This window comes from Xenopus laevis, chromosome 3S, assembly GCF_017654675.1.
Source record: "Xenopus laevis strain J_2021 chromosome 3S, Xenopus_laevis_v10.1, whole genome shotgun sequence".
Classification (NCBI taxonomy): domain Eukaryota; kingdom Metazoa; phylum Chordata; class Amphibia; order Anura; family Pipidae; genus Xenopus; species Xenopus laevis.
In genome coordinates, this window is record NC_054376.1 from 65,570,406 (window position 1) to 66,723,838 (window position 1,153,433).

General features: G+C 37.4%; 5 protein-coding genes, 2 long non-coding RNA genes and 1 pseudogene across 12 annotated transcripts; 6 read left to right on the forward strand and 2 right to left on the reverse strand.

Annotated features, from left to right (window-relative positions):
• Positions 1-19,065: 19,065 nt before the first annotated feature.
• Positions 19,066-577,179, forward strand: LOC108713037 (plexin-A4). Of its 3 annotated transcripts, XM_041588448.1 has the most exons (34): positions 19,066-19,195; positions 64,575-64,666; positions 177,303-178,527; positions 198,663-198,845; positions 376,401-376,532; positions 404,502-404,602; positions 468,810-468,933; positions 471,786-471,939; positions 479,433-479,532; positions 482,270-482,384; positions 485,051-485,146; positions 496,163-496,363; positions 502,551-502,647; positions 503,583-503,773; positions 506,613-506,764; positions 507,166-507,283; positions 510,495-510,631; positions 512,573-512,737; positions 513,974-514,067; positions 525,398-525,637; positions 526,321-526,467; positions 529,403-529,637; positions 530,197-530,339; positions 533,761-534,029; positions 536,111-536,177; positions 538,248-538,394; positions 541,137-541,296; positions 543,136-543,239; positions 546,520-546,619; positions 559,121-559,311; positions 562,803-562,972; positions 566,055-566,267; positions 567,792-567,942; positions 571,922-577,179. In XM_041588448.1, exons 2-34 carry the CDS (start codon positions 64,575-64,577, stop codon positions 572,015-572,017), a joined length of 5,910 nt encoding a protein of 1,969 aa, XP_041444382.1. In that variant the 5' UTR covers positions 19,066-19,195; the 3' UTR covers positions 572,018-577,179. The 3 variants fall into 3 exon arrangements, with proteins under 3 accessions (XP_041444382.1, XP_018111186.1, XP_041444383.1); XM_018255697.2 differs by lacking the exon at positions 485,051-485,146; XM_041588449.1 differs by lacking the exons at positions 19,066-19,195; positions 64,575-64,666 and adding an exon at positions 130,664-131,380.
• Positions 91,211-100,377, forward strand: LOC108713038. The gene is made up of 2 exons (XR_001935097.2): positions 91,211-91,307; positions 99,480-100,377. It is a non-coding gene; the product is annotated as an uncharacterized LOC108713038 (long non-coding RNA).
• A 100,906-nt stretch (positions 577,180-678,085) lies between the features above and the next one.
• LOC121402178 lies at positions 678,086-685,599 on the forward strand. Its single transcript, XR_005966656.1, has 2 exons — positions 678,086-678,341; positions 685,431-685,599. It is a non-coding gene; the product is annotated as an uncharacterized LOC121402178 (long non-coding RNA).
• A 176,369-nt stretch (positions 685,600-861,968) lies between these two features.
• On the forward strand, positions 861,969-905,814 carry LOC108713039 (podocalyxin). Of its 2 annotated transcripts, none has more exons than XM_018255699.2 (8): positions 861,969-862,328; positions 892,761-893,138; positions 894,645-894,979; positions 896,315-896,383; positions 899,444-899,597; positions 900,836-900,888; positions 902,241-902,405; positions 903,496-905,814. In XM_018255699.2, the coding sequence occupies exons 1-8, from the start codon at positions 862,286-862,288 to the stop codon at positions 903,679-903,681; spliced, it is 1,383 nt and encodes a 460-aa protein (XP_018111188.1). In that variant the 5' UTR covers positions 861,969-862,285; the 3' UTR covers positions 903,682-905,814. The 2 variants fall into 2 exon arrangements, with proteins under 2 accessions (XP_018111188.1, XP_041444384.1); XM_041588450.1 differs by lacking the exon at positions 861,969-862,328 and adding an exon at positions 889,889-890,573.
• A 1,782-nt stretch (positions 905,815-907,596) lies between these two features.
• Positions 907,597-935,732, reverse strand: mkln1.S (muskelin 1 S homeolog). Of its 2 annotated transcripts, XM_018255700.2 has the most exons (18): positions 935,511-935,732; positions 930,396-930,465; positions 930,161-930,303; positions 927,902-927,990; positions 927,156-927,265; positions 925,600-925,792; positions 923,212-923,289; positions 921,869-921,931; positions 920,310-920,422; positions 919,843-920,055; positions 918,825-919,046; positions 917,700-917,829; positions 917,157-917,304; positions 915,206-915,320; positions 913,250-913,389; positions 911,582-911,684; positions 910,989-911,043; positions 907,597-909,489 (listed from the first exon to the last, which is right to left on the reverse strand). In XM_018255700.2, exons 1-18 carry the CDS (start codon positions 935,582-935,584, stop codon positions 909,368-909,370), a joined length of 2,181 nt encoding a protein of 726 aa, XP_018111189.1. In that variant the 5' UTR covers positions 935,585-935,732; the 3' UTR covers positions 907,597-909,367. The 2 variants fall into 2 exon arrangements, with proteins under 2 accessions (XP_018111189.1, XP_041444385.1); XM_041588451.1 differs by lacking the exons at positions 927,902-927,990; positions 930,161-930,303; positions 930,396-930,465; positions 935,511-935,732 and having other exon boundaries at positions 925,600-925,795; positions 927,156-927,264.
• A 153,030-nt stretch (positions 935,733-1,088,762) lies between these two features.
• LOC108712344 lies at positions 1,088,763-1,090,078 on the reverse strand (annotated as a pseudogene).
• Positions 1,090,079-1,096,037: 5,959 nt separating this feature from the next.
• Positions 1,096,038-1,105,206, forward strand: tubal3.1.S (tubulin alpha like 3, gene 1 S homeolog). Its single transcript, NM_001091468.1, is given in 4 exon segments — positions 1,096,038-1,096,107; positions 1,098,652-1,098,874; positions 1,102,605-1,102,753; positions 1,103,967-1,105,206. Coding segments are annotated over 4 exon segments (1,353 nt in total). The 5' UTR covers positions 1,096,038-1,096,104; the 3' UTR covers positions 1,104,945-1,105,206.
• Positions 1,105,207-1,107,988: 2,782 nt separating this feature from the next.
• net1.S (neuroepithelial cell transforming 1 S homeolog) lies at positions 1,107,989-1,137,151 on the forward strand. Of its 2 annotated transcripts, XM_018254231.2 has the most exons (11): positions 1,107,989-1,108,219; positions 1,120,835-1,120,901; positions 1,122,110-1,122,169; positions 1,129,068-1,129,175; positions 1,130,323-1,130,490; positions 1,131,451-1,131,610; positions 1,131,965-1,132,041; positions 1,132,545-1,132,802; positions 1,133,976-1,134,146; positions 1,134,839-1,135,025; positions 1,135,399-1,136,624. In XM_018254231.2, exons 1-11 carry the CDS (start codon positions 1,108,068-1,108,070, stop codon positions 1,135,743-1,135,745), a joined length of 1,755 nt encoding a protein of 584 aa, XP_018109720.1. In that variant the 5' UTR covers positions 1,107,989-1,108,067; the 3' UTR covers positions 1,135,746-1,136,624.
• The last annotated feature ends 16,282 nt before the right edge of the window (positions 1,137,152-1,153,433 follow it).

The following is a 1,153,433-nucleotide window of genomic DNA, read 5'->3' on the forward strand; positions in this document are numbered from 1 at the left end:
AATCCAGTCAAATTTGATTCGATTTAGAACAAGTCAAAATGAATCATTCTAAACTGATTTTATTATGATCGATTGACTAGACAGAGCATTCACACATCAGTTTTGAGAAGTATTGATTAACATTGATATTGATCAGATCCACAGAAAATAAACTTTATATACATTGTCCATAACCTTCCATGGGATTAGGGATGTAGCGAACGTCGGAAAAAAAGTTCGCGAACATATTCGCGAACTTGCGCAAAAACGCGAGCGGTTCGCGAACGGTTCGCGAACCCCATAGACTTCAATGGGAAGGCGAACTTTAACATCTAGAAAAGACATTTCTGGCCAGAAAAATGATTTTAAAGTTGTTTAAAGGGTGCAACGACCTGGACAGTGGCATGCCAGAGGGGGATCAAGGGCAAAAATGTATCTGAAAAATCTGCCTGTGTGTGCTTGGAAGAGATAGTGTAGGGGGAGAGCTGTTAGTGATTTCAGGGACAGATGATAGTAAGTTTGCTGGCTAGTAATCTGCTTGATACTGCTCTGTATTGGAGGGACAGAAGTCTGCAGGGATTTGAGGGACATTTTAGCTTAGGTAGCTTTGCTGGCTAGTAATCTACTGTTCTCTTTAAACAACTGCCATACGTTGACCTTGTAGGCATTGTTTGCCCAGTTTTTTTGGACGCAGCCACTGAAGCACAGTTGCCAGAAAAAATATGCCATATAAATGCTGAAAATAGTCATTTTTCGCCATACGTTGACCTTGTAGACATTGTTTGCCCAGTTTTTTTGGACGCAGCCACTGAAGCACAGTTGCCAGAAAAATTATGCCATATAAATGCTGAAAATATAAATTTTTTTGGTTGCAGCCACTGAAGCACAGAGGCCAGAAAAATTATGCCATATAAATGCAGAAAATATGCATTTTTTTGGTCGCAGCCACTGAAGCACAGTTGACAGAAAAATTATGCCATATAAATGCTGAAAATATAAACTTTTTTGGTTGCAGCCACTGAAGCACAGAGGCCAGAAAAATTATGCCATATAAATGCAGAAAACATGCATTTTTTTGGTCGCAGCCACTGAAGCACAGTTGACAGAAAAATTATGCCATATAAATGCTGAAAATATAAATTTTTTTGGTTGCAGCCACTGAAGCACAGAGGCCAGAAAAATTATGCCATATAAATGCAGAAAATATGCATTTTTTTGGTCGCAGCCACTGAAGCACAGTTGCCAGAAAAAATATGCCATATAAATGCTGAAAATAGTCATTTTTTGCCATATACGTTGAGTCAACGTATGGCAAAAAATGACTATTTTCAGCATTTATATGGCATATTTTTTCTGGCCTCTGTGCTTCAGTGGCTGCGGCCAAAAAAACTGGGCAAACAATGCCTACAAGGTCAACGTCGTTGACCTTGTAGGCATTGTTTGCCCAGTTTTTTTGGCCGCAGCCACTGAAGCACAGAGGCCAGAAAAAATATGCCATATAAATGCTGAAAATAGTCATTTTTTTGGTCGCAGCCACTGAAGCACAGTTGCCAGAAAAATTATGCCATATAAATGCTGAAAATATAAATTTTTTTGGTTGCAGCCACTGAAGCACAAAGGCCAGAAAAATTATGCCATATAAATGCAGAAAATATGCATTTTTTTGGTTGCAGCCACTGAAGCACAGAGGCCAGAAAAATTATGCCATATAAATGCAGAAAATATGCATTTTTTTGGATGCAGCCACTGAAGCACAGTTGCCAGAAAAAATATGCCATATAAATGCTGAAAATAGTCATTTTTTGCCATACGTTGACCTTGTAGACATTGTTTGCCCAGTTTTTTTGGTTGCAGCCACTGAAGCACAGAGGCCAGAAAAAATTAAACCAGTAGGGTTTGCACCCTAGTTTGTAACGGTGGCGGAGGGAGGAGGAGGACGCTAAAGGACAGCTGTGTGTGGAGTCATGAGGCTTGAAGAGAAGGACAGCTGCATAGAAGTCAGAACAAGTCTTCCGGCGTGCAGTAACCCTCCGAGATCCACCCCTCATTCATTTTAATAAAGGTCAGGTAATCGACACTTTTGTGACCTAGGCGAGTTCTCTTCTCAGTTACAATCCCTCCTGCTGCACTGAAGGTCCTTTCTGAGAGCACACTTGAGGCTGGGCAAGACAAGAGGTTCATGGCAAATTGTGACAGCTCTGGCCACAGATCAAGCCTGCGCACCCAGTAGTCCAGGGGTTCATCGCTCCTCAGAGTGTCGATATCTGCAGTTAATGCCAGGTAGTCCGCTACCTGCCGGTCGAGGCGTTCTTTGAGGGTGGATCCAGAAGGGTTGTGGCGCTGCCTTGGACAGAAAAACATTTGCATGTCTGACGTTACAGACTGGCCAAAGGGCTTTGTCCTTGCAGGTGTGCTCGTGGCAGGATTACTGGCACCTCTGCCCCTGGAATGTTGATGAGTTCCTGAAGTGACATCACCCTTAAAAGCATTGTACAACATGTTTTGCAGGCTGGTTTGTAAATGCCGCATCTTTTCGGACTTGTGGTATGTTGGTAACATTTCTGACACTTTATGCTTGTACCGAGGGTCTAGTAGCGTTGCGACCCAGTACAGGTCCTTCTCCTTAAGCCTCTTGATACGGGGGTCCTTCAACAGGCATGACAGCATGAAAGACCCCATTCTCACAAGGTTGGATGCAGAGCTATCCATCTCCGCTTCCTCATTATCAAGGACTGCATCATCCACGGTCTCCTCCCCCAGCCACGTACAAGACCAGGGGTCCCCAAAAGGTCACCACTAGCCCCCTGGGAAGCCTGCTCCTGTTGGTCCTCCTCCTCCTCCTCCACAAAGCCACCTTCCTCCTCTGACTCCACTTCTGGCACCTCTCCCTGCGTTGCAGCAGGTGCCTGGGTTCGTTCTGGTGATTCCGACCAGAAATCGTGCGCTTCCAGCTCCTCGTCACGCTGGTCTACAGCCTCATCTGTCACTCGTCGCACGGCACGCTCCAGGAAGAAAGCGAAGGGTATTAGGTCGCTGATGGTGCCTTCGGTGCGACTGACCATATTTGTCACCTCTTCAAAAGGTCGCATGAGCCTGCAGGCATCGCGCATAAGCACCCAGTAACGGGGGAAAAAAATCCCCAGCTGTGCAGATCCAGTCCTACCACCCAGTTCAAAAAGGTACTCGTTGACGGCCCTTTGTTGTTGCAGCAGACGTTCCAACATAAGGAGCGTTGAATTCCAGCGAGTCTGGCTGTCAGAAATCAAACGCCTGACTGGCATGTTGTAGCGCTGCTGAATGTCAGCAAGGCGTGCCATGGCTGTGTAGGAACGTCTGAAATGGGCCGACACCTTTCTGGACTGGGTGAGAACGTCCTGGAATCCTGGGTACTTGGAGACAAAACGTTGGACTATTAAATTTAACACATGTGCCATGCAGGGCACATGTGTTAAATTGCCTAGTCTCAACGCTGCCAACAGATTGCTTCCATTGTCACACACCACTTTTCCGATCTGCAGTTGGTGTGGGGTCAGCCACCGATCGGCCTGTGACTGCAGAGATGACAGGAGTACAGATCCGGTATGGTTTTTGCTTTCCAGGCACGTCATCCCCAAGACAGCGTGACAACGGCGTACCTGGCACGTCGAATAGCCTAGGGGGAGCTGGGGGTGCACAGGTGTGGAGGAGGAGAAGGAGGACCCAGCAGCAGAGTAAGAAGAAGAAGAAGACGAGGTAGAGAGCGATGGAGGAGTAGAGGTGGTGGCAGAACCGCGTGCAATCCGTGGCGGTGACACCAACTCCACTGTTGTTGTTGAGCTACCCATTCCCTGCTTCCCAGCCATTACCAAGTTCACCCAGTGGGCAGTGTAGGTGACATACCTGCCCTGACCATGCTTGGAGGACCATGCGTCAGTAGTCATATGGACCTTTGGCCCAACACTAAGTGACAGAGATGCGGTAACTTGGCTCTGCACATGTTGGTACAGGTGTGGTATTCCCTTTTAGAAAAAAAATTGCGGCTGGGTACCTTCCACTGCGGTGTCCCAATTGCTACAAATTTGCGGAAGGCCTCAGAGTCCACCAGCTGGTATGGTAAAAGCTGGCGGGCTAAGAGTGCAGACAAGCCAGCTGTCAGACGCCGGGCAAGGGGGTGACAGTCAGACATTGGCTTCTTACGCTCAAACATGGCCTTCACAGAAACTTGGCTGGTGGCAGATGACTGGGAATGGGAACAGGTGGTCAAGGTGGAAGGCGGAGTGGAGGGTGGTTCAGACGGGTCAAGGAGAGCAGAGGTAGAGCAGTAAGATGCTGGACCAGAAGGAGTGTGGCTTTTAGTTTGCCTGTTGCCTTTGAGGTGTTGCTCCCAAAGTGCTTTGTGCTTGCCGCTCATGTGCCTTCGCATAGAAGTTGTACCTATGTGGCTGTTGGGCTTACCAAGGCTCAGTTTCTGACTGCACTCATTGCAAATTACAATGCTTTTGTCAGAGGCACACACATTAAAAAATCCCACACTGCTGACTTTTTGGAAGTGTGCGATCTGGCGGTAACAGTAGAAGTTGGCGGAGTTGGCGGTATTGGCGGCAATGGCGGGTGCGTTGGCCGGCTGAACACAGGTGCCGATACATGTTGTTGCCCTACTGATCCCTGCGGGCTGTCCTCCCTGCTTCTTCTAAGTCTTATTCTCCTACTGCCTCTCTGACTCTCCGTCTCTCCATCTGAACTACCCTCCTCTTGCTCTCTTCTACTAGGCACCCACAAAACATCAATCTCCTCATCATCATTCTCCTCAGATGCATCAATTTCTTCTGACACATCACAGAAGGAAGCAGCAGCGGGGACCTCCTCCTCATCACTCATTATGTCCATCTCTATCGTGTTCTCTGCCAGAATTAAATCTGGTGTAAGGTCCTCATCTCCTTCATCTTCTTCTGGCAATAATGGTTGCGCATTACTCAGTTCAAGAAACTCATGGGAAAATAACTCCTCTGACCCCAGTGAAGAAGGGGCACCGGTGGTGGAGGAAGTGTTACGTGGGGTGGCCATAGCAGTGGAGGATGAGGAGGATGTTGTGGTAAAGTTAGAAACGGTAGAGGATGGGGTGTGCTGTGTAAGCCAGTCAACTACCTCTTCAGCATTTTGGGAGTTCAGGGTCATTGGCTTTTTAAAACTGGGCAATTTGCTAGGGCCACAGGATTGCATAGCAGCACGGCCCCTAGCACGGCCTCTGCGTGGCGGCCTGCCTTTGCCTGGCATTATTTTTAAAAAAACAACAACAACAACAAAAACTCAGTTGGTTTTTCTGGAAACGATAATACACACAGCTAGATGGCGGGTTGAAGAAAACACTGTGCAAATAATGCCTACAAAGTCAACGTATACACTACTACAGCGGTGGATACGGATTACGTAAAATATATGAATGCTGCTTGAAAAAAAGTAACTCAAGTGGTTTTTCTAGAGACGATAATATTATCAATATTTAGACAAAATGTGAACAAGGTCACACAGCTCGATGGCGGGTTGAAGAAAACAGTGTGCAAATAATGCCTACAAGGTCAACGTATACACTACTACAGCGGTGGATACGGATTACGTAAAATATATTATGGCTGCTTGAAAAAAGTGACTCCGGTGTTTTTTCTGGAGACGGTAATATTATGGATATTTAGACAGAATGTGAACAAGGTCACACAGCTCGATGGCGGGTTGAAGAAAACAGTGTGCAAATAATGCCTACAAGGCCAACGTATACACTACTACAGCGGTGGATACGGATTACGTAAAATATATGAATGCTGCTTGAAAAAAGTGACTCCGGTGTTTTTTCTGGAGACGGTAATATTATGGATATTTAGACAGAATGTGAACAAGGTCACACAGCTCGATGGCGGGTTGAAGAAAACAGTGTGCAAATAATGCCTACAAGGCCAACGTATACACTACTACAGCGGTGGATACGGATTACGTAAAATATATGAATGCTGCTTGAAAAAAGTGATTCCGGTGTTTTTTCTGGAGACGGTAATATTATGGATATTTAGACAGAATGTGAACAAGGTCACACAGCTCGATGGCGGGTTGAAGAAAACAGTGTGCAAATAATGCCTACAAGGCCAACGTATTCACTACTACAGCGGTGGATACGGATTACGTAAAATATATGAATGCTGCTTGAAAAAAGTGACTCCGGTGTTTTTTCTGGAGACGGTAATATTATGGATATTTAGACAGAATGGGAACAAGGTCACACAGCTCGATGGCGGGTTGAAGAAAACAGTGTGCAAATAATGCCTACAAGGCCAACGTATACACTACTACAGCGGTGGATACGGATTACGTAAAATATATGAATGCTGCTTGAAAAAAGTGACTCCGGTGTTTTTTCTGGAGACGGTAATATTATGGATATTTAGACAGAATGTGAACAAGGTCACACAGCTCGATGGCGGGTTGAAGAAAACAGTGTGCAAATAATGCCTACAAGGCCAACGTATACACTACTACAGCGGTGGATACGGATTACGTAAAATATATGAATGCTGCTTGAAAAAAGTGACTCCGGTGTTTTTTCTGGAGACGGTAATATTATGGATATTTAGACAGAATGGGAACAAGGTCACACAGCTCGATGGCGGGTTGAAGAAAACAGTGTGCAAATAATGCCTACAAGGCCAACGTATACACTACTACAGCGGTGGATACGGATTACGTAAAATATATTATGGCTGCTTGAAAAAAGTGACTCCGGTGTTTTTTCTGGAGACGGTAATATTATGGATATTTAGACAGAATGTGAACAAGGTCACACAGCTCGATGGCGGGTTGAAGAAAACAGTGTGCAAATAATGCCTACAGGGCAAATAATGCCTAAAAGGTCAACTTATACACTACTACAGCGGTAGTAAATAAAAAAAAGTAAAATAAAAAAAAAATGAATATTAAAAAAAAAAAATTAAAGTTGGTGCTGCTGAACTACTAGGAGCAGCAGATTAGCACACCAGTCCCACTCCCCAACACTGCTAGACTAATAGCACTGGGCTCTTATAGTAGTAGTAGTAGTAGTAGTAGTAGTAGTAGTAGTAAAACAACAAAAAAATAAATAAAAGCAGTCCTTACAAGGACTACTGTTATTGCAGCAGTCAGCAGATGAGATCAGAAGCAGGACAGCTGCCCACTGCAGCTACATACAGAGCACTGCAGTAGAAGGTAGATTACTAGCCAGCAAAGCTACCTAAGCTTAAATGTCCCTCAAACCCCTGCAGACTTCTGTCCCTCCAATAACAGAGCAGTATCAAAACGATTACTAGCCAGCAAACTTTCAACTGTCCCTGAAATCACTAACAGGCAGCAGCTCTCTCCCTACACTATCTCTTCAGCACACACAGGCAGAGTGAAAAAACGCTGCAGGGCTTCGGTTTTTATAGGGAAGGGGAGTGGTCCAGGGGAGAGCTTCCTGATTGGCTGCCATGTACCTGCTGGTCTGGGGTGAGAGGGCAAAAAAAAGCGCCAACAATGGCGAACCCAAAATGGCGAACGTCGCGCGACGTTCGCGAACTTCCGGCGAGCGCGAACACCCGATGTTCGCGCGAACAAGTTCGCCGGCGAACAGTTCGCGACATCTCTACATGGGATTCAGTGTCTAATGGATGTCTTATTATGTACTCCTATTACACATTATCTGTACTCCTAAATATCTTTTGAACCATACATGTACTGAAAAGTACTTCTCCACCCATAATTTAAGATGAACATTAGAAAAAAGTAACTGGGCTAATGTCCAATGTCTTCCAATGGGGCAGTAGGCTTCGGCTTCACAAATTAAGAACAAATTAAATAAAAAGATATTCTGATTCTGAAAAGTAAAACTCCCTTTACTATTATATTCGGTACATCACTCACCTTTTAGTGAAAAAAAAACCAGTTACAGTATGTCCTTTAAGTGCAGGATGAGAGAACTTTGCATACAATTTTTTAACCAAAATTGTGATTCAATTTACCTTAAATTTGTGACTCAAATAATCCAAACCCACACATATGTTGAATACATGCTTGGTTTATCTGTGGTTACTGCACATTAACCTGTTAAAGAACACTAATATTGTATGTTCTATTAACAGAATGTATGAGCAGCCAATATGTTTCATATTTCAATAATAATATTTCAAAATTTTTCAATAATATGTTGATATAAAGAATATCTCTGTTGGGGTAAATGTCGGGTTCAACAAAATATAAATTCTCCTTGCTGCATGGAAAAAGCCTTTCCTACACATGACACTAAATCACTGACACAATATGTGGCAATCATTCATAACTCACACTTGTTTTTCTTGCTTAGTTAGATTAGCTTCATTTCAGTGCAGCCTTAGGCAACAACTGGGTTACTTTTGTACAATCTATAACTAAAAAGCTAATTAAAAACGAATGGTTATTAGTAGAAACCACAAAGAAGACATCTATTTTTTGAATCCTGCAAATTAAATATTTATGCTCTAATAGTTTTACCACCATTTCAGCATTTATTTATTTGTTAAATTGTGGCTTTTCAGTCTGTCTACCTGCCCATGCATACAAATACATGTATAATAATAATAAATTACTTAAACACTGAGTAAATCCCTGTTAAGTATTTTACCCCTGTGCTGAAGATTTTGAATGCATTCTAATTATGACAGAGCCCTTTTGCAACACATCTACTGTGAAAACCTAAAGCACAAATTGTAAGAATGACTAAACACTGATCTGATGGGCCTTTTTTTCAAGGAGAAAACGATAAAGAAGAGAGAAATATCAGGGGAGATGTGTGGTGTGGAGTTAAGTACAGGGCTCCTATCTTGTCCTATGTCGATCAAGATTTCCATGTTTTTTTAAATTTTGTCTGTCATCCCCTCGAAAGATAAGGACTTCAGTTTGGTAATTCAGCAGCTATCTGGTTCCTAGGGTCTTTTTTTATCCCAGCAACCAGGCAGTGTTTTGAACAAGAGATAGGAATATTAATAGGAGTGGGTCTGTATAGAAATATAAGCAATACAAAGTAACAATAGCAATAAAATTTTAGTTTTTGCTACTGGGGTCAGTGGCTCCTGGATGAAAGCGGGATAGAGTCAGAAGACAAAAGCAAAACTGTAATTCAAAAAAGATAGAAAATAAATAATGAAAACAAACTGCAAAGTTGCTTGAAATAGACCATTCTACAGCATACTAAAAGTTAACTAATACTAAAAGTTTAAGTAAGTAGCCAGCTATGCCGTGATGCCACTTTAAAAGTTATGAATTTGAGGACAATGCTATATCATGTCAGCTCCTTCAGCTTGGCATCTATGGAAGGTATCCATGCCCCTCTTTAATAGCTCAACATATACAGAAACTTTCATATACAGACTTTTTCTGTATCTGTAACACTGACTTTTATTTCCTAAAGACCGACTGGTTCAGTTGGTTTCAAAGTTTCCCCAAATATGACCATGCACTTTTAGGGTGCACAGCAGAATATATTCTAGGAAATGATCACACAACAGCAAGATATCTTCGAAAAAAAAACTTGAATCTAATTGATTTGAATTTGATTAGAATTCAATTTGAGTTTGCGGGTCAATCCCATTCAAATTTTTTGACAAATTTTGATTCGTCATTTTTTATTCAAAACTCAAGTTCCTGGGAGTTTATGGAACTTTATTGGAGTTTTTACAAACTCCCATGAACGCTAAGGGGCAGATTTATCAAGGGTCGAAGTTCAAAGTTAAAAAAACTTCGAACTTCGAATTCAAAAAGACCAACCGAATAGGTCGAAGGTTTTCGGGGTTGGAAGTGGTCCGTATTCAAATCATATGATCGAAGGAAAAGCGCCTTCAATCTATATCGATTTTTTTTTTAACTTCCCAAACTCCCCCAATTGCCTCCATACTGGTTCTGAGGTCCCCCATAGGCTAAAACAGAACTTCGGCAGCTTTTCGGTGCGAATGGTTGAAGTCGAATTTTTTTCAACTTCGAATTGAAGTTGGACTATTCGATGGTCGAAGTACCAAAAAATTACTTTGAAATTCGAAGTTTTTTACTTCTGAAATTCACTTCGACCTTTGATAAATCTGCCCTTACGAGTTCTCTCTTAGAGTTAGTGATTATTGTACAGCGTTATGCTACTAGGATCAGATTTATTTGTTAATTGGATAGCAATTTCAATAAACGGAAGATATCACTTTTAAAAGTGAAAGTGACACAGAGTGACTTGTTACCATTTCCTATAGGCCAACTATATATATATTGTCATGTTGTAATAATACTATGTAGTTCTGGGGTAGGACATCTACTAATAGGACATGAGGAATCAATGGTGTTCTTGTCTGTACAGAAGTGATAATCAGAACAAATGGCTCAATAGAGATTACTGCTGGCTTTGTCAGTTATTTCACAAATGGATTGACTTCTCATTTTAGGCTAGGACTTAATAGAAAAACCAAGTATTGAGTGACAGTCAATAGAGAAAACAAAGTCAATGACCATCTGGAAAGCTGCCTGATTGTTAAAATGCAGAAGGAATGGTGGATTGGAAAGCAATGGCAGGAAGGTGACCAGACATCAAACTTGATCTTTTCCCTTAAATTAAATGAGATATTGAACAAAATATTCTGGCTGAATTAATTTACTGCTATATTCTTTTTACTTTTGGTCATACTTTTTATTCTGCAGGTAGCACTATTTTATATGTGATGCCTTGTTTTCAAAAGCACAAATGACTATTAATATTTTTTAATATCAATACATGAAACAAAAACAATATTTTGCAGTTTGATTTTCCAAAATATTCACTATTTTATTTGTAGTATATAAATTATTTTATTTTAGAGTAATGTGAATTTTTTTTAAACTCTAACAAATTCGATTTTATTCACAATTCAAATGGTGTGTTATTTCTGCAAAAATGTGAACATTCGAATTAAGTTTTCCTCTGAAAAAAAAAAGACTTTTGCGTGTCAATTTTTTTTCTTTGATTGGAGTCTATGGGGTGTCTATGGGGTGTCATTTTCCCAGCGAAAAATAGTTCAAGGGACCTGTGCCATTGACTTCTATGTTAACTCAGCAGGGTGGAGAATAGTCAAATTTTTAAAGGGTCTGACAATCGAATTTGAATTTGAATTCGAGCTGGGGAATTTATAACTCAAAATGATGAGTTTTTACCAAAAATACCAAAGAATTTGAACCTTAGTAAATCTGACCCCATTTCTCTCCTTACCAATGGACCATCCTTTAAAATTGCCCAAAGTTACAAGTAAAAGGTGACTAAAGGTGACTAGCATAACCCAAGGCCAGAAACAACTACTAAATAATGATGAGATCTCATCTGCATAAATTCCCTTCAACAAGGATGTAGTGCTGTATATGGGCCATTCAGCTAGTTCTTTGGAGAATGGTTAAGAGAACATTAATTGAGTCTATGGTGTTTGTTCTGATGCATCTGCAGTGTCAAAGGTGTGGAATATATTTATATACAGTAGATATTACTGAATTAATTTGCATTTACATAGTACATAATCCATGGGCTGCATCATTACAATATCTGAAAGGATGTGGATAAGGTGTGATCCTGCATGAAAATGTTGCGTTTGGAGTATCATAGAAGGCTAGTGATCATAGTGTTACAGGTTTTGCTTTAATTTCTGCTGCACTGGGTATTTTGTGGTGGGCAATTCTTTAATATTGTCTTTGTATTGCTGGATATTGTTTGTTGTATGAAGCTTGTATTTAATAAATGACCATAGTGAATTAGATAAACCAAATTTGTCCCAAAATTATTTCTCAAAAACCAAAAAAGGAGTCCTGCAAATATCCATCACCTTACGCATTTCGGGAGTCAATCCGTTAATCATGGGCTATGATTAAGAGATTGACTCCCGAAAGGCGTAAGGCAATGGATATCTGCAGGACTCTGCAATACATCTGCTTTTTTTCCAGAGTGCTGTCCTTTTTTGGTTTTTGAAAGTGTGCAGACAGTGGGGACGCTGTGGGCTCACATAGGAGAGCAGCTACGGGAGTGTGAGTTTTTTGAACGGTAACGTTTGTTTTTACCTTAGAGTTTTATGCCCTTTAAAATAGCACTACTGTGTGCCTTTATACTGTATGTCATGGAACTCCTTGGTGACTTCTGTTATCCTCGTATTTTACAATAGGGGATATATTTTTACTATATTAGGTAATTCACTATAACAGGTAATTAGAGGGCCATAGAATCCCAAATGTCATCAGGGAGTCCAGAGGCCCTAAAGGCCCCCATACATAGGCAGATATAAGCTGCAACAGAATAAGTTGGCAGTTTATTGGCAGTGTATGGGGTCCTCCAACAGGCTTCTCTGATCAATATTTGGCAAAAAGTCAGGCAGATGTCACTTGAGAATTGTACATCCTCCAATTGTGCCGGATTCCTGATATTCTTGGTCAGCGCCTGACAGCGGTCTGTGGTTTTGGTTTGTATGTAATAGCCGGCGAGGAGTGACCGGCATATCACGAGAGCTGCGATCAAGCAGGAAGGCACTTTGGTCCCGGTGAGCTCCGCCATTGACGCTCCGTGAGTAAAGCTTTAGATGTCACTTGGTCAGGGTTAAAAAATCCCATCAGATTGGGAACTGCATCGTCATGGATGCAGTTCTTGATCCGACCTCCTGTATTCATTGTGATGTGATTGTTGGGCCTTAGGGATCAGCCCAATATCGCCCATCTCAAGGTGGGTCACACCTTGGCTTGGATCTGAAGGACACAAACGTGTTACTAAATTAAAACTTTTTTGGATCATCACTTATGAGTGACATCGACCTATGAGTAAGTGCCCCAACAGGCACAAAACGCGTTAGGCCATGTCCTAAATATGTCTTAATAAGTTTTTTGTATTTTTTTACTTGTTGCTTGATCAATTTTTGGAAGAACTCACATTCTTGGCTTTCTTCTCATCACTAACTCAGGCTCAACTTAGTTGTCTAAATAGTCAACCTGTTATAGGGACTATCTAGGATGGCGTAGGATTAGCATACATTATAAATGGCATGAAAACATAATTAGTGTTCAGGTTCCACCAACAGTTTGAAAGTTTATTCACACAACCTATCATACATCATGCAAATATTATCAAAGTATATTTGATCAGTTATAAATCCCTAGTATCTAATTCAGTACTCCAAGGAAAACAATGTACAACTGCCACCCACAGTACCAGAACTGTAGGTCACAGTTAAGATGGAATTCAAGCTAATTCACACCTTTTGTGTTGTACCTTTCATGTATCATTTTGTCAATGTGTAAATGCCAATTTTATATTATAACTGCTTTTAATACATACTACACACTATTATGCTATTTTGGTTGTTTCCCTACATTGGTGTGAAGAATCTAGTTCTAAGAGGAAAATACACACTAGCTTGAGTGGCTTTCTTTGTACAGTACTGTATATTCTCACATCCATGGTCCATGGTGATCGGTTTATCATTATATCAATCTGGCAGGTTTGAACATTTTCTTCAGTATGACTTTAACCATCAATCCTATCTGTCTGTGTATTGTCAGTCAAAAAAAATCAGAAAGCAAATGAAGTTAACTCGCTGCATATTCTTGAGATGTTGTTTTATGTGTGGGTAATCAAACAATCAGTCTTACTGCAGCATGATCTGATCTGGAATTGGTACTGTTCATAATTTGATAATTCTGATTTTGTCTTCTACTCCCATCAAATGCTATGGTTCAATCCTTCTTTACCTCATTTTACTTGATTAAGCCAGTATGAGAAGCTACTTTTTAATGTAATTCAGTAAAAAATAAAATACTTTCATAATTTTTTGTGTAAATTATGACATTGGCATCCATGTTCTGCATTTGGCTGTAAAATCTGGAAAGAGCTCAATTTGAGTAAATCTCCCATCTGAGAAACAGCAGGAATAATTTACAATATATGCTATCAGATTAGGGTAATTTTTTAATATATATTTGTGAATATACCCTGGCACCTTTTATTTCTGTTTTTTAATCCAAGAGCCCCTTTAGCAATCCTGTTAGATGTAAAGTACAGTATCTTACGTACTAGAGTCACTCTGACTATCTTCCAGCTACCTGGCTCTCATCCTGATTTTCGAAAAATATCATATAGTGAAGCTAGCAAGTCTGCAAATTTGTGTCTAAATTAAGTTTGGAACTCTTCATTGTATACCATCTGTTTCCAGTGACTAGTGTTTGCTATATCTATTAGCTTGTAGCCTGAACACTTTCCCCCAAAACCTTCAAGTCATAATTCATCCCAGTATTCCGTGTGGATTAAACATTTATATTTATATATACACACACACACAAATTTGATTTTTTAATTGACAAAAAGATTGACCAAACTAGAATCCATGATTTGACCTTATTATTATTAAGCTTGATTTAATTGGTTTGGGTAAAAGCGAAAACCTGAATCGTAAGATTTTTTCTGAGTTTTTTCCCCAATCGCACGGTTTTTTTTTGCGCTTTTTCGGATTTCTGCCAGAAAAGGTTGGATTTTCGGGCTAATTTCAGTGCAGACCACAGTAAATTCAAAATAGGATAGGGACCTCTGCCATTGACTTATACACAACTTCGGCAGGTCTGAGATGGCAGATTTTCGAATTCAGGCTTTTTGCTGCTTCGGGCATTAATAAATCTCGAAAAATTTCAGTTTTAAAAAAAAAAACCTGAAACAATTTAGTTTTGCCCCAAAAAGCCCAGCCAGAGTTTAGTAAATAACTCCCTTAGATACACATTGTATATGGACACACAGTTTGTATGTTATTTATATTTATACTGTTACTTAAATTATATAGAACACAGAGATTAAAATGGGACCACTCAAAACTGCTGATGTAGGTATCTTGGGAAGTTGAGCACCACTATACACAACGTGAAACAGAAGAACTAATAATTATCTTATGTGCTAATTACAAAGAAAACAGGACGTTAGTCATAGCAGGTTAAGTACTATCTATAACAGTTGTATTACAGTTGTAAGCTGATTTTTTTCAGTATATGAGTCACATATAATAAGGCTTTCTGTGTATTTTAGGGAATATGGCATGTGTGTGTATTTTCAAGCACTGCAAACTCAGTTATATAAAAAAGAAACAGAAAATAACAGTTTATACTTTTTGGTTTAAGCACTGTGTGGGTTTTATTCCGTTTAATCCTGATTAGAACTGATTTTGTAATAGGTGGTAGTCCCTTGACATTATCGACTTTTGCATTAACACGCTTTGGTGTCAATCAGAAGAGATGGATTGAAAGTTCCCCGCTCCCAATTGCATTACACTGGCCATCAAATGATTTAGATTATTTTTGTCCGGTTTAGCCAAAAAGAAATGTAGATCAATTATTTTATTATATATCTATTTGTTGAAATCAGAGTACACTTCACCTTGCCTGTCTCCCTGTGTTGGCTCACTGGTAGAACACCTTGTCTGTTCAGTGTCATTAATCTAAATGCTGAAAGCCAAGCAATGTCCCTAGCCGGCATCTATCCTAACTCCTTGTCTATTAAACCACTATTGCATTTCATGGTACATTGCCATCCAGCTAAATCTCTGGGATTTTTACAATCAACCTCTGCCCATGTCTTCCAGGAAACATGTGGAGTATATATTCTTGAACAGAGCAATGGGAAATCTAACATACTGAGTGAATAAAGGAATCACCAGAGATTGTAGTGAGGCCATTCACAATAATTCAGTCACATTATATTAGCAACATTAATTATATTCATTACAGGGTTGTAATATGAAGCCAATAAGTTGTTATAAACACAGAAGCATTGTTGATGCATAGATTTCAGTACAGGAGGTGCTGGAACTAGAGTACTTCACATATTTTGGTATTTTATGAAGGGGATTCAGTTCTTTATTACTGATATAAAAATGTACACATTTATTGTAATTTATGGATTTAAATCATGTTATTTATGCCCAGTCCAGTTTGAAATTCTGTAGCCAAATTAAAGTAGAGCTTGTAAATAATAATAATAATAATATAGCTATGGGGCCTGTTATCCAGAATGCTCATGGACCTGGGATTTGCTGGATAAGGGATCTTTCTGTAATTTGGATCTTTGTAGTTTAAGTTCACTAAAAAATAATTTAAACATCAATTAAGCCCAAATAGGATTGTTTTGCCTCCAATAATGATTCATTATATCTTAGTTGGGATCAAGTACAAGATATTGTTTTATTATTACAGAGAAAAAGGAAATAATTTGAAAAAAATGTTTAGATGTATTTGTTAACAACGGGTGTCTGGATAACATATCCTATACCTGTTATAATAATATATATAGTACTGTATTTTTTTTCTGCTGTACTAGGAGAGACTTCCATTTTGTAACTTTTCAGAATTTGCCAAACTGTATCCCTTGTCAGTAACCGTTTAGTAAGGATTGAATATAAACAGGATAAAAATAGATATATACTTGGTGGTATTGTCATTTGTTATACAGTAATACAAGTCAGAATGGTAGAATGCTCACAGATAGATCACAATGTTAATATTCATGCAAAATTAAGCAGGTCTAGGTGGTCTAGAACCAATATTAGGTGCAAAAATTTTCAATAAATAAATAAATGCCTAAACTGATTCAATGTGCTTCTATGTTATAAGATTTAGCAAGTTGCTTCTCAATTTGTATGCAAACAATTCTTATACAGTATGGATGTGACTATTATGTGAACACCAAATTTGAAGAAAAAGTAGACCCCCATAATATGTCACTCTATGGCTGTCTTACAACACTAGCAGATAGGCAGGCCATACCTCTGAAATCTAATCTTCCTGCATTTATGTTTTTATGTGGTTCTATTCTGAATATCAGGATATCAGTGGCTTCTCCTCCTCCACTTTTTAGTTTTGGTTGGTGATTGGAACATGCACTTGCAAATGTGCATTGTCTTACCCAGCATGTCCCTGCTCTACCATTACTGGAAGTGAAGTCTAATGTTGTGGCCTGGGACACTGTAGCTGGCATGGGCTTGGAAGGGGAATTAAAAAAAAAGGATTATGTTTTCTACAAAATAACTCTAATGGTTGGGGGAAGATCAGTTCAGTTTGCTTTTCTTCTCATTGACATTAACATGCATCTAACTTTAATAACCCATATTTCCAAGTACATTTTATTTTTTACTAATCATTTTTGAGAGTTACCTGTAAATGATTTATTAGTGTGCTTCCTCAGCTTAACCAGTTTTTTTTTTAATTTAAATCACTGACTTGTGCTGTATTCAGCCAATTAAAAAACTCAGTGACTAACAGCATGGGTACGTTGGCAGCAGCTGTAGGAACTCACAGATATCACTAAGTGTAAGTATAAAGACTATTTGTGAAGAAGGATTTCTAGGTTTCAATTTAAGTCCTATATACTTCAGAAGCCAAAGGCTCAGTGGCTCACTAGGTGGCAATGTACAAACTCCCATTTTTTTGTATTTTTACTCATAGTCAGTTACCTAGGTGCATCTGAGTAAGAATGCTTAAGTTTAATAGATATGTTATAATGGTAACACGTACTCTTTGAGCTAATAATAACCAATTTAGATAAAAGGAGGATTGTTTTTAGCATAGCTAAATGGTAATGAATGTAAAATCACTGAGGGGTTTCAATGTGTGCAAAGTACATATTATCATTATTATTAACATGTGTTTTAAAGCCCCAAAATATTTCTACTGTAAAATAAATGTGTATATACAAAGAACATACAGAATTACATACATAGCAAACCAGTAACCGATACAAAAGGTGAGGATGGCCCTGTGCAAAAGAGCATAGGGATTGAGACACAAGGTGTGGGAGTGGACAAGATCAGAAATAAGTAGGCGAGAGATGTAGCATATGGTATTACATTTGGTAGCTATACAGAGTGAGGGTAGGCTTCTCTAAATAAGTGTGTTTTAAGAGATCTTTTGAAAGCAGAAAGGTTGGGAGAAAGTCGGACAGACCGTGGGAGAGAATTCCAGAGGAGGGGTGCAGCCCTTGCAAAGTCTTGAATATGATGAGGTAATGAGAGAAGAGTTGAGTAGCAGGTCAGTAGAGGAGCATAGAAAGTGGTTGGGTGAGTATCTAGAGATGAGTTTAGAGATGTAGGGTGGGGCAAAGTTATGAACTGCTTTGAATGTCAAGGTCATTAGTTTGAATTTTATGCTGAAAGGTAGCGGAATCCAGTGCAGGGATTGACAGAGTGGCATGGCAGAGGAGGGGCGGTTGCTGAGGTGTATGAGGCTAGTGACATTGTTAATTATTAACTGGAGAGGTGACAATCTCCGGCAGGGACAGTAGTCTAGACATGATATGATAAGAGAGTGAGTAAGAAAGTTGGCGGCATCTTGGGTGATAAATTATTCTATTTTGGATATGTTCCTTAGATGAAAGTGGCATGATTTAATAAGGGACTGGATATCTAGGATAACTCCAAGGTGCTGGTGATAGTTGAATTTTTAACTATGATAGATACTTCTGGGATGCAAATAGCCATACACTATTACCCACAATGCAGAGTTTCAAGAAAGTTGCTTGTGGTTGGTTTCAGAGTGGGGATGGTGTCACTTCTGATGCACCAGTTTGTTCAGTAATGGCAGTAGTGCCTGATAAACTTGGCATAAGTCAGTTGCATCAATGGATACAACCCTTTAGGGGAACACTGGAATTATGGCTATGTCTCCCTAATGTGATACACTGGATAATAGATCCATTATGTCACAGAAAAGGATTAAAGCCACAAGACACACTCTCTCACATGCAGGTGTTTAAAGATGCATCTATTGAAATCCATGATGGTGTATCAAAATGCAACACTGTTAAACATATCAGCTTTTTAGAGTTCAATATCTAGCTATTTATTTTGATTCATTGTGAAACAGCTTGTTGTGGTTTATGTTTTTCCCAAATTCCTGTTACATGTGTCGTAAGTTCAGCAAATGTCAGTTTTGCAATGGGTAAAAATAAACAGTGTTTTATATTCCTGTTGTTCAGCTTAAGTAAAAGTCGGTTTACAGAGTCCCTGGAGTTAATGGAAAAGACTAGGTGAGCGCTCCATTCCAGTAGGCCGCTCCAGGTGAATTGGGTTCCCAATGATGATTAGGCTGCAGCTGTGCAGGGGTTGGTTCTCAAAAAAGGAGCAGAGGTTTTTCCATTGTGGGAGAGAAAATCTTGGAGAAAGTATGAGCTGCCATGTCTGTGTGATCCTACAACCATGTAAGTGTTATTTATTTTTGTGCTTGGCTTGTAAGGGTTGGGGCACAAGGCCCTTGTCCCATGTTAGTGAGTGAGAAACATCTGTGTTTTAGCTAGAGCCAGACAGGCTTAGGATTCTATATTTTCTTTTTGGAAAAAAAAAAAAAAAGTTTTAAAAACTGGCTTTGAGCCTGTTATATACAGCACTCGGTCAATTCTGCTTCTGATTTGGGTGTCTGCAACAGTGTTCAAAGGTCCACCCCCAGAAAACAACAATCTTGCTACCTGCAAATGCTACAGAGTGCTTATAGTATAGTACAGTACAGTACAGTATAGTATAGTATAGTATAGTATAGTATGAAAGAGGTTTGTCTTTGATACAGAGCGTATATGAATGCGGCTGTGCTAAAATGCATATTGGAATGCTGGTGGTTATAAACACGAAGAATATAACAGAATGAACTGATGTATTCATTAGCTGTGCTCAAATCTGCTTCTCCAATGTGTGCAAAAAGCACAAAGGAAACCCTATGTGTCAGGGCACACATTTGCTTTGTACTAGACAATAAACTGGCCATATTGAAGCTTACAAAGCTGACTTATGACCCTACATTGAGAAACTATCATTTGTCTTCTATACTGCATACCTGCCATCCAATGCATAAAACATCTTCTATGAATTCACTGCTTTGCACACTCCTGTCATGTGCTTAAATCTTTGCCGCACAAGATTTTTGCATTTATTTTAAGATAGCATTTATAAGATATTTACATATAGTAGTTGAGGGACCCCTGAACAAAAGGACATCTAGAATATACTCTTCCAAAATAAGGAAATAACTTAGTTATAATGTCCTTTGGACCATGTATAACCTGACTATCAAAACCCTTTCAACATCAACAAGCCAATATAAGTTGCAAGGGTACAATAAGCTACTTAATTCCATTATCCAATACTAGAGAGCAAATGCACAGAGCCTTTCTTTGCAACTAAGCACTGAAGACCTCAGTAGTTGTAATCAATATCACCCCCACCCCAACATCACACAGATTGTAAGGTAACGACTACTGAAGACATCAATACTAGCCCCCCAAAAATCTATTTGGTTTGTATTTACAAAGATGGGGCAAAAATATTATGGTTAAAAAAGGAATAAAAAATGGGGTAACATAAAATACATATATTACTCCATCATATTATTTACACGTGAATTAAAATATTGAATCATAATCAAAGGAATAATCCATTACAATGAGCTTTTTTTCATACCTACTCAGACCTGATATAAGCAATTAAATTCATCAAGATGTACACAAAATAACCTTATATAGCTTTATGAATAAATTATTTTTTTACATTGTGTACCACGGCTTGATGCTCCCCCCCCCATCTTTAGAATTATGTCCCTAAGGGAGATTCCAGGAGTGTCAGGATCACTGCACATGCTTGGTGTAGTCTGAGCAACTTAGGGATCACTGTACTACAAATGGAAAATGAGGTTTGTCTCTCATGGAAGCTGATACTACATGTCCGATTATTAAACTTTGATGCCAATTACACTGGTTACTGATGCTTATTACACTAGTTTCTGAGCTATCATATAATGAGGATATGAACTGTTAAGCAGCCTTGCACATAACATTTATGTTCTATTTATAAAATATATTTTGAGTCTGTCCCTAAGCTCAGTAACTGATAGCGGCACAGAGCAGGTGCTTTGAATCAACAGAAAAGAAGATGGAGAGCTACTGGGGGGTACCTTCTGAGACACAGATCTTTCCTGCTAAAGGGCTGTGGATGCTTAGTGTTTCTATGCAATATGAACCTGACTCTCACACGCCCCCAGTCAATACCTGTTGGCGAACTTAAAAAGGAAGGTGCCAAAGAGAAAAAGGAGAAAAATAAATGCTATTGGGAAGACATTCTTTTTGCCCTTGGCCACCGGGTGGCACAATTGCATTTGCAGGTACTTGAAAAGGTGGCAACAAAACAGGGGCAGCTTTTACACCAAAGAGAATGTTATTGGATATGACATCTGCAGTCCAGAAAGCAGAAGGGACTGAATGAGGAATACATCTTTTTTTACAGATGAAAAATGTTTCCTCAATTTATGACAGGGAGGGATATTGAAGGCCCGCTTTCTAGCATTATGTAGGGTAATATTTGTTTACTACATAAAGCTTTTTTAACGATTTTGAATGTTTTTTATATCGTTTTTTTTTATTCTACATACCTCTTTTTTTGCCTTCTCCTAGTCCAGACCCTTGTTCCCCTGCCGAGTCTTGCCTTTGGAACACTCCTCTCCTCTCCCCCCCCCCCCGTGCATTATCACAGCGTTAACCGTGGACGGTGGGGTGAGGTGGCTGGCTGGGCTGCCTAGGACCCTGCTTTCGTTTAGAGTTTTTTCAAAATATTTAAGATAAAACATGTAAGGTAAAGGGAAACAGCTATAAAATATATGGTAGTGTGTAATTTTCTAACTTGTACTGAGGCTAAGAAATGTTGTAATTTACATTTATGAATTGGTTTAGTTGGCATATATATCTATAATATTCACATTAGAAGCACAAGGTATGATAAAAGCATATTAGAGGCTTTTGGAATATAATGATTCTTGTCTTTTTAATATATAATTCCCAGGATTTCCATTATAACTTTTTTATGCCCTTTGTGGCCACACATATGGTCCTCTGAGAATGTCTGTATGCCTTTCCTAATGGATGCTGCATTAGCTAATCTAGTAATTCAATTACCCTCAATACAATCTGGTGGTTAGGGCTGACCTCCATCCCCACTTACCTGGCTCTCTGACATCATGGAGACATTTATTATGGGGCTGTGGACAGAGGACTGGAAAGCAAATCCTGCAGACAATGTCTTTTCTTTAGTTCATAATGGTAACTTTGCATTTGCCAATGAATTATCTATGCTGATATCATGCAACGGTCTGGAAAAATCTCACCAGGGAGGAAAGTTAGTATCAAAGTGGTTGGTAAGGACAGAAATTTACAAGTTAGAAAAATTGCTCATGAGTTTCAAATAAGCTTTATTCTCAATTCAGTTACATTGAGTAGGAGAAACAGCCTACCAGAAAGCAGTTCCATCCTAAAGTGCTGGCTCTTTCTTAAAGCACATGAGCAAAATGACCTAAGGTGGCTGCCTACATACCAATATTACAACTAAGACAAATACACTTGTTGGTTCAGTAATTACATTTTATATTGTAGAGTGATTTATTTGCAGTGTAAAGTGTAATTTAGAAATAAGAACTACACCATAAAAATCATGACAGAATCCTAGGAATACACACTAGGGATTAACACTGCACTAGGGTGCAGTGTTAATAAATCACTTGTATGTACAAGAACAGACAACTGAGGAAAGTTTTCTGCCGGACTAGTAACTTATGCCAACAAATCAGATGGTTGCTCTCAGACAGTAGACCAATAAATGCTACCTACAGCTTTGTTGCTCTGGGTTAGACATTGCATTGATTGGTTACATTGATTGGGTTGAAAAACCTTTGCTTATGTGCTAATGCATTTGGTAATGCAGCATCCCAAAGAGCTTTCAGCGCTGGTGCCCTAGTGTTATGTTTTGGGTAGCCGAGGATGAGTAGAGTATAACAGTGCTTTATTAGCAGGCTCATGCAGGCATTACAAAACAGTAACTTTCAATTTCACTTTTAAGCTGTCAGATGAGTAACTCATTTAGACAGTGACACCTGCAGGCCATTTGTATAACACCACATATTCAACCTATAGTAGGAAAGCATTTGGGCAAATGTAAAAAACAACAATGCATCTTAAAGCAATAATATACATTATTCACATCACATAGTCCTGGGTCCATGCAGGTAGTTTTCTGATTCTCTCAGTACACCTTATAGGTTCTCTTTCTTCAGGCCTATTGCAGTTGACATCAGGAGTAGGAAAATGTTCTTCATCAGAGCTTCTCCAAAGTCATATCTAACAGGAGCAAGATTACTTGCATTCCTTATGTGTCCATCAGACAGCTCATATGTGTATGGTCCTCGCTGGCGTCTCACTTCAAGTGGTGTAGTAAATTTAGATTGTCCTTGTTTCAGTATTCCTGGTTTCTTAATTCTGACTAAAGATCCAGGCTGAAAGTGTACTTCTCTTGCACCACGTTTTCTGTCAGTATAAGCTTTGCATTTGGCTTGGTGACGTTTCACAATGTCAGCAGTAGATGATTTTGTAGACACACTATTTTGTGGAAGTTTGATGTCTGCAACATGTAACTTAGTGCGCATCTGTCTGCCATGTAATAATTCAGCTGGAGATGATTGAGTTGTTGCATGGCACGTTGCTCTGTAGTTATGTAGGGACTCTGTTGTAAATACTTTCCAAGATTCCCCAGTAAGATTTGCTGTCTGTAGTGCTTCTTTCACACTTCTGTTGAATCTCTTGATTTCTCCATTTGCTTGTGAGTAATACACTGAAGATTTCCTATGCACAATATTCCTCTCTCTCAGAAAGGATTCAAACTCATATGAGACAAACAGTGGTCCGTTGTCTGATATTAACTCCTTTGGATTACCTTCTCTGCTGAAGACTGTAGACAGAAATGTTATTACTGTAGCTGATTTTATATGAGAAACAAATGCAATTTCAGGCCATTTACTGTAATAGTCTATCAAGGTTATAGCAAATCTACAGTCTATAGGAGCATCTGTAAAAGGACCGACAATATTAATAGCAAGTTTTTCCCATGCTGAATCAGAAAATGGTATTGATTTTACATCTGATCTCAACTTAACTTTGTGTACAAAGTTATTTGCACAACCCAGTGAAGTGTTGCTTTGTGGTGAAATTTTAGACACAGGCTGTGTGTCAGGCACTGGTGCTGTAGTAATGAGACCATCAACTAATTGTAGGTTTAATGCAGCAAAGAGATCCCTTCCAAGTATAGCAGTACCCTTATTCACAATGTAAAAGTCACATTTTGCAGTATTTGATTCAAATTGTACAGTCACAGGGATTGGATCCTTTAAGTAACTGACCAGTTTAAGGGCAGGTGCAACAAGCGGATCTTTTGCAAAGTATTTCAAGAAAATATTTGGTAGTATAGAAACAGCTGAACCTGTATCAAGCATCAGGTTAATGGAGTGTCGCTTGTCAGCAGAAGCAGTACTGACACTGACAGCAGGGCCGCCATTAGAAATCACGGGGCCCCGTACATCAAAATTTTTGGGGCCCCCTGGGCCCCGCCCACACTGACGACCAAGCTCCACCCCATATCCCGCCCACTCCACATCGCAGTTAAAAGACCACATAGACATCAGCGCTAAAAAAGTAAACCCCCCCCCCACACAAGTTGTAAAAAGCTATTGATGGTCAGGGCCCCCTTATAAAAAATTGGGGCCCCAAAAAAAAAAATTTTTTTCAAATTTTTTTTTCTAAAAAAAACATTGGTGGCAGGGGCCCCCTTATAAGTTAAAAAAAACTTGGGGCCCCCTTATAAGTTAAAAAAAACTTGGGGCCCCAACAAAAAAAATGTAAAAAAAACCTAAAAAAAACAAACATTGGTGGCAGGGGCCCCCTTATAAGTTAAAAACAAATTGGGGCCCCAAAAAAAATTTGAAAAAAAAATAATTTTTTTTGAAAAAAAAAAAACTGGTGGCAGGGGCCCCCTTACAAGTTAAAAAAAATTGGGGCCGCCAAAAAAAATATATATATTTTTTTTTAAAAAAACAAAAAAAACCAATGGTGGCAAGGGGCCCCTTACGAGTTAAAAAAAAAAATTGGGGCCCCAAAAATTTTTTTAAAAAAAAAAGATTCAGGACTTCGGCTATTTTCGTGACTTCGGGTCTTTTCGGCGCTTCGTGACTTCGGGTCTTTTCGACGCTTCGGGACTTTGGCTTTTTCCGTGACTTCGGGTCTTTTCGGCGCATCGGCTTCAGCTTTTCGGCACTTCCGCATTCGGCAACGCAAGAGGCAAGACGTACGGCTCGGGCGCTCGTAAGGGGGGCCCGGATCTTCAAAAAATGCAGCGCTGCCGGGCCCCCCTTCATGCCCGGGACCGGTACGCTTGTCCCCCCTGTCTCCCCCTGATGGCGGCCCTGACTGACAGTGCATATAAACGTGTCTGGAATAAATGTACCAGCTTTATCCACACTTAATACTGTAATATTTGTAGTAGACCTCATGAACATCTTTAGCAGAACTACGGCAGATCTTAGCAAAATGTCCTACTTTTGTACATTTGCGTCACCGTTTAGCTTTTGCAGGACATGTAACATGATTTGCAGTGTGTTGTGTTGAACCACAGCGAAAGCAGTATTTTCTATTTGTATTTGCTGAATGGTTTTGTAGTGTAGGTGAATCCCTTTCCTTAGCACTGTATTTTGCCTGTGACTGTGCATTATTAGGCCACAGTGTTGAATTCACAATCTGTACATTCCCAGCAGTTCCCTGTCTGAGAGTTTTAGCCGCTGCCACTGCTGTTTCAATTTGGCTAGCAACTGTAATAGCCTCTGCAAGGGTTAAATCCTGCTCTAGGAGCAGTCTCTCTCTAATGCGAGGTGAGTTTGTTTTTTCTACTGTTAGTTAATGGAATACAAAATGTAAGATACATTTCTCTCCTAAAGTGCAGGCACAAGTCACATGACATGGGGCAGCTGGGAAATTGACAAAATGACTAGCCCCATGTCAGATTTCAAAATTGAATATAAAAAAATCTGTTTGCTCTTTTGAGAAATGGATTTCAGTGCAGAATTCTGCTGGAGTAGCACTATTAACTGATGCGTTTTGAAAAAAAACTTGTTTTCCGATGACAGGATCCCTTTAAGGACAATAATCATGCTGTAAGCACATTAAATATGAATCTGCAAAGACTTGGAATTAAGCTTTGTATGTTTTGTGTGCAGTGGTCACTAGTGAAGGGCGAATATGGGGCGTTTCACCAAAATATTTGCGAAACGTGGAAAAATTGATGAAACGGCGTCTCGTTTTTGATGCCTGTTTTTGGACACTGGCGCACATTCGCTGGCGAAATAAATTTGTTTTGACGCTGGCAAATTTTCGCGACAGTTTTGCGAAGGTTTATTTGCTGGCGGCGAATTGCTGGAATTCCCCGCATATTTGCGCCTGGCGAATAAATTCGCCCATCACTAGTGGTCATACATAAAACTGTCAGTTGGTATCTTAATACGTTTTGTGGGGTTTTTATGTCCTTAAACATCCCTGTAACCATGCAAATAATTGGTTAATAATTCATTAATTCACACAGTAGTAAGATATATATGTATCACATTTTAAAAGTAGTATTAAGTGTTATCCAAGGGCTTTTTCTCTAAAAAAGAATTTCTGAAATATGGATGGGAGAAAATCACTTTGCACATCATTTAGGAGAAAAATGGAGTGTCATGTTCATGCTCCATAGCTTAATAAGCAGAATCTATTTAATGTAAGTGTCATAAAGGTTAGAATATAATTTGCTGAGATAATTTATGCATGTAATGATAGCAAGTAGAATGCTAGAGCGAATTAGCTATAGTTTTCCAATACCAATTGATCGGGAATGACAGAAAAGCTGTTCATAGATAACATATCAAAAATTTCATGGGGATATGTAATAAGGGGTGTGAAGTCTTCCCAGGTGCAGTCAACCATAAAAACCACACAGCAGGTAGCATTTAATGGTCATTTGTTTAATGGCAGACATCTCGCACTTAAGCAAACTTGGTGCCTGTCATCAAACATGGTGGATAGTGCATCAGAAATAAATGTATTCAACTACTTAAAAAGGCCATTGATTCCAAAGAAGTCATTTTTGCCTCACAAAATGCAGTGAGAATGCTATGTATTATGTGTGTATCTACTTTCTTCCTGGTATGATCACATAGTATCATGTGACCAAGAGTTCTCTCCAAGTGCAGGCAGCCTTGTGCTTGCAGGGGCTATTTAAAAAAAAAAAGCAAACAAAAAGCAACCAGAGTGGTTAGCTCGGCGGTGTTGTGCAATTCCATGGAACAAAAAAATCTAGTCTGCTAATGCAAAGTCATGGGGGGAGCAAATACCTCTTCCCATGAGACCATTCTCCATTTTATGTGGATTCTTGTTTGTTCTTGACTGCCTTGGGTTGCTCTTTTTTTCTGTCTTGTTATCGAGCCTTGGCCTGGCTGACCATGTTGACCTCAGTCCACAGAACATCTTTGTCTTTATTTTTGACCCTTCTTGTCTCATGTTTCTGGATTGATTACAGTATTACAGGTTCCCTAGTTCTGTCTTTGTGTGTTTGTCCTCATCCTTGCACTTTGACCTTAATCTGTTGTTCTGCATATATTACCATGTAGTGCCTGTACCTTATCAGCCCAAGCCCATTTCTGCCATTGACACTTTGTCCAGTGACCAATCAAAAATGCCCATTCCTGGGTTCCTTACACTGGCTATTCACACTTGTATTCCTCACTTCTATTTCAATTAATGTTTTCTTTGTAATTATTTGGAAGTTTCTTTATATATTCACCTGCGCAAGTTATGTTTTTCTTGAGTTTTATGTGGAATGTAATAATCAGAATTCATTTTTAGTTACTTGCTGCTTTCCGGTAAGTGCTGCCGTTAAGTTGAACAAAATTCCCATGCTTTTTATTTCCGGAACTTTTCTGGAAGCTTTTTACTTAAGCCAGATTGGGAGTGGGGTTGAGTTTTTAAAGCTTTGGGGAAGGATTCTTCTGACAGCAGTGGTGGGACAGGGCTATACCCAATAAGCATCAACAATGAATTGTGCAGGACAGTCAAATAATTTTCATTTTTCTGTAAAGATTATATATATATATATATATATATATATATATAATAATATTATGTGTGTATTTTTTCCTTATAGAATTATCTGCTTTCTTCAAAAAGTATTGATATATAATGGTCACTAAGATTTGCTGTTACACTATAAAAAGCATGAAGAAGCACAATAGGTGTTATTATACAGAGAGGTCATTGCACCATGGCATGCACGACTTCTAAAATACTAGGGAGGTATTCTCCTCCTTTATAATGCACATTAGACAAAAAATGTAAATGTATTCTGCACTGCAGTATTGATTCCCTGTCATCCTCTTCAGAAGTTCAATAGTTTCATTCCCAAGAGCTTCCCATTTAGATAAAGAGATGCTTCAATACAATGTAGCAGGCTCCCAGACAGCAGTCTGAAACTTATGAAGTCTGCCATTGTGAGCACTGACAGAATTTACCTCTGCAATATTGGGCTATTTATTTTCAGTATACATTGGCAATGCTTCTGATGGCCAGGTATCTGGAGACGCTATGAAAAGCTATAGTTCTTGAAATTTGTATGTGTGCCTGCAAGGTTGCAATTAATAAGCTGGTGTGGCAAACCAAAAAATAGTTTGTTACTGTGAATTTGGAGTAGTGAGCTGGTATTTGCAGACTTCTTAAGTTTAGTAAGAGAGCATCACCAGTAAAGTAAGTCTAGAAACACCGTGGAAAAAATGGGTGTCACCAGGAATCTACTTTTAAAAGAACAGACTGGTTATAGTTCAGGGCCAAGTTTAAGAAAGCAAGTGATCCTGCTCATTTCTAAGCAAACTATATACTAAAAAATATGAAGAACTATGAACCGTGTTATGAGATTTTCATTAGTGCAATTGCTGTATTTCTTATTTGTAGAATAAGCTGCACTTCATCATGACCCCAATGATATATTAGTCTTGTTTAGTCCAACAGGCATCTCTGTCCTATGGTTTATTGTTGAGAATGCTGATTTACAATATATTGCTCTATAATATTTCATCCACATTGATGCTGTGGTTACACTGTAAGGGGAACTGAGACTCCGATTATCTACTTGCTGTTTTCATGGCAGATTTTGATTTCAGTTAAAATGCAAATGTAATTTGGGAAAAGGATAGTATTGCTTAAATGGTTTCATTTGCATTTACAAGAGAATTTTACACTCTAGTAGTCTCAAAAGTGGGTAAATAAATACTATAGTTGCCAATGATTATCTCTTCAGTTACTCACAAAGATAATCACCTTTAAACTCTCTTGATGATGGCAAAATACTTTTTGAAAGTATTTTATAGAGTATATAACTTGTATACTTCTCCATTTGTATAACACTATGAAATATCTTTATACAACTGCCTGTGGTGCATCAGAACTTGCTTAACTATTGATGCTACCAATAAGCCCAACCTTCCATCTTCCATTAAAAAAACTAAAATGGACTTAACTGCTAAGTCTACATTAAGATGCATAGTTATTATGTTGTGGGGAAAAAAAACAGCGGGATAATAGACCACACATTGCCAGGCTTCGCTGTGTAAAAACTGGCATACATTTTTTACATGTTTTTTTTTTATTAGAGTGACTTCCAATGGAAGCAGTGTAAAAAAACATCAAATCTGGTTTTGGCATATCATAAAATTACACACACCTTGATAAATTCACCATTCATTTTACACAGCTTTTTATACTGTTTTTTGGCAAATTTCATTTTACACACCATAACAAATATGCCCCTGCATTACTATGAGCAAGAGTCTAGGGCATCATTTCTACAACACAAACATTTCTTTAGTAAGCAACCAAACCGTTGCCTTAAGTGACTGACAGGAGGGAGTGTAACTCTCTGTACTGGGCCCTCTGCTAAATCCTTGTCAAATCAGAATAAAAATAGAAGGAGAAAAAGTCAGAAAAGAAATGCAAGTCCTTCGTCAGAGAGTGACTTGCCTAAATCTTTAACAAGCTTATACCGTGAAACTTCAAAGCTTTTAAGTTCTGTAGCTTTTGAATAGGTTTACTATTATGTTCCCCTAAGCTACATACCTAATATACATATATTTATATATACTTTTAATAATAGCAGGATATGTGTTTCCACTTTGCCTTTCGTGACTGCTGGATAATGCAAACAGTTAGAAATAAACGGACAATGAAATGAATTTTGCAATAATACCAGTATAGTGCATATCGTAATGTCACCTCAAATACTGCTCAGCCTCAATTTACTCAGCGAGACAGGCTCAATTTGTAAGGCAAGTAAAATCAGTCTTTTCACTTGGTCTCTCTAAGCTTTTCTTTCCCTTAGTGTAATTCAGTCACTTTTGCTTCTGGGTGTAGAAAGGAATACTATTAGATTCCCTTGAGTTGCACACAATAAAATACCTAAAGTTGTGTTTCTATTCATTAAGATTTTAGAGCTAACATAATTGTATCTAGCTCTCTGCAACTATGCCTCCTATTTGGAAATAAAGTGGAAACATTTTAGTCATTTTCCAGTTCTGGGTATAAAGAGACTAAGGGCTATGAATCACTGCCTGTGGGTTTGACTCCATAATCTGCAATATCCACTCATTTATTCCTTTTCATTCAATTGACTTCAAATTACTTAAAACAGGCTCCCTACCTACAAGTGCTGCCTTTATTTTCATTACAATGCACACAAGAGGAGGGTTTTATCTGTTTGCTCTTATGTGGAATTTTATTTTATTATCCTGACTATTTTTCAGCCATTATAGTAAATTATAAATAAGTACAAATTTGCAGATATGAAGTGCCAAGTAGAAAGAGAGACAGTAGGAAGGGAGTCCCTGCCCCATAGAGCTTACAGTCTAAGTTTACAGATATGATAAAGGTACAAATAGGTAAAAAGTACACAAAGGTTTTGGGCATTGGCCCTAAATTTCCAGGAAAGGAACAGAAAATGCTCTATTAATCCAAAAGTAAATTCTGAGTTTATTTTCAAGAGCATTCCCTATGGAGGAGTAGAATTCCAAGCAATGAGGCAGAAAAGTTCAAGACATGTGGTGTGGATGGTGACTCTTGAGAGGAGCACAGGAGACAGTCAGTAGCATACAGGGAGCCGAATGAGGAAATATTGGAGTGAGTGAGCATAGGAGCGAATGTGGAATGCCCCACCGGGTAATGCTGAAATTATTATTATCAGGAGGATCAAAAAGTAGCCTTATAGTGGTGACCTGCACCTTCACAAGTAATTCCAATTAAACCGCACTTACTTTTACAGCCCAGAATACTTTTAAAGACGGTTTTATTTAAATTGGAGTGCTGTCTATGGATATATATTCATGACCTGCCGCTTGCCAGAGGTGCAAGCAAAGGGTTTTGTTGTTAAGACATGACCATGAGTGACATTAATCAATCAACACTTCAAATGTGCTATAGCAACACTCTGTTCAAGTAAACCAGTGGTTACGCCATAATATAAGCTGATACCATTGTCTGCACCTCCACTTTCCTTCCTGCCTCTTTCCCTCCACTTCTTTCCTTATTTCTACACTGTGTTTAGCTTTTCCTCATCATGAGTGGGAATGATATTCTGTCTTTTATTTGCCTATGCAAAGCAATAGCAGGTTTGTGCTCTAACAACTTGGCAATGTTTCCAAAACAATGCCTGTATTATATAAATATATTTTGTTGGTTTTCTGTGTGAGTCCATTATGTGTTTTTTACAACCCCACTTCTTATGACTCCCAATATACCACTACTTTGTGACATGATTTACAAGTCAGTTGGGGAAAGGTTTAGTCCCTTGAGGATTGGAAATCTATCCAAAGAGAGCTTTCTTCAGCAGAAGAAAGATGGATTCGTTTTTCTGTTGTATTGGTCCTGTTGTCAGTTGGATAGAAGTAAGAAGTTATGAGATTTTCTCGCAGGAAAATTGCAGAACAACCTTCATTGTAGCTGCCAGATCTGATGCATGATACATAGGAGGACAGTTACAATGATGTGTTGGATTTTGCTTAACTCTTTCATGATTCCAAACACAACACAACACAACTGACTCACTGAATGCAAAGCACAAAATACATTCATGTACAAGCCCATGTTATTCCATTTCTGTATGTGGTTTACTGCAATAATAAACCGTAGAAGAAACTTTAACCCCTAGCAAAAAATAGCATTTTTATTTAACAGTGGCTGCAGAAGGTGATACCTTATTTTCTGTGCAGCTTATGTGAGGTTTAAAATGTTGTACGTTTGATAAACCCTGGCTGCTTTTCACATGGGCCACTGCTCTCCAGTTCCTTTGCATATTGTACTGCTGTGGCGCACACATCTTATGTGATCTGCAGGGTGAATCTTTTACGTTATTAAGAGTGACTGTATCTGTGTACACAGGCCATAAAGATTCCTAATGACCCTGCAGCAGCTGTTTAGAAACCATTCAAAAAAAGCATTGAGGATAAAAATTGTATAATTCTCTGTTTTCCCTCTGCACACCACAGTTAAATATTGTAATTCAGAGATGATGTATTTGGGAATTCGGGTGGAACGTGATTTTAAAGAAGCTACAGACTGATCATAATAATTGGTGTCACATATTTTTCCCCCTTCTGAAGTGGTCCTGCAGGAAAGGCAAATAGTCACCTATAGTTTACTTCATTTGGACATGTATGAACATATTCAGAACATGTTATTGACCAGAAAATACAGTAGACTGCCAAGTTAAGGAATATCACAAAAGGGGTAATATACCCAATTGTTTAACATGAGTTCAATGAGTAAAGCTTGTGCTGAACTAACAAACAAAAATAATCTATGGCTTTTATTATTTCTAGAACAAACAGTGGAATGTAAGCTGCTACATGTTTGGTCCTTTGTGAGCAGTGCTGGGCAAAAGGTGGCTGTTCCCATGGAAGGACCCGCCCACTTGCCACCGCCACATTTGTCCCCACAAAGCAAATCCCACCCCCTCACTTTCATGCACGTCCCTCCCCCTCACTCCCCTGCACTTTCCTCCTCCTCCTCCTATTCCTCACTCCCATGCTCATCACCCCTTCCACTTCTCCCCCCCCATTCAAGAGCAGAACTAAAGGGGGGGATGGTGGAGATGTGGAAAGGAGCTGTGATAAGCTGTGGTGGTGACTACTATAAAAAAGGCCTGCTCTTGTGGTAGACAAACAGATAGAAGAGGTATATGGACTCCTGCTTAGAAACAGACGGTAAAATGTGGACATTTTATACAGGTTATCTGGGGTTCCAAACTCATTAGCAGAGTTTGCCTCGCAAGGACCAGATTTGGTGTAGTTCGATTTACCTGTTTGCCCTGTTTAGCATATGAAATAACAAAAAACAAACATATTTCAAGATCAGCACAAGCACTTTTTTCTGAATGTATGCTGAAAAGGGGGGTATACTGTACCTTTACAGGAATATATTACTCATTCTGTGTAGCCTTAGTGTTGCTAAACTAAATCCTAAACTTTAAACTGTTTTTATATTTATTGAGGAAAACTGTATTGTGCCTGTAAATTGCTCTACTGATACATATACGCAGCAACAATAATAACCCTAATTTCAATAAAATGTCTAGTATTCTATTAACTTTCCATGTTATCTGGGTAACAAATGTTGTTAGCAGAATAAACCTTTGCAAAAGTAGAAAGGAAATTGTATATTGAGGTATAATATTGTTAGGCAATTATTACACTGAATTTCAATTTGTGTATTGAACTTTTTTTTAAACATGCCTTTATAGTAAAAAATTGTTACAATGAATATAGGCATACGTTTAAAAGATAAAAAGGTTTTATACTTCTGCACTTTTTCATCAAAGGTCTCCAATAAATGAATAACTTCAATATGTTACCAGTATTTAATGTATGTTTGCAAATGTAAGGAGTCTGACTGGGAAAATGGGAGAGTTGGAGGTGTTGGCGCTGCAGGGGGAATATGATGTGATTGGTGTGGCCGAAACATGGCTGAATGAATTTCATGACTGGGCAGTTAATATTAGCGGCTATACTTTGTTTCGGAGGGATAGTGGAAATAGAAAAGGAGGAGGGGTATGTCTGTTTGTTAGGCAGGATTTAAAAGTTTAAATAAAGGAGGAGGTGGTGTTAGAAAATGAGGGGGCAGAAGTCTGATGGGTGGAGTTTTTCACCAATTGTAAAGAGTCCAGCAAATTAATTGTAGGAGTGTGATATAGACCCCCTAATGTCAGTGAGGAGGAGGAGGCTAAGCTCCTGATGCAAATAGAAAAGGCTGCTAGTTTGGGTAAAGTAATGATAATTGGGGATTTAAATTACCCAGATATTGACTGGAGCAACAGTACTGCCAGATGAGTTAATGGGAACAAGTTTATAAACATGTTTCATGACAATTTTATGGCACAAGTTGTTGAGGAGCCAACCAGAAAAAATGCTATTCTGGATCTAGTGAACTCAAATGACCCAGAACTAATAGCAATTGTTCAAGTCATTGAACCCCTGGGTAATAGTGACCATAATGTTATATCTTTTAATGTCTGGTGAAAAAAACAAATATACACTGGGGCAATAAAAACCATGAATTTCAGAAAATCTAAGTTTAGTGTGTTGAGGGCTGCCCTTCAGAGCATTGATTCGGGCATTATGTTGTCAGCTAAAAACACAGAACCGAAATGGTTGTCATTTAAAATTATATTAAATTGAAGGAAGGAATATAGAAGGAAAGAAGTTAATAGTAAAGAAGAGAAAGGCATTTAAAAATGATAAGTCGGTTGGTACAAAAGCTGCATTTAATGAATATAAACACTATAATAAGGGGCATATTTTGAATTGAAAAAAAATTTGAAATTTGTTTACCTTTTTTTTTGGTCAAATAGGTCCGATTTCGATTGAATAGGTCCGTATTCAGCTGAATTCGAATCGAAGGAATATTGCATTCGATCGAATTCGATTCAAAGTTTTTGCAAAGTCCACCAATTGACTAGAAATAGGCTCTAGAAGGTCCCCCATAGGCTAAAAGAGCAATTCAGCAGGTTTTTGTCAGGTACTTACCGGGGATCTGAGAGACGTGGCTCTTCGGCGCGATGCGTTCCAGTGACGTCACAGCACGGACGCCGACGCAGGGGAATTGCACAGCGTATTGAGGCAGGCGACGGTATTTCTTTCGGCACAGAGTTTCTCCCAGTGCTCGGACATCATTGTTCCTAGCTGTTTGTGAGTAAGTTTCTCTGATTACTATTGAACTTTGGTTTTGACCCTGATTTGCCTGTCTGACTACGCTCCTGCTTAACCCTTGGAACCCTGCCTGTTATATTTGAACTCCTGTTGCCGAACCTGCTTGTCTTGACTACGCTTCTGTGTTAACCCCTTGAACCCTGCTTGATATCTTGAACTCTTGTTGCCAACACCTACTTGCCTTCTGACTTCGCTGCCGCATTAACCCTTGGAAACTTGCCTGTACCTGTTATCTGTTGCCGAACTTTTGCCTGTTACCGTTTATGCTTTTGCCTTGACCCTTGTCTATCATCGGAACAAGTATCACCCCTGCCGACCCAGTTTATCCTGCTCGACTACGCTCAGTCTTCATCTTGGGAACCTTTCCTGTGATATTTCACCCACGTGCGCTATCTGCTCAACCTACGAGTTCAGTGAAGCGTTTATTGTGTCTACTGTGCTGATCGTCTTTCTGCCGACTACTCGATAATTTGAAACCTGCAGTTGACGCGAAGGTGATTGCCGCTCCAGTACCTGTGTCGTCCTCTCTACTCCTAACTGCTCAGCAACTAAACCTGCTCCTTCCATATCTTCACAGACACCAGACCTGCTCCTTCACTGACCAGCGCTCCCTGCCAGGAATCCCAGGCTCCCATACTACACCTTCACTGATCTCCCTCTGTTCCCATTGGAGGGTGTTTCAGTAGAGGAGCTGTAAGGGTAGTCTTCCTCCCATCCGTGGTTCCTCCCGGTTCGGTAAGTCTGACAGTTTTAGATGGCAAATGGTCGAAGTCGAATTTTTAAAGAGACTGTACATGATAAATTTCGATATTCAAATTTTCTATTTTTTTTCAAATTCGAATCAAATTTGGACTATTCCCTAGTAGAAGTACACAAAAAATAGCTCAAAATTAAAAAAAATTTTCATTCCAAAATTCACCTCGACCTTTGATAAATCTGACCCTAAATGTTGTAATACAGCAATCCGGAAGACAAAGAATGAAGAGTGCATAGCGGTGGAGGCTAAGACTAACCTGAAAAAGTTTTTAAGTATATTGAGGGTAGGACTCCACGAGCGATTTTGTCACAATCCAACGCGCTGCGACAAAACGCATGCAACAAAAATAAGGTAAGAGGTAATAATGGTGTCGCAGTGTCGTTCCGACATTACTGTCAGATGCAGATGCTGCGTCTGCATCCGACAGTCGTGTCGCGACAGATCAGCGCTGCAACACCATGTGACAATTCTATCTCTTACCTTATGTGGAATTCTCTCCCTGAACCAGTTGTACAGGCTGATACATTAGATAGCTTTAGATAGCTTGGATGGCTTTTTAGCAAGTGAAGGAATACAGGGTTATGGGAGATAGCTCATAGTACAAGTTGATCCAGGGACTAGTCCGATTGCCATTTTTGAGTCAGGAAGGAATTTTTTCCCCCTCTGAGGCAAATTGGAGAGTTTTTTTATGGGGGTTTTTGCCTTCCTCTGGATCAACTAGCAGTTAGGCAGGTTAAAATCGAGTTAAAAGGTTGAACTTGATGGACATGTGTCTTTTTTCAACCTAACTAACTTACTATGTAACTTAATGGATGAAAATGTAAATAGGTTTTAAACTAATAGCTTAGCACTTGATAAAAACAATAAAAATGATTATTATAGTTCAGAATCAGTTTATAAGATCCCTTTTTATTCAATTTATCACATACCAACAGACAGATCTCCTTCTACTAAATCGTTAGTTCAGAATCAGTCACATTTTATATCCTTGACATGAAAATGTCACTTCCTTTAAATGCAAGTACAACCTGTTTAATGCAAGTTTTCCCGAATGGTGGACAGCTTTGTTGATTTGATGACTAGATATGCATGTATATTTTTATATACAAGGCAAAGCACTGTAAAGCAAACAATAAATAAGTCGTAACAAACAAGGGGTCACTACATGGTATGAGTGAATCTGTCGATTTTACTTTGCCGGAAATTTTGAGAAAATTGGAGAAATAGTGAAAAATTCTGAAACGCATTGAAGGCAATGGTTGCTTTTTTGTGGTGACTTTTTTTTTTCCTCATTGCAAAATACCTAGGAGTCTATGGGAGTATTTTTTTTTTTTGCTGCAACTTTTCCCACACAAAATACATTGGGGGTCTATGGACGTTTACAGCCAAGATCTGTTTACTTGTTTATATAAATGAAAATGTCTGCTTATCCAGAGGTGGATATGGGTAACTAATTAATAGTAGGTGGGGAATAATAGAGCTTGAACATAGTAATTTGTCTCTGGAATCAGTTTTTTACTGTTATAAATTTGTTGTGCAAGAAAAATGGATCCATCTTAGTACTGTGAAGAAGATTAGCAATGCTGCAGTGTGTATTTCAAGTTTCTTATTAATAATTTAACAGCACCTTTAAATTCCTTGTAATGTTTAACTTTTGAGACTACAATTCCCAAGTCACAGATCATAGTCATTAGGAAGCAGTATGTGTCAGGTAACTTATGAAGTGATCTTTATGGCTGCCCCTTGCGTTTAGCTTCTTTGTTATTATTCTTTGTTATTATCGAAGACCCTTTGCAGACAAACCAGGCTGCTGTAAAGTACTTGCTATTATCTTCTCATTTTTTTTTTTTAATTAAAAAGATATTGATTTTCCATCACTTGTAAAAAGCAGGTACGTTTTCATAAACTTTACACAAATATTCTTAAAGCATGTCTAAAGTAATCCATAAGCAAAATGATCAGTGCTTTATAGAAAAAGAAACATAGTTAGAGCTTTCCCATTTCAAAATGCTAAGCTGAATATTTGAATTTAGGCTTGCTTTATGTAATGGTTGTGCCTGGGAGTTTAGCAAAGAAACTTAAGGATTGGTTTGATACCTTTAAGCAGCCTTTAAAATAGATTAGCCATTAGCAATTTCATCTCCCTCCTATACTTAGCACATGACATATAAGTGTTGGAGAGCTGATATCCTTGAGATTTAATAACAATGTCAGTGCGAATTTCTGGGACTATCTGTTACAGCAATCTTTATATTGGAAAACCTATTGAGTGAACTAGTTCTCTCATCCATAAACCAGTATAATTAAATAAAGCTTGGAATATACAATATTTCTACAATTACCCAGCTGGCAGCTGCTAATGACACATCTAAGCAATAAGCAGATATTATTTCAAAGAAGATGTCAACCTTATGATATATGAATGATTTTTCTTTCCCCTGCAGGTATGTCATTTTCATTCTTAGTAGACACTTCTCCAATTGTTTTCGAACCATTCAGTAAAAAAACCCCCGCTGTTGTGATCCACATTACGGCAATTGTTATACTTGATATCAGATTTGTGAACTAATGAAAATCGCTAATAAATTGTAATGTAGAACAATCGGTTAACATTTAGTTTATCTGCTGAAGCATCTTGGGCTCTGGAAAAATGTCATATTGCCTGGGCTATATTGGGAAACGGATAAAATGTATGGTTTAATCATGGAGGCTTTTAGAAAATCTATGTTAATCCAATAATACGGGCTGCCATATATGTGCTACAGTAGCCAGTTAGCATTAGAAACTTTTAACTGACAAGTTGAGACTGGACAGGTTGACAAAACAGTCAGGTTTAGGAACTTCAAGTAACAATTACTTATAAAAGCAGTACAATCAGTGAAACACGATCAACATGACCTATAGGTAACTTTTCATGTAGATTAATATTTTGAAAATGAACTTTTTAGTGTCCGTATCACTTTAAAGTGTGCATTTTGGGTAAAAAAAAAAGAACCCTGAATGCCATAGCATTGGGCGATATTGTGACATAAGCCTTTGACATTATTGTGACATTTAGGGGCCCATTTACTTAGCTCGAGTGAAGGAATAGAATAAAAAATACTTTGAATTTAGAATAATTTTTTTGGCTACTTCGATCATCAAATGGGCTACTTCGACCTTCGACTTTGAATCGAACGATTAAAACTAAAAATCAGTCGACTATTCAACCATTTGATAGTCGAAGTTCTGTCTCTTTAAAAAAAAACCTAGTTCGCCACCTAAAACCTACCGAAGTCAATGTTAGCCTATGGGGAAGGTCCCCATAGGCTTTCTAAGTATTTTTTGGTAGAAAAAATATTGTTCGATCGATGGATTAAAATCCTTCGAATCGAACGATTTGAAGGATTTAATCGTTTGATTGAACGAATTGCGGTAAAGACTTCGATATTCGAAGTCGAAGGATTTCCATTCGGCAGTTAATTAACCCTCGATATTCGACCATAATTAAATTTGTCCCCAAGTCATTGATTAATATATGCTCAAGCCAGCAATACTTTTTGGCTGGCATAAGGAGCAAAATATCATTAAATTGAGTGAGGGAAAAAAAAGTTTGCAAACATGTTGAGAAATGGATGTAACTGCAAATAAGAAAATACATTTGTAAAATTTTAACTTGGTTATTGCTTACAATGGTCAAATTCACTCATGATTATTATTGGTCTCTGAAAGACAATTGAGGGATTAATCATTGAAAATGAGGATCCAAATCGAATTATTTGATTAAATCGTTCTGAATCTATATTATTCAGATTACTCGGGAAAGGCTCCGTTTGATCAATACCACTATTAACCAAATCAAGTTGGAAACAAATATGAAATCATTGCAAATAGCTTTCTATGGGATTCAATTGCCCAGATCTATCACTGTTTTGGCAGTCTGAGATGAAGGTTTGAACAAAACTGAATATTGTTTTTCTTTTGCTCAAATCAATACAATTGGCCTATCAAACTGATAAACCAGTTGGATTGGTTTAGGAAATATTCCCTTACAGATTGAATGGATGGATGTAGGATTGCCAGTTTGATCTCCGTTTGAAGACCAAATTTGGCTGTAAAGATGTTCTCTCTTGGGTCTTTCTCTCACTCTCTATGATTTACTTTAGTTTATAAATAATTGTATGCCTGTTTAATAACTGAATTAAGACAATATATAATCACTGATTGTAGCGCTGTATAATAAATCTGTCCAGTTCCACTTTCTGAAGTCTCACTGTTTATTGTGGTAGCATAGATTGTGTGTGTGCACTTTAATTTAGTTTGAAATATATTTTTTGCTGCTCTTTCCCTTAGGAATTCACTATATTGCAAGGTTCTCTAGAGACTATTTCAAAAACTTACTGTGGCTATAGAGGTTGCTATGTTGTTATTCTCAACTCTTCTATTAAAAGTAGTTGGACTTCTGGGTTTGAAGATCAGTTTCTATATACCTTGACTGAGTCTGGAGGGAGGGGGCTGGCTGCACATTCTGCACCAGGTCTCTGCCCGCGTTAAGTATATTAATGGACAGTGGGCTGGTTTGTTTTATTTGATTTGATTTTGCCTCGCATAACCAGAAAGTATTTCTAGGGAAATATTAAATGTAGGCTGTCTCTATTTAGTTAACTTGGCTATAACAGAGCCCATGCTTCTGCCATCGAAAGTATTGGCACAATAGTCCCAGGCCCTGATTTGTGGAGAGGCCACCTAGGCCCGGGCCTAGGGCGGCAGGATTTTAGAGGGTGGCATGCTGCCCAACCACATCCACATTGGTTCAGAAACACTGGGGATGCGCTGGAGATACAATCATTTTTTAAATTCCCATGCGCCAATCCCCATTGCTTTGGTCCGGATGATGAAAATTTGAATGAATAAAAGTGATGGGAGGGGGTGATGAACGACAGCGGGCCTAGGGGTGCCCGCTATGTTAATCCGGCCCTGAATAGTCCCAAAAAGGACAAATCGGTCATAAGAGTATACGTTATAACAATTTGAAGCTAGAGATCTAGAGAATAAAAACAGAATGAAACAGTATCATGTCAATTTACAGGGAAAGTATGTCTTTTTAAAATTTTACTGTGGCATGTTTGGGATTTCTCATTTCGAGCAGTAGAGAACTATTATTAGAGAACATTATTTCTTTTCACTTTTCTCAACTCCTGTTGTCCTTTTGTTTTTCCAGAATCAATGCAATTATATTGTATAACCCTCTCTTTTGCAGCTGGGGTCAGAATGTTACCAAAGCAACTGGATGCTCTGGGCCTCCATAATTTATCCCTGGAGCACTGGCACAATTCACACACCCTATAGCTCATTCAACAAGCATTTGTCTCAGGTCGTGACAATATTTAAATATATATACAGCCTAAATGTTGTTTTACTTGATGTTGCTTCAACTGCATACTACAATGTATCTTTAATCTTAATCGACATGATGTAACTTTTTGATTGCAATGTAATCTATTTCAACACCTGTTTGACACCATACGATTGAACAAGTGTTACAAAGTATGTTCCCTTTATTATCGTTATCGTTACTCTTCCCCCCATTCCTATGAATGTATAATATTTACATTACGCTTTTGATGGCTAAATTACTTTCTCACATCACAGTGTTCCCCCCTCCCCTCTACTGACTCATTGTGACGTCAGCACTCCCCCTTCCCGCCACAGTGGGTTTAAATGTTTGGTCATTGTAATGTTTTTGTACTTTGAGAAAGGCTAGAGTGCTAGCCGAAACGTTGGCTACTTTTTGCTAAATAAAACACTTCTACAAGCTTGATAAGACCTGAGAGTGCTCGCCTTCTTCTTGGGAAAAATAAATAAATAAATAAATATATATATATATATATATATATATATATATATATATATATATATATATATATATATATATATATATATATATATATATATACATAGTAGCTGCTATACTTTTCTGCAGGTGTAAAATTCAGTATCAGTCCAGTGTATTCCCAGTTGGCAACTAACCTAAAATTAACAAGCTATTACACATGAGGATAAGGCATTTATTTTCCTGTTTCAAATAATTTCACTTTAAGCAATTGCATTAATTTATTTAATCATCCTTACAAAAAGGTTACTGCTTGGCTGTATATGGTTATTGCAGAACATCAGGTATCTCCATTACATTATGTTTTACTCTGAAATGTTTAAGAAACTGTTGCTATAAAAAACATACATATATATCATCCTTGCTATGCATTGATTTTATTCTTTTATTCTTACTGTGCAATAATGCATGGGCTATGTGTCTGGCTTTTTGCATTTATAATGTTCATCTGTGGCTTTCAGACATCTTTCCATTTTCTCAATGATTAGAAATAAAGAGGCGCAAATTATTCGATCATCCTCACCACAAATCAACAAAGTATTTCTCTTTATCACAAAGTAATGATGGCACAGGGAGACCAATCATATCTAATGGCACCAGGCATAGAGCTGGATAACAAATGTTCCATTAGAGGAAACTAATGCACTCAAATAAATGTAGTATGCATGTTCAGGGTCCGTCAGACAATTTAATATTAAAGGTACAGGAAATGGAAGTGGAATAAACATGCTAGATCAGAAACCCAAATGGGAGGAAGATGCCAAAAGAAATTCCTGGAAAATACAGATGCATTAGGGACCATATATTTCCTCAGATGTAATGACCAATATAAATAAAGTCTTGCAGAACAATAATGTGTTCTTTGCTTATGTCAATAAACACACAGATCTGCAAGAAAAACTGGAGCCTGTAATAGAGTTGTACAGGAATCATGAATGAAAAGAATAAACCATATGCTCCATTTCGGCTGACATTTTAACTTCTTATTTGCATAACTATTTCCCTTTTTCCAGTCCCATATTAAAGTACTAAATAAATCTATTGTATGATAAACTGGAACAGGTATTTTTAATTATTACATAAAATGATTTCACTTTCCACAGTCCTCCTAAAGTAATGTTGCCTCCATCGACCAAAACCCTGATGATTGATGCCTTTCTACTGTAAATGGTATCTTAAGCACTTACACAAACAGGAAACCCCATTTCCTTTGAGACAAAGGACCTAAATAATTACAGAGCAGAGTTCTCCATCCTTTCTATGCAAGTTGAGTACTATGACTAAATGAGTTGTGACTGGGAAATTGTTGGCTGCTTGTAATTAAGGACAGAAATACTGTATGTACCAGATATTTCTTAGAATATTTTTTATTTTGCCCATAGGTGGATTTTCATTAAGGCTTTGAGAGGATAAAGCTCCCCAAACCTGTCTGCCTAAAGAATAAGAAAAAAAATAAAAGAAAAAAATAAATGATCCTCTATCTCAGGAATGTATCTATTTGAGCTTGTCTGGGGGGAGGGGCAAAGGGGTGCTGCTGACTAGTTTCTTTAGAAAACAATCACTACATAGTGATTCCAATGATGTCATGAGATTTTGCACTGAAACTCTTGTGAGATTTCAGATGGGAGATATTATGAGCTGATCTGAGTGCCAAGCCCAGTTAGGGAGTAGGTGAGACTGAGCTTTACCCAGAATGGTTGTTTGTGCTGACGATCTCGGCCAAGAGACAAAGCAGCTGCTCATCCTCCCCTGCTTGTCTGGTATGTGCAACTTACATTGCATCTCAACTCATCCTGGATAAGTGGTTTTGGAAGGAATTATTGCAAGGGGTTACTGGCAAAAAACATAATGATCAATGGTAGTTCAATTGAACTATTCAGGTAGGTATTAGCTGAAACTGTGAAGTTGTGATGCAGTCGTTTTGGTATTATTGTGACCAGATGAACAGAACTTTTTCTATAACTTTGAGAATAAGAATAGTCTAGGCTTCATCCATGGCAAGTGAAAATTGACTTCGTACTTAACCATGCAGCCTGTGAGAGCATCAGTTAGCAGCTCTTAAGTCAGACCATGTGCAAGACAGATCTCAGGTTGAAGTACATTTTTTAGACAAAAATCCACCCTGTGTGCTCAGACAAGTGAATTACAGCTTGATATAGGAATGAACCATCTGTTTCTCTACCAGTGGAAAATCGCTGGTGAAGAAACTGTTGAAGTAACATTAGACTTAGCCGACCCAAACAAAAAAATCACCCTCCGTCTATGATTTTGCTTTTTTGGCCCCATGCAGCTCTAGAATAATTTCAACCTACAAAAATTACAAAAATAGTAACACTTTAATTCTAAGGTTTATAAAAATGTGGATAATGGGAAGACATTATTACATATACATCATAAATTACCCTTCCGGTCTGCACTGTATCTCTCTTACCTTGGCTAATGCTGAACTGTGTTCTTTGTGGATAATAACAATATTGGCATACTGTATGTAAAAAAAAGGCACACAGTTTTCCCAGGAGCAGTAACCCCTAGCAACCAATAAACAGGTGACCAGTAAATGCTACCTGCTGATTAGTGGCTATGGGTTACTGCTCCTGAGCAAATTTAGGGGCAGATTTACTAAGGAACGAAGTGGCTAACGCTAGCGACAATTCACTAGCATGAGCACCCGCAGGGACATCGCCAATTTAACAGGCTGGCACCAATTTGCTAGCGAAACAGACTGTCACTATCGGTTATTTGGACTCTATTGGCAGGCTACTTTTCGCTCTGGTTAACGGATGTTACTTCGCCAATTCAAGAAAATGCAGATTTTACTGAAAGTTACCTCTTTCACCAGAGTTGCCTTCACCACCTCAGACCAGCCGAAGTGCTATAAAGCAGCTAGATCAGGGGTCAGCAACCTTTACTATTAAAAGAGCCATTTTGCCCCCTTTTCCACTAAAGAAAAATAGTCTGGAGCCAAAAAACATAACACAGCTTATACACTTTTAAAAGTTTTAACCTTTTTTTTAATTTTAACTGTTACAACAACAGTGCAGTGTGCATGTGTAGGCCTACTTTGAAATAAATTAAACACTGAATAGCCCTAAATGCTAGTGTTCTCATCTGTTTAAAGGCGAGGGCTATAGACATCATTAAAATATGCATCACATTCATGACTATAGCCCTCGCACCTGCTGCAGCTGGAGTCCTCCCCTTTTGTCTTGTGTGTAAGCACCATGAATCATTTTGCTGCGGCTCAGTTTTGCCTGTCACTCCTGGGACGTCTATACAGCCCTCATACCTGCTGGCGGCTTTTGAGTGCACGACCGTGGTAAATTAGCAGTTAGTTTACCACGGTCGCACACTCAAGAAGCCGCCAGCAGGTGCGAGGGCTATATAGATGACGTGACAGGCAAAGCAGCAAGCAGGATGAAGAGCGTCAGGTTGCCTACCCCGCTAGAGCTTCCTCAATCTTCTGCCACATACATCATATCTTGTGAGCCGAAAATGCATCAAAGTTCAAAAAACGCTGGCGACTTTTCCTTTTATTAAGCGGGATTGGCTGCGTCTATACAACTTTAAATTTACCGCCCTATGCAAATTAACCTAAGCGCAAGATCACTATCGAAGTTTTGCTAGGCACAAATGAATGCTAACGCATCTTCGGTATGAAATGCTCACACAGCTGATGTAATGCTAGCAAAAAGTTGCCAGTGTTCGACGCCCGGGACAAAATTTTGGATTTTAGTGAATTAGCATACTCGTAGCATATTTTCCCCTGGCGAAGTGGAGCGATGGGTGCAAAGCTGACAAAAATCCACCCATTAGTGAATCTGCCTCTTAGTGTATTTTCTTCAGGCAAATGTTCATAATATGCCATGTGCAAAGCTAGGGCTTCATTTTGGCACGGAAATCTGTATATACTATGTACAGATGGCGCATTTTTTTTATTTTTGTTTGAACTGTTCAGTGGCACCTGAAAATGAAGAACAAAACACATTAGCGACCCTCTCCACCTGCTTTGATATATGCTGAGTTTTTGTTTTAGAAATTTATGAAGCAATCAGCACCATGGGTGAAGGTGGTGTATTGGGAAACACAGAGACAAGGCAGGATGCAACATTATAACTTCAGTACATCAAACTACACACCTGCAACACTCTCATGTCTCCAAGAACAATTCTGCTGTTGCTCCCTGTAAATTATCCAATATATAATGTTTCTACCTTATAAAACTGAAGCTCCCCAAAGCATTTCATCATATCCACCAAGTCATAATGGCACATCCTTACAATGAAGCAACAAGGAAAAAAGCAATAATGTTTAGGAAGCAATAAGCTGAAAATAAACAGAGAAAACCCTTACTGCAAGAAAGAAAAATGTTCAGTTTCAAGATGATTGTTTAAAATCAAATATACTTGGACTGCAGGCAGATGATCAAAACAGCTAAATTATTATGGGAAAATTTACAGCATTGAGCAACTGAAAAGACAAAGCTAATGAGTACAGTTAATTAAAAATTAACCGGACACGCTTAACTATAAATATTTACATAATGTTCATAATGTTCATTCTAGCCCTTCTTAGCCATACACAGTTTATTCATGTTTTCTTTTTGTGTTTAGACAAATGGTATATTTCATGCCAAGGTGTTTTTGATATGCAGTGTGTGCATTAATTAGTTTTATTTCTGAACACTTTCCAGGCCCTACTAAGGTAGCTTAACTGCAAGATACTGAACACATTTATAGGTGTTATAAGAGTTGCTGTCCATATTCCCCAAAGACCCTCTAGGATTGATAATGTTTATTATCTGGACCATCTTTGTCCAGGCTCCTCATAACTGTAAAAACCTTTTGGGCACTTTTTCGGGCTCATTATTAGCAGGAATAAATCTTATATTTTTGCATAGGTCCAAAATCACATTGTTATATATTTTCTAATCAGTCACTCCCAACAGATATATCTATTTCTTGATATTACACTTTCCTCTCAGGGAGTTGTTTTGAGAGCAACTTAAAAATCTTTAAAATATAAGGGCATATATATTCCTCTTTTGGACAACAGGAGCTACAAACATAATGACAGTTACTTGTGAGCTAATTTATTAACCATTGGATTTAGGTTTTTTTCCCCCACAAATATTCAGGGCCGGATTTTCATAGCGGCACCCCTAGGCCCGCTGCCGTTCATCTCCCCTGCCCCCTCCCTTTTATTCATGCAAATTTTTATCGGGACCGAAGCAATGCGGATTGGAGCACAGGAAATTTATAAAACTATTGTATCTCTTGTGCATCCTCAGTGTTTCTGAACCAATGTGGGTGTGGTTGGGCAGCATGCCACCCCTAAAATCCTGCCGCCCTAGGCCTGGACCTTGGTGGCCTTTCCATACATCCAGGCCTGTGAGTAGTGTAAAGATGAACAAGAACAGTTTAGAGGTTTCAGGGTTAATCTTCAAGAAATACATATGTTGTTATGAACATGAGGTTCTAATTTCATAAGTCTCTTGAATCTGTTGCCAGTTTGGAACCCAATTAACACAGCAGTTCACCCTGATTCATAAACCATTTTAAAAGGGTGTGATACAGTATAGGGAAATACTCTTGCTATAAAAAAAATTTCTTGCATCTCCATTCAAAGATAAGAGAGAGAAATAAGTTACATGCCAGGCGGATATGATGAACCATACAATTATCAGCCTTTGATTATTTTTGGAACAAGCCTTTAGAGTTTGCCTTGTGTTTCAGATGAATGCAAACTGTATGCCAGTAAAATCATTATATACATTTATTACCTTAACATATAGTGGTGATTTCTATTTTTTAGGGATTCTCAACTATTCACCTTTCTAGTCTTCATCTCCTAGCAAACTGCCACCATATATTATTATTTTCATATTTTATTTTAATTATTTTGCCTTCTGCATTTTCTTTCTTCAAATAGCTGCTTACTTTGCTGCTTAATTGAAAATACTTAAATCACAAAGACCAAGTGCAATCCAGATTAAATGACTTCTGTCATCATTTCTATTTGAATTTGTTTGCTGATGCACATGTACTGTATGTGTTGTATGTGAGGGCAGCTGAAAGGCTACAGTCATAGAAATGACATTTGTCAGCCACGTACACTGTCAGACTGCATCTGTTCATGTAGGACCAGGTGCTCCTTGTAGTTACACCACAGTTTTTACCCCTTACAGTGAGGGCAAATGTAAATGCCATCTGTGATTTGAATGAAAAACTTCTGTCTTTTTTTAATATTAAATACACCGGGAATGCTGATAAAACCACAAATTGAGCACTTTCGGATTTCTTCAAATTCCAAGTTGTCCCATGACATCCTTCAAACATTATCAAAACACTAGCAAATATAGGCAGCCATCCCTGATAACTCGGGATGACTCATTTTGTTAGTAAGCCTTTCCTCTGCATACTTACTGTACATTTACTTTTCTAAAATATTTACATAGCAATCTTCATGCAGTCGAGCATCGCTATCACTGCTCAGCAGGCCTTCACAAAGCCAACTCCAAAAGCATTAGAAATGCATGGACAGGAACGTCTTTTCTTTCCTACATAATATACAGTAATGCTGGTCTTCAGTTAGGATAATTCACAGAGCTATGGACAAGTAATGAAGATTCACCACTTTATAGACTCCATCTGTGCTGCACATGCTTGAATAAGCCCAAACCTCTTATACTCGTGTTCATGAGGACAGAATCATAAATACTTCCTCCCATCAATGCAAGGGTAAGCCAGGGTATATTGGCACAAGTAGTTTGTCTATTTCCCTGGCTTTTAAAGTACTTCTAGATAACATTTGCACATATAAAACCAACAAATAAAACCACAAGCCATTATCATCTGTGCATATCTACTGTTTGTGTATGTTTTTAGGAATATGAAACATATATATATATATATATATATATATATATATATATATATATATATATATAAAATCTATAAGTATGAAGCTGAATGAAGATTTAGGGGGACATTTACTAAAGGACAAAGTGGCTAACGCTGGCTGGACGTCATTTCGGCACTTCGTCGTTTTCGGTCGATGGAGTAGTTTCGCCAAGGAGATAGACTCTGTCGCAACTTTGCACTCTAACGCCAGGTGAATTTTCAGTCTGGTGAAAGAGCATTACCATGCAAATGCATTATGTTTTTGATTTTACTGACCATTACCTCTATCACCAGACTTGCCTTCGCCACCTCAGACCAGGCGAAGTGCAATAGAGTAGATTGCCGGCATTTGGTACCCTGTGCGCAACTTCGGATCTTCGTGAATTAGCATTGTCCAGGCGAATTCAAGCCTGGCGAAGTGTTGCAATGTGCGTGAAGCCAGCGCTGGCGAATTTTCACCGGTTAGTGAATTTGCCCCTTAGAGAGAGTTAGCCTCCCAAAAAAAGTGGCAGACTGCTCTATAGCCATACTGTATATAATTTTTTTACAATCTATGTTGTATTATGTATAATCGTATCTCTTTACTGATAATGAACATACCAATTTGCTTAATAACACAATACAATTTTTTTATAGGTTTTTATTTTGCATTTTAAACATAAAAGAAAAACAAACAAACACAATTAACAATAAATGATAAATTAACAATCGTACTTGACTTGCAGGAAAGACTGGGTACAATTGTTTGCATATAGACAGTGGTTGTCATATCACATCAAAGAACACAAGGCCACAAATCAACTTGGTGTACTCAACTGGTATTTAGGGGTAAATTTATCAAAGAGTGAAGTTCCGCCACTAGAGTGAAATTCCGCAGCTCTCAATTCATTTCTATAGGATTTTGAAAGGCGTATTTATCAATGGGTGAAAGTTCACCCTTTGATAAATACACCTATAAAAATCCCATAGAAATGAATGGAGAGTGGCGGAATTTCACTCTAGTGGCGGAACTTCACTATTAACTTCATTTTTTGATAAATATACCCCTTAGAGTTTAGTTATCTGATAACAATACCTGGGGGTTGGCATCCAGCCATGGGTTCTATATTCTCTCAAACTTGTCTGGAGTTCACGAGCATTATCGGTTATCTTGATTATGGGTAAGGTAGCGTTTATTTGGTCAATCCACTACTGGAGTTTTGGAGCATTAGGAACGCAATGCTATTTACATTATTTGTATTGAGACTTTTTATTTTATAAATTATTTTCTCTGTTTAATGGCACTAAAACGTGTTAAATGCAGATTGCTTCAGCATTGTAGCAGTTACAATTTGCTGAATGCCTTAGTTCCGAAATTTCTTGATAAATCTTGGATTCCCTAAACTGCTCATCTATGCTCAGACCACCTAAGCCTGTACAGTGTGCTCTCATTTCTTTTCCCTAATAACCAAGTTATTCGATCTTGCAGGATTGATGAATAGTGGAGCTCTGTAAAGGTGAAGGCGTAAGGGGGCCTTGGGGTTGAGGCTTGTCTGCACTGCGGGTATGCTTTCAGCTTTTCGACAGCTCACTATGTGTCATTAGGAAAAGTTACCCAGTGGACATTTTGCGACAGGCTATCAGTCACATCTTTGACTTTTTGTAGCATGTGGGGGTAACTCTGAAGTGAGATGAGGAATCAATTGCAAAACAATGTTCTTCTCATTTACTCTTGCCACACGGTTTTGGGAAAAGCCTGAAGATTATTATTGTGCTAGCAAGTTTCACATTCTAAATAACCGAAAAATGTATTTTTTTAAAATCATAATTGCACAGAAAAGGGGAAAATGATTACTGTGCATCAATTTGTCTGTAGCTTTATATCTATATTTTTCTATATACAGCATTGTGCTAGGCAGACTACCTTTTTCTGATTCTTCTTCTTGCCTCCTTGTTCACACAGGTGTTTAAGTGTTTGCAAGTAGGATTAGGATTATCAAATATAAAATGTTTGGTTTATGAAATAAAGATTTTAATTGACTAAATATGTATATATTATGTCACTTGTCAGTTTTTTGCATAGAGTTTAACATTACAATTATAAAAGTACGTGGCTTATACCACTTGTATAGTATTACTATACACATTCTATTGATTGATTCCACTCTACCTCATTCAAAATGCTGCTACCTGCCTCATTAACTTTGCTTGCTGAAACACATCTGCTGGTCAACTGCACACGTTCCATATAGATCTCACAATCACACTTAATAACAAAACACTGTCTTTTAAAAGCATATTTTGTTTACAACCATTGTCTTTTGCTATTGATTTCCATCTTGCATTTGAATTGTTTTAAGATTCTCACACAATATATTGGATTTGGCTTGTAGTTTTTACAAGTAAAGTATTTACACAATCATACAGTATATGTCTTTGGAAAAGTCATATTTTTCAAAAGCCCCAATGAATTATATTATTGCTGGGGAGGAACCTTATGGATCTGATTATGTAATCTTGAAGGAAGGGATTCTGAAGTGAGTCATTAACACATTTGTGCAGGCCTACAGTATGTAATACAAAAATGCTATTATGTTTGCTAAACCACAGAGACCCCCCAAAACCTCTTCAGATCTTGTAAAGTTTACAGAGGCAGCTTGTAGCCTCACAGATTGATAAAAAGTACCTTAGCTATGACTTATCAAATTTAATGTACCCCTTTTTGGCACAGAAAATTGGGGGAATCTAGCTTGTATCCACCTAACCTGGATTGACTTGTTTGCAAAAGGAAAATATCCCCCTGAAAGCAAGAAAAGTAGCAATACAAAACTATTATGGTTTGATAGAAAAGTTAGCACTGAGGTTGGTGAAAAAGTATGCATCCAATACATTCAAGTTAGCTGGGTCAATGGAAATGGGCATTGCATTAAAAAGAGAATAAATAAGAAAAAAGGAGTGGGACCCTTGGTATTAAAGGGAGGTATGTTGGTTGTTGAGAGCAAGAAATAAATTCAGAGAATTCTAACCATTAGGGGCAGATTTATCAAAGGTCGAGGTGAAGTTTCTAAGTGAAAAACTTCGAATTTCGACTAGGGAATAGTCATACTTTGATTCGAATTTGAAAAAACTTTGAAATTTGAAGGTCAATTTCTTTTGAAGTACTGTCTCTTTAAAACTTTGAGTTCGACTATTCACCACCTAAAAGCTGCCGAAGTGCTGTTTTAGCCTATGGGGGACCTCCTACAGCCTGTATGGAGGAAATTGGGGGAGTTTGGGAGATCGAAGGTCGAAGTTAAAAAAACTTTGAATCGAAATACAATCGTACGATTCGAAGTAGGCCAAATTCGGCCCACTGCGACCTCCATTTGATTGGTCTTTTTGAATTCAAAGTTCAAATTTTTTTTAACTTCGACCTTTGATAAATATGCCCCTAGATTTCTTCCTGTTACAAGGCTAAGAAACTATTTACATGCTTCAAAAGTCTGTATTTGAACAAGGCCCTATCTCTGTTTATTAATCTGTCCAGACTCTAAAGATGGCTTACAAATAGAAATTGTCAATTTAGGTTTCCTTCAAAATCAGACAAACTGTGCCAGGCAACAACATAGTCCTATTTCAAGTGTAAGATATATTTGTTTTACATTAGATATACCAGCAATAATGTTTTATAACCAACACCTTAAAATGCCATGTTCATGGTTCTTTTTAAACTTGTACTGCCCTAACATCCCCCCCATTATTAACATTTAAAAGCACTTTATGTTTACCAATGTTTCTAAGAACTGTTTACAGTTGGCCAACTTATACATTGGCCCATTTCTTCAACTTAAGCATGATCCTGAAGGAGAACTTACTGCTGCATGCCTATACTTAAGGTAGGGTCCCAAATAATATTAGCTTTTCCATGAAGTGTCTGTAACTTGAAGATTTGTTAGTAAACCTTTTTCATAAATTAACTAATACCATTTTTGGATGTGTGCCTTTTCCTTCAATTTATCTTGCCTTTTTAAGCCTGCCTTTTATATGTTCTCTAAATAAATGTCTTTATCTTACTGCCACCGCCCATCACATGGTCTATTTGCCTGACCTTCATATATGACTTAGGGTACATCAGAAATAAATGAAAACTGCTATAAACCAAATCATCCATCATCTCCAATAACACTCCTTGATGGAGGAAGTAAAAATGTAAGATGTCCTTTGCATGTTAACGGGAAAAAAGAGTAAAAAATCAGCTAAAGATTTATATCATCCACTATAAGCCCCTGTACTTTAAAATGACATTCATTGATCTGGTTGCACTAATCTTTTCTTGTAAGTGCTATGAAGAACTTTTCAAGAAAATAATCCGTATTTTATTATTCACTGCAAACAGCTAAGGGCATACAATGAATAGGGCATGGCCTTCAAAGAACCATTACGTAGAAGCTGTTTTTAAGTAAAATGAGATGGTTGTAAGTTTCATAGACCTGTTATTCCGAATGCTCGGGACCTGGGTTTTCCAGATAAGAGACCTTTCTGTAATTTGGGTCTCCATATCTTAAGTATACTAAAAAATTATTTAAACATTTATAAAACCCAAAATAATCGTTTGTCATCAATAAAGATTAATTACATTTTTTTAATTATTACATTAAAATGGAATCTATGGGAGATGGACTTCCTGTAATTAAGAGCTTTCTGGCTAATGGGTCGGCAGAAAACGGATCCCATACCTATGTGTCACACAGTTATAAAGTGAAATACTTATGCCCCTATAAATAAATACAATTGTGGTTGAATTCTTAGTTCTTTGCAAGGTGAAGGTGACATAAATATATTCCTTGAGATTGTATAAGAGGAATATTACCATCAATACAAGAAGGACATCTTTAAGATCAGGAGTTACCAGTGCAAGCTTGTCCTTTTAATTGTATTGCTGTTTTTTTCCTTTGGTCTTAGGTTAACATCAATGGATTTTTCTGTCTTTTTCTATTACACTTACATATTAAGGAGATAATAAGCGCAATTCTCACAGCACAATTCTCAAATTCAAGATGTTATAACTGAACTATTGTTTTTTGAAAATCTGACTTAACCTACACTGGCAATACATGGTCTGGGTTTTGATTTCTAGGCTTTCTAAGGTGCAGACATGCTTAAAGAAAAAGCTTACTTCCATTGATCCATAACCCATTCAACTGAGCTATGAAACACATATTTTCATCTTTTTGAAATTTATATGAGATGTAGTTCTACAGTATGCAGACAAAATATAAAGAAAAGCTTTATCGGGATGCCAGAAGTATTTATATGTTTACCTGACAGATTCTCAATTTAAAGTAATACACCAACGCTCTTGTCACTTTCTGGATGCACTGTCTGCTTTTAGCTTGATTTATTACTCTTTTTCTAATGATTTAACGGAAGCAATGCCAATCATCGAACATCCCAATATTAACTTGTCATCAGTATACGTAGTGCTTAACTGTCATTCTTTGCTGTGCACTGACATTTAGTCCAAATAAGGAGAAACAGTCTTGAGTCTAAGTGACATTATGCTCTGAATACTACAGACAAACAAGTCTCATCAGTCAATAATGAAGTGGGTAGGGCAGCTGTGTTGGTGTTTTTGAGGCGATGTGCAGTGCCATTTCTCCTCCAAACATGGTGTGCAACGACATCCAAAGAGTTAAATTTTGGTCTTGTCTGACCAGACTATATTCTCTCAGAATTTCATTGGCTTGTGCAAATGTTGTGCAGTAAACTTTAAACAAGCTTCAACATGATTTTTCATTAGCAATAAAGCCTTGCACAGTGAACATGCATATAGTCCATGTCGATTGAGTGCATTACTTATTGTTTTTATTGAAACAATAAACCTGAATTGAAGATCTGGTCTGAAGATCACAAGTGATCCTTGGCTCTAGGACAACTCTTCTGATTATTCTTTTGACTCCTCTGTCAGAAATCTTTTGAGGAGCACCTGGTCGTGGCCGGTTTAGGGTGAAATTATGTTATTTCCACTTCTGGATCATGGCCCCAACAGTGCTCACTGGAACATTCAGAAACTTAGAAATACAGTATGCCTGTAACCAATATCATCCATTTGTTTTGCAATAATAAGGTTGTGAAAGTACTGACAGATTTCAGTAGGTTTCTTGACTTTCCATGCCTTTTTGCACCTCCTTTTCTTTTTGCACCTCTACTTATTCCCTGTTTCATTCCACTTTATTACACGTAACTTAATTTACTATTTTGAGTTCTTTGTATGTCTGGATTACTTTACCAACATTTGGAGGCACATTTATCAAAGGTCGAATTTCGAATTCACATGAGTTTTTAAAAACTCCTCTAAACTCCCATAAATTTGAAACTTGTTCAAAAAATCGTATGAATTAAATCGAAAAAACTTGAATGTCAGGAAGGCTGCAATAACTTCAAATTGATTCCTGGATCTCTCCCATTGACTTAAACAGTAATTCGGCAGGTTTTAGGTGGCGAATAGTCAAATTTGAGTTCTTAAAGGGCCAGAGTATGATAAATCTTGAAAATTTAATTAGAATTTTTTTAAAAAAACTTGAATCAAATTTGAATAACTCCCTAGTCAAATGACAGTCTTGACCATACAAAATTAGAAAATTTGACCCTTGATAAAACTGCCCCTTGGTGTAAATTTCATGTCAATAGCCCCATTAGAAATATTTTTACTAAGAAACACGTTGATGTTTCAGTATTTATTTTCCCTGCTATATGTTGCTAACAACAGCTTTCCCATTATAGGCTTCCCTTAAGATTAAATATTCCACCATGGACTCTAAGTGTTCATAGGCAAGTGTCCCTTTCTAGAATAATGTATTACACAGATTGAAATTTTTCTAATAATAAAATTTAATATTATTTCTGAATATAATGATGGGTTTTGTTTTTTAAAAACCAAAATTTGCAAATGAACAGAGCAGAATGGTAAGATGGCAACGCATATGAGAAATGATTTGTCAAATGTAGTTTAAGTACCGTCAGCTACATAAAGTGGTTGTGAATATTTTATATAAATATTTGTATATACAAGGCTACGAGGGGAATGGCAGAGAGAGATTTTTAAATTCAGTTGGTTTTGATTTTTTAAAAAACATTGTAGAAAAAGATAAATAGATTTAATAAAAAACAACCAGCGGAGCACAAAAAAGAGCACCGTATGTTTATATATTCTTTTAACCTTCTTGATAAAGATATATTCTCTGCAAATGGCAAACAATTCAGTACAAATCAATTTTATCAGCCATTTCTTATATTTATCAGCAATGTGACTGAAGGCTAGAACAGCTGTCTGTGTAATTTTAAAGGGATCCTGTCATCGGAAAAAAATTTTTTTTCAAAACACATCAGTTAATAGTGCTACTAAAGCAGAATTCTGCACTAAAATCCATTTCTCAAAAAAGCAAACAGATTTTTTTATATTCAATTTTGAAATCTGACATGGGGCTAGACATTTTGTCAATTTCCCAGCTGCCCCCAGTCATGTGACTTGGGCCTGCACTTTAGAAGAGAAATGCTTTCTGGCAGGCTGCTGTTTTTCCTTCTCAATGTAACTGAATGTGTCTCAGTGGGACATGGGTTTTTACTATTCAGTGCTGTTCTTAGATCTACCAGGCAGCTGTTATCTTGTGTTAGGGAGCTGTTATCTGGTTATCTTCCCATTGTTCTTTTGTTTGGCTGCTGGGGGGGGAAAAGGGAGGTGGTGATATCACTCCAACTTGCAGTACAGCAGTAAAGAGTGATTGAAGTTTATCAGAGCACAAGTCACATGACTTGGGGCAGCTGGGAAATTGACAATATGTCTAGCCCCATGTCAGATTTCAAAATTGAATATAAAAAAATCTGTTTGCTCTTTTGAGAAATGGATTTCAGTGCAGAATTCTGCTGGAGCAGCACTATTAACTGATTCATTTTGAAAAAATTTTTTTTCCCATGACAGTATCCCTTTAATGGGTTTACTGAAGAACAAAACACGTTTTGATTCCAAAAGTGTTTGGGCCTTTTTTAAAACGAACTTTTAGCACATAATAGTACCTTTCTGTGTTTCTAAGGGTAGGAACTAAATTTACAAACAAGTAACAATTTAATAGAAAATATTCCAAGGAAGCCTTTAGGTTGGCTAAAGGCAGGAGCCATCAAAACCAATTCAGTATGAACCAATGAGGCATCATATATATTGCTACTAATTCATAATGTACTCCTGATTTTTGCTGGATGGGTAGTGTAATAGTCACCAAAATGTGGTTATTAGGTATCACAATTTAAAAAACAAAACAAAAAATCGCCAGTAATTAAGTACTACATTACCAGTTTATAGTGGTAGAATGTTAACTGGGGAACTGGAGAACTAAACAGCTCCATATACTGGTCACCACAGGGAGTTGGGCATGACTACAAGAAGCAGCCCACTACTCTTGTATAAAGTTGTATTAGTATAGAAAGTCAAACTTTTGTGTTATTAGTAAATAATTACTTTAAAATAGTAATGTTTAAAAAATATTTTCAGATTTATATAGTATGGCACAAAAATTAGAAATAGGCAGTAACAATACCCTGCGGGGCCCAGGTGCAGGCCATGCAGCCAGCCCCCCCATCCCCCTCCTGAGATGATTTTTGCTGTGATTTTTACGTGTGCGAAAACCACTGGTGGGCCCTGGTGCAGTTGCATCCCCAGTAGATCCACCACTGGAAATAGGGAACTTGGCTGCTCTTGAGGCTTATTTTCAGGTGTTAAAACATATATTCCCTCATATCAAGCATTAAAGAGCCTAATAATAAGGTTATGTTGCTATGCTCTCGGTCAAACCTTTACACACAAGGGGGCAGATGTATCATAATGTGAGATTTGAGCTCACCACTGAAAAAGCCCACCATTTTCTATGTATTCCTTTGGCATTTTTAAGTGTATTTATCGATGATAAAAACTGGATGGAAATTGGAGTTGACCATTTGATAAATATTCTACTAAAAATCCCATTGGAATAAATGTAAAGTTGGTGAGTCTTTCTGTGGTGAGCTCTAGGCAAGACTCTTGGCTGGGGAATATTTTTTAATCTGTCCCTAGCATACACTATGCATATGCCACTCCTTTATACCATATCAGGTGACATATTTTCAATGTGCTTAGTTTTTCTAAGCCTAAAATTTAATGATGAGTGAATCTGTCCCATTTTGCTTTACCGAAAAAATTTCGAAACGCATTGAAGTCAATGGGCACCAAAATTATTGACGCGTGAAAATTTTTACATGAGCGAATATTTTTATACCGCAACTATTTTGTCCAAATGCATTTAAGCCAATTGCCATCCGAAAATTTTTTTATGAACGTGTCAATTTTGACGCACAACAAATTATTTTTGTCGAGCCGAATCAAATTTTTTTTTTTTGCGGGTGGGGAAACAAGGAAATTTGACACAAATCCATGTCTGCCGAATAAATTCGCCAATCACTACTAAAAGTGTCATACCGGTTCTGCTCTAGGAAGGCTTTATTTACTGCATCCAAAATTAATAGAGCCAATATAATGTATAGATATTTTATATGAAAAAGCATCTTTGTGAATTGACCCCGGAGAAAGAAGAATTCCTGTTTCTCTCTTTAAAGCAGTGTAGCAGTCGGCCACTATTGAAGGATGTCTATGACAGAACCATTTAATAATAATTTCTCTGCTCTCCTGCAATACCGCCAAGCAGAGATAAAGAAAGGAAAGGCTGATTTTGCTTCACTTTATTTGAAAAAAGGAATGACACAAACATGTTATCTGAAATTCTTGATAAGAGGGAATAAAAAATATATAACTTTGTGATGGTTTCACTCCAGGGAAATAACAAGAGTGGTTATATTAATGAAAAAAGGTTTTTGTGCTGTGTGGGTACGTGCTCAGTGCATGACTTTGAAGGTAACATGCTTTGCTATTTCTGAACTGCCGACAGCAAATCCCTGTGTAACGGGCGAATTACAGGGGCAAGCAGTCTATGGTGCTGAAGTGTGTGCGGGGGTCATGTTAATAAAGCTCAGAGGCACACTGCAAATGACACATTTCCATCTCTATATAAAAGCTTCACTGGAGCACAAAAATATAAGTATGTTGTAGTACAAAAATATTGCTGTAAATAAACCATGTCCAGTGTCAGCACCATAATGAAAATCTCCAAATGTCTCAGCGGGTGGAGCAGACTCCAGTCATTCTGAGCAAGAAATGATCCTGATGGGACATTAGTTCCTTGTCTCAACACAGGAATGCGAGAATGTTTTAGAAGGTAATCAGGCAATGCTTTATTTTTATCAGTGGTTCCATAATAATCGACTTCCAATGAAACCAACACATAATACTAAGGTATTTCTTGAGCAAATGGACCTTGCTCAATATATTTGTGCCTGAAAGCTTAAATGTCAGTGAACTCTCTGTAAAAGGTATCAGAAGAGAAGCTCTTTATTTTAGTGAAGCAACTGAAAAGAAGCAAAATAACACAGATGTGGTGTGGGATCTTTTGTACAGTAACCCATTTGTTATACAGAAAGCTCTGAAATGCGGTTTCCAGAAAAGTGCAATTTTAAAAAGCAATTATTCTAAGATTTTTCTAAAACTCTCCCTGCATTACCAAACTTATTTCCATGGACTTTAGTCAGTGCCGAAAAAGCACTGTACATGGACAGCTACAGGTATTTTTTTTTTTTTTTTAAATAATTGTAATGATAACGTAAGCCACCAATTTATAAAAGGATATGCAGTACCTGTTAAAACGTGAGTTCAATCAAGTCAAGAGTGACATAACATACAGCATACACATTCCATATAATGGATACAATATTTGTGGCTAATGCAAATCCTTTAAAAAATGATGCTAAAAACCTGGTAGCATTGGATAATTCTGTGATCATTAGATCTGTAACAGCTATTTCAGGAGTCAAAGAACAGTAAAATAATGTGCTCATCTCATCTCGCCTAGATAGGTTTAGCCAACAAATGCCTGTTTCAGTATCATGCAATAAACATGTGTAAATGCTGAAATCCATGGATATATCACAGAAAAAAACTTTGTTAGCCTCTAGAGCCTTGCGGGGGAATGTAATAAAAATCGGTAACGGAAAAACTATTCGCAATGCGAAAAGTTATGCCTTTGCGCGAACAAATTTTGCTTTGTGCGAATTTAATATAGCTTTTGCGAGCCCGGAAACTGTTTAGCGACTACTTCCGACAGTGGAAGACCGTTTGCGAATTTTATAGTTTGCGCCGATGCGCAGTCAATGTAATAAAACTTCTTACTGAAAAAGTCGTTATGTTTGCTCCAAAAGATTACGACACCTTCAAGCACTTCTTATGAGTGCGCAATTAAAATTCGCAATGCGCAATTAAAATTCGCAATGCGATAACAGTTTAAGGAACAATATTACATTGCGAGATGTGGATTTTTAGTCTTATTGGTGTGAATTGTTTTGCTCTTTGCGACTTTTATTACATTCCCCTGTTGGTTTTTTAATTTTTAAACAGGGGTTTCCTTACCTTAAATAGCCATTAGCTTTCTAAGGATTAAAACACTTATTTTGAGTATAAATTATTTATTGGAGAAAATGTTTGTATTTTCATCCTCTCTGGAGATGTTTTCCACCATGCTTCAAGTGCTATGCTGTATTTTGCTTTGTCCGTTTTATATATTGTTATCTCTCTAAAGGAAACCTACACTGCCTTAGCTAACTATCAGTGATGGTCAAATTTGTCCCATTTCCTGTGAAATGGGGAGAAATTATCAAAACTCAAATTTTGACGCCCACATCAATTCTGCCGCTCGCGTCAATTTTGACGCTGGTGGTAAAGTCAATGGATGTCCAAATAATGTTGGCGCGCAACGGTTTTGGCGCAAGCGACTTTTCCAATGTGTGTCCAAAAATTATGACGCCCGCCGGTGGCGGAATGTGGAAATTTGCCACAAATTTTCGCCTTCCGAATTTATCCGCCCATCACTACTAGCTATGTTTTTTATAATGCTTTCATTCAATTGGTCTTATACTTGTCCACCCTCTATCTGTGTCTGTTCTGGCCCTGCTGCAAATCTAAATAACAAGCCTATTTCCTATAACTTACATGAGGTTATTGTTCTGTTGTTTTACAAGACTTTTTCAAACTACCACTTGGTATGTAATGTGTTATTCTGTTGATCACTGTACAGCTATCATTTTTCGAACAAGAACCAGTGGCGTAATTACCGGGGATGTGGAAGGAGCAATTGCACCCTAGCCCGCACCCACTGGAGGTCTGAAGGAGCAGGATGGCAGGGGGGAATTGTTTGGCACAACACTTGGAACATTGGAACATGCCACACTCTAGGAGGGGGGGGGATATATATATATATATATATATATATATATGTGTATATATGTGTGTGTTATCCTTGAGAAAGAGCACAGTTGGTGTTCAAAACGTTAGATTTTTTTCAGTAAACCTTGATTTTTTTACAATTATTCTCGTTGAGTGTGGTACTATGTCAATATATATATATATATATATATATATATATATATATATATATATATATATATATATATATATATAAAGTCTATAGTGGTGCACTCGCAATACAAGCAACTGCCTGGGTGCTGGTTATAGCATAGCATAGTATAGTAATCCAAAAAAATATACAACTGCACTCCAAGGTCTTGAAATAGTGAAAACAGTGGAAAGTTTATATATATATATATATATATATATATATATATATATATATATATATATATATATATATATATATATATATATATATATATGTAAAAATAAATAATTTTTTTCAAATAGCTGAATACACCCATTCCATTGCTGTTAGAAAGCACTTTTACCAGAAAAGTTGCCCACTAATAAAGTAAACTTTATGGCTAAGAGTAGTGATGGGCGAATATATGCTGCAGGCTGCGAATTTGCGGCGAATTCCCTCGATTCGCCTCCACCGAATAAGTTCGCGAAACCGCATCCAAAAAAAAATGTTCGCAAAAAAACGGCCCAAATTTGCCCATCACTAGCTAAGAGCACTAACTCTTCCCTATTCATCCTCTACTCACCTGGGACCTGACAAAATAAGCTTTTCCATCATAGTACCTGACTGCCTTATTCGTCACACCTAAGGGCATATATGTTTAAAATGAGTTTAAACACAGAGTATTTGTCAAATTGAGATGTTAGCATTGCTCTGCCTGTTCTCCCAGAAAGCTCAAGGGATTTTCTCCACTGTACACAGACATGGCAGTATATATTAATCAGGTGTGCACCATGCATTATATATTGCTTTACTGATATGTCCAGCTCTGGGACAGAACTCATAGATTTGTTCTGCATAATAAGATAGGCAATAGACCTGCTTGTATGTAATGTTCCATATTTTCATTATAATGCTCAATTTTTTTTTGTTTTCAACAGTATTAATTTAAACCGATATTGTTCTGCACAAACAACTCAAACAATTCTTTGAATGGATTGTTTTTTTCCTTACTTTGTTCCCTGGGGCAAAAAAAAGAATTTGGGATTTATTAAAATATAAATCCAATTGAAGCAAAATGGATTTCCTTTCTATGATAAGTATATTACAGATTATGTCTCGTTTTGTGAGCAGGAATGTTTGGTGCATGGTTCTTCAGTTCACTAGGCCTGATTGCATTGCAAGTGAAGCCCACTCTGGGGGAAAATCTTCTCTACAATAAGAATGACAGTATTATTATTGATCCTATTAGTAAAGATAAAAATCACCTGGAAACAGGAGAAAGGGCATTTTCTCTGGGGAGAAAGGAAAGCCCTGGAGCTATAAACGCAGGGGCCAGTGTCTGAAAAAAACCCGGTGGGCCCGACCCTCATGGGCCCCCGCTGGGTCACACCCCCTCTCCCCATATTTTGAATCCCCCCCCAAAAAAAGAATTTCGGCGCCGATCATGCATGCGCGCTGGGCGGTGCAATTTGCGCCTTTCACGCCTTAATGCGTGTGTGCGGGGTGCCTCAGTAAGGGGCAGGTGGGGAGGCCGTGGATATCGGTCCTGGTGGGCCTGGGCCCCCCAGTCCGACCCTGGCAGGGGCTGCACGACAAGTGATCCGAATGACCAGCAGCCAAATTACAATGGTTTATATTTAAAGACTGGCAAAATCAGAGGTAGCTGTGAGTGGGTGAGAAGGAATGAGTTAAGGCAGGGAAATGCCAGGCTGGGGGCGGAGTAGAGTGGGATCTGATGTCAGGGGAAAAATCAGTTCACTTATCTTTTGAGCAGATAGAAACATGAGGCAAAGCTCTCTCTGTAATATAATGTTATTAGCTGCAGTATATTCACATTAACTCCTCGGTACACTACTGGCTTTGGGGGTAGAACGATTTGGGCAGCTGTTTGTTAGTTTCTTGCTGTTTATTTGCTGTTTTACAGCAGTCAATCTCTAGTCACAGAGACAGCAAGGAAGTCAGCCTGGCACCCTCTGTATTATATAGAAATCCAGCCTGTGACACTGAGCTGCTGCTACTGCAACTCATTAGAGTATACAGAGAGCTGTAGTTGGACTATACAGAGAGGGTGGTGGGCAGTATTACTATAGATATTGTTACTTAATTCAGCAGCCTGTCTTCTGAGTCTCACCTCTAATTTTATTGGGCTTTATTGCGTTACAACATTCCAGCTGCCCTGTCATCAAACCCTATAGAGGCTGCACATTGTCATTCAGGCTGTGCATAGGGCAGAATAAGTTCTACTGTGTGAAGACAGTTCCCCCTGTGAGTTTATCATGGAACATGTGGCAGAGCTCTCTCTTTTACATAAAGTTATTAGCTGCAGTGTATACACATTCACTCATCATTATACTGCTAGCTACTATTTATCTGCTGTTTTACAATAGTTAATCACACTGTAGTCACTCAGGCAGCATGGAGGATGGAAAGTACATATAGTAATCCTCTGTTAAAATGTCTAGTAGGTTTCTAGATAGCGAGGGGTAAGTATAAAGCACTGACTGCTTATTGTAGCTTAAACCAGATGTAGATTACTATATTTAAGTGTGTGCATACACAGTATATATATATTTATATAGATATTTATTTATAGCAGACAACACCAAAATACAATAGGTCTCGCAGTGCCTGTGGCTTGCAACTAGAACAATGCAGCAGAGCATAGTAGCGATCACTTGGAATTCTGGCCTTGAATATTGCCTTGGGGTGAGGCTGGCAAGGTCCTATTTATTTGATAAAATGTGAATAAATGCTGTGGCCATTGTCACCATTTCTGACTCCTGGTGTCTCATTACGGTATGTAACAATGGGGTTCAATGGGATAGCTGAAGGCGAAGGGTCAATTGAGGAGTCACCTTGTCAAAGTTTCATAGGATCAGGAAAACAAATGTCTTGTTATATGAATAAATAGCATGGTATTACAAAGAGATATTCAATGATCATAGCATCTATGCCCAACTCCCAGTATTTCATCTCCAGCTAGAGGACCAAATGTTGCAGAGTCCTGACTTCGCCTTAAATTGAATTCCCTCCATCATCTCTGATTGCTGTTGACTTGTCAGATTATAAGCAAGGAAGCACTATATTACACATAGTAACATAGTAAATTTGTTTGAAAAAAAGGCACAGGTCCATCAAGTTCAACCTTTTAAGTCTATATAAAACCTGCCTAACTGCTAGTTGATCCAGAGGAAGGAAAAAAAAAACCCCATCTGAAGCCTCTCCAATTTCCCTCAGAGGGGAAAAAATTCTTTCCTGACTCGGCAATCGGACTAGTCCCTGGATTAACTTGTACTATGAGCTATCTTCCATAAGCCTTTTATGTTACAAACATAAAAGTTCACGTTTGAATCATGCTGCCTAAAGTCTGGTGCATGTTAATGCTTTGCACTTAATTGTGATCCCATTTTGCTGTACACAGTATTTTTTTGGACTGAATTTCTGGTTTGTTCAAATAGATGCAGATTATCCACTTTGCCTTTCCAACTTGCATTACTCCATACTCCATTGACGCCACATGGATACAAATGAGAATGGCAGCAAAAACCAGGTAAGTGCCATATTGGTCAACCAGGGATTCAATTACCATATCCTATCAAATTTATTTTTCTGCCATGTTGGCACAATGTGAAATGTTTTTCTTTACACTCCAGGACTGGTACATTATTCCACTGGTGAGCAGAGTTCATTCACTTCCCATATTCACTTGTTAGTTTTCTGTTTCCATTCTACAACCTTGAATTGACAGGCACAAGTGACATTGCAAATAAACCTTATGCATTAGGTGGAAGGTTTCCCATCTGGAAACTGAAATACTAGTGTTAAAGTGCTCTTAAAATATGTATTTATATGATATATATTTTTTCTATTTCCAAGTACTGCATTTATACTAACAGATGCTGTCAGTCAAACTAAAAGCTACAATTTAGGGTACATTGACTTGCCAATTGATATGTTTGACAGATTTAGTAAACTGTCTCTACCCTTTTCTCCTCTACCAAGTTGCTGATTTACAAAAGGAATATATTTACTACCTAAAGGGTACAATAAGAGGAAAATCACATCCATATTGGATGAGGGTCATTAATATTCTAAAAACAATGCAGGCTTCTAAGATCTTCCATTTTAATGCTATAATAAAACTGATAGTCGGATTGTTGTTTGCAGTCTGCATGCTGTTCAACATGTTCTGTAAGTGACCTCAGTTTGAAATATGAAATTGGGTAGTTCTGGATTTCATGCCAAACAATGCTCTGAATCATCATACTTATATTAAAGCTGTAAAATGAAGATAGGAAAATGGAGGGAGAAAAAAAAAATGGAGGGAGAAAACTCTTCTCCCTGGACCAAACCAGGGAAATCTACTAAAAGTTTTCATATGAGTGTCTATATTTATGTAAACTAAATGCGAGTATAACATTTTAACAAATTTTAAATCTTATTAATAAAACAGCATTACACTATGGAATTTTTGTATTCCTATGCTGAAGCATAACGGAGCTGCTGAGGAGAAGGGAAGAATATTGGTTATTACATGCAATAACTAAAACCACTATCTTGTAAGTAGGCACTTTAGTCAAATCTGGTAGAAGCTTTTGGAATAATTCCACACGTACCTTTGGAGTATTAAACGATTCTATAAAGAGGAAATCACACAGGACATTTTTTACGCTCTGGAGGAGTAAATTGTTATTTAAAGGGGACCCTAGATAAGACATCCTTCTTCTTTTCCCATTTTCCAAAACATGGTGTTAATTGAGAAACCTGAACATACAACACCATATTTTTGTTTTGTTTTCTCTGTTGCTATAGGCGCTGATCCGATTTTTACTTGTGAGATTTTTGTACAGCTAAGAGACTAGAAGAGTACCAGCAAGTGCAACTAAAGGACTAACTTTTATCTTATCTGACTTTATAATTCAGGAAAAAACACTGAAAAAAATAGTATGTTTTGGATTTGCACTTGATTTATTTGTGGTTGTCCCAGATCCGATTAAACTGTGCTTTTTTAATAATAAATAAGCTCCAATTGTGGATTCTAGTTTGGTCAGACTATTTAAATAGTCAGATAAATTTGGATTTTGATAAATAAGGCCCTGCATATCCACCTCAAGGCAAAGGGCCATGGACAGATCCCTGCCGCACTTCACTAACACTTGTCCAATTAGAAAATGTTCTACCACTCTTTGTAATGTATTCTTTGTTCAAGTACAAATATTATGTTGCAGGTCGATATTAATTTAATCTATAATATTCTGAAGTCCAATAACACAAACGTAGTTTCTTGGATATTTACACAGGTATTTAATTACTAATTAAATAGAGGACAAAGAAATTCAATTGCTTTGATCAATCACCCCCTCTTTTGTTTGCTTTACCAAGTACTCTTTGATTTGAACAATGTTGCAGTTTATGGTGGAAACAGCTGGCAAGACAGAAAACCTTCCCTGTAAATCTAAGCCTGATTGCTGATACCAGGACTTGTACTGAAGTTTTATTTTTCCATTTTTTTAAACTAAGTAAATCAGAACTGATGACTCTCATCCGCACAGCTGAGGGATTAGAGCTGTGCACTTCATATAGACAGTGATAGTATAATTACTGGTGCATTTATTTATCCTCTGTACACCGTAATTAGATAATTGCTGAAGATATCAACTGAAAATGCAGAAATGAGCTGCTCCTTGAGAATTTTGCTGAAATAGAAGAAATTGAGGTCAGCCCCTCAATACACATTTTTAATGCTGAATGGTGATTACATTGTGTCTACATGACTTGGCGTGAATTAATCTGCATGCAAAGCAGATAAGATTTCAGTGCAGCATTCATTATACATAGGATTGTATAATACATAATGAACGAAAATGCCTCTTCTAGTCACATGTTTCATTATATCCACCTCCATTCATGGGGCAGGAAGGGTAGCAGTTCTGTTCTGATAGTTTGCCTCTTCAGACCTATATAACTTTTTTTTACAATAGCTACACAGTCATGCAACATTCTAATAAAAATGTTCTTCTCTAATATAAGTAAAGTTATTTTGGATCTTGCCATTTTTTCATAGCACACTGGAATTTATTTATAATGTTTCACATTAAACCCTAGCCCTTATTTCACGTGTGTCATTTTCTGTGACATGCATTTTTAGGGTTCTACAACTAAAAAGGAGGTTTGGTTTTCAGCTCTTCAGTTATACAACTTCTTTTTTCTAATAGCTGAATAGCTCTTAGTACATTGGCACAGTCTTACAGCAGCTGAAGCCATTGAGGTTACCTTTACCGAGTCTGCATTCATGTGCCATCTACCACCAACATCTGCCATACAGGTGTTGACCTTGCTTTGCTTGGGAACTGATAACAAATATTGATGGTCAATTTTACCACTAATCACTGTGGCAGCACCGTGGTGAATAGTAAGAGTGATTAAAAAAAGAAAATATAACAATTTATCCTTGATCAATAGACGGTCACTGTACTTTAGTATTTTCAGTATTCATGTATGCTCCTCTAGAGGAGAGCTACCTAGTCAAAAGGCTGGTATTATCATGGTAAAATTGCTAATATCTTATATGCCACTATAAAAATAACTAAAAGAAACTTAACATTGTAAAAGTGCTCAAAAGAGTATGTTTCTTTTAAAATGGGGAACTCCATAAAGATGATGCTATTAATCTCCCCAGAATTTGAATTTGTTGGTTACTTTTATTAAAGCTATAAATGCACTTTTGCAATAATAAAGCAAATTAGAGTTAAAACTTCCCTGGCTAACCCAGTGAACAACAAACAATGTTAACATATTCTGAACACTGATTTAAGGACTGTATAATCCGGCATGTCTATTTTTTATCTGTTTTCCTTTGGGTGACCACATTAGTGCCCAGGAGTTCAATTGGTTGTTTTTGACCTTTTTTAAAAAACTTAGTTTTAATTTATCTAGTCTTTTTGTTACAGATTAATACTTGTTAATAATTTGGCCAGAGAGTCTGTTACAGGTTTTGAAAAGTGGCACAGTGCCATTAAATGTAATAAGATATACACAGGATTGTATATTATATAATGAACAAAAATGGGGGGCTTTCTTTTGGGTTGTACTAAGAAATACACATTGGCAGGGGATTTTCATACTGTGATTGTATTACCCTTCTTCTCTCTATATCATATTTTCACCCTGCTCTTCCATATATCTTTGATTTTTACCCATTCCTTAGCTCCCAAGCCAGTCACACCTATTCAACATTAATATGCCTATTGCCTTGCCTTCTACTTTATAACCAGAACATGTTCTATTTATGTTCCTAATTAAAATCTATTATCCTCTGTATATCATGGGCTCAAAATATTACTATCCATTCATTATTCTTATCTATCTCTTATTATCCAGCATGTTGTTCCGTCTCCTTTTTTCCTTTAGAAAGGAAGTTTCCATAATTTTTATATACTTTTATTGCTGCTCAGTACAAGTATGGGATATATTATCCAGAGCGCTTTCTGGATAAAAGATTTTTTTTCCTATACAGGTATGCGACCTATTATCCAGAATGCTCGGGACCTGGGGTTTTCCGGGTAACAGATCTTTCTGTAATTTGGATCTTCCTACCTTAAGTCTACTAGAAAACCATGTAAGCATTAATAAACCCAAGAGGCTGGTTTTGCTTCCAGTAAGGATTAATTATATCTTAGTTTGGATCAAGTAAAAGCTACTGTTTTAATTTTAAAGAGAAAAAGGAAATTATTTTAAAAATGTTGGATTCATTTATTATAATGAAGTCTATGGGAGACTGCCTTTCTGTGTTTTGGAATTGTCTGGATAACTGGTATCCAGATAACAGATCCCATATCAGTATTTTGGATTATAATACTTGAAGGCATTTAAACATTAAATAAACCTTATTACTGTATATTGTTTTGCCACTTTATTATTGAAGATAGGAAATCATGTGATTTTTTTTTCCATAAAATAGAATGTATAGAAGATTTAGAGCTTTCGGGATATCTGGTTTCCAGATAAGAAATCTAATACCTGGATTGTGTATTGAAATACTATTTTGGAAAAATTATACAAGTAATTATTATTGAGTTATGCCCATTACCACTCAAAAGTCAATCAATTCAAAATGTCTTATTGTAGTCTAGATGTTGACTTTCTTTATAGATATATTTATCTTACTTGATAAAGTGTACTTCCAAGGATAAATTAGTCTTTGAACTACAGTAAATTAAAAATTTCCTGATCAGGCAAGATGTTTATTGAACAATGCATGTTCACTGACTATACAGATGGTCAAATTGAATTACTGGGCAGCAATCCATATGCAGATATAATAAAGGATCCTGGAATATAGGGGTCAATTTATCAAAGAGTGAAGTTTCGCCACTAGAGTGAAATTCCGCAGCTCACAATTAATTTCTATGGGATTTTGAAAGGCGTATTTATCAATGGGGGAAAGTGAAAGTTCACCCTTTGATAAATAAGCCTATAAAAATCCCATAGAAATGAATGGAGAGTGGCGGAATTTCACTCTATGTAACGGGCCCGAAGGCACAGTAATAGTGTAGACCAAAGAGGAGACCAGACCAGGTTCGAGGTACAAGAGGGTTTTATCCAAAGAATCGTCAGAATACAGGCAAAAAGGTCAGACCAGGCAGAAGACAAGCGGAATCGTAAGACAGGCAGGAATCGGTAAACAAGTAATCAATATAGTAAATAACACCCAGGAACACAGTAACAGGAACCTATAGTTGGGCAAGGAGTGGAAGGGGAAGTGAGTTTAAGTAGTCCCAGGGTTGGCGCCAATTTTTGACGCGCTTGCGTCAGACGCAGACGCCAGCGTCCCCACGCTGACGCCTTGACGCCGGCGCCCGATTCTGACGCCGGCGTCCGTTCCGTCGCCGACAACCAATCCCGGAATGGGAGGGAGGTGAGGTCATAGACCTGTGTCCAGCAAGAGCCATGTGGTGAGGTAGGCGGTCGCCATCTTGGACGCCATCTTGAGAAGCCGAGGTAGATTCCATTACAGTACCCCCCTCCTTAGGGGGGGCCTCAGGACCACCAAGACTAGGGGAGAGAGGGAATAATTTATGGAATCTACGAACCAAGATGGGCGCATGGACATCTGAGCTCCTGACCCAGGAGCACTCCTCGGGACCGAACCCCTTCCATTCGATGAGATATTGAAGAGTGCCCCTGGAAAGACGAGAGTCCAAAATCTTCTTCACCTCGAATTCCTGGTGACCATCAAGCAGGACTGGAGCTGGGGGAGAAGAAGAAGAGGAAGAAGATACAGCAGGTTTGAGAAGAGAAACATGGAAAGCATTTGGGATCCGCATCTCAGGAGGGAGTTGAAGACGAACCGCCACCGGATTGATGACTTCAATGACAGGAAAGGGACCGATGAATCTGGGACCAAGCTTGGGGGTCGGAATCTTCAGGCGGATGTTACGGGTGGAAAGCCAAACTTTGTCCCCAGGAGCATAGGGTGGAGCGGAAATCCTCTTTCTTGTCAGCAGACCTCTTCTGGACCTGGGAGCTCTTCAGCAGATTGGAAGAAACAGCAGCCCAAATAGCCATCATGTGGGCAGCCTGATCGTTGGCGGCAGGGACATTGGTGAGGAGAAGATCCTGAGGGAATGCCAATGGATTCTGACCGTATACACAGAAAAAAGGGGATTGATGTGAGGAAGAATGGAAGGCGTTGTTATGGGCAAACTCAGCCCAGGGAAGGAGATCCGACCAATCGTCCTGGCACAGGGAGACATGGCAGCGAAGAAACTGTTCTAATGCCTGGTTCACTCTTTCAACGGCTCCATTCGACTGTGGGTGATAAGCAGAAGAAAATTGCAAGGAAATGTTGAGAGCTTTGCACAGGGATCTCCAGAATCTAGAGACGAATTGTGAACCTCGGTCAGAGACGATCTCGGCAGGAAAGCCATGGAGACGAAAAATGTGTTGGATGAACAGCTTGGAAAGTTCAGGAGCAGAGGGGAGTTTATGGAGGGGAATGAAATGAGCCATCTTGCTGAACCTGTCAACGACAACCCATATGACAGTGTGACCGGAGGAAACGGGCAGATCCACAATAAAATCCATGGCAAGATGAGTCCAGGGACGAGATGGAATGGGTAAAGGAAGAAGAAGTCCTTTGGGGGGAGAATGTCCAGATTTGGAAGTGGCACAGATGGTACAAGAAGAAATGAAGTTTTTGACGTCCTTTCTCATGGATGGCCACCACACCAGGCGAGAAAGGAGTTCGGTAGTTTTTTCCACTCCGGGATGGCCGGCCTGTTTAGAACTGTGAGCCTGAGAAAGAAGAGACTGACGACAATCAGGAGGAACAAATGCAACCCCAGGAGGAATATTGTCAGGAGCCGAAATTTGAGCGGAAAGGATCTGTGAAGCCAAGGAGGGAAATAGAGCAGCGACGATCTTGGAGGGAGGTACAATGGGTTCAGGATCTTCGGAACAGGGAACTTCAGGAACAAAACTTCTTGACAAGGCATCAGCTTTTCTATTTCTAGAGCCAGGACGAAAAGTGATAATGAAGTTAAAACGGGAAAAGAACAATGACCATCTGGCTTGTCGGGGATTCAGGCGTTTGAGGGATTGGATAAATTCAAGGTTTTTATGGTCTGTAAAGATGGTCACGGGGATGGAGGATCCTTCCAATAAATGTCTCCACTCCTCCAGGGCGAGCTTCACTGCCAATAACTCACGATTCCCCACATCGTAGTTCTGCTCGGGGGAAGAAAATTTCTTAGAGAAGAATGCACAGGGGTGTAACTTCCCATCCGAGGATGATCTCTGTGATAAGACAGCTCCAGCTCCCACATCTGAGGCGTCGACTTCGAGGAAAAAAGGAAGAAGAAGCTCGGGGTGTCTGAGAATAGGTGCAGAAGAAAAGGCAGATTTCAAGGATTCAAAGGCGTCCAAGGCTGGAGGAGGCCAGTGCTGTGGTTTACCCCCCTTGCGGATAAGGGCCAGGATGGGAGAGATCTTGGAAGAAAAACCTTTAATAAATTGTCTGTAGTAATTGGCAAAGCCAATAAACCTCTGGATAGCCTTAACACTTGTGGGGAGGGGCCAATCAAGAATTGCCGAGACCTTGGCTGGATCCATCTTGAAACCCTGCTGGGAGATGATGTACCCGAGAAAAGGGATGGAGGATACTTCAAAGGAGCACTTTTCAAATTTGGCGAAGAGACAATTTTTTCTTAGGCGAAGAAGAACTTCCTTCACTTGGGAGCGATGCTCGTGGAGATCTTTGGAAAAGATAAGAATGTCATCCAGATAGACGACAACGCTTTGTCCCAACAAGTCTCTGAATATATCATTAACGAACTCCTGGAAGACCGCTGGGGCGTTACAGAGTCCAAAGGGCATGACTAGGTATTCGTAATGCCCGTCTCGGGTATTGAAGGCAGTCTTCCATTCATCCCCTTACGAATTCTAATGAGGTTATAGGCACCCCGAAGATCCAGCTTGGTGAAGATCTTGGCCCCTCTTAGCTGATCGAAGAGTTCGGAGATTAGGGGGAGAGGGTAGCGGTTTTTAATGGTGATCTTGTTTAACCCCCTATAATCGATGCATGGTCTCAGACCTCCGTCTTTTTTTTCAACAAAGAAAAATCCGGCACCAGCAGGAGAAGAAGAAGGGCGAATGAAGCCTCTTTGGAGATTCTCCTGAATGTAGGTCTTCATGGCGGCCGTCTCAGAGGGGGAGAGAGGATAGGTGCGACCCCGGGGAGGTATGGAACCAGGAAGAAGTTCGATCGGACAGTCATAGGGTCGGTGAGGAGGAAGAGTCTCTGCAGAGCCCTTATTGAAGACATCGGTAAAATCTTGATAGGCAGATGGAAGGGAAAAATTGGAAGACACAGAAGACACTTTGATAAGAGGTACGGCAGGCAAACAGTTCTGAAGGCAATAGGAACTCCAGCGGGAGATTTGCATGGATGACCAGTCAATGACTGGGTTATGAGTGCACAGCCAGGGAAGCCCCAGAACGAGTGGAGTTGAAGGGCAGTCAATGAGTAGAAAGGCCAATCTCTCCAGATGCATGGTGCCCACTCTTAGAGAAAGTTCAGCGGTGGTTTGAGAGATAATGGCCGAAGACAGAGGGCGGTCATCAATAGCCAATACTCGCAGAGGAGAAGCCAAGGGTTGTAGGGGAACCGCATGACGAACAGCAAATCCTCTGTCCATAAAATTTCCAGCAGCACCAGAGTCCAGGAACGCTTGCACTGGGATCTTCTGGGAACCGAATTGGATCTGTGCCGGAAGAAGAAAGCGTTCAATAGAAGGTTGGGGAGGATAACAAACACCACCCAGATAGGTCTCCCCAAACCTACCTAGGTGCTGGCGTTTCCCGGCTTCACCGGACACTCATGGGCGAAGTGCGATTTACCCCCACAATACAGGCATAGACCAGCAGCCCTTCTCCGTAGCTTCTCCTGTTCAGAGAGACGAGCCCGTCCTATCTGCATGGGTTCCTCAGAAGATGGAGCAGAGGAAGCAGAAGCCGCAGGAGTAGGAGAGGGAGAAGCAGTAGCCGGGTTGAAGAGTAGGGGTCTCTGGAAGCGGGGAGCCAGTGTGGATTGGAACCGGGGATACTTCTTCGAACGCTCTCTGTTGAGCTCGACTTGAAATTCCCTCTGTCGGGTGTCAACCTTTACGGCCAGCGCCACCAGATCCTCCCACCGAGAAGGTATTTCCCGGGAGACCAGGTCGTTTTTGATACGCATGGCTAGGCCGTTGTAGAAGGCGGCATGGTATCCATCATTGTTCCAGGTGGTCTCCGCCACTAATGTGCGGAACTCGATTGCGTACTCAGGAACAGAGCGAGTGCCTTGCTGGATCTGGAACAAGCGAGCCGAGGATGACATAGCTCGACCAGGGGCATCGAAAACGACCCGTAGTTCACGGATGAAGGCCCTGGCGTCGTCAATCAAAGGGTCCCTCTTCTCCCACAAAGGTGATGCCCACTCCAAAGCCTTCCCCTGCAGGCGAGCAATGATGTACCCCACTTTAGCCTGTTCGGATGCAAACTGACCTGGCAGCAGGGCGAACTGGATCTCGCACTGGTTGACGAAACCTCTGCATGCATCAGGGTCGCCGCTGTAGAGGGGAGGCGCAGGAATGCGAGGCTCCGAGGGTTGGAGTGGGCTTGCAGGAACGGCCACAGGGACCGGGGCCACAGGTGATAATGCCGACAGCTTGTCCAGGATAGCTTCTAGAGCCTGACCGAAGTGCGACTGCTGGGCTTCGTATGACTGCATGCGGGAAGCCAAACCGCGGATGGCGCCACCGACATCAGGTGGAGCTGGAGTCTCCTCCGAAGGGTCCATGGCCCAACTATACTGTAACGGGCCCGAAGGCACAGTAATAGTGTAGACCAAAGAGGAGACCAGACCAGGTTCGAGGTACAAGAGGGTTTTATCCAAAGAATCGTCAGAATACAGGCAAAAAGGTCAGACCAGGCAGAAGACAAGCGGAATCGTAAGACAGGCAGGAATCGGTAAACAAGTAATCAATATAGTAAATAACACCCAGGAACACAGTAACAGGAACCTATAGTTGGGCAAGGAGTGGAAGGGGAAGTGAGTTTAAGTAGTCCCAGGGTTGGCGCCAATTTTTGACGCGCTTGCGTCAGACGCAGACGCCAGCGTCCCCACGCTGACGCCTTGACGCCGGCGCCCGATTCTGACGCCGGCGTCCGTTCCGTCGCCGACAACCAATCCCGGAATGGGAGGGAGGTGAGGTCATAGACCTGTGTCCAGCAAGAGCCATGTGGTGAGGTAGGCGGTCGCCATCTTGGACGCCATCTTGAGAAGCCGAGGTAGATTCCATTACACTCTAGTGGCTTCACTATTAACTTCACTCTTTGATAAATATACCCCATAGAGTGCCAAAGTAGGTGACAACTGCATCATTTTTAGTATGTTTTTATACTTTTACCATGTAGGTGCAACATGCAAAGGGAACTATTTAAGTAAAGCTGGCCATATACTGGCTGATATACCATTGAGTTCAGAATAATAGCAGTGTGTTTAAAAAAGTAAATAAAGTTCAAAATCCTTATAACAATAATAGTAGCAGCATGGTGTATAGAAATAACCACACACACAAATACATTGGGATCACTGCACATTTTATTCCAAATCAAAACATGAATTATTCCTTTATAGAAAGTTAAGAAGATTGAATATTAAACTGTTCCAAAAAACAGCAGTGTCTGCATTCTTCTTTACAAACACAAACATTCACTGTATAAACTGAAAAATGTTTCAAGATTTTGCTTTCCTTGGAATCGATGAACTAATGTTTAGTCGCACGGAGTCGACCAATTTCTGGAACTTGTTACATTCCAAAATTCTTTTGCGCTTCTTGGTTTTGTAATAGCATTTTTGATGTAACCCCACATGTTTCTATAGGATTAAGGTCCAGGTATTGGGCTGGCTTCTCCATAATGTCAATCTTATTGCTCATTTACTGGTGTGCTTGGGGTCGTTGTCTTGTTGAAACACCCATTTCAAGGGCATTTCCTCTTCGGCATAAGCCAATATGAATTCTTCAAGTATTTTGATGTATTGAATATGACCCATGGTCCCTGGTATGTGATGAATAGGCCCAACACCAGTATGAGAAACATCCCCATATCATGATGCTTGTGCCACCATGCTTCACTGTCTTCACAGTGTGGCTTGAATTCAGTGTTTGGGGGTTGTCTGACAAACTGCTGCTGCCCCTAGACCCAAAAATAACAATCTTGATTTCATCAGTCCACAAAATGTGCTATTTCTCTTTAGGCCAGACAATGTGTTTTTTGGAAAATTATAACTTCCTTAGCACGACTTTTTTTTTTTTTTTTCAACAATGGAACTTTGTGGAAGCTTATTGGTGATAGTTTAGCTTCACATAGGTATCTTCTAATTGTAACAGTACTCACAGGTAACTTTAGACCTTTTTTGATCTTCTTGAAGCTGATTATTGGCTGAGCCTTTGCCATTTTGTCTATTCTTCTATCCATTAAAATTTTATTTTTCTGTTTTATTCCTTGACTGTCAGGTTTTCGTTGCTATTTTAAAGAATTTGAGTTTATCTTAGCTGAGCAGCCTATTATTTTCTGCACTTCTTTATATGTTTTTCCCTCTCCAATCAACTTTTCAATCAAAGTACGCTGTTCTTCTGAACAATGTCTGGAACAACCGATTTTACTCAGATTTTTGAGGTTATTGAGGGAGCTTTAATACATCTGCTAGGAAAGGAAGCCCCTTAAAAGATACATTTGATCTAACTGTCCATGAATATCTGAGAAATGCACTATAACCAGCATGTACAACATTTGCTGCCTCCCTTCCTGCATTTGCTGCCATCATTGACACCTGTTTCAAAACAGAATGGATGACCTCAGTAACTCTGAACTGCTCTTATTTGGAACAAGCTAGTATTATTTTTAAACACTGCTATTCCTTTCACCAAGCCTCAATTAATGATTCAATTGGACAGAATCAGCAGCATGCATGTAAAGATTGTTGGATCTATTGGTTTTCTATTGCTCTACTACACTTAATAGTACATTTTTTGCCATGTAGAAATATAATTTCTACCAAAAGCATTGATTGATCAGGTTAGTGGTTGGACTGCTTTCATTCTGAGCACTGTAAACTGACAGCTTGGACCCTTCATATCAAGTGCAGCTTATTGGACAGTGTATGGGTTAACTGATATTTTGTTAACTGAAAGTTTAACTGATATCCAGCTGAAATAACTGGTCATCTATATACTTGGCAGGTTTGAAAATCCTACTGTTGACATGTTAATGAGGTCCTTGCCCAACAGGACTCCCTAGGCCTGCTGCATGATTTGATTGTTGGCCCCTAAGTCAGCAATTGGATCAGTTGTATTTGCCCCAGCATGAGGCTGATCTCACTTCATTCTGTCTCCTTGTCCTATAATTAGCACCTTATTCGGCAGAAAGCAGCCCGTGCAACCAGTGTTTTGGAACAAGGCCTTGTACTTGATTTGTAAATAAGCCCTCAAGTTAAATACATAAATTTTTTTATCAGGTTGTTTTGATTTAAGATTAATCTCATGGAAATAAAAAAACATTAAAAATACAATCAATTTAAAAAATCTGTACCCCTCTCAATATATGTCTACATTTTCAGTTTATTTGAAGGACTGTTAACTCTAATACACTGTCAAAGGGAGCACACACCAATGTATTTGACCTAAATTTCCAATGAAATCTGACTCCGACAGAATGCTGCATGTAGAGAGACACATTGGTGAGAAATGAAGAGTAATTTAATTATTACAGTACAGAATTTTTAATTGATTATATTAAGAATGTTTTTTATTTCCATGAGTGGAAGCATGCAGCAAATTACATTTTTATTTACATATTGACCAAATCACCCCAGTTTTAAGCCATGCCTTAAGTGATGTGGTATTAAAATATTAATTAAACAGTATTCATAAAGCGCTTGTTAAGCTGTTTTGCAGGATCACTTTGTGCGTATACATGAGTGTACATGTTCTATGGGTTGTACCTTTTATGATTTGTTGCACCTCTCTGCTTTGTTCTCCTGAAGGAACCAGCTCACCTGGTTTGACTATAAGATATAATTGGGGTGCCTTTTACAAAGGGTATAGGGTTTACAGGTTTTTCTATCCTGATATATTAATCTAGATCTCAGGGACATTATCTAGGATGGTTAATTAAATTTTTTGAGCTTTCTTTACTCTTGCATGTGCGCTTGCGCTCTGTCTCATTAGGCTATGTAAAGCAAGCATTCTTAGTCACAAGTGATGTTTGAAGAGGACATGATCCCTACTAGATTCACAGGCTCTTATCTTGGTTAATGCTTATGAGAGTTTCTGGATCCATTGGCATCTAAGCCAGATAATGCTAAAGGTATAGAGAGGCATTAAACATTTATATACATATGAATGAATGCTCTCTAAGTAGGCAACACATTGTAAGTGCCGCCTAGTTCAAACTCTTTGAGACTAAATGTAGTTTGGACACTTACCAAAAAAAGAAAGTCAGGGTACAAAGTTAAGGCAGAGCAAAAAATTTACATCAGATGACACTGATATTTCTTGCTTCTTTCTTCAAACTTTTCCATGTTCATGGATCTGGTGAGGAAATGCCTTTTTTAAAGGGGATTTCATGTCCCTAATTTTACAATTCCTCCAAAAAGACAATTTAGTTTTACATTATACAACTCATTTCCTACGTAGCTTCTAAGAAGTTCAATTTAATGTAATACTGTCTTGCTTTAAACAGAAAAGAAAAAGCCTTAGGGTGTACACTTAATGCACAGGCAGCATTAGGCATCTAGCCAAAGTCTTAGGTCAGTTTATAAAAGGAATGCTTTCTAACAGCACTGTTCACTTTAATGGTTGGTAATATAAAAACAAGTATGGGCAATAGATCACAAATGATAACAGGAAATTAAAAAATATGGTTTCTTACAACATAAGTAGCTTTGGGCTGTTCAATTAAATTAGTATTTTGCAAATATACGATCTACATAATTATCTGCATCCAGGAAAGTAGTCAGTTAGCAAATTGTAGACATCGAGCTCTAAATTTGAAAGTGCTTAGCAATGAGTAAAACAAGTAAGATCTGTGTAGGTCTGAGGCAGTAAGGCAGACAAAGGCAATCTTTTGTGTTCAAAACCCTGTAAATGCATCTTCCATAATCACCTGCTAGCTCAGAAATCTCAAATCAATTGTTATATGAATCGTTATATTTTTTTATTACATTTTATATAAATAGTTATTTGGTCCCCATATAAAAAAGGTCAGCATATTAAAACTTAAAATTAAACGGCTTTTAGATTAGATTATAGGACTAAAAAAGAAGCCCTTTCCACAATGAAATTAATTAGCAGAATGAGTTTTTGTTGGGTGGTTATATTATAGGAAACACAGTATACTAAATCAGGTTCTGTATTTACAGTGTTTATGCATTTATTTTATTTAGAACACCACAAGGGCAAGCAGACCTTTTAGATAAAACATACACTGGGGTTTAATAAATGCAATTGAATTTGGTTAACTTTATTAATTGAGCCCCAGTGTATGTTTTTATGCTGTACATTTACAGGCTAGGCGAGTATGGTTTGAGATCATATGACGCGCAAAGGACTCTGTAAATGAAAAGATAATAGCAGATTGTAAAGTCAGGGTACATTTGACACATGAACTGCAACGTATTGGCATATTTCATTTTTTTAGTTTTTAAATACCTGCACTGGCAGAAACCTACCTAAATAGGTAGTCTGTTAAAAGACAGATACATTTGTTATATTATTGTATTATAGCAAAATTTAAATAAAGCTGGAAAAAGTGAATTTAAATACAATGAATTATAACATTGCATTTAAATTGTGGTTACATTTTTCTAGTGTCAGTGTAGGCGACCATTGTATCATTTCAAGTGTGCTCCTGTATTTTTAGCATTAGGCTCAACGGGCAAAGGGAAGACTTGAAGTGAAGCTGGCCATACACTGGCCGATATAAAATGACTGCTTTCTGAAATAATCAAGTTTATATTTACATAAGATATTGGATCATTCATCTGACACCCAACTGCTGTATGAAGACAGAATGAAGAGAAACAGATGCTGAGAGAGGAATAGTGAATGTAAACTTCTTTCTGAAACAATGAAGAATTTTACATTGATTGCATTTAGAAAGTTTACTTTCAGTATGAGGAAGCTTATAATTTCGCGATAGTTCCCCTTTAAATATATTCAATTTTGCATGTTTGTTTTTTTGTGTGCATGTAACAGGGAACATTTGGAGAGAATCTAGCTCATCAAAACCATGAAAGAAGCACAGAAAAGGCTGTATATGATTAACATCACACTACAATAGAACCTGCTTTGCTAACAGAGTTCAGCAGTAAACCATAAAATTATGACTGAATTTAATTTAAAGGACCAGTAACATAAAAAAAAAATTTTCTACTTAATGAAAAAAAACACCAAGGCAGTTTTAACTTTAAATTCACAAAGTCATAATTAAGAAATTACTTACCGATTCTCTGCTTGCACAGTCTTCAGAAACAACGACAGGGCGTTGATCCATTGTGCAGCGCTCGATTTCTCCTCCCTGGCTACCTCCTATAGAAGGCAGGGAGGAGAAATCGACGCCACACGATGGATCGTCGCCCTGTCGATCTTTCTGATGAGGAACGCAAGCAGAGAATCGGTTAGTAATTTCTTAATAAAGACTTTGCGAATTTAAAGTTAAAACTGTCTTGGTGTTTTTTTTTCGTTAAGTAGAAACACATTTTTTTAAAACATTTTTTTATGTTACTGGTCTTTTAAACCCGATAGATAGTGACATAAAAATGTATCGTTCCCATAATCATTCATACCCGAAACTGGAGAAGATCTTATGTTTTTTGGCATTTAGAGAATAAAATGCTGGAAATATTAGTTACATCAATGTACATAAAAAAGCAAGATTTTCATTTCCATAAATTATGTAGGCTCCAACTAGAACCAGGAACAAGTTTGGGAATAAATATCAAACCTCTGTGCATTCATTGGCTGGTGTACATGTATGTATGCATTTGGCTTGTCTGTGAGCACCGTACTTTTATACAAGCCAGATGGTCAAACTTTACTATTTAAAACGGCAAAGTTTTAGTACAGGATTATTACATATTATTTAAAAAATTATTATCAAGCAGATGTATTCTGTAATATATTTTTTATAGAGACTTTTTATAGGATCTCATTGCTCTGCGTGTTTGATGTACTCAACGCAACACTAGAATAGGACACTAAAATGCATAGTAAAAGTAATCCATATTTTTCCAACTGGTAAAGAGCACTGGTTTTATCAGACCCTAAGTATCAGCTAGACCTGTATATACATGTTTGGAAGAAGGAAGAGGCCACATCACCTCTGTGACAGACCTGGATCATCTTCAGTGGAACCTCCAAGGAAATGCTCCAACCTGTTCCCTATCCAATATGATCTTTGTGATGGAACTGGAAATTCTTCCAGGGATTTGTATAACCTGTTTATCACATATTGAGGTTCAACATCTAAATGTTTTGCATTATTCTTTTTAACAAATGTCTTTAACAAAACAACAGCATTCAGGAAATTCTATTTTTATTGGTGAAATGTACTAGATTTTTTGGAAGAATGTCTTAACATTAGTGTTTAGATACTTCTTTATAGTTCAAGCAAATACATACCTTCTGGTTTACCCCTACAGTAAATCACAGGCTTTCTTACATCTCCAATGATTTCCCTTGCAGAATGGTAAAATAGGTGTAAGAAAGCCAAAATCTAAGTAGAATGTGAACCACTGGAAATCCTGCTTGCTCAGTGTCTTTGTTGCACCTAGTTTTTAGAACAAAATCAATGCTATACATAGCTATATGTACATACATATATTTATAAAGGTTTTTTTACCCAAAAATTATGTAGTTGTTACATTAGAATTTCTCTCACATTCATTACAGTGCTTGATAAATTCATATGCATTTACACAGTGTACCAGGGGATAAAGTAGTGATGTGTGGTTTATTTTTTTAACAATTGTTTTTAGGTGCACATACAAAAGTATCCATGTCGGAATAAAATTTGAAACAATGAATAAAGTTCGAGTCTGTTCTTTAACATACATTTTGAGTACACTGAAACATGACTGTAGTAAGACATGAGTACATAAAGCAGGATTGAATTGTAGTTTCATGGTCCTTGGTCTTAATATTCCGCTTAACTGTAAATATTTATTGTCCCTTTCTCTTACCAGTACACCAAACAATGGGCCATAAACTAAACAAAACCTAACTTAACTGTAAATATTCATTGTCCCTTTCTCTTACCAGTACACCAACTAATTGGCCATATACGAAACAAAACCTAACTATTAACTATGAGTGTAACCGAAAGTATCAGGTCTATTTTTACGTAGTAAAGATGATCTGTCTGAGTATCTAGTTTGGTGTGAGGTGTTATTTGTCCTTAAACCTGTGCCTGGTCATCCTGTTGCGCAGAGGGAAGGAATTTATCCATGCATTCCAGATTGTGTCAAATTTGGTTGGGCAACCACTTTGTAAATATGTTAGTTTGTATAGTGAGATATTGTTGTTCACCATTGTAATCCAGATGTGTTTACCGCACTTTATTCCACTACTTGATAAATACACCCACTTTCTGCAGAAGTAAAATACATGCATGCTCAGCTAAAAAATCCTCTTCAGTTTTGAGATCAAAAACAGTAGCCCATAAGGAGTGCCCTGTTTTATAAATCCAGATGGATCAGCTTGAAGAATTCTATTTGAGACTACAAAAATTTGCTTCACAACATCACACCGAATAAGTGTTTTTTTGTTTTTTTTAAACAGTATATATAAAATAAATTACATTTTGGGACTATAAGCAGTTGGCCTGTATACAATACCGTCTAATATGTACCCTTAATAGGAATATTTATTGGCTTTAGCATCTACCTGTCATTTACTGAGAGGCAGAAATATAAATTACAGCAGCATTTATAACAAGAATTTAAAAGCTGTATAAAAGGGCATATAGGACTGTGCAATGTTACTTGAGCTCCAGCCAAAACCAGCTTTCAAAAGAGTGCCCATTACATATACCCAGCTCATCATTCCATCAGAATGACTCAATTAAGAATTGATTAAACATTCAAGGAGTATGTCTGCAAGGACTCTTAAAAAAGTAAAAATACTCTTCTAAAGTAGATTAAAAGCCAATTGAGTAGCATTATTTCTATTCTGCACAACATCCTTTTTTCACTCACAGATGACTGAAGATGATAAATATTTTTCTAAAGTTCTTAATAGTCTTAAAGTTCCAAAAGGTTTTGTGCTGATGACTGACAGCAGTAATATGCAAAGTTATTTTGAGCGAATAGACAGAAGTTGGCTGCTTAGACATTCCCCTTACATTCTGAATAAAAGTGCTGAAGGTAAAACTCCTCCTCCTGAGGGATAAAATAAGGAAATTAGGTTTGGTAGAGGGAGGGAGTTCTAGTGCTTTGTTTCCTCATCCAGTTACTTAGGCACATGGATAAAAACATGCTCTGGCATATGTATACACACACACATATATATAACAAAAGGAAAAGTTGTGCTCACCCCTAATTTTGAAACCATTAGGTGGGGGTGTAATGAGGCTGTGACCACAAGGTTCATACAGACAAATACAAGAGTCCTCTTCACTCAACCCGTTACCAATATACTGTATTGTGTGCACTAAATGTCTCAATGTCTTAAATATATTGATAATGGGTTGAGTGCAGAGGACCTCTTGTATTTGGCTATATATATATTTGGGATCCCTTATCCAGAATGTTCTGAATTACGGTGTCACGACCAGCACCCTAAATCCAGAACCAGTGCTAGGCTCCCTGGTCTTGGCTCTTGCTTCTGCCTTTAACAGCCGCCTTTCACTTTGGGAGGAGCCCTCAGCTAATTGGATGGCGCCAGGTCTTAATAAGAGAGGAGCCAAGCAAAGGTTCTGGAAGAGCAATGGGGCACGGACGTTAGCAAGGTTTTGGACGGAAGGTACAGTTCAAAGAGCAGACAAAAGCGTAGTCAGACAGGCCGGGGTCGGTGCGGGCAGAATACAAGTGAAGTCAATCAGACTGGGGTTGTTACAGGCAGCGTTCACAGATAGGCAGGCAGGCAAGGGTCAATATCGGTAGAAACAGAATAGTCAGGCAGGCACAGGTCAGGATAATCAGAGTTCAGAGTAGTCAGGCAGGCAAGGGTCAGGTTTGGCAGAATTCAGAATGGTCAGGCAGGCAAGGGTCAAACAGGAATCAAATAGTAGAAGAATCGCACCCAGATACTAAAAAGTTAGACCTCAACAGGCAACGAGTATTTCCACAGAGCCCCTTTAAATATTTGAATTTTGCGGCATGCGCTGACGTCATGACACTGGCGCCGCTTCTAAACAAGGAAGTGTGCACACTAGCGCACTAGAACATTCGGCAGAGGAGAGGAGGATCATCAGATGAATTCTATAATGTCTGATATAACATTTTACATGTGGAGAAGGAGGGAAAAACTGCTATTTACATGTTAAAGTAATCAATGGAATTACAATCCTGAGAAGGTTTTATTTGATCATGTTAATCTTTTAACGCCACAGAGATGAATGGGGTGCATCTTCCTACAAAAAATAAACAGGACACAGTACACAGATGGCTTGAAAATGTGATGTTACCCAGCATGCTACACAAATGAAGAGAATAAGATAATCTAATTTGGTTCTTATATGTTGGAACCGTGTGACCACATTGGGACCTTGTTGCATCTGACTTTAAACATATGCTTACATACAGTATTCTAAATATACTGTACTGTAAACACTACATGTCTTTTAATGGCTTTAGATTATTGTGCATGCGGTTATGGTAAATCAAAGCTGGTCTTAATTTTGCTTTTTATACTGTATAATATAAAACCTACCCTGAGTGTTTTGTCTTTCAACTAGATTCTTTCATTAAGCGCAGGCATTGATTTATTATTCTTTCCTGGCCCTTGATCTGTTAGAAATGTAAGCTTCATCCATATGTGAAGAATATTTTTTTCTTAGTGTTAAAAATAATGTGCAGAGTAGGCAAATATATCAGAATCTTAAATATTTTTTGGGATTACATGTAGTTTTTTTGATTTTGTAAAAAGAAATATGTACAATAACAAAAAGCCCCCTCCCCATGGTGGGCCACTCACTTCTTTTTTTTTTTGAGTTCTGGTTGATATGATTTAGTTTATCTGGGCAATGTCTCATTGTCATTATCAACTCACTTAATGGCTATGAATATCTGTTGTATTTCCAGGGTATCTGTTATGTAAATGTTCAGGTATTAATTTCAGTTTCATTCATTCAACATATAATGCTTAGGAACTTCGAAAATTCCACATTCTTATAGGGCTCTTTTTAGAGCTCATTGATGAAAGCCATCCACGCACACGCACAGAGGAAGGTTTTTCACTTCTGAACAACTGCTGGCCTTAGGTCCTCAGGCTTTTTTCAGTCACTTTTACTTATGCTTTTTCATGTAAAAGTGTGCTTCACACATATGTTTTGTTGATGCTAGCTCTTTTATCCTCATATGTAATAAAAGGCACAACATTTGTCCTGATGTAGCAACCCATAGCTATCAATAAGATGTTTAATTTTAAACAGGGGACTAGTAAATGCTTCCTGGATGATATCTGCAATTAATCTTAAACTTGGTTCTGAGTGAGGCTTTGAAAGGTGCACATTATTTTGTAAGACACCCCCACTAGTGCAGATGTCTGAGGACAGCCAGGACATGCAGTGTAATTGACCTATAGTGGTCCATGGGGTTAAGATCCCCTATGGTCTGAAAATCCCCACATGATTCCCCACACGTTTTTAAAGTTTAAAAAGCTGAACTGCCATGTGCTCAGTCTCTTTTCATTTTCACTTCAGGCAGGAGTGCATGGGCTTGAGCAAGATTAAACTGCCCAAGTGATGGTGAGGCCCTTGGAGGGCTTTGGGTATGGGTTTGACTTCTAGAGCTCGGAGGCAGAGGAATGTGACAGGAGCTGCCTGAAAACAAATGCTATGTGAAAGAGCACTTTAGTGTGCCCTGCAGATTTATCATCTTGGATAGTTTAGAGCCCACCTGCATATTTGAGATGCTTTGGATGCCTGTACCAGCTGTGTGTGAGCCCCCGGTGAGTTCTGCTGGGAAGGGGGGGTTGGAATGCTCCAGTGTGTGTACCCTGTGTGAGGACAGGTGTTGTCTGTGTGCCTTCCTCTTGGGGGAAAGGGACTGTGACTGTCTTTATTCACCCGGAGTGGAGTGTGGGACTGTGCCTAGTAAAGACTGTGCCAGGACTGTGATTATGCTCTGTATTGTGCTTAGTACACCAGGGGTAGCAACCTTGTTACAAATCATAGACTCTTCTGTAAAAAAAAAAAAATACATTGCTTCCATCAAGATGACAAAAACGTTAAAATGTGTGGTATTAAAGAATACAGGTCTAACATTGATCTATCCAACTGGTTTGTTTTTCCTATGGCATCCCATTAAAAGAGGTTTCTTCACATCAAGGTATTTCTTCCACTAAAAGCTGGGAAGTACAAGTAGGATGCTGCATCTCCTGCTAGATGTAGCATCTAGTTTTTGCAAAGTGCTTGCTAACATTTTAAAAATGAACCAAAATCCATAGTAATTGGCGCTGTACTAAAGTGCAGTGTTGATATTAAAAGCAAAAAGAAAACCAACAGCTTCAATTTATACATTTAAAATATTATAATACTTCTTATGGGAGGTTAAAGAGGCTGATGGAGGAAGAAAGGGCTCATTGTAACTGTCCTAGGTTAATAGGGTGCTGTACACTGCTAGAGTCTCTGGTATTATATAGACAAATACAAGAGGTCCTCTGCACTTAACCCATTATCAATATATTTAAGACATTGAGACATTTTGTGCCTGCTAAAAAATGCCTTACCCTTTAAACAAAGCAGGGATTGCTTGTCCATATATTGCAATATATTTAGGCTGGCCAACTACAGCAAAGCCATCCCTGGTGTGGCCAGTTTCTACACTCAACTTGCATCTGATTCAGTAAGAATTAAATTGCTTCATTACACATTTTATAAAGGCACTTATGTTTTACCTGCAACTTACTTGCTGCTTTCAAAGTAAAACTCCCAAACTTGGTTGCCCTTTTATTGGCTACCAGTGGTGATCCAACTGGTAGCCAATAAAAGGGCAACCAAGTTTGGGAGTTTTACTTTGAAAACAGCATGTAAGTTGTGGGTAAAACCTAGTCCCTTTATAAAATGTATAATGAAGCCATTGAGTTCTTAATGAATTCTCTGGTATTTTGACGAATACCAGGGTATCCAACTTGGGGTCCTCCTCTTACTGTTATTTGACTATATCTCTCAGCATCTGCTGATAACTGTAGGTTTGTAGGAGCAGGCTTGAATGTTCCACTCTATCAGCTGGAGGGTTTATACACTTAGCTAGCTAGGCTAGGCTAGACCTTGTCCGGCTAGGAAACAGGAAGAGCACCGTTACATTTGACCCTCTCTCCACAGGATGGGCCTTTGATACTTGAAAGGGTGAAGGAATGATGTTGTGCAACTATACCTCACTTGTGCTATGTGACAGAATTGGATGCGAGAAGGCTCTTGAACAAAACAAAAAGCAACAGGCTTTATTCTATTAAAGCACAAATCAGGGTTTTGATACTCACAACCCTCTGAGGTATTCACACACATCAGGTAACAACATGGAATTTCAGAAGCAGCACCTTCTGACTTTCCTGTGGAGATAGCGTACCACATGGGATAGATGCACCCTCAGGATCTATGTGCCGTGATCTCTGTGATCCTTCTTACCTTTGGGGAGAGCTACCCTCCTAGTTGGAGCCAGGTTGCTCTTGCTTACTACTAGTGATGGGTGAATTTGTCCCGTTTCGCATCACCGGGAAATTCTAGAATTTTCGCTGCAGTTTCGCAAATGTATTCACCAGCAGCGAATCTCGGGAATTTGCCGTGAATTCGCCTGCCGAATAAATTCGCCCATCACTACTGACTACATCTATCTGCCTCACTTTCCTAGAAAGTGCTTTACAGAGAACTACCCTCATTCACGGGCCCCTGTATCTCTAACGTCCCCAAATCATTCCCTTTACTGGGGCCTAAGCTCCAGGCTCCCAGTGCATCCATTCCCTCCTGGAGAAGCAAGGGAAAGAGGAAGCCTCAGCCGAGCACTATACTGAAGTGTGGCAGGAACTGGCAGCCTCTGTTCACATTATGCTAATAAGCAAGTATATACATGGGCTTTTGCCAAGCAACCAAAGAACAAGCAAGTGTAGTCATTTAAAGCCCTAGGAGAGCGTTAACCCTATGGGTCCCTACACACTATTTCCTGAAAGCATAGTTTTTCTACAAATCCATGTCACTCCTCTTTTCTAATTCCATCTGTTACTGCTGTGTTAAATAGGATCCTTTATATAAAGTTTGTTTTGCTGTAATAATACATTAAATGTATAAACATCTTGTACATGGTATAATTATCCCTGCATTGTATGCTCTCTCTTCTGCATGTGTATGTACATTTTCCTTTACTTTGAGTAACCAAAGGCAGCAGAGCTGCAAAATCAGCATATAATCAATCAGTGCTGAGCCACATTCTTTTCTCATGATACTGACCTGCTGTGAATAATTAGGCATGTGAATATGGAAACATATGCCTTTATTCAGCATATTCAAATTTTTTTTTTTTTTGCTGCATTGGCCTCTACATAGACAACAATTTTGTCAAATGGTTTCTTAATTAAAATGAAATGCAGAGGTGCTGCAAGTATGACAGAGTTTTTTATTAGGGTTCTAAATACTCTTACCATGGGTACAGGTGACATGCCAGGATTTAAAAGATAATGCAGAATGGGGCCCTCAGCTACATTGTGAGACCCCCCAGCCCAAAAATACTTGAGGCCAGTTTTTGGGAGACTGCCATCTGCCCACCTAGATATTAAGTGACCAACTTGAAAGTTAGGTTTATGGCTTTCAAGATATTCTTTTATTTGCACCAGATATATATACTCTGCTAAATTGTAGTTAAATGGGGGGCCCATTATGCGGCCCTCTATAGCACTGCCACCTGAGCAATTTCAGATTTTGCTGTTTCTGATGCCACAGACCTAACTATAGCATCTACCATTATACCTTAAAGGGTTATAGATATAGATGAAATGCAGTGATGGTGCGAAATGCGAATGCCAACGCCGGCAACATTTGACACGCATTAAAATCAATGAACGTTAATTGACACTGGCATCGAAATTATCGCTGTCATCAAAAAAACTTTGACACAAATTTTCAGGGCAATTTCTCAAATTTATTCGCTGGCGGCGAAATACGCAAATTAACGACTGGCGAATAAATTCGCCCATCACTAATGAAGTGTTTTGCTGTGTTTTGAGAATTGCTTGCTCTTCCGAGAACATATTACAAACCGTTCCTATTTCTCGGGCATTACAGGAACGGCTGAAGAACAGCTCCGAATTATGATTTTTATTCTACCACTGTACATTATTCAGACAAAGTCTGTCACCCCACTTTACAACATAGCACAAAAACACTCCCTGGAATTAAAAAGAAACCAGTCTATCAGCATTCAGTTCTGCCAGATTGGTGCTGACAATTATTTTTTGCAGCCAGCACATGATAATGGTGCTCTGATGGGCCTGCTTCAGGACAATTGAGTAATATGACCCACAGAGAAAGCATATCCTGACTCATTACACATCTTTGTGTATGTAACAATAAACAGTAAGTGATCAGTGCATTTACTGATTATGTTTACAAGTACAGCACAATGTAAATATGTAAGGAATGTAAATGCTCTCACACAGTAAAAAGTACAATACACTGTAACTTGGGTGAGTTTGATCCTGTATTAATTTTGAATACATAAGTGGGAAATCACAAATTTGGCCAGCACAGGACTTTAGATTCACAAGTTTCCCTGATATAGCAGAAATAAACATCAGCTAAAAATACTATTATATTAAATTTACTATAACACTAAAGAGCCCAAGGGAGTACCCCTTTGCGCTGATGTAGAGAACACTTCCCACAGGTTGTGCTTTTGCTTATCGCTTTGTGTTGAATACTAAATCTGCTACAAGGTACTGTACCTGCTTACAGCCTGCGTCTTTGCACTCTACCCCCTGCCTTTCACATTGTAAATGGCCACTATGGTGTTGCAGGCTCTGCAGTAGTGATGGGGCGAATAAATTCGGCAGGTATGGATTTGCAGGGAATTTCCGCAAATGTTTTTGTGAAACTGCAATGAAAATACTGTATGCTGGTGAAAAATTTGTTGTGCATCAAAATTGGCATGCGCATATAAATTGTCGCGCGTCAAAATTATTCGGAAGCCCATTCACTTTAATGCATTTGGACAAAATCATCGCGCGTATGAAAATTGTTGTGCATCAAAATTATTTTGACTACCACTGACTTCAATGCATTTCACAAATTTTCACTGTTTCGCAAATTATTCGACGAAACGGGACGGATTCGCCCATCATTACTCTACAGGTCTCTTACTACCTAATGTTACCAAAGCCCTTAATTTCCCATAACAAAGAATGGGACTAATGTGTACTATAGGCAGATGTTTATAGTATATGAGTTTGTTGCATAAAAACATGTGTACTGTCAAGTGGAACCTACTGTAGGCTGCCGGTCCACATAGGGTCTACTAATAGTCAGTCGGCTCATGATTGGCACCACCCAACTACTCTCCAACTTTTTACAAATGAATATGGCTCATGGGTAAAAAAGGTTGGGGATCTCTGTATTAACCTGTACTTTTCACTTTCAATTGACTGAATATTAAGTATCTGTATCTGCCAGCACTCTACATGTAATCTGTATGTTTAATATGTACACCAATCTGTAATATGGTAGTGCTTTATAAACACTTATAAATGCTAAAAATGATGTCCAGGCAGGTTGAGAAGTATCCTGACCCTGGTGTAGGGTACCTTCAGCAATTGATATGTCAAAGGTCTGAGATATGTATTCTATGTATTTTTCATGCACATGATTTATTACATTATATAACCCAACTTTGTATAAATAAAAGTACAACAGTCTGATTTAACACGCATATAGTGAAATGCTGAAGCGAAAATAAGGAACCAAAGCCTACTTTAGCAATTGTGGCAGTATATCAGTAATCTGAAATGTTTCTGTATGCAAACGTGTTACATTATGTCAATAATATTCACGGCTCAGTTGTTTCTTTGAGACGCCAAGGTATTGAGAATGTATCTTTTTACAGTGATAGGAGCAATTTCCTCCAAAGGTTTATGGACTGTGAGACGCATTGGATTTTAACGTTAGATCCATTACAGCCCACAAGACTTAATTATGTTGACAGGATTCATTTTTTAAGTTGAACATTGTAGTAGGCATAAAAAAGTTAACCTTGTTTACACTGGATTGGATAAAACACATTAAGAAAATATTACATTTTGTAGGACAGCATTATCCGGTGTATTTAATCTAGTCCTTTTTATTGTATACAAGTGCAGAGAATAACAGTAGCACTGCTCTGCATTCACTTCCCTTCGGAGAGGATCACGTTGGTGTTTCAGCAGAAGATGGTTGACAAGGCGTAGGTGAGACTGCTGCAAGTTTAATGTCTCCTTCCTCATGTTTTGATTACTGCTACACTTTCTGAGCCACCTAAAACAAGTGTTATAGTTTTCAAAACATTGTATTTTAATCATTCCCCACCAAAGACATTAAGGCACATACTTTTTTCTCATGGGATCCAAATTAAATTGGTGAATCCACCACACAACCCAACAGTTGGAATATGACAAGTTATGCACCTTATATTTAAATACTATTTTCTGTTGAAGGAATAAACTGCACAAACGAGGTGCCATTTTTGGTTCCCGACCCGTACTAATACATTGTATTATTGTCCATACATTGTATTAATACAAAGGCAAGACAATGCATAACTGTAAACTTAGTGATTATTTTTATAGTTTACATTCATGTTTTCATTTATTATCTTTTAGTTGTTGATGAGATCTTTGCATTTTTACATTTGCATTGTTTGCAGCCATCTTTACGCTCAGACTCTGCCTAACAATGTGCTATCTGCATAGGCAAATAACCCTAGGGTTGCAAACTCACTCTAGCTAATGAGCTGAAATCTTGGATTTAGCAATCTAATAATAATAATATTATTTTATAGCACTTCTCTCCCATGGGATTCAAAGTGCTTAACCCATTGACATTAACTGACTGATACGATGCTTCTTATTGTACTCAAAGTGAACAGAAATGTTGGAGTCTGCTTTTGAAAACAACCAAAGAAGATGCCTCATGGATTTTGTATGGCAGAGAGTTTTATATAATGGGTGCTGCTTGATAGAAAGCACAAGATCCAAAGGATTCTTCCAGGTGAACAGGGCCTTCATTATTGATTTAAACGCAAGTAGGCAAATTCTGAAGAGAATTCTCCCTTTAACTGGAAGCCAGTGAAAGGAACAAACATGCTTTACAGTGGCATTTCCAATGTTCTCCTTGAATCCCCTGCACTAAGTAGTTGGGAGATCCTTTACCACTGAGCTAGATTAGGATGTTTCCTTTGCCTAGCCTCAACTTCATTCAAATAGACCCTTTTCAAAAATAAAATGTGATTGATACTGAAAAGACAGAGGGCCCTTGGAGGAAGTTTTTATTATTAATAACATGTATATATAAAGTGCCAAAATATTCTGCAGCACTGTACCATTAATGGGTGTGTACATTGAACATACTGTACATATTTACATGCAGTAATTTATATGAGAGTGAAGAAAGAGGGCTTAAAAGAGCTCATGAGTCATTGGGCACGTAGCATTGGAAGGTATAGGCTGCATTATGTTGGATTAAAAATCCAGAGCGAGATACAGAGTATACTGTAGTTCACACAGGTCCATGGGAGACATGTATGTAATAATTTACATGGACAGACATGACAAGAGCACTCTTCAACTGACCTTTTGCTTTGAACCATCCCACTGAACCCCATTGTTGCATACCTTGATGAAACACCAGGACCCAAAAATGGGTCCTAAAAAATAGGACCTTGCCAGCCTCACCCCAAGGCAAAATTCAAAGCCAGAATTCCATAAGAGATCGCTACTATGCTCTGCCATTCCTGACTAAAGACTTAAGATCAGCACTATGCTTTCCTTTAAGTTTAGAGCTCCCAAGTGGCTTGGATTTCCTAGGTCCCCAGATTGCTGCTTCCCCCTTTTAACTAGCTAGCATGGTGTCATATGGCATGTAACATGCAATTTTAATGTCAATTAGCTATGTTCAACCTACAACCATTTTGACACTGGCTATTCATGGATGCGGAAGGTTGTAATTCAACAACAGCTGGAGGAAAAGTCATTCGACATCATGCGTTACTTTCACTTAAATGCTCATTAATGTGAGAATTTATAATTAATCTCAATCTATAATTATTATCCAGTGCTATTAGATGCTACTATGTACAGTTTTTGTGTTGAGAGCTAAACCTTCTTTTCTAGTTACCGAATGCAAAGTGACGCTGGCCATTCTGCTTTTCTGTTTCTATAACCCAACAGCATTTTCCACACTGCAATGTTCACACTGCTTTCTTTGACAGTATCTGTAATACATATAATAGCACCAGAATCCCAACTACTATTCATTTTGCATGACTCATTTTGCATTTTCTGTAAAATATAAATATTTAAGTTCAGGATGTGCATCTGCTTTTACATCTTTGGTGGCAATGCCAAGAGATGTGCAGCTGATTTAGTTCAGCTAGGCACTTGCTGACTGAAAAGGGCTAGGATTTGGCCAAATCCCAAACCTAATCCTGGATTCAGTGCACCCCTAGTTAGAATAACATAAGCAACATGATTGATACAGGCTCCTTTACCCATTAGGACATCACCTCATTATGGGGCAAATTCACTAAGATCCAAAGTTGCGCCAGTGACAGCTTTGCCGCACTTCGCCAGGCGTAGTTTCGACAGTGCTGCGCAAATTCACTAAATTGCGAAGTTGCACTCAGGGAGGCGAATGGTAGCGAAGTTGTGCTACCGTTACTTCGTCAGGCAAAGTGAAGTTACTCTAGCGTTAGCCGCTTCGCGCTTTAGTGAATTAGCCCCTATGTGCTACCAGGGACGAATTTCCTTTTTTGGCTCTTCAAGGCCGATTGGGTCCTAGCGCCCCCACCCATGAACGCGTGCACCCCCCTGCGAGCACATGCACCGGCAGGTTCTAGGGCCAGCAAATGCACCCTCCCAGATGCGGCTGGGCTGCCCCTAAATTTTTGCTGCCCCTCAATTTTTGCTGGACTGGGTCTTTATGGCCTCACCTGTGTGTTACCATTAATAATCTGACCCAGATTGTCTGTTCATAACCAAACCATAATCTCAAACAAAAAAAGTCAGATGATGCTGGTCTTGATCTATCTGGTGTCCTGAAAGTATAATTTCCCCTTCATGTGAAACGCAATTTTTACACAAAATAGAAGTACAGTATATAATAAAAACAACCATGTATGATTACAGTTAGAATGCACATAATACAAGGAATTCCGGGCATATTTTGTATCTCTCAATGGGCATGAATTTAGACGATGTTTCATGTTACTACTAGTAGTAGTAGTTTAGCATTAAAAACTGACAGATTGAGAAGGGACAGTTAGGTTTAGAAATGTCAATTAACAATTACTTACAAAAGCAAACTTATCTGGGAAAAATAAGACCTAAAGGTAACTTTTAATTCACATTAACATTTTGAAAATCGTTTCAGTATTGTCAGTGCTTAGTGCCATCAAATTGCTAAGTGCTCCCTTGCTCTTGGTCCATGCTGCGGCACTAACATGAGCAAGAGAGCGATATATATGATGCCTTCCACAAGCAGATGACAAGAATAGGGCTCCCCAAAGTATCCTGGGAACTCTATGAATTGGCCTTATTGGCTACTATTTTGTAAGAATCACTATGACTGTAAATGAGTCCCTTGATATTTATTTAACTCATGCAAAACGTAGGCGTATGATGATTCATCAAGGAATGTTCTGTATGGATGTTCTCCACTTGGGAATTTCTTACAATACACACTGCATTATATAGTGCAAGGTGCAAAATTTGCTACAGGTTTAGTCACCTCGAGCAACCAATCAGCAGCTAGCATTAGTTTAAAATCAAACATTGTATTGGTCGCTATGATTTCCTACACCGATGCAAGCTTGATACATTTGGTATATCTTATGTAGCTTTATGGATACTTTTTTGGTTTCTGTTTTTTTGTAGTGTGTGTGGTTTCATTGTTTTGTTTTATAAGCCAGTTCCCTTATAAACCCAAAGTTCTTGCTTCACAAGGTCCCATCAAGGTCCCCAGACTTAAAGTAGCAATGGATTAGTGCATTAGTACAGGCCCACTATGTGAGATGTATTTGGTTAGAGGGTGCCTCGCCTCCTACTTAAGACATACCAAAAACACAAATATCCCAAATGCAACCCTAAGGCAAGCAGAAGGGGATGGCCTATCAGTTAACAGCTGAAAATATAAGTATAATGTATGCATGAGAAAGCAGTAAAACATAAGGTACTTATCCATTAGAAAGAATCAGAACTTGCACACACAAACAATTTATCACATTTTAGTACGTTTTCCCCTTCCAGAAAACTCTTAGTGAGAGCATGATTACTCTTCTTCACAATTACTCTTCTTCACAAAATTACCAAATACCAATCTTTGTTTTATGCCTTAAAGCATAAAACCAAACTTCTACAGTTATAAGATTAAAAAATGCTTCTTAATCTGGCATCGTAGAGTTCATGTCTGTGCATAGGTTGCCCCCAAATCATTTATTTGATTTATAAGCTCCTGCGATCGCTTTGACTGGCCAGTGACCAAATTTAAATGTATTGGATCATGCCTGTATTGGAATCAGCCTGCAGGTTGCGACTGTCAAATCAGTGCATTCTGCCTTTTACATGTTAGAAAAAGTAAACCGGTCTGAGAACACTGGGTTTGTAGGTTGGAAGCCTCATTCAGCCATGGCATTACATAGTGAATAAGGTATGCCCTATTGTAAAATATAAGGATATTATAAATCACTGAGGAGTTCCACAACCATATAAAAGCATGAAGCCGAAATTCGATTCAAATCAGATTCTGATTCCAGTTTGCTGGTAGATCCTATTCACCAAAATATAAAAAATTTAATAAAAAATAAATTTTGATTGGTTGGTTTTTTGTCTTCGAATTTCGAGTTTATGGTAGTTTTTAGAAACTCCCATAAACTCAAAATTCGACCCTTGATAAATATATAAATATATATAACTGTGGTCCCTGCAGTTATTTGCATTTCAAAAACTTGATGTATAAATATGAACTCTTGTATCAGGAGAGAAGGAGGATTCTAATAGATGCCTTATGTCCTATTAAATTTTATATGAATACTGTTTCTGTTTATTTCAGTAAGATATTTAGCTCCCTACCTAGGATGGTTTGCCGGTATTGCTGTGCAAGGTACTGTAGGCACAAAGCTATATCCACTGCAAGCTCAGTGTTCATAGTTCAGGGACAATCCTACACAAATTAGGACACTTTAAATGTGATGCCTATTTACATATCACTAGTGCAAATTTCCAAGGACCTAGATCCAGGGTGCTTGTCCCTCTGGCACTGAAATATCTGGTATCTACCAGCTTATCTTTCATTCATTCATTTGTTCATTCATTCAGTGCCCTGCAGATATATTAAAACCTGGGGAAAAAATATAATATATTATAAAATAAAATAAAATAAAAGTGTGCAGTCACGCACAGCTTTTTGTCTCTCTTCTCTGGTGCCCACCAGATTCCCTTCAGCCCATACTGCCACAGGTGAATATAGATTTTTAGCCCTTTGTGTTTCCAGATCAAGAGCTGTATTTGTAAGTCCATTTTAAGAAATATAATGCAGATCAAGCTGAATTATTTTCATTATAGCCCTCTAGTCTAGGGACCCCATATGCTATAACATTACCAAACTCTAACCTCTTCTCTGCCAGACTGTGTGATAACAGAATCCTTTTGAAACCAGGCTCGGCATATACATACAAATGTGTTTGTAAACGCAGTCACTCAGGACATCTTTGTGGTAGAAATAATACCACAATTAAAATATACTAGATACCATTTCTAAAATAATTACAGTACCGTGCTGTTCTGAAAACTGATAAAATTCAGTCCTCCTGCAGGTGGTGCTAGGGTGTAGGTTTTCAGCATCAAAAAAAATCCTAGCAGGCTGTCAAAACTTGCAAGCTAATGCAGCAGTGAATTGCTCTGTACGACCAACAGCAATTTGATTTAACAAGCAACTGTGCTTTCTATCAGTTTAAATAGCAGCTCTGTTACCAGCCCTGTGAAAATGGAAAAGCCAAACTTGTTGTTGCGTTTTCAATTGACTCCTACACCCAGCAATTAGGGATAATTGAGACACGAGCTATGAAAATGTAATTTTATGAGCTGTAACCCAAGGTAGAATTGTATAATGAATGATGTGTACTGCAATGCCCTCTCTGGATAATGGCACAGAGAAAAAACAAGCCTTTTTGTTGAACAATGGCTACCAAGCAAGAGTATGTCAGAATAGGTAAGCATTTTGCATTTTACAGAGAAATCCTTCTGTTACTATGACATTATAAGAACTCCAAAATATAGATGCATAAAGACAGGTAGTGCGATCTTTTCCAGAAAAGGGGTCCACTAAGAAACTTTCCTTACACAGAGATGTTCAGGCTCACCGCAGTGCACATGGAGACCCTGGAATTTAGCAGTTACACCTGGAATATGAACAGCAAATGCACTGGATGGCAAGATTTAAAAATGTCTTGATGGCAATTTGGCAGTGCCCACTTTGTATCCCTTCCCAATAGACTCTATTATGAGTTTATATCAGTGGCTCCCAAACTGTGAAACTACTTCCCCTTTGGGTGCTAAAGCAATGACTGATGGGCCAGGCTAGAGACCACTTTAGGTATGATGTGAATTTGCTCTTCTTGGAACTATGGCGGAGTGATAGTAATGTTTTCATATATATGAAGCAGTAGTGGGTTAAGGGGCTCTCTTACAAAATGAACCAGAACCACTGATTTACTCGCACCAGAAAAATCAGCATAGTGGGTAAAACCTGCTTATATTTGAAGGGGATCTGTTGCCTTAAAGGGATACTGTCATGGGAAAAAAATGTTTTCCAAAATGAATCAGTTAATAGTGCTGCTCCAGCAGAATTCTGCACTGAAATCCATTTCTCAAAAGAGCAAACAGTTTTTTTTATATTCAATTTTGAAATCTGACATGGGGCTAGACATATTATCAATTTCCCAGCTGCCCCAAGTCATGTGACTTGTGCTCTGATAAACTTCAATCACTCTTTACTGCTGTACTGCAAGTTGGAGTGATATCACCGCCTCCCTTTTTCCCCCCAGCAGCCAAACAAAAGAACAATGGGAAGGTAACCAGATAGCAGCTCCCTAACATAAGCTAACAGCTGCCTGGTAGATCTAAGAACAACACTCAATAGTAAAAACCCATGTCTCACTAAGACACATTCAGTTACATTGAGAAGGAAAAACAGCAGCCTGCCAAAAAGCATTTCTCTCCTAAAGTGCAGGCACAAGTCACATGACCAGGGGCAGCTGGGAAATTGACAAAATGTCTAGCCCCATGTCAGATTTCAAAACTGAATATAAAAAAATCTGTTTGCTCTTTTGAGAAATGGATTTCAGTGCAGAATTCTGCTGGAGCAGCATTAACTGATTCATTTTGAAAAATAAAAAAAAAATTCCCATGACATTATCCCTTTAAGAAATAATTCCAAATCTTATTTTATCCTGTTAATCAAGTGAAATAAACTTTACTTACACTATATAAATTATTTAAATTATGTTCCCTTCAGTCTGGGAATACACAAACACATCAAGCAGGCAACAGCATTTTGTGAACACTGTTATTGAGGCAATCTTTGTATCATCCCACCAGAATGGGGGACATAATGCCCATGCACTGGCTACACAATTAGATGGCAAGGAGGGAGGGGAAAGTGAGGAGTGCAGTGATATCTAGGAAGTGCAGAATGGAAATTAAATGTTATTGCCTGCCCTGCCTTTATGCCTGAGGCATAGACAAGGGGCAGGCACTATATGATTGACAGCTGACATTTATAAATTAATTCATAACAGGTCTGGATGTTTTAGTAAAAAAAAGAATTTGGGTTTCATGTTCAATTTGGAAAGGACTTATATTATTAAGCTTTTTTTGTCTGGGTGACAGGTCCCCTTTAAAGGGGTTAGCTTAAAATTAAACTTTAATTTGATGTAGGGGTGCAAACTCCAACAGATATAAAATGAAAAACCAATTGAAAACTCGCTTAGACATTGTCCATCTATCACATACGAAAAATGTAGTCAGGGTGGTTGATTTGGCTCATGTTGTGTTAGGGCAGGGTTGGAGTCAACACAGGCCAATTTTTGCCTTGCACACCACTAATGTGAGTTGAGAAAACATGGCTGTAATAGCAATTAGGCCCTTTTTTGCCCCTTCCTCTCTGTTTTAAAGTGGCACACATGTCAATAAGTGACAGTACTAATTAATGCAGATCTACAAAATGGGTTCAGGAAGGGCTGTTCTTCTTAATGTATAACTGAAAGTTTATATCCACTCACATATCCCTTCCTACCTTTTATACTGCAGCAACATAGAGGACACCCAGTAATCATTTGTCCTTTTCTTGTCTCTCCTTAATCCATACAGAATTAGAGTGCATAAAACAAGACATAACTTGTTATGCTCTCCCACACACATCTATTATAAAAAGGATCCAGGCCGTTGCTCCACATGTACTCTCAAATCAAGTTCTAAATCCTTCTTGGCTACAGTACAAATCCTTAATCATTCTGTGACCTCCACGGAACTTGAATATTGAATAACTGGTCTACATATTTGGATTATGAAGAAAAATTAAATGCCAGTGGAAACATGGTATAGTTTGCCTTTGAATAAATCTGGAAGGATGCATAATGAAATTTCAATGGAAGCTATATTTAATGTGCTAAATATGTTTTTGTATATGTGTATATGGTCCCTTTAATGCTTGCACTGATTTTTTTATTCCTGCACCTCGGGTCTCCTTTATCATATAGTATTTTGCATTCTCCTGACACAGGCTCTATTTTCCTTTTCAAGAAACACAACCCACTGCTGCATCACAGACAAAATAATTTATGATAATCCATCTGGAATCATGTTATTATGGAATGCCCATCTTGAAATAATCTCCCCCATACATTTTTTATGGAAATCCCCAAACTCATAATAAAATTCATAATAATTAGGTAGGATTAACGATTACTATTTTTTCTTTTAATTACTGTATGTATACCTTATACTATCTTCTTTAGTTGTACTTCCACATAAACGTTAATTGTCAAGCTAATAATACTAAATACTAATTACTACAACTTGTTATTGAGCTATGTTCCCCTTGCTAAGAAGACACTGAAGATCATCATTTTGGACATTTTTTTTTATGTTGGTACATTACCATGATCTTAATATATGGATATATGTTATTATGTATTGCAAATGCATTTTATGACAGCCTTCATAATTTATCTGTTTCAGCCATGCATAAATATGAGATTTCTTTGTATATTGTGCTGATGACATTATAATCTCCTAAGAATCAGCTCTAGAAATAACAGAGCCGATAACCTTCTTTTAATCTGATCATTTCAGTATCCTCTGAAAATCCTGATTATCTTTGAGCTGTTCAGCAGAGTAATTCTTCTTCAGCTGGGATTCTTCACTATTTATTTTTATTAACTTCACAGATTACTAATGAACCCCCAGGCTTGAAACCATATATTTGTTACTAGAAAAGAATTAGGAAGGGCAGCCATTTATATTGGATTATAGTATTTGTCTTCATAAAACAACTAAGCATTAATGTGGATTGGAGTAATGGAAGAAATTAAAAATGAGTAGTGTCAGCAAGGAACCCAGCAGTGTGTTTGCCATAACAATTTTCTTGGCAGTATTCGGTAAATATCTGGTGGGTCCAAGCCACTTTTATTGCACTCAACCCTAAAAGTATATACTGTATGCATATAATAAACTCAATACAGAGGTCAAAAATGGATGTGATACAGTGTAGGGGTATACCTAATTGTTTTGGTCAAAAGTCTTCTTTCAAGAATCCCACTTGTGAATTTTGGTAGAAATAGTAAATAGAGGTACATTCGATGTGCATCTTCTTAAAGGAGAACTAACCCCTCCTCCTAAAGAGAGTCCCCATATAATAGCCCCCATTCACCCCTCCCCGCTTCCTCCCTGCATAGTCCATTATTTATAAAAGTGTTGCAGAAAGTCGCACAGACCTCTCCATGCAGAGTGGTGCAGCAAAGTCATCTTCAGTATCTTCCAATATGTTTGCTAAAGAACCACCATTTTCACGCCTGCTCAGTTGGAGCTGTTTGCTATACGTGCCTATTTCGCATCCGCGGGAACGATCCATAAATAGCCGAAGATGCCACTGCTGTGCTACTCTGCATGGAAAGGTCTGTGCGACTTTCAGCAACACTTTTTTTAAATAGTGGACTATGCAGGGAGGAAGCAGGGAGGGGGGTACATGGGCTATTAAATGGGAACTCTCTTTAGGAGGGGTTGTTTGTTGAAATTGACTGAGACCCTGTTAGCAGCAGCAAACTCAAATTTACTGGGTCAGTTGACAAAATCAATTTAGGTCCTCCCAAATCCTTGGAAAATTACTTTTTTTGCAAAAAATATATTGATCTTTTTAATTTGGAGCCCTCTTGGCTCTAGTTATTGATGGGTCTGCTCTTGGTAAGGCTACCTTTTATGGATATGATGCTACCTATTCCACTCTAGAGACAAGCACTTTAGTTAACTCAGCTCAGAACCAGACCAATCGCATATACAGTCAATATGGCAATGACATATGTTAGGGGCATAGGCAGTGTAAGTTCATCACAGACTAGCCATGTAGAAAAAAAACAAACATAGTCTAGTCTTTTTTTAGATTTTACTACTAAGTTGGGTTGTTCTCCCTTTTTCTGAACCTTTGCTTCTTTTCCAGAGACATGCCCTGTTGTACTTGAATAGGAATGAAAGGGTCAAAATTACAATTCTATTCTTCAGTGCTGCAGACAGTGTAGATCCTGACTCTTCCATTTCTGCACCCTTGCTTAATTTTTCAGCTTCTGGGGGTGCAAGGAGAGGCCACATCTCTGTTGTGCTTTCTGCTCTAGAACAGCCAAAATTTAGAATTTTTAAAATGTCATCTTTTAAAGCACCAATGAGCGACTTAGTAACTCTTAAAGCTACCATGGTTCTCCCCTGGATAACCACTGATGCAAGAATCTCAACTTGCCTCATGGCAGCAGCCCTGGCTGCAGGGTTGACCTTTAAAGACCAGCTGACTGAAACATAGTGATTCACTCATCAATTCAAATGTACTGTGCTGAATCCATCTTTGCAGCAATACAGGTGCATTGAGCAGCTAATATAACAGTTGAAGTTCTACAGTGGCACCCTACCATTGGTTTCAAAGTGCAAGGACAGGTCTAGAATGTACAGGTGTCACCAGTGTATTGTTCCCTATTTATGCCCTTTTGACTCTTTAAAGGAGAACTAAACCTTAATTAAAGAAGTAGCTAGAAATGGTGTACAGACACAGACACTTGTCGTAGACACTTTTCCAAGATGGTGACCCCCTGTGACAGGTTTGAATTCCTCGATCATTGCTGCTATTGAGAAGGTGAAACTTTAGGCTGGTGCAATAAGTTCAGTATATAAAATGTCATTTTTAGCCACATTCATTTTTAGGGTTTAATTCTCCTTTAAGTGGTCTAGCAACCATCAAACTAAACTCCTTTGGTACCCTGGAGTGAATGCCATTAGGATTTTCCTGCTTAGATTGTGAGTGCCCCATGCCCTTTTCATTTATTTACATGGCAAAGAATTAGAGAACCTTGAGTTTAACAGAGAAGTTGCCAAGCCCTAAATTCCATTTACAAAATAGTTTGCTCCTATTTGATTGGCTCAACAAGAGCAAAATGGTCACAGGTTCTAAGTGGCTTAAGGTATGCATGCAAAATGTTATAAAGCATATAATCATGTGAAATGAGTTGACATTGCAGAAGCATGTATGCAAAATGACGGAACAAATAGAATGAGTAACTTATTACTCCTAGTGATGTGTTTTTTTCCCCTTTTCACCATGGAAATATCTATGTATTCAACGGAACAAACACATAATGATTACTCCTACTAATGTGTTTTTCCCTTTTCACCATGGATATATTTAGTTACTCAAATACTCTTAAGCACACCCACCCACAATTAAATAGCATGTGTATGCACTTACGTACAGAGACACCAGCACACAGACATTCAAAGACACTCAAACACATTTTCATGGCAACTACGCACACATTCATGCAGAGACATATGCAATATTCACACTTTCACATCTACACTCAGATGCTTCACTCATGAACATACAGAGGAACACATCAGCACAAGGCATACAGAGTATACATACCGGTACAGTATAAATGACCATTAAAACACATGTAACATTTACGCAGTTATACATGCACTTACAAATTAGACATAGGGACACATATACACTCATATACACACATTTAGATGTACACATGATTACAGATGGATCAGAAGAACAGCAAACTGCACATCAGAAATACACATATGGGGGATCTGTAGTAGAAAATGATGGTTTGAGTTGGAAGTTGGAAAATGCAGGCAAGGATAGAGATGGAAAGGGGCATTTACTTCTCTGCTAGAAATTACTTAGGTCCATCAATACTTGTTTACATTACTCATTATGTAAATGAAAGCAAACTGCTAAAATTTGGCAGTATTTTCTATTGATGGTGCAAGTTTCTTAACTATAGTTTGTTATGTAATACATCGCTGGACATTTGCACATCCAAAACCTAACCCCTGTGAGAAGTCCAAGAGCATTAAGGGGTGCAAGAATGGGTCCCTTGCTGCTCATTCAGGCAGCACACCTGCCTGGGTTCCACAGCATCAATAGGTCCTTACTTTCTTTACAACTTGCATATCTGAACGACATGAAAGTTAGGGGAAGGGGAAGTGGTGGGAGAAGGAAAGCCTGTGTGCTAGCTTGCCTCTCTTGAATAGAGAGCAGCCAAATGCAAGCAGCGAAGGTAGTCCAAATCTGTGTTCTTTGAAATGGAGGCAATACAGCAATGAAGGAAGGTGCAATGTGTAGAACAACAAGATAATGTTTCCTATTCTTCCATTCATTTCCTCAATAACCACAATTGTCTCTTCCTATTTCCTGATTATATTGCTTGCTCATGCTTGGATGGTCCTAGAAGGTGAAAAAAAAAATAAGATAGAACTCCACATAACTCACCTGGCTCCATAAAAGCCCTCCATCTCAGCATAGAGATACTATATAGGATTAAGAAAACACTGCATTCATCTATTTCACTGTGAAACAAATGACACAGTATGAAATCAGATTGAGATAAAGCATAATAAATACATTTAGTGCACCGTCTGAAAAAAGGGCATTCTGTTGATCTCCATCCATCAAGAAAAAAAAAGACCATGCATTTGTTAAAGTACCAGTGGAGGAGCAAGATAAATATTGCATTCTACATGGAATTAGACACTTTTTTATTCTGTGTCACTGTGATGGAGAGAGTTGCAAGGAACTGGGAGAGTTGATACTATCCCACTAGTTTCTTAGAAAACCTGCAATAATTCAGGGGTTAAAATAAGGCAGATACTTAGGGGTTTATTTATTATCAGTCCGAGTCTACTTTTTTTACTATAAGATCCAAATTTTAAGTGAACAAAAAACTTGAATTTTTCGTGATTTATTATACCCCGAGGATGGAAAAAGTCAGAATCCAAAAATCTGAGGTTGTATATAAGTCAATAGGGGAAGTCCTGTAGATATCCTGATCTGCACTGGAATTTTTCAGGAAAAAGTATTGATAAATAAGGGGAAATAACCCGTTCAGACTTGATAGGAGAATTATTTCAGAAAATGAGATAAATTCAGATTTTGATTAATAACCACCTTTCACTAATAATTCTTGGAAAAATCTATTTCCATTTCCTGATATGGTTTCAAAAAACAATTGGCTTGAATACACCTAAACATTCCGATAATGCATAGAATTTGTTTGTTTTTAGCTATGCAATGTGGTTTCGCACCCAGATAAGCTTGGGAGCACATCCCCAGGTAACCAGGGAACAGAGAGGCATAGGGAATATGGGGCTGCACAATTATAGGCTCCAGATCCTCTCACATCTCATTTTCAAATTGATCGTTTAGTACAGTATGTTAATTACTGTGCACTAGTGATGTATGGGTCAAAACCGACATCTCTGCCAATTTGTAAAATGTGGCCCCATGATGATTAGGCTGGGTCTTCAGAATCCCTTTAAATAACTTAATATTTTTTCCTGCTATAAAACAGTGATTGAAAACAAGGTGAATAAGTGATTCTAGACCAATGTTTTGGCTGCAAAGGGGATTCTGTAATATGGATTAGGTGCCCTGAGTAAAAAAAAATTAGAAATCAGTGGCATCAAGTCTATATCAACGTCAGCATTACAGTGGGCAAAGCTGGAAGAATAGGGAGGATACCCCACGTCTCAGCCCAGGGCCCAAGGCTTACTTAATCTACGCTGACCTGGTTTATTACAAAATTTCAACAGAATGCTTGCAGCTTCAAATGCGGGCGTTACATATGCATATATCTGAATGCAATCACTTTATTCAAGATAATAATGGCTTGGAACCACGGTGTGATTTTCTATTTGCACAAGCCACTTAGCACTGTGAATATGCTAAATACAATCAAGCATGTGTAATTGCTGCAGGCTGCAATTCAGACTTGCAATATTATAGTGGAAATGTTGTAGTATGCATAATGTCTTTGCAAGGAACAATGCTTATTCAGCACTCTATGCCACTGCATGGATACAACTGTAAAACATTTTTGTTTTGGTAGTTTTTTTTTTTTTTAATTTATACCTTACTAAAGTAGGACTGGCACACATAGTTATAATAATTCCACCATTAGTATAATAATTTATAATTATATACAATATAACTTTGTGGATATTTTTTTCCTTTTTTATAGAGACCTTAAAGAGATACTGACACCAGATAATAACCTTTTTTATATCTATCATTACATTGTCTTTGCATACTATTTATACTTTTCCCATTAAAGTATTTGCCAGATACTTTTACATTACCTTTCTTACCCCCGTGTTCCTGTTTGCGGGGGCTGCCATATTTGTGCAGCAGGAGTCTGTTAGCATTAGAAACTCTAACTGACAGGTTGAGAAGGGACAGTCAGGTTGACAAAACAGTCAGGTTTAGGAACTTCAAGTTACGTACAAAAGTGTAACGCTAATCTGGGTTATCCAGACCACAGATAGTTAAAGTGTCCAGCTAATGGTATGAGCATGGGTTACACTACGACTTACACAACAGGGTCAGGGCCTTCGCCAAGTGGAAGCTTTCCCTTGGGGCGTAGTAGAACTACAAAACACAGGCTACTGTATATAAAAGATAGGAATTGGATGCCAGGAGGTTCTTTGGTGCAAACAAAAGTTGGATTTATTGTTACAAGAAAATATCAGACTGGCAGAATAAGTTATTCATTGATGATGCATATGCCTTTATAGAAAAAAAAATAGTGTGTATAACTATAACGTTAAAGGTGAGCTATCATGAAAACAATAATGTAATATAAGCTCTCAGGGACATAATAAACTATTCAAATATAATCAATGAAAAATCATGTACTGTTTATGAAATAACCAAATTGCTCTTTACTTTCTTCTCTGCAATATTTGTTTATACGTGTTACATGGTCAATCACTGGTCTTCCCTTTGCCGAACTTATGCGTGGTCTTGATAGCGTGCAAAGAGTTAATCAAGCAATAATTATAATTCCTTGTATTTTAACTTAATTACGCTACTATAAATCCATTCTGATGGCTAAATAATTCTATCATTTTATTAATGTTTTAATAGCGTTAAGGCATGGTGGTCCTGCAATACACCATACCGTATACAGTATTTAGCTCCTTCAAATATTATTTGCCAGTCCTTAGTTTGATTGCAAGGGTTATATGTGGATCCAAAAATAAAATACTGGTTTATTTTTAAAGACAACACCGCCACATTTTTTCAGCATGTCAGACATCCTATCCTGGCTTGCTGTAGTTTTAACATCAAAAGTGCCCCGTGCAAGAGTTTAGTTTAATGTTCCACAGAATGCACAGTGCTAATTAAAGTCCATTGTGGAAGTGTTTCTGTGGGTATTCTATTCCTGTATTTCTGCATAGCACATAGTTGCCCCACAGTGCACAAAAATCTAAAAATATGGTGCTCTTGATTCTGCCAACTCCACACAAAGCTAGCAAATGAACAAGGATCAATCTTGAAAGAAACAATCTCCTTTCTTTACAACAGAAAATGTTCTTGAAAAAGAATTGGATATTCCTTTGCCCAAAAGTGGAGACACCAGGACATTTCAAAGCATCTTTCAAAGGTTCAGTCATCAAAGTTGGATTCTGCGTAACAGAGCATTTTAAGAGCACGGGAATAGGAATAGTAGAAGAATGTTCTGTAGCAGTAAATGTCTGGCTTCTCCTTCTTACAATACCCCATATACTGTATCTGTTTAGAGGTGAAAGTTCAGACCCTATGACAGGGAAAAGAATAATGGTGCTAATGCCATGGTTGAAAACCTCACAAAGCCTCATGTGTGTATCTACCATTGTAGCAATCGTTGTCCTGAAGCAATGGCTGGGTTAACCCTTTTTACCCCTTAGCAAATGCTTTCAGGAAAGCTCGGGGTGTACAACTTAAGGTTAAAGTTCATTGAAAAAATTGACCCTGCTCCAAACTATTCACCACGGTCTGTGGGATTTTGTAGATTTGTACAGGGTTGCCTTCTCTCTGTATCCATCTATCTTAGGATCTATGGTGTGTGTTGTCTTTAATGAGCCTGTATAATCAGTGGCACTTGCTCTACTGAAATGGCAGGGAAATATTTAAAAAAATAAAGATAATGTACCCATAAACTGTGGGGTACTAGGGCAATCTGACTAACAGGATTCAGCTAGTATAATAAAAAAGCATATATGTGTGTTTAGATTACAATAGTATAATTATTTTTAAATGGTCTTTTACACCTTCTCCATAGTCTCCATAGTTACCAGATGCTTTGAAGTGATGTTTGTAATCCATGCCTTATCTCACCAGTGATCCAGAGATCGTTATGAAGAGCACTTTATGGAGACTTATCATGTAATGTAAGTTACATGTAATGAATATGTACATCATACAAACAGAATAGATACTATAGTGATAACTGATTTGTTCTCAGAAAGCGTTATTGATTTTATTTTGTTTGATTAGCGAGTTATTGGTTGCTTAGCATTTTGAACTGAATTGGCCACACACATTGAGGGATAATCTGCAGAGCTCTCCCTTAGGAGTCTGGACCATTTCTTATTCTACTGATCCCATGTACAAGTACAAGTCTCTTTGTATTTATTAAACTAGAGTAAACTGCAAAATATAAGTGAACGTCACGATTTCTTTCAACCCAGAGAACATAATCACAGGCTCTATATACCAGTACACGTTTTTTTTTATCTGACAGTGGAGGCACAAAACGTGCATATGTTAGTGAAAGGCACACAGTGGACAGCATGCAAGTGGTACACAGAGGTGCTTTAAATCTTGTGATATTTTGATGTCACTAAAAAAAATGTAGTAGGGCTCAGTTAGCAAGGACATAATACGCCTTGTGGTCTGTGCCCTTCCTCTCATACAAGCAGCCCCCAAACCTTAAGCAGCTTACTATTTGTAGTTCCCTGGTAGCATTAGAGGCTACATACATCCAAGGGACTTCTCCCCCTTCCCTATGTGAACCATGGACATTTCAAAGGGCCTGACAGCATCAAATGACCATGACGTACATCCCTACTAACTATTTAAACTACACATTTGGTACCCAAGTGCTTTCAGGACAAACAAGAGTTCCTTATCTTATCCTTATTCAGTTTCTGTTAGCTACATTTCAGTTCACATGCCCATGTCCGATTTCTACTTTGATGGAATGTCAGCCTATTGTGTGTCTGTTTTTATATAAATATATATTTATATATCATTGGTTACTGTTTCAAAAATTGTAACATCATGAACATGCCTGATGGAGAGATGTCATTTTTGTTATAGTAGTGCAATTTATAGAGTGTGTGAACAGGACTAGGCTGCTTGTGTTGTGCCACTGGCCCACTCGTACCTCGGCACCCTTGAGCATTGGGCCACTCCCTGCAATTCCCAGCAGTGTGTGTTGGGGGGGGGGGTAGTGCACCCTGTTGGTGATTTTTCCCCAGCACTAGGGGTTTCTTGCTCCTGAGCTCACCCACCAGTGTCCCTGACTGGCGGCTTGATCGCTGCAAGGGTGCTAACCCCAACTGCTCTCCTTGTTGGAGCCAGAAAGCTGCTCCCTAAACACCTGCCTCTAACTTTCAATCCTGGAGCAGCTATTACACAAACTTCTGACGCCAATTAAAACTTTCCCTAACTTGGGGTCTTATACTGTCCAGACCCACTCCTGCACCCACCTTCCCACAAGGTGGGAACCAGGAAAACAGAGTCCTGTGCACATGCATGCTCATCTGTTATACTTTTAAACAAAGCCACCTACTGGGCAAACCTTGAACTAGCTCAATTACAATGGACCCAGGAAAAGGGCAACAGCTGCCAGGGTGAATCAGAGGACCACATTAGGTGTCCAAAATACAGGGAGAACTGTCTGTACATATCAATTAACCAATAAAACTGTATCGTGTTACCACAAAAAAAGCCATTTTTCTTTTTCTGTACAATGGCTGACACAGTACAACACTCAAAAACAAAAAGTTACAAGGAAAAAACATTTGTCTTTTAACTTTCTCCTGCCGATATTCACACAGGTTCTCTCCAAAAAAAAATTCCAAAATTTGTAAATAGATCAGTGCCTATGGCAACAGAGAAAAGAAAAACAGAAAACCAAAATGGTATTCCTTCACTTCCTGCCTTCATGCTTCGCCAATCAGCTGATGCTTCTGAGGAAGCCAGTGAAATGCGTAAGGCAGGAAGTGACAACACAGCAGACTCACAGGGAGCGCCACGGGGGAGATACACACGCCGCCAGGGCCGCTCCATAGAAGCTGCAATAGCCTATGCAACACAGATGTTGATATGTGATTTTACTTCAAAACAAATGTGAGTGCAAACTTGTTTTTTAAAGTATATTTTTAATAAATGTAGTTATACTATTTTGGATTTATTTATTTCTATATTGGGATTCGTGGAACTGAGCGAAAAGAAGAGGAAGTATCTGCTAATACTAATAATATTTAACCACATAACCACAATATTTAGCCACATGGTGGATACAACTACTTGGATATAAAGGGATCTTTCTTTTGCATGATTTCAACAGCAGTGGAAGATTTAAAGGGGAAGCACACCTTATGTGTCCTTATAGCAAGAACTATTGGGGGAGTTCTTTCCTCACTAACCTCAACTGCCCCAAAAGTGCCCTGCAGGAGGGTTGTAGCAAGGGCAGCTGGGACATTGAGAGAGGGATGTTGCTGACAGTCCTCCCTCTTCAATGCCAAGGTGCTAATAACCATGCTGGACATAAAATGAAATGTTCTATAATACTTGGCTGTGCATATATTTAGCAGCACAATATGCCAGGTACAGATAGAGCACAATTCAGTGCAGTTTTCCTTGGTGCAAATCCACAGAAATTTCACAGCCACTAGCAACTATTGAAAAAAAAAGAGTGCTATTTTTCAAAACTCTACATCTAATGCCTAACTAGTAAGAAAGCCACATTACATAAAATATATGTTCTCTTAAACATACATTTCAGTCTGAAAAAATGCCAGCCTATATTTACGATGCTTTTTATTTGTTTTTCTTTTAGTAATCCTTGATATCCTTATAACTCTCGGCTTCGCACAGTCTGCAGATAGCAAATGAAACCAAGAAATCTTAAAAAGCCTCTACTCAAACTTGTGCCTGCTGAGCGTACATTCTTCATTTATTTCTGTACCCGAATGAAACAAATCCCAATTTAAATCACAGGTGCCTGCAATATTCATAAGCAGAAAACAGCTGATAATGTATACAAGGACTAATACTGTATCTATATATCTTGAATACATAACAGGGGAACTAATTTCTTAGAATGGAGGCACATCTTATCGAGGGGATCATATTATGCAAGGGAAAAAAAAGAATGAATGGATCATTCTGCTGGCTAGAAGCAGTGATATGTGTCTTTGTTGTTTCTATGTACTGTATAGTAAGCATTTCTATGAGAGTACTAGATAAGACTTCCTAGTAAGCACAGGTTCTTCACGTTCTGTGATATTCTGCTGAAGTTATTTACCCAATAAAGAAGTGTTCATTCAGTGATAGCTACATTTCCTGAATTGCCTTAGTACATCCATCTTGCAAACACACTATTAAAACAAGCATATTTTTGTTGTTTTTATTCTGGCAGATATTTTCAAATTACTTTATTTTCTGCATAGAAACGATATGCTGCTATTTGTTAGACACTTACTTCTAATACACAAATTAATCTATTGTAGCTTAAATGGGGGTCACAGATACATCACTGAAAATACTCAGAAGGGGTGTTATGAAGTTTAGAAATAGTCTTTACGTTCACAATTCTTAGTCAAACAGAGTGTTATGGAAGGTGAATGTTAGTCAGATACCAGTCCTTCTATAGAAACTTCCTTCTTCTAGAAACATTTGCAACAAAGGAAGCTACAGAAAATTGTTATTAAATTATGTATGGATATTTTTATTTACACAGTGCTACTAATATATATAATTGTAAAAAGAAGAAGCAGCACTCGTATATTGCAAAAAGATATATTAGAAAATCAGTGCATCACTTAGCAGCAACTAATATATATATATATATATATATATATATATATATATATATATATATATATATATATATATATAAACACAATATAAGCGATTATATTAATGATTAAATGCCATGAATGAAAAAGGCACGGATAACAGACATTAAATGGAGGCTAATGTGTGTTGGCATCTACAGTGGTTGTTATTAGCTCATACGTACCAATCTGGAATCTGCAAACAGTATTCAATGTCCATTGCATTCATAAAAGATAAATGTAAAATTGTGCAATTGTGCAATCAGCAAAATCAGTTTTGGTGTATGCTGGAAGCAATCAAAAATAATGGAGCTTCATGCATTTTTTTCTTGGCTGCTCTCCTTGCAGAAAGATTTACTTATGAACAATTTTTCTAGCATTTCTCAGCCAAACTGAAACAGTGATGCAATTGGTCAGCACTCATCAAAATTACTAAATAAATTTGCAGGTGCCAATGTAGAGTTGTCCACTTCATATAGCTTGTGCAATGGTAATTGGAGTCAAAGCACCATCCATGAATATAAATTAAAAAACCTTTATTGGTATCATGGCTCACATCTCAACAAATAACGTTTCAGGCCCAAACACAGCCCTTTTCCAGCATTTCTCAGCCCAGCTGAAATGGAGACAAATGATCAGTCTCCACATAGCAATTAGTCTCTTACCAGTCTGAGTTGGGTGCAAGCACACGTAGAGCCGAAACACAGGACTTTGCATTTCAGCACTTAGATCCGTTACATGTGCCTGAACCTGGAGAGAAGAAATGGTTAAGCCTAAATGTAAACAACAAAGTCCCTGGTTCTTTCACATGCAGTGTTAAGCTTGTAATGATGATACTTATGATGCTTTTACGGGTATGGGACCTATTATCCAGACTTCTTGATACCTGGAGCTTTCCAGATAATGGATCTTTTCATAGTTCATACCTTAAAGGGATCCTGTCATCGGAAAACATGTTTTTTTTTTTAAAACGCATCAGTTAATAGTGCTACTCCAGCAGAATTCTGCACTGAAATCCATTTCTCAAAAGAGCAAACAGATTTTTTTATATTCAGTTTTGAAATCTGACATGGGGCTAGACATTGTCAATTTCCTAGCTGCCCCCAGTCATGTGACTTGTGCCTGCACTTTAGGAGAGGAATGCTTTCTGGCAGGCTGCTGTTTTTCCTTCTCAATGTAACTGAATGTGTCTCAGTGGGACATGGGTTTTTACTATTGAGTGTTGTTCTTAGATCTACCAGGCAGCTGTTATCTTGTGTTAGGGAGCTGCTATCTGGTTACCTTCCCATTGTTCTTTTGTTTGGCTGCTGGGGGGAAAAAGGGAGGGGGTGATATCAAAGAGTGATTGAAGTTTATCAGAGCACAAGTCACATGACTTGGGGCAGCTGGGAAATTGACAATATGTCTAGCCCCATGACAGATTTCAAAATTGATAATAAAAAAATCTGTTTGCGCTTTTGAGAAATGGATTTCAGTGCAGAATTCTGCTGGAGCAGCGCTATTAACTGATTCATTTTGGAAAAAAAATGTTTTTTCCCATGACAGTATCCCTTTAAGTCTACTAATCATGTAAACATTAAATAAACCTAATAAGCTGGTTTTGCTTCCAATAAGGATTTGTTATATCTTAGTTTGGATCAAGTACAAGACACTGTTTTATTATTACAAAGAAAAAGAAAATAATTTTTAACAATGTGGATTATTTGGATAAAATGGAGTCTTTCTGTAATTTGCAACTTTCTGGATAACGGGTTTCCGGATAACGAATCCCATACCTTTACTTCTAAATGTACCTAGAATATTACTGATAAAGTAAGGTTGACTTTATTATATTCCACACGACTGAAGTACAGTCACAGTCAGATCAGAGCATACCTCTGTATTTACACTATGGTGTGTATGGGGGAGATTCTGTCATACTGACTGATTCTGCAGAGCTAGTAACTAGACTGCAATGGAACTACTTTATATTTTACCATTAGATGGGGATGTTTATTTAATGTTAATGTTAATGAAATGAGCTTTAGCTGAGTCAAAAACAATGGCATCTACTGACAAGTATAATTGCAACAACTCTGAATAAAGAATGCTACTGTATGTGCATATATTATGCTATACATTAATGCTTTGGTTTTTATGTGAAAATATATAAGACCTTTCTATATGTTAAGTACAGTACATGTACCTTTTTCAAAGCAAACATCAGGAGATAAGGTACTATACAAATGGCCTATAGCACTGTTTTCAGTTTGCTGTTTGTGAAACATGAGATGTATGGTATTGATAAGCAATCATGCCTGTGTTCTGTGCTGTCATATATAATAAATCTCTATTCATTCTTATGGCTAATTTACATGTTTGTAACACAGGCCCATAGAATGCATGTAATTACAGTATTCAGGCTAGTTTCACTTTCTGACTATGCTGCGTGCCAGCCAATGGATCTGAAATAAACTCAAGCCACACACATGAGAAATTACCTCTATTAATCATGCAGTTTATAGATGTGTTGGTATATTGCTGTCGCTACTTTGATACATGTTAATTACACTGCACATTTGTCTTTAATTTTCCATGTAACTAAAAGTGCAAAGCAGTGAATGAAGTACCGCCTGTACAGCTTTAAAAAATGCCTCTCCATTCTAAATTTGTAGTTTGGTAAATAACTCAGTAATCCAGCCACATTGTGCATGTTTCGGGAAATGATTCCTGCTGCAATCTACATAAATTACTGCTAACAATCATAATGCAATTGGATCCCTTTCACTCTCCGCACTATGCACAGGCGGCTTTTATAATGACCCAGCCTGCTTTTGTAAGATAAATTCCACAAATCTATAGATTCAAGCCAGGTACGTACCCCCCGATTGAGCAGTGTTGGGTTTACTCTTTTCAAAGGCAATGTTTTTTTTTTCCTGTCCATTTTATGCATGAGCTGGCCTGAAATGCAAATGCCCTTGAGGAAAAGAAGTAACGTAAAATTTATTAAGATGAACTCAGCTAATAAAATCAACTGCTAATTGCATGAGCTGCCTGAAATTAGAATGAAAGTGGCATGGTGCTCTCATGATGATTTCCATTAACTGACATTTACATCATGTTGTTGAAAAAGGTACGTTCATGAAACACTATAAGCCTATTGATTTACCTTTGAAAAATCATATAAATACATCTAGGTTTATATCTGTGCATTGTTTTGATGAATGATGACATGTCACAAGATGTCTGTATCAGAGAATGATTGGGGTGGATTTATGGAATAGAAAGGACATTTTGCCTGTACCTAGAGCTATCTTTGATTGGTGCTGCTAGTTGTGACTGCTTTGTGACCCACCAGCTGCTGGTGAATAGTCTGGCCAACAAGGCAAGATGGTTTAAGTAGCCCAAACTTGCAGCCCTTCAGTTGTTGAAGGGCAACTCTTCGTAGACTCTAACCTTGAAAGCCTGTCAGGGTTCCTTAAAATAATTTGTCTTCACCAATGTTAACATTTTATATCTGATTATTTCTGATCACCTCTCCATTTGCCCTTCTCCTTTCTTCTTATTATTATCTTCCAATCGCTCTAGTTTTATTTCCCTTCTTTTTCCCACCTCCATGATCTTTTGGCTACCATCCTAAGTTTCTTTTCTTCTTGCGCATTTCCATTATAGCAGAGCAGTCATATGGGGAGTTGTGTATAGGGCCTTCTTATTCCTGGGATCACATATTTATAATTTCTCATTCTATTGTTCAGGGCTCCGTAGCGCTATTCTATGTTCTCCTTGTGTTTCGGTGACTTGTATGTGTGCTCTTTTTTTATTCCCACAGACTAAAAGCAAAATACAACATAGTAGATTCATTGTCTACCAACAGACTAAAAACAAAATACAACATAGTAGATTCATTGGCTACCAACAGCAGAGAGCTACAAGAGAATTTAGTTAAAAAAAACAAGAAAAGCAAAATTTACTAGGGGTGACAATTTGTTAGGCACAATTACATATGTTTTTTGCTTTTCTTGTCTGCTTTTGCAAGGGATGCCTTATAGCAAAGTAATCAAAAGCAATCATATTCCCACTGGGGTATATAACAAACTGGCACCCCAATGAAATTATGTTTCGTTGTCCTTTAATTGGCTTAGTAGGCTTAAGGTAGGTGCCTTAATCCATAGCAACCAGGCCCAGATTTGTGACAAGGCCATAAAAGCCCCGGCCAAGGGCGTCAAAATTTTAGTGGCAGCATGCTAGCCAGCCGCATCCCTAAGGATCACTGGGGACACACAGCTCCCCTGATAGCACCCAATTAATTGCTTGTTTTTTATCAGGTGACCTGTAAATGCTTCCTGTATATTGGTTGCTGTAGGTGAGTAGACCTGAAGCAGTTTTGGGTCTTTGGGTCTTTAAAGAGTCCAAAAACATGCAACTAACTGGTAAAATGAATAGAACAATTCAACTAAAAAGACTAGGTCAAGGTTAGAATTGTTTTCTCTATAGAAAAGGTATTTGTGAGTTCACGTGATTACTTTTTACAAGTACTTTAAGATTAAAGATCTAAAAACCTGATAACCAGAGGCCTCTCTAAACTATTATCAAAGACTACCAAGGTTGTGGTTGATTTCTTTAGAAAAAAATATGTTTTTCACACACCTTTAGAGGAACTGAATTTTAATTTGAAGCAGTGAGGGCAGTGATGGCAGACTATTAATGCCTTTAAGAGTGGCTTGGACGATTTTTTTAAACGGCATAATATCCACTGCTATTATGATTTTAAGATCTTCAATTAATTTAGTGTATGTATCAATATGGATGGTGAGTTTTGTTCATGTACCTACATCAATGTACTTCAATGAGAAAAAAGTCTTTCAAACACCATCAGATTTTATCTTGTCTGATGCAGATGCTGTGTTCCCTTCCAACACGCATGTCACATTGGATGGCAAATCTTTTCTTTTTACATAGTTTACACATCAGATTTTTTTTTGACCCATGCAACTGCGTCTGACTTATATGATACAATCTGTTGCTTTGACCCAATCCTACAAAATCTCCACTATAGTCGAGCTCTTTCTGGGTCAAAACTTGTTGTTTCTTCCTCTGCAATATAGCCAAGATACGTCTGTTTCTTTCGCAAACAACAGCCGACACTAATCCATGCCCTTATCTTATTCCGTTTAGACTATTGCAATCTCCTCCTAACTAGTCTTCCTGACTCCCATCTCTCTCCCATCCAATCGATCTTAAACTCTGCTACCAGGATCCTCCTGCTCTCACCTAAAAGGGAACCTGCTCAACCCCAACTAAAATCCTTGGCGTGGCTGCCTGTTAATTTTTTAATTTACAAATTGTATAATATTACCCCCTAAATATCTTTGTACTTTTACTGGTATATTATAAGTCAAAGGTTTAAATTAAGAAATAAATGTGCTTTCCCAAAGTTTACTGCCAGTCTGACACATTTGTGACTAGGGTGGCACTGGACTGAAATACATCACTGCCTACACACAGAAGGAGCTCTAAAAATTAAATGTTGGATACTATTGGGAGATAAAATTTTAGTTAAAACACTAAATTTTAGGTGTGCAAACTTTACCAGTATAACTGCATCTCTGCAACATATTAAGAGGGAAAAGCTTTTCACAGGGTTAAACACAGAACAAAAATTGTACTTTTTAATATGCTGCTTGATAAATATACATGTCAGTATATTAACCTTGTAAGAAAACAAAACCTTTGTGGTTTGATAGACGTGTTTGTGTTGAGGTAGGTAAGAAAAGACGTGCTTTTAAGGCTTTCAAGGCTTGGGAAAGCCAAAATTTTTGTCAGGTACAATGAGACAATAAATCATGCAAAAAAATCAGAAAAGCTAAAATTAAGATGAAAATGGTATTGCAGCAAGGAGTAAGGAGAATCCAAAATGATTTTAATTATTATTTAATGTGCCAAGAGACTGGCATATTGCTAATGTGGTGCCACTTTTATAAAAGGGATCCTGTTCTCAGCCTCAGAACTGTAGGCTGGTTAGTGTGACGTCAGTGGTAGGAAAGCTTTTCAAAGGGGTATTAAGGTATAAGATACTGGACTTCATTGGAATTAATAATACTATGTTACTATGTATATGCCAGCATGGTTTTATGCATAATAGATCTTGCCAGACTAATTTAAGTTATTTCTATGTGAAGGTGAGCAGGAACCTGGGATGGCAGTGGATGTGATCCACTTAGTTCCAGATCTACAATGTTTGTCTGAAATGTTGTCGTTTTACCTGAATAGAGAACTGGCTGAATGATAGATTACAAAGAGTGGTGGTAACTGGAACATGGTCTAATTGGACTAGTGTTGTAAGTGGAGTACTGCAGGGGTCTGTACTTGGTCCTTTGTTATTCAACTTGTTTATTAATGACCTGGAGGTGAGCATTGAAAGTACTGTTTCTATTTTTTTGCTGATGATACTAAATTGTGCAAAACTATGCGTTTCATGCTGGATGCTGCCACTTTGCCGAGCGATTTGACTAAATTGGAAAACTGGGCAGCAAAATGGAAAATAAGGTTCAATTTTGATAAATGCAAGGTTATGCAGAAATAATATAAATGTGAGTTATACACTACATGGCCTTAACTGAGAAGGATCTAGGGGTTTTGTAGATAAAAAGTTGTCTAATTCTGGGCAGTGTCATTCTGTGGCTAATAAAGCAAATAAAGTTCTTTCTTGCATAAAAAAGGGCATTAACTCAAGGGATGAAAACATAACGAGGTCCCTGGTAAGGCCTTATCTGGAGTATGCAGTGCAGTTTTAGGCTCCAGTCCTTAAGAGGGATATAAATGAGCTGGAGAGAGTGCAGAGACGTGCAACTAAATTGGTTAGAGGGATGAAAGACTTTAATTATGAGGGAAGAATATCAGAGTTGGGGATGTTTTCTTTGGAAAAAAGACGCTTGCAAGATAATATGATTACACTTTGCAAGTACATAAGAAGACATAGCAAATAAACAGGGGACCATTTTTTCCATGAAGAGGATCACGACACCTGATGCCACCCCTTCAGACTAGGTAGGGGGTTCTTCACAGTGAGGACAGTGAGGTTGTGGAATGCACTGCCAGATGATGTTGTCATGCGATTCTGTTAAAGGAGAACCAAAGGCAAAGGTTATGCACTGTGGAAGAAATAATATAAATGTGAGTTGTACACTAAAAGGCAGGGGGTTTCCTTAAAGGAGAAGGAAAGGTTAAAACTAAGTAAGCCTTATCAGAAAGGTCCATCTAAATATATCAGTAAACCCCCAAGTAGTTCTGCACTGAGTCCCCTGTCAAAAGAAACACAGCATTTCTTTCCTTTTATTGTGTACTCATGGGCTTCTATATCAGACTTCCTGCCTTCAGCTTAAACCTCATTGCCCTGGGCAAGAGCATGCTCAGTTTGCTCCTCTCCCCCACCCCTCCCTTCTCTACTGTAATCTGAGCCCAGAGCAGGGAGAGACTCAGGCAGGAAGTGATGTCACACCACGTTAATACTGCAGCTCCTATCCTAAACAAACAGAGAGCTTCTAGAGCTTTTTACTCAGGTATGGTAAAACATTCTACAGAATAAATATAGCATTCTAACTTGCACTATTGCGGCTAATCTATTGGCAATAAAATGCCTCCGTAGCTTTCCTTCTCCTTTAACTGAAAAGGATCAATGGGTTTTTTAGATAACAAGTTGTCTAATTCCGGGCAGTGTCATTCTGTGGCTACTAAAGCAAATAAAGTACTGGCAACTTACAGTTGGGGGTGCCAAAAGTGGTTATATTTACTTTCTTCCAGTGAGAACCACGGAGCGATCCTCTTCCTGCTTCCTCGCCTCGGTTTTCTTGCGGCTGCACATACGCAGTACAGAGAATAGCCGAATTTGACCGAAACAGCCGGCTATTGGGAAATCTGCCCTGGGAAATTTGAAAATTTGAAGCGATTGCTCCATGGTACTCACTGAAAGAACCCCAGGCAGGTGCAGATTTCTGATGATAGGAGCACCAGCCCGTAGAGTCCTGCAGCGGGTCGGGCACCCGCTGGTACCCGCGGGCTACCTGCAAAAACCTGCAGTACCCTGAGGGTTGCAGGTGGAAGTTCCGGGTACAGGTATAGACGTGGGTCGGTGGTTCTGCGGGTCACGGGTCGGGCCGCGGGTCTTCTCAATAGCGATTTTACTCCTTTTTTCTGATCATGTCTACTTCCGATGATGTCACTTCCAGTTTACAATGACAGCACTTCCTGATTCTTGATGGTCTGCGGGTACGGGTTGCAGATAATGTACTTGCGGGTATGGGTCGGGTACCGGGTTCCAAAAAATGGACCCGCGCAGGACTCTACCAGCCCAGGGTATCAGATAAGTAAATATAATCACTCGGGGGTGCCTAACTTTTGGTACCCCCAATGTAAATTGCCTTTTCTTCTACTTTGATGGCTTTTAGAGAGGCTTGGATAATTTCTTGGACAAGCATAATATAGAATATTGTGATACTAAAATGTACAATTCGTATAGATATTAGTATGTACAGTTTGTGAGTGTATGAAGGGTCAGTGTGAGTTTATATATGTACAATGGGTTTTATTTAGAGGGATTGCAAAATTGATCTTTGTGGACGAAAAAAATAGATGAAGTCAATTCAGACACAACTACCTGTGTGAAAAGCTTTTTTTATTGTTGTATAGGTGAGGCCACTGGTTTTTGGGGATCAGGGGCGTAACTATAGAGGAAGCAGACCCTGCAGCTGCAGGGGGGCCCAGGAGGTATAGGGTCTCCATGAGGCCCTAATTCATATACAGTTTCAATAAATATTGGAGAAACAAGTCAACCTCTAAACATTTTGGGGGCCTGAAAAATAATTTGCTGTGGGGCCCAGTAATATCTAGTTACGCCACTGTTGGGGATGTTTCCTGTAGGAGACAGTAGCGTCATGGTCTAATGCCTTACATTAAGAAATATAATTTGGGAGCACTATAGCAATAAAAAGACCAAACATCAAGCAGAAGCTGCAGAATCAAATGAAATCCTGCAAATAATTAGAGATCAGAACAGGAAAGAAGATTAAAGGCTAAATCTGTGTGACATCATAATTTTGATTTGGGTTGTTATGTACTGAAAATGTACCTAAATCTTAAGAGAGTTAACAGAAGAAACTAAGAATTGATTAAATGATTTAAAAGATTCAATTCAAGTTATGAACAAAGACTTGACAACACAGATTTGTTTTAATTAGAAAACAGGCACCTTAGAGATCATGATTGATCCACTCACATACAGCCAAGGTCAGAGCAGCAAATTCCTAGAAACACAGAGGTGACACAAGACCATGCCTCAAGGTCAAAAGAAAGAAGGTTTAAGTATAAGCAAATGAAGGGATCCTTTAAATTATTTTCCATTTTTTTTTGACTTATGGATATTATTATTATTATTATTATTAAAAGCTTACTTTTACTAGTGCTTTATTTCCCTAGTTTCTATGGACATGTTTATCACCCAGCTTGCAGATCGATGAATGGCCAGAGAATGATACATATTAAATAATGTGAGGTAATATTGATTATGCTGGAACTATGCTGTATTGCGACACACAATATGCAGGTAGCGTGTTGTGTTTACAGAAGCTATATTTGCAGCCAAGAAAAGTCATATACACAATTTTCATTTTGGTGTTCCTACAGACCACATATTGAGGTAATTCCACTGGCCATCAAACCGTCATTAGGAAAAAAATACCTAAATGGAATAGCAACATGGCTTGGAATTAAAGTGGGTAAAACCATAAAATTTTGGTAGGCAAGGCTTATTATAAGAGTGGATGTGGCTTGTTTTAGCACACCATGCCACATACATAGTATCCGTCAACTTTTTCTTACTCAAGCACTGTGTTGTATTGTTGCGCTTTGCTGGTTCATGTCTTGTGTGGCCTTTAACTGACTTACTGAGGTATGAAGATCAGTGTATCTAGGTAGTCCAAGTAGTAATTATTGGTGCCCCTTATTCCAAAGTCCCTCAGGTGCGAGAAAGGTGGACCAAAAGAATCTTTCATTCATAAGGGACTTTATGTTCTAAGGAGAGGTTCCTTGGGTGGTCACCTACATGTCTTCATATCACATATTTGCAATATGCAAGCGTTTAGTTTGCTGAACAGTTCTTCTATAGCAGCTCTATGCTGATGGCGAATAGGGATGTAGCGAACGGCGGAAAAAATGTTCGCGAACATATTCGCGAACTTGCGACAAAACATGCGAATAGTTCGCGAACGTCGCGAACCCCATAGACTTCAATGGGAAGGCGAATTTTAAAAGCTAGAAAAGACATTTCTGGCCAGAAAAATGATTTTAAAGTTGTTTAAAGGGTGCAACGACCTGGACAGTGGCATGCCAGAGGGGGATCAAGGGCAAAAATGTATCTGAAAAATCCATTGTTGACACAGCGCTGCGTTTTGTGCTGTAAAGGGCAGAAATCACACTACGTCACTCAGGTGATGTTTCTGGACACGGAATGTGAAAAAGCTCACACAGCTAGGTGGCACTTGGTTAAAGACTGGGCAAATAATGCCTGCAAGGTCAACGTATACACTACAGCCGTTGGATACGGAATATATTATTACTGCTTGAAAAACGTCACTCGGGTGGTGTTTCTGGAGACGGTATTATTATTGATATTTAGACAGCTAGGTGGCAGTTGTTTGAAGAACAGATGCAGATGAGAGATCAGCAGCAGGACAGCTGCCCACAGCAGCTACATACAGAGCACTGCAGTAGAAGGTAGATTACTAGCCAGCAAAGCTACCTAACCTAAAATGTCCCTCAAATCCCTGCAGAGTTCTGTCCCTACAATACAGAGCAGTATCAAGTAGATTACTAGCCAGCAAAGTTACTAGCAACTGTCCCTCAAATCACTAACAGCTCTCTCCCTACACTAGCTCTTCCAAGCACACACAGGCAGAATGAAAAAACGCTGCAGGGCTTCAGTTTATATATGGAAGGGGAGTGGTCCAGGGGGTGTGGGGGTGGTCCAGGAGGGAGAGCTTCCTGATTGGCTGCCATGTATCTGCTGGTCTGGGGTGAGAGGGCAAAAATAAGCGCCAGCTAAGGCGAACCCAAATTGGCGAACGTCGCGCGACGTTCGCGAACATTCGCCGAACGCGAATAGTCGATGTTCGCGCGAATTAGTTCGCGGGCGAACAGTCCGCGACATCCCTAATGGCGAATAATACTTAAAGCTTTATATCTTTCCAAACCATGCCTCAGGGGCAAACAGGTAGCACAGACCTGTCTTTCTATACCTATAAATTAGCAGGCCCGATGTACATTATAATCTGTCTGGGGAATGCTTATAATCTTTCCACCACCAATAATGCCCAGCAATGCAGTGAGTGATGATTCATATGTGTAGTTGATAACACCATTGCACATGCCCGATTCTGCTGCCACCTAAACCTCCAAGTAATATTATATTGATATAAAAATACACACAGGCTGCTTAGTAACCTGTTGACAGATTAACTACACAATTTTCTGGAGAAAATACTTCACTGATGGTGTTATAGTATGCAAAATTGGGTTCTGCTTTAGTATCTAGTATTCCATTATTTGAAATTTCCACTTTGACTCGTTTCTACTGCTAAACCTCTGTCTGTGTGGTTTGCACCATTATACTTGTCTTGTAAAGTCTATTTTTAGTGTTAAAATGTTTTTTTTTTTGCTTTGCAGCTGGACTACTGTATGCTTTTCAGTTCTGTCTTTGCAGTTGCATATGTAGAGGAGCATACAATGTGATCCTTATTTGCCCCTTACTGATGTTTTTCATTCTAATAATGATATATAATAAACTAATAAATTATCTATACCCACTATTCCAAATGTTCTACTCTTGCAGCCTTATTTATGTTTAGGCTTAAACCTAGCAATTTACGTACTTTATTAAAAATTCAATTTTCATGGTGAGGTTTTTTTTTTTAACATATACAGTTTGTCCATACTGGCAGGCAATTATCCACTCACATGTATGAGAGCAGGTTTATTATGTTATAAAAAATAAGTTTATAGTGATCTATGTGCGGCCGGCTTTACATTCTGAAATTGTATGTGAGGTGAAATTAATAATTTTCATTTTTGCTGTTACTGATCCTTTAAATTTTAGTGCATTTTTATATCTTTATGCAATTTTTCTGGCTGATTATGCAAGGTAAAATGCAATGGCATCCAAAATACTTTAAATTGAACCATCAGGCTCATTTGCACTTGGGCTGTAACCTATAGCAACCAATCGGAAATTAGCTTTGACTGGCCTGCTTTAGTTAGAATAATGAAAGCATATGTCTGATGTGCTGCAATGTGTTTGTAAATGAAGGCCAGTGCCCAATGTGTTTAAATTATAATGATAGAATGCTTGATTGGCTTCACCAGACAATAACTTCTGAATAACACATCACCCTGACTTGCTTGTCTCAGCACATCAAGCTATACAAAATGTGCAGTGAATTCAAAATCCAGAACTGGACAGTACAATATAGCTTGCTTATTTTTTATAATAAATCTTGTCAATGTTTGTTATGCATACATAGGAAAATGGTGTATTCTGTTATGTAAAATGTAGTACCATTCATTTTGGAACATTTTTTCACTAGCAAAATTTATGATATTATAGAAGAGGATTACTAGTACAACCTGTACTGTTATGCTTCTTGGATTTAACACAGTGGTTCCCAAACTGTAACTCAAGGGGAAACAAATAAGTACGAATGCCAGTCAAGATGCAAACCAGGGGAATGATTGTTACTATCGTGCATGCCTCTGAAATGATGATGAGTCTCTGTTGATTGTTGACGTATAACCTTGTTTTGAGTTGAGAAAGCCTAATTAAAAGTTTAACCCCATAAAAGGTCTAAGCCAAATCCCTGATCTAACAGCACTGATCTAAGAGGTCTATGGCAAGCAGGGAGTAGGAGTAAGGCTAGATAATTTTTTAACTCAATCGAAAATCATTGAACTGGGATAAAAAAAAACAAAAAACATTATTCTGCTTTAACTGCTCTTGAAGCTAACAAGTCTGGGAGAAACAGTTTATCTCTCATCTACTGGAATGTTGTAATTACTGAGAAAGGAAGCTGCTGGGTAACATTGTATTGTGCCACTTCTTGCAATTCTCTTGGACAGATAAGGAGAAAAAAATGTGTAGTAGTGAAGGGAATTTATTTTTCTATGAATAGCATTCTATGACACACTGAAGATTGCTCATATTTTACACTACACTATAATAGTTGAGAATTTATTAGTCCCCTCTTAAGGAGACATTCACAAGCATTGAAAGGCTGAAGAATTAAGGGCACACTCCAGGTCATTTAACCAGTGTCCTTGGACTCATAAAACTCCGGAAATAGAACTTTGGTTTAGGATTATTAGTCCTGATGGAAATTTCCACAGCTCTGCGGCTCATCTTCACTTTCTGCTTTTCCAGTTCAGCCCGAAAGAATGAGTACCATAAACGTTGGTTTGTCTATGGTTACCTGTTCCTATAAGCCTATGATTAAGTGTGGGACTGCCCAAAATGCATTAGGCCCTAGTGATGCTGCTGGGGGCTGCATGTTTTTAATGCAAGGTGAATAAAGGATTTTTTTTAATGAAAAAGTTTGGGAACCCCTGTTAATTTTTTGGAGTTTTGTTTATCATTGGCTGAGAAGTAGCAACTTCTTTTTAATATTTAACATGCCTTATAGAAATAGTAGTATTTCAGCAGTTACATAAAGTTTATTAACAGAAAATATGCATCATAACAAAATGTTAGGTGCATAAATTTGGGCATTTGAACTAGCCACACAGCCCCACAGCATGATGGAACCTCCACCAAATTTGACAGCAGGTAGCTTGGAATGCGGTGTTCTTCTTCCGCCATACAAATTGCTTTTTGTTATGACCAAATAACTAAATTTTTGTCTCATCAGTCCAAAGCACTTTGTTCCAAAATGACTGTGGCTTGTCTAAATGAGCTTTTGCATACAACAAGTGACTCTGTGGCATAGGTGCAGAAAGGGCTTCTTTCTCATCACCCTGCCATACAGATGTTCTTTGTGAAAATTGTGCTGAATTGTAGAACGATGTACAGATACACCATCTGCAGCAAGATGTTCTTGCAGGTCTTTGGAGGTGATTTTTGCGTCGTCTTTAACCATTCTCACAATCTTCCACATATTCCCCTCCTGTATTTTTCTTGGCCTGCTACACCTGGGTTTTACAGCAACTGTGCCTGTGGCCTTCAATTTCCTGATTACTTTCCTTACAGTTGAAACAGACTCTGAGATAGCTTTTTGTAGCCTTCCCCTAAACCATGATATTGAACAATCTTTGTTTTCAGATCTTTTGAGAGTTGCTTTGAGGATCCCATGCTGTCACTCTTCAGAGGAGAGTCAAACAGAAGCACAACTTGCAATTGGCCACCTTAAATACCTTTTCTCATGATTGGACACATCTGCCTATGAAGTTCAAGGCTTAACGAGCTAATCCAACCAATTTGGTGTTGCCAGTAATCAATATTGAGCAGTTACATGCATTCAAATTGGCTAAATTATCCAAATTTTTGCACAGCCAGTTTTTCACATTTGATGTAATTTCATACATACTGCTTCACTAAAAATTTTGTTCAGAAAACACCCCAGTACTCAGATGTTCCTGGTAAATGAAAGACATACCACTGTTATCTTTTTTTTGTTGAAAGTTGAGTAAATTATTATGCAGGCTGAGAGGGGTTCCCAAACTTTATCATATGACTGTATATATATATATGCGTCGAATTTGCGTGATTCGCTGCCTGCGAATAAATTCACGGCACATTTTCGACGGCGAATTTGCGCCGGCATCCAAAAAACGGACGCCGGCGTCAAAAACGAGACACCGGCGCCGTTTTGTGAATTTTTCGTCGAAGCTAAATGGCGCAAATTCGCCCATCACTACTGTCAAGCCACAGTGCTAAAAAGATCTGCCTGTTCTATGCACTTATGTGTTTCTAGTAATCTGATGGCCATTTGTAAATGGGGTCATAATTACTCTTTAATATCCTAATACTCTGAAGTGGTGTAATAAGTTACCAGACTATCGCCGGTTCATTCCCCCACGGCATAATCATCTCACATTAAAAATCTAATTGGATAAAAAGTTGAAGATTTTATTTTGTATGACTAAGGGAGTGTTTTGCTCCTGCTGAAATACTGCAAGCTGAGATTCAGCTGAATTCTTTTATTTTCTATGTATTATTACTTGTGTATCCCTCTGTAGCACGTCTGAACTGTGGGGGAATACAATACTCTATTATGTGGTATTGTTCCCATCATTTTGGACACAGTAGCTATTGGGGCTGTTCACATAAAAGGCTAGCAATTTTTCACTACTGGTACTTTCTTGTCTCCCAGACTGCCTTTACCCTGCATACTTCTAAGTTTCCTGCAACCATGGCTATCCTAGTGCAGCTCTACAAGGCCACCCATTTTTATTCAGACTGGTTTATCTAATATAGATCTGCATAGAAAAGAACATTTTGAGCCTCTCTGACATGTAAGAGCCAATGCAATTTAAATCCCAAGCGCTGTAACAATATCCCTGGCTGGGGAGATGGGCTGTCAGCACACTTTACAGCAATGAACATGTCAAACAGGAGTGGCAATTTTCACAATAACTGAAATGTATGATAAGACAAAATAATTACATTACTAAATAAGCCCCTATGTTTTAGATGTGTATCATTTATCAGCCCATTTAAAGACATCTGAGCAGAGTAAATCAGGTCACCGAAGGGGACTAAAACAGGGGTCAAATTGTTTTGGAAGGAGGTCGCTGATTGAGTTAAAAAGCTTATCCTACATTAGCAGCTGCCCAAAATGTAAAATGCAACAACTGTGACAGACAGTTCAAGGATTCACTCTTTTATGGTATACACATCATTATATATTTATGAGAACAATATATATTGACCTATCCATTTACATAAGGGTCTGTGTTTCTGTGTGTAAGAGAATCTGTGGGAAGGGACAAAATGTGTATACTCTGCAGCAAGGTTTCTTTCCTGACCCCTGCACCTAAATCTCTCACTGTGCTTTCATTTATTTATTTCCAAATCCTTTAAACAGAAGGTAGCATTGATATGTGTTGTGTGAATGCAGACTGCTATGGCTTGAGGCCCTGTTCACATAAAATGATTACCCCAGTCTGTGTCTGTCCAGTATGGAAAACAGATTAGAATAAAATACTCTGTTGCATCATTTGTGAAAGAAAGATGGTAGGTTGGACATTTTATACTTAGCGCGGCTGTTCAAAAGAAAGTGCATAAATTGTTTGATTCCCAAACCCAGTTCCATCCTGGTTAAATGGGTTCTCAAACCCAAACTTTTTTTTCTTGCACAGTGAAAGAAAATGTCATTGTATGCAAATTTCTAATATACATTCATTACATATATCTTTTACAGTTATTTGTAATGCAGTTGTTATTAAATGAAGTATTTGCTTATATTCTTTACACTCCAAGCTCTGGCTCCTGAAACAATGTTGCAAGCCACCCATTTAAAGTTTATTGAGAGACTTAGAGAACTGACTCCTGTTACATCAGATCCAGAGAACAGAAAGGGATAAGCACTGCTTTCAATACCAATTACATTTATAAATAATTTTTGGGTAAGTTACTTTTAGTATATGTATTATAGATACTCTTCTTCTTTCCTGCTTTCATAACCTGGCAGACAAAAGAACTATTGCTCTGTGAAGGTTCAATTTTGGTATTTTGTATACTAGACACTGCCTGGTTGCTGGGGTTAATTGGACCTTCTAAAAATTCTGAAACTGTTTTGTTGAGCAAAAAGCTTTAAATGTGTGGACACACACAAATATATATATAGTCCTAGTGGACCCCAGACAATGACAATTCCCATCAGCTGTAAGCTGTTTTGGGCAGGGCCCTCCTTACTTTTTGGTTACTAGTTGCGTTGTATGTAAATCTGAATGATCAGTGTATATACCCATTTATTGTATAGTGCTGAGGATATGTTAGTGCTTAATAAATATGTTTTAATACTTCTACTATCAATAATAATTACGCCAGAGATCTACTTTTAATTTATTAAAGGAAAATAGTAAAAAAAAAACCCTCTCTCCACCACCTCAACGATTCTCAATATTTTACCCGTTGACAAAGTGCTTTGTGCAGTTATCAAAAGTTTAAATAACTTAGCATAACATCTCAAATATAATTAATTAATAACTGTGGTCTCAAGACTACCTTTCTATCTTGAAATAGAGCTAATCTTCCCTGTAAAACCACAAATCCACCAGTGGCATGTAATAAAATGAGTTATTAAGAGAAATTTTAAATGCGGTTGAGGTAGGCTACGTTGTTCAATCGGTATAAATTTGAGTTTGCCTTAAGAAAGCCCAGGCGACACACATGTTGGCAAAACGACCCTATCTATCCAGACTTTGTTTTTAACTAAATTTATAGCGATTGAACAACGTAGCCTACCTCAACTGCATTTAAAATTTCTCTTAATAACTCATTTTATTACATGGCACTGGTGGATTTGTGGTTTTACAGGGAAGATTAGCTCTGTTTCAAGATAGAAAGTTAGTCTTGAGACCACAGTCCCCAGCGTCCTACTGTCTCCCCGAGTGGGGTCCCAGGGCCTAGAAATGAATCAGGCAGCAGTTTCTTGGGACTTCTCCACCTCTGTACTATTTTCTTTTTCCTACTTCAATTTCCTAAATGCTGGTTTTGGTATTTTTCTCCTTTTTAAATATTTAATGAATTCATTTTCTCAACACCTAATAACATTTAACAACTAATTCGGATTAATTTTTTCACTGGCAATCTAAGATTGCAATTTGCACTAGCACTCGCACTTCTAATTATTTTTGAAATGTGTACAACCTAAGGTTTAAGAGCATTTGGTCCTACATAGGCAATTAATTAACACACATTTCTCTACCTCAACACGCTATTAATTAAGCACAAGCACAATATTATCCCTTTCAAACCACCAATGATCTACTGCCACCAGTTCTAGTGGGTCCTTGATGTAAGGTTTGTTGGTGGTGGGTCCTAGAAGGCTTCAGGGGCAGAATAAGAAATTGCCCCCTGCAATAAAATCTTCAGAGGGGCCCAGTGCACAAAGATAACTAATCCACCCCCTGCTTGTGCATGTGTTTGTGTGTCATCCCTCTGCTTAAGCAGGTGCATAAAAATGTGTCAGTAGTTGTCTGTATAGGAAGTGGACCTCATGGTCCAGGCCCCGTCTGCTTCCTTTACATTTACACCACTGGAAAGGTTTTTGCTGTCCCTTGCAAAGTGCTGACTGATTGCTAGGCTAATTCACTAAGCTGGTATGAGGGCACAGATACCCTGCAAAAGTTTTTCTTTGGTGCTAATGCTTGTGAACATGCCACTGCAGCAATACCCACTGTGTACAAACCACTGAAGCAGTGAGAGGGTCAGAATAGAATGCAGATGTGCAAAGCATCACACACTTACCTGCTTAATTATCTGAGGCCTGCACAAAGATGCAGCATTTTGGAATGAAATATTATATGGAATTTCCCCTCCCCAAAAAAATGCTTATTAATAGGGGTTCAGGGCGTTGCATTAGTGTCTGTTTCACTTGTTCCTGAAACACATCTTGGGCCTCATCACCACTGACCCTCATAGGAGCACACTAGAAATATTCAGCTGACTTCCATATGAATTATCTCATATTAAACACATTTCAGTATACTTCAATATTATAATTAAGCAATATAAGTTAATATGTTTTCAGTCTCATCCTCCAGAAAGAAGTGAGAAGCCTATGGCCCTCACTCTTTCTGGAGGTCTTGCTTGGGTGCTGGCAAATAAAAGTGTACAGATAGGCCAATCAGGGTGCAGATGGTAGATGTCACTGGTGAGTAAGAAGGGGGAGGACTCGTAAGCCGAAGCACGGGCAGCTGGAAGTTGTGAGCACTAGTAGGGGGGCACACATGCACAGACAGGCGCACACGCAGCGCTATTCCAGACAAACTTTCCAGTGAATGCAGAGCGGGAGGCGCCCGGCAGGAGCACAGGGAAGGCGCTGACATTTATCACATTTGGAAAGGCAAGTGGCCATTTCTGGAGAGGTGGCACCTACACACATTCAACTGGCACACGATATACCGGAGCTTGTGTCATTGCTATAGGATATGGTATATGTGGCTAAGGCTGTGAGTAGCTGCAGAGCTGTGTGAGTGGAGCGGGAGGAGGCAGAGCAAGTAACCGCCGCACAAGCTGTGAGAGACACACACAAGAGCCGCAGGGATACGGAGTGTCAGCAAACGACTGTCTCTTCACTGCAGGCACCTGCAGTCTAAACCGAAAGGGCTTCAATTATCCCCAAGAGCTGCGTCCGACTCTTCCCCCTCATTCAAGGAGGCAGTTATCTATCAGGAAGGTGCGCGGATTATTGGGAACCTGCTCAGCTGCGCGTTGTTGATTGCCGACCCCACGGACATCTGGATCTCTTAAGCGGCGTTGCAGCGATTTCTGGGAGTATTGGCGGAGTGCGGGGATGTTGGGAAAGGGACCATCTGCAGTATCAATGCGGCTGAACTGAAGGAAGGGGAGGGGGGAGGCGCCCGGCTCCCAGGTAAGAACCTACAGAGGTACCATAGGCACTGGCCACAGCAACGGCATTATGTAATCTTACTAGCACATCTCTTCTTCCTTATAGCTCCTTCCCTGCTCTTCTAGTGTGTGTGTGTGTGTGTGTGTGTGTGTGTGTGTGTGTGAGGCCAAATGCACCTGCGCTTGTTGTCCCAGTCAGCAGTCACCTGTTTATTACCCAAGTGACCCCTTTGCACATGTGTATTAACTCAGTCATTCTTATTCCCTTTATATTAGGCAAACCATCAGTCAGTAATGCCCCAGTGTTCCCTTTGTAATACCTCAGTGACCCCTATGCCCCTTGTAGTGCCTCAAAGATCTGTGCCCCTGTCTGGTGCCCATGTGTAGTACTTCTGTGTTGTACCCAGTGATCACTCTGCCCCTGTGTATTTCATATAGGATTTTGCATTTCCTTTTCCTGGTAGACAGATGCTATTCAGTCCCATGCAGGAAAGCAGACTGTGATGGGGATTCATCTTGCCCAGACCACCCCAGTTAAAGAGCAGCACTGCAGTAGTGTAAGAGGGGCTTTCTGACAGATATTTTACTATTCAGGGTTGAGACCATGCTAGCACACAAGTAATTCTACATATTCTACACACAAGGGAAGGAAATGAGAGTTGTACAACCTGCAGTCCTACAGAAGCTGTTGTACTACAGCTCCCAGCATTCATGTTTTGGGTTGTAGTTCAAAACAGCTTAAGGATCACGGTTTCTAAAGCCCTTTTACTTGGGACTAGCAGGGGAGATGAACACCGAGTACCAAGCAAATGTATTGTAGATTTATATCATGAAGCCAGAAGAACATCTGGAGATTAACAGGCTAGTACCAAAACAGTGAAAATGTTCCTGTGTATGTACCATCCCTCATGGTAGAATAGTGGGCACTAAATTCCAGTGCATGGGATCAGAGTGGGAACATGAGATGTGCAGGACGTGCCTGTGTGTGTGGAGCACCCAATATCAGCATGTAATGCAGTTTAGTAACTGCACACTGGGGAACTTTATACTCTGCACTGCTAAAAAGACACATGTAAGAACTTGCAGCTCATTTATTTTATCTTTATCTGCCTCTTGCTGCACACTAAAAACACATGTAGATGTGTGTCTATCTGTTGGGAGTGTTTCCTTAAAAATATCTATTAGTATATTAATACCACCCTATTTAGCATTCATAAAGATCTGTACACATATAAATACAGAATTTTCATATACCGGTCTCCTTTCAGAGTATATGCTGTTTGTCTGTGTTTATTTTACAACTTATTTTTACTTGCTTCTGGTTTTACTATTCCCACACAATATAGTGACTACATACAGTATACTATAGTCAGTGTACACTTACACAGTTTATTGGTGATTTCCCTATCAAATAAGCCTGTGTAAAGAGGATATCTGACTGATCTGTGTTAGAATAATGAATGCCCCTACTTTCTATTAAAAAATAAATTTTCTATTTATCATATTATCCTTTAAGACTATTGAATATACAGGTACACCAAGGCAAGCACTTGCTTCCATCTTAGCCATATCTGCGAGAGTCTAATGTGTAGTCTAATGTGACATGCAGGGGCAGCACAGCCCAGACTTCACTAGAAAGAGATTCCTTATGCATTGGCCATTTATTCAGATTCTGTAGGCGATCCAAGTGAAAAAGCTGCCTGTAAAGGCTTTGGTACTCACTGGAAAAGCAAAATACTAAACTAAGCATATGTGGGGTTCTTTTTTTGTGTCTCTTTACTGTAGCACATTTCTTATAGGTTGACAGTAGAGAGCATGTCATTCTGATTTTCAGTTGTGATATTTGCAAGCAACCCTTATATACTATTAGAAGACGGCTATGTCCTATACCATAAGTACTGCAAGACTTTACACTATGCTTGTTTCCATACCGCATATTAGACTTTTTGCTTGTTCAATCTGACCATCCCTTCAGTCTATACATGCACTATATGTTCGTGTAGTACACTGTGGGGATTGTAATGCAATGCTGAGTAATGCATTGCTCGCTGCATGGCAGCTAAAGCCATATACACGTGGCAGTGTGAATGTACCTCTATTTTATTGAGACTTGCCTCCTTCCGCGTGTCCCTATGTGAAATAATTGTTGGCTGCTCCTCTCAGCTGATGTTTTATAAATAAGCTGGGTTGCTGTGTTGAGAATGCATCCCCATCCCACATTACTTCACTTAACACTTAATGTGAGCATCTTGAAGACAATGTGTCTGAGTCTTGGCAGCATTGGACCTCCTGATCCAACAATGTGTCGGCACAGAGTATTTTTTTTAGTGTTTAATTTTTAGGAGATATTATTTGTAGATTATAAAATACCAGTGGGGGCAAATGTGCTGGCTTGCCAGTAAGTGCTTGGACTAATGTATTCTCCTCACTGCTCAGTGCAAAACATCCTCCTTGCAAAAACCTATGCGGTTTCCCATCTATGCACTCGAGGTCTGGCCAAAGCACTGGGGACACATGGCACATAATAATAACCCAAAAGAAATGGAAATCCTTTCCAGCTTTCTTTTCAGATTCTTTTCTCTGGACACTTTTATCTTCCGCAAAGTGCATTACAAGGATTGCTGATTAATGGCAAAGTATTTATGAGTTATTTATTTTCTCTGTTTTACTCTGGCCATCCTTTGGGGGTGCAGATATATTTTCTCTTGTTTTTAATCTCATGTCTGCAATCACGTGAGTTATATCATATGTTTGCTTCCCCTCCCCCCAAACCTCATGCATGTTTGTTGCCAGTATGCATATTATAAATGGACAGAGGGCTCTTTAAAAAAAAAAAAAAAAAAACTTGCAATTTATTTGCTTTTAGGGATCTACCATGGCTGAAAATTCTTGGTGAAAATCAATTCTATTCTCTGTGATGTTTTGTATCTAGGTTTTCTCATAACATAACATTGTCTCTCCTGTAAAACAAAATATGTTAGAAGGTCTCCCTAGAAATGCCCTGGAAGGGCACAAACTGTCTGCTCTAGTACAGCCTCAACTTTCCAGGATTTAATCTTGACCTAGAGGTCTAGTCAGTTATGAATTATAGAACATATCCAAGTGGGCAGGGAAAGGAACACTCCGATAGGCTGGAAATGCTAAACATTTCATTCAGACTTGCGTTCTTAGATTTTGAGGGTCTCTAAGGACCGTATATTAAGAGCTGGAAAAAGGTGGGGGTGTAGTGTTAGTTTGATATATGCTATAGTGTGTAATGCTGATATACGATAAGGGAGCTGTATAGGAAGGACAGGCAGGTAGGAAGTCTAAAAAAGTGCAAGTGGGTTTTATTGTAATTCAGCTGAGTTCTGTCTCTGATATACTGTAGACACTATGCTTGATAAGTGTTTCCATGCCTGTTAAATGTTATTGCAAGTACTGTCATTAAGATTTTTTTCTAAATAATTTTAAATGCGACACATGTACCTGTTCTCAATATATTTAAGTTACTTTGTGTATGCATTTTGTCCCTTAGTTTGGATTATAAGGACTATATCCCAAAGTAACTGCTTATTAAAAGTTCATGCTCTCTATAAGCAAAATTAATTGAATTTAATCCTTTGGTCAGTTATTTATTTTCAGTTTTTGTCCGGGGCCTTTTTTTATTTTTTCCGGTTTATTGTGATATTAAGTACTTACCTCCAATCCTGGTTTTATCTGCATCATGATATCATTCAGTGGGTTGGCTTATGAGACCAAGCACAGAAACATAATATGGTAGTGTTTTAGAGCTATCACAGAGCCCAGATTACTCCCCATTGCTACATTCATCAATGTCTTTAGAAGTGGAAATAGCTTGGCAAATTCAATCAGTTCTCTTCCAACTTAAATATATTATAACATGGTGAATTATAGTACTGAACATAGGAGAAATAAACATATTTCATAAAACATTGTACACAATACTCTGAACACACTGTTTCAATTTATGGGGGCCCATGTAGGACAGCATATGGTCTATACTTTGGGGCAGATTTATAAAAGGTTGAGGTGAATTTTCGAATTAAAAAAAAAAAATCAAGTTTCTAGCTATTTTTTGTGTACTTTGACTAGGGAATAGTCCAAATTCGATTAGAAAAGAATTGAAAATTTGAATATTGAAATTTATCATGTACTGTCTCTTTAAAAATTCGACTTCTACCATTTGCCATCTAAAACCTGCCACGTTGCTGTTTTAGCCTATGGGGGGCCTCCTAGAACCTATATGGAGTCAATTGGTGGAAAATCAAAGTTTTTTTGGCAAAAACTTTGATTCGAATTTGATCGAATGCACTATTACTTCGACAGACCTATTAGATTGAAACGGATTCCTTGAACAGCACTCCCTTTATGATGTGGCGTTTATTATTTATACACCCATATTACAGAAATCCGACGTTACGGTCCCCATTAGCACCTTCCTTAAGAATGCCCCCATTAGGACTTTTGTAATCCTTAAGAATGGTCTTAATGGGGACAGAAACATAAAATTTCTGTAATATGTGTGTATATATAATAACTGCCACATCATAAAGGGAGTGCTGGTCCAGGAATTGTTTATTCCAGCACAGACCTGTATGCTGAATATTTGAACTTGCACCCCGCAATTGTTTGATCAGGAGTGCAGGCACTTATGGACATATATATATATATATATATATATATATATATATATATATATATATATATATATATATATATATTGACCACACCCATTTTTGTGACCACACCCCCTGATTACCATGTTCATTTTACAAAAATTGGCGGGTTATGAAAGTCAGAACACATTTCCAAGAGACCTGTTTTCTTACATTGTTACAATTACTTATTTGCTTATCTTAAATTGTTACAAAAGTTTCCAAGTGCACCTGGTGGCTGTTCTGGGCTCTCTGCCAAAAGCCAATTAAGTTAGAAACATTGTTTCTTTTTCTGGCTATATTTTTGTATATAGCCAGATATGGTATATTTTTTAAAACTAGTAATATTCTGTCTGTGGCCCTCTAGCTGTTAGATTTCCAGGATCCCACTGGGACCATCAAACTGAGTGATGTAGTTCAGCAAAAGCTAGAGAGAGAGAGAGAGTGCTCCAACATGTGGCCTAATTTGTCACATTTAATATTTTGTAATATTAATGTGACTATGGTTGCCACCTTACCCCTTTAATAGTTTTAGGCTGCCCTTAATGTAAGAAGTAATCTAAGGGGGTAATATAATGAAAGTTATGCACCTGATCCGCTAACCAAGAGTAAATCAGATATTGAATCCTTTGCGAAAGAATCGGCCGAATACCGAACCGAAACCCAATCTTATTTTGCATATGCAAATTAGGGATGGGAAGGGGAAAACATTATTACTTCCTTGTTTTGTGACAAAAAGTCACATGATTTCCCTCCCTGATATCCATATGCAAATTAGGGTTCGGATTCGGTTCGGCCGGGCAGAAGGATTTGGCCAAATCTCGAAAACCGATTCGGTGCGTGTATATATGTATATGTATATGTATATATGTATGTATATATGTATATATATATATATATATATATATATATATATGTATATATATATATATATATATATATATGTATATATATATATATATATATATATATATATATATATATATATATATATATATATATATATATATATATATAGTAGTTGTAAAGTACAGGGTCATTATCAATTACTTAGTCATCTGGAACAGACGATTCCAGGACCAGCACTTCCTTTCGTGATTTCAGTGTTTTTATTTATACACACATATAGCCACTCCCTGTCTTTATGTGTGTATAAATAAAAACACTGAAATCACGAAGGGTAGTGCTGGTCCAGGAAACTTTTTTTCCAGATGACTATATATATATATATATATATATATATATATATATATATATATATATATATATATATATATATATATATATATATATATATATATATATATATATAAAACTTTTTCAGGCTGTGTTTGAGCTGTAAATGTAGTTTGAGGAAGTAATTAGCTAAACTGTCAATGACACGCTGAAAACATCAATTAAACAGATTATAGGCTTCAGTTCAATTTCATATCAATTTACAGTCAAGATGAATGCATCAAAGCTTATTACATCTACTGCATTCTCTTATCAAAACAATTAATACTTTATGTTGAACAGGTACCACTGATTAAAAAGACTAAAACAACCAATATTATTTTCTTATCATCTATAATGATGATCGTGACAATCAAGACCAAACCATGGTGAGGAGCTACAGACTGATTTTAATTGGAGGTTGATGTTTATAATAATGTTGCAAAGCTTAACAAATCCACAAGGATTATTTATTTGCCAAGAAGATGGTGATAATGTATATTTTATTCAGGTTAGATCAACTGCTGGTTTAGTTAGTGTTAACATTACATTTTGTAACATTACTAATGTAGAATATTGCACATTCATCGCATTATCAGGTGCAATAACATTGGAGGCTCCAATATATCTGTGTTAGTAGTCACAAGGTCAAACTGCAACGTAATGGAAATCCTTGTAAATATTGAATTCCATTGCAGTGTTCCTGTATTTATAGTTGATCTTTATAGCTCGACACCATAATGAGCATACCTTTGGTTTACAAGTGACAGTTTATTCATATAAACAAATTGTTGGAGGCAGTTGTTAATCAATATGCACTGTATATATCAAGATAACATGTAGACAGGAACTCCTTTTTGATCTGAGTAATTGGATGACATAGCAGCACAGATCAGGACTAACATTATACTATTCCTGAGACATGAAAGGGAGCTATAGTTAATATACTGTAATTGCTGCACCAATTTACATGTATTGCATTTTATGCAGTGCAAAGAAATTAGAAAAGAGCAGTTGCTGTTTTCTAGATACTGGGTGGAGGTGATATACAGGTATGGGACCTGTTATCCAGAATGCTCGGGACCTGGGGTTTTCCGGATAATGGATCTTTCCGTAATTTGGGTCTTCATGCCTTAAGTCTACTAGAAATTAATTTGAAACATTAAGTAAACCCAATAGGCTGGTTTTGCTTCCAATAAGGATTAATTATATCTTAGTTTGGATCAAGTACAATCTACTGTTTTATTATTACAGAGAAAAAGGAAATCATTTTTAAACATTTGGATTATTTGGATAAAATGGAGTCTATGGGAGACAGCCATTCCGTAATTCTGAGCTTTCTGGATATCGGGTTTCCGGGTAAGGGATCCTATACCTGTATTAAATAATCACAGCTACATTTGTATGCTCCTACAACATTGGGGTTCTGATAACTGACCTTCAAATTGCTTTTTTTTCTCGAAAAATCCGGTATATTTCTAATAATAGAAAGGCCTTGTAATGTAATGGTTAAGAACAAGTTGCAAAAGCTGAGAAGTAGTAGTTATATAATACTGTAAGAATTTATTCTAATAGATAAAATGAATATGTTTGTGGGTGAATGCTAATGTTCCTAGAGGAATATTTTGCTGCTGTGTAATAGACATATGGACTTCGTCAGAGTGGTTACATTCCTCTGTGCTTAGTAAGTTTCCAAAACAATTAATGCCTCAAGGGGAATTCACATTTTGTTTCAATGATAGGGATGCACCTTGGGAATCAGCCACTCCATTCTCTAGCACATACACACTCACACACACACAAACTTCTTAAGGCATTTTTAATTAACTCATCATGCATAACTTGTTTTATTTGTTCAAGATAAATGACTTTTATTACGGTCTATAATAAGTAATTTTCCTATAATGAGTTATTGTTAATACCCCAGTACACAGTATTCTTGTTACTAGTTGCTTATAATATCTGTTAAATTCACAGCACTGGGTGAAACAGTCTTTTGGTAGATTATATACTTATGTGCTGTCTAAGTTGCTAATGGGAGGAGGTTACTTGTAGACTTAAATCCTGTTGTCTGGATCTCCAACTTGTGGTATGAATGCAATTTTTACATACCGCCCAGCATGTTTTGCTATTCCAACACTGAATAGTCATTCGTTCTTGCTATCATGTAACATGTATGTATTGTAAACTATTAGTAAAAATAATGCAGCCTCTTCATTAGAATATTGCATTTTTTTTTAGAGAATTGAATTCTTTATACTGTTTTGTGACTGCATGACCTTAATTCACATTCACATTGCCAAGTTAGACTACAAATTCCAGCTATGACTATCTTTTTCTCTGAGTGGGATGCTGGGGTTTATAGTTCAGAAGTTTCTGGACTGCTGATTTTCTATGTTTGGTTAAAAAAAAATACAAACCGATGATGAGGATGGCATGGAGTTCCCCTGCTGCTGCTAAACTTGTCTTATTATTCTTTACCTGGTTGCGTGTGAAACTTGGCAGCAGAAGCTAGGGGGTTACTTCCTGTCTATTGCAGTTATTTCATATAGGGGGCAGCCATCACAGAAAAAAATACACAAATTAAGACTGGAGTGCATTTTTTGAATGCATTGCTGTACCTATGGAATACCAAATACCATTTCCAATATCTAAAGTTCTAATAATTGCTCTCTGTGTATATAAATACAGTATGTATAGCTTTTATAGAAAATTAATGTACTTAATACATTTAAACTTCAGATAGTATTTATTCCATACAAATGGGCTATTCCCATGACAAATAAGGAGAGATTTCTTTACCATATAATTCTTCACTTTTGTTTTAATAAATATGGGCAGTGAGCTGATGCATTTGTACACAAGAAACCAAAAAATATACATTACTGTAGCTAGATACTCAATCATATGCATTCACCTTTACCCTGTATTTCTGCTCTTACACTACCAATGTGCACTTGCTGAAAATGATGCCAAAGATTATGTCCTGGCACATATTTCACTATCTAATTTATTATCTTTCCTGCTGTTTAAACAATTTAATAGGCTAAGTGTAGAGTTGTTGCAGAGAAGACTTACAGCACCCCACCAGCAAGCTCAGACTGTTGGCTAAGATCAAAGAAAGTAGAATCTGTGAGCAAATTGGCCATCTGAATATCCCTTTACTTCATTATAGCATTGCTTTAAATCTGAAATCCACAATGTTTGATTTCTATAATTTTAGACTATTACATTGCAGGAGTATAAACACATTTCCTCTGTGTTCTGTACATCAAACTGTGTGAATGATTTTAACGCTTGATGGGCGGATGTTACCTGCCCCTGATTGACTAATGCTGCAACGTTGTAAAACTGTTTTTTGGATATTCATTTATGGTTGTATTACACATGTACATCTGTACCTATATCTATTTTATAAAAGCTTGGTATTAGCATTACTAAGTAATATGAGACGGATGAGTAAACAGGTAGGTTAGATAGTTTCCAAATTGAAGAATAAATTATTTGTTAACTGTTATGTTTTGGTAGCCGAGTATGAGTAGAGTATAACAGTGCTTTATTAGCAGAATCATGCAGGCATTACACAACAGTAACTTTCACTTTTTAAGCAGTCTAGACAGTATTGTGTATTCACAGTTTAACTATTGTGTACAGTGATATCTACAGGCCATTTGAATAAACACCACATATTCCCCCTATAGTGGTGTAGTAAATTTAGATTGTCCTTGTTTCAGTATTCCTGGTTTCTTAATTCTGACTAAAGTTCCAGGCTGAAAGTGTACTTCTCTGGCACCACGTTTTCTGTCAGTATAAGCCTTGCATTTGGCTTGGTGACGTTTCATAATGTCAGCAGTAGATGATTTTGTAGGCACAGTATTTTGTGGAAGTTTGATGTCTGCAACATATAACTTAGTGTGCATCTGTCTGCCATGTAATTCAGCAGGAGATGATTGGGTTGTTGCATGGCACAGTGCTCTGTAGTTATGTAGGAACTCTGTTGTAAATACTTTCCAAGATTTCCTAGTAAGATTTGTTGTCTGTAGTGCTTCTTTCAGACTTCTGTTGAATCACTCGATTTCTCCATTTGCTTGTGGGTAATACACTGAAGATTTCCTATGCACAATATTCATCTCTCTGAGAAAGGATTGAAATACATGAGAGAAACTGTCGACCGTTGTCTGATATTAACTTCTTTGGAATACCTTCTCTGCTGAAGACTGTAGACAGAAATGTTATTACTGTAGCTGATATTATATGAGAAACAAATGCAATTTCAGGCCATTTACTGTAATAGTCTATCAAGGTTAAAGCACATCTACAGTCTATAGGAGCATCTGTAAAAGGACCGACAATATCAATAGCAAATTTTTCCCATGCTGAATCAGGAAATGGTACTGGTTTTACTTCTGGTCTCAACTTAACTTTGTGTACAAAGTTCTTTGCACAGCCCAGAGAAGTGTTGCTTAGTGGTGAAATTTTAGACACTGGCTGTGTGGCAGGCACTGGTGCTGTAGTAATGAGACCATCAACTAATTGTAAGTTTAATGCAACAAAGAGATCCCTTCCAAGTATAGCAGTGCCCTTATTCACAATGTAAAAGTCACATTTTGCAGTGTTTGATTCAAATTGTACAGTCACTGGGAAGCAACCAAGCACGGGGATTGGATCCTTTAAAGGAGAAGAAAAGGTTAAAACTAAGTAAGCCTTATCAGAAAGGTCCATCTAAATATACCAGTATACCCCCAAAGAAGTGCTGCTCTGAGTCCCCTGTCAAAAGAAACACTGCATTTCTTTCCTTCTATTGTGTACACATGGGCTTCTGTATCAGACTTCCTGCCTTCAGCTTAAACCTCATTGCCCTGGGCAAGAGCATGCTCAGTTTGCTCCTCTTTCTCCCCTCCCTTCTCTGCTGTAATCTGAGCCCAGAGCAGGGAGAGACTCAGGCAGGAAGTGATGTCACACCACATTAATACTGCAGCTCCTATCCTCAACAAACAGAGAGTTTCTAGAGCTTTTTACTCAGGTATGGTAAAACATTCTACAGAATAAATATAGCATTCTAGCTTGTGCTATTGCAGCTAATCTATTGACAATAAAACACCTCTGTAGCTTTCCTTCTCCTTTAAGTAACTGACCAGTTTCAGGGCAGGTGCAACAAGCGGCTCTTTTGCAAAGTATTTCAAGAACATATGCTTTGGTAGTATAGAAACAGCTGAACTTTAGTGATGGGCGAATTTATTTGCCAGGCGGGAATTCGCGGCGAATTTGCGCGATTCGCCGCCAGCGAATAAATTTGGGAAACGCCTGCGCAAAATATAAAAAGCATTTACAATACAAGTAATTAAGCACTGCCTGCTCCCCATTGGGTTTCAGATGCATCTCTTTATGTACCAAATTTCAGATGCTCTTTGTGAATTCTGGTATTTGTACTCCCAGTAGCTGAAAATGTGTTTAATATTTTTGGCCTTACATACTGTACTGTACCACAGTGGTGCATTTCTTTCTGCTGCCAGCAGTAGACCACATTACCCCTTTCAGCCCATGTTTCTGCACTATGATAGAATTCGTTAAGCAGTTTCTGAATCATCTGTGCCCCAGAACTGGAAAGAGAGAGTGAGAATTGTGCTTTGAACAGATATCTAAATAATCCACACCTGCAGTCCTGCAATAGCTTCATGATATATATTTTACGATCTTGGAAAATACTTGGATAAAACCAGCATGTGTTTCATATTTATAGTTATATTACAACTGCATAATTTTCAGACCTACAAATCCACCAGTGGTTCAGTGTTGTTTATTGAGAGTTCCCTTACCTTAAAAAAGCTACTGCTATTGAAAATCCTTTGATATGTGCCTTACTGTACTGTACCCCTCTTTTCCTAGAGCAGACCTTTTCCTTTTGCTAGACCGCTGGTCATTGAATTACTGCAAACATCTGATGCTTGAAATAGAAATGATTTCAAAAGAAATAACCCAGAAGGCATAGAGCTTTTATTTTAATCAGCTGAAATGTTTTGCATAGTAAAGGGTACCTCTTTAAGAGTGTCTGCATCCCACCAATGAGAGCCTTCTACTTTCTTGCAACTTAGTACTCATCATTGCTCTGCAGCATCAGAAAGTGAGATGTGTGTAGCTTGTGTACCATAAATGATGGCATTGGTGATTTTATCGGCATGAAATTGTTTGCAGGATTTGGAATAGGAAGATATAGCACACTGAATTAGCAGTGATTCAAGTCCCAGCTGATGCAATGAGAGCACCAGCAGTTTACTGTAAATGAAAAATATCTGGCAGGGCCGAAGGGAACATAACTCAGGTACTGGCGTTATGATAGCTTCAGTTAAGTAGCCTCTTTCAAAGCAAATTGTGACACTGCTAATGATTGATCCACTCTATTATTAGGAAATTGCTTTTTAATGCTTCAGTCCCTTTTAAGCCTTTCTGCATAAAAAAAAATAGAAAATACTTTCTCATTTTGCATCGTGACCACACATTTATTGCCAGAAAGAAAATGCACTACTTCTGGAATAATGTTTATGGATGAATATAGTATATTTTATGGAGTCTCTAGGTGTGCTGAGCGCTACAGTTTGTTTAAGCATTAAAATCTAAATGTCACAGTGGGAGCAAAATATACAGATGAAGCAGCTATTGCAATAAAATGTTCTTAACAAGTTGGGGAAATTAGCTCCTTTGCCAAAAAAATATATATGTAGGAATTGTACAACATATTTAGCTAGAACTATATTTTAACCCATTAATGGGCAGCTGGCAGACTCTAAGGTTGGTTTGCAAGTCCCTGAACCTGTCAGGTGTTGTGGGTGTTGTAGTTAAGCAACAGCTGAATTTCCAGTGGCTAGCAAAGCTTTTTTTAAAGTCATGGTCTGCCAGTGGAAATCCATTGTCCTCTGTAGTATTATTAGATTTTATATAGTGCTAACATATAATGCGTGTTTTACATAGAAGTCCTGTGATTTACATCAGTCTCTGCCTCACTAAAACGTACGGCCTAAAGTCCCCATCACTAACACACACATAATAATTCAGGTCAGTTTTATCAAGTGCCAATTAACCTGCTTGTATATTTATAGAGTGTGGGAGGAAACCAGAGTACTCAGAGGAAACATATACACACAGGGGAAGAACACACAAACTCCCGGCAGAGAGTGCCCTGGGCATAGAATATAGGCCCTAGTGCTGCAAGGCAACAATGTTAACATTAACCATTGGTAATGCTTGTTATCATGATGACCCCCTATGTAAAGAGCAAATAGCATATTTTTTGGGTTCATTATTCACTGTATTCTCTATCCCAGTGGAGCTTGCTGTCAAAGGTCCCTACCATGCACACACATTAGGGTCAATTTTATTAACCTACCAGTAAGTTTTAGGGCTAGTCCACACGGGGAGATCGGCAGGCGTTTGCGGTCGCGGCGACAAAGCGCCGCGCCAGTCGCCGCGACCGGCGCAGGCGACAGTTTTGTATGGGCGCCTATGTAAAAACGCCTGTGCTAACCACACCAGGCGATGCGCTTTTCAAAAGTCGCCTGAAAAAGCCTGGCGAGGCATTTTCAGGCGACTGTTGAAAAGCGCATCGCCTCGTGTGGTTAGCACAGGCGTTTTTACATAGGCGCCCATACAAAACTGTCGCCTGCGCCGGTCGCGGCGACTGGCGCTGCGCTTTGTCGCCGCGACCGCAAACGCCTGCCGATCTCCCCGTGTGGAATAGCCCTTAGGAGTGTATGAGCTAACCAGAGCCCAAGAGGAAACTGCAAGGACAAATTTCATGCAGATGGCATCTGTTTTAAATCCATTATCCTAGAACTTTCCAGGCAGTCCTGCAGACAACTATGGCCGCCTAACTGCTACTGTAAAAATTAAGCTTTTGCCCCCCCCCCCGAGTTACAAAACTATGGAAAATATTGTTTTTCCAGCCCTCAAGAATGACAGGACTCTATACTCTACTGATGGTGAAGATGATATTTGTAAGTGCAAATATATCCCAGTTAAGATGCAATTAATCCTTATTGGAGGCAAAACAGCCTGTTGGTTTTAATTTATCTTTATGTGATTTTTTAAGTAGACTTACAGGGGTTGTTCGTCTTAAAATGAACTGTTAGTATGGTGTAAAGCAGTGATCCCCAACCAGTAGCTCGTCAGCAACATGTTGCAATCCAACCCCTTGGATGTTGCTCTCAGTGGCCTCAAAGAACGTGTTTATTTTTGAATCCCAGGCTTGGAGGCAAGTTTTGGTTGCTTAAAAACCAGATGCCAATTTTTCATGGCCAATGAGAGTCTCCTATAGGCTGCCAGTCCACATAGGGCTACCAATAGCCAACACAACCCTTATTTGGAACCACCCAGGAACATTTTTTGTGCTTGTGTAGCTCCCCAACTCTTTTCAAATCTGAATGTTGCTCATGGGTGAAAAAGGTTGCAGATCCCTGGTGTGTAGAGTGATATTCTGAGATTGGTTTTAATTTTTTATTATTTGTGGTTTTTGAGTTAAGCTTTTTATTCAGCGACTCTCTAGATTGATATTTAAGCAATCTGGTTGCTAGGGCCCAAATTACCTAGCAGACATGCAGTGATTTGAATAAGAGACTGAAATATCTATAGGAGAGGACCTGGATAGAAAGAAGAGTAATAAAAAGTAACAATAACAATAAATGTGTAGCCTTTCAGACCATTTGTTTTCAGATGAGGTCCGTGACCCCCATTTGAAAGCTGGAAAGAGTCAGAAGAAGAAAGAAGAAAAATTTCTTTTCACCCATCACTGTATCCCATCACTGTATCAAAATGTTTAACTTTGATATGTAATGCAAACTGTAGTGCCTGACTGTGGGAAACACTCTTGTAGAAACAATTTGAATCCTGTAGGACAGGAAAGGAGTCCTTAAATATGCCCCAGTTAGTTTTGGCAACATGTTTCTTCCTTAAGCTTTAATAAATTACTTGACTTATAGCTACTAAGTGGTTAATGAAAATTGCTTGCTACAAATAACAGTTGACATACCAGGTCCTCGTTTGTAAATACCCAAATTAAAGAGAGTGTCAGCATATGCATAGTAGTTTAGAGAAGGTCAGCAAATGGAAACGTGTTTGTAAAAATTGTCTATAACCCATTGGCCTTATCTATGAGAATATTCTTACAGCAAAATGAATGCTGCTTGCATGTTTACTAAGGTGTGATGAGACCAATTTGTCTTGCAATAAGCAGTGTTCATTACGCAAGCATAGCAGTTAGTTGTAGTGTTATTTCGGGTGAATTGCGAGTTGGAGCAGATTTTGGTTAACTGCATAATCTGCTTTAAATCTTGCATTTTTTTTGGCACCACTGCTAATAGCCACACTAATGAATTTATATATATGGTTCTCTTCTTACCTCACTAATCATTCCTTCAGTGTCTCCTACAATGGAATAGAATGTTCTCCCCTCTTTCTGTTGTGGTTCCTCAAGGCGCTGTCCCGGGCCCCTTATTATTCTCCCTCTATACATCCTCCCTCGGCAAACCAATCAACTCGCGTGGTTTCCACTACCACCTCTATGCTGATGACACTCACATCTATCACTCCTCTCCAGATCTCATCCCAGAACTCCTAACTCGGGTCTCCTCCTGCCTGTCCGCTATCTCTACTTGGATGTCGCAACGCTACCTTAAATTAAACCTCTTAAACGGAAATGGTTCTCTTTCCTCCAGCTAACACCATTAACATCCCAGAAGTATCCATCATAGCTAACAATTCCACTATCACCCCATCTCCCCAGGCCCGGTGCCTATGGGTTATCCTAGATTCTGCCCTGTCATTCACTTCTCATATCCAGTCACTTATTAAATTATGTCACTTCCACCTAAGGAACATATTCAAAATATGATCATTTATCACCCAAGATGCTGCCACAATTCTTATTCACTCTCTTGTTATATCACCTCTAGACTACTGTAACTCTCTTTTAATTGGCCTTCACCTCCAGAGTCTGCCTCTCCAGTCCATAATGAACACTGCCTCGAGGCTCATAAACCTCAGAAACCGCTCCTCCTCTGCCATGCCGTTTACTGGCTTCCGCTACCTTTCAGAATAAAATTCAAATTAATGACCCTGACATTCAAAGCACTTCATAAGTCTGCCCCACCCTACATCTCTGAATTCATCTTTATATACTCACCCAAACGCTTACTACACTCCTCTACTGACCTGCTACTCAACTCTTCTCTCATTACCTCCTTACATGCTCGCATTCAAGACTTTGCAAGGGCTGCACCCCTCCTCTGGAATTCTTTCCCATGGTCTGTCCAACTTTCTCCCAACCTTTCTGCTTTCAAAAGATCTTTTAAAATGCACTTATTTCGAGAAGCCTACCCTCAATCTGCTAAACTACCAAATGCAATACCACATACAGTACTAAATCTCTCACTCACTTAATTCTGATCTTGCCCATTCCTACACCTTGTGTCTTATTACCTTCCCTTTAGATTGTAAGCTCTTTTGCACAGGGCCTTCCTCACCTTTTGTATTGGTTGTGATGTATGTGACTCCATATGTTCTATGTATGTAATCATTGTGATTTAGTTATATAAACACATTTACTCTACAGCACTGCGAAATATGCTGGCGTTTTATAAATAAATGTTGATAATATTAATAATTATATTAATTTTCTTAGTAAATTCTCTAAAAATAAATTTCTAAATATCATTCTTCCCTAGTGCAATCACTAATTTTCACTGCTTATGTTTAAAAAACCGACTATACTCCTCTGTGTAAAAAAAACAATTCATTCTTATTTAAGTCCACTCTGCACAAACAAAATCATTTTTGCACACCGATTTTATTTAGCATTGACAAATTATGTTGTTTGGGCACAAGGACAAAGATAAATTGGAGGGGACATTGATGTCAGTGCCATGAATCAATAACATCATGATGCAACCGTGTGATTTCACAGCCTGTACATGATGAGGTAGGACACAACAACATTGCAGTGCTGTGCTGATTTAGAATCGTCAAATGTGTGATATAAATAGTGTTTCAGTTCCCTTGTTTATAAATTGAGTTATAACAGAAAAGTGGGAGCTTTACATAATGTACCATATTATTCCCTGGGCAGTGCTGTCATTAGGATATTGCTAAGAAGACATTGACTTTGCACACACCAGTGCAGAGAGGCCCTTTAGTATGAATGAAAATGTGCAAAATGCATGTCATCAAAAGCATCTGGTTAGCTCAGTTAGGTACAGCTGGAGTCCCATGACCCCAGACTACTCAAGAGACCCACTGACCTTTTTATGGAATTATTATATTATTCTATTTTGGCCCAATAACCTTAAACATACAGTATATAGCTATGGGTTATGTAGGGTTGTGAAAGCCACGATGGATTAAAAAAACAGTGAGAGAAAGAAAACCTGCTTTAACAAAGTGTGCTTGCATATTTATGTTGCCACGTATATAAACAGAATATACTGTATTTGTGAACATAGTTTTATCTGTCTCTCCTGTGCCATTGTGGCAGTGTTCCTTGAAATCCCAGCAGACTGTAGCCACATTCATGACTGATCTATTGGTTAACAGTTTTGTTAGCCATCTATACAGTATTTAATCTAATAAGCATAATGCTGCCATTAGTTTTCTCAGGTGCTGAGAGACCCAGACCCTTCAATAAGTATAAAGTGGCTTCCCCATCCGTGTGTTCTCCCTGCTGTGTCTAATTGAATCTGGCATCTGTTCCATCTATAGGTTTACTACTGCAGACCCGCAACATGACACACAATTTAGTTATTATCAATGGTAGTTCCGGGGCCACTGTAACATAATCCACAATTTGACTGTAAAATCACAATTTTACTAGTGGACACATCATATCAGGGGTTAAGGTAAATGTCTTGTTTTCAGCTAAACCCACATTTGTCTGGGATTCCACAGACACAACCATGCTTCATCTCTTGCTCTCTGGGTCCCAGGGGAATTCACAGTAAACGAGGCTTTTAGAGGAACTGTGGCCTCTCTCTCTTAGAAGGAATATAACATGATAAATAATTAAATAATCCCTGCTCTTCTCTATGACTTGAAGCTTTACTTTGCAGAGGGAGGAAAGCTTTGCCCTTCCTTACCATCTGCGCTTGCTTCTAATCTTTCCCTAACCCACAAACACTATTAGTAAACACAAAACAGATACTGCAACACAGGCACCCTTTATGTGTGCATATAGGAAATCATCTTCAACTTTGTTATTCAAAATAATGAGCTGCCGCCTCTTTTAATAATACAGCTGCCACATCCAACTTGTACATTTTTTCTTCAAAACTTTATGAATGGGTGGTATCTTGCACTGTACAGACACATTTTTGTAACTTCAAATACACAAATGATATCTAGACACACAATGGATATTCATATTCATTACCGGGGAGATAAAATGCTGAAGGGCTCTTAATAGGCTCTGGACAATGTAGCCCTCACTTATTGCTATGTTCGGCCACTTCCTAAGATGATAAGGCATAATCGGATAAACTGTTAAACGAAGAGCCCATCCTTCTCCCAGTTGTCTGTTCCCAATTAAAATTCTACATTAATAAAATAACTTGTAAGAAGAAATACAGCTTGCAAGAGTAAAGCTTGTGACTTATGAGCAACGTGTGTTGCCGAGTTCTAAATTATCATAGCTTCAATTGAAATCATTATCCCTGTGAAGAGTTGTTATTAAAGAATCAGCCTTGTTGAGACCAAAGGTCTGACTCATTGGGTTTCGCAGCACTGAATTCAATTCAGATTTCCTGTGATTCTGTGTCAGACGGGGCTAATCCAGTTTGAGAAGGAATTCCTGCTTTTCGGCAGAGGTCAGGCCTCAGATGGGAGCCCTTTATTCTCAGTGAAAAGAAAAAGGATTGGGATATCATTTGTTGGAGATTGAAGTGTATCCAGCGGTCAAACCTATAAATGCTTGTTTATTTATGAAGATATTATTACTGCTGAGCTTTTACCATCATTCTTTGGGAATGTTTTTATATATTTCTTTAAAAGAAACTATTAAAATATACTCACTGACAAAATGTGTGTTTGTCTTCACAATTCCTAGTTTAGATTCACATATTTTGTACCATTCAGCTCTATTTTAGCTCCATATGCATAGAAGCCACATTTTGCCACTTTCTTAGTAACTCAACTTAATTACATAAAACAATATAACACAGAGGCTTTGCATCATTTGGGGACTATGACATTGTCATTTTTCTGTTTTGTAGAGCTCTTTGAAAATGACGGTGCAAAGAATGGAGTGGGTAGCCTTACCAGGTAGGGTTCAAGCCTAGTCCATGTTGGAGGGCAGCGACAGGCCACCTAAATTATTAAGGGAAATGGCAATTTGTAGGCCACAGTAATGAGTAATAATAGAAGGATTTATAAAGCACTTACAAATCTGCATAAGTTCATAGTTCAGGACAAGTCTGTGTAGTGTAGGCCAAACTTTGGTTGCCATTCCTTAGAAATGCACTTAAAACCCCTGTTGTAATATACCTACATTGAATTTTGTTTAGGCTAAATATCCTTGGTTTTCTATGTTTCCCCATTGATTAGTCTTTAACAAACTCTCAGTAGTACAAGGCAATCAGTGATTGTTTTGTGCTTAGTGGCCATGGGAAATATCTAAATTCTTCCCCAATAAACTAATTACTAAATTGGTGCACCCTTATAGGTACACAAAAGCAAAACAATTGTTATAAGTATGTATGCTGTGCTGGCAAATGCGAGTGTGATATGGTTACTTATTTGAAGCATAAGCCTGGAACAGGCCATGAAAATCTGCATTTCATTTTCCTCTTCCTTTTATCTTAACATATTTATTGCCTTGATAACTGTTTCTGAAAGCAAAGCGCATGTCAGCCTTGTGTGCTTAGCTTGGGACAGGAATGGGTTTATTATACTGCAAACCTATTGTGCAATATTCACTGCCAGCACATCAGCAATACATTGTCACTGGGCTCTGTTTATATAAGGGGAATCTACACATTGCAGCTGTTTGTGATGTTAGGTGATGCTAAGTAGTCATTAAAGCAGTCAAGCAATTGTCTATATTGTACACAGTACAGTATAAAGTAACACATTTACTCTGATAGCAGCAGCTACACAGATAGATTAAAGGAGAAGGTAAGGTATAATTGTAGGCGGAGAGGTGAGCCAAATGTTAGGCGCCTCCGAGTGATTAGTGGTTACAGTTTCTTACCTGATACCTTGTGGCTGGTGCTCCTGTTCGCTGAACCAGTCTAAGGTACTTCTGCAGCAGCACCATGTCTCAATCTTCTTCTGCTGTACTGGACAGGGTGCGCATATGGAGTAGAGTGGAAAGCTGACTTCTTGCTTCTAAGTTTGGCTTTTCACTCTACTGCACATTCACATCTGATGAGGTGGCATTTCTAGTGTATTGCAGTTATGGGACCCATTATCCAGAATGCTTGGGGCCTGAGGGTTTTTTGGATAAATGGTCTTTCCATAATTTAGATCTCCGTAATTTAAATATACTAATACATTGTTTAGACTTAAATTAATCCCAATAGAATTGTTTTGCTTATAAATATTAAAAATTATAGGTATTGGACCGGTAATCCATAATGCTTGGGACCTGGGGGTTTTGTGGATAAGTGATCTTTTTTTAATTTGGATCTTCATAGTTTCTCTCCTAAAAAAATCATTTACATATGAATTAAACCCAATAGCATTGTTTTGCCTCTAGTGAAAATTAATACCTTAGCTGGGACAAGAGCAAGATTATGTCTTACTATTACAGAGAAAATGGAATACATTTAAAAAATTCTGAATTATTTGATTAAAATTAAGTTTGTGGGAGATGGCCTTGCTGTCATTCAGAGCTTTATGGTTTCCAAGTTTTTCTTTCCATTTATTTTACCAATTTCATTGTCTCAACTGCTTGTTGATATTGTTCTTAAAGGAGAACTAAACCCCCTTGCTATTAAAAATCGCTTCCCTCTACCCTACATAGCCCCCCTCTCTGCTCCCCCCAGCCTTGAAGTTACCTCCTGTAATTGCCCCTAGTTTTTTACTTAACTCTCCTTGCAGAGTTAGAACAGCGGAGCTCACGGGCACCATCTTCGCCTCTTCGTTCCTCTTTGGTAACTGAGCAGTGTATCGGTGAATGTGCAGTTGGAGCAGTTTTCCGGATCGTGACAACTGCACAAGAGCTGTAAGTTACAGAATTTGTCTAAGGGAAGGAAGAAGACCCGAAGAAGAGCGAAGAGCCAGAAGATGGTGCCCATGAGCTCCACTGTGCTGACTTTGCAAGGAGAGTTACTGTAAGTAAATAATTATCTGCAATTACATCTAGGTTGGGGGGGGGAGCAGAGAGGGGCTATGTAGGGTAGGGGGTAGCGATTTTTAATAGCAAGGGGGTTTAGTTCTCCTTTAAGGACTAGAGCCTAAAACTGCCTGCATACTCAAGGTGAGGCCTTATCAGGGACCTATAAAGAGGCAAAATTATATTTCTGTCCCTTGAGTAAATGCCTTTTTTTATGCACTTTGTTTATTTTGTTATGCACTTCCCTTTTTTTTATCACTTTATCATTTTTGTTATACACAAAGAGCCATAATTCCTTCTCAATCAAGGAAGCCCCAACACACTACCATTTAGTGTACAATTAACATATACATATCAAAGTGCATTTTCCTGTTTGCTATCCAGTTCTCCATTTTAGTCAAATCTGTTACTTATAAAACCATGCTGGCACATGATATTGCTTTTAGAAGGAAATTTGAATTAGAAAGGAGGCATTCGTTAACTGGTTCCTCAGTTGTGTAGACAGACAAAAAAATATTTCAGAACTCTGCCCTTACTGCAATACCTTTTTTGATTTTCTATTTTCGCTTGTCTGATAGCCTTTTGCATACCTATTCAGACTGTAAGGAGACAATGGCTGGGAATAAATAATGATTGCTTACCAGTGAAATGCTGGAGAGAGACTCCCAAACCAGCACAGTCCAATCAGATTGCTTAATGACTGGATTGTTCATAGGTTACTACTTATATTTGTGGATTTTGTGTAGTATAAGTATGTAAACAAACTGAAGATTTAGCATATTTTCTCCATTTACAGGTGTCATTATCTTCCTCTACATTGTTGCCTGCCCTGTAGTTAAACCACTTGCTAGTTGCTAGGAGACTTAATGCATGGAGTTGGGAGTGAATGTATATTTATTATAATGGACACAACATAACATTTATATTGCAAGGTTCTCTGCCTTTGATGTATAAAAGAATTTCTGAGCAACTGAAATATAATAAAAAGCTGTATTTTATAATCTTGCTAGGGGTGAACAATTAACTGAAATTTGTAGTTCAAACAACCCAACAACCCAGAAATCCTCTGTATTAATATCTAGTATTTACCTTATTTTTGTGTGTTCTTTTCTGCTCATTTTACATCCCATACACTGTCTATATTGAACCAAGGACATGGGAGTAGAACCAAAGTAGCCTACATGAAATGGTTGAACGGCTTTATTTAAAACAAAAGCACTCTTTGGTTTAAACAACAATTTCTAATTCTTTTGACAGGAGGCAGCAGTTCCTGATTTTGTTCTCTTTTTCACAGTTTCTTAACACAATTTTTTAGAACGGCCCAACCACACAGGGGTGATTACAGCACCCTGCTGGTCTTTTCCTGGTACTCGGTAATTTCTTATTGCCAAGCCGCGCTTATTTAAATTAGTCTGGACTGATTGTTCTATTGTAAGCCTGAAAGCAGCAGTGTGAAATTTTGCATGTTGTTCTGTTATTGCTTCCTTGTCGAACTGTCAGTCTATTGCTTCCTTGTCGAACTGCATTTTACTGTGTGTCCCACAACTCCCCCTTGACTGAAAGGTTTGCAGTGAAAGGTATTTGTGAAATACAAGAAACAACCCGTTCTTAGAACAAAGGATATTTTGGTAAACATTTCAATTGCTCAGAACTTTTTTACATTAGAGGCAAAAACTTTTGCAATATAAAATGCCTGTTAATACTGCTTATAAGTGTGTAGCCTGAACATCTCAGGCTTCCATATCTGGTCCACCCTGTGTACAACATGTTTAATTAAAATTACCCTGAAAACATCTCAATATCTTACATAGAAGGGTAGTTGTTTTTATGTAGATAACTTTTTTTGCGCTTTCTGTAGCCACCCGAAGTTTCCTGAACAAAGGGACAGAAAGCAACTGGTCATGTTAATATTTAATATAATAATTATAGGTTTGCCTTTATACTAGTCCAAGCTCCATTTTCTTGATAACTTAAATCATTATTATTAGGGCAGTTGTTAGAAGAACAACAATTTCATTCTTATAAACATATTCATGAGATGACCATTGTTGTAATCTGTCATTTTAATTCCAACTGTCTGGGTTGGTTTCTTGGGTATTCTTTTGTTTTCTCCCAATGTTCAAAAATGTAACTGACGCTAATAGGAGTGGGTGAATGTGACCAGGAAGTTAAATTGTAAGCTCCACTAAAACAGACTCATATGAATGATAGGAAGAAAAAATTGCAATCAAAGCCATGGGTACATTCTTGAAGTAGAAATTCCACCAATAGTGTAAATGTTACAAAATATATGCGAATACCTGGTAGCCAGTGAAGTTTTAGGAAAGAAAATAAGATTGTAAAGGTGGCCATACACGGGCCGATAAAAGCTGCCGACAGACCGTGTCGGCAGCTTATTGGCCCGTGTATGGGGGCCCCCGACGGGCTTCCCCGATCGAGATCTGGCCGAAAGTCGGCCAGATCTCGATCGGATGGGATTAAAAATCCCGTCGGATCGCGGCCGCATCTGTTCGTTGATGCGGTCCCGCGATCCGACCGCCCGTTTGGCGAACGCTAGGATCCGATCGTTGGGCCCTAGGGCCCACGATCGGATCAGCCCGATATTGCCCACCTCAAGGTGGGCATATCGGAGGGAGATCTGCTCGTTTGGCGACATCGCCAAACGAGCGGATCTATCCGTGTATGGCCACCTTAAGAAAGCAGATACTATTATTTAGTAGAAATTGTATCCAACCAGCTTTTAGTAGTGAATATGAAGGTGCTTTGCTAATAGGTGGTAAAGGTTTTTAAGGGTGACTGCACAGTAAAAGTTGGCATTATGTGGCACATTAACTGCTGTCAAAAGACTAGGTAATTGGTATGAAAATAGGAATGGATGCAACCAATATTCAAGTAAGGTGTTCACTCATGCGCACACACAAATTTTGAGGGCAGTGCACACAACAAATTGTGAAAACACCAAATTTTGTGTCAATTCTGTCCTGAGCACACAAGATTACGTATCTTTTTTTTTTCCAAAATTTACTTGCAAAGGTGCTAGCACTGACAGGGCAAAGTGGAGCCAAATTAACAGTTACAGAAAGTAAAGTGACTTTTGCTTATAACCTGGCATGTTTTTACTGGTTTAACTGGTATATGTATACTTAAGTAAATATTGCCCTTTTAACATCACTTGCCTTGAACCACCATATGGTGATGGTCTGTGTGCTGCTTCATTACCTGACCAGAATTACTACAACTATAACTTATGGTTGCCACCTTTTCAATTGGGGGAGAATGAGCTGGGGGCAGGGCAGATGATATCGGGTCGGGGCAGATGATTGTTGACGTGGCAGGCATTAATTTCAATGTCCTGTCCGGATTTCCTAATTTGGAAATTCGGACAGGCACTTTTCACCTGGACAGCCTTTCCAAAAACTGGAATGTCCAGATAAAATCCGGACAGGTGGCAACCTTACACTAACAAAAGACAGAACTCTGTCTGTTAATTGGCTCATGTCACCTAACATGTTTGGCTTGTTTGTGTGCACCGGGAATACTTGGATCCCAGGGGCACCCCTTATTTTTAAAATGATAATTTACTATTTTTGATTACCCAATAGTTAGGGAGGCACCAAATCCACTATTTAGAATTCGGCCGAATCCTTGGTGAAAGATTCAGCCAAATACCGAACCAAATCCAAATTAGGGGCAGGAAAGGGAAAAAGTAAAAAAAATTCTTCTTTTGTGGCAAAAACTCACGTGATTTCCCTACCCGCCCCTAATTTACATATGCAAATTAGGATTTGGATTCGGTTCGGCCAGGCACAAGGATTCAGCTGAATCCAAATCCTGCTGAAAAAGGCCGAGCCCCGAACCGAATCCTGGATTTGGTGCATCCCCACCAATGGTACATACTACTAAAAAGTATATTACTATGAAAATGGTTTATTTATATGATGCAGGGTTTTACATATGAGCTGTTTTATGCAATATCTTTTTATAGAGACCTACATTATTTGGGGGAATAGTTTTCCTTTAACAGTTTCACTTTTCCCCTAACAGAGAGAGAACCGAATCCCCCACTTCCACTGTTGGAACCAAACTAAAATCAGTAAACTTTTTCCGAGTTTGCTAAAGCTATATCAAATTCTCACAAAGCAAAGTTTGTTGGTGCTTTATGAATAATTATCTGTTGATTGTGATTTGTGTTGAGTGTGATTGCCAGTGTGGAGGGAGCTGCTGAACAGAAAGCTAAATGATTCCAAAAACACAAATACCTTTTTCAATTTGTATTATAATATTACTGACTACAATTAAAACAATTTAATTTTAATGTGAACTTCAATTTTAATAGGCTGTGCCCAGTGCAGATTACTAATTAGCTGGCAGTAACCAACACCTACATTTTGTATTGTTTACCAGACAAATGACAGGAACGTTGGTAAAATTGAATCTTCCTTTCACAACTTTTCTCGCTGTTATGTTGCAGATGTTTGTGTTTTTCTTTTGATGGATATAAGGACATACATTTCAAATGAAATGTTAAGGTGTGTTTTGGACAACACATGAAAATAAATGGATTACAAGAAACCTTCTAAGGTACAATTTGTGCAGTTGTATATAAAGACACCTACTACAACACAGATCAATCAGTAGTTACCCTTTAACTTTTTTTTTGCAATCGGATATCCAGTGCTTATGTAATGTATAATAAATATTCCTTATTGTTAAGGTTTGATAAAAATAACTTTTACATTGACTTGAATGTATAAACAATCATTGTAATCCATATTTTAAAACCCTTTGTGAAGCCCCCCCCAACTAATGGTTTCTGGTAAAACTGTAACATGACTAATACACTCTGTGTATCCCTGCTGGTTTAGATAGTTCAATGGTCACTGGGAATGGGAGAATCTGAAACCCAATGTGTATTGTGCATTGCCTGTACCCTTGTTTAGGGTAATAAAGGTGCAAGGTAGCTCCTAGCTTCTATAGGAGAGTATTTTAGTGTGTGGTCAGCCGGAATGTGAAATTCTCAGATTTTAAAGGGTTTCTTCTCCCAAAAACCCAATAAAATTACGAATCTCTCCCTCCTCCCTTTCAGAATTCAGTGCTAGCAGTTTAGAAAAAACTAATAAATACAGCTTTCAATTTTTAATTAACTTCAAATAAACTTGCAAGCTTATCGAAATTGATGGATATTTGTTGCACAGAAAGTCTACTAGTGTATTCCAAATAAAGTCTTTGGTGTGGTTTAGAGCCTTTCTGCAGGCTATTTTAGTCAATTGCGTATTGATAACAAATATTGGTTTGACCCCAAATTTATTTATTTATTGTATATAAAAAGAGAGCATGACTTTGAGCACAATTTGTTGAGTTGTTTCAATAAGGTTTATCGCTGTTAAAAGGTTCCGGTTATAATCAACATTTGGTATCATATAGACAGGTATATTATAGTTTTGTTTTTGTATTCTGTCTTTATTTGTTTGCCAGGTCCACTATCTGGCTGTTCAGAGTAAGACCCTCCCTATACATCATGCATTCTGTCTTTCAAACCACTGTCTGGCTTACCCTAACAGCTAGATAAAAACTGAGAGAGCCACAGAGTATCACTACAACCGACAATTGATTTTAAGGAGAATATTCCCTTAAACACTCTGTTTATGCACTGTAGAACTGTCTTCCCTTCAATCTTCATTTCCTTGATGATTATTAGTGAAGATGATAAAAGTAACAGTATTATTGCTGTTGATGCAGCATTATTTTAATATTGCAACAAAATCTGAAGCACTTTACAGAGATTGCTCAAAATTCACATCAGGGTTTGTTGCTTGCAATCTAGAGCCATTCACCTAAAAGCAGTTGTTTTGTAATGCACCTAAAAAAAACCCTCCTGTCCAAATGACATATTTCTGAAGTCATAACGCCCCCAAACGAGGCTTCTCAGGATTTCATGCTGCTTGTTCCCCATGCAGCAGTCCATAAGTTTCCAGCTGTGACCTTATTGTTGTAGATGTAGCAAGAGTCTGTAAGCCACTTTAGATCCCCGCTGTTGCAGTAGTTATGTTTTCTAATTTTCTATTATTCAAGGTTGTATTTTTCCCTATTTCCCTTTAAATGTCAAAAAACTGTTTGAGGTTACATGGAGGTTATTTACAAAATGATGTAGCATATATGCGTATCCTGGAATTGTACCGATGCCAACAGTAAAATTTTTTGCAGGTCTAAAAAAATAGGGGGTATCTATAGAAAGACATGGCTTGAATGAATGTCATGGTACGTTGTTAAAACATAAAGAACTTAAAGAACGGTATTCTGCTGATGTTACACAGCCAGCAGATTTTATGCTAAACTGTACTAAGAAATGATTTAAAGTCTACACAAAAGGTCAAACTGATTTCATCACTGTACAGGTGAAATATCAACTTGAAAAACACATTACCAGTATATGACCATGTGCTTGAAGAGGATCATTTATCTAGTGAGTTTAAATTCAAGTGATAGATGCTTTTCCTAGAATTGCCCAGGATCAAAATCCACATTTAGAAGGGATGAGATCTATTGGATGTGCACTTGGGTATTTAGCAGTTGGGAGACATGCATCTAGACTGTATTGATCAGGGAATATTTTAATCTCCCTATACATTTAACTTATGAGAACCCATTTGTTATGATTTCAGAGCTCTGAAATATTTTCAGAGCGCATAGGGGTATATAATCTATGAATTTGCTTCTTCCTTAGTAGCTATTTGATAATACAAATTCTGTCTGTGTTTGATTTATTCTTTTTGTATATTGGTGAGCTGAGTGCTACTCTAAAAACATTTAGACTTAAAACAGGCTTGAAGGCCGAGACATTGAAGTGAGTCCAGTATTAAATCTAGCAGGTCTGTGAGATAAGGCATTTGCTGGTCCTGTGTTTTGATTTGTGTCTCTTTGTCTCTGCCCAGCTATGGCAGCAGCCTCTACCAACTGCTGGGAAGTAATGAAATGTTATTGCACATCTATTCTGCAACAGCATTTCATGCATGTGTTTCTGTTTCACTGCAGAGAAAAAGAGTTGTTTGACCATTGGGAGCACTCAATATGTATTTTTAAAATGATCTGTAACAGGAGCAGATGGCTAAAGAGAATGAATTGAGGAATATTTCTACCAGTTCACACAGAACAGGAAAGGATGATAGAGAGGTGCTTACAGGGAGACTAAGACGTGTTGTATCGATGGAGCATTTGTCATTTCATCTCCTACTGCACTGAGCAAATACAGTATGAGGTTGCACAAATGCTGTTCCACCAGTTATTACTCAACATTATGTCTTTCTCTCCATCCATCTGTCTCTTTCAGTATAAGGGAAAGATGTGCTCCCCACTAATAATTTTTAAATAATGTTTGATGTGTGCAAGTAGGATGTGACCACAACTTTTATACAAAGAAAAGATATTGCATCAATTCCAAAATGTACAGTGGTGCTTGAAAGTATGTTCTCTATTTTTATATGAAAGTGACCTAAAACATCATCTGATTTTTAAACATGTCCTAAAAGTAGATGACACCTAGTTAAACAAATGAAACACAAAATTATTATATTTGGCATGTATTTAAAAAAAATGATCGAATAACATATCTGCGTATTGACATACTTTTGCTCAGTATTTGGTGTGACCCCCTTGTGCAGCAATAACTGCAATAAACTTTTGTAATTACTGTTAATCAGTCCTGCGCATCGACTCTGAGAAATGTTAGTCCGTTCCTCCAAACATAACAGCTTCAACTCTTGGATGTTGGTGGGTTTCCTACCATGAACCACTCGCTTAAGTTCTTTCCACAATATTTCAATTGGATTAGGGTCAAGACTTTGACTTGGCAGTTCCAGAACATTCACTTTATGCTTCATTAACCATTCTTTTGTAAAAATGACTTGTGTGTTTAGGATCGTTTTTACTGCATGATCCACTGTCTCGAGATTAAGTTCTCAGACATATATCCTGACATTTTCCTTTAGAATTCTCTGCTATAATTTAGAATTCATTGTTCCATCAATGATGGCAAACCGTCCAGGCCCAAATGCAGCAAAACAGGCCCAAACCAAAAAACTTCCATCACCATGTTTCACAGATATGGTTCTTATGCTGAAAGCAGCACTTGATTTAGTGGGTGGCACCCCGAGGCCGCGCGGTCCTGGTTAACCGCCCACAACCCCCCCGCGTGCATGCGCGCCGGAGCACTGGGAAGTTGTGCTCCCTGGTTTGTCCACATGATCTTTAGCAAACTGTAGATGGTCAACAATGTTTTTGGGGGAGAGCCGTGGCTTTCTCCTTGGTATCCTGCCATACACATCATTGCATGGTGGACTCATGAACATCAGCATTCGCCAATGTGAGACAGACCTTCAGTTGCTTAAAGGTAAACTCTCTGACTATTCGACACCTTGCAGTTGGATTTATCTTTGATGGTCGATCACTTCTAGGTAGGGTAACAACAGTCTTGAATTTCCTCCATTTGCACACAATCTGTGTGTCAATTGGTGGAGTCCAGACTCTTTGGAAATAGTCTTGTAACCTTTTCCAGCTTTATTATAGTCATCTTTTCATTATCTGAGGTCTTCAGACACCTCCTTTGTTTAAGCCATTACACATATACACAAATGTTTTGTGTGTGATCAATTCTTTAAATAAAACAGGGTCTTTCAGTCACACCTGATTGACATCCTATTGAAAACACCAGACTCTGAATTTACCTTCAAATTATATGATAATCGTATGGATTCCCTTACTTTTGCCACACGCAGATATATTCTTATTTTTTCAATACATACATGACCAAATATAGTAATTTTTGTTTAATTTGTTTTTTTTATCTACTTTTAGGACTTGTCACATTCATATAAAAATATATAAAATGTTCTATACAAACTTTCAAGGCATTGGTGGTTCTCTTCTCACTCTCACTGAAGAAAAGGATTACACCCCCAGACAAAATCAGCTCCTATCTGACCCAACATCTGAATTAGGGATGCACCGAATCCAGGATTCGGTTCAGGATTCGGCCTGGATTCGGCCTTTTTCAGCAGGATTCGGATTCGGCCGAATCCTTCTGCCTGGCCAAACCAAATCCTAATTTGCATATGCAAATTAGGTGTGGGGAGGGAAATTGTGTGACTTTTTGTCAGAAAACAAGGAAGTAAGAAATATTTTCCCCTTCCCACCCCTAATTTGCATATGCATATGCAAATTAGGGTTCGGATTCGGTTTGGTATTCGGCCAAATCTTTTGCGAAGGGTTCAGCCGAATCCAAAAAAGTGTATTCGGTGCATCCCTAATCTGAATTACTGATAACTGCTGGGTTTGGCTATACATTTTTATTGTAATTTGTCAGCACTGGACCTGATCCCACCATTAGATTAGGCAGGTTGCTCATGAATATGTTCAATTTTATTTAGGGAATCCTCTTTATAAAACATAATATTACATATACAACATAATATTACATATATAACATAATATTAGGCACAAATACAGTATTTGTTTTGCACAAGTACTTAGAGGACTGAATTCAAAACCTCGTGACTTTAAAGGGTTGTTCACCTTTGAGTCAACTTTTAGTATGATGTGGAGAGTCTATAACTTACTAAAAGTTGACTTCAAGGTGAATCACCCCTTAAACACATGAATGTTTTGTGTTAATATGATATAATTTTATTTTATATCTCTCAAATTTTATATTTATTTTTAGAATCTGTACTGTATTTGGACATATCTTTTGCAGAGGATTTGTTTTTTGGTCTCATCTATCCTTATAATTGGAAATCAACTCTGAGTTTTATTACTTGCATATTTTACAATATGCGGTATATTCCTTTTTGTCATAATACACAAGTTAACTAAGACATTTTATAAATATAGTTTTACAAATTATTCATGGATTATTCATGCTTTGGCATAATTTGCCTATATGTACCCAATTAGAATTTTTTGTTTTGTATATCCAACAGTTATACCACTACTAAAGTTTCCTTTAAAGCGGTGTTTCATCTTTTAGTTAACTTTTAGTAAGTTATAGAATGGCCAATTCTAAGCAACTTTTTAATTGGTCTTTTATTTTTATAGTTTTTTTTTTACATTTCTTTTTACAATTTTTTTGCCTTTTTCTTCTGATTCTTTCTACCTTTTAAATGGGGGTCACTGACCCCACCTTACAAACAAATGTTCCTTAGGGCTACAAATGTATTGCTATTGTTACTTTATATTAATCATCTTTCTGTTAAGGCCAACTCCTATTCATATTCAAATCAGTCCATGGTTGCTGGAGGAATTTGGGCCATAGAAACCAGATTGCTGAAATTTCAAACTGGAGAGCTGCTGAATAAAAAAACCACAAATAATACAAAATGAAAACCAACTGCAAGTTGTCTTAGAATATCACTCTCTACATCAAAGAAAATGTAACTCAAAGGAGAACAACCCCTTTAAAACCCTTCCCTTTGTTTCCCTTGGTAGGTTATGGTTAGTGTTCCTCCATGAATGCACTGAAAATAGATTACTATTCTACATTTCATTTTTTTTAGATTTCTGGCAACTATGCTAATCCATTGTATATTTATCTGGTAAGGTGTAATCCTCACAAACGTTAAATCATGGGAAAGGTATTAATTTCCTTTCCAATTAAGTCTTTCATTAGTTTTAAGAATATCTCATTCCCTTGCTGACTCAACTGAAATAGTTCCAAGCACATTAATGTCTTTGGATATTTTCCAGTATAGATAAGTCATATACATATCATCAATAACATTTACAGCATTAGAGCAAATACCCTACAAAGGTCTGCTTCCTTTACAGCAAACTGAGTTTGCCTAGTCATGTGTTTTTCAGGAATATGTTTTATTCCGTGGTTTATTATATATACTCAAAGCATGAAGCATTTCATGGCATTGAAAAAAGCTTAGTGACAGTGAGATTACAGGTTGTTTCAGTAGTAACCACTCTTTTGTATTGGATTCTTGCTCCATTTGCCTTGATGCAGTGATTTACTAGTGCAAAAAACTCACTTTACAAAATAGACTTCTTCAGAGCTAAAAAAACATTCTGCATATCACTGTAGCTGACCCCTTCTGAGATTTATTGTGGCTTATTATATTACAATGATATGGTAGCAGTGTTAGTTCCAAATTACATGCTGGTTGGTTTTTGTTTTGGATTCTATTTAGTGGGTTAAAATTATAGTTCTGTATTTGTCAAGTGCCTATCCTCATAGTGCCATATACTTAGAATTTCTAACTCTCCATGTTATCGTTCCATATGGAAATATAACATGGATTGATTGGATGACTAAAACACCAATGTCTCTGCCCAGGTCAAGTAAGCCTCTCCTTTCTGCAAAAGTCAATTTAAGGTGTGTATTCATCTGAAAACCTTGTAAATCCATGCAAAAATTGCCCTTACAACAAGAGAAAAGTAATGAATGCAATGAGACTATAAAAATGTAAAAAGCCATGAATGTTTTGAAAATAAAATGTAAAAATGCCAAGCATAGAACAGTTTTAATGTGTTGATTTATTTTGTTGTTTGATCATGTTTCTGAAACAGCCTGTGTAATGTTTTTACAGGGCAGCTGGAGCCGTAATTTCAGGTTTTTGTAGCCTATTCTAAAAAATGCAGAGATGCAAGGTTGAAAAGTAAAAAGATGCTATACTGTCCCTAAAATATAAGCTGCAACTTTTTGCAGTGAGTAAAGGATTAACATTATGATCACATTTATTCTGCCAAAATGAACTCTTGTCCAACAGAGCTTTAACTCTACATTTGGTGCTTGAGATGCAAGGAGATTAAGTGATTTGCCCAAATCCAGAAAGGCTCAGCATAGGAGTTTATTAAGAATAAAACCCTGGAAACCCAGAGCTGAGTGACAGACCAGAGGTCTATGCTGGTATATGTATAGAAAAATGACCTCCTCGCAGCCTAGGTTGATGTGCCTTACCTTGTACTGTACAGCTGTTGTAAAACACAGGAATTACAGTGAGATCATAAAGATATTAGGAATTACAGTGAGATCATAAAGATATTATTGTTTACCAAGAAAACAGTTCTTATTGTTAAAAAGGCAAATATATGTTTTATATACCATGTGAAGATACAAAACCTTTAATAGTTCATGAATATTTAGTGGATATTCTAGCAAAAAGTGATGGGGTAGCTTGCCTCGGGTGACACACCTGCTTGGGCATGAAGGAGACATAATCACCAGATACACAAAAGCCCATTTAGTAAGTAGTGCTGTTTGTGCATGCCGAAGGGTACAAGATCTTATCCGCACAATGCAACTGGGATAAATGTTTAAGGTTTTATTATGCTGTAGGTTTTCAGTCATCCACTAAAAACACACCTTATCATAAGCTATGCAATAGAATATCGATAGTATTTTTTACATTTTACCCATTACTGTCTTGGAACACATAACTGACTCTGGGGTTCTTCCATGGGATGGTACTTCTGCCATTTGATTAAGTACTCTTGTACAATTTGCTCACTGTCAACAGCACAGACTGAAGTTAAAGGAAAACTATACCCCCAAAATGAACACTTAAGCAACAGATAGTTCATATCATATTAAGTGGCATATTAAAGAATCTCACCAAACTGGAATATATATTTAAGTAAATATTGCCCTTTTACATCTCTTGCCTTGAACCACCATTTCGTGATGGTCTGTGTGCTGCCTCAGAGATCACCTGACCAGAAATACTTCAACTCTAACTGTAACAGGAAGAAGTGTGGAAACAAAAGACAACTCTGTCAGTTAATTGGCTCATGTGACCTAACATGTATGGTTTGTTGGTATGTTTGTTAGTACAGTGAATCCTACGATCCCAGGGGGCGGCCCTTATTTTTTAAAATGGCAATTTTCTATTTATGATTACCCAATGGCACATACTACTAGAAAAGTATATTATTATGAAAATGGTTTATTTACATGAAGCAGGATTTTACATATGAGCTGTTTTATGCAATATCTTTTTATAGAGACCTACATTGTTTGGGGGGTATAGTTTTCCTTTAAAGCCAGGATGATGGGTAAGATTGTATCTGGAGTGAAGAGAAAACTTTTTAAATTAACGGATCCCGTTGCTTGGTGGTCTTTAGCATCCTAATTTCACCCCAAATGTGCAACATTATAAGGGACACATACTATTGGCACACATTACAAGGAAAGAGAAAAAGATTGTATTTTTTATACTTGTTGCTTTATTTCATTTAGACTTTTGGTATACCAATGGCTTAAAGTGCGTAAAATTTTGGATTAAAAATTATTTGACAGATACTATAGTCTGTAATTTTTTATTTTAAATGCTTTGTACTTTTCATTGTCTTGATAATTGAATTACTAGAGGATTTGCACTAAGGCGTACAGCTAACCATGTAGATAAATGAATTTATCTTTGTGGGTAAAAATTATATTTTTCCAATTCACAGCCATTAAGACTATAGACAGTTTTGTAAAAATGTGGGTGGCTTCCAGCCAGCACATTCACTGGCAGGCAAAGTAGCTTTGCTCCATTCAGCTACAGACTAAATAGAGCAGTGCCGGTACAGAGCAAGCTTTCACACAAGCCCAGTATTTGGCTTTCACATCTAATGGCATTTTTGGCACATCTCACCCATTGTAGATCTAGTTTATTGTAAATGTACCAAGTTTCATTGTACTGACATTGTATTTATGCTTACCCCAAAATTAGAATGAAAGTAGTTTAAGGAAAGGAATGATACTGGTGAAGCTCAGTTCCATTGTGTTTTGATTTGTGTCAACATGGGGGGTTAAGCACTTTCAAGTCTCATCCCCCCCCCCCAGCATTACATTGTGTGGCAAATTGATAATGTGATGAATATGCCATAAGCTGTATTTTTCCTCCCATCCAAACAAGTCCAAAGAAATTTCAGTCAGGGTCTGTGGTTGTGCAATTACATAGAGTTCATTTTAAAAATTCTACTTGTTAAAAAGTATTTCCTTTTTCTCTGTAATAATAAAGCAGTACTGTACCTTAAACTGCATGAATCCATACTGTATCTTGTTCAGATCTTCATACAGTACCTTAAGTATATTAGAAAATCATGTACACATTAAAAAAAACCAATAGGCTGGTTGTCCAGAAAGCTACAAATTATGGAAAGGCTGTCTCCCATAGATGGCATTATAATTAAATAATCCAAATTTAAAAAAAAAAATATTTCCTTTGTCTCTTTAGCACAATTTAAGCAGCACACAATAAATCCTAGTTATAAATCCATCTAAACTGAAAATCTGCACACAGTGGTACATTTTCCAGCTTTCTATATTAGTGTCACGTTACTGGAAATTAGTGATGGGCCGAATTTGTCCTGTTTCGATTCGCCACTAAATTTGCAAATTTCCCGCAAAATTAGCGAAACAGACGGAAAACATGCAAAATTTGACACCGGCGACAATTTGCCATCGTCGAAGTTGACGCCAACACCCATTAAAGTCAATGGGCGTCTGATAATCATCACTGGCATCAAAAAAAAACATTTGACGCTTGCAAAATTTCGCGGAAAATGCGAGAATTTATTCGCCGGTGGTGAAACACAGAAAATTCGCCACAAATTCCCTCCTGGCAAATAAAATTCACCCATCACTACTGGCAATTGTTTGCTGGTTAATAAATTGTGCTTTTGTCTAAAGCATTAGCCACCACACGGATCATTCACCTCTTTTCATTGTAATATATAAAAGGCTTTCTTTACTCTACTTTAGTTGGTGATATAGAACAAATTATACCTTTCTGCTGACAGTTTTTATATTTATATTTATTTTTTTTACTCTCCTGTAAAATATAGCCAAATAAGCGTAGTGACACGTAGTGATTTGCATCAATGCTGAGCCTGCTTGTTTGGCTCCTCAGACACCGATGGGCCTTCTATTAACAAGGTGATGCCTCGGGTCGTGGGAGCTATCTTCCCACACTCAGCTGTCTGACTCTTCAGTTCCATTGTGACCTAGAGACGCACAATAATTGCACTTTTGCGGCCTCTGTCCACCACAGGATTCTCTGGTTTTGAAAGGGTCAGCAAATTCATGTAACAATCTCTGTTCTGACTGCAAACACTCAGAATGGATCCAGCTTATTTCTACTAAACCAGCAACTTTTTTTTCCTCCCATTCGTTTCAAACATGTCATTAATGCGGGATGTACCCGTAACAAGGACACAAGAGCTTTACAAGTTAATATGTACTACAGTATGTCTTTGCTGACTTTACATATTAGAAGGCCTGTTATTTACTAGAAGCACTTGTATGGTGGTGGTGTGGGGGGGGGTCTAATATCTGCAATACATCAAGTAGGATGCCCAACATGAGGTCCTCCAACTACCATTTAACTTTGAGCCACTACAAAAAGCCAAGACTGTCATTCCTTAAAAACTATAAACAACATATATCACTATTTTTCCAATTGTATTTTGCTCTGAAAATAATGTTTATGCCTTACATTATAGAATAGTTCATTGGTAATATTACAGAGGCACATTTATTTGTGGATGACAAACAATAGAACAATTTGAAGAATTATCCTAAAAATATATTTTTTTTTCTTATGTGGGGGCATTTGATATCCTTTGATAGTGGCAATGCTTTTATAAATTGCCTTCTGCTTAACTACAAAACTGCCATATGCTATCTAGGAAAGCCTATTGGAGGCTGCTAATCTATATGTTAATTCAAGACTTTAGCAAGAGTTTGATAATGAGTTTAGAAATACACAGAGGTTGGTTATTTTTTAACTGCTAAAGGACTGCGGCAGCCTTGGGCTGGTACAGAAGCCCAAAACATCATGTATAACATTTCTAGCCTACTTCTTTAGTTGAACTTTAGTTTAAGGCTTGAACAAACTAAGGTGTGCAGGGTAGGTGTCTTATGTAGCTTCACATACAAGTGATGGAAATGATGGATCACTATACACAAAGCCATTTGCAAGACTGAAACTGCATAATATCTAAATATACAGCAACATAATAAAATACACTGCCATACTTCTTTTTAAGAACTATTCTCTGGAGCCATGAATCGTTGCTGTGTTATCCTTTTTTTTCCTCATTCAGTACTGCTGAATGACCTCAATATCCTAGCACTTGCACTGATTCAGCTTATCAGTTTCTTATATCTGAAAAGAGCAAGCCCTGTGCAAGAAAACATACTTTTTCATATGGATTGGTAACTCTGTGTTGTACTTAGTAAAATCCTTAAAATATAGTTGATTTAGGTACATTTTAACTTAGTTTTGGAGACCATGAAGCTGTGGGACAGAATATACAGTACAATATAGCTCTTTTTGCTTAGCAATTGCATTACTGGCTATAGCTTTCTCTAAGAAATGCTTCATATGATCCTGCCATCTTTGAAGCAAGTAAAGATCACCCTGCAGATACACACTCGAGAGAAACACCCTATACCACACTTATGGTGATCTCCTTTAGTGCTGCAGGTATTTTTTTAATTTTGGAAGCTGGGTGCAAGTTTAAACAACACTATAAAGCAATGTGCACTGTTCCGAATATCCTAAACACCTCTTTGTGTAAAAGTGCATTAAGACTCTGAAAACCATTTCTAGCAGTACAATTGTACAGCACTGAAATCTTAAAACCAATAAAAAGTGCTACTTTCCTGAAAGCATTGCTTTAGAGGCAGCTGAGCAGGTAGAATTAATTCAGTATCTCTGAATATACACAGACGTCACATTGACACAGACTTCTGTATTGCTAATACTGAGGAGTATGACTGATACAGAGGTTGTCAGGCTTCTTCCCATGTAGCTGTCTGACCTGCATCAGAAGGTGAAAGATGAAGCCCTTGTGCTGGGACTGGGCATGTTACACTACATTGAGTATACAAATCAGGAAGTGAAAACTCTAGAAAGGGAAATCTCTATGGGAAATGTTGGAGCATCCTTTAATGTGGGCTTCTAGCAACAAGAATAACTTTTAAAAAAGAAACACAATTGTGTGCCAAGTATGTAACAGATTTGTGACTGCCAAATATTTTATTGCTTTGAACTTAGCACATTATTCATTTATTGTCCAGTCAAAGCACTGCTTGTAAAAATGGTCTATATGTGTCAGAAAATTCACACTTTAAAAGGTGACATCTCACTTTGCTGGAGACTGGTTTTGTGAAAATGAATGAAATCAGATAATGCTGTCATATACCCATCATATGTCAGTCACTGGTGAAAGAGTTTATAACAGACAAGGCAAAGTGACATTTCCTTACCCATCCTACCTCCTTTCTTCATTCTTGTGATGTATCTTTTAATAGTGAATCTGTTAAAACTACAATAGAGTGTTATTTCTCTTTTTGTATTGTTATTGCATAGATAGATAATATGAAGAGTAATGGGGGCATTTAGTGGTTAGCAGATAGTTAATTGTTTTATTTATTTTGATTAGTATGTCCTGCTGCTCAAGTAGTCCACCTAGTTTAGAGAATGGTGGAGGTTATTGTAAGTGGAGTGACTTGGTGACAATTGACTGGAGCATATAAGCTATGCTTTATACTATGACTACTTGTATTTTTATAATAAATAATTCTAGTTACTGTGTGTTTAGTGTAGCTCCTAAAGTAATAGTGGTACATGACTATGTTTTTGTTAATGCTATTAATAGAGTTTATGTGTACATTTTTGTTGCTTTTATGACAACTTCTGCTAATGTTTTGATAATTTTCACAGCACACTGAGCATGTACAGGGCCGCTGGGATTCAAAAGATGGGCTAACATATTCAGTAAGTGGGAAGCTGCTGCAGACCATCTTAAAAGCAGGGACTGTTATGAGGCTGCTGAGGCTCTATTTAATACAGAAATTTTATCCATATCTTTCAAGACTTTAGTTTCATCCTGTGTTTGGGTGGAGTGATGGGCAGAGTTTTCTATGGAAATAAAATACAGTGCTGGCCTTCGCAGTAGCAATGCTTAGAAAGGGAACAAATGGGCTTGATATATAGCTATATTTATCAAAAATATTCAGAACACTAAAATCTTGCTGTTAGAACAAACTGCACATACTGTAGGATCAACTTAAAACCGAATAAAGTTAAAGAGAGTTGGCAGCTGGAAAGAAAATGCTAATAATGACCCTTATGCCATTTCTATAAACATTGGCAAACATGAACTATATCAGTGTTGTCTAAATTCAGGCCAGTAGGACCCCTTTGGGATTTTTATAGCCCCCCAGCTTGCCCAAGGCCTCCATGGACTTCTTTTTATGGCATCATGTTTTTATTGTAATTTGACCTAGAAATGGGATATATTTTATAACTGGTCTCAGTGCTTGCACAAATTTGGACAACTTTGAACTACATCCAATATAACTGAACTATATTAACATACAAATACCTAACAGTGCTGCTCTACAAATCTTCTACAAATCCTGGTGCTATTCACCCAGTTTAGCGCACACATTTAAATTTGACAATCTGTGAACTGAAATAAATACAGTTCATTTTATACAATAATATTTAATATTGGTGTTTTGAACATTGCCTATTTCTGCCTGCTTTATTTACTTTATAAACTTCAATAGTAATGTCACACTTAAGCTTAATTATACCTATTATTTACCCTTTTGCATCCTTTATTCCATAATTTTTCTTGAAATGGAAAAAGAACAAGGAGAGAGAGAGAGGCTCCTTTCTGTTCCTGTTGGTAGCTGGGATTTCTCTCTTCGTTGGTTTGATAAATGATAGCAGAAAAGATATGAAGGTTCTTTTGTTATATTGTATGGAGGTGCCCGCCTGTGCATTTCTGTGTGAAATTGGTAGAGTGAGATGTTGCTGAAAGAATAGCTTGATCCAGATAAAAAGTTCCACCTCACATTTACCATTCACAGAACTGTGACAATATACTCAGCCTTCTCACTGTGTACATGCTAGGCGTTATAGTGAGGGTAGCATTGAGTAATAACATGAACCAGGACATAGAATGTGCAGTTTTGGTGCTGGGCTTTATATAGCATGTAGTATAGCAGGGCTATACTACAGGCTTTATACCTTTTGATCCTGCCTAAATGAGTGCACTCATTTGAATAATTATAATAGAAACTGTGCTGAACCTTAGTTATAGACTTTTAGTCAATGTAGCTGTTGATGTTTAGCCTCATATTAAGCTAATTTCAGAATTCTTTACACACATGCTCTGAAGAACTTTAGAGAGAAAAATAGGAAGTCAGTCCCTTTTGTCCCTAAACTTACTGTAGCTTGTATATGCTGTATTACTAAATGCATTGGGGCAAATTTACTAAAGAGCGAAGCGGCTAACGCTAGCGTAAATTCGCCAGCGTGACGTCATTTTGTTTCTTCGGCGATTTACTAACATCTGCTGGCGTAAATTTGATAGCGAAGTGGACCTGCTCTAGCGCTACTTCGCACCCTTACGCCAGGCGAAGTTGCACTATGGCGAAGGAACGTAACTACGCTAATTCATTAACTTGCACATTTTACTGAACAATACCTCTTGCGCCAGACGTGCCTTCGCCAGCTCAGACCAGGTGAAGTGCAATAGAGTAGATGGGGCTTGCTTCAAAAAAAGTTGAAATTTTTTCAAAGTCCCAAAAAGCGCTGGCATCTTTTACTTTTTTTTGGGCGTACCCTCCTTCCCCCCTACATTTCCTAACATATGGCAACTCATTGATACAGGGGGCACATGTGGGCAATAGAACACCTTTATTTTATTTTTTAAAGGTTTCCTGGGCTTGTGTAGTGTAATGTAGTTGCTGCAGCATATACGTCCATTATATTTTAACTTTGCGCCGTATGCAAATTAGGCATCGCTAGCATAATTTCCCTTTGCCTGACGAAGTGACGGTAGCGCAACTTTGCTACCACCTCCCTGAGCGCAACTTCGCATTTTAGTGAATTTGCGTAGCGCTGGCGAAACTATGCCTGGCGAAGTGCGGCGAAGCTGGCGCAACTTCGGATCTTAGTGGATTTGTCCCATTGTTTCCTATCCCTTCTCTTTTTGTAACCAGAATTGCCATAATTATCATTTGTCTGGATCAGTTGCTAAAACAAAGCTATATATATAGATACATATATATATATATATATATATATATATATATATATATATATATATATAAAACATGTTCCTGATATATATTTGGATGCCTAGACAACACATAACCTTTATGAGGCTGTGCCTCTAGCAGCTATGTTAGTGAATGGAGAGAATATCAACTGGGGACTATATTTTTACAGAAAAAGCATTGTGCTGCAAGGGTGACTTTAATTGAAACAATTGAGGTATAAACATGGATGTTTCCAGTAGAAAACTGCGTTAATATAGCATTTTATTGAGCAGTGCAATCCCTTTAAGGTGTTAACCTTTAGGAAATGTTCCTTTGGTTGAAGAGTCATGAAGCAGTCTTGACTGTTTTCTACAGCCTCAGCACATGCCCGTCTTGCTGTGGCTTCCAGCTAGTATACATTTTTAATGAAAAGCTTTATTTACTGTATTCAATATTGTTTGACTTTATAGGATTATTTTATGAAAACTATCTCCAGGTATGATTTTCTGAGAAAAAAAAAAGCCTTACAAAAGTGACGTGTGAGCTGGCTGAAATATCTGGTTTTCTAGTGGCATATCTGCATATACTTTCAAAATAAGTAGTTAATGGATGTACAGTATATTGTATATAAAGTAGTCTATTACCTTCCTTACCACATTGGGTAGAGGCAGTGGTAACATCCACATGCAAGTCATGAGAATTGGGCTGTGGAAGAACCCCACTCATTTATTTAATTGTATATGTTGTTCTTTACTTACTATATGTTCCTCCTTGCATGGCTCTCATTCTTAAAACCCTGCGCACGGCATTCTTGTAGTCTGCCACCATGGGTTTTGGGTACTTAAAACCTATGTGCACAGAACAGAAATGGTTCAGTGTATAAAGGAACAATTGCACCAAAAAATGAAAGTTTGAAAGTAAATAAAATATAGTGCCCTGGTGCCTTGCACTCGTAGAATTAATCTGTTTAGTTTAAAAACTCTGCTCTGTTTATATAAATGGGCTGCTGTGCAACAGTAGGGTTAGCCATTCAAGTAAGGCTAAATGGAACAGGTTAAAGAGCAGATAACCAATAAGCTCTGTAATATACAATGGGTTTAGTTCTTACACAGGAAACCTATTGTATTCTATATTGCTTATTTTCTATGTAACCTGAGCCTTTCTTATCAAATTGAATAGCTAAGCCCTTGCCTACAAAGCCGCATTTTAATATATACATAAGGGGTTATTTATTAATGTCTGTTTTTTTCTGGTCAGAGCTTTAAAGGAGAAAAGAAAAATTTCATTGATTTATTAAACTCTGATGGTGTTAAAAGTCCAAATAATAAAATACTCTAACTTAGATCTGCCAAGTTCATGTAGAATCTTCTTTTCATACATCTGTAAACATATGAGCTAAAGGACCTGAGCAAAAAGGGCCCTAAAGGTTTGAAAAGTTTGCACTGACATATTGCTCTTGATGTGGCATGTTATAACCTTATAAGAATAAAATTTATCCTTTTTTCTGAAGAAATGGGAAAAGCACAGATTAGCACCAACTGGATTTTATCATAAACCTGAATATTTAGGTAAACAGACAAGCTATTTGGGCTTGTTTGATTAAAATTTAGAGTATGAAGCTTATATGCCACTTTAACTAACTATGCTAAATCTCATCCTGGAGCACCCTGGGGCCATACTTTTTATTTGCCACTGCCATGTGAAGTTGAATCCAGCTGTGTCTCCATACCACCAATTATGCAATATGATTCTCAGGCTTTAATGGCTTCTTTGGTATCACTTGTCTGAGCGATTATACTGCTGGGGCAGTGTGGAGCATGTTGAGCTAGTCAGACTGTCACCTGCCCAATCTGATTATTTCATTACCAATGGCAAGAGTCAGCAATATTGTCTATTAAGCAGTACTAAATATAGCATGGTTTATTGCCTTGCACGCTGCTGTTTATTTCCCTTTGTTGTTGACACAGTAGCAGACAAAAATTCAGTTAAACAAAATATAAAATAATGGATAAGCATATTCCCTCCAATTATGGAATAAAATAAATTCTTACTCTTTGAGGAGTACACATGCTTTAATTTTCATTTACCTTCTATTCACACCAAGACAGTCTGGAGGCACAGTTATTTTTTTTCCAATTCGTTATTCCTATTTTCCTCTTTTCATTTTTATTTATAGCTTTTGATTGCCTGACTGTCATAATTAGGATTACACTTACTGTTTAGTATTTTTATGGTATATTTAACATTCTTAGATTTCCACCGATATAATCCAGTTGAGTTCTTGAATGTATTTTTTTTCCTTGTGTGACTGCTGTTGCTCTTGTCTTCGCTACATGCAACTCTATGATTCAGCGAACTCTGAGATCTTAGATAGAAAAAAATAATTAGTGCAATGAGAAAACAGACTGACAATTTAACTGAAATCCAATCTGGTTATTAAATATCAGGGCTCTGTCAATGAAGGAAATATAATGGATACAAATAGACAGGCTGCAGTATCAGAAAGCCTTTACTATTCACTATTATCAAGTAAGTAAAAAATGGGTGCCTGAAAAATAATAACACTATTTGCTGTTTGTAAATCACACAGCCATGACTTTTCCAGGTCTGGCTAACTGACTGCAACAGCAATACCTTTAGCCTACAATGATTTATTAATATGGTTTTGGTATAGGTCTGTTGTTCACAGCACAGCATTCATTTCCTGGCTGTTGATTCCAAAGACTAGAGAAAGAGTAAAAATGCTTTTGAGTGGTAAGAAAGATTTACCAGTTTAGTGGCAAACAGAAGTTTTCTGTCTGGAGTTACAATGCAACTGGGACAAGGTTCAGTGCAGCTATCATTTATTCCCATCATCTTGTATCCCAAGAAGCAGCAGAACTATGCAGGAACAGGGCAAAAGTAAACACAACAATGCACTGCAAGATTATCACTAGGCACACTGCTGAGTTTTATTTACTCCAAAGCTCTTGCCTTAGGTGTCCTTTGGCAGAGTCACTGAGCTCCTTCCTCATTGCTAGCTGGAAGTGATCTGAAACCTATACTTCTGCTTTCCCAGGAACAGCTGGACACTTTTTGGCACGGATCCTGGCAGACAACAACTGGATACAATTGGACGATTAGCACGTTTGGTGTCTTCTACTTCTGATGTTTTATACCCCTAAAATGAATGCAGCTTCATGCTCAATCTGACTGAATAGCATCATTAAAAATCAGGATTAAGTCTGCAAAGGCTTGAAAGAGGTTTAGTAAAATCGGGCTGGGCTGCATTAAATGGTTATAATAGTGTAATGTCTGCGTTGAAGTTTTATATTTTAGAGAAGAGTTGCACAGTGTGATAGATTCTTTATTAGTTTTTCTACTGATAGAATCTTAATGGAACTAACATCTAAGTAAGATGTAAGATGCTGTAATGTTATGGAAACCACATAAATTAAATCTAATCTTTGTTCTGGATTTTACAATGAAATCAACTTGAGAATGTGCAATGCCACTGCAATGTTGTATAATGTTGCATTATAGCTTTATTCACCCCCTTACTATCAACTGCAATATTTCCTGGCACAAATATATATATATATATCACCTCTTAACACTTATTCTGCATTTTTAAAGATTCGTTTTGTGCATGTTGGCTGAGAAAAGGTGTACATAACATTCCAAAAAAAATAAGGTTGACTGTAGTCCACCAATTAAAGTATTTTTGACTTGTCCCAAGGAGCCAATATCCAAACAAATTATTCAAAATTAAAGTGGTTGACGAATCCAAGGCAAAATTCTTTATTGAGGAGGGGATAACATACACTACATGTTTTGGGCTAGGCCTTTTATCAAGGGGCAGATGTATTAAGGGTCGAATATCGAGGGTTAATTAACCCTTGATATTCGACCAGGAACTAAAATCGTTCGACTTCGAATATCGAAGTCGAACGATTTACCGCAAATCCTGCGATCGAACGATCGAAGGATTTTAATACAACGATCGAAGGAATATCCTTCGATCAAAAAATCACAGGCAAGCCTATGGGGACCTTCCCCATAGGCTAACATTGACTTCGGTAGCTTTTAGCTGCCGAAGTAGGGGGTCGAAGTTTTTCTTAAAGAGACAGTACTTCGACTATCGAATGGTCGAATAGTCGAACGATTTTTAGTTCGAATCGTTCGATTCAAAGTCGAAGTCGTAGTCGAAGGTCGAAGTAGCCCATTCGATGGTCGAAGTAGCCCAAAAAACACTTTTTTTAATTCGAATCCTTCACTCGAGCTTTGTAAATCTGCCCCCAAGTGTGTGTGTAAAACATTCACTAGACACTATTGCTGAATATTTTTGGAGGCCATTTTCCAAGAATTTCTATTATGCAGAAATGCCCTTTTCCCTTTTTTTGTTTAATGCCAGTTGCTTTTAAAAGTAGCCTGTTGTTTGTTTGTGACAAATGCAGGAAAGGAACACAAGGGTGACATAGATGGGCCTATCTGATATTGTCTTATATCTGAGCTATATGTCTGAAATCATGCGGGAAAAAAATGTTGAATTTTGTGTAAAACACACAGTGGTTTAATGTACAATGGTATGCTATTAAACATAGCCCACAGCACTTGTGGTCATCAAAGACCCAGACCCAGTACTTACATTTTGTTGTATAATAAGAAAAGCAATACTTCACATATATTATTCTGCAATGTCCCTTTGACTAACTTTTCTTTTCTTTTTTTGCAGAGCAACACGCAGAATCATTATCTCCAAGAATTGCTCCATTATAGTGTCTGGAAATATGGCGACCACAAGATGGATCAGTATAATCACCCAGATTGCATTTGTAACCACAGTGTCAGCCCTCACCAGGCAAACCACCCAGTCAAAATTAAACTTTACCAGTTTTTACGCAGAGCAGTCAGACTGGACATTCAACCATTTAGTAGTTGATGTAAGGAGTGGACATATTTATTTAGGCGCAATTAACAGAATCTACAAGCTCTCTGAAGATTTGAAAGTTTTAGTAACTCACCAGACAGGACCATCTGAGGACAACCCAAAGTGTTACCCTCCAAGCATAGTACAACCATGTAATGATCAGTTGGTGCTAACTAACAATATCAATAAAATGCTGCTGATAGACTACAAAGAAAATCGGTTAATTGCATGTGGGAGCCTTTACCAAGGTATTTGCAAGCTTCTTAGGCTTGATGATCTCTTCAAACTTGGTGAACCTTCTCATAAGAAAGAGCATTATCTTTCTGGAGTAAATGAGAGTGGCTCTGTTTTTGGAGTCATTGTTTCGCACAACAATCTTGATGACAAGCTCTTTATTGCCACATCTGTGGATGGGAAGCCAGAATACTTTCCTACTATCTCTAGCAGGAAGCTAACCAAGGATTCAGAGGCCGATGGAATGTTTGCCTATGTTTTTCATGATGAGTTTGTAGCTTCAATGATAAAGATCCCATCTGACACTTTCACCATCATTCCAGACTTTGACATCTACTATATTTATGGATTCAATAGTGGCAATTATGTCTACTTCTTGACTCTTCAGCCCGAGATGACTTTCCCACCTGGTTCTGCAACAAAGGAGCAAGTATATACATCAAAATTAGTTCGTCTGTGCAAAGAAGACACTGCTTTTAACTCTTATGTTGAGGTTCCCATTGGATGCGAGAAAAATGGAGTGGAATACAGGCTTTTACAAGCTGCTTACTTGTCCAAAGCAGGATCTATACTTGCCAAATCTTTGGGAATTAAACCTGGGGATGATATTTTATTTACTATCTTTTCCAAAGGTCAGAAAAGAAAATTAAATTCACTGGATGAGTCGGCTTTGTGTGTATTTGTTCTTAAAAAAATTAACGACCGGATTAAAGAGAGACTTCAGTCTTGCTACAAGGGAGAAGGCACTTTAGATCTTGCGTGGCTAAAGGTGAAGGATATTCCCTGTGGCAATGCGGTAAGACATGGATTTTACTTAACTGTGATTTTTTTCACTTTAACAAGAGATATATATAAAAAAAAGAGAATGGGTAAGGTTTTGTTGTTTCTTACAAATATATTAGTATTGTTTCTGTTGCACAGCCATAATTTTAATTTAAATTATAAGGATTATAAGTAATATAAAAGTTAATTAACTGTATAAAGGCACAAGGCTGCAATCTCTGTAAATATACCCCCTTGTTCAATGTAAGTTCAATGAATAAGGCTTGTACAGTACATATACGGCCTCTCCTACCATAAGGCAAGGTGAGAACGTTGTCTCCGTCAGCAGTGAGAAGCCATTTACCAGGGGCTGCAATTTTTTTAATTGGTAGACACAATGGTTAGGTTTTTTTGTAAAAAATAAACCATAAAAAGTTTCTTTTATTGTGCATCGAATAAACACTCACCATATATGATATAGATGCTGGGCATAATGCTAACATTTTTATTGTGTTTATGTGGTGTTCATGCAAATGGACTGTAAATGTCACTGTGCTCATACTTATACTGTGCATACTTCCTGGTAGCTTAAAAGTGAAAGTGAAAGCTTACTGTTGTGTAATGCCTGCATGACTCTGCTAATAAAGCACTGTTATACTCTCCACATCCTCGGCTACCCAAAACAGTTTGTTGTAAAGAACTTCTGTTAGAGCAAGAACAGGCTTCTTACGGTCCTAACACAATAAACCATAGATCTGGTCAGTTTCAAATCCTGGGTTATTATCAAAGAAATACTTGTAAATACTCAAACTGTCCCTGGATATCAGGAGAGCTGGTAGCAAAGACACAACATATTCTGTTACAAGATCCATAAGGCAGGGAAAGAAATGATTCATTGGATGAGTGAGTAAAATAACACCAATCCCAAGAGAAAGAAGAGGTAGTGAGTAGATTTATAGATTGCTTGTCTCTGTCAGTGAAGGGATAACTTACATTTCAGTAAAAGCTGTGCTGTATTTGTGTCTTTTCTGTATTTTTTTTTGCTATCAGCACCATTACCTGTGGTTCACGTGTCACTCCTGAGCCATCAAGGTTACATCAAACCAAATATGTGGTAAAGATTTCTGTCCATACACTTCAAGTGCTAATAATGGAGGAATAAACCAAGCACTGCTTTGATAATGGCAACTTCAAAACAGCACAGAATCCACTAAAAATGTTCATATTTCTTTCTGGTTAGACACTGATGTACCTCTAATGACAGGAAGCTGAATGCAGACAATGATTTTAATGGCCCATAATGTAGTGTAAGTGGAAAGCAAAAGAGCCTGACATGAAAAAGTGTTCAAATTAGGTTTGACGTGATTCTGCAAAACATATTACTTCTTGTTTAACTCATTTTTTTTCTAAACCATGTGTTGGATGTAAGACCTGTGAATAGAAGCATTTGATTAGCATGATTTGGATCTGTAGATTTTAGGAATTATGTGAAGATGCTTTAGTAGCATTTACGAAATGGCTGGAATTACTTATAGGGACCGGTGAAATCTCCCGACAGCCTTAAAGGAGAATTCAACCCCCCTTACTAATTGGTTGGTTCTTCTTGGAGTAGGGGTTGATTTCCCCTTAAAGCTGATCATAACTATAGGAAATGTTAATTCCTTTCTTCCAGTATAGTTGGCAACATATGGCATTAAAGGGCAACTCAAAATAAAAATATGCTTAATAAAATAACATTATTTATTATTAACTCCTGGTTGTTACTTTTTAAACAGTGTCGTAAGAGTCTGAGTGTTTGCCCAGGCTTCCTCGCTCCATTTATGGATCTGTGCCGCCCTGCAGATCACGTCACAAAAGGGGCTAGGCAGGCACTCACCTATTAAACTGTAAATCAACAGTGTAAGAACTCAACCCGCCCCCTGCAGACGGTGCAGAGAGGTCGGCCTGGACCGCCCGGCCTGTGGGTATCGGGCCAGCCCACACATCACTATTTACAAGAAGAGACAAGTCTTTTAATGAGCTGCCTTGTCTTACATTGTTTCAACAGACTGATCCATCAGGGCAGCCAATGGAAAAGGACAAACCCTGCTTTTAGTAGCTTTACATATACAAATAACCTGAAAAGCACAGAAAGATTGTAATGAAAAATAATTTATTATTTTTCAAGGTTTACATTCCCTTTAATTCCTTTTGTTACTGGTTCTTTGCACAAAGTATTGGGCTAAAGTTGTTATAATAATGATATATTTTGTTCTGCTTCTCTTACGTATTGAACTAATTTTCATGTTTTGTTTGCATTTCAAGTGAATTTCTAGTTTAGCTATATATTTCCATTTTACTCTATTTAGGATTTTTAAAGTTCCCTATTTTCTATACATTTAATTTGCAAACCAGCTCAGGCTGAATAACTGAAACTTTACACCTTGTAGATTGTGCTAAAATGCTATAAATATTGTAACCTTACAAGGACAGAATGGTCATGTAATCAGAGGTAAAGATGGACGTTAAACTTCAACTAGATTGTGTAATCCTGGGATGTGTCAGTATTTCACTTTGGATTTAACATAGAGGCAAACGTCCACAGGAAATATGCAAATTATGGAGCATATACAGAGCCCTTGTGCTGACAGTTGATGTCTCCATCCACAATGATAAATTCTTGCAGACATTTTACTTAGCTGATATCGTTGCCATGCTCATTTACCAAAATATACTAAATTATTTAGTAAGCCCCACTTAATTAATGTTAATATATGTCAGTAGAATAATACATTATAAGCATACAGTATGTGGAGGAAAATGTCAGTTTCAGTAGCATACCAAATTATGCAAAACATTTAAACAAAATATTGAATTGTGGAGCACCAAACCAATAATAGCCTCTAAATTAATCAAGCCAACAGTGATACTGTAAGTTCACCTACATCCAATAACTTGCCTTTATTATGGGTGGAATTTATTAAAGGTTAAGATTGCGAGAAAATAAAATAATTGTCATATTGAGATTATTTTATGATTTAGCAATTTTCTAGTTTATTATTTAGCTAATGTGCTGACATCAATTCTGCCCAGTGAACAACACCAGCAATTCTTTCATTGAGTTACATTAGAATTCCCAAGTAAATCCAGTCAATAGAAGCCTATGGAAATGTCTTGCAGCTCGAAGATTGTTTTTTTCTGGTGTTTACTTGGCAAAATTGTTGTGAGGAATACTAATATATAATAAAATCTGCTTTAAATCCCCCCAAAAAAACAATGCAAATTCTTTGTTTGCTTGTGTATGAATACCTAGTATTTTATACTAGCAGTTCTTTTTTTTTTTTACAGGTACCTGTTTTTGCTTTTTTTTTTGTCAGGTCTGCTTTAGCTTGCATTGTTTTGCTTTTCTTTTATTCTTCCTTGTTAATCAGTATAAACCCATTCATATTGCTTTCTAGAGTCTTTTAACTGGTTGTGTGAGAAATCAGAAGGAGCCATCAGGAGTATAAATAGCATAGGCAAGCCAATGATTTAACTCTTCTGTCACGGGATAGGTCAGTGATGAGTGGAGTACATGCTCTGCTATTGCAAAATGATTAAATATGTAACATCTGGATAATCTCTTCATCTCCTGCTCTCACTGGGCCTCTAAATTGGTTCCCCAGCAGGCCATCTGTAAGTCTTCCAGCCAAGATTATATATTGCTCCTACTTGAAATCCATGCACAACTAATATCCATGCCTTGACAGATCTCAGAGTCCGATTTATATGTTTTTAGGATTCATTAACGCCTTGCCAATACAATAAACAGTAAGAGTAGCATTAGTAAAAATAAGAAAATTCACTGGAAAGGCCAAGCAAGTTGATAAAACATTTTATATACTGCCACCTTCCAGGAAGAAATTGGTAGGGTTTATATTCATGGCGACTAGGAAAAACGAAAAGAATTTAGCTGCTTGACATCATTTCCTACAATGTAGTTGTAGCACACATCATTTTGGTATAGTGCAGGTATGGGACCTGTTATTCAGAATGCTCAGGACCTGGGTTTTCCAGATAACAGATCTTTCAGTAATGTTGCTCTTCATAACTTACGTCTACTAGAAAATCATGTAAACATTATATAAACCCAATATGCTGGTTTTGCTTCCATGAAAGATTAATTATATCTTAGCTGGGATCAAGTACTAAATACGGTTTTATTATAAAAAACGAAATTATTTTGTAAAATTTGGATTATTTGATTATAATGGAGCCTATGAGAGACAGCCTTACAGTGATTTGGAGCTTTCTGTTTAATGGATCCCATACCTGTACTTTGCTTTGGCCCCACATGCACCATTATGTAAGCTACCTTGACTACTGTTTTTGAATTTTTTAGAAGGTAAAATGTCACATTAACAGGGTTGTTCAGTCATGGATCTCAAAACAATGTTTACAAACAGCAGAAATGTAAAGAGATACAGTTATGGGATTTGTTATCCAGAAACCCATTATCCATAAAGCCGAAAAGGCCATCTCCCATAGACTCCATTTTATCCAAATAATCCAGAATTTAAAAAATGATTTCCCTTTTCTCTGTAATAATAGAACTGTACCTTGTACTAAATCCAAACTAATATATAATTAATCCTTATTGGAAGCAGAACCAGCCTATTGGGTTTATTTAACATAATTTTCTAGTAGAATTTAGGAATGAAGATCCAAATTATGGAAAGTTCTGTTATCCTGAAAACCCCAGATCCTGAGCATTCTGGATAGCAGGTCCCATACCTGTACAGAGATTGCAATGAACAGAAAATTATTTTCTTGAACTTATAAGGACTCTCAAATCTATAATTTGCACTGAACAGTAAAATTTGCTTGAATCCTTCCACTCAGTTACGTTGGCTGGCTCAGAGCCAATATAAGATGTCTTCAGAGAACAGACAGGCCTTGTGCAACAGAACTTGCATATACTGTAGCCAGTCACCTTATACCTAGGCACCAGCACTGATATTCCAGCTGAGCTACTACTTGTCTTCCTTAAAGTTGTTCACCTTCAAATTAGCTTTTAGTATGACGTAGAGTGTGATATTCTAAGACAATTTGCAATTGGTTTTCATTTTTTATTATTTGTGGTTTTTGAGTTTTTTGGCTTATTATTCAGCAGCTCTCCAGCTTGCAGTTTCGGCTATTGGGTAGCTAGGGTCCAAATTACCCTAGTAACCATGGTCTGATTTGAATAACAGACTGGAATATGAATAGGAGAGTGCCTGAATAGAAAGCTGAGTAATAAAAACTAGCAATAACAATAAATGTGTAGCTTTACAGAGCATTTGTTTTTAGATGGGGTCAGGGACCCCCATTTGAAAGCTGAGAAGAAGCCAAAGAAAAAGGCAAATAACTTAAAAACTATGAAAAATTAAATAATGAAGACCCATTGTAAAGTTGCTTAGAATTGGGTATTCTATAACATACTAAAAGTTACCTTAAAGGTGAACCATCCTTTTAAACCAAGAAATTACGGCTTGTTTTATTTGTAACCTGCTGTAATGCAGGAAATATATCTAGGACAGTGATCCCCAACCAGTAGCTCGCGAGCAACATGTTGCTCTCCAACCCCTTGGATGTTGCTCCCAGTGGCCTCACAGCAGGTGCTTATTTTTGAATTCCAGGTTTGGAGGCAAGTTTTAGTTGCATAAAAACCCTGTGTACTACCAAACAGAGCCTCAATGTAGGTTGACAATCCACATAAGGGCTACCAAATGGCCAATCACAGCACTTATTTGGCACCCCAAGAACATTTTTCATGCTAGTGTTGCTCCCCAACTCCTTTTTCTTCTGAATGTTGCTCATGGGTTCAAAAGGTTGGGGATCCCTGATCTAGGAGGTAGGTAAAATTATAGTTTCTAGATCCCTCTGTTAAATTGCCAGTATTGTTTTACCCTGTGTGCCTGTAAAATAAAGAGCCATACTTGCTCATCACAAACTATATAAAGCATAAGTCTTCACTGACTATTAAGTCTCAAAAAATAATAATAATAATATAATTTAACAGGGAGTTGCGTTTTTAGATGAGAAGGTGACACCTTTCAGCTTGCTAACAGTTTTCTCTAATAATGTCTTGTCCAAGTGAATCACGCAATGGTCAAAAATGGTATGACTGTTATAATAAAAGTGCACAGTTCCTATTTTTCTTGGAAGGGATCAGTTTTTGACAATTAAATTACTATACTCAAGCCTTTCCTGTTTTGTAGAACGCTGCAGCAATATAGTAAGGCTGCTGAATAAACGAAAGGTAAAGGCAGGGAAGCAAAGACATAGTCAGAAAATGACTGATGATTGGAAAGATGTAAAGATGATTGGAAAGATGTAAAGATGATTGGAAAGATGAAAGATGTACTGATGGTTTGAAAAGTTTGAAAAGACTACTGATAAAGGGAACTTTTTAGCAACAAATATACAGATGCATGCTCTTTAGAAATGCATTTTTGCCCAGGAAGTGCTAAGTTTACCTCCGCTTGCCCAGCTTGGCGTTTTACCACCATTATTCAAGGCTGTCCATTCACAACCTTCAATATCCCTTATGCCTCCTTTAGTGTTAGAATCCCTTTAAAAGGAGTCAATGCCTCACATTATTATAGATTTTGTTGTGGAGCTGGAGAAACACTGTTGCTTGTGTCTTTGAGTTTGCATTTTTATATCATCCAGTCAAATGTGTTACTATCTGGTGCCTTAGAATATAAAAAACAGTGAACGGCTGCCGATTATAATAGTACTTCAACAGAATTGTACCAGATAAATTTCTTGATTGTATGCACCACAAACTCCATTTACTGGTCTTTTGTGGGAAGGCAGTAAAAGCTGTGAATGAAAAAAAAAGGTAAAAACCTAAATTATACATTGTAGTATCCATACTTGAATTACAATTTGCTCATAGGGCAGTAAGAAGTTTTATTATATACACTGCTCAGTGGCACAAACATTTGCAATTCTTATCACTTGGGGAATGTCTTGTTAGAGATACTGACACCAGAAAATAACCTTTTTTATATATCCATCATAACATTATCTTTGAATGCTTTTGATAATTTTGCCATAAAAGTATTTGCCTGATGCTTTTACATTACATTTCTCACTACCCTGTTCCTGTATGAGGGGGCTGCCATATTTGTGCAACAGGAGTCCATTAGCATTAGAAACTATAACTGACAGGCTGAGATGGGACAGTCAGGTTGGCAAAACAGTCAGGTTTAGGAACTTCAACTAACAATTACTTACAAAAACAAACCTCTCCGCAAAAAAACAACCAACCTGACCTATAGGTAACTTTTAATATACTTTCCTATTTTAAAAAGTAATTTTTTAGTGCCAGAATCACTTTAACTACTTTTACAGGTTTTTAAACATGCAGTATAATAAATTAGTGAAAATTGTCTGAATTTAGCTTATTTTTTCTTTGACAACTTTTATCACTTCCCCCCCCCATTCAATCAAAAAGAATATCAAAATTTCGAATAGAAAAAAACAACAACTAACCATTGGCAAGCTTTTTTAGAAGTGAATGAAAAGCATAGTTTTAATATTCATGCTATTTTATAACTTTGAATCTTAAAATTCTAAAGACCTGGAACAAAAGGGAATTTCGAGGTGATTCCCTTCATATATAAAGTAAGGCAGATGAGTCCTCAAAATCCAATAAAATACAGCTTCTGTGTATCAGTTCTTCACTAGCCCTATCAGATGTTCTACAACCAATAAAAAAATCCAGTTTTCTCTGTTATCAATCCAGCCAGAGCTCTGAGCTGTAAATACCTTTTTATCCATATCAGCCCAGGAAAAATGTTTATATTTCAAGATGAAGCTGCCTTATGAGGGTCAGAAGCAAGTCAGGTATAGACCAATGGGATTCCTGGAATACTCTAAGCACTCAGATTGTTATACAATGGGTAGATATTTTCATATGACTTGAAGCTAAGAAGACAGCAAAGGGACTTCTTGTAATTATAACGGGACTCTTAGGCTATTCATATCTGACTTTAGGTTAAATGGTACATTCCCAGTTGCTGCAGCTAAGAATGACCAGCAGTAATTTATCTTGCACCGTACTGTAGATTGGTTCAAGTGGTAATCGCCAGTCACGTGCGTAGGTTTGATGTTCAGTTGCATCCCCATGTGAGTAGGTTTAATTTTCAGTGGCACCCCCAAAGCACACTGAAATCAGGTTTAAAAATGTAGCTGGTGAGTGAAAGTAGGATGGCTTCAATAATTGCTTCCTCCTACATCAGATGATGCTTGTTTTGCACACAGAGCTAAAAGTTACATTTGTAGTAGCGGGTGCTACTAATGGTAAGTTAGTTCATACAAAATAATAAATATATGTGCTCCTGCGTGTAAGGGGAAGGAAGTGGAAATAATGTTAGTTTCATACTTTAGGACATTTAGGGGCATATTTATCCAAGGTCAAAGGTCGAAGTTAAAAAAAAACATCGAACTTCAAATTCAAAAAGACCAACCGAATGGAGGTTGAAGTTGGCCGAATTCATTGGCGTACTTCGATTCAAAGTTTTTTAACTTCGACCTTCGATCTCCCAAACGCCCCTAATTGCCTCCATACAGGTTCTAGGAGGTCCCCCAATAGGCTAAACAGCACTTCGGACGCTTTTAGGTGGCAAATGGTTGAATTCGAAGTTTTAACGAGTTTTTTCAATCGAAGTTGGACTATTCCCTAGTCGAAGTACCCAGAAATTACTTCGAAATTCAAAGTTTTTTACTTCGAAAATTCACTTCGACATTTGATAAATCTGCCCCTTACTGTACTAATACCAAGTAGTAAACTGCTATCAAAATATAAATTTTGGGCCAAATTATGTGAATATAAATATGTATTTCTTTTTGTAAGACTGGAGTAAAAAGAACTTTCAGTCAGTGTCCAGCTATGCTTTTGTCATGTTGACAACCTATGTTTCATAGACCCTGAATTCTAATGACATTATAGTACATTGAACATTCACTTTTTTTTGTATAACTCTTAGAATCTTCCCAAGTCCCTTCAGCTATACTGCAAATTTGGAGAAAAGGACATTATAGGCCAGATGCCTGCAGGGAGAATTGCAGTGACGCACACAATTTTTTACAAACAAGTTGTACTTTTATAGATTTAGCATTTTGATATAAAACATAAAAAGCAGCAAGAATGAATGGGGGAGATTGGACAGGGAGGGTGGTTTCTATCCAGTAGGCTCATGTTTTATCAGATTTGATAATAATATTGATCCAATATTTAACTGCTGAAAGGGCTTTATTTTCAGGAAGTGTGCTGACATGGGGCAATATTTCTTAGGCTACGTTCAGTCCAGCATGCTAATCTATCAATGTTGCTTTAGTTACTCCCAAAATCAGCCTTCTTTGGTTTGACAATTTCTATCTAGTGCCTGCAATTATCACTGCATAACTAGATTGATCTGTTGGCAGTATGTATTCTTGCATAGTTTCTCTATTATCCCAAAGGGCTGACTGTCGCTACGTTTGGTTCAAACTTGATTTTCTGGAATATGGGAACAAAGTATAAGCTGCAAAACTCTGAAATAAGCTTTCTTTCTATGGTTTTTCTTTGGACGTTTGACATTTTTTTTCTGGTCGGACTTTTAGGGGCATATTTATCAAAGGTCGAGGTGAATTTTTGAATGAAAAAAATTAGAGTTTTGAACTATTTTTTGTGTACTTAGACTAGGGAATAGTCCAAATTTGATTTGAATTTGAAAAAAATTAGAAAATTCGGATATTGAAATTTATCATGTACTCTCTTTAAAAATTCGACTTCGACCATTCGCCATCTAAAACCCGCCAAATTGCCATTTTAGCCTATGGCAATTGGTGGACTTTGAAAAATCAAAGTTTTTTTGGGGAAAAACTTTGAATCGAATTCGACTGTATGCGCTATTCCTTCGATTCGCACGAATCGAATTTGGGCGAATATGGACCTATTTGATTGAAAACTGACCTATTCAACCCAAAAAAAACTTTGAATTAATTTTGTTTGGTCTTTTTGAATTCGAATTTAGAAGTTTTTTCAATTCGAAATTCGACCCTTGATAAATATGCCACTTAATGGGGAAAACACAATTTTTTCAGAGAAAAACAACTAAAATTTTTCGTGATTTATTAAACTCAGATGGTGTTAAAAGCCGAGGTGATGTAGAAGTCAACGGCAGATATCCTGTTTACAAATGTCATGTTCTGAGCTGGGTTTCATACAATACTGCAAAGATTTAGTGGTTTTCGGGCATTAAATCCGAAAAAATAGTACGATTAGCCTTTTCCTGTACCAGATTTTTTTCATGAAAATGTATATATAAATACGGTAAAAAGTCAGCAGAAATTTGGTTGGAGTGGTTTTAATAAAATAGTGAGAAATTTTCTGAGTTTGATTAATAACCTCCCTTGGTCACATACTTTGTATAGAACATATTCAACAAGTGCAATACACAGGGGATGTCCAGGTTCTGAAGTCTGATATGGCAATAGAAGATCTCCAAATTAGTCTTTATACACTTCACTTCCTGCCCACAATAATAACCATAACCAATCTCCCAGGGAAGATGCAAGAATAAATGAAAATGACAGAGAGAGGGGGAGAGGCCTGAATTTGGCAGAGCTTTATTCAAAAGGGCCTTCATTTTAATTATGGCTATATAATAAATAGCCTTCATATCATGACTCTTTCTGCCCTGCAGCTGAAAATACTTTATCTGGGTAAGTGAAGCTGGCTACAAAGAAAGAGATTGACCGTGAACCTTCAATTATAATATTATTATTTTATATTGGTTATCTTTTATTTAGGCATTCCAAATAAACCCTAGCAACAAGAAGCCAGTCAAAATACTAAGCATGGAAGCTGCACAACAAAAATTGTTAATTCATTAACAACAAAAAATAAAGACCAATTTCAATTTTTATAGTCTGCATTGTATTAAAAGTAAATTTTATGGTGAATGACCTTTAAAAATAGATATTGCACAGTCAAGCTGCTGTGTTTATTTCTGTATGTGTGCAGCATCAAAACAAAATAACTCTCAGCATCTCTTTCACCCTTCATAATTGTTTCATGACAGAATTATATCACGGCAACCGTAGTTGTATACACAAGAGTACATGGAGAGAATTTCGGTAGTTTGTCACATCTGAAGTGTCAGTTCTACCTACTACGATATTGTCATACAGTGATGCACAGTGGTGTAGCTTTCTTTCCTTTGTAACTGTTTGGCTCACTGTGTGGATGAAACAGGACCTGTTTGTTTTATAGCTAGAAACAAGAGATGAATCACTGACAGTATTCATGAGTGTCAGTTACACTTTATGAGGCAGTTACTATTATGGCACATGAGTAGACAGCTGTACCTTGACAAAATGTATACAGGACTGTATTGTAGAAAGAATAGGGCACATGCAGGATTTCCTTTGCGTATAGCACCCACATGCAACTGACTTTTACCTTAATAAATCCCACACAGTGCTACAGCTTGCACACCGTTTACCAACACATCTGTTAATTAGTGTCCATACTGGTAAACTGCTTGCAAGTTGCTATTTTACAGACAACTGCTGTTACACTGAAACCTAGGGAAACTGCTGTATTATGGGTAAATAAATAGGGATTTTGTATGTGTTTATGCACCTTGCCCATAGCAACATAATCCAAAGTCTTAAATATAACATTTAAGGGCCTCATTTACTAACTAAAAATGTAGGACTTTCTGCTACAAACGCCATTGACTGAAAGCTAATGCAAGTCTTGATTTAAAAGGTGCTCAATAGCGGGTATTAAGGCCACCTCCCATGCCTAACTTTATAAATGATTAACGGTTATGGCTTAGGTAAACAGAGTTTATGCTAAGGCTAATAAATTATGGACACTTGGTTGTGCTTCTTCCATCAGACACATTCCAAATTTTTCCAGATTTCTTCTATGTGGAAATGTTTAGTTTATGTCTGTGGCTGGTCTTTTTGCTGGACAAAACCTATGCCAGAAGTAGAACTAAGCCTGACTTCCCTGTTACTAGCAGAGGTGCCATGTTTACCACCTGCCAATGTTCTATTGGCTTTCCAGTAGCAGTGATATATATTATACATGTGGAAGACACCTACTGAATACTGAAGTACTGCATCGTTTTTCCTCTCCAAAAATAAAAAAATTTGACTGATACAACCTTTAACAGGGACCATTCATTCTTTAGAGAACATGTTTCTTTAAGGCAAACAAAAAAAAAACACTCTAGGGCAAGATGTGCTAATGTAAGGCAATACAATCTGCATGCACATACAAGATGGAAACATTTGTTCACTCATTAATGATTGATGATATTTACCATACATGATTTAAAAATGCAGGTTGTTTTATCTAGTCCTGTAAGGCAAATCATTGGGCAGTAGCAAGCCTGGTAAGTTCCTGAGCAAAATGATGCAATATCTACATGCAACAGCTGAAATGTGTAAATGTCCATGCTTATATTGCTTGATTTCATTTGCTTCTTGGACCATAAGGAGCTCAGTACTCCTATGCAAGCCAAATGGTGTATCATTGTTTGTATTTTCCTTATCCTGAACCTTGTTTTTATGTTTTATTTATTTTATTTTACTTACAAATGTTGCCCTTTGTTAGAAAAATAAGTTTAGTAACGCTGTAAGAATTACACCTCCTGGACAGGGTTAATTCAAGAGTGTAATTAGAATATTTGTGACTAAGTTATGGCTCACCAGCTTATTGTTCAATATCAATGTAAAATTATTCTTTATATAGTGCAGACATTCTGCAGAATATTAAAGATATTGTATGCATCAGTCCCTGTCCCAGTGAAGTCTACAATCTACGTCTGTATCTGCAGTACTGTATTATTTGACTCTGTACTAATGGGAAACATGAATCGAATTGAGGAGAAACCCAGAACATAGCAGCGTTTGTCCATTTACTGTAAATACCAGAAACATTGTACAGATACTTTAATAATGGGTGGTCTTGTTTAACATCATTTATTTCTGCTAATGAGGGATTGACATGTAATGACTGAGCTGATTGATAGTGGAGGTCAACCAAGTCATATAACTTGATTAGTGCAGCCAACACTAATTCTAATTATTTCCCTAAGGGCTTGTGTTTTATGTCACAGATATAACAATAGAAAAATGCCAAAAGAACGGATTATTCTGAACTGGAGCTGGGAGACATTAATTTAATAATCGGATGATTCAGCCGCTTCTGGTTTCTCTTTTCAAATTTCATTTCTAAAGATGATCATTAAAGGAAGTGATGACATTCTTGAAGAAATGATAAAAGGAAATATCAGCTTTCTGAGTTAGGTTTCTCTTTATGTGTTGAGGTCCAGCTCCATATTTTAATTTAGCCATGTAAATTGCATATGTTTACTCTATAGATATATATGAGCAGTGGAATGAAGAAGTATAAATATGCAGAGATGAGGTGATGTGGTAAGAGACACAGTAGGAAGGAGGTCCCTTCCCTGCTATACAATCTTTTTATGTTTTGAACCTTCTCTTCAAAGAGCATAGAGGGAAGAAATTGCTTATAGCACTATGGTACTGATGTCTTTTAGGGGAAATGATAAAATGTATTTGTATATAAGTTAAAATTAAATGTTAACATTGAAAATGTTGTATGTACGGAGATCCGGCCCTCCTTAAACCTTTATCAAGCCACTTGATATGGGCAAAGGAGGGCCCAAGGTGTTGCCTATGGCACTTAATACATTTTCACATTTGCATTCAAATTTGAAGTGCTGCTGAATTACCTGTGAATACTGTAGGTATATCGTTTGGCTGGAGGATTTTCAGCGTGCCCCCATCAAAGCATTTTTTCTGTTCTATAGCACTCTACTTCCATTTATGTTTAAGTGGTTAATATGAGAAATTACAAAATGACTATTACCATGATCATGTAGTATGTTGGCAGCCCCTTACAGAGGAGTTGTGAAATACAATCCCCATTCTAACACAGTTTAGTTAAATGATCATACTGTTGCTCTTATTATTGATGTGGAGCTACAGAAGAGGTACAGTCTCTACCTGGTTAGTATTTTATAGGCACAACACGTAAAAGAAGGTTAATAGATATAGGAAGGCCAACAATTTTTTTCGTAAAAGCTGGCATCTGTCCTAGTTGTGCATTTTGTGTTATAGGGCCTGAAATCCCCTTCTGATTCTGTTGCATTGGGTGAGCTCTGGGTGATATCGTGGAAGGTATGGGATCTATTATCCAGAATTTCATGAATTATTCTGTAATTTGGATCACAATTTCAGTATGTATTCATGATAGCTTACTTACCATCAATTATAAGGCACTCTTCTATAGTTACAGGAAAAAGGAAATTATTTTTAAAAATTAGAATTCTTTGCCTAAAATGGACTATAAGGGAGATGGCATTCTCATAATTCAGAGCTTTTTGGATAACAAGTTTCCAGAAAAGGGATCCCATACCTGTATAATGTACTAAGTAATTAGAATGTCCTAAATAATGCAATGTTTTAGTTCTAGTCATCTATAGCAAAAAAAGTAGGAATCCTGTACTTGGTTTGCTAGAACACCTTTTATTATATTCAGTGTTTCACTCAAATGCTACATACCCAGACCTCTCAATAAAACATTACTGGCTCTTTTGGATTTCACAGTAAACAAACTGATCCTGCTCAAAAATTGATTGCCCAAGTCCTTTCTCCCTGTTTTAGATTTGAATCGGGGATTCAGATGAGTATTGTTCAGCCTTGCTGCTGGGCTGTGCTACACACTAAGGATACTGCCACACCTGGCAGATATTTGGCCTGCAGATAAATGTAGATAGAGAATCACCCCCTGTGCTCTGATTATCTTTCTGATCTACCTTCACCCAGAGCCACTGGGTCGGCCCAGATACAGACAAACAGAACTCCAAAATGCATGTCTGCAAGTTATGAAACTCTACTTTATGCTTGTGATTTTGACTATATCCTAATCTCTTCTCAGTACAGGTATGGGATTCATTATTCGAAAACCCATTATCCAGAAAACTCTGAATTACAGAAAGGAAGTCTCCCATAGACTCCATTATAATCAATTTAACTTTTTAGAAATGATCCACTTTTTTTCTGTAATAAAAACCTTGTGCCTTGTACTTAATCCCAACTAAAATATAATTAATCTTTATTGGAAGCAGAACAAGCCTTTTGGTTTATTTAATGTTTACATGATTTTCTAGTAGACTTAATGTATGAAAATACAAATTACGGAAAGATCATTGTCTGGAAAACCCCAGGTCCCAAGCATTCTGATAACAGGTCCCGGACATTCTGTATAACAGGTCCCATACCTGTAATAAGCTATCAGGATGATACAAAATGGTTAAATGCAGGAGATTGTTAGAAAGTTTGAGATCAGGTTATCCTAGCAAGCAGAAATAGCGCAGTAGTACTTTTACTGTTCGGGTATCAGCCTAATAACGTTGCATCTTTATGTTGTTACATATAATTGCAGAGTTACGTTAGCACCATTATGTTATTGAACTGCACCTTATGATTAGACTGTTGGCTGAATTTTTGGCTCTTGTGAATTCCTACTCCCACATTTTGCTCTCTCCTATAATGGCTGTAAAATTTTTGAGAGTGTTAACTGCATACCAATTTGTGGTTAACCATGAAATGAAAAAGCTCTGCTTATAAAAAGCTGGTGCAACCTAATGAAAATAAAAAAAAAATGCAGTTGTCTTTGTTTTTGTCATAAAACAGATCAAATGAGAACCTTTCAGACAAGAACAGAGGAAAGGTGCTTTGTTTATGCCATGTCAAATGTTAAAGAAATGAAATTGTTATTATTTGTAAATGTTTCTGGGACATTAAGGAGCTGGATAATAAAGCACTTTAGTAATTTTCTCTTAAACAGAATGTCTGCATTTGATTTACGGGAGCAAAAATCATCAAGGTGCAATGCATGCTGATTATTGTTTTCAATATGTTGGCAATATGTGTATAGTTTTTTATAATACTTACAGAGCAAAGGGAGTTGGAAAATAAGATAGTGATTAACCAAGATAAAATATTTATTATGGCAGACTAGATTAGAGACAAGCCACAAATTGAAATCCAAAATTCTGCTGTAGTTAAGAATTGGTTTGGGATCCATTTTTCAGAAAGCTCTGAATTATGGGATGGCCATCTCCCATAGATTCCAAAATAATTAAATAATCAAATAATAATATTATTATATATTAATAAATAATATTTCCCTTTTCTCTGTATTAATAGTACCTTGTACTTGATACAAACTAAAATATAATTTATCTGTATTGGCTTAAAAAACAATCCTATTTGGTGTATTTAATCAATGATTTTCTAGTAGACTTAAGGTATGTCGATCCAAATTATGAAAAGATCAGTTATCCGGAAAACCTCAGGTCCCAAGCATTCTGGACAGCAGGTTCCATGCCTGTAATTTAATTTATGTGGGGCCTGTCGAGATTTTGACATATTGTAAACAACATGGGGCATGCTTTGTATGGTGGGCTGCCAGGCTTGGCATGTCATTATATGCCAATGTTGTCCATCTGTATGTTGGAGAACACTTCCTGTTCCTTTCTGGTGATACTTTGGTTAGATGTTATTTATATTCATTTTTAATTAATTAAATATTACTTTTTTTACTAAATACATTATTAATAAGATAAAATAGCTTTAATAGTTATGTAATTTCCAGTTCCATTTCTTATCTACTTGGGTAAACGCCACTCTTTTCTTTAGGGAGGAAAAGAACAATGCAACCAATGTAATTTACTGGTTTAAAAACCAATGTTAATAAGTAGACACCCCCTTTTGTTTTAAATGGTGATAATGGCGATTTTACTGGGGATTCAACTATTAGGTGCATGTAACTTGAGCTTGTACGTTATACAACTAAATGTCTTGGGTAACCCTGAATATAAAAACATCTCAGTTTAGTTACTCTAAGTTCAATAAGCTGCAACAGTAGCTGCACAAGAAATAAAAAAGCATTTCAGAGAACTGTTATTTCAACATTGGAACTCCAGAAATAAATGCCAAGGCTGCTTCTTTCAAAACTCATTTATTATTTTATTGTAATCTTAATACCCACACAAAGTTTTGAGCAGTGTGCAATTCATAAAGATGCAATTTACTGCTCTACATGCCTTCAGATAATTTAAAAGAAAAACATTTGTTTTCTAAAATTATTTACATTCATATGTTTGCTTTCTTTAAAGCTATAAATACATGCAAAATGGCTGAAATTTTCATGCACTTTGTGAAAATAGGGAAAACAAGCCCTTAATTCCTAAGAAACATTTCACTTCCATGATCTTTTTATAATCATACAAAATATCATAATATTTATCATATTATAATCATGATATTGATGTTTTTGTGCAATCTAGGATATTTTAAGAAAGACACATATGCAGACACATATAATTGCACTTCCAAGTTGTTTTCAGTTTGTTACACAATCTGAGTTATCTGTCACAACTGGACCCCTACCTTTATAGCATAGTGGGTGAAATCAGTCTATAGAGAATAAAATAATAAGTTATATATAGTGCAACAATTCTAACTCAACTGCTTTGGTCTATATAAAAGTATCATCAGAAGTGCTAATTAGCTTGAAGTACATAATTTATTTCCCCTTTACTCATGCTGCATAGCTGACATAAGGCTTCCCTTGGCAGGAGTTGAACCATTAAAGTGTATGACATTTATCAAAGGTGCCTGAGACTGCAAAGTGAGCTGGGTTGCAATGCAACTTTTACAGAACAACATTAATATTTTGGGCTGTGTCTTCAGAAAAAGCATTGTTAGTATTCTGTCCTCGAAGTCTGCCATCCCACAAGCTTTCTGCCAGCCTTTTGATTTATTTATTTCCTGAAATCAAATGACAGCAGAATCCCGAAAGACAAAATGCATTTCATCCCTAACACCTTTGCATCACAATTCAGACTGTATATTCAGCTTTGTTCTTAGTTTCTTTGGGAGTGGTCTGTCTTAAAAGTGCTGTGATAGATTCCACGTCCCATAAGGCAAAGCTGAAGCACAGTTTATTTTTAAGTGTATGTATGTATGTGTGTGTGGGTGGGGGGAGTGCATTGCAGGGAATGATTACATATAGGGGACCTAAATAAAAAAAGGTAGGGCATACATTTTCCCTTATTTCCCAAACAACCTGATGTTTTCATTATTTGTCTCTGGTATTGCCCCAGTTGTGAAAAATCCATAGCTTCCTGTTCTGAATCCATATAAACCCATTAAAAGGGGAGTTTCTAAAAGAACAAATAATATTTAAAATTGCCTTTCACTTATATTGTTTATGGTGCATTACATTCACATAGGGTGCATGCTAGAAGTTGGGATTCCCCACTTAGCGCAGTGAATATTCAGGGTATCATTGTGGATCGGGTTTGCCACAAGTAGCTTTGAACCCATGAGCCTAAATGCAATCAGAAAACCTTAGTCAGTAGAGCAGTCCTTATAAGGCACTAACTAGTATTAAATGGTTTCTTTCTGGAAATTAAACAGGTAATGAAACAAAGTGAGCAAAACTTTTAATAGTCCTAGTGACCTATAGAAACCAATCAGCAGGTAGAAAAGTGCATGCAAGGTCAACCTCAACTCTTTTCAACAGCTGAACACTCTTTGCACCTTGCCCAGATTTTTTTTGATTTACATTTAAAGAACATTTTAAATGCAAAACATTGAATATATACAGTATTTAGAATGATAAGCTTATTCATATACTTAGGGTTAATATAACTACATATATCTAGGGTGCACAGAAATTAGTTATTGCTACTTACTACTGCCAAGTCTATTCCCAGTGCCAGAGAACTCTGGCTATAGAGGTTATTCAGCAATATTATATTGCATTTTATGCCCATGATTTAATCAGCACCAGCTGCCTAATTGTACCTGATTCTGCTAGATTGTAGAATGTTAGTTTGCTTCTGTTTAATGAGCTTTCAGTGTTTGGGGCCTCTGCTAATTGAACCACTGCACTGTATGTGTTCCCTCTCTGGTTGGTTGGGAACCTCCATTTTCTTCTGAAAAAAAAACGCATGTTTATAGTCTAAATATGTATAAACTTTAATGTGAGTTCATTTTAGTATTTTAGTAGTATTAGCTTTCTTTGCTTGTATGTACTTTTGAGCATGTATAGACTAGCATATGTTTTTCGGGTTGATCTCTGCTGCATGTAGTTGAACGCAATGTGCCTTTCAGTGCAGCTAAACATGGAAGTATATCAGGAACAGAACCATTTCCTTCCACTGGTCTAGAAATGGCAGGCAAGGAAAAGCAGAGGCACACCCTAAATGTGCCCTTGCTCTAAGGGACCACAATAATAAGAAAAACAGCATTAAATATCAATGAAGTATTGTATCTTTGTTTTCAGTGCATGCTTAAAATGCTCCACACTGTGTATATAACTCAAGTTGTACATTTAAAAAATGACCCTGCATGTGTGCTATTAGCCTAAAGATGTCCATGCACCTTTTTTTTTGGTAGATTTCTGACTAATTTATATATTATGAAAGCCCTGCACTTAATAATCATACCAACCCATGTGACATTCAATTCTATTGGTGCAAATTGTACATCCATGTGTAGGCCAACTGTTTTAATATAAGACCACCAATAGGATGGCCAGGTTGTTTGTGGCAGCATTAAACATCAAATTACTTTTTATGTAAACAAACAGCCTGTGTCCTGCGCTGCTCGCCCATTTGTGGAATAACTGGCATGTTTTCAATGTGGTTAAAATGCACATATTAAATAATGTTGCTTTGCAAAACTGTAGCATGAGTCATTATATGAAATAAGTAACACACGCTATTCTCATTCACACATGGACATGTCCTCATTTTACATGTAATACAAATATCAGATAATTAGTTCTTAATGTTTTACACAAGGAATATGTACATTGTTTACTAGTCTACTTACTGTTTTAACTACTCATAGATTAGCGGACCAATAATATAAATGTGACCATGATTTTGGCTTAAATACTCTTTAATTTCTTTGATTAAATGCAGACTGGCATTGCCTTAAAATAGTACAACTTTATTTGTCACAAGACCTGAATTTGAAATAAAGGTAGTTATATCCTTTAAACACTATGCAGACTGTCTCAGAATCTTAATGTTTTGTTTTTCATTCCCGCAGCTCATAACCATTGCTGATGATTTCTGTGGCTTGGACATGAATGCACCACTGGGAGTATCTGAGATGGTTCGAGGGTTCCCTGTCTTTACAGAAGACCGTGATAGAATGACTTCTGTAATTGCTTATGTCTATAAGAATCACTCACTGGCATTTGTGGGGACCAAGAGTGGCAAACTGAAAAAGGTAGGGTACAGTATTTTTCTGGTATTTTTAGTTTTGGAATCTTGTCAAGATTAACTGTTAGAGAAGAATTGTTAGAATGTATAATTTTTTACCTATTGCATTCCATAGATTCTGTGATGTTTTAAATGACTCATCTTTCAATGCTAACTACTTTCTTGGTTTTCGTACCCCCTTACTTTATTATAGTTGCCTAATGTAGTTTAAGTATGGGCCAAGGAAGGGCCTAAAATTGGCTATTCATAGGAGTAGTTGCATAGGAAATGACCATCCATCTTTCATTTTTCCTAAAGAAAACAGTTGTACAGATATAGCCATGTTTATCTCATATTTCAATTGGATATAAATCTTTTTTGAGTTCATGAGGTTCAGGCTTATGTCAAGCCATCAGATTCCATTAAGACTTCACGATCAATAGCCTCACAATAGCATTTCACACATAACACTGTGGCTTAAATGGCTTTTCTCCAGTTAAGAGAACGAGATAATCAAGGACATATGTGTAAGTGTGAGCAGTATTGTGGGTTCTAACAATTCAGCTTCAAAAATGATCATTATTCCACCTCCAGAGAGTTTATATTAATTATAAAATTCTCATATCATATGTTTTCTAAAAAAAAAATAAATCATGCAATTGTCCAGTCATGAAGTACTGTTTAGGTTTCTTTAGACATTGCCTTTTTTCTTTTTTTAAAGTATTGTCATTTTTTCCATAAGTAGGAAAACCATCAAATGTTAAAGTGGGTGGACTAATGAGCTGGCTTTATGAAAACAAGTAATAGTAGGGTTTTGGTATGGCACTGATGAGGTAGTACAGTTTAAACAAATGTAGCACAGTGAATGGTCAGGAAACTGTGTAAGAAGTGATCAATCACTTTGTTCTACATTGAGCTCTAGCTACAATTTGAATGCATAGCCAGTTTATAATTGCCTTCTGAGCACCAGAGCAGGAATCAATCAAAATAAAGCTTTGACAAGAGTAACAATCAATTAGAATAAAGCCGTGCTTTCAAATCAGTTACTGTTACCAAGAAAAGAGGGCAGACTCAACCAGAATAATATCTGGAATCTCTTCTAGAAACACAGCAATAATCCAGAATAGTTCATGTTTTCAGTATCTGAACCCTATCTTTTTTTGCTAGTATAAAAAGCTGCAGGGTTTGATAAGCAACTTTATTAGCTAGTAGTCTAAAGGGGAAATGTAATTAAAAATCGCTAGCGTTATTTAAAATGTAGTTTTTGAGAATGTTTAGCCCTGCTAGCAATGTAAAATCATTTGTTGGTAAATATTACATCACTAATTATGACTAAGCAAAGGTTAACATTAACACCTTAAAGGGGTTGTTTACCTTCCAAACACTTTTTTTCAGTTCAGTTGTTTTCAGATTTTTCACCATTTTTAATTTTTTGCTGTTTTCCCAAAATTTTAGTATAAAGTTTAATGTTTGTATCTCTAGTCTAGTGTATCAGCAGGGTCGGATTGGGGGCCCAGGGCCCAATGGGGCTGCTGCCCCAGGGCCCCCCTCCGACCACCCCATGATACGCGTATGTGCGCATGCGCCGGCGTAATATTTTTCCAGCATTACCAAGCCTTATCGCAGGTGTGGGTGCGGATCTGGGTCGGCGGGGCCCACAAGAGCTGGGGGCCCACCATGTTTTTTCCCGGTGTCCCGCTGGCCCAGTCCGACCCTGTGTATCAGTCTAGCAGTTTGGTGATCCAGGAACTGTTACAATTCGCTACATTTAGTTAATACAATTTATACATTTCTCAGCAGTAGCTGTGGCATATTAGCAACTATTGTATCAATTCTAACAACTGCCTTTAATGAAATTCAGGGATTCTGCTCAGTAGGGACAAAGATAACAAATGTTTCAACTAAATGTATCAATTAAGAATACTTACAGAGTCAGAGTTCCCCCTCCCAGAGCTGGTTAGCCAGACGTAGCAGTTTTGCAGTGTTTTTACGTTGTGTTTTTAAAAAAGAACAGCCAGGCATAAATATGCTACTGAAACCACGCGCGACCGTCAACATGCGTTTTTCATGCGTTTTTCAGCACGTACGATTATTTTCCCAACATGCACTTCTCATTGTTTTCATTGTTCTCATTGAATTTGGATGCCATATTTAAAATACGCTGCGTATTTACGTACAGTGTGGTTTCAATTGTGCAGATCCCATAGAGTCTATTGATCTGGTAGTTTCTTGACGTATTGGCGTTTCTGCTAAAAAAACGCCAATACTGACGTCCTGTGGCGGATTTCAGCTTGCAAGCACCCTGTGTGAATTGCCATAGTGTGTTTTCCATTAGTTTCAGTGGTAGTGCAGTTTATGCGTATTTACGCCTGGCTGTTCTTTTTTAAAAACGCAACAAAAACGCAGCAAAAACGCCACGTCGGGCCTTGCCCTTAGAAGGTGAAAAATTAAACTTTACACTTTACACTTCAATATTAGAAAAACGGTCACAAATAAAAATTAGAAAGTAATTGGAAAAAGCTTTATTTCTGGTGATCTATCTGAAACCAACGGAACTGAAAAAAGTGTTTGAAGGTGAACAACACCTTTAACTAAACATACTACATTCCCCTATTAATGCCATTCTAAATGAGTTTGTTTCTCTTGCTTTAGTTAACAGCAGTATGTTTTTGTAATCCTACAACTATTATCCTACAATGACAATAGAAATGGCTTGGTACATTATTACAGAATTTTTGGATTCAACAATTGTCGAAATTGACTATGAAGATTCTCATTTATCCAGGTCATGGTATACCTAGCATGAGTAGTGAAAAGTATTCAATGATTACCAGTTGCTCTAGAATTACTTATACTAGAGAATTGTCAAAATTGTCAACTAATCAATGAATTACTGATTCAGAAGGGTGTTAGTTCACAGTGCAGCTGCTGAGCTGCCCTTGTAACATACATAGAAAATAAATGCGTTTGGCTCCCTAAATAAGTATGATGAATTGGCAAATGTATTTGTTTACCCTTCTTGCTGTAGGTAAAGTTCACTAACAATCAGAAAAATATTTCTTAATAGGAAAAAAGATTGACTGTTATTTTTAAGATTTGTGAAACAGCGCATGCTTCAAAAGACCTGTGTAAGAAATTTGTAGTCATTCCCAGATCACAGCATATCATTCTGCCCCTATGTAAGGGGTTTGCTGAGGTGGTTTAAACTGATTTATAAGTATTATTGTAAAATGTCAAGTGATTTGTTGTGTATTCTGTTGACCTACTTTTGGGGAAATAAGCAAAAGCACTGTAATGATGAAAACTGCTATGCTATGAGCAGCGTCCTGTCATTATTGCTATTACTGCTAGATGATAGATAAGAAGGAATTAGTAGACTAGTGTACCACAATTTTACAAAGTATACTCCACATTTATACCATCATGAGTGACTACCAATAATTTTTACCTCAAAATAGCTGTTTAGTAACCTGCCTTTTTTGCCCGACCATTGCGCAGAAATGCAAGTACAATAAATTGCAAACTGTTTAAGGATTCTGCAAAGTTCCACAGGTTTACTTTCTTTGGCCAAAGAATTGCAGCTGATCACATGTTATAGACAGTCTCCACTGAAATCTAAGACACTTTCAAACTGAACAGTAACTGGTACCACTATACCTTACAGATTAGCTTCTGTCAATAGATTGGGTAGTAGATAGATAATAGAGCTTTTGTAGTAAGTTACAACTCCCAACATGCTTTCAGTGATCTATATTTAAATCATAATACTTTCATATCAGTGTGTATAATGTTTGGCTTTATCCAAAACAATTGTGAATCTCGATATCTGTTTGCTTGGCTTGTGGTGTGAAAGTAACTGTCTGTACCTGAGCTGACGGTATTGTTCTAGTTTAGGAGTTCAGGCTACCCTGTTGCTCTATGTAACACTACTAGTTGTTTCTCATTCCTTTAGAGAAGGAGGCTTTGCATACATTTATCACCCTGATCTTAGCCTTGGAGGTTGTTTTATTAAACAGTTTTTCTTGGGAGCCTTGCTATTTATTGGATAAATCAACCTGGCTGCTAGATACAGAAAATCTGCAAGCAATTCAACCCTCATGAATATTAGCAAAGTAAACGATCACTTAATAAAATACTTTCATTACAAGCCTTTGTGCAGTGTGATAACATAAACAGGAAATGATAGTTTGGATTCCAAGTTTATGTGCAGGCATCTGGGATTCTCTAGTATTGTACTTTGTAGAAGAAAGCACCATGTATCATCCAAAACTCCACACTATCACATACCTGAGTGCTTTATCCAATCAATTGCTCTGAATGTGTTCAGCCTCTATGCCCTAGGCATATAAGCCCCTTGTAAAAAAATGTGTGTGTGTGTGTGTGTGTGTGTATATATATATATATATATATATATATATATATATATATATCCAACCAAAAGTTGGTGCACACAAAAATCCAGATCAATGCCTTGGTGCTGGTTAAATGACTCAATAATAAGCTTACCAAAAAGAACCACACTGACAGGACTTTTTTTAAGTGCCAAACAAATAAGTATTTTATTTCGAAATTTTGGCTAACAACTTAAGCCTGATGATGTCAGCCAAAACGTCGAAATATAGATAAAATATATATGCAAATACAAGAGGTACTCTGCACTCAACCCATTATCAATATATTAAGAACATTGCAACATTTTGTGCCTTAAGCTACTAAAAATGCCTTCCCCTTCAAACAAAACAGGGATTGTTTGTCCATATATTGCAAAAAATTTAAGCTTGCCGACTACGTTAGTCATCCCCGATATGGCCAGTCCTACACTCAACTTACATTTAAATCATTAAGAATTTAATTGCTTCATTATATATTTTACAAAGGGACTAAGTTTTACCTGATATATATATATATATATCTATATATATAGAGTTATAACTGTGATCCTGCAGATAAAAATATTCACATTTAGATTTTGATAAATGATCTGAGGATACAACCAGAAAATATATTGATATGCATCAAGTGTTTAAGACTTAAGAGAAAAAGGTTTATTTTTTTTTTAATATACTCGTATAAGTGTTTAGCTTTTCTCTGCACTCTCTAGTTAGGAAAACATTGTGGAAGCAGCATTTTATAAAATATAAAATACTAAATGCCATAAAAGGAGCATTAAAAAACCCCCTTTAATGTAACTTATTTTGCTTTATGATTTTAGCAATATATGGCAACAAAACAGGGCAAAATGTTTGTAACATGCATACAGCCTATAGGTTTGTCTTCCATATATAGAAAACTTTATCAAACTCGTTACTTCAAGTTGACATATAGTATGTACTAATGCTGGTAGGGCTCTGGCTGTTCTAACTCAAGACTGGCACAATACTCTAAACGTATCAGCTATGCTTTAGCTCTTGCAGCTAGTTTCCTAATGTGACCACTCACTTCAAAAGAGATAGGAAAACCTTACTAGTGTTATATAATCTATTAACTGTTTATTGCTTTTATGAAGGGTAGTGGAAATTTTTTAGTTTTAGTGCAGAGACGCACGCTGTGATTTTGGGAGATTCGTCATCCGTCAACAAATCTCCTCTTCTTTGGAGTGACTAATCTGCCTGAATCGCAGCGTGTGTCTCTGCCCTTAGTTTTGGGTTTTAGAAAGCTTAAAACCTAGCATTTACCTAGAGGTTATCTCTATGGCATCTTGATGAAATGTACGTGTTAATCTGCAATACACAATGAGAATCAATGTACAGCCTTTTTTTTTACTTATACCAGGTACCTGCAGTTTAGTAAGTATACCAGATTTATGTTGTGAAGTATGTGTTGCTTAAGGCATTTCTAATCCTGGCAGTGGCAATGCAAAGGTTGATGACAATGGAGGTCACAAGGCATTTGAACAAAGTCCACACCTTTCAACAGCATTGAAATGATCATAATTCTGTAAAGATAAAATGCATTGTTCTATTATACTACATTGAGGCTGATATGTTAATGTAGTTGCCAGTAAGCTCCATGTTTATTGGAAAGCACACCTCTTTGTTAAGAATCTTGGCTGAAGTCCATAGTTTGGTTTTGGCTGTACAGACCTTGGGATGGTTGCCTTATGACAAATGGAATTGATTAATCCAACACACAAGTGCGACAGGCATAATGGCCTCACACCCTGTGCCATGGAAGCACATAGAAAGCACATAGCTCATACTGCTAGCTAACATATTATAAAATAAACTGATTTGCAGATATGAATATTCATTTCATTCCATTATTATTTTTAATATATGGTATTGGTGCACTTATACATTGTGATGTGTGTATACTGGAAATATTTGACAACATAAGTGTCCTCTCATTTAGAGGGAAAATTGAAAAGTGCAGGTAATCCTTTAATCAATTCATCTCCAAGGACCTTACCTTTAAAGGTTAAGCTATAATAATTCATTTTGGGAAGGGCTTTTCATTTGTTGGCCCTAGATTTTCACATTATAAGGTAGAATTGATGGTAATGGAACCAGTTTGGTTTCTCCAAATTTGATGAAGGTCACAGTCATATGCTTCTAAAATAATGCTAAAGAGCAGCTTCTAGTAACATATACAGATCTGTCATCTGTCCCAACAACAGTATTGCACACAATAGCTGTACTTTAGTAGTAGATAGTGGTGGTCCACACAATTTAAAAAGGGCCCTGTTGCCCAAAACATGTTGTGTTGATGCAAAATAAAAATTGCAGTTGGTAGATATTCTGCATTCAGTGTGTGATTTCCAAATTTGTATAAAGATCTGTCATCTGTAACATTCCCTGTGTGTCTCAGACATATGAAGGGGTTACAACATGTTCAGAAATCAGCATGTTCTCTTCATAAAACTGAAGTAATGGTGTATCCTAAACAGGAGTAAGGTTGTGCAGGTTTTGGGAAAGAAGTAAAAAGCAACAGCAAATTTGCATTCATGTGAATTATTTCACAGATTTTTTTCACAGATTATTGAAATGAGCTTCCGTAGTCCTGCCAAATGTCAAAGGCATTTGTTTTGCTTATTTAGTTAAGATAATGTGGTTATGTTTCCAAAGTCCTTCAACAGCATTGATGTGAAGTTTCCCCGCTATTTTCTGTACGACTCAGTTTTCATAGAGAAAAAGTTTAGGTGTAAAGCCCTTGTTCAAAGGGAGTTCTGTGTTTCAGCAATTTGCAGTCAAACAGAATAAACTTTTATTTGTCAGAGACAAATGATCCACAGGTTTACTTACATCAGTACCGAGGCATTGGCAGCAGATATAGGCACACCCTGCTCACACAGAGCTACAGAGGTAGATGCAGAATATATGGGCACACCTGCTCACACAGAGCTTCCAAGGTAGATGCCAGGGAATTTCCTTCAGAGACATCACAGTGGAACTCCCTGAGGCGATAGCATCCACTTGGATAGAGGTACCCTCATGATCTCAGAACCTGGACCTGGATCCTTACACAGGGGATCAGGGAACTCACTAGACCTAATCCATATTAGTCTGTGTCCCCATACTACAGGCCAGTCTTGCCTGAGAGGAGAGCTACTTCCTTGCTATCCCTCCTGGTTGGAGCCAAGCTGCTCTTACTATCTGTACTCTCTATCTCACTTTCCTAGAGTACTGGTCCTTCTAGGGCACTTGGCTCCGCTGGGCCTTGCTGTACCCAGGCCCCCCTGGTTATGCCTAGCTAGATCAGCATCCAGCTGCCAAAAAGCCTAGACCGCCCATTCTCTCTCATTTTACCAAGTGTGAAAGGGTGGAATCACAGCGCCTCCTGGCCAATAGCACAACTATGCAAGTCACATCTAGCTACATGGGCCTCTCCCCAGCAACTAGGGCAATGAGGAAGTGTAGGGAATTAAACCCATAGGGGACATGTTAACCCTATGGGTCCCTACAAGTGTATTTATCAAAAAAAAATTTGAAAGAAATGATGATAGCTCTGCTTTTAAGTAAAATATTTTTTCCTTTTAGGTGTGTATTTTATGTTATTTTCAAGTATTGTTTTATAGAAAACAGTAAAGGTCACTGTGTATTTGCAAGGACATGTTGATTCACTTCTGAGCTCTTTGATGGTAGATTACATTAATTGATCTTCAAAGGGATACCTTTAATGGATGTACAAAATAAGTTTTTGTTTCTTTTGCTCTTATTTAATGCATCATGGTGGCTGATTAATAAGATTTTATGGAATGTTTTCAAAGATGTGAGTTGCTCTGAATATAAACTAGTTGTTCAAAAACCCTTCCCCAAGTGCCTTTGACTTTGTGTAATTCTGACCACGAACATGAATTCATATCAATGTCTCTGTCGTATCTGATACTTAGCAAGTCTTTTGTTCCTGCCAAACAAGTGGTATGATGGAGCTAACAAGAATTGTACTGTGATGTGCCTCAGCTCTGAACCCATTTATACCCATATGGTTGCTTGTCTTGATCTATACATCATACATTATATATATTTGCAATGCTTTTCAGACTTGCAGTGAAAATGTAGCTAAAAAGGATCCTTGTATTTTGTCTGCCATGAAGGCAATTTATAAGCAGAAGGAAACCCTTTTGAAAGGAATAAATTGCAATGTGGGTGGATTGCCAGCCAATCCACTGAGATACTGTATCACGGATGACAATATTGTTCTATCAATGTGGGCAGTGATAAAATTGGGAATCCATCCTATCCTATCATTCTCCTGCAAAGATTTCAAAATATGAGCATATTTTTTTGCTCAAATCCAGTTCAGCATATCCTCTGCCTATTTCATCATGGCCAAATACTATTTGCCAAGTTGCTGTAAGATTTGTTCATGTAGGAAGGATTTACTGCGCTCTCAGGACTGTAAACATAACAATACCAAAAAACAGCTAAATGTATTTATATACAAACATTTCCATATTCAAGAGTATACAGAATATTGATTGTTCTGTCCTGCTTTTCTCTTTTCTTCCTATAAAGTATCCAGGCTTGTCTAGCAGCATATACACTGCAGAGGATACATCTATAGCAATTGTTTCTTTTTCAGATAATCAATTTAGCTTTTCTGCAGCTCCTGGTTTCAAATGATGACAAAGTGATCCAATTTAGCTGTGAGTGAAGGGACTAGCTGTGGCAATGCAGTGCTCCCAAAATGCTTATGCCTCTGAGTGTGTACTGTCTGTAGGTTTTTTTTCTAGAATGCCAGAATATTGAACCCATGCTGTACATGTATGTTATAAAAATGTATTATGCATGTCAAAATAAAATCTAATTTTTTGCCCAATTTAGTAAAAATGGGAAATAATCCAATTGATTTGTTTAGGAGTAGTTCTAATAATATGTATTTTTAATGAACTAATCAAGGTTTCCCCGCGCCCCCCCAAATATATATGTATAAAATTGTGTCAGGATGCTCCTCCCAGATGTGATATTCCTTGTACTGTACCCCCTAACTTCTTACCACCTGTACCCTACATTACCTGCATGCTTCCTCACCCCATCAAGACTCCTTGATTGGTTGTGGGAACCACCTATGGATTCACTAATGTTAAATATTGTTTAAAATATAATATTGCTGCTTTATAAACCCAGCAAACAATTGTGTACAAAAATCAAATGTACAATATATCATTTTGCTTGATATATCTGTTAAGAAGATTATTTTTTTTTTTCCCAACAGACTATCATTAACATATTTGATTAAACTTGATACTTATCAGTGAGCTGGGATAATACAAAGGCAGAGATAATACACCAGTGGCCCAATGCTTGCTGTGCTTCTTTATCTACTGATCTGTTTATCCTTGGCTTATTGTTGACTTTGTTTCATTTCACTTCTTTTCTTTTAATCTATTTTTTTGCTAAAATCATTATCAACTTTGCCACTTTCCTAATCAGTTCTATACTGGTGATGTATCCATAATATGGTGTTCGGATAACCTAGCTAAGGAAATTAGGTATTGTTCTGTATGCATTACAATATTAATTGCATCCAATATTATGATTGCATGGATCTTTTTTTAATATTTGGATTAAAAATAATCATACAGTTTCCACACTGCTCTGTGTAGCACCTTTGGAAATGTTCCAAGTCTTGACTCCTTGGAAACTGAATACCTGAACTTCAGAAACATTTAGGGTGAAAAACCAGACTCAATAACATTCCTTTAGAACAGTGTTCCCCAACCAGTAGCTCGCGAGCAACATGTTGCTCACCAACCCCTTGGATGTTGCTCCCAGTGGTCTCAAAGCAGGTGCTTATTTTTAAATTCCTGGCTTAGAGGCAAATTTTGGTTACATAAAAATCAGATGTACTGCCAAACAGAGACTCCTGTACCAGACCATATAAGGGCTACCAAACAGCCAATCACAGCTCTTATTTGACATCCCCATGGACTTTTTCGTGTTTTTGTTGCTCTCCAACTCTTTTTTACATTTAAATGTGGCTCACAAGTAAAAAAGGTTGGGGACCCCTGCTTTAGAACAAAGGTTCCCAAACTTTTCTACCCGTGAGCCACATTCAATAGTTAAAATTGTTGGAGAGCATATTATTGGTTATTAGGTATCCCAAACGTGGACTGGCAGCCTACAGGAGGCTCTGTTTGGCAGTTTGGTTTTTATGTAATTAAAACTTGCCTCTGAGTTTTGGGTCACCAAAACACAGTAGATATTTACAGCAATTAGCAGAGTAAGAGTGACCTAAACAATATGGCAAACTAGTAACATGTTGGTGGAGGATTTTTTAAGGAATAACAGAACTGGTCAGTGGTCTGAATAATTTTGCTGTGTGCTATTTAATATAATATATACAGGTATGAAATAAAGAGCCAAAATGGGTGAGTCATCTTTCTGTGAAATGTTAATGTTAGTGGCATCTTACTGCCAGACTAACTCCCTCTCATAATGTACATTATTGTTCTTTAGAGTCAATGAGCAGAAGTTTATGCACCAAAACTTAAACGGCCTTGCATAGTGATCCATATTTCCCTGATGTGATGGATTATGCATCTGACCATCTAAATTCTTCCCGTGACAGGGTATGTAATGATATATAATAGGTGATTGTTCTGGAATAGAGCCCATTCTGTGGCAGTGAAAAGTAACACCTTTTTCTGGCACATAGAGAATAATTATATAATATTAAAACTAAGCCACTGTAGAAGCTAGTATATATAATATAAAAATTATTTAAAAAATACTTTAATTCCATGAGGAGTGAAGGTAACTGTGTCAGCAGCTCTTTGAACAGAGGCACAGATAGCTAAAATACCCAACATTTCTTGAAAGTTCACTATAAGGGGTTTATTTATTAAAATGCGACTTTTTCTCATTTTATATAAAAAAAAAATTTCTGTTGCATGACTGTCCACAAATAAAGAATAATGATATAATACTATTGATACTATATCCACAGAGAACTTGTTTTTGCACTGTTGGGGAGGTTTTACTTGATGATGGAAAAGACACAACTTTTGAATTCAGGTTACTTAAGCCCATTTATTGGAGGAGAAATTGGTTATCTCTCAGACACCCCAGGCAGTTCAAATGACTTTGGAAGGAATGGCTTCAGACACCAGACCTTCTGTAGGACGTGGGAAAGGCAGGACCTATCACCTTATTAGAAAGGTTTCATGGATCAGATGTCACTATTGCTTTGCGATTTGTTTTGGTTGAGCAGTGCGTAGACTCATGTTTGCGACTGCAATAAAAATGATATAGTGTGGTAATAGGCAAGTTTAAATGTGGCATTTGTGACAAATAAAAACCTTGGAAATTCAAGTAACTTTGATATTTGTCTATCTGTCTTTTTATTAGCATCTTGTAAGCTTTTTGAACTACAGACACCAGCATTCCTGTTGGATGGTGTGCTAATATTCTTAAATACACTGTCAATGATGATGTTAATAGTCTTGCATACAAATGCATGTACATAGTCTGTTGTCTGATTATCTCACTCTTTAATAGATAAATGCCATATATCTATATCTATCATCTGTTTGTCTATCTGCCTGTCTTTCTCTCTATACAACCATCTGTCAGTTTTAGTTTTCAGTCGTTTTATTAAAATAAAGGCACAAAGCAGAGTTTTACATACAATAAAAGATGCTTATTTGGATCTGTTTACACTTAAAAAACATTTATACTAAAGCAAACAGCTTGAACATAATGTCCCCCATCCTAAGTGATCATTGGTTCTGCCCTTATCACCTTTCTGACAAGCTGCTATTTAAGACATCATATCCGCACCATTATATTTTGTTTTTTTTGAGTTTCTGACTCTCTGTGCAGCTGAACTTTAGCTAATGAGAAATTCATGCACTCTCCTGAGAGGTTACAGTAAAGGCCAACAAAAATCTCTCTATATTAATTTTTTGCACCTTTCAGATGAAATCTAATTATAACTGTGACCTAGCAATGTGCAAATCTCTTTGTGTTTGCTTCTGCTGTCATATTGATGGGCAAGGCATGGATGCAGCAGGGCAGGGATTAGTGCTCTGGTAAAGACTCCAAGAAGCTCCAGACATTCAATCAATTGCCCTAGTTCTATGTTGTCTGTGATGTTATCTTTGGATGGTAGATCACCGTATGTCGAAGACTTTTTGTGTACTCAACTTTCTGTTTTCAATACCTTGGTATAAAGCTACGTGAGAACTGAGACTGTCATAAGAATTGTTCCAAAAATCTATATTGCTTATAACTAAAATATGCCCCTCTCGTTGTGTTATGGTGTCTATGTACATGTTAGTATATGCATTATTATTTTCTCATTTTTCTCCTGAGCTTGATAACTTTGTCACCCTCAAATTCCTTAGTGACAAATAGAACTTTTGGGGCAAAGTGTTGATATTTTGGTCTTGTTTTAGGATTACACTTGGGGGGCATATAAACATTCACATGAGGACGTTTTTGAATAATTATCTGAAAAATATCTATAGATTACTACAATAAGTAATTTAAGTGGGCTTATATATTAAAAGGGAGGATAATGAATGGCAGATGTGAGAAATCTGTGCTACCCATGATTGACAAGTATCCTGACAATACTAGGATTGGTGTCTGTATAATTTGACGATGGTAACACATGTTAGAAAGTGCAGTAGAAGCATATATACAATTTGCCAATATGCAAAGTAGTTTACAGAGATTGTTCAGCATTCACCCTAGTTGTGCTTCCTACCTAAAATCACCTTTAACATCACACTAGTGTTCAGTAAGTTTCAGCCTGATCAACATCTGTACGAGTTTTGGAGATATTTAACAGGCTGGGTAGAAACTCTGATTGGTAGAGGACCACATCAGGCCTGTCAACTGTTTTCTATTTTGAAGGACGGTTCCAAACTGCATACCCAAAAGAATAATGTTTATCAAAAAATGGCCAAGATTTTCAGTGAATTATGTGTATGGGAGGCAAGCTCAGGATTCAATCTGTGGCCAACTACTTTTCATGACCCCATAAGATTCACTCGTTAGCTCAAGAAATGGCTCAGAACTATTTGATCTGGTCAAATACTATTCAAGTTAAACAAATGAATAAAAAATGATAAAACCACGAGAATAATTTCATACCAATGGTCATATGATATTTTAAAGAAATGCTATTGGTTAACATTTAACACTCTAGTTCTATGAGTAGAAAAGAATTAGCAAGTTATTTAATAACAGGTGCTACATTGGCTCAGGGTCTTAGGAAACATCTCATTAGTTAATGTGGTTTATACCTATTAGACTGCAAAAACAGTACAAGCTCCTTAGCTGATATTCATTACAATGACTGGTACAAGCTAGTATGCATTTAGTGAAATGGGCAGATCTGAAATAAGTTTTGTTAAAATATATGATGCTGCTAAATGTAGGGGATTTTAAACACCAGACTCACAATGTTTTATTTTTGTATTGTAAATTAATTTTAGTGTGGTACTAAAGGGGGTTTAGCATTTCCAGAAGTTGTCAGTGCCATTACTTTGGGTTGGCTTTCTGTCATTGTTGTGATATGCAAACTTCTTGGCAATCACTTTGAAGGCTCCAAAGCAGCTGAATTTGGACAAATTATGATACTTTCTGCATTTTTTTGCTAATTTATATCCTATCTATAATATCTTCCCAGAGATCTAAATTGGGGAAATTATGAAATAAGGTCTTCTCAGCTGTGACCAATGGATTCAATGACAAATACATTTGATGAAAATGGAGACAAAAAGGAACACCAAGAGCCCCAATAGTGTAATATGTTTTTACAAGGAGTAATGGTAGAGTAAACAAGTTAATACTCGCAAACCAGGGTTACCGATAGGCAACAACTGTATAGGCAGGTGGGGAGATTATCCTGACCCTACTCAGGAATAAGACGTCGCTCTCTGTAGAAGAAGAAAATGGGGATGATACCCCTCCACTCGGGGTGGACTCGATATAGTAGTAAGACAAAACAGAGGCGCCAAAAGGATAAAATTAGCTAAAAACACTTAAAAAAACCCAATGGGTAATTCAGAGGAGGTAGTAGTGGACTTACCTCCTCCAAGCCGACACCAACGAAAGTGGTAATTTTCAGTAATAGTTTATTCACAAAACAGTATTGCAACGCGTTTCGCAGGCATTTCCTGCTTCATCAGGCAATGTGGAACGGGAGCAAAAACAACAGTGTCTTTGTATAAACACGCCAGGCGCCTCTCATAGAGAGACACTGTTTTTGCAGTTTTTGCTCCCGTTCCACATTACCTCCTCTGAATTACCCATTGGGTTTTTAAGTGTTTTTAGCTAATTTTATCCTTTTGGCGCCTCTGTTTTGTCTTACTACTACTACATTTGATGAAAAGTTTTTCTATATCACCAGGGGTAGTCACATCAGTGTCTTAAAAACATAGTTAGACATGTTTATTATAGATAGATTTTAACCTTCTAGTTTCCATTGTATATCTTACATATACATATATATATTTTTTTGCATTATTATGTCATAGAAAAATATTGAGAACCTAGAGCAGAAATATGCCTTGAATGTACAGTGTACAGCTGGTAGACTGAATCAACAGCTTCTAGTCGATATTTTATTGTAGCACTGTAGGCTTTAGAAACCTTTTTGGCTTAATAAAAAGGATATGTTTTCAGTGGTGCACCTTTTTGCACTTTCTGAAAAGGATATAAATTGTGGCATAATTTTTAATTGTGCATATCAAACACACTGTATGGGAAATGTAGTGTGAATAATGGTTCCTTTCAGCTCAGTGAATTTAACCTCTAAATACCTAAATGGACAGAAGCAGAGCAGGAACGGCTATAATTAGTTTATTTGACATCACACATATAGCAGACACGAGTAACCTCATATGTTTACTCTATTGTTGAGCTGCAGTTGTCCAACATCCCCTTGAAGCCCCAGAAAAAGGTAGGAGATAATGTTGATTAATGTCTGAAAAGCAGTAAGGAACAATTTGTATTTGTGCATTTGAATCCGGGTTCCATGTGATTCGTGAAAAGATGTATCCAGGTACTTTACTGGTTTTAGTGTTTTTCACAAAACCTGATGTAAAGTATGATTAAACTTGATTGATGTTGGCAGATCTCTGCTTTCCTTATGATGGAAATACGAGAACAGATAAATTATTATTTGCCAGTGTTGTTGCACACATGAGTAAGATTCACTATACAGGGAGTCTTCGAGTTACATTACACCCGACTTACATACAACTCATACTTAAATACAGAGGCTATTGCAGTAATGTACTGTGGTTTGCTTGGCCTTTATTGGCATTTAGCTTTAATGAACCACCTGCCCCAATCCCCTCTGGTGTGTGTTGTCTACTGCAGATCAGAAAGGTAAAAATAAATACCATCTTAAGACAAACAGCTGTCTTGTTGCATTTAATAAGTAAACATATATATTTCAACTTACATACAAATTCAACTTAAGAACAAACATACAGACCCTATCTTGTACGTAACCCGGGGACTGACTGTATAGTAAAGTAAGTTTGAAATTTTTGTAGCACTTCAGACTTTATTGACCAAGTTGGTGCTGCTGTAGAAATGGACTAAGTAAAGAATAATTGCTTTTCATTTTTTGTTCCATATGTTGTTATGTCTCCGGCAGCAAAGTCATCATGCGGGGCAGCTGCTGTAGAAGTGCAGTTACAATTCACAAAATGTTTAGTTCCTGTTGAGCGCTTCATACAGTATAGAAAGGTTTGCAGGGATTACTTCTTATGTTTGCTATGGAAACCTTGCTTCCCAGTAGCCCAACTGTACAGCAAGCAGGTGTATAGCAGGGGTGACTAATTTCTGATTTGAAACTAAAGATGTTAAAATAATAAGTTGACAAGTTTTTCCATGTTCATTAACCCATATACTGGTCACCAGGGCCGGATTTCATCCTTTCGCGCCCCTATGCCGCCTTGGTCCTAGTACCTGCACGCACCTCCCTAAGAGCCCATGCACCGCCACCTGGGTCCTAGCGCCCACACACAAACGTGCACACCTCCCCATGAGTACATGCGACAGCCCTCAGCCGCCAGGTCCTAGTGCGAACATCCCACCACGAGTGCACACTCCAAATGTGGCTTGGGCGGCATGCTGTCCCCTAGGCCCGGGCCTTTGTGGCTTCACCACAAATCCAGGCCTGTTGGTCACCTGTTTCAAAGAAAACATCTTACTGGTTGCTGTTGGTTACTGCACCTGTGCAACAGTGCCTTTTAATACTTATGGGGGTTTCTAATGAAATGTACTGAGTTTTCCCAGATATAGTAAGCCATAGCAGCCAATTACCGGTCACCAGTTTGAAAAAAAAAATCTTGGCTGCTATGTGTTCCTGCACCTGGGCAAGTAAGTGACTTTTATTTTATTTATGTAAGTTTAACATATAACCATACTTACAATGGAAATTAAATAATTCAGAGCATTTTTTACTTTCTATTTATGGACAAAAATGATAATAGTCTCGAGAAAATAGCAACATCCCAGTGTAGTTCCATGACTTAGTTCTCTTAAATTACCTTAAAGCATTTAGTATTGACTCAACTTGGTCTTCATTTTAAGAGTTTTCTAGGTTTTTTTAAACTTATACAGTATTACAAACACTTTATTTTTCCCCAGAGAGGCTTTTGGAAAGCTGAGAATAAATACATATGTAAATGAATGGTAATAGAAGGAACGCTTAATTTCAGGCCTCTATTACATGTTGCCATTTAAAGGATGTGTGTGTTGTTAATGCCAATAACTACTCCATGCATTTCATACATCTTTACTTAGCTAAGAGGTGAAACATATTTTAGCATTATAAATACTGCACATGTTGTTGCTGCTCAAAAAGTCAGCAAACTTTCCACCTACACTACAAGCCAGAGCAGAGAAAAAAAATCAGTTACAATGTTATTAATATGGCAAAAACCATAAAAATATAAGAAGGCTGGTTTATTTTTCCAGAAAAGTTGGCAAATCTAGTTACAGTAATTGTGTGTTTGTTTTTTGCTTTTTGTCATGCCAATTTTATTTAACTTTGACACATAATAATTGGGATTATTTAGGAAAAGTGCATCTATCTATATATTAATCAATCAATCAATCAAACATTTTAATTGTGACCCCACTCTTATGTGGTAGCAACAGTCACTTCTGTCCCCATGTTAAAGCTTCTCTATGGGGGAAAAGTACAAACCCTAGAACAAAACAGCTGCATGGAAAAAAAGGAAATATTTGTTAACGACAACCAGATTATCTTTTGGAGCAAATGGTGCCGGCGCTCCCCTTCAGTTAAATTTTACAGCATTGGCTCTACATTTGATTTTATATTTTAATTGAGGAGCAGATGGAAACAATGACTGGAATTGTTGTCTTGTTTGCTTCTTCTACTAACAAGTTTGTGTTTCACTGCTGTTATTATGGATGCCCATGAATTCCACTTTTGTATCACACCAAGACATGACCCTGGTTTATAGAGGAGCTAAAATGTTCATTATGCTTTCTCATTGCTGCGCATTCTGGCACAAAAGGAGTCGGCATTCACCCACCATAAAATAATCCTAATGAGGGTTGTAAGGTTGCCCAGTGTAAGTTCTCCTTATGATACGAGGTGCCTGCCAGGCTCACCATGAACAAACATCAAAGTTGCTATTTATGACAGCATGAAATATATACTCGGCAACCTCCACACCAGGAAAGCCCCTGGGGAGCAGCAGAACTAACTGTGAATGCTGCACTGACAGGCGAGATGCTGGCTGCATTCTGCCCTTCACACTATAAGAAAACTGACATGTTCTGTGCCCTCCAATCTAAAATATTTATTAGAGCAAACCCAGTACGCTCTAGGAATTCAGTAGCAGGTCCTTCTTAACAAGGAGTTGCAGGGTAAGCAACTGCTTGTATACCTATACAGTATTTTATCTACTGCTCCTGCTGCTCCATATTTTCTATTGGAATGAAACTTTTATTCCTCCACAATGAGTACGGTACATACTAACAGTAATGTGAATGTCTGCAATTCCCATTATTAAACAGTAGTTTAGAGCAAGTTAACAGCTTTTTTGTTTCAGCAAGTGTAAGTGTGCACAATAATTTATGACCATGGCCAGATTTACCATTTATGCCACCCTAGGCCAATGTGGTGTTTGCTTTTACAGTGTATGGCTGAAAACCCATTATCATCACATATTTATAAAGCACTTTATTTTTATTTACTATTATTTATTTATTCTGCGCCACTGTATATAATTGGGTGTAAACACTGAACATCTGAGGAAGCTGATATTCCAGCGAAACAAGTTACGCAAGGGATATTTCGCACAAAGACACAAGAAATGCCACGAGGTGGACCTAGAAAAAACTGGCAGAATCAACCCCTTTGGACTTTATACAACTAACCTAAAGAACATTATGTGAGTGCAATTGTTTTAAATAAGAAATATTTTTAATAAAATAGTATTATACTATTTGGATTCTCATGTCCATGTTGGAGTCAGAAGATAGGTGTGCAGCTAGTGGGAGACCCATGTCAGGATTCATAACACACACTACACCAAACAATTGGTTTGTAAGTAGGCACTTTCGCCATTTGGTGGAAGTGTTTCCTGGTTCCCAACACAAAAAAATATATATTCACTAACCTGATTGTAAAAATGCATTTTGATTTTTGGTATGTCTTTTTCAAAGGTTTAAAGTAGGCACCCTTGTATTAGCCAATATAATTGGATATACTACACCATATTAGTTCCCAATTTCTGTTGCCATTGGCGGTGATACCCCTTTTTTATTTAAACACTGAACATGCCTATTTCAAACAAAAATAAAACCAATAAACAATATAAGATATAAAGAGGCCACTGCCCAAAAGAGCTTGTAATCTAAAAACATAAATTAACCCTTCCAACATCAAAGTATAAAAAGGGGTGTAAGCCTTCCTTACTGTCCTAGACCTGGGACTGTGTGGCCATTCTGCAAGCAAATGGTTTGTTTTTGACACCTTAGGAGAATGTTTTAAGCAAACACACCAGTTTTACCTGTGCCAGGCAACACTACATTATAATTTCACTCCTTTAAAACACTTACATTTTTTTGGTGTTACTGTTCCTTTAAAGAATCAGGAACCAGAAGCATAGTCAAGGACACAGGCCAGGGTCAATTACAGGCAAAGGTCAGTACAGGCAGTGAATCAGCAGAGGCCAGGGACAGGCAAGGGTCAAGAACAGGAAAACCAGACAATAAACACATCCAGGAACTATCTGACATTAGACCTAAATTGGGCAGTGAGCAAAAGGACGAGGCACCTTTAAATATTTGAATTTCGTGGCAAGTGTGATGATGTCAGACGCGAATTGTTGAATATTTGAATTTCGTGCCAAGTGTGATGATGTCAGACGTGAATTGTTGAATAAAATATGCTTGAGTCAAACCAGGAAGAATGCACCCAAGTGTGAGTACTTAAGAAGAAGCCTGCGGGCATCCCCACCACCCCACTAGACCGCCGGGTACATTTACATGTGGGTGGGGGCTGCCTTACTGGTTCCCATCTCTAAGATAATAATAAGCAATATACGTTCTATGGGGAAAGAAATCCTTCTGTTGAAAATAGAATATGGCAGCTGTCAGTGACATTTATATAAATATTCAGAGATAAATTACTCTGCTCAAATAAACGTTCCGTGTGTTTAATGGATAATAAGGGAATTATAAATTGAATGTTTGTATTGATCCATATCAATCATACTGTAATAGGTTTTTGCTGATTTGTTGCTTTTTTGTGTTTTTGACTTAAAGAAACAGTGTTGCCGTATAATGTCTGCATCGGTTTAACATTCAGAGGCATCTGTGTTTCTAAGAAAGGAAAAAAGTGACCACAACTGGAATTCACTGGCATTTGTGCAATTCCACAACAAAACAGATCCATTTGTGAAGCAGGATGTTTATAGGGGTCTGATTTAACATAAACTAAACAATAAGTCATGCTTCACTTTAGAGCACAGAATATGAACTCTGCAGAAGAGACTCGATGTTACATGTTCCCTAGATAGAGCCTTTGGGAATAACACATTTTGAAGGATGTCTGTGCTAGATATTAGTGCCAAATATCACATCTGCCACATTATTCTAAGCTCCATCAAACTTTGTCTTCTGCACAGATCAGCAAACATTTTTGTGTGAATATAGATGTTTAACCCTTAAACAGTTACCAATTAATTTTTAAAGAAATAACTGCATAGTGCATATATTTACCTCCCCATCCATATTGGTTTTCTTTGTGATATAGAAATATGGAGAGGGCATATTTTATTATGGCAGTGGGAGTGGTATAAAAATAAACATCACAAATACTACTTCACTCCAATGAAATGTATTAAATACATTATATATATATATATATATATATATATATATATATATATATATATATATATATATATATATATAATCAAGAAATGGACAGCACTCATAACTTAATGCAAAATAATTATTTTGTAAAAAATTGATACGTCACCAATTATGTACACATTCTGTAGCGACGTTTCAAGCCAATTTGGCTGTTTCTCAAGCCATGTGGACAATGGTATCAAACTCTCTATAGTCCATATAGATTTATATAGTCCATCAAAGGAAGTGACTCATTGGTTCTTTCAATATGCTCTATACTTGGCTTGAGGAATGACACATATGTCTCGATGACCTGTACCAGGAACGTTGTTCTTCATGGTGGAGATACATTGATGATGTCTTTGTGATATGGCGGGGTGACATAGATTCCTTATCGCGGTTCCACAAACGAGTCAATAGATTTCATCCTTCCATCAAATTTTCGCTAGTACAAGACGTAACTGAAATTTCATTTTTGGATGTAATGGTATATAGATTTTACATTACAGAAGTTACCATCCAACTCATACCAAGGAAGCAATACCGGTTAGACAAATTAACAAGGGTACAGAGGCTAGTGAGTAACCCAGAGGTTAGGGAAACCCAAATACAACAAATGAAAACTAAATTCAAAAGAAGGGGTTACCCGTCTAGGGTGTTGGATAAGGCAGAAAAGAGTGTTTCACAAAATAAAGATAGAAAGAAAAACAAGAATCCAAGAGTCACATTTGTTGCCCAATATAGTGATTCCAGTAGGGCAACAAATGAGATATTGAGGAAACATTGGTATCTTTTACGTAGAGCTTATCCTTTGATAAACGAGTTTGCATCACCCCCCCCCCTAATTTCTTATAGGAGAGGTAGGACCATCGGCTCACAAATAATGAAAACTGATGTACAGAAGGAAACCAAATTGAGGAACGTAAATGAGGGAACTAGAAACTGTGGGATGTATCCCTGCTTAAACTGCAAGCAATGTCAATATGTAATAAAAGGAAAATTCTTTGAACATCCACAAACTGGGGAAAAATATTTCATGCGGGGATACTATACTTGCATTTCGGAGTTTGCAATATATGCTATAGTATGCCCATGTGGTAAGATCTATGTTTGGGAAACGATACAGAAAGTGAAGTCACGTATTTCCCAACATAGATCTACTATCAATGTTGGTAGTACTACCGCTCTCTAAACATTTTAAGGATAAAGGCCATACTGCCGAACAATTGAAATTCACGATATTGGAGGTTATACCCCCGTTAAATAGAGGGGGGGGGGATCGTGAGTTAAAATCGAAACAGAGAGAGGTTTGGTGGATAATAAAAAGACTTAATAAAGATGATAATTTGTATTTATTCTTGTAAACAGGAAGATTGCATTTTATTAATTTTTTATATGTATTTGTTACTGACACATTGATATAGTGCCACGTTGTTATAAATGATTATTTATTTATTCTATACAGTGTAAGCGGCGGCAGCCCTGTATAGAGCATATTGAAAGAACCAATGAGTCACTTCCTTTGATGGACTATATAAATCTATATAATTCACAATAAAATTCTTTAGCATTAAGTTGTGAGTGCTGTCCATTTCTTGATACTACATATTGAGGGAAAACCATAAACCTCGCTTTCGACTTGCACCACACAATGATTGATATATACCGGTATATATATATATATATATTTTTTTTTTTTCTTTTACAAAGCACTATCACATTGAGCATCCTTTAACTGTCTTTTAATTGATCCATGTAAAGTCCTGCTTAGTCAACTAAGTGGTGGCTAATTTGTTATAAGCTGCATTGACCCCCCTTCCTTTATTATGTCTATTAGATGTAAATGCCAATCGCGAGTACTGTAATGCATTTTTTTCACTTACACATATCACCATAATTGGATAATGGTCAAGACTTGATAATGCTTTAACAATTAGCAAGTACTAAAATCAATATATAACACATAACCTAATCCACACTAGGAATCAATCTAAAGTTATCTATACTGATGTTATTATAATGTGTCAGTCATATTCTAGAATTTCTAAAGTGCCATCTTCTACCCATCTTAGAGTTGTTGGCTAACACAAAGTTATTAGGGCAATAATGATCAAGAACTAGAATTTATATAACAAAAATCTGAATCCTCTGTGAATCTAAATGGTTTTATAAAATAAAGAGTCAAATATGTCTAAAGTTGCTAATTTTTATCTTAATGGGATGGAGTTACATCTTTACCATCTGAACCATAAAGGATTTAGTTCTGCAACCACTCCTCCCTTTTCTTATTCTTAAGGCTATGGAATGGGTTAAACTCATGGCAGCTGCCCCATAAATGTAAAGGAATCTTAGTGTTGCTTGGCAGACAAGTTAAAGTGTTGAGGCTGATCCCCAGATGTCCTTCCCATGCTGTGCCTTCTGTGTTAAGCTGTCACACAAGTGCAGGGCAGAGACACTGCCAGATGTCACCTGCAATTCTCATGCTTGTCACTTGATGTGATTTCCATCCTGAGATAGTTTGATGCTGCAAAGTTTTAGCAGTTCAGACTGATCTTTGGGAGCCAGAGAGCAAGACACAGCACTGGAGTTTAAAGAAACAGACAGTAAAATTGTTCAACTGGAGCAACCAGTCAGATGTTAGTTTATTAGAACTTTAATGGATTTTGCAAAAACTAGTTTCTATTATAGAACAAAATGTCCCCAATTTTATTAATTGAATTACTCCATTTAAGTAGGCCTCAAAGTCTAGTGAGCACGTATGATTGCTCACTCAATAGCAATAGTTAGTCTCCCGCGTGAATATGTAGCTGCTGCTAAAGCAGTGATCCCCAACTAGTAGCTCGCGAGTAACGTTGCTCACCAACACCGTGGATGTTGCTCCTAGTGGCCTCAAAGCAGGGGCTTATTTTTTAATTCCTGGCTTGAAGCCAAGATTTGGTTGTATAAACACCATGTGAACGGCCAAACAGAACCTCCCGCAAACTGCCAGTCCACATAGGGGCTACCAAATAGTCAATAGCAGTACAAATTTGGTATCCCCAAGAAACTTGTGTTGCTCTCTTCTAAAGGATGTATAGTAACTCATAATTACTAAATGGTTATTACACGTGTGTCACATGACTGTGTCCTTGTGCCCTTATAGGATCATGGAATTCTTTGGCAACTTTACATATCCTAATGTTTTTATTTGTAAAAGATTTGCATTAACATAGAATCATTATGAAACCATATTAACAAGTCGCTGCCCTTTGTCTTTTCCAGGTTCATTTTGTGGCAATAATCTTAGAAACTGAAAATCTGCAAATAATGTTTTTGTCCCAATACTTTTACTTATTTTATCATATTTATTGTCTATCCTGGGTATTACTTGGTAAATGTATACAAGACTGTTTGCAAGAAAATACTGTTCCTTTTTTTTTATTCATTGAATTCCTTTCTTTTTCAATCCCATTAGTGTCTTATAGGTGAAAGAAATCCGCTTTCGTTTTTACAATATACTGAGTGATTTCTTATTCCTCTGGCAACACACCATTGCTTTTCTAAGAAAACAATAGAAGAAGATGGAATTCAAAGGCCAATTGAACCTTTTAAGGTCTTTAAATAGTTCTAGTCGGACTGGGGATACTCTTGGCAGGAGTGGGGCTCTTCAGTAATCAGGAGCAAGATGTGAGGTTTGCAGTAGTTTTGGTTCTGAAGCCATAATAGGCAGATGTAAGAAAGCTTGGGGGACTTGATCTGTGTAAAGGGGCCAGATAGGTGAGAATGCATTGAAACAATGAAATTCTGCAGTCAGAAGCAATCTTGTTTCCTGCATCTGCCTTGCATTCATCCTGCCACTCTTTGGACTCTGGAAAATGATGCGAAGGAAATATTTTGGATGAAAGTTTTGTATATTCTGAAAAAAAACCTTAGCTGCCATTCGTGAAAATACATTCAAAGAGGACAAAATGCCTAAGAACGGTTATTTACAAAATATTATTTTTCCAATTGCACTGGGAGAAATGATAGTGATACATAGGTATACATTTGAGGGGACGAAGCTCTTTTTATTACTGTGCATACAAGAAACCCAAAAAAGGTTCAGAGAGGGCTCTAGCATTAATTGTGTGCTACAGTGCTTTGTTTTCTGTCCCACGTCTACATTGGACAGCATTCCTCCAGACTCTCCCGTTTTCTGTAGGACAGTCCTGATTTTGACAGCTTAGCCCGTAGACCTGGTTTTTATTAAAAAGTTCAGTTTCTCTTTCATCTTCTGTACTGATGCCAGAAAAAGATAATTTTCTGAAACATTAACAAGAGGCTTTTGGTAGAAAGCCCAGAATACTCAGCACCTGCACATAGATACAATTGTAGTTATTTAAGCAAAGCATGTCTCTTGGGGCAACTGTGACTCACAGCTTAAATGGCAATATCACCTTCATTGGCAAAACTATTCTAAAACATGCCCCCAGAAATGCATTGAACTTTCATAACCTGCTAAATTTTATAAAATGGACATGGTAATTACAGGTGTGTCCATAAAATGGGCATGGTCTATGCACGGCAGTTCTTTTTATTTCATTTTTCCCTTTTTCAAATTGTGAGAGGCATGGGACAGCTCAAGCTAGAAGTTTATTAAAGGGGGTTTGTGTGCCATTAATTAATTTTGCACAATGGCAGATCTGGGCCCAAACAGAAGTGCACCCAAAGCAATCCACCGGCTGTCAAACCAACAAATCCTGATGCCATAACTCATCATGTGACCAAAAGTTCACTTTTTGTCTTCATTATTTGTCTTCATTATTACAATTAATCCAACTTCAGCAGAAGGTAATTTACTTTACATAACTTTTTACCAGTCCCATCAAGCCAGTGAACTGAGTGGATGGAAACTTTGCATGTAGACAATTTGCGCAGGACTGTGCGGCAGGTCAGGCAGCAATGTTTTTCTAAAATGTATCTTTAAACACTGTTTGATTTGTTCTCGGGCCACCTAAGCACAAAATCAAGCAGTAACTTGAATTAAGGACATCAGTTAAATATTCTCCACTCTAAATTAGACACAAACTCCTGGCAGTTGCTGCTCAATGTGAGCATGCCCATGTTGAACTAATTTAAGTAAATTAAGAATAGACATGCTACACATTGCCTGCAGAGTCTTGATTCTCCCAGAATTGTTGGAAACGTGTTCTATACAGAATTGAATACAAATTCACATTAAGAATGAGGAGAATGAGAAGAGAGATAAAATTGTAAGGATAAAACCAAGAAATGTTGGGAAAGCAGAGTGGGTGTAAAAGTGAAAATGGGAAAAATGAACAGAGGCAATTTCAGCCAGACAGAGCAAAAAGGCGAAGACTTACATTTGGACTTTTTATACAGCATTGACATCTTTGGGACAAAATAGTCCTCTAGTATTTGTTTTGTTCCACTAACTGTAAGAGATCATATGCAGGCAACATTTACCAATCCTGCATATTGGCCTGTTTCTATATTATTAACTGCGCATTAATAACCACTGTGCTGTCTCTCATTATCTACAGCTGCACCTACTCCTGTTTACACTTAATGTAAATATGTATTTTTGTGTGATGGAGGTGGAAAGTATGATTGCACCTTTTTTTTTTTACGTGTGTTTCAGAAAAACTAGAGTTAAAGAGTTATGTCTTTGCAAAACTATAGATGTATGAGGTTTGTGGTGGGTAGGGAGACTGTGCTTATAACTTCATTCACTTGCAGAGTAACACCTTGCCCTGTTTTTTTTTTTATTCATGTCTTCTTTCTGCTGCTCACAACCCTTCCCTTTGATTATTTCATCTCCTTATCCCACCCCTTGTTCTTCCTCCCTATTTCTGATTATTTCCTAAATGCATCCCAAGCAAGTCCCTCCAGCACTTCTGCCTTTCACTTATCAGCCCACTGCACATTCATCTAGAAGCTGTAAAAGCATCATAATAACATTTGTCATCTGCTTTAATTCCATCACTGTCAAGCACATCTGATTACATTTCTCTTTCTTTCTGTTTTTCAGCAGCCTTTTCCTTAACTCCTTTCATGCCATGGGGCCATTTAATAAAATCAAGATAGAAGCTTTGTAGATACTTGTTCTACTGGAAGCTTTTCACAGCCCCAATTCACAGGAGTAAATAAAAGGATCAAAAATGCTGTAATGCGTACTGTATCTTAGTGCTTAAAGTGTAAAGTGATGTAAAATCAAAAAAATAAAATCCCATTTTTACTTTCTTTAATGAAAAAGATGCCTACCTCCAAAATACTTTAATTAAAAAATGTCTACCATTTTGATATGAAATCTAACTGTATGCAGTGAAATTCCCCCTTCATTTACTTTCTCTGACAGATAGGAAACTTCAGACGGTCCTTAACTGCTCTGCCGGGAAACTATCATAGTTTCAAAGGGCAGGGGGAGGGACTTCCCAGAACTCAAGCAGTTTTGTTTGTTTCCCTGTAGAGCAGCTGGTGGCCATGTAGAGATTTTTATACGCAGACCCAGTGCAGTCTGCATATTCTGATTATTAATTAGTCTTGTTGTATCGCCTTCTATGGCAGATATTATTTGACTTGTCCGCTTTTGATAATCTATGCCGATCCCTAAGCTTAGCCTTCCAACAGAAGCCCAGACCACACTGAGCATGTGCGTAGTCTTGGTCTTGCAATGATGTTTAGCAAAGTTACAAGATGCTGACCCCCTGCGTCCAACTTTGAAAACATAAATCATTTGTTTTATTAGGCTTCTGCTGCAGTAGGTTTATACTTATGTTTAGTATACAAAATACAGCATTTCTAACATTATTCTATTTCAGACTTCAGTTCCCATTTAATGTGTCTAATGGAAGGTAACCATACTGTTCACTGCTGGTGACTTTGAACAAGGTACAGTTACATTTAGTTTGAAAGAATGCTCACACAAATATATAGGGGAGGGGCAAGCGCAAGTATATACTGTAAATAAGCAACACTGGATAAATAGATATTGGGATTTCACTCAGATGATATAAGTGTAATATTTTTTTCACAGTTACAGTGACACTCAGGGAAAGGTCACACGTGGCGTATTTATGCGGAGTTTTTAAAAACGTACAGCCGAGCGTAAATATGCGTAAGTGAAGCCCTATTGAAAATAATGGAAAATGCACTATAGCAATTTCCACGGGGCGCTTGCGAGCCAACATCTGCCACAAGATGCCAGTATTTGGTTTTTTTAGCAGAAACGCCAATTGTTTTCCACTTGACTTTTTTTAAAAAAGGTTTACTAAAATTCTTCTGAGTGGAATTGAGGGGAACGAGAAAAAACAGAAATGCACGTTGGGAAAAGAAAACTACAGGCTGAAAAATGCATATTTTCATGCATGTGTGGTTTCATTTGCATATTTAAGCTCTGCCACGCGTTTTTAAAAACGCAACGGCATGTGTGACCTTGCCCTCACGGTAACTTAAAGGAGGGATCATCTGTGTTTTATTTACAGCAGGGTTTTCCACATAACAAGACATGTTTAAATTTTACACAGCACATGCAAAAAACAAATTAAATTTCATTCTTCTGAGACCAGAACAAACTGGTCCCTTTCTTTATATACAGGAAACCTGCTGTTGATCAGTGCCTCAGTCACTATTATGGCAACTATTATGGCAACTATTAGGGCAAATTACAGATATTTAACTAGTATTATTTTAGCTACTTTTGCCTTAGCTTTCATCATCTACAGTGCTTCCTGGTTACTACTTTCTGGACATAGACTTCACTCCACTTTATCATAGGTGATACTTATCAGTCTAAACACCTGTGCTGGCCTTCTAGCTGAGTAGTAGTGAAAGTGTTATCTGCTACCACTAACTTGTTTGTAGGGTGCATTCAATTTCATGACCACCTCCAAGTCAAATAACATCCCAGCTGTTTAAAGAGAAGAAGCACACCAACATGTACCGGCTTAAGCCTTTGTCACATATTATTGCAGAAGTTGTAGCACAAGCTTTCAGGGTCCAACCCCTTCCTTGGTGCAATACACAAGTAAGTGGTGTACGGCAAATAACACTTTCACTTCTAGAGTAAACAAAGCCTGTTATTCTCCACATCTCAGAGCATTCTGGGAGAGACATCCCTTCATAAGCTTTTTGCTTATTGTGCCACACTGAGGTACTATTGCTACATTACCTGCTCCTAATTGTTTTTTTATATATAATATACTGTACACAATGCAAAGACTAGAAGAACCTACTAGTGGACATTTGCACCTCGCCTCACTTCTTCTGGATGTGTCTGGACCCTAAACAGATTCAAAGCTAGATAGAAAAGTAGACTAGCAGTTTTACACAAGCCAGAAAATAATCATCACTAAACAGTGTGTGGCATTTAACTCTCTTGCTTCTTTCAAACCAACTACCCTGTGGGCAGGCTCAGAATTAGCAGCAGCATGTACAGTAACAGTTTTACCTCTTTGTCAATTAATTGAATGCTAATTTGACACAAGCTGCAGGCGTCATACTCTTTCTTGTACTGGAAGATGCTATGGCAGCATTGCATGAAACTGATGGTTTATCCGGAGATCGAAATTTAAATGAAAACAATTAATGGAGCTCATCACTCATTTATGAGGAATAGGGCAATCTGCCAAGGGAAGTTTTAGGAAGGATGTGATGAAGACTGAGAGGAAGAGAGAGAAACTTTTTTGATTGATTTCCATGAAAACTTTCTTTACATATTAAAAATCCACTGTTACCCAGTCGCTCTAAAAATATACCCTTCTATTATTTAATGCATACACCAGCAGAAAACATTTTATTTAAAACAAACATAAGGAATGATGTGTTCTGTATGGTCTAGTGAGGGTTAAAAATGTTAATTTGGTTTCCACAGCGACAGCTCTTACTAGGCCTCACCCTAGGGATAGACCATTACTTCCCTCAGGTGCGCCAAGAAAATCAGCTTAACAAATGACTGCAGCTGATGTGCTTGTAATTATTCTGAGGGACACAATTCATTCTAGCTAATAACATACACCAAATGCAAGGATCTATGGAAATACAGAATAGTAATAAAACAAGCAGCTATATGGCACACAGAACATTTTAATGGCATTAATATGTCAAGATGATTTCAGCTTGTTTCTGCCCATCACAACATTTGATAGTGCTCTCTTATTCTCTTACACTCTCTCTCTGGCATATCTACAGAGTTCAGTGTGCTAAATTCAGATGCATTTTTTACCCACAATTTAGTCCCTCTCACATAATGTCAGTATCACTGTGTCCTTCACAACTTGCATGCATTGCACCAATATAGTTGCAAATTAGCTTCCCTTTTGTTACATTTTGTGCAAGCACTGGCTTGTGAGAAACCTGTTGCTCACGGACCCATTGATGTTTCTCCCAGGGACCTCAATGCAGGTGCTCATTTTTGAATTCCTGGCTTGTAGGCAAGTTTTTAGGGCAAAACAACCATGTGCACTACGAAACAGGGCCTCCTGGAGGCCGAAAGTCTACTTGGTGATACCCCATAGCCAAGCAATGTCCTTATTTAGCACTGCCTATGAGTTTTTTTCATGCTTGTGTTGCTCCCCAACTCTTTTTAATCCTTTTTTACCCTAGAAATACATACTGTCTATGTGGCATTGCCAAATCAGGGCAGGTAGAACAGTATATTGATTGGTGCCTTCTGCTGTTTGCAAAATATAGATGCAAATACATACCTTTCTGAAAAGCATAAATGGACACTCCATTTAAAGCTGCTATTTTTGCAATTTGCGTCAGTGTTTCTAAATTAGCTTTTCTATCTCCTTACATTGCTTGACTCTGTGTCCTTTAGTCATGTTTATATTATCACACACAGCTGTTTCCATTTTAAAACCGGAGACAGTCTTTTCCTTGGGTTCCCATTAGTCCCATTTTCAGGGGGATAGGCCTTGTAAAAGGGCAAGATTTACCTAAAAATATATTCCAGTTAACCCTTGCTGCTTTAGGGGTTGCCAAGACCAGGGCACAATGAGTCACATCTGGTGGTCCTGCCCACAAGCACAGAGATTTTGGCGTAGAGTATACCAGTTAATCTACTCAGTTTTAGATATCAATCTACCCAAACACCCAGCACAAGCATTACTCAATCGCACCATAAAGGATATACCAGCACCTGCGCATACGTTGATAACGCATATCTTTACAGCAGCAAAACAGATTATAGCAAAATCCTGGCTATCTACCTCCTTACAATTTGGGGAACTGAAGGCTAGAATTAACGCAACGTTTATAATGGAAAAATTAACTGGTATACTACACAATAAACAAAAGCGATTTCATGTGGTGTGGGACCCTTGGGTTAGATACAACTTTCCTCATGGCTTTAACCATACCACTTTGTCATTGTAACACCGCTTGCTCTCCTCCAACATGCATAGGGCAAGCAGAAAACCGACAACTGTAAACTACTCTCGGACAACTGCATATTAAATCCGAGCACTAGAGTGCTAAATTCCCAATTGCCATATTGTACCTACTCAATTTTCACGGACGATCTATTTGTTCACATACAGGAAGTTACTTCTTTTTACTTCTTTACTTATTATGGTTTGACTCAGTTCACTAATCTATCATCACTGTTTAGCTCTTGTAGCACATATCATATCTTTTGGTGGTCCCCCTCACTTGTTGTGCCTTGGTTTGTGCAATCTGTCTCCCTTAAAAGCCGCAGATGCTAGCGGCATGGGAGGATCTAGCCATGAAAAAACCAACGTCCCATTAGACACTTCTCTATGTACACACACTTATTGTGTCCTTCATTTATTTCTCTTTTACACCCTTTCATTCTATGCTTACTTTTATACATACTCCCAAATACACATACACTTTCCCTTACCACTACCATACACACCTTCACATTTCACTTACACATGTATACACACTATTGTGCTACTGCACATATCACTCTACTTTGTCTTTAATTACAACACCTGACTTCTACTTTTCTAAAATGGGCGTTGGTTAAGGCAGTCTCTCCCACTTAAAAGCCGCTTAGCAGTTGGCGGGGGAAGATTTAGCACAGAGTTTGAAACCAAAGCACAGGAGATGTTTACATAAAGAATTGTTACTACAGAGAGGTAATGTTCCTTTTTTTACTATGACTAAAGATAAATAAGTTAGGGACCACCATGTGGGGTTTTACCTTGACGTGGTATGGTGGCTTATCAATATTATGATCATAACTTTGTAACAAAAAAACCCTGTTTAAAAATTACATGCACTTGCATATTTACTTGAATCATTTAGACAGGGCTTTAAACTTTTTGAAATTGGCCTTAGGTGTGCATCCACAATCTCCCCTAGCACATATCGTATAGCCAACTTACTATGTGTCTGCTATAATTTTGTAGATTACTTGACTGTATTCGTTTTGTACATTGTAATACTGCAAACTTTACTACTGTAATTGCTATCTTCCTACTGCATCTGCATGATATATATGTGATGAAAATCTAATAAAAAACCAATGTTATAAAAATATATTCCAGTTTGATAAGATTCTTTAATATACCAATTAATATGATGTCAACTATCTGTTGCTTAAGGGGCTGATTCACTAAGGGTCGAATATTGAGGGTTAATTAACCCTCGATATTCGACTGGGAACTAAAATCCTTTGACTTCGAATATCGAAGTCGAAGGATTTAGCACAGATAGTACGATCGAACGATCGAAGGATTATTCCTTCGATCGAACGATTAAATCCTTCGAATCGAACGATTCGAAGGATTTAAATCCAACGATCAAAGGAATATCCTTCGATCAAAAAAAGTTAGGCAAGCCTATGGGGACCTCCCCCATAGGCTAACATTGACTTCGGTAGCTTTTAGATGGCGAACTAGGGAGTTGAAGTTTTTTTTAAAGAGACAGTACTTCGACTATCGAATGGTCGAATAGTCGAACAATTTTTACTTCGAATCCTTCGATTCAAAGTCGTAGTCGTAGTCGAAGGTCGAAGTAGCCCATTCGATGGTCGAAGTAGCCCAAAAAATAATTCGAAGTTTTTTTACTTCGAATCCTTCACTCGAAGTTTGTGAATCGGCCCCTAAGTGTTCATTTTTTGGCGTATAGTTTTCCTTTAACGTGCTTCTGTGCACTCTGTTTTTGTCTGACAATTGAAACGAACTATTCAGTCTCTCTCTATAACAGTTGTTATACAAGGTCAGCTGACAAGCCATTTTGTAAGTTTCATTTCTAAATCAACCAGTGTTGGTTTAATTCTCTTCCAAATATCATTAAATTGGGCAGGGTTATTGCAAATAGTTTGAGCTGTAATGTGCTAAGTGAGGGCCATTTTTCTTTTACATTACACGCACTACCTTATCAGCAATCTTATCACTGTGGCACACTGCCTTCAGGGGTGCTGATCCTGTTAGTGGCAATTTACAGGTGGCCATTGGCGGTCTAAGAATTTAATCAGATTTTATTTTTTTTGGACTGCGCTGGTAGCTGAAGAGTGAAATAGTATGGTGTGTGCATGAGTGTACTGATATGATTTTTCAGATTATTACTTTTATTTCCAGAGCTTGTGGAACATAAGTGCTGAGAGCATTGTTATAACAATAACTTTTGGGAGATAGAGTAGAAGGTAAATGAGGCAGACAGAGAGACCGAGTATGCTGAAATACTTTTTAAAATTGCAAATATTCCTACTTTTCTCTAAATTGATGTTATGACTAAATAAGATATGGACCATATAGGCAGAATTTAGTGATGAGCATGCCCCTCCAGCTCTGTTCACAAAGTTAATACAGAGAGATGCATTTGTGTACATTTGCTCTGAAGTTTAGTTTAAGCACTGTATGGGAATGGGATCCGTTATCCGGAAAATCATTATCTATAAAGCTCCAAATCACTGGCTGGCCATCTCCCATAGACTCTATTTTACTCAGATCATTCAAATTTGTAAAATGTATTTACTTTTTTTCTATAATAATAAAACAGTACCTTGTACTTGATCTAATCTAAGATATAGTTAATCCTTATTGGGTTGAATTGTTTAAATTTTGTTTTAGTAGACTTAGGGGTATATTTATTATGCTGTGTAAAAAACAGCAGGATAATACACCACACATTGCCAGGCTTCGCCGTTTATACAGTGTGAAATGTGTATGTGTTTTTTTTAGAATGACTTCCGCTGGCAGCAAAGTAAAATAACACACACCTTAATTAACTCGCCATTTCATTTACAGCTGTTTATACAATTTTTTTTGGTGAATTTCGATTTACACAGCAAAATAAAAATGCTCCTTAAATTATACAGATGCAAATTACGGAAACCCCTTATCTGGAAAACCTCAGGTCTGGATAACAGGCCCTATACCTTTATATCTTTTTCATGACTAAGGACTTGGAATGTGGAATATTTTGATTGCCTCTACCGGTAAAGCCTATTCAAATGCCAACATCTGGTACAGCCTTGCATCAGCATCAACTGTTCAAGCGCTGTTGGAACAATGTAATAATGTTTTATGGATAATCGTGGACTATTTCACTAGTGCTAATTGTCTTGTCACATTTAAATTCTAAGCAACTTTAAAATCTACATTTATTAAAAAAAATTCAGATTTGTAAATGTAGTTGCCCATTGCTACTAATGGCAGTGTATGTCTGACTTTTGCTATTTCCTGCCTTGCTAGCAGGACCGCCATCAGAAATCACAGGGCCCCCTGGGCTGTGCCCACCGCAAGCCCCACCTACAGGTCCGCCCCCCACGCACAGTAAAAAAAACAAAAAAAATATTGGTGGCTAGGGTTCCCACATGTTAATAAAAAATAAAAAGATATTGGTGGTCAGGGCCCCCCCATAAAAAAATATTGGTGGCTAGGACCCCACATGAGAAAAAAAATTTGGTGGCCAGGCCCCCCCACCACATTATAAGAAAATTGGTGGCCAGAGCCTCTTAAACGTCCATGCCTTCCCGAAGTCAGCAGCTCTCAGAAAGGTGAGGGCCCGGCTAATCAAGTAAGTGTGGCGTGGACGGGGCCCCTCTTACCCTCGGGGCCCCCTACAACTCTCCCCCCTGTCCCCCCCTGATGGCTGCCCTGATTGCTAGCACTGACTACATATACACTGTACATTAAAACAAAGTAGCAGCTCTCCTCCAACCAAGACTCCAGGTTCCATAATGTTTTGCATGCTTCTGGAATTCTCCTTCACAGGCCTGTTAATCCACAACATAAAAGACATTTGGGAGAATGTAATATTGGCTGCTAACCTAAAAATCGTTCGCAATTTGTTCATAATGTGAATAAATGTTTGCTAAGTGAAAAATATTGCCTTTGCAAACTCTTTGCCGCTCATGCGACAGTAGGATAGCGATTGCAAATTTAATAGTTTGCGATAGTGCACAGTGTATGTAATAAAACTTTTTAATGAAAAAAGTTTACGCTACCTTCAAGCAGGTGTTAAAGGTACGCAATGCACAATTAAGATTTGCAATGCAATAAGAGCCTAATAAAGAGTATTAAATTGCATGCATAGAGCAGATACTAGTTCTAAAGACTGCCTGTCCATGTGTATGTAGATGAAGGGCTATATTACCAATATTTTTAAAGTATTTGTTAAAGGACAAGGAAATACAGGGTAAACCAATGAGACATTACACTTTTTAGGCAGCCCTTTTATTTTATTTACTGCCTACCCCCTTTCCTTGTCCATTAATGTATCACAAGACTGGTGTCATAAATGGAAGAAAACATTTTTTTATCATACTATAGCTGTTTCTTCTATCCCAAGTGGATTGTGGCTCTGTGACAGCAGGGTGGCAGCATGGTGTTTAAATATTCTTCCAAGGATGTGATTTAGAAACCAAGCACTGCAGCTGCACAGAATGCTAGAGCCGATATCTCCTTTGCCACAAGGCAGTGCAGTTTATTCCCTACTGGGTGGATGAAGGTTCAACAGCAGCTGCTCATGTGAAACAAGTCTTCCATTCACCATAGATATACGACTGTGTCTACTACAGCTGTGCCCTGGCAAATAGACTAGTTACCTCACTATTTAGAGTAGACAGAATATAGCCACTATAGAATGGGGCCCAAGGGCAATTTCTTGGTTTATTTTGTTTCCATCTTGCTTTAATAATGTTTTAGCTGCATAGCTTGAAGTGTTAATGAGCCTGCTAATATACGAGCACAGGTGGAGGGCTATAAAAGCGGGGGCTTTGATACTGACTTATCATTGACTTAGAAGTAAAAAGATTTCTTATTTTGAGTTTTGCAAATTATTGGGGGTTGATAGTGTGTGGAGGCTGGTCTTTGTGTGGAAAATAAAGAAAATGTGCACGGGGGTTGGGGGAAAGCTTTCCATGTGGTACAAAATAACATTCCTGTTTAATTTATTTCACAGTTTAAGTCTACAAAATAGCTCTTGACATATATAAAGTGCTGAACAGAAGAGTGGCTACACTTCTTTGCCAAACTGTCTAAATTCACACTATTAGGATTATGTAGCCACCTGGGCATATGACCTCACAGCCATTTTCCTCTCTGGTGCTTTTCACCTACAGTGATTAGTGAGGTGCGACAGGACGGATGCTAAGGACAAGCATTAACCAACGTACTTGGTCTGCAATCTCATTTGGGAATTCAACAGGACTTTTCTATTTAACTAAAAGAAAATTTCCAGTAACACCATGGGACAATTGTTTACAATTACTCTGCATACAATGGGTAGAAAACAAAGAAAAATGAGCCATTAAAGTAAAAAAAACAAATACAAAAACAAGATCATGTCTCATGTGCTATATATAAGTTAATCTGACAGAAAGAAGCAATTTTGGAGTATTCTAGATTCTTTTTTTCCCCAGTGGCTACTTCAGTTGTAAGCATTATAGTTTGAGAGGTGTGAATAGTTCCTGAGTGCGACTTGCTCATTATACACATGCGCGTGACGTCAGAAGCGCATTTGAACATGCACTCTGACTGATATCTCCGCTCAATGAGAGCAGCACTTACTTATTATGTACAAGTTTGAACACATTTCTGGGAGCTTTAGTGCCATATAACAGTTTTGCTAGTGAAGGTAAATTTTCCCTTTAAGCTGTGAGTCACAGTTCTCCCAAGGGACCTGCTTATCTTAAATAGTTACAATTGTATCTGAGTTTACTGGGCTCTCTGCCCAAAAAAAGGGCACATTTGGGATGGGATTAAGAGAGAAAAAAATCTCTGGCCCCACCTGTCATTTTCGGTCATGCTGTCTTGTCCTCCAAGAAAATTGCAGAAACTGGGAGTGTTAGACCCTTATAGGCCCCTGAACAACTGCCCAATCAATGTACAGGTTTCAACAATTTAGAAGTTTATATTTTTGCAGTCGTTATTTTGTCTGTTGCTGAAATGGATTATCTTGGAAGCCATGAACTGCAGGTGCGGAATATACTCTTGCTGGTTTGGTATCTGCTGAATGCTTATCAGTCTTACTTGGACCATACATAAAATAGACTTTTTTTTATTATTCTTAAATTCCATTGGGTAAAATCAATCCCATTAAATATCTGGTTCTAGATTCCATAATCAGAATAGTATAGGTTTCTTAAAATGATGGTATACATGGTTCCACTAACACATGAATTTAGCTTTCATGCTTTAATATGGTACTTCCCAAACTTTGAAGCCAGCCTCATTTGAAAGGCACACATGGAAACCAGGTGAAGCCAGAGTAGAATCATGTGTTGCTTGTACTATATTCCATTTATTCTGTGGAGCCAATTTGCAAAGCTATATTACAGACGTTTTAGTAAACGTGTAACTTTGTAATTTTGGTAGTCTTGGTTTAAGACATTGTGTTGATTATGATATGTTAGACGATAATGAAAAAAATAAATCGTTTTAGAACCCCTACGGTAAGATTTGAATATGCACATCTGTTTCCTAGCACCGGGGGACATCTGGCAACTGAAAGGTTAACACACAGACTTACATTGCATCTGGCATTTTATAAGCTTTATAACAATATGGCACCTTACATAGCTATGGCCTTGGCATGTCTTTGCTGACTTATTTTTGTTATAGATTGAACATAGCTGTATTTTCATGGAAATGCTTCAATTGAGAGCAGATGTTAACATTATTCCAGATTGTATGCTAACCCAAGCGAGAACTGTTTTTACCTATACTCTTTTTATTCATTCTTTTAATGCAAATAGATAAACTCCATTTTATTGCAACTGATAGTTTCATGTATTTTATTTATGAATACACTTTGTATGAGAGAACACATTCACATTTGGTGCAATAAGTTGTTTCTGACTGAGCTTTATTTTCATAATGATCAGAGAGCACAAGGTGCTCTATATCATGTTAATACAATGTCCTTAGCTGTTTGTACTGTTTGTGGAAATTGTGGCTTTAATGCCAGTCTCCATTATAAAAGTACATATTCTATAACATATTGTATGTGTGACGTCCTTCATGGTTTTTTCTTTATAATTAAGTTGCCCCTCTAATGAATGCATTTTTTTCTTTGATGCTTTACTGTAAAAAGGACCACATTCTACTACTTATTTGTTCTGTGTATCATAATATCGATACCCCTTCCTTAATACTCGCCAAGTCTGGTTACTTCTTTGCTATACCAGCATATATTGCTCATGATTTAATTTACATTATCAATCTTCAGGGCTGAAAATTCCATTTGTATAAAAACTAGAGTAATTCTGTTCTACTGTATATCTCTTTGGCGTGGCCCCTTCCATGTAGAAGAGCGTGCAATCAGTTAGCATTTAGCCTTCTCTGTGTATTCTCTTACCCTGAATGACACTCATCCAAGAGTAATTCTCCACTAACCATTTTTAGCTTACGTCCTTCCAATGACAATCATTTTGCAGATAAATTGCATTAAACTCTATTCTAGTGGCCATTGATTCATGAGCTATGTTGTGTAAACAATACAAACTGCTAATGCAGAAGTTTTACCAGATATTATATCCCTATATAAAAGATGCTGTAAATCATTCGTCCTTTGAATATCATTGTGATCACCTTTAAAGCCCTCTTTATTTTTTGGTAAGTCTGGGTTTATGTGGTTGGTACATTATACATACCAGTTGATCCATTACTAATCAGCTCTTGAAGAATGTGCCAGCTACTTGCATCCTAAATCATATAATTATTTTAGCAAAACAGCCAATACTTTTAGCGATTTTAGCTAATGCATATAACATTAAGTCAATGCTTTCTCCTTTTGTGTAAAGATAATACATATGTGATTGGTTATATTTTAGTTTTTCATGTGTTGGAGTACAACTGATCAAGCAGTAACACTGTGAGCATTACTTAAATACAAACTAGGGATGATGTTGCTCTATATATAAACGTCAGGCATCTTAGAATTTACACGCCATATGTTCTCCACTCCATCACATATCTGTTGAAATTAAGAATAATTCTCTATATTTATTACCATTTATCTAGCTTACCTTCATTTTGCCATTCATTTTATATAACCAGTTATATATTGCTTAATTTACTCTGCTATTAAGGGTCATAAGTCCTCCAACACTTGACTATCCTCATTGCACTGTGGTGTTCTCTTATGTTGCTCTAACAGGTTAATGTATTATGCTTCTGTTACCCAGGCACTGTCTGCTACACCAGCATGTTGTGTTTGGTCTCTGTCCCAGACTTGTGCTGGGAACAAGAACTGAAGTGGGTGTTGTAGAAATGCTAATGTGTAAAAATAGCAGACCAAATGTGTGGCATCTGATACACAAATGGTATTGAGTCTAAGAGGCTCCAGATTGTGTTATCCAGACCTGCATGCTCCTGTTTCTGTGCCCTTCATCTTTAACATATCTGTTCTGAGAGATGGCAACCTACAACTGCAGACCAGGATGTACATTTATATGATTTAAATCAAATTTATGAAAAACTCTCCTCTCTTTAGAAAGAATTTGAGAAGTATAGTCTCAGATTGATTTAAGGGGAAGAGGTAGGACCCTGAAAAACAAGTTAATAGTGGGTTGATGTCATCTAGGCAGTATAGGATAAGGCCATGGATACATTTTTAGTAATAGCTAGAGAAAGAGAGAGAGATTTTCTGTGTTACAAAAGGAAAAAGCCACACGCTTTACCAATGGTATTAAAATTAATGAGCATGGCATTAATAATAGTAAAAAGGGTTAGGTTGATGTTGAAAGATGTAGTATAGGGGTCCCCAACCTTTTTCATCTGTAAGCAAAAGTCAGATATAAAAAGAGTTGGGGAGCAACACAAGCATGAAACAAGTTCCTGGGTGGTGCCAAATAAGGGCTGTGATTGGCTATTGATAGCCCCTATGTGGACTGGCAGTCTAAAGGAGGCTCTGTTTGGCATTACACCTGGTTTTTATACAACCCAAACTTACCTCCAAGCCAGGAATTCAAAAATAAGCCCATGCTTTGAGGCCACTGAGAGCAACATCTATGGGGTTGGGGAGCAACATGTTGCTCTCGAGCTACTGGTGGGGGATCACTGATGTAGTAGTAGATGGAACTGCTTTCTGGCAGGCTGTTGCTTCTCCTACTCAATGTAACTGAATGTGTGGCAGTGGGACCTGGATTATACTATTGAGTGCTGTTCTTAGATCTACCAGGCAGCTGTTATCTTGTGTTAGGGAGCTGTTATCTGGTTACTCTCCCATTGTTCTGTTGTTAGGCTGCTGTGGGTGGAAGGGAGGGGGGTGATATCACTTCAACTTGCAGTACAGCAGTAAAGAGTGACTGAAGTTTATCAGAGCACAATTCACATGACTGGCAGCAGCTGGCAAACTAACAATATGTCTCTTCCCATGTCAGATTTCGAAATTAAATATAAAAAATCTGTTTGCTCTTTTGCAAAACGGATATCTGTGCAGAATTCTGCTGGAGCAGCGCTGCACTATTAACTGATGCATTTTGAAAAAAAACATTTTTTCCCATGACCGTATTCCCTTTAAGTTGGGTTCTACTTGAGATGGCTTTTATTCATCCAGGAGGAGATAGCTAGGCAGTTAGAGATGCAGGCCTGAATATCAGTTGTTCAGAAAAGCACTGCTTCCCTAACTGAATGTGTAAGATTTAGAGAAAGCAGAGTTTGAACACAGGATTGAAGAATTAGATTTGGTTGCAGCTAGTTGCCTAACAAAATATTTATTCAATTGTGTCCCAAGGTAAGAGAATCAAATCAGTGAAGACAGTCCCTAATATAGATAATATAAAAATACTGAACAGTAAGAAGGTAAAGAGGGCCCTGCTCAGTTAAAATCGGATAATTGCCAGAGCATAGAAAAGACAGTTATAGGAAGCAGATATAAAGCTGTACAGTTACCAATAAACATGCAGAACTGCAGTGCCACAAAAGATCTTTGTTTATTTTGTGTGGTTGCAGGAGCATTTACCCCAAATTATCATTAGTCTGCAATGACAGGCCTGAATACTCTAAATTCTCATTTTGTAACTGTGACTGAAATTTTCTACAGTACTCCCACACAACACCTGGAGCTTATACCAAAGGGCATAAGCCTTTGTGGGTGGTAGAACGCTCTTTAAAGTGGCACCGTTAGTTTGCTGAAATACACATGCAGTCATGCACATAACACAAAAGATAATGTGAGTAAATCTAATTTACAATAAAGCTGTTCAGAATCCACCTTTTTCAGTCATTTTTAACTCCATTATATATGTATTTTTTTGAATGAACGGTGGGTCTCCTTGTATCCATTCTAAAAAAAACAATGTACTGTAATTGGAAAGGAACTAAACAGAATGACATTAAGCACGTCTTTTATGTTGTACAGATATATGTTATCGGTAGAGTGTCATTCCCACAACCCAATATTCTAGGGATGGCACTTGTTTTAAATCACTATTTTTCAGCAGCCCTAAAATACCAACTTCACTGACTAAGGAGCTCTTCAGGCAGTTGCCAGCTGTGCACTCACAAAGAAGAACCTGACTTCAGGTGCCCCTTAGGCACTGTGACATGACTGTTCTTGGGGCTGAAGCCATAAAACTATTGCAATTTGAAAGGGGGGTTGAAGTTACTATTCCCCACCAACTCAGGTCCTATGTATGGATAGCACTGGTGAAATATTAAAATTCTTTCAGTATCCTTTTAATCCATAGTTACCAAGAAATATTTTTACATATATGGCTCTTTACAGTTGTGTCATCACCTTTTATCACTTCTTGGTGACTTATTTCATTGTGTCATTTAAAATGTCATATGATAGTGAGCCATGGGAGTTGCAGTCTTTCAGCTGATAGCTGATGTAAAAAAATTCAAATCCCCAAATTAGACTGACTTACCTTAAGAATTATGTATAATAAACAGCCATTACATAGGTAAGTAAAGTTTGGGTCACAATGTATAATAAATTAATTTGGTCCAATCAAGCAGCGTGACTGTATACTAAATATAAGAGAGGTTAATGGCAGTACTATATTAGCTAAGTTTATCTGAGCAGGCCAAACCATTAAGTGATGTGAAAATGAATAGTAGTCATAGCAACACCATTTTATGGCCTTGTGTTTTTATGTTTTCTTTTCAAATCAGAACATTAAAGTACATTTCGATTTAACATTGCATACTGTTACATCTCAATTCTTGCCGTCACACTGGCAGTATTAACACACATCTATCTATGAAAGTTCCCGAATAACGGTTAGGCTGTCTCCATAGACTCCATTGTAATAAGTTAATCCAACTTTTTAAAAATGATTTCCTTTTTCTCTGTAATAATAAAACAGTACATTGTACTTGATCCAAACTAAGATCTAATTAATCCCCTTTTGAAGCAAAACCAGCCTATTTGGTTTATTTAATGTTTACATGATTTTCTAGTAGACTTAAGCTCTCCGTTTCTGGAAAACCCCAGGTCCCAAACATTGTGGATAACCGGTCCCATACCTGTATATATACACACATGTAAAGTCTTAATCTGTTGAGCAATATCCCGATTATTAAGGAAGAATAAAGATACATTTCTGATCATTTGTACTTGCTCCAAATGTAAAATGCCCAAAGCTATCCTTGCATAGATTTCTGTGCAGACTTCCCATGTAGATCACTATAATTATGTAATTATTTCTCATTACTCTCATAATTGTTCTCTGTTCTGTTTCTTAAACTGATTAGAAAGCAAGTGCAGCCCAGGAAGGATGAATAACATGAAAGTACTTGGCTTGGTGCCAGTTTGATGCCTGTTACTTAGTGATGGTGCTGTGTATAGTATTGATGATGTGTCTTCTGTTTGAGGGAACACCTGTGTAGCTCTATGAGAATTAGAGAATATTACCTGTAAGAGTAATGAATGGCAATCCTTTGAGAACTTGATGCTTGCCTTTTCTCCAAAGACACAATGACCTGCGTTGGGTCCTTTCAATGCCCTTAGAGATTCAAGCATAATCCTCTTGCCTATGCCTTGTTTGTTTCTCAAGTCAAGAAAACCCAGGCTCTATATGCCCCTTGGGAAATAAACTATGCACAACTCTCAGGTGTGCCATTTCTATTTTTCTTTGTTGCTAGTTTGATAATTGATAGGATGGACAGATGAATTCTTCTAGGAACAGCAGGCTCAAAAGAAGACTGGCAGTCATTGTCCTTTTTTTGTAAAATAATCTCTCTAGTGATGGGCACAATGTTTTTGTGTGCTATATAATTTTGCACATGCTAGATAAGAAATGATTAATGCAGCCAATATATTTATTTTATTGAAATCCTTGGTAGTTTAACGCCTCAAAATGACACTAGTTTTATATCAGGTCTCTGAATGATTTCTCATTTATCTAAAAAAGAAACTTACTTTCGAGCTTTGGTATTCCACCTCTCCAATTTCATTGAAACTGAAGTCTCTCTTTATTGCACATAACTAAGTTAGCACATGTATTTAAACTAAAACCCCATATTGCCTAAATATTTAGTTAGGCTCCTATTACATTTCTTTCAACATATTGCTAGTGTACAGTTGGCAACAAGAATTATCATCCTGAATAGGTCGTACTGTTTTTTGGTTTACTAATGGTTTATTCATAAAGCTGTTTCACTGGATTTCTTTAGATCCCAAATTCTTATTGGTGACTTTATAAATATTTAAGCACGTGTTGCAATAGCCAGTGTACAAGGGAATTTCTCAGCAAGTGTGTTACAGAAAATATTCATTCACTAGATCACAGCCATCAGGAATAAAAGAACTGATGTGTATGAAATAAAAACAACCATTACATTTGACCATCCAATGAAAGAAAATATACAAAAATATATGTGTGTGTGTGTGTGTGTGTATATATATATATATATATATATATATATATATATATATATATATATATATATATATATATATATATATATATAATAAAAGGTCCCAATGGGGACTGAAACGTCACATCGTTATACCAATAACAATAACAACCCCCCCCCCCCCAGAGCTGCTTTAGAATAACAACTTTATTCATTCACTAACAAAACCATGGTGTTGCTGGTCTTTTTTATGTATGCATATATGCATATATTTATATATTTTATATATATATATATATATATATATATATATATATATATATATATATATATATATATTCCACCATAGTGTCGGCACTCACGAAAAACGATCTTCGTATGCCTGGGTGCAGAGACAATAATTTCATCTACAACAATCCAAAGGAATCCGCACTCACAGGTCTTAAATAAAATTAAGAATATTTATTAGAACAGATGACTAACGTTTCGGCCTCTCCGAGGCCTTTCTCAAAGTATTCATTCTACAGAAAACATGCCTTATATACACACAACCTGGCGGGAAACAATGGTAGCTCTGACGTTTATTACTCGTCAGAACCAGAGCGACTCCAATTATACTAGATAATCACAAATCCATTGCACTATGTTGTAAGATATGCATTCCAGTTAAATCTAACATTAAATTTAAATAAGATACAATGTTAAAACAAGTCTAAAACAATTATAAAACCAATACATCAGGGCACTGTTCCTTAATAACTATTTTGTAACAATATACTGATTATTTGTACTCAAATTTATAACTTTGTTATCAGTGTCACAGATGTAACATTCTTTGAGGATGTCTAAAAGGTCCTGACTGTAACGCTTCCTGCTACTTCACTTGTTGCCCCCTAATGCTACAAACTTAGCTATGTGTACCCCTACAGTAAATAGTCCTCCTGCTCTCTCTAAGTAGTATGTAAACTCCATCTTCCAAGTTATATAGTAATTAGCTGGGTGCTATTTAATAGATGCTGTCCGCTCAGGTGCCCTACTGGAATATCTATTACTAATATATCAAATACACCCCCTCTCGTGGCACTACTCATCGTGCATCCCTATATATAGAGACCCTCATACTCCATTAATATATAGATATAGATATATATATATATATATATAGATATAGATATATATATATAATTTATATAATATGATACATTTATTATTAATATTATTATTGACATGCATTATTAACATTTAGTTGATACGTTTGTTAACTTTGGCCCAGAATCTTGAGTTTCATTAAAGGCAGGCAGCTGTTATACAGTAATTGATACAATAGTTGATAATATTCCACAGATACTGCTGAGAAATAGATCAATAAATTGTATCAACCAATGTAGCAACTTGTAACCATTCAGAATGCTCCTGGATCACTGATCCAGACTGAAACATTAGAGGCAGGAACATTTAACTTTAATCTTAAATTTTGGGAAAAAATAAAAGATTGTAAACAATTAAAAAAAGTCTTTGTTTATGGTGAACAATCTGAAAACGACTGAACTGAAAAAAGAGCTTTGAAGGTGAACAACCCGTTTAAAGCACGCAAACATTAAGGGGCAAATTTACTTATGGTCGAATATCGAGGGTTAATTAACTCTCGATATTCGACTGCCGAATGGAAATCCTTCGACTTTGAATATCGAAGTCGAAGGATTTCAACTATTGTATCAATTACTGTATAACAGCTGCCTTTAATGAAACTCAAGATTCTGCTCAGCAGGGCCAAAGTTAACAAACGTATCAACTAAATGTTAATAATGCATGTCAATAATAATATTAATAATACGAATATCGAAGTCGAAGGATTTACCGCACTTCATTCGATCGATCGAACGATTAAATCCTTCGAATCGTTCGAAGGATTTTAATCGATCGAACAATTTTTCTTCGACCCAAAAAAGCTTCGAAAGCCTATGGGACCTTTTCCATGGTCAAACGATTTTTAGTTCGAATCGTTCGTGTCGAAGTCATAGTCGAAGGTCTAAGTAGCCCATTCGATGGTCGAAGTAGCCAAAAAAAAACATTCAAAATTCGAATTTTCTTTTATTCTATTCCTTCACTCGAGCTAAGTAAATGGGCCCCTAAATATATATCTTTTAGCTATAGTAATCTGCATACCTTCAGAACATGAGTTGTGTCTGTACGTAGAGCCATACCATTCTCATATGTCTGAAATAAAAGCTTCCCACAAGCCAATATACAGTAAACAAGAATTGTAAAAATGGCAATGCTGTGTGCAGTCTATTTTGTCATTATTCTTTTCTGTCATGCAAACACTGTGGAATAGCATCAAAGTGCTCATTGTACATAGCATTCTTTATCCATTGCAAAATTGTCCTTTTTCGACTTACCTTGTTTTTTAAGAGTTTAAAATGTCAGGGAATTCTTTACAACTTGGTTGAACTTGAAAAAGCTGCTGGGAAAAGTGACAAACTGTCAGTCAATTCCAGTTACTTTGGACTTACTACTATTCGATACTATATATATATCATGAGTTACATGATTAAAGCCTTCATAGAGCACCATTAAAGTAGAAGGAAACATATACTCACTATGGGGTTCCAAAATGTTAGGCATCCCCCCCACACAGTATTTATCTGACACCCTTGCTTGGTACTTCTTTTCACTTAAAACGGCTACATCTGTAGGATCTTATTGTTGGAATCTACTTGGTCATCTTCTGTCTTCTCTTCAGTTTGGTTTGCATGAGCATTTGAGAAATAATCGTAACTTAGAAGCATAAAACCGACCTTTCTATGTATGGTTCAAATCTGCTGGCCTGGGGCCATAGAGAAGTCTTAGGGAGCCAGCACACGGCAGATTCGGGGAGATTTAGTTACCTGGCGACTAATCACCTCTTCTGCAGGGCGAGAATCTCCCTGAACTGCCTCCCCCCTGCTATAATGAGAAAACGCCAGCGCCACTGCAGTTGCGTCGATTTTCGAATCGCCCGAAGTTTCCTTGTGAGGTAACTTTGGGCGAAAATTTAAATCGAAGCACCGCGAGTGCATTGGCGGTGAGGTTTTCAATGAACAGAAGCAATTATATTTTTGAGGGGTGCCTTATATTTGGTACAACTCCAGTGATTTTAACTTTACTTCTGTTTTAAATTAGGCAAGAAAAAAAGGTGCTTATAACTTTAAAAAAAAGTTTCACCACAATGACTGTACTTTGCTAAACAAATAATGGGCACAAATTCAAACTTATGTTTTTCAATGATAGCACCCCTTTACACTAAGCTCAGCCACTTCAAAGGACACAGCATTTTACTGAAACGTTTCAGACCTGCTTTTACTGAAAAATCATAAAAATAAATGGAAAGAGCAAAACTTGTTGTTTTTTCCCACTGGAACAATAGCAGTGTCTATTATTCTTTTGGTACAAATGCAAAGCTCAAAGTCTACAGAAAAATAGCAGGTTTTTAAGAGTTTGGCTAATGTCTGTCTCTTAAAATGGGGACTTATGAAAAGAGAGTGTTCTGATTGGCTTATTCTTCCAAGTTGCATCAAGCTCTTACAAATATAAGACTGAGGCTTCCTTTCATGCTCAGAAATGTTTTTCATGTCCTCTGTCCTTTATTTCTCTTCCTATGACAGATCTTGTTACGGCAGTGTCTACATAGCAGGGCCAGATGACAGGTTGTGGCAGCGGCTGTGTTTGTGCATTTTTTTTCTATTGCACTGATTGCGGAGTGGAGAAAATGTGAGGATTTTAGATCTTGGAGACAAGCTCAGAATGCAGGCTGGCTGGACCTAACTTCAAGTTCAGAGGCCAAGAAACAAATACATGCTTGAGAATCCAATTAGTGTGAGATATCTGGCAAGAGACAAGAAAATAACTTTTTTTTTATTACTAGTCACATCATTTTATGCCAAATTACATCAATGAATAATGTATTTTTTTTTCAAAATGTTGAAAACTCTGCATCTTTGAATCCTTTTATACTGTTAGAGGAGAAGGTGTGCAATGGGCTCTGCAATAACCTGAAGCTCTATAGAAATGGTGAAAAGCATACAAGTTTTTACTGTATATGGAAAAATGGCTTTGTTAAGATCTTTACCCTCTTCTGCTTAACAATAGTGCCAGATAAACCGTTACAAGATAATAATATTCGGAAGTAAACGGATGTTCTAGTGCAAGATTCATTTGAACAATTGCATCTATAGTTAATCTTTTCTCGGCAAGCACCTGTTTGCCTTCTCAGTGATCAAAGTAGAAATATCTGTTTGGTGCTTCAGTGCTTTTGCCGAAACTGTGCAGATTTACTAGGAAGTGAAGGGTTTGCAGTTTCTCATCACATACAGAGCTGGAAAGAGATCTGTTTCGCCTCATACAGTATGTAGTAAAATGCAGTAAAGGTTTGTCCAGCTGCTGTAACCCACAGCAACCAATAAGATGTTTAATTTGAAACAAGTGCCTGTGTATCGGTTGCCATAGGTGATTAGGCCAGTAGCAAGCTTTTTAATTACATAATGTTTTAGGTAAGGTATGATACAAGAGGAACTTGAGATCTACTGATCACCAGCTAAAGGTTGACTGCTAGATACCAATCTAACTTTTGGACACCCCTGTTTCAAACAGTAGACCAGTAAATGCTACTTTCTCTGTGATTTCTATGAGTAACTAAAACTTAAGCAAACAAAGTTGTTTCAGGTATGGGACCTGTTATTTAGAATCTTCAGGACCATAATTTGGATCTTCATACATTAATGGGGTTATTTATTATAGGTCGAATTTTAGAGTAATTTGATCTTATTAAATTTGATTTTATTTACAATTCTAATTGTATGTTATTTAATGGAAAAATTCAAAGTCTAAAATTGGATTAAATAGTCCCGACAAATAGTCCTATTTGATCAAATAGTCAAATTCGAATTAAATTCAAGTCGAGAGTTTTTTTGTTGTGCAATATTTTTTTCTCCCAATTTAGTCTATGGAGTGTAATTTTCTAAGTGAAACTTGGGAAAAATTTGGCTCTCAAAAAAATTTTTAAATCTTCAAATTGTTCAAAAGACCTCTACCATTGACTTCTACATGAACTTGGAGAATAATCGAATTAGAACTGTTTCCAGTGTCAATGTGTGATAAATTCCACATTCAAATTCGAGTTGGTGGTTAAAATTCAAATTTGTATGTTTTGACCAAAAACATTATTCAAATTAGAATTTACTATTTACTATTAGAATCTACTATTCAAACCTTAGTAAATCTGCCCCTAAGCCTACTAGAGAATCATGTAAACATTAAATAAACCAAATAGGCTGGTTTGGCTTCCAATAAGGATTAATTATGTATTTTTGGATCATGTAGAAGGTACTGTTTTATTACAAAGAAAAAAGGAAAAAATTAAAAATATATATTTTTAAAATTATTTTGATAACATAATAATGGGTTTCTGGATAATGAACTCCATACCTGTATTATGATACCCTCTATATTCTTTACACTATAATAAAATGCTGACATAGCAACAGCAGAGGGGTACCAGCAACAGATAACTATTAAAATGTTTATCATAATTGTAGTATAGAGGTTTTACTAAAACTGCAGTGTTTGTGCAATCGCACCTATGTTATGTAAAAATATCATATTTTAAAACCCCTAATATATCTCATTCTGGATACTTCAAAAGTTTACATAACGGAAAAATTATGACCCGAATACAAGTTCTGATGCATTTCTATATATATAATTACACCTTCCTATTTAGAGCGTTGTACAGTGCAAAAATCAGGATGGCTGTGCTGTTGGAGTAAAATGGCAAAAGGAAGCCAGCAGTGTACATTTCTCACTTCTAATAGGCATGTTAAATAGGGCAGCACCCTCGGGGCTGAATGGCTTCAGACGATGCAAATCTGACAGCTTCAACCTATTTGACTGCAAGTGTGTTGGAAGTACAGTTTGTGGATTGTAGGATATTACAGGATATGAAAACAATTGATGTTCTGCTGCATGCTCTTTTGGCACTGTATTATTTACATAATGTATTGCTGCCGTTTTCTTCTTACAAACACTTTTAAAGAGGAAGTACTGTATGAGTGAAAAATCTGTTTCTAAAAAGATTATTTTTAGAAATAAAAAAAAACTAAGTATGCAGTAAAGAGGTGATGCATGGTGGCTTCTTCCAACATTCATAAGTACATTTACTATGAAATATGAAAGGAGGTAGGTACACATGCTGCAGCCAAATACGCAACCTTATCCACTAATTTTTGTTTTAAAGCCAGAGTAATTTTAGGAGAATAGAAATTGCAGCACACTTTGCTATTGCTGACATTTTGGGTGGACCACTTCAGGAAACAACCGTTTCAGCACAGTCCACGTCCACATGTAACTCATAATTTACACTACACAGACAGAAAAAGTAATACAGTGCCTCTCAGAAATAAAGGTGACAGTCACGATTCCCCTTTAGTATATGGCATAGTTACTTCCAGCACCCACAGCATAGGACAACATTGTGATCCCCCCCTAGTGTCGGACAGTGTTGCCCCCCTGCCCAGTCACAACCCTCCTTCACCCCCCCCACGAGCATATCTTCCTCTTCTCAGGGCCAGGGTGGCAGGTAGCAATACATGACACATTGACCAAATCATTTGACACAATAACTCCAGCAAAATCTGACACAGTGATCACAGTATTTATTATTACAGAGACCATAGCAATATTGTAAATAAGTAACTGACCCACAGTAGCCCTAGCAATTTATGACAAAGAAACTCCAATACTTCATGACACAGAGGCCCCAGCAATTCATGATAGAGGGGCCCCAGCATTTAGAGCACAGCGCAACTAATCAGCGATGTAGTTAAAACAATGAAAGCAAGAATTTCATTCTAAAAACTGTAACTTAATTTACTTCATTTATTGTGATGCAAAAAGTGTCCATGCTATTCACTGTTTAACATTGCCATGCTCTTCACTACTTGCGCTAAAAGAATAGCAACTTACTTCTCAAAGCCAGTGGCACATTTATGAGGTGCCTACACTTTGCTGTCATATCGGGCCATGGTTCTTTATTTTGATGGTCCCTATTTTTAGAACCCGAAGTCTATCTCCATTTTAGTGTTCAGGTTGTATTAGCGAGCAGCTAGGGAAATTTCTGACACCTCAGAAGTGTTGGAAAGCCCTTGCAATTAATTTCCTGGTTGTTATTGGACAGACGTAGTTGCTGTGATACAGTAATTACTTTGGGGGGAGAAGTTAAATGGCGTTTAAAGGGACATACAGAAAATTAGCATTGGAATGGAATATTTTCTTCCCAAGAGCTTACACTCAAAAGGGGATAGAAAAATAATAGTAACAAGTATTAAGTAAAAAAAACCTGCTACTGTATTTTAATATGAATGGACTTTCAAAGGGAACTTTAAGAGCATGTGTTAGTGATGAAAAGGTTAGAGACGGCAGATTAAATAAATGTAAAAGCATGCTCTAAAGGAAGTGTAAAGCCCAGGCCTGTTAATAGATAAGATGTCAAAGGTAATATGGATAATCACACATCAGTGCTGTCTTGAGCAATGCATTTTAAGATGGGAGAAGTAATGTTGAAATAGGCAGAATTTTAAGATGGGAGAAGTAATGTTGAAATAAGCAGAATTGTAGGTGAATGGCAGAACTTTACAACTGCAAAAAAACATGAGCAACTAGTAAGGCAAGTTTTAAATTTACCTATACTAGATAACTAGTAAGGCAATTACTATATAATAGCTGTAATGACTCAAGAGAACAAAAGGGTAAGGTAACTGTAGAATCTAAGAGCTGATACTGAAATCTAAAGGTACAGTTTGAGTATGCCAAAGGAAAGGAATTTAAAGGAACAGTTCAGTATAAAAATAAAAACTGGGAAAATGGGCTGTGCAAAATCAAAAATCAAAGTTTTTAATATAGTTAGTCATCCAAAAATGTCATTGATAAAAGCTGCAGTGACTGGATGTGTAACAGAACAGAACACTACTTCCTGCTTTTGAGCTCTCTTGGTTTCCACTGATTGGTTACCAGGCAGTAACCAATCAGTGACTTGAGTTCGGGCACATGGGCCATAACCATTTGCTTTTGAATCTGAGCTGCATGCTGAGGATCAATTGCAAACTCACTGAACAGTTTTGTCCCATGTGACCCCCCTTAAAGTTGCTGACTAACTCAGAGTTAGAGAGCTGCAAAGCAGGAAGTTGTATTCGGTTCTGTTATGTTAGACATCTAGTCACTCCAGCCTTTATACATTACATTTTTGGCTAACTAACTATATTAGAATTTTTTTTTAATTTGCACAGCCTATCTATTTACCCAGTTTTTATTTTTATACTGAACTGTTCCTTTAAAAAATAGTATTTTGGTGGAAGTTTGAAATATCCTAACAGCAAAATGTTGCATGTTTGGCTGCCAGATGACCAGTTAGACAACAATGTCAATTCACATGATTCTTTCGACATACATACCATTCCTTTAAGTAATGTATTAATCACTGGGATGTGCCAGTTTGTTATGACTCCTCCAGAAAGCAACTATGTGATGCTGTATTAGTTTCAACATTTAAAAAAAATAAATAAATAAAACTTTAATACTTACAGCGAGACCAAAAGGTGAGACAGATATAGAGTCATAGAGTTTACAGTATATATCAAATTCATGATCTAGGGAATTCCAGCTCCTGCAGTAGCTAAAGAGTTGCAGTGGTTTTGTTGGTCTTGTACACAATTTATATGACACTTTTGTTGACATCCTTTTAAATTATGATGATAGGAATACATTAGTCAAATAATAACATCATGGTTGAATATCTCTGATAGATCTGATACCCATTTCTTGTGTCAAAGAGCCCAGTGGCATTTTTTTTACTTTCAGATGAGCCTGAAGTTCTATGAATAATAGCCATTGTTTTAGTGAAATAATGTGATGGGTTTAGCACGGCCATAAAGCTGAAAAAAGTGAAAACATCAATCAGAACGCAGAACCTGAGTTGAACATGCTAGAGAAAGCAGGATTTCAATAAATGACCTTCTAAACAAACAGCGCCCACCCACTAAGTGCCAGGAAGCCGTCATTATATTTATCCCATATACCTTTCCCATACTTTCTTCCTTTTTCCTGCTGTATTATTTTATTTTAACAGCTTTCTCACCGCTGAACTTGCTCAAAATTGGCAGCGTTTTCAGATCTTAAAGATTTTCCCCTCTTTGTTTTCATTTTGTGTATACATTTATTTTTTAGTCTGTGTGAGGCTTTTTAGAATCACAACTCAGCCTAGTAAGAAGCCTCTGTTGGCAGGGTGGCTGGGGTTACTGTAACATTTATTGTCGTTTACGCCAGTGGAAGCTTGTTCTGTGGTAAACAGGCAAGGCTGGTTAGTAATTAATAGAAAATATAAAACAAAGGCCTGATACTTCAGACTAAACCTTCCTTTTATGTTAATATTTTCCACAATCAACTTTTTTGCCTTTTGGGCTAATGAATGGGAGCTGGAAGGAGAGATCTTGAATGGCCAAGTCAGTCACCCGATCTGAACCCAATTGAGCATGCATTTCACTTGTTGAAAGCTAAACTTCGGACAGAAAGGCCCACAAACAAATAGCAACTGAAAGCCACTGCAGTAAATGCCTGGCAGAGCATTAAAAGGAGGAAACCCAGAATCTGGTGGTGTCCATGAGTTCAAGACTTCAGGCTGTCAGCATTGCCAGCAAAGGGTTTTCAACCAAGTATTAGAAATGAACAGTTTATTTTCAGTTTTTTAAATTGTCCAATTACTTTTGAGCCCCTGAAATGAAGTGATTGTTTTTTTTTAAAAAAAAGGCTTTAGTTCCTCACATTTTTATGCAATCTTTTTGTTCAACCCACTGAATTAAAGCTGAAAGTCTGCAGTTCAACTACATCTGCATTGTTTTATTCAAAATTAATTGAGGTAATGTACAGAACCAAAATTAAAAAAAAAGTCTAAATATTTATGGACCTAACTGTAATTAGCTAAGTTAAGCTAGTAAAGAAATATATGTGGTTTTGTTATTTCTTAACAAATAATGGAAACCACTGTAACTTCCTGGTTTGACGTTTGAGGAAGGGTAGATAGTACAGGTATGGAATCAGTTATCCAGAAACCTGTAATCCAGAATCATCAATTTACGGGAATTACGGGAAGGACATCTCCCATAACTTCCATTTTAATTCAGTAATTCAAAATATTTAAAACTGATTTTTCTCTTTAATAATAAAACCGCAACTTATACTTGATTCCACCTAAAATTGATTTATTCCTTGTTAGAGACAAAACAGTCGTATTAGGTTTAATTAATGTTTCAATGATTTCTTAGTCAATGGAAAGACACAGAAAGACATCCTTAAAGAACCAGGTCTTGAGTATTCTTCATAATCGACATGTAATCGAAATTAATAGTTCACAGAAAAGCCCTCTCTATAATGAGTTGCTCTTTATGCCGGAGTGTAATAAAGTTTAATAAAAGCTGCAAATTGGGTAAAAGAGGGCTGCAATGTTCCCTTAATTCCTTCTTGCCTATGTGTGTCAAAAAATCTTTTGTACATTTTAAACTTTGAACTTGTATGCACAGTTTTTAAAAATTGTTTGCTTAGGTCAGATAAAAGTACGCTCCTTTGTGAAAGAGAAAGTGTATGAAGGTTACCAGTAATTCTGTTTACTTTATTGGCAAACAGCAAATGCAGATAACAGCTAGCGTAAACTTCACTTAAGCAGTATTTGTACTTGGCTCATTCAGCATCTGCAGTTTTGCTACGCATCATCAATTGCATGGTGTATCTCATCAGAATGTTCAGTGTGTATAGAAAGTATAGTATCTGTAGTACCCTATGTACTCTAATAGAAGGCTACAGGGTCGATTTCACTCTGCCTTTATTATTATTATTATTATTATTATGTTGCTTATGACTTACACTGTTTAGAACTTGTTTGGCAGTCTGTCTTTTATTGAATGTCACTAGCGATGGGCGAATTTATTCGACAGGCGCAAATTCGCGGCAAATTGGCGCGATTCGCCGCCGGAGAATAAATTTGCGAAACGGCCGCGTCCAAAAAAATGGACGCTGGTACCGTTTCGCAAATTTTTTGGCGCAAAATCGCCCATCGCTAAATGTCACTCTTTTTTTAATCTACCCCTTGCATTGGTGATAAACTGCCCCAGTTACCTTTGTAATTCCATATGGATTATATGAATCCTTATTTGGATGCCTATTTAGATAAATGCACCAAAATGTTTTTTTTTTTATTCAGTAGGACTTTTAGGCTGAAGCTTTCATCATGAACATCTGGTGGTTTCTCATTTCATTGGCTTGCTTTATGTGCTTTGCATTTTTCTCCCCTTTCTGTGTTTGTCTCCTGTATATAACTGCAGTCCACCAGTAGCCCTATGGCTTAGTAATGTAAATGTACTCCTCTATTTACTACACTTCTGGAGTTTCACATTGTCCTCTTGTCTGGGCAACCAAGAACATATGATGAACAAATAGAAAAATAGAAACTTTTTTTTTTTAACATTTGTGATGTTGCAGTTGCAGGGTAATTTTAAAACTCTCTAATGTTCCGTACTTTTGGGGTGTTTTTGATCTTTACAAGGCAGGAATCTTCATAACACTAAACATATTTGCATTGGCATGCACAGGGATTATTGGACTTTCAAAACTGTGTTTTCATGCATATTAAAGGTTACCATTATATTTTATGTTTCTATATTATGAAAATGTATTTTTATATATTTAGTGCTGTATATCTTTTTACAGAAGAGGGATAACCTACAAATTAAGACATATAGGGGCACATTTATCAAGGTTCGAATATCGAGGGTTAATTAACCCTCAAATTCAACCCTCGAATTTAAATCTTTCGAATTCGAATATCGAATTTAAAGGATTTAGCACAAATCCTGCCATCGATCAAACTAAAAATCATTTGATTGAACAATAAAATTGTTCAATAAACAAAAATTTTAGGCGATCGATCGAAGGATTTTTCTTCAATCAAAAAAAGGTTAGAAAAGTGATAGGGAAGGTCCCCATAGGCTAAGATTGTACCTCGGTAGGTTTAAACTGCCGAAGTATGTAGTCGAAGTATTTTTTAAAGAGACAGTACTTGGAACTTCAGGACATAAAATACAAAAATTGCGTCTAGTTTACCGCAACTTTTTCAGGTTTTCAGAGTCAAAAGGGATTAAAGTCTGGCAATCCAAATTACGGAAGGGCCCCTTATCTGGAAAACCCCAGGTCCCAGGCCATTTAAATTCTAAAATTATTCCTTTAGCACTTTCCCTTATTTATATTGCTGACAAGTTGGCTACTTTGTTCATATTCAATTCTTCTGTCTGTTAGACTTTTTTAAATGTGATTATGTGAAGCAAGGGAAGTAGGAAATATGTGAGCATGAAATTGGAGTGAAGTGAAATTATACTAGTGTTGTATATCCCTAGTGACCCAACGCTCAGGCAGCATTTCCTGCAAAGATCCAAGTTATTTCATCTGCTATTCTGAAACAATGACAATGTTTTCGTTATAAATTGATGGTGGCAAACTGAGACATGCTGCATTCAGTAAAAAAAAAACGGATTAAAAATCAGATACATTAAGCATACTGGTAGAGCTTTAGCTGATCCTTCTTTTTTTCAGCATGTCTTTTTGCTAATAAGGACAAACTTATTTGTGAAGCATAATTAACATTTTTTTCCCTTTAAATGACAGTTTTGAGAATTCTAGTTAATTAACTGTTTGCAAAACTGCAATAATGAATTTATGTCTGAATGCAGAAGCCAAGATACACGATTTACTCAGAGAAGAGATCACTAGATACATGCCTGGATTAGGGGAGGCATTACCGTTTAACTACAGACTAATGTAAGCAAGCAATACTTGGCACACATGTCCTGGCTTTTATAAAAACATGATATACTGTACATATATAAATGTAAATACTGGGAAGGCTCTGGGTTGTCACATCACCTCCTCACTCACGACTGTTATAAGAAAAATTGACTCCGCATAGCTCCATAATGGAAGCACATTGGACTTTATGTCTTTTGGCCACACTCATGACAATTAAAATGAATAGTGTGCCAAGTAGAGTATATGAGAAAAATGTGAAAAAGTAAAAAACAAAACAAAAACATCTGTATCTGTGTGGGTCTTCACTTTGTCTACAAGTGTCATGTTCAGCTCAGTTGACCTCCACCAGTATACTTGCCATATATGTACAGTATAGTCATTTATAGGAGCAGATTCAGTAATGTATGTTTAGTCTGCAAAAGTTATCTGCTTTACAACAAATCTCTGGTTGTTATATTTATTGCCACATGTATTTGTAAATACCCCTTTTATACGCGTATGCCATGCATTTTCCTTAAAGGGCTGGTTCACCTTTGAATTAACTGTTAGTATAGGATATTCTGAGACAATTTGCAATTGGTTTTCATTTTTTATTATTTGTGGTTTTTGAGTTATTTAGCTTTTTATTCAGCAGCTCTCCAGTTTGCAAGTTCAGTCATCTGGTTGCTAGGGTCTAAATTACCCTAGAAACCATGCAATGATTTGAATAAGAGACTGGACAGTACATTTGTAGCCTTACAGAGCATTTGTTTTTTAGATGGGGTCACTAACCCCCCTTTGGAAATCTGTAAAGAAAAAAGCAAATAATCAAAAAACTATAAAAAAATAAATAATAAAAAACAATTGAAAAGTTGCCATTCTATAACATACTAAAATTTAACTTAAAGATGAACCACCCCTTTAATGGGGCATATTTATTATGCTGTGTAAAATTTAATTTGCTTAAAAAATGGTGTAAAAAGCTGTGTAAAATAAATGGCGAATTTCTGTGTGTTTTATTTTATGCCATGCAAACGCCAGATTTGCCGCAGTTATTTTACATTGCTTCTGGGGGAAGTCACATAAGAAAAAAAATGAGTAAAAATGTTTGCAGTTTATTACCTTGCGAAGTCTGGCGATGTGTGGTGTATTATGCCGCAGTTTTTTTAAACAGCATATTAAATATGCCCCTATGTGCATTGTATCTTTAAAGGGTAATGATGGCATCTACAGCTTGCAAAAAACATTAACTGTACCTTGAATTGAGAGCAAGCTGTAGCATGTTTTATATTGTGCGGATCCAGAACACCAGACTTAACCAGTCAAATTGGATGGTCACTTTGATGTGCATTAAACACAAGTGGCCACATGTCCTTGCCCACATGAAGTTGCAAATGGCATTTCCTTGAAATCACTGGTTCCAAAGAACGTCTGTGTTTGCATTTGTCTATTTTTAGTTGGGTGATGTTGCTGACCTGCTTAGAAAATCACTTTTCAACAGTGTGCTTATTAATGATCTTTAATACTGCTGTTGGAGATGGACTTACTTTAATAAACTGACAAGGGCTTTATTCTCCCCCGTTGTTTAATTTTATTTTCCAGTTCATTAGAGTGATTTTACATTCTGTGGCACTTTTTTGTTTCAGCTGTAACAACCATGGAGTAGTCCCAACTGTGCTGTGTTCTGCTTCTCATTTCTAAAGATGACTAAGATCCCTAATTAAAAGCAAAAAGAATTATATGCTTCCCCTCCCAGCCCAAGCTAATGATTCCAACTCGTTTACCTCAGTTCACAGGGTTTCTGAGTCCAATGCTAATTGCTGGAAGAAAGCCAGATATTTTCTTCTAACAAGAGGTTTGTAGCTCGGAGGTGCATTGAATTTTACCTTTAGTTTGCAAAAAAAGAAAAGGAAGAATATGACCAATTGCATGTATCTATCTATCTATCTATCTATCTATCTATCTATCATCTGTCTGTCTGTCTCTCCATCTATCTATCTATCTATCTATCTATCCATCTATCATCTGTCTGTCTGTCTGTCTATCTCGCCATCCATATCTATCTATCTATCTATCTATCTATCTATCTATCTATCTATCTATCTATCTATCATCTGTCTATCTATCTATCTATCTATCTATCTATCTATCTATCTATCTATCTATCATCTATCATCTGTCTATCTATCTATCTATCTATCTATCTATCTATCTATCTATCTATCTATCTATCTATCTATCTATCTATCATCTATCATCTGTCTGTCTGTCTATCTCTCCCTCCATCCATCTACCTGTCTATCTATCTATCTATCTATCTATCTATCTATCTATCTATCTATCTATCTATCATCTACCTGTCTATCTGTCTATTTATAGACAAAAGTTGCATGTGTGTATATATATATATATATATATATATATTGAATAAAGTACCCCCTCTTGTAAATAATAAGGATATTATAAGTTACTGAGGAGTTTCATGACTATATAAAAACACGAGGCCGAAGGTCATGGAACTCCGAGGCAACTTCTAATATCCTCATATTTTACATTTTTACAACTCACCGTTTATAACTGATGACATCATTCACCGTTTATAATTATATAATTCATAAGATATTCATGGCTTTTGTGTATTATATGGATATACTGTATATCTTTTGTCCCTATTCTATTGTCTCCTCAACCCTTAATCACCCCCTGTTTTGGCTTCAGTGTAGATATAAAGTTACAAACATACAATTAAAAATACAGTTGAGTTTATGTTCTTTATGTTTTTGCTCAATTTAAAGCACATCCCCAAAAAGGGCTTCTAGCACGGAAAATGTATTCATTCAGTTAAATTAGTCAAAAATTGTCATCCTAACCTTAATTTTAAGAAAAGTTCAAAAGAAACTGGTCATCCGTTTGTTGCACATCTAGTTTGTTCTCACTTCTGCACTGTCTCCCTACTTAGGGGGTTATGTAATAAAAGGCCTTAGTTTGCCCAAGAGCAGTAACCAATAGCAACCAATCAGCAGGTAGCATTTGCTGGTCACCTGTTTAAAAGCAAACATCTTATTGGTTGCTATGAGTTACTGCTCCTGGGCAAACTTAGCTCCTTTTATTACATATGGGGGTTAGTGTGTAAACTTTTTATATGCCTTCTCACTGGCAGTAGTTCTCAATGGTAGTAGGATGCTGTTTAGAGTTTTGAAGAACTTATCTGAACAATGGCTCAACTTAAAGCTTGCACTAATGAATATCATACCTGTGCTAGATGGACAAGAATACAGTGTGATGCCTTGTGTTGGAATTTCATATATGCTTTCTTTTAAGAGAATTAGGTGACAAGACTATCAGCTTTTCTACTATAACTCAGTAGTGTTAGATATACTGACATACATGCCTGTTGATTTAACACTCTTTCTGACCACTGGGCTGGCGACTGATACCGAAAGGGTTAAAGGGGTGGTTCACCTTTATGGTAAATTTTAGTATGATGTAGAGAGGGATATTCTGAGACAATTTGTAATTGTTTTTCATTTTTTATTATTTAAGGTTTTTTGAGTTATTTAGCTTTTTATTCAGCAGTTCTTAAATGTACATTTTAAGCAATCTGGTAGCTAGGGACCAAATTACCCTAGCAACCATGCATTGATTTAAATAAGAGACTGGAATATGAATAGGAAATGGTCTGAATAGAAAGATGAGTAATAAAAAGTAGCAATAACAATACATTTGTAGCCTTACAGAGCGTTTGCTTTATAGAAGGGGTCAGTGACGCCCATTTGAAAGCTGCAAAGAGTCAGAAGAAAAACGCAAATTATAAACTATAAAACTATAAAAAATAAATAATGAAAACCAATTGAAAAGTTGTTTAGAATTGGCCATTCTATAACATACTAAAAGTTGGTGTAAAGTATCTAGAGGATACCAACATTCTTTCCTACCTACCACCAGCTGTCTTTGCAAAATGCAGAACAGTTTAATGATCTTCCAGGCTACTGGAAAAAATGCCTTGTCATTAAGCCAGTGACTGCTGTGCTCATAGAGACCCTCAGCTGACTTCTGTTTGAGTTTATATTTGGACCAATTGTTGTTGCTTTGGGATCAAGAGGAGAGGAAGTTTAGTTGTGCTAAAGTTAAGGTCAGCATTATGTGTACTGTCTTGCAGAAACTTGATATTCATATTCATCTGTGTGGAAAGATCACCCAGGATATACAGAATTAGTTACCTTAGCCCTCCATCTGTATACACTGCCCAAAATACAATATTGCTAAACCTGGCATGTTTTTTTTACAAAGCTTTCATGAACTTGCTTAGAGAATAAAAGTGGCCATAGATGCACCGATAATATCATACTAAACAAATTTTCCTATATCGGCAGAATACTTGCATATCGGTTGGCTCCTCCATCAGGCTGGCTGGAAAATTTTGATTGGGCGCCTTTGAAGGCACCTGAACATCTTTAGCGATGAATTGTCAGATACAGGTAAAATACTATTGTTTCTACCTGTATATCTGACGATTCAGCTCTACACGTGTGTATTGAAACAAACACTCTTTCCAGGAAAGATCGTAATTGTAACATCTATGGCCACCTTTACACTAATAAGTAACCAGGACAGACTGTATGGATTAACAAACTCAAATTGCAATTCAAAATAATATGAGTAAAAAGCATCCCTGGGGACAGTGCTGGACAGTGTTTGAACAACCCTCCCCCAGGAAACAGACGTGGGGATAGGGTGGGAGTCAAAACTCTGCCACTTCATCCCTCAGTTGACTGCCTTAAGAGAGACATACCATGGAACTGAGGGTAGTCAGACCTAGTGTCCACCTACCCACCCTACCATTGTGCCCTAGGAATGTACCTCTTCTGCCTACCCATAGTTCCAACCCTGCCTTCTATGTTATACACAAGGAAAATCTTGTTTCCTAAAAAAGGGTTATCTTGGACTGAGATGGAAAGTGCTGAAGGAGAAATGTTTGTAGCAGCCAGCTATAAATTATCATTGCAGTTCAGGCCTTTAATATTAGTATTGATGTTGGGGGTGCCACTCATGACAAGAAATAATGGAGGAACTGTAGGAAAAATAAGTAATTTGATGCACATACTTAATATATGCTTACCCAGAATTTAACCTTAGATATATATATATAATTATCCATTAAGTAAGTATATCAACACTGTGCTACTATTTCAGTGGCACTAGGGTGTTGCAACAGGCAGTAAACTCTTTTAAAAGAAGTGAAAGTGAAGGGTACCTTGTAACTCATGGACAATGGACATTATTCTCATTGAAAGGATGCAATATCATAGAGATTCTAGTGCAAAGAAAAGAGGCACAAAGCCTTTATTCTCCTTTTCCAGGACCTGCTCTAGTGTTTGTATCATACAGAAAATGATGCACAGATAGATGCAGCTTTCATCCCTTATAGTCATCATGCATGGCTCTTTTTGGTGCATCATTTCTTAAGTGCAAAGAGTATTGAGAACTCAGGGCTTGCTGTGCCTATCCTATAGTAAATGAGCCTTTTCTTTCAGATACTGTACATAGATGTCACTTTCAACTTTTTGCATTTAATTATTTTTATGTGAATTTCAACCCCCTTCTATTCTGAAAGCAATTTGGCAGTAAATAGCTGTATATGTTGTGCTATTTATTTTATTTACATAGACAGGTGAAGCCCCTGCAGCTTAATGGGCAGTGAGTCAGGTGTAACTATGGGGAAGTCTTTGCAGCAACCCCAGGCCCTATTGGCTGATTCTCTGGGGATTGGAGATAAATAGATGCAAAGAGACACGTTTCCTCCAGGAAAACAAAGAAATCTGCTTCTTGTTTGCTGCAGAGTAAACACATACATCCCTGCCAACTTCACCTACGGTCTGGGAGATGGTTTAACATATCACAGCTGCCTGCATCACATGCTTGTGTGCCATTTTAAGTCACTAATGTAAACAGGCACAAGTAATGAAGAAAGAATGAGAACCCACAAAGCTTCTGCATATTTTACTGCCCTACAGCTATCAGTATACAGTTTGCTAGCACTGATTCATGCACCAATAAGAGATGTAGATATTTATAAAATGACAGGCAATACAATATTACATTTAGGTTCCTGATCTGCAAACCATTTTAGTCTTAATTGCAGCATTTTATAAATCACTTTTTATATAACTGAGCTGCCTTTATTTTAATCTACTTCTCATGGGACTTGCTCCAAACATGGACTGTATCAACAGCTAACACTACAGCCATCAGGGGTTAATGTAGCATGCCAGGATCCCAAGCACAATAAAACATTCTTATGCCATTTCTCCATGATCCCTGATTCCCCTGCATACCCTGTCTTGCTGCTCAATGCACTGCTGGTTTTGGATATTGAAAGACCAGCTTAAGACCAGTGAAGAACAATGCAAGGCATCATTAGATTTGGAGTCTTGGCTGGAGGAGAGAAGGCGTATGCTACAATATTTCATTAGTCAAAACCAGCGGTTAGTTGAAGGATTAGCAAGGAACAGACACTGTTTTCCATAGCAAATTCATTTAAATATTTCTTTAAAAACATATAACATTTTAATTATTGCATAATAAATTTGCTTGAGTTTACATCTTTTTTTTCATCATGTAAGTTTTTTTTTCATCATTTGGGAAAGTTTCCCTTTAAACCTGGATCTTAGTATCATTGTACCACAAAAGTAAAGTGAGCTGATAATTACTGAGCAATATTCATATCTACGATTTAAGAATGAAAAAAAAATCTGAAATCAGCTTGCCAGCTGGTACCATTGGCGACTCTGCCAGATATTCACACTTAACATATGTTAACCCCTTTGCCCATTGTTGATATCAATGATAGGATTAATTATGGGATTAGGAATTATTACAGGTTGGATAATTGGAGGCTGTTTTTGTGCTTTCTACTTGAAATTTCTTTGGTTGACTAAAGAAGCACTGCACTGAATGCTTTGTGAAAATGATTGTGCTCTGTTACAACACACAAGATCTTCCATACTTGTTCATGTTATATACAAATCTGTTAATGCATGGTCCTGTTTCAGTCTTTGACTTTTTTAAAGACATATACTATTATTATAGAATATATCAGTGTCCTACTTGTAACAAACAAAGATGCAAAAATCTGTAATTTTTTGATTTGACATCCAGTGAAGATTTGGCTGATTTGGCCTGAGCCTTAATTTGCACTGTTAAAGCATTTCAAAAAATTGCATTATGGGGCGAAAATGCTTTCTGCTGTCCAGCACTTTAAAGTCACGTGACTTAAGGTTTCGGTTCATTTTGGTTGATCACTATGGATTTGGCTAAAAGTGAATGCTGAGTGCTAGGTTTCTGCTAAAATCAAAATAAAATTACGCTATTTTTCAGTCTATAACCCTGAAAAAGGAAAAGACCCTAGCATTTTTTGGGACTTAGAAAAATGTTCAACTATTTTTTGAGGAACTCCTATCTACTCTATTGCACTTCGCCTGGTCTGAGGTGTCGAAGGCAAGTCTGGCACAAGAGGTAACATCCAGTAAAATCCGCATCTTTGTGAATTTGCATAGTTATGTCCATTCGCCAGAGAGCAAATTCGCCAGGCGTTAGGGAGTGAAGTACCGATAGAGTCTATCTCCTTCGATAGCGAACCATTAGTAAATCGACGGAGTACCGAAATGACATCACGCTGGCGAATTTTCCTCCTGTTAGTCACTGCGCCCTTTAGTAAATTTACTCCCATGTGTGCATTTAAGTGAATGTAATTTATTATGGATGTACTCCGCCCAAATTATTGTTATTATTATTTATTATGGAATCGGCTTAATCCAGAAGGAACATGAGACTGGAATGACATGTCCATACAAAGTGGATCACACCACAAAGCAAGAAAAGATTGTAAAAATATGGGCAATATCTGCCTATACTATTGAACTCTTAAGATTTGACTTTCTGCATAGAAAACTGGACTACATGCGTAGGTGCACTCTTCCAATATGAATTATTAAAACCAATTCTACACAATGTATTTCTGCATGTTTCACTTCCTTCATTACCCACACATCAGGCATTTGCTTCATTATTCCAGTCCTAATTATGCTAACAAAAAAACTCACAATTCCTTCTCTGATGCAGAACTTATAGTAGTCAGAGGAAGTATTTTTTCAAGGATATCTCTGAACTGGCAGGCTTATATCTAACACATGGCATGATAAAACGGATAATTGCATATTTGCATAGCAAACCAAGTCTAGCATGCTAGTCAACGGTATCATAATTGACTTTCACTTCATGTGCAGACACTAAAAACTAGGGTGGCCCAGCTGGCCTCAGATGGTTCAAGAATTGTACTTTACACCAGCTGGAGGCCTATATGTGAATCTTCAATAAACTGATGCACAGTGAAGCTACCATAGACACAGGGTTGTTGGTGTCTATGGTAATCTGCCCATTTATAAACAGATTCAGAACAGATTCATTGTTAACCGATATTTAAATAGAGATGTACTTTCCTACTCATCAGCAGCAGTCATTCACCAGCAAAACCAAAACTTGCCAAGGGTAGGGGCAAATAGAATTATAAACCACAGATGCATAGCAAATGAGTAACCACATACAGAATAATTAACCATAGACGTTATCAACCCAACATGGTTAAGTTATGGTTGTTATTGCTGTTGCCCAGCTGGCAGAAGACATAAGGCTGGCATCTTCCTACATGTTTGTGGTTGGTCACAACACATCAAGGTTGTTTAAGCAGTTGATCTTTTGCCCAGTGTATTTAAATCTTGTACAGTCCTACTGGTCTAGTGCATTAGTGCTGATTTGATTTCATTTTTTTCCAGTGCCTCTCAACCAAAGTACACAATGGGCCCACACTGGCTGAAATATCTGTGACATTAGGTAGCAGGTGAACATTTGGTACCAGGAGGGCCATTTCAGCTTCTGCACTCATGAAGGATGTGATTGCAAACTCAGTGCACATGTGCTAGAGGTTAATAGAATGTTAAGGAAGAACACTTAGGCACCCGGGAAGAACTGATTTATAGATGATTCATGTAGAACAGGCTATAAGATAGATGCATTCTGCAAATTAATTACTGGAAATCTCCTTTTATGTACGAGTTATGATCGGGCATTAAAGGAGAAGGTGCGCAGATGTGAGGGTCACTACTATGTGGTGTCTGGGCCCTAAATTTATGTCAGTGTGCAGATGGCAGACACATTAATACATCCCCATTATTTCTAGTGCCTTGCTCAAGAACTGAATCACTGTAAATTAAAGTCGTAAAATCTAATGCAAACAGAATGAGACTTATTATCGGCAGTCTTTACAGTTTTACTTGTTTCTTTAACCAATAAGTAAAGGTGGGAAGGGAATTGTGATTGGAATACAGCTTCATACGTTTAAGTTCAACAGCAGTATAATGATTTTATTGCTAGTCATTCCAAATGGCTTAGATGACTCCTTAAATATATTTGTTATGTTGTGGTGTTCAGTCCTGTCCATGCTTCCTCAGATCTTCTCATTGGTGATGGTGGTTATTGCCATGTGCACAATAAACTAGCCATGTTTTTAAAAGTCTGCTTGCTTGCTGAAAAATCTTTTCTTGGGGGCATGTCAGTACAGGTAACACATTGATTTTAGTGTAAATGTTTGGAAATAGCATTACTGAATACAAAATAACACTGAAATATAGCATGGAGGGATGGGAGGTTGTGTACATGCACATACACAATCATCGTGCAATAAATGGCGGTGTCCAAGTCTATAAAACACAGATATGGGCCTAATTTAATATTATACATTCTATTCGGTTTATCAAATCTTTGGGAAATGCAGTTTCTAGTGATCCTTATGCTGATATTTTATAAAGGGCTAGAAATAGTGATTTTTCAGCCTTTTCCACACCATCAACAGCTCCAGCTATACAGAAGAAAAATACATATTCATAAGAAGGGGACCACTAAAACGAATTTCTAGTGGCCTTCCTTTATGTGGGATCCTAAATGCCAAAATGGTTACCGATAGCAAATCTAAGAATTACATGGATTTATGAATGGTTGTTTTTTGCTCAAGTGTAAAGGTGCATGCCCTGGTTGTGCAGCAGTACTGGATCCCTAGAACTTCAGGGGTCTCTATGAGCACAGTTAAGAAGATTCTTAGTTCAAGTTTAAGAAGACTACAGGACAAAACACAATTATACATGCAAGGCTTAAACGGTTATGAGTGGCCAGAGGTTAAAAATATTGTGGTGAATCAGAAGTGGATGTAACAAGAAAGAGGCTTCCTCTTTTCACAGTCACAACTGGTTGTTATAGTACTCCTTACACAGCAAACAGTGAACACGTCAACTACCCAGTGGTAGATTTAATAAAGGAGGTGCTAATAGAGCTAAAATAATGGAATTTTAGGGTTCTTATAAAAAGCCATTTCTAAATTATTTCACATAAGGTGTTTTTTTGTGTGTTCTTCTTTTGGTAAAACAAAAATCAACTGACCCCAGTCTTCACCTGAGAGACTGTAATGACTGGAGATTTTGTCCACTCTGGGTGCTCCTGTTGGTACAGTCCCCATAGAGAAGACTGGGACAATAAATGCCTGCTTTTCTATGCTGTAGATCGCACACTTGATGCGTTGTTTTCTCTGGCTTAGCTAAGCATACCAATACCAGAATAGCAAATGATAAGCACAGATGTTAGGTCTGTCCCTGTTCATCATTGCACGGATTTCAGAAAATAATAACTTCTTTTCTAATCCTGAGCTGACAGTGCACACAGCTGCATAAAGTTTACCAGATTTGATGCATTGGACCCAGATGACTAGCCTGATGAAAGCTAATATAGGAACTAAAAGTGTTTACCCACAATCTGTCTGACCTAATCCTTCAGCTAGTGTGGCAATAATGATGTGATTTGATGGACCATACCATTCATTATTCCACTACTGCTTACTGCACTATACATTTTGATCCCATTCCCACTTATATCTGGGAATCTATTTGCAACGCTTCTCACTTGATTCTCTAATCACGTTCATGTAGTGGAACACAGGCATTTGCTCTACAAGGTCCTCTATGCATATATGGAGCTGAATAAATAAGGCTACAGACATATTGTATGTGCGCTTTCTCACTGTGTTGTATATAGCCCAGTAATAGTATTTTTTTTTATATTCAGTCTTGGTTGCTGTGGAAACTGAGTGACCAGCTTTGTCCCATATCTCACAATCACAGGGATATTCCTAAGAGATCCAATAACCTGATCACCGTTTTGCCATCTAGAACCTGACAAAGAATAAAAAAAAATAAAAATCCTTTATGGACTTTTTCCTCTTCTGCATTCTGCAACACCTCAGCCTTCCTCATTTTATATGTGGTATATCTTGACAAGGCAAATTATGTATTCACACAGTAGGTTCATCCTAATTAATAGTCATGTATATGTAAAATGTACTTGATATATTCCAAGCCTTAATACACACATCCTTTAATCTGGCGGCTGCTTGCAGGTTCCAGCACAGGACCTGATACTTTTGCTGCAGTGCCCATCCCCAGGCCTCCTCTGTGTGATTGTCTGTCTCTATTCCACTCTCCTTATCAGCAGCAGAATTCCTGGATTCCATATGTGTGCACTGCATTTGAAAGGAACTTTGTATTTTGGGCTTTTGTGCTGTTGTATTTCCAAGATGTACAACTCCCTGCTGTATAAGTGGTTGAAACTGAGATATGTTTCTAATCATCACTTGCCATTTAGAAACCCCAAACTCTATAACCATAGTGTGCATTAACATAATGTAGCTTGCATTTACTATGATCAATACTTTCTTTTATGACTTGATTTTTTTTTCTTTAAAACGGCATTACTTATTAATGCAAAAATATGACACAAAAAGATAGAAAGAAGACATAAATAATAATAATACATATATTATTATATTATAATAGCTCATAAGTGGACCTCATAGTGCACTGCCAAATTGTCCAGAGAGATAGAAAATGTGTAATTGCTAACTCCAAGGCTGTACAGTTACGGCCACTTATTATCTAACCCCTGATCTTAAAAAGGATCGAGCCTAGTAAAGAGACCTTATTTTTTTATTCTTTCTGTTCTTATATTGCTTACATAGCACATTGAAACCTTTTACAGTAACTACAGTATTCAGGGAATTTACAGGGGTGATAATGTAATGCAGGGGTCCCGAACCCTTTTTACCCGTGAGCCACATTCAAATGTAAAAAGAGTTGGGGAGCAACAAAAGCATTAAGAAATACCTTGGGTGCCAAATAAGGGCTGTGATTGGCTATTTGGTAGCCCCTATGTAGACTGGCAGCCTACAGGAGGCTCTACTTGGCACTCTACTTAGTTTTTATGCAATTAAAACTTGCCTCCAAACCTGGAATTCAAAAATGACTCCCTGCTTTGAGGACACTGAGAGCAACATCTAAGGGGTTGGAGAGCAACACAAGCTACTGGTTGGAGATCACTGCAGTAGACAGTGGGAGAATGAAAGACTACCCCCCAGATTTGTTTTGCTTTTGATAAAAGTGTACCCACAACTTTGATGAATTTTATTTAAGATTGAATGTATCTTTTGGAAGTAGTTACATGGAGAACACTGTTGATTTGTTAAATCAAATGGAATTGTATGCTAATCCTGCACAGCTAACTCTGATGAATAGAATCTTCATGCCTGTGCTTCTTGCTTATTATAATTTGTCCCATTGTATTTCTAACCATTAACTCAACAATCAAGTGCCCCTTTTGAATTTCAGTGTGCCCATTGCATAGTCCGAGCTTGAAAGTGGCGGCTTGCAAAGAAAATATTGTGTAGCCACGAGTGTGAAAAATATATATTTTTTGCTTTCTGAAGATGTGGCATCCAGATGTACGATCAATTTTTCTCTCCCAGAGAAAGCAATGGAAGCACATGGAAACATTCTACTCCCTCTGCTGGGAAATGGTTTACAATAAGCAGCATTTTACTAACTGTGATATTAACCCTCCCTTCCCTGGGAAAGACATCTTTGATTCTGTAATGCTCTCACCCAGAAAATAAACTAATGGACTGCATTTTTGTGTGTATAAAGACTCAAATCATAGTATCCCAGCTGTTTATGAAGAAAAACATATTTTTATTATTTTTTGCTGTAATAATAAATAGTGATGGGCGAATGTGCGGCGGAAAATTTGCGAAACGGCGCCGGCGCCCATTTTTGATGCCAGCACCCATTTTTTTGACGCCAGCACCTGTTTTTTCGGGCGAATTTTCATGGGTGTTTCGCAAATTTATTCGCTGGTGGCGAATCGCGCAAATTCGCCGCGAATTCGCGCCTGGGGAATAAATTCGCCCATCACTAATAATAAAACCTTGTAATTGATCCCAACTAAAATATAATTAATTCTAATTGGGGGCAGAACAGTCCTACTGGGTTTAATTTATGTTTAGATGATTAAGGTATGGAGATCCTAATTACAGATTATTTTGTAATGTTACTTGCATCTTCACCCATTACCCTATAAACTGCTTCATTTCAGCCACTATATTTCACAGTTGCCATCACAGTAATGACTCGCATTTCCAATGCTAACCCCCCCCCCCACCCCCATTTCCAGCTTTTTCTTGCATTTATAAAACAGCTTCCAGAGTTTGCTGGCTGTCTGATCCAGGGGAAGTGATTGCCAACTGGAGCTGGCGGCAAACCAGCTCTCATATTTCGGACTGCTGACAAGAAGGGCAGCTGAGGAATGAGCAGCCAGGCAGCAGATTGCTATTCTGTTGGGTCAATCATCACATTTGGCAGAGATTCCCAAGAAGACCCTTGATACAAGCAATGTATCCCTCTGTGCGCATTTCCCACAAAAGCCTTACGTGGCCCACTCCACACAAATGAACTTGATGCTATTAAGTTGAATGGACATTGCATGACATTTTTATAGTTTCTCTCAGATACTGTAGCTACTGACCCACAGTGAGAGCAGCTTTGTGTTTGCCAGGCTCTCTGATAATATAGTGGATACTTGAGTTTAGTTTAAGTATGACACACCACCTTTTCCTGTTTGGAGATGGACATAAAAATGATTGTATGGTTACTGTGTATTTAGCATAGCTTTTTTGTAGTACATCTAAATGACAGATTTCCAGCATAATGTGGTGCTATATACATGAGGGTCAATTTACGGTCAGACAACCAATCGGTAGCCATGTCAGGCCATAACAAGTGATTGGGATGCAGCTGGCTTTCTAGTCTGAAATGATTAGGGTACATGTAACTGCATCACCTTTCAGCCACGAACAATCTGCTCTGTAGCTGAATATATACTGTATACCCTGGAAGAACAGAGATTTATGCCATTTATCCATTTTTTTTCTCTGCAAAGTTCAACCAAATGTAATAAGGCAAAATGTTTTAATCTCCACAAAGAGACATCTGTCCTGGTTGTTACTGTGCCCCTCTCCAAGCTTCCCTTTGGCATTGCTTATTCTCATGATTGTCACTTTTCTACTTCACTGCTCTGTTATATAGGTATATTCTACCTACTCTTTTTGATATCGATTGCAGTGTGGCCTGGGTTTTTGGGCTAAACTCTCATTATGTTGTCCATACCTACTGTTATTGCATCATGCTCTCCAACCAGATTCTCAAAAACGTACATAGTACTGTATGTACAGTGTCATCTCTGCAAAGTGACAGCCAAGATCAATGTCAATGTCAGTGTCCTTTCATGTATACACATATATATTTTTTTATATTTACAAATTATTAAACTGCAGGGGCCGTTTAAAACCATCATGGCACAGGCTAGAGCAACAGGCGCCTGGTTAGGAGTTTGAGTAAAGGCCTGGAGGTAAGGGGGCGATGGGAATTGGGTCTGTCCCACCTTAATGGTGAGTGGCTAGGTGGCAGGCCCGGACTGGCAATCTGTGGGTTCTGGCAAATGCCAGAGGGGCTTCTGTATGGCTCCATAGAAAGTTACCATATAGTGTGCTGGTAGGGGGCTGTTTGGGCCTCTGTGTACTTGGAATGGTAGGGCCTATTTTGACTCTCAGTCCAGGCCTGCTACGTGGTATCTCGAGGGCAGCCATTTCAGTTTTTTGCAAAATCTGAGCAAGGTGAAGTCGTCCTAGCAGGCAGCAGTATAGGTGGGGGTTAAGAGCAACAGTAGGTGTGTTTCGTGAGTGTCAGACCTGGGTCTGGGGCAAAAGGGCAGAGTGGTGAAGAAGGACATAGAGGTTTAGTTGCATTCTGTGTTATTCGTCCAGGAAGCAGGAGGAAACCTGTAAATCATTTTACTATTCTGCTCATTTGTATGGTCCCGAGCCCCAAACCTTGGAATTCCATGGTTAGCATCCATAATTATTGGGCACTGCCTAACAAATTGCTTAGTTTTGTATCAGCCTGAGAAACAACAGCGCTATAAACAGGTATAAAGAATTCAATATACGGTATGTGTTCAAGGGCCTGCAGGTTTTCTTTAGCAACGTTAGTGACAGAAGTTTGGACACATTTTCTTTCAATAGATCAATTAGTAATTAAGAGTAAATGTAATTACCATAACAAGATCATTAGTATTTGTTTCTATTTTAAAGTATGTATTTGTGGGCTTTGGACTTGAGATTTGAAAAACAAAATTTATACCTTTTATTTATAATAAATATTTATAATTACACATTTATAATAAATATTTATAATGACACATTTATAATAAATATTTATAATTACACATTTTTTCATACAAATCCTATTTGCACATTAACACTAGGTAGAACAGCAGTGTGAATCCCCTTTATTCCAAGGTTGCCATTGTTCCTCACATGCCTGCATACTAACGTCACCAAGGGGGATGACTTCAGCAAGAATTTCATTTAAAATTAAATAAGGATTCCTTAGAAAAATGCTGAAGACAAAAAAAAACTGAGCAAATAAATCAACTGGTTTTGTTGCTGAGAATGCATATTTGCTATTTTTTTTACTTTAAACCAAATTATATAAAGAAATAGAACATTTCAAGCTGTATTTCTGGTATGCCCTAAATAAAGGGATGTCCTAAAATACACTGTTGTCTAACTAGATATTGTAATTATTTTCCCCAGAGGCTGGATTCGTGCTACAATAAACGTATAAACGTAATAAATCACAGGCCGTGATTCCATGTGTTTGTGTGGCAGCGGGGCATGTTATTACACATATAACGTATATATTTGATCTAAAAAATTTCCTATGGCTTTGGCAATTTACTAAGACGTGGGGATTTTTGCCAGAGGTAATTCCACATTGTCACGATTGCCGCCCGGAGCAGGTCCAGGAGCTCCGGGCGGCGCGTCCTTCCCTGCCGGCGTCGCTCCCAAAATGGCAGCGCCCATGGCCGCCACGTGGGTAGCGACGCCGGTGCGATGACGTCAGCGCGTCGGCGCAAGGACGCCGATGACTTCAGAATGGCGCCAAATTCAAATATAAAAGCCTTACCAAGACGCCAGAATGGCGCCCAAGTATAGGATTCATTCCTGTGAAGTTTCCTGGGTTTCCTGTCTGCTTTGTTGAAGACTTATCTTGTTCCTGTTTGTTGCTGACCTCTTGCCTGGACTTTTGGACTTTGCTAATATTCTGCCTGACTTTGAACTCTTGCCTGGATCCCGACTACTCTTTTGATTAACCCTTTGGACACCGCGACCTTGCTCCCTCAAGAGGGCTTCCTCCTCGATCCTGACTACCTCCCTGGAGGGACCTCCCGGCTCCCTGACACGCATATTACAAGCACAATGGTGAAATGATGATATATATTAAATAAACAATATCTCTGTGGAAATACATCCGCTGAATGTATGTAACTTTGTTGTAGTTAGGTGACAAATTTTGCATATTGGTACTGTAAATATGCCCCAACATGTCACACTTGGAAGGTTGAAAACTGTAATATGGTAAATATAATATAATATGATTTCTATGTTAGTAAGGAAGAGACCAAGATGTTAGTTCCTTTTATACCCATGAAGACAGGAAGCATCCTCATGATAGGCTGAACAAATTAATTATACCTCTGTATTATAATTGGGGGAAAAAAGACTGTCACTTTCCTTACACATACTGAATATATTGAACATGCTTTAAAATGTTGTATGATATGCAATATAATGATGTTAATATCAGGCATTAATTGTGCTCTGCCCACCATTGGGAAATTTGCAGGAGATACAGTATTAGCACCTATCCTGGATGGCCTGAAAAAAGATATCATAACTATAAACTTGACCTGTACGAGCTTGAAGACCACAACAATTGTGCCTCAGACTAGTTCATCCATTTTAAAGCCCTCCAAGGGAGAGCAATGCAGTGTCATTCATGCAGCACTACTGCTAAACTTTAAAGTCACATGAACTGTTCATGTGTCTTCAGAATACAATACATATGGCCTATTAACATGGGATATCAAATGGAGGTCAAGCTACTGTCAATTTATCTTCATAGGTGCTCTGACCTTGATTAACCTCTTTAGTGATGAGGAGGTCAGTGGGATCAAGTGCAGATTATATGGTGTGCATTCAAGCAGAGTGCTATCGTACTCCCAACAGGAGGCCTTTCCTTTAGTAATATAAATGCTTGCGTTTCCACTAGCCATCGAGAATGCACATTTTTATCACTGAAATTATTAAAAAATAATGACTTAGAAATTGCTAGATACCCAGTGAAGCCGTATAGACGTACAGAATAGAATTGAAGCTAAATATAACGGCATGAATATTTAGATCTGTTGCCACCACAAACATTACAAATCCATCAACATGAAAATGCGCACAAGACACTCCATTTGCTTGTTTTATTTAGGGTATTTAGGAATTTCTAAACATTCAACAATTGAAGATTGTGTTCTGTGATGGTAAACAGCATACCATTCTAGCTCAGATATAGGGAAATAGATGAGGATTTAACATGGTCAATCCTAAACATAGATTTTATACTTTCTATAATGGTAATTGTTTAAACAAGACACAATGGTTATAGGTCTCTTAAGGATCTGTATTGTAGTAGATTCTACATTACACAGTAATATCTCATGGGTAATATCTCAGATCCTCAAACGCACAAAAAATTGGCAATTATTTTTTTTCAAGCAACATCTGTATTTCATTACACTGATAAAGCGATAATCTGTTAAAATTACCATATTCAGATTTTTGTACTACATATCTCGCTACCAAATGGAACAACCAGGCCAGCATATGAATTGGGTCATTGACTGACATTGAGAAATAGCAAGAAGATAGTGAAAGGATGCCATAGACTGCAGAGCTCTGCTGCGTTAGTGCTTTATTGTACACACGACATGTTTCGAGTCACATGGACCCTTTCTCAACTTGAGAAAGGGTCCATGTGACTCGAAACATGTCGTGTGTACAATAAAGCACTAACGCAGCAGAGCTCTGCAGTCTATGGCATCCTTTCACTATCTTCTTGCTGATGCTAATTGAGGTCTATACGGTGTGACCTTTGAAAGGAGTGCCTGCTATTGCAAAGATTGGGGATAAGCTGGTAATTCGTTTGTTGGTGACATTGAGAAATAGGCAGGCTCCCACTTTCCACACTGTTGCTGATTTAACATTTGGACTACTCTTTCAAATGAGAATTCAACACGTGTGCCCAAACTGCTGTAATATTTGAGCAATGGCAAATGGTTTGTCAGATGATATAGAATAGAATGTATAAAGATATAGAATTGGAAACTATTATTGTCCTCCTGTAAAATAAAGTGTTTCTTTATGACCAAAGACTCTTGTTCCATTGCATTTATCAGTTCATTGTCTATCCATCTGGTTTTACCTACTAATTACACTTTATTGTCTAGTCTGTGTGTAAGTAGATATGGTTATCATTCAACATCCATAAATCCATGGCAATGCCATACCAATCCTAATAGTTTTTTTTTTTTTGTTTAGATATTTTTAAGCAGCCCCAAGGCATGGTGCTTAACTCTACTAAGAACCCCTTTAGCTGAAAAAACCCTGGTCCCAACATTCCATGTAAAAGGTCCTATACCTGTAGCACCAAGACAGATACTGGCAAAGAGAAAGAAACCCATTTATACCTGCTTAGAAATACATAATTACTGGTTTTTCTGCTCCTTATATCTCCTGGTGCTCCCTGGTGTTGGCCACAGGGCATTATATGGCACCCCCATACAGCCTACCACTCAAGATGCATGAGTGGTTCACTCAATTGTAGGGGGAACAGCTAACAAGGGTCCTGTTAAAAACAGGACATTCTGCAGCCAATTTTTGCTTTCCTCTTTGCATCCTGCTCTATACATGGTAAATGAGGCCTGGTACCTATGTAATGTTGTTGTTGTTGTGTGAAGTGAAGAATGGAGTAAGAAAGGGACATGTTTTATATGTGTAAATATACATATAATTAGTAGCTATTTGCCCATATAGAGCTCCCTGAGAGAAAATTGTATTACTGATTTATATGTACAGTATCTGTAGCAGGTATTTGATGGTTTCATTTAGCCACTTGCTTTATACTGAATGTCTGATAATATTTGTGCTATTAATGTTGGGTGACAAAGCACACTTTTTTCTGACTCTGCTGCTTGCATAACAATGAGATGGTTACTGCAGCTGTTCATTCAGTAGGCAACTTGCTCATAGCGCTATAGAGAATGGACACATTTGTGAGTCTCTCACACAGAATTTTTTATTTTAAATCATGTAACTGTGTTTTTCAGCACCTAAGGGCAAGTTAAAAATGTTGTCGTTGCAATTCACATTTAACATTCAAATGGATATACAATATGCATATACCTATTTGGTTGAAGCCTACCTTTAAGGTATAACGTTTGGTTAGGGCCACCTTAGCATCTAGGTCATAGATACAGGAAACTACTACTAACTCAGCCATTTAGGCATAGCTACAAGAGTCTCTAGGAAAGTGTTTACTCCAAATTGCACCCTAATGAGCCAGCAGAGATAACCAACATTGTCTGGAAATTTCACCCTAATTGTTTTTCTGGTTGTATCACCCCAGCCACTTCCTTGAGTGACCATTGCACTAGTCACTGCTTGAATTGTTAATCCATTCATCCTACACAGTTGAAAAAGGGACACACATCCTGCATCTCTGTTGTAGATCATTTTTCTAAGTGTTTAGTCAGTTTTGAGAATGGACCGCTCGCCGATTCCACTTGCTGGAGTGAAGTCATTGCAGCCAGATTATAAATAATACTATGTAAAACCTACAATATCATTTTCCATATAGCAGGGAATTTCATTACCTTATAGTTTTGCTTGACAGTTAAAGCTGAATTCCCAGCACCTAAATTATTGTTTTTGTTGGTTTTTCAGCCAAAAACTGTTGTGTTAGAAATAAAGCTTAGAGGGGAAGTTAAGCAAAACCATGGTGATCCCCTGAGAAAGCACTTTCTATACTCTTTACACCTGTAATTGGCAGTTTCAGTATATTGCCAGTTTGTGAGTCCCCAGTGCAGTGAGCTTGCCTGAGAGTTACCAGCACAAGCAGCTCTAATGTATTGCTGATGTCTCCTCTTATTTGTGTTTTTTTTCTTTTATTTCTCATCATGGCTATTGTTTTTGTGAGTGTAATGTGATTCTGCAAATATGCTTGAATCAAGTAGCGGGCTTTTTAAGCCATTGTTATATTACATAGCAATATTGATTGAGCAGGCTTATTAGTCATCTGGGATATTTATTCTTAAAATGATGGGAAAGGGATGATTCTATTTAATGCATACCCCTAGTGATGGGCGAATTTGCGCCGTTTTCACGAAAAAATTTGCGAAACGGCACCAGCGTCTCTTCACCAGCGAATTTTCACCATCGAATTTTCACGGCCATTTTGCAAATTTATTTGCTGCAAATTCATGCCTGTCGAATAAATTCGCCCATCACTACATACCCCTTATCACAGATATGATGCAGATTGCCATTAAAGCTGCCATAACTATTTTGGGGTTGCTGTATGCTTTCCTGTCTATAGAGGTTTGGTGCCTCTAAAGTGCACCTGCCATCTATGTTATTTGCTCCTTTTTTGAATGGACTTTACTTGATTTTTTATCCCTTCTGTTGATGACTGTGCACAAGCCCAGTTCTTAAAATTTGACTTACAGATGGAGCACTTTAGCTAGATGTCTCACTACATTCCATCAGCATTCCTGGAGGGTTGGGCTTACCTGTTTTTCTTAACAGACCCTACCTTTCTGCATTGCTCAGCGCTATCCTATTTTTAAAATTTGGTCTTGTAGAACTGACTTACCATCCAGATGGTAATAGAAAATACCTCATCTAGGGAAGTAGAATAAAGACAATACATTGAAGAAGATTTATTGTTAGAATCAATGATATCCTTCCATTTGTTCTAGTCATCCTTATAAGAGATAAGACTCACTTTGCACTTACATATTATATTATGGGCTGGTTCAGACTATATTCTTAGATGCTTTTATGTGGCATAATTGCTTGAAAAGATAAAGAATTTGCAGCTTGAGCATTCAAGAAATATATTGGTCATTACCTTAAAATAGTAATTTAAAAAAGCCGCAAATAATTAACTTTTTCCATTGTAAACTTTTTCAAGCATTAGTGATTGTAAATAAGCAAATGTATATTTAAGACCTCTATATACTAAATGGCAGTCAGTCAGTCTGATCCTATGCAAAATAATGGGTTCCTTTGTGATTCTTTCTCCCCTCTGTGTGTGTTGTAAAAGCATCAAATCAACCCATAAGTGTATCTATTTTTTTTATTAATCACTGTCAATGTAATTTTCTGCTTGAAATAACAAATGTTTGCTTTAATATTGCAGCCTCTCTTTATATTACAGTCGATTTCAAACAGAAGTATTGGCTCAAATCATAGGAAATGGACGGGGAAAGCAAAACAAAGGGAAAGGAACGAAGAGTCCCTTCTGGCTATGTTTAATGCTTTACCTGCACTGAGCAGAATCCTAGTTATTTTATTACAAACAGCATCAGCTGCAGCTCACAGAGCTGGAAAACCAGTTAAGGCAAAAACATGCAGCATCGTTCTTTTCCTGTGATTGGAAGGCAGTGTGTCAGCGGGGGCCACCCAGAGAACCAATATAGGCCAGAAATGTATTTGTCTGTACAAAATAAATGGGGAAAAATTAGCAAAAATGTTTTTAATTTTATGCAAGAGCACCCTATAGATAGCCAAGAAAGAAACCCCCAAGATCCATAACTCTCCTTCTGTATCATTAGATACAAAATAAGGCAGTTGCAGTAATACAGTATGTGTCTAATCCTTTAGTCATTGCTTTGGGGTTTAGACAAACTCAACCACATGCAAAAATAATTTTAAATAACATTTATGAATGGTTTTATAATTCCTCTCACACATTGGGCAAAATTGTTTTAGCTCAGTGTTTAAAACAGGCTCAGGGCCTTTGCACATATTTTGCATAGGGTGAGAAAAGCCTTTCTATTAATGCAGTATTCGTGAGTGCCACCAGAGTTCATATGTAAGAACATTCTTACTGTGCCCTTATAAAGCAGAAGTTCTCTGGAACAGAACCTTTGATGGTTATGGCTAGATAACCTGTACATCGTTTGCCAGAACTCATCAAAAAACAGTCAATTATCCACCTAATGGAATAAGTGTAACTATAAATGAGTATAAACATCAGATGTTTGCCTTGTTTTTCTGCTTATATGATGTACACAATCAATTGTTGCCTGGTGACAACTGCTATGGGTATGCCCTCAACTTTATATAAATACTGCCTTACTATGTAGAGTTACAGAAAACAAATTTAGTGTGTTACAGTATATACTGTATATATGATCACATATGTCTCATATTTGAATCCAGAGATATATGAATGCTTTTGGTTATTTAGCTGCCTTTCCAGCCTTAGACATGACCTACACTTTGGTAACTAATGAGCAGGGTTCAGTAAATCATATGCCAACCAGCACATTTAAGACAAAACACTTCTCTGCACAGGGCATCTGTCACCCCATCTGGTGCTGCCCATATGTTCCTAGGTTACTCACTCATCTGGTGCCACCAGAACATGGCAGTTGTCTTTTTAAAGTGTGAAGGGGGCAGATACAGTTTGGCAAACCAAAATCTACATGCAGGGCATACATTTTGTTTAGCAAATTATTCCCATGGTATATAAGTGAAATTATTTAGTCAGCAGTCTACTTTGAGGGAGGAAATAATCGTGGTCCTACAGTACATACATAATTTCTTCATGCCAGCACTGCAGGAATCCACCAGTACATTTGTAATTCCTCTAACATTTTGGCTAATGATCCTAAAGAAGAGCAGCAATAGAATCTAGATATAGAAAACTGACAGATGAAATGGTTACCACATAAAACTCAGGGTACTTAAGGTGACAAAACAAGAATTGATGATCCTTATTCGTCATTGGTTTGTAAGTAGGAACTAGGCATTGACATGATATAGAGAGTTCGTAGTTAGCACGGGTGACTTGCAGTGCTGGGGCACGATCCAGACAGAGTTTGTCCTCTCTTCCCTGTGCCTCAGCGAGTTTCCTCACCCCACTATTCAAAATCACATTGGCAGGTTAATTGGCTGTGTGTGCACCCAGAGGTCTGATGTGAACAAACAACAATCCTTGTGAAGTGCTGCAAAACAGATGACAACACAGCTAAATAAAATATATCCTCAACACTATGTGATCTTAGATCCTGGAAGTAAAATCATTTTACATGTAATGGTCTGGCTACCATATAGTTAAATAATTGTTACAGTTTGAAGTGTAAATAATTGTTACAGTTTGATGTGTAGACTTGGAAATACTTGGCGCCCTATAAGACTGCTTACTGCAGGGTAAAATATCTCATCATTTCCTTTATTTCCAGCCTTTAAAAAGTGGAGCAGGCAACAAACAAGCTTGTCATTCCAATAACGGTGTGGCTGAGAAATAGACAAGGGAACAGTTGCAGGAAGAGTAGCTATCAAAAATGCCATGTAATGGTTTGGTGAATCTTGGAAACAAGACAGATAGTGACAGCAGCCTGAGAACAGTCCTGAACCCAGCACAATATGGAAGGCCTCGTGCAAAGTGATGCTAATGTGGTAATTGCAAGCACTTTGATTTTCTCTAAGCTGCTCTTTAATGATTTATGTTGCACAGCAGAGCTGAGAGCACAATCAGATACACTGCTACTCGCTGGGCTTGTAAGGGAATAACAGGTCAAGAGAAGTCAAAGGAAAGAGTTATAAGGGCAATTTAAAACATAACGGTGCCTGCATAACCCTGAATCAAAGAAAAATACAGTGCAATGTAATGGGTTAAATTTAGTTATGTCTTCCATGCATTGAGTAATCTCTCTCATTGCATTTATTTGCAACATTCGCAGTCTTCTTACAGATATGCTAACAAAAAATAAGACAAGCACATATTGCTTAATCTGTACTGACTCCTTCATGTAAGCGTTTAATGATACCATTGCTTGAGGATCATCTAAAATGCCTATAGTGCATTGGAAATCAATTCAGTCCTTGTTTCTAAGGCAATATAAATGCGCAATGAAAACCTAGGGCTTCTTGGTACCCCTATCTGCTAGACTTTGCCATAGGAGTTAACATTTGGAAAGCTGAAAAGCAAGATCGTACATCACATGCTCAGGGCTCAAGTTTTATAAACCAGTTGGTCAGTGATTTTTCTCTGTATATTTAAGCTTTATGGCAGGGCACAATAAAAACCTCTCTGAATTATCGACATGGGTGGAGGGTGATTTTTGTGTTTTGGAAGGCTACTTAACCCCCTACCCGAGACAATTCTCTTGGCAGTTTCACTTGCATGCGAACCGCCGACGGACCCTGGTGCAGTCGCACTCCTGTACCCCTGGTAGTTCCACCACTGACTTAACCCCTTACTTACTAGTACACTTTAATCGTACATCTCTGCTCATGTCCCATAAACACAGGGTATGTCATAGAAGAAACAGCAATAAATGTGCTGGAAATTATGTCCATGGTTGCTAAAGATCTAGAATTTAATATATGTGGCAGGTAGGTGAATATAGGAAGCTGGTCTAGTTTTTATGATGACCCTCTGTTAGTACCCAGTAATAAATAAAATGCTAAGAAATTTATTTGCTCATGGCTAATGGCAAGTTAGGTACGTGTAGTGCTTATTCCTCCTGCATAAGAGACTGCTGCTTTGAAAACACTAACAACAAAGGGGAACCTGGGAAAGTAATTGTCTGCCTTGTAAGGACCAGACATCAAGTAGCTTCAGTTTTCCTTCTTAAATTTTTTTTTCAAACAAAACCCACTATATGGCTTTGCCTGTCCAAGGATATTGACAGCATGATGAATCCTGGAAGTACCTAAAGTGGAAGGGGGTAGGATTCAGTGCACACTGATGGTAATGGGTAAAGGCATCCTTATCGTGTAATAATGTGATATACTGTAAGTGAGCATATAGTACATATAGTTTTCAATTTCTTTTTTTGGAAACTTTGTGTCTTTTGGCGCATGCACAGTAGATCCTTACCGAAAAATCCCTCTACTGTGCATGCACCACCAAATGCCGGCGAATACAGGAAGAAGAGCACACGGACGAACATGGCTGCCGTGAACTCAACAGGAGAGGAACTGCACGAAGGGGTCAGTAACAAGTTATGGGGGAATTGGCCCGGTGGGGGGGGGGTGTTTTGTTTTGCATTAAATCTAATGCAAAACAAAACACAACCCATGGATATGATGTCTTAGTAAATACATTGACCATTGTCTGTCAAATGTTTATCCAAACTTGTGTATGGTATGCCTTATTTTTGCCTAATTCCTGTAGTTATAAAACAAAGTGATTATATAAAAGAAGTTTGTTCTAAGATAGAATAGAATCCTTCTCAAGCATTGATGAAATAACAACATTCATAGCATTCTTACACTATATACAATAAGTGCGTTTATGATATTGGATCCGGTGTTCTTCTATGCACATCGCTTTTAGTACCCTACAGGGTCTAAGCAGTCAGACATTCATAATATATTCAAGATATTTTAATGTAATTTGTCTTAAATCCAGACAAGAACACATGCATATGTTTAATCCATCTTTAATAAAAGGTAAAAGTTTTCTGTAATTTTCTGATATAAACATGTAATATTAACAGCATATGAATTTCACTCTTTCCTGGCTGAAGACAATGATTCAAAGCTAGTTTCTAGGCAACGCACACTCCTGACCCCCAACTTGTGCAAGAAATATAATATATAATGCACTAGAAAAAGCTAATACTTAGCTGTCCCCATCTAATGTTATTGCTAATGCCATGCTGTCTGCTGACTTATATTTCAAGGAAAAGAGTGCAAAAATTACAGGTTAATGTTAATGACAGGGCCTTGTTATGTTTGACTGTATACACATTTTGCACAAAATGAAAAATAAAAATGTATGCACTTCATAAAATTTTTCATTTTCACTAGGGAGTTTCTCACCCTAATTTGTGAAAAATGTAGGAAAAACATTGTAAAAATATCATAATTCACCTTTGGATTTTCGCTGTCTTAATTAAAAGTGTTACGTATATTATACCAGTGAGTGAGTCTTGAGAAAAGGTACCCGGTTTCCCATGTCATCTTGCACTTGCATAACAGACTTTGCTCCTTTCTGTATGGTGCTAATTGCTACTTTCAAAATCCATTATGAGTGTGTAATATTTCATACATTTCAAAAATTGCTTCAAATGCATAACAGCAAATTGTATACATTATAATTTGTCATTTTGCCCATTTTTATGGACTGGACAACTTTATCATGATTGAGTTTTGCATTTGCAGTGGATAACTCCTGCAGGCTGAGATCCCTTTGCCTCACCTTGAGCTGAATGCTGGCTTAGCTTGAAGCTAGCCATGATTTTGTGAAGCAAACCAGAAACACATGTTTTAAGTTGAAAGCTGCAAAGTTTAAGGAGAGGGTCTAACATTTCAATTTATAGTGGAATAAAAAGTTATTCTGTGCCTTTTTTTGCTACTTTATGGTTAACAATGGAATTAAATATAGGCCGACAGCACCCCATTACACATTTTTGCTGCAGTCTCATAATTAAAACCTTAGCAACATCTACTCCATAAAGACTGGCCAAAAAGAATCATTGAAGGCAAAATACATGTTTTTATTTTGTGATATTATGTGCACAAGGTAAACAGAGAACAGTGATTATGTCAGAGAATATAAAAGTGAAATAAATGCATCTAGAATAGATTCATCCTCTGAAACCTGTAGAAAGATTACTGTAAATACAATGCTAGTGTGTGGGTGTGTATTGCTTATCAGCATTCTCCTTTAAGCTACATGTTGAAGGAGTATTGTTATTAAAAAAAACTTTCTCCCATGTGTCTGGTATTGATTAGGGATTGTAATTAAAAGCTGGTAAGGCAATATTACTACTAGTCAATATTATAGTTTTGGATATAAAGTAAGGCATCTGGATCCCATCAAGTTTTTGTTCTATTTTTTTTTATTAGTCTTGCAAATTGTCAGCACCTTCTGGAGCTTTGGTAGGGAAAAGCTTCTCATCTAGGTAAAATAACTTTAAATAGAAATCATCTTCTAGCTTAAGGGAGCCTTGTTACTCTCTACAGACTATGCAAGATTTTGAGCTGAGAATGGGGCTCCTTGCTGTTCTATTTGCATATTAAAAGCCCTACATGATATTACATTAATATTAAAACATGAATACTCTTAAAAGTCTGGATTCTATAAAGACAGACAGGAAATAAGTAGCAGGAGTGCTTTGGTGTATTTGAAACGCCTACAAAAATGCAGGACCAGGAACTTCTTTACAAAATAAAGTTGCAGCCAGATGAAACAAACCTGACATCCTTGAAAGGGCTCCAAACGCTTCAGATTCCCAACAAACAGCATAACTGCCCACCACCAAAGTACCATAATACATTGACAGCTTGATAGAATACTATTATGCTCTCTGAGGTGTAAGCTTTCACCAGCAGTGCTAAGCTCTACCACCCCTCGGAATCTTTCAAATGTTGGACTGAGAAACTCAAATATATAATTAAATATTTTAAATGTTAGAAATTATTTGTGTGAGTAATTAAACAGTTTGGATTTAATTGGGGAAAACATTGCGTGGCATGGACGGCAAAACAGGAAAAGAAATATATGGTATTATTCAATAATACGAAATATTTTAGATATTTAAATTGGCATCCCAGCAATTATATTTTGACAAATATCCTCTGTATTAGCTTAGTAGATCTACTGAATACTTGCTATACACTCTTATAATAGATACTTAGAACACTGTAGATTGAATCATTGTACCTTTAAATGTATATATTGTAATTGCCTACTTTATTTGATCTATACCAGGTGCTGCGGAAGTAAGAAGTAAGCTTTATTTGGCTTAGAAAGGCGCCACTGAGGGTTACAGAGCTATCAGATATTGCATGCAAAGGACTGGACGGTGATGAAATTCACTATCCATCATGTTTCTCCAGTGATTTTACCTATTATAAATAAGTTGACTCTTACATCATTTTCTTTGTTTTCCTTTTCCTGAGTCTGAAATCTATTCAGTAGTGTAATTTGATTGGTTACATTGATAGGGTTGGATGCATGTATAAAATCCTTATTTCTGAAATAGAATAATGTCCTGCCAATTGTATCATAGTTTAGGTCTATGGCACATGGCATTTTAATCTACCTGTCATCACTCATAATGGCAAAAATAAGCGTATTTCCATCTGTCTCCACTGAAAGTTTTTCAGCTGTTAAACGAGTAGTGATTGGCTGGCAGGAGCGTTTTGTCTTCTGCTGCAGCAGCCAAGAAGCCCCATGTGTCATTTACCTTATCCATATATGTTTTTCTTCAGGCAGCTAAGTGGCTCACTTATATACATAAGAAATCAAGGTTCTGTAATTGAGGGCCTAGTAGACTTATTGTGATTGATTGCTTATTAAAGTAGATGAGTAGTTAAACGTTGTAGATTGACTAAAATGTATGGATCTCTGTGTCTGTATCACACAAACAACAGAAGCTGAGATGTTGCTAGCCAATGCTGATCATGGTTGAATGCTGCAGACACTCCCTTATCTGCCTCTCTTTCTGATTTTTTTAATTTAAAAAAAAGTGTTTATTTACTGCTGGATCATGGCCCATTTTTAATATTGGACTTTTTGTAAATAGATGTAATACCAGGTCTGAAGGTGACAGTATATACTGTAGACCTTCCATATAGATTAAATTTACATCCCTACAGCCTAATTTGCTGTCAAAAGAAAAACATCAATATTCTCCTCACTCCAAGAAAACAATGCTGTTTCTGCAATTCAGGCTTCATTTGTTTAATCCTCATTGACCATTGCCATCGACTTTTGCTACACTAGCCTGCCACTGGAGCTGATAAAATTACATTAACTTTAGATCAAATGTAAGTCTTCTTGAAAAACTATATATCACCAGGGGATGGTATACAGTGCACTACAAAATATTTCAGACCACCAACCAATTCTTTCATTCTACGTGGTAGCAAATCTTACACTAACATTTGGTTCTCTTATACTTTTATGTTTGTATTTATTTTTTAATGTGACATTACTTTGTTACAAAAGAAATCTTAAAATATTTTTACATAATTCCCGCTGAAAAATATCTTAAGAAATTTAAAAACAAACTAAAATGGTATTTACAACATACAATACAATATTGTGTAGAGCCTTTTTTTCCAGCAATAACCGTTTCAAATCTTTCAGTGGGAATAATGTAAAGGTATGAGATCTCCTTATCCAGAAACCTCAAGTTTCCCATAGAATCCATTTTATTTTTATGAATTCCCTTTTCTTTTGTAATGGTAACATTTTAACTTGAACTTGGTCCTAACTAAACTGCATAAATCCATATTGTTGGCAACATATTTTAGAGTTTATTTAATATTTAAATTATTATATAGTAGATTTAAGGCATGGTAATTATAGGAGATTCCATACCTGTACCAACGTTGGACATGCTCGGGAATGATTTCACCCTTGTTCTGGTTGGTTGGATGCCACTTTACTTTATCAGTTGGATAGTTTTTGTAACAAAGTAATGATATTCAGTTGGATTAAAAAAAAATAGGTGCATAAGCATTCTGTGAATAGCCTAAAATAAAGAATAAATCTGCTTAAAAGAAAGAAAATGAGTGCACTGTATTTATCAGTGTAAAAGCTGAAAAGTTGGCTACAGTAACTTAACTGTGTAAGGACTAAATACCTGAGCAAAAATATATATTTCAATACTTAATTTTTAGTTTTTTTTTTCTAAAATAAAACAATGCCACGTTAAACAAACTAAACTGAATTTTATATATAACCTACTGCGTATTGCATTAAACAAAAATATAAGGCAAGGGTTTGTTATTCTGTAAAATGATTTGAATAGATGAATTGGTGAAGTATCTGAATACCTTTGTAAATCATTGTATATGGTCTGCATTTTCTGTAGGTTGTTGTATTAGCACTAGCCATAGATACTGTCAATCACTGATGCATCCTCAAGAATAGAAACATTGTTTTATAATGATTTTTGGCTTATTATGTTGCTGGAAACCAAGTTGAAAGAATGTTTTAAATCAATGGCATTAGAACTTTACACTTTAGTTCTTCTAGTTCACTAATTGCACACTAACTGTGTGGCACAATGCTATTTTTTAATAGGAAATCCTACCCTACCTTTTTCCAAGCTAATTTTAACAATAAAATTGTTTTCTAAATTTGTCATGGCGTTTCAACATAATCATATTTTATTATTAAAATACTAATTATACTTTTAGCTATAGCTGCATATAAGTGTAAAACAATTGATTGGACAATATACTTTAATACTGGGAAGATTCAATGCAGCCATTGTTGAACTGTACCTAAATAAAACAGCAAATGAATTGCATGTTTTCTGCATAGGTTGTTGAAACAGGAAAATACATGGTTTTCTTCTTATATTTTTGTAGATGTTGTTAAATGGCAAGTAAAGTCTATAATAGAATAAGGATAGAAATGCTGTATTTTGTATACTAAACATAAACATGAACTTACTGCACCACAAGCCTAATCAAACAAATGATTTATGCTTTCAAAGTTGACCACAGGGGGTCACCATCTTGTAACTTTATTAAACATCTTTGCAAAACCAAGACTGTGCACATGCTCAGTGTGTCTTGCTGTTTAGGGATCGTCATACATTATGAAAGCAGCACAAGTTATTTAATATCTGCAAGAACCCGATACAGCAAGACTGATTAATAATCAGAATAGGCAGACTTCACTGGGTCCTGTGTTGTCCTGTAATCTAATGTGGATTTTATAGTTTTTGTATTGTTTAATACAAACTTGCTCCAACTCTGCAGAACCAGTGACTGCAGCAAAATAATCCTTCAAACAGAATCCCAGTTTATCTGTTTAAATCTGGCTACATGATCTTTGTCCCTGCAGCTGGAGTTGGAAACAGTAAAGGGGATGTAAAGCCAAAATAAAATCCAATACAAATCTCCACACAGTCACTCACTGCTCTACAGGGAAACAAACAAAGCTGCTTGAGTTCTGCATGGCTGAGAAGTATGGCGGGTGCTCCACCTGCTGTTCATAAATATGATTGTTTCCATGCTCAGCAGTTAGGGACCGTCTGACAATTCCTATCCACAGCAGTAAATTAAGGGAGAATTTCACTGCATACAGTCAGGTTTCTTATAAATACGGAACACATTTTTTAATTAAAGTATATTGGAGATAGGTTTCTTTTTCATTAAGAAAGTCAAAATTGGATATTATTTTTTTGCTTTTACGTGTTCTTTAAGGGTGGCTGTAACAAACTAAACTTAAAGAGGATCGCGAAAATGAAAATGTAATATTAGCTTCATCATACTGAAATAAGAAACTTTTCTAAATACAATAAATTAAAAATTCTGTACCATTTCTGAAATAACCAAGTTTATCTTCACTATTCCTCTCTCAGCATCTTTTTCTCCTCATTCTGTCTTCATTCAGGAGTTGGGTGCCAGATGAATGATCCAATACATCCAATATATAGGGGGAGTCCTTTTACCTAGAAGATGTATTAAAAAATGAAATTTTTTATATTTGGGTGAATACGATTGTACTGCAAACTCAAATCGAATACAAATCGAATTTGTTTTAAAAAAAAAAAAAAAAACTATGATTTTCAAAAGTCCACCAAATGACTCCAAATTGGTTGTAGGAGGTCCCCCATAGGCTAAAACACCAATTCCACAAGTTTTAGATGGTGAATAGTCGAATATGATTTCTTAAAGACACAGTACATGATAATGTTTGATTTACACAATAAACTCGAAATTCAAATTGAAAAAATTCAAATTTTCACTTCGACCTTTGATAAATTTGCCCTTTGATGTCCTTGGATATATGGAACGTGTAAGGCTATGCCATAAGAACCAAATAATAACGAAAAATCTTTCTATCACATGTCTATATGGAGGATTGATCCTTTATTGCCTGCTCAATTTCAATATGGTCTGCATATGCTCCCTTAGCTGAAGGTTCAGGGCAGTGCACATGAACCTCCTTCTATACATGGTGAGTCAACCTTTGTGACCTCTTCTTATCTTTGGTAAGCTTAAACAGGACTTATTGATGATGAAATTGTGGCAAATGATCACACTTGCAGAACAATGGCAGTAGTGAAAAACTACAGGTCAGTGACTGGCACATTATATTTGAGAGTGAGATATAAGTTAAGAAATCTGACAGTATAGTATTTAATTATGAATGATGTGACAATGGTTTTTAATACTGATACACTATTCCATTCAATGTTCAGGTCTTTAAAAATAGGTACAATATCACCGCTGAAGCAACTACCAGAAAATAATGGTTGCAATACTGCTGTTGGCAAAATGAGACAGCATATTACTAATGTAATAAATAAGCTGGCTGTGCTGCTCTGTGATTCTTACTGAATTGCTGAAAATGCGGAAAATCGGTTGTATTGGTTTGTGTAGCCTAATTCATAATGCAGAAAAATAAGATGTTATAAGGGAATGTAATAAAAATCGCAAAGAGCAACACAATTTGCACAAATTAGAATAACATTTGTATTTCACAATTTAATATTCTTCCTTAAACTGATATTGCATTCCAAACTTGAATTCCCCACTTTTAAGAAGTGCTTGTAGGTGTCATAATCTTCTGGAGAAAACATAACTTTTTCAGTAAGAAGTTTTATTACATTCACTGTGCACTGGGGCAAACTAGATAATCCACAAACCTACTTCCAGTCGGTGTAGGTTGCTAAGCAGTTTCCAAGTACGCAAAATTCGCACAAAGGAAAATTTGTTCGCACAAAGGCATAACTTTTTCTTTAGGTTGCCATTACATCCCCCCATAGATTTCTAAAATCCAGGAATCCTCACAAAATAGTTATTTTGTGAAGTTTAGCTCTATAGGTGTTGCTCTACCCTGACATTGTTAGCAGTAAAGCTGGATTTTTGAGCAGTGCTCAGTTAAACACTTCTCGGCATCTCCAACATTAGTGGAATGCAAGAGGAACCACCAATGAGACACTCCCTCCTCTCTTGTTTGTTGATGTTATCGTCACTAAAGGAAGTAATCCTTTTTCTAGTTACAAACACACACAAGTACTATTTATGCTCTTTCATCTTTTATTAAAGTACACTTTTATTATAGGGTGAAATTGGATGCAAAAACTGCACAGTAATCTGGAATTGTTTATGGCCCATTTGAGCAATAGAAAATATAATACAGGTATATCCCTTGTCTGTACAACCCATTTCTTTGTGTTTTGCAAAACAGAAAAGGGGGTTAATATTGTCTGTCCTCAGAGAAATTTATAACAAATCCTTTTGAATACAGAATTGATACAATAATAAAAAAAAAACTGGCGGTTTCAGGTAGGCAGCCAAGAAATGAATATGTATAAATATTGATTAACACTGTGCTCTTCTTGAGAGTTTGCCAGCAGTTGTGACTCAATGCACATCTACGCACTCACAGATAACTGCAATTATTTCTTTGCAGAGTACACCACACGGGGTTTGACAAAGAGTAGCCTAAACATTTTTTGTAACTGTAAATAAGTACACATGTTGTGCTAGGGGAATCAAACTGTTGCTCCTAATATACAACCTCTTATTTTTAATTGCAGTAAGTTTAAGGCAACTGAGCATCTACCAGTCATGAGATAATTAATCAAATTAATGTCAGTCCATGTAATGCCAAATGCCAAAGAAATGTGTAAGTTGAAGGGAAAGTTATCCGGCTTATACTTGACAAGATGAAGGAAAGTGCAATTATTACTCTAAACTAAGTGAAATTGTCAAAACATTTGGGCTTTTTCTTGTGATCCTTTTCAATAAATGCGGATTTGATGCACTCATCCCATCTGCTGGTGCCAAGGCAGGCATAACAGTGTACTGTTGTATATTTGCATCAGAACTGCAGGAATTTGGTGAGATAAAAGCTACTTTGTTATAGATCAACTGTGTTGTTTTTTTATTGCTTCACAATAATATGGCATCATTGGCAATCAACATGAATGTTTATAGGATAATAGTGATGGGTGAATCTGGCCTGTTTACCTTGCCAAAAATTTGAATTGTGTACTTCGACCTTCGACTTCGAATCGAACGATCCGAACTAAAAATCGTTCGCCTATTCGATAGTCGAATTACTGTCTTTTTAATAAAAACTTACCTACCTACTTCGCCAACTAAAAAACTTAGACTACCTACTTCGCCAACTAAAACCTACCGAGCATCAATGTTAGCCTATGGGGACCTTCCCCATAAGCTTTCTAACCTATTTCTGAAAGGAAAATTGTTCGATCGATGGATTAAAATGCTTCGAATCGTTCAATTCGAAGGATTTAATCGTTCGATCAAAGTAAATGTGGTAAATCATTCGACTTCGAAGTCGAAGGATTTTACTTCTATAGTCGAAGATCGAGGGTTAATTAACCCTCGATATTCGTCCAATAGTAAATGTGCCCCTAAGAGTGTCTTTTTTTGCTGCAAAACTTGCTGAAAAAATCTGCTCATCGCTACATATAACCATTTGGGACAAGACCGCTTGTTAGAAAACATATTTGACTTCAATGTACATCATTTTGTTCCATTATCCATGTACTAATAGACTGATACAACTTCTGATATCACTGTTGCTTAATTTTTGAATACAGGACCTGTTATCCAGAATGCCTGCGACATGGCGTTTTGCGGATAATGGATGTTTTGATCCCCATACTTTGTCTGCTTAAACATTTATTTACACATGAAATAACCCCTAAAGGATTTCTGGCATTCATTAAGGATTCATAATATCTTAGGAAAAAAGATATTTTTTATTACTGCAGAGAAAAATGTAACAATTTTTAAAAATAATTATTTGCTTAAATAGACTATATGAGAGCCTTACTGTAATTTTGAGGTTTCTGGATAAGGGGTTTTCTGGTCATCAGCTCCCATATGTGTAGTAGTTTGGTCGGTGACCCTTCCCCAGAGAGATTGTGCTCATACTAGGTTGAGCACTTGTGCATGGACATCTGAGTGACCTTCTGGGCAATCTTTCCTTCTAACAAGGGTTTGGCCAGATATGTGCACAAGTTGGAGTTCCCTTAAATGCAGCTCTCAAAGTTAATATCCGCTTCTCTTCTCATGGCAAGAAATAGTTGACTGAAACTGGAAAGATACTTACTTAGCGCTATGAAAAATTGTTTGTTACGAAACGTATTTTTACCCTGAGTGAATGGGCAATAAATTACCACCATTTTTTTTGTTTGTTTGAAATTTCATTGAGCAATGAATACTTTTAGAATTTATGAATGGGCTGATTTCTACAATGCTGTGTATGCAAATCCATTCCCTGCAATGGAATAAGAGTTCTTTAGCACACAATGGGCATAAATAATGTACATCCTTCTTTGCACAATAGATACATAATTGCAGCAAAGGAACTGATAAGTGGGAAAGGGAGCTACAAATTTCATCAGAATCAGGAAACACTAACACAGATACGAGAGAATTTGGGCAACAAACATTTGTATTGCATCTACTGTTTCTCTCATTTTCATTTTACATTTCAGAAAAGGGATTTCAAATGTCTTCTTAGCCTACATCTGTTGTAAGCTACATACCTCTTAGCTGTCTCCTACGTAGGCAATATCGTATTTGAGTTGCAGCAAATGCAGGATTTGACCAAAAGTTTGTATATCCTAAATTCTGCCAGACTGAAATCACAGCATTTTCTTGCTTAAAGGTACCATTTTGGTAAAGGTTGATCATCTAGGACACTGCTGTCTAATTGATTATATGTAGTGGGCCAACTATTACTTCTGCATATTAAATAATTATGTCATATACCACTCTGTGAAGCCCTTGAGTAGACTGGGGGTCTTAAAAATCCTTTGGAGGGCCACATCTGGTCCATTGGCCTCCATTGGACAGCCCTGATCTAGGAAAACCATGCATGCATATTTAGTATACAATTTAAGATTCAGGTTTGTCATTTACAAATCAAGATCTTTTCTCCTTTACTTAATTCATTTAATTTGATTGCTCACCTTCTTTAACTATTTTCTAAAGTTAACTTCCAATGTAATACATTCATTTAGCTTTGAAACAAAAGGTTCATTCTATTAAGAATAAACTCAAAAGCTACAATCACATAGGTAAAGATGAATAGATGGAATAGTGGAATAATGAGCAGTTACTTTACTGGAAAATATGGGATATTATTTCTCAAGAGTTCACTGAGAAGATGGGTTGACAAAGCATATAGTTTGTTTAGACGTTAGCCTGGATGTGGTTTGTGTGGGCCTGGGTTCAGCTAAACCATTTATTTTATTCTGCTTGGTTTCAAAGGGCATATGTTTTAGAAATTAGATTTTTTCATGTGTATTTACTGTATATTTTTGTATTATGCCATTGTGTGGAAGGCTTCCTTGTTATGTGAACTTTATCAACATCATTGTGGTTTTGAAGATGTGCCAATGAGCTTGATATTCCTAAAAGAAAACCTGATCACATTATAAAAAAGAAATGTGAGTATGATTCATATTTAATACAATTCCATTTGGGACTTGGAATAGTGAGGTTATATTGAGGCTGTCAGAAATCTATGTGTATTATTATGAAATTATATAACTAGAAATCTTATTTAGAATGAATTACAGGCAGATTTGCTGCATTGCATGAGTTGATTAGATTAGAAACGTGCACTGATACTTTGTATACCTGTCTTTCTGAAATTATTTTACAAATAAGACAGAGATAGGCAACTCTGTGTAATCCATCTGTTGCAGTATTACAATTCCCAGCATCCAGCCTGCTAATTCTGTTGGCAGGCTGAGTGCGGGTCCCTGTCTAATTGCTACATGCTTGCATTTTGACCCAGCACCCACAGTAACCTAAGACTGGATTAGAGTGTGAGCGTATATTAATTCATTAAAATTTGTGTTTCGGTCCACGTCTGGGACCTATATATATATATATATATATATATATATATATATATATATATATATATATATATATATATATATATATATATATATGTGTTACTTTGATATACTGTATGTTTTTGAATCATTCATATCAACTCTTGTCTATTGAGCTCATCGGATAAAATCTACAGAGACCATTGTCCACCTTAATCTATGACTTTATTTATGCACACATCATGGTATCGTAGCAAACATTTTGCAGACAGCTAACGTGTTTTGTGCCCCTTTTACTGCCACTTCCTCAGTTCTGAGGCCAAAAAAAAAAATTGTGTTTGCCAATCTATGTGACAATGAGGACATACATTTGATTCTACTCATGTCTTGGGTAAAGTGCAGAATCTAATTTACAGCTAGATTAAGTTTGCAGTGTATATATATATATATATATATATATATATAAATTCTCCGGTAGTGAAATCTTGAATTCCTCATTAATAGCTGTGGCGACTCATCACAGTTTACCAAGGTGACTAAGTACAGTTACACGCATATGCACAACTTATTTATTAATTTATGTGTGACTAGTACTGAAATCCTGGGGGCTGGTCATTTTCTATAAACACTGGACCTCCTATAGCCACATTTTCAAAGTTATACAAACAACAGCACCCACTCACTTGGATCATGAGCTGGTAAGTGTTGTGGTCAGCTTATATAGAAACTGTAAGATAAAGCTGGACAAATGTTCTGTTATTCTTAAGGTATTGATTTAACCTTTGGACAAAACAGTCTGATCTTGTCTTATTTGAACACACCTGTGGATGAATAGTATCCTACCTGCACCCATGAGGCATCCAAAACCTTTATTTGATGTTGTAATGCTAGTTTTATAACAATGATTGGGTAGATATCTATTAGTCAGGTTTCAAATCCCATCGGCATGTTAATGATTCCCTTGCTTGACTGTCACCACTGCGAAAATTTGTCTAAGATTCCATAATCTACGGCCATCAGTTCAGCTCTCTTTAAAGACCCAGAATATTAGTGTATATTGGTCTATACAATGCTTATGTATTTGCCTGGTATAAGCAATCTAAAATATCAGTGACTGTTTAAATAGGAAATTAATGTAATTTGCAAAAGTGTTCAGAGAAACCATATATACTGTATATATGTATGTAATTTATATATATCTATATAAATTAAAGTTTTTGGTTAATACCTGATTCAAAGGTTTTCAAAAGCTTCTATGTGAATTATTATAAAACAATGCCAAAGCTAAGCTTTAATAAACCATAGATAATCATTTTGTTTTGGTTCACAGGTACACGTTTTCACTTTCTGAACTCCAAAATGGTTAATTGTCACCCAGTGAGTAAAAATGGCAGTCCATTGTAAAGGACCAATACCAGGGATCTTATAAATGCTAATTTTCAGCAGTAACTTCAAGCAACCAACAAGCAGTTAGCAATTAGCTACTATTGATTACTTCACTGTGCTTATTTGTTCCATGTTATTAAATTAAATCTAGAAGGTATTTATCTGCTGCAGCTCAAATATGCAATTTCAGGTATTAAAACTCTTTCATTTTGCTATTTCTCACCTTGATGGAATATTTTTCATGCAATTTTATGTAAATTACAACTCAATGTTTTTTAAGTGTCACATAGGTAATATATTCAAGCAAAGGCAGTGATTATATGATATGATATGTGCTTTAGAGAAATAGAATTCAGGTGACCCTCAGAACTGGAGACGTGAAGCATTTTATGGCAGAGTTTAAACTCTGGGTTCGTGAAATCAGTCCACCCATCTCCCATGACATGCCGGTTAACCTCGTTCAGGGATGACAAACCCACAGCAACCCAGCTGTCTCTGAAATAAAACTCCCTTTGGCTGCTTATAAAAGGGTTTTTCATTTCACCAACAGGCGGAAAGCTGGGGATTTTTCATCCCTGTCGCAGTAGGAGCTCGATTGACCGTTGCTGCTCATCAGAGTACAGCAAATAATCATGGTTAGTGGACCCATGAAAATCATATCAGTGTGTAAGTTAGATCTATATGTTTATGCTCAGATGTAGCAGTAGTATTGCATAAGTGTTGTAGACTTGCAAATAAATTGCCTATTTGCCATGTAAATCAATAATAGTTGGCCACTTGTGGAAGATTTGTGTGAAACAAGATATCCAACATATTAAATAAACATCGAAATGATTTATGAATTAAATGTGATGAATTCCTTATGATTATGGTTTCTTGTGATCAGTCTATCGTTGCCACTTTACTGATTTATATGTAATTATGAATATTAATTATCCAAATTATATTTTCATAGTACATAAAATATAATTACTTTAGCAGAAATTATGATATAACACTGGTTGTACACATTTCTTTCAAATTTGGATAACCGTGTCTTTATATAAAAAAGTTAAATATGACACAACCTTCTTCAAATACTGTATATTGCAACGTACATTATTGCATTTCTAATTTGGGCCATGTTATTGTCAAATTCACCTTTTGGTATGTTTTTTAAACTTTGTTTTGGAAGCTATTAATTATCGTCAAAAACGAGACGCCGGCGCAGTTTCGTGAATTTTTACCGTTTCGCGAATTTCGCTAATTTTCCGGCGAAGCGAAACGGCACAAATTCGCCCATCACTAGAAGCTATAGAATGCAGTGTTTCTGATCTGTTTCTATTTATGCCTAATAGATGCGATTTTGATGCCCTTTCCTAGAGGTATTGGTCCCATCTGGAAACGTTTTTGTTACCCATGTCACAGAGTGACAAATGATGACACAGGTGAAGAGATGTTGACAGCTGCTTATCTTCATATGCCCAATAATTCCATTACTATGCATTCATTAGTTTGCATATGTTTGAGTAACAGAGCAGCATTTGGTGTTGGTTAATGTTGCACACTCTTTCTGATACTGAACTGGTGAAGATGAAGAGGACATTCATTTGAAGGAAGATTGGGTTACACATATTAATTGTATTATGGAATTGATCCACAATTAGATAAGACTGACAGGAGTTGTGGTATTTAGAATGGAAGAGTAAACCATAGTGCACATGAAACCTAATCTGCCACAAAAGTCAATAACATTTATTGCTGTGCTTTTCATTGTGAGCTAGAAACCGCACTAAGTGAAATAAGATTAATATAATAGCAATCAGAAAGTTTTCACCAGGTCTACAAGTAACCCATAGAAGCCAATCAATGGGTAATGTTTATTGGTCACCTGTATAATTGAGACATCTGATTGGTTGCTGTGGTTAATGTGATGTGGGTGCAAACTTTTTGAAATGGAGTAATGAAATCAATTGCACAATTGTTGTTATACTTACAGGATAGCTAGATCAGTTGAAATGCCTTTTTTAAGCCAGTGTACAATGTTAAGACCCAAGCCTTGTGCCAACTTTGTATTTTTTTTATGAAAATGCATTTCTATAGAGATTAAAATGCAAATAATGTTTTAAGCCTCTTCTGCACCATTGTTGATTTTCCTTCTGTAGGCTGCAAAGTATCATAAAGTTACAAATATGAATAATTAATGGCATTTTCTGGTATCATCACTGTAAGCTTAAAGTTAGGCAAAGCAATCAATATGTCTAGGATGTTGCTAAGAGAGATATTGTTACGATGCCTGCTTTGGTTATACAGATCTAAACAGTGATGTTTCATGATTGCTATTGACAGTCTCATATGAAATCAGATTGCTGAAGGCAAAGCAAAACCAACATGTAATGAACTGAATTAGACTCCTCCAGTGAAGCCCATGTTACTGTGCAGACGGGGAAGTGATGCCATCATAAGTGATTGTAGCATACGGTATGGGGCCTCTTGTTTAACACCTCATATGTGGATTACATATGTATGTATACGTACAGAAAACTTTAGTCTCTTAAAACTCTTTCTAAATGATAATGAAGCAAGTCCTGTCATTGTTTGTAATATTGATTAATACCCTAAAGAATGTTTGCTGTACCACAAAAAACAAATACAGTAGAGCAAACATTTAAAACATTGAACACTTTAAGCAGCACTTTATAGAGGTTATACACCATTCCATATCTTAGTGGAGCTTCCATTCTAAAGTTCATTTTACACACAGTAGGGCTAATTTTATCAGAAACTGGGGAACCTACTTGCAGATAGTGCCCTGACACGAATTGAACTCAGCACTCCAGAACTGCAAGTGTTACCCAATTAGCCACCATAATACATTTCTATTTCTTCTTCTGTTCACTACTCTTTTCCTTTGTAGGTAGAAGTTTCACATGAGCACCCAACTGAAAAGTGCCAAGGCCCAGTTTTTGGTGCCAGCTAATAGTTTACAAATCAGTAAATTACATGGAATGATATGGTGGGCACAACAAGGCAACTTATTTAACTGTAACCTGTTGCCAAAAAACATTTTCCCCAACCAAAGGTGCAGGCAAATAGAACCCACACTCTGATTGGGGGTAACAGTAGTTTTTTTTATTTCACCCCCCCCAGCACTAGGCCACTTGCACCTGGAAGGAGCTCCCGGTATGAGTGGCCATGTTGGGGCAAAAGTGAATGCCGCAACTTGCTCATTATGCACATGATGACATCTCAAGACAATTAGAGAACTGTGCAATTGCTTAAAATCATTTACTTATTTGCCTTTCATCATCGAACCTTTACACGCACAAACAAATGCATATTAAAAAAGAGAAATAGCCAGAAAATTCCATGAAATCAAAGATTTAGGTTTCAGCAATTTATTGTTCTGCAATATAAAGTTTTCCCTCATATCTGTCAAGCACTTTCTAACATTATAAATCACTGACAGAAAATGAATCTTCTTCATAGAGAATATATTGAAGCTGTTCCACCTTACACAACTGACTACAGGTGCACTTGACCTCTCACTGTGTTTGTAAATGCTGAGCTGTAACACTGCACAAAGCCATTATGGTGAGGTTGGAGGCTCATACTATACGTCTAGCATTGCCTCACGGGTGGTACTGTAACAGCTAGCCAATATTTTTATCTATCTTGTGGAGTCAGATCTTTCTTAGTTTTCAAGTATGTACAGTATTTAAACCCTATGTGTTATATCATTAAACATTGTTTTATACTGCACTACTTTTATTATCATTATTAATAATAATAATAATAATAATAATATTAATAATTAATAAAGATTACTACTTATTAATTACTAAAAATATCTGCCAGCTGTTCGTGTCACAGGTGCATCTGTCCGGCTGGCATATTTCTATGGCTTGTTCAATATCAGAGACAAATACTGGCAGGCAAAATACTAAGCTTTGTAGCAAATCAGGAAAAAGAAGAAGATAAAATTGACAACTGAGAGAACACAGGTTGGGCTTCCTTGATACCAATAACAGCTCTCAAACGTTACACAAATATGTTCTCCGTATACTCTGTAATATTATCTACAACTCCTCCCAAGGGTACCCAGTGATGCTGAGGGCTCAATACAGTCTCCCTTTCCACTGTTAATGTTTCTGCCACCCTGAGAGTGATGTGTTTGTTTGCTAACCGCTTTGCATTTTATCTTATTCTTGGATTGTCACAAGGTAACAAGCAGGGCTTAAAGGCAGAGAGTGCATGTGTGATATATACTTATTAGGGCTTCCTTTCAGTTTCTCGGGCATGGAGCCTGTCATCTCACAGCATCAACTGTTTGGACATCCGCATAATCCATTGATATTCCTTGTGATGTGCTAATGATAAGTGAAGAATCCCTTGGGAGCTTGATACATGAACACCTGTTCTGTTAATCAAAGGTTATTCAAGCATTAAAGTTTGCCCTGTGTCTCCTCTGATAGCATTTCTCCCTGCATCTGTGTTTATGCTTTTCATGTCCAATAATGCTCTGGAATTAAGGATCCAGGTTGACACAGCAAATGCCTTAGCGTGAAATGTTCGACAAAATGTCAGGAAAACATTTTTTTGAGGGCTAAAAAACAAAAATTTAAAAAAAAACATGATCTGAACAAACAGTCGTTAGACAACTGCAATTGAATTATTTGTGTATGAGTCGAGTGATCATGTTTGCAGTTTCCAGGGCAACCTGCTTTTTTTTTTTTATAATGGCAAGCAAGCTTAACAAAGACTTGTGAGTCATAGACTTTCTGCACAGCATGGCTGTGAATTTCTTTAATTGACTTCTGACAAATATATCAAATGCTCAATAAATAAGAAATAGAGAAAATGTTGAGAAATCTTTATGCTGGTACAAAAAAATATCAGGAGACGTGTTCTCATTCAGTGGTAAAAATAGTTGGGAAGATAAGGGTGCAAGCTCATTCTACCTGAGCAAATTGAAATAGGAAAATTTTAAATTTGCCAGATTTTTTTACACCCCTAGATTACTCATGGCTCAGACATGCTTGCTAGACAGTGATAGCACAGGCACAGTAGCACTTACACTGCAGCAACTATGAATGAGCCCTCAAGAGTCTACAACACACACAAAGCTTTTCAGGCCAAGTTTAAGTAACACTTTAATTTCCTTATTTCAAGATCTGTGTCTAGTATAAAGTTTCACTCTACTTATTGTTTTCATGGTTGCTTCAAGTTGAGGGAAGATTTTTACTGATATGACTAAATAAGCAGAGAAGGAATGTTCTGCACATGTCATAAAAGTACAGGTATGGGACCTGTTATTAAGAACACTTGGGGACATGGGGTTTTCCAGATAATGGATCTTTTTGTTATTTGGATCTTCATACCTTGTCAACTAGAAAATCATATAAACATTACATAAACCCAATAGGCTAATTCTGCTTCCAATAAGGAATAATTATATCTTAGTTTGGATCATGTAAAAGGTACTGTTTTATTATTACAGAAAAAAAGGAAATAATTTTTTAAAACTTTGTATTATTTGGGTAAAATGGGGTCTATGGGAGACAGTTTTTCCCTTAATTTGGAGCTTTCTGGATAACTGGTTTCCGGATAACTGATCCCATACTTGTGATTGAATGCTGCTAATAAAAAAAGTTTCACTTTAATGGACCCCAAATTGGGCTACTTCTAACACGTGCCATAAGCAAAATGGTGATATTCCTTATTGTGCCTGACTTGCTAGTGCTGTACAAATGGTTTGTTGATGCTTTGGTTGATATGGTTTACAAGAAAATATTTAATAATAAATATAAATTGTTTCCCGCTTCCCTCTGCTCTCATCAACCTCTATATCTTCCCCTAATCCAGGCACAGTGAGACAGGAGTGTCCCGCTGTGGACTTTAGGGATCTCACATCTCTTGATCTCTGCATGCTATCCTTTTAAGTATTTTAAGCACATAGTGCTATAGCCCTGCTCCTTCTCGCCTTTCCAAGGCTCCTTGATCTTTATTTTTTGGCAAGGGAATTTTGTAAAACGGATATAAATTTTATATGGGAAAAATAGAAGGTACTGTCTCATTGGTTAAAAAAACTTCTTTTGGTACAGGTATGGGATCCATTATACAGAAACCAGTTATCTAGAATGTTTTGATTACAGAAAGACTGTCTCCTTATCCAAATAATCCAATTTGTTAAAAATGATTTCCTTTTAATCTGTTATAATAAAATAGTGCCTTGTATTTGATCCAAAATAAAATATAATTGATCTTTATTGGAAGTAAAACCAAAAAAAAAAAGCTATTGGGTTTATATAATGTTTGCATGATTTTTTAGTAGACTTAAAGTATGAAGGTCCAAATACAGTATCAGAAAAATCCATGATCCGGACAAATCCCAGGTTCCGGGGATAACAGGTTCCCATGTCTGTATCTGTAAAGACGGGCGTTTTTATTTATTATTATTTTAGGCTACTAGGGGCAGTGTTTCATTAAATTATCATTTGAACAAACAGTATAGAAGCTTTTACTGAGAGACTATTCATATAAATACAGAATAAAATGCTAGTGAAGGTAACCCCCGCCCTTATATTTTGTGTTTAAATTCCTTAAGAAGGTGGCCTTAAGGTAATTTAGGGGAGTTATTTAATAAAAGGCACTAAGTTTTGCCCAGGAGCAATAACCCATAGCAACTAATCAGCAGTAGAACTGTCAACAAACATCTTGGTTGCTATTGGTTACTGCTCCTGGGCAAACTCGGTTCCTTTTATTACATACTGTATGGAATTAGTGTTTTGTGGTGAACATAACATCTGTAAACTTTGCTGCCATTAGAATGTTACTGATCCATGTATATGTCACCTACCTTAATGGCTAATCAATACAATATGTAAATGAGTGTAGTTCTGTAAAGTAAAACTGTATTCATGAATGATGCACAGAGCTGGGCCAAGCCATCCAGGCACCCTAGGCAACCCAGCCGGTCACATCTCCGGTTGAGCGTGCACATGCTAGAATCTGCAAGCATGCCCGCAAGTGAAATAGACGGAGAAATACAACAGAGTCAGGGAGAGAAGGGACCGGACAGGGGGTAGGTACGTGCCTTGTGCCCCCCCAGCTATGCTCCCAAGGCATGTGCCTATGCTGCCTATCCCTAGTTCCGTCCCTGATGATGCATCGAATACAAACCCTATGTTTTTGTGAGTTTGTATTGTAGTCATTTGACTGTGTTGCTCTCCTTTCCATATTTTGTTCACTGAGATTATGTTAATTGAATAGACTTCTGCTGCAGTGTGGGTTTTGTGGTCCATAAGTGTTTGTCTGCAAAGAGATAAATATGTATTCAGCCAGCATAGATGGAAGGATATCAGGCATATACAGTATAATAGATATAGATCATACAATCTGATACAGTATGTGTTTTTCACACATGCCATCAGCTTTTTTGTGAGCAATAAGGAGTACATTACTTGCCTGCAGATATAGCTGAAATGCCACATGCAGCTTTTTAAATGTGTTTACATACATAAAGTTGATTTATATGATCTACTGAGCAGCTATGGATCAGAACATTGCTTTGTCATATTTTTGTAGTGTGATAAACGCAATTGCCTTTCAATAAATGTAAGTATAAATATATATGTAAGTGTTCACAATAGTAAAACTGGGCCAGACCACGATCCTCCTAGGGGTGTTTTTCTGCATCAGACATACAGATAGGGTACTATTTAACAGTACATTTTTTTTGTGGCATTGCCACCACAAATAAGGTTGCCACCTAGCCGGTATTTTACCAGCCGAGCCGGTGAAAAAGATGGTTGATCCCAATGTTATTAATAGGAAAAAAAGATAAGTATATTGGAAGGCCGGTATTTTTCCCAGAAAACGTGGCAACCCTAACCACAAATAATTCTTAGATATATACCATGTATGCAATCCCATGCATGTTGCCGTTTAAACAAAAATCTGTATGTAGTAACGGACATTCTAGGTACCTGATTATAATACATCCCTTATCAAATATTGTATAGATTTAATACATATTAAAGGGGTTGACATTTACTTTGAGTATTGTGCAGACAGCAGAATCTATGAAATGGTAACACTTTTTCTGCAGCTCTCAATCATTATCTGCTTGCTAGGGGTTAATTACTCCAGCAACCAGATTTTAAATCATAATGGGAGATCTATAAATGACCTAGTAAAAAGTAATATAAAGATGATTTTCCCCTTTAAAATTGTTTGCATTTCTCAGTGTTTGAATGGAAGCATTTATCCTATATCAGTTGGGTTTTCAGATGTTTTTAAAGAAATGAGAAACATCCCTATTAGTAAGTAAACTTTAATTATAGTATCTCCTGTTCATGTTCTGAAGCTGTATGCAGAGAGCTTGTATCATAGGATTCCGACATGGAACAACTGCGTTGGGACAGATGTTTGAGTGCTAACCAGCTGTTCATAGCGTGAAGGAGTGCTATCCAACTTTACAACCTTGTCAAAACTAGATGGTATTTCAAACACTGATTAAATGAAAACAAATCTAACAGCCTGTACCATGTGCTGAAGATCAAAACACTTGGAGGTTTGGGGATTTAAGGGAGTTTGGCCACTGTACAATACAATTACATATAATCAGAGTACAGTTTTTTACGTAACTACTTTGTTTGAAATCAGATCTAGTATACTCTGTCTGCAAATCTAAATTGCATATAACATTAGATAATTATATATGTGCTGAAGGATCACATGCAACGCAAGGCTTATTTATGAACACTGTTACTGAGGGTAAAGTAATAATATGGATTTAAATCTCCATTTTTTACCCACTTGCAGGGTTTTTTTCCAACAATTTCAATAATATAAAGTTTTGTTAATAGTACTGGGTACTTATTAAGCTCAAATAGTGTAAAACTTGATGAATGTGTGCACTACATGCTATGGGAGCCCTTGTTATGATTTCATAACAGTGCATACAGTAAGCTAAGTTTGAAGAAAGAATTATACCATGACATAACAACTGAAAGATGGGCATTTGCCATTATACCTGCCAATTTTGGATTGCCAGTTCAAGAGAAGGAAGAAGTTGGCAGAATCTCTGATAAATGAAGCTCATCACCTTCTGTATAGTTTCCAAATGGAATCCTGTAGACTAGTTGTCACACTTCAATAATTTTTTTAATGAGCCCAGCATGCCCAAGATCTTCATAGACTGCTGAATGACATATAGACAGCACTACTTTAGAATGAAGGTTGTGTGCCCCTTAAGTGGAATTGAACTTGTGTCCATCAATTGAAACATAGCAGGTCAAGCCGACATTAAAATGTATATAGAAAACTGTAATATAATGAGGATGAAATAATAAATGACTTGTCAGTCTTGTGTCATCCTAGCCCGGTATTGGCACGCTAGGTACAGGGTATTATTTATCATGGTGGTTTGGTTCCTGAGGAGTGAGTAGAGATTGGTCCCCATTTTACATAACTACTGTGTTCCTTTTAGTGTAGTCATGACTGTACATCTGTAGATGACCTCAGGCTGATGATGCAAACTGGAATCTTAAATTTAAGAATAATTGCTGACCTTTTCAGGCACCATTTAGATTTCAAGGAATGTATATTCTTTGACTGACTAAGTATGTCTCATTGGAGCAGTTCTGTCTTGCATCTCCGATACTATGTACTGTTGCTTAGTTTGTTCAAAGCCCTTCATTCCTCTGCACCTAACTACATCTCATCTCTTGTCACTCTATGGGGCACATTTACTCGAGTGAAGGAATAGAAAAAAAAATACTTCGAATAAGTATTTTTTTGGCTACTTCGACCATAGAATTGGCTACTTCGACCTTCGACTACGACTTTGAATCGACTATTCGACCATTCGATAGTCGAAGTACTGTCTCTTTAAAAAAAACTTCGACCACCTACTTCGCCACCTAAAACCTACCGAGCATCAATGTTAGCCTATGGGGAAGGTCCCCATAGGCTTTCCTAGCTTTTTTTGATCGAAGGAAAATCGTTCGTTTCGAAGGATTTAATCGTTCGATCAAACAATTTTTCCTTCGATCGTACAAATGAAGGAAATGCGGTAAATCCTTAGATTTCGATATTCGAAGTCGAAGGATTTTACTTTGACGGTCAAATATCGAGGGTTAATTAACCCCCGATATTCGACTCTACGTAAATGTGCCCCTATATGTTCCTGGCCAAAACCTCCGCTCCTCTCAGAGCAACCACTTTGTTGCAACCCCCACTACTACTGCTGTTTCCCATGTCAAACCCTTCTGTCTTGCTGCTCCTTATATTTGGAATGCCATTCCTGAATCTCTCCAGAGAGAATCCTCCTTCAATGTCATTGAAACTAAACTTAAAGGCTATCTCTGGGAGTACCTGGATAACACTTGAACTGGGAAGTTACTCTTCCATTTAAACTGTAAGCTCTACTGGGGGAGGGTCCTCCATCCTTTTGTCTCCTTAAAACTGAGCACTTAATCTGTAGTGTAATTATATTTTATATTTATGCGAATTGTATTTCTAATATTGCACTAATTGTTACAGTGACCCATTGTTTGTTACTACTAATTTATTGTTTTTGCTGTACAGTACTTTGCTGTCAAGGAGTGCTATACAAATAAAAATATACATACAAAACCCCCATAGCCTTTAGGAAAACATAAACTTTAGAATAACAATTTGAACATGGTCCACAGCTATCTATGAGCAGCAGTTAATTGTAGCAGAATTTATACCAGGGTACCTGTTCTTGGATGCATTTTTCTTTCTGAGATATCATTTTTTACAAAGTGCTGTCTCTATAATGTTTACATGGTAGGTACAAGTAAAAATACATGAAACTATATCTAATTTAGCCATACATATAACTCACTGGCAGTCTTTCAAGAAACTAAATTTGATTAAGTATCAGAGCAAGTTACCTGTTGTTTACTCAATGCATTCTACATTTAGTCTGATTTGTAACAGGCTTGATTTTCCGTTTGAGATGAGGCAAATTAAATTTATGCTTTCCCCTTTAGGTTATTATTTTAAAATGACAGGTACAATTCTACCCTTTCCCTTATTACAAATTAGCATTTTGGAGCCTTTGTTCATTCCCTAAAAATAAATGGCGGATTTGTGCAAGGTTTTGATTAGTATAATTGATTGCAGCATTTGCCAAGCTCTTTTACTTGATTTAGTAAACAGGCCAATTAACGTATGGCAGCCTAATTTCCATTGTTTTACTGTACTGTAAGTAATGGGTGCTTATTATGCTCAGAATATGTGTAGGTTATATCATGAAGGTCTAAATAACTTGTAATACAGAAACAAGAACTGAGATTATAAGGAAATCTTTCTGTTAAGTTAATTAGCTTTATTTCAGTTGTCGCTGTCATAAAGAAAAAGTAACCTTGTAGATTTACACTCCTGCGAAAAAACAAAACAAGAGTTCTTCTTACAGTTGCCACCTTTTTTTTTGCCTTACACTCCGGACAGGGGGCGGCACCAATGACATCAGAGGTGGGGCTGATGACGTGAAAGGGTGCATAAGTGATGTGGAGGACTGTGATTGTTCAAATTGCTCAGAAAGCAGGGGAGAGGCCTCTATCTATATATATCCAGAACCAAAGCGAGCACTCTTAGGTCTTATTAGTCCAATAAAAGTGTTTTTATTTAACAAACAGAAGCTGACGTTTCGGCTAGTATGCTACCCTTTCTCAAAGTGATATTGGTTTGGTTCTGGATATTCATGGTGCTTTTTTGCAGTTAGCACCCAGTTGTGCACGAGTTGTGACGGCTCTTCACAGATTGTGTGTGACTACTTGTTTTTTTGGGTACCTTAGCCCTAATAAAAAAAGGGTCTGTTGTTACTCTGAGCCATATAATTACATGGCAGATGTATACAGGGCTACTGCAGGTAAAGGGGGTGGCACCCAGGCACGAACTGGCAATCTGTGGGTTTTGGCAAATGCCAGAGGGGCTGCTGTAAGTTGTAAGTCACTATTTTTTGGGCTAGTGGGGGCTGCTTGGGCCTCTATGTACTTGGAATGTCAGGACCTATTATGAATTCCAGTCCTGACCTGTTGGCACCCTAACCACAGTGTTCTTGCCTAGGTCTGAAATGAAGCTCAAGTGCATATACAGACACTATGCTGCACTGTGTACCATTAACTGGAATCACATTTATCTCTTCTCTTGTCTAGAAGATAAATTCTTTGTGATTTTCTGCAAATAATTTTAAATAGCTGACTTCAAGGATTAGGCAATGACATTTTTAAAACAGATGTACATTTTTTAAAAAGGGATAAAAAGCCTATAAGCCAGATGTGTCCTCAAAGGTTTTCAATGGACTCCATAACAACACAAGGGGTCCACAGATGTAAATCCATGGCATAGTTATTTTACTATCATTAGGTCTCTGAATATAGAACAGTGAGCAGAAATAGTAGGCTGGCTTAGAGAATGAGATATAGAGTGGAGAACAACAGAAGTAGGCACTAGAATGTTGAATATTAAGTTGTCTGAGTGTAAGCATATACTTATATTATATAAAGATTATCTGATCCAGGGTGCATAAATCATAGAAAGAAATCTGATACATTTTTTTTTATATTAGGCTATTGATAGAAATGACCAAACTGATTGTGTTAAGTAGTTAACTGTGTATAATGCATTATGGGAATGTTTGTATGTTCATGTTTGCTTCAGTTTCTCAGTCTTTTAAGGCTGTTCAAGAAAGAAAGATGAAAGAAAAAGGCATCATATCTCAGTGAATCTTACCATTATGATTTTTTGTGTACCCTATAAAGAGAGATGACGGAGTTCAACATTTTTTTTTGATATACAACTCCCATTATCCTCGGCCAGCTAAGTGAAAAACTGAAGATTCAGTGAATATCTGGCAGAGCATAACAGGAGTTCTAGGAAAAAACAGCTGGAGAGCTGAAGGCATGGCAGCCAGACATTGATTCTGCTTTTGTATTAGCTGGCGTATTGTCCACCAACCTGCATTGTGAGCCTTAGCTGTCCCTGTCAAGAATCATTGGCATCTTTCATAGATGCCATTGTATTAGTCTTTATCCACCCTGCTGAGAAACTAAGCTAATTTTTTTCTGTGCTACTCAGAAGGGAAAAGTGCTATACAGCCTGCAGCAATATTTGTTTAAAGAATAAATCTTGCCCGTATGTTCTCTCTTCATCAAACATGAATGTCAACAAAACCACAATTTCCAAACTCGCACATTTTACAAAACCCTTTTTCCTGTTCTTTAGAGCTGTTCTGTAAAAATCTGTAATATCATGATTTTCAAATTGTCTTGGCACATTCTGAGTTGGACATGCTAAATTCTTAGCTCTTGTTGGAGGCCCATTTCATTGTTATCTTACCTTCCATATATAACTTTGCATTTTGTCAAAATGTTACTATAAGGCTGAACTTTAGTACTACAGTGTAGTATTCCATTAAAGCAGGGATGTCCAATAGGTAGATGGGGATCTACCAGTAGACACTGTCGACAAACATCTTGTCTAAATCCTGTTTCATACTTTTAATTGACATATTTATTCTGTTAAAGGAATTGTTCAGTGTAAAAATAAAAACTGGGTAAATAGATAGGCTGTGCAAAATAAAAAATGTTTCTAATATAGTTAGTTAGCCAAAATGTAATGTATAAAGGCTGGAGTGATTTGATGTATAACATGTCAGTCAGATCACTACTTCCTGCTTTTCAGCTCTCTTGGTTTACACTGACTGGTTACCCTGGCTACCAGACAGTAACCAATCAGAGACTTGAGGGGGGGCCACATAGGTCATATATGTTGCTTTTGCATCTGAGCTGAATGCTGAGGATCAATTACAAACTCACTGAACAGAATTGTACCATGTGGCCCCCCTTCAAGTCGCTGACTAACTCAGAGTTATAGAGCTGAAAAGCAGGAAGTTGGATTCTGGCTGTTTTATTAGACATCTGTTCACTCCAGCCTTTATATATTACATTTTTGGCTAACTAACTATAATAGAAACATTTTTTATTTTGCACAGCCTATCTATTTACCCAGTTTTTATTTTCACACTGAACTGTTCCTTTAAGGTTACATAAGAAATAGTTGTTTCTTAAAAAGAGCAATATAAATTCTATTATAAATCAACATAATATTTAAGTAATATTTTCCATGGAACAGAATGCTAACAATGCTATTATGGATGTAGATCATAATGGGACAACATTGCTAAAAGTAGACCTGGCATTAGTATGGGCACTCCTGAATTAAGGCTTTATATGCCCATGACTGGAATTGTTTGTTAAATACACAGCCATAAAAGATGCAGTCATTGTGAACCCTTTGGCACTAGCTTCAACCTCTGTTATATTAATAGATTTTCATACAGCTGACTTCAATAAACATCAAGTGAAAACATATTGTGGTTCTTTATTTATTGAAAAAAGGCCCATTTGAGCCTACTAAGGTGTGTTATGTCAAAGTGGAGGAATAACAGAAGAATTATAGTTTCTACCATTAAAGACTGGAGTTTAGTTTATGATGAGAACACTCTGAATGCTTTTAATATATTATGTGTGCTGGGCTGATCTAGCAATAGGATGGACTATTGACATATTTTCAGTAAAACATTTGAATAATTATAAGGAGAAAGCCTTTGATGTTCTACCTAAAAATCACAGTCTTTTACTACTATACCTTGCAACTTTGATTTATGTTCTAGTATAGCTTCTAATTTAATACACAGTTGCAGAGTAAAGGCACCAGTAAGGATTTTGAAACAGGAACTACCTGAAGAAAGTAGGTGCAAAGTTCCTGATCTGTGAAATCTGTCCACTAGGGGCATTCTTTTTATACTGATATAAAATATAAAATGCAAAAATTATTGTAAATCTTTATATTGGTCAAACAACAAGAATAAAATATTTCCACTTGCAAAAAAATACCAATTGTTACTCCATATTGGGCAGTTGTATTGAATTTTAAGAAATCAGCCTCATCATTTTGATGTAGGGTATTTTAAATTAAAACATTACTCTTGGCAGCCTCTGGGTGTCATCAGCAGTTAATGTGATATAAGTATCCATACATTTATTAGAATTTGACATAGAATAGTTTATTCAAGTTTTTCTGTGTTTCAGCCCTGCTCATTGTTTTAGTTCTGTAGCACATTATTTGGCCTCTTCCCTCATTGTACATAAAATGTTAACCTTGAGCGACATTTCTTTGCCCTCACTTGTTTATCGTTTGGAGCATGAGTCATAGCAACAAGTTAACATAATGGGAAGAGTATTTCAATGAACCTGCAGGCTGGCAGAGCAGTGCTTTACAGGGAATTATAATCAAAGAGTTGGCTTATTGTGGAGATTAGTTCAGTCTGTGCTGCTGATTTTGCCTAAGGGGGATGGAACTGTGGTGAGAGATGGTGTTTCCAACATCCAGTTATCATTCAGCTCCTGACAACTGATAATACAATGTAGATGTGTGCATGTGAGTTTGCATTTATGTGTGTACATATCTGCAAGATTAAAGGTTTTAGAACAGTGCTATTGATTATACATGTGACAGATCGAATTTATAAAACAAGAAAACAAGCCTTGCTACACTTCTGCTTAATGTAATTCAATACTGTCTGTGCCTAGATTGCCCAGATTAACCAAGAAAATAAAAGCATTTAAAATCATCCCATTTCAGTCCTACTCTATGTTGTGGGCCTTTTCTTTTGTTTCAGGTAGAAAGATCTTTTTGTCTGACCTGTTCCTAGACAGAAACCCTACCTACTCTACCATAAGAGGCTTTACTTTAAGAGCCCACATTCTACACTGTAATCTATGTGCCATTAAAAATGGGTTGGATAGCAGTGGTCTATATAGCACAAGCTATGATTCCTAGTGCCAAATGTATGTTTAGACAGTGTACACCCCACAGTTTTACCCAATTTTTTTTAGAACCAAAGGTTTCATTAAGAAGCAGGTAATGCCAGTGAAATATCTGCTCTGGAAAAATATGCTTGTGTCCTTACCCCAGACATCCAGTCTATGTTCGAAAGACAGTAACACAGCTGTTTTGGAGCAATTAGCAGCAAGCCTATCAGGACATGTTCATTATGTGAGCACAATGCAACCATAAATGTTCAGGGTATCTTAAAGTACAGTACACGGTCTTTTTTTGGGCTCTGCAGCTATTTGCCATCCATCAACTGGTACAAATATATTGCAGAGACACTGTGGTTCCGGGTTGTTTGTACAAGGCCCTTTCTGGGGACTTCATAATACAAACAGAGCAGGTCATAATTTTTATTTTTACTGATACAGTACCCAAAATTCTCAACTGAAACGAAAAATGTAAATTCCTATAGCTTTATCTCCTGCAGCAGCATGATCTATGGTTTTCAAAGTAGGACTATCTACTCATTGCTTTTATTAGAACTAAAGTGTATTAGGAAAAAAAAAATATTCAAAGTACTACCTTATTTTGTAATTTAAATAAATAGAAATATTAGCAAATACAGTGTGTCAGAAACAAATCTTTCACATTCACCAGTCAACTGGTCACATATGTAGTCACATTTCCTCAGGGAATTTTACTACATAGTAAAGAAGATAATTGAAAGAATTACTCTTGTAAAAAGAGAAACCGAGAAGATAAAAAACTATAGACTATAAAAATACTAAAATAAGATAACTAGGTATAAAGGGTAAAGTATAAAATAGTGCAACCTGCTTCATAAATTGGTAGTTTGGCTAACATAGGCAGAACCCCCTTTTTTTTGATGATATAAATAATGTTTAAACTGTTGCCATTGGGCATTATCATTACTTACAGGAGACAGTGTCAGTCAGTTTTGGAGGATTCACTAATAATACATTTGGCAGTAACCCCTCACTGCAGAAACATATATACTTTAATGTGTAGAAATGTAATTAGCTTATTTGCATTAGTATCTGTGTTAAACATATTTGTATGTTGCCATTGCATTTTATGTATTGTCCCTCTTTAATTATGATGGTGTGGTCCCCCATGGTTGGTGCTCACAAGCTTGTCTTATTTATGTTGTCCATCCATCAACTAATATGGTAAAGCAAGAGATCTCCCTTGTCCCCCATCTTTGGGTGCATATATGTTTTTGTGACTTAGAAACCTTTCCATATGTTCTTAGAAGCAGGCTCTGCCCGCTGAACCAACATTAAAATGGAACCATTGGTACTTTATGCTGAACCCAAGCTAGAGGGAGGACGCATACAAACCTCTAAGTTCCTTTGATTACAAAATATTCAGTATTTTTTCAAGATTTTGACCCAAATGTTGGGACTAATTAGAAGTGTTTTCTACAGAATTCACATGTGCCAGATGAAGTAATAATCTTCAAAAGGACTAGCACAAAACAATAAAAATATCTGAGAGCTGAGTGTTATAGGCATGACTTACAAAGGACCCACTGTCTCAATTTATTTTCAAAGTGGAAAAAATGAACTTTCTTAAACAAGAACACACAATATATCTGCACTAACTGCGAAATGTTCTTCTAGTGCAGAAATAACAGTTTTGCTGACAGATTTGTATCTAAATTTTAGAAAAATATAACAGATGGTTCTTCATGGAATTAAACGCATATTTTCATCTGATTTCAATTTACAAATCTTTCATAATAAAATCACACACAATGTTATGCTGCTATAATGCAGAGTTTATGGTGAGCAAAATGTTGCTGACACCTACAGGGCTGATGGGTTACCAAAGGACAATATTCAGAGTGGATGATACATGTTATTATCATTAACACTAAACTGAATATGTGCTATTACTATGCACCATAAATAATTGTATTTTAACAAGATAAACCTGCATAGCAAAGGTAGGGAAATATAGTTATTTAGGTTATATATGACACGGAAAAAAAGTGTTGTCTATTAGGACAACCTCTCACCTTTAAGGTATATTTTATCTTTACAAATTTTACTACCAATGTTAATTGTTTAAAAATTTCTATCCAGCTTTATTTTTGTTGCTTGGTGCACATATGTCAAATCATTGTACATCCAAGCTGATGCCAATGAATCATACAATGTATGTAATTCATAGTTTGTTTTTTTTGTTGTTTTAATTGAATAAAACTTTTATTTGTCAGAGTCAAATGATCCACAAGGTTGTACTTACAAAGCCACAGAGGCCCAGCAGACATCAGAGACAGCACATTGGAACTCCCTGAGGCGATAGCATCACACCAGGATAGATATACCCTCAGGATCTCAGCACCGTGACCCGAATCCCACACGTTGGATCAGGGAACTCACTAACCCTAATCCCTATTAGTCTGTGTCCCTATCTACAGACCAATCTTGCCTGAGGGGAGAGCTACCTCCTTGCTATCCCTCCTAGTTGGAGCCAAGCTGCTCTTGCTACTTAGCCTGCCTATCTTACTTTTCTAGAGAGTACAATTAAAGGTAGTAACCTATCTCTGGCTGGCCTCATTCACGGGGTCCCCTGCTCCCCGACTTATCTCTCTAGAGGTACTGGTCCCTCTAGGGCACTAGGCTTTACTGGGCCTTGTTGCACCCAGGCTCCCTGGAACATCCAGCTGGGCCAGAAACCAGAAGTCAAATAGGAAGATCCACCCCTTCTCTCTCACTATACCAAAGTGTGACAGAGTGTGGTCACAGCGCCTCCTGGCCAATAATTTGTATATGCAGATTACATCTAGCTATATGGGCATCTGCCCAGCAACTAGGGAGATCAGGAAGTGTAGGGAATTAAAGCCATAGGGGCATATTAACCCTATGGGTCCCTACAGTGCTAAGATACTTTTGAGGGAATCAAAATGGGAACTATTATGATCAAGTTACTTCAGTATTCCCTTCTCGGCAATCCTTCTCTTGCAATGCAGGAATCGGAGTTGGAGGTAGGTCTAATACCTAAAAATAATTATTACAAAAAGAGCAGTTTTATTACCACACTTTGGCCAAAATATGTAAGCTCACGTGCCATGTCAAGGCCCCTCATTGTACGTGAGTCCTACACAGGTGACCTTGACGTGGCACATGAGCTTACATATTTTGGCAAAAGTGTGGTACTAACACCTAATTTTTAGTAATAATTCTTTTTTTTTTTTTTAAACTTATTGTTTATCATTTTGCACAAAATGCCAATGAGCAGCTGTAAAATGTAATACTGTATCACAACATACAATAAAATAATATAAAATAAAATTTTAACATTTTGCATAAAATTTCCGTTTTCACCGTGTCATTATTACTGGCTTTTTTACATGAGCTTGAGATTATAGCTATATCATAATCAGTGAGATATAGACATCCTATGTGGGGTCATCTTTAGTAATCCAGGGACTCCATATTAACTCATATTTGTCCAGTTTATCTTTCAACAAGTAAGTGATTTATCATTGGCCGCAATCCACCATATTTTCTCTTCCAGTGCTGATTGGTGTGGCCCAGAGCCCTTCCACATTGAAGCTAAGACACATCTTGTAGCTGAGCAGATTTGAGTTGCTAATTTATTGTGGTTCCTGGAAAGTTGTAAGCGTCTACCAAATAATGCCGCCCATGGATCCGGAGTAACAGTAGTTTGAAAAATTGTGGAGATCATGTTGAACGTATCAGTCCATATTTGTCGCACTATTGGGCAAGTTCGCCAGTTATTCCAGTTGTCAGCATCTTGACCGCATCCTCTAAAACATGTCTTGGTGTAATAATTCTTTTTAAAGACAATCCGTGCACTACCAATTGTTCTCTTTCTCTTTGTGTACAATTATTGGCTTTTTATCATTTATAGCAGCTGCTCAACTGTGAGTTAGACCAAGCGCTGGCACAAGGATGTTTCTAGCAGCTGGTCAACGCCACAGCGTGGGTTAGACCAAGCACTGGTGTTTTTTTCTGTGTAATGTGTTAGTGCTGTTTAATAACTAACTCCAGCACAAAGCTGCATGAAGAGAGACAGATTGTTTAACTTTTAATTATTATATTTAGAAAGTTATTTCCATGAGATGAAGCTTACTTAGCCTTTTGCTCCTATCAGCAGAAAACTGCACCGGTGGGGAGGGTTTCAGCAAGCACCACGGTGTGATTGGCTTCTGGCTTCTTTTTGCTTTGTGCGCATGTGCCGTAGCACAAAAAGTCGGACATTAATTCAGAAGTCGGCTATTTCATTCTACTGCACATGCTTCTGCCCGGGAAATTTGAAGAAAGAAGAAGAAGGAAGCCGATTACTCCTTGGTGCTCGCCGTTTCGGTGCAGTTTCTGATAGGAGCATCGGCCCGTGGGGGGGGGGGGGCGGTAACTAATAGGCCTTTCCTTCTTCTTTAATATCAGGTACAAAGCTCCAAACCAGTTCAAGTAACCCATAAATACCATGGTATTTTCTTTTAAACAGCAGACCAATGACAACTACATTCTGATTGGTTAGTATAGGCTACTAGACCTGAAACAAACTATGCACCACATCTCAGCTGAATAAGCACACCAGGGAACTCTGTTGTGTTTAATGACTTGAGCAATTCTAGAACTGTATAGGACTGGAAAAAAACATGTTTTTTAAGTACCTTTTAAGAGACCGTGAATATGAGCCAGAGACATAAAAGCTGCCAATTTTTAGTCACTAGTTTATGACAAAAACAGGCCCCATGTGAAATAGCATATGGCATTAGAGCTACGTTCCAGCTGATATTTGCACACATAAAGGTCAAGGAATTTGTGGGATTTTTTTTCCTTCCAAAAGACACTTTTTCGAAAGTCTGCAGACCAACTGTAGGGTTTTTCTTTTCTGACTTCAAAGCATCTTTGTGTGTACCCAACATGTTCACTCCACATGTTGGGTTTTTATTGTGTGAACATGTTACAAATAATATGCTAATGATTTTCCCTCCACCAAGTCCTATCTGCAGGGTTGCATCTGAATGCAGTTCTCATTAGCTCTTCTGTATGTCAAAGATTACTTTTATTAAAGCCATGTTTTATAACCCTAGGCTTGTTCTTTGAATGATAAAGACATATGGGAAAATGCAAACCCCTGATGATATTTGCAAAGTGTCCATCCATCCAGTGCACACAGTGTGAGCCACAGCAAAGGCATTGGTGAATTTGAGAATTCTCTTCTGAAGCTCATTAGTGGGGAGAAAAGCAACAATCACCAGCATGTTACAGTTTTAGTGATATAAAGTGTCTTACAAAGTGATAGGAGGATCCATAGGGAAGAGTATTAGCAGTTGCATGAAAGAAAAACCTACAGAAATATACATTTCAGCACATAATACCTTGTACCTGTCTATTCTCATCTGCCTCATTTTAAAGGTTATACCCTTTATAACCTATATGGGAACAACACAAAACAGATGGATTTGTTTTAATGGCCGAGATTTTATATGTACTTTGCTTACTTGGATGAAAGAATAAAAGTGTTGTCTTTGATGAAGGGTTAAATGAAATAAATCTCTAGAGTGAGGGAGGAACTCCAAGGAGGTCAATGAAAAGGCACGCTTGTTTGAAGCATGTAGCTCACTAAAACAACCGAAAAACTGCCAAAATGATGCCTATAATAGGATGCAGAAGGTTACAAAATTATTTTAAACTGTCCTAAAAGTTTAATTTCCTGAGTTTTTATCATGTAACGATAAGCTGAGTGTATGCTAGCTTTCTTATGCCGCATTTTCTACTGTAATTGGCATAATTGTTCAGCAGATGCAAATGTATTAACACACTGAGACCAGGGATATGTCAATGCTTATATTGAATTCACAAGAAATCAAGCTAGGACTGAAGCATGCAGTCAGAATTTAATGGAAACTTAAAAGGCATTCTGAGTATTCTGGTTTAACAGCTGATAGTATGGGATGTAAAATTGCTTATTTTAAATGTTTCAATGGATATCTTAAAGGAGAACTAAAGCCTAACTAAAAACATTATGTTTTGGGTTTCTGTACCAGCCCAAGGCAACTGCATCCCTTTACAGTAAATATCTGTGTTTCCAAAGATGCCCCAGTATCTCCCCATCTTCTTTTCTGCTGAATCACTGCACATGCTCTGTGCTGCCAGTAACGTAACTAGAGGGGGTCGGGCCCTGGCTCGGGACGTGTTTCCCCCCCCGCCCCCCTCCGTATGCTGTTTTCTGCATGTGTACAGTGGGGTTCAAGCTGCCGGGGGGCCCTGAGGGGGTGCGGGCCCTGGCCCAATCGCACCCAGGCTCCCCTGATAGTTACGCCACTGTGTGCTGCTGTCGCTTACTGAGCTTAGGGACCAGCTCAAAATATACAGAACACATAGAATATAAGTGTCACAAGATAAGACTGATTAGTAATTAATACAGATAATTACTTCATGTCAGCACAGAAACTAGTGCAACCAGCATCAGAATTAAATAATTGGTCCTGTAGCATCAGCTTATATTACCAGAAAACCTCAGTTTCTGCTTGATAATTTGTGACGACCCCTAAGCTTACCTTCTCAACAGCTGCTCAGAGCCCACTGAGCATGTGAGTGTGGCTGACACTTTCCAAGATGGTGACTCCCTGTGACAAGTTTGAAATCCTGGATCATTGCTGCTATTGAGAAGCTGAATCTTTAGGCTGGTGCAATAAGTTTATTGTATAATATATGGCATTTTTGGGGTTAAGGGTTTATTTTAATGGAAAATTATTCCCCAAAATGAATACTTAAGCAACTTATAGTTTATATAAAATCAAGTGGCAAATTAAAGAATCTTACCAAACTGGAATATATATTTAGTAAATATTTCCCTTTTACATCTCTTTCTTTGAACCACCATTTTGTGATGGTCTGTGTGCTGCCTCAGAGATCACCTGACCAGAAATAATACAACTGTTACTGTAAAAGGAGGAAGTGTGGAAGCAAAAGACAGAACTCTGTCTGTTAATTGGCTCATGTGACCTAACATGTATGGTTTGTTTGATTTGTTTTTGTGCACAGTGAATCCTAGGATCCCAGGGGGTGGCCCTTATTTTTTAAAACGGCAATTTTTTATTTATGATTACCCAATGGCACATACTACTAAAAAGTATATTATTATGTTAATTGTTTATTTACATGAAGCAGGATTTTACATATGAGCTGTTGAGACCTACATTGTTTGGGAGTACAGGTTTCCTTTAAATGCTTATAAACTGTGTATAGGGGATGTAGAGCTTAACCATCTTCTTGTAAACTTGAAGATGCCAGATGCTGATTGGGATGAGCCAATTATTTCTCCACGTTTCATAGAGAAGAAAAGTGATGGGCGAATTTATTTGCCAGCCGTGAATTCGCGGAAAATTCCTGCGATTCGCCGCCGGCGAATAAATTCACGAAACCGGTGCAAAAATTCTAGCTAGTGTGTTATTATTACAGAGGAAAAGAAAAAATGTTTTAAATTTATTTGATTAAATGGAGTCTATGAGAGATGGTCTTCCCTTAGTTCAGAGCTTTCTGGATAGCAGTTTTCCAGATACCTGTATATTCATTTTCCCGTGCCATAAAATTTCTAGCAGTATAGTTCAGGAAAATGATCTTCATTCTGTGCATAAAAGCTTTTCTAGTAGAACTAAAAGTGGCTAGACATGAGCCAACAGGCATGATTCCATCATCTAATGTGTTGTTTTGTATTCGATTACAATATTGCTTGACATTACGTTTTGGAATCAACAAATCCGGGTACATTGTGCCAAAAGAGACTTTTTTAGGCCTGAAGGGCTATGTGAGACTTGGCTCATGTTCAGACTCATAACGATGCAAAAACAGGTTTAACAGTAAACTTCCTTTAAAAAAAAACCAACAAAAAACATTGTGTAAAACAGGAAAAAAATGCTCATTTTGAAGGTCAGCCCTTGGTTGATTATTACAAAGAGTGTAATATGTGATGTCCTCTTCTATCCATCATCGTTTCTGCTAATAACCTCCAGGAAGTGCAGACATGCCACTAGCCATGATACTGATGATCTCAGCTCTTGCTGGTATGCAGTCTCAGCAAGCTGATAGGGACATTCCAGATGAATCATTTCTTGGAGAAGTCATTTTACCATTAGCTTTTGTTTTAATGCATTTTATATTACATTCATTTTCATTAATTTCTTCATTATGTATGCAGAACTCTTCTTGGGTGCAAGATCACTGGAAACTACCATCACTTGCAAATAGTGACCAGGAAGGTTAATGGCCTCTATATACTCCATTCAATCTATCGGTGCTCTCCATCGGAATGCGTCCTGCTTCATATCCATTTATGATTTATTGTTTCCTATTAACATATAAATAAATGGTTCTTATATAGCTTGGGAAGTGTATACTTCTACATCATGCATACAGATTGCAGAGTAAGGAAAGTGCAGTTTGGTCTATGAACTTTGAGACAAAAGATACATTTTGTAAGGGCAGCGTCTTTAAATAGGGGCATCACTTGCTTGGGTTCTAGTAACCCATAGCAACCAATTACCATATAGCTGTCACAGGGCACCTGTTAAAAACTAACATGGCTTATTAGACCTGGTGCAAACCACCAGTGTACAAAGCTTTGAGATGCTCATATTGTGCCTTACAGGCAGTATTCACTGTTGTTGTCACTTGACCTTATAGCCACGGGAGGAAGAAATAGAAGACTATTGGATAATGTGGGAGTTGTAGTTTGCAGATGTCTAAAGGTGTTTTCTTATTCATTTATGTCAGTATTTAAAGCCTTTAAAATATATTTATTTTATTGAACAATTCATTTTGCAATACATTTGTGACACTCATTTTGAGTTATCATGTGAGTTTAACAATGATTGGGTTACCTTTTTAAATCATTTTTAGTTCTATACTGTAAAGGAGTTTCTCACAATAAAAGTGATTCATTGCACCTCAGTGTTTGCCAATACTTATACTAAATAAAAATGAATTTATTAGTCTTCCAAGCCCGCACTCGTGGACTAAATTATAGGCACAGTATTGCTCAAGAATATTCACCTTGCCTTGATCCTTGATTCTGTGACAGGTCATCAGACATGTTCTACACAAGGATATTTCTGTTATGCTGCTCTTGTGGGGTAGAGGGCTGTGTAGTTTATACAATACACTAAGGCCCATGTTTAAATATATATGAGCTGAAAAACAGATATCTCTGTCTTCATGATCTATTTTCCTAGTTTAAAGTGGAAAAATAATGTGTATTTACCTGTATATATATATACACACACACACACACAAACACATAGCTAAACATATTTTGATTCTACTACAATTAATGACTCTTATTTAAACATAACATTTACTATAAACACACGTTTGCACTTTTTCGTACTAGTATAGATGTTTATGGGGCTAATGTAAAATAGGAAGATGGCTCCTGGTCTTGTAAACCACAGACCATTAAATGGCACCTTCTGATTGGTTGCTATGAGGCACTGCTTGGCTTTACTTTAAAGTGAATCCAGAATCTTTATAGGTGGTGTAAGCAATGAATTGGATCAATGGAAGAAAATTAACTGCCATCCTAAGCCATATGTGAGACATAGAACATCTGTACTTGGTATTAAAATTTTATATGGATTTTAGATAATTATAGAACGTTAAGGCTAATGGCATCCCGAGAAGTTCTCTGTCTTTTTTTTCCCAAAATGTTAGATCTCCTTCAATATTTGCGCTCCATGGTTTCTCCCATGGTGTAAACTCATACATTTTAGAATCAAGGTATGTTTAATATATTCAGTGCACACTGTAAGAAAAAAAATGTGGCTTATTTATCTTACTTACTTACTTATTTAAGTAAAGTGCACCTAAGAACAATAATGAGTGATGCACCTACAGTCCCTTGCTCTCATGCCTTTTGAATAGCACAACAGTGAGGTAGGTGGTATATCTTGTACCATTTCGATGGCAGGCCCAGCTTGCACCCAGATACACACAATTTACTACCCAGCAAAAATCTGTACCAGTATCTGACAGCCACTTTAATCCTCTGAAAGCATGGTGCAATAAGGGTAAAAAAAGCAAAATAAAACAGCATGTTAACCTCTGACAGTCTATAAAAATGAAGCCTTATAGTATAGAGTAAGAAAAAGGCAATTACTCAGACCAGAGCAGTACTTCTGCTTTGAGATCATAAGGAGTAGCATATGTATATATCCCTCAAGGGAACGTGTTTGCTAAATATTGTAAATAGCTGTCAGTGCTGATTTTCCAAGCTCATAAATCCACAATGATACACATTACCATCTTTTAGTAGGGTTCACATCATTTTCACATATAATTATACATCTTGATTAGGTCATTGCTCCCAAAGGCTGGCTGGCTTATTAGAAAGATCTGGCTGTTTTGCAAAGGACTGTAGAAAAAGAAATAAACTGTACACTGTACAGTGCCTCCTGTGGTGTTTGTGCACCGTGGCGTAACTACCGGGGGAGCAGAGGGTGCAATTGGGCCAGGGCACGCACCCCCTCAGGGCCCACCGGCAGCTTGTGCGCCACTGGATTCCAGCCGAAAATAGCATGCCGGGGGGCGCGGGGGCCCGGCTGTGCGTCCCGCGCCTAGGCCCGCCCCCTCTAGTTATGTTACTGTTTGTGCAGATGGCCTGTAGATTTCACTGTGCTCAGACTTCTACTGTGCATACTTCCTGTCACCTCCCATTACTCTTCTCTTAAAAGTAGCTGTTCCAGTCCATTCTACCCTCACAGCAGCAGAAGAGAAATGAAGATATGAAGTGAGTGTCTTACATAAACATCTTCGAATTATAGAGCAAGAAGCATTCATTTGAGCAGCAGTGAAATTTTGTTATTTTTTACTCTTTACCTGGATATTAATCGTCTTCATTTCAGATCTATTTGTATTATATCCCAAGCTGAATATTTCTAGGGCTCTATGATGAAATCCAAATGAGCAGAGGTTTGTAATAGGGTAGGTTAATAATTGTACTTCCATTTTAAACATGGGTATCCACTTCATCTTCAGGCCTGAAATCAGGATTCACAGGTTACAGGTTAACAGTTATTTACATATTATCTTATGGGAAATTAGCAGGATGTAGAATTTGCATTTATTGACTGATTTATCAGCTATTTTATATTGAAAAGGAAAAAGGTTTTACTTTGTGCATTAAAAAATACATACTTCTTACTATGCAGAATTTTTAATAACAAAAGGTTAGATCTAACAGAGCCAAGTCTGGAAGACAGCTTGCCGCCTACTAATAAAGCAGCATGTGCTTTGTATAAAAGCATCTTCAGATGAAGCAGTACACATATAGTAAGAGACCATTTAAATCATAAAATATAAATTTCTAACTCATGGCTAGTATGTTGGTAAAGGATACAATTTACTCCAGAGCACGTTCAAGTCAGAGGGGATAATGGAAAAATTATGTCTCACAGTGCAATATACCTTAAGAACACTATAGTAGTATAGAGTGATCAATAAGTGTTTTTATGAGATTTTATAATCAGCCCATTTGAGATTAACATGTCACAGGCATGACACTGTCTCTTTCAGTAAATAATACATTTTTTAAAGTTTCTTTATGTATGAAAGTATACCTGTAATTATACTATTTATAAGGCATTTAGTAATGTTTACCTTGTGTTAATTAGAATCATTAGCTAAGGTGATAATGTAAGTATTACTTTTTAAAATATTGTAAATCTCGGAAGCACGTAGTAACTTATTTTTTTCTAGTAATGCTTTTTTACATTGAAATGCTACTATTATAGTGTCAGTTGCTATGGGAACTGGAGAATTACACACGGGCAGTTTGCCGTCTTGCAAAGTATGGCCATAGTGATGAAGATGTGATTCCCATCATATTGTTTATCCAATCTTACAACAGTTGATAACTGTGACAGCATTTTGATGGGTAAAAATCTTAGTTACTAGTGGAGTACCGTTGCCCTTTTACTGTCATTTTAAGGAGGCAGCAGATACAGAGCAAAGTGTCTTCTTTTCACTGTTGTGTAGCAAGTCACTGCAGTCTTTGCCATCATTACTCTGTCATTCCTTTGAATCAACTGATGTGTTACAGCATTGTTTAGACTTGTGATCCAGTACATACATTATAAACTGCAACAACATTAAAAGAATGGTGCACTGCTGGATGCAATTTACTCAAAACATGTAAGAAAAATCAGCAAGACATGCTTGGCTGCTTGAATCCTGCTTCCACTTTGAGAACAGGGTGGATATACCATGAGCCTTAAAGGAGAAGTAAACCCCTTACAGGTAAAAGCCCCTATTCTTCACCCTCCACTGCCCCCCTGCTTCCTTTCCACATACAGTAGTTTTGTACTAGTATAAGTGTCCCATCCAGCAACACTGACCTAAATAGATAGAATAGCACAGAGGGGTTTAGAGGCTCCATGTTCGGTAGCTTTGGTATCTTTGTGAAGTGCAGTTGATGCTGATAACCTTTTAGCAAATGCAAACAAGCCCTTAGCACATTTCTGATTGCAGAAGTTGAGAAGTTACTGAAATGAACCCTTATTTCAAAGGAAATTTGCCTATTTGCCTTTTAAGTCATACATTATTTTTCCCCTTATAGAGACAAATTGGGGGCAGGATCTTTTTTTTTTACCTTCCACTGGATCATTGGATTAGCTTTGCCCTGAGTCAAAAGCAGCGGCGGATTTCAGGAAGTGGCGGGCCGAGGCCAGCGCTGACCGATTTGCGCGCGTACACACCCCTCCCGTGGCCACATGGTACTAGCGCCGGCGCCTTAGACACGAAACTCCCCAGTGCGCACGCGAGTGCACTCTTAAGAATCGGAGTACCCAGTGCTCCATAGGATGAGGCTGGGTGGCATGGCTAAAATTTTGCCACCCTAGACCAGGGCCTTTGTGGCCTCGCCACTGACTTTCTCTGCACTAAACAGCCAGAAAAAGAAACAACGTTTCTAACTTAATTGGTTTAAAAGAGCCCAGAACAGCCACCAGGTGCATTTTAGATACTTTGTAACAATTTTGAGATAAGCAAATAAGTAATTGTAACAATTAAAATAAGGCGGTCCCTTGGGAAAAGTTAGACTCACAGCTTAAAGGGAAATTCACATTCATTAGCAAAACTGTAATAACTGAAAAAAACACAGAAATATGTTAAAACTTGTATAACCTGCCACATTTGGCAAAATTAACATAGTAAATAGGAGGTGTAGCCACAAAAATGGGTGTGATCAAAAAACGTTTGCTGTGCTCCACGCGGCAATTTTTTTTTTGTCCCTCTTTTTATTTCCAAAATGTTGGGAGATACAATAATCCCCACACACACACATACCACAATATACCCCCATCCCCATCCTGGAAGGAGCACACAACTAAAAATGAAATGCCTGGATGTTTATGAATAATCAGTGTAGAGGAAAACATAGCATGGCACTCATCAGGTCTTTCAAAATTGAAAACATAGTTTTATTTCAATCCCGTGTGTGTATATATATATATATATATATATATATATATATATATATATATACTTACACATATATAGACCTATCTATAAACTCACCACAAATAACCATTTGAACTGCTTTAATTGGCAATACTGTTCTTCAAGTGGCTTCTTGTTCTTTAATATGGAAAAATCCTCTCCAACCTGTCCATATAGTGTTCTCTGATGTACTTGTAAAGAGTAATCATGTCCCCTTGCAAGCACTTGTTCTCCATAGAAAACAACCCCAAACTTGACAGTTATTCCTCATAGTATAATTGTTCTATTCCTTTAACTAGTTTAGCTGCATGCCTCTGCACTCTCTCTAGCTCATTAATATCCTTATTAGGGACTAGTGAAAACTGCATACAAAATTTTATACAAAGCACATGCTTCCTAATTCTTTTTCAATTATCAAGCACTAATTAACATTTATTTTAACTGACTCACTCTCCTTCTCCCACTCTAAACAGGATAAGGAGTTTTGTATTAACACACCCTATCTCTAAGCAATATTTAGTTCTTTGTTAATCTTACAAAGCTAAGTCTCAATGCCTGCTTAGGGCACAGAAGTAGTGCTTTAAGAAATCATTATTCCCATAAAAAAATTTTTTTTTTTATTATTTGTTTTTTGCGTTATTTAACTTTGTGTTCAGCAGCTCTTCAGTTTGTAATTTCAGCAATCCAGTTGCTAGGGCCCAAGTTACCCTAGCAACCATGCATTGGGGTCAGTGACCCCCATTTGAAAGAAGAAAAACAATAAGAAAGAAAAAGTGAAGACCAATTGAAGAGTTGCTTAGAATTAACCTACAGTATATAGCATACTAAATGTTAACTCAAAGGTGAACCACCCTTTTAAAGAAGGTTGAATAGGTGTGATTTACATCTAAAGGAACTAATCTAAATAAATCCTAACTTCTTAGGCAGGGAAACAAAACCAGTATAATCCTTGTATACATGAAATTTGAGAGCTTTTACATAAACCATGTTGTTGTCAGGGAAACTGCCTCTTCTCCAGACAGGCAACAAAGTACGCTGTTTCTGCACACTCTGTCTTTCATATAGCAAGCACATTAAATAATGCACAGGTAAGATGCTAGACAGTGGTGCCCAACATCAGCAGTGAAATAGGGGATGCGCTATAGAGTAAGAAGCTACTTATAGACTGCAAGCTGTATAGCGCTGAGTCACTTATGAATTTCCCTGCACTTAATGATTACACTGCAGCTCACTGAGAGATAAGTAATCTTTATTATCCATGGATTGTTCACAACAGCAGCTGTTTGGAGTCCCAAGTGATGAGAGATGAGATGAGGTTTTAATGTGCGGGGGGGGGGGGGTTTACATCTGTGAACAGATTGTTAATAAAAGATGAAGGTATTCAAAAACGATGCATGGTAGTATCCAATTAAAGATATATTATTATATAATGAAGGATCAAAGGTAGCCTAAATGTGTGTACTCATAACACACCTATTCTACTATGCACACACTTATAAAATGGCTTTATTTGCTAAAGCGCCAGTACTCTGATCAAGTGCCTTTAGAAGAGAAACATTTCAGCATAGGGATTGTCACTATACAGAGAACAGTCTCTCTGACATACAGTTCCAGCAACCAGGATGTAGTAAATGCAGTAAATGAGGTAATTGACAGTGATTTTCTTCTGAAGAACATAATAAAGTGCTAAATTATGTGTTTGCACCTGTGTTTTACCTAAACTGTAAATAAAAGCACTATAACACCCTGCTTAATTGATGCAGGTTTCTGTTTTCCTTTATGCAGCTGTGTAACAACCAAGGTGTTTCATTTTAACACCCAAAAATGTCAAAATACCGAGCTGGAGAGTCGATAAACATTATTACTTTTTAAATGGCTAACTGGTTGCTAGGGTCTTATTTATTATAGCAACCAGGATGTGGTATAACAGACAGGCTGGAAGAAGAACAGGAGAGGGCCTGACTAGAAAAATTTAATAAAAGAGAACAATAACAATACATTTGTAGCCTACAGAGCAATAGATTTTGGGTTGCTGGGTCAAATAACCAGAGAGCATTTTAAACAGATATATTAAAATGACAGAAGAGGAAAACAATACCAAAAATGAAGTCCAACTGAAGAGTTGCTAAGAATAAGGGCATTCTGTAACATACTAAAAGTTACATGAAAAGCCACTAATACTCTTCAGATTGGACCCTTGCCTAAAACCTACACAATTATTCATAAATTATCTCCTAAGAGAAGATGAATTCTTTCTGTTCTTTTTGGGCTAGAGAATATGGTTATTCACAATGACAAACTTCACTGCATAAATGCCGAAAGCCATGACTTTAGCAAGTTAAATACTGTTAATGAAATGTCCCTGGCCTTTATTGCAATTAAGTGTCTATTTTATATCAGAAGAAATGTATGTCAATCCTCATATAACTTAATAAACCTTAAAATAGAACTTTGCTGTTAAAAGCCAGAAGCCTTAATTGGATTTCAAGATCAGCACAGGCTTAATAGGAGTGAATTAGCCCCTTTTAATCTGTAACTGGTCTGTATTTTTTTTTTAACAAGTGCAAATTTTGAAGAAATAAAAGAGCTTTGCATTGAGATATCTACGTGAAATATTCATTAAATCTAGTCGGGCATGGATTCAGTTTGATGGTATAAGTATATTAATGCAACAAATGTTACAGAGCAGGTCAAAATACAGAGGGAATATGTATAAACTCAAGATTTCTTTGCAAAGGCATTTTTCGGGGGTTTGGAGCAGCTTTTGGCTTTAGCAGTGAGATCCACTTAAATAGAGGAGTATTTATCTGGAAAGGTATGATGAATGTCCCCTGTAATTTCATCTTCTCAATGTGGCATATATATATAGTCTGGCTGACAGATTTGGTAAATGCAGTATGCTTTGAAGTTCATGGTTAAACATGCAGAGCAATATTTTAATTTTATATATTATATTTAATTTTTTATAATATTTTTTATATTTATAATGTGTACAAAGTAAATTTGTTACAAACCTGTTACACAACAGTAAGCAATGTGAGAGTCTTAGATCATGTTGAGTTTTATGACCCTTTCACAGATCATTGTTTATAGAAAAACAGCAGGCATTTAGACTGATAGGTTTATGATTTAATTTATATCAAATCTAATTTATACCTTATGGCATATTTGTTGCATAGAAGCTTTGGATCTATAGTAATAAGATGTACCTTGCATTCTATGTTTTTTTTTCTCATCGGAGAACCAGTGTCTTTTATTACTAATTATTATGAATGTGCTATATTATTGCTATGCTATATACAACGATTTTCAGATACTGGTACTTATGTTTAACTTAATGGGCCACAAAATACGCCAAAAACGTATTAATAATTAAACTGAATTGTCATATATGTTATTTCTTCCCTGGCAGGCAAGTTTAGAAACCCGCCTCAGGCAGCAGTTCCCTAGCTACCAGGAGCCGCAAAAAAGCTGCGGTCATTTAAATTTGACTCTTCTAGTGCAGAGAGCGCAATTGCAATATAACATGTATGTTAATTCAGAAAAGGTACGTGAGGGGGAAGCGGCATTGCAGGAGCTCCCTTAGGCAGCAAGAGGCATAGAATCGCCCTTTTACCCTGGTTGTGTAATACATATTCTTTGAAGCAGTAGTTTGAGGACCTAGCACTGCTGCTCATTTCACTATATGATGCTAAAGTTTTCAGAAATACATATATACTGCTATTGCAGTGCTTATTGCTTTACATGGAAAGAATATTTTCTTGCTGATAAGGTACCCAGAAAAGGAAATAATGATGCTAGATGTTCCTGGCAAAATATTTGTTGGAGATAAAGGATTTTATCTGAAAAAGAAGACTAAGCAAATGCAAACTAGGTTTGACAATTGAGCTCTATCATTAGCTAAAGAACAATACTTCTCTTCTTTAATCTCCACTCTGTCCTCTAAACCACAGTGACTGTTTGCCACATTTAACTCACTCCTATGCCCCCCTCCACCTATTAATGTAACTGCCCAAGATCTTGCTCATTTCTTTAATGAAAAAATCTATCTCATTAGGCTGAGCATCCCATGTGACAACAATCTCAGACTAACATGCAGTCCACTCACATCCACTTTGCACTTCTTCACCCCTGAAGTTAGCAAACTTCTAGCCTGCTCAAAACCCACAACTTGTTCCCTTGACCCCATACCCTCTCACCTCCTTTATCTAATCTCTGATACACTCTCTCCTGCACTTACCCAACTATTTAACCTTTCACTCTCTACAGGTACTTTTCCATCCTTATACAAACAAGCACTAATCGTCCTATCCTCAAAAAAACATCCCTTGATCCCACCTCTCCCATCATCTGTTTTCCCCTTTCCATTTGCATCCAAATTACTAGAAAGGCTTGTTTACAAATGCCTGATCTAGTATCCCACTCATAACTCCCTTCTCGACCCCCTGCAATCTGGCTTCCGCCCAACACACTCAACTGAAACTGCACTCACCAAGTAACCAATGATCTTCTACTGGCAAAGTCTAGAGGTTACTATTCCATACTTATCCTTCTAGATCTCTCTGCAACATTTGACACCGTTGACCACATAGTCCTCCTAGACATTCTATACTCAGCTGGCATTCGTGACACTGCTCTTTCATGGTTTACATCATATCTGTCTGCCTGTTCCTTTAATGTTGCCTTCTCTAACTCTACTTCTACTATGTTCCCTCTCTCTGTCGGAGTTCCTCAAGGCTCTGTTGTAGGCCCTCTGCTGTTCTCGCTCTATACAACTTCACTAGGAAAACGTATTCAGTTGTTTGAACTTCAGTATCACCTTTATGCTGATGACACTCAACTCTACTTGTCTACTCCTGATCTTTCCAATTCTGTCCTTTCCCAAGTTACAGACTGTCTCTCTGCTGTCTCCTCTGGTATGTTGCAACGCCACCTGAAATGGAACCTTTGAAAAACAGAACTCATTATATTTCCTCCAAGAGCTTCCCCTGTCCCTAAGGTATCACTCACAGCAAACAACACCCCCTTTCATTCCAGCAAACATGCACGCTGCCTAGTAGTTATCCTCTAGACTTGCATCTGTCTTTTTCAACACACATTCAAGCACTTGGAAAATCTTGTCATTTAAACTGCGCAACATTGCCTGAATACGACCATATCTCAGTTCAGAATCAACTAAAACATTGATTCAGTCTCTCATCGTCTCCCGTCTTGATTAATGCAACCTACTCCTCGCGGGTATTCCAACAAGTCACCTTTCCCAACTCCAATCTGTGCTAAATGCTGCTACTAAACTCATTCATCTATCTCACCGCTCAACAGCAGCTGCTCCCATATGCATGTCCCTTCACTGGCTCCCAATCTCCTCTAGAATCAAATTCAAATTACTAACACTCACATTCAAGGCCCTTATAATGAAGCCCCTCCCTTTATTTCATCTCTAATCTCCAAATACACTCCTTCACGCAACCTTCGCTCTGCTCCTGATCTTTGCCTCGCTTCTCCTCTGATCACTTCTGCCCATTCTCGTCTACAAGACCTCTCTCAGGGCTTTTCTCTGGAACTCTCTGCCTTGAGCTGTCAGACTTTCTCCTTCTTTCCAAACTTTCAAGCGCTCCCTTAAAGACCCACCTGTGTAAATAAGCTTATTCAATGTACCTTAATTAATCAATTATTGCTTTATCAAAAATCACCAAATTGTTTCTAAAATCCTTATGTCTCGATTGTACCCTAACCTTTACTTTGTAAACTCTAATTTTCAGGGCCCTCTAATCCTATTGTACTCTGTAACCCTTGTTTGTTATCCACCATTTATTCTCTGTTTGTTATAACTAAGGTAAAGCACTGCGTATCTTGTCGGCACTATATACATAAATGATGATGATGATGACGACGACCAGTGCACTTATTTCAAACTGTGCAAACTTTGTTGAAGGCCACATCTGAAATGCTTCCAGGTAAAATCACTCTAGCAGTTACCATGGAAATTACCGGACTGCATTCAGCGCTGGCACTCTAGCCATTCACTAACAGCCTCTTTGTATTAAAGACTTAAAGGTTTATTTATTTCCTTTTTATCAGCAATGTAACACACCATCTAATCCAGGTTGTACCTCCAAAAGGCAAAATGGCAAACGATTTCCCTTGCTTGTTGTATTGGCCAATTATCCCAAGCGGTGACAAGAGAAGAAATGAATTAGAAGTAGCTTTGTAATGTCAGTGTTCTTTATCTTTTGTAAGCCTTGCCCAGCTCAGCTGGATACCTGCAAAGTAATCTATTTTCTCCTTTTTCTTTTTCCCTTTCTCCTTTGATGCTTCTTTTTCTTCATGATACTGTCCTGAAGCACAAAAAAACTCTTGCAAATTAGATGTAGATTAGCTATTTCTATTGCTCCCAAATGTTCAGATTATGAACTGAGACTACAGAGATGTTTTTCATGGCTAAATACAGTACATTCATCAAAATATAATTTTGGATTTATTTCAGATACTTTTCATTTATGGTATTACAGGTATGGGACCTGTTATCTAGAATACTCCAGACCCGGGGCTTTCTGGATAATGTATCTTTCTGTAATTTTGATCTTCATGCCTTAATCAGAAAATCCTGTAAACATTAAATAAACCCGACAGGCTGGTTTTGCTTCCATTAAGGGTTATTATTATTAATTATATCTTAGTTTGGATCAAGTACAAGTTACTGCTTTGTTCGTACAGAGAAAAAGGAAATTATATTTTAAAATGTGGATTACTTTGATAAAATGGAGTCTATGGGAGATGGCCCTTCCATAATTTGGAGCTTTCTGGATAATGGGATTCCAGATAACGGATCGTACACCTGTACAACATTGTAATGTTGTATCCCTATTACATACAATAATAGGAACATGAGTTTTCTGTACCTTTGGGACCAGTTCATGAATGTGTATTACCTAAGAATCCAGTGAACACAGGAAGCTTTGTGGGCCAACAGATCAAAGGTAGTTGAACATAGCGGAGCTAATAAAAAACTATAAAATCAGGACTACTTCAAAGAAAGGTTTAAAGGATAAAAAAAGCATGTCAAGTAAAATGTATCAATTTCATTATCGTAGTTGCTGGTCACTTCAGAGTGTCCAATTTTTCATTTATTCTGTATATGCTTTCCAGTATGAAAAATAAATATCTACAGAGTTGTAATATAGATAATGATTAGAGCTGTAACAATACAGTAGATATATCTCCTCAAAGAACTCAACTGGCTGATTGTTTAGTAAGAAAATCTCATTCTGATTAGTTGAGGCTTTTACGTTTCAGCAGTTTACGTCCATTTTCTGTGAACTGTAGTTTAAAAAAATGAACATTACATTTGTGGCATAATTTGTATGCAGGCACTGCTGCTTTTTAACACAGGGCTCTTGATTTCAGTTCCAACATGAGTACCGCTGAAAAGGAGTTTGTTCTCCCCATGTTTGCAGTGGTTTCCTCCCATACGCAAAAAACACGCAGACAAGTGAATTGACTCCTGATTAAAATTACGTGTTGTTTGAATGTAATAGGGAGATTAGATTGAGAGCAACAACAGATCATATACTAGAGATGTTACTTCAAATATAGGAGAGATACTTTTTGCACAAGAGCTACTTTTTGAGCTGAATCTTTGCATGCAATGTCTTCAGTTGTGTCAGCTATCATTATATCTAGCAGGTATATAATCTGTTGTCATCTTTTGATAGGGGTAAAGGTACGGTCTTTCCAGTGGAGTAGGAAAAATGAGGACAGCAATGATTAATTGATTCGCCCTGGCTTTATGAAAAATAGCTCTATAAGTCAAGAAGAGTCAAACACTAGAGAATACAGCATTAATAATCTGCTCTGGGAAATAATGGGAACCATTTGAACCATAATTTAAGAAGTATTCTGCTCCCTGCAAACGGCAAATGGGGTTTATTCTTGAAATACCTGTCCCAATGGCCCTAACATGGCACATGGGGCAATGTGAGTACAATGTTTTTCAAGTAGCTGCAGATGTGTGCACAATAAAGAAAGGGGTAGCTTTAGATAAGGGGGCTAGGATATGACTTGATCACTTTAAAGTAGTTGTGTTACCTTTCAGCCTGTCCTCTGAAGCTGGATTGGTTTGTTTTATACATTATATCTGGGGGCAATGGATTTCTGCCATACGTAATCAAAAAATACGCTGCAGTGAAAGGCTCTAAGAAACCTCTGAGAAAGTTTTGAGATGATGGGACTAACAGATGGACAAAACCCTTAATGCAAATGGCCTTAAACAAGCACATACTGTATTTGCAAAGTATCTTACACTGTGTCTTCTAAAGTATATTTTTATTAAAAGAACATTCTGTTAGATATCTATGGTTAAGTTCCTGCTGCAAAAGATGAGTGCCGTTTTACCCATCTGTCCCTCAGAGACAGACATCACCACTTGTTCTTGAGATGGTCTACTATATACAAACTGTACATGTATGTGTAATCAAATACTTTTGCAAGGCTTCTGTTTCCATTGTGTACTGACATTAACTATCATAATATTGTTTTCAGTTGATGTCATGTTGCTGTTGCCTGTAATGAAGTTAATTGTTGATAAAATTGCTTACAATCATATTGTGCTCTATTTGCCATAGTGATTAGATAAGAATGCTTTGGTGATGCGTGAAACACCTGGAAATAGCACCGTAACTTAATTATTGATGTATTCGACAAATAGTGGTTTTTGAATTTTATTTGGAGTCTTTAGAACTTTAAATATTTTTGTGTGCTAATATGGAATCTTTTACGCAAACCTGGAAATGTTTCATTTTATTTTGTTCTCCTGGAAAATATCTTAATAAAGCTACTGAAAAATACATAGAACTGAGTGGAACTACAATTCCAAGATGTCCAAGTGTAATTTGTCTGCTTACCCATAATAAACTGGATACAATACATCATGATTAAGTTAGGTGCTACTAAGCATAGGTTCTGGTGAACATATTGCATATACATGGGATATGTAAAAAAAAAAAATACTCCTGTATTGTATTCAGTTCTTTTAAAAATGCTGCAGTATGGGTGGTAGCTTTATCATAGCTCTAGGAATAATACAACAGGTGATCTATTTTGTTTAATATGGAGGGTTTTACTAGCAAACATGGAATCTAAACATGAATATTAAAAAGATGTCTCAAAGAGTTGCTGGATCTGAACTTCACAACAAGGTCATGTCAATACACAAGTTGTCTACTCAGTTTTAACAGTAATTGCTATACTTTGTTGGTAATTGGAAAAGTGACAAGCTTCCCCCTTTCAAGCAAGACAGATTATATCTACCTAGGCATTTACTTATGGATCTAGATGAAATCACTAAAACTTTCCAGTAACATTTACCAGACAGATTAATGACAGATTCTGCCCAGGTCTGCTTTATTGGCTGGCAACAACCTACAATCCAGAATATCACAAATATATATCCATGTGCTCTTCTCCTTCCGGCAAGAATTTATGTCCTGGTCACTAGTATCACTAAAGTCAGTAATCATTTATAACTTTAAGGGATGTTTTTCATGGATGGCTATTTCAGAATTTGAGTCCTGTGGTGAGCAACAATGCAAGTTTGGCTCAAAAAGGTTGTAAACTTCAAAATCAGTCCAGTAAACTAGATAATACTGCATGGCTATTGTGTTCTATCCGCAACTACCTCTTAAATAACTACAATCTATAAGGCTCACAATAGAGTATTACTGTACATCTATCTTTAAAGAGGGTGGCTCATAGGATAAATGTTATACATCACATGAGCTTCTTACCAACAATCTTGGAGGCATTTACTTTTAAACGTACACTGTAATTATTGATGTACAATGGCAATTCAGTTTCTTTCTGGTTACTTGAACAACAGCTGTTTTAGTTGTCAGTCAAGGTTCTGACAATAAAGGATAATAAGTTAAGCAAAATCAAGTTTTCTTTTTCTCACTGTTCATTTTTGACTAGGAGATTACCAGGAATTACATGGGGAAAATCAGTACTTATGGCATTTGTAGGTTACTTGTGACTTAAGTGACAGCTAAAAGTATCCAATTATTTAAATGCACATGGCATTTTACAGTGCTACTACAGGAAGAAGCCGAGAACAGCAACTTAAATGTTTAGCACATTTTCCTTTAGCTGCAGAAGAATGTTAATCAGATTGCTGCAGCAAGCCTAGAATTACAGTACAGTTTGATAAATCTAGTCTGTGCAAGATAACAATTGGAAATGTTGTGCAACTGCTTAACACTTAAGAATGAATGCTTATTTAGAATAAAAAGCCCCCTTTTCCTTGTGTTTTATGAATGTTAGTGTTATTATAATATTGTTCATTACATTTAAATTTAAGATTATGGTTATGAATGTATTTTAGTGTCCACACATGGCCTGAAGCTCACTTGCCATATAATGAGCAAGTGGAACAGGTAATAGGATGCAAACACAAGCATTTATGCAAAGAGTATTGTTCTGATCAAACTGTTAAAGAGGCTTGGAGCAAAACTGTTTGAAGTGCAATGCAACACAAGGAAATAATATATTGTATTTAAACTCACAAAGAACTGAGACTGTGACACAAGCTAATGGTTTGCCCTGAGTTTCCCATCAAGGCAAATGGAGAACAGTCCTATGGCAATAAATTGCACCAGATGTAAAAGGAAACCGCTGTTGCTTTGAATGCTGTTCTTTGTTTATTAAGCTCCCAACAAACTTGTGCTCAAGAGCTGAATCTAAGCTAATATACATATAGAAAAAAAGATGTTTTGCTGCGTTTGTAAAGCAGTTATATCCCGCCTGAAGTCCTCCATCTGCCATTGAACAGCTGAAAGACCAGAGGTTGAACATCTCTTTTTCCAAAGCTTTTGAGGGATATGAAGGCAGCAACCTACAACATGTAAGAGTTCATGTGGAGAGCATTGTATACACTGGATGTTATCTGAGAATATCTTCCCATTTCAAGTGCTGTAAATAATTAAAGAACATTGTCTAACTCTTGACCTCCATTTGCCTGTGACCATTTCATTTTAGAATAAGATGCCTTTCTCGTAGATCAGGTATCGGCTGAAATAACCTGCTGCTTTTCTGTTGCTTAAGAACAACATTGTATATTTTGTTGATGCTCCTGGGATGTTACCCTATTCAAACTGTCTAAACCTTTGCTGACTGTAATTAAAAGCAATAGTATCAGCGCTCTCCATGTAATGTATGTCAGATTAAATGCCTGTGCATTGGGAGAGCAAGTCGAGGAAAGCTGACCAAATGTTCTGACATGGCATTCAGCTAGACATTAAACATTTCAGTGCTTGCAAGAAGATATTAGGAATGCAGCTGAATGTATAGGCAAGTCCATATTTTGGTTAATCTCAGCGGGAACATTTAAAAGAAACATTGAAATCTGCTTTAAATATGTAATCCATTTCAAGTTACTTATGGGACATTGTCTATTAAAAAAAAATTGTGTGTTTCACATTGTATCTGCCAAATCTTGGAATAATGCAATATTTGCTCTGCTACAGTATGATCTGCATGCCAGGTTAGGTTTTAATGTTGTTGGACTCAGGAGCAAGTTCTACTGTAGCAATCAATATTATTTTCAAGAACTAATTCAAAACATTTTCTTGGAGACCATTGGGGAGGTAAAATAATACAATATGCTCCAAATGGAATGTACAGAGATATTTTCTCAGATGTTGTTCATTATGTTCATCCCTGCAATGCTGATTTGGCAATATCTAGCAGAACTTGCAGTTCAGTGCATTTCCATTCAGTAGCTGTATAGGATAAAATACGCTTAGGAGAATAAAACAGCTGTTCATGGAATTATGTAACTTCATTAAAGATATAAAAAAACTTCTCCAGCTAATATACTTTCAGCACATTAATATATAACTTTTGTTGGTCAGCGTTATTGGGGCCTGTGCTTTAAATGCTTTAAAGGAGGATTTTGGCCACCCTCTTACTTTTTTCCTGTCTTCTTTCTTTTCCTGTATTGCTTTCTCCATTTCTCATTTCATATATAGTGTTTAATTTTTTCAATCTTTTTGATCTCAGCATGGAGAAAATCGGTTTTAGGAGCCTTGCTGGCACAGTCATTATATATTGGGGACCTGGTGTGCTTTCTTTACCCCATCATGAATACTGACTGATAGGGGAATAGTGTTACATGTTTGTATGATGTATAGGATAAAGTATATTCTGTTTCCACAAAATGCATGAAATATGGAGGTGCAGAAAAGTATGTATCAAGGTTTGTAATAGGTTAGGTAAAGGTTATGTAACGCTTTCTTGGGTAATCTTGACCACAATTAGTTAAAGTGTCCAGCTAACGGTATGAGCATGGGTTACACTGCGACTTACACATAGGGTCAGGGCCTTCTCTAAGTGGAAGCTCTCCCTTTAAGGTGAAGTGGAACTACAACACACAGGCTACTGTACACAAAAACAGAAACTTGGGCGCAAGGAGATTCTTTGGTGCAAAAAAACAAACGGTTTATTGTCAGATACAATGACCACAGGTTTACTCATGCAAGAGATGAGGTTTTAGCACATGACACATACTACACAGCTAACACAGAAACTGGTAAACTCACAAAGGAGCTTATAGATAGAAACAGCATTCGGAGAGGCACATATAACTCACACAGAGCTGCAGGTAATAGGTAATTCAGCTGAAGCAGAACTCCATTAGGCATTTGCAGTACATCAGTGCAACTATTCCCTCCAGGAAGTTGTCAGGAAGCAGCCTCTACCCTACAGTCCCTCTTCACTGAGGTCCCTGCACTTGAGGCAATGCACAGAGCCTCTGGGAAGCTACTCCCTGCTGCAAATCCTTGATGGAACTTCAGATTCTCTTTCTTTCTTACCTATCTACCTTTTTCTCCTAGAGAGACTATTACAAGTCTACCCTACTATAGCTGACCTCATTCACAGGGTTGCCTGGTCCCCGACTTTACTGGACCCATGCCCAGACTCGGCTCACATCCACCCTGCTCCCAAGGTGAAAAGCAAAGAGGAAGTTGCAACTCCTTTCCAGCACTATACCATTGTGAGGCAGGATGTGGTCACAGCGCCTCCTGCCTAATAGCAGGGGATATGCAAATCTTTAAACTAGGGACACATTTAATCCTAGGGGTCCCTACAGTTATAATGCAAATTAAAGGTTAACTAAATGATGCTAGGGCTTGGACAACAGTTGCAACTCTTCCTGTGTTCATTCAGAAAATATTTTGTTTTATACACAGTGTATGGTAGCTCTCAAGAATTTCTGTTACTGTGGGATGGTGTGCTGAGCTGGCTCCTGATATGCTCTATATGTGTTTATAGTGAAGTCACAGCTTGCCCAGTAAATGCATGGATTTGTCATTGTCAGGACGATTTATTGTCAAAGCTGAGCCATTCAGAATCCTCCCCACTCTTGATTTTCAATTAATACTGCAGTCAGAAAATGGACTTACTCAAGGTCTTTTGGGAATAAAGTGTTGCTGTCCCTGATAGAACAGCTTTTCTCATTTTCTTCAGCTCGAATCTGTTTGTGTTAAAATGTTTTAATCCCTATTGAACCCTTACCAACCTAAAAGCCAATGTTGTAGATTCAGCCAGACCCCCAATTTAGTGCACGTACATGTGTATAATGGGGTTGCATGGCTTCCGCTCTGTGTCCTGTATTAAAGAGGGGTCTTTGATTCTACAGGCAATATGCACGAGATTTTTAATAGCAAGTGGAAGTCTATTTTTTTTTTCAAACCAGGTTCCAAGCAATTTTATGGACACACAAATTCACAGACTATGTAAATACAGGTATATGCTGCATATTTATTCACAACACACATGTCATAAGGAACTTAACATTCTTACTGGCCCTAGAACAGTCAACAAAGACTTTTTGCAACCAATGGAAAAAATGGATGGTTATTTTCCTTCTCTGGTCTCTCCTGTTTTTTTAGCATCCCGTAGGCTAGGAATGGTTGCAGGCCCATGTTTTTTTTTAATGCTTAAAGGAACCGCTCAGTTTAAAAATAAAACTAGGTAAATAGATGGGCTGTGCAAAAAAAAAAAATGTTTCTAATATGGTTAGTTAGGCAAAAATGTAATGTATAAAGGCTGGAGTGACTGGATGTCTAACATAATAGCCAGAACTCTACTTCCTGCTTTGTAGCTCTCTAATTCTTAGTTAGTCAGCGACTTGAAGGGGGACCACATGGGACATAACTGTTCAGTGCGTTTGCAATTGATTCTTCGCATTCAGCTCAGATTCAAAAGCAACAGTTATGACCTATGTCCCCCCCCCCCTCAAGTCTCTGATTGGTTACTGCCTGGAAACAAAGGTGTGGAAATCTAGATGTATAATACTTCCCTACGAATAGTTTGTGCACCACCATTCTAGCAGTGCAAACATCCATCTCCATATGTTTTTTTAGTTTGTTTTAACATTTTCTGTAGAATAAGTTCCTAATCATTAGAGCCCAGTAAAAAAAAAACAGCAATCCTAAATCCATTCCTGATAGTGTCTTGAATAAAGCTGCTAAGCAATGCTGCCTTCATTCCAGGGTATAACGGATGTTTTTCCTGAGTTGTCATAAATATGGTTATCATCATTGTTACTTGCATTCTAACAACAGACATTTAATTACAGTGCAGCTATGGGATTTAGTATGATGCTTTCAGTGTAGTATGAAATAATCAACTACAGCCATTAAAGCATCCTAATCCTAATCAATTAGAAGATGCAATTGCACACAAAATTAATAGTATCTCTGGCAGTTTGCGGTTTATGAGTCCTGCGGTAGATGTGGCTGCTCAGTGCTCTGGGATGAAAACTAGGCACAGTGTAAAGTGTAAAATACCAAAGTGGTATTTAGACATTACCTTGAAAGTATAACCATACAGTATATATTGCCCAATTCACTGGCCTCATTGGTGGTTAGTTCCCTTTGTATTTTTAGCCAGCTATATGCAGTCAGTAGAAGGCATGTCTTTCACTATATAGTTAGTTAAATGAAAACCAATATGTTTTTCCGAACAGGATTAAAATACGAAATGAATACATCACTTGGATTTATTTAAAAAAAAATAAAAAAAAAAATATATATATATATATATATATGTATATATATATATATATATATATATATATATATATATATATATATATATATATATATATATATATATATTAGAGTTTAGGCCTCCTTTAACATGCCATAGAAGTGGTAATTAACAGTAGCACATGCTTCATCTGGTCTTTTGGTTGTTTATAATTTGCCTTTTTTTTATCACTGTATACTTCACAAAGGATGCCATTTGTAGCTATAAATGCCTGATTTATTGGTATATTTTTAATAGTTATGACTTAATTTGTGTGATTCATCATATTTATACCAAAACTGCACAGAGTATATTATACGCTTCAGAATGCGGCTATCATGGCCAACTAATGTAATATCATCTCTATATTTTCATTTTAATGGAACCATCCAAAGCCCAGCATCGAAGGCTTTGCTACTTCCTAAATTCCAGGAGCAGTTCTAATTGGCTTAAAGACATGTAAAAGGCAATTTGTTTCCGTGAAATTATTTATTTGACTTGATTGTGTGTGTCTGCAGCAAATAATGGTCCAACTACATCCCTCTAGGATAATGTGCATTAGGGTCAGTGTTCTATCCATTCAGAGACATTTCTCTGCGGTTTTCAAAGGGCGCCGGAGATCACTTGAATTTTCATGAGCAATGGCCTTGTTGCAGTGCTGCAGTAATCCTGTGTGGCTCAGCCAGGGATTTTACATTAGTATGCGGTGGAACTTCAACCTTGTCTTTTCTAAATCCCCTATGAAATTAGAGATTTAGCTTCAAATAACCAGTGTGTGAGATACTATTACTAATAGTATAAAGAAGGAAACCTACATAAGATATCTGGAAAAAGCTTGTAAATCTAAGGGTTTGCAGGGAAGTACACTCTAAGGCTGCATTGCTCATGATTGTGCCATGAAGGCTGTCTGTTGCTGCCTCATAATGTCAAAACCTTAGCTTTGGGATATGTCTAGGAAGTGTGTATTTGCAAGAGATGAAGAAGCAAAGCTTTTTGACCCAATATGGGAAGTTATACTATAATAACTGTTGTTTTTTTTTTAAGAATATCTTATTGAAAAAAAAGACAAAGCCAGACTTTTTTGTTTAAACTAAGGCCAGCTTTTTGGTATAAATTAAAGAGACACAGTTTCCATTTTATATGTTGAGAGTTATTTGTCCTTCTAAGCATGTAAGGCATAGCTTTCATATTGTATGTTTAGATACTTTATCTATAAAAGAATGACTAGTGTATTTCATACTGTTGTTTGCTATCGGATAGGCCAGGCAACCAATAGAATAAGTGCGTGATGTCCATTTGTAGCAATTTCTGCTTTTAAACTAAGAATGCCTATATCTTTGAATGCAAAATACCAGGTGTGAACTTTCATCGTTTTTGAGAGTGAGCATCCTTTACAGCTTAGTTTTGGAAAAGTTCCGGCTAAAATCATTGCACATAAATGCTGCTACTTGCAGCTTAATTTCAGGCACCTTTCTGCTGTGCCAGAACAATTTGGTCTTGATTTCCTCAACCTGTTCTTTCCTAGGGTAATCTGCCTAATTTGGCATATATCTGAAATCTCAGATTTTTATTCTAATTTTAAATTTAACCATTATACACAGAGCTGAATAAATACACTACTCAAACTGTTCATTTTGTTAGAATGTTATGTGCCTGGTATAAATACTGTAGAAACCCAATTTTTTCATGTTTCAGGGGACCAGAAAATAAATAGTGTAAAATCTGGGAAAAAGTAAAATCAGTTATACATTATGGGGCACATTTACTAAGGGTTGAAGTGAATTTTCGAATTAAAAAATTTCGAAGTATTTTTTCGTTACTTCGACCATTGAATAGGCCAAATTCGACTTCGACCTCGATTCGAATTGAAAAATACTTTGAATATTCGACCATTCGAAAATCGAAGTACTGTCTCTTTAAAAAACTTCGACTTCGACACTTCGCCACTTTAAACCTGCCGAATTGCTATGTTAGCCTATGGGGACATCCTAGAACCTAGAGCCAAAATTTGGCTAAGTTTTAAAAAGTCAAAGTTTTTTTTAAAAAATAGATTAAATCAATTTCGAACGACTTTACTTCGACCGAAAACGGCCAAAAAATTCAAAAAGAAATCTTCAACTATCGAATTTGGCCAATTCGATGGTTGAATTTCAAAGTTTTTTAACATCGAAATTCGACCCTTGATAAATCTGCCCCTATATGTTAGTGGGAGCACAAAAATAGTGTCAATTGTAAAATGAGGGTATGTAAAATTGAGGCTACACTGTAAGGCTATCTCCCAACATTTGAAAACAAAAAGAGGGACAAAAGTTTTTTGACCACCCCCACTTTATGGCCACACCTCCTAATCACCATGTCCATTTTATAAAATTTGGCAGGTTCTGGGGATTTTAGTGCAATGTTTTATGTGTTATAACAGTTTTGCTTATGAAGCAGAAAAGGCATTAAATCTAGTCACAGTTTCCCCAGAGACTTGCTTATCTAAAATAGTTACAATGGTATCTTTGCTTATCTTAAATTGTTGCAAATGTATCTAAGAGCAGGTTTTTAGTGTTTTGGCCTCTCTGACAAAAAGCCTCTTATTTTAATTAAGTTTCAGAAACGTTGTATCTTTTTGTGGCATCAGTGCAGGAGATCAAAAAGAAAGTCAAGACATTTCAATAAGAAATCTGGGACTGCGGGTTGAGCTGTAAAAATTGGGACTGTCCTGCATAAAACAGGAGAGTTGGGAGGTGATGTGATGGGCGAATTTGCGCCGTTTCACTTCGCCGGAAAATTTGCGAATTTCCCGCGAAATTCACAAAATGGCGTTTTTTTGATGCCGAATTTTTGAAGGCGAATTATCACGGGCGTTTCGCAAATTTATTCGCTGTCGGCGAATCACGCAAATTCGCAGCGAATTTGCGCCTGGCGAATAAATTCACCCATCACTAGGTATGACTAACAGCAACAAAACCAAAATCAATTACTTTTTTCAGTAAATTGAAGTACTTTTTTGGGTGACTTTGGTTTGTACAATATACTGGAAATCCCTTACAGTTATGCCCACAGTTATGCTGAATTCCAATTAGGATTTTTTTATTTAAATCAAATTAGACTAGGAAATCAAATTAGACTAGGAAATCAAATTAGACTAGGGAATTATCCAAACTCGATTTGAGTTTTTTTTAAAAAAAAATCAAATATGATTTTCGAGATTTATCATACTCTGGTCCTTTAAGAAATTAAATTCAATTATTTGCCACCTAAAACCTGCCGAATTACTATATAAGTCAATGGGTGAGGTCCAGTAAGCAATTTGGAGAAGTTTGCAGCCTTCCTGACATTCAAGTTTTTTTCAGAGAAAAAACGCAACTTGAGTTTGATCGAATTCTGGTTGTTTAAATTCGTCTGAGTTTTTACAATTCAATTTTATTAATAAATTTCCCTAAGTCAAATTTCGAATATAAGGGAGTTTTAAAAAACTTCACATGAATTTGAAATTCGACCCTTGATAAATGTGCCTTATAATGTAGAAGTTACCTCTTGAGTATATTGTGCACAGTAATGTGTCTGCAGCATGTGAAATTCTGAACCATTAAGGAGCAGGACTCATTTAGTGCATACAATTCAATCTGCAAGGGAAACATTTGAGAGGCACAAAGTAACTTTAGTTTGTAAAAAAATGAAATTGAATATTGGTTAAATTTTCGGCACAGGTTTTTGTGAATGCTTCAAAGATAGATCTTTCTCTACCAAAATCAGCTCTTTATTGCACCTATTATAGTCCTTTCTTTAATAATTATATTTTAAGCCATTTAGTTGTGCGTTAAATGCATTATTGTGATGTAAATGTGTGGGTTGTGTTGAAAAATTAAGACCTTATGTTATTTCCAGATTGGTCAAATAAGAGACAGTGTTGTAGTAAACTATTTTTTGCTGCACTAATAACTAACAGGGAAATGCATAATTTCTGTTTCTTGCAGAGTTGTTCTAAAACACACTGAAATTATATGCCTTGTTGTTTTCCTTTAGGCTTGTTTTTGAAGTGAGTCTAAAGTAGAGCTTGTAAAAAAAAGAAAAAATCTTTTGGGAGATGCCCTTAATCCTGATTGAGGCCACGTGTGGTACCTTTGAGACATAAACACTCAGTAAATAAGATGGATTTCCAACCACATCAATCTCATTGGCCTTGAAGCAAGTGTCCAGAGGGAGTAGATGGACGCACATAATTTACACATACTTTTTGTTTTGCACAAATTAAAGAGGCTAATTAAACCTCAGGCATAGTTTTGGATCATTAGCAAAATTTTAAATATCAAATTGCTTAAATTTTTCACCCAATTCCTTATATGTAAGATGTTGCTCTCTCTTTGATCTCTGTGACCATCCTGACAAGCTGTTACATGTTATAGTATGTTAACAGGAACCATTATTTATTTTCAGAATTAAATACAAAACAGATTGTGCTCTTTAAAAAATGAATTTATTTTTTAGGGGAATGGTGGTGTTATAGAAGATGTAACTAACTGTAGCGGATGTTTAATAATTGTATTCATTATTCTTCCAATTTCTGAGATATAAATAGATTACGGGTGTATTTTCTAAAATTCTAATATATCTCATCCACATTTTTACCTTATTTATCAATAAATTGATTAAAAAATCTGGTGTGGGAAAAGACTTGATAAAATTGTGAAAAAAATATGAATCATATAATTTTTTCAGATTTGACCCCTTTCGGATTATCTTCTGAAAACCAAAAATTAATTGGATTATTGTACGAAACCCAGCGCAGATCATGATATCTTCCAATTGTAACACAGGACATCTGCCATTGACTTTTATGTGACCTAGGCAGGTTTGAGATGGAGTACTTTTTTATTTTTTAGTAGCCTCGGGGTTCGATAGATCATGAAAAATTCGAGGTTTTTTTTCCTATGAAAAAATTGTGTTTTCCCCTTTAAAAAAAAAGGACTTTAGTAGATGTAGATGTGTGGCACGTCAACCTAACTTTTTTCCATACTGCAAACAATTCAGCCATGCTACAGTTTCGTGTTTTGCAAATTATTGGTTCATGCTGAAATGAGCTCTAAATAGGGGTGTAATCTGTGACCCATAACATGAGCGTTTTGTTTGCTTGAAAAATGTACATATAAGTTGTTAAATGCATAAATTATAGTAAAGTAGGATTGCCACCTTTTAGCCCGATGGATACTGGGCAGGGGGTGGGTCGTGATGTGGAGGGGCATGGCAGTGATGCTGAGGGGGTGGACAGTAATGTTGGGGGCAGGCTATGACACGGCGATTGGCGATTGGCCGATTGTCGTGTCAATCATAGGGAGTCCTGCACGGTTTTCCTTATTTGGAAAACCGGGCAGGTAGTTTTGACCCAGGCACCCCTTCAGAATACTGCGATGTCCGGGTCAAAACCGGACAGGTGACAACCCTACGATAAAGAAACATAATACAAACTATATATATATATATATATGAAAAAAATATTTGAGCAATATATACAGCTTAGTGGCAGTTTTTCTTGGGTTTACAAACTATATAGTCTGACATGAAGTCTTTCTGGAAATACTGTGTTTCATTGTTTTTTATTTCTATTAAGCCAAGGCTGATGTCTATATTCCTTATTCCACCAGTGTACCCTTGCTTCTCATAAATTTCTTGGGTGACAATTTTGACCTTAAAATAAACAGATAAATAAATTTTGAGCTTCCACGTGCAAGCCTTTTTTAGCTGATTTTTCTATTTTAAACACTTTGCCCTTCATAGTTTTGTAGTAGTAACAGGAAAAATTTGTTGTACATGCTAGCTGTTAAATGGATCATTTTGCAGGAAATAGAACAAATGTTTTCTCTTCTGTATACATATCACATCTGTTTCCACTGAGACATCACATAAGGCTGTTGTAGTGATTCCCAGGTGAGAAGTGTTACCTGAAAGTGCAGGTTGCCCTAAAGCACGTCTTACAACAAAGATGGATCTGAATGGCTGAGGCATCACATGCTCTACTAGCTGATAGCTTATTGAGTGCCGCCTTAAGGGATAAATAAATAGAAAGGGATTTATTTATCATTTCATTAAATTATTAACCTCCCTGTAAGATTAAATGTAACAAAATCATAAAAGAAAGTGCTGTTCTATTATTTAGGAAATAACTAGATGTTTTATCACTTTGCAAGAATGATTTCATATCATTACCAGTATACAAAATATGCATGGAGGCATGCCTGCACCATAACCGATAATAAGATCCCTAATTAGAACAAAATACAAAGATTTTGTCCTTTTGGCCATTCTTTCTTTGCTTTTGACACTAGCTCCAATTCTCCAAAAGTAAAGCAAAGCTTAAATAAAGTGATAAAACAAGTTGATATAAATGAGGACACATAGTTACATAGTTACATAGTTAAATTGGGTTGAAAAAAGACAAAGTCCATCAAGTCCAACCCCTCCAAATGAAAACCCAGCATCCATACACACACACACCCCTCCCTACTTTCACATAAATTATATATACCCATACCTATACTAACTATAGAGCTTAGTATCACAATATCCTTTGATATTATGTCTGTTCAAAAAATCATCCAAGCCATTCTTAAAGGCATTAACTGAATCAGCCATCACAACATCACCCGGCAGTGCATTCCACAACCTCACTGTCCTGACTGTGAAGAAACCCCTATGTTGCTTCAAATGAAAGTTCCTTTCTTCTAGTCTAAAGGGGTGGCCTCTGGTACGGTGATCCACTTTATGGGTAAAATGATCCCCTGCTATTTGTCTATAATGTCCTAAATAGAACCAAATAAAAACGAGCTTCCTACAGCTTTTGCAAACTGCTTCTATATCTTTAGATGTTTAGTTGTGGCTGGACAGACTTCGATGCAAGGCCAAAATGTAAACCTGAATGTTCTCATGATTGCATTTGGCTTTAAGAGTTACGGAATGTACAAGGCAGTCCACTTCTATATTTATCCAAATGAGAAGCTAATGATAAGTCACATCTGTGCAAGTAATAAAAAAATGAATATGAAGCATAGGTCACATATGACAGTCAAAAGAAAGTATTAAAAGAAAAAAAGTAATAAAATCTATTTTTAAGAAAAGGTAGAAAATTAATCAGATAGAAAAGCATTGAGGCTGAAGGTGTACAACAATAGCTATCTTAACACTTTTGAAAAAAGCACAAATGATACAGTAATTAAGTAAATGTCTTATTTATACTGGAAAACATTCTGCTCTATTGGTCAGTTTATTTTATTGTCTTTTTATGCTTGAAGTTAAAGTATATGTGTAATACTATGTTTGTGGGGAGTTTCATGGCTGAATGGTATACTTTGATTTATTCAATCTAAATAACCATAACCATGGAAAACCCCAGTGTTTCCATACCACACATTCCAAATTATATCTGAAAATGAAGTGTGACCTTCACAATATATTGGGAGTCTGTTTATTACACTGAATGTTTTGTCTTTCTAACAGAGCTGTTGCTGTCTGAAATATATTTTCAGCAAGCACATGTAAGATTTCTCTATTGTACTGTTCTGCTATACAATATTACCCCATATGTGACAGCACTTACAGACCCCATTTTTCTTGTTTATCTCTATATATCTGTAATACTGGAGTGCATGCAGTACTAGTTCAACTAACATGTTAAATGTTAACATAAATGCAGATAAATGATCAATATGCCTTTGGTTCCCTAGCAGCGGGTATTATAACTTTTGCTCATTAGTTGGTACATGATCAGCTCATGCAGACTGTCATTCTAATGCTATGATAACAATGCTTCTCACACTCCCAACAGGCACAAACAATGAAAATAAAAAACATTGTTCTATTTTGATTACTAATCTATTTTGATTATTCATGTACTAAATATTTTTATCATATTTATTAACTTTTTTGGAATTTATCATGATATGCTATTCTGCTCTATGGGAAGGAAAAAGGAAATGAATGTATTACTTAACTAAATTAATATTATAATAAAACTTTCTTAGTTTATTTTGATATTAATATTATCAATAAATAGGTAAAAAAAAATTAGATTCCTCGTTGCAGAAAATAATGTTCACTCTAAATTGTGCCGAGGTCTGTCTAACTGTACAGCAGGCTCACAATTGCCCCGTTGTTAAACTGAAAGAGAGATCCATGATGTCACCAAGGAAACAATTCCAGATGATTGGACAGTGGTTTGAATATCCTCTCGTGACTTAGAAACGGGAATGCATTAGGTTGTTTCTTTGATAATTCATTGCCAGGAGCTAATTTCTTCTCTTTGAATATTTTGACCATTTTTTTGTTGACTTTTTAAACAGCGCAGAAATTGTATGACTGACCTCTGTGGCCTTTTCCCTTTAACAAATAATCTGAAGAAAATTGTCAATCGTCTCGATTGAATGTACTTAAATATTCGTTGTGATTACATGTGGGACTATATTACTTTCTTTTTATATTTTACTAAAGACCCTTAAAATTTCTGTTTTTTGGGTATTTGACTTGAAAAAGCTGCAATTATATGTAGAATACCCCAAGGTGGGTAATATTATAATCACCTGTGTTCCTTGTTAATACTTTGTGTAAGTTCTGTTTGTTTTATTGCTTTCTCACCAAGTATGACGTGGTTTGCAGTTATTTCTGCCGATTGTTCATGGTTAATGCACCTGGAGAACACATCCTATTGAAAATAGTAGGCTTAACTTTGGAAAAGCAATTAATATGACATGCTGTGTGCATGGTTTCTGTTATACTGTACAACAAAAGCTGTGTTATTACAATTGCTCCAGGCTGTATGATGAGGAGATGACCTACCATGCAGGTTCACCTACAAGCAATTTTATACAGGAATATGTAGGCCAATAATTAGTCTACAAAAGAATAAAATTATTTGGTTATAGTTGCTCTGCCAATGATCTGTAGGGTTTAAGTTATCATAATTATTAATCAACATTCTATATATGGTGCACATACTATATGTTAGGGCATTTTCTGTGGTTTGTGCACCATACACGCTGTTCAGTAAATGTAAGATTTATCTCTGCAGTGTGTTGGTTATTATACAGATGTCTTATATTGTTATAAATGAGTTTCCTTTGACATTTTAAAATTTATTTGGGATCTTTCTAAAGCACAAACCGAAGTCAAATTGGGGCCTTAGCTGGCCTTATTTTTAAGCACTAACCTTCTTTCAGAAAAAAACTGTAGAATTTGTATAATGCCGTCTGGTAGAATTACTGTATGAGGGCTCATCAGTGGCATCATATATGTATTAAGCACCAGTAAGTTTGATAGCCATTGTGAGTATGCAACACATCTTTTGATCTGCCGGTACAGGTAGTAATTGAGTAATTGAGGTAATCTAATCATGAAACAGAGATGAAATGGGCTTAATGGTCAATAAAGCTGTTTACAGTGGCCTTTGCTATTCTATAAAAGGAGACGTATAAGCAAAAGAAGAAAGTGTTTCAGTATAAGAAAGGTCACCCTGTAAGATCTAATGATCAGTCTGCGATTGAGAGAAGAGTTCACCATCGATCTTCCGTGCAAAAGGACAAACGATATCTTTTTATATCATAAAGCCTTCAAGCCTCAGCTAACACGAAAACCAGATGAATGCCTTCCTTTCTATTAGTGAATCACCAGAAATTAAAGCTAGGAAATGGATATAATTATATTCAGTATAGACTTTCTTGTTTAGTGTTATAGCTTAATTCTTGTATTTAGAGCCACAAAAATACCCTGGTAAGATGGGGAATACCTACAGTACTATAGGAAATGTTTCAGAAATAAGCCTATAAAACTAAATGCAGTGAAAACCTGAACAGCACACCAAGGGGCAGATTTATCAAAGGTTGAGGGGAATTTTTGAATTTTTGAAGTTCAAATTCAATAAGAATTTTTTAAATTACTGTCTCTATAAAAATTAGACTTCGACCATTCGCCATCTAAAACTTGCCGAATTGCTGTTTTAGCCTATGGGGGACCTCCTAGAACCTATTTGGAGTCAATTGGAGTCTAGGTTTTTTGGGGGAAAAGCTTCAAATCTATTCCTTAGATTCTAACGATTAGAATTTGGCCAAATATGGACCTATTCGAACGAAAATGGACCTATTCGACTAAAAAAACAAAACTTTGACTTAATTTCGGTTGGTCTTTTTGAATTCGAATTTCTGCGTTTTTTCAATTCGATATTCGACCCTTGCTAAATATGCCCCCAGTGTCAGACTGGCCCACCGGGATACCAGGAAAACTCCCTGTGGGCCAAAGTGTCAGTGGGCCCTCATGCTGCTAAACCTTTGGCCTATTTCATGGCCATTCCCTATTTATATGAGAACAAAGAGGCTAAATAGATGGAATAATAGATTATAGTATGTAAAGAAAACAAACTAGGAGAATAGAGGTTGATTGAGGAGATGAAGAATATGAGTACTGAGAATGGGCCCCATGGTTTTATGGTGGGCCCCTGGTCTAAGGCTTTTGGGTGGGCCCCTGGTGTCCCAGTCCGACACTGTATACCCCCAAGTGGTTGGTCATATCTAGAATAATAGTGATATCTCTGTTCCTAGAATGAAAAGTCACACACACATACTACATCAAAGCAGAGTATTTAAATGTTAATCCTATTCATGTATGTTGCTGTGTAAATCTTTGTATGTATGTGTGTTTGTCACCTTCCACTAGGACCAGAATAAATATTTCCTTTGGACGCACAGATTTCCATTTAGGTATCTTTTAGTCAATTTCTGGTATATTATGTACTGTTGCTAGTTAATTGGCTTTGTCTAATGACAGATCAATTTGCAGTACTTGACTAAGGGGGCACAAATACTTCAGCATTCTTGCTTTGCTCTGGCTGGGATGGTTTGCTCATTACTAAGGTTAATTTCAGAACTGCTAAAAAATGTTGTATAGTAGATATAACAGATATTGGTCCGTTCCCACCAGCAGCCATTGCCCTACTAACCTTAAAGAAGAACTAAACCCCTTACAGTGCATACAGTTAGAAATGTCATATTTTCTATAATTCACTTGTTGTACCAGCCCTTCATTTTTAGTTCAGTTTTAATTCTCCTTTAAGCAAGAAAAGTAGAATTTGTCATGGGAAATAAATCAGGATTGTGCCTCTCGCTGCTCAGCTGCTACATAGCCTACATAATCTGCAGGCATGCTTAATATGCTTTCTTGTTCCATCTTTTACTTTTCTAATAAAATAAAATTGATATGGCTCAGTAGAGGTATGCACGTGTGTTTAAATATGACATTCTTGATTCACACTCTTTCTCCTCTGCTAATTGTATGAAAACAGTGATAGGTATAGGGAAATAACCAAATAATCAAATGCAGGTGATGCTCAACTATATATCTGCTCAACTATATATATCTGCTTGTTGTAGCAAGCTGCTTGTCCTCCTGCCAGGGATCCACATATAACTCCAAGGAACACACGCTGTAGCACTTCGAATCCTGTGACAGTGGTTTATTTTGCCAACAAACTAGGCAACGTTTCGGGCTAACCCCCTTTCTCAAGAAATAACATACCAAAGCATCCTCTTACAGTTTAAAGAAATATGTGGTCCTATTCTTCTTTTTAACAATTCCAAATTAAGCCCACATTTGAGCTCTCCACAGCAGTTGTGACTAGATGAGATAGCTCTGAGTAGAGATAAACACTAATACATACCCTTATTTTATGTTAGTTGCTACCAGGGAGGCATTGCAGATACATTGCAGCTATTTTCTGAGACGGGTTCATGTTTCTTGTACAATAACTTACACCATTTGCATCCCACCCACAGCAAGATTCATCTTGGATTTTTGTCATGCCAGAATCTGCCTAGTGGTACTGTGTTTTATTTGAGACAGAAACAAGCTCTTTGTAATAATAAGACCTTTACAATTGGATTAAGACACCATGCACTTTTAAGAGCATTAACCTGGGGACACATATTACAGTGCATTAAAGATGCTAATGATGCTGAACTCCTCACACAGTGACTGAAAGAGCAGGGAAGAAGACAGATTTACAGTCAGATGGTGCTTTCAGTAAAAAGTAAAGAAACGCACATGACTGATATTGTAATATGCTTTATACACATGGAAGGAAGAGTCTTGGGAATGTTCACCCCTCCCCGAGATATCTACTGGCATACTTTCAGAAATAGGGTCTGGATATCCATAATGCAATTTCCATGCACTGAATTCTGGATTTGTTTCAGGATTCGGCTGAATCTTAGCCCACTTTGCGGAATTTTTAAAAATTGTTTTCCACAGAATTATTAAAAATGATCAGGTGAGCTTAAATGGCACCATTATATACTGTACTTTTATAAGAAACCTAATTAAATGATATCATACTTGTGTATAAAAAGTGAAACGTATGTGTACATATGTTACTAGAACTCATCAGTTAGGGGTATCTAAATTCCACACAGATCTTTAAATATTTATATTTATATAGTATTTAAAGGACGGGGAAAAGGGGATTTCCTGGTGGGTGTCTATATGTAAGGTTAGTTTATAGAACAGAAAAGATAAGGTTGTTGTGAGCAAAAAGTACCAATTATATTATTAGAAAACAGTTGTCTAATAGGAACGCTTATAATTTAAGCTGCTTGCCATTCATACATGAGGCAGATACAGTATCTACAAGGCACCATGTGACTCAATGAAACACACATGGCATTTCCTGCAGATTACAGCTATCCAATAATAACTATTTGTTATGACATTTTTCTCTGCACATACTAAACTCCCTTCATTTGTATATTTAACTGTAAAAATAGATGGGCCTGCCACCTGCTATTATAGAAACCTGCTTAGCCTATGAGAAGATATTTCAACAAATATAGACCTGTATAGTGTGCATGTACTTCCATGGCATAAGAACAGTTGCTCAGGAGTGTATGATGTTTTGAAGGGTCTATTATTATAGTTAAACTGTAGGAATGGTCACTCTGGTTAAGAAATACAAGTGTAAATACAGCACATTGGGTTTACATGAAAAAAGTGGGGGAACAAATATGAGAAAGTTCTAACAAAAATATGTTTGTGTAAAGCTTCGGACTCTCAGTAGAAAAGTGATGAAGCAGTGTGTGTTTGCTTACTAGTGTGCAAGCACCTCTTCTGAGCATGTGATAAACTACAGACAGAAAACTAGTGAATGGGACCTGTGAATGAATGGTTCCCACAGCAAGAGCCTGAATCACTATCAGCTGACTCCATATATCTCTAGAGCAGGGGAGCCTTTGATGCCAGGTTATACAGTACATTTATACAGTACATACAGAAAAGTGAAGAGCTTGTTGTATTTCAATGCTGCCTGTTTATTAGTTTCTTACTTACCTTATGGGATCCTAGAATGTGATAATACAGAGTGTTGATTTCAAAGAAACAGTTGCATATCAACATTTATTAATATTGAAGCATACTAAAGCAAGTCAACCAGGTAGAAGGATTGTTATCCAGAGATATTTACTGCACCACATATCAGACCCTGTTCTTTTACTCCCACATCCCAAACACAAATAAAATGTAGCATGTTAACATATTAACATGTTAGCTTCTTCTTTGTTTCGATTCACCAAGCCCTACATGTCATTTCCGCGGCGAAACAATGTGAAAAAATTTGCCAATCCCTAAAAGTGGTAGAAGTTGTAATTAGTGATGGGCGAATTTGTCCAGTTTTTCTTCGCCACAAATTTAGCTAATTTCATGCGAAACTAGTGAAAAATTTGCGAAACTGACGCCGGCGACAATTTGCGTCAAATGAGAATCAAAATGGGTGCTGGCATCAAAGGTGACACCCTGGCGCCCATTAAAGTCAATGGGCATCCGTTTATTCGCTGTGAATATGCGGCTGCCGAATAAATTCGCCCATCACTAGTTGTAATATAAGGTGAGTATAATGCCTTACTGTGCTGCATGTTGGGATCATCGTGTATTTAAATAAGAGCTAGCTGAGAACAAAATTTATATATATTAGCACTATTAAATGCACAGTCCATTGTCATTGATTTATATGTCCATATTGTACATAAGAAACATATGTTCATATACTTCTCCTGACAAATAAAAATGGCACTATTATAAATTCTCAGATAAGTGTTATGCTGTAACTGTTACACAGCTGCATTATAGGTTTGTGCTGGTCTAATAATGAATTAAAATGTTTCCTTCTCTCTCATTGCTCTTATTCATAAATCAAACTGTGGCCCAGTGACCTCTAGCTGCCAGAGCCTTGCTTTTGTTATTTTTGTCAGAATTAGACCAGTATTGGAGTTTTCTTGCACAGTTTTGTTGCATGATTATGCTTGTTGTTGGTTAATGTTGAAATGATGCAGTTGTCTGACTCCGTTATACAGAACCTCAGTTGGACCCTTTCTTAGCTGTGAGTTTATTCATAGGCTAGTATCTGTCTATCTTGTAATCCCCTATTTATGTGTGGAGGTCCAGATCTTGCCCACCAATATGGATCAAACTCTATAGATACTTCAGAGGTGTTTTTCAAAGCATTTGGACATCCAGCTGTTTCAAACTACAAATGTCCCTGTCAGCTAGCCAACAGCCAGCTGTTGGTGGAATTTGTAGCGAACAGCAGCTGTGTCTGGGCTATATCCTTATTTTTACTTTTACCTTAACCTTAAATGTCAATGCACCAGAAAATCTACATTATTTACATTATCATTACTGTATCTGTCACAGTTTGGTCATCCCTGATCTACATAATATCCAAGTGATAGTCATCTGCTAAATACACCCTTAAACCATGCACAGAAGGGGGTCATTTACTAATGCATTGTTTATTTTAAGATGCAGATCATCATGTATTTAGCCATTAATGCGGTATTTTCCCTGTAATTCTGGGCACCTTGTTGTGTTCACTTCAATTTTTCCCAATTTTGCTTCAAAAGGAATACGATTACACATGTTACACAATTTCATAGGGGGGTGTGTTTCTTCTGGTGTGCACATTCAAATCTTATTGGGAACATGTCTAGTTATTAATACAACTTGCTTTGGGCATCAGTAGATGCAGTTGAACATTATTTATCAGAAGAGGCTGGTTGGACACAAATATGTGGAAGTGCAGTTGCATGTTCTGACTAAAGTACCTTCTCAGTATGTATTTTCAATTGTGTTAATTTTGGAGCACCTGCACATGTGGGTCCAAAACCAAACCCCTCTAGGGTTCTTTCTCTTCCAATTCCTGTTGCAGTGCTGCATGACTGCAATGAAGAACATGTAACATAGTGTGGTTAATGATTCTGGAATGATTTCTGGAAATAAGCAAAGGCAGCCTCTCAATTAGACTGTTACATTTTGATGGCAATTTTGTCTGGAGACCCCAGCGTTTGTTCTGACATTTATCCTCTCAAACCTCAAGCAAGAGGACAAATCTATTTTACCAATACATAAGACAGGGTCTAAAGGAGGTGAAGTGTTTTTTTTCTGTTCATTTATGATAAAGATGCCTTTCTTATTGCTGCAAACAATATGAAAATGTTGCAGGAGAGCAACAATACAGAAAAAAAGCTTTTCTCTCCAAAAAAAACATCCCTTTTGTTTTTCTGAAAGGAGACTTTTCAAAGAAATTTAATTACTACGCCTTTGATCAATGCTTTTAAATCAAAGGAAAGCCAATTTAGACCTTTTTAGATGCAATTAATATTAAAGCAGTAATACGGCTATAGAAATTTAAACTTGCAAGTAAACAAGCTTCGTATGAGACAGAAAGATATCTGGACATGCAACTTCCCAATGCAGGAAAACTCTACTGTACATGATCTTTAAAGTACTATGCAGCATGTTTATAAGCAATGCCATTTGAGCCAAACACTTCTAAACCACAAACATGGTATTTGCTGATAAAGCAAGATGAGCATGGTTAAGCAGTATAATTTATGGAATTCGTAATCACCCATATTTGCATTTATGCATGCTAGGAATGCAGCCACATTGCTAGTGCAAAGACTAAGCATAGGTACAGTACATTGCATGTGCTTATGCACAATGTAATCAGATTTGGTTATACGGGGGCATTGATGTGGTGCATACAGAGCCGGATTAAGACTAAACAGGGCCCTAGGCAAGGTAGTGCTTCTGCCCCCCCCCCTTGAACCACCTAAACCACCTGTGTGCATAATAGTCCTAAGATTCTTAATGCAGCGGATGCCAGCTGCTTACTTTTAAGTATCTGGCTAATGTATATATTTCACTTATGGCAAAGCATCATAAGCATCATTAGCATATAATGAAGGGCATATTCACTATTGAATCAAAATATAAAATGGGAACTGTTAACTTTTAACATTTGAAGTAAACTGTTAAATTAGCTGTATTGTTTGGTCTAATCACAAGACCAGGTTTACATAAACCAATACATACAGTATGGAATTTAATTAGGGGTCATTATGCCAATCTTGTAGGGTATAATATGTCATTATGAATGAGCACTTTACTACAACTTATAACAAATTGCATTGTCTGAATAATCTTATAGACCTTTTTCTCCACTTGAACATACGAAAATATAATTATCCTTTGGGACACCAAGGAATAAGTTTTCTTCTAAATGTCACTAAAGACTATTACATTCTTGTGTACTTTTAAGAGCTTGTGTAAAGCAGTGTTTTGTGTACCCAGGCCAGGGTCATGTTGGTGCATGGTTGTTCTCTTTTTTTCTTTTTGTTGAGTAAATGCAACATTTATTTTGGCTACTAACCTTCAGTATCACTGAGATCTCATCTTCACAACTCTTAATTATTAGTCTGGCCTCTGTATGGAATAAAGGTCACGTCAGACTTTTCTGCTCATTTTTCTGCACCGCTGTAAATATCCAAAGTGTGCAACTATAAAATTTGCCGCTCTGTTAATAATACATTGTAAAAAGAATAGGAAGTCTCTTGTTATGATAAATTAACTTTTAAAAACAACTTATTTAATGTTGTCTTTTTATTAATCTCAGTTTAACTATTGTGGGTAAAGTAATATAAGGTGCAAATCTTACTACAAGTTTTGTCAGGGCCGGAACTAGGGGTAGGCAGAAGAGGCATGTGCCGAAGGTGCTGGGAGGGCCCATGTGTTAGTGGGCCTCTTGCTTCTAAGTCATGGTAATTTCCTAAATATTTAAAGGCATACTGTCATGGGAAAACATGTTTTTTTCCAAAACAAAGTTAACAGTGCTGCTCCAGCAGAATTCTGCACTGAAATCCATTTCTCAAAAGAGCAAACTGATTTTTTTATATTTAATTTTGAAATCTGACATGGGGCTAGACATATTGTCAGTTTCCCAGTTGCCCCAGTCATGTGACTTGTGCCTGCACTTGAGGATGGAACTACATTCTGGCAGGCTGTTATTTCTCCTACTGATTCAGTCTCAGTGGGACTTGGCTTTTACTATTGAGTGCTGTTCTTAGATCTTCCAGGAAGCTGTTATATTGTGTTAGGGAGCTGCTATCTCGTTACTTTCCTATTGTTCTGTTGTTAGGCTGCTGGAGGGAAAGGGAGGCGGTGATATCACTTCAACTTCAGTACAGCAGTAAAGAGTGATTGAAGTTTATCAGAGCACAAGTCACATGACAGGGGACATCTGGGAAATTGACAATATGTCTAGCCGCATGTCAGATTTCAAAATGGAATATAACAAAATCTGTTTGCTCTTTTGAAAAATGGATTTCAGTGCAGAATTGTGCTGGATCAGCACTATTAACTGATGTGTTTTGAAAAAAACATGTTTTCCCATGACAGTATCCCTTTAAAGAAATAGGAAATTACCATGACATGGGTCAAAAGATTAGAAGTAAGAGGCCCACTAACACCTGGGCCCTCCCAGTGCCTTAAAAGACTAGGAGAATAAAGAGGTTGAGTGAAGAGAGGAGGATAGTTTGGAAAGTGGGCCGACAGTCTAAGATTTTCTGGTGGGCCCTTAGCATGCCAATCTGACACTGACCAGGTATGTACCTACACTGTCACCACCTAGTCTGGGGCCATGTCCCCTCTGCTCCTCCATAGGCAAATAGTGTGCAGGAGCTCCTGTTCCCGCGAGACTGCACACTTGCTCGTGCATGCACATGTCAGGGGGTTGAGGTGACGTGGACGGCCGCGTTGCCTAGGGTGCCCGGCTGGCCTGGCTTGTCACTGAGTCTATCTGTAGCAAAAAATCAGAAGGTAGAATTTACTTGGCATGTGTTTTGAAGTAAATGAAATTGTGTCCCCTACTGAAGATGCCAGCTAATAGAGCCCACACTCTAGTTCAGGGAAAAATTCTATAGTTTGGATGCTAGTATCTTTAAGTGGCATTGACTTGTGCAACAACTGCAGCCATTTTAGAATGATCGCAACTGTGGTGGAGGGTCGCAAGCAAGTCAGACAAATCCCCTTTTTTAATTATCAATCTTACCCATACAAAAGTGAAATTGATAATTCTAAGAATCTTTAAATAACCTGAACTTGCACCTTTCTTAGCCAACGTGGTCAAGCATTTGTCACAGTGTGCAATCGGTGTAATGTCAGATTATGCATTCCAAACAATTTATAATGGACAATACAGTGTTGTTTTTCTCATAGATTTCATTTTTTTTCAAAATGTCAAGTTTTCAAAAAAAATTTCACCCCTGATTTAAAAGGTCCTCTTGCAAGCTAGCAAGGTTTCAGCAGTTTATTACATGGGCTTTCTAGATTTGGATAGGCTAATTCATATGTAACCCATGAGAACAAAAAAAAATCTTGTACTAAATGAGAGATCACATTGCTCATATATAACTAGTAGCATACTGTGAATGTATACAGGACTCCTGAATAAAGCTGGCCACAGGCGCAAAGATCCGATCGGACGAATCAACGTACGATCGGACTTTCCCATCTCCCGACCTGCCACTAACCATAAAGATCAAAGTCTTACCATTCAGAAGTAGTAAGAACAGATGAGCCGATGTTCTGCCCCTGACAGAAATCTTACAATATTTATGTCCGACAAAAAGCTAGTGACAGTCTCCCTCTGAAAATCGTACGATCGGCAATACACGCAGAGATATTACCCGCAGCCGAAAGAAATCTTCTAACCTGTCCGACCAAACGACCGATCTCCGCCGGATGAAAAATGTCGGGACTCTCCGCAGACGGTCTGAATATCGTACGAATCCTCAATTCGTACGATCGAATCTATGCGTCTATGGCCAGCTTAAGATGTTTGTGAATTTCTCACTGATAGCTCAGTAACAACCAAACTGAGTCCAGAGTGCCACTGGAATATTGAAATGAAAATAACTAGAAGACTGTAGAAATATATGGCATGTGCCAGATGTATATCATCAAGTACAAGAGCCACTAAAATTAGGAATGCACCAGATACAGGATTCGGTTCATCTTTCGCCTAAATCCGAGCTTGCAGTGACTGGTTTGGGCCAAATCCAAGACTGGCCAAACTGGACCCTACAAAGTGTATAAAACTTGCCACATTTGTCTGTTCGAGTGAGTGTGTTGCACCCATCCCAATGTCTGCCTGTGCAGAGTCAATTTTGAGACAGAAAGAGAACTTTGATTCAGTTTAGAATTTGACCAAATCCAGGAAAAGAAAATGCTGGACTTGGCCAAACCATGATTAGCAGGGTTCAGTTCATTCTTACTAAAAGTGTATTCCCATGGTTTCCACAGCATGGACAAAACTGAACTCTTAAAGGGAAGCATATTCATATGACTACAGCATGTTCATGGAAAGACTCAGAACCAGTTCTGACTGCTGTACTATGCATATCTGGAGAATGTAAACTAAATATGATAGAGGGCATACTGAGGTATGGATATAAAAACTAAACTTGGGCCCACATTCACTAGACATCAGACAAAAGGGCAGTTTTAAGTTTATGCACAGTAATTATATAGATGATTAGAGGCAGTATACACTCTGCACTAGAACCTGCCTACATTTCTTTAAAAAATGAGAGAATTGCTGTCCATGGTGCTGAAACCGCTTAGTTTCCAGAAACTTCAGTGCTGCATTAGAAATGTTCCTTGGTGAGTTTCATTTAGCATCTTGTGTTTGTGACTGTGAGGAATAAAGTAAAAGCTGGAGAAATGCCTAGGCCTAAAGCTTTTTGGAAAATCTCTCAGGTAATCGTGGCAGCCATTATACATAAACACATTCTCACTCACTGGCAACATTTGATAGGTATATCCAATCCCCTGGCCTTTGGAACAACAGGCTCTTGTATTGTCTGTGAACCCCTGACCTTGCCTTGTCTGTCTCTGACCTCATGTTGGAATTGCATTGTCTTCAGTTACATTGACCCAGTTACTTCAGCTTCATATATGACAGAAGATCCCACCGATGCCCTGAGTTCACAGTAGAAAATATACACTTAAACTGTGTTGAAGTGAAAGCACTTAAATACTTACTTTCAGGAGTGAGATTAATTGATGAAAGTATCTGATTGCTCTAAACAGATGCTGATAAATAGACAGTTTTGTGTTTTATATAGTCACAAATATTCAATTAATTTGATTGGTATTTCATTAATTGATAGTAGAATTTGTCTGTACAGTGTTATCTCACTGTATTGTTAATTAAAACTGTTTACTGACTCCTTTTTTATTTTATCCCCAGAATCTGCCCTTTTTCTGGTTGATATCCTAGAGAAGAAAATAATATTTTAAGCTATAAGTTGGAGAGCATCAAATGCATATTTTTCAATTACTTATTTCTGTAAACCAGTTGTCATTGACTTTAAAAAGTTTGATTTATAATTGGTCATTATCTGCAAAGCATTTGTATGTTCTGCACCAGGTACTCTGTTTTTTCTCCCACAACCAACAATATACAGGCAGGTTAATTAACTCCTGTTGTGATTTGGCCCCAGGACATATGTAAATGTGATAGAGACCTTAGACCTTACATAGAAATGCATGTGTGTAAGTGGATATAGAGAAGTATTTTAACATCACTTTGAATGTTTAGATAAGCCTAGATAGAGTTGTTTATGTTATTAGACATGCTCACATGTAATAAAAGTTAGTTTGCTCAAGTGCAGTAACCCAAAGCAACCAGATGTATGCTTTGAAATGTTTGAGCAGTAAATGCTACCTGCTGATTGGCTGCTGCAGGTTACTGCCCCTGGGCAAACTTAGTGTCTGTTATTACATAACACCAATGGTGTAAACAAAATGTATTCAAATTCTTTTTTAAAAGTTTTGACAAAGCATTTACTATTTCAGACATAAAATAGATGCAGTTAATGCAGTCAGTTCATTGTCCTACTCCACTTCCTTTTCATATTAAAATTGATACATTTTACTTTTTAGTTTTTATTATTATTATTATTATTATCATTATTATTATCATTATTATAGCTAGTTTCAAGTTAATTGTCCCCATATGGAATCATTAAATTGATGATATTGAATATCCAGTATTTGTGGCATTTTTAATTAGCCCATTGTAGAAATGAATGTTCTTCTGTATACATTTTGAAGGATAGCAGCAATAAGAGAAATTTTGTGCTTTTTTTGAATACTTTTGAGTTTAGGATTGAGGCATATGAGTCCATAAATAAACGGGTAATTAACTTGATATTGGAAGAAGAAATGTTTACAAAGCAAATTAATTGATTAATTGATATGCTGTCCTTCAACTACTTTGCCCTTTTAAGTCTTTGGTGTCCATTTTTCAAGCTGTTTATCCCCAATTATTTATTGTATCCTGTTTTCATATTCTCATTCCAACCACCTGTCTTTTCTTTTATAGCATCGCAAGCTGCTATTACTAGGTTTCCTAACATAAACAAATTCTTGCAATATGTAACAGTTTGATTGTCATCCTTAGTTAATGGGAATGGCATCTCCTTTTGAGATCTGGGATATATTAGCAACTCCTGTTAGATATCCTTCATCCAGCAGACTAATAGAGCAATAAAAATACTAAAGTTTCTTAACCGTTTTTAACTGGCAAATAGTACCCTTGAATTTTTCCTAAGGCTTTCATTTAATGGCATCATTATAAAAAGCTCTAAAAATGTACAGAGATTCATAGAAAATAACCTGGAGGCAAGAAAATGAACAACATAATTCAGTTTCACAAAAATACAATTGCAAAACAAATGTTGCATAAATCGTTCTGCATGGGGGGATGTTAGAGAAGTGAGAATGTGAGGCAAGCAATCAATAAAGTTCACTTCTAATATCAAGGAGAAGGTTACTTTATTTTATACATTGGTTTATACATATAGAATATTTTATTACTTGTTTTGTACTCAAAAATAACATAAAATGGGAGGAAATCGCCAGTTATTGGAAAGACTTATCTGGGAAAACAATGACTATCGCTGCCACATGGGCTTTATTTAGTAAATTCTCGCCCACCACAAACATCTGTAAGCCCGAAAAAGCCTTAGCAGAACGACTAGCAGCGGCAACTAGGAAAGCCATTCTACATAAATGGTTATCCCAAACTCCCCCCCCCCTATTTCTATAGTACAACAAAAATTCCAATACATTTTTCATCTAGAGTGGGTGGAAACCTTGAATAAAGAAAAGAACACAAAAACATTTTTGACACCTGGGTATCATACATAAATACTCTACCACCAACTAACAAACTGCTAACTCCATAAACTTTCCAACATACCAGTTGGTATGAAACAGAATTACTAAGTCCTTTACTGTAACTATAAAACACTAGTAACTCGCTTCACTACCTACATGAAGTGAACCAGTAAAGTTGTTTCTATTTTAAAAGATAGAGGTACACCTGAACTGTTTTGATGGTCACTTTGGTAAGATCTAGAGATCTTAATCACCAGCTCTGTTCTTCAAAACTTGATGTGTACTTGACATTTGTTTTGTTTCTTTTATCTCATTTGTTATATATTATTTCATTTGTAAAGCATAAAAAATAAAAACATTTTGGGAAAAAAATTACATAAAAAGAAATAACTTTAATGTTAAAGGCGCAATCATTTTTTCCATCTGTAAAAAATGTTAATTATATATAAATCATTGGCTGTCTAAACAATGAAAATTAACATCAAGGTATATATCTGCATTAATGTATAGATCATACTATTTAATTAAATGGTCATATACTCTAGAGCAGGGGTGCCCAAAGGTAGACCTTTAGCTTGTGAGAAGTAGATCTGAAGACACTGTCAACAAATAGCTCCTCTAAATCACCCTCCTATTTCATGCTTTTTATTCGGATATTTATTTTGTTACAGTTACAAAACTAATTATAACAATATACAATTTCCCATCAATCAATATTTAAGTAATATTTTCTATGGAACAGAATGCTAACACTGCTTTTATGAATGTAGATCATAATGGGACAACATCACTAAAAGTAGACCTCGCATTAGTAAAGTATGGGCACTCTTGCTCTAGAGATATTCTGTTGCTCAATCGAGAGTTGTGTAAATATGAGGGGTCAAACTCAAGTGGTTACAGGCTAATATTTACCACATTTTCTGCTTCCATTTATGTTTATATTGAAGGGTGGCAGATATAGGTGATATTGGCTTATTACTGTTCCATGACATAACACTGTCCTTTGTGTCTCCGATACAATACTAAAAGATTAGCCTTTGCCAACAGTAGATAAACATTTATTATTAAAGGTTAGGAAGGCTATGAAGGAATGTGTATTTTTACAAGAACTGATATTTAGTGTTAACAGTAGGTCACCTTGCCTTTCAGGGGTATGTTTGGTTATAATAATCATGTTATCCTTGTTAAATATTTGACACTTTGTAGTCAGCAGCTGCACCAACACTTTATGAAATATTATAAAAACTACCAAGGAAACTCAAAAGGAAGTTTGTTGGTTGTTTGATTTTGTCCCTTTATAATTAATCGTAAATTAAAGAATGTCAATAAATTATATATATATATATGTATATATACAGCCCCCCCATATGCCCACTGAATCTGGAAACCTTATTGTATGATATCATACATCACATAATATAGAATAAATGGTTAGTTTAAGGTTTTTTAAAAATGCGAATGAAGGTTAAAGCTCCAGCATATACATTGCTATACAAAGTGTTTGTGTTTTTTTTTACTGCCTTACCATTGTCTTTCAAAGTCTTAAAAAGGGACTTTGGAAAAATTGAACACAAACTGTGAACACTGTTATGACATTTAGTACAGATCATTTAACAGACCTTACATTACGATCTCAGACCAAGGGTAAAACATGGGGCATAATGGTCAGATCAATAGCACAGTGAAATCAATGAAACCGCATGAATATATCTTCATAATAATAATAATGTTCTGTCATTAGATTAAACCATCAAACTCAATCCTCACATTCTAAAGTACATTTATCTGTGGATAATGGTCATATTCTAGCAAAATCTGATTATTCCAGAAATGCTCAGTCTAGAGATTTATAGCTGTATGGTAGACTTGGCATGCCTAGGCTACTATCATCATGTGAAAACTAAAGGGTTCTCTTGGGCTCTCATTTACCAAAATTATGGGGCCTATTCATCAACATAAATTTAGTGGTTTTAGTGGTTTTAGAAACCATGACTAAACTCGCAAACTCTGAAAACAATGAATGTTGTGAGATTTATTGAAAAATCCAAATTAAAAAAAGTATGAACTGAAAATTACAATGGACTCTGCGTTTAAAAAAAACGTATACCTCGAAAACCTCAGTTTTTCAGACAATTTGTAGTGTAAAAAATCTGTAAAACCTTTAAAAGTCAGAATTGATTTAAAGTGGTCCAAAAGCATCAGCGCAGCTCCCATTGACTTCTATAGCACCTATAGCACAACTTTTAACTGGCGAAAAATTGTATTAGTGGTTTTTAATGAATCTCAAATTCTTACAGTATTTAAAAAATTAGAAAACCATGCATTTTTAGAGATTCATGGAAAAATTTGAAATTCAACCCCTATGAGTCAGTATGCGCAGTAAACAATAACATCCTCTTAGAAATTTGCTTTTATTATTCTAAGTCTGAGACTACATACACTGTCTCATATTGCTAAAAATTATAAACCTATATCTATGTATCTATCATCATCTCTATTCCCTATTGATATCTACATATGTGTATACAGTATAGGTCACAACTGAAGTGCACAAGTGCACAATTGAAATGTCTTAAGTTTTCCACTCACTAAAAACAATATTTAGATACTGTTTGTTCCTGAGCAGAAAATAGCTTTTTTATGAATAATCCCCCTTTTACTTGCATTAGCAATTAAAGTTCTGGGTACTGGGGATGTTTATACACGTGATAGAAAAGAATGGGGAGTCTGCTCAAATATATTTAGACATAATGGTAAAAGGATTAGTTAGTCAGTCAGGATTATTTTCTAATGGGTTTAGAAGCTTTTACGCCTAAAACTGGCAGTTTGAATTTTTGTAAATCTGCTACATAGTTTTCCAAATCTGCTGATCTCTGTAATATGTATGTAGGTAAATCACAAGCAGCAGTGCTTGTGATGGCCATTTACTAATTTTTGCTATGCAAGGAGGTCACAGCAGGGGAACAGGTGGAACTTTCATGTTACAATACAATGGAAGAAAAGTTTAGTGATGGTGTCTCAGTTCGGGTATGATGAAAAATATGAATTTGTTTTGTAAAACAGAGCAGTGGGGAGAAACAGAACATGAAATTGGGCAGGAATCCAGTCAGCTTTTGATTATATTCTTCTTAAAATAATAAATAAATGATGATGATATTGATTCACCAAACAAGTACAACATATATAGCATAACATATCCTCCTTATAGAAGGTATCTTACTCTTTTCTGCCTTTTCTCACTAAACAATCTTCCAGATTGGATTTCTACCCAGTAAACCTGCTGGCATATCGCCCTGCACATTTGGCGAACATACCATTTCTTTAACCCTTGAATGGATAGAATAGCATGCTGAAAACACAAGCTTTATATTACACAAAGTCTCTGGAACCTGATCAAGCAAAGCACAGTCAAAGGGATCTGCCTTTATAAGCCCATAAGAATCAAAGAAGAATAATCCAGTTAAAAACATGTCAGAAACATCTCTGAATCTTTCAGCTATATCTTTGCCTGTATTATTACACTGGTTTCATAAAAAACTATCATATTGTGTAGTGCTGTATAATTGGGAACAGACATACGTACTTCTAACAAAATAAAGAAAGCATTTTGGTATATCAGGGGGTCGGTTTACTATCTACAATAGTTATGCAAATCTAACAGCAATCCAGATTTTGAGACTCCAAACACCCAGCTTTTTCAGCCTACTCTTGGGGGCATATTTACATAGGATCGAATATCGAGGGTTAATTAACCCTCGATATTCGACTGCCGAATGTAAATCCTTCGACTTTCGAATATCGAAGTTGAAGGATTTAGCGCTATTCCTACGATCGATCGAACGATTAAATCCTTTGAATCGAACGTTTCGAAGGATTTTAATCCATCGATAGAAGGATTTTCCTTCAATCAGAAAATTGTTAGGAAGCCTATGGGGCTAACATTGGCCTCGGTAGGTTTTAGGTGGCGAACTAGGGGGTCAAAGTATTTTTTAAAGAGACAGTACTTCGACTATCGAATGGTCGAATTTACACTGAGATCTTAGGAAGGGATGTAGTCAGTCCCGGACTGGCAATCTGTGGGTTCTGGCAAATGCCAGAGGGGCTGCTATAAGGTTCCATAAAAAGTCACTATTTACTGGGCTGGTGTGGGCTGTTTGGGCCTCTGTGTACTTGAAATGCAAGGGCCTATTTTGATTCCCAGTCCAGACCTGGATGTAGTTATGAATGGCGAGTTGTGTAAACGCAAGTCTCTATACCAAATGCAACTACTGCATGTAAGTGATATTTTTGTAAAAAAAGAAGAGGTTGTTGAGAACTTCACGGACTTCACTGTTAAAGAAATCTTACCCCAGCAGAATTCATAACTAAACAGAACATAGCACTGGGTAAACAGGTTATCCATTGGATTACATTACAAGACTCTCTCTTTACCCCACCTCTCTTGACTGTTGGTCCTGTTCTGGCAATGACCCTAAAATCATGCAACACTGGCTAATCTTCATTAACAGGGTGCACTTCCGTGATCAGATATGGTGCTATCAAAAGCTCACATTCTGCAAGAAGAACCCATTGCATTGTAAACTAGTGCATCTGCTCCTATGAAGCTTTCATGCTTTTATTTCCTGTAGGTTATTCTTATATGAACACTGTTTAAATAAAAACTATTGACAGAAAAGTGATTTTATAGACATTATTGAATTCCCTTGTCCCATTAGACATCTAGTTAGGAATAAATGGACAGATATAACGGTTTTGAGTGGCCTTTGCATTCATGGCATTCTCTAATTAAAAGTCATATTAACCTTTTTCAAAGCATGAGATAGATGTAAAACAAGACTGACACTTGGCCAAATGAGATTATAGGTTGAATCATTCAGTGATATCCAACCTTCTCATGGTTTATTATTTTACTGCACTAGTTTCTATATAATCTCCATTTAACAAACGTTATTCATTGCAAAGACCTTGTTTTCCACCTTTACTCAAGCCCATATTTACTTTTGATGTTTTATAGCTAGCGATGGGCGAATTTGACCCATTTCGTTTTGCCAAAAATTCGACGCCGGCGAAATGTCGCCGACGCCAATTAAAGTCTATGGGCGGCAAAATTTTTTGAATTTTGTAGCAACTGTGATAATTATCAGAATACTGAATATGTAGATGTAGGTTCAGGATTCATTTGTATTCATTCTGCTGCTCAATTTAACATTTACTGTATCAATAATCACATTTGTTAGTTGTGTGAGGTTTTTTCTAAAACTCAAATTTTTGGGTGAAAAAAAATCGAGTTGTAGAAAAAAAAAAATCACATTTGATTTTTGATAAATCTGCCCCTTAATCTAGACTTTCAGGTGTATCTAGGGGAGCAAATAAGCTTTCCTCATATATCTCCCCCAAATTAACCTTCAGGTTGGGCCATGCTACTGCTCCAGTCCCCCATGGGCACCATCCCCACCAGTGGTGTAACTACCATATAGTAGACCCTGCAACTGGGGGGGGGGGAACACGGGGTTTGCTGTATGGATCCTCTTTTTGGCCACATCTTCTCCTTTAACTTGGCTGCTTGCTGGAAATGAATGGTGGGGGGGGGGAGGCCACAGCCTTTTTTTGGCATTATATCCATTTTGTGGCAGCTGCTCTTGAGGTTTTTTTTATTGGTGAGTTTCACTATCATGCAATGTAAATGAGTTCAAAATAGCAGTCCCTGTTTGCACAGGAAATTTAATTGTGGTTGTAAGTCTTGGTCCCCTGACACTCTCTGCTGCAATAAACTAATAAATTATAAAATGTGCTTTCAAGTAGTGCTTGATGAAGCTTTGAAATGCCAGCCTTATTGTATAAATCTGTATTATGTGTTTACTCCACCAGACATTTGCTTTAGGCCTATTGTTTATTTTCACACACTGAACCAGTTTACATGGTCTGCCTTGGGATGTACTTTCTTGATCTAATACATTATGATGATGGTTGGAGACTCTGTGAAGCCTGCATATGCTACAGAACTTAACACTATGTTGTAACATAAAGAAATCCAGCTCATGTCAAAGTGAATTTACTTGATTGGTGTTGCTTTTGCATATGCCTTTATAATTTACAGTGGTGTGAAAAACTATTTGCCCCCTTCCTGATTTCTTATTCTTTTGCATGTTTGTCACACAAAATGTTTCTGATCATCAAACACATTTAACTATTAGTCAAAGATAACACAAGTAAACACAAAATGCAGTTTTTAAATGAGGGTTTTTATTATTTAGGGAGAAAAGAAATCCAAACCTGTGTGAAAAAGTAATTGCCCCCTGAACCTAATAACTGGTTGGGCCACCCTTAGCAGCAATAACTGCAATCAAGCGTTTGCGATAACTTGCAACGAGTCTTTTACAGCGCTCTGGAGGAATTTTGGCCCACTCATCTTTGCAGAATTGTTGTAATTCAGCTTTATTTGAGGGTTTTCTAGCATGAACCGCCTTTTTAAGGTCATGCCACAACATCTCAATAGGATTCAGGTCAGGACTTTGACTAGGCCACTCCAAAGTCTTCATTTTGTTTTTCTTCAGCCATTCAGAGGTGGATTTGCTGGTGTGTTTTGGGTCATTGTCCTGCTGCAGCACCCAAGATCGCTTCAGCTTGAGTTGACGAACAGATGGCCGGACATTCTCCTTCAGGATTTTTTGGTAGACAGTAGAATTCATGGTTCCATCTATCACAGCAAGTCTTCCAGGTCCTGAAGCAGCAAAACAACCCCAGACCATCACACTACCACCACCATATTTTACTGTTGGTATGATGTTCTTTTTCTGAAATGCTGTGTTACTTTTACGCCAGATGTAACGGGACGCGCACCTTCCAAAAAGTTCAACTTTTGTCTCGTCGGTCCACAAGGTATTTTCCCAAAAGTCTTGGCAATCATTGAGATGTTTTTTAGCAAAATTGAGACGAGCCTTAATGTTCTTTTTGCTTAAAAGTGGTTTGCGCCTTGGAAATCTGCCATGCAGGCCGTTTTTGACCAGTCTCTTTCTTATGGTGGAGTCGTGAACACTGACCTTAATTGAGGCAAGTGAGGCCTGCAGTTCTTTAGATGTTGTCCTGGGGTCTTTTGTGGCCTCTCGGATGAGTTGTCTCTGCGCTCTTGGGGTAATTTTGGTCGGCCGGCCACTCCTGGGAAGGTTCACCACTGTTCCATGTTTTTGCCATTTGTGGATAATGGCTCTCACTGTGGTTCGCTGGAGTCCCAAAGCTTTAGAAATGGCTTTATAACCTTTGAAATTGAACTCAGGTGTGATAAACCACATTTAAGTTATTTTTTAACAAGGGGGGCAATCACTTTTTCACACAGGCCCATGTAGATTTGGAGTTTTTTTTCTCCCTTAATAACATAAACCTTCATTTAAAAACTGCATTTTGTGTTCAATTATGTTATCTTTGACTAATAGTTAACGGTTTTTGATGAGCAGAAACATTTAAGTGTGACAAACATGCAAAAGAATAATAAATCAGGAACTGTATGTTTGAAAAGATCTCTGTCTGTTTGCTTTAGTCTTTGTTTACTTTGTCTCGACTCTAGGTTGTTATCTAAAATGTACTGTTTTTGTACCATATTACTTTGGATATTTCACTTAGATCATTTTTTATGGGTCACTATTACCTGACAGAATGAGCAATTGCAATAGATAGTTGATGGCTCTGGGAAAACACTGCGGGGCAAATTCACTAAGCGCCGAAGCGCCGAATGCTAGCGTTACTTCGCTAGCGTTTGGCATTTTCGTTACTGCGCAAATTCACTAATAAGCGCTGGCGTAGATTCGCTAGTGTTACTTCGCACCCTTACGCCTGGCGAATTATCACTACGGACGTAACTACACAAATTCACTAACGCACGCATTGTTCTGAACGCTACCTTTTACGCTAGACTTCCTTCGCCACCTCAGACCAGGCGAAGCGCAATAGAGTAGATAGGGATTTCTTCAAAAAAAGTTACATTTTTTTCTAAGTCCCAAAAAACGCTGGCGTTTTTTCTATATTATGGGTGATAGGCTGAAAAAGATCGCAAATTTTTTTGGGGCTCCCCTCCTTCCCCCTACATTTCCTGACTCATGGCAACTTAACTATACAGTGGGCACATGTGTAGGGCAAAATAAAATTTTTATTTGATGTTTTGAAGGTTTTCTAGGCATTTGTAGTGCTGATACGTATTCCTCCATTGAAATTTGAATTTGGCGCCGTATGCAAATTAACCATCGCTAGCGCAACTTCGCAACCTTACACTACCCCTGAGCGCAACTTCGGATTTTTGTGAATTTGCGAAGCGCTGGTGAAGTGTGGCGAAGTGCTGCGAAGTGCGGCGAAGTTACGTTGTGGCGCAACTACGAATCTTAGTGAATTTGCCCCTGCATGTTCAGATTCTAATAATAATAGCGGCTGATGTATTAGAATTAGTTTGATTTTGCAACACAAAATTGTAGCCAAAAAAGTTGTGATCACTGAAAAGCATGATTGCATTGTTTAGGAGATCATTTTTAAGATACAGGTATGAGATCCTATATCCGGACATCTGATGCCCAGAATGCTCTAAATTACAGGAAAGTCTACTCCCGTAGAGTCCATTTTAAACGAAGGATTCTAATTTTTACAAACAAGTTCCTCTTTTTTGATGCTAATCAAGTTACATAAATCCATGTTAACGGAAACCATCCTATTGAGTTAATTTAAAGTTTAAATGATTGTTAGCAGACTTAAGGTATAACGATCCAAATTACAGAAACATCCCTCATCTGCAAAACCTTAGGTCCCAAACATTGTGGATAGCAGGTCCCCTACCATACAGTATATCAAAATGTAAAATAATCTTGCATCTAAACCTTACTGAGTTGCTATAGAAGTTAATGATTTTTATTTTTCAGCCATCAAAATAATCAAGTTTTTAACTGCATCCACACAGTTGTGCAGAAAGAAGCTATTGCATCCCCCCATCAAATTTACATTAATTTCCTTAACAGGCCCCTAAATCTACAAAGTTCACCCAAAATAAAAGGCTGCCACAGGGGATGCTGGAAGTTGTAGTTCAATAGAAGGTGAAGGTTTCCAATGTTCTTTGAGATCTTTGCTTACATTTTCCCTGAATAAACTACCATTCTGCTGTTTACAGCACATGAACAACATAAAGAACCCTTTTCATCTTAAAGTTCTGAAAGAATAAGTGCTTTTATTGTACAAAGTGCTTGGGCATTCCACAAAACAAAAGAGCATATTCAGTATAGGAAGAGACAGGAAAATGAATTTCAGGTTAAACACCTGAGCTTGGCTTATGATAGGCAACCTGAGAACATGAAGGGGGACGCAGAGCAGATGTTTCCTCTGTCTGTGATGTGCTGAGCTTTCTCCCTCTCCTGCTTTGATCAGGCATTCACCATTTCGTAACTGTTCATAGGAGTTTCATCCACACAACTAGATCATTTGATGGTAGTCTTTAATAACAATGCAGGTATGGGATCTGTTATCCAGAAATCCGTTTTTCAGAAAGCTCCAAATTACAGGAAGCCCATCTACCAATTATAATCAAATAATTCTGATTTTCAAAAATTGTTTGTTTATTATTATAATAAAATAGTGCCTTCTGCTTCATTTCAAACTAAGATATAATTAATCCTTGGAGTAAAAACAATCCTATTGGATTTATTTAATGTTTAAAGGATTTATTAGTGGATCTAAGGTATGGTGAATCAAATTATGGGAAGATCTTTTATCTGGAAAACCCCAGGTCCTGAGTATTCTGAGTAACAGGTCCCATACCTATATTGAACACAAACCCATATTTAAAGGGGACCCGTCACCCAAAAAAAATATTTGAAACTTTATTTTATCATGTTAGTCAAGCAAAATGAACTTTAATTACACAATATAAATTATTTGAATCTTGTTTCCTTCAGTCTGGGAACTCATACTTATAGCAAGCAGGCAGGAGCCATTTTGTGGACACTGTTATTAAGGCAAGCCTTGTATCATCTCAGAATCTTGTTTGTGCACCAGAATGGGGGACCTGATGTCCATCCCCATGTACTGGCTACAGAATGAAATGATTAAGAGAACTGTGGGACTGTGGGGAGAGCATCTAAGAAGTGCTGAATGGAAAGTGAAAGCAATTGCTTGCCCCACCTCTATGCATAAGGCATAGAGGAGGGGCAGGCAATATTTGATTGACAGCTGAGATTTTTAAATGAGCTTACAACAGCTATGAACGCTTTAATAAAAAAGAATCTGTATTTCATGTATAATTTGAAAAGGACTTTTATTATACAGATTTTTATGTCTGGGTGACAGGTTCACTTTAATAAAAAAGTGGTTTTCTGAATACATTTTAGGTGCTACAAAGTCATTCATTTGTTATTCCTTGAACTAAGGGTACCTACTTGAGCTATGTGAAAATACCTTATTCAATATTTTATAAAATCACTCAATGGTTCACTTGCTGCATGAGCAAATGTCAGTAGATGGTCGCTTGCCTGTACCCTCCTGAACAAGTTGCCCATTAAGTAACATTTTTCAGTTTTTTTTAAAATAAGACCCAAGAACCTGCCTGTAGGCCCACCCCTGATAAGGTCCTCCTAGCTTGTCTTTTGCTCAGTATTAGACACATTTTGAAACACATTGTGTGACAATAACCTCATTCCATTTCATTGTATCTAAGTGCTATGGTACACTGAGCAGTTTCATCACCTCTATTTGTAGAAACACCGTAAATCATTAGTGATGGGTGAATTTATTCGTCAGGGGCGAATTTGCGAAACGCCCGCAAAAATTTGGAGTTTCGTGAATTTTTCACCGGCGAAGCAAAACGGCGCAAATTCGCATATCACTATAAATCATCTCTACTTTTCCATCCTCCTTAAAATGCATCAATTACCATTCGTTAGTAGCAGCTTTGTGTGACATTGTATTGACACACTTTGATGAAGGTAAAATAAAGAAGAATGCCTCTATCCAATAACATTATTTACTGCACTATGACTAATATATTATTAAGTAGATTTTCAAAGAACAGCCCCCTTTTTTACATCAAACATTAAAAATCCAGTCAACATTGGGTTACCAATATATGATGCCTCGGAATTAGTTTAGAATTGCTTCAGTATCACCATGACAGGAAATTATCCCCGAAAGCTCATTAAAAGGTTATTGTAACAGAGAAAAAATTACAGTAGAGAGGAAAACAAGATTTTCTCTATCAGAAGCGTAGGACATGCTGTCACTAATGGGATTACTGATACACTGGTAACTATGCTACGCATTATTCTGTTTTGTGCTGCTACTGACAAACACATTTGTACATTGAAATGATTCCTACACAGTTTTCTGCAGAATTAATTTTGGAAAATTCTAAAATATGTGAATTAATAATGATAATAATAATAATAAAAGTAGTCAAGATATTGAGTCCATGAGTTTGCCTTACAGAAACAGAGCAGAATGAAAAGGAAACCTTTGTTTTTAATGATACATCTGGTAGCTGCACTTGATATGTAAACATGCAGTACAGGTATGGGAACTGTTATCCACAATGCTTGGCACTGGGAACATCTTTCCGTAATTTGGATTTTCATACCTTCTACTAGAAAATCATGTAAACATTAAATAAAACCAATAGGCTGGTTTTGCTTCCAATAAGGATTAGTTTTATATTCATTTGGATCAAGTACAAGGTACTGTTTCATTATTACAGAGAAAAAGGAAATCATTTTTAAAAATTTGGATAAAATAGAGTCTATGGAGATGGCCTTTCTGTAATTAGGAGCTTTCTGGATAACTGGTTTCTGGATAATGGATCCCATACCTGTATTGCCATTAAGTGCTGCACAACATGTCACTGGTATTTATTAGTATGAGTGTCAGCTAGTTCTCCTGCTATAGAGACTGGGCTTACTGGGGCATCACTGCAAAAAACACTCCTTTCAAAGGAAAAACAGTGTTTTATGTTCTGATCTTATTTTAGAAATAAGTCCTTCATCGTCTCTTCAAAATGGTTTTTTAAATAAGTATTTCTCAGATATTTTATGTTTTCAGAAAATGTAGTCTTTCAGTAGTGACATGTTTCCTTTCGCCATTGCAAAAAAAAAAAGCAAACTTTGCAAAAATGCATTGTAGTCAATTAAATGGCAGAATTACATTGCGGTTATGGTGTTTTTAGCTCTTCAGTAGTATATACATTGCCCTACATTGTTGGAGATGTTTCTTACCACTATGCTACAACTGTTCTTTGTAGAAAACAAAAGGCTTCCATGTTTCCAATACAGTATCTTCCAATAAGTGCACCCGGATAGCTCCTTTTTTTCACAATGGCTTTTTTTTTACCTGCCAAGGCTTTATAAATACTTTACTAATATTTTACTTTTTGTGATACAATCTGACACAAAAATAGGTTAATTTACTATGAGAAAGGCTGTATGGTTACATTTGTAAGCTCTGCAATAAAAACATTTTTATTTATAGTAGTAAGACCTGTGACTGCGGAGTGCGGATTTCTTGTGGATAAAATTATGGATACTGCACCCAGGCATATAAACTTTTTATTCGAGAGTGCCGGCTTTCCTTGGTATTATATATATATATATATATATATATATATATATATATATATATATATATATATATATATATATATATCTATATCTATATATATATCTATATCTATATATATATATATATCTATATATATATATATTATATATATATATATATATATATATATATATATATATATATATATATATATATATATATATATATATATATATATATATATATATACCAAGTCCAAAGGTGCACTCCGTTGACTTTGGGTGCCAGCACAGAAATAATAGATATTTGCAAGAAGAGCGACACTCACAGGATTTTCTTTGCAGTCAAAATTGTGTTTTATTCCACTCAACGTTTCGATCCCCCACAGGGATCTTCGTCAGGAGATTACAAACAAACAACCTAACAACCTGTTTCTAATCTCCTGACGAAGATCCCTGTGGGGGATCGAAACGTTGAGTGGAATAAAACACAATTTTCACTGCAAAGAAAATCCTGTGAGTGTCGCTCTTCTTGCAAATATATATATATATATATATATATATATATCTGTGTGTAATATATTCACCCTAAGTATCACCCTAACTCACTTTGAACCTGGGCTTTCAGGTGTATCTAGTGGAGCAAATTACCTTGCTGCCCATTTCTCAGCTGGACATCAGGCCTGTCTTGCTATTTCTCCAAGCACCCACAGAGACAAGCCCTACAGTTTGGGAACCACTTATTGTCCAGGCTGCTGTGTTATTTGTCTTCTTAATCCAGAGCAAGGTGCATTGCTGAAAGGCACACTACAGTCCTATATTTAATGGCTGTCCCATGCTTGTTTTGTAGCTATTATAATTATACAAATAATTACAGTAAAGCATATAGGGCTTGCATAATTTGTCACTTGTCGTAAAGTAAGAAAAGAGTGGAGTCGACGTAGTGAATGAGGTAGAAGTCTGAAACAGCAATTACTGCCATCAGAATCCATAAGAAAGTATAAAGAGTCAAAACGTTTCTCTTCTTCTCAGCCATTAAGTCACATACTGTACTGTCTGACCACAGAGTTTCATGGGTCATTTAATTTGTAACCTGACGTCAATTAAAACGCCATCAGTGACTTTTAACTTCTGATTTATTATTTTATGACTTTGAGTTTTACTTCTCTATAAAGTGATTGGGGACTATGAGATATTATTGAATCCCATTTTCTAAAGCGCTGACAAATTATTTTGGCTCAGCCATAAGCAAAGTGACCTCTCTTAGTCTTTAGAGGTTGCAAGTTGTTTTAAGCAACAGTACCTTGTGACTGCCAACTGGAAAGAGGTACTGCATTACAAATCAGCTGAGTCTGTTAGATACTTTAAAGGCATATAAAAGCTCAGCTTAAAAGTATGGTTTCCCTTGGTTTTCTTAAAGCAGACCTGTCGCCCAGATATAAAAAGCTGTATATTAAAAGTCCTATGCAAATTAAACATGAAAACAAAATAATTTTATTTATTCAAACATTCTTACCTGTTATAAACTTGTTTAAAAGTCTCAGCTGTGAGTCATATAATACTTGCCCCTATACTAGGCCTTAGGCGTAAAGGCAGGGCAGGCAGTTCCTTTCACTTTCCATTCAGCACTTCCTAGATGTCACTGCTCTCCCCACATTCCCCCTTTCTCCTCACTATCTAATTATGTTGCCAGTACACAGGCAGGGGCATCAAGTGTCCCATTCTAGTACATAAACAAAATGTTGGCATAATACAAAACCTGCCTTCATAAGTGTCTACAACATTGCATCTGCTTTGCTTGCTTTGATTGTGGATTCCAAGATTTAAAAAACAAGATTTAAATTATTTTGTACAGTGTCAGTGAAGTTTATTTTTCTTGACTAACATCATAAAATAGGATCTGGAATTATTTCTTAAATTGACTGATCCCCTTTAAGCTATGAGAAAACCATTGGATTAATCAGATACTTCTAAAGGAGGAGTTGTTTCCCTGGAGTATTTTGGTTTTTATTTCTTGTATTTTATTTTCTTTGTTAATGAATGAACTTTTTTCATAGCTTAATGTTCAATGCCTGGCCTGTTACTGTTTGTTATTAGATTTCTCTTTCATAAACTCATATTTATCTCTGTGGAAAGAACATCCAGAGTGTTTGTAGTAAAAGCTAATAACAATGGAGTTTCTGAAAGATTTTGTTAACCTTGAGACGACTGTACAGTATTTAAAAAATAAATGGGGATTTCGATAATATTAACCAAGTTTATTAACTGAATTTTAACAGCTACAGTTGTATTATACATATAATAATAATACTATGCATACAATAATGTGATGTTATAGGAGTGTCAGAAAACCCAAATGTTTAATGTATTTCTTTGTATCTTTTTAGATACGTGTTGATGGCCCCATCAATGGAGCTTTACAATATGAGACTATCCAGGTGGTGGAATCTGGTCCCATTTTAAAGGAAATGGCTTTTACCAAGAATGAAGAACAATTGTTCATCATGTCTGACACGCAGGTTTGTTTTCCCTTAATTCATTTTGATACGCCTGTATGTGTACATTTGGATTACTGTCCATGACAGGCCTTTGGTGCCTCATTTAAACTTGAACTTGCTTTGCTAAATAAAAATGTGCTAATCTGGGTATTTTCATTGGGGTAGATGTACTTGGGAAAAATAAAAGGTACTTCAAACATTTTATATTCCAGTTGTTGTACAAGTTACCTACAATAGCAGAAAAGCTTAATTTCATTATACATTTTTTTCAATAATATATTTTTTTATAATACATTTTTTAATATCATTATAATTATTATTATTTTTACAAAGATAATTCGTTTCTGTAGAGGATGTCTGGACTCTGGCATGATGCGTTCTAGAACCATCCCTAGTAGATATTTCACCTTTTTGCCCACTGCTAATCAAAATCCAAACCAAGGGCTAATAAGAGTCTCATCTTGGCAAACTTCCAAACCGTACATTGCTATGAGCACATGGTTTTACTCACATCATCTGCTTGTATATCTGAATAAACATGACAGCTGATCCCCTTGTACCAAAATCGTTGCCCAGGATAACGATTGAAATCTATGACTATTTTGAACCTGCTGTAGAAATAGATGGCAGATTACAGAGGAATATCTTCTGTCATTACTATTAAACAGACCCTAAAAATATATAAATCATTATATGTAAGAAATCCTTATGTAAACTGCCTTAACGGTAAATGAAGCCCCATGCTAATTGCTTTCTCTGCTTCATTGAAGCACAACATTGATATTGCTATAATAGACAATACCTCTTTAAATGCTAATATAACAGTAGAAAGTTATATTGCAACAAAGTCATTCAGAACACCAGAAACAGTATCCTACATGCTAGATAATCCAACTATTAAAGGTATACAATCCTCTGTGAAAAGTATACATTATTAGTACAGGTATGACACCTGTTATCCAGAATGCTCAGGACCTGGGGTTTTCCGGATAACGGATCTTTCCATAATTTGGGTCTTCATGCCTTAAGTCTACTAGAAATTAATTTAAACATTAAATAAACCCAATAGGCTGAGGCTGCTTCCAATAAGGATTAATTATATCTTAGTTGGGATCAAGTACAATCTACTGTTTTATTATTACAGAGAAAAAGGAAATCTTTTTTAAAAATTTGGATTATTTGGATAAAATGGAGTCTATGGGAGGCAGCCATTCCATAATTCAGAGCTTTCTGGATATCGGGTTTCCAGATAAGGGATCCTATACCTGTATTATAAACATCTGTTTTTAGAGCGCCAACATATTGGGCAGCTCCGTATACATAATAAATAAAATGTAAAGTAAATAGCAGTAACCAAATTTGTACCAAATAAATATAATATTGTTGAAATCAAGTACAACAATTTATGATTAAACCATATTGAGTCATGAAGCGTAAAATAAAAAATTGGGTCATGCCCTCTTGTTTAATAATAGGATCCGAACCCCATAGTTATAAATATTCACTGCCTCCTAGCATGGAGCTAAATATTTACCAACAGGATTTGTTACTCCTATCTCCTCTGAGCATTTTTGCAATCTACAGCATTTTTACAGGGGCACTCCGCCAATGAGGTGAGTTGAGTAACTCGCCTCAGACGACTTCGCCAGATAGGTTTCCAGGGGCGGTAAAAAGCTGCTCCTGGTGCCTTTAAGAGATAAATTTCCAGTTTATAAACCAGAAATTCGGCTTTACTAGTGTGAGAGAGCAAAATTGTGCACTCCGCACTAACTTTGCGGCTGCCCCCCCGGAATAATAAACGGGCGGGGGACGGCATTACAGGAGAAACCGCGATTAAAACGGCCATTAAAGAGGTTGTTCACCTTTGAGTTAACTTTTGGTATTCTGTAGAGAGTGATATTCTGAGACAATTTGTAACTGGTTTTCATTTATTATTATTTGTGGTTTTGAAGTTATTTTGCTTTTTATTCAGCAGCTCTCCAGTTTGCAATTTCAGCAATCAGCATACCATGCACCGATATGAATAAGAGGCTGGATTATAAATAGAAGAGAACCTGAATAGAAAAATAAGAAATAAAAAGTAGCAATAAGAATAAATGTGCAGCCTTACAGGGCATTAGTTCTTTAGATGGGGTCAGTGACACCCGTTTGAAAGCTGGAAAGATTCAGAAAAAGAAGGCAAATCATTTAAAAACTATAAAAAGTAAATAATGAAGACAAATTAAAAAGTTGCTTAGAATTGGCCATTCTATAATATACTAAAAGTTACCTTAAAAAAGTGAACCACTCCTTTAAAAAATAGATAGTATACAGAGAAGCATCATCTTATTTGGTCAGGTCTATGACTCGTGTGAATATAGAACTGAGTAAACACTACTCTGCTCAGTAGCTTTATTTTCTGATGGCTGGTCAGCCAACAGAACAGTTAGGTATGGTATGCTGTTGTTCGAAATTCATTATATTAGCTGGATAAAACGGCTAATATCTTGAAAATGGGGGGGGGCATTTTACATTAATTGCCCCATTAATATAAATATTTTTCTCCTTCACCTTGGTTGATGCAACTTATCTATTGTATATAGCTTTGAAAACTATTATCCAATAGAGAAATCTCAGAAATATGAGTTATTTTTCGTTCATATCCTATTTACAGTAAATGATTTCTCATTCTTGACTGATTTACTAAATAACATTTTAACTTTTAAACTAAGTTAGTTGATGCCAAAAATCATTTTTCTTTTGACGTTTAAATATTTTTAAAAACCCGTAATTTATGGTGCCCCACATGACAGAAGGAGCTCTTATCAGGACCCATGCATTATGGATACTAGATTCCATGCCTGCAGTACTGTACAATTTTTTAAATTTACTAGAACCATTGAAATATTGATCTACGGTTTATGTAATAAGATTTATAGATATTGCTTATTTTCAGCTGTTCCGGTAAAAACAATAACAAAAGTTAGGGCTGATTAACTTTGCCCACAAGTTGTGGGATACATCTAGAGAAAGTTTAGGAAGGTTTTAATGTATGTAACAGATAACCAAAGACACGTAATTGAGGGCAAGCCCATGCCATTTTCAGAATTATAGTTGAAAATGGCAATGACAGAAAAGTAATTCCGCTCACCACAGTGAAAATTGTCATTTTAATTCTTCTCTTGTTATGTTTTGGGGTCACGTTGCAGATAAGCAAGCAAATTCTAGGAACTAATCAGCTTTGACATTGTTTGCTCTGCCCCCAGGATTAGTCAATGTTCTGGACTATCTAATCAGTGGAAATAAAATATAGGAAATGGAAACATCAACTGTTACACCTCAGGGAAGAGCAGCATACACAGTAAATAAAGTCCTACATGGTTTATATTTAATGTTGTTCCTTAATTCTTTGTATAGAAATATCCCATTAGGATTTAAGGCATGTGTAAGCTGCAGGGAAATTACTTTCACAGCACAAGGTACTGCAAAATCAAGTGCTTAGTTCTCATTCTTCAGTCTGTCCTCCTTGGTGAAATTTTTCCTCTTCTTGTTTGTTATGAGTAATAAACGTGTGTGTGCGGATGAGCTGAGGGATTTTAGTGTGGACCATGAGAGAGCGATAGATTGAGAGACACAGAGAAGCAAACACCTATAGGAATTAACAGATGATTAGAATCACATTGTTGTGTTACTAAGAGAAACAAGAATAAAATGGAAACCTGATGGATAAGTCATTGAACAGAAAACCACAAAAAAACAGGATTACGTTTTCACTGTATTATTCTGCACAAAGTGCTGCATAATACATTATTAGTGATGTTCGAATTTGGGGCGTTTCGCCATAAAATTCACGAATTTCCCACTAAATGGCAAAATATCATCCGTTTTTGATGCCGGGGTCTGGTTTTTTGGATGCCGGTGTACTTTTCTGGCGAAATTGCGCCGGCGTCCCAAAAAAAGAGATGCCGGCATCCATTTTTTTTTTGACGCCGGCGAATTTTCACTGCAGTTTCACGAATCATGGGAATTCACCACGAATTAGCGCCTGACGAATAAATTCGGCCATCACTATACATTATCCTTATTCCTTACTTTATAAAAAGTGTTTTCAAAATGTTTTTTCCATGAAAAACTATGTACAGTTTTTTTTTGCTTAGTGTTGGTCACTTGATGAGGCTTATTAGGTTATTTTAAAATGTTACTGCAGAAAGTGGTTTAGATTCCTGGCCTTACAAATTTCAGTAGAGGTACTGTATCCTTAAATAAGGGTATATAGTCCTATTGTACCCTTCATCTTAAAAGTGCCATCTACAAAGTGACTACTTTAAATCTTGCATCTCGCGAACCAAGTACACTGGAGTTTTGAGAAAAAATGGCTTACTGTTGAGAAAAATAATAGTGCATTGCATTTTGTACACTGCCCTATACATTTATATGTAACATTTGCATGCATTAAAAAAACAAAACACTGCTAAATGGCAGGAAGGCTAATCCATGAATTCACAAATCTCATTGTGTGTTAACCACACTATACCTACCCACTATATCCAGCAGTAAGCACATTCTATAACTCAACAACAACTATTGGATTCAGAAAGTTAACCAATACATTTTTGTACAATAACACAAGTTGCTTTTGAATTCTTGGGTGACATACACTGAAACCTAACATCAAAGGGACGTTTTATAGTGCCTAAATATATTTCTTAACAAAATTCATAGCCTGACCTGGACAGCCTCTGATCACTGAAGACTTGCAGTTCTCTTGACATTATAATCTTTTTCTTAACTGCTCCTTATGTAGTTATTTTTTTTTAATTCCTCATAATTTCCTATTCAGGATAAGGAACATTATAGTTGTCGGGATTTACAGTATATGGTAATAGAAGTAGGATTACATACCATGACTCCATGCTTCCTTTAATACTAGATGTTTTTTTTGAAACAAGCAGCTTCAGACTGGTTTAAAGTAGTTGATTAATGGCCTTAGTTACATGCACTTCCCCAAAACATAATCTGCCACTTAGTTGCCCAATTTGTCCAGATCCCTGTGCTCTATCCTGTTTTGTATCATTCACAGAAAAATATGGCTTTCAGAGCCTTCTGAGTCATTCATTAAATAAAAGCCTTCACAACTCAATACACTCCAGCATACCTTATAATTTTGTGCAGATAGAGAAAAAAAAGCTCACAATGCTACAGTTATTTCATAATCTGTGTACCTATTGATTTCCAAGCTGGTGCATAGCTTTTGTTAAGCCTTTTCTTACAATACCAATGGAAAAGTAGATACTGAAGCTACTACACTGCTGTCATACATTATGATCATTGCTCATCTAATGCTAGTACATTTCTTTAGTGAACTGAGAAAGAAATACAATTTACTCGCACATTAACATTCTAGCAATCCACTGAAACAAACATTCATATTGAACAAGTTTTCTTAAATACAGTCAGTGTGGTCTATTTACTTACACTATACAAATAGTAGCCTATAGCAGCTTTGTATATGAGCCCTTTTCTAGCAGCTTGTGCAGCTTTTGTAAGCATATGTTATACTGTGGCTATATAATCATTATTTTTGTCAATGACATATGGCTTTGAGTCACCAGCTCCTTTGTTATAACTTTGCCAGTATTATTTTATTGGTCATAGTAGGTTAACAGACATCCCCATATTGCCATGCATGTATTTAGGGAATTACATCTGGAAGTATGACAGACCTCAACCATAAGCCTTCAGAGTAAATCTGTTGATATTCTTTCCACATCACGTGTTTGACCCATGTTGTAAAGCTCTGCCATAATTCCCTGTATAAATGTTTATATTCTGGTCTTCAATACAGGTGTGAGATCTATCAGACAACCATTATCCAGAAAGCTTTACAATAAAGTAATGTCATCTTCTACACACATATATTTAATTTGTTTTAATGTTTTTTGTTTTCTCTGTAATAATAAAACAGTACCTTGATGGCAACTAATCTGCAGGAATACATATTGTTGGCAAAGCAATCCTATTGGGTTTATATCATGTTTAATTTAGTTTTTTTAGTAGATTTAAAGAAAACAAATATTCTTTTTGTTTTTTAAAGTATGGTGGTCCAAATTATAGAAATAGATGGAAAACCCCATGTCCCAAGCATTCTAGATAATAGGTTCCATACCTGTAATAGTATCTCTTTGCATTATCTCCGTAAAAAAGTGGATCTGTCAACCAGACACACAAATCTGTATAAAATCAAATTAAACATGACATCCAATTTCTATTTTTTATTAAAGCATGCATAGCTGTTGTAAGCTCATTTAAAAATCTCAGCTGTCAATCAAATATTATCTGCCCCTCCTCTATGCCTTAGGCATAGAGGCGGCGCAGACAATTACTTTCAATTTCCATTCAGAACTTCCTAGATGTCACAGCTCTCTACACATTCCCCCGTTATTTTCACCAATTAATTGTGTACCCAGGGCATGGGGATAGACAGTGGGTCTCCCATTCTGTTGCACAAACTTCTGAGATTCTGAGATGTTGCAAGCCTTGCCTTAATAACAGTGTCCACAAAATGGCCCCTGCCTGCTTGCTATAATTATGAATTCCCAGACTGAAGGAAACAAGATTCAAATAATTTATATTGTGTGATTAAAGTTCATTTTGCTCAAATAATGTGATAAAATAGGATTTTGAATAATTTTTTTGGGTGACGGGTCCCCTTTAATTTGCTATAATTGCACTATGAATTTTATCTCAGTCTGGTACAAATACTAATAAAAGTTTTCCAGTGCTTATAATATGTGACTGGTCCTTTATCAAAATGTTTTCTCTGTATGTAGCCGAAAAGCATTTTATTAACCTGATCAATAACGAAACTGCCATACTTTTTGAACCACAAACTGTATGGTTTTTTAATAAGCTTCAGAAAAGTTCAACTGGTTTTTTTTGGGTGGCGGGGAAGCAGCAATGTTGGATTATAAATAAGAAAGCCCAACAATGATTTTAACAGCCATTAGATCAACTACAAATTTGACAGGATCCCTCAAATTCAGATTGTTCTGCTTACAGTAAGCTAGATAGCAATGCATATTTATTTACCTTTCTGTGCATCATTTTTATCCATTGGTAACATTTGAATTTTATGTCACATACACTGGAGCCAATTGTTCTTTTATTTACACTCACCTTGTCCTGCAAGCACTAACTGTTCGAATACAATGAGAAACTCATCATTTTTTGTTGTTTTTCCCATAAATAATTATCGCATTTTGAGTTTTCCATTAAATTACCCAGATCTCAGCAGAAATTTCAAACTTCATCTTATTTTATATGCCCTTAGAGAGCCATCAGTAGGGACCATGCAAGTTTGATTTATCTGATTGCAGATGGGGCCTTTTCATTTTATTAACATGCAGCAAGGTAGCGCCATGGAATTTTAATTGACGGGAAAGCTTCTCTTGGAAATGGCTATAGAAATAGGTAGAGATAATAGAAGGCATAAATTAAGTCACTATAAAAACTATTTTCTTCTTATGGTAATATTGCTGTGCTGGCAGGATTACTATGTGTTATTAATTGCTAATTGTGACTCCTGATTGTTGACAGGTTAAATATGTGCATATATCAGTTATAAGGAATCAGGATACCTAGATTGCAATTGATGGCCTTAATAGCTCTACCCTCGGCTTTATGTAGCATCTTTGCTAGTTTAGGATGCTGTTTACATTTTTCAACCAGGCTGTTTGCAATCTGTAGAGATAGATACTCTGTATTCCTTTTGTTCAGGAAAAGGTTTCCATACATTAGAACCTGCACTCCATCTATAAATAAATTGGTTTTGAATGTGACATATATATATATATATATATATATATATATATATATATATATATATATATATATATATATATATATATATATATATATATATATATATATATATATATATATATATAGTAGAGTGACAAGGAAAAGGATGAAAAAGGTCAAGCTAACCTTTAGTTTCTCCCCAGGGACTGACAGAGGCTCCAGGAAGGGAGTTATAAAACAGAGAATCAGTTATCTGTTTAAAGACTTTAGTAACCAGGGACTCCATTCCACAGATCCAGTCCAGACATTGGAGTTCACCTTCCACAGAAAAGCTGTCCTGTGGAAAGGCTATTTAAAGTTAATTAGAATGGGAGAGTGGGTCTCTCAGCAGGGCACAGAAGGTAGGAGACCTGGCTGTTTTAAGAACTCTGAGGAGCTGGGAGTGCTGTCTGGGTCTGCCTGAAGCAGAAAGTGACCGGGGCCGTGAGTTGGTCAAGCTTGAGGCAATGTGAGTGAAGGAAGCCAGAAAGCTGAAATCTTACAGGAAAGAGTCCTGTGAGTACAGGGGTGAGCCAAATGATTTGTTTGTTGTGCTGGTCATCCACAAGAGGCCCAGTCTAGTCAGGGACTGCTCCAACATGTGAAGTTAGTGCCCAGTGGGCAAGGATTTTATGATTTATGTTTGTTTGCCACAATGATCACCCTGTGTCCCTGTTTTTCTGCTCCTTTGTCATATACTGCCTGCCCACCATTGACTAATTCCCCCTAAAAGTTACGTGTTCAAGCCGCCAGCTTGCTACAATATATATATATATATATATATATATATATATATATATATATATATATAGGCCTCAGTGAAAATATCTGGGTATTAAAATGTTAAACTGTATTACAGTAATGTAACAGAAGTTACATTTTATATTGTTGTCATCATTTTGTTTTCCAAAAGACAGAATTTCTGGATCAAAACTACAGTTCTCTTAATGGCTCCTATACTGTCTCCTTGCCTTGGCCTTTGTTGAACCTTTATGTGATCACTTGCTGCACTTGGGTGGAACAATGGATCAATCATCATTGGTCCTTCATTGCAATACTGTTGGAGTTAAAGCAATGCTATGCGAATTGTCCTGTTTCCAGCTGGTTACTAGTATCTCAAAGTCTTTCTTGCTTCTTTGTGTTTGATGTCTCTTGGCTTGCACTCTTAATTTATAATATATTTCAAACATTGTATTACTTTCCATTGTATTTCTTTTATTGAAAATAAGATAAATGTAGTTGAAGCAGCATTAGTTAGCTCTTTCTGCACTACTGATTTTTGTCTCGTGAATCAATGTAGCTGTAGCCAGTATCCAAGACTTCAGTTTCCACAATGCCTTGCATTGTATTAATAAATTGCTTCTGTTGCACTGTTTCAAAATTCTGAAGCAGCAGTGCAAAGAAAGAATGGGACTGACAAATTCTGCTTTCAAGAGCAACTACATTTCAAGATAAATCTAAAACTGCAGAAAATATTTAAAAATTGTATAATTTCATAAAACTGCATCCTTTTGTTGTGCAAAAAAAAAACTAAAGCATTGGGAAGGAGTTCCCCATTATTGCTCTGAAACCTACATCTCTGATTTAATTCTTATTACTCTAAACTTCCAACCTTCATTTCCATTAAACAACACTTAACAAATCATAATTCTGCATTTTTCCTGTGGTCATGTAATTGATTACTTTACTCTTGACTGGTATACAGTGTGCAACTTTAACCATTCCAATTAGTGGTGTTATTGCCATACCCTGTATCAGGAAGGTGGGGATGGTTATGAGAAGTTATGCCACTGATTCTAGCTGCTGGCAAACTACTATACTCAGCATTCCTTCTATGAAAAAATGGTGGGAATTGTAGTCCTGTGACAGTTGGCATGCCAATGGCTGTTTTTCCACAATTTAATTTGATTTCCACTAACTCTCCTTAAATGTCAAATAGGCTGCAAGGTAAATACACATACATTTTTCTCCTAAAATATTTCTGATGGCCCAGAGGGATATATTGCAAATTGCTGCCCCTGTCTATTGTTACACTAGCACAATGCCATGAGAATGATGAACATTTCTTACAGGTTAGATGAAGAAGCGGTACTTTATTTCTTTATCAATGACCTGCAGAGTATTGAAAGCAATTGCAGTAGCAGTGGGGGCTATTCATTGTTTTGTCTGTTTAGAGACTGTCATAGAGGTGTGATTCATGCATGTGATCCTAAAGACAGAATAATAAGGGACTCAGGATACACATTAACTGCAGTGGCTTTATAAGGACAATCATCTGGCTCCAGACTATGAAGAACAGGTTGAGCTATTCTTGGCTTTGCTCTGTTCTCTTACATTTTACCTGGGGAAACAACACGGAGGATAATTGTTGCAAAATGAGAATGGGAAGAGTCTATCTCTGCTGGTCTAAAAATGATTACATTGTACAAAGAATAAATGTTCTGGCAAATAACAAAGCTTTGGCTTATGCTGCATTTTGCCCTTAAATGAGCAGCGTCAACTACAAAAGAATGTAATTTACCTTGTGGTTGCAGAGTGCAAATAAATAAAAGTTTCTCAGCATTAACTGTTGCATGTATCACAACTTATAAGCTGAGTTATTGAAATAAGAGTATTAAATTCTATAATTACAGTTACCCTATACATAAACTAGAGATTGTCAATGTGTAAACTATTAGACTCAGGTGTGCAAATAGAAACAGGTGGGGAAATTCCAAGGGTATTTTTGAATGTATTTTTCAGGAATGTATGCAGAGTGCAGCTCTCTCCTAAACAGGTAGCCTTTCACTTGACACATGCCTTAGTTTAGATAAGTATAGGCCCCTGCTTTACCTTGCATCCAAAGGCTCCATCATGCATGTTAAGCAGCATGCCAGTAAGCCCATTGGCCTCCCACATAATTCCCGATACATTGCAGGTCTTATTTAGTACTGTTCACTGACAGATCCAAAACTTTGTTCCCAATTCCTCACATTATGAAAAGAGATCAAATGATCTGTGTGATCTTTTGAAATGGAACATTATTTTGAGTCCAATAAAGCTAGTGTTTCCTATTGATGACATGCCTTGCCACTGCCCCTTTAGGGGATACTGCTGTCATTTCCTACATAACTTCAATCTGTTAATGGTATAGCATTATATTTTATTATACCGATTTAAAAATACTTCCATATGTGCAATAGGCTCTTATATGCTAAGCAAGACTTAAACGATTCCCATTTTACTACTTACATTGACATGCCCTTCTTCCCTGCTTAGTGCCTTCAGAGACAGAACTTTTATGCTGTCACTGCTTTACATGATTGCATTTGCACAGATTGGTAGATTGCAGTGATAAAAATAGACAGTTCTTAAGTAATTGCAGCAAAAGGTCACAGGGGTCAGATGCATCTATATTATTTTGTCTTTTCATTCAGTAAATTTCTGTTTTATTCCCCTCATTACACTGTCTTGATGCTAGAACTCTTGTGTTGTGAGGAAGATAATGAAGGACAAGGCACTGGGAAGGAGATAATGAGTGATTTCCGATGGAGTAAGTGTAGGAATGAGTGAGTGCTGGAGAATGCTGTCATTCACATACTGTATAATGTACTGTGAAAAAACGGTTTCTATTAATAAAAATCAAGAAACAAATTTAACATTTTTTCCACTGATGAGAAGACTTTATATGTATGTGTGTGTGTGTGTGTGTATATATATATATATATATATATATATATATATATATATATATATATATATATATATATATATAATCCTCTCTAAAGGAAGCCACACTACTCAGGACTTATTGTAAAGTAATACTTTTATTGAACACACTGAGTAGTGCGGCTTCCTTTGGAGAGGATCGTATGAAGTTTCACGTGGCATGCACCCAGGCAATCAGAGGAGATTTATCGTGAGTGCTGGGATTTGGGGGAAGTATATATATATATATATATATATATATATATATATATATATATATATATATATATAAACACCTCCCTAAATGATGTTAGCACTCAAACCAATCAAATTGTGTACCCAACATACTGTATTATTATAGTTAATCCAGTTGAGAATTATATTTTGGGTTGTGACATCGAACCATTACTACAGGTATCATTGCATTAATATATTATGAAGTTATATCATAAGGTGAGAATAAAAATATTTTATTTGTTAGAAAAAACTTTGCAAAGACACAAAACACTCAATTAGATTTAAACAGTCACCTACAAGTTAGAAAATGAAAGCAAATATGTGATTTGTTGCTATAGGGAACATCACCGGTGAAATTTGTCTTCAATGTTAATAATAAATATGCCCCTATATGTAAATGTAACCAATCTATCACTCGCATTCACTGATATACTCAGGGGTTGCTCATTATGTCATTCTCAGCACCTTGCCCTTCATTATCATTATCAATGCAAGAGTTCTACCATCAAAACATTGTAAAGAGGGAAATAAAACAGAAATTTCATGAATGAAAGACAGAATAATATAGACAAGCACATTCTGAGCAATGGAAGGAGATACTTCAATTGCAATAGCACTACTAAACATTCTATTAAACATTTAAGTTTTTTTGTTCGTTTTTTTTAAAAAATACAGTACGATCCCTTGAAAATGTTTTTTTCTCAGTGTCATAACATCCCTTAGATTATTAAAGACCAAAAAGGGATATTAGCTTACATTTTGTTTTAGGCAGATGATTTACTAGTATAGGTCTGAATATTGGCCAGTAATGGCTGTCTTGCTCTTCAGAAGAGGAGAGAGGAGGTGCTATATTTATTATAAATCAGTTATGCAAAATATTTAAAATACTGTACATCATGCAGCTTAACACAATTTCATATTCTGAGTGTATTTTTTTGCATCAATAAAAATGTTGCACTTAGATGAACATCTATTATATGAACATCTATTATATGAACATCTATGCCAAAAAAAATCTCCTATTCGGTGATAAGTGTTGCAGCTAACTGTGACATAATAAAAAGCACTATGATATAATAAAATATGTGGAATATTCCATCTCCCAAGAGAATTACAATACAGGCGAGCAGAGCTTGAATGAAATCTAAATGAGATGTAGAGAATTCATTTGTCAGTTAAGATACTCTCTGTGAAATTTGCTTTAGTGTGCCCCATTTTTCTTATCTTGTCAAGTATTATCATGCCAGTTTTGGGTTCCATTATGTAGTCACTGTTTTGCACAGTACAGTATATAATTAGTTTATGATATTTGTCCTGACACATAGCTCTGGTTGCATTGGGAATGCCATGTTTTGTATGAACTGTTTAATGTCTGTTTATTCACCCCTTCAGTGGAGTGGATAAAAAAAGTAAATATTATCAGCTGGATTTTTCTGATGTATACTAACCAACTAAATCCATACATGACCGCCATTTTTCTAAGCAGACTGTAGCAGACACAAAGCATCAAGGAACTGGTAAATGTTGTGAAAAAATATATAATAAGTTTTTTATTGTTCATGCATTGCATAGAATTTTGTTTTAAATATGTAACACAACCTCAATCAGCCACTCATGATTGCACAGTCTAAGATGCATAAAGCTGCTTTACATAATAAAGTACATAGTAACCATCTATATGCAGCATCACTTTCCCAGAACATTTAATTGTCTTTAAATTATGAATTGAAAGCTCTTTGACAGCAAACCTTAACATATACTTCTACACTTTCGTACATTTCTTCAGTGTCTTATACACTTTTGCAACCTATTATCATTTAATGGTGAGGAATCCGTTCCATAATTACAACTAACTTCCAAATAAGGGTTTTTATTCAGTTATAAATCTGTTAAAACTCTTTTAGGTCTTTAAGATCATCCTGGAAATTGGAGGAGTGTTTCAATTATTTTTTCCTTCCTCTTTGTTTGGTAATTTGTTCAGATCAAGACGGTAATATGCTCCTAAAAGTGACAGAGCTGATGAAAACCTGGAAATTGACCACTTGCCGTGAAAATATTGCTTGCCCAGAATAAAACCTTGAAATCAATAAAATCTTGAACCAGCCTTTATTGATTTTTTGATCATACACCAGTTGATGAATTGTGTCCTTCTTTCTGAAGTAAAATGTGTCTACAGCCTAGAAAGATTGGTATAGTGCAAATAGCTAAGAAAGCAATAAAGAATAGCAGTAGGGCAACATGGGATGTTTGAGTTTATTTGGTATAGAGGATATTTGTTACCTTCATTTTTCTTCTAAAAACAAAATTCACCCCCCGGCATAGTTACTGCATTTTTAGCATTTTTAACAAGAAATAATGTGAAATTCTCACATTTCTTGAGAGGGCTGAATTTTCCTTTTTCCTGTATATTTTGGTGAGGAGATGGCAGTTATGTTATTGGGATACATGTAGTGTGTATGTTTCTCTGATTAAATATATTCACATTTTAAATTTAAATTCGTGAACTAAATTTCAAAATACTTGTTTATTTATTTATTTTTTTTGCATCCAGGTTTATAATTTTGGCACAATGAGTATGAAAGCAGAATATTGCAATAGGAAGTTTCCTAATGCAATTTATTGGGGTGAATATAAAGTTCTTGACCAAGTTCCAAAGATACGTCATAAACATTTAGCAGAATTTTTGGGTAGAATTATGATTTTCAGTGCCTTCAAGTAAATATGCTGCAGGGAACTGAATGTCAGTGCCATTTTTGTTATTTAGTAAAATTATAGAATTGGTAGGTCTAAATGCTTGCAAGAACAACTGTTAACCACATATTGATTGTTAAACACATATTTGAAGCAACAATGAAACAGCTATTAAAGGGGTTGTTCACCTTTAAATTTACTCTTAGCATGATGTCGACAGTGACATTTTGAGACAATTTGCAATTGGTTTTCATTTTTGTTATTTGTGGGTTTTGAGTAATTTAGCTTTTTATTCAGCAGTTCTCCAGTTTGTAATTTCAGAAATCTGGTCAATATGGTGCAAACTACCCTAGCAACCATGCATTTATTTGAATAAGAGACTGGAATATAAATAGGAGATGAATAGAATGAATGGAAAGATCAGTAATACAGAGTATCAATAACTATAAATGTATAGCCTTACAGAGCGTTTGTGTTATAGATGGCGTCAGTGACCCTCCCCCCCATTTGAAAGCTGGAAAGAGTCAGAAGAAGAAGGGAAATAATTCAAAAACAATAAAAAAGTAAAGGTCATTCTGTAACATGGAATTAGCCATTCTATAACATACTAAAAGTTAACTGTAAGTTGAACCACCCCTTTAATAAAAGTGCTTTGCTCATCCTCATTACTCATCAGTAACAATAATCAAACTAATATTGTATTGCGCCAAAGATTGGGCCCTGTAATACCATATACTGAATTCATAAAAGAGCAAAGATATAGATGAAAAATACAGCATAGTGTGCTCCAGCATGGAGTCACATTATTCAGTCCAATAAATTAACCTCTAAGAGATGGCAAGGACTGCCTCATGCACATTCATGGACAAATTCTGTTTGACAAGCGTGTGACCATAAAGAAACAACAACAACGTATGCATCATTTACTGATGGATAATGCCTATTATTTTGGGAAGAGTTCTTTTTTTTATTAGACAGGTTTAGGAGAATAAATCACAGGTAACAGCTGGAGCTGCGATACAGCATTTTAAATAACACACTAGGTCATTTATCTCCAAGGTATTTTAGGCTGAATGGCAAATCAGGTTCTCCCATTGCCATTTCAAGACAATAAATCACAGATTAAGAAGATAGATCTGTGTGCATTAGCATATATTTCAGTTTTGACCATTATGCCACATGCCAGCATTTGATGTTAGGAGCCTGGTGTTGATGTTAGTTAGGGATGTAGCGAACGGCGGAAAAAATGTTCGCGAACATATTCGCGAACTTGCGTCAAAAATGCGAACGGTTCGCGAACGTCGCGAACCCCATAGACTTCAATGGGAAGGCGAATTTTAAAAGCTAGAAAAGACATTTCTGGCCAGAAAAATTATTTTAAAGTTGTGTAAAGGGTGCAACGACATGGACAGTGGCATGCCAGAGGGGGATCAAGGGCAAAAATGTTTCTGAAAAATACATTGTTGACACAGCGCTGCGTTTTGTGCTGTAAAGGGCAGAAATCACACTACGTCACTCAGGTGATGTTTCTGGACACGGAATGTGAAAAAGCTCACACAGCTAGGTGGCACTTGGTTAAAGACTGGGCAAACAATGCCTGCAAGGGCAACGTATACAGTAGTGGATACGGAATATATTATTGCTGCTGTAAAAACATCACTCAGGTGATGTTTACGGACACGGAATTATTATTGTTATTTAGACAGAATGTGAAAAAGCTCACACAGCTAGGTGGCACTTGCATACCTCCCAACTGTCCCTCTTTTGACCACTCAACCCCCTGTCCCTCTTTTGTACTGGAAAGTCCCTCTTTTCTCTGCACTGAACAGCCAGAAAAAAAACAGTTTCTAACTTAATTAGCTTTTGGCAGAGAGCTCAGAACAGCTAACAGGTGCAAATAAGATACTTTGTAACAATTTTGACTCTGGTTGGTGCTGGTGGTGGTGAACTACTAGGAGGAGCAGAACACCAGTCCCTCTTTTCTCTGAACTGAACAGCCAGAAAAAAAACAGTTTCTAACTTAATTAGCTTTTGGCAGAGAGCTCAGAACAGCTAACAGGTGCAAATAAGATACTTTGTAACAATTTTGACTCTGGTTGGTGCTGGTAGTGGTGAACTACTAGGAGGAGCAGCACACCAGTCCCACTCCCCAACACAGCTAGACTAATAGCACTGGGCTCTTACAGTAGCAAAGTAAAAAAAAACAAAAAAGAAAATAAAAGCAGTCCTTACAAGGACTATTGGGTTACAGGCAGCAGTCAGCAGATGAGAGATCAGCAGCAGGACAGCTGCCCACAGCAGCTACATACAGAGCACTGCAGTAGAAGGTAGATTACTAGCCAGCAAAGCTACCTAACCTAAAATGTCCCTCAAATCCCTGCAGAGTTCTGTCCCTACAATACAGAGCAGTATCAAGTAGATTACTAGCCAGCAAAGTTACTATCAACTGTCCCTCAAATCACTCAACAGCTCTCTCCCTACACTAGCTCTTCCAAGCACACATAGGCAGAATGAAAAAACGCTGCAGGGCTTCAGTTTATATATGGAAGGGGAGTGGTCCAGGGGGTGTGGGGGTGGTCCAGGAGGGAGAGCTTCCTGATTGGCTGCCATGTATCTGCTGGTCTGGGGTGAGAGGTCAAAAATAAGCGCCAGCTAAGGCGAACCCAAATTGGCGAACGTCGCGCGACGTTCGCGAACATTCGGTGGACGCGAACAGTCGATGTTCGCGCGAATTAGTTCGCGGGCGAACAGTCCGCGACATCCCTAATGTTAGTATAGGTTTGTCGAGTCCTTCACTATATAAGGGTGAAAGAAAAGAAATTGCATTGATCCCTTTGAAAAAGAGTTTGAATTATTTTTTAAAGTTCACCATATGTAGCTATTGGACTATAAATATGCTACTCCATGTATTTCAGTCATAGTAAAACCACAACTGGTTTCACTGCTTTCTTTGTGAAACATATGCGGGGTCTTTTGGAGCTTTAGTGGATCTCTGTAAAAAGATCAAAAATTTAAAAAAAAAACATTAATTTTTAGGATAGAATATTTCCAGTGGAAAAAGCTTTCAAAGAAAAGTCACCAGGTACAGGTAAATGGTTTTAGTAATATTTTGTCACCTTAGCTTGCCCAATAGGGTATATGGAAAATGAGTGTCAGCTAAGAAACTCTCACACCATATTCTGGGATGTCAAAATACCTCTACAGACCCATCTTTGCATTATTTTAACTTGCACTTGGAATGACTTGTTGCATGTCAATATTATAGTTATTATTATCATTTTTGTGATAATACTTTAGACACGAGCACTAAGACTTCTTAAAACAAGCACAGTAAATTAACTAGTTGAAAAAGCTACTATATTTACATTTGGAAAAGGGGCCTTTATTGAAACTGTATATCACCAAGGTGACACCATCCTAATACCTGTAGCAGATAAACCTAGTGTAATGTAACTCCATCTCCACATATACAGGATTATTTCCAAACAGCAATGACTACTGCATTATTATTTATATCCATTTGTCTGCTGAGCTTTATATTACAAATGTATGTTTATTTTACAAATGAATGCAGTAAAAAGATTAAACACTGTCAAAATACACATGTATCCATATGATACCAGCCAGAAGCAGAATCTAATTTTCAACTATGGTATTTATTTTCTAATTCTGAGGTACACTGACTCCTTATTAACCTGCAATCCAAATGCAACAGGCAAACTATTAAACACAACAGGGTGTAGATAATCACACATATCTTGTAATTACCATTATCATTCATGATATCCTTGCCACTCAATACAAGGAGTGATTTATGATCTATGTAATTTCTATGTCAGGAAATGGAGATCTCAAAGTCTGCTTGCCTCACTTGGGAGTACATTAATTCACCTGCCATTGATATATTATAAAGACATTAGAGAAGATGGAAGAACCAGGGAGGTGTAATATTATAAAATCACGTTAGACAATGAGGGAGGTGTGTAAGAATGTGGCAATAGAAGTGAAGTTATAATAGCAGCACAAAAGAATTGTGTGTTAAAAATGCCTGCGATAAAAATGAGTGCATGAAAGGTGTGGCTATTTTAGAAGCGAGAGAGAATTATAGTCTGTAAAATGTACTATTACAGGTAAACCAAAAGATTAATGACATATATGTAAGAAGATAGATAATGGCATAAAGGCAAGCATTCTATAGTAAAAGTAATGCTGAACTGGATGTGGCAGCAGCCAGCAGTCCTACATAGTCTTTTTAGCCTTTGTGATCCACTTGATAAATTAAAATGTCAAATTACTGTATCTGTGCAATGTGATTTGTATGGGCAAAGCACACAATCCACTTGTTATATTCCTGCGGTTGGGCTGCAAGGGAATCGGCCTGTGAGGCAGTTTTAAGATACAGATATATCTATTCTCCCAAGGCCACATTGCCCACAAAAACCAATGCCCTATGTCTTATTCTGTGCACTTATAATTGATTGATTATTGTTGACCTTTCTTTATGTGAAGAAGGGGAAAACTACTAACCAGAGTTAAGTGACAACACTGGATGACCGGTGTGTCAGTCAAATGTAAATCTGATGTACATATATGTAGAATATTTCATAGCGACTTCAGTGTAATATATACAGTAATTTTTCGTCTACTTTTGTAGTTGTCTGAATCTAGTATAGGTCAATCTAAAAATTTGTTGTGTGAAATAATCTGCCTTTTTTATGAATGTTTAAATGCAGTGAACACCCTTATAGTTGCCTCAATGTTTCATTTATATTGCTTTTAGGATAGCCTTGCTGGATTTTCTGGTTCTCCTTTTTATGTCTGGCCTGTAGACATTCCAAAGCCACTTTCATATAGCTGAGAGGTTATCCAGTCCACTCCTGGCCCAATGCCATTGTTTGCAGCTTACAGTCCTTGCCTGACATAGTTGAGAGTTAAAAGGGAAGCAATATATTTCCATGAACTTTACACACACATAGGGTGTGGGCCACTGTTTAACTGCAACAATTTTAAAACTAATACTTGTGATTCTGTTTTTATTTTTTGTATATCATGTCAAAGAGGAACTGCAAGATTGACAGAAAAAGAAAGCATGGTTGCATCCTTGTGAAAGCAGGCAATCTCATTGTGAGCCACTACTCCCGTTATGTCTATGTTCCCCTGCGGTATTCTAGGTGTATTTATTCTGATGTTTCCAGCCTTACTGCAGTCGTTCGTCGGTATACTCAATGAATTGAAAATGTATCTTTTACCCCATGAATGATGGCACAATACTTCACAGCAACAAATGTATCTACAGGGAGAAGATAGGCAGCTTGTGTTGTTTGCAAGTGTAACATGGGCTGAATAGCAAACTTATCCATTTCAGCTCTGGATCTTAAATGGTCTTTCTCTATTCTAAATGTGAAGTATGTGACTCCTGTCTTCACTTTTATATTACAGAATGAACCCCTGGTGCTCTTTCTGTTGCTGGCAAACAGGGGAATAATTATTTTGACATTTCCATGAACAAAGTTTCATTATATTCTATCAGTAACCTCAATACAAATATATTAGTTATTCTTCAAAAATTCTTATGTTGGACTGGCCACCCATTTCCCAGCAGTATTCTCTCTCCTTCACACAGACCAGGCGAAGTGCAATAGAGTAGATAGGAGTTCCTAAAAAATAGTCCCAAAAAACGCTGGCCTTTATTCAGGGTGATAGGCTGAAAAAGAGCATAAAATTATTTTGGGGTAACCAGCTTGCCCCCTACATTTCATAACATATGGCACATAAACTATACACTGGGCTCATGTGTAGGGCAATATAACAACTTTATTTTATTAAGGTTTCCCAGGCTTGTGTAATGTAATGTATTTGCTGCAACATATACGTCCACTGAACTTTAACTTCCCGCCATATGCAAATTAGTCAACACTAGGGCAACTCTGCTTAGCTTGGTGCAGTAACGCTAGCACAACTTCGCCAGGGTTCGTCGCCCTGGACGCAACTTCGGATTTTAGTGAATGAGCATTGTCTTGGTGAATCTACGACTGTCAAAGTGTTGCGATGTGAGCAAGTGGTTAGTGAATTTGCCGCTCTCTCTCTCTAGTTGTACAGGAAAAAATATCATTGCAGCACCTCTTTGTTGCAAAAAGTGAAAACTTTCATTTATTATGTCGCACAACCAGACAATGGTTTTGTGCTTACTCTTACCCTTTCTCCAGCATCACATATAGTTATCATATTGGTTTTAACTGTAGACAATATAGTGCACGTATGGAAGTAATGTGCGTGTTTATAAAATGGTTTTAAAAGTAACCTGCCTAGTAGGCTGTTGCAGGATGGCTTGTTTTATAAAGTCTTGAAACTAGAGATATAACAAGTTGTGAAGATCATTCATTCAGGTCATGGTATATCTATAGAAATAAGTCAAATCAACTGGACTTGCTGTCGTTTTTTTTCCCTTGAAGATTTTAACACCTAAAGGTGGCCATACACGGATCGATCCGCTCGTTTGGCGATGTCGCCAAACGAGCGGATCTCCCTCCGATATGCCCACCTTGAGGTGGGCAATATCGGGCTGATCCGATTGTGGGCCCTAGGGCCCAACGATCGGATCCTAGCGTTCGCCAAACGGGCGGTCGGATCGCGGGACCGCATCAACGAACAGATGCGGCCGCGATCCGACGGGATTTTTAATCCCATCCGATCGAGATCTGGCCGACTTTCGGCCAGATCTCGATCGGGGAAGCCCGTCGGGGGCCCCCATACACGGGCCAATAAGCTGCCGACTCAGTCTGTCGGCAGCTTTTATCGGCCCGTGTATGGCCACCTTAACTTCATTTAGGATTATGATAAACAGATTATGCTGATTGGAAATCTTCTCTAAGGAAGATTTACAAGTTATTCTGAATTGAGAAAGCCAGTTGGTCCAGTTGATTTGACTTATTTCTCTAAAGATATAACATACTATAATTGCACGGTGCCTTGCAGTCTCTTAGGTACAGCAGAATCATTGAGATATATATATAATATATATATATATATATATATATATATATATATATATATATATATATATATATATATATATATATATATATATATATATATATATATATATATATATATTGTGATTCGGTTTAGCTGTTCAATATGGTAATGGGCTACAGTCTGTTTTTCACAAGCTGGAGAGCTTCTACCCTTCAGCAGCCAAGCTAATTAGCTGCAGCTGGATTCCTTCCTTTGAATTTAGAGATATTTCACAGTCTGGTTACCAGAAACCACAGCCTGCCCCACTCTGTCATTGTTCATTCGTCTCTTATTTGTGTGGTTTGACATTTCTGACCCTTCATTTACACTGTTGGGTACAGTCATAAATATATAACTCAATAAGCATTTTCATAAAAAACCAATGCATAACCCCCCCTAAAACAATTCTAAAAAGTATGTGTCGAAGAAACGTTAGACAAAAATATATATATATCCTACTCTGATATCATTCTGGACTCCATACAAATAACAAAATAACAGAACCCCTTCTGTCTTCTAAAAAGATATATATTCTAAAAAGATATAACTGTTGCTATCTAGAGCTTCCGATGAGGGTTAAACTTTAGGGTACGTAGGTATAGGGTGTTTCTTGAATATTTACCAAATCTGCTGGGATGGTGTAAAGTTGAACAGATGCCAAAAAATACTCCACCAGCAACACAGTTGATAATAGTTTGTGTGTTAAAGGCAACTTTTTTGGAAAAAATTAAATATATCATTGCCTATTTCTCAGACATTTAAGAAAGCATAAAATAAATTTGCACCATCAAGGTCCAGCAAATAAGTAAATTGCTGTCAAAGACGCACCTGTATTACACTAATTGCCCTTGTGCCAGCCCTTGTCTACTGTATGTCTGCATACAATGTATTTTTATACCTAATTAAACTTACAAATAACTAAAATCATTTCACTGTAGAAGCCACTATTTAGCACTTCAAGAGAAAATATCAACTCTTTAGAGAATGCGTGATATTTTCAAATATCCCTTATCAAATTATGCAAAATCTTTTTCCTCGCCAACTTTGACACATACAATTTCGACTGATTTGATGTGACTATACAAATGTGAAACTGTTTCAGCAACAAAACTTTCTGTCTAAATGTCATTGATATTTTGCTTCTGTTAGCAGAGCTAAAAAATCTTTGGGATTTTGTTTTTTAAAGAACTGTTTGTAAGCATATATAATTTAGTATAAACAACAAGCTTTGTAGGAAGAACCGTGTTTAGTTTACTGTAACATAAAACAGCACAAAAACCAAAGAGGTTCTTATAAGCAAGAACTGTAAGTGGTAGCAATGTGGACTTCAACAATCAATAACAAACATTTTTCAGTTAAGTTATTTTTGTTTTTTATTGGTGGATGTTATTTGTGCCTTTAGAACATGGAAAATTATATGAGCTGTGTCCTGAAAAAGGTGTTGCTTAGCAAGCTAGCATCTTCTCTTTCCATTTATTTAATAATTATATATAATACACAAAAGCTTTGAATATCTTGTAAATTATATCCTTATAAACGGTGAGTTCTGATGTCATCAGTTATTAACGGTGAGTTCTAATGTCATCGGTTATAAACGGTGAGTTCTGATGTCATTTCTGTCACATGACTCACTGAAATGTGTGTATTATAATAAATAAAGTACCCCAGTTGTAAAATATGAGGATATTAGAAGTTACCTCTGAGTTCCATGACCTGTATACCTTCGGTAAATTTGAATTAGAATTTTAAAATTTTCAAAACTCACAAATTCAAATTTAAAACCACTGATTTGAATATAAATTTGAATGTGAGTTTTATCACACATTTCTAATTTGAAAAAACTTCCCGACTTCATGTAGCAGTCAATGGCAGAGGTCTCTTGAACTATTTGAAGATGTTAATAGTAATGGTGAGCCAAATTTTTGCCAAGTTTTGCTTTGAAAATGATGCCCTATAGACTCCGATGGGTGAAATAAAATGTTGAATGCAAAAGTCGAGGTTTTTTTTTCGGAGGAAAACTCGTTTCAATGAGTTTTCAAGTCGGGACTATTCTATCGAATTTTAAATGTTTAAATGATTCTTCCAATTTTTAGCTCACCACATCATCAATCATGTTCAAATCCCAAATCTTCTCACTTTAAACAATCTTACCAGATCATGTAAAGAATTTGGGGGTGGGGGAAGTCAAACCATTGAATAGACCCAAATACACAGAAAGGGGGCAATCCGACCAGCCAAAACAACTTAGATGCACACTCCACAAACTTTCAGACAGTGGTAAAATCAAACAGCTTTATTTCACATTTACATTTTCTAAAACTGCTTATGCCTCAGAAACCACTAAAAAAAGAAAATTAATGTAAATTGACAAAAGTACAAAAAAGTTTATATTTTAGCTTGTATAGTAAAGTTTAAATTGCCATGTCATTGTCATATGGTGAGCAATTTCTGCTATATAGATACTGTTACCTACAGCGATGAAAGGAAAAGAAAATCTGCACTACCATAAGATCACACGGTCCTTATTTTCTGGTTTGATTATGCGTGTTCTTTATTGTATGAGTGCTTTGTATTCTTTTCCAGTCCATTATGCAGCACTGCAGATTATGTTGTGGCTTTATAAATAAACTATGATAAGTATAATATGACATGGTTATGAAAACTTCAGAACAACTTGTATTGCACAACTGGCAAACAGCATGGACAATTTGTATGCAGTGGGAAAAAAATGTTGCATTCATAAACTCTATTTAGTAGGGACTTACCTCTTTTTTCATTTATCGGTTGTGTTTTTGTATGTAATCTGTATATTTGATGGATACACCCATCTGCTGTACAGTGCAGCAGCATGTGTTAGTGAAATACATGTTTTATACTACTACAGTTTTAGTGCCAGTATTATAATGATGGCAGACCCTCTTTGAGTTGAATTAGTATTTACTAATTATCACATTAGGAAAATAAAAGTGGGAGCAGAGTTGCAGTGCTGTATCCTCGGAAATGTAATATATAAACGCCTTAGCCAGATATATGTGCAGTCAGTGCACAGGCTGGCAGTGTTGACCGATGAGAGATGAATAGAATGGTTTATTGCTTTAAACTTCACATGACCTTAGTTTCTTTCTGTGTGTAAAATGCTTCCTAAGTATGACTTCCCACCCATCGTAGCCCACCTGAATTTAGTCAGTGTAAAATACACACACTCAAGAATGCACTTGGCATACAAGGTTTCTAACACTAATACAAAAGTAAGAGTTAGTAAAATAACACAACATTGGGTAGTCCAATGAATTGCAAAGTAGAATAATGTAGGTAGCTCTGTGTCAAGTGTTCCTTTCCTCATAATTATTGAATCAACAGTGAGTAGTTACCGGAAAATCTGATTAGAAACCTCTGGAATTTCGAAGTTCTCCTCGGTAACATTAATCAGTGTGGAAACTCCTCTGGAGAAATAAAGCGACTGTGATGCTCCATTGCTGCAGATAACCTTATTGCTTCCTTATCTCGTGCTCATATTTGTATGGGAATTCTTGGAAGATTTTAAACTTCTTGACTGTAATAGATTTATATTGCAGATGCATTCATATTTAATAACCCTACTCTGGCCTTTTGCTAAATAGATGATCTCTATCTGACAAATGAGAAAAGGGATGATAAATGACATGTGCAATAATAATAATAATATGAGCAGCAAGCAATAGGAGTAGGCAGAGTAGTAATGGCACTAAAGGAGAAGGGGAAAGAGTTTCAGAAGGGGTACTTTTTGAAGCTAGCACAACAGATTATGTGTATAGAAAGCAATGGACCACTTTTGCCCTGATGTATTGTTTTATACACATAATATGAGCTGCATCTCTTGCATGTGAATTGTCATGTCCATGCTAATTGTGTTACCTTAGCCTTTGCATTAACAGAGAGCATAAGATGGGATAATACAGATTAGAGAATCAGTTTGGGTATTTTTGGCATAGTAGGGTGTAGAAAGGTAGCTACAGAGTTGGAAACATTTATTTGTGTCTGCTTTTATAATGCACACTGGAAATATATCTATCGGTACAAAGGTTAATATAAGTATAGAAAAGCACCTGAAAGGCAATTTTAAATGAAAAAGCCATTCTGTGATGCAGCCATTGTATGCAGAACCCATTTTAAAAGCTTTTATATGCCATAGCAACAGGAGAGGGTAAGCAACATTCAAGGTTATGGGATATCTATCACATAGAAAAAGCCATTGAATGCACTGTAATATAATAAGTCCCTAATATGGGCTTTAAGAGTATAAGGTAAGAGCCCTATGGGTACTAAAGGTACTGTGTCAAATAGGACTCTAAAAAAGGCATTCCTGTTGTGGAGCTTTCTGTATAGGTGGTTTCCAGATAATATACCCCATGCCCCTAATGCTATTTGTAATGGTGATTGTTTTATGAACTTGCCTTGTGGAAAAAGAAGAAAACTAAATTAATTTGTGGCAGTGTTTTTCATGTTGTTTTAGCCTCTAAGTCCCCAAAACACTTATTTTCCAGTATCATGTTTAGTTATGTAAAATCATCATTCAGATAAAGCCACAAGATGATTTTCTGAAGTCTAAAAATAATATTCTTAGTGCAGTTCTTTTATTCTGGCACAATACGTTATTACTGTGGCGTTTGCATTTCCACCGAAAACTCGACAAATGAAAAAGTCCCTCTCTCCATGGATTAGCTGGCTATATTTGTGAACCTGACAAGTAAATCCGGAAAGACAGATAGAGAATGTAAAATGAAAGACTTCATTCTCTGTCTGCCTGATAATTCCAATGAGATTCTGCTCATTTTATTTATTCTGTGTTCTGTTTATTCTGTGTTCTCAAATAATAAGATTCCCCCATGTTTGAGTATTGTTTGTCTTTGGTCCTGTCTTTAGTTTGTTTGTGAGTTCCAGTAGTGTGAATGAAAGTACATGAAACAGAAGAAAAAGACACTTGATTTATGTTGCCTTTGCTTGTCTCTTAAGGGAAAATATGATCTGTAATCATGAGTGGGATTGGAAGGCTGTGCAAATGTTTTACTGTTACTGCCTGATAATTAATATAGATCTTTACATATGAATTGTTTCTATTGTAGTAGACAATTACATACATTCTGCTTGCTCTAGATCAGGGTAGTTGCTGTATATACTGTATGCTCACACATACAGTATACAATATACTGTAGGTGGCACAATTGCTCACTGTTTTCTTGAAACCCAGGGGTCCTGAGTTTGATCCTGACCTGGGCACCATCAGAGTTTGTACAGTTAGGTCCATAAATCTTTGGACAGAGACAACTTTTTTCTAATTTTGGTTCAGTACATTACCACAATGCATTTTAAATGAAACAATTCAGATTCAGTTGAACTGTAGACTTTCATCTTTAATTCAGTGGGTTGAACAAAAAGATTGCATACAAATGTGAGGAACTAAAGCCTTTTTTTAACACAATCACTTCATTTCAGGGGCTCAAAAGCAATTGGACAAATTAAAAAACTAAAACTAAAATGTTCATTTCTAATACTTGGTTGAAAACCCTTTGCTGGCAATGACAGCCTGAATTCTTGAACTCAGGAATATAAGTCCCTTTAGCCAAAATCTTTTGGGGTAAAGTATACTGAGAGTAAATAAATCTCTCCATAAGAATTGCCAGTTGCAAGGATCTGGTGAAATGATTTCCTATGATATTGACTATTTATAGCAGGGATGTCTAACAGTACATTCCAACAATTGATGGACTATTGCTCGCAGCATCTCCTGACAGCAACAAGTTGGACATGCTGGAAATGCATCTAGAAAGGCCAGTATTGCTTAGATTCATGTTTAATTCCCAGCTGGATTCTGCAAAGTTTGATCTTATGTTATTCTATTGATTTGATAAAAGGTGAGGTTTAAAAGTCAGGGGAAATGGTAAATGTCAGGAAGGATATTATTAATAGAAACAGGATATTGTCCCACTGTCTTTGGGATAGGTAGAGATTCCTAGCCTTGTGAATACATATTTGTATTTTTCACTTACCTTCTATCTAATCTCTACCTTCATAGTCAGAAGCAATACACAGAGAGTTCACTTAGGCCCTAATGCAAATGCGATAGAAATGCAAATGAGCCTCATAATTTGTGAAAAACTCTCTAAGACACTTCACCTACATTTAAGGGAGTACACAAAATAACCAGATATCAATCATAGAAAGCTTCCATGTGGAAGTAATACACAGGCCAAAAGGTTGTCTACTGGTTCAGGAGTGGCCAAGTGAGTAGGCAGTATTGATCTATATAGGGCCAACCTTAGCCTACAGGGAGTAGAGAGCAATTCAAAGCCATAAATAAAATGAATATACAGGTACTCTATAGCTTTCAGTGGATAGATAATGCATGTTATATATGACTTTCTGTATGGAATCACCATTTGCTTTCTTTAAGCACTTATTAATACTCATAATTAATACATTGAGATGTTAAGTTTTTATAGTATTTTGCTTCATATTTTGCTATTTTGAATTATTAAAAAATTGTCTTGTTTTTTCCTTACTCAGCTTACACTGGTGCCAGTTGAATTGTGTGGGCAATATACTACGTGCAGTGAGTGCCTTGGCTCTGGAGATCCCCACTGTGGATGGTGTGTTCTTCATAATACGTGAGTTTGGACTAAATTCAGTACTATGATCTCAAATCCACTTGCTGTGTTGTGATTAGAGTTAAACAAGATAGCAATTCTCCATTTGGAGGCACATTTATCAGAGGTCGAATTTCAAATTCATGTGAGTTTTTAAAAAATCCCCTAAACTAACATAAATTTGAAATTCGACCAGCAATTCGCCAGGTTTTAGGTGGCGAATAGTGGAATTCAAGTTCTTAAAAGGCCAAAGTATGATGAATCTCGAATTTGAATAACTTCCTAGTCAAATTTAACAGTTTTAACCATAAAAAAAATCGAAAATTTGAATTTCGAATTTTCAATTCAACCCTTCATAAATCTGCCCCTTATTAATCATAGTTTACCAATCCTGATGCAGATACTGTTTGGCCTAACTAATTCAGTATATCAGTCATCTACTGGCATTCTAAAAGTGCCACACTTTTTAAGCATATATAGAATGATATTTATTTAAACTGACTGCTTCTTGGGAAATGTATATTATAAAAAGGCTGGATTCCAAGGTTATTATGAAGTGACGTGAAAAAATTCTAAAAAAAGGTTCCTGAGTCTGGTGCGCTTGTTCGATATAGAATCACCAATGTCTAAATAAAGATAGAAATTCTATATAGTGTATTAAATAAAAGTGAAAAATTTCTAATTAGCATTTACATGCCAGTAGAGTACACCAATTAAGGAACGATAAAGAGATGTTTTTTCATAAGAGGACACAGAAACACTAAATACTTTTCATTTTTTCCAGCATGCCCTGGTTGTGAAAGACAATATTAAATAATAAAAAGAAACGATAATTGTTAATGCATAGAACCACCCCAAATTAGAAGGCTGTATTATGCATGACCTACTAATTACAAGCACAAAAAAAGAATACAATTGTATATATTTAATATGTCTTCTTCCTACAAGCATGCGTAGGCACAGTACTTATAAATATGAAATACATGAAATAAGCAGGGACATAATTCCAGAAATAATGTAAAATAATAGTTTCCAGCTATTGCTTTCAGTTCCCTGGCTGCTCTGTGTCACTTTTTGTTCTGGGTCATATTTTTATTGATGTTTAAAAATAGCAAATATTTCGGGTCTAAAAAAATTGCTGCTTAAGTTGTAACCCTGTGTGAAAATTGTGCAGGTCTAAAGTGCTGGAGACAACGTAATTGTAATTAAGGATAATGATGTTGCAGCAGATATTTTGATTTGTACCATGTCTAGACCTGGCCTGCCAGAAGGCTGCTTGCAACTTTCCTACTATATCCACTCTGTCTACAGATTCTACTTGGTTATGAGTTCCTTTACTGTGTTATTAGGTATAAAATTAGCTGTTTTGTTTCATTATTATTAACGAGTTGTTTGTATCATCATGATACATGATTAGGAAGGTTAGATTGTTTATGGAATACTTTTAGACTTTATTCTAAATTAAGCTGACCATCCATCCCCATCCCACGGGGATCAGACCAGTTTCAGAACTTCAGTCCCCGTGGAGAATTGACCCTGTGGAGCATCCCCATCTGCAGGAATAAAATCAGGACTCGGCCCAAAATGCATCTTCTTACAGGTAGGGGACAAAGGAGAGAGCAGTAGTAGAAGTAGATAGAAGAACCCAGAAGCAGAAGAGCTGCAATAGTAGGGTTATACAGATTGAATTTCCTGCCACATAATAGGTCCTGCTGGGGAGTGGGAAGAATAAGAACTGTGTTCCTGCTTGTGTGGACTTGGCTTAGAAATCCTAGTGGCTAGCTGCAGAACCCCCCCACCACTACTACCACGGCTGTCACTGCAGACAGAGAATGTGGGTAAGATTCAGAACAACTAATCCGCTTTATTACTCTAACCTTGGTGTATTTACTCAGTCTGTCTGCATTCCCACTAACTATTTCCTTGCCTTAATTAGCCATTTTGCATTTTAATTTAATATTATACATGGAATTGCCACTGTATCTTCCTTCTGTGAGCTCTAGGGGCATTTATACATATAATTGCCACTGTGCCATCTTACTATGAGTTCTGGGGGTATTATACATGAAATTGCCTTTGTATCATCCTGCTGTGAGTTCTGAGGGTATTCTACATGGAATTGCCTTAGTGCCATCCTGCTGCAAGTTCTGGGGATAATCTACATTGAATTTCCTTTGTGCCATCCTCCTGTAAATTCTGGGGGTGTTCTACATGAAATTGAGTTCTGGGGGTATTAAACATGAAATTACCTCTGTGCTATCCTGCTGTGAGTTCTGGGAGTATTATCCATGAAAATTGCTTCTGTGCCATCCTGTTGTGAGTTCTGGGGATGTTATAGATGGAATTGCCTCTGTGTCATCCTGCTGCTAGTTCTGGATGTATTATACATAGAATTGCCTTTGTGCCATCCTGCTGTGAGTTTTGGGGGGTATTATACATAAAAGTGCCTTTGTGTCAACTTGCTATGAGTTCTGAGGGTATTATGCATGGAATTTCCTTTGTTCCATCCTGCTGTGAGTTCTGGGGGTATTATATAAGGAATTTCCTTTGTGCCATCCTGGTTTGAGTTCTGGGCCTCCAAATCCAAAAACTTGTTTTGGGAATCACTGGAGACAAACTAATAAACTAATTACAGAAAATGGTGTTTCAAGTAATTTATGTCTATATTAAAATGAGTATTACAGTGTTGCAAACCAGTTCTTGCAGATTTCTTCTCTAGTAGGCTGGCTTTGCTACTAAAAATGATTGTCATTGAATTTATTCAAAGTTCCAATTATAAAAAGTATGAAAAAAAGTGCTGAACAATTCGAAAAAAATATTAATCACTCTAAAAATCGCGAATTTTTTTTTTACATTTCGTACCGGAAAAAAATCTAACATTTTGATTGGATTAAAAATTATTGAATCAGCACTGCTCCCATTGACTTCTATAGCACCTAGGCAACTTTTACTTGGCAAAGTTTAATCTTAGAGGTTTTGTGGTTTATACAGTTTATAAGCCTCACATTTTTAGAAAACCACAATTTTATTATGATCCATGTGGGCACTGTAATACTGTGATGCAAGACATACAGAAAATATGAATACAATGCATGCATATTTAATGACTTTTTTAAAAAGAAGATGTGAAAACTGTCTAATGTATAATGTTTTGCAGCGCTAGTCTAGCCACACATAGCAAAATGGTATTGAAATGTGTAATTGATAAAACTGCATAGCCAAGAATTACATTGATTTCTATGCAAGTTTATATACTTACAGATTTATGTTGGTGTTCCCATTAATTTTAATAAACATTGCTAAGTATAATTTAAGAAAATGTATTTTCCTTTTAGTGTCCTGTGTTGAGAGGGTAAGATTTAGCTACTAGTTTGTGCTGCTAAAGCAGGTTGATGGCACAGAGTATGCTCTCAGGTGACTGCTTTTCTGTCTTAGCTTGAATCGTGATACTAAGCTCTCTGCGCCACGGCACAATGCCAGAGAGCTGTAATTGATTTCCATGAACTTTACTCTTGTCCTAGCTCTACAAAAGGAAACTCGACTCTAATGAAAGAGAACAGCAAAAAGGCTTATTGATTCCCTGAAAGTCAATTATACTTTTAAAAAGGTAGCACAAATGGGACCACCTTTCCATCTTTCATTTTTATATCTGCAATTTTTTCTTTTCTCTATTGACAATACATTTAACACATCTCATATAAAGTTTCCATAATAGGATGCTCAAAATTATTGTTCTGGTGGGAAATGAAGTAGTATGTAAAATATATAGAAAATTGAAGGTCCATGACAAAGAATGAGGAAGAAGAGGCCTCAACATTATTATACATTCTTTCGATTTCATTAAATTAGCATTTTTTACACTGCTAATATCATGAAAGTGTTTCAGGATGAGCTTCCTGTGCTGTTGTGTCCAGGTGAGGGCAATACAGAAAGGCAAACGCTTAACTTGTGAATGCAGGAAGCTCTACTGATGTTTCTCCTGTCACAATAGCTATAGAACTATGTAGAGAATTATCAGGAGATGCTTTCTACATCATTAACTTACATTTGTTCTGTTTTGTACAGCCCTAGCCAAGGCAAACAGTTTTAACAGTTTTATTTTGAATGCAAAGACATCACATATACTCACTTAATAATAGTAACATTGTTTATTGCTCTTTTTTTCAGAAATGTATGGGCCAGAAAATGTCCCCTAACGTACCATCATGACTAATGGAAATTTTATCTCATCAGTTCTTTCTTATGTTTGCATTAGCTCAATGCAGGTAATACAGCCTATATGCCTTAGGCACTGCAGAGTTAAGTGCTCTTTTTTGGGAATTGTAATAAATGGGCAAGCATAACATTTAAGCAGTGGTTAAAAGCAGCCCTGAATCCTGGCTATACAATGACTCTGATAAATCATTTAGATGGTGTGAAATGAAATCGAGTAGCTTGGCTGCTGTTGCCATCTCTTGAGGTTTGCAGGAGACTGCCAGGTCTAACATTAGCTGGCATGGAATGATGACTTGTACTTAGATATTATACAAGTGGCAGATAGAGGACAGTGTCAAGGACAGTGGCAGATCCCCTCACCTGACCACAGAGGTTAAGGTGATTGAGGTAAAAACAGAATGCCTTTTTGAAAGATCTAATCAATAGCATTTTATAGTGAGCAAAGAGGTATAAATAGAGGCTGCTGAGATAATAATACAAGTGAGTGACAGTAGAACATGGATCACATATGTGGAGCATGAAAAGGACATGAAACATTTGTACATGGACATGGATCACATATGTGGAACAAGAAAAGAACATGAAACATTTGGAGTCTGTTACCTAGCAAGCCATCACACACATGACTGACTGAGTTTTTGTTCTGTGTTAACTCAAATGAGAAACAAGTGTTGATTTTCTAGCTGAAAATATTGTCTATTAGCAGATATATTTGTCTTAAATGATGTTACTCTTGTATTATAACTGTGACTAACATTATTTTGTCCTTTATCTCTTTGAATGAGTTACATTTTACAGAAAGTGTGCAATTAAATTATTTTTGACTATTGAATTTAGATTCATTTCTATGTGATCTAGATTGCACCTAGGCAAACAGTTTTTAGTCTGGGGTTGAGATGAAGGCCCCTCTAAAGATATTTTTGCAGGGGGGCCCGACACACTCTAGTTACATCTTCTGCAATTCTACTGGCAAGGACATGTCTGTTCCATCTCTTTTCCAATGTAAAGCTATTTTGGGGTATTTTGTCACCCCTGTCCAAAAGGCATCTTGTAAGAAAAATCTCGCATAACATTGTGAGCAATGATTTCAGGGTTTAATGTTTTTTCTTTTTTTTAATTAAAGATGTATTAGTTCATACCAACAACTGTGCTACAGTGAACATTATGTTTTTCCTTTAGTGTTTGTTGAAGACTCCCTAGATAGCGATTTAAACAAATGGGTAGCATTGTAATGCTGTGTGAGGAAGAGATTAATAGCAATAGCTCAAATTAATCTCATTGTTGATTTTAACCTTTTGGTATCAAACAGATTCCAGCCTGTGTGATTATGGTAGAGAATGTCAGCTTAACTAATTAAATAAATAAAACAGTGGGGAAAGAAGATGTTTTTCTGCTCTATTGCAAGTGTGTCTGCAGTGTAGAGCCAGCTAAGAACTTCATACACAATGTGAAAGAAAAAAGTGCACTGACATTTCATGTCTTCCAAATATCGCTGGGGGTACAAAAGCAAAAGGTTAATCCTCTGAGTGCCCATTAGTGCTTTCTGACTATCTCCCTGGCATAAATTGCCTTCTGAAGGAGGCATCAGATTCTGTAGACCTTTCAGTCAGTCCAACTAATCCCAGCATCATGAGCATGTTTGGGAATAGCAATATGTAGTCACTGAAATCCTGCAGATGTATTCAATAGGTATAGACAATAAACTGTAAGATATATGGATATAACTAACCTCCTTTATTTCCTTAGAAAAGGTTCCTTGAGTTTTCAGGATATAGATAGATAGATAGATAGATAGATAGATAGATAGGTAGATGATAGATAGATGATAGATAGATAGATAGATAGATATGTATGAATTTTTAATCATTATATACTTATTAATACAAATAACTATATATATATTATCATTAAATATTTATGTATATATAATGTCAGGCAGTCAGTTTCTATATACCTGTAGTTTACTATATTTTTTCCATGGCTGAGAGCCCACTTTAAAGAATACCTGTCCTGTCTGTAAGAAGTAGGCAACACAATCCATCCAATAGGGCATAGCCCAATTGATTGACCCTGAGTTTACCTTTCTTGTTAAAGTCTAATTCTAACTAACATATCTTAGGAAATTCAAGATGTCTGCAGAGAGTAAGATAGAATCTCAATCCCTCTTTCCAACTATGTTGCTTGGTTGGCTTTCAGGCAGTATAAAGCATACTTGGTCTTTGATTTCATTAATTGTTTTAAACTTCTTACTCAGAATCAAATAGGAGGCAGACGATGTGAAGCATGAATGGTTGCATAAGAAGTTAAACCCCATTGTCAGCCTCCGCTGGTTTGAAGAAGGTGGCCACCGATACAAGGTTTCCAGTGCAGAAGGTCAGCGGGCACAGAGGTGGATAGTAATAAAGCTCAGTGAAATGCAATGCTAGTGCAGGGTCACAAAGAACAAAATGACCATAATGCCAAAATAGTTGGGACACACTTCAACAGACACAAGGGTTTCAGCCTTTACATGGTCTCAGCAGTGCAATGTGCAATGCTGCCTAACTTTCTATTGGAGTTTCCTTTCATTTGAATTGTAATGGAAACTATTGCTAAGCTGTTTTTCTTTAGTGAATTTCTTTTTTTAAATTTTTTTATAAATATTTGCTAGAGTTCATATCTTTCCAGAAACAAAATGATGATAATTAAGTGTTGTTTTCACGAAAAAACTATTTAGGAATAATCTGCTGTGTATTGTAAATCCTAGTTCTGGGATCTGATTGGCAGCGCTGTGCAATTTACATTTCTGGGTTACTCTATGATCTTTGCCTTGCCATGTGTCTGGCTGCACATGGCATTTAAAAAAAAAAAGGGTCTGGCAAACAAGGTATTAATATGTAACAGTGTGTATCTATTGCTTAATTATACCTCGGGTGCTACATTTGCTACAATGGGTTGCTTAATTGCACTGGTACAGTTACTTAGCTCAGATCTTCTAACTTGTATTATTTTGGTTAAACAAATTGCCCATTGATTGTTATAGGGCATATGCACTGGTCTAATTTACATTAATGTTAGTAAATCTGTAGCAGATTATCAGCATTAAAAGGGATAAATAGTTAGGTCCACTATTCTTGATGCTTATGAGTGGCTTGCACCTTGCAGTGCACCCTCTGTAATTGTATTTACTTTCATGCAGTCTTCTCTTTATGGTAGACTTTTATTAGCAGACTAAAAATGCAAGTATTTCATAAAATGCAAAAAATTCATGTGAAATGTAAAAGTGCTCAGAAAAGCACCCTAAGTATATTTGTCAACTATTTTTATTGGTTTATATCCCCTTAAATTAAATTGTTAATGTATGCTTGTAATTATCGGTACCTCTGTGAGTACTGTGTGGTTGGTAAAGGTTTTCAATAATTCAAAGAGAAATTAAAATGGAAGTTTGTAAAGTAAAATTGCATCTCATAACCTTTAAGATGTGCATAGGTGGTTTTATATTGTTCACAAAGAGAAAAGTTTTAGTTTTGACATCAAATCAGAGATGGGATCACAGAAAGAGTTGAAAAAATGAGATTTATGAAAAACAATGCCATTCAGTAAACCTTTTGTTGGTGCAGTCCCATTCCGGCAAAGGAGGATTTTACAATACAATTAAAAGCCATCTGGTATGCACATGGGACAAAAAGGGAACAGGGTGGGCAGAGAATATGAAGTTTGTTAGACCGCTATCATATTGTTCATGAAGGAAAAGCTGGTGCCATACCATATTGGGATGTAAATCTCTACTTTATTGGACCCTTTACTGTCAAACACTTGGATTTGAACTTAGAAGACTATGACATGTATGAGTCTTGACAGATAGAAAAAAGCAAACTAAACTAAACTGGAGCAGATTTAATATGATCTGGCATTGGGCTACTAGTACTGTGCTGAACTGCCCAGATCTGTTTGTAGGCTTGAAAGTTGAATAACCCCATTCAAATCTCTACTTTACCTTGTCCTGTGAGGATGGGTGGGAGGTAGATCTTCCCTGTATTTGCTTAAGCAATTCCATTTAAAGGGTTTTTTAACATTCTATAATCTGTGTTCTTCTGTGTCCACCAGCACAAAAAGGTTTCAGTTTATAAATGTACAATAACCATATCTTCCCATCTTTATTAGATCTGAATTGCCAATTATATATGATGCTACAATTCTCCTTGTGGCTTTTATTGCTACTGCATGAGTATTTACTAGATAAACTGGTTTTGGCACCGCAAAAAAATATTTAAACCTTTATTCTCCTGACAAATTCCCAGCAATATAAAATGGCATGCTAATAAATGGCTACCCACACTCCTTGGAAACATTCCTTTATAAGACTTAGTTGATTTTCCTGACATTTATCACTGTCTGGCACTAATATTCAGAACGATTTTAACAGGAAATGTTTTTCTTTCTTGAAATATTGTGCATGGTGATGACCTTTAGTAAGTTCCATCTCTGTATTAATGAACTCCTTGAGATCATGGCTTTGCTTACTAAATGTGTCAAGCATCTCCATGTAGCTGTAAAATGATGAGTGTGTGCTGAAGGTGCTTCAGATATTTATGAGAAGTGCTCATAATTCCATTGCATGTGTTATGTCCCTTACATCCAAATTTAAGGTGGAAGCCATCTTTTTCAGTTTTCTTTAGGAACTGGCAACCTTAATAAATGATTAATAAAAAAATTATAATTTTTCTGGCATCCAGCACATATTCACCCATCTTTAAGCAAAAGCCATCAGAAAATGTCAGTGTATACTTATTTTCTCTTCAACCTGCATATGCCATAGCCTTAATTCAGTACTTGTTTCTGTGGGTCAAATGATCTCTAATGATTCTTGTTTGGCTGGTTGATGACTGAAAATTCAGACAGAGAGCAACTTTGTGTATGGCATGTCATATAAGGCAAGCGCCTGCTGTATTTTCATATAACTGTGGCAATATCAGGCCTGCTGACCTGCAAAGGACTTTGTACAGATAGACTGTTGTCCAAGGTGCTGAACATCATCTACATTCCTACACAACACAGAAAATATCCTTTCAGGTGTTGGAGTGGTGTCACAATAAAAATAGATTTAAATGAATTACAATGATGTAACTTTGGAACATTTAAAGCAAATCTCCTCATTGGCTGCATCATCAAAACTTTTTTTTTTTTGATAACTACAACACACAACCTTTTTAATGCACTTGAAATTCACGCATATGATTTGCAATCTGCTAACCAAATATTATGGCCCAGAGATAGCTGGAAAGCCATTTGCTTTATGACAAGCTAGGCTTGCAGTTTAGCAGGAGTTGAAGGGGAATGGGTTGGCTGAGGCATTGTGCTATATTTTTGAAATGTGAAGCATGTTTTCCTTTAACTGCAGTGTTCAGTAATTGTATGTTTGCCAGCCCTTAAGGCACTCAAGAATACAGCAAGCTACATCACAGTGTATCCATTTGCCTTTCCAGTTATCCCAGTTGAACTAGTTCTGCCTGAAGCAATGCACAGTATTCACTGAGAGGCAAAACTGCAAAACCTTTTTTTAATTTTAAACTGATGCCCAGCCCTTTGCTATCAGGGGATTCTGGATTGTGTGTTGTTGTTGCAAGTAGCTGGAGGGCTAGAGGCCGGACATTAAGAGTTTAACTAGTTGGAAGATGTTGTTGACCTATATGTTTTGAAAACAAAATTTTGGTAGGCATCATAATGGAATCAGGAATTCAGATACCTTTTGGAAGATGACTACAGTGGAGAAAAAATATTGGTTTAGAAAAGCTGCAATCAGTGCAAACAAGACTATAACCCAAACTGCAGAGTGAGCAATTATTTTTTCTGATTAACTTGATGGAATCCTAGAAAATGATTTTACATCTCAATGCATAGCAACTGGCACAGAATGAGATTTCTTAAAACGCCCCTAGAAAGCATTTTCTTCTTTTTTTAAGTCCACTGACATTTTATTTTCATTGTTGTTTTAGTGATGTCCACAGTAAGGACTTCCTATGACAGAATGACTGGGGTGAATGCCATTGGGGCTGTAAAGGAAAATAATACTATTAACTGTGCAATGCTCTCATACATTATCCGCATATTAACTCAGCATCAGGAACTGTGAATGTGCTCAGCATTAATTAGGTTTGTTTCATGATCAGCATGGGGCTGGCAGGTCAGAGAGATGCTGCTTTAGGAGGATTAATCGCAGTTCTATTACATGTCTGTGTTGTCCCAATTTTATTTATTCAGTTTTGTATGTGTATATGTATGTGTTTGTGTGTGTGTGTGTATGTATATATATATATATAACCCCAAGCGGCGGTGAGTTAGTCCGCCCAAATGCATATAGAAATCCAACTGCGTTGCACACCTTCAGAAAATAAGCTTCAATTTTAAAACATAGCCTTTATTCGCTCCTTAAAAGAGTATGAAAAAACACCGCACAGTTCACTGAATAAGCAACTTATCTGTATGAGTCCATATCATAACGCAGCATTGTGACACTCACGCGACGTTTCGGGAATACTCCTTTCCCTTTCTCAAGCGTATCACACGTGCACTGGCGTTTCAAGACTCCATGTTGCAACTCGCTCCCTCGTGTGGCGGAAGTGGCGTATCAGATCAGCGCGATGATGCGCTTCAAAAATAGGAAGCGGACCAGCGCGGAAGCGGACACTCCACTCCGCCCATTGGTTACTACGTAGTCTCCATAGTTACCCCATCAATTTACATATACATAAGTTTAGCCAAAAAGCCCTATTCTCATGACAGGCAATGAACTTGTTTATAGTTAACAGTGCAAATAACATGGTAACACCATATAATACAAGCATCTTTACAAAAATAAATGAAGATCAAAGTCTTTATTCAATCCACCCGGGGATAAAGTCCCTAATCTATCAATCCACTTCACCTCTGCCCTCTTTAAATCCAAAATACGATTACCTCCTCTTTTTGGTGGGGGAATATGTTGTATAACTTTAAATCTCAAATCATTTGATGTATGACCTAACTCAAGGCAATGTCTGGAAACTGGTAATGTTCTATTCCCCATATTTATAGTTGACCTATGTTGTGAAAACCTATCCTTCACTTTTTGGATGGTTTCACATAGATCAAGTTACAAGGACAGATTAAGGACAGATTAACATATAGACAACATAATTTGTTTCACAATTATTGTAACCTCTGATTTTAAATTTTTGTTTCGTGTGTGGATTTTCAAAGTCTGTACCCACCTGTACAAAACGACATTGGGCACAGCCTTTGCATTTATACATGCCCTCCCTTTTGGGTCCCCAAAATGCAACTTTTTTGGGGGATGCACTAACTTCTGCCCCTACTAACTTGCTTCCAATTGTCGTACCTTTGCGAAATGACATCATTGGGCCTTGTTGAAAAGTAGAAATGGATGGATATGCTTCACGTAATAAATGCCAATGTTTATCTAGCGTTGTTTTAATACCTGAGCTGGCTGAACTATATTGTGTGACCAATGCTAATCTTTCCTCCTTAGTTGAACCTTTTCTAAGTCTTCCTTCCTTTTCTCTATCCCTCACCTTTTGCTTGTTTTTCTGAATGACATCACTCGGGTATCCCCTATTTCGTAGTTTCATGCTCATAGTCTCAAAATCCTGTTCACGAGCCAAACTGTCACTGGTAATCCTGCTAACCCTTGTAAACTGACTAGTAGGAATAGATTTTTTGACTGCAGGTGGGTGAAAGCTGTCATATGCAAGCAACTGATTTCGATCAGTAGGTTTCGTATAAATACGAGTATCAAAACCCGTCTGAGTACGTGTCACTAGGACGTCTAAAAAAGACACAGTTTGAAAACTAGCAGTCATAGTAAATTTGATGTCAGGATGGGCTACATTAATTGCATCACGGAAGGCGGACAAGAACTCCAGGTCGCCCGCCATACGAGAAACACGTCATCGATGAATCTCCACCAGGCCACACAGTGCCTGATGAAGAATCCATCCTGATAGACATGCTCTCTCTCAAACCAACCCATGAAGGAGTTGGCATATGCCGGGGTGACCTTGGAGCCCATGGCCGTCCCCCGCGTCTGCAAATAAAATTTATCCAAAAAGCGAAAGTAATTTCTATGTAGTATGAAGCTTAACATCTCCATAAATAAATCAATCTCTTTGTCATTATATAAACCACTTTGTCTCAAAACAATACAGGCAGCCTTCAAACCATCAGAATGTGGAATCGAGGTGTACAAACTGGACACGTCAAATGTGGCCAGTAACACAGTATCCTCAATGGGTGAAAGCTTAGTGTAATGGATTCTAACTCACCTTCCAAAGATGGCGTCCAAGATGGCGACCCCCTGCCTCACCGCATGGTTCCTGATGGGCGCAGCTCCATGGTGTCATCGTCTTCCTGCTCCCGGATTGGCCGCCGGCGACGGAATGGACGCCGGCGTCAGAATGGGCGCCGGCGTCAGGACGTCAGCGTGGGGACGCTGGCGTCTGCGTCTGACGCAAGCGCGTCAGCGTCTGACGCCAGTGCGTCAACTTTGGCGCCAAACTCAGAGACTACTTAAACCTCTCTCCCCTTCCAGTCCTTGCCCAACTATAGGTTCCTGTTCGTCTGTTCCTGGGTGTGATATACTGCTTTTGATTCTTGTGTACCGACTCTTGCCTGTTATTACGATTCCTGTTGTCTGCTGCCTGGTCTGATCTATTTGCCTGTACCTTGACGATTCTTTTGATAAACCCTCTTGTACCTCGAACTTGGTTTGGTCTCCTCTTTGGTCTACACTATTACTGCGCCTTCGGGCCCGTTACAGTATAGTTGGGCCATGGACCCTTTGGAGGAGACTCATGCTTCGCCTGATGTTGGTGAAACCATTCGAGCTTTGGCCTCCCGAATTGACTCTTATGAAGTACTCCAGTCTCACTTTGGTCAGGCCATTGGCGCAGTCCTGGAGAAAGTGTCTACCTTGACTCCCGTGGCACCAGTCGCTGTACCTGCAACCCCGCTCCAAGTCTCCGAGCCTCGCATCCCCGCACCTCCTCTCTACAGTGGTGATCCTGACGCTTGCAGAGGGTTCATTATCCAATGTGAGATCCAGTTTGCCCTGCTGCCAGGTCAGTTTGTCTCGGAGCGAGCCAAAGTGGGTTATGTTATCTCTCGTCTGCAGGGAAAGGCCCTAGAATGGGCATCACCCTTTTGGGAAAAGAAGGATCCTCTGATCGATAATGCCTGTACCTTTCTCCATGAGTTCCGGACAGTGTTTGATGCTCCTGGACGAGCCATAGCTTCTTCGGCTCGGTTGTTCCAGCTCCAGCAAGGCTCCCGCTCGGTTCCGGAGTATGCCATTGAGTTTCGCACCCTGGTAGCGGAGACGTCGTGGAACAATGATGGTTATCATGCTGCCTTCTACAACGGCCTGGCTATAAGAATAAAGAACGACCTCGTATCCCGGGAAATTCCTCCCCGTTGGGAAGAGTTGGTCGCCTTGGCCGTGAAGGTCGATACTCGCCAGAGGGAGTTCCAGGTCGAGCTAGACCGTGAGCATTCTAAGAGGAACCCTCGTTTCCAGCCTATCCTGGCCCCCCGCTTCCAGAGACCCCTGCTCAACAATCCTGCTTACTTCTCGCCCTCTCCACCTCCTGCGGCTTCTGCTTCTTCCTCTCCTACATCTGCTGAGGAATCGATGCAGATTGGACGGGCCCGTCTTTCCGAACAGGAGAAGTACCGGAGAAAGGCGGCGGGATTATGTCTCTACTGCGGGGGCAAAGCTCACTCCATCCTCGAGTGTCCTGTAAAGCCTGGAAAACGCCAATACCTCGGTAAGTTTGGGGAGACTTACCTGGGTGGAGTTTGTCCTTCTCCCCGACCGTCTGGTCATCGTTTCCTACTTCCGGCACAGATCCAGTTTGGCTCCCGGAGGATCCCGGTTCAAGCCTTCGTAGATTCTGGTGCTGCCGGGAATTTCATGGACAAGACTTTTGCCAGCCGACATGCTGTTCCTCTTCTTCCTCTGGCTATTCCTCTGCGAGCTCTGGCAATTGATGATCGTCCTCTGTCTTCTGCCATCATTTCACAGACCACCTCGGAACTTTCACTCAAAGTGGGCACCCTACATTTGGAGAGACTGTCCTTTCTTCTTATTGATTGCCCTTCTACTCCTATTGTTCTGGGTCTTCCATGGTTATGCACCCATAACCCAGTCATTGATTGGTCTTCTTCACAAGTTGCCCGTTGGAGTCCACATTGCCAACAGAACTGTTTACCTGCTGTGCCCATTGTCAAAGTTTCCTCTGTGTCTTCTATGCCCTCTCTTCCAGTTGTATATCAATCCTTTTCGGATGTCTTCAATAAGGGCTCCGCTGAGACTCTTCCTCCCCATCGACCCTACGACTGCCCAGTTGAACTCCTGCCTGGATCCATGCCTCCTCGTGGCCGCACCTATCCTCTGTCTCCTTCTGAAACAGCAGCCATGAAAACCTACATTCAGGAGAATCTTCAGAGAGGGTTCATTCGTCCCTCTTCGTCTCCTGCTGGAGCAGGTTTTTTCTTTGTCGAAAAAAAGGATGGCAGTCTGCGGCCCTGCATCGACTATAGAGGGCTGAATAAAATCACTATCAAAAACCGTTACCCTCTCCCCTTAATCTCTGAACTTTTCGATCAGTTGAGAGGCGCTAATCTCTTCACCAAACTTGATCTTCGGGGCGCCTACAACCTCATTCGGATCCGAGAGGGCGATGAATGGAAGACCGCTTTCAATACTCGTGACGGGCATTATGAGTACCTTGTAATGCCATTTGGTCTATGTAATGCCCCTGCGGTCTTCCAGGAGTTTGTAAATGACGTTTTCAGAGATTTGTTGGGGCAATGTGTAGTCGTTTACCTGGATGATATCCTCATTTTCTCCAAAGATCTTCAGGAACACCGTTGTCAGGTGAAGGAAGTTCTTCTTCGTCTTAGAAAGAATAATCTCTTCGCCAAATTGGAGAAGTGTTCTTTCGAGGTGCCTTCCATCCCTTTCCTTGGGTATATAATCTCACAACAGGGGTTCAAGATGGATCCAGCCAAGGTTACTGCAATTCTTGATTGGCCTCTACCCACCAGCGTCAAGGCTATTCAAAGGTTTATTGGCTTTGCCAATTATTATAGGCAGTTCATTAAAGGCTTTTCCTCCAAGATTTCTCCTATTCTTGCTCTTATCCGCAAAGGGGGCAAACCTCAGCATTGGCCCCCTCTAGCCGTGGAAGCCTTTGAAACATTGAAAGAGGCCTTTTCTTCTGCACCAATTCTGAGACACCCCGAACCTCTTCTGCCCTTTTTCCTTGAAGTGGACGCCTCTGATGTGGGAGCTGGAGCCGTTTTATCTCAAAGGTCTTCTTCGGATGGGAAGTTACATCCGTGTGCATTCTTCTCCAAAAAATTCTCTTCTCCCGAGCAGAATTATGACGTTGGGAATCGTGAACTGCTCGCGGTCAAATTGGCCCTGGAGGAGTGGAGGCATCTACTTGAGGGATCTTCTATTCCTGTGACCATCTTTACAGACCACAAGAACCTTGAATTTATCCAGTCCCTGAAACGTTTAAATCCTCGTCAAGCCAGATGGTCTTTATTTTTCTCCCGTTTTAATTTTATCATCACCTTTCGTCCTGGCTCAAGAAATAGAAAGGCTGATGCGCTGTCCAGGAGTTTTGTTCCCGAGATTTCTTATTCTGAAGATCCCGAACCTATAGTGCCTCCTTCCAAGATTGTTGCTGCCTTGTTTCCCTCCTTGGCTTCTGAACTTCTTTCTGCCCAGGCCTCTGCTCCTGATAACATTCCCTTGGGGGTTGCTTTTGTTCCACCTGAGTGTCGCCAGGCCATCCTATCTCAAACTCACAATTCCAAACAAGCTGGTCACCCGGGGATTGAGAAGACCACTGAACTCCTGTCACGCTTGGTGTGGTGGCCATCGATGAGAAAGGACGTGAAAGATTTTATTTCTTCCTGTGCTACCTGTGCTGTCTCTAAAGCTAGTCATTCTTCTCCCAAGGGTCTTCTCCTGCCGTTGCCCATCCCTTCTCGCCCTTGGACTCATGTGGCAATGGATTTCATTGTCGATCTGCCCTTATCCTCCGGCCACACTGTGATCTGGGTGGTGATCGACAGATTTAGTAAGATGGCCCATTTTACTCCACTTCGGAAATTGCCTTCTGCCTCTGAACTTTCTGAACTTTTTATTAAACATATTTTTCGCCTCCATGGTTTTCCTGCTGAGATTGTTTCTGATCGGGGTTCTCAATTTATATCCAAGTTCTGGAGGTCGCTATGCAAGGCCCTTAATATTTCTCTCCAATTTTCCTCTGCTTACCACCCACAATCCAATGGTGCTGCTGAACGGGTCAATCAGGCTTTGGAGCAGTTTCTGCGCTGTCATGTGTCTCTGTGCCAGGACGATTGGTCGGATCTTCTTCCTTGGGCTGAGTTCGCTCACAATAATGCGCTGCATTCCTCTTCCCTAAAGTCTCCCTTCTTCTGTGTTTATGGTCGGAATCCGTTGGCCTTTCCTCAAGATCTTCTTCTTACCAACGTTCCTGCGGCCAACGACCAAGCTGCTCACATGTTGGCTATCTGGGAGGCCACTGCCACTAACTTGGAGAAGAGTTCCCTGGCTCAGAAGAGGTTTGCCGATAAGAGAAGAGTTCCTGCCCCTCCATATTCTCCTGGTGACAAAGTTTTTCTTTCTACTCGTAATATTCGTCTGAAAATTCCCACTCCCAAACTTGGTCCTAAGTTCATCGGCCCTTATCCTGTCGTCGAAGTCATCAACCCTGTGGCGGTCCGCCTTCAACTTCCTCCGGAGATGCGGATTCCAAATGTCTTTCATGTCTCGTTACTTAAGCCTGCTGTGTCTTGTCCTTCTTCTTCTTCCCCAGCTCCTGTCCTGGTTGATGGTCACCAGGAATTCGAAGTCAAGAGGATTTTGGACTCCCGTTTTTCCAGGGGTACTCTTCAGTATCTCATTGAGTGGAAAGGGTTCGGTCCGGAGGAGTGCTCCTGGGTGAGGAACTCGGACGTCCATGCGCCTGCCTTGGTCCGTAAGTTCCATAGACTTTTCCCTTCTTCTCCTAGTCTCGGTGGTCCTGAGGCCCCCCCTAAGGAGGGGGGTACTGTAATGGATTCTAACTCACCTTCCAAAGATGGCGTCCAAGATGGCGACCCCCTGCCTCACCGCATGGTTCCTGATGGGCGCAGCTCCATGGTGTCATCGTCTTCCTGCTCCCGGATTGGCCGCCGGCGACGGAATGGACGCCGGCGTCAGAATGGGCGCCGGCGTCAGGACGTCAGCGTGGGGACGCTGGCGTCTGCGTCTGACGCAAGCGCGTCAGCGTCTGACGCCAGTGCGTCAACTTTGGCGCCAAACTCAGAGACTACTTAAACCTCTCTCCCCTTCCAGTCCTTGCCCAACTATAGGTTCCTGTTCGTCTGTTCCTGGGTGTGATATACTGCTTTTGATTCTTGTGTACCGACTCTTGCCTGTTATTACGATTCCTGTTGTCTGCTGCCTGGTCTGATCTATTTGCCTGTACCTTGACGATTCTTTTGATAAACCCTCTTGTACCTCGAACTTGGTTTGGTCTCCTCTTTGGTCTACACTATTACTGCGCCTTCGGGCCCGTTACACTTAGACAGTTTCTCTAAGAAATGATTTGTGTCTTTAATATAGGATCGAGTAGTTTGTATTAAGGGGCCCAAAATTTTGTCCAATGTCTCCGCAACATTACTGGTTAGGGAACCCACTCCTGCCACTATGGGTCTCCCCGGGAGATTAATGGGGTCCTTATGTAATTTTGGAAGAACATAGATTAATGGAACAATTGGAAATTCAATTGTCATATATACTTTTGAAGACTCAGTAATTACACCATTCTGAAATGCATTTAGTAATAGACCATCAAGTTCTTTTTTAAAATTATTGGTGGGATCATCTTTTAATTCAACATACACCGATGTATCCAAAAGCTGCCTGTTTATCTCTGCAACATATTTCTCCGTGTCCAATACAACTATCGCACCACCCTTATCGGATGGTTTGATTGTTATATGGGACATGGATGCTAATTGTGTCAATGTATCAATTTCCAATTTGCTCATGTTATATCCATCCAATTTCAAAAATAAATCATGTTGTAACTCAATGTCCTTTTTGACTTTTTGTATAAATGTCTCCACTGCTACATATGTTGTTGGCGGAACAAATTTGCTTCTCGTTTTCAGTCCCAATTTATTGGTATCAAAACCTGACATACCTTCCTGGGCATCATATTCCAAACTCGGTCTCAAATCATGTGCAAAATGAACTTTTAGACGTAAGAGACGAAAAAAACGGTAAAGATCCACCTGTAACTGAAAAGAGTCAAACCTAGAGGTAGGACAAAAGTTACGCCCATGTGATAGAACTTTGAGCTGTAAAGGCGTCAGGTCCACTGACGATAGATTATAGACTATTTGTTGCGAACTTCCCTCCGAGGTTATTGTTTCCGTCCTCTCTGTGCTTTGGGTTCCTTGATGTTTCCTCCTTCCACCCCTTCTGGTCCTGCGCCACCTGTGGATAAAAAAGGGGCCCTATCTTTGGAGCGGTCAGATGTTCGCCCATATCTTTCTCGCGAATGTTGAGTGTCATATCTGTAACCGTCTCGTCCCTGAAAGGAATGTGTCCAATTATATACATGGCCCTTCTCATAGTCAAGAGCATCACGATCAAATTTTTGTTTCTTTCGCTGGATAACATCATTTTTATATCGTGCAATAACATCCTCCATTTTGAGTTTAAATTCAGTTAATTCTTCAGCTTGCATCAATTCAACCATCGTATTATTTAACGTGGTGATTTCTACTTCCATATCCTTCAATTCACGTTCAATGAATTCAATATTAAGAGCCATAATATCCCATGAACATTTGTTAATGATACCGGCAAACTTATGCTTAAACTCATCATTATTGGAAAATAACGTAGGATGTAAATTGACACGCAAACCCCTGGGTATGCGTTGAAGATGCATGTATTCCATTAATGTTAGACCATGTAATTGCATTTCAATTTGTTTTTTACTTAGGGATTCGAACTAAGGTTCAACTAAGGAGGAAAGATTAGCATTTGTCACACAATATAGTTCAGCCAGCTCAGGTATTAAAACAACGCTAGATAAACATTGGCATTTATTACGTGAAGCATATCCATCCATTTCTACTTTTCAACAAGGCCCAATGATGTCATTTCGCAAAGGTACGACAATTGGAAGCAAGTTAGTACGGGCAGAAGTTAGTGCATCCCCCAAAAAAGTTGCATTTTGGGGACCCAAAAGGGAGGGCATGTATAAATGCAAAGGCTGTGCCCAATGTCGTTTTGTACAGGTGGGTACAGACTTTGAAAATCCACACACGAAACAAAAATTTAAAATCAGAGGTTACAATAATTGTGAAACAAATTATGTTGTCTATATGTTAATCTGTCCTTGTAACTTGATCTATGTGGGTGAAACCATCCAAAAAGTGAAGGATAGGTTTTCACAACATAGGTCAACTATAAATACGGGGAATAGAACATTACCAGTTTCCAGACATTGCCTTGAGTTAGGTCATACATCAAATGATTTGAGATTTAAAGTTATACAACATATTCCCCCACCAAAAAGAGGAGGTAATCGTATTTTGGATTTAAAGAGGGCAGAGGTGAAGTGGATTGATAGATTAGGGACTTTATCCCCGGGTGGATTGAATAAAGACTTTGATCTTCATTTATTTTTGTAAAGATGCTTGTATTATATGGTGTTACCATGTTATTTGCACTGTTAACTATAAACAAGTTCATTGCCTGTCATGAGAATAGGGCTTTTTGGCTAAACTTATGTATATGTAAATTGATGGGGTAACTATGGGGACTACGTAGTAACCAATGGGCGGAGTGGAGTGTCCGCTTACGCGCTGGTCCGCTTCCTATTTTTGAAGCGCATCATCGCGCTGATCTGATACGCCACTTCCGCCACACGAGGGAGCGAGTTGCAACATGGAGTCTTGAAACGCCAGTGCACGTGTGATACGCTTGAGAAAGGGAAAGGAGTATTCCCGAAACGTCGCGTGAGTGTCACAATGCTGCGTTATGATATGGACTCATACAGATAAGTTGCTTATTCAGTGAACTGTGCGGTGTTTTTTCCATACTCTTTTAAGGAGTGAATAAAGGCTATGTTTTAAAATTGAAGCTTATTTTCTGAAGGTGTTCAACGCAGTTGGATCTCTCTCTCTCTCTCTCTCTCTCTCTCTCTCTCTCTCTCTCTCTCTCTCTCTCTCTCTCTCTCTCTCTCTCTCTCTCTCTCTCTCTCTATATATACTAAAGAAGTCCAACAACACTGAGATTTTTTATGATAAAAAATTTATGTGTTAGAAAGTGCATGTACATGTAGTATATTTTGGAATTTTTACTATAGAAAAAAGAAAATCTGTCTATCTGCTTGTCTATCTATCTATCTATCTATCTGTCTGTCTATCATCTATCTGTCTGGTGCAGCCCCCCCGCCCAATGGTGAGAGAGAGGAGACTGAGGGAGGGGTGAGCGACAGAGGAAGGAGGGAACAGCGACAGAGGGAGGGGATATTGATGGAAGGCAGGGAGGGGTGAGCAACGGAGGGCAGAGGAGGGAGGGTACAGCGTCGGAGGGGATGGTGACATGAGGGAGGGGAGTAAAACTAAGGGGTGCGGACTAGGGGTAGGCATAAGACAATTTTAGCGGTAGCTGCCTAGCGCCCCCTATCATTGCAACATAGGCAGGTGCCTCTTCTGCCTACCCCTAGTTACGGCCCTGGGTGGAGCCTCTCCTCTGTAGATCCCAGGCTGCAGAGCCATTTCATTTTCAGTGGATAACATCTAGTGGTAGTGGGCAGAAGTTATTCTGATAAATGCAAGGTGTACTCTAGTCACAGCATCATTAATTGGTGTAGAGAATAACAAAATACAATATACACCAGCACTATCATTAGAGGCAATCTGACCCCTAGTGGGACATATAAAGATTACAATATATTGTTTAATAACCCAGTGGTCATTTATTTCTTTCTTTATTAATGCATTTACTTTTTTACAAAGGTGACACACTTTTGTAGTTTATAAAAAAAAAAATAGTTATAGGATATACAGTACAAATATAATCCAAACTGTCAATTATAAACAAGATTGTCAGTTTTGGCCATCAACAGAATATATTCTGTATTTGTTTAAGAGTACTGGGAATTTGCTCTTCTAATGCAGCCTGCTATTCCAACAGATGAAATATTGTACAGTCAGACTCCTTAAACATAAATGCCCTCTCCAGAGACATTATGTGTCCCAAGACAGAACTAATGAAATCAGTTTGCAGTGTTTTAAATACAATTTTCATCACTTTACAAGCTTCTGAAGATTTTCTTTTAATGTGTAATATATATCTCTGGGCCAGAAAAAAAATTAGCATAGATGAATGTAACATGCCGTATGTTTAAATTCCAGGCTATGGGGCATGCAGGGAACAGGCATAATGAAACATTGCTATAGAGTTTAGCAGCTTTGGGAAGACACTGATACTGTAGCACATTTATTTTAACCCATGTTTAGATATCGGTAAAGATTCAAAAAATGTTTCACTGTCAAACAACATATTATGAGCCAGGGACAGATGACCTCTAGTGTTTCAGATGCTGCATAGCTACCATGGATTGCTAGCATCTCTTCACCACTTGTATGGCATTGCCTGTAGCTGCCATTCTTTGATTTACATACTGTACAGATCATGAAATGCCTCCCAACCAAGTAAAAATAAGAATTGAAATGAACTATATGCTACATTTAAATGTATGGTTTATATTCTGATATTTTCCCATTGTACGTTATATCAAAAAAGTAATTTATTTTTTGAGCCTAGCATTGTTTGCCTCTGCATATCTGTACTGAAGCATATCCATATGATTTACTATTTTTCTATTGGGTTTATGTTTAACATTTAAGATGTTTTTTATTTTTTTAGCAATCTTAAGGTTTGGTGAACCAAATTATGGAAAAATCCTTTATCTGAAAAATCCAAGGTCCCAAGCCTTCGAAAATAACAGATCCACTTCTTGTGAAATAATATAATATATTATTGGTATTTAAAAAAAAAAAAAAAAAGAGCACAGTTGAACTACACTGGTCTGCATGTAGCTGATTTCCTAAGACTGTCATATGAAGGTCTGTGTTGAACATGCCATATATTGGCAGGGTTTGATTTCACAATGGGAGCACAACTTTCCTGTTTTTCCTGGATAATCTATATCTCTGCTACTGTTTTTACTTCTGCAGCTAACTGCCTTTGAGGTTATATAGTGACAGTATGTCATAACCTTCATATTGTTCTGTGACACAACATGGACTACCAATCTTTATGTGGATTTTATATTAATTTCTCCAATGGCAATCATACTCTACAAGACAGCTATGTGGCACTGAACAGGTTAACTACCAGTCCTCTTTGTGTGGCCCCTTTCCCCCTGCACTGCAAAGGGATCTAGGTCAGGAACCAACCACTTGCTTATTGAGTGGCACACTTAATATAATATTGATTTTGGCATGTTTAATGAAACCATAAAAAGGCTTTTCTCCAAAGAAAATAAATAAAATAAATAGGAAGAGCAAGCCTTGCAGCATTCAGACTTAGCAAGTGTGCTGCAAGCGGAAAAAAAAGAAATGGAAAAAGAAATGAGTAACAATAGTAACTATTAAACCTATTATAAACTGAAACTTTATTGGGCTGGACAGCAGATGTAATAAAGCTTCTGACATGATTATGACATTATTACTATAATATAAAAGAACAGATTGAATCACACTATACATGGTCTTAACTCTAGCCAAATTATGACGTCATGCTATAAATGTAAAAATGTAAATATTTTATATTTTTCAGTATAAACATCAGTGAAAAACCAACTTTTTGAAAAGTGATATAAACGCATCCTAGTCAACCATATACATAATATAAATGGGTGGGGCTGATGTGAATGGGGGCCTGTGTATATAATATTTTCAGCCCAAAGACAAATATTGCATCATGTAGTAGCCAATTAAAGTAACCATTTCCCCCATTTAAGCTTCAAGATGTGGATGCAAAAAGGTGGGGTGCACAGGTGGTATGCCCCTCAACATCCTTTCTCTTTGCAACTTAACATTCTTGTCCTTTACCCCTTCACCTGTCCTCTATGCTGCCCTTGTCTGTTGCATGTTACAATGTTACTGATTTCCCTTTTCATTTTGCGGTTTCAGTTATTCTTTTACAATGACTAAACTCTTTTTTTTACCTGTAGCTGTAAACTTTCCTTTCAACTTTTTGGGGGTTATGCAATAAAATACACTGGGGGTCATTTATCAACACTGGGGGTTATGCAATAAAATACACTGGGGGTCATTTATCAACACTGGGCAAATCTACACCTGGGCAGCAACCCATGGCAACTAATCAAATTGCTGCATTCATTGTTCTACCTGCAGCTTGCTGAAAAAAAGCTAATCACTGATTATTTGCCATAGATTACTGCCCATGGGCAAATTTACCCAGTGTTGATAAATGAGCCCCACTAACTTTGCTCAGGAGCAGTAACCCATAGTCAACAATCAACAGGTAGAATTTACTAGTCACCTATTCAAAAGCAAACATCATATTGGTTGCTAGGGGTTACTGCTCCTGGGCAAACTTAGTGTATTTTATTACATATTGGGGTAAATTTGCTATATTTGTCTTTTATTTTCTTACAGAAACAAATGCTTTAGGCTATAAGACTTGGTTTTTTTCATGCTTTAGCATGATGTGTATGCCTCCCTAATTCAAACTGCAAAAACTAATATTTTATTAAGAATTTTGGTGATAATGTTTTCCCTTTCTTAAATAAAGTATTATTAGTAATCATACATACAGATACAGCAACATAACTTCTATAGTATTGTATTTGAAGAAAGTCATAAAACACACGTTCCCACTTGCAGATATCAATGCAATTTATGTAATTTTTATAGGACTTAATAAAGTAGAGGTATCAGCTGGCACAACACTTTAAAAGTGGTAAGTTACAATGTATCCATATCCAATAAGCAATTTGAATTTGAGATCAATGGAAATTTATCATACTGCAAGACATGAATGGACAATTAAGCTCAGGTCATATTGTAATTAAAGCAGACTTTCATAAGAGATGAACAGGCAATCTTACTTAAATATATGCTTCCTTGTAGCATAAGCCAATATTCACTCGGTGAGACTATCGATCCCAAGATATTGATTTTCATCTTTTTTCTCTCTTCATTTTCATCTCCTCCCAAGATAATCACCAGTTCTTTGCATCAACCCAGCCAATAGTAGCTGTGAAATGTGTTGAACTTATCCTATTTAGACTGTAGTTCTGCTTAACCCAGAAAGGCAGATACAAGGCAGACAATGAACTGAGGCTTATTTCACAATGTCAGGATCATTTATCTCTTCACCCCAACAACTTAAAGAAGCTGTTATACACATTTGTGGTGTCTGACAAACTGGACACAATTATCCTGATAGGTGCAGTGTGGAAAGTACAGTTGTTAGTTCTGTTCAAAGGTGGGGGGTATAGGAAAACAGATAGCAGATACAATTGTGCATTAGTTATTAGTATTATATTTTTGATGTCAGAAAACATTTTTTCCCATTTTAGAGTGAAGATGGGGTTTTGCACCTAAGATTATTAATATCTGTCGTTTTGTATTTTAGCACTTGCTAAAAAGCATCTATCCCTTTCTTCTAACTATCTGTCAGTACAACCTCTTCAGATAATTCTAGAACTTCAGAACTCTGTAAAAAAAAACCTTTTTGCAACTAAGATAAAATTTCCATTCTTCTAATGTTAAGGGGTGCACAGTAGAAAGTATTGTATGGTCTGTTATACAATATATATATATATATATATATATATATAAAATCATAAACTTCTAGTAAGCTAAATTTAAAACCACTTTCATTAGTTGTGCTCAGCGCCACTCAATCCTTCCTACTTATCCATTTTAAATGGGGTGCTGCTGCACTTATAGACAGAGGAACCTTTTAGCTACAGCCAACTCCTGACCAGATGGTAAATCAAATCAAGTGTTTGTAAGACGTGCCGGGAGATCGGCGTGGTCCCTTACCTCCCCGCGTGCTCCTGTGCACATGCGTGCCCGATGCGCGGTGTCGGTTCCGGCGCAATTTTCGAATTTGGCCAAATTCCCTATAAAACGATTTTTCTTCTCTGTAACGGTGCCCAAACTGGCTTCTGTTTAAAGATCCTACTGAAGCATTATATATTGTGTGATTTTTCTGGTATTTTGATTCCTGCCGACTGCCTTGACATTTTTGACCGTTTTTGACTACAATTCTGCCTGATCCCTGCCGGCCTCTTTTACGTACTCTCTCTCTCATAAAAGCACAAGTTCCCCAAAAGGGTATTGATGAACACTGGAATTCGAAGGGGTCCTCTCGTGCAACTAAAAGTGCCAGCTGCCATTAAAGTTCCTGACTGACGAGACATTACAGTGCTTTACAGCAGTGGCGTTACTAGAGTGCACCGGGCCCCCCTGCCAAAAAATCTTCAGAGGGGCCCAGCGCACTCCGATCCCCATCCACCTGCCGCCACTCACTTCCCACCTGTAAAAATGTAAAATGTAAAATACTTAAAAAGTTTATAGCCTAAAATAATTAGGCATGCCTTATCAATGAATGTTCTAAAGTTTTGAAGATAGCTAAAGGTCTGGACTTTTGTTTGCTTTTGGTTTTCACTAATTAGTTTCATTGAAGTCTAATAGTGAAGCCAAGGGAGTATAGGCTTGCATTAAATCAAATAAAGCATAGAGTGAATTAAACTCTATGTAGTTTCCAGGGGACCTTTGCATCTCAAGCAATGATAGAATGAAGAGTAATTTCTGAAGTTCCCAAATGAATTTAGCTGTTCTGTGAACATTTAAAATAGAAGAAATAAACGTGTTTGTATGTCTATGGAAAAATCTTTTTACCTCACTATGGGGCAAATTCACTAAGCATCGAAGCGCCTAACGCTAGCGTCAATTCGCTAGCGTTGGTCATTTTTGTTACTTTGCAAATTCACTAACGAACGCTGGCGTACATTAGCAAGTGTTACTTCGCACCCTTATGCCTGGCGAATTTGCGCAACGGATGTAACTACGCAAATTCACTAACGCGCGCATTGTACTGAACGCTACCTTTTACGCTAGACTTCCTTCGCCACCTCAGACCAGGTGAAGCGCAATAGAGTAGATAGGGATTGCTTCAAAAAAAGTTCAAATTTTTTCTAAGTCCCAAAAAACGCTGGCTTTTTTTTTATAATATGGGTGATAGGCTGAAAAAGATCTACATTTCCTAACTCATGGCAACTTAACTATACAGTGGGCACATGTGTAGGGCAAAGTAAAAATTTTATTTGACGTTTTGAAGGTTTCCCAGGCATTTGTAGTGCTGCTACATATTCCTCCATTGAAATTTGAATTTGGCGCCGTATGCAAATTAACCATCTTTACTTCCTGCAATAAATGAGCAATTAGTGTCTTTTTCTGTGTATTGTAAGACAGCAGTTTATGTTTTGGAGTTATTTTTGTTCTTTGTTGCCATGAAGATCTTATATTCCCATTTTGGACACGTTAACAGTTAATTGCACTCTATATTACAGTCTCACTATACTAAGGATGTATCATTCTTTTGGATAATCAAATAACACATAAACACAGCTCAGCAGTGCCTGGCTAAAAGCCAGTCTCATTGTCTCACTATAAAGCTATGCAGGTATCTTCTTCTGTCTTCTGGCCATTGCTGCCAAATGATTTTCCCTTCAGCTTTATTTGAATTAAATCTGGGATGAAACACCAATTTCAAATAATGTGCTGGTTTAAAGAAAAAAAATACTTGGTTAAGTGATAGAATTCAAATGTTGGATAATCCACTTCCAGGAAAATTGCTTGACTCATCTTGGCCATTCTTCAAATTCCATGAATCTTTTCCATTCTTTTCTTAAAACGTATTTCTCACTTTCTCCTTCTGGCACTGGTTAGTGAACATTAATGTGTGAACACAACTGATTTCTAATAACTATCGAAAAAATTAATTGTGTATATTACTGACTTTTCTGACTTCCAGTAGTTGGTGTTTTAAACTGTTATGGCTTTCACAGAATGCCGTGTTATTCACTGCAGCACATTAGATTGATTTGCTTTGTCTCCTATTGTTATCTCTTTCACTCTGCTAAATTGCTCAGCTAAATGCCTTATTTTCCAGCAATAATATGGTCATTAAAATGCCTGTGCTTTTCCTATAGTAATCCATTTACTGACCTTGCCAGTCAAATATCTCTATGGAGAAAGGTCTACCATAAAACGTGAGCAGACTTCTCTTTTTGATTAATGGGATGTTGATGCGAGTCATATAATTAATGGGAAGTAAGCTTTTCCATGATAGCAGAAAAGTGACTCTCTTTATGATGGAGTTTTTCTTTGATTGGATATGGTAACTTTAAGCCATTATCGGGCTTTGGCAGTTATCAGAATTGGGATTACTGGACTAAAGCTGTAGTGTGTTGCTTCGACTTTGTTTAAATGGTGGCCATAAATTCTAACTATTGTAGGACAAAGTTTATATATTTTATATTTATGTTATATTTATAAATTAACATGTTCATGCTTATGGCAATAATCATGATTGGTTTAGAAAAACTTGTTAAAAATGGCATCACCCTGTGTAATAATTCATGAAATTCATGAAATAAAATGTGCACACTTGCTGTATGACTGCTGTAGATTAGTTTCTTAATTAACCCTGCTTATACTCACTAGGTATGCTAAGATCTCTTGACTTTATATTGCTCAGAAGAGCATGGAGCTTAAAATATGTGTAAATGTCGTACTTCTGCACAGTAACACAGGGTACACTGTGCTGCTAGACAAAGATTTTGATCAGAGATCTGACCACGACCACGTGTCAGAATGTCAACTTTTTTCCTTTCTTCCCTTCATATAACTTCCTAAATCTAACAGCATTAAAAAATCTTTTATTTGTAGGTGCAGTAAAAAAAAAATCAAGACTGTTGGTTAAACTGCAAGTCAGAATGAGTGACACTCTTTAAGATAAAGTTTTGGGAAATGTATATAATATACTGAATGAATGCTATAATTATGATATATTATATATATGTCTATAACAAACAGACATCAGTAGGAAGGACAAAAAAAGAGTAAATTGCTAAAAGCATTTTGACAACTACTCACTATAATATTAGCAAGGCAAATGCAGTATGTATTAAGATCTAAATAATAAGATAAAAGCCTCGCTAAGATGTAGTTTTGAATTTATTGAGTCCCAGAGTATGCACATGAAGGAAGGACAAATCCAAGGACTATACTTAAGCCTGAGTTAACTAAAATGAATATTGTAAGAACCATTTCTTCAAGATGAAGCATCAAACGTCTGATTTTATATGTACCAGCAGCAAATGAGCACTGCGCTAGGCTGGGCTTGAGGATCCTGCTCTTTCCCTTTGGAGTTCAGTGTTAGGAGGGAAGACACATTATACTGAAGGTTTCTTGGAAAGGCTGTCATCTTATTTAATAAACTATTAGGCCACTATATTAGCTATAACATAGCAATAAAGTAACTTTAAAGCATCTTTTTCTCCAACAAAATTGAGTTGTAAGGGCTTTAGAGGTAGCCTATTTAATTTCCTGCATGTCTTTATTTTTTTTGTCCAGGAGCCATATCCAATAACAGCCAATCAGCAGGAAACATGTACTGGTCAAACATCTCATCAGTTACTATAGATTACTGCTCCTGGACAAACTGAAAGGGGTGGTTCACCTTTAAGTTAACTTTTAGTATACTATAGAATGGTCAAATCGAAGTAACTTTTCAATTGCTCTTCCAGCTTTCAAATGGCGGTCACTGACCCCATCTAAAAACAAATTCTCTGTACGACTACACATGTATTGCTATTGCTTTATTATTTATCTTTCTTTTCAGGCCTCTCCTATTCATATTCCAGTCTCTTATTCAACTCAATGCATGGTTGCTAGAGTAATTTGGACACTAGCAACCAGGTTGCTGATACTTCAAACTGGAGAGCTGCTGAATAAAAAGCTAAATAACACAAAAATAACAAATAATAAAAAAATGGAAACCAATTGCAAATTGTCTCAGAATATCACTCTCTACATCATACTAAAAGTTCATTTAAAGGTTAACAACTCCTTTAATGCATTTTATTGCATATGAGGGTATACATGTGAAAGAAGAAATAATTGAAGAATTGTGCTAAATGTAATGGGGAGTTTTGAAATATAGGATGGAATAATTATATTTAATAATATAGCACAGTGAAAATGTAGTTCATTTTAGAATTTATTAGAACCTGTAACACCAGAATTACTATAAAGTCTGCCAAGTGATTCTTATTTGTATGAGCAGCATCAACATATTTTGCATTCAAAAAATCATTCGGAAATCCCTGTAAACTGACTCTTGTATTTAATATTAATACAGGCTGATTATCCTTTGCACCTAGAAGGTTACTAAACATATGAAATATCTCTTTGCTTTCAACAAACTCGCGCATGTGGGCGAGTATTGTGGCTGCATATATTCAAAGCTTAATGGAGATGTAAGGTGGTTTAGTTTATTTCTGACACATGCAATCTGAGCTAAATAGAGGAAAAATACTACTGTAACACAGAACTGATCTCAGGGTGGATAGAAATAGCCTGGGATTGGGTTAACAGTTGATTAATATGCCTTGCTTTCAGAACTTGTACTTTTACCTTGGGATATTAGGGAAATGCAAATTCATCCCTAATGTATTTGTGCCGAGCATTAAGAACAAGCTCCTTCCGTAAATAAATGCATATAATATTGTAGCAGTGTAGTGAGCCAATTACTGTGTAAGTACTCCCTATAGCTTTTGCATTAGCCTATGCTTGACAGTTTTGAAAGTATATATATATACATATAGTAATACAGAGCTAACTACAGGAGTTCCAGGAACAAATTAGTTAGCCTATTGTAAATGTGTGATGCTTTAGTTGACTAAAGGTGGCCATACATGGGCAGATTATAGCTGCCAATATCAGGGGGGAGGCAGGTTTTCCTGATTGATATCTGGCCAAAAATCGGCCTGATATTGATTGGGCAGGTTTGTTTTTTCCTGTGATTGAGGACCGCATTGGAGATGGTTTTGATGTGGTCTGTCGCTGCCCATTTCCTTTGTATAATCTGATCATTTAGCCCTAGGGCTGAACGTTCTGATTAATTCGATATTGCCCTGTCATTGGTGTGCATTTCAGGGAAAGATCCGCTCGTTTGGCAAACTGGCCAAACGAGAGGATCTTATCATGTATGTATGGCCACCTTAAGTCATGATACGTGCTGTCACCAAGGCTGTCAGGTGTCATAAAGAATGATGTTGTCTGTATAATTAGAAACAGCAGTAAGTAAGCACTGAACCCAATTGAAAGAACTCATATACTGTAGCTGTGGGTACATTGTATGGCCACTTGAACAGTATCCGTCATTTCTGATAGTGTTGGCTACATGATCCCTGTATGGCTGTATGTAGGATTTGCACTCTCAAAATACACCAGTCCCATAAAAGGGGCATAGATTTATTTTAATGTAGTATAAAACTAAAACCAACTGGCAGAAGCAAGTTGATTAAAGGAAAACTATACCCCCCAAACAATGTAGGTTTCTATTAAAAGATACTGAGTAAAACAGCTCATGTGTAAAACCCTGCTTCATGTAAATGAACCATTATCATAATAATATACTTTTTTAGTAGTATGTGCCATTGGGTAATCATAAATAGAAAATTGCCATTTTAAAAAATAAGGGCCGCCCCCTGAGATCGTAAGATTCACTGTGCACACATACAAACCACATGTAAGGTCACATGAGCCAATTAACAGACAGAGTTCTGCCTTTTGCTTCCTCATTCTTCCTGTTACAGTTAGTGTTGTAGTATTTCTGGTCAGGTGATCTCTGAGGCAGCACAGATAGAGTCACGAAATGGTGGTTCAAGGCAAGAGATGTAAAAGGGCAATATTTATGTAAATATGTATTCCAGTTTGGTAAGATTCGTTAATATGTCATTCCATTTGATATAAATCTGTTGCTTAAGTATTCATTTTGGGGGTATAGTTTTCCTTTAAGCAACTTTATTTGGAAAATTTTACAATTGGCATATTCTCATTAAACCTGAATGTACATATAAAATAATGTACTAAACTGAGTCATATTAGTTACTGGCCTGCATGACACTGAATATCTAATGATGGTGCTATTACATTTTTCAAATGAAAAGACCGTTACTGTTATTAGTCATGTATATGTGTGCATATCATTGGTTGCACCTTTTCAGCACAATATTTAGTACATAATATGAGACCTTGTTGATGGGCAAAGTATTATGTAAAACCTGATTGAAATCAATCAAAGTTAATTGCTGCAAACTGAGAATGAAATGGAACATGCTGTTGGTTATTAGTGGACCTTTAATGGAGAGAATGGTTTAATCTTCGTGTTTGGCAGTGTTTATGACACATAATATTCCTGATTTATCATACAGTTCATTAATGCCTTGGCTAGAGTCTTAGGTAATGAATGCAATGTAGGAGGACAAGATGAATCTTACCAAAACAGCATTGGTATATTCAGCTGCCCCACAAAGCAGCTTTTTAGCTCTTTCCTTATGATTATTATGGTTATCAAAAATATTAAAGAACTACACATAGATTTAGAACCATAAATGTGCCAGGTTTTATTTGAATGTAATTATTGTTATCAAATGCTTTTGTTTATATAAATAAGTTGAAAATATATTTTGTCAACGGTTTCAATTATTGCAATATGACATTAATGGTTTCTTTAAAGGAAAAGATCAGATATGTCCAACGGGATTTGTTCATGTCCATGTATATAATGACATATCAGTCAACAGTTATTCAACCCAAATGATTTCACGTAATACAAATATTCTAAGAATGAGTGTATAAAACCTACTTTTATTTACAGATTTATAAAGCTTCAAGAGTTCAGGTTTGGGCAAACAAATGCAGAAACTCAAAGTGAGTCCCTGAACACCTGTGGTTTTTAAAACCTATTTAGCTTGCTGCTGAATAGGTTTTTATTAAAAAAATGTTTAGCATCACATCACTACTATGGTCCTGTTAGACTGTGACCATGCACTTCCTACAGGTGCTTCAAAAACATATAAGCTGGTTAGTCAGCTCCCTAGTTAGTTTGGATTGAAAAAAGTCAACTATCCATCCTTCAGTCTAAGCTTCAACATCACTGACCTGCATTAGTGTATTGTGTTAATACCATAGGATAGATGTAGTGGATTGTAAACTCCCTTGGGAAAGGAGTAGTAATCTATGTACAGAACTGCATAATGTGTCAAAAGTATGTGAATAAAAAATAGTAATAATTATACATATTTGATTTATAAAAAAAAGTATCTTTTACCCTAAAGAAAACAAATCCTTTCCCCCCAATTTACATTTTTTTTGGGGGGGGGGGGGTATTTAATGTAGAAAAAGAGTTAACAAATATATTTCCACCTAAAAGAAACTTTCTGTAGATGAATTTTAGCCACTATTTTTTTTAATGAGCTCAATCCTGAGGAAAAGGTTATAGTTAACATATTTGGATTTTGAAAATGTAATGTGCAGAAAAAGCTAGCAATTAGTTTATTGCAAAATGTGCAATGTATGTTAGACTGCATATTACTTTACACCTCTATAATTGTGTATTCATTTCAGGGTCCCCTGAAAATGTACACATAGTTTTATGCTAACTGTAGATTTTACGTTGATTGTCAATACAATTGTTGATTAAAGTCACCCACATGGTTGAGGTAATACTAGCTTTAGCAATAATATACATCATTTATAATTTTAATTTATTTTAACTGTGCATCTGAAAGTATGTAGTTTACTTTAGTGTGTTGCAATAAATTATAGGCAGCATAAACCAGTGAGTGTATTTTCTGGGCACAATGGTTCGCTAAGATTTTTTAGGCGCTGCGGAATGCCAAGGTGGAACAGAATTAATTGGCTTCATTCTGGAGGCTATTGAATTCATTTCTTCTTGGCTCTTCGTCTTGGCACCATTACTGTAGACTGTAAATAAGCAATAGGGTCATTGAATCCTTCAACACATCTCAATAGTCAACAGTTGAGATGGTTTCTGTTGTGATTTGGGAATAAAGATTAGATTTAGCATCCTGTCCCTATGTTAATGATCCATCGGCATTCATATGAAAGTAGCACTTGTGCCAAAATGCTTGAAGCCACTAGCAAAATAAAATAAAACTAGCATTGGCCTAAAGCTTCATCCATTTCTATTCTTCCAGCTAATCAAGTCATATCAGATGGCTAGTGTTAAGCGAAATCCATTAAACATTCCAAAACTTAACCAGGGGCAAGTTTCAAAGTAATTTAAATAAAAAAACCTAGGATGTGAAATGCTGGAATGCTTAAATTAATTTTCTCTGTCTGAAAACATTTGAACATGGTGACTGAATATACTGTATTTATATTTGCAAAATAAATTCTATTGAGGCTCTTATCTGTGTAATCGTGACTTATTTCCATTAACAAGGTCGACAAAACAATGACACACTTTTCCTTACAATGATACACTGTCACTATATAAACTCTGAACAAGGTTCACACCAAAGTATGTGTGAGTTGGTTTTACTTTTAAATGTGTTTAATTAAAATGATGTTGATACTCCTGCAATAACTATGTGTTACTATTACTATTTTTTGTGCATAATTTTTGTGCACAAAAACTGTTTCTATGTTATTTTACTTTCCTATTGACTCCAATGCATTCCTTTGAGATTTCAAGGTTTTGCATAACTAAGGGGCCGATTCATCAATAGTCGAATATCGAGGGTTAATTAACCCTCGATATTCGACTGGGAACTAAAATCGTTCGACTTCGAATATCGAAGTCGAACGATTTAGCGCTAATCCTACGTTCGATCGATCAAAGGATTTTTCGTTCGATCGAACGATTAAATCATTCGAATCGAACGATTCGAACGATTTTAATCCAACGATCGAAGGAAAATCCTTCGATCAAAAAAAGGTTAGCAAGCCTATGGGGACCTTCCCCATAGGCTAACATTTACTTCGGTAGCTTTTAGCTGCCGAAGTAGGGGGTCGAAGTTTTTTTTAAAGGGAAAGTACTTCGACTATCGAATGGTCGAATAGTCGAACGATTTTTCGTTCGATTTCGTTCGAATTCGAACGAATTTAACCAATTCGATGGTCAAAGTACCCAAAAAATACTTCGAAATTCGAATTTTTTTAATTCGAATCCTTCACTCGAGCTTAGTGAATCGGCCCCTAAGTGTGACGAAACCTACAGGAAGGCATTTCTATAGTCACTTTCCTGAACCCTCACTAGAGGGTTGTTTACTAAAATCTGAAGATTTCTCATTGTTTTCTTAAAAACACTTCAACCAAACGCCCATCTGCATTTTTACAGTATTTAACAATAAATGAACTTGAAAAAAATCTGGTGTGCGAAAAGACTCATACCTTTTTGGATTTGATGCCCAAAAACTCAGATTTTTTCCAAACCCAGCAGAGATCATGATATCTTCCAATGGGACATCTGTCATTGACTTCTACATGACCTCGGCAGGTTGCAGATGGAGTATTTTTTTTTTGGACCTTTAGTAGCCTCAGAGTTTTTCACTGAAAAATTATGTTTTCCCCTTTGAAGAGAAAATATTGGACATTAGTAAATAACCCCCAAGTGTCTGAGGCTATAGCTACTGGCCCAGACAGCCAATAGTTTATGGTAGATCATCAAGAGAGACTTTAGCGCAGTATATTTGTTTATATACAATAACTATTGCTTCCTTCTTTAAAGGAGAATTGCACTCAATGGGAAGCTCCATGGGCCTTCATGGGGGTTTCCTGCTAGCATTAAAGGGGAACACTCACATATTTGTAGCCGTTCTTACTCCTTAGATTCAGCTGATGTGAAATGGTTAATGCCTAGTCATTGATAAGAGAAAAATGTTGATCCTATTTTCAACAGGAAATAAAATATTCTATTAATTCTGCAATGGGTTTTCATTCTAAAAAGTTTTTCAATCACTTTGACTGTAGAATGCCATTAACCTTTACTGCAGAATTAGATTTTCGCACAGCTAAAAAGTAATAACGTTTTACATTTTATGAATCTGTTCTGCTTTTGAAAGGGAAAAAATCAAATACATCATCTGTGTTCATACTTTCCACATTGCAACTAAAATTTGTGAATTGTGTTGCCCATTCAATTTACTATCATTTATGTCTGTAATAATTATACAAAGACCTGATACATCAGTGAAAAATGTGTGTGAGGCAAAGCTGTTATTTGTTAAATATTTTTATATTGCAACTGAAGTTAAAATGTGTAAATCCAAGAATATACTAAAATAAAAGCTTTGTTTGACTATTTGATACCAGCTTTATCTATTTCAATTGTATCTTTCTCTGCCGTTATGTTCTGAAAAAACAAAAACACGTCATATGGCATGGCATTTAGTAAATGAGGCAGAACGTTAAAAGGATCAGCTTTGTATCCTTTGAAGTATTAGAACATAGCCTGTTGGATATTTAAATATAACTCGGTATTACCCAGAAGCCCTCTCTTTAGCACAATATAGTTTGTCATTGCAAGAAATAGCTGCAATAAACACAAAGGAATAGTAATGGTCTACACAAATTACAAGGCATTGTTCATAGATATGTATTTAGTCAGGATTGAGGAAGACACAGAAAGGAGGGTCCACATAAAAGTTGAAATAACTCTTCAGATGAGAAGAGTCCCAGGTGCACCAATCTGAGCCTTCAACTATGGAAGTGGAGTCATCTGTGTATTACAGTAGTTAGGCAGGAACTCAAAATGCCAGACTTCCCAAAGTCATGTAAAAGCAAGTTGATGTTTTGTGCAAACAGAGCACTATTTATCAACAGTCTCATGTCAGAAGTCTTTAAAACCATGACTAATCTCACTTTCTCTAAAACCACTTTCTCTAAAACCACTTTCTAATGTTTGTGGGCGGCGAAATGTTTGCGGGAAATTTGCCGCCTGGCTCATCACTATTCAGCTTGCTTTTACATGCCTGATGGGAAGTTTAGTTTTTTGAGTATCTGCCTAACTACTACAAGTATAAGGCTCAAGGAAGAGTTGTCTGGTTGCAGCCTAGTGATCTGCAGTCTAAACACACTTTGAAGTAATATGTCAAGATTCTAGTGACCGCACAGTGGCAGCTACTTGTTGCAACTACGACTGTCAAACATTGAACTGGTGGGTGGCAGAAAAGCACTTGTGTCTATTGCCTTAGTAGTCTTCTCCTAAAAGGAAATGGCTTTGTATTTTGATAAATACTCAAGTTTTTGCCACAAAGATAGCCGAAGCAGGATCAATCTCAGGAGGTATCCGTCTTTATTTCTTTCTATTCAGAAGAATAGAGAATTATTCACTTGCTGGCTAATTGGTTTTCTCAGTTCTAATGTAACATAACAAAAGCTTCTCTGATTGATCTGCCCTTTTCGTAGCTTCATGTTGACAGTGCAGTAAATAGATACACAGAATTCACAAAGTAAAGCTGAGGTAATATGCACAAAGGAGCCTTAAAGGAATTGTTCAGTGTAAAAATAAAAACTGGGTAAATAGGCTGTGCAAAATAAAAAATGTTTCTAATATAGTTAGTTAGCCAAAAATGTAATGTATAAAGGCTGGAGTGACTGGATGTGTAACATAATAGACAGAACACTACTTCCTGCTTTTCAGCTCTCTTGGTTTACACTGACTGGTTACCCTGGTTACCAGGCAATAACCAATCAGAGACTTGAGGGGGGGGGGCACATGGGTCATATGTGTTGCTTTTGAATCTGAGCTGAATGCTGAGGATCAATTACAAACTCACTGAACAGAAATGTACCATGTGGCCCCCCTTCAAGTCACTGACTAACTCAGAGTTATAGAGCTGAAAAGCAGGAAGTAGTGTTCTGGTTATTAAATTCACTCCAGCCTTTATACATTAGATTTTTGGCTAACTAACTATATTAGAAACATTTTTTTTATTTTGAACAGCCTATCTGTTTACTCAGTTTTTATTTTCACACTGAACTGTTCCTTTAATAGATCTTATTACCTGTGCTGTGAAAGTGTATATAACCTTGCTATGGCCTTGAATTTTTGCCCTGTCGAGAAAGGAAAGCTAGTGCTTAATCCAGTGCCGGATAAGAGTAACCTTGACCAGATCACTTTTACTTCTTTGAAGGGATTCCTCCCATTACAATATAAAAAAAAATCTCTGGTCTCAGTCAAACTGAAACAGACCCTGCACAAGACTTCAGGCCAAGTCATTTTCTCCAAGTTAAGTACTCTGAGTTATGTCCAATGAATAGTAAAGGAGATAAGTCCAATTTGCAGGCTTTTTACACATGCACAGTTCAAAGAGTATTTCAGAGGAGCCTGTCTGTGGAAGAAATAGCTATTTTGTACACGCGGCAGGACTGTCTGCCCGGAGGGAGACTTTATCCTCCATGAATTCTATCTATATTTTTTTCTTTATATCCACACTTTTTTCTTTATATTCACACTTTTTTCTTTATGTTTAATGCTCTTCTGTATATATATATATATATATATATATATATATATATATATATATATATATATATATATATATATATATATATAAATGGTACATCCTGCTTATTAAGCAGGTGTATGTACTTTTAAGTTAACACAGCTTATAATAGCAATAACACAAATTTAGCATTTTTTATGATGTCAAATGTCATTAAACCCACACTAAAACCAAATGTTCCCGCTAGCTGTGCTGCTTCAGTATGTGCAGAAAGGTATCCCACAGTGTAGTTCAAAGTTGTATTCTGCTTAAGGTTTAAAAGGAAAGGAAAAAGTAATTTAAACATATTTTTTATTTCTCTGCTACTGCTGAAAAACCTTCTTGATTGTGATACAGAAGAAATAAAGAGTACATATGTGCATATATGTATGAATGCCATTTTTCTCAAAGATGACAGTTTTTCCTGTATGTTATATGGTTAGGAGTGCTGAGCAGCTGAATCCCCATATCTGCAAGAAGCAGTCATACAGATGCAGCCACTTTGGTTTGTCTGTTTGACACAGAATAACTAAACACAGATATCCCATTTATCTCATTTAACACAGAAAACTGTGACACAACATCCCATCTAATTAAAGCATTCACCATTGTGAACAATGGTGCTTTGGTATGCTAATGAAAAGGTTAAATGCATTAAATGAGTTAAGATAACTTTAGATAACACAGTTTCTTCAATTAACTCTGAGTCATGACGCATTTAACTCACAAATCCAAGTGGCTTCATCTGTATATCATGACTAGAAAAGCAACATGCTTTCACTTTGATTCTTCCATAGCTGTTAACATATTATGGTTGGCGAATAGAAGATGATAAACAGGCAATTGAGCATCTCTTGTTCAGATTTAGCCACCGCTGGCCTTTAACTTTTTAGGCTATAAAAAAAAGTTAGCCTTTTTATGTATATAGTGTTTAGGTATATAGTATAAACTATAGCATTTCTGATTAATGCGTTAGAACTTGATATTTTTAATCTAGTGATTCAGGGCAGAGTACACATTGTATATGCATATACATACTAAAGCATTTAATAATTTAAAAAGCATGGCTAGTACCGTAAACACCAGGGAGAATGCTGACCAACATCTGATGCTACTATAGTTAAACAATACATTAAAAATGGTCGAATAGGATCAGCGCTGCTCCCGCTGACTTCTATAGAACCTCAACAACTTTTACATGGTGAAGTTTGGCATTAAATGTTTTTGTGATTTTTTTACTTAATGCATTTCAAATTTTTAGAGCTTTTTAGAAATATAGGAAAACCACAAATTATCTTGAATTTGTGGGAAAGAAAAGACAAATTTGATTGTTAGTAAATGGGCCCCTAAGACTGTAACAAAATCATTTTGTTATATTATTGTTTGGGAATGCTCAACTATCTATAAAATACTATACTTTTATATTCTGCTATGTGTAAACAATGCCATTAATGCACATTCATATACCTTTTTGGCTCTTATGTATAACTACCAGCTAAACACATAAAAAGGTCCCCAAAGTGGTCCAATCATTCAGGGATTAGATCAGGGTGTTTTGATCAATGTGACTGTCATTGTGTGTAGCCTTATTGGTTAATGATCCACCCATTTGACTGCTGAGCAAGGCAGATGGGGCCTTATTATAGACAAGTGGCATCCCTGCACATTGTAGCTTGGTTTGTACTTAATATAAAAGGCTGATAAGGACAGCAGTTAAAAATCTTGCAAAATAATTTGACTAATAATTTGACTAAGCTTCAAGGAGAAGGAAAGGTTAAAACTAAGTAAGCCTTATCAGAAAGGTCCATCTAAATATACCAGTAAACCCCCAAAGTAGTGCTGCTCTGAGTCCCCTGTCAAAAGAAACACAGCATTTCTTTCCTTCTATTGTGTACACATGGGCTTCTGTATCAGACTTCCTGCCTTCATCTTAAACCTCATTGCCCTGGGCAAGAGCATGCTCAGTTTGCTCCTCTTCCCCACCCCCCTCCCTTCTCTACTGTAATTTGAGCCCAGAGCAGGGAGAGACTCAGGCAGGAAGTGATGTCACACCACGTTAATACTGCAGCTCCTATCCTAAACAAACAGAGAGTTTCTAGAGCTTTTTACTCAGGTATGGTAAAACATTCTATAGAATAAATATAGCATTCTAGCTTGTACTATTGCAGCTAATCTATTGGCAAGAAAATGCCTCCATAGCTTTCCTTCTCCTTTCAATATGAAGCGTTTACATATAACTTAAATTTAAAGAGGATAATTGATGAGGATTACCAGGAAAAGTTGAAAAAGTTAATTATAGAATGTACATATAAATTATTAAGCTGTCTTATATCATGTATTGTTTTAATAATTAATCTCTGAGCAATACGAATGTTTAAACTGATCTTTATATTTATGATCTCATTATTTCATGCAGTACAATCCCATAAATTATACAGATGATATAGATCTTAATTTCAATCCTGCCTGAACGTATAATTTTCTTGCACAGGATATTTATTTTTGCACATTGTTTGCTTTTTATTGCTCACTGTGGAAATGCAGAATCGCAATGCCCTAGCACAGCTTCTAGTCCTAAACAGTGTCTCAGAGTACAGCCCTACAGAATATGTTATCAAATATAATCTCTGATATTATGATTACAGTACCATACTGATAATGGAATAGTCGTGATGTGCCTACAGATAACTGTCACTTGCACCACCCAGGCAATTACTAACTCAAGGTCAATTTTAAATAAATAAGGACCATATTTATGTAACAGAATTCCTAATACTGTATGACACCTTATCCTTTATAAATAACAATCACAGTTTAGGCTCCTGAGGCTCAGTGCTTCCAGAGTTTCAAAAAAAGAATTACTGGGGCCGGGAAACATATTTTTACGACTGACATTTTCAGAATGTGAGCATTGTTTCACTTGGTAATATAGAACTTTCTGTTATTACTAGTGCATAATATTCAAGTGGTGCGATGCCCCAGTATTTATCCTGCTGAACTGTGCCTAGAAAAGAACAATACTTATGCTTAGTTATCATAATATCTCTCTTGATGAGCTATGAACATATTAGGGGGTAGATAAATCCCCTTAATAAAAAAAAAAACTTGATGGTGGCAAAAGTAAATAATACCATCGAGTCGGTGTACAAAAGTGCGGCTGATGGGTTAAACAAACCAGGATGGTAATCCCAGGTCCATTTTCCGAAGGGAATCAGGACAGGTTTTAAAACAGAGTTACAAAAAAAATCCAATGACGATTGTTTGTGGATGTAATAATTGGTCATATGTGTTGAAATGGTTAATAAGTATTACAGCTTATTGTGGTTGTATGTTTGAGCGTGTAAAAAGAATAAAGAAGCTGTGACCATCATTATCCAACAAAAAATGGTATTGGCGAATCTTCAGTTTATGCTTTTAGTTTTGCACCCATTTTGTTTAGCCAATATTTGCAATTATTCTTAAAGGGCATAACCTTTTAGTGTCATGTAGATCAATATTTTAAGACCATTTGCAAGCCTTCATGATTATTATTTTTTAAAATATTTACATCTTTGTTTTTCAGGGGCATCCACTTTTTTTCATTCCTATGGGATTTTAGAACCATGTTTATCAAATGGTGAGCTCTAACTTTTCACCCATTGATAAACACAATTCTAAAAATCCCATAAACTTGACATTTCCTAGTTAAGTATTTAACCCTCTCAATTCCTGAATGGCAAATGCCTATACAGGAGCTAGGAACAGAAATATGCATACTGAATTTGTCAGGACAGAGGATGTAATTGAGCAATGGTATATATATATATATATATATATATATATATATATATATATATATATATATATATATATATATATATATATATATATATATATATATATTACAGGCCGTGTGCCATCTTGGCTATTGGCTCAACAGATGAGCCAATAGACAGGCAGGAAGGTTAAAATCAGTCAAAATGCCCATGAATGTCTATGTGTATATGGCCACCTTATCTGTGCTTTATGATACTGTAGCTAAGACAATAATTATCAATAATAAATATCAATGTACACTCTTCTGTTCCAGTGTCATTCCTTGTGCAGTTTTAAAAAAGTTTAAAATAATTACAAAGTGGAGCCTTTAGATTCAGTAAGGTGAGCCATTTCTCTAGGAGACTGAATGTGCTTCCTGAATATCATAGATGCCTTCCATCATGTTCCGGTGTCAGTGAGAAACCAACAGTTTCAGTGAGAAACTGAACACTATTTCCTTAATATTGTGCCAAACAAACCAATGAAAGGGGACAGAGAGCAAGGCTGAGATATTGCAGTTCAGATACATATAGACATTCTGAGTGTCTTATGCAGCATTACTAGCGAGCATTAATTGTGCGGTATAAACTGTAGCTAAACAGGGATCAAAGCATTACAGCAGAATGCTAAATGCACTATGAAAAAATAACATTAACGGATATGCAAAAATCAACTCCTCCTGTTAAACAATTTTCATTATGCTGGCAATAAAGGAAATTAAGGTTTCTCTTGTACATTACAATTTCTTCTTTTCCTGCAATAAAACTCATTTAAATAGTCCTGCTGCCTTAATATTCCCACTATTTGGCACTATGTTTTTTTACTCAGTATTTCAGTACCTAAAACTAGAATAACAATACAAGCCATACAAACACAAGATCAGATTCACTGTCGGGTAAATGGCATGCAACATGTGCAAGTATAATATGGAAGATCAATTATTTTGCTGCTGTTCATGCAAATTTTCATCATTGTGACCGGCGCAATGGGGATTTGCCTAAAGGAAATTTAAAAAACTATCATATCTCCTACACCTCCCCAGTGTTTCTGAATGCATTTCTCTTTTTGAAGGTGTATTTTCATAAGCAACCTTATTAGTGTAGATCTTACATTGGGTGTGTTTTCAGACATGTAGGGATGATTTATTTCCTCTGAAACACATCTCTGGAGAAATACAGCAAGAGCTAAAGTAATACACTTTGAGACAGAGGTACAGTTATAATGAACTCATTCTCTCATTCTCACACACAAAACCTGGACTCCCTCTTGCAGAGACTCACGTAGAGAATGTGGCTCAGGATCAAGGAGTCTCCCTCACAACTGCCACTAAATCTTCCAGAGAATGGCTCACTTTGAGCAGATAGGAGCACAAATTGTATGACCGTGTGAAGCATAACAGAAAAAAAAGACATCTATTTCTCCCACAGAGCCCCACACAGAGAGTTTGGACAAAAGTTGGACCATAGAACATCTCATAGAACATCTCATACAGAGACAGTAACTCATGCAGAACAGATGAAGGCTCAGACTTAAAGGAAAATGATATCCCCAAACAATGTAGAAATATATCGAAAAAACTTTTTGGAGCATGCATTCAATAAAGGCAATCTTCCACCAGGCAGATATATTTCAAAGTGAAGTTTATTGTGTCCACAGCCTGAGTGCCTGCTCCAAAAAGTTTTTTCGGTTTGTCCACTCCCTGTGCTGAGGGCTCATAGTGGTGCACCTGGGCCTCTTCCCTAACGTGGGGAGTTATCAATGTCTACTTGCAGACCCTAAAACTACAGATTTATCTCTGTAGAAATATATGTCATAAAACAGCTAATATGTAAAACCCTGCTTCATCTATATAAACAATTTTCATAAAAAATATATTTGCAATAGTATTCTGGATAGCAAATTGCAATAAGTACTAAGAGCCCCCCCCCCCCCCCCCCGGGACTATATGATTCACAGTGCACACAAACAAACTATGGGCACACATACATGTTAGGTCACATCAGTTGATTATTGGACACAGTTCTGTCTTTTACTCCCACACATTTTCTTGTTAGAGCTGCAATATTTCCTGTCATCTTGGATTTTGATTCCTGTGATCTCTTAGGGAGCACACAGACCATCACAAGAATGTTGGCTTGATGTAAAAGATGCAAAAGGCCAATATTTACTGATACATATATTCCAGTTTGGTAAGCTTATTCGGTACGCCATGATATAAATATGTTGGTTTTAAGTAGTCATTCCAGGGGTATAGGGATAAATTTATCAAAGAGTGAAGTTCCGCCACTAGAGTGAAATTCCGCAGCTCACAATTTATTTCTATGGGATTTTGAAAGGCGTATTTATCAATGGGTGAAAGTGAAATACGCCTATTAAAATCCCATAGAAATGAATGGAGAGTGGCGGAATTTCACTCTAGTGGCGGAACTTCACTATTAACTTCACTCTTTGATAAATATACCCCATAGTTTTTATAGTTTATCACACACGTTGACATCTTCCACACATCTAGGGGTATATTTATTATGCTGTGTAAAAAACATCAGAATAATACACCACATATCACCAGACTTTACCATGTAAAAAATGACGTAAAAAAAAATTTAAGACCATTTTTTTTGCTGAATTTCATTTTACACAGCATAATAATATGCCCCCAAATGTAGTAACTTGGCTTGTTTTAATAGTGACTTCTTGTCTGATTTGAGATCTCTCTGTTTAACTGTTGTATTCCACTTCATTGCATAGCAGGGCCTTCCAAGCAGTGCATTTGATCACAAAAATCCTGGCAATGTCCCATATTTGGACAAGAGCAGTTGGTGAGTGGTTGGAAAGTGCAGAGACTTTCATAAAAACCAGACATCAGCTCAGTCAGAACAGTTTCATCAGAAAAACACACTAGCAAAGCATGTGTAAATTTGATTAATTCAACTTACAATGCTCAACTTCCGGCAGATAATAATGAGAAATAATATAGTACCCTTGCAATGGAGTTTGTTTTTGCCCTTTATAATGTGAAGAAAATTGCATACTGATTTGAAATATTTTTAAAATATACAGTTCATGAAAGACCCACTACTGTATAACTCACGGGAAATAAAACATTTTCAAATAGTAAATAGTTTTTAATCTATTGTTCCAGTGTTTGGTGTTTTTTAAAAATGCATCTGTGATTATATTCTGCACTTATATTCTTTATTGACTAACCATATATCATCTGTGGATTGTATATCAAGAATAAATATACAAGCATAAAATATGATTAAATGTACCCTGACGTTCTTTTGAGACTTGCAGTTTTGCCCCAGGTGTGCTATTTCTAGACATATTTCTAAAGCGCAGGGAAGCAGTGCTTGTCAAGGTTTAGTTTTCTTAATGGGAAAGACAATGTCTAGAGACAGAGAAAGAAATCAGATCTTATCCAGACACATTCTTAATTTCATTTTTCATAGACCTTAAGGCAGCTCTCCTTTGGCTGGGAGCGAGCAATCCACCTTTTGACATAACAACAGTGTGGGTTTTTGGTATTTTACAACATAAACAAAACACAGATATGTAAATGTTATTTTGTTTAGAATTGGTCTAGTTTTGAATTCGGGATTTTTATACTCACAGTATAATCAACAAGTTAGTAGTGCACTTGCTGTTTTGTATTCCAAGAGGGTGTGTAATAACCCGTCTGTGAGAGGGACTGTTATGAATGATATGAATGATTCTACCATTTATAAAGAATTGTAGAATATATTGGCACCCCCTATAAAGGAACAGGGCACACCAGCAATGAAAAAAATAATGACTTTATTTCATATTAAGCATAAGGAAAAACATATTTCAATGCCTTACAATGTGTCTTCATCAGTATTTATGCATACATACACCAGTATTTGTATTTTTATGTATATGAACTGACCAAGACCCCTTGTGTGGGGTTGACACATGTTGGGTTCCTTATTTCTTATACTTATGTATGAACAACATTTAGCATTTATTTTGACCTGAGCGCTCAAAATAATTTTTTTTGCGCATATAGCAGATAAGGAATTAGAGAGAACATTGCTCATCATTATTAATATGAAATAAAGTCTATGTTTGGTTTTTCAATGCTGGTATGCCCTGTTTTCTTCACAGTTGCCCATGGGTCTGCCCAATCCCCAAGAACAGACCAAAGGATAACAACCAAATTTGAAAGTAATGGCTTCTCGATGTAAAATAAAGAAACTGTTGGTTTCTCACTGACACCGGAACATGATGGAAGGCATCTATGATATTCAGGAAGCACATTCAGTCTCCTAGAGAAATGGCTCACCTTACTGAATCTAAAGGCTCCACTTTGTAATTATTTTAAACTTTTTTAAAACTGCACAAGGAATGACACTGGAACAGAAGAGTGTACATTGATATTTATTATTGATAATTATTGTCTTAGCTACAGTATCATAAAGCACAGATAAGGTGGCCATATACACATAGACATTCATGGGCATTTTGACTGATTTTAACCTTCCTGCCTGTCTATTGGCTCATCTGTTGAGCCAATAGCCAAGATGGCACACGGCCTGTAATATATATATATATATATATATATATATATATATATATATATATACCATTGCTCAATTACATCCTCTGTCCTGACAAATTCAGTATGCATATTTCTGTTCCTAGCTCCTGTATAGGCATTTGCCATTCAGGAATTGAGAGGGTTAAATACTTAACTAGGAAATGTCAAGTTTATGGGATTTTTAGAATTGTGTTTATCAATGGGTGAAAAGTTAGAGCTCACCATTTGATAAACATGGTTCTAAAATCCCATAGGAATGAAAAAAAGTGGGTGCCCCTGAAAAACAAAGATGTAAATATTTTAAAAAATAATAATCATGAAGGCTTGCAAATGGTCTTAAAATATTGATCTACATGACACTGAAAGTTTTAAATGAACTACATACTTGAGTGTCTAATTTTATAAACCTACCGTGAATTGCATGTATATTTTCTGCTTCACCTTTCCTAGGTGTAACTGCAAGGATATGCCTTTGGGTTTTTGGGTACCTTTTGGGTGCCACTGAGATATGAAATGAGCCTGAAACATGCCCCTGTCATTTGATATTAACAGACATGCCCCAGCCTACAGGAGCAATGGTTTTCAAGCCATACAGCCACAGTGCCCTTTATCAAAATGATTTATTGAAAAAATACAGGAATTGCACACTGCAAAACCTGCAATAGACACATACATTGTATTAAATGATAGCTCAACTTGGAGATAATTAGGAGGTGATTGAGCTACCCTGAAAAATTACCCCCAAAATAAGAACCACATATTACAGACAGAGGAACTAAATGTCATGTTTTGACTCCTGTTATTTGGAACAGATGAGATTTTTTTTATTGCAGCAAATTTAATGTAGAGTGTGTTCTTTTAATATCTTTTCCCTTAGCAACTCATTTCAAATATCTGATAGTCAAGTGCCATCATTTATTTATAACATGCCAAGACAGTTCTCAGCGCTTTATGATATGAATACAATGACATACACATTTACCGTCACACAGGACCAAATGAGCCCTCTGCTCTGAAGAAGAATAGGAGTATTGTTGTTGTTGTTACTGTTCTTATCCATGCGGAACATAAAAATAAAATGGAATAATAGAACAAAGGTAAAACTGCAATGAAGGGGAAATATGGCCTTTCCTATGAGCTTCAATCCAAGAAAACACTGGCACTCAAAGGCAAGCAAATGCAGGGTTATACCCTTGCGTATTTTATTCTGCAAACGTGCAACGTTTCGGGTCAGACCCCTTTGTCAAATGAGCGGGCTACAACACTGCTTTCCTATGAGCTTCCACAAATTCCATATGTTAACCTATACAGTGTCGGACTGGCCCACCGGGATACCAGGAAAACTCCCGGTGGGCCCTGGTGTCAGGGGGCACTTGTGCTGCTAAAGATTTGGCCTATTTCATGGTCAGTTCCTATTTCTTTGAGAACAAAGAGACTAAATAGATGAAATAATATATTATAGTATGTAAAGAATAGAGACTAGGACAGGGGTAGGCAACCCGCAGCTCCGGAGCCTCATGCGGCTCTTCATCCTGCTCTCTGTGGCTCGGTCTTGCGACTTTGCCTGTCACATCGTCTATACAGCCCTCGTACCTGCTAGCGGCTTCTTGAGTGTGCGACCGCGGTAAGCCAATGGTTAACTTACCGCGGTCGCACACTCAGGAAGCCACCAGTAGGTGCGAGGGCTGTACAGACGTCACAGGAGTGACAGGCAAGACCAACCTGCATTAAGATGATTCATCATGGTCCTTACCACGGTCACACACTCAAGACAAGAGAGAAGCCTCCAGAGTTCAGCTGCAGCAGGTGCGAGGGCTATAGACGTGGATGTGACGCATATTTTATTGACGTCTTTAGCCCTCACCTTTAAACAGATAAGAACACTAGCATTTATTAGGGTTATTCAGTGTTTAATTTATTTCAAAATAGGCCTACATATGCACACTTGTTTGTTGTACATATGCACTTTTGTTTGTTGTTTTCCGTTGTTGTAACATTTAAAATTAAAAAAAATTTAAATTTTTTAAAAGTTTATAAGCTGTGTTGTTTTGTGGCTCCAGACTATTTTTTTTTTAGTGGAAGAGGAGGCAAAATGGCTCTTTTGAAAGTAAAGGTTGCTGACCCCTGGACTAGGAGAATCAAGGTTGAGTAAGTTGAAGAATAATAATAGTACTGATAGTGGGCCCCCTGGTCTATGGTTCTTTGGAGGGCCCCTGGTCTAAGGATTTGAGGTGGGCCCCTGGTGTCCCAGTCCAACACTGAACCTAGATGATGGTTGGCAGCAGTGTCCTGATCAACTGCTTAGCTCAAAGAATGATGCAAACCTAGAAAATGTTCAAATAAATACAAATTCAAATGTGCATTGTTTGGGGTGGAGCTTGTAGAAGGAGTACTTCTCCATTAATGGTTTTCATTCTACAAAATCACAGCCCAGCTCCGCCCCCCCATGGCTGCTGACCGTTGGAGCTGGAGATTTGCTGCGTGGGACCCTTTCTCATCGATCTGATGCATCTACCCCAGGTAAGTGTAACATTTACACACACAAAAACACACAAACACACCAACACAACTTATTACAGTAATATACACTTACATTCACACTTACACACACTCACACATAGATTTTTGGGGATTGGGGGGGTCACACACACTCACAGCACCCATGTACACTTGCACACGCGCACACGTGCAAATAACATGCAATTTACCCGTTGTGCACACGCATATGTACATATATGGCTTTGTGGCTTTTTTTTTTTTTTCTTATCGCATCGTCTCTTTTTGGGCTAAAAAAAATGTTTTATTGCCGTTCCGAATAGCGTATTCGCTAACCGTACTGTGCAATAGCTTTTGTATGTTATTTTGGTGGTTATATTGCAATTTTGGGTATTTTGGTGCATTTTTAGCCATTTTATTGAATTTTTAGCCATTTTATTGCATTTTCAGCTCTGCATTTGTGTTGTTCACTTGTTTCTGTCCGTATAATCGATTTGGCCCAGCTAAAATATTCAAACGGTAATTCTGGTGGCCGATTACACTAGTGTGAAAAAAAAAGCATTGATTTTTGTGGTTTTATTAGTTTTTGGTGATTTATTTGCATTTCACACTGTTCTGTGTTAGTTTGTTTTGCCTATGTAAATTTTATCTACTATATATCCATTTGTGGGTCTCTATGCGCCACATAGTTTGGTATATCTATGCATATTGGGCATCAAAGTGTTCAGTAGACCCCTGTCGTTCATATTTAGGATGTTTTATGCTGATACGTTACGAAATGTGGGGCATATAATGGGGTAAAATTCAAGCTTTGTGACGATTTTCAGAAATTTGATAAAAAACGTTATGTTCAGCATTGCTTTGCAGTTTGGCAGTTTGCAGTAGAAACACTTATTTACCCATTTTGGATTCGTCAGAATGTGTACTTTCTGAAAATATATGGTTTTCTGGGGTCTCTGTACTGTTAGGGGGGGTCTAATGTCGCATAATACACACACCAGGTGCTTATATTGCAGCAGCCAGCGCGTCAGCTGTGAAAATGTATATACATATTGTCATTTGGGGGTCTCTGTGCGCCACATAGTTTGGTATATCTATGCATATTGGGCATCAAAGTGTTCAGTAGACCCCTGGCGTTCATATTCAGAATGTTTTATGCTGATAAGTTACGAAATGTGGGGCATATAATGGGGTAAAATTCAAGCTTTGTGACGATTTTCAGAAATTTGATAAAAAACCGTTATGTTCAGCATTGCTTTGCAGTTTGGCAGTTTGCAGTAGAAACACTTATTTACCCATATTGGATTCGTCAGAATGTGTACTTTCTGAAAATATATGGTTTTCTGGGGTCTCTGTACTGTTAGGTGGTCTAATGTCGCATAATACACACACCGGGTGGTTATATTGCTGCAGCCAGCGCGTCAGCCGTGAAAATGTCTATACATATTGTCATTTGGGGGTCTCTGTGCGCCACATACTTTGGTATATCTATGCATATTGGGCATCAAAGTGTTCAGTAGACCCCTGGCGCTCATATTTAGGATGTTTTATGCTGATAAGTTACGAAATGTGGGGCCTATAATGGGGTAAAATTCAAGCTTTGTGACGATTTTCAGAAATTTGATAAAAACCGTTATGTTCAGCATTGCTTTGCAGTTTGACAGTTTGCAGTAGGAACACATATTTACCCATATTGGATTCGTCAGAATGTGTACTTTCTGAAAATATATGGTTTTCTGGGGTCTCTGTACTGTTAGGGGGGTCTAATGTCGCATATTACACACACCGGGTGCTTATATTGCAGCAGCCGGCGCGCGTCAGCCGTGAAAATGTATATACACTATTGTCATTTGGGGGTCTCTGTGCGCCACATAGTTTGGTATATCTATGCATATTGGGCATCAAAGTGTTTAGTAGACCCCTGGCGTTCATATTCAGAAAGTTTTATGCTGATAAATTACGAAATGTGGGGCATATAATGGGGTAAAATTCAAGCTTTGTGACGATTTTCAGAAATTTGATAAAAACCGTTATGTTCAGCATTGCTTTGCAGTTTGGCAGTTTGCAGTAGAAACACTTATTTACCCATATTGGATTTGTCAGAATGTGTACTTTCTGAAAAGATATGGTTTTCTGGGGTCTCTATACTGTTAGGTGGTCTAATGTCGCATAATACACACACCGGGTGGTTATATTGCTGCAGCCAGCGCGTCAGCCGTGAAAATGTATATACACTATTGTCATTTGGGGGTCTCTGTGCGCCACATAGTTTGGTATATCTATGCATATTGGGCATCAAAGTGTTTAGTAGACCCCTGGCGTTCATATTCAGAAAGTTTTATGCTGATAAGTTACGAAATGTGGGGCATATAATGGGGTAAAATTCAAGCTTTGTGACGATTTTCAGAAATTTGATAAAAACCGTTATGTTCAGCATTGCTTTGCAGTTTGGCAGTTTGCAGTAGAAACACTTATTTACCCATATTGGATTTGTCAGAATGTGTCTCTGTACTGTTAGGTGGTCTAATGTCGCATAATACACACACCGGGTGGTTATATTGCTGCAGCCAGCGCGTCAGCCGTGAAAATGTCTATACATATTGTCATTTGGGGGTCTCTGTGCGCCACATAGTTTGGTATATCTATGCATATTGGGCATCAAAGTGTTCAGTAGACCCCTGGCGCTCATATTTCGGATGTTTTATGCTGATAAGTTACGAAATGTGGGGCATATAATGGGGTAAAATTCAAGCTTTGTGACGATTTTCAGAAATTTGATAAAAACCGTTAAGTTCAGCATTGCTTTGCAGTTTGGCAGTTTGCAGTAGGAACACATATTTACCCATATTGGATTCGTCAGAATGTGTACTTTCTGAAAATATATGGTTTTCTGGGGTCTCTGTACTGTTAGGGGGTCTAATGTCGCATATTACACACACCGGGTGCTTATATTGCAGCAGCCGGCGCGCGTCAGCCGTGAAAATGTCTATACATATTGTCATTTGGGGGTCTCTGTGCGCCACATAGTTTGGTATATCTATGCACATTGGGCATCAAACTGTTTAGTAGACCCCTATGTTTATATTTAGGATGCTTTATGCTGGTAATGATACATGGACAATACGATGCTGGAAAGTTGAAGCTTTGAGGCAATTTTCAGAATATTTTACCAAAACCGCCAAATTTGGCAAAGCCTTGCGACTCAGTAGTTTGGGGCAGAAAGGCATGGGTACCCATTTTAGATTCTGTATAATGTGTACTTTCCAAAAATATATGGGTTTGGGGGGTAAACATATATTTCTGTGTTTTTACCCCACAAAAATGCAGTCAATTTGTTGATTTTTCATTAGCTGAAGTTACCCACAGGACAATTTGTATGCGCTAACTTAATTTTGGGGCCTCTAAATGCCATATACTTTGGTAAACCTATGCACAGTGGGCACCAAACTGTTTGGAGGACCCCTGGCAATCACAATTTTGGTGCTTTTTTGTGTTACGTAATGATACATGGGCGATATGATGCTGGAAAGTTGAAGCATTGAGGCAATTTTCAGATATTTCACAAAAACCATCAATTTTGGGAAAGCCTTGCGACTCAGTAGTTTGGAGCAATAAGGCATGGGTACCCATTTTAGATTCTGTAGAATGTGTACTTTCCAAAAATGTATGGGTTTGGGAGGTAAACATATATTTCTGTGTTTTTACCCCACAAAAATGCAGTCAATGTGTTGATCTTTCATTAGCTGAAGTTACCCACAGGACTATTTGTATGCGCTAACTTCATTTTGGGGCCTCTAACTGCCAGATACTTTGGTACACCTATGAACAATGGCCACCAAACTGTTCGGAGGAACCCTGGCAATCATATTTAGGGTGCTTTTTTTTGGTGCGTAACGATACATGGGTGATATGGTGCTGAGAAGTTGAAGCTTTGAGGCAATTTTCAGATATTTCACCAAAACTGACAATTGTGGGAAAGCCTTGCGACTCAGTAGTTTGGAGCAGAAAGGCATGGGTACCCATTTTAGATTTGGTAGAATGTGTACTTTCCAAAAATATATGGGTTTGGTGGGTAAACATATATTTCTGTGTTTTTACCCCACAAAAATGCAGTCAATGTGTTGATTTTTCATTAGATGAAGTTACCCACAGGACTATTTGTATGCGCTAACTTCATTTTGAGGCCTCTAAATGCCAGATACTTTGGTAAACCTATGAACAATGGCCACCAAACTGTTTGGAGGAACCCTGGCAATCATATTTAGGGTGCTTTTTCTTGGTGCGTAACGATACATGGGTGATATGGTGCTGAGAAGTTGAAGCTTGGAGGCAATTTTCAGATATTTCACCAAAACCGACAATTGTGGGAAAGCCTTGCGACTCAGTAGTTTGGAGCAGAAAGGCATGGGTACCCATTTTAGATTCGGTAGAATGTGTACTTTCCAAAAATATATGGGTTTGGGGGGTAAACATATATTTCTGTGTTTTTACCCCACAAAAATGCAGTCAATGTGTTGATTTTTCATTAGCTGAAGTTACCCACGGGACTGTTTGTATGCGCTAACTTCATTTTGGGGCCTCTAAATGCCAGATACTTTGGTAAACTTATGAACAATGGCCACCAAAATGTTCAGAGGAACCCTGGCAAACATATTTAGGGTGCTTTTTCTTAGTACGTAATGATACATGGGTGATATGGTGCTGGGAAGTTGAAGGTTTGAGGCAATTTTCAGATATTTCACCAAAACCGACAATTTTGGGAAAGCCTTGCGACTCAGTAGTTTGGAGCAGAAAGGCATGGGTACCCATTTTAGATTCTGTAGAATGTGTACTTTCCAAAAATATATGGGTTTGGGGGGTAAATATATATTTCTGTGTTTTTACCCCACAAAAAATGCAGTCAATGTGTTGATTTCTCAGTAGCTGAAGTAAAGTCCTGAACAATTTGGATGTGCTAACTTCATATTGGTCTCTCTAAATGCCAGATACTTTGGTAAACCTATGCATAATGGGTATCAAACTGTTCAGTGGACCCCATGAAATCATATTTCAGGTGCTTTTTCTTGGTACCTAATATAGTTTGGGATATGCGGAGCAGCAAAATAAAACCTTTGAAATGATTTTTCAAAATGTTGAATTTTATTTTGAAAAATCGCTATGTTCAGACAAGCTTTTCTGTTTGGTAGTTGGGAGTAGAGAGACATAGTTACCCATTTTGTAATCGGCAGAATGTGTACTTTTCAAAAATGTATGGTTTTCTGGGGTAAACCTATGGTTTCAGAATTTTTTGCCTTGGAATCTAAAGCATGCCGTTTTCTGCCTTAGTGCTTTCAAAATTCAGTAATATACTGCCGGGAGTTTTTGCTGTACAGAAGTCCTAAATCTCCCTAAAACTATACATATCTGGTATTGGCACGTTCGAGAGACATAAGGCTTTCCAAATCAGTTGGATTTTCATCTGTAAAATGAAATATTTTTCTGGTATAAATTGATATACGATGAAAAATGGTAATTTTTCATTTTTTTTTGGTATTTAGCACTATAAATTTTTTTGCACAGGTGGAAATACATGAAAACTCAGGCAGATTTAGAAAGCTCAGTTTCTACCGAAAAAAACAATGTATAGTTTTCCTAGGTAAACTATAGGTTTCCCCTCAGAAAATGCCCCTAAAGTGAGAGAGCACAAAATGCTTAAAAACGGCTGGCATTTCGCGTAACCAAAATGTGAAATTCTGCTGGCACTTAAAGGGTTAATATTACATTTTCCCAAAAATTTGCTTTGCAGTAAAAAATCTGATTTTTTTTTCCGTATTCTTTCATCCGAATTTCATGAATTGCACTATTTTTGGGGAATTTTCACCTGAAAACTTTGGGGTATTGCACAAAACCCAGCGCACATCAAAAAATCATTGGGACTTCTCCCATTTACTTATATGCAACCTCGACAGTTCTGAGATGCTGGATTTTCAGATTCTGACTTTTCCCATCCTCGGGGTTTAAAGGGGACCCGTCACCCAAAAAAATTATTCAAAATCCTATTTTATCACATTAGTCAAGCAAAATGAACTTTAATTACACTATATAAATTATTTGAATCTTGCTTCCTTCAGTCTGGGATTTCAAAATTATAGCAAGCAGGCAGCAGCCATTTTGTGGACACTGTTATTAAGACAAGCCTTGTATCATCTCAGAATCTTGTTTGTGCACCAGAATAGGGGACCCGATGTCCATCCCGATGCCCTGGTTACACAATTAAATGGTAAAGAGAATGGGGGAATGTGGGGAGAGCGGTGACATCTAGGAAGTACTGAATGGAAAGTGAAAGTAATTGTCTGCCCCACCTCTATGCCACTGGCATAGAGGAGGGGCAGACAATATTTGATTGACAGCTGAGATTTTTAAATGAGCTTACAACAGCTATGAATGCTTTAATAAAAAATAGAAATTGGATTTCATGTTTAGTTTGAAAAGGACTTTTATTATACAGATTTTTGTGTCTGGGTGACAGGTCCACTTCAAAAAATTCCTGGAAAATTTGTGATTTTTTAAAAGTCTGATTTTTGGAGTTTAGTAAATAACCCCCTAGGGGTCATTAACTATGACCCTGGCAAATGTGCAAGACCACTAAGGGGCATAAGAACTCACCCATTAGTGCTTATGCTGAGAGCACTTCTACCCTTTCACTGCCACTTGCACTGCAAGATACAGACTGCTTTGTCAGGTGTTAAAGGACTATTGTATTTGTTCACCACTTAACTATGTACTCATGTAACCATGTTAGTTTTGTGCTACTGTGTAGAAATGGCCTATGACTGCATTGCAAAAATATGTATTACCTATCCAGGGATTGGACTATTCTGAGCTCGGATTGTTGCAAGGGAACATTAGTGCCCTGAATTAATTTCTATTTTTAAAAATATACTTTTGTAAAAAAAATTATTCCATTGTGAAGCAATTTATTCTCATGTATGCCGATTTCATTACTAATCAATTTAAAAAATAAGATATAGAAATAGTACTGTGGGTATGCATTTATTTAATTCCATAACTGAGCTGTTAGAAGATTATAATATCAGTCTTCAAAGTTGCAGATATCTCCATAGGAAAACAAATATTCTCCTTTCTGCTTTCCAGTGTTAAATGGCTTGTACAATGAAGAAAGATCTGTTCTTTCATATAGGCTGTTTCAATTCACCAATCACAAACCTGTCAAGGGCTAGACATAAGATTAAAGAGGCAATATGGTTTCAGTTGTCCATAATGGAGCTAAAGCTTCTAGTGAACTGAAGAAAGCAAAGAAAAGACTGACAGAAATCCTGCGCCTTGATCCTGTCTAGTTTTTAAAATATTGGAGAGAATGGCATTTCTTTTAAATAACATGTTTCTCTTACCAGAGTGTGTTCTATTACAGGCCACTGAGATAATGCAATACTGACTTGTGATAAATTGAAAATGTAAAAAAGTGCAGCAAGGCTATATTGGCCAAGTAATAACCTGTATTTTACCTGTTTGTGGCTTACAAGATGAAATTACTATTACCTATTCCCTTCACTCTCACCTGTTTTCTTCTGTTCTCTACTTTTCTACCACCTCTTTTATTTTGTCTGGCTTTTATCCTCTCTTCCTTTGTGTGTTTTCTCTATGCTTCTCAGTTTTTACTGTTCTATGATCCTTCATTCTGCTCTGTTTTGCCCTTCAACCCCTGCCTTCTTTTGCCTTGCCAATCTAATACCTCTTTTGCAATTTTTAATTCTGCTTTCTTTTTTTCTTTCATGCCCTTGCTATTATACTGTCTGTTTTTTACCACCTTTCCTTCTCAAACCTGCTGTGTTTCACCTTGTTTGCAGGTACTGATATGAATAAGGAAACATTTCTGTCAAATGTGTGCATTATGCCGATGCCATATAAATAGAGAATAATAGAGGGGTGGTGGTTAGGATGGTCTTAGCATGCCAGCCAGAGACAATGACAGGTCAATATATACTATATTTAAAGCCCCTCTATGATGCACACAGAACAGTCTTTTGATAAGGCAGACTTATTGTGCCTAATGGGTTCAAAGTTGTGTTTTAAGTCCACCGCACTTCTGCACTTAACTTACACTGCAATGGTGGTGCTGGTCATTCGTTGACCCGGCAAGGTCCCACATCAACAGCAATTTATGTTCATGGATCCGTACACACAATTTTTCTGCAGTAGGGGAAGTGCCCCTTTCTTTATTCTATAACACCACTAGTATCATGGGTCCGTATACACACAATTTTTCTGCAGTTGGGGAAGTGCCCCTTTCTTTATTTTATAACACCACTAGTATCATTGATACTAGTGGTGTTATAAAACAAAAAAAATGGCAGAAAAATTGTGTGTGTGCGGATTTTTTGGTGTTATAAAACAAAAATAAATTGCAGAAAAATTGTGTGTGCGTGCGGATCCATGAACATAAATTGCTAATTGTGGCTAATGACAACATATATTTCCACCCTTTTTCTAATCATGCAATCAATAAAACTCACAGATTAATTATAGGCACAATAGCTGGACCCCACCATGGCATTGTACAGACACTTGGGAATTGATATGTGCTGTTATGATGGCTTTAGAAACCATTAGGAAATTACAACAGTTCATCTAGAGACTTTGGCATGGCATTGTCTGTTTGGAAATTGAAAAATATTTTGTTATTTTTCATATATATGACACATAGGCTAAAATTGTTTCTATAATTCATACCAGGCATAAATATGTCATGTCCTTCTCTCTCTGTCAACAGAAAAAAGTAGTATTTTGGAATCATTGCAGTGTTTTTACAGATTCCTTGGATAAAATATTTGCACCATTTGGGCTATTAGGTAATGTGACTAATGCAATAGGAATTCATCTAGTTCTGTTGTTCTCAATTGCTCTGTAGGAGATTACATTGTCACCTATGGTTCTGTTTAATAACCATGCCATAAATGAAGCCAAGGTGAAAGTGAAAGCCCAATGATTAGTACTTTTCCCATGTCGGAAGACAATACTGGCAGCACTTCATAACACCAATACAAATGCTGGGTAATGGATGGCTTAGAGGCAATTTGTAATTAAAGTAATATAACTGCTAACAATGAAGTCTATTAACTGAATCTCTTAATGTCTTACACATTAATGAGGAAGTATAATGTAGTGTTATTTTAAACGTATTGTTAAACAATGGTCTTAAAACAAATATTTTCATATACTTGCTATTGGTTTTTCTGGAATAAAATAGCTCATATTTCAATGTGAAAGACATTCATGCCATTTTTTACCTTCAGAATAATTTTTAGTAAGTTACAGAATGGCCCGTTCTTGGCAACTTTTCAATTTTCTCTTCACTTTTTATTTTTATAGTTTTTTTTTAATTATTTGCCTTCCTCTCTGATAGTGATGGGCGAATTTGTCCCCTTTTGCTGAAAAATTTGCGAATTTCCCGCAAAATTCACAAAACTGCGAAATAGGAAAGTTCCCAAAAAAATCATGAAAATCGAAAGTTTTCACGAAAAAATCGTAAAATTCGTGAAATTCAAAGGTTTTCACTAAAAAATCATGAAATTTTAAGGATTTCACTCAAAAATCTTGAAATTTGAAGGTTTTCACAAAAAAATCATGAAAATCGGACATTTTCACAAAAAAATCGTGAAAATCGTAAATTGACGCTGGCGAATTTTCACAGGAGATTCGCAAATTCGCTGCAAATACGTGCCAGGTGAATTTATTCGCCCATCACTACTCTCTGATTCTTTCCAGCTTTCAAAGCGGGTCACACATAACCTGTAGTTTTACGAAGCTACACTTTTATTAAATTTTTCAGTCCCTCCCCATTCATATTCCTGTCTCTTTCAAACCACTGGTTGCTAGGTTAAATTGGACCCTAGCAACCAGATACCTGTTGACATTCCTAACTGAAGAACTGCTGTGCAAAAAGCTAATTCATTTTAAACAACAGCAAATAATTAAAAAATGAAGACCTCTTAGAAGTAACTGCCAAAATTGAATTGATAATAGATAGCCTCACATAAGATGTTTAGTAGAAGATGTATAAATCTTGTAATCAGTGCTATGTAACAATACTCCCTCCCCCCTCTTTCTGTCTGTATCCCCCCCCCTTTTTTTTCACTGAATGTTCAATAAAAAATATTATGAGTAAAAAAAAAAAAAGACCAATAGCAAATTGTCTCAATAGCATTCTCTACATCATACTAAAAGTTAATTTAAAAGTGAACAACCCCTTAAGCAAGTGATGATGGGTATATCTGCTGCTAATTAAAATCTGCTCTTGCACTCTTTTTTGAATGTTCAGAGCTGGGCCATTTATTTTTTTCCGATACCAATTAATTTTTGTAATAAATTCTACTGCCACGGCTGATTGGGACCGGACTGCTGTTGTCATAGAATTCTCTTCTCTTTGGTCTCTTTTGATTCTATGCCAAGCAATAGTGGCAATACACAGTATGGATTTATGGAATTAATGTTTGCTTTGCTACATTATACCTTGAATGTACATGAGTGGCCATGGATTTTTGCTACATATATCTGGCCTATATGGTGGAACCATGAGGATTGAGTGAGGGTTAGTGATTGCTGCTTATATCCAGGCTGTATGGTGCCAATGACACTTGCCATGCCCAGGCTTCATTAAATCAACAACTAGGAGGTCTGCTATACCCACTGTATAAAGTCTGACTAATGCATTCCCATGCACTTTGCTACCACAGACCACTAATACCTCTTTATTTGTGCTACAATGCATGACTGAATGGCTATTCAAGGCAGCGATCTCTGAGCCTTCACATTCTCCATGATGACAGACTGATGTAAATCCAAAATACAGAGCAGGATCACGTCAAATACAAGGTTGCTATAAATGATGTTTCAGTGCCCCCTCTGGTCAATTTGAAATACATTCATACAGCCATGCCAAGAATTTAGCTTTTTTGTGCAGATGCAGTGCAGATGGACTCATTATGTGTGACATTTGTACAATGTCTGCCATGGCTTCCAATCCACAGCCAAGTATTTGGCAGCATCAGGAGCACTTTAGAAATAAATATATAGTTCAATACCACCCAAATAACTACCTAACTAAAATACAAAGTTACAATGATAACAACAGGCCTATCTGTGTTAATAACGAATACATTTTCTGAACAACAGGTGCTTATGAATACAGATTTAAATGTCTTCCAAGTTGATATTAATACTCTGTGTTCATAGTGACGTTTGTAATACCTTTGTGTGACACATTATACAATAGAGCAGATTGTCAGCAAATAAACTGAAAAAGGAATATCCAAATGTACTGTCTCCAAACATAATATATCTACATGAGAAATTGACTGTGTAAAAATGAAGTCTTCATTGTTTTTAAGGTTAAAATAGAAAAAATACTTGATTAAGAAAACATTCTTTGAGCTATATGAAAACATAAACCTTCCATAGGAGTGCTGATCAGCCCAAATACTGCATTTGATTTGCACTATGATAATTATCTTGCATCGGTATTGGTCTTGGTGTGTTTTAAGGCTTAAATTGTCCTTATAGTTCATAAGAGCTGGTGATGTTAAGGAGGAGAATAGCAGAATAGTCAGTAAAGGCTGATGTCTGCTAGTAAAGTAAAGTGGAGATGTTCTCAACGAGGCCTATAAATTGCAGAAAAAAATCACAAACTAAACTGAGTTTTTTTGCTACAGGTATTTTTTTTTTCATTTGCTAGCATATGTACAAAAAAACGAACAGAATCAGAAAACCATGGCTGCTTCGACGGTTTCAACAAATGTAAAAAATGGTGTTGTATATACACCTCGATTGACTCCAAGGGGTCTATTCATTAAGCCTCAAATTTTTCTGGTCAAGTTTTAAAGGGGAAAATACTAATTTTTAGATTGAAAAAAAAACTTATAAAACTGATAAAACCAGCTAAAACCTGTAAAAAAGTCAATGGCAGATAGTCCCTTTTACAATTTGAAGATTTTTTGCCTTCATGATTTTCAAGAGTTTTGGGCTGTTTGATGTTGGTTTTCATTAGAATTATCTCACGATTTGTTCACGACCTTTCCCATGCGTACAATATTCATTTGGATTTTTAGTAAATGAAGTCAAACCGTGGTTGACAGTTAGGTCGAATTTTTATTTCTAAAATAGTGAGAAAAGTGTGAGTTTTAATTAAAACCTCCAAATGTCCCTCAGTAGATTCCAGGACTAAATGGATGTCTGCCTTCTTTTAAATAAATGTTGTGAAACAAATCTAAGATGATCATTTTTGGGTTGTTGGGCTACATAGTAGGACTAAGTATGCCTGGTACTATGGTGGCCTTGGTGTTATGATTTCACCATTGGCCACCAACGCTATTTCAATACTGTGTGTGTTTAGGGTTGGAGAGAACAAGCTGAGATACATGGAAGCACCTAAGGGGAGGTAAGGGGTGCAGGAGGTGGCCAGTCTAGGAGAAAATTATTTGAAAATCTGCTGCTGTTTGTAGACTAGGAAATCTCTATACATTCTCTGTGTACATAGCAGCCACAGTCCTGCAACTTCTCCTTTTCTTCCTCTGCTCATTTGTAAAACAGTGGAGCTGACATTTACATTTTACCTTTTAAAGTTTCCTTTTGCTCAGCACCATGCTAATCCCTGTGGTATAACAGCACTACTCTTCTAATTGTGGCACAGAGTAGCTATTTCCGCCAGCAACATCTGAAAATAAATAAATAATAAAATAAACATTGCCATTAGCATAGATTAATTGACCTGGGATCCTTAATGAGTTCTGCATTTGAAGATACATATCCCAAGAACATATTCCTCTGACTTTCTGCTAATTAAATCATATCTGATAGAATTTCAGTGGGTGCTCTTGTGTCCCAGACTCTCTTTTCTCTTTGAAAGCTCTGATAAGAGCATTTTTGTTTTCATAGCTAATAGCTCCCCTGCTGCCCTGTCGGCATCTACCTCGATTTGCACGGGTTTTATGCACTTAACCCTGTGCAAGTGAAGGGATTTCTTCTGAGAATTGCCTTTAGTATACATTGCATATTCATCACATAATCTTAAATCCACACCAGAGAATTTTACTTGTGTGCTTCCTGGATATCTACTGTATATAGGGGAAATCCCGAAACAGCAGCTGCAGTTAGATAGACATTGTTTTAGGAAGGATAGTGCAATAATTTGGCAACAGCTTGCTTAACTGTGATTCTTTCATTATCTTTTTTTAAAGATAAAACCCAAGGCATTTATTTCAAATGGAATGTTCAGCACAAGAACATTCTCCTAAAAATGAAAATGCACATTAGCATTCATAGATTTATCCCATTTTAAACTCACATCATAAGCAATTTTACATTCACTTAAAAACTATTAGTAATAAAGCAGTATATGTTCTGTACAACCGAAATGCCAGTTCAGCCTACTTTGAAAAACGGCAAACAATTGCATGAATGCAAGGTGCAAAGTACAGAGCAAGAGAACCTTGGAAGAGTAAGCTTCACTATCCGACTTTGCTTCGCATGGAGGGCACAAAGGGTGTAACGAGGGTGCCAATGACTGGGAAGAGGGATGGCAGGCCAGGGGATTGGTTATCAGGGATGTAGGCTAGAACGGATAGGTGTGTGTAGAAGGGGTGGGCATTCATATATACATGGAATTCCTTACCTGCTTCCTCTTCCCTCCGGATCCTGGAGCGCTGGTGGAGCTGCCCACCCACCCTCTCTTCATTTCCGGCAGTTGGTTTTTATTATGCAAGTTTTGTATGTTTGTAAATTTATAATAAAAAATTAAAAAACAATCTTTCCATTATAAATCCAAGTAATTTTTACATTTATATTGTCACAGCGGGGTAAAAAGTGTCCTTGCCATTGGTTATGCATTCTGTATTTGGCATAACCTACATGCCCACCACTGCTACGGTGGCTGGCATCTGGAGATTAATGGTTGGTAATTTAATGGCAAGTTTTTTCTGTTTACGGTATGAATAATAATCGGTTCAAATAAAAGCTGTTGCCGACCCTCATCCACATAAAGAAAGTTTTGTCTCAGTATGGTTTCTTTACGGTAGGGGTATTAACAGCTATACATTTTAGGTTGTCGCACAATAAGCACACATGCCTCCTCCCAGTCTGTTGCACACCCACAGAAGACTGACTATCATCCAGTGGATCACATACAAATGCTTTTATTGAAGAAGCACTTGTCAGTGTATCCTGGAAGTTGTGCCATATACAGTATATATAAATCAATTAAGAAATGCAAGTGCTGCAAATTATGTGTGATCTACATGTATAATAATATACATCAGCCCTGGAAACTAAGTGCAGTTTGCAATGCATACTATTTTGCAGATGGCCCAATCAATGATACTAGAATTAAAGTATGCAAAGAAATACTTCATTTTGGGTAAAAGTATGGCAAATTGTATCCATTATTTAGATTTCATCTTTCACTCCTATCTTTCTGGAGTCTTTTCAATCTATTCACTGACTTCCTATTCTAGATGGAAAGTCAATGAACCTAAAGACCTATGGACATTGTGCTTTTTCTGTACCAGCAGAAGGTTGCAGAAACTGCCTTCTCTCCACTGTCTTCTTTTCTGCTTAAACCTTTCTACATTTCCCAATGGTCCCTTTCTTCTTTCTGATTCACTTGTAAATACCTATAACTCAGTTCTGTCTGCAACTATCAATACCCATACCCCTTTATAGCCACAATACAATCATCCCCTACCCTGGATTAGCTCTCAAACACTATTTCTGCATTCCTACACATGATCATGCACTGGCAGCAAGAGCTCATAGCAAATAAATTGCATACAAAAACATTCATCCTCCACTATACATTTCTTATGACCTGCCTCAGTGCTACCCTATCCCAGGCTAGCAAGGGGTTATAAAAAAATAATAGATCCAATTCACAACCCTTATTTTCCATATTTACCTCACTACTTCATCCAACTGCAAATTAAATGAATGAACATAAAAAAGTAATGTAGATTATATTCACTAATAATTCTCCCACCCAGCAGATACCAATATTCTCAGGCTTTCTAAATCTCAATCTTTCCTATTCAACTATTTTAATATTGTAAATGAGTCTAAAATCTCCAAGTGTCTCCCGTCCTCTCTACCTACAACTTGATCCCATGTACTCACCATTATTAAACAGTGTGCCCCCTGTCAAAAACAGACCTGTGTCAAGCCCATTCTTAAAAAGGCTATACAGGACCAATCCTGCCCACCTAACTACTGCCCTGTCTTTCTCTCTTACCTTTAACCTCTACACTTCTCAGCTGGTAAACTACAGTTGATATTTCACACAAGCCTAATATTAAGACATATCCCATGCCCTATTACGAAATATTCTTTGTATAGAAGATGCTATTGCTACTAATAAGGCTACAAATGCACACTGGGTAATGTATCTCTGTTCCCTGTATTGCAGGTGTACAAGAAAGGAGAGGTGTGAACGTTCTCATGAACCTAGAAGATTTGCATCTGAAATGAAACAGTGCGTGAGATTAACTGTCCACCCAAACAACATCTCTGTCTCACAATACAATGTGCTGGTAAGAAGATCTTAATAAAGAATACCTGTTCATAAATGTCTATGCTCTTCTGTGAAATAATTATTTTAGCTACTAGAAGGACAGAAATTGAGACCTGAAGTTAAAGATAGTGCATACAGTTCATGGCTGATTTGTATGCATTTGATAATGCAAAATGCCTGTGTTGACATTGGAAACTGCCATTGGTGGGGTGTACTTTAAATTCCTTGCCACAAGGATACTTCATATCAGTGACCTCCTTCCAGTTCTCTGCCCCATTGCTTTAAGGCAGCACCTAGTGCCATCTATACTGAAGTCTACCGCCACCTTTAAGCCAGCTGTAAAACCTGTAAACTCTTGCCAAAGAAAGCAAATATATAGCATTTTCTTTGGTAGTCCATTTATGTTGAGAGCCTGGACATTCAGTAGAGGGGGCACAGAATTCCAGCTTTGTATTCTGTACTACAAGGGATTTTTATTTTCATAACCTCTAGCACCTTTTGTAAAAAGCATTAACATCTGTATTCAAGTTTTAGAAATTATTGATTTGAATTTAGATTATTCCCTGCAAAAAATGGAGGGAGAAAAGAAGGATAGACTTGTTCATGCAAAGGTAATAGCATTGCTTAATTGAAATGGGCCTTTCTGCCGTTTCTGATTGTGTTTTTCAAGTATGTACAATTTTTAAAAGAGTAATTGATTTTTCTTTGTGGAAATGCACTTGATTGCAGTCTTCTTGGGTAATTATTTGCAGCAAAATTATTTTAAAGATTTGCAAGATCCATTTTAAATGGATCTTCTGTTCATAGCAGCAGGGAATAACAATACTATTTCAGCATAATGTGCTCATCCTTGAAATCGTCAATTTCTTTGAATGTTACATCTTTTCTTACTTTAAGCGGCCCAGTTGTATCTGCATAGATGAATCAACAGTTGCAAGTACTATTATTGCTCTAAAAAGTAAGCTTTCCTTTGTCAATAAAAAAAAAATTGAACAATCCTCATTCTGCCTATAAACTATAGCAACATAAATTATTTTTGTCTGTCTTTACTACTCTGTATTTCACAGCAACAGGTGAGCCAAATTTTCATAGGAGAAGTGGTTCAGCATAAGCTGGACTTAGACCAATAACAACCAATCAGAATTTTTTCCTAATTAGTTGTCCTTCATTTGAGCTAATTTCTAGTTGTTAGATCTGGGGTAAGAGTGAATCACCCCTAATATGATGTACACCAAGGACAACTTTCCTTGTGAGGTTCAATTAAATGATCTGCAGTCTGTGACCCTACCAAACAGGCATTGGTTTGATGTCAGAATTAAAGACGTACAGGAGACAGTATTATTAAAAAATAATCCGAAAATAAACATTTAGGGGGTAATTTATTAAAGTCTGAATCCAAAAAATTTTAGTGGATTTTTTTTTCTTTTTATACCCCAAGTATGGAAAAAGTTTTAATCCGAAAATACTCCATCTCAGACCTGCCAAGGTTGTATATACAGGAAGTCAATGGGCAAGGCCCCTATGCTATCGGGAAGTTTCTGTGGTCAGCACTGGAATTAGCATGAAAATTTGATGAATTTAGACTTTTCAGGCAAAAATCCGAAAAAAAATTCGGACTTTTTGGGAAAAAGTCAGATAAAGTTGAGTGATTCTGGAAAAAATTCCAAAAGAATCATACGATTTGGATCTTCGATCGATTTTATTGAGTTTTTACCTTATCCTAATAAATCATTATTTTTTAATAATAAATCCAATCGGGGATTCTAGTTTAGTCTGATTTTTTTAATATAAATATTTGGATTTTGATATAAAGCCCTTAGTCTCTTAAAAAATTTGCTTTGTGCCTGGTGGAGATTCTGATCCTGGTAAGACAGATACAATTTCAGAATCCAGGTAGGGGAAGGGTAGATTACCTTAAAATATCAATGAAGAAATAGAATACGAATTGAATTGTAGCATAGACTTTTAATTGATCTTAAGATTCTTAGGTAGAAAGAGAGAGTAAACAGAAAAGATAGACAGATTGATATATTGCAAATACAGAGCAATACAGTACTACAGGTCTCATTTAAAGAAAAAATCTGTGGAACTAAGCATAGCACAGTGACTAAAGCTGCCACAAAGGCTGAAACTTGTTAAATTCCCATCTGGTAAAAGGATTTAAACATAAATAAAAAAAGAAAAGAAATGTTGCCTGATCCCTGTACTGTAGCTTCAAGTCCAACATTATTGCTTCAGGGTCTGCAGTAAATGTAAAGGTAACAAGGTTGTAAAAGAGCAAATGGCAAGTGCACAGAAAATAATGGAAGATGAAGTGATAGTATTATACAGATACCTGGTGGGAGCTATTGGTGGGTTGTTATATAAATTGCCTCATTGACTTTTGTATCATTTGTATGTTTTGTACTGGAATAACAAACACAATATAACAATGTAACCTGTAATAGGGCTAACACTTAAGACAGCAAGATGTTCTGCCACACTAATAGTTGTTACCTTGGCAACCTGGAACATTCACACCAAACTGCAATGCCTAGTACCTTTTATTTGGAAAAAAAATATATATATATAACTGCGCTGCCTGCAATATTATATTCATGGTAACCGAAGAATGCATTGGTTTTAGAAACCTGTTTTCAATGTTTCCATGGTACTTCATTCTTCTACAGTACCTTGTCATTATAGATCTAGAGAAATCTCACATTTTATCTCATACATCATAAATGAAAATAATCTGGGTTTCTAAATTATATTATACTTACTGCTTAATAATATTTTTTGTGCGAGCAATGTGCTTCTAGTGAACAGCCATATAAATCCCTGCATTGATGTTGAAATACTGTAATATTTGTAAAATATTTCCGGTTACAGTTGGTATTGGAGGCATACAATGTACCAGAGCTGTCCGCTGGTGTCAACTGCACGTTTGAAGAACTCTCAGAAATGGATGGGCTCGTTGTTGGAAACCAAATTAGATGCATTTCACCAGCTGAGAAAGAAGTTCCCAGGATAATCACAGAAAATGGTAAGACAGTTACATAGATTTCATAGTTACTATGTTGAAGAAAAGCCATTTGTCCATCATGTTCGGCTGTTCAAGCACTATTGATTCAGAGGATGGGGGAAAGACAGTAGACAATATATATATATATATATATATATATATATATATATATATATATATATATATATATATATATATATATATATATATATATTGTCCAACGAGATGGCACACCATGATATAAAAGTTTAAAACATATTGTTTATTTCGTAAGCATAAAAACAGCCAAGGTAAGCTTAAATATATATCCATGTGGAGATCTATGCAACGTAATGCTTAATTAATATTGTCCCATTATAGTACTGTATGTCCCATTAAATGATTGTTAGCTTAGCCTTTCATTTATTATGACCTGGTACTATCCTTTACTTACATGGCAGTATTTCTTCTGGATACCCAGGAGCAAAAGTCCATTTAATCATATGTTGATTCCATAGCTGAGATGATACCCAAAGGATGGATGACATTTTATTAAAGCTTTATATCACCTCGTTGATGCTGAGAAATCAATTTTGTTTTATATGCCCTAAGTATTTCTGAAAGCTAACATTTTACAAATGATTCGAAGAACAATCTGTGATTTTATTTTACCTGTTTGTAACGTGCAGGATTTTAGCTCCTTAGAAATACTGTGCAGCTTGTAGGTCTGGCTTTCCCCATACTGAATTATTATTGTCTATATAAAGCCACGCGAAAGAGTCTTTGTTTTTGTTTTTAATACACCTACAACTTTATTTTCTGTCATTTGATTTGGATGGTACTGTCTAGGGGGCATAAAAAAAAGGCATGTCTAAAAGGAAATGGTAAAGATGACATGATATATTAAGGAAAGGAAAAAAAGGTCAGTTTCTGCCTATAATAGTTAAAGGAGTAAATACTGTGTGTTTATGTCATGTTAAGAGAGGAAACGAAAAGCAGAAAAATGGCTTAAAAGTTCCCAGCCCTTGAAGGTCCATTCACATCTTACTGAGGTTAGAAACAATGTTTACAAAATAAATCCTGTATTATCTTCCCTCTGGGTTGTATACCTTAACTTAAATTAAATCAAATATATAGCTGGGAATTACCAACTGCTTCAAGCACGCTGTTCAAATAATGCATGACACTAGAGATTATTTTAGATGTACCAGTCATGAAAATAAATATGCCTAACTGTTACAAGAGGCATAAGTGCTATTTCAAGGAGAAAACTTTAGTGAATGGCAGTTAAATGAAACCAGCAAGAGAGATTTATGGGAGCTCCAGCTGCTGGGGGCCAGGCATGCAATCATCATCATTATTTATGTATATACTCTAGTGCCGACAAGATACGCAGTGCTTTACCTTTAGTTATAACAAACAGGGAATAAATGGTGGATAAGAAACAAGGGTTACAGAGTACAATAGGATTAGAGGGCCCTACAAATAAGAGTTTACAAACTAAAGGTTAGGGTACAATCGAGACATTAGGATTTTAGAAACAATTTTGTGATTTTTTGATACAGCAATGATTGATTAATTAAGGTACACTGAATAAGCTTCTTTAAACAGGTGGGTCTTTAAGGAGCGCTTGAAAGTTTGGAAAGAAGGAGAAAGTCTGACAGCTTGTGGCAGAGAGTTCAAGAGAAAAGCATAAGCCCGAGAGAAGTCTTGTAGACGAGAATGGGCAGAAGTGATGCGAGTGAGGGGAAGTGAGACGAATATCAGAAGCAGAGCGAAGGTTTCGTAAAAGAGTGTATTTGGAGATCAGAGATGAAATATAGGGAGGGTTTCATTATTAAGGGCCTTGAATGTGAGTGTTAGTAATTTGAATTTGATTCTAGAGGAGATTGGGAGCCAGTGAAGGGACATACATATGGGAGCAGCTGATGTTAAGGGGTGAGATAGATGAATGAGTCTAGCAGCCGCATTTAGAACAGATTGGAGTTGTGAAAGGTGACTTGTTGGAATACCTTCTTTTATTGCACTAGTTTCATGAAATAATCAAACTCGGTGACAATTAGTACATGAACATATTCAGGCACTGAACATCAGCATGCTTTGCCAGAATATTGTATACAGTAAGTATGTGGCTGACAGAGCAGTCAAGTAAGTTTGTACCCAGTTACTAGTGCCAATACTATAAAGAAGTGCCTAGATATTGGGTGTTCATTTAGGAACAGTACATTTTCAGTGTACTGTAGTAGCTTAGGCCTTTGCATGAATTAAATGTTTATTTTTTAGTGTTCTAACTGCAACAGCCCAGTAGATTATTGTCTAATGTGGCTCACATGCCTAAATTAAATTAACCATTGCTCATGTTCCTATGTAAATATTAAAGCTTGTCCAGCATGTGATCTTCCCTGTTTAGGAAAGTACACAAATATTAGCATTCCTTTGCAGTCAGAAGGTCTTGTGGAATCCTTGGAATTGTAGGTCACTGCAGATGAAGAGATCTAATGATTTGATGTTCCTATTTTGTTTGCCTTTAACAAAAGAAAATAGTTTCATAAAATGTTGACAAGCTAATTGTTTAATCCATTGTGAAAGGCTGCACATACGGTATTTAGAATCAGCTTTATTGTGATCTCCAGTATTAATATTTGCTTTCCTTAACTAAGTCATAAAATGAAAGATCTTAACAGGTCTGTCAAAACAGTTAGTGACAGATGGGCTGGGGAGCAATAGTAAATTTACTCCATAAACTTCTTCTAGTTATAATTCATCATCATGGTCTGTTGGAAATGATTGATTAATGAGCCTTCTGTATTAGAAAAAAATAATACAGGGACAGGTTAGGTCAGATTTTTGCATTTCATTATGGGCTTATGTATATAATAATCAATTATTTTATTAATTAAAGCTAAACGTCTCCTGCAACTGGGAAATTATTTATGATGCTGAATTCAAATGCAGAGACTTGGTGCTATATAGGCTGATGAGGTGTTTTGAGGTCCAGCATTAAAAATAAAATAACATAATACAGGGCTGTCAAAATGTATCCGGTCCGGGACCCAGCCTTCTATGCCCCCCCACATGAAAGTCTGCCTGCTGTGATTCCTTACCTTGTGTAAGCTTTAAAGGGTATTAGTACTAAGATTAATTGATCCCTGCATTGTTTCCCCCTTAAATTCACCCTGTAAACTCCTGCATTGTTCACACATGTAACACCTATATTATTCACATACCCCTAAAGCCCTGTACTGTTCATCTCAGATTCAGACTTAAATTTCCCACATTATTTACCTTTTCATACAGTACCTCAGACAAATTGCTGTATGTAGCACAGTATGAACTGTTCATCTTAGAGAGGTCTCACAGTCTCCCTCTCTCCTGCTCTATTTGCATGCTCTATGCTCCCAGTGTGTGCCCTACTCTGTCTGCCCTAAGCTCCTTGTGTCTGTCCTCTACTCCTTGTGTCTGCCCTACTCTGTCTGCCCTATACTCCTTGTGTCTGCCCTCTACTCCTTGTGTCTGCCCTACTCTGTCTGCCCTATGCTCCTTGTGTGTGCCCTACTCTGTCTGCCCTATACTCCTTGTGTCTGCCCTACTCTGTCTGCCCTCTACTCCTTGTGTCTGCCCTACTCTGTCTGCCCTATGCTCCCAGTGTGTGCCCTACTCTGTCTGCCCTATACTCCTTGTATCTGCCCTACTCTGTCTGCCCTCTACTCCTTGTGTCTGCCCTACTCTGTCTGCCCTATGCTCCTTGTGTGTGCCCTACTCTGTCTACCCTATACTCCTTGTGTCGGCCCTACTCTGTCTGCCCTCTACTCCTTGTGTCTGCCCTACTCTGTCTGCCCTATGCTCCTTGTGTCTGCCCTACTCTGTCTGCCCTATACTCCTTGTGTGTGCCCTACTCTGTCTGCCCTATACTCCTTGTGTCTGCCCTACTCTGTCTGCCCTATACTCCTTGTGTGTGCCCTACTCTGTCTGCCCTAAGCTCCTTGTGTGTGCCCTACTCTGTCTGCCCTCTACTCCTTGTGTCTGCCCTACTCTGTCTGCCCTATGCTCCTTGTGTCTGCCCTACTCTGTCTGCCCTATGCTCCCAGTGTGTGCCCTACTCTGTCTGCCCTATGCTCCTTGTGTGTGCCATACTCTGCCTGCCCTATGCTCTCTTCAGTTTAGACTGTTCTAAACATCATGGGTAGTAATGGAAGTGACCCCTTGACTGTTGTAAGGAGCTGCGGGAAGGGCTGACTAATAAGCAGTTTCATAAAAAAAAAATTCCCAGTCTTAGGAGGGGCCCTAAAATGACATTAGCATAGGGCACAGTAACTTCTAGTGATGTCAGTGTCACATAAATAGCATTGCAATTCTTTTGGAACCTTTACCTGTTGATTATTTTGTCTACTGATTACAACTTGGCAGATTCAGCAAAGGCCACTTGAAGCATAACTATACTGCCAATTATCTTCCAGACAGGTGCAATTGCATAGTACAGCTATCACAGTTTGCATTGTTTTGCAGATGTAGTTACAAATATAGCATCTATTTATGCAGTGCAGACATAATAATAATTCATTTGGTAGGATTTATAATCTATATTGAACTTGTGGGTTAATACTAAAGGTAAGCAAGGAGTAACATTGTTAGTGTCCTAAAAACCTGACTAGAAACAATAGAAAACATACAAAGCATTAATAGATATTTCCTATTTAGATCAAAAATGGATGTATGACATTAGAACATTGAAAATTACTTTAAAAAATAACGACCCACTATATTTACAAGGTGAATAAAATCAATGCTCTGATCTAATGCATAATCTCCCTTCAAATCAAAAGATGTGATCTTCTGTTCATGCAAAGCCAGCGTCACAGTATGCTCTTGGTCTCAAAATATCTTCAGCATAGGGTTGGCTTCTAACTTGGATCACTGTAGTGTTTTGTTAAGATGTCTTACTAAAGAATACAAAGATGCCTCCCGGGAGGGGATCACAGTGCAGGGTCACTGTCTGATAATGACAGAAATTTGGCTGGGACGTGTTTTCAGCTCCCTATGGTAAAGAAGCTACTGCTCATGTTGCAAAGGATATTGGGGGATACTGTATGTGTTCTGAATAAATTGCAAACAAAGCAAGGGAACTCATGCTGTGTTTGATAAACAAGCAGCCGCCGTAATTATGTTACTTGCCAACTGAACTCCAAATTATCGGTGTTATGTGCCAATCTATTGGCATTAACTTGCTCATGCTGTTAAATATTATATAGGAAAGGGCTGAAACTTGCAAATGTATTGTCAGTCATGGAATAATATACAGTATAATCCTTAAAGTAAATTGATTACAGTTCTGCGTGTAGAACTTTCTACTGAATTTTTTATGTCAGTGAATGAATTTAATAGTAAAGTCAATATTTTAACCCTGAAACTTTGAGTGTATACTGCCTATTTGTCTTCATCCTAATCCTATTATATAGGATAATCTGCGACACAACATATTTTTTCATGTACTTTTCTAAAATGCAATTTTAAGCTCAATGCATGACATCAATTGTATTTAATATAGATATTCAGATTAATATACAGAATGTGTATATATATATATATATATATATATATTTTTTTTTTTTTAACTATACTATATATGTTTATTTCCCTGCAGAAATGTTGCATACAGGGGAATACTTATGGTAACATAGAATATCTCTCTCTCTCTCTCTCTCTCTCTAACACTTATTCCCATGGCTATATTAGTTTTATGGTCTGTACTTATGGTTTCGGTCCTATAGTTCTGAATGTAGGGGTGCAAGCTATAGTCATTTAAAATCCAAAAATGCAGGAGCTGCTATGTTGCCTTTTCAGTTTGAAGCTATTAATCTGGAGTAGTTTTGTCACTTTAGGGGAGATGCTTGGTAATACTGTTTAATGGGAAAATAACCCTTCTTTACAGCACCTATACTCTGCTTTGCATTGTAAGTGCAGCCTTAGAAATTAACCTAAAAAAGCGGATTTATATATCACACGGAAAATCTGGTAAATTCTATAAACTGCTCTTGCCAACTTTCTCTTTCTGTCTGTTAACAATGCTGATTTCTTATACTTTTGTCCTTATCATACTGATTCAATATATACTTTGTGCTTAACTTGTGATAATCACGAAACCATTTCTACTTACTCATTGTGATACTTCAGCTTTATAGAATCATGATTAGAACTAACGCTAGAAGCAAATGGATGTACTTATGGCCTAGCTAACCATCCCTGACTATAGACAATCATGTCACCTGATTATGTGGATTACATATCTGAGAAAGGGTGTTAGCCACCCTAGTGTTAGATGCTATGCTTTTTTATTTGGTAGCTGTCATGCATGCTCAACATTTATATGTGTTGCATGATGTTTTTTATTTATTAATCTGGTTGTCTGGCCCTTGGGATAAATGATTGTGAATGTGTGGGGGGTGTTAATTTCTGGTCCGCCAATTATCCATTTCACCCACATCCAGTAGGTGTCATTGGTTGACATTGTGAAGCCCAGAAGTCTACAATAAAGGCATTTTTATCTTACTAAGATTGTGTGGTGCTGTTCAATTACAATTTTGTCATTGGTTGACATTGCCATAGATATGTGTTTACAGAAAGTGACATGAGATGTCTTTTTTAATTTAATGAAAAAAATGTGTAAAATCTGGTGTAAATGTAATCACATTTTTGTAAAACTGTTCCACTGGAACTAACACCAAGACTGTTTTCTAGCACTAATGTCATATGTATGAATTTCTGTTAAGAATGCACAAAGCCATTTTATGTATGGTGCATGGGAAAAAGGCATTCAAGTCTTGTAAAATTGTATACTGTAAAAAAATATAGAAGAAAATGTATCTTAAAGGAGAAGTAAAGCTACGGAGGCATTTTATTGCCAATAGATTAGCCGCAATATTGCAAGCTAGAATGCTATATTTATTCTGTAGAATGTTTTACCATACCTGAGTAAAAAGCTCTAGAAACTCTGTTTGTTTAGGATAGGAGCTGCAGTATTAACGTGGTGTGACATCACTTCCTGCCTGAGTCTCTCCCTGCTCTGGGCTCAGATTACAGTAGAGAAGGGAGGGGGACGGGGGAAGAGGAGCAAACTGAGCATGCTCTTGCCCAGGGCAATGAGGTTTAAGCTGAAGGCAGGAAGTCTGATACAGAAGCCCATGAGTACACAATAGAAGGAAAGAAATGTGGTGTTTCCTTTGACAGAGGACTCAGAGCAGCAGTACTTTGGGGGTTTACTGGTATATTTAGATGGACCTTTCTAATATGGCTTACTTAGTTTTAACCTTTCCTTCTCCTTTAAGCAGTTTTACTTATTAACCTGGTTTCGGTGGACTATACTTGCATGGCTTTACACTCCAATTATATAATTCACCAGTTTTTACCTTGGGATAGGGCTGTGTAAAAAATACCAAAGAAAATAGATTTTCTGCACTACTTTCTGCCTAGCTTTATAAACTAGACTGAGTTTTTCTTTGGTAGAAAACCTTCACTTCAGCTTTTCTTTCTATATCCAGGTGACCATCACATTGTTCAACTACAGCTTAAGTCCAAAGAAACTGGAATGACCTTTGCCAGTACAAATTTTGTCTTCTACAACTGCAGTGTCCATAACTCGTAAGTATTGTCTTATGAATTGTGTGGCCTTTTAAAAGGTCAGTGCCCCCACTGTCCAAGTTGTATATCTGCAGCTACAAGAGTACACCTGTTAGCTTTTGTAGTGTTTTCACTAAAGCCAGATAAAACGTATGAGATTTAACTAAAATCTAAGGATGCCTTTCTCTTTAAATTCATCAGTACAACACCTCGCAAGTTATAATTTGGGATATTACTACAATAATGTTCATAATTGTCTTGATAGTCAGTTGATAGTAAAGAAAAGCTGTTAAAAGCTTGATAGTAAAGAAAAACTGATAAAATGAATCGACTGGTGTTTTGCTTGCATATTATTAACAGATGCCAGAAAAATGTCATGCTATAATGGGAGATGTATCATTTTATACCTGTAATAGGACATTTCTACAGTGTATAGTCAGAGACAAAATGTTAGACAGATGAAATACAATTTTTTTAAACTTGGAAACACTGTTCTTTTTTAAGTCTTCATCATTTGCTATCGCATGTTTAAAATGTTGAGCGTTTTCTCCTTTTGCTAGAATTATATTGACATATGCTCACTCAAAGAGCATGACCAAGTACAGCTGAGCTATTTCAGATAAATGCTATGAGCCTATTTGCAATACGTTTCAAACGTATGACCAATACACCCCAGGCTGTCAGGCAATCATTAAATCTTGAACTCTAAGAACGTGTATTTCTAAAATGTGCCATACCAACAAGCTTCATAGCTTTCTAGCAGTAACAGTCAAGGGATCCCTTCAAATTCTTTGTTGCTTCTAGATTTAAAAAAGGGATAATGGTAAAGAAACATGCAATATTCTGGGTAGGGAGAAAGCTTATTCATTGTCCTATAATGTCAGAAGGTTGCACTATATTAATTTGAGTATTTTAGAAGGATTAACAACATGCCTTGTCATAGAAATAGTTATTTTGCTCCTAATTGCTTTAAAAATTCTACACCAACCTTGTTCTAATTCCACAGCCCCACAGTGGTTAGTTTCCCTTTGCTGTCAATTCTCAGCCATTGTTTCTGCTAAACATTCTCTTACACTGCAGTTCTTTTGAAGGGCTAATTTCATTACAAACATTTTTGTATTCCTGCTTCTATCTTCTTGAGCAGAAAGGTAGATAAAAATATTAAATATTCATTAGTGTGCATGTTATGACACAATGTGATACAGTATACATTTTTAATTTGATTTATCAGACTGGGTGCTTGTTCTCAATTTGAATAACAAGTATTCCTCTGCTGCAACAAGCTCTGAATCTCTTTTTAAAGCAAGACATTACTCCCTCCTAATACTTTGTGTTGTGCAGTGTTTTCTTTTGTTTCCTTCACTGGTAGAATATTGGTATCTGCATAATTCATAAGATGTTATTGAGAAGTCAATGACATCTAAGTTTTGCAGACTATGACCAAGTCATTTTGGATAAGGACAAAATGTACAATGGCTATGCCTCTTTCATTTAGAACATTAGAGTTTGTTTTAAAATGGATCATATTTAAATAAATATAGCAATTTGATTGTAGACAAATTAATATATAAATATTTAAAAGAAGAAATGTAGGTTTGCTTTATTAAAATACATTCCTTTATAAACTACACAGTTCAGAATGATTAAAAGTAGGAATTACGTATACATTGACAGGTTTAATCCCCTACTCAGTTCCTTTAAACAAATGGGTATGCAAACATGATGACCCCTGTGTAAAACTTAATGATTAGTACAATTTAATGCTTTCTTCTGCACCTGGTTTACATTTACTATGAAATACTCCCAAGTATAGGGCCACTGTAGGACTTTGTTTGGTCTAAAAAAGAAAAAGAAAAACACCCCCTTTGTTAAACGGGGTTTTCTCCCCGAAACGTTGCATCAAGCAATAATTGAGCAAGGACTTGCCCTGCTAGCATTACCTCTGTGTGCCAGTGATTTGCTTTTTCTTCCAGTGTTGGTTTCGAGGTAACCGACAAACAAAAAACAAAAGTAAAACAAAAAGCAAACGTAAACTTTGCAAAAGTTGAAAATGGGCCAATAAAAAATGTGAATTGTGGTATACTATGGGAACTACCTAAATCATAAATAAACAGAAACATCTATTCAGCATTTTATGGGGAATTAAAATAAAATTCACAATGTCCGAATGCCAAAAACTCAAAAAATGACTTCTTTTTTACTAAAAAATTTTTAAAATTTATTATACCCCGAGAATGGAAAAAATCGGAATCTGAAAATCCGGCATCTCAGACCTTCCGAGGTTTTATATAAGTCAGTGGGAGAGGTGCCTATCCTATATGGAAGTTTCTATGGTCTTCTCTGGAATTAACTCGAAAATCCAACTATAACTTTTTGTGCAAAAATCCTAAAAATGTGGTGGTTTTTAGGGAAAAATTTGGGGGGAAAAATAAAAAAATAAGAAAATTCAGATTTTTACATGATTTTTCGTGTTTGTCCCAGATCCGATTAAATCATGGATTCTATTTTGGTCAGACTTTTTTTTAATTAAAATAATCAGAAAAATTCTGATTCTGATAATTAAGGCCCTTAGTGTTGCTTTATATGTAGGAAATGAAAAAAAAACATGTTACAGGCTATAAAAAAAATAAACTTTTTACAGGCTAACAATGGTTAGTGCAAGCATTTTTTAGCATTGCTCCTTTTCTAAATATACCTATATTCATTCTGAAGTGCTTGCTACTGAGAAATAATGGTTTACATGTGCATATTTTTTTAGGTGCTTATCTTGTGTGGAAAGTCCATACCAGTGTCACTGGTGTAAATATCGCCATGTTTGTACCCATGATCCACGAACATGCTCATTTCAAGAAGGAAGGGTCAAGATGCCTCAGGTAAATAATATATAAAGTCTGCCTTGTAACCAATATTATATATTTTTCCCATGAAAATACAACTGTAAATGTCATCAAACCTGAAAATATTTTTTATGCAAATATTTGATCATCTCTCTCTCCCAACTGTGAACTGTGTACTACCAAAAAACCATTGTTTCATGCAATTTGTGAAGATTTACATTATAAATTAACTAACCTAAGTGGTCAATTAGAAACTGTATGCACAGGGGATAATACATACTAGCTTCTTATCAAAAATAAATGTAAGCGGAGATGGAATTCTGCTAATGCTTACCAATAAAAGAAAGGTAATCAGTTGAATTTTGTGGGAGTGTTTAAAATGTGGATTCATTAATTTTTTTGCAGAATAATTATACCTTTAAACTTTGCATTTTGGCCGTAACTGAAAAAAAAGGCCATAGGTCAAAAAGTGAAAGATTTATCTGCCTATTTTTCCCAAATGAGGCGCAAACGAAATTTTTCTGTTTTTCACAGATACATCCAACCAATCATTGAGATACATGCTCTGGTGGTTGATATGCAGTTTAGAGACTGAATTCCATATTTTGAACCAGCTGAAACAAAAACTTTATTTCTGAGAACTAGTTTAAAAAATGCTCAAAAATGAAGGTACACACATTGGTATGTCTAGTAATGGCAAACTGAAGTTATATGCAGCAATTTCTATACTTGTTTCATGTGCAATACTGAGGCCCAAATAATTCTGACAGCACATACTAAATTAAAGGTTCACTGACAGTATCAATTAGAATGGCATCGCTGTTGTATACAGCATGATTTCTAAAAGTTTCTAGAAACAAACATTTTTCCTTTGTTGATGCATTATAAGTGTGTATAAATCAAATGCCTGATCAGAATGTGCAAAACCCTCTTAATTTTGATGGCCGTCATGCCTCATAGAAAAGGGGACCCTCACAAGCAGGGAATTACAATACCTGCTGCTTCTCAATGATGAGCCCAGGCTGGCCACTTGATTTTGTAATATAAGGCTAAAATGTATCTATCTTTTCACTGAGCTACAAAATGTTAATCTCGAGACTTCTATGAAGAATAAAAAGGAACTGGAAAATATAAAGAATACAAACCAATTAAAAGCCTTGTCAACACCTCCTGCACCAGGCCGCTATCATCCAACAATGAGCCGGCTACTCTGCTCTAACCTTTCAACATCAGCTTAACTACAAAATATCTGTTAATTGGCTCAGGCCCTATCACATTCAACAAAGAAAAAAATAGCACAGCAGCTAGTGGCTTTGATATGTTCAAATTAACTGTAAAGTAAACAAATAGCCAGATCCTTGATTGAATATATATATACTTCATTTACCATTCACAGTGCAAACATTTTAGGTACAAACATCTTCTCAATTACTTCAATATCATTCACTAAGGACCACTAAGGTTTATATGTAGACAAAAGTTGAAACTTATATATACGATTACCATTTAAGTATCTAAATAACCTACAAGATTAAGTGTTTAAGTGAAGGTATTAGCCACAGTACTTTGGTTATGTTTGTAAGGCAGCTACTTTGCACTTCTGTTATAGTGCAAACATCCTCTATAGTGATGGAGCAGAGAATGTAACAATAATATGGCATTTTTTTCACTCGCTTTCTGCCAATCCAGTTACTAGACGTTTTTGTTAGCAGTAAAATCGAATTTTCATGGTACCATATGTGTGTTTTTGGCTATAATAATACACTGCCAATATTGCAAAGACCTAAATGGCTATTGTCTGTCTGATAATGGCATAGTTATGCTTTTAGTTGCCTGCAATGATTCTCCAAGGAAAGTGTTATTGCTGTCATAAACTCTGCAGCACACAAATAGTAAAACTTTTTTTAAAACTGTTTGTTTTCAAATGTTCTTTGATTCTTTTGTTTTGGCTTTTCGTTTTTGTTATCATGGCAATTTATTTTACCTTCATAGGGAGTCCACAGAGAATTAAAGGTCCTTGCTGTAAGTTCAGCATCATGGCTACATTGTCATATAAACTGCTACATTCCATTCTTCCTAAAAGCCAGTTATCAGCCGTTGTTATTTCTAAAAATTTATGGAATTGATGTTTCTTTAACTGAAAAAAGTTTATTACATTTATGTAGAGCATATTAAAAACACCATATCATATGATATCAACAAAGAAGTAAGGGCTAATTCATAAAATGTGACACAGAGTACAAAATGCAGTGTCATTCAGATGAGCCAGCCAGGGAAAGGTCGAGGTGCCTTGAAGCCCTGTGCTGCCTTGGGCTCAACAGCACTGTGCTCTGAACTATGCACCAGATTTTTCATCTTATACAAGGTGCAGAATTAAGTGAAGCTTGTAAATTGCATGGACCATTATGAACAAAAAAAACTAATAATAGATTTGACAAATATGACTTACAACCATACTACAGATAATGTGACTTTTTTATTTGTCAAATAGTGTAACATAAGCACACAAAATGGAACCTACAATGATGCAAGCATACACTGTTCTTGTGGGGAGAATCATTCTATGTCTAAACACATTCCCCGTATGTTTCCATTTTGGTTGTTGAGCCCCTAGCTCAGTAGAATACTTTCAACAATTGTTCTTTCTTCAGCAGTTTGGTACCAATCAAACATATGACAACACATTTTTATGCGTATTATAGGACAAATTTCAGCAGCAGTTTGAAGTTTTACCCCATAAGGCCTTTCATGATGTCCAGAAGACTGGCTTGTGGAGAAAAAAGGGATGGGAGAGTCATGTGAGTTAACAAGTATATTGTGATGTCTCTCCAACAGTTGTGTTAGGGTTGTTCCAGGACATGTGGAAGGATATGGCAGTTGTCTATCCTGCCCATGTCTCTCAGCTTCAGAAGCGTTAAATATATATATTTGATTTAAAGGTGCTGGTCAGTTACTTCTTCCCAATGTTCATAAGTTAAGTCCCTTAGATAGGCTGTCTCTTTAAGGTACTGTATGTGCGGTAAATCAATGCTTGTGGGCCTGCCAGAGACCATTGATGGTGGATTTTATGCAAATTTTCAAAAGGATAATTGCTCTCATAAATGAAGGCATTGGTTTATTTTAAGACAAAACAGTGGCTGTATGAAATTTGACACTATCCAACTGTAATATAATGATGTTCGGTGGAAGAAATTTTAATATTAACAAATTTGAAATTTAATTCATTTTGCAACGTTTAGACTTCAGTTAATAACTCCTTTAAAGCACCAACCAATTTTTGGACTGGATTCATAGGAAGAGTTAAGGCAGGAATGGTTACAATGAATAACATACTGATAAGGAAGATACCATGCAGATGATTTTCTTATGCTGATTAAAAAAAACAATTATTTCAGTCAGATTTCAATAATTTATTCTCCTTTTTGTGTATTTTTCTATCTTTATCTACATTTGCATCTGAATGCACAAAGGCCTTAATAAATTGTCATTATTGCACCACTGCCAGTAATTTAAAATAAGAAGGGTTTCCGTCTACTAAATTAACCGACATTCACTTAAACCTGATGCAACCATACATCACCCTGTGCTTATCCACTTATTCTCCTGTAATCATTTTGTATTGTTTAGTTGTGTCTTAATGATCTAATTCACATTTTAAAAAAATTACTAAGGCAATTAAGAACACAAGTCAAGGGTGAAAAGTGCAATTTCAGATACAATTTGCCAAAATTCCAGTTTAATTGCAGAAGGATAGAATTGCATCTGAATTGGATACAGTTGCACTGAACATTGTCAGGATGGCACAATTTCCAGTACACTGCATCAAAATGGCATCTGTGTGTGATTCTTTAGGCACAACTCTGCTGCACCCCACAGTGGAAAGCCTGACATTAGGTTTAGCTTTAGGTGAGTGCAAATGTAAGGAAGTGCAAAGAGTGTCTTTGAAAGCAAGTACCTTTAATGAATTCTGTCAATGTGCACAATGACATCATCCATTTTACAGTTGTTTATGAGCCCCTTTAACCCTGAGAAGATGACCTAACAATTTGGAAGGTATTGAAACCCTAAGGAATTTCAGTGATCTACGGGCAGTGAGATAATTGTCAAAGTAGCAGCTTAAAAATTCCCAATATCTTTTATAGTGGCTAAAATTGAATCTTAACAGTGTCGGACTGGCCCATTGGGATACCAGGAAAACTCCCAGTGGGCCCAGGTGTCTGTAGGCCCTTGTACTGGTAAACATTTGGCCTATTTCATGGCCATTCCCCATTTATTTGAGAACAAAGTGGCTAAATAGATGCAATAATAGATTATAGTATTTAAAGAATAGAGACTAGGAGAATAGAGGTTCAGAGAGTAGAAGAAGAATAACAGTACTGAGAGTAGGCCCCTGGCCTAAGGTTTTTGGGTGGGCCCCTATTGTCCCAGTCCGACACTGAATCTTAATGCCTTCAGATTCCAGTGGACACACCTTTACCAAAATTTCCTTCATAAATGTTTCCCCCACACACTTTTTGTGAGAATTTGCACTTGCTGAATTATAAGTGGGCAGAAGCTTTTCATAAAGTAACCATGCAACACCAAATGTGTCATTGTAAAGTGTTTCATCCTGCTACATATCTCTGTATTCACCACAATGACCCTTTTGAAATGAAATCATAAGTGAATCAACAGGTACAGGGATATATCAGCTGGAGCAACTGGGTTAAACCAGATTTAATAAATACAGGTGACTATTAGACAGTTTCCCTTGAGAAAACATGTTGCAATGCTGGTGACAAAATAACCCAATGGTAACCTGCTGCGTTGTTTCCAGTCCTGTGTCAGAAAAGATTGGTCCCAGCTATCACTGTCTAAATTTTTTATTCTGGCTCATCATTGTATTGATATCCACCAGGGAACTGTGTGACAAACGCATGCCAATATTGGAGCATTTAATTCTCCTTTTTCTCTTTATTATCTGCACACTGATCCTGGCACCTGCCTTTCATTAAAAGGGGAGACAAGAGATATGTAGTGTTGTCATGGAAACCCAGAGGTTTCCTGCTGTGTTTATGGAAACGAAAATGGATGGATAATAGTGTCTGGAAAAGCTGCTACAACTTACCTAAACATAAAGTTATATGTCACAAAAATGACACGGCAATGAAATAATACAAAAGCATGTCACTAGATTGTCTGTGAAAATTATCTTAAAGCTATTATCCTATAACTTTTCTCAATTTGAGATTTGCAAGCTAAATGTTTCCCCTTCTGATCTGGTAAAAGATTTGTTTTCCAGTTAATTGGTCTCTGTTTAAAAACTTCTTTTGAATTGTGGGCATAGTGTGCAAAATGCAAAAGGTACCTCTTTCTTAACTACAGTATATCCCAACCCTCTTATATTCCCATGGTCAAGAGTCCTTATAATTACAAACAGTTATGCCCATATAGCAATGTCCTCAAATACAATGGGGGAATTATTAAACAATTTATGATTCCTAATCTTCATAGTCTTGGTCTCTGTATGTTTAAATATGTTTTATTTAATTTATCTGTTAAAGGTTCCTACTTGGCTCTTCAGCAAAACCCCTTGGTAGTGATTGGGGCATATAGTATATTTTAATCACATTCACCTTAGAATCCAGGGTTTATAAAATTGGTGCTTGTATAAAATTCCTGCACTGTGCTTTGAACCCTGACCTTCGTGGTTGAGTGTTTGGGGCAGGGTCATCTATCTTATTTTGATATTTTGGTTACCCATCCTAGCCTAGCCATATTCCCTATATTATTTGGTAAAGTGTTCAAATGTCCCCTGGTAAGGTAAAAAACTGAGTATTGAGTGCAACCTTGCATATGATGGGTAAGAGAATAATAGGAGCCTCGGGGCATGTCTTATTTTCATGGGCTTATTGAAGAAGGTCTTAAGACCATGACCCCTATGGTAATAGTTGATTTAAATCTCCCTATTTATCTACATTCACAGATGAAGAAAAGTTAAATGGTAGTATATGAAGCTATAATCAGATTGCATATTATACCATTGCATATTATACACCTTTTTGACTTCCCTTGTAGGCATTGTGCTGTTTTCTGTCCTGTTTTCATTTGCATTAAACAAGAAAAAAACTGTGGTTTGCTTTGTTCTGACTTTGCTAGTTTCCTACTAACTGTTATAGGGTTTGTGATTAGTGATGGGCAAGTTTGACCTGTATATATATATATATATATATATACAGTATATATATATATATATAATATATATATATATATATATATATATATATATATATTATATATATATATATATATATATATATTCCTTTGTATGATGTGATTATAGTGTGCAATCCAATAATAATCCAATAGTACTTTTTTTATATGTACCCCAAATATGTAACGCTGCAGCCTTTTCAGGCTGTAATATGCATTACCATTTTTAAGAGTTTTCTTTACCCTTGTTCGCCTAAAAATCTGTTCTTTTCAAACTGTTTGCACTGTTTTGAAACATTTTAATAGCTATAGGGATAAAAGGCTATTGGCAGAATACCATCCATTACACAGTCCTGTTGAGAATGATTGAGGGAAGTAAGCGGCTGATTAAAAGCTGCCTCTCATGTAAGGTATGACTGCAGACAAGCAGCCACGATTAATTTTTTTGCTACCTGCTGAGTCAGATATCATTCCTGCTGCTTTTTCCATTGGGCTAAAGGGGGGTCCTGTGTTGTTAGAGAACGTGGAAAGGGGTATCAAACGCTTTATCCATGTTAATCAAAAAAGAACATTTTATTCCCTCTTGGTCACAGTATCCATCAACTGATGATCCTAACAAATGGTACATTATAAACCATTAAATGGATAATTCATATTAAAAGGACGAGGAATCAAAGACAGACTGAGAACAAAGTTCCACACCCATGGATAGTAAGAGCCTGTCACAAAGTATAATAGGGAACATTAAAAGCCAGTCAAGAGAATACACAGCAAAGGGATTTAATGAAGATGTGATCAAATGTATATATATATATGTTTCTTAGACTGTGTTGTGAATCATTGACTTAACATTTCTGGATAAGGGGGAAAGTAAAAGTTTCACAGATTTGCAAGACTGAAAGAGCACATGTCAATGAGTGTCTCATTTTAGTCTTGTATGAATCACCTTTCTGCCACTGCTTCGTTGTTTCTTGGCAATTTGCTATTAGTGGGGCATTGCCCAGTAATTAAAATTGCTGCCATTCTAATATTTAAAATGCAGGTAGGAAAGCTTTGAGAAAATGGGAAAATGACTACTATGGTTGCCATTAGATGTTCAGGATTTAATTTAAACAATGGGAGCCAAACCTTTTACAGCCATATTGTGACTGGAGGTTTTTAGATAAAAGTAAAGTTTATCACCTTCTTATCCTACAGTGGCAAGAACAGATTGTTTCTGATGCATAATGATGGGCAATTTGTTCGCGAGACACATTAAAAGTCAATGGGCATCCAAATAATTTTGATGCTCGTCAATTTTGACGTGAGCGACGATTTTTATATGTGCGACTATATGGTCCAAATGCATTAAAATCAATGGGTGTCTGAATAATTTTGATGCGTGGCAATTTTAATGTGCACAACAATTTTGATGCAGTGGTTTTTCACCGGCAAATTGTTGCCGCAGTTTTGCAAATTAATTCACTTGCAGCAATAAGTGGAAAATCGCTGCTAATTCATGTCTGTGAATCTATTCACCAATCACTACTGATGCAGTGTCTAACAAATCATTTAGAATGAGCATTGAGCTCATTCACAGCATCAGCCACAACGACCACTTTGGACCATCAAAACACACACATTCCTGGGACTCATCTGCACAGTCTTGCCGATATACAACCCACTTTCACACCATCAAGGAATCATAAGCTTGCTACTGTAAGTTATACCTAGAAAAATCACATTTAGCTGTCAATCTAACCTAATTTATCATAATTAAAACCCTCATACATGTATTCTCACCAAAGTGCAAGATTTAGTCTCCTTCAGATTAAAGGAAGCATAAGACAATGGCAGAGAAATATATACAGGTATTTACCTTACACTCATTCAATTACTGTGTCTATGTCTATCCAGAAGCTCACACTTCCGATAAATCCTAGAGATTTTCTACAGCAGAAGACGATATTGATAGCTGCACTGTTGCTAAGCTAGGAGATCTAAGTGTAATCTATCAATATAATATCACTGTAAAAGTTCAGCAAGTGAAATCAAATATATGGTTTGTTGTGCATTTGCTGACCAGTTGTATGTCACACTGACTTGATTGCTTGCAACTGCTATGTAAAAGGGAAGGAAAATGAATATGTACAGTAATTTATGAGCCTTGGAATCCTGCCTGAATACATTAACTTGAATTTTATGATGTTTCTGGTAAAATTCCTTACACCTCAGATTTATGCTTTATAGGCTTATATTAAGAGGGGCAAAATGTAAATGCAAGCAGGATGTTATCGCTTGTACCCATTTATATAGTGTCTGGGAAAATATTTGCTCTGGGGTTCCTTTCAGGCATGTGACCTATGAATTCTTTGACCACAATTGCTAAATTGAAGAAACAGTACACAACTTTTACATAAAGTGTTATACTGTCCAGATTCGGAGAAAGGTTCAAAAGATACACAAATGCTTAAAAAAATATTCCAGTAAACAGTAAATATACCGATCCAAGAGAAGACATGCAAACAACCCCAATGGCCATGTGAGCCACCATTGGAAGAAATCAGTTCCAACCTGACTGCAAAATAGCAAAAACTGGAGTACAGCTATAGCATCTATTATACAGAATACTGGGGTTTTCTGGATACTGTCTTTTGCCATAATTTGGATCAAAGGAGAGCTAAAGGAGAACTAAAGCTTAACTAAGAAGTAAGTTTGAGATGTTGCATATAATGATTTGGGCTTTTATACCAGCCAAAGGCAACCAAAGGCCTTTATCAGGGAAGACCTGTGCCTCTGAAAGACCTGTGCCTCTTCTGTTGATTCACTGCACATGCTCTGTGCTGCTGTCACTTACTGAGCTTAGGGACCAATGCACAATATTCTGTATAAAAAAAAAAGTATTTATTTAGTTGATTTAAAACTATGTCAAAACATGGTCATGTTACACCTTGCTAATTTATAATATCCTTATCATTTACGATAGGGGGTATATTATGCCCTATATATTTCACAGACGATCCATTGTGCTAGATGGCTATCTGGATGAACATTATACATATACATGCACATGCTCAGTTTGCTCCACTGTTGAGACACTAAGGTCAGGAGTTGTTGCAAATCATCAACCAAAAAAATGTTTTGCCTGCCATATAAGCTGATGTTACAGTGCTCATTTCCGAATAATTATTTACTAATCAGCCATAGCCTTATGTTAAATATATATTTAGTATCTTGTGTGTCAGTCCCTAAGCTCAGTAAGTGACAGCAGCACGGAGCATGTGCAGTGAATCAGCAGAAAAGAAGATGAGGAGCTACTAGGGCATCTGTGGAAGCACAGATCTTCCCTATTAAAAGGTGTTGGTTGCCTTAGGCTGGAATAAAAGCCCAAAACATAATGGACACCTTTTCTGCTCGAGATCTTTAGTTAAGCTTTGCTTCTCCTTTAAGGTATGTTGATCCAAATTACAGGAAACCCCATAGCCCCATGTTCCAAATATTCTGAATACTATATCCCATACATGTCTAAGGTACAAAACCTCCACTCTCTATCTTTGATATATGTAGAAAAAAAATAATTTTTGTGGAAAACTCCAGATTATCATGGTTTAGAAGATTAACAATAATCTTTTTAGTATGATCATAAGGATTGTAGAAACAAGCATCAGAAACACATGCATTTGAAAGAAATTGTTTTATAGCAATTATGTTTTGTGTTTCTTATTGCTTGTATTGGATTGTAAGGTTTTGTCTAGCTTCTTCTATAACTATTATACAAAGATTAACAAAAAAATAGGTGTCCCTCATATGCTGGTTCTTTTGCCAGTTATGGGTAGAAGTGCTTCCTGTTTTACATGTTTTTATTCCAAGCACAGCTGCAAATACATTGTAGGGCCCAAGGAGCCCATATCTTATGTAAAGGATAAGATTATTTTCTAAATGTGGAATTGTAATATTGATAATATTTAATACAAAGTTAGTTGTATCTCATAAGGACTTTAACCTTAACAGCACCAATAATTTTGGTAATGAAACACTATTTAGAAGCCTACTTGGCTAAAATTAGTGTACATTAGTACAGCACTTTAAATTAAGTCTCAGAAACATCGGGGCACACATTTCTATAAGAGTTTGTATAGTATGAAACATAGTTCAACGCAGGGCCGGTTCAGAGAGACAAGTCAGGTCAATGATTGATTTATTTAAAGAAATTGCCATTTTTTTCCCATGAGACCGAGATAATACTACCGACTGACTTGAAAGATTTCTTCAGATTTTGTAGGGGGCTTGGTTCTTGGGACAGAGCATTTCTATTCCAAGTACAAGAGTTAGAGCATACCCAGTTGCTTATTAGTGATTCCACAAAAAAACAAATATCTTTGTAGTCTGAGAATTGTTTAATTTCAACTGTTGGAAAGAAGTAACCTTTTTTTGCTTAAGCTGAAAGCTGGCTTTAAAGATCCATCAATAAGGCAGAGCAAAGTCCTGGAAGAGAAAAGGCTTTTACTCAAGGAATATTGAGCTCTAATTATGACTGAGAGCTTGGCCATCACCTGACTTCCTGCTAGCTTGCTATTTCTTTCTTTTAAATTGCTCTCAGAGGATACAAGATCAGGTTGGTTCAATATCAGAGACATCTGTTAGAACATATAAACAGAAAGCCACATTTCAAGTAAATTAAATAATGTTTAGAACAAGCCAGGACAAAACCTACACTTACGAGCAGTGAAGTTGAGAATTACATTTAAATTGAAAAGGTATGGGACAGAGGATGAGAACATAGAACTAATGTACAAATGTATTGGTTAGCGCAGCCTGAGCAGTAAAAGCCTCCAGACAGATCAAATAAATAAATAATACATGCATTTGTTTCACTTGTAAGTGTCTTGTTTAATTATCTGTTCAGTGTTCTTCCATGTGTGCATTGGTTTGACATTGGTTCTTTATGTGTTAGCAAGCCAACTCAATATTATTGGCATCCTACCAAAATTCAAGCTACAATAAATAAATAATATTCTCCTGGAACTAGTACTTTTGCATTACACTTAAGTAATGCTTGTTGGAGATGATTCCCAAGGTTACATCCAAAAATTGCTTTACAGGCTTTGTTGAGATCAATACAGTGTATTCAATGTTTTTCTATTTCGGTCAACAGAATTTACAATGATGTTCACACTGACTTTTGCAATTTAACTTTATCTAGGTACAGTACTTGGTGACTGATGTGTATAGCAAACAGACTTATAGGGGGTTATTTATCAAAATCCGAATTTTTCTGATTTTTTAAGTAAAAAAGTCCAACCAAACTAGAATCCATAATTTTCCCTTATTTATCATTAAAAATATTGGACTTTTTTCAGATTGTCGCACAAAAAACCCCCCAAATTTTTCGGACACCTCGAAAAGTCAGACTTTTTTGTGAAATTCGAAGAAAAGGCCGAAATGTTTAGATTATTATACAAAACCCTGCTCAAACAATAATATCTTCATATTGCAAATATGACCTCTGCCATTGACTTCTACAGGACCATAACAGGTTAAAGAAGTAGTATTTTCAGATTTGGACCTTTTGCAGTCTCCGGGTATAATACATCTTGAAAAATTCAAGGTTTTTTTTTCCACTAAAAAATTGGATTTTATAGTAAAAAAACCTAATTTTTTCAAGTTTTTAGCATTTGGACTTTAATAAATAACCCCCATAGTGTATATAAAATATTAGAGTTTGTACAAACCAAGGAAAACATACAAAATTATAACCTCTGATATTTGCAAAAATGTTTTCTACAAGGTACAAAGTTTACTTATTTTCTTATACAGTATACTGTATAGATTTAACCTTTCCTGCTGTTTTTACACTTCCCAATACATGATCCATATGGCTAGTATAACTCCACCAACCAATAAACTGTGACCTTGGAGCTCTGAAATTATACAAAATGCTGGGTTGAAATTCTATCTTGAATATTAATTTTTAATATAATAGCAAAATATTATTGATATACCCACATTCTCCAACTGGCCAACAGCTTTGAGAATAGAACATAATTTTTTTTAACAAATATACATTTTATTGCTGTGCAATACACCTGTGCATTTCTTTGTGAATACCTTGGACTGTTCTGTGCTCCACTACGTTATTTTGAAACTGTTATGAATGATTACAATCCCTGTATTGGGGATGATACACATAGGGGGTTATTTATCAAAGTCCGAATTGATATCAATATTTTCTGCTACAAACTCCGATCAATTCTGCTCGGGTATTTTACACTTATTTATTATTAGATTTGTGCGAAAATTTGTTTTGCGGGGAAAAATCAGATTTTAACGATTTCTTTTGGATTTTTCCATCTGATTTTCACGATTTTCTTTTCATTTTCACCCAACTTTGGGGTATTGCATGGAACCCAGCGCACATCAAGAAATCATTGGGACTTCTCCCATTGACTTATATGCAACCTCAACAGGTCTGACAAGGCGGATTTTTAAATTCGGACTTTTCCATCTTCGGGGTTTAATAAGTTCCAAAAAATTAGTGATTTTTTAAAAGTCCGATTTCTTAAAAAAGTTGAAAAAATGTTTTCGTGATTTTTGCATTCAGAGTTTGGTAAATAACCCCCATAGTCTAAAGCAGGGTATGTGCTGAATACCTTTATTATTTTATATATATATATATATATATATATATATATATATATATATATATATATATATATATATATATATATATATATATATATATATATATATATATATATCCTTGAGAAAGGTCCCATTGTGGACCGAAACGTTGGATATGCACCTGTGAATAAAATTCAACACTTTTTTTCACAAAAACATTGGAGTGCGGGTCCATTTACTATTTTGTACTAGAAACTTTGACCAACGCACCCACATCGAAAGAAATCCGGTAAGAGTGCGCTCACTAAATTGACATATAGTATGAGCTAGAAATACTTGTCAAAATAACCAAGCAAAAGAATTTCAGACTTAAAGGGGATGTTCACCTTCCAAACACTTTATTTCTGTTGAGTTTTTTTCAGATTGTTTACCAGAAATAGACATTTTTCAATTACTTTCCATCTTTTATTTTTTCAAAGTTTTTCCAAAATTGAAGTTTAAAATTTAATGTTCATGACTGTAGTGTTTCAGACTGGCAGCTCAGTGATCCAGACGAAGAATCTGAACTGAACAATTTAATACATTTACAGTATGTGCTAAAGTAGTTGACACATTTCTCAGCAGTATCTGTGGAATATTAGAAACTATTGTATCAATTCTAACAGCTGCCTTTAATGAAGCTCAGGGACCCTCCCCCCAAGCTGTTTTAGAAGGTGGAAAATGAAACTTTAGACTTCAATTTTAGAAAAATGATCACAAATAGAAAATAGAAAGTAAATGTAAAAAGTCATTATTTCTGGTGAACAATCTGAAAACAACTGAACTGAAAAAGTGATTGAAGGTGAACAACCCCTTCAACATGTTCTCTCTAACCCAAAAAGACAGAAGCAGACATAGCAGTGCAGCATAATTTTTTTGTGATTGTAGAAGATGCTATTAAGAATGGATATAGGGATTGCGTGTTTATCAGCTGTGTCAATCTCATTGTATTAAATATAACATTTTATGTTTTCCTTATTTAGGAATGCCCTCAACTTCTTCAAACAGAAAAAATCCTTATCCCTGTGGATGTTGTCAAACCCATCACCCTAAAAGCAAAGAACTTGCCACAGCCACAGTCTGGTCAGAAAGGATATGAGTGTGTCCTGAATATTCAAGGAAATGAGCAGAGGGTCCCCGCTCTTCGATTCAACAGTTCCAGCGTTCAGTGTCAGAACACATCAGTAAGCATGCCATTTCTTAAAGATAAATATAAGGGAAAACATCTTTCAGCCCCCCCCCCCCCCAGAAACGAATAAGAGATTTACTCAATCCAACTAGTAACTTCAGATAGTGATCTGATATCTGGCCTCACATGTGATCCTTGACTATTCACTTTGCATTTCTTGTTGGTAGAAATGCAACATAATGCCTTTTGATGAAAGAAGGATACACACTTTGTTGGGCAAATTTTTAGAAACAGTACAACTCATTTACAACCAGACCAATTGTCAGATGTTACAAGTTTAAGGAAAAGTGTTTACCTATATATTTACTTTAGAATAATGAAAGCAACATTTTATCTTTTGGGACTTTTTATTTTTCTTCATTGAATTTAATTTTTCAAGATGAGGCATACGTTTGCAATGAATTGTATAACTGTTGCTATATCAAGCTCACCGTTTACTCCTCTTTCATAATTTGTTCAAGATTGGAATTATGAAAGAAGTATACATTTGTGGTGATGGTACATCTTTAATGCAGTCAGTAACGCAAAGGCTGGAGTGGATGATGGCAGTTTACAGTCAGGTGTACATACCTAGTGATGGGCGAATTTATTCGCCAGGCGCGAATTTGCAGCGAATTTGCGCAATTCGCCGCCAGCAAATAAATTTGCGGCAAAAAATCGCCAGCGTCAAATATATTTTTTTTTCGAAAAAACTGACGCCGTCGTCATAAAAGGGGGCCGGCATGAAAAAAACAGGCGCCAGTGCCGTTTCGCGAATTTTTCGCCATTTTGCGAATTTCGCACGAAATTCGCAAATTTTTCTGCGAAGCGAAACGACGCAAATTCGCCCATCAGTATACATACCTGCTTCATAATTTAATTATTTATTAAATAGCAAAGTAAGTGAACATTTGAATGCATAATTCATTACCATATATGGAAAATAAATCAGGATTTCTGTTTTAGTGTGCTGTTTGTTGAAGGTGATATCTCTTTATTTTTTTTATTTATTCCCTCTATGACTATACGAATGGGTCACAATATGCTTTTGTTGCTACATAAAAAGTAGTGAAAGTTGGTCATTCCTTTTTTTTTTTCCTCCACTGTACCAAATGTTCTCTTCTCCCACAAAAGGCTTTTAGCATATTTTTATAGTGTTTACATACCAAATATCTACTATACTTGTATTAACAGTTAATGTATATTGTTGAGTATTCGAGTTTCAGCATTTTTTACACTATATGATGAGTTACTGTGTGTTTTTTTTTTCTAGAGAGATCTTATAGGAACAGTTCAGTGTGAAAATAAAAACTGGGTAAATAGATAGGCTGTGCAAAATAAAAAAAAATTCTGATATAGTTAGTTAGCCAAAACTGTAATGTATAAAGGCTGGAGTGACTGGATGTCTAACATAATAGCCAGAACACTACTTCCTGCTTTTCAGCTCTATACTGTAACTCTGAGCTAGTCAGCGACTTGAAGGGGGGCCACATGGGACGTATCTGTTCAGTAAGTTTGCAATTAATCCTCAGCATTCAGCTCAGATTCAAAAGCAACAGATATGACCCATGTGGCCCCCCTCAATCTCTGATTGGTTACTGCCTGGTAACCAGGGTAACCAGTCAGTGTAAACCAAGAGAGCTGAAAAACAGGAAGTAGTGTTCTGGCTATTTATGTTACACATCCAGTCACTTCAGCCTTTATACATTACATTTTTGGCTAACTAACTATATTAGAAACATTTTTTATTTTGCACAGCCTATCTATTTACCCAGTTTTTATTTTTACACTCAACAATTCCTTTAACCATTCGCAGATAAAATCAATTCAGTACAATGTTTTCTCTAGCAAATATGATTAAATTCAATTACTAATTAATTCAGTTCGTTAATTCCATTAAACATATGGAATTGTAGGATTTGATTTGAAAGAAGATCCAAAATAGAAATGCTTGTGGTTGCATTGCATTTTATTGGATGGCACACATTTTGTATCCCTTAACATTATGGTTTGGAAGATTAAGCACAAATGAAATACTTAACATGATGGATCTTCCAGGAGAAGATGAGGAGCAGCAGGGCATATTGGTATATAAGTGCTTTTCTCAGGTCATAAAAGGAAGAAATGAGAAGCTTTGCGTAATGGCAGAATGATTAGTTTGTATAGGTTACTGAACATTTAAACTGTTCAGTAATTAAAAGTTTATGATCTAACAGTTTACTGCACCCAAGAATCACAGGTCGGATAATATCTTCTACTACCAGGCTAGAAATTGCATAAAGTATGCATGCCAAGCTTTGGCCGCAGAAGAGTCAATAAACACATTTTTATTTCTATGTGTATGTTATATTTACAACATTACACAGAGTGTGGATTGATATTGCAAATTCCAAGCAGTGAGTTTGTTAGGGGGGTGGAAAATGTTAATGTATTATGTAAATTTGTAATTAGGATAAGACTGAGTTCTGAAGTTTGTACTATATAATGTGTGTAATGCTTTAAAGTGGGCACCAGAGGGCCGTGAGAGGTAGCAAAGGGTATAAAAGGAGAGTGTCTGTTTGAGTTGATGTTTCAGACTGAAAGGGTATGGCAGGATTCAGCATTTACCTGCAGGAGGTTAGTTGGTTAATAACTAAAGGCAGTTAGGAGTAGCTAGTACAGGGTAATGTAATAGCATGTGCTAGGTGCATGAGACAGGTAGGCTATGGGCAGCTCTTATCCCAACCAGGAGGTAGAGGGAATAAGCAAGATGTTACTGAATGTTAGCCCTAGCCAGGAACATGAAGGAAGAAGCCTTGGAAGAAGCTGATCGCTGAAGTGGAACAGGTAATAGGGACGATGTCCCAGATGTTGTTGTGAATGTGCATACTATGACAACCTAACAAAGAGAAAAAATGGCATTGTGTACACCACTACAGATAGTACACTCTGGTAGTAAGTGTAGCACCTGTGAGGATGTCATTTTGAAGCTGTCAATAGTTAAGTCAAGTTTGGAAAGCAAAATAACTTCCAACTATGTTGGTGTTGTGCAACATACTGTGGAGGATATTTGTAGTGAGAGCTGAGCAAGCCTAGCACAAGGGTCACACACAACTGCTTTCACCTCTTACAAGTTGAACATGGAAATGGGTCATTTTTTGATTATGAGATCTCCACCATAAAAGTCAGATATTTCTGACCTAGAGGTGAACTGACTCCTGTTAACATTTTTTAAAACTCAGACCCATAGAACAGGAAAGATAATCAAATACTGTTTCAGTAGAAATAACATGTTCAAATAATTCAAACCATCAACTCTGTATTGAAAAGTTACTTAGAATTGTATTTTCTTTAATTGTAGCTAAACAGAAAATATAGTTGGCCCAGAACCCATAACTTCCATCTGAGCACATAGGGCATCAACAAGTGTGTTCAGGTCATACAATATTTGATGAGATGGACCAGATCATGAAATATTTTCTATGTGTGAGAGTAAGCTCGTATTCATTTATTATGCATGACACATCTTCAATTGGTAAAGCTGGTAAAAACTTGTACTACTGGAGAGGTATTCTCATAATTATCCATGTTATGCAGGGGCAAGCTGAATGCATGCAGTAAATCTTATAATGTCCTAAAAACAGCAATGTTTAGAATAATATGTGTATGCTTGAATTACTGAATAGTCTGATGTTGACCAAACAGAATTAGTCCAAATAAAGTTTCATGAATCGGCTATAATGAGCTAGTTTCCCAATGCCAGACCATTCAGGATCGAATGGAATATCATACCACACTGTTGCATCTGATAAGAAAATGTAAATACTGCATATTCTATTAACAGTATGGATATCCATGCAGAGCATAAACCCAGAGTTATTGTGATGGGTGGAATTATTCTCCTGCAAATGATAGTAAAGCAGTAGTGATGTGCAGGTTGACCTGAAACTGTGGTGACCCGTAGGTTGACCACCACCTGGGCTGATTTGGGTTGAAATTTGGCCTAGCATTGCAAGGTAGGACTGGTTGTGGGTCAGACTAGAGAAGTACACTCCTCCACCCCTCCTACAGATTCTGTGGAACCAAAGGCATGCACAGGTTAGGGTTGGATGCAGTTTGCGTTTTTCCTGGCCCACACATCACTAGTTCCTGCCCAATGTTCTAAACCTCCTGTGAGGTTCCACTCTTTAGAAACTAGCTAGTGGTTAGGGCATGGCATTACGGTACAGTTTAGTAAAATTGATAGTGGTTAATGGCTGATAAACTTGGTGACAAGAAAGTCAGGTACAGGAAAGTTGTTTTCTTTGTGTGCTAAGGTACCTTTAAATTTAAGTCTGGTGCTGCAAATTAAGATTTGTCTTTCACAATATACCAATCATCAGATCTTTTGTTGACCTTTATTTAATTTTCTGTGATGATTTCAAATGTCAGTTGAAGGCTATTTTCTCTGCTGTGTAATCATTTCTTCTTTGTCCTACATATAGGGAAAGCAATAAAACTGAATAGAGATAAATGTGCAATTAGACATGTCTTACTTTAACCAAGGCATAGGACACTTTTTGATAAGGTAGACACAATAAAGTTCAAAATCTGTGTTCTATATGATTTTAAGAGAGAGTATTAAAGCTTTATTATCATTAACCGCAATATATAGAAAATGTTGACTTAAAGCATGCACCTTTATATAGCTGGCAGACAGCTTGAATTTACTTTCAAGAAACTGTTAAGGCTACTTTCATACTTTTCTGCACAAAATTAATCTGGTGCAAGGTGAAGATCAGCAGCAGGTACAAGGCAGCCCTGTTCTTACTGGCTGCTGTAGGGTGGTAAGTACTGGGCTCTGTTGTGGTCCGAAACCGCTTCCTCTCTCTGTCTAGTTCCTCTGAATGATGTACAAATTAGGGAATGGATAGGGGTTGGAAGGAGGGACACCTATTTGCCCTTTTCCCGCCTGCCCCTTATAAATGCAGCACTACTAAATGCAGGCAGCACTATAGTCATGGAGTAGTTCAATTACATGCAGGCCAAGAAGCTATGTGCTAGGAGCGGATGCATATGTTGCAATACATTTACTTTTGTTTACATGTCTGGATTGGAGTGATCCTACCAGTGCTTGCCACTCTTATCCATATAGTTTAGCTGCCTGCCCATGCTATAGGGCAGATCACCTGGGCTTTCCACTAACCTAGTGAGTTGCATCTAAGCCATAACTCCTTTTGGAACACTAGTATCTGTCCATCTCCAGGGACTGGGAACTACTGTGCATTACACTGGGACTATTGGCTCTACTGTTCATGTGCCCCGCTCAACCCCTATGCAAGTAATAGCTGGGGAAAATAAAAAAATTAGCACTGCACTCCAAAGCCAAATACCCTGGGCCATTGCATTTTGAGTCGCCTGGGGCAAAAAGTTAATGTTTCTGCAGTGTGCTTAAGAAAAAAGGCCATACTCTGAAGTGATGTAAACTTTCCTTGTTGTACAGCAAAATATTATAATTATGACATTAATTATACACCAGTTTTTATACCTTTATTTTGTGTAAATAATTTTACATACCTTCATAATTATGGTATGGTGTGTTACCATAGCTTCATCTTCTTTCCTGGTATGTCATGGAATTTGAGATGAGGAGGTTATACAGTATGTGAAACAATTGCTAAACACAGAGATGTGTTACACAGTCAGACTTCCCAATAGTATTATAGTATTAATATAACTATTATTATTATTAATAATAATAATAATAAGTGAAAGCAAAACCTGCTTATCAACAGGACGTATTCTTGAGAAGGCTACTCCAACCCGCGTATGTGACCTAAAACCTTCAGTATGTGAAGTTTTCCTGGTATACCAATAAGAAATTGACAGACCAGGCACAATAACACTGGATGATGGAAATAGAAACCAGACATCATCCATTAAAAGTAACTAGATCCTGATTATATTGACTTAAATTAATGGAAAGAATCATCATACTATAGCATTCTTTTAAGGTTGTGTGTATAGAGCAGTGGACGGATGGATTCAAATATGCAGTGAATTAGGAAAGAGTCCTAACTTGTGCTAGGGATGAGCAAACACAGAGCTTAGAGGGAACACTAGTTAGCATTAGTTAAATAAAACACTATGTTGCATCTTTCTCGAGTGCTTCTTGGGTTCATAAATGCAATATACTGCAGTTGATGGCTTTCTTAACTCTAATGTTTCTTTCCTTCTCTCGTCAGTACGCCTATGAAGGTATGGAGATTGACAGCCTCCCTGTAGAACTAACTGTGGTCTGGAATGGGGATTTTAGCATCGACAACCCAGCTCTCAACAAAGGTAATATATCCCATGCTGGGTTTACAGAATGTGACTAATGTAGCAATCTGGCAAAAATAAAGATATTGTTTTTGAGACTAAAGAGGGCCAAGATATTTGTTAAAGTATTATACAGCTGTTAACAAAAACTATTTTCTTTTAATATTGTACTTTACTACCCACTTGGCAAATACCTATAAGAACATTCTATTTGTAATACACACAGGGACAAGAGAAGATCTAAGGGGTGGTTCTATTAAATGTGTAATTATATAAAGGAAATACCTGAATTAAATCAGGAGAGAGAACTAAGAACGAAATGCTACACATTGGAGCCTATTGTGAAGCAGTGTAAAATGCATTATCCATTAAAAAAAAAACCTTAATTGTATTGGGCAACACAGTGGCTCAGTTGCTGGTACTTTTGTCATGCAGTGTTAGGGGTCCTGAGTTCAATCCCAAACAGGGCATTATTTGCAAGGAGCTTGTATGTTCTCCACATGTTTGCATGGGTTTCCTCAGAATACTCTGGTTTCCTCCCACACTTAAAACACATGCAGGTAGGTAGATTTATTGGCCTCTGTCTATGTGCCTAAGGGCACAGAAATATGTTGGCACTATATTAATATCAGGAAAATAAAAAATATTAAGGTACATACTTCCTTTTATGTTGCCAGAAGGCCATATTTTATACTGTTATTTTACACCACCTCAGACCTCATGTTAGAAAGAAATGGAAGAAATCAGGTAGCTATAATTTAATGGCGTTTGTGCATAACACTTAGAATAAACCCATATATACCCCTTAATTTTGTTTGAAATGTTCAGACAGTGTGATATTTCAAGTTGCAAGGTAATATATGGATAAATATTGAGTGCTGTGTATAACAGTATTGTTATTTAATCCTATACAGTATTAACAGATTTAATCTACTTAATTCTCCTTCTTTCCACAGTTCACCTATACAAATGTGGAGCCAAGCGGCCAAGTTGCGGCCTGTGTTTGAAGGCTAATACAGACTTTCAGTGCGGTTGGTGTGTCGCAGAAGGCAAATGTACCCTCAAACAGCACTGCTTGCCATCAGAAAGCCAATGGCTAGAGCTATCAGGGACGTATGGAAAGTGTGCAAATCCAAGAATAACACAAGTATGTAAACTAGTTCTCATTCAAGACTGTGTTTCTCTCGGTTTTGAATGTCTAATTTTCTTAAGAAATTTTCATAATGTGCCTCAAAGACAGTGGCCTCACCAGAAGTCACTGAAGTGTTCCTAAATAATTAGGCATGCTTTTCCACAGTTTACTCAATTGTGTTATTGCAGTTCTCTGTGTCATTAGTGAATTGTGTAACAGTAAGCTACAAACTACAACCTAGTGAAATTCCAAAATGTATCTAAAAGAGATCAACCATATGTAAACATACACACAGGCACATACACATACATACCTACCTACCTACCTTCCATGGGATAATTTATAATAAAGTAATATAGCCAGCCTTCAGGACTAGTTATTCTGGGGTTCTATTACTTGTACAGTAGAGTAATAAGGGGTTACTTTGTCTATCCATATCTGTTAGCAAACAAGTATCCTATTAACATTACAAAGTATCATCAGAATTATACATAAAAATATGTTTAATGATAGACAATGTTTGTGATGTATACTTTGGGCTTCAAATAAATCACTGTCTTGGACACAATTGCAATTAACAGGTGTGCATCCGAATTTCTTCTGCTATAAATCTCACTCCTGTCCTGACCTTATAATTGGGTTATGCAGATATCTAAATCCCTGTTTTTCATTAGTTGTATCTTCAAAGCTGTTACATACTACTTCAACTTCGTCAGAGTCTACTCACTAAGAACTGAATGCATAATATGGAGCTTTATATGTGACAAACCATCATGTTGATTAACCACTTTATTCTATTATTCCAAATTACTCCAAACTAGCCATACTTTTAAATGAATATGGGATCAAGTTCAATCTAGCTTTGCACTGAAGGTAAAAATAATATAATCTGCATTCTTAGAAAACTATCTTTTGAATGGAGAGATTTATGAATTATTTTCTCAATGAAAAGAATCCAATCGTTTAGAAAAGTAATATGACTAATAAAGTTCATTAAAGGTGATGCTCATAAACCTTTCCAGCATAAGGTTAAATCTCCATTAAATAGGCATGTATCTAGTATTTACTGTTAAAGTGATCAGCATTTCCTTAAACAGCTGTATAAAATTTGGGGTAAAAACAAATTCAGTAGAATTATTTACTATGTTTATGTTGGCTCACTGTGAAATTAGAAGACTATAAAATTACAGTGATGAAAATTGTGTTGCAAGGAGAAAAAGCAGAGAAGAAACATCATGTTGCTGTTAGCAGCAGTTGTACATTTTGACAGGTTGTTATGATATAATGAATTTATTTCCTACACAAGCTTCTCTCTGCATTTCTCTGCATTTTTTGACTAGGACATATCTGTCCAGTCTGATTTTTTCACTAATTTTGTCTTTAAAATGCTCTCCACTTCTAGTTTTTCCATCCCTGCTGCTGTAATAATAAGTGAATTTACATATGCTTGCCAGGGACAGTATGCCCTAAAGTGTACCTTATTCTAGTGATTCATTAAATTTTTCTTTAATAATGATGTGTGTACAGAGTCATACACACACATCTTTGACAAAGATAAGACAATAATGATGAAGAATTTTAAGCTTCACAAAGAAGGGTTCATTTACCACCAGTGTCGGACTGGCCCACCGGGATACCAGAAAAACTCCCGGTGGGCCAAGGTGTTAGTGGGCCCTCCTGCTTCTAAGTATTTGGCTTATTTCATGACCATTCCCTTTTTCTATGAGAATAAATAGATGGAATAATATGTTATTGTATGGAAAGAAAAGAGAATAGGAGAAAAGAGGTTGACTAAGGAAAGGAAGAAAATAATACTTAGAGTGGGCCCCTGGTCTAAAGGTGTTTGGGTGGGCCCCTGGTCTAAGGGTTTTTTGGTGGGCCCCTGGTTTCCAAGTCCGACACTGTTTACCACTACTCCTGGCACAAGTGCTGGGAGTAGTGGTAGTGAAGTTCTATGGGGCACAGAGTTGCACCCCATCGTTTATATATACACAGAGCACCTTTGCCAATCAGGTGCAATATGTAAAGTTCAGCTTACGTGGGCACAAGTATAACAACAACTGCCAGCACCTTGCACTACCCTGCATACTGTACCAAAGAATGTGCATTTAAATTACTTATTGAAATACTGCCAAATGTAGACAGCAAAAAATTGCTGTTCATGGAAGTGAAATAAAATTAAAGATATAACTTCATAGAAAAAAATATTAGCCTTGATAGTCACATGACAATTACCAATCAGTATAAATTGTCTGTTAGCTTTTGAATGTTATGTGTCCTATTAGGAAGACAATTAAGGTATTTGAACCAACGATAAGTAGACAATTAAGCAGAGAACTGAATTCTTGGTGTAGAGTTAGATGGCAGTTACTTATAATTAGGCAAATCAATTACAGTTTCCTGTTACCTTTTTTGACATTATTTACTAATAATTATATTGTATTATAGCCAGTTAAGGCAATACAGATGGGACCCAATGGAATGTGCAAAGGAGAAAACTAGAGGAATTTGTAATGCAGTATAAACAGTTAATTCGACTCAAGCCATATTAAGTGAAATTATGTACAATGTATTAAGTAATGTTATTGGGTACATTTTCTCTTTGCTCATTAATGCTATCTATTATTTAACTGCTAAATATTCAACAAAGCGGAAAGACTGTTACAGAAGTACCATTCAAACAATATCCAAGTTTCAGTCATGAGACACAAATTACATCTCTAAGCACTGATTTTAACAGATGACATTACTGAGCTTCATTTATAAAGATATCATTTATAAATTATATAAGTATATCTGTGGCATATGTGTATTATAAATAAATAAGTCCAATGCAATGCTTATACTTCTTCAGATCACACCAGTAACTGGCCCACGGGAGGGAGGAACAAAAGTAACTATTCGGGGAGAAAACCTGGGTTTGGAATTTTGGGAAATTGAAAATGATGTCAAAGTAGCAGAAGTGAAATGTACTCCTTTGATTGAGGAGTATATTCCAGCTGAACAGTAAGTTGGTGCTTCCAGTCACCCATTCTTATTTTGTAGCCCATTCCAATGATACAAATGAAAAATTCTTAGCATTTTATGATTATCTTCTAACACTTGAGTTTTTGAAAATATAATTTGAATTTGTGAGTTTTTGTGCAAAAAAAATATACAATTTTGGCAAAAATTAAACTTTGAATCTTGATAAATCACCCCCTAAGAGTAAGCTTAAATAGTGCATTTAGAGCAATATGGTGCATTGACTTCCTTTTCTGCTGTTCAAAACAGTGGGCCTTATAGCACAATGGTGAGATACAGTATTTGGCACCATTATAGCTTGCTTACTTCATCTGTAATTTAATGTCATGTTTACTGGAGAGTCTTATGGAAACTGATTTTTTTTTTGTTTCTAATGCCTACAGAATAGTGTGTGAAATAGGGGATGCCAAGCCCAGCCAGCATGCAGGATTTGTGGATGTTTGTGTGGGAAACTGCAGACCTCGTTTTATGGCAAGATCCTCCTTACTTTACTACTTTGTGGTAAGTATGCGTTTACTTGTAAAACAGTCCATTTGCTTTAGAGGATGCAATGCTATTCGTACCAATAGAATGTTTAGTCTTTTTATATGTGTAGTGATCTGTTGGAATTATGTTGCTGTGCTTTGTGCAATGTAAGGGAAGTATCTCTGAAATGCCTACACATCCACTCTACTATGTAGTTCAAGAGATTTACCTGTGCACTGCTGAATTATGTAACCACTGTACATGGATGTATATGTAGGGGCCCATAGGGGTTAATCTGTCCCTATGACTTTAAGGCCCCTCCCTTTTCTTAGTGTGATTGGCCAAGAGGTGTAGTGACAACTTCCTGCCACACTGCAATATAGTGTGTGTAAGGAGTGGCCTCTTCCTCTTTGGTCTCTGGATGGTGATCCAGCTGGGTGTGCCCAGGGGAGCCTGGTACAGCAAGGCCCAGAAAGGCATGTGTCCAAGTCAGGGACCAGGCAGTCCCGGCGATGATGAATAGAAAGTGACAGGTGAGCTCCCAGTACTAGTACACTCTAGGAGTGTAATATAGTCAGGGTTGAGCTAAATAAGAGCAGTTCTGAGCTCTAACATAGGAGTGATAGATTGGAGGTATCTCTCCCAGGCCATATTGCCTGTAGTATAGGGATCCCAGCGGAGAGGGAATCAGGAGAGATGATTGCCCTGAGGTTGATCCAGAGACCACTACCGGAATATGTCACAGAGGTGAAGTGGGATGCCTGCCAAGTCTGTCCTAAGGGAGTGTCAGCATGTGTAAAGCTGCATGTGATGTGCCTGTGCCTTTTTCCTCTAACCACTGTGATGTGAGTAAACCTGGGGACATTGTCTCTGACTCATACACAGTTCTTTGTTTGCATCAGAAGAACTTCCTGGCTGGAATGCCAGGGCCTATTGTGAATCCCAGTTCGGACCTGGTGATGTCCGCTTCCGGAGGGGGGCCCTAGTTGCACCCAGTAGTTACATTTCCGTGTAGTTTGCAGACAATTTAACATTATACCTAGTATCAAAAATTCCCCACAAGTAGGGATGGGCGAATTTTTTCCTTTTTGCCTTGTTTCGCTGCAGAAATGACGGGCATAGACTTGTATGGCGTTGTGCATCGAAATAAAAGACGTGCGTCGAAAAAATTTCAGCGCACGACAAAATGTTTTGATGCCCATAGACTTTAATTGGCGTTGGCGACATTTCGCCACCGGCGAATTTTAAACGTAACGGGTCAAATTCGCCCATCCCTACCCACAAGTCATTAGGAACTGCATTTGTCATTCTGCCTCTCACAGTGTAATAAACAGTACTTGGTTTAAATACTTCAGTTGTCTGAGAGCAGCACCAAAGTGGAATCTTTTATGCTTCGTTATAGTGCAGTGCATCTATTGTTGCAGCAATGTGATCCAGGAGTGTCTCTAAGTGTTTATTATCAGTAGATTGCAGGGGGGTGCCTGTGGGAAAAGCATATGAGATCAGCACAAGGATCTAATGAGGTTGTAATGACGGAATGGTTAAAGTGAAGTGCTACTGGAAATTGACTGCATTGCACACTTTCTTTAATTATTTCATGTGAAAAGGGCATGTTAAGGAAAAGAGTGAATCTCTCAGAGAATTTCTTTTTTCCTCTTCATGGTAACATATAATAGGACTTCAGTAATTTGTTTCCTCTTCAGTAGCTCAAAGCAAAAACTGGAGCTCCACCAAATCTGCATACCAAGAGCAGAAAGCTTGTCATCCTTACAATGTTCTCTTATGACCCTAGACTGGAGTTAATAAATTATTATAAGAGCTAGGCTTATTAATGATACACATATAAACATATATATGGTTTACCTGCATGAGACCATTGCCATAGTGTAATACACTCTGGGATAAATCTGAGAAGTGAAGGTGAACCCTATTGTGGAGTGGAATTACTAATAACAATAACAAATCCCCCTTACAAACTTTTTCCAGTTATTTTCAGTTTTTCAATATTAGTGCATTAAAAATAGATCCATAAGTCTTGTGTGTGTGTGCACTCTATCTCAGTTAATTGAACTTTGCATTAGGACAGGGATATGCAGCCTTGTGAAAGCTAGTTTTTGTGCAATCACACCATCCACTGTTCCACCCACTGATACTGAAACTGGGTTTAGACCAATAATAGTTCTTTGACATTGTGGTACTGCACCTTGCCTAATAACACAACATAAGTTTCCTAAATCTAATCCAAGTCATACTTTTGGTGTCTAAAAATGTCCAATTGAATGTATGGTAACTACAGTTATTGCAAAAAGGTAGGTGTGTGTTAATAATGAATATGTTCTCCAGATTGTAATGCATTATCTCCCATTTACAATTAATATTTTGTTTGTGCTTATATAGTCATCACAGTGGAACTCACTCTCTCTCTCATCATTTTCCCAATACAGATTTTTTAATGCTCATAACTATTCATAACTCTAGACTTGAATTACTGATATTTTCTTGCATTTTGTATACTTCTCATATTCATATAAACTACTATTAACTAAAATATCATTAATTTTCTCATAGCCAATTGGTTGGCATGTCAGTCATACATCCTTTGCATAGTCCTTTCAATGTCATAGTAATATGGCATTATCTTGACGTGGTCTTACATCAGTAAGGGCCTGTTTTATTTCTTTTTTAGTTCTTATTTATTTCTTGCACAGTATTTTGCTTTAATGTTTTTCATAATTATTAGCAAATTGGAAGACATATACATCGATATATAAAACTGGACTAGATGTAATCACTACACTAATGGGTTGTAAGTCTTAAAGGAACAGTTCAGTGTAAAACTAAAAACTGGGTAAATAGACTGGCTGTGCAAAATAAACAATGTTTTCAGTATACAGTAGTTAGTTATAAGAACTAACATATTACAGGCAGATACAAAGCAGGAGTAGTGTTCTGCCTAGACATCTGTTCACTCCAGCCTTTATAGGTTACATTTTTGGTAAACAAACTACAGTATATTAGAAACATTTTTTATATTGCTCAGCCTATCTATTTGGCAAGTTTTGTACCCACATCTACTAACTCATAGCAATCAGATAGATGTTTGTTTTTAAACAGCTGTCCAGCAAATGCTATTTGATGATTGGATGCTATAGGTTCATTTATTCCATTTCATCTGTGTGGTTTATGCACTAGTACATTGTATGATGTGTGATCCATCTATTTAATCCCTGTTTGGTTCTCTTCACAGACATTAGCTCTGTCACGACTAGAGCCTTCCCAGGGACCAGTATCAGGAGGGACACAGGTCACTATAACTGGAACAAATCTGAGTGCAGGTAGCAGTGTAAAAGTTATGTTTGGAGGAGAGCCATGCATTTTTGACAGGTAATCCTATTTTTAAAACAATGTTCTTCAGAAAAACTAGCAATAATTTATATAAGTGGGTGGGTCCTGTGTTCGCTGCAATTTTTCATCTGGTCAGGCATCAAAATTTATGTGTATGTGCACAAGTTCAAAGCTTAGAGGCGATATTTGCTTCAGTGTATTCACTCTGTTGAAATGGTGCCCCTCTGATATCAGAGCTGGCAGAGGAACTACACACAGGCCGGGACTTCCAATCTGTGGGTTCTGGCAAATGCCAGAGGGGCTGCTATAAGGTGCCATAGAGAGACAGTATTTAGTGGGCTGGTGGGTGCTGATTGGGCCTCTGTGTGGGCTGATTGGGCCTCTGTGTACCTGAAATGCCAGGGCCTATTTTAATTCTCAGTCTGGACCTGACTACACACATACTGCTCATAATGATAGCTTCTGTAACAGAGCTGCATTAGGAAAGGGCCCTCAACACAAAGATGACTACAATACAGGCAGTCCCTGGGTTACGTATGAAATAGGGTCTGTACATTTACAAGAAAATACTTCAGCAGCACTCCAATTATGGTGAAAAAATTGGTACTTTATTTGTGCCTCAATCTAAGCGACGTTTCAAGCTTTTCCAGCCCTTTATCAAGCTTACAAAAACCTGTAATAAACAATCCTTAAATAGGATATCCTGGGAATGACTGTGTCGACAATACATAGGCATTCCTGCACAGGTGTAGAGCATACAAATTGTGAGTTATATTTTTAAGATATGTGGATATGCAAAATGAATTTCTAAAATGCGACACTGATTAGAAGCAAAATATTTTAAATAATGTACAATTTGCACATGGAAGCAAGTAATTGGACACTTTATATTTAAACACTGGAATTGGACATTTTATTGTTACACTTTTTGATACACATTTGAAAAGTTTTTAAACTGCTACTATGTATGTTTTTATCCATGCACAACAATGTGAATATCAATGGCACTGATTGGGAGAGATGTTTGGAATTAAGTGAGCCTCCCCCTCTTAACACTATTTAAGGATTGTTTATTACACGTTTTTGTAAGCTTGATAATGGCTGGAAAAGCTCAAAACGTCGCTTAGCTTGAGGCACGAATAAAGTACCAATTTTTTCACCATAATCGGAGTGCTGCTGAAGTATTTTCTTGTATGTGAACCAGAACTGGGCAGACAGGGTCACAGACATCACTCGACACTGCAAAGAACGGTGAGAGTGTTTGTGTAGCACTACTTTGTGTTTGTAGGGTCTGTACATTTGTTCTTAAGTTGAATTTGTATGTAAGTTGAAAAATATATATTTACTTATTAAATGCAACTTAGACAGATGTCAGTCTTAACATAGTACAGTGCATTCATTTTTACCTTTCTGTACATATTTATTTTTACTTTTCTGCGCAGTAGACAACACACACCAGAGGGGATTGGGGCAGGTGGTTTATTAAGTTAAATGCTAATAAAAGTCAAGCAAACCACAGTACGTTACTGTAATAGTTTGTTAGGTTGAGTTGTATGTAAAGCGGGTGTATGTAACTCGAGGACTGTCAGCCAAGTTCTGTCAGTATCATTAACATCTTGGTGCAAAAACTTCCTATGATTCTGAGGCTAGGTTATATAGCAATCACCTAGTGTCTTCTCATGACTGACCAGCACAGTCGCTAAATGTACAACATTTTGTGTTGATCCAGCTGCTGCTGTGCACATTTTGAAGAAAGCTATTAAAATACTGCTCGTAAAAAACCTAGCAAAACATGATTCATACACTATTTTTCCGCTGGCAGAAAGACACAGTAATGCTGTTATAAATATTTCACTTTTCTATGCGTGAACTTTATTATCCTATTTGTGCATAATTAATTGTTGTAACACAAGTCTCATCCCATTAATTGTGAACTCTCTTTGTAAAACATTTTCTTTATTGCTTGCATTGCTTTGTCAGGAAAACAGCAACAGAGATCTTTTGCAATACTACAGCTTCTATGAATCTGGGAAAGGTAAAAGTTACAGTACAGGTCGACAAAGCGAAGATTGCTCAAGAACTGCAGTTTGAGTATGTGGAGGATCCCAAAATTCTCAAAATGGAACCAGAGTGGAGCATTGTCAGGTAAAGTTCAGCTAACATTACACTGATTGTATTGTAGAAGATTTACCCTAAATGTATTACTTGGTAGAGCCAAGCAAGTATTTCACATTGTTTTACAATGGAGGTTTCATACAAGTTTTTTTTTTAAAGTTTTCCCCTTAATGAGTCTTCTTCCCTTCATATAAATATAGACAATATTCCCTTACATTATGTCCCTTTGAAGAATGTATGTATACCCTATTTAGAAATAGATTCATTCAAACTTTAATACAGATGTGTATTATCATTATAATTTCTGACGATACTTAATCTAAATCTGCACATACACAACAGATAGATGGATTCACCCAGAACTGAAATAGAAGCCAATAAATGCATTTGAATCTTCCACCTCTGCTTTATTCTGTACAAGGGCAAAGTTAGTCACAAGTATACAGTACATTTTCACTCTCTAAAATATGGAGTCATTTTAGACCCTATTCAGTCTCATAGACTACAGCAAATGGGCATTATTTATAATTTTACAAAAGCAAATGATTGTGGAATTATCTGATAAACAGAGTTATAAGTGTCATCTCACAAACATGACCTCCAATGTATCTTTTTAGGGGGTCATCAAAACCGTTTACTCTTATCTCAGGAACCTTAGGGACATTTTGGATACCTACCAGAGTGTTTTTAGCAGTTTAATGGTTCTCTGGTTTGGTCAGTTTTATCCTAGCTGTGACCACTTCACTGGCATGTAATAGTAATTTTTACTAGTAACTGCTTTACATGAGCTATTACCAAAACCAGCCAATGGGAAACTTTTTAAGGCACTTTGTCATTTGTTGAAAAAACTCTTCTCCCTTAACTGACAAAGTGCCCCTTGTGCCATCATGAGCTCTGCAATTAAATCCTTACTCCTTTTTTATTCCCTTTCCCAAAGGGCTGATGTTTTCCTTATGTAAAGTACAAATTTAATGGAGTATTTTAAAAGAAAACAGTATGGCTTATCGTTCTGTTATGCTTTGTTTCATGTGTTATGCATAACACAAATGATCCACCATTAAAGGAAAATTGTAAGGTTGCAGCTGTGAGAGGTTACAATAAGTGAGGATGCTTGTAGCAGAGTCAAGAAATGCTATACTTTTATAGTGTCTCTGTTACACTGTTCATGAATCTCCTGCTATGAAACTGGGCAAAGCATTTGTCCATAGGAAAGGATCTCATATTAAATGGTGGGTAATTAAACTTGCACCACTTCTCTGATTTCAGTGGAAACACTCCTATATCCGTGTGGGGTACAAATCTGGACATTATCAGGAATCCCCGCATAAGGGCCAAATTAGGTGGAAAAGAACATATAAATGTAAGTGACTTTTCAAATGTACTTAGACCCATGCTAACTGATGCAATTTTCTACCATTTGTGCTTCTTCCTATTGCATTTTATGTGAAAGACTTTTCTTTACAACAGAATTCAACAAAACACTTAAAGATTTAGAATGAAACTTTCCATCCATAGTCAACTGAACTAACAGTAAAATCAGTTTCTTTGTAGAAATAGTGGCACCCAATGGTAATCCATTTAATTCTATGAATCAACCTAAGGTTTTCATCCTGAGATTTGGGTTACAGGCCAATTTTGCTGGGTTGTGTAAATACCTGGAAACAAAGAAGATAATCCCCTGTGTAAAATGTTGTTGTGTAATTATTACAGATGCTCCTTAGTTATTTACTATTGCATTGCAACTAAAGATTGCAAATTGTGGCAATGCTACAAATATTAAAAATGTGCAAAGGAACACTATTCTTGTTTTCAGCTGCCAACAATTAAAAGTTTTCAGAACATTTCACAGCCTTTAAATAGGCAACACTGGTACAGTGTCATAGATAGTTCTGTAATTTCTGTTCATGTATGTTATCTTATAATTAAAAGGTACTGGCATGTTAATCACTACTATATTCTACTTGTGCATTAAAAATAAGCTGTGAGTAATGCTTATGTGTCATGGCTATATTTAAAAATGTGATGTACTCTAGAAGACTTTAGCCATATATTTTACCTCTCCTGCCAGTGCCTTGCATCTCTTGGTACTTGTAGCAGCTATAAATCTGTAACTGGAGAATCATACATTTAATAATGTAACATTTCTATGTTCATACTCAACAAAAATAAAGTGTACTTGTGTTTTATTGCTGTATATTACCATGATCTATATTGCTACCATCAGTAGCAGCCTCTTGCACTGCAAAACAGGAATTAAAGAATATAAAGGATATAAAGCATATAACCAATTGTTTACTCCTAAGAAAAAATGTACATTTGTTAGTTTAATTTATGGCAGATAGCTTTCCTTTGTCCTTTATTCAAGCAATATTCTCTGTTTACAGTTGTAGTTGTCAAATATGAAATGTCTACCATACTTGTTACCATTTTAATTACTCATCATTTAAAATAGGTATCTAAGCAGATTCAAATCAGTATTTACATGACATGTATTTCGAGATTTATTTATTTAGTTAAATGAGATTTAACTTTTTAGGATTTGTGGCAAGGCCCCAGCACATGCACACTTGTGAGGCTGTAGGGGGAGTGCACAGTTTCTTGCACCAATATTTTTCGGCAGTGTATGAAAATATTTGCGCACTATCACTACTGGTATCTCTTCAAAGGGAACAGTAAAATAGTTGTATATTTCATCTTTATTTTTGTAAAGTCTATAGTGTAGTTCAGGCTTCATGATGAAAGAAAGTGCATTGAGTATTTTTAAAACAGCTTTGTAACAGAGCAGGGGATCTCCATGATAATTGTACTTTTCAAACAAAATAATAATTCCAAAATGTGCTCTGATCATACAAAGCTTCCCTGCTAATTCTTTTATCGTTATGAAGGCAGAACTTGACTACAAGGCATTTTAAACTCTCTGATCATGTGCAAATCATAGATTAGTTGATACCATTTGTGAGTTACAAGCATATTAAGAAAATCCATTTACTCTCAGCATGAAACACAGTATTTATGCACATTATTCTTATTTTGCTTTTAGATTATTATATATTGCATTATATGATTATTATAATTTATATGGTACTATTATAATCCACACAGCTAGGGGATTCATAAAAACTTTCAAAGAAGTAATTTTGTTGTGAACAAAGCCATTTTTACAAAGCTGAAAAAAGGTTTTGCCAATTGCTTTTTCAAGCTTAAAAGAAAATCTATTTTTCTTTTAATAGTTATCAAATCCCTTTTTGTAAACTTTAATGATTAAAGCAAGTTCATGTTGATCTGTCTTAAAGGAGAAGGAAAGGCTGGAGACACTTGGGGGTGCCAAACGTTAGGCACCCCCAAGTGATTGTAGCGACTTACCAAAAACTCAGGGCCGGTGCTCCTATCAGGAGAAATCTGCACTGGCCCTGGGTTAGAGGAGCAAGCACCATGGAGAGATCTACTTCCGTCTTCGCGCAGCTGCACATGCGCATTAGAACTAAAAGCCGAACTTTAACTTTAAAGTCGGCTTTTTCGTTCAAATGCGCATGCGTCAGTCCGGGGAAATGCGCAGCTGCGCGAAGACGGAAGTAGATATCTCCGTGGTGCTCACTCCTATAACCAGGGGCCGGTGCAGATTTCTCCTGATAGGAGCACCGGCCCTGGGTTTTTGGTAAGTCGCTACAATCACTTGGGGTTGCCTAATGTTTGGCACCCCAAAGTGTCTCCAGCCTTTCCTTCTCCTTTAAAGGGGTTGTTCATCTTTGAGTTGCTTTTTAGTATTATGTAGAGAGTGATTGTAACGAACTTACCTGGTGGTCTAGTGGGGGGACGGCAGGGACGTCTGCCGCCCCTCGGCGAGGACGCTCGCCGCACTGAGCCGCGCCGGTCTGTTAGGGCGCGCGCGCGCCTCTTCCTTGGTTTTATGCGCATGTGCGCTGACGTGATGACGTCAGCGCGCAGTGGCGCGAAATTCAAATACTATTTAAAGGGATCCCTGGTTTTGTTCAGTGCCCGTGATAGGATTTCGTTTCCTGGTGCTTTGAGCTATATTCTGAATCTGTTTGATCCCTGTTTTGACCCCTGCCTGGCTATTTTGACTATTCTGAATTCTGGATCCTGACCTTGCCTGCTTACGACTACTCTACTGTTTAACCCTTCGATTGATCACCCGGTTTTGACCCTTTTGCCTGTTTGACGATTCTTGTTATCTGCCTGCCTCGACCCAGCCTGTTTGACGATTCTTGTTATCTGCCTGCCTCGACCCAGCCTGTCTGACGATTCTGTTGCCTGTTCCATTTGTACCGTGACCTTCGGCCCAAAAGACTCTGCTACCTGCCATGCCCCTCTGCTAGCCAGAACATCTTGCCTTGTACCCCTCGTTAAGTCCAGGTGGCACCCAAGTAAGCTGAGGGCTCCTCCCGAAGCCCAACGGTGGTCACACTACTGGTGAAGCCGAGCCGAGACCAGGGTACTTGGCACCTGTTCTGGTATTGGGTGCCGGCCGTGACATTATCACGGGCCATGGAGGACGAAAGTCACGACGAAGCTGCTGCCGCTGCTGCTCCTCCAACTACCACCGAAGTGCTTCTTACTACACTGTTACAGCGCTTGGAGGATCATGAACAGAAGCAAAATTACCTCCTACAGGGTTTTCACAACCTAACCCAACAGCTGGAGGGTACACAAGCTTCGCAGCAGCAATCTGTTCCTGTTCCAACACCTTCTGTGGGTTCCTCTGCCAATTGGGGTAACTCATCAAAACCCCATGAACCAAAAATTGTGTTCCCCGAAAGGTTCAGTGGGGATCGCACTAAATTTTTTGTTTTCAAAGAGGCATGTAAGCTGTACCTTAGTTTTTTCCCTCATTCTTTCCAATCAGATGAGGAGAAAGTAAGGTTCATAATGACCCTGCTTTTGGGTGACCCTCAAATTTGGGCCCTCAGGCTGCCTTCCTCCGACCCTGCTCGTTTTTCCCTAGATACTTTCTTTAACAGCATGGCCATTCTCTACAATGACCCGGATCGTGCATCGTCTGCCGATACCGCGATTCGTAAGTTGCGCCAAGGGAAAAGGGATGCAGAGGTGTATTGCACCGAATTCCGCCGGTGGGCAGTGGAGACTGGGTGGAATGATTTGGCTCTAAGGAGTCAATTCCGGTTGGGGTTATCTGATTCTGTAAAAGATAGTTTGGTTAATTTTCCCCTACCTTCTAATCTGGACGACCTCATGTCCTTCGCCATCCAGGTAGATAGAAGGCAAAGGGAGAGAAGGGGTGAGAGGAGTACAAGCTTCTTGGGGGTTACTAATTTAAGATCTAATGTGGTGACCCATGTAAAATCTCCTAACCCCTCTGTGCTTCTACCTCAGGAGGAGCCTATGCAATTAGGCATATTCCATTTAACTCCTGAGGAAAAGGCACGCAGGCGTACTCAGGGTCTTTGCATGTACTGTGGTGAAAGAGGGCATTTTCTGAACCAATGTTCTAAGAGGCCGGGAAACTCCGAAGCCTAAATGGAGAAGGGGAGCTCCATTTGGGTGCAGGAGTTTCCTCTCCCCAGTCTGCCTCCAAGGTTTTGTTACCGGTTAAACTAACCTGGCCTACAGGCTCTGTCAGGGTGTCTGCATTTGTGGATTCTGGGGCGGAGGGTAATTTTCTGGATACTGCTTTTGCCGCTAAATTCTGTATCCCTGTAATTTCCCTAAGTGCCCCCATGAGAATAATGGCAGTGGACAGAAGACCCTTAGGGTCAGGTGTAATTTCCAGGGAGACGGTGATTCTTTCCATGTGTATTAATAACTTGCATTGTGAGGAGATAGCTTTTTACCTCATAGAAGGTGCTTCCTCTCCTCTTATTTTGGGGTTACCGTGGCTCCAGAGGCATAACCCTCTGATTGACTGGGTCTCCAGGGAGGTGGTTCAGTGGGGTACTATGTGTGATGGAGTATGTGTTCCCTCTGTAGTAGCAACTACATCGCTTGAAGGGTTGCCTGCTGCATATGCAGAATTCGTGGATGTCTTCTCTAAAAAGGCAGCAGAAACCTTACCCCCACACCGGCAGTATGACTGCCCAATTGATCTGGTTCCTGGATCTACTCCTCCTCGTGGTAGAACCTATCCTCTTTCATTGCCCGAAGCCCAGGCAATGAAAGAGTATATAAAGGAAAATCTAGAAAGGGGTTTCATCAGACCTTCTAGTTCCCCTGCGGGGGCGGGCTTCTTTTTTGTTGGGAAAAAAGATGGTGGTCTTCGCCCCTGTATTGATTATAGGGGGCTCAATAAGATCACCATAAAAAAACGCTACCCTCTCCCTTTAATTTCTGAACTCTTTGATCAGGTCAAAGATGCTAAAATCTTTTCCAAGCTTGATCTTAGAGGGGCTTATAACCTGATCCGTATTAGGGTGGGTGATGAGTGGAAGACTGCATTTAACACCAGGGATGGCCACTACGAGTATCTCGTTATGCCTTTCGGCCTCTGTAATGCCCCCACAGTGTTTCAGGAGTTTGTTAATGACATCTTCCGGGACCTGCTGGGGATCTTCGTAGTGGTCTACCTAGACGACATTCTGATTTTTTCCTCTAACCTGAAAGAACATCAAAATCATGTTCGTGAAGTCTTGCGGAGGCTAAGGGGAAATAATCTTTATGCGAAACTAGAGAAATGTACTTTTGGGGTTTCTTCTGTTCAGTTTTTGGGGTTTAACATTTCCAGCAAGGGTCTAGAAATGGATCCAGGCAAGGTGAGAGCAGTCCTGGATTGGACCCAACCCCTTTCATTACGTGCAACCCAAAGATTTCTTGGTTTTGCTAATTATTACCGTCAATTCATCAAAAATTTTTCCCTCATTGTGGCCCCCATCACTAATCTAACTAAAAAGGGCGCTGATCCAAGTATATGGCCCCCTGAGGCCGTTCAAGCGTTTGAATTCCTCAAAAAGGAATTCAGCTCTGCCCCAATCCTTCGTCACCCCGACACTGTGCTTCCTTTTATTGTGGAGGTTGACGCCTCTGAGGTGGGAGCTGGGGCAGTCCTTTCTCAAAGGCACCCGACTACCAACAAGTTACATCCCTGTGCTTTCTTCTCCAGGAAGTTTTCACCCGCAGAGGGAATTGCTGGCAGTCAAATGGGCCTTTGAGGAATGGCGGCACCTCCTGGAGGGTGCAAAACATCTGGTGACGGTCTATACTGACCACAAAAATCTGTTGTATATAGAGTCTGCTAAACGCCTTAATCCAAGGCAGGCTAGGTGGGCTCTATTTTTCACAAGGTTTAATTTTTCTTTGACTTTCAGGCCCGGGACTAAAAATACCAAGGCGGATGCACTCTCTAGGAGTTTTGAAGCAATTTCCCCTGATTCTAGTGAGTGTACTCCCATCATTCCCAGGGAAATAATTATTGCGACCTTGGAGTCTGACCTCTCTTCCTTGTTGTCCCCTTTACAATCATCTGCTCCTGCTGGAACCCCATCTGGGAGATGGTTCGTTCCTGAGGAGCTTAGGGAACAAGTGTTAAGAGAGGTTCATGATTCTAAAGTGGCAGGTCATCCAGGTATTACAAAGACCATTTCTCTTTTGTCCCGTCATGTCTGGTGGCCTTCCTTCAAACAGGATACTAAAACATTTGTCATTTCCTGTCCAGTCTGCCAGAGGTCTAAGTCATCTCATCATCTGTCCCAGGGTCTATTAAACCCCTTACCCGTTCCAGAGAAACCATGGTCTCACATTTCCATGGATTTTATTGTGGAGTTGCCTCCTTCTCAGGGTAAGACAGTGATTTGGGTGGTGGTCGATAGGTTCAGAAAAATGGCTCATTTTATTCCTCTTCCACATCTCCCTTCTGCTAAAACCCTGGCTGACTTATTCATTACTCATATTTTTAAGTTTCATGGTTTTCCTGAGAATATTGTTTCTGACAGGGGGGTTCAGTTTGTTTCAAGATTTTGGCGTGCTTTCTGTTCCTTGGTGGGTACTGAATTGTCTTTTTCCTCTGCCTATCACCCTCAAACTAACGGTCAAACCGAAAGAGTGAACCAGTCCCTTGAGCAGTATCTCAGATGCTATGTGTCCGATAACCAGTCCACATGGTCCGAACTGCTACCCTGGGCAGAATTTGCACACAATAATGCTACCCATTCCTCCTCAGGAGAGTCTCATTTTTTTGTTGTCTATGGTTTGCACCCCAAAGCGTTTTCTTTTTCTGACTCTAATTCCCCTGTACCCTCTGCCAATTCATCTGTCCTGAAATTTTCCGAAATTTGGTCTCAAGTTCATAATTCTTTATCCGCAGCTTCCCTAGCTCAGAAAAGGGCTGCTGACAAATCCCGTAGGGAAGCACCCCAGTACAAGGTGGGAGATTTAGTATGGTTGTCAACAAAGAATATCAAGTTGAAGGTTCCCTCTCCTAAACTGGGTCCTAGATTCATTGGTCCATGCCCCATCATTGCAATAATTAATCCATCCTCTGTCCGTCTTCAATTACCTCCTAATTTCAGAATTTCTAATTCCTTCCATGTCTCTCTTTTGAAGCCTGCCAATAATTCTCGTCATCTGTCTGTTCCTCCCCCAGTGCTGGTTGAAGGTCAGCCTGAGTATGAGATCCAGGAGTTTCTCGACTCCCGCCTCGTGAGGGGTAAGTTACAATATCTTACCAGGTGGAAGGGCTTCGGTCCTGAGGAGAACTCTTGGGTCTCAGTTGATGACATCAGGGCTGATCGCCTCAGGAGATAATACCATGCTAGGTTTCCCGATAAGCCTGGGGGTCCAGTGGCCCCCCCTAGAGAGGGGGGTAATGTAACGAACTTACCTGGTGGTCTAGTGGGGGGACGGCAGGGACGCCTGCCGCCCCCTCGGCGAGGACGCTCGCCGCACTGAGCCGCGCCGGTCTGTTAGGGCGCGCGCGCGCCTCTTCCTTGGTTTTATGCGCATGCGCGCTGACGTGATGACGTCAGCGCGCAGTGGCGCGAAATTCAAATACTATTTAAAGGGATCCCTGGTTTTGTTCAGTGCCCGTGATAGGATTTCGTTTCCTGGTGCTTTGAGCTATATTCTGAATCTGTTTGATCCCTGTTTTGACCCCTGCCTGGCTATTTTGACTATTCTGAATTCTGGATCCTGACCTTGCCTGCTTACGACTACTCTACTGTTTAACCCTTCGATTGATCACCCGGTTTTGACCCTTTTGCCTGTTTGACGATTCTTGTTATCTGCCTGCCTCGACCCAGCCTGTTTGACGATTCTTGTTATCTGCCTGCCTCGACCCAGCCTGTCTGACGATTCTGTTGCCTGTTCCATTTGTACCGTGACCTTCGGCCCAAAAGACTCTGCTATCTGCCGTGCCCCTCTGCTAGCCAGAACATCTTGCCTTGTACCCCTCGTTAAGTCCAGGTGGCACCCAAGTAAGCTGAGGGCTCCTCCCGAAGCCCAACGGTGGTCACACTACTGGTGAAGCCGAGCCGAGACCAGGGTACTTGGCACCTGTTCTGGTTTTGGGTGCCGGCCGTGACAGTGATATTCTGAGACAATTTGCAATTGGTTTTCATTTTTTATTACTTGGGGTTTTTGTGTTATTTGGCTTTTTATTCAGCAGCTGTCCCCTAGCAATCATTCATTGATTTCAAAAAGAGACTGGAAAATGAATAGGAGAGAGAGCCTGAATAGAAAGATGAGAAGTTAAGAGTAACAATAACAATACATTTGTAGCTTTACAAATGCATTTAGTTTTTATAAAAGGGTGAAGGAGAACCATTCCTTTACTGTATATAGTGTAAAGGTATTAGCGATAAATCCATTTCTCTAGTGAGTATTTCCCATTACCCCCCCCACCAGAGGTTCAAGTGATATATCCTACCTTTCTAGATCTGTTTATATTGTACTCAATGGTAGATGGTCCTATGGTGCCTGGGGAGGAAGTTTGAGTAAGTTATGGAGCACTCTAATTTAGGTGAGCACCTCAGAGGAAGTTAGGGAGAAGGGAATCCATTAATTATAACTTTCTAGAGTAATGAAAATGTCCTGTTATAGCTTGCTTAAGGATTGAGATAAAGGAGTAGAAGAAGCCATATGGGCAACTTCTATGGGCCCCACACTCAAGCAAAGACGGGGCCCTGTATTGATAAGTTTTTTTCTCCTTTTCTCCTTAGTGCAGACAGATGTGTTCTTGTTTTGAAACAAGATACTGACTCCATAAGTATACTGTATGTAACCCTGCTGCATTAGCATGTCACAGATTATATGATGGAGTGGAGGGAGTATGCTGAGTATCTTTCCCTAGGAACTTAAGCACAAAGGACTATGTTGACAGTAGCTAGAAAGAGTATACCGAATGGCACTGAAGAGTAGCAGTGCAACATTAGAATGGTTATTACCCCACACAATATTCTGCCAAAGTAGGGACAGCTGGTAAAAAGTACTACCTGCCAGGTGATTATTTGTGTCTTTGTTCTAATAAATATATTTTTACTATTAAATCACTTTTTATATATACTGTTATGAACTTACACCATCTCTGAACTATACCCCCTTGACCTTAAAAACAAATGCCATTATTTAGGGGGTAATCAGACAATGGGTGTAGGGCACTTTAACTAAAGAGTGAAAGAGAAACTAGTTCGTTTTTTAAGTCAAAATCATCTGCAGTTTCAAAGATTACTTTATAGTTTTTTTGTTACTATAATTTTTTTGTGTTCTGATATCAGAAAGCTAATGTCAAGTTAAAGAAGTAAAACTGGGTAAAGTTATGGATATAACACTGGCTTACAGTCTATCAATTGTTACAAGAAGCATTTATCAGATAATCAGCAGAACTTCTCTTATCACTCTCAGAAACTAACAATACCATATGTTCAATTCAAGCAAATAATTCTAAAGAATGCATTGTAAAATGTACCCACCGTTTAACCTGAGGCACAGGACTAAAATATTCAAATTACTGTACTGCATGATGACTGTGCACGGTAGATTAAAATATACTGCACCAATGAATTGCTCTTTCAGGCCTATTTATTTAAATGTGACACAAAGTTCCATGAGCACTATATTTTCCTTCCATATATTACCATTATTTAAGTACTGTGTACTAAATGTTACTGCATGTTGATCGCTTATGGCAGGTCTGCAGTTAGAGTAAACTGGCTGAGATAGCAGATTTTATGTGCTATTCCATATATTATTTCTTAGTTGTGTTCAGAAACTTACAGATGTGCTTTAGTGTGAGGACACTCCTGGGAACTGTCACTTGAGGGAAGCAAGATGGAAGACTACTCTCTGTAATCCCTTGGCATCCACACCTGAATTTTTCTTACTTTATTGGCAATTTTATATCCTTGTTATATATCCCATATAATACTTTCTTTTTTAAAATATTAAAACATCCATAACTCCATTTAACAATATCAAAATATATTTAAATGGATGTATTTCTATACATACAATATATATACGCTCTCAGATGATGCCATGTTAAATTGTGAGTTAAATGCACCACTAATTTCAAAATGATTTTAAGGGGTTGGTACTGACGCCCTCCCATTCAACATTAGTTCATTAATTCGGGCTTGTGCTGAAAATCATTGAAACATTAGTTAAAAATCAGTAGCTGAACAGAGGAAACAGGAAAATTTAAGCAACTCCTTCTTTAGTGTTTGTGAGTTAGATAATTAAATACCAGTATACAAGCTCATGTTTAATAATTGATATACTCCCCCCATTTAACTCATGTAACATATTTATTAATGTTTCTAAGAGCATTCTCCTGTTAAAGTTGACAGTTATAATTTGCATGAATTTCTGTCTCAATGATGTGTCCTTTAAAAGATATGTACTATTATACTGACAATGCTGTTATTTTATATAAATGTAATTTCAACGTTTTTTATTAGATAAGAATTAAGTTTAAAGTTGTCCTTTTTTATTTTTACAAGCAGTAATGATTGTTACCTTTTAAAAAGAAAAATGCAGAGAGTATCACATGAACAAATCATTTTCCATATATTTTTCATATAGAGAGTCCTGATATAGAAAAGCATTGTCAAAACACTTACACCCATAGGAATGGTTTATGTTTTACTACTTAAAGCAGTTGATGATGAATTAACATGTTTAAAAGGCCAAAAGGCAGTGATTACTTTGTCGATTCATTAAAACACTTTTCTAACTGTCAGAAAAATGTGAAAATATTTGGATTGCTGGCACTGCTTGAGGATGCCCCAGTTAGAATGTTTATAAATCAGACCCAATAGTATTAAAAGCCCTAGTCTACATGTGTTTGTATTTCATTTCATATCCATAAGCAGAAAACACATTGTCTAAACATTACACTATCTACACTTTTATTAAACTTAAATAAAAATATTTTCTTACACTATTTGTCAAGGTTAAAATATTTAACAAAATTACTTCATATGTGAAAACACTCCCTTTTTTAAAGAAAGCTGCTTTGCTGAATAATTAAGTTATAGGCCATTACAAATTCTAATGAGGTCCAAAAAGACGGCACAACCTGATTTTTTTTTTAGAGGTATATGATTTCTATTCCTGAGATATTGTACAGTAAATACTATATAGATACATTCTGCACAGATTCATTATACAAGGTATAAACTGTATAATATATAACAAAGCTATAGTTTTACCTCTAGAGAAAGAGCAATCTATATAAGAACATGAAAAGCGAGGTTTTCCATAATATTTTTCCCTTCACTTTTACAGAATTGCACTGTGCTAAACTCAACGGAAATGACCTGTCAAGCACCTGCTTTGGCTGTTAACTCTAACCACCAAAATGAATTTATTGAGCGTCCTGAAGAATTTGGTTTTATATTGGATAATGTCCAAGCCTTGCTTATTTTGAACAAAACTAATTTTACATATTACCCTGACCCAGTGTTTGAATCTTTTACTCCATCCGGAATATTGGAACTGAAACCAGGAACACCTATAATTTTAAAGGCAAGTTGATCAGATGTAATCTCAAAAAATTAATTGTTTTGCTATATTATTTGAAATCTTGTAAGTGAAAAAAACACAAAAACCTCTAATGCAAGTAAAAGTTGTCACGCTGCTATAGGAGTCAGTGGGAGCTGTGCTGATCTTATTGGACTTCTTTTAATCATTTCAGAATTTTAAATTTTGTGATTTTTGTTTTTACTAGGAATTATCTGAATACCTGAATTTCAGCACATTCTTTTTTTTTCATTTGTACTTTTTAGATTTGGATCTTTTAATAAACTCCTTGACTTTTTTTCAAAAATCTCTAAAACCAGGAAATACGAATACGAAACAAGCCGCCCCAGCTCACCATTAATAGTTGGCTAGGCTGCAAAGTCCTTAAGTTTTCTCAAGAGCTTCCAATGCTTTCAAAAAAATATGGGCTGCAGCCTGCACTCGAAAAAAGTAAAAAATTAGTCTTTATTTGTTGTTCTAAAAATAGACAGGACAAAGGATCAAACACCTAACACTTTTTGGCTCTTGCGCCCTTGATCATAGACATGCCTATGATTAATGGCGCCAGAGCCTGAAACATGTAAAGAACTCTGTCAGTCATTACTGATGATTAAGAAACATTGGTGGCGGTAAACTATGCAAGACAAAGACTGTATGGATTAATGTGCCAATATCTGTTGTAAATTTAGGGAAGAAACCTTATGCCACCAGTTGCAGGAGGGAATATGAAACTTCAGTACTCTGTGTTCATTGGGGACAAGCCCTGCACAGTAACTGTTTCAGATGTTCAACTTCTTTGTGAGTCTCCAAACCTCACTGGACGTCACAAAGTCATGGTGAGTAAATAAACTAGAAGAAACACTGGTTGTCATAAATTTGAGCCATTGAGATTTCTGTAGCCTGTGCCTGTAAGAAGTATTTAGGAACTCCTTTTCTATTTTCTTTCATAATATGCTAATTATTACATTACAAACTTCCTTATGTTTATTTGGTATACTGAAACCATATTAAAATGACTTTGGTAGCAATGTGAAATACAGTTTATACAGAAATATGTATATATTATTAAAGAACTAAAGCTTAACTAAAGAAGCAGGCTAGAAATGTTGTACATTATATATCAGGGTTCTGTACCAGTCCAAGACAACCACAGTCCTTTATCAGGGAAGATCTGTGTCTCTGAAGATGCCCCCAGTAGCTTCCCATCTTCTTTTCTGCCGAATCACTGCACATGCTCTGTGCTGCTGTCAGTTACTTAGCTTAAGGAATTTGTAAAGACCCTAAGCTTAGCTTCTCAACAGCTGCTCAGAGCCCACTGAGCATGTGAGTGTCACAGACACTTTTGAGATGGTGACGCCATGTGAAAAATTTGAAGTCCTGGATCATTGCTGCTATTAAGAAGCTGAAACTCTAGGCTGGTGCACTAAGTTCAGTATATAAAATATGGCATTTTAGGGCTTAGTTCTCCTTTAAGTTTATATAAGGTTTTCTTTTTTTTACTTATAACTATACTTTCATGTGCCCAAGTTTGATAAGCTAGAATTAACTAGGTAATAATGTTTATCATTATTTGGAATTAGCCATTAGAAGCTGCTGTGGGTGTCATATTCTAAACCAGGCAGTTTTCATCTTCCACACAAATATCAAGTTAAAAAACAGCCTTGTAAAGTTCTGCTCTTCTTAAGTACTTAAGAAGCTAATTCTCAGCATTTTCCATGTACTTTTTGTGAGGATCAAGGCTTTCAGTCTTGAAATTTAATCTTCTGTCTATATTTCATGACTTAGAAATGTGAGCATACCATACTTCACTTTGTACTAATGTTTAGTTAACAAATCAACTCTTTCTCCACCTTATCTTTTAACATGGAATAAACCATTCGCCCAAGGATAGTAGTATTACTACATAAAAAGGCACTAAGAGTAATTTATGCATGGTTTTGAGATTATAGCATTAAAGTATTTTAACAAGTGTCATTAATACAGGACACTATTCTATTTAAGTGAAGATTTTGCCATAAATGGCAACATAAAATCATTTCCATGTCAAACTGTTGGCTGCAAATCAAAGAAGACAAGGCTATCCGCTAAATGTGCTGGTAAAGGGAAGACAGATACGACTGGACACTTTTTTGCTTACTCATTCTATCTTGTCGCTGGTATACAGTCATTCATATACAGTCATTCTGTTTTACCTGTCCAAATGACTTTACTGTTGTTCAAAGGCCAAAGTCTATTTAATGTGCAGACTGCTTTAGTACACTAAGGGGGTTATTTACTAAACTCCAAATACCCGAAATCCGAAAAAAATTGTGATTCGGAATTTATTAAACCCCGAGGGCTATAAAGCCTGAATATAAAAACACGGCATGTCAAACCTGTCGAGGTTGCATAAAAGTCAATGGGAACAGTTCCATTGACTTTTGGTTGTGTCTGGGGTTTCGGGCAATTCCACAATGTTTTCGGAGCTTTCGGGTGAAAAAAAAAATTTGTAGTTTTCTGGGAAAATTCCTGAAAAAATCGTGAAAATCTGAGCTTTTCCCGCAAAGGTAATTTTCGGGAAAATTAAATAATAAATAAGCGTTAAAAACCTGAGCGGCTTAGATCGGAGTTTGTAGCAGCCGATATTGAGATAAATTCGGACATATATATATATATATATAGTGAATAAAGTACCCCCTCTTGTAAAATATAAGGATATTATAAGTTACCGAGGAGTTTCATGACCATATAAAAACATGAGGCCGAAGGCTGAGTGTTTTTATACAGGTCATGGAACTCCGAGGTAACTTCTAATATCCTCATATTTTGCAACAGGGGGTACTTTATTTATTATAATACACAAAATTTCAGTGAGTCATGTGACTGAAATGACATCCATTTATAAGGATATAATTTACAAGATATTCATGGATTTGTGTATTATATTGAAATAACCCCCTTAAACTCGGAAGGATAAAATATAAAATAATGTTTAGTTCAATTTATTATAACAATAATGTGTTCAAACTTTCAGTGATTTTTGTCCATGAGGACCACTGAGCATAATGGATTTCTAAGTCATTAAATTAAACTTATTTTGATTCAGAACATTATCTTATCTTGCAGTAAATGCATTTGTATAATATTAGATCCTGTAGCTATGTATTTAACACTGTACAGCATCAATGATGCTGCAAAAATCACCACTTTCAACATGTGGAGCCATTGGAGGGCAAGATTTTGACACTTTTCATTACTGTCTTTGGGCCTGTAAATTTAGTCATATCCCTTGTGTTTTATTCCTCACCTTAGTCAGGCTTTACTTGACCTTTCTATTTATTTTAGTGATGAGTGCATTTTTTTGGTAGGTTTCACCATGAAAAAGAAGCCCATAGACTCCAATGGGTGAAAAAATTGTCACGTGTGAAAAAAAAATTGTTGCCCATGGACTTCAATGCATTTGGCAAATTTTTCACTGTTTCACAAATTTTCAGTTAAACACTTCAGATTCGCCGATCACTATTTATTTTAATGTTAAAGATATATGCTAATACTCATTAATCTCATTTTATAATGAGCACATTCTATAATGAGCTATAATATTGGAGCTAGCTGAAGTGAATCAGTGTATCTCATGTAATATTAGGTGATCACCGGAGTACATATTATAGAAATACCATGCAGCTATATTTTTAATTTAAGTTTTGCTATGATCTAGATGAGCATAGAAGTTTCCAGTTTTGTCTTTGGTTCAGTCCCTAACATCTGAATTTATCATTAATTTCCCTGCAGGCTAGAGTGGGAGGAATGGAGTTTTCACCTGGAATGGTCTATATAACCCCTGACAGCCCGTTAAGCTTGCCAGCTATTGTCAGTATTGCAGCCGCTGGAGGTTTACTTATAATCTTCATTGTGGCAGTTCTCATTGCTTACAAAAGGAAGTCACGAGAAAGCGATTTGACATTAAAGCGACTGCAGATGCAGATGGATAACTTAGAATCAAGGGTGGCCTTGGAATGTAAAGAAGGTGAGAAAGACATGTCTAATAAAATATAAAAACTCTGCAATGCTCCTTTCAATAAGCACAAAATGTATCTCACACTCTAAAAATGTAACCCATTCCGATAAAAAGAATTGATCTAAAAATGTGCCTTATAATACTTTGAGTGTTAAGTCATAAAATCATATTTAATATCAAACTATGAAATTAACAACTTTCATTACAGAATGCTGTATTTTTTTCATTTCTGTTACATTAGTATATCGGAGTCTTGATAGAGCATACCTCACACCTCAAATTTATTACATGGTAATAAGAAACTTGCTTTGATTTTCAAATCTGTAACAGAAAAACAATTTAATAGAAAAGCAATTTAAATTCCTCTTCAGCTGACAATTCTGGGAAAGATCTCTGTGTATGATTAGGAATATCAGAAGTATCCAACTAACAGATGGCTAAAATGTACAGTATGTGTAGCACACTGCAATAGATCACTCTGCAACTATGCTACCAATTGTCTACATAACATTAGTGAAGTTAACAACACAGATCTAGAATTAAAGTCTTCTTTGTTGTTGCATGTTAGCATTTGCTGAACTTCAGACGGACATTCATGAACTAACCAGTGACTTAGATGGAGCTGGGATTCCTTTCTTGGACTATAGAACATATACCATGAGAGTTCTCTTCCCGGGTATTGAGGATCACCCTGTCTTGAGGGATCTAGAGGTAAGTATACTGATTTCCTGTTACATGAATGACACTATACATTTATTTTCTTACTCAAGGACAATTATAAAACCCTCATTCCTAAATATGAAAATATCTATGCCAATGATCACATAAAACAGTTCTGAAGTAGTATAAAGTTATGTGGTTATATATATATATATATATATATATATATATATATATATATATTGGGATCAGACCTTTGGCCCACACTCATCCGTGTATTTAAGAAGCCAGGACTGGGATCTAGTTCAGCAAGCTGTGGGGTAGATAAATCATAAAACTATGGGATTGGGAATAAGGAGATCTACATAGAGAAAGAGGATAGAGAAAGAGGGTGGTGCTATTTAGCGGTGTAATTGTAATTGTTATGTTCTTGACCACATTTTTCTGTTCAGAGTAAATAAATTAATATAAGCCTATTTACAGAGAAACATTGTGGTAACATCATAAATCATATTCTAGTCATTCTGTAATTCATAAATCATTCTCAGTCTCCTGCTAATGCCTAATGATAATCAGTATAAACAAAAACTGTTCCCTGGAAGAAATGCCATTTTCAAGTTAATTGTTGGAAAAAAGCCCCTCTGTAAGTTTCATTCTAAATAACTCACATACCCCACTCAATTCATGTTAATTCTCTAATTACAGTAACTTCCAGCAGACATGCACAAAAAGAAACTTTATCTAATAAACAAATGTCCCAGGATAAAGTACTTTCAACTAAGTTAAGATCAATAATTCCTTTCTGACACTCTTCTCATATATATATATATATATATATAGAGAAAAAAAATTAAATCAAACACAATTTGCACATGTCAAAATGAGAAGAAATTAATCAAACCGATACCACAAATCTTGATTTACAAAGCTGCCTAAATCAAATTTATTGTAAATAGGATATTGGGCTGCCTTTCAAGGCTGTTATTAACTTGACAATGCAGGATGGAGTTTCAGATGAATAAAGAAAAATCCCTGAAAATGCTGCCACAAAGTAATTCTCGTATTCATTTTAAATACATGTGATGCTAAAGAGAATTTGTAGCCTGTGTGGAGCTTACAATTGGGCACATTTTTTCCAGATAAACTGAATGAAATCATATAATGGAACCATCGCATCTTTCAGGCTGCTACATTTACATGCATAGACCATTTATCCACTGTAATAGTCAATTTACACTCTGATGATAGAGTCTTCTTTTAACATTTTGCCAAGCAAAAGCTTACATTGCAACGTATTAATATGTATACTTTGTTTTTACAAAGAAATACAAAAACGATTGACCTGCTCAAAGATTGCATGTGCAATTTACATTTTATATACATACATATGTAGGAAAGATGCTACACCAGCCAAGAAATAATGTCTATTAATGTTTATTAACTATACCAAATGATAATATGAAAAACAAATAAGTGTACAATTAGGGATACAATTTTACAATAATTGAGACATGTTGCGGAGTAATATTATATTAAAAAAAACTGCCTGGTTTAATAATTGGCCACCAAACAGCTAACCAGTACATTTCATCTGATTGGTTGCTATGCATTATTAGATGTAACTTGAATTTTTAAAATTAAATTGTTTCCACTAACAATAACCTCCTTCCCAACAATTTTACAATATATGTAGCAAAAACATACATACATCTAATTAACATAGATTTTAGGATAATCAGGAACACTTGTTACCCAAACTATCTAACTAAGTCATATCTTATAATCACTAAGTTTGTGGCACTCAATCATGCCAAATATGTTATCATAAACAATACAATTGCAGTGAGCTGTTTAAACCTCTAGGATGAACAAAGACCAATTCCTAATTTTAAAGTCTAATCTATGTCTCAGAACAATGGATGTACTGTATGGAAAGCATTTGGGAACCTTTTAACAATCCTTATGTGCAGCTATGACCCATTTTAACTGGACCAAACCTAGGGTTCTGAATGTATAAGATCATATTAACATAAATGCGAGTTATAAGAATGGGACATTGAGTTACTTTAATGTATGCTGTAACTCCATTTTGATTAAAAATGGATCTGTTGATTCTGATCACACTGACTGGTGCCAATGGGACTTCTGCATTGTACGAACTTTACTTAATCTGACTAATCTGTCGTTAACAAACTGCCTTCGATTATTATAATATGATATCATTTGTAATTCTGATGTCAGAGCAAGATTAAATCACAATATTGCAAATTGGATATATGAAGCAATTGATGCTATATCACTTTCGCGATACTTAAAATTCAAATGAGGAATAGAGATTTGCAAACTGTACATTGGTAATTAGTAGGCACAAAACATCTGGAAAGGTTAGAATAAACATGGGATGTAAATGATGCATTAGACATTAAAATATGATAATATGCACTGACCTATGTACAAAAGAGTGCTACTAAATAAAATAATATCAATGAATACTGTCTGGCTTGTGTGGAGCCCTCAAAGATTTTGCTCATTGGTATACTATTAGAGTAGCTTTGGTCAGACCTTTCCATCAGATTTCTATCTTTTCACCTAAATAACATTCTGATATCTGATCAGTAGCTGGAAGTTAAATGCCTACATTACTGACATGCAAAGTGAAGCCATACACACAGCACTGCCTAGATACCAAAATGAGAGTTTTGATTCTCCCATTAAGCATCATGGGCAGAGACATGCAAATCACTCCTTTATGTCCCTTTGGCCAACTATGCATCCAGAACCGCTGGTTTATAGCACAGATACAACCTAATGGTTCAGAGCCATATATCCAAACTTGCAGACAGCCCTTCACAAGCAATTGCATGCAAAGTGAAGCCTTCTGAAATCACTCCTTTATGTCCCTTTGGCCAACTATGCATCCAGAACCGCTCATTTATAGCACAGATACATTGACACAAATTTAACAGGCTTTAGCTACCAAATGAAAGAAACAAAAACATTAAATATACAGTATCAGCTGCTTGGGGGGCATGACTATATAGGGCCTGGTAGGGGTACAGAATTCTGTAGAGCTTAAATGTACTGTATGCACTAGATGGAAGGTGGCACCTACAGTAAGTAACGAGAGAGAGAGAGAGAGAGAGAGAGAAACATGCTCCTTATCATCCCGCTATAATCAGGAGGATGAAATAAAGCAGACAGAAATATAACTCAATTTGTAAATTTGTACAGGAACTTATAATGATATGTCTATATATTAGAGAAATCAGCAGGTGTGTGAAATGTAATATTTTTCAAACTGAACTTATGAGCAACCTCTGAATTAGTGACTTACAAAGCAAAAGTATATTACATTCAGTTTATATATCAAAACTGGGACAAAGCAGATCCTGCTGTTTATTAATAGTCTTTCTTTCAGCCTTGACTTTCTTCTCTCATGATGTAAATCTGTTTATCACTTGCTCTTCCACAGGTTCCTGGTTACAGACAGGAGCGTGTTGAGAAGGGTCTCAAGCTATTTGCACAGTTGATCAACAACAAGGTGTTTCTGCTCTCCTTCATCCGAACACTGGAATTTCAGCGCAGTTTCTCCATGCGTGACAGAGGCAATGTGGCTTCCCTCATCATGACAGTACTACAGAGCAAATTAGAATATTCTACAGATGTACTGAAGCAGCTCCTCTCAGATCTTATTGACAAGAACTTGGAAAGCAAGAACCATCCCAAGCTACTTTTGAGAAGGTGAGAAATCCGATTTCCTGATTTCCTTATACCAGCACAATAAGCAGTGTTTCTTATTTCAAACTGTACAGTATATTAAGAATTAAAAGGGGACTCACAAGGCGTTATACAATTTTTTAAAAAAGCCAACAGGTTTTGGAAACATGCCATCATCTGTACATTATTTTGAATTTAATATGAGACTAAATTTGTGTCTAAATCTCTAAAGTGGTACTGAAATCTATTCACTTGAACATATGCAACTGTTGGAAGATGTACAGTATGTAGGAATGGAATGGTAGGAATGGAATGTTAGTGAGGCTTTCTTTAAAGGAACTAGTAGTGAATTAAACCAGCATGTTCTCAAGCAGTTATTAATGATCATGAATATGTTTTGAATGAAACATTAGCCTTTCTTTTATACTGAAGGCAGAGTAGCAGCTGTCCCATTGCTGCACTTTGTGCAGTGGAGGTTTTTTTCATGCCCCTAAACCCCCATCAAAACACTCTCTATTTGTGCAAAGCAAAATACACAACAAAGACCACCCATATTTGTTTATCCTCTATATAAATGTAATAACGGGTTGCTATTGCTACATTCGTACTTGCAGATACAGCAGCCTTCTGATTTATATGTAAGTACGGTCAAGATGCAAAGCCTACTTTAATAGTTTCTTTCTAATTTCTTTTTTTATACCAGTTCTCTACTCTTGCCCACCTCACCTTCTTTTTTGCATTGTTTATTTATTTTCTCCTATCTTACCTTTCTTTCTTTCTTTCTTTTCTTGTCTTTTGTTGTTAACATGTGCATCACTATACAGAACAATTGCACAACACTGTTATAAGACTGTCCAACAAAGGTGCTAGCTGGGGATCACTAGCTCTTGACTAGTGGCTTCTATGTATGACAGCCTTATAAGAGAATGCTAGTGCCTGTGCATTCACTGCACTATAAGTACTATGCACAGTAGTGATTCTGTATATGAGGCCTTTTATTTTGAGAGTCCATTGGTATTATTCATATGAAAATAGATATTTTTAAGCAATATCATACTTATTATCTCGAAGGCTTGACTGGAAACTATAGCCAGAAATATAATTTAATAAACTCAATACACCGTTTGAAAATGTTACACAGCACATTGCTCCTGAGATCAATGTCAAGGAACTGTTAATGGTAAATAATTGTGGAGGAAAGATATTTATCTACCCTTGCAACATTTAGGAGAATGTTATAAGCATATTTTGGTCTGTGTTGGTCACTTTAGTTTAAAAGATCTTTGAAAATGAACTTACAAGAAAGTGTTTACTATTAGGAAATTCTTGTCAATGGGTCAGTTTTATGCCTCTGCAGAGGGGGCTAACCCCCCAAAAAAAGATTCCTCTTGGAAATAAAATATTATTAGTACATGAGTGAATTGTATGTTAGATTATATAAATATTACATTTCTATACTCCAGATATCCACCAGTTACTATAATCTTAAAGAGTGTCAAATCTCTTTTTATTAAAGTGAAACTGTCAAATACAAAAAATAACATGACTTTTCCGTATTCCCTCCCTAAAAGCAATCTGTCTCTCTAAAGCAGGTCAAATCCACCAGTGATGCATGTTGCCTTTGCCTAGATAATGTATAAGGCTAACTGTTTCAAAATATTGTTTGCAGACATGTTCTTAATGCATGAGAAAATTCTACCAATATACCAAGAGCTCACCAGAACATTTAAGAATACGAGAACCCCAGACTTTATATACTTGTTTTTTTGCATTGATTAGACTTTCATCAAAGTGAAATCTATTTTCACCTTTTGATAAATATGTCTTAATGGGTGCAATGGATCATCACTCCCAGGACTTTTGACAGACAGTCAGTCATCTTGTGAGTTGCTAAACTGAATCAATGCAGCTTGGTCATAGAAAGCTCTGCCCATTTCCCCTTTAATATCTAGCTCATTGTGACTGTGATCTTTTGAATGTCCCTAGTTTATTCTTGCATGTGGCCAGCTTTAGTTTATGGTTTGGTAGACCGTAGACACATTTATTTTCAGTTGTTCCAGACCAGAACTTATTTTTTTCCAAATTAAATGCATGCTTTTTTTCAGAACGGAATCTGTAGCAGAGAAGATGCTGACCAACTGGTTTACATTCCTGCTTTATAAGTTCCTCAAGGTATATATGCTTTATATTGCTTTCCCTACAATTATGTAACACTGCTTTGATCTATTTAGCTTCAATTTTTCTTTTGCAAGAAATGTGGATGATAATGTGTTCAGATGCAGGTAGATGTAGGAATTCACAGGTATGCAAGCTAAAGATGCCTGGTGCAGTCAGTATATTTGCTGAATCGAACATAGATCATAGTTTGCCCTCATAATAAAGGAAGGCACTTAACAAAAATATATAATATGCCTGGGTGCTACATGATAGTTCAGCAACAACATGAAAATTAATAGTACCCCACTGAAAGGTCTATCAAAAGTGCAAAAATGTTTAGAAACAATCAAGGTTTTGGTGTGATTAACAGACCTTATCAATAAGATCTTTCTGATAAAGGTCTGTTAATTAGACTGAAAAGTTGATACTTTCTAAAATGAGATTTTAACATAAGGCATTATGGGCAGAGAGGTGCAAACCACTCCTTTATGTTCCTGTGGCCAATTATGCATCCAGAACCGCTGGCTTTAAACTGTGTATGCAGATTCCTCTGGAAGCCACCTTGACATATCACCTTGACCTTGAGGAAGACCCATCCCATTGGTTATTTGGGTAGTTCTTTGTATGTCTGTGCTGTGAAGAGCAACGCCCTTTATAGGTTCCCACGTTTATAAAAACTCTGTGATTTCTGCCTCGACAACGCAATGTATGACATGCAGTGTAAGGCCTTCTGAAAACAGAAGTTCTGAAAATAATTAATAAAAACTGAAGTGAAACTAATGTACAATAGAGTTGGTTGTATTTGTGGCTTATGTTGAAATTATCAAGGTTAATTATTTTAACAAAAAAACAATTTATTGAAAAGTTAATAAGCTCCTCTCCATATATATTCAAATGCATTTTTATTACTCTTGGCACAATATGCTGTTGGCAGGGTGCTATTATAAATGGTGCCATTTGAAGTAAATTAATAGAAAAAACATTTGCAATACACTTTAGAGCTTTGATATATATTCAATATGCTAAAACACATTCCATAGTGTCCTTTTATATGTACAATGTATTTTAATATTTTGTAAAATGTCCAGTTGGTTACCTGGCACTTGTTAGTGAACTATTTCTGCCAGGATACCGGGGTATTTACTGTTGTCTAGCAATTCCTAAAGTATATTAATCTAACGGTGGTAAAGAATAGAAGTCTGCCATTTTATGGAACGAAAAATCATGTTGCTACATAAAATATTCTTTTGAATTTTTAACACAATATCCCACAAGCATCAAAAACTAGCATATTCTCAAGACATATTACTTTGAGAGGCACCCTGAGCATTACCTAAGTGTTTGATAGATGTTGCTGCTGAATTGATCATCTACATGCATGAGTCAAGCAAGAAGAAAAGAATCACAGGGAATATTCCTGTAACTATTTCTGCTGAGATAATTTCTCTTTGCCGAGCAGCTCCAACAGCTCCTACAAAGTTAGTTGCAAAATTACAGTTATCTCTTTAGCCCCCCTCTGTTTATGATTCATCTAATTAAAGGTGAATTAAATCATGCCACCTCCTTCTGGCTTATTTACACAGACATCATCCAACCGAACCCAAACAAGCTGTAATTTACCACAAACACTATCCCAACTGCTACGTTTAAGTGCAAAAGCCAATTTGTTATTTAAGAGACACCTGCAAAACAAATGTATGTTACAAGTAATCTGTAGCAACTCAGTACCCCATGCAAATTGTTCTCAACAGATTGGCTTCTGTTTTCAGATGTCGGGTTAAGTCCAACTGTGCCTGGGCACTCTTACAGCTTATGCTTATATAAATAGGTTATACAACATACAATTATCATGTTTTATGTGTCAATGCACAACAATCACTGCATGATAGCCATGCCACATTTTCCTTAAAGACAGAAGCAGATTATCTTTTTAATTAAGTGTAGTTAATTCAGAAATGATATGACAGTATTATCTACAGCGGATCCATAAACTAAGAATCCATTCAGCTAGCATAAGAGAAGGTCTAGCATTACAAGCTTGCCAACATTTGTATTACACTGTATCTTTTGTTTTTGGCCATGCAGGAATGTGCAGGGGAACCCCTCTTCTCCCTCTTCTGTGCTATCAAGCAGCAAATGGAAAAAGGTCCCATTGATTCAATTACTGGGGAAGCACGTTATTCACTTAGTGAAGATAAACTTATTAGGCAGCAGATTGACTACAAGACATTGGTAAGTTCTGTAAAATATTGAACCATGCCAGAGAAATAAGTTATTGAAAGCTGGGTTTGTATTGACTGGGTTAAAGGGATACTGTCATGGGAAAAAAATTTTTTTCAAAATGAATCAGTTAATAGTGCTGCTCCAGCAGAATTCTGCACTGAAATCCATTTCTCAAAAGAGCAAACAGATTTTTTTATATTAAATTTTGAAATATCATATGGGGCTAGACATTTTCTCAATTTCCCAGCTGCCCCTGGTCATGTGACTTGTGCCTGCACTTTAGGAGAGAAATGCTTTTTGGCAGGCTGCTGTTTTTCCTTCTCAATGTAACTGAATGTGTCTCAGTGGGACATGGGTTTTTACTATTGAGTGTTGATCTTAGATCTACCAGGCAGCTGTTATCTTGTGTTAGGGAGCTGTTATCTGGTTACCTTCCCATTGTTCTTTTGGTTGACTGCTGGGGGTAAAAAGGGAGGGGGTGATATCACTCCAACTTGCAGTACAGCAGTAAAGCGTGATTGAAGTTTATCAGAGCACAAGTTACATGACTTGGGGCAGCTGGGAAATTGACAATATGTCTAGCCCCATGTCAGATTTCAAAATTGAATATAAAAAATCTGTTTGCTCTTTTGAAAAATGGATTTCAGTGCAGAATTCTGCTGGGGCAGCACTATTAACTGATTCATTTTGAAAAAAAATGTTTTCCCATGACAGTATCCCTTTAATATTAAGTTTTCTTGTATTATAGGTCTGCCAAGGATCAATAAATGATTACAATTTGAAGCATGCATGATCACCGTTACTAATTGTTACCTTGCAATGTAGGGTTGTGTATAGGAAGTGTGTTGAATACAATCACTGCATATGGATCTGCTAAGCAATAGAGGTGGACCACAATTGCCAGCTCTACTACATTTCTTGAGACAGTCTTTTGCTAGCAGGTGGAGCTGCCAGAAAGTGGGCAAAGGTTAGCATGGATCTGAAAATAATCCAGGCTGTTATTACCCAGATTACTTTATGCTGTTGTTGTGTAATCAATCATTCAGTTAGATGTGTTGTTTACTATCTCCACTGTCCAATATACAATAATGATAAGGTCTATGGCCAGATTTGTGGCCTAAGCATTATACAATTCTATGGCGTAAATTTATCAAAGAGTCAAGTTCCGCCACTAGAGTGAAATTCCGCAGCTCTCAATTCATTTCTATGGGATTTTGAAAGGCGTATTTATCAATGGGTGAACGTGAAAGTTCACCCTTTGATAAATAAGCCTATAAAATTCCTATAGAAATGAATGGAGAGTGGCGGAATTTCACTCTAGTGGCGGAACTTCACTATTAACTTCACTCTTTAATAAACATACCCCTATGTCATTCCACTTTGGTATATCACCAAAGAATACCTGAATTCATCTCTATCGTTGCTAATACAACCTTCCATAAAGAAGCAAATTAGGCAGGTTTTAAGTAATACAATATGACATTTTAGGTCTCATACTATAGCATAATATTTAAATATACCCAATGCATTATGCATGTAGACATCAGCTGTAATGACTGTGTCTCATCAGTTCTGAGTGGCCAATCAGAAATTAGCACAATGGTATAGGTGATATCACTTACCCCTTGCCCTTTTCCAGTTAACTAGTAAGTGCTGGAGTGTCAGCATTCACATCACCTGGGTTAAATCTAATTTAAAGGGTATTTAAACCTATACTGAAAAACTTATTGTGGTCCTCTAAACATTTTAAATGTGAACTGCAAAAGTGCTCAGAGAGGGGTAAATTTACATCATGTATTGTTCTGGTTAGTACAGGGATAGGGAACCTTTGGCATTGTTGCAGCTTCAAGAGAGATGCCTCTATGGTTTCTTGCAAGTGAAGGAAAAAATCTGTATATTTCTTTGCATAGCTATTTTATTTGATAGTTTTAGAGCCTTCCCTATCAAACTTTCTCACAATGCTCTGAAAAGTTTGCAGAGGTGAATTAAGGTGATAACTCCCCAGTGTGCTGTCTGCATCTGAACTACAGCAAACATTTCAAACGGTTTTTGCCATATTCAGGTTTTTCTCTCTTTTTTTGTACAGAGTACATTACAGATCTCAGTAACTAATTGAAATCCCACTAGGCTCTTTAAATGAATAGGTCAAATTACAGGGAGCCGGCTGTGACTGAATTGATGAATAGGATATGCTGCTGTAGATGATAGATACCCACCTACGACTGAAATGAATGGGTGAGGAAACACATGAAGCCTAAGGGAGGAAATACCAAAGCTATCAGCCTCAAAAACAGACAATCTTTCAAATATTAACGTGTCATTTTAAATAGTTACTTAAATCAATCAGAGAGGAGATTGAATAAAGAAGACATTTGGAACATTGTACCGATTTCATTCTTATCTGCCTTAAAAATGCAGTAGATATAATTCTACAAGAAATTAATTCAAACTGTAAGACAAATAAAAGAAGGTTTATATTAGACAATTTAGAGAGTCAGTGGATGAACTAATAGTGAAGGTAAAACAGTTTTCTGTCTACAAAAGTAAAACTTGACCTACTGAAGGATAATGACTGTTGAAGATGAACAGTAGCGGAAGATGTGGTAATGGTATTGCTAGTTCTGCCCCTTGAGATTAGAATAGAATGGGGATCAATATTTGCCAAGTAATATAAAAATAGATTTCTATGTAGATATTTTTTTTCTATTTGGTTACCAGCACTTTTTAATTTATTCACTTCAACATGTTTAGGTTCTCAACTGCGTCAACCCTGACAATGTGAATAGTCCTATGATCCCTGTAAAGATCTTAAACTGTGACACAATTACTCAAGTGAAAGAAAAGATCCTGGACGCCATCTTCAAAAACTTGCCTTGCTCTCTCCGTCCAAAGGCCGCAGACATGGATTTAGGTTAGTTTCAACAACTTTTGCTAAGCCATATGTTAGAGCCTGTTCTGAGAAATGAAAAACAAACACAACTAGTAAAACTACAGTTCAACAGGCATCTTGCAGCCGTCAGCAGAATCAGTGCCACTGGAAAACAGTAGACTAATGAATAATTGAGTTGCAAAATCTGTACTTGCTAAACAAAGTATTGTCTATAGTGAGCAAAGGCATTTAGCTTTATAACATTCCTTGTACCCCATTATTCAGGAAGTTTGTACATTTAACTCTGACTTTCTCAGCAGTAACATTTCATTACATTATGTCAGGACTATGAACAAAAAATACCAAGGTTGAATAAAAACCAAAGCAATGATGGGAAACAAGCTTGCCCTGAGACGTGTCCTTAGCTTTTATTCAATATATTTTCCTGAAGCTTAGAAAAACATTAAAATAAGAGAAGGAACAGGGAGACAGAAAGACTAAAGGTACAAGGTAGGCAGTCTGTGTCTGTGAGCATCAGAATGGCTCCCAGACCCGCCTAATCGACTAACAGCCAGCTGCTGAAGTCACCTAAGGATACCCCTTCAATTTGCCATGCATCAACCACCCCTTCACCATCATTGCACTCCTCGCGGTTGCATGGACAAGGCTAGGTTATTTAGGCGCCATATATATATATGAACAAGTATAGCCTGTCTAGCTGAATTGCATTCCTGCATCAAAGGCACAAACAATTAGTTACTACTAACTCCGCCCATTCATGCAGTTTTAAGGGTCAGTTCTTTTCTTTTCCCACATATTTTCCTAAGCTTTTAAGCTGCAATACTTGAAGCAGAGAAGTTCAGCAATTCATGTTTTTCAGTGAATCTGCTGAATGAAATATAAAGAGTTCACAGCTGCAGTCTTCAGTGTTTGCATTCACTTACACTTCCGATTGGAAGAAGAGATAAAGATAATGGGATTTTTCTTGCCTTACTCTTACTACAAGGTAGAACAGGAAAAGATTGGATTGCACAATGTCTGCCTAAAGGAGTTCAAAGATCCGGCGGCAGTATATGGGACATTTTCTGTGTGGTGCTGTGAATTAGAATAGCTACTGGAGGTCACCTTTAGCTGTCTATTCTTTAGCCGGATATTGGCTTTTTTTTTTTGGATAGGAAAAAGGCTGTCAAAATGGATTTTCTTTTAAATGCCCATCTACAATAATGCATTTCTATGAATGACAATGTATTCTGAAGGTTACTAGAACACAAAAAAGTTATCTTATCCTTAGCTTTATATAAAGGCACTATAGCTTTGAAGATGGATTTCCTAAAAAATAGTATTTCTATTTGCATAGTTACATAGCCAAAAATGGATAAAAGACCATAGCTCATTAGTTTTCCTATATCCTATACTTATGTTATAAATGGCCTTATCCCACCTCAAACAATATTAGGATATACAGCCAAACTATATTAATTAGAATATAGTAAAACATATCAAAGTAACAATGTGCTCATGCAATGGTGATTTTTATTTTATCATTACAGCCCAATAATATTACAATTTACATTTTGGGATATTACAATATCCTATTTAAATGCAAAAGTTTTGCAGAATCAATTCATTTCACTTTACCGACATGCTATGAAATCTAACGGTAGCTATATTTTTGTCATACAGTACATCATTTTTTAAAACACTGCTTCATACCAAAGCACAAATGCTAGCCTCTCTATAACCCTATATCATTCTATTAAAGTAAAATGCTGAAAGAAAAACAGTACACCTTGCAGATAAAGTAAAATGCTGAAAGATAAATAGTACACCTTGCAGATACAGTAAGTTTGTAACAGGCTTACACTCTCCAACTTTTTCCAGAGTGGCGACAAACAAACGGAGCTCGAATGATTCTCCAGGATGAAGATACAACAACTAAGATTGAGAATGACTGGAAGAGGCTAAATGTCATTGCACACTATCAGGTACTGAACCGTGTGAAAAGTTACAGTAACCTTAAAATTCTGGCTTAATTATTTGGGCAACAGTAAAATGCATTTGTGGTCACTTCAGTTCACATCTCCACCCAATGGGGCCATTTAACTAGGCCATCCAGTTGACAAAGAGAGCTGTATGAGGATACAGAATATTACAAGACCAAGAAATGACTAATATCTTTTGGCAAAACCTGGAAGCAGATACAAACAGCTTTAAATGAACCTTGGAATGCTCCATTATCTTGTGTGTCATCATGTATATCTGGTTTAAATTTATCTCATAATTGCATGCAATTAACATGTACTCATGCTGCCAATTTAATGTTATTATACTTGATCGTAGGTGTGTTAAAAAGCTTTCTTTCTATTCTCTAAAATTCATTTAACTTTGCTAAGACACAAATAAACTTTATAATTTAATGGTTGTCTTTGCTTAATAAGCTAGGTGAGCAGATCGGGATGGCTTAACTGTTTAAGCATATCTTTAAGTGACGTTAATGTAACAGAGGCCATGGACGGACTATTGGATTGAGTTTCTCTATGTAATTGAAGGGGAGACAACAATGTAATAGGAAAGCTGTCTCTCAAACAAGTGCTCAGTCAACTTAAAATTTGATTACAGCTGGAAGGAACTTAACCTAACTCATTCATCTCCTTTTCTTATCCCTAGGCTTGAAAGTAATTGCAAAGGTAGTGTAAGTTCTTCAGGTCAATGACTTGTCTTGCCTTTAAATTGCCTTTAGATCTAGAATGCTGAATCAATAAGATAAAATTACTAATACACGTGAACAGTAATAAGAGGAAAGGGGGGACGGACAGTAGTGTGCTACATACCATAGATAAGCCTTCTTGTCACCTGACCTGCCAATCACCTAGAACTGCTTCTCTCACACTTACTGCTGACTTTGTCTATCTCAATGGCTCTGCCAGCCTACTGTCTGATCAAAATCTTCCCCTGTTCATTAATGTGCAAATAATTTTGGAGATAAGCTGGTGAGGCCCTCAAACAAGACTGACTGCAGCGTTGGCACTGCCACTAAATTAAATGTTAGAGACCTGACTGTTGGTATATGGAAATCCAGGCAGAAAGGTAAAAGAGCAGATTAGAAATTGATTGCTATCAGAGATGAGATAATGAGGATATAAGTTAATTCCTTGCAAACCTGGGAGGGCACATTCTCCTTGACTAACATGCTGTCATTATCTGAGCAGAATCTGTATGGCTCATTACAAAAGTTTATTGGTTCTTTGCACAAACTATAACTGAAACCAAAAGCAAGTCCTTCTTATAAAAATATTTTATATTTAATATGTAATTTTAATTAGCGAGACACCATAGGGCTGATCTTCATCTGCAAGCACAGTTATGTTCTTGCACTTTTTCCCCACACTTTTGCACAAGTTGGAATATGACGTTGCTACCATGACCAATGATGCAAATTCTGGGGAAACAATGCATTTTTTGGAAAAATCATGGCAATTGCAATCAAGCTTTCTGTCTTGCTAATCTTTAAACCTGTTTAGATATAAACTTTATATCTTTATATGAGAGCAAAAGAAACAGTGTGTGTATGTATATATATATATATATATATATATATATATATATATATATATATATATATATATATATATATATATAGTAATGAAGAAACCACAGTGCATCACGTATGTGACTTATAAATGATCCCAGCTGTAAACTCTAAAAAACAAATGCTGCATATAAGGAATAAACTAAATTACTATTCACTCATATCATTTTACCTTCATAAAAGAATAATGCATCAATGCAAATTTATACATATATACAATACTCAGTAAATTTCTGAATTTTGCAATTGCATCAACATTTCTTTTTAATGCCCCATAATAAGTGGTGCTTTAGCAAACTTTCATCTTTGTCTGTATGCTGTTATTGTGTCATATGCATGCAGGTGCATTGGAAAAGGAGGGCAACTTCTGCCTCAGTAGATTTTTAAGGTACTTTTTAAGGTAATATAAATGTTGATTTAACCCCTAGTTTTCATTCTTGACATAAACCTGGCATATGCATTCTGCATACCATTATAGTGTAAAATGTGTGTTATATGTAGAAATTTTGTCTATTGCAGATAAAAGCACCGTGGTAATTTTGTGTAATATGTTTTTTATTTGTGGTTCAGCAAAAGGTTGCTGTATCACTGTAGATCAGTGATCCCCAACCAGTAGCTCGTGAGCAACATGTTGCTCTCCGACCCCTTGGATGTTGCTCCCAGGGGCCTCAAAGCAGGTCATATTATTGAATTCCAGGCTTGGAGGCAAGTTCTGGTTGTATAAAAACCAGGTGTACTGCTAAACAGAGCCTCAATGTAGGTTGACAATTCACATAGGGGCTACTAAATGGCCAATCACAGCACTTATTTGGCACCCCAAGAACATTTTTCATGCTTGTGTTGCTCCCCAACTCCTTTTACATCTGAATGTTGCTCACGGGTTCAAATGGTTGGGGATCCCTGCTGTAGATAATGTAACTACCTCAGATAATATTAGTGCACAATCTAAAAATGACATTATTTTGACATTGCACTTTATGACACCCTATTATGACTTAGACGCTGGACAGGCAAGCTGCCTCCTTCTTGTTGTTGACAAGGAATATCTCATATTGTGCACTGCCTGTCAGTGGCTTATGTAGGATTTGTATTTCATCAACAGCTGAAGATCCACATTTTGGATAGATTTTCTTTCTTTCTATAGCCACTTTTCTATTACCCAAGTGATCATTTCATTGCTCGGAACTCCAAATCTAATACAGAAAAACTTAATGCACCTGCTGGATAGAAAAATAGCACAGTGGTATAGAGAGAAATTTATAGAAGAGATGTGGTTGCTGTGTACTGTATTCATCGAAAACCAAAGAACACTTTCTATGTTTAACACAGGAGTTGATCTGGCTGTGCACTTCATTTTATTGACATTATCTGTGTAGAAATGCAATTTGTAAAAGGGCTTCTAATTAGCTTGAAACAGCTTTTGAATTGGATACCCTCTATAGCATCACTACCAATCTTAACTGTATCATCATTGGCACCACATCTATCATTAAGATGAATAAAAAAAATATATAATTATTGTAGTGATTCTCACTGTAATATCATGATCCATTTTGTTGTCCAGATAAATTACAATCTTCTATTGAATTTAGTATAATTTCTGCTCACAGGTATTTTATATTTTGTCCCAAAAGTATGTTGTGTGCATATAATGAAACATGTTTCTCTTTTTGTAGGTACTAGATGGCTCGGTTGTAGCATTGGTTTCTAAGCAAGTCACAGCATATAATGCAGCCAATAACTCCACTGTATCTAGGACATCAGCAAGTAGATATGGTAAGATGATACTCATTAAGGTTTGTTAAAGTACAGTTGAAAAATGCATTTTGTTTTTGTCAGCTACACATTCTCTATACGTTCAGAACAAAAGTTGATTGAAGTTTAAATGCTAACTACAGTAAATATAAAGATTGAGAGACACAATGAAAGTCACATAGAACATTTTTCCTGTTTCATTAGTGAAAAAGCATCCAGACAAAATACCAGGAATTGTAAACAACTTCATAAACCATTTCTTTGGTTATATTTTGTGGCTATTAATATGTCCGTTTAGACTTGCACCTACTCTCAAATTTTTGTGCAAATGAGAGTGCAAAGAGGGGGTTTAGGAAGTTTTTAACACTGATATTATGTGAACGTCATAAGGAAATACTTTGATAATTTAAAAGTTGGGAGTAGGGATGAGTGAAATATTTTCCTGCATTTCACCATGAAAAATCAGCCATAGACTCTAATGTACGGTTTGAAATATGTTGCACGAAAAAACACCCATTGACTTCAATGTGTTTGGAGAATTTCTTGCCATTTCACAAATTTTCGGCAAAACAGGTCAGATTTACCCATCACTAGTTGTGAGTAAATGATGATAAAATCCTTTTACTTGGGGGATTAAATGAATGGGCCAGAAAAATGCCCAATTTATATTTTACTTATGTATACGGTTAATTTTTTCTAAATATCAATTCATTGCAGCATTATATTTGCTTTAATCCACATCAAACAAAACTTACAATGGGGCTTTTTTTTTGCTTCCAAGTCAAAAGCTGTTCCACCAGTTTCATGTAACTTGACCAAAAGAAGTCACTGTTTTATTAGGAGGGAATGAGTTTACTTCATTTGCGTAATCATGGCTGCTTCCTTTAAATATACAATCACACAATGTTCAGATAAATACATTTCTTTGTGCAAAAGAAAACTATACACTAGAAATGAATAAGGGTTACTAATAGGATCCAAGTTATTTTAGATTTCTACAAATGTATCACTTAAAAAAATCGTCGGCGTCGAAAAAAACGCGCGCTGGCATCAAAAAAACGGGCGGAGGCGTCAAAAAACAGGTGCCGGTGTCAAAGACGAGACGCCGGCGCCATTTCCGTGAATTTTTCACCGTTTTTTTTCCGGCGAAGCAAAACGACGCAAATTCGCCCATCACTAATCATGTTGTAAATAACAAGTTCAATGCAAAGATGTAGAAATTAATTTGCACCATCCTTATTGGTAACAGAGAAGTACTGAATGGTAAAACATAGCCTGAGTTAGATTTACAAAATAACCAATATGTCAATGATTAGGATTATGGAATATAGTGTATAATGACCTATATTTGTAAAAGTGAGACAGAACAAAGCAGACATATGTGTTGTTGCTTGCAACATTCTTATGTAAAAAACAGTGTAAGCTTTAAAAATTGTTTGTAAAAGATAGTATTTCTCACATATCTTCTTTCACATCTGATCGCGTCCCTTTGACTTGAACATCCAGTTTAAAAATAATAAAAAAACAGCCTTATAAACACTATGGGGGAATGTAATTAAAGTCGCAAAAAGAAAAACAAATCGCACCAATAAGAATAAAAATCTATCTTTTACAATGTAATATTGTTCCTTAAATGGTTATTGCAGTGCGAATTTTAAATGCACATTGCGAATTTTGATTGCTCATTGCGAATTTTGATTGCACACTCTTAAAAAGTGCTTGAAGGTGTCGTAATATTTTGGAGCAAACATAATGACTTTTTCATTAAGAAGTTTTATTACATTTACTGCGCATTGGCCCAAACTATAAAATTCAAAAACAGTCTGCAACTGTCGGAAATGGTCGCTAAACATTTTCCGGGTTCGCAAAAGCTACAGTATATGAAATTCACACAAAGCAAAATTTGTTTGCGCAAAGGCATAACTTTTCACATTGCGAATAGTTTTTCTGTTACCGACTTTTATTGCATTCCCCTGTGTGACTTTTATTATTAAAATTTAAACATTATATAGCTAAACTGGAAACCAATCATAACAACACAAAATATTAAGCTTCAGAACTCAGCCTATTGTTATGATTAGAATATATCTTTCTGACAAACAAAATCTGACACCCTATACTTCCTTGTCCTGATATTTTCCTCATATTACTTTTGCTCAGAGGACTGAAACAAAAGCAGTGGAGATGTCCAGCTGCAGAGTCACGTGTATTAGAGTTGTTGGTGGTCATGTTCTTGATGAGGGGAATGTTTTCCATGGATAAGATAATTTCACAAAAAAATCCAACAACATGATAATATATCATATTAGTTACCCTTTAGAAATAAAAGGTGATGTATACCAAGCATTTGGTCTGAGTATTGTTGGTGAGAGAGGGAAGACTTTTAAACTTAAAGGTTGTGCATTAACTTGTGTAAAACTCATCTCTAAATTGGTATAATGAGAAATGAGAGGCAGAATGGTTATTCCTAGCATGACATGTCTGGAAGGATCCTAAGCCCCATTAGTTTCTGCTTTTAACCCCCAACCTCTTTGCTCAGGTTGCCACTTATAAAACGAAATGTAATGAGGCATGTGTGATGTCAGCAGAGCTGTACTAAGTGTCTCGCTTATCCTTTCATTTAATCTCTTTTGGTACATTAACCTAATGACTAAAGCAAACTTTTCGATATGTCTAGTAAGTTGGCTGCAGCACAACATATTGATCATTTGCATTCTTATGATGTTTTTTTCTTGTAGAGCAAACAGGCACTGTACTAGAACATTGTCTAGAACATGATAAATCCTGCTGCACTGCTCGTTTTAAATGTAGACAAGTATTCACTTTATAAATGCAAAGTTTTTCGTAGTTTCCAGGCATTTCTAAGCCGTGACATTTATATGATAGCTATAAAATATGACCAAACATTCTTCACAGTTTAATAAAAAGCAACAAATAAATGATCTATGAAATGAAATGGAATACACTGGCTATGTCAAAGGTGGAATGTTTTATAGTGATGGGAGCAAATAAAATATACACATATTGGCTGACTGTACATAATTATGATGAATTTGTGTGCAACATATGGCTCTGGTCTCTCTTTAGAGCGAGGGAGAAAACGAAATGAACTGATTTTTTTAGACATTTCTGTAGTTATTGTTGTAGCAGTTTAGGGGGCACATTTACTATGGGTCGAATATCGAGGGTTAACCCTCGATATTCGACCATCGAAGTTAAATCCTTCGACTTCGAATATTGAAGTCGAAGGATTTACCGCAATTCGTTCGATCGATTTTCCTTTGATCAGAAATTGCTAGAAAAGCCTATGGGGACCTTCCCCATAGGCTAACATTGGTTCTCGGTAGGTTTTAGGTGGTCGAAGTGTTTTTTAAAGAGACAGTACTTCGACTACCGAATGGTCGAATAGTCGAACGATTTTTAGTTTGAATCGTTCGATTCGTAGTCGTAGTCGAAGGTCGAAGTAGTCAAAAAAATACTTAGAAATTCAATGTATTTTTCATTCTAATCCTTCACTCGAGCTAAGTAAATGTGCCCCTAGGTGTCGGTGAAGTTGAAGAAAAATGGGGGTCATTTAACAATCCCCAATTTAACCTCAAGTACTAAGGGTTGCAAAATCTGGGCATAGCTGCCTCCCCTCATGAATCGATTGCACATCTTTATAAATGACTTATCTCCAAGCTAGATTTGACACACATACATGTTTAGCCTTCATACCAAGGATGCCAGTTTGAAACGTCACTTCAGGTGACACAATGGAGAACAGATGTAATGCAAAAATATACTGGAAATAATGTCATATCTTGTGCCTTCCTGTTAAACTCGCATCTTACTGACCAGATAAAATAATAAATAGATGTATAGATACAACAAGTCAGAGAGCAGGCTCTTTCTAGGTTAGAGAAGGCCTACTCCATAGAAAAGGAAGAAAGAAGCTAAATCATTGACAGTACCTATATTCAAACTTAAAGGAGAACTAAACCCTAAAAATAAATGTGGCTAAAAATGCCATATGTTATATACTGCACTTATTGCACCAGTCTAGAGTTTCAGCTTCTCAGCATTGATCCAGGACTTCAAACGTGTGCTTATGGGTCATCGCAAATTATCAAGCAGAAAATGAGGTTTGTCTGTAATATAAGCCGATGCTACAGAGCTGATTATTAAATTCTCATGCTAATTGCACTGGTTTCTGTGCTGCCATGCAGTAACTATCTGTATTAAATACTAATCAGTCTCATATTGTGACATTTATATTCTATATGTAGTTTATATTTTGAGTCAGTCCCTGAACACCGTAAGTGACAGCAGCACAGAGCATGTGCAGTGAATCAGCAGAAAAGAAAGTGGGGAGCCACTGGGGCATCTTTCTTTAAATTGGTATAATGAGAAATGAGAGGCAGAATGGTTATTCCTAGCATTGGAGACATAGATATTTAATGCTAAATGGCTGTGGTTGCCTTGGGCTGGTACAGAAGCACAAAATATAATGTACAACATTTCTAGGTATATCTTTAGTTAAGCTTTAGTTCTCCTTTAAATAGGGGCTTTTAATCCTAAATTCCTTTCCCCAATAGCAACCAACTGCAAATAGGAACAAAAGAAAATATCTAGCAGTCATTTACTCTCCAGGAGAGTACCATACACGGATATGAACGAGATGAGAATATTAATTAATATTAATTACTGAAGTGTTGCTGCAATTAATAAAAGACATGCTGACCTTTTCCAGGATATTTTCTCCTTACATTCCTCGTTATTGTCAAGTTGGGGGAAAAGGTAGAAAATAATCATTAATTTTATCATACATCAGTTGGTGTCTACATGAACATGACACTTACCTAGTAATTATAATGACGTTTAGGAAGCATTAACCGTGCTCTTCAAGACAACATAAGAATCACTATTGCTTCTGTGTGTTAATGACCATATAAAATACATCATTAAACTTGGCTAAATTTTACAGTAGTGCAATTAGTAATATTCATTTCATGCAGCCAACTATTTCTAATGATACATTAATACTGGTTGTGTCCCTTCATTTATGAGCAATAATGGCCTCCATCTGAACATTATTAACTAAAATTATGATGAAAATCTATATGTAAAATGATTTTGGAACAGGGCCCTGCTGCATTAGGATTCCAATCAGATGAATGAGGAGAGCAATCCAAACAGCAGAATACCTGAATGCATTAGGAGTCCCTGCTGTAGTGTTAGGGGAGGCAGTTTCCACACAGATACTTTATTGTTTCATAATAACTTCAGCATCAGTGTTTCTTAAAAGGACAACATGACTTCATAAATAGTACTCCACCAATAGTGACTGTTTCAATAGCTTTCTATTTTTTAGCTTTTTTTAAAACATTTGTTTTTGTTTCCCCTTCTCAAGATTCTAAGCTGTTAGTTCATAGATTGATTGGCAGAATCATTTCCAAGATGTATACTTTTTATTTGTATCTGTACTTTTTATTTTTATCTGCTATTATCTAGCAGGAGCATCTGCTGTATATATAATTTTATGGATACAAATGCTGATACTATTGGATTTCAGACCAAGATTTACATGATCCTACCCTCTGGAGATCCTATACAAGTTTTGCAATCCTGCCATTGTTTTTATACTCCATTTTTGTGAATTAAGGCCAAGGGCTCATTTAAAAGGCCCCATCATACTTGTGATTTTCTAGTACTCTCTCTGACAAATTGACCCATGAGGGGGCCTGGTATGAGGGGGTGAAGAATTGTATGGCTGCCTTTCTATTCTGATTGTCCAAAGCACAAAAAGATATCAGCTGATGCCCAATGACTGACTGGCATGCTGTATTGGCAGATAACATTTTCAAACCAGCCAGATCTCTGCACTGACTGATATATCCATGGTGTATGCATATTGGTCAAGATCAGCAGTACACAACGCACAACCCAAATTTTGCTTAAATGTATGTAAAGGTCCACCTTTATACTGACTTGTACTTATTCAAATAATAGTTTAAATATTGGTGCCAATGCATTTTTGCTTCTTATTAAGGGAAAAGGCAAGGGAAAAGGCAAACAATTACACATAAGCCATACCTTCAGTCTCTTGCATAAGCAATTACAAATGTATATATGGGTGTGGTGCATTTAGTACTTTGTTCAGTATATATAATTAGTTATGATAAAATGATGTTAAATTTGATGTTTACCCTTAAAGCAGTTTATATAAATCTGTCGCTCTTAAAACAGATTTGTTTATGGGCTTATGGCATCATGGACTGGCAGAAATTATTATCCAAAAGTTCTAATTTGCAGATAAACATTTTTCTGAATGATTTGTCTGATGGATTTTATTAAAAAAGAGTCAATAATCTGCACACCAAATTGATCTATAATTGGATCCACCACATTTTGATTTTATTGGCCTTTCAGATAATAATTTCATTCTGTCATGCTTAATTCCCCAACTGCATAACTACAATAAATAGCTTCAAGCCTGGGATCCATTATATGCTTGCTTTCATAAACAAATCTGTAAATGAGGATTGTATCCTTTTTTCCCCTTTCAACACAATCTAGAGATGAATAATACCTTTCATGTTTTTGGGATTGATCTGCAGAGTAGGAGGTCATCTTTTCAAAATCAGCCAACAAATAATAGAATATCTATTCCTTCCCAGTACCAGTGTCGGACTGGCCCACAGGGAAACCAGGAAAACTCCCAGTGGGCCCAGGTGTCAGTGGGCCCTTTTGCTTCTAACTATGTGGTCAATTTCATGGCCATTCCTTATTTCTTTATGGGAAAAATTGCTTCTCTTAATTTAATGTTTTGTGGTGGGCCCCTGGCATCCCAGTCCGACACTGCCCAGTACTAAACCATTTAAAATTAAACGCATTTTTACACCTATCATAATATTGCCTTTGAAAGCTACTTATAACTTTGCCATAAAGTACAGTATTTGCCCAATGCCTTTACATTACCTGTCTAGTGCCTCCATGTTCCTGTATGAGGGGGCTGCCATATTTGTGCAGCAGGAGTCCATTGGCATTAGAAACTTTAAATGACAGGCTGAGATGGGACAGCCAGGTTGGCAAAACAGTCAGGTTTATAAACTTCAACTAACAATAACTTAGATAAACAAACCTCTCTGCAAAAAATAATCAACATGACCTATAAGTAAATTTTAATGAACATTCATATTTTAAAAAGTAGTTTTTAGTGTCACTATCACTTTAAGAACCCCTTTCTGTTGTTGAAGTTGCCCTAGAATTCATTCTGCATAACAGAACACAATATTGATCCCCTGCAGCCACATGAAAAAAACAAGGAAATGCTGTCCGTGACGCCAATCTACTTAACTATTTCCAAGCTTCCTTTGTGTAGACTGACACTTGGACGTGCACAGTAAAGTAAAATTCCCATGCAGGCACAACTGCAGATGCCTGGGAAGTAGGAAGGAGCACCAGTATAAAAACCTAGCTATTTATGTTACTTGGGGTGCTTAACATCTTGGCAGAAGCATATGGGGTGCCGTTTGTCCCAAATACATTCTGTATACAAAACTATCCCTAATACACAGAATGAATGTTTCTTATGTTATATAAGTATTTGTGACCATACACAGAGAAAAAAAAATATACAAAAGGCTTATTTCTATTAAAGAATGAAAACAAAATCTGGTTAGTGCACAAAAGGATGTCATTATATCACAAACTCCATTCTGTACAGTTTAACAAGCAATCTGTCTCACAAATGTATAACCTCCATGTAACGGACACACTTATGTGCAAAGTTACTTACAGAATGAATTATGTAAAAACAAAGTTGGACATAATATATAATAGTGTAACTAACTAGTGCTTGTCAAGCTAGATTTGAATGACAAAATAGATATTTGTGACAGAAAGCAAGATTTTATAGCACAGGATTCATTCTTTCCACAAAATGACAGTTTTGTTTCGCAAAACAGATAAAATAACCATTCTGTGAAGCAACACTGTCAGTCACATTCCTGAACCAATAAGAACAAAGCTTATTGCCATATACAAACAAGATGAGAAGTGGCCAGCTCTGCTCCACATGGCTAAGGCAAAGTATCTGACCTGCTATAGAGGGCGCCCTCTAATGTCCCCTGTGCTGCATAGTAATAAACATGAACAAACCTTTCCTAAAAGAGCTGCTGTTAAACACTACAGGTTCATAAATGGAAGTTTTTACAAATGGCTGAGAAATATAATGCTGCACTTATAATGATTGTAGAGAAAGAAAAGTATGCAAAACTTATATAAATATGATCATTTTAGGTGATATGGCTATTCTTATTGTAGTAACCTGCTTGTGTGGCCATTTTGGTTAAGGGCATTCCTGCTGTTTTGCCATTATCTTATGACTCACTCCTGTTCCTCTTCCTGTCTATGCTGAGAGTAATTATGGGACAGGCCACACCCACCTGCGATGTTGTATTAAATGTACCAGAAGTTACTGTGCTTGTCTGGCTGCTTTGCCTGACTCTCAGAGTCAGTTATAAGTTTTGTATGTGATAGTTAGACTCCAATGTCTCCTCCTAGCTGTAATCTTGCACCAATTAGCTTTTAGTAGTCTCTTAATAATGTGCTTCGCTATAGTTCAACCACTACATAATAGCTTTAGCCAGAGACTTTGGACTGATCATGTGCACACATAACTCCCAACTGTCCCTTTTTCAGAGGGACAGTCCCTCTTTTGACAGCTCAACCTGCAGTCCCTCATTTGTACTGGAAAGTCCCTCTTTTTTCTGCACTGAACAGCCAGAAAAAAAAACAAAGTTTCTCACTAATTTGGCGTTTGAGAGAGAGGCCAGTACAGCTAACAGGTGCAAATAAGATGCTTTATAACAATTTCGAGATAAGAAAATAAGTAATTTTAACAGTTTAGATAAGGAGAAATATTTTCACATTTTTATAACCTGCCAAACTTTGTAAAATGAACATGGTAATTAGGGGGTGCGGCCACAAAATGGGTGTGGTCAAAAAAATTGCTGCACTACATGCAAAAGAATTTTTTGTCTCTCTTTTTATTTCCAAAATGTTGGGAGGTATGGAACTTCAACTACTACATAATAGCTTTAGCCAGCGACTTGGGACTGATCATGTGCACAGTCCACGCATTCTCTATAGTATGATGTGTAGGTTATATGAGCAGCCACTCCTGAGTACTGTGTGTAAACAAAAGGGGGTCATTTAGGCAGGGGCAATTTTAGGGGATCATAATCTATTTATATAGAAGCAACAAGCTGCACAATGCTTTATATTTATTTATAACAAAAGACTCTAATGATGCCGTCCCCTTACCTGCCCAGTGCTTAACCCTTTCACATCAGAGTGGGTCGAGGGTAGGGTTGCCACCCAGCCGGTATTTTACCGGCCTAGCCGGTAAAATACCTGCCAAGGCCGGGGCCGGTATTACAAATTTACCGGCAATGTAACTGCCGGTAAATTTGTAATACCCTTAAAAAGACCCCCTCGGCCCGCCCCCAATCCCCTGTAAACTTAACTTTTCTTTTGCCTCTTCTAGCGTTCGTGGCGTGACCCCGCCCCTTTTGACATAACGTCATGCCCCTTTGAGGCCCCGCCCCCGGCAGCCGGTAATTTTTTTTATAAAAGGTGGCAACCCTAGTCGAGGGGGGCACAACACTAGAGCAGAGAGCACAACTGTGCCCATGTCACATGCATGTCCAGGGCCGCCAGCAGGGGGGACAAGTGTTCCGAGCCAGAAGGGGGGCCCAGAAGTGCTGCATTTTTCAAAGAGCCGGGTCCCCTTTACAAGCACCCGAGCCATGCGGCCATTTCGCATATTACAGAATGCGGAAGTGCTGAAAAGACGAAGCTGAAGTCCCGAAGCGGCGAAAAGACCCGAATTCACGAAAGGAGGTGAAGTTGAAGTCCTGAAGCCTTTTGTTTACACACAGTACTCAGGAGTGGCTGGTCATATAACCTACACATCATACTAAACACAATGTGTGTGCATACCTCCCAACTGTCCCTTTTTCGGAGGGACAGTCCCTCTTTTGATGGCTCAACCTGCAGTCCCTCATTTGTACTGGAAAGTCCATATTTTCTCTGCACTGAACAGCCAGAAAAAGAAACTAAGTTTCTAACTTAATTGGCTTTTAGCAGAGAGCCCAGAACAACTAACAGGTGCAAATAAGATACTTTGCAACAATTTTGAGACACAAAAGAACAGTTTAGATAAGGAGAATTATTTTCAAACTTTCATAACCTGCCACATTTTGTAAAATGAACATGGAAATTAGGGAGTGTGGCCAAAGAAAGGGGTGTGGCCAAAAAATTAGCTGCGTTACGTACGAAAACATTTTATGTCCCTCTTTTTACTTCCAAAATGTTGGGAGGTATGCCTGTGCACATGATCAGTCCCAAGTCTCTGGCTAAAGCTATTATGTAGTAGTTGAACTGTAGCTAAGCACATTATTAAGAGACTACTACAAGCTAATTGGTGCAAGATTACAGCTAGGAGGAGACATTGGAGTCTAACTATCATATACAAAACTTATAACTGTCTCTAAGAGTCAGGCAAAGCAGCCAGACAAGCACAGTAACTTCTGGTACATTTAATAGAAGATGGCAGGTGGGTGTGGCCTGTCCCATAATTACTCTCAGCATAGACAGGAAGAGGAACAGGAGTGAGTCATAAAATAATGGCAAAACAGAAGGAATGCCCTTAATCAAAATTGCCACACAAGCAGGTTACTAAAATAAGAATAGCCATATCACCTAAAATGATCATATTTATATAAGTTTTGCATACTTTTCTTTCTCTACAATCATTATAAGTGCAGCATTATATTTCTCAGCCATTTGTAAAAACTTCCATTTATGAACCTGTAGTGTTTAACAGCAGCTCTTTTAGGAAAGGTTTGTTCATGTTTATTACTATGCAGCACAGGGGACATTAGAGGGCGCCCTCTTTGCCTTAGCCATGTGGAGCAGAGCTGGCCACTTCTCATCTTGTTTGTATATGGCAATAAGCTTTGTTCTTATTGGTTCAGGAATGTTACTGACAGTGTTGCTTCACAGAATGGTTATTTTATCTGTTTTGTGGAACAAAACTGTCATTTTGTGGAAAGAATGAATCCTGTGCTATAAAATCTTGCTTTCTGTCACAGATATCTATTTTGTCAGTCAAATCTAGCTTGACAAGCACTAGTTAGTTACACTTTTATATATTATGTCCAACTTTGTTTTTTCATAATTCATTCTGTAAGTAACTTTGCACATAAGTGTGTCCGTTACATGGAGGTTATACATTTGTGAGACAGATTGCTTGTTAAACTGTACAGAATGGAGTTTGTGATATAATGACATCCTTTTGTGCACTAACCAGATTTTGTTTTCATCCTTTAATAGAAATAAGTCTTTTGTATATTTTTTTTCTCTGTGTATGGTCACAAATACTTATATAACATGAGAGACATTCATTTTGTGTATTAGGGATAGTTTTGTATACAGAATGTATTTGGGACAAACGGCACCCCATAGAAGCAATACGCATAGTTGCAGTATAATCAGGATTTAATTAAATTAAAGTTAGGTTTATAAGTAGGTTAGGTTTATTAGGTTATTGCTTATTTTGACTATGATGCCAATATCTCATTTGCTGTTGGCCATTGCATAGTGCATCAGAATTTATTCCATTTCTGTCCTGATAGTTGCAAGCAGTAATTTGGCATATGCTTCCCTAACCTATTGGTTATCCTTTCAGCAGTTATTGAAAGGTTTGAATAAAATACACATGGTATGAACTATTGCAATGAACGTTTTATCCAAGAACATGACAGAAAGAATTCTAATGTACTGCAGCCCTTAGCAAACTGGCATGTTAGAATGTCTTTTTATCTGTAACCTCACTGTTATATGTGCCTAGTCATCATAACTGCAATGTAAAATCACATGAAATTAAAATAATTGTGTTTCTTTAATGTTAGAAATTTAGTCTTATTATATCCATAAAATGTTCTGCAACATTTAATTAAAGGGATTTATGAAATAATTTTATTTCACAGAATTACATTAATGTTCTGTTAAATTGCAGAGTAGAAGCATGTAATAGCAGCAAAGCAAAGAGCGGTATTTACAGTGCCTCAATGGGAAGTGCGGGGAGAGCGGAGGCTTTGATTAGAGACAAAGATGTCTCTTATCCTGTAGACTTTATTTTTCTAGCCTAGTGGGAATCACAGTAGTAATTTATGTGGTTTAATTCTGAGATTTTTTATTTTGCATCAAAAGCCATTTAGTGATACAGTATATCACATTAAAATAAGACTGATTTACAATATTTATCATAAACAGGAAAATAAACAGACCGAGGCTATGGGGGAGGGGTGGCACTTCTGCAGTCTGTGCATGTGTAGACTGTCCTATACTGAAAGGGGAGGGATTAGGCTGGATGAGGTCCACTAGGGCGAGCGCCAAACATAAATACAGTACTGCCTAAAACTGCTGGTTGTTTTTATCGTTGATGCAGTAACTCATTCTTTTTTTCTCCAGAGAACATGATCAAGTACACTGGAAGCCCAGACAGTCTTCGTTCTCGAACTCCAATGATAACTCCAGATCTAGAGAGTGGAGTAAAGGTTTGGCATCTAGTGAAAAATCATGAACATGGAGACCAAAAGGAAGGCGACAGGGGAAGCAAAATGGTGTCAGAGATCTACTTAACAAGGCTCCTAGCTACAAAGGTATACCCTTACTATCCCTCTTTATAATACCGGTAATCATTTGAGGGCTTAACAGTAAATGGCACAAGCCGACACATTGGCAGAGTATTTATACCTGTTGCTATCTACAGAACAGGCTTAATGTATATTAATAGCCTTGTGAAGGAAGTGTGAAAGATGTGCTATTAAAGGTACAAGGGCACAGAATAACAGCAGCTGTTCGCTGGGATCATTGAGGCTGGAAGGCTGTATATGAGGGCTTAAAGGGAGTGTCATATTTCCATTTTCATAGGAGACAGTCTAATCAGAATTATACATTTTGAAGCCCATTAAAACCATGGTAAATAATCTGAACATGCAACAAATAATTAAAGACGGGAGGACATATGCAGATTAACTGCTGAAGTGCAACTTTATGGCACTTTTTAAGTATCGGGTGCCAAAGATGGAGCACCCCTTGGACCAACCTTAGGACATGATTTAATTGTGAATGATAATCTGAACATGTATTTGGATGATTGCAGCTATTGAAACTAGTGTTTAACATTTCCTTTTCACTAAGGTTTAGATCACTTTCTTGAACAAGATGAACTGTGATTGTAAGCTCTCATGGGTAGGGCCCGCTTTACCTCTTGTGTTGGTTATTGGTTATTTTTGTATGTTTAATGTATAGACTTTTTAAAAGCCACATACCAGTAAATCATCTTTCAGTTGTTTGTGGGGAGTTTTTTAATAAGGCCTCTCCCATTGATACACATTTCCAGAAAATGATTTACTTTATTTCTGCCTTTTAAGTAGGCAACCACTACAGACACAATAAAACTTATATCACCAGAGATGGCTTTTGGGGTGAGCATTCTCGACAGACTTATAGGGTGCCTAGGAAAGGGAAGTGTACAGACATGCTCCTCCTGATCCTATACTTTTAACACACAAATATTATAGCAAATTTGATATATTTCAATACAAGCCCCAAAATATAGCACATTGCCTTTGCAATTTCTGAGGGGCTTTTACTGCAATATATCACACAAGGGGCTGTTTACCTTAGGTTCTTTAGTCATGGTGCATTTCTACAAATTAAAAATAGCTATTTAATTAAGATTAATTTGTATACATATTCAAACACTTCAATTTAGCCAAACTCTTTGTGTATCAGATCTGTTGCCAGCAGTTTTAATAATATGCAGTATATTCTGGAATATAATACTGAAACACAATTGATATGAATAACCCATTCATGCAATACCCAGTCTGAATGGGGAAAGCAAACAGACAAGTAGGAGCTATCTATTGGAAAAATGATCTGTGTACTACCCCAGCCATCTCATCCTGACAGCTCTATATCTTTTCATTTCTTAAATAGCTGACAGCTCTATAACTTAACTGTATTTCAATCAGCCGAACCCCTCACATTATTATGGTAACATTCCAGTGATTTATACTGGATTACATTTTGTTGATACAAAACAAATGTGTAGGATAATCCTTTCTGATACATTTGACATGGGAGCTACAGTGGTGAAGCTTAAATGAGTAGCTAGGGCAAGAGGGTTCTGTTGCAAGTGTGGTTGCACATCCTTAGTGTTCACTATTTCATTTATACAGCTTTTTGTGACCCATAGTATATTTTTTACATGTAAAGCCATTATATGTTGATTTGGCTATTTTTGACAAAAATGGTGGACATCTTGATCTGTAAGAGACCATACTACCCATTATAAGTAAGCTATCTATATTTTATTTGAAGAATATATTCTTTTAAGCGATTGCTTAGTTGTTGCTGGTGGCATAACTAGATTTGCTGGGGTCCACAGCAAATTTAAGCCCCCAAAATATTGACAGGTTAAACTATTCTATACTAAGATATATTGAAACTGTTTGTTAATTAGCAAACCTTGTTGGTTACTCTACATTCCTGGACCCCTCCAGGCAACCAACCTCAGGATCTGCGTCCTCTGTAGTTATACCCCAGGTTATTGCATTGCATAAGGAGGGCCATTGCTTACCATAAAATTAAAGCTCCCTCCAACCCCCATCGGGTTGCTTTCAAGGATCGACCAATCAGACTGGTGCAACTTCACTATATGGAGACTAACTGCACTTGACACCCTGGACAACAACAATTTTTTCAGGTTTTTGTTGCATATCTACATCATATCCGTTCATAATTCTTTGTGCTCAGTGACAAATGCATTATTATTTAAATATTCCCTCACTGCAATTACTCTTACCCTGGAGTGTATGTATGTATCTACATATGGTAATATTTTTCTGTTTTAGAATGACAGCAGCTATTGTTATCATTTCTATGAGCATTTTTATGATTCTACAGTTTTCTGTTAAGCATTAAGCATGTTTTCATATAATCAGCCCAGGAAGCCAGAGAAGCTAAGTTGAAATGAGATTTCTTTTTACACTTAATGCCCCCTAATGTATTTAAATGCTACTCTTATGCATGCGACTTGTTAAACAGTATGCAAAAGGGATTCATGAAGTGCAGGTGTTTGTGGCCTAGAATATTCATGTTCCTGAGACTTGCATAACACAAGCAGGTGTTGTCAAAATCCAACTTTAATTAAACTCATTCCTTCAATGTACCCAAAACCTTTCATGTTCATAATACAGATTCATTACCATCTTATCTAGTAACGTTTTTATCATTTTTCCATTTACAACCTTTTGAAGAACAGATGCTTACGCTGTAAGTTTAATAGTAAAGCTATAGCTGCATCATTTACTAATGTCATTTAACTTTTTATTTTGTAATTTAAAACCCTTTCTAGAACAGATGCTTACATTGTACGCTGAACTGCAAATTAGATATATACTATATACAAAAACAACCATATATAGCTTACAAAGATAAAGCAACTTTAAAACTATGAATGAAAGTGCTTCAAGTAGACCATAAAAAAAACCTAGAAATAAAGTGTTGATAAAACATTCCATTGGTTGTTAGTGTAATGTAGAAAAATATAAATGCTAATAAGGGTGAAAAGCCTTATTTGTCCAGTTTGTTGTAATATGATTTTATTGTGGTATGTAATTGGCTGGCATTATATAAATACATGATTCTAATGCACTCAATGAGACTCTATAATTGGATTAGGCAGAGAATCTCACAGTGTAGGTACAGTAAATGATGGTGAGGGTGGAAATGACAGGCGCAATGGTAGCTCATAAAGGCACAGGTAGTTTCAGATAATGCAGTATATGGGTTAGTATACATTTAAAGCTGAAGAAATTGATTTATGAGAAGGAACTGTAATGGTCATTTGATTTTGTAATTAATATGACTATTTTAGTACTTTTTCAGGAAAATAAACTAAAATCTCACAATAACACATTGATTACGTGTGCCTTAAACAGAGGAGTATTTCATATGGTTTCTCTGATTGGCAGTGTGGTTAATAATCAATGGAGGTATACTGGGAGTACACCCCTTCTATGACTGAAAATGTTTCTTCATTACATAAAATATTACAATGTGATCCTTCTTATTTCTACAGGGAACATTACAGAAATTTGTGGATGACCTGTTTGAAACAATATTTAGCACAGCACATCGTGGAAGTGCTCTTCCTCTTGCAATCAAGTATATGTTTGACTTCCTAGATGAACAAGCAGACAAGCATAGTATTCATGACCCTCATGTGAGGCACACTTGGAAAAGTAATTGGTAAGTATCTACCTAGTGCCACATGACTCTATGAAATGTACCTCCTGTTAAAAATGTGAGGATAGTAGAAGTCACCTCAGATTTCATGGACCTGTATAATAGTGCTCTGTTTGTGTGCATTGGAATCATATTATTCCATGGGGACTTCTAATATACTAACATACTTTTATTTTACAGAAGGGAGTAAATAATATCCAATATAATAAGCAGCTCATTTTCATTCTGGTGCTTTATGGATTTATCTTTCTCCGCTCTCTTGTACATGCCCTTATAGCCTTAAAACAAAAGCACTTTTATCTGCACAGTCCAAAAATTCCTATACAAATAAGGTATAGGGCTTCTATATTGTTGTTGCTTCTCTCTGGTCTTTTTCCCAGACAGTGCTAATAATGGACAGAAATGGCTTACTTACTGTTTATAAATAGGAAATGTATTCCTCTACCTAGAGTGCATGTATACAGGTGCAAAGACTTTGTATTATTTCTGGATATAATGTAGTGAAGTGAATTGTTGAAAGGAAAGTCAAACTTAATTTACTGACTTTGTGTTTTATCATAATTTGAATAGTACAGTAACCACAGAACAAATTTGTGGAACAGTTTATGGATACAGGCTACTTATCAGACTCATCTGGGTGATTACTATTGAACATTCAGTTATACATGATCTACCCTGATAATTTTATATCTTGCAATATCATAAATTATGTGAAGTGGTTTAGACATCCAGTTTCAAAAGTGATGGAAGGTGTCCACATTAATTTCCGTGTGCTAGCAGCTTCATTGAAGTCAGCATGGCTGGCTCATTGATGACAAGGTCTGTAAGAAGTGACTCAAAATTCATTTAATCTGATTGCAAGGAGATCATTTCTTCATTTCCTCTCCCCCTCCACCCACAGTCTTTTTAAATAAACCTCCTGCTCATTAAGCCCGAGTGGCTGCAATCATCTTGAGATTAAGAGCGCAGATAATGTTAATAATATGCTAATGCTTCATTAGTCAGACACTTATTGGTGCCCAGGCTATGTGGATGTGTCACTGCTATGTGTACTGATCTAGTTCTGTGTCACAGGGGGCTGAATGACCCACACCGCCTTAATCTTCTTTCTGGTTCTGATATCTTAGATTTTACATTTCTGTTGTGGGTTCCTTTTGATGACCCATGAAAAGAATACTGAGCACTCATTTACCATCTTCATTTTGTAGCTACAGTACTTGACAAATTAGTTTTGAAGATACTTTAGTACTTAGACTAGGGATGAATTAATTGTAGGTATACGTTGATTTAATGGATGTATAAAGTCAAAAATAAGAAAGCAGGCTAAATCTAATTATTATTTGACTGCATTTGGAAGCATTTGCCATATAGTCAGCATGGGTAACTGTAGCTGCACTGCATGTGTTATATTAAATCACTCTACATGTTTCTACGTGTTTATTTTTAAATCATTTGTACAGTATATTATATGAAAACAACCTGAAAGGAAATATTTAGCATCAGAGAGAAAACAATTGGCTATACAGAGATGGAACACCGAAGATGTATATGGAGATGGAAAAAATTCTGTTAGACCATATTAAAGGCACTGCATTAAAGGCAGCACACCAGACATGTGGTTGGTGACCAAGGGGCATATTTTCATAGTGTGCAAATAGAGCTAATCACAGTTACCAGAGGGAAAGTTCACAGCTAACAAACCCTAGTTTCACACTTAAAATATGCAACTTTGTGGAAGAGACTTGCAGATAATTTCTACAAATTCCTTGAAGAAGCTAGGAATTCTTAAGTATTTATTGCTTAATTCAGTAACAATAGCATTCAAATGTAAAAATATTCTCTGTTAACATTTTCACTAGCCAGTACCCCCCTTTTAAACCAAAATAATGTATTTTAACACCTATAAATAAAGAATGGCCACAGCATGACCATAGTCCCCAGACTCCCAAATAGAAAGTCAGCTCCTCTTTGTGTATCAGAATATGCCCATTGTGAAAAACTACTATGACTATAGAGTGATACTACCCATGAGTTTACCATCAACTCATTCACATTTCAAAACCAATTCTCCTCTTGTTTGACAGCTGGAGGCATCAGGCTGGTTTATGAACAATAGTTGAATTTACACTTCAGATGGACAGTAACTCATGGCAACCAAACTTTTTCTTGAAATTGAAAATCTACTAACAGATGGCTGAAAAAAAATGTAATGACTGGTCACTATGGGTTACTTCCCAGGTGGAGATTTGCCCATAAATAAACTCCACATACTGTATCAGACAGTTTTTTTGAAAGCCCCATTTTGCAACGTTGTCTATTTTATTATTATTATTTCTATTTTACATGTAACTTACATATTATTAAAGGCTAAAGCCATACAGGTATATAATCTCTTATCTGGAAACCCATTATCGACCATCTCTGATATAGTCCATTTTAAACAAATAATTATATATTTTTTAAATAATTACATTTTTCTAAAACATTACATTGTGCTTGAATTTAACTAAGCAGCTTGCATCCATATTTATGAGAAAACAAACCTATTGGGTTTATTTAAAGATTTATAGTAGACTAAAGCTGGCCATACACAGGCCGATAAAAGCTGCAGACAGACCTAGTTGGCAACTTATCGCCCCATGCAGGGGGTCCTCCAACGGGCTTCCCCGATAGATATCTGGTCAAAAATTGGGCAGATGTCGATCAGATAAGGTAATAAAATCACGTTGGGCCCATGATCGGATGAGCCAGATATCACCCACCTCAATGTGGGCATATTGGGGAGAGATCCTCTCGTTTGTCGATCTCTATGTGTATGGCCACCTTTAAGCTTCGTTGATTAAAATTACTGAAAGATCCCTTAACTTGAAAAATACAGAACCTCAGCATTCAGGATAATAGATCCCTTCCCCTAATTACTATCAATGCAGCAATAGTACTATTGCCAATTTCACACCCATAAACTAAGACAATACTTTATGGCTGCAAGATGTTTTACAATTTGATCAGGTAAGATTCAGAAAGTAAATGTAATTTTCCAGTATTATCTATAAATGCATAATATTTTATATTCTATCTTCCACAGCTTACCACTGAGATTTTGGGTGAATGTCATAAAAAATCCCCAGTTTGTCTTTGACATACATAAAAATAGTATTACAGATGCCTGTCTTTCTGTGGTAGCACAAACTTTCATGGACTCATGCTCAACCTCAGAACACCGTTTAGGGAAAGACTCCCCTTCCAACAAACTTCTGTATGCCAAGGACATTCCCAGTTATAAGAACTGGGTAGAAAGGTAAGCTATCCTTCCAACATAAACAAATACAAGAAAATATATAAAAATATATAAATTTCTGGACCTTATCAGGCAAGCACAATAAGGTTGTCTGCACCTGGGATAACAATTGTGTCAGTGTCCACTATTTAAACATTATGGCATGGGGGTGTTTATAGAACACCTGTCAGCTATTTTAGTCTAATACTCTCAATGCTAATTATAAAATCATGTATCATATTTTAGCTTTTTATCACCATCCAGAATGTCAGAATGAAGGAATAAAATATGTAAATGACTAAGTCTAATTAACTAGTTGACAGAAGAGGACAGATGCGTATGACAGTGACTGATTTCTTTCCCTATCCAATGTCCGCTCTTACCGGAACATTTTATGCAATGAAAGACATAGAACTTCTGAAGATTAAATGTTTTGGTCAACAACGTATAAGGCAGATCAAATTTTTACAGCGTTCTGCTCATTTAAAGGGGTTCTGTTGTAAGGCAAAAACGTATTTACCTTTGCCTGAAAAAAAATAATAACTGTACTGTGGAAAGTACATAAAATAAAAAATATTTTACTGCTGGAAAAAAAATGTACACTTTTTATGCTTGCATGGGTGAATTTCTTGGCACCCGTGGCTATTTTAATTTTAATTCTGGCAAATTACATAAGCCACATAATATTTATATTCACAGTACTTGTTCGGGTTTCCTTCATACCAGTTACCAGCAGCTCGATGGCAATAAAACTAGAATTAAGAAGCTCAGTGGCGTAACTAGATATTACTGGGCCCCACAGCAAATTATTTTTCAGGCCCCCAAAATGTTTAGAGGTTGACTTGTTTCTCCAATATTTATTGAAATTGTATATGAATTACGGCCTCATGGGGCCCCTATATCTCCTGGGCCCCCCTGCAGCCGCAGGGTCTGCTTCATCTATAGTTACGCCCCTGAAGAAGCTTGTGTACTGGGTTTATGTTTCTGAGGTCAGGCAAATAAGTCTTGAATGTAAATACTAATTGGCCCTACTAAGGTTTTGATTTCACTGAACCAGTCAAGTTGTGATTTGAAGTGTTTATTTGATAAAATATTGCAATTAGAAGTGTTATTGCCATACAATTAATATTATACTTCATACTTCCTGGGTTTGAGGTATCTGTTAAGCAGCAAACCATATTAAAGGAATTATTCAGGGTCTAAATAAAAACTAGGTAAATAGATGTCCCATGTGGCCCTCGTTCAAGTCGCTGACTAACTCAGAGTTATAGAGCTGAAAAGCAGGAAGTAGTGTTCAGGCTATTTTATATTAGACATCCAGTCACTCCAGTCTTTATAGATTACATTTTTGGCTAACTATATTAGAATTTTGTTTTATTTTACACATACTATTTACCCAGTTTTTATTTGTACACCGAACTGTTCCTTTACAATGCTATATTTATCTTCCATTTTATCTATTGTCTATTTCCTTTTATGTTATAGTTATACATTTTATAATTATCATTATTTCTTGCTCACAGTAAGCAATATGTTTTTTTGCAGGTACTATTCTGATATTGCCAAAATGCCATCTATAAGTGACCAAGATATGAATGCTTATTTGGCCGAGCAGTCCCGTATGCACATGAATGAATTCAACACCATGAGTGCACTCTCAGAGATATATTCATATGTCGGAAAATACAGCGAAGAGGTAACATATTCAAATGGCAATACTACATGCTATTTCTTAATTATCTTTTTATTTGGTGCTAGATGTAGTCTTGCTCTTCATTTTCCCCTTTTACCCAATGGTTAAAACTAACTTTTTTATGTAAAGATAAAAAGAAATTAAAGGTTTCACCAAAGCAGTCTTAACCAACTGGTGTGCTTGTTTAAGAACTTTAAATATTCTGTGCTGTATATTATAATCACATGCTATCACTTGAATCACTGCAGAGATTCATCGCATCTGGTTGGCACGATGAGGCTAACGTCGGTGCTAGTTGCACCAGTGTGGTTAAATTAGACTGTAAATATTTGCTACATGTGAAAAAAAAAACTAAGCACATATCTGGTTGCTATTAAAAACTGCATTGTGGTGTATTGCCTTTTTTTGGTATTGTGTTGAATCATCTAATCCATCTGTGTTTGTATCATGGCACCCTATTCATATTAAAATGTAGGGATTAGAAGTGTTTCTTAAGCACACTTTATGTTGCATTCGATATACTGAATATGCTTAAAATAATCTCATATTGATGAATACACATTATCTTCACAAATAGAAATATTTACTGTACCAGCTAACTCTGGCGTGAATTTTATATGTTTCCATAGAAACTCCTTTGGATCATTTTACAGAAACATTTCCCCGCATAGCGAAACCCTGTTATAATACTTATTTCCATTTTGTTTTAGTGACTGTATTACACTATATACCCAATCCTTTCATTTCAATCATTTTCAGATGTACACCTTTCAGTTTGAAGGAAAATAACTGCAAGTGAAATATCTATAAATACAGCCCATAACATGTTTTGCTTGTTAAGTCTCTGGTCTCTAGACTCTTGCCCATTTGGCTCTGCTGCCTCTGATTTTTGTGTCTAGCCCAAAAGTTGGCTATTGTGTTCATCATAAACAGCAGCTTTCAGGTATCATTGATCACTTCTGGATGAGATAATTCCATTAAGCTGCACATTTATGATGCTTACATCAAATGCAAATGCCCTTATTAAATTATAAACCGAACAACACTGCTATTCCAGAGTTTTGCTTAAGTAATAAAGAAAAAAAAAAAGCAACTCAAACTAGGGATGACTGAGCTTGACAGCAGTTTTGTTAAAGAAAAACATGAGATGTTTTTGACCTGGTTGATGGACAATTAAGGTGATGTAATATGTTTTTGCCAATTAAGCATTAAACGTAAGTAGAGTTATTTTTTACATTCCTGTATAGAGTCCTGTAAAGAGACAGGCTTATGAATTGATGCCAGTTCTGTGATGAGCAAAGCATTGCCAAGTGACAGATAACATCTGGAGAGACAGAGATATCAACATAGAAATTAAGTAAACATATGGAGCTTGTTTAGAAATATGTTTTATGGAGAGATACCGGTAGAGACTTGTGGTGACAATAATACACATTGAATGTGTTATGATAATGACCCGCTGGATACCGAGTGACTCATAAAATGCTTTGATTCTTCATAAAACTAGCAAGTCAAATCTTAGTTTTAGTCCTAAAGTGTTAAAAAGCTTTTTAATTGTAATGACAGAATGTGTCTCATTGCCCAGACCATCTTAAATCTTGCAAAATATTTTGCACTCTAATTAAAAATATACTGAAATGAATTAGCTGCTTCAGTAAAGTAGGTATTAGTATGCCAGAGGATTTTTATTAAATTTACTTTCTCTAAAACAAAAAATGTCAAGAAATGAATTACAAGTGTAGAACTCAAAATGCACAACTGGGAAAAGTCCGAAAGACGCACAATAACTATGACTTTTTCGTATTGTTGCACAAAAGCCAGCATCCAAAACATCCTAAAACCTTTATAATCACAAATAAAAGAAAGATCTTCCATTTGTAAAAGGGACATTTGCCATTGACTTCTACTTGATTTCGACAGGTGTGGCTGGAGTATTTTCTGATTAGGAATTGTTGCAGTTTTGTCACATAACTACTTCTGGAAAAGGTGTACTTTTTATTTTTGGCATCAAAAAGCCTGACCTAGTTGTGATTTAATAAATTAGCCCCCTGAATAACCACTCTCCCCAAAAACTGAAAAGAGATTACTTGTGGTTCTAAACTGCAGAATTTCCTGTCTATTTTTTAGGTTTATACAAAACGTGGTTGAGCTGTTAACACATTTCTTTTCAAAGACTTTCCTTATTTGGTCTCAAATAATATTAATAAAATAGTAAAAATGCAGCTAAATTCTGTTCAAAAACATCCTAAACATTTTGTAGGCCTTTTCATGCAAATCTTATTGACCAAATGCTTGCCCATCAAATTCTGGCTTGGTAATCAATGGTTGCTTCTGCCTATATCTACATTTATAGATCCTGACAGGTTTGTGAAGTGGTGCCTTTTACAAGAATACATGCTTCTGCTTAGTGTCAGTCATACATCATTAATGTAATAATATAGCTGTATTTGCGATTTTTTTTTTTTCCTCTAGGAATAGTCTGAAAAACCAAGTTTTTAGAGGTTAGCATCAGCTAAATAAATATATAAAGCATAAATCATATGTTGTTTTAGGCTTTGATTAATGAATAATAATTAGCGTTTTAAGATGTGTATGTATTCTATAGTTCATATCAAACCTATATCAACAGAATACACAACAAATCACTTGACATTTTACAATAATACTTATAAATCAGTTTTATCAGAAGTAAAATATTTCCAATAAACAGAAGTAGAGGCTTTAATTTAATTTAATTATTTTCATACAATATTCATAGGCAGCCTGTATTTTGTTAAATTGCTAAATTTATTAAGTAATAGTATATCTTATTTATAGAATTGGAAAATGTAAAGAAAAGTCATAAATGGTTAAAAAAAATATGCATAAAGAATAAAGAATGTCATTATTCCCTTTGGGTGAATTTAATGTAGCATTTGTGAACCTGAAAATGATTTATCAACCCCATTGGGCAGTGGAAGAAATACTGTGAATATTTTTGTTTATTTGTTTATTCCAGTGTATATGTTATATCCAGAGTATATGCAATAAAACCTATTACTTAAACAGGTTTCTCAACAAAAAGTTTTTAAATTGTGTATCATGAATATCGTAAAATCATTTTTACATTGCAAATATTTTCCATTAAGAAATGCGATATAAATATTTGCATTTAGTGCTGCATGAAAGTGGGCAACAAATGATATACTGCACAAAATCATTGTAAACTGCATAAGTTCAGAATTTTATGAACTTGTCAACGCAACAATCTCAGGCATAACAGCCAAATCAAGTTCTCTATTATTGTAAACCAGTGCCTGCACTTTCATCATAATCTGCTTATTTGCATCTACATCTTCACAACGCAAAAGTTAATTTCATTTCCAGTATTTGGTGCTTAGTTGTGAGACTTCATTACTATTTATACACCCTTGCTTTCTGAATTGTTTACCACACAATGCTGACCTTTTCTCCTGTGCTGAAATGTTCAAAACTGCAATGATGATAATACAGACAATGAACATATGGATGCAGATGGTAGATAATTACAACATATAATGCATGCATTTATGACAAAGTGTAGCACCACATTTACATTTCATTATCTGAATGCTAATATATGTAAAGATGAACAAGGCTGCTTAGAAAAATAAAAAGTTTTCCTACAAGGTATAATGTGAAACAGACCATTCTTTGCAAGAATTACTTTAGATTCACAGGGTGTTTGTGAACAATGTAATTGCAAACAGATACACACTGTATTTTTGACTGTATATCATGTAACATCACTGCATGATTATAGAGGAGAAATAAGCTTGATTAAGCAGTATGATTTAGAACTGCACACATTCTTGCACATAATAATTGACCTGTAGCCCCATTTAAGTGAACTTGGGAGCACGTGGAAATTAAACTTTTCACTTTTTTTTAACAAATATTGAATGGTAATTAAAACTTATCCAAGTGTCTTTAAATGAATATTTTTGTACATATTCTGTTGCAGATTTTGACAGCACTTGATCAAGATGACCAAGCTGGGAAGCAAAAACTTGCCTACAAACTAGAACAAGTTATTGCCCTGATGAGTATAGACAGCTGAAAACTATCTTTCCAGGTTGCCCTGGGAGAGATAAACCAAGCCGTGCCTCAGTCAAGATCGTCATCTTTACCAAGTGCAAGTTTTGATTATCTGGATGCAGAGCCTCCATCTGCTTCCTCTTCTTCCTTCTATGAACCTCATGGATTCAACAATAAATCCTTTGGCTTAAAGGAGGATATTCAGTTGGACTGCCTTTGGGAAACAAAGACTTTCTAAGACTACTGCTCTCAGAGAAATGATCACATCAGTATGGGAAAATAGTAGGTCTTATCTGCTGTGCTGCTTTTAGCCTCCTCTTTACCATAAACTGGTAGGGGTGGAATATGAACCCAGTATTATTGTATTGTAACATTCAAATTAAAAATGGATACCTTCTTTGGCAGAACAAGGCATCTTTGATAACCAAATTATTTCAAAATCTCTCTTCATGAAACAATGGATTATCGTTTAGCATGAATATAAGACCGTGTAAAATCTTTCTTAAATCTCTCAGAGGCAGTTAGGAGTAAGAGGTTACATTTTTTTGTATTGTTGTATTTTTTCCATGTCTTTGTTTTTAATTATTTTAGTAATTATCAGCAAAATAGGTTAAAATGTGTCTTATGGCAAAAGTGATGCACATTATAAAATAAAAGGAACTAATAGTTTTAAAGGTTGCCATCTGAGAAGATCTGCTAATGGATACCTGGGAGAATATTAGCATCTTATTTAAGGAACCTTCAGTGTTCTTCAGGGTTGATCACAGAACAAATAGAACATTGTTATAGAAGCATTATATATGCTGTAGTGGAAACCCAAGTTCAAAGCCAAGAAAGTCTTTCCTGTCCTGGTGGATGTTCCAAAGTGGAAAGTTACACCATTAAACCAAAACTCCTATGCCACAACATATGAGAGCTTGGGAAATTATAACAAGTTACATCAATGGTTCACCTTAATGTCGGATAAAAGCAGTGGCCTGTGACTAAATTTGTGGCATGTCATTGGATAACTTTGTTTTTTGAGCATTTTGGTTCTATGAAGTACACAAATTGGACAAGTAAATGAATGATTAAAGCTTAAATTTGCGAATAACTAGTGTCTGCATAAACCCCATAAGTTTTCAAATATCCAAAAGACAGCAGTTCTCAAGGTTTTGGAGTAAAATCGGACACTTGCATTTTGTAGTCGACGCATGGAAAAGGAGCACAACAGAAGAGCAAAAAAGAAAAAAACAGCACAATTTTTATTTGGATATCCAGATGGAAGGATATATCCTGGCACCTGCTTAAAAATACTAACAATAAGAGCTGACTTTTTGGGAAAAACTGCCACAAGACTTTAAAAACAAGCATAATACTTTTTAAGGTAGCATTTTAACCACATAATTTTCTTTCTAAATGTGCAAAACCAACATTGCAGTATTTTAATGACAAACATGTTAACTCCATGTGTTAATGAAACAAATGCAAAGCATACATTTCTCAAGAACACGCAAATGATGTGCTGCAAGTTTTAAATACATTTAAAATGTATTAAATGTCATTGGCAACTAGAAGAAGAAAAAAAATCTAAAAGCAACGTTATCTTGTTCAATCACCATTGAAACTGGAATATGAACACATGGGAAATCTTTACAAAACAGCAAATGCTTTGTGTTTTTGTTAAAAGCAACGAAGCCCCATATGCACCTTATTTGAATGTATCATTAATTGAAATAAGCAAATTGTTTTGGAACTCTTTGGAATGATTAACAACTGAGTATGGAAGCAGGGGGAGAGATAAAATAATGAGAAAAATCAAAGAATTGTAGGCACAACCAAAGTTCATGGCAACACTGCAGTGCCCTAGTATAAATGCTTTTTTATTCATACCTGGGTAAATGTCACTAGGATCATAGGCAGCCCATAGTGCTATATGGTCAATATTAATTTTGTGGTTGTATGGTAAATTTTTACCAAAACAAAATGTGATGACCTCACAATTCTAACAAAAGTAAAAGGTTGTATAGGAAGTATAATTTCTATGTGAACCATTGTGAGCTTTTAAGCTGGTCATCTGACTCCCTTTAAAATAATTTGTTTTGTAACTCTGAGCTCTTTGTCTTGAAATCTGCCAGAGTTGTGCTGTGAATTTGTAGGATCTTTGCCCAAAAGTTCCAATTATAACATGGCTTTCAGATGATTTTTTTATTGAAAATAACGCATGTTAATAATATTAGATCTGAGCAAACACTAAAGCCTTGCTGACGTGGATGTGTTCCCTCCCCATTTCTATTTCTTTTTCTTTTCCCCTTTTCTTTTCTTTTTTGTATGTTCTTATTTAGCTTTTTTGTCTGCCTGAATGCATAAATCTGAGTGGGTTGTCATGTGATTATAATCTATGTTAAGGTGGAATCTTTATCAATGACTTTAATAGAACATGTTAAAAAACTCACTATACATTGCAAATACTCAGTTTTCCATGTAAAAAAACCCAGTAACCAATTGCCTTTAATGATACAGTTACAACTAAAGGCCACTAAGGTCTGCAAAGGTGGAGGTCCTTATTTTAAGCTGCGATTAAAAAAAATAGTTTGACTTATTTTCCCTCTTGTGGACCATTGAAACCTGCTGTACAGAAAATATTGTATGAATAATTATTTACAATGTGGAAAAATATTTATTCATGTATATTTATGATTCTAAAAGTAATCTTTCTTTTGTGATATATATTACTGCCCATTGTATTAAAAAAGGAATATAACTTTAAAATGTAATGAGGGCAGTTTATCCAGCTGCCTTTATAATATTTCTTGATTATTAAAGGAATCTAATTTATATGAATATTTAAGTCAAATATAACAGACAGGAAGACACCCCCCCCCCCCTAAATTTAGCTTACAGAAGAGAATAACCTGCCCAAGAAGATATTTTACTTAATGCAATTTAAATACTTGTTATAAGGTTGAAGAGTTTGTACTTATAAGGTACAGAGCATGATAGGGCTGATATTAGCAAAAGGGTGTAATTCATCTTGTAAATGTGTTTCATATTAGCTGCAGATGATGTTCTGGCAACTGTTTAGAGGTGAAGAAATGACTTAATTTATATTATCTAAAACCAAAAAGGGAAGAAATTTTGTTGCATTATACAATAATTGAATACTTACTAATGCTGGTGTTTAAGTAATACCACTCACTTTTTAAAAAAAAAAAATAGAAAGCTTGTCTTCTTCATTTTAAAGTAGAACCAGTGTTTCCCAAGTACATAAATGAAAGCCTCATTTCTCATGTGCAAATACAGTCACAGTACCAGTGATACACTCTGTATGAGTGAGTGTCCCTCTAGAGCAGTGATCCCCAACCAGTGTCATGAGCGACAACTTGATCTCCAACCGCTTGGCCTCTTTTTTAAATCTTTGCTTAAAGGCAAGCTTTAAGGGTATAAAAACCAGGTGTACTGCCAAACAGAGTGTCCTGTAGGCTGCAAGTCCACACAGGGTCTACCAATAGCTAATCACACCCAATATTTGGCACCCCCAGGAACTTTTAGCATGCTTGGGTTGCTCTTTTTTACATTTAAATGTGACTCATGGGTAAAAAACAATTGGGGGCCCATTTAGAGCAAAGGCCCACTGTGTGTGTGTGGGGGGGGGGGGTTGGGTGCTTGAACCAGTGATTCTCAGGAGGTAGTTACCTAGAAATACAGTCCATTTCTAGACAACTATTTCTGCCAACACTGCCACAAGACCTTACATGAGATTCAAATACAAATAAGTGCTGTCAACAGCAGTGATCAAAGCAATTAAATTGTCCCATGTGCGAGCTTAGTTGCATTGATGCCTTTGAAAGACAACAGCAAATCAGACAGCTAGGACTAAGAATGACTCTTCCAGTTTATTAAATGTGTCTGACATTATTGTTTAACAATTTGCTGTGCACATTTCCGCTACATGTATATTATTATGGGATAATTTAGTGTGTACAGTGCAATGTGCAATTCAGTTCTTGAGCTTTGCACCCTGCCCTAAGAAACATTTCCCCATGAATACAGCACTGCTTGTTTCCTGGCACCTACTGGCACTGTCATTTCCACTTTGTGCCCAATTTTTTCATTCAATGTCAAGTGCAGTGGAAAGCCAAACCCCTGGCCCTAAGTGCTTTTTAAAGAGCATAATTTTATGCTTTAGTGCTCTTGCACTTAGGTCATTAATACATTATGTAACTAAAATTGTAGGGAGCCCTGGCTTGCACATAGTAGCTTTTTCTCAAAACTACTACCAGTTGCATAACTAGATATTGCTGGGCCCCTCAGCAGATTATTTTTCAGGCCCCCAGGTTGACCAGTTTTACCAATATTTATTTAGATTGTATATGAATTAGGACCTTATGAGGTCCCTATACCTCCTGGGCCCCCCTGCAGCAGCGATTCTGCTTCCTCTGTAGTTACGCCCCTAACTGCTACAAAGCTTTTTGAAGGCATAATCAACAAATCTGTGCCACGTTTTTAAACACTTTCAAACATGGCTTAGTTATATAAGAAATATTATTTATTGGTCTTCAAGTGTCTTCCAGCATAAATAGTTTCTAAAAGATAAGCACTTTGTAAGAAAGGGTACACAAAGTCAAATTATTCATGAGGGAATAGGAGCACTGAATTTCATTGTATGTAAAACAAATGTTTTGCTTCAAAGATTTTATCCTTATGTCTTCCTGTCATATTAGCATAATTCATCTGGCACCCATATCACATTAAATTCTTACAAAATGACCTGTTGCATATTCTCTCTTCAAAGTGAATATGTAATCAGTCATTGGTCATCTTGATCTCTTGTATTGCTGCAGCTGCAAATGACTTTGGTCAAGTCAGAATCAATTTCCTTACAGGATGGTAGAAATTCTCTACCATAAATGCAACACACACAAAGAAAGTGCTGATGCTGTTGAATCTTAATAGTTTTTGATAAAGCTTCCACCTAAAAAATTCATATCCGTAGAGTCCAGTGTTACTGCGAGCCTCAAAGAGATAAAAATGCATATTAGAATGGAGGTTTTTATTATCTTAGTAAAAGTTTAAAAGATATACTATTTAAATTGGAAGAGAGTTGTAACTTGGTAAAGGCAAGCTTCTGTAATTTTGTTAAAATTAATTGTATACCTGTGTATGTAAATATAATGCATTCCTATTTTGCAGTCCAAAACAAAACAAACTATTTGTAATATAGAATAAAGTTTATTAAAAAAAAGGGATAAAAAAAAGTGTATATGGAGTTTTGTCTACAAATTATTTCACCAGGTCACATACTGTATGTGTTGGCTATGTTGGATACTTAGGAATTTTGATGGGGTAAACTTCCCTGATGTCTTTTTAATCCAATATGCAACCTGCAATACAGTGATGATTGAGTCAGTGCAAGGGAACACTATGTAATACCCTTGTTGGACTAAGCCCTTTCTCTCACTATCCCTTTAGTATATCTTCTGTATCAACCTGTTGCTCATATTCCCCACAGATAAAATACAATATTTTATTATATATAACGTACAATTAGAGGCTGGCATGCAGCATGTAAGAAGTTCTCCTTATCAGCATCAGTTCTCCTGTCCTACCCTTCCTGGGAAATGCACATTTTTTACCAATTACCAGCTCCTTGGTTGGGAACAACAGGGTATTACATAAGTGAGACTTATAATATACATACAGTACCACGTTTACACTTCACATAAGTCAAGGATAAATAGCCCCAGGTGTCCTGGGATACTTCCACATATTTACAAAACATGCCCTATCGTCAAGTCATTCACACCATCCCAGCACAGTATATAGACAAGCTGGTATTAGCCTATCACCTGGATTGGCTTGATGACACACTCAGCACAGATAGTTTAGTCACACAAAATACAATATGTAGATGTTGCCCTCCCCAGAAATAACAGGAAATGTCCAGCGGTTCACAACCTGGTGTGAGTCTGAGGTCCACTTCGGGGAAGGTGAAAATGCGTGGTAATGTATATGGCGTAACTGGGAAAGCTTTGATAACTGTGGGCAATTTCCTTTACTATATCTTTATAATATCCTGTCTAATATCTAATTTTGGGGAGGAGGGTTTATTTGAGCATGCAAGCTGGGCATGGGCTCTTCACATAATATTTACCACTGTGGCAAATATTTCTTTTGGCAAAGAATGTTATTGTGCAAAAAATAACATTTTACACACATTTACATTAAGCTACCCTTTAGCCATTAACAGTAATAGTTTAATCCCAACCCTTTAGCAGATACAATATAAATACAAGGGTACAATTTCCTTTAGATTCCTAAATTGGACACAATGGTCATTGTATTTAAAATGGTTTCATCGAGCACCAGTTTTTCTTTCCAACAGATACTAAAGACTTTGCTATCAAGTGTTAGGATTCATTCTGCTGCACAATCTGTTATTTTGATCATCTCTGGCTGTTAGGTGCATCCTCCTATCTTTTAACAGGTATCTTAAAAAATTTACCCCCCCCCCCCTTTTTTAGTTTTTATTTTGAAACTGCAACATATGGTACCCACACCATGATATGCTGTAAAGTAGAAAGCATATTTGCAGGGAGCAGTTTGAGCTTAAAAATAAATATTACGTTCCTATTTAAATTTAAGAAAATATGCAAATGTGCTCTGACTGAAAAGCCTTTTTTTCTCAGATAATTCCTGCAGTAACAATGTTTCTCTCTAGAGCTAGCAGTTGGAGGTTTAATTATTTATGCAAAGCGCCTCACCAATCAGAAGTCACCCCTGCTTCCTTCTGCTCGTGTTTCACTGCATTGACTATAGAAGAATGGAGCAGTGCCACAAAGCACAACACAGTGGGGCTAATTTATCAAGACCAGGCAAATTTGCCCATAGGCTACCTATAGCAACTAATCAGTGATTAGCTTTATAAAGCCAGCTGCAAGAAGAACAATGAATGCATCATTCTGATTGGTTACTATAGGTAACAGCCCATGGGCAAATTTGCCTGCTGTTGATAAATGAGCCCCAGTGTTATGACAACTGCAACAGAATACCAAAGCACCAGTATCATGTTTTGCCAGTATGGGTAGCAGGTTTTGTACACATAATATGCATATGAGAGGCCTTCTGCAGTTGTCACAGCACTGTGTTAGTACTATTTTTATATAATGAGTTAGGTATCCAATGAACTCTTGCAGTAATTACTGTAATGTCATAACTTGTCTGAGTATACTTGTAGCTGTGTCTACTGTATTCTGTGGATAGTTGATGAGATGAGAAATTAAATAGAGGGAGCTGAATCGTAAAATTGCCTTTACACAAAAACAACAGAGGACTATAATGGTTGTTTAGGTTCTAAGGTACAGAGGGCTGCAATGCTGGATTTACTTGTTGGGGAACTATTATATTATTCTTGCTTCTGTATTGTTCTTTACAAAGAGGTGGAGGAGTCCCCAGCCCTGTGAGCTGACATGAAGGAAGTGCTGGGAGTGAGAGAAAGGTGCTGCAAGGTCCCAGAGAGAACTATGTATGTAAAGACATTAGGTAACCCCAGTGGCAGAAAAGTGCACTTATATTGATGGTGCAGAAGGAAAGGTGATCCTTGTCAGAGATATAAAGAAGAGCAAAGGATGCTCATTTAAGGGCATGGAAAGCCAAAGGGAGTCCTACTCAGGAAGCTGAAGAAACTTCCAAATGAGTAGCTCAGAGATAAAACCTTCTGAAATATTATATAGTTGCTCCTGGCTATCACCATTTTTTAAAGTTACAGTGTCCTGCAAATATACCCATCAATAGTGATGGGTGAATTTATTTGGCAGGTATGGATTTGTGGCGAAAAATTTTGCTGCAACAAAAAAGCCACACATGTAAAAATTGTTGCGCATCAAAATAATTTTGAAGCCCATTGATTTCAATGCATTTCATATTTTTTAAGCCATATAAAAACAAGGCAAGCCACAACCTGGCCACACAAAACAATGCAAGTGACTTTTAACAAGCTTTCTGCATATTAATTGCAATTAAGACCAGAAAAGAGAAAGTGAAAAGTAAACCCCTTTTTTTTTTGTCTATTGTGTTATTCTCAGGGGAAAAACAACATTGAGGGTGCCATGAAGAGACAGAAACTGAGTAAAAAAAATATTAATTGCCTCCGTGGTCTGCTTCCAGATTGGGCCAAACTTATTAAACTTATGATTTCACCAAATACAGCAGGAATTGTAGTTATTTCAGCAAAAAGTGCAAACTTTAAAGTTTTATGTAATTCTAAAAAAAGCACTTTTAATCTTTCATATCAATATAGGTGACTTATATAAAATAATTTTGGAGTTTTTAAATCTATTCAAGGAAAACAAGCCTATAGAGTGTTTAAACATTATATTCCAAGCAGTGGCAAAAAATGTGGGCTACTGGAATATCCATTATTTTCCCTTTCAGGCCTCCATGCCTGAAATGTGCAATTTCTGTGTAAGATTTAGTGCAGAAGAATGTCTTTTTAAGATCAATGTCTTTCCAAAGAATAGATAAGCTATATGCGCACACATTTGCCAATCTGTAATTGTTACTAGGAAAGAAAAGAAATCTACTAAATTTGCTTGCAGATTGTCTACCATTGTTCATATCACTCATAATGTCTTATCTTTAATGCAATCCAATCCTTCTGTCAAGTTGTATCTGATCCCTAAAATGCTTTATCACATACTTAATAGCTGCAGTTCTGCTGAGGTGTTTGTTGGGGGGGTTCCTATTTTTTTTTAAAGCATTTACAAAATTAAACATGCAGAAATGACATTTAAATTGTCCCAGGGCATTGAAAACAAAAGTTCTCTTTTTTTAAATACAACTTATTGCTAGAAGCAACAATCCTTTACAGCATTAAGCTCAGCAATAAATCCCTGGTTGGTATTGATCCAGATAAAGCTCGTTCTCAGAGTATAAATGGAATCACAGTAGTCAATTTCAAGGCTATGTATTATCACATCATGCCCCCTTTTTTAAACGTGTCAGTTGCTCAATTCATAATGTTATAGCAGGCAAAGTTAAATCAGATTTTCTAGTTTCTTCTTCTACAATAACTCTATTCCTATTTTTTTCAGAGTAGCTTATGAAACATAGCCGATGCCTCAGAAAGCTAGATTGATAGCTTTTCAGATGAGCTACAAATGCAATTTGTGAAGGTCTTTGGGAACTATGCCTTCATATTGATTGCAAACCTACATCCACTTTATTTCATACTAAAGACGAGGTACGGGCCCGTTTGATAAAGACACAATAATAGAAAAAAAAGATGGTCAAACAAAAGAGTGAAAAGTGAAAGGGACTTGGTTTGAAGCTGAGCTTAAGATAAGTTTTTGAGCCTAACAAAAGCTGACATTTGGAATCTGGTTGCTGTATGTTCAGCTAGCATTGCAGGGGGGAAAAAAACATCCACTCCCTGTTGACCATATTTAATTTGTGTTAAAGAGGATGATGAGATTTTTGACAAAAGGAAAGTAAGAACAGCACATTATAGCAGGAGGAGTGATTTATCTTTCTAAGTTTAGCAAATGCATTAATGGAAAGTATTAAGACAAAATATGATTTTAAAATGTACTTAGACAAAATTATGGATACATCAAATCCAGGACTCTTCAGCAGGATCCAAGTATAGTAAGTTTTGCCAGTCCATGTTTGGGCAACCAATTGCAGAAACTGGGAGTGAGTTCCAATCCTGAACTAAATTTTTTTTTGTCCAATTGATTGCTACCAAATCAATTTTTTTAAAGAAAAAGTTTTGGACTAAAATAAAAAGTTCTTCACATTAAACATAGCAGACTTTTTATTTTAGGAACTTAAGGAACTTCCACTTTGTTTTAACAGCTGCAATTAAAAAAGCCTTTTTCTTCTTTGGGCTAACAGCTGAAATCCCTAAAATTTTAATCCCTAATATTTTATTACACTTGAAAAAAATAATGTATTCAAGAATCTATACATTGTTTAAGGGGGGATAATAACACATCTACTGGGTCTATAGAACTATATTTATTAGCTCAAAAAAATTTTCTAAAATTTCTATACAATCACTTGAAAGAGAATGCGTCTGGCTTTTGGTTAATAGATGAATCAAGAAGGAATGTACAGTATCTCCAGACATTAATGATTACGCCAATAGATTATTCTTGGCTGCCCCATAACTATAGGATCAAATCCTTTGTTTTACAAAAGCAGGACTATTGGGGCCAAAAATGTATTTACCTGATGTTGGATAGCAAGGAGTAAAATGCAAAAAATAGCTTGTACACTCAAGAAAATACCAGGAAAAGGTGTTGTGTTAGTCAATCAAAATGTTACAGGGTAAAAGTTTTGATATAAAACAACTATTGGCATGAAGGCGATACATTGTTAAGATAATGACAGCAATCTTTTATTTCAGTTCATTTTTCAAAGCTGGTTACAAAGATGCTATGTTGAATGTGATGCATCTATAAATAATTATTGACGCAGATTAAGTGACAGACAAAAAGCAATGTGCATTTGCATAAACTAAGGTAGAAGCATAGACAAACAATGGGGGGCTATGTTGAAAAGACACATATAGTATAAAGGATCAACGTAGATGATGATAAATTAGAGCTAGTTGGGAAATTGTTACATTACATTGGCTGAGGTATAGCGACACATTAAATAGATAAAATACTCATCCACTCTTCAGTGCCTTCTTTTATTAGTGCATTATGCTGGCTGATAAATGACCCAGCATGATGTACTTATAAAAGGAGGCACTGAAGAGCAGATTAGTATATTTTTTATTCTTTTTTACATTTTGTTCAGTTCATTTATATTGCTATGCTAGGTGGTTACAGGCAATGAGATTTAATAATAATAATAGTGCATATTTAAAGGGGTTTTTCACCTTCAAAACTTTTTCCATTTTAGTTGGTTCCAGATAGTTTACCAGAAATAAAGATTGTTTGCAATTACTTTCTATTATCTATTTGTGATCGTTTTTATAATATTGAAGTGTAAAGTTTCATTTTTTTCACCATTTAAAGCAGCTCTAGGAGGGGGGGGGGTCGCCAACTCTTTAACTGTTCTAAATTGATACATTTAGTTGATACATGTGTTATATTTGTCCCCCGCTGAGCAGAATCCCTGAGTTTCAGGGTGTTTCAGGCAGCTATAAGAATTGATACAATTATTGCTACTATTCCAAAGACACTGCTGATAACTGTATCAACTTATTAGTGATGTGCGGGCTGGCCCGATACCCACGGGATCCGTGGGTTTACTCGCAAGTTATGTGGGTTCGAGCCGACTCCTGTACAAAATGTTCGACCTAGCAGTTCCGGATTCCGGTGCTGGAATTCATAGACTTCTGGCCCGCCCCTTATGTGACATCACTGCGTGTCGGGCGCAAGTCTATAAATAGAGGGCAGCAGTGGGCCCAGGCCAGGTGCCGTTTGAGAGGGCGGGTTAGGGTCAGGTGCGGGTCGAGAAATTCTCGACCCGCACATCACTACAACTCATGTAGCCACTAAATGTATCCCATTCAAACAGTTCAGAATCTGCTCCTGGATCACTGAGCTGCCAGACTGAGACTTCAATTTTGGAAAAACAATAAAAAATAAAAGAAACTGAAATCAATTGAAAAAAGTATTTATTTATGAAAATTATTAAACAGAAAATAGTGTTTGGAAGGTGAACAGCCCCTTTAATAAACCACTGGCTTACATTTTTTCATTGTTTTTATAATATTTGATATTTCATTCATTACCCCTATCATTTGTGCCTTGTAAATTTAATTAGACATTCAACAGCCCCATTTTAATGGTTTTAGAGGTTTTCGAAACCACGAGTAAATTTACTTTCTATAAGATCACAAATGCCATTATTAAAAGATACGAATTTAAAAAGCAAAAAATAAAAAAAAAGCGCTGGACAATCCTAAAAGAATCTATGAACACTGCTATAAACCTCTAAAAGTTCAAGGTTTTTTGGACAATTCCTAACAAAAAAGAAATTGGAAAACCTATAAAGTCTGAATTGATTAAAAAAAGGTCCAGTAGAATCAGCGCAGCTCCCACTGACTTCTATAGGACCTTGACAACTTTTACTTGGTGAATTTTTTTTATTAGAATTTTCTGTGGTTTTTAAACTTAATAAATCTTGAATTTTAAGTTTTAAAGAAATATAGGAAAACCATGAATTTATAGGGGAAAAAAGTACATTTGGTACCATTGTGATGCTACAAAGCAAAGATTAATGGGATTAAACAAGCTCTCATATTTAAACATACGCCATTTTTCTGGAGCTTACTACAGCCACAGGGTTTTAGTTTATGGAAGAAATATGGTTCTTCGAGAGAATCAGAGATCATAAAATCAAAAGCCAGCCACCAACATGGCAATCTATGAAAAATGACAAGCACCTTTTCATTTTTCTTCAGTATTTTAAAGAGACAGAAGCTTAATTTATAGGCTTTACTTACGTGAATCTAATTATGCAGAACAATAAGTAAGTGCCATAAAACTGACATGGGAAAAATATAATTACTGTATTTTGTGTTAGTATATCCTGAAAACCTAATAGCTTTTTCCCCCTCTTAACAGTATTACTACAGACCAGCAAAACCACAATATATTTAATTCCTGCCTAATTATATATGCAATTTACACAGGGCTCTAAAAATAATCTATAAGTTATCAGTTAGTGTTCCTGCAGGTAGAAAAGCTTTGCTTTACTACTACTACTATTTTTTTTTAATTCTCTTTCCTTGTACCTTTTTGTCATTATCCTTCAATAACTCTGTGGACCAAAGATAAAGTGGAAGAAAAGATTGAGGTCTATATATACAACTGTAATAATGTTGTGCCATCATAAACTGCATCTTCATGTAATGCTTCTTACCGTAATTGGAGTTGTCTGTCAACATGTACTTTGACAGATGTATCTTGTTTATATTGAAAATCTAGCAGGTTGTCTAAAAAGAAAACAATCTGTCCTCACAAAATAGCCTATCATTAAAAAATGATTTATAAAAATGTACCTGTTTGTTTGCAAAGTTTTCCTGTCTATGCAAAAGTCATTCAACAAGAAAGAGTTTGCAGCTATTCAGGGTTTATGGTGGTCTCGTAAATATAATAATTCTTATTTTCCACATGTTCATTCTATATGCTGAAGAATAATATTATGCAACATGCTGTCTGCATATTAAACAAAGCAGTGTATGACAGTTATTTAAAGTAAACAAAATTACTAAAACATGGTCTTTGGGGGGGGATACTGAGAGCATAGATGTATAAGAGGGCAAAGGGTACCCCCAATTACTGACAGTGTCAATCCTAATGAGACAGCTGCAATTGCAAAATGCAAGTTGTAAAGTTGAGAAAGAAGGCAAAAACCCATGTGAGTTCAAGGACAGGTGTTGGGGAACAGAGGGGTACGTTGAGTTTCCAGATTAAGCTATAGTGTTGGATGGGTTGATTCTTCAAAAAACACTAACACTTTAAATGCTCTGGGTTTCAGTCAAAGTAAACTTTATTGTCATCTCAGCAGTATACGAATACACAGTGAGACGAGACGACCTGGCTCCAGCTAGTACATATCACAAAAAGGCACTTAAAAATACACAGTAAATATGTAAACATGAAATCTGCAATATATTGACAGTTCACAAAGTTAAGTTCACAGTTCAGGTGTGTCTGGAATGTAGTGGGAGGGCAGGCAGTGAGTTAAGGAGTCTGATAGTTTGCGGAAAAAAGCTTTTGTGCAGCCTGGTTGTTCGGGCTTTAATGCTGTGAAAGCTTCTGCCAGATGGGAGCAGCATGAACAGTCCGTTTGAGGGGTGTGTGGAGTCCAGTGCAATGCAGGAGGTCTTTCTTACACAGCGCTTGTGGAAGATGTGCTGCAGTGATGAAAGAGCCACTCCAATGATGTTGCCAGCTGCTTTGACAGTCCGCTGTAGACTTTTCCGGTCAGCAGAGATGGCACTACTGTACCAGATGGAGATGCAGCTCGTCAGGACGCTCTCTATGGTGCCCCTGTAGAACACTGTGAGGGTGGGAGGCGGAAGGCTGGCCCCTTTCAGTCGTCTTAGTAAGTGAAGACGCTGCTGAGCCTTTTTGGTGATGGAGGCGGTGTTGGTGGTCCAGGTGAGGTTATCAGAGATGTGGACTCCCAGGAATTTGGTGTTCTTTACTGTCTCTACTGTGGAGCCGTTGATGTTGAGTGGTGTGTGAGCAGGGCGAGTTCTCCTGAAGTCGACGATCATCTCTTTTGTTTTATCCACATTCAGTGACAGGTTGTTCTCTCTGCACCAGACCGCCAGCTGCTGAACCTCATCTTTGTATGCCCCACCACAGTTGTGTCATCGGCAAATGATGATGTGGTTTGAGCTGTGTCTAGCTATGCAGTCATGTGTCAGCAATGTGTACAACAACGGTCTGAGAACACATCCTTGAGGAGCTCCTGTGCTCAATCTGATGGTGTTGGAAACGTCACCGATGCGAACAAACTGAGGCCCCTCTGACAGAAAGTCCAAGATCTAATTGCACAAAAGAGGTACTTAATCCCAGCTCTCTTAGTTTCCCACTCAGCTTTTGAGGGATGATGGTATTGAATGCTGAGCTAAAGTCTATAAACATCATTCTCACATAACTGTCTTTCTTGTCCAGATGAGTTAGTGAGAGGTGGAGTACAGAAGATATGGCGTCCTCAGTTGACCTGTTTGGCCGATATGGAAATTGTAGTGGGTCCAGTGAGCGGGGGAGGGTGCTCTTGATGTGTGCCATCACAAGTCTCTCAAAGCATTTCATGATGACCGGGGTTAGTGCAACAGGGCGGTAGTCATTCAGGCAGGTTACTGAAGATTTGGTGGTGGACTTAAATGTATTTGGAAGAAATAGTGTAGCCTGGGTTTAGATAAGTGAACATGTAAGTAAGAGATTATATACAGAATGGGCAAGATATATGTTTTTTAAATGTATTTTTAAATAATTGCATGATACTTATAGGTGAAAGCATAAGGAAACAAAACAAGATAAAAAAGGGAAAATTTGGAAAAAAGAGTATAATACCCTCTAGCCAGTTCCACCCAGGAATGTAGTGATATAAAATTATCTGTGTCCACAGTGGTAAATTACACACAATCTGTGCTAAGTGTGATGGAGACAGGGTATAACAAATCTACAGTTTCTTTTGTATTGACAGTATACCCCTTGTTCAATATAAGTTCAATGAACATGGCTAATGTTCGCACATTGTTTTACCGTTTAAATCATGAAACATGTTTTTTTTTTATTTCTTGAGCTAAACAGGGAAATTCAAATCCATTTTGTTTTTTTGCAGGTAGGTATTGTAATCCCCCGCACAGGGGTCTGTTGAGCTTTTTCCTTAATGGAAAAAACCTGCCTGCATTTTATTTGCAATTATGTTTTCAGAAGAAGAAAAAACTTCATCTCAAGATCTTGATCTCAAGAAAAAAAGTCTGTGATAGTAGCATGAATGTTTTGCATGCAATGTTTTGAGGTGTAATTTAATCTAATGCCAGTAACATGCCGAAGTATTGCTAATGTACTGCATTAACGTAAGAACAGCAGGTTTACTAAGTAGGGTAGGTAATCAAGCATTTGCTAATAAAAGCTGCAAAAAAAAGAATGCCATTAGAAATGTGCAGTTATGAGATATTAAGAGATCTGCATAGAGCAGCAGTGAACCAGTTAAGTATTAATTTTATTAACTGAACACAAAACTTGAAACTGACCATAAAACGACAAGCTCACCAAGCTGGGTTCTGTCAATTTTATGTTAGTGGCAGATAGTAATAATATCTTCAGCAGGCATATAAGAGAAAATAAAGAAAAATTTAATTAATTCAGGTTTTACGTTAATTCGATTTCTTAAGGCAATTTAGAGGAATTAATTTATCTAATTAAGGATTTCTGTGGTATTATTAAACTGCGCAGAACCTGAACAATGCTATCAAAAAAAATATATTTTCTGCTAAAGACTGGACTTATGGTTGTTGGCCATTATCTCTTGCATCCAGATGTTTTACTTAGTAGGTTTTCTGACTCGAATTTGAATGTCTCTCAACTGCATTTTGATGAAGAGTATTTTAAGATATTAGCTTTTAGAATTTCTATTAGCAAATTGTACACCTTTCAGTTGTCTCTTATAGGAATTTATTGGAAAAGACAAACAATGGGGCCAATGTACAAACTGCAACAGATGGAGGATAAAGACAAGATAAATTAGCTTATTCTGAGAATGGCTATGGTTTGGCAGTAGAAAAAGCAATTATTAACAAAAGGTTTTTTTCAAAGAATGCTTTAAAAATGTTAAACACGTGGAAAACAAAATAGGCTGCATGTATAGGGTAACCAGTGAGTTGGAACATTGAACATTCAGAAAATTGATGTCCATCTTTTAAAATAGCTTTTTGTGAGTTTACAACTGGTATATTTCCAAATGAAGTTTAACCATAAAAAGCACACAGGTGTCTTTCACAAAATTACAGTTTTCCATGGCAGAATTGGGATGTCTGTATCATGGGATTTTAAAAGTCTACGTATTATAGGACAATGAACCAAAAGTAAACCACTGATGAAGAAGATCACATCTGGAATTGCAAATATAGGAATTTTGTTTTATCTTGTAATAAATAGCTTTAGATTTGTGTTCATGTTAAATTACAGAATATTCTGTGTTGATTCATAAACTATTTCCAAATAAATTACATTTTATTTTCAATCAAATAACATTTAGAACATTTGTAAGGTAGCTAAAACATTTTCACTCTTCTCTATACACTTAAAAGAAAACTTTTCAACCTAATGCGAGGCATGATAGAAATATAATTTTACATACATTTTTTTAAAAAATTTCTCTTCTTTAGTAAAGAAATGGTAAAAGGTACACTCTACTTTATCAATTTTTTTTGTACAAAAACTCACAAGTCGAGTTATATTTCAAAAACTCGAATGTCTGGGAATTATTAAGCAAAAAAAACTTGGAAGCTCGAATAGGGGAGTTCATGCAGAAGTCAAGTGGAGTTGTTCTAGGCAAATTTTTAAATTTGAGTTTGTAAACTTACAAATTCAAGTTTTTTTTTCATTATTGTATTCAATCAAGTTTTTTACATTCTGATTTTTTCATCAATAAGCAAATTGTGAATTAATCAAAGTAGATTTTGATAAATAGGCCTTTAAAAGATGTTCACACGGTTCAACTACAAATTGTTTTCCTTATGGATTTTAGTGTGCAAAACTAAGGGGTAGATTTATCCAAGTGTGAAATTAGAGCTCGTCATGAAAAAAACTCCCCCAATTTCTATTTATTCCTATGGGATTTTAGGAAGTGTATCTAAAATGGTGAACTCGCTCTAAAAATCCCATAGGAATTAATAAAAAAGGGGCGAGTTTTTCCTGATGAGCTCTAATTTCACACTCTGATAATTCTGCCCCTAAATGTTTTGGCAAAAGGAAATGCATATGGTTGGTTTATCTCTGCTTAAAATACTGAAGATATAAGGGGTACTTGAAATAACAAAATTTAATTTAAATAGCAACAATAAAAATAGCTGGCTTGTGCCATTTAATCTTCTTTGAAGATAATTAGCAAGATGGTGTGTCCTTTAAATGTATCTGAACATAATTAGAAAGATTTTGAGTCTTTTAAACCTCTGTGAACATAATTAGCAAGGAACTGTGTCCGCTAAACATCTGTGAAGGTAAAATTAGTGATGTGTAGCACAATCTTCTTTCTTAATTCCAAGTAGACTTCATTAAAAGGATAGGATAACACACATAGTGCTTATATTGAGCAGAACTGAGGAAAATAAAACAAGGTTACTTTCTTTTGACCTTAAGCACATGTGCAGATATCAATATCAATATCAATATCAATATAAAATTGTCAGATGCTGTCAGAAATTGTGGGAATGAGTGACGGGAGACCAGGAGAGAGACCACAAATTCTGGTAACATTCCCGAAAAAATGGGTGAGGGGGTGACCGCTCTAATCATGGTCATGGACAGATTTTATTGTACACTAAAATTTTCAAAACCTGCTCAAGGACAGCAACAATGTTCCATTAATTCCTTGGACATACAAGTCCCAATTGTGCAGATTCCACCTGTAACAATATATATATGTACAGTATATAGCCATCTTTAAAAGTCATGGGCAACAATATTTCTTACATAACTGGATGGATACCTACTGTATGAGGGAACATAAAAATGAAAAGATTTGTGTGTGCATAAACTGTATGTGCATGTTCATTTTAATTGCACAATCCACTTAGTAACAACATTAACACTGGCAAAAACATTTACTGCAAGTTGCATGCAGTATATTGGATAAAAGACAGTACAGTATTTAAATGAAAATTCTTCTCTCCTATTCTACTATATAGTTAAGAGAAAAATAATTGTAACATTGCCTTATGATATCAGCTGATTGCTTTTATTTCCCCCACAAAATAAAAAATTGGAAGGAACGAGCCAAACCATTAGATAATCTATGGTTAATTTAGCAGTTATGCACAGTTAGCACATCATTGGCCCATCTATGGGACCAACCACTCAGCCTGCCTGGAAAAAACTGTCCAGATATCTCAGGTTTGAAACCTCTGTGGGTCAATTACGGGTCTTACTATACGATCTGATTAATGATTAGATTAGCCCAATTAATTCCAGCTTGTGGGTGGCTAATTTGGGATAAGAATTGCGCCTGCTCGTTTGAACTTACTCCCTCCTTAACCAGGCTTGCCACTGCTCATGCCAAATCCCCATAAAATGACTCAAAGTGCTTTAGGCAGTCTACAATTTTTCTCCTTAAATTGTGCCCCCCTAAAGTTGTGCCCTAGGTACCTGCCTATCCATAGTTCTGGCCCTGATTATTATTCTAAAAAGAATAATGTATTGAACTAACATTTCAAAGTTTTATATCTTTTTAAAGAACTATGGTTTTTTTCTTTGCAGTTCCAATATATTTTTTCTTTATAGAGAGATGTAAAACCTAAGGATGAAAAAAGTCATTAAAGAACCAGTATAAAAAAAGACACAAAGAGTGCTATAGAATTATTTGTATAAACTCTTTCCAAGCCAGGTTTAATTCATTATATTCTGATTCTGAATGTGTGATTATCTGGAGACTTGAGAAAGAAAATGCATATATTAAAGGATTAAAACTGTCTCACTTAGAATACTTTATGTTAAAACTTTGTTACTCGAATTGTCTCAAACATGTCATTGTTAACCAAAATGGAATTTTAAAAATGGTTGCAATATCACCCAATCCTAAGGTCCCAATATTTTTACAGAAATGTACGTTTTTTGCTTTGATGAAATTTTAAACACAACGAATATGTTTGTCGTATTTGTTTCTATTTTTGCAGATGATACTAAATTGTGCAGAACTATAGGTTCCATGCAGGATGCTGCCACTTTGCAGAGTGATTTGTCTAAATTGGAAAACTGGGCAGCAAACTGGAAAATGAGGTTCAATGTTGATGAATGCAAGGTTATGTACTTTGGCAAAAATAATATAAATGCAAGTTATACACTAAATGGCAGTGTGTTGGGAGTTTCCTTAAATGACAAGGATCTAGGGGTCTTTGTAGATAACACGTTGTCTAATTCTGGGCAGTGTCATTCTGTGGCTACTAAAGCAAATAAAGTTCTGTCTTGCATAAAAAAGGGCATTAACTCAAGGGATGAAAACATAATTATGCCTCTTTATAGGTCCCTGGAAAGGCCTCATCTGGAGTATGCAGTTCAGTTTTGGACTCCAGTCCTTAAGAGGGATATAAATGAGCTGGAGAGAGTGCAGAGACGTGCAACTAAATTGGTAAGAGGGATGGAAGTCTTAAATTATGAGGGTAGACTGTCAAGGTTGGGGTTGTTTTCTCTGGAAAAAAGGCGCTTGCGAGGGGACATGATTACACTTTACAAGTACATTAGAGGACATTATAGACAAATAGCAGGGGACCTTTTTACCCATAAAGTGGATCACTGTACCAGAAGCCACCTCTTTAGACTAGAAGAAAAGAACTTTTATTTGAAGCAACATAGGGGGTTCTTCACAGTCAGGACAGTGAGGTTGTGGAATGCACTGCCGGGTGATGTTGTGATTGCTGATTCAGTTAATGCCTTTAAGAATAGCTTGGATGATTTTTTGGACAGACATAATATCAAAGGCTATTGTGATACTAAGCTCTATAGATAGTATAGGTATGGGTATATAGAATTTAATTAAAAGTATGGAGGGGTATGTGTATGGATGCTGGGTTTTCATTTGGAGGGGTTGAACTTGATGGACTTTGTCTTTTTTCAACCCAATTTAACTATGTAACTATGTAACTTTGTATTGTAGAGGAGCAACAGAGACTGCCCTTCACAATTAACTCTTGGTAGAAGAATGGTTACAAAAAATGATACGGGTATGGGCCCTTTTATCCAGAATGCTCAGGACCTGGGGTATTCCGAATAATGGATCTTTCTGTAATTTGGATCTTCATACTTTAAGTCTACTAGAAAATTATTTAAACATTAAATCCAACAGGTTGGTGTTGCTACCGATAAGGATTCATTATATCTTAGTTTGGATCAAGTACAAGGTACTGTTTTATTATTACAGAGAAAAAGGATATCATTTTTGAAAATTTGGCTTATTTGTATAAAATGAAGTCTATGGAAGACTGCCTTTCCAGATTTCTGAGCTTTCTGGATAACAGATCACATACCTGTAATTTGATATTTTGTGAAGTTTATGAATTTTCAATATTATACCTTTTTAAAATTAATGTTATCAGGAAGGGTGATGAAACATAAAGGAAGAATTTCTATATTCAGATAGCAATGGCCCTTATCATTCAAAGAAAACCACAGCTCAGGAATAGTTCCATTTCTTACAGTCATGATAAGACATCAGGAAAGCCACCTATTATATAATGTATAATATGGAAAACCTGAGAGATTCTGCAACAATCTGTAAACAAATTTTTTTTTAGTTTGGGTGACCCTACTTTTTTTTATATTAAGTTTCCATACAATACAAAATATTTCCATATATTTTGGCACATCACTTGAAAATATACAGTGTAAATCAACTTGAACTAGTCCATATGATGCAGCAAACACCTGATACATATTAATACCTGATATTTATATAATGAAAAGATCCAGGTCAACTGAGCTTAAATTTACAGAACCTACTGATGGAATCTATAAAGCCTGTAAGTACCTCTAGTGAGATAAAATATGCTTCCTTCTCTTTAGAAAATAAATATTTTATGCTTTAATTTTTCATTGACAGTCATCGCGAGATTTTTGAAATTATAAAGGTAGCTTCATAGTAGTTGCTATTCATATCTAAAGATAAATACATTTGGATAAATCTGATGGAGAGTGGTACAAAGAATATAAAAGATAGCATTAATAGTAATTTAATAAATTGGATTTTGGCAGGTTCATGCAGTTTAAATGTCAGGACAGCAAAAAGAAAAATAACTTCTCTTTCAGCCAGCAGCAGTATAGAAAAAAGGCAGTTTTCTAACACAAATATTTCAAAACACAAAATAGATTTCTCCAGCAATAACAGTTCAGCACAATGGCAGCAATATTAAAGACCTTTGGACAGACGTTTTAAAGGACAAGGAAAGTCTAAAATAGAATAAGGATAGAACTGCTGTATTTTCTATACTAAACGTAAGCATGAACTTACTGCACCACAAAGCCTAATCAAACAAATGATTTATGCTTTCAAAGTTGGCCACAGGGGGCTGTCATCTTGTAACTTTGTTAAACATCTTGGCCTGACCCTGACCCTGCACATACTCAGTGTGGTCTGGGCTGCTTAGGGATCGTCATAAACAAAGCTGCTTGAATTCTGCATGGCTGGTAAGTAAGGCGGGGGCTCCCCCTGCTGTTCATAAGTATGATTGTTTCCCTGCTCAGCAGTTAGGGACCATCTGACAATTCCTATCCACAGCAGTAAAAGAAGGGAGAATTTCACTGCATACAGTCAGGTTTCTTATAAATACGGAACACATTTTTTAATCAGAGTATATTGGAGATATGTTTCTTTTTCATTAAAGAAAGTAAAAATGGGATTTTATTTTTTTGCCTTTCCTTGTCCTACAGATAAGCCACTTCAGTGCATTATTCTATTTAACAGAATTAAGTCTAAACAGTGATATAACATTTTTATAATGTTACAGTTTTGAGATAAGTTTTTTTCTTGCCAAAGCCATGATAGAACATAATTTTAGATTGAATATAAGGTTCCAAGACTTTATACTGACTTTTTAAACTCCCATCTTCATTAAGTTGCCCATAGCTCATGATAACAATAGCAGTAAGTCTATTTCAGTTCATTATGAGTTCCCTTAAAAGGAACAGGTGTTTCACATTTAAAATTTATAAAATATAATCATTTTGAAATTATTCAATATCAGAAAAACCCATCAAGAAGTAGCTATTTTCTGTAAATATTTTCAAACCTCTTTATGAATATTCTAGTTCACAATCTACTTACAAAGTAGTGGGTCTCTTGGGTGACTGATTGCAAAAGTTTGCTTATAGACTTGTCTGCAGTGGTAAAAAGTAATGAATAAATGCCAGAAAAGCAAATCAGGTGCCAAGGTCTGCTCAAGATGAGAATGTCTCCTGTTAATAAGATGTAAACAGTTCAAGTGAATCCAAGAATAGACTCCATTTGGGATGACAGCCTGTCGTCATTAGAAAGCTATTATTCTTGGAGCTGGGATGAAAGCACATTAACAAAAGGTATTTCTTAGTTAATTATTAATGACACTAAAGTATATGAACAGATTGTCGATAAAAAGACCTGCATGATCATTCCCCATTTGGTTTCCAAAATACCAAGTACCTGGCGAAATTCTGTATAAGCATTTAAAGCAAATCAGTGAGCCAGAATTCAAAAATTACTACAGTGCAGCAGGCGATATTGAACTCTTTGGTAATCAATTCAGAGGAAAATTAAAATCTATATCTATATGCTTTAGGGCCCAAGAAAGTCATCTTTCTTGGGTCCCAAAGCACATAGATATAGATTTTAATACAGCCCATATAAAGAAAATAATCTTCAAGTGTTTTTTTTTCTCAAGGCATTGTTATGAATGGATTATAACAGACACATTATTGTGGGATTTATATAGCTGTCAAATTGCAGCCCTAGCGATCACAGTTTATAAATCAAAACCATTTTTGTGGAAAAAATTGAAATAGAGAAACCAAGGATATAATAATTTATTGCTTAGTCTGATTTCTTTATGAGCTGCAGAGTATTAAGGGATACATTGTGCGGTGCACTGCAAAACACCTTACACAGAATAATGATTATGCTCTGCTGCTATGCAATACTTTTTACACTGCAAGATACTGTTATCTAATAGCCTGCACTGGAAGATGCTCAGTCAAATCTTGTTACGTTTTCTAGTTTCCCTGGGCTACTAATATATGATAAAGTCTGTTAAGAACAATGTATGTTATAAGATTTACAGAACCAAAGAACTGATGAGTGCCAATATAATTTTTGGTTCTATAAAGCAAAGTCAGTATAAGCTGACTTAAGCATTCTTTTTTTTTTTTTTTACTATAGTGAGAGTTAAAATTAACTTCCCTTTGGAAATGTGTATGTCTTCGAAAGGCGATTATAGAAAAGAATATTTAAAATCAGTGGAGCATGGAAATTTGACAATAATGGGATCGTATTTGTAAGTGCAGATGTGTTTCAAATTGTGAGATCATATGACTACAAATGGTCCATTCCGTCATGCATCCATAACTACAATTACTTTTTTTTTATTTTGGTTTCCATGCCAAATGAGTTTTTTCCTTTGAGAACTATCCCTTCCAGCTACCATCCCTACTCCAGCTATTGTGAAATGGGCATAGATCAACATAACTTGCATAACGAGATGCATTAGGCTACATAATTAACTTTACAGAACATAGCATGTATAAATCACAACAGAGTGCACTAGAAATAATGTATTTTATATCCAGTTGCTGTAATATTCAGGCATGAACTACATCAGTTGAAGCCTTGAGTTCTAGTCGTATCAAATATTTTCTGCAATGCTATTAACAAGAATTTAATGGCTTATGACCAAAAGTAATGGCCTGAGACTCTTAAAAACCCTTCACCCACTTTCAGTAACACACAGATGATCACATCAAGTTGCATTCATGCTGAGTGCAGAACATGAATCTAGATGTCTAGGGCAGCAGATTTCTATTTTTGTAACAGCAATGAAATGGATACTAATTATGCAATGAGAGCAGACTATATAATTACTCAGTATAATTTGTATATGCATGGCAACTTCTTCATTTATTTTAGGAACATGCATTTGGGTTGAAAGTAAAGAATATCAAAACACTAAGAAACAGCAGGAGCTATTTTTTTTATATAAAATATAATTACTGTATTTTTCCTCTGTTTCAACCATTCTCAATATTTTGGTTTTATACAGGCACATAGTACCACTGAGATAAATTGGGTGGCGTGTGACCCAGATGAACAACTAAACGGAGTTCCATTTGCACAGATAAAAATGCAGTTTGCAGATACAGTATATAAGTATATATGCTTTACACTTCTAGTTGCCATGGACTAATGAAAGCTTATTATTCATTGGATGCCATGGGTTAGTGGTCAAATATGAACTTTTTTATTTTTTTTTACCAACTTATGGGGGAATGTAATAAAAATCACAAAGAGCAAAACAATTTGCACAAATAAGAATAAAAATTCACATTTCACAATGAATTGCTTGAAATGCTTGAAGGTGTTGTAATCTTTTGAAGCAAACGCAAGAACTTTTTCTGTAAGAAGTTTTATTACATTCGCTGTACACTGGCATAAACAATAACAATCACAAACCTTCTTCCACTGTCCGAAGTGGTTTCTAACTAGTTTCCGGGTTTGCAAAAGCTATGTTAAATTTGCGCAACAGAAAATGTTTTGCACAAAGGCATAAGGTTTTGTATTGCGAATATTTTTTCCGTTACCAATTTGTATTTTATTCCCCCATAAGAGTCTTACTTTTTTTTTTTTTTTGTAATCTTTTTTTATTGCTTTTTCAACCAAATAACAACAAATAAAAAGTAGAAAACATATTCCAAATGTAAAATCATAAAGAAACGGTGAAACAAAGGTTGGTGGAGATACATTTCATAGTGACTTTTCTACATCATGGTTCCAACAGCTTTACACCTACAGGCTGGTACACAATGACAGGTTATACATTTCAGCTTCTCAGGGAGAGTCAACTTCTGGCTTTAGAGGTTCTTCCCACCCTTTGTTACACCAGATCAAATGTATTTGGATAAGAGTCATACTTAATAAGCATCTTGCTATGTAGTCAAAATAAAAAATAAAAAATTACTGGCACTATCCAAACTTCAAGACCTCTTAAAAGAGTTGTTCACCTTTGAGTTTAGTATGATGTAGAGAATGATATGCTGACACAATTTGCAATTGGTTTTCATTTTTTATTATTTGTGTTTTTTGAGTTATTTAGCTTTTTATTCAGCAGATTTGCAGTTTGCAATTTTAGCAATCTGGTTGCTAGGGTCCTGATTACCCTAGCACACATGCATTGATTTGACTAAAAGATGGGAAAATGAATAGGATAGGCCTGAATGGTAAGAAGAAGAATAAAAAGTAACAATAAAAATAAATGTGTAGCCTTATAGAGCATTTGTTTTTTAGATGGGGTCAGTGACCCCCATTTGAAAGCTAGAAATAATCAGAAGAAAAGGGCAAATAATTCAAAAACTATAAAAAAAATAGTTAAAAATTTGGTTAGATTTGGCCAATCTATAACATATTAAAAGGTAACCAAAAGGTGAACCACCCCTTTAAGGTCTAGGCCTGCCCAAGCATCACTTAAAAGGAGAAAAAAAAGCTGAAGCAGTCCTTCATTTCTAAGTGGACCACGGGGGTTCACAGTATTTATTGTTATGTACAGTATCTGAATGAAAAGACTTTTGTAGGGAAAAAAACATGCATGTGCATGCATATCATGTAGATCATATTGTATCCCCAAAACTTAAGAGGCAGAAGGAATGCTGGTCTGAGATATGAGTCCAGGTGCTCAGTTTAATTGCTGTCCAAAGCTAGGGGACAAAGCTATCTTTATCAGTTCTCTCTCTCTCTCTCTCTCTCTCTCTCTCTCTCTCTCTCTCTCTCTCTCTCTCTCTACACACATTTTTCTGTTAAGTAGCGCAAGTATATGACTGGGGGATTAGTGGAAATCTATGTGTTCATAAATAATGCAGATGTTTGAATTTATTTGATTTACTGCTTGGATAGTAACAATCTTAGCTAACCTTTGACATGTTCATAAATTCATTTTTACAGATTAAGGGAACTGTAAAACAACCCTTTATAGTCATTCTAGAAACATATGTTTATCCCTTATTGTTACAATTAACAATGATTGATTATAGCTTTCTTATTAAAAATTATTTAAATTTTAAAAAATACTCACTCACTCCTAAATATTTATTTTGATTTCCTGCCTCAAGAAGGAATCACACTAAAGAGGTGCAATATATCAGAACACGTAGGGGCAGATTTATCAAAGTGTGAATTTCAAAACCCCGAAAAACTCACTCACTTTCTATTCATTCCAATGGAATAGGTATAATTGTATTTATCAATGGAGTTCACCATTTGATAAATATGCTTTAAAAATCTCATAGGAATAAATAGAAAGCGAGTGAGTTTTTCTGTGGTGAGTTCTAAATTCACAAATCTGTCTGCCCCTTAGACTTTTTGTAAACCTTAGTCTATCCTCTTCTGTTTCACCCTTGTATTGACATATTTTATCTCATTGTGTCACCACTGTGTCATTCCAGGAAGGATACAGGCAATTAAAAAGTATAATAAAAGAAAATACTGCACATTTTATTAGAGAGGCCCACAGCTCTAGTTCTGTAGTTTTCATCCTTTTTAATTCCACGTACATTTAGGAGGGATAGTTGGGAAAGATATTGTAATGTAATTGCAAAAAATAATGAAATGATTTCCCAGACTATTAAAAATATCTGATTTGTCTGTGCTCATTAAAAGATTTCCACTGAGAATGTGGAAAAGTAAATGCAAAAGAGAGCCTTCTCACAGTAAAGTACACAATAATTATTAGTCTACCCTTGGTCTTAATATGTCAGGCTTTAAGTGTATTTATGAAAGCACTTGTTACATTTGCCAATACAATTTTGCAGTAGATTTAGGCTGTATTAATATTGAGTTTTCTCTGCCCTCTCTGGAAATTTGGGGAATTATTTAATTCAGCTGGCTACTATGCACATTTTGCTTCATCTCTAATAACACATATAAACCATTAAGCAGGTGATATTTACTCATCTGGGTGTGAAAGGAATTGTAATCACTTGCTTTAGTTACTAGACCTGAAACAAACTTTCTTCTTCTTAATACATCACCCATGTTAGTTGTCAGTCGGTTCCTGGTGGCTATAATTAGGAATGAGATAAATTAATTACAGATTCAAAATGTATTATGGGACTGGCCGCCAATAAACAGACAGAACTAGTTAACAGAATTGGAAGATAGAACTGAAGCAAGTACTGAACCTGGTTTTCCATAATCTTTCTACTTGATTTCTACTTGAATGAAAATAAATATGTACAGATGGAGCAGACTTGCCTCATATTGTGTGTGTAGCATGTTCTACACACTTTTATTACACAAGGTTTTTCAAGACAGATCATCTGGCCGCTGATATGCATGAGGTGCATGAAGGTCTGCCTATATTTACATGATGATGTCATACAAAGAAGTCTGTATAGCCAATGGACAGGATCACATCCTGCATGCAAAGCTTAGGTTAAATGCATTGAATTAGCCAAAAATATACCAAATATTTAGAAATGGGCTGCCTTGTTTAAACAGTAAAGAAAAAAATCCATATTAATATATTAAAAAGTACATTTGATTTTATACTAGGACCAATGATACCTCACCATGTCTCTCTGCCTTTACACCCCTACATTTTACTCTTATATATTTCTTTTGTTTTTTAATACTGCCTTCTCCCTTTTCTTTCTGTTCTTTTATGTCCATTTCTCCCCTTTCCTTTCTAATAATTCCCCTGTCCACCTACCATTTAGTCCAGCATATTATATCCATTTCCCCCATGTGCAAGTTTATCAGGCCCAGGACATTTCCAGTCTACTTACTGTAGCTCTCCCTGTTGGAAAGTGATTAGCAATGTATAAGTAAAGAGAGAAGGGTATGATAGTAGGCAATGTCCAAAGATGATTATTTACAGTGGATTTGTTGAGTAGAGAAAACAACCTGTTCAGCATTAGCCATAGGTTACCAACTTACACTGACCTATTCTGAAAACAATAAAATGTTTGGCTTGCCAATTATTGTTGCTAGAATTTAGAAAATAAGACTTTCCTTGCTGAGCAGTGCAAGGGTTTAAAATAAATCACTACACAATAACCTTCTACATCCTTCAACAAGAGAATTACTTAATGTAATCCAATCTTGGCTAGGCTAGACCTTGTCCGGCTAAGAAACAGGCAGAGCACCGGTTACATTTGACCCTCTCTCCACAGGATGGGCATTTTCTACATGAAAGGTTGAAGGAATAGAGTCCTGCAACTACACCTCACAGTGCTGTGTACTAAATAACAGAATTGGACACCAGAAGGTTTTTGAACAAAACAAACAGCAACAGACGTAATTCTTTTAAAGGAAAAAGAAAGTCATTTTATATTTGATGGTGCCAAAAGTTAGCCACCCCCAAGTGATTGTACTAGCTTACCTGACACTCCAGGCCTGTGCTCCTATCAGCAGAAAAATGCACTGACCCCTTCTATAGTAGAACTGGCCCCTTCCTACCCTTTCTAAACCTCTTTCTTATGCTTTTCTTTTCTCTCTCTTATCCACCCCCCTGGCTCCTATAATTATGATTCCCCCACATAAATCCCATGTCTGCCCCCCTTTAACAGCTCTGCACCAGGTATGGGGGCTTCTTCAACCACTTTGGAGTGTTATGCTCTGCAACTTTATTGAAATGGACTGTTGAGTAATGCCAGTGTGAAAAAAAAGGTGTCTTGAAGCTGCCATCATCAAGACTATTGCCTAACATGAACTATATAGACTATTGTAACAATGTATTGTATGTAATGTATGTACAGTGGTGTCTGTTTACCTTTTACCATTTTTTAAATTGTTTGATAAATAAATACCTTATACAGTAAATACCTTTGTGATAAAGTTTCAAGGCAACAAGCTAATTTATATTTAACATTACTTGTTGAGTGAATTGATTGTACTGGAAGATGATATGATGCTTAAAACTAAAATGTTCTTCTGGAAAAAACTAACTATGTAATTGATTGTCCCATTATTTATTTAAGACAATGACGAATTGCCATCATATGCCATCATAGGCAGCTAAATGTTATACTAGTTGGGAAAACTCATCACAGTCAATCACAAATGGCCACCAACAAAGATAAACAAGCTGATTTTTGGGTGGGCAGAAGAGAAAATACAAATAACTTAAAAGTCTTACAGAAAAAAATGTCTTGGTGTAAAAAAAAAAAAAAAACCACTGTACAAACTATTGTATTTCCACTGAGATTATTTAATCCACATGGTTCCTATTATGCAGAATACTCATGAGCTGGGTTTTTCCAGATCTTTCTGTAAAAACGGATCCCATACGACTATAATGGTAGCGTGGGAAGCATTAGGGTTTTTTTAATACATATTTTTATTTCAGTATTTGAAATTTGCAGGACTTGTATTACCAACTCTAAATAATTGGCACTGGGATTTTAAAGAGTGCTATTTAAGATGATCATTTTTTCACTGTAGATAGATGAGTTTCAAACGCCTTTTCTGCTTACATTTTGACTCCCCCCAAACATGCTCATAAAATTATATAGTACAGGTATTGGATATCTGGAGACCCGGTATCCAGATAGCTTTGAATTACAGAAAGGCTGTCTCCCATAGACTTAATTATAATCAAATTTATTTTGTATAATTTTTAAATCATATTTAAATCATCCTTTTTCTCTGTAGTTATAAAACAGTACATTGTACTTGCTCAAAACTAAGATATAATTAATCCTTATTGGAATCAAATCCAGCCCATTTTGGTTTATTTAACCTTTACATGCTTTTCTAGTAGACTTAAGGTATGAAGATCCTAATTACGGGAAAATCTGTTATCCAGAATACCCCAGGTCCCGGGCATTGTGGATAACATGTCCCATACCTGTATCATTATCAAGTGTGTTCATCTCTATGCGGGAATATTTGTACATAAAAGTCATCATTATAGTCTCTTGTTTTGTACTATTTGTTGAAGCAACAATGGGCATAGTATAATTAATGCTGCAACAATTGTGGAATGCCTAATACCCACTCTTACCAAATGAAACGTTAAAACCAAACAGGGGACCTGTGAATACTGTACTAACTGTATACTGGTTGCCAAGGTGTACTAGACCTGACAACTTTTAACCATTAATTGCATTATGTTATATCCATAGAATACATTTCATGAGTAATGTTTAAAGGAAAACTATACCCCCAAAATGAAACCGATAGTTATCTATAATATATCAAATTAACTGGCACATGAAATAATCATATCAAACTGGTATATATATTTAGTAAAGATTGTCCTTTTACATCTCTTGTCTTAAACCACCATTTCGTGATGTTCTCTGTGCTGTCTCAGAGATCACCTGACCAGAAATGCTGCAGCTCTAACAGGAAGAAGTGTGGAAGAAAAACACAGAACTCTGTCTGTTAATTGGCTCATGTGACCTAACAAGTATAGTTTGCGTGTACCATGAATCATACAATCCCAGGGGGCTGTCCTTATTTTTTAAAATGGCAGTTTTCTATTTATGATTACCCAATGACACATACTACTAAAAAAGTATATTATTATAACAATGGTTGCTTTATCTGAAGCAGGGTTTTACATATAAGCTGTTTTATGCAATTTATTTTTTATAGAGACCTACATTTTTTGAGATGTATAGTTTTCCTTTAAGGCTTTTTTCCCTATAGTTGTGTATGTATTTGATATCTTATATTTTCACTTGGGTCAAAATAAACTTTATAGATTAAAGATAAAATTGCTACTGGTGAAGGATCTGTCTCATTTATAATATAAAGCTTTTTTTAGCACAGTTATGAAATGTGTAAATGTGATCTTCAAGTGATGAAGAAAGTTTCTGCTGCTTAATTATCTTAAGTAGCTTTTAAATAAATCTAGTGCATGGGTGAGAATATATACAACTTTTCTTCCTGTTACCAACTGTCATGCAAAGCAACTTCAGTTTTACACATAGTTAATCTTCTGCCCTTCTTTTCAAGAAGGATTAGAGATGCTACAGATTTCATTTTCATTATGATACATTGCTTGCCCTTAAACCACACGGCTTGTTGCAGAATAATTATCTTGTACAATATCTATGGTCTAATGGAGGCTGATTCTGTTGATCTGCAGCTTAAAAGATTGAGTTAGATGAATACTGTCTCCATGCATAGCACAGTGCATTGTTTTTATAACTGTATTAGGTTACTAGTGAATGTACGTGTGGGATGTATGTACATGGTTTGTTGTATAAGGTAGAACAGAGAATTTAAAAGTGTTACATGCTAATAATACAATTATTTGTTTTACTAATAACCCTGCAACATGAAAAGCATTTTAAAGTTATGTTCCTGCTTTGTACAAGCAGAAATTTTCTCTAAATTACAAGACAAACACTTTTTTATTTACATAAATTATTTAGAAACTTATAAATGATTGTGTATATTTTCTGACCACAGCCATGCCTGTGCTAAGTTTATTTGTACAGTTCAAATAGAAGAAGGGGGTGATGGTCAGTACAAAAATTCAGAAGGATTATGTCCAATTCCTTCATGGTTGCTCTGTACTGCAACTAATTAGCAAAATCCACAAAAAAACAAAAAAAGAAACAGGAACTTCAGTAGTATTTACTGCAAAAAAACTTTATTTCAAGTAGTGGTGACACGACATGTTTTGGGTACAATACCTTTTATCACTGGATAGAGGGTATTGTACCCAAAACATGTTGTGTTGCCACTACTCGGAATAAAAGTTTTTTGCAGTAAATACTGCTAGAGTTCCTTTTTTTTGTTTTTTTGGATTTCATTATGTGTATAGTTATTCCTTTGGAAAGCCAAGTAATAATACTATCATTTTTCATGACAAACTGGTAACATATTTAAAGCAGTGTTTTGAATTTTTTTTTTAAAATACTGTACAGCTTTGGTGCCCTAGGGTACCACTGATTGATTTTGAGCTGGTTACCAGTTGCCCTTAACAAACAACTGTTTACAAATAACACTTCAGTGGGCTCCTCACTATTCATATAATTTATAAAAATGGCTTGAGGGCTGGGCAGCATCATTTAAATACAAAAGTGGGTATTTTGTTACAGTTTAATAGTAGCACAAGGCATTTGAAGTGGTAGATCATGCTATAAGTAGGCCCACTTCTCAGGAATGAGCATACCTGCTGTACACTGTAGCTATTAAGATACTTTGAGGGAGGATATTCCTCTCTGTTATTTTGCCACAACTATCTTATCTCCTCCAAAAACTCTTGTTTACAGCATTAATCTGTCAAGAACCCAGCAGAGTGATTTATAAGGGGGCAAATGCCATAGTCTCATACCATAGCGAACGTGTCCAATGATGAAAGAAACTAGCTTATCTCCTTTATTTTACATTGTCTAGTTGAAAGTTTTAATAACACCAGCAGTATGATAACGACTACTTAATTCTTTTTCAGTATTAGAATAATCATTACACAAAGTATGAATTTAACTTGATTTATAAAGCACCTGTGAATAAATTATCCTTGTTTGTCATGTTTATCAAACATTTGCTTTTTAAAGGGGTTGTTCATCTTCCAGCCTTAAAACTTCTTACTGATAAGTTATTTTTGCATCAAAAATGTACCAACTTCAAGCATGTCTTTAAAAATATTCTATATGCAATTACATTCAAAATATAATTACTAACTAACAAAGAATTTTTAATTCTTATTGTTATAGGGTAGCAGGGAGTTGCAGGGTCCCCTTTAGGCAGCTTACTGTTGCAGCCTCCTGAGGGGGGCGTCCATAATGTTGCAGGAGGGATCTAGGATGCTAGTGCAGAGAGCACTGCTAGAAGAGCCAAATTTTGAAAAGTTTGAAGACCGTGAATTCGGCTATTAAAGTTACATGGGCAATTACCAGGGGCAGCAGGGGCACTGCCGCCTAAGGCGAGTTTCATTAGTGCCGCACCCCTGGGGAGTTGTTAGGGCTACATGACCTTTAGTGGAAGTTATGATTTAGGAGGTAGCTTAAAACATAAGAACAGACCAAGGTCCAATAGTGTGATGTCTTCAGGGTTATTTTTTTGGAGTAACTTGCCTAACTGCTAGTTAATCCAGAAGAAGGTGAAAATCCCTCCTAAAGTATCTCCATTCAGGGTATAATGGGAGTGCGTATTTTTACATTCAAAGTGTATAGCACAACATTGAATCTCAGCCTAAATAGTTTGTCCAGATCTTGTTGCATAATCGCCACATCCCAGATGGAATTAATTGGGCTGCATAGTAAAGTGTCATCTACAAACACAGATATATTTCTTACAAAGGCGTTTCCCAGTATTCAGGCAAAGGTCAACGAAGGAAAAAAAACAGTGAAAACAGCAATAAATCGATAATTTAGAGTGTACCAAGGAATATTGAAATTAAGATCTACAATCAGACATTAAACCCAGCTCCCCAACATGGTTTTATTTAATTTGTGAGTCACATTGCACCATTATAACATCACACCAAACTTACATGGGTAAGGTGGGAATGTGTGAATAAATGCTTCCCTTTTTATGTCTTACTTTCTATTCGGTCATACTGTATACAGTATCTGTTGAGGGTGAAGGTCCATTTCTACTCAATGATCCACTTAATCATTAGGGTATTGTGGGGTCTACCAAAGCTTTAGGTATTCCTGTCCATAAAATGTATACCACTCTGATCCGCCATAGACTTCCATTTGCATAAAATGAACTTCCCCTTTGTACTTCCCATTTTTATTTTCAGCTACTTGTACAGCTTAAGACAAATGGTCTCACAGGTGGGCAGTTATGGTTGTATAAACTATCTTTGCATTCTCTATTGCCCTAACAAATGCAAACTGAGCCCCTGGTTTTACTGAGTTTTGATCATGAACTCAGTTTGTTACTGACTGATTTCTTGTTTGTTCTTATGTTGTTCCCTTTTATGTTCTCATCTGTGGTTAAAATGTACTTTATATTTGCCATCCCTGTGTGTGTCTGGCAGTATTTATCACAGTTGTGGGCTTTCACAGCATCTAACTGTAAAACTATTGCTATTTTAGAGAAAGTTAAATAATGAGCGATCCAATATATAACATGGTATAATTTGATACCTTGGAATCAAGGCCACCACTTACAGCTAAGTCTCTATTTGCCAGTAAAGAGCATGGAACAGCTTTGTATTTAATGAGATACTGCAACTGCAAAAGAAAACAACATTCGCTAAACACCTGCAATTCTGCTCTATACATACACTATTCAGAAACTTGCTGATTCAGTGGGAATGCTGTACAATATAAATAGCCTTATTATAATTGAATATGTTTAATGCTACCTGGACACTTTGGAAGCACCGCTCTGGCACTGTTTTCAGAAATAAAAAAGCAAGAATATCAACTCCCCATTGCCTACTTTTATTCAGGCCAGCAAAAACATTTTAAAGTATTTCTCAACTACAGTATGAAAAAGTTTAGTATAATCAGTCGCTAAAATGTTATCGGTATAAATCGCCTCTAATGTACAAATTAGGGATTTATACATTTTAAACCACCCCAAAAACCTTCAGGGGTAGCAGGTGTTGTTCTTATCCTCCTTAAATATCCCATTATGTGCCATTGATGCTTTGCTTTATGCTGCAGACCTGACCCACTCATACCAAACATAGATTATAGAAATACATTTGTCAGTGATTTGAGAATCAGTCAAAAACTGGTAACAGCTTTTTCTACCCTTTTAATTTTCTGTAACAGAAAATATATAATGTAATAAACAACCTTATCAAAACTACCACCAATTTATAAGCATAAAACCATTTAAAACTGAAATCATACAAATAAGCTTTTCTATAATTTCTTAAAAAACGTAGTAGCATATTTTCCACCATCTGCTCTGTGGCATGAGTAAGCAGGAAAGACATAAAGGCAAAGTACAAATAAGAGAATGCAATTAACACAGCTCTGCTGGTAAAGGATTTGTTAAAACTCTACTACAATATTGACACAATAACACTGATAAAATTTTAAGTACCTCTAAGTTTCATGTATTATTATCTTAAGCGTTACTGGTATTGCATAGCAGATTTTGCAATCTTAAGTAAACCATAAGGAATCTGTCCTTTGCGAGATGACAAATCTCAATCAGTCAATGGAGCGGTCATACAGATATTTAACCACTCACACTGATTATTATCAGAGGTCTACTCACTCATTAAGGGGCATATTTATCAAGGATCGAATTTCGAAATAAAAAAACTTCGAAATTCGACCACTGAATTTGAGTACGAAGTAAAATCATACAATCAAACGATTTAACCCTTCGAATCGAACAATTAAGGATTTTTTAAAAAAATGTTTTGACTTCTCAAATCTTGCCCAAAAGCCTCAGATAGGTCCCACATAGGCTAAACAGCAATTCGGCAGGTTTAAGGTGGCGAAGTGTCGAAGTGGAAGTTTTTTAAAGTGACAGTACTTTGATTTTCGAGTGGTCGAATTTTCGAAGGTTTTCCAATTTGAGTCGAAGTCAAATTTGGCCTATTCGATGGTGGAAGTATCCAAAAAATACTTTCTAAATTCGAAGTTTTTTGATTCGAAAATTCACTTCGACATTTGATAAATCTGCCCCTAAGTGTGATCATCTATTTAAAAAGAAATACATGGTAGGTCATGGTAAGCAGTAAGATTTAATTATTTTTTTTATTTGGCCTTATTGACTGTTTTTGAATCAAAAGCACATCTGTTATGTTGTATCAGTGGTGGTGCTTTACCCCTTTGAGTAGTTGCGTCTCTATGGTCTGGGCTGCAGGCTGTGACTGCAAGGCCTGCTTCCTCTATAGCTGAGAAGAATATACCCCTCCCCCAGTCGCCCCCTTACCTGCTGCGGGGACCGGTAAAGCAGGCGGACAGGAAACTCTGCCATTGGGCGGGGAGTAGGTGGGAGGGAGATTGATTTGGGATTGTAGTGCACCAGGCCCTTCAAATATTTTTTTACTGGGGGACCCAGTGCACTCTGCCTTTGAGCCACTGAAGGTTTTTAAAACAAGCCTTACAAGCAGAGGTTGATAAACAATTGTGTACAAACATTGACTTTTTATCGTTTATAACAGCTTGTCAACTCCAGATTGTGGGTCAGACTGAGAGCTGTCACAAGGGTTCACCTAGCAACTAGTCAACGCCACATCGTTGGTTAGACCGATTGCCGGCAATTTCTTTCTGTATTTCGTGTACAAATTGTAGCCAAATATTGCCTATAGCTGCCATTCAGTCTTTAAAAAAGGGAATTATTCACAGATGCATGTTAATTGGCTAGGGCTAAGGGTAAGTGCACCATTGGTCTTACTACTTAGCCACACTGTTTGCTGGGGGACTTGATTTTGAATGCACTACAAACTTAGAATTCTAAAGGATAGTGTAGTACTCATGCACAATGGGGGGCCTTGACCTGGCAAATGGGCAAATTATGGCACCAACAACTAATTTTTTTGTAATTATTTTTAAATGCAAACTGTGCGGTGGCAATTTTTCTCTCTTTGTGTATAAATATTGGCTTTTATCGTTTATAGCAGCTGGTCCACTCCAGAACGTGGGTTAGACCAAGCACTTGCACAAGGGTGTTTCTAGCAGCTGGTCTCCGCCACAGCATGGGTTAGTGTTAATGATTTCTGAGTTGCAAAACCCGCCTCAGACATAAGTGCCCCACGAGCTACCAGGGGTGGCAAAAAAGCCACTCCTGGTAACTTTAAGAGCCAGATTTCTGTTTTTTAAACCAGGAATTCGACTCTTCTAGTGCAAGAGTGCGAAATTGCACTATCCACAGTAGCAATATGAATGTGATGGGGGAGGGGGGTTCTTCAAAAAAATAGCAGTGTCTGCATTTTTCTTTACAAACTCAGAAATTCATTGTATAAACTGAAAACTGAAAACAAGATTTTGCTTTCCTTTGAATCACTGAACTAATAATTAGTTGTATAAGCAGTGTTTCTGAGAACTGCTGCACATCTGTTTTGCATGGAGTTGACCAACTTCTGGCACCTGTTACATTCCACAATTCTTCTGCATTTCTTTTTTTGTCTCAGAAACAGCATTTTTGATGTCTATTGGATTGAGGTCCAGGGATTGGGCTGGCCACTCCATAATGTCAATCTTGTTGGTCTGGAACCAAGACATTGTTCATTTACTGATGTGTTTGGGGTCATTGTCTTATTGCATCCAATTTCAAGGGCATTTTCTCTTCAGCATAAGCCAATATGACCTCTTCAAGTATTTTGATATATTGAAACTGATCCATGATCCCTGGTATGTGAGAAATAGGCCCAACACCATAGTATGAGAAACATCAACATATCATGATGCTATGCTTCACTGTCTTCACAACGAACTGTGGTTGAATTCAGTGTTTGGGGGTCGTCTGACAAACGGTCTGCAGGCCCTAGACCCAAAAAGAACAATCTTGCTTTCATCAGTCCACAAAATGTTGCACCGTTTCTCTTTAGGCCAGTCAATGTGTTCTTTGGCAAATTGTAACCTCTTCAGCATGTTTTTTTTTTTTTTTTAACACTGGGACTTTGCAGGGGCTTCTTTTCGATAGCTTCACATAGGCGTCTTCTAATTGTAACAGTACTCACAGGTAACTTTAGAATTTAGAGTTTTTTCTATCTGTCTATTCGAATGGTAGTTTTCTGTTTTTTTCCATGTCTTTCAGATTTTGGTTGCCATTTTAAAGCAGTTGAGATCATTTTAGCTGAGCAGCCTATCATTTTCTGCACATCTTTATAGGTTTTCCCCTCTCCAATCAACTTTGTCATCAAAGTACTCTGTTCTTCTGAACAATGTCTGGAACAACCCATTTAACTCAGATTTTCAGAGTGAAATCCACTATAAACATCATGCACAACATTTGCTGCCTTCCTTCCTTCCTTCCTTCTTTCCTTAAATAATGGACAGAATTGACCCTGTTTTTTCACAGAAATAATGACTTCACTAAGTGAACTCCACACTGCTATTTTTTGAATAAGCTATTATTATTTTGAACAAGCCTCAATTAATAACTCAATTACAAAGAATCATCAGCATGCATGTCATGACTCTTGGGACTGTTAGTTTTCTATTACTCTGCTACAAATTATTAGTAAATTATTTCCCATGTTTCAAACAAAAACAATGATTGATTAGGTTAGTGTTGTTGTACCGCTATCTTTCTGAACACAACTGTATATAGCTTGCTAATATATAAGTGGGTGTTTTCTATATATATCAAAGCCTCATAGAGTGCAATAAGTATAGCAGTGTTGGGTGGTGTAAAATTTTGGTGTACCATGCTACTCACAATGCTGTCTTTTCTCTCTCAACAGTGTTGGAATCTTGGCATGTTTGTCAGCACTCCTTAGAAACCTCAGGTTCACTCTACCCAGACAGATTTTCCACTTGCATGTAACATGGTTTATACTAGTACAAACTTACAGTACCTATAAAAATCAACTTAGATCCCTACTTGTAAGAGTTTATAATCAAGAAGAGGAAGTCTGTGCACTTTGTGATAATCAGTTTCCTGTTAAAATCTGTGTATGTTTAGGCAACGCTGAATCCAGCTCAGCTGAACTCTCTATAGTGCTTTGAACCTCAGCATTCACAAAAGCCCATTTTTGCATAGTATGCTTGTATTTTAATTTAGGAAACTAGATTTGATTCCTGCTGTTTTCCATTTATATAATAAAAATAGCTGAAAAGAATATATATGTGTTCTGTATGCTGCACCCATTGCATTCAGTATATCATTTGTTTGTTATTATCTTTTAGAAATTATCATCATTCTAAGTTGTTTTCTGGTAACAAACATCTTTCAAATCATAATTGTATGCGATTTGGTAAAGTAAGGAATAAAAATGTGTGAAAATGTATTACATCTAATCATAATATAATATTATGACTGTTATAATACTTAGAAAATGTTCTGGAAAATGTATTCACAAAAAATAAGTAATGATTGCACAAAATGTAACAATACAATTAACAAATTAAAAACTCATAACATGTACTGTATTAAGTAGAATATGACATGTGCAAGAGAATAATGACGTTATTTTCAATAACATAGAAGAAACTTTTCAAAATGAATGAAAACTGCATTTACCATAATGGTAAGACTTTTTTTTATGGAGTTTGAGTTGGAAGGGTGCTTTGCATTTATGACAGACGCACAATAGCAAACTGAGGAGATACAGCTATCACACCTTGAGAAGGATGCACACAGCCTCCTGGTAAACCATATGTGATGAGGAGCCATTGACTTGTCTACTTTATACTATGGCTGCGAGAGTGTTTGGACAGTTGGTGGATAAGGAAAGCTCTTATAGTAATGATTGCATTTACTTCAGGCTCATGGGACCATTAACATTTCTTAAATACCTTGTATGTGCAGTACAAAAATAACACTAGTAAATTCTCAAGACATAAGATAGTAAAACAATGTAAAATGTGTGTTTGGCAGCTGTATTATTTTCGTTAAATATGCTCTTTGGTTCTTATCTGAAGGGGGGATGAATATGTAGGAACTTAACGGAAGTTGAGTAAAAACATGTTATCTTGAGTGAAAGATCAACTGAGCAGTAGATAAGGAAGGGGAGGTTATATTCCCCCTAGAACTCAATGGCTGTTGGCCAGTGGAAGAAGAGTATAGAAACTATTAAGTTAGTCATAATTTTTTCATCTACTGAAGTTTTGCATGAGATCACACATCTCTTATAACCAATATCTTAGAAATTAATCTCTTTGTAAATCCACTGTAGAACAGTATTGCAGTCCAGACCACTGGCTGATATGTAAAAGTATGATAAACCCACAAACCAACACTTAAACAAACAGGCCATAAATGTTTTATTGCTGAACAATACTGTACAACAGGGGTCCCCAACCACAACCAACGACTTTTTTTTTTTAATAATAATAGGCAGGGCATTGGAATTTCTCTGTACAAGGTGGAACAGATCAATGGAAGGGCCGGCTCAGTGTGGAGGGAGGCTGTGGTGCACTTAGTGACATTGGCACATTAGTTAAAAAAAAACCCAGACTCATACTACCGGGCACCACTACTTCAGCCGACAATTCAATGTAGGAGTCAGATCAAAGGATGGGCTCCAGGTGGAGTAAGTTTGTGTGACACTTAGATATACTGTCATTGTGAATATTTACCTTCAGCAGCCACTGACCCAACAGACAGTTTATTACAAGAGCTGTCTAGGCTCAATACCGGACGTGCCGTAACCCAAGTTCAGAGCCGCATTTCGGATGGATGGAAGGGTGGGCTCCAGGTGGTGTTAAACTGTGGCGCTGTATTTCACCGGGGTTAATGTGTCCATCAACCTTCTGTTCACAACTCTATGCCGCCAATCTAGTAAGGCATTACAACAATACAGTGCACAACAGTCCTGGGTGCTGTGTACTGTGGCTCCCACATTTATTGTTCCCGAAGATGCCACTGCCTATTAACCTTTTAATCTCACATATTAGACTACGGTTATTTTAAGTTACCAATAAAAGTTACGTCTTACTTCAGCAGAATAATATGACTATAATTACGTGGGTTGGTGCAGTTTCAAAAGGGTCGCTCCTTTATGCTCTTTACCCATTTCATGTCCCGAACCACAAGGCTGTGGACTGGTGTTGGGCCGCGGGCTGTGCTGATCCAGGCTGCAGTCTATATAGCTGCAAAGACAATGAGAAAGGCCCCAACTACCTGCAATCTCAGCTCCCTGGCACGCCATCTCCATGGCAACAGATGTGTAAAGCCCAAGAAGCTTTCTACTGAATGCAACAAGCACCAAAATACAGTTTGGACAGGTTTTTTTTTGTAAGCTTGAAATGCCTAACGCCCCCCGCTTTAAGTAAAAATTATTTTTCTTAATATACAGCTCTTCATTCAACACCTCTTTTAACAATAGGGTGATTTAGGGATAAAGGTGCAAACAAGTGAATGACTATAAGCAATTACAATAGGGGAGGCTTCCCTCATTAGTCAGATAACATAAACCATGATTACAGGGTTCAGAGAAAATATCTCCTGTTCATACTTAGAGCTTGCGTTTAGTTTTCTTCAGAAATAGTTTGTTCTAATTTGTACAATTTGATGGTCAGTAGGAGTTAATGAATGACTACTAGTGTATTTTAATTATATATACTATGTCTAATATAGCTATTTGCTGAAAAATGTGAATGTGTGATTTGTTTAAGGCACCACTGAGAAGCATGATTAATTATAAAATCAATGAATACCTCACTGTAGAAATGGAAGGAGGGGGCGAGGTATCACAGCATTCTTTGCAATCACCTCTTTGGCAAGCAGAATGCTGCTTATTTGCATGGTTATTAAAGTTTTCGCCAGCACATATGGTTTGCCTCTGCTAACTGTAAATAAAATCGGAACATTCTGTAGCTGTCAACTTAACGTTGTTTTAATCTGCAATACTGTTGAAAATATTCGGGAGAAAAGTACAGTTTATTTAAGATGTCTACAAACTGCTGGAGGCTTGTTGTGAAATAAAAGGCTCACAATGTGAGTTATTGTTCTACTCTACTCTCTGCTCCATAATGGAGGACTTACATACAGTCTGATTTTGTAATTTTATTCACCTTCCTTGTGACCCAGGCTGTCAAAAAGTCAATGTAGTGGTGTTTTCCTACACTAAATTATAGTTACAGCAAATAAATAATGGCTGCTAGTTGAAAGCAAGTGTGAAAGAAAATATGACCTGCTGTAAATTATTTCAAGTGTGGGGATTTGATGGCTGACATGTTTAGGATGAATATAATACTTGTAATGAATGCAAACTATAACTATATGTACAGGTATGGGATCCATTATGTGGAATGTTTGGGCCCTGGGGCTTTCTAGGTAAGGGGTCTTTATATAATGTGGAGCGTTATGCCTGGCAGCTACCAAAATTATTTAAACATTAGAAATCAATCAATAGGATTGCTTCACCCTTCACATGGATTTATACTAGGTTAGCTTACATTGGGTACAGTCTTATTATTACAGAGAAGAGTAAATCAGTCATTTGGGATTAAAGAGATACTTGAGGAAAATGACATTGCTGTATTTCAGAACTTTCTGGATAACCAATTTTAAGTGTGGCTAAGCCATGATTAGACAAGTTGCTACTGGGTAGTGATAATGGCTTACTTATGTTTTTTACTTTAGTTACTCCATAAATGGGTTGCAGAAAAAAACGAAGCCATTTAGAACAAACAGTACAAGATAGTTAATTACCATAGAGTCACTTTCATATTTCCTTAAACCCCTCTTATTGCCGCGCAACATGATCCGGCTCAATTTATCAATGCAACTAAGTTTATTATTAATATCTGAAAGCATTACTTTATTATATCACTTGCTGTAGTTCTGAGAGTATTCAGTGCTACAAAAAAGCATTCTTCTCCCCAAATTTCACCAGTACTGGTCTTAAACCTGCAATAATCTTTCTGCTTCATTTGGACTAATAAGGGATACAAAGTTTCTGTATCTTTTTTTTAAAGGAAATTATGAAGGCCACACTCTTGTTACAATTTTTTTCAAAGAATTGTGGTAGTATAAGCAGCGGATGCCACCCACATGGAGAAGGTGCTCCCAGTGAAGGCAGTCACAAGCCTTCACAATATGGAGGCTCTCTTTTTAAGCATGTGTTTGACATGGCTGCTTGCACCACGAGCTGCCTCCCAGTATTGGGGGCATAGCACTCACTTCCACCATTTTATGCAAAAAAAAAAGGGTTGGTCTCCCAACTGGAATGTGGCTCTATTAGCCTACCTCTGGTGAGAGTAGCAGTTTTACCCTCATAGGTGGCTTGTAACACTAACAGACAATACAGAATAACTTTGTTTTCTTATTGTTATGGTCCCAACCACCCTGTGCTGCTATAATATCCATCTTGAAACAGGCATCAACTTTCTTGCTATTAACTACACAACGGCATATGATACACTATATCCAGAATTTAGCATATCATGATGGCTTTTGAAGGTAAGGTATCACTAATATTTAAATTGTCATAACTTTGTCCCTTGGAAATAATGAACTTTCGAATATTATCACAAAAATGATGGATCTTTTCTAAGTTTCTAAGAAAAAAAATTCAAGTTATTCTTCTATATTCTGCTGTTTCTCTGCATGCAGGGGCAAAGTCATACAGTTCAACTAAATATATTGCTGTCTGTTTCCTATGTTTAGACAATATATTAGGCTAACTTTCTAGATAGTGTACAACGTTCAGCTTACTAGTGTAGAATAACTTGATTATTTCAAAAATGATTTTAAATAGTTAGTTTGTTATATTTAAATTTCAAAGGCATGAAGCCTAAATTAGATTTTCGTTTTTACTGTGGTAGTCCTTAAAAGTCAAATGACTAAAGGTCTGGACAACTGTACAATAAAATGATCTCTTCATAATTGATACAATTTAACTATTTGTTTTCAAAATGTACAGTATCATGCGGTTTAGGGTTGTATTTAGTTTGGGATTCATCCATATCTTCTGTGGAACCATGGATATTTGGCTGAACCCAAAAACAAGTGCCTGAATAAAATTTGGCAGAATGATGCATATTTCCAAATTCTATATGTGTCAACAAACACCTCAAATGTGTAAATTTGCCAAAACTTTATATTGATAACTAGCGGAAATCTTTAAGGTCCAAATTCAGTATTGACATGACTGAACCCTACTTCAACTGTGTTCTGCAGAAGTATTTTTATTGCGGAACACTGGCAAAGACTAGAGATGTACTGAACCACAATCTCCTGTAAAGGTGAAACCACGAGTAAAAATTTTTATCCACAATTCTATTAAGCCACCACGGCCCTGATTCATTCGTCCCCAGCTGAATCCTGCGTCCCTGAAGAACCGGCTCTATGAATGGAAATCTGTACCAAATATTACGCAGTACACAATCAGGGTTATATAATAAAAGGAACAAAGTTTGCTACAAGTCTAACCAAATATAGCAACCAATCAGAAGGGAGCATTTACTGGGCACCTGTTTAAATAGTAAACATCTTAATGATTGCTATGGGCTACTGTGCCTGGTCAAACAGTGTTTATTATATTCCCGCAAATAACTTCTGAAAGATCAATTGAAGTAAGCATTTTGTTCTAAGTTATTGAGGCAGTATAGCTTAGAAAGCATGGATTAAGCAAGTTATTTTCTAAATTTTCCCAAATGACTAAAATGCTTTCTATCTTAATTAAAATACAACACTGCACTTAACCCTTTAGCAATTACAAGATGGTAATAATCTAACCATAATAAATAGACACCAATATGCCAAGCTATCCCCAAACATTTTCCATGTCAATTATTCAGAAATGGAATTGGGTTTGTCTGATGTAAAAAGATACTTCAAAGGTTATAATCATTATGCATAAAATTTTACAATTTGTATTAATGCATCTCATTAGCAATTACACATTACACTGGGGTCCCATCGGACACTTGTGAACAATACGTTATGATATTGCACATATCTTGTGTTTACACCATTATGCTGAAACCAACAAGGACTGGGAATAGAATTATTTTTTCAGGAAATATATTTGTATGCCTTATCAAAACTTTCAGGATAATCTAGAATTTGCTTCTTGCATTTTCTTCAGTATACAATGTTTTCTTGGATAACACTGAATTGTAAAATTGTTATTCTGCCTGCTTAGTGGAATATATATTTCTGTACAACAAATCTGAATGAAATAAAGGGAGAGGGAGTTTAGAGTGGTAATGCTGTGCTTTATTTGTGAAGTTCAATTTAAAGGGACAAACGAAAAACTTGAGAAAGGTCCCAATTGGGACTGAAATGTCACTTTGACTATACATGCTTTATTAAAATATATTTTTCAGCTTTTTCAAAATATCCCATTGTTGCTTGTTCTTTTTGAATACTATGTACAAGTTTTAACAGTTTAACTTATATTTTGAGATAGAGAGAGAAAGTAGCTTGAATGATGAAGATTTCTATAGGGGACAGGGAGTTGTTACTACACAAATGTTATGTGTGGTGAATACATAAATTACAGTCTCCATGGACTTAACTAAGATGCAGTTCCCTGTTTTTATTGTTCTTGTTGTTTCTTGTTGTTTAACATGGCTTGGATCTGGGATGTAATTTGCCTTTAAAAGGTTGATGTTTTGTAAACCTGTGTGAAGAATATGTGCCAATGGCTTGATAAAGGTGCTTGGAAGCACCAAAACATTGCAATTTGTTTGGGCCTGAGAAAAGAAAGTGTAAACTTTCCAATACATTTCCCTTTTTTGCCAAAGTCTACTCAGCCTGGTTCTACATGGTGAATTGTTAAGATGAAGTTACATCATCAACATTACTACTGTATTTCAATGACATCATATCCTATATTCAAAAGTCATAAAAAAAGAAAAAAATTATGTTTAAAAGTTTTAACTGTTAAATATGTTATTTACACTTTTTTAACCATTGGTAGCTCATGTCACGTTTGTTTTAGGGTAAGGCCAGACGAGGAGATTCGGGGAGATTTTGTCGCCTGGCGACTTATCGCCACGTCTTTTGCGTGACTATCTCCCCGAACTGCCTCAGCGTCCTTTCCCCATAGGCTACAGCGCAAAATCGCCTGCGCTAATGCACACGCGGCGATGTGTTTACAATAGTCGCCCAAAGTTGCCTCAAGACGCTGAGGCAGTTCGGGGAGATAGTTGCGCAAAAGACGTGGCAATAAGTCGCCAGGCGACAAAATCTCCCCGAATCTCCTCGTCTGGCCTAACCCTTAGGTTTGGCTCATTTTTAGGCAATAGAGGATCTCTTGTCTTTTAATTTGCTTCCTTGGACATTATTAATTAGAAGTTGTTTACAAACAGTATGGCATGTATGTACCCACCAAATTTAAAGTGTAAGTATATTAATGAAGGTTCACTAGGAAGAAAGTAATGCTAGAGAAAATTTGCTAAGAAACATTTGAGCTAACACATTTTGCTAGCAAAATAAACCCGTGCTCATGTAATGAGACAAATTTTTGCATTTTGATGAATAAACGTAGTCATAGTGAATTAATATCTGCTTTAGTAAAGCAGCTGTCAGGGAACGGTTATCTTGTTACCTCCCATTGTTCTGTTGATAGACTGTTGGGGGTGTGAAGTGACATGCAGTGTAGCAGTAAAGTTTATCAAAGCACAAGTCACATGGCTGAGGGAACTAAGAAAATATCTGGCTCCACATCAAATTTCAAAATTAAATATAAAAAAAGTTTGCTCTTTTGAAAAATTAATTTCAATGCAGGATTCTGCATTTAACAAATGCTTCTTGTAAAATAAAACATGTATTCCCATTACAGAATCCCTTTCATGTGTATTTAGAACAGAGCTGTTTTTTGCCTGGGTTATGGTGTTCAAGGATACTTTTTTTTATTTATTTTTTTTATAAAAGTGTTGAAATGCTTGTTACATAATCATGTGTGCTTAAAGTACTAAAGAACATTAAATATTTCACTGGTGATAATTCTCACATCAAGGTCATTGATTGAATCATAATTTCTTACACAATCAACAATGTAAATAGGACCATTGGTTCATTGCCTATAAACTGCATCAGTCAAATGCATATTCAGTAATGAGAAAAGTACAGCATTTTCTGTATATCAGAAGTGGTCCATGCTTATTACTATGCTTTATATGTTGATACATACAAATAGGTTCACGGCTTATGAATACTGTATTTGACTGAAAATAAATGGGAAGCATAACATAACCAAAGCACCTGGCCTCACAGGCTATCATGCCTCTGAAAATTCGTGGTTATTAACTGAAGGCTAGGTCAGCAGCCATGGTTAACAGTCAGTCAGGGACATGTCTAACTTGCTAAAAAAGAGTCACATGAAATGGTGTTCTTCCTTGAGAGTAGCAGCAGCAATTTAAAATAGCATAATATTAAAAAAAATATATTTTATTTCTTTTAATGATAAAGAGCAATATTTTTCTGCCAAAAGGCAGCCCTGAAATAATATGGCAGTTTATTTGTGCTGGTAAGCAATTTAAAACCATCTGCTTGGCCTCGTCATTATAATTGGTAGCAATAAACTCATTTCACCTTTGTGTATACATTTCTCTACTGACTCCAAAAGAGATTTTGTTTAGAGAGTAGCAAATAAGCTTGGTGTCATTCTCCATTGTATTTAACATATTCATCCTAGGGCTCCTAGTTATAAAGGTTTTTGCAGTCTTGATGAGATGTGACAGTTGATACAGACAAAACAATATATGCTTTAAGTAATTTCTACATAAAAGAATCATTTTAACTGAATGCAGTATATACTCTATTATATCAAATGCATTCTTTGAAAACTATTGACTTTAAGACTGGCTAATAAGATATTGATGCTGAATGAGTTATGGAAATATCTTCAGGTGTTTTTTGCCAGCTGTCACGGTTATAAAATATCATTAAAATGAATAAAAAATGTCTGTCCACGCTGTACATTTCTGATATATGTACAGCATATATTTTCAATAACATTTCCTATTAGTTCGAAGTTGTTGACGGAAATTGTATTGGTCTAGTAGTGCATTCATGCTTTAACAGGCAATTTAAACTCTACTCGATTATATTCTATTGTTTCACTTTTATACTTAAGAACAGAGAACAAATGTTGTAGCATGCTGTGGTATAATCAGAAATGAATGCAAGAATCTCATAAATCTGCTGCGCCAAGGTTCCTACATGCCCATATCCTCATTGTTTGTCAAGTTGTATATAAGTTATTTTCTTAAGAATGGCAAATGTGGAGACCAACTTCAATCTGCCCAATAAATGATTTAAAAAAAAAAAAAAGCGTAATTCAAAAAATATAAACCAAGATCACTTCTGCTATGCATTTTTACCAAGTTATGCATAAATAAGAGCCACATATATGTTACTGTTTGCTTGTGCTTCTTACCATGTTTCATTTTTAGTTATTTATAACTTGAACAGCAAGGCACCATATAACACAGAAACCTCACAGTGAAGAAATTGGATAAGTAAAGGGTATATATGATACACAAATATAAATGGTGAAAATAATGGTCCTTTAATTTGCAGTTTTAGTCTTGCTTAACCAGCCATTGCCTCACAATCAGGCTGTCAACAAGGTGGGTATCAGCTCCCACAGTGCTGCTATAATATAATCCCAATACAAAAACAGAGAATCTGTTACAACCTAGCATTCAGTAAGCAGGGTGTGACACCATTGGGCATGCAATCAGCCAAATAAGCACAATTGGGCTGCCAATTATGAAAGAATAGTTGCCTTTTGCATTTTAGAAATGTTTCATAGACAGCTGAATGATGGCAGTTTCTAAGGGAACACAACTGCAGCTTTTATATGTTTCCAAACTGTAGTTAAAAAGTTATTGCAACCAAAGAATGCAATAAAATTGGCTTTTGTTAAACATAAAGCTTCATTTAAAAAAAACTGTTTTAGGAAGCAGTAGAAACAAATCAAAACATAACTTATATCATAAAAGGGTTTAAATGTCTTTCTTTATAGAGGTTACACAACAATTTTGGCAAGACTTCTATCAAGTTATAATTGTTATGATATATTTAAGGGTTGAGATTAGTTTTATAATATCTCAAAACTAATCTTATTAACCTTTAATTGCCAAGATTGTCCCATTTATTATAGATAATGGATTTGATATACACTTAAATACAAAACCAACAATATAAAATTACTTGAATAATAGAATTAATCATATTAATTATAGTCATCATATATATATTATGAAAGATCCACACTCACAGGTCTTAAAAATAATAAGAGAATGTACCAAAGAAGTATAAAACAGGTCCAATTTTTAATCTTTCCAAAGCTCCCCCTTAGAAGAAATGTAACACTAATCCCTTCTTACCATAGCAGTTTCATTAGATAACGTGTAAATTAGATGCCCAAAGAAGAATATACAGACATTAAGGAAAAATTAACTTTCTGCCAAATCTCATTAATACATTTGTACAGGCAAAAAGTGTGTTAGATCTGCAACATGTTCGGGGTTCCATTTTCTAAGCTTTGTAGAGAGAAACTAGGCCTGACGTCTCAAAGTTAAATTAACCACGATGCTTGTCTGACTTCTATTTTAATTCAGTTCTTCCATCTGTTGTATACAAGGTGAGGTCTGAACTGTTTGATATGAAGTGCTATCCCGTCCCTCGGCTTTACATTAGGCACTATGCAACCTAATTCTAGAGAGTTTGGACCAAAAGGAATAGAATTATAATCTGAAGACCTAGACAGTCCATAAAATGCATTGTTTTACAATAGCCTTGAGTTCTGCATGTATCTATGTACCAAGCTGTTACAATTTATTATCTGTTGTTTATATAGCACCGACACATTTATACGGTACTTTGTAGAGATAAATAGAAATGAAATATCAATCAAACCAGTCCCTGTCTTAGTGGAGTTTACAATCTAAGGTCCCTATCATATTCTCACATGCTATGATCAATTTCATCAGAATCTAGTCATCCTGCCTGTATATTTTTGGGGTGTAATAGAAAACTGCAGTAGAGAGGGGGAATCCTTTGCAGACATTGAGAGTATTTACAAACAGCAGCCCAGCTGCAAGGCATACGTGATCACAACTGAGCCATCCTAATGGAAAGTAATGTATTGAATGCACCAAATATATTCCATATATTTATATACTTTCTATTTCCACAAAATATACTGTATAAACAGTAATATATAAAGTAATGTGAAACACCATGATATCTATGATGTTATGATTATTCCTGATAAAAACAGCTTTGTTGACAAGATTGTGCGAAAATGGCATTTGGTGGGGAAAGCTTGTGTTTTATTGAATTCTTCAGATCATGAGGAACAGCTTACCTCTGCCGATAAAAGATTTGCTGTGTTAAAATTATCATCAGCAGATATCACAAATCAGCTTTAATTAAAGAAGTTCAAGAATAGTGACAAGAAAATCTGTCCTTTCGCTTCGCCAAGAAATCTCAGAACAGCTTTTTCACAGTGGCGGCACAACTTTTTCAGCACACACCTTGGAGTCTGTGGGGCAGATTTATTAGGGTTTGAATGGTAAATTAGAATTTTTTAATTTCTTTTTGTATCAAAACTCACAAATTCAAATTTAAAAGCACCAACTGGAATGTAAATTCAAATGTGAGATTTATCACACCTCAAACTTCTTTGAAGCAGGCACTCAAAAAGGCAGACTTCTACCAGGCAAAGGTTTTCAAAGTGAAAAATAATTTATTGTATCCATAGCCTTACACGTTTCGTATTAAACACTTAATCATAGGCTCTATGATTATGAGCATATGATTAAGTGTTTGTTAACACGAAATGTGTAAAGCTATGGATACAATAAACTATTTTTCACTTTGAAAACATTTGCCTGGTTGAAGTCTGCCTTTTTGAGTGCCTGCTTCAAAGAAGTTTGGTTGTCCGCTCCCTATGCTGAGGGCTCAAGGCAGTGCACCTGGGCCACTTCCCAAATGTGGTTGGTTATTATTTTACTAACGTGGAGACCCCTACCTCATATAGTCTATCATTTATCGCACCTCAACCATGGATCTAATTTGAATATTCGCCACCATATAACCTGCCAAGTTCATTTACAAGTCAATGGCAGAGGTCTGTTGAACCATTTATAATTATATTATAATTTTTTAGTTCGGGACTATTTGATAGAATATTAGACGTTCGAGTTTTTTCATAATTAACCTCCCATTCGAGTTGAGAGTACATTCGAATGTATTATAGAAAAAAAATTAAATCCTCATAAATTCTTAATCCGGCCTTTAATAAATAATCCACTATGTGTTTTTTGTGGTGCAACCTGGTGAAAAAAAAGCTCACCACTATAAAGCTGGCCATAGATGTTGAGATTTTTAAAAGATCCGATCGTCATCATCAGACCATGATTATCTCAGAACGATTGTACGAATTGTCCATCAACTAAAAAGACCAATTTGCCAGGAAAACAAAGGGTAGCTGACTGCTTCGCCCTGCAGATATAGATAGATTGCACTGGGGCCGATAAAGATTTTTTAACCTGGCCGATCAATTTTCTCACAGATGTCAGCTGAAAAATCATAAGATGTACAATCGTTCGAATCCCACTAACTTCACGATAATTTTGAAGGATTGTCGGGCTTCTGTAAAATCGGTTGTCCGGCAAGAAAAATCTTTGCATCTATGGGGAGCTTAAGAATAAGGATAGAGATGATACATATGTTTTTGGGCTTCTGTACCAGCCCAAGGTCATGGCAGCATGTGATCTGAGCTGCTGAGAGTTACTAGAGCCTAGGAGCTCAATATACGATGTATATTTACAATATAAAATTCAGACTACAAGACTGATTAGAGATTAATGCAGATGTAAATCACATGGTATCCTAAAAATTGATGCTTTCTGCCTAAGAATGTATCAGACTTGTTGCATCAGTAACTATGACAAATATAACCTTGGTTTTGTACTAAAGTTTAGTTTTTGGTGTTTTTTTCTATGTTTTTCTGTATGTTTATTATATACCTAATTATTTCCAGTGGTGTAGAACATGTTTTATAAATACAGTATAATATTTTTGTAAATAAATAATAATAGGAAATGGCCCCCAACATCAAGCTTTGCAACGGCAGTCCAGAACTCATTGAGCATGTACAGTTACATGAACAATGAAGAGGTGGTCTAATAAGATCCACTCGGGATCGGTACAATAATGTCAGCATATAAAATGCAGCATGTTTTTTCACGATTTAGTTCTCATTTAGTTGAATCCATTGTTATAAACCTATGCTTACACACATATGGAAAGGTTCATTGGTGTCAGATGGTGTCAGGAAGTGAGTAGTTATGAACAATTAAATTTTTAGAAAGCTAGCTAAAAGTAGTGATTGTATATCATTTATTACATTCAATTCAGTTTTAAATATAAATGTAATCATCTTATTTGGCTGAGCATGTTTCTTAATTTAATAGTTTTCTTAACTTAATAGTTTTCTTGCTTGATATTAATAATGAGAGATATTTATGACGTTTCATCTGCAACATAAAGACAAAGTATTGTGTTACCCTATAAATGGCCTAAAATATTACAATTTATAAAGGATTCTTTTCAAATTTTACATTTTCATTTTAGCCATTTTTCCCTTTTATCTTTGATCAATCTTTCTTACCTAGTCTGATTTGCTGTTCTAAACATGCCAACATACTGTATATTATAAAATATTGTCAACAATAACATATTTATCACTTGTTTTCTAGTGATAAGGTTAAGAAACCATAAAGCATTTCTATCCTACCGTTTCTTTTCAATTATTATGATTAATAGTATTCTTTAGGGTAGTTTTTGTAATATATTCTATATAAGACCAGTCCATAAGCATTTTAATTATAAATAATATTCCCTGTGAAGAGAGTCGAAGCTTTTATACTGATGGATAATTAATTCCTCCATGACTATCTATTTGATGTTCTGTAAAATACAAAGCAGTTCATTTTAAGTAATCCCTCAAAATTGTGCTTGCTTCTTATCCAAACATTGGATTAAACAATAGGGGTTTCTTTTACAGTCAGCAGCTTCAAAGTGTGCCTGAAATATTATTACTAACCTTCATTTGCTTAAGCCCATTAAGCCCATTTCTTCACATCAATAAATATAAGAGGCTTAAACTAATCAAATCACATACAATTTCAGTGTGAACAAGACAAAAAGGAGCAAAACTTCAATGAAACTTAAACTATTGAATAACTGATTTTAGCAAAGATGATATCATCACACAAGTACTGGATTCTGTTGGGATTGCCACATGTTTTGGGATCTTGCTTATTATAACTTGCCTTTTTTTTGCTTTACACTTTTACAGAAATATGAAATATGAATAAAAAGATGTATGTGTTGTTGTAATTTATTCATTTTAAGCAAAGAACTTTTATAACCACTATTTACAATTGGCTTGGAGAATGGTTTCAGAAGAATGCATACATAGTAACACAATTAATTTCGTTAAACAGTATACAGTTATGCCTGTATCCAACATGATATATGAAATACTATAAATGGGCACTAAAATCTGCCTTTGACAATCATTGAAGGAAAGAATTTAGAAAAAATGGAAATGAAAAGTAGAATAAAAACATTTAATTCCTGCTTGTGCAGCTGAGAAAGAGACAAAGCATGCAGGTGGAAGTCAAGAATATGGATTGATAGGGAGACTACAAACTTGCATAGAAGCTAATTTCTCTGACTTATGCTGCTCTTTTGGAGATCAAGAGAATGTTAGGTTCACAAAAGTTGAGGCCTAATATATAGGAAGGTCATCACTATGAACGCACTACAACTGTTGGTGTGTGCACGCTTTACTATGTTATATATGAAGTTATGAAGTAGCTGCAAATGAAGAAATAAACAAGACAGAAAGAGTAGGAGCATATCGTGGCTGAACTCGCCATGCACCCAGTCTTTACTTTAATGTGTTCAATAAACATAGGTTTAGTTGCCCATTTAGATTGGCATAACATTTAGAGACAGGAGAAACCCCATGTACTGTGTAGGAATCAGTGTTAAATGTTTATATCCTCACAGGTGAGAAGTACTTCCTCAACCTCTTGTACAGCCAAAGTGCCTACTTACAAAACAGCACTTTTCAATTAGACCATCAAAATAAGGAACAATCTCTGCATAGTCCACTCTGCTACACATCAGTCTTAAATTAAAGTTAAAACATAGACACATCGCCCATAGAGTTAAACCTTTTATTTGTATAAAATAAAGTAATGCACTTTTGTACTTTTAAAATCCGTTACATCACAATTTAGTACTGAGCAGCTGGGTTTAATACTCCAACTGACTGGGTAGCTGGCTTTCACCTCCCTCGCATCTGTACTCGGTCTGCTCCCGGTAGTGATGTATTTGCCTTTTAAAATAAAGTTTTAAACTGAATGTGGCCCTCTTTCTTGTATATCTCTAAATCCAGAAAATGTAATATCCTGACTATAAGTAAGGATGAAGTCTAAACTCCTATAATTAGGGAAATGCCAGCAGCACGCTAAAAAATTTGAAGTAGTGTAAGGTTTATTTAACCACAAAGCATACAGGAAAAAAGCAATGTTTTGTGCCACCTGGGCCCTATATCAAGCCAAGCACAATTCCACTACCCACATTTAAAGTATGAGGAAGAGGCGTGGACAAAAACTCCTCTCCTTCTCTTCTGTGACATCACAAAACAAAGTGCAGTACTATATATATAATCCAATCCGAGAAGATACAGTCCATAAGTATCCGATATACCGTCAAGCCAAATACTCAACATACTCCATGGTAGACATTATAGGATAGTGATACTGAAAAAATGATTTTGAAAATAGTGAAACTGAAAATTGTTCATTTTTTTATACATGTTAATATGCAGTAAATGATGTTGGCACTCAGGGTGTTTGATACTAATAACCTTAAAAAGAAAAAGACAGAAACATTTCAGTTTTATATATTTAAGTTACTCTTCAATTGTATATCTCACTGTATGTACAGGACAGAGTCACCTACCCAAAAATAAACATGGCTGGTGTATACGCTCTGTTAAGGTCCCTAGGCCGAATAATGTCCAACTTGTGGATCCACATCATTTCAAGCTTCTTAAGAATAAAAAGTCTATTTCCACCCCTTCTTGGCTCCTCCACAGAGTCAATCACCTAGGATTTGAGCTGGCTAACAGAAAGTCTTGCTGCATGAAAATGTGTAGGGACCGGCAATGTGGTTGGTTTTCTATGAATAGTGGATTTGTGTTTTGAAATGCGGTCATATATCTTCACCCACAGAGTAAACCACATGGGCATTTCAGCAAGTAAATAACATATGTTGATTCGCAAGTGTAGTCATTTTTTATTGCATATGTTTTGCCTGAATGGGGGTGAACAAAAGGAGTTAAACGCTACACTACTTCAAATTTTCCAGTGTGCTGCTGGCATTTTTCCTAATGAGATTTTCTGACCCTTGTTGTAGGCGTGGGTCTCCCAGTATAGCACTTAGTACCACAAAAGGTAAATGTCCATGGCTGGGAGCTCTCTGCTTTTGCTTTTTTTTTTAATTTATTATCACTCATTCATTATCATTGAAGTATTTCAAAAATTCTAGCACTTATTCTTCGTTGCCCTGCCATATGAATTTGATATCATCTATGAACCTGCACCACTCTGGTGTTTGGTTGGATTAGCCCCTTGGCAGTCAAATTAGCTGAAGGGGCATTCTTTATGGTCATTAGTCTGCTACTATGTATGTACTATACATGAGGGCTATGATACAAATAATATAAAACTTTTGGAGGCTGTTCTCTTAAGAGCTTAATTCATTGTTTAAACTGTGGAGCTTGTTTGCTGTGAGCATTGTAATCAATACAACCAGAGCTTATTTTAGCCATTTACAGCATAGTCAATATATTGATGGATACAGAAAGTATTAAGTTAAGCCACAGATCCATTAGCCCCTACAGATTATACAAAACTAAGTTGGCATTAGAAAACATACCATTTGGCTCCAATATAAAGGATGCAGGTGCATGTTTTATTATACAATTCTCCCTTCCTGCATTAGTGATGCTCAAGAGCAGATTGCTAAACTTGCTTGTTGTTTTACTTTCTTGGACAACATTTTACTAAAATGGAATATTGAGTAAAATTATCTTAAATGTAAACTAAAGTCATTCTTTATTTAAATCAGGGACTGTTACCTTTTAATGTATAAGCCAAATATTTACAGTTAATTACCGGTGAAAACGTTTAGACTATAGCAGTTTATAAAAGCAAAATATTTATTAAATCTCTGCAGTAATGCCATCCACATGGAGATTCTCTGATTAATTTATTTTTTCAGAGATTTTGTATTCCCATTGTTAAGTGACAGCGGATTTTTTCCTCTGAAATAATGTGTGAATGTGTGTACCATAGTACAGTTCTTCTTATGGTTCTCTGAAGATAACTCCTTAAACGTTGACAAAATAAGGTGTTGCATTCTTTTGTTAACTTATCAAAAATATAAATCTGCCCATTTTCCGGCCACAGAAAAGGTGGCAACACTACTGTGTGTACCCTTCTTAAAGTTGTGTGATATCTGTCTTTGTGTTAGCAGAGAGCTGATCTGAACTGCATGTGCAGCTTCTTTGCAAGTGAAGACAGATACACCAACCAACTTGTGTGTGAACAGTAACTTGTTTGCTTTATAGAACTCAGCATAAAGACTTCAGGATAACATGTCTGCAACAGGAACTTTCATAGAAAGAACACACACAGGAAGAAGAAAATCACACAGGGCTACAGACATACCTCCCAACTGTCCCGTTTTTAGAGGGACAGTCAATTTTTTGTAACAATTTCAAGATAAGCAAAAAAGTAATTGTAACAACAGTGTAACACATTTTGCCGCGCTACACATGCCAAATTTTTTGTCCCTATTTTTATTTCCAAAATGTTGGGAGGTATGGTACAGGTTAAACATGACATCACATTCCTAAGCAACAAAAGACCCTCCCTGTATTAAGTAACACTTCACTGGGTAAAAGGAATCACTCCCCCTCCCATATGCAATTTAGGCCCAACTCTTAGCTGGCCACTACAGAGGATTTCCATCCATGAGAGATTTTCAGACCTTAGGGGAGCTTAACCCTATGGACCACTACAAAGCTGAGTGATCCCCCCCCCTTTGAGGGCCTAATTTCTGCATAATTTGCAGCTTTCTGAATACCGTGTATACTCGAGTATAAGCCGAGTTTTTCAGAATCCAAAATGTGCTGAAAAAGTTTTCCTCGGCTTATACTCGAGTCAGTGGGCAGTAGCTGAGATTGCAGTCACTTTTAATCATTCCTATACCAACAGTTCGCTTGGGGAGAGACTGCAATATCACATAGCGCCCTCTGTTGGTTATATGAAAGAATAACAATGCACCCTCTGTTGGTTATATGAAAGAATAACAGTGACTGCAATATCACACAGCACCATCTGTTGGTTATATGAAAGAATAACAGTGACTGCAATATCACACAGCACCCTCTGTTGGTTATATGAAAGAATAACAGTGCACCCTCTGTTGGTTATATGAAAGAATAACAGTGACTGCAATATCACACAGCGCCATCTGTTGGTTATATGAAAGAATAACAGTGCGCCTTCTGTTGGTTATATGAAAGATTAACAGTGACTGCAATATCACACAGCGCCCTCTGTTGGTTATATGAAAGAATAACAGTGACTGCAATGTTACACAGCGCCCTCTGTTGGTTATATGAAAGAATAACAGTGACTGCAATATTACACAGTGCCCTCTGTTGGTTATATGAAGGATTAACAGTGATGGCAATATCACACAGCACCCTCTGTTGGTTATACGAAAGATTAACAGTGATGGCAATATCACACAGCGCCCTCTGTTGGTTATACGAAAGATTAACAATGATGGCAATATCACACAGCACAGTAATCCGTTTGGCAATTCTCTGTCACCATCAACTTTGCAAAGAAGTCCGGTTGATCACTGGGGGGGTCGCTTTGGTGGAATGTGCGCTGCTGGGAGACAGGGCTGTAGTTGTGTCTAGGCTTATACTCGAGTCAATAAGTTTTCCCAGTTTTCGTAGGTAAAATTAGGTACCTCGACTACTCGGGTCGGCTTATACTCGAGTATATACGGTAATGGGTTTCCGGGTAACAGATCCCATTTATTTACTGCATAAAAAGCATATTTCTCAACAGGTCCTAAACAAACACCCCTATTCCTCTAACATATAGATAGATGGATAGATAAATAGATAGACAGGTGATAGATAACATTGTCTTATTCTGTAGCTTAAATATATACTAGAAACTCTTGGGTATGATCTGGTTAAACTGATGTTGCATGTAACATAGATTTTAGAACTTTAAACTCTGAATATATCAAAGTCTTGGAAATTCTATTAATAGTAACATACATCTGTCACAAAGCAGACCTTTTCAACAGTGTTAAGGCAGGAAATTGCACATCTCTGATCTAAACTGTACTGCTTAGTATAACAATTATTTATAGTAAATGCAAAATGTATTTCAATTACAATTTATAAATCATTTTTATAAATCATTTGAACATTTCCTGGAGCAATTTGCACAGACAGACGTACAAACTGAAAGATAGAAGACAGAGATAACTACAAAGCACATTTCTGTTTACACCATCAGCAACCTTAAAAAAAAAGAAAAGACGTGTGACATTAACTTGAAATGCCAATGCACCAGCAATCTGTTTCTAGTGCATAATGCCATCTGCATGCCTATGAGATATTTTAAGTTTGAGTTGTTTAATGGTTCTCTGAAGATAACTCCTTAAACGTTGACAAAATAAGGTGTTGCATTCTTTTGTTAACTTATCACAAATATAAATCTGCCCATTTTCCGGCCACAGAAAAGGTGGCAACACTACTGTGTGTACCCTTCTTAAAGTTGTGTGATATCTGTCTTTGTGTTAGCAGAGAGCTGATCTGAACTGCATGTGCAGCTTCTTTGCAAGTGAAGACAGATACACCAACCAACTTGTGTGTGAACAGTAACTTGTTTGCTTTATAGAACTCAGCATAAAGACTTCAGGATAACATGTCTGCAACAGGAACTTTCATAGAAAGAACACACACAGGAAGAAGAAAATCACACAGGGCTACAGACATACCTCCCAACTGTCCCGTTTTTAGAGGGACAGTCAATTTTTTGTAACAATTTCAAGATAAGCAAAAAAGTAATTGTAACAACAGTGTAACACATTTTGCCGCGCTACACATGCCAAATTTTTTGTCCCTATTTTTATTTCCAAAATGTTGGGAGGTATGGTACAGGTTAAACATGACATCACATTCCTAAGCAACAAAAGACCCTCCCTGTATTAAGTAACACTTCACTGGGTAAAAGGAATCACTCCCCCTCCCATATGCAATTTAGGCCCAACTCTTAGCTGGCCACTACAGAGGATTTCCATCCATGAGAGATTTTCAGACCTTAGGGGAGCTTAACCCTATGGACCACTACAAAGCTGAGTGATCCCCCCCCCTTTGAGGGCCTAATTTCTGCATAATTTGCAGCTTTCTGAATACCGTGTATACTCGAGTATAAGCCGAGTTTTTCAGAATCCAAAATGTGCTGAAAAAGTTTTCCTCGGCTTATACTCGAGTCAGTGGGCAGTAGCTGAGATTGCAGTCACTTTTAATCATTCCTATACCAACAGTTCGCTTGGGGAGAGACTGCAATATCACATAGCGCCCTCTGTTGGTTATATGAAAGAATAACAATGCATCCTCTGTTGGTTATATGAAAGAATAACAGTGACTGCAATATCACACAGCACCATCTGTTGGTTATATGAAAGAATAACAGTGACTGCAATATCACACAGCACCCTCTGTTGGTTATATGAAAGAATAACAGTGCACCCTCTGTTGGTTATATGAAAGAATAACAGTGACTGCAATATCACACAGCGCCATCTGTTGGTTATATGAAAGAATAACAGTGCGCCTTCTGTTGGTTATATGAAAGATTAACAGTGACTGCAATATCACACAGCGCCCTCTGTTGGTTATATGAAAGAATAACAGTGACTGCAATGTTACACAGCGCCCTCTGTTGGTTATATGAAAGAATAACAGTGACTGCAATATTACACAGTGCCCTCTGTTGGTTATATGAAGGATTAACAGTGATGGCAATATCACACAGCACCCTCTGTTGGTTATACGAAAGATTAACAGTGATGGCAATATCACACAGCGCCCTCTGTTGGTTATACGAAAGATTAACAATGATGGCAATATCACACAGCACAGTAATCCGTTTGGCAATTCTCTGTCACCATCAACTTTGCAAAGAAGTCCGGTTGATCACTGGGGGGGTCGCTTTGGTGGAATGTGCGCTGCTGGGAGACAGGGCTGTAGTTGTGTCTAGGCTTATACTCGAGTCAATAAGTTTTCCCAGTTTTCGTAGGTAAAATTAGGTACCTCGACTACTCGGGTCGGCTTATACTCGAGTATATACGGTAATGGGTTTCCGGGTAACAGATCCCATTTATTTACTGCATAAAAAGCATATTTCTCAACAGGTCCTAAACAAACGCCCCTATTCCTCTAACACAGTGGTCCCCAACCAGTAGCTCGCGAGCAACATGTTGCTCTCCAACCCCTTGGATGTTGCTCTCAGGGTCCTTAAAGCAGGTGCTTATTTTTGAATTCCAAGCTTGAAAGCAAGTTTTGGTTGCATAAAAACTGAGTATAGTGCCAAGTAGAGACTCCTGTAGGCTACCAGTCCACATAGGGGCTACCAAATAGCCAATCACAGCCCTTATTTGGCACCCCAAGTGACTTTTTTATGCTTGTGTTGCTCCCCAACTCTTTTTACATTTGAATGTGGCTCACAGGTAAAAAAGGTTGGGGACCCCTGCTCTAACATATAGATAGATGGATAGATAAATAGATAGACAGGTGATAGATAACATTGTCTTATTCTGTAACTTAAATATATACTAGAAACTCTTGGGTATGATCTGGTTAAACTGATGTTGCATGTAACATAGATTTTAGAACTTTAAACTCTGAATATATCAAAGTCTTGGAAATTCTATTAATAGTAACATACATCTGTCACAAAGCAGACCTTTTCAACAGTGTTAAGGCAGGAAATTGCACATCTCTGATCTAAACTGTACTGCTTAGTATAACAATTATTTATAGTAAATGCAAAATGTATTTCAATTACAATTTATAAATCATTTGAACATTTCCTGGAGCAATTTGCACAGACAGACGTACAAACTGAAAGATAGAAGACAGAGATAACTACAAAGCACATTTCTGTTTACACCATCAGCAACCTTAAAAAAAAAAGAAAAGACGTGTGACATTAACTTGAAATGCCAATGCACCAGCAATCTGTTTCTAGTGCATAATGCCATCTGCATGCCTATGAGATATTTTAAGTTTGAGTTGTTTAATCCGATAGAATAACTACAAAAATAAAAAAATACAACCAAAACAGACACTAATTGGCTCCTAAGTTGGCAGAATCTATACAGAGGTCAGCTACTCAACAGAGCTGAACTATCACATCTCACCTTAACCCCCACATCTGTTTGCTTCGTCATTGATTAGATACCCTTGCAGCTCTCTTGTGAAATTTCATTATTCTTGGTAGTACTTGAGAGGCTTCTTAATATACTCTGCTGTCATCTCAGTAGCAGTTTGAAATTGATCATCTTTTCTTAAGTAGAAAATATTAGAAATATGTAAAGCTTTGGTTTTTCCCTCTGCACTGAAATAATTTTAGATCCTAACACTAATATACTATAGGCCTGGTACATACATACACAGGAATTTTTCCTTTCTTTTCTAGAATATTATGGAAAAACGTTAAAGGAAAACTATACCCCCCAAACAATGTAGGTCTCTATTAAAAGATACTGAGTAAAACAGCTCATGTGTAAAACCCTGCTTCATGTAAATGAACCATTATCATAATAATATTCTTTTTTTAGTAGTATGTGCCATTGGGTAATCATAAATAGAAAATTGCCATTTTAAAAAATAAGGGCCGCCCCCTGAGATCGTAAGATTCACTGTGCACACATACAAACCACATGTAAGGTCACATGAGCCAATTAACAGACAGAGTTCTGCCTTTTGCTTCCTCACTTCTTCCTGTTACAGTTAGTGTTGTTGTATTTCTGGTCAGGTGATCTCTGAGGCAGCACAGATAGAGTCACGAAATGGTGGTTCAAGGCAAGAGATGTAAACGGGCAATATTTATGTAAATATATATTCCAGTTTAGTAAGATTCTTTAATATGTCATTCAATTTGATATAAACTATCTGTTGCTTAAGTATTCATTTTGGGGGTATAGTTTTCCTTTAAGTGACTTGACCTTCCAGACATTATAGTTGCTAACTTTAACAGATCTTTTATGTATCAGCCTTCAGCTTCTTAAGCCTCCGGATATTTGCCACTTTTGGGTACAGTCTTTTTGCAAGGGTAACATAGGCAGAGGGTGATATTTTTGGGGAGGCTAAAGCTGCCTTACGCACGTGGGTCCGAAGAAATATAAAACAGTAGCACAACTAGAAATATGTAAAATGCTACGTTACTTGCTGGCGCTATAGAAATAAATGGTGATGATGAGGAGTCAAATATGTGTCATTGAGAAGTGCACTTACAGATGAAGCCACTTGGATTTGTGAGTTAAATGCGTCATGACTCAGAGTTAATTGAAGAAACTGTGTTATCTAAAGTTATCTTAACTCATTTAATGCATTTAACCTTTTCATTAGCATACCAAAGCACCATTGTTCACAATGGTGAATGCTTTAATTAGATGGGATGTTGTGTCACAGTTTTCTGTGTTAAATGAGATAAATGGGATATCTGTGTTTAGTTATTCTGTGTCAAACAGACAAACCAAAGTGGCTGCATCTGTAGGTCGCAGTTGCTTATAATGTATACTAATGGAATGTTATTAGAACTGACTCGATGACGGTAAGATTCTCCAAAGTGGTGTAAAGTCTATAGGAAGAAAGTTTAATGGAAACTGGAAGGGAATTTCAGAAAGGGGGCAGCTATCGAAGTGTTAAATGTATGTAGGAAGAGAGGTAATACATGAGGAGTTGAGGAGAAAATTATCACAAGAGTAATGAACAGTTAAAGGGCTTGTTCACCTTTAAATTGACTTTTAGTTTAATAATAATAACTCTGTGGCCTTTCAGAGCATTTGAATTTTAGATCAGGTCAGTGACCTCTATTTAAAAGCTGTAAAGACTTTTGTAAAGAAAGGCAAATAATGCACAAACTTTAAAATATAAATAATAAAGACCAATTGCAAAGTTTCTAGGAATTGGACATTCTAGAACATACTTAAAGTTAACATAAAGGTGAACCATTCCTTTAAGCATGTGGAGATAAGTTCAGAAATGTAAGGTGGGGTATAGTGATGGGCGAATTTATTCGCCAGGAGCGAATTTGCGGCAAATTCCTGCGATTCGTGAAACCGCTGTGAAAATTCACCGGTGTCAAAAAAAATGGATGCCAGCGTACGTTTCTTTGGACACCAATTTTTCAGCAAAGCGAAATGCCCCAAATTTGCCCATCACTAGTGGGGTAGTGTTCTAAACTGCTTTAAAAGGTCAAGGTCAGCAATTAGTGAGGAATATGTGCCTGGTACTTGAAATTTATTACGGACTGGAAAGCCAACCATTAGAGATTTGCCATGTCAATACATTTCACGATGATAGGAGTGAATTTGATTTTTGTGGCATTTTGTGTTGACATGGGTGCTTCAGGCCCTGGTTACACCCTGAGGAACCCCTCCCTGCTTAAATGAATTGGTCAGTGTAAAAAAAACTGTGTAAATAGATAGGCTGTGCAAAATAAAAAATGTATCTAATATAGTAGTATAGTGGTGTTTATACAAATGGCCTGTAGACTTATACTGTGCATACTTCCTGGCAGCTTAAAAGTGAAAGTTACTGTTGTGTAATGCCTGCTTGAGCCTGCTAATAAAGCACTGGTATACTCTACTCATCCTTGGCTACCCAAAACATAACAGTTTATACAAAAATGTAATGTATAAAGGCTGGAATGACTGGATGTCTAACATAACAGAACAGAACACTGCTTCCTACTTTGCAGCACTCTTGATTGGTTACTAGGCAGTAACTAGGCAGTAACCAATCACTGACTTGAGGGGGGGTCACATGGGCCATAACTGTTTGCTTTTGAATCTGAGCTGAATGCTAAGGATCAATTGCAAATTCACTGAACAGTTATGTTCCAGTGGCCCCCTTCAAGTCATTGACTCAGAGATAGAGAGCTGCAAAGCATGAAGTAGTGTTCTGTTCTGTTATACAAGACATCCAGTCACTCCAGCCTTTATACATTTCATTTTTGGCGAACTAACTATATTAGAATTTTTATTTTTTATTTTGCACAGCCTATCTATTTACCCAGTTGTTATTTCTACACTGAACTGTTCCTTTAACTTTGCAATGTTGGAGTTGGACAAAGTGGCCACATCGCTAGTGCAGAGAGCACAGTTGCACTAGAAGAGCCAAAATTATGATATGAAAACTGGAATTTTGTATTTTAAAGTTACCAGAAGCTGCTTTTTGTCACCCTTGTAAATTGGAGGCTGCTGTCAGCTGTTTCTCAACTCTCCTTATGGCAGCAGCACCTCTGAACAGACATATTTTGGAAGTGTTCTTTGGGTGGGTTAGTTATTGATTGGATGTTAGTTTTAAAGAAGAGGATAGAATTGAAGACAACCATTACCACTAAATCATCATTAGTGATGGGCGAATTTATTCGCCAGGCGCAAATTTGCAGCAAATTTGCGGCGAATTAGCGCGATTTGGCGCCAGCGAATAAATTCACTTAACGCCCGTGAAAAATCGCGGCAAAAATTCGGGCGCCGGCGTCAAAAACGAGACGCCGGCGCCGTTGGGTAAATAGGGCCATGTGGCTAACTAATGCTGAATTGCTTAGTAAACACATTACAATTAGGGATGAGCAATCTTTTTCACCTTGTACAGTTTCAAGGCATAATTCTCAGTTTTGTAATTTTTGTAAATCTCTGCTTGGTCTGTTGCACCAGAAAGAAAAAATGAAACAGCAGGAAAACAGCAGACATTATTAAAGGAGAACTAAAGCTTAACCAAAGAAGTAGGCTAGAAATGCAATACGTTATATTTTAGGCTTTATACCAGGCCAAGGCAACCACGGCCCTTTAGCAGGGAAGACCTTTGTGCCTCCAAAGATGCCCAAGTAGCTCCCCATCTTCTTTTCTGCTCATTCACTGCATATTTTCTGTGCTGCTGTCACTTACTGATCTTAGGGACTGACTCAAAATATAAAGTGCCCATTGAATACAAATGTCACGATATAAGGCTTATTAGTACTTAATACAGATAATTACTACATGGCAGCACAGAAACTAGTGCAATTAGCATCATAATTTAATGTACGCTATGTAGCAAAACCTTATGTTACAGACCTAATTTTCTGCTTGATTACAATGGTGACCCCTATTACAAGTTTGAAGTTCTGGATCATTGCTGCTATTGAGAAGCTGAAACTTTAGGCAATACATTCAGTATATGAAATGTGGAGTTGAAGAAATGGGCAAGATTGGAGACTTTTTTTTCTATGAAAAACAGATGTAGTATAGAGAAAAGGAGCTTCTATAACAAGGTGGGACCAGGGCCAGAACTAGGGGTAGGCAGAGTAGGCACGTGCCTAGGGCGCAAAGCTAGAGGGGCGCCAGGCACGTACCTTTCACTGCTACATACCACTAGTCTGGCTGAGAGAGTGAGCTCAGTCCATGCACTTTTTGTGCGCATGCGAGCGCTTCCTATGCATGCGCTTCCTATGTGTGTGGACAGTGCGCATACGCTTCCTATGCGTGCGGTCAGTGCGCACGATTCCTATATGTGCGGCGGAGGGGGTGTCACTGCTGACTGGGTTGCCTGGGGCGCCCGGCCAGCATGGCCCGGTCCTGGGTGGGCCAATTTATATGCTATTACAGAGCTAATAAATGCTGTACAATGTAAAGCATGGCACAGTGTAAATTTTGCCTTCCCATTGACTGCAATGCATTTCAGCAAAATTTGGTGTTTTGTGAATTTTACAACGGTTTCAGTTATCACTAGTTACAAGCAGTTTACCCAAATTCATTATGATTTTGCAAATTACAGAATCTATGTTCATCATTCATAGTCAATAGTCATCTTTGTTTTTAAAGACCTTGAGATACATTTCAAATAAGTATGGAGTATCCTTAACTTAAATATTTTCTGTTTCCTAATTAAAAAATTACATCTTACTAAGGCTCCTGCTATAATGTATAGTCCATAACAATTCTTGTCTTTATTCTCACCCGAGTAATGTCCTGAACTCTTAATTTGATTTTCACATATGCCTTTCCCTAAACTTCCCCAAAGGTGCTTTTAAGTAAGGTATTGTTTTTAAACTACTCAAAAATAACAGTTCAAGAAATGATTGGCATTATGTTACCTTCATAGAAGCATGACAATTCATCTTAAAAAGTCTTACTTCACTCAGTATTACTTTAAATATTCCAATATCATTTGGCATCATAATTACATAGGGCTGAAAAGTCATGCCAAGTGGCAAAAACTGGTCACCCACATGCAATGATAAAAGTAAGAAAAATACAATACTTTAACCAGAATAGGAAGACTGTATACACTGTACCGGCAATTTCTATTTTGTGGTGTCTGCACTGATGCCCTCAGCTTTACTGTCTAATATTATATTTCCTGAATGAATATTTTAAACAAATTGTGTTTTTCCCAACATTGTGTTTGCATGCTTTAATAATTTAAAAGAGTTCAAGAAGTTGACTGATTTAGTTTATTGAATAACTGAATTCAGATATTTTACTTCATTACATTAAAGATGGGAAGAAGGCTTATTTTTCTTTTTAACATAATTTCTTCTCTCATGAGATTCTAGATTAGAATATTAAAACTTTAGAAATATAGACAGTGCAGCTTTTTTATCATGATATAAACAGTGGGGATCCAAATTATTTCTGCAGTTCTGGCTTTTTGAAGAAGGAGATTTCTTTTTGAAGGCATAAAGGTGTGTGAAAAGGATTATTTCTTTGACATTACCCAACCCTAAGGCCAAGGTTTTGAAATAGTCTCTCACATACAGTTAATAAATTCAGGTGTGATGTGCAATCGTGACAAGCCATTGTAGCAATGCATAATTGAGAACTATATGTTTATATTGTTTATATCACTAATGACTTGCACCAATACATCTAGAATGAGTACAAGGACCTGAACAAAGGGTAATAGAGGCAGGCCCGGAGTGTCTAATAGAATACTGCCCTGCACAAAGCATTGCATGTGTTTGCTATTTATTCAACATTGCCAATAAGTGGTCTGATTATCTGACAGGGTTCACTTGAAACCTGTTTTTATTCTCTCCATGTCTTGTTTGTAGATACATGTGTTGCACTCATTAGAATAGGCCCTCTTCCTATTTTGATATAGGTCAACTAATCCAGTACCTTTTATTTCTGCACACTGTGTTGGGTTTAAAAAGACTGACCTCTAGTGGCAATGACGATCAAACCATTATTGTTTTCCCCTTAATGCTATCTGCATACCTGTTTGCAGTGCATGCTTGATTCTTGATACACCCCCATTGTCACTCCTATTGGTTCTGATTTGTGATGCCAAACATTCAAAACTATCATCAGCCGCATTTGGTAATGCAGCAGTTTTCAACCTGTGGGTCGTGACCCCTTTCACAGGGGTCGCCAGAGTAGGCACCTGCCTAGGGTGCAGTAATAGAGGAGCGCACTTTTGGGGGTAATATTTTGGCTGCTGACTGACATAGGTAAAGATTGGGGGCAATATTTTGACTGGAAATGGTCCTACAGAACGGGGGGGGGGGCTGATTGAAGCCCTTGCATAGGGTGCCAAACTACCTTGGCCCGAATCTGCGCCCACATACGAGTACTCGGCGTGATGACATCATCGCGCCAACCCCTTTACATACACCCGTACAAATACAGGTGAATGTGACAGGGTTGGCACCATAATGTACTTATGCGGACCAGTCACACATGTGTAGAGAGCAGCTACTGCAAAATTACAGATATGAAGTAGCAAAGAAAATAATTTTATGGTTGGGGGTCACCACAACATGAGAAACTGTATTAAAGGGTTGCAACATTAGGAAGGTTGAGAACCACTGTGGTAATGGATCTCTTATTTCTGTTTTGTACAGTTTTAGTCTCTTCTGTGTATCGGCATTATTGACAAGTGCACTCTGATTCCGATTCCACAGAAGACTCATTTGCCTTTTCATGTTTATTCTATTTGCTAATCTTTATTGAGGTCTGTGGAACAATCATTATTCTATTATTTACTATCAGTATAGCACAAGACTAGACTTGTGTTATTACATTGTATTTATTATGTTTTATGATGGTTAAGCCCATAAATCTGCTTTACTTTTTTTTCACATCTTATATACAGAGTGAGCCTGTCACACTTTGGTTACAGCAGTAACAATAGGACTCTGCGCCATTTTATACACTGGGGAAGGGTTTATAAGTTTTACACTGCTCACACTCATGTTTGTGCTCCCACAATGGACCTCTGGCTTTCAGCCACTGCTGAATCAGTGCTGATCTTTCTTCATTGTGGCCGGCTGATAAATCAATAAATTAGTGGGGGACACAAGTCTTTGGGTCTCTCCCAGGGATTAGCGGAGATTGGAGTTTTGTTTCTAATTGCTTTCCTTTCAGGGAGGAGTGGAAAAGGTTAATTTAACAATCAGTAGCCATTGCATTCACCCTGTAAACATACAAATAAGTAACACAAGCATCTGAACTTATTGTGGACACAGTATGGGGCAGAATTTAATGTTTAATGTCTTTGGATATGTTATTTAGTGGAATCTTGATTTCCGATTGAAGCTGAAAAATAAATAATCCCCCATACATATGATCATAAAACGGATATATGATAAAACAGATCATTAAAATGTTGGAAAGATCATTACTTCCTAACTATATCTTTTTTTATAATATGGCTTGTAAAGATGCAATTTCAGATTCATATTGAATTTCATTAAAAAGGTACAGTAACACATTCCCAGAAGATGCCTTGTAAAATGTAGATTTTAGTGAGAATAGTTTCTTTTCTGTAGATCAAGCCTCTGTAAATTGGAGCTAAATAGGGGAGTTGAACGTGAAATTAACATGCAGAGGAACAAAATACAGAGCGGTGATTAGTGGCATTTTAATGTGCAGAGATTTTCACATTAGAGAGACTTTGTTTTTAATGTGCAGAGATTTTCACATTAGAGAGACTTTGTTTTTAAATTACAAATCAGGGTTTTATACTTCAGTCCTCTTAATAAAAAATGGTTGCAATGTTTCCATGTGAAATATCTGTTGTAGCTAAAACTTCATTAAAACTTATAACTGCTCCTGTATAACTATAACAAACAAGGGAAAGTTGTGCACAAAATGTCTCTGTCTTAAATATATTGATAATGGGTTGAGTGCAGAGGACTCTTGTATTTGACTATATGTATTTTTAGGCACCCCCGCCTAATGGTTTTAAAAATTAGTGGTGAGCATAACTTTCCCTTGTTTGAGATATAGATGAAATTGGTCCCCAGGTGGGACCGAAACGTCGGATTATGATGTAAATAAATAAAAAGCGAATTTTTCTTCACATCAATACAGTGAGTGCTGATCCTTCTTGTTCTATATATCCTGTATTTGATCGTGCACCACGAACCAATTTAAAGATCGGAGTGCTGGTACTGCGGGATTACATATTATATATATATATATATATATACATATACAGGTATGGGATCCGTTATCCGGAAACCCATTATCCTGAAAGTTCCGAATTACAGAATGAGCATCTCCCATAGACTCCATTATAATCAAATAATCCAAACTTGTAAAAATGATTTCCTTTTTCTCTGTAATCATAAAACAGTAGCTTGTACTTGATCCAAACTAAGATATGATGAATCCTTATTGGAAGCACAATCAGCCTCTTGGCTTGATTTAATGTTTACATGATTTTCTAGTAGACTTAAGGTATGAAGATCCAAATTATGGAAAGAACGTTATCCGGAAAACCCTATATATATATATATATATATATATATATATATATATATATATATATATATATATATATAGTTCAAAGCTGGTGCACCAGTCACTATATGATAATGCCTGGGTGCTGGTTATAAACAGTAATCTATAACGCAAAAAGAACCGCACACACAGGTCTTTTAGTGAAAAACAAAACTTGTTGGCTTTATTACGACGTTTCGGCTCCTAAACTCCTGATGACGGCTCGAGTTTAGGAGCCGAAACGTCGTAATAAAGCCAACAAGTGATGTTGAAATAAACCTTTTTTGATTGAAGATTTGGTGTGCTGGTCCACTTTGAACATATATATATATATATATATATATATATATATATATATATATATATATATATATATATATATATATATATATATATATATATATATATATATAGTTCCAATGTATGAAGTTAATAAACTGTGCTAGATAGGAACAGCGTATGAAGTAAATTGCATTATGCAGCAAGCACCTGTTAGAATTCTCATCCTGGTTGTCTAGGGGGCCAGCAGGGACGCCCGCCACATGGCGATTCCTCCTCAGGCGCCAGTGTCAGTGTGTGTTAGGGCGCACACGGCGTGTATTTCCTGGATTTACGCGTGCAACGTCGTCTGCGTCATCACACCGTGGCTCAAAATTTAAAGGTACTTAAAGGGGGTTTGAGTTCTAGCTCATTGCCCGTTGTTAGGTCTAAACTTGTGTTAGTATCTGGGTATCTGGGCCTGCCTCGTAAATAACGTCATGTAACAGTTATGTAAACTTTCTATTTGGGTAACCTAGGCCATAATTGAAGATGAACCCTGAAACTTATCTACTGGCTGCCCCAAAACCAGTACAAAAATACACATCTCACCTTCTGTCCTACACCCTTTTTATGACATTTTACGTTTATTATGCATCAGTTATTATACAAGTAATAATAGGCAAAACTAATATTCTATAGCCCATGAACACAGTACAAAGCTTTATTATCTAGGTCAGCGATTCCTAACCAGTAGCTTATAAGCTCCCAGTGGCCTCGAAGCTGGTGCTTATTTTTCAATTCCTAGCTTGGATGCAAGTTTTGGTTGCTTAAAATAGTAAAGTGTACTGCTAAACGGAGCCTCCTGTAGGCTGTTATTCCACATAGGGACTACCAATAGATCACAGCACTTATTTGGCACCCCCAACGGGGCTGTTCCTGAGGAAGGAGCCTTGCAATGCCGCCCGCTTACCTTTCCTGCGTGGAGGTCTGGGGGGGGGAGGAGGCCGCAACACTAGTGTGGATAGTGCAATTGTACCAGAAACAGCTTTTTGCCAGCCCTGACAACTTACTTGGCGCTGCTGCCTGAGATGAGTTCATTAGTTCATTGGCGCAGCACACCTGACCCAGGGACTTATTTTATGCTCATGTTGCTCTCCAAATTCTTTTTATATTTGAATGTGGCTCACAAGTAAAAAAAGGTTGGGGTCCCCTGATCTAGGGCAACTGAAATGGCAAGGTCTAAAGAAAAAAAAAACCATAATGGGATTGAATGATTGGAAAAGTTCGAACTATTGGGCAATAACCACAAAAACTTGCTTTGTCTTTGTGACAACTGACAAAAAAATTACATTAGCTTTTGGATTTGAAATCAGTCAGAAACTGCTACTTTAGGCACTTTGGTAAATATAAATAATATTAACGCAACATTTGCAGCATTTTTCTTGCAATGGATCTAGAGTATATAAAAATAAAATAAATCAGGTACTTGAAATCAACGTTTTTGCAAAGATATATACATTGGCAATGTATTCCTTGTACGCTAGTAATGCAATATCTTATTTTCACAGATATTCAGAATTGTAGTTTGTGATTAAACTTGAAATCAGCATTTGGAAATTCCTTTTATGGCCTGTTTCTACAAATACCATTTGTGTAAACCCTATAAACCCTATATTTAACCAATCAAAATCTATTTAAAAAACACTATATAAAATCTGCCCATTGAGAATAGTGAAAAAAGATATTAAGTCAAATTTATGACTATCTGACCTAATTTTACTATATTAGAGCAGGATCCCAAACAATCTGCAATCTCTAAAGATTTCTTATTCTCTTAGTCCATTTTTTTGCTACAAAAATCTATTCCAGTTATGTTGTCAGTCAAAGTGAAAAAAGCCAGAGCGGTCTAGCATAAAGCCGCGTATAAAACAGTGACATGTTTCTCAATGGCTAGGAAATCCATTTTTTCTTTAAAATGTAGATTTTTTGGACTGAAAGTTAGGCTGGCTGTACAGTAAAAATGAACTCATAACTATGTTATCCCCCTCTGCTTGCCACTCACTCTTTTTTGTCAAGTTTTTAGAAATAAATAATGGCAAATATAGTCTGTGAATTAGGCCCATATTTTAGTAGAGGGCCAGCAGGGCTCTGTGGGTTGTTGAACATATGGCAGCCAGAGTCACTTGCAACAGCTCATAAGAAATCTAAATCTGGAAATAATTTTGCTTAGCAAAGGAGCTGTACTTGGACTAGCATAAGTGCATCTGCAGATACAAATGCAAACACCTACACCAGCATAGGCAGTGATATTTTTGTTTTTCGAAGGTTAATGGTATGATACCCAACATTGACAACAAGCAGCCCTTTCATTCGTATTTATGTCAATTATAACACTGGCAGTGCAACTTTAAGGGTACCCACACAATCCAGCAGTGAGTGCATTGCACTTTAAATGTCTGACTTGTCATTTAGGATGCAAATAGCTTGCATACCAGGCAACTAAATATATTTCAAAAAGAAGGGGCAGAGTTAGTTGTATATGTAGTTCTAAGTCTAGATAAAAAAGGGTTGTCCTATTTCAGTGAAATCCAGGGACAGATATGTGGGTGTGGTGCCCAAATCGCTATATATCCACACAGAAGCTGCAATATAGCAGTAATACAAAACAGTTATACAAGCAGCCATTTTTATGAGTGGATCTCATTCGAGCAAAACTCATTCAATTCAGTGGCCATTTTTTTCCAAGCAACTTCTCTAAAACACAATACCTTGGTCTATGGGATTTTTTTAGTCACAACAAAACGACAATGACACCAATGATCACTGTTTGCCACATAATTAATAAATGTTTAAAATCAATGCATTTTAGTACAAAAACAGCTTGAAATGGCCATCTGCCGGGCTTCATGTTATAGATCCTATACAATATCCCAGTGCATATGCTCCATAGCATGCTCAATTAATTAGCTAGTTAGGGCAGTTTCTGTGGAATGTTGTGGTCTGACTGTAGAGAGTTAAGCAGACCATGATGATATAGCATCAGTCAATTTGTTTTATTTAAAGGTGGGGACAAGCAGATTAGAGGACATGTGATATAAACATTCTATTTTGGAGAAGAATCCCTGATATTTTTGCAGTAGTTATAATTATGTACAGTTATTTATTAAGCAAAGCAAGGGGTAAGCGGTAGTATTTATTTTAAGGAAATATGCAGTGAATCTTCCATATTCAAATATTGTATGAATATTCATTTTTCCATAAATTCATTTTGGCTCAATATAGATTACAGTAAACATACTGTATACAAGTTATTTTAAATAACAGGTGCTAGAAGAAAATTACTTTTTCCAAGATTTAATTAAACCATCATTCTAGCTATGATTTAATTCATAATGTTATTTAATTCACAAATGCAAGCTCATTAGTTTGTATGGTAATTTCCCGAAACTGTCACTATTCACATTATTTTGTGGAATTGGCAAGGAGGCCTAGACTTTGTATCCCTGTGATTGGAATTTCTATTTCCAGAACAGCCTGAAGGAGTTCAGTTATGGCTATAAGCAGGAATATCATCTGCATAATTCCAATATCGTTTAAAGATCCAGAAGATGACAAGCTGGCTCATTACAAACAATAAGTATCACATGTAAAGGCTACCTATAAATATTAGTTTATTCAGGGATATATTGCTCCATATTATGCTCTCTCAATGATAAATGTAAAAGTTAAAAAAATGAAAGCTATGAAATATTAATCAAATTGTATACTGTATATAGTAAATGCATTTACACTTAATACATCACTTTGTAATATCTTTAGCTTTATAGAAAAAGATTTGGTAAATATGCATTCAGATTTTTTTTTTTTATCAAAGTCACTAGGTGTGGGTGTGTGTGTGTGTGTGGGGGGGGTGTGTGTGGGGTGTGTGTGTGTGGGGGTGTGTGTGTGGGGGGGTGTACTCTATAGGACTTGCATAGGTTTAAAAATACATGTATTTAGGTCAACATATTTTGGATCTGCTCAGAGAACATTTCTGAAGACATTTGAACTAAATAAAACTTTTTTTTTTTTCACTTTTCCATGAGGGCTCCTGTTTTTTTACATTTTGTCTCACAGAGGTATCACTTAGTCCTAGGCTATTGATTTTCTTTTTAGTATGCTACACATACATATACTGTACATTTAGGGGGTTATTTATTAAAACTTGATTTTTTTCTAGTCAACGTTTTTTTGGTGAAAACATTATTCGAGAAAAAAAACACTCGAATGTTTCAAAATTATTATGCTAAAAATCTGAAAATACTCCATCCAAAACCTATTCAATTTATGTAAAAATCAATATCAGCTGTCCCTTTAACCATTTGAAGATCTTTTCAATTTTGGGAGTATTGGGGTGTTATATGCTGGTTTTTGCTCAAATTGGAATAATTCTAGGTTTTCAGCAAAAAAAAATCATTCGAGTTTCCATCACATTAATTTCACACAATTCTGGAGTATTTTGGATTTTTTTGCAGCTTCAGAGCACAATAAATCACAAAAAAGTTCAAGTTTTTTCCCTTTAAAAATTTGAGTTTTTCACCTTTAAAAATTTGAGTTTTTCACCTTTAAAAATTTGAGTTTTTCACCTTTAAAAATTTGAGTTTTTCACCTTTAAAAATTTGAGTTTTTCACCTTTAAAAATTTGAGTTTTTCACCTTGAAAAACTTGACCAGAAAAATGTGAGATTTAATGAATAGACCCCTGAATAAAGTCAATAGGATTGTTTGCCAATGCCACCAGTATGGATGTATGCAGCTTATTTACCATCAAGTACAAGGTATTAGTTTTATTATTAGAGAGAAAGAAAATCATTACCATAGCCATTATATATATCACATCTCACATGCCTCCTTGCTATAAATGCAGTAGCAGGCTTTGGGGCAACTCTACATGCGCACAGAGTAGATTTGGGAGTGAAAATCCAACATTGTGCCTTTCTGTGCTAGAATCTGCTCTGTGTGCACATCGTTAGTGGGCAAGATAATAAAAAGGATTTGGTGCCATGTCCTAATAAATATTATTGTATAATGACTTTGCCTTGCAATGTTTGTTAAGGTTTTGATATTTTATATGAAACTGTATTATCTGTGGTAGAAAAACATGTGGAAGTGATATTGAGGGATATGCAAACTGCTAGGAAAAAAACTGACATTACTGGCAGAATTAATTCCAGGGGTCACTTGTGTCTATTAGGTCATGTCCTTAGTCCTAGCATCAGATCTATTAGCTCAAGCTGAAAAGGGGTCTGACTTTTGCAATAAGATGTAAAATGGCATTATATCCCCATATTTAGAATGAATAGGGTTTGTACTGAACATATTTTTGCCTATTATTTTTATTAAGAAATATCTGTATTTACTGTTATTGCCTGTACTTAGGTAAAAAGCTGAACTGGAAAGAAAAAGTCACATTCTACTTCCTGGTTCATATGTGCAAAGTCAAAACAAATCCCCACTTCACCGAGAAGCCCTCTGCATAATTTACTGCTCCTTATCTGAAAGGCAAACAAATGAATCAATTGTGGATGGGGGAGTTTGTTATACAGAGGATTCTCAGTGGATTGAAATATTGGTTCAAAGCTCAGTTTATGTTGGAGGTCTTCAGGTTGGCCCTGGCTGACATAAGTATGAAAAATATTCAGTATTCAGTTATTAAACAATATATGGGTGATGTATATTTCAAGTTTAAGTATTAATTCTGGATCATTGTTAAAATATATGTAATGCTATCAGTCTTAAAATGTATACCTTTTATTTTTTTGTTGTTCTTTATAAATAAAAATTTAAAGTGAAAGTAGTGCAATTTCTATTTTATGTCTATTCCTGTAAAAGATAGACACAGTGAAAATTGGTCGTGGCATTTAAGATCATATGACTAATCCCAAAATGTGAGAATTATGCTACATTATTAAAATTATAGCCAATCATGTCCTACGGTGCCATGGCCTTGTGCTAGTCCTAGCCAACCATTCTTTAATCATAATTTTATCCTGTTTCTGCATGTCAGGTGTTGTGAACCATCATGAAGGGTGAAACTGTGTTTAGAATAATTTTTTTAGAAATATGAAAATTCAGCATAGTAACAAGCCTGTTATGTATAATGCAAAATGTAAGTAATAATCATTATAAAATTAATTATTCTATAGCAGATTTCTCATTAAAAAATGTGTTTACCAAAATCATAGCTCCTTTTATTAATTAAGTTTATTGGCTCAAACCCTCTGTCAAATTTCCTTAATACATGGCAGCTTGAGAATGCAATAGCACAACGAGGAAAAAGACCAATAATTATTCTAATTAAGCAAATAATACTCTTTATTTCTATGCAGTGTTTTCATAATGAATTTTAATAACAGCCTGTACAACTTTCCAATGCTTTCTTGCTGAATTGCTTGAGTAGATTTCATTTCAATGCCTTTTGCATTATCTCTAGAGCCTTAATAAAGTTCAGCAGAATGGCAAACATATTGGTCTGTTGTTCAAGGTGGCCCGGGTGTATGCTAAAAAAACAGATGGAATATAAAAAAGGAGACTGTCCCAATTTCACACCTGTTGGAGAAACAGATTGTGGCAATTGTATGCATAGTGTTTAACTATTGGCTTTTCTCAAGTTTTAACAGTGAAAAAGACCATTCTGCTATAAATCAGACCAAATGCAAAAAAGGTCATGACATGTATAAAGGGTTTATAAATTAAAGTGGCTCAGTTATTAGTACCCACATTGTATGTAATAAAAATAGGATTTGAATAAAACATTATGCCACCAAAAAAAATTATAAAAGCTATCGTCTCCTGTGATTTTTGAAAGATTTTAATATTTTATCAATTATTTCAGCTCTAAATTTTCAGCTGGCAGTAAAGGCAAAATTCATACTTGAATTCTTGTTACAGGCAACATAAAAAGCAAGACTAAGTCTGTCAGACACAAAGAAATAAGATTGTGAAAATCTTGTTTAATTGATTGTAATGATGTGTTTTTTCTTGACAAACTAAACAAAGAGTAATTGTATTATACAATTTTGTTTAATTATGAGAATTTATTTGCACTGTTTCTGCAAAAATTTTTTTAAGTATTTACCTGTTTTGGGTTTTGCGTTAGCTATTATCATTGTCAAGACAGGGAAACCTCTTAAGTTTCACCAAAACAGGCCTAGAGAGATTTAGGGAGTTATTTGTTAAATTCCGATTTTTTCTGTTCAGACTTTTAGGGTAGGACTACACAGGTGTTTTCTGTGCAATCTGATGCGCTGCGCAAAAACTCAGGCATCAAGTCAGATGCAACAGAAGTAAAGTAAGATATACGAATGTTGGATGGTGTCGCAGCGTTGATCCGATGCGACACAACTGTCAGATGCAGACACAGCATATAAACAAAGGAATATAAATAGCTAAAACTGATATAATAAGAAAAAAAGAATTCAGGTTTAGTTACTGTGTGTACAAAGGAAGCTAAACAATTTGCATAATTATTACTGTTTTCATACTAATGGAAAATGTGTATAGTAAACAGAAGATCAGTCTTTATTGCAGACATGTTAATACTATCAGTAAAGTTCCTTCGGATGCCAAAATTTAGCATCCTTAAAAGATATAATTATTAGGCGCAAGGTTAGGTGAATTTACTTACCAAACACATGTGCTTAGTACATTTGCGACGGAGGCAATAAAAAATAAGCCTCATGGTTTCAGATTGCAATGGACCAGAAAGCCCAGAGGCTGGGTTGAAAGAACAGTGTAGGAATCCATAGGGTTAAGTTCCCCTATGGTGTTAAAACCCCACATGGTTAGAAATCCCCTAGTGTGGCCAGCTAAAGGTTGGACTTAAATAGGTGTGCCTTGGCAGATTCCAGATTTGGCCAAAAAGTGTCATTGTTGAGCCAATTCTTCAAATAGCTAAGCTGTCATGTGCTCAGTGGTCAGTCTACTTTCACTGAGAATGGAGTGATTTTAGTCCTGCTGGGGTTCTGGTGTCAGCTACCAGCCCTAGGCTGTGGAGAGAAACCACATAGAGGCGATGCCCTTGATGGGCATAATCGTGAGAGAGATCACCCAGCGAGAGATCCCTGGAAATGGATTTCAAGGAAAGAGGCTTGGGAGTACTCACACTCAGGAAGGGTGTTGAAGAAGGCCTGAAGATTTCTGTATGAGCCCTGATTAAATTTTGGCCCGAGGAAAGGGTATTGCCAGTGAGCCAGTACCTCTGTGTTTCCTGTATGTGGACAGGTTGTGCTTGATAACCTGCTACGTGGGAGCTACTTCCCTTATCCAAAGGAGAGGTATAGGGGGCAGGTAGGTCTACCTAGGTTAAAGAGTTCTTGGGATTGGGACTGTGTATCCACCAAGAGTGGAGTGCAGGACTGAGTCCTGGGTAGAGACTGTGCCAGGAGTGGGAAAACCACATGGGTTCCCCCAGGGCAGGATTTATGTTGCATTGTGTAACTGCATTTTGCCTTTTCCTTCTTATATAAAAGTATTATTTGTTACTGCAATGGTGTGGTTAATCATTTGTAGGGATGGGCAAATTTAAACCGTTTTGCTTCATCATAAATTCGCTGCCGGCGAAATGTTGCCGACGACCATTCAAGTCTATGGGCGTCCAAAAAATTTTGTCATGCGGCAAATTTCTTTTTGATGCGCGTCTTTTTTTTTCTCGCACAACGCCATACAAGTCTATGGGCGTCAATTTCCCGGGGAAACAAGGCAAAAAAATTTGCCCATCCCTAATCATTTGTTACTAGTGGGGCCTCCTGTAGCTGTATGCCCTGATCCCACTAGGTTGAGGCACTGCCATGAAGAGAAATTCCCAGTTGCCTTTCATTTAGCAAATTTAGGACCTATGGATGGTTAGAACTGTATGGTGTATATCCTATGGCACAGGGGGGTGGACAAAATTGTGTTATAACAGATATTAACAAGACAGTATACAAATAATTACTTAAAAGTGGTTTTAGTACTTAAAATCCTAGTAACTGCAATAAGTAAAAATTATCATTTGATGTGTCTTTTGGTTGAGTATTTCAATACTGCAGATGCAAATATAAGTTCTCTTTGAATTACTTGGTCTCAGCTTGCATTGAAATGTTCTTGTTATTTATATGCTGTGCTTAACCACCTTTTATCATGCCATGGGTAGAGGTAAGACTACCCATGGATGTCATGGTTAGAAGGAAGGACGGAGGGCTATCCAACAGCTTGGTTAAGGTTTGTTAGTATCACTTTTGCAAATTATGCTCAAGATTAGTATCACAAGTTTAGAGCTCTTTTTAATGGCATGGTACAGTTGCACCAAATGTACTTCTATAATAATAGAGCACTGTGCTATTCATTGTTCACAAGGGCCCATTAATGTTTGCACCCTTCACAGATATTGGAATTAAAGTCTAGTGCAAATGCAAATATAACAATACATTCGAAAATATTAGTTTCCTCCTCAATTGTCAAATTCTAAAGTTGGTAATCATAAAAGGAAAACAGTTGCAGTGAAGGAGAGAGAAAATGAGAAAGAGACTGACTGATAGAGGATGGCAATGAGTCCTTGTTTGCTTTAGCTTACATTGTAGAGGTTACTGTATACTGGCAGCAGCTGAGCAATTCTGCATTCAGGAAATCTCTAAGGCATACTCAATCAAGTCTAATGAAAAGAAAAATGAAATTCTGGCAATCAGTCAGAGAGAGAATTTGTACAATCAAAACAGTGATTAAATTTTCACTTGCTTTAACACATATTCTCACATACTAATCTGCTGCTAAGGGAAATTCCCTGTGCCCTGCTTTCTCTCAGAAGTGCTGCCAAAGATGGCATAAGCAATTTAAAATACCCCCTTTGGTTTATATTATATTCCATGCAGAAACTACAGTTTTGTGGAATGTTTGGCAAGCAAAGGACAACATTCTTCATGAAGGATTGTGAGACATTTATAACACAGGTAGCAATAATACTGTGAGCCCCTATACAGCTGCTGGTTGGTTAGGACTCAAGTGCAAGATCAAGTGTTTGTGAAACACGAAATGTGTAAGGTGACCTCGATGTGCACCCAATAAACTTTTTTAATTTTACACGTCTGTTGGGACGACTGCTCTTTGAGTGCCTGCTCTACATCAATACAGTTTTGATTACTTTACAATAGGTTTGTAAAAAAGAAGATCATTTTAGCACTAGTGATGAGATTTTTTTTGTCAGGCATGGATTTGGCATTTTGCCATCTGCAATTTTTTTCAAGAAACTGCAGCAAAAATTTGCAGTGAAAAAAATTGCCCATGGTAAAAATAGTCACTGCAAGAAAATACACTCATTGACAATGCATTTGTACAAAAAGGTTTCAGCATAAAAAAAAAGTCGGTGCAAGAAAAAAAAAAAAACGCGTAGACTAGTGTATTTCGAGTGAGATAAAAGTCGCCCGCTCACCTTTTCACTTGTGTGTTTCATGAATTTTTCAGCAAAACAAACTGGACAGATTCACTTATCACTAGTTAGCGTTTGTATAAAACATGTCACACTTTCATTTTTAACAAAGAACAGAAGTTACATGGATCAAAATACATGTTACCTAGATTTTCTTGTAAGGAGAAAGGGGTAATTTACAGTACTATGACCCAAGACAGAAGTGTAAGAGCATGCCCCTTAGTGTTTATGTAGAGAACACTACACTTTGGGGTCTGGCTGCCTTCCACATTCAATAAAAAATATGGAATAGGGTGCAGAGGACAGCATCAGCAGGTGCAGGCCAATGTCAAATGACATGCAAGTCCTAAATTGCAAAAAAGAAAACTTACACTCGCACACCCTGGCCGTCCAACATCAAACGAATCCCAGGTGCTCGATGATAGAGGAATTGGGCAACCTCAAAAACAGCGTAGATACAGAACACACCGGCACAACATGGGTAATTCTAGCAGGTTTAACCTCGTTTATTGCGGATACAACGTTTCGGGGCGTGACCCCTTTCTCAAGCATGCAAGAGCAAGGTTAAACCTGCTAGAATTACCCATGTTGTGCCGGTGTGTTCTGCATCTATGCAAGTCCTTAACACATAAACAACATGCAAGTTATAAAGAAAATCTTCTACAATGTAATACCACTGCAATTAATCTCACAATATCAGACAAAGCATTGATCTCAATTCATCTAAAAATCTGTGGCACCATATGAAAAAAAAGGTGCATGTTTCACCAGATTAACCTGAACAAGCTATAGCATTCAGCAATGTTTTTAACAAATTGCCCCAGTTATTAAACCTGATACCTGTGTCAGAGTGTGGTTGAATGCTTGAGCAGTTGAACAGCATTCTGTCCTATGGAGTGCTCTGCTATTTATTTTAAACTGTTTAATCCACAGGAAGAACAGTTTTTAATCAAGTGTTTACTACCCTAAAGCTTGGTAACATTTTCTGTGTATAAACCAGACAGTATACAGTATGTGCGAGGGTGTGCTTATAGATAGCAGAGAAACCAACTTGGTTAGGGTGAGATGGGCTAAAAGGAGCCAGAAAGCTCTTCACACTGCAAGACATGCAGTGTAAAGTCTTCTGAAAACAGACAGTATTTGCCTTTTGCAATACACATAGTACTGCCTTCATACCAAAAATACGATTTTTAACTCTCACATACTGTAAGGCATTATGGGCAGACACATGCAAATCACCCCTTTATGTCCCTGTGGCCAACCATGCATCTCATTTTGGTATGAAGGCTATATGCTATATCGATAGCACGAGACATGTACATTCCTTCTGTTTCAGAAGGCTTTACACTGCATATCTACATAGTAGAAGAAATACTGTACACTGAAAGGTTGGGCTTAATAGACAAGTGTCTTATATTCACCCAAAATGTATTATGTTACTATGCAACAAACGCTCTGATGTAACCTACTAGTTTTAAAATGCAAAGGAAGGGTAGAAAATTTGAAAAAGAAGTTTTAAGTTTTTAAGAAATTAATAGCCAAAAACAAAATATACAGTGAAAATGGGCATATTTTAGTTTTTCATTTAGTGAGTTATAAAATAAAGTTTTTATTTGAAAGGAATGGACTACAGCTGCTTTGCCCAACAGACCCAGAACAAGGAAGTTCATGTTATCAGCACAGAGTTTTTATGTAGCGTCTGTTACACAGTATGTAGAGAGAATATATCTGATAGTTTTTTGACAACTGATTGTAAAATTCAAAAGAACATCAAATCAACAATGAATCAAGGAGATTCAAAGAGATTCAAAGACAGCCAATATCAACTACAAAGCAAAGAGTCAACATAGAAAATAAAAGCCATCGGTATTTTGTGAGACCATTATAAAGCCTTCCATAGAGACAAATCTATTTAGAAAGATAAGCACGTCAAACTTATCTGTTGCTTTACAAAATGAAACTTCATTAACTTTAGGGATTCTTTTTTCATCATATATATATATGATATATATATCATATCCGAGGTCCAGGTTGTGGCAGCTTTTGTTCTATATGGTAGTGAAAAAATTTATTTTGGTTGGTACTGCTTCATAGTTATTTTATTCACAAATCTGAGCTAGAATTTCACCATGCAGTCTGTTTTGAAAAAAACATACATGGTCTGGTGCTGGGGAAGAAAAAAAATGTTTTTTATATCTTAAAGGAAAACTATACCCCTGAACAATGTAGGGCTCTATAAAAATATAAAATATATTGGGTAATCATAAATAGAAAATTGCCATTTTAAAAATCTTAGTTCAGAAGGTGGTTATTGAAAGGTGTTAAGACCCTTGAGACAGAATGGCACCGTAAAAAAACTTTTGGCAAATTAATTGACAAGTGTACTTGTATGCATACCAAATAAAACTGTAGGATGAAAAGAAATACATACATAATGATAAGTCTATAATACAAGCTTACTAGTGACTCAGCAAGTTCCCCCTAACTAGAGCAATTTATAACAGAATCTAATCCAGCATTGACAACACCTCATTCAAAGGTTCCTTCATCATGATTTAGACTTGTATTGGTGCCTACCTACCACAGCTCCTGGGAAAACAAAATACACTCACTGGGAAGATAAAATGGAACTGACTCCCAAACAGAACATTGCATCACTCATTGGGCTTCCATTAGTCGTCCTACTTCAAGGCAATAGTCTGAGTGGGACTGAGCTCAGGACCTGGGGTTTTCAGGATAAGGGATCTTTTCTAATTTGGATCTCCATACCTTAAGTCTACTAAAAATAATTTATATTTTAATTAAACCCTTTAGGATTGTTTTGCCTCCAATAAGGATTAATTCTATTTTAGCTGGAATCCAGTTGCCAACAATTGTTTCCTCATTAGAGGGAAAAAGGAAATCGTATTTAAAAAATTAAATTATTTGATTTAAATAAAGTCTATGTGGGATGGCCATGATGTAATTTGGTGCTTTCGGGATACCAGATCACATACCTGTACTGTTAATTTGTTCTAAAGGGAATAGGAGTTGGGGCTATTAATGAAAAAACAAATCCCTTTTAAAATTAGATTTGCTGATATTTTCTATGAAGTATTTCTTATGTGATCATGCAGACCCACGTGTATCAAAATTACACTCTTGCACACTTTGCGATCCGTTCCATATAACGGTTTTTCCTGTTGACACAAATCAAAGTAGTGTATTAAGTAACAGTAAAAGAAACTTGGAAACTTTAAGGTTTGACACTTTGCACAATACTTCTGTGGAGGGGGCATTTAATCTCTCGTCTACACAGTGTATTGCCCTTCTGATGACAAATGATTATGTGCAGATATACAGTACATGCATCTGTGCTTCTCCTGTAAACAGAACACACCTACAGTATCTATACTGGAGTTTCACTTTAAACTAATTTAAACATACAGGGAAATCTAATATTTAGAAGGCTCAATGACATTTTCAGATTTCTTTAAAATGTCAGCACTTAAAAAATTGGTTTAATGTCAAGTCAAGGTGCTATTGTATGACATGGTAATAGTATAAATTACTGAACAAAAATTGTGATGTACAAAATTTACTGCACTATTGTAAATTCTTAACTAGTTTCAGTAAAATAAATGTGTTTGCATTTATAAATGGATTGTTTTCTGCTTCAAAAGATCTTTCAGGGTACATTTACTAACATCAGGATACATTTTCATGCTTTACTATTTAAAAATGGTGCTTTAACACCAGGTTTTTTTTCCTTCCTACTTAGGCCTCACTATTCTGAAAAGGCCGTTTGGCAGGATTACCAAAATTGAGTTAAACCTAGGGTATCTGATGCTGCCAAAAGTGCCAGGCTAAAGAACTTCAAAACAAAAAAGTAATAAGAAATAATTGTCAATTGCTTTTGAATTGACCGATGTCCTCCATGTAAATTTTAAAAAAAAATATACTGGATGACTTGGCCTTCTGAAATAGATCCAGTATTTTAAAATCTTTAATTCATTGCCCTGTCAAGGTTAACTTGGACCTGTTTAACATGGAATAACTAATTGATTGAGCATAATTATCTTGCCATAGATGGCATCAATTTAACATTTCAGTGTATTAGAGATTATGCTGCAACAATGGACTAGTGGACTATGGCTTCAAGACAATTTATATAAATTCAATATGTCTATATGACATATGTAAATAATTTAAGTGCTGGAAAGATAATCTTTTGCACTTCAATATTGTGGATCATGTGGGAAGATCAACTAACTGTGGCTTTAAAAGGGACACGAAGAGGTCCATTTACTAACAATTGAATTTAGTTTGTTTCCACAAATCTCAAAATTTGTGGTTTTCCCATATTTCTAAAAAGCTCAAGATTTATGAAGTGTAAAAACCACTAAAACCTCTAAGGCAATACTTCACCAAGTTAAAGTTGTTGAGGTGTTATAGAACTCAATGGGCATTGTAGTGATATGATTGGACCGCTTTAAATTCAGATGTTTAGATATTTTCAGAATTATTTTTGTTAGGAAAAACTTGTTTTAGAGATTGTTAAGTTATTTATATTTTTAAGCACACCATTCAGTGCTTTTTTGTTTGTACTTTTTAAATTCTGATCTTTTAATATATACAATGTCAATCATTGTTTTATAGTTTGTGAATTTAGTTGTGGTTTCAAAAACCTCTAAAATCCAACATTTAAAAAATAATCCTCTAAGTGTTACTTATTAAATTGTTTCTTTTATATATGCCATTCATTTTAGCCTGTGTTTAATCTTCTGCTATATGACTACAAATCACTCTTGTATAAAACCTCTGGCTTAAGTGCAGGTTCCTTTTATTCAGGACAGTCACCAATTTCATTACTACTTTACAGTCCTCTTCATTATATATCAAAGCCCAGAGTAGTTCCTGCACAATCCATGCCAGAAATAAATCAACTAAATAGATTTTAAAATGTAGCCGACTTGATGGATTTGCAGAGTTGAAGAACAAAAAAGCAATGTACAGTCTAGAACAAAGCAGTAGGTATCTGTTAAATGTAAAAATCAATAAACATAAGGATCTCATAAGACATGAAATAAAATAGATCTCAGAGAATTAAATATAAATTGATTTGGTAAAAATTGTACTAATAACGTATGCCTAGTATTTTCCAGGTTCACACAGAAAAGAACCATAATATTGACAAAGATGTAGCCATGGGGGTCTCTCTCTACAGGTGCAGCCCACATCATTGGCAAAACATCGCCCTTTTGGGTGTTATTAGGTTCCCTATAAAGATCCCTAAATCTATTTAGTGAACTGAAGTTAGCACTATCATAATAATAATAATAAAAAAAAACAAAGTGAGGATCAGTTGAGTTGAGGAAAATGCAATTTGCATTTGACTATCTCAAAGCCTGTGAAAGCACCACTAGAATCAATTCTGGGAGCAAGACTGCAGAGATGCATTTAGCTATCAGAAATATATTAAATTGATATATTGAGCTATAATTATGTGAAAGAAGTTTTGACCAGCTTACAGACCCGAGTGCCAAAAAACAGACTATTTCAAATTTGCTAAATGTATTATTTGACATAACACAAACTACAAGTTGCTTTAAATATGTACAGTAACTACTGGGACACTTCAGCTAATAATTGTAGCTTAGCATATATTGTGTACCTAGTACACAATACCTATTTGCACTAAAATCAATTTTGTCTAGTACAGGTATGTTATCCAGAAAGCTCAGGACCTGGGGTTTTCCGGATAACAGACCTGTAAGTAATTAGATCTTCATACCTAAACATTAAATAAACCTAATTGTCTGATTTTGCCTCCAATCAGGATTAATTAGATATTCACTTGGATCAAATACAAGATACTGTTTTATTAATAAAGAGAAAAGCAAATCATTTCAAAAACTTGATTATTTAGATAAAACCGAGTCTATGGGAGATGACCTTTCTGTAATTTGGAGCTTTCTAGATAACAGGTTTTCAAATAACCTATCCCATACTTGTACTAATGAGAATTTTTATATAGTTTGCAAACAAGCAAGAGTGTTTGTCTAAGTTCTGTTCAAAGACCATATTTACCAAAGAATGTTACTTCAAATTAACAGAACAGATGGTCTTTAAGAATAAAATTCCCTACTTAACATTAGTTAGTTAGTTAATGATTGGAAAATCATCTTCTTATCAAGCAGACATTTTTCTTTTAATAGATTTCCTAACAATACCCCAGTGGTTTGCAGAATTGTTCCCTATATGCCCCATATAATATTTGCCAATATAATCCAGATAATTAAACAGTAATCCCCCAGATTAACCCCATTTATCATATGAACATTTTAGTCAACATTATATACATATGCATAGCAGTCCAGCTGTGGCTGAAATCTAGAATAAAAATTGCAACTACTAATACTGCACTGGACTTTTTTCCATCTCATAATTTTTTATCATTGCCCTGACGATTTAATGCAAATAAATATTAGCCCATAAAATATACAATAAAGACATATATATGCAATCCCTAAAACTATAGGTTTGATGTTTAACCCATCTCATAAATACCAATTCAAGTCAATTATAATTTTATAAGAGAAATGCTCTTAAAGGGATTCTGTCACAATGTTCATGGTGTCGTTTTTATTTTAAATTTCACTGTTTACACTGCATATAATTCACACCAAATAAAATTTCATTCCTGAACCAGCAAGTGTATCTCTTTTAATTTATAATATTGGTGTGTATGCAACCACCTCAGGTCTTTTTGCCTGGTCATGTGCTTTCAGAAAGAGCCAACACTTTAGGATGGAACTGCTTTCTGGCAGGCTGTTTCTCCTACTTAATATAACTGAATGTGTGGCAGTGGGACCTAGATTTTACTATTAAGTGCTGTTATTAGATCTACCAGGCAGCTGTTATCTTGTGTTAGGGAGCTACTATCTGGTTACCTTCCTATTGTTCTTCTGTTTGGCTGCTGGGGGGGGAGTGGGGTGATATCACTCCAACTTGCAGTACAGCAGTAAAGAGTGACTGAAGTTTATCAGAGCACAAGTCACATGACTGGGTCAGCTGGAAAATTGACAATATGTCTAGCCCCATGTCAGATTTCAAAATGATATATAAAAAAATCTGCTCTTTTGAGAAACTGATTTCAGTGCAGAAGTCTGCTGGAGCAGCACTATTAACTGATGCATTTTGAAAAAAAACATGTTTTCCCATGACAGTATCCCTTTAAGCAACAGGACACTCCCAACACATTTTTGTAGTTGGTAGACGAAAAGCTTCATCATTGTCAATTGAAGCAAACAAGAATGTATATAGGATTCAATAAGCATTAAATCATTTTCATAAAATACTTGTGACACTGGGGTACACTAGGGTATGTAACATGGAAAAGGAACTGTTTGTTTAGTATCAAATTTCTAACACTTGAATTGATGCAGGTATTTTTCTGCATGTGTGATATCCAGTTCTGTGGGTTGATGGTGAACCCTGAGAATAACGCCGCCATTGACTTTATTGGTAATAGAGCCAAAACAGCATCAGCAGGGTTCAGGCGATTCCCATTAAAGTCTGTGAAGGAGCAATAGCCATTATTTTGTCCCATGCTGTGCGGGGAAACTATGGATGGTAAACATCTGGAAATCTCTCTATATACCATTGCCTAGGAGAAAAAAAACATGTAATATATTATATTAACATTTATGCACCTCTTTTTAAAATAATGGTATTATTCACCTTTTAAATGTTTGGATCCTGAGTGATAACCTTATACATTGAAACCTAAAGAATTCCTATTCACAAATCATTTTCCATGTTACTGCTATTCTGAAAACTGCCCACAGAAGAGCATTGTGTTAAATATAACGCAGATCTTGTTCTTTGATAATGAACGCTTAACACCTATAGTAAAGCAATACATTTATCTACTCACAGTGTAGACAAGTGTGTTGTGACAAACTGACTTATCTATATGCATCGAGCAATATGTGTATGAATTAAATACTTCCCTGCTAGAGAAGATTCCTTGACCATCAGTAAAGCATTAAATACAGAAGTAAATTTTTTTAGGATTCCTTAGTTCACATTTCAATCAACCCTTATATCTGCAAGGATGTTTTAAGTAAACAGAATGCTGATTTACTTCATCTCATTGGACAGACTTCTACCTCTGCTTCCTTCCAGTTACCCAGGAAATAAGTTATTTAGCCAAAAGTAACATCATTGCATTTAAATAACTTTTCTTCTTTACTTGAAATACTTGGCTCATAGCATTTCAGACCAATGGCAGATTTCCTTCTGGAAGACCTCTCTCAAATTCACATTGCAATCCTTTTTTAGCCATCTGGGTTAACCAACTCAGTAGCTGCCAACTCACTAACTACTCCCTGTGTATTTATAGGAATAATGGACAGCCTGTTTGAGTCTAGATTTCTAGCTATAGATAGATAGCAAAGCGGATTTGCCATTGTCCATTTTTTCTACATCCCAAAATGTAGACTATGACATCACAGCATTAACTGTTGCGCACAAATCTTTCTATTAGCAAATTAATAATAAATCATATTATTTTAGTTTGGCTACAAGCTGTATTTATAAATACACATTTGAATCTGAATTTTAGGGAAGATTGCACTTTAGATGAATAAAAATCTGGCTGGTACTCAGAGTGTTACGTTGCTCTCTTTCATAATTTCATGCTGTATAGGCTAGTGACTCTTTCCACGTTGAAATATAGTCTGCAAAACTGTTACTGAAAGACAGGAGACCTCCTAAGAATTCATTATGTTTATATGTGACATTCACTTTTCCAAAACAAGCAGGGAAGAAAATGGCAGACAAGCTCCAGTACCTTTCACAGTCTAACACCTCAGCACATCACAGTTATCTTACTATCTGCCACTTAAAGGACATTTGTAGAAGCAAGAGATACATTTCACTCTGCAAATGGAATACACTTCTCTTTAAGTGAATTAAATCCCTTTTAATTATACAAATGAAATTGTTCCAATGTATATGCACATTTTTAAAATAAAAATTGCACAGTATCTCAAGTCATCATCATCATTTATTTATACAGTACCAACAAGTTAAACAGTGCTGTACCTTAAGTTATAATGAACAGGGGGTCTTAAAAGAATTTAGCAAGCAAGGGCTATAAAGTAAAAAAAGATACAAAGGCCTTGCTCACAAGAGTTTAAAGCCTCAAGTAAAGTTTTATAGCTGCAGAAAAACTAAAATATTGTATATAACTATTATATTTTAACTTAAAATATGACTGCTGCAAGTTTGATAATATGAATCTGTTAGGATAAGATATATTATTATTCCTAAATATGAGGGCACTTACTCTTTTCCTATATGTTGTCATGGTCCAATAGGATAAAAAGGAAGTTCTGACTGTTGCCACATACAGATACATTTGTGTTTAAAACAGGGATAAAAGAATATGGCTGAAGGGTGCAATAAACATTCTCTGTACATGAGTGAGAAGACAAAGTAGAAAGAAAGCAGCAAGCTACTAGGTTGCAATATGGCACATAACACAAAATGCAAACAATTTAGCACTGCACCCAAATAATAAATGGATTGCTTGCTTACAAAAACTGCCTGTCTGGATTACACGCACCGTGTAACACTTCCGAGACCTGTTCCCATGAGCGGCAGTTAAGTCTATTCTCCAATGAATGAGAATGCCGCTGTCCAAGACTGTTTCGTGTCTCTATGCTCCACAAACTGAGAACTAATAACCTCCTTGTGTAGTCCATAAGAAAAAGCAACATAAGGAAGGCAAATAAGTGGCCACAATGCAGATAAGGAATGTATATTATCCAGACGCAAAGTAAAAAAAATGTCTGCCACAAGTATCGCGGCTGCACGGAGGGCGAAAGGTCATTGGGGAATAGACTTAACTGCCATTCGTGGGAACAGGTCTCACATGCTGGGGAAGGGTCAGTTCTCAGTTACTGGGATTCGATGTCCCTATTTTGAGTTATACAAATGTGAGTTTAATTGTCTAATATTTTAAATATGTAATAAAGGTTTTACACTATATTACTGCGCTCTACATCTCTACTAGCACAACGCAAAACATCTCACAGTAACATCCTGGCATTCCTGAGAAGTGCGTTTTTGAGATAAACGTTTGTGAGTACCCATCCTGAAGCACACTTATGGTGATCTATAAAGAGTAATACTAACACCGTACGGTAATAGTGGCTAAGTGTGGAACTGTAATAACTGAAAACTCACTACACTTAGATTCTCTTCTATGCTACATTCTTATTCCCTCAGCTTCTTTAAGCACTGACTCATACGGATCTTTGATATTTGGCTCTTGTTTTATTATAAAGAGGCAAAATGACTTATTATGTGGTACTCAATATGTAAAGATTACTTATTTAAGACCTCTACTATTTACCATCCAGTAAAAAGTGCATGCACACTTAGCCAGACCTTTTCCAAAAGGCAAAAATACATGTTAAAGGAAAACTATACCCCCCAAACAATGTAGGTCTCTATTAAAAGATACTGAGTAAAACAGCTCATGTGTAAAACCCTGCTTCATGTAAATAAACCATTATCATAATAATATACTTTTCTAGTAGTATGTGCCATTGGGTAATCATAAATAGAAAATTGCCATTTTAAAAAATAAGGGCCGCCCCCTGAGATCGTAAGATTCACTGTGCACACATACAAACCACATGTAAGGTCACATGAGCCAATTAACAGACAGAGTTCTGCCTTTTGCTTCCTCACTTCTTCCTGTTACAGTTAGTGTTGTAGTATTTCTGGTCAGGTGATCTCTGAGGCAGCACAGATAGAGTCACGAAATGGTGGTTCAAGGCAAGAGATGTAAAAGGGCAATATTTATGTAAATATATATTCCAGTTTGGTAAGATTCTTTAATATGTCATTCAATTTGATATAAACTATCTGTTGCTTAAGTATTCATTTTGGGGGTATAGTTTTCCTTTAAGGAGTCTTTACTTTACCTTGATATGAAAAAAAAGTTATGGAAGAAAGAGTAGTCCTACATTTAGAGCATGATATGATTGCTGCTATTGGGTGTATGGGTGCTGTATGACTGAGTGTACTGATAAAAAAAAAGGTTTTAACACAAATCTAAATGAAACAAAAAAGATTTTGTAAAAATTAAAATTTTAAAATTTTATGTCAAGAAAATACACTTTCCAAACATAAGGCAGAAAAATAGTCACTCAACTTTACTACACATATACTGTACATGACAAATAATATTCCCTCCTTATTTAACAATTTAAAATGATTATACAGTAGACATTTTTAAATCCAGTTCCATTTCAAAGATTCAAACTTCTTTGCTTTCATATTGATTTAGCTGCCCAAATTTCCTTGAAAAACTGCAGTGATTTTGAGAACGGCAGATAACCCATGAGATTGGCTTTACGCATTAGCAAGCAATGAGGAAAAAAAAGCCTGCAGTTAGATTCCCTTTGAGCATGTGCCTAATGTTCAGTGCTATTTGTTTCCCAAGAGATTAGATTAATGTTTATCTGCAGGGCTTGTGCTAAATGACAAGTACACCTATTAACAGATGGTGAAACTGCTGAGATTGATAGCTTTTATGCAAAAACATTGCCAGAAAACTTTTATTACAGCTAGTCACCTGCATTCTGATAGAGATGTTAACCTTTCTGTGCCCCCATTGTCTGAATGTAAGCAACAGGTTTTTGTTAATGCACAATTAACAATAAAAGAAAACCAAGTTCATTACTATAAGAAGCAATTTAAAGCTCTGAGTTTATGGACATGGGTGTAAAATATAAGGCCTTCTGTCTGAATCATGCTGATTAACTACAAGGCCCATCATGTTATAAATATTTATTGAATGTTACTTGCTCTCTCACAAAATGAACTTTTGCATCACAGTTTAATAGCATAGTCATTACAGAGTTTTGCGTGGTAATATCTGCAAATGCACACAGCAATCACACTGAACAGCTCATATTGTAGATTCATAGCATGACTATTGTAGTAATATCAAATTATGCAAAATGTTAAAAACATTTAAAAAGCACCAACATATTCATATCACAACAACATATCATCACTGGTGTACAAGAGAGTTGTAGAGATCTGATTATATTAAAACAAATGTGCATTGAATACTCTTTTCTATATGTCCTAGTTCCTACACGGAGCCAAAACACCATAATTATGCAATGTAATTTACTGCACAGGGGTACATTTTTGTAATATGGTATTTTAACAATAGATTTCAACAATGAATTGGGGGAAGGTACAGGATAATGGATACATCAAGAATCAACTACTACAAGGTTAATCTGGCCGATTACCGTATATACTCGAGTATAAGCCGAGTTTTTCAGCGTCCGAAATGTGCTGAAAAAGTCTACCTCGGCTTATACTCGGGTCAATGTGCAAAATCACAATCAATGCGCTCCTGCAATGTCCTCCTGTAACCCGCACGGCAGGCGTTTTCCCTGCACTATAGTGTTTGTTCTATAAATGGGCATGCGCCGATACTTGACCTTTCCCTTGAGTTTCCAAAGTACGGGCGCCGATGTGTAATTGCCCGCAGCTAGGGCTGGATTAAACAGTAAAACCGGCTTCAGAGGCACATCTCTCTCTCTTTCTCACTCACACATTCTCCATGTAGCAGCGGCATACAGCTTCCCATGCGCGCTCCTCCCAGCTCCGCCCACACAGCGCACCAATTGTTAGTCTCGCCTTAGATCGCCAGATTATTGCCTCAAGGTGTCTGTTTTCCGGCTCACCGTAGGGCCTGCTGCCTGCTAAATTATACGGCGCTTGGTTAGGGGACTTGATCCGGTGTTACAGAGGGGACCATCGGACAGGATTTCACAGGGTAATTGCTCCCGTCCCTGCCCCCATCTCTTCGCCATTACTGGAACCTGCTGGGGAAACTACACAGGGTACAGCAGTATGAGGACAGCAGTATGAGGAGCAGTTGTATCGCAATAGAGGAGCAGTTGTATCGCAATATTGGAGCCCATGTGAGTAACTGCTACAGGCCTTACTGGGGGGGGAGGGGGCAGTAACCGCAGGGCAACAAGTGGCCTGTAATTAGCCCTACCTGTGGCCTTGCCGCATGGCTCAGCCAGATAACTATAAACTGCATTTCCCAGCGGCCTTTTCCAGTCTGAGTCACACAAGGATTCTGGGAGTTGTAGTTGCAATAGCTGCTGAGTTTCAGGTTTACATTGTCCTCCTAGTGACTTATACCCCTGTCCGGTCATTGTTCAACAGCAGTATGGAATGTCAAGTGCTTTTGTTTCAGCTAAGAATTTCTCTCTCTCTCTCTCTCTCTCGCATTGCATCTTGTGTGTATGTACAGACATCACAACACAGGGTGTACTGGAATGCACCCTAGGCTTATACTCGAGTCAATAAGGTTTTCCAGTTTTTGTAGGTAAAATTAGGTACCTCGGCTTATACGCGGGTCGGCTTATACACGAGTATATACGGTATACAAAAAAAATGTAATAATCAATTAAAACGACAGTAACTGAACTTGGATTTTAAGACAGACACCCAAGAAAACTGTGCTGATCTGGATAACAGGTTTCTGGTTATCGGATCCCATACCTGTACTATGTACGCCAAATGAGTCATCACAATCTTTTTATGTTTTAGTGGGGGTCATTTATAAAGTTCCACAGCCATATTTATTTGCAAATGGTTGTATTGCCCATGCTTTTTCCTGAACACTAGAATACTGCACTGCTGTGCCAGTCTTTCAGTTTTTTGCTAATTCCCATTGTGCATAAATTTATGGCCAGCAAATGAGACGGGTGTAAGCATGCATAAACCCACTGTGCAAGGTTGTTGTGTGAGAAAATAGCATTGGCAGTAACCTAAATTTTGTAATTTGCAAAACTGTTTTGCTAATATTTTCTCCGCCACCAAAGTAGTGACATAATTCAAACGCAGAGTGTGTGCATAAATATTCACAATTTGTGCCATTTTTAATAAGCTTTGTATTTCTGTTGCACACTCTTATCCAGTTTTATAAATATAACCATACACAGGGCAAATATATTCACTATGCAAACCAATCTGCCCAGCGCAAAATATATACAGTTAGGTCCATAAATCTTTGGACAGAGACAACTTTTTTCTAATTTTGGTTCAGTACATTTCCACAATGAATTTTAAATGAAACAACTCAGATGCAGTTGAACTGCAGACGTTCAGCTTTAATTCAGTGGGTTTAACAAAAAGATTGCATAAAAATGTGAGGAACTAAAATGTAACACAATCACTTCATTTCAGGGGCTTAAAAGTAATTGGACAAGTGACTCAAAGGCTATTTCATGGGCAGGTGTGGGCATTTCCTTTTGTTATGTCATAATCAATGAAGCAGATAAAAGCACTGTATGTGGAAGATTTTGCTGTTAACAGAAAACATGCGGTCAAATGAGCTCTCCATGCAGGTGAAACAAACCATCCTTAAGCTGCAAAAACAGAAAAAAAACCATCCGAAAAATTGCTACAATATTAGAAGTGGCAAAATCTACAGTTTGGTACATCCTGAGAAAGAAAGAAAGCACTGGTGAACTCAGCAACGCAAAAAGACCTGGACGTCCACGGAAGACAACAATGGTGGATGATCACAGAATCATTTCTATGGTGAAGAGAAACCCCTTCACAACAGCCAAACAAGTGAACACCACTCTCCAGGAGGTAGGCATATTGATATCCAAGTCTACAATAAAGAGAAGACTGCATGAAAGTAATTACAGAGGGTGTACTGCAAGGTACAAGCCACTCATAAGCATCAATAATAGAAAGGCTAGATTGGACTTTGCTAAAAAATATATATATATCTAAAAAAGCCAGCATAGTTCTGCAAAAACATTCTTTGGACAGAAAAAACAAGATCAAATTCTACCAGAATGATGGCAAGAAAAAAGTATGGAGAAGGCATGGAACAGCTCATGATCCAAAGCATACATCATCTATAAAACATGGCGGAGGCAGTGTGATGACTTGGGCGTGCATGGCTGCCAGTGGCTCTGGGACACTAGTGTTTATCCATGATGTGACACAGGACAGAAGCAGCCGAATGAATTCTGAGGTGTTCAGAGACACTGTCTGCTCAAATCCAGCTGAATGCAGTCAAATTGATTGGGAGGCGTTTCATAATACAGATGGAAAATGATCCAAAACATACAGCCAAAGCAACCCAGGAGTTTATTAAAGCAAAGAAGTGGAATATTCTTGAATGGCCTAGTCAGTCACCAGAACTGAACCCAATTGAGCATGCATTTCACTTGTTGAAGACTAAATTTCAGACAGAAAGGCCCACAAACAAACAGCAACTGAAATCGGCTGCAGTAAAGGCCTGGCACAGCATTAAAAAGGAGGAAACCCAGAATGAGGTGATGTCCAAGAGTTGCCAGCAAAGGATTTTCAACCAAGTATTAGAAATTAACATTTTATTTTCAGTTTTTTAATTGGTCCAATTGCTTTGAGCCCCTGAAATTAAGTGACTGTGTTAAAAAAAATTCTTTATGCTTTATGCAATCTTTTTGTTCAAGACAAAGTAGAATTTGTATTCACTCCCAGGCCTTCTCGTATGCAATAATCTGGTGCTCAGTCCTCTAGGGAGACGGCACTCCCCTGGGTTCACAGGAAACGAAGAATTGAGGAAACGGCACACAGAATTGGATGCAAAAGGGGATATACCCCTATAGATTTATTGTGTCAAACAGCACTTTTTGTTCAACCCACTGAATTGAAGCTGACAGTCTGCAGTTCAACTGCATCTGAGTAGTTTTATTCAAAATTCATTGTGGTAATGTACAGAACCAAAATGAGAAAAAAGTTGTCTCTGTCCAAAGATTTATGGGCCTAACTGTATATATATGAGCCCCAGTGTCTGTAATGAATAATGGTGTTTTATCAGTTTCCAGTGACCACAACAAATTGGTTAATATTAGCTCTCCATTATGCTTATGCTTATTAAAAATGTATATGCTATTGCAGGGCTAAAATGCATTGATGATGCATTTTGGCAAAATATTGACGTTTTGCTAACGAAGTGAAACAGGCTAGTTTTACTCATCACTTCTTAGCAAAAATCATTAGAGTTTTATAAATGTGTAATTTTACACTGCTTAACATGTACAGTATATTCTAATACAGTATACCCCATGATAAATGTTACCAGATCATATGAAAGATTAGGGACTAGTGATGGGTGAATTTATTCGCCAGACATGAATTTGCAGCGAATTTCCCCATTTTACCACTTGCTCATTATTTTGCAAAACTGCTGCAAAAATTTGCCGGCTGAAAAATTTGATGCAATAAAAAAAGTCACTTGTGTCAAAATTGTCGCACGTCTAAATAATTTCAATGCCCGTTGACTAAAGCATTTGGACAAAAAAGTTGCTCATGTAAAAATTGACACTCATGTAAAAATTGTTGCGCGTCAAAATAATTTTGACTCCCATTGACTTCAATGCATTTCACTAATTTATCGGGACAGATTCGCCCATCACTAGTAGGGACACAATAAATACAATTTGCAGAAATAACCAGATACATACAACCCAGAATAAGAGTATCAGAAAAATGGAAAAGCTAGAGATTTACCATAACATTATGGCACACAGCCTTTTTCAGTAAGAAGAAGCTTTATGCTTGATAGTATGTAATTGTATATTGCTAAATATTTTTTCATTTTGCCATGTATACTAGAGTATCTTTATGTAATTAACTTTTTTTCTTATAAAGACGTGTTTTTGCATTACCACCCCTCGCTCTTTTTTTTTTTTTAAAGAGTGGCCATGTACTGTATATAGGGGCCTATTAATTATGCTGTGCAAAACACAATTCACTGAAAAAACAGAGTAAAATAAATAGGAAACTTATCAAGGTTTGGGATATTTTACACCATGCGAATGACAGATATTCTGCCGTTATTTTACACTGCTTCAGACCTTTGTAAGTAAAGTCCTCCGGAATCTCCTCAAAGAAAGAAAGCACTTAAAAAAGTACACCATATTCAGCCATTTTACACAACTTACTGAATTTGTGTTATGGCATGTACAGGTACTACTAACTGAATCAGTTCAACAATCAGATTAAAACATGGAGATTTCTTAATTATATGTTACTGTACAAGTACAAATCAGTTTGTATGAAGGAGCATAAATTTACTTCATTTATCATAAAGTATAAGGACATAGCTTACCATGTATACAGACAATCCAGTCTTGACTATATGAGTGGTATATAAAGTTCCCCGCATCTTTTCTGAAAATAAAAATAAAAGTTTTGCCTTTCAGTTATTTGCTTGCAGTACAGATTTATAGAACTACTGTAGTTATTCCCTTCTGATTTGGCCAGTATTGTAATTAAGTTGTAATTAATACCACTATTACATTACGAATGTTAATAAAATAATGAGTAAAGTATTCCCTGCTATGTAAATGGGGAGATTTAAGTCACCAAGGAGATCTATGCAGATCTATAAGGCTGCAGGACTTGTGGCTTTGTAACTAATCAAATGTCTCCGCTGACTTAAATAAACGTTCCAGGGCACAGTAGGAGCTACTTACAATTATTCATCATGCTGCTGAATGCAGAAATGCTTATGAGACCTGAATTTATTATACAGAATTATAGAAAAACTGCAAAATATAGTAATGTAATGATTAATTTTGCATTGGAAAAAGATCTGGATAGGTATTAAAATGATTGATAATGATAAATAAATGAGTAAGGAAGGATAAAAGAGAACAAAACGGTTTAGTGAAATTAAGGCTGATTGTGCCTTTTACATAATTATGTTGTTTTCTATTTGGGAAGCACAACGCCAAAATGACTAATACGTTATTTTTTTTTTTTTCTTGCTTGCTAGGCTAGTCCACATTATACCATAACAATTGACACACAATAACTGCTAAATAAATAAATGTGCTGTACTAAAAAAACATTGGCATAGAGTTTGGTTTGTAGGGTTGCAAGTGCGACTACCATGGCCAGGCCAAGGGGTACTTGCACCCAAAGCCCATGCTCACCACAGCACCAGAAACCACCTTCCCTGCACCCTCCATCACCTTTACTCCCTAAGGGACCATTTAGTATTTTTTTGCTAATTGTGCACTCTACCTGCAGCACTCTAGGCAGCCCTGCCTACCCCTACGTCTGGCCCTGGTGACTAAGTCTAATTCTGTAGGGGTTACTCCAGTCCAGAATAAAAAGAATCTGGCCAATACCACTCAAAGCTCTTGACTGATCCAGTTTATGAATGTCACCCTCACTTTTGCCTTACATTAACTCCCTTACCAGTAATTGCTTGTAATAATGTATTTTAATCTCATTGTGATTATGACAGTATCTTGTCCGGATTATTAATTTATACATATGCCAAGAAGTACACCAATAGGCAACATAAGATTCATGTATAATGGGCCCATATGAGCTTACATATTGTGACCAAAATGTGCTACAAAAATTTTATTTCCTCATTTTTTTTTTACTATTCATATGTGGAATATTTGCACAGACTGAATTTGTGCATTGGTAATCCTTTTGTCTTCTTTTGTGCGGAAATAATGGCCTTGTATCATTTCCAGGAGCTGGTCATTCCAAGTGGTGGCATATGGGCGCTTTTAGCAGCTGGCCAGCACTGTAGCATGGTTTAACCCTTTAAATGCCACAGATCGTAGAATCTACGTTCTGTGGCAAAAGTACTTGAAATGCCAAAGAACGTAGATTCTACGTTCTGCAGCACTTCCGGGTTCAGAAGCGGAGGAGCGGCTGTTAGAGCCGCTCGCTCCGTTCCTGCTCGATCCCCTGCCCCTAGGCAACGAGCAGAGCAGGGGATCGAGTGGCCCCTGGGGCGCGATCGCCCAGGGGCCCAAAAACAGCAGCAGGCACGTGTTACTTACGTGTCCTGCTGCTGCAGCCTGCACCGGATCGACGATCTCCGCCCCCACAGCACACAGACAGGAACCACGAGGCAGATGTCTTCCAGGGAGTCTTCCTGATCGCCTGCAACAGTCTCCAGCGATTTTTTCAGGTTAGTGCAACAATTACACACACAAACACACCAACACACACTTATTACAGTAATACACACTTAGATTCACACTTACACACACTTACACATACATTTTTGGGGATTGGGGGGGTCACTTACACTCACTGCACTTACACACATGTGCACACGCACACACGCGCACATAACATGTAATTTACCATTTGTACACACGCACACGCACATACATGGCATTGTGGCTTTTTTTTTTTTTTTCTTATCGCATCGTCTCTTTTTTTGGCTGAAAAAAATGTTTTATTGCCATTACGAATAGCGTATTCGCTAACCGTACTGTGCAATATCTTTTTTATGTTATTTCGGTGATTATATTGCAATTTTGGGTATTTTGGTGCATTTTTAGCCATTTTATTGAATTTTTAGCCATTTTATTGCATTTTCAGCTCTGCGTATGTTGTGTTCACTTGTTTCTAGCCGTATAACCTGTTTGGCCCAGCTAAAATATTCAAACTGTGATTCTGACGGCCGATAACACTAGTCTGGAAAAAAAACATTGATTTTTGTGGTTTTATTGGATTTTTTTGCATTTCACTCTTTACTGCCTTATTTTGTTTTGCCTTGTAAATTTTATCTACTTTATATCCATTTGGGGGTCTCTGTGCGCCACATAGTTTGGTATATCTATGCATATTGGGCATCAAAGTGTTCAGTAGACCCCTGGCGTTCATATTTAGGATGTTTTATGCTGATACGTTACGAAATGTGGGGCATATAATGGGGTAAAATTCAAGCTTTGTGACGATTTTCAGAAATTTGATAAAAACCGTTATGTTCAGCATTGCTTTGCAGTTTGGCAGTTTGCAGTAGAAACACTTATTTACCCATATTGGATTCGTCAGAATGTGTACTTTCTGAAAATATATGGTTTTCTGGGGTCTCTGTACTGTTAGGGGGGTCTAATGTCGCATAATACACACACCAGGTGCTCATATTGCAGCAGCCAGCGCGTCAGCCGTGAAAATGTATATACACTATTGTCATTTGGGGGTCTCTGTACACCACATAGTTTGGTATATCTATGCATACTGGGCATCAAAGTGTTCAGTAGACCCCTGGCGTTCATATTTAGGATGTTTTATGCTGATACGTTACGAAATGTGGGGCATATAATGGGGTAAAATTCAAGCTTTGTGACGATTTTCAGAAATTTGATAAAAACCGTTATTTTCAGCATTGCTTTGCAGTTTGGCAGTTTGCAGTAGAAACACTTATTTACCCATATTGGATTCGTCAGAATGTGTACTTTCTGAAAATATATGGTTTTCTGGGGTCTCTGTACTGTTAGGGGGGTCTAATGTCGCATAATACACACACCAGGTGCTCATATTGCAGCAGCCAGCGTCAGCCGTGAAAATGTATATACACTATTGTCATTTGGGGGTCTCTGTACACCACATAGTTTGGTATATCTATGCATACTGGGCATCAAAGTGTTCAGTAGACCCCTGGCGTTCATATTTAGGATGTTTTATGCTGATACGTTACGAAATGTGTGGCATATAATGGGGTAGAATTCAAGCTTTGTGACGATTTTCAGAAATTTGATAAAAACCGTTATGTTCAGCATTGCTTTGCAGTTTGGCAGTTTGCAGTAGAAACACTTATTTACCCATATTGGATTTGTCAGAATGTGTACTTTCTGAAAATATATGGTTTTCTGGGGTCTCTGTACTGTTAGGGGGGTCTAATGTCGCATAATACACACTCCAGGTGCTCATATTGCAGCAGCCAGAGCGTCAGCCGTGAAAATGTATATACACTATTGTCATTTGGGGGTCTCTGTGCGCCACATAGTTTGGTATATCTATGCATATTGGGCATCAAAGTGTTCAGTAGACCCCTGGCGTTCATATTTAGGATGTTTTATGCTGATAAGTTATGAAATGTGGGGCATATAATGGGGTAAAATTCAAGCTTTGTGACGATTTTCAGAAATTTGATAAAAACCGTTATGTTCAGCATTGCTTTGCTGTTTGCCAGTTTGCAGTAGAAACACTTATTTACCCATATTGGATTCGTCAGAATGTGTACTTTCTGAAAATATATGGTTTTCTGGGGTCTCTGTACTGTTAGGGGGGTCTAATGTCGCATAATTCGCACACCAGGTGCTCATATTGCAGCAGCCAGCGCGTCAGCCATGAAAATGTATATACACTATTGTCATTTGGGGGTCTCTGTGCGCCACATAGTTTGGTATATCTATGCATACTGGGCATCAAAGTGTTCAGTAGACCCCTGGCGTTCATATTTAGGATGTTTTATGCTGATACGTTACGAAATGTGTGGCATATAATGGGGTAGAATTCAAGCTTTGTGACGATTTTCAGAAATTTGATAAAAAACCGTTATGTTCAGCATTGCTTTGCAGTTTGGCAGTTTGCAGTAGAAACACTTATTTACCCATATTGGATTTGTCAGAATGTGTACTTTCTGAAAATATATGGTTTTCTGGGGTCTCTGTACTGTTAGGGGGGTCTAATGTCGCATAATACACACTCCAGGTGCTCATATTGCAGCAGCCAGAGCGTCAGCCGTGAAAATGTCTATACATATTGTCATTTGGGGGTCTCTGTGCGCCACATAGTTTGGTATATCTATGCACATTGGGCATCAAACTGTTTAGTAGACCCATATGTTTATATTTAGGATGCTTTATGCTGGTAATGATACATGGACAATACGATGCTGGAAAGTTGAAGCTTTGAGGCAATTTCCAGATATTTCACCAAAACCGCCAAATTTGGCAAAGCCTTGCGACTCAGTAGTTTGGAGCAGAAAGGCATAGGTACCCATTTTAGATTCTGTAGAATGTGTACTTTCCAAAAATATATGGGGTTGGGGGGTAAACATCTATTTCTGTGTTTTTACCCCACAAAAATGCAGTGAATGTGTTAATTTTTCATTAGCTGAAGTTACCCACCGGACAATTTGTATGTGCTAACTTCATTTTGGGGCCTCTAAATGCCATATACTTTGGTAAACTTATGAACGATGGCCACCAAAATGTTCAGAGGAACCCTGGCAATCATATTTAGGGTGCTTTTTCTTAGTACGTAATGACACATGGGTGATATGGTGCTGGGAAGTTGAAGCTTTGAGGCAATTTTCAGATATTTCACCAAAACCGACAACTTTGGGAAAGCCTTGCGACTCAGTAGTTTGGAGCAATAAGGCATGGGTACCCATTTTAGATTCGGTAGAATGTGTACTTTCCAAAAATGTATGGGTTTGGGGGGTAAACATATATTTCTGTGTTTTTACCCCACAAAAATGCAGTCAATGTGTTGATTTTTCATTAGCTGAAGTTACCCACGGGACTGTTTGTATGCGCTAACTTCATTTTGGGGCCTCTAAATGCCAGATACTTTGGTAAACCTATGAACAATGGCCACCAAACTGTTCGGAGTAACCCTGGCAATCATATTTAGGGTGCTTTTTCTTAGTACGTAATGACACATGGGTGATATGGTGCTGGGAAGTTGAAGCTTTGAGGCAATTTTCAGATATTTCACCAAAACCGACAACTTTGGGAAAGCCTTGCGACTCAGTAGTTTGGAGCAATAAGGCATGGGTACCCATTTTAGATTCGGTAGAATGTGTACTTTCCAAAAATGTATGGGTTTGGGGGGTAAACATATATTTCTGTGTTTTTACCCCACAAAAATGCAGTCAATGTGTTGATTTTCATTAGCTGAAGTTACCCACGGGACTGTTTGTATTCGCTAACTTCATTTTGGGGCCTCTAAATGCCAGATACTTTGGTAAACCTATGAACAATGGCCACCAAACTGTTCGGAGGAACCCTGGCAATCATATTTAGGGTGCTTTTTCTTAGTACGTAATGACACGTGGGTGATATGGTGCTGGGAAGTTGAAGCTTTGAGGCAATTTTCAGATATTTCACAAAAACCGACAACTTTGGGAAAGCCTTGCGACTCAGTAGTTTGGAGCAGAAAGGCATGGGTACCCATTTTAGATTCAGTAGAATGTGTACTTTCCAAAAATATATGGGTTTGGGGGGTAAACATATATTTCTGTGTTTTTACCCCACAAAAATGCAGTCAATGTGTTGATTTTTCATTAGCTGAAGTTACCCACCGGACTGTTTGTATGCGCTAACTTCATTTTGGGGCCTCTAAATGCCAGATACTTTGGTAAACCTATGAACAATGGCCACCAAACTGTTCGGAGTAACCCTGGCAATCATATTTAGGGTGCTTTTTCTTAGTACGTAATGACACATGGGTGATATGGTGCTGGGAAGTTGAAGCTTTGAGGCAATTTTCAGATATTTCACCAAAACCGACAACTTTGGGAAAGCCTTGCGACTCAGTAGTTTGGAGCAATAAGGCATGGGTACCCATTTTAGATTCGGTAGAATGTGTACTTTCCAAAAATGTATGGGTTTGGGGGGTAAACATATATTTCTGTGTTTTTACCCCACAAAAATGCAGTCAATGTGTTGATTTTTCATTAGCTGAAGTTACCCACGGGACTGTTTGTATGCGCTAACTTCATTTTGGGGACTCTAAATGCCAGATACTTTGGTAAACTTATGAACAATGGCCACCAAAATGTTCAGAGGAACCCTGGCAATCATATTTAGGGTGCTTTTTCTTAGTACGTAATGACACATGGGTGATATGGTGCTGGGAAGTTGAATCTTTGAGGCAATTTTCAGATATTTCACCAAAACCGACAACTTTGGGAAAGCCTTGCGACTCAGTAGTTTGGAGCAATAAGGCATGGGTACCCATTTTAGATTCGGTAGAATGTGTACTTTCCAAAAATGTATGGGTTTGGGGGGTAAACATATATTTCTGTGTTTTTTACCCCACAAAAATGCAGTCAATGTGTTGATCTTTCATTAGCTGAAGTTACCCACGGGACTGTTTGTATGCGCTAACTTCATTTTGGGGCCTCTAAATGCCAGATACTTTGGTAAACTTATGAACAATGACCACCAAAATGTTCAGAGGAACCCTGGCAATCATATTTAGGGTGCTTTTTCTTAGTACGTAATGATACATGGGTGATATGGTGCTGGGAAGTTGAAGGTTTGAGGAAATTTTCAGATATTTCACCAAAACCGACAATTTTGGGAAAGCCTTGAGACTCAGTAGTTTGGAGCAGAAAGGCATGGGTACCCATTTTAGATTCAGTAGAATGTGTACTTTCCAAAAATATATGGGTTTGGGGGGTAAACATATAATTCTGTGTTTTTACCCCACAAAAAATGCAGTCAATGTGTTGATTTCTCAGTAGCTGAAGTAAAGTCCTGAACAATTTGGATGTGCTAACTACATATTGGTGTCTCTAAATGCCAGATACTTTGGTAAACCTATGCATAATGGGTATCAAATTGTTCAGTGGACCCCTGGCAATCATATTTCAGGTGCTTTTTCTTGGTACCTAATATAGTTTGGGATATGCGGAGCAGCAAAATAAAACCTTTGAAATGATTTTTCAGAATTTTGAATTTTTTGTTGAAAAACCGCTATGTTCAGACAAGCTTTTATGTTTGGTACTTGGGAGTAGAGAGACATAGTTACCCATTTTGTAATTGGCAGAATGTGTACTTTTCAAAAATGTATGGTTTTCTGGGGTAAACCTACGGTTTCAGGATTTTTTGCCTTGGAATCTAAAGCATGCCGTTTTCTGCCTTAGTGCTTTCAAAATTTGGTAATAGACTGCCGGGAGTTTTTGCTGTACAGAAATCCTAAATCTCCCTAAAACTATACATATCTGGTATTGGCACGTTCGAGAGACATAAGGCTTTCCAAATCAGTTGGATTTTCATCCGTAAAATGAAATATTTTTCTGGTATAAATTGATATACGATGAAAAATGGTAATTTTTCATTTTTTTTTGGTATTTAGCACTATAAATTTTTTTGCACAGGTGTAAATACATGAAAACTCAGGCAGATTTAGAAAGCTCAGTTTCTACCGAAAAAAACAATGTATAGTTTTCCTAGGTAAACTATAGGTTTCCCCTCAGAAAATGCCCCTAAAGTGAGAGAGCACAAAATGTTTCAAAAACGGCTGGCATTTCGCGTAACCAAAATGTGAAATTCTGCTGGCACTTAAAAGGTTAACTGAGCACTGGGGATTTCATTGCAGTACAAATTGTAACCAAATATTGCCCAGATGATGCTTATCTTAAAATAGCTAGGACTTTCAAGTCTAGTTGTTTGCCCCTGAAAAAAGAAATGATTTTACTGCCCAGCTACACATTTGAATATACTGCTGCTGGGTGATTAATGATTAATAAATGCACCATAACATTTAGTACACCAATAGACAATATAGGACTCTTGTGATGATAACATTTTGTGTAATGCTAAAAACAATTTTCTTGGGATTTTTATTTATATTTACACAGACTGAATTTGTGCACCTGCAGTCCTTTTTTTCATTGTGCCAGAAGGGTCAAAGATGAGCTTTTTTCATGCTACGCAATCAACTTTGCAATGTGATTATAATGGGGATGATGTCAAGGCAGAAGTATAAAGGTATGTGTTCACAAGGGCCAAAAGCTAGATATACATTTACAGATCTAATCTGTTTAACATGCAAAATGTGATCATTCACTTCACAGTTGTTTCACTTAGGTTTCATTTTAGCATGAATAATCTGTTCCCCTACAATTATACAGTACACTGAAAGCTTGTATTTGGAAAACCAACGAAAGTCAATGCACAGTTGTTGTTACAATCAGTTCTGAATCCCTAGATATACACTACCTTTAAGTGAAAACCGAAAGCATCATAGACAAGGCGATAAGATCAGCTAAGGCTTTGAAGAACTGGAAGTAAGACCCTCAATGATATTTCTCATATTTTTTAAAGGTTACTTGCAGATTCTCTGAACATACCATACATATGGCTGGTTTGAAAGTTTCACCTGCATTAATCAAGTTAATTAGCATCCATAAGTCTATCCATTAAGGGTAGAACTACACAAGTGCTTTTACCTGTGATAGCATTCGTTCCGACATGCTGAAATGAATCACAGGCGTCACAGTGGATGTGCCGAATCTAAGGTAAGTAATAGGAATGTTGGATGTTGTCGCTACGTGCATCCGACATGACTGTCTGATGAAGATGCAACATGCAGCGTTCACATCCGACAGTCGTGTTATGTTGGATGCACGCAGTGATCCAACATTCCTATTACTTACCTTAGATTTGGCACATCCAACGTGACGCCTGTGATTCATCTCAGCACATCAGAACGAATGCTATAGCAGGTAAAAGCACCCTAAGGGGCAAATTTACCCAGCGACGGCTTTGCAACACTTCACCAGTCGAAAATTTGCTCAGACAACAGTAATTCTCCGACATGCGAAGTTGCGGACAGGACGCCCAAACGCTGGCGAAATTGCCCTAGCATTAATTCAGCAAGCAGAGCGAAGTTGCGCTAGTGTTGGCTAATTTGCATATGGCGGTAGCTTAAGTTGAAAGGATGTATATGTTGCAGCAAATACATTACACAAACCCAGGGAAGCTTAATAAAAGAAAATGGAGTTGTTTTAATGCCCTACACATAAGCTCACATAAGCTCAGAACCCGGTGTATAGATTAAGTTAAGAACTGTAGGGGGAAGCCGGTTACTCCAAAAAAATTACGCTCTTTTGAAGCCTATCACCCTGAAAAAGGAAGACCCCAGAAAATTTTCAACCACATTTTTAGGAAGTCCTATCTACTCTATTGCAGTGCAAGAGTAAAATCTGCATCTTAGTGAATTTGTGCAGGTACATCCCTTCACCAGAGCGCAACTTCGTCTGGCGATTGAGTGTGAATGAGCGCCATAGTCTGTTTCGCCTACGACTGCGCCCATTAGTAAATCAGCGAAGTACCAAAATGACGTCATGCTTGCGAATTTTCGCGAATTTTAGTAAATTTGCCCCTAAGTCTTTCAGTGCTGCAAGTTGCAATGGGCAGTTTTATAAATCTGGCCAAGTTAATGGCAGAAACATTTACAGTAAGGTGCTGTCTTTCAATCTTTCATATCCTCCACCTTAAAAGAATAAAGCTTTCTGAATTTCATCTTGTGGCCAGACTTTTGTAAGCCAGCTCCAACATCCAAGTAAAGTACTTGGCAGAAACACTGATGCTTGATCTGATAGATTGATCTGGTCTTAAAAAAAAGTCTTAAAACACAGAGGAACCTAAGAAAAATCAACCTGCATTTATCCTCTGATTGTTCATTCCATGAGGAAACTGCTCTGAACTCTCTCTCTAATCCTTACCCTAGTGGCCACAGTCTGAAGGCTGCCCTTTAACTGGCATCACTGACTGGACTTTCTGAGCAACAAAAAAAGGAGTTTGAGCTGACTTGACATAGAGCTACTGACTAGTAACTATGCAGCTGCACAGAAAAATACAATGCTCACCTCTCTTGCATTGCCATTATCCCTGTCATCCTCCCCAAATGGCCTTAAAGAGAATACCTGGGCATTCACAATGTTTCATGCCACTTTTTAGAAAAGTAGGGAGGACAGTGAGATTGAGAACAGGAGATGTAACCCTAGCACTCTGATTCTGCACTGGAGAGACAAAAAGTTCAAGCTAGAAGAGTCACTCTGGGAAAGATTCTGCTAAATGCCACTGCTGAGAATATTGTTGGGATGAAAAAAAGGTCCAGTCAACCCAAAAACCCAGTTCCATACCCCTTTTTCAACAGACTAATTGCTACCCTGCAAAGAAAAAAACAAATGAATTATGTCTTCGCAAAGGGGTTAGAACTGAGAAGGAAAAAGGGCCTAGGAGCTATCCTACTTAGTCTTAATTTGGAGAGTGTCAGGACAAATAGCATCTTTCATGCATAAAACGGCAAAATGAGGTAGTAAAATTCCAAATAACATATGGAATATTAAGCAAGTGGGAAATATAGAATTGTAAGAAAAACACAAAGCAAAATTAAAAATAAGTTTAGATTAATGTTTCAATGGCAAATATTGAGTCTGTATGTTCTTCATTATGGATTGTTGCTATAAAGAATAGAATACCCAGAAAAAGCTTCCCTTTGCACAATGAATGTGAACAGCAAATGAATGGGCAGGATACAATCAGCATTACAATTTTAGAATGAGAGTAGAAATTAATAGAAAAAGGAAAATATTTTTGTTTTGGTGAAATTAGGTTTTTGAGAAAAGAAGGGCTTCCAGAAGGAATCAGGAGAATAAATAAGGAAACAAGCAATTGAAAGTAAATTAAATTGACCTTGCTTGATATTTTGGGTTTACTGGTATAGTTTGCCAGTAGAATGGTGACAATCAGACAGAAGGAAAGAAATAGCAGATATACAAGATATTTAACACTTTGCTCTTAGCACCCAGTACCTCCAAATTAGGCAAATCTGGTTTTAGATGTATTTTCAGTCCACATGTCTGGAATAACCACTACGGATTCCCCTTGGGGGTTGCATCCTGAAGAGGTTTATGTAGGACTCTGATTGCTGAATAATTTGCAGAATTTGCACTGTAGGTAAATTCTGATTAAGTCTTGCAAAACTAGGTTTAGATTTTATTACATAATCAAATAACTTTCAGTGGTTCTCGGACCTTCCAGGGTGAAACCTTTTGTCCAACGGAGAATTACAGGTATGATAGATAGATAGATAGATATCACTTGCTTTTGTTCTATGGTTTATGCCAATCCTTACAAAACATTATCCCAGACAACACTTCCCATGTCTCTCACTAGCAGTGGATGATGGCTATATAGAAATCTTAGAAGATTATATAAATCCCAGTAAAAGATGAATAACAGAACACTGGAAATGTTTTTTTTAAGATTTGAATAATTCAGCACTCTGCACTTTTCTGTGTTAAACAAAGACAAGGAAGGAAAAACTAGGATGGGTGAAAGGGTTTATTATACAGTAGCTACAGTATGTACATTTTTAGACATGACATTAATCGCGTACAAGGGTTGACTACCTTAAAAACTGCAGTGCCATGAATAAAAACTGCGCTGTTGTATGAGAAATGATTTTACAGAGCCTTTTAACTGCACCTTTATAAATGAGACATGATAAGAGCGAATGAAATGTGACTAAGAAAAAAAAACATTTTAGATGTTTTATCAACCTGATAAAATCACCTGAAGATTTGGCTTGTGGTAATTTTTTTACTTGTTCATCCACAGGGCAATGTATACAGAATATAAAAGGCACTTTATACTTACTTCATATTTCTCTTATAGTTAGCTTATAAATTTACTTCAGCTAAAAGCACTTTAGGCTTCATGTGCACATAAACCATTGTGTTATACACTATACTTATGCAGGGTTGCAGCAAAAAAGTAATTCTTTCTAGTTTTATCCCATTTGGATTGGGACTATTGCTTTAGTTTTGGTGCTCATCTGAACTTCCTGTTGTGTGCTAAAACTAAGTGCTGAGCTGTAATTTCCAAATAAAACCACTGTTTTCCTGTTCTTTATTTTCTTTTGTTGGGACATGTGCAAGTTTAAAAGGTTCAATCAAAATGCCAAGTGGGTTTTGATGGGGGTGAAGCAGAGGATAAACATCAAAGAGGAACAGGAGGAGAATTTGTAATGGACCTAGCCTATCTGCAGATCAAGGGCTAATTTAGCTTTAAGTCAAAGGTTTTCAATTAGGCATCTGGAGTTAATTTTTTTTTTAAGCAAACACAATTTGGAAGATCTTTTCAGTTTTTATTCCACCCACAAAATATGAACATTCTCCAGCATAAAAAGGACCCTAAAGATTAAATAGAAATTTAACATGATGATCAGCATTCTAGACCATTCTTTAAATCAAGAGTCACTTTCAATGAGAATATTTATTTTTCGGTATCCATTTCTATACAAGTTCTCTGCAAGTCTGCTTACCAATACTCAACCCCTCCACCAATCCCCAAGCTACCACTATGGGGCAGATTTACTAAAGGGCGAAGTGACCAACGTTAAATTTGCCAGCATGACGTCATTTCATTACTTTGTCAATTTACTAACAGGCTCAGGCGTAACTTCACTAGCGAAGGAGGTAATTCGCTCCCTTACGCCTGGCGAAGTTGCGCTCTGGCGAATGGACGTAACTACGCAAATTCACTAAGATGCGGATTTTATTGAACGTTACCTCTTGCGCCAGACTTGCCTTCATCACCTCAGACCAGGTGAAGTGCAATAGAGTAGATAGGACTTCCCCGAAATTTTTCCAAAAAACGCTGGCAACTTTTAATTTTTCAGGGTGATAGCCTGCAAAAGATTGTATATTTTTTCTGGGGTACCCAGCTTACCCCTACATTTTTTAACATATGGCACATAAACTATACAGTGGGCTCATGTGTAGGGCAATATAACAACTTTATTTTATTTTATTAAGGTTCCCTGGGCTTGTGTATTGTAATGTATTTGTTGCAACATATACGTCAATTCAACTTTAACTTCTCGCTGTATGCAAATTGGGCAACACTAGCGCAACTTTGCTTCACTTGCCGCAGTAACACTTGCACTACTTCACCAGCATTCGGCGCCCTGGACAAACTTTGGATTTTAGTGAATTATCGTTGACCTGGTGAATCTACGCCTGGCGAAGTTCGCGATGTGAGCAACGCTGTTGCTGACGAATTTTCGGAGGTTAGTGAAATCGCAACGCAGAGGAGCACAGGTAAAACCGCTTGTGTGTAAGAGCCCTTAAACTCCTGCCACAGCATCAGTCATCTGTTTCATAACTGTTTCTTTGTATAACACCCCATCAGCTTTTTTCCAATTTTTGGGTGGGGTTTTTCAGAGTCTCTGAAGAATGATGGTTTTAGGGGGAGGGTTGCTTTTTTGTATAATACATGAGAAATCGAATCATATTCAGCACTTGGGGGCCCGTTTACTAAAGTGCGGTAAAAATATGTGCACAAAATATATGTTTTTGCCAGTTTACTATCCTGCGGTAAATATAAATTTGTAAATTTTCTTGCTCAAGAATGTGTTCGCCAGTTATCGCATTTGCTGAAAATAACGCGAAAGTGCAAAAAAAAGAAAAAATTTACACAAGAATATTCGCAACATTTTACCGCCACCTACTGTATGTAGTGGTGTAAAGTATTTTTTCGGCAGAAAATATCCCATAATATTTTTTTGTTACCCATCATTACCCATCATTCTTTGCTGACAGTAGAGAGATCTGTAGCTATTGCTGACAGGATGTTTTGGCTTCAGCTTCTATCTGTTGCAACAGCAGCAGTTTCAGCTCAGAGGCTTTTTATTGGGAGTGGGATTCACAGTCCAAGGATTCGTCAGCCTCTACACTTTTTTAGGTTAATTCTGATTGGCTACATTAAATTGTGCATTTATATGAAGCAAAGAGATTGGTTTGATTTCTTGTTCATAGGATTCTATTGGCAGAAGGGTTTATATGATGCATACATGTTTGATTGCTGTTACTCTGGTAATGTTGTTGGATGGTATAATCATCAGTCAATGAGTTTTGAAGATGCATTTCTAGCCACAAATGTCACAGTAAAAATTGCCATAATAACCGCCATAAAACAAGACTATTTTATAGCATAAATATTAGCAAAATTTGACGCCAGAAAATTTGATACTCGCTAAAATTACCGCGAACTGGTAAGTAAGCTGGTTCGTTAACGTAGTTACCGCAAGTGATCGCAATGACTTCTTCTGAGCGCATCGCTGTTTAGTAAACTTAGTCGCTGCTCAGTTGTTTACTCAGCAACTATTTACCTTAGAACATATATTTCACCTTTCTGTGAGAAAACAGCATCCAACATTGCGCAATTCCTAAATAACATATTGAAAACAGCCACAAAGTTAAGATAACTGCTGGCTAGTTAGTTGGCTATTGTATTATCTAGCCACATGCACAAGGACAAGTTGTACCAATGCAAACTTTTTATTATTACGAAGAATCATCTGCCTGTGTAGTCTGACGGGACCCATGGCCCAGTACTCTAAAATACCATTAGCCAACTCAATTTTCCTGTTTGGATGATCAATTTTGACACAAATCCATTAACTTCAACTTTTAACAACCACAAGGCTCCGAGAAAGGCCTCAAATATTTTGGCCATGAACCTCCCCCCTGAATGAAGCGTCCACTTGGTCTCTCAGGCTCAGAGCAGGCACAACTGAGCCTGGAGAGGACTGGTAAAACAATTAACTTAGGATGACAAATATAAAAAGTAGGTAAGTAGGTAAACTAACACAGACAGCAATTATTCTGAAACCAGTCTTTATGCCACACAGGTGCTGAAGAGAATGGGACAGTGAATTGGTAACAGGATAAAGTGCCACAGGGGGGTATAACATGTACCGGTAATAGTAATAATTAAATTTGTACTTCAAATGGAGTTGCAAAAGAAAGCAAGTTGTGTGTGTTGTCTCAGATTTACAGAAATGGACAATAGGACAGTAAAACACTGTAAGGAAAACTGAATTTACTACAGTGAGTACATTGGAAATATTGCAGTGTGAACAACAGGTGGCACACATACTGTTCCAGTGTAAACTAGAAAGTAAGTAAATAACAGTCTTTGCCCATAGCCATAGGATGCAATCTTCGTTGAATCTTAGATAAAACTGATCTAATTATTAACAGAGTTTCTTACTTTGTCTCACAGGACTGGAAAAGGACTGGACTAGAGAGCCCCAAGCACAGACCAATTACAAACAAGGACATGCTTAGTAAAATAACCATACTTCATTTTCAATAGGCTGTTTTATTGCCAATTTCTTGTTTAGTCTGTGTTGCTGCTTTAAATTACAAAATACAAACTTTGCAGAAAAGAATGTTTTGTGTGTCTTACATTCTCTCCCCCTTAACACAAAGGCATTTGGTTCATGAGTTTGCTTGGATAGGCATTTATATCCCAATTTTAAATGCTTCTGTCAGTTCTGACAAGTTCACTGGTCAGGGAAATTAGAGAGCACTACTGGTAAAGTAAAATATCATAATATTACCAGAAGCCAATAAAAACAATGTATAGTAGGGCCATGAAATATTCGAGGGAAGGTATTTTTCTAGAAAAGATGACAAGAACTTAACCCAAAAAATGTTTGAAATACTATATTTTGTATACTTAACCTAATCTACCACGCACCCCAGGGGTTTAGTCCTGAAATAGCATGCCTCTATCTTCTGATCCTGAACCATGTTTTAAAGGGGACCTGTCACCCTAAGAAATAATTTCAAATTATTTTCTATCATGTTAGTTGAGCAAAATAAACTTTACTTACACTGTATTTATTATTTAAATTTTGTTTCCTTCTGTCTTGGAATTATACAATCACAGCAAGCAGGCAGCTGCCATTTTGTGGACACGGTTATTAAGGGAAATTGTGTATCACCCCAAAATCTTGTGTATGAACCAGAATGAGGGACCTAATGTCCATGTGCAGTGCCCTACACAATTATAGAGCCTGAGGAGGGAAGGGGGAATGTGAGGAGAACAGTGACATGTAGGAAGTGCTGAATGGAAAGTGAAAGTAATTGACTGCCCCTCCTCTATGCCACGGGCATAGAGGAGGGGCAGGTAATATTTGATTGACAGTTTAGATATTTAAACACCTTTATAACAGGTATGGATGTTTTAATGAAATTTTTTTTTTGTGGTTTCATATTTAATTTGCAAAGGACTTTCATTATGCAGTTTTTTATGTGTAGGTGACAGGTCCACTTTAAGTGACAGTGACACTGCACAGGAGGTTTCCTTTGTCATAGTAGCTAATTCTAATGTAGAATCCCCTGGTTTGTATGCCATCAGGTAATGTATATCTGAAAGATCAGCCTTGTTTTATGAATAGAATATTGTAGAAATACTTAATTTTGTGAGCCAAAAATGGGTGATTTACTATTTGAGAGATATTTTATAATATTTCTATTGCATTTAAGATATGTTGTCTATACCATAAAGCCCCATAAATCATGGTACCGTTTCTCCCAGCAGAACTGACAAAAACATTCCATGACACTAAGGGGGTTATTTATCAAAATCTGAATTTTTCAGATGTTTTAATTATAAAAAAAAAATAGAATTGTTGTTGTGCAAAAACCACAACTTTTTCAGGATTGTCATGCGGAAAATCCCAATTTTCCCGGGTTTGATGTCTGAAAAGTCTGAATTGTTAAGATTATCCTACGAAACCCAGCACAGCCAATAATATCTTCAAATTGCAAATAGGACCTCTGCCATTGACTTCTACTAGATGCCAACAGGTTGAAGATGTGGTATTTTCGGATTCTGACTTTTTGCAGCCTCTGGATATAATAAATCTCAAAAAATTCAAATTTTTTTCACATTAAAATCCTCACATTTTTGGAGTTTTTAGTATTAAGACTTTAATAAATAACCCCCTAATAGTGCATTTCATGACACAATAGTTCCAAAGCAGTCCCAATTACCTGGAGGTCTGCATTCTCCACCAAATCCCCCCCTTCTGCCTGGAACCGTCTCCTCCACCACAGTTTAACCCGGACACATCCTCCTCTATGACTGAAAAAGTGTCAGGAAAGCTGTGTGTCTGGGGTAGCTAACAGTAAAATATAATTTCAAATAGATGTTGGGAGCAGCAGTGATCCTGGGCCCTCCCAACCAAAAGCCCAGTTGTTCCTAACTGTTCCTGACATTGCCCATCACTAATGATGCCACTGCAAATTGATATATGGGAACCAGAATAAAGAAACACGGCACATAACTGTAAAAAAATTCCCAGTACATAGCTGTAACAACCAGATTATATGTGTGCAGATATACATATATAAAATATCATGTTCCAATTCATGTGTCTGTGTAATTAGTGGATTTGCAGCCTGATATAATACTATTAAGATTTCCAAATAGAAATGTAATTTCAGCGGACTGTAAGCTATTCAGTAGATAGAAACAGTAGTTTCATTACAATATCAGTATTTTTAACTGTGTTCTGTTAACTACAAATGTTATTGAATGTAACAATCCATTTTGAATTAGTCAAGCAACACAACGTTTACATGCATTCTGTGTAAACACCAATGGAATTGTGCATTATTTCAGGCAAATGCCTTAGTTCTTCCTTAATAATTTCCACTTGAGAAAAGACTATGTTCTGAAATGTTTATTTTTATTTTGCTAAGAGCTACTTACATGTAGTCTGTTTACAAAGACAGTTTATAGTTGGTTTATTTTTCCCTTAAATACAGAATAACATAGCAACATATGATTTTAATTGTATCCACAGTTTTCCATCTAAAGGAATTGTTCAGTGTAAAAATAAAAACTTGGTAAATAGATAGTCTGTGCAAAATAAAAAATGTTTCTAATATAGTTAGTTAGCCAAATATGTAATGTATAAAGACTGGAGTGACTGGATGTCTAACATAACAGAACATAGCCCAACTTCCTTTTTCAACTCTCTTGGTTTCCACTGACTGGTTACCCTGGTTACCAGGCAGTAACCATTCAGAGACTTGAAGGGGGGGGGCACATAGGTCATATCTCTTGCTTTTGAACCTGAGCTGAATGCTGAGGATCAATTGCAAACTCACTGAACAGAAATGTACTATGTGGCCCCCCTTCAAGTCACTGACTAGCTCAGAGTTATAGAGCTGAAAAGCAGGAAGTAGAGTTCTGGCTATTATGTTACACATCCAGTCACTCCAGCCTTTATACATTACATTTGTGGCTAACTTAACTATATTAGAAACATTTTTTATTTTGCACTGACTATCTTTTTTTCACAGTTTTTATTTTCACGCGGAACTATTCCTTTAAGAGTTGATGCTGTAAGAGGGTAAAGGTTTTATTTACCTTTACTTTAAGTAGTTCAGTGAGAGCCCACTTGAGAGAGTCTCCTATGGAACACATTTTGTACTGTGTCTAAGTGTAAAGCAGTGTCCTCTGTCCAAAGATAACATAATATAGCACCCCACTTTAAAAGGTGACATAAACCCTAAAAATGAAAATGGCTATAATACCATATTTTATATACTGAACTTATTGCACCAGCCTAAAGTTTCAGCTTCTCAATAGCAGCAATGACCCAGGACTTCAAACTTGTCACAGGTGGTCACCATCTTGGAAAGTGTGTACAACACTCATATGGTCAGTGGGCTCGGAGCAGCTGTTGAGAAGCTAAGCCTAGTATCACAAATTATCAAGCAGAAAACAAAGTTGGCCTGAATCCAAAGCAGTAGCAGACAAAACAGCTGCTGTAGAGGCTCAATCTACTGTTTCATGAACCTTTGGTGTTGCTCAAAGAAATGGTCCTCTAAACAACATATATGAAAACATGTTGGCAATTTTATGTAAAACAAACCTCATATTATTAAACCAGTGGTATAAAAAATGCAAACTTTCCCTTTGAGTATACATGCCATATACTGTATAAGAGCCCTGGCATTCTCATCTGCCTTCTCATTTATAAACGTATGTAGAACAGAGTTACAAAACATTTAGAAGTTTACATTTAGAAGTTTTGCAAAAATCTTCATAGTCTATAGAATTGTTTCAAAACTGTGTGAGCAAAAGTTCTGCAAGTTCAGTTTTAACTACTCCAGTTTTTACATTTATGTCAGCACTTTACAGTGATTTAAATTCATTGGTTTATAAGCTGCCAATGGTGACATAAAGCAGTACTTAAAAAAAATTAAAAAAAAATAGTTTTCAGAGCTACTGGGATTTTCTTTGGAAATCCTCCCTACCCCAAGACAGTTGTCTAATTATAAATGTCGTGGTAGTACTAACACACTTCTGCCACTGAGCAGTAATATTTCCTGTTGAAGATTAGCACTCTCTCAGTTAAAGGACGGAGAAAGGTCCTCTCCACCTCAACAAAATATGCACTTAGAATCTATTCAGCAAAAGGAGTTAGTCTTCTGTGAAAGCCCCCCAATCCTTACATGAAGGACTTGCATAGATATAGAAAACATAGGCATGTTCACACCAAGGCAGATACCTATATTGGAACTCCAATCTATAAGTTAGAGGATACAGACAGAAACAAAAAACTGAGTCATGTAAACTCACTTGTCCTCAGAATGCAATCCTACATATGTGTAAGCCTTTCTGTATTACAGAATTATATATCAGTCATGTACAGAGATGTATGTAAAAAATTAGACTCTCATAGAACAACATATTGACATTAGACTTTGCAATCTATGCATAGAGAATCTGTGACTCAAATGGAGGCAGAGCAAAATTTCTCTGGCCAAAAATCAATCCTATGCTTTGATCATACACTGGCTAATTCTGTACGGTATCCACTTGAACAATGTCTATGCTGAAAAGAAGGATAGAGCACAAGAGGCTAAGCATGGTATGGTCACCTTTCTACAGGTATGGGATCTGGAAAACCATTATCCAGAAAGTTTTTAAAGTTATTTCCTTTTTCTCTGTAGTAATAAAACAGTACATTATGCATGATCCAAACTAAGATATTACTAATCCTTATTGGAAGCAAAACCAGCCTATTGGGTTCATTTTACATGATTTTCTAGTAGACTTAAGGTATGAAGATCTGAATTATGTAAAGATCCATTATCTGGAAAACCCCAGGTATCGAGCATTCTTGATAACAGCTCCCATACCTGTATTGTACATTATATCCAAAAGGACAAATTGGGACAGTAAAACATTTCTGGTGTTCATATAAATACATGTGATTTTACACAGCATAATATAACTTTAATAGTGTATACTGAATATAAATCCATCATAGAGTCACAGAATAATGTTGAACAGTCTTCACAGTTTGTACTAACTGATAGATAAGGCTGCTGCTGCTGCCTCCACAGCATGCAAATTGCCTGAACCATAAGCTTCTTTAGAGTGTGCTGTTTTAGACACAGACAAGCATTAGATTAGATTATTATTATTATTATTATTATTATTATTATATTACCCAGTGCCAATAAAATGTATTAGTAACATATTTAGTAAATAAAATCATTTCTTACCACACATTCCTGAAAGCAAACAATTAAGTTTGCAGTAGAAGTTGGTGGGCAGGTAACCTTTAGCTAATTAACTGATTGACTTCAGCTGTGGACTTCACGTCAGGCACATGCACAAAAACCCTCTGAGGATGGCTTTAGGAGAATGCTGGGAACTGTAGTGCAACAACTGAAAGGGGATGTCATTGCATCATTTTCTTGCTTCTTCAAGACAACATCCTAAAAACAGTCAATACCTATTGACCTTTGCTGTTTTTTTTTTTAATGCAGAGACAGACTTAAATAAAAAGGCAACTTTACTCTATCTGGGTTCATCTCTAGCCCAGGAATCATACCCTACATTGTTTTACAGGCAAAAAAACATGAGTAATGAAATGGTAACAAAAATTCTTACTAAGCAGTCTCTGGAAGAAAAGAAAAGCCTGCTATCCTGATACAACCATGACAGTACCTTGCTGGCTTTCCCAGCAGGGTTAAAACACAGCCAAACAAATTGTCCATATTCTAAACTTTTTGTCAGGCCAGACTGCCACAAGTTCAGCGGTCATTATGCCTAGCACCATGGCACATTAGATTCAGTAAGGAACAGCACCTTATTGGAAATTTTCGGAATTATCGGAAATTAAAACGCCTTCATCATTCCATGGCTTAGGGCTCTTACACTCGGGCGTTTACTTATGTGTTTTTCAAACGCATGTTGAGTGTGTAAAAAGTTTCATTTTTTACCGAAAATACTTTGATCGAATGATCGATGGAAAAATCGTTTGATCAAACGATTAAATCCTTTGAATCGAACGATTCCAAGGATTTTAATTTCCTTCGATCAAAAAAAGCTTAGAAAACTTATGGGGAAGGTCCCCATAGGCTAACATTGTAGCTCGGTAGGTTTAAAGTGCCGAAGTAGGTAGTCGAAGTTTTTTTTAAAGAGACAGTACTTCGACTATTGAATGGTCGAATAGTCAAACGATTTTTAGTTTGAATCAAAGTCGTAGTCGAAGGTCGTAGTAGCCTATTCAATGGTTGAAGTACCCAAAAAAATACTTCGAAATTCGAAGTTTTTTTTACTTCGAATCCTTCACTCGAGCTTAGTAAATGTGCCCCAAAAGGTCTCATAAGAGGTCACTTATATTTTTGTCATGAAAGTAACAGATAATTGTTACAACAAAAATCCTTCAAAAAATAGAATTTGGAAATGTATATGTATAGAACATTCAGGTAACTGTTTAGCTAGTGAGCACGCATGTCAGCATGAAAAGCAAACAAACTGAGCTGTTATGTGACATGTTAAAGAGGTGCAAAGGAAGAAATTGGTTTGCATTCCATTATATATCCATTCACTCCAGCCTTTAATGATTATATTTTACCCTACCTAAGTATATTGAAAACATTCTTATTTTTTCATAGCCTGTGTATTTACCCAGATGTTTTTTACACTCAAATAAAATTTTGAAGGGTTGGTTTAAGTTTTAGTATGTTATAGAATAGCCACATGTAAAAGCACTTTCAATTGGTTATTATTGTATATTAGTGTTATTTATTAAATGATTTCTTCTTCTAACTCATTTTTGGGTGAGTGACTTTGTAAGTTTGTACATTTATTGTCATTGGTACTTTTTATTACTCGTGTTCTTCTCCTATTAATATTTCAGTCTGTGTGTCTGTTTCTCTCTAGGATATATAGGTTGGTGGGGTAATTAGAACCATAGCAAGCAGACTGCTAAAATGAAGAGGTGCTGATGAAGTTAAAAAAAACATCTAATTGCAAGTTATGTGAGAATATCATTCTCTACATCATACTAGATTGTATTTAAGGCTCAACAAAGTCTTCCAGACAATATGTCTCTTAATATATCTATTCATTTGATTCCAACCTATACATTTTTTTCAGATTTCTTGCTACAGGGGAATCACTGTCCTCCTTACATTTTCATTTTTTGCTTGGTAAGATGCCACTTTGTTCTATTGTGCATGAAACCTGCAAGGCAACATCGTTGTGTTTGAAAGACCAAGTTATGCCTGAACCCAGCACTTAAATGTGGGAGAGGATTACAGATAACTTCTACAAGACCACTCAGTTTCCCAACTGTCTTGAATTTTCCAAATCCAAAGTCTTTGCCTGGAGGTCAAATAGCATTGCCACATGTTTTAGTTGCTGATGAAGCTTATGCAAGTTCACAAATATATTAAAACCATACCCACAGAGAGGGCTTTATATTCATAAACATGTATATAACTATAGGCTGAGCAGAATGGTGGAGTGTGCTTTTGGAATTTTGGCCAATAAATGGCTCATTTTACATACCTTTATCCAGCTGGATGTTAAACATGTGGATATAGTAATTAAAGCATGCTGTGTGTTACTTAATTCTCTACAATTAAAAGGCAGATATTTTAGTTTTGATGATATGTGTAATAATTTAACTGATGTTCAGTCCCATGCTACTCGTTCTACTATACATGCCCAGATTAGAGATTATTTTCTTTCTCCTGAAGGTAAAGTCAATTGGCAATACAACAACATGTAAAGAACATGTTCCTAAGCTGTACACATTACTTAAATTAATTGTCATTTTGTTAAGACACAGACATGATCTATATTGTGCGCTTTTGTGTTTATATTTCATCTGTATTAGGTAAATTCTTTATATTCTGTATGTAGTTATGGTTTAGCAATACAAAACACAGTCAAGCCAATAAATGCAGTAAAACAAGAATGTTTATTCACCTGTTGTTTAAACAATAAACAAAATTCTTCTCACCAAAGGGTCTTTATTTGGTTATACATTCAAGTTTGGTCCAAATGTATATCCTGTGTAGATGTGTTCATATCCATACATCAAATTAAAGCAAAAATTAAAGGTTACAGAGTTAACTAACCAGAAATAGGTGACTCTGCCAAAGTAAAATCTGCTCAGGCTGTGTTTGGCTACACCGCTCCATGGTCCTCCCCCCTCCCTTCAGTGATCATTGTGTCATCGGTACTGTACCAGTCCAACGAACCTGCTACAGTAACTACTTATAGCTGGACTGGCTGGTTAGTAAAGCCAATGAACAGCTGTTTGTTAAATTTGTTTAGGAGGCACAGGAGTGTGCAAACTAAGCACTTGAAGCAGCCGTATCACACAGTACCGATGACGCAATGAACACTGAAGGGAGAGAGGAGGACCGAGGAGCGGTGTCGCCTAACCCTTATGAAAGGCACAGCCTAAGCAGATTTTATTGTGGTAGAGTCGTCTATTTAGGGATACTTAACTCTGTAACCTTTATTTTTGCTGATAAATGTATATTAGAAAATTTACTAATATATGCCCATGAATTAATTGACAAACTTTATTGTGAAGGTGAGCCACCTTTTAAGTATTCTGCAACAAATATCAAGCTATATGACCTTTATGTAAAGGAAATGCACACTTTATTAGAATGCCTTCAAAAACAGTGATTTACAACCAAAAACAAAAAAAATGTTCTCGAGTATACTTACTCCATCAATGTGTGTGTGTTTATAATATATTCATGTTTGACTCCGCTTGACCATTTCATGCTAGTAAAACAAATGTTTATGTGCGCCCTTTGACTAGTAGAATAATTGTCTGGCAGCTGATAACACTCCAGCACAAACATAACGTACAACACATACCATCAATTCTGCATGAAGAGATGCAACCTTAAGTGAATCAGACTGACAGTAGACTTGTTAGGTAGGGCAAGTCTATAGTAAGAGAAATGGTACTTATGGCATTGGTGAAATCAAAAATAAAACACATTTCAAAGAATGTATCATATAAAGTTGTGTGGAAATTGACACACTTTAACCAAAAAACATTGAAGAGTATAGGATAATGTATTGAACCCAAAACATGCAATATTGCACATACATTTTACCTTCACAATTCACAATAAAAAATTAGATGTATTACTCAACAACATCTACTCCAAGATCCCGCAGAAATGAATATTTGTTACACCGAGTTGGCATCATAGTCTGTCTCCTGACAAGAAGAAACATTCTCTGCAGACGGTGGTAGTGTTTGTGTTAACATTTAGAAATGACTCAGTTCTTTTATTATCATTTCAAGTGTTTGCATTTAGATGCATTTAGATGTCCTGAATTAGGTTGTTGTTTTGTAAAGGAAGTTGCCTGATGCTGCACTGACAAATTAGGTGCATTTGGTTGTACTTTATCTAGCTGTGATTGGAGTGGAATCACATGCATTTCTATATTGTGCTTCAGGAGTGGGGGCTGTGTGTTTTGAAAGGAATGGTGAGAGGTTTGTGCTTGATACTGCATGATACTGCATGGCTTCAATTTTCCAGACAAATTGACTTGAGGATGGTATGTTTGAAAGGTTGATGACTGAATGTTTTGTTGTAATGTGTTTTTTGTGTAGTTTGGCATTTGCACTGTTTGAAATTTTGCAAATGAAGGTGGTTCTGTAGACATCTTTTATGGTACACTGTAATCATATGTGCTTGAGTATATTTGAGGCCCTGCAACTGGAGGAAGTGTAGAATATTGATGTTGTTGATATTCAGGAGTTACTGAACTCTTAATAAAAGTATCTATACAATTAAGGACTGCAACTTTCATCTGTAACAGCTTGTTTTCAGGAACCTGTCTTTTATGAACATTCAAGCTTTTAGCAAAACAAGTTGCTTCATCATCATCACATTATACAGATTTTGCTTTATGATGTACATGTAATTCATTCTGTAAATTGCTTAAAATACTCAGCACATCTTGAAATGATTAATCGGCAGAATCTGCTTTACTCTTTTTGCGACAACCAGGATTTTTAGATGAACTACATTTTTTTAGGAGGTTTTGCCTTCTTTGCCGCATTTTCAGGTTCTGACCTTTCAAGATCTAATGGGGGAAGATAGTGAGTGTTCAGTTTCCTCTTCCTCATCTAACCCACTAGCAGCACACATCTCTGATGAATTTTCCTCAAGGTTACTTGAGGTTCTAGAGTTGTCAATATTTGTAATAAAGAGGTTGGCAGCAAAATGTATTAAAGGAAAAAAAAAACTTACTCGCTCACTTCTACAGTCTTCTGTAGAAACATCAATTCTTTAAAATATGGATGAGTTTTTAAAGTCACTGGTGAGGATCCACTTTTTGAACTGTTTGAAGCCTGAAAATCTTTTCTGAAACGATCATGTATGGACCGCCAACGAGTTTGAATCTCTTTTTCTGAAATAATAAACAAGATTACACCCAAACACACACAACATAGACACACAGCCATTGACACATGCAAACAGACAGAGAGAGGCACAATCATTTACATACATACACATCTAGCATATAAACATGCACATATACAAATAAAGCATATAGAGCACATTTGCACAAAATATTCAAAAGTATTCATTTGTTTGTAAAATGATCATTACTTCCGTACATATATCTAGCCATGCTAGCTTTGGTTTATATTGATCATGAAAGCTTGATAAGCTAGAGTCGTAGACCTCTGGATGTTTTTCTACTGCATGTATAAACTGTTCAAGGCCCCTTTTATCACACAGTCCAAATAGTATAACACCCTTTGCATAAAATAACCTGGTCACAGTCTGAAAAACAAAATATCAAAAATTAACAGGCCAAATAAAACAAGATAAATGGCACAGCATAAAAAGACAGAGCTGTAGACAAAACCTGCAACTTTGGTACAACATACCCAAATTAGCGATGATTACAGGAGAACACGACAATGCCACTTGAATCTCTGCACACACACTGAAATTCAACTTCAGCCTACAGCACACAAGTCAACTTACCACGTAGCAAATAAACTCAAAAACCAAACGATCCTTGTTGAAACTGGTTCTACATTTACTCCTGCACCACTTCCTCTTTTTACTACTTCCGGATTACACTCAAATAAATGCTGGAAAAAGGTTGAAACAAATGCTTCAAAACCCAGGTTTCTGTGTTTATTTGCGGCCCCATAGACTTCTAAACGGGCGTCAAGCGCAAAGGAATGCAACATGCTGTGTCTAAAAAACCGCAATGAAACGCAAATGGAGGAACTCTGAAAAGCAGGCAGAAAATAATAGAATCAATTAGTGAATGCGTTCAGATGTGCTCAGACCTGCGTCTCAAACGCACGTCAAACGCAGGAAAAAACGCCCGTGTGTAACAGCCCTTACACCAAAAGACACATCAAAGTTTCGAACGGCTCATAACTTTGCTGTGTCTTTGGTCTAAGTCATGGAATAATAAAGGCTATTTTAAGGCTCCTTTAATAAAGGAGCTATACTTACTGAATCGAATGTGTTTAGTGGACTGTTACAACAATGGAGCTTGCACTAGCTTCTTGGAGGAGTTTTAAAAACTGTACTTGTACAGATTCATCAGCATTTTACAGAATTGAATGAAATATAATTCAAAGTTCTGTGTTAGATGTACATAAAATGCTAGCATTTATTAGTAGATATTGATTTTATGGGGGATTTTGAATGATGGGGAATACCTAAAGTGGGGCTAATGTAAATGTGGGTGTTAAATTGACATAAAATGTTTGTTTAGACCAGAAAATCATCAAAAGAAATTCAAAATCAGGATTTTTGTTCTTGTACCCCACCCGATGCTGAAAATGTTGTTTTTTTTCCCCCGTCATAAAGTAACTTTGCAGCTCTGTCTGAATTTAATTTTATAAAATGGATCCCTCTAGTGGTGTAAAGCACACATGGCTGCATAACAAATATGTCCTGCCTCAAACAAAATATGTGGCTGCATTGCAGCAAAATATAGAAAGATATGAATTACTCTTGCAAAAATTGTCTCTTCACCTCTCTTGCTCTGCTGTCTTGGAGTAAATTAACATAATACATGCAAGAAAAAAGACATGCAAAGGCTTTAATCCATTGAACTGTATATGTTAAACATATATATGGTATAGGGTATGGAGGGGTAGCAATAATGACAAAATAATGACAGAAGGATATATAATGTATAATGTAAAAATACATCACATTTACAGCTAAATTTTAGAATATGATTGTTGTATGATGATGGCGGGGAAGTTAATCAATCTGTTTACTGTTCCTTTTCTAGAAACATTAATTGCAACAAATGAACATTTTGAATATGTAGCAATTGAAATAACGCAAATTACAGATTTGTTCAGGATACTATGTAGACAAAAAATAGATGACAACATTTATTTTCTACTTGTTTTGATTTGTTAGTCCAGCATATGAAAAAGTCAAGCAATTAGCAAGGAAACCTCCAGATCTCCATACAAAATAGCTCCAAAGTTTGCATTTTGAACTTGTAAATTAGACTTACAAAGTTTATTAATGCTATATTGTTGTAATCTATTTGGGATGTCATTTAACAGTAAGCATATGCATGACTGGTTTCCTGCACACCATAATGAAAGGGATTTTAGGACAACTTACTTTACACTAAGCTTCTCAAATCCAAGGCAAATTGACTCTACAGGTGTCAGGGCCGAAGACTCAGGTTGGAGTTACTGACCAAGGAGGAAGCAGTATTCCGAACACAGTTCATGGTATCAAAGGGGTTAATTAGAAGAGTAGTCAAATCCAAGCAAAAGGTCAGTTCAGGCAGCAAGGTTCTTAATCAGAAACAGACCGAGTTCAAGATTAGGAGTCAAGGTCAAATAGCAGAATAACACACCCAGGAACACAATAAGGGCAAAGTCTGTAGGCCTCTGGCGTCCTTTTATAGGCAGGTTTTCACTCCAAAATGTGTGTGACAAAGTCACGCATCACACGCTGACGTTGCTTGTTGACGCCACACGTTTTGATGCCAGCGTCATTAGGCTGCGCCCAGATTTGCTTGCTGGCGTCCTGCATCCCACGTGGTTCCCCTGGGCACCGCCATCTTGGGGAAGATGCTGAAGACACTGATGGAGTAAGCAGCGCCGGTGAGCGCTCCTTACAGCAGGCTCAGAACTGTCCATTGTAGCACACCAATGTAATGAGTACAGTGTTGGTTGTAAAGCCTGTCAGTGCTGTATGCAGTGGGAAGCACATCAGCCTTGCAGCTCTGTGTATGATTCCATCCGATGCATTATTTGAAACAAGTTTGTATGTTGTCTCAGTCTCTATGTGGGTTTCCACTCACAATCCCAAAAATGCACAGGCCGGTTAATTGGCTTCTGATGAAATTGACTCTGTTGAAAGTGAATGTGATTGTAAGCTCTACTGCCACTGTGATTGCTTAAGAGTTGCTACATACCTGTGTAATAACTATATAAATAACACAAGAATTAAATGATAGTGTATGCATTGCCTTGAACCAAAAAAGCTTGCATGCACAAAGCCTAAGGTAGCTAAAAGGCTTGTCTGGGACTGAAGAAAATATGAAGGCATGGTGCTCACTTAAATAGTATCCCAAGCTGGTGCATTTCTCAGCAAAGAAAAACACCTGCCCAGGGTAAGAGGTAACAACATGGTACATTCTAGCTTTCCTTCTCCTTAAAGTTGGCAACTTATCTAGTATCTAATACCAATCAGCAAGTAGTGTTCACTGTCATCTCTTTGAAAATAAACATTTGGTTGATTGCTAGGGGTTACTAAATGTGGACAAACTTAAAACAACAGTTGCAGTAGCAACCAATAATATGTTTGTTTATTAATAAGTGATCATCAAATGTTACCTGCTGATTGGCAACCAATAAAAGATCTGCTTTCACCATTCTACCTGTAGCTGGCTGAAAAAAAGCTAAACTGGCTCATTGGTTCCTATGGGTTACTGTACAAGTGCACATTTTCCCAGTATTTATAAATGAGCTCCAGTGTCTTTTATTACATAACACCATAGGTATCCAAAACTTTACTACCTTTTGTATTTGTAAGGGTCTTGTCAAGTGGGGGAAATAGATTCTTACATTACTGAAAGAGACAAGGGGGAGGCAAGAAATCTGAGTCATGCTGCCAATTGTTTGGCTTCACAAAATTTGTTAGAATAGTTAGTTTCAACAGCATCTTATGGATTTTGAACTGGTATTGCCTAATTCAAACGTGTTTGCATTAGCCTCCCTACATACTCTAGTACATAGGGTCACTGAACATGAATTGTATCTATAGAGAATCATTGTATAATGTCCTCCAATTCCTCAACATTTCCTGGAATAAGGGTTTCACAATAAAACAGTGTTACAGAGATGTATCGCAGTGGTGAAAACAGTGATATCATGATTTTAGATATTAGTATGCACACAGGTTCAAATTACAAATATACAAATTCATTTGAGATATACTATATAAATTCTGTGCAACTACATTTGTTAAGATGTTGGTGCAGCAATTTTTCAGGTACAAGTTATGAGGGGTAATTTACATATCCGCCCCGAATCAAAAGTGCAGTAGCAATAAGAATACAAGAGCCTGCCCCTGTACAAACTATACAGCACAAGTGAATGTCATTGTGATTTAAGTGCATCAATAGTGGCACTGTGTGGCATAAATAGCAGGTACATATATATGTAGAAGAGAAAATGAGAATTAAAGGGGTTGACTGTACTGTATATGTGATAAACACCTTTCTAAACCAATGTCATAGTATGTTTTTTTCAGAGTATGCTGTAGTCCCCATTTACTTCCTTCCTCACTGGAGAAGTGGACTGGGATTCCAATCCTGTGTATTGCGCATTTTGTCTATACTCAGGCCCAGATTTCCATGTTTGGCGCCCTTAAGCCTCATGATCCTAGCATCCACCTTCATCCCCCCAGGAGCACAAAAACACATGTACCTAAAATCTTACCGTCCTAGGTTCGGACCTTTGTACCGTTACACCCCATATTTCTAATTTATGACCAATAAACCCCAATAAACTTAAACTGACTCAATATTGTTCTCTTCTCCCTTCTGTCATCATTGGACTTTCCTGAGTTGGCCCATACCACACTGTACAACTATCTCTTAATCCATAACAATTATAACTTTCACTCTATTAATTCCCAGACTCACTACCAGTGCTGAAATTAAAAGATGTTTTTTTTAAACCGAAATTATCTCTGCATTCAATAATTACTTCACTAACCATATATATATATATATATATACATAGTGATGCCAAAGTCTGCTCACTCCCACAGTGGTCTCACTGAACAGCCTGTTTCCCTCCTTATAATAATTCTCAAACCCACAATATGCCTCCCAGTGAGTGTGTGTGGTGGGCGGGAGGTTTGTCATGCTGTTGGATGGTGGTGCTCCACCAAGTAATCACTACATGCCACCCTCCCTTCCAGTCATGCCCACTTTCCACATTCCAGTTCCACAGGACATCTAGACTGGGGATGATTACTGTCTATTTAATAGCAATTGCTGCTGAAAGTTGTGGGGATAAATTCATACGTAACAGTGAATGATCAGCAAATGTGTGGGGGTTGGATCTAAGCCACCAATGTTTAAATGGATGGGGTCATTATTCAGTGCAAGCATATTTATTGAGTGTCATATAAAGAACTGCAGTGAATTTTAAATAAAATACTGTTGTAGAATCTAGTGGTGTCAGAAGAAGAAAATACTAATGTAAGTGGCTCATAAACTTCTCATTGTGATGAAATCAAACCCCCTCCCCAACACTAACATCAAAAACAAATGTATAAAGTCCTCCAGGCAGTGGATATTCCTAGTATTTCAATATAACTTTTGCAATCTTAGGGGAACGGCTTGGTTGCTTCTGCCTGTCAGGAAATGCTCAAATGTAGAAGGCAAGGGTCTGAATCAGTCACTTTTGAGAACACAATTATTGCCTTGCAAGCACAGAGAAGCTCGTGCTACATAAAAGTTCAGCTTCCACAACCACGTTATGGCCTAAAAATGCTTAAGGCTAGATGGCATACAGCAACACTGCCTGATGTAAACGAAAGCAGCATATTCAAACGTAAAAGAACGACATATACATTTGCCTTACCTCTTTTCTTCCATTACATTTCACACATTTTGGGTTGAATGCCTTTGAAGTACTAAGTACTTAGCTTCCATTTATAGAGTTTAAAACCTTATAAAAGCCTAAGGTAGTAAACACAGATGATGTGCAAATCACACTACAAATATGTCATTCAGTGATGAAGAGTCATTTTCAGATGCTAACAATTTGCATTTAAATTCTTAAGAGCTGACTACCATATGCAGCCAGGTGGTGGCATTAAATATAGCAATTCAATAAAGGGTCCTTCTTGAAATAAAATAGAAACACTTCTCGCAGATCTGTAAAGTAAAACTTAGCTCATTTCAAAAGCTAAGGACTGAAATACACTCTCTTATATCTAACAAGGAATGTGACTACAAGGGGTTATGACTCTCCAGTTACTGATAAACTAGCTCCCAGCATTCCTGATGGAGACCATATGAGATAAACTAAGCTCCCAGCATACCTATTGAGGAACATATGAACAATCAAGTTTTAGATATATACATTTTACTCTAATTCCAGAGAATTAGAAGACAGATGGTACCCTATGAATCCTATCTTGAAATAGAGGGTGGAATAGAGTGTCTTATTCTTACTAGTTAGGATTAACCTGGACATGTTTTCATCTTTTTAGAAAGGATTGCATTCTGAAGCTAGCACTGAAATAATTGTATGGTGTCATGCTTCTTTGTCCACTTTATTCTGGACTCAATCATTCTGTGGGCAATGCCACCAGTCCAAAAGGCAAACAAGGAATAGTTGAATATATAGCTGATCCTAAGAAAACAGTTCTCCCAAGATATATATTTAGCTTTTACTAACAATGTTTGCCTGAAATATAGAGCATAGCTTTCATTTAGCAGCTTTTACTCAAAGGATGGGTCCTCACAGTTATAGGAGGAGATCGGTGCGCCTTAAGTACAGGTATATTGGTGCCAGTAGTTGATTATATATAAAATGTATAATCCTTGGTGGAACTATGGCTTTCTGTTACCTAGTTCTACATGCTTGTTACTACTAGACTAATAGTGTAAACTAATAGTTCCATATAGTGTGTGTGTGTGTGTACACTAACTGCCAGTGAGTTTCCAAAACTGTGAAGGATCTTGGGGTTTTTGTAGATAACAAGTTGTGTAATTCTGGGCAGTGTCATTCTGTGGCCACTAAAGCAAATAAAGTTCTGTCTTGTATAAAACAGGGCATAAGCTCAAGGGATGACAACATAACTTTTCCTCATCTGGAGTATGTAGTGCAGTTTTGGACTCCAGTCCTTAAGAGGGATTTAAATGAGCTGGAGAGAGTGCAGAGACGTGCAACTAAATTGGTTAGAGGGATGAAAGACTTAAATTATGAGGCTAGACCATCATGGTTGGGGTTGTTTTCTCTGTAAAAAAATGAACTTGTGAGGGGACATGATTAGACTTTACAAATACATTAGAGGACATTGTAGACAAATAGCAGGGGAACTTTTTACCCATAAAGAGGATCATCGCACCAGAGACCATCCCTTCAGACTAGAGGAAAATAACTTTTTCTTTGGATGGAAATGGAAGTAATGGAAGTTAAAGTAATTGACTGCCCCGCCTCTATGCCTCAGGCATTTAATATTTGATTGACAGCTCATAACATTTACACACCTTTATAACAGGTATGGATGTTTTAATGAAAACAAGAATTTGCGTTCCATGTTTAATGTGCAGAGGATTTTCATTATGCAGCTTTTTATGTGTAGGTGGCAGGTTCCCTTTAACTGATTCATTTTTAAAAAAAAATAATTTCCAATTACTGCAGGGAAACTGTGGGACTGCAACTGCCCTTGCAGACATACATGAGCCCTATTGTGTAGCTCAAGAACATTGCTGTCTTAAGTACCACACACAGGAGTATAGTATATTTGCTACAGTATACACCACATTCATAGAGCAAGGATTGCATTTTGTATTAAGTAAGACAGAATATTTTGTGCAGGATTTGCATGAAAGAAAACTCTTACAACATCCCTGATATTAATGGTAGCTGAAAGCCTAGAGGGCTGTAAAAAGAAAATTCTGTTCTTTCCTTTGACATTCTAGAAAAGATATACTGTAGTATAAAAGACCAAAGAAGTGTTGAGTGCTGGAAATTCATTTTAAAGAGGCAAGCCATTTCTAGGAAAGCTTACAAAACCATTTTGAAAGTAATTAATGGGAAGAATAAAGCAAGTTTTTTTTTTTGCTGAAATCACCTAGTTCTTTATGATACTTTTTACCATTACAAAGAATGAACCATTTCAGCCTTAAAGCTCTGCTTACCAATTGATTTTGGTAGATACATTTATTCATGCTCAAATCAAAGATTCATACTGCTCCTAATTATATATATATATATATATATATATCATGTAGTAGAACCGGCACTCACCCTCAGAACGTCAGGCCCCGGGTGCTACTTCAGAAATTAGCATATTGGATCATTTAAGAGCACTCACGGGTGTTGTGAAAAATACTTTTTATTGGAGTGTTACAATCTACCCCACATCAACGCGTTTCGGTTCTCTCTGAACCGTCGTCAGGATGCACCCAGAAGTCATCACATGATCCATAAATACAAACATAGACCAATCAGTGAACAGTGTTAATTAAGTATTCACGACAGTGTTCTGCATTAGAGTGTTAGCATAAATTACCATATTCATTGGCAAAGATTCCAAATACATGTTAAAAGATACTTATAAAAAAGTGTAGAAAAGTGAAAAAACGCTGACCTTGTTAAAAAACATTAAGAATAGTGAATCATCTAATCTCTTTAAAACATAAGAAGTATACAGGTGACAGATCACAAAACAAGGTTATCAAGGATATCCGTGTATTACAGCTCAAAAAGCTAATCAAAGACATTTTTAATAGATAAATGATAATATATAGCAGCATTTGGAGGTGCATAATTACTGAGTTAATAACAACACTTCCCGAGCCATGTAGAGTATCATTGGAAAAGGGATCTAATCACATCCAAATATGTCCATGGTACCGTATGCACCACATATCAAAACACCTGGACTGCTTATTTCTTATTATTATATCTACAGATCAGAATAATTCTGTCCCAATGCACCACTCAAATATAATAAAGTGTGAAATCCTTCCCGGGCATATGGCTTGTCAAGAGAAATACATTAAACCATTATTATAACACCTATATTGTATATACTGTTTACATGGCTCCTTGATACCCAGTTCTAAGATCCAATGTGTATAGATATAAAATAGTTATAAATGCAGTGTATCAATGAATCACCACTCCCATACCCCATGTATCGTGTAGAACAATCCCCTGTCTGAAACCCAAAAGGATAAAAACAAATCCGTACTACCATCATTCCCAAGGGAGTACGATATTGGTTAGTACTAGAAAAAGGAAACAAAAGAAGAAAGGACGGACAAGAGTATTCTTAAATAAAACATGCCAGTGAATACATCTCATTAAGGCCCCTAGGGGCCACTGTGTCCAAAGTCCGTATCCACTTGGCCTCTCTTTGAAGCAATATTCTCCCCCTGTCACCTCCACGTTTAAGTGGGGGGACATGATCAATCAGTACACATCGAATGGAGGGGAGCGAATGTCCAAAGCTCATACAGTGTCTCGCAAGTGGACTATCAGCCTTACCGGAGGTTAGAGCAGTGCGTATAGTGGATCTATGGTTATTCATCCGGATCCGAAAAGTGGTAGTGCATTTCCCCGATATAGTACAATCCGCAAGGGCAAATAATGCAATAAACCACATATTCAGAAAGACAGGTTAATCTGTGTCGTATTTCAAACCTCTTGCCACTATGAGGATGGGTAAAATGAGATCCAGTTTGGAGAAAGCCACAAGTGATACATCCACTACACCTGAAGCAGCCCATCTTATTAAATTCCATTTTGTTCGATTTCAGCCATGACTGTGGCAAAGTAGTGTCCCGCTTTTTTTGCAAATCCGTGAACATCAATATGTCACGCAAGGCCCGACCCTTACGATATGCGCATCTCGGCGCTTTCACTTTAGTGAATGGTAAGCTGTTATCCATTTGTAGTATGGGCCAATTCTTTCTAATAGCTGTGCATATATGTTTACTTGCAGGCGAAAAGTTAGAGACAAAAGTCAAAGTGTCCCCCTTGTTCGATTCACCTGACCTGGTTATGGAAGTATCTGTGTTCTCTTTTGAGAGAGCTCTTTCCAATTCATTGTCCAGGAACTCTTTCTGATAACCACGCTGTACAAATCTCTCATGCATCTCATACGCCTGTTGTTTTGCCAGCCCAAAATCAGAATTGTTGCGAAAAACCCTAAGAAATTGTGTGTATGGTATAGATCTCAAAATGGAGGGCGGGTGAAAACTGTGCGCATGCAAAACCGTGTTTCTGTCTGTGTCTTTACGATAGAGTGTAGTACCCACACCAATGGACGTACGAAAAATTCTGATGTCCAAAAAATCAACTGTATCTCGGTCAAGGGTTAATGTAAACTTGACCGGAGTAGGAAGGGCATTTAATTCGGCAACAAATGTTTGGAGTCCCACGTGGTCCCCCCGCCAAATGAGGAACACATCATCAATATATCTCTTGTATAAAAATAATTGATCAACATACTTAGAGAAGATGTGTTCCTTTTCAAAAAAATCCATATATAAATTTGCATAAGAGGGGGCCACGTTGGACCCCATTGCCGTGCCCGTCAGTTGTAAATAAAAAGTATTTTCAAAACGAAAATAATTCCGAGTAAGTACCATTTCCAGTAGGGAACAAAGAAATTCAACCGGGGACCCCCCGTGTGTCCATTAATCAATGCCGTCCTGCAAGCTGAGACACCCTGATCAAGAGGTATGATGGTCTCATTTTACCCATCCTCATAGTGGCAAGAGGTTTGAAATACGACACAGATTAACCTGTCTTTCTGAATATGTGGTTTATTGCATTATTTGCCCTTGCGGCTTGTACTATATCGGGAAATGCACTACCACTTTTCGGATCCGGATGAATAACCATAGATCCACTATACGCACTGCTCTAACCTCCGGTAAGGCTGATAGTCCAGCGAGACACTGTATGAGCTTTGGACATTCGCTCCCCTCCATTCGATGTGTACTGATTGATCATGTCCCCCCACTTAAACTTGGAGGTGACAGGAGGAGAATATTGCTTCAAAGAGAGGCCAAGTGGATACAGACTTTGGACACAGTGGCCCCTAGGGGCCTTAATGAGATGTATTCACTGGCATGTTTTATTTAAGAATACTCTTGTCCGTCCTTTCTTCTTTTGTTTCCTTTTTCTAGTACTAACCAATATCGTACTCCCTTGGGAATGATGGTAGTACGGATTTGTTTTTATCCTTTTGGGTTTCAGACAGGGGATTGTTCTACACGATACATGGGGTATGGGAGTGGTGATTCATTGATACACTGCATTTATAACTATTTTATATCTATACACATTGGATCTTAGAACTGGTATCAAGGAGCCATGTAAACAGTATATACAATATAGGTGTTATAATAATGGTTTAATGTATTTCTCTTGACAAGCCATATGCCCGGGAAGGATTTCACACTTGATTATATTTGAGTGGTGCATTGGGACAGAATTATTCTGATCTGTAGATATAATAATAAGAAATAAGCAGTCCAGGTGTTTCGATATGTGGTGCATACGGTACCATGGACATATTTGGATGTGATTAGATCCCTTTTCCAATGATACTCTACATGGCTCGGGAAGTGTTGTTATTAACTCAGTAATTATGCACCTCCAAATGCTGCTATATATTATCATTTATCTATTAAAAATGTCTTTGATTAGCTTTTTGAGCTGTAATACACGGATATCCTTGATAACCTTGTTTTGTGATCTGTCACCTGTATACTTCTTATGTTTTAAAGAGATTAGATGATTCACTATTCTTAATGTTTTTTAACAAGGTCAGCGTTTTTTTCACTTTTCTACACTTTTTTATAAGTATCTTTTAACATGTATTTGGAATCTTTGCCAATGAATATGGTAATTTATGCTAACACTCTAATGCAGAACACTGTCGTGAATACTTAATTAACACTGTTCACTGATTGGTCTATGTTTGTATTTATGGATCATGTGATGACTTCTGGGTGCATCCTGACGACGGTTCAGAGAGAACGAAACGCGTTGATGTGGGGTAGATTGTAACACTCCAATAAAAAGTATTTTTCACAACACCCGTGAGTGCTCTTAAATGATCCAATATATATATATATACATATATATATATATATATATATATATATATATATATATATATATATATATATATATATATATATATATAGTGAATAAAGTACCCCTCTTGTAAAATATAAGGATCCCATTCAGATATAATGACCCAATCAATGGTCAAAGTACCCAAAAAAATACTTTGAAATTCGGATTTTTTTACATTCGAATTCTTCACTTGAGCTTAGTAAATCTGCCCCTAATGTCTATAAAGATTCTCATTTATCCAGGTCATGTCACAGTATCTAGTAAAATTAAGTCAAAGGCAACTGGACATTTAGGGGCAGATTTATTGAAGGTTAAAGTGAAAATTCGAATTTTGAGCTAATTTTTTTGTACTTCGATTAGGGAATAGTCCTAATTCGATTCTAATTTGAAGAAAATTCTAACTTCGAAATTGATCATGTAACTGTCTCTTTAAAAATTCAACTTTGGCCATTCTCCATCTAAAACCTGCCAAATTGCTGTTTTAGTCTATGGGGGACCTCCTAGAACCTATTTGGAGTCAATTGGTGGACTTTGGAAAATCAAAGTTTCTTTTTGGAAAAACTTTTGATCGAATTCGATTAGAAGTTTTTCCAAAAAGAAACTTTGTTGCGCTATTACTTTGATTTGTAGGATTCATACGAAAACTGAGCTATTCAGCCAAAAAGAAACTTCAATATAATTTCGGGTTGGTCGGTTCGGTTTTTGAATTCGAATTTCAAAGTTTTTTAAATTCAAATTTGACCCTTGATAAATCTACACAATTTTTTGGTAGAAAAAAAGCTCAAATCTTTTTAAGATTTATTAAACCCTGAGTCTGCTAAAAGTCAGAATAAAAAAGTACTCCATCTCAAATCTGCCATGGTCATGTAGAAGTCAATGGCAGATGTCCCAATTACTATTGGAAGATATCATGATCTGTGTTGGGGATAATACAAATTATTTGTGGTTTTCAGGGGATAATACAAAAAAATCAGAGCTTTCTGATGTCAAATCCGAAAAAATCCTACAATTTGGATTTCGTCATGATTTTATCGAGTCATTTCCCACACCAGATTTTTTCGAGTTAATTTATTGATAAATAAGCTAAAAAGGTGTATGGGAGTCTGGTCGAAATGGTTTTAATAAAATAATGAGAAATATTTGGATTTTAGTAAAGAACCCCGTAAATGTTCAGTTGTCTTTGTCTTAATTTTACTAGATATGGTTCATCTGAATATTGACTTTTAATGGCCAATTTATCATGCTTTGTAATTGTAATATTAATATAAAATTGCTGTTGCCACGTTAATCATAATGTATATGGATTACAGACGTTTTGCTTTCTGTATTAAAAGCCAACAGTCATGTAAAGCTTGTTATTTGAAATCAATTGCTTTATCATGAATGAAAAAGGCAATCTGGACTCATTCCATTAAAAAAAAAAAGTAAATACATATAAATCATATTGTATTGCCAATGCAATTCAATCCCCCAAGGCTTGTAAGTAAAATTAAACTTTAGAAATTTGATGTGACAATTTCTTTGGCAATGCCACTAATGCTGAATAGAATTTTGCATGCAAGCTGTTGCTCCAGAGCCCTCAAGCACTGTAATTTTATTTTGGACATCTTAGTTTTCCTCCCTTGTTAATTAATTTTGCAACTATGGAAAATGCTACCAAGCAGAGGTGTCACATTTATTTTTTAAGTGAAGTGTTTAAGTATTAAAACTGATAAAATTTTATAACTCACTTTTTTTGCTTATACGGTGATTTCACTGTTGTAAGAAGAATACATGCATGTAAAAATTACATATTACATTTTTCTTTTCTACTATATTATTGCAAACCTCTGCCACTCATTCAGAGTGCATTCTTTATGACAATAATATCTCATTTTTTGGCCACAGAATTTTGTGTGCAACCAAAACTGCTAAAACAGCTGTAAAAAATACAACGTTGTAAGATTATTTATAGCCATATTTACTTGAAAGCGCCTACACGAAAACGGCTTATTTCAAATCTCAGTTGCTGTATCGTTATCATGCTTAATTAATGTTAGCTGCCTGCACTCAAGGAAATTCGATCAAAACGACAGCTCCAAAGGAAGCAAAAGCAATACTTTTACATAAGGTGAGAAAATGTTCTGTTAGCTTTGAAAATGAATATTGATTGTTTACAAATAATAAAAAGGAGAGAAGCATTCTATAGCATATAGCCATAGATCATACCCCTGTTACATTAAAATGATTATACGAGAAGATGTAACTGATGAAAATACTTGTGAATATTCAGTATCAAACCAGAAAAGTATTAGGTCTCATCCACATTCCATTCATTTTCCTGTAGAATGTCTCCAATTCTAGCAGCACATAATTTTGATGCAGCAGAAACTGCACTGTGAGATCACATAATTGCATAGGGTCATCTGAATCCAAAATCGAATATAATGGTTGTTTCGAAAAAGAATGCTTGGGATAGCCACCTAAGGGGTGACCACAGCTGCCCCATTATATATCCTAAGCTACATTCAGCAGTTAGCTGCAACTGGCAGATAGGCCTGCCATAACAACCAAGGTACCTAAGTGTTTGTAATACTGAGCCATAAAGTACAATCATATGTTTACTAAGATGTAGATCTGGAAAAAGAGGGAACATGAGGAGTCTGCAAACTGCAAAAAAATGTGGATTCTTCCCATATCCTGTTTGGTTTTGTCTAAACTGAGGCAACACCTAAAGAGGATCCAATTTTTTCCAATCCCAGAGAGATGATTAAAAGATAAAATGCATAATGCTTCCAGTTAACAGAAAAGATACATGATACAGGTAAAGGATCCGTTATCCAGATACCCCTTATCCAGAAAGCTCTGAATTACATAATGACTGTCTCCCCTAGTCTTTATTATAATTAAATAATCCAAAATTTTAAAAATTATTTATTTTTTCTCTGTAATAATAAAACAGTACCTTGTACTTGATCCGAGCTAAGATATAATTAATCCTTATTTGAAGCAAAACCAGCCTATTGGGTTTATTTAATGATTTTCTAGTAGACTTAAGATATGAAGATACAAAATACGGAAAGATCTGTTATCCGGAAAACCCCAGGTCCCAAGCATTCTGGATAATAAGTCCCATACCTTTATATATATTATTCACCGGATTTTTTAGATATATGTTTATTGCTTTTGAATAGAAATGGATTCCAAGAAAATGCTCATTTCTGCGTCATTAAACTGGTGTTAAAACTGATTTTAAACAGGGGTACATCAGTGCTAGGAAATGTACTTCTGACCAGCATTTTATTTTCAATAATAAAATAATTCCATTGTCATATCCATGGGATATAAGATTGCTGAATATAGATTATGTGATTATGTGACAAAATCAACATGCCACTCTTGCATAAAGAAGTTCATATTTTGTTCTAATTTATAGCTGTTAAAATGTGATTTTGTTTTGCAACAAACCATTACATGGTACTGCAAATTATTGCCAGCCCATTAATGTATAGAAATTACATCACAATATACAGTGTTATGACAACACAGTGCTGCTGAATACAGTTCACACTGAATAATTAGAATCAATTAGCCTGAATGAGATCACTTCCTTACAAATCCTGTCCCAAAAAAATCTATTCCTGCCTTGCCATGGTTTGGAAGCTTGACAAACCAAATTATTGTTGCAGTATTTGACATTATTTGTCACCAAGGCACAGTTTCTATCAAAAGTAAATGTTTATTCTTCATTGGTTCTGCTATTCTATCTTACCATCTGCTGAGACAATTCCATTGTACAAATCTATGAATATACTGTATCAAACCTTTTGTCTAGTTTCTCTCTGCATTTGCCCTTCTACTGTAAGTGCTTCTGGCATATTAATTAAACAGCAGGTCGATAGTCAAATGCTTAACACCCTCTAAGAAGTCCTTACTCACATAAGAGCAGCCTGGGCTACTAGAAGAGCAGGTTGGCCTTAAATGCTGACATTGATCCACAGAAAGCTTTTGCTCCTTAGCTCTGACATTTGCAAAAAAAGGGTTAGAGATAGCAAGGTTTCTTTTTTTGTGCTACTCAAAGTTCTGTAGCTTTTAGACACAAGACTCCAAATTTTAATAAAGCTGACATTTAAAATGAAATTTCCGTTAGCAGCTTTTTTAAAATTAATTTACAAAATAGGCGCACTTAAGGGCCTGCGCCTAGCTTTCAGAAAAAGGACAGCACTTGGATGCCTATCTATAAAAAAGATAAAGCTTTTAAAAAAATATTCTCGACTGCTGCTGCTTGATACTTGTGATCTTTATGTGTCATTTTTCAATTCTTGTGATATAAAATGTATTTTTCTATGTTTATAATCCTTAAGACTGAACTTGATGGACATGTATCATTTTTCAACATAAGCCACTATGTTACTGTGTTACATAAGAATAATTAGTTTAATTCTGTGCTATCATGGGTATTGCAAATATCCCATTCGGCTACTTTGACTAAACATTTGTTTGTTGTGGCCCTTAGTGCTCTTACACTTCTTCCTCAAGTATTTGCAAGTAAAAAAGTAAAAATCATCTGCAGCATTATCTTTAGCGATGGTTTCGCTCATCATTTTCTGAATACTTTCCTTCTAAAGAGTATGGATCTATTTTTTTATTAGTCAGGAGAGGAATGGCGCAACACTGTACTGCTCAGCCACATTAGGATGTTCTGCTAAGGCTGATATGTAAACCATCTTTTCTGTGGTTCTTTCTAGGTTTCGTTCCTGAGGGAACTGTAGGTGTTGCTCTTTCTTCTTGGAAAATGTTGTATATTATGTCGCATCTCCGATGTTCCAGATTAAAGGGAACTATACTATGTAGTTGTACCTGCCAGTTATATATAAAGTCCTATCATAACTGCTTCTGAATTAATTGACCACATAGGAATTTTAAATCGTGATTATACTAGTCTGAGGACCAAACAGAAGGAATAAAACTGGCAAATGTCAATCATATTTCCTCAGCAAACAGACACATCTTTCAGTCTGCTTCATAACAGCACTAGAATGTCTACCAACTTAGGTAAGAGGTACAAGGGTAGACAGTCCTTGAGCAATTGCTAGATCATACCTAATCATTCGAAGAAGCACAAACTGCCATGATTTTAAAGGAATAGTAACACCAAAAATTGAAAGTGTCTTAAGAAAGGCGAGTATATTCGATCCATAGGTGCACAAAGCAATCTGGTCAGGGAACTAACACTATGATTTCTCAAAACTTGCAGTATGTTATACAAAAGAAATTTACCAGCTATTCAAAGGAATATGAATACATGTCCTTAATATATCAAGCACGCCCAGCACAGCATATACTGTACACCTTTGCACCTTGGCAGTATTTAAAATAAGAAATACATTTCTTATCCAGAAAATAGTTAAGAATTAGCTGTGTATGAAAGTGTGAAATTGTTTTAGGATTACATGAGACTGAACTAGCAGTGAAGGATTAAAAAAAAAAACAAATAATAAAAGGAAACTTTTGCAAACTGCAATGGCAAGCATCTTGCCAACTTTGTGACATTGAAATCCAGGCTGCCTTCTGCCGTTCTGTCTAAATTGAGTTTCATGTGCAAATAAATGAATATGTTCCTTTAGCAATAATGAAAGCTCAGTATTACTGCATGGAAATGGAAATGTGTTAATTTCTCAGTTGTTTCCCAGATGTTATGATTTAGAATCATTTTCTATAAAGGGCTAAAATCAAGAAAATACTAAATTGGTGCATGTGCTATATCATAAGAGATGTATTGCTCCTTTTAGAACAATAAAAACAAGATTTTTTTCTTTGCGCTTTGAGCTTGACAAAAATTCATTATAGCGCCATCTTCTGTATTACTCCTATACATGTAGGATGTCAATCCTGTTGCCCTCTAGCAATTGCAAAACTATGATCACCATCATCCTTAGTGAGGCAATCGTCCTGTCATGTGTACAGTAAACATACATTGATCTCCTTTAAGCATTGTAAGTGAGCACTAATATAACCTTATTAGAACCATAGCAAACAATGGATACTAGATGCTTTGTTTCAATTGTATTTTGCTGCGGAGAGACAATTGGACACTAATGGCAGAAAGATGAGATTCTAAGGATGAAATTTTATTGACATTCACTTGAACTTTAAGAATCATTTCAGAAAATGGATACTGTAGATAATGACAGGGGTGAAGTAAAACGGATATATTTTACGGTGAGATCCAATTACATTTAGTAGAACTGTCAGCATAAACTGTATTTTTGTTTTTATTTGAATGGATTCATTTAAATTGCGATATAATAGTCAGGCTAATTTTGGCTGTTAGATATAATTGTCCTGTTAGTGAAAATTGTTTTGTATTTACAGATTGATATTCTGTATATATCTGTCTTGTTTTCTTCAATTTGAATGTCTCAAAAAAATACAACTCAAAACAATCATTTTACAATTATGTTTGACAATATTTATAATATTAAGCGTAAATAAATAAATACATTAAACATACATAATGTCTCTGTTGTCATATTAAAGGTATAGGATTTCAGGACCTGGGTTTTTCTGGATAAGACATCTTTCCATAATTGGGATCATCATACATTAATGGAGGAATGTAATAAAAGTCGGTTCTGGAAAAAATATTTCATGCGAAAAATACTCAATGCGAAAAGTTGTGCCTTTGTGCGAACAAATTTACGAATTTAATATAGATTAAATTTAATATAGATTTTGCGAACCTGGAAACTGTTTAGTGTCCACTTCCGACAGGATAAAAAGGTTTGAGAATTTTATAGTTAGCGCCAGTGCTCAGTAAATGTAATAAAACTTCTTACTGACAAAGTTGTTACGTTTGCTGCAAAAGATTACTACACCTTCAAGCACTTCTTAAAAGTGGGCAATGTGCAATTAAAATTCACAATGCACAATTAAAATTCACAATGCACAATAAAAATTCACAATGCAATATCAGTTTAAGGAAGAATATTACATATTGCGAAATGCAAATTTTTATTCTAATTTGTGCAAATTGTTTTGCTCTTTGCAACGTTTATTACATTCCCCCATAAGTATTCTAAAAACAGTTAAATATGTTATAATACCAATAGGATTGTTTTGTCACCAGTATGAATTTATGCAGCTTAGTTACCAAGTACAAGTTATTGCTATTTTTTTTTTTATTACATAGCAAAAGGGAAATCATTTTTAACAATTAGAAATGTTTTTTTAAAATGGTCATTATGGGAGATGCATTGCCATATTTTTACAGATTTACAGATAAGGGGCCCCATACAGCAAATAACTTATCACCTTATATATTGAAAATAACAGGCCATAACTTTGGGGGCCCGAGCCCCCTCAGCACATATTCGCAGCATATAACCCACAATTCTATGCCGTACATAATCACGTCCATCGTGATTGAACTTGATGGACATGCGTCTTTTTTTAATCCTAACTCACTATGTAATATACTATGTAACGGGTAACCCGCGATCCCTAATATATCACTCATCACTAACATATGTAAAATTAAATATTATATATCATAAACATGTAACACCCTCTTAGCCACCCCCCTGGGGCTAAGGTTGTACCTTCTTACCAATGCAGGTCCTGAGTCCCCTTTGGGTACTGGGAATTTCCTCTCTTGGCAGTGCCTCCACCTAATAGGATCCGGGAATACACCTGCAGGTGGCCCCACACAGTGCTGTATAACAATATTAATTTTATGCAAGATTAAAGGCAAAGTAAACATTCAGTTTAATCATATGCATTTCACATAGCATGACCCACTACCTAGGTGAACCTGTTCCATCCTGGCACCTCCTTGCCAGGCAAAGTCCTGCACTATTCCTTTGGTGAACAAAGAGTCTCAGTCATACCCTTACCCTTACCCTTAAATTTATATGCTGCCTGCTCCCCTGTGGATAACACTGCACTCTCCAGCACATGATTAAACACCCTAACAACAATTTCCAAATGCTAACAAACCCCCAGAAAAAACCCTGCCAGGCTCACATCCAACATGGGACAGAGAAGGGCAGGCAGAGTATGGCACGCCCAGGGAGAATAGGGCAGGCAGAGTATGACACACAGGGGACATAGACCAAGCAGAGTATGGCACACACAGGAAGCATAGGGCAGGTAGAGTATGGCACACACAGGGACCATAGAGCAGGAAGAGTATGGCACACACAGGGAGCATAGCCCAAACAGAGTATGGCACACACAGGGAGCATAGGGAAGGCAGAGCACTTATATATCAAAAAATGAAAATGAATCATATTTGTTTGCTTACCTTATACTAGTCATTGACTTACTCTATGATAGGGCGTCATTTTACTCAGCAACCTACATCATAACATTTTGGTTCAGTTATTGCTGAAGAGTGTCAAAACATCTTGTGTTTATTAACGAACAGCACAATCCATACCACAATGGGCAATTTTTGGAACTTTTAACAATGCTCAAAGGGACTCACTCTTCCAACCCTTTGGACTCCAGCACTTGCACTCCAGGAAAAAGTAAATAAGCCCTTTCCTGTCTTAGCACCATTATCATTTTCTCATGGAACTTAATCAGTAAGCCGTACAATTGTATTTTGTATCCTCCTTGATTTGAATTATTGTTAAATAGTATTTTTGAAATGCATAATTTTACATTATTTTTTTAATCAAACTAGTCAAGAGATTTTTTAGTCTTTATGTGTTAATTATCTCAGAGATGTATGCGTTTGCATCTTGCAAGAGGTGCAAATTGAGCAATAGTTAAATGTATTCCAGAGTGTTAAATAGTTTGATGGCTCAAGAGATAACCTGTATTCTTATTCAACATTTCCATATTTTTATAACTTCTATAAATATATAAAGATGTTTTCGAGTTCTGAATTTGCCATTTCTTTAGTCTCATAGATAATAGGATGGCCTGATGGTCTTCAAATTCTCTTTTTTTCATTAGACAATAGTGAAATGGATGTCAATGCTATTATTTTAGCTTTCTTATTACTAGTGATGGCCGAATAAATTCGCGGCGAATTCCCATGTTTCGCCGCCGGTGAATAAATTTGCGAATCTCCCGCGAAAATTCGCCAGTGAAAATTAGCTGCCGTCAATTTCTGATTTTCACAATTTTTCCGTGAAAAGGTTCGAATTGCTCGATTTTTTCATGAAAAGGTTCTAATTGCTCGATTTTTAAGTCAAAAGGATTGAATTTCTCCAATTTTTTGTGAAAACGTCCGAATTTCACAATTTCGACCTTCTCGAATTTTTTGTGAAAATGTCCGAATTTCACGATTTTTTCGTGAAAACGTCCGAATTTCATATTTTCGTGAACTTTCTGATTTCACGTTTTTCTAATTTTGAGGGCGAATATTTTGGCGAAACGGTAGAGATTTGCCCATCACTACTTATTACATGTTTTCTGGTGTTTTAGGCAAAGCATGAGCAAATAGTGCATGCAAAGTAAGGGTATTTGGGGGGATATTTTAATCTTTAAGAATGAACATTTGGAATTGCTTTTACCTGGCCATTCTCCAAGATAACTTTGTGTGACTGCTCATACCCCCTTTCTTGTACCCCATAAATTCAGGAGCTGAGGAGTGAGTGCGCTATATTTCCCCACATACCAGGCAGACAACTAAATTCATTATGGGCAGGATCAGCTGCTAATTAAGTCTCTTAGCCCCAAATGGCATCCTCTTACATTTACATTTCTTAATGCTCATAACTAGACCTATTGTTATGGGCAGAAAACTCTTTTATTCTAAATGATGGGGCAGATTCATCAACAATTCGTATGCTTCAGTTGATTTGGCTCAATCCATAACAATTCATGATTCACTATTGCAAACAACAAACCTAACTATATCAATTTAAAAAAACTTACAAAAAAGAAAGTGCCCATAGCCTTCTATTGTATTCAATAGCTCATTACTATTATTATTTACAGGGTCTGAGAAAATTAATCACAGGGAACTCAGACAATGATACATTTTGTAGGATTCAATTGATTGATTCCTGCAGGGTTCCATGCTCCATCTTCCATTAACCAGCCTTTACTTCTTCTAGTACATCTGAATAATCACTACATGAAGTTTAGCACAATAAACAGTACAATTGGTAAAATAATTCAGTTCCAATGCCACCAAATGTAGCTTTGCTGCCATTTGCATTACAGTATTTTGTAAATTAATCAATAAATGATGCAAAATCCCAGAGGGCTGCAAATATGGTACAATGATATTCTTCAAATGGAAAGGCTTTCTTTGTTTGAACTTCTTCTGTATGACATGCACATACAATATCTCTATGGAAACTAGTTTCTTTAGAACTATGCAAGTTCCTGGAATTGTGTGAAAGGTTTTTTCTGTATGTGAAAAGGCATAGAAGAAAATTGCCTTTATGTTTTGTTTAGATTATCCCTGCCTATCTTCACTGGGTCACAGTAATAATGATGATACAGATTTGGTTGTATAGATTGTGGGATATTACATCATTCTGTGACCTGTTTTATCCTAAAAAAGCTCATTCAGAACATATGTGAAGAATAATAAAGGTTTAGGGGCTCATTTACTTAGCTCGAGTGAAGGAATAGAGGAAAAAAAACGTAGAATTTTGAATGTTTTTTTTGGCTACTTCGACCATCGAATGGGCTACTTCGACCTTCGACTACGACTTCGAATCGAACGATTCAAACTAAAAATCGTTCGACTATTCGACCATTCGATAGTCGAAGTACTGTCTCTTTAAGAAAAAACTTCGACCTCCTAGTTCGCCACCTAAAAGCTACCGAAGTCAATGTTAGCCTATGGGGAATGTCCCCTTAGGCTTAGCAATCTTTTTTTGGTCCAACAAAAATCGTTTGATCGATGGATTAAAATCCTTCGAAACAAACAATTCTAAGGATTTAATCGTTGGATCGTACAATTTTTCGAACAAATAGCGATAAATCCTTCGACTTCGATATTCGAAGTCGAAGGATTTAACTTCGACAGTTGAATATCGAGGGTTAATTAACCCTCAATATTCGACCTTAAGTAAATTTGCCCCTTAGGGTAGCTTAGTCTCCCTAAAAAAGACCAGCTGCATTATATACATACATATAGCTACAAACGCTCACATACATATATATATATATATATATATATATATATATATATATATATATATATATATATATATATATATATATATATATATATATATATTGGTAATCTTCCCATATATAACTTTTAACTACATGTTTATTTTAATAGTTATATTTTGGGGGTTACAGCAGTTTGAAAAAACAAACCAACTGCCTAATGAGTGATTTAGGGAGTCAGGTTCCTCCCAGCTCCAAACACCAGGCAACTCTACTTGATGATCTTTTTCAACCTAACTTACTATGTTACTCCTGTTTAGACATAGTTACTGTGCAGCCCAGAGAATATATATTTTTAAATGCCCTGGATATCAGGTCCTAGTACTCCTGTCCTTTTAATCATGCGTTACAAATGTTATTAGATTCATCTATTAGACTTATTAGTGACTTCTTTATTGTAATTCAAATATCATACAAAAGACACATATGGAATACTCATGTATGAAGGAGATAAGAGGCTAAATTAAATATATATGAGGTCCCCAGACATCCAGTTACATAACTCTGATTACTTTTAGCCACTTTTTTAACCAGTGTATCCAGTTGCACACTAATTTTCACCTTCTTTCAGGAAACAATAAACCTAGAATATATACTGTACAACTTCTTTATTTCTGGCTGCAAATAATTATATGATGTTATACCTGTATATTTGAATGACAAAACACCACCTTTTGAACATGCCAATAAATCCAGAAACAGAACATTTATCTGCCAATACAGTCAGGAGAGGACTTTTCCCTATATATACTTATATGGAATAAATGTTGAAGAGGTAAGACAAGAACAGTTCCAAGCAGTATTTATTATTAAAGGTTTATAAGAACTGCAATTGTAGTTTACTGAGCTCAAACTTCTAATACAGGACCGAATTCGATGTAATGAGAAAATGTTTCTATTGCATTTTGTTCCATAGACTTTGCATTTACATTAGATAAAGGCGATTCTTTGAATTCAATCTGGACTACAAATCATTGTTCAGCTATAATATTTTCTGAATAACCATTGAATTACTTTCTTACTGTATATTACATGTCCTTTCTATGCTGAGCCTAGTGTCATTAAATCCAATTTAATATTCATAACAGTCTAATAATAGTTCAAATGAGGTCAATAGGCTTAGGATACAATTATCCCCAGTACTGGCACAGTATTATGTAAACCATAGTCCATAAACCACAGAAACATAAATTCCATTTTTTTTATATAAGGAGCACTCATATATATTCCCCCATGAAAAGCCATTTATCAGACCATTACATATAGCTGACTTTACTCCATTACTCATTTTAGCTATAGACAATTTAACATTTAAATCCTCAAATCTTCTCTGTGCAGTAATGCACATTTCCTGTCCCCTTGTCTCTTTAGCTTGTTAACCAATACTAGTCACTCAATTAAGTGGCATTATGTTGATTCTTATTAAAGTGGTGAGATACTGGAGTGTCTGTTGTGGTATTCAAATTAAAATTCCATGTATCACCTCTGTATTCCTTAGTAGGTTCTTTAAACTTATTAGACATTTGGCATACATAGACCTTGCTACATTGGCATTTCAGCATGTTCAGCACTAAGCCTGTGCTAATGAGGTTGGTAACATACTTAGAGAACCCCTCCCCAATCTCCTCAAACAGAGGCTGAGTTCCTTAAAGAAAGAGTCCTAAAATTTAAAGGGTTATATAGATATTTCGGCCCATTCTAAAAAGGGACCAAGAGCTTTGGAAAGTTCTAAGTTTGTAACAGCACTATTCTGTTACAAACAAGGTAATACACTGAGGGATATACTTTGTCCCACAGTAAAAAGGCCTAAAAGACAGCAAAGAAGTAGCAAGTATATACCTGTGTTTATATTGTATATACTGCCGATGAATAATTGAAGTAAACGTACAAAATCCTATGAAAGGTGTTAGCCTCTAAAACTATACTACATCTAACACAGCCTCAGTGGTATACATGCTCAAGTGCCACTGTGTAGGACAAATGTCTCACAAGGTTAGAGAACATCTCAACAGACACTTCAGTATCTCATCACGGAAATATTGATCAATGTAGTGTAACCCAATTAAAGTGGCTATATGGTTAACAGCTACAGATAGGAAATGTGCATTACTGCACATGAGACGCTTTGTGAATTTAAAAGTTAGAGGAGCATTGTACCCCCTTGTTCAACTTAAGTTCAGTGAAAAGGGTTTGGGCTGAAAATACCTACCGGCATTTTTCGACTTGAATCAGCACCATGTTTTTGTTACTGAACTCTATGGTTTATCATGGTCAATTAGAGAAATCCCCTGCATAATAGATTCATGCTTACAAAACAGTCACAACAAATGGTGAATGGAGGGAGTTATTTATTGGTAATATAATTATCTACCTTGCAACAAGCAAACACGGAGTAGCTCCAGCTTCTCTGTTTGCCTTCTTTAACTCAAGTAATAACAAAAGCAATAGGGTATGTTCAGCACTAGTCCTGTTCAAAGCACTCATGATGAACAATGGAGTGTAATGCTGGGGAATTTCCCTACCACTTCAGTTGAACTGAGGAAGCCACTTGGATGAATGGGGAAATGTTTTCATGAAAAATGTCCAGTTGACTTTGACTTAATTCTACTAGATACTATGGGGCACATTTACTTAGCATGAGTGGAGGAATAGAATAAAAAATACTTCGAATTTAGAAGTATTTTTTTGGCTACTTCGACCATCGAATTGGCTACTTCGACTATGACTTTAACTTCGAATCGAAGATTCGAACTAAAAATCGTTCTACTATTCGACCATTCGATAGTCGAAGTATTGTCTCTTTTAAAAAAACTTTGACCACCTACTTCGACACCTGAAACATACCGAGCATCAATGTTAGCCTATGGGGAAGGTCCCAATAGGCTTTCTAGCCAATTTGGGATCGAAGGAAAATCGTTCGATCGATGGATTAAAATCCTTTGAATTGTTCGATTCGAAGGTTTTAATCGTTCGCAGAAAATGCGGTAAATCCTTCGACTTCGATATTCTTCGATAGTCTCTCTTTAAAACTAAGCTATTTCATATGTTTCACGTGGATTGGTTGGAGGACTCACTTCAAAAACAAAGACACACAAAATGATTCTTTGAGTTATGGGAGAGCTTTATTGAAACATTAGACCAGGATAAACAATATACTACATACTTTACAACTAGGCCGTTGTCAAATGTCCACCCAGTATGGCTTTAGGAAGGACCCCTCTACCCCATCTACTAATGTAAACTTGGGTAAAATATCCCTTTAATATGACTATGTTTAACTGAATGCATAAATATGTATGCCTATAATCTGGATAAAAAAAAGAAAAACAACACATTTCTTTGTGATTTAAATAATAGGCATAAGTAAGTATAATTATGTTTAACACAAGTATTCATTGAACTCATGTTAAAAATATGGGGTATACTGACCCTTTAAGGATATAATTTAGGCACCCTATCAGGACCTGCCCTGCCTAGAATCCTATCCATCTCACCATAAATGACCACAGTGATATATCTTGATATGACCACAGTGATATATCTTGATATGCTTCCTACTAGATCAACACCCTATCTTGTATCCGACCTGCAGTATTACAAAGTCCAGTAACAGGCAATCAATCACTTTATAATACATTATAAGCCTCCCTCTTACTCTCCTCTGTAATTGTTTGTTAGTTTCTTTGCCAGTGATTATGATTTTTCTTCATTCTATCATTTATTTGGTTGTTGTTTATCTAGTTCTGACCTTGGCTTGTTCTGCATATTCTTCTTCTACCTGAAACTGGCCCTGACCTCTGGACTGTTTGAGAGAAATGCTAACTGCCATCTGCCCCTAGCTGTTTACTTGACAATTGGACTTTGCATGGAATTTGCATTTATCTGTGACCTATCTCATTAAGAGTAGCAGGTATAGTTCCCATATTAAGCAGACCCTTTACATTTTTATACATGAGTTTGAGCCTAACTGTTGGAAACTTGCTTATATCATCCTACTAGCAGTGCAGTTTTGTCTCAGAGTTGCCCTTGCTCCTGGATTAACCAGATACTAATATATGAGAAGTGCTCAGAGCTCTCAAGCCAAACAAGTTTACTTTCACTTTTTTACTGGGTAGTTTGGAACCTCTTCCAACACTTTCGCCTTCTCTTTGATCCTGTGCTTCAAATGCAGCTGTCAAATCATGCAATGGGAAGGGAATTTATTGAAATCTTAGATGATTATCTAAGAGGATCAAATGTATTTTTAACAAAATGAAGACAAAAAAACATTTTGTCAAATGATTATTAGATGATTCACTAGAAACTAAGCAGACGTTATAAGTTTTTCTGAACATGTCAAAACATTTCAGTCTTCTCTACATGTGACATAATGAATGTCTTTAAAGTAGAGGGGTCTTTTGTAGATCACTGATATATAACCCTCGGTTTCTTTTTTGTTTCATAATTTGAAATGACAAAAAAATTATACACATTGAAACTATGACTGTTTCAACAAGCTACTTAGGATTCAGTTAATATTATTGTAAAATCCTTCCATGGATCATCCAATTCTTGGTGTTCTGCCAAATTCTAGTGAAATCATTTGTAATTTGCACAGTTAATTATAATTCTGAAAGAACTGTGTCTTACATCTTAATTAACCAAAAGCTTCATAATGAAGTCAGCACAAGTCATGTAAAATGAAAGATAGAACTTGATTAGTAATGAGTAGGTTTAGTAAAATTAACCTTGGGCACTGTTTCATTACGCCGTGTCTTTGATAATGACAGCAAGCAATGTCATATCAAGAGAGAGATGTTACACTTACAATATTTGTTTAAAAATGAATTACATTGAGAAATATTTGTGAGCCCTTCACAAATTGTTTATATGTATTTGTGCAAGGTCCAACATGGTCCCAACTGCTTAGACAGAAGTAGCAGCAATATTGTAGTACAGTGCCTTTAGAAAAATACATTAATAGTACAGTAGCATGTTTTATTGTGTAACTTTGACATTCTCCCCTGCTGCTTAGCCTTGATTTCAGAAGCTAGGCTGCATCAACACAGCTTGGCTTTCACTGTACTACCTGCAGCTGGCTGGGAAAAGCTAATCACTGATTGGTTGCTATGGGTTTTTAGCAAGGTGCCAATCTGCTTAGTGTTTATACGTTAGCCCACTTCTGCCATGTGCCATTGACTTATTGGGCTCCCGGGCCCAGAGATGGGCCAGGGCGGGCAGGCGCCCTATGCAATCTGGCCTGCTGCGACGCCGAAGGGGGGCATGCATGGGCGAATAGACACTCACATGCACCGACGCTGTTGCCCATGCGATAATCGTGTGAACTTATGCTAGTGCACATGCGCCAATCGACGCGGAATCGCATGCCCAAATCAACATGATCGGACAGTCCAGACAGCAGAGAGGGTACCGGACTAGGGGGTAGGAGCCAGAGAAGGTATGTAACTGGCGCCCCCCAGCTTTGCACCCTAGGCATGTGCCTACTCTGCCAACCCCTAGTTCTGGCCTTGCTTGGGCCTTAAAGGAGAACTAAACCCTAAATATGAATATCGTTAAAAATGCCATATTTTATATAATAAACATATTGCACCAGCCTAAAGTTTCAGCTTCTCAGTAGCAGCAATGCCTCTCTGCAACACTCACATGCTTAGTGGGCTCTGAGTAGATATTAAGAAGCTAAACGTAGGGGTTGTTGCAAATGTATATGTAGAAAATGAGTAGTGATGGGTGAAAAAATCACCAGGCACAAATTCGAGCCAAATTTCCACATTTCGCCGCTGGCGAATAAATTTGTGAAAATAGTCAGCAAAGTGCGGAATAGTCACTCACATCAAAACATGTCAACATTATTCGGACGCCCATTGATTTTAACACGGGCATCAAAATTGTCAAAAGCGTCAAAATTATAGCGAATTGACGCAGGAGTCAAAATTGACTGGAGTGTCAAAATTCGCATTTCATAAATTTTTCTCCGTTTCACGAATTCTGCGGGAAATTTGTGACTTTTCCGGCAAAGCAAAATGGGACAGATTCGGCCATCACTAAAAATAGGTTTTTCTTTAATATAAGCTGATGCAACAAGACTGATTATTAAATTCTGATGCTAATTGCACTGGTTTCTGTGCTGACGTGTAGTAATTATTTGTATTAATTACAAAGCAGCCTTTACATTGTGGCATTTCAATTCTTTATATACCATATATTGCGAGTCGTCCCTAAGCTCAGTAAATGACAGCAGCACAAAGCATGTGCAGTCAATCAGCAGAAAAGAAGATGGGGAGCTACTGGGGCATCTTCAGAGACACAGATCTTTCATGCTAAAGGGCTGTGGTTGCCTTGGGCTAGTACAGAAGCCCAAAACATAATGTAAAACATTTATAGCCTACTGCTTTAGTTAAGCTTTAGTTCTCCTTTAAAGTTAAACTATACCACTAGAATGAATACTTAACCAACAGATGTTTCATTTACCCAATGGCACATACTACTAAAAAAGTATCTTTTTAAGTAATCTCAGTCATAGTTTTCTTTGTAGCCAAAATAATCAGAATGTTTAGAACTTTGTCATATTTATTCAGTATATATTTATACACATTATAGTTTTTAACTGCTGCCACTTTAAAAAGTAAAACAAGTTTACTCGCAGCTGGGAAATGTGAGTATGGTTATAAAAAAAACTGGTTTTTTTTGCAGAAAAATGTAATTTACAAACTTGATGATATTTGTTTAAGCATTGAGAAATATAGCCTGTGTTAGAATTTTGTAATTAAAGGTGCCCTGAGCAAAAATGTTCACAACCGCATAATACCATAATCTTTACAAAACCTTTAGTTTTCTTGACAAGACATCAAAAAGTCAATGCAAAAACACAGGAAAATAATAGAACCAAAGGCACTCAGGATGCAATAAAAAAGAGGATTAGATCTACATTATTTTCATTACAATATATTGTATTTTTATTATTAGGTCCACTGTTATCATTTAATCTTATAGCTAGTGCGTCTGGAACAACGGCAAATGTGAATTATTTTCTCCCCTAAAGGATTCAAGATGAAAAGATCATTAGAGTCTGTATTTAAATGAAAGAAATGTGCATAATAAAGGTTCAGATGCCACAGGGCAATAGTTAATTATACAGTATTCCAGCATGAACTCCGTGAAACTGATAATGGAAGAAAGCACACTCATTCAATATACGTTTAAAATGTTGATACTTTTTTTCTTAATAATTGAGTAATGTTTGGAGATTCAATATTAGAGTTACTGGTTTAATATATAAGGTTGTACATATTTTATATAATATGATTATTTCTTGTGATTGCAAAAAAACAGTGGCGGCTGGAAAGGTTCAGTGCAAGTGCTGGTGCTAGATCTTTCAAGCTTTTCTCATGAGGGATTAATGGAGTAATGTTTCTGAGGTTTTGGCCTCACATCTTAAATTTCTCTAAGCTGTTTCCAGTTTGGGGAAAAAAAACAACTGAACCAGTCCACGGATTAAAGCTTTTAAGTATAAGTATCGATAACAGAAGCACTGCTTAAAAAGGCATCCAATTCTTTCTTGCTATTTTTTTTTTTTGTTGCCCCTTTTATGGGTGAATCTCACAGTTTCACAGATAACCCTTTAAAATTACAATTACTGCATCAATTACTAAAGGGGAAATAAAATTAGCCTAGAAGTGCTACATTTATATATAGGACATGCACTACTATTAAAGAGAAGTAACAGGTTGCCCAACTAAATGAAGTAGGCTATAAATGTTGTACATTATGTTTTGGGTTTCTGTACCAGCCCAAGGCAACCACAACTCTTAAGCAGTGAAGATCTGTGTCTCCAAAGATGCCCCAGTAGCTTTTTTTTCTGCTGATTTACTGCACATGCTCTGTGCTGCTGTCATTTACTGAGCTTAGGGACTGACTCAAAATATACAATACAATAAAAGCTTATTAGTATTTAATACAGATAATTACTACATTTCAGCTCAGAAATCAGTGCAATCAGCATCAGAATTTAATAATCAGCCTGTGGCATCAGCTTACATTACAAACAAAACTAATTTTCTGCTTGTAAATTTGCAACAACGCCTTAGCTTAGCTTCTCAACAGTTCTCAGAGCCCACTGACCATGTGAGTGTCGCAAACACTTTCCAAGATGGGGACCCCCTGTGACTAGTTTGAAGTCCTGGATCTTTGCTGCTATTGAGATGCTGAAACTTTAGGCTGGTACAATAAGTTCAGTATATAAAATATGGATATAAATTAATTAACTAAATATTTATTTTTAGGGTTTAGTTCTCCTTTAATTGGTTTAGTAGTTCCTGGCAGCACCTTTCTAATGCATTCCAAGTTTCTGATGAATTTCAAGTTGCAAGGTTTAGCAGATTATATATAGAGGGAAGATGGAAGAAGGTTATTTAAAACAAGGAAAGATCCCACTTTATGTTATGGCTACAGTTTTATCCTATGCCTTTAAATTCAAAGCAACACAAGCACAAGAATACTTCCTGAGAGGTGCCAAATAAGGCCTGTGATTGGCTATTTGGTAGCCCCTGTAGGGACTGGCAGCCTAGTTTGGCTGTAAACCTGATTTTTATGCAACCAATCTTACCTCCAAGTAAGAAATTGAAAATAAGCATCTGTTTTGAGACCACTAGGAGCAACATCCAATGGGTTGTTGAGCAACATGTTGCTCAAGAGTCACTGGTTGGGGACCTCTGCTATAGAGCAATAATGATATAGATGCCTATAACATTTTTTAACATTTTCTGTTTAAAGGGATGATTCGCCTTTATGTTAACTTTTAGTATGTTATAAAATGTTGCATTGCTAGAAACTTTTCAATTGGTCTTTATTTTTTATAGTTTTTAAATTATTTGCTTTCCTCTCATGTCTCTTTCATCTTCCAAATGGGGGGTGCTGACCACAGCAGCTGAAACACTATAGCCCTGTGACGCTGCAAATGTATTTTTATTGTTAATCTTTGTTACTTATCTAGTTAGATGTTTTCCTATAATATTGAAATACCAAACTAGAGAGCTGTTGAACAAAAAGCTAAATAACTTAAAGAACACAAAAAATGAAGACCAGTTACACATTTCCATTTTGGAGTCAGGAAGGAATTTTTCCCCCTCTAAGGCAAATTGGAGAGGCTTCAGATGGGTTTTTTGCCTTCCTCTGGATCAACTGGCAGATAGGTAGTTAATAATAAAAAAAAATTAAAAAAAGGTTGAACTCGATGGACATGTGTCTTTTTTCAACCTTACTTACTATGTTACTATGTTACTATGTTACATTGTGGCAGAATATCAATGTCTTTATCATAATAAAAGTCACGTTCAAAAGTGAAATACCCCCAATAAAAGCAATTAATTGTTATGCATATTTTATTAGTATTCAGTTTTAGGTCAGTGCATCAGCCCTTTAAACTCACCAATGTCCCCAGTGTTAGGCTAAGGCCACACTAGGCGATAGCGCCGCGATTTGACTAGTGAGGCAATTTCGAGCGACAGTAGAGAAAAGATCGCCGCGTGTGTTTTTACGCTGGCGATTTTTCGCGATTCCCCATAGACGCCAGCGCAAAAGTTTCCCCAGCGATTGCGGCTTAAAAGTCGCCGCGAAAAGTCGCCGCGAGTCAAATCGCGGCGCTATCGCCTAGTGTGGCCTTAGACTTATGACTAAAGCTACCCCTTGGGTGGGAGAGGACAAAGAGAGCAGCTGCCATTGGCTCAACAAAGGTAAGGTCCAACTTTTAAAACAAAAAAATATTACAGGAATCAGTTGGTAGCAATTCAAGTAGTTATATCATCGCAACTCTTTGCCAGGCGAAAATTAGCTCAGACAATGCTAATTTACTAAAATGCGTCCAGGGCGTCGAACGCTGGCAATTTTTCGGGTTACTTTGGCAATCAAAGCAAAGATGCGCTAGCGTTCAATCCTACCTAGGGCAGCTACGCGTACAGAGGGAAATTATAAAGTTGAATGGATGTAGCAGCAAATACATTACATTACACAAGTCCAGGGAACCTTAATAAAGACAATAGAGTTGTTATAATGCCTTACACATGAGCCCACTGTATAGTTTATGTTCCATATGTTAGAAATGTATGGGGGAACCCGGTTACCCAAAAAAAATTTCAAGGACTCTTGCAGGCTATCACTCTGAAAAAAGGAAATGACGCCAGCGTTTTTTGGGACTTTTTCCACTAAAAATATGATGTAAGTAACAGAAGATTGAGGAAGATCTATGCACTCCAATGCACTTTGCCTGGTCTGAGCTGGAGAAGGTAACGTTCAGTAAAATCCGTATCTTGTGGAGTAACGTCCATTTGCCAGAGGGAAAATTCACCTGGCGATAGAGTGCGAAAGACCGATATCGTCTGTCTCTTTCGGACTGGTATAGCCCAAAAGGTCGTTATGCTGCTGGCACGAATAAAAGTTTGATTCACTGATCCGAGTGCTGCTGGAGTCGTTATTTATATGTGGAATTAACCTGTGCAGAGAGGAATATACTGTAGCGTGCACCCGCATACTTCAAACCTTCAAACTGCATACTAGTGTAAGTGTGACACTTCTTCTGACTTTTGATACATAGAATCCAGCTGCAAATTCTAATCGAATTCCAATTGAATTAGATCGAATTAGATTCGAGTTTTCTCAGCAAAAAATGTTTTTTCAAAAGTCCACCAAATGACTCCAAATTGATTGTAGGAGGTCCCCCATAGGTTAAAACACCAATTTGGTAGGTTTTATTTGGTGAATAGTAGAATTTGAATTCTTAAAGGGACAGTAATTAATAAACTTCAAAATTCGAATTTTTTTTTAAATTCAAATCGAATTTGGACTATTCCCTAGTCGAATTACACTAAAATAAACTCGAAATTTAAATGTAAAAATTGGAATTTTCAATTTGACCCTTGATAAATATGCCCCCTAGTGACTGTATGGGTTTCCTCCAAAACCACACAGGCAGGTTAATTGGCCCCTGATAAATATTGGCCAAACTGTAATGTAATAGGGATCTTCGATTGTAAACTATACTGGGCAGGGACTGATGAATGATGTATAATCTCTGTACTGTGTATAAGCACAATATAAATACCAGGAAATACAATGAGGTATTGTGCAGTAAATACAATGTCACATTCATATTTGCTCAGAGTGTTCACAATTAAACCTGTAGACCTGCTTTGGTCTTCCTGGGTACAGGAAATGGAATAAATGCAAAAGATACCTTGAAATTAGTTATTGCCTTTTGTGTAATTACGTGTTACATAGTTTTTCTGTTTGGATTAATATACATCCAGCCACCAAAGCATATCACAGTTAACTACGAGGATTCCCAATTCTCCCTTTTTTAAGAAAGTGCTGGTATTTCTTCTACATTATCGTTTAAATGATAGATAGGAAGGCAAATAGATAGAAAGGTATAAAACACTTTCCTTTGTGGTATGCACTAAAATGAATTTCAAGGTAATAATATTTTATACTGAGCTAGCTCTCAGTTCAGTTTCATTAACAGAAAGCAAACTATTGCTGAATACCAAATTCATATTATTTTTAGGCAAACATTTATAAATGTGGCATTACAAGCAAACACTTCACAGCATATATTATCACATCATATTTGTACGATAGTTATTTTATAAAGATCTAAGTAAAAATAAAATAACATGGCGTTGTGAAAAAGATGAGTAGGCTCGTGAAGATTATTCTTGTCTTCCATAAAGCCATTTTAAATGTTTTGATGTCAAGTATTTGAGTGTTTGCTGATATTAAAATGTGCTGCACTGCAATATGGTTATACAAGAAAGAAATGATGTGCTGTAATATGGTTTACTCCATAAAAATGCTGCAATAACAACTAAGACCTTTGTTACCATTATGAAATGAAATGGAAATTGGGTTTTTTGCTTTCTTCAGTAAATCTTTCATCTGAAATATATATATTTAATGACCCATAGAATCAAGCTTAGGTAAAGTATTATACAGCTGTAGTTAATATAAATGCAATATCATGTAGGAATATGCAAGTTTAATTTGCTGTAAAAGGTATACGTGTGAACAAATTAAAGCAGGATATTGTATATCTGGCAGGACATAGGCACTATGTTGTTTGTTGGCATTTCATGAGATATCTGTAATAAAAGTCAATGGGGTTTATAATTACATTGGGAGTAAAAATATAAAAATAAATGGAATAACAACATTGGTATTTCATAAAGAGAATTCATTGACTGTTTGGAGAGAAGGGGGATTTGAAGTATAAAACCCTTTTGTAAACAGTCACATCCTATGGCCTTTGTCACATGGTATATTTTGACCGATGTCAAAGGTCGATGTTCTTTTATAGAGAATTGTGGTAATTATTTTTCCACCTATTTGAATGCAATGTATACATTGTCAGAAGGGATTGCTGAAAAAAAGGCTTGAAAAAAGTCTCTGTGTAGCCTGAAACGTTGCTTATCCTGGTCCTGCCAGTGTTCCTAATAAAGTCATTTTTATCCAAGAAAAGAATTGTGGTGCTATACTTCAACCAATTGATGCAAGAGGAATGGAAGGTAGCCATTCAGGGTACGTGCACCAGGACCCACTGATTTGCAGTCTTGTGAGCTGAGCAAGAAGGGATTGATGGACAAAACTGACAAAAGCATTTAGAAACAAATCAAGTCTAATAACAACTCTATGTACACAAACAGTCATATATGAATAAAACCATACACACATATATACTTACATACAAGACCAGTGTCTATCACAGACAGGCCATTACCCATTCAAAGAATAGTAAGCAACTGTCAGTAGAAAAGGCCATCTTGACCACCATAGTTTTCCTTGAAAGGACTGCTGGAGTACCAATCATTGATCGGATATTTTTCAGTCAACTGCAGGTAGAATAATTAAAGCAAACAATCTACTTTTGCAATGTCACTAAATACAGTGCCGCCTAAACATTTTCTTTCTAAACAAAGATCTGTTGGTCTTGGTAAATCTGTTTGTATATGAATAGAAAACTGGTTAATGATCATGTACAGAGGGTGTTTGTCAATGGTACTTATTCTTCTTGGAGTAGGGTTCTTAGTGGGATGCTGCAGTGTTCTGTATTTTGTCCACCTTTATTATATTGGATCATTAAAGAAGAAATAAACCCCCCCAAAAAGAAAAGCCCCTACCTACTACCCTAGATAGTCCCTCCTCCCTGCTTCCCCCCCCCCTTAGTTTGTTACCCCTGAAAGTGCCCCTAACACTTTGCTCAAGTATCGGTGCAGAGTAAGCGTAGTGGAGCTCATGAGTGCCACCTTCTGGATCTTCATCTTCTTCTGTAAGGGAGTGCAATTTTGCTGGAACACATAGTGGAACACACAGCCTTTCTTGACACAACAGAGGAGTGTCAAACTAAAACCTGGGGAAGCAGTGAGCTACATGGCAGTGCAGAAAAACAGAGGAAGAGAGAACGACAAGGTGGATTATCGTGAGTGAAGTGCTCAAAACGGGTGAGAGTCTTTCCCTTATTTGGTATAGACATGTGGGTGATGGAAAGGATCACACAGTTAGTACAATTGATCAGCAACACCCAACCCTTTTAAGCTTTCAAAAAACTGGTGCTCGTGCAGAGTTGTCCACTCCAACTGGCTTAATTACTTGATAAGTGAAGTCACAGCACCATCTATGTATCAAAGTTCAAAAAGCCTTAATTCGTATCTTGGCTCAGCTCTCTGACAAAGAACAACGTTTCATGCCCGATGCGGCCATTTTTCAAGTTACTGAATTACACGTGGCCATACAAATTTATACTCATCTGCAACGCCACCTATGGGCATATAGCAGAAACCAATTAAGGAAATAGTGGAAACACAAAGGCTACATTTACAGATACAATGTTACACATCAACAACATGTCCTATATGTTTCCTGCTGGTTGCATTCATCCAGACTTAATGTTTAATGGAATGACACATTATCTGTAAAACCAAAAAAATTGACCAAATTTTAGAAAAAATAATGATCACAATACAGTTAAAAAAAGACCATAAGTAAAATTAATATGAATTTATCAGAATATAGGGTGCCGGTTATATTTGCTATTAAGGCCATAGGGCTCCAAAGTTTCAAGGTGATCCACATAGCTTCCTTTTTGAGCAACATTTTGGGTATGCTCTCCATCACCTGAAACTTTAATTGTTGAACACCATGGCCAATTAAAGTTTAAGGTGGTGGATAGCATACCCAAACCTCATCGTGGTGGTGACACTCTCTGCTTTGTGAAATGGTTATTTCAGCATGTATGTATATTTATATATAAGCTAATACTATAGCCAAGGTATCTGATTCATCTGAATTTCATTTTTGGTTCATAAAAGTGTTTTTTAGCTGATGCAGAACTGCCATGCTCTACCTTGTGAAGTGATTGTTTCAGCTTGAATTTTTATTAATATATACAGTATTTGAACTAATATAATTTATTTATTTGAATTTTGTCTGTGAGTAATCAAAGTGGCTTAAGGTTGTTGCAATACTCTCTGCTTTGTGAAATCATCTTTTCAGTGATTGATTCCAGCTTGAACAGTCTATGACATATGAACTAATACTACAGCCAAGGAAATGTATTTCTTCTATATTTTTTTACATAGTTTTACATATTGACAAAAAAAGTATTATTTATATGAACTGCTGGGTGATGATTTTTTATAGACACACCACATCCTTTCATTAACCCTCTATTACCATATGTCTCAGAAAAGGCCCTAATTCTATACAATCATTCAGCCGATAACGCATTACTGTGTGGAGATCAAAACTAAACTTTTGTTACGTTTGAATTAATCTCTTTTATAATCACCCCAATTTCCCCTATCAACATGAGGTATACCTGCAAGGACTAAAATAGTGCTACATTCAAAGTAACATCCATGAACTTTGGCATAATATTGATATACAAAGGGAACAGTTTTACCATGTGAAATGATTTCTTTTGCCTTTTTGATTGCCCCTTTATGTTCTCCTATTCTCATTGTTAAACTTGTAATGGTTTTCCCTTTATAATGCAAACAGACTGACAATTGAAAAAGGACTTAATCTTAAAACAATCCTCTGCATATACAATCTTCTTATGCCTAGAAATATATTTATAATTCACACACCTGGATGTGTACCCATCACAACATTATGTGCCCATTCCTCTCTGTAATAACCAATTCTGATTTTCTAATCTTAACACAATTTCCTTAAAATGTTTTGCTATCCTAAGTTTTCCCACACAAATTTGCTAAGGTCTTCATCCAGTTCAACCAATTTATTATTTTTGATATTTTTGTGCTATTGCCATTTTATTCCATTATTATAGGGATTATCCTCTTTCCCTCTGATCTTCATAATGCCTCCTCAATTAGTATTCCTGGCTTTTGTTACAGATTTATCTAAGATTTCTTTCCGATAACCCTTGACTAGGAACTTCTCCCTTTTGAAGAAAGACACCAACCCTAGTACAGTTCCTTCTGACACAAGGCCTAGGTGTATATTGTCCATCCAGGCCCTATTATGACAACTGTTAAATAAATAAATAAATAAAAATTAGTATCCACTGATTTCAATCAATATGTGGATGTAATAATTCTAGTACCTATCCAAAAAGCCTGTCATTCCATGCTTAATTTACGATTACGTGAACTATTAGTAATATATACAAAGAACTTTTGCAGGAGATCCAAGGAACCATCCTGTATCATCAGGACATCGTCTATATAAGGCCCCCAAAAGATAATATGTGGGTGGAAGATAGAGTCAGTCTAGATGGTATTTTATTCCCAACTAGCTGGATGCAAAGTGGGTACCCATAGTGGTAACCTGTACCTGTAGTACAGGTTCAGGATCCATTATCCTGAAACCCGTTATTCAGAAAGCTCCCAATTTCAGAAAGGACATTTCCAATAGACACCATTATAATCAAATAATCCAAATTTTTAAAAACAATTTCCTTTTTCTCTGTAATAATAAAACAGTACCTTGTATTTGATCCAAACTAAGATATAAGTAATCCTTATTGGAAGCAAAAACAGATTATTGGGTTTATTTACTGTATACATGATTTTCTAGTAGATTTTAGGCATGAAGATCCAAACTATGGAAATATCCTTTATCCAGAAAACCCCAGATCCTGAGCATTCTGTATAACAGGTCCCATACCTGTACCTAGCTTCAAACATAAAATAATTGTGTTTAAATATAAATTCAATCAGTAAACCCTTAATTAAGCATGTGGCCAGCGACTCAAACAAAATAGCAGGTGACCACATGGGGCCGGGAAAAAAATATTTATAGGGGGGCCACTGCCAGCAGCCATATAGTATTTTTAGTTTACATTATTTAACTGCCATCCTTTTCATAAATAGACTGTGTAGTCTAAGGTCATTTTTATTTGGTGCTTCAGATAACAAAATAAGCTTTTGATATTTACTGCTATGTCATTATTTAATATCCTCAATTTAAGATGGACAAAACAAGATTAAATAACATCATTAAACCCAAAAGAAATCTAAGGGAAAGGTTTTGAAGATTGGTTTGTTGAAACTATCAGATTGATAAACTGTGCAACTGATAAGACCTCTTGTTATATAATATATATTAAAAGATTTGTCATTTCAAATAACAGAAACAATAATGACATTCATAAGAGAAAGATTGAATATGTGAGGTTCAGGTCAAATCTAATATACAATGTACTCATAAATAAGCAATGCGCCACATGGCATGTGCCTTTTCTTTGAATAGACTGTGAATATTTAAAAGATTAGCATTCCAAATCTATTTACCATATCTTAAATCATGTTGGTAACTGTTCTGTAAAAGTGGCATGAACTGAACACAGAATAAGATGAATTATTTATTTTTGTGTTCTTGTTGTTTGCTCTTGGGTAAATGATACCCTTGATATTAATATCATTTCTGTCTTTTTATATTTTATGGAAAATTTTCAGTTGATTTGATTTTCATCAAAACCATGTATTCCATAAATAACAACAAGCATGTCAATTGTAGGGAGTATGTCATGAGCCACCATCATGTATGTCACAGGAATCTTTAGGTTGTGCATAATATTGTAGTACACCCACAACCCCCACCCCCTTATGGGACCCCTCTAATCCTGGGCCCCTCAGTGGTCCCAGGGTGTGCTATCTCAATAGTTATACTTGCTAGTGCAGTACCCCCTCCTCTTCTGAACTCTTCTGTTCTTGCTTGTCTGCATTTCGATTTGGATGCCCCAAAACTAACAAATTAAATATCTTAGTCAGATATTGTTCTTTTTCCCTATCCATACATTCAATGCACCTATCACAGTTAACAACTCCATAATCACCCCCATCTCCCTAATCCTTGGGGTCTGTCCTTTACTTCTTATACAATGTATACAATCAATAATTAAATCATCAAGTTCAAATATGGAACATTTCCAAAATCCAATCATTTATAACCCAATATATCTCTCATCACATCATGTGTAGATTACTGTAACTATCTGGTAATTGGCCCTCAAATATAGCAGATTTCACCAGTCCAGTCATTGATGAATGTTGCTGCCAAGCTCATACACTTCAGCAACTGCTCCTATTCTGCCAAATCACTCTTTAGCCTGTGCAATGGCTTCTGATGCCTTTCAGAATAAAATTATACAGTCTACATCTCTATTTATTGCTAAATAAACACAAAATCACTTACTACAATCCTTAATTGATCTACTCCTCATCGCCTCACTGAAACAGGGCTGCATGCTTTCTGCGCAATTTCCCTGCCTCTGAATATTCTCTTAAAACAAATGTCTTTAGAAAGAGAGCCTTCACTTATCAAGCCTAACATATACTAATGTATACTCTATGCTGCGAAAAGGAACATTCAATGCCACATTGCTCACCTTGTTAATAGGCAGGAATTGGCTGCTTAAAACCATATTTCTCCACTTATGTTTCTCATCCACTCTTCCCTTGAGTGTTAGAGAAGGACAGAGCAGAAGTTTAGAAAATTGAGAAAGTACAGAAAAGCAAAGTGGATCTTCTGGCATGACACAATGGAAGACAGTGGAATTGTGAAAGCAACTCTGGGAAAAAGCATCAGGGAGAGGGCTCAACCTTGGGCAAGCAAGCTATTAACATATTTAAGGCCAGGTTTGCAGCATAGGGTGTGCTGAGAAGAGAGATCTGGGGTGTGCCAGGGTGTGGATCCTGTCCCTCCTCTGGCAGACACTCAGAACTATTAAGGTAAACAGAAGGAAATAAAGCTGTGACTACTTTTTTTCCATTAAGGCAAAGTGTTATTTATGTTATTGGATAGAATGGTTGGGGGGGGGTTAAAGGGCTGGTCCAAAATGTCACCATGCTTAAGGCACAAATAAATCACATTGTCTTCACTATATCGGATTGCTGCTGAAATATATTTCTTGGAGTGTACATTGAACCTGAGCAGACAGAGTTACAGTCGGCACCCAACGACACAAAAGGTGATAAGAGTGCTTGTGTAGCACTACTTCATATACTTGGGGGGTTGTTAAATGTTAGTGTTGAAAGGGCAGATGTGGGAAGAAGCATTAGGGCATAAAGTATAAGAACTAGTGTTTTAGAAGTAGGGAGGAAACTGTACTGAAACTGTAGCTGCAAGCATAAGACATTAGGAACAGTGCATGGGTGATATACTCCTGATACATTGCTGAGAGGTGTTGTGGAGGTGGAAACTTGAGATTTTGTGCTATATTATAGGGCTGTTTAAAATCTTATACTATCTGCCATATGTGTGAAAGACTGAGCAAGAACTTTAACATTAAGAGCAGTGGGCACTATTTATTTCAAGAAAATATATCTCTTATATTTAAGACTAATTTACTCCTATTCTAAAAAGGTTATTTTTCATTTATCTGCACTCTCTAGGGCAACCTCAGTGTGTTTAACTAAATGTGAATGCTGGATAATAAAGCTGTGTTTGTAAAATGTTTAATCACTATACCTATTATAGTAGTGAGGTTCTGGATATACATTAGTCCCATAACTGGCCAGTAAAGGCAAGGGGGTGAGCCCATCCCTTCAAGTTGGGTTGAAAAAGGCTAAAGTCCATCAAGTTCAACTCCTCCAAAGTCCATCAAGTTCAACTCATCGAAATGATCCCCAGTGCACATATATGCACATGCTTATAAAGACTTATATATACCAATACCAAGTATCTAAGCCCCTCTTAAAGACATTTTTAATATAATATTAATGTTAATAATATATAATAATATATACTATTAATTTAATATAATTATAAAACTACTTATAAATGCAAACTATCTACATGTATTATGATTTGTATGTGTGTGGCTCAACATTATAGGCCATTGTTGTTGTTGTACAGCTGGCAAATATAGGGATTATGCTTTTCTGCCATACATAAAAGTTTCAGATCATATAAATATATAAAAAGATTTAATAAACTTGCATATTATCATTGATCATTGAAATAAGATCAACGACTTTCATGTGGATCAATAATGAGACAAGGATCATGGACACCCTCTAATTAAATATTGATCTTGATGCATAAGGAGCCATAGTATGCATATCAAGCTTATAATCATTCCTGAGACATTCATTTAATTGCATTTAGCAGACAGAATACTACAGATAAATTAACTGCAAAGTTTTCTGATTCACACTTAACAACATAGTCCAAAATGTATCAATCCCATTAATTATTTATTGAATTAAGTGTGCAGTTTTGGTAAATTATATTGTTTATGGTTTGTTCACATGAAAAATGTAGATTTTAAATCCAATATTTTCATTATAGCTTTAGATATATTGTATCTGAGGCAGGGATCTGTGAAATGTGTTGCCTAATTACACCTGTGCAGGTACCCATAGCAAACAGTTAGCAAAAATATAAGTTATACAATTTTAAGAAACAAGACTATATTGTTGTTTAAAAACATGGTGGAGAAAGTACAATTTTTACACACTGTTATGTAAAGCATGGGGTATAGACAAACAGATATGAGGAAGAAATGCTTCATCTCAGAGTGTAGCAATGCAATCAGAAATTAGATATTTCTTTAATCCAAGTCTGGATGATTTACAGAACAGTCTCAGAGACTGATAAGACTCACAAATATTTTCAACCAATTTCTGGCAATAAATAGTTTTTAGCACTTCATTTCTTCATTAGCTCACAGACCTTTGTTTCCTTATAAATTCATAGTTGCCTGCATTTGACAATGCTGTATTAATGAGATGTCGAGGGGTAAGCAAGTAATTTTGCATATCATTTTTAACTTAGTCAAGGTCCAAAAGGCACTTATGCCTGGACGAAAGTGCTGAGTGAATTAGCACTTAGAGTTAGCATTTGTAAATGCAGTGGGCAATATTTCCAGTAGCGTATAATGACACTATAGCTTCATTTGAACCAAAGCTACTAAATGCAAACTGTATTCTTAATTCAGATACATACCTCATCAGCAGATCTAAACTCGGCCACAGATAGATCCTCATTTTTATTGGATGTTCCCAGTCTATACTTATACTTTATAACACTGAAACTGTAATAATATCATTACCATTTCCTAAATTCTCAACTAAGGCTGGAATGCAGATTTTGCATTAACCCATAACAAATACTAATAGTACCTCCCCTGCAAGCCCTCAATTAATCTAACTGTAAAAACTCTCTATTCAAAGTCTGGGAATTAAGCTCTGTGTAGGAATTCCTGTGTCTATCTATATAAGGTAGGGTTGGTACATCTTGCAGGGTTCATGGCAGGTGATCACTTCATTGCTAACTGATTTTTTTACTGATTTGATTCTACTTCTGTTCGGTTCTCATATAATGAGATTATTCTTCCAAAGTTACAGTACTCCCCAAGGCAAGGCAACAAGCACCAATGAAAATATATAAAGTTTATGGTAATGGCATATTCACCACAATCTGTAGTTTGTATTCATGGACATTGATCTTAACTTTGGTGTCTTCAAAGTTTTTTAAAATAAATTCATCCTTTTTGTTATCCAGAGCGATAGATAGATAGATAGATAGATAGATAGATAGATAGATAGATAGATAGATAGATAGATAGATAGATAGATAAATTGATGGATGGATAGATTATTTGCACATGCAGGTCACCTGTTAGAAGTATACTAAATAAATCCATCCCTTTTGTGATCCACATCTACAGGTACATTTTCTGGCAATATAATGTATTTTGTTTCCTACAAAGCATTATTCGTGCAATATACTATACATGACACAACATCAAAAAGTTATTAGATAGCAGCCATAAAGACACATTTCTTCATTAGTCCAGGAAACAAAAACACTAATTAATCTAATTAAACACCTGGCAAATTTATTGAAAAAAGAGAATTACTAACTGCATATATTCACAAATTCTAATATAATGCATTGACATTATCCCTCCGGGCTTTATAGTTTCATTAGAAAAGAATAACCCAGAGAACAGCAAATTACAATTTGACATTCTTTATAAATGTTTTACTAAATTACTGAATGAACCTATCCGAAGTTTGGATCAAGAAATATTTTTTCTAAACTGGAATAACAAGCTCATTGTCTTGTTTTAGCGATAAAGTGTAGCTGGTTAATGGGATACTAACTAAAATAAGCAGTAAAAGAAATTCTATTCTAATGTTAAAACTTTTTGTAGAACAAAGAAGAGAATAGACAGTCTAACACCATAATTACAAATACGAGGCTGCACTGTGGAACTCTCTCGCATATGACTCACATTTTTATTGACTTCATGTATGACTGATCTTTCAAGGTTTATATAGCAGTTTTTTGCAAAGGTATATTTTTAGGTCACAGTGGTTCAAAGGAATGCTTTACTTTACACATACTGAAAATAACCACACTTTACTGTACATTGTCATTTATATGAACGCACAAAGACGTCCAGGTTCAATATTCCAGTACAGTAAGTACAGTATCAGCAGTTAGATGTCACCAGACTCCTCAAAACTTAGATGCACCTGTGTTAGTGAAAGACAACCTTGCAGGAAAGGTAATGGAACAGATTGCTACTGGACTGTCATATATTGTGTATCTTATTCTTGATAGTTGTGATAAGATTCACTAGCACTTTCTGTCTGTAACTTGCAAAAAGTTATGTATCCTTCAGTTGCTTCAGTTTAAGAATAGATTTTGACTGCTGCTATGTTATGCTCTGCCCAATTTTAGCTCAAATGACACCATTATATTCTAACCCCCATATGTAATAAAATGTGCAAAGTTTGCCAAGGTGCAATTGGCCATAGCAGCCAAAAAGATGTTTGCTTTCAAGCAGGTAACCGGTAAATGCTACCTGCTGATAGGTTACTATAGATGATTAGACCAGGTAATTAGACCTTTTATAACATTTCCCCCCATTGAGCTAGAGATGGATGCATTGCTTTCTACTATGATCAAGTATTATGTCCTGTCATAATAAGACCAGTGTTTCACACTTCCTGCTAAGACTGAAAAACAGGTAGTACCACGATACCATGCTTTCTTGCACAGATGCTTAAGTAGTTGTTGCTCACTGCAATACTTAATGCTTATCTGTATCTTATACTCTGAGTTTTCATATAGATTTAAATACAGAACCAGAGTTTTTGCACTAATTTATTATGATCCATAGCAGCACCCAACTGAACAGTGATAAAAATAACTATGATAATATTAAATGTGGATTTAAAATTGCAGGTGCAGGCAAAATATTGTTGCTAAACAGTGCGGCTTAGGGGTAAAATACAATTATCTCCCACACAGATAATGTGCTAGTTTTAATACATTAGGCATATTAAAAGGCAATTTAGAATGTAGCACGTAAACCTACCTTTAAAATCTATGAAACTTTTGAACACATTTCTGCATGCAGTGTTTGCTCACATTTCTTACATCAAGAAGTGAAATTATTTTCCTCTTTTTAAAGGGCTGAATGTGCTTCATCCGCTGACATGGTTTATACACAAAATTCTTATTTCCTTTTATAAGGCATAATTAACATGATTAAGATCATAGATACACCATTTAATTTATATTCAGAAAAAATATCAACGTTTTTTAAGTCACATTTTACTGTACTATGATTTTCATTATAAGAGAAAGCGCATAAAACAGTTAAAGGGATACTGTCATGGGAAAAAAAAATGTTTTAAAATGAATCAGTTACTAGTGCTACTCCAGCAGAATTCTGCACTGAAATCCATTTCTCAAAAAGAGCAAACAGATTTTTTTATATTCAATTTTGAAATCTCACATGGGGCTAGACATTTTGTCAATTTCCCAGTTGCCCCAGTCATGTGACTTGTGCCTGAACTTTAGGAGAGAAATGCTTTTTGGCAGGCTGCTGTTTTTCCTTCTCAATGTAACTGAATGTGTCTCAGTGGGACATGGGTTTTTACTATTGAGTGTTGTTCTTAAATCTACCAGGCAGCTGTTATCTTGTGTTAGGGAGCTGCTATCTGGTTACCTTCCCATTGTTCTTTTGTTTGGCTGCTGGGGGGAAAAGGGAGGGGGTGATATCACTCCATCTTGCAGTACAGCAGTAAAGAGTGATTGAAGTTTATCAGAGCACAAGTCACATGACTTGTGGGAAATTGACAATATGTCTAGCCCCATGTCAGATTTCAAAATTGATTATAAAAAAATCTGATAGCTCTTTTGAGAATGGATTTCAGTGCAGAATTCTGCTGGAGCAGCACTATTAACTGATTCATTTTGAAAAAAATGTTTTTTTCCCATGACAGTATCCCTTTAAAGTGGACCTGTCACCCAGACATAAATTAAACATGAAACCCAAATTATTGTTTTTATTTATACATTCATAGCTGTTGTAAAATCTCTGCTGTTAATCAAATATTGCCTGCCCCTCCTCTATGCCTTAGGCATAAAGGCGGGGCAGGCAATTATGCTCACTTTCCATTCAGCACTAGAAGTCACGGCTCTCCACACATTCCCCCTGTTCTCTTCACCATTTAATTGTATAATCAGTGCATGAGGATGGACATCAGGTCCCCCGTTCTGGTGCACAAACAAGATTCTGAGATGATGCAAGGCTTGTCTTAATAACAGTGTCCACAAAATGGTTCCTGCCTGCTTGCTGTAATTATTAATTCCCAGACGTAAGGAAACAAGATTCAAAATTTTTTTACAGTGTAATTAATTCTACTGAAACTGTGATGCTACACATTCTGATCCAACTAATGCAACACAATAGTCTTTGGCTTTTTTGAAAAGTGATTAAATCACATTGCACTTTTATTACAGTGCCAGGGCTACTATCAAAAATAATGAATCCTAACGCTGCTTAGCTTGTAGAGCACTGCACTTGGGGGCCTGGGTTACTAGCTCACTTTCTTCAAGGGTTCGAGGAAAGGTAGACTTTGACAACTAAGTAGCAGGGGGACCAGATTAATAAAAAGCTTTTCTAAATAGGCCAGAAACCCTGGCAACACCTTATTTAACCAAAACATGTCCTGAAAATGATTTGTCTTTAAGAAAAATCCACATAAGGGTATGTTATGTGTGGAAAAATGGGAAGGAATGGACATGTATGTAAAAACAATTCTTACGCAATACATTTTTTATCATTGAAGTTAATTTGTACTAAATTGACTTAGTACTAATTAAATTCAATGATAAAATGGTTAACCATAAAGTTAATTATTACATGTCATTTATCTTAAATTGCTTGATTTTAAAATTCACCATTTAAAATTACAAAAAGTCAATGTGATTTAATTTAAACTATATTCGAAACATTTATCTCTTCAGTAAGATAGAGAGCCATCTTATTGACCTATGTATGTATGTAATGATACATCAGTCGACCAGGAATTAGGGTATTTTACTCATAAATCCACCAACATTTCTTAGATAGAAGCATACAATCGATATTGCCACCCCAAATTCCAAAAGAGATACTGTATGTTCTAGAACATATACTGTTAAGCATTCAGGATTCCCATTATGATGTAAATAGAAATGTTTATGAAGTAGACTGATCTTTTTTTATTATTTTTTTCTTCCAAATTCACATTGCTTTGTCCCTTTCAGAAATAAACTGTTCATTGTGATATATGTGGACTTTATACTACATGGACATGTGATCATACAGATCACACCAACCTTATTACAGTTGTTTAACTGTTTTCTATAATGTGTCTTACCAAATTTGACTTAGTCATGTATAAACAATGTGGTTGGAGTTTTGAAAAGAAAATACAACTGATTTGATGCAGGTAAATAATAAAGAATTAAAAATTATAAACATTGTCCATTTATTCTTTTGGGGGATGCTGCAGGTTCCACCAATGGGATATTTGCCTTGGGGTCACCAGTGGCTTAAAGCTGAACAGTATATTATAATAATTAGGGGGCGAAACTGAATAAAATGGAACTTATTTTTAGTTTATTTTTAAATTATATGGAAAACAATACTATAGGGACATTACAGATGCAAAAATTCTTTAGCGAATTTACACTATTTTTTACATTTCCCCTTTAATTTTAAGTCCATTAAGTTTACATATTAATAGGACATGTATAAAGATCCAGGGCAAAGATAATGAACACTTACTGATGAGGATAAGGAGGAAACAAAAGAAGAGCAACTATTTTTCTGCCAGTTTTCTCCTTCTTGTTGCCTTCTGTACATAGAAACATATGTGCAAAATTAGGGCAAACCCTTTCACAGAATGGTCTTCCTTTTTAAATCCCTATTGTACCAATTCAGTTGCTCCTAGTCACCCCAGCATTTGCTGGGGAAAAAGTTCAAGTGTTAAGGTGATGATGGCAAATGGGATATTTGTCATCTTTGCATCAACAAACAGCACAATGACTGCAGTTCCCTAACCACTGGCATTAGTGTAAATGGCTAGCGGGAAAACACATGCATTGCATTCACATAGTAACATAGTATGCATAGTAACCCAAAGTTGTCCTGTGAGACACATGCTACTAGTATGTTTTTTTATCAAAATGTTTTAGCAATATCAAGCTGTGTTACACATATGACTTATTTTATTCAATATATTTTCATAGAGACCTGCAATGTTCAAGTTCTTATTATTATAGTTCTTCCTTAATTTAGATAATTCAGTTTATTCATCATCTAGGAACCACCACTTTCCCATTGAAAAATGATCTTGTACAACAGCAATATATATGTAATTAATTATCAATATTCTAGAAACACAGTAATAATGGTTTTTAAAATACACAACTTTCAACTTTGTTAACTGCAAAGGCAATAATAATATTGTCTAGAACAACAGCAAAATTACTCTAGGCTGTTGCAGTAAAAGAATAATTGAATAATTCATTTCTCTAATCTACAGTGAAATAACACAATAAAATAAATTTTAAATGAAACTGTTGTTTTGTATTAGATTCATTTCTTTTTATTTGTAGGTTAATAACTCTTATCAAATATATCGACTTTCTTCCTTGGTTGAGAAATGAGACATACAAATTGCTTAAAAGTATGCAACTGAAGAAAGCATTATGATGATAAAGATATCCACACAAGATCCCAACAATAAATTAAGCATTTTTTTTGTATATGTGACGTCTACACTTACCAAATGCACTTTGAGATGTTTGTATGACTTCATAATTTACTGTCATATGGTATAGGCCATCCTTATCCAAAAGAGTTGTATGGGGGTTGAAAAAAACATGTATATCTAAAAGGTTCAACAAATGGCCATCCGGCTGTTACACTGAGTTATTTGACTTGGGGAAGCTTTTACCATAATCTGTGCTTAAATTAATTGTTCAGTATAACAATAAAAACAATGTTTCTAATATAGTTAGTTAGCCAAAAATGTAATGTATAAAGGCTGGAGTGACTGGATGTGTAACATAACAGAACAGAACACTACTTCCTGCTTTTCAGCTCTCTTGCTTTCCACTAATTGGTTACCAGGCAGTAACCAATCAGAGACTTGAAGGGGGCCCACATTGGACATAACTGTTTGCTTTGGAATCTGAGCTGCATGATGAGGATCAATTGTAAAATCACTGAACAGTTATGTCCCATGTGACCCCCCTTCAAGTCGCTGATTGGTTACTGCCTGGTAACCAATTAGTGGAAAGCAAGAGAGCTGAAAACCAGGAAGTAGTTTTCTGTTCTGTTATACATAGTTAAATTGGGTTGAAAAAAGACAAAGTCCATCAAGTTCAACCCCTCCAAATGAAAACCCAGCATCAATACATACACCCATCCCTACTTTAATTAAATTCTATATACCCATACCTATACTAACTATAGAGCTTAGTATCAGAATAGCCTTTGATATTATGTCTGTCCAAAAAATCATCCAAGCCATTCTTAAAGGCATTAACTGAATCAGCCATCACAACATCACCCGGCAGTGCATTCCACAACCTCACTGTCCTGACTGTGAAGAACCCCCTACGTTGCTTCAAATGAAAGTACTTTTCTTCTAGTCTAAAGGGATGGCCTCTGATACGGTGATCCACTTTATGGGTAAAAAGGTCCCCTGCCATTTGTCTATAATGTCCTCTAATGTACTTGTAAAGTGTAATCATGTCCCCTCGCAAGCGCCTTTTTTCCAGAGAAAACAACCCCAACCTTGACAGTTTACCCTCATAATTTAAGTCTTCCGTCCCTCTAACCAATTTAGTTGCACGTCTCTGCACTCTCTCCAGCTCATTTATATCCCTCTTAAGGACTGGAGTCCAAAACTGAACTGCATACATCCAGTCACTCCAGCCTTTATACATTACATTTTTGCCTAACTAACTATATTAGAAACATTTTTTATTTTGCACAGCCTATCTATTTACCCAGTTTTTATTATCTTAAAATGGACTCTATTGTAGGTGACCTTCCCATAATTAAGAGCTTCCTGGATAATAGGTTAGCGGATAAGGGGTCCTTTACCTGTATACATACTAGAATTAGCAACAGCAAATCACATTTAGAAAAAAAATAATATGGGACTGATTTACTATCATAGGGAGTAGCTTTTAGTTACCAATAGCAACCAATCATCAATTAGTATTGACCAGTCTACTACAAGTTGCAATGGATAACTGCACTGCAATTGCCATTTAGGACTGATCATTAATAGTTTACTGAAATTAGAAGCAAGCTTTTTGGGGAATAAAGGTTGTGCATCAAATAAGTAATGATTAAGATGCATGTGCCGAGAAAATCACAGTGTCACTGTTTCATAAAATGTAAAAATATTAAATGTAATAATCCATTTAAATCCAGCTACTTTTAAACAAAAAGACAAACCTATTGAATGCCCTTTTCTAACATTAAATATGTGGATCCATTACATTTCTCATTATACCTTATCTTATGATCACGAGGGACACAAAATGAAAATTTTAGTTAACTACTAGGCAATTAGAGGATAAATAATAAAGCACAGCCTTATGGAAAAGTTGATTGTGTTGATATATATGTTATAAATGCCCATACTAAGTATTATTGTGTGTGCAAGCAAAATGTGTCTGACATTGTATGCTCACCTTAAAGATTCTTAAAGATTGCTTTAATTTCTAATTGGCATGTAAGTCCTACAGTAAATAGCCATGGGAATAGCAGGACACAACTCTATGTATTACTGAGGGTAATTTTCTTATAACAGCTTACTTACAGCTATAATTTCTTGACAATATTCCTGCAGATAATAAAGTTTCATTTAAAGTGCAGAATTTGGCCAGATGCTCTCTACTTAAAATGCTGTTTAATTGCCACACTTTTTATTCCACTAAATGAATAACATCTGTTTTCTTTATACTCTCTGCTGGTGGCATAAATAGATCGATTGTTACATGTTGCTAGACTAAGAAACTGTGTTTGCATTTCCACCTTATTTGGATCGTAAGAAAAAGATGTTTCTCGGTTTGTTGCTGTGTTCATAATTATACTAGTTTAATTTTGTCTGAAAATACAAAATATATATAGCAGTCATAGGGACAGATTCCCTAAAGGCAAAGTGACAAACACTAGTGAAAATTTGTCAGTGTGACCTCCTTTCATTACTTCGCCGGGCGCAGGTGTCACTTCGCTAGCGAAGGAGATAAACACTACCATTGCGTCACACTCTAATGCCAGGCAAATTTTCACTCTGACGAAGGGACGTAACTCTGCAAATACACTAAGATGCGGATTTTACTGAAGTTACCTCTTGCGCCAGACTTGCATTCGCCACCTCAAACCAGACGAAGTGCAATGGAATGTATAGGGCTTCCTCAAGTCCCAAAAAACGCTGGCGTATTTTTTTTTTTATATACTGAGTGATAGCCTGCAAAAGGCCGTACATTTTTTTTGGGTACCCGGGTTCCGACCTACATTTCCTAACAAATAGCACATAAACTATACACTGGGCTCATGTGTAGGGCATTATACCAACTTTATTTCATTTTATTATGGTTCCCTGGCCCGGTGTAATGTTATCTATTTGCTGCAACATATACGTCCATTCAACTTTCACTTCCCGCGGTTTACAGCGCAACTTCACTTCTCTTGCCTAGGTAATGCTAGTGCAACTTCACCAGCGTTCTTGCACCCTGGACGCAACTTCGCATTTTAGGGAATGAGCGTTGTCCTGGCGAATTTACGCCTGGTGAAGTGTTGCGAAGTGGGCGAAGCGGTCGCTAGCAAATTTGCTCCACTTAGGGAATTTGCCCCATAATGCTTACAGGATACCTAAAAAGTACTGGTCCAGCCTTGCCTTTTTAATTTTCAAAACTGAAAATGAAAAAAAATGGTAATTTTATTCTGAAGTAGACTTTATACTGAAAAGAATACGAATTAGAATTATTTTTTTCGAAGAGGAGTAATCCTAAGAAGTGTAGGGGCTTGAGGGACCCAACATGCACAAGCAATTTGATTTTTTTACAGTAAACATACAAGGGATTGTAAAACAAAATTATATAATAGGTACAAAGTTATAAAGCACCACCTAATTAAATATGTGCAATAGAACAAGTTCAGCACTTGCTAACAATTTGTTTCCTGTAAGATTGTATTTTCCAGGAACACTTAATGCTCTGCACAGCTGAGGTTCAGAACTTTTACCTGACGCACCAGTTCCCATGAGCAAATGTTCCTGTTGTCTTCCAGATAGTAATCCTTATCCTAATGGGTTATACACTTTATACAACTGTTTATATGCCACTGCAAACTAGTTTTATACTGTCCCCAGCACATACAGCCTGCAGTGAGAAACTGCAGTTATACCTGCAGAAGCAGTGCACATATTGCACAGTAGTTAATGCTGGATACAGATGCTTCATTTTATCCAATTTACCCAATTTATTCGTAAAGTTTAAAGCATTTGATTCATGACAGGAAAACATAAATTGTGGAACTAAGCTCACCTTTACAGCTAGGCTAGGCAGTGAGATAGCATTTGTTGCCATGCAAAATGCCAGACTGTCAATTAAAGTAGACAATATTGAATTGTGTGCACTGAGTTGATTTCGTTTTTACAGAAATGCTCTGAAATACTCTGCTATATGTTTCCTCTAAATGATGAAAATAATGATGTTATTATTACCCTGTTACAACATATATTTCATTATAATGTTATTCACTATGAGACCAAGCAATATGATAGAAATCTGGGGTTATTGATATATTCTCACTAAAGCAACAATCAAATATGTGGATGTAGAATGAAAAGACTTAAATTAATCATAAAAAGTTTAATTCAAAAGAGAAGAAGATGCAAGATAAACAAACCAGTTGTGACCAGGGCCGGCCTTAGGCCAATTGGACCTATTGGGCCCAGTCGGGCCCCGCACCCAAGGGGGCCCCGCACAGCAGCTCAGATAAGGAGCTTTCCACTGGGCTTTTCCATTGTGCTGGATAGTTCTCTTTATGTCCGAAACTTGCGCCGACTCAGCATTTTCCCCTGCAGTTCGGGTCCTTTCACTGGCTGTTCGGCTCTTTCCTTCATGTTCTCGCGAGATGAGACTGGTGTCCTGTTACTTGCCGAAGTTTCCCCTGCTACAGCCCAGGCTGGTTGAGACAGGAGGAGTGGATGAGGCGGGCTGTATGATAACCTCTGTCCTGTGCTGCGTTCTACTCTGCCTGCATCTCAGGTCCTGCCTGTGCAGTTTGTTGAGGACCAGGGGGTCATGCTTTCCTAACTCAAGGGTCTTTTCTGTTATAGCTGAGGTAGGTTGTGCTGCAGTCCTCTGCTAGGCTTCATGGCATAGTTTATTTTTGTAAGGAATCTTTACAGATACTGCTTATTGCTCTACACTACACAGTGGAGGAAACTGCATTTTGTATCTACTACAATGCACCTTCTGACAGAATTATTAGCTTTCTAGACATCCAGCAGAGAAAAGAGAAAAAGAAATTTCATAGCAAAGAGACAAGGGCTGAGGAATTTCAAAGTCAGAAACAGTTAACTCTTAAGATCACTAGAGAGGAGGCTCTTGATACAGGGGTTAAAAGTGCCTGTGCATGGAATCACATTTGATAGGTAAGATATTCATGGACTTTTGGAGATTGTGTTTGTGACTGATCAGAAGTGATCCAATTATCATCTAGGGGGTCAGGAATTACCCGCATCCCTACTGCTACCCCCAAATGAAAACATAATGACTGGTTGACTTACTGATAACTGTTGTTTCCAAATTCTTTTGCAGTATTTTTTATTAAAATGTTTTTTTCTTCTTCTGCTGCAAAACAAAATTGTTTTTCTCTTTTTCCATATAAAAGCTTATTTTTTAGAAACACAACACATGTATTTCTGTTAGGTCAAGCAAAAGAATGCATAATATATTACAGAGTTCTGGATCTATATAGGAATGTACAATATTACTGAACTTGCTGCATAAAGGTCCAGATCTATCATCTCCAATATAGTATATATGAATATGGTTACAGAGCACAGACTGAGTTCAATATTATAAATACAGAAAGGGATTCTAATCATGCTGCAAAATGCCAGAGAAAAAGCTACAGTAGAATGAGTGATCAGCTTCCAGTGAAGGGCAGTTGTGTTGTTTGTCTTTTCTTGAGATAATATTCTCTCTTTTATGGCTGATTGATAAATATTGATGGCCAAGCATCAAATTTGTAAATAATAAATACAGAAGAAAAACCTTGGCTGTTTAGTGTAAACATGGTAATCTGTGATGATACAGGTAGTGACAAAGGTACTGTACCCATGCAGCTTGTTGTACCCATGCACTTTTTTGAATGCTCTAAACTCTATTATTTTATTGTGTTGCCTGTAAGATCAGGGGGGGTTTCACTTATGCCAAATAAGGAAAATGCTTTTCCTTAGAAGTGACATTAAACTATTGGCTGTTAATATATTTTTTAAGTACTAATTATTAGAATTAGTTGGGTTATTACATCCAAGGAAGAGACCTACAGATGGAGCAGATTTTATTGATTAACAACGTTTATACCATGTATTACGTATACTCATGGGTAATATGAATACTCTCAGCTGCAATACTTTGTATATACTTTGTGTGTCTGTCAATACTCACAGCTGTTTTGATGTTCTGCAGTTAGGTATAAGAATAATAATATAACAAGTATTTTGGTAAATGCTCTACTGTACCTGATACAGTAAAATACCAATGTTATATTATTTTTCATTTAATATACAACTGTAAATAATCATTTGAAGGTGCCAAGTTAAACAAATAAATTATTCTCTTAACAACACAGAATTGCTGAAGTTTTGTAAATAACTTAAATGTGTGTAGTTTGAGAAACAGCCAATGTAGTGTGGATTAGCACACCCACCTTGTCGATGAGTGAAGATATGCCTGGTGCACGTGGGTGGAGGCTCGACAACCCCCCAAAGCAGTAATGTAGAAAGAACCTCATGGCACACAGGTCTGCATGAAATTTTCAGTGATTTATTGAAGCGGAGTGCACTGCAACGTTTTCAAGCATTGACAAAGGGGGTAACCCTGAAACGTTGCAGTGCACTCCGCTTCAATAAATCAATGAAAATTTCATGCAGATCTGTGTGCCGTGAGGTTCTTTCTACATTATTAGTTTGAGAAACAAACATAAGGGGTCAGTAATGGCACATTTACCATTCCTCTTCAGGGCAAACACTGCCTCAAAATACTATAGCCACAATAGTAATGCATATATTTGTTTACTACATAAACAAAGGTATGCATTAGTCATTTGGTTTGCTGTCATTGCAGAGGACTCCATTTATTGCCCATGAATTAAATTACCAACCAGCAGAAATGGTAAATCGCAATTTCATCTTTTTTCCTGTCGACTGAAGCTTTCAATATTTTTCACAATGCAGAATTTTATAAATGCTAAGACTTGCATCACATGAAGGACATTTGACAGGTAAAACACATCCTCAGAAATTGGAGATGAAAGCACAGAAGCTAATTATTGTAAGCACATTCTTTTTTTAAATCCATTAATGCAGACAGTAAAGAAAACAGAGTAGGATAGCATTTCCTTAAAGCTCAATATGCCAAACACCAAATGCTCTAACACTATAGAGAAACATTATGGATTGTATGAGTTCAGAATTGTTTGTGATGAAATCACATTTTTTTCTCACGATTTTTTGACACTGATATACTAAATGTAAACATTTTTCTCAGTTTAGCATCTTACAATCTAAGGAGGTGAATTGAAACCACTTGCCAATGATGTAACGGATCAATTTATTTCGAAAAAAAATGTGCTGTCAGACAGTTACATTTGTCACATTTTAGTTGGATGCTCGAGATTATAATTCCCAAAGGCATTGTTATATTACCTGTAAAAGGATGCTCGAAAAAATTGCTCACTGAATCAAGGAGCAATGGTTAGAATTTGCATACAAACTACCTGTTCAAGATAACAGCATTTTGGAATGAGTTGTGCATTTGGGACAGAGACACTTATAACTTCAATACATAAAAAAGAATCTAAGGCAAGTGTTTTAGAGTTTTAGCATGGGTAAATTTCATGCAAAAGCAGTACAGAAATGTACAAACCAGAAAAGTGGTGGCTTAATGGATGTAAAGATGCTTTGGAAATCATAACAAACATTATGACAGTTGGACAGCTAAGAGAAAATGTTATCAAAAGACTGCAAGTTATATGTATGGAATTAATATCATAGCCATTGAATACAGCTTAATATGGGGGTTATCAGGGGCAGCTCATCCCCATTTCACCTTAGGTACGGTTGGTATTCTTTTTGGTCAAACAGATTGAGAAACTATGATATGGATCATTTAATGAGAAGGATCTAGGGGTTTTTGTAGATAACAAATTGTCTAATTCTGGGCAGTGTCATTCGATGGCTACTAAAGCAAATAAAGTTCTGTCTTACATAAAAAAGGGCATTAACTCAAGGGATGAAAACATAATTATGCCTCTTTATAGGTCCCTGGTAAGGCCTCATCTGGAGTATGCAGTGCAGTTTTGGACTCCAGTCCTTAAGAGGGATATAAATGAGCTGGAAAGAGTGCAGAGACTAAGTGCAACTAAATTGGTTAGAGGGTTGGAAGACTTAAGTGATGAATTATTTCTCTGGAAAAAAGGCGCTTGCGAGGGGACATGATTACACTTTACAAGTACATTAAAGGACATTATAGACAAATAGCAGGGGACCTTTTTACCCATAAAGTGGATCACCGTACCAGAGGCCACCCCTTTAGACTAGAAGAAAATAAATTTCATTTGAAGCAACGTAGGTGGTTCTTCACAGTCAGGACAGTGAGGTTGTGGAATGCACTGCCGGGTGATGTTGTGATGGCTGATTCAGTTAATGCCTTTAAGAATGGCTTGGATGATTTTTTGGACAGACATAATATTAAAGTCTATTGTGATACTAAGCTCTATAGTTAGTATAGGTATGGGTATATAGAATTTAATTAAAAGTAGGGAGGGGTGTGTGTATGGATGCTGGGTTTTCATTTGAAGGCGTTGAACTTTTTTCAACCCAATTTAACTATGTAACTATTTACAAAAGAACCGGATGTAAGTGTTTTCATTTACATCTGGGGCTTTGCTGAACTTAACATCTCTCTCTAGATTCAGCACAAGGTGCTGAGTGCAGCACTAGTAGGCAAAGCATGTGGTGTAAGTTGTATTTCATCACTTATTGAAGCCTCTAGTGCATAGGAATACCAATGTACCCTGGGCATATTTGTTCTGTTAATGGAATACTACATATCGGCCTGCAGCTGGTTCCTCCGTTCCAAACCTAAGCAGCTTTAGAGATACTGTGTGTAATATTCTTTGCAAGTGTAGAGTAACAGTTATCAAGCACTTGGGCACATATTATTAAGGCAGCAGCAGAAATGAGCATCAAGGTCACAAGAAGTCAATCCTCCATAGTCAAAGGTGTCATAGGAAAAATCTGTACCTTAAGCAAGCACTGGTCAAAACAGTAACTGGAAACAAGTTTAAACATTTTCAGGTTGGCTAGAAATCACATGCCAGATTTCCTGTTACTAAGATTTTGTCTGCATTGCATTGGTTTTGGTGCTTTTCCAAAATGCCATGTGTCAGCTCCATTGCACTTGTATGTGTTTGTGCCCACCTTGGCACTGCTTGAGTCAACACCGTCACATCTGTGCCGTGTTTTAATACATTGTGCACTAATTAAACACCCAGGGGTTTGGCCCCACTTGGAAATGCCACATTGTGCTGAGCACCAGGTAGAAAGGCCAGGGTGTGCTTGTGAATTTCAGTTGTCAAGTCTTCTCTTGAGATCCTGGTGTTGTGCCCATTTTCCACCTTCCCTGACCTTTGCATGTTAGACATTTTCAATTTGTGTTGCGTGCCCTGACCTGGATCCATTTGATTACACTTTCATTTTGATGCCGGGTGAATTGCTTGATTTGGAGAAGTAAGTATTATAAAAGAAAATGCTTTGTCATATATTATGCTTTGGATCATATTTAATGGGGTGATTCACCTTCACGTTAACTTTAGGTATGTTATAAAATGGCCAATTCTAAGCAACTTTTCAAGTTATCTTCATTTTTTCTTTTTTAAATATTTTGTGTTATTTGCCTTCTTCTTCTGACTTTTCCCAGCTTTCAAAGGGGGGTCACTTTTTGTTACTCATCATTCTATTCAGGCCTATACTATTCATGTCCCAGTCTCTTATTCAATGTGTGGTTGCTAGGATAATTTGGACCCTAGCAACCAGATGGCTAAAATTGCAAAATGGAGAGGTGCTGAATATAAAGCTAAATAACTCAAAAACCACAAATAATACAAAATGAAAACCAATTACAAAGTGTCTCAGATTAGCACCCTTTACATCATATTACCATAGTAGCATAGTTGATTTAAAAATGAACAACACCTTTAAAAGCCATTATACACTAAATATTTCTATTTTAATTTCACATTTTATAAACTTCAATTATATTATAATATAAAATAACCCTTTTTTTACCCATAAAGAGGATACTGCACCAGATTTTTCCTATGACACCTTTGACTATAGAGGATTGACTTCTTGTGACCTTGCTGCTCATTTCTGCTGCTGCCTTAATAATATGTGCCCAAGTGCTTGATAACTGTTACTCTACACCTGCAAAGCTTGCAAAGAATATTACACACAGTATCTCTGAAGCTGACATTCAAAGAGTATTTGTGTTCCATTTTATTGAGATGTATGGAAATTAAAATGTAGATTCCATGGTGGAATAAATGCAAAGAATGAGATGTTGATATTAAATGTGTTAATGATAATGTGTAACGATTGACACTTAAGGAATTTTATGAAGGGGTCTTCTGTGAAAAAGACTATGATAAAGATGTACTGTATTTATACAGTGGTATGTACCTCCCTAAAAGTTGATAAGTGTTACGAAATCAAATAAGTGCATTCATTTCTAGGGATGTCGCGGACTGTTCGCCCGCGAACTAAATCGCGCGAACATCGGCTGTTCGCGTCCGCCGAATGTTCGCGAACGTCGCGCGACGTTCGCCAATTTGGGTTCGCCTTAGCTGGCGCTTATTTTTGACCTCTCACCCCAGACCAGCAGATACATGGCAGCCAATCAGGAAGCTCTCCCTCCTGGACCACCCCCACACCCCCTGGACCACTCCCCTTCCATATATAAACTGAAGCCCTGCAGCGTTTTTTCATTCTGCCTGTGTGTGCTTGGAAGAGCTAGTGTAGGGAGAGAGCTGTTTAGTGATTTGAGGGACAGTTGATAGTAACTTTGCTGGCTAGTAATCTACTTGATACTGCTCTGTATTGTAGGGACAGAACTCTGCAGGGATTTGAGGGACATTTTAGGTTAGGTAGCTTTGCTGGCTAGTAATCTACCTTCTACTGCAGTGCTCTGTATGTAGCTGCTGTGGGCAGCTGTCCTGCTGCTGATCTCTCATCTGCTGACTGCTGCCTGTAACCCAATAGTCCTTGTAAGGACTGCTTTTATTTTCTTTTTTGTTTTTTTTACTTTGCTACTGTAAGAGCCCAGTGCTATTAGTCTAGCTGTGTTGGGGAGTGGGACTGGTGTGCTGCTCCTCCTAGTAGTTCACCACCACCAGCACCAACCAGAGTCAAAATTGTTACAAAGTATCTTATTTGCACCTGTTAGCTGTTCTGAGCTCTCTGCCAAAAGCTAATTAAGTTAGAAACTGTTTTCTTTCTGGCTGTTCAGTTCAGAGAAAAGAGGGACTGGTGTGCTGCTCCTCCTAGTAGTTCACCACTACCAGCACCAACCAGAGTCAAAATTGTTACAAAGTATCTTATTTGCACCTGTTAGCTGTTCTGAGCTCTCTGCCAAAAGCTAATTAAGTTAGAAACTGTTTTTTTTCTGGCTGTTCAGTTCAGAGAAAAGAGGGACTGGTGTGCTGCTCCTCCTAGTAGTTCACCACTACCAGCACCAACCAGAGTCAAAATTGTTACAAAGTATCTTATTTGCACCTGTTAGCTGTTCTGAGCTCAATGCCAAAAGCTAATTAAGTTAGAAACTGTTTTTTTTCTGGCTGTTCAGTGCAGAGAAAAGAGGGACTTTCCAGTACAAAAGAGGGACAGGGGGTTGAGTGGTCAAAAGAGGGACAGTTGGGAGGTATGCAAGTGCCACCTAGCTGTGTGAGCTTTTTCACATTCTGTCTAAATAACAATAATAATTCCGTGTCCGTAAACATCACCTGAGTGATGTTTTTACAGCAGCAATAATATATTCCGTATCCACTACTGTATACGTTGCCCTTGCAGGCATTGTTTGCCCAGTCTTTAACCAAGTGCCACCTAGCTGTGTGAGCTTTTTCACATTCCGTGTCCAGAAACATCACCTGAGTGACGTATTGTGATTTCTGCCCTTTACAGCACAAAACGCAGCGCTGTGTCAACAATGTATTTTTCAGATACATTTTTGCCCTTGATCCCCCTCTGGCATGCCACTGTCCAGGTCGTTGCACCCTTTAAACAACTTTAAAATCATTTTTCTGGCCAGAAATGTCTTTTCTAGCTTTTAAAATTCGCCTTCCCATTGAAGTCTATGGGGTTCGCGACGTTCGCGAACCGTTCGCATTTTTGACGCAAGTTCGCGAATATGTTCGCGAACATTTTTTCCGCCGTTCGCTACATCCCTATTCATTTCGCTAAAACTGTTTCAAATTATTTTTAAAATATGATCACTAGTTACATTTTGTGGGGAAGTCAGTTTGCAAAAAATATGAAGTACTTAAAGTGAATATTCATTTTACATTTCTATCAACTTGAGAAACTTCAGGAAAGAATTTCAGTGCAGGTTCAATTTGACATTGCGTAACTTGAGAACTTGAACTCAATATGTCCTGTAGGACAGTCCTATGCACTAAACAGAGTTGTGTAAGTTACTTCACAAATCTTCATCTAATCATCTTTTCCCGCATAATTGAATGATTATGCTTATATTATATTAAATGCATATATTATCTCTCAGATCCTGCCATGTCCCATTGAGAAATATTGAAAAGTCAACAGCAGGGCTTCTGGCATCCTAAACAAAGCTGTAGATCAAGATTTATTTCAAGTTTATATAAAGTTCATTTTTCACAGCCAAACTCTATCTATTTGTTTTGCAGTCACAACCCAGATCTTGCTTATTTCTCTCTTTCTCTTTTTTCACCAGGCCAGGCAAGTCGCACATCTCTCTCTCTCTCTATATCTTCTCTCTCCAACTTCATTTTTCTATATAACCAATGCAAGAAAGTTTCATATCAATCATATAGTGGGCCATACAATCACAGAAGATAAAATGTGGGGCACATAATGTGTTCTGACCAGACATTCACTTCCAGAATAATCTAAAGATGAGAGCTAGTGAACTAAAGTATAATGTTTGTTCAAAAAAGGTACAAAGAATCAAAGAGTGCCAGTGCAGGGTTGAATCTCTGTAGGTGTATAGAGAACATCAGAACTGTTTTAAAGAGAAACAATACCCCAAACATTGCAGGCCTGTAAAAAATATATAACATAAAACAGCCCATATGTAAAACACTGCTTCATATAAATATACCATTTTCATAAAAAATATATTTGTCTAGTACTGTAGTATGTCCCATTGAATAATCATGAATAGAGAATTGTCATTTTAAGTACTGAGGGTCCCACAGCTCATAAGATTCCCTGTGCTCACACACAAACTGAGGGCTCACATTCATGCTAGGTTACATCCACCAATGAATGGGCAGAGCTGTGTCTTTTACTCCCACACTTTATCCTGTTGCAAATAGATCTGCTGTATTTCCTGTCAGGTGATTATATATATATATATATATATATATATATATATATACAGTATATGACAATTTGGGTAACATACTTTAATAGGTTATTTATTATGATATAAATTGTCTGTTGGCTAAAGGAGATGTAAACCCTAAATTTTCCTACCATGTATATAAATTGGGTACATTTCCCCCACCCAAACTATATAATTTGTACTGCATATATCCCTTCCATTCGACAGCAAACAATAGCAGCTTTCAACTGGCAGCCATTTTTCCTCTGACACATCATCAGTCAGTGACATTTACAGTACATCTGCAAGCAGCATATTTGCGAATACCCTTATTCAGAGTAAAGTTAATTCATTAAAGAATGCAGACTTACACAAGCAGAAGTTGCTCTTATAAAAAGTCCTGCTTGGTTTGTAATGGTTCAGCTCAAAAGGGAAGTTTCGAAGATAAAATAGGAGCAGACAGCTAGAGCAGAGTTTCTATGATGCCATCTCTTCATTGGTAGCTAGACTGGAGTGGGAATGTCTAGTAATGTGAGCTGAAAATCTTTACTGCCTTAGCTTGAAAGTGAGCATGTTCAGTAGCCTACAGCCAAAGTAAATTCCCAAGGGATGGTGCCAAGTGGGTTGGAGAAGGAATCCAAAGTGATTTAGTGGATGCCATAGCCTTATTATGAATATTTGAACAACGTGGCAGGTGTTTACAGCTCAACTTTTATTGTGGGGGGTTTGCATGTCCTTTAAGTAGTTTTCCTTTAACTAAACAAATGAGCAGGCTTTAAAACTAGTATTGGAATGTTTTTCCTTTAGTATAATGTTTCAGACTAAATTTAAGATCAAACATGTTCACTGTTTTTCAGTAGGATTTCTATATTCTTTATGTTTGGTAAAAAAAAGTCAGAAATTATAATTAGTATGTGGTCATTCATTTCAATTGTCAGAGGCGACAAACATAAGAAATAAACTTAGGAAGTCTTTAAGAAACCTGCATGTCTTCATTTTTATGTTAATTGGTTTATGTAAAAGCTCTCCCTGCTAAAGAGCCCTTCATGTTTCATGCTGACAAAATGAATATTACTCTTATTACATATTTCTTGAGAAATGGACAAAAAATTTGCTTTAGCACAAGCAAAGGTTAGTTAGTTCCTTTAGATATGAGACACTGTAGCATCATATTGCAAAATATAAACCCCATACTGATCAAGATCTCTGCGGGATATGTAACAGATGGTAAACTGCCATTCTTAAATGTTGGTGTTGAAGGAATAAAATCACATTAAAGCTATAATAAAATATATATATAAATACAGTGCATTATTTAATAGCTAATAAGCTGTTCTTTAAAGGGATACTGTCATGGGAAAAAAAAAAAATTTCAAAATGAATCAGTTAATAGTGCTGCTCCAGTAGAATTCTGCACTGAAATCCATTTCTCAAAAGAGCAAACTGATTTTTTTATATTCAATTTTGAAATCTGACATGGGGCTAGACATGTTGTCAATTTCCCAGCTGCCCCTGGTCATGTGACTTGTGCCTGCACTTTAGGAGAGAAATGCTTTTTGGCAGGCTGCTGTTTTTCCTTCTCAATGTAACTGAATGTGTCTCAGTGGGACATGGGTTTTTACTATTGAGTGTTGTTCTTAGATCTACCAGGCAGCTGTTATCTTGTGTTAGGGAGCTGTTATCTGGTTACCTTCCCATTGTTCTGTTGTTTGGCTGCTGGGGGGAAAAGGGAGGGGGGTGATATCACTCCAACTTGCAGTACAGCAGTAAAGAGTGATTGAAGTTTATCAGAGCACAAGTCACATGACTTGGGGCAGCTGGGAAATTGTGCCTGGAGAGGCACTATTAACTGATTCATTTTGAAAAAAAAATTTTTTCCCATGACAGTATCCCTTTAAAGGGGAACGGCTTCCAAACCAAAAAGAGACCCACATAACACAGAAACCCCTAATATACCCATCGCAGTTACCTGTCTCTTCAAAAAGTATGAATAAATGCCATTTTCTATGCTGAAATCCAACTGTATAACAGTTCTTCTCTTTCTGCATCATTTGAAATTCTGGCAGGGACTAAACACTGATGTTACAAATTTTAACAACTACTCCACAGCTTACTACCAGCATGCAGGAACTACATAACCCACTATGCATTGCACTGTGATGTTCCTTTCCTTATTTAAATCACATGTGCAGGGAATTGTGGGCTTTGGAGGATGCAGGCTGAGGACAGCTGGCTGTTGATACAAAGTAACAGTAGTCGAGGCAAGGGAGGCATCATAGAAAAGAAGACTCTTGGACAGTAACGTAACTTGGTGGGGGCGGGCCCTGGTGCGGGCCGTGCAGACGGGCCCGCCCCCACCCTCGTCTGCGCGATTTTTCTCTGCCGGCTGCAGCGCGCACGATGTTGCGGGGTGCGGGCCCTGGCCCATTTGCACCCCCTGCTCCCCCGATAATTACGCCCCTGCTCTTGGATAAAAAATATACTTGGGATGGAGGGGAATCCTGCAATTACATAGGTTATCCCCTATGTTCAACTTACTATTAGGGTAATGGATAGAATAGGCTTTTTAGCAGGGCAGTCAGAAGCTCAACAAGGAGACCATAAGGGTTAGTACAGCTGGAATGATACATGGTGTAGGGCTTAGGGTAAGAAAATCCTTAAAGGGATACTGTCACAGGAAACCATGTTTTCAAAATGCATGAGTTAATAGTGCTAAAATCTGTATTAAAATCAGTTTATTTTTTTTAATAAGCTAACATATTTTTTATATTTAATTTTGAAATTTGGCACAGGGCTAGATATGATGTCTGCTGCACTGCAAGTTGGAGTGATATCACATCCTTCCCTCCCCCAAGCAGTCTATTAACATAACAATCGACAGCTAACTAGATAAGAGCTCCATGACATCTCTGCTGAAAGGTTCAGATGCCTAAACTGATAGTGCCTCCATGGGTTAATAGCACTATTGCTACTGTCCTGAATTTTAGCAAGTGGGTGTACAGACAAAACTGTCTATTCTGCCTCCCAATAATTTACAGAGAATTCAGGAATTTCTCTGCCAGCTAAAATACACAATAAGAAAAACTGTCCCATGAACCATTAGCCTCAATTAGCTTGTACAGTAAAATACATATATATAAACACAGTATGTAGTTGTAAGTAATGGTACACTGGTTTCCTTGAACATTATTTCCAGATCATAAATATATTATACAATATGGGAGAGAAGTAGTGGCACCAAAAATACATTAAATATAATTAGAAGCAGTGGAAACGTTATAGCCCCATAAACAATAAATACACTGAGAAGCAATGGCAACTTGAAAATACTAGTACACTAGATTCTATGAACAATAACTCCAGATCATAAATACATTATTCAATATGGGGGAGAAGCATTTGCACCAAAAATACATTAAATACAATTAGAAGCCATGGGAACTTTATCTCCATAAACAATAAATACACTGAGAAGCAATGGGAACTGGAGGCCCAAATACATTAAATACAATGAGAGGCAATGATTTATGACACCCAGACCCCCTTTCCCCTTTCCCTTCCAAAAAGCAGGTTTCCTGAAGGCTGGAGAAGATTTGATCATTGTAGATCAAAACAAAGTCAGAAATTGTTTTCATTGTTAAAAGTACTCCCTAGTGGTAGATATAAGAATAGCAGGAAAACCCCTGTTTTGCTATTACACAACCTGGATCACATTGAAGTACTATGAGAAGGGGAGAAACAATAGCTTATCACAAAGCTGTTCTATTGTGCAGCACAGGCTCTGTCTCAAAGCTCAGAATCAGGCACAATGCACTGATATGGCTGCCTCCACACCAACATTACAGCTAAAAAATACATTTGTTGGTTCAAGAATAATATTTTAAATGGTAAAGTGAATTATTTGTAATGTAAACAGTGTAATTTAGAAATAAAAATGAAACCATGAAAAACATGACAGAATCAATTTAAAAGCACACCCGAAGGGCTTTGTACATTGGGACTGGGGTCATGAAGGCCTATTTATCAATATTGGAATGTGTGTAACATTAGAGGTCAAATAAAACTTGAATGTTTGCTTATTTATTTGAATCTTTAATGTACAGAGTCTTTATGGGGCTGATTTATGAACGATCATAGAAAGTTAGTTTCTCAGAATCGTATTTTTTAGCCCAACAAACACATTTTTCATACAGTTACTTAATACAAGATTTTTTCATAATTTATCAAGTGTAAAACCAAATACAAAAGTACGACAAGTAAATTCTGGCAAGGTCATGTAGAAGTCAGTGGAAGTTCACTTTCTTTTCTTGCAAAGATCAGCCTTTCATCCATGGTATTAGGGGTATTCAGAGATCAAAACATTAACATTTCTGTTTGTTCATACTTTTTATATTCAAATCTTTAAATAAATTAACATTCATGATTTTAAAGAAAAAGAGTTTAATCGTAGTTTAAATTTTGCACCTCTGGGGGTACCCGCACCCTAGACATTCTCAGGGCATGTCCCCACCCAATGAGGTTCACAGTTGATGACCTAAATTGTACAGTGCAGAAGAAGCATCTCTAATAACAGTAAAGCCCCAGTTCGGGCTGATCAAGATTATGAACTAGGAACTTTCCTCCAGATCCTCCTACCTGGGGCATAAATGCTGTAAGTCTGAGGCATGCGCAGCCAGACGTGTGGCTACTGGTGAGCTGATCGATTGGTTTGTAATTCCACACTTAACAGTTGTTCCTTTATAATATTGGCCCTGTGCCCACTTAAACTGGAGAAATAGTCAGGACTATTACATTCTGATGAACTTGCCAAGATCAGATTTCCAGGACTCACTCAGACTTGTTGGATATACAATATCCAATATATGGATATGTGACAGATCTGATATTAACAAAAAATACAATTCTTGCCATTTGATATTAACTGATGCTAAACAGGATCCTAAATGAATCTGCATGATTTACCAATGCATTTTACTACAGTCTTTTCACAAGCAGAAAGAACATAACATGGCACTTAAATATGTAGTATAACTGCCTGTTGCACGACTATGTCAAACAGTTTTTTTTCTCTGAAAAGTTTGAAAACATTTTATGGGAGGTTGTGATTTTCAAAATACTTTCCAGACTTTAAAATCTATTTCTGCCTTAAGTCTTGTATGAACAAGGTGATTTTTATTTTAAATCCTTTAAATGGCCTGTCTGGACTGTTTAAGTATTCATACGTATTTAGAGGCTTTAGCCTTAATCTCCTGAAGACAGGACATCAGTTTAAAGAAGATATATATATATATATATATATATATATATATATATATATATATATATATATATATATATCAAGGCTTTCGAATGATTGTTTGATGCTACTATTGGTAAAATCAGGTTTTTTCATAACCCTAATGTTATTCATGTTAAATATACATTGAATGTCTTACTATAAAAGACTGAACAATGATGCAATATGGTACATAGTTAGATATCAGCCTGCAAGTCTTATCAATACAAAAACAAACTGTAGAATAATTATATAAACATATGCAAAAAGTGATCTCTTTTCACCTCAGAATGGCAAAATATTATTTTGCCAGTATTAGCATTAGCGGCAGTTAATGATTTCTGGGTCAGGCTTCGTTGCATGTTCACATTCCTCTGTAAATATACAAATTAATGAATACTTGGCAAACACTCCAAATTAGAAACACGCACAGTGTTTTGTGCTTTCCTCTCTGTGAGTTTCCACTGAAAATAAGCCTTCCAACAAATCAATACATTATACCTAATTCATCCACCAGTTTCTCCTGTCTCAGAAAGAATGTTCAGTCTTCTACTGAGCTCCAGTTTATGAAGCTGCATGTCTTCTCCCTCTGCCTCTTTTATTAATATCTCTGTTTTTTTTACCATTACTGTTGGGCAAAATGTTCCCATGGGATGAAGTGGGATGAACCTGTTGTTGAGGGATGAAGAAGATAAGTGGGAAGGAAAGTGAATAGGAGAAGTGAATGTGAATTTAAAAGTGTTCACTCTTTAGTTTATTAACTTATTCAAATGGGTAAAAAAAACCTGAAAACATTTACCGTGCAAAGGAATAGAGTCCTGTATAATTGTTGTGGGCCACAATTTGATGTTTGGTGAGGTCAATACATTAAGTTGTATGTGCAGAGAGTATTGTGTTATTACAAGGAAAATTTTAAGAGGAACCACTATTAATTCAACTATATTATAAGATATACACATTTGATATGTGCAGAAGGAAGGATAAGGTTGGGAAGTCAAAGTACAAGATGCAAACCTAGTATCTATAGTATACATAGTATCAACACTGTCACACATGGGATTAGTAGATTACTAAAGAGGTAGTGATCCCATTGACAATCTTATGAGTACTGTCAACAGCAGAATGTAAAGTACACCTACACCAACAGAAGTACCTATAAAAAACGCAACCCTTTCATGCACACTAATAAAAGTAAAATTAACCCTTTTACATATGCCATCCTCAACATGGCCCGCTTTAGGAGTTGGAGGTAAGGATAATCTGTTGAGGAAAAGGCATCTGCCAAAAAACTGAATAGCAGGGCATATTACAACTGCACCAACAAATGGGCTCAAACATATATTTGCTGAAACAGACAGCTAAAGAAACTTATTTTGAAGATGTTTGTGAATCAGGAAAGGTAACCATATATACACTGCATACATAGTTACATTGTTAAGTTGGGTTTAAAAAAGACCAAAGTCCATCAAGTTCAACCCCTATACCAAAGAGCTGTGTGAAACTTTGCATTGTTATTGTCTGCCCATTTTTGACATTTGTACGGGTTGGTCCGCAGGAATAGATCCATAAGGGTACTTATGCCTGCCTGATTAGTTGCCTGCGATAAATATCACCTGTGCTTTCCCAATGACAATAATGTAAATTTCAGATGGAAAAAACATATGTGCTAATTGGTTTCTCTGAAGTAGCCAAACTTATGGGCCTTTTTTTCATGCACAATTGATTTTTGGGCAAAATACATTCAAGTAAATGGTCAAGGTTTGATTTGTGGCTGTGAGTTTTGTTTTTGGGGGGGGGTTGCAGTTTGTTGCAGCGAAAATTTTTGCTGGAACTCTATGCCTGGTGAAAAATTGCAAACATCATTATGGGGCAGATTCACTAAAGGATGTGATGTCATTTCGTAACTTCGCCAATTCACTAACGGGCGCTGGCGTAAAGTAGACCTACTCTTGCGCTACTTCGCACCCTTATGCCAGGCGAAGTTGCGCTATGGCGAATGGGACGTAACTATGCTAATTCACTAACGCGCATTTTACTGAACGTTACCTCTTGCGCCAGACTTGCCTTCGCCACCTCAGACAAGGCGAAGTGCAATAGAGTAGATAGGGATTGCTTCAAAAATAGTTGAAATTTTTTCTAAGTCCCAAAAAACGCTGGCATTTTTTCCTTTTTTAAGGGTGATAGGCTGAAAAAGATCGTAAATTTTTTTGGGGGTAGCCTCCTTCCCCCCTACATTTCCTAACATATGGCACCTAAACTATACAGTGGGCACATGTGTAGGGCAAAATAACAACTCTATTTTATTTTATGAAGGTTTCCCAGGCTTGTGTAGTGTAATGTATTTGCTGCTACATATACGTCCATTCAACTTTAACTTGGCGGCGTATGCAAATTAGGCATCGCTAGCGTAACTTCGCTTTGCTTGACGAATTAACGATTGCGCAAATTCGCTACCATTCGCCTCCCTGAGTGCAACTTCGGTTTTTAGTGAATTAGCGGCACCCTGGCGAAAATTCGCCTGGCGAAGTGCGGCAAAGGCGTCGCTAGCGCATTTTCGCTGCTTAGTGAATTTGCCCCCATGTATTACCTTAGAATTCTTGATGCACGGTCCTTCCACATGAAGGGGGTTCAGCTGGAAAGCTCCACCTGTAGAATTTACTGGTTTAAGGAAGACTAGGAAGACCTAGCAGACTGTGTGTTAACATTCCTGGGTTTATTCAAACAGTATCTTCTTTCTACCGTTTAGATTATTTTAACTGATCTATTAGTCAAAATTTCTAACTGTTTTGAGACTATAGGCTGAGAGTGCAGGCATACCTGTTATATTTAGATGAATAAAAAAGGATCTGAAAGCAGGTCACAGAGGACAAACATGCAGTTTTAAGTGAAGCCTCTATAGCTTTGCTTATACAGTAGCTGCTAAAATGTAGTTTTCACAGTTCAACAGATCCTGTCTTATCTCTTAATTTTATGTGAAACAGTGCTAACAGTATTAAAAAATGAATTATTAATAGATGCAGGCTTTCTAAAACAACCAAACTTCCAAAGTGGTAGCACAGCCAGAAGCAAAACCCTGTGTTACTATGATTTCAAGCATTAAGACCAATGTGATCAGAACATATGTTTTGCTGTTCATTTAATCTTTTTTGCAGGTTCTCACAGGAGTTTGATTTCAAAATCTTAAACCTGATCTCCCTCAACCAGGCATTTTATGCAAAATAATCCCACTGAAATCTAGAATATATCATGTTGCGTATAGAATTAAAACGAGAGCAATACTACTGATGGGAAAACAACAATCTTTTTTATTGCTTGTGCTAGTCTAAGCAGCTCCGAAAAACTATATTCAAAGAGAGTATGACTTCTGCAGGGTTTAATTATAGCACCAATAGTTCTTCCTCACAAAATTCACTGAGCTGTCTAACATCGCCCATTTTCAATCAATAGACAGCATAATACCTGCGTGTTTAAGGATTAGTTTACATTATGGGGATTATAAATTATGCTGTGTGAAACGATAAAATAAATGGCAAGTTTATCAAAGTGTGTGTAACCAGATTTGACGCTATTTTGCATTGCTTCCGGCGTAAGTAACTCCAAGAAAAATAGCTATAAAAAATACTTTTTTTATGCTGTTTTTTACACGGCAAAACCTGCACAACAAATCTTGGTGATATGTGGTGTATTATCCTGTCGTTGTTTTACACAGCATAATAAATATAGTCCTAACTACATTATGTCATACAAAGAAGTGTATAGAACCCAGGAACAGGCAGATGCCCTTAAAAAAGGTTCACTATTCTAAGGCAGTTTTCTTTCTTTGAGGATTTTTTTCTTTTTTGGTAGTCCAATCAGCCCCTCTTCAACCTGAATTTGAAATCACTTTAACATTACTGGGTCAGTTATCGTATGACATATGTGTGCATGTTTTATGTCGGATTTATTAAATCCTCTAATGTGTCATGTAAAATCTCTGCTAAATAACATTTAATTTGGGTCACTGGTCAATGGACAGTAGGGACAATTAATGGTGTAACTACCTGCAGGTCATTCGCAGTTATGTGCAGATGGGGCCCAGAAAGAAATTTTCGCTCTGGGGCCCTGGCCCGCAAAGTTGCACCTCTGGGGAAAATAATGTTTGGAAAGTATACAGTAAATAAACCATATAGGCATCTTCTTTAATGACCTACAACCTTTAGGGTCTGCTAAACAAAACCCTCTTAGCCTAAAATCAAGGGCTTATTTATTAGCCTGTCAGTAGGGATGGGCGAATTTGACCCATTTCGTCCAAAAATTTGTCTTGCATCGGAAAAAAATTTTGACGCGTCTTTTTTTTTTATCGCACAACGCCATACAAGTCTATGGGCATCGATTCCGCGGCGACACAAGCAGAAAAAATTTGCCCATCCCTACCTGTCAGCCTTATCCTTATCTAAACTCAGCAATTTCGCACCTTGATATTCCTGGAAGGTTTACAGTACTGTTCTCAAGGACGTTTTCTGGTACCAACATTGTTTGCACACTCATGTATGTGCATGCATTGTTACACTCAGATTGTGCACATTGGTGGCCCAGCACTCTCACATGCACTAAAAAGATGCACTCTGTAAACGTTGGGTCATCAAAATATCAATGTCATTGAATGACTGCTTCTACTTTAAACTTTCCTGCTGCTCCTCCGCTGAGTTTGCTCTTCTACCCAGTCCTGATATTCATAGTTTAGAAGGAGCTGAAGGCTAATTTTTTCAGTTACTCTATTACTTAAGTATGGCATGACAGTGTATACAGGTATGGGATCCGTTATCTGGAAACCTGTTGTCCAGAAAGCTCTGAGTTATGGAAAGGTGATCTCCATGGACTCCATTTTATCTAAATATTTTTTTAAAAAATTAATTTTTCTCTATAAAAATAAAACTGTAGATTGTACTCAATCCAAACTAAGATGTAATTAATCCTTATTGGAAGCAAAACTAGCTTTTTGGGTTTGTTTAATGTTTACATGATATTCTAGTAGACTTGAATATGATATGAAGAGGTATAGGTATGAAGATCCGAATTATGGAAAGGTCCCTTATCCGGAAAACCCCAGGTTCCAAACATTCTGGATAACAGGTCCCATGTCTGTAGGATTGGGTGAAAAGGGCTCTGATATATTCTTTCCCATGGGCAAAATGTAATTCTTTCATTAGGAATATCCATACTTTTAATCTACTAGAAAATAATTTATACAATAAATAAATCCAGAAGTATTGTTTCACCTCCAATAAGGATTCATTATATCTTAGTGGGAATAAAGTACAAGGTACTATTTGATTATTTTTATTGTTACAGAAAAAAAGGAAATCGTTTTAAAATGTTTGACTTATCTGATTAAAATGGATACTGTGGGAGATGGTTTTCTTAATTCTGAACTTTCTGGCTATTCCGAACAGTGGATCCTATACCTGTATACATAATTTATGAGCATTATGCCCTTTCTTGAAGCTTTTAATGGATATTATTACACTGAGAAATGCAATTTCTAATTCTTAACTTTGCACATTTTTATTTCATTTATATATTTTCACTATACACTGTTCTAGGTCTTCAACAGTTTTATCACTGAAATAGTGTAAATATTGCTGCACAGTTATATACTACAGATTGATTAAGACATCTGTTTCCCAAAAACATATCACTGACCTATTACATGTTTTTTGGGACATTATGTTACTGTTACATCCCCAAGGCGCTGAAGTGCTATAGCATTTCTGGGAATGTCTTACTTATTTTTTTCATACAAAATAAATATTTATTTTAGTATAAGTTAAACCAAATGTGTTATCAGGCTGCAAGTAGCACATATTTATATTAAAAAAATCCAGCATTTTACAGAATTATGCTGTAAAAAATTAAGGATTGGCTTAGATGTTTACAACCATGTCTGGTCTGTCTTTATACCCTCAAGTGTAATTCCCAACACTTACAAATTAATTCTCATATAAATCTCGAAAAGAGTTTCTCATCCTCTGTCCCATTTATCAATTTTACTGCTTTTTCAGCTCTTAGCTTTGCACTTTTTTTAAATCAGAGCAAGATCAGCTGAATCCACTTGAGATGAGGAGTTTAAAGACAGTCCTGCTTATTGTAGCTTTGTGATTTACATTAAGATTATGCCTTAGTTTTAAAAAATGGGCTTTCACTTTTCTATTTAACCAACAAATCTTCAAATCTATAAACTCTTTTCCCATCAATTTCTTTTGACACAGGAGTGTTATCATTTATGTAATGTCCTCTTAAACATTTTTCCCTCTCAAAATGCCTTGTCAACAACTGTAAATCATTGCATCAATCATAATAGATTTTTTATGGGAGGGAAATGGAATATACAATGGTGACAAATTGTAATTTGCCATATTGCTAGATTTATGGCTAGGCTGAATCCTTTTACAATCAAATAAAGAAAGCTTTATTGGTCATGTTTTTTTCTAAAATGTAAATTCATCATAAATATTTTACAGCAAAAACTTTTTTTAGTGTAAAAAGGCTTTGCATCAGCCTTTTCAAAAGTAGGTTGCCCTTAGCTACCATATAACAACTACACATCATCACAAAGTCAAACAGTTAATGAAAGACACATATGGGAAGATAACAAAATTGATCCCCTATAATTCATTCTATACCAAACAAATTTATTTTCATATTTCTGTATTTTTACTAAGCATGACATGTATCAGTTCATTGGTCACAAAGCACGCGCATATCGATATTCGACTGCTGAAGGTAAATCCTTCGACTTCGAATATCGAAGTCGAAGGATTTACCGCAAGTAGTTCGATCGAACGATTGAAAAATCGTTCGATCAAACGATTCAATCCTTCGAATCGAACGATTCAAAGGATTTTAATCCATCGATCGAACAATTTTTCTTCGACTAAAAAAAGCTAAGAAAGCCTATGGGGACCTTCCCCATAGGCTAAAATTGCACCTCGTTAGGTTTTAGGTGGCGAAGTAGGGGGTCAAAGTTTTTTTTAAAGAGACAGTACTTCGATTATTGAATGGTCGAATAGTCGAACGATTTTTAGTTTGAATCGTTGGATTCAAAGTCGAAGTCGTAGTCGAAGGTAGAAGTAGCCAAAAAAACATTCGAAATTCGAAGTTTTTTTAATTCTATTCCTCGATTTTTAGTTTGAATCGTTCGATTCGAAGTCAAAGTCGTAGTCGAAGGTCGAAGTAGCCAAAAAAACATTCGAAATTCAAAGTTTTTTTAATTCTATTCCTTCAAGGTCCTTAATAACGCCCCTATGCGTTATTAAGGACCTTGCTGACCACCAACCGACCTTATCCCTTCCTATTTCTCTTTAATTGTGTTATAAAGCTCATGTAAAATGTAGGCAGAAAGCATGGTCACGTATCCTTGGGATTAATGGGCTACTGCTAGGATAGAGGTCTGCTAAATAGCAAGCTTTGCTATTTGTATATCACTCATTACATTCCATTTCATTTAAAAGCAAGCATTACATTCAACTTATGCTACACGTGCCTTTCTAGGTGCTATATGATCTATAATTTACCTACAGTGAGGCTCAATTATAGCTATTTTGACTTTGATGCAAAAAAGGAGATTTTAAGTTGAATGGCACACAGGACACCTAATCTGGCAATAGTAAAAATACACTGTGTGTCAAGAATAAACTATAGCTAAAGCAACTCTGAGTGGCAAAGTTGTATTCATTTTTAAATGGCAGAATTTATTTTTCCAACACAGTATATGGTTATTCTTATAAAGTATATTGAATTTGTGGTCTTTAAGGATTACAATTATATTATATGAAGCACGGTGAGTGAGCATGACATTGTAAATTATTCAATTTAATGCAGGAGCTCAATGTCTACTCCGCAAATTCTAGTTCATCATGTTTTGCTACTCTTATCTACAAACTTAAATTCTGCACTTTGCAATTTCTCTATAAGTAGCTACTCTTTAATTGATCATACCAGAACTAAAGAGTGGATTTGTAAATGTTCAAATTCAAATATTTGCCACAATTTGTTTTTGCTAAAACTCGCAAACTTGAATTTGAATTTCCAAAACTCAAATGTTCAAGATTTATTGAGTGCAAAAAGTTCATGTGGTACAGTTCTCCTAAGCAAAATTCAAGCAATTTTTTTCAATTCATTTTTTTTTTCAGCTTTTATGAAAATTGGTATATTAATGGAAAATGCTGAGTAGAATTTGATTTTGCTGCATTATATGTTTTTTTCATAATTGAAATTTCAAGATATCAATTTTTAATGTATAAGCCACATTCCAGTTTGGTGGGTTTAGAGGGTTTTTTATTAAAAAATGTACTTTTTATAAATTTGCCCCTAAGTCAACATTTTATCATTAAGTACTGTGCTATACATTCTATTTGTACAGATTTGTGAATGAACCTGAAAGTTAAGAATTGAATTGCACAATTCAAAGAGAGCAAAGATTAGACCTTGATAATATAATATATCCTGTTATAATAACAAAAGCCATCATAACTGAATTAGTCTAAATCTTCCAAAGGATATCTGATTATCTAAAATGCATACTCATATAATTACTACCCAGAGTTCTTTGTTTCAAAAACTGCCCCTTTCTGTCTGGTTTGTGAATACAGAAATATGTAATGAGTAAAATGCCAATGTATAAAGTGCATTAGATTAATTACAGGGTTTTAATTATAAGCAATGAGGATAAGGGAAATGTCATTGGCCTGAATAAATATTCCTATAAGCAAACATAAAGACATTGAGATTTGAGTGATTACTTAAATTGAATAGCACATTGGCAAAGAAAAAAACCCCACATTGTGTAATTAGATTTGACTTTGGTCTGTCCTTTTTCCCCTTTATTAAAATAGATGAATTAGATCTGATTTATTTATGGTTGTGCCTTAAAGATTGGCAACTAGTCAGATTCCCATGATCATACTGTATGTTAGCCTTTTTTTCAATTTGAGGAGAAAAATTATTTTGAGAAAGTTTTTTCTCATCAGATCCAATACTTTATATTGGGACATAAATTAACTGAACTTTTGATTGACTAGCCATTACATGTATCTACATTTTGTTTATCAGAAGTAAATTGAACTGGAGTGGTTATATCAGTGTGGGCTGAAAAATGCCTCTTATGAATCATACATAGAATTTAGCATGCATAGCAGATAGACCTTCACAATAGACTGGTCATTTCTGCTTGCTATGTATTACTTCACATTTTATCCATGTAAATAAATGAGCCCTTGTGGTTCTCTCTACATAGTGCAGCATGAAATACAAGGGAAATGATTTACAAATGTTTTGCACCTGCATTAAATTTTGTGGTGCCTTTCAGAGGGTGATTAATGCCCTTTGAGGAAAGTTCTGCAAAGTTTGTGGTGCACTGGGGGAAGCCTTGTAATGTTTTTTCCTGGCAATGCAGCTTTTCCCCAGAATACAGCATAAACTGCACTTTAAAAGGATTTCTAGGATTATTTTGTCTTTAGCAATTTAACCCTTTAGTCACAGAGGGATTACGTTTCAGCTGTGTCAAAGTGACTGATGGTGTTGTTTCAAAGGTTATGGCAACATTATTTCTTTCTGCACAACATATTCCTCTTACATTTCCTTTTTTTTAATGCACTTGTCATTTTCTTGAAAGTAAAAAGAAGATTTGTATTAAAGAAACCTGTAAATTACCGGTCTTTTGTTTATAATTTCAAAAGTAAAGTCTTATTTCATGTTGTTACTTTAATTTTAGGTCACAAAACTGTTGTTCTGGCAATTCATCATTCTGTATCTTACCACGCGTGAACAGCATGCACTCATGCTAATCTCATTTTACCTGCAGCAGGCCATTTCAGTGCAATTGTCTAAAGCTGAATAGTCAGATTAAGGATACCATATTTGCATACATATTGCTTTTAATGAAGAAATCTATCTCTATACTGAATCATTGCCCAGGGATACCTTCTAATGTGTCGCCCACTGTTTAAACACACAGTGATCAGAACTGCAGAGAGTACACACAAGAGACACATTCAGTTTTCTGCCAGATATACACATCATATATTTTTATATCATGAGTATAAATCACAGTATAACAGTTTACAAGATATATAATTGCACAATATCATACAATTTAAATGATATATAAATTCCTGGTTGCATCATTAGCCAGAAGAAGAAACTTGTAGAACCAGAGATTAGAGAGAAGCTCTTTGGGTTCCACTTAGGATAAGGCCTGAAAGCTGGGAGTGCCTCTGTACAAGCTGTTTTGTTTACTTTGCTTTTCCTGCAGGGAAACTGACCATTGGTGCTTTGAGTATAGGCCCATCCACAAATGTTCTGTGTTCCTGCTTTATTCTGATAAACTCCTATATGGCATTGAGAACACCATACTATGGGACTTAAAGGAGACCTGTCACCCAAATAAAAACATTCCAAATCCTATTTTATCACATTAGTCAAGCAAAATGAACTTTAATTGGGAATTCATAATTATAGCAAGCAGGAAGCAGCCATTTTGTGGACAGTTTTATTAAGACAAGTCTTGTATCATCTCAGAATCTTGTTTGTGCACCAGAATGGGGGACCTGATGTCCATTTCCTTGCCCTGGCTACACAATTAAACAGTAAAGAGAACGGGGGAATGTGGGGAGAGCAGTGACATCTAGGAAGTACTGAATGGAAAGTGAAAGTAATTGTCTGCCTCTCCTCTATGCCACGGGCTAAGCATTTTTATTGTGTCTTTATTGCCCTTTGGGGATAGTTCCATAACATTGGCAGAGACAAATCTGCATCCTAATTGCCTTCAGCAGCTATTTTCCTTAGCACTGATTAAACTGTCTTTAGCTTGTAGAGCTTCAGATGTATACTCATTCTCTTCTGCAGTGACCACCTTATGTTTCTCAGCCAAGGATTTAATATAGATTGTTTCCTTTCAGCTTTATATAACAGCTCTTCTGCATTCTGATTTTTTTCACTGGGAATTTGGTTGATTTTCTGTAGGAAAGTCTTCAGTTCTTGATGACCTCCTCTCTTTTGTGACTAAACACAAAAACCTGTGTTTTCTCTAACCAGCTTCTTAATTACAATTGGAAACCCAACATTACAGAGCTTGCTCCCTAATCGTTTAATACCGGAATGCTTAGATTGAGTTGACTGCCTTTTATATTTATATTTTATATTTCTCTGATTCTTCTCTAGGTTTGCCATTGTCTAGAGACAAAATAAATCATGTTTTAAGGCATTGCTAAAATGAGTAAATGCATTTAAGGCAGAAAAGTGGATAGACTGTATTGGGCCATTTGGTGGATTTGTATGTGTGGCCCTCAAACCCTATTCCACATCTGTCTCTTCTTATGCGTTATTTGATGCTCTCTATAAATCCAGTATATATGTATATTAGACAGATGACTTGTTAATGGTAAAGCCGACAATATGCACCCTTTTAGCAGAGACAAATGTATTGTATAGTTAACCTGAGAATAACCTGTGATGATACAACCTGTGATGATATCAACTGTATTCTTTCATATGAATGTATACCCTTAATCATTTTCTTAGTTATCTTAATAATCAGTGTATGGGTTATAATGATTTTTTCATCATAAGCATCAATGTTGCCATGCAAGGCACACATTGATCTCTATTTGGCAACTGCAGGGACCAACAAAATTGTCAGCTCTTGTTATCATGTCTTTAAAAAGGGTCTCTGACACAGAACATACATATTAAGGTAAGTAAAACAGTATGCAGCTTTTACTCCCTGCAGCCACTCTAAGCACATAATTAGAAAGGCGTAAACCTGTTCTTGTTAAACATTTGGAAAATATATTGTAAAACTTGTGAAAGCAAAAGCAATGTTTCAGCTCCTTAAGGCATTTCTCAAGACAGAGTATGAAATCCAGCGTTAATACCCTCAGTTAATTACAAAGTTGACGTTAACTGATCAATTACTCTAATTATAACTCATGAATAATGTAATATTCATAATTAACAGACAGCTCCTTTATGAAATCCAAATTAACACTGGCCAATAGATGTCAGTATAGTGAAAACTATTTAATGCTGAAAATCTAGATTGCTTTTGATTTTTTGAAATCTCGTGGGGAATGTAATGAAGATTGCTAATGGAAATAAATGCTATTTTTTCCTCTAAGCTAAAAAAAAGCTTATTTTTCACATACTTAATAATATCCACAGTGTACCATATGCCACTAGAAACATTATGCTATGAAGAAGCGGATGCTTAAAAGGTACTATAGGCATTTAGAATCTGCAATGTAATTATCATTCTCATGAACATCATCATGATTATCTTTATTCTCTTTCCTGCATCCAGACAGGATTACTTTTGGAGTAAGCCAACAAAAAAGCATGCTTTCAACCCATGATGTCTATTGCCAACATAATAATGTTAATCAAGGAATATGAGGCTATTCTAAAGAAACCGTCATACCCTATAATATAAACATTTTTCTTTCACAATTATTCCATGTTTCAAGATTATAATGTCCCCACACATGGATTTATGATTATCAGAATGCAGTTGAACATCCATCATGCATATATCTAAACTTAAATGAATATTTAGGGGATGATGGGAGGCACAGATTGTCAAGAAAATATCCACTAACATGTCCCTCAAAGAGCTAGAACTTTTTGTCATGTGATATGGTCCAATGTTCAATACATATTGTTTAGAGGTTGTATGGCAGGATTGCAGGAATCGTGGAAATTGCTTTGGAGGCAACGGATCAGCATACTCATTATTAAGTCATTTACTGTATAGTGACATACTGTTTGCTATTTATGGATATGCATTCAGTAAAGGTCTGAACTAATTCATGAGGTGAAAAATAAACTAGGCAGGAAAATACAATTAAAACACATAGCCAGGGTCTTTTTTACCATATAGACACTCGTGGGCCTGTGCCTAGGGCGGCAGCTTTAATGGAGCGGACCTACGTTTTCTGTATTTGTGTATCTAGTTTAGTAACCCATATTGCATTCAATGTTCACTAAAACATAAAGGAAAATAACCAATGATGTTTGATCATTCAGAACCAAAAGCCAAAGGTGATTTAAATCAGAGTGCCAGGGGGACATGTTTCATAAAAAATGCTGCACCCTGCAGAGATAAATCTTTCCCTTGCTTTTTGCAGAATCTGACTTATTTGTTAAAAAAAAAATGAAAAAATCGAATCTTGTGTTAACAGTTTAAAAGGGAAAGGTTTCCGACTATACTCACCATTGTTAAAATTAAAAGAAAATAACGTAATTATGTGTTATTATGCTAAGTTTTAAGGAAGACTTGTAAGACTTTTAAAGAAAGGCTTAACAGAATGATAAGTTCAAATGTTATAATACAAAACAAAAGATATTCTGTACATAATAATCTTTTTTTCCTGAAGCAAACTGTGCAGTTTAATTCTTGAATATTCAGCAAACTCAGGTTAACATTGGCCTTTGTTCCCTTTCATTTATTTTTCATACAAAGAGACAGAAAAGGGATATTGGAAAGGAGTTTTTCACTAACAACACGGCAATACATAAAAGATACAAATGGATTTATCTCTGTTTCACTTACATTTATTTACTTTGAAGATTGCTAACATCTGATAACTTCCTTATTACAATTTCCGCATGCTGGTTTGAGTGTATGAGTAGAGAGCATCGCTAACCGATTTCTCTTCATTACACATGGTTTAGATGGTGTTGCACACATTGGAGTTCAAAATCTGCGATAGGCTGTGCAAAATAGAACCAGTTTTGTAATATAGTTAGTTAGCCAAAAATGTAATGTATAAAGGCTGGAGTGACTGGGTGTCTAACAGAACAGAACAGAACAGAACACTACTTCCTGCTTTGCAGCTCTCTTGGTTTCCACTGATTAGTTACCAGGCAGTTACCAATCAGTGACTTGGGCGGCCACATGGGTCATAACTGTTTGCTTTTGAATCTGAGCAGAATGCTGATGATAAATTGCAAACTCACTGAACAGTTCTGCCCCATGTAGCTCCCCTTAAAGTCGCTGACTAACTCAAAGAGCTGAAAAGCAGGGAATTGTATAATGTTCTGTTATGTTAGACATGCACACACTCCAGCCTTTATAGATTACATTTTTGGCTAACTAACTAACTCTATTAAAACATTTTTTTATTTTGCACAGCCTATTTATTTAGCCAGTTTATATTTTTACAATGAACTATTCCTTTAAAGGCATTTTATATCCTTTGCTATAATGGTAATTATTTACATGTTATAACAACACTCAAATCATTAGGCAATGCCAAAGGAAAAAAGAAAATGTAATGCCACTTTAAAACAGATGCTAACACTATCTGAGCTACAAAACTCTGCGTTAGTCAGCAACTTTAAAGGAGAAGGAAACCCTAAAAATGAATAGGACTAAACATGCCATGTTTTATATCAGGGGTGTCCAACCTGTGGCCCGAGGGCCGCATGTGGCCCATGATGGATATGAATGCAGCCCAGCTTGAAACGCTCAGTTCACGAGGAAGCGTCATGTTGCAAAGGATATAGGAGGAGGGGGGACTCCATTGCCCAGTTAGTAATAATAATATAATAATGTCTATTTATTATCCAGGTGTCCTATATTCCATTGTATAGCTCCATCTGATTATGCAACTGGTATAGTAGTTTTTTTTTTTGGACACCCCTGTTTTATATACTAAATTTATTGCACCGGTCCCAAAGCTCAGTAAGTGACAGCAGCACAGAGCATGTGCAGTGAATCAGCAGAAAAGAACATGGGGAGCTACTGGGGCATCTATGGAGACACAGATATTTACTGCTAAATGACTATGGCTGCCTGGGGTTGATACAGAAGCCCCGAACATAATTTATAACATTTCTAGCTTACTTCTTTCCTTGTCCTTTAAGGGGGACACGTGGGACATAACTGTTCAGTGAGTTTGCAATTTATCCTAAGCATTCTGCTCAGATTCAAAAGCAAACAGTTATGACCCGTGTGGCCTCCCTTAAGTCACTGATTGGTCACTGCTAGGGTTGGGCGAATTTGACCAGTTTCGCTTCGACATAAATTCGCTGCCAGCGAAATGTTGCCGATGCCCATTAAAGTCTATGGGCTTAAAACATTTTTTTTTGCACAGCGAAAAAATTTTTGACCCCATAGACTTGTATAGCATCGCGCGTCAAAAAAAATGACTCAAGTAGTTGTCCCAAGTAACAAGAATGCTGTTTATAGCCCTGTGTATCAGGCCATAACTCCAGGCTTCCTGTAAAGGAAAATTAAATACAGGACAAGGCCAGTGGGAGGTGATAAGGAGCTTATGGCCAACCTGCAGTGAGAACATCGCAGATTAGAAAAGGCTAATACAGCATGCTTTTTAGAGCAAGAAATAAAAATAAATATATATTCAACTTGAGAGATTGTCATTAGGCAATCCCACAGGGAAAAAGAAAATGTAATGCCCCTTTCTAATTTTAGGAGAAACCTGTTTACCTAACTGATGGTTAAAGTGTTACATTTAGATTTAAATTTAGAAACATACTGTAAACATTACAAACATATTGCTTTTGCAATGTTTATAACTTTTTGAAAACACATTGAAATTAATTTTATACAAATTGAATTTTATTACAGCTTTGTGATCATAGGCCATATATTTGTGTTTTGAAAAGCAAAACTGCATCCAGAGCTCTTTTCTGTCCCCTTTTGGCAACATACACAGAAGGAATTAACTTTATTTTGTAGTAAAATATTTTTTTCTAATTTTATTGCCTTTAGGCAATGATTAAAATGATGTTCAGTCTCTTTTCTGTTTATAAAATGTTCTGTGATTGTTCTTAGAAACTTAAATTATGAATATATTATTTTATAATTCCTGTCTTTTATTTATATATAACCATCATACAAAGCAGCATTTTTCTGAGTATTTTCAGTCACTACCCTCAGAAGAAAGTCCTTCTGATTTAAGGTCACAGTTATTCATGGAAAAAAACTGCACAGACATTCTATATGACATGCAGGTGTCTACAATTTGAAAATCCCCACATGGTTGGAAATCCCCTGCTGTGACCAGCTAAGTGTTGGATCTAAATTGGATCTGGGAGGGAAGTGAGTCCTTTGTCCCATGTGCGGTGTCCCCTGGAAGATTCCAGATTTGGCCAGAAGGTGTCACTGCTGTGAAAGAAGTATAAAAAAGTTGAGCTGCCATGTGCTCAGTCTCTTTCTTTCCATTTTCAATCCAGTTGGGAGTGCATGGACTGTAGCAAAGATGTAAGGGCCTGAGGAATGTGAGGCCCATAGAGGGCTTGGGGTACAGGGCCCCAAGGGTGGGGAGCTTGACCAGGAGGGTCTAGAGCTCAGAACCAGTGGAGAGAATATGTTAAGGAGCTACCTGTGGATGAATGCTTATCTGAAAGGGGGTCTGTGATGTGCTTACACTTTGGATAGTGCTGGGAGCTGTGTCCTGAAGAATAAAGCATGTTTTTCTTGCTCAGCTAGGATAATTTGGGAGCTCAGCCTGAGGATTGAGTCACTGTGGATCTCTGACCCATCTGTTTAGTGTTCTGCCCGAGGGAAAGTATTGAAAGGCTCCAGTGTGTGCCCTCTCTGTGAGGACAGATGTTGTTGTGTGCCTGCTACGCGGGATCAACTACCTCTGCCCAACAGAAAAGGTATTTGGGGCAGGTAGAGCTACCTGAGGAAAGTTTAAGAGCTCTTGGGGAAAGGGACTGTGAATGTCTTGTTCTACCCAGAGAGGAATGTGAGATGTGCATGGGCAAGGACTGTGCTAGGGTTGGACTTACCACATGGGTTCACCAGGGCAGGGACATTATTGATGTGAAGGCAAAACAAGATGCTGGCTTAGACATATTAACAAAATTCTGTGCTGGATCCTTTGAGTACTAACTTCTTACATATTACTACTGCATTTGCAGCAAAATATCAAGTTCCAAATTTTCTGCAGGAAATAAATAAATAGAATAGTGGATGTGACAACTGTCTGGTCTTAAATCTAAATTAGAAGTAGGATTCAGATGGCAAAAAAGCAATAGATGCAGTAGAAGGAAATAGATCTGAACTCTTCTAATCCAGGCAGTGATTTACTACATATGCCACTTAAAGTAGTAATACAATTCTCTCCATACTCCACCTGCTTTAGATCTAAGCCACAACTGCCATTGTAAAGAGGACTGGATATTACTGAATTCATACAATGTGTATTTATCAAGATACTTTTTTTCAAAGGTCTGACAGGCTGCAGGTGGACCTCATCATAAAGTAAGGGCCACTGGCCATACCATTGGATGTGTGGACAAAGGAGGAAGCAGGAACTGGGTCACAGGCAGGTACTGGAAAACAGATTGATACCCTATTTAGGCACAGGCAGGTTAGACAAGGCAGGTAACCATGGTAGGAAGAGACAGACTGTGCAAGGCTGGAAAACTCCAAACACAGTACAGGTTACAAAGAATTAATAATTATTGTAGTCAAACTCAGTCCTAAATCAGGGTAGGTAGATTTAATGGTGAATTAGGTTAACACGCTGTAAAAGATACTCACCCTGGTGGTCTAGTGGTTTGGCGGGGATGCCCGCAGCGCCATCGGCGGGGACGCCCCCCACGCCGTCCTTAATCTTCCTGTGCGCCTGTTCCTTAGGGCGCACGGCACATCTCTTCCTACTTTATAGGCCATTCGCGCTGGCGTGATGACGCCAGTGCGCAATGGCTTGAAATTAAAATGTATTTAAAGGGACATTTTGGATTTTTTCATTGCCCGTTATAGGTTCATCTTGTGAGGTTCCTGGTGCTATTCCTGAGTAAATCCTGTGTTCTGATACCTGTTTTTACCCTGCCTGCCTGATATTTCCTGACTTCTGTGATCCCGACTTCTGCCTGATAACCGACTATTCTTACATATCTGTATTCCGACCCGTGCCTGTCTCGACCATTCTTGATTGATCTCCCTTCTTTGACCCCCACCTGTCTGACTCCGTTTGTATTCTGCCTGCCCCGACCCGGCCTGACTATGCTTTCTGTCTACGCTTTGTACTGTGACCTTCTGCCCAAAAGACTTTGCTTTACCGTCGTGCCCCTTTGCTTGTCCAGAACCCTTCGCTTGGCACCTCTCTTAATAAGACCTGGCGGCATCCGTTTAGCCGAGGGCTCCTCCCAAGGTGAAAGGCAGCTGTTAAAGGCAGAAGCAAGAGCCGAGAACAGGGTGATTAGCATTGGTTCTGGATTTAGGGTGCCGACCGTGAGACATGCCAAAATAAAATATGCAAAGGTTCAACAACCAAAGCAATTACAGCGCAAAATGGTCAGTTTGGTGGAGTTTGTGGTGGACCTACAAACAGGCATCAAAAGTCTTTAAATGGTTGAATTTGGTACCACTTGGTGCAAATTTTAGCTGAGCCTGCTCTCCCTTCCTAAAAAGTTTTTTTCTACACTTAGGCCAAAGAACACCACACATTTTGACTGCTATGATCCTGTCAATGTAACAACTAGGGTAAAAAAATAAAAAGGTGCAATCCGCCAAGTTTTTTTGCATTTGTGTCGTGACCTGTGCATAGAATAATTGTAACAGCTAAGTGAAGAGACCTGCATTTTCCACATTAATACAGCTCTGCCTGTGTTTAGCAGTTCTGTATTCATGAGAGGCAGTGGCATATAGGAGTCTCCTTCCTTCCCTTATTCATCCCCCATATCATTCAGGCATGCAAGTTAGAGAATGCCCTGCAACAAAGCTCTGTACTTATTAACTGCCCTTGTGCCTGCCGATGCTGCACTGGCAGCCCCCCAGAGGGAAGTGCTTTATAAATTGCACTTGCTTCCAGGGTATCAGTAGCTGACCCCTATTGTCACTGACGGAAAAAGCAAAGCATGAGACCAATTATTAGTAAAAATTGGTCTCATGATATTTACATTGATATTTAAAATTTCAATTAAAATGTTTCCAGAAATATTCACAAAATTCACAAAATATATTGGCATACTACAATGGCATATGATGTTTATTTATTCTTAATCTTTCTGGAGGGTACAGATATAACCTAAAGTACAAGACATCCTAAAATTGCTTTGCCAACAAAAAAAATGTAAATAAAATAACACACTGATTGATCGGTGTAAATAACCTCAGAGCAATTTTATATTGAGAGAATTTTCTGGTGCCAGCAATTGAGTGTACTTTTTATGCACACTGAACAAATATTGATCTGTCTTTCACATAAGGAGGGCTTTAAAACCGGCAGATGTGTGATACGCCATGTTTAAAGCATTTTTAAACCCAAAAAGCTGGTTTTGCTTCCAAGAAGGATTAATTATATCTTAGTTGGGATGGAGTACAAGCTACTGTTTTGTTGTTATTACAAAGAAAAAGGAAATCATTATTAAAAATTTGGATTATTTCATTAAAATGGAGTCTATGGGAGACAGCCTTTCCCTAATTCAGAGATTTCTGGATAACAGGTTTCTGGATAACGGATCCCATACCTGTATACTTTAATATTTAAAGCCATGATACTATTTAAAACCAAAACATCAGAGTGATTATGGTTACAGTACAACTCAACCTGATGATATATATTTTAAGAAATAAAACCCCCAAATTAAAAAATCTCTCACAAAAAATGGCCAATCACATTCTGACAGCAGCAAGGAGTCTAATAGCAAAGAACTAGGGGGCAAATTTGCTTGTCTTTGAAGTTGCGCCAGCGTTGGCTTCGCCGCACTTTGCCAGGTGTAGATTCGCCAGGGCTGCACAAATTCTCTAAGATCCGAAGTTGCGCACAAGTTACCAATCGTTTGAGAAGTTGCACTAGCGATGTTACGATCAGCGGTTCAAAGTTACATCAGCGATCGGAAATTTGCATACGGCGTGCAGTTAAAGTACAAGGGCCGTATATGCAGCAGAAAACACATTACACTACACAAGGCCAGGGAACCTTAATAAATATGTTCTAATGCCCTACACATGTGCCCACAGTATAGTTTAGGTGCCATATGTTATCAAATGTTATTTCATTTTTTAAAATCAATTCAGAGGTCATGTTAAGGCTGAAAAAAGCACATTTTCCTAGTATCATGGTAGAAACAGGTCAGTATGGAGAAAAAGACAGGTTTCCAATTTTAAGAAATAGACCCCCCAGTGCCTGTAATGCACTGCTTTTCTCAGATTCCAAAACTATGGTTAGGGTACTTAGGACTGATTCTGTAAAAATGTTTGGTTTCTGCACCTTCTAAGCATCTGCAACCACTAGTTCAAAGTCCAAAATAGCAAAATAGATGTGCTGACAACTCTATAAATGAAAAAAAACCAACAAAGTACCAAAGAAGAAAGGAACTGCTAGAGATTTATTATGTCTCACAATCTATAAAAAAATTAGTGTAAAATGAATGGGGTTGTGCTGGAACAAAGTGTGAACAAGGGAATCACATTGTGGTGTGATTAAATATTGGTTACTTCAATTAATAATTAAATTAATATTGTGAAAGACAGAAATGAGTGTCATTATTAAGTATTGTGAAAACCAAAAATAGTTAATTCATTGTTCAAGTGCTGATAGTGTGTAAAGTGCCAATTGTCTGGTACGCAGTTCGCATTCCACTTATAAATAAATAACCCAATTAAAACAGAACATTTAATGACTCCTTTAAAAAAACGAGGGAAAAATTCACACGTTAAAAACACTTAAAATTGATAGATGTATGCTGATCTGGTATATAGATTATTGAGATTACAGCATCTATAATAGATTGATATATTGGTCCCACCCAGATCTTACACCGACCTAAATACCTAAATACCTAGTTACACGTAGGGGCAGATTTACATATTGTCGAATATCAAGGGTTAATTAACCCTTGATATTCGACTGCTGAATGTAAATCCTTCGACTTCGAGTATCGAAGTCGAAGGATTTACCGCAAATAGTTCGATCGATTTTAATCCATCGATCGAACGGTTTTTCTTCGTGTCGACGTAGGGGGTCGAAGTTTTTTTTAAAGAGACAGTACATCGATTATCGAATGGTCGAATAGTCGAACGATTTTTAGTTTGAATCGTTCGATTAGAAGTCAAAGTCGTAGTCGAAAGTAGTGTAGGATTTATGCTCCTATAGTCCTCCAGGGATATAAGATTCTCAGCCACGATGAGTAAGTCCCTCTTGGATTTAAATAAATACTTACTCAAATCGAGCCTGGCCCCGAAGTTCCCCCTGGGCCTGACTTGAACCAAACAGATTCTCTCAGGAAATTAACCAGACAGCTTTATTTGAGGTATTCATTAATACAGAGTATTACAATACAGAGTATTAAATAATAGCTCACACGCCCTGAAAGCTCGTGAGGACGTTGGGGAACAATAAGCAATACAACAGATGACTATTTAACCATTTCTTCTTCCATGGGGCTGATCCCTTGACATCCAATCATCGTCCTTGGTTTAACATAACTATGTCACTATTTCCATCTAGGGACAGACTCACAGTCTCAGTACAATAGCCAAATAAGGTGCAATAAGGTCAGCACAGTGTCCAGAATGGTATCTATGCTGTAGTTTCTGAAACTATGTGTCTTTCTTGTCCTATACTTGTGACATGAGACAATAGATGTATTCCTTGTTCTGTGCAAACATTCTACATTCTAATAAAAGAATGGCCTTTAACCTTGTGCTTCTTCTACAATACAGCAATTCTGTATTTAGTGTCATGTTCTATAATCTTTGTTCTTTGATAATAACCACTTATGGCTTAAATATAAAATCCTGATATCTACAGGTAGAAGTAGCCAATTCGATGGTCGAAGTAGCCAAAAAAACATTAGAAATTCTAAGTTTTTTTTTATTCTATTCCTTCACTCAAGCAAAGTAAATGGGCCCCGTAGTGTGTTGTGAGGATCACAAGAGAGTATATGGGCACAATAAATAAAGTAATTAATGGTGTATAAAGGAACGGCAAGGGCGGACCATTCAAAAAGTAACATATCCTTAAAAATACATCACTTCAGGCAAAAAAATCCCAATACGGTGTGCAAACAAGGGTTGACTGCCACTTTGTCCTCTCTGAGGCACCTAAATAGATTTAGCCTATTCCCTATCACTAGTTATATTGCAACACCTGGTATTGGAAAGGAGCTATTGCCAATGTGAGGAGTCTGTATGGTGGTGATGAGGATATGTAAGGTCCGTCTGTCATATACCTGTATTTAGAAAAAGAAAGGATTTTCCACCATTCCGCCTCCTCCTGAAGTGCTGTCCCCCCACTGCAACAATCGTTATTGCTGCGAATCTACCGAAGGAGCCCGTGAAGGCTTTCTCTTAGGACTGATGTTTTACAGTAGTGTTATATTGTTATTGTAATGGTTTTAATTTTGATTGTGTGCTGCATTCCTTCTTCTGAATCACACCTTAGGCAGTTCTCAGCCGTAAATTCTCAAATTAAAGCAGAATGCACAGTAACTCACTTTTAGCATATACAGTATTAGTGCAAAGTTACCACTGATGAATCTCCCAATGGCACAAAAAGAGTCAGGAGGGAGTGACTGACATGAGGAAGGTTTGAAGGTTTCCTTCTTGATAGTCCCAATTCTAGTAATACAACTAATGATGCATGGTTTACATATGAGGAAATTCAAAAGAGACTAGAACATGTTAAACATGTTAAAATACCAGATGGTATTCATTCCAGAGTACTTATCGAGCTTAGCTCTGTGATTGCCAAACCTCTTTACTTAATTTTTCAGGATTCATTGAGATCTGGTATTGTGCCAAGAGACTGGCGAATTGCTAATGTGGTGCCTCTATTCAAAAAAGGATCCCGTTCTCAGCCTCAAAACTATAGGCCAGTTAGTCTGACGTCAGTATTAGGAAAGCTTTTCGAAGGGTTAATAAAGGATAAGATACTGGACTTCATAGCAAATCATAATACTATGAGTTTGTGCCAGTATGGTTTTATGCGTAATAGATCTTGCCAGACTAACTTCATTTCTTTTTATGAGAAGGTAAATTGGGACCTCGATTCTGGGACGGCAGTGGATGTGATTTACTTAGACTTGGTAAAAGCATTTGATACAGTGCCACACAGAAGGTTACTGATTAAATTAAGGAATGTTGGCCTGGAACATACTGTTTGTACCTGGATAGAGAACTGGCTTAAAGATAGACTATAAAGAGTGGTAGTAAATGGAACATTTTCTAATTGAACCAGTGTTGTTAGTGGAGTACCACAGGGCTCTGTACTAGGTCCCTTGCTTTTCAACTTGTTTATTAATGACCTGGAGATGGGAATTGAAAGTACTGTTTCTATTTTTGAAGATGCTACTAAATTGTGCATAACTATAGGTTCCATGCAGGATGCTGCCACTTTACAGAGTGATTTGTCTAAGTTGGAAAACTGGGCAGCAAACTGGAAAATGGCAAAAATAATATAAATGCAAGTTATACACTAAATGGCAGTGTGTTGGGAGTTTCCTTAAATGAGAAGGATCGTGGAGTTTTTGTAGATAACAAGTTGTCTAATTCTGGGCAGTGTCATTCCGTGGCTACTAAAGCAAATAAAGGTCTGTCTTGCATAAAAAATGGCATTAACTCAAGGGATGAAAACATAATTATGCCTCTTTATAGGTCCCTGGTGAGGCCTCATCTGGAGTATACAGTGCAGTTTTGGACTCCAGTCCTTAAGGGGGGATATAAATGAGCTGGAGAGAGTGCAGAGATGTGCAACTAAACTGGTTAGATGGATGGAAGACTTAAATTATGAGCGGAGACTGTCAAGTTTGGGGTTGTTTTCTCTGGAAAAAAGGTGCTTGCAAGGGGACATGATTACACTTTACAAGTACATTAGAGGACATTATAGACAAATAGCAGGGGACCTTTTTACCCATAAAGTGGATCACCGTACCAGAGGCCACCCCTTTAGACTAGAAGAAAATAACTTTCATTTGAAGCAACGTAGGGGGTTCTTCACAGTCAGGACAGTGAGGTTGTGGAATGCACTGCCGGGTGATGTTGTGATGGCTGATTCAGTTAATGCCTTTAAGAATGGCTTGGATGGTTTTTTTGGACAGACATAATATCAAAGGCTATTGTGATACTAAATTCTATAGTTAGTATAGATATGGGTATATAGAATCTATGTGAGAGTAGGGAGGGGTGTGTGTATGGATGCTGGGTTTTCATTTGGAGGGGTTGAACTTGATGGACTTTTTCTTTTTTCAACTCGATATAACTATGTTAACTAACTATGTAACTATGAGGTATGCAGACAGGGACGAGACACTGCCTTGTGGTACTCTATGAGATTTTAATGTTAATTTTTGCACTTTATTGTATTTAATGCTGTGGTAATTTTAAACTAATAAATGCTAAGTTACTGTGCATTTTGCTTTAATTTGAGCATTTGCCAAATGTTTTGGACCTTTACATAGTACTCACTGACAGATAGCATTTACCCATATTGTAATTGTTTGTTATTAGTTCTCAGCCGTAGCAGTGCTTCGTTACTGTGATTTCTAGAATCAAAAGTAAAGTGAGCATATTATATAAAAAAAACTGTCACATCATTTTGGCACATGTATGGTATCCAGATGATCCCAATCAATATCTGTGAACCACAGATATTGGTCATTTCATTTGTAAATGTCATCAGTCAAAGCAGGATGTCGGCTAGTTCATGAAGCATCGGCAGATGAGAAAGTGAAGATGAGCCACATCTCTTTATTGGACTGTCATCCCAGCAGAACAATAGAACGGTAGCCATACCATGTTTTAACCCTTTTATGGTATTGGTTTGGTTCTTGACACTACTTCCCTTTCTGTTCAGTTTGCTTGTTGTTTTGGCTTTCACTTTGCTTCTAAATGTTCATTGTTCAACAACAGTAGCAATATCATCTTCGTTAGATTATGTCTTTGCTTACCTCTTAAAGTTAATTCCAGCACAAAATAACCACACCAAAGGGATGCTGCATGAATAGTTCCAGGCAAGTAATTTTATATGTGCTGCCAAGAATTTATAATTTGTTTTTATGTTATAAAATTGTTAACTTTGCACTATGTATAGTGATCCATAGCAACCAAGTAGCATATGCTGACCACCAGTCTGAGGGAAAACATCTGAATGGTTGCCATGGTTTACTAGATCTGACAAATCATCCCAGTCTTATTGCAGTAGTGCCCTCAATTTTATAGATAACTTTTTAAATCCCCTATACCAAGAAACCCAGTCTTGAACATTTTTTTCAATTTTATCTTTTATATTTCTAGTGCCTGAATTTCTAGTGCCTGAATCTTTCCTATATACCAAGCAAGATCGGAAAGCTCTTTTAGTCTCTTGGTGTTCTATGAATTCCCTTCAGCATACAGTGCTTTCCTTCTTTAAAACAAATTGGATTTTTACAATAGCAAACTGGAAAGGTCATGGATTACAGGCAACAGCATTTAATTAGCATTCTGGTAAAAAAAAGTATCACATTAGAAAGAAAGACTGTATGTAAATGAATTTTCAAATCATTTCTCTGTGTCTCTTCCACAATCACATATTATAAGCTGCTGTCTTTTTTTGTCTTATCTGAAGGGTATTAAATATGGTTCACTAACATTATGACTGTGTCAGTGCCTGCACCATTGATTCTCATACTTTGTTTACTTTACAAACAAGAAAACAGAGACAGTTTTGCAGTATTGTTCAGGTTTCATGATTGGATGTCTTAATAATGAAAGCCCCAGGTCTGTTCTTCTAGAATTTCATTAATAATAGATAACGTACAAATACAGTATAGTAAATGATGCAACCTTCCTCATGCTGCAGAAGGTTGTTTTGTTCCATATATTCTGTAGAAGTAGTGCAGTAGTGCAGACCTACATAAAAAAAAAAAGGACACACATTTGAAGGCTGCCAAGTCCAGATTCTAGAGTGACTGGTTCAAATGAGGTGTTGAAGAAGCCATATATGTAAAAACTGAAAAACCAAATTTCAATAGAGGCAGGGGGTGCAACATTTATTGTCTGCCACATACAATGCTGTTGTGGCACCTCTCCCTGGAAGGGGAGCTCCAATCGTGCTAATACAATCAACACCTAACTTCAGGACATCATTGTGGATTATGATAAACAGATTAGCATAATCTGTTTATCATAATCCGCAATTATCAGAAATCAGCATGATTGGAGCAACATTCCAGAGGATATATTCTTGAAGGAAGATCCTGTTTACAAGTTATTCTGAATTGAGAAAGCCAGTTGGATGACTGATGAAATGTCTTCAAGGAAAAAAAAAAGCACAGCAAGTCCAGTTGATTTGACTTATTTCTACAGATATACCATGACCTGGATGAATGAGAAACTTCACAAAACCACTAACGCTATTCATTTAATTGGTAAACTAAAAGATTGAAATTTATTTTAATTGCTTTTGTGGTGAAAAACATTTTAAGTCAATTCCATGGTGTGTTAAACCCACAGTTTAATTTTTATATATCAATAAATGTTTTGTACAGTTATGAAATACCAGTTACTGTAGATGCAGTGTACGCATGAAAGGGCACCCCAAAAAGATAATGCACTCATTTGACTTTTTTTGTACTGCTCAATGGAGAGCATCAGACTGCCATTGAACTTAGATACCACTGCTCATTGGACAGCTGGGCTTAGAAATTCATCTATCCTACATGTGAGTCTTGGGAAATGGTCATAGACCCCAAAATGCACAGAACTAAAGGTCATTTGTAGCATTAATTCAAACCTGTACCAATGCAGGTATGTTATATGTTGTATTTTTGTTCTTTGCTTTTTATCATAAAGTAATAATTTTGTGAATTTTATGAAAGGGGTCAATATCTCATTCATAGGTTATTCAAACATTTTTTTATGAGTGCAATATAAAGCATCAGAACTCGTAGCCTGCGGAGCTGTTCTGTTGCAGATAATGGAGAAACGTAATAAATATATCAGTACTAACTTGTACTAACTTCTAACTTGTAACTGCAATAACTTTGGCATGAAGCTTCGGCCAGAGGTGGCCAAATCAACAACATGTTTTAAGATCATCCCAAAATGGAACCATGCTTAGCCTTGTTTTTTGTAATACAAATGCTAATTCCCCAACAGAAAGCTATTGCTATAATAACCATGAAAATGATCTACACTGCAATAAAATGTCATTTGTGAGAACATAAGCCACTGTCTTGCCTTTCCTATTCACATAGTAGCTTCTTGCATGTAATAACGGACTCCGAGGGGGTCACAATTATTTATTTCCTGTAGAGCAATTGATGCCACTACACATTAGTGGGTCTTCATAATTGAAATCATGTTTTTGTTTTGTAGAGAGAAAGCTGTGGCTTTATTTTACCGACCTCATTGGTACTATTCAGAGCAATGCTCTTTCAACATTTTTGTAATGCATTCATAGAAAGCTCATTGTATTGTCTTAAATTCTCAAAGGAAGTGGAATAAAGGATTCATTAAAGAGGAAAACGTCTGCAGTATCGGCAATAAAAAGAGATATTTACTGCACCAAGAAAAGATTATAGCTCTCTCAATGGCTGCACACATGCATGTTTTGGTAACAGGAGGTAGGTTTGAAGTCTCTAAATTCAACAAGATTTGTAAATTTATCCATAGTAAAACATGCTGCCACTGCAGCTGGATCTAAGTACTTTAACTCGTATGTGTTTTTGCTGACACCTGCAGGTTAATAGTATCATACCAAGACATTGGCAGACCAATTGTTCAAATGTTAACATAAAAACTACAGACATTAACATTGACTGATCATTACCTGTCCTTATTACCATGCCCTGATTATATGGCCCAAACTGTATTTTATGTGATTGTTGCAGTGAAGTTGTTTATTGATATGATTTATATCTTAGTGGCTCTATGCTGCTATACAACAAGCTTTCATAATATTTAAATTACATTTTCCCATGCTAAAAAGTCTGCTGTATGTTTTGAGCAGTTGCTGCATTGACATTAGTATTTTTATCATCATTAAAGTTTGTATTTCACTTCCCATCTTGCATTAAACTCAAGCATAACATTAATGTAAACTTACTAAATGTGAGCATATTTGCAATTTACCTTACTTTTCTATTTGTGATATTACCATTTGTGTTATGTATTAAAAGGTGCAAACTTTGCTACAGGTCTAATAACTTATAGCAGAATTTACTGGTCACCTGTTAACTTATTGGTTCTTGTGGGTTACTACACCTGGGCAAACTTTGTGCCATTTATTACATTATTATTATTAACATGTATTTATATAGCGCCAACATATTGCGTAGCACTGTATATAGGGGTTAGACTGTTAACACCAGGCTTTCAGCTCAGAAGCTCTCTATTTCACTGTGATTAAATTAAAACCCCAAATGTATGCATTGTATGCTTCCTGTATAGTGATCAGCGCCGTTTTGCGAATTCTTCACCGTTTTGCGAATTTCACAGGAAATTCGCAAATTATTCAGCGAAGCAAAACGCCACAGATTCGCCCATCACTATTCCTGTACCTTAAACATATAGGAAGTATGATTTAAGGCTGTAAATATGTGATGTTTCCTATATGGCAACCATAGGGTAAGCAATGGAGAATGAATTGCAGAATAGTATATCTCTGGAATAATTTTTGTATTTGTTGGTAGTTAAATGTGTGAGCAGTTGGAAAGTATTAGATGACATAACATTTTTATAATAAATCTGTAGTTTAGGGTCTGCAAGTAGAAATTGATAACTCACCACACTAAGGAAAAGGCCCAGGTGCACCACCCTGAGCCCTCAGCATGGGGAGCGGACAAAAAGAAAAAAACTTTTTTTTTCCATTTATTTTCATTGAGTTCCTGCTCCAAAAAGTTTTTTCAACATAAAATTTAGCCTATTAAGAATTTCTGCTTGATTGCTTTTGCCTGTCATTAACACAGTAAAAATAAAAGTGATTCAGTTAAGGAAAACATTGTCTACTTTAGATAAAAGTAATGCATATTATAAACTGCCTGTTTCAAAAGCAGAGGTTTGGTAAGCCCCTTGTCATACCTGTTGATAATACCAACTTTAAAGGAAAACTTAACCACGAAACAATGTAGGTCTCTATAAAAATATATTGCATAAAACAGCTCATATGCAAAACCCTGCTTCATGTAAATAAACCATTTTCATTATAATATGCTTTTTTAGCAGTATGTGCCATTTGGTAATCCTCAATAGAAAATTGATATTTTAAGAAATAATGGCAGCTCCCTGGGATCCAATAATTCACTGTGCGCAACCCATACATATTATGTCACATGAGCCAATTAACAGACAAAGTTCTGTCTTTTGCTTTCACACTTCTTCCTACAGTTAGAGCTGCAGTTTTTCTGGTCAGGTGATCTCTGAGGCAGCACAGAGAAAATTATAAAATGGTGGCTCTAGGTAAAAGATGTAAAAGGGCAATATTTTACTGTTGCTTAAGTATTCATTTTGGGGATATAGTTTCCATTTAAGGTTCCATTTTTCTAATATAAAAAGTATACAATCCTTTAATTAATGTGAAACCCTCTATTTTCTTATAACCAGTTTCATAACTGGAAGAAATGTGTATGGTCCATCTTTCCCAGGGAACCCTATACCTTAACTACAACCTTGAATCACTGAACTATATACTTACCTAGGTTCCAGTAGGGTCCCTTTACATTTTGAAAAATACTTCTTTATTGAAAATCATCACATTATAAGAGGAAAAAGCTATTCACTCCGAGTAAGATGCCCCGATAGCTTTTCTAAAATTATAAATCAAATGTTTGCAAAACAGAAATATGAGGGCTAAAGTTAGTATTAGTTTCACCGAAATACCTACTAACGCTATTCAAAGTGTGCTGGTTCCACAACTGGGCCTTTAAAAATGCCTTATTTTTCCCATAAGTAAAACCGTTAAAATTCTTCAATCACAGCACACACTTGGTAGCAGAAATATTGGATTTAGACACCAATAAAATTTAATTCTGTAAGATCCCTATCGTTTCAGTATGTAGGATAAATATCATTTTTGTCGTTGAGCACTGAATCTGTGTACTCTTCCCATGTTTGACTCATTTACATTTCAATTGAACAGCGAATGTGAAGCAGAAAAGACATTAATAGATACAGAATGTTTCTATAATTTAGTCAAACAAATAAGAAGAGTATGAAAAATTTGTGTAATAAACATTTCTGCTTAGCAATTAATAGATTTACGAATGCACACATGAAAACAAATACTGGGATATATGAATTATTCAAATTTATAATTTAATCTTGATTTTTTTTCCATTTTAAAAATAGTTGATAGTAATACTTAAAGGAACAGTTCAGTGTAAAAATAAAAACTTGATATATACGTAGATAGGCTTTGCAAACTAAAAATGTTTCTAATATAATTAGTTAGGCAAAAATGTGATGTAATGTTTTCTAATGATGGATAGCTTTTTACGCTGAGTACCTATTCAATTTGATTTATTTTTCATATCTTTGTGTCACTATTGTGTTTATAAAGCATTTGCAGTGGTTGCTGGGTTAAGTTCCTAGCAACCACTTGCATCTCTATGAACTTGTGAACTCTCATATATATATTAATTTTTTGGCAACAGTATGTGTTTTAAAGACACTGCAGATGCTGACACTCCTATTCCCTGATGAACAGGGCGGAGTCTCTTGAAACCCATTGGAAGTTAGGAGCAGTCAACATCTTCTCCTTTTAAATTTCACTATTTATACAACATTAAAAGCTTTAATGCACAATTGTATCTTCTATTGTTTTCTCACACACCTACTGAATGGGTTACCATTGCTGAAACACTGAGGGTGAAACACTGAGGGATCAAATTGTATTTTGAAATACAACTCTCAACATTGTGTTTGTGAGTACATAGGTGAGAGTGGGAGCACTGTGGTGAGCCCTTACCTGATACATATTACTCGCATTCCCTGCTAAGTGGTAACAGGATTTTGAAACCTTGCAACTATACCATTGGTGATACACTATGGGAGTTTTCCCTTGTGCTCTCTCTTTTTCTTTTTAAGCATTTTCTGGTTGGTGTGTATGAAGCTGAGGATTTTACACTGCTGAGAGCAGCCTCCACTTTTATTAGTGACAGGATGTCTAACATAACAGAACAGAATATAACTTCCTGCTTTGCAGCTTTCTAACTCTGAGTAAGTCAGCGACTTTAAGGGGGGCCACATAAGGGGGACATAATTGTTCAGTGAGTTTGCAATTGATCCTCAGCATGGTCCCATGTGGCCTCCCTCAAGTCACTGATTAGTTACTGCCGGGTAACCAGTCAGTGGAAACCAAGAGAGCTGCAAAGCAGGAAGTAGTGTTCTGGCTACTATGTTACACATCCAGTCACTCCAGCCTGTATACATTACATTTTTGGCTAAATAACTGTATTAGAAACATTTTTTATTATGCACAGCCTATCTATTTACCTGGTATTTATTTTTATACTGAATAGTTCCTTAAAATCTAAATTGTCATGAATAATAAAATGTAACACTATAAATCAATCACAAAATTGTCGCAATTCACCATTTTTCTAAACATAATTCAATAATAGTTCTCCATGGACTGCACTTCCTATTAATTTTTTGGATACAAAACAAATAGGGCATAACTTTTGGTGTCCAGCCATGCATCAATTAAGTTGGTAGTTATAGAAGAATTCTTTAGTGATATCATGGGGCATTGATTGGCAAAAGAGTGAGCAGTAAAGAAATAATGTATGGTCTTTCCTTCTATCAGAACAGAGATGTTTACATTAATGGGGTTATTTATTAAGCTCCAATTTTTTCTGGTCAGACTTTTAAAGGGGAAAATGTTACTTTTTCAAGGAAAAAAGAAAAATTTGATTTTTTTTTGGGATTTATTAAAATCCAATGGTGTTAAAAGTCCAATTAAAAAAAAGGAAATCCAAATCAGACTTGTCAAGAACATGTAAAAGTCAATAGCAGATATCCCGTTAACAATTGAAATTTTATTGTGATTGACAGTATATATATATATATATATATATATATATATATATATATATATACACACACACACCCACCCACACAGGGGTGTCATTCTGCTCTTGGATAGAGCCTAACCCAAGCAGTGCTCCATTCAAGAACTAGCTAATGGTCTCAGCACTATGAAACTTAGCACAAAGGCGTGTGGTCATTCTGGAGCAGCCAAATGCAGCTTGCAAAATACAAAAGAAAATGGAGATTACAGCTTTTTTTGCACTTTGCACAATGTCTTCTTTGTCATAAATGGCGTATACAATGGTAAATTGCATTTTTTTTTTAAAACCCATTAAGTAAAAAATTTTCTTTTTTATATTTGGGGGCAGATTTATCAAGGGTCGAATTTCGAAGTAAAAAATACTTCGAAATTCGGCCATCGAATTGAAATACTTTGGGCCAAATTTACTTAAGGTCAAATATCGAGGGTTAATTAACCCTCGAAATTCGACTATCGAAGTTAAATCCTTCTACTTCGAATATCGTAGTTGAAGGATTTAGCACTATTCGTTCGATCGATTTTAATCCATCAATCGAACGATTTTTCTTCGACCAAAAAAAGCTAGCTAGGCCTATGGGGACCTTCCCCATAGGCTAACATTGACTTCTATAGCTTTTAGGTGGCGAACAAGGGAGTCAACGTTTTTTCTTAAAGAGACAGTACTTTGACTATTGAATGGTCAAATAGTTGAACGATTATTAGTTCGAATCGTCCGATTCGAAGTCGTAGTCGAAGGTCGAAGTAGCCAAAAAAACATTCGAAATTCAACGTTTTTTTTATTCATTCCTTCACTCGAGCTAAGTAAATGGGCCCCTTTGACTTTGAATATCGAAGTCAAAGTATTTTTCACCAAATTTGGCCATAGAAGTAAAATCGTTCGATCGAACAATTAAATCGTTCGAATCGAACGATTCAAACAATTTCAGCATACGATCTAACGATTTTACTTCGATGTGTGAAGACTTAGAAAATGGTTGTAGAAGGTTCTCATAGGCTAACATAGCACTTCGGCAGGTTTAATTTGGCGAAGTATGGAAGTAGAAGTATTTTTAAAGAGGCAGTACTTTGATTATCGAATGGTCGAATATTCGAACGATTTTTACTTCGAATCGAAGTCGAAGTAAATTCAAAGTCGTAGTATCTTATTCGATGGTCGAAGTATCCAAAAAATTACTTCGAATTTTTTACTTCGAAAATTCCCTCGAATTCACTTCGACCCTTGATAAATCTGCCCCTTGGTGTTTACTAGAGCGTGGCCATATATGCATGCATGTTTTGCCTAAAATAACTCATCTCCTAGGAATCTCATTTGAGTAATTTATGCTCTGTTTTTCTTTTCACATAGATTATAGGTGGATAATTAACAAATAATAAGTCAAGTACTGACATTTGGAGGAAAAGTTTCCACTGTTGACTGACATCATTAGATACACTGGCTAAAAAGGAGAAGTGGGTCTCTTTGTGCACAGTCAGTTTAGTGAACATGCTTACAGAAAGCAGTTTCCATCTTGGTCCAAGTAGAAAACATTGTTGAAGCACCTGGCACACATGGTCACATTGTTTTTCATATTTATTTAAATGGAGTATCTTGTCTGTTACTGGTGCCTTGGTTGATTACAACTGTTAGATATGAGGTTTGCTATGTGGAAGTAACTGACGTTATTGTTTTCTAGAAATATTATAGGAGGTTGATATACTGATTCTGAGACTGCCAGTATTCTTGAATTTCAGCAACTGAACTGTGTTATTATACCTTGGATTGAATTGTTTAGTAACTGTTTTTCTAGGAACTCCTTTGTAAACAGCATTGTGTGACATGATTGATAGTGGTGGCTGTTGACTATTTATTGCATTCGGTATTCAATTGGATGCTTAATATCCTTAGAACCAGAAAGTAGCTTGGTCTGTTGGGTCTGTTCTCATGAGAAGAGTTAGGTTTGCTCCATGGTAACTGCAAACAGAGCAACAGTCAGGGAATCTACCAAAAGATTACCATTGTGTATTCATTCATAGAAATTCAAGAATCTTGAATATCTTCTAGTCTACTGGTCTAGTCTAGAATCCTGATGATCCAATATAGTACAGGTATGGAACCTGTTATCTAGAATGCTCAGGACCTGGGGTTTTCGAAATAAGGGTTCTTTCTGTAATTTGGATCACTTTATATTTATTAAAACTTGAATTTTTATCATTATTATAAAAATAAACATTAGATCAAATTTTTTTTTACTAAAAAACCCAAACGAAAATTGTACGTTCAGGAAAAGTCTTGATGAAATAATGCAATTTTGTTAGAACTGCTGCTGAAAACCTCACATTTTTCTAGCTTTCGAACAAAAATCAGCACCCAACAACCCAAAACCCTTGAAAATCATGAAGATAAAAAAACATCTTCCGATTGTTAAAGGGACATCTGACATTGACTTCAAATGACGTTTACAGGTTTTAGCTGGAGTATTTTCTCAGCTTTAGAGCTTAATAAATCTTGAGAAATTCAAGTATTTTCCCTCTAAACATTTGCATTTTTCCCCAAAAAACAAAACAATTTATGGCATAACAAATAATCTCCTTAAAATCTACTAAAAATTATTTAACTACACTTAATTGGAGTGTTTTGTCTACAATATGGATTAATTATATCTTATTTAGGATCAAATACAAGGTATTGTTTTCTTATAAAAAAAAGGACATTTTTAAAAATATGAATTATTTGATTTAAATGGATTATTAGTGTAACTCAGAGCTTCCTGAATAATGAGTTTCTGGCTAATCTATCCCATAACTGTATAAAAGAAAAACACTGTAACACTTTATATTCAAATTATCTGCAAACATATAAATACATCTTACAAAAACGTATTCATACTGTAGGTAGGGCATTGTTCGGAGGAAAGTTTATTTCTGCAACCAGTTCAGATTTCCTTGATAAAGTGGCTAAAAGGTGTATGGTTTAATGTTCAATTCTGTGTTTTAGATTCAGTTGAGTTGCCTTGCAATATTTCTGTCTCTCAATAGCAGAAGAATTTTGTAGAGTTTCTGTATAATAATGTTCCTAACATGCCACAGCATAATTACAAGAAATAATACTGGGTTATTATCTTGTGTTTTATTATCTTTTTGCACATTAATGCATTGGGTATTGCATATACTGTTGTGTCTGCTATGGGGAACAAATTAAAACACAAAAATGTAATGAAGTGCATCAGAACAGCAAATGAAGGAGTAAACAGAATAGTAAAGACTAAAATGAGAACAAATTTATCACATGTGCACTGCCATCATGAAGCTTAATGCTCTATGCAGTCTATGCTTGAGGCATTCACTCTGGCCTACTTCAATTTAATTTCTAGCTTTAGCGTAATGAGTTGTACATCCCCTTTCCTTAAATTAGGTTGGATTGATCAGCCTGAAAATGGCTTTTTATTGTGATTTTAACTGCAAGACCATAACCAGTATCCCTGTGAGTGATATCTATCATACACATTTTAAGCAGAGAGACATGGCTAAAAAATACACTTTGATTCAAGGGTTTATATTAGATTCCCCAACTATATTAGAAATGTAAATTCCTTAGCAACTATATAGAACTTAGGATGCATTAAATTGCCTCCACATCATATGCCAGTAAAACTTCTAAACTTCCTAAACATTCCAGCAAAATTCCAATGTCTGGGAATCCTGCATGCAAAGGGACAGAAAGGAGTGATTTGCATGTCTCTGCCCAGATGCTTTTTGGGAGAATTAAAACTCTAATTTTTGGGATCTAGGTAGTGCTGTGTGTATGGCATGAGTAAATACCTTTACTAGAAGGCTTTACTTTGCCTGTAAAAGTGTGTGAAGGGATTTTTGACCCTTTTAGCCCTTCTCACCCTAACCAGGTTCAGCTTTCCATTGGGAATCCTGCAGAATTCTCAGATGAAAATGTAATAATAAATCTGTTACATTGTTGAATACTGGATTTCACAAAATGCTTTATTATGCAAGGGTATTTATATAGTATTTTCTAATATATTGCATTCAATATGACTAGACAATTTGGATGTATAACATCCTTTATTGGAGAACTATCATAGCTTAAAAAAAGACTGCACCCAAATGTAATGATTGATTAGTGTTATCCAGTTTAATTTGTTTTATCTTTTAAAGCAAACTCGAATTCTCGAATATATTATATAAATGAATGTAAAATTATTACTTTGTAGATCATTTTTAATGCAGAGAATGGACAAATGAGAATAATGTCATATTTTGCAATGCCCATAGTTATGCTGAGTTGTGACCTTAAATATGTAGATCATTCTAGATACTTCTGAAACGTTATTTGTTGGAACAAGTTTGTTTTAGAGAAATAGAACCATAATATAGTTATGTGCAGTTAGTGAACGTTAGGTAAATCATGTTACTGAGATGAAGAAGGTAAGTAAACAAGCTGACCAGAAACACTGTTGGCACATGTCACGCACTAAAACAGCATGACCATGTAGAACCTACATGCTACATGCTGGCATTCATTTGAAAAAAATGCTGCTTAAAACTATTTTATTGACAAAATTTTATTACATCTTATTGTGGTAGAAAAAAAGCCTAATGCCCATCCCTTTAGTGTAAGATGAGGAACAGGAACCATGTAAACTAGGTAATAGTAAGTGACACTAACCACTGAATAAGTGCATGCTAGTGTAAGCTAGACAATACTTGCTACAAAGAGCACTACAGTACAATCCACTGAATTATAGTAGTGCTCTCTTGCAAAACTTGCCTTACAGTGAAGGGCCCACAGTAAGGACAGGGACTCAGGTTAGTATCTACTCCCTAATATTTTCACTGAAGGGGATCCAGACCACTAGCTGGTATTCTAATAAGTGAATAAACCTGCCAACTCCTTCTCCACAGTGGTGCCAGTATACAGCTGCTCTGCTTATGAAAGTCATTCCTTAAAGGAGAACTAAACTTAACTAAAGAAGTAGGCTAGTAATGTTGTACATTATGTTTTGGGCTTCTGTACCAACCCAAGGCAACCACAGCCCTTTAGCAGTAAAGATCTGTGCCACCAAAGATGCCCCAGTAGCTCCCCATTTTCTTTTCTGCTGATTCACTACACATGCTCTGTGCTGCTGCAACGGGGAATAAGGAGTGGTTTGCATGTCTCTGCCCATGCTGCCTTATGGGAGAATTAAAACTCTAATTTTTGGGATCTAGGTAGTGCTGTGTGTATGGCATGAGTGAATATCGCAGACACTTTCCAAGGTGGTGACCCCCTGTGACAAGTTTGAAGTCCTGGATCATTGCTGTTATTGAGAAGCTGAAACTTTAGGCTGGTGCAATATTCATTGTTATGGTTTAGTTCTCCTTTAAGTCTGCCTCATTTGATGCACTGTATTAAGTGCTTAGTTTGTTTCGGCTGCTGAAAATGGACTAAATAAAATAATATCTTAATTATGAATTCAGATATTACAGTTGCTCTATGAACTCTTTACAAACACAACCACAATCTTTGACATTTTGCTCATGATATCATGTATTTAAATTAATAATTACTATATAAATCTGTTCATCATTTGTTTAAATGAAATGCACAAGGAGAATATGTAAATGAGAGATAGAAGCCCAATCCTGATATTCAGCACAGATTTCTACTGCCCTCTACTGTGGGCTGCATAGCAGTACATTACAATGCTTCGCACATTCTGCACACTTTCCATTTTCAAGTCACTCATTACCTGACAGTATTAAATCCAAATAGTTTAGCTAGTATGGCAGTTCAGAGGCAATAACTAATCCCTTACTTGTGAAGCTGACTCATCAGACTCCAAGTCTACTTTATTTTTTTCCTTCCAATGAATCCTATTATATTGGCACTTATTAAAACAAGCTCCTCATTATAAAATAACAAAATGCTTATCGGTTTAAAACGTGAAGGATTTCCTAATTTATGTCAGAGCTCTGATTGCCTGACAGGTGTGGCTGCAGCTGCTTCTTATCCTGCTCGCTCTGATTAGCTTGCCATTAAAAGCTTGCTCTTGTTTTCTATCTCTGCCTTGCAAGCAACAGTAACAATACATTGGAACACAGGGAGAAATCTATCTACACAGAGAAGAAATAACTCTGGTGATCTGCACAGTTTCTGACTGTAGCCCTGTCACATGCAGTTAAGACAATACTATTTAACCTCCTAAAATACCTCCTTCTTCATATCAGCTACCTAGGAATTATACAATGCTGCAGGGCAGAACTCAAGTGCAGCTCTGTGGATTTTGTTTATGCAGGTGTCCTGCAAAATAATATACAAAGGGTGCAGTAACCTCATGGTAAGAAGTTGATTAAATGTTACAATACAAGGTTATTCATCCACAAGGAATTCATTACAATTGGAGCCTATTTTATTAAATATTATACATACTACATAATTGATTAGTGATGAACTAACATAACTACTGTGGGAGCAATAAACCAATTTAATTCACAGGCCAGCAATGTCTATTGCTATATTTATTTTGAAATGATAGCAATGAAGTAGCAATGCTTATTGCATTTAATAATGACATGGTAAAACTTTAATGGCATGGTAAAATTTTAATCTTTCAGGAAAATCCAGACCAGGTATAACCGCTTTCATTTGAAATGCTTGGGGTTCTCTAAATAAGGGGCCTTTTTGTAATTTCGAACACCATACCTTAAGTTTGCTAAAATCATTTAAAAAATTAAATGACCCAATAGGATTGTTTTGCCTCCAAAATGGGTTTGCACAGCTTCATTACCATCAAATACAAGGTACTGTTTTATTTTTACAGAGAAAAAGGAAATCATTTTTAAAAATGAATTGAATTATTTGCCTTCTAAAATGTTTGGGGCTTTTTGGAGTAACCAATATTATGCACTGGAAGCTGAGAAGCATATTTACATGGATGGCTGACATATGGGCATGGTTAGAGTAATATAGCAGGAATAGGGTGAACCATATATGTTATGTACAAGAAAGGGCATATGATAAGACTTGAATGCAAATATTAGAGGGCTGAAAAGATAATTATAAATCAGAGCTCTTATTAAACCATGGTGACTCTAGGATGCAGTTGTGAAAGAAAGAATGCAAAACACTATAAATAAATACAAATATAACTATACAATTTATAGAAATTACATTATTATAATAGAAACTAAAGAACTTTTAAACAGAAGGACATAAACTGGTTTTAAGTGCAATAGATCTTGCCAGACAAATTGAAATGCATTTTATGAGGTGAGCAGGAACCTAGATATTGGGGTGGCAGTGGATGGGATCTACTTATATTATTCTAAAGCATTTGATACCGTACCACATAGAAAATTACTGATTCAATTAAGGAATATTGGACTGGATCACACTATGGAATGCTTAAGACCTGGATTTTTGATCTCCATATTTAAATTTAATTTAGTAAAGAACATTTAAACATTAAAGGGACACTGTCATGGGAAAAAAAAAATTCAAAATGAATCAGTTAATGGTGCTGCTCCAGCAGAATTCTGCACTGAAATCCATTTCTCAAAAGAGCAAACATATTTTTTTATATTCAATTTTGAAATCTGACATGGGGCTAGACATTTTGTCAATTTCCCAGCTGCCCCATGTCATGTGACTTGTGCCTGCACTTTAGGAGAGAAATGCTTTCTGGCAGGCTGCTGTTTTTCCTTCTCAATGTAACTGAATGTGTCTCAGTGTGTCTCAGTGGGACATGGGTTTTACTATTGAGTGTTGTCCTTAGATCTACCAGGCAGCTGTTATCTTGTGATAGGGAGCTGTTAGGGAGCTGTTATCTGGTTACCTTTCCATTGTTCTTTTGTTTGGCTGCTGGGGGGGAAAAGGGAGGGGGGGAGATATCACTCTGACTTGCAGTACAGCGGTAAAGAGTGATTGAAGTTTATCAGAGCACAAGTCACATGACTTGGGGCAGCTGGGAAATTGACAAAATGTCTAGCCCCATGTCAGATTTCAAAATTGAATATAAAAAAATCTGTTTGCTCTTTTGCGAAATGGATTTCAGTGCAGAATTCTGCTGGAGCAGCACTATTAACTGATTCATTTTGAAAAAAATGTTTTTCCCCATGACAGTATCCCTTTAAATAAACCCAATACACTTCCAATATGAATGCATGCAGCTCAGTTAGGATCAAGTTCAAGGTACTGTTTTTTTTATTTCAGGAAAAAATGTATTTTTTATGAAATCAAATTATTTGCATAAAATGGACTCTATGGGAGATGGCCCATTTGCTCATTTTATTTGGTTGTGGGCAATAAAAAGGGAAACCATTATGGAGTTTTAAGCTTGAAATGCATGTTAATATAAACTAAAAGATAAAACTTAGTCCCTGTGAAAAATGTATAATGAAACAGTAGAATTCTTAATGAATCAGATTAAAGTCAGTATACTGTAGGTCTTAAATGAACAGTTCAGTGTAAAAATAAAAACTGTGGAATTAGATAAGATGTGCAAATTAAAATATGTTTCTAATATAGTTAGTTAGCCAAAAATGTAATCTATAAAGGCTTAATATTTTCAAATACCAAAAAAGTGTGCAAGTTCTTCAATTTCAAATTAAAATGCTTCCATTAGAAATACAGTTGTTACTGGAAATACAGTACATAGTGTTATGATTAAAACTTTTGTTTCAAATATATGAATGCATTCTGAGTTTGCCAGATTGCACCTGAAAAGAGAAATGCCTTACAGTTTGTTATTTATTTCAAGCATCAATCAGCCCTTTATAAAATCTGCATTGTGCTTTGTTTATAATGCTACATTATTTAAAACAGAAAAGTTGATGAATTGACTTTCTAAAATGAAAGCTTAGGTATATTGATTGTGTATAATAAATGTATCTTTCTCACAGTGAAACAATGTATGGCCTTCTTATTAGAATTACAAGATCACCTTATACTGAGGAACAAATGTAGCTCCTTCATCTATAAGAAACATGAATTATGCAGGCTGAATAAATTAACGGAAAATCTTGCCTAGTAAGCTATGCTTTTTATATTCTTTATGGGAAGCCTAACTTTGTTCACATGACTTACTATAAAGTATGTTTAAAGTAAGAGTTGGGAAGATGGAATAAGAAATACATTCTTATGAAGGGAATAAGCCCATTTGGATTAATTGAGTAAACTATGATATTTGCTCATTTAAAAATACTGGTTAAAGTTGCACCTGTGCAGTAGCACACAACAACCAATAAGTGAATAGATTTTTTTCAGTCCACTGCCGGTATAATGATGAAAGCAAACAGGGCCAGATTTCCATCCCCTCCTTTATATTCGCTCAAATCCTCATCATTGGGACCAAAGCAATGGGGATTGGTGGACTGGAAATTTAAAAAACTATTGTATCTCCTGTGCATATCCAGTGTTTTTGAATTAATGCAGAGTGTGGTTGGGCTTCGTGCCGCCCCTAAAATCCTGCCGCCCTAGGCCCTCTGCAAATTTGCACAGTATTTATAAATGACCCCCTCTGCCTGTGGCCCATTAAAACTGCATTTAGCATGCAATTACTCTCATTCACAGGACTATAAAATCTGTAAAACCAGTTATTTTCTAAATGTATAATTGTCTGTACAATCTCCCATTAAATCCTTGGTAGAGGGCAACAGACCATAGTAATCAAAGTCAATGATCGTTTTCATTTATTTTTCGCACTAAAAAAAAAAATACAAAACATAATAAATAAATGACCAATATGTCTATGAATGTTTCTTTCATCCATGGTATACTGAAGAGCAGAGTCTTGTCCAATTGCTCTAGATTTATTGTACTAGATAAATGACCAATTTGCTACTTGGGGTTTGGTCTGTCATTGACTAAACACTCTGGTCTGTTACAGGATGATCTATACTCAACCTGACAAGGGCAGAAAGGAGCTCTGTGAAACATGGTTTCTTATTTTTGTTACTACAATATAAGTACAGTATGATAAACTATAGAGTAGGGTTTAAAATGAGTTTAAAATGAAGCAGCAGTCATCAAGAAGATATCCAGTGAAAAAGTATGCTAGTGATTTACAGGTATTTTGGCAGCTGACACAGCCAGCATGCATCCATGCCATAGATTGGAAAGACTTTATAAAAACTGATATCACAGAGGAGGAATAAAACTGGCCAAAAGCAGCTGACTTCAAAAATAGATATATAGAACAGCTGCGTAGCTACTCTATGCTTCTATAATTGAGTCTCTGTGAGGCAATAAAGTTACCTTCCTCTTTGCAATGCTTTTTTATAAGTATCTTACATATAAAGGAACAATACTGTATATTGTATATGTAGAATAGCAAATAGCGCAGATCATCACCATAATTTATTTATATAGCAATATAGCATCAGCAAGTTAGGCAGCACTTTACATTAATTACAAACAGAGGTCTTAACAATAATTTAGGAAAAAAAATTAAAATAAAATCCATGGGCCATGCTCACATTGGCTTATAATAGTCAAGTTGTAGCAACTTGCAGTAGCAAGTCTTTTCTAAGTCTTTTCTAGCAGATGCTTTCCTATTGGTTCTATGGTTCCATGAACACAAATTAACCTATGAAATGTGGAAAACTATGGTGTAATAAATAAGCGGTGTATTTCACATTCATCCATTTAAAAGAACTAGTATATGCAGTGTGCATATTTCTTTTACACCACCTGCTAATTCAAGTTATTATTTTATACTACCTTAGAGCTGTAAGCCATAAAAGTAAATGGAAAAAGTGGTAAGTAAATTCAGCATTCAGACATCAATGTATTTTTTTAATCACCCCCTGTAACAACACGGAGTCATTAGTGTTTTCACACTTTAATTTTTTTTTACTATTAACGTCAGACTTCATGCACAGTGTGAATATTTCAGTGTGGGTTTTGCCTCTAGTAAGTCATTCCTAATTTCCTCCCAGAAGAGTTTTTATATTTCACTAGGTTTTTCAGCTGGAGTTCCTGTCCTGGACAATGGCATCTCAGCAGAAGTCCCTTCCATTCTCTGTTAGTTTTCTAGAAGCTTGTCACTAAAATGATGGAAATTAGGTTTATCTTTAGCAGCAGGTGATAAACAAAAAATAGGGGTGGAGGACTTTGTTCTGTCATGGAGAGAATAATGTTATGTATGGCACAATTTTTCTTTGTTCTGCCCCTGCAACAGTCTCCAAATAATATTTATTTATTCATCTGTTTGTAAATAGAGAAGACTAATGATTTGTGCAACTATTGATTTATTCATATTCATTTGAATTAGCATTTATTGACATTGATATAAATCTGTGAATTGGCATAATAAATAAACACTCTGCTGATATTAATAATTATAGTGTATTTATACTGTTATGTTTTTGATGGTTAATGATTTGTAAGTATAATGTCCTATGAGAGGTGTAACATTTACTTTTTTTTTATAATTTAACTTTTATTGATCTTTATTTCCAAAAAAAAAATAACAGGTACCACAATGATGCAGTAGAATATGTCAACGTGTATGTATGACTGTATCAGATACTCCACTTCAGGCTGTATCTTATCATTAAGCTCAATAATTGCTTATCGCCCATATCGTGGAAAGTTATATTACAATAAAGAAACATGGAATCTTCATGGAAGACGTTTTTTGGGGTAAATAGGGGAAGGATAGGGTAGAAGAAGACAGGATGTTAAGAAGAAAGAGAAGAAGGGGGGAAACAAGGAAAGTAGACAGGACTTGACTAGGTCTGGGGATGCAATATCCCCCACTTATTGCACGATACCTCTAGCTTGCAAAGTCTCCAGATGCTGAACACACGGATACCACTCCAGCTCCCCCTCATAACTTCTATCCTGAAATTTGTTTTGTATGGATTCCATTGCTCTGATCCACTTTACCTTTGTTATCAGCAATTGTAAGCCCGGAATTGTAGGTCTTTTCCAGTTTGCTGCCAATAAAACTCTTGCTGCTGTCAGGATGTGAGTGGCTAATTTGCGAGTTTGTTTCAAATGTATGGCTCTAATCTTCACCCCTAAGAGAAAAGTGTGTGGATATGCTTGTATAGTTCAATGCAGAACTTTAGAAAGCAATGTTGCTACCATCTTCCAAAATTCCTGAACTACTGTACAGGTCCACCAGGTGTGCAGGAAGGAGGCCCTCTCTCCACACCCTCTAAAGCACTTTGAATGATCCTAGTTACCGCTTAGTCTACTAATGTGTGTAGGGGTGTAGTACCATCGAAATATGATTTTATATGCTCTCACTAGAGACTGCGATTTTGTAGGGTTTATTTTGTTTCCTGTAATAAGTTGGAACTGCGTTAAGTTTGTAATAAGTTTGATAGTGTGGTTTGTGGAGCTGTCAGCATAAGGATAATGTCATCTGCAAAAAGGGATTTTGTCTGATGGCTTGGGCTAACAGCTCTAGGGATAGGGTGAATATCAGGGGAGACATGGGGCAACCCTTGCGAGTCCCTCCTTTTATTTCAATGCGGTCGGAGAGGAGTCCCATGCTAAGCACTTGAGCTGATGGTGTGGTGCAAAGCTGTTTGATCCCTGTAAGGAATGGTTTGGGTATCTGTAATTTGTTTAACACCACAAACATATCTCTCCAGTCTAGTCTGTCAAATGCTTTTTGTGCATCTAATGACAATAAGAGGGAGGAGGTGGCCTGTTTAGGTGCCCGACAGATCAGGTCTATTGTTTTACAGATGTTGTCTGCTGCTTGACGACCTGGCACGATTGTGGTGTATAAGGTGGGGAAGGATCGCGGATAATCTGTTAGCCAATATTTTTGCAAACATTTTAATGTCTGTATTGATAAGTGAGATAGGCCTGTAGCTGTCACAATTATAGGGGTCCTTCCCTGGTTTTAGTATCATAACGATGGTTAATGTTTGCATGTGTGTCGTGGGGGAGAGCCTTCAAGAAATGATTGAAAGAGCTCTATCAAGAAGGGGGTCAATTGTTTTGCAAAGTTTTTTTAATATTTTGCTGTATATCCATCTGGGCCAGGTGATTTGCCCAATTTGGAGTCCTTAATTACCCTCTCTATTTCATCTATGTCTATTGGTGCAGTTAGCATCTCCCTATCTTCTCTTGTTATAGTGGGAGGGATCCATTGTTTCATGAGTTCTGACTCACTTGCCTGTGACTTTTTTGGAGCTTTATCTGCTATATTCAAGTCTGTATAGAAAGTCCTGAATGTATGAAGTATTTGTTTGGTATCTCTGGTTATTGTTCCTGTAGGGGTGTGTATATGGTCTGGGAGGCGTGTAGGGTCTTCAGCTTGCAGGCTAGCATTGTATGCGGTTTGCTTGGTGTAACATTTACTTTTAAATTTATATTGAGGTGGAATTGACTTGTCATGCAGTTGTATATTGTAAGCACACACTGTATAGACTTTAATGTGTACTGCTTGTTAGTGCAGGTTGTGTTAAGGAGAGCTGGTATGATATTATCAAGGCTATAAGGATGCGATTGAATAAACCATATCACAGCATGAGAGCAAATTAAGGTATTCAAAAAATGGAATGCATCCGATGGACTTCTAAGCAGCCTTCTCTTCTAAACTGTCACTAACAGCAAGTACTTTATCTTGTGTGCAATACAATTCAACCATCCATTTCTTTGAAAAAGAAAGGGATTTTGGAAAAATGGTTTCCCATTTCAGATCTTTCAAAGAACATGTACATTTTTAAACATATTGAAACAGCATTTTGAAAAAAAAACTTAAAAGATGTAAAATGTATTTCCCCTTACTGTGTCAGAAATGTACAAATTGCCTTTCCTGTTGGCTGTTCAAAGCAAGCTGAGAAGGAGGAAAGCAGCAAGCATGCTGCCAACTCAAGAAGAACGAATTCACTTGGGATCTTACATGAGATATATCTGACTTCTTTGTATCTGACATCTAAGAGCAAATTGTACGTGCATTTTATTTTTACTGTTTCTATTCAGTAGGTAGTTGACCTAAAGCAATGCAGAACAATACAGAGCCTAATATGCGAAACACTTCTAATCATCTGAATACATTCACTGTACAATTAACCATAATATATTTGAGATTGTCATTCAGATTGTTCTGTTATTCTCGCTAAGATTCTTATTTATGGTCCCAAGGCATTGGGCTCTACAACATTTAAATAATGAGGGAGAAAAGTCATGCACGTGGGGATTGATTTTCCTGCTCTTTCCCTTGAGACAGACATTTTGAAACCTGATCTATAGGTAAGATGGGAGTTGACATATATCAGGTATTAATATAAGTGTCTGGAGCTGCATTTCGTCTGGAACTAAGGACCTCTGAGAGTTGCAAAATACCACACATCGGATTTAATATGCACAGTACGCTCTTGTGAGTCTATTAGACATTACTAAACTTGCTACAAAACTCTGCTTATAGTTAACTGAATAATTGAACTACAAATTTTTTTTACACATGCAAGATTTTTTTTGGTTTTGATGTAGGCCTGAGTATCACAGAAGCTAAAAATATACATTTGAAAGAAAGTTTAGGCATATTTAAAAATACATATTATATGCTAAGACCCTGTAGTGTCTCAGTGTGTGAACTACAAGGTACAGTTCCAAGAGATCAAGGCAATGACATTATTTTCCATGTATCCCTATCTCAGTTTAAGGTGGAGGTGGTATGGAATATAATAAAGTGGACCTGTGCACAACCAACTGGAAACTACAATTAAGCAGGGGCAGGGACTGGACATGGGATTCCTCTTTGGGAACCATCCGAACATGTAGTCTAAATCTTGGGTTGCTGTTTTAAAATGCATATGCCTAGAGATGTCCAAGGAATACAGCTGTGATGCTCCCAACAGAAAATACAATAAAGGACAAGATTAAAGTATAATAAAAATCATATATAAATATAAAGGGATACTAATACACTGTGCATTCCCACCCAGGTTGACATGGGGGTCTATACTGTAGAATATGCAATCTTTCTAGCACAATCCTTAATCGATTACCAGTACTATGTAACCCCTGCCAGGAACTGCTAATATAAAATTCAATTAGTCTTTCCAGGCCTCTTAGTATGTTTAGCAAGACCAGCTTGCTCTCTAAACCTAAATGTAGGAAGAGCATATGGGCTGGGAAATGTTAACAAGGGGTTTAAGTTTCTGTTCTCTTGAAAACGTGACAATCTGTTTCAGGGACTACAACAGCACATTCATTTTGTTAGTAATCCTTAACCTAAACTGCATCAGCTGTGCACATGTCATCTCTTGAAAAATAGCTCACTCTGGATTTTTGCTTTTATTGTCTGAAGATATATGGAGCTACATTGCTTTAATAAATCACAGACAATCATAAAAGTGTTGCATTAAACAAAAATCAGTACCAAAAGTTTGTTACAAAAGCAAACAGCTTCAATCCCGAGTAGAGCGTTTGGGGATGAGTGATTTTGATGCAGAAGAATTGTACATAAAAACTCTACCTTTTGGACCCAGTGTCCAAACAAATGCAATTCACTGCTTGGAATGGAATGCAGGGAAGGAGAAGGATGACAACTACTAGAGAGCACAGTGAACTAAATGACTTTTGAGCAGTGGAGCTGTTCCAATCCATGTCCCCACCTTAGAGCAATTTCTCAAATACATGCAGTTTAAAATGAATTTTAGTAAGCAATAAAGACTTATTTAGCATCATCAAGCAAGTTTCACTTCTTGAGCTGTGTGATGGGTGGGGCAAGAGTCAGGCTGGCTGGTCTTGCATTAGATCTGACTGGACATTTTCTAATAACAACCTCCACAAATGATGCAGTAGCCCTATTGGGTTGAAGCACCTGAGATGCAAATGTCTCTTTTGCTAGTCTTTTTTTTTACAATATCAAATCATTTGTTTTGGCATTTTGATTTGGTAACATAACCATAAAGTTTTTTACTTGTCATTTGAATTCTTTTTGTCACTGATGAATATACTAGATGATATTTAGCATTAGTCATTATTTGGGTTACTTTCTTTGGAAAAGCACATCAAATATTATCCAGAGCCTAAAAGCTAATTTCTGTAATTTTGTCACTTTTATGTTTGGTTGGCACATTCTTTCTTCCAACTAGTTTCCTGCTATTATATCTTCCTTATTTGGCGTTACATTAGGTATTATTATTGTTATCATATACAGTACACAGTCCATGTTCCCCAGCAGAATTAAAATAAAGTTGCAATATCTTATAATTCTTAGAAAATAAAGTAACACCACACACTGTTCTGTATATGCATGGCATATTGTAGCCAAAAAAGTGGAAAAAGTGACCTTCCCAGGTAAGAACTGTATGAATATGTAAGAGGACTGCAGATGTGCTAATTACCTGACCTGTTTTCTTATTGCCAGGTATTGTTTAGTGAGGCACAAATTCCATTACATTAGAGTTAGTGCATGCAGCACTTGTAGAAGAAGCGCATTAATGGGGTTGAGACCTCTCATTCAGTTTGCCAGCTGCTGCCTTCACAGTGATATACTCTGTTTACAAGCGAGATTAATCAGAACAAACTATTGAAGTAAAGCTTTAATAGCTTAAAAAACTGCCAGCATTTATAATAACTATAATTATACCTCAATACCAACTTTATAATGCATTTGTTAAGATTCTGCTGCCCATTCATTGCAATTCATTGTCAATCATTTTTCCTTCAGCTGTTGATGTAAAACCTAAAAGCTAAGTACAATATAATGAAAACTTGCATTTAGTCATTTGTTGTACTTGTAGTATGACAGCCAAAGTACATCTGAGGGATTGGATGGGAACTTTGAGGAGGCAGGGTGGATGATGCAGCAGTCCTGTCAGAAGGTTAGCTGGGGAAATCTTTGGTTGGGGGTGGAATGATGCATTCAAGTCAGGGGCAGAGAATTGCTAACCTGACAGTGGAATAATTTACGTGTGTGTAATCTCTATTTCTGCTCAATAACTGCCTTCCCAGGCTAGTACCAGTAAAACACGGGTTACACTGGACTCTCACCCAGACTGGGCCTTTGAAAAGTGGAAGAGAAAGGTAAGGGTGTTGTGCAACTACACCTCTTTTGCTGCTATTCAGAAAAATAAAGACAAAGGGCACCAGAGGTTCTTGCAAACAACAAAACAGAAAGGGGCACATTTACTAAGGGTCGAATACCAAGGGTTAATTAACCCTCGATATTCGACCTTCGAAGTAAAATACTTCGAATATCGAAGTCAAAGGATTTACCACAAATACTTCGATTGAACGATCAAAGGAAAAATCATTCGATCGAACGATTAAATCCTTCGAATTGAAGGATTTTAATCCATCGATCGAAGGATTTTCCTTCAATCAAAAAAAGTTTAGAAAACCTATGGGGAAGGTCCCCATAGGCTAACATTGTAGCTCGGTAGGTTTTAAGTGCCGAAGTAGGTAGTCAAAGGTTTTTTTAAAGAGACAGTACTTCGACTATCAAAGGGTCGAATAGTTAAACGTTTTTTTCTTTGAATCGTTTGAATCTATGTCGAAGGTCGTAGTAGCCTATTCGATGGTCGAAGTACCTAAAAAAACTTCGAAATTCAAAGTCTTTTTACTTCGAATCCTTCACTCGAGCTTAGTAAATGTGCCCCAAAGTGTTTATTGAACATCCACAGGGTTTACTCATAGCACAGTTTCTCTGAGGCCAGTGGTAAAAGTAGCATCACATGCAGAGCGTGACACAGGTGACACAGAATCTCACCTCTGTGACACACCACGTAGTTGTCTGTATCACCTCAGGGAAACCCTTTATTCTGATTCCCACTCCACTGTGAGCCCTACACTACAGGCAACATGGCCTGGGAGTAGGGTTGCCCCCTTTTCTGGAAAAAAATACCGCCTTCCTATATATTTATCTTTTTTTTCCTATTAATAACATTGACATCAACCATCATTTTTACCGGCGAGGCTGGTAAAATACTGGCCTGGTGGCAACCCTACTTGGGAGACATACCTCCAAAACTGCCATACCTATGTGAACTGCTCTTTTTAGCTGAACTCTAACTCCCTTACACTCTTACAGTGTACTGGTAAGGAAGCTACACCTGTCACTACCTAATGCCTCATTCACAGGCCCTGTACCCCAGCTTTAACTGGGCCCAGACCCAAAGCAAACATCCATCCTGTTCTCAAGATGGAAGACAAAGAGGAAGTGCCACTCACTACCAGCACTACTGTAGATCAAAGTGAGACAGGAAGTGGTCACCCTACCTGCTAGTCAATAGCATCCATATGCAAATACATTCCCTTCTGCCCAGAAACTTAGGGAACTGAACCTGTAGGGAGTTAAATGAACAGTTCAGTGTAAAAATAAAAACTGTGTAAATAGATAGCCTGGGCAAAATAAGTAAAGTTTCTAATATCTAATATAGTTAGTTAGCCAAAAATGTAATGTATAAAGGCTGGAGTGACTGGATGTCTAACATAATAGCCAGAACACTACTTCCTGCTTTTCAGCAGAATGTGCCTTAACAGAAACATATTGAATACATATCAATCTACTTTCTAATTAGAGGGCAAACTAGTAAAAAGTGGGTCCCTTTGGTTCTGTAGGCCTAAAATCACAGAACAGGACAGATTTAATATAAAAGATGAGAATAGCAGAGGTTTTTGGTAGCGCTTGGGAATGCAGAAGGCCCTAATGAAGTCTGGTTTCCGTAAGGAGTTCTTAAAACAGTGCCTAAAAACACATTTGTATTTTGGCATAAGGGAAACTACAAACTTGTCTCTTTGTCATAAAGAAGGATAAACTGTACCCAGTTCAAGAGAGGGCAATTTAATGTCTTCGGCAGGATTGGATCAAATGCACTGCACAAATGGGATCCATTATCCTGAAACCCTTTATCCTGTTGGGATTAATTTATTAAGGTTTAAATCATTTTTAGTAGACCTGAGATATGGAGATCCAAATCATGGAATAACCCCTATAACAAGTATAACCCCTATAACAAGTCCAAATTTTAAATCTTACAGCACGGTTCAGTTGTGCGCCTTCTTGCATAATCAGCATCAGCTTGAAAGAATCCTGTTCTCTGTCTTCTTCTGGTGCTGAGGTTTCCTTCCTTCTTTATCCAATTCATTTTGCTTCTACTCTTTCTGCAGTGCAGCAAATGGTGGGCATTAATATAACTTTAATGGAACCCAAGGTGTTTAATTAATAAATTATTCACATTTGACTATGGATTACTGCATTAAATAGCATTTGGACAGTGTTATTACATGTGTCTCTGTATCCACTTACTATTCGATTTTTAAAATCTATATTCAGTTTAATTTCGATGCTTTTTAGAAAAATATAAATTTGAATCAAACTTTCAAACGTTATACTGCTGACACTAGAGGCTAGAAGAGGACAACCCATTCATATTGAAAATATAATTCTATTTTTAAATCTGTCAAATATATTCAGGCTTTATGAAGGACAGGCCATGTCAGACAAATACAGAGATCAGGTACAGAGGGGGTTATTACTCTACTTGGAGTAAGGTTCTTAGTGGGGTACCTCAGGGCTTTTTATTGGGTCCACCTTTATTTAACTTGTTCATTAATGACTTATGGGAGGGTATTGTAAGTAATGTATCAGTGTTTGCAGATGACACAAAACTATGCAGCCCAATTAATTCCATCCAGGATGCAGCATCCTTGCAGTTGGATCTTGACAAACTGCCAATCTGGGCAGCTAAGTGGCAGATGAGATTTAATGTTGATAAATGTATGCGCCTGGGATGTAAAAATATCCAAGCCACTTATACCCTTAATAGGACTGCACTAGGCAAATCCATAATGGAAAAGGACCTTGGCGTCCTTGTAGTTGATAAACGTGGCTGTAGCAAGCAATGCCTGTCCGCAACAGGAAGGGCAAAATAGGTCTTGAGCTGTAGTAAAAGGGGTAATAAGATAACTACTGTATGTATAAATATATAAGAGGATCATATAATAATCTCTTAAATGCTTTATTTAGCAGCAGGTTTTTCCAGCTGACACAAGGTCGAAATATTTTGAAGGGGTTTTTTACAGTGAGAGCTGTGAAGATTAGATAGCTTTAAGAAGAGTGTGGATGGCTTTTTAGCAAGTGAAGGAATACAGGGTTATGGAAGTAGCTTATAGTACAAGTTGATCCAGGGACTAGTCTAAGCCATCTTGAGTCAAGGAAGAGATTTTCCCCCCTCTGAAGTTAATTGGAGAGGCTTCAAATGAGTTATTTTGCCTTCCTCTTGATCAACTAGCAGTTAGGCAGGTTATATATAGACTTAAAAGGTTGAACTTGACGAATGTGTGTCTTTTTTCAACCTAACATATATATACAGATATATATATATATATATATCTATATATATATATATATAGATATATATATATATAGATATATATATATAATCTTCCAAAGCAGAGACCGCACTCTCGGGGCTTACGAAAATATAAAGAATTTTATTACAAAAAACTGTTTGTAATAAAATTCTTTATATTTTCGTAAGCCCTGAGAGTGTGGTCTCTGCTTTGGAAGATTGTATACAACACTGGACACACGCACCCAGGCCCACAGGAAACCTCTAAACGTGAGTGCTGAGAAGGAGGGGAATGAATATATATATATATATAATCCAGTAAATGGACCCGCACTCGTTCATAATAGTGAAATAAATGTGCTTTTATTCACAGGTTCCTTCAAGGTCCCAGAGAGGACCGAAACGTTGGAAATGAACCTGTGAATAAAAGCACATTTATTTCACTATTATGAACGAGTGCGGGTCCATTTACTGGATTGTAACATGAAACTTTGACCAACGCACCACCATCAACAGAATTAAATCCGGGAAGAGTGCGTTCACTGTACTGACATAATATATATATATATATATATATATATATATATATATATATATATATATATATATATATATATATATATATATAATCCAGTAAATGGACCCGCACTCGTTCATATTTAGTGAAATAAATGTGTCTTTATTCACAGGTTCATTTCCAACGTTTCGGTCCTCTCTGGGACCTTTTTCAAGGATAAATGACATGTGTGTAGGTGAATGTTTAAATACAGTTCAAAATTGGCGCCAAGTGTGACGTCATGACTTAGAAAACAACCTTTTCAAACAGTTTAAAAACATGTATACAGATGTGAATGTAAATGAAATACATACTTTTCACCACTAGGTGTCGCTGTTGTGCCAGCTGGAATTGTGCTCAATTAATGTGAGCACAATTCCAGCTGGCACAACAGCGACACCTAGTGGTGAAAAGTATGTATTTCATTTACATTCACATCTGTATACATGTTTTTAAACTGTTTGAAAAGGTTTTTTTCTAAAGGACCGAAACGTTGGAAATGAACCTGTGAATAAAGACACATTTATTTCACTAAATATGAACGAGTGCGGGTACATTTACTGGATTGTATTATCAAACTTTGACCAACGCACCACCATCGACTGAATTATATCCGGAAGGAGTGCGTTCACTGTACCGACATAATATATATATATATATATATATATATATATATATATTCAGTGAAAAAAGACCCCACTCACAGGGCTTTGTATGGAAAAAAAAGCCACAAGGGCTGTGATTTGAGGAATAAAATCACAGCCCTTGTGGCTTTTTTTTCATACAAAGCCCTGTGAGTGCGGTCTTTATTCACTGAATATATGTAAATTTTACCAGCACCAAGGTATTTAACCATTTTATTGTGGAGTGCACCAGGTCGGATTCTTTATCTATATATATATATATATATATATATATATATATATATATATATATATATATATATATATTATATATATATATACAGTATATAGATATGTTGTAGCTCCCACCCTTCCCAGCTATAGTCAGGTGATCCCACTGGTGTCTAATAAAAGGGCAGCCAAGTTTGGGAGGTTTACTTTGAAAGCAGCTAGTAAGTTGCAGGTAAAACTTAGTCCCTTTGTAAAATGTATAATTAAGCAATTGAATTCTCAATGAATCAGATTTAAATTAAGCGTAGGACTGGCCAGATATGGGATGACTTTGACGTAGTTGGCCAGCTTAAATATATTGCAATATATGGACAAACAATCCCTGTTTTGTTTAAAGGGTAAGGCATTTTTTAGTAGCAGTATGCACAAAATGTCTCTGTCTTAAATATATTGATAATGGGTGCAGAGGACTCTTGTATTTGACTATATATATATATATATATATATATATATATATATATATATATATATATATATATATATATATATATATATATATATATATATATATATATATATACCTTATGTTACTATTGTAGGGGACTGGTAAATACTGTATATTCCCAATTACTTTGCCTTACCCTAAAGAGTGTGCCCAAAGGGGACCCTTAGTCTAAGGAAGGGAGTAATTCCCCACTTCCTGGTCATAGTATGACTCATAGCTTTCCCAAGTTTCGCTATAATATGCATATGGCCAACTATGCATCCACAACCGGTGGTTTATAGCACAGATACAGACTAATAGTTCAGAGCCATATATCCAAACAAAGAGGTTACAGGAGAAACTCTGAGTGGACTATACTTCCCTCTTAAGCATTACCAGAGAAAGGACTCTAATATTGATCTCTATTGTGAATATGTATTGACCCTACAATATACTGCTAATAAACCAGTTTAGTTATTGTTTAAGAACCACTGACAACCAGTCTATTACTGATACAGTAGTATTGCACCCTGCCTCTACACCGTTGAGAGGCCTCACATCTGAGGAATAAAGGTCTCATCTGGAGCACAATTCGGGTACACCTACTGCTGTAGAGCAGCTGGACCACTCAAATTACAATAAGTTTACACTATGTTACTATGTATATAAATTGTAGTTCATAAACAATATAATCCGGAGGGAAAAAACAACTTTTCTATATTTTTTAAATTTCTTCCCAATAATAATTTTAGCAAACACCACTTTTGCACAAACTCGCTCACACTCAGACTGATAGTTGCCACTGAAAAGCTTTGTGATGGGAAACAGTGTAATGTATCTTTGGTTACCATCTCGTCCCTTAAAGAAGACACTTATTGAATACACATGCTGCAAGTTGAATGCCTGACTGCAAAAAATTTTGCAGAATGTGTATTCAATAAGTGTCTTATTTAAAGGGGTGAGATGGTAGCCCTAAATGCACCTATCAATGGACTGTATCTACTCTGAGAAGAGAATTCCACAACAGTTCCAAAACAGTAACTTGTATCTCATGGTAACTAAAAGCCGCTTGAATGAAAATTGGTATCAAAAGTTCAAAACAACTCTATTGAGTTAATTCAATGTGTAAGTGGTTTTACCAAATTTTGGCATAGGTTTGGTGATCAGAATTAAAGAAAGATCTCTTGTCCAAAAAACTTCAGGTCCCAAGCATGCCAGATAATAGATCCTACACCAGTATTTGTAATTGAGGGCTCCTTTACACAGCCATATTAATGCTGACCACTAGATGTCACCATAGTAATAAATATCTAAAATAAAGCTGAACAAATAAATAGCTTTAAAATATCATTGTCATCTGTAATGTAATAGAATAAAAATATGCCTTAAAGTCAAACTCTTCTCTTTGTGTACGTTTCCATAGATCATGCTTTGTGTGTCAACATCTAAAAGTCAGTAGGGATCATTTACAAAGTGCAATGCAGCATGCAAAGTAACCAGCAAATTTATTGTGTGCTACCCTTGCTTCGAAATTTGCACTGCACGTGTTTATGTTTGCTTCATAACTACAGCAATATTGCTCTGTATTCATGAATGGCGGGGAGGAAGGTGCATAGGCATCAGTGACCTAACTACTTCAGGTCACCCACCATGAAAAAAACCTTTGGTGGACGAGCGAGAGAGAGAGAGGCACTACCATACAGCAGACTGCATGGTCCAGCCCTCCTGTCCTCTATGCCCCCTGTGGTCTGGGTCTGCATCTGCTTTATGGTAGTTACACCACTGATAAATGTCCCACATTCTTCCTTCTACCAGCCCTCTACCTTGCATGTCATTCAGACACTCAAATTAGGGATAAGTCTAGGGCCGAACTAGGGGGCATAACAGTAGGGTGGCACTTGGCACATACCTCTTATGATGGCTGGTCTGAGGAGCAGGGAGGCCATTGTGATGGTGTCTTATCTTGGATGGCATTACATTTTGGCATGGCACTGGCTGGGGCAGGGTGCTAAGGAAACCTGTCCTATTCCCATCTGACAATTGTGCTGCAAATCTTTCATGTAATTTACAGATTTTATATATATATATATATCCAGCAAAATCTCCTGTGTAATTTGACGCAAAAATAAAAATGATAACTTACAGTTGAAAACTAATTTTACACCAGAGCAGAACGAGTTAACAAAATGTACGATAAAGAGTTATCACATCAAATCTTTATCAGTGGGTTTCTAGTTTATCAGAAATTTGACTCCAAGGTTCAATTCAATTCAGTGCTCACCATACAATGTGATCACAACCAGAGCAATGGGTCGCTGGGAGAATATAAAAGTGGTAAGAGGCAGACAAAGTGTCAAGAACACTTACCCTGGTGGTCTAGTGGTGCGGCGGGGACGCCCGCCGCGCCGCTCCTCTTGCCGGCTTTCCCCTATCACTATTTAAAGGCGCAGGCGCGCTGACGTATCACGTCTGCGCGCAATGGCGCCAAATTCAAAATATTTAAAGGGGCATTTGTTGTTTTATGGTTGCCCGTGATAGGTTTTTGTTCCTGGTGCCTTGTACTTTGTGCTGTTAAGCTTCTAGTCTGTTTGATTCCTGTGTTTGACTCTGCTTGGCTGTTTTACTACTCTGATCTCTGGAACCTGACCCTTGCTTGTTATTTGACTTCGATTCTGCCTCATCCCATCTGATTGATCTCCCGGTTTTGACCCTTGCCTGCCTGACCTCGCTTTGAACGCTGCATGCTGAGACCCGGCCTGAATTGTTTACGCTGACTTTCTGCCTGCCTCGACCCAGCCTGATCTGACTATTCTATTCCTTCACGCCTTGCACTACGACCTTCTGTCCAAAGACTTTGCTCTACAGTCGTGCCCCTCTGCCTATCCAGAACTCCCATCTTGCACCTCTCGTTTAAGTCCAGGTGGCATCCAAGTAAGCCGAGGGCTCCTCCCGAGGCCCAAAGGCAGTCACTACTGGTGAAGCATGAGCCGAGACCAGGGTGCCTGGTGTTTGTTCTGGTGTTGGGTGCCGACCGTTACATTATCACGGGCCATGGAGGACGAAGGTCACACCGCTGCTGCTGCACCCTCCACTACAGAAGCGCTCCTTACCACCTTGCTACAGCGCTTGGAGGACCATGAGCGGAAGCAAGACTATCTCATGCAAGGCTTCCACAATCTGACTCGCTGACTGGAGTCTCCGCAGCAGTTGCCTAGTCCATTCCTCCTGTGGGTTCTTCTGCTGTTATGGGTAACACCCCTAATACCCATGAACCCAAAATTGTGTTCCCTGAAAAATTTAGTGGGGACAGAACTACATTTTTTGTGTTTAAAGGAGAAGGAAAGCTACGGAGGCATTTTATTGCCAATAGATTAGCTGCAATAGTGCAAGCTACAATGCTATATTTATTCTGTAGAATGTTTTACCATACCTGAGTAAAAAGCTCTAGAAACTCTCTGTTTGTTTAGGATAGGTGCTGCAGTATTAATGTTGTGTGACATCACATCCTGCCTGAGTCTCTCCCTGCTCTGGGCTCAGATTACAGCAGAGAAGGGAGGGGTGAAGAGGAGCAAATTGAGCATGCTCTTGCCCAGGGCAATGAGGTTTCAGCTGAAGGCAGGAAGTCTGATACAAAAGCCCATGTGTACACAATAGAAGGAAAGAAACGCAGTGTTTCTTTTGACAGGGGACTCAGAGCAACATTACTTTGGGGGTTTACTGGTATATTTAGATGGACCATTCTGATAAGGCTTACTTAGTTTTAACCTTTCCTTCTCCTTTAAGGAGGCCTGCAAATTATACCTTAGTTTCTTTCCTCATTCCTTCTCATCTGGTGAGGAGAACTCAAGGTTTGTAATGACCCTGCTTCAGGGTGACCCTCAAATTTGGGCCCTCAGATTGCCCCCCACTGATCCTGCCCGCTTTTCCCTTGATACTCCGCGATTCGTAAATTACGCCAGGGGAGACGGGATGCGGAGGTGTATTGCACTGAATTCCGCCGGTGGGCAATTGAAACTGGGTGGAACGACATGGCTCTTCGCAGCCAGTTCCGTATTGGGCTTTCAGATTCTGTTAAGGATAGCCTAGTAAATTATCCTTTATCTTCTAACCTGGATGATCTTATGTCTCTAGCCATCCAGGTAGATAGAAGACAAAGGGAGGGAAGGGGGTGAGAAGGGCTCTTCTTTTTATGGGTTTACCCATGTAAAGTCTAACTTTCCAAATATGGTGACCAATGTTAAGTCCCCTGCACCTCTACCTCAGGAGGAGCCTATACAGTTAGGCACATCTCGCTTAACTCCTAAGGATAGGGCACGCAGGCGATCTTTGGGTCTGTGTATATACTGTGGGGGGAAGGGTCATTTTCTAAGCCAGTGTCCTACGAGGCCCGGGAAACTCCCAAGCCTAAATGGAGAAGGGGAGCTCCATTTGGGTGCAGGAGTTTCCTCTCCCCAATCTGCCTCAAGGGTTTTAATTTCAGTTAAACTAACTTGGCCTACGGGCTCTGTCATGGTGCCCGCTTTTGTGGACTCGGGGGCGGAGGGGAACTTTTTGGATGCTGCCTTTGCAGCCAAACACAATGTTCCTTTAGTTCCTCTAAGTTTCCCCTTGAGAATTTTGGCAGTTGACAAAAGACCCTTAGGGTCAGGTGTAGTATCCAAGAAAACTGTAAATCTTTTTATGACTACTGACAAGTTACACTGTGAGGAGATAGCTCTATACCTCATTGAGGGTGCTTCCTCTCCTCTTATTTTGGGGTTACCTTGGTTGCAAAGTCACAACCCACATATTGATTGGGTAACCAGGAAGGTACTTGGTTGGGATATAACATGTCAAGGGTCCTGCATTTCTTCCGTAGTGGCAGCTACTGTTCTTGAAGGCTTACCTACAGCTTACTTGGACTATGCAGATGTGTTTTCCAAGAAAGCCACAGAGGTATTACCCCCACACAGGCAGTATGACTGCCCAATTGACTTAATCCCTGGGTCTACTCCTCCTCGTGGTAGAATGTATCCTCTTTCTCTGCCGGAGGCCCAGGCAATGAAGGAATATATTAAAGAAAACCTCAAGAGGGGTTTCATCAGGCCTTCTAGTTCCTCTGCGGGGACGGGATTCTTTTTTGTTGGTAAGAAAGATGGTGGTCTTTGTCCCTGTATTGATTATAGGGGTCTTAATAAGATCACCATTAAGAATCGATATCCCCTTCCTCTAATATCTGAATTGTTTGATCAGGTTAAAAATGCCAAAATCTTTTCTAAACTTGATCTTAGGGGGCCTACAACCTCATCCGAATCAGAGAAGGAGATGAATGGAAAACGGCCTTTAACACCAGGGATGGCCACTATGAGTATCTCGTAATGCCTTTTGGCCTTTGTAACGCACCAGCTGTGTTCCAGGAATTTGTCAATGACATCTTCCGGGACCTTCTGGGAGTATTTGTAGTGGTCTATTTGGACGATATTCTAATTTTTTTCTTCTAATCTATCTGAACACCGTAGTCATGTTTGGGAGGTATTGTCCAGGTTAAGAAGATTTAAACTTTTCACTAAGATCGAAAAATGTACTTTTGAAGTTCCTTCTATCCATTTTCTGGGGTTCACCATTTCTAACAAAGGTTTAGAAATGGATCCTGATAAGGTTAAAGCTTTTCTAGAGTGGGCCCAACCTTTGTCCTTGCGGGCAATTCAGAGATTCTTGGGTTTTGCAAATTACTACCGGCAATTTATTAAAAAATTTTCTTTGATTGTAGCCCCTCTTACTGATTTAACCAAAAAGGGTGCAGATCCGAGCATATGGTCCCCTGAGGCCATTCAAGCCTTTGAATTTCTTAAAAAAGAATTTGTATCTGCCCCCATTCTTCGTCATCCTGATTCTTCTCTCCCTTTCATTGTTGAAGTGGACGCCTTTGAGGTGGGAGCAGGGGCAATCCTTTCTCAAAGGCATCCTACAACTAACAAGGTACACCCCTTTGCTTTCTTCTCTAAAAATTTTTCGTCAGCTGAGGCAAATTATGATATTGGGAATAGGGAGTTGTTGGCTGTTAAATGGGCTTTTAAAGAATGGAGACATTTGTTGGAGGGGGCTAAGCACCAGATTACGGTCTTTACTGACCATAAAAACTTACTGTATATTGAATCTGACAAACGATTGAATCCCAGACAAGCCAGATGGGCCTTATTTTTCTCCCGATTCAATTTTACCCTTACCTTTAGACCCGGGTCTAAGAATACTAAGGCTGATGCCCTCTCCCGCAGCTTTGAACCCCAACCCTCTGAACTAGGGATGTAGCGAACGTCGGAAAAAAAGTTCGCGAACATATTCGCGAACTTGCGCAAAAACGCGAGCGGTTCGCGAACGGTTCGCGAACCCCATAGACTTCAATGGGAAGGCGAACTTTAACATCTAAAAAAAAAATTTCTGGCCAGAAAAATGATTTTAAAGTTGTTTAAAGGGTGCAACGACCTGGACAGTGGCATGCCAGAGGGGGATCAAGGGCAAAAATGTATCTGAAAAATCTGCCTGTGTGTGCTTGGAAGAGATAGTGTAGGGGGAGAGCTGTTAGTGATTTCAGGGACAGATGATAGTAAGTTTGCTGGCTAGTAATCTGCTTGATACTGCTCTGTATTGGAGGGACAGAAGTCTGCAGGGATTTGAGGGACATTTTAGCTTAGGTAGCTTTGCTGGCTAGTAATCTACTGTTCTCTTTAAACAACTGCCATACGTTGACCTTGTAGGCATTGTTTGCCCAGTTTTTTTGGACGCAGCCACTGAAGCACAGTTGCCAGAAAAAATATGCCATATAAATGCTGAAAATAGTCATTTTTCGCCATACGTTGACCTTGTAGACATTGTTTGCCCAGTTTTTTTGGTTGCAGCCACTGAAGCACAGTTGCCAGAAAAAATATGCCATATAAATGCTGAAAATAGTCATTTTTCGCCATACGTTGACCTTGTAGACATTGTTTGCCCAGTTTTTTTGGTTGCAGCCACTGAAGCACAGTTGCCAGAAAAAATATGCCATATAAATGCTGAAAATAGTCATTTTTTGCCATACGTTGACTCAACGTATATGGCAAAAAATGACTATTTTCAGCATTTATATGGCATATTTTTTCTGGCCTCTGTGCTTCAGTGGCTGCGGCCAAAAAAACTGGGCAAACAATGCCTACAAGGTCAACGTCGTTGACCTTGTAGGCATTGTTTGCCCAGTTTTTTTGGCCGCAGCCACTGAAGCACAGAGGCCAGAAAAAATATGCCATATAAATGCTGAAAATAGTCATTTTTTTGGTCGCAGCCACTGAAGCACAGTTGCCAGAAAAATTATGCCATATAAATGCTGAAAATATGCATTTTTTTGGTTGCAGCCACTGAAGCACAGAGGCCAGAAAAATTATGCCATATAAATGCTGAAAATATGCATTTTTTTGGTTGCAGCCACTGAAGCACAGAGGCCAGAAAAATTATGCCATATAAATGCTGAAAATATAAATTTTTTTGGTTGCAGCCACTGAAGCACAGAGGCCAGAAAAATTATGCCATATAAATGCTGAAAATATGCATTTTTTTGGTTGCAGCCACTGAAGCACAGAGGCCAGAAAAATTATGCCATATAAATGCAGAAAATATGCATTTTTTTGGACGCAGCCACTGAAGCACAGTTGCCAGAAAAAATATGCCATATAAATGCTGAAAATAGTCATTTTTTGCCATACGTTGACCTTGTAGACATTGTTTGCCCAGTTTTTTTGGTTGCAGCCACTGAAGCACAGAGGCCAGAAAAAATTAAACCAGTAGGGTTTGCACCCTAGTTTGTAACGGTGGCGGAGGGAGGAGGAGGACGCTAAAGGACAGCTGTGTGTGGAGTCATGAGGCTTGAAGAGAAGGACAGCTGCATAGAAGTCAGAACAAGTCTTCCGGCGTGCAGTAACCCTCCGAGATCCACCCCTCATTCATTTTAATAAAGGTCAGGTAATCGACACTTTTGTGACCTAGGCGAGTTCTCTTCTCAGTTACAATCCCTCCTGCTGCACTGAAGGTCCTTTCTGAGAGCACACTTGAGGCTGGGCAAGACAAGAGGTTCATGGCAAATTGTGACAGCTCTGGCCACAGATCAAGCCTGCGCACCCAGTAGTCCAGGGGTTCATCGCTCCTCAGAGTGTCGATATCTGCAGTTAATGCCAGGTAGTCCGCTACCTGCCGGTCGAGGCGTTCTTTGAGGGTGGATCCAGAAGGGTTGTGGCGCTGCCTTGGACAGAAAAACATTTGCATGTCTGACGTTACAGACTGGCCAAAGGGCTTTGTCCTTGCAGGTGTGCTCGTGGCAGGATTACTGGCACCTCTGCCCCTGGAATGTTGATGAGTTCCTGAAGTGACATCACCCTTAAAAGCATTGTACAACATGTTTTGCAGGCTGGTTTGTAAATGCCGCATCTTTTCAGACTTGTGGTATGTTGGTAACATTTCTGACACTTTATGCTTGTACCGAGGGTCTAGTAGCGTTGCGACCCAGTACAGGTCCTTCTCCTTAAGCCTCTTGATACGGGGGTCCTTCAACAGGCATGACAGCATGAAAGACCCCATTCTCACAAGGTTGGATGCAGAGCTATCCATCTCCGCTTCCTCATTATCAAGGACTGCATCATCCACGGTCTCCTCCCCCCAGCCACGTACAAGACCAGGGGTCCCCAAAAGGTCACCACTAGCCCCCTGGGAAGCCTGCTCCTGTTGGTCCTCCTCCTCCTCCTCCACAAAGCCACCTTCCTCCTCTGACTCCACTTCTGGCACCTCTCCCTGCGTTGCAGCAGGTGCCTGGGTTCGTTCTGGTGATTCCGACCAGAAATCGTGCGCTTCCAGCTCCTCGTCACGCTGGTCTACAGCCTCATCTGTCACTCGTCGCACGGCACGCTCCAGGAATAAAGCGAAGGGTATTAGGTCGCTGATGGTGCCTTCGGTGCGACTGACCATATTTGTCACCTCTTCAAAAGGTCGCATGAGCCTGCAGGCATCGCGCATAAGCACCCAGTAACGGGGGAAAAAAATCCCCAGCTGTGCAGATCCAGTCCTACCACCCAGTTCAAAAAGGTACTCGTTGACGGCCCTTTGTTGTTGCAGCAGACGTTCCAACATAAGGAGCGTTGAATTCCAGCGAGTCTGGCTGTCAGAAATCAAACGCCTGACTGGCATGTTGTAGCGCTGCTGAATGTCAGCAAGGCGTGCCATGGCTGTGTAGGAACGTCTGAAATGGGCCGACACCTTTCTGGACTGGGTGAGAACGTCCTGGAATCCTGGGTACTTGGAGACAAAACGTTGGACTATTAAATTTAACACATGTGCCATGCAGGGCACATGTGTTAAATTGCCTAGTCTCAACGCTGCCAACAGATTGCTTCCATTGTCACACACCACTTTTCCGATCTGCAGTTGGTGTGGGGTCAGCCACCGATCGGCCTGTGACTGCAGAGATGACAGGAGTACAGATCCGGTATGGTTTTTGCTTTCCAGGCACGTCATCCCCAAGACAGCGTGACAACGGCGTACCTGGCACGTCGAATAGCCTAGGGGGAGCTGGGGGTGCACAGGTGTGGAGGAGGAGAAGGAGGACCCAGCAGCAGAGTAAGAAGAAGAAGAAGACGAGGTAGAGAGCGATGGAGGAGTAGAGGTGGTGGCAGAACCGCGTGCAATCCGTGGCGGTGACACCAACTCCACTGTTGTTGTTGAGCTACCCATTCCCTGCTTCCCAGCCATTACCAAGTTCACCCAGTGGGCAGTGTAGGTGACATACCTGCCCTGACCATGCTTGGAGGACCATGCGTCAGTAGTCATATGGACCTTTGGCCCAACACTAAGTGACAGAGATGCGGTAACTTGGCTCTGCACATGTTGGTACAGGTGTGGTATTCCCTTTTTAGAAAAAAAATTGCGGCTGGGTACCTTCCACTGCGGTGTCCCAATTGCTACAAATTTGCGGAAGGCCTCAGAGTCCACCAGCTGGTATGGTAAAAGCTGGCGGGCTAAGAGTGCAGACAAGCCAGCTGTCAGACGCCGGGCAAGGGGGTGACAGTCAGACATTGGCTTCTTACGCTCAAACATGGCCTTCACAGAAACTTGGCTGGTGGCAGATGACTGGGAATGGGAACAGGTGGTCAAGGTGGAAGGCGGAGTGGAGGGTGGTTCAGACGGGTCAAGGAGAGCAGAGGTAGAGCAGTAAGATGCTGGACCAGAAGGAGTGTGGCTTTTAGTTTGCCTGTTGCCTTTGAGGTGTTGCTCCCAAAGTGCTTTGTGCTTGCCGCTCATGTGCCTTCGCATAGAAGTTGTACCTATGTGGCTGTTGGGCTTACCAAGGCTCAGTTTTTGACTGCACTCATTGCAAATTACAATGCTTTTGTCAGAGGCACACACATTAAAAAAATCCCACACTGCTGACTTTTTGGAAGTGTGCGATCTGGCGGTAACAGTAGAAGTTGGCGGCATTGGCGGCAATGGCGGGTGCGTTGGCCGGCTGAACACAGGTGCCGATACATGTTGTTGCCCTACTGATCCCTGCGGGCTGTCCTCCCTGCTTCTTCTAAGTCTTATTCTCCTACTGCCTCTCTGACTCTCCGTCTCTCCATCTGAACTACCCTCCTCTTGCTCTCTTCTACTAGGCACCCACAAAACATCAATCTCCTCATCATCATTCTCCTCAGATGCATCAATTTCTTCTGACACATCACAGAAGGAAGCAGCAGCGGGGACCTCCTCCTCATCACTCATTATGTCCATCTCTGTCGTGTTCTCTGCCAGAATTAAATCTGGTGTAAGGTCCTCATCTCCTTCATCTTCTTCTGGCAATAATGGTTGCGCATTACTCAGTTCAAGAAACTCATGGGAAAATAACTCCTCTGACCCCAGTGAAGAAGGGGCACCGGTGGTGGAGGAAGTGTTACGTGGGTGGCCATAGCAGTGGAGGATGAGGAGGATGTTGTGGTAAAGTTAGAAACGGTAGAGGATGGGGTGTGCTGTGTAAGCCAGTCAACTACCTCTTCAGCATTTTGGGAGTTCAGGGTCATTGGCTTTTTAAAACTGGGCAATTTGCTAGGGCCACAGGATTGCATAGCAGCACGGCCCCTAGCACGGCCTCTGCGTGGCGGCCTGCCTTTGCCTGGCATTATTTTTTAAAAAACAACAACAACAACAAAAACTCAGTTGGTTTTTCTGGAAACGATAATACACACAGCTAGATGGCGGGTTGAAGAAAACAGTGTGCAAATAATGCCTACAAGGTCAACGTATACACTACTACAGCGGTGGATACGGATTACGTAAAATATATTATGGCTGCTTGAAAAAAGTCACTCCGGTGTTTTTTCTGGAGACGGTAATATTATGGATATTTAGACAGAATGTGAACAAGGTCACACAGCTAGATGGCGGGTTGAAGAAAACAGTGTGCAAATAATGCCTACAAGGTCAACGTATACACTACTACAGCGGTGGATACGGATTACGTAAAATATATTATGGCTGCTTGAAAAAAGTCACTCCGGTGTTTTTTCTGGAGACGGTAATATTATGGATATTTAGACAGAATGTGAACAAGGTCACACAGCTAGATGGCGGGTTGAAGAAAACAGTGTGCAAATAATGCTACAAGGTCAACGTATACACTACTACAGCGGTGGATACGGATTACGTAAAATATATTATGGCTGCTTGAAAAAAGTCACTCCGGTGTTTTTTCTGGAGACGGTAATATTATGGATATTTAGACAGAATGTGAACAAGGTCACACAGCTAGATGGCGGGTTGAAGAAAACAGTGTGCAAATAATGCCTACAAGGTCAACGTATACACTACTACAGCGGTGGATACGGATTACGTAAAATATATTATGGCTGCTTGAAAAAAGTCACTCCGGTGTTTTTTCTGGAGACGGTAATATTATGGATATTTAGACAGAATGTGAACAAGGTCACACAGCTAGATGGCGGGTTGAAGAAAACACTGTGCAAATAATGCCTACAAGGTCAACGTATACACTACTACAGCGGTGGATACGGATTACGTAAAATATATTATGGCTGCTTGAAAAAAGTCACTCCGGTGTTTTTTCTGGAGACGGTAATATTATGGATATTTAGACAGAATGTGAACAAGGTCACACAGCTAGATGGCGGGTTGAAGAAAACAGTGTGCAAATAATGCCTACAAGGTCAACGTATACACTACTACAGCGGTGGATACGGATTACGTAAAATATATTATGGCTGCTTGAAAAAAGTCACTCCGGTGTTTTTTCTGGAGACGGTAATATTATGGATATTTAGACAGAATGTGAACAAGGTCACACAGCTAGATGGCGGGTTGAAGAAAACAGTGTGCAAATAATGCCTACAAGGTCAACGTATACACTACTACAGCGGTGGATACGGATTACGTAAAATATATTATGGCTGCTTGAAAAAAGTCACTCCGGTGTTTTTTCTGGAGACGGTAATATTATGGATATTTAGACAGAATGTGAACAAGGTCACACAGCTAGATGGCGGGTTGAAGAAAACAGTGTGCAAATAATGCCTACAAGGTCAACGTATACACTACTACAGCGGTGGATACGGATTACGTAAAATATATTATGGCTGCTTGAAAAAAGTCACTCCGGTGTTTTTTCTGGAGACGGTAATATTATGGATATTTAGACAGAATGTGAACAAGGTCACACAGCTATATGGCGGGTTGAAGAAAACACTGTGCAAATAATGCCTACAAGGTCAACGTTATACACTACTACAGCGGTGGATACGGATTACGTAAAATATATTATGGCTGCTTGAAAAAAGTCACTCCGGTGTTTTTTCTGGAGACGGTAATATTATGGATATTTAGACAGAATGTGAACAAGGTCACACAGCTAGATGGCGGGTTGAAGAAAACAGTGTGCAAATAATGCCTACAAGGTCAACGTATACACTACTACAGCGGTGGATACGGATTACGTAAAATATATTATGGCTGCTTGAAAAAGTCACTCCGGTGTTTTTTTCTGGAGACGGTAATATTATGGATATTTAGACAGAATGTGAACAAGGTCACACAGCTAGATGGCGGGTTGAAGAAAACACTGTGCAAATAATGCCTACAAGGTCAACGTATACACTACTACAGCGGTGGATACGGATTACGTAAAATATATGAATGCTGCTTGAAAAAAGTCACTCCGGTGTTTTTTCTGGAGACGGTAATATTATGGATATTTAGACAGAATGTGAACAAGGTCACACAGCTAGATGGCGGGTTGAAGAAAACAGTGTGCAAATAATGCCTACAGGGCAAATAATGCCTAAAAGGTCAACTTATACACTACTACAGCGGTAGTAAAATAAAAAAAAGTAAAATAAAAAAAAATGAATATTAAAAAAAAAAATTAAAGTTGGTGCTGCTGAACTACTAGGAGCAGCAGATTAGCACACCAGTCCCACTCCCCAACACTGCTAGACTAATAGCACTGGGCTCTTATAGTAGTAGTAGTAGTAGTAGTAAAACAACAAAAAATAAATAAAAGCAGTCCTTACAAGGACTACTGTTATTGCAGCAGTCAGCAGATGAGATCAGAAGCAGGACAGCTGCCCACTGCAGCTACATACAGAGCACTGCAGTAGAAGGTAGATTACTAGCCAGCAAAGCTACCTAAGCTAAAATGTCCCTCAAACCCCTGCAGACTTCTGTCCCTCCAATAACAGAGCAGTATCAAAACGATTACTAGCCAGCAAACTTTCAACTGTCCCTGAAATCACTAACAGGCAGCAGCTCTCTCCCTACACTATCTCTTCAGCACACACAGGCAGAGTGAAAAAACGCTGCAGGGCTTCGGTTTTTATAGGGAAGGGGAGTGGTCCAGGGGAGAGCTTCCTGATTGGCTGCCATGTACCTGCTGGTCTGGGGTGAGAGGGCAAAAAAAAGCGCCAACAATGGCGAACCCAAAATGGCGAACGTCGCGCGACGTTCGCGAACTTCCGGCGAGCGCGAACACCCGATGTTCGCGCGAACAAGTTCGCCGGCGAACAGTTCGCGACATCTCTACTCTGAACAACCCCATTATTCCCAGTGAATTAATTGTGGCCGCTCTGGGAGCAAATCTTACCACATTATTATCTGCTGCCCAAGCTTCCGCCCCTAGGGAAACTCCCCCTGGGAAGTTATTTGTTAATGTGGATCTGAGGGAACAGGTTTTGAATGAGGCTCATAACTCCAGAATGGCGGGACACCCTGGTATTTCCAAAACGGTATCTCTTTTGTCCCGTAACGTTTGGTGGCCTTCTCTTAGGCAGGATGTTAAAAATTATGTTAATTCTTGCCCAGTCTGTCAGAGGTCTAATCCCTCTAGGACTTTGTCTCAGGGGTTATTGATGCCACTACCTATCCCTGATAGGCCCTGGTCCCATCTTTCGATGGATTTTATTGTTGATCTTCCTCCCTCCCAGGGGAAGACAGTAATCTGGGTGGTGGTGGATAGGTTTAGCAAAATGAGTGACTTCATTCCTCTCCCACACCTCCCGTCCGCCGAAACCTTGGCGAAATTATTTATTTCTAATATTTTTAAGTTACATGGTTTCCCTGTTAATATTGTTTCGGGTAGAGGGGTACAATTTGTCTCTCAATTCTGTAGAGCATTCTGCTCCTTAGTAGGAATCCATAAATCCTTCTCTACTGCTTATCACCCTCAGACCAATGGTCAAACAGAAAGTGTAAATCAATCACTTGAACAATTTTTACGTTGCTATGTCTCTGATAATCAATCTTCTTGGTCTGAACTGTTACCCTGGGCAGAATTTGCTTATAATAACGCAACACATTCTTCTACTGGTCAATCTCCATTTTTTATTGTTTATGGTTTACACCCCAAAGCATTTTCTTTTTCTAGTTCTTTGTCCCCGGTCCCTTCTGTCAACACTGCTATTGGTCACTTTGCTAAAATTTGGTCTGGGGTGCATAACTCTCTTTCCGCTGCTACAGCTGTTCAGAAGAGGGAGGCTGATAGGTCATGTTGGAAGGCTCCCAATTACCAGGTTGGAGATTCCGTCTGGTTGTCTACTAAGAACATTAAGATGAAAGTCCCTTCTCTTAAACTGGGGCCTAATTTCATTGGTCCATATCCTATTGTTGAGATTATTAACCCCTTGTCTGTTCGCCTCAAACTGCCTGATAACTTAAAGATTTCTAACACTTTTCATGTCTCCCTCCTTAAGCCTGCTTCACATGTTCGTCAGTCTTCTGTTCCTCCTCCAGTATTGGTTGAGGGACTTCCAGAGTTTGAAGTCCAGGAGCTCCTTGATTCTCGTTGGGTACAGGGTAAGCTCCAGTATCTGGTGAAATGGAAGGGCTACGGTCCCGAGAAGAATTCTTGGGTTCCTGTTCAGGACATTAGTGCTGATCGCCTCAGGAGGCGATTCCATTCCAGGTTTCCTGGGAGGCCTGGGGGTCCAGTGGCCCCCCCTGGAGAGGGGGGTAATGTCAAGAACACTTACCCTGGTGGTCTAGTGCTCCTCTTGCCGGCTTTCCCCCTAGCGCGCGCGCATCATCGCTATTTAAAGGCGCAGTATGACGTCAGCGTGCAATGGCGCCAAATTCAAAATATTGAAAGGGGCATTTGTTGTTTTATGGTTGCCCATGATAGGTTTTTGTTCCTGGTGCCTTGTACTTTGTGCTGTTAAGCTTCTAGTCTGTTTGATTCCTGTGTTTGACTCTGCCTGGCTGTGTTACTACTCTGATCTCTGGAACCTGACCCTTGCTTGTTATTTGACTCCGATTCTGCCTCATCCCATCTGATTGATCTCCCGGTTTTGACCCTTGCCTGCCTGACCTCGCTTTGAACGCTGCCTGCCCAGACCCGGCCTGAATTGTTTATGCTGACTTTCTGCCTGCCTCGACCCAGCCTGATCTGACTATTCTATTCCTTCACGCCTTGCACTACGACCTTCTGTCCAAAGACTTTGCTCTACAGTCGTGCCGGTCTGCCTATCCAGAACTTCCATCTTGCACCTCTCGTTTAAGTCCAGGTGGCATCCAAGTAAGCCGAGGGCTCCTCCCGAGGCCCAAAGGCAGTCACACTACTGGTGAAACCCGAGCCGAGACCAGGGTGCCTGGTGTTTGTTCTGGTGTTGGGTGCCGACCGTTACACAAAGGCTACAATTTGTTATAAACTATTTGGGCTCAAGTATCTCATGCAAAGAGGAGGTGTTTATAAATACCTTTCTACCAAAGAAAATTGATGGTTTAAATAGAATATTTTTTTAATGGAATTTCTCCCAGTATTTTAAGCTGAATTCAGTGTTTTTCAAAATCACTGATTTGTGCAGATTAAGACATACAAATCCAAGAGATGATGGAGCTGATTTTCCAACATAAGTGCTAAACTGCATTACTGCAGATAGGCAGAGCAACCAATCAGATTTGCAGTAGTAGGCTGATCAATACTAGTTGATGTTAGTGGATCATCCCTGGTACAATTTACAACTAGCAATTGTTTATTGCATCTATAGACTGGGTGGGAGTCTGTTTATATATTTCCTTTAATGGAAAGTCACAATGCCAAACCATGGTTTTCTTATTTCAGGCAGTATTAAGTACTTAGAATCACAAAAAATAACATCTGCCCTGGCATATAATGAAGTGAAAAGAAATAAAAAATGCATCAATTAAAATGGGATTTAAGATAGATCAGATTACATGTCCAGGGAAAGTGAAAGTCAGATAAACCAGGTCTCCTGCTGCAGCATGGGTCATTTTCCCTTTCTCTACAGTGTAATTGAAGAACGCCAATAAACCATTGTGCTTTGTTTATTTATGGTGCTTAGATGGCTAAATCCTAAATGATACAATAAGCACGGTTAACCTCTACCCCCACTCATTACCCCTTTTATCCCTTGACAACTGGATTGGCCACAAAAGAAAATCTTTGCAAGCAAAACATTTTGATTTAAATTTCACACAGTCAGGTTTCACTTAAGGCAAAGGGACAATTTCAAGCTGTTTTTCTAATTCACTCCCTAAAAATTCAGCATTGTAAATCCATAAATCACCCTCCATTGACCTCCATGGCATTCAATTGCACGTCAGAGAAATTCTCAGGCAATTCTTGAAAATACGCACTGCCGCCTTTTTAGGTAAGAATTGTATGATTTCAGCTTTACAGAAGATATTCTTAACCAATTTATTGTGCAGCACTGGACTTAATCTGGTCACATAGTATTTTGGACTCGCAATCCCTTTTGATACAGTGACATTGTTTTCAACAAATGAAAATATTAATAGAGACTAAAAGGGCACATTTACTAAGCTCGAGTGAAGGATTCGAAGTATAAAAAAACTTTGAATTTCGAAGTATTTTTTTGGGTACTTCGATCATCGAATAGGCTACTATGACCTTCGACTTTGATTCGGACGATTCGAAGTAAAAATCGTTCGACTATTCTACCATTCGATAGTCGAAGTACTGTCTCTTTAAAAAAACTTCGACTACATACTTCGGCAGTTTAAACCTACCGAGGTACAATGTTAGCCTATGGGGACCTTCCCCATCAGTTTTCTAAGCTTTTTTTGGTCGAAAAAAAATCCTTCAATCGATCAATTAAAATCCTTCGAATCGTTCGATTCGAAGGATTGTTTTGTTTGATCAAACTATTTTTACTTTGATCATTCGTAGCATTTGCGCTAAATCCTTTGATTGTAATATTCGAATTCGAAGGATTTTACTTCGAGGGTCGAATTCGAGGGTTTATTAACCCTTGATATTCGACCCTTAGTAAATGTGCCCCTAAGTGTATAACATATTTCAGTGCAACTCTTGGATTCCACAGCTGATTCCCAGATTTCATCTGAGGAAAAGGTTAAGAAATCTTGCTTACTGTGACTAAGGCGTCTGGGATTCCAGATACGTAAGGAGAGGTCAGGGTTTGTACAGAAAAAGTTACAAAGGTTTCATAAAGGCTAAGCCTGGAAGGATTTGAGAGTATCAGGATACTCTATTTAAACAGAAGGAATTTGTAGGAACTTTGATAGCAGCAAGGTTGCAGATATTTGTGCCACTAAATTCTCTAGGGGTTAGCTAACATGTTTTCTAAAATGAACACAATTACTGGAAACCTGAATGGCGTTTAAAACAAAAGAAAGAAAAAGAAAATTTATTGTTCTCCTTTTTTGGTGCGTAACTCAAAATGCAAGCTCTTCCAAAAACCTATGTTACCTAAATTAAATTGAACATTTTTAAACATTTATAAACATATAAACACAGAACAGCTACTGAACAGAGGATAAAATAATAAAGTAGTGTTTTGTGTTTTCTCTTTTTTTGTTCTTTAAGATGCAACTCTGATTTAGAATGTCATAATGTATTGTCTGTTCATTTTCTATGTAATAAAAAGTACATACTGTAATTCTTGATGGTACGTAAGCTGCAGGGATCTATATTGATGGCAAAACAATCCTATTTGGTTTATTTAATGTTTAAATAAAGTACTAGAGTTCAGCCACAGAGATCCAAATTATGGAAACACTCCTTATCTGTAGATATTATACCTACCTTTACATTTTTATATATGATTCAGATCTACTACTCAAGTCTAAATCATCAGATGTTGGCATTAGAAGGAAAAATACCCCCTTTTTAACATTCCGCTTGGAAAGATTGAAAGAAAGCCACGATAGTTTAGGTCTGACTAGTAAGAGCCCTTTCAAAATCTATTTTAGGTTGGCTAGTTATTAGGGATGCACCGAATCCAGGATTCGGCCTTTTTCAGCAGGATTCGGCTGAATCCTTCTGCCAGGTTGAACCTAATCCGAATCCTAATTTGCACATGCAAATTAGGGGTGGGGAGGGAAACCGCGTGACTTTTTTTTCACAAAACAAGGAAGTAAAATATGTTTTCCCTTTCCCACCCCTAATTTGTATATGCAAATTAGGATTCGGTTCGGTATTCGACCAAATCTTTCCCGAAGGATTCTGGGGTTCAGCCGAATCCAAAATAGTGGATTCGGTGCATCCCGACTTGTAATACTATACCCAAGCCTATGGGCTGAACTACATGGTGCACATTCTTCAGATCCGATGTGATGAGAGGAAGAGGTGGCACATCGGATGCGCCGAATATAATGTAAGTAATACAAGTGTCTCATCTACAAACTGTGTGCATCCGACATGACACGACTGTCCGATCTGAACTCTACACGTTGCGTCTTCATCCGACAGGTGTGTCGTGTCAGATGCACGCAGTTTATATATATAGATGCAACATTTGTATTACTTACATTATATTTGACGCATCCGACGTGCCGCCTGCGCTACCTCTCATCTAAAGAATGGGCACTGTGTAGTTCAGCCCTGAAGGTAAAAAAAATTGTCCCTTTTTTGACATGAGCCCTTTCTGTTGGGCTTTTGTATAAAAAGTACACAAACATTACCTGAACGTCCACAAAAAACCCGACCCGAAAGTAACACTAAAAAAAATGAGTTTTAAAGTAATGAAAATATAATGTAGTGTTCCCCTGCACAGGTAAAACTGGTGTGTTTGCTTCAGAAACACAACTATAGTTTTTATTAACAAGCTGCTGTGTAGCCATGGGGGCAGCTATTCAAGCACAGGATACACAGTAGATAACAGATAAGCTACTGTATGTAGAATTGCATTGTATGCTACAGATCTTATCTGTGATCTGCTTTGTATCCTGTGCCTTTTCTCCTTTTTCAGCTTTGAATGACTGAGCCCATGGCTACAAATCAGCTTATTTATATAAACTATAGTAGAGTTTCTGAAGTAAGCACACCAGTTCTGCCAGTGCACCACAACAGTACATTATATTTTCATTACTTTAAAACACATTTATTTTTTGGTTTTACTGTTCCTTTAAGTCTGTTTTTTTGCGCAGAGCAATGCAACCACACCCTCACCTTGTTCCATTGTGGAGTTTTGGATTCTGGAGAATAAGTGCACCACCCATTATAGAAAGCAGAAGGACTGTGACTCCCTGAATTCAGCACTTGACAATAGAATAAGGTGAGGAAAGGGGGTAGCATAAGGGAGGGTTGAGAAATAAGACAATTATCGTTTCCTTTCAATCTGCGTAATCACATATGTCTGTAAAAATATATATTTAATTTCTTTTTTTGGAAACACTGTCTGTTAAGCCATTTATTCAGCCCTTAAACCTAGATGATGAGAACTGCAAGGAAACGTACTGTAGCAGCAGCTTCTTTTCATTTTGTCAACTACTGATGCTCATGCACCTAGTAACATGGCACTTTTGCAGATGAAAATGTTCAAATTAGACATGCAGGTGGTTATTTATCTACAAATCTAAAAATTTCTCCGAATTTTCTGAAAACGACTCCGGCCAACTCCGCACTGATTTTTTTCCCCTTATTATCTATACATTTTCCGGAAAATTTCTTGTGTGGGAAAAAACTTGATAAAATACTGAAAAAGTCTGAACACAGCAACTTTTTCTAATTGACGCCTGAACTCTGCGACTTTTTCAGAAACCCATCACAGATCAGGTCATCTTCGGGACATTGCCTATTGACTTCTACATGAACTTGGCAGGTCTGAGTTGGAGTACTTCAGACTTTTAATTGTGGTTTTCCTCTTTAAAAGGCCAATGAAAAAAAATCGGACTATAATAAATATCCCCTGCAGTGTCAACACTGTGTTATTTTTAAACTAAAACTAGAACTTTAGCATTCATCTTTTCTCGTAAGGCCCCATAAATAAAAAAAATGTGCTCCATTAATCTGAGCTATTGGAGTTCAAGCCAGGAAAACTCAATACAAGCACAACATGGTACAACAATAGACCTTCTGTCTGGCAATACCTGTTTATACTGTCAGCTCATCAATAAGGAGACAGGCACTGCAAGCCTATAGCTCATTTGAATTATACAAAAAAAAGTCTGTAAAATATTTTAAAATATCGTCTATGCATTCTATTAATGTACAGTAGTAGAATGTGCTTCAAGTCTGAGATCTCAGGAACCTCTTTTAGACTAGATCCTACATGATACTTAAATGGCTTTTTTAACAAAAAGTGAATCTTGCATTTGCATAAAATTAATATCATTAGTAATGCAGAGATCGTTTGGTCCTGTTCAGTCAAATAAGCCTAAACAAGGATCTTGAGAGGTGTAAGGAATGTCAGGCATGTGTGGTCAGATATGCCTGGGTTTTGGAATAGAGTGAATTGTTGATAAGACCACTACAGCAACTTTTCAAAATCAACCCATACCCAAGGGAACTAGACGTTTTGTTCAAAGAGAATCTTCCACAGGAAAAAATCATGTTAAAAACAAAAAGTACAGCAGCTTTGGCAATTTCTTCAATTTCAAGTGTTTATTGACCTAAGGCAGGTCTTATGAATGTGTGTGCACTTCATAGTGAAATTGGCATAGTCTTCGTGTATTAAAACCAGTCATGTGGAAAGGTGCCATGTGATAGAGAGAGAATTAATTACTTAACTAATTAAATCCTTGAAAAAAAACAATTGGAAACTCCCCAGTTTGGTAGATTTTCCCCCTGATTCAGCAAGATTTAAAATTAGGACATCTGTCCTGCCGCAGCAAATTTTATGCTTAGTACAAGAAATTGCTTTATCACTCCTGCAGCATGTGTAAGGATTTTAAAATCACATCTGTATATGTCTGGGTGAATTCATCTACGCTTGTAGGATTGTAGGGTGAACATCCTTATCACAAATCATGTGACCTGTATGAACCATGTGGTTTAACTTATGTGTATATAAATATATATAAGTTCCAAAGGTGCACTCCATTTCCTATGCAGAAAATAAGTATTTATTCCACTATATATATATATATATATATATATAATATATATATATATATATATATATATATATATATATATATATATATAGTGGAATAAATACTTATTTTCTGCATTTAAAACAAATCCGGTCAGTGTTTATCCTTCTATGTATACATAGGTGTTTCTTGCAAACTTTGTGCTCCACATTATAACTAGTTAACAGAAAACATTCTGTGCTCTATGTTTAATATTGATACAAATACTTTCTACAAGAGAAGAAAAGCTTTGCTGAGTCTGTTCTTATCAGAAGAGAAATGCCATGTGTGATGTGATTTGCTTTTCAGAGTAACTTGTACCAGGAGCCAGATATTAGATTACATTCCTTTCATTTGTGGAATAGTCTTCTTTACAAACATTTAAATCTTTTCTTCATTTTTGGTAAATGTTTATATACCAGACAGCAAAGAACATTCAGTGATACCTGAAATGAACATATGTATGGGGGAATGTAATAAAAGTCGCAAAGAGCAAAATAATTCTCACCAATAAGAATAAAAATCCACATCTCGCAATATAATGTTCCTTTAACTGTTATTGCACTGCGAATTTTAATTGTGCATTGCAAATTTTAATTGCGCACTCTTAAGAAGTGCTTGAAGGTGCCGTAATCATAACGACTTTTTCAGTAAGACATTTTATTACATTTACTGCGCATTGGCACAAACTATAAAATTCACAAACGGTCTTCCACTGTCGGAAGTGGTCACTAAACAGTTTCCGTGTTCGCAAAAGCTATATTAAATTTGCGCAAAGCAAAATTTGTTTGCGCAAAGGCATAACTTTTCGCATTGCGAAATCACATGTGCAGGGAATTGTGGGGGTTGGAAGATGCAATTTCCAGAACCCACCAGCACACCCTGGCCTCTCCAGCATAAGTTGGCCCGGTGCAGAAGGGATCGGCAACCCCAATTGTAGTCAGCGTAATAAAAGAAAAACTGGCACTCAGAGCTCGATGCATGCGGGCAAAGCCCTGCGTGTTTATTACAATGTAACGTTTCGGGGGCGGGCCCCCTTTGGTCTGACGAAGGGGCCCGCCCCCGAAACTTTACATTGTAATAAACATGCAGGGCTTTGCCCGCATGCATCGAGCTCTGAGTGCCAGTTTTTCTTTTATTACGCTGACTACAATTGGGGTTGGAAGATGCAGGCTGAGGACAGATGTTTGCTAATACAAAGTAACAGTAGTCAGCCAGCTCAGCAAAGTAGTCAGACAGAGGAGCAGGTGAGCAGGGGTTTAGGGAACTGTCCCAAACCATTAAATATCATGAAGTATGCATATTTTTTAATTGATACATATTGCAAAGTTGCCTGAAATTATGTTTACTTTTCAAAAAGCTTAAGTTATGATTTTGTGGAGTTCCCCTTTAAGCAATAAGGGTCCCACTTTGCTGCACTTCCCGGATTAGCTGGGCCACCCTTGAGTCGCCAAAAAGGAACCGAAAACTGCAGAAAGCCACCGAATGGAGCCAAAACCACCAAAAAACACCAGTTTTTAGGGTTTTTTTTAACTTTTTTTCCCAGTGGCCGCCAAAGTTCTTTTTAACTTATAGGAGTGCCCTGACCACCACTTTTTTTCTATATTGAAGGGGGGCCCTGACCACCAATCACTTTTTTTAACTTTTAGGGAGGTCCTGGGCACCAGTGGCTTTTTAAAACTTGTGGAGGAACCTGGCAACCAATGGCTTTTTATAACCTGTGGTGGAGGTGTTTACTGGTTTAGCACTGATGTCTGTGTGGCTTTTTTACTGTGGTGTGAAATGGGTGGGATCTGGGGTAGGGCTTGGGGCCTGGCCAAGAACCAGGGGGCCCAGAAAATTTGATATTCCATGTTTTTATTTGGCAATTTGCCCTTAGACTTGCATTGAATTACAATGGACGAATTGCTCTTTAACATTATACAACCAAATATAAATATAGAATGGCAAAACAATAATCCAGATTTCAGTCATATCTATGTTATAAATTATGTAATCAAATAATAATTGAATTAAATGTATTACTAAAAAAATCAATGTTTTGCATATGTGTATGGTTTGCCATCACTTACCTTTGCCAGAGGTCTCTAGTGCATACTCAAACACACACATGTGCAGTAGTAGAGTAGAATCCTAAAATACCACTGTAAAGTGAATGTGTGGTGCTGCTAGCTTTTCCCTGGGCCAGTTTATTTATTTTACAAAAGGAGCAATTGCCTGGGGAAAAAACTGTAATTGATTCATTAGAAGGTGTCTAACATATTGGTACCCCCAATGAATCTGCCTTCTTGTACTTTAAGGTGAACAATCATTTTAAACCAAGTACCCTACAACTGAAAGGCAGCATAGTTAACCACTTAGCCACCAACAATACATTGCTGCTGTAACTACTTGCAGGTTTTATTCTTCTGCTGTTCTTCAGTAACGACACAAATTGTTCTTACAGATTATTTACATAAAGATATTTACTGTAATTTAGCAATCTCTTCTTCCTAATACCATGCCATGTTGTTGGCCAACTTTCTTTCTAACCTCAGTTATACATAGCCGCAAATAACATCTAGCCTGCCTCACAATCAAATATTGTTTCATTAGTTCAATTTATAACATTCCCTAAAACATTATGACTTTGGTGACGCTTCTTACTTGGGCTGAGCTACTTAAACAATTTAATGAGACATGAGAGGCATAACATTGTCCTCAGTCACTTGTTTTCTATTGTTTAATAAATACTACACTGTGTGGGGCAAACATTTGCTTCTGTTCTGAAAGTAGCTGCTTTGTCCTTTGCATTTTTTATTCCCAAGGCCTTGTTTTCAGAAAATGTACATATACAGGTATGGGACCTGTTATCCAGTAAGCTCAGAATTATGGGAAAGCCATCTGCCATAGATACATTTTAATCAAATAATTCAAACATTTTTTATATGATTTCCTTTTTCTCTGTAATAATAAAACAGTACCTTGTATTTGATCCCAACTAAGATATAATGAATCCATATTTGAGGCAAAACAATCCTATTGCATTTATTTAATGCTTAAATGATTTTTAGTAGACTTAAAGGAACAGTAACACCAAAAAAATGAAAGTGTTTTAAAGTGATGAAAATATCATGCGATGTTGCCCTGCTTCAGAAACACTACTATAGTTAATTCATAACAAGCTGCTGAGTAGCAATGATGGAAATTGAAAAAAGGCTATATGGCACAGATTAAATAGTGGATAACAGATAACATCATTATGTTCTATAGAGCTTATCTGCTATCTACTGTATAACCGGAGCCTTTTTTCCTTTTTTTTTTCAATGACAGCCTCCATTGCTACACAGCAGCTTATTTATATAAACAATAGTAGTGTTTCTAAAGCAAACACATCAGTTTTAGCAGTGCACGGCAACACTGCATTATATTCGTATTACTTTAAAACACTTTAATTTTTTGATGTTACTGTTCCTTTAAAGTATGGGCATCCAAATTACAGAAAGAACCCATATCCAGAAAACCCCAGGTCCCGAGCATTCAGGATAACAGGTTCCATTCCTGTACCTTGCATCAAATATTTTCATCTGTAGTAGGTGAGATTTATATTTTCTCCACAATTTTTCTAAGGCCCTCTTGGTAGCCATTCCAGATTTGGGATATAACAGGATTTGTCGTTTTCCTTTTGTGCATTTGAATGCACAGGTCTGTTTAATGCCACTTTTGTGCAGTTTCTGAGAAAGCATCTTGTGTCCAAGACACCGCTGCCACATATGAGTTAAGATTGTTTGCTTTTCATGCTTGGCATATTGACTTCTTCCTTCCTAACACTTCAGCTGATACAGTTCATCTGAGATTTTACTTTACAACCCTGTGCTTCCCTTTTATGATTACACAGCTGTCACCACTGATTGTGCCAAACTCCCACACCGAACTTTGCAGTGGCAAGATAATGGACACAATACATTCTTTATTTAAAAAAAACATAGCATTTTCGTGGTGAGGGTTGTGACATTATGGCAATATTAGGTTTCTCCATTACTTCTGAGATGATACTCTGTCCATTAGCTGTGGTATTTCTTCTGCCTTCTGTCAGCTCTGTCAAGCTGACCATATATATTTAATCATTATTCGTATTTTTCGTGGATCAGTGCACCAGTCTTTCACTGATGAGGATCCTACTTGGTTTGCAGTGCGTTCTCTTGTTTCGTTGTGCCTTCCACTAAATAATACTGGCTCCACAAACTTTGTTTAAGTGACCACATTTTACAAACAAAACATTTACACATCCCACTGTCAATAACAAATTTGTGTGTATTTAACTGATGTTGCCTCAGATTGTTAAATGTGTATTGTTAATGTTTTATGTTTTGATTCATCAATAGACATCCTTTCATCTCTAAACTACTTGAGCGCCCAGTCTACAACCAACTAACCTCATTCCTCTCTGACAATAACCTGCCCGACCTCCTACAATCTGTTTTTAAACCACAACACTCCACTGAAACTGCCCTGATCTGACTAACTAATGACCTTTTAACAGCTAAAGCCAACAGAAATTTCTCACTACTAATACTGCTAGATCTGTCAGCTGCATTTGACACTGTAGATCACCCTCTCCTTCTCCAGTCCCTCCATTCGCTTGGCCTTCGTGACACAGCCCTGTCCTGGTTCTCTTCTTACCTCACCAATCGTTCCTTCAGTGTCTCCTACCTCTTTCTGTTGGGGTTCCTCAAGGCTCTGTCCTGGGACCCTTATTATTCTCCCACTATACTTCCTCCCTCGGCAAATTAATCAGCTCATATGGTTTCCAATACCACCTCTATGCTGACGATATGCGGATCTATCTCTCCTCTCCTGATCTCATCCAGAACTCCTAACTCGGGTCTCCTCCTGCTTGTCCGCTATCTCTACATGGATGTCGAAATGCTACCTTAAATTAAACCTCTCAAAAACTGAAATGGTTCTCTTTCCTCAACTAACACCAGTAACATCCCGGAAGTATCCATCATAGCTAACAATTCCACTATCACCCCATCTCCCAGGCCTAGTGCCTTGGGGTTATCCTAGATTCTGCCCTGTCATTCACTCCTCATATCCAGTCACTTATTAAATCATGTCACTTCCACCTAAGGAACATATCCAAAATACAATCATTTATCACCCAAGATGCTGCCAAAATTCTTATTCACTCTCTCGTCATATCATGTCTAGACTACTGTAACTCTATTTTAATTGGCCTTCCCCACCAGAGACTGTGACCTCTCCAGTCCATAATGAACACTGCCGTGAGGCTTATACACCTCAGCAACCGCTCCTCCTCTGCCATGCCGTTCTGCCAATCCCTGCACTGGCTTCCGCTACTCCAAAATTAAATTCAAATTAATGACCCTGACATTCAAAGCACTTCATAACTCTGCCCCACCCTACATCTCTGAACTCATCTCTATATACAGGTATGGGACCTGTTATCCAGAATGCTCGGGACCTGGGGTTTTCCGGATAATGGATCTTTCCGTAATTTGGGTCTTCATGCCTTAAGTCTACTAGAAATTCATTTAAACATTAAATAAACCCAATAGGCTGGGTTTGTTCCCAATAAGGATTAATTATATCTTAGTTGGGATCAAGTACAAACTACTGTTTTATTATAACACAGAAAAAGGAAATCATTTTTAAAATTTTGGATTATTTGGATAAAATGGAGTCTATGGGAGACAGCCATTCCGTAATTCGTGGCTTTCTGGATATCGGGTTTCCGGATAAGGGATCCTATACCTGTACTCACCAAACCGCTTACTACACTCCTCTACTGACCTGCTACTCAATTCTTCTCTCATTACCTCCTCACATACTCGCATTCAAGACTTTGCAAGGGCTGCATCCCTCCTCTTGCATTCTCTCCCATGGTCTGTCCGACTTTCTCTCAACCGTTCTGCTTTCAAGAAATCTCTTAAAACGCACTTATTTAGAGAAGCCTACCCTCACTCTTAATCAGGCCCGGACTGGCAATCTGTGGGTTCTGGCAAATGCCAGAGGGACTGCTATAAGGTGCCATAGAAAGTCAGTATTTAGTGGGCTTCTGTGTGGGCTGATTGGGCCTCTGTGTACCTGAAATGCCAGGGCCTATTTTAATTCTCAGTCCGGGCCTGCTCTTAACTACCAAATGCAATACCACATACAGTACCACATCTCTCACCCACTTAATTCTGATCTTGCCCACTCCCACACCTTGTGTATTATTCCCTTTCCTTTAGATTGTAAGATCTTTCTGCACAGGGCCTTTCTCACCTTTTGTACCGGTATTGATTGTGATGTATGTAACTCCATATGTTCTATGCATGTAATTAATGTGATTTAGTTGTATAAACACATTTACTTTACAGCGCTACGGAATATGTTGGTGCTAAATACATGTTAATAATAATAATAGCCCCTATCTGCTCAAAACTTACCTTCCCCCCCCCCTTTTACATCACGGTCCACCCCTTTTGCATCACAGCCCATCCCTTTTGCATCACGGCCCGCCCCTTTTGCATCACGGCCCACACCACCGGCCGATGGAAATTTTTTGTAAAGGTGGCAACCCTAGTACCAGCCCTGTTCAAGGCTTTAGTGTTTTAAAGCATGTCCTGTTCTTAGCAAATTATAAATTAGTCTTATGTTTTTAATAGTTTTGATTAGTATTTGCCTTACTCTTATGCCTCTACAGCTTTCCAATGGACTTCACTGCCAAACAAGGCTACAATTTTACTGTTACATTGGATTATTTTTACATTCTTTTTAGACCTTTTCCCTTTCTTCTTCAAATCTGTCATTCAAATCACTGCATGGTTGCTAGGGTAAACTGGATTTCTGCAAACAGATAACTGCTGAAATTCCAAGTTGATGAGCAAAATGGCTATATAATTAAAAAAAACACAAAAAAATATGATGGCCAATTACAAATTGTCTCAGATTATCAGTCTCTACAACATACTATAAGTTAATTTGAATGCAAACTACCCATTTAATAGAGTACAAACTTAATCATTGAACAGGTCCAATTAATATTTTCTAGTCTTTCAGAATGGTTTCCCTTATGAAGGCAACTTCCAGTGACTATAAAGGAATAATTAATATAAGTATTGGTTGAACTTGCTTAGCATGAAACATGAACACACAGCTGTTTTTTTTTGTGATGTTTTCTCTTAATATTATATATCTGCCTAGGCCTTAAAGATCAAAGCAAAACTTTTCAACCAATAAGTCACTGCAGAAAGTGACACAGTGCTTTTTCAGCTTGTAAAAATAATGATATTATTAAATATGGTATTGTGTGCTCCACTTTTAGTTTCTTGCTCTGGATAATGTTGATTCTTACAATTACTTACTCTTTATATGTATTTTTACATGAACTTTTGAGATCATTTGGAAGCACATTTATCCTTTCTAAACATTTAAAATTTTCACAAGCATTGTGACCAAGACACAAATTGACTGGTTGCACTGATTGCTTCTGACCCTAGAGCAATGTCATCCATTTACCCTGGTATAAGGAGGTATTGGACAAGCTGTACAGACCGTTTCACAGGTGGGATTGTAACATTAGATCTGTCTACTAAGGGCTTTTTGGCTCCTTTCAGCCCTTCTCACCATAACCAGATTTGGATCCCCATTTTTCTCACTATAACCAGATTTGGTTCCCCATTTAACATTAGAAGAAGAAGAATTCAGAAATTGACATAATTAAAATAATGAACATAAAATATTTTCTGCATTCAGTTCCATGCCTAAATGTAAGTAGTAGAGGCATGAATTCTCTTATCTGTAAAGCAGATATCTAGAACATTCAGAATTATGAGAAGGCATCTACCCTAGACTCCATTTTAGAAAATCTAGTATTATTTATTAATTTCCTTTTTTTCTTGTCATAATAAAACAGTACCTTGTATTTGGTAACTAGGGAAGAGTGAATCTACAACAAAAATACATGTATCTGTGAGTAGTGACATTTTTCAAGAATCTTGTACTAAAATTTCCCCATGCATTTTGCTGTGCCAGAAAAAAAAATTGTTCACTGACTCCAATACATCCAATACCGAACTTGGTTAGGGTGAGAAGGACTAAAAGGAGCCATAAAGCCCAGGTTTGGTTTTCCATTTTGCTACTCTCCAAGTCCTTCCCCCTCAGAAGTCATGTTCCAAAGCAGGACCAACCAGAATATTGGTGCAAAGTGCAATTATAAATAAGTGCAAGAAGACATAGGCAATTTAAAATGGTGTTTGACTGATTCAAGTGATGCACCTTGCAATCATCTATTCTCTAACATAAATGAAAACATTTTATTTTGATAAAATTGTTATGTTTATGCTGTTTATATACTAACATAGAAATCAACAGTAATCGGGCATTTTTAGGCTAAGGCCACACTAGGCGATAGCGCCGCGATTTGACTCGCGGCGACTTTTCACCGCGACTTTTCGTCGCGACTTTTAAGCAATCGCTGGGGAAACTTTTGCGCTGGCGTCTATGGGGAATCGCGTAAAATCGCCAGCGTAAAAACACACGCGGCGATCTTTTCTCTACTGTCGCTCGAAATTGCCTCGCTAGGCGATTTCGAGCGACAATAGAAAAAAGATCGCCGCGTGTGTTTTTACGCTGGCGATTTTACGTGATTCCCCATAGACGCCAGCGCAAAAGTTTCCCCAGCGATTGCGGCTTAAAAGTCGCGGCGAAAAGTCGCCGCGAGTCAAATCGCGGCGCTATCGCCTAGTGTGGCCTTAGCCTTAGGTTTCTAGTTGCAAACTGCCAGTGAGGTATCTACAAACACATCTGAACAATCTATGTATTGCCCTATCACTGCTCTCCAGACACTTGCTCTTTGTATTTTCTAATGTCAGCTGAATGTCAGAAGAAGAATCTTCAGGAATACATTATAATCTTATCTCCAAGCTTTGTAGCTTTCCCCTGTACAATTGCCACTTGCTCTCCTCTCGAATTACTACAGCAACACAAGCTGCTATCACTTGCTTTGCTCTGATCTCCTTCCTACAGCCACTTGCAACACTCTATTTCTGGTCCTGCTAATGGCATTTATCATGCAGAAACCCTGCATACGGTAGATGCTTCTTTTGCTGTTTTCTGTTACTAAATAAAAGGTTTTAGTTGATTGATATCACAATATCGTAATGATGAGAGGCTTTAAGGATAAAATCTTGCAATGATTTAAACTAAGTTTGCCATTTACAATGATAAATAACTAAAATACAGCACCAACAACCACCATTAGTAAGCATAAATCAGCCATGCATTGGATATGTGTTCTATATGTACCTTAAGCATTGTGTAACTACAACATTTTATTAATGATATCAATGATACAATTTATATAATCACTTTAAAATGAACTTTCACAGCATGGATCCCCCTTGTATTTGTTTTCTTATATAAAACACCATCAATACATTTTTTAGAGTTAAATAAATCTTGCACTTATCAGACCAAGTGAAATATTCTGAATTGTTTTGCTTCAAAAACTCATTGAAGTGCTTTGACCTCAGACCAAATTATAGCCGCTATATAAAGGGAGTGAAAGGAAATAAGGAAAGGTCTGTGTTTGGCTACCTACAGAACACTATTTATCATGTTTGGCTAACCAGCGTGTTTGTTTCCGAAGATTCTACACCAGAGCCTGTTCTCAAAGAATTACAGATATATTGTCATTAGCTTAAAAATAAATAAATATAGTATCTAGCACTGTATTATAGATGTAATAAAGACAGAAGTGTTTGCAGTTTGATATGTATGACTTTTAGAAGCAGTCAACTAAAAAAGTTGTTTTCAATCAATATGTTTTTATTCCATTGTGAAAAAGGGAAAGTACACCTATAAATTAATAGTATGCTAACTTCTTCTAAGCAACTGTAGGGCCCTATAGGGATACAGGCCCTATAGAGTTAATCTTTTCACCATTTCCTTGGGTTATTGGGTAGAATCCCTGTTACAAAATAACCTTTACAGTGATAGGCTGAGAGATTTGATGACACTGCTCTGACTCACTCCTATATAGTGTGTGCAGGGAGTGGCCTCTTCCTCTTTTGCCTCTGGATGCTGATCCAGCTGGATGTGCTCAGGGGGACTGAGTGCAATAGGCCCAGAAGAAGGCATGTGTCCAAGTCGGGGACCAGGTAACCCCGTGAATGAGGAACAGATATACTAGGGCAGACTTGTCATAGTCTCTCTAGGAGAGAAAGGCAGATAGGATAGAGAGAAAGAGCAGCTGAAGCTCCAACAAGGATTTGCAGTAAGGGAGTAGCTTCCCAGAGGCTCTGTGTGTTGCCTCCAGTCAGGGACCTCAGTGAAGAGGGACTGTAGGGTAGAAGCTGCTTTCCTGGCAACTTCCAGGAGGGAAAGGTTGTACTGCATTTGCCTGTGTACTCTCTGTGTGAGCCTGCCTTTGATCTGTGTGAACTCTCAATATGCTGCTTTCCTCAACTCCTGCGTGAGTACTGAAACCTGTGGTCATTTGCCCTTTTTGGCATAATAAACCGTTCCTGATTGTTAAGAACCTCCTGGCGCCCAAGTTGTTTTTGTGTGCACAGTAGCCTGGGGGGATGTAGTTGCACTACACCATAGAGGGAATACTTCCACTTAGCGAAGGCCCTGCCCTGGGTGTAAGTTGCGTGTAACCCATGCTCTAGTGTTCTAGCTGGTGAATTAACCCCGAGTGGCCCAAATAGGTGTTACACAACTTTTCAAAATGTCTTGTTTTATGACTTCTGAAATATTAGCTGCTGTATTACTTTGAACTAGAAATGTTGACTGTTGTTGGTGTAACAGAACCAAAAAAATAAGTTTGCTGTGAGACTTCAGTTATTTTTATTTATTTTATTGCTTATCTGGTTTGCTTATTTCCATTAAGGCCCTATTCATCTTCCATTTTCACTTCAGTTGTACTGTTTTAGCCATAGTTCAGGAAAAGAAAAAATATTTTTTTGTGGTAATACGATAACTGATATATGTAATTATTTAAATATATATTTTTGGAAATTGAAAATGCCTGATGAAAACATTTAATTTCTATCTTTTTTCTTGAAAGCATCCAATATACTTGCAGCTAGTAAGTTGCAGGTAAAACTTAGTCCCTTTGTAAAATGTATAATGAAGCAATAGAATTCTTAATGAATCAGATGAAAATTGAGCATAGGACTGGCCATATGGGATGACTTTGATGTAGTTGGCCAGCTTAAATATATTGCAATATATGGACAAACAATCCCTGTTTTGTTTAAAGGGTAAGGCATTTTTCAGTAGCAATATGCACAAAATGTCTCTGTCTTAAATATATAGATAATGGAGAGAGAGAGAGAGAGAGATAGAGGGAGAGAGGGAAATATAATTCATTTTTGCAGAAAGATGGTGCTGGGCTAAATGCCGGATATTTGGCAAACAGTCTTAAAATATTCAATTGAGCTTAAAGAAATGAAAACTCCAATTAGAAAAATCTCTAAGGGTTTGTCTAAGCTGCTTTATCTGCACAATGAGGAAACACATTGAAGGGCACTGATGTAACTTGGCAAAAGCACATGGACTTCGAAGTTTACATTTTGCTCCGTCTGGATCCCTCAAAAAGGGAATAACAACAGCAGTTATGGGAAATGTTAGAATGCTTAGAACCAGAGTATATGAAACCTCACAAAAAAGAGTCAGCAATGATCTATGATTTTAACAGAGTGGCTGCTTTTAACAGAGTGGCTGCTTGAAAATAATATACTTACACTCATGATATCTCTGCAATATGCAAGAGCATCAGCATCATTTAAAAGTGGTATTGTATTTGAATATAATACACAAAAGCCATGAATATCCTGTAAATTATATCCTTATAAACAGTGAGTTCTGATGTCATCAGTTATAAACGGTGAGTTCTGATGTCATTTCCGTCACATGACTCACTGAAACTTGTATATTATAATAAATAAAGTACCCACAATTGCAAAATATAAGGATATTAGAAGTTACCTCGGAGTTCCATGACCTGTATAAAAACACTCGGCCTTCGGCCTCGTGTTTTTATATGGTCATGAAACTCCTCGGTAACTTATAATATCCTTATATTTTACAAGAGGGGGTACTTTATTCACTATATCATCTTGCAAGGGCATCCTTTATAGGATGCTAATTAGTCAATTCCTAATCAGTTCAGTATTTGCCATTTATAATTATGCCAGAGTGAAATCACCATTTTTCCCACAATGCACTATTTCCCCAAAATTCTGGCATCTTTGCGGACACATGCAGGCAAATATCTTCACACAATTTTGCCGAAATGGATGCAATGTGTATGCTTTTCATCGCTAATCAGGTAAAGATATGCTGAATATTTTCAACTTCTTCCAGCCTTCATATCGGTGTTTGCCTTGTCAGTGATGTCTACGTCTGATACTTTAGTAATTAAGTATGCTGCTCCAATTGAGACAGGGCACAAATGGAACCCTGGAGTTACAGCCTGGTCAGGAGGTGGCAGTGGCTCCAGGGTTCCGCTGCCTCAATAGGTGCAGTAGCACCTCATTTGGAAAAGAAGGTAAGAAGAATTGAGCCAAGGATTTGTACCAAGCACAAAGATACAGAAATACAAGAAGAACAAAGTCATGCAATTGCTATTAATGAAAATGGTTTTACACACAACTTACTGTGGAGAGATTGCAAGGACTGCAACTGTGCTTGTGGACATGAATGAACATAATCATCATCAACACTTTAATCAAATTCATTGCCATTTTAATTTCCAAAATGTCACTAGTTATACTGCATAGCCACTATGAATGTAATGCCAAAAATTGCCAACAGGCCAGTCTGATTCTGCTTTGGCATCTTCTGTTTACCTACAATATCACAGAGCTACGTTCCATCACATCATTGCAGCACCAATTATATTCTTAAATTATGGCCAAAAGAATCCTAGACTTGCATGTCTTTAGTTGCAGCACTGTTGAGTTACAGACTGCCTTTGGAACTAACATCAATACAATAAATATTTATTTGGAGGAAAGACTGTTTATGTAAGTTTTCTATGGCAGGGACTGTTTCCCTACGATGTCACCTTGTCACGTGGCACATGGACCTTAGTACAGGTATGGGACCAGGAAACCCGAAATCCAGAAAGCTCCGAATTATGAAAAGATCATCTCGCATAGACTCCATTTTATCCAAATAATCCATATATTTAAAAATGATTTCCTTTTTCTATGTAATAATGAGACAGTACATTGTACTTGAGCCAAACTAAGATATAATTGATCCTTATGGGAAGCAAACCAACCTATTGGGATTATTTAAAGGGATACTGTCATGGGAAAAAAACATTTTTTTCAAAATGAATCAGTTAATACGACTGCTCCCGCAGAATTCTGCACTGAAATCCATTTCTCAAAAGAACAAACAGATTTTTTTATATTCAATTTTGAAATCTGACATGGGGCTAGACATATTGTCTATTTCCGAGCTGCCCCAAGTCATGTGACTTGTGCTCTGATAAACTGCAATCACTTTTTGCTGCTGTACTGCAAGTTGGAGTGATATCACCCACCCTCCCTTCCCCCCCCCCCAGCAGCCAAACAAAAAAACAATGGGAATGTAACCAGATAACAGCTCCCTAATACAAGATAACAGCTGCCTGGTAGATCTAAGAACAACACTCAATAGTAAAAACCCATGTCTCACTGAGACACATTCAGTTACATTGAGAAGGAAAAACAGCAGCCTGCCAGAAAGCATTTCTCTCCTAAAGTGCAGGCACAAGTCACATGACCAGGGGCAGCTGGGAAATTGACAAAATGTCTAGCGCCATGTCAGATTTCAAAATTGAATATAAAAAAAATCAGTTTGCTCTTTTGAGAAATGGATTTCAGTGCAGAATTCTGCTGGAGTAGCACTATTAACTGATGCGTTTTGAAAAAAAATGTTTAATGTTTACAGGATTTTTTTTAGTAGGTTTAAAGGTTTAAGATCCAAATTATGGAAAGATTGCAAAGATCTGGAAAACCCCAGGTCATTCTGGGTAACAGGTCCCACACCTGTAACTGTATATTTCTATTTATTACAATGTTTGTTTTCCCTGTTTGTACTTTTACTAGATTGCAGCAATGTGCATCATTACAGTAGACACTGTTGCTATAGAAATAAAAGTGCAAGCAGTCAAACACAAGTCTAGAATCACCATGCACAATGCCAAGCATTAGTGTAAGGGTCCCTGTTATTTGTCCTTAGAGCAGAAAAACATGTTCTCTGCAGCAATTAATTACTTTTCACAATTTAGTGGTCTACCAAAGAAAACTGGATTTGGTGGATGACAGAGGAATTATATCTGACAAAATGTATAAGGCTGACAGTAAAGTTTGTTGGAGGAATAATAGGGCAGCCAATAAGTACAGGGCAACTTAATTCCCAGGACATCCTGGCTTTCCCTGATTTGTGAGTCTGAACTATGCACAAGTTAGGCGATGGATGAGATGTTCATGGGGAACCCTGGTGCTCCAATCTGTGGTACTGTATGTGTTGCTTGAGAACCTTTTGATGTAAGTCAGCAGCAGATAAAACTCAGTGCCTTTGTAAAAAGCCCAAATTCTGGTTCTATGAAAATAAGGGCACTTTATGTAGATGGATTTATTCTAAGCTAGTTTACAAATGGTCTTCTTCATTTTTTATTTTTGAATAATTAGGCCAATGGTACAATAAGATGTACTTTAGTGTATCTACATTTGCATCCCATGACTCGATGTGTTTGCACAACACCATGCCTGTCAGGGCAGAGACATGCATGAACAGATGGGAGAGCATCAGCATTTCTCCCCTTGCATAAAAATGTAAATGGAGAAAAGCCTAAGCACAGCTCTGTGTCCCATTAGCCTTAATGTTCCTGTTCTGCTTATCTCCTGATTGCAATTGGAAGTGCTGTTTGGTTGTCAGAGGTCACTGACCCCAGAAACCACAAAAGAGATTGAATGTGATGCTTTCGTTTTATAGTTATTTTACATTTCTTATTTTATCTTTCTGGTGTTCTATTTTGAATTCTATACTGGTTGCAAGACTAATCAAGCCCTTGCGAACATATATCAGTTATTGTTATTATTATAAATAATGATTAATGAGGGGTTGGGAAGATAAGGAGCCAAGTGAGAATGCAGCAATGAGTATGTATTCTAGCAGGTGGCATATGGGGGATGCTGAAACATTTTGATAGAAGTGTCTATAAAGAAATGTAGAGGGAACTCTAGAAAAGAGGGTGCAGCTCTAGCAAAGTCTCAACTGGATTTAAGTAAAAAGATAATTAGTCAGGTGTTGAGGAGTATATCTCTAGAAGAACATAAGAAGTGTAGGGTAAGGCAGAGTTGTTATCTAACCTGATCATTAGGGACAGTTGGTCAGCTGGACACATTTTAAAAATATTTTTTAGGTAAAAAATTCATCCATGGTTATTGAATAATTCATGGAGGGTCTTGTAGTGAATATACTTTTTACCTATGTCAGTAATGAAAATCTATTTTGTTTGATTTTGTATGAATGTTTGAGTTAAACAGGGAAAATTAAGCTATGTTGGGCCCCTGTGAAGTAGATTAATGGAGAAAGAAAGGCATCAGTATGATATTATGAGTACATATTATTCTAATATATCCATATTATTTTATATAAATAAATATTACCCCAGTTATTTCCACCAGAAGTCAGCACCATTTCTAACAGATTGTGGCCACCATCTTTACTTCCAATGATGTCACTTCTTCTAGCACTGGAGTCCAATGCGCATGGGCAAGTTTTTTTCTGTACTTAATCTTCGATGTTAATAAAAGAAGAGTGAGAACCCCACAATGAGACATGCACCAAAATGGCATCTTTCACACATTAGTTACTTTTAGCTTTGTTAAAATGTCAAAAAGTAGAGGGTTTTTTAAGCATTCTGGTATTTTTTTCTTTTTTTTTGCATGGGCTTCTACATTTTAATTGTATCTTTGAAAATATAGTGCTTACTGGGAAAAAACAATGACAACAATGTGTGTATACATAACTAAATGTTCACTGAAATGAATAAGTATCAAAGGGCAAAAACAGATTCAGCACTGTTTTACTGGCAAAAAATGATCTAACAGTGATAGATGACATCTGGGATATAAGAAGGTGGTACTCTTTAAATGTGACCAGACCCCCATGCCTGGCTGCATGAGGAAAAATAAAACTCAGCATTTTGTATTTTTGCAATGTATATTTAATTAATATAAAACCTAGCCTCAATAGGTATATTGTATATGCACCAGTCAAATGGTGATCTAGACCAACTGATACATTACAAAAAACTGCAGGCGCTATACATACGGTATTGTGGATTTATTTATTATGTATGCCAATTGATTAGCACTTAAAATACAATACACTATATGATTATATCACAATCAAATATGAATTGTTCCTGATATTGCTTTCCAGACAGAAAGGGTAGGTATTGGTAATATATCTTCTTTTAAAAGTTTTAAATATTTAATACCACTAAGAAATACATGCAATGATGGATAAAATTCACAATATTTACAACCAAATTATCTATAAGCCCTTACAGCCATATTAGTACTTAAAATGGCAGTTTTATTTATTTAGGATTATGCAACAGCACATAATATGTGTCTAGCTTGGTGTTCAATGTGTTTCAGTAGCACCTTTTTGATGTCCCCAATACCTAATACTTCTACCTCTTTTGAAAGAGAAAAACAGTAATACAAGTACAGGACGTGTTATCCAGAAAGCCTGGGGGTTTTCCAGATAACGGATCTTTCCATGATGTAGATCACCATACCTTACCATTTACTAGAAAATAATGTAACCATTAAATAAACCCAATAGTTATGGTTATGTTTCCAATAAGGATTAATTATATCTTAGTTTGGATCAAGTGCAAGGTACTGTTTTATTATTACAGAGAAAATGGAAATTATTTTTAAAAATTCCGATTATTTTATTATAATGGAGTCTATGGGAGACAGCCTTTCCGTAATTTGGAGTATCCTGGATAATGGGTCTCTGGATAACAGATACCATACCTTTAGTTTACATTTTAGCATTGTCCAGGATTATTTTAGCCTTCTTAGAATTATCATACGCTATAATATCTTACATTTTCATTTTTGGATTGCAGAACAAGAAACACACATATAACCAGACACCATATTTTCAACCATGGCCTGACATGGTGAAATTCTCAATTTGTGTAGTTTTGTAGAGGGCTTATTTTGAAAGTTATTTGCTGTGTTACAGTATTAGAGGAATTTGATGCATATGTGCACTGGCTTACATTATTTCCAAAAGAAAAACAAACACACAAGGAAATGATTGATGCAATTTCTTGGACCCATTTCTTATTAAACAAAAAATAAAAAATGCAGCAGGGGAAAGATGGAGACACACTAATGTTTATTTATAATTATAAATATGTTTGCCACCTCGCCGTTATTTAACTGGCCCAGCAGTAAATGACCAATATTACAAATACACCAACAATGTAGTTGCATATAAATTCTTATCCCTTCCACTGCAAGTCTGTTAGCTGCAGCCCTGCACATTTCCCTGCCCACTTTCCAGCTCCTTCCATCCTTTCCCGCCCTGATATATCATAACCCTGTCCTCAAATTACATCACTTCTTGCCTCCCAGCCCTAATGCCGTATTGGGGTTATAAAAAGATGGCAACCCTAATTATAAACCCTGGCAAATCTGCACCTAGGCATGAACCAACAACCACTCAATTTTTTGCTTTTTGATTTCATTGTCCTACATGCTAATTGCTGATTGGTTGTTAAGGGTTACTGCTTAGGTTAGTGGCGTAACTAGGGGACTATAGGCCCTGTGGCAAAAGCAGCACTTTTGCCCCCTCAGTGTGATGCTCTTGCCATTAGATCTCCTTGTATCGTGGTAAAAGACTCTGGTAGGACCTATGGGGGCATTGCATTCACTGCTTCCTCCCCTGTAGATATGCCTCGGGCCCAGGTGCAAATTTGCTTAGAGTTTCTAAATGAGTCTTTCAAAAGAGTAACAATAAAGGGCATGAGAAGAAAAAGGGTTAAAGGAAAACTTTACCCCCAAAATGACACAATGACAAAATGGCATATTAAAGAATCTTACCAAACTGGAATATATATTTGAGTAAATATTGCCCTTTTACATCTCTTGCCTTTAACCACCATTTCGTGATGGTCTCTGTGCTGCCTCAGAGATCACCTGACCAGAAATACTACAACTGTAACTGTAACAGGAAGAAGTGTGAAAGCAAAAGACAGAACTATGCCTTTTAATTGGCTCATGTGACCTAACGTGTTTGATTTGTTTGTGCACCATGAATCCTACGATCCCAGGGGGTGGCCCTTATTTTTTAAAATGACAATTTTCTGTTTAGGATTAACCAATGGTACATACTACTAAAAAAGGATATTATTATGAAAATGGTTTAATTACATGAAGCAAGGTTTTACACTGTTTTATGCAATATTTTTTTTATAGAGACCTACATTGTTCCGGGGTATAGTTTTCCCTTAAGGGCTTGAAGCAGAGATAGGAGGGAGGAGAAAAGAACCTGGGATAGAAAGAATGTGGGGTCAATCTGGAGAAGGGGGAATGCAGGAAGAAAGGGAATGGAATTCATTTTTCATGAGGACAAAGAGAATGAAAGAGAGGGATGATAGGAATCGGAATCCATTATCCATAAACCCGTTATACAGAAAACTCCAATAATGGTCATCTCCCATAGACTCATAAGTACCTAGTACTTAATCAAAAAGATATAATTAATCCTTATTGGAAGCACATGATTTTCTAATAAATTTAAAGTATTACAATCAAAATTAAGAAAATTAACAATAAAACAGGTCCCATACCTGTGTGTGTGTGTGTGGGTATATATATATATATACATCCTGACGACGGTTCAGAGAGAACCGAAACGCGTTGATGTGGGGTAGATTGTAATACTCCAATAAAAGCCTTTATTCACAATACCCGTGAGTGCTTCTTAACTACGCTATATATATATATATATATATATATAAATGTTGTGTGTTTTTAACTTGAGAAGTCCTTGGAGTGTGGTTATTTTTAGTAATGTATACATTATGGTGTTGACCTAGCACCCAGGCAGGTTGTTGTGGTTGGTTAAGAGTGCACCTTATAAGACTATATATATATATATATATATATATATTTCTGCCCTTCCACTTCTCCCAGGCTTCTTAGTCTTTTGCTACAGAAAGTAAGGAAGGGAGAAGCCCAGGCTTTGATGGGCTGCTTACAAAATCTATAAAAACAAGTTAAGAAGCAGGAAGATGTATAAATCAATATAAATATACGTCCCATATAGGCTGCTAAGCATCTGAGGATGTATCAGAACAGGGTGTCAATGCATAATTTTATGGAATAGCAAGCCAGTTAATAGAGTGAAATTAGGGAAGAATGTGTAGAAGTTTATATCTTTTATCTCTTAAACAAACAGTGAATTCCTTTGGACTACTGCAGGAATTAAACAATGATCCACATGGGGAGGATTTAAGTTGTTGCTATGGGGATTTTCAAGATGTTTTAGGCAAGCTCTGTTGTGGGTTGGGGGCTTTAATTCAAGAGGGCAAGTGGTCTTTGTCTATATATCATTTGCATTTGGTGAGATACACTTCATGTCAGGCTTTCCCCCCACAGAGCTCAGAATTCTAGAGACTAATGTGAAAGAAATGGCCTCGTATGATGCTGCTAAATGCACTGCAGAGTATAGGCTGTCCTTGGATGCTCTCAGCAGGAAAAATAGTGCCATTTGGAATCGCATTCCTTGTTATTCAACTTAATTGCAAGGATATAAATAAAGTTGGTAAGTGACTAGAGTCTAAAGCTGGCCATAGATGCAAAGATCTGATCGTTTGAATCCTAGAACGATCGGACCTCCCCATCTCCCGACCTGCCACTAACCATTCCGATCAAATAAAGTAGTAAGAACAGATCAGCCTATGTTCTGCCCCTGACACAGATCGTAAGAAAGTTATGTCCGACAAAGCTGGTGACAGTCTCACACTAAAATCATGTGATCGGCAATACATGAAGAGAAATTATCGGCAGCTGACAGAAATCTTTTAATCTGGCCGATCGATCAAATGACCGATCTCCATGGGAGGAAAAATGTCGGGACTCTCCACACACGGCCGAAAATCGTACGAATCGGATCTTTGCGTCTATGGCCAGCTTAACAAGGACTTGCTACAGCAGAGCCTTGTTTACACCAGTACTTTAAAGATTGTTAGTTGTTACAGGCTTTATTTTATCCTTTGTTTCAACTGTAATACAAGGACTAGTTCACACTAGCTACTTTGTAGTTGCACATTTGTTACAACCACAAGAAAGTTGTGGTAGTACAGACAACAAAACTTTCACACAGTTAAAAGTATATTTCTGGCTGTAGTTAAATTATATCTTCTAACTGGCAAGAATAAATTATCCCTTTAAAGGGACATTTTCTAAAACGACACTACTTTCTATGTCTTACAATATGTCAAAGCAAGTAAAGAAAGACTAAGCCTAACCAGTTATAACTGAGCTGCAGAATGAAAGATAAATCTCTGGAAGGCAGTAAAAGCCATAAGTTGTGATTGATGGGAGTTGTAGTTTTGCAACAGCTAAATTGGCACAGTTAGCCACAGAAACCTAAATTTGAATTGAAATCCTCATTTAGCAAAACTAAAAATGCAGGGATTATAAACAAGTAGGACCCCATACTATATACATCCGTTTTGTGCTTATACACTGCTGCTGTGACTGCTGGTAAAGCTATAATTTACTAATATACAGTCTGAAGAAACATTTTACCATATTTACTCATGCACAGTGTCTGACTGGCCCACCGGGATAGCAGGAAAACTGCCGGTGGGCCCATGTGTCAGTGGGCCTCTTGCTTCTAACCATTTGGGCTATTTCATGGGAACAAAGAGGCTTAATAATGGAATAATAGAGTATAGAATGCTGAGAAAAGAGACTAGGAGAATAAAGAGGTTGAGCGAGCAGAGGAGGTATTCAGTGTCGGACTGGGATGCCAGGGGCCAACCAGAAAACCTTAAGCTGGCCACAGACGCTAAGATCCGATCGTACGAATCAACGTACGATCGGACTTTCCTATCTCCCGACCTGCCACTAACCATAAAGATCCAAGTCTTACCATTCAGAAGTAGTAAGAACAGATCAGCAATGTTCTGCCCCTGACAGCAATCATACGAAAGTTATGTCCGACAAAGCTAGTGACAGTCTTCCTCTGAAAATGGTACGATCGGCAATACATGCAGAGATATTACCCGAAAGAAATCTTCTAACCTGTCCGATCGACCAAACGACCGATCCTCGATTCGTACGATCAGATCTTTGCATCTATGGCCAGCTTTAGGCTGAGGGCCCACTTTCCAAACTACTATACCTTTTCTCCTTACTCAACCTCTTTATTCTCCTAGTCTCTTTTCTCTACATACTATACTATATTCTTCCATTATTAAGCCTCTTTGTTCTCATAAAGAAATAGGGAATGGCCATGAAAAAGGTCAAATGGTTAGAAGCAAGAGGCCCACTGACACCTGGGCCCACCGGTTGTTTTCCTGGTATCCGGGTGGTCCAGTCCGACACTGGAGGTATTTTATAATAGTTTGGAAAGTGGGCCCTCAGCCTAACGTCTTCTGGTGGGGCCCTGGCATCCCAGCCCCACACTGCTCATGCATATACACTAAGGTGAGTGTGCTTTATTGCTTATAATAAATATGGTCCTCATATGTTCTAACTTCCTGGTGCACAATGCCATTTTGGTTTGGTCCCTGTCACAGTTGGCCTGGTCCAGAAGCAAAGCTGTGCATTTCTGTGAGGTGAATTCCTCCAGCAGCGCTGTAGTTAAATGTCTGAGGAGCACTCAGTTAATCCTAAGTGACCCAGAATGTCCACATATCTACAGAGGATCTGCGATTAGTCAAAGGAATTGCTCTAGCATCCTGCAGATATCTTGATTTTTCACTGCAGAAGGAGGAGTTTCCTCTGTTATTGTTTTATGGGCTGCCGGGTCCCACCCAAGTACTTTCCTATTGGAGAGGGAATAGTGGATTTGTGCGAGTCCCGTTACTTTGGCTGTGAGAGAGAGTGTAGGGCGGCAGTTCATTGGGCGATCAGAGCATCACTGTGGTGCAAGGGAATCCCAGGCAGAGAGAAAGGAGCAGCTTCTCCCAGCAGCATCGCACAATACTCTTTGAAGTGAAAGCACCACAACCGGAGGCACCAAAGACTCCCAGACGCCCAACATTTTCAAAATTTTAGCTCAGCCGGATATAATATGGGCAAGCTGAACCTGTTGCTGACCATCCTGTGGGCTGTGGGTAAGTGCGCACATCTTTTCTTCGTTCATTCAAAATTCCACTTCCCGTGCACTTGCCTAGTCTCACCCTGCTGCGATTATCTCAACACCGTGCGTGTTATTGGACGCGCTTTTGTGCTTTATGTGATGGTGGGCATGTGCTGGCCAGGATAGTCTAACAATTGTCTCCCATGCTGGTTTTATTGCGCACACTAAACTACAGCTATCAAACCTAAAGTATGCTTGTGTGGTACTGTACATATGATGAAAAGTACTAGAAACAGCGCCTGGGAACCTAGCCACAAAAATCACATACATGTTACACAGGGGATGCTGTGCATAGATTGTATGTTAATAATAATCAGTGTAGTGTGAGGGGATATTGCCATGTTATCAACTGTACAACCAGCAGGTACACTTACAGTTACCTGAGTAACCATCATGTTTCAAGCAACATACTTTCTTGAACTAATTTAACCTTTAAAGGCTTTTACAGTATATAACACAGGAAACACGTATTGCATATAAAGAGCCAATGTATCCAAGGAATGTGCTTGTTGCCCTAAGGACCATAGTGTGACCCAGACATGTACCTGTACAAATACAGCCTTTAACTTAATGTGAAACCTCTAGTGTAAATAAGCACCTGGTATATGTAACACTTAGGGGGTTATTTATCAAAATCCGATTTTTTTCTCATTTTTTAAATAAAAAAAGTCCAACCAAACTAGAATCCACAATTTGATTATTAATGAAAAAGCTCGATTTAATCAGTTTGGGTAATAAAATAGTTAAATAAATAAAATAATGAAATAATATTGTGCAAAAACCATATATTACATGATTCCAGAACTGCACTTTTTTTCAGGCTTTTTCCTGAAAAGCCTGAATTTTTGCCCAAAAGGTCAGTTTTTCGGGCTAATTCCAGCGCAGACCACATCAAACTTGAAAATAGGATAGGGACCTTTGTCATTGACTTATACACAACCTCGGCAGGTCTGAGATGGTGGATTTTCGGGTTCAGGCTTTTTGAATTTTGAAAAATTTGAGTTTAAAAAAAAATTTGAGTTTTGCCAGACCGGAGTTAAGTAAATAACCCCATAATGTGCTGTTAGAAAAGGCATTAATTATATAATTTACTTATATTTTTAAGGGGTAAAATCTAATAAGAAGAACCCTCTCTGCCTCTTGCATTGATCAGTATTTTTATGTTATGTGTATGTTTGATGTACTGTATGCACCCTTCTACCTTTCTATGCACTTAGCACTGTAAAATATGCAGTATAAAGAACAATAAAAAATAATAATAACAATAATAATCATGGATGTAAATGGATGGATGAGATTTGACCTACTGCCTTTATGGAATAATTGGATTAGACTGCATGCTTTGGAAACTAAAAACTGCATTCCACTGACTTCTGTTGAAGTCTGAAGCAAGGTATAAATGTATTAGTACATTCTGATGTTGACTGATCAGGAGGCAGTGTCAGACTGGGATGCTAGGGGCCCACCAGAAAACCTTAAACTAACGGCCCATATTCTAAACTATTGGAACCTCACTCAACCTCTTTATTCTCCTAGTCTCTTTTCTCTACATACTATACTAAATGAAGGAATGACCATGAAATAGGCCAAATGGTTAGAAGCAAGAGGCCCACTGACACCTGGGCCCACCAGGAGTTTTTCTGGTATCCCGGTGGGCCAGTCCGACACTGTCGGGAGTGTGTACAGTTAAGTCCAGTTTTCCATGCAAACAGTTGGTTTAACCCCAGTGATATTGAAAAAGCCAAATGTGAATATATATTTCTTAGATATTCTTAATTTACTTTCTTTAAAGGTCCTTTCTAGTTCATGATCTTCAATCCCGTCCTTCAATCCAGTGCCTTGATAAAAAGACCAGGGACCCAAGCTGGCAGATAGCAATTTTTATTTCAAGTTAGACAGCTAAAGATGCTCCAAAACTGTTAAAATACAAAAAGTAAATAAATACCATTTGCATCAGAACACAACTGCCTACAAACTTAATTCACTGCTATGCAAATGATGTTTTGAACTACAAAAAAAAGTAAGCATTTGGGTATTACTGATGTTACTATAATATCTGAATATATACAAAAAAGGGCGTATTTAGCAGAATGCATATTGGAATCACAATTTTCTAGCTTTGGGATGTGCCAGAGTTAGCCTTTTGTTTCTTAAATGAAGAGGTTAAAGGGTAGTGACACCGAGTATTCTATTCATAGTTCTGTTGCCTGAATTAACCAATTACAATAAAACTGCTATTGAATTCAGTTCCCACACACCTACCCACTGACTAATGGTAGTGTAGAATATATTTATTTGTAATTGTAATTTTATAGGACCCTGATATGAATAACAATATCCATGTGTATTTTGTGGCAACAAATTTAATATTTCTTTACAGAAAATGTTTATTTGTTGCTATTCAGCTTTGCCCTAGTAGATCTTACAATCTAGATTCCTGCTACAGCCACCCAAACACATGCACTAAGGACAGTATGTATCAGAAGCCAGATAATGTGAAAGTCCATTTATACAAATCATATCTATTAAAGGTTTTCATTTGCTACTTTAATTCCAACTTGCTTTAAGCATGGAAGATTTTGATAAACCCTGCAGATTCCAAGGGCCCAGCATATCAATGGATTAAGGCATTCAGAAAATGTAATAGCACACTTGACTGAGCAGGCAGCACCAAAGCACCTATAGTATAGCAACAGTTTATATCAGGGTTGCACTACCTAAAGACCTGTTGTTAAAGTGCAAGTCAACCCCAAAATAAAAATTTGCTTAAAGGAAAACTATACCCCCTAACAATGTAGGTCTCTATAAAAAGATATTGCATAAAACAGCTCAGGTGTAAAACCCTGCTTCATGTAAATAAACCATTTTCATAATAATATACTTTTCTAGTAGTATGTGCCATTGGGTAATCCTAAATAGAAAATTGCCATTTAAAAAATAAGGGCCACCCCCTGGGATTGTAGGATTCACGGTGCACACAAATAAACCAAACAAACCATACATGTTAAAGGACCAGTAACATCAAAAAATTAAATTGTTTTAAAGTAATAAAAATATAATGCAGTGTTGCCCTGCACTAGTAAAACTGCTGTGTTTGCTTCAGAAACACTACTATTGTTTATATAAATAAGCTGTTGCGTAGCCATGTGGGCAGCTGTTCAAAGGAGAAAAGGCTCAAGTTACACAGCAGATAGCAGATAAGCTCTGTAGAACATAATGCTATCTGTTATCCATTATTTATCCTGTGCCATTTAGCCGTTTTTCAATTTCCGCCATTGCTACTCAGCAGCTTGTTTATATGAACTATAGTAGTGTTTCTGAAGCAAACACATCAGTTTTACCAGTGCAGGGCAACAGTACATGATATTTTCATTACTTTAAAACACTTTTAGTTTTTGGTTTTACTGTTCCTTTAAGTCGCATGAGCCAATTAACAGACAGAGTTCTGTCTTTTGCTTCCACGCTTCTTCCTGTTACAGTTAGAGCTGTAGTATTTCTGGTCAGGTGATCTCTGAGGCAGCACACAAGGCAAGAGATGTTAAAGGAACAGTTCAGTGTGAAAATAAAAACTGTGTAAATAGAATAGGCTGTGCAAAATAAAAAATGTTTCTAATATAGTTATAGTTAATATAGCTAAACTAGCTACATTAGAAACATTTTTCATTTTGCAAAGCCTGTCTATTTACCCAGTTTTTATTTTACACTGAACAATTCCTTTAAAGGACAATATTTACTTAAATATATATATACTCTTTAATATGTCACTTAATATGACAAACTATCTGTTGCTTAAATATTTAGTTTTGGGTTAAAATTTTCCTTTAATAAAAGAAAACATAATTATAAGCTACTTTTCAATATACATTTATTAAAAAAACGTCAGCGCTTTTAAAGTTATTTGTAAAAACATTAACATTTAACTCCTGGTTGTTACTTTTTAAACAATGTTGCAAAAGTCTTAGTTCCCCAGCAAAGACAGTTAATCAGGTGCCTTGTCTTACATTGTATCAACAGTTTGAGCCATCTGGGCAGAGAATAGAAAGGAACAGAAACACTGCTTTCACTAGCAATACATAAACAAATAACTTAAAAACCATAGAAAATTTGTAATGCATGTATAAGACAAAGTTGCTTAGAATTATTTTTTTTGGGTTGACATTTCCTTTAAAGTAGAGCACATACCAACAGCCTGAAGGTAGGCATCATTTTGTCTATATGTTAATGTCTATGTGCTGCATGGGTTAATCCTGTCACACAAATCCAGCCTCAGAAGTGCAGTTGCTTCTTGGCTTTGCTGAATAAGTATCTGTACAGATGGTAACATCTTGTGCCCCTGACTTTCATTCAGTTTGCTTGGTATCATGTATATAAAAAAGCAGCAAGCGATGAGATAAAAAAAAAAACCTGTTCAAATTTCATTGTTTAAAGTTGGAATTCTGACATTTTTTTCTCTGATATCTATGAAAGTAGTGGATAATAAATTAAACAGAAGACATCAGCTTCTAGTCAAATACTGACTGACAACAGGCCTTTCATTCCTTGTACATAAAGCAGAACTCCACCTGTTAAACCCTTCAGCTACAGCAATAAATTGTAATCTATAGCAAACAATAAACCCTACCATTTACCACTCCTATACCAGTGGCGGAACTACCAGGGGGTGCGGGGGGGAGACTGCACCAGGGTCAGCACCCCCCTTGGGGCCCGGCGGGGGTAGTTAAGTTACTGTCCTATACTACTACTAATGGTTGATCACAAATACCTCCACATATTTTCACTTAAAGGAGAAGGAAGGGCTAAAATTAAGTAAGTCATATAAGAAAGGTCTATATAAATACACCAGTAAACCCTCAAAGTAATGCTGCTCTGAGTCCTCTTTCAAAAGAAACACTGCATTTCTTTCCTTCTATTGTGTACACATGGGCTTCTGTATCAGACTTTCTGTTTTCAGCTCAAACCTCCAGGGCTAGGGCTTGAGCATGCTCAGTTTGTTCCACTCACCCTCTCACCCTCCCTGCTGTAATCTGAGCCCAGAGCTATGAGTGAGCAGAGAGAGACTCGGGCAGGAAGTGATGTCACAACAAGCTAATAAAGCAGCTGCTATCCCAAACAAACAGAGATGTTCTAGAGCCGTTTACTCAGGTATGGTAAAGCATTCTGCAGAATAAATATAGTGTTATAGCCTGCACTATTGTGGCTAATCTATTGGCAATAAACTGCTTCGGTAGCTTTCCTTCTACTTTAACACTGTTAATTGTTAGTCTTGAATAAATGCCAAAAAACATGGAATACCTTTGCCATGTTAGTTGGTCAGTTTCAAAGAATAAATTAGGTTTCATAGACAAGGGTAACAAACCTCTGTGGTGATTTAGAAAACACTGCAGAAGTGACTTCAGTTGTGAATATTCATTTACTTTAACACTTATAACAATTTTGCAGTTTCCAGTTTCTGTTGATTTCTTTGTAAATCACTTACATCAGATTACACTTGCAGCAGAATCACATTGTGTGAGTGGTAGACTTCAAAGCCAAAGATCCACTTATTATGATTAGGAATCTATAAAGCACCAGCATATTTTTAATGTTGTACAGTAGAAGGGTGTACACATCAAACATATACTGATTAAATAGAAATACTGCAGGTAAAATGGGCCCCCACCAACCCCAATCCTACACCACTGCTTATCCTGCATTTTTAATGTAAATTCTCATTCTCATGTACCTGGTACTGGCTGAGCTCAACATTATTTTTCCTTTAATTGATTGTATGGCTGTTATTGTGGGTTGAATGGTTATGCAAGGGTCTGAAAGGCTAGAGTAATGGGACTCATTAACTAACCCTAAAAAACAAAAAAAAAAGCCTCAGTGCAGTAACTGATAGCAAATAATCAGATATTTGCTTCATGTGCTCTGCCTGTAGAAAACTGATAATATATATACGGTAATAAATTACTTTTTGTTTGTTATGAGTTACTGCACTGAAGCAATTATGCCCATTTTTTAGTAAATCACCCCTATACAATTTCTACTACACAACCCAGCAACATGAGGCTGCAGGCTCAGGGAGACAGCTAAAACTGGACCGGGTAAGTGCAAGCATTAGATTTAAAGACAAATTAAAATAAGACAAAATACAGAATTACAAACATGTTTTAAATATCCCACTTAATGTCCAGGGGAAAAAAAATTGCAGGGTTGTGTTAGAACTATTTTAATCCATCTTACTCACCTCACAGCAATTTTGTGGTACGCCCTTCATAACACATACTATCCACAGATTTTTCTTTTGTATTGAGCTTTTAAATAACCCAACTTAATCAGATTTCACTCACAAGAACCATTTTGCATAGAATATAATTTGTTATCTGAAAGTTGCCAAAGAGTCAATAGCCATTCTACCACTGATTCAGTGGCTTGGTTCATTTACTATTTCAGACCATGGGTTTCTATGATTACTTACATTGAGGACTAAAAGCTGGAGCAGTGAAATTAGCTTGGTGCATTCAAAACAGACATTAAAGCTCATTGACTAAAGAAGTGCAAAATCATGGTGTCATTTATCAGGCTCGGAATTCTGACAGTATCGCAAATTGATACAAATTTTGGCTGTAAGGTAAGGCACAAACACAGGTGATACATGTCTGAGTACCTACATGCCCATTATGTGCAGTCCAGCTGATGTCCTTTACTTATTGCCTGGTCAAGGCAGGTGTTAAGTACAGCACTTCCTTTCGCCAGACGCTGTGCCTTGCTCCTTATGGTCCTGAGTAGTTGTAAACATAAAATCTGGGCGAAAAAAAAGTGAGTATACAAGCATGGAAACGCAAATAAATGGCAAACTATCCAGGGAAACATATTTGGGGTACATAAAATCAGGGTTCTACTGTATAAATATATTATATGTTTGTGTGTGCGCAAATATGCACAAGATTACTTTTTCATAAAAAGAGTAACTATGCATGCAACATGGGTGTTGCACGTAATAGCAATGAGGCCTGTGATTGATATATCTGGTGACATCATGGTTGTGTCATTTGTATTAGAAATGAATAATTGGCTTTGCTGTCACAAGTGAAGGAGGAAGATAGGAAACATGATTTGACTTGCTCAAAGGGCCGGGCTTCCTGTCTATTGTATGAGCTTTTTACAATAATGCTGCCTGCCATAAACAAAAGTTCATCTAAAATCTTATGGGGATGTAGTTAGTAGTCATACTACAAAAATACTCTTTAGACCTAATGGCGCATGGGCATTTTGCCCACAGCTGTGCTGTTGAAAGGAACATTACTAGTGCAGCCATCTAATATCGGGCAATATCGGGCTGATCCGATCGTGGGCCCTAGGGCCCAACGATCGGATCCTAATGCATGGGAAACGGGGGTCGGGTTGCGGGACCGCATCAATAAACAGATGCGGCCGTGATCCGACGGGATTTTTTGTCCCATCCGATGGGGTTCTGGCCGACTTTCGGCCAGATCTCGATCGGGGAAGCCCGTCGGGGGGCCTCAAACACGGGCCAAGGGCCAATAAACTGCCGACTTGGTCTGTTGGCAGCTTTTATCGTCCCGTGTATGGCCACCTTAACTTTGGGGGCACAAATTATGCAAGCATAACTGTCTGCTACATCCCTACAGTATTTAATGGTATTGTTATCCTATATTTTTATAGCACTGACTCTTCCAGCAGCAGTTTACATTAATAAGTTACGCATCAGCAGCAGTTTACATGAATAAGTTACATAATATAACTCCAAGCTCCAGTGGATCTCTAAAGTGTCTTTCACACAGCCAGTAAACCTGTCTCTAAGTTATTGTTTTGTGTGAGGGGGGGAAACCCCATGTGTGAAAGTATTTAGAACTTTAGGCACCCTAAAGTTTGTATATATATTCCTTAAAATAGCATTCATCCAGAAGTAAATAAAGTATGTATTGTCTTTGTTGTTGGCTTTCATATAAATGGTTTTAAATCATAGTTTTATAATGTATGCTATGAATAATTGATGTATAAAAGGGACAGTGCAGTTTTAAATGTTCTAAGTTTGTATTACTGAAGTAAGAGGGGGCAGTTCCTTGGATTTTGTAGAATAGGGTCAGGCTAAACATTCTCATCCTGTCCTGCAATTCCTTCTCCATCTAACAGGAAGTTCATGTTTCCAGTAGAATGTCAGCTTCATATCAGTAGAGTTGTGTGTGCTGGACAGGACCTTGGTGTGTTTAGATAGTGCTGATATGGCTAATAAATCAGTTGAACACTGAAGTATTACTGCTTGGTGTGTTTAGATAGTGCTGATATGGCTAAAGGTAAATCATTTGAACAAGGAAGTATAAACACTGGCAAAGTCTTTTTCAAAATGGTAGACCATTCACAGGGACAGACCAACTTTAGATAATCATATTATTAGAATATTCACAACTAAAATAGAACCACTATCCAAATAGTCAAACAAGACTTGCAGATAAGTAACATAAGAGCAAAATACACTGCTAAACGAAATACAGTGATCAAAAATATGTACTCCTTGTAAAAACTTTGTGTACAAACAAATGTATGTGAGGTACTGACTAGTTAAAGGAGCAGTAAAATCAAAAAATTTAATTGTTTTAAAGTAATAAAAATATAATGCAGTGTTGCCCTGCACTGGTTAATCTGGTGTGTTTACTTTGAAAATCTGCTATTGTTTATCTAAATATGCTGCTGTGTACCCATAGGGGCAGCAATTCAAAGGAGAAAAGGCTTAGGTTACACAGCAGATAAACTCTGAATAATAACATATGTGTAACATAATGTTGTTATCTTTTATCCACTGTTCAACCTGTGCCATATAGCCTTTTTTCAATTTCCTACACAGCAGCTTGTTTATACGAACTATAGTAGTGTTTCTGAAGCAAACAGATCAGTTTTATCAGTGCAGGGCAACACTACATGATATTTTCACTTATCACTTTAATTTTTTGGTGTTGCTGTTCCTTTAAGCCATACAATGAATATTGATTATTGGTCCAGTGTCAATTCTCAAGTTTCATACATAAAAGAAGATACTCTTATACAGGATATGTATTGGGTTGCCATTATATTAATCTAAACAGAGAGCCCTGTTTATCTGTATAAACATATTGGCTGTGCAAGTTAATATAATTAAGATCCCTTCTAGCAACTTTTTGACTAGGCATGGGAGTATCCTCGTTAAAGTTTCCAAAACAAAGCACTACAGCTGCTTTTATAGCATCCCTGTTGCATCCTAGGAAGGGAGATGTACAGGACAGCCTTCATAAACAACCTTCATTTTAGTACTTGTCATTACAAATACATTTTGTATGCCTAGGTAAAAATATATGCCCATTGCTTAATGCATTTTGGCACTCCGTTGCGTTTTTAGTCGTCTTCGTTGACTGTTTTGCTTAAATAATCCAGATTTACTAATTCAGCTTTTGATAAATTCTCCAGTCTGGCGTATGCAGCAAATGTTGTACTTTGTGTACATGTTTACTACATCATTTATGGTCTAAAGACATTTCAGAAGGGACACATTCAAAATTATGTTCTAGAGAATGGAGTTATGAGCAGTAATTAGCATGGCTTTATGAAGGCTAGGTCATGATAAATGGAAGGGGAGTGCTTTTAATGATGATGTTAGTAAGAAGTTGGACAGTGGGGGAGCAGTTCATGTGATCTGGATTCTGTAAAAGTGTTGGATATAGTGACCCACAAACAACTGTTTTCTATACTAAGGTCTGTTGGTCTATTTTGTTTGTACATGGATAGGAAAGTGGCTACAGCATTGTGTACAGAGTGCGGTTGTATTCACTTATCTGATACCGGATAACAGAAAACTGCACTTGCCCTGGGTTTTTCTCAGTGGGCACCATCGAGCATGCATGCACAGAAAAGTGAAGAGCTTTCTTGTTAAAGTTCAGCTTTTTACTGTACTTTGCATGCACACCTTTGTGAAGAAAGAAGAAGCAGGAAGAGGATCCCTCTGTGCTACATCAGCCCAGGGTATCAGGTAAGTGAATACAATCACTGAGGGCTAACTTTTGGCACCCCTTCTCATTTAATGGGACTGTTCTAGGCTAATGTAATGGAGAAGGATTGTGAAGCTAATAAACTTGGCTGAAGTAATCAATGCCAGTCAGCACCTGCAAGGGCAAACAAGGTTTTGAGCTGTATTAAAAGGGGCATCGATTGGCCACAGGAGATGGTCATTCTACCACTGTATAGAGCGCTGGTAAGGCCCATCTTGCTGCCGTGCTGTTTTGGTTTCCAATGCTCAAACAGGATATTACTGAAAGGTAAATAATGTCTCTGTTATGGGGTTGTTTACACTGCAAAAGAGGCGCTTCAGGGGGGATATTATAACTTTTTTTTATTTATATACATATAAATTTATTTTATTTACGTTTTTATTAGTTTTGACATGTCAGTTAACAATTACAATGTAGTAAGTACACAATGGTGGTTCAGGTCTCTTCACAGAATCATTCACATACATTTTTGCATCATTTACATTGCCAATATGTATCCTATAGTACCTCTATTGTTTGCAGTTGGAACTTGGGGGATATGATAACTAAGGGGCCTGTATACTAATATCTGAATTTCTATATTTTATGATTCAAAATTTTTTTTAATTACATTTTTAGAGAGCCAATGTTTTTATACATATACATATACACAAACACACACACACTTGTGTTACAGATTATATATATAGAAACTGATTGAATAGGACACTTTGTAGATGTGATATAGTCATAGCTTAATACCTTTTAGATACATTGTATATGAATATATTTAACTAACAGTGGAAAGGGGGGGAACTTAAACCATCAAAATCATCAACAATAAAAAATGAGCTTTAGAGAAAAACACATTAAATTACAATTAGTTTAACAGATACAGCTTCAAGGAGCAAGTAAAGAGGTAGTAAAAGTTTACGTTTTTAGTATGTTATTGAATGTACTATCCTTTCCAACTTTTCAGTTGGTCTTTATTTCTCATTGTTTATAGTTTTTAAATGTTGCCTTCCTCTTTCCACATTGCAAGTGGGGGCACTGACCCTGGGGGGCAAAAAATAATTGCTTTGTGAGGCTAACATTTTATTGATATTGTTACTTTTCATTTCCTGTCTTTTTATTCAGGCTTTTTATTCAGGCCCTCTCATATTCATCTTTCATTCAAACCACTACCTGCCCCAGCCACAAAATCCCCTCAGTTCCCCACCACCAGTGTGTGCCTTCTTATCCCTTCGTGTGGACGCGTTTGGGAAGGTCAGGAAACAGCGTGGAAAGTACGGCTCATGGCGGCCAGTGCCAGTGGGCCGACCCTGACGTGGTTGCTAGGGTAAAATGCTGAATCTCCTAACTGGAGAACTGCCAAAAGCAAAACAATGCAAAAAAAATACTTATTGCAAATTGAAATATCACTGTCTACAGCATAATAATAATACTTCATTTGAAGGTGAACTAATGATAGATAGACAGATGAATAGATAGATAGATAGATAGATAGATAGATAGATAGATAGATAGATAGATAGATAGATAGAAATATTGATAGATATGAATGGTGAAATTGAGGGGGGGCACATGGGTCATATATGTTGCTTTTGAATCTGAGCTGAATGCTGAGGATCAATTGCAAACTCCCTGAACAGATATTTCCCATGTGGCCCTCCTTCAAGTCGCTGACTAGCTCAGAGTTAGAGAGCTGAAAAGCAGGAAGAAGTGTTCTGGCTATTATGTTACACATCCAGTCACTCCAGCCTTTATATATTACATTTTTGCCTAACTATCTATATTAGAAACATATTTTTTAATTTGCACAGCCTATCTATTTACACAGTTTTTATTTTCACACTGAACTGTTCCTTTAATAATAGTCCAACTGTCCTGTAATCTTTAACACTTATGCAGCAGTCATGAATTTATTTCAAAATGTCCTTCTTATCAATCAAAACACCTCATTTTATCAAAGATTATGGTCCTATGGTGTCTCCACAAATATGATCTGAGCTAGGGCATTGAAACATTTATATTCTTAGAGCCCTGGAAGAAACACCTTAAACCAGAGTATTTTCCATTCATTAGAAACAAAGTAACAGTGATCCCTCTGGGAAGATGGCCGAGTTCAGATAAATCCTAGTAATCACATGGAAACAAAGAACAGTGTTTCAGTGACCTAATAAGTAAGCATCAAACACTTATTATTTACAAAATATTGTTTAGAAAAACAAATTGAGTGATGCAAAAACCTGACACATTGAAGCACAGTTGACTGGAGTTGTATTGAAAATCCTGTTTCTGATAATAGATTACTAATCTGTATAGGGCCCCATATGTTTAACCTAATTTGTATTGTTTTACTCTATGGTTCACATTTCCAAAAGAAAGCCATAGCCATAGCGTTCTGTATAAAAATGCAAGAAGTTCATCTGTTCATAAATCTGGCCTAAGTGTCCTCTAAAGATGCTGTCATCCTTTGCATAATGAATATGTGCTGGATTTTAGTTAAGCAAAGCTAAAAAGATCAAGTCTGTCCATCAGCCAGAGTCAGGCACGAGTCCATTTAGCCGCAGAAGACACTGAAAAGTCTGCAAAGAGTCTGCTTTATTCACAGTGGTGTGTTCAGAATATCGAGAATTATAAGCTGTTTCAGTAAATCAGCAGTAAACAATTCTTTAGCTATGGTACAAGACCACCTGATATGTACCAATATGTTGTTTCCTTTGGGGGGGGGTCAGATCTCATTTGCATTTTAATATAATAAACAATGGCAAAATAAATACATTTTTTAGCTAATAAAATTCAGGAGCATAGCTTGAGTTGCATATGTATGGGCCGCACCACATGACCCTCACTCACAGTTGCCATGGTCCCTTTAGACCTACCTGGGCATGTCCAAAATCCAAACCCAGCCCCTTTGTGGTAGCACCACTCTTTTCTTGGCAGTCTAGGACCCCTGCATCTATAAGGCAGCCATTGTAGGTTTTCACTGCCCACCTCCTTAAAAGTATCAATAGACACAACTGTAAGTGCACCAGCATTTACGGAGTTGTGTTTTTTCCCTAAGCCTTATTATGTGTAGCTGAAAAGATGTAGGATAGCTAGTTTTGCTAAACAAGACTATAGTGACCCAAATCATCTGCATTCTTCTTGCTGAGCATTGTTGTTGTAGACAAATACAAGAGTCCTCTGCACTCAACCCATTATCAATATATTTAAGACAGAGACATTTTGTGCATACTGCTACTGAAAAATGCCTTACCCTTTAATAATAAAAGGGCAGCCAAGTTTGGTAGTTTTACTTTAAAAAAAGCTAGTAAGTTGCAGATAAAACTTAATCCCTTTTGTAAAATGTACAATGAAGCAATAGAATTCTTAATGAATCAGATGAAAATTAAGCGTAGGACTGGCCAGATATGGGATGACTTTGACGTAGTTGGCCAGCTTAAATATATTGCAATATATGGACAAACAATCCCTGTTTTGTTTAAAGGGTAAGGCATTTTTCAGTAGCAGTATGCACAAAATGTCTCTGTCTTAAATATATTGATAATGGGTTGAGTGCAGAGGACTCTTGTATTTGACTATATGTATTTTGTGGTCACAGCCTCATTGCACCCTCACCTAATAGTTTTAAACGAGTGGTGAGCACAACTTTCCCTTGTTTGTTCTGGGTTTACACATGACTGAGCCACCAGGGGTTAAAATGCATCTATCAATTAATGTTTTCCCCACTGGAGATTCAGCTTGGCACAGCCACTCTCCAGAGTGGGGCAAATACTACTGACAATGACAGCTATGCAACTAGGCAGTGGTTTGTTTTGTTCTCAATAAAAGGTATCAATCCATGGATCAAAGAATTGCTGATTTATAGTATCTAGTTGATATAAGTTGGTTCATGTTCTTAACAAGTTTGGACACAATAATAGAGGTTTATATCTATTTTCCTGACACTAAGGAAAAGTCCTGACCCATTGGATGTTGGTAGAGTTGAGAAATACTGCAGGTTAAACATTCCTATTATTACATTAGAATGTATTTATTGCATCAGGCAAATGTTTATATCACAGCATGTGATGACAGCAAACTGCGTAATGGTGGAAGTGTTTGAATGAGTCATGGATTCCTTGTTAGTTTAGATATAATTTCACTAAGTACAGGAAATTATCTAAATCATTTTTGAGTTTTGCTTGTCCAGAGTGAATGTGTAGAATTTCCGATAGTGGGCTTGGCAGAAATGCCATCAAAAATGTTTTTGTTCCCTGAACGAACTACAACATTAAATTGCTGTATATTAACATTCTGGTTCAGTGATTTTTTTAAAGGGATACTGTCATGGGAAAAAATGTTTTTCTCAAAATGAATCAGTTAATAGTGCTGCTCCAGCAGAATGCTGCACTGAAATCCATTTCTCAAAAGAGCAAACTGATTTTTTATATTCAATTTTGAAATCTGACATGGGGCTAGACATATTGTCAATTTCCCAGCTGCCACAAGTCATGTGCTCTGATAAACTTCAATCATTCTTTACTGCAAGTTGAGTGATATCACCCCCCTCCCTTTTCCCCTCCAGCAGCCAAAAAACCAGATAACCGCTCCCTAACACAAGATAACAGCAGCCTGGTAGATCTAAGAACAGCACTTAATAGTAAAAACCCATGTCCCACTTAGACACATTCAGTTACATTGCGAAGGAAAAACAGCAGCCTGCCAGAAAGCATTTCTCTCCTAAAGTGCAGCCACAAGTCACATGACCAGGGGCAGCTGGGAAATTGACAAAATGTCTAGCCCCATGTCAGATTTCAAAATTGAATATAAAAAAAATCTGTTTGCTCTTTTGAGAAATGGATTTCAGTGCAGAATTCTGCTGGAGCATTCATTTTTAAAAAAAAAATTCCCATGACAGTATCCCTTTAAACTACATTAGTATCCTTTACATTGTAGAAAACAAACTATTCCATATTGACTTACAGATTCGTTATATGGCATGGTATTTAAAACCTTGAAATGATAAGTAAGCCTTTTATTTCAAAATCCCCTAAAACTACACTAAGCAGCCCCCTGGAATGACATACTTTTCTCCTTGCATTCACTCTCAGGTAGGTTCCATATCACAAGCAGCCTACTTCAGCTCACTCAACTACTTCCTCATCTAGCATGACACTCCTCTACCCTTATTTTCAGAGTTCTCCTTCACTTTATGACTGTGAAGACCTCATAGAAGTATAATCTGCATCATAACTCTAAACTGCCTGAATAGTAGAGAGGTAAGGCAACAGGCTGCAATACACAAGGTCCCTGGTTCAAACTCACCAGAGGGATGATTCCTCACAGTCTTCTAATGTTAAAGGACCAGTAACACCAAAAAATGTAAGTGTTTTAAAGTAATGAAAATATCATGTACTGTTGCGCTGCACTGGTAAAACTCATCTGTTTGCTTCAGAAACACTACTATAGTTCATATAAACAAGCTGCTGTGGAGCAATGGCGTTGAAAAACGCCTATATGGCACAGGTTAACTAATGGATAACAGATAACACCATTAGACAGACAGCTTATTTGCTTATCTGCTGTGTAACCTGAGCCTTTTCTCCTTTAAATGGCTGCCCCCATTGCTACACAGCAGCTTATTTATATAAACAATAGTAGTGTTTCTGAAGCAAACACAGCAGTTTTACCAGTGCAGGGCAACACTGCATTATATTTTCATTACTTTAAAACACTTTTATTTTTTGACGTTACTGTTCCTTTAAGGGGATTTAGTCACTCTACAAAGTATATATGATGAACAAACCCACTGCAGGGAAACTGTTTTGTTTTGGCCATCCCTAGTAGAACAATGCAATACCACACAATAGACAAGGAGATACCATTTTCCCTTTTAGACTAAGGTATGGTGTATTAATTAAATGCCAGAACTCCAGCACTTAGCATTCCATGTGTAAGTATTTTATAGCAAATTTTAGCAAACATTAAGCCCCCCTCCCCCATATCTTCTCTTTCTGCACCTCAGTGGCACAAAGAAATAGTTCCTATTTTTACCTTTTTATCAAACTATGTAAAAATAACAATGATTTAATTATACCTTACCTCGCCATCTGAATGCCATCACCATTGATCCACTTATTTTTAGGTAATCACATAGCTCTTTGTAAAACTCTGATGTAATAAACTTGGAGAAGCAAAAATCTTATGTATCTTTTTTTCTTCTAGCATACCATATGATATGCATCTTTACCTTTATCCCCTTTGTGAAAGTGCTGATCCAATAATGATGGAGTTCACCTGAAAGTTATCAGAATTTGGGCTAAAGATGTGTTAGGTGCAACCAAAAATCACTTTGCACTTGCTTCGGTATTCCTAAATGAATCCTCCAGCCTTAAATGAGAAGTAGAGAAAGCAATGGTGGGGACATGCAGAGGACCTAGGAGCAAATTCACTAAGCACCGAAAATGCGCTAGTGACGCCTTCACCGCACTTCGCCAGGGTGCTGCTAATTCACTAAAATCCGAAGTTGCACTCAGGGAGGCGAAAGGTAGCGAAGTTGTGCTAGCGTTACTTCGTCAAGCAAAGCGAAGTTACACTAGCGATGCCTAATTTGCATACGGCGCCAAATTAACGTACAGTAACATTAACGTATATGTAGCAGCAAATGCATTACACTACACAAGCCTGGGAAAGCTTCATAAAATAAAATCGAGTTGTTATTTTGCCCTACACATGTGGCCACTGTATAGTTTAGGTGTCATATGTTAGGAAATGTAGGGGGGAAGGGAAGGCTATTACCCTTAAAAAAACTTTTTTTGAAGCAAGTCCTAAGTCCTACTCTATTGCACTTTGCCTGGTCTGAGGTGGTGAAGGCAAGTCTGGCGCAAGTTTCAGTAAAATACGCAAGTTAGTGAATTAGTGTAGTTCTGTCCCTTCCCCATAGAGCAACTTCGCCTGGCATAAGGGTGCGAAGTAGCGCTAGAGTAGGTCCACTTTGCTAGTGAATTTACGCCAGCACCCTTTGTAAATCGGCGAAGTGGCAAAATGACGTCACGCTGGTGAATTTTCGCTAATGTTAGCCACTTCGTCCTTTAGTAAGTTTGTCCCATAATGTTAGGTGCTTGCAGAATACTGTTCATGTTTTCCTATATTAAGGATTTTATGATACAGTCAATATACATTTATGGAAATGTATATTGTCCTGTAAACTGCATCTGTACTTGTCAAGTGGGCTGGGCTTTGTTTCATATCCGGCCTTTCTGTGAGTGTTGCCATATTTAGATAAGTGGAAGACATTTGGACGCTAGCATTCCACTGTACAAGCTAGCTATTCTCATGTCCCTGCTCACCTCTTGCCCTCATTCTTTTTTTAAAAAAAGATTATTTTTACAACACATCCTGGAAATGAATCCATTGACTCCCCTCCCTTTGGCAGACACCCTTTAATTGTATAAAGAGCCAGCCATGCACAAAATAGAATTTGGGAGTTGCCTACTGTGAACAAACAAATGCGTTTGTCTAGAATTGCCACCCTGATCCCATTATGTCAGTACAGCAAAGGAGGGTCTTGTAAATCACTTGTCACATCACCACTCCTTCTCTCCTTGAAAAATAACAGTTTGTTTACAGTTTGTTTCCAGAAAAGTATATACAAACATCCATGCAAATTCACTAAGCCTTATACAAAGATCCTACTACATATGTCTACATTATATTTTCTCAGTTTTCTAATTTAAAGATAGTAGTGCCTGTACTTTAACTTGGTGGATAGGACTGACTCTAGATATACATTCTAGAGCAGGCCTTATAATATCCCAGCCAATGCTGAGCTGAAGCTCCAAACATTTAACTTTCATCTGGCAATGTGAATGTGGGAGCTTAGTTCTGCTATAGTTAGCTTGAAGATCCAATTCCTTTGACTAACAGCAGACTTAATATGTTCTTTTATAAAACTCTGAACAAGAACACATTTGATAAACAACTTTGAGAGGGAACAGTTATTTATTTTTTGCACAGTCCAGCATTGTTCAGATGTCCTCTTAGGTTCATTTTTCATCTACACTCTAAGAGTCATCTGAAGCAGGAAGCCATTTGATGGATTGATCAAGTTCGGTACTAGGGTGCATATATTAAGTGGAACAATAAGAAATGACACACCCTGCTTCCTGTCTCACTTTTGGAATTTATTTATGTTGCCCGTTTGCTTGTCATTTTTGCTAAGATCAAGTGTAGCACTTGGCTGTGTATAAAAAGCCAAATGGATGGAAGTGGTATGTTCTTTTATAAAAAGCTAAAGGGCCATGCCTTGCACATGAAGGTGGTTAACAAGTTGTGCACACAGTGTAAAGCTGGCCATAGTGGCCATAGATGCAAAGATCCGATCGTACGAATCATCGTACGATCGGACTTTCCCATCTCCCGACCCGCCACTAACCATTCAGATCAAAGTCTTACCAGTCAGATTAGTTAAAGAACAGATCAGCCGATGTTCTGCCCCTGACAGCAATCGTACGATATCTATGTCCAACCAAAGCTAGTGACAGTCTCCCACTGAAAATCATACGATCGGCAATACACGCAGAGATATCGCCAGGCAACAGAAATTTTCTAACCTGTCCGATCGACCAAACGACCGATCTCCGCCGGACGAAAAATGTTGGGACTCTCCACACACGGTCCGAAAATCATACGAATCCTCGATTCGTACGATCAGATCTTTGCGTCTATGGCCAGCTCTAGACAGATATCATGCCACAAAAAACTAAGTTACAATTGGTGTGTGATCTCTTTATTCATACTGACTTTTGGTTGTTCAGAAATGAAATATAATGTAGAGGATGGAAGGTGGTAACTATCCCTACTATTGGGAAGTGTAACTGAGCCCCCATTGAAGGGGTGTCTATTTGGCCCAGGGATAGTGTGGGAAGATCCTGTTCCCTAGACTAAGAAAAAGAGCAAATAGTTCTGTCTTCGAATTTGAACTCTACCTGGCACTGGAGGTGGATGTGATGGGAAGCCTGATTTAAAGGAACAGTAACACTAAAAAAACAAAGTTCTTTTTTTAAGGAAAGACAATGTAATGTAGTGTTGCCCTGCACTGGCAAAACTGACATGTTTGCTTCAGAAAAACAACTATAGTTTATCTAAACAAGCTGCTGTGTAGCCACAGGGCTGCAATTCAAGCACAAGACACATATTTCAACTTCCTGGTTCTTACGAGGTGGCTAAAACAAAGTACCAGTCTACTGAGCCCTCTTCAAAAGCTATTGTTTCTCCCCTTCTGATTGTACTTCAACATGACCTAAGTTGTGCTCCCTTGTGGCAGTCATGAGAATAGTACCCAAACAGGAAAAAGCTAGGGAGATGTCAGTTAGCTGATGGGCTGCTTGGGGTTTGTGTGTGATATCACTCCAACTTGCAGTGTAGCAGTAAAGAGTAATTGAACTTTATCAGAGCACAAGTCACATGGTTGGGGGCACCTGGGAATGGACATCATGTCTATCCCCATGTCAGATTTCAAAATGAAAAAAATATCTGTTTGCTCTTTTAAAAAATGGATTTTGATGCAGAGGTTTTCTGGAGCAGAACTATTATGTATTTTGAAAAAAAAACATGTTTTCCTAAACAGTATCACTTTAAAGAGACTAGAGCAGAAAAGGTCATGTTTGTTTCATTCTCAGGTAAGGCTGCCAACAAAGTCAAAAAAAGGCAATTGACAGCCATTAACTGAATAAATATGGGTATTCATACTCAGAGTCATCTGTTTGCTTTGTCACCAAGCAAGTGCATCCAAGTTTGGCCATCCAAAAGAACAGGGGTGAGCCAGTCTTTTGGCCCCATTGATTTGGGTCATCAATCGGATCATATTGCAGGTCTACAGATACCTGTAGAGAGAGGACTGAACCCACATACTGATATCTATCTTTATAATCTACCCAAATGATTTCAGACAAATATCGGCAGCTCTCCACATCTGACATTCAAACCGTGTGGCTGTCACATCAATCACATAATGTATAATGTACTCCCAGCTAAAAGTGTGTAGGGATATAAACCAGGAATGTCCATTCTGCAGGTTTATAGCTGTAGCTTAATACATAACCCAGGATCTCCAATCATTCCAAGGCTGTCAGAATACACTAGGATGCTAGAAGTTGACTTTCACCTACAGGTATAGGGCTGCATGCTTTTTGCTATGTTATGTTACCCCTGCTGTTCTGTCTGAATGGCCGACCAAAAGCTTAAATTACTCATACTGGAAGCCATGGGTGGTGGTTGATTTTTCTGTTTGGGTAGGCTAAGTCTAATGGAGACAAAAAGGAACACCAAGAGCCCCAATAGTGTAATATGTTTTTACAGGGAGTAATGGTAGAGTAAACAAGTTAATACTCACAAACCAGGGTTACCGATAGGCAACCACTGTATAGGCAAGTGGGGAGATTATCCTGACCCCACTCAGGAATAAATGTAGGCTAAGTCTAATGTTACTTCAACAGTTTCTTCACCGGTGATTTTCCACTGGTGGGGAAACAGCTGATTCATATTATAAGCATTAGCAAAAATTGTAATTCACCTGTCTAAGCACACATTGTTTTTTTTATCTAAAAATGCACTACAATCTGAAGTCTGTCCCATACACGGGCTGATTTATGAGCTACTAACTCTTTTTTTAAATAAGTGCAATCAATACACCTTTACCGAACATAATTTTTGGTCTTTGATGCTGCATGGTTAAGTACAAAGTCATTTTCACTTGACATGGACAAAGTCCAGACTATTTTGAAAATAATATGCATAGCACTCTCTTATTATCAAAATTATAGAAAAAGTTCAGTTCATCCACATTACTGGAAATCAGGGCTAATGATTGGGTTGATTAACATTAAAGCAGGTTTACTTTCACATAAAACACAAGGAATATGTTAACTGTCCTTTATGGGGGATCTTATACATAGAAAGTATAATGCATATATATTTTGCTCCCCTTGCAAAAAACAGTAGCTGCCTTTTTACCGCAGTTTCAAAGTAATACAATATAACAGTAGATGAGGTTGAGAAAAACGTGCAGTCAGCCATCAATACAAAATTTGGGATGTGAAAGTCGAACTGATCTGTTAGTTGATCCAGAGGAAGGTGAGTTGAATTGATACAATAGTATGCTAATATAAAATGGTAAAAAGTTAAATATGGAAAGCAGTTAAAAAGAATCTGTTTATGGTGAACAATCTGAAAACACCTGAACTGAAAAAGTGTTTTGAAGGTGAACAACCCCTTTAAGGAAACAGTCACTAATATCCAGTCACAATGGTTCCATTGAACTATTCAGGTAGGTGTTGGCTGAAACTCACACAGGTGTAAAAATGTGAGATATGGTGAAAAAGGTACCACAACAGCTGCACCTACCTTCACACTTTTCTCAGTTTCAGACAACACCTACCTGAATAGATCAATGGAACTACCATTGATGGTATTTATTTTTTCTGCAATGTATACAAAATTCCCCACATACCAGACAAGCAGGTGGAAGATGTGCAGCTGCTATATCTCTTGGCCTTGATCTCCAGCACAAACAACTATCCTGGGTAAAGCTCAGTCACACCTATTCCCTAACTGGGCTTGGCACACACAGATCAGCTCTTTAGATTTTTAGGCAAACAGGTTTGGGGAAGCCTTAATGAAAAACCATCTATGCAAGAATTGTCTCCAGCATCTCTGTAACCTGTAAAAAGTGTATTTGAATTCTACTATGAAATGTATGTAAATACAAATAAACATTGCCTATATCTACCAATATAGGGGCAAATTCACTAAGATGCGAAGTTGCGCCAGGCGCAACTTCGCCGCACTACGCCAGGCGTAGTTTCGCCAGCGCTCCGCAAATTCACTAAAATCCGAAGTTGCGCTCAGGGCTAGCGTAAGGTTGCGAAGTTGCGCTAGCGTTGATTCGCTATGTAAAGCGAAGTTACGCTAGCGAAGGCTAATTTGCATACGGCGCCAAATTCAAATTTCAATGGAGGAATACGTATCAGCACTACAAATGCCAAGAAAACCTTCAAATCATCATTTAAAAATTTTATTTTGCCCTACACATGTGCCCACTGTCTAGGTAAGTTGCCATGAGTCAGGAAATGTAGGGGGGAAGGAGGGGAGCCCCAAAACATGTTTCGATCTTTTTCAGCCTATCACCCATAATGTAGAAAACACGCCAGCGTTTTTTGGGACTTAGAAAAAATTTTGACTTTTTTTGAAACAATCCTATATACTCTATTGCGCTTCGCCAGGTCGGAGGTGGCGAAGGAAGTCTAGCGTAAAAGGTAGCGTTCAGTACACTGCGCAAGTTAGTGAATTTGCATAGTTACGTCGCTAGCAAAAATTCTCCTGGCGTAAGGGTGCGAAGTAACACTAGCGAAACTACGCCAGCATTCGTTAGTGAATTTGCGCAGTAACGAAAATGCCAAACGCTAGCGAATTAACGCTAGCGTTCGGCGCTTCGGCGCTTAGTGAATTTGCCCCATAGAATCCTTACTTAACAGTTGTATATGGTGTTGAGTGTTTTCAGCTTGCTTGCATCAGTTTGAAAGTGTCAAAATTTAAATAATTTTGTTTCAAAGTTGAAATGGTTACAGATTTCCTTCTTTCGAGGAACGCCAATAACATTGAGAAAGAAGGCCAATACAGCAGCCAGACACCAAATGATTAAAATTACTAAATTTGTTCCAAGGGATATTATAGCATAAACCCAAGATAAGAGTATAAATAATCCACATTGTTTTGTATTGCCAGGAAAGCGACTCTGACCTTGGCTTCCTGATTCACAGTTATAGTCTTTTGAATGGCAGAGACAAAAGAAGTGTTTTTGGGAAAGCATCCATCATCTACTGATGGGCCTTATGCCTAGGGCTAAAGTGAGAAGAGGCCCCAGAGGTCACCAGAGTCCCCCATGCTTGCCAGCTATTGTTAAACTGCATGATTCACACTAATAGCTGAAGTGTACATGCCTGGCTTGTGTATTTCCTCTACCCTGTAAAGGTCCCCATTGACGCAACGATTCTTCTTTGGTGAACGACCGATTTCAGTGCAGTCCAACCAATCCGTCCAATTATCGTGTGGTTAGTGGGATTTGAACAATCATACATCTTACGATTTTTTGGCCGACATCTATCAGAAAATTGATCGCCCAGGTTTAAAAATCTATCTCGGTCCTAGTGCAATCTATCTACCGTATATACCCGAGTATAAGCCGAGTTTTTCAGCATCCAAAATGTGCTGAAAAAGTCTACCTCGGCTTATACTCGGGTCAGCGGTAGCAGACCCGAGTAGCTAAGATTGCAGTCACTTTTTATCATTCCTATACCAACAGTACACTTGGGGAGAGACTGCAATATCCCACAATGCCCTCTGTTGGTTATATGAAAGAATAACAGTGCGCCCTCTGTTGGTTATATGAAAGAATAACAGTGACTGCAATATCACACAGCGCCATCTGTTGGTTATATGAAAGAATAACAGTGGCTGCAATATCACACAGCGCCATCTGTTGGTTGTATGAAAGAATAACAGTGCGCCCTCTGTTGGTTATATGAAAGATTAACAGTGACTGCAATATCACACAGCGCCATCTGTTGGTTGTATGAAAGAATAACAGTGCGCCCTCTGTTGGTTATATGAAAGAATAACAGTGACTGCAATATCACACAGCGCCCTCTGTTGGTTATATGAAAGAATAACAGTGACTGCAATATCACACAGCGCCATCTGTTGGTTATATGAAAGAATAACAGTGACTGCAATATCACACAGCGCCCTCTGTTGGTTATACGAAAGATTAACAGTGATGGCAATATCAAACAGCACCCTCTGCACATGGTAGTGGGACAGTGGGACAATGCACACAGTAATCCATTTGGCAATTCTCTGTCACCATCAACTTTGCAAAGAAGTCCGGTTGATCACTGGGGGGGTCGCTTTGGCAGAATGTGCGCTGCTGGGAGACAGGGCTGTAGTTGTGTCTAGGCTTATACGAGAGTCAATAAGTTTTCCCAGTTTTCGTAGGTAAAATTAGGTACCTCGGCTTATACTCGGGTCGGCTTATACTCGAGTATATATGGTATGTTTGCAGGGCCAAGCAGGCAGATACTCTTCAGTTTTGTTGGCAATATCACCTGAAATCGTCTTTTTAGTTGATGGATACATCGTAAATTTAAACAATCATTTCGAGATAATCGTGGTCTCACTGTAATGATTGGATCTTTTAAAAATGTTTACATCTATGGCCAGCTTAAGATTCACTCCTTGTTGCATTGTCTGTTGCCTTTTTCACTTACTTTAGCTCTGCCCAAGCCATGAAGCAGAGTCTGGAACAATATGATAATACAATGTTAAAAGAACTGATAGGCCAATCATAGGACTTTATTAGTGAGTGTAAAAACTCTGAATATCAGTATATTTTTAAAGGAAGTACTGGTATGGGAACCTGTTCTGGAAACCCTTTATCCAGAAAGTTCCAAATTACACAAAGGTTGTCTCCCATAGACTCCATTATAATCAAATAATATTTTTTGTAATAACACTTCTTTGTACTTGATCCAAATTAAGATATCATTAATCCTTATTGGAATCAAAACCAGATTATTTGGTTTATTTAATGTTTACATGATTTTCTAGTAGATTTAAGGTATGAAGATACAACTTACAGAAAGATCCATTATCTGTAAAAGCCCAGGTCCCAAGCATTCTAGATAACAGGTCCCATACCTGTACCACCTGTTTTAAAAGTACATAATTTGTATCTTAATGTAAATACATCAAGATATAACAGATTAGAGATAGACAATCCTAGGCACTAAAGCAGCCTGGTCTGGCAGGGTATAGTGGGAGCTTAGCTATAGTTTTGCTACATCTAGTGCCTCTCAATGCATTCAAGTGACACAAAGTTTCGTTTCTACCTGCTAGAATAATCCCCTTTGGGTCCACTTAATAATATGGCAACCTCTGATTTAGATAAAAATATGTTATCACCAGTCTTGTATCAAATCACATTTTCAATGCAGACAGTATATGCTTATAGATACAAAAACCAACAGACCCAACAGTCATTATATGAATGCTGCTGATTCTGTCTAATTGAATCATTAATTGAGGCTTGTTCATAATAATAGCAGTGTTCAAAATAACAGCAGTGTGGAGTTGAATTAGTGAGGTCATTCGTTATGTGAAAAAAACAGGTGTCAATTACGACCCTTATTTAAGAAAGGAAGGCAGCAAATGTTGGCTAGTGCCTTTCTCTCTGAAAATCATAGTAAAATGGGTTGTTCCAGACATTGTTCAGAACAGCTTACTTTGATTAAAAAGTTGATTGGAGAGGGGAAAACATAAAAAGAAATTCAGAAAATGATAGGCTGCTCAGCTAAAATGATCTCATATGCTTTAAAATGGCAACCAAGACCTTATAGACATGGAAGAAAACAGAAAACTACCATTTCAATGGATAGAAGAATAGCCAAAATGGCAAAGACTCAGCCAATGATCAGCTCCAGGAAGATCAAAGAAGGTCTAAAGTTACCTGTGAGTACTGTTACAATTAGAAGACGCCTATGTGAAGCCAAACTTCCGGAAAGAAGCCCCCAAAAATTCCCATTGTTGAAAAAAAGATGTGCTGAAGTGGTTACAATTTGCCAAAGAACACATTAACTGGCCTAAAGAGAAATGACACAACATTTTGTGGACTGATGAAAGCAAGATTGTTCTTTTTGGGTCTAAGGCCACAGACAATTTGTCAGACGACCCCCAAAAACTGAGTGAAGTACACTACACTGTACACTTTGAAGTTTAGTGCATACCAGGGATCATGGATCAGTTTCAATACATAAAAATAGGTCATGAAGAGGTCATGTTCCCTTATGCCGAAGAGGAAATGTCCTTGCAACAAGACAAATACCCCAAACACACCAGTAAATGAGCAACATCTTGGTTCCAGAACAACAAATTGAAGTTATGGAGTGACAGCCCAATCCCCAGACCTTAATCCAATAGAAAACGTGTGGGGTAACATAAAAAATGCTGTTTCTGAGGCAAAACCAAGAAAAGCATAAGAACTGTGGAATGTAACAGGTGCCAGAAGTTGGTGGACTCCATGTAACACAGATGTGCAGCAGAACTCAGAAACACCGGTTATACAACTAAATATTAGTTCAGTGATTATAGTTGTCAGTTTATACAGTGAATGTTTGAGTTTGTAAAGAAGAATACAGACACTGCTATTTTTTGAACAGCCTAATATTCCCTTTTCCTCACTTTCTGTAAAGGAATAACACAAATTTGATAACTTTTTCTTCATGTTTTGATTCGGAATAGAATGTGCAGTGTTCCCAGTGCATTTGTGTGTATAGGAATAAAAGCTATTTATAAGGCTTTTGAGCTTTATTCGCATTTATAAACACATTGTTATTCTTGACACAACTGTAAACAGGAATCACAAATGCACTTGTTAGAACTAAGGTGAACTGGTGAGTAGTTTTGTTCTGTGGTCTGTCAAGTAAAACTTTTAAACACTGATATTGGCAAATTGTTGGATAATAACAAATGCCACTGTAACTGATGTCTTTACCACACACAATGCAGAGCCCATGTGAAGACCAGCGATAAGAGTGCCACCATTCAGGATCTAAAGAATAGCTGACAGATAGATGTCTTTGTGAGGAAACATACGGCCCAGTCATATCGGAGCCGCTCTGTGTGTTTGTAAGTGGTCACATTGAAACCACTGCATCCCTGGCTTTTGTGCCGGCACGACTTGCTATTAAACAGGGTTTCTTTGTAAAAGCTCTTTAATCAAATGCCAAGTACTTTCAAACAAAACCCTGCCACAATATGCCTGTCTCTTCCCTACCCATCCTGGGTCATTGTATCCAATACAGTAACTATATAAATTTAGGGAAACCATATATAGCACTTGTATAACACTTTGTGCTATTATAATCATTGGCTTGAGTGAGTGACAGAACAGAACAAAATGTCTATAGTAAGGGAGTGCAAACTGCATCTGCAACACAAAATAACTCAATATCTCAGGTACATTTATTTGCAAACACTTAGGGACTGCTGTACTAATGTTTTTTGTTTGTTTGTTTTTCTGAATCAAACTTTGTAACGTTAAATATTGTTTATTTAATTAATCTGAGCACAAAAAAATTCACTATTTATTAAAAGGGTTGATCACCTTCCAAACACTTTTTTCAGTTCAGTTGTTTTCAGATTGTTCACCAGAAAAAAAGGTTTTTTTCACTCGCTTTTATTTTTTGGATATGCCAAAAATGGATAGCCAATCAAAGTGCTTAATACATGAGTGATTGGTTTATCCAAGGAAAAAAAGTACATATCAAATATGCAGGTTAAAAACTATATAAAAGAATGTTTACACATTACAGAAGGAAGACACGTATTAATTCCATTAGAAGAAACTTTTTGCAATAAAGTTAATACATAATACAGTATCATGATAAAGTTTGTACATTATACAGTATTATAGCTAAGATGACAGTTTCAAATCGTATTACTTTAGAAGTAAAATGCTGAAGAAGAATTTTGATAAAGAATTTAACAATATTTGAAAAAACTTACGGACAGATGAAATTACATTGAAGTCCAGACATATTCACATTTAGAGATTAGAAATATGCGCTGAAATTTGTTCTATTACAATCACTGAAAAACAATCAAGAGGCCTATCTGCACATCTAAGAAAATGTTGAGCCACTGTAGCTGTGCTCCTCTCATTCCTTCTATTCAAAATATGTTCCCTTACTCCGTCTTTGAGGGTTCTGCTAGTTTGGCCGACATATTGCTGAAGGTATATTTTACACGTAATCAAATAAACCACATTTTTGTAATTACAGTTGATATGTTGTCTTATATTATATATTTTTTTCGAAGCAGAAGAAGAAAAAGCACTCTGAATGGCTATCCAAAACACTTCTTTGATTGGTGTTTTTTCATTTAAATATCACTGGTTGTACAGAATTTCCCTAGCCTATGACTACGCCCCTGAGGTACGAAACGCGTAAGGCCACCCTCTGAGATGTTCCTTTTTGCGTAATAAAACTTTTATTTGCATCTTTTTTGGAGTGAAGTCCAGTCTTTGTGCCAGCTTACCACTGAATTCTACATGTCTGATACTACCTCCCCAAGCTGAAGGTCTGGGGCTTGAGCACCTGGACCCCCTGTCAGTATTGGTAAGTTTACCTTACTATTCACCAGCTTTGCAACATTGGATCTTTTTTTCTAATCCCCCATCCCATGTTACCCCTGCACAAATTTACTATATATAAAAGCTCACATAGTGGGAGCTATCCTTTGCGGCCTATAAAATATCTTTGCTTTGAGAAGTTGTTTTGCATGACGTGTATGCACAATTTGTTGTGATTGACAAATGTTGCTCAGGGAATCCTGCAGCTACTTCTATTACCAATTCCATTAGGTGTTAGCCCCAAAGTTAGTCCCCTAAGCACCCTGTGTCAATAGGTGCAGCAGTGCCCAATTTAGAACAGAAGGCAACAAGGAATAATAGGTGCTGAGTAGTGATGTGCGTACCGGCCGGATACCCGCAGCAGTTGGGCGGATTCTGGCCGACCTCGCACCTCCGGTTGCAGGAGGTGCGTTGGTCCAGTTTTAGCTCTTCTGCCTGCTCCCCCTGCCCCACCACCTTGCACTGTCGGCTTCCGCCTTCCTTTTTTATAGACGAGCACTTTATCACCCCACCCTTTTTTGTGACGTCATTGGCGGGTCGCTTGGATCTATAGAGGGAACCCCGGAAGTCACAGACGTGGGTGGGTGGGAGGGCGGGTTAGGGTCGGGTGCACATCACTAGTACTGAGCGAAACTATACAGAAGTGAGAGGAGCACATTTGGACATACTGTATGTACCTTTAATGAAGTGGTTTTAGAGGCAACTACTGTGGGGAGGAGTGCAAGTTGTGAATGTAAATAAGCTCTTTGGTACCTATTTTCCAGAATGTTAGAGGACCTTGTATATTCCAGATAAATGATCTTTCTGCAATTTGAAGCACCATTGTTTCAGACTACTAAAATCATTTAAACACTTAAAACCCCAAGAGGTTTGTTTTGTCACAACATTGATTTATGCAGCTAGTTACTGGTGTTGTAGAATTGTGATCTTTGAGTTGTCTGTAACCATTCTCACAATCCTCCGCATATGCCGCTCCTGTATTTTTCTTGGCCTGCCAGAACTGGGTTTTACAGCAACTGTGCCTGTGGCCTTCCATTTCCTGATTACATTACAGTTGAAAACAGACAGTTTAAACCTCTGAGATGGCTTTTTGTAGCCTTCCCTAAACCATGATACTGAAGAATCTTTAGTTTTCAGATCTTTTAAAAGTTGCTTTGAGGATCCCCTGTTGTCACTCTTCAGAGGAGAGTCAAACAGAAACACAACTTGTATTTGGCCACCTTAAAGGACAAGGAAAGTCTAAAATAGAATAAGGCTAGAAATGCTATATTTTGTATATTAAACATAAGCATAAACCTACTGCACCACAAAGCCTAATCAAACAAATAATTTATGCTTTAAAAGTTGGCCACAGGGGGCTGTCATCTTGTAACGTTCACTCACAGGGTAACACACAGAAAGCCAAGCGTTATTAGAAAGCCTTGATTCCCTCTGGTGTTCTGTCAAGCCACCACTAGAATAATTCAATCATGGGATATGGAAATCAAAGGCAAACAGCAGAATACCTGCTAATCAGTGCTTTATTGTGCGTCCACACGACATGTTTTGGGCAGCAAAGGCCCACACTTGAAAAAGGGCCTTTGCTGCCCGAAACATGTCGCGTGGACGCACAATAAAGCACTGATTAGCAGGTATTTTCAGCGAAACAAGGTGAAAAAATTCTCCCATCTCTATCAATAAGCAATGACATTCTCATATTTTGGAACCTTCTGCATAATGGTTTTCTGAATAACAGATCCAATTCCTAATCTACCTTATGCTTAATTTATTTGTCTATAACAGTAACAGATATATCCTACTTTTTCTGCCCATATCCAAGGACAACACTGAATTATACTGACATATAAGGGATCAGTGTGAATCCTTGTCTAGCAAATATAACCCTCCTAATGTTTCAGTAATTTGGCCAATAATAATAATAATAATAATATTTGTTGTTATTATTATTATTCTTGAGGGGCAACGGAGATGTTTCCTATGCAAATAGAAATACATTAGTTCCCGTTTCCCCTCTCATCTAATAATAGTGCACAACACAGTCAGAATACCCATGTGCCAGTGCCCTAAAGCTTTCCTGATGTAGATGGGATTGAGCACAAATAGCTGTGATGTTACATGAAATATGAAATTTTATTGTTCATTTTCAGCCATCTATGTTTTCTTTGTATTACAGGATGCAACATATTATCCATGGCACAGCAGACTACTATAGTCAGTGCAGCAACGACACCACTGGAAAACTTAACCACTAAAGCTTCAATTACAGACACATCAGCTGCATTAACTACGAAGCCTACAACTGTTACTGTACCAGTTACTTCAACAGAAATGGCCACTAGTTCTGTTCTGAGTTTAACTCAAAGCTCTGTAACAAGTGCCTCAGCTGCCAACATCCCCAATCCTATTAGCACAGTAACAGCAGCCAGTACACCAAAGGGAACTACAGCTGGGAAAACGGATTCAGCTCTGACTACTACTGTCACACCTTCAGCCCAATCTTCATTAAAACCAACAGCAACCAGCACTGCAGGAAATCCTTTATCATCTCAAGGTAATGCAGATCGATTTTTAACAGACAAACTGGATAGTGGGTAAAGAGAAACTATAATTTTAGTTATAAAAAACTTTAATGTAGTTATATAATTCATTAATAGCTAATAATAATTATTTTTCTTTACAATTCATTATTAGTAGTTTCCTATACCTAGCATTTTTTAAAAAAATCTGAAAACAGCTCACACACACACACACACACACACACTCTATGGGACCCTTTTACTAACAATCGAATTGCAATTTTTTCCATCTCGAAAAATGTGCGATTTTCCTATATTTCTATAAAGCTTTAACATCTCTAGATTTATTAAGTGTATAAACCACTAAAATCTCTCATTCAAAACTTTGCCAGATAAAAGTTGTCGAGGTGCTATAGAAGTCAATAGTAGCTGTGCTGATCCTATTGGGCCTCTTTAAATCAATTTGGACTTTTAAAGGTTTTCAGTTTTTTTATTCACTAGGAATTGCCTGTAAAAAGTTTTAAGGGTTTCTGTATTTTTTACTGCATCATACAGCGCTTTTAGTCGTTCATACTTTTTATATTCAGATATTTTAATAAATTCTATGACAGTTGTTGTTTTAGAGTTTGTGAATTTAGTTGTGGTTTCCAAAACCTTAAAATCTAAGCCTCCACGTTTCTCACACTTCTGACATTTAATTCAAATGTGTCTGCGCAGGGCCAGATTCAGCAGTGGGCAGTATTACTAAACTATTACTAAGGTGTGGACTCTACTAGCCTTTTAAGAATGAAAGAAAAGATAGTTTCTCTTGTCAATGGAAAGCATCCTTTTTTTCCCATGTATAGATACGATTAAAATGATTATCTGGCAGAAACTGTAGGGTGGGGCGCTATTGGCCAGTTTTTTTTTTAGGGTGCTGTTAAACACAGTTCCAGCACTGAATTTGCAATTAAATCCCCTTACAGTTTGGGTGCATGCTTTCAGTATTAATCAGTAATATGTAAAATACTGCCAATCACTTATGACATATGAGTTAACATGGCATCTCTTCTGCCTGCCTTTTATCAGATATTGGGTCCTGTAGGTGCATTCTGTAAACTAATCATTGCTCTCTATTGAAGGTTTTTGTGTATAAAAAAAAAAAAAACTGGTTTGTGCCTTACTGCTTCCCATGGTTTAAAGTGAAATAGGATCCTTAAGGAGAGAGTTTTGTTATTACCATTTACCATTAGTAAATACCTAGTAAATGAGGTTAGAGATGGATACATAATGGGGCAATAAGTTGACAGGATGCTTACAAATGTACACTTTGAATCTGCCCAAACTAGGGAAAACAGAGAGCAAATAAGCCTGTTGGTCTGGAAAACCCAATAACAGTTCTAATCTGTTTTCCAGTATCAATGAGAAATTCTGTTTTCCATTGGCCTTGGCCTGGTGTCAGTTCAGGATTTTCACAAGCTCTTGGCAATTACTGATTTTCAATTTTTTGCTGAAAGGTTAAACTTGTTATTTAAACATGATTATTATTGTTTATTATTTAGAAACTTTCCAGACTACTGAAGCAACAGTTAAGCAAGAGCAGTCATCTCACGCAGAGCCCACTTCAACATCTGCACAGCAGAACACAACAACACAAGTCCAAGACACTACGCCTACAAACAGGAGCACTGTTTATTCTTCCTTTACAAGTCCTATCTCCTTGCCTACTACAAACACCACCAGCAATATGACAGCCTCTACTGCAGGCACCACAGAAAGTCCTACAACCAGCCTGCCCACTGGTTCTATTAATGGAACACCTGCTGTAGATACTACACTTCTGACCACCACATTTCAAACAAGTACTAAACTTCCTGGCAGTAATGTGAATATAAAGGTAAATGAAGCAGCTTTTAATTTAGAGGCAAATGGTGACAAAAAAAAAAAAATATATATATATTGTAGTGATGAGACTAGTTTCAAGTTTCATGCCTGATATATACAAGGACATTTAGGGGCAAATTCACTAACCGGTGAAAATTCGCCAGCGCTGGCTTTGCGCACATCACAACACTTTGCCACGCGTAAATTCGCCTGGACAATGCTAATTCACGAAGATCCGAAGTTGCGCACAGTGTACCGAACACTGGCGAAGTTATGCTAGAAAAATACGCTCAGCAGTTGGAAGTTACGCTAGTGTTGGCTAATTAGCATACGGCGTGCAGTAAAAGTACAATGGATGTATATGGTGCAGCAAACACATTACACTACACAAGGCCAGGGAACCTTAATAAAATTATATAGAGGTGTTATATTGCCCTACACATGTGCCCACAGTTTAGTTTAGGTGCCATGTGTTATCAAATGTAGGGGGGAAGGAGGGTACCCCAAAAAAATGTTTTGATCTTTTTCAGCCTATCACCCTGTAAAAAGGAAAAGACACCAGTGTTTTCTCAACTTTTTTTTGAGCAACTCCTATCTACTCTATTGCACTTCACCTGGTCTGAGGTGGCGAAGGCAAGTCTGGCAATAGAGGTATCTCCTTGGCAAAATTACACCAGCAAAATCTCGCTAGCGACCGTTAGTAAATCGGTGAAGTGCCGAAATTACTTCACACTGGAGAATTTTCGCCAGCATTAGCCACTTCGCCCTTTAGTAAATTTCCCCCTTAGCCTGTACAGCAGGGGTCCAGAATCTTTCATACGCATGAGCCACATTGAAATATAAAAAGTGTTTGGGAGCAACTCAAGCATGAAAGATATTTCAGAGGTGCCAAATAAGAGCTATGATTGGACCCTTTGTGAAATGTTAACCTACATAAGGCTCTGTTTGGCTTTTCACTGGGTCTTTATGCAACAAAAACTTGCCTCCAAACCAGAAATTCAAAAATAAGCATCTGTTCTAATGCCAGTGGGAGCAACATCTACTGGTTGAGGATCACTGCTATAAGGTATTCTGTGAATATTTCAATAGAAAAACTTTGTTTGCAGGTATTTAGAACCATTGTTTTAACATCCATCCCCTCTTAAGGTACGAACCCCACAGATTGCTAATGTTTAACCTAGAATTTATAAACTGGAGTAGTTCTCAGGTTCAGAACCATGTGTGTGTTTATTCTGATAATCAAGGTCATGCTATGGGAAAGATAACCTTCCTTGATCAATGAAAGAAGGAAACAGACAGCAAATCTGTGCATTCATGGAACAGCATTCATCTTCTGTTTTTCTTTTAGGTAACTTGTCAGAAAAAAGTTTTTGATAACATAAATCTCAAGTTGAAAACGAACGCCTCCAGGAGCTGTGTAAGTAGAACTGTTGCCAATTCTGATGAATGCATTCTATTAGCTTAGGTTTATCACAGGACAATATCATAAGTGCAGTGGAACACACTTAAGAATAGGGCTTCTCAAACCAGCCGTTATTTTGAATGGTTTGCTATCGCAAATCCTAAAGGCTCCCACAATGATAAATATCAAGTGACCGATCGATCAAACTGATCAATAAAAATGTATTCCTAAAAGTTCCTGAATTACTTAAACATCCTTCATGATTCAAATGATGACTTTTGATAAATGAGCCCCATAGTTTTTTTTTTCTCTCTGTAGATGTTATGTCATGTAGGCAAACCCAAGGGGAGTGACTGGATTCATTTCTAGGTGTGGTCTTCTTCTTATAACAGTCACCTTTACTTTGGGCCTAGCCTTTAGCTACTCTGGTGTTGCCACACAAGAATCCAGTACTCCCAGAGGGGCAGGCAAGGGCATCAAACGTATACTGTAGGAAGGAGCTGGTAAGGAAGGGGCTGGACATAGACAGGCCATGAGGCAAACTCAAGGTTAGGAACAAGCCTGGGTCTGAACCAAAGAAGCCACACAGGACAGTAGCAGGTGTAAAGGGAACAGCAATCACAAGAACACCTAGGACCAAGCATGATTGACTATAAAGAGCAGTGGGTCAGTGCAGAGCAGGGAGTTATATAGCCTGATCACCTGTGGCTATATTAGCAAGGACCAGGCCAAGCTGACCGGGAGCCCTAGGCAACCTTGACACTGTGTGCATGGGCGGGCGGCGGTGACAGAAGTGAGAGCAGCAGAGGGAAGAGCAGCAGGCAGTGAGGGCAGAGTGGAACAAACATGAACTAGGGGTAGGCAGAAGACCCTTTAACAGGTACCTGCCCAATGCCCCCTATTGTTCCGCCCTAGGCAGATGCCTCTTCTGCCTACCCCTAATTCCGACCCTGATATTAGATGAAACAAGCCATGCCTACTAGCAATAGCAGAGAACCAGGACTGTACCTGTAGTGCTAACAGCTTGAAAACACCAGGTCAGTGGTTCAACTCCAGGCAGTATGTTACAGGCTATGAGCAGTTTATACTGTAGCTATTGGGATCTGCCTTGTCTTTGTTATGTGTTGCTGGCTTTAGTCAAAATGAATAAATATGCAAGTAAAATCACTAGGGTGACTCCTTGGCAGTTCTCAGATAAGGGCTGCAGTCATTAGATACAACAGGGAAAGACACAGAATGTAAGCTACTGCTCACTAGTGAGGAGCAAAATTTTTCGCCTGGTTCCACCACGAAAAAGACTCCCATAGAGTCCAATGAGTAAAAAAAAATTGTTTGTTGCAGCATATACAGTATGTATTGTGGCTGGTGCTGAGGAAGTTGTAGAAGTTTTTAAGCAAAATGTTATTTTTTTCTTCACTCTGGTGAAACTTCAGAAAGTTGCATTTTCTGTTTACACTAAATACATTGATTCTTTTTCCTAATCACACAGCCAAACCAAACATCCTTCAGAATATGAAAAGTCAAAACTTCAGCCCCATCCTGTTGCCTAAATACATTTTTGAACTCACTCTAGTGCTCTCACTATGGTATTTCCTACCTAGGATATTTTTGTTGTTTGAGTTTCTTTCCTGTAGGATGTCATGACCAATATAGTAAAGACAACCCAATAAATACATTTTATGCCAGGCCTTTTATGTACGACAGAGCCATAGCTCATGTTTGCAGCATTCTTGGTACATTGTCTTGTTCAGCATATCGAACCCCAAATTTTTGTTAGGTATTACTTACATGGAAAGTGAACCTTGGTGTGTGTATTAACCAATTAAAGCAGACCTTTCAGACTCACAACATATAACTGAGCAACAAAAGATGTTAAGCAGCTAAATTCTAACAAATCTGCTCAAAATATCTGGCACATAATAAAAGATTTCCCTCTTATTTGTCTTACTAATGCATGTTTTTATATAACAACAAGTGAAAGGCAGATAAACCCTCACTAGTGGACCTCGACAATATGTTATGTTGTTATCATAAATAAAATACATCCAATATAGCCTCATGCTTTTATATGGTCCCACAACCCCATGGTGAGTTAGAATATATAGAAGAGAAAAACATACTCTCTGATTAATATAGTAGGCTAAAGTATGAAAGGCAAAGCCCGTGGGCAAATACACGAGTATCAACGCACCATTTAACTGAAAGAATGAGGCAAAGCTGAAATAATAGAACACCAGGAAATAACATATTATGGCATACCTGGAAAATACAGATGTACATGCAGATAAAAAAGTAAAGAAAAGTATGATTAGCTGGATACAAGATCAAAGGGACACATACTACAAATATTTTATAGTATAAACATTATCTCATAGCAACGCCTGTAACACGGCATTTCACCGCATTTCCAGAAAATCAGGTCGGTGGCTTGTGTAGTACAAATAAAAAATGAAGCCACGTAAGGCAAGCTAGTGAGGAGAAAGGGCAGCTATCTTTATTTAGAGAAATGGCAGTGGAAAATGTAATGATCCTTAACAAGCCTTATATTATCTGCGCTTGACTAAAAATATTTAGATCATAGCTCAGTGAGTACCATTGTTTATTTCAGCAGTTGGCAAGACATGTAGCCATAGGTGTCTATACCAAACAAATGATATGCCCATATACCTATATTCCCAAATGCAGAACTGGGAACATTTTGTTAAGCCCTACACCCACTGAGGACTCTTTCTCATAAATAGGGAAAATTAGGAGGTATCATATTAGGTTAACACATGATTACGTAAACATTAAAAAACTGCTATATAAAAAATATATCTAAAAAATGTAAGTAACAAATGTACATACTGACTGGAGCCCTGCATTTTACTATACTAGAAATGGGCTGATCTGTTAGTTTGGTCCTGAGGACAGCACATTGCACTCCTTCCTCCTATGTCCCCAAATAATTCTAAACACAGAAGTTATTTTTAGGATTATACTGAAAGGACTGGTCAAAGCAAAAGCATGTGAAGTATGTAAAAGATCATTTAACACATTTTTTGGTTCATAAAGTCTCTTGTTCTTTGTTCCTAGAACTCAGATATCGGCATGAAGCAATATGAAGATCTCCAGAACATATGCAAAGCAGTGAGACCTGTAATTGAGTATACAGAGCAATGCAACATAGTTCTTGGCTATAATGACAAGTGGAGTGATAGGGTGGAAGTACTGGAAGTTGTAGTGGAAAGTGAGTATCATGGGAAAAAAAATACGTTTGTATTCTGGCTACTGCTTGGGGGCTTGCTTCACAGTATCAGTTTTATTTGTGTCTAGAATCAGTGTTGAACTCTTACCTGATATGCAACCCCCTCCAGCCCCCTCCCCACATACCTTTCTCTTCTTGTGGCCATGCCAGGGGCCAGGAAGGAAGGTAGGTCCCAAGAAGCAGCAAAGGGTTCATGCAGGGAGCAGGTCTGGGCCGGCAGGGCCCACAGTTTTTTTTCCCGGTGTCTGACCTTGTCTAGAAATATTTATTTATGGTTTTCATTTCTCCAATCTGTACTATTAGTTACAAATGAGAAGATCAGCAGTAATGAGGACATCTTCTCCGTGCAGCCTGCTTTAATATACAGTACTGTCACATTGCCTGAAGCATAAACATGGCACATTCTACATCAGAATTATAATTAGTCCTGGAGCATCAGCTTCCATAAAAAAATGTTACTTTCTCAGAATATGTTGGTGATTTGCAGTAACCTTATTAACATTAGTCCAGGGCACACTGAGCATCTCCATTGCTACTGACAAAACATGGCCTAATAGGAATAGAAGATTGGGAGCTGCTCTGGACAACTTTAAAGGACTTTTGACTGTGCAATGTGGATACCAAACCATAGTTTCAAAATGACTGCTTGGAGAAGAAGAGTTCTGATCATTGGACTACTAGGGCCTGTTCTGCACAGATTTCTGTGGAATATTTTATTGTAGCTCACATCAGCAGTCAGGATGGCTATTCCTGGATATATTTAATATTGGTTTGCAATAAGTAAGGCAGTTTATAGGCAAATATTTTAAAAAGGCAAGAGAAGGAGCTCTATACCCAGAAGAGAGACCTGTTCAGAAGGAGGCACGCCATCTAGTGATCAAGTCTGACAACTGCAGACTCCCTACCGCTACTTCTGCTCCTCAAATGCAAAAAGGGCAAGAGGCTGAAAATCACCAAAATGAACCAAAATATCTTATTATGTCAAATGCTTCATTGTTTTATCTCTTAATATGTTATATACATTGGGGGAACAAAAAAGGTGGCAAGAGAGTGATTGTTCCTATTAACCACTGAGCTTGAATGCATATACTATACTGTATGTCTACTGAATATCACATTCTTACCCTTTCCCATATATTATATAATATTTAGTGCTTTCTATGAACATATAATATAACATATGTTTTATATACTCACACATACATATATTTTATTTTTAGCACGTTTAGCTCATAATGACCTTCATAATATGCTGAAGAACTTGACAGATAAGGTACATTTTTCAAATTTTAAAAAAAATGTAATTATTAGTAAAGTTATGTTGTTGTGGCTTGATACTGTAGATGTTTGTATGCTAAAGCTCCATACACACACAGTATATTGTCAGGGGTAAGAATAAACATATCAAAATACAACTCATAGAGCCCATGATTAAGTGCTGGGTAAGCATGAAACTCGTTAGGCTATAGATATGGGGTCAATATATGTTTTAATATGTTTGGAAAAATAAAGATTTTGTAGATTTTAAGTTGTGCAATAGTTGTATTTTGATATGTTTAGTACCTATTTTTGGTCACTAGAACTGATTACATGAATTTGATTTTTGCAAGAGTGGGAATCTATGTGGTCTTATGGTTTTTAATACATGTATTTATTTATTTATATAATTGTATATGTATTGCTATTGAAAGCAGTGTTTGTCTATCCCTTTCTATTCTCTGCCCTGTAACATAAACTAAGGGATTAATAAACTAAGGGATTAATAGACCGGTCTTGCTGGAGGAGACTGACTTTTGCAACATTGTTTAAAAAGTAGCAACCCGGGAGTTAAGCAAATGCTGCTTTCAATAGCAATTATATTTACAAATAACTGTTAATCTTTAATAGAGTCATATTGAAAAGTTGCTTATAATTTTCTTTTATTAGGCAATATTTTTTGGGTTAACATGTCCTTTAATGAACCATTTTCAGTGGTTTGAAAGTCATTTAAAATGTAATTTTCACTAAAAGCAATATTTATTTATTATTTGTCTTTCTGTTCACTGGTTCTAATCACTGAAACAGTGTGATAGAAGTCAGTCCTTCTTCAGGCATGTTAATCAGTTGCTTCTGCTTCATTTTTTCAGGAGTCACAACAGCAGTACCCAATTAGAGAGTAGCCAATTGCATACTGCTTTCAATATAAAGTTAATTTGCAAATAACTTTAAAAAACTAGATTTTTTTTAAATTATTGTAATTTGGAAAGTTGCTTTAAATTACAGTTTCTTTCATTGTAAATAAAAAAAAAAAAAAAAAAAAAAAAAGAGTATCTGAGTGTAGTTGCCCTTTTAGCCTTTGTATATAATGTGGTCAAAGTCCGTTTACAACCTTTTACAGCTTAACCCATTTATAAGATTTCAAAGAAAAGGATGATTTGCAGTACAGGTATTAGATCCATTAACCAGAAACCCCTTGTCCAAAAAGCTCCGAATTACAGGACAGTAATCACCCATAGACTCAATTTAAAGCAAATCATTTTAAGTTTTAATGTTTCCTTATTCTCTGTAATCATAAAACCGTACATTGTACTTGATGCCAACTAATACTGTATATAATTAATCCTTTCTTTATTCTTTCTCATGTAGGATGGAAAATCCTTATTTTTAACAGATAAAATAGAAAGTATTGATGATGATGATTGGCTAAGCATGCCTCTAATAATCACAATCGTCTGTTTGGCTGTGTCCCTACTGCTCATTGCAGCTATCTATGGGTGCTGGCACCAGAGGCAAACTCATAAACGAGAGCAGGTAAGCAACACAAGTCACACCTCAATTAGAACAGAAACAAACAGTTCTAGTTTAGTAAAGTACATAAGTCTAATATTGATTGTCATAGATAAAAATGTCAATACCTCAAACACTTTCCTGGTTGTTTGGAAATCAAAGTGCTAGGAATCTTTCAGCATTCATTTGGAGGGGTTGAGCTTGATGGACTTTGTCTTTTTTCAACCCAATTTAACTATGTAACATATGTCTGTTAAAACTCAACGTGTATCTACAGTATATGAGATCTTGGCCACCATGGACGCCTTTCAGTAATCAGCATTAGAGGGGCAGCCCATAAATTACTTAAGAGCCGGACAGTCAGTCACATTGTGATCATGATCAAGGGAGAGGAGAGAAAGCTGCAGAAACAATCCATCACCTGTATCTCAAAGCAGGTACAAGAGTTTTAAGACATATGTTACAAGGTTGTGTAATTTAGTGCTAAAATCTATACATTCACTTTTAAAAATGACTTTACATTCCCTTTAAAGAAGGATAGGATAAAACTAAGTAAGCTTTATCAGAAAGGTCTATATAAATACACCAGTAAACCCTCAAAGTAATGCTGCTCGGAGTCCTCTCAAAAGAAACACTGCATTTCTTTCCTTCTATTGTGTACTCATGGGCTTCTGTATCAGACTTCTTGCCTTCAGTTTAAACCTCATTGCCCCGGGCAGGAGCATGCTCAGTTTGCTCCTCTTCCCCCCCCCTTCTCTGCTGTAATCTGAGCCCAGAGCTATGAGTGAGCAGGGAGAGACTCAGGTAGGAAGTGATGTCAGACCAAGCTAATACTGCAGCTGCTATCCTAAACAAACAGAAAGCTTCTTGAGCTTTTTACTCAGGTATGGTAAAACATTCTACATAATAAATATAGCATTCTAGCTTGCACTATTGCAGCTAATATATTGGCAATAAAATGCCTCCGTGGCTTTCCTTCTCCTTTAAGTAAATCTGCCAGCAAGTATATTTGGTGTGATATGGTTGGGATGTGGGTAGCAACCCTTAACAGGGGTACACAAAAAAAGATAAGTATAAATATCAAATACTGACTCCTTTCTTAATTCCTTGTCAGAGGCTTACAGAGGAACTTCAAACCATGGAGAACGGATACCACGATAATCCAACTCTGGAGGTCATGGAGACAGCTCCAGAGATGCAGGAGAACAAATGTGGTTTTAATAGAGAGCTTGGGGATAGCTGGATTGTTCCATTGGATAACCTAAGAGAGGACATTGAAGAAGAGGACACCCATTTATAAAGCTTTGGAAAGTCAATAACTGTTTGGGGTATCCAGCAGTGCAATATATATCACACATCTGGCCAAGTGAATGAGAACTGACTGATATAAGCAAGACCATTCCAGTCCCAGTCTCTTCTAATCTGTCCGCCTTACTTTAGATATCACTCAAACCAGCCTTGAGCTTTACATACTGTATAAGCTCTTTTGATACGTCTGGTTTTGTGATGTTAAGGAAGAATCCAAGAAGCGGCTCATTTGCCATATTTGCACTGTATTTAATTCCCAGAAAACACTAAGGGTATTCTTACACCTGGAACAGACTTCTCCTACATGACATTGAGAATCTCACAGTACTTTGTAAGGGAACGGATCAGTATGCATACATGGTGCCACATACAGAACGGAGAGAAACAATGAGTAAAGGGCATATTCTGGGATCTACCCCATAACCAATAAACATATTTAGACATGGGGAGAGAGGTGGAATTTTGTAATATTTGTATAGTTGTTGTTACTCAATGCAACAAAATACCTTTTTTTTTATTATTTACTTTGTTCTACCATGTAACTACTTAATGTGCTTTAGCCAGAACCTGGTATTTTTCTTATCAAATACACATAGGCAGATGTTTGTGTGTATAAAGGCTGTTTTTAATACCGTACTAGAACGTGCCATTATAATCACTGCAGAGCAGTTCTCTCCTGACCTCATGAGAAACATCTTTTTTATTTCCATTTTGTATTATAATAATAAAAAGAGCAAACTATGCCCAGGGCTGGTAACCCACAGCAACCAAATATTTATCTTCAAAATAATGACCAATAAACAAAATGACAAAACAAAAGTTCATTTTCTATGGTCACTCCCATAGAACAGACCAACAGAGCAATTCAAATACCATTGTGTGGTGGATTCATACTACACTGTAAAACAATTGTGTTTTAGCTCCCATGAAGAAAAGGCTACAGATATCTTTGTCTGGCCAGAGAATGTGCTACTGAAGACTTAATGATTACAGGGACTGTTAGTAACAGCTTCTTATGCACTGGAGAGAGTGGCCCTAGAGCCACTGCAATACAATTACATTTAAATATATAGCATTTGACTTTCACTAATTTCCAAACTCTGTCCTATTAATTTAAGCACCATAATAAAAGGGATACAATCCTATGCACAGCTGAAAATAGCATTGATCCAGGACCTGGAGGGCAAGTACTCGCTGCAGGAGTGGGGTTTGTTGGAAGTGGAACGGGATTGTAGGGTAAAACTCAATCAAGTCCCAGGATGCCAAGCATAATACTTTGGAGCAGTCCTAGTGATTACCAAAATTTTCACCAAGTTTTGCAGTGAAAATAATGCCCATATGGGTGAAAAACTGTTTGCACAATTTGTTGTTCGTCAAAAAAAAAAAAATGGTCACCAATAGACTAATGCATTTCAGTGAATTTTTGGAGAAGTGAAACGGGTCAGATTCGCCCATCACTACTAGTAATGCACCACTGGTTGGCAGAATGTGATTCCACGATGTAGCCATTGAAATCCTGGAATAAGACAGCACTCATTTTATGGCCAAGTGTATCCACAGTGTTCACTAAGGGAACAAAGATTTGCTCAAAGCCAAAAGTCTGGCAGGTAAGTGACAAAGGTAGTGAGCTGGACCAGTGGGAGCACTTGCATGTCTATTGCTGCAACAGTTTTCCCTTTAAGTATACACTGTCTGCATTGTACAGAATGCTTCGGGGGGGGGGGGGGCAAGATAGCTGGCAGATAGAAAGAAAATTCAATTACGCTTCATTATTCTATCCCCACAATAACCCAAACTGAGAGATGTGCCATTTTGATTGCTTCTGGTTTATTCCAATAGAAAAGTATTTTTGCACTAACTTGATTTTTCTCTGCCAAAATCTCCTCAGAAGAAATGAGGGTGTTATCTTTAAAGGGAACATCTTGACCTGTGCTGCTTTTGCTTTAGATCCTGATTTTTTTTATGAGTTTTGTGTGGAACGTTTCAAGCATTGCCTTGCTAAATGGCTCCTCTAGGAACAGGGGTCTGTTAAACACTGGGAATTACCAAGAACTGGATTGTAAAGATAGTTTCTTACAAATTTTATTTTAAAAATGTAAACTATTAATAAACCTGTTTTTGCCTACACGGTTTCCTTTCTTTATACAAGTGTTACATTAAATCCTTATTGGAGTTCTGCTATGGCTGTGCTGTGAGTGTTTCTTATAGAAAGTACAAGACAAAGCTGAAGAGCAAAGCACCATTCCTACTGCATCCCCTAAGTCTTTACTTACCCCTCAGTGCATATTCTGTCCAGCGCAGTTCACAGCAGCCATCTTCCAGCTCTTCAGTAATCTTCCGAATGAGAGACGCATTTCAGCAACTTTCGGGGCATGCATAGTTGTCGCGGACTGGAAGATTGCTCCAACTGCACTCTTTCCAAAGAGCCGAACGATAGCTGCTGTCAACTCCGCTGGACAGAATCTGTAACCGAGGGGTAAGTAAAGAGTTATTGGCATTTGCCTGGGGTAGCAGCTAGGCTGGGGGGGGGGGAGAGGTCTATGTAGGCTAGGAGTGAGGGGGGGTACGTTTTTTTTTTTTTAATTTATGGTTGAATTCTCCTTTAGGGTCTGGTATCAGGCTGGTCACTCCATAAAGTTAATCTTGTTGGTCCAGAACCAAGATGTTGCTCATTTACTGGTGGTCTTTGTCTTGTTGCAAGGGCATTTCCTCTTTGGCATAAGGCAACATAACCTCTTCAAGTATTTTAGTGTATTGAAACTGATCCATGATCCCTGGTATGCGATAAATAGGCCCAATAGCTTGGCTTCACATATACATCTTCTAATTGTAACAGAACTCACAGGCAACTTTACACCTTCTTTGATCTTCCTGGAGCTGATCATTGGCTGAGTCTTTGCCATTTTTGGCTATTCATCTGTCCATTCAAATGGTAGTTTCCATTTTCTTCCACATCTTTTAGGTTTTGGTTGCCATTTTAAACCATTTGAGAACATTTTAACTGAACAGCCTATCATTTGCTGCACTTCTTTATATGTTAATTCAACTGTTAATCAAAGTAACAGTTGAATCAACTTCTGAACATTTGCCGCCTTCCTTCCTTAAATAAGAGTTGCAATTCACACCTGTTTTTTCACAGAATGACCTCACTAATTGAACTCCACACTACTATTATTTGGAACAAGCCTCAATTAATGATTCAATTACACAAAATCAGCAGCATGCATGTCATGTCTGTTGGTTTTCTATTACTCTATTACACCTACTAGTAAATTATTTGCCATGTAGAAATATAATTTCTAGCAAAAACAGTGATTTATCAGGTTAATGTCAGACTGCTATTATTCTGAACACAAATGTACATAGGTATTCCAAGGAGCTTCGTGGATTATAACTGAACCAAGTAACTAGGACATGAAGTGAAGAATTAATAGAAAATAATTTAAAAGTCTGCTTACCAGTTGCTAGAATCACTTACCTTTGCAACCAGACAGCATTTTGCAGTATAGTTGGCAAAGTAGAAGGGCACATTAATTCAGGAATTCATATTTAAACACAATAAAATGTGTATTAATCTTTATATTAGCCACATTGAGTAAAAGTGAAAAACACAGGCTAGTATATATAAACTGAGTTTTCCATCAGTGTGATGATATTCAGCATGTTTTGCAAACAGAGGTAGGTTGTCTCTGGTCATTTCATGAAGGTTTGAAGAGGACTGCTGTGCCTCCCATGATATGTTGAAATAAGTTTTACCCTACAGGTTAACTGTTTATCAGTCACTGGGCACCCAACACCCATCTTTCCCACCCTCAGCAGCTGTAAGAGAAACATGAGATACACACAGATACTTACATATTTCCATCAGGGAATGACATGCACTAAAGAACGAGAGGACCACGCTGGACACGTATAAGACAATTTATAAGACAATTTTGAACTTATTGGTACATAATACATCTATTTTTATGCAAAGATTTACAAACTTTTCAAAATGAATGGCGGCCTAAATAGGTGTCCAGAAATGCACATTTCATGTCTATTGTTTGTAATTGCGCAGCAGCACTAATTCTGCAGATGACACTGAATAACCCTGTTTTACCATTATTATCACCTGATAGGATTTATGTCCGTTATAATACTGTTTTAAGAATGGCTAAAAGGAAGTGTTTGAGTATAAAATAATCCATTGCCTAAACATATACATTTCTTTTGAACGGCCATGACATTAAAGGGGTGAGTCACCTTTCATTTTTAATATGTTACGGGATGGCCAAATCTAAGCAACTTTTCAGTTGGTCGGCTTTATATTGTATAGTTTTTGAATATTTTGTTATCTTCTTCTGACTCTTTCCAGCTTTCAAACGGGAGTCACTAACCCCATCTAAAAACAAATGCTCTGTAAGGCTACACATTTATTGTTTGAGTAGTATATACTTATTCAGGCCCTCTCCTTTTCATATTCCATTCTCCTATTCAAATCAATGCAAGGTTGCTAGGTCAATTTGGACCCTGGCAATCAGACTGCTGAAACTGCAAACTGCAGAGCTACTGAATATAAAGCTAAATAACTTAACAAAAACTAAAAACCAATTGCAAATAATCTCGGAGCATCACCCTCTACATCATATTGAAAAGTAAACTCACAGGTGAGCAAACCCTTTAAATTAAGGCTGAGAGCGGTGCTTGCTTTCCACTAGCATCTTAATAGTGGTGGTATAAGGTGACTTTAATTTTTAATTCTCATTCACTTTAATAGGAGACTCCCTGCAAACTTTAAGCCATAAGGGCTGAGGACTAAAGGAGAAGCTCTGCTGTATGAGAGCACAGCGATGATGAAGACTCAAGCTGTGCTACAGACTCTGCTCATGATCCCAACAGTATGGTGGCATGTTAAATATGGTGTGGGGCCACTTATTGCTTCAATGAGCCCTTGCAATTGTCTGAGAGCAATGGCCAGCATTTGCCATTCATCCTAAGCAATGATGTTAGAACAGAATGTAGGATTTATTTTTCATAGCACATCAAACTTTTTTCTACCCATTTTCAATATAAGAATAACAATAAATTAACATTGAGTTTTTCAGCCCAGTTCCCCACAGTGCCCGTAATCTTTGGGTTACATCTCCATTTATTTATTTATTTTACAAGCCATGACTAAAAATTCAGTGTAAGGCTGTGGAAAAAAAATAAAAATGGCAAAAAAGTATTTTTCTTTATACAGAAAATACAGAAGCTGTACAGGAGGAGACCCAGTAGTGTCCATAAGTCTTCTCGTGGACTTATTCCTGTTCAGCACTGATGCAAAGTATTTCTCATGTTATTATAACATACACATATGCCCCCATTACAATGCACCTTGTTGAGCATTAAAAGATAGTGGGGGGGGGGGGGAAAGAAAAAGAGGCAGGGACTGTCTTCGTGAATAATCTCACAGGCCACTCCCAAACATGTATGGATATTTTTAGGGGGAGTGCGGGGTGTATATGTGTATATGTGATTCAGGTACTACTGGGTGCAACCAGGCTACCACTCAAGCATGGCACCAAGTGTTTGCTTTATCACAGTCAATCTCCAGTGCAAAAAAAAAAAAAAAAGCCAAAAACAAAGATTATCAGTCTGGGATTTCTTGTTCTGCTTCAAGTCCATTGTTGTTGTTGTGTTGTTTGTATTTTCATTTACAGAGTAATAAGGTCAACAAGGTTGCCTTTAGGAGGAGTCATGGAGTCTGGGAAGAAGTTGACTAAAATATCAAAGAGCTGAGTTCTCTGAAAGTAAGTGTGGTCAACATCAGAGAAACCTGGCAAGGGTTAAACAAAATAAGAGGATGTTGTCAGTGGTCTCATGGTGCACATCTGTACAGCCCACACTCCAAAAGCTTGCAATCAAATCAACATTAACAAATACTGCAGGACTAGTGCCCTGCTCAATAAAAGGCAGGAAAAAGTGTGGTGATAAGGACCAATCAGACTCAAGAAAAGAAACAAAGTGCTCACTGCCTAAAATGGGCAATCTGTATATTTTGCATGATGACACAAACCTTGTGCTGAGGCATTTGGTGAATACTGTAGGTAATTTGGCTCAAATACAGCAATAAGCCTTTATATATAGTACAGTCATATGAAAAGTTTGGGAACCCCTCTTAATTCTTTGGAGTTTTGTTTATCATTGGCTGAGCTTTCAAAGTTGCAACTTCCTTTTATTTTATAACTGCCTTATGGAAACAGTAGTATTTCAACAATGACATAAAATTTATTGGATTAACAGAAAATATGCAATATGCCTCCTTTTGCAAATGTAACAGCCTCTAGACGCCTCCTATAGCCTTTGATGAGTGTCTGGATTCTGGATGGCGATATTTTTGACCATTCGTCCATACAAAATCTCTCCAGTTCAGTTAAATTTGATGGCTGACAAGCATGCACAGCCTGTTTCAAATCATCCCATAGATTTTCAATGATATTCAAGTCAGGGGACTGTGACGGCCATTCCAGAATATTGTACTTCTCCCTCTGCATAAATGCCTTTGTAGATTTCCAAGTGTGTTTAGGGTCATTGTTTTGTTGTAATATTTAATCCCTGCGTAACTTCAACTTTGTGACTGATGCTTAAACATTATCCTGAAGAATTTGTTGATATTGGGTTGAATTCATTTGACACTCGACTTTAACAGTCCCTGAACTAGCCACGCAGCCCCACAGCATGATGGAACCTCCACCAAATTTGACAGTAGGTAGCAGGTGTTTTTCTTGGAATGCTTCCGCCTTGCAAAATGCTTTTAGTTATGACGAAATAACTAAATTTTTGTCTCATCAGTCTCATGATTGGAGACACCCACCTATGAAGTTCAAGGCTTAATGAGCTAAGCCAACTTATTTGGTGTTGCCAGTAATCAGTATTAAGCAGTTACATGCATTCAAATTAGCAAAATTACAAGGATTCCCAAATTTTTGCACCGCCAGTTTTTCACATTTGATTTAATTTCATACAACTGAATACTGTTTCACAAAGTTTTTGTTCGGAAAATACCCCAGTATTTTTCTTGAAAGTGGAGTCAATTATTATGCCCAAACTTTTTCATATGACCGACATATCCGTAGATCAGTATTGCTATGATCTGCAGGTCACCAATTTATTTACAATTACACAAACTACAAGGAACACATAAGATGCCTATCTATATTTATCCTCAAAGCATGTAGATCCCACCTCTGCACTTAGCTTGGTCACAGGTTGCTGTTGGGAGGTATTTACGAATATGTTAACAAAACAGTGTTATATTTGTTGATTTTCGCTTACCAAGTGGAGTGAAGTCTTTACTTGATTTGAACAGTGCAGAAGGAAGAAGCTGAAACTGTTAAAACAGTAAAAGTGCATATTTAGTTGAATTAAAAAATTAGAGAATTAAAAAAGAATTAACGACAATGTATTATGGAATTAAAAAATTAGAGAATTAAAAAAGAATTAACGACAATGTATTATGGAATTAGACATATGTATACTAGTATGTAAATGTTCAGGGTTTTAAAATATGTCTAAGCCTGAAAAATAAAACTGTAAAGGTATGGGATACGTTATCCGGAAACCTGTTATCCAGAAAGCTCTGAATTACAGGAAGGCCATCTCCCATAGATATCATTATATCGAAATAATCCAAATTTTTAAAAATGGATTTCCTTTTGCTCTGTAATACAGTACCTTGTACTTGATCGAAACTAAGATGGAATTAATCCTTTTGGGAAGCAAAACCAGTCTGTTGGGTTTATTTACTGTTTTCATGATTTTCTAGTAGACAAAGTATGAAGATACAAATTACGGAAAGATCCATTATCCGGGAAAACCCCATGTCCCGAGCATTCTCGATACTTTTAAAACAAAAATGTACTTTTTACCTCTTTCGTTTCTTCAGGGTCTGAGTGATCCACAGTGACAAATAAATCATTTTGCAAATATTTCAGTGCACTAAGGGGCTCTGCCTGGGCACGCTCTTCATACCTGTGAAAAAGCACATCTGTTACATACACATTTACACACCTTTTATTGATATCATTTATAACTTTGCTATTAAAGGAATGCAGGTACCTTCCATTCAGTAGTACCAATGGAATGCAAAATTACTTAAGCCTAAATGAAAATAGTACAGTCATTTATGTGGGCAAACGGTATTTCTAAAGAAAGCACACCCGATAGCAGATGAAGTAACTGCAATTACACATTACCAAGTGAGGTGTAATATTTATTTAATCTGCTCTGAAATGAGCATTCTTTTATATAGAAGTTGTGATATTAAGAGAAAAGACACACGTTAGATAACAGATAAGCTCTGTCCAATCCAATGGTATGTTATCGGTTATCTGCTGTGTAACCTGTGTCTTTTTTCCCAGCTTGGATTGCTGACCCGATGGCTACACAGCAACTTCTTTATATAAACTATAGTAGTTTTCTGAAGAAAACACACAGCTTTTACCAGTACATTCTACGAGTATATTATGTTAATTAGTTAAAAAAAGCTAACTTTTTGGTGTCACTGTTCCTTTAATATACCAATGTATTTTCCTTATTGATTGAAAGTAAAGTACACAACATACACACAGCATTTTATCACAGCCAAAGATCAAACATATAAACCACATCCTCTGGTAAGACTAAACCAAAATAAAAGTTATACTACATAAACCAAAAACAACTTATATATTAATTGGACTTGGCATATACCTGAAGTTGTATAATAATTGTTAAAAACAATCCACAATTTACTAAAGTATTGTTGTTACAAGCAGAATAGCTTCTGCCGTATCCTCCTTCATAGAAGCCCTTACATCTGATTTGGTTATTTTCAGTATTTGTATTTAGAGTTATAAGGAGTCGGAGTCAGTACATTTTTGACGATACTGAATCGATACCCAAAATTACTTCTGCCGCCACAGTAATCTGAGGCTACACTGCTCAAATTGTAACATTATATAATAAACTACAGTTTCTGCTCTGAAAAGTGGTCTTGAGGTCCGCACTCACAGAGCTTGAGAATTTACAGATGTGTGTACACAATATTACACAGTCTGCAAAGTAGTAAAGTAGACTGTTTTTCTCTGACCACAGCATCCTGTTAATTGCACTAGCCTAACTTTCATTAAATGTCATTTCTCCTACATTTTGTTGTATTCTCACATAGCTTAAAACGTAAATATGATTTCTTAGTTATTTCCTCCACAGCACCTCAATGAATTCACATACACACATGGGAAGCTGTTACTTTACAAGGCAAAGGCAATGAGTTAAATTAGACAGGAATTCTATTGGCAACCTTTGTATTGATGAATTGTGTGATCTGAGGAATATCCCATAAGGACGGATAGCTAAATGAAAAAATGCTTACACTAAACTGTAGCTTAAAACTGGTACTTAAAGAAAAAAAGGGATTTTCTTAATATAAGCACTTAAAAATGATTCCCACTCTGCATCACCTAAAGTCATAACTGAAGGCATTTTTCTACTTTTTAATCCCCATGTTTAAACACCACAGTTCTTTGCTACTAAACAGATCTGTTTGCTTCCAATACCTGTGTTTTCGAATTAGGTATTTACTGTGTCTTAGCAAGTATTCCTTAGAAGGTCGGCAAAGTTTTAACGACCAAAAGTCGTCCAGTCTCATCTTTGGAGAACATGACTTCCCTGGGTTTCCTCCAAACAGATAGTGGACCTGTAAAACAATGAACTTTAGCAAAAGTCCCAGTTTAATTAAAACTGTATATTTACAATGATATTTCAAGAGAAAAAGACATGGGTCAGCTACATGGTCTGTATCAATAAAGAAGTGGTTTAAATATAAAAATCAGACTGCTTTTTTGGCTCAGAGAAAAAGTGGTTTCTCGACTGTGGGAAAATGCCCAACCAGGCCAGTGTCTGCTCTTAATATTAATTTACTAACACAGAGGATATATGTAATTTTCTTTATTCTTTATTTTCTTATTTAATTGTTGTTCACCTTCACCTTTTCAGTTGAGTTGGTTCAGATAGCTCACCAGAAATACTTTTTTCTATTTGTGACATTTTTCTAATATTGAAGTATAATGTTTAATTTTCCACCTTGTCATTCTAAAGCAGCTTGGGGGGTGGGGGGGATACAATTAGTTTACACAATTCTTATCTTTGTCCCTGCCTAATAAAATCCCTGCTTTTCATTAAAGGGGAACTCCACACATACATAACTTAAGCTTTTGCAAAAGTAAACAATTTCAAACAACAATGCAATATACATCAATTAAAAAATATGCAGACTTTTCATGATTTTTAATGGTTTGGAACAGTTCCCTAAGCCTAGCCCCCTGCTCTCCTTCTGATCTGTCTGACTACTTTGTTGTGCTGGCTGACTATTACTTTGTAGCCATCTGTCCTTAGCCTGCATCCTCCAAACCCGACAATTCCCTGCACAAGTGATTTCAATAAGGAACAGAACATCACAGTGCAATGCATTGTGGGTTATGTAGTTCCTTCATGCTGTCTGTAAGATGTGGAGAAGTTGTTAAAATTTGTAACATCAGTGTTTAGTCCCTCCTTCCCTGCCAGGATTTCAAATAATGCAGAAAGAGAAGACCTGCTGGATTTCAGCACAGAAAAAGGCATTTATTCATACGTTTTTTGAAGAAAAAGGTAACTGTGATTGATATATTCGGGGGTTTCTGTGTTATGTGCGCCGCTTTATCAAATTTTGGTTTGGAAACCGGAGTTTCCCTTTAAAGACAGCAGTTAGAATTGATACAATAGTTGTTAATATTCCACAGATACTGCGAAATGTAGCGAATTTTAACAGTTCTGAGTCTGTGCCTGGATTACTGAAACACCAGAGATAAGTGTCAATTTTTACTGTAAAATGTAAAAGGATGAAAGAAATTTGAAAAAAAAAATTCTTTATTTCTGGTGAACAATCTACTGTATAACAAAAGAATGGAAAAAAAGTGTTTGGAAACTGAACAAGCCCTTTAAGTGGTTGAAAAAATGAACATTCTTCATATTCCTCTGCTACTGAGGTAGAAAAGTATATAATCCTATTCAATTCCCTTTGCAACTATAAAGCATTACAAATAAGTTTGATGTGCTATTTTGCTTCTACTGTATATTATGCCTGTACACAGATATGAAACAGAGATCATGTTTTTGTGTTCACTTTTTAATTTACGATGCGGCTACCACAATATGGTTGTAAAACATTTTATCAATTTATATTTCTTATGTCAGATTGTACCCCAATACATATAGAATAAATGGAACAGTTAAAGTGTGCTTTTACAATAACTATTATGAGCTACTGGCATGCAATTAGCTAGTTGTTTTTTTTTTTTTTTTTTAATAAAGCATTACAAATAAGTTTGATGTGCTATTTTGCTTCTATATTATGCCTGTACACAGATATGGAGATCAGTATTTGGCAAACTTTACTTTGCTATAATTGTTCACTACCTTTACGTATCTGGCCAAAGCTTCGTTTTTTAGATAACACAGGAGATAAAGTTGGGTACCTTGTGCATTTCATCATAAACCAACTGATGTGCAAATCTGGGACATGGTTCCTCTTCCTGGATGTTTTTATTTGGGTTTTCCTTAGATGTCTGGTCATTCTTGTAGACACATGACCTATCAAAGAAATGATTGCTTGTATTAGAAAACAAGAAATTGTAAGTTTGTGTTAGTATTTACAGTGTGCTTCAGTACTATTCTAAACACCCAAACGCAACAGTTTTTATATTGTGCATTTTATCTTTTTTGGTGCAAATTCTTGTGTGTTGAAAATGTTGATTTTTGTGAGGAAAAAAATATTTTTTCCTTTGAACATATTTTACACCCTGAAGGTTTCTACCTATATAGTGTTTTTCAAAGATATTGAATTTTCAAAATCAGTTTTGCTTTTAGTCATATATAAACTATTTCTCGATCCACTTGTTTGGAAATATCGTCAGAAAAGTCAAACGTGCTCATTTAACAGCTAGCAGATTTTAGCACCGGCTCCCCCAGCTTTGAATTTAAAAGCTGTGCATAGCAGTTAGCAGCCTCCATGTTTGGCCACTTTACTTCTTGTCCCTGGAGCCAGGCCCGGACTGGCAATCTGTGAGCAGCATGCCAGAGGGGCTGCTGTAAGATGCCATAGACAGACACTGTGAAGTGGGCTGGTAAGGGACTGGTTGGGCCTCTGTATACTTGAAATGCCAGGGCCTATTTTGACTCCCAGTCCAGACCTGCCTGGAGCATGTGCTCTGGAAGCAAAGAACACATAGAACTTCCAATGCACATGCTCTGTTTGGTGATCAGCAACAGAGGAAGGAAATTATATGACCAGACCTGGACACCAGCAATGCTGCACAGCTCTGTTTTTTCAGTTCAGGTATGGGGGAGCAGGACCCTTCTGGGATGTTTTTCTGGTGTGATTGGAGAGAGGAGCCCTATGATACTTCTTTACGTTAAGTACATATGTATTGACCTCCATGTACCATCAGCTACATTAAGCTCCATGTGCAGCTTTAACAGACTTATGAATTATGGGCTATTAAAAGAAAATTTAAAATCGGTGTAAAATTATATAGCTATGTATAAAGAACATCCCCTTGTGATGTAAATTCCTAAGTAAAGTCACTGAGTTCACTACTTATAAAAGAGCTTATGCAGAGTCATGGAAAAAATAATGTGAAAATCACACTCTTCTGTTAAAGTGTATGGGAAAAATTAGTTGTAAGTCTAATACGATTTAGGAACCAACATAGTTAAAACAATTGGATAAAAATTTAATAATTTTATATAATTTTACCAACTACATCAATTTCTACACAACTTGCTTGGATTTCTACTTTTTGTTTTTACACTTGGCTTTGCAGGTGTTTGACAGTATTTCTACTCTGACCGTTTTTACTCTGGAATGTACTGCAAACAAATATATTTCTGTGCTGCTGTATAAATAAGGGACTAGGTCATCTTTTAGATTCATTGCAAGTTAATTTCCAAAGTGTGTTCTCAAGGGCATCATAACTGTACAGCACAGGGAAACAAATATGCACAGACAACTTTATCCTATATCACATGACAGAAGCCAGTGGTATGTTGGGAGTTAAAGTTCTAGAATACACAATTCTACGATAGCTGTCAGCATATGTTCCTAAGAATTGTGTCATACCTTTTTGCTACTTAGCAATAAAACTGATCTGAGACTGCCACAGACTGATAAAATATTATACAGAACTCTATTGCCCTGTTTATGTAATGATAACTGTAAAAAAGCCTTAAAATAAAAATTTTAAGAAGTCAATAAGGATGATTTTTGCATGCATGCAGTTGACTACACAAATAATAAGCATTTGTTTAAGAAATTGCTGTATGGGGAACAGCACAGTTGCTGTTTAGCACATGTTAATCAACCTAAGTGGGGTTATTTTTTCTATTAATGTCTAGCACAATGGGGGAGGGGGGACAAGTTGACCTTACCAGCTATTTCGAACAATGTCATAAATCCAGAAAGAGTTCCTAACATTTTCTTCCCTTTTTTCTTTATCTTTACTGAGTCCCGACAAAACGTGGATTTCATTTAGCTCAGGATCAATGGTGGCCCTCTGCGTGAAGCCAGTCATAGGCACTGTGGAAAATGAAACATTACAGAAACTCATAAGAAGTGCACCCAGAAGTGTTAAGAAGTAACAGTAACAGGTTTAGACTATGCAGTGTTCATTACTGACTGTGTGCAAAGAGATGGTGAGAACTACCAAGGACAGCAGGAATAAAAGAAGAATGATTTAAGTGTAGGCAGCAGTGATAACACAAATAATTACTGTGATCCTGCCCAATCAGTTATATTTTGGGCCCACCCATTGGGGAAAAAGCCACACAAATGCAAATATTGCATCTTACATTTTCTCTCTCACACACAGTTGCAACGTTATGCTGTACATACATGCAGAGAGGGGTACATCTCCATCTGCTTATCAAAGTTAAATACAATTAAAATCTCAATCTTAAATTAAAAAGACTTACCCATGCCAGAATCTTTTTTGGTGCCATCTGATATAATTTCCACATGGTCACGGTCCACATCATAGCTGAAGAAGTCATTCAAATATGTCTTTGATCGTTGCCCACCAAACACATACAAATAGCGATTTCTCTAGAAAAATGAGCATGTGATACTAAAATAAATTTTTGTATAAAATATACAGACGAAAATATTACATTACCTAAAGCACTTGTAAAATCATAATGCAGTGGGATGGAACGGAAATTTGAAAGAAAAAAAAAAACAAGTTACATTTTTATTTTGTCTTTAATAACTGTTCAAACATTTTATTCCATTGGGCTTCAAATGATATCCTCTTTATAAAAAGTGCTGATGATATCAAGTTTATAGGTTCCAGACTGGGCTACTGGTTGCAGGCAACAAGAAGCAAAGATCTAGCTGAATTTCCACCAGTTTTATAACATGTTTGTAAAGTCTGCCAGCCTTTTTCAAGGACACTTCCCAGCAAACGAAAGTGATTGTTGCTACTACATAATTTTAAGTGGTGGTTGGAAGTGAAAACAAACCTTTATTCAGAAACACTTGGTGATTGCTTATAAGATATACAAAATACTCTTGAAAATTATATAGTGAATAAAGTACCCCCTCTTGTAAAATATAAGGATATTATAAGTTACCGAGGAGTTTCATGACCCTATAAAAACACGAGGCCGAAGGCCGAGTGTTTTTATACAGGTCATGGAACTCCGAGGTAACTTATAATATCCTCATATTTTACAACTGGGGGTACTTTATTTATTATAATACACAAATTTTAGTGAGTCATGTGACAGAAATTACATCACTACTCACCGTTTATAACTGATGACATCACTACTCACCGTTTATAAGGATATAATTTACAAGATATTCATGGCTTTTGTGTATTATATATAACTATATAGACAACTCAATTATGCTCTGCTGCATGCTAGCATAGCATATCCAAATATTCCAAAATAATTAACAGCTGTCAAAATAAATTCAAGATTAAAAGCTCCACCAGAGAAACCAGCAATTATTTATAATAGAAATTTTCACTTACTGCTGTAAACACCTTAGATTTTTTTTTTTTTAAAAAAAGATGACTGAAAAGCAATTCTTACAGAGTGAAAAAGCATGCAGTGTCCTATCCGTGACTGGATGTCCTCAGGGCCAGCATTGCATGAATCCTCTCTGAGCAGTTTCCATGTCTGTGTGTGACAATCAAAACCAAAGAGACCACTAAATTGGGGTTCATTGGCCCTGCTATCATCCACACTGCCATTGCAAGTCAAGATACGGCCTCCAAACGTATAGATCATATGCTTTTCAGAGTCCATGCACATCTGCAAAAAGGGGAAAAAGATTGTTATTAATTAAAAGGCTCACAATAATATATTATCATACTTTGCACAACTTTTTGAAAGCCAGACTAATGTCGTCTTCAGTTGCAGTAATGTGGTTACCCATAAATTTACATTCTACAGTATCATCAAGAAAATTTGTATTCGTGCCAGAATACAATGTGTTATGTTTAGCACAGTAGTGTGAGCGATAAAGTAACACAGATATTAGACCCATCATCCAAAAGCCTTGAGACCTGAGGCTTCCTGGATGAGGGGGTTTCCCAGAATTCTAAGCAATATATGAAAGTCTATTTTGCACAGTGCTGCAGTTTAGTAAAAGTTTAAGGGCTATGTGTCATATGGCATTTCTCTGCTACCACTCAGATATCAACCTGTCTTTCATTTGTAAAATGAAGGGTGTTTGCTATGTGTGTACAGAGTGACAGGCAGATTTGTTGTGTTTATTGTTATGTCACAGATGCAAAGGCATGGCGCAGATTGCAGTGGTGTTTTCTCTACAATGTATGGCATTGCCCTTACAGACTAAATTCCCTTCTGCTCTGCTTCATTCTCTTTTTTGCAACAAGACTTGTGGTCCTATAGTTCAGAACTGGTATTTCAAGAATAAAGTCTAGTAATGCAAAGGAAAGAACTCCACAGAAACTTGTATGTATAAATACAATGCTAAAATACTATTAATAACAAACATTTAAAAGTAACTTATTGGAAATAAAATTTCCAACAGCTAAATGATCTTTAGTGAATCATAAATTATAGTTTAGTGCTTTCAACAAACCTGGTGATCAAATACTAGTTTAGGCCCCCCATCTGCAGATGTGTCTTCACTTAACAAAGTCCATGTGTTGGTATCAATATCATAGCAGTAGAAATCACTTTTCAGAGACTTGCTGTTTCTTACAGAAGAATCCAGATATCGACCAAGGGTATAAATCTGCCTCCGCTGGGTGTCGATACACATTTTATGGCAGGACCTGGCACTGGGACCATTCTGTAAGAAGAGAAAGAGGTTTCATTATAGATTACTTCAGCAAGGGTCACTCCAAAATGATACAAACATCTCAAAACAACATGGGACTGACATTAAATTAGCCATAGGAACTACTATTCATTGTATAGCTTAAAGAAAGTCACACCCAAGATATTTGGGTCCCAGCTATTTTACTTTTCATTAGGTGCACTTGCTCTTTGTTGCACTGCACTATTTCTTTTTTGCCAGAAATAGAACAGAAAAAAATAAATTACCTCTTTTTCAGTATCTCTTGATATGCATATCCAGTGGTTCTCTCTGACACTGTAAGCCCAAAAATCTGCCAAATCTTGAGTTCCATCCCAGCCACCAAATAAATACACCATCTCTACCAAATGCAAAAACAGAAATCGATGAGAAAAAAACTCATGTTTTTTTCAACATGAGTAATCAGCAAAATCCTTTTACATAACATACAGTCTGGAATTCATTGCATAGGCTGCAACAATTGACAATACATATTCTTAATGTATCTTTGTCAATTTAGCCTGACTGCTACTGTACGACAGAACAACTTTATGGATAAGCGCTTTTATATTGTTGAACTGGACAGATACACACAATAAAAGACACACAGATATGTTAAAAACATTAACTAAGAGGCTTAAATACTACTAGTCTGCATATTAAAATAATTATTGTGTTATATAGAAAACACAATATCTTTACTCGCCTTGTACACTATCCTGTTTGTAAATAGTAAATAATTTGGATTCACATACATAGACAACATACCGTATATACTCGCGTATAAGCCGAGTTTTTCAGCACCCAAAATGTGCTGAAAAACTCAAACTCGGCTTATACGCGGGTCATACCTCTGCTCTTCCCTCTGTCCTTCCCTCTGTCACCTCTGCCCCAGCCGGACTGCCTGTGACTGCCTGTGTCGCCGCCCGGAGCAGGTCCAGGAGCTCCGGGCGGCGCGTCCTTCCCTGCCGGCGTTCGCTTTCAAAATGGCGGCGCCCATGGCCGCCACGTGGGTAGCGGCGCCGGCTGGGGCAGAGGTGACAGAGGGAAGGACAGAGGGAAGAGCAGAGGTGACAGAGGGAAGAGCAGAGGTGACAGAGGGAAGGACAGAGGGAAGAGCAGAGGTGACAGAGGGAAGAGCAGCCAGGGTGGGGAGAGCGACAGATGGGGGGGGAAGTGGCAGAGGGAAGCAAACATGAAATAGGGGTGGCAGAGGGAAGCAAACATGAAATCCGGTCGGCGACACAGTCAGTCACAGACAGTAACAGGTACCTGCCCAGTGTCCCCCAATTGTTGCGGCTGGGTCACATTCACATTTTGAAATCTGACATGGGGCCCCTAGGCTTATACACGAGTCAATACATTTTTCCAGTTTTCTTAGGTAAATTAGGTACCTCGGCTTATACACGGGTCGGCTTATACACGAGTATATACGGTAAATGGGTTGTAACCTCAAGTTGATACAGGCCACACATAGGACCATTGCCCTTTGCTTGTTGCCATTGTTAGACTGGTGCTTCTTGGGAACAAGACATAGCATTATAGGCCTAATTAATCGCTGAATTTAATTTCCCTTTGAAAGGACAGTATAACTCTTTGTTTTACACGAGTTCAATGAATAGGGCTTGTGATTAACATCATTTTTGGCTATTGCACTAATCACAGGAACACCTTATAGGGTTTGGGTACTGCAGAAGATATTTGCATGGTTTTTTTTGTTCTATAAGGCGATTGTTGAGTACAAAACTACATTTAACTTCATTTAAAGCTCTAAATGTGAATTAAATAAATGTAAAAATATAGTTACCAGACTGTACATCGATGACCATTTGATGTCCTCCTCTCATTCCTGGTCTACTGTCTTCATCTCCTAACAATGTATACCAGAACCAATTCATAATGAAGTTTTTATAAAACATTTGTTCCATAAGCCCTTATTTCCAGTTTAGTAGGAATATGGTGCCATCTATCAATTAACATTTAAAAAAAAAAAAAAAAAAAAAAAAAAGTAGTGCTCAGATGAAAATAATATTTAGGGATGCAACCAATCCACTATTTTAGGTTTTGGCCGAACCCGCAATACTTACCAAACCTGAACCATAAACTTCATATGCAAATTAGGAGGACGAAAGAGAAATAACCATAAATGCATTTAAAACATTTTTGACCTCCTTGTTTGTGGGACAAAGAGTGACGTGATTTTTTTGGATTCTGATGTGGTTCAGCCAGCCACCTGCTGAAAAAGGCTGAATTTTGGCCGAATCCCATATTCCTTGCATCCCTAACACATGCTGGCATACACTTTGTAAACTAAAAGCTTCCCCTTGCATTGTATATTAGTACAGATGGAGCATGAAACAAGAAAAATGGCACATACTAAATATTGCTTTAAAAGTAATGTTTCGGTGCAACTTAAAGCATCACATCCAGTAGTGATCTATCCAAGTAGTTACTTTTAAATTACTTGTGTAGGTGTACTGTATGACCGATCATCTTTATTATACTAAGCACAATGGGGATTTACTGTATAATATTTTTAATAAATCAGTCACTCTTTAAAAGTTGCATAAAAAAAGAAGGTAATTACTTTTTACACAGCTGTACAAACTTAGTTAACACCACATCACTCTAAAAAGCTTTCCCAGTACAGTGTACTCTGTATTGCACTTTTCCTCGAACTTGACGACATTATCAACCAAATCATACCTTTAGTATCCTACAGTTAAAATTGCCTCAAAATAGTAAACTGAAAGATATCCGGCAGACTTCATAGCGGTTTGTTATGCTAATAGCAAATGCGATATTAGTAAAGATGTTTATTGACAATGGTTTATTGGTTTGCTGCTTATAGAAAACTAGATTTATTTATTCCCTAAATCTCACAATCATCCTCACATTTACCCAAATGATCAGTTTTAGTTTACCATTTTAGAAAGGCTTGGCTTTATTGGTTGATCTCATGCACTACTTACAGAGATGAAATACCAATAATCTTTACAGAGGCAGTCTTTTTATGCTCCAAAATAGATTTGGAATTATATTCTTTAGATGTAATTTCACACATTTCCCCATATTACTTCTCTAGTGCTTGTTTACAAATACAATTGTAAATGCAATTGAACAAAATTAATTATGTAAACTAAATATTACCTTTGGTGATTTTAGGAATTATCTGGTTCCACTGTGGTTTGTATTCCTGCTGACTAATGTACTGACTGAAGAGTCCATCTGAAAGAGCACACATTACATACAATTTATCAAAGCACTAAAATTATTTACACGCATTATTTACTAAGATTTATTATTGAATTTCTACTTTTCCCCCAAATCTTGAAAAAATTTGTTTTTTTTCTAGATTTCTTAAAAGCTCTAAAAATTCTATATTTATTAAGTGTAAAAACTATGAAAACCTTGACTACAAAAATTTGCCAAGTAAAAGTTGTCAAGCTCCTACAGAAGTCAATGGAAACTGTGCTAATCTCATTGAACCATTTTCATTTTTAATCTGAGATTTAGAGGTTTTTGAGGTTTTTTTTTTTTTTTTTTTAGAGGTTTTAGAGGTACAGGTATGGGACCAGTTATCCAGAATGCTCAGGACCTGGGGTTTTCCAGATAATGCATATTTCCATAATATGGATCTCCATACTAGAAAATAATGTAAACATTAAATAAACCCAATAGGCTGCTTATGCTTCCAATAAGCATGAATTATACCATAGTTTGTTTTATAATTACAGAAAAAAAGGAAATCTTTTTTTTAGAAATCTGGATAATTTATATATAATATATAATTCTGTAATTCAGATCTTTCTGGATAATGGGTTTTACGGATAATGGATCCCACACCTGTATTAGTATTTTTTTTTTAAATTCAGGTTTTTTAATAAATTTCACGACATTCGTGGTTTTATTTTTAAATGGAGTTTAGTCATGGTTTCAAAAACCTATAAAACCACTAAAATGAGAATGTTGATAAATAAGCTCTACTCTATAATCAGATAAATTTCCTTTTAAAAGGCATACATGTTTCTTCTAAACCTTCACAGTCAGACAAACACCCAATCCATTAACTGAGTTTTTTTTTGACACTTAGTAACAAATGAAGCACTAATATATACCGTATATACTCGAGTATAAGCCGACCCGAGTATAAGCCGAGGTACCTAATTTATAGTATAAGCCTAGACACAACTACAGCCCTGTCTCCCAGCAGCGCACATTCCGCCAAAGCGACACCCCCAGTGATCAACCGGACTTCTTTGCAAAGTTGATGATGACAGAGAATTGCCAAACGGATTACTGTGTGCATTGTCCCACTACTATGTGCAGAGGGTGCTGTGTGATATTGCCATCACTGTTAATCTTTCGTATAACCAACAGAGGGCGCTGTGTGATATTGCAGTCACTGTTATTCTTTCATATAACCAACAGAGGGCGCACTGTTATTCTTTCATATAACCAACAGATGGCGCTGTGTGATATTGCAGTCACTGTTATTCTTTCATATAACCAACAGAGGGCTCACTATTATTCTTTCATATAACCAACAGAGGGTGCTGTGTGATATTGCAGTCACTGTTATTCTTTCATACAACCAACAGAGGGCGCACTGTTATTCTTTCATATAACCAACAGAGGGTGCTGTGTGATATTGCAGTCACTGTTATTCTTTCATATAACCAACAGATGGCGCTGTGTGATTATGCAGTCACTGTTATTCTTTCATATAACCAACAGAGGGTGCACTGTTATTCTTTCATATAACCAACAGAGGGTGCTGTGTGTTATTGCAGTCACTGTTATTCTTTCATATAACCAACAGATGGCGCTGTGTGATTTTGCAGTCACTGTTATTCTTTCATATAACCAACAGAGGGCGCACTGTTCTTTCATATAACCAACAGAGGGTGCTGTGTGTTATTGCAGTCACTGTTATTCTTTCATATAACCAACAGATGGCGCTGTGTGATTTTGCAGTCACTGTTATTCTTTCATATAACCAACAGAGGGCGCACTGTTATTCTTTCATATAACCAACAGAGGGCGCTGTGTGATATTGCAGTCTCTCCCCAAGTGAACTGTTGGTATAGGAATGATTAAAAGTGACTGCAATCTCAGCTACTGCCCGCTGACCCGAGTATAAGCCGAGGTAGACTTTTTCAGCACATTTTGGATGCTGAAAAACTCGGCTTATACTCGAGTATATACAGTACTTGTAACTGTCAAAGCCCACGTATAACAACTTCTGGATGCAGTTGGCCATATCCCTATGGAATCAGTAGAAGACCTATTTATTTCACTAGGAAAAGGGAAAGAGAAAGGATGGTAGTGGTTTTTTTTTTGTTTTTTTTGTTTTTTTAAATACTGGGGATAAGTAAAAGCAACACTAGTATTAGCTTTTTATGCCTGTGCCCTAATTTTTATACTTTGTGCAACTAACTTTTTTTTAAAGGTTTTAGGCAAGTCACAGACAAATCTGCTGGCGCGAACTAATATTTTGAATGACAAAATAGATATAATAGATAAAAAGATACCTACCACTGACAGCCTTTTCAATCAAGTCCTCACAGCTGTCAAAGTCTCCTTTCAGTACCAGTTTGTCATGTAACTCTGTTAACATGGGGTGTTCTAAGGCAATTTTGGTTTTCTTCTGCAAAGATTCAAAAGCTTCTGTGTAGTTGTGCTGACGGAAGTGCTTCAGACAAAGGCGTATGGCTTCTTGTTCACGGTACTACTGGAACACAAGGAAAATGATGAGCAAATTTACAATGCTGGATTTCTGTAGGCATAAATATTTATGAAAACACAATGTAGAGCAGGAAATAAAAACAACTTCAAGCTAATCCATGTGCCATTACTATTATCAATAAAATACGACATTCATCTTTCTTTTGCGGTGTTCCATAATATACTCTTTTTCATCATAATTGTACTTAGATAATATACTTTACCATGCTTACAGTAACTATGTTACCTTAAGCATTCTAACTATTGGGGGATAACAGCTCTTCCATATCATGAGAATGTCAACTTTACCTTACTAAAGGAGAAGACTGTTTGCCTTATCTACATTTTCTCTTATTTTTTTCCATACAGAGAAGGCTTTTTACTACAGATGTTTAGACATCCACCACCTTGCATGTTGTCTCTTGTCAAATATACTTCTTTCTTAGGCAACATTTATTTTTTAAAAGGGATGGATATTCAAACTTGTATTCCATCTAGATATGATCAGAAGGCGTAGTTATGCAAGTTGCTGATCTTAATAGACTGCCATTGCCTCACAACTGGCAGCCAAACTTGCAACAAGTTTTCTCTTGTAATCAAGAAATTACTATCGTTAGGGATCTAGTTTGTTTGTTTCCCCAACTTTCCTTTCGTACCAAGAGCAGGGCATATGAGTTTGAGGTCCCACCTCTAGGTATAACAACATATTTTCCTTAGGAGGGAAATGGAATATCTAGCGGATTCCTTTTGTTTAGATGCATCCTGGCATTTATTGCGCTAAATCATATTTTGTACCTCTTGTCACAAGATTTTCTTGTGGTCTCCAAGTACATGTTGATAAAGAATGCATGCAATTGCCTTTTTTTAAATATAACCAGCTTAGCTCAAATGATTAAAAAAAGTGGAATATAAACAAAGAACACTTCAAAAAGCAGCAGGAAGAATGCAAACTGAATATTTTGACATATTTTAAATGTCAGTAGGGTATGGTATTCCTAACCAGAATAGAACCAGGATATTGTTCTAAAGATCCCTCAAATCAAACTGCAGATTTGTTGCTACACTAAACATCACCAGTGACATTTATCTCCAACATTTGTAAACACGCTTCATATTGATATTTCATTGGATGTGTATGTAATCAACATAACAAAAACACCTGACCAATAAGGGATCGAATTGCCCTAGTTGTTTACCTGAAATGATTGAACACAAAAAAACTATTACTGATCTACAAAAAAATACAAAATATTTTGATCTTTATTTCTGGGTATTTCTATCAACAGGAGTTTTAAATACTTGTCCCAATAAAGTAGGGAAGAAATGTGCGGCTTATTTTACATTTTTTAATTAAATAGTGTTTTTACCTTACTGTACCAGTGAAGACAGGGCTGTACCACATCTGGCTCATCAATCCCATTGATTTCAACATACCAGATGCTAAAGTTAAAGCTTGGCCCCCAGGATAAGAGTGGCACTGTGAAAACAAAAAATCTGAATCATCACATTCTAAAACAGACATATTTGCACTCTAGATGTTTGCATAAAGCACAAAACAAATAGGGGCACAGTAGCAGCATTCATGTTAGTAATATGCAAAAAAATCCACATCTTCGTTTACTAATCATCTAAAACAGTCACAAGTTAGTCACAAATAAGATATGTCAGAAACAGTCGAGGTACTTTGGCCTGTATTTTTACATTTATAAAATGATTCAACAATCAGCAATCCAACAGACAGAAGTTCTACTAATATCGACTTACAACTTCCAAGTATCAACTACAAGCATCAAGTACTAGTTTACTATAGTAACTTACATAGAACTAAGAAACTCTGTCTATGTGCTTTTATTACAAGGTTTGGCCTGGCTTTGTAAAAGTTATTATTATTATTAACAGATATTTATATAGCGCCAACATATTGCGTAGCAACATGCCCTTCTGTTGGTGACTAATCACTGCATAATTACTGAACGTAAAAGGTGTCAGCAACCCTCAGCTTATAACTGAAGATATTGCTACCTTTATTCTGCTTTGCGGTCAACATTAAAAAGCCTTAAAAAAATTACCAGTATGCTACACAATGAAAGCCAAAGCAGGAAAATTAACTTACCTATTTTAATGAATCGACATGGAAACATCTGCTCATCTATTTTATGCTTTAATGTGAATGTCTCTTTGTTGTAATCATTTTTCAGACCACTGTACAAAACAAATGGACATATTTGCAAGTGTAGCAGAATAAGCAAAAATAATTTTTATACATGATGAACCTGAAGGGTGACAACTTACAGAAATATGACTTTTACAATATGCAAATATGTATATTACACTGGATGATATAATAAATTATATATATATTCCAATATATGCAATATTGGTGTGTAGGCAGCCAACTCAGTTCATTTTGCCAGGTCATGTACTTTCAGAAAGAGCCAGTTCTGCACTATGGAACTGTTTTTCGGCAGGCTGTTGTTTCTGCTACTTAATGTAACTGAAGGAGTCAAAAGTAGGACATGGATGTTCAGTACGTCAATACTTAGTTGAGCCTCCTTTTGTAAATGTAAAAGCCTCTAGACGCCTCCTATAGCCTTTGATGAGTGTCTGGATGGTGGTATTTTTGACCATTCGTCCATACAAAATCTCTCCAGTTTATTTGTCATCCCATATATTTTCAATGATATTCAGCCATTCCAGAATATTGTACTTCTCCCTCTGCATAAATGCCTTTGTAGATTTCGAAGTGTGTTTAGGGTCATTGTCTTGTTGGAATATCCAACCCCTGTGTAACTTCAACTTTGTGACTGATGCTTGAACATTATCCTGAAGAATTTGTTGATATTGGGTTGAATTCATCCGACCCTCGACTTTAAATGAGAAACAAACCCTTAATTTAAAAAAAAAAAAAAAACCCTACCCTACATAGACCCCCCTCCCTCCTCCCCCCCAGCCTAGCTGCCCCCCAGGCAAATGCCCCTAACTCTTTACTTAACCCTCCGTGCAGATTCTGCCCAGCAGAGTTCAAGGGCACCATCTTAAGCAACTTCGGTAATTTTCAGAATAAGATCCGTGCTTCCGCAATTTTCATGAGTTTCGGCGCATGCGCAGTTGTCACAAAACCGAAAGTTGCTCCAACTGCGCATGTGCCGATTCACCGGTCTCATTCCGAAGATTACCAAAGAGAGGCTGCCATGAACTTCGCTGGACAGAATCTTCACAGAGGGGTAAGTAAAGTGTTAGGGGCATTTACCAAGGGTGGCAGCAAGCCTAGTGGAAGGAGGGAGGGGGGCGGGTCTATGTACAGTAGGGAGGTAGGGTTTTTTTTATTTTTTTATTAAGGGTTTGTTTCTTCATTAACAAGGACCCCTAGTCCCTGAACTAGCCATACAGCCCTACAGCATGATGGAACCTCCACCAAATTTGACAGTAGGTTGCAGGTGTTTTTCTTGGAATGCAGTGTTCTTCTTCCGCCATGTAAAGCCCTTTCTGTTATGACCAAATAACTAAATTTGTCTCATCAGTCCAAAGCACTTTGTTCTAAAATGACTGTGGCTTGTCTAAATGAGCTTTTGCATACAACAAGCGACTGTTTGTGGCGTGAGTGCAGAAAGGGCTTCTTTCTCATCACCCTGCCATACAGATGTTCTTTGTGCAAATTGCGCTGAGTTGTAGAACGATATACAGATACATCTGCAGCAAGATGTTCTTGCAGGTCATCTTTGAGTTGTCTGTAACCATTCTCACAATCCTCCGCATATGCCTCTCCTGTATTTTTCTTGGCCTACCAGAACTGGGTTTTACAGCAAATGTGACTGTGGCATTCCATTTCCTTATTACATACCTTACAGTTGAAACAGACAGTTTAAACCTCTGAGATAGCTTTTTGTAGTCTTCCCTAAACCATGATACTGAACAATCTTTCTTTTCAGATCTTTTAAAAGTTGCTTTGTTTGCCTTTCTCATGATTGGAGATGCCTGCCTATGAAGTTCAAGGCTAAACAAGATAATCCAAACAATTTGGCGTTGCCAGTAATCAGTATTAAGCATTCAAATTCATTCAAATTAGCAAAATTACATGGGTACCCAAATGTTTGCACAGCCAGTTTTTCACATTTGATTTTATTTCATACAACTGAATAATGCTTCACTAAAAACCTTTGTTCAGAAAACCACGTTCCTGGGAAATGAAAGGCATAACACTTATCTTTTTTGTTCAAAGCGGAGTAAAGTATTATGCAGGCTCAGAGGGGTTCCCAAACGTTTTCATACGACTGCAACTACGTATGTAACATAACATGCAATAAATAAAAATTAAAATAAGGTATCTGTCACCCAAAGCTCTTCCATGACACTTGTCCATTATTTGGTTTACCTATATAAAAGCTCAGTCATGTTTTCTTCATTCATTCCACCAAAGACTTTAAACTTCTTTAAATTGCAAACATGAGTCTTCTCATATTTTCCAAATGTTATGCTTTGTAAAATTGCTGGCCTTTCCAGTTTTAATATTAGATACTGTAAAAAAAAAAAAAAAAAAAAAGGATCAAAAAATCAGAACAAGTAGACAGAAACAGGAAATAGTATTTTTTCTTCAAATCAACACTTACCTGAGGGGGATTATTGTTTTCAGACGACCATCTTGAAGACTGATCACTGGGTTTATCTACTAGAATGTTTCTGAGACAGTAGAAAATAAAGTTAAAGATGAGTTTAGCATGTTTAAAAAAAAAACAGATAAAAAGCAAGTACAATACAAATAACTATATCTTCCATTGCAATTTCCTTGCTCTTTCTAGTGGTTACAAGTCAACTTACAGCTGAACACATGGCAGATCTGCAGTAATCAAAAAGCAACTTACCACACTTTCAGGTCTTAAATGTTTCTCACAGGGTCAGCATAACCCCTTGTTCAGCAAGGTACAACGAATAGAGCTTGTGCTGAAATTTTTGCGTATTGTTTTAATCAGAATAAAACATATGGTTTGTGTTATTTCTTGAGCTAAACTGTTCAAACAGGTCAAATGAAGCTACTATATATTAGGTCAGTGTGCGTTATATATTAAAAAAAAAAAAAAATACCTTTTTTTTAGAACAGTAACAATAAAAGGTTTTTGTAAAAGGCCACTAGAATGAAGTTAGATGCTAAACTACTAACTATAGGTCATTCACTTCTCCGATTATTCATTAATAGGATCATAGGACATCTGGCATTAAACTCATGCAAAATCAGGGTTTTATATTACAGAGTTAAATATAGTTTTAGCCTGTGAGCTGTGACAACGTATTATAATCTGCAGCATGAGTTTGGTTTATCATCACTGAATACTTGAGTATTACGTTTTTAGAAAATAAATCTCAGGCAATTTAAAAGCATTGTCTCTTGCAGTGACTGAAGCCACTGTAGATTTTATTACAGTGCAGGAAAATATGCAGTTTTCCATGATGTTACATAACGAGAGTTATAAAAAGCTAAATATGGAAATAGACACATATACTAATGAGGCACTGAACCCTGTAGCTGGCTGAACCCCCAAATCATTGGGTATAAAATCGGCCAAATATCGAACCAAATCTGAACCCTTGGCAGTGCCAGAAATTCTAAGGTCTGCAGTAGTTTGGCTAAAGCCACACAAATGAGCGAAGTACAAAATAGTTCCTGCATAATTTGGGCCAAAAACCCCTCCCCCACCCCCAGAAAAATATATCAATATTCACTAGTCACCATTGACTTTTTTTCTACACACGACAACCAGTCCTCAAATATTGTACAAATTAACATCCTGCAAGTGCCATAATCAGCATAACACACATGAAATAAAAGGAATGACTTTGTTTAGTGAGCATTGAAACTTTTCAACATTGCTGTTTGAAGAGCTTATTTATTTTTTTAAATGATTCAAGTTGATCTAACTCTTGTTCTTCTGACAAGGTCAGATCTGGGTTAGTGCCAGATGAGCCAATGGGACGTCTATGCTGTATCTTATTACAGAACACAATGCCATTCTAGCCAAACATCCTGGGTTAATTATTCAAATAAACCTCCCAGCACTGACACTGCTGTTTGAAAGATATAGTTAGCTAATGTATTGCATTTAATAAAATATCTACTCCTCCTGTATGTTTTTTAAACTTATTATACAGAGGTAATATATAAAGGTGCCTAAACCAACACCAGGAGGTTTGTAAAGATTTGTAAAAGCTGACAATACAAGCAACACTGGCAACACTCTTTTCTTTAGCAGTCACAAAATAATCAGATTTTTGCCCACTTGGCAACAAAAGTTGTCTTTTGTCTCTGACCAACAATCAGAACACACAGATATCCTATGCAGCTGTGGTCTATTTAAACATGATTTCTCTTGCTTTTTAATTCATCGCTGACTGAGCCATGTTAAGACTTTGGTTGAAGAGCCAGTTTTGTTCCAATTCATTTGCCAACAACGCAGTTATTCTGCTCCAATCAGACAGCTATTAGGCTAGGGCCAGACAACTGCTACCCCACTGCTTCTCTGCTCCAGCTCTACCTGCACCCGGAAGCATTGGATCCACTTGGGTAAAGGCAGACGCGGAGGGTTTTGGCGCTGAAGCCGAAATCCCGCCCACAGTTCAAAAGACAAAGGGAGCAGCATGCGGTGAACCCACAATTATAAGTATTATCTGACCCTAGCCTTAGAAAAAGACAAACTTCTGCCTTTAACCAGCTCATGCATTCCCAAAGAGTGTCACTCCAGTCTTTATACATTACATTTCTTGGCTAACTATATTGGAAACATTTTTTATTTTGTGCAGCCTATTTACACGGTTTTTATTTTTACACTGAACTGTTCCTTTATAGAGTTTTGGTTATTTAAACAGATTGTCAGTGAAATTGTTCACCTTTAAATTAAAGGGGACTGGTCACCCACACATAAAAAGCTGTATAATAAACGTTTAATAAAAGTCCTTTGCAAATTCTTCTTAAAACATCCATACCTATTATAAATATAATATGCCCCAACTCATACATACAACATCATACATAGAGGCAGGGCAGTCAATTACGGTCACTTTTCATTCTGTACTTCCTTGTGTAGCCTGTACATGGGCACCTCTCCAGCTTAGGATTTCAGCAGCAAACAGGCAGTAGTTTGACTGAGCAAATGGAACAACTTTATTTAAAAAATGTGTTATTAATTTGTACTATCGTTATTAATGTGAAAACCGAAATTGCTGAGCAGCTGAAAACCTATGGGAATAATAGTCTATAAACAATGGAAAGACACACAAACAGAATCTTGAATTTGGAGCATGATCAGAGGCAAACAAACCTCATATCACCATGTGCAATACAAAGAGTTGGCTAAAGTGTTGTAAAGATCACAGTCATTGGACTGTGGAGCAGTTAAAATGTGTCCTCTGGAGTGATAAATGGCATTTCTCCATCTGGCAACCTGACTGAAAGGTCTGTATTGGGCAAATACATTATGCCATTATGTTTATAGTAAAGTATGACGGAAGAATTATGGTCTGGGCTGGTTTGTCATGGTTTGTACTAGGACCACTACCACATTTTTCTCTTTTTCACATACTATCTATTTACCAAGTTTTTATTTTTACACTGAACAGTTCCTTTAAGGCTATACTGTACAATGACATTCTTGACAATTCTATGCTTCCTACTATGTAGCAACAGTTTAGGGAAGACCCTTGCTGTGTTTCAGCACAATAACGCACTTAAAGTAGACCTGTCACCCAGACACAAAAATCTGTATAATAAAAGTCCTTTTCAAATTAAACATGAAATCCAATTTCTATTTTTCATTAAAGCATTCATAGCTGTTGCAAGCTCATTTAAAAATCTCAGCTGTCAATCAAATATTGTCTGCCCCTCCTCTATGCCACTGGCATAGAGGAGGGGCAGACAATATTTGATTGACAGCTGAGACAGCAGAATCTCTCGGGGCAGACAATTACTTTCACTTTCCACTCAGCACTTCCTAGATGTCACTGCTCTCCACACATTCCCCTGTTCTCTTTACCATTTAATTGTGTAGCCAGGGCAAGGAAATGGGAATCAGGTCCCCCATTCTGGTGCACAAACAAGATTCTGAGATGATACAAGACTTTCCTTAATAAAACTGTCCACAAAATGGCTGCTTCCTGCTTGCTATAATTATGAATTCCCAGACTGAAGGAAACAAGATTCAAATAATTTATATAGTGTAATTAAAGTTCACTTTGCTTGACTAATGTGATAAAATAGGATTTGGAATTTTTTTTTTGGGTGACGGGTCCCCTTTAATGCACATATCGAGGAACATACTCAATGGATTTGCGGAGATGGGAGTGGAAGAGACCAACTGACCTGTGTTGAGCTCTGACCTCAACTGAACATTTATGGGATGACTTGGAACACCAAGAGAGAGCCAGGACGGAACCCAACAACAGTATCCAATTTTACTAATGGTCATGCTGCTGAACAAAAGCAAATCCCACCAACAATGTTCTGATATCTTCCAGACAAGGATGTTATAGATGTTAAGGGAGGACCAACCTCGTTAAAGAAAGAAATGTTGGGGCCAGGCAGGTGTTGAGATCATTTTGTCCATATCGTGTGCATACTTCAAAGCAATGGCAATAACTGTGAATGCCTTATTTCGGAATTTCAGACAGAACATGTAGGACAATGAGCCGCAATAGGAGTGATTTCAACTCCCTACTATTTAATATTGCCCTAGTCTGATCTGCCTATATGGGTCACTTCTGAACATGATACTATCTATTTTCTACCAATGCTTACATCAGTTTCATTCACACTCCAAAAATATACAGGCGCATTAATTGGCTCCTAATAACATGCTGGGGGTATATAAAGGATCATTATAATAAACAGTGCACAGTGTATGGACGGATGTATAACTTGCTATAATACACAAAAGCCATGAATATCTTGTAAATTATATCTTTATAAACGGTGAGTTCTGATGTCATCAGTTATAAACGGCGAGTTCTGATGTCATCAGTTATAAACGGTGAGTTCTGATGTCATTTCTGTCATGACTCACTGAAACATGTGTATTATAATAAAGTACCCCCTGTTGCAAAATATGAGGATATTAGAAGTTACCTCGGAGCCCCATGACCTGTATAAAAACACTCGGCAAACTGTAATATCCTTATATTTTACAAGAGGGGGTACTTTATTCACTATATATTGCACTTGCTTTCCAGTCACCACACTTATGTATGGAGCTGTATTTAATATATAATAAGTTATATTGAAAAAGAACTAGAAATTGCTAAACATTAACACATGTCCCCAGGACTGCTTACCTGTGCTCGTATGAGCATTTCATGAATCATTAAAACATTCCTATAAAAGCACTCAAGAGCTAAACAAAATATAGTGGTTTATTACACAGAAAACATAAAAAAAACTAATTATGGCTATTTATAAATAATACAGGACCAAATACGTACTACATATATACTCTTCGTTGTTCGCACTAAGAAGCCAAACTATTTGAAAAACTATAAAATAAAAAATACTATGCAAAAACATATATGGTATATGGAAGCACTTGGGGAATAAGAAGCAGCAGCCATAAACATTCCAGGAGCAACTGGGCAACATGCGCGTAGTAAACAAACTTTATAGGAACAGATTCACGTTTGACGTACAGCAACTATAACCTGCGACACTGGCCGCACACATGAGAGCATAAGAGGCGTCTCGTACTTACTCAGGTAAATAACTAGAAGAAAACGAGCTCCACTTATATACAGCATAAGGTAACCCTCTAATCTCGGCCGCCATCTTGTCAGCGGGAAGACGGGGGCGGGGCTCGTCTCTTAAAGACACAGGTGCTCAAAGGCAATTGCAAGGGAAAGGCGCAAGCTGACGTCTCTCAGAATGTTCGGATAGCGGAGACAATCGTGACGGCTGGGTCATTTTACCACGCCCCGTACGTTGGGCAAGTGACAACTTTACGTCTACGTCTAAGAATACACATGTCTGAAAGCCACTCCCCCACGTTGTTTTGTTATTATTAGTCGATCAGGCTGTGCTTGAGTAGTAGTCGAGGGGATATGTGAAAGCTAATGGTCATCAAACGCATACATTTCACACACTCTTCGGCTTTAAGGCGATGATCCTTTTGAGGCACCACCCATGTATATTTACTGCAAGTTCTGTGGAAATGAGCTGCGAAACGGAAAGTTGTAAAACACGACACTGTGCTAGACTGCATTCTACTGCTTCTAACAGCACATTCTCATATTCCCCTGCCCTTCTATGCTGTACGGATGAATATAACCTGCATTTTATGGAAATCATGGGATTTTGCTGCCAAACCGAGTGGCTCGGCTCCTAATAATCAACATCAAGCTGTGTAAACTATTCAACAGTTTAGTCCAATTCTACAGTGAAATTTGCCCACCAAACTGAGCAAAAATTTCGTCTCGATGCGGAGATCCGGATTTGTGGAAAGGTCACCAAGGCCCGGGCCTAGGGCGGCAGTATTTTAGGGGGTGGCATGCTGCCCATCCACACCTACATTCAGTGCAGGGCCAAGTCAGCCAGGCGCCCCAGGCAACCTGGTTGACTACGTCGCCCCCCTGCTGTATTGAAGAGTGCATGCGCCGATGACGCTACTGCACCAATGACACGCGAATGTGCATGCACGGAAGACAACGTGCGCAGAGGACGCACGAATGCGCAGAGGACGCGCACATTTGCAAGAGGAGAGAAACTGCTGCCACAGCTTCTGGAACTAGGGGTAGGCATCGGAAGAGGCGCCCCTCCACCCTTGCGCCCTAGGCACGTGCCTCTTCTGCCTACCCCTATTTCCGGCCCTGCCCACATTGGTTCAGAAACACTGGGGATGCGCAGGAGATATGATAATTTTTTAAACTTCCCGTGCGCCAATCCCCATTTCTACGAAAATTTGCAAGAATGAAGGGGATGGTACAGGGGTGACAAATGACAGCAGGCCTAGGGGCGCCCACTATGTAAATCTGCCCCTGAGCATGCCTTTAAGTAAAACAAGCAAATTTTGTTACATTTCACTGTGGAAATGTGTACCAAACACTGCTTAAAGACAAACTATATACCACAGGATAAATATTTAACCAATATTTTATTTCATATGAAGTGGCCCATTAAAGAAGCTTACCAATCTACAATATATATATATCCGTAAATATTGCTCTCTTATTTTTTACCTTTGCGCCACAATTTTGTGATGATCTGTCTGCTCCCTCAGAAATAACCTGCCCAAAGATAATGCAGCTCTAACTGCAAAAGAAAGAAGTGTATGTGCCTTTCATTTGTTTGTGCGCACCATAAATTGTATGTTACATAAAACGCCAATTTTCTATTTAATATTACCGAGTGGCACATACTACTAAAAAAGTACATTTGTATGACAATTGTTTATTTAGATGAAGAATAGGTTTACATATAAACTGTGTGTTGATGCATATAACAGCAAATTCCCACAATTTCCATACACTTCCTCATGCTTAGTAAACCTTTTATACTTTTTTTTTTCAATTTCACAGAGTAATGTTGCCAAAAAAACTGCACAAAATACCACCATCTACCAAACTGATGCCTGTTTTTCTTACTACAACGCATTTTCACAATCTCCATGCACTCCTTTCAAAAGGAGAACAAAAGCTTAAAGGAAACCTGTCACCCTAAGAAAATCCTATTTTATGATGTTAGTCAATCAAAATATACTTAATTCGCACTACATAAATTATTTGATATTATCTTGTTTCATTTAGTCTTGAAATTCACAATAACACTGCAAATAATTCACTCTACCATGTAAAATGTCATTCCTAACCCACCAAGTGTAATTTTTGTTTAGTTGTAATATTGGTGTGTAGGCAGCCATCTCAGGTTATTTTGCCTGGTCATGTGCTTTCAGAAAGAGCCAATACTGCACTATGGGACTGCTTTCTGTCAGGCTGTTGTTTCTGCTACTCAATATAACTGAAGGAGTCACAGTAGGACATGGATTTTTACCATTGAGTGCTGCTCTTATATCTACCAGGGAGCTGTTATCTGCTTACCTTCCCATTGTTCTGCTGATGGGCTGCTGGGGTGGGGGGTGATATCACTCCAACTTGCAGGGCAGCTGTAAAGTGTGACAGATGTTTATCAGGTCACAAATAACATGACTGGGGGCACCTGGGAAACTGACAATATGTCTAGCCCCATGTCAGATTTCAAAATTAGTCAGCTGGAGCAGCATAATTATCTCTGTATTTATACATATTGTATTTATTATGTTATTTGTCCTCTCATTGTGTACTTTTAGACATTGTAAGTTTGTACAGAGCTGCTTATCCTTTCAGCACTTTGTAAATAAAGTTATACATACATACAGGAAGAGCTTTGATAAATGAGCAAAATCATTTACTTTTACGGAATGTCAGGGGATATCTTGAGAAATATAATACAGTTAGGGAAATTCTCACTATATTACACAACATTCTGTACAGTAGCTGTATTTTTACATACCGTAATAGAACATTGCAGATATCCATTTGCCAGTGTCACAGCACATAACTGATGTTGCATATTAATGATTTACAGAGACTACATGCAATGTGCTATAATACAAATAAATCCCAATATGTTGATATAGAAAGTGAATAATGTGCTTTGACACAAACACGCAAAATGTTAATGTAGAATGTGTCAACACACAAGGTATATGTGTATTGTTCTTCAATAGAGCTGTCACGATCGCCGCCCGGAGCAGGACCAGGAGCTCCGGGCGGCGCAACTACGTCCTCCGACGCCGCTCCCAAAATGGCGGCGCCCATGGCCGCCACGTGGGTAGCGGCGCCGGCGCAGAGACGCCTGCGCGCAAGTGCGCAGGCGCGAAGACGTCACAACGGTGCGACGGACGCAGACGCAGCGCGTCGGTCGCAGACGTGCTGACGCCGACGCAAGGGCGCCAAAAAACCCCTTTAAAAGGACGCCCGAGACGCCAAGATGGCGCCCGAAAATAGGATCTTGTTCCTGATTGATTCCTGGGTTCCCTGTTGCTGTTATCCCTGTGTATTCTATTGATTGATCTCTTGTTGTTGACCCCCTGCCTGGACTTTGGACTCTGTTTATATTCTGCCTGCCTTTTGACCTGTTGCCTGAACTTGATTACCCCTTCTGCTGAATCCCTGGATACCACGATCCTGATCCCTCCTGAGGGGCTTCCTCCTATATCCGGACAACTCCCCAGAGGGAACTCCCGGTTCCCTGACATTATTTTCGGGCCATGGATTCCTCTGAGGAAGCTCAGCCAGATTTCGGCAGGGCCTTTCGGGGCCTACATTCCCGCATGGAGGCGTATGAAGCCCGGCAGAATTACGTGGGACACACGCTGGAGGCGATCTTGGAAAAGCTCTCCTTGTTGACACCAGCGACCCCCCTGCCGGCACCTCCTCCGCAAGCGGCTGCTGCCAAGGCTACCCAGCCCTCTACCTCTGGTCCACACATTCCTGCTCCGCCTCTTTACGATGGCGATCCTCAAGCCTGTCGAGGATTCGTGAATCAGTGCCAGATTCGATTTGCCCTACACCCCACTGAATTTGACTCTGAACGTGCCAAGGTGGGGTTTGTGATTACTCGTCTGGCAGGGAAAGCTCTCGAGTGGGCATCTCCACACTGGGAGAAGCAGTCCCCACTGATGGAAGACGCGGAAGCATTCCTCAAAGAATTTCGGATCGTTTTCGATGCTCCCGGCCGGGTGACATCCGCTGCTTCCCGTCTGTTCCAAATCCGCCAAGGGAGTCGCAGTGTAGCGGAGTATGCTATTGAATTCCGTACACTTGCTGCTGAGACTCGTTGGAACAACGACGCATACCATACTGCATTTTATAATGGTCTCTCCCTCCGCATCAAAGATGACCTGGTCTCCCGGGAATTACCCACGCAAGTTGAGGACCTTATCGCCTTGGCTGTTAAGGTGGACACTCTTCTGAGAGAGCATCAAACCCTGAGAGATCGTGTCAGGAAGTTTCAACCCACGTTGGCACCCCGCTTCCAGAGGCCTCTCCTGCAGGCTCCTGTCACCCCGCCTGCCCAAGCATCCATTTCTCTCCAGGAGGAACCCATGCAAGTGGGAAGAACTCGCCTCACTGAACAAGAGAGACTCCGCAGACGGACGTCAGGCCTGTGTATGTATTGTGGCGGACATTCCCACTTCGCTAATGCCTGTCCTGCAAAGGCTAAGAGTTTTGTACCCCGAGGTATGTCTATGGTAACTCATGTAGGGGGCACGGCTCAAAAGTCTCGTGATTGGTCTCAGGGGAAGACCCAAGGAAACTCACACAGGTTTCTCCTTCCCTTCCAGATTCGTCTGACTGATAAGACCATCTTCGGGAATGCTTTCCTCGATTCCGGAGCCGGGGGCAACTTCATGGACGCTCTCTTTGCTAATTACATGGGAATCCCCCTATTTCCTTTGCCTTCTCCCATGAGGATTTTCGCCATAGATGATAAACCCCTGGAGTCTGTACTCACGATGACCACTGGCGAACTACTTGTGCAGGTTGGGACCCTGCATAAAGAGAGACTTTCGTTTCTTATCATCTCTTGTCCCGATGTTCCTGTTGTTTTGGGTCTCCCCTGGCTGCGCCTGCACAATCCCACCATAGACTGGTCCACAGGGCAGGTTTCTCGTTGGAGCCCATTCTGCCTACAGCATTGCCTTCCTGATAAACCCCTCAAGAAGGTAACTATCTCCTCAACCGAGTTAAAGTCTCTGCCCTCCTGTTATAAGGAATTTTCCGATGTGTTCTGTAAGAAGTCTGCGGAATTCCTTCCTCCACATCGCTCTTATGACTGTCCTGTCGAACTCCTGCCAGGAGCCATGCCCCCCAGAGGCCGCACTTACCCTCTCTCTCCTGCTGAGACTTCCGCAATGAAGGAATATATCCAAGAAAATCTCCAGCGGGGGTTTATCCGCCCTTCTACCTCTCCTGCAGGGGCTGGGTTCTTCTTTGTGGAGAAGAAGGACGGAGGCCTTCGGCCATGCATAGACTACCGGGGCCTGAATAAAATCACTGTCAAAAACAGGTACCCTCTGCCCTTGATCGTAGAACTCTTCGACCAGCTGAAGGGGGCGAAGATATTCTCTAAGTTGGATCTCCGAGGGGCGTACAATCTCATTCGCATCCGTGAGGGTGATGAATGGAAGACGGCATTCAACACTCGTGACGGGCACTATGAATATCTTGTTATGCCCTTCGGCCTTTGCAATGCCCCTGCCGTCTTCCAGGAATTTGTTAACGATGTATTCCGGGATCTCCTAGGAAGGTTCGTAGTCGTATACCTGGACGACATCCTGATCTTCTCTAAAGACCTAGAAAGCCATCGCTCCCAGGTGAAGGAGGTACTCTCTCGTCTGAGGAAGAACTCTCTCTTCGCCAAGTTGGAGAAGTGCGTCTTCGAGGTGTCTAAGATTCCCTTCCTAGGATACATTATCTCTCCTGAAGGTTTTGAGATGGATCCCGTGAAAGTGTCTGCCATCCAGGAGTGGCCTATCCCGTTGAGTACCAAGGCAATCCAGAGATTTGTCGGATTTGCTAACTACTATCGGCAGTTCATCCGGGGGTTCTCTTCCCGCATTGCACCTATCCTGGCCCTCATCCGGAAAGGGGGTAAACCCAGCTTGTGGCCCCCATCTGCCATTGAAGCTTTTCAGTCTTTGAAAGAGGCCTTCACGTCCGCTTCTGTCCTCCGACACCCCAATCCTGAACTACCCTTCTGCATCGAAGTAGATGCTTCTGAAGTCGGAGCCGGAGCCATCCTGTCTCAGAGACATCCCGCTGATGGGAAGTTGCATCCCTGTGCTTATTTCTCCAAGAAGTTCTCGTCCGCAGAGCAGAACTACGATGTCGGGAACCGAGAACTCTTGGCTGTTAAACTTGCCCTTGAAGAGTGGCGTCACCTCCTGGAGGGTTCTCTGATTCCTGTTCAGATTTTCACCGATCATAAGAATCTCGAGTTTATCCAGTCCCTCAAGAGGCTAAACCCCAGACAAGCAAGGTGGGCTCTCTTCTTCTCTCGGTTTAATTTTATCTTGACTTATCGCCCAGGTTCCAAGAATCAGAAGGCCGATGCCTTGTCTCGTAGCTTCACTCCGGTGGACCGCTCTCCTGAGAGACAAGAGCCAATCATCCCTCCAGTCAAGATTATTGCCTCCCTGTATCCACAGTTTGCTGACCAAATCCTGGCTGGTCAGTCTTCTGCTCCTTCAGATACTCCCATTGGAATGGCATTTGTTCCTCCTGAGCTGCGTCTGCCTATTCTGCAACAGACCCATTGCTCCAGGCAAGCCGGACACCCTGGTCCAGCTAAGACTCTTGAATTATTACGACGCCTGGTCTGGTGGCCTGATATCCGCAAAGATGTGAAGGACTTTGTTGCTGCTTGTAATGTTTGTGCCACATCTAAGTCAAGCCATTCCCGCCCCAGTGGGTTACTACAGCCATTGCCGGTTCCTTCCCGTCCCTGGACCCACCTGTCCATGGACTTCATTGTCGAACTTCCTCCCTCTTGTGGGAACACTGTGATCTGGGTTGTCATTGATCGATTCTCCAAAATGGCCCATTTCATCCCTCTGAAGAAGTTGCCCTCTGCGGTGGAGTTGTCCCAGCTATTTATCCAGTACATCTTCCGCCTGCATGGTTTCCCGGTGGAAATCGTCTCCGATAGAGGCACCCAGTTTACTGCCAAATTCTGGCGTTCCCTATGCAAAGACCTGGGAATTGTTCTTCAGTTCTCATCCGCATACCATCCGCAGACGAATGGGGCAGCTGAACGTGTCAACCAAGCCCTGGAACAGTTCCTGAGGAACCACGTATCCCTCTGCCAGGATGACTGGTCTGATCTCCTCCCATGGGCGGAATTCGCTCATAATAATGCTTGTCATTCCTCTACAGGAAGGTCTCCGTTCATGTCGGTGTATGGGCAGCATCCTCAAGCTTTTCCCCAAGACTTTGTACTTTCTGACGTCCCGGCTGCTGACGATTCCGCAGCCCATATGTCTGCTATTTGGGCTGCTACCAAGTTGAACCTAGAGAAGAGCGCTCTTGTTCATAAGACTTTTGCGGATCGTCGTCGAAGATCCTCTCCTCCCTACAAGGTGGGTGATAATGTCTGGCTCTCTTCCAGGAATATCCGGTTGAAGATCCCATCTCCCAAGTTGGGTCCAAAATTCGTGGGTCCATTTCCCATCTTGGAGATAATCAACCCTGTGGCTGTCAGACTTCAGCTTCCACCAGAGATGAGAATCCCCAACGTGTTCCACGTGTCTCTGGTGAAACCCGCTATCACCAACCGGTTCTCTGGTGGTCAATCTCCTCCTCCTGCCATCTCTGTGGAGGGTCAACTCGAGTACGAAGTGGAGAAAATCCTAGACTCCAGGATCTCCAGAGGGTCCCTTCAGTACCTCATTCAGTGGAGGGGCTTCAGTCCTGAAGAATGCTCCTGGGAAGGACATCGTGATGTTCACGCTCCTCGTCTGGTGAGGGATTTTCACGCCAAGTTTCCCCAGAAGCCTTGTCTCGGTGGTCCTGAGGCCCCCCGTGAGGGGGGGGGTACTGTCACGATCGCCGCCCGGAGCAGGACCAGGAGCTCCGGGCGGCGCAACTATGTCCTCCGACGCCGCTCCCAAAATGGCGGCGCCCATGGCCGCCACGTGGGTAGCGGCGCCGGCGCAGAGACGCCTGCGCGCAAGTGCGCAGGCGCGAAGACGTCACAACGGTGCGACGGACGCAGACGCAGCGCGTCGGTCGCAGACGTGCTGACGCCGACGCAAGGGCGCCAAAAAACCCCTTTAAAAGGACGCCCGAGACGCCAAGATGGCGCCCGAAAATAGGATCTTGTTCCTGATTGATTCCTGGGTTCCCTGTTGCTGTTATCCCTGTGTATTCTATTGATTGATCTCTTGTTGTTGACCCCCTGCCTGGACTTTGGACTCTGTTTATATTCTGCCTGCCTTTTGACCTGTTGCCTGAACTTGATTACCCCTTCTGCTGAATCCCTGGATACCACGATCCTGATCCCTCCTGAGGGGCTTCCTCCTATATCCGGACAACTCCCCAGAGGGAACTCCCGGTTCCCTGACAAGAGCCATATCTCAATATTCCTTACTAAGATTTCTCTTTAGTATAGCATAGTGTGCAATCCACATTTTATAATGACATGTATATGTTAGCGCACTGCAACCATTATATTGGGATCTCTAACTCTAATTTTTCCCACATACTTATTTTAGTATACACATTGTACTCCATAGAAAAAAAAGAAAAGATAAAATTTATACTTACTGAAATTTTCTTTTACTTTAATCCAAAAGGCAGGCATACACAAATGAATTTAGTCCTGCTTCACCCCTGAAGCACAGGAAAAAGACAGCCTACACAAGCTTACATATATCCTTTACCCTGAACGCCTCATTAGTGTTATCCACAAGCTACCACATGGAAAAACACAACACACAGATCATGTTAAACACTCTTTAATTTGGAAGGGAAATGTTTGTGCTGCCATTCAGACTAAAGAAAAATAAAATGTCAGTAAGTATAAATGTTATCTTTTCCTTTGTCCTTCAAGCAGCACATACACCAATGGAATCTAGCAAGCTAGACATAAGGGATGGGGAACATTTAGGAATCTTGAAGCACTGCCTCCAAAACTTAGCTACCAAAGGCTATATCCTTTAAGGCTGCTAAGTCCAAATGATAAAACTTAGACACTACTCCATGTGGCAGCTTTATAATCCTTCTCTATATTCAACCATGTTTTCTCAGCCCAAGATGTTGACACTCCTAGTTGAATGGGCTTTTAACTGACTGACAGATTTCCTGAACTCTTTCATTCTCTTAATATAAATAGCCATGCATGTTCTTCCACTTTCTCATTTGAAGGAAAAGGCAAAAAAGATGAAAGCACAATTTGAGCTTTAATGTTCTCTGTAGAGAGAAAGAAAGCGCAGCTTTCTGGTAAAAATATTGTGTATTGAGGAGTCGCCGGCAGAGCCTGTCATTTCCTCACTCTTGTAGCCAATGTAATGGCAGCTAAGAAAGCTGTTTTAAATGCCAAATTTTTTGGCTGACACTCTCCAGATGCTTTTGCACAATGCTGACAATACCAGGTTAAGGTCCCAAGCTGCAAGAGGCATGGTCTCAATTTATTTGTTTCTTTTAAAAAGTGTCTTACTTAGGGATCAGCAGATAAATCTCTAGATGAAATGACCGAAAGAGCTGATTGATGGACCATTAGCATGGCAAGTTTGAGAACCTTATCAAACCCATCTTGTAGAAACTGGAGGATATCAGAAACTGAACAGACTCTGTAAAGAATATTTTTGTTAGTGTAGATGGTTTATGTGAATGAAGCAAAGTTTATATTACTTTCTGAGAAAGACCTTGATCTGTCAAAAATTCTTTGTCAAATTCCCCACTGCCATCTTTCACCTGGCAGGATTTGGATGCTTAATTTTCCCTTGTAGTAGAAGGTCTTATCTCTGTAGAAGCTTCTATTATCTACCCTTGGACAGGATCTTGAAGTTCTTGAACCACATTCTCTTTGGCCAGAAGGGAGCTACCAAGATGACTGATGCTAGGTCCTGATTTTCATCAGGACTCTCTGAATTATAGGGATTGGGGGAAATATATACACTATGCTGAACTTCCAAGAATTCAACATGGCATCCAAGAAGTCCACCTTCCTGTTGAGTCTGTTCACCATTAAATTGATCTGTGGATGACCCCAGATTTCCATAATCTGACAAAACATCTGAGGATGCAATTACCACTCGTTTTGGTTCAGCTACTTACTGCTGAGGAAATCCGCCAGCCAATTTTCTACTCTTCTTATATGGACTGCTTTCAGAAGACACAAATTCTCTTCTGCCCAGAACATCATCTTCTGGCATTCTCTCATTAATAAAGGGGATTTTCTTCCCCCTTGTCGGTTTACATATGAGACTGTCATTTTATTGTCTGATTGAACCAAAACCTCTTCCTTCTTCAGAAAGTGCTTAAATATCTACACCACTAGCCAGACCACTCTGAGCTCTCTGAAATTTGAGGACTGATTACTTTCCCATGACAACCACTTCCCTTGGACTTCCCATTACTTTAGAGGCTTCTTTAGGGGAACTGACACCCACATCACATTGTCTAGCATCTAGGGTGATCTGTCCCAACTGTGCAGTATTTCCTTATGCAGACTATGCATGTGTGCCTTTACCCAAGGTAGTGCCTCTATAAGCTTTGATCAGACCAAGCACCCTCATACCTTGTCAATTTAAAGCTTTTGAATGCTCAGAAGCTCCTTCACTGCCAACATTCAAAGTGGCTATACTTTCATTTGCAGTGTCCTACTGTAGGCCTAACAATTTTGTAGAGATTGTTGGTTGCAACATTGATCTTTCAAAGTTGACAATCCAACTATGACACAGATCTAGTGATGCACTATTTGTTCTTGAGACCCAGCTTTTAAGAGCCAATCGTCTAGTGATGCACTATTTGTTCTTGAGACCCAGCTTTCAAGAGCCAATCATCCAAATATGAACAACGAAGAAACCTTGCTTCCTCAGAGCAGCTTTTAGTACAACAATCACCTTTATAAACACTCGGGGAGTCAGTACAATCCCAAAACAGAGTGCTTTGAATTGAAAATGCTGAACAATGCCATTGAGAGATATCGCAATCCTTAGGTATCGCCTGCTGAGTGGATGAATTGGAATGTGTAAATAAGCATCTTTTAAATCTATTGTTATCATGAAGTCCCCTTCTTGCAAGATACTTATTGTTGAACTTCTAATATCTTCTTCTAATGCATTAATCCAAAATTTTAGGGATCCTTACACTGAAATGGTAGCCAAGGAAGGTTTACAAATGTTAGCCCCTGCCACATAAAATCTTCGCAGGGCACACTCTACTCTTTTATCCAAAGGATCTTTTAAAGCTGACGCTTCCACCATAATAGTTGACCGCCTGGATAGCCTGGCAACAGTTGTATCCATTTTGGGAGGATCTTCCCATTCTGGCAAATCCGTAAGTTCAAATGGACACATACGTTTAAGGGAATCATGAACAGGAAAACACAACTGTTTTTTCCTCTGAAAAGGAAGACTTGTATTATCTGAATTCTATTGAAAAGTAGATTTTGGACAGACCTTTCTGACTTCCTTAACCAGTCTAGGCATTTTTTTAGTTGGAAACAAGAAAATAACTTTTTATTATGCAGAAGAAGAGGAATGGTATGAAGAAGAAGACAGTTCTCCCACTTCTAGCTCTTAATCAGACCCTGCATGGGAGACAAAATGCTCAGGAATGGGTTTTGACTTTTTTTTGAAACTTCAAAAGACTTCTCCATTATTCCTTTGAACCATGATATAAACTCTTCTGACTTGTCAGGGACAGAGTTAGTACATGAGCTACAAATTGAAGAACTCAAGTGTTCTGGTTGAGGTTGTTCACAGCTGGAGTACATATTTGTGTTTAGCTTCCTTTTTCTTTTGTCTTTAGACATCTAAGAAACAAGAAAAAGGAAGTTAAAATATGATCATATTAACAAGGTAAACACCCTTTGCTGCTACAAGGAATACATTAGCAACCTTAACCACAGACCGACAGCACTGCAAATGAGACGACAAACACTGACAATATCCGCTATAAATACCTTCTGCCCATGATTAACCTGCCTCATAATCTAGAAAATAGCCAGGACTCACCACTGCAGCTCTTCCGGGTCTTGTACATGTATGCGCTGCCATGACAGATGCACCTTCGTCTCCACTGCACAACTGACCAGCAATGCTGCCCAGTGCAGCCTACAAGAATGATCATGAGCAGCCGAACACAAGCCTTGGGGAGTTCGCCATGTGGCCCTCAGACACCTCAGCATCTGGATCTTTGACCACATTGGTCTACAGGTCTGTGCTGAAGGATAGCACAGGAAAAAGCACACTGAGGTGGTTAGGGTAATTATATATGTAAGCTTGTGATTTAATCATACCTGCTGTATTTTTCCTGTGTTGCAGGGGTGGAGTGGGACTTAAGACATTGCTGTATGTGCAGGACCAAGCTACAGGAAGAAAAGTGGCATGATGCAGCAAGAGTCAGGACTAGGGGCAAGTGATGGAAGAGGTACATGCCTAGCTACCCCTACCTTTGCACGCTAGGCACGTGCCTCTTCTGCCTACCCCTAGTTCAAGTCCTGCTTTTAAGTGGCAAAACTGATCATCCACAAAGCTGCTTTTGTGCCATATTTCTCCTGCCAAAAGCTTACTTAAATCCCACATGGGAGGAACAAAATGCTAGAAATTGCCTGGGCAAGAAAACACGAGAAATCACCACATCTGCCATTACCCAAAAAGAAAGATCATAATGCCAAGAGAAGAAGGAGACCATTTGTCCTTAAAGTCAAAAAATGGAAAAGAGAGAGAGGGAGAGGAATGAAAGGTTGAAAGAACATCATAAATGGGGATATCAACAATGCAAGGGTAAACTGGCTAGATACAAGAAGAAGGAAAAGGAATAAAAACTGGCACAAGGAAATAAAGATTAGACAAGCAACTAAAGTGATTTTGATATTCGGTTTCAGAATGCAGGAGATAGGTCACCACCCAGTGGCCATCTGATACATGACAGGAGGATATATATAGGTAGTATAATATATATACAGTGCACCTTCATCCCTAGAATTTAAATTGCTTGCTACTATTTTGTACAGTACAGCATGGAAGTGTATTGCATTGTCTTGTATTTGCAGAGCCAAGATACATTACACAAATGCCTTAAGAACTTGTACTGCCATGTGAAATGTATGTGAAATACAGTATATGGTTCCTTTGCAGATTAAATCTTGTCAGCAACAAGTGTATGTTTTTGGCAGTAAAGATAACGTCCTACAGCTCCCCTTTATAAGCTGAGTCCACAGCTTCTTTTTTTCAGCTCCCCCATACTGATATAATACCTTTTTTATCCCACAATAATATAGTTATTTAGGATCAATAACTATATGCCGACTAAGTTCAGCAAGATGTGAGTTGAAAAGAAATTAAATGAGCAAGACTCCGTTTTTTGAAACTCAATCAAATCCTCTGCATAGACCTGATATAATCATAATGACTAGTTTAGTTAGACGGTAGAGGTTTAGAACTTTTTATTCGTTGAACATTTTCCAACAGAACATATATAAGAGAAAGTTAGAAAAAATACGGGAAAAGACTTTAATCGGGAAGGAGGGGTGGGGACTCTCGCCAAGCCTTTTATGTCATGGGTTCTCTTTCTTACTTACAAAATTGGAGCACATATCAATTTAACAGCAATGTTTAAGAATGTTTAGCTATAGCACATCTGGTGTAAGAATATTTGTGAGCATAGCTTGAACTCTTTTTTGGGGAGCGATTCTGATTTGCGAAACAATAAAGCGAGCCAAAGATCTGGCTGGATCTCCTTTTGGACTATCTTTCCATAGTCCAGAGAATAAGGGGCAACCATACATGTAATTCATCGCCTTCTTCCCCACAGCCCCTGAAGCATTTTATATCAGATTCATAGATTTTGTTTAGTTTTGTTGTAGTTAGATATCAATCATATAGCATCTTATAAGCATTTTCTTTTATAATAGTATTGATGGATGCATTTCTTATATTTTTGAGAATTGATTGCCATCGATCACCGTCCAAGACTGTATGAAGCCTTTGTTCCCATCGTTCCATACATTTTTTTTCCTGGTATTTTGTAAGGTTGCTGTAAAGTAATGTTGCTTGTTTTATTTTCATATGGGTGAGAGCATAACTGTTCAAAAATTGTATTTTGCCTGGAGTTTTTCCCCAGTTTCATTTGGATGAAGTCCCTTCTTTGCATATATCTACAATATTCCCTGCAGGGGAATATTGTTTTGTCTCATAGGTCTTCCCATGTCATAACCCCATCTAACGGGGTCAAGCTGCCGATGTCTACTAGGTTGTTGGTTATCCACCACTGAAATGCTCATAGATCTAATATAGGGGAAAATTGGAATTATTGACAGTTGGACAAATGGAGAGGGGTCTGAGGTAATCCAAGCTTTGAATCTGTCCCAGGGTTTGACTGTGTGTCTCAGTATTGGATTTGTGACTTTGGGCCTAAATTTACGTGAAAGCCATTATAGAGCTCTAGGGAGTAGCGGAGCCAGTATCTGTGAATTTAGTGCTACTCACTGGATAGCCGTTGGTACGCAATGCAATTTATGCATTTGGGCTGATTGGGCTGCTCTTCAGTAATTCACAAGGTTAGGGAAATGCAATCCTCTGTGTTAGGGTCCGGGCAATCAGGCAGATTTGAGGAGATTAGTCGCCCGGCGACAAATCTCCTCTTCTACTAGACCACTTATCTCCCCGAACTGCCTTCCTGTCGGCTAAAATGGCACCCGGAGGGATTTGTTTCCGAAGGTGCCCGAAGTTGCCTCACGCGACTTCGGAAAACAAATTGCTCCGAGTGCCATTTTACTGGCGATTTACATTTTAGCTTGTGGGGAGGCAGTTCAGGAAGATAAGTCGCCCCAAAGAAGAGGAGATTTGTCGCCGGACGACTAATCTCCCCGAATCTGCCTGTGTGCCCTGACCTTGTGGACCTCAACAAATAATGTTTATTAACTCTATGGGGTTTGTCGTTCCAGAACAACTGGAACTTTCCCTTTGCATTTTTCTATGTCTGTAATATTAACTGGAATAGGGAGAGCATGAAATAAGTATAAAATCATAATTTTCAGAGTATGTAACATGGTGCAATATTTTGTTCATATGAATGCATTAATGTACGTGGTGCAAACACAAATCCCACTGGTAGACCCTTGCAGTCACTACATTCTCTAATATGTAAGTATAAGCTCTGCCTGCTAGAAAATCCAAGTGTCTGCTGGTTCTGAGTGCTCAAGGGGAATATGGCAAGGGGGGGGCAAATAAATAAGGGCTGTTCTGTTTACAGTTTGTGCCATATGGTGTTTCTGTCCTTGCAGCAATGCACTGTACTGATATTAAATGAATTATATACTACTTTTATAAATATAATAATAATTCTGCAAAGGATGACTTATTTCACAGACTTCAATGGAATCATAATCCTGTAGTTCCTACACTAAGGGGTATATTTATCAAAGAGTGAAGTTAATAGTGAAGTTCCGCCACTAGAGTGAAATTCCGCCACTCTCCATTCATTTCTATGGGATTTTTATAGGCGTATTTATCAAAGGGTGAACTTTCACTTTCACCCATTGATAAATACGCCTTTCAAAATCCCATAGAAAAGAATTGAGAGCTGCGGAATTTCACTCTAGTGGCGGAACTTCACTCTTTGATAAATTTACCCCATGGTAGAGAAAGTAACTCCATGACATACTTAAGTGCTGGTAAATGAGAGGGAGAACCTCATCACTCACAGATACAGTATATACTTTTACTTCAATAAATTTTTATTGTTCATCACAACAATAGTGCACAGTCAATTACTGCTATCAGAAAACACAAAGCAGCATGCCAAAATGTACATACAATAAGTAATGAGACATACATCATCTGTAAACGAACATTTGTTGTGCGAACCAAGGTTCGTACTTCCGTAAATGAACATACAGGGTACAAAAGCATCATTTTATAAAAAGAAAACAAAAAATAAACAAAAACAAAAAAATAATAAAACAAAAAAATATACCTCTCCTGCACCGAGACCAAATATACCCTAAGAAGGCTACAGGGAAAAAAGGATAACGGGAGCATCAGTCCCAAATCTATACTCAATCCACGGGTTCCAGGTTAACAGAAACTTCTGATGGGTATCTAATAGAACACTAGTCATTTTTTCTTGGGACATAATCCAATCAACTCTGGACTTAACCGGGGTTATAGGAATTTGCCTCTGTTTCCAGGCTCCCGCTAAGGTCCTCTTAGCAGCTAACATTATGAACGAGAACAGGCGAAACTGAGCATTGGTGAGCTCTTGGGGTTTAACGTTAAGTAGGGCTATTGCCGGGTCTCTAGGCAAGGAAACCTCAAAAACAGAATAAATCATGTTAAAGACCCTAATCCAAAACCTTCGGGCACCCGAACAGGTCCACCATATATGAAACATCGTGCCCATTTCCCCACAGCCTCTGAAACACCGGGGATCTGCAGTGGGGGAAAATTTCGCTATACGCGCTGGGACTAGGTACCACCTAAAAAGTACCTTATAATTGGCTTCCTGCAAGGAGATGTTATTAGAAGACCTCTTAGTTGTGGACCAGACTCGCTCCCACTGTTCTAGAGATAATTCTTTAGATAGGTCCCTATGCCAAGCCTGTATATAGGGTAGCTCCAGAGGCTGGTGGGATTCAAAAAACCTACTATAGAGGCATGACACCGATTTGCACAATCTAGGGGAGTGAAGACACCACCTTTCAAAAAAGGTCATGGGAACATTCATGTTTTCCCCATGGCTCCATTGAAACCGTATAAAGTGGAGGATTTGTTGCAACCGAAAACTTTCACTAGTTGGAACAGAAAACTTATCACGAACCTGCTGAAGGGAAAGTGGGCCCAAGGAAGAGCATAATTGACCCATAGCCCAAATTCCATGGTCCAACCACCACCGGAAACGTGTACAGTATATACTTTATATAAGAAATTTTAAAATGAATGTTTATCTGGAGGAGTGCTTCCAGCAACCAGCGGGTGGTACTCGGTTTAAATACCTTTTGCAGATGAGAGGGCTTATAAAGTGTCCCTAGTTCTGGTGGGCAGGGCTGTCGCTAGGCCTGGTGCTACCCTAAGCATCAGAACTATACCCACTCCCTACCATTGCCAATCAATGCATGTCCAGGACAGTGGCACTCCCACTTTAATAAGTTACTGGAATTTTTTTCAGATGTTGTAGTTCTTCACATAATTTGTTCTTTGTCCAAGTAATTCTTGGATAAAGATGTATTACCATGTTATATGGTTTTGGTTGTTTGTATTAATTATGTAACACCATTGTAAAACATGATGTATAAAAGAATGCTCAAAATGTTGTTACAGGTTGAGTCTTGTTTCAGTATGTTATTTAAAATGATTATGAAACCTTTTTAACCAGCTGTTATTTAGATGAGCGTGAAGTGTCCTGGGATAACAATAACTTGTTGTTACTGCCTTCTAACACAGTGTTCCAGTAAATGCTAAGTGCACACATTACTATTCTCAGTAGGAAGCAATGCTTTATCTTACCCTAGCACCACAATTCCATTTCTGCCTCTCCGACTAACATTCCCTGCTTCATTCATCTAAACACAACCAAACTCTACATGAGAATAGCAGAGTTCTTGTCCAATAACATATCTGCGTGTGGAAAAAGTAAGTGAATTGTGCTCTCAGTATTTGGTGTCACTCCCTTGTGCAGCAATAACTGCAACTAAACGTATGTGGTAACTGTTGATTAGTCCTGCACATTCCTTCATACAGAACAGCTTCAGGTCTGATCAAAATATTATCATTATGTTTCATTTGCTTAACTAGGTTTTCTTCATACATTCATATAAAAATATAGAATATTTGAAAGGGTTCACAATATTTTGTTCATATGAATGCATTAATGTACGTGGTGCAAACACAAATCCCACTGGTAGACCCTTGCAGTCACTACTCACATTCTCTAATATGTAAGTATAAGCTCTGCCTGCTAGAAAATTCAAGTGTCTGCTGGTTCTGAGTGCTCAAGGGGAATATGGCAAGGGGGGGCAAATAAATAATATATATATATATTTTTTTTTTATTTTTTTTCTACAGAGCAGGAGCAAGAGGACATAGTAAGTAATATTTCTTTTAATTTTCCTGTCTTGAAAAAAGATAATTTACAAAGGTCACCCCGTTCAAAAATAGTTCACAGTTAAATTGCTTCTCAATCCAAAAATACTCTGTGGTGTACCACATCGGTGAAACCTAAGATCACAACTGCAAGGTGTTTAGGTGAACTTATGCACAGTGTACAGTGACAAGTGGTGTAGTTGGTAACGGCAAAATGTGTGGCAATACTGTGTGTGCCAGTTGTGTTTGGTTGGGGGTGAAGTAACTGATACATGCATAATATAATGATATAGGTCATTTGGTTGAAAAAAAAAAAACTCATCAAGTCAATAAATTTCAACCCATCCAAATGATCTCTTAGAGAATATATATCATCCATGCCCATTTTAAATGCATTAAAGGAGAATTCAACCCTAAAGTTAAAAAACCCTACCCTGCATAGACCCCCCTCCCTCCAGCCTAGCTGCTACCCCGGGCAAATGCCCCTAACTCTTTACTTACCCCTCGGTGCAGATTCTGTCCAGTGGATGTTCACAGCAGCCATTTTCTTCTTTTCAGTAATCTTCAGAATGAGACCAGCATAGTGGTGCATGCGCAGTTAGGGCAATCTTCTGTTTCGCGAGAACTGTGCATGCGCCGAAACTCGCAAAAATTAACAAAGCCCTTGTTTCATACTGAAGATTACTGAAGCGGTTGAGGATGGCTCCTGTGAACTCCACTGGACAGAATCTGCATGGAGGGGTAAGTAAAGAGCTAGGCTGGGGGGAGGAGGGAGGGGGGTATGTAGGGTAGGGGGTAGGGTTTTTATAACTTTAGGGTTTAGTTCTCCTTCATGGGAATAAGCCATCATACTGCCCTCATGATAAAGATGTATTTGTGTTGCTTCAGTTGATAATTCTGTTCCGCAAGTCTAACCTGGTGGCCTCTTGTACTTTTCTGTATAAAAATAATGTTTTAAAGGAGAATCAAATTCTTAAAATGAATATGGCAAAAAATTCCATATTTTACATACTGAACTTATTACACCAGCCTAAAATTTTAGCTTCTCAATAGTACCAATGATCCAGGACTTCAAACTTGTGACAGGGGGTCACTAGCTTGGAAAGTGTCTGTGACACATGCTCAGTGGGCTCTGAGCGTTTGTTGAGAAGCTAAATTTAGGGGTTGGCACAAATTATCAAGCAGAAAATGAGGTTTGTCTTTAATATAAATTGATACTACAGGGATGATTATTAAATTCTGATGCTAATTGCACTGAGTTCTGTGCTGCCATGTAGTAATTATATCTAATCATAACTAATCAGCCTTATAGTGTGACATTATATATATATTTATATATATATATATATATATATATATATATATATATATATATATATATTTTTTGAGTTTCAGGTAGCAAAGATCATAGCCATGGCACAGTTTTCAGCACAGAGAATGGAGACTGACACCACCTTTAAGTTTAAATGCTGACTTTTATTTGGCACAAACACAAATCTTCAGCCCACTGGCTTCACATAGGGGATAACATTTGCTTCAGTTCCAATTCACACTCTCACTGGTATTAACTTTAATTCGCGGTTTCCTTAGCCCTCACTGGCTTTTCGTGGAGCACAAATCCCAGAATCCTCTCTGGGGCACACTCGAGACACACTTGTCTCCTGGGAGGGGTTTCTCTTTTCCTCTCCAGTCCTTTGGAGCTCTCTCTCCAACTCAGTTCTGCAGGGAATCAATCTCTTTCCCAGCTACACACAGGCACCTTCCTTCACTCAAGAAGGTCCTCACATGGCCCCTCACCCTCCTCCAGCTCCAGGAGGTATCCAGGGGAAGAAGCCATTGAGGTGTAGTCCCACACCTCCTATTAACTACAGCTCACCTGTAACTTAATTACTTAACTGCCTCTAGCTTGGCAGCTGAAAACCCTTACAGGTGCAAGGAATGAAAGCCCACCCTGCTCTCTTCCATTCACTCCAGGGACCCACTATCCAGAGCCCAATGCTGGTGAAGTACACACAATATTGCTAACCTTTTAAGGGTCGAATTTCGAAGTGGTAAAACTTCAAAATTCGACCATCGAATTGGAGAAATTCGATAGTCAAAAGTATTTTTTTTGGATTGAATTTAGCCGTTTTCGATCACATTAAAATCGCTCGACATTTGAACGATTTAATTGATCAATCGAACGATTTAAAAAAAAAAAACTTTGACTTCTAAAAACATAGCCAAATACTGGCTATAGGTTCTAGGAGGTCCCCATAGGCTAACATAGCAATTCGGCAGGTTTAAGGTGTCGAAGTCGAAGTTTTTTAGAGACAGTAATTTTCGAATGGTCGAATATTCAAAGTTTTTTCAATTCAAATCGAATTTTGGCCTATTCGATGGTCGAAGTACCCAAAAATTTGTTCGAAATTCTAAGTTTTTGAATTCGAAAATTCACTTTGAATTCACTTTGACCCTTAGTAAATGGGCCCCTTAGCAAACGCAGAAACCCGGTGCACTAGAGCGGCATCGGTGGCCCAAGCCCCCAGTCTGACCCTGGCAGTCAATCAGCAGAAAAGTTGATGGGGAGCCACTGGGGCATCTTTGGAGACACATATCTTCCCTGCTAAAGGGCTGTGGTTGCCTTGGGCTGGTACAGAAGCCCAAAACATAATGTAAAACATTTCTAGCCTTCTTTAGTTAAGCTTTAGTTCTATTTTAATGAACTTGAAACCGTACATAGACATGAAACTAGAGTGGTAAAAGCAATGGAACAATTAAAATATCAGGGCTGTCAAGGTTGAGGTTGTTTTCTCTTATGAAAAAGCGCTTGCAAGAGGGCATGTTTACTTTTTACTTTAGAGAACATTATAGACAGATAGAAAGAACAAGATGCCACTTTTTTATTTGAAGCAGCAAAAATGGTTCTTTGTGGTGAGGTCAATGAGTTTGTGTAATACTCTGCTGGGTGTTGTGATGGCACATTCAGTTAATACATTTAAGACTGGCTTGGATGACTTTTTAAGGTGGCCATTAATGGACAGACTTAAGCTGGTGACGGGCCTCCCTGACCAATATCTGGCCAAAAGTGATCCAAATCTCAATCAGGCAGGTTTGATGCGGTCCTTGTCCTGTTGGCTGGCATTCCCACCATTGTATGGCAAAACAATCAGAATAGATTGATATTGGCCGGCTTTGGAGTTCATATAGGGGAAATGTCATTAAAAATTTCAAGTGTTATTTAAAATTGCATTTTTGTTCATGTTTAGCGCTGCTCATAATGTCAAATCATTCGTTATAATGTAGTGGTGCCCTGTATTGGTAAAACTAGTGTGTTTGCTTTAGAAACACTACAATAGCTAATATAAACAAGCTGCTGTGTAGCCATGGGGCAGCCATTGAGGCACAGGATACATAGTAGATAACGGATAAGTGTAGAATCCCATTGTATACTAAAAAGCTTATCTGAGGTGTATCCTGTGCCTTTTCTCCTTTTTTCAGCATTGAATGGATGCCCCCATGGCTACACAGCAGCTTGTTTATATAAACTATAGTAGAGTTTCTGAAGCAAACCCACCAGTTATACCAGTACTAGTACTTTATATTTTCATTACTTTAAAACATTTTAATTTGTTGGCGTTACTGTTCCTTTTAAATATTGCAACTGTTAGTAGACTACTTACTTCTGTAGATGATAATTCTTTTGCATGAATAGAATGTATTTTTTTAAGAAAGACATCGCATACTTTATTTTCCTTAACTATACCCCATTGTCTTAATTCCTGACACACTTCCTCCTTATGTCTGCAACTATGTTTTGTCTAAAACCATAACCATAAAGAGAAACACCCAAATGAATATTTACCCAGCCTTCTCTTTCTTCTGCATGGGGTGACTTTTCTTAAAGAAATTCAGAGGGAATCAATAAAACTATGCTATTAAAACTGCTATTCTGTGGCTTAGTTAGTTCTATTATCCTGAAGGCTCAGGGCACCCTGTGAAAATTTAGAAACACCAAAAGAATGGGATAACGGCAGTCAGAATATTATTACTAAAAAACTGCATCCACTTTTAAAGTAAAGATTGTTCACACCATCTTAGGTTCAGTTTTCATTCATTCAGTCACTAGAAATTGCCTTGGAAGGATATATACTGTAACTTAACCTATAGAAGCAGCGGTCTGTACTTAGTGTAGAGTCTCAAGCAAAAGGCTACAGTATTTACAGACACATTTATTATTAATGCAATTAGAAAAATATTGATTCCTGGAGTAGAGATCATATGAGTAGAAGGGTCCCTTTACAGTAATTTATTTTGACAAGCTGTCTAGACGTTGTGGTTAATGGAAAAAACAAACAAAATGTATTGTTTTATTCTAATACAAGTAATAATTATAGTGCTGCTGTTATTTTTATGCAAACTATTTTGTGCAGAACAACCTTAGAGCCTAAATATAGTAATCATGGTTCCAAATATTGAAAAAAAGAATCACTAAAAACTACATAAAAATTTAGAGAACTAGGTGAATGTGGACTCTTTTTTCTTTTTATAAATATGGAGAAGCATGCCAGAGAACGGAATTTTAACATCTTAAGATTATTGTTGTGATGAAAAATACAACTAAAAATAACTGACATTTTCATGGAATAATAGAAATATTTGAGACTGAAAATGCATTTTTCATCTTGTAGTTCAGATAAGTGAATTTGTAGGTGGATAAACAAATGTCATATTGTACCACTAATTGCACATCTTAGCTAAAGTTAGGAATTTTTAAAGAAGTTTCTAAAATATTGTAAATATGTAAATGCTGTAAAGCAGAGCTACGTTCAGTTAAGTAAATGGAGACAAAAGCTTTTCTTTACACAAGACTTGCTATTTCCTTTGTTTTCTTTTACAGGAAAAGTATTGACTCAAATGTCCAAAACCTGTTTCTATATTAGGTATTATCTTGAACAGAAAGCAGGTTATTACTTTTGCTTCCCACCCCATGGGATAAAAGTTAGTGATGTACAAAATTTAAGGCAGTGCAATTTGACAATAAATCATTGCAATAATGTTGTAGCTCCCGGGAATGCACCGCAGCCATAAAGTTTAAATTCACAGGAATTAGGCAGTGGAGCCAAGTGTCTGATGGACTCTGTTTGGCTTTTTAAAAATGAAAGAAATATGTTATAACCCACACAAAGACAAAAAAGCAGTGGTTTCTCTTTATTTACAAATTAAATAATTACTTATTACAGGAAAGGTATCTGATATTGCATGCGGGATGCTGAAAAAGAAATACCATTAACATACAAGTTTTTACGTCTGTCTGCTGCAGGAGTAGTTTACCTTTCAGATACCTGTTGTTTTTCACTTAAATTATTTTATAACAGTACATCAGAAATAATTATTTTTATTGTACATGTATAGTATAGTATAGTATAGTGTACTATTTTTAAACAACTGAACTGGTAAAAAGTATCTGGAAGGTGTTTGTGTCGCGAAACCAATTTATTGGTTTGTTAGTACCCCTTAAAACATTAAAAATCTAAGTATATTGCTTGCATATGTATTTGAACCCTTCATAGCTTCCAGCTCTTTTGGAATACATATCAGCTATACACAATGTTTCCGAATGACTTTGGCCCATTCATTCAGAGATTTGTTTCAGGTTATTTAGGTTGCTACTTGTGCATCTCAGTTTTCAACAGGGTCAGATATTCTCAACTGGATTGAATTTGGGGCTTGGATTGAGTCATTATAAGACATTCTTGTTTTTGGAACTTTGGCCAACAATCAAATAATTCAGTGAAAGCTACAAAGAGCTGTCACATAAGACCTGCATCAACTGCTCATCTGATGTGCTCCTCATCTGACAGATATGTAAAATGTTCCCATTTGATATCTGTCCAGTTTTTAGTAAATAAGTTGCCAACACGGTCTGGAGGGTGAGATTCTGCAAGTTTTACTTACCCATGTATGGCCCCATCAGATTGTCAGCTCTGCTTGGGTAGGGACTAATGTCCTTTATGTGGCCATACAGGAACCTATAAAAGTTACTGACGGACCGAGTTGCCAGCTTATTGGCCTGTGTATGGGGTCTTCCAATAGGCCTACCCAACCAATATCTTGCCAAAAATTGGACACATGTCGATCAGGCAGGTTTCAAAATCCTGTTGGTACAAAAACTACATCATCTCATCTTCACCCTAATGGCCTGTGTCCTTGTCAAATGACAGGATCAACCCACTTCTAAGTGGACATATATTGGGGAAAGTTCTGTTCATTTAGTGACCTCACCAAGCAAGTGAAGCCCTTAATGTATGGGCACTTTAATATTGATGTTATATCTACTCTCTTTAAAGTTCTGCATAACTGTCTTGACACTATATAAATTACAGATAAATATATAGTGAATAAAGTACCCCTATTGTAAAATAAAAGGTTATAAGTCACAGAGGAGTTCCATAACCATATATAAGCACGAGTGCTTTTATACAGGTCATGGAACTCCTCAGTGACTTCTAATATCCTCAGATGACATCACTAAGAGTCGTTAGTAATAAGGAATTTACAGGATATTAATGGCTTTTGTGTATTATATGTATATATATATATATATATATATATATATATATATATATATATATAATGCAGCTAAGCATTTAATGTTTATCCTTCCCTCTCATGTAGGCTGGATTCTCCTGTGTGGTAAATAACTAAATCCTAAATAGGCATGCTTCAGTTGTCAGTCCACTTAGATCACACACTGCTATCCATACGTACAGACACTGAGTCAGAAATTATCTAAGAGATTTCCAAGCAATTATGAGTAACAATGTGCTTCAAAAATAGGATCTCTGCTTACTGGAAAAGGGAATGAGCAATACGTGGCATATGACTAACATGTTAAATGTATTTTAGATATAATAGATTATCCAGCTGCCTGAGTATACCTTTGCAGTTTAACTGTGTAAAATTCTTGCACTGACAGTTTTATGAAGTGCCTTTTTGATAACTACTGCCGCTATCCTTTAGAAGTGGGTTTCTGCACTTTGGGGATAAATCTCACACAAGAAATCTTATTTTTAACACTTATTTACAACTTACTCTGTAGTGCTGTATCATTGAATGTTGCATACATCACATATATAAAATTCAAACACATACAAATTACAATACAAGCAGAAGGGAAAGAGGGCTCTGCTCTACAAGCTCATAATCTGTTTTAATATTTTTAATATGCCCACTTTATGGCCACACCCCCAAAGTACCATGTCCAGTTTACAACATTTGGCAGTTTATGAAAGTTGAACACATTTTAGTGCAATTTTTAATGTGTTATAACAGTTTTGCTACTGAAGCTGAAATTGCCCTTTAAGCTGTGAGTCACAGTTTCCCCAAGAGACCTGCTTATCTAGTTACAATTGTATCTTTGCTTATCTTAAATTGTTACAAATGTATTTAAGAGCAGGCATTTAGTGTTCTGGGTTCTATGAAATTAAGTTTCTCAAACTTTGTATCTTTTTCTGCCATCAGTGCAGGAGATCAAAGAGAAACTCTGGACTTTTTGAAAAAATCCAGGACTGCGGGCTGAGCTCTCAAAATTGGGACTGTCCCGCAGAAAACTGGACAGTTGGGAGGTATGTAAACATACTCGGGCAAATTCACTAAAGGGAGGATTTTCACCAGCGAAGGCTCCACCACACTTTGCGCAAGGTGTGAATTGGTTACCACTACGCTAATTCGCTAAAATGTGAAGTTGCGCCTCAGCAGCCAAACGCTGGCGTAGTTTGCCATTTCTTAGTGATCTTTTGCTAGCATTCAATTCTGCCCAGCGAAACTTAGTTAGTACTCTAACATATATGTCATATAGATGTCTTTATTAGAGATGTTGGTGCAAATGCGTGGCCACTTTTTATTACACAGAAGCAAAATAAAGAGATCCTCTAATGCCCTAGACATGAGCTCACCCTAAAACAAATGTGGCATGCCCCTCAAATGGTTGGAAAAAAATTGTTAACACAAAAATCTTTAATAGTTAGAACTTTTGAAGGCAATCCCGCTTTAAAAAATGAAGAAACGCCAGAGTTTTTTACAACTTTTATGACTTTCCAGCATACAGAATATGATGTCACGGACATAAGATTGAGTAGGATGTAGCTTCATCTTATCAGTTCGCCTGGTGTAAGGTGGCGACAGAAACTCTGGCGAAAGAGATAACTTTCTGTAAAATTTGCACTTTAGTGAATTTGCGGAGTAACGACCATTCGTCTGAGCGAAATTGTGCTTGGCAATAGGGTGCAAAACTGCGCTAGCGACGGTCTCTTTCGCAAGTGAATTGTCATCTATGCCTGTTAGTAAATTGATGATGTCCCTGTGGATGAGATTTTTGGCAAATTTTCGCTAGTGATGGCCACTTTGCCCTTTAGTATATCTGTCCCATTGTATTCAGTGGGCAAATATGTTCCTTTTCACTTTGCCAAGATAAATGGGTGGTGTGTTGCAAACCATGCAACTTTTTTTGCCAATACATTGTAGTCTATGGGCTTTTTTTGGTGACTTTGTAGCTTCACATTCAGTCAGCATTTTGGGAGGTGGGTGCAAAATTTTCTGTTGTGGCAAATAGAGAGCAAGGAGGGCAGAAAAAGATGGCTTATAATACAAAATGAAGCAAACAATAAAAATTTGTTAAAGATCAACAGCAAAGGTTTTGAGACCAAAATGTAAAGGTTGACTTAGCCTTTAAATGCTGAAATGCAAAATCTGGGGAGAACACCCTGAAGGATATTAGTGGAACAATCACAGTGGAAGTAGTTTTTTTCTGGTTGAACATCTTCCCCTGTCCATTTGCAAAGCCTTTGAACTAGAACCTGTGCCAAATCACAAAATGCAGTTGCTGGTGCAGGTTTGGATGGGTGGCAGGTACCAGCATTAGATATTGCCAGACCTGCCACCTTGAGCCCCTGCGCATTACTTTTGCTGTCATTGTCAGATGAGCCAAACCTCCCTCCCTCTCTGTGACATCACTGGCAGTTTATGGTTGACTTAAAGGAATTGTTCAGTATAAAAAATAAAAATTGAGTAAATAGGCTGTGCAAAAAAAAAATGTCTCTAATATAGTTAGGTGACTGGATGTGAAAAATAATAGACAGAACACTACTTCCTGCTTTGCAGCTCTCTTGGTTTCCACTGACTGGTGACCAAGCAGTAACCGATCAGTTACTTGAGGGGGGCCATATCTGTTGCTTTTGAATCTGAGCTGCATGCTGAGGATCAATTGCAAATTCAATGAACAGTTATGTCCCATGTGCCCCCCCCCCTTCAAGTCGCTGACTAACTCAGAGTTAGAGAGCTGAAAAGCAGGAAGTAGTGTTCTGGCTATTATATTATACATTCAGTCACTCCAGGCTTTATAGATTACATTTTTGCCTAACTAACTATATTACAATCTTTGCCATTTTTTCTATTTTGCACATCCAAAATGTGCTGAAAAATTCTACCTCGGCTTCTACTCGAGTCAGTGGGCAGTAGCTGAGATTGCAGTCACTTTTAATCATTCCTATACCAACAGTTCGCTTTGGGAGAGACTGCAATATCGCACAGCGCCCTCTGTTGGTTATATGAAAGAATAACAGTGCGCCCTCTGTTTGTTATACGAAAGAATAACAGTGACTGCAATATCACACAGCGCCATCTGTTGGTTATATGAAAGATTAACAGTGACTGCAATATCACACTGTGCCCTCTGTTGGTTATATAAAGAATAACAGTGACTGCAATATCAAACAGCGCCCTCTGTTAGTTATATGAAGGATTAACAGTGATGGCAATATCACACAGCACCCTCTGTTGGTTATACGAAAGATTAACAGTGATGGAAATATCACACAGCGCCATCTGTTGGTTATATGAAGGATTAACAGTGATGGCAATATCACACAGCACCCTCTGCACATGGTAGTGGGACAGTGGGACAATGCACACAGTAATCCGTTTGGCAATTCTCTGTCACCATCAACTTTGCAAAGAAGTCCGGTTGATCGCTGGGGGGGTCGCTTTGGCAGAATGCTGCTGGGAGACACGGCTGTAGTTGTGTCTAGGCTTATACTTGAGTCAATAGGTTTTCCCAGTTTTCGTAGGTAAAATTAGGTACCTCGGCTTATACTCGGGTCGGCTTATACTCGAGTATATACGGTATATATCCAGTTGGTGAGTATAAGGAAATTAAGCCAGTATTGGCAGTTAAATGAATTGTTCAGTATAAAAATAAAAACAGGGCAAATAGGCTGTGCAAAATAAAACATGTTTTCAATATAGTTAATTAGCTAAAATGTAATGTATAAAGGCTGGAGTGACTGGATGTCTAACATAATAGCCAGAATACTACTTCCTACTTTGCAGCTGTCAACAAACCAGGAACTTAACGGATTGCTTTTGAATCCAACCAGCTTGCTGAGGATCAATTGCAAGCTCACTGAATAGTAATGTCCCATGATAATGTTACCCTACCCTTGTTAGATTAAAAGGGTATCTAGCTATTTGGGTATCTAGCTAGTGAGATGCTGCTTATAGTAACTAGCCATGTTTATAATACTGCTGTTATTTCTTCAACTGCTGATTGGTAATTGCTTTATGTATTTGTTTTTAAAGTCTCACACCATTTGTATTAAAAAACACTTTCAACACCATTTAGTAGTCCGAGATTTGTTAGCAAAGTTTAACTTGCTGGATAATTGGATAGACAAATACAAGAGTCCTCTGCGCTCAACCCATTATCAATATATTTAAGACATTGAGACATTTTATGCAGCTACTAAAAATGCCTTACCCTTTAAACAAAACAGGGATTGTTTGTCCATATATTGCAATATATTTAAGATGGCCAACTACGTCAAAGTCATCCCATATCTGGCCAGTCCTACACTCAAATTGCACCTGATTCATTTTACAAATGGACTACGTTTTACCTGCAACTTACTTGCGCTTTCAAAATAAAACTCCTAAACCTGGTTGGATAATTGGATAGGACATTCAGTGAGGCCAGTACAATACAGACAAAGGTATTTTAAGGCAATTTGCAACTGGTCTTTAGTTTTAATTTTTTTGTGGTTGAATTTTTAACTTTCCTGTTCACCGTAGCAATCAGCCTGTTATTCTAATGACTGGAAGATGAATAGGAGAGGGCCTGAAGAGAGATAAGAAATGGAAAGTAATAAAAACAATAAAACATGTAATATCACAGAGCAACAGTATTTTGGTTGTAGGGGGGAAACTGACCCACAAAACCAGACAATATTTTAAACTACTAGCTGTAAAAAGCAGAAGAGAAAAATAAGACCAACTGAATAGTTGCTAAGAATAAGACATGTAAGTTAACCTAAAGGTGAACTACCTGTTTTTCCAATTTATTTTACACAGGGATAAGGTGGCTTTTTTTTTAACACTTTAGCTTACACATTGCAGGAAAACCAGTCTAAGGCATAATTAATCCTAAAGTTGATTTTCTCTCTTATTTGGTTTTAAACCTATTTAAGTTTTTAATTATCAGCTCGGGCTGTGTCTTTGCAAGTGTGGGTAGAAGTGACCATTGCTCTTATCTTGTCTCTCTGGCTTCTCCAATTCTTCCTTCATTTCCATGGGGCAGTGGATTTGTGGCTTTCAGGTGTAGTTTAGCCTCTTTTTAAGATCAGGGCAAGTTAATATACGAGGCTACAGTTACCCAAACCTTTCTCCCACTTTGTGGTGTCCCAGGCTTAGAAAATTAGGCAGTAGATTTTGGGACAACTCCACCATCTACATTTTCCAATTTCTCCTAACTATGTAAAGGATCTGAGCATTTTGGTCACATAATTTATCCTAATCATTGGCCACATATTTTTAAAAATCTCTTTGAGATTACACACTCCCTGATACGTATGTAGTAAATTATTGATATTTCTTGCACTGCACTTTAATTTTTAATCGATTTACGTTATGAAATTCGAATGAACTTGTAATCTCCGTCTCTGTACTCTTATTTATTGAACATGCTCTAATTAGCACTGTATATGTAATTGATTTTTTTTTAATCAATTATTTATTAATTAAATTAACTTTAGATTGATTCTCTAACGTATGGCAATCATTGTTTTAAAAATCTTTAATATATAGAGAAGTTTTTTCAATTTCTGAACCACTAGGGACTAATTATTTTCTACAGTGACCAATGCTATCTGATATGTGAGTTACAAGCGGGGAACTTTTCTCTTAAAACACTTCTTTTTGCAATTAATGAATCCTAAATTCAATCCTGACTAAGCATATAGGTTTTGTACAGTATGTATTTGTGTAAGTGAATGCAAGAGTATTGTCCAGTGGGAACTGTATCTGTATAGATATGCTGGTATCAACTAAACTGGTATCAACTAAACAGCACATAACAGAATAATTCTCAGTATGCTGGTAAGTGTGATATGCATTGGTTAATAATCTTTAAGTTTTGGCTACTATTTTTGAAAGCTAGGGGGCACAGTTAGACATTTTGAAAAGAGGCTTACATCCCCATTTAACACTCCTCCTACACAGATGTTATTGGCATATTGTATGATCCACAGGCATCTGAAGTCTGCCTACTGTCACCATTCCTTCCTAATTTTTTTTTTTAATTTAGAACTTGGGTCTGCTGTTTATACAGCAGCTATATATTTGGAGGTCAGACTATTTAACTTCTTGCTTAAAACAAGTGTTTTAATTCCATTATTACTGTATAACTAGACAAATATTCAAATATTCCTAAAAGTGCCATAAATAACTAACTTGGCACTAAAAAGAGTACTTTACTAAAGAATTCCATAAGAAAGGAATGAAGTAATTTCTTATGAATAGAAGACTTTTTTAAGTACTGTAAAGAATCACAAGGGGAATTTGATTAAAAGATATTAGCACCATACTGCAATACCTTTTTATTTCCAGCTATTCCATGAGCACAGATGATTGGTTTATTTACAATTAAAGATGACAGACTCAAAAATGAATAGGCGAAGGCTGAGAAAGATAATTGTAATATTACTATAATATGAATAAATATAGCATCTAGATTAATCTTCTTCCTGGTTACTGGGGGTCAGTGACACTGGTAACCAGTAGTATTTTACAATTCATGTTAAAGGCAGGCTGAACAAAAGTACAAATAATTCAAATTAAAAAGTAAAGAAAAATAAAGTTTATGCTTCTCAATAGTACCCAGGACTTCAAACTTGTAACAGGGGGTCACCATCTTGGAAAGTGTCTGTGATACTCGCATGCTCAGTGGGCTCTAAGCAGCTATTGAGAAGCTAAGCTTAGAGGTATTTGCAAATTATCAAGCAGAAAATGAGGTTGGCCTGTAATATAAGCTGATGCTGATTATTAAAGGGGAACTAGTAGCACTGGTTTTTGGCTGCCATGTAGTAATGATCTGTATTATTTACTTATCAGCCTTATATTGTGACATTTATATTCTATGTGTACTGTATATTTTGAGTCGGTCCCTAAGCTCAGTAAATGACAGGAGCATCAAGCGTGTGCAGTGATTTTTATGTGTATTTTTTGTATAAACAATTTGTATTTACTCACTAAATGGTTTTTTTATGTAAAATGTGCTTCCTTGTAGGTCTACTACTTACAGCATATCACTAATTAGATATTGAACATTGGTTTGTGACGATCACATTTTAGCCCTGAACATTAAAACTGGTATAAGCAGAAAATTTGAGGAGCTACTGGGGGTATCTTTACTGTGGTTACCTTAGGCTGTAACAGGAGCCAAAAACATAATGTATATTTCTAACCTACTTCTTCAGTTATGCAACTATTTCATAAATGCATAAGAAATGCTAACAGACTGCTTGACTAAAACTGAACCAATTCTAAGAAAGGATTTGCTATAGAATTAGCAGAACACCAGCCTAATAGTTGCAGACACTGTGAATGTATTTAGAGCAGAAGGAAAGGCAAAAATCTCTTGGATGTGCCAAACAGGCACCCTCCAGTAATTGTATTCACTAAACGGATACCCCGAGTCAGTGCTCATGTTAGCAGAAAACTGCCCTGGCCCAGGGTTCTTCCAGTGAGCACTACTTCCTGCTTCGTCTTTCTTCGTGTGGTGCAAAACAAAAGGTTAACAAAAATGCCAGCCTTTTCACTCTACTGTGTATGCGTTCTCCCAAGGATTTTGAAGAAAGACGAAGAGGAAGAAGAGGATTGCTATGTGGTGCTCCATTAGAAGAACCCCAGGCTGGGGCAGTATTTTGCTAGCAGGAACATTGGCTTGGGGTATCAAATAAGTGATTACAATCTTTTGACACCACTAAAGTGATTTTGACTTTCCTTCAATGTCATTACTTACCAAAGACCTCCTACCAGAGTAGGGTTATATCTACTTGTCAGTCTACTTGTCACAAATTAAAGGCAATGAAAAAACCCTGTTTGAAGCCTCTCCAATTTGCCTCAGAGGGGGAAAATCCTTGCTTACTCCAAGATGGCAGTTGGAAGAGTCCTTGGATCAACTTGTTCTAAAAGCTATCTTCCATAACCCTGTATTCCCTCCCTTGCTAAAAAGCCATCTAACCCCTTCTTAAAGCTATCTAATGTATCATCCTGTACAACTGATTCAGGTAGAGGATTCCACATCTTCACAGCTCTCACTATAAAAAAAAACTCCTTCCGAATATTTTGACGGAGCCTCTTTTCTTCTAATCAGAATGGGTCACCTTATGTCTGCTGGCAAGACCTACTGGTAAATAAAGCATTAGAGAGATTATTATATAATCCCTTTATATATTTATACATATCACCCCTTAAGCGCCTCTTCTCCAGCATGAAAAACCCAAACTTGGCCAGTTTTCATCAGCTGAGATTTTCCATACCTGTTTGAGCACTGGAGACCAAAACTGTATGTCCTATTCTAGATGAGGGCTTACCAGCGCTCTGCACAGTGTAAGAATGACCCCCACCTCCTGTGAATCTGTGCCCCTTTTAATACATCTCAAGACCTTGCAGCCGCTGATTGGCATTGCTTTCTATAGCCAAGTTTATTATCTACAAAAATTCCAAGGTCCTTTTCCATTATGGATTTGCCTAGTGCAGTCCCAATAAGGGTATAAGTGGCATGGATATTTTTATATCCCAGGTACATGACTTTGCATTTATTGACAATGAATCTCATCTGCCATTTAGCTGCCCCAATTGCCAGTTTGTCAAGATCGTGCTGCAAGGATGCCACATCATGGATGGCATTAATTGAGCTGCATAAATTTTGTCATCTGCAAACACTGATACATTACTTACATACCATCCCCTAAGTAATTAATGAACAAGTTAAATAAAATTGGACCCAATACCGAGCCCTGAGGGCCCCCACTAAGAAAATTACTCTAAGCAGAAAATGTACCATTAACAACCACCCTCTGTACCTGATCCTGTAGCCAGTTTCCTATCCATGTGCAAACAACTTTATTAAACCCAAGAGACCTTAGTTTAGGAAGCAGTCATTTGTGGGGCACAGTATCAAATGCTTTGGCCAAATCCAAATAGATTAAATCTATTGCTCCCCTTCTGATGATTGCCTCATCATAAAAAGAAATCAAATTTGTCTGACATGACCTATCCTTCAAAAAGCCATGCTGATTGCTGCTCATAATGCCATTCACTAGGACATTATTTTGAATGTGATCCCTTAACAAGCCTTCAAATAATTTGCCAACCACTGGCCTATAATTGCCAGTCTGAGAACGTAATCCCTTTCGTAATCCCTATTCTACTACATATATACTATATGTACTATATTAACTGCCCAGTCATGAGACTCATTCAGCCATGTTTCAGCCACACCAATCACGTAGGGTTGCCACCTTTTCTGGGACCGGAAAACGGGCAGGGTTGGCGGGGCGAATGATGACGGAGGCAGGACAGGGTGGACTGGTACCATCAGGGGCACGGAAATGATGCCAGGGGCGGGACCGTTGATGTCGGGGGTGGGACTGAAGGAGTGGTGATCAGCGATTGCTAAGTCCCAGCTATAGTGAGGTGATCCCACTGGTGTCTAAGGGCAGCCAAGTTTGTGAGTTTTACTTTGAAAGCAGTTGCAGGTAAAACTTAGTCCCTTTGTAAAATGTATAATGAAGCAATAGAATCCCTGTTTTGTTTAAAGGGTAAGGCATTTTTCAGTAGCAGTATGCACAAAATGTCTCTGTCTTAAATATATTGATAATGGGTTGAGTGCAGAGGACTCTTGTATTTGTCTATATATATATATATATATATATATATATATATATATATATATATATATATATATATATATATATATATATATATATATATATATATATATATATATATATATATATATATATATATATACACTAATAAACCAAACAAAAAAAAGGGACTTCTCCTCCAATACTAGGCTCCCATAGATTGGGATAAAGTATGTAACCATATGAGAAAGTTATTTAAGATAAAAGGCAATGTTTATTAACCACCACGCCAAAAGCAATTAAAAACATTTAAAACATACTAAAGTAGCAGCGCTGCATGGGGTGTAGGGATCCCTACCGTCTAAATATCCAAATTTTGTGGGGCTCCGGGATATCAATGTCGTAACAAAATATATTTGTATGAAATGGCTCGTCAGCCTTTATACATACGATATGTAACCCTGTAAGTCCTGGAGTCCGGTAATCAAGGGGACAGGTGTGCGCAAGTCTATTTGTAATTATTCCAGTGAATGAAGTGGGTGAATCCTGTGCTTAGGTATAGACAAAAGCCGTGGGTCCTATAGGTATGGACCAAGAGCGGAACCGGTGTGTAAAGGGTCGGGATTCTGGTATGGACCCAGTTGACTGCAGTACAGCGCCCAATTTGAGTGACAGGAGCGACTAATTATAATAGCCGCTTGGGCAGTTGCAAACTTGCAATAGTCACCAATAAATGCCAAGCAGCGGTCCTGAGGTCCCGGTTGTCATTCAAACCCAAAAAAATTGTTCATACAGACCATATGCAGTGTTCTGTTATCCTTACACCGGGTCTTGTCACACTCTCTACACGGATCGTACTGTGTTTTCCAAACGGATTGCTTGCGTACCACAGGTCACCACATGCACAGCGGAATCCCACCTCACTCCATGCAGACACTGAGCCTCGACAGCTGTTTCGCCACCGACCGTGGCTTTGTCAAGGTATATATATATATATATATATATATATATATAAATATAAATTACACAAAGTTTGACCCCAGCACTCCAATATAAAACCCCAAGAGAAACCTATTTTTGCACAACTGAACTGTAACTAGTAAAAAAGACACTTTTAGTTACAAATATAAAATAATATATAAATATATATTACAGCATGTATGGGCCCCACACCCTGATAGTAGAAAATACCTGGGTGCTCATGCAAACAAAATTATACCAAGTAAAAGGTGATGGCACTCTCAGGATTTGTAGAAAAGACAACTTGGAGGTAAAATAAGAGAGTTAATTAATCCAACGTTTCGGTCCCACACAAGGACCTTTCTCAAGGAAACACAGTGCAGTGACAGAAATTGTAATTTATAGCCAAAGTGAGGCTAAGTGAAAAAAAAAGAGCCCACCCACATTGCTGACATCATAGTGATGACACACCATGAGAATATAAGAAACACGCTGGTTATATAATGTTGTTACCCTTCTAAAGGCCAGAAAGACCCGAATTTAGGGTTCGCAAGGTGGCTGGGCGACCATGGCATATGCAATTTGGGATTCGGATTAGTTTCGGTATTCAGCTGAATCTTTCGCAAAGGATTTGGAGGTTCGGCTGAATCCAAAATAGTAGATTTGGTGCATCCCTAATATATATATATATATATATATATATATACACAATATCAAAACAGGGGGGTTGTGGGAGCACTCTAAAGGCTTTAAAGTATATATGCAATAGCATTTATTATACTTATATATATATACTTTAAAGCCTTTAGAGTGCTCCCACAACCCCCCTGTTTTGATATTGTATATTTAGCCGGAAGCTGTGGCATAGCTTCAGTGGTTGTAGCACCCCATACCCCCCCTTTAAACTAGTGGTGTTCCTATGCTTTTAAAATTGGGCGTTTGTTTTGGGAATATCTCTCCTTTAAAAGCCTGATTCCTGGCTGGGGAGGATTTAGCCGTCAGTGAAAAAACAGCGTTCAATGGATATTGATTACAGGTAATGCTAAAATGCACATAAAAAATAAAACAAGTTAGGGACCGCCATTCGGGGTTTACCTTGACGTGGTATGGTGGCTTATCAATTTTATGATCATAACTTTGTAACAAAATAACCCCTATTTGGGTACATATGCAATAGCATTTATTATACTTATATATATATACTTTAAAGCCTTTAGAGTGCTCCCACAACCCCCCTGTTTTGATATTGTATATATATATATATATATATATATATATATATATAATTATACATTTTACAAAGGGACTAGGTTTTACCTGCAACTTACGAGCTGCTTTCAAAGTAAAACTCCCAAACTTGGCTGCCCTTTTATTAGACACCAGTGGGATCACCTGACTATAGCTGGGAGGGGTGGGAGCTACAACATGGAGCTGGTCACTGCTCCTGTATAACTATAACAAACAAGGGAAAGTTGTGCTCACCACTATTTTTTAAAACCATTAGGCGGGGGTGCAATGAGGGTGTGACCACAAAATACATATAGTCAACTACAAGAGGTCCTCTGCACTCAACCCATTATCAATATATTTAAGACAGAGACATTTTGTGCATACTGCTACTGAAAAATGCCTTACCCTTTAAACAACACAGGGATTGTTTGTCCATATATTGCAATATATTTAAGCTGGCCAACTACGTCAAAGTCATCCCATATCTGGCCAGTCCTACGCTTAATTTTCATCTGATTCATTAAGAATTAAATTGCTTAAAGGGGACCCGTCACCCAAAAAAATTATTCCAAATCCTATTTTATCACATTAGTCAAGCAAAATGAACTTTAATTACACTATATAAATTATTTGAATCTTGTTTCCATTAGTCTGGGAATTCAAAATGATAGCAAGCAGGCAGCAGCCATTTTGTGGACACTGCTTTTAAGGAAAGCCTTGTATCATCTCAGAATCTTGTTTGTGCACCAGAATGGGGGACCAGATGTTCATCCCCATGCACTGGTTACACAATTAAATGGTTAAGAGAATGGGGGAATGTGGGGAGAGCAGTGACATGTAGGAAGTGCTGAATGGAAAGTGAAAGTAATTGTCTGCCCCGCCTCTATGCCCATGGCATAGAGGAGGGGCAGACAATATTTGATTGACAGCTGAGATTTTTAAATGAGTTTACAACAGCTATGAATGCTTTAATAAAAAATAGAAATTGGATTTCATGTTTAATTTGAAAAGGACTTTTATTATACAGATTTTTGTGTCTGGGTGACAGGTCCACTTTAATTATACATTTTACAAAGGGACTGTGTTGTTTAAAGGGTAAGGCATTTTTCAGTAGCAGTATGCACAAAATGTCTCTGTCTTAAATATATTGATAATGGGTTGAGTGCAGAGGACCTCTTGTAGTTGACTATATGTATTTTGTGGTCACACCCTCATTGCACCCCCGCCTAATGGTTTTAAAAAATAGTGGTGAGCACAACTTTCCCTTGTTTGTTATAGTTATACAGGAGCAGTGACCAGCTCCATGTTGTAGCTCCCACCCCTCCCAGCTATAGTCAGGTGATCCCACTGGTGTCTATTAAAAGGGCAGCCAAGTTTGGGAGTTTTACTTTGAAAGCAGCTAGTAAGTTGCAGGTAAAACCTAGTCCCTTTGTAAAATGTATAATTAAGCAATTGAATCAGATGAAAATTAAGCGTAGGACTGGCCAGATATGGGATGACTTTGACGTAGTTGGCCAGCTTAAATATATTGCAATATATGGACAAACAATCCCTGTGTTGTTTAAAGGGTAAGGCATTTTTCAGTAGCAGTATGCACAAAATGTCTCTGTCTTAAATATATTGATAATGGGTTGAGTGCAGAGGACCTCTTGTAGTTGACTATATGTATTTTGTGGTCACACCCTCATTGCACCCCCGCCTAATGGTTTTAAAAAATAGTGGTGAGCACAACTTTCCCCAATTTATCTAACAGCACCACAGTAGAGTGTAGTCAAACAATATTGCATTGTTCAAAATATAGTAGTAGATGTGAAATATTATTGATTAGGCTACACAGACATAAACTACTGATTGAAAAAAACAAATATAGAAAATGAAATCAATGAACTAGATGAGGATAACCATGAAAACGCGTCTATGTTAGAATCATAACTACAGCAGAGAAAATACTGTTTTTATCCATCTCCTTGATCAATAGTACACAGCATTAGGAATAGAGCTGACTCATCCTGTTAAGGGAATGATGCATAACATCTAGTGGTGCTAAAAGCGTAATGTGCCAAATATAATTGCTTTCAGATGTAATGACGTGACTATTGCCTTTCACTGACAAAATGTGATGCAATTAGCCAGCAATTTTACTGCAAAAGATTGTATTCTTCCTAACAGTGTTGCAAGGGATGTATAATTACATGAACTAACCTCTATTAACTTTCAAATGACTCAGGCATCTCATTTTCCAAACAAGAAAATCTAAACGTACCATGGAAATAGAATATGAATTTATTATAGAAGGGGTTTGCGAAATGGAGCCCAGTGTCATGTTTATTACAAACAATATTTAGTCTACAAAAAAATCAACTCTTCCTTTTTAGCAAGTCTATTGACTGGTGAAACAAATGTAACAAAATGAAAAAAAAATCTAATTGTGCGATCAGTGTAAACAGAGAAAAAAAATTAGAAATATGTTCAAATATACAGGAACAAAGTGCATGGCAAAGCAAATGTTATGCAGGTTTAAACACACAGCACACAGAGACTATAGAAGAGGAAGTAGAGAGCTGGAGGAGTAATGGAAAAAATGAGAATTTGGTCACGCCAGTAAAGCCGGAATGGGAAGATAGGAAAAAAAGAGCAAAGATAGATAGGAGCAAGATGAAATGGGAGAAAAGTGATTAAAAGGAGATTAGAGAGGTGAAACAAAGTGTGTATTTTAAGGAATGAATTGTCATGATGGAGGATTACGATGCTACATCTTTTCCATGTGTGTTCTCTCTGTAAATACCACAGTTATCTTCCCTTTCTTCTTTCCCAGCAAATATCTCCTTTATAATAATTTAAAAACATATGGAAGCCGAAAACATTTTAAATAAATCAAATAATAACATAGTAAGATTTTAAAAATTCTACAGATAAGCCTCTACAAACTATCTTAAATGATACAATATATTATGTTTAATTTTCCTAAGAAAGATAATCTGCATTAAAAAGACATTGGACCTGTGTGGTGAATTAAAAACACTCCTAACCAGGTTGGAATATAATGGCAGTAGCCAAATATAGTCTCCCAAACTGAGTGTCATGTTACAGGCCTGTAAGAGTTAACAAAATAGGCCACAGTACAGTTATGGGACCTGTTATCCAAAATGCTCGAGACTTGGGGTTTTCCAGATAACTAATCTTTCTGTAGTTTGTATCTTTTTAGGTAAGTCTACTAAAAAAAATCCTGTTAACGTTAAATAAACCCAATAGGCTGGCTTTGCTTCCAATAAGGATTAATTATATCTTAGTTGGGATCAAGCACAAGATACTGTTTAATTTTACAGAGAAAAAGAAAAAAATGTTAAAAAATTCGGATTATTTTGAAAAATTTAGTCTATGGGCGACGGCATTTCCATAATTCAAAGCTTTCTGGATAACGGGTTTCCATATAATGGATACCATACCTGTATCGTGAAAAAACATTTTTGGACCAAAATCAGATAAGTAACAGGCCTCTCTTTACTAATGTCTGGAATCAGCCATGTGTAAAGGGACCACAGCTTGTGATGCCCTGCTCCAAGCCCTGGCTAATAAGAGCCATTCTATGTGGAGGGGTAAAAACCCATGGAGGGGGCAGTAAGGCCCCTCACAGATGAAGTTGAGATCACATTAAAGTCTATACTCAAAACATATTTATCAGCCTAGAATCCATACCTGTTGTACCAACACCATAAGAAACTGGTTATGGATTCAATGCCACATTTGCTTTCAAATAAGTCCAAACCAGGTTTGGCTCTTGGTTTATCAGATGGGAATATCTGGGCAGGGGCGGGTCACACAGTATTGATATTTGGTATCTATGGACCCAGTAGGAAGGAATTTGACCACTACATATTATATCATTTCTCTACAGTGTTTCTGTAAGGAATTATGATCCAAATTTGGTCCAGTTCCTACTCACAGGAAGTCATAAAAAACTCAACCTGTGTCCTGATAGGCCATGTCCTCAGGAAAGGCAAAGTGTCCAGTTACCTGATACCCTAAACTCATTGATAAATAGTCAGCTCTTCTGCCTTAACCTTGGATATACTCCTTGGATATACTTTGGAAGACCAATTTTGATCCCTTTTATTTCCCCTCGCATTCAGGAACAGGAATTTTATATCTTTGGGTTAAAGTATAGGTTTCTATGTTTTCCCTTTTTATTTTACAACTGTTTGTGATTGCATTTTTAATGTAGGTCTCTTTTTGTAATATCATTTTGTAATATAATTTTGTTAATTTGCACTGTCATACCTTTTATAATATTAAATATAAAATTTGTCTTTGATTGTCTAAACAAAACTAGCCCAAAAGTGTGCAACTGTGAGCCTTAGCCTTTTGCAGAATGGAAATGCTAGTCTGTGTGTATGTGTGTGTATGTGTGTGTGTGTGTGTGTGTGTGTGTGTGTGTGTGTGTGCTGATTAACCCTTTGTGAAGTACTTGTTGAATTAGTAGGAACTAACCCTGACTATGGTGAGAGAGAGTGTTTAATGCATTGGTGCACTCTGAGTTATTACCTGTTAGAGATAGCTGGGGGAATAGCCTCATTAGGTTTCTATCTCCCGTTAATGATAGACGGTAGCAGCAAATAATTTTCTGGGTGTTGGTTGGTGTCACATGTGCCATAATCGTGACAACAAGTTTTAATCTTAAATACTGGAGAATCTATAAAGAGATCATAGCTGAACCCTTACCTGCAGGTATAAGAATTGATCACCCCTTAATTGGGGACAGAGAGAAAACAGAGAATTAAATATGTGTCCAGTCCTGCAACTCTAGTAAGATTTATGCCTCCACCCTTTAGCATGAAGCCTATCATCTTTGCAGCTGTCCATGCAACCACTCCAGCATGCCCTTCAATGGCAGCCTTAGAGTTGTCCTGGATAAAACAGGTATGCCAAAAGGACCCTCTACAACTGGGCACATAAAATATGCTGAATTCATGACCCTTTATCTGGGAATACACATTAAATATATACTGTATTTACACGGGAGGACTTATTTTTTACATGGGGGGGAGATGTGTGTTTTGGAAAACCATACATATTGTTGGTTCACTGTTTCAGTTATTCCATGGCTTGCTTAATGATATGAGACCTGGGGTTCAATTAACCTGCTTCTTTGGACCAACTTGGGCTGCAAAACTGTTATCATCCATGGGTACTCAGATATTAACAAGAACAACTGAAACCCACAGCATAAAAGAAAGTTGTAAAGATCCGTGGAAAGGATATTTCACATGAACCTTTACTTTGTAAAAAGCAGACAGTCCACCCAATAAAAATATCACAGCTATGGAGTCTGTTATCCAGAATGCTTGGGACCTGGGGTTTTCCAGATAATGAATCCTTCAAGAATTTGGATTTTCATCCCTTAAATCATATAGAAAATAATCTAAATACAACCAAAAGGCTGGTTTGGTTCTAATAAGGATTAATTATATTTCAGTTTGGATCAAGTACAAGATACTGATTTATTATTACAAAGAAAAAAGAATTCATTTTTAAATTTTCAGATTTTTAAAAATTCAGATTGTTTGGATAAAACGGAGTCTATGTTAGACAGCCTTTCCGTAATTTGGAGCTTTCTGGATAAAAGGTTTCGGATATATACCTATATCCAAATTTAAAAAAAAACAACCAGTGTTGGGAGAACCAGTCTTGGGATAGTATTTGTTAGCTTATTTTTGCTTATGTTCTGAAATAACTGGTATTTTGATTAGCTCTATTAGTTCAATATCAATATCTCATATGCAGCAGTTAAAGGATATATACCAATAATATGCATTAATTACAAATTTAAATGATTAAAAGAAAGGTTAATATAAATATAACTGTTGTTGAGAGCTGTTTAATCTGAAATCAAGTCCTGAGAGGGAATATGTTTATGTTAAAACTGTCATCTATACAGATTCATCAAACTACAAAATATTTACAGGCACAAAATACTGTATGTTTTCAGTATTCGAATGGCACTCTAAGCCTTACCCATCATTATCATTCTATTCAGCATTACTAAAATGGATTTATTTTCAATATCCTGCATAACAACTACATCATAAAGGTCTTTTGTACCACTGAATAACATAGACATCAAGTGAGGACACAATGTACTAAGGTAATGCCGCCTACACAAAATGTTTTTTTTTTCTGCAAAAACCTGAGTGCCAGGAATACTCTTGTGCATCACATCTATTAGCGTCTTAATATAATCCTGCTAAATTACTCTAAAACATATGAGCCCGTTCCGCAATACAGGAAAGTGGCCCTGCATAGACATTGCCCGATTAGAAAGTATAAGAATTTTTTTTTTTATAACATTACCTTGTATGACTTTCTTAACAATGCCTGACTATGCAGCACAATTGTGTGTAAGATTGTGTTTTTTTCAGTAATTGATAACCAATTAAAAATGGACAGTCAACTCAATTGTAAAATATCCTGGTTGCTTGAAAAGTTGGTAAATATGCTGGTAACTCATGTAGTGGCTACATAGGTAACTATGCCATCTGGCATGTACATGTATCTATCCAAAGTTTCTAGCTATGCTTATGAGCTAGCTTTTTTAAAGGGATCCTGTCATTGGAAAACATGTTTTTTTTCAAAACGCATCAGTTAATAGTGCTACTTCAGCAGAATTCTGCACTGAAATCCATTTCTCAAAAGAGTAAACAGATTTTTTTATATTCAATTTTGAAATCTGACATGGGGCTAGACATTTTGTCAATTTCCCAGCTGCCCCTGGTCATGTGACTTGTGCCTGCACTTTAGGAGAGAAATGCTTTCTGGCAGGCTGCTGTTTTTCCTTCTCAATGTAACTGAATGTGTCTCAGTGGGACATGGGTTTTTACTATTAAGTGTTGTTCTTAGATCTACCAGGCAGCTGTTATCTTGTGTTAGGGAGCTGCTATCTGGTTACCTTCCCATTGTTCTTTTGTTTGGCTGCTGGGGGGTGGGGGGAGGGGGTGATATCTCTCCAACTTGCAGTACAGCAGTAAAGAGTGATTGAAGTTTATCAGAGCACAAGTCACATGACTTGGGGCAGCTGGGAAATTGACAAAATGTCTAGCCCCATGTCAGATTTCAAAATTGAATATAAAAAAAAATCTGTTTGCTCTTTTGAGAAATGGATTTTAGTGCAGAATTCTGCTGGAGCAGCACTATTAACTGATGCGTTTTTAAAAAAATGTTTTTTCCCCATGACAGTATCCCTTTAACTTTGCTGGGACCAGGCAGAGGAAAATCCTGCAATGTCAATGGGAGGTCAAGAGCCTGTCTGCATTGTTCCCAAGGAAGTGTAAGTTTAACTAAATTGAAAAATTGGGCAGCAAACTGGCAAATCAAGTTCAATGTTGATAAGTTCAAGGTTCAAGGTTATAATGCATAATTTTATGTTGTACACTAAATGGTAGTGTGTTGGTGGTATCCTTAATCAGGAAAGATCTGGGGATTTTTGTTCATAACAAGCTGTGTAATTATAAGCAGTGTCATTCTGTGGCTACTAAAGCATAAAAAGTGTTGACTTGCATAAGAAAGGCATTGAGGGATGAAAACATAATTTTGCCTTTTATAAGACCTTCAGCATGCAGTGTAGTTTTGAGCTCCAGTTATTAAGAAGGATATTAATGATCTGAAGAGAGCACAGGGACATGCCACTAAACTGGTAAAATGGATGAAATGTTTTACACTACAGCACTACAAGTGCTCAGTGTCAAGGAGAAAAAATGATGAGGACCCTGCCCCGTAGGGCTTACAGTCCAAATGTTGGGGTTGTTTTCTCTGGAGAAAAGGGGCTTGAAAGGGCACATGATTACCCTTTACAAGTACATTAGAGGACCTTATAAACCGATAGGGGGATTATTTTTCCCATAGAAAAGATCAAAAAATAGAGGTCACCCTTTAGACTAAAGGAACAGACCTTCCAGTTGAAGCTGCATAGGTGGTTCTTTCAGTGAGATTCCGGAATGCCCTGCCGGGTGGGTGATGATATGAAGGTCGATTCTACTTAATGCCTTTAAGAGAGCCTTGTATAATTTAAGCATAATATCCAAGGCTATTGTCATCTTAAAATCTACAAGATAATTTTTTATAAATATATATATACAACACAATATACTGCTTATTTGATGCAAAAAGACCCCTGGTGCTGGTGTTTTTTTTCTCTACAAATACATTGTTTCTCCGTGCACAGCTTTGCAGCTTAATGGAAGGTGGTGCTGTCCAATAGTTTCTATACATATTATGTCATATGTAGTTTAGATATGTGATTGTATAGATAAGTCTTTGCATATGCATATATGTGCATTGGATTTGTTTGTAAGGGTTGAACTTGGTCTTTGATTCTTTTTCAACCCAATGTTACCATTTGGAACACAGCAAGTCATTCACAGTTTGCATTTCTACTATTGTATTTCCTTTTTTTGTTTATAATTTGTGGTATTTCCATTTTTGCAAGTTGAATATTTTTATCTCTATGGATGGATATTTAAACTGCTATTGAATCTGATAATATGCAAGCGTACTGTGGTAGAGTGCCTAAGGAAAAGAGTAAAAAGGTGTGTTTTACCTTTGATTTCTCCCCAATAGGAGATGAAAGCTGCAAGGGAGATGTTACTAATCAGAGCATAGTCTCCCTGCTTAATGGATATTGCCATCTGGCCCTGGATGCTATAGTGTTCTGGAAGGAACAGGCAATCCATTCCAGTGGTCCAGTTTGCATTTTGGAGCTCACCTTCCACAGGAAGGCTATCCTGTGGAAAGGGTATTTAAACTTAATTGGAAGTTTAGAGAATGTCTCTCAGTAGGACACAGCAGGTAGGAGACCTGGCTGTGTGAGGAACTTCCAGAGGAGCTGGGAGTGCCGCCTGATACTGCATGAAGCAGAGGGAGCCTGTGACCCTGACAAAGTTGTGCCAGGAGGCTGACCACTACCAGGAAGGAGTCCTTTGAGTACAGGGTGAGCCACAAAATTGTTTTGTTTGCTGGTCGTCCACAAGGGGCCCAGTCTAGTCAGGGACTGCTTCAACGTGTGCAGTTAGAGCCCAATGGGCAAGGTTTTTATTTTATGATTTATGTTTGTTTGCTACAATGTTCACCCCTGTGCATAATTGACTGTGTTTGTTTAAAAGTGGGAAAATAAACTGCTGTTTTCCTTGAAGAAGCTGTGTGTCCCTGCCTTTCTGCTCCTTTGTCCTATGCTGCCTGATCAACATTGACTAAAGCTGGCCATAGATGCAAAGATCCGATCGTACGAATCATCGTACGATCGGACTTTCCCATCTCCCGACCCGCCACTAACCATTCAGATCAAAGTCTTACCAGTCAGATTAGTTAAAGAACAGATCAGCCGATGTTCTGCCCCTGACAGCAATCGTACGATATCTATGTCCAACCAAAGCTAGTGACAGTCTCCCACTGAAAATCGTACGATCGGCAATACACGCAGAGATATTATCGGCAGCCGACAGAAATTTTCTAACCTGTCCGATCGACCAAACGACCGATCTCAGCCGGACGAAAAATGTCGGGACTCTCCACACACGTTCTGAAAATCGTACGAATCCTCGATTCGTACGATCAGATCTTTGCGTCTATGGCCAGCTTAATCCCCCCCCAAAAGTTACGTGTTCAAGCCGCCAGCTTGCTACAGTACATAGCATTAATGCACATCTGTATTTACTAGTATTGGTACCAATAAAGGAGTTTATTGTAATTATTGTAATATAATCAAAAACATTTCCCATCCTTTCTACTACTTTCACCTGTCCCCATTGTACTTTATCTTTTAATAAAAGGCAGTGCTTTGGCTATGTTCTGGTGCTTGTTCTTCCTTTTTCCCATGTAGAGTAAATGGAAAAATAACCTGTTTAATCCCAGATTACATACAACTACTTTAGCTTTTTAGTGCCAGAAAGAAAGCACACACTGTAACTATTCCAGACAAGAAAGTAATTGAAGAGGAACTTACAGATGAATATTTACTGATTGCAATTGAAATGTGTTGTCATATTTTCCAGGACATAAGTAAATCTTCCCTGTGTGTGTGTTGTGTGTGTTATATAAGAAAATACAATACACATAGAAATATACCTACAGAGGCAAAATAACTGGCTAACTTTCACTGGCAGACTGACAGAGGTGGTTGTGTTCAGCTGCTGCCCCATAGCAGATTGTCTTGGGGTGCAGTGGCAATTGAAACCCTGGGCACAAGTGGTACCTGGTACAGCTGAGGTTGTTCACCAGCTCCTGAAGAAAATGGTAGCAAAAACTAGGCATATATACAACTCTAAATCATGTTTTAAATATGGAATAATGTACCTACTGTTAATTAGAACATAGAAGATGAGGTTTAACAAAAGAATCAAGTTCAGTCTTTGTTTTCTAATTGAGCCTACCTGTTGATCAAGAGGAAGGCAAAAACATCCCATCTGAAGACTCTCTCATTTGCCTCACTCCAAAAGGGTTAACCAAAACAGGACCTGGATCCAGGGGTGCTTCGCCAATGAGGCGAGGGGCAGCAAAAATGCTGCTCCTGGTACTTTAAGAGCGAATTTCCGGGGGAGGGGGGGGGCAGCAGCAACTGCTGTTGCCTCAGACGGTGGAGGGGCCAGGATCGCCCCTGCCTGGATCAACTTTTACTGAGTACTATTGTCTTCAAGATAGTACCAGTCCCAGTATCAACTTTGTGATAAGAGCTAAGATATGAAGTTTAGTAACCCTTTATGCCCCTTCCTAAAAAGCCATCAAACCCTTTCTTAAGGCTAAGGGCACACTAGGCGATAGCGCTGCGATTTGACTCGCGGCGACTTTTCGCCGCGACTTTTAATCCGCAATCGCTGGGGAAACTTTGGCGCTGGCGTCTATGGGGAATCGCGACAAATCGCCAGCGTAAAAACACACGCGGCGATCTTTTTTCTATTGTCGCTCGAAATCGCCTAGCGAGGCGATTTCGAGCGACAATAGAAAAAAGATCGCCGCGTGTGTTTTTACGCTCGCGATTCCCCATAGACGCCAGCGGCAAAGTTTCCACAGCGATTGCGGATTAAAAGTCGCGGCGAAAAGTCGCCGCGAGTCAAATCGCGGCGCTATCGCCTAGTGTGCCCTTAGCCTAAAGCTAGTCTATCTAATGCTAGTAAAAAGAATGAAATACTGATTACAAGATGCTAACATTTGCTTTCCTGAAGTTTTAAAGTATTTTTTGACCTAGTATATGTTGATTTAATCAAAATCTGCCCCTAACTAGAAGCCTTTTCTATTTGCAACTGAGTTGAGTCTCTTACCCTTTGCTTATGTGATAGGTCAGTAGCATACTCCGATAATTAATCTGCCTGACACCTTACAATCTATGGAAGTGTGTCTTTGTCCTTCCACCAGAGCTCTGAGCCTTGCACCAGATTAAAAATAATGTTTGTACTGTATGATTCAGCTCATTAATTTTCCATCATTTTTTTTTCTTTGTACTGCTTTAATTCCTGCTCAACATACAGACATACGTATGCCTCCTTTTTTTATTTTTCCAATTACATCATATTTCTCATTCAGTGTCATAACCTCCACCTCTCTTATCTTACCTGCCAAACTTCTGGCATCCTGAAAGTCTATGCACAGATTTTTCGTGTGTGTGTTCTAAAGTGCTATAGTGATTTCTACAAAGTGCTATATGCAGAATAAAATTATAACTAAGTCAAACAAGGTGCTTGTAGTGCTTGGTTCAAAAGGTAAAATTAATTAAAACAAAGTGCAATGGTGTTTTCTTCAATCAGTAAAACTCAGCATGTGGCTTCTCTACTCTCTTGTAGGATTGGCAATTTACAAGATTCATGATTTATGATTTAATTAGCTTTTTCTGTAAATACATTAAAAAGCAGGGACAGTGCTCAGTGTAATTTGCCTTTATTTTTTAAAAGGTTTCAAAACTTATTGCACTTACATACTTCTGAGAGCATATCAAACAATCCAGTCTTATAGTGCAGATCATGGAGGTGAACCTTTGCAATACAAAGAAATGGGATTTGTCAGTGTCTCCCTCTCTCGTGTGTTCCACCTGTACATCCACTCACTGCTGAGACTGGAAGTGGTCACACCTGATGCGTTTCACTGAGGTCAGCTTCTTCTAAAGTGGATTTCCTTTCCCTCCTAATTTCCTTATAGTGCCTGTTTGCCATGGTTACACTTAACATTTTGTTTGCAAGTCCATTCGGTGATCTGGTAACCCCTCCCCCATAAAGTCCATAAAGACACCAGGTTAAAAAGGCTGCTTATACTACAAAAGTACTAGATTTGCCTTTAGAGCACAGGTTCACTTTCAATCAATGAATAAATACAATACATAAATACCTTGTACAAATATAACAGTATAACAATCCTAAAGCCTCCTATAAAAAAGCTCTCAAATTAATATCAATGTTTAAACCTAGTGGAATAATGCAGACCAACCATATCAAAATTAAATTTGCATTCTTCATAGTCCATTGTTCTCAAGCTGTAGAAAGTCAGAAACATCAAGAGTCATGTAGCTATCACTCCATCTCTTTGCTAACTTGTGTGTTATTCTAACATGCAAGTTAGTGAGCTCCTGCAGGCACCGAGTGCCAAGTACCTACTGTACCTATTGTGGTGGTGGAGACAGCTGCCACGCCATCTTCTGCACTGCTCCAGTTAAAAAAGTGCTAGCACCTGAAGTCTTTGTACATGATCCCTGAAATCTAGAGGAATTATTGGTGACCATGCTTTAAAGGATCCTCTACCTATGAATGAATGTTATAACAGATGCCAATCAGAAATAGCTATCAATGTGAGAAAACAGAAAATATTTATTTTTCTTTTTACACATTAAAATCATATTAATACATAAAGCAAAAAATAGATGTGTGTGGCATTTTCCTTCCAGCTTATTTATGTTCCATATATAGAATGCTAGGGCTCACTTACTAAACTAGTAAGGAACACATGGAAACTGATATCCAGGAAGGTCCAAATGACAGGAAGGCCATCTTCCATAGACATAATTCAAGATTATTCAAGTTTTAATAAAATGATTTCTTTTTTCACTGTAATAAGAAGACCATACCTTATAGATAATCCTACCTAAGATTCATGCATCCATATTGGTGGAAAAACAATCCTATTGGGTTGGCTTTAGCCACAAAAAAGGAAAAAAAACACAACTAAACGAATTGGGCAAAGTAGTGGATGTGCTTGCTGACGGGTCAAGGCAAGTGTTTGTAACAGGGCTCGTTTGTGCCTTATGCTGGCCAAAGATGTGCAGATTTTAGCCTTCTATCTGACGTATGTGTCAGGGGGCCTATTGGCTCCCATTGAGAGGGATGCGGACCAAGGAGGAAGCTTTAGGGTTCGAATACAAGTTTGCAGTATCCAGAAAGGGAGCAGGCGTAAGCGAAGTCAATATCCAGGCAAAAGTTCAAGGCAGGCAGAATTCAGGCAAAGTCCAAAGTTCAGGCAAGGTCAAGTCCAAAAATCACAAGAGTAATAATTATAGCACTCAGGAATGCAGAGGTAATGCAACCTATAATCGGTCATTGAATCGGTGACCTTGGCACTCTTTTATTTTGAATTTTGTGCCAAACGTGACGCCTGTGCATCCGTGTGCTGGCATCAGAGCGTCGGCGCCGACATCCATGTTGCGGCCATAGGCACCGCCCATCTTGGACCCGGGGGCCGAAGACGGAGCTGCCACCCGGTGCTTCTGACAGTACGATTGTACGTCGCAATCTTCCGACCTGCAACTAACCATTCAGATTAAATAAAGTAGTAAAATAGCAAATCAGACGATGTTCTAACGAAAGTTAGTAGTGACAGTCACCCATTGATATGGTCAGATAGGCAATACATGCAGAGACATTATCGTTAGCTGACAGAAAACTTCTAACCTGTTCGATCAACTAAACAACCAATCGACATAGTCACGCACGGTCTGAAATTTCGTAAGAGCCTTTGATTCATACGACTTTATTTTTGTGTCTATGGCCAGCTTAAGAGTGCTAGTCAATGCATCTTGTATCAACAGGAAGAGTGCCACAATTATTACACTATGGTTCCCCTAGAATGACTCATGGCAGCCCTTAAAAAATAAAGGTTTATAGCATTGCCACTATTTATGGTAACTAGTATTAAATGACTACCACTCATCTGTTACGATAAACAAGGGCACCAACCTTTTATGTGATCCCGACAAAGGAGTTTGTGTCAGCAGTTTAGCATAGAACATAGTTAAGTTTGACGTAACCAATGCATTTTATATAAAGCATAGTAAAATCCCTATTTTGTTCTATAGAAAGCTAGACAGCCCTGATAAATGAAAACATAAAAAACAGCTCTGAAATAAAACAATTTATGGTATCGGCAGTGTTCGTTTTGAATGTAATTAATACAATGTTAGCGCATGATGGTATAATTGACATTGAAGGATTATGAGTTTATTTCCTGCAGACGACAGTAATAAAAAACAAAAAGGCCAAAATAAAAAAGCTAATCATCTATTCACAGTAGTCCCACTGGCAAAAAAAAAACACATTCGGAAAACATTTTTAGACAAGTAATTGTTGGCTGCACAGTTCATCACATTTCATTATAAAAATAGTTTCCATTATTAAGTTTTTGGCAAGCTTTTTGCTTCAGATACAACAGTCACTGTAGTTAGTTCCACATGCAAATATAAACACTGTGAGTATAGCTCAAAGAGCCTTTATACAAAATACAATGACAACAGCTGATAATTTAATTTTATATGGCTTCTTCATTCCCAGTGTTACAGGGGTTGTAAATCTTGTACATTTTGCACGGTGAAAGTAAATGTAATTATAAGCAAGTTTCAATATAAAATTATTCATTGATTTTAAAGTTATTTGCAAAGCAAGTATCTATCTTTCCTCTGATGCACTGCACTGCTGTCTCTGACTACATGTGCAACTGAAATGATGTAGCAAATACTCTGCACAGGATTTCAATTCCCATAGTTCCTTGCATATTTTATAATTAAAGTAAAGAAGGAAAATAACATAATTGTACAAGGCATTGAGAGCATTGGGCTTTTGGCTGGAGAACAGCTGACAACTACAGCATTGTGTGAGTGGCCGGAACCAGTACTTCAGAGGGGAATAAAAGGACAAACAAATAATTCTTTTCATTATAAACTGCATTTACAATAACCTTAAACTCATTAAAAAGCTTTAAAGAAAAACTATACCCCCAAAATGAATACTTAAGCAACAGATAGTTTATATCAAATTGAATGAGATATTAAAGAATCTTACCAAACTGGAATATATATTTACATAAATATTGCCCTTTTACATCTCTTGCCTTGAACCACCATTTTGTGACTCTATCTGTGCTGCCTCAGAGATCACCTGACCAGAAATACTACAACACTAACTGTAACTGGAAGAAGTGAGGAAGCAAAAGGCAGAACTCTGTCTGTTAATTGGCTCATGTGACCTTACATGTGTTTTGTATGTGTGCACAGTGAATCTTACGATCTCAGGGGGCGGCCCTTATTTTTTAAAATGGCAATTTTCTATTTATGATTACCCAATGGCACATACTACTAAAAAAGTATATTATTATGATAATGGTTCATTTACATGAAGCAGGGTTTTACACATGAGCTGTTTTACTCAGTATCTTTTAATAGAGACCTTCATTGTTTGGGGGTTATAGTTTTCCTTTAAGTATTTTAGAATGTTGGTTAATGTGAAAATATATATTTAATTTAATAATTAAAAAAATCTGAAAATAAATATGTCAGTATATTATAATTTGCTGTTCAATAACAAATCTGATTTTATGATATAACCTGCAATATATCTGTGCCCTGGGAATAGATTGGATCTTTATTTAGGAACCCAGGTCAAAAGGTTGGAGTTTCAAGCTTTAACTGAAAAGGTTTTACAACTAAAGCTACCCATAGATGAGAAGATTCTTCTTGCCGAACGACCGATTTTAGGGAAGCCTGACCAATCCTTCGAAATTATCGTGCAGTTAGTGGGATTCGAACGATCGTACATCTTACGATTTTTCAGCAGACATCTGTCAGGAAATTGATCAGCCAGGTCAAAAAATCATTGTCGGTCCCAGTGCAAACTATCTATGTTTGCGGGGTCAAGCAGGCAGCTCCCGTTTGTTTTCCTGGCAAATTGGTCTTTTTAGTTGATGGTAAATTCGTATGATCGTATGATCGTTCTGAGAAGATTGTGGTCTCACGATCAGGATCTGATCTTTTAAAAATCTCAGCATCTATGGCCAGCTTAATACCCTAATGGAAACCCATATCATATTTGTGAGCATGGAAAACATGCCAATCCTGAAAATAATTTTCATCACTGATTTTGTATAGTACCCGTATTTCTTGCCAAAAACCTAGCTGCCTCTGGTGCTGAGAAATTACATTTCAGGGGTATTTCAAATTCTACTTTATTTAATTCTTGAAAGGTGCATATTTCCAAGCACAGAAACCAAGAATAGTACCAGAAAATGATTTTTCTTAGTACAATGTATTTGCTGACCTAGATATTACTGGAACTACTGTTACAATCTTGTTTTGTGTATCAGTTTTTGCCTGACACAGGCAAAAAGGATTATCATAATTAAAAACAGAAGTAGCAATTCTGAACAATAGCTTTAAAGGGATACTGTCATGGGAAAAAAAATTTTTTTTTCAAAATGAATCAGTTAATAGTGCTGCTCTAGCAGAATTCTGCACTGAAATCCATTTCTCAAAAGAGCAAACAGATTTTTTTTATATTCCCATTTTGAAATCTGACATGGGGCTAGACATTTTGTCAATATCCCAGCTGCCCCAAGTCATGTGACTTGTGCTCTGATAAACTTCAATCACTCTTTACTGCTGTACTGCAAGATGGAGTGATATCACCCCCTCCCTTTTCCCCCCAGCAGCCAAACAAAAGAACAATGGGAAGGTAACCAGATAACAGCTCCCTAACACAAGATAACAGCTGCCTGGTAGATCTAAGAACAACACTCAATTGTAAAAACCCATGTCCCACTGAGACACATTCAGTTACATTGAGAAGGAAAAACAGCAGCCTGCCAGAAAGCATTTCTCTCCTGAAGTGCAGGCACAAGTCACGTGACATGGGGCAGCTGGGTAATTGACAAAATGTCTAGCCCCATGTCAGATTTCAAAATTGAATATAAAAAAATCTGTTTGCTCTTTTGAGAAATGGATTTCAGTGCAGAATTCTGCTGGAGTAGCACTATTAACTGATTCATTTTGATAATAAAATAGTACCTTGTACTTGATCCAAAGTAAGATGTAAACAGACCTTATTGAAAGCTATTGAAACTAGGTGATTGGGTTTATTTTATGTTTAAATGATTACCTAGTAGAATTAAGGTATGGAGATCCAAATAACAAAAAGAATTATCTGGAAAACCCCAGGATCTGAGCACTCTGGATAAAAGGTCCCATGCCTGTAACACTATGTACAGATTTACATTTATCACAACTCATATATTATTGTGTGTATCCCCTCCACCTTATCTGCTCTGACCTATGTTTGTTGTCTACATGAAAATGTATACAGCCCCCCTCATTTCTCTACAGTAAATGCAAGTGCATAAAACTTTAGAATGAATGTGGAGATGGCAGGGACCAGAAAATACTCATATGGTACTACAGACAAGCAAAGGTCTTGTCAATGCTTAGAGGACTATTCATAAAAATTCAAAGTCGTGTAGTTTTAGAGTTTTTTTTTAACCTCGACTAAAGTCATATCTTAAAAAAAAGTATGAATGTCTACTTATTGAATAAAAGATTTAAATATATTAAGCACAAACAAATAAAAATGAAATAAGTTTAAAATAAGAATACGTAAACTTCAAAGTCCTAATTTTCACAAGAATTTTTGTGTGAAAGCAAAGAAACATTTTACAATTTGAGAAGGACCCCCCCCCCTCCATGACCTTGGCAATTTTTAGGTTTTCATGGATTTTATACTTATAATAATCAAATTCTTATTGACTTGGAGTAATTAGTTAAATACACAAAAATGAAATAAACAGAATATGAACATTAGTAAATCTGCCCATTAGTTTTTCCAAGCATTAATGCCCTCTATCGAAATGTTCCCTCTAAGGTGTATGCACAGGCATACCAATTTTGAGGCTAGCATACACAACAAACTGTGGTGTGCACAAAGAATTTTGTGTTAGCACAAAGAATTTTGTGTTAGCACAAAAAATTTGCATTTGTTCTGCACTTTTGCACTAAGCACCTATTAATTATTTTCAAGCATTGGGCTCAATTGTACCTATTGATGCAGTTGAACTCTGGAGCTCCAGGAATCCCACAGCATCCTGCAGTAAGTGCTGCAGGACACTTGCAGCTACAGAATCATGGCACAGTTGTCATTTCAATGTCACATGTCAGCAGTGATACCAACCAGACTTTCAGTAAGCTTTTAAGTGGACCTGTCACCCAGACATAAAAATCTGAATAATAAAAGTCCTTTTCATTTTAAACATGAAACCAATTTTTTTTATTAAAGCGTTCATAGCTGTTGTAAAGTAATTTAAAAATCTCAGCTGTCAATCAAATATTGCCTGCCCCTCCTCTATGCCTTAGGCATAGAGGCAGGGCGGGCAATTACTTTCACTTTCCATTCAGCACTTCTTAGATGTCACTGCTCTCCCCACATTCCCCCAGTTCTCTTTACCATTTAATTGTGTAACAGTGCATGAGGATGGACATCAGGTCCCCCATTCTGGTGCACAAACAAGACTCAGAGATAATGCAAGACTCGCCTTAATAACAGTGTCCACAAAATGGCTCCTGCCTGCTTGCTATATTTATGAGTTCCCAGACTGATGGAAAAAAGATTCAAATAATGTATACATTGTAATTAAAGTTCATTTTGCTTGACTAACATGATAAAATAAAATTTGAAATAAATTTTTGGATGATGGGTCCCCTTTAAAAAAGACACCTCAAGTCTGAAATGAAGCTGGAATTATGAGAAAATTTTGCATTTCAAGCAATAACTGCAGCAATTTAGTGCAACCACAACTGCACTTGTGGTTTGTAAATAACCCCTACTGCATTTAATGTAATGGAGAAAGGAGCTACAGGAACAAGAAACATGTCCATATAAGAAAAAAAGCACAGCTGTAGAAAAAAATGTATGATAATGCTAAATAAGCAAAAAAATATTTCATTACTGGATATGAACAGTTTAAATATCTCCAGTTAAAGAATATAGCTGCTTTCCAATAGCTATATATACTTATATATACACCAAGACAAAGAATAATCTCCTTCTAGAACAGACACTCTTGCAAACAAATTCATTCCATGCATTCCAGGAAGATATGATTGGTTTATTATGGCCTAGTCTTGCTTGTTGGTGATGATGCATTTTTGTCATTGAACAGGATGATAGCATCTTATTCCTGCAAATCCGGTTATGTCATACCCACTCTCAGATAGTGCTAGCCTGCTCTGCTAAATATACACTCATTAATCCAGCAGAGACGGAACAAGGTGGGGGCGGGCCGTGCAGCCGGGCCCCGCCCCCACCCTTTTCCGTGCGGCGCTGCAGTGGGCGTGTGACTGCAGGGGGGCCCTAGAAAGCAGCAAAAAAAATGACTGGTTGTTTAAAATAAATATTAAAAGGTGAGATCCGCAAATACAGGTAATGTAGCAATATGTTTAGGTGTATACAGGGACATATTCTAGCATCTATCATATTATTTATTGGTGTTAAGATCATTGTGTATATACTTTAATTTGCAGAATGTTTTAATACAAAGAATAATTCTTAATTCTCAGACCAATATGGAAATACAGCATATCATATCCATGATTAATCAAATAAGATAATGTGATTTACTTTATGCTTAGATATACAATTTCCATCTTGGCAATGTACCATTTGTTATGTGCTTTGCTGTCACATGTGGGAGAACACAATCACACATTTTAAAGCAGAGGTTTCCAAACTGTGGACCTAACTGTCCTATGTGTCCTGGGATAAGAATGTTTTTTTCACATCTAGATACTAATTGAAGCCCATCTTCAAGGTCAGTTTAACTGCTCTCAATATATTTATTATTTTGCAGCTGCAAAAATACAAAATGTAAGGATCAGAAATTGATAATTCACAAGACATTGTTCAAGTGTCTGCAAGGAACTGCATCCATGGGACAGGTAATGAAAGAGTTTATCCTCAAAATAAAGTTCCATGAGGGATGTGGTGATTAACTTGAGATGTGCAACCTGACAAGTAAAGTATTATTAGAAGAAAAACCTTTGGCTTTTTTGGCATGACATGGAGTTAGTCCCAAGTTGTTGCAGCATGTCCTTGTGCCACAACATGAAATAGTGGGTTGCCTCTAACATCTTTTTGCAAGAAGGAAAAGTTGGATTTTTTAGGGCCATACTCCCTGGAAATTGTTTTGATAAAATATAGTTGAGCTAAAATATTGCATGGAAGAAAATAAAAGTTTCTAAAGAATGGTAAATTGAGGTGGTGTCTCAATTTTTGTGACAGAGTTTACTCTAGCTATAGGGGACTGCATCTCAGTGGAAAAGCCTATTTGATTATTCTGATACCCCTGAAAAGAAAGAAACAGTAAGTAATACAATTCAACATTAAGGGGCACATTTACTATGGGTCGAATATCGAGGGTTAATTAACCGAATATCGAAGTCGAAGAATTTACCGCAATTCGTTCTAAGGAAAAATCGTTCGATTCGAAGGATTGTAATCCATCGAACAAATGATTTTCCTTCGATCACAAATTGCCTAGAAAGCCTATGGGGACCTTCATTGGTGCTCGGTAGGTTTCCTTCTAATCCTTCACTCGAGTAAATGTGCCCCTAACAGTAAATTGAAGCTTCACAGAGAAACAAGTTTTGCCTAACGAGGTCAATGACCCCCAACAACTATTTTTTTATGTTATGTGCAAGCTGAAAAGAGACAGAAGAAGAAGGCGAATCTCCCAAAGTGAATTTGTTAAGACAGAACATTTTGGATAGATTTAGTGGTATCCTAATGCTCTATTTCAAGATTTTTGGGAGGAATTTACAAAGTAGAATTAATGCTTAGAGTTTGCTCTTTATTTTTTTTTGTTTCTGCCAACACATACATGTAATTTATACCTTATAATGCATAAAAGTCTTATTAGCTAATTCATGTTTGTCTCCTGTCTTCTTACCTATTCCTGCCACAAATCTTCTAGACTCTTGATTATCAAATGTTATTTCTGATATGCACTATGACTCTGATTTTACTCATGAGTGTGAGAACATTTACCAGAGAGAGCATTATGTTTCTGAGCCCACAGTGTGACTCAGCCATCACATCATCTTGGCTATTAAGAAAGGGCACAGGGCATAGCACTACATAGCAGATGGTTAATGGCTCTGTTTCTAATAGTAGTTTGTTTCCTTGCATACACCCAATAGTCAGGACAAAGCAAAAAAAAAAACAAGAGTAAAAATCATACTGTTGTTAGAGGACCCTCTTTGCTCTACCAAATGAGGTATTTGAACATGTACTGCTATGACAGGCTTTCTTTCATTATAACATTTATTCTTGGCACAGAAAAAAAAAAAAAGTATAGTACAATTTTTTTGTGTATTTGGTTTGTAGTATACCATTCACGGAACTCAGTAACAAAAATGATGGTGTCCTAATATTTATGAGTCCCAAATTTGTGGTCTATAACTATATAAATGTAACTCAATATAATGAGATGGTTTCTCATCATGTGGAGGAAATTTGTGGCTGGGGATGCACCTGTCACCCCACTAGTGCAATGTTTTATGCGTTATAACAGTTTTGCTAATGAAAGTAAATTGCCCTTTAAGCGGAGTCTCAGTTATTCCAAGAGACTTGCTTATCTTAAATAGTTACAATTGTTTCTTGGGACTGTCCTGCAGAAAACGGGACAGTTGGGAACTATGCAGTCATGGAACACCTAACCATACTCTCTGCATTTCCCAGAGCTGCTATCATGTGGCTATTACTAGGAAGACCTCATTACTACCCCCACCTTCCTTCAATGCACAAATTATTATTTTATGTCTTTTGCTGGACAGCATATAAAACATTTTTCCAGAATGCCAATAAGTCTCTATCTACTATCAGTTTATAGGGGACAACTTCAACCATCTCATCGCAATGAAGTGCAATTTTACACAGCTGCAAGTAGATAGGGTTCAAGGGACCATAAACAATGTGTCACACTACTAAACAATTTGGTTCCCTATCATATCTCAGCCACACTTACAATAGGAAAAGCTATGTTTTTTCTGCCTTCTTTCTCTGCCCTTCTCTCTAGATAGAGTATAAACCCTTACAAACTTTCATTGGACTGAAGAAGTAGTAGATGTTGCCACTTGAACGTGCTTGAACTATCCATCATAGTTAACAGATCTACTATCATATCCTTCAGTTTTTATTATGTAGGTGTCTTTTTGCCTGTAATATTGTATCCTTCTCCTAAAATGATCTGGTTATGCTCCTCTACTCCTATCCTGGGTTGTTAATCCCTCTATTGACTGCCCTTAAAGTTCAAGTGTTAAATTATCATTTACTTTAAATACCTTCATAGTGCTGCTCATTCATGCAACTGAACCATTGTTTACAACTACTTTCCAAATGCTTACCTTTGCTCTATCCATTATACCCTACTCGTCTACTCCATTTCTCACTCATCCAAGACATTTTGTACCATTCTGACTTTTATAACCTAGTTCCACTTTAATACAATATATATGTGTGTATATATATATATATATATATATATATATATATATATATATATATATATATATATATATATATATATATATATATATAGTGAATAAAGTACCCCCTCTTGTAAAATATAAGGATATTATAAGTTACCGAGGAGTTTCATGACCATATAAAAACACGAGGCCGAAGGCCGAGTGTTTTTATACAGGTCATGGAACTCCGAGGTAACTTCTAATATCCTCATATTTTACAACTGGGGGTACTTTATTTATTATAATACACAAATTTTAGTGAGTCATGTGACAGAAATTACATCACTACTCACCGTTTATAACTGATGACATCACTACTCACCGTTTCTAAGGATATAATTTACAGGATATTCATGGCTTTTGTGTATTATATAAGCTTCCTACCATGTAGGTTATATTGATCAGTTTTTACCAGATCAGAAAAGAATTGCAAATTCACCCCAAAACAGAAACCTATTGTTTGGAATTTAGCAGGGTCCTTCATGCACTGCTTTTAGGGAGGGCCAGTCAGAGTTTGGGAAATGCCAAAAAATGCAATTAATACAATGAGTATCTGAGCACTGTGCACTGCACAGTGATAAGTGCAAAATATATTTCACAAAGATACGGTATATATTTATCTGGGTATTTATCAACAAGGCATTTCAGCTTAAGAGTTAATTGACAAACTAGTAGCACTGGTTCTTTGTATTTCTCATAACAGCAAACCATACTAGATAAACACAATTGAGGTCAATTTTCTCCTAGCTTTAAAGTCTTGATACATTGTTACTAGTTTGTGTAAGTCATATAGGTCTACATGCGTCATTAAAGCCTTCCATTCACAGACAAAACAAATTTTAGGCCACAGTAAATGCTTAGTCACGTTTCTTTTTATATTGCAGAACAGTTACTTTCAGCAGTCATCCAAGATCCTGCACAGACATTTCACTCTTGTTATTGCTATCTATAACACAAACACACATACAGCCACACTGTATAACAAAGAAATGTATATATCCTCAGGTTTAGCCTAACAAAACCCTTTCTGTTATTATATTTTATGAAATCTTCCCTTTCCACAGAGCAGCGGAGCACAGTTAATTCTAATGAGATTATATAATACAATCCTCACTATAAACAGCTGCTTGTACTCATATTCTGCACTAACATTCCGGTTGTTTATTCCAAAAGATACTGGAGGGTTAAGTTTCCCTGTTACTGATGATGAGGATGATGCTGCTGATGTTGATGAGGCGATGTTGTTTCTGCAGTCACGTGCCCCCCCCTTTAAGTTTCCATAGAAAGAGAGGCCTGCGGTGTCACATGATGGACATGATATAATGTAACAGCATCAGAGAAGAAGGGAGAGAGAGAAAGGGGAGCCAGCAGCTGAAGGATGGCAGTGGGAGACTGAGAAAGCCAACAGCCACAAACTGCGCAGAGAGAGTTGGGGACCACTGCTGCAGGAATAGCACAGGAGAATAGGAGGAGATCCGAGTTTTCCTACGGATTTTCATACTTTCGGAGCATCTTTAATACAAGCTCTCACTACCAAGTTGAAATGAATGAGCTTTTTTTTGCACCATCACAGAAATGGTCCAGTAAAGCTCTCTGCTTGTTGACAAACTAAAGCTCCCAGCACCAGAGGAAGGAAACACTGAATACAGAAGCTAATGATGCTACACCACAGAGAACACAATTTGTGGGCTCAACCTGCGTACAAGAAGTGTTCTGTGAAAAGGGGAAGCAAAACAGACCAGAAGCAGAACAGAGAAACGACAATAACCAGGACCAGAATAAAGGCTGGAAATCCAACAGAAAAATCCCCATATGTTAGGGATCTCCAGCCTCCTAGTACAACTCCCAGCACCCCCAACAGCCTTCAACTGTTATTGGAATGCAGGTTGGACATCATTGATGAATATTCTGGGAGTAGCCAACAATTGTTATACAAATATACTTTTCCCCTGCCAATGGGCACCTGTGATGTTGCAGCCCCACAGCAGGCAAATATCCTTCCTTACCTACCCTGAAACTGACCCTGGCCATCACTAGTCAAAGGGTTAAAAGAGTAGTGGTGAATTTGTGATTTGAATAAATATAATGATTAGCAACCCCTAACTTCTGGAGAAAAGAGAATGAGAGCAAAGCAGAAGCAAGAGTTCCTGCATGAGATGTGTCTGCGCCCAACCACAGATCATACACACACAATGTTCTGCGCAACAGAGCAACAGAGCATGAGAAATATGAGAGATCAAGTAGTTTCCAGTGGCTGCTATAGCTCCTGAGAAGAAGAATTAGTGCATGAGACCATGCAGAGTTGTAGGAGCAACATCAAGGCTGCTTGGAAGTTAAGGGAGAATCAGTAGCACATGCACACGCAGCAGTGATTGGGCAGCACAGGGAGAGAGCAGGATCTCCATCCAGCACTGAAGAGAAAAATAACAGAAGGAGGGAGGAGCAGCAGCACCCACTTCCAACACAACACATGGAGAAGGAAGAAACACCCACCTGCAGCAGCAGCAGTAGCTTCCAGAAAAGCAGCAGCACTCACCTCCAGCCCTGGCACAGCACAACAAGCAGCACTATGGAGGGGAGGTGGATGGTACTCATCCTCCTGGAATAACAGGCAGCCCAGAGAAGGTGGGAGTGGGCAGCAGCATCTCCTGGTGAGTCAAATCATTCTCCCCTTCCTTATTTACATTACTTTAGTATTTGGCTAACCATATATATTTATTTACAAAGTGGCTGATAAACTCTCACACGTTGATAGAGCTGCTGCCATTGATAGTACGGGAAGGCATTGGGGCCGCACCTGCTTCTGCTACAGTTTGTCCAAGACAGACTGCCATCTGTGACGCCTGTAAGTGGGTGACAGAAATGATCTGTAGCTTCAGATCGTGCGTTACCGTCACAGCAGCTTCTGAGAAGAGTAGTACCAGAAACAGTCTCTCTGAGAATATATAGTATATCATCAACATTTCCACTTGTTTTTGTTGCAGAACTACAACTCCCATAAGCCATCTGCAAGCTTAGCTGGCTAGGTGATGCTGGGAGGTGTAGTTCAGGAACATAGTCTGACTATGAATGACCTTTCCAAACAAGCTGAAAGAAAAGGAAGGGGGTGTAGTTTGTACCTAGTGTTGTGGTGCTGCTAGCAGTACGTGTGTGTGTTGTGATCACTTCTCTCTCTTTTTTTTTTTTCAATGTCCGCATTCCAGCTCATGTTGCGCAGATAAAATTCAGAACTGATGTAAACAGAGAGGAGGAGCTGAGAGGCTCGGAGTTCTGCTGGGTAGGTAGATGCTAGAATGGAGTAGCTTTGAGGAGGTCATGATGTCACAGGCATGTGACCAAGATGTGGGAGGGAGGGAGTGTTGTCACACTCTGGAGTGCGTGTATCTCCTGGCTGGCCCTGTTATGGACCTGCCCACGTATCAGAAAAGGAGCTGCTGTTGCCCATCCAGGGAAGGGAGGGGGAGATTTGAATGCAGAATTGTGGTGACGCAGAATAAAAATTCCAGAAAGGTGAAGCTCTAAACAAAGAAGGGTTTTCAAGAGGAGAGGGTTTCTGTGAGGGGCACATAGGGGAGGTGAGGGGATCTCTACGTTGCTTTTGGGGGATGCAGTTCCATACAGTGCTAAGCACTGTGATTAGAGTTGCCACCTGGCCGGTATTTTACCAGCCTAGCCGGTAAAAATAATACGTGATGCCAATGTAATTAATAGGAAAAAACTACAAGAATAGAGGAAGGTCGGTATTTTTTTCCAGAAAAAGTGGCAACCCTAATTGTGATATGTATCACTGTGTCATTATGACTTCCATGAAAAAACACCATACATCTTATCCTTCTAACTCTCATATTAAAGTATAAAAACACTTCCCATCACCTATTTTCTAACTCATAGCCCCTATCCCTTCTTCCGACCCACATACATTGGTGCTGCCCTGAAATGTCCCCAGTGGCTGTCATATTCTGCTGCGTCACATTGGGTTTCTGGACTGTAAACAACTCCAAGAGCATGCGCAGTGGAAGCCAGATTCACATCAGCTTTTACGGAATATGCTGTTAGTTGGTAATGCCTGTCTAGGTGCTAGACATTGGATCTGATGTTTCAGAAGAAGGCAGTTCACCACTATTGATGTGCAACTCTGCAGTGTCGGGGCTGCTCTGGGTGGGGGCACAGGGGTCCTCTGTTGGGGCTGATTAAAAATGGGGAGATGGGGGTTTGTTCTCAAATAATACTGACATCCTGCTTTAAAGACAATGTTAAAGGTGATACATACAGGGCAGGTGAGCCAGCCCAGTGTGATATGGGGGGTACAGCTCTGAGGGCAATATGATATGTGCAGTGCTGTTGATGGAGTGAAGTGTGATATGAAAAGAGCTGCTGGGGGACAGCAGTGCAGCATTAGCCAATGACTGATTTACATAAGGCAAGGGATGTTGTGTAGTTAACGATGGAGGCGATAAGGGCATAGCAAGACTGCAAAGAGTAATAAACCTGGGTTGGAAAGGGCTGCTTAGGCACCATAAAGTGATCTGTACGGTGCTGTTTTGCTGGAAGCTCTGTAACAAGCTCAGTATATATATCAGATTATATATACACGTATAGGGATCCTGTATGCACACAGATTGATGAGTTCAGAGCTGCTAGGGGAGTGCAGTGTAATACCTATGTGCAGGGCCGCTATCAGGGGGGGGCAGGGGGGGACAAGTATCCCGGCCCCGGGCATGAAGGGGGGCTGGGAAGTGCTGCAGTTTTGAAAGAGCCAGGTCCCCCTTGTGAGCGCCGAAGTCTGCGGTCATTTTCAAAGTCCCGAAGCCAAAATGCGGAAGTGCCGAAAAGCCGAACAGCCGAAGAACCCGAAGCGGCAAAAAGACCCGAAGCTACAAAAATAGCTGAAGCCGAAGTCCCAAAGCGGCGAAAAGACCTGAAGTACTGAAAACAGCCGAAATTGAAGTACTGAAGCGACGAAAAGACGTGGTCGCGAAAACAGCCGAAATTGAAGTTCTGAAGCAGCGAAAAGACCCAAAGTTACGAAATGAGGCGAAGTTGAAGTCCTGAAGCCATTAGTTCAATTCTACTTCCAATTCAACACCAATTTGTGGTTTTTTTTTTAAGACCCTGGCCACCAATGTATTATTTTAATATTCTATAGGCCCCTGCCACCAATGTTTTTATAAAAAAAAATTTGGGGGCCCCAATTTTTTTTTAACTTTTAAGGGGGACCTGACCATCAATAGCATTTTATAACTTGTGCGTGGTGGTTTACTATTTTAGCACTGATCTCTGTGTGGTCTTTTAACTGTGATGTCGAGTGGGCGGGATCTGAGTTGGGGCTTGGGCGCCAGTGTGGGCGGGGCCCAGGGGGCCCCCACAATTTTGTTGTACAGGGCCCCGTGATTTCTAATGGCGGCCCTGCCTATGTGAGTGTGGTTGGTGCACAGTTTAAAGGAACAGTTCAGTGTGAAAATAAAAACTGTGTAAATAGATAGGCTGTGCAAAATAAAAAATGTTTCTAATATAGTTAGTTAGCCAAAAATGTAATGTATAAAGGCTGGAGTGAACAGATGTCTAATAAAACAGGCAGAATCCAACTTCCTGCTTTTCAGCTCTATAACTCTGAGTTAGTCAGCGACTTGAAGGGGGCCACATGGTACATTTCTGTTCAGTGAGTTTGCAATTGATCCTCAGCATTCAGCTCAGATTCAAAAGCAACAGATATGACCCATGTGGCCCCCCCCTCAAGTCTCTGATTGGTTACTGCCTGGTAACCAGGGTAACCAGTCAGTGTTAACCAAGAGAGCTGAAAAGCAGGAAGTAGTTTCTGACTGACTTGTTATACATCAAATCACTCCAGCCTTTATACATTACATTTTTGGCTAACTAACTATATTAGAAACATTTTTTATTTTGTACAGCCTATCTATTTACCCAGTTTTTATTTTTACACTGAACAATTCCTTTAATATGTACAGGGCTGCTAGGGTGTACTCAGCAGAATGTGGGAGAGTGCTGAATTGTGCTTAGCACAGAAGATTGTCTGTGACAGTTTTAGGGTATCTCTTTGTATTTACTGGTTACAAATAAACATATGGAGACTTTTCTGCTTCAGTGTGCTTTGTACAGGGGAATACCAGAGCTTACATAGATAACAGAACACTTTCATAATTACCATGATTTCAGTTTCCTAGAGGAAAACATGGCAGTGGGCACCAATGTGATCATCCCAATCATGCCAACTGCCCTGTATAAGAACATGAAAGATACTTTCTCTTTATACATGCTTATAGAACACTTAGGGAAAGTCCCTGTTATAGAATATCCATTTAATAGATAGTCCCTGTCATCCAGAATGCTCGGGGCCCAGGTTTTTCCATATAAGGGTTCTTTCCATAATTTGAATCTCTATAATTTTGGCAGGGGCCTATCGGCTCCCAGCAGAGAAGACCAAGGAGGAAGCCTCTTGGAAGCGACGCAGATGAAGATGGGAGCGCCATTGGGCAGTACCCCCTCCCCCGTGGGGGGCACTGGACCACCAAATCATGGTTTGTAGAATTCCTGTACTAGTCGAGGAGCGTGGACATCAGCATGCTTTACCCAGGAACACTCCTCGGGCCCGAAAGCCTTTCATTGGATCAGGAATTGTAGAGACCCTTTAGAGATTCTTGAGTCCAAAATCTTCTCTACCTTGTATTCCTGTTGACCATCTATAGTGACAGAAGAAGGAGGGGTTTGCTCAGTAGAGAAGCAATTAGCGATTGCCGGTTTCACCAGAGACATTATGGATTCGCATCTCAGGGGGAGATGGTGGTCTGATTAACAATCTCCATAATGGGGAATGGACCAATACATTTTGGACCCAACTTGGGGGAAGGAACTTTTAGATGAATGTTTCTTGTTGAAAGCCACACTTTTCCCCCAACTTTATATTTAAAAACTATTTAAAGGGGCTTCTAGCTAGAAGTCTTTGCCCGTTGTTATGTCTAACTTTTTAGTATCTGGTGTGATTTTGGTCTGTCTATATTCCGGTTTTGATCCCTGCCTATCTGACTCTTCTGTATTCTCCCAATCCTGACCTTTGCCTGCCTGACCATTCTGTGAACTCTGCCTGTACTGACCTGGTCTGTCTGACTATCCTTGAACTCCACCTGTACCGACCCCGGCCTGCCTGACTATTCTTGAACTCTGCCTGCACCGTCCCTGGCATGCCTGACTATTCTTGAACTCTGCCTGTACCGACCCGGCCACCAAAGGAGTTGACTAAAAAGCTCAAAGGTCTTTTGAGTACCCGAATGTCGAGCTTGCTTGGAACAGTGGCTTTGCTGAAGGAAGGTAATGTGGAACTCGGGTGGCACGTATACCATACCTTTGGGGGTATCAGCAGGAGCAGAGGACTGGACAGATAGGATCTGGCTGGCTACATGAGGGAACAAGGAAGCAATGATTTTCGTAGGAGGAACAATTGGTTTTTGATCTTCACTGATGTGCCCCTCAGAAACAATCCTTCTGGCTAGTGCATCTGCTTTCTGATTTCTGGAGCAGGGCGATATGTAAGAACACAATTGAAGTATGTGAAGAAGAGTGCCCACCGAGCCTGATGAGGATTCAGTCTCTTGAGAGTCTGGAATTCCAAGAATCGAATACAGGATTCTCCATGAAGAAGAATCCCGCCCCAGCAGGAGAAGATGAGGGTCTAATGAATTTTTGCTGGAGGTTATATATTCCTTTATTGTGAAAGTCTCATCAGGAGACAGTGGATAGGTACGCATGGTACCGGGAAGAAGTTCAATGAGACAATCGTAGGAGCGAGGAAAAGTCTTTGTAAACTGTGGGCAAAGCCTGAAGATCCGCTGCAGCGAGGGACACCTGGTGAATGGATTTGGCAGGCAAACAGTTGCATAGACAGAAAGGACATCAACGAGATATCTGATTGGTTGACCAATCAATAGAGGGGTTATGCAGGCAAAGCCAGGGTAATCCCAACCCTACAGGAGCCAAAGGGCAGTTAATGATGAGAAAAGTGTTTGTTAATGATGAGAAACGTCTTTGTAAACTGTGGGCAAAGCCTGAAGATCCACTGCAGCAAGGGACACCTGGTGAATGGATTTGGCATGCAAACAGTTGCATAGACAGAAAGGACATCAACGAGATATCTGATCAATAGAGGGGTTATGCAGGCAAAGCCAGGGTAATCCCAACCCGACAGGAGCCGAAGGGCAGTTAATGATGAGAAACATCAACTTCTCTCGTGTAGGGATCCGCCCGTCAATGGGAGTTCTCCTGTTATTTCAGAGATTATTCCAGTGATCATCAATCGCCAAAACCCTCAGGGGAATCAATAGAGGGAATAAGGGAATATCAAGAAGTTTGGCGAAAGCGGCATCCATGAAATTTCCTGCAGCCCCGGAATCTAGAAAAGCAGATACATTGATAGTCTTAGAGGGTAGCTGAATCTTTAATGGCAAAATAAATCAATGAGAGTTCTTTTGGGGTGCAGGCTTGATACCACCCAAGTAAAATTCCTCAGTTCTACCTAGCGTTGCCACCTTTTTTGGAAAAAAATACCGGCCTTCCTGTATATTTAGATTTTTTTCCCTATTAATAACATTGGAGTCAAGCATCATTTTTACCAGTCAGGCCAGTAAAATACTGGCCAGGTGGCAACCCTAGTTCTACCTGAGCGTGGAGATCTCATCAACTTTGAAGGACAGTTGTTGGCAAAATGGGTCTTACCGCCACAGTACAGGCATAGTCCAGCCAGCCGTCTTCAGAGTTTCTCTTGTTTGGAGCAATGTATCCGACCAATCTGCATAGGTTCCTCCAGGGGAGTGACAGGAGGAGGAGAAACAGGAGCAGAAAGGAGTGGTCTCTGGAAGACCTGAAGGCAAACAGGTCTTCCAATTGCTCAGGGAGATCCCTAGAAACTAGGTCATATTTGAGTCTGCTTGATAACTCTTGATAAAAGACAGCTCCATAAGCCTCATTGTTCCAGTTGGTTTCAACCATCAAGGTTCTAAGGTCAATAGAGTACTCACTGGCACTGCGATTTCCCTGCCAGATCTGTAGGATGCGGGATGAGGAATTAGTGACACGACCTGGTCCATCAAACACACTTCGGAAAGCCTGGAGGTGTTGCCCACTTTAGCGGTTTACCCTCCAATCTGGACATTACATACCCCACCTTGGCTCAATCACTGGAGTACTGCGAGGGTTGAAACTCGAACTGATCAGACACTGAGTAACGAAACCTCTGAAGGCTTGAGGATCCCCATTATAGTGTGGCGGAGGAGGAATGCGAGGGTCACTAGCCAATGAAAAATTAAATAATCAGTGTTCACACCCTGCGCAAATTAATCAATTGGATGCACAATACATACAGGTTTCCAAACCTAAAGAAAAATAGGAATGCGCTTCCTGTAATAGAAATTCCACCAATTTTTGAGTCTCTCTTTCGTTAAAAGATCACTCTTGTTTCTCAAAATTAAGTTAGAGATTTGCCTCTCAGCTATACAGACGAACGCCGTTCTCCAGACAAAACAGCACACCGCCGCTCCACCTCCAAAATAAAAGGCAAGAGAGAGAAAACAAAGTTGCACACCATCTAGGTACAAGCTCAAGTTTCCTGCTTGGTCACTACTCACAGGATCCACTCGAAATCACTCGCATATCGGTTCTTATCTGCAGTGCGGCTCGGTTTTCAATCCTTTCAGCTGCTTCTTGTTCCACTGTCTCAACATGCGCTGATACTCAATCCCGCTGTGGGAGTTCACTTGATACAGGAAGTTAATCTCCAGCGTTGTGGACGGGGAAACCGTTCCGGGCAAGACAGGAAAAAGGCTCAGTAATATAACTTAAATGTTATTACATAAAATAATCCACACTTAAAACTGGAGCTCCTGGCCTGTAAGTCTGTATCCAACTGCAGGACATACCAGTGTTTCTTTAGAATATTGGTAAGTTTGTATCCACCTTTACTAAATTTTGTAATAAATGGTACATATTGTAAATCTTTCACCAGCCAATGAAGCCGCGGGAGGAGCCGCTGCTGCGGGTGGATTTCCCGTAACCGGGGAGACATTTGGCATCCGGGAGAGAAGGGGCTCGAGCACTTGCCCTATGCGATTATGCTGGGCTTCATAAGCTTCCATATGAGTCGCCAAACCCTGGAGTGACCTTTCCACTTCAAACAAACCATCCTCAATGGGGTCCATGGCACAATTATAATGTCAGCGGCCTATCGGCTCCCAGTGGAGAAGTCCAGACCAAGAAGGAAGCCTTGGGTTAAAGTCCAAGTTTGCAGTAACCAGAAAGGGATCAGGAGTAAACATAGTCAATTCCAGGCAATAGTTCCATAGGCAGGCAGAGAAGGAGCAAAGTCACGGTTCAGGCAGGGCCAAAAGTCCAGGAATCAGGATACAAGGAATTTACGAACACCCAGGAATGCAACAAACAAATCCTATAATTAGGCATTGTACCGGTGACCTCTTCTGAATTTTCGTGCCAGATCTGTGATGTCATCACTCCAGTGACGAGGTGCTGGCACCGCTACCCACGTGGTGGCTATGGGTGCTGCCATCTTGGAAGCAACGCAGGCAGACACTGGAGTGCTATTGGGCGCTCCTGACAAACTTAACTCTGCACATAACTTAATTTAAACATTAATTAAAAACAATAGGATTGTTTTGCCGTAAATAGTGATTTATTATATCTTAGTTGGGATCAAGTACAAGGTACTGTTTTATTATTACAGAAAAAAAGGAAATCATTTTTAAAAATTGGATTTATTTGATTACTGGCCTTCCCAGTATTCTGAAGTTTCTGTATAATGGGTAAATCCCTAAGTAATGTAATGATAGGATGCCATTGTTTTTATTTGCTGAAACTAAATTACAGTAACAGCTTTCCCCAGCTGCAAAGCACCATTTCCAGAAATTGTAGAAATTTACGTAATTTCAAGAAAAGTACTCCCCAGCATTTACAAATGTTTAAACCTCTAGAGAACCATGAAGGAGGCTTTCTTTGCACCAGATTTCAAATAACAATAACTCCTAAAATGAAAGTGTTTTATGCATCTAAATATATGCTGTGCACTATGTACTTTTTTATGTAAAGGACTTATATTCCAGGAGAAGTCTAAATCTATTAAAGCAAATTAACATGTCTGGATTGCTGGCCTGTTTGGAGTGTAAATGTAGTATATTTAAAGATAGTTGCTTAAAATGTGTGAGATAGTTTTGTTCCATGTCATTACACAGCCTTTTGTGTTATTATTGCATTACAGTAGTACCACTATTTAATGCCTTTTGCTTAGGTCCCAGTATTCTTTGCAGGTGTTTTGATGCTAGCCATTAAGCAAGTTATTACTGATATAGACACACTGTACTCAAATATGCATTGCTACAAATGGTTTGTCATTACTGAACACTGCTTTATTAAACTTGGCAATGCACATGAAGAAACTGGGATTGATGTAACTGGATTGATTTGATGGTTTGAAAGAAATGTGAGTTGCTGCAGAGGTCTGTGGGAGAATAGAACAGAATGAGTAATTTAGAAATACACCTACTCTAGCTGATATACGCATATAAAATGCTTGTACAGGCACTGGACCTGTTATCCAGAATGCTCCCTTAAGTCTGCTTAAAGTAATTAAACGTTAATTAAAATAGGATTGTTTTAATAATTAATAATAGAAAAGAATAAGGATTAATTTTATCTTACAAGGTACTGTTTTATTACTGCAGTGAAAAAGGAAATAATTTTTAAAAACTTTCATTATTTAATCTGAATCTATGGAAGATGGCCTCCCCATTATTCAGAGCTTTCCAGGTAATGGATCCATACCTGTATCTGCTCAATCAATAGATGCAAACTTTAATTAGTGATACAAAACACCAGCTCTGGTGGTTCAGTGGCTGAGGCTTTGTTTCCCTGTTAGAACAGTATCTTGGGGATGACATCTTGCACTAAAACCATTGGTCCATGGTAGTATAGATAGTTTACAAAACAGTTGAGACATCTTGATAAAGTCCGTATGTGAGCACGAAAAAGGCTTCAGCGAATCTGATTTTGGTTATTTTTAAAATTTCTGCTCCCATGCTGAGGTATATGTAGAAGTAGGCATGGAAACAGACAAAGTACAGGTTAATATAGGGAGCAGCAGATCGAAATCGATGATATATGCCTACCTTTTACAGCCCTGTGGGGTTACTAATGGTTGGCTGCTTAGGTAGGGCAGATGGTGGGAATTTAAATCTTCAGTTATCAACTCCCATTCCTAGATCTTCCTAGATTCCTAGTTATGGGCACCTAGTGAAGGCTTCCTATTTTGAAAAACCTCCACTTGGGCTAATACAGGAAAAGGAATTTTGAGTACTTTTGTTTAAATTAATTCAGTAATAAAAGTTAAGTTTTAAATATCAGGACCCTCTGAGAGGCATACCATATGGACCCAGTAAGACAGTAGGAATTCTATATATAAAGATGCAGCTGACTTACAAAGTTTGTCAAAAGATAAGGTTCAAGTTTTCAAGTGTCTTTGACTTTTTAAAGCTTCAATTCTGCCTCTTTCTGGCTGAAAATGACAATGAATGCCAATGACCCTGGCATCCAAAATATATTGACAATGAGCGTTCATTTTATAACTCTTTTTATTGTATTGCTTATAATATGTATAGGAGGTGGCACGCTACTATTTATATTCATTCTGCCTTCAAAACTTCTGCCTGGTTACAAGGATAATTAAGTCCTAGCAAACAGAAGGCTGTAAAAATTTTAGGCATGCCAGCTGCACAAAAATATAATTAATTCAAAAATGATAAAAAACAAAGACCAGTTGCAGATATTGTTTTTGAATACTAATGTCTATGGCATTTAAGAAATATCCTGTTAAATTGCAAAATGCTGAACTTGTTGCAAATGGCTATGAAGCCACTACATAGAAAAAAACAGAGATGCACCTAAAATAGATTCAAGGATACCCATAAACTTGTGTAAGTAAATAAATGTGAGACCAGAAAGTAGGAGTTTACTCAAAAACTCAAATAGTTACAAACCTTTAAACGGCCATATTCAACATGATTCATTCATAATTGGGGTAAAATGTAGTGGGTTAAAAAGGAAATACATCCCTTACACTAGGTACATCCCATTTGTAGTATCTAGTAGAATTTATTTCAAGATTTATTAAACGCAGAGGCTGCTAAAAGTCAGAATAAAAAGTACTCCATCTGCTGAGGTCATGTATAAGTCAATGGAAGATGTCCGTTTTACAATTGGAAGATATCATGATCTCCGCTGGGTTTCGTACAATAATCTAAATAATTTGTGGTTTTCAGGCAATAATCCAGAAACATCTGAGTTTTGGGGCATCAAGATTTTTTCACTACATCAGATTTTTTTCAAATCAATTTATTGATAAATAAGGTAAAATGTGAATAGGAGTTTGGTCAAAGTGGTTTTACTAATATAATGAGAAATTTTCAGATTTTAGTAAATAATCCCCTATGAGTTTTTCTTGAAAGAGTTGCACTATTCATCCGGTTGTCTTATTTTCAAGAAATAATCTAAATGTCCAGTTGCCTTTGACTTAATTCTTCTGGATACTGTATATCATGGATAAATGAGAATCTTCATAAACATACATCCCATTTGGTTCATACAAAAATCAACTATAATATAGTGGGCTGGAGGAGGCTGCCTGAAGACACCAATCTGAACAACTACTGTATTTGAGGCCTAGACCCAAATGGATAACAGTAGCACCCTTCAAACAGCCCTGAAGGATTATACTGCAAAATTCTAACAGCCTGGATGCAAATGAATGGAGAAAACTGAGCTCCCCCTGCAACCGTGAAATAATCATACTGCACTCACTGTGCTCCACCAGTGAATATCACACAAGCACCCCATTCCTGTACATATGACTCCCCCAAAATTTCTGTAAATAACATACTGCACTCCCTCTTCAGTCCATTATACTGTATATCACATTTATAGTTGGCATCTGTAGGAATGTTAATACCAAATGATGCCTGCCAATATTTCAAGAAGAATACTAAAAAAAGATTGGAAGTTTGGTATTTTCTTTCCTCAATGAGTAAGTGAACCAGTTTACAATGTAAGCTCGTAGTAGTCCTATACATATCAAAATGTGATCCCCCAAATTCTCAGTACAATACTGAACAGAATTCCTCAATAGCACACTACAAATCCCCTGATAGTAACCCTCGCCTCTTGGAATCCCATTTTTATTTAAAGGGAGTAAACTTTTAGTATGATGAAGGGAGTCTGAGAGAATTTGCAATTGGTTTTCATTTTTTTTTTATTTGTGATTTGTCATTTAGCTTTTAATTCAGCTGCTTACCAGCTTACTAGAAATCTGGTTGCTAGGGTTCAAATTACCCTAGGAACCCTGCACTGATTTAAATTAGAAACTGGAATATGAATAGAGGAGTATCTGAATAGTAATATGAGTAATAAAAAGTAGCAATTACAATACATTTGTAGCCTTACAGAGCATTTGTTGTTAGATGGAGTCAGTGACCTTGTTTGAAATATGTAAAAAATCAGAAGAAGGCAAATCGTTCAAAAATAAATAATAAAGACCAATTGAAAAGTTACTTACTCTATAAAATACCAAAAGTTAACTTAAAGGTGAACCACCCCTTTATTTCTGGACCTTTCAGGCCATAACTATGTGACTGGGCAGCAGTTACTTTTTTCGTATTTAGGCATTTACTTGGTTGGTAGTTCAATATGTGATGTAATACCCTTCCTCCTACATTGTGTTGGGAATATATTTGCTCATGAGGAATGTGTTGTTTATTCGTTCCCTATCCAAGTGCTGAAATTAATTTTCATGCCAGCAACCATTTGATCTATTTTATGCAGTTAGAATAGCTTCATCATTTCTGTTAGTAAATGTTATTACATGCTGCCATTTATTGAAGTGTAGTTGAATAAACTTGCATATAACTTAAAAATCACCTGTGATAAGTAGTATATATTACAGCCTTTCCTTTCTTTGTACCGTAATTTTTTTCTGATGGAGCAGTTAAATACCAGCTAGGCGGAAACTCTAATAATTAGCAATCTCATAGGGAGAACATTTTAATTTCAGAGGGTAGGGGGACTCCCCAACTCTCTACTCCCTTGTATAGGAATTTTAGGCGCAAATTGTCAAGTTTGAAAATAAAGTTCCCTTTTTGGTTAACTGTAATGAAATCTACTTTCAACTTTTCATAAATATATACTCAGTTGACAGATAATATAACATAACAAATCAATAGTGATATTAACGGTCAACTAAAATTTTATAAATAACTGTAAAAGGAAAAAAGTGTGCTTAAAGGGGATGTATACCCTCCATATAAGGGTGCTCCTAATCTCTCTAAAGTTCAGTGCCAAATATTTAAAGGGAAACTATCACGAAAATAAAAATTTAATATACACTTCATCATGCTGAAATAAGAAACTTTGTAAATACAACCAATTAAATATTCTGCATAATTTTGAAATAATTAGGTTTATATCTCAGCATCTGTTTTTCTTCATTCTGTCTTCATGCAGCAGTAGGGCATCATTGACAGATCCTTTTGCACAAATCCTGCATGTATCCTGCATGTACAGGACATGATGTCTGGTGATTTAATAGAGTGATCTCTAATACATCTTCTAGGCAAAAGAAGCCCCCCTAAAAGATATATTGGATCTAACTGTCAATTTATATCTGACATCCAATTCCTGCATGAAGACAGAATGAAGAGAAACAGATGCTGAGAGAGGAATAGTGAAGGTAAACTTATTTCAGAAACAGGACAGACTTTAATTGATTGTATTTAGAAAGTTTCTTATTTCAATATTCTGACGCTTATATTAAATTCTCATTTTCGCGATAGTAAAGGGGATGTAAACAAGGGTTTCCCCCTTTGCTGGGGCCAGAAAACATGCAGGGAGGTGGGGGCGGAGCAGGTGATGGGGTGGGGCCAGTGATGTTGGGGTGGGACTGGCGGTGTCGGGGTTGATTATGTGGCGACCATCGATTGGCTCAACGAATGTTATTATTTTCAATGTCCTGTCTGGATTTACTAATTTGGAATTCCAGTCAGGAACTGGGCTGTCCTGGTGAAATCCAGACAGATGGCAACCCTAATTTAAACCCAAAAATAACATTTTGCCTAATGAAAGAATAGAAAGCTATTGAAATCAGCATCTGTTATTTCTGCAATACACCTGTGAATAAGCATGAAAGGAAAATTTCTGTTCCAATGTTTTAAGTGACAGAGCCAGTACTGCAGAAGGGGGCAGGCACATATTGCTTTTAACAGCATTTTACATCCACTTTATTTACCGATACAAGATAATTGACTAATGAGTGTGCTGCTTATCTGCTCTGTGAAAGTCACTTGTACCATTGCATACTGTCTTCTAAAATTTACATTATACTAAAGGTTAATTTCTCCTGTATTTTTATTGTTTGTACAATTAGGAAAGCTGAGGGCAAAAGTAACCTAAAATTGATTTTTGGTTATTCTGCTGATGACACACATCCAATATGCTAATGACTGGGACCTTTTTTCAGTAGGAATGACGATTCAACCTACACTTACAACAATGAATGTTTGAGCAATAATTCTGAGCTATAAAAATATAACATCAGGAAACAGACAGCTGAACCCCATCCTTCCTCTTTCTACCCTGGCCCTGTTTGCTGTCTGGAATTGCATCTATATTGAGTGCAATAGGCAAATAAATATCTTGCCAACATATGACTTTTTAAAGGAGAACTAAAACAAAATGTTAAAAAAAAAGATAGAATTGCAATGTTTTATTTACTGAACATACTGCACCAGTTTCAGACTCTCTATAACATTATTGATCCATGCCTTCAAATTTGTGCACAGGGGGTCACCATCTTGGATTGTGTTAGGAGTGTCACTGCCACATGCTTAATGTGGTCTGGAAGTTAAGCTTAGGGTTCACACAAGTCAAAAAGCAGAAAATGAAGTTCACATGTCTTAGAAGCTGATTCTACAGGGCTAATTTATTAAATTCTGGTGCAAATTGCACCAAGTTGCCATGTAATGACATTTATATTCTATATATACAATATATTGTGCATCAGTCTCTAAATTCAGGTAACTGACAGCAGCACAGAGCAGGTTGTGTTAATCGGCAGAAATTGGGGCATGTTTGGAGGCACAAATCATATCTAAATGGCTGTGGTAGCCTTGGACTTGTAGGGAATCCCAAACCAACAGCATTTCTGCCTTACTTCTTTGTTAAGCTGTAGTTCTCCTTTAAGCAGTTTCAAAAAGCACAGTAATAACATAAATTTGCTGAGCGTTATGAGCATTGTTACATCAGTATTAAACCCAATATACATGTGGACCAGTCAATAACTTAGCATCTTATTTAGTTAGTATTTAGTATTTGGACCTGTGCTTTATGTTAAAAGCGAATTCTATTGCTGTTAACGTACTGTTACCTAGAAAGTTATTTACAAAGAATTTAATATTTCTAATTATTTTATTAAAACCACTTTTGTCCAAACCCCCATCAGATTTTTACCTTATTTAACAATAAATGAACTCAAAAAAATCTGGTGCGGGAAAAGACTACAGAAAATTGTCAAAAAATCTGAATCATATGATATTTCCGGATTTGATCCCAGAAAACTCGGAATTTTTCGGATTATTGTACGAAGCCCAGTGCAGATCATGATATCTTCCAATTGTAAAACAGACATCTGGCGTTGACTTCTACATGACCTCGGCAGGTTTGAGATTGAATATTTTTTTATTGAGACTTTTAGCAGCCTCGTCCACCACGAAAAAATTGTGTTTCCCCCCACCCAAAAAAATTGGATTTTAGTAGATAACCCCCATACTGTTTAGGCTTTTCCATTGGAGGAAGTTTTCATGTGCTGCTCTAGAAGCTTCTGCAAAATGTTTAAAAGAGCTTGTATAATGTACAAGATTGAAATCTCTTGAATCATACTGTTATTGCAAACTGAGATGCGACCTAATGCCATTCTAATTTATTGCTGTCCTATAGAGTTTAGTAAAACAATAAGGCTCTTTAATTCTCTTTGTTTGTGGACATTCTCTCATATACACACACATGCATATATTGTACATGAATAAGGTGTGTTAGCCAGAATGCTTGGAACCTGGGGCTTTCTGCATAAGAGATCTTTATAGATCACCATAACCTAAGTCTACAAGTCTAAAAAAAAGTCTAAAAGGAAATCATTTTTAAAAAAAGAGTCTGTGATAGCCATCAAGTAGTTTGGAACTTCCTGTAAAAAAGGATCTACCTGTACACCCAAATTCAATTTAAAAAATATTTTTGTAATACTCCACCAAGGCCAATCCAACAACTAGGATAACTTTAGTTATTTCAAGAAGGGAAGCTGCAGACTGTAATTGTATAGATTAGCCCATGGTAATTTCAATGTGCTAATATTATTTATTTAATACATTATATTTAACACTTTCCATCCATTTATTTTTCAAACCCAAACATTATTTTACATTTCCTGCAGGTTACAAAATATTTATCCTGAGAAAAAAAATAACCTTGTACAATTTTACAGTTAGAGTAATTGAGAAGCTAACAGTAACCCAATAACCAGTAACCTTGATATTTTTTTGATGACCATACCTCCCAACTGTCCCACTCCCATTTTCCGATTTTGACTGCTCAGCCTGCAGTCCTGGGTTTCTTACTGAAATGTCCTGAGTTTCTCTTTGATCTCCTGCATTGACGCCAGAAAAAAGTGACAACATTTCTGAAACTCAATTAAAATAAGAGGATTTTTGGCAGAGCCCAGAACATGGAGAAGCTGCACTTCGATACATTTGTAACTTAAGATAAGCAAAGAAACAATTATAACTATTTAAGATAAGCAGGCTTCTTGGGGAAACTGTGACTCACAGCTTTAAGGGCAATTTCAGCTTCATTAGCAAAACTGATAACACATAAAACATGGCCCTAAAACTCTCAGTAATGTGTTCGAACTTTCATAACCTGACATTTTTTTTTAAATGGACATGGTAATTGGTGGGTGTGGCCATAAAATGGGCATGGTCAAATGGTTTTTGTCCCTATTTACATTTTTTACGTGTTGGGAGGTATGCTAATGGCTGGAACTTGTATAGAAATGCCCTTAAAATCTACACTGACAGTAAATATTTGAGCAATTAAGCTAAGCTTTATAGATGCAATTACCTCAGGAAACAGACAGCTGAGCACCATCCTTCCTCTTTCAACACTGGTCGCTTTCTATTTGTCTATTCTATATATAATTGGCAAAAAAATCTTGAGCACATACAAAAAATCATCTATCTATCTATTTTCTATCTATCTATCTATCTATCTATCTATCTATCTATCATCTATCATCTATCTGTCTATCATCTATCTATCTATTATCCATCTATCATCTATCTGTCTGTCTAGCTATCATCTATCATCTATCTATCTATCTATCCATCTATCTATCTATCATCTATCTATCTGTCTGTCTATCATCTATCTACATATATATATATATATCTATTGATACAACCCATTCTTAAAAAGAACAGTTCTGGATGCATTTAGCAGTAAAACTATTACCCTTGAATCATTCAAATCAGTGTCTGAAGGTGCAGGTATGCACATATGTAGCTACTATTAACATTTTATAAATGTACCATTAATGTAATCTCAAGGTGATGGGCAATATCTAAATGTGAGATTAGAAAAACTCTCACACTATGGGGCAGATTTATCAAAATGTGAGTTTAGAGCTTAAATAAAAACTCACCCATGTTCTATTCATTCCTATGGGATTTTTAGAACCATATTTATAAACTGGTGAGTTCTAAGTTCTTCCCATTGATAAATACAATTCTAAAAATCCCATAGGAATGACTAGAGCATGGGTGAGTTTTTATTTATTAAGCTCAAAACGAACATTTTGATAAATCGGCCCCTTTATAGTCACTCCTATGGGATTTTTAGAATCGTACAGGTATGGGACCTATTATCCAGAATGTTCGGGGTCTAGGTTTTTCTGCATAATGGGTCTTTCCGTAATTTGGATCTTCATACCTTAAGACTACTAAAAAATCATGTTAACCTTAAATAAATCCAGTTGGCTGGTTGTGCTTCGAATAAGGATTAATTAGATCTTAGTTTGGATCAAGTACAAAGTACTGTTTTATTGTTACAGAGAAAAAGGAAATCATTTCCAAATATTTGGATTATTTGATTATAATGGAGTCTACGGGAGACAGCCTTGCCGTAATTTGGAACTTTCTGGATAACAGGTTTCAGATAAAGGATCCCATACCTGTATTTATCAGTGGTTGAAAATTAGAGTTCAGCTTTTGATAAATGACTCTTAGGGGCACATTTACAAAGCTCGAGTGAAGGATTCGAATTAAAAAAACTTCGAATTTCAAAGTGTTTTTTTGGTTACTTCGACCATCGAATGGGCTAGTTCGACCTTCGACTACGACTTCGACTACGAATCGAACGATTCGAACTAAAAATCGTTCGACTATTCGACCATTCGATAATCGAAGTACTGTCTCTTTAAGAAAACCTTCGACCCCCTAGTTCGGCAGCTAAAAGCTACCGAACTCAATGTTAGCCTATGGGGAAGGTCCCCATAGGCTTGCCTGTGTTTTTTTGATCGAAGGATATTCCTTCGATCGTTGGATTAAAATCCTTCGAATCGTTCGATTTGAAGGATTTAATCGTTCGATCGAACGAATAATCCTTCGATCGTTCGATCGTAGGATTAGCGCTAAATCGTTCGACTTCGATATTCGAAGTCGAACGATTTTAGTTCCTAGTCGAATATCGAGGGTTAATTAACCCTCGATATTCGACCCTTAGTAAATCTGCCCCTTAAACTCCCATAGGAATAAACAGAAAGTGGGTACATTTTTCTGTGATGAGCTTTAATTTTTACATTTCGATAAATCTGCCCTGGATAATGACATCATGTCTGCTGTCTTTATTTATTGCCGTACATTGTAACCTTTCATTGTAGCTACATGCAAGAATGATTTAATCAATTTCTTTGGTTAGGGAAACTACATGATTTTGTCTATACTTGATATGTTTTATTTCCTGTTGTCAAAATTTCTTAGAGCAGCTGTATGTGTGAAGTGGTTTCTGCTTTTTTAAATATATATATTTATATATTTCTCACTGGTATTGGCATGTCGCTTGTACCGGCACTCACCAATAATAAAGTCAACGGCCGGGTGCTAACCACAATATATAGAACAAAATAACTCTTCGTAAGCACTGATGGCATGTGAAATACTTGGTTTATTGAATCATCTACGACATTGACGCGTTTCAGTCCACCTGGGACCATCGTCAGGATGTACAACCGGAAGTTAGAACAAAGTTTAAAAACTAAACACCAAACTACTGCTCATTCACCAATAATTAATAAATTAAAGTGCATTGTGCTACTATTAAATTATTACTATTCCTATATCTCCATAAAAACAACAATTCATATAATAAAACCTTGGTGCACCTTCTTTGATCTGTGAAAAATAAAAACCCCTTTATCATTCACTAACTCCGTGGCTATATATAAGTAACTAATATGTTTATTACTTCAGGAAATCCCATTTAGAGAATAGTGATCATAACAAGGTCTCCTTTGAGATTATGTTGCAGAAAGAACACAACATTTTAGTCATGCAAACTTTGACAGTATAAGGGCATCTCTGCAACATATTAAGTGGGAAATGCTTTTCACAGGTTTAAACACAGAACCAAATTGGGACGTTTTTAAAATGCTGCTTAATAAATATACATGTCATTATATTCTGCTTGTAAGCAAGGAACGTTGTTGCTAAACAAAACCATTCTGTAGAAGTGTTGGTGTTGAGATGGGTAAGAAAATATGTGCTTTTTTAGGCTTTCAAGTTAGCTGGGACAGCCAAAATGCTTATCAGATACAAGAAGGCCAATAATGAAGCAGGAATATGCGGGACCCTTAATATCAGAGGGGGGGCAGCTGGTTGATGAGAACAAAAAAAGCAGAAGAAGTTTTTTTGAATGTCTACACAAATGAGGAACCAGTTAGTGAAGGTTTCCTTCTTGATAGTCCCAATCCATGAATGGTGGTAGTATTTCACTGATGTTCAAAACAAAATGTAAGGGCTTATAAACAAATACTCGTCACTTCCTATCTTTGTAGTGGGAACAGCAAGCAAGACAGGTGCTAGTTTCACTCTTTAACCAAAGTAATGAGAAAACCCCACAGATTCTATGGGCAAACAATAAATCATGTATGCCTTGTGAGTCAGTAAGTCAATATGTTACAAAAATGTACATTCGTTTTATTGCTTATGTACTTCAAACTGGGTGTCTTGGTTTAATTAGCCTTAAAAGACTGAGTTCCTGCCAAACTTTTTGATATAAAGGATCGATTTATAGTAGCTTGAAAAAAATGGTTCTGTTCCTCTATCCTGGTTGTAAGGACAAAACTGATTGAGGGTGCATAGATGTTTGTATTACGTAGATCAGCAAATCAATGAGTGGCAGGAAGTGATATTCTGAGACAGTTTGCAATTGGTTTTCATTTTTTATTATTTGTGGGTTTTGTTATTTAGTTTTTTTATGCAGTTTCAGTAATCTGGTTGCTAGGGTCAAAATTACCTTAACAACCATGCATTGATTTGAATAAGAGGGTCTGAATAGAAAGACGAGAAATAAAAAGTAGCTATAACAATACATTGTATAAGAAAGAAAAAATGAAGTCTAGTTGAAAAGCTGCTTAGAATTAGCCATTCTATAATGTATTGAAAGTTAACTTAAAGATGAACCACCCCTTTAACAGGAAGCAGAGTGATCTTCAGCCATATTGAATGCTCAGCCCCCAACATTAACAATAATACTTCCTGTGCTGCAGTTTCTGTTACTGTCTGCTAGATAACACAGTAGTTCTTATTTTCCGTAGCCATGGGGCAACAACATAGGGAACTATTTCTAGTAGCTAGGGAGATGGCAACAAATAATCCAATTGACTGCCATGGCAGTTGATTGAATATACTTTCTAAAAGGGTAAGGGGGGGGGGGTAAGTGATCTCGGGAGGACTGAGAGACATGCCCCCCACACACACACATACGTCCAGTGTGGTGAAGGATCAAGTGTAGACATTAACCTCTGTGGCTATTTTTGTTTTATTCACTATGAGAATGTGCAAAATATAAACATAAAAATCAATTTCACTACAGACCAATGACCGCTCACCTGCCATTTGTCAGTGGTGGGTGAAACATAAGAGAGTGGTCAGGGTCCGCTGTAAATAACATGAAGCCCTTCAGCCACTCTGTACATAAATATTAGTAACAGATTGTTTGATTACTTTCATTTTCACATTCCTATTCTCTAATAAAAAAGTCCTTTCATCAATCATCCATTTTCATGTTATAGATTTATTTACGGTACGGTACAGTACGGTACCGATTTGTTTTGTAATAAATGTCACTATATGGCGTGCTTTTAACATTTTAAAAAACCACACATACTTGATACATCTACAAATACTTTTAGTTTCTGAGAAAAAGTTTTGCTGTTCTAGAGGCTTCCTTATTATTGCGGACGGAGCGAAGCTCATTACAGAACATGTACAGTACTTTGTATTCCTAATATTCTGTCGCTACAGACTTGTGGGAAATATGATCGCAAGCTGCTGATGTCATCTGGATGTTCTTCAGTTTCTGAAGTGTTTTGGAGGAAGTTTATTTATTTTTACCAGCATGAATATAAACTTTTTATTTGAAAGGAGGAAGTTGAAATGTGTGTTCCATTCCAATCTTACAATATAATGCATTATCTGCAAAATTAATTAAACTGGAAACAATTTAAAGCAACAGATTACTGCAGCAAAAAATATTTCTACACATAATAACAGCAGTAAAGAGAATTTGAAATTGGAGTACATTACTGAATTGATTGGTGGGTAGAATTGTAAAAACATACTTATTTGCAGCTGTTTTAGTACATGCTCAAATACAGATATTTTAATGGTGTCTTTTGCTGCATAGTGCATAATGAAATGTTTCCTTCTGGGTTTGCAAATGTGAAACAAACATCACTACAAAATATCTGCCAGCTACAGTAGTATATTGTATCTGCCAAATGAAAATTAAAGGGGTAGTTCACCTTTAGATTAACTTTTAGTATGATGAAAACAAGTTTCCAGTTTTTGCAATTTTAACGGTTTTCTGGTTGCCCTAGCATCCATGAATCTAAACGATATTGATGTGGTGATAACTTTTCCTTTAACTAAAGAAGTAGGGCAGAAATATTGTACATTATGTTTTGGGCTTCTATAGCAGCCCACTGTAACCACAGCCCTTAAGCAGTAAAGATCTGTAGCCCCCATCTTATTTCTACTGATTCACTACCCACGCTCTGTGCTTCTGTCACTTACTAAGCTTATGGACAGACACACAAGTTACTGAATATGTATCATATAAATATCACAATATAAGGTTGAGGCTGATAAATAATTATTGGTACTTGGCAGAAACCAGCACAATTAGCATTAGAATGTAATTAGTATGGATGCACCGAATCCAGGATTCGGTGTGGGATTCGGCTAGGAATCGGCCTGTTTCAGCAGGATTCGGATTTGACCGAATCCTTCTGCCTGGCAGAACCAAATCCTAATTTGCATATGCAAATTAGGGGTGGGGAGGGAAATCGCGTGACTTTTTGTCACAAAACAAGGAAGTAACACATGTTTTCCCCTTCTCACCCCTAATTTGCATATGCAAATTAGGATTTGGCCGAATCTTTCGCAAAGGATTCAGGGGTTCGGCCGAATCCAAGAGAAGAGAAATGGTTCAATGGAATGCTTAAAGATAGGCTTCTCCATGTGGAACAACAGGTAGTAGGCAGGTTGTCTGTCAAGTGTAAAGTTTAAGATTTCTTCAGATTTGGCGATTATGCGATCCCAATAAGTTTGTATCAAGGGGCAATCCCAGAAGATGTGTAGCATCGTGTCTCTTTCTTTGAAGCATCTCCAACACAGGTCGGAGGTTTACGGAAATAGGCGCTGCAATTTTACAGGCATCCTGTACCAATTGGTAAGAATTTTGTAATTTAGTTGCTGTTGCCGGCTGCATCTTGTGCTGTATAACAGTTTTAATATAACAGTTTTAATACAAGATTGTCAATCTGTTCCTCTCTTCATTTGTTTAAATTTTAAATGATCTATATGTTATCGTGGTCTTTATATAAGAGTCTTCTGTGGATGTTGTCTATCCAGGGGAGATGTATTAAATAAGTGCTAGTGTCCTGTTGCTCTATTTTGTCCCATATTTCAGCTTCCATATGATGCGACCAGTCTATAATACGATTAAGTATGGCTGCTTGATGATATTGAACTATGTTTGGAAGGCTCGTGCCCCCTTTTTGACGGGGTCTGCATAGGATTTTCCAGCTTAGCCGCAGTTTTTCTCCCAACCATATGAATTTAGTGATCAAATCGCGCATACTTTTGAAGTATGAGTCTGATATAGGCATGGATATTGCTTGAAAAATGTACAGTAGTCATGGAAGTATATTCATTTTTACTACATTGATTCCTCCAAACCATGAGATAAGGTTAGAGTCCCAGTTATGTAGGTCTCGTCTGAGCTTGTTTAGAAAGTCTTTTAGGTTTATATCTATCCAGTCTGTATAGTCTTTGGATATTTTAATCCCTAGGTATGTAAATGTGTGGGGTGTCCAGATGTAGGGAAAGTATGGTAGGATTGTAGTTATTGTTTCTTGGGGTATAGATATATTTAAAGCCGCTGACTTGTTTTGATTAACTTTAAAGTTGCTGAGTTCTCCATATTCTGTTAAGGCTAAATTCAATGCTGGTATTGTTTCAACTGGGTTTGTAATTGTAAACAGTAATTCATCTGCATACACCAAAATCTTATTGTGTCGTTCCGCTATCTGCAGGCCATGTATTCTTGGGTGAAGTCTTATTGTGTTTAGGAGTGGCACTAATGCAAGAATAAAGAGAAATGGGGAAAGAGGGCAGCCCTGTCGTGTGCCATTGTTTTTTTTTAAGCTTTTATTTTAACTTTTAACACATCTATTAACCACAACAAGAATGGTATAAAATAGGATCCGAGAATGTAGGGAAAGTATGGTAGGATTGTAGTTATTATTTCTTGGGGTATAGATATATTTAAAGCCGTTGACTTGTTTTGATTAACTTTAAAGTTGCTGAGTTCTCCATATTCTGTTAAGGCTAAATTCAATGCTGGTATTGTTTCAACTGGGTTTGTAATTGTAAACAGTAATTCATCTGCATACACCAAAATCTTATTGTGTCGTTCCGCTATCTGCAGGCCATGTATTCTTGGGTGAAGTCTTATTATGTTTAGGAGTGGCACTAATGCAAGAATAAAGAGAAATGGGGAAAGAGGGCAGCCCTGTCGTGTGCCATTGTTTTTTCTAAAGTTTTTATTTTAACTTTTAACACATCTATTAACCACAACAAGAATGGTATAAAATAGGATCCGAGAATTGTCTTATTGTACAGGATATGGGTTTCAAGAATATGTTGTTACTGTTACATCCACAAAGAATACAATTGCATTTCAAGGTAAGAAACAAAGTCACAGTATATCGTATTACTTTACAATTCAGAGCCATTATCTAATTTACCCTATTATAGAGTGATTACTGTTATATTATCCCTAGATGGGGAGGGGATTGCCTAGGCCTCTTGAGGGGTCTGTACATTTAATCACTATGTTCTTCCACCGTTTCAGGTAGCTCCAGCCACTGGCCCCATATACTGTTGAATTTGTCTGGGCATCCTCTTGCTAAATATACTGCTTTTTGCAAGGGAAGTATTGCATCAATGACTACTTTCCAGCGAGACAGCGTTGGGGGCCTAATTTCTTTCCATGTTAGGAGGATTACCTTTTTGGCATAGTACAGCATTTGCAGGTAGAACAATCTCTGGTGTGTCTTAAGAGTGAGTGGCTTGGTGAGAGCCAGTAGGCATAGTTCAAGAGCGTCAATATTTGGAAGGGCAAACTTGGTGTGTATGAAGTTTAGCACCTCCTTCCAGAAGTGTTTTATATGAGTGCACTCCCAAAAGACATGCTACACTAGGCCCACCTCCACTCCACACTTGTAGCAGGTGTCCGGGGTACCTGGGTATATTTTGGCAAGTCTATGGGGAGTTAGATACACCCTGTGAAGAAACTTTATTTGAATTAGTCTGTCTCTGTTTGAGATTGTGAGTTCAGGGACCTGCTCCAGTATGTCTTCCCAGGATTCCTTGTCCATTTCCGGAATTTCTGCTGCCCATTTTAGGCATAGTTTTTTTAACTGGGTGTCCAGAGGTTTGAATAAAATTACATAAATCAGCATGGCCGCCTTTAATAGATGAGCATGGTATTGTGTGCCATTTTTAATTTGAATGGGTTGGGATAACGAGCCATTGACTTTGATCCGGGCAATAGGGCCTGTATTCATAGCCACATATTGGGGCCCACACCATAGTATCTTAAGCATTCCATCCTATAGGTCCAATTGACGAAGTCAAACACCTTTTCGGCGTCTGTTGACAGTAGTAGTAGTTTAGTATGGCGTCTTTTAGCTATATGTAAGAGAGCAGTTCAATGTTAACCATTAGCACAAAGTCTTTTAAAGACTGCAGTTAGATTATCATCATGTTCCTTCTGGGTTGCCCCATACACTAAGATGTCATCACTAAAATATATAACACCTGAAAGTCCAGACAAAGATTGCTGTATTGTATTCTGGAATACCTCAGCAGCAGAAGATACACCGAAGCTCAGACGTTTGTATCTCCACAGCCCAGTGTGTGTAGAAAATGTTGTTATATATCTGCTATCTGGATGCAGTTCAAGTTGATGATAGCCTGCTTTTAGGTCCAATTTTGAAAATATTTTAGCCTGGTTTAGGATAATATCATCTATGGTTGGAGTGATGTGACGCTCTCTCATAATTGCAGTGTTAGCTTATCGCATATCTATGTAGATTCGGACATGGTCAGGGTCTTTGGGTTTTGGTGCTGTTACTATTGGGGACACCCAAGGAGTGGGCACTTATACGCGTTCAATAATACCCTGCTTTTCATGGTTTTCTAGTTCTGTGCTAACTTTATGCCTTAAGTGGATGGTTGTATTGTAGGTTTCACAGCAGGATTTATGTGAAGTTGCACCTAAAATTCTTTTAATTTTCCAATTCCCTCAAACAAATGAGCATATTTCAACACCAAGCTATCTGCGACAGACTGTGAAGTAGTTGACACCTCATTCATGAGTTTGATTAGACCTAGGCAAGATGATGTTTCAAAGCTTAAAAGTGAAGTATGATTTCCCTTGGTCACATAAAACCATATGGTTATTTTCCTATCTCTGAATTTGAATGTTGTCATGAATTTACCACATATATCTAGTGGTCTTTTTGCACCATATGTATATATTTTAATGCTGCTTTGTAATAGCTGTGGCTGTGGTTGTAACTGTTCAAATGTTGCTTCTCCAATGAGATTCACAGCAGAACCTGAATCTATCATAGCAGTAATGTAGTATTGTCAAGGAGTATATCTACTTGTGGTTGCTTGATGTTGCACTGGGTGGTGGCAACAAATGTATAGTCAATTTCATCACTGAAAGTCTCAGGTTTTTTCACTGTGTGGGGAGTGACTTGATTCACTTTCCTTTGCTGCATTTTAGTGGGAAAATGTGATTCACTTTTTTTAAACAATTTTGTCCTGCACTGTTTTGCAAAATGATTAATTCTGCCACAGGCTCGGCATTTCTGGACTTTTGCTAGACACATTCCTGTATGTGGGTAAGAGCCACCATAGTTACTACATATAGTATGTGGCTTCTGATTATGTTTGTTATAGTCTGCGGTAGTACGTTTCATTTGTCTTATTTACAGCAAAATGATCAGTAGTGGATTTGTTTTCTATACCTGCAGCTTGTTTATCAGAGATCTCTAAAGGTCTGCCATAGTTCAATAAGGTTTTTAAAGACGAATCAGATTCCCTCAGTGCATATCTCATGAGTCTGGAGGAGGTGCAGTTTTGTATTATTTGTGCTTTTATTTCCACATGAGTATGAGAGAAGTCACAATATTTGGCCAGCAAACGTAATCTGGTGTGATAGGTAGTGATGGGCGAATTTATTCGCCAGGCGCGAATTCGCGGCGAATTTGCGCGATTCGCCGCCAGCGAATAAATTTGCGAAACGCCCGCGAAAGTTTTTCGGAAAAATGGACGCCGGCGCCTTTTTCGCCGTTTCGCGAATTTTGCACGAATTTTTCGGTTGAAGCGAAATGGCGCAAATTCGCCCATCACTAGTGATAGGCATCCAGAGTTTCATCTGACTGCTGTGCTGCTTGTCTGAATATGTAGATTTCATACTGTGTATTCCTTTTAGGGTTAAAGTATGTAGTTAGTTTCACTTTCACTTCTGTGTATGTATCAGTGGGTTCAGCTAGTGTGTCATCCATAACAATCAGATCATTTTAAAATCTTTGTATCCATTTCATCCACCTTTGTCCAGCAGAGTTGGCTTCAGCTTCAGAGTCAAATGGTGGAAAAATGTATTCAGTGCTAAGAGCCACGATAAATGCAGATTACTCAATGTTAGTAATCTAATGGGCCCCCGCCGGGCCAGACCCCTCTCGAGGGCCTTCCTAAAAAAAATCAGTATGCGGCACCTCACATCGCACTTTGCGCATGCGCGGCTCCGGCTGAGGATGAGCGCAGCTCCGTTGGGACAACCAACAAAACTTTTCTGTTAAAATTAGGCAAACTTTATTCGATATCTTCTAAAATCACATCATGTAGTTTTGCAGCAAGAGAGTGAGGCTTAAGCTTGGTTGATATGTTTCATGTTTGTCTGCGAGGGATCCAAAGTGCACATCTGGAGTTTATAATAGATTTCCCCCAAATTCAGAAGAGGAGAGAATGTATGCGCAGCATCGTTGAACAGTCCCTCTAGTTTTTGCATTAAGGAGCATTTACCTTTTGATTGAATGGCTATGAAGAGATTATTAACTCTGAGTTCCAAGCACTTAAGTGCCAAAGCTGTGACTGGCATGGGTACGATTTATTAAGTAGCTTGCTTACCTGACTTGTGGCCTGTGGCATTCTCTTTGCAGGGAGCAGGTAGGCAGATACTTGTAAAGGGTTAACTTTAGCCGAACTTTATCTAAAAAGTCGGCTATTTTGTTCTACTGCGCATGCATTTTTGGCCGGGGAAATTTGAAGAAAGAAAAAGCCGGAAGAAGATCTCTCCATAGTGAAAGATCCCAGACTGATGCAGTTTTCTGCCGATAGGAGCACAGGGTTTCTGGTAAGTCAATACATTTGGCACCGCTAAGTGCAAACAGACTTTCCTTCTCCTTTAAATGGGGTAGAAAGCAGTTAGAAATGGAAAAGAATGGCAATTATAATATTTTCGGACATAATACTGGTCCACAAAGTTTCACAATGTATTTTTTATCTATCGAACATATGAAGCTTGTATGAGGAATTTGTCCATTAGTGGGAGCTCTTGCTCCACTAATATATTTCTGCTTGCCCCTAAAGATGTATGCAATGGGAAAAAACTTCTCTTACTGTAGGTTCCAACTTCCAAGCCCTTCCAGCTGCCTGACAATGGGAAAAAAAAAGATTCAGTAGCGGAAAGTACAGATTTGCTTTACCCATATGGCTGCCTCTATTCTGGAAATATGCCAGCTATCTAAAATTCTTAAATGTCTTCACTATTTATAACATTAAACATTTTAACAGCTGGACCAGTAAAATACCAACTAGATTAAAATCCAATTTACCCTGGGTGGAGATTACTAATGGCGCTTATGGCTCAAGTGAGGTCATTAGCATTAGATTTTAAAGATGAAGTAGTGTGGCAATAAACTGTATACCTTATTTGTATTTGCCTACAATAAAAGGTTGGCGGGGCTAATAGCACTCTATATTTAAGTATAACTTATTGGGTGGAAAGCTGAGGTTTTTCCCTATTTTTGGAAAACAAATGCCCTGGCTCAAGAACAAAATTTATGTGTTGCTGCTTCGCCAGATTTGCACGAGGAACATTTTCAGAATTTAATCTGCCGCAAATGTGTTAGTCTTAATCTGTGTCACACAAGGCAAAATAAGTAAAAAGGTGACTCTTACTGTTACCCTGCACCAGTAAAAGCTGTGTGTTTACTTCAGAAAGACTTCTATAGTTTATATAAACAAGCTGTTGTGTAGCCATGGGGGCAACCATTCAAGATGGAAAAAAGGGGAAAAGGAACATGTTACATAGCACATAACAGATAAGTCCTGTAGAATACAATCGCATTTTATATGTTATCTGCTGTGTAACCTGTGTCTTTTCTTCTTTTTTTCAGCTTGAATGGCTGCCCCCCCATCAGCAGCTTGTTCAGGGGTCCTCAACCTTTTTTGCTTGTGAGCCACATTCAAATGTAAAATCAGTCAGAGAGCAACACAAGCATGAAAATAGCTCCAGGGGGTGCCAAAAAGGGCTGTGCCTGGCTAGTTAGTATCCCCTCTGTGGACTGGCAACCTACAGATGGCTTTGATTAGAAGTACACCTTTTTATGCAACCAAAACTTGCCTCCAAGCCAAGAATTCAAAAATAAGCACCTGCTTTGAGGTCACTGGGAGCAACAACCCACAGGTTGGTGAGCATCATGTTGCTCCCGAGCCACTGGATGGGGATCACTGAGCTTGTTTATATAGACTATAGTCATGTTTCTGAAGCAAACACACAACTTTTACACTATACTTCAGTATTATGGAATTCTCTACCTCCCTGCTAGTCTTTTGAAAATGGGGTGGGTTACATTTAAGGTTTAACCTAGTGGCAAATTTTAAGGTTAAGAAGTTCTTTATTTTTTTATCAAATGTATTTTGGTGGCTGTTTCTCTCTTTCTTTTTTTCCATTATAAAAGCTATTATAAAGCATTATAAAGCTTGAATTTGATTTTTGTATCACTGTCAGGGGGCCTAGCGGCTCCCAAAAAGAGTAGTCCGGACCTAGGAGGAGCAAGAGTTTAAGGTCGAGGTATCAGAAGGGTTAAATAGGAACAGAGGTCGGGTCACAGGCAAGAGTTCACAAAGGCAGGTAGAAAGTCTCAATAACCAAAGTCCAGGCAGGGGTCAAGGCCAGAATCAAGCACGATCTCAATAGAAAAACACCCAGGAATGTAGCAAACAGAACCTATAATTGGGCAGTGATGGAGTATATTGGGCACACATTTTTATTACGAATTTTTGCGCCAATTTGGCACTGGCACAGCACCCCACATCAGACGCGGTGCACCGGCATCATTACACGGCGGCAGGCGCAGCGTGCTGGCGGCATTGTGCCAGCGCCGATACCCATGTGGCAGCCATGGGCGCCTCCATTTTGGGAGCGACGCCGGAGAGGAAGGATGTGCTGCCCGGAGCTCCGAGCGGCATTCGTGACAGTACCCCCCTCCCCACGGGGGCCACTTGACCACTAAGTCTAGGTTTTTCAGGAAACTCAAAAGGCGGGGAGCATGAACATCGGAGTGTCTCTCCCAAGAGCATTTTTCTGGACCAAAACCCTTCCACTTGATGAGGTACTGAAGAGATCCACTGGAGAGTCTGGAATCCATGATCTTTTCTACTTCATACTCTAGTTGGCCGTCCACAGAGATGGCAGAAGGAGGAGACTGATCAGAAGAGAAGCGGTTGGAAATAACTGGTTTCACCAGTGAGACATGAAACACATTAGGAATCCACATCTCAGGAGGAAATTGAAGCCGCACAGCCACAGGATTGATAATCTCAGAGATAAGAAAAGGACCAATGAACTTTGGACCCAACTTGGGAGAAGGGATTTTCAGATGAATGTTCTTAGAAGAAAGCCACACATTATCTCCAACTTTATAAGGTGGAGAGGGCTTCATTCTGTGATCTGCAAAAGTCTTATGCACCAGAGCACTCTTTTCAAGATTAGATTTGGTTGCCTCCCAAATAGCAGACATATGAGCTGCGTGGTCATCAGCGGCGGGAACGTCAGATAGTAGAAAGTCCTGTGGGAATGCTTGTGGATGCAGACCATACATAGACAGGAAAGGAGATCTTCCAGTGGAAGTGTGACTAGCATTATTATGAGCGAATTCCGCCCACGGGAGGAGGTCAGACCAGTTGTCTTGACAGAGAGAAACATGATTCCTTAGGAATTGCTCAAGGGCTTGGTTTACTCGCTCTGCTGCCCCATTAGTTTGAGGATGATAGGCATAGGAAAATTGGAGAGATATGCCCAACGCTTTGCATAAGGAGCGTCAGAACCTGGATACGAACTGGGATCCTCTGTCAGAGACTATTTCTGCTGGAAAGCCATGTAGGCAGAAAATATACTGGATGAAGAGCTGGGATAGTTCCACCGCAGAGGGAAGTTTTCGTAGGGGAATGAAATGTGCCATTTTACTAAAGCGGTCAATAACCACCCAGATCACAGTGTTCCCTCTTGAGGGTGGTAACTCTACAATAAAGTCCATTGCTAAGTGAGTCCATGGGGGTAACTCTACAATAAAGTCCATTGCTAAGTGAGTCCATGGACGAGAGGGGATGGGTAGAGGTTGTAATAACCCACTAGGGCGAGTATGGCTAGCCTTGGAAGTGGCACAAATGGTGCAGGCAGCAACAAAGTCTTTGACGTCTTTACCAATAGTCGACCACCAAACAAGACGTTGTAATAACTCTAGAGTCTTTTCTGGACCAGGATGTCCAGCCTGCCGGGAACAATGAGTCTGTTGTAGGATAGACAGGCGAAGCTCAGAGGGTACTCCCAATGGGAGTATCAGGAGGAGCAGAAGACTGACCAGCCAAGATTTGTTCAGCAAATTGAGGAAACAGAGAAGCAATAATTTTGGCAGGAGGAATGATTGGTTCTTGCCTTTCAGGAAGACGATCCACCGGAGTGAAGCTTCTGGATAAAGCATCAGCTTTCCGATTCTTGGAGCCAGGGCGATAAGTCAGGACAAAGTTGAAGCGAGTGAAGAAGAGAGCCCACCTTGCCTGTCAAGGATTCAGTCTCTTGAGAGAATGTATGAACTCCAAGTTCTTATGGTCAGTATAGAGCGTGACTGGGATCGAAGAACCTTCAAGGAGGTGACGCCACTCTTCCAGAGCAAGCTTGACAGCCAAGAGTTCTCGATTCCCCACTTCGTAATTTTGCTCGGCAGGAGAGAACTTTTCTTTATGTAATGTCCCAACCTGCACAGGTAATTCCCCATTCATCATAGAGATAAATTTGGAATCTAGAGGTCTGTCATCAATGACAGTAACTCGAAGGGGAGTAGACAATGCATACAGGGGAACATCCATATACTTGGCAAAGAAAGCGTCCATGAAATTCCCGGCAGCCCTGGAATCAATGAAAGCAGAGCCAACAATAGTCTTAGTGGCCAGACGAAAGGGCAGAAGAAACCTGTTAGAGTTCTCTTGAGATTTGGGAGTAACACCCCCTACATGAGTCACCCTGAATTTACCTTGGGAAACAGAACCCTTAGGCTTGACAGGACAGGAATTGGCAAAGTGAGATTGTCCACCACAGTACAGACATAGACCTGCCATCTGTCTACAAAGTCTTTCTTGCTCGGAGAGACAAGCCCTCCCAACTTGCATTGGTTCCTCCGGGGGAGTAGTGGGAGGCTGCAGAGCTGGGGTAGGCAACAGAGGTCTTTGAAAGCGAAGAGCTAGTGTATGTTGCCATCTCTTACTACGCTCCCTGACGACTTGATGCTCTCTAAGACGAGTGTCCACTTTAATGGTGAGAGAAATCAAATCCTCCAGCAGTTCAGGAAGTTCCCTGGAGACAAGATTTTCTTTAAGTCGACAGACCTTGATAAAAAACAGTCTTGTAGGCCTCATCATTCCAGGAAGTCTCAGCCATTAAAGTTCTAAAGTCAATAGCGTATTCACTGGCACTGCGGTTTTCCTGCCAGAGTTGCAGGAGCCGAGAGGAGGCATTAGCGACCCGGAGCGTCAAACACAGTACGGAAAGCTTGGAGGAACGCTTTGACATCAAAGGTCAATGGAGAATTTTTCTCCCAAAGAGATGTTGCCCACTCAAGTGGCTTGCCCTCCAGATGAGACATTACATACCTCACCTTGGCACGTTCATTGAGGTACTGCGAGGGTTGGAACTCGATTTGGATATGGCACTGTGTAGCGAAACCTCTGCAGGCCACCTCCGAGGAGGAGGTGGAATGCGCGGCTCACCAGCTGAAGAAACAGCAGCAGGATGAAGAGCAGCCGTGGGAGGAATGCCAGCAACTGGAGACACTGGAGGCATACGGGAGAGAAGAGTATCGAGTACTTGCCCAATACGGAACTGCTGGGCTTCATAATCTTCCATGCGGGACGCCAGTCCGCGAAGTGCTCATCCAACACCAGGGGGTCCATGGCCCAATTATACTCCCAAAGGGAGTAGTCCGGACCTAGGAGGAAGTCAGGAGCAAGAGTTCAAGGTCGAGGTATCAGAAGGGTTAAACAGGAAAAGAGATGCCGCTACCCACGTGGCGGCCATGGGTGCCACCATTTCAGGGGGCCTAGCAGCTCCCAAAGGGAGTAGTCCAGACCTAGGAGGAAGTCAGGAGCAAAAGTTCAAGGTCGAGGTATCAGAAGGGTTAAACAGGAACAGAGATGCCGCTACCCACGTGGCGGCCATGGGTGCCACCATTTTGGGAGCGACGCCGGAGAGGAAGGAGCTCTGGGCGGCGTTTATGACAAACTGAAAACAGCAAACTGAAAACAAAACCATGATAATTTTAAAATATATAACTTTATGAGGGAATATTGTATTTCATATATTTAATATATAGTTATATAAATATATAAATATATTTATATATTTAATAATAGTTTTAGCAATGTTAATGCATTAAACTAATTAGTATGCATAAAAAAGTAAATGTGAATATTTTTGGGTGGTGGTTTTAATTTAGTCAAAACATTTTCTGTAAGCAAAGAGGATGCCTGGGGGTAGAATATGTATCCACAACTCTATTTTCTAAAGAACTATTCTTAATCTGCAATTGTGCAAGGCCTTAAATAAATAAATGTCATACTTTTAGTAAGAGTACTTCTTTAGAAAATACTGGTGTGGATTTACCGGAACTTACACTCCTACATGGCATAAGATCACTGGTCATGGAGATCATCTTGCATCAGTCACTGTGGCTGGGAGTGGCACCATCCTTCAATAGGCTGGAATACTGGTTTCATTTCTGCTTAAGCCTAGGAAGAAGGAATGAAGCAGCTCAATATCCCTAGAGTAAGTGCAGGTTCACTGGACTGGGAAGAAGGTACTGTTTTCTTATTACATATAAAAAAGGAAATCATTTTTAAAAATTAGAATTATTTGCTTACAACAGATTCTATTGGAAATGTCCCATAATTTAAATTAATATGTGAAAATGTCACAGGATCATGTTGGGTTGGTGTCAGTCACTCTATAGATTACTATACAAGATCAATTTTCTGTTTTTCTTAAACTCATCCTGTAAAAACATTTTTATTTATTTAATACATCAGTATTTATCAGCTAATTCCTTCACCCTGCCTACCCCTCTTCAGTACAGCACTGCTGGATTCGGAAATGAAGGCTAAAGCAATTCTGCAGAAGAGAACGGCATTTAGTGCATGTCCCCTCAACCCATCTACTGTGTTTCTCTCTTATTTGACATACATGATCCTGCCATAGATTCCTTCTGGTATGATTCTGACCTCATACAGTCTATGGAAGTGATCATTTGTTTGAAAATGGGGTGGAAGCCTTTCTAGTGGCAAAGGGCATAGCTAATTAAAATAAAGAGAATTATTCATGAAAAAATAAAGTGGCGAATGGTAGGACTATAATTTTTTTTCTTTGCTGAAGTTAGATGTTATAATATGCATTTTGTTTGTGCATTTTGTTTGTGAATTTTGTGAAAGTTTAACTTGATGAGATTTTTATACTTGATTCTGATATTTAAGTTGATTTAAAATATATACATTTTTACATATAAATAAAGTGTTCATAAATAAGTTATCTGGGATGTTAAATTGTTGGTTATAATGGGATGATATGATGCGGAATATCCCTTTAACACAAAGTACTAAAACTTGTTGTAAGTAGAGTGGGACAGTCCCTCTTTTTCATACTAATTTTGGAAGTAACCTGAAATTTTTCAAGGGGATTTCTATATTGCAAACATTTTGAGACTGAAACTTTTCTTACAGTTTTTTATATGTAGTTAAATGTGATCAGATCATCTGTAAAAATAATGCTAAATATTTAATAAATATTTATTATATAAATATGGTTTAAAAATGGATATACACTGCAGTGGAAACTGAGCTGAAGCTACATTAGTTCTGTTCCAAGTCTGATATTGTTGGGGCTTATGAGCAGAAGCGAGGATCAACGAGGAAGCTTGACATAGTAGTACAGACCAAAAGTCTAGTTACCTGGTATCCAAAGGGTTAAACAGTCTGTGGTCAAACACAGGTAATTTGTTAAGGCAAGTAGCAAGCAAAGAAATTGGAAACAGGCTGATAGTTGAGAACTGAAAACATTAGTACAAGAACAATATATAACAAACCCAGGAACTTTCATGAAACTTGGGTCTTTAGCATCGTTTTATTTTCAGTTGGCAGTGGAAAATTGAGTCATTGATATCTTGAGATAGCATCGGCACGATAGATAGATAAAAAGATAGATATATATGTTAGGTCACTGTCTGGTTTTTTCAGACACCGATATTAACGGCGATGTTTCCTAGCAAGCCTAGCAGTCTGTGTGGTCCTGAACTTCCCTAAACAAGCAGTTAGTCATATGCGTGGTCCTGAACTTCCCCGAACAAGCAGTTAGTCGTATGCTATCTGATTGTCTTTCTTCTGTTACTTTTTAAATGTTTATTATGTTTTTGAGGAGAAGGGAATGAGAAAGTGCCTGGCACTTTAATCGAGTGCAGTGCATTTCACCTTCCTTTGCACAGCACGGTCATTTACTATCAGTAAGGCAGGGCGAAATGTGCTAAACTGAACGCAATGCATTTCCTCTTTCTGTCCCTAACTTGCACGTCATTCAGACATGCTGTGTCAAGACCCTGTTCTAGGCAGGTGGTAAGCACTTAGGCAAAACTGACATATCTGCATCAAAAGGTGAACTGGGGGAGAGGTAGAGAAAGATGTGAGCTTTGATACAGTGATCCTAAATGGGAAATTCCCCCCTAAAATGTTTGTGTACTGAACGAAAATGTAATTCTGAGCAACTTTCCAGCATGCATCAATTAAAAATGTTGAGAAGTTTTATAGTTATTTGTGAATTTAATGTGAACGCACTATCTGTCCCTTCTGCGCTGCTGGTTTGGCAACAATGTAGCAGTGTGTTGAAACAATGTAGCAGGTCAGCTCTCCACCATCCATAACTTCATCTTGCATGCTTCATTGCAGTTTTGTTAATCAGATGGCTACTACTATTTTCAAAGGAACCAGCAGTGCAGAGAATAGTAATGGACAGACAAAATACTGCTTTCAATTGAAATTACAAATACCTGTTACTCTAACACCATTTAAAGTGTTTAATTAATGTATATGGAAAGTTGCTTAGAATCACATTTTATTTTATAGTGGAAAATATTACTGTTTCCTGTTAACCTGTGGGTCAGGACTCAAAAAAATACTCAACATGAGGAATGGGTGGGTTCAATGAAGTACTGAATTGTGTGTTTTCACACAAAAATGTTACTGTTGTTATTGAAAAGATTATGGTATCTGGGGAGTAAACAACCCATTTTGATCTTTATTGAATGATTATATTAGGCATTTTGCTCAGAAACAGATCTGATGGGGATTAAATAGGGCCCTAGGCATGGTAGTGCTTTTGGGGCACACACCTTCCACTAAGCCCCACGTTAAGAAACCGAAAGAGAAAAGCAAGTGTGGCCTGTAGTGCAGTGAACATTTTTGACCACACCCACTTGTGCCCCCAAATACTATGCACATTTTACAAAACACATATTTTCTTACACTCCAGAAATGGCAATGAGTAGTCAATTAACCTCAGACTTGCCAGTAAGATCAGTGCAGAAATGGCTAATGAGAACTCCATTAACCCCAGACTTGCCAGTAAGATCATTGCAGAAATAGCCATAAACCAGTAAGGTCAGTGCAGATGGATAGATTAAAAACATTACCTCACCCAAGCTGAATGCCACAAACCTTTCTTCTTTCCAAATGCTTGTCTTTGAATAAACAAAATCAAGTATGGCCGTGTGTTTCACAGTGGAATGCATGGCCATCTTTATTTTATTTCAGCCAACCAGAAGAGCTGTAATTAGCATTTATATATATATATATAGATATAGATATAGATATATATATATATATACACACACACATGTATGGGATCCGTTATCCGAAAACCCATTGTTCTGAACTTTCGTCTTCCATAGACTTCACTTTTTCCAAATAATTTAAATTAAAAAAAAAGATTTCCTTTTTCTCTGTAATAACAGTACCTTGTACATGCATCCAAACTAAGATATAATTAATGCTTATTTGAAGCTGTAAGGTACCTTTGGTCGCAGCTCAGTCTTCTCTTGGGCGCAGGCGCAGGGGTGTGCAGGTTTCTGCGCATTCTTGGCGTCTGTTTCCGGCGTCCGCGTCTTAGCGCGGGCGCGCCTCCGTTCATTCGGGCGCGCGTCGCGACGGTCGCGGGCGCGCTAAAGTTGACGCACGGCGTCCTGACGCTGCGTCCTTATGTTTGGCGCCAATCTGCCCCTATTTATTCTTGTCGGAAAAAGCAAACATCGCTTGGTGATTATTTCCCTTGCTCCTGAACTTTTGCTGTTATACCTCTCTTTGAACTTGATTCCTGGATTTTGTCCTCGGCCCGTTTCTGACCACCGCTTGACTTCTGCCTGCCCATCGACCCGGCTTGTTTTGACTACCGCTTGTACTCCGCCTGCCTTCTGACCTCGGCCTGTTTCTGGTTTGCCTGAACTCCGCCAGCCCTTCGATCTCTGCCTGCCTACGGATTCTTCTCTACTCTGACCCGGCCTGCTGCTACCACCTGTGAGCTCCTGCTGTACACTAAAGCAGTTTTAACTGCTAAGCTCTTCTCCAGTGGCTCCTACCCTCCTGACAGCCCTGACAGAATCACCAAGCCAGAATGGAGCCATCAGAAGAGTTGCCAACTCTAGTCGATCTGTCTCAACAGATTGCTGCTCTGACCCACGTTGTGAGGGATCTTCGAGGAGACTATCAGAATGTCCAAGAACAACTTCAAGACATTCGGATGTCCACTGCTGCCTCGTCTCCTTCCTCTTCGGGACAGTCAGATTCGGGAACTGCAGCTGCTAGTGCATCACATGGGGAACCCAAGGTAGCGATGCCCGACAAATTTTCTGGCGATCCCAAGACTTTTAGAACTTTTATTAATGGTTGTCGCCTCCTCTTTACCCTCAAGCCTCACTCTCACACCACAGATCAGATCCGAGTGGGGGTTATGATTTCCCTTTTGCAAGGACAACCACAAGCCTGGGCCCATCGTTTGTTGGAACAGAATAGCCCTCTTCTTGCCTCCACTGATTCCTTTATCCAGGCGTTATCCAAGATCTATGAGGATCCTCATAAAGTAGAGACTGCTGAAGCGGCTATCAGTAATTTACGTCAACTCCGTAGACCTGTGGAGCAATATGTGACGGACTTTCGTTGTTGGGCACCAGACACCTTGTGGAACGACAGAGCCCTCCGGCATCAGTTTCGCAAGGGTTTGTCCGATCAACTCAGGGATGAATTGGCTACAGTGGGTCTTCCTGGTTCTTTGGAAGAGTTGATTCTTCTTGCCATCCAGATTGATAGAAGATTAAGGGAGAGACGTCAGGAAAGAGGATCCAGTATGCCAAGTCAGGCATGGGGCCATGAATGGGTGCTTCCTACAGCTCCTCCTCCAGTCCTTGTTTCTCCTTCTTCTGATGGCGAGCCCATGCAAATCGGGGTGGTACGTAAAACCCTGTCCACGGAGGAAAGACTGCGACGAAGACGGCTGAATTTATGTCTATACTGCGGTCTTTCTGGACATTTGTTGAGGAATTGCCCCACTCGACCCAATGGTAAACTCCTCTCACAGCAATCTTCTAACACTCCCTTGGTTCCCTCTCTCCAGTCTTATGTTCTTCTACGTCTCTCTTTGCAGTGGAACCAAAGAAAGATTGAGGTGGATGCCGTAATCGACTCCGGAGCTTGTGGGTGCTTCATAAACCAAGACTTCGCGAGTCAATACAAGATTCCTTTTATTTCCAAGGCCCAGCCAATACCTGTTAAAATGGCTGATGGTAATTTTGTTTCTTCTGGTTCTGTTTCTCAAGAAACCCCATATATTTTGGCTTCTTCATTAAGGGGTCACTCTGAATTAATAAAGTTTGATGTGATGGAAAACCTTCTTTTTCCCGTAATTCTTGGCATTCCCTGGTTGAGGGGTCATAATCCAACTATTGACTGGCAGGCTGGAACAGTTTTCTTCAACTCGGATTACTGTCGTTTGAATTGTTTTCTTCCAAAGATGCTGGGTGCAACCATTTCCGATGATGAACTTCTCCAATTTGTCCCACAAGTCTACCATGAATTCGCTGATGTCTTTAACAAGAAAGCGGCTGACTCACTTCCTCCCCATAGGAGTTATGATTGCCCGATCGATCTTCTCCCTGGCGCATCCATCCCTTTTTTGAAGAATATATCCTTTATCTGAGCCTGAGTTAGCTACTTTAAAGGACTATATTGATGAGAATATGGCTAAAGGCTTCATACGTCATTCTTCCTCTCCTGCCGGTGCAGGTATTTTTTTTGTCGAGAAAAAAGACCACTCCCTAAGACCCTGCATTGACTTTCGTGAACTCAACAAGGTGACAATTAAGAATCGTTACCCGTTGCCGCTCATTTCTGATCTTTTTCAAAGACTTGGTCGTGCTACAGTTTTTTCTAAGTTAGATTTGAGGGGTGCTTACAATCTGATTCGAATACGTGAAGGGGACGAATGGAAGACTGCCTTTCGTTCCCGATATGGACATTTCGAATACAACGTCATGCCCTTTGGCCTTTGTAACGCTCCTGCCACGTTTCAATATTTCATCAACGATATTTTTCATGACTTACTAGATCAATTTGTCATCGTATACCTGGACGATATTCTTGTTTTCTCTAATTCTTTAGAAGATCATCGTTCTCATGTGAGGGAGGTTTTGCTTCGTCTTAGGAAACATCTTCTCTACGCCAAAGCTTCAAAGTGTGAGTTTGAGAGATCTCACATTGAATTTCTAGGATTCCGAGTTTCTAGTCAAGGTTTCAAGATGGACACTAAGAAAGTTGAGGCGATTATTAATTGGCCACCCCCGAATGACCGAAAAGGGGTTCAACGCTTTGTGGGATTCGCAAATTTTTATAGAAGGTTTATCAATAAATTCTCTTCCATCATCAAACCTCTCACAGACCTCACAAGTTGTAAAATTAAATTTTCTTGGTCTCCAATTGCTCAACAAGCCTTTGAACTTCTTAAAAGACTTTTTATTTCTGCTCCCATTTTAGTCCATTCCGATGTTTCCAAACCTTTCGTTCTTGAAGTGGACGCCTCTGAGGTAGCTATTGGAGCAATTCTTTCACAGCGAGCTGGCCCCAAAGACAACTTACATCCAGTAGCATTCTTCTCTAAGAAGTTAACTCCTACTGAAAGGAATTATGATGTTGGAGATCGTGAGTTGTTGGCGATTAAAGGTGGCGTCATTTATTGGAAGGAGCCGTCCATCCTTTTATCATTTTCACTGACCATAAGAATCTGGAATACTTAAGATCTGCAAAACGTTTAAATCCTCGTCAAGCTAGATGGGCACTCTTTTTCTCTGGTTTCCAATTTCACATTACTTACAAACCTGGGGCCAAAAATGCAAAGGCTGATGCCCTGTCCAGAGTTTTTCCGGTGGAGAAAGTGTCCATGGTTCCTGATACAATTCTTCAGTCTGGACATTTTTTACTTCTGCAGTCTTCTTTTATTGATCGTCTAAAGAAGGTTCCTCAAGCTCCAACAGATTATCCTGGTGTTGAAGATATTTTGGCTCAAGATGATTTACTTTTGAGGAACAATAAGTTGGTGGTTCCACCGAATCTTCGTGTGGAGGCCTTGAGAATAGTTCACGATCATCCTTTAGCTGGGCACACTGGAATTCGAAAGACCTTAGAATTGGCCAGACGTCTCTTTTGGTGGCCCTCGTTAATAAAAGAATGCACTGCTTATGTGCGATCGTGTGAGTCCTGTGCTAGATTCAAGTCTTCTTGCAACAAACCTGTGGGTCTTCTCCATCCCTTGCCCCTTCCTGAGAGACCTTGGAGTTCTATTTCCATGGATTTTATCGTTGAACTACCTCCATCCAATGGGTGTAATACTATTTTTGTGGTTGTCGATCGCCTTACCAAGATGGCACATTTTATCCCTCTTCCCCGGCTCCCCTCTGCTGCCATGACTGTGGATGTGTTCATTAAAGAAATAGTTAAATTACATGGTCTTCCTAAAGAAATTATTTCTGATCGTGGTACCCAATTCACATCAAGGTTTTGGACTGTGTTGTGTAAATCCCTTGGTATCTCTTTGTCTCGTTCTTCAGCCTATCACCCACAGACCAATGGGCAGACCGAGAGGACTAATCAGACGCTGGAGCAATACATTCGTACTTTTTCTTCCTATTTGCAGGACAATTGGGTGTCACTTCTTCCATGTGCTGAGTTCTGTTATAATAATTCTATGCACTCTTCTACTGGCCAGACTCCATTCTTTTCTAATCTGGGTTTTCATCCTATCATGTTTCCAGACGTCCTTTCTGAGGTGACCCTTCCTGCATTACAAGATCGTTTGGAGTTTCTTAAACAAAATACGTCTTTTTTGAAGGAACAGATAAGTAAGGCTCAACAAAATTTCAAAACTTTCGCAGACAGAAAACGGGGGAAGGATCCTGAATTCAAGATTGGTGACAAGGTTTGGCTCTCTTCTTTGAATCTTCGGCTCGCCACTCCTTCCAAGAAGTTGGCTCCAAAGTTTCTGGGTCCATTCGTTATCAAGAGGGTCATTAATCCTGTGTCCTTTGAATTAGAACTTCCTGACTCTCTTAAAGTATACCCTGTGTTTCATGCTGCTCTGCTTAAAAGATTTGTGCCTAACATCTTTCCAGGTCGTGTGTCTCCACCTCCTCCAGTTATCTCTTGTCAAGGCGAGGCTGAGTTTGAAGTGGAAAAGATCTTGGATTCCAGAGTTCGCGGCAGAAGGTTGCAGTATCTCGTCAAGTGGAAAGGTTTTCCAAATGAAGAGAATTCCTGGGAACCAAAGAACAATGTCCATGCTCCGAGGTTAACCACAGCCTTTCATAGGAAATATCATGACAAGCCTGCTTTTGACGTCCTGAGGCCGCCCCTCAGGGGGGGGCAATGTAAGGTACCTTTGGTCGCAGCTCAGTCTTCTCTTGGGCGCAGGCGCAGGGGTGTGCAGGTTTCTGCGCATTCTTGGCGTCTGTTTGCGGCGTCCGCGTCTTTGCGCGGGCGCGCGTCCGTTCATTCGGGCGCGCGTCGCGACGGTCGCGGGCGCGCTAAAGTTGACGCACGGCGTCCTGACGCTGCGTCCTTACGTTTGGCGCCAATCTGCCCCTATTTATTCTTGTCGGAAAAAGCAAACATCGCTTGGTGATTATTTCCCTTGCTCCTGAACTTTTGCTGTTATACCTCTCTTTGAACTTGATTCCTGGATTTTGTCCTCGGCCCGTTTCTGACCACCGCTTGACTTCTGCCTGCCCATCGACCCGGCTTGTTTTGACTACCGCTTGTACTCCGCCTGCCTTCTGACCTCGGCCTGTTTCTGGTTTGCCTGAACTCCGCCAGCCCTTCGATCTCTGCCTGCCTACGGATTCTTCTCTACTCTGACCCGGCCTGCTGCTACCACCTGTGAGCTCCTGCTGTACACTAAAGCAGTTTTAACTGCTAAGCTCTTCTCCAGTGGCTCCTACCCTCCTGACAGCCCTGACAGAAGCAGACCCTGATTTTCTAGTAGACTTAAGGTTTGAAGATCCATATTATGGAAAGATCCCTTATCCGGGAAGCCCCAGGTTTCGAGCATTCTGGGAAACAGGTCCCATAACTGTATATGCTTCTCTTTAATCTGAAAGGATATGAAGCCCACTGTCAATGATTTTAACAGGCTACACAATAATACAATAATATACAAGCACTTTACTGATATTTTCATAGCATTGAAGAGGATGGTGGTCTTGACCAGTGGTTGTTGGACTTTCTAATTTAATTGTCATCTATTGCTTGGTCAGGCCCTCTCATAGCTAAGCCAAATATATAGGAAAACATTGTATTTACATTATCTGCTTTGACTGTCTAAAATTTATATATACGTTTTTGCTTTCAGGAGGCTGGCTTTAGTAAATTACTTGAATGGCTGCTATATGAAGACCATGTGCTGCTATCAGTTTTCTCAAGAATGCCCTATGGATAGTTCTACCGTTTGTGAAATTGGAAAAAAGTGATCTAAAGGTAGCTTATTCATATTCTATTTGCATATTTTTGCAAAATAAGATTTTGAAAAATGTACATAGTCATTGTACTCGAGTGGAGATTGACAGGAAGGAATCTGCACTTTGACATGGGGTGATGTAACTAAAATTCCTCAGTTTGAACCAGGTCTACTAACCCTTATCAACCAGTTAACAAATAGCATTTTTGGTTACTTGGTCCAATGGCTAATATCCATGACTCTTATGGGTAGCATTGGCACTTTGTATCCTGAGTAGATCTGGAGAGATGATGTAGGGACAGGAAAGATGTCTGGGGGTGAGATGCTTGGGGCAGGAGTGATGACATCAGGGAGCAGGATGATGACGCGATAGTCAGGGATCAGCCAAAATCCCAGGTCCTGCTGCTATATTTTTTCTGGGTTTCAGAGCTGTTTTAAAACAGACAGCCCTTGTAAAAACCTGACTGTCTAGTGGGTTACTAGCCCTAGTCTAGCAATCTTTTCTAATGTAAGGTATGACCAGGCATGGCACACTCTTGCAAGCTTGGAGAGTAGTGTGGCCTAAAGGACAGTTGCCAAACTTTTGTGTTTTGGATTTATTTTAAGAAATAATTCTGAGCATAATTGTGAAAGGGGCTTTGGTTCCAACTTTAATGATGTTTAAATAAGTTTTTAAGTTCAATTATATGACCTGACACCATGATTTTTCTCCATTTTCAAATCTATAATTTGGTCCAAATAGTATGTTTTTGAAAAAAATCATTTGAGGTTGACTGACTTCACTTTAAAGGGATATCCTTAGGCTATTATAGCAGCAGGTTTATGTACTGTGTGTACTGGTGTAAATCCACTAGGCGGGTCTGAGACCCATTCTGAAGTAGGAGGTGATCAATCGCACTTGAAAGGAATACCCTTACGCTACTTCAGCAGCCGACGTGTACTGTTTGTGCTGGTGTAAACCTACTAGGCGGGTCTGAGACCCATTCTTAACAATACAGATATAGACCATTAACCCCTTACTTATGGACCTTCCATCTCTCTGTTCTTCCCTTATTTTATTGCTTCTCCTGGATTTTTATGCTTACTTAGTAAAAGTTATGTTTTAAGTTTATCCACTGAGTGATTGGATTGTGGGATGGAGTGGTGCAACCTTATGGGTCAGTTGTTTCTCTTTTTTCACATGTAGCTCATTGTTTACAAACATGCATTTTTACAGATGAAGAGATGACGTATGCCTTTGTACATTAGAATTACTATGGTAACTATATCCATTTAAACAGATATCTGAGTGCTATATAGCATAGGATTTGGGATTGCTCTACAGTCTACCTGTCTTTTAGCCACTGTATTGTTAGTTTTGTTTTGAATTTTTAACAGAGCACTTGTAATATATACACTACCTGATTTCCATTGTTGCTGACCTCCATCTCCCTTCCCATGCTTGTTTTGCTTTCAAGGAGAATTAATGGTAATAACTCTTCCTGGACAAGTGCATGTGCAGTATCAAATGTCTTTGCCTATACCCGTACTGCTTGTAGAACCATTGATTTGATTGAGAGACTGGAATATAATAGGAGAGGGCCTGAATAGATAGATGAGTAATAATAATAATAATAATAATGATAATAAATGTATAGCTTTACAGAGCATTTGTTTCTGAGATGGGGTACCATAGCTGATTCAAGTCAGGTTCAATTTAGTGCACCCTTGAACTGGTGCACAAAAAAGATAGAACATTTGTTTTTCTCATTTTGTAAATAGTTAATGCAATACTCAGCAATATTCCTTGATACAAATCCCCTCTTTGTGTATATTATTTTATATCAATAAAATTTAAAATATGACCAAAGGCATTAATAATATACATTTTAGAAATAATTTTCACAATAAGAATGTAATTATATCTTCTTAGTTGTTCTTTATATACTATTTAGTGCTATTATACTAATTATTACTGTTTCATATTACTGTGTTTTTTGCATCTTGATACCCATAGACGAATCTTAATTGTGACATTTTTATAATAAATACTGTAGATGAGTTTGTGAAGTATAGAGCAGACAGTCAAAAAAAAATTGAGGTGTCTCGATAGATGTTACAACCCATCTGAAAATAGTATGAAATTACTTAAACATTCTAAATATTAAAATCTTTTTTTTTTATATTTTATTATAACAAAGTAGTGAAATTGTTCGTGTTAGGCTGTTAAAATTTCATATCTTGCTTTATCTTTCATTGGCCAGGATTCAAATCAGTAACAATACCTGTACTGATAGAGTATCTCCGTTTTATTTCAGTGTTTCCTGCAACAGTACAAACAAATAAATGGATAATATGTTGTGTATTTTCTTTGGTGAAAAATTCTGTAACCCCACTTACACCAAAACTTTTATCATTTGTAGCATACTTGAAAACTTTAGTTTTATTTAATTAAACAAACCTGCTGGCAAGCTAAAAATCACTGAGGTACTTCTTCTTTCTTCCCTCCTCAGAAATAATATCAGAGCAACAATGTTAGAATACTTTTGAAATATGTACTCATTTTGAGTGCATATAAACAATATTTATTTCACTGTCAAATTCTATATAAATATTATATATTATATATTTCACAGTGCAGCTGTCACTATAGATGAACATCAGCTTTGATTTATATTACACCCCAAATTTCAGACTTTTTTTTCTTATACACTGTGACAAACTGGGTCTTATGTTGTCTTTTTATATGTAAGAGCAGAGGGCTCTTACAGATAACTGCTTTGTTATTGTTTCCTAATTTTTAATTACAGCAATGATATTAAAAATAAATTAAATAAAAAATTGCAAATGCTCTTATATCCTGTGGCAAGAATTTGCCTTTAAATCTGATTACAGTTTATTACCCATACCTGGGCCAGTGTTCAAAAGTCAACAGGGGAAAAATATTGGCCTCTATGACAAATATCTTCAGGTGAAAACTACATGACGCCATAGATGTGACTATTTCTCCACAGGGATGCACGTTTTATCAAATATTTGCCTTTGTAGCTTCATGTCCAACACCTATGTATGCAGTTCTGTAGGGTTGTTCAGTTGAAAGTAGCCCATCAAGGCTTTTATTTTGTTTTGTGTGGCCAAAAGCTGTACTATATGATTTCAGAACACAGAATTACATATTACATTTATAACGGGACAATGTCAAAGTAAAGGAACAGGTAAGAGCACCATGTTATTTACCCATAATGCACTTGCCCCCACCCCACTCATTGTGCCCCTGAGATGAAATTCAAAGTGTTGCGCCTGTCTCTGTATTTGGTGGAATAAAGCAGTGCACATGGCATTCTGGAGCCCTCTCCTTAGGGCTAGTACAGAGCTCCCCTTTGCCTTTAAGTGCTCCATTCTGCACATTGTGCCAGCTACGCCATCAAAAGTGAAACCAGCAGATGGACAAAGAATAGTGCTAAATGTGTTCTTCACTAGCGGGTTAATGCATTAATGCATGTGGCAGTTGTGCCCAGCATTGGCAAATTGGTCTTTTATATGTAATTTAGCTTTTAAAATGGGACTGGTTACACCTTTTACAGTATGTAAGGAATGTAGAATATTTCAGCATTTTAGTTGTTTCTTAGGAATGTGAGACTGTGCACCTTATATTCTTGTGCATTTGTTTTATTGCAAAATATGCTGTCACCCAGTGAATATGCAACATAAATATAGCAGCTTTGTCTAACTTAGGGCCACAATAGCAGTGGGGATATGAAAGAAAGTTCTTGGATGCAGATGTGGAATCCTGACCATATGTGGCCTGGCTTCATGAACAGCTCCCAGCAAAGCAGAATTGCTTGGTATCTTATTTATTCTAAAGGTATAGGGAAGTGGTTACTTGTTGATAGCAACCTTCATGAAAAGATGTGGTGAGAGATCTGTGTCAACAATTTATAGTGTTAGGTGGGTGGGGATTTCTGTTTTTTTTAGTAATATAGGATTTTCAGTCTAGTATTGAAGGTGGAGAAAAACCTAGTAAGCTACCTTGTAAGCTACATTGATTGATCTATTTCATTTGTTTTATGTTCTGATAAAAATGAATTACATTATACTTTATGGACCAGTTCTTTGTCAAACTGCTTGTTCATAGGCCACATAATCATACCTCCCAACTGTCCCGTTTTTATGACAGCTAAACCTGCAGTCCCTCATTTGTACTGATTTTCTCTCCACTGAACAGCCAGGAAAAAAAACAACGTTTCGAACTTAATTGGCTTTTGGCAGAGAGCCCAGAACAGCCACAACAGAAGATTAGATACATTGTAACAATTCAAATGTAGCTAGATAAGCAAATAAGTAATTGTAACAATATAAGATAACAGTCCCCTTGGAAAAAGTTAGACTCACAGGCCAATTAACCTTCATTAGCAAAACTGTAATAACTGAAAAAAAACACAGACATATGTTCAAACTTTTATAACCTGCAAAGGGTGTGGTCAGAAAATGGGCATAGTCAAAAATTGTGCCACGTTATGCACGGCAACTTTTTTTTCCCAAAATGTTGGGAGGTATGCATAATATCAAAATTTTGATGCAGTCTATAGAATTGAATAATCTGCATATTGGCAGGCAGACATAAAATACCGTGTAAGGCCAAACCTAACCCACAGGCCTCCATTTGTACAGCCCTTTCCAATGTAATTTGCTTTTTTATAATTCATTGTTTCTTGCGCCAGCACATAAATATTTTTGAACTCTCATGTGGGGTTTACCATGGTAGCTGACAGGTAAACACATTTTGCCAAACTGCTGATAAACCTTGTTGAAAATCAAACATATACTAATTTACTGGAGTTACAGAAGTGTTCTCATTATGTCACAGCATCTTGTATTACAGTAGAAAAATGCCCTCCTCTCAATATTTCCCAGCTTTCCATTATGTACTAACTGTTACCAGTTCTCCCCTGTGATAGATTCTGAGCATGTGCACAGACATACTGTACTGCTCTGCATGCAGCATTTTTAGTAACTTATCTTTTTTCTGCTTTAGTCTCTAGATTAGTATCTCTGTGTCCAGTGCTTTATTCTAAGTTAAAGCAGGTTGTGAATTATTAGCTAGTGAGTTAGTATGGGTTCCAGTTAGAAATGTGGGGGCGCTAGCATCACAGCGTGGTTCAACTGAATCATATCTTCACAGGACCCTCATGTAAACTTATAGTGACCTTTTAACACCCTCAGTCCTTGGCACTATGCCTAGATGTAGGAATTATTTACAAATTGGAAACTGCCACTGATTCATTCATAACCCTTTTTCATATCTGAAAATAATTATCTGGCATTTTGTGTTAAATGATCTTTTCTACAATTCACTATACAAATATGGCCACATAAGCACAACACATAGCCCTCTGTAGCCCCTAACCATTATTCTTCTGAGCCAAATAAACCTTTTTCTATAGCCACTGATTCCAAAGAATGGTTTCCATTTTACATCTTCTGAAAAGTAGTAATAGATAATATATGTATGTACATGTCAATCAGTTACATGCAACTTGAGATGGTACAGTTTGCATGTCTTGTTGGCCAAACATTTCAGTTCAGTTTAAATACAGCTCAGTAGCTGACCACAGACAGTTATAGTATTATTATGTATAAAAAACCATGGAAAGTTATGTTTGAGTCATATATATATATGTACACATCTATAGTGCAACTAAGTGTGAGGTCATTTCCAAGCACTTGTACAAGTTTACAACTGGCACTTAGCTTACTGCAGCCCACTTTTATTTAAGTCTTTCCTTTCTCATTCGATTGTTGACCACCAAAAACAGGGAATTTTTTACCTTCTGGTACAATGAAGAAATCATAGTGGATTCTTTAGAAAAAAGTTAGCTGCTCACATTTAGCAAAACATCCCAAACAATAAAACACCATGCTTTACCATTGGCATTGGATCTTCTGGTTAAATACTGTCTTTGATCTTCACCAAACATGTATTCTGGTACTGTAGCCAAATAAATAGATATCTTCTTCTGTCCATAGAAATATTGTCCTCATGTTTGCATAGGTGTTCATGGACGGCCTCTTTCTAATTGACATCAATAGTGGCGAAAGTTACCTGTAGGTTCCGTGATGAAATTTAACCCTTTAGCAAACAAAACCCTACCCCCACCCCATGTAGACCCCCTCCCTCCTCCCCCCAGCCTAACTGCCCCCTCACCCCAGGAAATACCCCTAACTTTTTTACTTACCCCTCGGCGCAGATTCAGGCATCGGAGTTCCACGCTGCCATCTTCCGAGCATTCAAATTGTTTATAAAATCAAATTTATAAGAGTTTTAAAAAAATCAGATTACTCTATTTGACCTTTGCTAAATAACCCTCGTAATTTTAGAAAAAATCTAAAAAGTTATTTCTGGTATGTAACATGAAAGCCACTGATTTGAAAAAGTTGTTTAAAAAGTGAAGAACCCATGTAAATTGCACCAGAAATCCTTTTGCAGCTTCGTTTTCACTTGGGCTCATAAAAAGGGTACATAACTACTTTTTGAAATGTATATTCTTTTTGATATGTACATATTTTTTTATACAGACATATATGAGGCAGCATTCCCTTTAATTTCTTTTTTGGTCGTCTGCGTAAAAAATGATCTTTCATTTCATCTGAACTTGTAAAAACTGTGCAAAAATGATCTTTCTGTGTGTACAGACAGGAGACTCTCCAATTGATTACTAAATTATGTGTTTTTATGCACACCATAATTTGTTTTATGGACTGGTCTATAAATTTGGCTTTGAAGTGATATTGCTTGCCTTGCTGCATGTTGGAATTCTGGATCTTGAAGTTCCTCTGCTTTCAATTGTGGGCCGTGATTCTCTGAATCTAGGTTTCATGTATGTCTGTGTGAATAAATCTATATATATGTATTACATCCATTACTGTGCTACGTGCAAATTAACAAAAGTGCAGCAAAGTTGAACAAGTAGTTTTATATTGGAAACTGCACAGAGAACCTGTTTAGGGCTGCTTTTTTAACTGCACCCAGATTGCATATTTATGATATATTTGGCTCTTGTTTTTTCTCAATGTGCAGTAACTGACTTTATTTGAATCAGAAATGCCTGATAATACTTTAGTAATGAGCTAACTTATGGTTAGGTTAAAATTAGATCCTCTTTAAAAAATATTTTTTTTAGATTGTGCACTGCAAACTGTGGCCCATGGTATGGATTGCATGGGTATGAACATGTATGGATTTTAAACGCAAACAAGTCCTCAAGTAGTCAGTTATAATGTTTGAAAAGTACCTTTGTCCTTTTTGTTTGTTAATATCTTTAAACATTGTGTAATATATCTAAATATTACAGGTATATTATCATGACTATATATGTGCTTGGCATAGGTATAAAGGTTACATCACCGAGCTCTAATAAATATTGTGTGTTTGCATCAAAAACACTACTACAGTATTTATAAGCAAGGAACAAATTTCACTCTGGAGAACCCATCAGTCATAATGTGAATTGCACAACACACTGTATTTCAGATCCAATGGTCCTTCATCAGGTGATCCCTGATTTTTAAAGCTGGGTTGGCTTGATGCTTTTTTTTTTTGGTAGACTGAGAGAAGCAGATACACTCTCTGCTCCATGGATCTACACATTTTCTGCTTGTGTACACACACACACACACACAGCACAAAATTGTGTTTTCTTCTTTTGAGTTAATGCCCTTTTTAATGCAAGACAGTATTTGCTTTAGTAGCGACAGAATGACACTGCCTGGAAATAGACAACTTGTTATCTACAAAAAACCCTAGATCCTTCTCAATTAAGGAAACTCCCAACACACTGCTATTTAGTGTATAATTTGCATTTATATTATTTTAACCAAATTGCATAATATTGCATTTATTAACACTGATTCTCATTTTCCAGTTTGCTGCCCAGCATCCTGTTTAGAATTTATAGTTTTGCACAATTTAGTATCATCAGCAAAAAAAAACAGTACTTTCTGTATGGTGATGTATCAAATACTTTAGTAAAGTCCAAGTTGATCGCATCCACTGCCATCCTAGAGTTGAGGTTCCAGCTCACCTCCTCATAAAAGACAATGAGATTAGATTGGATTTAGATTAGTTTAGATTTTAATGGTTTTAGATGTTTTTTAAACCACAACTAAACTCACAAACTCTAAAACCACAATTGTCTTTGAATTTATTAAAAGATCCGAATAGAAGAAGTACAAACAAAAAAAAAAGCACTGAATGATGCGATAAAAAATGTGAATACCTCGAAAACCTCTAAAAATGTTAGTTTTTCGGACAATTTCAAGTGAAAAAAAAATCCGAAAAACCACTAAAAGTATGAATTGCAAGTATTCTATCCCTTCCAAAAGCTTTCCTACCACTGATGTTAGACTAACCAGCTTATAGTTTTCAGACTGAGAACGGAATCCCTTTTATGAATAGCGGCATCAGATTAGCAATGTGCACCATGCTAGACCTCAAAGAATCCTGAAAAATGAAAAGGTTTGGCAGTATCAAAGCTAAGCTTGTTTAGTACTGTGCAATGAATAACTACCCCGGGCCTGTTCTTCTGAAAAGTGCACGCTATCACCATCTCTGTTGCATCTCTGTTTTTTTTATAAGGCAGTATAGGTCTGAGCGCAGATGTTGCCATACTGGTGCAGTATAAGGCTTTGCTCTTCCTTGAAGTATGTTTTTCATTTTTTTTCTGTCTAATTTGCAGCTGCTAACCTCTTTGCTGTGTTGTGTTTGTTGTAAAGATGGGAGCTGGCCAGTAGTGAGGTTAGAGCTCAGATGTGAATTGTAGCACAGGATGCAACGCTATACTGCTTATATAAAGCTTAAAACCTGTATTAAATAGTTTGTAATGTCTGTAACAGATCAGAGGGACCACACTGTCCCCAGAAGGTAAAGGTAATAATGAAGCTCAGATTTCAGTCCAGTTTGATTTTGTCAATTATGATTCAGTTCAGCATTCAGTTAAATTGTTTTCGATGGAATTTTTGTTTCTCTTAATTATATAAATTTGTCACTAGAAAATAATTGATAGTTGTGGATTTTTATTAGGTGGGTGTACCACATTGACAGTTCTTTTGAGTGTATGGACTGCTGCCTGCAGACGGGTGTTGTATACCAACGGCTTTCTAATGGCTTTCCAGGCTGCTTAGTCTTGCCACTTGATGTCTTTGATGGGCTGTTTAAGGTTGGACACCCACCAAAACTTTACTAAAAATAGCTGGCAAGGTTGAGCAAGCTGAATATACTTTGCTTTTATTATACAAGATTTGTATGTTCTCTTTACCATATAATTTGTATTGTATTCATTAAGCCACTCCATCATGTTGATTCATGGGGCAAATTAGAGGATAATGCTTGCTTGTTGTTTTGTATATACCCCATCTCGTACCCCACCAGCATGCTTAGTCTGGTGATTGGCATTTATCACTTATAGCTATGGGTTTTGGCAAGGAATCATGCCAAACCAAGATCCCTTTCTTAAAGTGACATAATGCAGTTTTTGTCTGCATCATAGCTTCTGGTTTCAATCTGCTCAAGTATAATCGCTCATAACAACCAATCAAATGCTTGCATTTAAACAGCTAACCAGTAATTGCTAGATGCTTTCAGGATCAGCTTGTTTTTTCAAACTCTGGGTTGTTTGTTCCAGGGTCTATGCACTTTCCAGTTAAACCACTGGAGGCTCTCATGGCTGCTTCTGATCATTCTTATTTTCATATTCATTGTGTTCTGTCTGCTCCCTTGTTTCCACCCACCTCATTATTCTCATGTTTTCTTCTTCCCAATAATCAGAACCCCTTATAAACCTGTCCCTGACCATAGCTCCTTCCTTGGTCATTTTGCATCCTAGCCCTGATCTTGTTATTCCGTGCCTTGATTCCTGTTCCTTGTTACCTGTTCCTGGATTCCTGTTCTCGAGACTCCTCTGTGTTCCTGATTCCCAGTCTTGCTCCAGTTCGCCTGTTCCCTCCTTACCTGTCTTGTTGGATTTCCCAGGTGTGACTGTGGCCTGACACTGGACTCTGTTTGCCTGCTGCCTGATCCAACCACGACCTGTTTACTGGATACTGTTTTCGTCTGCTGATTCCTTATTTCACTGACTGGTATATTATTTAATATTTTCATCATCCACCCGTTTAGTTTTTGCTTCATTAAACCTTATTTTCCTTCTCCATGTCTCTAAGACACGGTACCGCTATTTTTGGTTATACCCCTGGTTCACCACCATACAGGCTCCCATTATTTAAGTTCAGTGTTCGATCCTTACACATGCTAATTGGTGGTTAAGGTGACTAGACCAGCAGCAAACTTTGCACCTTATTATTATTACATTAGCCATTTCCCCAAAATGAATATGGGAGACTTATTGTGCAAATATATATAGAAAACTATATAAAACTTAAGATTTTATATAGTGAATAAAGTACCCCCTCTTGTAAAATATAAGGATATTATAAGTTACCGAGGAGTTTCATGACCATATAAAAACACGAGGCCGAAGGCCGAGTGTTTTTATACAGGTCATGGAACTCCGAGGTAACTTCTAATATCCTCATATTTTACAACTGGGGGTACTTTATTTATTATAATACACAAATTTTAGTGAGTCATGTGACAGAAATTACATCACTACTCACCGTTTATAACTGATGACATCACTACTCACCGTTTATAAGGATATAATTTACAGGATATTCATGGCTTTTGTGTATTATATACAAATAAATAAAGATTATTAATATTTTTGTACAGTTGAAAACTGCACCTGCTCATTGTGTTGAGCTGTAACTAAATGCAGCTGTGCCTTAAAATATTTTAGGCAGATTTTAGACGGATTATACATTAATGACACATAGTTTGTGTGTGATATGCCCTCTGTTGCAAGAGTGGGTTAGCAAAAGTAAATTAAGTAGAAAGTAAATGCTTTAGGATGATAAATCATAATAGAATTTCTCTTAACCTTTGCCAAATTGAATGCTATCTTGTTATATCTTGTTTTCCATCCTTTACGGGTTTTTCCTTATATAGTAAGTGTAAGGTTTGAATCATACAGTATATGTTGGTAGAAAGAGTGTGCAATGCTTTTGGTGAATCGTCACCTTGCTTTAGTTGGCACTTTACCAGTTGAAGCAAAAAGCTCCCCCATAGCAACTTATACATTTCTGGGGATATTTTTTGGAAATTCATATTTTTTAGTGTAGGAATTTACACTATTTAAGATTGATGTAAAGTGATATTGCCATAAAACAACCAAACTCCAACAGCTTTAAGGAAACCAATTAAGGAAACACGCTTCAGGTTTTCTTGATGATTGCTTGAGCTGAAAAGAGATGGGGCCCTTAGTCTTCTAAGACAATTTCTAGTCAGTCTTTTTTATTCTTTTTATTTTTTGTTATGCAACATTCAGGCTTGGAATTAAAACTGTTCCCTAGATGCTAGGGCATAATTACCCAGTAACCAAGCAGTAGACGTCATAAGGGAAGATGTAAAAGGCTTAAGAGGGCTTGACTAGACAGAAATAATAACAACAATTAATGCTTTTTGCAATGTGCATATAATTAGTTTGCTTACATGAACTTGCTATATGCTGCATGGGATTCCTGCTGCTGGCAGTCCCATAGTCTTCTGATTCGATCCTGCATTCTAGGTCATGTTATCACATATTGGGCCAGATTCAGTGAGAAAAAGTTTTACGTGAAAACTCATGGACTGTATCCAACTCGAGAAGTAAAACTTTTCTCCTAATTCACTTCCAATTTTTCCCATAGACTTCAATAACGTTTTCTCATGATAACCTTGAGATGTTTTTCTGGATTGAATTGCATCTGAAATTGAATCTTGTCCATGACTTTTCACTCATTGAATCTGGCCCAATGTTGATTGTACGCCTTTGTACATCAGCGGTGATGTAGCCCATAGCAACCAATCAGATCTTTGCTTTTGTTTCCTAATGGTCAGGGCACACAGGCAGATTCAGGGAGATTAGTCACCTGGTGACAAATCTCCTCTTCTTCGGGGCGACTAATCTCCCTGAACTGCCTTCCTGCCAGCTAAAATGTAAATCGCCAACGGAATGGCACTCGGAGCGATCCATTTTCCGAAGTCGCCCGACGTTTCCACGTCAGGCAACTTCGGAAAACTAATCACTCCAAGTGCCATCCCACCGGCAATTTACATTTTAGCTAACCGGAAGGAAGGGAGCCAGTTTGGCTGCCCTGACCCTAAATTGTAGGTGACTGTTCAAATCTAATTGCTGATTGGTGCTGTGGGCTATGCAATGTTTGTCCCCAATGTTAATAAATATTCCCCAGTGTATAGATGGACAGTGATTTATGGATGGATCAGTTATAATTTTAGTGATCAAAGAGGTTGTTTAGATTATATAGTATTGGACATAAGAACAAACAACATGTCCTAGAAAGACAGACAGCTGGCATGACACTTAATGGAGAAGGGCAGCCACTGGCACCAGGAATCTTAGAGGAAGAAGATACATATTAACAGATTATTGTCAATAATGTTTAAAAAAAAGTTAGTTTTTTTGCTTTTAGTAACTTCTATCTATTGTTGTTAAAGGGGATTTCTAAGCCCCACTCCCCATTTTTTTGAATAATTAAATAAATGTCTACTTTTCAAGATATATATTTTTCATTATAAAATGGTTTTAAAGTTATTTGTAAATTAGACTGGAATTGATTTATGTAATTTTATGTACTTTACTATTCACTTCTTAGTTTGCCAAAGTACAGGGTTGCTAATTGCTATGGAACATTTCCAGTTGACTAGCCAGAACCCTGCCAAATACGGAAGAAAAACAATTATTGGCGTGACAATTTTTAAATTTGTAAAATTAGCATCCTAAAAATGCAATATAGTTACATATTTATAAGAAGGAAACAAAATATATCATGGGAAGTGATTATGTAGCTATAAATTACCAGTCAACCAGCAAATTATTTTAGGTCCCTTGTCCAAAGTCGGAGCACTAGACAAGGTACTTGGAGCACTTTGTTTTACGAAGTAGCCCGGTGTTTCCTCATGAGGCAATGTTGGAAAACGAAGCGCTCTGTGTGCCATCCCACAGTCAATTTCGTTTCTAGCTGGCAGGAAGGCTTTTTTGGGGAGATTAGTTGCCCTAAGAAGAGGCGATTTGTCGCCGGGTGACAATCTCCCTGAATCTTAGCGTGTGCCCTTAACCTTAGTCATAAACAGCAACGTAACTAGAGGGGGGCACACGATGCGCAGCCAGGCCCCCCGCCCCCTTCCGTACACCCGGAACTGGCTGGAATAAGTGGCGCGCGAGCTGAAGGGGGGCCCTGAGGGGGTGTGGGCCCTGGCCCAATTGCATCCCCTGCTCCCCCGGTAGTCACGCCACTGGTCATATTACATTGTAATGTCAGAGTACTGAACATGTTTGCCCACTTTCCTTTTGCCAACAACTTATACTTTATATTGTTACACTTTTTCAACGTCTTAATTATTTTTATTACAGTGAGGAGGTTATTTATTATTGTATTTGTTATTCATGTAGAAGTCAATCTCTGTTGAGATCCTGATCTGTGCTGGGTTTTGTTCAATAATCCAATAAAGTCCGAGGTTTAGGGTGGCAAATCCGAAAAATACGCTGTTTTCAGCGACAGATCTGAAAAGCCATACGATTCGATTTTTTTCACTATTTTATCAAGTTTTTTCCTACAAAAAGAAATCTTCGGAAAACGTTATTGATAAATGGGGGGGGATCTGTGTGGATTTGGTCAGATTAGTTTTCAAAAAATAGTGAGAACTTTTTGGATTATGATAAATAACCCCCTAATTGTGAGATTTATTATAAAGACTGTGTTTTAGTCACAGTAGTTAAAATGATAAAATACCCCAAATTTGTGTTTTTAATAAAAACCCTATTCATTCCTTCAAGTTTCAGTGGTGTAAAACAAAATGAATTGAGTGTTGCAAGACACTGTTTTTTTTTTTTTTTGAGAAAATGTCCAACATTTTTTTTTCAGTTGACTTTCTTTTAGCATAATCAAAGTTTGTTTCTATTAATATGATTGTTTTTGAAACCAGAAAAAAATACACCACCGTGTCATAACTAAAAACTGTAAATGTATTATGCAGATGCCCCTATTGTAACTATGGTGCTTGTGATTTATTCCAGCAAATGGATATCAGAAAGTTTATGCAATGCTGCTAGCTGTCTGTCTCTCAGTTCTCTGACTATTGACTGACTATTTCTAATTGGCTAGCATTAGCCCCTTTTATTCCTTTTCATTTGAGGCAGCAGCTGTAAATAAAATAAATGCATGTATAATTATTTTGATCATATGCATTTGTTTCTGTAGCAATAATATTTTAAAGAGGTTGTTCACCTTTGAGATAATTATTAATATGATGTAGAGAGGGATATTCTGAGACAATTTGCAGTTGGTTTTCATTTTTTATTATTTGTGTTTTTTAACTCAATTATCTTTTTATTCAGCAGCTCTCCAGTTTGCAGTTTCAACAGTCTGTTGCTAGGGTCCAAATTACCCTAGCAACCACGCATTGATTTTAATAAGAGACTGGAATATGAATAGGAGAAGCCTGAATAGAAAGATGAATAATAAAAAGTAGCACTAACAATACATTTGTAGCCCTACAAAGCATTTGCTTCTTAGAAGGGGTCAGCATTTGAAAGCTGCCAAGAGTTAGAAGAAAAGGGCAAATTACTATAAAAAATTAATAATTAAAACCAATTGTGAAGTTGCTTAGAATTGGACATTGGATAATATACCAAAAGTTACCTTAAAGGTGAACCACCCCTTTAAGTCACAGATGCTTAGAATTTGACATTAATGGTCTTACTTTTAGTGGAGGTGTCAAATCAGGGTCTGCCATGGAAAATGTAGCTTAATTACATCAGCCTAAAAGAAAACAGATAATGGCTCAATTGCAAAAATAGTATAATTTGCCATGTTTTGCACACAATATAATTGCCTGATTAAGTGAATGGAGGGGAACTTGCACATGGATGTCCTCATACAACCACACAGCAGCAGTTCTTAATGTATGGTGCTCTAATAGGTGCAACTTTGTGCATATTAACTCACCTACAGCTCCAAATGACCTTTTTCAAATGAGTCCATAGTGTTGTAATTTCGCAACAATAATTTCAATTATAAGCATGCAGCAGTATGCACAAAGCTTATGTAATGGAAATTGTTTTGTGCACACTACAGGGCTCTTGTAATCTATAAGCTTCAAATCTTCAAATCTGCTGGTAAAACATGATGTACCACTTGGGAATTCCTGATTGAACAGGAACTTTCACGTCTGTGCGTTTATGTCTGTGTTATAATAAAATTGTAGGTGTATAATAAAAAGAGGGGGGAAAGAAAGTTTTCCATTGTCTAAGTTTTACCATGGAAATGCATATTGAGTTGACCCTGAAAAAATTGCACACATGATTCTACATAAATTCATTAATTGCCCTGCATTATCCACTTCTGTGACTTTACAGATGACCTTTGGAAAAGTGAGATATGTTTTCTTTGGAAAACAGATTTATTAAACACAAATGTATAACAGGTTCCCTTTCACTGCTGAGAATTTTTTTTTCTATGAGAACTTGTTAGATCCACTTGGTAAATAATGCTCAATCTCTGCCAAGCGCTGCTTAAATATGTTTGGGCTATATAAACAAAGAACAATAACATAAAGATATAATTGTTAAAATCAAAAAATAATACCATAAATTACATAATAGTAATATAATTACAAAATAGTACATAATAATTACCAAATAGTACAACAAACTACATTCATGCTTCTAATGTGGCAGTTAATTGTCTTTAGTATTTATTTGCCTCCAAGGCTAAAGTGGAAGCGCCCAATGTGCCATTAAGCCATAAAGAACACTTGAAAGAAATGAGTTCTTTTTGTTAGTGTAGGGGTGCGCCTAACGGCACTCTTACATCTTCAGATTACAGCCTGAACTTTGCTTTTGCAGGGGAAAGTTATAGCAGCAAAAAGGGAGAGAGTAATTACACCAGAGAATGAACTATTACATACAAAAGAAACATTCTTATCATTGAGAAAGTTACTCATTGATCAGATTTTTGTGACTTTTTTGTTGGGCTTTATATTCATAGGGCTGGTTTTCCTTTCTTTCAGTTAGCAGCAGTTCCACCATGTTGTAAGGCTGAGATTCTAAGCATCTTTATAAAAGAGCATTTTGCCACACAGGTCACACCTGCGAGACACAGTAAAAATAGAAATATTTAGCAGAGGGTTCTTCAACTTCTACTAGGTAGCCAAAAGAACACCACATAACAATCCCAAGCACTATTTAAACATACCTATAAAAAGAAACTGAAACATAAAAAACCTGATGATAGTATGCCTTTAACTAAGTTATTTTATAGTGTTCATTTTATAGCATTATAGAATATGCTACTTACTCAGCATGCTTAGATCAATAACAAGAAATTAAATCAAGGCAGTCTTGGAGCATGAAATGTTAGAATACTCAGTAAGTAAACCACACTATAACATTCTGATGTGGACAATAAATTGTGGGATCTATGAAAGTCTCTATTGCTCATACTCTGAGGGGCAAATTAACTAAAGGGCATATTTTTGCCTGGAAAGGCTTTGCCACAATTCGTGCCAATTCATCAGACGTTAATTCGCAGCACATACACTAATTCATCAAAACGTGAAGTTGCGGCTCAGCAGCCGAACGATGGCGAAGTTTCGTTAGCGTAAATTCGTTAGCGCATTTCATTATGAACTTTTGCTAACAATCATTTCTGCCAAGTGAAACTTCGTTAGTACACTTGTGCTTAGGTCAATTTGAATAGGGTGGGTACATATAGGTCATATAGATGTCTTTATTAGAGATGTTAGTGCAAATGCTTGAAGTGGCCACTTATTATTAAAAATGTCCAAGGAAAATATAGGCAAAACAAAGACAAATGGCCTAAAACAAATAAGTCATGTCCCTCAAATGGCTAAAACAAAAATATTTAACAGTTACAACTTTTAAACACAATCCCACTTTGCAAACAGGATATGATGTCACTGATTGAGGAGGATGTAGCTTTATCTGGTGTAACCTATGTAACCTGGCTAAGTCAACTCTGGCGAAAGGAGTAACATAATGTAAAATTCATACTTTAGTGAATTTGGGGAGAAACAATCATTCGCCTATGAGAAAAACCTGGTGAAAGGGTGAGAAATTTCCGCAGCGATGTACTTTTTCACAATTGTCCTCTACACCTGTTAGTAAATTGGCAATGTCCCTGCAGATCCGATTTCTGGCAAATTTTTGATAGCGATGGCCACTTCGCCCTTTAGTAAATTTTCCCCTGAGAAAGAGCGCATTCAAATTTGGGGCATACTTTTGTTTAAGTAAATGTATAGCAAATTCCTTTACAATCAGAAATTAGAAACAAAAATTATACAAGAAAATAGACAGCGGTTGAAAAAGGTCTATACTATCTGAAAACAACTGAACTGAAAAAGTGTTTGGCACTGCATTATACTGCTGTGAGTTTTAAGGAAATGAATCATGATTTTTGTGCTGTGTATTCTAGGGGCAATAATCATAAAGCTGGCTCAGCATTTATTCTGCTTGTTTATTCTGGGGCATTAGTTATGACATTGCACTACATTAGTACTAGTATGTGTAGAGACATTAGCACTGAATATATACTGCTATCTGTTCTTTCCTAATTAAACAAAGAAGTTGGATGTATATTATTAATGCACATGTTTGTCTGATTGTATTATAAGGCAGTTGTCAGTAAATTATGTATCATTATTTTCTCTTAAAAAAAGTATCTTTGCCAAACCCTTGTAGAATTTCGCAATGATACAGGGGTAAACAATGCCAGCTATATTTGTCGACTTCCTTTTCAGCCGCATACTGTGTTAATTTAAATTTCTGACAATTTCATCAGTTTATGATTCATTTAACCTTAAGGTTTGAATGGATTTGTTTTTTCTGTTTTTCAAATCACTTCGTGACTTGCTTCTGGCTATGCAAGCTCAGATCTGATAGAAGAACTGGTGAATTTATCTAACTTTATGTTCCATGTAATGGCTATGGGAAGAATCTTGCCAAAGCAGTGATGCAGGTCTTTAATTCTGGAGGAATTTGGGTAGCTTTAAATGATATTACTGTTAAACACGACTAGTCAGATTATTCAGAATCAATATGTTTTTAACAGATTATGTGAGACAGTTGTAAGGCATGACTGAATGGTAGAACCATTGTTTTTGCACTAATGCTAGAAGACTAGATGTGTCAAAACTATTTATTAAATACTAGTTGAAGAGTCTTGAAAAAGCTCCTAGGCAGTGTGTCTTATAATAAAGTTTTAGATGAATATGAAAAGGACCACCTTAAGGACTAAATTCAGTGGGTTTTAGGTCTTGATTCAAATAGGACAAGATGGTGTTGGCATGCTTGAATGGATTGGCCACAAACATCACCAGCGACGTCTGTTACCAGTGCTTTTCACAGACATTTCTAAAGCACCATAGTGACATAAAAATAAAAGAATCAAATGTAATTGACCAGTAATAAGCATTGTACAAAAACTGCTGATAACGCAAATCAGGTATGATGTAAATTCCATTTCCTTTATGTTGGTGCATAGGACAGATTTAGTATAAAAGAAATAGTCCAATTAAGAACTAATGCCACTTATAAAGGAATATATAAGAAATAAAATGCAGTCGTCAATTGAGTACCTAAGGGATTCAACATTAGAGGCAATAATGTTACACATTAGGACCATCTCAGATTATATTGTGGCCACCAATGTCTTCACCAAATGTCTGAGAAAGGTGTAAATACAAAATGTATTACAGAGAGAAAACAAATCACTTGTAATGCTGAGGCATATCACTGAAAATCCATTTCTTAGACTGTTTCCCACACACTATTAGCCCCTGGTAACATAAATTATTTTCTTGATGTTCACAGGAGTTGATATGCATTAAGTTTGTGATAGGACTTTAGCCTTCTAGCAACAGTCACGCAAGGACCATTTTTCTATTTGATGGGTTGCTTAGGAACTCTCAGGGTATAGCCCTGGATCTCAGGGCCATGAAGTGTGATGATATTAGAGTTGCCAATACATTAATATCACCAGTAAATACTACTAAAATAACAAAACACATACATGATTTTCTCTGTGTACTACATCATTAAAGGAACAGTAGCACCAACAAATGAAAGTTCTCCAAACACCTCAATCTCCTGGCACCAATGCTCCTCCAGTAACAATAAGAGCTTTTAACAAAAAAAAGCCAATTATAAAACCGGATAAATGTCAACCCAGGAGCCCAGATCTTAACAAAATCTGCTATTCCTCTGGCCTCGTAAGACAGTTTTATGACTGGTAACATTTTATTAACTAAATTAATCCATTGAGAGACAGTAGGAGAAATGGGTTTCGCCCAATGTGGTATAATTTTTTTTTTTTGCAGAAAATAACAATGTTCTACACAAAATAAGAGTTTCATCCATAATTTCAATTTCCAAAATTTCATCCATTATACCAAATAAACAAAATTCAGGTAATACAATGTGGGGAGTAACAAGAAATTTAAGCTTTTCATGATCCCTTTCAAATATTTCATAATCTCAGCACATAACCATATAATAGCAAATAAATCAGCTTGGGGAAATTGACAACGAGGACATGCTGAAGATCTATTGGGGTAAATTTTTAACCGGAGTATAATAAAACTGATGCAAAATTTTGAAATTAATCAATTTATTTCTTGTAGAAATTAAAAAATAATGAATCCATACTTTCTTCCCACTGTTCAACTGTGATAGAAGGAGGTACCTGGCGCCATTTATCAAGAGCTTTATAAAAAGGTGATGGAAACATATTCTGCAATATTTTGCATAAATGGGATACTAATTCTTTAGAATCTGAATTTCTCAATATTGAATCTATAGAATAAGATTGATATACAATTGTTTTGAGATTTATGTTAAAGGGAAGCTACATTTAAATTAGTGTTTCTTAACATTTTCCCCCAAAGAACCATATAATAGCTATGTATTTACCTCATATAAATTCTGTTTTAAGGAGAATTTTTACTTCATGGATCATGGAGACCAACCGCAAACATCATGGGGACCCATATTTAAGTCCTGAGCCATTGGTTAAGGATCTGTGATCTAAGTTATAACAGACCACTATATGAAAGTAATTTTAACACTAACATGCCAAGTATAATGTAAGGCCGTTGAGGCCCGGATTAGTGCAAGGCCACAAAGGCCCAGGCCTAGGGCAGCAAATTAATAGGGATGGCATGCCGTCTGGCCGCTTGATGAGGAGCACTGGGGACACACAGCTCTCCAGTGCTCCAGCGTCTGCGCTTGAGTGGGGGTGCGGGTGGTGGGCGCTAGGACCGCGTGATCGGGCAGGGGACAGGTGGGAGGACTACGGGTGCACGACATCCAAATCCGGCTCTGAGGCGTCTTTGGCATCTGAGAATAAGGCATTTCATGAAATAAAAATGGCTACTGTTCTCTTTCAACTATTACAGTACTTGTATTTTCTAATTTTAAAGGGAGGTCGCCTTTGGTTTCCCTATATACAGAATTCCTTTCAAATTTGGTATAGTGTCTTTCCAGACTCTGATAGTAGCACATGCATTATTGTCCTGGTGCAATGGTTCGTTCTGTGCTGGGTGATACCATGTATATTAGTTGAGCACATCTCCCCCAGTGAACCACATCATTTGTACTGCAAATATCTCTTGTGTTCACCAGCACCATCAAATTAGCAGCTTTCACCTGGAGGCCATTTTCCCTCTGACACATCATCAGTGACATTACATCTGCAAGCAGTGCATGCGAGTTGTTAAGTTCATGCAATCAAGAATGCAGGTTTACACATGCACAACTTGTTTTGATAAAAAGTCCTGCTTGGATTAAGAACTGTAATGGTTAAGCTAAACACAGAAAGGAGGTTAGGAGAAAAAATAGGAATAAACAGCTAGAGCCGGTTTCTATGGGAACCAGCAATGCCATCTCTTCATTGGCTGATAGTCTGGAGGGTGTGTTTAGTAATCTAAACTGAGAATAACTGAGCATGCCCAGGAGGAGCAGAAGGAATCCTAAGTGATTAAGGGGATGCTGCAACCTTACTATTAACCTTACTATTAACCTTTGAACAACAAGAGTGGCAGGTATTTAAAGATTTCAAGGAAATAATCACAACACACCAAAAAGACTAGTCATACATGTAAGCACTACAGACTATAGAATTATTAGGGAGCATTATCCTTTGCCACTATAATTCTGTCATTATTTTCAGACTGACTATAAATAAGCAGATATTGTTTGTCTGGGCCAAACCAACCAACTTTTTCAAACATGCCAGATCAATTAAAAATCCATGGTACTGGAATGTCTGTTCAGATACACGTTTCTAAAATGGCTTGATTTTCTTGCTGTTTTTTCCCCGCAGATTATAGTGAGATTATTCCAGTTGTCAAAGCATTAAAGAGGTTGTTCAACTTAAAATTAACTTTTAGCATAGATCTTAATATTCTGAGACAATTTGTAATTGGTATTTTCTGTGGATTTTGAATTATTTCGATTTTTTTGTTCAGCAGCTCTCCAGTTTCAGGTATCTGAGTGCCAGGGTCCAAATTACCCTATCAGGCAGTGGTTAGAATGAGAGGCTGGAATAATTAAGTTTGATATATTATAATAACTTTTTTCATGCAGACCATATTTTTAAGGGAAGACCTGACATGTTAATGCTTCTCTTGTGGTATGTACATCCTAACTTTTTTATTTATCTTGTTCCCCTTTATACATTTATATTTTTATTTTGAATATGTCAAATGCTGTTAATTCCTGGATTTGGTTATTGTAAAGGTGTTTGGTCATAAGTTCAGAGTTCCAGAAGTTTTAAGTTAAATGTTCTGTCTATATAGATACTAGTCATACACAGGCAGACCAGTACATTTGAAAGTCATGGCAGAGACCACATCATTGCATTGAATCAGTTCTCTCCCAACGGACTGCCTTGGAGCCCATTATGATCCAATTGTTGGCCCGAGGGTCAGACAATCAGATGTGGCCCAGCACATAGGTGGCCATATCAGGCAAATATCTGTTCTTTTGATGGCCTTCCCAAACAAATGGATCTTAATGTGTATTGCCATTTGTACAGTGTGCTGCTAAATATTCTCTCTGTGTTGTAGACCAGTTTATGGTTCTTAATGTATTGACATACAGAAAAATGGTGCTTTCTGAACTTGATCTTCTGCCAGAGTTGTTGCTGCAACACTGTAACACAGGTTTTCTTGTTTTAATCATGGCACTGCTAACTACAATAAAGAATGCTATATTGCAAAAAAAACCTCTATTTTGTGCCTTATACCTTCCATCAGTTACATAGTTACATAGTTAAATCAGATTGAAAAAAGACCAAGTTCATCCCCTCCAAATGAAACCATGCATCCATATATATACTCACTGACCCCGCCATACACTCACATAAACTATATACTGTATACTCATACACTAACTATAGATTTTAGTATCACAATAGCCTTGAATATTATGCTTGTCCAAGAAATCATCCAAGCCCCTCTTAAAAGCATTAACAGAATCAGCCATCACAGCATCACCCGGCAGTGCATTCCACAACCTCACTGTCCTTCCTCACTGTGAAGAAACGCCTATGTTGCTTCAAATTAAAGTTCTTTTCTTCTAGTCTAAAGGGGTGACCTCTGGTGCGGAGATCCTCTTAATGAATAAAAAGGACCCCTGATATTTGTTTATAATATCCTCTAATGTACTTGTAAAATGTAATTGTGTCCTCTATCTCTAGCTCATTTATATCCCTCTTAAAGACTGGAACCCAACAAGCTGCAACAAGTTGACCAGTGCCAAAAGTAATATTCAGATTTAGCCAGAAAACACAACTTTAGTTAAAATGGAAGAATGGAATTTAATAAAAGAAATAAGATATCTAGCCTAGTAATTTTTATGAGAGGATTTCCAATGAACACCAGTAAACTAAAGTATGGCTCTTTTTAAGCTGACGTTAATTGAAAAAATAAAAAAATAACTAAAATACTTTTGTCAATTACACACTATAGCTCACTGAGTTATATCTATCAAGAAATAATGGTTGTAATTCTGAGGTAAAGATACTGAAGCTCCTCTCTGTTGTGTAACTAGCACTTACTGGGCCTAATTTTGGGTCCCTTAACCCTTGGAAATACTATAACCCATTTAAACATGTGATTTGGACTGATCAGTGCCCCACTGGCTCCCCAGCAGCCTCAGGGTCAGCTTCTCCTGTTTTCAGTAAAACTCAATAGAGTATTTGCAGGGATAAATAGTTTGACATACAGTATCTGCTCCATCAAATAAATAATACCCATTTAGGCTAATGGTTATACTCATATACTCACTTATGACTAATGTACTACAAAGAAGTCCTAGAAGGTGAATCAGTGACAAGGTTGAAAAGGTAAAAGAAAAACTAAGCTCAGAAAATCCAGGTTCCTCCCTCCATTACTTTGTAGAGGGAAAAGCAGATCAAAAGGAGGCTCAATGGGTTAAATGAAGCAGAAGGAAATGTCTCATAACAAATCATCCAGTGAAAGGAGTGACTCAGGCACCATTTGTTGGTGGTCATAAAGGCACGTGCTCCCCACATAAATTCGATCCTTACTGAAAGCAACATGGCTTTTATATATCAGCACAGGCATTGTCATTTTTAGAAGATGAATCATTTCCAGTCAGGAATAGCTGCACTCAATGGAATGAGGATTGTGAAATCCCTGTTTACTTCAGGCTTCTCCAGTGGGTGACTAACAGCGCAGTGTCCAAATTATTATCAGAATAAAGTCTGTCATTATCAGGGCTCTCAGGAAAATGTTTAGCCTTTGGGTATCAAGTGAGGAATGCAGAACTGGTAAGGACCTCTTTTTCTGTACTGTGCACCTTCCTTTGTATTTTTCTGCATTGTAACTTTACTTTTCAATGGGGAATGTTTGTGCATAGATAAGGTATACTAACTGTAAAATGTGCCTGTTGATGGTCTCTCAGCAGACACAGTGTAGGTATAAACAAGGAGGAAACATGAAACATTGTGTGTGAGTTTGGGAGGCTGAATACCTCTTGCTGGCATTATAGAGCACAGAAGTCATAGATTCAGATTGAAACAGGCTTATGGGGGGAAAAAAAGCATTTGCCCAGGGCAGCTATCATTAAATGACTTCTGGAAAGAAATGAAAAAACGTATTCTTTAAGTCCCTATATAGAGATGTGCTGCATTCCTCCAGATGTGCTGGAACTGCTTTTCTAAGCATCCAATAGCAATAGCTGAATGCGGATTATTTCATGGACTTGTAGTATAGGCATAGCTTTGTTATGTACTGTACCTTTCACATCACCAATAGGCTTCTGTAGCCACGTATATTGTCTTTACCCTACGAAATATTGTGTTGTTCTGCTTAATACTCCAGGAAACTGGATAAGGGTACAGTTCAGCCTCTCCTTTACCCATTAAAATCTTACAGGAAGTGTACTAACAAGTCATACCATATTGACGGCATTTTAACACGACTGCTGGTGAGTTAAGTTTGAGTTATTGTAGCATAATGAATTGTGCTTTATTATCTATGGTGTTTTATCCAGTATACAAGTGCAAATGAATTTCTATGTAAGTTTGAAAGGTATTACAAGGATAACTGCTGAATGGAACTTTATTAGTCTAAAAATCCTGAAAGAGAATGCATCAGTTTCTTTCTTGGAAGAGGCAGTACTGGCAGTTACACTTCAGTTTCCTGTGCTCTTGAAGCGTTTACAATGTTCACTGCAAAAGTGAGTAGGTGGAACCTCTTGGTTAAGTAAGAGTGAGTTGCGAAATCTTTGGCTCATGTGTTTCTAACCCAGCTCCCTGCAGTCACAGATTGGAGAGCTGGAGTTTATAAACGTACGGCAGAGCCCTGAGAACCCTTTTCTGTGGAACTAGGATACAGCGCAGGAGATGATGGAAGATAACTTCTCTGAAATAAAATTGGATTTATTTTCTAACTAGGAATCTGATACATATATCAGTTACTTGTGTGTATATATATATATATATATATATATATATATATATATAATTTTTTTATTTTTTTTATTTTCTTGTTAAAGCCAAACATGCTTCTACAATTCCTGAACAACATATTGAAAGGGACTGCCAAAAACATTTTTAAAAATCTTTACCTGGGATGGCAGTATTCCAACCAAATTTTCTGTGTGTTTCCTGCGATGGCTTGGGGTTTCTTCTGGATTTAATTCACTTTTGGACTTGTTTTCTACAGAGAGAACAAGATGATGGCAAAGCGACTGAGTTTCGAGGAATTGGATGGGATCTAATTGTGGTTTGCTTCGTTGAGGAGGAGACAGTGTAAAGAAGATAGGAAAAGCATTTGTTGCACATGTTCTGCAGTCAAGCACTTTCGTTTCTCCTCAGCACCAATGAGATGTCCTCAGTGGTAAAGTGAAAGAGGTATGTGCATAGCTATATAATCTACTCCTAAAGGCACTCGGATAGCATGAATGTCCTTTTTCCACCATTGTTAGCCTGTAGGTCTTTATAGACAAAAACAAATGATAGTAATTATGTACACTTTTCATTTGCTTGGTATGTATACAGCTTGGACACTCTTCCCTGTGCCTTGTGTTTTAGTGAACTTTTTCATTCTAAAGTAACATGGGAAGCTTAGAAACTAAAGCAATCTCAGCCCCTTATTACATTAAAATGTATTTATATTTTATTTGGTTATTTTTTTGTACACATCTCAACAGTTAGAATTGAGATTTTCAAGAGTTACAACTTTGCAAACTGCTAGTGATATATAGCTGAGACCACCTGTATTAAAGCAGAGAATGCTATACAACCTTGTCACTCTAAATGGATTTACTAGTAGTCTTGAAAATAATTTTACTAATACCAATAATTTTTCTCCGTCTGTTAGTGTTACACGATACGCAAGATGTCAGGGGCCTCGCATGGCTAACCAGCGGGGCCACTCGTCATATTATGTTGGTGACAGCACAAAACCACACCTTTGATTAAAATAAAGATGCCTGCTTTGATTTTTTTGTTAGCTTGTCCGATCAGTTAGTGACATTAGCATTATTCTCAGTTGTTACTGAATGGAGCAATGTGCCCTTATGTTTTATGCATGCATGCAAACCATTCTAGGCACACCTTAAAACATGTTCTGCAGTTACCAACTGGAGCCAATAACTACTGCTTTACTTTGTCATTCGCTGGGTGCGTATCGTTTGTGTATGCAGGAACAATATTATATGAGTAACATCTCCTCAAAGCAGGTGCTATATCTGTGACACCTTTGCATTCATGGAACACAGAAGTATATTCTTAGATTTAACCCCACAAATGGATCTTGGTTAGTGAACAGAGCATTGCCTGCTCTGAAAATCCTAACTGCAAAGTTGCACAATGCGGTTGATGGCTAAATCTTATCAAGTTTCTGACTTCTGGACAGCAGTCAGTAACCAGAAGCATTTGCAGTGGATGCCAGCACCAAAGCAACTTCCACTGTACACGCTCCTGGCTGGTAATCTGACATGGTGGAACATATCAAAGTCCAACCCCATTGTGCAGCTCTGCAGTTACATTGCGGGTACAGGGAGCCCAGGGACTATGCAGAGCAGGATAGATAGATGTTCTCTCTGGCAGGTTTATTTCCACCTGATGAAATGAACCTTGGTGACCTAATTACTAATTTTCAAGGTTGAGGGAATAATAAACACAAGCGCAAAAAAAAGTTGACAAAACTTGCTCAGCCTTTTTCCTCAAACATTAGCTTATTTAACAAAAAAAAGTGCGACAGAATATTCGAACGCACATTTTTTTTCTCACCTGCCAGTAAGTATCACAATGTTCGATTCATCAATGAGGCTTAAAAACTTAAATGTTTTAATGAACTTGGAAAATAAATTCTATTGAACCTCGCCCAGTTTTTTCCTGGGACTTTCTTAGTTTTTTCTTTAATAAATACAGAGCATTTGAGGTTCTTAAGACTATTCTCAAGTATATTCTTGTTTGCCTTTTTCTCGAATCCTGAAAAAAAACACAACCTGGAATTGGTAAAATGGGCCCTAGTGTCAGTAGGCTCTTTTTGTCTGACAGCTGCTACAGGGATCAAAGATTTCTGTAGAGGAGGCCTCTTAAATCAGAAATGTCTTGCATAGGGTGATATTTTGTTTTAATCACTCTCATATACTGCATTTGGCTCTCAAGGACCTAAGCAACTCCCAAGCCAAGAGTAGTCCTGTTAGACCTGCTGCAGACCGAACCTGTTTCTCAGACAGTGATCTGACAGGGTTTTCTCATCTTGTAATATCTAGCATGTCCCTGACACATTGCAGGCAAGGGGTGGACTGCTGCACAGTCTGCACTTGACATAGTACTGTACTAATCTTAGGATGCTGGTATTTCTTATATCCAGGAGACTTATATTTGGATGGACTAACTGCATAGGCAATAAACTTTATAGTGATTTTTAAAAAGGGCTTGGGAGGAAATACTGCTCTCCTAATTTTTAGAGACACTTTACAACCTCTTTAAACATAAACTGGTTTATACATCAGTGATAAGGCTGATAAGCGCTGGGATTATAGCCTACACCTGGGGCCTCGTATCGTCAACAGGTAAAGTTCGATTCATCATGTAGCCAAGGGAGTGCCAACAGATTAATTCAGGGACACACGTGTCATAATTGGATGTTGTCCTGAATCCTAAAATTCTCTTTGACATATTAAACTAAAACAAACCACACAGGTAGAAAATTGCAGATTGTGTGCTGATGCCGTAGGCAAATGACTTCTGGGAAATAAGTTTTATTGTGTGTTATTATGTGGGTGGTACTACTACTGCAATGTACAGTAGATTAGATTGCGAATTCCATACACACTATGCATTAACATTTTCTACATACCTGTTATTCTTTAACATAGTGTGTTAGTTCAAGGGCAGATATTTTATGTCATAAAGTAAAATGAAAGACACAAATTTTGTTTTACACACCTAGCTAAAAACCATGATGTAGCTGAATACTTCAGAATTCCTTTGCTCTGCTTTAAAAACTTCATAGCTTTATTTATAAAAAAAAATGGTGGGCGTTGCGTACTCTTGGAACACTTGGAGTGTTTAGTGTATTAGAATGTTGGATAAATGAATAATATCTATATGATTTGAGATTGGAGTATTAGTGTCATAAAGGTTCATTTAGTACAGTGTACTACATAGAAAAGAACTGCATTTAAAATGTTCCAAAGTCCTTTCTGTCTCCAGGATATCCAGGAAGTAAGTGAGAGCTCTTGTGTTACTTGTTTGAACATAGACACAAACAACTAATATTGTAGTGAGTGCCAAGCGTGGGTGCTGAGGTCAGAGGCAACTTGATTACAGTAGTTGCTATGTGGGTGTACTAAAGAAAAGGAAAGGGTGTGGAGAAATGCTTGATATCAAGGAATAGGAGCAGTACCTACTGTACCAATGTAAAAGAGGCTGTATTTAAAAGACCTAAGGGGTCATTTACTTTACTGCAAGTGTTCTGGTTGCACAATCATTCACAGCAGCTTTTTTTTTTAAAGATATTTTAAGAGCATCTTCCCCTCACAGTTGCAGTGATCCTGAACTTATGGGAAAAAGAATCTGCATTGTGGGTAAAAAAAAATGTCAATTGTATCCAAAATTAAAATTAAACTCTGCACACTGTGGGTTGGTAAGTAAATGGCCCCTCTAGTGATTAGAAAACAGGAGTCTTATACAATTATTTTCACACAAGTTGGAATTCCCCAAGATAGACTGTTGTTCACATACGTATCTGGGTTATTGCAGGGTGAGTTTTTCGCTATAAGCTGAACACTTGTTCTAGACTTTTCTTAGAGACAATAATGGGTAAAATTATAGAAACAGAAAGCCTGTATCAGGTTTGTGTACCAGGCCTTTCCAGCATATGTTCTCCGAAGCAATCATTAAAGAGGTGATTCACTTTTGAGTTATGTTTAAATATGTTATAGAAGCAACTTTTCTTTTTATGGTTGAATTATTTTTCTTCTTCTGACTCTTTCAAATGTGGCTCGCTGATCATACATTAAAAACAAAAGCTCTGTAAGGCTACACATTTATTGATATTGCAATTTTTTAATACTCATCGTTCTTTTCAAGCCCTCTCCTATTGATATTCCAGTCTCTTATTCAAATAACTTCATGGTTGCTAGGGACTCTAACAACCAGACTGCACAAAATTGCAAACTGGAGAGCTGCTGAATAAAAAACTAAATAACAAAAAACCCACAAATAATGAAAAGTAAAAACCAATTGCAAATAGCCTACATTATACTAAAAGTTAATTTAAAGCTGAGAAAACCCTTTTAATGATAATATTTTAAGGTACAAAGCCGTGATTCTCCTAAAAGTATATCAGTAGTTTTAGCAGTATTGTGCTGTCCAATACCAGTTTGTTAGTAGTTCATAGATATGAATTAAAGCTTTAAATTGTCTGATGTCTTGACAATTTTAAGAACACGTTCTGTAGTTTTGATGAAATGTGAGAAGATGTCAGGAAATGTTTTGTCATCACCCATCATCAAAATGAATTTGCCAGATTTCCTACCGGAAAAAAATGTAGGAATCAAGACTAGAAACTGATCTTGCGAGACACTCCACCTATATAATGTTTCCACAATATCTGCAGTGTGCTGTCTCATTTCACTAACATTTCACTAATTAAACTGACAGATATGAATATTGGATATAAACAATGTTCCCTGTAATTTCTTATTTCTGAGTGTACACAGTAGTGATCATTAAGCAAGGAAACTTCAGGCGACTTTGGAAAAACGAAACACTGCTTATGTTTTACCATGGTTGATTTACATCATCACGGTAGGGAAGTATTTGTTGATTAGTTGCCCACAGCAACTATTCTCCTTGTGTGTCATTGCCCTAATGCACATGTTTCTGTGTATAGAGCGGATGGTGACAATTTTTTATAGGGCATCAAGTTTCTCTAGTTTACTTTAGTAGTATACCTCCTGGTCAGTTTTCCTGGTCATTCATATTAATTTCAAGAACTAAAAAAATATATATATTGCAGCTGAATGTGTTGGTTCGACAATAGTGTTTTGCCTGAGCTCACTAGGTATGGACCGCACTTGCACTTTTATCTTACCATGTCTAAAATGGTTTCTTTATGACACCCTTTTTCTGCCGGCCTGTTCAGGCAGGAGATGACAAGATCTGAACTGTCTGGCACCAACGCATTTGAAGCTTTAATTACAAGCAAAATAAATTTCTTTAGTCCATGGAATGTAACGAGATTGTGTGGGTCATGTTCTAAGGTGTGTCATTTATAAGACAATTATGTATTAGTATTCATTAAAATTCTTCACATACTTAATAGGTTTTGCTCATGTAACTAACCAACCTTTAGAGTCTTGGCTCTTACTAATGTAGTTCTTGTACAACTCATCGTAGGTCAAAATAAGAGAGAATGAGGCATGCCAGGATTGGAGCAGGCAAGGTATTGGCACATTATTTGCACAAAACCCATAGCATGTTTAAGAAAACCTTTGCAGTATCCCATCACTGATATAGTTAAAGAAATACTGCAGCACAGTTTTAGACCCTGGGTGGTGCTGGGAAGAGATGCATACCTTAGAACCCCCCTCTTTAAAATTCCATGGGGAAGGCATTAAAATGGAAAAAAGATGCAGCTAACCTATATAGTACTGCAAACTTCAATTCCCATAAAACGTAAAATGTAAAATGTGGGTTATACTGTGCTGTGGTCACTTTGTCTGGCACTTAACCATCTTGGATTATCTAGAAGCAAAGCTAATACTGGCTAATATATTTTTTTTCTTATATCTGCCATGAACTTCAGTTGTTCAGGAGCCCAACATGTGCAGGACATAATGCAAGTTTGCCAACATACTCAGCTACCCCTAAGGGATTCAATTTGCATTTAGAGACACCTTTATGTGAAAACCAAGCACTTGCACCTTATTATACTATGAGTATATTTCTTAATTCATTTCTTGAGAAACAACAATTAGTACAGCTATGGTGCTGCCAATAACATTTTTCAGGGTCTGATATGCTTCGCAGCATATTAGACACTTTTAGTTACCACACTGAATATCAGCAATGCATATGCAGCAATTAAGCAAGACCTGGAAGCTTACTGTCATTGTTCTCTCTAATTGTTTTAGGCCATGTGAGCAGAAATCTTTCTTTTGTTCGCACTTTGTGTTTGAATCTATAGTAATAAGTCTCTTTTAGAGAAAAAATACAGCAAGTCCAGTTGATTTGACTTATTACTATATATATAACATGACCCGGATGAATGAGAACCTTCACAGACATTTGTGTGTGAAGTTTGGAGGGAGGGGAACACAGTTTGTTTATACAAGAGGTGCTAAGTATACTGCTATACTGCATTCTCTACAACTTTTCATTGTTGTTAGTTTATGTACAAAGTTCTTTTACAACATATTTTTATCAGTCAATAGTTAAAGAAAACAAGGTCTGAAAACTGATGTACACCTTGGGGAGGTGCCCCAAGTTCCAGTCAGGGCCGGATTTACATAGCGGGCGCCCCTACGCCCGCTGCCATTTGTCGTCCCAGTCCCCTTCCATTTATTTGTGCAAATTTTCATCATCTGGACTGAAGCAATGGGGATTGGCGCACGAGAAATTTAAAAAATGATTGTATCTCCAGGGCATCCCAGTGTTTTTGAACCAATGTGGGTGTGGTTGGGCAGCATGCTGCTTCCCTAATATAGGCCTGGGTTTAGGTGGCCCTTCCACAAATCCGGGCCTGGTTCCAGTCAATGCACCCAACTAAAATATTGCATTTTTTTCCTTTTGTCAGGTAAGCCCAGGATTCCTTCAGTTAACCAACTCCCTTACTGAGTGATGATTGGGCCAAGGTTATTTTGCCAAGTGGAGAGCATGTGCAATAACTTAAAGGTAAAGTCACTTCAACTCAGACTTTTTGACTTCAAAAGAAAAGAATTAAAGGTAAAAGAGTTTTTTCTAATACATCTGCTAATTAGTGCAGCCAAGTATTTATTATAATTGCGGCACAGTGTACACATGGTTCAGCATGAATTTCAGATTTTATTTATGATCCTTCTTTTTTGCAAAGCAGCTCCAAATATTTTTTAATAACAGAGATGCTAAAGCTGCAAAAGAAGAAATTATTTTGTGGCCATACATGGGGCAGGTAGTGTCTGGTGAAGACAGGTGTGTTAGTTGGGCCAAAACAATTGTATTTGTTTGTTAAAGGGGAACTCCATAAAAACATAACTTAAGCTTTTTGAAAAGTAAATATAATTTCAAACAACTTTGCAATATACATCAATTAAGAAATATGCAGACTTTTCATGATTTTTATTGGTTTGGAACAATTCCCTAAGCCTAGCCCCCTGATCTCCTGCTGATCTGTCTGACTACTTTGCTGAGCTGACTGATTACTGTTACTTTGTATCAGCAGCAATTTGTCCTTAGCCTGCATCCTCCAAACCCCACAATTCCCTGCATATGATTTCAATAAGGAATGGAACAGTGCAATGCATTGTGGGTTATGTAGTTCCTGTATGCTGTCTGTAAGGTGTGGAGAAGTTGTTACAATTTGTAACATCAGTGTTTAGTCCCTCCTTCCCTGCCAGCATTTCAAATGATGCAGAAAGAGAAGAACTGTTAAACAGCTGGATTTCAGCATAAAAAAATGGCATTTATTCATAGTAACTGTGATGGGTATATTGGGGATTTCTGCGTTATGTAGGCCTCTTTATCAAATTTTGGTTTGGAAGCTGGATTTCCCCTTTAATAATTTGTTCAAGATAAAATAGATTTTATTCATTATGCAGTGATTGTGCTGTAGATGTATAAAATTATTGGCCGCTGATATGCCTTACAACATAGTTGTGCTGATATTACAAATTCACTCTGAAGAATACAAGCAATATGAATATCAAAAGATCATCTTTGCATTATAATGAAAAATAAATAAAATCTGGATCTTGCCCCTTGAGCTTAACTTTTAGTATATTACATAATTCTCTAGCAACTTTGCAATTTGTGTTCATTATTTATTTTTTATTGTTTTTTAATTATTTGCCTTCTTTTCTGCCTCTTTCTAAGCTTTTAAATTGGGGTCTTTGTCCCCAGCTGACAAAAGCTATTGCTCTCTTGAGGCTAAAATTGTATTGTTATTTGTTACTTTTTCTTACTCATCTTCCTATTCAGTCCTTCGCCTATTCATATTCCAATTGAAAATTGCCTCGAGGCAACTTCGGGCAACTTTGGAAAATGAAGCAACAAGGATTTTTTTCTCAAGGATTTATCTGATTCAGTTGGGCTTATGTAGAAAGGGTGCATAAACACTATCTGAACTACACTGAACCCCGGTTTTACATTACTCAAGGAACCACACAAAACTAACATAAGCAGGAAAACTTTAAATCCTGGAAAAAATGAACGGAACGTGTGAACACGGGACCACAAATAATCTGTGAATAATCGGGGTCTAATCTACTGTAGAATAAAAGATAAATGTAATTCTATTACTAGACACGCATACCTGATTCCACAAACTGAAGGATTTTAAACAATGTGAAACAATAGAAATATTGCCTGTGTGTATGAAAGTAGTTGTGGTTGTTGTTGAGGGTACTGCTGTAACATGTTAGCTGATGCTTAACTTGTTTGAGCAGAATAGGAGAAATGCATCGTAAAATTAAGGTCACAATTAATCATTGCATTAAATTGAATAAATTCTAACATGTCACATAATGGCAGTGGGTTTGTGTCTTTAATTTTATTTGCTAGATCAGTGCTGTCCAACTTCTGTGGTACAGAGGGCCAAAATGTTACTGACCTTTGTGGTGGAGGGCCGATAATAGAAGTCAGTGTTGGCCGTTCCCCCTTTTAAACCACACCCACTGTAAACCACACCCATGTTACCACAAGAACTTAAGATCATATCCACATTAACAGTGGTAGCACACCAAAAAACCAAATGGTTGATGCTCACTGCAGGGAAATCCCTCATCACTCATATCTGAAAAATGTAAGTCATGTTAAAACATACTCTTAAATCCATATGCCTCATCTCCCCTGTGGATAATACAACAACCCCCAAACACATGATTAAACATCTTAGGGGCCCTTAACAACAATTTCCAAATGCTTACAAACCCCAAGAACAAACCCCTAACAGGCTTACATTCCACAGGTAGCGTAGGGCAAGCAGAGAATGGCACACACAAGCAGCACTGGGCAAGCAGAGAATGGCACAAACAAGCAGCACTGGGCAAGCACAGAATGGCACACACAAGCAGCACCGGGCAAACAGAGAATGGCACACACAAGCAGCACTGGGCAAGCAGAGAATGGCACACCCAAGCAGCGCTGGGCAAGCAGAGAATGGCACACACAAGCAGCACTGGGCAAGCAGAGAATGGTACATATAAGCAGCACTGGGCAAGCAGAGAATGACACACACAAGCAGCACTGGGCAAGCAGAGAATGGCACACACAGGCAGCACTGGGCAAGCAGAGAATGGCACACACAGGCAGCAGTGGGCAAGCAGAGAATGACACACACAAGCAGCACTGAGTAAGCATAGAATGGCACACACAGGCAGCACTGGGCAAGCAGAGAATGGCACACACAAGCAGCACTGGGCAAGCAGAGAATGGTACACCCAAGCAGCACTGGGCAAGCAGAGAATGGCACACACAGGGAGGGAAGGCAGAACAGAGCAGGAGATGGGGAAAGATAACATTCTAATATGTACTACATACAGTGACACAGTGCTGGTGCCCCATTAGCATTTTGAATAAGGTGTGAACAGGTGAACAATGTGGCCAGTTTCAGTCTGGGTCTCAGGTGTGAACAGTACAGGGCTTTAGGATATAAACAATAGAGGTGTCACAAGTGTGAACAATACAGGGGGATCACAGGTGTGAACAATACAGAGGATTAGTCTGAATTTGAGGTTTAAACAATGCAGGGGCCAGTTAATCTCTGTAGTGATACCTTTTAAATTTTACATATGGTAAACAGACACAGCATGTGGGGGGGGGGCCACATCCGGCCCGCTGGCCGCCAGTTGGACAGTCCTGTGCTAGATCATCTAAAGGAAAAAAATCAAGTCAGTGAAGAATTTCAATCCTGTCACATGCTGTAAACCTCATTCAAAACAGGTGCAATAAAATAAAGGCACTACACATTTGTGATCTTCTATGTTACTACGGTACTATCATCTTGTCAAGCAAAATACAAAACTCTGCACAATTCTTTTGCATAATCTTGCTTGACTGAAACCACGCAACACTAATTTGCACCCATTAGTATGTATACCAGTTGAACTCGTCATTAGTAAATTACCTCTTTAATGCTTAAAATTAAGCTTGAGCAACATGGAAAAGTTTGCACTGTGAATCTGCACTGAATATCTGAAGGTCATTATTAGGCCATGTATTTCCAAAGGGAAAAAAAAATTGTTTGGGTGTGTCAAAACTGTTTTGGTGATTGCTAAATAGTAGATGTTTATTGAGCTGTATGGTTATTATACTCAACAGGAAACAACGTAGAAGCTAGACAGATGCTACAGTTTGAGACTAAAGTTTGCCAACTGAAAACTTTCTACTAACAGCAATGGCACAAGATGGAACAGGCTTTTATTCTGTAGTGCAATATATTTAGTGGGGATGTGCTCTGTAATATATGCCATGGTCAGCATGGTGGCACAATGCCACAATAGTGTTTTTTACTATACTATTTAGTATTACAGTGCATCTATTAATGGATTTATTTTAACCTACATTGTATAATGTGATTCTTTATTCTACCACTAGGTTCTCTCATTGAAATTATCAACAAAGAAAGAATCTGTGGCAAAACTGTTTTGCTGGAGAAGCCCACTTTACAAAGGCAGAGATATTCTCAAACGCACAAACTGATGACACATTTTGTTCATAGTTCCATATTAAAAGAATGTACATCCAGACCGCATGAGACTCCACCTAATAAATGGGGATGCAAACCCATTTACTGTGGCCCTTTGTTTGACTAGCTTTATACACCTCCCAAAGTGTACTCTGTAGATCACGTCACATTCTTGTCACTCCTGTCTAGTTAAAATACCATGCATCAGATTGCTTCCTTAAGGTCAGAACCTGCCCTGAAGAATTTTAAGTTAGGGGTGCAGGGTCTGGATTTAACGGGCTGAAAATTGTGCTGCAATAGCATATGGAGAACCCCCAGTCAGTTATATATGCAATGGAAAAGGGACTCTAGAACAAATTTGTATTGTATGTTACATGTAGTAGTTGATATACTCATACTAAAGTCACATTGCAAGTAACATAAATCCAGTGAATTTGTGAGTTACTATAGGTATAGTAGCAATAAGGGCAGGTAGAAACATCTGTTTCCAAATATTGTTCCTAGCTGAGATGTACAACTAAAATATTGTGTTGCAGCTGCAGAAGTTTTCTATCGCCTGTTCTTCTATTTCATGCTCTGATGTTTGCCTACTTCTGGCTCATTTATACTTCTTAGGTAATTTAGGGACTTTTAAATGATCCTTTAGAAAAAAAAGCCTATTGTATAAAAATAATTCCAAGATGTTCCTAACTGAGAGCACCCACCAACAGATTTGGGCAGCCCTGAGCTCCTAGGAATGCAACCATGAAAGATGTCATTTTTTGTTCATATTTCTTTGTTTTTTCTTTACTATCCAAGGCTTGTACCAGGTCTAGTCTGTCCATCTACACAGGGATCCCCAACCTTTTGAACCCTTGAGCAACATTCAGAAGTAAAAGGAGTTGGGGAGCAACACTAGCATGAAAAATGTTCTTGGGGTGCCAAATAAGGGCTGTGATTGGCCATTTAGTAGCCCATTTGTGGATTGTCAACCTATATTGAGGCTGTGTTTAGCAGTATACCTGGTTTTTATGCAACCAAAAAGTGCCTCCAAGTTTGGAATTCAAAAATAAGCACCTGCTTTGCGGCCACTGGGAGCAACATCCAAAGGGTTGGAGAGCAACATGTTGCTCACGAGCTACTGGTTGGGGATCACTCTACAGAATCCTTCAAACTCAAGGATATCTCTTGCTAATCCTACCATTTTTAATTCAGTACCCGTTGATTCTAAGAGACAATTGTTTACCATGTTATCAGTATCAATCTGCTTTCATTAAACGTTGTAAGATTCGCCATTCCTAATAATACGGAATTGATTGTTGCGTAGCATAAAGTAGTATGTGGCATATTTTCAGTGTGGTGTTTTTTTTCATGAATTCAAACATACCTGCATTATAGGTATAACGATAACAGTTTAACATGCAGAAGACAATACTTGCTTTTCCTTTACTGATTTATAGCGTTGATGAAAAAGAAATGTATGTGATATAGTCTCCTTTAGGGTATATCATTACAGTATGGTGGAAATGTATTGATTGCTACATTTCATTTTCTACTAACAAGGCTGTCAGTAGAACACTACCAGTGCAAGAAGAGACATCAATCATTCCCAGTATGATATTTTTCGTTTATACGGTTATACATTGCCCTTTTGTGGCAGTTTCAAGAAATAGCAACAACGATCCCTTTTTGAACAGAGATTCTGGTATATTGCTGTTCAGATGCACTTTTACCTGCTCCTTATTATATCTAATAGGCATGACACATGAAGAACCACCAAATCTAACGCAAGACACTTTAATGGTCATTTTATATTATGAAGGGTGTTACTTATTAAAACCTATTTTTTTTTTCTAGTTGAGTTTTAATAGTGAAAAAATCTTTTTCAAGATTTATTATGCCCAAAGCTAAAAGTCAAAATCAGAAAATACTCCATTTAAGATGTAGAAATCACGTAAAAGTCAATGGTAGCTATCCCTTTAACCGTTTGAAGATGTCTTTGACCTTAACAAATTTTGGGAGTTTTGGGATGTTTGACTCTGGTTTTTGCTCAACAACTTGATAAATTAAAGTGGCAATTTGATTAAGTCTTATGATTTAAAATGTGAAACTTGATTTTCAATTTTTTTATTTAACTCGATAAAATTTGAGGGTTTTTTAAATCCGTTTTTAAAATTCATGAATGGGAGTTAGGTCGAGTTTTTTTCTGGTAAAATATGAAAAAAAAGTGAGTTTTAGTAAATAACCCCCACAATGTCTGTTCCCTTTTTTGGGAAACTTATTGCTTTGAAAAAGGGTTAACAAGACATTCCTCTAATCATTGTTTTTGCAGGGATTATGCAAACATGAACTGAATGGAACAAATAAGTGAATGGAACAAGCTGTTCCTCTTTGGACCCTTTCAGACTCTGACCTCACAGGGAATGGCAATCTGTGCACAAGAGCACAAGAGGAAGAGAAGAAGAAGAATCCTGAGTGGGCAGGGGAGTTAAGAGTAGTTTTTTAGTTTTTTTCATTTTTAATGCATGATTATATGCATTATGTATATTATAATTCATCCATTCTACAGATCGATGCAATGCTTTCTCTGAGTACTTGTTTGTGTACCAGCTCTAGATTCCTAAGGGGGGAGAAGGTTTCTGTGTTGCGAGCATTGCTTCTAGTATTAACCTGTAATTTCTTCACAGCTATTTTTATTCCTTCTATGCTGAGTCACAGTAACACAGTCAGCAGGTTTATTTACTGAATGTTGTCTCCTGACTGGCACGTGGTATCAGAGTAGGACATACACAGCATAGTCAGAGCCAAGGACAATATAAACTCTGCCACTGGTGCAGCATCACAATATATATTTATTCACATCTTTCTTAAAGGAGAAACAAACCCTGAATAAAAAAACCCCTAGCCCCCTACCCTACATAGACTTACCTCCCTCCTCCCCCCAGCCTAGCGTCTAACCCGGCAAATGCCCATTATTCTTTACTTACCCCTCTGTGCAGATTCTGTCCAGCAGAGTTCACGGCAGCCATCTTCTTCTCTTCAGTAATCTTCGGAATGAGGCCGGCATATCGGTGCATGCGCAGTTGGAGCAATTTTCTGTTTTGCGAAGGGGAGAAGGGAGTTCGGGGGTCTATGTAGGGTAGGGTTTTTTTTAAGGGTTTGTTTCTCCTTTAAGGAAATGAAAACCCTATAAAAAAATAGGGCACAATTCCTTCTACTGAATAGAATAGTTTGCCTTCAGAAAATCTCCTTACAACAAAGCAACCAGCCCCGCAAAAATTCTGATTCTCTATTCCCTTGTGGAGGCCATTTTTTCATATTGGCATTGATAATGCCTGGTTTTCTCTGCTGTTGAGCTTGCTGTTTAGACACTAGTTTTTCTCTCTGGCATTGTTTACCAACAATATGACACAGTTTCACAACTACATTATCAGAGCGCTAACAATTTTTGAAGATATAATTGCTCATGCACCACCCTGACAATTTTGTTATGTACATGCGACAAAAGTCCAAACACACAATCCAAAGGGAGAGCAAGATAGTTATGACATCTGTGACTTTGTTTTAAAAATGTTTTATTTGCTGCAGCACACAGGTTTTATTTTTTATACGTAAGAAAGCTATACATAAGGAATAACTACATTGCCAGTTAAGGGCACTGTGTAAATCCTTGGCCTACAACCTTGTGCTTACGTGGCCATGCAGCTTCTCAATAACTTCCACAATGCTTATACAAGACAGGGGATATGTTCTGAGGCTGTGATTTACGCTATTTGAGATTAAATGTTTAAATGTATGTACAGTGTTACATGTGGAGATGGATGTTGATCCAAATGAATACGTTAGCCTTGTTTGCATTTGTTGTGTTCTGCCTGGAATAACATGGATTTCTTTGTGCCATAGCTTTTTTCTGGATCACAGAATGGAAAATGGTGTTACAGGAGAACCAAGAGTCTACGTCACTTTTTCAGGAGGCTGGTTTCATGTGGTGGTTTAGATTTAGCTGACAATGTCTAGCACCATATGAAATCAGTGTCCTTAGAAGGAGAATTCCTGCACTACCAAACTCCTGAAAGGATGGCGACACTAGGTAAAGAAACTGGTAAATAGTGCCCTTCATTCATATAAATGATGTGTGTTTCTTGTATAACATTAGCATTCATACAAATGTTGGAACAACTACTTCAATATTCATATCACAGTGTCAAAATTCAAATTCTTTGCAGATTTATGAAGGATTGACAATCTTTTTTACATATTACTATCGATTCATAGGAACACAAAACTGATTTGTATTGAATTCCCATGTCAACTTATATTGTATTAATTCAATGCTATTTCTTTCTTCATGTTGAACTGATTGGATGTTGGGTGTTGCTGCTTAAGCCGATAAAGCAGTAGTTTAAAGTAAGGCAAACTTGCATTGAGCGGATACAACTCCTAGGAAATTTTATATTACCGCACACCTCCTTCCACTTATTCTGCGTAGTGGTGCTGGTCTTCCGTTGACCTTGCCAGGTCACCTTACTGCTTTGTAATTTCGAAAAACGGTCCGCACACACCAATATTGCAGTCGGGGATTGTGCCCCTTTTATTAATGCCACCAACAATCAATAATCAACGTTTCGGGGGGACACAGCCTCTCTTCTTCAGGATCCTGAAGAAGGGAGGCTGTGTCCCCCCGAAACGTTGATTATTGATTGTTGGTGGCATTAATAAAAGGGGCACAATCCCCGACTGCAATATTGGTGTGTGCGGACCGTTTTTCGAAATTACAACTCCTAGGAAGCCATTGAGTTACTTTAGGGTAGGCACATGTGCAGTACAGTAAGAATTGCTATACCACACATGTGAACAGCCCACAGGACTCTCTGGAATATACAACTAAAAAAAGATGACAGTTCAGTGCTTTCAAACCAAGTAAAATTACTTATTTTACTACTTGCATTAAAATCATTGGCTTGATTATCGCAATAATCTTCATTTATAATCTGGCAGTCTACAAACCCAGCATTTGCAGCCACTTAGTAATTGTTCCTCTGTGTTTATTATTCTACCAAATATGTGCTGTATATATAATGCATAGTGTAGGTTTTTTTTACTTAAGAGGATAAAATAACCCATTTCGGTGCCAATAAGTAACTAACTAGCATTGTGTCTGCAGCGAGAAATAGAATAATAGCCAATTGCACCAGGCCTAGTTAGCCACGTCAACCAAACAGCAGATAGATTTAACCTGTCACCTGTCTGAAGCACAACTGAGAAACAGATTTTATGGGGAAAAATATTAACCTTAATAACGCTTGGACTAAGCACCTGCCCTCATAGTGTTGCATATATGGTTTATGATAAAGGGGATGCTAACTTCAGATGTTTGTGTTCTGTAACAAGTCACTTTCTCTATAAATGTTTTCACTGTATTACACATGGCTGAATGCTCTGTATATCTTTTACCCATATATTTTACCTCGGGTAACAATAATCACTCCTTAACTAGATGACATTTTATTTTGGCAGGTCTTGCAGGACCTGTATATGACAAAAGACACCCAAGCTGGCATTCTAAAATCTTTGCAACAACGGATCATTGGGCCCTTTTAAAGGATGACTGATTTCTTCTGGTGTTCAGAGTCTTTTGTTTTCTAGCACCATTTGAAATCGGTTATAATGATGGGGTAAAACTCAGCCTCATCACATATTTATGGAGAAAATATAGAACCTGTATTCTTGGTCCTTGTAAACCTTCTTTTAATGCTTTGTAACATATTTTTATTGCATGCATCTGCACTGTTTATAACTTGTTGTCATAATTAATTGTGTCGTAATTACAGCATATTAATCCTGTAATGGTATATAACATTCACAAACATAGGTAAACACTGAAGATATCACTCTCAGCATTTCTATAGCAGCTGTTTGATGTTGATATTGACAGTTTTCATAAAAGTCAAGGCTTTTTCTAAAAGGGTCAATGATAGTCTTAAAATGAATTTGTTCCAGTTTAAGGGTAGGACTACATGGAAGTTTTCGGCACGATCTGACACGCTGCAACAAAACACCGACGTAAAATCGCATGCGACGGAAATAAGGTAATGGAAATGTCGGATGAAGTGGCAGCGTTGATCCGATGCGACACAACTGTCAGATGCAGACACAGCTGTTTGTGAGAACTGCGAACTCCAGATATATTTACACTGCTTCTGACCTTTGTAATTAAATTCTGGTGACAGTTGCTGAAAGGAAAAGCGAGTAAAAAAATGACACCATTTTCTTACTGCTTTTTAAATGGCGATGCCTGACGAATTATTACACCGTTTTTTTACAACACATAATAAATCTGCCCCTAAGTGTTGAAATAAGTAGGGCCAACAGGAACAGGAAATGAGCTACTGAAACAATAGCCTTAAATTCCCAAAAACGTAATTTATGAGACTATGTTTGGAAAAGTTCACAGTTAAATTTAGGCTTTTGACCATTGAGATGTTGTCCTTTCCATGATCTCATGCTAGAAAGATGGGAACTACTGTGTGTCACATTGATCCTTTCATCTGGCTGTTGCCTCTTAAAGAAACAGTAACACCAAAAAAAAAGTAATTTAATTATAATGTACTATTGCCCTGCCCTGGTAAAACTGATTTTGCTTCAGAAACACTACTTTATTTTATATAAACAAGCTGCTGTGTCGCCATGGGTGCAGCCATTCAAGTTAAAATATTGCTAAATGGCACAGGTTACATAGCAGATAACATATGTTCTGTAGAATACCATTGTATTCTATAGAGCTTATTTGCTATTTATATTAAAAAAACAGCACTCTACTTCAATTAAAAAGAGTGCAGTTTTCATTTAAGTATCAGGTAAGTGATTATAATCACGGGGGGGGGGGGGTGAATAGCATTTGTCATCCCTTGTTCTCACCTTCTCTTGTTCTCACCTTCTCCTGTGAATTTTGTGTTTAATACTTCAACATACAGTACATAGTGTGATTTCAATAAAGCATACTGCACTAAAAAGAGTTCAATTTTCAATGTTTTTGGGTTATATATTGTACAATATATACAAAGTTAATCTTTCTATGAAATCATTCTGTGTAATCTATACCTCAAACAGCATCAAGTATGCAATGTTCACAAACCTGGCAAATTACTAAGTCAAGCAATCATATTTGGCTGATCAAAATACCATGTTGTGCTTGAAAAAAAAATCACTCTGGGGACCCTACGAAAATATATTAGAATTTTGTAGCAAGGAGGAAAACAAGCTGTGTGTTCATGGGTTTCAAGGATTTCAGTCTAGCACAACATAAACACCTTCTCAGAGGCATGATGTGTCCTTAATATTGCATAATAGTGTTACCAAACATTGCACAAACATCCCAGCCAAGTTCATATTGCAGAAGAGCAGAATATTCTTTCATCATGTCCTGAGTTTGGCTCAGACGAACCCAAGAGAAGCTTTGTTTTGACTACGACTGTCCAAAAGCATTAAGGAGCATATTAAGTGAACAAACACAGAAAGCAGCTGATTAAGCTATAGTATAATAATATATTATTGGAACTGGAAAGTACAACTTATAAGGCGCTCCTTAAATAAATGAGTAAACATAACATTAGTAGAATGTTATGGTACTGGATGGGGAAACCATTTATTTTCAATAGTTTTTATGAACATTTTTAGAAGTACAAGATAGATATCACAGTAAAAAATATGCATTATTATTTCCAACAATCCATTTTAAAAGGGCGGAGAAAATGTATAGAGAGAAAGAATATGTGGTCAAGAAAGAAAATTCAAGAGAAAATGGTTAATCAACCATGAACTGTTAAAACAAGGATTAGAGAAATGCAATGAGGTTTGTTTGACATACCAGAGATCCCAATATGGTTCGTTGTAATAAAAATATAAACATTCAAGAGAAATTAGTTAATCAACCATGAGCAATGCAAAATATGCAATATGGTTCGTTGTAATAAAAATATAAACATTCAAGAGAAATTAGTTAATCAACCATGAGCAATGCAAAATATGCAATATGGTTGGTTGTAAAAAAAATAAATAAATAATAAAACTGATCCAAGTGATAATATTCATAAAGTACCAATTACAAATGTGTTCAGAATAATAGCAGTATGTTTAAAAAAGTGAATAAAGCTCAAAATCCTTATAAGAGCTTTTATTTCCATACACACAAATGCATTGGGAACACTGCACATTCTATTCCAAATCAAAACAAGGAAAATGTATCAAATTTGTGTTATTCTTTACAGAAAGTGAAGAAAAGGATAAAATAGCAGAATAATAGCAGTGTCTGCATTCTTCATTACAAACTCAAAACATTCACTGGTTTAAAATGAAAACTGTTTCAAGATTTTGTTTTCTTTTGAATCACTGAACTAATATTTAGTTGTATAAGCACTGTTTGTGAGAACTGCTGCACATCTGTGTTGCATGAATACCTGCATGTGGCAAACATAAACGAATCATGCTCTCAGTATTTAGTGTGATGATGCCTTTGTGTAGCAATAACTGCATCTAAACGTTTGTGATAACGCTTGATCAGTCCTGCACATCGACTCACATCGAGCCCATTCCTCTATACAGAAATGTAGCTCTTGGATGTTGGTGGGTTGAACCACTCAAGATCTTTCCACTACATTTCGATTGGATTGAGGGTCATTCCAGAGCATTCACTTTATTCTTCTTTAACGGGGTCACACCAAATACTGAATGAAATGAGTGAAAACTGATCCACTTACTTTTGCCACACACATGTTTTTGGATCATTTTTGTTTCAAGAAATACACGACCAAAAATAAAAAAAAATTGTTTCATTTGTTTAACTGGGTTTTTTTCTTCATCTACTTTGAGAATTTGAAAATCAGATTACATCACATTTGTATAAAAATATAGAAAATGTAAAGGGGTCACAAACAACTGTATATATTTATTAAACTGTCAAACTGGGACTTTAAATTGGAAGACCTATAATCCGAAAGTGACGTTTTCAGTACACTTACGTTTTGCTCTCATGCTGTGTATCATAATTTTATCCAGGGAAAACATCAAAGATTATTTCTGCACTCGGAAAGGTACAAGATTTACTATTACAGCCATATTCCAGAGATTTTACAGTTCTTGGCATAAAAAAAGTATCTACATGCTGCATTAAAGTGGGATCTTTAGGCAGGGATCACACTGGAACATTTAATTGACAGCAGCATGGTGCAGTGGTGTAAAAGAGGAAGCAGACCCCACATGGGTTCTGGGCAACAGGAAGACAGTGGAGGTCACGATTCAAGAAATGGCAAATTTGTCCATGAGTAGCAGCACATGGCAACCAGTCAAATTGTTGCATTAATGGTCTTAGCTGGCTTTAAAAAGCTAATCACTAATTGGTAATTGGTGATTGCTACGGGTAACTGCTTATGGGCAAATTTGCCCAGTCTTGATAAATGATCCCCAGTGACCATGTAAAAGCAAGCTGAAATTGTTGCTAATATTTTAAAAAGTTACATACTGCATACATTTTTAAGCAATCACTATAGTAAACCTTGTGGATCAGAGGATTCAGTGGGAAATGAAGGGAAATCTATTGCATTCCTTAACCACTGCTTTAAGCTGTTATAACACCTGATTAATTTGTTACAGTACTGACTACAGTTAGGGATAAACCAAATAGAGAATTTTTAAATTGGACCAAAAATATTTGACCTACAGTATTATGAAACTGAACCTAACCCATAATATACATACTAAGATCTAAAAAAAAAAAATTGCCTATATTCATTCAGAGCTTTACTACAGCCATAAGATTTTTTTATCCAGAATCCTTGGGACCTAGAGCTTTGCAATTTGGATCTGCTTTTTTTAGCCTGCTAAAAATTATTTAAGCATTACACAATTAGGGTTGCCTTAAATAAGGAGTTGGGATCAAGCACAATTTACTGTTTTAGCATAGTATAGAAAAACAAAATTGAAAAAATTGATTTTCTTAAAAAGGATTCTGTGGGAGATAGGCTTCCAGTAATTTGGAGGTTTCTGGATGAGATGCCATACCTATATAAAGCAAATGGGGGGAATTAGGTCTTTGCAGGCACCAAAATGCTTGGAATCACACTCAGTCTCCTGAAGAAGAGAAGGAATAAAATAATATTTCCCCGTATGTTAAGTGGTTAATTGCTACTAATACCCACCCACTCTTTCTGTTTATATCATACAAAGAAGAATTATTTAAGATAAGGCTTTTTAAATGTAATACACACTGATAAACAAGTGATGGAAACCAATGCTTGCCTGGTCAGAGGTGCCCATGACATTGAATACAATATCTAAAAGGCCAGGCTTTGTTTTTTTGTAAGGGTCTCTGATACAGGAAATAAATACTCATACAGGCAAGTAGAACACTGCAGACCCATCATTAGATCATTGTTCCGAAAATGGTGTAAGGCAAAAGTGCGCCAGTGTTTTAAGTCTTTGAGGCATTGCTACAGATGAAGGGTATAATGCAGTGTCAATAGCTTAGGTTGATGCAGACACATACATTATTGTGTAGAATGTGTGTTTATAATGAACACTAAGGGCTACGTTATGGATTCCATGTTAACACTGACCACTAGATGTCAGTAAAGTTCTAATGTTATAACCTGAAGGCTCAAAGCTGAATTACACAAGATTTTCATGCAACAACTGAGAAATGGAACAAAACAAACCTGCCCAACCATTCCCTACATCTGAAACCATGTAACACTCATTTACAAATTCACTTGCTAACTAAAAATAAATAAATAAATTTAAAAAAAGGTACGATGGTATCTTGGTGCCCATTCAGTCATTAAGGAGGTGTATCCGTAGTGGTCACTACAAGAAAAAGGGTGGCAGTCTCTCTGCCAATTCCCTCTACATTCACCCCTTCCATAACCACAAGGTTAATTTTTTACTATCAATGTAATGGAATCTACGTGCCAGAAGAGGGTTTCCTTGGGTAGAGATGAGGGAGTAGAAGGACAGATTACAGATATTGCATGTATAAAAAGGAAGGGGATAAGTCATTATTATGTAACCCTTTATGCCATACAATGTTTGCATCCTACATAGAAATGTTCTTAGGGGCATATTTATTTCAGAAAAAAAAAAATATCCTGCAGTCAAGACATAGGTATGCCATTTTGATTTTTCAAGAACTTTTTTGTTGTGAATCATGTATAATCAAGAAGAAACTAAACCATAATGTTGTGCAGGTGCACATCAAATGGATAAAGTGTCACTTCAGAGTTCTAACTATTTAAAGACAAGGCCACAGGCTGAGGCAGGGGAACTCAAATGAAAAGACACCCTAGCAACCAGATACCTGCTGAAACTGGAGGACAAAAAAGTTAATTAGGAAAGGCCTAAATGAAGAGTGAAGAATGAAAAAGCATCATCAATACATATGAAATGAAGGGGAGGGGATCAGATACAAGGTAAAAGCAGAAGAGGGTGGATAAAAAACATAAAACAGAAGATTGATGGCGTTGAATAAGACGTGACAAGAGGGAAAATTAAGGAAATAAATGGAAATATAAATTAAGGAAATATGCTGTTGAAAGGGGAATGGGGGGGATAAAAGTGTAGATGTGTGATGTGGGAATGGAGACATAGAAAAGTGCAGTAAGAAATATTTAAAAAACACATTAGCAAACAAGCACATAAAATATAGGTTTAATGGTAACTATATAGGAGTCGAAGAACAACATTTGGGAAGTACAAGTACATTTAATAAAGGCTAAACAGAAGAGACTGACAAAAGATAGAAAAGCAGAGCTTATCAATTAATAAAAGAAGCCCAAGTGGGAGAATAACATCATAAATATGGATGTAACAGTATTCACAGGTTCTTTTGCACAGTTTAAGTCACCATTTTCAGTTATAAGGGCAAACTCAATGAGGTAGTAATATCACAGGGGTTTATTTATAAACATTTGGAAACTAAATGAGTGCCACCGACACCTTAGTTAGACTAAAGCTGGCCATAGACGCAAAGATCCGATCGTACGAATCGAGAATTCGTACTATTTTCAGACCGTGTGTGGAGAGTCCCGTAATTTTTCGTCCGGCGGAGATCGGTCGATCGGACAGGTTAGAAAATTTCTGTCGGCTGCCGATAATATCTCTGCGTGTATTGCTGATCGTATGAATTTCAGTGGGAGACTGTCACTAGCTTTGTCGGACATAACTATCGTACGATTGCTGTCAGGGGCAGAACATCGGCTGATCTGTTATTTAACTACTTTATTTGATCTGACTGGTAAGACTTTGATCTGAATGGTTAGTGACAGGTCAGGAGATGGGGGAAGTCCGATTGTACGATGATTCGTATGATCGGATCTTTGCATCTATGGCCAGCTTAAGGCTAGTACAAATAATAAACAAGAGCCACTGCCTCGTTAGTGAGACTGATGCAATTAACGAAAACTCTAAGTTAAACATTGGAACAGACATTCTGGCACTGCATAAATGGCATAGTGTTCAGTAACGTAACTACGAACAGTCGGGCCCAGGTGCAGGCCGTGATATTACCACCGGACAGTTTTCTGTGCTCCTTTGCATTGGCGCGAGCGTCCGGAGGACCTCAAGGGGTTGTGGCACCCCCGGTAGTTAAACCCGATTGTGTTCCACACCAGAACCACACCGTACATTTCATTGGCACAAAACCACGGTTATTACAACAGTTAGATTTATTTTTTAAATCCTGATGATACAGTTTGCATTTACCTAGGCAAAACAGATCTTAGTCATCTTATACAGAATACTTTTAGTATTCATCCTCTTCCTCATCGCCACCATCACCTGACTCTGTACCCACATCTTCATAATCCTTTTCTAGGGCAGCCATATCCTCTCTAGCCTCAGAGAACTCCCCTTCTTCCATACCTTCTCCAACGTAACAGTGCACAAAGGCTCTCTTGGAATACATCAGGTCAAATTTGTGGTCCAACCTGGCCCAAGCCTCAGCAATAGCGGTGGTGTTACTCAACATACTGTAGAGGGCTGGTGGTTAATTCCCACCTTAAATCCAGTTGGACACCAGTCAGCAAACTGAATTGTCCTTCTGGTTTTGATTGCAGCAATTGCTGCATTGACATCACCTCTGTACAGCAGACAGCAAGCCATATATTTACCACGGCGAGGGTCACATTTCACCATCTGGTTGGAATATTCAAAACAAGCATTGCCTATTTCTGGGACAGATAGCTGCTCATGATAAGCTTTCTCTGTTGAAATAATGGGTGAATAGGTGACCAATGGGAAGTGGATTCGAGGATAAGACACCAAGTTTGTTTGGAACACTGTGAAATCAACATTTAGTGCTCCATCAAACCTCAATGAAGCTGTGATGGAAGAAACTATTTGCCCTATTAACCTATTCAGGTTTGTATATGTTGGACGCTCTATGTCTAGATTGTGGTTGCATATATCATAAATCGCTTCATTGTCCACCATAAAGGCACAGTCTGAATGTTCCAGAGTTGTGTGGGTTGTCAGGATAGAATAAGGTTCTACTACTGCAGTAGAGATCTGTGGAGCAGGGTAGACAAGAGAATTCAAGCTTCGATTTCTTGCCATAGTCGACAGAAAGGCGTTCCATTAACAGTGATGTGAAGCCAGAGCCTGTACCTCCTCCAAAACTATGGAAGATCAGAAATCCTTGAAGCCCACTGCACTGATCAGCCTGTAAAAACAAGGGTCGCTTTGTAAATAGTTTCCTTTCCCATCATTAGCAGCTGTAGCCTACAATAGAAGCAACACAAAACATTGACAATTTATAGTGAGAAATAGAATAGTTATGTATCAATTTATTTTAGTTTCATACAATATTTCAATACTATACATTTCCCCACCAGGTCAGTCAACTTGGGTGTTTTGTCCCCTAATGGTAAATAGTACTCTCCGCAGGCAATAAATCACACTTTTGTACTGAAAAACCAAAAAGTCAACTGTTCCTAGCCAGGTCAATCATGCAAAAAAAGCAAAAATGCTCATTCAATTAAGCAGCTCAATGCAAAGAATTGCATTCATAATTTGTGTGTTACAAACAAATAGTAGTCCGCAATAGGGATAGCTCAAAACTTTCAGTCCTCTTCCTTCTGCCGAGCTCTGTACAGTCTCTCTGTTGTATCTAAAGCAGATTATCCAATAATGATCAGGGTCCTAAGGCTGGGGAAGCAGTACAACAATAAAAAGGGAAAGAATATGATAATGTAATATTTATGTTTAAACTCAATCACCACTTGTGCCACTTAGAAATGAAGTGTGTCACCAAACCTTTCTGTTTAATTGCCCTTTAAATTCTTTAACAGACCATGAACATTGGTGTATAATGATTAGTTATAGTTTTGTTTCCACAACATGCTTTTTCACCAACTTGTATGGAAGGAGTGCCTACTCACGGACTCATACTTTCTTTCAGTGCCTTTCAAAGATTAGTCTTGCTTGCTGTAAAATTCTCTCTCATGGTAATCCAATATCAAAATTAACAGGAGAAATGTGTGACGCCCATAGTGTAAAACCTTTTATTTATTAAAAGTAATGCACTTACAATTGAGATTGCCAAAAGGGAATCTCAATTTTGGTGAAAAAGCACGTTGTGGAGACAAAAAAACAGAACTAATCCTTATACACCAATGTTCATGATCTGTGTTTAAAGGGCAATTAAACCCAAAGTTCCGGTGACACCGCAAGTGGCACAAGCGGTGAATGAGTTTAAAACGTAAATACTACACTATAGATAAATTTCCCCCTTTTTATTGTTATACTCCTTCCTCAGCCTTAGGGAGCGGATCATTATTGGATAATCTAATTTCTGTGTGTGTAACCCAACAGTTGTCACACAAGTCCTTCTTAAAGCTGGAATACTGTGGCTTCTTCAATCAGAAATTCAATGGCCATTTCAATAAGCAAAAGTTACAATTTTAAAAGCCTACTAGCCATTTTCCGGACTCTATCCAGTACTGAGTCAACAATCTCTTTGCCGATGGTGTAATGGCTGCGGGCATAATTATTCGCAGCTTTCCCGGTAATAAGCTGTTCTGGGTGAAAGAGTGAGCAGTAAGTCCCAGTCCTGATCTCACCTGTCAAAAATAAATAAATATAAAATTGTTAATATCCACAATAAAATTCTAAGACTGCAACTGATCCATTTTGTGTCTCCCCATTTGGTTTTCGGTTCTGCTTTCAAGGACAGGACACATGATTTTTTTTATTTTCTAAGTTATCTGCAATGACTACATCACTTCTCTTGTGTCTCCATACGTTCCTGACCAACTTCTTCACAGTTACTTTTGCCATTTACTGCATTACACCTTGTTCTCGTGCTGCTCCTTACATTTGGATTTCTCTTAGTCTCAAAAAAAAAAGGGAAAAAAAGAAAAGAGAAAAAAAAATCACAAGACTAAAGGTGGCCATACACAGCCAGATTTAAGCAGCAAATTCAGGTCCTTTAGACAGATTCACCATCTTATCTGGCCATGTACCTTCCCGGATCAATATCTGGTCAAAAATCAACCAGGTTTTGATAAGGCAGGCTTGATTTTTCTGTCAGATCGAGGACTGCATTGGCTTATTGATGTGGTCCTTACTTCAGCTTTTTGTATTCCATTTATTGTAATGCCATCGTTTGGTGCTAGGGCCAAACGATTGCATTACCACAATATCACCCACCCAGGGGGAACGATTTTCTGGTTGGCAGACTTCACTAAACAAGTTAATCTTACAGTGTATGGCCATCTTAATTCTTGGAGAACTCACATGACCCAGTTATGGCACATCTAATGTAGTGACAACCACTGCTGCAATCTCAAGCATTTCAGTGTCTTGTAAATACATTAAAAAAAATAATAATAACAAACAAGACCCAAAGTAACAGACCAAGCAAAAATACAGATGAAATACAGGTCTATAATGTATATATTATTCAGAATGCTTGGGACCTGGGTTGTCTGCATAAGAGGTCTTTCTGTAATTTGGATCACCATACCTTAAGTCTGCTAAAAATCATGTAATCATTAAATAAACTCAATATGATTGTTTTGCCGCAAATATGGATTCATATAGTTTAGTTACCGTCAAGTACAAGGTACTGTTTTATTACAGAAACAAAATTATTAAAATAAAAAAAACATTTTAACATGGAGTCTATGGGAGATGGCCTTCCCATAATTTGGAGGTTTCTGGATTAGGTTTTCAGATAAGAGATCACATGCCTGTAGCAATAGCCTGGTTGTTTGACCAAATAAATTCAAGTTTTCACTTTTAGCAACAAAGCGGTGCTGCAGCATTAATTTTTTCCTGTGTGTCTATGCAAACCCCTGCGAAGGGTTTCCGGACTGCTTTGCACCCAACCTACAAGGTTAAATAAGGTGGTTGAAGCACACACAATATTGTCTATTTGTAGTAATATCCAGCCTTCAGTAAATGTGCCCAAAGCAACGAAAGCCAACTTTGATGGGTGGCAAGTGAAAAATTAATGTGAAATTGTGATCAGAAATAAATGAGTCACAGTTCTGTGCTCTTTCACTTGTAAATGTATTTATTTATTTATATAGCACCACAGTTGTGCTTTACAAGGTGTGAACACAGACAGGGGTATAGTTATATTACGTTATACAGCAACAAAAAATAAATCTATGAACTCTGTTTCAAACTGGGTCAGTGGGACACTAGGAAAACACCCGGTTGGCCCTGCTCGTCCAGACCCACTTCCTTGCAGAGCCGTCGCCCATTCCTGACCTCCCTGCCGAATGAAGAAAACAAACAGGCTTGACTGAGGCATATACTGGTGGAAGGGGGACAGAGGAGGCTTTTCGGCACGGGGCCCTGGGGGTGGTGATGCAGGGGGCCAGGGTGTGTGTGTACGGGCCAGATGTGGCAACCCCAGTGGGCCCAGACTACCCCAGTTCGACACTGTGCAAGCTTAGAGCTCAGCACAGTTGGGATGAGGTCCCTGCCCCAAGGAGCTTACAATCTATTAGAAAAAGGAAACAGAAGGGGGTGGAGTATGAATGTGAAGGTGCAGAGTAGGGTGATTGACGTGCTTCATCTAGAAGGTGGTTTTTAAGGATCTTATAGAAGTGTTATTGTGGGAGCTTTCCTGGTGCATGATGGTAGAGCATTTCAGAGGCGGGCTGCAATGTCTTATGTGTACTTTTTTTTGGTGAACTGTATGGTCTGTAGATTGTCCTGAGCTGAGCACAAGGGAGGGAGTGTATGGGGTGATGAGAGTAGATATATAGAGACAAGCAGAAGAATGATGGATAAGAATTTTGTATTAAATGCGTCACTTGGCCAGAAGTCCCCAGAAAGCCCCTGACATTTGTATATTAGTACAAACACACCACTAGGGGGAAAATTCACAAAAGTTTAGTGAACCAAAATTAGAGTAAGAAATCTTTTGGAGTTAAATTTGGGTTAAAGAACGTCAATTGCACAAAAGCCTGGAATGTGGAATATATGAAAAAAAAATTAGTGTGACAATTAGGGAGGAACTCCATAATCCGATTAAGACCCCATCCACATTTAAACCTTAATCCCTGTTTATGTGTAGTGATGGGTTTCGTCAAAAATTCGGAAAACTGTAAAAAATTCACCAAATTCATTGAAGTCAATGGGCGACAATTTTTTTTCACCCATTGGTGTCTATGGGCATCTTTTTCGCAGCAAAACCTGGTTAAAAAAATTCGCTCATATGTGAAATTTTTCCCTTTACACTACAGGTTTAATTTTGGGGTTAAACATATCCACTCTTCGAAGTTATACATGAACAGCTGAGACAACCCGATCCCTGTACTCTTAGGGAGCCATCCAACCTAGTACATTAGACATGGATACCCAGTCCATGCTGTTGTTGATGGATATCTCACAGCATCCCCGGCACAGCCCCATAGGTAGCCCTTTGTACAATTATTGAAGTCGCTGCATATTATATGCATTTTGTTATGTTATGTAATATGTTAGAATGCACAGGACTTTCGCATCAAGTAAAATATGTTCTCACTATATTCACATGGGGCAGAAAACCACTAGCCAAAATCCACTAAGTAATTTCTGCCCAACCGCAGGCAGCAGCCTTCTCTCTCTTCCGCATTGAATCGTCTCAGTGTGAACAGCTCAAAATGCAAAATGACTCGTGTGTCTTCACCAAAATCTACCAAGTCTGTTCATGCCGTATCGATTCAACGTAGAAGAGAGAGGCGCCTACTGCCCGTGAATTTTGGATAGTGGTTTTCTGCCCCCCGTGTGGCCCTAACCTTAGAACACGGGTCCCTGACCTTATGGAAAACTATACCCCCCAAACAATGTAGGTCTCTATAAAAAGATATTGCATAAAACAGCTCATATGTAAAATCCTGCTTCGTGTATATAAACCCTTTTCCTAATAATATACTTTTCTAGTAGTATGTGCCATTGGGTAATCATAAATAGAAAATTACCATTTTAAAAAATAAGAGCCGCCCCCAGGGATCGTAGGATTCACTGTACTCACAAACATACCAACAAACCATACATGTTAGGTCACATGAGCCAATTAACAGACAGAGTTGTGTCTTTTGCTTCCACACTTCTTCCTGTTACAGTTAGAGTTGTAGTATTTCTGGTCAGGTGATCTCTGAGGCAGCACACAGACCATCACAAAATGGTGGCTCAAGGCAAGAGATGTAAAAGGCCAATATTTACTTAAATATATATTCGAGTTTGGTAAGATTCTTTAATATGCCACTTAATATGATATGAACTATCTGTTGCTTAAGTGTTCATTTTGGGGGTATAGTTTTCCTTTAAGAGCAACATTCAACTGTAAAAAGAATTGGGGAGCAACACAAGAATGAAAAAAGTTCTTAGGGGGGGTAAATAAGGACTATAAGTGGCCATTTGGTAGCTCCTATGTGGACTGTCAGTTTCAAGGAGGCTCTGTTTGTCAATACACCTGGTTTTAGGCAACTAAAACTTGTCTCTAAGACAAAAAATTCAAAAACAAGCACCTGCTCTGAGGCCACTGGAAGCAACATCCAAGGGGTTGGAGAGCAACATGAGCCACTGGCTGGTGATTACTGCCTTAGAGAGTGGATTAAAGGAGAAGTAAACCCCTTATTAACAAAAACCCTACCTCCCTACCCTACATAGACCCCCCAGCCTAGCTGCTTCCCCAGGCAAATGCCCCTAACTTTTTACTTACCCCTCGGTGCAGATTAATTTTTTTAATAAGGGGTTTACTTCTCCTTTAACCTATTCTAGGTATGTTTGCTTTGAGAGCCACACCTGGCTACTTGTAGCAGGTCAAGTGTAATTCCGTGCATTATAGACAGTCTGTGCTACAGTTTGTGACTAATGTGACTTGCCTCATAGAAACAATGCAACTTATCTGACACACCACTATTCAGCAGTACAAGGTGATTGGTATTTGCATGGATAATTCTGACAGATTCACCTGTGCTGCTGTGATGAGGATATGCAAAAAAAGTCTTTCTAGTGGGGCTAGAGGAAACTCCTTCACTGTTTAAATGCTGATCCATTTGCTTGAGTCCCTCTCTCAGGTGAGATTGGATTGCCTGGTTAATAAATCATGTGACATGGGTGGGGTCTTCCACTGAGATTAGTAAAAAGCAGTGGTTTGAAAGAGGGGCAGGAGGCTGGAAGGTTTGTTTAGAAGGATTTGCTTGTCCTAGTGTAATCATGGTAAGAAACTAGTTTCTATACAAGTGCCTTACATAATTATTTATTTATTTTTTTGCACATGTTGCTACAATGTAGATGTGACCTCTACTTAACTGTTTCATTGTATACAATGGTGTTTTAGATTGAACATATTCCAGATGGTGCTAGAAACCATGTGTGTGTGTTTTTTGTTTTGTTTTTTTAGAAAGTGAAGCAAGTGGTAACTGTATATAAGTATTTTGTACCCGAGTTCCCACAGTCCATTCTCTTTAAAGTATATATAAAAGATTGTTTTTGTTATATCAAGCCAGCATGGCCTGTGCTGTCTGTAGGGCCTTTCTATTACAACCATACTTTATAAACTCTATGGGGCAAATTCACTAAGATGCGAAGTTGCGCCAGGCGCAACTTTGCCGCACTTCGCCAGGCGTAGTTTCGCCAGGGCTCCGCAAATTCACTAAAATCCGAAGTTGCGCACAGGGGTAGCGTAAGATTGCGAAGTTGCGCTAGCGTTGATTCGCTATATAAAGCGAAGTTACGCTAGCGAAGGCTAATTTGCATACGGCGCGAAATTCTAATTTCAATGGAGGAACACGTATCTGCACTACAAATGCCTAGAAAACCTTCAAATCCGCAAAAATTTTTCCCTACACATGTGCCCACTGTCTAGGTAAGTTGCCATGAGTCAGGAAATGTAGGGGGGAGGAAGGGGAGCCCCAAAAAAATTTCGATCTTTTTCAGCCTATCACCCATCATGTAGAAAACACGCCAGCGTTTTTTTGGACTTAGAAAAAAAATTGACTTTTTTTTTTAAACAATCCCTATCTACTCTATTGCGCTTCGCCAGGTCTGAGGTGGCGAAGGAAGTCTAGCGTAAAAGGTAGCGTTCAGTACACTGCGCAAGTTATTGAATTTGCGTAGTTTCGTCGCTAGCGAAAATCCGCCTGGCGTAAGGTTGCGAAGTAACACTAGCGAAATTACGCCAGCGTTCGTTAGTGAATTTGCGCAGTAGCGAAAATGCCAAACGCTAGCGAATTAACGCTAGCGTTTGGCGCTTCGCGGATTAGTGAATTTGCCCCTATGATCATTGGTTATTTAAAGGGAAACTTGGGCTTCCAAACCAAAATGTGATAAAGAGGCCCACATAACACAGAAACCCCTAATATACCCATCATAATTACCTGTTTCTTCAAAAAGTATGATTAAATGCCATTTTCTATGCTGAAATCCAGCTGTTTAACAATTCTTCTGTTTCTGCATCATTTGAAAATACTCCACAGTTTACAGATAGCATGCAGGAACTACAAAACCCACAATGCATTGCACTGTGATGTTCTGTTCCTTATTGAAATCATGTGTGCAGGGGGTTGGAGGATGCAGGCTGAAGGCAGTTGGAACTGTAACAGTAGTCAGCCAGCTCAGCAAAGTAGTCAGATTTTTTTTTAAAGCCTTAAACGGCTTTATTCTTCCTGGAAGTATCATTAACCTATAGTTTACGTGTAGGTTTCCTTGAGGACACTGCTTCTTGCTAATACTATTTAAAGGGCATGTAAAGGCAAAAAAATAAAATCCAATTTTTACTTTAATGAAAAAGAAACCCATCTCCAATATACTTTTAATTAAAAAATGTGTACAGTTTTTATAAGAAACCTGATTGTATGCAGTGAAATTCTCCCTTCATTTATTGCTGAGGATAGGATTTGTCAGATGGTCCCTAACTGCTGAGCAGGGAAACAATCATACTTATGAACAGCAGGGGGAGCCCCCGCCTTACTTACCAGACATGCAGAACTCAAGCAGCTTTGTTTATGACGATCCCTAAGCAGCCCAGATCACACTGAGCATGTGCACAGTCTTAGTCTTGCAAAGATGTTTAACAAAGTTACAACATGGTGACCCCCTGTAGCCAACTTTGAAAGCATAAATTATTTTTTTGATTAGGCTTGTGGTGCAGTAAGTTCATGTTTAGATTTAGTATACAAAATACAGCATTTCTAGCCTTATTCTATTTTAGACTTTACATGCCCTTTAAAGTTCATATCCCTTGTACTGTATATCCCCACTACTCATCATTATATATGTTGCCATGTATCCCATCTTTAAGTTTCCTTATTCAAGCCACTAGCTAGTTACTATTGCAATATGGACCCTGACAACCAGATAACTGCTGAAATTCCAAACTGGAGAGCTGCTTGAAAGAGTAAATTATGACCAAATGTGAACTTTTGGGTATATCGATTTAATCCGTACCGTAACTAGAGGGGGGCGGGCCCTGGTGCATGACGCGCAGCCGGGCCCCGCCCCTCACAGTCCGCATATCAATGGCGAGCGGGCTGCCGGGGGGCCCTGAGGGGGTGCGGGCCCTGGCCCGCTCGCACCCCCTGCTCCCCCGGTAGTTCCGCCACTGGAGTTAATGATAAACCTTTAAAAACTATTTTAGTATGTAACCTTTTATATCCAATGATCCCCACAAATCCTTACTACAGATTTATCGGCACGCACTGTACTACTACTGGTATAAATCTGCTGGTGTGTGTTTTTTTTTTTTTTAATCCCTCCCGCTAGAGAGAATGCATATCTGTCCACATTGGCCAAGCAGGAGTTCAGATGGGCAATGCCTGCTGGGAACTCTATTGCCTAGAGCATGGACTTCAGCCAGATGGAACAATGCCTAGTGAAAAGACTGCAACAATGGTGGATTCCTCCTTTGGGACATTCTTCAGTGAAACTGGGTCTGGAAAGCATGTGCCCAGAGCTGTCTTTGTTGACTTGGAGCAAACTGTTATTGGTACAGTATCAAACATTTTATTCAACTTTCAAATGTTTAATGTAGCCCTTATTCTCTGGGATGAAAACTGCATTACAATGTTATAACAATGACCTTAATTTTAAGCAAAATGTAATATTAACTGTGGAGAATAATGCACCAGTCTTTAGGGTACATTGCAACTCTTCAATAGTCTTCATTTTAAATTTTTTTTTTTTTCTGTCTCTTCTTACCTTTCTTTTTTGGGTTTACCTGGTTCACCTTTGCCTGTTGTTCAAATAACTACCTGACTGATTTGCTCTTGCATTGCTAAGTGAAAATTATGGAAATAAAGATAAATTGACTCAATATTAAGGTCTACATTATTCTAAAAGTTAATTTGTAGTTCAACTGTCCCTTCAATGCAATGAATATGAATCCAACAATTTTATGTTTTCAAAATGAAAGAATGTAATTCTACGCTTTTAAATGGTCATAATTAACTTTTAGTATGATGTAGAGAGATTATATTCTGAGATAATTGGCAATTGTTTCTAATTTTTTAGTAGTTTTTGAGTTATTTAGCTCTTTATTCAGCAGCTCTCCAGTTTGTGATTTCAGTAGTCTTGTTGCTAGGTGCCAAATTACCCTAGCAGCCATGCTTTGGATTTGAATAAGGGACTGAAATGAATAGGAAATGCCTGAATAAAAACCATACATCTGTAGCCTTACAAAGTGTTTGTTTTTAGTTGGGATCAGTAAATGCTGAAGAGTCTAAAGAAGGCAAATTTAAAAAATGAAAACCAGATAAGTTGCTTAGAATTGGCCATTCTATCACATACTAAAATTATCTCAAAGTTGAACAACCCCTTTAATTTAGCATGTATTGTTGAAACTTCCATTTAAAGTATAAAGTCTATGTAGGGTTACATCAGCCAATCCATGAACAAGGGGTAGGCAGAAGCACATGCCTAGGGTGCAATGGTGGGGTCAGGGGTGCTAAGCATGTACCTCTTTTATAACTGCCCCTAGTCCATTTCCTTATCCCTCTAATTTCTTGTTTTTTAATAGAATGCTTTTTATTTGAATTTTAACAATTAAAAGAAGGGAAAGAAAGGGGGTAAAGAAGGGAGGGGAGGGGGAGATGGCTGGATTTAGTGTCTATTAATTAAAAGAGGTGGCTGGAGATTCAAGCCATGGAATCCATATTCTCAAACTTGCTTGGGCAGCCTCTGGATAAGTATGTAAACCTTATATAGTTCCAATTGCGAGTTAATAAGTTTGATCCATCGATTGAGAGTTGGCGTGATGGGCCCATCCAATGCAGGGTGATATTCTATTTGCCATAGAATAGTAGCAGCCTTATTAGGCATCTGTTGTGTATTCTGGGCACCAGGGAGTCAAGGAGGCCTAGCAGGCAAGTAGTTGGGTTGAGCACTTGGGGTAATGCTAATTTGTTAGCCATAAATGCCACAATTTCCCTCCAAAATTTGTATATGACAGGGCAATCCCACATTAAATGCAAAAAAGCCAGCGTTCGGGGCTGTGCACCTTGGACAGTTGGAGGAACCCATCCTGCCCATGAGATGTAGTTTCATGTTAAGTAACTCTGTAGGAGGAGCATAACATGGGGTCTTTTTCCAGGTTTGGGAATGACTTCAGTTGCATCTGAGTGATTTTGGTAGAGTGAAATCTTCAAAGGCATGCATCAGGGTTTCATGGAGTCTAGGTACTACCTCCCGGATATGGGTGCAATACCATTTGATCAAAAAGGTTTCTGGCCCTGAGTATTTGCCTGGGGGGAAGGATAGTATGGCTTCAGCTATCTCATATTGAGTTATGGGAGAGTCCATGTATTTAGTCTGGTGCGAGGAAAGTTTAAGAGGAATTGTTTTGATGTAGCTGTGGAGCTCAGCATCTGAATATTGTGCTTTAGAGGTATATAGGGAGGAGTAGTATTTAAGGAATTCAGGGCTATCTCATTGGGGGAAATCAATACCGCTCCAGTAGAGGAGAGAATATTAAGTACAGCTGTGGCATAGCAAGACGGTTTGGCAAGAAAAGCCAGAGGCTTACCATTCTTATCACCATATGCATAAATAGTTCTAGTATCATGTAGGAGTTGTTTCTTTGTTCTATTCTGTGAAGGTTCAAATGCCTCGGGGCCTCCGTAAACTACCCATGATGAGTGTGCGGCGTAGGAGTGTCAATATATTGAGCTTCAGCCTGAGCCACAGTTGATTACAATCTTTGCAGGGTATCTTTTAGAGACAGATCTTGGCAATGGCCGCTATCTGGGTACCACGGATTACTGCTTTAAAGGCTTCCCAAGTTATCAAAGGATCTGTGGAGCCATAGTTAATGCTCCAATACTGTTTCATAGATCCAGCCGATTCCTCTGTTACACTGGGAACCTTAAGCCAGAATGGACTCCATTTCCACTGTCTGTCTGCGGGATTAGTTAATCAGTGTGTAAGAAGGAGAGGTGCAGTGTCTGAGATTGCTCGAGGGAGGTCTCTCTAAATTTTGGGAAGGTCTGCGGAAACTAGAGCTTAGTCTATTCTGGAAAGTGTTTGGTGTGTTGCAGAATAGCAGAAAAATTATTTATTTGTGGGGAATTTCTAAGGCCATACATCTGTCAAATGATATGCCATGGCACAAGCTGCAAGTTTGTTGGGTGATTATTGTAGAATGGACCAGTCTATCTGTGAGGGTCCATGCAATTATTAAAATCACCCATGATGCAGATTGGGGCAGGGGGTAATTGCAACAATGCCTGGTAAGTCCTGTAATATAGTGTCTGAAAACGGTGGGGGAATATATGTTCGCTACAAGGATGGGGAAACCTGCTTGGTGCATGCCAAAATTTAATATCTGCCCGAGCTGTCTGAGCACAGCTCATTAAGCTCAAAGGGCAATCCTTTTCTTATCATAACTGAGGTGGCCTATTTGTAATTTCACCGCCATGCCTAGGGGGGGGCTGCTAGGCATGTACCTCTTCTGTAACTGCCCCTAGTCCATTTCCTTATCCCTCCACTGCCCATTTGTAATTTCATATGTGTATAGAAAACGGATCCGCAGACACACTGGTTAATGCAGTCGGGGAGTATCCCCTTTTATTCAGCCAACAAACATTTGTTTGGTGGCTGAATAAAAGGGGATACTCCCCGACTGCATTAACCAGTGTGTGTGTGTGTGGATCCGTTTTCTATACACATACGTTGCTAAGGGACCCGGCCGGGTCAACAGAAGAAACGCACCACCAGTTGCAGGATTGGTGAACTACAGGTGTGCGGTAGGAGAAATGACATTTATAATCATTTGTAATTTCACCCATGTCACTGCCATGCGTTCATGGGTGGTATTGAGATATAAATTAGTTTTTGTGGTGTTTGTAAATGTATTTTGTTTCTCTTTGCATTGCTGGTTCCTACACTTGAAAAGGAGACCAGATCTCCTACAGAGACTCAACCTCATTAATGCTGTGCATTCTTCTCATTATGTTAATCAGCAGGCTTTGCTTCATTATTTCATAAGTATTAACAGCAATGCAGAAACTAAAAATAGAAACACTACTGTCAATAGCATTATATTTATAAAGAGACAAAAAAACATTGAATATATTTAAATTATAAATCTGCTTAGAATTAGATTTTTTTTTCATTGTGCAAACGTTTGGTTGGCTGGCACTCAATGCATTTGACAATGTTTGCTATCCATTTTATGCGACTATAAATAATTATAATCCTTTCATTTCATTCTCTTGATACAGGTGAGGTCAGAACTGGAGCCTATCGATCGTTATTCCATCCAGAACAACTCATTACAGGGAAGGAAGATGCAGCCAATAATTATGCACGGGGTCACTATACAATTGGGAAAGAATTAATAGATTCTGTGCTTGATCGCATAAGAAAAATGGCAAGTAAATTGATGGTGTCATGACTTGGGCTTTGATTACATGGGACTGAAAGCAAATTGTTGGAAATGTTGTAGAAACTGATCATCAAATGCTTTGGCTGTCAACTCTGTTAAAGGAAAACTATACCCCCAAAATGAACACTTACGCAACAGATAGTTTATATAAAATTGAATGACATATTAAAGAATCTTACCAAACTGGAATATATATTTACATAAATATTGCCCTTTTACATCTCTTGCCTTGAACCACCATTTTGTGACTCTATCTGTGCTGCCTCAGAGATCACCTGACCAGAAATACTACAACACTAACTGTAACAGGAAGAAGTGAGGAAGCAAAAGGCAGAACTCTGTCTGTTAATTGGCTCATGTGACCTTACATGTGGTTTGTATGTGTGCACAGTGAATCTTACGATCTCTGGGGGCGGCCCTTATTTTTTAAAATGGCAATTTTCTATTTATGATTACCCAATAGCACATACTACTAAAAAAGTATATTATTATGATAATGGTTAATTTACATGAAGCAGGGTTTTACACATGAGCTGTTTTATTCAGTATCTTTTAATAGAGACCTACATTGTTTGGGGGGTATAGTTTTCCTTTAATCATTATTGAATTGTATTTGTTCCTGAGTGTAGGTAAAGTAAACATTAAATGCTTCTGCAGAATTATGCCAGTATAGTCTTATGGTACATCTCTGAACTCTTCAAAGCAGGTCAACCATGTTTTCTCAGATGGTACAATATTTGCTTGATTTGCTTTTGCTCCTGATGGCTAAAGATCATTCCACTACATTATGTCAGGCCAAACCAAAGCCCCTACTAACAGGAAAGGCCTAAAAGGCTGAAACAGCAAAGTGAGCTTGTAATACGGTCAAAAATCTGGTGTGGGGTAAGACCCTACTCCATATTTCTTATAAAATTTGAAGCTCATTGTTAACTTTTATGCTTTGGTAGGACAGTACTTCTCTAGGCTTTTCATTTAACACCCCTGTCCTGTAAAGTTGCATTTTTAGAATGGTCCTCTATCTGTTGTATCAGTTTTTCCGTTCCATATACAACCTTTTTCCGTTGTATACAACCTTGTATTGTAAAGCACTGCAGAAAGTTGGTGTTTTTTTTTTATTCCATTCAAATATAAGACCTGCTTTCAAATCTATATCATCATAAAAATGATTTTCAAATTAATGGCAATATTTGTTTTACAGGCTGACCAGTGTTCTGGCCTCCAAGGATTTCTTGTCTTTCACAGTTTTGGTGGAGGTACAGGCTCTGGCTTTACTTCATTATTAATGGAACGCCTTTCTGTTGATTATGGAAAGAAATCAAAGCTTGAATTCTCAGTCTATCCTGCCCCTAGAATATCCACTGCAGTGGTAGAACCTTACAATTCCATCCTGACAACCCATACAACTCTGGAACATTCAGACTGTGCCTTCATGGTGGACAATGAAGCGATTTATGATATTTGCAACCGTAACTTGGATATTGAACGTCCTTCTTATACTAATTTAAACAGATTAATAGCTCAAATAGTTTCTTCCATAACGGCCTCATTGAGGTTTGATGGCGCACTAAATGTTGATCTCACAGAGTTCCAAACAAACTTGGTGCCTTATCCTAGAATCCACTTCCCATTGGTCACCTATTCACCCATTATTTCAGCAGAGAAAGCCTATCATGAGCAGCTATCTGTCCCAGAAATAACCAATGCATGTTTTGAATATTCCAACCAGATGGTGAAATGTGACCCTCGCCGTGGTAAATATATGGCTTGCTGTCTGCTGTACAGAGGTGATGTAGTGCCCAAAGATGTCAATGCAGCAATTGCTGCAATCAAAACCAGAAGGACAATTCAGTTTGTTGACTGGTGTCCAACTGGCTTTAAGGTAGGAATTAACTACCAGCCCCCTACAGTTGTGCCAGGAGGGGACTTGGCAAAAGTGCAACGAGCTGTGTGTATGCTGAGTAACACCACTGCTATTGCTGAGGCTTGGGCCAGGTTAGACCACAAGTTTGACCTGATGTATTCTAAGAGGGCCTTTGTGCACTGGTATGTTGGAGAAGGTATGGAAGAAGGGGAGTTCTCTGAGGCTAGAGAGGATATGGCTGCCCTAGAAAAGGATTATGAAGAAGTAGGTACAGAGTCTGTTGAAGCTGGAGAGGACGAGGAGGATGAATACTGAGTAGCCAGTCACTTTTAGTGATGCTTTGATATAGTCAATTTAAATACAAGACCTTCTTAAATGGTGGTTAGCTTTAAGATAACTCGCACATCCTCTTATATGCAATGACCTGTCATTTAAAGTATTTGTCATTCACTTGTATAAAAAGCACTAATGGGTTTTTGTTTTCATTGTTGAACATAAAGCCCAAAAGGCAAGTTAGAATGCATAAATAAGAAATGGCATTTGTGCTGTATTTAAATAAAAAAATCAATACATGGTCTGAAATGCTGTTATTCTATGTCTGACTTTGCTATTAAATTGGGTCTATGTTTTATGCCCACTGCACACTTAAAGGTCACACTTTCTAGCATAGCAGTTCTTTTGGTGCTACATCTTTTTGACTGGGTAAAATGTTACAGTGGGGCAGGATTAACTCAAGTTTGGATATTTATTAGTTGGATAAGACTTGCAGTGTCTGATGCCTTTTCAGGATTTTGGGTATTTGTTTTTTACTTTCTGGTCAATTTCACCGTGAAATAGTGGCAGTGGTAATTGCTTAACTTGGAACAGTCCTAAAGTTCATACCTGTGGTTTCAGGCATTTACCATATAAGTGTATGGATAGAATGTGAACTATTTACGAATGCTTCTGAGAAAGCTGAAATAGCCCATGCTTTAAAAACAAAAAATCCCCCAAAAACCTTGACTGTAATGCTCTTTAAACCATAACATGATTGTCACCATCTCACCACACTGTTGCTTCAAAACTTAAAGTAGGGAGGGTGGGGTAGCTGAGCTCTATATACTGAGGCCAATATGTAGTGGTGACACTAATATTTCCTGCTTAACGATGGTAATTTTAGCTGTGGAATGTTTGCTTTTGGTCAATTTATCTGCAGTGGAGATAATACAATGTAGATGTGAGGGATCCGGTGCATAGGCTAGAAGGCAACAGCTCATGTATGCTGTTACTAAGACTACTACTACTCCACAAAATTGTTAAAGGGATACTGTCATGGAAAAACATGTTTTTTTCCCAAAACAAATCAGTTAATAGTGCTGTTCCAGCAGAATTCTGCACTGAAATCCATTTCTCAAAAGAGCAAACCGTTTTTTTTATATTCAATTTTGAAATCTGACATGGAGCTAGACATTTTGTCAGTTTCCCAGCTGCCCCCAGTCATGTGACTTGTGCCTGTACTTTTGGATGGAACTACTTTCTGGCAGGCTTTTTTCTCCTACTTAATGTAACAATCAGTCTCAGTGGGACTTGGCTTTTACTATTAAATGCTGTTCTTAGATCTTCCAGGCAGCTGTTATCTTGTGTTAAGGAGCTGCAATCTGGTTTCCTTCCCATTGGCTGCTGGGGGGGGGGGGTGATATCACTCCAACTTGTTGTTAGGCTGCTGGGGGGGGTGATATCACTCCAACTTGTAGTACAGCAGTAAAGAGTGACTGAAGTTTATCAGAGCACAAGTCACATGACTTGGGGCAGCTGGGAAATTGACAATATGTCTAGCCCCATGTCAGTTTTCAAAATTGAATATAAAAAAATCTGTTGAAAAATGGATTTCAGTGCAGAAGTCTGCTGGAGCAGCACTATTAACTGATGTGTTTTGAAAAAAACATGTTTTCCCATGACAGTTTACCTTTAAAAATAATCAGATACATGCATACTGAACAAACAATACGAACCAGACTCATTTTAAATGCCAGATAAGACAACAGTTCCAAATCTGTAGGGTTAGTCTCCTTGGAGATGGGGTAAAGCAATGGCAGGGGTTTTTGACTGAATACCAGTTAAGCTGGCCATACATGGGCCGATAATAGCTGCTGACAAACAGTCAGCAGTTTATTGGTCTGTGTATGGGGCCCACCGATCCAACCGCCCGTTTACCCTTTGTTATGATCTGATCGTTGCGCCTTAGGGCCCACGATCGGATCAGCCCGATATCACCCACCTCTAGGTGGGTATATCACGGAGAGATCCGCTCATTTGGTGACATTGCCAAACATTCGGATCTTTCAGTGTATGGCACCTTTTGGCCTAGTGGAATCCAGGCAGGGGGTGTGACTGGTACAATGTGGGCGGGTTGTGATACTGTGGGGGATGATCACTGTGTCAATCATAGGGAATCCTGTCCGGTTTTCCTAATTTGGAAAACCAGGCAGTTTTAACACCAGCAACCCTTCAAAAAACTGGGCTGTCCAGGTTCAAAATGGTAAATGTGGACAACCTAACTGAGCGTCATCCTTTTCCTTCCTATACAAGTCAGTATACACATAGAGGATACCGTTACCCAAATAAGCAAACTGCATGACTGATACTTTTTGTTAGATTTTTGCCAAGTACTTAAAACCACAAAAATATGAATTAAGCTTGTTGAAAAGTAAACATAATTTCAAGCAACTTTGCAATATACATCAATTAAAAAATATGCAGACTTTAAATTATTTTTAATTGTTTCTGAACGTTCCCTAAGCCTAGCCCCCTGCTCTGCTGCTGGTCTGTCTGACTACTTTGCTGAGCTGGCTGACTACTGTTACTTTGTATCAACAGCCATCTTCAACCTGCATCCTCCAAACCCCACAATTCCCTGCACACATGATTTCAATAAGGAACAGAACATCACAGTGCAATGCATTGTGGGTTATGTAGTTCCTTCATGCTATCTGTAAGCTGTGGAGCAGTTGTTACAATTTGTAACATCAGTGTTTAGTCCCTCCTTCCCTGTCAGGATTTCAAATGATGCAGAAAGAGAAGACCTGTTAAACCGCTGGATTTCAGCTTAGAAAGTGGCATTTATTCATACTTTTTAAAGAAACAATAACTTTGATGGGTATATTAGAGGTTTCTGTGTTATGTGGCCTCTTTATCAAATTTTGGTTTGGAAGCTGGAGTTCTCCTTTAAAGCGCGGCTTATGATAACATTTCGATATCACGTTCAAGGACCTGTCACTGCCCTATAAGCAGTGCGCTCTCCAAGCAATAGACACTATGAGCCTGCCCTGGTCTCTTAGCAACAGACGGCTTGCTACGTGATTGGCTGGTGCATGGCTTCCGCCCTTTTCAAACTGGCGGCGCGGCTGTTGGCTCTGTGAGGAACGTTTATTGTCTCTGCCGTTTAATATCCGTCTCATCATGGAGGGGGAGGAGATAATGGCGACCCCGGCGGCTCTCACTCCGCCTTCCGAAAACGTGAAGGACAAGAAGAGGAAAGGGGTTAAAAGGAAGTCATCCGTCACTAGTTTGGTCGAGGGGCCGTCCACTCCGGAGCGAGGCAATTCCAGGAGGTACGCTTTGCTAGGCCATGGGGGCACTAGTGCAGTGCGCTGATCCACTGAGCAACTCCTTACAGTGGAACTGCAATAGCAGCGCTTCCTTGGGTTTCGTTCTAGGGGTTCTGTTAGTGTCAGCAGTACGTGCTGTGTAACTAGTGGCCCACCAACTATTTGAGGGAGTATCAAGCCTGTTCTATGGTTGTAGTTCTACAGCTCAGTGTTCATTGATGGGGAATGGAAAGTTGTGTGTGTATATATATATAGATATATATAGATATATAGATATATATTTATATTTACACCTTTACACAAGGAAGTGTCTGAACAATAGTGGCAGTTTATAATCTGTATACATACACAACATTTATTTATTTTTTTCAAATTTGTTTTTATTGAATTTTAACAATCCCACATACAAAAAAAATAAATAAAACACAGATACAAAGTCACACAGTTGTATATAAAAGTCAGCATAGAATTCAGGTGTCGTGCATCATCGAGAACACAACATTTATTTTGACTCCGTTTAAGTACATATACATTGCTGCCCGGTTTTATAGAAGGGGAAGGGCATATGTTGGCGATGTAGCTGATGGAGAGCCAACCAGAGCAGGGAAGCTGTCGTACAGCCACGCCCTTATCTAGCCACGCCTTCTTAAAAATCCCGCAATAACATTTATTTGTGCTTAGACACCTTGACATACGATTACCATCTTAAAGGGTTGGTCTCCTTTAAATGTTCTTTTTCTATGATGTAGACATGTAATGTTCTGGGACACTTTGCATTGTTTTCCAGTTATTTAACTTTCTGTTGAGCAGCTGTCTGATTGCAAGGGTCCAGCTTACCCTAACAACCAGGCAGACATTTGAACGAAAAACTGGAATATGTATATCAATGGGGGATGAAAAGGAAGTTAAGTAATAAAAAGTATCAACAACAATAAAACTGTAACCTTATAGTGCAAAAGTTTTTTTGGCTGCCAAGGTCTGTGACCCCGATTTGAAAGCTACCCTACATAGACCCTCCTCCCCCCAGCCTAGCTGTTACCCAGGGCAAATACCTCTAAGTCTTTACCTTTGCCTTCATGCAGATTCTGTCTAGCACAGTTCACGGCAGCCATCTTCTTCTCTGCAGTAATCTTCGGAATGAGAGCGGTGCATGTGCAGTTGGAGCAGTTTTCTGTCTCATGACAATTACGCATGCGCCGAAACTCACAAAAATTGCCAAAGCGCCTGTCTCATCCCAAAGATTACCAAAGCAGCTGAAGATGGCACCCATGAACTCTGCTGGACAGAATCTGCACGGAGGGGTAAGTAAAGACAGCAGCTAAGCTGAGGAGGGAGGAGGATCTATGTAGGGTAGGGTTTTTTTAACTTTAGGGTTTAGTTCTCCTTTAAATAGATTTCTTTGCCCAAATACAACTAACATACAGCCAAACTTTAAGCTGCGAGTGTGCAGCCAGAGGACAAGCAAGTATTTATAGAAAAACCAGGACAACATTTTATTTTTAATTTTAAATGCTCCAGTTAAAGGGGACCTCTACCTACAGTTTTTAAGGGGTATAATAAGAGGCAAAATGAAGAACTAAAGAAAAAGTATGTGTGTGCGCTTGTGTATGTACAGCTCTAAAAAGTGTATGCAAATATGTGCAAGAGTGTGCAAAAGAAAAAAATAAAAAAGCTAACTTTAGTAAAAATGTGTAGTCTGAGTGTGTGTGTGTAAAGAAAGGGCACTTATCATTTCTGGGTGCAGGAGGGTCCTTAGCAGCATTAGAGGGTTTTGGGATCGCAGAGCCTACACAGCAGGAATTGAGTGGCTGGGGTGCATCAAAGTCGTGTCCTGTGGAGCTTACTGTCCTGCAATGACATGGAAGCCTCCTTGGCTTGTTGCTTAGGGGGTTGGAGGACCATTCAACTCGCTGCACATTGGCAAAACCCTCTTGTGCAACAAGGAAGCCTTTTAATGCGAAGCAGGTAGGTTTTGCAACAAACGTTCCTTGCTTATAAGGGGAATATACTGACGTATATTTATTAAACAGCATTTTAAAGAAAGCCATAGTAGGTTCTTCAACGAGCAGAGGGGAATTCTATAACAGCGGAACTCTCTAATACCAAGCTTTTAACAGCACACACACTTCAACCACAGCCCAGCTGGAAACTATAAAGAGTTACACCTCGCTGCTACGGCATGATCTTCGGGACAGAACTAAGGAGGCCGAAACACATATTACAATACTAGAAGACACTTTAGTGCCCGTTCCAAACAGCATTGCAGAACTGCAGTGGCAGATAACAATACTTACGACTGGGCTGAAGATCTCGAGAACCGCAACCACCCGAACAATCTGTGACTCGTAGGCCTGCCTGAACAGTGCGAGGGTAAGTCCCCCGAATCATTCACAGAGGACTGGCTAAAAAGCACGCTGGGCGACACTACCTTCTCTTCTATTATGACGATAGGGAGAGCTCACTGCGTTTCCACTAGACCATTACTTCCCAGGGCCCCACCACAGCCATTTGAGATTCCTTAACGACAGGTGGCTCTAGTTGGGGCTAGGCGTGTGGGACAGTTAACAATAAATAGCGCCAACTAGCTCTCTTCCCCGATTATACCCCATTGGTACAGAAGCAGTGCTCTTCTTTCCAGGATGTAAAAAGACGCCTTAGAACAGCAGGGCTGCCCTACGCGATGCTTTATCCGGTACAACTGCGGGTGGTATATGAGGAACGGTCATGCTTCCCAACTGTCCCATGTTTAGAGGGACAATTCCTCTTTTGACAGCTCAACCTGCAGTCCCTCATTTGTAGTGAAAAGTCACCTTTTTCTCTGCACTGAACAGCCAGAAAAAGAAACAAAGTTTCTAACTTAATTGGCTTTTGGCAGAGCAGCCATAACAGAAGATAAGATACATTTGTAACAATTCAAATTTATCTAGATAAGCAAATAAGTAATTGATAATAGGTCCCTTGGGAAAAGTTAGACTCACAGCTTAAAGGGCAATTCACCTTCATTAGCAAAACTGAAATAACCATGTAAAATGAACATGGTAATTGGGGGTGTGGTCACAAAAATAAGCGTGGCCAAACAAATTTCACCATGCTACGTGCAGCCACTTTTTTGTCCCTCTTTTTATTTTCAAAATGTTGGGAGGTATGGGAACGCACACATTTCTTTACAACTCCGGTGGAGGCTGACTGCTGGCTCAATCTCCAAAACATTAGGAGATCCCCAGGCAAAGCCCGTCACGCAATTAACACAGACCAAACCAACACTGCCATACTACACGTTTATCCATCTGAGGGTACCCGTAAAGGATAACCTCTACAGTCTGGCGAATTTCCCGGTAAACACAGTTACAATTCTAGACCACATTGTGAACCTAATGGTCTGCAGATATTGTTAAAACTCAGATGGGCCTAAGGTGAGGTCATGTGACATTTCCTATTCCGAGGTCGCTGAGGCCCAAGGACACTTAGTATAGCGAGCTAATCAACTAGCGGAGAACTGTCTGTCACGGTGTACTCATTGTGGAATGCCTACTATATAATCCATGATCCCAGGAATGAGATCTCCTTATCAATTAGCCTACTAGAAGGTATTCAATACATGCTCCAAAGTATTGAGGAATCCCCCCCCCCCAGCTACAGCTGACACAGAAAAGGCAGCGGGATCACCACAGCACCACTAGAGGATACCTGCGTCGTCACATCACTGCAGTTGACATTGTGTTCGACATGTCAGCGTTGTTGCTCCCTAGCTTGGGCCCATGCTGCGGCCAGGTGTCATTCGGATCTACAAATTACATTTCCCATATGACAAGAACTAATGCTCAGGTGAGTTGACCAGTCACGTGAGATTTTCGGCCAGTTTATAACTTTTGGCATGGTTTACTGTATACTCCATGTTTTGAGGCTAATGGATTTTCTTATAATCTAACTTCCTTACACGACTCGCAGAAGTTTCTTAACCTGGGTAAATATGCCCGTCAACCACTATGACTTACTTCAGTCTCCGTACTGGCTAATATACACAAGAGGTACCAAATTGGTTCACACGACTACGTTTCCTCTATGTTGGAACAATTTGGGGTACAGGGCCCACCCAGGTTGGGGGGGATGGGCAGGATCGGGACGTTGGGAGTTATGTAAGTTACTGTGGGATGTTTTGGTTGTGCATTGATGTCATACTTAACAGTTTATGCATTGATAAGTATAGGCCACTTCCTTTAAGGTGGTCCCATTTCTGGAAATATATGTACGTTGCAATATCCTGTACTTGTATTGGTGTTTGGTGCAATGGCTAATATCAAGATCATGACCTGGAATGTTAGAGGATTAAAGGGGCGTTTCCATTCTTGTTAAAAGAGACTCCATTTGAATTTTTATCTGTTCAAACAGATTTTTATGGCAGATACATAATTCTTCACTGTAAGCTTAAAGGAATCCTGTCATCCGAAAACATGTTTTTTTCAATACACATCAGTTAATATTGCTACTCCAGCAGAATTCTGCACTGCAATCCATTTCTCAAAGGAGCAAACAGATTTTTTTATATTCAATTTTGAAATCTGACATGGGGCTAGACATTTTGTCAATTTCCCAGCTTCCCCTGGTCATGTGACTTGTGCCTGCACTTTAGGAGAGAAATGCTTTCTGGCAGGCTGCTGTTTTTCCTTCTCAATGTAACTGAATGTGTCTCAGTGGGACATGGGTTTTTCCTATCGAGTGTTGTTCTTAGATCTACCAGGCAGCTGTTATCTTGTGTTAGGGAGCTGCTATCTGGTTACCTTCCCATTGTTCTTTTGTTTGGCTGCTGGGGGAAAAGGGAGGGGGTGATATCACTCCAACTTGCAGTACAGCAGTGATTGAAGTTTATCAGAGCACAAGTCACATGACTTGGGGCAGCTGGGAAATTGACAATATGTCTAGCCAAATTTGCCAAAATTGAATATAAAAAAATCTGTCTGCTCTTTTGAGAAATGGAATTCAGTTCGAATTTTTTTTTTCCCATGACAGTATCCCTTTAATAATTGCCCTATTATAGTAATCAATATGTATGTGTCTCCCCTTTAATGCAACTTTAATGCAACGATTGATCCCACCATAGACAGGTCAAGTGGCTCTGATGCGACCTATATGCCATTCTATACGCTACCAGGGATCCCCAACCTTTAGAACTCGTGAGCAACATTCAGAAGTAAAATGAGTTGGGGAGCAACACAAGCATGAAAAATGTTCCTGGGGTGCCAAATAAGGGCTGGGATTGGCCATTTTGTAGCCCTTATGTGGATTGTCAACCTACATTGAGGCTCTGCTTTGCACTGTACCTTGTTTTTATGCCTCTAAGCCTTGAATTCAAAAATAAGCTCCTGCTTTGAGGCCACTGGGAGCAACATCCAAGGGTTCGGAGAGCAACATGTTGCTCACGAGCTACTGGTTGGGGATCACTGGCAACACTAACCCGGAAAAGGCTCCTCTATAGTGCACAAAAAACCTTTGGACCTAGGGGATAAAAATGAGAAAACTCTGGCCCATCTAGGAAAGCTTACGGCCCATCCATATTACGTCTTGCAACAGCCCAATGCACTAAAATTACTGATCTTGAATTAATAGCAGCTGAGTTTGCCACAAACTTTAAAACCCTGTACACAAAAGGGCAGAGTGCCTCAAAAGAGGAGATAGACTGCTATCTAGGAGACCTACCGTTCCCTAGGCTAGATCAAGATCAGAGAGCATTTCTGAATAATCCTATAATGGAATCAGAAATTAGAGACGCAATTCTTAGTCTACCCCCTCAGAAGACACCAGGGCCTGACGGCCTACCAGCTGCTTGGTATACGTTACAACTTGGCTGTTCCCAAATTGAAAGATACCTATACAACAGCCTGGGAGGCTGGCACCCTTCCTAATTCATTTTAATTCATTTTATTCAGCAATGATCACATTGATCCCAAAAGAGAAGGACCCGGGTCGCTGGGATTCATACTGCCCTATTTCCCTGATTAATACAGATATAAAAATTTTAGCCAAACTATTAGTAACACGACTAAATAAAGTTATTATAATACACAGTGACCAAACATGGTTTATGCCTAATAAAACAACAGCAGTCAATATCTGGAGGCTCCATACTCGCATCCAGTTAGCAACTCAAAGGGGATATGATGGCTTAATAGCCTCTTTAGATATCTCCGCCTTTGACTCTGTCAACTGGCAATACCTCTGGCGGGTATTGGAGAGGGCTCCAACTTTATTAAATGTATACGTTTGATGTATAAGCAGCCAATGGCCCAGATATGGGTCAATGAGATTCTATCCCCCCAGTTCATGCCGGAAAGAGGCACAAGACAGGGCTGCCCCCTATCGCCCCCTACGTTTTGCCCTGGCAATAGAACCATTGGCGCTCAAAGTTCGTAGCATGCAAGAGATTAAGGGCATACCTATTGGCAGGATTGAAGAGAAAACCACCCTATATGCGGATGATGTTATTCTGTTTCTGGCAGATAGGGACAGGTCTTTAGAATTGGCTCTGGGTGTGCTGAATGATTTGGGGGAAGTAAGTGATCTATGTGTTAACAAATCTAAGTCGACACTTTTCTCCCTATGTGGTAACACGCCGAATGAGCAAATAAGGAGGCTGAACTAGATTTTCAAATTTAAATATTTAGGTATCACTGTCGCACATGATCAATCTCAATATAGCTCAGACAATCTGGAACCAATTACACAGAAGTTTAAAAGAGCTAGTACCAAAGATCAAGTTGCCTCTGACTATCTGGGGGTGCTCCAATCTATTTAAAATGATTTTCCTGGCCAAATTTGTATACACTCCCCAGTCCCGGTTCCTGACAGTTTCTTTAAAAAATTTAATTAGAGTATAATATCCTTTATATGGGCAAATAAGAAGCCCCGTATGTCACTGAAACTGCTGATGGCGCCAACAGAGAAAGGTGGTCTGGTGCTCCCTAGTTTAAGAAACTATTACTGTCGGTCAAATTTCGTATTTGCACTCTTGGTTTCACAGACCTGGATAATTCGTTGACTATTCTACAGGCATCCATGATCATTAGAAGCCCTTCGTAATGCTCCATATAGACGTATTAAAGACTCTCCACAGATACCAGAGGTCATGGTACTTCCAATCCGAATATGGTCGAAATGGTATAAACCAGTAGGCCTGCCCCCTTCACAAGTGTCTCATAAACTCCTGTTGTGGTGGAACTCTAATCTTCCTCATCTCCAGATTTTCAGTATTGGGCAAATTAGACATATTGTGGACTTAAAGGAACAGTAACACCAAAAAATTAAACTGTTTTAAAGTAATGAAAATACCATGTACTGTTGCCCTGCACTGGTAAAACTGGTGTGTTTGCTTCAGAAACACTACTATAGTGCATATAAACAAGCTGCTGTGTAGCAATGGCGGAAATTGACAAAAGACTATATGGCAGTGGATAAAAAGTGGATAACAGATAACACCATTATGTTCTACAGAGCTTATCTGCTATCTGCTGTGTAACCTGAGTGTTTTCTCCTTTGATTGGCTGCCCCCATTGCTACACAGCAGCTTATTTATATAAACAATAGTAGTGTTTCTGAAGAAAACGAACAGTTTTACCAGTGCAGGGCAACACCGCATTATATTTTTATTACTTTACTTTATTTACTTTATTTTTGATGTTACTGTTCCTTTAATGATTGAGGGCGTATTCTCATCATTAGAACAAATAAGGTATAAAACTAATAATCCTATTTTCCAATTCTATCGATATTTGCAACTAAGGCATGCCTTTAAAGCCCAATTTGATTCCCTAAATGTAACATGGGTTAGCTCAAAACTTGAATCCAGACTCTGGGATCCTAACACTAAAAAACTGCTTTCTGATATATATAAGGCATTGCTGGAGCAAACCCATTCATGCAGGCCTACACTAAATGGACCCAATATATTCCAGAACTAGATCTAGATAAATGGGAAGAGGCTACTGAGAGTATTTATGGGTTTTTGATATCCACTCGAGACAAAATGATACAATTCAAGGCTATACACCAATTATATATTACCCCTTTAAGACTGAAACAAATGGACAGGTCAGAAGAAGGACAATGCCATAGATGCCAAACCCCGAATGCAGGATTTTTTCATATGATATGGGAATGTGATGTTGTCTCTCTTTTTTGGTCAGCAGTTATTAGCTATCTAAAACAAAATCTAGATGTCCCAGGAGTAAAATCTCCGGTGGTGTTTCTGTTGGGTGTGGTGGGCGAGATGGAACCCATAAACAAAACCAGGAATCTTATTTGGGCCACATTATTCTACACCAAAAACCTGGTGGTAATGAAGTGGATGAACCCATATCCTCCCAATATTTAAACTATGGAGAGAACTAATAAACAAAACACTACCACTTATTAAGTTGACCTATATTGCAAGAGGTTCGCCCACAAAACTCGATAAAATCTTGGCATTATGGCTTGAGTCCAATCCGGAAATTCAATTGCCTAACTCCCCAAAATAAAGTACCCGCTATGGCTCACAATATGCTATATTTGTATTATAAGAGATCTTTTGAAAGCAGAAGGGTTGGGAGAAAGTTGGACAGACAGTTGGAGAGAATTCCAGAGGAGGGGTGCAGCCCTTGCAAAGTCTTGAATGTGAGCATGTGAGGGTTAAATGAGAAAATAGTTGAGTATCAGGTCAGTAGAGGAGCATAGTAAGCGGTTGGGTTGAGTATATATAGATTGGTGTAGAGATGTAGGGTGGGGAAGAGTTATGAAGTGCTTTGATGTATTTGGATATGTTCCTTAGGTGGAAGTGACATTATTTAATAAGTGACTGGATATGAGGAGTGAAGGACAAGGCAGAATCTAGGATAACCCTAGGCATCGGGCCTGGGGAGATGGGGTGATAGTGGCATTATTTCTATCGGCTGCCGATAATATCTCTGCATGTAATGCCGATTGGAAGATTTTCAGTGGGAGACTGTCGCCAGCTTTGTCGGACATAACTTTCGTATGATTGCTGTCAGGGGCAGAACATCGTCTGATCTGTTCTTTTACTACTTTATTTGATCTGATTGGTTAGTGGCAGTTCAGGAGATGGGGAAGTCGGATCGGATCTTTGCATCTATGGCCAGCTTAAATTTTGATCCCATTGTGTGAAGATCTGATTTCTCGAAGCCATGATCTATCCCAAGCTTGCTATACACTTGTTCACCAAACAAACAGATCATTCCCAGATGATCCCACCTTGAGGTGAATAGAGGCGGTCTGAGTGAAGACTGCATCAAAGTACCAACGCTCTCATTCCAACAAGATTTTTAAACTCTCTGATATCTGGACTATTTTCAGCCAGATATCAGTCGGGGAAGCCTGTTGGAGGTAGTAACGGTCTGTCAGTAGTCTTTATCAACCCATGTATGATCATTTTTAGTAGACCTTGAAATTATATCCATAATTTTAGAATGCATCATTGCTTTAACGAAGAATATTGTGAGCGAGTTCCTGAGCTCAGGTAACTGACAGAAGGCTAGAGAATGTGTTGTGCGCTACTGGGGTATCTTCAGAGTTAAGATCTTCATTGATAAAGGGGTGACTTTGGTTCCCATTTATAAAAAGCCCTTATCTGTGCCATGCCTGCAGTTATTTCAGACTTTACTCAAATTTATATAAATCAAGCATCCTCTTCCTGCAGAAAAAATGTTTTTCATGTAGTTGACTTAGTTGACCACTTGATGGCACAATAAGGTAAGGAAAAATTATTTCCCACCCTTTGCTGCAACAGTTCGCGATTTAGTGTTATTTCTCAGGAAATCGGCAAGGCACAATTTCCTTTCTGTCACCTATAGTTTTTCTGAAAGTAAATTTTAATATACCTTTAGCATGTAACTAAAATGGTTATTCCAGGACAAAAGTGTCAACTTTTTGTGTCCCTTTACTTGATTTTTTTTCTTCATGTTTTCAATGGGGGAACTGCTGTAATAATAACAATGTAATATTTCTTGTATCTACGAAATAAGAAACTTTGTAATCTGTTTCTGTGTTGCGTTTGAAAAAATAAAGTTAAACTGTCCATATACAAGAGGATCCACTTGTTTGGCAAGGTCTCCAAATGAGCAGATCTTTAACCACCTACATGCTTGGCCAAATTAGATGAATCCGATTGTTTTATTCATGCACACTTATGGCTATTGCCATATAAAGATGAAAAATTGTTTTACATCTATAAGCAGTTTTACCTTTTTGAAGCATTTAAAGGAGAATTCAACCGTAAAGTAAAAAAAAACCCCTACCCTACATAGACTCCCTTCCCTGCTCCCCCCCAGTCTAGCTGCTACCCTGGGCAAATGCCCCTAATGCTTTACTTACCCCTCCGTGCAGATTCTGTCCAGTGGAGATCACGGCAGCTATCTTCAGGCGCTTTGGCAATTTCCGTGACTTTCAGCGCATTGTTGTTGCGAAACAGAATTGCTCCAACTGTGCATGCGCCGATACGGCACTTAGAAGATTATCGAAGAGAAGAAGATGGCTGCCGTGAACTCCGCTGGACAGAATCTGCACGGAGGGGTAAGTAAAGAGTTAGGGATATTTGCCCGGGGTAGCAGCAAGGCTGGGGAGGAGAAGGGAGGGGGACTATGTAGGGTAGGGAAGTAGGGTTTGTTTTGACTTTACGGTTGAATTCTGCTTTGAGATATTTTTCATTGTACCGAGTTTCTTTTCTATATAATTTATTGTTCTCTCCTTCTCTATGCCCATAATCTTTATAAACAAGTGTACTGTAATAAACTGAACTGGAGTTGTAATGAATTTAGTCCTTAATATTTAGGGCAGCATAATAGTGGCTTGTAAGCAACTTTCCCCACTCCCTCTTGAGTTTATAGTTGTCATGCGTTTTATGCTGGATGCAGATGTCTAGTCTCAGACATGTCGCTATTTCCAAAGTACTTATTCAGTTTTGTCTGTTGCCCTATTCGCGAGATTAGCTAAAACATTTTATGAGAAAACATAGCAATGTTATACAAAAAACCCACCTGTAATGATTAAGGCGGGCACTCTGCTAATGATGTAAGTAGTTCAGTAAACCCACACCCACTTTTATAAATGTATGCAGTTTCAAAGAATGCTTGTCTGCTGACTATGACCCCAACTCTTTTTTGGGGTAACTCATTAAAATACTGAAAATGATGACAAGGAGATCAAAGTTCAGTGTTCAATATTTCCTCTTCTCATGTGTCTGTAAGGTTACTGGCAGACATGGAGATTAGTTATAGTTGCCTGTGACCAAAGTAGCCTTGCAAGGAAATTTTGGAAGAACTAAGCACAGCATATGTTTTCCTAATAGCAATTTCCATTTTTACCTGTGCAAAAGCATTTGCAGGGGATTAGCAGCCCACAGTTGACGAGATTTATTGCAGACGACTAATCTCTGTGTGCCAAGGACGAGGTCACATGGGGCATTTTTAGGTTGTGGTTTTAAAAACCTGTGGTTGATCATAAATAAGCGCAAAATTAAGCCCTACTGAAAATAATGGAATACGCACTGGGCGTTTACAAGCCAACATCCTCCACAAGATGCCAGTATTTGCGTTTTTCAGCAGAAACCCCAATATGCCAAGGAAACACCATATTATTGCACTTTTCTCTGCATATTGACGATTAGTTAGGCTATATTTTGCGTGCAAATTGCTTTGCCGCTTGGCTTTTGTTCACAAAAGTTTAATAAAATTCTTCCGAGCTGAATTGTGAGAAACGAGAATAACCAGAAATGTATGTTGGGAATTTATGCTTGACTGCGTGTTTTTTTTGAAGGTTGGGTTTTGGTGGTTTTATAGGTTTTTAAAACAACGACTAAACTCACAAAAGTTTATTAAAAGATCCGAATATAAATTATGAACGGGAAAAAACACTGAACGAAGACCTCTAAAAATGTGAGTTTTTCGGACACATCTTAGTGGAAAAAAAATCCAAAATCTCTCAAAGTCCAAACTGATAAGTACAGTAGGGGCAGCGCAGCTCCCATTGACTTCTATAGCACCTTTTACTTGGCTAAATTTATGTTTTTTTCACGGAATACATTTTTAATTTTTAGAGCTTTTTAGTAATCTAGGAAAACAACAATTTTTTCAAGATTCGTGATTGTTAGTAAATCTGCCCCTTAGTGTAATTGCAAATTAAAAATGTAAGTATTGTTTTCTTTTCTCTTCATTCACTCCTGGGTCTGTCTCTTGAAACAGAATTCAAGCCCCCCCCCCCAGATCTGTTAATCTGCTACATTGTCATAGGATTCAGAACCAATAAAACAGAAAGACCAGAATTAAATTAACCCCCTAATTTCACAATTATTGTAATTCAATAAATTAGTTTTGTGTTGCTAAAGTGCTTATGTGCAAAATAATTTACCAAAGTGCTAGGTGCTAATTCATAGGATTCAGAACCACCAGAGCATAAGACATAAACTGACATCCTTTGCGGTTTCGTTTACAAATAGCTTAACCTACTGTAATGTCATTACATGGGAAAAATTTTAAATATTTTCTTTCATTATATAACAGTTTTTAGATTCGCACCTCCTTTCATTTTTCAAACAGATGACTTTTTTTATTCATTTAATTTTTTTTCCTCTCCCAGGTACTCTCTTAGAAGAGGTAGTTCCTTTACCTTTCTAACCCCTGGCAGCCAATGGGATTTCACTCTGGTAAGCACATTCATAAAAGACATGTGTCCCTATCTACGATTGAGTTGATATTTGCGTTTTAGGTTCTGAATACGACTTTCACGAAAAAGTTTATCACACAAAAAAGCCTTTACCTCAACTATGAGATTTTAGTTAAATATGCTCTCAAACAGTTAGCGACTTGAAGGGGGGCCACATAGGACATAACTGTTCAGTGATTTTGCAATTGATCCTTAGCATGCAAGTTTGATTGAAAAGCAAACCGTTATAGAGCCATTATGGAGCATTGTTTTGTTTACACCCTTTTAACACCCCTTTTTAGCAGAGTCAAATTAACTAGAGCTAAAAACGGTAACAGGTGTAATATGAACAAGCCTAAGGTCTTATGAAAACGACTAGTAACCCCAAAAGCATTTATACAAAGCATACAGTTAAAATTCACTGTGCTGCAGAACATGTTGGCTCTTTATAAATGCATGATAATAATGGGCAATATTATAAATATGTATATTTAACATAAAGCTTTCAGTGAACTTGGTAAATGTCTTTGAAGTGGCTGTGCAAATCTAGTCAAGTGCCTTATTGCACAGCGTACGTACATACGGCCTGTGGGCTGATGTGGCAGACACGTACCCAATAGGCCCATGTAGCACCACCTTATATTTTCTGCATTTGTAGAGTGATTAAACTTGAACAGCCACTGTTATATTTTCTGCATTGGTAGAGTGATTAAACTTGAACAGCCACTGTCTTCAGCACTCTATGGCCTTGCTACTTACTGTAGTGTATATAATGAGTTCTTCAGAACTCTATGGTGTATCTACTTACTGTAGTGTATATAATGTACCCTTTATTGTAAAATATATAGTGAATAAAGTACCCGCTATTGTAAAATATAAGGATAAGTCACTGAGTAGTTCCATGACCATATAAAAACATGAGGTCGAAGACCTTGTGCTTTGATACAGGTCATGGAGTTTCAAGATTACTTTTAATATCCTCATATTTTCCAACAAGGAGTACTTTATTTATTATAATACACAAGCTTTAGTGTGTCATATGACAGAAATGACATCATTAAGCACCATTTATAACTGATGACATCACTGAGAACCGTTTATAAGGATAAAATGTACCGGATATTCATGGCTTTTGTGTATAATAAGGATATTGTTTAGGCTCTTGTGTATGGGTGTTTAATAACAGGCTTTTCTTTTTTTTATCTGCAGAAAAGGAAACGGCGTGAAAAGGATGATGATGCCCTGAGTGTCTGTAGTTTTGATTTCAAGGTAACAATTCACTTTGCACAAACGTATTCACATTGCTTAGTTAGTTTAAGCTTCTTTAAAAATAGTTATTTATATGGATATCTTATTTTATTAGCAGTATGAAAACTTCCATGCTTGATAGGTTTGTGTGTGTCATTGCACTAGTATGCTCAAAAGCAAAACTTTTGCTTTTCAGAGCAGAAATCTGCCCCGTGCGCATGCACCTGGGTCGGCGCAATGATTCCAGGTGCAGACTGGCAGTAAGGCCCGTATAGGCGCTCATTCTCAGTCTGCTTTCTTCAGCAGGCCAAGATTCAGCTTTCAATCATGGCCAGAGCCATATGCCTCCACCTACTCAAGGATGGAAACTCAAATATCCATGGTTAGATGAATAATTCACTAGCTATGTGTATGGATTGTCACATTGCCAGTTGTTAGCAGTAATTTAGGATTATGCCGCACACTTTAACTGGTTCTAAGGCCTTGGCAAAAACAGCCAACGAGCTACTATATGTATACTAAGCAGCTTCTGCTCTACTAGGAAATCTTGTGATTACCTTCTATTAATCGACAAGAGAATAAATGAGTTTTTCCACAGCAACAGCAACTCTGGTTTATAATCTTCATTCCAGGTAGTCGGGGTATTTTGCATTTCATGTGACCAACCCATTCTTTGCAGACATTTACAGATATGCATGGGGGCATTATTGTCCCGAAACAAGGGCTTTCCCTAAACAAACACTAAACCCCAGAAAACCATTCTATCCAAAAGGTTAATTGGAATTATGCATTCAGTGTTTTTCTGGCACCTGCCAACCTTCTTGTGTCTGGGTAGGTCTTCTCCCACACTTCAAAAACATACGTTTCTGGTAAGTTTGACCCTAGTTTGTTGTGTGAATCTGATAATCGTTTCTTGCAACTATTGGGACCAAGTGCATGTTCAGTACAGTAAAATAATACACATCACTTTCTATAACTCTTATGATGTCTGACATTATTCCTTTCAGAAAAGTTTATAAAAATGTTCTGGCAAACATATGCTAAACACACCAGTGTTTATGGATAGATAGGAATAGTTTACGGATAGTTGCTTGGAGAATAAACAGTCAAATGAAAAAGTTTAGGAACCCCTCTTAATTCTTTGGAGTTTTGTTTATCATTGGCTGAGCTTTCAAAGTAGCAACTTCCTTTTAATATATAACATGCCTTATGGAAACAGTAGTATTTCAGCAGTGACATAATGTTTATTGGATTAACACAAAATATGTAATATGTAATAACATTGATATTACATCAATACTTCGTTGAGCCTCCTTTTGCAAATGTAACAGCCCCTAGGCGCCTCCTATAGCCCTTGGTGAGTGTCTGGATTCTGGATGGTGGTATTTTTGACTATCTGTCGCCAGTTCAGTTCAAATCATCCCAAAGATTTTCGATGCTATTCAAGTCGGAGGACTGTAATGGCTATTCCAGAATATTCTTCTTCTCCCTCAGCATAAATACCTTTGTAGATTTCAAAGTGTGTTTAGGGTCATTGTCTTGTTGGAATATCCAACCCCTGTGTAACTTTGTGACTGATGCTTGAACATTATCCTGAATAATTTGTTGACATTGGGTTGAATTCATCGACTCTCAACTTTAACAAGGGCCCCAGTCCCTGAACTAGCCACACAGCATGATGGAACTTTCATCAAATTTGAAAGTAGGTAGCAGGAATTTTCTTGGAATGCAGTGTTCTTCTTCTGCTTTTTGTTCTAAACAAATAACTCAATTTTTGTCTCATCAGTCCAAAGCACTTTGTTCCAAAATGACTTGTCGAAATGAGCTTTTGCATAAGACAAGTAACTCTGTTTGTGTGCAGAAATGGCTTCTTTCTCATCACCCTGCCATACAGATGTTCTTTGTGCTAATTGTGCTGAATTGTAGAACGATGTACAGATACACCATCTGCAGCAAGATGTTCCTGCGGGTCTTTGGAGGTGATTTTTGCATCGTCTGTAACCATTCTTACAATTCTGCGCATATGCTGCTCCTGTATTTTTCTTGGCCTGTCAGACCTGGGTTTTACAGCAACTGTGCCTGTGGCCTTCCATTTCCTGATTACATTCCTTACAGTTGAAACGGACAGTTTAAACCTCTGAGATAGCTTTTTGTAGCCTTCCCTAAACCATGATACTGAATAATCTTTGTTTCCAGATCTTTTGAGAGTTGATTTGAGGATCCCATGCTGTCACTCTTCAGAGAAGAGTCAAACAGAAGTACAACTTGCAATTGGCCACCTTTAATAAATTTTCTCATGATTGGACACACTTGCCTATGAAGTTCAAGGCTTACAAGCTAAACCAACCAATTTGGTGTTGCCAGTAATCAGTATTGAGCAGTTACATGCATTCAAATTCACAAATTTGCACAGCCAGTTTTTCACATTTGATTTAATTTCATACAACTGAATACTGCTTCACTAAAAATCTTTGTTCAGAAAACACCCCAGTACTCCGATGTTCCTGGGCAATAAAAGACATACCACTGTTATCTTTTTTTTTTTTTTTTGTTGAAAGTGAAATAAATTATTGCAGGCTGAGAGGGGTTCCCAAACTTTTTCATATGACTGTATTTTGTCAGGGACAGGTTTTCTATACATGCTGTTCTTTTTGGACTGGGTTCTTCTTGAGTAAGTTTTAAATCTCTCTTCTGCATAGTACCTATCTTGTCAACCACTGTTCCAAATCAGTGTAACAAAAAAAAGGACCATAGGCAAAAGTCACAGTTATTTGGTCGCAGCACTCAAAACTGACCTCTAATATTTAAATTTACAGCAGACCGTGCATATTCCAAATACTCCGTCCGAGTTTGTTTTCTATCTATAAGATAGTTGTCGGGTCATATGATTACTTATTATCAGATTTCATAGTTTGATCATACACACCCCATCAGTGTAAAGATATAGTCATGCAGGTTTGGCTTTTTTTTACACTAAAGCACATTGCGGAGAGGGGAGGTGGTCAATGCCTGGAAGTTTAGGGGGGCTTTTGGTGGGGAGTTTTAGTTTTCCTTTAAAGTGGTTGTCATTTCTTATTTGTGGTTTATGTTATTTAGCTTTTATTCAGTAGATCTTCAGTTTGCAATTTCAGCAAGGTTCAAATTATGCTAGCAACCATACATTCATTTAAATAAGAGACTGGAGTACGGATAAGAGAGGCCTGAATACAAAGATGGGTAATAAAAAAAAAAAAAAAAAAAGTAGCAATAACTGTGTATTCTTACACAGTACTGATGTGCAAGCTAAGGCAGGTTCGGGCCGAATCCTGGGCCAACTCTAGGAGTGCAACCTAGCACTTCTGGCTTCCAACGCCTAATTTATAGAGGCCGCCCACCCCTTTTGTGATGTCACTGCGGGTCTATAGATAGGGGAGCAATGCAGGGCCAGGTGCCGATTGGGAGGGGCGTGGGTTGACCCTGCACAACACTATTACCAGGGGTGCTTCGCCAATGAGGCGAGTTGAGGCTGTCGTCTCAGGCGGCAGCGCCCCACTAGGTACCAGGGGCAGCAAAAAAACTTTAAGAGCGAATTTCCAGGGGAGGGGGGGCAGCAGCAACTGCTTCTGCCTCAGGCGGCGGAGGGGCCAGGATCGCCCCTGACTATTACAGAGCATTTGTCTTTTTAGATTGGTCAGTTGCCCCTATTTAAAAACTGGAGTCAGAAGGCAAATAATTCAAAAACTATAAAAAAAAGAAAAAATGAAGACCAATGGGAAAGTTGCTTAGAATTAACCATTCAATAACTTACAAAAAGTTAACTCAATAGTGAACCTCCCCTTTAAGTATTTAAAATGGCAAAAGTCTGGTATTGGCATTATAAATATCTCCAATAAAAATAAAATATGAATGTAATATTAATTTACAAGTGTTCAGAGAAGCACCCTGAGTAAGTCCCAATTTGGGGGGGGGGGTTAGATCCCCTTTGATATTTTAACCGCTTGAATGCCTGTGTATTTGCTCCACTTGTTGCTGTTTAACAGAGGGTGCCGCACGGATCAGTAACCAAACTATATAGTATTTTTATGCAAGCTTTGGAAATTGTTTCCCAATATGTGAAGGGGTAAATGCTGGATGTTTTATGTGATATGTTACTATAATATAGTTCCCTTTCATTAAGGTCTGCTCTTAGACATGCAAGTATTTTAACTGGGTCACTTACTACTTGCTGTTGAAAGAGTTTCCAATAAATATGCTGTCATTTTGTTGTGTATAGCTTGTCAATAAAAAAATGTGCCTCAAATATATGCAGATTGTTAAAGAACAAAGTAAATCAGCCTGAGCTGCTTGTGCTGGGAAACAGTATTTCAAGCTGTATGCACCCCTCCCCCCTTCCTTTTTGTGTGTATGGAACTAACTTGGCTATACTGTATCCAGGCTTTAGAGTTTGGCTGCTGTAAACTTGTCTCCTTGCTGTGAGCTGAACGGCATGCAAAGCGATTTTTCCATTTATAAAATTGTCTGGAGTCATAAAGTAAAGCAGCTGTAAGTTGAGAAGCAGCCTGTAGGTGTGCCAGCTGTTCACAGCAAATGACATGGGATGTCATGCAACTACGCCTACAAAGCAAACGGGCCACTCCTCCTCCTCCTCCTACTACTACTACTTAGTAGCACTGAGCCTTTGCTCTTTCAAGTCCACACTTGAGCTGCAGCAAGGGAAGTATGCAGTATGGGAAGGAGCTGTGAGTGTTTCCTAGCACATCGGAGACTAGTCTACGAAAGCAGCTCTAGCAAGGACTGATCCTTTAAAGTGGATTACTTCCAGATCTTGGAATATAATAAATTATGGTGGCTCATGATGACTTTGGAGGCCTTTTGCCTATCAAGAGGACTATTCAGGTTATAACTGTTCAGAACCAAGCATCTAAGGACTCAGAGGTATGTATTTCATTGTTTATACATTGTTTTTATCAGTGTTTGCAAAATAGATTTCAGGTTGAAAGGTAAAGAGGCAGCTACGTTTTCCCCCCCACGCTTGCATGTAATGCTTGTCTGGTCACAAATGTGCAATTTCAATTTTACGTCAGTCTTTCAATTTGAAGAAACAGATTTCATTACAGCTTTAGCCTGCTCTGTGCGTACCAATGAGCTTGTTAGGAAGCTTCTCTGCATACCTTCAGCTTTAATATTATCCCCCCAGGCAAGAAATAGGGGCTTTCTGATCAGCACTCCTGACTTCTGCCCTCTATATTTCTTTAGAAAGCCGCATTCCATTGTATGGAATGTCATCCATCCTTATTCCTTGTAAAGGATAATTACTTTCAAGTTTCTGATGGAAATCACTGCACTAAAACACCATTTATATGTTGTCTATGTAACTTTGTTTTTTTTTTTTGAATTATATCAAAGTACAAAACAAAATCAACAGTGCGGTGTGGTATTATATATTTTGTTGTTGCTTTACTTTGTTTTTTTACATTCTACCTTTTGCAAGATGTCACATAATTTGCTATTAAAAATATCAGTTGAAGCACTACTTTTCCCTTAAATGACATTTCCTGGCGGATATTTGGAAAAATACTGTTACATAGGTAGTGATTTCTAGCTTCATGTGTGATAATGGCAGCTCCTTCCTAGTGAACGTTTAGAAATATGCATTGACCTCTGCTTTGTGGATTGCACCGTGACTTTTCTTACTTCGACCTCATACGAGAAGAGAATGTTAGAATCCTCTCGTTTTACCTATTGTAATTGTTTTATAGGCTTCAGATTTACTATTGTTCTCAGTGTATCATGTGTGGCTCTCTCTGTTTCTCTCTCTCTCTCTCTTGAAGGGTTTAGATTTATTGCAAACAAAACTAAAGTGAGCTGCTTCTCTGTTTGCAGAGACTTTCTAAGCTCATGTTGCACCTTGGGTTCCTGGTGTTGTGAAAATATGCCACGGTACACAGGTCACACTGTGTTTGACTACCGGTAATCTCTATACTTCATTGTTATGCCAGATAATTCACATCCCCATGCCAGTTTGCATTTTACACCATTTCAGTGAAAGGAGTTTTTTGTTTTGTGTTCAGCTGTGCCCCAACAGTTAGCTATTAAGCAAGAACTGGAGAGCCTTCCAATGTAGTTTGAATTTCTTTATTGAAGCACTACATGTTTCAGACCACAAAGGTCCTTCCTCGGGTGCATGTTACATGCACCCGAGGAAGGATCTTTGCAGTCCGAAACATGTAGTGCTTCAATAAAGAAATTCAAACTACTTGGAAGGCTCTCCAGTTCCTACTTTGCGTCTATGATACTTTATGGAGGTGGCTACTCCAGCAACTGTTGAAAGAATTTAAATAAGTGGATTAACAAGGAATACATTGCCTAGTTATTAAGCAAGCAAACCAACCTTGTGTTTAGGCAGACGTATTTGTTGTGTTTTGAAGATCTAGCAGATTTCCTTTTTTTGTTTTGTTTGTCCTTCTGTTGTCATGAAACACAAATCCCACTATGCTGCTGCTGCTGAGTTTGAAGGGAGCTTTTTGAGGAGAGATGGATCTTGCTGTTGTTCAACAGCATTAATTTTAATACGAATTTCAAGTGGTTTTATCCTCTTGTCCTGTCCTGAATATATTTTACTATGTATGCAGATCTTGTCTTAAACTTTTGAAATACGCCTTTTTCTTTGTATTTTAGGCAATAACAGACCATAAACATACAATAAAACAGTATATTTTGCTCCTAGTGTGGGTCTTGCCTTTGTGCTATGGCATGAATTATTCTTCCTTACGATATACAGCTAATACAGATAAAGGTTTATACAGTAAACAGGACAGATATGTTTTTGTGTTTAGAGTGAGGCATACACTGTGTGAATTTTGCTGTGTTCGAGTTTCATAATTTGTTTTTTTCCCCACAGAATATTGTATCTTAATGTTGAAATATGTCTGTTTTGTAGGAACCAAGCACTAAGAGAGTCCGACCTCTATCACGAGTCACATCATTGGCAAATCTAATATCTCCTGTAAGAAATGGCGCAGTCAGGCGTTTTGGCCAAACCATCCAGGTAGCATATGTTTTTATTATTATCCTTGTTATGCAGTGCTTTACACAAATCCAGTTCATTATTCGTATTACTTCCCCAACTGAGCACACAATTTACAATTTACATTGACACATGCAGTTCAAGTGACTCCTAAGGAAACTGACCTCAGTACATCGTTGTTTGAATGTGCTGTGTACATTGTTTCTGTAATCTCTTGAGACATATTCTTGCTATACTGTAGTTAATATAAGCTCTGACCTGCTTAGATTTGACCACTCAAAGGTTTCTGGTTACTTTGTTTTCTTAAAGGGGTTGTTCACATTCCAAGCATTTTTTTCTTCAGTTCAGTTGTTTTCAGATTGTTCACCATAAATAAAGACTTTTTTTCAATTGCTTTCCATCTTTTATTTTTACTGTTTTCCCAAAATTTACATTTACAGGTTTGTTTCGCTAGTGTTCAGTGATCCAGGAACATTCTGAACTGTTTCAATTTAGTTGATACAATTAGTTGATACAATTAGTTGATACATTTCTCAGCAGTATCTGTACATTATTAGTAACTATTGTATCAATTCTAACAGCTGCCTTTACTTAAACTCAGGGATTCTGCTCAGCAGGGACAAAGATAACAAATGTATCAACTAAATGTATCAATTTAAAACAGTTAGTCCCAGAGGTGCTTTAAAAGGTGAAAATTTAGAGTTGGGGCATACGAGCAGATTTGGGGAGATTTAGTTGCCTAGCGACTAATCGCCTCTTCTGCGTGGCGACAATCTCCCCAAACTGCCTTCCGCCTGCTTGAATGAAGAATCACCTGCGCTAATGCAGTCGCGGCTCTTCGATTTCCGAAGTTGCCTCACGAGGAAACTTCGGGCGACTTCGGAAATCTAAGCGCCGCGAGTGCATTAGCGCAGGCGTTTCTTCATTCAAGCAGACGGAAGGCAGTTCGGGGAGATTGTCGCCACGCAGAAGAGGCGATTAGTCGCCAGGCGACTAAATCTCCCCGAATCTGCTCGTCTGCCCCAGCTCTTAAACTTTACACTTGAATGCTGTTGTACTTAAGTGTTCACAAAAAATACCCCTTATGCTGAAATGTTGACTGTACTTGTTTAAACCTGACCAGAAAATTTAAGCACTAAACAGCCTCAAACATGTTTTTTCTTGCCAGTCATTTACAATGCGAGCCGAAAACAAGTCTCCAGGCAGTACACAGAAAGCTTGTAGCAAGGTGGCTGCACCTACCCCACCCAAAAGAAGGAACAGCGTTTTGTGGTCTGAAATGCTAGGTATCAATATGAAGGAATCTCTGAGCACCAAAGAAATTAAACGGCAAGAGGCAAGTTAAACAATTCAGGATATTTTCGCCAATTGTTGTCAATGCAATTTTGCTTTTGAATTATTATCCCTACCTCTGACAGAAATCTAAGGTATTTTACCATATTGAGGGTGAATCAGTGCAGTACCTTATTATGTTACATTGTTAGAATTGCTTCAATATGTGGGATTAGTCAAGCTGAGGCTTTAAACCTTCTATCTTTTTTACAATGAAGGATACAATGTCAACAGTGTGTATACACCCTTCAGTTGTTTAACTGCAACTTCCTGCAGCCTGAAAAGTGAGAATGCTCATGACTAGCTGATCAAAGGTTGTCAGGCCACATGTGGGAGATCTCTGATTATTGGATAAACTAATAAATGATTGTCAAGAGAATGCTTCAAATGATATATGATTCTGCAGACACAAAGCAAATGTTTCCTGCTGTGTCTTGAAACCGTCGCTGTAAAAATTAAAAGTAACTTCAAAATGTATAGACCTCACCGAATGAGACGGCTTTTTGCAGCTTGCAACTTTGTTTACGCTTGTGTTCAATATAATTGGATAGTTTGGTTATCCTGAACACTCAGATTTTATTCTAGGCTGTTAAACTTTTTAACTGACCTAAAGCAATTATAGCAGTACAACCTTTGCACAGCAATCATAGATACTGTTAAAGGGAAACTACAGCTAAAATACAGTTCCTCCTATTAAATGGTTAGAACAAAAATTTTCAAATGTTGACAGAACTTGAATTGGCCGTAGCTGTTTCTTAGGAGGAGATATTTTTCTTAACTCCCCCCTTCACTAAACCAGCAGCCCATTGGCACATTTTAGGGCCAAACATTCATGCTTTTAAATCAGTTTTTCATAAAGTTCCTCTTATCCAGAGAAAATCCAGTCCCACTTATTTGGCCTGAAGCATTTCAGCGGTGCCCCTTTGTCTTGGTGATTAGTAACCCATGAATGGTTTCCTTGCAGGCAATATTTGAAATGACAAAGGGAGAGCAAGACCTTATTGAGGATCTAAAGTTGGCAAGGAAGGCCTATCACGACCCAATGCTGAAGCTTTCTATTATGTCTGAGGAAGAACTAACACAAATATTTGGAGATCTAGATTCTTACATTCCTCTTCATGAAGGTACGTTAGCAGCCCTAACAATTTCCTAACTGCAAAATATGAATATGACAAAACTATGTACCCACATATCCTATACGTGTGCATGCCTTAAATGTCTGAATCTTGCATCCCCACAATGACATACCAATTTATATTATCCTTTTTCTAAAATGTATTTCATTTTTGTGCTGGAATTCAAATTGTATTGTGGTCCATCTGGTTTCTAAATACAGCTGTGTATGTTCTGTTGTGTATTTAAATCATGCCAATTTAGACTGGAAGCAAGTATTTTCAGTTAAAACATTAAATTACCACAACCCTATGAGTGCTGAATTCAATGTTTTAAAATGTTTTGTTTTTGTTTTTTTCTCTCAGAATTGCTTGCTAAGCTTGGGGTAGCAACGAAGGCAGATGGAAGAGTTGGACAGATTGGTCCCATTCTTATTAACTGGGTAAATAGCAGTTACATTATAAACATTACTATATTTTTCTATGAAACATGTTTTGCAGAACTGTAGTGGGATGATGCTACATATAGAAATACAATAGCAATGGTACTACTTTTCCCAAGACCTTCAAGAACCTTGATGATTCTGTATACTGACTACTGGGGAGCTCTGTGAGCAGTAACCATCTATGTACCATTAATGCAAGTTGCTGGGTTACAAAACAAGTTATCATCCTTGATCACTTCCCAATGTGGTTATTGAGAATCTCCTTGTAATAGACAATGCAAGGCAATTACTAGAATGCCTGAGGCTTCAAGATAATAATCTTTAACTGGTTACCATTTTGTGACAATGAGGAAACCTAATTGATCACTAGTCTTTACCATGGGTGTGTCATGCAAGAATAGTTTTCTAGAACAGGTTTACCTTGCACAAAACCTGGTAAATTCCTGTTTAATAAAGTGTAATGCAAGAGCTTTTCGTAATGTTTCCTTTCATATTTACAGTTACCTCGCCTAAATGCATACAAAGAATACTGCAGCAACCAACTAGCTGCTAAAGCTCTTCTGGACAAAAAAAAATTGGATCGAAGAGTGCAGGACTTTCTTCAGCGCTGTCTCGAATCTCCCTTCAGCCGTAAACTTGATCTTTGGAGCTTTCTTGATATACCAAGAAGTCGCCTTGTCAAGTATCCTCTTCTTCTGAAAGAAATTCTCAGGCACACACCAAAAGACCATCCTGACACAACGGCTCTGGAAGAAGCTGTGAGTACTGCTAAAATTGTCTCTTGTTGTTGCGCAACTTTATTTTGCATTTCTTAAATCCTCTGAATGAATTTGAATATTTCTAAAATAACGAATTGAGTAAAGAGCAGTGCCCAAGGATGTAACTTACGTTTCTGGTTTAGAATTTTTGAGGGCTGAAAATTTGTGATGGATTGGTTGTTTAAAGGAAAGCTGGGGTTGGCTTCGGGGGCCATTACCTTTTATCTGCAGAATATACTGTACATTTACCATAAAAGAGCAGGCAATACTCTTGCCCAAGTGGATGCACTTTCCAACATGGCATCTCAGGATTAAATCTAGTTGGTTGTTTGCCTCTGTCACCTGACTATGACGTTGCAAGAGCTCCTAGTCAGTCAGTGCTATTTGGTAATCCTTAAGTGTGGCATAATCTGGTTGCTTTGCCCTTATTAGAAACATCAGCATTTGGCAAACTTAAAGGGGAACTATCACAAAAATGAAAATTTAATATAAGCTTCGGCATACTGAAACTTTCTAAATACACTCAATTAGAAATTCTGTAGTGTTTCTGAAATAATCTTCACTATTCCTCTCTCATTATCTGTTTCTCTTCATTCTGTCTTCATGCAGGAGTTTGGTGTCAGATGAACATTGACAGTTAGATCCAATAAATCTTATAGGGTTGGGGCTCCTTTTGCCTAGAAGATGGATTAGAGGTCCCTCTATAAAAATCACCATAAATCCTGTCTCTCTACATGCAGAATTTGTGCAAAAGGCAGTTATTTTGTTAGATTTTGTTTGTACTGGAATCAGTTGTTTGAATGAGCTCTAATACATCTGCTAGGAAAGGAAGTTCCCCTTATAAGATGAACATCTGACACCCAATTGCTGCATGAAGACAGAATGAGGAGAAACAGATGCTGAGAGGGACAGTGAAGATAAACAATGCAGAATATTTAATTGATTATATTTACAAAGTTTCTCGTTTCAGTATGATGAAGCTTATATTCAATTTTCATTTTTGCCCAAGTTCCTGTTTTTAACTGTTAAAACAGTTTTTGTTACATTTTGGGCTACAAGTGGTTCTTATGGACCAGAGCAGGTTAAGATGGCATAAATGGCTGGTATAAAATTAATAATGCAGTCTCTGACAATTTTTGGAATACTAACCCTCATGTTCCCCTTATTTTCTAGCTATGCTTAATTCAAGGAGTACTTACAGACATAAACTTGAAAAAAGGAGAATCGGAATGCCAGTATTATATTGACAAATTAGAGTACCTTGATGATAAGCAGAAGGATCTACGGATTGAATCCAGTAAAGCACTGCTGTGTCATGGGGAGCTGAAGAATAAAAATGGCCATGTAAGTAGTCCTCTACCATAAGGTTATAGCAGTTGTCATAAAATCAGTGACCGCAAAAATCGGGTCTATAGCATTTTAATCGGCGCACTGGGAGAACTGTTACCTTAAAATGCAAGAACATCACTAGACTATTACTATTAAGTACTGCAGTTCTGAATGTTCTCTAACTTAACTATTGGAAGCTTTTAGAAAGTACCATTTAAAAACCATGAAATTAAAGTACTCTTGTACTCCATTGATGTAACATCCATAATTATCTCTCCAGTTTACTGAGGGCACTAGGCCTATTGCAAATCTGCCTTCATCCTTGCCCTTTGTATATGATTTTTCAAATAGATTTCTTCTCTGTACAACCTTGCAGTTTAATGAAGCTCTTGTTAAGCCTACCTCTGAATTCTTCTGTGTCTGACGTACCTGTAGTTGATTATTCCATGGCAAATTAGTTGACATTATTACATATAAACAAATGGCAAAGTATTATTTAATCTGTTCCCAACTAAATTGGAGAGAACTGATTTTGAAGGCCATAGTTCCGTTATTCCAAGCAAAATATGTTCTGTAACTCAAGCCAAGATACTTGGGCCTGGGACTGGTGTACTTTTACATTTAAAACCTTTGTCTATATGAGTATTAGAAAAGTGATAAGAGGCTTAAAGGTTTCTTTAATAGTATACATTTGTTTTTCATTACAGAAGCTGTTCCTGTTCCTTTTCCAAGATGTCCTAGTTTTAACTCGTCCTGTTATACGAAATGAGCACCAGTATTTTCAGGTTTACCGACAGCCTATCCCTGTGCAGGAACTGGTCTTGGAGGATCTTCAAGATGGAGACGTGAGGATGGGAGGGTCTTTTAGAGGTGCTTTCAGTAATTCTGACAAAGGTAAGACATAAGTGAAATATACCATTGTAACAGAGTTAAAATGCAGCGAGGAGCACTCACACAAAAATATTTAGTTTGCCTGGGTAAAAATAATGTAATAGTCCAATGAAGTATAGCACTCAACAGGTCTTGTGCTAACAAAAATAAGTCTTCTAATAATTTTGAATCTTTTTACACAAAGCCTGACTAGTGTGTGCCCTTTCTAGCATTTTATAATATATATATAGATATATCTATATATATATATATATATATATATATATATATATATATATATATATATATAAAATGTATTTCAATACCATAATGTGGTGTTAAATCGTTTCACATGTGTATATTAATGACTAATGGAGTTTTATTTTATTTTTTTCAGCAAAAAATATCTTTAGAGTCCGTTTTAAAGAGTCTTGCGCTGGTCAGAGCCACACACTTCAAGCCAATGATGTCTTTCACAAGCAGCAGTGGCTCAACTGCATTAAAACTGCTATTTCTCCATATCAACAAGCGTCTCCCACAGAACAGAAGGAGCTGCCAGACCTTAGTGAAGAATGTGAAGAAAATCATCCACCAGCCACAAATGGCAAAGCTCCCAAAAGGTTGTCTATATCTGGCATTATGGAAATGGACCTGGAGGAAAATGCTTTCAGTCCACTCTTGGATGTAACAGAAGACACCAAAATCAGAGACAAAACACCGCAGAAAAAAGAGACTTTGGTGTAATTTGCAAGATAACTTTTGGATGGACTTGTTATTTATAAAAATGTATATTTTGCGTCATGTGATGTGAGCATGCCTGGATTATTTTCATAATCCTTCTGTATGTTCTGCCCCCTCCCTTTCAGTGGCAGCTACTGGTATAAAGATAACACTGTTGAAGCTAGAGTCTGTTTGTCTATACTGTATAGAAGTTTACATTCTGAGGTTGGTTTCAAGCATTACTGTATAAAGATTATGGGTTCTTAACTGACTACAGTATGTAGTAGCTTTGGTGTTCACTCCAAGCATTTAGTGTTTTCTTACCTATATGATCATGAAAATACAACCAATAATTTTAAGACAGCAAATGAGTTGATAACTTTAAAGGGCCAGTAATGCATCATATTTTTATGATTCCTGTATGGATTTGACATGGTTCCAAGCTGCTGGTACATTTCTTACCACTTTTCTCTTCAGCTGTTTACCTTGTGTGTTTTCTGTCTGCCCCCACCTCCTTGTCAGGGAATGGGGGTGTTTCCTTGAGCAGTAGCCTGTCTGTCCGTCCAGAAGTATCTGTCCATCAGAAGTGGCCAGTATCTTTAGCCCTGTACTGTGTGCCAACAAAAACTGAGGTAAAATATACTGGCTTTGTCCCTTTTTTTTACATTTATTGAAACAGACTCTACGCTTTTTAGCAGGTTTTCCACTTTACCTACTGGAATTGTTTGTTTACTGTACATTCCTATTTATATTTGTGTATGCTTACAAAGTATTTAACTTTTTTTAAGTCGCATAGAATTTTTAAGTCCAATGATTGTATTTTGAAGCTTTTGGAATATGGCCTTTTCTTTACCAAAACAATGCATTTTACCAAATCATAAATATTGCTCAACTGGTTCAGTAGGAAGGACGCAATTAGAGAGAGATGTGAAGGATATTAAAGCACGTTGATACATGTTTGTAGTTTAGAGAGTTTACGCTTTATGGGCCATGGAAATGGCAAATGTGGTTGATAGAAGGCTTTTAGTACGTTGTAGAAGGTCAGGCGGCAGGTTGAAAAGTAGAAATTTTTTTTTTTTCAGAGGAGCTAGAGAGTTGAAAATGTGGAGGAAACAAACAGGAATGTTTCAAATACCAGAGTGTTGGGGTTTTTTTTTTTCTTCTTCTTCTTCAGAAACTAACAGTAGAAAACTATAGCAATAATGGTATGATGTTTAAAAATCAAATGCTGATATCTATAATTGACTTTTTTCCAATCAGTGTTTTAATTAAATCTGTTGTCCATACCATATAATGTAATCTTTATCTTGTATCTTGCATACGGTGTCAAGAAAAATTCATATATTTTGTACATAATGAAATAAGGTTTTTTTTGTAAATCTACCTGTACAGCTAAAAGTCTTCAAATACAATTTAAAAAAAAAAAACTAGAACTTTGTTTTATCTTTCTGGCTTTCCAACCCACCTATAATATAAAATAATGTTATGGTCATATATATTAAAGGGGAACTCCAGCTTCCAAACCAAAATTTGATAAAGAGGCTCATATAACACAGAACCCCCTAATATATCCATTACAGTTACCTGTTTCTTCAAAAAGTATGAATAAATTCCATTTTCTATGCTGAAATCCAGCTGTTTAACAGTTCTTCTCTTTCTGCATCATTTGAAATCCTGGCACTGAAGGAGGGACTAAAATACTGATGTTACAAATTGTAACAACTTCTCTACAACTTACAGACAACATGCAGGAACTACATAACCCACAATGCATTGCGCTGTGATGTTCTGTTCCTTATTGAAATCACATGTGCAGGGAATTGTGGGGTTTGGAGGATGCAGGATGAGGACAGATGGCTGTTGATACAAAGTAACAGTAATCAGTCAGCTCAGCAAAGTAGTCAGACACATCAGCAGGAGAGCAAGGGGCTAGGCTTAGGGAATTGTTCCAAACCATTACAAATCATAAAAAGTCCTAATCTGTAATATGCATTCTAATATCTTGATCACAGATTTTGTTTCAGAATCAGTCTCTGGAGACCATTATTAGAAAGGATATATAAACAGGAAGTACAATTACTTGTGTTATATTGCGCACATTATATTCAGGTACAACCCAATAGTGAGCAGGGTTTTTCTTGGCGTGATCTTTGCTTATGTTGGTTTAGCATTCAATCTATTCTTTCATCACAAGAAAGAAATCCAAGGACTTGTTCTTTTGCCTGTTACACTTTTACTACTACTACTGAGCCATGACTGGGATTTCTTACCTTCATCACAGTTTTTTGCTCTAGATGCACAAAAAAACCTTACAGCTGATATGATCTGCTGCTTTGTATGTAAAGCAGAATTATTTTTTAATGGACTTCTATAAGGTAATGCTCACCCACTGGATTTTTAGAGCAAGACAAGGTATTCCATGAACTTGGAAATGTTAGGGGCAAAACTCTTTCCTCCCCATGATTAAGAACTGCTTGGTTGCTCAGTAAGGTGATGAGATCCCCCAGGACAACAACCCAAACAACCAGAGAACATTAGGTGCCTCTGCTGACCTTCAAACAGATATTCGTTAGGGAGCCCATTACGTTGAGTCTCTGTATAGGCAAATTTACATTCAAGTCAGCAGACTGCATTGGACTGTGTATGGCTAGCTTTTTTTTCTTCTTGGCCTGTTGTTTGCTATCAATTACTGGTCTACAACCTGTTGTAATGTGGTTCCCAAACTTTAGAGTTAGCCTATGGCAGCTCATAATATTAAAACAGGTGCCCAGTTTGAATACCAATATTCGAATAGTAACTGTGCATTCTATTTGTTGTTTTGGATTAGAACTCTAGCCAATTAAAATGGATACTATCAGCAAAACTGATGACATTGTCATAGTTGGCCAGCTTAAATATATTGCAATATATGGACAAACCATCCCTGTTTTGTTTAAAGGGTGAGGCATTTTTTAGTAGCTGTATGCACAAAATGTCTCAAGGTCTGCTGTTTTTTTCAAACCACACTGCGTCTCCTATCGAAAAATAAATCACTTATAATACACAAGAGCCATCAACATCCTGTAAATCAGGGGGCCCCCAACCGCCGGGACGCGGCCCAGAGCTGGGTGCGGACACTCCTGCACTGGGCCACCCAGTCCACAAAATAGAGGCGCTGAGACCCCGCCCTCGCCTCGGATATTATAGTTTAAAAAAACTAAAAAAATTTGCGTTTTTTGGCATTCTGACTTTAATAAATAACAAAATACATTTTGTTCCCAACAAATAAAAAAAAAAGTGAAAAAAAAGACTAACAATATGCAGCCTTTTTGTTTTTCTATGGACAGTGGAATTATTACAGGAAACCCTTCTAAACTGTATGGAATATTTTTGACGGGCTTATCTCTGGTTTTCCACCCATCCAGAGGAATCTGTCAAATAAAATGCTATCTGTTCTCCCAAATGGCAACTTTCTATCCACTTTGAACGCAGAGGGAAAGAGAACAACCCCTGGCCCAGCTCTCTCTTATCTCTACTGTTTATGTTTAAGGTGGAGCCTGCTCTGGACTGCTTGCCAGTTCTGATTATAGCACTTGGATTACACTATGGAAATGATTTCAAGGCAATATATGTGCATGCTGTATGTAAGTAAGTTGCAGAACATCCATCAGTTCTCAGGTTACATGTGTTTGGTTAGTCCCATTGTAAGAGCAGAGTGACCTCATAGCTGTGATATGTGTAACAAGATACTATTTTGTCCAGTTCTAAAATTAAATGTATTCTTTGTAAACATGAAAGTTTTTGCATTAGTTACAGAGTGAAGATGAAAAAGCCACAAGTCTGTCCAAACATTACTGTATTATCTTTCTGCGGCGTTGGATGTGGCCAAAACACATGCTAGAGCCAAGTCATCTCCTGGGTGCAGTGTCTTTATTAGTAAATGGCATGTCATGGTATTAGATATGCAATTAAAATTTCAAATGGATGAAATGCTCCTTTCAGAAAAAGATATAAGTGGTAATTACATAGACCCTGTGCACAAGTAATCAAGCACTAAAGGGCACAAAAGTACATTAAACACTTGTGTCTGAGGACTTGCTGTGCTCTGAACCTGATCTGGTGGTGTGCGGAGCACAGTGTTGGTGTAATCCCAGCCAAATAGCCCCCTCTGGCCTCCCGCCTGAACTTCAGCCCCCCCCCCCCTCGGGCCCTCCCAATGTATAATTTTAATCTCGTGGCCACAACAGGGACCAGGTTGGTCAGGGGGCAGCAGCAAAGGCTTCATGCAGGGAGCGAGTCTGGGCTAATTATAGAACGATACATTTCCACAGAGATTATACATGATACATATCAGTCTCTATCTGAGTTGAGTTTACAATCTAAGGTCCCTACAACATTCACATAATGGTCCGTTTTATCAGAAGCTACAACATATTTAGCTTGCCTGTATGTTTTGTGGGAAGAAACTACAGTACGCCTATGCAGATTGTACTTTTTGCAGTACAAGTTGATCCAGGGACAAGTCTGATTGCCATTTTGGAGTCAGGAAGGTTTTTCCCCCTCTGAGGCAAATTGGAGAGACTTCAAATGGGGTTTTTTGCCTTCCTCTGGATAAACTGGCAGTTGGGCAGGTTAAAATAATTGAAAGGCTGAACTTGATGGACGTGTGTCTTTTTTCAACCTAACTTACTATGTTACTATGCAGATAGTGCCCTGGTTAGAATCAAGCTCCAGACCCCAGTCACTGTGCCATCCAATATTTATATACTGTATGCAGCATAGATATACTTTGGTGAGCTCTACCAATGCAACCACAAATCATTTAGCCTCCCTCAAATGTGAGCTACTCCATGAGCATTTAGAAATACACGTCTTTTATAATAGTCCTTCTACTGAATAAACTTACACAGCAAAAACAAAAGGCAGCATTGGGACCCTATTGAACAATGTGGGCACTTTCCATCTGGGTCTGAGGTGTGAACAGAGTTTACAGGGTGAATTTGAGGGTTGCAGGGACCAATTAATCTTAGTACTGATATATTTTAAATCTTACACAAGGGAAGGAATCACAGCAGGCAGACTTTCATGTGGGGGCCACACAAGGGGGGTCGCGGGCTACTTCAAGTTGGACAGCATTGGTTTATATAAACAAGCTGCTGTGTAGCCATGGGGGCAGTCATTTAATCTGCTAGGAAAAAGGAGAAAAGGCACAAGTTACATGATAAGCCCAATCCAACTGCCCCTGAAATACAAATCATACATCTTTTTGAATCAAGAATGTATTGCAGCTTGTTCATTCCAACAGCAATTCAGCAATTCCATAACTACAACTGCTTTCATTTCATACATTCATCAACCAGAATGAAACCAAATGGAGAGCGTACTCAGAGAACTGAAACAAGGGAGCGTGACTAAAAATATCCTGGAGGAAATGAAGTGGTGTCTAGCATCTTCCTGTTTCAATTCTTTCTTGTCCAAAATGAGTAAGCAATGCTACAGGTGTCCCTAGGCTGACATGGAGTAATAGAGTTGTATGTAGAATAATAGTGAATTAATTCAATTTGTGTTATTTGTGTAAAGCAAAGGGAATATTAAGCTGTCTGTTAAGCAGTGTCTGCATTCTTCTTTACAAACTCAAAAATTCACTGTATAAACTGAAAAATGTTTCAAGATTTTGCTTCCCTTTATTTAGTTGTATAAGGAGTGTTTCTGAGAACTGCTGCACATCTGTGTTGCATGGAGTCCACCAACTTCAGGCACCTGTTACATTCCACAATTCTTCTGCATTTCTTGGTTTTGTCTCAGATACAGCATTTTTGATGTCACCCTACAATGTTTGGATTGGATTAAGGTCCAGAGATTGGGCTGGTCACTCCATAATGTTAATCTTGTTGGTCTGGAACCAAGATGTTGCTCGTTTACTGGTGTTTGGGGTTGTTGTCTTGTTGAAACACCCATTTCAAGGACATTTCCTCTTAGGCATAAGGCAACATGACCTCTTCAAGTATTTTGATGTATTGAAACTGATCAATGATCCCTGGTATGTGATAAATAGACCCAACACCATAGTATGAGAAACATCCCCATATCATGATGCTTGTGTCACCGTGCTTTACTGTCTTCACACTGTACTGTGGCTTCAATTCAGTGTCTGCTGCCCCTAGACCCAAAAAGAACAATTTCGGTTTCTCCAGCCCATAACATTTTGTGCCATTTCTCTTTAGGCTAGTCAATGTGTTCTTTGGCAAATTGTAACCTCTTCAGTGTGTCTTTTTTTCAACAATGGGACTTTGCAGGGGCTTATTGCTGATAGTTTGGCTTCACATAGGCGTCTTCTTATTGTAACAGAACTCACAGGCAACTTTAGACCTTCTTTGATCTTCCTGGTGCTGATCATTGGCTGTGTCTTTGCCATTTTGGCTATTCTTCTAACCATTTGAATGGTATTTTTCTGTTTTCTTCCACGTCTTTCAGGTTTTGGTTGCCATTTTAAAGCATTTGAGATGATTTTAGCTGAGCAGCCTATCATTTTCTGCATTTCTTTATATATTTTCCCCTCTCCAATCAACTTTTTAATCATAGTATGCTGTTCTTGTGAACAATTTTTGGAACAAGCCATTTTACTCAGAAATACACTATAACCAGCATGAACTGCTGTCTTCCTTCCTTAAAGGGATCCTGTCATCGGAAAACATGTTTTTTTCAAAATGAATCAGTTAATAGTGCTACTCCAGCAGAATTCTGCACTGAAATCCATTTCTCAAAAGAGCAAACAGATTTTTTTATATTCAATTTTGAAATCTGACATGGGGCTAGACATTTTGTCAATTTCCCAGTTACCCCTGGTCAGTGCAGAATTCTGCTGGAGCAGCACTATTAACTGATTGATTTTGATTTTTTTTTCTCCCATGACAGTATCCCTTTAAATAAGGGCCGTAATTCACACCTGTTTTTTCACAGAATGAATGATCTCACTTATTGAACTCCACACTGCTATTATTTGGAACAAGTTATTAAGAATTTGGACACTGCTACTATTTGGAACAAGCCTTGTTTAATGATTCAATTAGCATGCATATCATGACTGTTGGGTCTGTTGGTTTTCTATTACTCTACTACACCTACTAGTAAATTATTTGCCATGTAGAAGTGTAATTTTTACCAACAACAGTGATCAGCTTAGTGATGTTGGATTGCTATTATCCTGAACATATATTGTATATTGTGTTCACATAATTGTTTTATAATATATTTAATTAAAGGAAAACTATACCCCCAAAATGAATACTTAAGCAACAGATAGTTTATATCAAATTGAATGACATATTAAAGAATCTTACCAAACTGGAATATATATTTACATAAATATTGCCCTTTTACATCTCTTGCCTTGAACCACCATTTCTCTATCTGTGCTGCCTCAGAGATCACCTGACCAGAAATACTATAACACTAACTGTAACAGGAAGAAGTGAGGAAGCAAAAGGCACAACTCTGTCTGTTAATTGGCTCATGTGACCTTACATGTGGTTTGTATGTGTGCACAGTGAATCTTACGATCTCAGGGGGCGGCCCTTATTTTTTAAAATGGCAATTTTCTATTTATGATTACCCAATGGCACATACTACTAAAAAAGTATATTATTATGATAATGGTTCATTTACATGAAGCAGGGTTTTACACATGAGCTGTTTTACTCAGTATCTTTTAATAGAGACCTACATTGTATGGGGGGTATAGTTTTCCTTTAAAGAATACCATTGTATAAAAATCAACATGCTAAATATGTGCCCAAGTGTGTGCAAATTTAGAAGCTGCAGATATATATATTTTGTACAATGCATGTTACTTAGAATATGACATTATTCTTACACATGAACACAGTACGTTTACAGTGATAGTTTTTTATTCAAATCAGTCCCTGCCCAATTGGAGCTTATTATCTAAGGCCTATGGCACATATTGGGTTTTCTCCACTCACATAATAGTGCCAGTAGACAAAAGGAAGACAGGAATAATTGTGATCTGCCTGTCAGTGTGCACAAGGGCAGGATTTCAGGGATAAAATGCTTGTGTTTGCATTCTCTGCCCAAAATCTGGCCTGTGTGCATAGTGACAGGCAGATTGCATTTATACCTGTCTCTTCACACATAAGATGTTTTTTAACATCGGTGGAAAATGCACAATGCATGCCACAGGCACATTCACAGAACACACATGGTCAATTTTATCAGAAGCCAGTTTTTGTAGTGTTTCATGTGTACTGGCAGTGGCTTAACTTTAGTGGAAGCAGACCCCACAGTAGCAGGGGGCCTGGGGAACAGGGGGCAGGTCTGTGCGGTCTGCTTTCTCTATAGCTAATAAAAAAAACCTCCTTCCCAGCCGCTCTCTTACCTTCAGGGAGGAATGGGGACGCAAGTCAGGGTCGGGACTGGGCCGAGTTGGGTGGTTAGTGGATGGGACATGAGCAGGGTGGGACTGGGGGGCACGGAGCCCACCGGGGCTACTGCCCCAGGGCCTCCCTCCGGACCCCCCTGCAGTGCCGGTGTGTGCAGCACATCTGGGGGTTGCACCATTAAGAACCACATGTGGGTTCGGACCTGGGCCCAACCCTGGACATGAGTGGGCAGGAGGATGGGTGAATCGGAGTGCGCTGTGGCCCCTCTGAAGATTTTTTTGCAAGGGGGACCAGGCAAACTCTAGTTCCTGCCACTGTCTACTGGAAGCCAGGGAATTTCACTTTGAAAGTGTTGAGATGCGTTTTATTGATGAACTTTGCACTGGGGTTAAACATTCACTAATAATCTTTCCCAGAAATGAACACCTACTCCATATTATTCATAACTGTTTATTTAAGTGCTTATCGAGTGGATTTATTAGTTGATAATTAGAATTACACACAAATCTTTTACTCTTTCGGGAAATGTCTGCCTTAAGCCAGACCCTAAATATCATTTACACGACATGGATAAATGTGACAGTTTTTATGATAGCAACAAACTGAGGTACTATGGATATAGAAATATCTTTTTTTACTAGTGACACTGACTCCATCCTGTCAATTGTACTATCAGTATCATTACAATGTTACATACTGTATTTTGACACAGTGTTTGCATTAATCATGGACAGATCTTTGGTGCATTGGATGAGAATTTTGTCTGATGTTTTGACCTCCTAATCTGGCAAACTCAAAAGGTTATGTATCTGATGTTATTATGTGCAAGATGGGAGATAATCTGCAGGCCTTGCTGGATGACAAGATAATTTAGAGGCGCATGTACTGTCTGGAAGCTAGTATGTTTTATTCTAGCTCCTTAGAACAGAATCTGCAGTGCTGGTGAGTTACAGAGAGGATTTAATACACCAAAATAGTTTCCCTTAGTTAAAAACAAATTAATCAAGAGAAGTGGAGGACATTGCATACAGACACCATGAGACGCCAGTCCAAGTAAAATTGTGCACAAGGATTTTAGTAGAACTTTCAAAGCTTCTAAACATGTTACTGTGTTACTCATAAAATATGTGACTTGCCATTGTTTTTTTGTTTGATATTCAAAGTTATAACATTATAACAACCTATAGTCTAATGCTGTATATTTTACACAATGTTAAAGGGCAACTAAAACAACTCCTCTTGCAAACATCTAACTTTTGTGATTCATAAATATTCCATAAGCATCATTAGCCGCTCATAACTAAGGGCACACAGTAGATGCTTAGGGGGGAAAAAATAACCTTGCCCAATTTCATATGCCATAAACCTTAGGCAATAACTATAGATGCCATCACTTCTGTTTCTATAAATATTAAACACACACACACACACTGTGGTGCCTGCTGTGAACTTTCCTTCTATGGAAGTTCCAGGAGATGTGTTTGACTTCCAGAACTGCATATACTGTCAGTACTGAGACTAAAGCTTTAGCAAAGAATCATTTATTAGGACGGAATTTATTGTCTGGATTATTAAACAAATCCCCCTCTTATTTTCATTACAGTGTTTTGAATAACAGAAATAATTTGCTATTTGTAGAACAGCATATGCATTTGGCAAGATTTGACTGTGAAAATTGTTCTGCTGAAATTCTTTAAAAATGTAAACTCTCTTACTAATGATCCATATCTGATGTAGGGTTACTATGCATTAATATTGTTGATGTTGCCCAGGAACAAAACACACTCTTAGCATGCTACAAAAATGCTTTAGGCAAACATAAACCCAACATTAGATATGTGCTGGAAAAAAAGTGACAATTTATAGATCTATATAGACTATATACAACTTATAAAGGATACCATTACGTTTATGCCATAACATCTTCCTGTTTTTAACACTGGGCAAGAAGTTATAAAGCTGTTAAAAGCTGCATGTGTGCTTTATAATGCAGGACCAGCTGATCACATTCATTCCTGTGTAGAAGAAGTCCACAATCACAGGTCTTGTTGAAGGTCAATGCTTCTTTATTGTGGGGAGATGTTTCAGCTACCTCTGTAGCCTTTTTCAAAGTGCATTTAAACTGTCACAAATATACATTTAAACACTGTGTAGCGGTAACGGTACATAGGGTGCGTGAAGGGTAGGTTTGTGACTTCATACATCAGAAGTGTGAGACAGAACTAAAAATAAATAAAAAGACATGTGTAAATCAAATGTGCTGTGAAAAAATGACCGTATGTACATGAAATTGTTACAGATAATAATTGCATACGATAATAATTCATTGTAGCACTTTTGCTGCAAAGTGTCCATGCAAAGCGATTACAAAGAGTTAACATCAACTCGATATGTCTATGGGATGAGGTATTTCATTGTGAAAAGTCTGTATCAACACATCCACCCCATGGGGTAAATTTATCAAAGAGTGAAATTCCGCAGCTCTCAATTCATTTCTATGGGATTTTGAAAGGCGTATTTATCAATGGGTGAAAGGTCACCCTTTGATAAATACGCCTATAAAAATCCCATAGAAATGAATGGAGAGTGGCGGAATTTCACTCTAGTGGCGGAACTTCACTATTTACTTCACTCTTTGATAAATATACCCCCATGTGTCCCTAGGTACTAGAAAAAAGAAAGGCAAAAACCCCGTCCAGAAGTAGATCTGCATTTAAACATCAGAGGTCCCTGCTATTGGACCAGGGGCCAAGAGGTATTTAATCAGCCCTTAAATAATTACTCAGTACCATGGGTCTGGGCAGGATTCAAATGGCAGTTCCTTGCAGCCCAAAACATTAATTCATACAATAATAGAGAAAATAATTTAGTATTAGATGTTAGGATGTGTCATACACCCAATAGGGGTAATGCGACATACCAGCCCCTTATGCTCTTATTCTGTACATGTCTTACAGAATTATCAGTTGTCTACATTGTACAGTCACTGCAGTGGTAGCAACCCTTCTTTGTTGTACTCAGCCATGTGTGTTGTTGGTTAGTCTGATAACTTTGTACTGGGTCCAATTTAACCAGGAGATGTAAAATTGAGGTAACACTGTATATGTCTGTATTTGCTTGTGTGGGTGCATATACATATATTCACAACCTCAAGTTCTTTAGACTTTTCTCTTGCTCCTTGATGTGATACAGTAATATGGAAATCTGGGAAAATATAAAACATGTGTCAAAGCTCATAAAATGATTCCATATGTTTGTAACCAATGAATAAGGGCTTGTAATAGAAACAAACTGGAGCTTTCTAAATCATGTTATCATCACAAAATGTTTTTGCCTTCTTTGGAGAAATAAGCACAGTATGTGGGTTTTCCGGTAATATGGGGAGTTACAGCAAAAACAAAGGAAGCATCCATTCTGCAATAATGTCATAAATTTCCATATTTCCAATATTTATCTCGTCTCTATGACCAAAAAAAAATGTAGATATTCTCATAGAGAGATGTCATTTTAAGTATAACAAAAAAATCTTACTTGAAACAGAAAAAAAAGATTTAATCACGTTTTATTTTAATTGACTGCAGTACTTTACTGACAATGGAAGGATCCACAAAGAAATGTGTAAGTGCAGATTTCAACATTTCCTGAATGATAAAGAACACATGAAGAACAGAAACTGTACTATTCTCCCAGACATCGGTAGGAAGCAAGCACTGTGGTCAGTGTGTAAATGTCTTATAGCAAAATATGTCTAATTGTTATGATATATACAGTATATATAGTAGTAGGTTTTATTTCCATACATACAAATGCATTGGGAACACTGCACATTCTATTCCAAATAAAAACATGAAGAAAAATGGATCACATAGTTTACATCATATTAAGTGGCATATTAAAGAATCTTACCAAACTGAAATATATATTTCCTTGAACCACCATTTTGTGCTGCCTCAGACATCACCTGACCAGAAATACTACAACTGTAACAGGAAGAAATGTTGAAGCAAAAGATACAACTCTGTCTGTTAATTGGCTCATGTGACCTAACAAGTATGGTTTATTTTGTTTGTGTTTGTTTGTGAGTACAGTGAATCCTACGATCCCAGGGGGCGGCCCTTGTTTTTTAAAATGGCAATTTTCTATTTATGATTACCCAATGGCACATACTACTAGAAAATTATATCATTCAGAACGTGGTTTATTTACATGAAGCAGGGTTTTACATATGAGCTGTTTTATGCAATATATTTTTATAGAGTCTTACATTGTTTGGGGGGTATAGTTTTCCTTTAAGGTCCAGGGATTGGGCTGGCCACTCCATAACTTCAATCTTGTTGGTCTGGAACCAAGATGTTGCTTGTTTACTGGTGTGTTTGGGATCATTGTCTTTTTTTAAGGGCATTTCCTCTTCACCATAAGGCAACAGGACCTCTTCAAGTATTGAATATATTGAAACTGATCAATGATCCCTGGTATGTGATAAATAGGCCCAACACCATAGTATGAGAAACATCCCCATATCACTCAGATTTTCAGTGAAATGCACTATAACCAGCATGCATATTTGTTGTCTTCCTTCCTTAAATAAGGGCCTAAGCTATTGTTATTTTGAACACTGCTATTATTTGGAACAAGCCTCAATTAATGATTCAATTACACAGAATCAGCAGCATGCATGTCATGACTGTTGGGTCTGTTGGTTTTCTATTACTCTACTACACCTACTAGTAAATTATTTGCCACACACACACAACATTTTTTGCCATCAACATTCACCTGATCTCATTGACTTGATACTTGATATTCTACTTGCATGGTGCACATACTACACACTGGTGTGTCTGATATTTCACCATCTTGGCAGGCTTGGCTTTTAACCCACATAGATATTGATCTATTACTTCCTTTGCTTTTGCAGCACACACCCACTGGCATTTAGCAACAATAGGTAATAAGTACTGTGACTGTTTCATATCTGAATGCAAGGAATGTGTTTTAACAGCACTATGAGTAAATACAAAAGTCTAATTTCAATCTTTTATATACCTCATATAGCCATGCTTTCCCGAATTTTGATTTCACTCGTTTCTCTTTATTTCATGCAATCACCATTTCTGCTCTGGTACCTTTTCTCTAATCCCTATCTCTTCTTTTCTATTGTACCATTCTCTTACATTCCTTTTTTTCTTTTCAGTTTTATCCTGCATTTTTTTCTCTTTTATTCCATTGCTACTATTGTACTGTTCTTCCCTCCTCCATTCTCAGTTTTACCCACCACTTTTCTCAAACGCTCTTGTCATCTAATGATAGCTTTGTGGAAAAGGTGGGATGGAAAGGTGCAGTATTCACAGCCCCAGTGCCTTTCCAAGTCCTCCTCAAATCATTTTTCCTTAACTTCAAAATCGAGCATGGCCTTTCTGACCCTCTATTACTCCAGACAATTGGAAACAATCACCCCAAACATAACCTTTACTTCAGTACAGTAGTATGTATTAAATAATAGTTCAGTTAAACCTGTTTGCACAACAAAAGGCTCATTTGTGACACACATACAGTGTGCAAAATTGTGTGTAAATGTTGTTACGTCTGTTGCACAATAGCAATAATAGCATTAGCTCATCAAAAAGAATAAAATACAACGAAACAAAAAAGCCAACACAATCGATAATTTTTATAGTTGACTGCATAATTTTATTTTTTCCATACATATATATGTATAAAATATATTCTATATATACTGAGAAATGTATTTATGTCATTCTGTTATTTCCTCCAAAAATAGCCAATTACTTACCTCAAGCTAATGTATTTGAATACGGATTATAATATATTGAGATAGATACTTTGATATATAGACCTACTAGAATCTTTGTTCTAATAGGTCATCTTTGTTAAGGGACAACTGAACATGCAAATGTATGTTCAGTATTTCAAGGAAAATAATATATGAAGGAATCTTCTGCTTTGAACATGCAGTTTTATTAAATTAGAAACCATTATGGACTTATGTGTGCTGGTTGGTCATGGAATTACTTCAGCCGAATAATGTAAAGAACTTCTGTAATTATAAATAATCATGTGCTTTAAGTACATCCTGTATTACCATGTTGAAGAGCAGAACATGCTGGTGACATAATGCCTGCACTGAATGTTACCTGCATAGTAACAGCCTCAGCTAGTGCCATTAATGGCAAGCATTTTAGCATTTTTGTTGATGTAATTCTTTTTACAATTGTAAAGTGCTGTATTCCTAAAAAGAAAAATTGTCGAACAAATATAAATAAGTCCGTAGAAACCTTAGACTATTTATAATTGTCCATGAAAATCCCTTTGAACATGACTACATGCATATACTTTATGGAGTCACATCTTCATGTTTACAATTGCAAGCATTGATCAGAATGGACCATTTGGGAACGTCTTTCAGAATGGAAAAATCTTACAGAAGCAATATTTAAACTGGAACAGGATACACAATAGCAGGGCAGGGATACTTTGAACAAACAAGAGCTTTACTATACTATTGCTCAGCTGAAGAATGAAGCATCCTATAAATTATGTCTGTTTTTGGAACAATGAAACCAATATTTTTTACTACTTTATTGTGATGCTGAATGTACTACAAATTATTCCTTAAAGTTCAATTGAGTATGAATTTAATGCAAACTGGGTGCCAGACAATATTTTTAACATGTGTTAAATTGTAATTCATAGAAAATGCAGGGTCACATTAGTCCTTCTGGCCGGGGTCTAAACCTTAAATTAATTCTTTGTTGGACTCACAAACTGCTAATGCCTTACAAATTGTAACAGGAACTACATTTAAGTTTCTAAACACTCAAGTGATTTAGATAACTGGCAATTAATAAGTAAATTCTGTCCTTCATTTTCTTTCCACTGTTTTTCTCAAAGTGTTTGAATAATTAGAGTTTTTTTGAAACTCAGTCATGAAAATGAGCATTGTGATTAGACTTCATTGCATATTCCTCAATCGCTAGCATGTTTACAAAACAACTCAATTTGGAAAAACTCTGGGTCACAGAAAAAAAAGACTGTATAGTAGGTGGCCCTCCCATAATTGGGAACTTTCTGGATTTTGGGTTTCCCATTAAAGCCTGTACCTGTTTCAAAGTGGCGTTTACATTGGCTATTGCCTTTATTTTATTGGCATTATTACCTATTATGAGACCAACAAATGCAAAGTATGTTCGTAGATGAAGATTCTCTAGTGACTTCACAACATTTAAATCTGAATGATGAGGTCATGCTTTTAAGGAATTTAGTACTGCATAGTACTAACTCCAGCTAGTGCTCTTAGAGGCAAATTAATTCAGTCCTTTATCTAATGTCAGCTGTGATGGTATGCATGGACATTCTTGTTAATTGGACACTTAATAAATGCAAGCTGCTGAGCTGCACTGGATGCAAACTGATTACTACTCAGTAACATTTTAGGAGATTTGACAATATTTGGGGGTGTTGGCACAAGTATTAAGGTGGCCATACAAGATAAGATCCACTCGTTTGCCATGGTCACCAAATGAGTGGCTCTTAACCCGATATGCACACTGAAGGCAGGGCGATATCGGGTTTTGGCCTTAGGGCCAAACGATTAGATTACAAGGAAGGAAATGGTTGACGATGGGATGAGGGCCGCATCAACTAGCCAATGTGGTCCTTGATCGTCAAGAAAAATCAAAACTGCCCGATAGCTGATAGCTGGCCAATACACAGCAGATAAGATGCCAAATTGATCTAAATGACAGATAGCAGCTTTTATCTACCCGTGTATGGCCACCCTTAGTTTATGTTTTTCTTGCAAGTGATCCAAATGACACTATAAAGTGGTCCAAATGTGATCTGCTGACATTAAGCTATATTAAGGGCATTAACAACATCAGTAATTCAGGCATTAAAATATGAGCATGGTAGGGATTGAGATGATGGTTTTTATATGACAGTCCCAGGAAATGAATGTGGTTATTAGCATGTTAAAGTTTGGTACATGGAAAGCTGCCATACTATGGATTCTATAACAGGGTTAACTTCATACAGTATTAATAACCCAAATGAAAGAAAGGAATGCTGGAAACATTTACTGAACAGATAAATAATTACATTTACAAGAGTACATTTGGAAGCAAGTAAAAGATTGTCTCGCTTAGTGTATCCTGCAAGGTCTCAAATTATTCGTTCCCAGCTAAATTGCTATTTGGTGGAGGGGGCTAGTTGATATAATGGCACACAATGTCTATACTGTAGCTATAACTGCCTGAAAAAATGATAAGCTCTTCCCATTTCACATTATATATAGATGGAGTACCCTAAATATTAGGAACAAATTAATGGAAAAATATATTTTATTCCAAAAAAAGAAATATGGCAAATAATAGCTGTCACACGATTGGAGAAATAAATGCTTAAATGAATAACATATAACATTTGAACTTGAACCTGTTGATTTACACACTGCATCCCTGTTTGTAACAAATGCTATGCACATTATGATTAGACTTCATTGCATATTCCTCTATCGCAGGTATGTCCAAAGTGCAGCCCGGGGGCCAATTGCGGCCCGTTTTCAAATTTACACTGGCCCTCAGCCTCCATCATGAAATTAATAATAAGGAGGCCCCCCATCACAGTGCGATCAGGAATCGCATAGCAGTAATATTAAGGCACATTAGTGAAATGATCTGCCACCTGGTCTATACTGCTGCCTGTGTGCTGAAGGTGTTAGCAATAGACACGTACTGGCACGTAGAGACGCGCTGTTTTCGCATACTTCTTTAGGGCTGAAGGTGTCAATAGACGTAGTGACGTGCCAGTACGGTAAACTAAAGAAGTATGGCGTCACTACGTTCCAGTACGTGTCTATTGCTAGCACCTTCAGCACACAGGCAGCAGTATAGACCAAGTGGCAGATCATTTCACTAATGTGCCCAAATATTACTGCTACGATTACTTGATTCCTGTAATTTAATGTTAATAGTTTAAAGAATGTCGAGCTGAATGGTGGGCCCCCAACCCATTTTCACCTCACCAAATCTGGCCCTCGTTGCAAAAAGTTTGGGCACCCCTGCTCTATCGCTAGCATATTTACAAAACAGCTCAATTTGGAAAAACCTGATTTCCATTTTTGCTCAATTTCACACTTCAGTTTTATGTTACATGATTACATGATTAAATTAGTTTGCGCTCTGCTACTATATTAACAGCATTTTATAACTTTCTTTTTGTTGCTAGATCAATTAATTTTTTGGCTGTTTTTATAATATTAGTTCAGTGTTTGGACTGACTTATACAAATGGATATTCTCCAGATAAGTTAAAAT

Bases quoted from the DNA above. Each gene is read 5' to 3' on its own strand.
- LOC108713037 (XM_041588448.1), top strand. From the start codon at position 64,575: ATGCAGATTATCCACTTTGCCTTTCCAACTTGCATTACTCCATACTCC. The intron at 376,533-404,501 runs GTTTGTTTTCCC...TTCCTTACTCAG, and splicing joins TCATCATGTCTGACACGCAG to CTTACACTGGTGCCAGTTGA. The intron at 546,620-559,120 runs GTAAGATGATAC...TTTTTTCTCCAG, and splicing joins GACATCAGCAAGTAGATATG to AGAACATGATCAAGTACACT.
- LOC108713039 (XM_018255699.2), top strand. From the start codon at position 862,286: ATGGGCAAGCTGAACCTGTTGCTGACCATCCTGTGGGCTGTGG. The intron at 862,329-892,760 runs GTAAGTGCGCAC...TTTGTATTACAG, and splicing joins GACCATCCTGTGGGCTGTGG to GATGCAACATATTATCCATG. The intron at 902,406-903,495 runs GTAAGCAACACA...ATTCCTTGTCAG, and splicing joins AAACTCATAAACGAGAGCAG to AGGCTTACAGAGGAACTTCA.
- mkln1.S (XM_018255700.2), bottom strand. From the start codon at position 935,584: ATGGCGGCCGAGATTAGAGGGTTACCTTATGCTGTATATAAGTGGAGC. The intron at 927,266-927,901 runs GTAAGTTAATTT...TTGTTTTCACAG, and splicing joins ATGTCGATTCATTAAAATAG to TGCCACTCTTATCCTGGGGG. The intron at 911,685-913,249 runs GTATTGGAAGCA...GCTTTTTCACAG, and splicing joins TACCTAATTCGAAAACACAG to GTATGAAGAGCGTGCCCAGG.
- net1.S (XM_018254231.2), top strand. From the start codon at position 1,108,068: ATGGAGGGGGAGGAGATAATGGCGACCCCGGCGGCTCTCACTCCGCCT. The intron at 1,122,170-1,129,067 runs GTAACAATTCAC...TCTGTTTTGTAG, and splicing joins TCTGTAGTTTTGATTTCAAG to GAACCAAGCACTAAGAGAGT. The intron at 1,132,042-1,132,544 runs GTAAATAGCAGT...TCATATTTACAG, and splicing joins GTCCCATTCTTATTAACTGG to TTACCTCGCCTAAATGCATA.